The 1,131,563-nt window shown below is 35.4% G+C and overlaps 2 protein-coding genes, 1 long non-coding RNA gene and 1 pseudogene across 3 annotated transcripts in view; all 4 read left to right on the top strand.

Moving 5' to 3' along the window:
* The first annotated feature begins 94,693 nt into the window (after positions 1 to 94,693).
* On the top strand, positions 94,694 to 107,799 carry LOC141559800 (uncharacterized). Its single transcript, XR_012487555.1, has 3 exons — positions 94,694 to 94,793; positions 103,982 to 107,225; positions 107,541 to 107,799. It is a non-coding gene; the product is annotated as an uncharacterized LOC141559800 (long non-coding RNA).
* A 198,064-nt stretch (positions 107,800 to 305,863) lies between these two features.
* Positions 305,864 to 991,255, top strand: FAT3 (FAT atypical cadherin 3). Its single transcript, XM_074304562.1, is given in 32 exon segments — positions 305,864 to 306,167; positions 433,568 to 433,671; positions 479,848 to 479,945; positions 480,717 to 484,025; positions 645,077 to 645,258; positions 645,260 to 645,392; positions 806,560 to 806,621; positions 871,142 to 871,456; positions 874,477 to 874,687; positions 875,096 to 875,164; positions 885,439 to 885,578; positions 894,128 to 894,403; positions 895,286 to 895,496; positions 899,657 to 903,730; positions 907,274 to 907,470; positions 909,457 to 909,610; positions 911,975 to 912,208; positions 930,400 to 930,789; positions 934,677 to 934,891; positions 935,728 to 935,865; positions 939,048 to 939,191; positions 941,656 to 941,853; positions 943,377 to 944,175; positions 953,439 to 953,573; positions 955,998 to 956,155; positions 966,327 to 966,795; positions 978,109 to 978,262; positions 980,028 to 980,683; positions 984,600 to 984,713; positions 987,870 to 987,929; positions 988,983 to 989,018; positions 989,577 to 991,255. Coding segments are annotated over 29 exon segments (13,839 nt in total). The 5' UTR covers positions 305,864 to 306,167; positions 433,568 to 433,671; positions 479,848 to 479,945; positions 480,717 to 480,733; the 3' UTR covers positions 990,200 to 991,255.
* Positions 991,256 to 1,092,853: 101,598 nt separating this feature from the next.
* LOC141562345 (small ribosomal subunit protein eS12 pseudogene) lies at positions 1,092,854 to 1,093,270 on the top strand (annotated as a pseudogene).
* Positions 1,093,271 to 1,098,256: 4,986 nt separating this feature from the next.
* The window catches only part of MTNR1B (melatonin receptor 1B), a 33,838-nt gene continuing 531 nt past the window's right edge, over positions 1,098,257 to 1,131,563 (top strand). The window contains 2 exon segments of the mRNA XM_074302372.1: positions 1,098,257 to 1,098,545; positions 1,131,242 to 1,131,563. The exon segment at positions 1,131,242 to 1,131,563 is cut by the window's right edge and continues 89 nt beyond it. Of these exon segments, the coding sequence (XP_074158473.1) occupies positions 1,098,257 to 1,098,545; positions 1,131,242 to 1,131,563 (611 nt within the window).

Below are 1,131,563 nucleotides of genomic sequence, written 5' to 3'. Positions count from 1 at the left end.
CCTCTCCCTCTCTCCTTCTCCCTTTTCCTCTCTCCTTCTCCCTCTCCCTCTCCCTCTCCCTCTCCCCCTCTCCCTCTCCTTCCCCCCTCTCCCTCTCCCTCTCCCCCTCTCCCTCTCCCTCTCCCCCTCTCCCTCTCTCCTTCTCCCTCTCCCTCTCCCTCTCTCCTTCTTCCTCTCCCTCTCCCCCTCCCTCTCTCCTTCTCCCTCTCCCTCTCCCCCTCCCTCTCCCCCTCTCCCTCTCCCTCCCTCCTCTCCCTCTCCCTCTCCCCCTCTCCCTCTCCCTCTCCCTCTCTCCCTCTCCCTCTCTCCTTCTCCCTCTCCCTCTCCCCCTCTCCCTCTCCCTCTCCCTCTCTCCCTCTCCCTCTCTCCTTCTCCCTCTCCCTCTCCCTCTCCCTCTCTCCGTCTCCCTCTCCCTCTCCCTCTCATCTTCCCTAAACTCTCTGTGGCCCATTTGACAGAATTCTGAAAGTTGGAACATCATTTCTGGAAAAATAGTTATCTTCTGTTTTATATATGGGATGTATATAGTAAAGAAATGGAATAATGGATTAGAATTATGATCTTTCCCTCTCAACATCTTGAGACAATCTGTGAAAAGGCATGGTTATCCTCCAAGATATCTACCTCAAAAGGTTAGATAAAAGCTAGAATGTTTCTAGTTTCCCATGATAACCTATTATAGAGCTGTCATCAGTTAACTTATGGAGGTACAAACACGAAATGTTTTTGTAACAGAGGAGCAAATGTTTTCTGTTTTTCTCTCAAAAACTCTCTAATAATACATTTTGTTGGTAGCAGGCAGGTGGAGGGAGTTGACTCCAGAGATGCATTGAGTCGAAATTGTCAGAAAATAATCTGTAATAACTTCTTAATTCTTTTCCTGGGTTATAACAGATAGCTGAGAGTCAATTATTCTTTAAATGCAACATGTTATATCTTCTTCCTAATTATATATAGGATTTTATAGGTTTCTTTTCTATATATTTATAAAGGCATGACTGGAGACACTAAAAATATTGGTTCAAGAAGGAGGGGAAGTTCTAAAGACCAGAACTCTGATAAATATCATCTCAAGTGATTTCAAAGAAGAATTAAAAAAAAAAAAGATAATATCTAAAAGGAGGAATGTTATTTCATACAGAATTCATCAATAAACATATTTATTTTATGAAGTCAGCTTCTGCATCTCATCTAGGCTGGAAGTACACTCCATCCACATTGTTGATGAATATAGAAGCTCTGATCTGCTTTGTTTCCAATCTGGGCCAGTTGACCTCTACTTGAGCAGATTCATTGTGACTCCTAGCAGCTTACCATATTGATACCATATCCCATAGCCCTTTTGCAATTCCATCTTTTAATGCCTAAGGTCAATTTATCTACCAGCTATAACCTCCCCAGGAGCATGTCTGTCTGTCATGTCTGTCAACAAGCTTAGAACTTATAAAGTCATGAACAAGAACAGAAATAAAGTCAGATAATTGAGGATACATGGAAAATATGGGAACTATCTTCTAAAAAGACAGCATTATTCAATTTCTAAACTGCTTCTACTTTCTCTACCAAAGACAAGTCTTAACATGGAAAGGACAGAACAAGAAAAATTATCAAGGACTAGTAACCAAAAACATAGTGAGAAGATAATCTTCATAATAATAATAATAATAACAGCAACAAAAGTAAAAATTGTTCATAGCACTCTGTTCTCAATGAGTTCAAAGCACCTTGTCTAGAAGAACTAGATTCCAAAATGCTGAAAGTAGTTGTGGGTATGACCAGAACTACTGTCAGAGACCTTTGAAGAATAATGACAATAGAGAAAGTAATGGAAGAATTAGAAATAAAAAACTTATTTTTAAGATCTAGGGAGGGGGAAAGTTCAGTGTGCTTTGATGTATATTCCTGGCAAAATTCTAGAAGCTTTTTTAAAAAGCAGAATTCTCAGGTTCTGACAAAGGAAGGAAAGGAGAAGGTCCCTGAGGAAAGCATGAGGTTGTTTAAAAAATCATGGCAAAGTCATCTTATTTCTTTTTCTAATAGAGTGGAATAGGAGATGGTCCATGGGCATCATATATCTGGATTTTAGCAAGAACTTTTAAAAGTATCTCATAATGTCTGGATGGACTCTGTGGACCAATTGATATTAAAAGTTCGGTAAATTTAGAAATAGTTGTCTGGACACAAAAAAATATTAGTTAATGGATTAATGTTAATCTGGAAGATTCTTAATGGAATGTCAATAGGATTCTGTCTTTAGCTCAGATCTGTTCAACATTTGTATTAATGAAATACATAATATTACTTTGATAGCATTTTTTCATGAAATTCACAAATTAAGCAAAGAGAGTAGGTATAACTATACAATGGATTGCAGGATTAAAATGTAAAAGAAGGTCTAACTACTCTATCAATGTGGATTGAAGTTAGCCAGGTGAAATGTAGTATGATATGAGGATAATAATATGACATATGAGAATTACTCACTTATATATCATTTAATAGCTCAATTTGGTCAAAACAACAGAACTTTTTTTATGGTAGAAATAACAAATGAATGAATTCAAAATTAAAGTTGATTTGTCATACATAGTTTCATTACATAATAGTCCACTTGCAATGACCACAGTAAAAGGCAGTATAATCATCTAGAGAAATATGAAAAGGATTAAATAAAATGATGCAATATAAATTGAGCAGAATCAGAAAAATTGTACATAAACACCAAAAGTAAGAATGTTCATGGAAATTAGCTTTGACCCTAAAGTGGAGCAGAGAAATTGTTCCTACCTTCTTTTATTGCTTGGGTGGGGGAAATCCTAATAATACTACTAATGATAATAATAGTAACAAAAGTAGTATTAATAACAATAAAAATAATAGTTAAACATTTATATGGTATCTATTTTGCTATTAGTATCTCATTTGATCTTCACAACAACCATGAAAGATAGGTACTATTATTATCCACATTCAACAGGGAGGAAACTAAGGTTAAATGACTTTGCTGGGTGATCCAGTGAGTGTCTGAAATTCAGGTCTGCTTGGGTTCACTACACAGTCTAGCTTCTCTTTCCTTTTTCTTTGGGAGGATAAATGGAAGGACTTGGTGGAGAAACTATGTGTTGGAAATTTACATGCTTTGTCAGAAATGGACAATATATTGATTAGATACTTTTTGGTACAGAGATATCACTATTAGGTCTGTATCCTAGAAAGATCAAAGAACAAAGTAATGTATCAGCTCTTTTTGGATGGTAAAGAACTGGGAACTATCAGCTGGGGAATGACTTAACAAGTATATTATATGAATGTGATAGAATATTTTAGTGCCATAAGAAAGGATGAAAGAGAGAGAATTGGAGAATTCCAGGAATATTGGAATAAACTAATGTAAGTGAAGTGAGAACCAGGAGAACAATTTATATAATAAATATTTTAAAGACAACTTTCAAAGATTGGGAACTGAGCAATAAAATGACCAGACACAGTACGAAGCATGCTGCTCACTTCCTGATGGAGAAGTGATGAATTAAGAATGCAGATAATTGTTACTTTTTTTTCCTGGATATGGCCAATGCAATGATTTCTTTTGACTGACTATACATGTTTGCAATAGGAGTTTTAATTCTCTTGTTTTCTTAATGAGGGAAAGAAAAGGTGAAACTAGAGAGAAAGTAGATCTTCCTAGAGGAAGTCATGTGAAATAATTAATAGATTGCCAGGTCTGGAATCAAAAAGGCCTGAGTTCAAAACCATCCTCAAGTACTAACTAGCTATGTAACCCAAAGAAAGTAACAATCCCTGGTTGCCTCAATTTCCACAACTATAAAATGGGGATAATAATAGCACCTACTTCCCAGGGTAATTGTAGATCAATGAGAAAATATTTGTAACATGCTTAAGATAGTGCAGGGCCTACAGAAGACATTTAATAAATGCTTATTTCCTTTCTTTGTTTTAAAGCAAAATAAAATTTAATTTTAAAAATATATTAATTAGTTTTGCTGAATTACTACTCTCTACTACCACCTTTTTTTTTTTTTTTTTGGTATACTGAGTAAAGGTAGGGGGGAGAGACATATTTATAAATGAAGGTGATATAAAAACAAGGTATATCAATAAAAATAAGATAATTTCAAAGAAAAAAAATAAAAGCAGCATGTACTTTCCCAAAATCTTCCAAACAAGTAGAAGATCCATCCCTTCTACTGGAGAAAATATGTAATCACTGGATTGAAATGTATTTGGTGAAAAATTTAAGAAAGTTTTAAGAAGACTAGAAGGGTAAGATGGACTAAGTTAAGGAGGACTTTGAATGCCAAACAGGATTTTCATATAATTCTGGAAGTAATAGAAAGTCACTAAAGTTTATTGTGGCAACTAGGTGGTACAATGGTTTGATTCCAAGCCTGAAAGCAGGAAGACCAGAATTCAAGTTAACCTCAAACATTTACTAGCTATGTGACCCTCAGCAAGGCACTTAATCTTGTATGCCTCAATTTTCTCATCTGTAAAATGAGCAGAAGGAAATTTCAAACCACTCCAGTATCTTTGCCAAGAAAACCTGAAATGGGGTCAAAAGGAGTTAGACATGACTAAAATAACTGGACAAAAACAAAACCTTTATTGAATAAAGGAGTGATATGGTCAGACTCATACTTTAGGAAAATCTTTTTGGTGATTGAATGGGAGACAAATCAAAATAGGGAGAGAATCAAGGATGGCAGATTAAGCAGCAGGTTTTTTCAATTATCTAAGAATAAAATGAAGAGAGCCCTCATGAAAGGGATGGCAGAGTCAGAACAGAGAAGGGAAAAGGGAGGAGCTTATTGAATAGATGTGGCAAAGATAAATGGCAATAAATTGCATATAGAGGGGTGAAAGATAATGAAGAATAAAGGATATCACGTAGGCTGTAAACATGAAGGATTGGGAGCATTCTATAGTAATATAGAAGTTAAGAGCAAGAGGACATTATGGAGATAGATAATGAATCCCAATTTGGACATGTTGAGCTTAAGTTATCTACTAGACATCCAGTTGGAGGTATTTCAAAAATATTTAGGAATGGAAGATTGGGTTTTGAGTTGGAGATTTTTGAGTAAAAGAAGCAGATTTAAAAATCATTAGCATAAAAATGGTAATTAAATTCAGGGGAGCAAATGAGATCTATAAAATAGTATAGAAGAAGAGAAGGGCAAAGGAGGATGTGAACTAAATGAGGGACCAGGAAAGGAGCTAGGGAGTGATCAGAAAGACAGGAAGAGAACATAGAGAACAGGAATCCAGGATGATCAACTATATCAAAGGCTGCAGAAAATGAGAAATGAGAAAAAGCTATTGTGCTTGGCATTTAAGTGATCACTGGTAACTAGAGAGAATAATTTCAGTGGAATGATGAGGTTAGATTGTATATAAGAGGTTAAGAAGAAAGTGAGAGAAGAGAAAGTGGATATTCCTACAGTCAAAGCCAGATACAGGATTTTAAAATGTCATCAATTTGGTCTGGTGTGGTTATATTTTAGCTTCACAAGGATTCGGACTGATGCCTTCAGATCCCAGCTATGTGCCCACAAGCTGTGGTAAGCCAGGCTAGTCATACTTTACAGTTTTGGTTCAATCTGCCTCCAGCATACAGATACAACCATGAAAATACTTTCCCATAATGCACATTTTGTCCTTCCAGGCAGGACCCCAGCTCTTTCCAATTTCAAAACGGGGCTTAGTGCTGGAAATTCTTCATGAATGCAGAATAGGGGATAAAAAGAACTGACAAGGAGAAGGGAAGACTCTGAACAAGCTAGAGTGTGGTGAGAGAATTCATAGAACCACTGGATAACAAAATTCTCTGTCTTTGTACAGTATTCTTCCCCACCGGATCCAGTCTTCCTCACCTTATCTCTTAAAATTCTTAGTTATCTTAAGGGTAAAGTTTTCTTATACTACTTCCTGTGAGATCTTCTTTCAGAGTTAATTTGTTGCTTTTTTAAGTTTATTTTTAATACACATTGTTTTATAAATTATGTTGGGAGAGAAAAATCAGAGCAAAATGGAAAAACCATAGGAGATTAATAAAAAAACAAAACAAAACAAAACAAAAACAGAGAAAAAGAAGTGAGCACAGCATGTGTTGGTTTACATTCAGTCTCCTTAGTTCTTTTTCTGGGTGAAGATGGAATTTTCTGTCTAAAGTTTATCAGGATTGCTTTGGATCACTGAACTACTGAAAAGAACCAAGCTTTTCACAGTTGATCATCATATAATCATACATTCTTGCTTTTATTTTGTACAATGCGTTCCTGATTCTGCTTATTTCGCTCAGCATCTGTTCATGTAAATTTTTCCAGGCCTTTCTATAATCAGCTTGTTCATCATTTTTTATAGAACAATAAAATTCATGAACCACAACTTGTTCAGCTGTTCCCCAAATGATGGGCATCCACTCCTTTTACAATTCTTTGCTACTACAAAAAGAGCTGCTACAAACATTTTTGCACATATGGATTCTTTTCCCTCCTTTATGATTTCCTTGGGATGCAGAACCAGTAATGGCACTGCTAGGACAAAGAGTATGCACAGTTTTATAGCCCTTTGGGCACAGTTCCAGATTGCTCTCCAGAATGGTTGGATTATTTCACAACTTCACCAATAATGCATTAATATCCCAGTTTTCCCATATCACCTCCAACATTTATCATTATCCTTTCCTATCATCTTAGCCAATCTGAGAGGTGTGAGGTGAGACCTCAAAGTTGTTTGAATTTGGATTTCTCTAACCAAAAATGATTTAGTGCATTTTTTTCATGTAACTATAAATGGCTTTAATTTCATCATATCCTTTGACCATTAATCAGTTGGGGAATGACTTATATTCTTATAAATTTGATATGCTTCTTTATATATTTTAGAAAAGAGACCTTTATCAGAAATACTGACTGTAAAGATTTTTTCCCAGCTTTGTACTTCCCTTTTAATCTTATTTGATTTTGTTTGTGCAAAAACTTTTTAATTTAATGTAATCAAAGTTGTCCATTTGCCTTTCAAATTGTTCTCTAGTTCTTCTTTGGTCATAAATTTGTTCCTTCTCCATGATTTGATGGGTAAATGATCCCTTTTTCTCCTAATTTGTTTGTGGTATAATCCTTAATGCCCAAATCTTGTATCCATTTTGACTTTATTTTGGTATAGAGTGTGAGATGTCGGTCTAGGCTAAGTTTCCGATATATTATTTTCCAGTTTTCTCAGCAATTTTTGTCAATAATGAGTTCTTATTCCAGAACTTGTAGTTTGGGAGTTTATCAAATACAAATTGCTATAGGCCTTGCTTATTGTACCTAATCTATTCCACTGATTCACTACTCTGTTTCTTAGCCAGTACCAAATGGTTTTGATAACAGCTGCTTTATAATATAGTTTTAGGTTTCGTACTTCTAAGCCATCATTCTTTGTATTATATTTCATTAATGTCCTTGATATCCTTGACCTTTTGTTCTTTTAGATGAGTTTTGTTATTATTTTTTCTAGTTCTGTAAAACAATGTTTTAGTAGTTTGATTCCTAGTAGATTGAGTTTCAACTTTTCCCCTCCTTCCCTCCACCCTCTCCCTTAGATGGCAGGTAGTCCCATTCACATTAAATATGTTAACATATATGTTAAATACATTATATGCATACATATTTATACAGTTATCTTGTTGCACAAGAAAGATCAGATTTAGAAAGAAGGTAAAATTAATCTGGAAAGAAAAAACAAAAATGAAAACAAACAACAACAGAAAGAGTAGTCCATACTCATTTCCCAGTATTCTTCTCTGGGTGTAGCTGGTTCTGTTCAATACAGATCAATTGGAATTGATTTGGATCCTCTCATTGTTGAAGAGGGCCTCATCCATCAGAATTGATCCTCATATAGTATTGTTGCTGAAGTGTATAATGATCTCCTGGTCCTGCTCATTTCACTCAGCATCAGTTGATGTAAGTCTCTCCAAGCCTCTCTGTATTCATCCTGCTGGTCATTTCTTATAGAACAATAATATTTCATAACATTCATATACCCCAATTTATTCAACCATTCTCCAATTGATGGACATCCATTCATCTTCCAGTTTCTGACTACTACAAAAAGGGCTGCCACAAACATTCTTGCACATACAGGTCCCTTTCCCTTCTTTAAGATCTCTTTGGGATATAAGCCTAGTAGTAACACTGCTGGATCAAAGGGTATGCACAGTTTGATAACTTTTTTAAAGTATAGTTCCAAATTGTGTGGGAGCGTATGTTAAAAACTTTTAAGAGAGTATTTTATATCTACTGTTATTCTTGTACCACTTAGTAAATACTTGCTTAAAAAGCTACTTAAGGTCTCTCAGGGTTACCCCTAGTACTTGGAAAACTTATTTGTATATAAGAATTGGAGTTGAGATAAAGGTACCCCAGAGATTGCAATGAGCTGCATTGTCTTCCAGTCATCTCTTCAGTTGTGTCTGATTTTCTGTGATGCCATTTAGGAATTCCTTGGCAAAGATACTGCCATTTCCTTCTCCAGCTCATTTCACAGATGAGGAAACTGAGGCAATGCGGGTTAAGTGACTTGCTCAGATTCACACTGCTAGTAAGGTTATATATCCAGTTATGTTAGGTAATTTGCTATATTACCACCCAATTTTTTATTTTTGGACTAGATTTCCTCCCACCACATACACTGAGAATGTTCTCTCTCCTCATCTTCTTCTCTTAGCTTCCCTGATTTCCTTCATCTCAGTTCAAATCCTACCCCTTTCCTGTTTCTCCAAGTTTTGAGCCTGTTTTCAATGACTATCTTAAGTGTATATAGTTATTACTCATTAGAATATGAGCTCTTTAAAGGCTGGTATACTTGTGTGTGTGTGTGTGTGTGTGTGAATCCTGAAAATTTAGCTCATATTAAGTGCTTAATAAATGACTGACTTAAAGCCCAGATTTCCCCAAAAATACCAAGGATCATAGACTCAGCCTGTAATTCACAGGTCTGAGTGCATAATTATTCTGTAGTCCCTCCCACTTTTCAACTAGTTGCACAGATCCCTACTTACTGTGTTTGGGTACTGATTAACTGAGGTAACTCAATTAACCTGTTCTCACATTAGCAAACCTAAATTCTTAGAGATAAACTATCATTACTCAATCTTTCTCATGTTCCTAGGAGTAACATTACTGAGAGAGAACTACTTCTAACTCCTTAGCTCTTGAGCCTCCACCAATGTGATCCCATTTATATAAACCAGTAATTGACAATAATGATACTTTTAAATCTTAAGAATAACCAGTTACATATCAATAAAGTAATAATAAAGGTAATATCACAGGCACTCATATATTAAAGCCAGCACTTAAATAATAGAACACATTAAAAGCCACACTTGAACCACATTCTCCCACCAATGAACTAAGTTTCTTTGAGGGAAATTAGACATATACTTATTGAAACTTGTTAGGAAAATAAATCAGAAATGAAAATCCATGTGCTTGTGGGAACTCATTAGTATGGATTTCAAGCTTTGATGTCATTTATTCATTCAGGAACATTTTGTAACATTCTTCCTCTTTGCTAACCTTCTTTTGCAGGGGATATCCTCCAAAATATGTTAAAGCTTAAAAGTGAACTAAGACGTTTGAGACATCCTGTTGTTATCTTTACTACTCTCCAGCTGACCAACTTCTCTGCTTTTCTATATTTGAATGTGTGATTTTCAAACTTTTTCAACTTACAACTTAGTCCTTAAAAGAATATTTAGAAAGTGTTACTTTCTTAATTTGAATAATAGTTCCCCACATTATAACTATCTCTTCTTGTCCAGGCAGACCAATTCAGCCAGCTATTCAGTCACCAGGATACTGTTTTATTGTGTCAGAACAAAGTTCATAGTAAACAGATCTGGTTAAAGGCAACCCAACCTAAGAAGCTGCACCCATAGAGCAAAGCAAAATATAATGCCTGACTTTCCCTTTTCTGCTTTTCCCACTCTAAAGCAGAACAAGGCCTCTCAACCTTCGAGATGAATAATAATTGCAATTGAAGTCTTTATTTAGCCATTCCAGAAAAGAAAAGGCAAAATTTTCTTGTCAGCTGACAATTTCTGCTAGTGGTCTCTTCAAATAGCTTTCACATAAATGTTTCTGGCCCCCTACTATTTCATCAGTCTTCACCTGTCTCAGCTTCAGCCTTCTATCTCCTATATCTTTCAATGGCTTAATTCACAGACTCACAGTTTTCAATGATTCAACTTTCACTTAAAAGATAATTACCCATCAATTTTTTTCCTATTAAATTGTGGTTCTTAGTCATCACAACTTAAAATTTTGTATTCCTTTATTTTTTTTGTTTTATTTTTTCAGTCTTATGATTTAATAGTTATGAGCAAATAAGTTCAGAGATCATAATGCTTCAAAGCTCAAAAGCTCCCAATTTCCAACTCATATTTTTTAATAAAATTATTATCATTTATATTTTTATTCCAGTTTTTATTAAATGAAATTTTTTCTTTACCCCCACCTCTAAATCATCAGAGAAAGGAAAAGAGAGGACTTGAGCCCTTTGTTATAGTATGACCAAAAGGCTTCAACTGGGCACTTGTGCCCATAGGAAAGTGCCTAAAACTGTTAGGCTTAGAGCCAAAGTGTTCTGAAATTATTCATAAGCCCTCTCTATAGACAAAGCTTTCACTGGTTTCATGTAATTTGCTGCTTCCTGTACTCAGTAGCATGTAAATACCTTGAGAGCAAAGACTACCTTCTGTTGATTTTAGTTTATATGTCATCTTAGCTTAAAAAGGCCAAGGTCTCCCACTTCATCCAAAGTCACTTCTGGTCATCCTGCTTTATATTTTGCCATTGGAGCCAGATGACTCCAGAGGGAAAGTAAAGCTAATGACTTTGCACTTAAAAGTGACTCTCTCACTTAAATACAATTCACTTACATGTCATGGCATCACTTCCCTAATATCATGGTCTTCCTCGAGAACAAAGGACAAAACAAGAACATAGTAATTTAATTTATGTTGGATTGAATTACACTGACCTGTGCAACAAGAAAATGATATTCACACACATGTATTGTATCTAGGTTATATTGTAACACATGTAAAATGTATGGGATTGCCTGTCATCAGGGGGAGGGAATAGAGGGAGGGGGGGGATAATTTGGAAAAATGAATACAAGGGATAATATTATATATATATATATATATATATATATATATATATATATATATATATATATATATATATATATATATATATATATATATATATATATATATATAAAGAATTACACTGACCTGGACTGGACTAAGTAGAACTGAATTACATTGGATTTGGTTCAAAAAGATTAGAATGGACTGGATTGGATTAGATTGAATAATTTTTAGGGATATAAAAATCATCAGTCAATAAATATTAATTAAGTGCTACTATGTTCTATGGGATTTATGGATACTCAGGGAGAACTAGTACTTCTGGGGTGCTTGTCAAGTTCTTTAGTTATATACAAATATGTTCAGGAATCATAATGCTTCAAAGCTCATCCATCTTTAAGGTACAGGTACTACCCAACGCTCACCTGAGCTTCCACGAAGCTATAGCATGCACAGTGGCCACATCTCAGTAAAACTATCTCAGCAGATGGGGTAAGTGCACTTGAGGTGAGGGTTGTCTGACCCAACCATTTGAAGACTTCCTCTAGTTGAATGGATGAATGAGAACAATTTGTTCCATCCACCAAGAAGGTAGCTAAAGCAGGCACTGCATAGCAATTAGATCATAGTCGATATCCAAGATGCCAAGATTATCCATTGCCTCCTGGGCCATTGATAGTAGTCCTAAATTTTGTCCTGCAACTGGATTCGAGGACTCTACATTACTTAAATTCAATTTACATGCAAGTCAAGTGTGATCATCCATATGTTACTGATCCTCTTCAAAAATGAAGAACAAACTACAACTATGTGCTAAACACTCTTATAAGTGCTAGGAATATAAGGAATGGAAAGGGGGAAAATCCCTCTTCTCAATAGTCTAATGGAGGAGCAACATATACATAACTATGTACAAATAAAACATATACAAATAAATTAGAGATAGTCAACAGAGAAAAGGCATAAACATTCAGAGGATGGCAAAATCTTCAGTTATAGAAAGAAGTATTTCAATTGAGACTTAAATGAAACCAGGGAAACCAATCAGTCAATATATATATTTAAGTGCCTACTATGTGTCAGATATTGCTAATAACTAAACTATGAGATAGATATGAAGGGGTGGGAGAGATATTATTTATTGGAAACAAGCTTTTACCAAAAGCATAACTAAATAATGAATCTAGAAGTACCTTAGCTATAGAATCTCAGAAGAGGAAGGGACTTCAGAGATCATCTAGTTCAAATCTTTTCATGTTATATATTAGGAAATATAGCTCCATAAAGAGAATAATGATTTGTTTAACTTAGTGGGAGAAAAGACAAGCCAGTCTTTACATAATATCAGTTTGCCTTAGTTTTATTAAATGTTGACACATGAACAATTTACAAAAGAAATTCCCTCTATTCTAAATTGCCTAGCCCATTTCAGGGCTAAGGCAACCATTCAATAATGCTTTTTTTCCAAAAGGACAGTGTATTAATTCTGCTTTTTAGGAAGGAAAGAAGGAAGAAACGAAGGGAAGGGAAGGGAAGGGAAGGGAAGGGAAGGGAAGGGAAGGGAAGGGAAGGGAAGGGAAGAGAAGGGAAGGGAAGGGAAGGGAAGGAAGGGAGGGAAGGGAAGGGAAGGAAGGGAGGGAAGGGAAGGAAGGAAAGGAAGGAGGGAGGGAGGGAGGAAGAATTTTGCAGCTGTTGAATTCCATTCAGAAATTTGAGTGTACAAAAAGGAACATATCTTTTACCAACAAATTGTCAGAAAGCACATTTGTGCATGCAGTTAAATTTTGCTTGCTGATTAGAAAGAGCTTTTTTTTTCCCAAATCTTTCATTTGAAAATAGTCTTTCAGATGAGTAGTCATTAATATATTTTGTGTGCTCTAAGAATGAGAAAAATTCTGAGCTGCCTAAAAATTGTTCCAGAAGCTGGAGAACTCTGACACAAGTGAAGCCACTCAACATCAGGCATTTCCCCACTATTTGTCATTCTCATTATTCCAAGATTTCTTTGGAGAAACACAGTCATAAGCAGTGCAAGTGGACAACAGGAATCATCCCATCACTGGGTAGCAGCATGATCATGTAATATATGGAAATGCAATACATCTGTAGATGAAAAGCAATGAAAGACATTAATGAGCCCCAGTGCCCAGAACAACAGTGAAGCAGGAGCATGCAACTGGAACTACATGAGAAAGTCAAACATGTTTAACCCTTTCCAGTCTATGGTTTCCCTCTTTAAGTATCATTCTCCACAAAAAAAAAAAAAAAAAAAAAAAAAAAAAATTCCCTGGCTCCTGCTGGGTTTGAATTCCACATTTCCTAAAATAAAGGAGCATCAAGTTGGAATCTCTTTGAATTAGGCAAGTCTCTGAAGTTGGCTGTGGAAAATTGCTATTCTCCAGACAATGTGTTTTCATCCCATATTCACAACGTGCTAGATGAGCAAATATGGGCTTGCAGAAAAAGAGATTGCATATGCAAATTGTTGATTGCTTGAATGTGTGCACTTAATTAAGTGTGGATGTGCAAACTGAATGCAATTATTTTTTCTACCATTTAAATGAATTTAACATGGGTGAAAGCTGTATTGTGACAAGCCTGAGGAACTGGAGTTGTTCCCAGCAGGTCCAATAAGGACAGTAGGAGCTTAAAGAATTGGGATATGTGCTACTGTATACTTTCCCAACAGGATCTTTTCACCAATACTAAAATACTGTGAGGGTGGGAGTGGGTGTGGATAGGGATTTATGTGTGTCTGTCTGTCCAAATGTATCTTCTGTATTGACATGGCTGTTGTTAGACTCTATAATAGTTCCCCCAAAAACATAAAATAAAGATTACTCTTTCTACTAAAATGTCCTATCTCATTTTTTTTTTCAAATCTTTCCTATGCTTCAATACTCAACTATGTAGCCTCCTTTGTAACCTTTGAAACCTCAAGGAACCAATATGGCAACCATGGCTAATCCCATATTATCCTCCAAACAATCATAAAATAGTGCTCTGAAACAAATCCTAGAATAGCAGAACCCGCAAAAGGACAGTATGAAACAAGCTTTTAGCCCAAGAAACTTAGAAGATTGCCAAAAAAAGAAAAAAAAAAAAAAAAGATCTAGCTCACTCCATCAAAAGTAGAAAGCAGTCCCAAACAGGAAGCATCCCAGGAAAGCAGCAGCAGGGACCACTTTAGTAAACCAATGGGAGATCTTGAGCCCAGTATGGTGAAATAGGCAAAGCCCAACACCAGAAATTCCACACATACCTTAGTACAGCCAAGTGAATAGACAAAACTCCAGCTCAGAGAACCATGGAGAATCACCATGTACTTCATCATAGCCCCAGGGGCCAGACAGCCACATATTTCATTGAAGCCACATAGAAAATTTAGAAATAACCCATATGTCTCAGCACACCTTAGATACCACTACTAGGATCTTAGTTCAGCACCAGGTAAGCTGCCGGATCTCTATGGCTGCCAATAGCACTAGTGACTGTCTACCTTACCCCCTCAATTCAGAACCAGACATGAGGCTTCCCCATGGACCTCAGGACAACATTAGTAAAGGATCAGGTTAACAGTCAGAGCCTATAGTTCCTGGCCCAAGCAACCTTACCCAATGCTACCCTTCCTGGGGAGCAGAGCTCAAATTTAAAAGAAAGGGAAAAGGCCAAAAAAATGAGCAAAAAACAACATACACAGACACACAAGAATGTGACCACAAAATGTTTTTGTGTTGATAGGGAAGATCAATACATAAACTCAGAAGATAACGATGTCAAAACACCTATGGGTAAAACTCCAAAGTAAAATGGTATTTGATATTAAGGACAAAAAGTACTCATGGAAGAACTCAACAAGGAGTTTTAAAATCATATAAGAGAGGTTGAAGAAAATCTAGGAAAAAGAAAGAGAATTTTGCAAGAGAATTATGAAAAAAAGTCAACAATTTGGAAAAAGAAAACAACTTCAAAAATACAACTGACCAAATGGAAAAGGAGATACAAAAATCCACTGAAGAAAATGCTCCTTAAAAAGAGCAATAGGCCAAATGAAAAATGAAGTAAAAAGGGCCAGTTGAGGAAGATAAATCATTAAAAGTTAGAATTGGGCAAATGGAAGCTAATAACTCTTTAACAAAGCTTCTTAAACTGTGGGTCATGAACCATGCAACTAAATGTGGGGATTGTGAAAAATTTGGCAATTTAAATAAGAGGTATCAAATATTCTGCCACGATTTCATTCTTTATGTAAAAATAAACAAGAAATCCACCTCATTCATATGCAAATTTTTTGGATCTTTTAATAAATAATAAAATTATATGTACATCAAAAACTGTTTTAAAATAAATTTCTTTATGATTTATTCACATAAAATATTTGATTTATATAATTATTTTAGATACCTATATACCTGTGATCAAGTAAAAATTTCTCATGTCAAAAGAGGTCACAAGTGTAAAAAGTTTAAGAAGTTCTGCTCTTAATAAAAATTAAAAATTTTATCTCAATAAGATACAATAAGTATCAATCAAACCCAAAATAAATAAGTAAAAAAAAGAAGAAAATATAAAATGCTTCATAGAAAAAACAACTATCTTATAAAATAGATTCATGAGAGACAATGTCAGAATCACTGGAATATTTGAAAGCTATAATAAAGAGGAAGACCTGGACAGCATCTTTCAAGAAATTATCAGGAAAAAACAAACTAATGTCCAAATACTATTAAGGGCTTTGAAAGAATACATCTATAATCTCAGGAAAGAGATACCAAAATAAAAACTCCAAGGAACATTATAGTCAAATTCAAAATCCTTAGATCAAGGAAAAGTACTGCAAATGACAGGAAAAAAAACAATTTAAATATGGGGGGATAGACACAATCAAGATTACAGAGCAATTAGAAGCTGCAATATTAAACAATTAGATGTCACAGAACATGATATTTCATAAAGCAAAGAAGGTAAGGTGTACAATCAAGAATCATCTATCTTGTGAAATTAGGTATAATTCTTCAAGGAGAAAATGATCATTCAATGAAGCAGAAGGATGTAGAGGGCAGAACTTTGGAGAAGTATACTTGAAACAAGATGTTAACTCAGTGGAATTGATGAGACAATGGTTCTCTAGTTAACATATACTTAGTGCTTAGCATGTGATGTAATAGTTCTGTACCTGGGGACAAAGTCAGACTCAAAAGTCATACTGGCAGACTACTGGAGGAGAATGGGTCAGACTATGACAGACACAGATTATGTAAGAGACACTAAAGACTTTGGACTCCATTCTTGTCCATTCTCTTGGTGCCTATCCTGCTGAGACCAAGACCCTTCCAGAGGACTTCCAGAAAGCTAACCTGGACATTACATTTTGGTGCCCAAATATGGACCTAAGGATTTACACTCAGCAGCTCAACGGACACAATCATGAGTTCAGTGGAGAAGTCCCAGTGACCCAGAAATAGGGTGAGTACAAAAATAGACAAGCAGAAAAATTTTGTAAGGGCTAAACTAGTGTTTCAGCTAAAATGAGAAAATACTTAGAAAAGGGCCTTCTCCACCCCCAAGGGAAGTGTGTAGAATGGTTAAGCTAATTAAAAAAAATGAAGTTTGATTGTAACTTGGGAGCAGATCATTGGACTCTTAGAAACATTAAAGAACACATGATCTTGGTTCTCTAAGGAAGAAAAATTAGAGCTGAATAAGTGGAAACTAGTAAGAGAGCAACTAATTGAATATTACAATGATAATAGTCCTGATTCAATTCCTAAAGGAATATATATGCAACATATTACAATTGGCTTTAAGGAATTACATAAGTTTTAGAATTTAAAAAAAGAAGGAAGAGCAGGAGAGAGATGGTACTGACAAAGCAGTTGAAAAGCATGAAGAATTGGATAAGAAAGGAGTTAAGTACAGTGCTGATGAGATTAAGGAGTGTGGTGCTTTACAGCAGGAGACATTTCCCATCTCATGACCCTCCCCCCTCAATTTCCCCTTCATGGTTGGAGGGAGGAATGGGGGGCGCAGTGACACCATCAGTACCACTTATGAAGCAGCTTTGTCCACCCCCACAACACAATTACAAAGGGCACTAGTTAAAACTAAAAATTTAGGACATGATATATCTGATTTTAAAATAGAAGTATATCCTGTGATTGAAGAGTTTGACTCTTCAGGTCAGGAAAAAAAGAAAATTTAATCTAGAAATTATTAAAGATCTAAAAAAGGGTTGCACTTTTTATGGGTTTTACATTGTTTTATGTTAAGATGATATTATAGAATTTGGCTTTTGAAGTTTTAACCTTTGGTGATTGGAAATATATAGCAAGGACATATTTAGAACCTGGACAAAACTTGTTGTGGCTTTTTGAGTATAGTGAACTCTACAAGATATGAGCCCAATTAAATAGGAAAAATGGAGTTAATAAACCAATCAACTGTGACCAACTTACAGGTATAGGTTCTTATGCAGACATTTCAGCACAGATTAATTACCCCACAGCAGCATATAAGCAAATTTCTTCTGCTGCTATCAAAGCATGGGGCACTCTCCCAGGAAGGAGAGATAAAAGAGAAGGCTTCACAAAAATAGTGCAAGGTCCAATAAACTCTTTGCTGATTTCGTGGAACATCTGCAGACAGCTGTCATGTGAACTATTGGTGAAAATGGAGCAAAAGAAATTATAATAAAACAACTTGCTAGAGAAAATGCTAATGAGGTTTGTAGAAGAATTATATTAGGACTACACAAGGATGCTCTTTTAGAGGAGATCATAAGATGCTGTGCCTCATTGGGCACAAATAATTTTTATGCCCAGGCTATGATGCAGACTTTTCAAAATCTGAACATGGGAAGACAAGATCCCTTTTGACAAGGGACTTCCAGAGAGACTCATCAATGCTTTTAATGTGGTAAAGTAGGGCACTTGAAAGCTCAATGTTGGCATAAAGATAGAGTGAAAAAACAGGGTGGGAGAACAAAACCCAAAACCCCATATCCAAAATGCAACAGAGGCTTCCATTAGGCATTAGAATGTAGATTTATTCAGGAAATTGGGAAGTGGGGCCCAGCCCCAGGGCCCCAGGCAAAGAACACTTGAATGGCTGATGATGTTTTACTCAAAGAGTCTTTAAAAGTTCAGTACTCAGACATGATCAGCCAAGACACAATCTGATAGGAGAAAGGGATTACAATTGGGGAGAATAAAATCGTATGCAGCTGAGACTAAGAGATACCTCCTGGGGAGGTGAAATCTGTCCCTGTCTGGCCTATGAATCCCTTGCCTCCAGACACTGTAGGCTTGACCATTTCACCTCCTGAGAATACTAACAAAACAGTGTTCATCCATAAACTGGGGAATGTGTAGCTAATATTTCAGTCGCTAACACAGATAGACAATGTGACTTATCAACCAGGAGAAGTAGTAGCATCAGGTTTACTGATACAGACTCCTAATAGGCAATCTGGTGATAGTCACCCAGAGTCTGACTCCAAGCTACAGAATCCAGGAATATTCTAGACTGAAGCTATTACAGCCGACTATCCTATGCTCATCATCTATGTAAATGGCATACCATTAGAAGGATTGGTAGACACAAGTACAGATAGTACAATCATTAGAGGTGCCAGCTAGCCCAATCATTGGCCAAAGATTAAGGCAAATACCTGTATGTCTGGTGTAGGAGGATCAATAGCAGCTGAAATTAGTGCTACCCCTTTGAGATGCACATTTGAAGGTGAATCAGAAACTTTTATTCTTTTTATAGTTGAAAAAATCTCATCAATCTATGGGAAATCTTACAACAATTAGGACTGCAATTGAATACTTGGATTTTTTAGGCAGGGCTGCTGTTGAAGGCCTGCCTGCACTCTCACCTGTTCCCATTCAATGGAAAACTGATAAACCAGTATGAGCAGAACAGTACTCTTAGCTAGTGATAAAATTCAGGCCTTATTAGATATAGTATAAGAGCAACTTGACCAAGGACACTTACAACCTTCTCTAAATATTTGGAATTCCTCTGTATTTGCTGTAAAAAAGAAATCTGGAAAATGGAGGATGTTGATTGATTTAAGAAAAGTAAATGAACAGATGGAAACTATAGGAACTCTTCAGCCTGGACTTCCATCTCCTACTCAATTGCCTAGAGAATGGCTTCTTTGGGTTATAGACATTAAGGATTGTTTCTATTCTATACCTCTGGATAAGAAGGATATGAAAAGATTTGCATTTTCAGTACCCAGCCTTGATTTAGCTGAGCCTTATAAAAGACATAAGTGGACAGTTTTGCCACAGGGAATGAAAAATATCCCTACTATGTGTCAAATGTATGTTGCTGCTGTTCTTACTCCAGTAAGAAAAGCATTTCCAAAAGTTATGTTATGACATTACATGCATGATATTTTGGGATGTGCACCTGAGGAACAAATGTTAGAAGCATGTCTACAAAAAACCATAAAAACACTAAGAAACTACAAATATCATATAGTGACAGAAAAAATTCAAAGACACACTCCTTTCCAATATTTAGGATATGAAGTATGTCCTAAGGTGCTTACAGTACAAAAGCTTTCTTTAAAAACACAGAAGTTGAACAACTTAAATGACTTTCAGAAATTGATAGGAGATATTCAATGGATACACCCAGTGTTAGGCTTGACTACATATCAATTGTAACCATTGTATGACATTTTAAGGGGTAACAATGCTTTAAACTCACCATGCCAGCTTACAAAAGAAGCTCAAGATGCTTTGAGAGAAATTGAACTGGCTTTATCCAATATGGTTGAAAGAGTTACTCAAAAACCCTTGGAAATATCAGTTTTTGCTACAAAAGAGGCACCCACAGCAGCCCTTCATCAAGGAGACAGTGTAATAGAATGGGTGAATCTCCCAGTCCAACCAGACCAAAGCCTTACTCCTTACCCAGTGTTTGTGGCTAGAATTTTATTAAAGGTCATTAAGCAAGTAGTATAATTATCTGGGATAAGACTTGACAAGATATACAACTTTTATACCAATGCATAAATTAATGTATGCTGTGAAACCATCCTAGAGCAGCCAATTTTATTGGCTACGGCTCCAAATTTTATACACGGGTCTCCATTAAAGATAACCCAACTATTACATAATTGGCAATGGATTTTTGAAGAAAAAAATTCTAAAGTTCTTCTTAAAGGAACAACTATTTTTACAGATGCATCTAAACATGACATTTTTGCTGTATACTCTCCTGACTTAACTATAAAGAGAGTAGTCAGAACTCCTTTTCAGTGCACTTAGCAGAATGAATTGTATACAATCATGCTACTCTTACTTATTATCCAGGAGATATAAATATAATATCTGATTCAGCCTATTCAATAGATGTGGTACAAAGAATTGCCATAGTCCAAATACGATTTGTATCTTCTAATATATATCAGCTTTTTAAGGAAAAAGCATCTAGGTAAGATTTATATATTGCATGTCCACTCTGATAGTGGACTTCCAGATCCTATTTTTATGGAAATTAAAAGTCAGATCACCTTCTAACTTTGTTAGCCAACTGCTTCTCAGTCTCCTTGTATCATCCTCTCACACAGGGAGATCCATTCTGCAGGTCTGGGTTGGATCTCCAGCAGCCACTGTCAGGTGATTCCCCTGTATTCTAACATACTGCTGGGTGGCTACAACAGAAGGATCTCAAGCTTTTATAAGATCATAGCTAAAAAGAAAAAAAAAAGGGGTGGGGGGATTCAACAAAGCTGAATTGTTTATATCCCTAGATGGGAAGATGATACTTGTAATTCTTAAAAATTGTACCATTAATAGTACAGTTAGAAGTAGTATATATAGAGAGATGAAAGGTATAGGTAAAAGGTGAATTAAGAGGAGTACACTGGGAGCAGATGGAAAGGAAAGGATAAATGGGATAAATTATTTCACATGATGAGGTACAAAAAAATCTATTGCAGTAGTGGGGCAGAAGAGAGAGTGGAAATGAGCATTGCTTAAACCTTATTTTCATCAGTATTAGTTCAAAGAGGAAATGATATGTACAGTTATATATACAATTAGTTGAATATAGAAATCTATCTTACCCAGTAGGGAAGTAGGTTGAAGAAATAAAGTAAAAGCGCTGACAAAATGGAGAGCAGATTAGGGGAAGTGGTAGATGAAAGCAAAACACTGGTGAGGAGGGAAAGAGTAAGAGAAGAGAGAGGACAAATAGGAGGAAAAATATGAAGGAAGGAAATATATAATTAGTAATCATAACTGTAAATTTAAATAGGATGAATTCTTCCATAAAACAGAAGCAGATAGCAGACTGGATCAAAAAACCAGACTCCTACGATATGTTGTTTACAAAAATACACTTGAAACAGAAAAATACACACAGAATTAAGGTAAGAGGATAAAAAAGAATCTATTATGTTTCAACTGAAATTTTTTTAAAAAGCAGATGTGGCAATCCTGATCTCAGACAAAGCAAAAGCAAAAAATAGACCTAATTAAAAAAGATAAGAAAGGAAACTACAACTTGCTAAAAAGATGCCATAGATTCCCTATTCCATATGGGGTCTCATAACTGAATATGGGAGTCATGAAATTATGATGTGTGATCAACAAGTTTTTTATTTGTATGCCTATTTTATATACCTACATACTTGAGGTCTTATAATAATTTCTTGGGCAAAAAGGAATTCCTAGTGGAAAAAAAAAAAACTTAAGAAGCCCATAGACAATGAAGCAAAATCAGTACAAAACATATAAACATAAACCACCAAGTGGTATGGAATCTAAATTCTTAAAGGGGAAGTTAAATACAGTTAGTCACAATTATGACTTAATTACAGTTTAGGTTCATGACCAAACAAAAGATAGAGAGCATTGTGAAATATAAAACAGATAATTTTGATTAATTTAAAATAAGACCAATACTACCAAGATTAGAAGAAAAGCAGAAAGCTGGGAAAAAATATTTACAGCAAGTATCTCTGATAAAAAACTCATTTCTCATATATATAGAGAGAAATAAATTTATTAGAACACAAGTCAAGCCATTCCCTCATTAATAAATGGGCAAAAAATATAACAGAATTTTCAGATGAAGAAATCAAAACGATCTACAGGTATATAGAACAGTGCTCTAAATCCCTTTTGATTAGAGAAATGAACATTAAAACAACTCTAAAATATCACTTTGCACCTATCATATTGGCTAATATGACAAGAAAGAAAAATGATCCAGTTTGTAAATAGTATCAGCAACATTGTGTGATGATCAACAATGAATGACTCATCTCTTCTAAACAACACAGTGATCAAACATAAAGTATAAAAGATTTATGAAGGAAAATGCTATTCACATCCAAATAAGCAATTGGTGGACTCTGAATCATATTGAAGCATATTTTTTTCCACTTACTTCATTCTTTTTTTGTGGCTTTTCTTTCCTCTTGATCTGTGTCTTCTTTCACAAGTATGACTAATATGGAGATAAGTTCTATATAATAACATTATGTCAAATTGCCCACCATTTTAAGAAGAGAAGGGGGAAATTTTGAAACTCAAAATCTTATAAAAATGAATGCTAAAAATCATCTTGAATATATGATTGAGAACAAAGAAAATATTATTTAAATCACCCCCTCCACAAAAAAAGGGAGAACTTTGTAATTGGAAAAAAATTAACTCATATTCCTTTTTTGAATTTTATGATTATAGTTTTGAAAGCTGATAGGAATTTTAGAGGTCATCTTGTCCAATCTTCTCTTTTTCCAGATGAGGAAAATAAGGCTTCCAACTTTCTAATGACTTGAGCAAGGTCATATACAGCTAGTATGTATCAGAACCAGTATTTGTATACCAGTCCTCTGACTTTTACTTGTCAGAGTTTGAATATACTCAAAGATATATAGTACATTACCCTGTATATAAATACTTCAGTGAAAAACAGAATAGTATAAGGGATAGAGAAGCCAGAATTAGTCAGGAAGACTATGTTTACATACTACTTGATATATACTGATTGACTACATGACTCTGAGAAAGTCACTTAACCTTAAAGTATCTCAAGACAGCTAGTGGTCTGGTATATGCGGTGCTGAACCCAGAATCAGGAATTTCTGAATTCAAATCCAACTTCTGACATTTACTAGTGTGATTCTGGGCAAGTCAGGTAAGCTCTTTCAATTTTCACACCTATAAAAGAGAGATGATAACAATACTCATCTCACAGAATTGTTGTAAGGATCAAATGGGTTAATGTTTGTAAAAAGTGCTTAGCACAGCATCTCATTTATAGTGGATTTTTAATGTTTATTCCTTCCCTTATCCAGGCAATTCTATAATATTATAAATTGCACAACAATCGCTGCATTTCTTCTCTGTGAATTCCCAATCCAAAGAAATCTCATTTCTGGGCCATTTTCTAATTATTTGTTGAAGTATGTCTGTACTTTAACTAAATTCTATAATCTGGCTAATGTCCATTAAAGTCCATCACATTTACAGTAACCAGAATTTATATAATGCATTAAGGTTTGCAAAGCATATTATCGATAATATAACAAACCTAAGGGATAGATATCATTATCATTCTTACTTTACAAAAAAAGAAACTGAGGCCAAAAGTGATTGAGTGATTTGCTAATAGTCAACAAACATTTAATACAGAATTTGAAGTCAATTGCTCTTGACTTTCAGTACATCATGCTATCCAATGCACCTCTGAGCTACCTTTAAGCACCCTATAGCTTTGCTGACTCTCATTTTTAGACTAATAATTTAGCTTATCACTGGCTATTTTCCTCATTAACATAGTACATCAGAGTCGTATTTGTCAAAGCTGAATAAGAGAGCACTTCTCTTCAAAGCTTTCCCTGATCACTCTAGTTTGCATGGATGCTTCCCTTCTCAAAACTGACATAACATTTACTATCAATGTTGTTTATTTATTTGACAAAGGGAAAGCTATTAAGCATTTCTATAGTGTCTACTATGTTCCAGTAATTGTGCTAAGAGTATTTTACAAATATTATCTCATTTGATCCTCACAACAACTCTGCGAGGTAAGTGCTATAATTATTATTATTATTTTTTTTTTTTTACAATTGAGGTAAATAAGATAGATAGTGGTTAAGTGACTTATTCAAAATCATAGCACTGATAAGTGTTGAAGTCACATTTGAATTCAGGCCTTCCCAACTTCAGACTCTATGCACTATAACACCTAGCTGTATCATTTCATACATGCTGTTATCAGGGGCAGGTATTTACCTAAATTTCACATTTCCTCTAGAACTTAGCATATTTTATAACCCCATCAATTGATCAATAAACATGTATTAGTTGATTTCTACATGTCAAATGCTACTGTGCTGAGGCCCACAGTACTTGAATAAACAAAAGATTATTGTAGAGTAGATATTGAAGTATATTAAAGAATAATATTGTAGAAGTCCAATAAATATTTCATAAATGAAAGAAGAGAATGTCTTGAATATTGTGACTAATATTCTTCTTTTTCTTATTTTCCTGGATAGGGAAACTTTGTTTCTCTTGTTTCAATGTGACCATTTTCCCTTCCCCCAAAGTTTTAGGTATATTTTGTAATGGCACTTCTTCTGAATTTCATTTTTTTCATTTCTCTATTTCATTTTTACTAAAAACAGAATAGTCAGTATTATAAACACCAATGAATTAATTATTAATACATTTTATTTATATAGCAAACCATGTGCTATGTGTTATCTACATGTTATCTTATTTTCTCCACACAACAACCAGGTAAAATCAGTTCTACTACTATCTTCATTTTGTGGACACAAAAAAAAATGAAATTGAAAAAAGTTAAGTGTCTTCTCAAGGTACACAGCTACTAAAGGCCTGAGGTAGAATATAAATTCAGGTTTGCCTAACACCAGGTCCAGCACTCTACCCACTACTCCAACTACTATCTACAGACCATATCAACTGTCACATTCTCTCCTGTAGGTTCATATACTACATCAAAAACAGGTTATTTTTTTTTTCCAGAGGAAGTCTGAGATAATGAAAAAGAACACTAGATCTAAGGTCAGAAAGGCATAAAATAACGAAAAGCAAAATGAACAGCTTTTAAAAACAACTTTGGACAACTAAGTAATTTTGACTAAACTTATTACAAAAGACCTACGGAAGAAAACACTATCTGCACCCAGAGAAAGAAATGATAAATTGTTTTACATATACCACACACACATGTGTGTGTATTCACATACTATGCATAGGTGTGTATATATACATAGTATGTATGTGTGTGTGTGTATATATACATACAAATGTGTATATGTGTATAGCCTTGTCTAGGATGGGGATGAGAAGGGAAGAAAAAAAAAAACTACATGATAATTTCATTAAAAATTAAAAAGAACTAACTAGTTAGACATAATAGATTTGTAGTTTCACATGAAATCTTTTTAATTCTACTATGTTATGGAAAGGCTTGTTTTATTTCATAAACTAAAAATAAATAAAAATTTTAAAACACAAACCAAAAATCTATCAATTCTGGCTCTGCCTCTTACTAACTATGGAATTTTGAACAAAATATTTAACCTCCTATAGCCTGAGTTTATTCATTTGTAGAATGAGAATAATACTACTTGCAGAGAAGCAGTATAAGATCAACATTATCTCTGGAGTCAGAAAGATCTTAGTTTACAACCTTTTAGTGCTGAAAGCAACTCTTTGAGGCTTCCATTTACTAATGAATTGCTGATCTGTTTCTATGGAGATTTTCTAAATCTGTAATCCCCACCCCATTGAAACCAATCTTTGGATGAAAACAAAATAAACAAATAAAAAAATAAATTTTGCAGCCTATTTCACAGGGTTTGGTAAAGTTCTTTGTAAACCATATGCTGCTATATAAAGTGAATTATTATTTTTATTATTTCTTATATCCTACTTCTCTGCAGATAAAACAAAAAGAATAAAAGAGAGAATCATTAGTAAGTGATAGCTATTTAGTATATCAACGTGACCAATGAGTTTAGGCCTGCATTAATTGATTTTTACTGTACTCTATGGTATTGGTCAGCAAGTCAGCAAAGGCAGACTCAGAATATGATTAGTCTAATGTTTGCTTGATGAATTAATCCAATCTATTTCATAATAACCCATTGCAGTTCCATGTACCAGATCACATCCAAATATGCAGGCAATTTCAATGGTCAGTATTACCTCTTTAAAAACAAAAAAACAAAAAACAAAAAAAAAAAAAAAAAAAAAAAAAAACTATCCTTGCATGAGCAGGAATAGGTTGAGCTTTCACATATAGTGACTAGGTGGTTTAAGATCCCTTCTATCTCTGAGTTTATTATGAATTAAAAACATCTAATCCTGGGAATGATGCCTGATTTTTTCTCTCTTTCTTTCTGTTTCTTTTTAAATACTAAGTCAAACTTATTTTATTAAGTGATTTACTTAGGAATGGGACTGAGGATTGGGAATAGGAATGGGAATCCACAACAATATTTCCAAGTATTTACACAATCTTCCCCTACTTCTGTTCCTGCATTCAACATTTCCATCTTCGCATAAAAGTGAAAAGAACTTCCTAAGTTGGTTTAATGCAATAGATGGAGTAGTGACTAAAAAAAAAATGCTAGATTTATATTCAGCAAAAATGTAGTACTTGATCAGTTTTCTTAGCCAAAAATAGACTAAATTTATTTTGCTGGCATGTTACACATCCAAATCTAATTTATCATCCACTAGCACTCCAAAGCCCTTTCCATGTCAGTGCTTTCCAGGTTTTTCTAACCCATTTAATATCTGTGTTTCACATTATTTTGCCCCACATGTATTCAGATGCATTTCCAAGTTTGGGTCTCATTCTGTTAGTTCCTATTCCAATTACCAGCCTATCTCAAGTTCTCTCATAGTTATTTTTCCAGATTGAATCCCGGCCACACTCTATTAGACAGGATAACTTCCTTTGATATTCTGCAATATGTTTGATCCATTGTGACCTTTTATGATAGTAATATGACAGCCACCCACACAAAGAATGGACTAATCTCCTGACAGACATCTTAAATGCACCTATTCCGTGTTGCTTCTCTTCCAAAAGTGTTCATGTATATGTACTCCAGAATAAATGTACTGCCAAACCAAGAGAATTACTAGAAATTGTAATGTTCAGTTACAGTTGTTGACCTTGAACATATATTAAGTTAAGGAAATAAAATTACTCATTATAAATTCCCAAATTCTACAATTAAATACTCCACAAGTTACCCCCTCAGATGTTGAGTTTCAGTTGAAATTCTGAACATGGGATCTTTTAAGGATCTACTTGAGGATACTGAATATTTCCTTCTTACCTCAAGTCAAATTCCTAACTGCACAAGCTTTCAAGACTGCTGAATTAAACTTGGTAAAGAATCATTTCGAAAAGTTAGAAGAATGAAAAGTAAGAAAACATGAGTTCAAATTCTTTGTCTCTCTGATTTTAAATCACTTCACCTCTCTAGCCTCAGTTTCTTGCTCTGTAAAATGAGATCACTAGACTAGACGGATGACCTCTCTTGCTCTAACATTAAAATCCTGATTGGTTGGTATGTAAAACCAATTCTCTCTAAATGACTATATATTTTTACTGATATTGCTTCTCTCATTTTTAAAAATCCATGTGCTCTCAATAAATTGAATCCATTTTCTAAAATCAGTGTTAATAAAAGTGCAAGTCCTTTGCAAGGGATTATTATCCTTGGGAATTTGTTGAGTGGTGTAGAGGAGAGAATTCTGGGCTGGAAGTAAGAAGCCTGGGTTCAAGGACAGTTTCTGTTATTAACTCATCAAAGAATTTCAGCAATGGAATGAACCTTAAGGAGATGAAATCTGTCCACTGTCTGAAGCATGAATTAATTCACTCTATAAGAACCCTATTATTTTCATTCTGTTTTAAGATTTCCAGAGAAAGACTTCCTAGAAATCACCAGATGACCGATTCCACTATTAGACAACTTGCATTGTCCATAAGGAAGCTCTTCCAGGTATTTTTGCCAAATCTCTTCCATGTAATTTACACTATGACTTTTAAGTACGCAGAATAAGTTCAATTTCTTCTCCAAGAAAGCCCTGCAGATACCTAAATCACAGGTCATGTAACACAGGAATCATATTTTTTCACGCTAAATATCCCTGTTTCCTTAGTCAGTTTTAATATAATTTCTAATTTCTGTTTTCAGCTGAATTGGAGCTATTATACTACTATAGGAAGCAGGCATAATATCTAATTTTATCCCAGGTGGACAAGTCAATTGACTCCTCTTTCCTACTTCTCAATTTGGTACAGTTATATAGTCACAAAGCGCCCTTGAGCACTAAAATGACAAAGATGGGGACACTGCATAGAGTGTTGGGCTTGAAGTCAGGAAGTTTCACCTTCCTGAGTTCAAAAATGGCCTCATTTTCTTACTAGCTATGAGACCCTAGTGAAGTCACTTAACACTGTTTGCCTCAGTTTCCTTATCTGTAAAATGAACTGAATAAGGAAATGGCAAACTATTATAATATCTATGCAAAGAAAATCCCAAATGTGATCATTTCAGATATGCCTAAAAAAGAACAACACAATAATATATTTTTAGAGTTATTTTTATTCAACAGAATAACAGGGATACTTGCTCACAATTTTTCAGCCCTGTCTAGGATAAGAAGCAGCTACTTGTGGACTCTCATTCATACTTATCTAGTTCTCCCCAGGGGCTACCACTCCCATTCCCCTATAATTCAACAATGAAAAAAATCAGAAAGTGATTTTGATCAACATAATTCAAATAACAGCCTAGTCTTAATGCCTTTATACTTTAGGGAATTTTGTTTCTTGAGTGGTATTCCTTACCCTCACTTCAAGATCTTCACCTTAAGATCCTGGAGTATCACAACAATTGAGGAGGTCCCACTTTTAAAGCATTTTTATCTTTTTAGAGAATCAAGAAAATTTCAGTGTTGATTAGATCCTCAAAAGAAGTTTATTCAAACCTTCCCAGAAAAATAATCACCATTGCAAATTACCAATCAAACTTTTACCTTTGCTAAAAGATCCAGTGAAAGTGAAATTGTTAAGTAGCCCATTTCACTTTTGGATAGCTCCGATTGTTAGAAAATCTTTTCCTCACCTCAGGTATAATTTGCTTCTTGATAACTTCCTAGAATTGCTCCTAGTACAGCTGTCTGTGATCAAACAGAAAAAAACTTAATTCTTCCTCTGAACAGCCTCCATTTCCCAGAAGAAAGATATGCCTTAGGATCTTTGACCAACACAATTGTTGGAGATGGGGGTAGAGGTGTAAAAGATAGCTATACTGGTCTGTATTTAAACTTACATGTAATTATATTTGGCATATAAATAAAAGCTGCATCTATATGGTCTGTTTTATGTTCACACATAGCAGGTGCACAATGCCAGGCCCCTTAGAAATTCAGCTTCATGGCATAGTTTTGTAATCCTGCTATTAGAGCCGATGAGAGTGCCAGCTATCTTGAGCTCTGGAGCTTTTAGATGCAGAGGAATAGGCTGATCAATGTACATACGAAGTTTGACACTGGTACAATGAGACATAGCAATGGGAAACTACCAGGTTACTTTATCAAGGGGCTAGCTGATCCTAGTGAGAACAAAGGTCAGGTCAAAGCTCCCTTTGCTGATCAGCTGGATGAGACCCATAAATGGTCTCTATAATTTTTTGGATGAGGTAAGAAGACTTATAATAGGGACAGAGACAGAAGAGAGGCACAGAGGGAAGGAACAAAGGAATGAAAGAAAGGAAGGAACAAAGCAAAGGAGAAAAAAGAAAACTTGGGAATTTTACAAGTATCCTAGTGCAAATATATACATTTCCCTTTATTACAAACATTTCTACCTTTACTTAGCATCTCCTATTTAGAGATAATATTCTTGCTGCTATCTCAAACATGAGATTTTACAAGTGTTAAACAGTCATTCTTCTGAGCAAGGGTTAGTTGTTGGTCTTTATTCTTAAAGAGGACTAAAATGGTGTGTCCAACTGTGGCTGCTCAGACCAATACAAGCTCAGAATGTTCTGCCACAAGTGGGTCATAAAGAGTCCCCATGAACATTTGGGGTAGCTTCTCTAACTTTGTGCATCTCATGTTTCTTCAGTTCTGCTTTGCTCATAGAGCACAGCACCTTCTCTGATGAGGGCACACCATGCTGCGCAATCTCCTGTACCAGTGTCTCTCATGTCATAAATCGATTCTAAAATACTTATTACAGACTTTGAAAGGGTCTTTGTGTGGTTTTTTTTGACCACCTTGTGGGTGCTTGCCATGGGTGAATTCTCCATAAAATAATCTTTTTGGCAAGTATATATTTAGCATTCAAACAGTGTGACCAGCCCAATGGAGCTGTGCTCTCTGCAGTAGCATTGTAATGCTTGGCAGGTTAGCTTGGTGTCTGATATCTTATCCTGCCAGGTGATCTTCACAATCTTCTTGAAACAATTCAAATGGAAGCAATTTAATTTCCCCATAACTAAATCTAAGTATTTTAGAAGTGATCTGACTACAACAGAGTGCATCTTTTCCTGTTTAATGTATCCTACATTCACATTTGCTTTTGCCATCTGTAGCATATGAATAACCTATATCAAGATTACAGTCAACTAAAAGCCTGAAAATCTTTACACAAGAACCACTGTTAAGCTAGCTCCCCATCCCCACCCAAACTGTACATATGCCTATAAAAGAGGCTTTAGTCATGCTGACCCTGATTACTTACTCCACCTGGCTGTGGTAAGAATCAATTGTTATCATAATGCAGGTGAAAGTATTTTAAGACGTGTAAAGTGTTATATAAATGTAAGATATTGTTGCTATTATAATGCAAAGTTTTGTTGGGGTTTTTTCACTTAAGTGGAAGATTGTACTTTTATCACTATTAGATTTCATCTTGGCAATTTTGACCCATTTTCTAGCTTTCTGAAGTTTTTAGTTTCTGATTAAATTTTACACATTGTTTAGCTATATTTAGCTTTATGGCATCTATACATTTTATAAATGTACTATATACATTAAGAGAGGCAATATAGAATAGTAGATAGAGAACTAGCCTTGAAGTCTTAAAGACCTGTTCTCTGATACAGAATACACAATTCTGATTGATTCAACCTGCCAGCACCCCAGGAGACTCTTTAAGGTACAGCACAGTTGCCATTCTGCTTTGGTAGAAGGTATTTCCTCATCAAGGGGTCAATATGCCAATATAATCACCTAATTTGATTTCTACCCTTCCCACAAAAAAGGAGGAAGGGATCTCCTTCCCTCATCTGAGTCTCTAAAGAAAGGAGAAAAAGAAAACAAAAACAAAAACAGTGAAAAAAACAGAGCCTTGTGGCATTTCATGATTAAACTGCCTCTATTAACATTGTCCTAATAAACACTTTTGGGGTCAGTCATTCAATCAGTCTTTAAATTTCTCAGCTATATTATTATCCATTCACATTTCTACTTTTCTATTCTGACTGCTGAGTAGTTTGAAAATCTCTTCCAGCAACTCAACCAGCATTTATTAAGTACCTGCTAGGTGCCAGATATAGTGCTAAATACTGGTGATTCAAAGAAAGGTAAAAGATAATCAATTCTCTCAATGAGTTCAGTTTAATGGCTCCCAGGTTTATGATTCTGTGAAATAGAAGCAAGTTGCCCTATGATCCTAAGTTATTCACTAGCCATACTATTTCCAATTTCTTAACCAAAATAATAAACCCAGATAAAGTTGTCTACAACTGAAATAGATGGGCAATGCAATCCCTTGCAACTCTAAAAATATTCCCTTATTCTATTATTTTCTCTGTACCCTCCTCTTCCCAATATTCTTTGAAAAGTATGGCATGGTTCAAATGAATATCAAGGATGGTCTCTTTTGGAGGGCAGTAGAGAGAAGAGGCCATAAGATTTAAGTGACTGGGCCAGGGTAACACAGCTAGTAATTAAGTGTCTGAAACTCATGTTCTCCTGACTGCAAGATCACTTGCTCTATCCACATATCATCTAGCTGCCCCAGGGGTGATCTTCTTAGGGATGCAAGAAGAATCATACAGCTTAGAATTTAAAACTCATTTAATTTAATTTGCTAATTTAGGCTATTATTGCCAATTAACCAGTCTAGTTCCCCTACTTTGATGAAGTGAATGTGCATATGTGAAGTTTGCTTTGGAAAAAGCAATTGACTTGCAGTCAGAAGACTTGAGTTCAAGTAGTGCTTTGAATAAATGTCATCAAATGTCATCCAGATCTTTCCTTAAGTAATTTGAAACCTTAGAGATTTGCTGCTGGCCACATCTACATGGGAAAGCAAACATGCTAGTCTCTTTGTATTTGTTTTTTTTTCCCCCAGTCCCTTCATTTATATAATACACCCAGAAAAGGTCTTGGGGTCAAGGAAAATCATGGTGATTCAAATCCTTATAGCCTTTTGGAGGTAGAATAAATGTTGTTGCTGCTCAGTCATTTCAGGCATGTTTTACTTTTTACTGAGCATGGATATAGGTTAATGATCAGGAATCGACTGACTGAAGCCAAAAGTAAGTGTCTAATCTAAATCAGATAATCTTGGAAAAGAGGCACCACTCCTGATGGTAGGAGCAAGGCAATTAAAAAGATGGATTAAGAATCTGCATGTTGGCTGTTCTAGATTCCAAAACAGTCTAATCCCTGAGCAGGTATATGCTAGAGCCAGCTCTTTGAAATGCTACATAACTTGGGTTATTGTTTTGTTGATTGTCTAGACTTAAGAAAGAGATAAAGAACTTGTGAATTATGCAGATTTATGTTTAAAGTGGTTCTTGCTTACCTTAGTTCTTTTCAGGAAAGCCTGTTAAATAATTACCAATACACCTCCTGCCCCTGAGACTAAGTCAAGCAGCTGGCACAGCTCTCCCCTTATGGAGAGAAAAACTGCTTTTCCTACTTCAATGACTGTGTATATGAGAGCCAGCCTTCCTAAAAGAGCTAAATCTTAGCCACTGGGTTATAAATTAAAACAACAAATGGTACAGCCTTCTTTATGAAAAAAAGTAGTCACTAAGCAAAAGACGAGAGATTAGGTTCAGTAGGAGGCAACAGCAAAAATAGCCCAGTGGAGATAATAATAATAATAATAATAATAATAATAATAATAATAATAATAGCATTTATAGAGAAGTTACTGTGTGCCAAGTACTGTACTAAGTGTTTTACAATTATTACTAACAACCATGGGAAGTCAATGCTATTATTATTTTTCATTTTACAGATGAGGCAGACAGCAGTTAAATGACTTGATCAGAGTCATACAACTAGTTAGTGTATGATTATTATCTACTCCCACTCTTCTCCCTGATGGTGAATGTTGTGTGACAGAGGATGCCCCAATTTTATGGTGGAAATGTCACATTGCTAATCATTCTATTTCATTAAATGTCATAATGAACAAATTGTGTCCTATCATATTCTGTATAAATATGGAGTATCCTGATACCAATTTTGATCAGTCTCTAGTTCCAGAGCAATGCACCACTGAGAAGTCAGAAGTGACTCTCTAATGTCATTTGGTCTAAGCCTAACTAGGGTTCTCTGCACCTCCTACTATCCCCAAGATTATCAATTGAGAACCATTCTAATGAGCCAACCTTAAGTCACTTTTGGAAAATAGTAAGAATGGTAGGTATAAACCCCCCAAAAATTTTTCTGTTGTAATGCCAGAGAAACTGAGCAAGATAGAGATTAGAGAGTATTTAATAATTTATTAAATGGGAGAGATTTACTGGGACCAAATGGATCCATGGCTTGTTCCCAGGGCGAAGGAGACTATCTTCTCAAAGAATCCAGCAGTGAATGTCAGATACAAGATTCTTTTATAGGGTTACAAGAATGATGACATAATGGGGGAGGTACCTGGATGGGGATCACCTAATGGGGGAAGGAACCTCGGATGAGATGACATAATGGAGACAGGCATAATAGAGGGAGGTACTGGAAAGGCTCCTGATATTCTAATGATGTCTAAAATGGATAAAGACCTTTATCCCATCAAACATTAAGAGGGAATGATTATAGCCTAAGCTCTAAGATATAAGACCTTTATCCTAACATTAAGAGGGAATGGTTATAACCTAAGGCAGAGTAACTGAATTGGACAATTAGGGAAACTGGGTCAGCACATTAAAAGGGAACTGTGGCACAACACTACAGCACTATGGCACACCTCCCATAATTATATTGAATTCTAGGGAAAGCAACTCACACTTAGAAACCACATGTTCTGAAAGACACTCCAAAATTCAGACAACTAGAAGTCCTTTTCTCTCATTCAAAAAAGCTTCCTATAGGGATGATGTAGTTTCTTTGGTGGGTGAATCCAAATCTAGTCTGTCCTTGGATCCCAATACACCATATTATCAGTTGATCTGGAGATATCACTTAACACCAGTGAGAAGGTGAGAAAATCATCCTCCTCCAGAACTCAGTCTTTCAACTAGGCTGATTCTCTTCCCCTTCCCTGCTCCACTAAAATGTCCCTTCTCAGAAAATAATTGTTCCAGTCTCCAGTATGACTCTAGTTCTAGACTAATTTGATAATTTATAGATCACTCCTATGAAGTGGCCAAGTTTCCATGACATATCTGATCACAATTCCTACAAATATCATTCAAGTTCCAAAAACCATTCACCCTCATGCTGAAGCCCTGTTATTGGGATTGGACAATTGGGCATCTTATTTACTTATTTTAAGTGAGATGTTGACTTGATTAGTTCCATCATCCCATCCTTACAAGTAAATATATTGGTAGAGGTTATTATGAAGTAGAATTGAATGGATAAGGACTTAGAATTTCTTGAACCTAGGATATATTTTCTAAAGGACCTAACTGTGAGATGACACAGACCAGATACTATTCTTTCTGCTCTAATTTCTATGAACACATCACTATAAGGTCTTTTTAGCATCATCTCTATTCCTTGTCAAGATCACAGTGAATAATCCATAAAGCATAAAACAATGATACCCAATTCATCCTAACTTAGTGATAGCTCTAGCAAGAGAGTCAAGGCTCCAGAACACAGAAGAACTCAAGTCCCAAACCTCTTGACTACTTCTTTGAGTGAGTAAACTCACCTGGAGACACATTCTCCCCGGGTACATGTTCGAAATTAAATGGAGCATGCGTTCACCTTCATTTTTCTCACTCTCTATGCCATACAGCTCAATAGGAAATTACCACTCAAAAGCAATCTGTGTCACTCACAATGTCATCCTTAGCATGATTGCTTTTGGGGTGGGAGGGAGAAGGGAGTTTGTGTCAAGAGATCCTGACTGACAAGAAGTATGTCAGATTGAAAGAGGAGCAATGGAATGTGATTAACACCCAGCTTGGAAGCCAAAGGGAAAAAAGAGTTCAGAACAGGAGAATGCTATTGTCCTGCTCACCTCCAATGGCTCCTTCATCACTTTAGCCAGTCTTCTGTTAACTGACTGAGCCAATCAAAATTTCATATGGCTGTTAGATGCTCCTTCATTATCTATCAATGCACACTGAGGAATTTTTTTTTTTTAACCAACATCAGTAAAATTCAGAAAAGCAATCCCTTTATGTTGTTACTGGGAGGGTTTTCTCTGAATTCTTACTGTGTCTTCCTTTGTGCATGAATAAATTAACAATTCACCAAAAAACCACAGGAGAAATTAGAAATCACTGAGGATGCTTGCTTGTTATTCAGTTTCTCTGTTATAAAGGGTTCACTTCTCATTAACACCTCCATTTAGTTGATAGAAGAGAAAAAAGTGAAGGGATTCAAATCAGTCAAAATGTCATGGTGCTCCTTAGCAAAGTTGGGATGGAGCAGGGATTGCAGCAAATGATTAGCAATAGGATTTGGAAGTTATCTATAGAGTTCACAAAAATCTCAGAATTTGGAAGCAACAATATAAATAATAAAAATTTATTAAGCACTTACTCTATATGAAGCACTGTATTAAATGCTTAATTGCAAAGATAAAACCAAAACAGTCACTGATATCATCTGGTTCAACCTTTAACCGAAGCCTAAATCTCTTCAGCAATATCTCCAATATATGGTCATTCTACGTTTGCTTTCATGCCACTAGAAAAAAGGGACTTTCTGTTTTCCGAGGCAGGCCATTTCATTTTTGGATAATTCTACTTGCTGGGAAGTTTTCTTCTTATATTGAGCTGAAATTTGTCACCCTATAACTTCTCTTATAACAATAAAAGAACAGTTCTGTTCTCTGGAAGAACTGAGTTTCTTGCTGAAATTCATAGGGCCTTTTCCAAAAAATGGTATGAGTCAATTGGCGCTAAAATTAATATGATTTTTTATTTGGTGTGTTAAAGGGAAAGCTATGTGATTAAACTAGAATTACTCACATCTATTAACAACCACTTATTAAGTATCTTCTATATTCAAGGAACTATTATAGGCATTGAAAATATAAAAACAAAAGATAGGGAGTTTCTGCCCTCAAGGAATTCAAAGAGAATCCAAATTCTATTGCAGCAAAGTTCCTTGAGTAAAGGAGGAGCACCAGAGGCATGGCCTCTCACAAGTGATTCTCACCTAACACTAGCAATGTGCATTAGGAAATCCTCTGCCTCCAGGAGTTCTTAACTTATATTCTGTGAAGGTAGAGGGTTTTTTATTTGTTTTTAATAATGCAGTATATTGGTTTTCTTTGTAATCCTTCTTATTTTCTGCATTTTAAAATTAACAGGGACTCTGTTGCATGTTCAGCCTCCATAATTTCCTTGGCTGAAGTTATCTCTCCAGTAGAGGATAATAGGACCTTGGTACCAGGAAAGTCATGGTAATGCATAAGAGAACTATCTTGGTGACACTGTGGAGCATGTATAGATGTTCTGTGTTTGACTGGCTGTCTAACTACATGGTAGAAAGAGGGCTCTTTGGTTGACTGAAGGGGTCACTCATAACGATCTATCAGTCTTAATCATTTCTTCTTGCTTCATTAACTTGTTTGGCTTTATTTAATGACTTCTTTGCCTGTGGCAATCCATTAAAAGACGAAATTATAAGGGGAAACGACTTTAAGACCACATAGTTCTAAGAAACAGGTATCACTTCTTGGTCTTTCCAATGATTCTATTTTCACTCTAGGTAAAGGGAATAGAGCCTGATAATGTAGTAAAGTTGAAAGGGCATGAGAAGGGTCCTTTAATATACTGTAATATATAAGGTCTGAGTTCTAAAGCCAGTGCATCATTGATACCCCAAGGACTAAGGAATGATCTTTAGAATGTCAGCCTCATCTAAAATTTCAGTCCTGCTGCATCTAGACATGGATTTTGTGGGACTGATGAAATATAGGAATATACCTAATTTTTGAGCCTACATTCCCAGTAAAAGGGATAATATAGAGGAAACTATACCTCCAAGATTTTGGAAATGTTTCTACATTTGTTCTTACTATATCTTTGAAGTTAACATTGCTTTGTAGGGGATAGCTAGGTGACAATAAGGAAGATACCCTAACCCCTTAAATTACTCCTTGCAAACCTGAGGAGATGTATCAGACTTGGACATGAGTGTGGGACTAGAATATATAGGCACAAAATCATTCTGAGAAGGAATCTGTATCAACAGACTACTAAAAAGATCCAAGACACAGAAATAGTTTAGAATCTCTTCTCAAGAAGACCCAAGTCTAGAATTCTTAAGTTTAGAAATGCTTAAACTTGGAGCTATGTGTAAGGCAATTCTCAGTGTTGTTATCCCAGAAATTGCCTTTCTCTGCTAAAAGGCCACTTTCTAAGCTCACATTGCCTGCAATACAAAATTCAAAACATTCCTTCTTCACAGAAAGTTTGCATTCTGGAATCTATATTCTTAAATACTCTAAAACTACATATCAGTATAGATGACCCACAGCCATATTCTTTAGCAGCACATGGCCATTACTTGTTCTAGTTGGAACTGGCAAAAGAAAGAAGAATGTTCCCCACATCTAACTCTATCCCATCCCCCTTTACACATACATTTTGCTGCACTCTGGAAAAAGTAGAAGGGGAAAAAGGAAAGAAATAAATTCTCAAGAACTGAGAATATTCTCAAAACTGAATCCCAGCAGAGTAGACCCAATTTACTTTTTTAAAGTCTACAAAAAGTATGCCTCTTTCCAATAGCTGACAGCCTATAATCCCATGGATACAAATACTCCCTAGAGTATTTGTATTTCCAGTAACAAGCACACTGTCTGCCCAGAAAAAGAAAGAAAAAAACAGATAGAAAGGCAGGTATAGCCAGACTAAGACACAGTAAGAGAGAAAAATTATCAAACAATAATTATTCCTTGTTAGGATGCTAGAAAGGGACTAGAAAGAAAGAAAGATAGGCTCTGCCATCAAAGAGCTCACAAGTATTAATAAGGCAAAATGACTCATAAAAGAAAATTGGAAAAGCAGCTTTGGAAATTTTCAGAGGCCAAGAAGACTGAAAGAATTTAATTAAAACAGTCATAACATTAATGATATGGAAGGAGGCTAAGACACAAATACAAAGTATAATAATAAGAAATGATCAACAGACAGATTTTGAAAAAAACCTGAAAACACTTGTATGAACTGATACAAAGTAAAACGATCAGAACCAGGAAAAAATTGTATACAATATCAGCAACATTGTGATGATCAACTATGAATCACTAAGCTCCTCTCTGCAACATAATGATCCAAGACAAGTATAAAAGATTCACAAAGGCAAAAGCCATCCACATCCAGATAAAGAACTGGACTCTGAATGCTTATTTTGCATATGAAAGTATATTTTTTCACTTGCTTTATTCTTTTTCACAGGTATCTTTTTATTTTTGATCTATTTATTCTTTTACAACTGGGACTAATATGGAAATATGTTTTACATGACATCACATATATAACTTTTATCAAATTGTTTACCATTTTTGGAAGAGTGAAGGGGAGGGAAGGGAGAGAGCAAGAAAAATTTGGAATTCAAAACCTTATAAAAATAAATGCTAAACAAAACTGGGAAAACATTTTTACATTCAAAGGTTCTGATAAAGGCCTCATTTCTAAAATATATAGAGAACTGACTCAAATTTATAAGAAATCAAGCCATTCTCCAATTGATAAATGGTCAAAGGATATGAATAGACAATTTTCAGATAAAGAAATTGAATTGATTTCCACTCATATGAAAGAGTGTTCCAAATCACTATTGATCAGAGAAATGCAAATTAAGACAACTCTGAGATACCACTAAACACCTGTTAGATTGGCTAGAATGACAGGAAAAGATAATGACCAATGTTGGAGAAGATGTGGGAAAACTAGTACACTAATACATTGTTGGCAGAATTTTGAATACATCCAGCCATTCTGGAGAGCACTTTGGAACTATGCTCAGAAAGTTATCAAACTGTGCATACCCTTTGATCCAGCAGTGCTACTGCTGAAGTTATATCCCAAAGAGATCTTAAAGGAAGGAAAGGGACCTGTATGTGCAAAAATGTTTGTGGCAGTCCTCTTTGTAGTGGCCAGAAACTGGAAATTGAATGGATGTCCATCAGAGTGGCTGAATAAATTGTGGCACATGAATGTAACAGAATATTATTGTTCTATAAAAAATGACCAGCAGGATGAATAGAGAGAGGCTTGGAGAGACTTACATGAACTGATGCTGAGTGAAATGAGCAAAATCAGAAGATCATTGTACATGGCAACAACAAAATTATACAATGATCAACTCTTATGGACACAACTTTCTTCAACAATCAGATGATCAAACAAATTCCAATTGTTCAGTAAAGAAGAGAATCTGCTACACCCATAGAGAGAACTATAGGAAATGAGTGTGGAACATAACATAATATTTCCACTCCTTCTGTTATTGTTTGCTTGCATTTTCATTTTCCTTCTTGTAAAGTCCAGACTAGCTTCCTGGATGCCTTAGAATCATTCAGAATCAGGATAAGCAAAAGTCCTTGGTCTTTAAGGGAAGGAGTAAAGGAGATGGAAAAAAACTGCCAGGAGTTTTGCCAAGGATCTAGAATTCAGAATCTCCACACTTTTCTCCTTTTCCTCCTGAGACCAAGTGACCCAGGCTTGTCTCACCTCACCCTCTAATCCCTCCTACAATTATCTGTATACACCAAACATGGGAGTCTGCACAGAATAGTGAGAAGGGCCATTATTCTTAACATATGCTAATAGAGTATTGTCTAATAGGTAATTAGCCTGAAGTGCTCGGTTGTCTGATTCAAGCACACCTTTCAAGAGTTTCAGCCCTTTACACCTTCTCAGGTTTTTTTCTTTCTTTCTAGATCCGATTTTTCTTGTGCAGCAAGGTAACTGTATAAATATGTATACATATATTAGATTTAACATATACTTTAATATATTTAACATGTATTGGTCTACCTGCCATCTGGGGGAGGGAGTGAGGGGAAGGAGGGGAAAAGTTGGAACAGAAGGTTTCACAAGAGTCATTGTTGAAAAATTTCCCAAGCATATATCTTGCAAATAAAAAGTTATAATAATTAAAAAACTAAAAGGAAAGAAAATAAATGCTAAATATTATCTGAACCTGTTATAATTTACAGAATTATATGAAAAAGTATATTAGAATTGCTAAAGGAAGTACTCTGCAAGGTCCAGGATGGAGGTCATTCCCATCTAGGGATTCAATATCTTCAAAGGGAAAGTAGTATTTAAGTTGGATTCTAAAGCATGGGAAGGAATTCAGCTAGCCAAGAAGAAGTATAAGAAGGAGAAGACAGAAGAAAGAAGAAGAAGGCAGAGAAACTGACATTGAGATAGAGAGAGAAAGAGAAACAAGGAGAGAGACGGAGAAATAGACACAGACACAAATATAGACATAAACACAGGGGAAGAGAATAGAGATTGGAAGGGCAAGAGATAGGGAGAAGGAAAAGAGAAATAGAGGAAAGGAAGAGAGAGAGAAAGAGGAGAAGGGAGAAAAAGAGGAAAGAATCAGAGAGATAGAAACAAAGATGAAAAGGCAAAGAGAGCATTATTAAATACTATGTGTCACCCACTTCACTAAGTTCTAGGACACAATACAAGAAGATGAACTTCTATAGTGTCCGAATACAGAACAGACTAGGAAATGGCTCAGAGACTTGGATCCTGGAAGAATAAGGCAAAAGCTCCCCTCTGAGAACTAATGGACTAATGGAGTAGAGTCCAGCTTATTAAGAGCAGAAAAAGAAGAGGCAGTGAGCCACTTAGTAGAGGCATAGTATGGAGTTGTCCAGGAAGCTGAATAAATAGCTGTTGACTGATGAGAGGAGTTTATATTTCATGGGGGTTACTAGCTGTTGGGGCAGCTAGGTGTCAGAGTGGATACAGTACTGTCCTGGAGTCAGGAAAGTCTGTTCAAATCCAGCCTCAGACACTATTTGTGTGACCCTGATTAAGTCACTTAACCCCTATTTACCTTGATTTCTCATCTGTGAAATGGAGACACATTAGAGAAGGAAATAGCAAAACATTCCTGTATCTTTACCAAGAAAACTCATGTGATCACATAGAGTCAGATAGGACTGAATAACTGAACAACTAAGCTGTACAGATATGTAAATGCAAAACATATTCAAAAAAAAAGCAAAATGATGGGGGTAGAAATCAGAAAAGGCCTTCTAAAAGAAATAACACATAATTTAAGCCTTGATAGGATCTAGAAGTTCCATGAGAAGCATGTAAAAAGGAACAGTGTTTGAGGAATGGGAACAAGTACAAAGGCAAGGAGGTCAGGGAAAGAGAGGGAATGTCATGAATGGAGAACAGCTTGTATTTCAATTTAGTTGTAATGTAAGTGGCAGAATATATATTCAGCCTTAAAAAAAAGCTTTCACTAAATTGTGAAAATTTTTAAATGGCAAGCAAAGAAGCATGTATTTTATTTTAATAGCAATGGGAAATAAAAGTTTCTTAAACTGGGGAGTGACATTATTAAACCAAGAATACATGGAGGAGGAGGTATATTCAAGAAAAGGAGACTGACACAGCATCTATCTCCCAAAATAAAACAGCTACCGATACCTAAAAATCCATGACCATTATTCAATCTAAGACTCAGATTGTAAGAGGGATAAAATGGCAGAAAAGTTAAACAAACAGTAATTATCCTAGAAATTAATCCCCAGAGCTTCACTCAAAGGGCTTCACTCACACAGAAAGATAGACAATAAATAGATAAAGCTATAGATAAACAAATATATACATATATATATACATATGCACATATAAATATACATAGGTATGCATATTAACACACACACATATATATTTTATATATAAAACATGTGCTTTCCTCTATATATACATATATGCATATGCATACATACACCCATACACAATCACATATTCTTCTCCCATCCAATGGAGGTTCCTTGAGAGCAGGCACTGTTTCATTCTGATATGTGTTTCTCTAAGGTCTGAATTATGCCTGGCACAATGCTTGAAGTTTCACCAAAAGTTCGTGTGCTTACAATTCCTCATTAAATTTCTTACTCTCTTCTCTGCTTCAGAGAGTAGAAAAAGAAGAAATAGGGAGAGAGATTTAATGTGCATGAATACTTGCAAGCACATGAACTTTTTTTTTGAAATCTTGAACAGTACAACATAAAAATCTATCAAAAATAACTCATAAATTGAGATTATAGTGCTTAATACCAATCCTGAAGATAACAAAATTCCTAGAAATAGGATGGAATTAGATGAGTCTTTCTAATGTCAGTTGCTCAAACAAGAGTTCTAGTTTCCATCATGGAGCCAGGCAAAAACAGCCAATGTGTCCTAATCTTTCCAGAAGTGAGAGAGAAATAAAGTTGTTCTCTTGAGCTCTGTGTGGCACAGGAAAGAAAAAGCTAAGGGGGAAAAAAGTTCTGAAAGCATCTTCATCATATCCTTCCCATTCCTTATTAGGTGATACTCCTCCATCCTAGCATCTCTATAGACTGCTCTTAAGTTTAGTTTGAGGTTAGGTGAGAGGGAATCTTTGGCCTTCTACATTCTAGGTCAAATCTGGGGATTTCTAAAGCTGCTGCTCCTTTTCCAGAACAGAACTAGGACCATGAAGGTCCAAATTTGATAAGAACAGAAAACTGATGGCTCAGTTCAATATTGTGATTTGGAGCTATCCCACCGCCCTTTCTATAGCTTATTGTTGTGATGGGAGCCCAGTGAGAAAGGGACGAGTTATTAAACCCAAACAGCTTGAAAATAACAAGGTGTCAATGGATAATCTCAGTGGTGCTATGGAAAGCTAAGCAGACAGGCTCCTTAGAACAAAACAACCTTTCAAACATGTAATGTTTAAAATTGTGTCTCCCTTTAATTTTCTCCTCTGCAATCAGTCCAAACTGTCATACATTCCTTTGTGAATGATATCCCTATGACTATTTCAATTCAAAAGAATTCAACAAGTATTTCTCAAGTAACTATAGTGTGCTTCACATAGATGGTGAATGAAGAGTTGTCTCCCATATTTCTTTAGGAAATCAATCTCCTTCATAGTATTTTTTAGGTATATGACCCATCAAATGAATTATCTTTCTCTTTGTTGGGTTTATACAGTGCTTGCCACTTTTGAAAGTGCTTTTATCTCTCTTCTATCACAGGGTCCTGAAAATATTCTCTTTTAAAGACAAGGAAATTCAGGCCCACTGTGCCTGTTCAAGGTCACATAGAAGAACTGGAATTAGAACTTGGGTTTCCTAACCCTCAGCCTGGTGCTTTTTTTCACTGTACCCTATTTATTACTTTTTTCACTAAGAGAATTCAGGAAAAAAAGAGAGTTTCATTGTGACTCTGACCCTAACATAGTCAGTGTCCAATAAAAGTCACTTCACCACTCAATCTTCACTTTACCAGCTGTGGAAAGAAAGACTGAAATCCAATGGAATGCCCATCTGTTATTTAATGAGATTAGCAGAATTAGAACTAAGGAATAACTAAGTCATGATTGAGGAGGGGAAGAAGGGAGATACTGAGGTTAAAACCACATAAAATAAAGTGAAGTTAAGACATCAATATACTTCAATTACATTAGAACTATGGTCATTTAACAATCCTTTAAAAAAATTCCCTTCCCCCCACACTGCCCTTTTGCTTTTTTGATGTGTACATATACTTTCAACAATGTAGAAAATTCATCTTACCAATGCCAAGTGCAATTGTGCATGTGTCACTTTAGAGAGTTGCCTAGAGGAGAGAAGAAATTAATGACTAGCTCAAAGTCACCTAGTCAGCATGCCTCAGAGACAAGACTTGTAGTGAGATCTTCCTAAATCTGAGACCAGCTCTCCAACCACTGAGAGGCTGCCTTTCAAGCTCATCTCTTCTGAAGAACTTTTGATGTCCATATTCAAGATTAGGACTAAGTATTGGGTGAAAATCCCAGTGACAGTTGGCAGGAGAGAGAATTGATGAATATAGTTAGGGCTAAAACTAACCAAATCTCTAGCTTAAAAAGCTCATTTTATTGACAATCACTGCATGGCTGAGATGGGTTCTTCAACAGATTGTAAACAAGGAAACCTTGGAAATTTTTTTTGAAAGGAGTCTTCTTTGTGACAGTCATTTATCTCTAAAGAATCCCAGAATATGAATGTTCCTGTTAGTTTTGTATCAATAGATATAAGGAGGCCAGAGGAATGAATGGTCTATTATAACCTATGTTTAGGAAGGATGCTTTAATTTCCAAAAAACTATCTTCCATTTGATGAAGACTTACTGTATCTTATAAAGACAGGTACAGCTAGGAATCTGTAAGAGCCGATTCATTGAAAAGCCAGTAAGAAAAAAAAAAACAAATGGCTATTCCAAAATTTTAAGCCAAATTAATTATTATTTGTATTCATGTAGAGTCATTAATTTGTCATTCAATTTAATTTAACAAAACCACACAGCCACCTACATCTTATTTTTTTTCAAAAGCAGAAGTATGTTAGTCATTTTACATTTTAATATTTCTCACCCTTATTTAAAGCCATTACTTTTGTCTTTAAGACTAGCCCAGAGCAAAATTGGTAATAGTTTGTATTTTTTTTTCTAATTTCCTGCTTGACTGTCATCCCCTATAAGAAGTCCCATCCTACTTTATCCCCTATCAAAACCTTCCCACTGTTAATGGGAAGGAGTTGATCTAATATACACTATTACAAATATCTCATAAACTTATATATGTTCTCTATCACAGAGGTATTCAAATTTGAGCAAGATGTCATGTATTGACCCAAAAATTAGAGACCAGATGGTAGAATTTGAGGCATCAATAACAAGCCTCAGAAAGGAGAGAGAAGAAAAGAATATTTTTAGTGAGAAGAACCTTCTCAAAAAGCTTCAAATCTTACCATGAGGTGAGCATTTACTCTGCCTATATATATGGATGACTCTGCATATTTTACTATACTTGAATTAATATTTTTATTTAAACCTGGATAAAGAGCCAGGAATGATAGTGTGTGGTGGCATAAAAAACCCACAAGAAAACCAAGTTTCTACATCCTATTCTGACAGTATTTGACCCCTTAGCCTCTCTTGAGTCTCTCTCAGTTGTCCCAACTATAAAATAAGAATAATGACGACTACCCTGACTGAAATAAGTAGACTGGAAGGAAGGGCTTTGGGGGCATTTCCCTTGTCTGAAACATATAATGATATGATAGGTCAGTCTAGTAGTTGTACTGATTAGAGAGATTAAGACATTCTCCTCTCCCTGGACTTAGATAACTTCATGATATTAGGAAAAGCTAAGATACTCAGATTTTGTTCCTCTCTTCCTCCAGGTTGGTGGCCATAGAAAGTATATAGCAAAATCCAAAGACCCCAGCTTTTGAAGAACTCAATGTTTGACAAAAATTGCTGGGAAAATTGGAAATTAGTATGGCAGAAACTAGGCATTGACCCACACTTAACACCATACACCAAGATAAGATCAAAATGGGTTCATGATCTAGGCATAAAGAATGAGATCATAAATAGATTAGAGGAAAAGAGAATAGTTTAACTCTCAGATCTGTGGAAGAAGAAGGAATTTATGACCAAAGAAGAACTAGAGATCATTATTGATCACAAAATAGAAATTTTTGATTATGTCAAATTGAAAAGTTTTTGTACAAACAAAACTAATGCAGATAAGATTAGAAGGGAAATAATAAACTGGGAAAACATTTTTACAATCAAAGGTTCTGATAAAGGCCTCATTTCCAAAATGTATAGAGAGACAACTCTGAGATACCACTACACACCTGTAGTGGCTAGAATGGCAGGGAAAGGTAATGCAGAATGTTGGAGGGGATGTAGGAAAACAGGAACACTGATACATTGTTGATGGAACTGTGAATACATCCAGCCATTTTGGAGAATGATTTGGAACTATGCTCAAAAAATTATCAAACTGTGCATATACTTTGATCCAGCAGTGCTACTACTGGGCTTATATCCCAAAGAGATCTTAAAGAAGGGAAAGGGACCTGTATGTGCAAAAATGTTTGTGGCAGCCCTTTTTGTAGTGGCTAGAAACTGGAATATGAATGGATGCTCATCAATTGGAGAATGGTTGGGTAAATTATGGTATATGAATGTTATGGAATATTATTGCTCTGTAAGAAATGACCAGCAGGATGACTTCAGAAAGGCCTGGAGAGGCTTACATGAACTGATGCTGAGTGAAATGAGCAGAACCAGGAGATCATTATATACTTAAAAACAATACTATATGATGATCTATTCCAATGGACCTGGCCCTCTCCAACAATGAGATGGGCCAAATCAGTTCCAATAGAGCAGTAATGAACTGAACCAGCTACACCCAGCAAAAGAACTCTAGGAGACGATTATGAACCACTACATAGGATTCCCAATCCCTCAATTTCTGTCCACCCACATTTTTGATTTCCCTCACAGGCTAATTGTACACTATTTCAAAGTCCGATTCTTTTTGTACAGCAAAATAACTGTTTGGACATGTATACATATATTATATTTAATTTATACTTCAACATATGTAACATTTATTGGTCAACCTGCCATCTGCGGGGAGGGGGGTGGAGGGAAGAAGGGGAAAAATTGGAACAAAAGTCTTGGCAATTGTCTGTGTTGTAAAATTACCCATGCATATATCTTGTGAATAAAAAGCTATAATAACAATTTAAAAAAAGAAAATATATAGCAGGGCATTAATGGAGATCTATAAGAAATCCCCCAAATGCCCATCTACTTGCTCCCCCTCAAAAGCCATGAGACCAAGACTAACATAGTTTGTATCCCATCACAATGGTGAAAGGCAAAGACCCAAGACTTCAGAACCGGAATGAAGATAAGGTAGGAATAAGCATATTGGGAGCCTCAGCACAGGACTAATTCTGGGCTCAGCCACTGCTTGCCAATACTATCACAAAGGCTGTTGCCATTGCTATTATTGTAATGGAGTTTGCTAGGCACTTGCCCAGGTCACATGCCTCAGTTCACTGTCAACACCATCCAAAAAACCTCCTAGGGATACTATGATGAAGCAATTGTTCTATGGAAGCTACGTGGAGCAGACACAGATTGACTAGACATTTATGCCATTGGGACAGAATCAGAAATCTGTTCTTTCCCTTATTTATTCTAGTCCTACCCCTCTTTCTTTCTCTCTGGAGAGAGAAATGTGTTTGTTTCATGATCCAGAGTTTGTTTAGCTTTCTGTTTCATAGTTTCTCTGAATAAAATGATCAATTACAAAGTTGCTGCTCTCTATACATGTATTTTTTAGGATAGTGGAAGAGGGAGAAGCCACACAACAGAATAACAATTGAAGGAAAAAAATAGATTTTTAAAAAAATAATTGCTGAGATATTTCTTGTAACAGTAGTAGAATGGGAACCATGAAAATGAAACAATTCATTAATTCATATTTTTAAATAATAGTGTTTTTTTTTATTTTCAAAATATATGCAAAAATAGCTTTTAACATTCACCCCTGCAAAACCTTATGTTACAAATTTTTCTCTCTCTCTTCCCCTCATCCCCTCCCCTATATAGCAAGTAATCCAATATATCTTAAATATGTGCAATTCTTCTATACATATTTCCATAATTATCATACTGCACAAGAAAAATCAGATCAAAAAAGGGAAAAAATGAGAAAGAAAACAAAAAGCAAGCAAAGAACAACAAAAAAGGTGAAAATGCTATGTTGTGATCCACATTCAGAATCCTTTCTTTGGGTACACATGGTTCTTTCTATCACAAATCTATTGGAATTGGACTGAATCACCTCATTGCTTAGAAGAACCATGTCCTTCATAACTGATCATTGCATAATCTTATTATTGCTGTGTACCATGTTCTCTTGGTTCTCCTCATTTCGTTTAGCATCATTTCAGATAAGTTTCTCCAGACCTTTTCTGAAATCATCCTGCTGATCATTTCTTATAGAATAATAATATTTCATTACATTCGTATACCATAACTTATTCAAACATTCCCCAATGATGGGTATCCACTCAGTTTCTAGTCTCTTGCCACTACGAAAAGGATTGCTACAAACATTTTTGCATATGTGAGTCTTTTTCCCTTTTTTTGTGATCTTTTTCGGATACTGGGCTAGTAGAGACACTGCTGGATCAAAGGGTATGCACAATTTGATAGCCCTTTGGGCTATAGTTCTCCAGAATGGTTGGATAAGTTCCCAATTCCACCCACAATGTATTAGTGTCCCTGTTTTCCCACTTCTCTTCCAACATTTATCATTATCTTTTCCTGTCATCTTAGTCAATATGAAAGTGTAATGCTGGAGAAACTGAAGCAAGATAGAAATTAGAGAGTTTTTAATATTTTATTTAAGAGGGAGAGATTGTGTTGGGGGCAAAACAGGATCCATCTTGCCCTCAGAGCTGATGTCTCAACACATCCAGCAGGGAATGTGAGTTTCCCATGAATATATACAAGTGGCTCTAAGTGACCAGGGTAGACAAGGCAAGAGGTGGATTCTGACCACTGAGAGCTGGAATAGACCATCAATCTGGTTCTGAAAGGATAGGGTGTGAGGACCAAAAAATTCTTGATAACTTGGGAGGTGTTAAGATCCAAGAAGTCTGAACTTCCCCTTATTTTGAATTTACACATTTATAGTTTATAACCTAGAGTAGCCAGCTCTAAGTTATATCAGTTTCTATTGATCAAAAGGAGTATGATTTGCAACTAGGGGAATTGAGGCAGAACAATTTAGAGAAACTGAGGCAGGACAATTTAGGGAAACTGTGGCACAATAAAAGGTATGTAGTAGTACCTCAGAATTGTCTTAATTTGCATTTCTCTGGTCAATAGTAATAGCAATAGCTTTTTTGTAGACTAGAAATGATTTTAATTTCATCTGAAAATTGTCTGTTCATATCCTTTGACCATTTATCAATTAAAGAATGGCTTTATATTCTTTAAACTTGAGTCAGCTCTCTATGTATTTTACAAAATGAAGCCTTTATCAGACCCCTGGAATATAAAAAAAAAAAATTTTCTCCATTTTTCTGCTTCCTTTCTAATCTTGTCTGCATTGGTTTTGTTTATAAAAAACTTTTTAACCTAATATAATCAAAATTATCCATATTGCATTTCATAATATAGTCTAGGTCATCTTTGGCTATAAATTCCTTCCTTCCCCACAGATCTGAGTGGTAGATTATTCTTTATTCTTCTAATTTGCTTGTAATATCGTTCTTTATGTCTAAGTCATGAACCCATTTTGACCTTATCTTAATACAGGATGTTAGGTGTTGGTCATTGCCTAGTTTCTGCCATAATCATCCATTCATATTTTATACTTTCTCAAAAGCGGAGAAAGAAACGTTTGATCTGGATTGGTCCTAGACAAGATAAGCTTCAAAGCTTATGGTGAAAGGAAAGGTTGAAAGTGAACTGGGAATTAACTTTTCTATGTGATCACCTCACATCACTCTTTTGTATCTTCCAAAGGCAGATTTGGAAGGAAAACCTTTTCCCAAGGAATAGAATCAAAGAAGTGACTTCAAAATTTTAAAAAAAATTGTTTTAAAAATTATGCTCAAAGAGGAAAGGGTTGTTGAACAGTGGTAATACCAAGTTTGTGTTGGAGAGCTAATTGTTAAATTTTCATTATGAGTATGTATATCTCAAAAATAAGAAAGCTACAAATATAACTTGTTTTACTGTTTTGTGGATTGCTAATACTTAAGAAAGTAATAGAGAAAATGTTGATAATGTAAATTAAGCTTAAAGGTGTGGGCAGGGCATTTTTTTTTTCCTTCAGAGAGCCAATTGTTAAACATTTACTAATCCACTCCTAGACAACATCCACAAAAATATGAGAGTCCAAAGAACCAGTAACTAGTCCCATGCTTAGCAGTTCACGTGTTATTACTAGAACAAGTAAGGATTGGTTTCTCCAGGCTTTTCCTTAAATAGAGGACAATTTACTTCTCAGTATACAGGAGCCAAATCTGGAACTACACTAATGAAATGAGAAAAAACGATAGGCATTATGATTTTCTTTTACAGTTGAGAAAACAAACACAGGCAAGTGATATAAATTCTCTGATGTTATACCTCAAGAAACATTTAATAGTTCAGTGGAAAGATCACTGAGTTCAGAATGTAACTCTATTACTAAACAAATAATTTACACTTTCTGTGCTGTTTCCTTATATATATATAAAAAAAGGGCTTAGGACTAATGAATTCTAAGGCCTTTCCTAGTTTAAATTTCAAACTAAGTAAGTTTTTTCCAAGTTTTAATATAGAACTTTTTCTACAGGTCAGTGATGCTTTTTATATTTTTGAAGGGTAACTTTGAAATGGCCAAAGACAAAAAAAAAAAAAAATACAGTAGAGTGGACAGTACAAATATACCATAAAGAATCCAGAAGCCAAAGACAATCTCTTTGTTTAAGTCTTAGTCAGATTTAATGCCCAGTGCTTTCGAACTTTGTGGCCAGAGCATGCAGTGGTGCTTGCTAATTGACAAACATGTTCCTAATCCACACACCCAACTTGACACTCTTTAAATTAGGTCAAGAAAAAGAAAGTGAACCAGGAACTTGAGTGCTTTTAGACAACAATAAAAGTTATAGTTTAAAAACCATTCTGCAGGTGCAAAAGCTGGTTTTACACTGTGTCAATTCTGGCTTGGGTTAGAGACTTTTCTTTAAAGTAGTTGGTGATTTGCAGCTGTGGATGCCGTTTATCTAACGTTAAATCCTGTGTAATGTATACTCACCTTGAATTAGCTAGTGCCCTTCACAGCTGTTTCCAGCTGTGACCTGCAGATGGAAAAGGGAACAGATTCACTTCAGCTCAGATGTGTCAGATGTATATTTGTTTTGTTAGGTTTTGTATTAATCATGGTGGATCTGGACTGAAGTAATTCCTTTCAATATCTATTGCTGGCAAAATTGAAACCAATTTTCCCTTTCAACAAATATGGAAATCTCCATAGGTCCAATAAACTTTTGTGAGAAAACACCAAGCAGAAACTAAATCTAATTTCTTTAACTTTTTATTTAATTCTTTTGAAATTATTTAGTTCATTGATTTAATTCTTCTATCAGTCCAGTATTACATGGAAGTCTGAAGAGGTTTCATTATGTCCAACTATTAAAATTGAACTAATTCATTGAAAAAAATGTTTATGAAATTCTTGGCATATACCAAAGAACAGAAAGATGGGGATAGGAAATAAGAGATAAAAGATATGCAGAAACACTATAACAAGGATCAGGAGTAGAATTTATTAGAAAAAAAAAGTAGAGCTAGTAATCATTGATTTTAGACAAAGTCAAACTTAAAGATTCAATCAAGAGAGAAATCTATATTATATCCAATCATATTAATATTGTTTTAGCTGAATGTTTACATATCAGTAAATGCATATGTATGTGTGTATGTGTGTATATATATATGCATATATATGTGTGCCTGAGTATATATAGGTGTATATACATGTAGATCTATGTATGTGTGTATATAGATATATTTATATGTATATATCTATTCATATATGCACATGTGTGGTATATATGCTGTACATGTATGTGTGTGTTTATGTATATATAAATATATCTGTGATTAACTGTAGTGTGTTTGAGGGAAGTGTGCATGGGATGAAAGAGCAAAAAAAAATAACCTAAAAAGTGCTCAGCAGAAAAAAAATAAAGACCTACAAGGAAGCAAAGAAAAAAAAAAGATGAACACTCATGAATATAATTTCTTCTATCATTATGTATGCTTTATTGAAATGGAAATTTATTTTTTACATATTTTGAATATTCCCTGATGTTCTGCTGGGCACCTGGATAGTGTTTTGTTTTGTTTGTTTATTTTCCTTTTCTGTCTTTGTTTTTTTTTTAATTTTGTATTTAGTTCAATAATTTTTTTTAAAGGATGGAAAGATGAATCAATTTCCTCAAGGAATTTACTATCTAGTGAGAATGATACAAGACAGTGTGTGAGAGTTGTCAAAGGACTGTCGTATACACAGAGTTGTAGCATTTCAGAGGAGAAAGAAAGATAACTTCTGGATACAAAGTTAGATATAAAAACATTTTTGAGACAGTTCCCAATCTGAATGATTTAACTGATCCAAATTTTTCCTAGATTCAGATCAGATTTCTGAACCAATAAAAAATTAAAGAATTCTGGAAAAACTCAATTTGTCATTGGTAAAATCTCAATAAGCCACATGAAAAAGAAGCAAGCATTACAAAAAAAATGAATACAATACTTAAAAAAAAAAGCAAGACCCTAAACTACCAATGATTTATAAAGTAAGCAATTAACTTAAATTGAATCTCTTTTGGGTTTCCCTGTCTGTCCTTGAATAAAGTTCTTAGTGAGGAGAAAGCTCCATAAAGCAGACAGGTAGAAGATGATGGAGAAAAGGGGAAGGTTGACTATTCCACCAATAAGCCCCATTGTAACAGCACCTGCTTTTCTCTTCTCGTTTTCTTGATAAACTTCATTTAATTTTATGACCCGAGATGAAACTTTGAAAGATAAAGAATCCCACCTGCAATTTTTTTATAGGTAGTATCACATTTATCTTACTCAAATATTATGGACTTTTCCATGTATAACAAGCCAGAGGACCAAATGCCCTTTATATTGAAGATCCAAATTCTCTTCCTGCTCCTTTGTGGAAGTGCTCATAAAAGATGCTATAAAGAATGAATCTTCCTTATACTCCTTGGTGAAGGATCTTTTTGACCCACAAGGTATCATGTTCCATGAAGATGAGACAATTTTTTCTACACTCCAGGGGGGACTTTCAAGTGCAATTCCAATATAAGGGAAAAGCAGTTTAAGATGTTTGAACAAATAGAAAAGTCATTATAATTACACAGAACAAAAACCTGACCCAGTCTGTCAGGATTATTTGTAGGCTGGATCAGCTTTCTTCAAGTCAAGTCTGTATATCTCTCTCTACAACCCCTCAAAAAACAGTGTGTCCAAGCCAAAAGAATTCCCTTATTTTGACTATATCTGGAGTCAGAGACCAATGGATGGAACAGGCCACAAAAGGCACTTGGGCATCTCTGTCAGTTCTGACATTAGTGGCAATTAGAGCTAGAGAACATCAAACTCAGAATTGTATTTCATTGTTTCTTCCTCCTTGTAAGTAGGAGGAGAGAAGATTCAGAAAATCAGTGTCTGATGTTCCATTACCCAATGGCTCACAATCCGCTGCTGTTTTTAATTAATTCTTTATGTTCTTTGTGTTTATGTCTCCAGGAGTCCTAGGAATGACTATGTTGTGCTTTAGTCCTAAAAATATGGTACTTAAAAGAATGCTTCTGGAAAGGTCCATCTGTACTGAGTGATCAGTGCTTGGAGTGCTAAATAGCAGTCCCCAGAGTGTCATTTGCTGGACAGCTTCATTCCGGGAATAATGTCAGAGAAGCTCGGAGGCCCTCACAGGTAAATATTGAACCAGGTGTTAAAACATCAGCCCTGGAAGAGCAGCTGCAAGCAGGAATGTGGAGACATCATCGAGCTAAGATAGAAACTGGCAACTGCTACAATTAAAACTCCCCTGTGAGACATGATGGGGGGAAGAAAAATGACAGTTTCACAATGTGTGGCCAAAGCTCGTGTTTTCACAAACTGTGTCATGCTATGAAACACAGGACCGAGTAGTGCAAATAATCCCGAACATCCTAGCCCAGCAGGAAAAGTGAGAGTGGGGAGCCTCTGGAGAGGGAGGCAAGATTGAAGTTGGTGGAGAGCAATTCATTCCTGTTTCTGCCTATAAATCTTTGAAAAGCTAATGGGAGCACCTTGGGAGTTTCACTGTAAGTCCTTGTTGAGGCTCTCTGGGGTTTAAGGATCAGACCTAACCAATCACAGAGTCACAGGATTTCAAAGTTGGAAAAGACCTTATCTCAGGCAGCCCAATCCATAAGTGAAAAGAAATTTCCACTACAACATATCCAACAAGTCGACATTCAGGCTTCACTTGAAGATATCCAAGAAGAAGACACTACTTCTAAACAATCCATGCTATTTTTAGATAGCTCTAATTTAAAAATATTTTTTCCTATTATAGAAACTAAATTTTTCCTTCTTGTAGCATCTAGCCATTATTCCTGGTTCTGCCTTGTGACACAAAGTAAAAGAATTACTCTTCCACATTACAGTCCCTTATATACTTGAAAAGACTCAGCATGCCTATCTTCCATCTTCTCCAGATTAAACATCCCTAATTTTTTCAACCTAATCTTATATGAACTGAGCTTAAGGCCCTTCAGTATCCTAGTTGCCCCTTTTAGCTTATCAATGTCTTTTCTAAGATATGACCCCAAAAACACAATGTAGCAAATATGTGATATAATGAGAACAGTAGAATTATAATTTCTTCATTCCTGGAAGTTATCCCTCTCTTGATGTAGTCCAAGATTGAATTGAATATATGGGACTTAATCTATTACAACCCCCAGATCTCTTTGTCTAACCATGTTTCCCCCATCTTGTATTTAGGAACTTGATTTTTTTTAACTCAACAGGAATTCTCCCTATTGAATTTTACCTCATTAAATTCTTCCCAGGGCTCTGGCTTGTCAATATTTGTTTGGAACCTGTCATCTAGTATTGTGCTTCTTCCTCCCAGATTTGTATCCTCTGTAAATTTTGTAATCATACCATCCGTTTCTTTATTCAATAACAATGGTTAGCAGCACAACCCTAGAACTAATTTCGGGGACACTCTGATAGTGTCCTACTGGCAAGAATGGCTTTATCATTAAATTAATTTGCATTTAATGAAAATTTTGCACTCATGGATTCCCTTCTAATATTTATGGTTTTGTTCTTGCAAATTTCTCCTGCCATACTAGCCATAAAGGAAAACAAAGTTGTCTTTCTTTTCTCCCCAGATGACAAAAGCAAATTAAAATATTTCTTCCCCTCTAGCAGGGGATTTCAGATTCAGTTTGATATTCTGGGTTAGTCCTACTTAGCAGTCATCTGTGTTTGACTTTTAAATTGGTCTATCTCAGGTGAATTTGATATTATCAAGGACAGCTGGGTGCCTTCTTATTTCCTTATGTTTATTAAATAGCAATTACCTTTTTACCAATTTTGTTAGTCCTAGACTGAGAAAATTAAGTAGATCTCTTTGTTGACAGTTACCTTTATCCCATACATACCATGGAGCAATCTTCTCCCTCTTTTGATCCTGCTCTTTTCCAGAACAATATAGAGTCTCTTCCTCTTGCCTCCAGAATAGTATTATAGAAAAAGAACTGAATTTGGAGTCTAAATACCTGATTTGGAACTGAAATCTACGAGTTACTTTCCATATGAGTTTGGACAAGCACAAGTCATTTAACTTATCTTTCTGGTCCTCAGATTCATAATGTTGAGGATAGATCAGTGGATGCTTAAGCTGGAGTCCATGAACCCTTGGAAGTTCAAAGATAGTACAGTGAAATCAAATGAAAAAAATGGCATCTTTATTTGAATTTAACTGCTTTACTTTCTATTTTATACATTTAAAAACATTAGAGTAATATTTGTGCAGCTACATATTCTAGAAATTAAAGAGTCTGTAACTCAAGGGTGAATGTATAGCAGATATGACATATGTTCCTGCATGTCTTTCTCACTTAATAAATAACCTAATTTGACCCTCTAGTTGTGAATTTAGTAGGACCTTCTGAATACCAATGCTAAGAGACACATCATTTAATCCTACAAACTCAGCAAAGAACATGAATATGGTACAGTGAAGGGAAATAAATTATTCTTTCATGATTAGACTTATCTTATGCTAAATATTGTTAGGAAGGGTAGGAAAAACAAAATAGAAAGGAAAACCTCAACCTTGTACGGTTATATAATGCACATATATCTGTAATTCCATGTTACATGCTGACTACCATATCCCAAAGGAAACATTAAAAAGGGGAGACTAGTACACAGAATAAAAGAACTTCAGAATTGGAAAAGACATCCCCAGCTATCTATATCTAAAAAGGAATGTCTTTTATAAATATCTCCCACAGGTGTTAACTAACCTGCTTAAAAGTTCTCAGTGATCAACACCTACTAAGGCAACCTACCATTTTTGAACAACCTTAATTGTTAAGATTTTCCTTACATTAAGTCAAAGTCTATCTCCTTAAGAGTTCTGCTTCCTTGAGGATGAACAGAATCAGTGTAATCCTTCTTTCATTCACAAGACCACCTTTCAAATGTTTGAAGAAAGCTATTCTACCTTTTCATCACCCCCACATTCATACCCAAGTCATCTCTTCTAGAGATTAAATATACTCAGTTGCTTCTATAGATTCTAGGAAAGTATGGAGTGCATTCCAGTCTTGTCATCATCCTGGTCCCCCACATCTCAGTTTGCCAAGGCCATCCTTCCTCCTAAAAGATAAAACCCAGAACAGAGAATAATATTTGAGCTTTAATCAGGGCAATGTATAATCCAAAATTTTAGATCAGACTAAAGTCACATTAGCATTTGGAGCAGCCATTTTGCCCAATGATCAGAGTGGAGAAGTTGGTGCTACATGAGGACTAAAAGAATTAAACCTCCATTCTAGAGAAATAAAAACTGAGATAGTAAATAATGAAAGATTATAAAATCAGAACGCATCCAAATAAAGTGGGCATGGACATATTCCTGATGTGATGGAATATAGGAGCATCTCTTAAAATTTTAATAATAAAATCACCAAACTTGGCATATAAAGATCTGGTTTCAGATTTGCTTACTAATTGTACAACCATGGACAGGTCATTTAATCAATGTTTGGCAAAAGAATGACATACTTTGCTTTATATGTTTTACAAGGCTATTTTGAGGAAAACACTATGCTAAGTGCAAAGAGCCTACAAAAAGGTGAACTATGCTGCTTTGTTTTGTTTTCCAGGTATTAGTGAACACAAAGAAGAAATGTTACATTATAAAGTAGGTAGCAAACTTATGGAATTTTGTGTTCTAAAGAGAGATAGTACCTAAGAACAAATAACTTCAAGGAGGTTTTAAACAACCCTTTAGAACCAACCATAATATTAATTTATAAAAGGAAATTAGGATTTTTTTAAAAAATCTCTTATATGGTGAAGGTTCTTAAGAACATAACTAGCTGGAATTATGCTTGGAGGAAATTCAATTGAGAAGGGATTCAAGGATTATGGATGATATGGGATCAAAAAGTATTTTAGAGGTCATAGAATTCAACTCCCAAGGAAAAACAGATTCTCAGAATTTAAATGACTTGTCCAAGTCACATAGCTAATTTAGTGTGTGTGTGTGTGTGTGTGTGTGTGTGTGTGTGTGTGTGTGTGTGTAGGATTTGAAACCACAGCTTCCTGACAACCAATGCAGTGCTGTATGTATCATAGTAAGCTGTTTCTCTAAGGATAGCACCTATAACCACACAGAGGACATGAAGGACAAGGTTTTGGAGAAGAACAGGAGTCATCCCATTGTCCAGTTCTCACCCTAGAAGCCCTTGAGAGCAGGGAGGGGGTTCTGAGAGAGAAGGACACAGGCACAGGACTTTGTGGGATGAGGATGGTCTCATAAAAGTTGCAGAACTTACTACTAGAGAAAGAATAACCCAGAAACTTGTTTAACTATTGTTGGAGAAAGGAATTGCATACCTTTTCTCTCCTTTGATGTACTCAAATTTGGAAGTGCAAGAGAAAGAAAGCAGCAAGAAAAAAAGACTAAACTCTTTCTTTTTTATATGCCAGTAGAGATCAGTGAGTAATGTGGGGAATCATTTTTCTGGCAAGAATATTTGTCCTTAGATTCTCCATAACCAATGATAACCAATCCAAAGATTTCCTAGTATCCTCTCAGCAAGACACTACAGCCAGGTCTAACTCTGTGGGAAATGCCTTTCAAACATAAGTCCACATCAGTTGATTGGGAACTTAAGAAATTGATCAAGATCTCCTTTGATCAGCTAACTCCCTTAGGTTTTTAAAGTTGGTTTTTGATAAGTTTGGGATCCAGCATCAAATGATAATATTTGGCACCAAATGATGGCATTCAGTAGAAATTTACATATGAAAAATTCACAATGGCTTTCTTCCTGTCAAAAAGTATTTTTATTTATGAGAAGTTACAGACAAAATGAAGAGGTAAAATAGACACCAGGAGTGGTAGATATGAAACAGTATCAGGAGAGTCTATAATTAGCAAGGAAAGGGGTTTTAACAATTCACAATGGAAAAGACAAATTCCCCAGTGGAACTCACAATTAACCAGAAGAAAGAGAATACATCATGAACTCGGAATATGCCATTGACTGGCAGGCTAAACCCTAAAAGGATTTTAGCATCCTAAATGAGCTAGTTCAGAATACTGTGGTAGGCTAAGCCAAAGATGGGTTAATAATTAACAACAATAATAACAGCCATCATTAACAATAATAATAGTCATCTTTGCAAAGATGGATCGGCCATGGTCAAATTCATAGGGAAAATTTGACCTAGGTGGCCTTAACATCATAATTTGGGGGACTGAGGCTGATTGATCCCTATCTGGGCTTAGCACCCTTCCCTCTTGCTCTGTATTATAATCTTATCAGCCATTCAGGTTTTCTCTCCCACTTAATTATCCAAGATCTCATCTGTTTCCAGTTGTTGTTTTGTTTTGGTTTTTTTTTTTTTTGTATTTTTGTATTTTTGTATTTTTGTTTTTAAGATTATTAAATGATGCTTTCTGTATACCCACTGGCAACTACCTCTTTTTTTTACCCTGAGACAATTGGAATTAAGTGACTTGCCCAGGGACACACAGCTAGGCAGTGTTAAGTGTCTGAGACCAGATTTGAACTCAGGCCCTCCTGACTTCTAGGCTGGTGCTCTATCCACTGCGCCACCTAGCTGCCCTCTAACTACCTCTTACAAAAGTACCAGTTTCAAAAGAAAAAACCAGATGAATAATGAAGAAAAAGTCTCAGCGTTTCCTTTAACACTATGCTAGTTACAACAGGGTTATTCATGCAGTTTCCCTAGTCCTGCTTTTTTTTTTTTTTCTTGAACTCTGAGTCATTGCTTTGCCTTCCAACAATTTATTAAGACAATAGTGATTAATGTTCAGAAATTCAAAGATGAAGCTTTTTGTGATGAAAAGTGGTATTTAATGGCCAAAAGAAAAGCTGCTAGGATATCATTGGGGGGAAAACCTAAATTAAGTTAGAATGTTTTAAACATTGTGGATCCAGGATACACAATGAGTAATACCACATAGGGCTTGAATGTTGTAGGAGGCATACTGCAAACCTTCATAGACTTACAGACCTGGTTCTTGCCCAGTTCTCCAATTAAAATGTTAAGATCAGAAATCAAAGAATCATGAAATATTCAGGCTGCAAAGAACATTAGAGAGCAGCATATTCAATCCCCATGTTTTATAGATAAGGAAACTGAGTCCTGGCAAGTTTAAGAAGCAGCATAATAGAGAAAACTTACTCTGCTGAAAATGATGAAAAACCTGAATCTGAATTTTGCTTTGGATACTTACCTATGCAACCATAAGCAAGTCACCTAAGTCTTTCTGAGTCTCACCTTTCCCATCTGTAAAAAGAGGGTAATAATATCTGTAGTACTTAAGCTCACAAGATTGTTGAGAAGATTGAGTAAAATAATAAATAATAATAGCTAGAAAAATATTTATATAAGATTTTAGGATTTGTGAAGTACTTCACAAATATCTCAGATAAATACGTAGATATATGATAGACAACTTTGTAAATTATAAATAAGGATAAAGATTTCAAATGTTATATTTTAGAATTATTATTATTGTTGTTAATTAAAAATTGTTGAACTTGCCAGGGTCACAAGATTAGTAGTCCATGGCTTACAGAAAAGATGTAGAAGTGTGAATAGAATGATCTTTTAGTCATTTTGGGAGAGGTTTGTAAATGAGTGCATTGGTTGGACTCAGGTTGTCTGACATTTTTATCAAAGTAACCTGGCTTTCAGAGATCTAGAAAAACTTGAGAGGACAACAGTCATAGGAACTTGATGAGTTAAAAAACCTGTGCGAGCATATCTTTCCAAAGTGATCGGATTTCCAATTCCTTTAGCCTTGGAGGGGATTCTACATAGGATTTTAGCATGGGCTACAAAATTGGAAAAAGGTAGAAAACGCTTTTCCTCCAAAGCAGAGGCAAACAGTATAGAGAAGGTTCTAGGTTAGCCCCCTAGAACAATGAATAAAGAAAAATGAGGCATGAATTGGAATGTCTTTGGAGCATTCATGGACACAAGGAGAAGTGAAGAAGATGAAAGCAAGCAAAGATGTCCAGAGGAGTTGGAGAGTGGACAAGAAAGCAGAAGAGAAATCAAAGATAAATTACTTGTAGCAGTTACTGAAATAGGAAGAGGGTCTACAGATTCTTTTTACTCTTGTTTCTTCATGAGATTGTTAGAAATTTTTCCATTGTTTTTTGTTATTTGGTTTTTTGTTTTTTACATTTCAATCCTTTGCCCTTCCCTTTCTCTCAGACCATATAGTAGGACCATTGAGGAAAGAAGGGAAACAAGGATTCTAGATACAATTTCATTGCAATCCATTATTAATTTTTCATAATGCTTATTTACTTTTCTAGTGGTTATTAATAAATCTTAATTTATATTAATTATATTACATATTTATATGTAATATAATAATTTATATATAAATTAATAAATGTTAATGAATAAAAATAATAAATTAATGAATCTCAATATCATTAAAAGTAAAATGTAGAATCCTATAAACTGGGGTGAAGGGAAAGATATAATTGGGAGGGAAAGCCAGCCCATGGATTGGAGCCTTGGTAAATTAATTGAAATTGAGATTTTCCATTTTGGTAATTTTTGAGTATATTCCACACTACACCCTCCAGATTGCCACTGAATCCAGGACAAGTTGGGGAAAAGAAGAGTACTTATAAGGAATACTCTCTGGAGTATGTCATTTGACATACCATCACTTCTCATTATTCGCAGATTCTGTATTTAAAATTTGTCTACTTGGTAAAATATATTTGTAATCCCAAAATCAATGCATAAGGTGCTTTCTGGGTAATTCACTAAAGTATGCAAAGGAATGAAAACTTTGAGTCATTCATACCTATTGAATAACAACTAGATTCAAGGCACTTTGCTCTACACTAAAAGGAAAGACTATTCCTGAATGAAGTCCAACCTTGCAATATTCATTCTTCCCATTGAAGCTCTCATCCTATAAACAGATGTACTTTTTTGCATTTTTTGTGTGATTTTTGCTTTTGATTTCTCTGTTTAAAATTGCCCCCAAGAGTAGGGCTGAAGTGGTATCTGGTTCCTAAGCACAAGAAGGTTATAAATGACTTCAAGAGAAAATAAGTGTATTAGATAAGCTTCATTTAGGCATGAATTATAGTGCTGTTGGCCATGAGTTCAATGTCAATGAATCAACAATATGATACATCCATAAAAATGAAGAGAAAATTCACCACTGTGTACGTGAAGCCATTTTTGAAAATACTAAAGTAAATGTCGTGACCAGAGACTCACAGGAACCTAACCTTGTATTTCCCTTAGGAGCAGTTCAGATTTTATTAATTCAGTATTGGGGCAACTTTATAGAACATATTTACTCTGAATGATGAGAATCAAACATACTAAAGTTCTCCATCTGGTTAAGTGATTGACAGGTTATGTAACTCCTTCCTCCTTCTCTCTATCTTTATCCCTTTGGCTTTTTGTTTGTCTGTCTGTCTGTCTGAATCTCTCTCTCTCCCTCTCTCTCTCTCTCTCTCTCTCTCTCTCTCTCTCTCTCTCTCTCTCTCTCTCTCTCTCTCTCTCTCTCTGTCTCTCTCTCTCTCTCTCTCTCTGTCTCTCCCTCTCTCTCTCTCAATCTCTCTCTCTCTCTCTCTCTCTCTCTCTCTCTCTCTCTCTCTTTCTCTCAATCTCTCTCTCTTTCTCTCAATCTCTCAATCTCTCTCTCTCTCTCTCTCTCTCAATCTCTCTCTCTCTCTGAAACTCCACTTCTTTCTCTCTGCATCTTTTTCTGTTTCATTCCCTCTGTCTCTCCATCTGTTCCTGCCTCTCTCTTTCTTTCTCCTTCCTCTTATTCTTTGGCAAAGAAAACTGAAGGAAATGTCGGGAGGTAGTAGAAGTGATCAAGAAAAGATCACTCAACCATACCCAAACACATTACTCACCAGACTTAGAAAAAGTTATAAATGGTATATATTAAATTTCTAGAAGATGCAAAACTAAGAGAAAATAAATAATGACAAAGAGATCAAGAACTAGATTTCAATAAATTTAAAGACAATATGATTTGGTTCAGTTCAGTTTAACAAAATATATATATACATACATGATAAAAATTAGCATTCAGATAATATTTTAAAGTTGCAGAAAACTTTATAAATATATCTTTATTCTCACAACAACCCTGAGAGGTAGGTGCTATTATTTCTCCAATTTTTTAAAAGGAAAAAAAATTGAAGTGGGAAGAGATTAAGTCACCTGGCCTCATGAAGCAAAATTTGAATTCATATCTTCCTAACTTCAATATTCTATCTACTGTGCTATTTTATTAGCCTTTTAGCTGTCATATAAAACAATTATTTTCATATTTTTAAAGGAAATAAGTAATTGAGGCACAGTAAATTTAAACGATACATTACTCATTAGTGGAAAGGGTATCTAAACCCTGGCTCTAAAGCTTACATCTCACCAGGCTGCAGGAGAAAGCAGAATTGACCCATACTTTCTATCGAGTTTTTCTTTTTCTATGTTTTGAGCAAATGGAAGAAAGAAAAGGGGACAGAGCACTTGAGCATTAAGAGATTTGTCATGCCAACAATGTAAGGTTCTCAAAAGCAAAAGCTTTATTCTATCTTTGTTTTGTACAGAATTTTGAATGAGAATGTATACTGAATAAACAGCAAAAACAATAATAATAATTGAATTTTATTTAGCACTTTAAGTTTTGCAAAGATATTTTCATTCATTTTCTCCTTTGATGTTCACAACAATCCAGTGATAAAAGTACAAATGATAATGGAACAATGACTTTTGGGTGGAGTAAAGACCAAGATCACAATTATCTATTTTCATTTGACATGCATATCTTTTGGTCCATCACACAATGGCTTGGAACCTTAATTTCTTCATTTTGGAAATTATATCTGGAGGCAAACTTTCAAAAGGGACTTGCTCAGGGTAATGTATGTGTACAAAAGAAAAAAAAAGTATTATTCTTTGGAAAACAGGACAAATCAGCATTTCAGCATTCTGGATATATCTATATGAAGACAGCAAAAATACTGTTTCCCCTGGTGAATATGAAATCATTCCCTCCTCATTTTATTTGTCTTCATCCTAAATTAGAAGTGCTGGATTTTCATAGTTGCCTAATTAATTTGGGGCAGTATCAGTTCTCTGTGACGCCTGTAGGAAAGGGATTCCAATTATTCTGCCAATCCACTGGTGAAGTTGAGGGAGGCCATAGTTATTAATGGGATGTGAAGAGAAATGTCCTAAAGAGATGAGAACAAAGTTGCTGGGAACAAAGGAAGAATGTGATATATGGGGGAAGCAACTTACTAATTAGCCTTGTCATTAGCTAAGTTGTACAAGAATCAGCCATAGAGACATGAAGATAAATCAGGGTCTGAGCTCCAAGAGCTAACAAAGAGAGCTTGCTGCTTCCCTTAACCCAGTGGGAAATTTTTCATAAGTGATCTATGTTGAGGATTCTATATCTATTGAACAACAACTAGATTCAAGGAATTTTGCTCCATCATACAGACACTAAAATAAAAGAGAAACTCTGCACTTATGTTGGGAAGTCTTATTGGAAAGACTTACTATAGAATTTATGATGAATTCATGAAATATGAAATAAAAGCCAATGGATAGTTCAGACAATAAGCAGTATAGGGATAGAGAAGGAAAACTACTATAGAATGGAATTTCATAACTGAAAGGGACCTACAGCCTACCTCAATCTATAAAAGAACCTGCATATAGACTACAAAATGCTTTATAAATTAGCATCCAGCTTGCTACTTGGAGATCTCTGGAGACAGCATCCCACTACCTCCAAAGCAGTATCATTCTACTTTGGAAAAACCCTAATTGTTAGTATAATTTTTCCTGACACTGAATCTGGACTGCAACATCCATCCATCCTTTCTAGTTGTGCCCTCAGGAGGTAAACATTTGTTTGATGAAAAACCTTCTAATTCTTGAGGGCAACTACCATTTCCCATCTTATTTTTCTTTCTTCCAGGATAAATGTTTCTTCTTGGTCTTCATAATCCATGGGCTCAAGGACCTTCACTATATGGATTGCTTTTCTCTAGATGTGATCCAAATTTCCAATATCCTTCATAAAATGTGCCTTCAAAAGCAAATACCCTATTTCAGAAGAAGTTTTTAAAAACAGCATACAATGGGACTTTCAGCTCCTTCCTACTGAAAGCTATTCATCTCGATGCAATTTGAGATCATATTACCTTTCTACACTACCATATTCTACAATTGAGTTTTGAGTCTACTAAAATTTCCAGTTCTCTTTCATAAAACTTTCATATCCTTTTTATCTATACATATTTCCTCCATTTTGTTGAGTTGATTTTTTAAAAGCTATGAAAGTATTTTTGAACTCAAGTGTAACACACTTTTATCCCTATTAAATTTAATCAAATTCAACTAAATGTATTAGCTGTTTCTTTCAATTTTGTTTTCTCCAAAAATTAGATAAGATGTACCATTGCCCTTAACCAAGTCACTGATTTAAAAAACAAAATATAAGTTCTATAGAGGTCAGAGAAGATTTTTTGAAGGAAGTGCTCCTTGAACTTAACTTTGAGCCATCTGTGTTAACCAGTGAATATGAGAAGAGAACAGGAATATATGTTTATTAATTACCTACTATGTGTCAGGCACTGTGTTAAGTGCTTTTCAAACATATTATATGATTCTCACAATATCTCTGTAATGTAGGTACTATTATTAACCCCCATTTTACATATGAGAAGACTGAGGTAGGCTAAGGTTAAGCCACCATTATACAGCCAATAAATGTCAGAGGTCATATTTGAACTCAAACTTTCTTAACTCCAGATCCATTTTATATTCACAAAGTCACCTAACAGCTCTGAGCTTGAGGTCAAGAAAGTCTGAATTTAAATATTTCCTCAGATAATTACTAGTTGTATGACCCTGGGCAAGTCACTTTTCCTTTCACAGCCTCAGGCTCCTTGTCTGTAAAATGGGGATAATAATAGAATCTACTTGACTGGGCTGCAAGGATCAAATGAAATAAAATATGTAAAATTCTTTGCAAGTCTTAAAGCTCTATATACATGTCATTATTATTATTTTCATCATCACTTAAAAGCAAGATTATATAATATAGTGTAGGTGGTCCTATTGTAGCTTCAGGACAGTTACATCTAAAGCAGAGAAGTGGACATGGATATTTTTCTATACTCTAATGATCTGAGAGAAATGATTCTTTTTTTCTGATATTAGTAAACAATTGTTAAATTAAGATTAAGGTTTTCCCTTCTTATTTCCTCATTCAGAGACCAGTCCTAATAGATTACTTAGCCAGTCTCTGAAGCACATTGCTGATAGATAAGATTGCTCAAATTTTCTGAATACATGCTTCTCGATCTTTGTTGAGACCCCACCCAACTGGAAGATCTTACAAATAGATTCTAGTTTAGGTGACTTCTTACCCTTTGAAAATAATCCTCTGTATTTGTAACTTTCCATTAGATTTTAAGATGACCCAATTTATGAAGGAGAAAATCAGTGGTCTGGGTAGAGATGGATTATTTTGTCCAGTTTGCTGGAGGCAGCTGAGTTATATGATCAAGTCATGTTCTTTGAAGGGACTCTGAAGACTCATTAACATCTACTCCCTCATTGGTTATTCAGCAGTCATGGTTGATCTTCACCTGTCAGGAGCACACACATTTTCAAAGATATTTAACATTCAATAATCTGCATGGTCTTTGTCTTTAGTTGTGGAGACCACTGATCATCAATTTATTGATTTTTGCTAGTCTAATTAATAAATTGATTATGATTTACCCAGTAATTCTGTCTAGGGCTTTTAATTCATCTCAGATTCTCCTACTTTTTGACATACTTCTGTTCCAAATTCAAGAATCGGTGCTGAGTGAAATGAGCAGGACCTTTATATACTTCAACAACAATACTGTATGATGATCAATTCTGATGGACGTGGCCATCTTCAACAATGAGATGAACCAAATCAGTTCCAATAGAGCAGTAATGAACTGAACCAGCTACACCCAGCGAAAGAACTCTGGGAGATGACTATGAACCGCTACATAGAAGTTCCAATCCCTCTGTTTTTGTCCACCTGCACTTTTTATTTCCTTCAACAATATTTCAAAGTCCGATTCTTTTTTGTACAGCAAAACAACTGTTTGGACAAATATACATATATTGTACTTAATTTATACTTTAACATATTTAACATGAATTGGTCAACCTGCCATCTGGGGGGAGGGGAAGGAGGGGAAAAATTAGAACAAAAGGTTTGGCAATTGTCAATGCTGTAAAATTACCCATGCATATATCTGGTAAATAAAAACTATAATTAAATTTTTTAAAAAAGAAATGTACCAATAAAAAAAAAAAAATCAAGAATCAGAACAAAGTCAAATCCAACCCTAATTGAATCTTATTCTTCAAAAATCTGTTCAAAGAGAGAGAGAAATTAATTGTACAATTGCCTACCTAAAATTGCACTTGTAGCTATTGAAAACCGGGAAATATTACATTTTACTTTTGGAACTAATATTATTGCCTGTTTCACTAGTGAACACATTTGTTTTAGGTTGTGGGGGTTTTTCTCTGTTTACTTGGGCAAGTAACTGATTTATCAATTAGCACCTCATCAATAGCCAATAGTCAGAGATGAGTGAAAAGTCAGCTCTGCTGAAGAAAAAATTGGGTGAGAGGTGAGCAAGACAACAGGTGCTGACATTTCTGGAATTACTTTCGCTCTCCCCTGTTGCATGTACAGGTTGGCTGGTGTTCCTCATAGAATCACTCCACTTATAAATTTAAGGCTGGAGAACTGGTAGAGAGAAGACTGGTGACTAAAAGCCACCAGCAGTGGTGAAAGTTGTAAGAAAATAATTGAAAGAAATTAAAAAAAGAAAAACAGCTAGGAATAGATGGAATTTTCATCCTTCAGCAATTATTTGAAGGTCACACAAGGCCAGAAAAGCTTATTTTCCTGAGTTCAAATCCAGCCTGAGACACTTATTAGCTGTGTTGACTCTGGTCAAGTTCTTTGACCCTATTTGCCTCAGTTTCCTCATTTGTAAAGTGAGCTGGAAAAGGAAATGGCAAACCACTCCTGTACCTTTGCCAAGAAAATTCCCAATAGGCTCACAAAGAGTCAGACATGACTGAAACAATTAATTAGTGACAATAAGAACCAGTAGTGCTGTGCTCAATACTTCCAGGATAATTTTTTAAATTACTTCTAAATAGCTTAAAATTCTACTATATAATCTATAGTGGGAAAGAACACTAGAAATGGAATAAGATGTTCAAATCTTGTCTCAGCTACTTACTAACTTATGATATTAGTAATTCACTTAATCTCCTGTGCCTTAGTTTTCTCATATGTAAAATGAGTGAATATTCCAAATTGACTCTAAGGTCAATTTCAACTCTAAATCAATGATTCAAAGATATCTTACAAATATTTAGGGTACTCCTTATGGTACCAACAACTGCTAAAGGAATCTGAGTGGAAAGCATAGACTAGGGGGGATATTCTAAAGGAGACTTCATATAGAGATGAGATATTTTAAAATTTTGTTTAGAGATGAACTTTTAACTGGTTTTATGTAATGAAAGATTTGAATTGAGGGAAAGGAAAAAATAAAATCTGTCAGGCAAGAGGAACAACCAATCAACCAGAATTTATTTAGCACCAACTATAGCCAGGCAGTGTGCTAAGACCTAAACATGCAAAGAAAAGTAAAACAAGCCATAAAGTCTTGTTTTCAAAGAACTCTCACTCTAATGTGGGAGACAACACACAAACAACTATGTACAAACAAGATACATACAGATAAATTGGGGGTAGTCTAGGGCAAAAAGCCATTAAGAATTTTTTATATTTTAATTTTTCTTGATTTATTTTTTACATTACAAATATTTACATATTTTCCCCTACTTTATGAGAGGTCTCTGGTAACAAAGCAACAGTTGCGTAAACTAATAGTACAGTGACCTCATCTAAAATACATGCAACATTTCAAATTTGCAGCACCACTCACTTCTCTGTTTTTTCAAATGAACAAATGACTCTCTCCCTGACAATTTTCTTTCAATGATAATTTACACACATATGCATGTGTGTTTGTGTGTTTTTACATAGTCTAATTTCATATCTCTTCCTGTATCCTCTTGAATTTTGTATTGGTCAAAGTTCTTAAAGCTTTCAAAGTTCTTTGTTGTAACTTTGTTGCCTGTTTACTTCATTCATTAACTTTATAAAAGTCCACAAAATTGTTCATTTTTATAACACTGATGTTAGACGATAAGTTGTTTTTTCTAGTTCTGCTTACTTCATGCTTCATCAGTTTACGTGTGTCTCCATGGCTTTTTGTTGTCACATTTTCTCATTTTTTATATTATAACAATACTCCATCACATTCATATAGTATAGCTTATTTACCCATTCTGCATTTGTTGTGAATGTCTTTAATATCTATTTTTGTGTGTGTGTGTTTTTTTTTATTTTTGCTACCACAGAAAGGGCTAATACTAAGAATAAGGAAAACTAGGAAAGGTGTCTTACAGAAAGTGATAATTTACTTGAGACTAGAAGGAATTCAGAGAGGCTTGGAGGCCGAGATGAGGAAGGAAGAATGAACAACAGCAAGTGAAAATATTCTGAATTACAAGATGGAGTTTCTTTTTTTTTCTTAGTTTCCTCATCTATAAAACGATATAAATAGACTGAATAACTTCTACATTCCTTGAACTATAAACGAGATAAAAATAAAGGCTAATAAGCTGAGCAATGGAGCAGCGCATGGCAACAGAGCAAGAGTAACTCCTTTCCATATAGTTCAAAGTGAAAAGCTAAAACAAGTGTGTACATTTAAGCCAGCCCTGACAATGAAAAGCTGATTGATTAATCAGTGGAGATCTTTTGATTTCAAGCTGAAATTTTTAGATTCATGACAGAGCTAATAATCAGTGTGGTTATTATAATTCATTAAGAATTGGAGTCATATGATAAATCTCACATTGTTTTAGAAAGCTGAATTGGGGGACATTGTCCAACATAAACTGGAAAGGAGTTTCTTAGATCTAAATCTAGAAGGAACCTTGGAGGGCATAGATTACAACTTCATTTTACAGATGAGGAAACTGAGGTCCAGAGACATTAATGACTTGCACAGAACCACTAAATTAATTAATATCTGAGGTAAAGTATTTTGAGGTAAAAACTCTATCAAACTATGTGACACCTAGAGTCAAGAAAATTTTCCTTCAGACTGCCACAATATAACAAGTATGAGATAAAGCTGATGGTACTAAGAAGGTGACATATGATGGGGACAATCTTAGAAAGATTTTAAAGGAAAAATCAACAGGATTCATGGTGAGATGACAAGGATGGAGATAGCTTCAAAAGTGATTTGTTAAACTGGGGTGAAGATGGTAGCAGTGAAATAAATGAGGATGGCCAATAAAGAAAACTGAAATATCAAGTTTTGACATTAATCTGGCTTCACATATTTTTGACTTGAGTTACTGGAATGGAGAAGAGAATAAAGTATCATTATCTCTGAAATGACAACTGTAATTCTTGAGGCACACACAAGGAGGAGCCCCTCAATGTCCTTTAAGGAAGCATTTATTTCTAGAGAAGGGTAGGCTGGAAGAAGGACCCTTGTTTGCTAAATGGATTATGGAGACTCAAATTTTAAATTTATAACCCTTATAGGGTTGCTTTGGCAAGGGTCAAAAGGAAATAATAAAATATAAGGAGGAAAATGTTGCCAAGTAAAACTGGACCAGTAAAACTGTTAATTAGCTAGCCATCTTTCTGGCAAACCAGTAATTGATGAAAGTGTCTGTAAGCTCATATTATTAGCTAAATGGATAGGAATCATGGGTGCCAGAGTAATGACCTGGTAAGAACTAGAGGAGACACCATATTTAATTCACTACAGAATCTTAGATTGTGGCCCAAAGACAGAGAGAGATTCAATGCCACTGGGGCAATCTGCCAGACTTTCCTTTTCCTAATGTAAATGTGGAAGTCATTGTACCAGTGTGACAAATGTCACTGTCAACCTGAAAGCCGAACTGCTATATATAATTAAACAGTAAATGACTAGCCTACAAAGAGAAACTTGAATTTCTTTTCTAGCTTAAGTAGCTGGAAGCATGACAGGCCAAGGGTATAATGTTCAGTGAAGCAGTTCAGATTCAGGAATTCAGAGACTAATTTTGATTTTAGCCCCTGACCCGAGGGACATTGCTTTCCCTCCAGCGTCTTCCCTTCCCTCACCCTTGTGAATGCCAATTAGTAACAACAATAGTTGTGTAACTGGGAGAGCTAGGATGTAGATGAGCTAAAGTCTTTCAGTAATGTATCTTATTCAAAAAGAATTTCCCTATAAATGTCCAGTGATACTACAGATTAATTTTTATCATTGTGCTAGAAACGTGAGAATCAGTAGACCAGTGATACATTCATAAACAGGACAAAATCCTGCTGTTTTTCAGTCTCACCCTTTTTTTTAATGCTGATTGTTGTCTTTCTGAAAAAAACTGGCTTTCTGAAGCTGAGGATTCAGAGAATCATTGAGCAGTGTAAAATTCTAAGAGAACAAGTTAATCACCTCTGCAGAAACTCTTACACTCAGAAACAAATCTAGGCAAAATTATGGTACTGTAAGTTTGTTTTTGATGTCCTTTGACCTCTCCTTTCAATGCCCTTATTCTGTTCCTAAACTGCCTCTGTACATCTTCTTTGTATCTTATTCCAGATGATAGCTGATCACAGCTTAAGATATGATCCTTCCAGAGGGTATAAACATTTTAATCCAAGTCATCCTAAAAAGATTCAAGACACAAGGGAAGGAATTTGGAATTTTGCATGGCAGAGTAGAAAAATAATACCAGTTCTAGTGTAAGGAGATTTAGGTGGAGAGAGTTAGATAAATATTTGGGGGCCAAGGTCCTTTATAGGGAATTGACTCTAACCTACTCAGAAGATCCCCTCCAATTTAACAAAAATAAATAAATGTGGTTCCTCATTCTTCTCTCCAACACTCAGCACCTGTCCTAAAAAGGATTCATATAAGTAAATGCCTATGTGAAAATCTCACCTTTACAATTTAAATTATGCAAAGCCAAAATAAAGTAAATCTATACAGGGGAGACATCTATGTATTGTCCTCTTTTCATCCCTTCATCTTCTCATTTTATTCTTATTCATCTCTTTTGCTTGGTTCTACCCTGCTCTCCTCCTCTTTCCTGCTCTCTTCTCTTCTCCCTTCCTTCCCTTCTTTTGTCCTCTTTCCATGTCTTTTATTCCTCTCTCCTCTCCTTTCTTTTCTCCTTTTCTTTTTTATCTCCTTTCTTTCATTCTTCCCTTCCTTCCCTCCTTTCCTCTTTTTCCCTCTTTTCTCTCTTCCTTCACTTCCTTTTTGTCTCCCTTCTTTTCTTCCTATCTTCTTCTCTCCTTTCCCCATTCCCATCCCTACAAGCCATTTAACTATTTCATAAATGCTATTCTGAATATTTCCTTGGTTTCTGACTTAAATACAATTTTTTAAATCACAAAAAGTTTTTTTCATAACTAAAAAAACTTTTTTCATTCTCAAAACTGACTAGTAAAAAAATTATGTATCCTGCTAGATAATTGTGAATTTTTCTAACCCTGTTTTTCAATATTTTCAATAGTTATGCTAAGGGTCTGCTAAAAAAAAAAAGTATCCCATCATAATGTAGATGTTAAATCATTGTCTATTTTGCCTTATTTGTAAAGTTGGGCTATTTTTTTTTGAGTTGGGAGTTCAAGCCTTGTAACCTCATATTCAGGAGGAAGTGAAGTCTTCTGAATTCCTCTGGGGTAACTGGGAGGAACCCAGACTGTACCAGAGCCAGATGACTTCTCTCTATCAGCAAATGGACTGTAGTAAAAAATCCAGCTGCTCTGCTATAGTACCAATGCAAGGTAAAATGTCCATGATAAAGGTTTGGGGGAGACAATGAACTTATCTAAAGTGAATCAGCAGAATAAAGGCATCCATGCCTCATGTTTTCTTAGAGGAACAGACACTTCTGTGGAACAAAAGCTTGTATTCACAAGATGTCACTCTGTGGAAAGCTAACTTTAGACTTTGGGGACAATCTCTCTAATGAGAAATTAAAGCTAAAAGAATGATATTATCAGAAAGACTTTTTTCCCCCTCAACTTCCATGGTTTGGGAAACAAAATCCATGAATACTCTATTGTGTCTAACCATTTTTGGAGAGACCATTTTTGAAGCCCTGGAGGAATTTCAATAGTAGGCCATTTAGAAGATTCAATTCAGGTGGGAAAGATTTCCATTTATCAGCTAATCTAACCTCCCAGATCTAGAAGAGAGTTCAAAAGGAAAGAAGAGGAAAAACATGCTTGGTAGTTGAGTTTAGGAAGTGCCATTCACCTGAATTCTGAAAGTTTTCTTGCTGATTATTCATTTCCCTGGCTTGAACATTAACAGTATGTTAGACAGCATAGCAAGCATCCCATCATAAATTAGCCATTGTGCTGAACCAACTGAAGTTACAGATTATTATGTTAACAAACAGAACAAAAGGCGGTAAAAGATGAAGAAACACTGGTACCTGCTACATATCGTTGCTGTAATCCTGGGTTAATTAGAGTTCCAGGCTTTTCTCTGTGGCCTAAAGAGGTCTGAAAATCTAATGGTTTATGTGGGAAAACATGAAATATTATATTCAAATTGTTGTTCTTCCTTTCAAGTGACAATACCATGATGATAATTTTGATGCTAATAATAATAAGAAATTACCACATATTTTATCATTTGGACCATGTCCCAGAATGTCCTGGCACATAAGTGCTTAATAGATACTTATTAATTGACTTGTATTGTTTGTTCCTCATTTTCAATTTTATATGGCATATCCTTATTTTAAAGATGAGGAAATGAAAGCTTAATGGCTTCCTGGGGGTCATATAGCTAAAATGATGAAGTAGGAGGAAGTGAGTCATATGGAAGAAATTCGATACCTTAACTTAACACTCAAAAGCTAAGTAAGATTTCATTGCTCCTTGACTTTTAATTTGGGATGTAGCATAGCATCCAAGATCCGATTGCCAAACATCAATTACAACCATTCAATATGAACAGAAAAGAAAGATTCTTATTCTTTTTATATTCTTTTTTAATTAATTTATTTTATTTTTAAAAACAGAATAAGAAAAAAAACCAGAAATACAAAACAATATTAAAAAAAACAGAACAGAATATTGTCTTGTGCTCAGCAAAATATTAGGGAGGATTCAGCATTTACAACAGTAAGTTATTAGTCCAAGGAAGGATATATAGCAATAGAAGAAATTATATTCATGAGTGTTCACCTTTTCTTCACTTCCCAGTGAAGTGTGTATTCTGCTATGCACTATTTTTACTTTACTCTTTTTTTTTTCCTTTTATATCTCCCACCTTCCCCAAGCAGGCTATAATTAAGCAAGGTTATATTTATGTATATAGATACACACACAAATACATAGATACATATCACACCACAGCACATATCTTTCCTATCCCTAATATTTGCTTTAATTTTGCTCCTTAATTTGCTTGGTAATACTTAATCTCTTCCCATGAATGGATCCCTCTTTCCTTGCATTCTTATCCCACTCTTTGCTTCCTTCTCCACCTATTCCTCTGCCCTTATTTCTTTATAGGTTTTATAAGATGCTTTACCCTTCTTGGTATATATATATATATATATATATATATATATATATATATATATATATATATATAGAGAGAGAGAGAGAGAGAGAGAGAGAGAGAGAGAGAGAGAGAGAGAGTGTTGCCTACTAAACTAATTCCCAATGTGAGTAGGTTGTCAGAACTACTAGCCCTCCTCCCCTCTCTAATGCGTCTGTGCCTATTCTACTCAGCACCTCATTTGTATAATAAAATTACTATTTTTACCTTAACTCTGCCTCAATCTTTCTTTTGAATTATCCAATTACTGATGTTTTAAACATATGGTATATATTTCCATGTAAAAACATAAACAAATTGTTCATATCAAGTTCCTTGAAATTGATCTTTGATATTGGCTCTTATATACTAAATTTTCTCTTGTGTTCAGGTTTGGTTGATTAAAAACTCCTGAAAATCTGCAAATTCATTGAATATCCATTTTTTCTCCTTCAATATTATGGATAATTTTGCTGGATATGATATTTTTGGCCATAGGCCTGGTTCTTTTGATTGCTGGCATATATGATTTCAAGACCTGCGATCTTTTATTGTGTCTGCTTATAAGTTCTGTACAATTCTAATTGTAGCTCCAGCATATTTGAATTGTTTTTTCTTGTTTCTTGCAAAGTTTTCTTTTTGATCTTGGGGTTTAGAAATTTGGCAATAATATTCCTATTTGTTTTCCATAAAGGATCTCTTTGAAGTGGTGATTGGTGAATTTTTTCTATTTCTACTTTTCCCTTATGTTCTAGCACTCCAGGACAATTTTCTTGGATTATTTCTTGCATTATTATATCAAGATTCTTTTCTTTGCTCACAGCTTTCAGGTAGTCCAATTATTCTTATATTTTTCTCTTCTTGATCTGTTCTCCAGATCTGTTGTTTTTCTTATAAAAATTGTCTCATATTCTGTTCATTTCTTTCATTCTTTATATTCTGTTTTGTTATTTTTGTTTAATCTCTCTTAGCTTCACTGGCTTCCCCTTGCCCAATTCTGAGTTCAAATGTTCATCTTTGAGATTCTGTATCTTTGGAAGAAATTAGGGCTCAACCCATACCTAACACCACATACCAAGATAAAATCTAAGTGCGTTCATTATTTAGACAAATAGTGATATTATAAGCAAATTAGAGGAACATAGAATAGTTTACTTCTCAGATCTGTGGAGAAAGAAGGAATTTGTGTTCAAAAGAACTAGAACTCATAATTGAACACCACATAGATCACTTTGATTATATTAAGTTAAAAAGCTTTGTACAAACAAAACTAACGCAGACAAGATCAAAAGGAAAGCAATAAATTGCAAAATCATTTTTTATGTTTAAGAGTTCTGATAAAGGCCTCAATTCTAAAATATGTAAAGAATTGACTCTAATTTATAAAAATTCAAGCCATTCTCCAACTGATAAATGATCAAAGAATATGAAGAGATAATTTCAGATGAAATTAAAATTATTTCTAATCATATGAGAAGGTGCTCTAAATCACTATTGATCAGAGAAATGCAAATTAAGACAACTGTGAGATACCACTACACACCTGTCAGATTGGCTAAGATGACAGAAAAAGACAATGATGAATGGAATGTTAGAGGGGGTCTGGAAAAACTGGGATAATAATTCCTTGTTGGTGGAACTGTGATCGAATCCAATCATTCTGGAGAGCAATTTGGAATTATGCTCAAAAAGTTATCAAACTGTGCATACCCATAGATCTATCAATGTTTCTATTGGGTTTACATCCCAAAGGGATCTTAAAGAAGGGAAAAGGATCCCTATGTGCAAAAATGTTTGTGGCAGCCCTTTTGTAGTGCCTGGAAACTGAAAACTGAGTGGATGCCCATCAATTGGAGTATGGCTGAATAAGTTATGGAATATGAATGTTATGTAATATTATCATTCTATTAAAAATTATCAGGAGGATGATTTTAGAGAAGCCTGAAGAGACTTAAATGAACTGATGCTAAGTGAAATGAACAGAACCAGGACATCATTGTACACAGCAACATCAATATTATAAGACAATCATCAATTCTGATGAACATTACTCTTTCCAACAATGAGATGATTTAGGCTAGTTCTAATGATCTTGTGATGAAGAGAGCAATCCACCCAGAGAGAGAACTGTGGGAACTGAATGTGGATCACAACATAACATTCTCACTCTTTTTGTTGTTGTTCGTTTGCATTTTGTTTTCTTACTCATTTACTTTTTTTTTATCTGATTTTTCTTGTGCAGCAAGATAATGTATAAATATGTTTATACATATTGGATTTAATATATATTTTAAAATACTTAACATATATTGTCTTACTTGCCATTTACGGGAAGAGATGGGGGAAGGAGTAGAAAATCTGAAACACGAGGCTATGCAAGGGTCTATGTTGTCAAAATATCTGTGCATGTTTTGAAAATAAAAAGCTTTATTTAAAAAAAAGAAAAAATAATTTTAAAAAGAGATTGTGTCTTCTTTCTAATTGGCTATTTTTTTTTTTCAAAATCTTCTTGTTTTTCTTGGATTTTTAAAAGATTTTCCTCAATGCCCCTCAGTTGATTTTTAAAGTCTTTTTTGAATTCTTCTCTAAATACTCTCTTGTCAGGGAGCCATTTAACATTATTCTTTGGAGTAGAATTAAGAGGTTTGTTTGTTTCTTTGTTTTATTTTTTTACCTAAGTGTTCTCCTGTGAAGATGCATCCTGGTTTTCCTTTTTCCCAAAGAAAGTTTTTATGATTGGGTTCTTTCTTCTTTTCTGGTTCATTTTTTTTTTTTTAAATGAGAAATATTAGTGGGGGGGGGGGGAGGAGAGGAAATGATGCCTTTAGTTTCAATTCATCTCTTCTCTCTGACCTGGAATCCCAAACTAAGAGCTCCACCCTTCTATAAATGCTGCAGCCAGCAGCATCCCTGTCCCATTGCCTTTGCACTCACCAGGTCTGCTTGTCCCTTCTCCCACAAGGAGGCATCTCTGCAGTACAGCTGGGCCTGGCACTGCTGATTAGTTGATATTTTCTTCAGTCTTCCAGACTGAGTTCTCAGAACCCCAACTCTGCATGCAGTCTGGGAGGTGAAAATTCCTATGATTCCTGCTGAGGCTGTAGTCAAACCCAACTAGCCCCAGGAGTCTCCACTTGGTGTTTCTGTGGAGTTGGAGTTTCACAATGCTTAATCTCAAGCCTGAAGTCTTTGTTCCAAGAGGACCCTTAATGTGCTCGAAGTCTTCTTTCACCAGTCTATGTTGGCCCTGGGGCACAAATTTATTCTGTTTGTGGGAGAATTCTGGAGAGCTTGAAATTTACCAACCTATTCTTCCCTCTACCCAGAATCCTCCTCTTCTTTTTTGATTATCAATAATAGATTTTCACTATTTTTAACATGTAATTGTTGAAGCAAATCTTTACATTTACAGAAGAGACCAAAGCAACAGGCAATTGTTATGAAATGATCAGGCTCAGTCAAGAAGGCACATTGCATATCAGAGCCCTTGGGCATCTATGGAAGTAGATAGGACTACCTTTAAATCCCCTGTGAGATGCTGGCTAGTGTGTTTTTGTAAATTCCTTAACTTTGTTGTATCTTAGTTTCTTCATCTAGAAAACGAGAAAGCTGAACTCAAAAGTTAAAACCAAAGTTCTAAACCTATACTCCTTATGTATCTTGCATTCATTTGTCGTCCATTGTGACATAGGTTTGAAGTCAAAAAGACTCATCTTCCTAAGTTCAGATCCATCCCAGACATTTGCTAGTTGTGTGACCCTACATAAGTCACTTAACCCTTTGCCTCAGTTTCCTCTTTTGTAAAATGAGCTAGAAAAGGAAATGGCAAATACTCTAGTATCTTTGTCAAGGAAAATTCAAAAGGGGTCATAAATATCGGACATGACTGAACTGACTAAACAACAAAATTATACAAGGTAAGAAACAAGACAAAGTTTTCCCTTTTCTTCCAATCATGTAAAAACGAATCTTGACTCTTCAACTGGGGATCTATTGGACTGAACTGGAAATCGTTTGCTTGTTATATGCTATCCTTACTTGCTATAGTATATGCTACTGTTTCCTTTTGAAAATGAATAAGAATTGCAGAATTTCCAAGTTAGAAGGGTCCTCTATAAGACACTAGTCCAAAAAGACCATAACACAAAACAAGTAATCATCCAGTTTAAAATGAACAGGTAATCATCCAACCTTTTCTTGAAGTTGTCCAATGAGGGAGAACTCATTCCCTGCCAAGATATCTTATTTCACGTTTGAATAGCTCTAATAATAGGAAGGGGTTTTTTTTGTTGGGTTTTTTTTTCTGATCTCAAATCTAAATATGTCTCTTTGTAACTTCTATCTATTGATCTACCCTTTGGAGCTAAAAGGAACAAATCTAATTACTCTTCCATGTGATAGTGTTCTGAGAATGCTTTCTGAGAAACCGATCATGCCCCCACCTAGTTTCTCTTCTTCTGGTTCAACATTCCTTATTTCTTGATCCAGTCCTTATATAGCATGAACTCTAGGCCCTTCTGTCTGGTTGTTCTTACCTAGATATTCTCCTGTCTATTGATTTCTTTCCTAAACTATGACTCCCAAGGGTAAACGCAAGATCTTGTTGTGGTATGACCACTGAAGAGTACTGCAGAACTATCACCTCCTTATTCATGGAAATTATACTTCTCTTAATGCACCCCAGTACAACACTAGCTTTTTTTGCCTGCCATATTATACTATAAATTAATGTGCAGTTCACTAAAACCCTTAGATATTTTTCAAATAAACTGTACTCTAACCATCCCTCCTCTGAAAGATTTAGCCATCATCATCCCTTGATCTCAATTGAGGAAAAGGAGGGATAATATTTTGAATTCTTAGTACTTCCAGATGTTTTGGACAAGTTAGTAAAAAATGCTAGAATTTTGGCCAAGATTTCATTTCCTCATTTGCAATTTTAAGGGGAAGGGAGAGGAAGGAAAGAAGGATGAGTGACATTGCTAGCTACTGGTCTGATCCTATTCTACAGGAACCAGGTTTTGAGCAGTCCCATGTGCTGCTCTACCCAATTCTGCAAGGCAAAGGGGAAGGAATAATATTGGAAGATATGTTATAATACAGAGAGAAATGCTACCTCTATTGCCCAACTTCATCCTTTTGAGGGGGTAGTTTTATTAGTGTAAGATGTGGATTTGGCCAATTAACTCTTGGTTTGAGTCCTACTCACTGGAAAAATTCCACAATCTTCTAATTGCTTTGTAATAAACCAAAACATATAAGCATGAAAAAATGGAACTGAGGGCATCAATATAGTCTTACTTTATAATCTTTACTTGTGACTAAAGGAATTTAAAAGAAATAAAATCAACGTTTATTAGTACAATTATTGTGTAAAATACATGCCCATGGTTCCTCTTGGACCTTAGCAGCCTTTAACTAGTTTATAGTCAAGTCCTAAAACTATATGGAGCTTGAGTGTTTAAAGTCAGCTTTTCCCCTGAGATCAAACAAACTTTCTTAATGCTGGAAGCAAACATCCCCAGCTTGGGAATTAACAAGTGTCCCCAGCACTAGAGTTAGCAAATGCCCTGGCATCAGTTGTTCCATTTGGAACCTTTTACAGAAACAAGATCCAATGAGAACAAAACTTGGAAATCAAAGGTGATTTGCCTGGCCTTCGAATTCATCTTGATAGGAAACTCTGGCCATCTAAATTCAGATACCAATTTCCTCTACAATTCAGCCACTTGCTAGTGTTCTAGACTGCCAACTGCTCTGCTCTGGCCATGCCTCTAGTAGAATGCCTAAACACTTTTTTTTTCTTTTCATGAGCATGCTCTTATCCAGAAACACACCTTCACTATTACAGCCTCATCTCAGAAATGACTACAGAGCTTTCTCCATCAGATGCTTTTTCTCTCCCCTTTACTTCTCTTTCTCCCAAGCTGATGACTCCCAGGTTACTGCTGGCCCCTGATCAAATCCTAGTTTCTCTGCTCTTCAGTGATTTGGGAAGTTTGATGGGCAGTTTCATTAGATAAACCCATTGAAAGTTTTGTTTTAAGAAAAATGTCTTATCCCAAAGGACTAATGATAAAGTATGTTATCTACTCCAAAGAAAGAACAGATATTGTTTGATTACAGACTGAAGCTTGCTACTTTTCATTTTCTTCCTCTTATTTGAGTTTTCTTGTACAAAATTACTAATATAAAAATGCTTTACATAACTGTACATGTGTAACTCATATTCCATTGCTTACCATCTCATGGAGGGGGGAGGAGGAGGGAAGGAGGGAAGAATAGAATTTGGAACTCAAAATGTTAAAAAAAAATTAATTATTTTAACATGTAATTTTGGGGAATAGATAAAGTATATTTTTTAAAACAATGTCTTTCTGCTCTAAATCTATCCTATTCAATATGGAATTGTTTAAAAATGGTCTAAGACTTTATGTGAACTTGGACAAAGCAAAATAGAGATAATAATATTTTTATCAAATTAACTAGTATTTGTAGCATAGTACCTGACATATATTAGGTATATAATAAATGTTTATTTCCTTTCTTTCTCCTTACAGTCCCCAAAATAGAGTATGACTACTCTGTAGGATATTTAAGAAGATCTATGAGGAATAGAAAGAAAATAATAGAACTTTATATTAATTTTCTTAATTAATCTTTCTAAAAATGAAATAATTTTGGCTTTCCTAATATTTAACACATAAACTGATGACACTGGTACCTTCATTTGGTCCACATGTCAAGAGGCTAATGTTATCCTTCCTAGAGACTGCAAAAACTGGGAGAAGTAAAATACATTTTGATTCCTTAAGAGCTCACAATGGGATCTAGGCATTCCCAGAATCTGAGACAAGTTTGGGTTATAAATAAAATCTAATGTGCAGTAAAAGCCTTTTACTATAACTAGACGCCCTAACCAGCAGAGCAGTAAGCTGCTCTATGTAGTTCAAGTAAATAAACCTTGCTAGCTTAACTTCTTAAAAAGTGGGAGAAAAGATAGGTTCCTACTTGCCCCCTAGCTCACCCTTGCTGTGGATAGCATCCTCAGAACCTCAATCTTTCTTCTGCTCCCATTCCCACCCCTACCTCCCTAGCACTATTGGAGTGGGGAGGATCATAAATCATAAATTTAGGACTGGAAGGGACCTTGCAGCTCTTTAAGCCCATGCTCATCCTCCATTTTGCAGATAAGAAACTGAAGAACATAAAGGTTAAGTGACTTGTCAGGATCATATAACTAATCAATCTATAAGGCCTGATTTGAACAAGTCCAGTGCTTTATCCACTGTGCTATGTTGGGATTAGTATGAGACCAGCCAGGCCAGGATAAGTGGGATTGGACTGCACTGGAGTGCTGCTCCTTTTATTCAGGTCCAAAAAATTGCTACAAGGAAGTAAAGACAGGAGTTGATCTATAGTAGCAAAATGGTTAAAAAAAAAATTGTTTTATTTGAGGGGATTAGAAAGGATGAGGAAAAATTGAATGCTAATTTTTTCTGATCTCTTTAATCAGTGAGGGAAGAAGTTCCTCAAAGTTAACCATGTTAACTGCTATTCCACTATCATTTGTGAGCTGAAAGGTATAAAATTTCAGGAAACAGAAATCATTATGGAGTACTGTTTAATGTGGTTTTGGTTTTTTTGTCCTGTTAGTGTGATCTGTCACAGGATTGTCCTTTGTAAAAAGGGTATAGAAAGGCTATGAATTTGGTGCTAAAATTTGTTATTCAGTCATTTCTGACTCTTTGTGACCCCATTTCAAGTTTTCTGGACAAAAATACTGTAGAAAGGTTTGCCCTTTCCTTCTTCAGTTCATTTGACAGATGAGGAAACTGAGATAAATAAGGTTAAGGGACTGGTCCAGAGTCATATAGCTAATAAGTGTTAAAGGACAAATTTAAACTCAGATCCTCCTAACTTCAGGCTCTGCACTCTATCAAACTGTTCCAAACTAGACCTGGATTCAGATGGTGCTTCTGACATTTCTAACTGTGTGACTTTAGCCAACTCACTTAACCATTCTGGGTTTTGGTTCCTTATCTGTAAAATCAGGTAATTAGATTAAATAGCCTGACGGTTCCTTAAAATTCTAATTCAATGATCCCTTGATAATTCATTGGTGTTCATAAACACCTAATCCCAATAGGTGAAGCAAGGGTCATGTATCATAACTTTAAACAAAAATAGATACTTCAAGAAATATTTATTAAGCACCTACTATCTGGCAGGCACTGTGAACATGAAGACAAAAACAAAGCAATACCATCCTTGAAGAGCTTATTTTCTCTTGAAAGTGGGAATGGGGCACAACAGGCACACAGATAAATAAAGACACAAAATAAATGCAAAATAATATGAGGCTGTGTGAGAAGGCTGAAGATAGACACCTGCGAGAATTCAGGAAAGTCTCTTATAAGAAATAATTCTTGTAGGAGCTAAGGTCTTTTTTTTTTAGTTGTAAGTTTTTTCAGAGTTAAGAAGGAAAACTTCTGAGTATGTAAAACAATACCTCTTTACCTATTAATCACCCTTTTACCTTTTAAAATAGCATTTTGTGGGTTCTGGCAATTATAATCTATAAAGCCTTCCTATTTCAGCAGTGACAACCATTAAAAGCAAGTATTAAAATAAATTAAACCTAGATTCAGATCTCATCATTGTATCACAAAGTCCTACTCCAAGATTTTAAAAAGTAATGAAGCATATTCAATCACATTGCTCTTACTTTTTAACAGAGAACAAAATGAATTTTTATATCATTAATATACAAAATGCAATTGAAAATAATTTTCAAAAATATTTCTTTTATTGTCATTAAATCATTTTAAATGATTGGGTTTTGTTATTCTAGAGCAGTGTGATTAAGTAACTATAATACTATCTTTGTGGCTGGGAAGATGTGGGTTAGAACCATGCTTCTGATAAATATTGGATGTATGACCCTGGTCAAGTCACTTAAACTCAGTGCTCTACACAATAAGAATATACATTGCAAAGAAGATTCTGACTTGCATTGGTGGAGGGACTTTTCTCATCTGAATTCCTTATACAAATGATTTCACTAATCCAATCCCTATCCTTGATTGTTGAGACCCAGGATATCTTAAGAATCAGCCAGAGTCAGGATAAACAAAAGTCTTTATTCTTGGTCTTTTGGGGTCGATCTCAGGGGATTAAATCTAACAATCTCAACACCTCCTTCCTCTCTCGGTCTACCATCAAAGAATGAATCTCCTACTACTACTCCACCCACTGATATCACTTCCCCTTCTTTATCCACAGCCACCAGCCAGCACAGAATAGTTAAGTAGGGTCATCCTCCAAACATGTTAATAGAGAATTGTCCAATTGGTAATTAGCCTCACGTGCCAGGTTACCTTGCATCTGCTCATTTGTAGCCCTTTACACTTGATTATGTTTTATAGCATTAAATATCTGTATATATATATATATGTGTATATGTGAATATACACATACTGAATTTGATATGGATTTATGATCAAAAAACTTTGGAGAGGAGGTAGCTAGGTGGCACAGTGGATGAAACACCAGCCCTGAAGTCCGAAGAATCCAAGTTCAAATCTGGTCTCAGACACTTTAACACTTGTTAAGCTGTGTGATCCTGGGCAAGTCACTTAACCCCAATTGGCTCAGTGAAAAAAAAAAAAAGAAAAAAAAAAGTTTGGGGACTGGGAAAACATCAAGATCAAACTTGGTGGAGATCAGTACCCTGCATCTGCTCCAAGAGTGAGTTAGAATTGTCAAGAACTAGACAGTCTCTTGACTTTCTTCAAATCTCTTCCTTTTCTTGAGGGTTCACTTTACTTATCTTCAGACTCTGCACTTGCTTAAGGAACTTTTGGCTTCCAGCTTTGAGAGAGAAGATAGATGATGTAAAACTCCCAATGCAGGTTGTTAAAGGAAAAGATTATAAAGAGGAAGCCAACATGAAGGACTTAGAAGTCTCCATTATATCCCTATGTGTGCTTTCTATTCTAAAGACTCTGGGGGATTTTCCTCTTGAGTGAGATCTGAAACTTTCTTAGTTGAGCTGAATTACTTTATACCCATAGGGAGATTTTCATTCTTTATTGAATGGTATAAAAAGTCAAGGCTTGATTATAAAGCTCAGGTCTCCTTTTCCCTATTAATGAACAATAAGAAAGTTTGTTTTAGCCTGAAAATCCTATCCCCCTAGATGATCAGTATTTTAGAGAGCAAATAGAAATAATCCTAGCCCAGGATTCCCTCTCAGAGAAGAACAAAGTAGCCAAGTTTTTGACCTAACCTCTTGATTACCTTCCTGGAAGGAATTAAAATCTCTTTTGGAGAAGAGGTGGTAGAGAAGAGGCTAGGTATGTCTATTCTTATTTCCCTTAGAGCCACATAAAATCTCATACTATATGTATAGAGAATAGCCCTCACAACAAAAGCAATAATGAAATGCCGTGATTTGGAGCCAGCCTAGTGTCAGAGAATCAGAATATTTTAAAATTAGAAAAGACTTTAGTTATTAGGTAGCCAGTGGTATTAAACACATAGACCAGAGGTTGCAAGAAGCTCCCAAAACTCAAGAATGGCCTGAACCAGATTCAAATGTAATTGGAAAGTGTTTAAAAAAATAGATTCCCAAACTCCTGAGACAATAGTGATAATCTGTTAGTCACTGAGAACCAAATTGTAGAGACCACTCCTTAACTCTGGGCCATAATATTAGTATATCTATAACATGAAGAACTAAATAAGTGTGTCTTCTTGCTCTTGTTTCTTTGCTAAATTCTCTTGGAATTTAGTTTGCTTGTAATGGCATTACAAATACAATAAACTTGGCCCCTTGACTAGGAAAAAAAATAATAGATTGTTAATTTGTAAATAGAATTTTTAGAATAGAAAACAGCAGATAAAGCACAAAATAAATAGAAATGTCAATTTTTGATTTTATAAATCAATATACTTCACACAGAGATCCATTTCTACTTGAATTTGACTAACCCTTTCATTTTGCAGTGAAAGAAATTGAGCCTCAAAGAGAAAAAGTGATTTGTTGAAGATACACAGTTTGAGGCAGAACCAAGATCTTTTGGCTTCTACTTCAGTATTCTTTGCACTAAATTACATTGCCCAAGTCTGAATTTGACTAAAGGCTATAATAAATCATAGTATCCATACAATGGATAAGACATTTGATTCTTGATTTATTCTTCTTCCTCAATTATTGTTACATCATAAGAACTTATTGATGCTGATTACATATGTTTCTCTCATCTTTTTTTAATCATAAGCTACATGTATATGTATATAATATGTATGCATTAAATATGCTATCTATACAAACTCCTTAAAAATTCATTCAACTGACTAACCATCCTTCATTCACATTGATATAAACGAAAGTCTATTGGCCTTATTTTCCACATGTCTGGTTTTAATGTTGATCTGCTGATATTGGTATGAACTCATGATGTCTCTAGCAAATGTCTTTTCTTCTCCTGATGCTCCGTGTTTCTAGCAAAGAACATATTATTAAATCCAGGAAATCTATAATATCTTTATCTAACTGTCTGTTCCTATAACCTGTTCCAGACCAGTGACTAAGGACATTGATAATATTCTTTCTTAGCTTGGCATAATAGCAAAAGGAAAGTAAATTAATCCTTATCCTTTTCTTTATGTTAATTGATACTGTCTGAATAACTTTATTATTGTTTAGTCATTTTTCAGTTGTGTCTAACTCTTCATGATCCTAAGTCAAGTAATAACCCCATTCCTGAAAATTAAAAAAAAAAATCCTTAGGTTATTCTCTCAATTCAACAAAAATTACCATGTCTGCTATGTGCAAAGTGTGCAAAGTGCTGTGCTAGATGCTGGGGGAATATGTAAAATTTAGATAAGATTCCATTATCCCTTCCCTCAAAGAACTTAAAAGATAAGCCCATGCTTAGACAATCAATCTACAACATTTATTATGTATTTACTATATATCAAGCACTGTCCAATCATGGAATACCTTAATAAAGTAGCTAATTGTCACTTATTAAGGCACAGAGAGAGCTAGAGTTGGAATATGAATTTGTAGGAAGTATGTGTAAAAGAAAAGATTTTTGTAAAAGTAGTAGGTATTACATATCCTTTTCTGGATGAGTCAAGACTCCTAAGTTTGGGCTCTACTATTTATAAATTAGATAACTTTAATTTGTGATTTACTTTATATTATTTTCAAACCACAAAAATCTGGCTTCTTTCCCTCCTATTTCCCTCCCCAACTGCCTCTCCCAATTGAGAAAAAAAAAAAAAAAAAAAAAAAAAAAAAAAGCAAAACCCTGTTACAAATATATAGTCAAACAAAACAAATATCGGAATTGGCTACATCCAAGGGAAATAATCTATCTGCATTTTGAGTGCCTTGCCTCTCTAGTAGGAGGTGGTTAACATTTCTCATCATGGGTCTTTTGGAAGTATGGTTGGTTCTTACACTGATCAGAGTTCCTAAGTCATTCAAAGTTGTTTGTTGTTATGGGCCAGAACTCTGAACTTGAAATAAGATATTAAGTCAGTGGAATTGATGAGACAATGGTTATCTAGTTTAGCATGGTTCAATATGATGATTTAATCTTACAACAAATAATGGTTTCCTAGTGATATAATGATTGTTTTATACTCAGTGTGGAGCATATAAGCAGGGACTGAGAGCCACAGAGAAGAAGCATTCAGAGAGACCAGAGAAGACAGAGGACTGGAGGCAGAGATTCATTCCATCTTCATCAGCACCGTGGCTGGCCTGTCCTCCTGCAATTTCTCCACTGAAACCAAGACTCCAGAAGGCTTCTAAGAAAGCTGCCCAGCCTCAGGGAAAGAGAAAATAAAGGATTTGGACTTTAACACCTGGGTGTTCTTATGATGATTACTAAACTAAAAGGAAGACCGATCCCAAGACTCCCAGAGACCCCAAGAAAACCAAACCAGAGAACATTACAGCTTGTCATTACAATATTATTGTCATTGTATGATTTTTTTTCCTAATTCTGCTCACTTCACTCTGTATCATTTTACAAGTCTTCTCAGGTTTTTTTTTGAAACATTCACTTTATACACACAACACCCATATATATAATTCCATCACATTGATATAATCTGTTCAGTTAGTTCTTTATTGGTGAACACCTTCTCAGTTTCCAATTCTTTGCCACCATACAAAGAGCTACTATAAATATTTTTGTACACCATTAATTAGCATTTGCTTTATTTAGGACTAATCTCCCCTTTAGGACTAATAATTCCCTTATTCTATCTTCTTATTTTCCCCTTTCTTTTCTTCCCTCTTCCTACTGTTTTCTCATATAGTGAGCCTATTTCTGTTCTCAAATAGGAGTATTCTTTCTTTGACTAGCTCAGATTCATTCCTCCCACTTCTTTTTCCTTATTTGTACTTATGCATCCGTTAGAGTCATTTCCATTCCAAATGTTCATATGGACAAATTTGTGCCCAACCTATTGGTCTCATCAGCCACAGTTGGATATCTGTATCTTGACCCAACATAGTGATATTATTTTGGTCCTCTTCAAGAACAAAGGACAACAAGCAGTCAACCAACTTTTGTACCCCCAATTATGTGAAATAATTTTCCCATTTTTCTCTTTCTTTCCTGCCCCTCTCCTCAGTATAGTCCTCAATCCCACTTTCCATTCTTCTTTTAAGATCATCAAGATATACTAGAATTATTCCCAAGGCCTTTATTTAATTATGCTCTCTTTGACCCTTGACTAATTTATAGTTCTTAGGGGGTTCATGTATCATTTCCCCATATTAGAATATAAACTGCTTTTTTCTTATTTGGTCCCTTTTGATTATTTACTCATGTTTATCTTTTTAAAATTTCTCTTGACTCCCAAGTTTACACTGGAAAGTTTCCAAGCAGCTCTGTTTTTTTTTTTTCATCAGAAATACCTGAAAGTCCTCTCATTAAAGATCAGTTTTTCCCCTATAGGACTATACTTAATTTTTCTGGAAAAATTATTCTTGCTTTTAAATTTATTTCTTTTGCCTTCTAGAATATCAATTTGCAAACTTTCTATTCCTTTATCTTGGTGGCTATTAAATCATTTATGATCCTGACTGTGGCTCCTTGATATTGGAATTCTTTCTTTTCAGATGACTGCATTATTATTTTTTTTTAACCTGGAAACTCTAGCTTTTGATTGTAATGTTTCTTAGAAGTTTTAATTTTGGATATTCTTTCAGGAGGTAATAAGTGGATTATTTTTATTTCTAACATGCTATCTGTTTCAATAAGATCTAGACAATTTTCTCTTATGATTTCTTAAAATACACATATCTGGGCTCTTTGTGATCATGTCTTTGGAGCAGTTCAAATTATTATTGATTATTATTCTTCTCAATTTGCTTTCCAAGTCAATTGTTTTTGCTATGATTTTCTTCTTTTTTATCTTTTACTTTTTAATATATGTCTATATATTTCTTATTTCATAGAATAATTAGAATTTACTTTTAAGAAATTTGTTATTTGGGCAAGACTTTGTAATTCTTGAGCTTTTTTTTTCTTTATACTTTCCTTGTATTTCACTTTTGAATTCATTCTTCCATAACTCTCAATTCTTTTCTATTTTTCCATTTGTTTCCTCTTCTTCTCATAAACACATATTTTATAACTTTCTTTAAACTCTTGCTTCACCTTTTATCCAAACTGTGTGTGCGTGTGTGCTCGAGTGTGTGTATGTCTGTGTGTGTGGTTTTTTTTTTTGTGTGTGTGTGTGTGTGTGTCTGTGTGTGTATGTGCTGCAGCTTTGCTTGTGATTGTTTAGAAGTCACTCTGTTCTGGATTTGTATCTTGACCAACCCTAATACCTAATAGATTTTTATGTGGAATTCTTTCTTTCTTTCTTTCTTTTTTCTTTTTTTTTTTTTTTTTACTCAATCAACCAGACATTTTCTTGTTATCAAGCTTTACGTTAGGGCTAAATTCTATATACTTGTGGATGGATTGTCTAGGTTTGTTCTGCCACTGCCTTCTTGAGTATTATATTATTCCAGAGTCTGAGGGACAGCTCACCCTGTGGATCTGCAAAAATTCAGAACTACCAAAGTGATATCCAAGGTAATGTATTATTTCTGCACTCCCGATCTTAGCACTCCAAGTTTCTGACCTTGATTTGGGTCTCTGAAACATGCATGTGGGTTAGCCCCACTAGCAGTTTCAGTAGATCCTTGATAGACTAAGCCACTATAAGCCCATCAGCCATCTAGAAAGCACTGCTGGCTAATAATAGCTACCACTTAATACAATTTATATTGTCTTAAAATTTACAAAGTACTTTGCAAATTTTTTATTTATCCCCATAACAGCCTTGGGATAGATGTGCTATTATTATCCCCATCTTACAGATGAGGAAATTAATGCAGGTAGACATTAAATGACTTGGTCAGGGTCACACAACAAAGTGTCTACAGCTGGATGTGAATTCGAGAATTCTAAGTCAAGTGCTCTATTCACTTTGCCACCCAGCTGGCAAAATGGTAGGCTCCCCTTTGATCTACAATTTTTCCCGAATTGTTCTGCTACAGCCTTCAAATTGGGCCAGCATTTAGAACTGAATTCCTGCTGTACTTCTGCACTCCAAGCCACCCTGTTACTTTTTGCTTCTAAACAGGCTCTTTGTTCAGTCCATAGTCTTAGTCCCAGGACTATTTATCACCTTGGAACATCACATTCATCTCTAAGTGCAAATCTCCTCAGTCTGCTCTGGATCTGTGACTCAGAATTAGGAGGGGGCAAGAGCTTCCAATATGCATATTCCTACATCATCAAACAGCCAAACTAAGTTTCCTAATGCCCAAATATATTAACATCATCCTTCTACTCCAAAAGCTTTAGTGATTCAATTGCCTATCAAATAAAGTTTTAAAAAATACTAAGTATGGCCTCCAAAATTTTTCATTATATGATTCCAAACCACATGGAATCATTATATGAGAGATATCCCATTTTCTATCTCCATTGATGACATAATTAATTTTTCAAGCCTCAAATTAAACCTTCTCTCCTGATTTCCCTCCCCTTAGATGAAGACCCTACTTTCCTCCAATCTCTAGTACTTTTCTGTACTCTCATGTGAATTCAATTATATTCTATATTAAAAGCTACCTATGTATGTCTCTGCCCCAAAACAAGACTTAAGGTTCCTTAAAGCTATAGTTTCTGAAAGTTGAGGCCCCAGAACAAGGTAGACACTGAGTAATGTATACTGAATTGAGTTGAACCAAATTGAATTGAATTTGCTACCACTTTCATCTCCAATGTTTGAAATTTTTAATGTATAATGTCATTGACAAAGAAGAACCTAGCAAAAATCCTGGGTGTTAAGGAGGGGAGCAGTTCCATTCACTTAACACAATTAAAATATGTTGATTACTTATTGTGTGCCAATTTGGGGGAAATCAAAAGAAAGGTTGGGGGGGGTGGAGAGTCTTTAGCCAGTTTTTTTTAAAGCCTTCACTATGTCCATTATAGCTTCCTAGTAGAGTTCATCACCTCATTTTGTTTCCCCTTCCAAATTCCCTTCTTTCAAACTATCCCCTGATAAAATTGTCTTATGCAGAGGTCTATGCTGTCTTTCTCTTCTAAAATCTGTTTCTTCATATTGCCTTTCTGTGAAGGTCAATTTTCCTTTACCTATCATTCAAATCCTTATAAATTTTAAAACCACCCTAAACAAACTATGTTCTTTTCTCCCTAAACATGCCCTAAAAGAAGAGAGATCAGCTTACAAACTTTATCTATTTCACTTTTTTTTTCCTGAAATGTCCTTTGACAAAAAACAAGAAATTTTAAAGGATGACCTACACCACCAAATCATCCTTTTTGATTATTCTAGACATCAATGATTGTGACAATAATAACTGAAATTTATATAGTACTTTAAAGCTTGCAAAGTGTTTTTTCTTTGTTACCTCATTTGAATCTTACAACATCCCTCTGAGGGAAGTCCAGCAGGTACTATTCTCCTCATTTTACAAATAAGAAAGCTGAGTCTCAGAAAGATTAAGTAATATGTCCACAGTCACTTAGCTTTCTAATTCCATGTCCCATATTGTTTCTGCTATATTTCACTGAAGTCAAGTTCTTGCCATTTCACCTCTATAAGATCTCTTTTCCATTCTTCCTCTTTATTCAAATAATCACCACCTTAACTGAAGCCTTCAATATCCTCATTATAACTTCCTAATAGATTTCATCACCTCAATTTGCTTCCCTTTCCAAATTCCCTTCTTGCAAACTGTCCCTTAATAAAATTATCTTATGCAGAGATCTGTGCTATGTCTCTGTTCTAAAATTTGTGTCTCCATATTGCCTTTTTGTCAAGTTCAACTTTCCTTTGCATATCATTCAAATCCCTCCAAATTTCAAAACCACCCTACCTGACTAGATTTATTTCAGATAGTCCCTCTACCAGAGGTTCTCAAACTATGGCCAGCCGGCCGGCCGGATGCAACCTGCTGAGGACGTTTATGCAGCCCACCAGGTTATGGCAAATGGGCTGAGGATGGAGACAGAGTGTGAGCTTTGGTTTTCACTATAGTCTGGCCTTCCAACAGTCTGAGGGACAGTTTACTGGCCCCCTATTTTAAAAGTTTGAGGACCACTGCACCCTAATCCCTTCCCTCTAAATAAACTACTCTCTGTCCTTTTCAAATATGTCCTAAGTTAGCAAGAGGTTTTATATTGATGATAGTAGAGATGAAGTTAATGACTTTCAAATAGATGAAATGGGTGGCAAAGGAGAGATGAAGAGGGAAAGAGAGGGTGAAGAAAGAGAGAGGGAAGGAAAGAGGAGGAGGAGGAGGAGAGAGAGAGAGAAACAGAGAAACGGAGACAGAGAGACAGAGACAGAAAGAGAGAGGGGAGAGGGAATAAGAGAGGGACGAAAAAAGGAGGGAGAGAGAGAAAGAGAAAGAGGAGACAAAAACAGAGAAAGACAAAGAGGAAGAGAAACAGCCAGCAGACAGAGACAGAGGAAAGGAGAGTGAGAGGGAGGGAGAGGGAAAGGAAAAGACAAAGAGAGAGAGGGACGGAGAGAGAGACAGCACAAATGCACATGAACTGTTTAATTGTACTGATTTCATTGCCTAGAATGTCCACCTTCCTCTCCCCTTCAAATATATAATTCCTACTTATCCTTTAAAGCCCAATTATTGAAATAAGTTCTCATTTATGTAATATTTTATTTAAGATACATAAAGTGCTTCCTCTACAACTATCCTGTGTAAGAATTGACAGCTTATTATCTCCATTTTATAAATAAGGAAACTGAAGCCCAGAGAATGAAAGGGACTTACTCAAAGTAACACAGCTAATAAATGTCAGAAACATTAGTCAAACCTAGGTCTCCCAAATTTACCAGTATTTCCACTACCTTTCTGATCCTTGCTCCACTGATAATAAAATATGCACAAAGACAACAAATCATGTAGCTAATCTTTCAACTCACCAGCAACAGTAATCAAACTTTCCTCTCAAGTTTCCCAAACAAAGCTAATCCCCAAACATGAATAGATACATTCACTCGCTTTGTTTACCAAGGTCTTTACAAAGTTTTCCCCATTTCTGACTGAATTAATGCGGTGTGAGATGTAATGTTTTGCCTGGTTTGTACCATATGATATAAAACCTAAGATAACTCCATAGAAAGATATGAGAGCAATAAAAAGAAATTCAGGCTAATTATTCTACTGTATGAAACAATGCATGACAGACAAACCCAAATTTGTATTTTCAAAAACAAACAAACTTAGTAGCCTCGACTCCGTAAATCGAAATGCTTTGTTACACAGTTATTATGTCCCTGTGATTTGGCATTCTAGTGCACAATCCTGTTCCTGCCATTGGTTACTGAAATTCCAGTCACATCCTGGCAATTTTGCTATCACTCTTACTGTAAAGTCACCTTGTAGGTTTCCCATACAAGCCTATGATTATTTTTCAACTTTATTGCTAAGCTGATTTGTTTTCCATTTGTTTATTGATGAATTTCTCAGCTAAGCAGAAGCATTTGCTCAGTGGCAATGAATAAGACCCTGCAATATTTACAAGACAAACCTTAGGAGCCTGCAGTAGTAAAATGCACAACTGATGGCAGCCTCAGTCCCATAATTCATGCAGCAGCTAACACGGGGTTCTGGGTACTTATCAATTCATGCTTCTCCCACCCTGGACAAGGAAGACAGGCTCACAACAAAGCCTAAGGGAGTACGGAACAATGTATCCGTGTCCATTCTTTATTCCTGCCAAAGCCTGGAGAGTGAAAAACACCAAACATTAACGTCTGAGCAACAATCTTTTATGCTAATGTGTCCCTTGCCTTCTTTCCCAGTCACAGGGAGTCTGTTGAGCTCAGGGAACAAACTGCAGGTTTCACCTCATCCCCGAGTTGGTAGTGTGTGCACGGAAACTCCAGTGAGTCTTGGAGATTTCTGACTTCTGATGGCAGCAATGGTTTTGCCGGCTTTCCCCAGTACTGTCATGTTTTGAGCTGAGGCTGATATAACTCAATTCAATTTCATCCATCAATAAGAGAATGTGCGTGCTAGTTTCAGACAGCATCTTTAATGTCACATTCTTTTCTCAACTGAAATTCCATTTGGACTGCTTAAAAGGAGAGAGAAACCCTATATAGTAAGTTATGTTGGCTTCCTTACCCGCCAGATTTCCTGTTTCAGAAAAATGTCATTCACCAATATTAGAAAATATTCTTCCTGAAACTGCCTCAGGATTAAAGATAATTTTAATGCAATCGCTATCACGCTTTCCTATATTCTATTTCTGGTGGAAGAAAGCAAACGTGCTCCTCAATCAACTATCTCACTTGGACAGTCTCTCAAGACTGCAAAATTCCTAGGAGAAGAAATTTGGACTATCCCTTCTCTGAAGACATGTGTTGGCTTTTTCTGAGAAACACACAAAGGGAGGGATGGAAGCCAGGGAAGTGACTGCCTTCCAGAAAAGGATGGAAAACAAGGGAATTATACTGATAGACAAGGTAAGTCAATAAGCAAAATGGACATTACAGTACGGAACTCAGGGCCTCATGATTGGGCAGGATTAGAAAAAAGTTCTGCGTAATTAAGGGGCAATTAGACAAAGTTTAATGAAGCCCTGTTAGATCTGAGGCTCATGATTGAGCAAGGTCAATGTGATTAAGTCTGTTCCATTATTTATAAGTTTGCTTATAATTACTGTGAATCCCCCACATTTTGTATGTTGTAATGGAACTCAAAGATCTGTTATTTTAGCACCTCATGATGTCTGTTTTCAAAAAAATGTAAGTCACTGAACCAAAAATACACACAGCATGCTGTGACATTAATCAAGAGAGGTATACAATATTTTTCTTGGAGTACAAAATGCAAAATTTCAAGAACTCTTAGAATAATGAGGACCAATATTACTTTTATTCTGTGCCCATTGCTGATAGAAAACAATAAACCTATATGAGTATTTGTCGTAGACTCAGAGTTTAAACTTTTTGTGAATTTCTCTATTAGAGGCCACTCCTAATTAAATTCATAAATTCTATGACTAGTGTCAATGTGGGTAATTAAATGAGTCGATTGTTAAATCGGCTGGAGCAGGAAATGTAGATAAATGTGGGAATGAACAATAAGAAGATGCTTTATTTTATATTTGCATGACTAACATTTCCTTGCTGGTATGGGAGTTGGTTTCTAGCGTCTGCTTCAGACACATGAAAATTCAATTAAACTATCAGCTATGAATTACTGTAAAGCAAATATCAACATCAGGAACTGTAACCTAATTATTTTGTGAATTTTAAACTGGAATGAAAGGTCAAATCTCAGGTTAATACCACTGATTGATTTTTTAGAAAGCCAGCAGTTGGAAAGGAAATACTACAAAAATAAGATTTCCTCTGAAAAATAGGCAATGGGAAAAGTCTTCCTCTATTTATTCCTTCTTCTTGGCAGATTCTCCTAAAATACAATTTGCTGCTACTCAGGAAAAAAAAAGAAAAACTGTCCTAGATGCAGTCCATCATTTCTTAAGAGAGGTACTTACTTTTATGAAATAAACCCAATAGGATTTCAAGTCTCAGGCACTCACACATCATTTTCTCTTTCTCAAATCATGATTTTACCTTCCCATATGTTCATTTCTTATCTGGTCACTGCTAACTCTTGACCCTCTAATACTTTGTGCTTCAGTGATCCATTTCTAGAATTGGTCATCTCTGGTCATGAAGAGGGCAAATAGCCAGTGATTACTCAGAACTATTTAAAAGGACACGATGAGCTTTCACTCTATGTCTATATAGCCAAGGCCTATCTAGGAAATAAAAGGAACAGCAGCTAGCATTCTAGGCAGAGGACTGACATTGGAAGAAATATTGGTGTTCAATCATTTCTAATTCTTTGTGATTCTTTTTGGAGTCTTCTTGACAAAGATACCGGAATGATTTGTCATTTCCTCCTCCAACTCATTTTACAGATGAGGAAACTAAGTCAAACAGGGTGAAGTGAATTGCCCAGAATCACACAACCAGTAAGTATCTGATGTTAGATTTGAACTCAGGAAAGTGAACTTTCTTGACTCCAGGCCAGATACTTTATGCACTATGGCACCACCTAGTGGCAAATTAGAAAAAATACCTGGGTTCAGGTTTTGCCTTTACCATCTATCACCTGTGTGCTTATGGGTAAGTCACCGGAATTATACCGTGCCTGGTACAGCTATATAACATGACTAAATTGCAAAGGAATTATTGATCTGTATTACTGGATATAATTCCCAGATTCAACATTTCCTTCTCTGATAAAAAGTTAGGGCTTAAGTGTTCTCTGATAAAACACAAACTTCGACTTTGTTGTACATTTCACATTTCACCATTTAGCAAGTTTTATTCCTGATTTAACTCTCCCACTACACCCAGATCCAAGTTAACTTTTAATAGAGAATTGTGTCATTGAATATGCATGTTCCTCAGGAACTGGGGGGTAGGGAAAATAGGGGATTTTAGGAACAACAAGATTAATATGCTTATCTTCATTCATGTTGCTTCTTTTCCAATAGAATGTAAGCTCCTTGAAACAAGGACTCATTCTTTTTTGCCTATGTATTTATTCTCAACACCTCACCAAGTACTAGCTACACAGCATGTCTTTAATAAATGCTTCTTAAATCAAGGAAGTGGTAACCAAACAATAAATCAGCAAATATTGGTTGAGAGTAGAGTGTATACGAAGCATTGTGCAATGAATTTCATTGTTTGTTTTTGTTCAGTGGTTTTTCAGTCACATCTGACTATTCGTGACACCATTTGGAATTTCCTTGGCAAAGATACTGAAGTGGTTTGCTATTTCCTTTTTTAGTTCATTAAAGAAACTGAGGCAAAAGGTTAAGTAATTTGCTCAGCATCACACAGTTAGAACTGTCTGAGACTGGGTTTGAATTCAGACTTCCTAAATCTAAGCCCAGTGCTCTATCCACTGGGCCATCCAGCTGCCCCTCACTGCTATGGGAAAGCCCCCAATAAGTCAAGTTCTGATCCTTGTTCCCAAAGATATTAGTCTCATAGCTCATTGATCTAAGATTGGAAGAGCCTTAGAGGTCGTCTTGTACAATCTCCTTATTATATAAATGATAAAACTTTATAGAGGACAAAACGATCTGCCCAAAGTTATGGAGGTAGAGAGAAGCAAAGGAGAGATTGTGAACACAGGACTTCTGACTTCAGAGTTATTGCTCTTTCCAATATATCATGCAATATCTACTTGCTGCTCCTACTGATGCTCCTGCTGCTCCTGCTGATGCTAGCTGATATTTCAATAGCATTTTCAAGTTTACAAAGTACTTTACATAAATTATATTGGTGTGATGATTAGAACACTTGACTGGATTGAGAAAGACAGCTTCAATTCTCATCTCAGACACTTATTCACTGTCACTTAACCTTTCTATATCTCAGTGTGTTTAACTGCAAAATAAGAGGAGTGGACTTGATAGACACTAAAGTTCCTTCTATTTCTAATTCAATGTTCTTATGATTTCATTTAAGTCTCACAAGAATCCCGTATAGTAGGTACTATCAGAATTCTATAGCCATTAAAGATGAAAAAGCCATGGTCATAAATAAGAATGAAGATTTGAAACCAGGTTATGCTTACTGCATGGTAATACCCTATCTACCAAATCACTCTGTATTTTTGGGATGCCAAGGCAATTATTTCAAAGTACTAAAAGCATAAGAGTAATTATTATAATAAGGCGGTTCTCAATCAGAAGCATAGAGAAGAGTCAAAGAGACTGAAGATCATTTTGCCTGGAGAAAAAATGGCCATAGGGTGACTCAATAAACTGCAAGCACATAAAGCTATAATGAAGAATAGAAATAATGATAATAATTTACATTAACTTAGTGTTTTAAGATTTGCCAAGAACCTTCTTTAAAAAAAACCCTAGATGAAGGCAGAAGAACATGTATTATCTAGAGTTGAAAGGGGCCATAAGCTATCATTCAGTCCAACTCCTTCATGTTAGAGATGAGAAAGTTATAGTTTATGTCTTATCATCTCACCTGAAGAATAAAATAAATGGTCTTTACACCACAAGGAAAGGTGTATGTTAGACTGCTGGCAAAAGTTTCTAGTGCTGAAGCTTGCTAAATTATTGTAATTTGGGAGGCTGGGAAGCCTTTATCTCTATAAAAATATCCAAGCACACAAGATAGGCAAAAGTCTCAAAGAGGATACAGAGTTAGATGGAGTTGCTGGAGGCAACTTGGCCTGGAGTCAGAAAAATTTTAGTTCAAATCCTGTCTCAAACACTTATTGGCTGTTCGGTCTTGGGCAAATCACTTAACCTCAATTTGCGTTGGTTTCCTTATCTGTAAAATGAAGATAATAATAGCACACTTACGTCTCAGGTTGTTAGAAGAATATCTGTAAATATCTCTTAGGATAGTGCCTGACACACAGTATAATGCCAGTCACAATGATAACAATTTATGCCAAAAGTATGTTCACAGGCCATTCTTTTCTTAATGATTATTGAACTTGCTATCAATTCAGAATAGTCTGTTTTCTCATAATTAAAACTAATTCTGAGATGGAGGAAGGAAGAGATCTCAAGGATCCTATCTGCATGCAGAAACCCAGATTTTCCAGATAACACATGGAAAGTGCTTTTCTAAATCTTAACATGTTACATTAATATTAGCTATTATCTTAACTGGAGCAGTTGGTTGGAACCATGGATAGAGTCAGGAAGACATCTTCCTCTTCTCAAAATTGGCCTCAGACACTAACTAGCTGTGTGACCCTATGCAAATCACTTCACTATGCTGGCCTCAGTTTCCTCATCTGTCAGCTGAGCTGGAAAAGGAAATGGCAAATCACTCCAGTGTCTTTGCCAAGAAAACTCTAAACAGGGTCTACAAAAGTCATACAGGATCAAAATTATCATTACTATATATATAACAATACCTCAAATTTGCAATGTACTTCAAGCTTTTCAGAGTGATTTCACATGTATTAACTCATTTGATTTATTAATTCATCAATATTTGTTAAGTTACTATGAACTAATAAGTGATGGGCACTAAGTAAAATATAAGGATAACAATAATGATATAAGGAAAATATAAGTCCTTTCCTTCAAGAAGCTTAGAGCTTGATAAAGAAGAATAAGAGATGTATACATAAGAATTTATTGTTAAGTGTACTTGGGAAGTACAAAAAGATATGAAAGCTGTTGTGACTGCGTTAGTCACCTGGATACCTTAGAATCAGCCTGAGTCAGGATAAGCAAAAGTCTTTATTTTTGGTCTTTTGGGGTCTCTGTCAGGGGATTAGATCTAGGAATCTCCACACCTTCTTTCTCTCTCTCCACCACCAAAGAATGATCCTGTTTGTCCTGCTCCACCCTCTTATCTCTCTTCCCCTTCTTTGTCCACACCCACAGATCCAGTCAGCACAGAGTTGAGTAGGGTCATCCTCCAAGCATATGTTAATAGAGAATTGTCTAATTGGTAATTAGCCTTAAGTGCTATATTAAGTCTTATATTAAGTGCATCTGCTCAGTTCTAGCCCTTTACAGAAAGCAAAAAAAAAAAAAAAAAAAAAAAATCCATGTGAGGTAGTTATAGTAGGCATTATTTATCTCCATTTTGCAAATGAGAAAACCAAGGCAATGGAGCTACAGTTCATTTAAGGTTACATAACTACTAAAAAGCAAGCCAAGATTTGAACCAATTTCTTCTGATTCCACCACCCACTTTTTTCCTCACTAGAACATGCTACGTCCTTGGGGGAAGTGAACCTCCACAGTATAAAAATTTATATGAAGAATTAAAAGAGGGATGAAGTTAGAGGCATCAAGACCAACCAGGAGGCAAATGCAAAGATCCAGGAGTGAATTCCTAAATCTGCCCCAGCCCTCGACAAAATAATACTTTTTAGATTCTTTGGATTATGGAGTACACAACGATCCCATAAATATAGTCAATAATTCTCAGATTTGCTTTTAAAAATTTAAGCAAAATATAGAGCTCTGTCATCATTGGCTTTACTGCCCATCCTATGCTTGACCAAAGGAAGTAAAGAAGTTCACGACATACCAAAGCAACAACAGAGTAGAATACTCCAGTATAGTGCAATCATATTCCAGAGAAGTTGATAAATAATGTTCACCTGCTTTCCACCTCCATTAGTACATAGAGAACAGAAGGCCCGCCCTTCCCATAGAAGTATTTGATGTTTTCTCTGGCATAGTTACAATGGCTCACTTAAAGCTCCTCCCTCTTAAGTCCAATAACACTAAGTGGGAGTCCAGATTCTCTCAGCAACCTTTAGAGTTCACATGTTTTCTCATGGTGACTCATTTATACAGGTAGCTAAATGTTTTTGGTTGCTAAGAGATTTATTCTTTAAAGGCAAAATAACAATTCTGATTCTATGACTGGTAAAATACTTCTGAGTAACTTGGAGATATTAGACAGAGGCCCCTTCTGTCCTGTGAAAGTGAGTCTACTTGAGTCTGTGTATTTACTTTCACACCTGTAATGAGGCTATCCTGACCCTTGCAAATCAAGCAGATTTGTTTCACACATCAGAAAACTCCTTCTTGGACTAGACTTGCAGTGAGTTCATTCTTGTCCTCATCAGAAATTCTGAGCCTCCTCAGGGGTCTTGTGAGATGTGGGCATTCTAATCCCTTTAGGAAAGCTCCCTTAAGCCCATTATCCACATCAGCCTCTCCTCCCTCTACCTATCTCAACCAGCAGCTTCAAGACAGTGCTCCTATTTCTTTCTTCCCATCTCCTAATCATATAGCATGGTTTATTGATGTTGACCCAAAATCTGTGGAATGAATGGACCTAGATAGGAAAGGTACCTTAGACTCACAGGGGTCTAGGACTGGACCTCTAGTTGGTGACCCTTCTGGAAAAAATAAGAGTCCAAGCAGCCACAAAAGAGAAAAAAAGAAAAATACAAAGTTTTACACCAGAGGAGAACTTAAAGGAATTAGATAGTTAGGGGACAAGAAATTAAATAAAAACCGCCCTGATTCTTTTCAGATTTTTAGTGAAATAATTCAGTTTCTTCCTCTCCAACTCCATGCCTTCATTTTCCCTCCTTTACGATATCTGGATCTCAGTGGTTCTAACTAGTATTGTCAAAGCTTTAGATTTAAATTTTGTATAAAGAGAGATTATATTAGATATATCTGCAAAATAATTTGGAAATCTGTGAGAAAGCTTTATCTTTTTTTTACTCAGGGATCTAAAAAGGAATTAATAAGGTTCTGGATCCTTACTCTTGCCCCACTCCCTTTTATTTATGAGTCCTATCCCATGAATAACTACTGTGGGCATGTGTCTAGTTGGGTAATTCTTAGCTTCCTGGGATGTAGTGATTTGCTCCATCTTTTTTAAATGAGTGCAAAGAGGGAAGAAAGCAGGAAGCTAAATTATTTTTCCTCTTTTTCCCCCTCCCTTTGTAAAATATCATTGCCATCTTTGATTCAGCTGACAGTATTTGTATTTCTGTATCTTGTTCCTATTTTAGAAAACTATAATGTAAAGGGAAAATCACTCTTTTGTCAAATTAGCATTATGATTTGGGTCCAATTAAAAGTTCTGTCCTTTTGTTAATTTTTTTTAAAGGAAAAAATTCTGAGCCTCCATAGAGAATCGTTACCCCTCAGAAGAAGTCATCTGAAACAAACATCTTAAGGCATTTTCTCTGTAGACACTAAACATTCTGAAATTAATTTTTTGTTTAATCTCTGATTTTTTTTTCCTAATTATCTTTTTCCACACATGCTAATAGGCTCACAGCTAGCACCTTTCTTTAAGAAAGATGATTAAAAGGTGGTGTTTTCCCCCCTGAAGAGTCTAACATGATTCATTTGGCATCTAAAGTGGCTAATAATACAATGTAGACTATGGGAGGCACTGTCCAAAGCGACAGTCATAAGGGACTTCAGATGATTAACATGAGTAGTCCTTGTAAACACTGAACAAAGAAGCAATCTCCTTCTCAGGAGACCGTTTCTTTGTACTGTTCCTTATCAAGCACATAGTCAACTAAGTTCACTCAGGCTCACTTAAGTCTCTCTCTCTCTCTCTCTCTCTCTCTCTCTCTCTCTCTCTCTCTCTCTCTCTCTCTCTCTCTGCCCCCTTTCCTTTTTTTCCCTCATTGCCCAGCTTTGTAATAAATGTACACCCACACATATACATAAAGAAATTGTTGTTATTCAGTCATTTCCATCATGTCTGTGAATTCATTTAAGGTTTTCTTGGGAAAAATACTGGAGCAGTTTATCATTTCTTTCTCCAGTTCATTTTATAGATGATGAACTGAGCCAAACAAGGTTAAGTGATTTGCATAGCGTCGCACAGCCAGGTTTGAACTTGAGAAGATGAGTCTTCCTGATTTCAGGTCCAGTATTCTATGCGCTGAGTCATACTAGCTATCCCACATATACATATAAATATAAATATATATATATATATATGTGTGTGTGTGTGTGTATACATATATATATAGAGAGAGAGAGAAGAGAGAGAGAGACAGAGAGAGACAGAGAGAGACAGAGAGAGAGACAGAGAGAGACAGAGAGAGACAGAGAGAGAGAGAGAGACAGAGACAGAGAGAGACAGAGAGAGAGAGACAGAGAGAGAGACAGAGAGAGAGAGAGAGAGAGAGAGAGAGAGAGAGAGAGAGAGAGAGAGAGAGAGAGAGAGAGAGAGATGTGTTGTGTCCAGACCAGCTCTCTGGAGGATCTCAGTACCAGCCTGAATCATTGGTCTTAGAAGAGAAGTGAAGATGTGGATGGTCAAACATAGAGTCCATTTATTCCCAAATTCTCTCAGCCTTGTATACCCTCATACTCTTACATAACTATAACAACACTGCACCTGCACTAACTATATGGGACCACATAAACAACTTGCTATTGTATGTAAATGACTCTTTGCCACTTGGTATCACTCTGCTTCAACTACAACACAGGTTGTCACATCCCTGACTTCTCAGGAAAACCAAGAGCCTTTAGGAGAGATGGGGAGCCAAACCAGACACTCTCAGCAGGTTCCCTCTGGGCTGAAGGGTCTTATACCTCACTCAGAGTTCCCCCACTATCTGAGGTTCTCTACATTAATGTATTGATATATACATCAGTAAGTAGGTGATATGGAAAATACTTAGAGAAATGGTGCTAATTTTTTGTATGTAATATGCACACTACACAACTTCTGTATATAAGTTCAAAACTGAAAAGAGTACATGCTGTTACCTGAATGTCTCCATAGAAACAAAGGAATTAAACAGCCCAATGACATGTTCTCAAAAGAGAAATTCTCTCAACACAGGTGATTTTAAGTTCAAGCAAATGTATTCTTTGCAAATGTAAAGTAGAAAATCACAGAATTAAAAGAGCAGAGAGCTGGAAGGTGTTAGAGCTTGAAATGTAGCCTTAAACAAGAGGTTTAAAATTATTCATTAGAGGCAGTTAGGTAGTCTGGTGAATAGAGTCCTGGACTTGGACTCAGAACAACCTAAATTCAAATCTGGTCTAAGATATTTATGATTATTTTGTCTTTTGTTTTTGAAGACAAATGACATCAAGATATAATATCTTGACTCATGAGTGAATTAATTTTAAGTGAGATAAAGTTGCAAAAAGTCATCAGCCTTCTTTCTCTTTCAGAGTGATCAACCAGTGTGAGTTCAGAAGTCAGAATGATCAGTGATGATGGTCCTATCATCAATGTCATGGCCTATTGGAACAAATTGTTCTCATCTATCCATTGCACTGATGCAAGTCTTCACTTACTTGGGGTAGACATTCCCTAAACTCATCAAGTGGGAAATTTCAACCTTGGCTAGCCCATCTGCTGAGATGGTTTACCAGGATATGGCAACTGGACATACTACAGCTTCTTGGAGCTATAAGTAAGAGTGACAGGGAGACAACAAAGATGACTGGCCAAGTCCAAAAAGCGTTTGACAGCCCTCCCATCGGAAGTACTAGAATCCCTGAACACTTTATATACCCCATCTAAGATGCTCACCATATTTTTGTTATTTAATTTCTGTCTGCTTCAAATTCCTCAGTTGTAAAATGGAAATAATAATAGTTGTGAGGAACTATTTGTAAACTCTCAGCAGAGTACCTGGCACATATCTGGTACTTAATAAATGTTTATTCCCTTTCCTTTAAACAGAAAGTTGGCTAGCTGGCCATTTAAAGCAGTGAGTTTGCACTTTGATGGAATCACTGCAAAGTTCAGGGTTTTCAAAATTACAGCCTCAGAAATAACCAACAAATTATTAATTGATATTAATCCCCCACTCTAGCTAGTTAGTTCAGTGGATAGATCGTCAAACCAAGAGTCAGGAATATCTGAATTAAAATCTCAATTCCTGGCCAAGCCCTATTTGCCTCAGTTTCTCATCTGTAAAATGGGAAGATGACAAAGAAGGAAACTGCAAACTACTTCAGTTAACTTTATCAAGAAATCTTGTGGACAGTGTTGAACATGACTAGATGACTCAACAACAACAACAACAACCTACTATTATGCCATATGTCAGAATGGATAGAGTGCTACTTCTCAATTTTGAAAGAACTGCGCTCATAATTTCACTTCAGATACTTATTTGCTGTTTGACCATGGGCAATTCCTTAACCTCACCTAGTTTCAATCTCCTCATCTGTAAAATTGAAATAATAATATTAATAGTTCTTATCCTTACAGGTTGTTGTAAGACTCAAAAAGAATATTTACTGTAGAGTGATTTGCGTCTTTTAAACACCATATAAGCATCGGTTATTATTATTGTTATTATTATTACACTAATAGATGCACAAGAAAGCAAAAGTCAATAAGAAATGATCATTGTCCATTAAAAGCTTAATATATAATAGAATATATGTTGTCGGTGCTAACCAAACTTGTAGAAAACTAGTACATTATTTTATAATAATAGCATCACCCCAGCTAGACTTCACAAGAATTCACAAAAATGTAACATTTGTAGATTTACAATAGTGTTTCTATCACAACTTTGTAAGGTTGGTAATATAGGCATTATTATCTACATTTTACAAATGAGAAAACTGAAGCTAGGATCTTGCCCACAATGACACAGCAATGTATTACTATTGGAAGCTATGTGCCCTAACTCTGCAGTCAATATTGTACATCACAAATATTCTCTCTAATCTCATTCAGCTGATTCACTCAATTAAACAAATTCAGTCAACTTATTAAACATTTCCTATATGCAAGGTTCTTCACTAAATGTTGGGGATTCAAAGAAAACAATGGCCTTGAAATCAAGGACCCTTTTTTCTGCTGGTAGGATGTAATGAATATACAAGTATACTTTTTCATAATAAAGTAATAGTAATAATAAAACTAATAAATAGGAAGAGGATATAGAAAATTCCTTATGTAGAAGATTTCATGAAGATGTACTAAGGAATCTTATGTGGTAGAGGTGAAGTAGTCATGTTTTCTAGGCGTGGGACTATTCCTGTAAATGCATAGTGAAAGAGATCAAATGTCATACAAGGGAAACAATTAGAAGGTAGTTTGACTAAAAGTAGAATGTGAGAAGTGATAGTCATCTAAAATCAGACTAAAAATATATATGAGAATCAAACTGAAAAGGGTAAGGATGTGGTATTTGAGCATCATTAAGGATTTTTGAGGAGGAAGGGCACTATGTCCTGAGAACTTAATATCAAACTCTGCTAGGTCTTACTAATTTGGAAAGGCATCATATATGGACAAATATTGGTCTGAAAAGGTCTGTATGTCTGTTATCCAAACACTGATCTAGGGAAATTCAGACACGTTAATTATCAGATAGTTGGCCACTAAATGATAATTGTAGTAGGGCTTTTTCCCCCCTAATCTAAGCAACTCTTAGACTCTTATATTAAAGTATAAATGAGGGGTTACCTATGCTAAGAAAAATCACAGACTTTTTGAAGCATTATTCTAATGAAAAATATGACTGTTAAATGAACCAAAATATTTTCATCTCCGGTCAGTGCATTTGTCACCCTAGTAGGAAAGTCTTCTTGGGAATTCAAATTAATATAAGAAGGTTTTTGGCAAGCATTAAATAAAGGGGATTAAATGATGTTAATGGGAGGGAGAGTGGGGGAGGAATGACTGAATTTAGATTTAAAAAGCCAGGAGTTACTGAGAGACCTTGCCTTCTGAGTTAAGCTTTGTCTCTATGCCTTTCTGCAATCCACTCCTCTACATGAGAGAGCTTTAGGAGTTTGGCATTGGAAAGACCCAGGAAATCTTGAATTGCAAAGCTATTGGATGAATAGCTTTTATATGCATAATGACTAGATTTAGCCTAGCTTTCAGAGGTCAAAATTGGGAGATACACAGAAAGCTCACAAAAAACTGAAGTAAAATCATCCATGGATTGCTCAGTCCAGGGATCAAGAAGTTCAATATGAATTACATTTGTTGACTAAGAAGATCTTGCTAGAAGGAGCTTTGAGTCTGGGGCAAAAACATCTCCAAATGGAAATAAAAAGACTTTCTTGCTAAGACTTTGGAAAGGGACAGAGGTCAATCTGGAAAGATTTTTGTCAGCCTTACTCTGAAGTTCTACAAAAATCCTGACTCTTAACTAAAATAAAAAACCCAGCAATACTCCACTCTTCTTTAAAGATCAATTTAGAGCTATAGCCAAGTTCTTCATCTGAGTTGGGAAACAGAAAGTATAGAAATGCTCCAGAGCCCAGTGACTAATGACAATACCCTGACAGAATTGTATAAAGAATGTGTCTCTAGGAAAGACTACCTGTCCAGCAGAAAATACACCTCTGGCACAGTAGGGTCCAGTGGAAGCTACTTATCCCCTGGGGCAGCATTCAATGAAAGTGTTAGTACATCCCTCTTCCTCCAGTATTGAAGGTATGTGTGTCCTTTCCAGCCACTTTCACTTGAGTGCATCCTCATCATGATGTTTCTATCACGTTGTCCCACATGTGTGCCTAGGTTACATATGTCCACATTATATGTGCCCTTCCATGTGTGTGCTCTGTCTATACATGTTCCAATGTGTGTGCCTTCACTTCTGTGCCCTGCATGTGCCCATCATTTCTACAAATGACGTGTAATTGTAGAATACAATGGCTTAGGTGCAAGGGGAAAATATTTTGTTACTACTTCTTACTGTGACATTTCATTAATGGATTTGTTTTTGATTAATTGTGTTGACTATTAAAGGTTAATAGATCTCTGAGGATGCATGAGCAGTGGTATTGAGAGTCTGCAGACCCACAGAACCACTACAGCATCTTGGAACTGAAGTCATCTTCTCTGGAACCACTGCCTTGCAAGTTAGAGATGTCCTCAGGTGCTCCGAAAGTGAATATTCTCCTCCAAGATCTTATTTATGCTATCAGTTTCCTTAGCAAATTTTTTTTGTCATATAGTTGTACAAAGAAATTAACCCTCATGTCAATAAAAATGAATTTTTATTTACCTCTACTATGAATCAATAAGCTGTTTATTATGAGTAAAAGTGCATATAAAAAAAAACTACAGGTAAGCAGGGGCTTCCCAAAAGGATTCTTGACAGACAATAAGATTCTCCACAAGTGTCCTTTATGAAATAATCAGCTTCTCTATAGCATTTAAAATACAATTCAATTTAAAGATTTGACCCACATTTTCAAAAGCACACTTCTTTCTCAAAATGTAGTACACTTGAATAATTTCCTCCAGCAGCCTTAACCCATAAAGTAAATTTCAGGCCACTGTCACCATTATTTTCACTTATAGATTTAATATTTTTAATTATTTTTACAATGAAACAAAAATGATAATGGTTAAAATCAAATCACTTGGTCTTTTTGTTTGTTTGTTTTCTCACAGTTCAAAGGGTCAGGGTCCACTTGACCCTGAGGTTGACCTCAATATAGTGAAGTCTAAGTACAATCTTCTTGGTGGTCTTAGCCCCCTCCAATGACCAACATTAGCCATCATAGCTATTCTCCTTCTGATTTTAACAATTTTTTCCTTAAACAGGAAGAGTATATAGTGTCATATGGTACCTTATATAGTGTCATTTTGTGAGAATAGTGTTTGCCATGCTCCTCACAGAAAATTCTCCATTTTTGATGGAATATTCACCATTATTAGATAGAATCTTTTGATTTTTCTATGCTGTTATTATTCCCCCTGAAGAGACATGGTCACTACAAACAACCTCTTGTCTCTAAGTGCCTTACTCCCTCTGACAAAACAAAGGAACCCTTCCTATCAAGTGGCTTGCTTTTCACCAGAAGATTCTATCTTATAATTTGCCCCTGTTCCTTTCAGTTCTTGCTATAACCCGTTTTTTTATCTCTACTTTTGTCTTATCTTTTACAGAGACACCTGCAATTTCACAGCTGCCTCAGAGAAAGTGGGGAAAAATTAACACATTTTATTTGGATGTTACTGATAATGACACCAGCCGAATCCATGCTAAGGTGTTAATCTTCCCTTCACTCCTTTTTAATCAGCATCATCATTCATCTATGTCACCAAAGGTGCGAGCTCCACCTTGGAGAGCAAATTTAGTCTGTGGACTTGATAAAAGAATTTTATAACTCGCATTTCTGCTTCCACATATTTTATTCATGATTTTGATGCTTCTAGTCATTATTTCAATAACCTTCCATTCAAGGCAGCAAGCTAATGTATATGATAAATTTGTCTGCTAATGGCTGTTCAACAATTAATTGGCACGGCCAAAGGCATCGTCAGCCAAACAGTCTTCAGCTGTTTGAGAATGGGAGAAGCACTTGTGCAGACAGAATAATTCAAAATGATCTGAAATCTTGGAGAGAAGGGGATAACCAAATTGCCATTTCTAAGTAATGAATTACAAATATCTGAATTGAGCTCAGTGTAGACGTGAGAATTCAGGTGCTGATTTTCAGGTAATGTGAAATGGAACAGAGGACGGTATAGTTTAGAGGTTAGAGGGGCAGCCTGAGAAACAAGACCTAGATTTGGCTGCCATCATGCCCCATTTGGGGGGCTGAAGCTGGGCCCCACCTCTCATTTCCTTGGGTCAATCTACATTCGAAGGCCCAGTGGAGACCCTTGTGACATTTTGGACATGGAGTTTTAGGTCTTCTCTCACCCTGTCTTCTCACTGTATCTCCATATCTACACTGAGCTCTTAGATGTCCAATTTTTCCACATTGAAAACATCGCCAAGTTTCTCTAGAAGGCCCTTGCCAGGAGGGACCCTGTCTTTCCATGTTCATCATCGTTCGGGTGTAAAAAGCATTTGTTCCCACTGTAGCACAGCGTCTTATGATCTCCTCTAAAGGAGTATCTTTGTATAATCCCCATATAATTCTTTTGTAAATCTCATTGGCATTTTCCTTAGCCAGATGTCTGGTCATTATTTCTGTAGCTGCATTTTCTCCAATAGTTCTTTTGACAGCAGTTTGCAAACGTCCCACAAAATCCGCAAAAGGTTCATTGGGACCTTGCTCTATTTTAGTGAAAGCCTCTCCCCGATCTTTCTGTCTGGGGAGGGAACCCCAAATGACTATGGTGGAAAAAGTAAAGCTGGTGATTTTGGACAGTCCTCTCTCACTTAGATCCAATTCACCTGCATGTCATGACATCTCCTCACTGATGTCATGGTCTCTTCAAGAATTAAGAACAAAAAATAACAGCAGCAACAGCAGCAGCAGCAGGGGTATACTCAAAGGTAGTAATCATCCAGAGACTAGCTCTTGGTTCATTTTTCCTACCTAGATGCAAATTGAATGAGAAATAGTGATATAAGGAAAGAGACTTTACGGCTTCCTCCATCCAAGATCAGTAGGTGGCCAATGACAAAAACACATTTTTTTCTTTCCTGTTTTAGGAAGAAGGGATTAGCAATATCTATGACTTTTTGAGCTTTTAGAGTTTAGAAAATGAAAACATCAAAGTGTAGGAGCTTGAACCTAAGACAGGATTTGCCATATATCACATAGTAAGAAGCAAGGTCTCCTAGAATTTGTTTGTCTCTGCTACTATGAGCAAAGATTTGGATTCATTCATCCACTAGTCATATTGCATTGGGAATTAAATAAATATGATGTATAAACTGTTTTGAGTCTGAGTCTACTCATCTCAGAGCCTGGATAGTATTAGGGAAAATGGCTCCCAATTGCTGTAAAAAAATGTTTATAATTCTACTCTTACTATATCTTCAAAGTAAATATTTCTTTGTAGAAGCTAACCAGTCTTAACTAGTCAACATGAAGTTGGAGTACTAGTCATTGGCAGCTAACCATATGATAAATACGCTGGAATAAAGGCTTGAATTAAAATCTTTAGAGAAAGATACTTTATCCCCTTAGAAGCTACAAGAGGGTAATGTAGTTATCCTCTTTCTGGGAGCACTTATTAGAGAGGAATTTACGAGCTTAAATGCCTCCATAGGACACCAACTAAGAAGGAAAAACAGGCTAAAAACCATATCATATGAAGATTCATAAGAAATGAAGATGTTGAGTGAAAATAAAACTTAATGGGGAAGAGAGAAGCATGATCTCTGGCTTCAAACATATGAAATTTGCCATAAAGGAAACTTAAACTTGATCTGTTTTTTAACACCAGTGATAAGATACTACTGACTGGAAGTTTTATGAAAGAAAACTTTGACTCAATTTAGATGTTTTCCAATAATTACGATTCTTCAAAATTGGAAAAGGCTGTCTCAATAGTTAATAAATTCCTGAAACTTGAGATTCACTAGTATAGACTGTTTAGGAACATTGTAAGGGATTCATTCTTTAGCTAAACAATTGAATTAGATGACATGTGAGGTCTCTTCTATCTTAAGGACACTATAAAAATAGCAGTGAAAGGTGAGTACTGTTTGTACATGAAATCATAAATATGTAATACATGTATACATACATATTTATTGATATAACCATTTGGCACCATTAGCATTGCTTTTAATTGATACCTACATGGTGTATATTATATACCCAAAAAGTATAATGATCAGCAGGATGAGGCTCTACTCTGTCATCTTTAAATAGCTCTATTCCTAATAGTTTATGTAAGAAAGCAAATGAAAATAATAGGCTAGCATCCTGCCTTAGTGTATTTTCATTCCTGAATTCTTCATTGGAACATGTCAGGAGCTATTTCTCTTTTCATTTCGCTCAATGGAAACAATTAACTGCCACTGGCTTCCTTTCTTCTTTTATTCTCTTTACTAATACTGAATTATAGCTCCCATATCTTCTGCTCTTAATTGAGATTTTTTTCCCTTTTTGTTCCATTTGTAGACAATCAATCAATAAATATTAATTGAACCTCTATCATATGTTAGGCACTTTTCCAAGGGTTGGGAATATAAAGAAAGGTCAAAGAAACCCCTACTGTCAAGGAGCTCATAGTCTGTGGACTAAGAAAACAAGATGCAAACAATTTAGTACAAACGAGATAGATACAAAATACCTTAGAAATAATCCAATGTGGAAGGCTTCTTGCAGAAGATGGAACTTCAAGCAGGACTTAAAGGAAGCCTGTAAAGTTAGGAGGTGAATATGAGGAGGAGGGAGAGCATTCTAGGTATGGAAGACAGTGAAAAGGTCAGAATCCAGAATTACAGGATCTTGTTTGAGGAACAGCATGGAGGCCAGTGTCAGATCAGAGACTAAATGAGGAAGGGATGGAGCAGGTTGTGGAGGTATTTGAATTACAAATAAAGTATTCTATATTTGATCCTGGGGGCGATTGAGAGCCACCAGAATTTGAGTAGGTGCTAGTGACATAGACTTGTGCTTTAATAAGATTAGCTTAGGAGACATTGAACTAGAATCTTTTTGGGGGAGTGCAGTAGTCCAGTCATGACATAATGAGGGTTGTACCAGGGTAGCATCAATGTCAGAAGAAAATCAGGAAGAAAGAGTATGTCATATATGACAAATATTAGAAAGGTAAAATTAACAAGACTTGGTAATAGATTTAGAGGGAAGGGGGGAGAGAAATGAAGAACCAAGGATGGCACTTAGGTTGTGAGCTTGGGTAACTAAACAATGCCTATAGGATATTCAATTTGAGATATCCAATAAGCAGTTGGAGATATGATATTGGAGATCAGCTAAAGTAGATTTGCAAATCACCTGCAAAGAGATCTCAATTGAATCCATGGTTGCTGATGAAATCATCAAGTGAAATAATACAGAGGGAGAAGAGGTACTCATGGTTAGCAGCCATGACCTTGGTGAAGATCCAGCAAAGGAGATTGAGAAGTGGTCAGGTAATTAGAAGAACCCAGAAGAGATCAATGTCCTGAATACCTAGAGAGAAGAGAGAATAAAAAGAAAGTGACTAAAGGGAAGTTAAAAAGGATAAAGTTTGGGGGATGGCATTTAGATTTAGCAATTATAAAATGATTACTACCTTTGAAGAAAGCAGGTTCTGTTAAATGATGAGTTCAGATGCCGATTGTAGAGAGTTAAAAAAGAGAGTAAGAGCTAAGAGGTACTTATTATAAATAGTTTTCTCAAGGAGTTAAACCGTAAAAGAAAAAAGAACTAGATGATGATAGCTAATAGGAATGAATTAATCAAGTGAGAGTTTTTAAAGGATAAAACAGAGGAGTATTTGCAGACAACAGGAAAGCAGGCAATAGACAAGGAGACATTGAAGACAAGTAAAGAAGAGAAGGAAATAGAAGTGACAATTTGCTGGAAAAGGTAGAGTAAAATGAGATCACTTGTACATATTGAGGGATTTGCCTTAGTAAGGGAAAGGGTCACCTTTTCATTTGAGACAGAGATGAAAATAGAAATAGTGGCAGAAGACATCTAGGAGCTGTGAGTTGAGGAGGGAAGTAATAAGACAAAGTCCTTGGTAAATGGTATTAATGTTTTTTTCAGTAATTTATCAGGCAAGATGCTCAGAGGATTAGGAGGAAAGGAGTTAGCTGTGTAAGGAGGGAGGGTCCGAACTGAAATAATGAGTGGGATAATGAGATAATTAAGGAGAAATAAAGGTATTGTCTTGTAGTAATGGCAAGCCAGTTGAGATTATATACCAGAGATTATATAGTAGAGAATTCATTGAATGCTTTTGAGATTTTCCTTAACTTCATTCAACAATATCTTGAGCAGATGTGAAGGCAGAAGATGATGGGAGTAATCCAAGCCTGGGGATTGGTATAAGATTAGTGATAAAATGACAAGGGATTCAAGACAAAAAGTTAGTATAGAGCTGAATTGGTTCACTAAGAAGTCAAAATGGAAAACAGTTTCCTCTATACCCAGAGCAGCTGGCTAATCTAAGGAGTTAAGAGATTGGAGATAATGATGAGAAAGAAAAACAGGATTTGAGTTTATAAAGCCGAAGAAGAAGAGGAATAACAAAAGATTGAGATCAGATAAGGCGATTTATGTGTAAGTGGAATATTTGTGAATAAATGGCAAGGTGAAGGGTATGATAATCTCTCTGTATAGCTGAGATAGGCTTGATGGAAGAGTAGGTCATGAGAAATCAGCCTGTTTGGAATAGAAACAAGGGTTCTGAGGGAGCATCAACATGTGTGTTGGGATTCCCAAGCATGAAGGCATGACTAGGAGAGGAAAGAAATGCTATGGATTCAAGCACTAGGCTCTTCAGGTTAAAGGGAGAACATTTGGACACTGATAGACAATAGCTAAGAATTTTAACTCACTGGTAAATGTAGATTGAGTGAACCTCAAAAGAAGTTATTACTAAGTTAATATTAGTTATTACTAAGGGATGGTTATAGAGGATTACCTTGGAAGTAGCAATGGAAGCAGAGTATTCCAAATCCCCACCCTCAACCAGTATGCCAAGGCTATGAATAAAAGTTCAATCAATTCTGAAAAAGGTATCCAGGGATACCATGCTATGAGGAAGGAACCGATACTCAGTGAGGACCAGAAAATAAAATGGAGTGGGAAAGGAAAAGATCGATACCAGAACTAGCAATCTAGTCACACTAGATTCATTTTATGTACTGCATTTTTATCTTCAGTTCCTAGCACATTCTATGACACATTATAACCTCTTACCAAATATTTATTGATTGAGTGATCATATAAACTTTTATTCTTTACATTTTGTTAAAATTTTTACTTGCTTCAATTTTGTATGTCTAAGTATGAAAGAACTACATAAAGATCCAAAACAATTATTTTCTTACTTTCTAGGCCTTTAGCTTTTCCTTTAAGTATATCCAGATACTTAAAAAAAAACATATATTTATTTTGGGTTTTTATTATTGTTGAAAGACCACAATTCCATCTCTGAGATATATTAATTTAAGAAAAAAAATCACTTAGCCTTTCACTAACTCAGATAATTCTCTACGATTTTAGGTTTCAGAACATATACCAATCTGCATTAGTAAAGACAGGTTCTATGCCAGGAGTTGCTAATATTATTGAAATAGATCCAACTTATCCAAAAAATTATTAAATTATCTGTTATGTCTTTAAGGATAATATAGTGGGGAGGTTGTTTATTTTACAAATTTAAATTTAATTATTTTTAAAAAATTTTATAATGTCATTCTATCACATGCCACTCTTTGACCTTTTTTTCTCTTTTCAATGTATTCTTCCAAGACACAGGTAGAGAGAAACATGCCAAACTATTATATATGGGTTTACTGCCTGGAATGGATGTATAATTTCACTCAATGAATAAAGTTAATAACTCATTTGAACTCAATTCCTCAATTCCCATTGGGTCATATTCTATATATCCTAGTGTTATTGAATTTGTTTGTACCTTTGTGACTAGATGCTGTACAGAGCAAAAAATAAAAATAGCTTTTGTCAAGTGAAACAAGTAAAACATCTTTCTCTGAATATATAGGGTGCTTTACTCTCAGTGATCCTTCTGTTAAATGCAAAGACTGCAGTAGCTTTTTTCTGTCTGTTGTTTATAGTACCAGTTTAATAAGAAACAAACAAAAAAGAAATAAAACTAGTCATACTGAATCAGAATTGTGTTTGGTCTAGCCCAGTATTTTATGTTTGACAGTGGCACCAAAAAATATCTTAAAAAAGCATGATTGTCTTCCCCAATGTTAAACTTAAAGGTTAGGGATGAGGCCAGAACACTTTAATTTCCATTAAAAATCTAGCTATGATTTGTTAAGATGCTTTTTAGAATTTATGGAAATTTTCAGCCTGTAGGCCCATTTGTGGTAACTAATTCCCTGTTTACTATTTTCTTTCATTTCTCTAATACTTTATTTTTTTAAGTTTAAAAGAATGTTGCCTTCTTCCTGGATTTGGTTATTTTTAAATTATGTCACAACAAAGCTAAATTCTTATGCTTTTGTAAGTTTAAATCATTCACATATAAATTATATATAAAAATTAACTAAAATATATAATACAAAATTATTTAGCACATTCCTATATATTCAGTTTCTAAAGCAATCCCTTTATTTTGCAGCTATTTACCTAATTTATGTTAATACATTGAAGTTAATAATATAATTATAAAAAAATCAAGCAGACTTCTCAGAAGACAGCTGAGGGAGAAAGTACATATAACCCACTTCCCCCTTTTTATACTTACACAGCTAGAAATGCATCAAATACACTTTTTAAAAAGTTAAATAAATTTCTTGGGGGGAAGAAAAACAGCAAACTGAAGATCTGATCAAGTAAAGAAAAATGATAACTCTAGGAAGAAATTCTACAGAGTAACAAAATTCCAAGAGGAAACTTAAAATAATAATAATAATAATAATAATAATAATAATAATAATAATAAATAATAATAAAAATAATTTTAAAACGCTTAAAGGTATAACCTCCAAGAAAAAAAATTCAGAGAAACAGTTACAAGGGCCCTAAAAGCAGATGGAAAGCTTAACAAAATAATTAAAGAAATTAGAATTAAAGGGACTAAAAAGAAGAATTGGATATTAAGTGAAGAAATGAATAAGTATGGATTAAAATAGAAGCCAAAATACAATGAAAAACAAATGATAGAATTTGTATTCAATGATACAACACTATTAGAAATGTTTTAATAGAGTGAAAAGGCAGCAAATGACTGATACAGTAGCAATTAAAGACAATTAAATTGGAAAACAGAATTCAGTGAACTAATGAAAGAACATTGTTTTCCCATAAAACCTTGATTAAATAAACAAAAAAAATCTAAATATGTTTCTTAAAATCAATAAAGAAAAATGTTCAAAATATTGGAATTTATGAAGATGCTATTGGAGAGAAAACCTAGATTTATCTCATTGAGATATGTAATTGCTAAATTTCAGACTTGCTAAATCAAACAGAAAATCCTTTCAGTACCTATGAAGAAATAAGAATCTCCCATCAGAAAGGTATAGGACTCCTTACTACCAACACAAAATAAAAAGAAAATTGGAATATGATACACCGGAAAGTAAAAGAAACTGTTTTGCCCTGAAAAATAATTTAACCTGAAAATTTTAGGATAATCCTATAAGGGAATAATCAGTAGTAAATGTTTGTTGCTGTTATAAAATATACTTTTAACAGACTTGAGACCTTCCAAATATTGCTTTGAAGAAAGTTCTAGATCTGAAATCAGGAAAAGACCTGAGTTCAAATTTGGCCTCAGAGATTTACTAGCAATGTAACCCTGGGCAAGTCACTTAACCCTGTTTGCCTTTGTTTCCTCATCTATAAAATGAACCGAAGAAGGAACAGCAAACATTTCATGTTTTTTTTCCCAAGAAAACTCCCAAAAGGGGTCACAAAGCATCTGAGGCTGGTAACAACTAAACAACAATAAATTTAAGAAAGGTAACACTCTTGAGGAATTTGCAAGAGTAAAGTGATGATCTGGATGGTAAAAAGAAAAGACTCTTGTTGCATGATAATTATTCCATCCTGTCTAAAGAAAACTAAGAGACAAGGAGAAAGAGGTATGTATGTGAATTAAAAAAAATACCCTAGAAAAGGAGTGGAGGTTGATCTTGATACTGGAGCTGCAGTAATAAAAGTCAAAAGAGGTGGAAAGCTTAATAATTTTGAACTTCACTATTATTCAGATAAATCAAAGGAAAGTTTTCAGAAATCATAGAAGTAAATAAGAGAATTGTATAGCTAAGGAGTTGAACTGTAATATACAGGAGAAAGGGTTTGGATAATTTCTAAATGGACTGAGGATGAAAATTACAAAATAAACTATAGCTATAAAATGTAGGAAAAAGAACCAATGTTTTAGATATGGACAGGAAAAGGAGGGAAAAAGATGAGTATGAGAATACTGTCTAAAAATATAAACTTCAGATACATACTATGGAAGAAGAAAAAGGAAAGGAGAGAGCAAGGGAGTAAAAAGGGAGGGACAAAAGGAAAGGAGAAGGGAAGGGAGGGGAAGGAAAACAAATGGGAGGGGAAGGAAAAAAAGGGAAAGGAAGGGAAAGAGGGGATAGGAAAGGAGAAGCGAGAAGAGGAAAGAGAGGAGAGGAGAGAGCAGAAAAAGGAAAGAAAAGGAAAGGAAGATAAGAAGAGAGAGAGAAGGAAAGGGAGAAGGAGGGAGATAGAAATCATAATATGATTTGATGGAATGAAAAACAAACAATTATAGCTATAAATGTGAATGGGATGAACTCAGCCATAAAATGAAGGATGACAGCAGAATGAATTAGAAATTAAGCTCTACCAATTTTATGTATATAAGAAGTACATTTAAAAATATAAATATTCATGTAGAATTAAAATGAGGAGTTGGATTAGAATTTATTATGTCTTAGATGAATTGAAAAAGTTATGATGCTGTACAAAGCAAAAAAATAAAAATAGTTTTGGTCAAATGAAACAAATAAAAAAAACCCACTGTATTATTTTTAAAGACATAACATATAATTAAACAATTTTTGCATAGATTGGATCTTTTTCATTAATATTAGCAACTCCTGGTATAGAACTTATCTTTACTAATTTGGATTGGTATGTATTCTGAAACCTAAAGTCTTAGAGAATTGAGTCAATAATGAACTAAGTGATATTTTTATTCAGTTAATATATGTTACAGATGGAGTTATGGTCTCTCAATAATAACAAAAACAAAAATTAAATAATTTTTTTTAAGTATCTGGATATACTTAAAGGAAAAGCTAAAAACCTAAAAAGTAAGAAAATAATTGTTTTGGATTTTCATGAAGTACTTTCATACTTAGATATATAAAATTGAAGAAACTACATATTTTCATTTCTTTTCCCCATTTTTCTTCTCTCTTTTAAGATCCTTTTTGAATTCTCCCAAGAGAACCTCGTGATATGGGAACCAAATCATATCACCCTTTTGGGCTTCATCTGGAGTTGATCTGCTTTTAGTGTCCTCAGGGTTTAGTGTCCTCTGTTCATCTCTTTCTCCATAAAAATTATCTATAATCAGAGTTCTCATTTTTTAAAAAAAGGTTGGGGTCTGTTTTTAGAGCAAAGGGAAGATTATCCATGCTTTCTCTAAAGGTAACAGCTTGCAACCAGAACAGACCAGCCAATACTGCTGTAGATTCCTCTAATTAGATTGCCCAGTGTCGGGGGCCCACATCTCCCTGGGTCTTTGCACTGTGCCTGTGAATGAGGAACAAAGGTCACTGTAAATGAAGACTAATATTATCTAAAACAATTAGGTTAAAGAACAAATAATAAAAATAACAAATAGCTGTATTAATAAAATGAAATAAGATACCAAACTTTATGGAATGTAAATAAAGTCATGCTTAGAAGAAAATTTATATTTCTAAACACATGATGACAAATGAGAGAAAGAATATACAAATAAATTAAACATGCAACTAAAAATATAAATTAAAGATTTTGACTAAAATTGATCATTTAAAAAAGAGCACAAAATTAGAAGTTTGGAAAATCAAAGAAGAATGAACAAAACTGATTATAAAGAACTATTGAACTAATAAATGAAATTAAAATGACTCTTGAAGTCCATTTGTTAAATGAGTCCACCAAAAGAAAAAAAAAAAGACAAATGCCAATGTCCCAATGTTTATTGGCATGAATAAACAAATTGTATTAACATACACAAAAATACAAAGTAACAATTTAGCAAAAGAAGAAATAAAGAATTTTTTTTAAAAAATCCAATCTTAAAAAGAAAAATTGAGAAAGATCTAAATGAACTCCCAAAGAACAAAATTCCTAGACTAAATGTGTTTAAAAATAAGTTTTAAAGGACAAATGATTTTAAAATCCAATCTCAAAAAGAAAAATTGAGAAAGATCTAAATGAAACTCCCAAAGAATAAAATTCCTAGACCAAATGTGTTTATTTAAAGGATAAATGATCCAATAATCCTTATGCTATATAAACTATGTAAAAATAAAGGAGAAAAGCATCTTCACAGACTCCTGTGTAATAAATATGATTCTAAGTCTCATATCAGAGAAAACAATACTTTAGAAAGAAAATTATAACATATAACTAATGAACATTGATTTTAAGACATTAAATATTATATATTTTGAAGAGTAGTCCCTAGAAAGCATAGAAATAAAATTATCTTTACTCAAAACTTTAAACTTAAAACCCAAATCTATCATAATTTTAATTTATTTTTTTCAACTTTAAAACACCAAAGAAAATGATTATTTCAACATATATTGTAAAACAGAAAAAGATGATTTGCATGTAATTGTGGATACTTTGTACATACTTTTCTTTCTAAGAATATAATTTTTTACGTATTACTTTCCAAGCTGTTCTATAAGTCTAGATTATTTTTGAACTTTTTCCTATTCTCTCATTCATTTTTAAAAGGATTCAGTAATATTCTTTTTTTTTTTCTTTTATTCTGGCCATTCTGCCACTAATTCTCTTTCTGTTCTATTCTCCCAACTCAAAATTGGAAGAAAAAAAACAACTTGTAACAAGTACACACACACACACACACACACACACATACACACACACACACACACACACACATATACATATATCATCAGCCTCTCAGAATCTTAGTTGGCAATCACACTGATCAGTTTTTAAGTATTTTACTTTATTTTACTTTACTTTACTTTAATCAAAAAGTTGTTTATCTTTAAAATGTTGTTATTATATAAATTGTTCTTCTGGTTCTACTAATTTCACTCTATGTTGGTTCATACAGAATGTTCCTAGATTTCTCTGAAACCATCACTTTCATCATTTCTTTTGAAGAATAATACATCCTTATACCATAATTTGTTCAACTATTCCTCAGTTGATGATGCTTCTATAGTTTCTAAATCTTTGTTATAACAAAAAGTTGTAGCAAATAATTTTGTACATATTGATCCTTTTCTTCTATCTTTGACCTCTCTTGAATATCAGCCTAGCAGAGATACCAATAGGTCAAAGGATGTATAGTTTAGTGATTTTAGTTCATAATTACAAAATTCCTTTCGGAAAGAGTGTTCCAAATCACTATTGATCAGAGAAATGCAAATTAAGACAACTCTGAGATACCACTACACACCTGTCAGATTGGCTAAGATGACAGGAAAAAATAATGATGAATGTTGGAGGAGATGTGGGAAAACTGGGACACTGATGCATTGTTGGTGGAGTTGTGAAAGAATCCAGCCATTCTGGAGAGCAATTTGGAACTATGCCCAAAAAGTTGTCAAACTGTGCATACCCTTTGACCCAGCATTGCTGTTATTGGGCTTATATCCCAAAGAAATACTAAAGAGTGGAAAGGGACCTGTATGTGCCAAAATGTTTGTGGCAGCTCTTTTTGTTGTAGCTAGAAACTGGAAGTTGAATGGATATCCATCAGTTGGAGAATGGTTGGGTAAATTGTGGCATATGAAGATTATGGAATATTATTGCTCTGTAAGAAATGACCAGCAGGAGGAATACAGAGAGGCTTGGAGAGACTTAAATCAACTGATGCTGAGTGAAATGAGCAGAACCAGAAGATCACTATACACTTCAACAACAATACTGTATGAGGATGTATTCTGATGGAAGTGGAAATCTTCAACATAAAGAAAAGCCAACTCACTTCCAGTTGATCAATAATGGACAGAAACAACTACACCCAGAGAAGGAACACTGGGAAGCGAATGTAAATTGTTAGCACTACTGTCTATGTACCCAGGTTACTTATACCTTCGGAAGCTAATAATTAATGTGCAACAAGAAAATGGTATTTACACACATATATTGTATCTAGGTTATACTGTAACACATGTAAAATGTATGGGATTACCTGTCATCGGGGGGAGGGAGTGGACGGAGGGAGGGGATAATTTGGAAAAATGAATAAAAAATTTTTAAAAAAATTCCTTTCAGAATAGTTGGACCAATTCATAAGCTTCCCAAACAAAACATTAGTGTGCTTCTCTTCCCACAGATCTTTCAACAATTGCCATTTTCCTTTTTTTAATGTTTATTTGCCAAATAGCATAAAGTAGAACCTCAGAGATATTTTAATTTGCATTTCTTTATAATTAATGTTCTGAAGCATTTTTCACATTATTTTTACAGCTTTCATTTCTTCCTTTTAAAACTGTCTACTATTATTTTTAATTATATTTTGGTGAAAGGTGGTTATTCTTATGGATTTCAATCAATTCCTTATATATCTTGAATATCAGTCCTTTGTCAGAGAAACTTGATACAGAGATTTTTCCCAATTAATTGTTTCTTTCCTAATTTCAACTATATTAGTTTTGTGAGTGAATAAATGAATGTAATATAATCAAATTTTTCCATTTTACCTTCTGTGATCATTTTCATCCCTTGTTTGGTTATGTATTTTTTATTGTCCATAATTGATGTTTCCTTCTTTGATCTCCTACTTGTGATGTGGCTTTTATATCTGAATTCTGTGTCCATTTGGAGCTTACCTTGACATATAATATGAGATTTTAGAACAAAGCATTTTTTCAGACTTCTTTCCAGATTCCCAAGTAATTTCATTGTTGTTGCTTTTGTTTTTTCATCGTCATTGTTGTTGTTGAATAGAGAATTTTTACATGCATAGTTGTGGTCTTTGGATTTATTAGACATTATGCTGATATGCTCATTGAGGTCCAAATAATTTGTTCTATATGTTGACTCCTTGTTGAACCAGGTCAACTCTACTACCCTCTACTCTTGAAAGCCTTGCTCCCTTATCCCATCATTAATCTTGCTCTGGTCAGCTCCAGCCTGAGTTTACTCTTGCCATTCTCTGCCCTTGCTCCTATTTACATGTTGCTGGACAAAGCTTAAGAAAATAATGAAACTGTTCTAATTCCACTGCAAATTTATGTTGTGCTATCCCATTTGTAACTTTCACTATAGCAAGGCAATCCTTTTGCACCTAATTGATTGGCTTTTCCAAAACTTTTCATCTTCTCCAATTTTTCATGACTTCTCCTATCCTACTCAGCTATTTAGCAAGGAAACGTGATCCACTTGAGCATTCCCACGTAATTCAACATGAAAGTTGCTTTCATCTTCTGTTATGTGGGTCAGAACATGCTATGTCAAATAACCAGGCTTGAGTGAAGTAGGCTTCAGTTTCTCCCTATCTAATAGTAAATTTCCTGATTCCTTCAACACTTCTATAAGTCTTCTCCATTCTCAAAAACCCTCAGTTAATGCCATAAATTACCATCCTATACAGCACCTCCATTTCATGGCTAAATTGCCTGACAAAACCATTTACAAGCACTTTCTCCATTTCTTTCCTCTTACTCTGTTCTTAATTCTTTGCCAATTGGGCTATTGACATCATTCAGTGGAAATTACTCTCTCCAAATTCACCATTAACTTTTTAATTATGGAATAAAAGGTCCACTTGCTCTCCTTTCCCACAACTTTCGATATTGTCAATGACTTCCTGAAACTCTTTTCTCTCTAGGGGGTTTATTGTTTGTTTATTTGGTTTTTGTTTTTTTGTTTTGGGGTTTGTTTGTTTGATTTTTGCAATGTTCTCTTCTGTTTTTTCTACTTATCTAACCTTTTCTTTTAAGGCTCCTTTGCTAGACTTTTATATAAATCATGCCTACTGGATATTTCACAGGGTTCTGCCCTGAGCCTTCTTCTCTTTTCTTTCTGTGCTATTTCACTTAGTGACCTCATCAATTCCCATAGATTCAATTAAAATGTCAATGCATATGAATCTCAGATCTATGTATCCAATTCTTAAATGTATGCTGACTTCTAGTTTTATATCATCAAATGTTCATTACAGTCTGAAATTACATATCATATAGATATTTTAAAATCATCATATCCAAAACTAAACTGGTTATCTTTTCCTCAAAAATCCTCCCCATCCCTAATTTCTCTATTAATATTGAAAGATCCATCATTCTCCCATTCACCCAGGCTCACAAACTTGGTATCATTCTCTATTCTTATATATCCAATAAGTTGCCAATATCTATTAACCTTCATTCACAACATTTCTTATCCTCTCTTCTGAATCTTTCTTTTTAACTTTTTCCCAAACAATACCTGCCATCTGCCAACTCTGTGCCTTTCCATCGACTGTCCTCCATGCCTGAAATGCTCTCCCTCTGTTTTTGGCTTATTTCAAGTTTCAAAATTTAACTTCCACAAGAAGCTTTTCCTAGGTCCCCCTTAATGCTAATGCCTTCTCTCTGAGAATACCACCAAGTTATCCTATCTAAATCTTCCTTATAAATAGTTGTTTATATGTTCTCTCTCTCCATTGAAGACAAGCATAGTTTTGCTTTGCTTACCTCAAGTAGCACAGTAGCAGGTTCATAGTAAACATTTAACAAAGGCTAACTGAAAAGATTCCTATTGTCGGATAAACCCAAGAGCACAAATTCTGTGAAAGGGACATTTTATTTTCCAAAAATATGTAGGTTTGAGAGCTCAAAGTTAGTTCAGAGAGCATTAAATCCAGATCTTTTATTTTCTAATAAGAAAACTGAGGTTCATACAGGTTAGGTTACTTTCCTATGGTTATACTACAAGTATACCCAGAGTCTGGGTTTTATACTTAGGTACTCTGACTACTGATCCAGCATTTTGTCAATGTAGCCTACAAAAAACTTAAAAATATATTAGCGAAAACAAATCTAGATCAGGAGGTTTTACTTTATTCTATGGATAAGCTATTTAAATATGTAAAGTCACACCATAAAACTTTTATAGGAAAAAGGAAACACATGTATTTTATATTTATAAAGCAAAAATGTAAGAAGGAATAACACTAAAAACTTTACTTTTTCATAAAGCACACAAAAAAGAAAATTTACATAAATTTTTGCACAAATAATAACATAGCTATAATCAAAAGAAAGCATGTAGAAAAAGAAAAAACCACTAATGTCTCTAATAAAATGATGACATTATAAATATGTAGGGAATTAACAAAATTTATGAGATTGGGTCATTTTGTAATGAGTAGACAAAGAATATTTTTAAAGTTTTAAAGATACAAATTATCAATAATCACCTGAAATATTTAAAATCATCAAAGAAATGCAAAATAAAAGAAGGCTGAACTATTATCCGGCATTCAAGGTAAACATAAAAATAAAAGATGAGAAATTCCTGGTTGAAGTTTTTTAAGAATTTCTTAAAGTAAAATATGACACTTTAATCTCAACTTTAGTTTTATTATCCATGATTTGGGAATAAGAGATAATGCCTACTTCATGGACCTTGGCAATCATAAAAAAGTATTTGGCAAGTTATTTCGCAGTTAGAATTAATGTAACTGAATGAAGCATGAAGAAACAGTCATCCAGTCCAGTCCTAGGTAAACAGAATAATGCCAACATTTCAGTTACAATTCCCTTCTCATTAAAGAGGCCTGCTGATATCAGCTCTATTTCAATTGTATTAAGCATGATTTTATAATACTGTATTAGCTACAATATGGAATTTCTCAGCAAGCTGCAAGTTTTCATAGCATCATTTTTAACTGTATAATCAAGTAGTTATAGTACAAAACAGTCCAGCTGTTTAAATGGTCTTCTGTTAATATAAAGTATTTCTAAAATTATTTTTTTAAAGTAAGAAAGAAAACTGAAAATGAAGAGAGAATGGGAGTCAGATGGGAGTGGGGGTGGGGAATAAGCAAAAGCTAATCAGATAAGGTTGAAGTTCTAAAGCTGTATGCTTCAACTTTAATACTTCACAAAGTCTGTGCATTCCCTCTGCTGATATCAGATTGTCACTCTGTCACACCAGAGAAGGGAGGGAGAAAAGGAAGGAAGGAAGGAAGGAAGGAAGGAAGGAAGGAAGGAAGGAAGGAAGGAAGGAAGGAAGGAAGGAAGGAAGGAAGGAAGGAAGGAAGGAAGGAAGGAAGGAAGGAAGGAAGGAAGGAAGGAAGGAAGGAAGGAAGGAAGGAAGGAAGGAGAGAGGGAGGGAGGGAGGGAGGGAGGGAGGGAGGAAGGAAGGAAGGAAGGAAGGAAGGAAGGAAGGAAGGAAGGAAGGAAGGAAGGAAGGAAGGAAGGAAGGAAGGAAGGAAGGAAGGAAGGAAGGAAGGAAGGAGGGAGGGAGGGAGGGACTTAACAAGTCTTATATGTATAAAACATTGTTCTAAGATCTGAGGATACAAAAATAAAATAAGACAAACTCTGCTCTCAAGGAGTTCACATTCAAATTGGGGAGACAATGTATAATTAGCATGCTCCCATGCCTTTCTACTAGTTTTCTCTATGATACTGGGCCTCCAGTTACCAACTCATTTACTCAGTATCATCTATCTGTGCCCTTATGTCCACTCTTCTCAAACCTTTGCTCAATAATTGTCCACTCCATATCTACCTACCTCTTACATTATGTTCCCTGGCATACCTGCTCCATAATTAACAAATATCTTTTCATCATAATCCTCTTTATTTCTCAATCTCTCCTATATTCAGTCACTCACTGATATTTGACTAATCCCTCCTAGTGATGTTGCATCCTTGGTCTCTTTCTGTCTCTGTCTGTCTGTCTGTCTCTGTGTCTATGTCTCTGTATGTCTGTCTATCTGTCTCTATATGTGTACATGTGTGTCTATCTCTCCCTCCATCTCTGTCTCTCTCTCTCTGTCTCTGTCTCTCTTCTCTCTCTGTCTCTCTCTGTCTCTCTCTCTCTCTCTCTCTGTCTCTCTGTCTCTTTGTCTGTCTTTCTGTTTCTCTCTTTGTCTCTCTCTGTCTCTGTCTGCCTCTCTATCTCTGTCTGTCTCTGTCTCTGTGTTTGTCTCTGTCTCTGTCTCTCTCTGTGTCTCTGTCTCTCTGTCTCTCTGTCTCTCTCTCTGTCTCTTTCTCTGTTTCTCTCTCTCTTTCTCTCTCTCTCTGTCTCTCTCTTTCTCTCTCTCTCTCTGTCTCTCTCTTTCTCTCTCTCTCTCTGTCTCTCTGTCTCCCTCTCTGTCTCTATGTCTGTCTTTCTGTTTCTCTCTTTGTCTCTCTCTGTCTCTGTCTGCCTCTCTATCTCTGTCTGTCTCTGTCTCTGTGTTTGTCTCTGTCTCTCTGTCTCTGTCTCTCTCTGTCTCTCTCTCTGTCTCTCTGTTTCTCTGTCTCTCTCTCTCTCTGTCTCTCTCTCTCTCTGTCTCTGTCTCTCTCTCTGTCTCTCTCTTTCTCTCTCTCTGTCTCTTTCTTTCTCTCTCTCTGTCTCTCTCTCTCTGTCTCTCTGTCTGTCTTTCTGTTTCTCTCTTTGTCTCTCTCTGTCTCTGTCTGCCTCTCTATCTCTGTCTGTCTCTGTCTCTGTGTTTGTCTCTGTCTCTCTCTGTCTCTGTCTCTGTCTGCCTCTCTATCTCTCTTCCTGTTTCTGTCTCTGTGTTTGTCTCTGTCTCTCTCAGTCTCTGTCTCTGTCTGCCTCTCTATCTTTGTCTCTCTCTGTCTCTGTGTTTGTCTCTGTCTCTCTCTGTCTCTGTCTCTCTGTCTTTGTCTCTCTATCTCTGTCTCTGTTTCTCTCTTTGTTTGAGATAAGGTAATAGGAATATTCTTCTATCTCCATTGTCAAATTTAGATTTATCTTCTACTGCTATCATTCAGCAGCAACCTCTTCTCCTCTGAGATTCAGACTATCCAAATTTATCACCCAATCTAGATCCAGTCCAGACTAAGACAATGACTCATAAGTCTTTCTCTCTATCCCAACTCCTAGTTACATACTAAGAGATTTTTCAACAAGTAAAATCTCTATGCTTATGTTACATGAACTACTGGGTTTCCACTATCCTGTACTTAAGCAACATGTGTAGCATCTTCCTTTTATTCCTATTCAATTTTGTCTTGCTAGATTTAACCTGTCATTCTAGCCTGTCAAGATTTGTTTAGATCCTGAATGTCATGTAATGTATTTGGCCCTCCCTCCTAGCTTTGTGTTACCTCCCTGAAAATTTGATAAGCATGCTACTGACGCCTTCATACATGTCACTGATAAAAGCATCAAACAGAATTGGGCCAAGTACAAAGCCCAGCACAATTCTATTAGTACCCCCTTCCTCCCATTTCGACATATATTGTTAGGATGTTATCACTCAAAGAGTTCTTTGTATGGACTCCAAGATAGGTGGCACATGAGTTGAAGTCTAGCCTCGGACACTAACCCATGTGACCCTCTCTACAAATCATCTGCTAAATGGTGCAAGGGATAGAGTGCTGAAAGATCTGACCTCAGACAATATGACCATGACTTCAGGCACTTTCTAGCCATGTGCCCTTGGGTAAGTCACTAATCTCTTTATATCTTAGTTTCCTCATCTGTAAGATGGGCACGATCATATCACCTACTTTCTATAATTGTCCTGAGGTGACAATGGCAGCTACACTTATTAATTAATTTAACTTCCCTGAACCTTATTTTCTTTATTTGTAAAATGGAGATAATACCATGGTACTTACTTCATGAGTTGTCAAGAGAATCAAATAAGAAAGAATATGAAAAACAACTCAAAACCCTTCAATGATTGGATGAATATTGTGGCCAGAAAATTGCCTTCAATAGTCAGAAAGACCTGTGTTCAAATTATGCCTCTGACATAAAATGTCTTTAAGAGGTTCCCCAGGGTCCATCTCTTAAAAAACATGTAAATTACAGAGAAGTTGCCTATTTGTATTAGTGATATAGGTAGTTTCCTCCTTGGGAGTATTCTATGCCAGTGAAATCATGGATCCAATATTTGAAAAAAAACTATTTGCATTTTTATGCAGTCCACATTCAATTCAATTAAAAATTTTTAAACCTACTTGTGTGTAAATAAATTATTACATTCTATGCTAGATCACAAAGATAAAAACTGAACTGCTGTCTGCCTTCTAAGAGCTTCCATTTCCCTGAATGAAGTTCTGGAGAAGGAAGGATACCAGATAATACAACAGAAAACAAGATAGACATCTATCCATTTTGGTCCACAAATAAAAACAGCTTTGTACAGAGGTGACAGTACTTAAGTGGGATCCCTTTTCTGGATCCTGATTATCCATATGACCTCAGACAAGTCAATTGATCTCTTTGGGTATGAATTTCCTCATCTGTAAGTGAACTCTGAAGTACTTTCATCTTCTAAAATCTGAGATTCTGTGATCTTATAGTATTAAGTGACTTCACTAAATGCCTTGCTAAAATTCCCCTCAGTGATTCTGTTATCTATTACCTGTGAAAGTATCTACCTTTGGCTCACAGATCTGGTACCTTAGAGACCTCACCGACCTTATTCCAACTCTCTTTTTAGCATTAAGGAAATTGAGGCTCAAAAAAGTCACATTACCCAAAATCAGACAAGTAAACTCCAAAGGTGACATTTGGATCTGTAACCCCTGATTCTAGAGCCAATGCTCTTTTCAAGGTACCCTGCTACCCCTGTGCAGCAAATAACTTGAGAGCTATAATTCATCTGTTTCACAGTGTGAGCAAAAACTCTCCAGAGGGATGGCACAGGGAATCATTCTTACCAAAAAATTATCTTCTGGGTAAGTCTTCCTTCTCAGGGTGAACTTGGGCTGCTCATTTAATTTCCCCATTGCCTCAGCCTCAGCACCTGTTCAAAGGGCAGTATTTATGTGCTTGGGAATTTGAATGCCCAGTAGACCTGGGCAGGCTAGGCAAGTTCAACTGAACTTTATTATGCAGGATGAACGCGCTCTCTCTATATTTAGTCGGCAAATCAGAGTGGGATAAAGAGATGATATAATGCATTAGTCTGGTGATCCTGGGCCTGTGGTTATAACACCACGTGCTTCTCCTGCAGTGTCCCTGAGTCAAGCTAATCCTCCTGCTGAGTGATCTGAGTGCTAATCAGAAGAGCAGCCTCCACGTGGAGCAGTCCCAGCAGGCGCAGAAGCTGGTGCCCATGAGTAGGACAGGAAGGAATGGAAAAGTGATCAAGGAAAAGACATATCAGTGCAATTTCACAGACCTTCTTGATATGTTACCTGGTTTTGGTGCGTCCTTGGCAATATGATGGTGCCGGAAAAATCAAAAGAAACCCAAAGTGTCGTGAAAATACATATACTAGATATAAAGAGGTTGTAGATTATCAGCAGAGAAATGATTGTTGTTGGTCAGTCGTGCCTGACTTTATGAACCCATTTGAGGTTTTCTTGGCAGAAATACTGGAATAGATAGCCATTTCCTTTTCCAGCTCATTTTACAGATGAGGAAACTGAGGCAAAGAGGAACTTGTCCAGGGTCTTACAAGTATCTGAGTTCAGACTTGAAATCAGGAAGATGAGTCTTCCTGACTTAAAGCCCACATTCTCTCCTCTGCACCACATAGCTATCCCAATGAGACATGGAGAAAAATTACATTGAAGGATACCTCTGATCAGACAAGGGATGGATGGGACAGTCATGTAGAAGAGAAGCACCATGTGATAGGTTAGATGTGGGAAAGACTGTAGTTATGGACCAGTCCATCTCTCACAGACCAGCAAAGAACTATACTGGCATACCATTTCTACCATAGGGTCACATTGGTCACAGTCTAGTTGTCATATTCCCTTCCAAAATGATTATTGGTACCTATAAATAAATCTACAACCATATTAAAATTATTTCTCAAAAGGCATTAATAATAATAATAATAATCATACAGATTGAAAAGTCAAGGAGATATTATAATCTGCATTAGTAAAGGGGAAAGCTAGATCAAATTTTTCATATGCTGTCTCAACTATTAGATTGTGAGCTCCTTGAGGGCAGTACTGTGTTGTTTGTTTGGTTGGGGTTTTTTGCCCTTCTTGGCTTTCCCAACTCTTTTAAGTTCAGTGTCTGATATAATAAGCACTTAATAAATGTTAGTTGAACTAATTAAATCTCTCAGCCCTCAGAAGAATCAGATAAACTGGATAGAAACTGTGCTACCATATAGAGAAACTGGGGCAGAGGATTTACGTGTACTCAAGAAGATTTAAAAATTGAACTCCCACCATGTTTGAAAATGTCATTTCTTGTGAAATACTGTCAGAATAGTAGGAAGGGTAGAGCATCCCGGGAAGAAGACTTGGGTTTCAATCCTGCCATAAATATTTATTAGTTCTATGAGACTGAGCAAGTCATTTCACTTCTCCAAACCTTAGCTCTGTCATCTATAAAATGGGGATAACAATAGCACATACTATATATAAGAGGGTCATTGGGAATGTTGAACAAGATAGTGAATGTAAAACACTCCGCAAATTTCAAAATCATTTATGTGTGAATTATTAGTGTAATTATATTTTAGCCTCTACTTAATAACTGCAGTATCTTCCTGCTCCAACCTAACAAAGCACATTTTACACCCTAATGAGTTTGTCATGCAATGTTTCATATTATAATTATTTGTGTTGTTGTCATCTGCTTATTAGACTGCAAACTCCATTCAGGATCCAGGAAAACTCTTTCTTTCATTCCCTTTTATGCTGCTTTACAAATATAATTGGTTTTTAATAAATATAGAATGGAATTGATCACAAGTAAATGCATACATGCCACAAAAAAGAGAATTTCTGACATTAAAAATATGTAATTTTTAAAAATTTAACATTAAAAAGTTTCTTGATGCAGCTTTCTACTGAGGCAGGCTAGACTACCTGGGATCCTATACCTGCAGTTAGGTTGGGAAATTAGAATCTAGAAGATCTAAGACACTTAGCAGGTTTGCTAAACCACATCTTTTGTACCATCTTCACTAGAAATCTAGAAATTTAGCTAACATTCTGCCCAACTGAAAATGGGTCAAATGAATCTGAAGACACAAATGGACAAAAAGGTTTTAATCAGTCAAGAGAAGACAAGGACTAAGACAAATTTGACCTACATCTACACATATAGGAAGATGAAACCAGGTCAATTGTGAAATTTATAACTTAAGCCATCTACATGTTTTTTTCATAATTCTTAAGAGTAAACCATGCTCTGCCTCGCTTCCCAAAAGGCTTGAGTTACATTTTCTGAGAGCATAGGTAAAGCATATGACTTCTCTTACAGGAAGAACTGGGTAATAAGAAATCTAGGCAAAGAGGAGGGCTGGTGGTCGCAAAAACCGCAGAGCCAAAACTCTGCTCATTGGTGAAAGAAAAGTTGGGGTGTGAAAGGTTCGTGGCCAGCTGCCATTGTGGGCACAATAAATCATACTCAATTGATTTACACAAAAATAAATCTACCAATTTACATCGAATATGAGTTAAACATCAACAAGAAGACCTTTCAAACCCGAGAAAAATCAAACTAAAAGTAATGACACTCCAAACTTCAGTGATCAATAATAGCCAAAATTTAAGCACTAACTATGTGCCAGGTGCTAGGCTAAGTATGGAGATATAAAAAAAGGCAAAAGATAGTCCCTATTCTCAAGGGGCTTTCTTCACTGAACAATAAGGTAAATAAGGTAAATGCCAGATATTTCCCCTATGAACATCCAAATTCAATTCTTTATCCCCTTTAATTTTGTTCCTATGTGCTGCCACTCAACACAAAGCAAGTTCAGATCCATGGAACATCAGAAAGTGATGAACTTGGGCTCCCCAATTCCATTTCTCTTTGAATAATCGGATCACTGGTTCATTCCACTGAGTTATCACCCTTCTGCTCAACCATTAGTAGTCCTCTGGGATCTAGTCTGTGAGTTGAAAGGTCCATCTTCCTTGCTACATTATCTGCCCAGTGTTTCCTCATGCGATAAACTGTCTCCAGTACATCTGCCACCCCTGACCTCCTATGGCACTCTTCATTTATCATGTGACCATGCTGGAAAATTCTACAGATCATTATTTCCATTGCCTTACAGGCTTCTGCTCTTTATTGTTCATTATGGACCAGCATTCCAATACATAGATCAACATGTCTGCTTCAATACTGCAGATGGGGATATTTCTGCCCTGAGTCTCCTGAGTGTACCTTTATCAGTTCTTGGGGCCATGGGTTTATTTATAGGGACCGAGAACCATTTTGGTGGGGAGTATAACAGCAACTAAACTGTGACCAAGCCCTACTCTGATGTCTCATAACCCTGGTTCTGTGTTCTCAAAAGCTGTGCCAACAAAGCAAGAATTAAAATAACATATAAAATTCCCAGCTTGACACATAAAGATCATCAAAATATGGCTCCCATCTACTTTTCAGTCTAATTTCATATTGCTCCCTTTCCTATACTCTCCATTCCAGTTCATATATGTTTACAAGCTTATATATAACATCATATTCCTGCCAACATTCCTTTGCATAGTCTGCCCCTTATATATAAAATGTGTTCTTTTCTCACCTCTGCTTTCTGATACTCCCTTGATTCCTTTAAAACACAACTCAGGGTTTATCTTTTACATAATACTTTTTCATGATTCTTCAAGTGTCAGTGTGCTCCCCTTCTTGAAATGTCTTTGTGTTGTATAGGATGTTAAAAAAGGGGGGCACCCTGATCTATTTAATGAGCTTAACAGAAGGTGAATCTTATTTTGGATTACACCTCCCTGCTGAAGTTATGAAGTAGGAAGCGTCTTGGAAGAAAAATTTCAGTAAGTGGAATTGCCTCCAAGATAACCATCCCCCTGCCAGCTAGGGAAGGGGGTCGGGGGAAGGAGGGGAAAATTTGGGACAAAAGGTTTTGCAACGGTCAATGTTGGAAAATTACCCACGCATATGCTTTTTAAATAAAAAGCTTTTTAAAAAAACAAAAAATAAACAAAAAAAAAAACCAACAACCACTCCACAACAGTAATAGTTAGCATAGATATAGTACCTACAATGTGTCAAGGAGAGTCTGAAGTGCTTTACACATATTATCAATTTTTAAGATACTTGAATGATGGAGCAGGAGCTTCTCTATCAGTCTAGACCTCTCTTAGATTCCTTGTCACCTTTTTCTCTTCTGCCTCTCTTCTGAAGAGTTCCTGAGAGTGAAAGAACTGACAGAAGGGAATCCCTCACCACTACCACCACCACTGCCACAAATGAGCCTTTTGTGAATGACTGGCAGAGATATACAGGGAGGGCAGGTTTATGCTTTCCCATTTGACCTCAAAGAATTCCTAAAATTCCTTTGCTCTTCTCCTCCTTTAGAAGGGGGAAATAGAAGGCTTGCTAAGCAGAATAATTCCAGCATTTAGCTTTTAGCCTAAGAAAAAAGATTTCTTAAGAAGTACCAGCCTTGGTACCAATATCAAGAGTTCAAAGATCTAGCCATTTAATTCAGAGAAAGGGAATTTCTTCTGGTAGGGAGAGAAGATGATCATCCCTAAGGCTGCTGGTGGTGGGCAAAAGAGGAGCAAAGGATCAAAAACTATCATACTGAGAAGCAAAGAAACTGAACTTGGTGCTCAACCATTAGAGTAAAGCATTTAAATAACATAAGGGCGAAGGGGAAAGGGAAGAGAGAACCTAACAGTTTCGAGTGTGTTTCCCTTCTGTGTGGAGTTTAAGTTTTAGGATGACACTATTAGTTATAGGAGGAATTGTGTAGGAAACCTTATAGGAAAGTGGGACTCACAAGGCAGGGAAGAAGACTTCTAATCATTTACGGACTACTGTGAGACCCTTTATGTATTTTTTCTACATTTATTTCTATATTTCTGTATTTTTTATTTTATACATTGTATGTAGGGTTTCTGTGCCCCCAAAGATGTTTCTGATGTTTGTTTTCTTTTCTGTTCTTTACTTTTTTTTGGCAGTCCCCATTCTTTTCCCCAATCCTCTCATCTCCAAAACTATTCTAAAAAATAAAAAAGTAATAAATATGCAGACCCAAACAAAACAAATTTTCATTTTGACCATGCCCCAAAATGTATGTCCCAGAGTTAGTTACGCTTTTACCCACTTGCATAGATGTTGCAATACACACACACACATCAAATAGAATGTAAGCTCTTTGATGGAAGAGTTTTTCAGTTTTCATTTTTGTATCCTTAGCATAGTGCATGGAACATATTAGGACCTTAATAAGTATTTGGTTTTTTCATCATGATTTGACAAAAACAAACACATTTCAATATTAAAAGAATAAATTTCTTCATTAAGAAGTGACTGCATATATACATATTGTACCTACATATAATTTAACTAAGTAGTAACAAAACGGCTCTATTTGTGTCCACTTCTGCAACTCCTTGCTTCATTCATTTTAAAATGTTTATTGAAGCTCTTCTTTGCATATATCACTATCCCCTAATTTACTACTTTTCCTCTCCCAGTAGAAATCCTTGCTTCTAACAAATATTTATAATCTAGTGAAACAAATCAAGATACTGGCCATATCTAAGAATACATATATCATTCTGAATTTCTGGTCCATTAATTCTCTGCCAAGAAGTGCGACTAATAAATGTTTGTTGAATTGAATTCTGATGGCTAAAGAGATTTTTGAGTATGGGCCCAGACACAGATTATAAATCTGCTGTCCAATGATCAGCTTATATTCAATGAAACTTAGTTATCTGGTTATCAATATTTTCAGCCTCAGAAGCTAATGAAGATAGTATAATAAAGCATGGAAGAAGTTGCATTCTGGCCTGGCAGAGTCCTCACATTGATGAAATCACAGGTCCTTGAAGTCCAGAAACAAATTAACCCTCAATCCTGGTGCCCTGAAGGTCACAGCTGCATCAGGGAAGAAATTAAAAGACAAACTGTAAAAGAGAGAAAAAGACACTGAAAATGTATTCTAAAAGTCAGCATGTGTCTCTTACACACACACACACACACACACACACACACACACACACACACACACACACGCACACACACACACACACACACTACCTTGAACTCAGAGGACTACAGCAACTAACAACTAGCAGTGCTGAAAGCTGTTAAGTTATCCAATGGCTTTGTATATTCCATACAATTTTATGGTATGGAGTGCATCTATGTCCCATATAAAATCATCAGTTCCCAGCCTCTGAGGTTCTGGCTCCCGTTAGTCTCCTGCAGATGATACAACTTAGCAGAAAACACCCCAGTGGTTCCAGAGGTTGAGGCAGCAAAAGCTAAAAGGCAGACTCTCCCCCCAGCTGACTTCACTTACACACAGATTATGTTTAAATACTCATCATTATGCTACCCTGGATAGGATTTCCAGATGTGCTCATTTTGGTACAACTGCCCTGAGTTTTCACAGAATGAACTGATGTTCTCTTCCCCCCCCCTTCCCCTTGTTGATTGATGATCTATTCACCCATGGAATAACTCTCAAACAAGATAGGGGCTATCATGTCTGGCAATATGAAGCTAATCCTCAGGTTTTAAGAACATGTGAAGCCTATATTCTGGCTAATGCACGCTTCTCATCCATCAAATGAGGAGAGACTTGTGTCCTTTAATATTTGTAAGTGACTCAGTTTGTTTGGAATGCAAGAAGGCTGGGATGGCTAGAAATCTGGATCAGAACCTGTTTTTTCCTTCCCAGTTCAGTCACTGAATCACATATTACAAAACATAGTTTCTTTATCTCCTTGACTTCTCTTTTTCCTCTAATAAAACTGGAGTAGTAACCATAATACCTGTGTACAATTATAATATCTATAAGAGTTAGGGAGCACACTTCATTCAAGATGCTAAAAGCACTTTACAAAATGTAGTTTGGTCATTGAATCAAGTCTGCTGTCTCCTCAGAAATGATCCTGGAATGCAAAACATTATAACAGACAGAGAGAATGGTGTATTATTAATAAACAATCAAAGTATATGCATTTCAGATGTCCTTTTGGCCTCTCTATAAAAACTAGCAAATAGATTATTAACCACAGACCATGAAGTCATCTTTTAAGAACTGAAAAACTGTTTCCCAAACTTGCTAACAGGTTGTGATCCAGAGTGGGAATCTATTTGATTGAACAAACATTTTCTGAGCACTTGTTATGCACGAGGTACTATGCTAAGCACTGGTAGATTCAAAACAAAAACAAAACACAGATATGACTCTCAAGAATAGTACAATTTATGAGGGGGAAATAAGACCTAAATAAACAACTATAACACAGTTATAAACTGTAAAATGTGTGTAACGGGGAATTTGGAACATGCTTAAAGCATGTTTAGGCTGTTTAACAAGGAGGTAGCCAGATTCTGCTCTCTCCTATTACATGGATAAAACTACTTCCATTCAAGGAAGAATCCAACCATTGAGTGTGGACTAGGAAAGTCTCACTCTCCTTCCTGTATATTTTATCTTGGTCCATGGAACCGTAGTATGTGTAGCAGCTACAGCCACATGAGAGTAACTAACAGGCTTCAAACTTGGTGAGCTGGGGGTTTGTCTATCAGAGCATGTAAAGATTTCCCCTGGCAGAATGGGCAGATGTGAAGTATTTGTTCCAAGAGCCACAAAGGCAGCAGAAGCAGGAACTGTGGAGTGCTGAGTGCTAAGTCAGACAATACAGACATAAAGGTTATCCACCGCATCCCAGATCATCATCTTGACTTTTGTCTTGCCACTGGACATAGATAACTCTAGAAAAGAGAGACTGACAGCTTTCAGCAACTCTGCCTCACTGAAAACCAATTTACTTGAAAGTCAAGACTTCATCCCCATGATATCATTGGTCTTCTTCAAAAACAAAAGAAGACAATTTTTTCCTGCTGTATTGAGAGAGTGAAGATTACAGATAGTTCACCCACAGCACAAGCACCACAAACTGAGCTGGATTTGGGGGAAACTTTCTCCTTCCTTTTGTCCAAGTTCTAAAAAATGGGTTTGGAGATGTTTCTTTCTGTTCAATATCCTTTTTTTGTCATCAGTTTTGGAAACTGGCAATATTTTCTACAAGTACAGATAATTCCAGCCATAGAGATGCTGGAACTGGGATTCCAGGAATGATGTTACAGTGAGCAAGGCAAGGAAGTCCTGAGAAGCCAGCAGGTCTGAGATCCAAGTTGGGGAGGTGCCTGTGGATTTGGAATTGGGATTGTGCTCTATAGGAACTCAATCAAGCCATAAATGTAGTCCCCTCCCTCTCTCCAAAGACAGAGCAAGGTTTCTTAAACTTTTTCTATTCACAACTCCTTTTTTTCCTTGAGAAATTTTATACACTCCTGGAAATATAGGTATATAAAATAGCTATACAAATCAAACAATTACTGATAATAAATCATAAAGAAATTTATTTTAAAATAATTCTTTGGTATGCATAAATTTTACCTTTTATTAAAAAGCAAATTTACATACTAATGTAATGGATGTGCTTATTTATTTTTACATAAAGAATTAAATCTTGGCATAATATTTGATACTTTTATTGTTGCCAAATTTTTTCCTACTCCCTCATTCAGTTACATGACCCCCAACTTAAGAAGGCTTGGTATAGAAGGTGCTTTGGCCCCATGAGCTGGGGGAATACACTGAGGTAAATATTCCACTATAATACCGAATCCATCTGGTAGTAGCTAAATGGAACTGAAATGCAATAGACACACCTCCCTGTATTTGAAGAAAAATCATTGGTTGGGGTTAGAGACATTTGCAAAGAGCCTCTATACCCCCCCAACTCCCTTAATGGTAGCAGAGAACCTATAGGAGGAATAAAATTTAATATTCCTGGCCTTCAGGCAGTGGTAGTGAGAGTAAACAGTATTACATATGTTTCTTTTTTTATAACATGACAGATGTGAAGATATATATTTATATGATTGCATATATATAATAATAATAACAGATTTCTTGATGTCTTAAGAAGGGGACAAGGGAATGAAATAAAAATTTGGATCTCAAATCTTATAAAAAACAAATGTTGATACTTGTCTTTACATGCAATTGTAAAAAAAAATACAATTTAATTAAAAAAATAAAAATTCAGTGTTACAAAGTTCCAAAAGAGTAGAGACTTTCATTCCTGTCTTTGCATCCTTACTAGAGAAGACAGTTCACTGTACATAAATAGGAGAGACTAGATCTAGATTTCATAGATGCAGGGAACTCCCATATAAGGAAAAAAAAACACTTTACAAATGCAAATTGACACCTCTTTATTTTATAGGCTTGAAAAGTTGCAGGAATACCAAGAGGATAAATGACTTTCCCAGGATTGCACAGCCGACTTGTTTCAGAGACAAGACTTTTAGCCAGGTTCTCTTCCTGGCTCAGAGGCCAGCTCTCTATCTTTTATACCATTCTGCCCCTCTTGTTGCACATAGTAGGTACTTAATACATATTTCATTTATTAAATAGTAATTGGTTATTTGGAATACAAACTGTACTTCCCTATAGAAACAATGTTGTAAAAGATGGCTGGTCCTAAAGAAAGACCTCCAAATATCTATTTTGTGCAATGATGTAGAAGAAAGAACCTTATATTTTTAAAATCCCTCCTTTGCCACTTATGTTAGCATAGCACCTGGCACATAGTAGGCATTCAATAAATGTTGATTGGCTTACCTACTATGTGACCATGGGCAAGACACTTGATTTCATTGAAACTCAGCTTTCTAATCTATAAAACAGAAATATAAAGCATTTTGTTATGTATTTCCTATGTGTCAGGTACTGTGCTAAGAGCTGGGGTAATAAATATAATCATGATTGACCCTGCCCTCAAAGATCTTACATTCTACTTGGGGAAGACAATACATAAAGAAGAACCAAAAGGGGAAGAATGCATGAAAATATCAGCATAGAAGTGAGTTAAATTGGTTCTGGACAATATTAGGTGAAAACTCACCTATCAGAGGCCAATTGGTTCTGGGGGTGAACTTCAAAGTTCCTGTGGGGGAAAAGCAGGCATACCAATGGAGTAGAGGCAGCATGGTTTGGAATCTATGATAGGAAGTGAGGTAGAGTGAATGATACTTGAAATATCTGTTTCCCTGGATTGTTGAGAAGTTCAAATGAGATATTATACATGAATAACATTTTAGACCTTAAAGTGTTATACAAATATACAAATATCATCTATAATTATTAACATTATTATTATTTAACTTAGAACACACTTGTAATGTGCTAATAGAATGATTAAGGAATGAAAACTAGAATAAGGTATTGGGACTTAAGTTTCTGATAGATTTTATTGAGTAGTATGGATGAGTCTATCTTATCCTTTCTCCCTCCCCGCTTCCATTCATATAGCTAAGCCAGCCACTAATCTTTCAGGAAACTAGAATAACGTGAGAATCATAGAGTGGTTAGAAGTTGGAGGATATTCCCATTTATGTTTTCACAAAATGTACATTTATCTAGAGTCTCCTATATACAGAACATAATGGCAAAAATTGTGTGGAAAATAACAATGTTCCTGCCTTTCTGACACTTACAAGTCTAGTAAGAACATAGATACAAATAGTAAGAATTATAACTGATATTTATTAATGTTCACAAATATTCTATAACTATACAACAATGTATATAATAGCTATCATTCAGTATAGAAAAACTACATAAAAAAAAAAAACAAGAATGAAGCAAGGTGAGAGGAAGGGTAATTTCAGTTGTCACCTAGGGTATTCCCACATGGCTATTTGCTTTAATGTCAACTGAAAAGACTAAACAACAATAATGAACTTTGTTGTTGTTGTTCAGTATTTTTTTCAGTCTTATCCAACTCTTCATTAACCTGTTTGGGGTTTTCTTGCTAAAGATACTGAGTGATTTGCCATTTCCTTCTCCAGTTCATTTTACAAATGAGAAAACTGAGGCAAATTATTAATCAATTAATTAATTAATTAATAATAAAAATAATTAAATGACTTGCAAATAAGGTTAACTGGCTCATACAGAGAGTAAGTGCTGGGATCATATTGAACTCAGCAAGATGAGTTTTCCTGACTCCAGGCATGAATCTCTTTTTTTTCTGTACTACTTAATTGCTCTATAATGTAGACTTAGGAAGATTCTCTGTACCACGGTCCAATACAAGAAGACATGAAACACATAAGAAAGTCAAGAAAGGCAGCTTTATGGAGGTATATACTATAGGAAAGGTAGTCAGGGAGGATTAAGGAATAGCTCAGTTGTACCAGGGTAGAATTGGATGCACCTTGCTGGGGCCTCATAGGAAAAGGAGTGTGTTGATCATGGATTTAATATGGAATTCTTACCTATGTCTATAAGGATCAAGCATTGAGAGAAGAAACTTGAATCTTAGTGGACCAAGGTGGAAGGAGGAAAGATTTCTGAAAAATTGGTGATTAATTGAAATTCAAACTCTCTTGGTAAGAAAGGGACTTAAGTCATTAATGATGGTCTTACTCTGACAAGATGATTCAGGTTTAGGCCTTCCTTAAGATTTTTTTGTTTAGCAAATAAGGAAGGTTAATGTAGTCTTTATACCATTTTCAAAAAAAATCATTTTATGTATGTTATTTTCATGTCACATTTTATATATGAATATTTTCCTCCCCTGTCCCCTCTTAAGCAAGCCATCCTTTGTAACAAAGAATAAAAAGGAAAGAGAAAAAACCCAATTCAGCAAAAACAATCAATACATTAACTGTGACTGAAAATATATTCAATAGTTCACATCTAAAGTCCCTTATCTCCACTAAAAAGTGATAAAAGTCCATTTTCTCAAATCTTCTACATTAATCATTCACTTTTCATTTCTTTTCTTTTTTATTATGAACATAACATCAATAAATAAGAATGTTTTCATATGCATAGAACAGAAAAAAGGACTGTATTTGAAATTGTAGACACTGTGTACAGTATGTGTTTATGTATCTGGATAGTTCAGTATTACCTCACTGGTTGTAGTTATTTTTAAGGGATACACACACAAAGAAACAAACACACATACACACATCATATATATATGTGTGTGTGTGTGTATATACATATATATGTATATGTACATATACATATATATGACATATATATCACATAATAGAATCTTAATAAATACTAATTGATTGAACTAAATAGAATAGTGAAAATGTCATTGTATTAGTACTTTAGCCTTTGCCACTAATTTGTTGTGTGACCTTTTTGGAAATTTATTGAATCCTTCTCATGTCAGTTTCTTCATCTGTAAAATGAAGGATTTATATTGATTAATCATTTGATTTTTAAGGTTCTTTCCAATTCTTTGATTCTATGATTCCTATATGAGTATATATGCATATATCTACACATATATACCTATTCACATGCATGTATGTATACATATATTATATCAAATGGGGAATTACCTATGTATCCCCAGAGTTATCATCTTATTTTTCTTTAAAATGTTTAAAAACAAATCATTTGAGATCACTTACAAGCAAGTATACATGAAAAAAATTTCATTGAGTTTCCTGCAACCTTATAGATAGAAACTTTCCTGTCTTTACCCTTCTTTCATATATATGTATATACATATGCATTGTACACGTTTATTTATACATATACGTGTATGTGTATACATTTATACATATATTTATAATACTTTACCATCAACACACAGATTAGAGTCAAAATTATTAGTTCTGTTATTAGTTCTATTTTTTTAATGGGAAATTGAAGCACATTTAAAAATTTAACGTACTTTTCCAACATTGTATAATGAGTCAGGTGCAGAGCTGTTATCAGAAATTCTTACTTTCATATATACCTTATCCTTTGAGAAAGGGGAATTTCAAATCACTCTGGCACTTTTTTTTCTGACATAGGTCCAAGAAAGCAGAGAAAATGTCCATATCAACAATGAAGCATACTTGAAAGGTAGATGATTTGTATTACATGTATATGTGTATACAGATTATAAATATACATATATATGCACACACAAAAGTAATATCTGTCTACATATGTATCTCTGAAATTTGTAAATTTTTCTTGATCAATATATATAAAATATGTAAAGTCTTCGTCTGATGTCTCTAGCCTTAAAGTGAGCCAGGATTCTCCAGGGCAATGCCAATGGAAAGTTTCCTCTTGCAGGTTTTACCAAATAGGAAAAAATTTTAGCACAGATCCATTAACAAACTATTTAACTATCATTTAAGGACTAGCCTATGTAAGTTCAGAGAAGCTTGTCTCCAAGCTATTAATTGATGGATTACTTCAATCATGGCAATTCAGTGAGGCTATTTACTAAGGCAGAGGGAGTACAACTGATAATTTTCTCCTTCCAAAAAAAGAAGTCCCCACTTATAAAATCATGGATTCTTGCATTTGATTTATTTGTTTTGTTTTTTAACTTGATCTGAGATTTTTTCAGTTTCTTGGTGAGAAAACTCCTTTTACCAATGCAGATCTACAACTGTTATTCTTAGGGAATTGTCTGGGAGCACCAAAAAGTTAAGTTAGTTGATCAGGGTCATGTAGCCAGTAAGGTCAAAGGCAGAAAGACTACAAGGCTTCCTCTCTATCCTTGATACATACTGCTTCTCATGCATATGCACAGATACAAATTATTTATAATGGTACTTTATCCTTTGTTTAAAAATTAGGTATGGGGACAGCTAAGTGGTCAGCCAGCCCTGAAGTTCAAATCTGGCCTCAGATACTTAATACTTCCTGGCTGTGTGACCCTGAGCAAGTCACTTGATCTCAATTGTATCAGCAAAAAAAAATTAGGTATATACATTTTAAATATATTTATGTATTATGTATGCACATAAATTGTATGTATTTTTATTATTTGTAAATAGTATATACTCAAGAGAGAATGCTGGCTTCAGTCAAGAAAACCATGGTTCAAGCCAGGCCTGTGACATATACTTCCTTTGTGACTCTGGGCAAGTGATTTAACTTCTTAATGCTCTCAGTTGCAGAGCAAATACTGATCTGCATCTGTAGAGGAATTTTCTCATCAAGAATTTCCTATCCCAATGAAAATACAGTTCAATCCATAAAAAATTACAGAGACAGGGAGATGTGTGGGTGTAGGTTTAAGAAGTACAAGGCAATTGAACTCTAATTAGTTATAAAGACCAATCTCTGCCCAGGAAAATTGATGATGAACTAGGCTTCCTTCATCTCAGTAGAGAGGAGAGTGTGTGTGTGTGAGGGGTGAAGAATGGGTATAAGATAGGATTTACACAATCAATCAATCAACTACCAATCATCAATCAATAAACACTTATTAAGGTCTAACTATGTGCCAGGCACTGAGCTAAGCACACAATCAGACATGATGAATATATCGCTGGTTTTGTTTAATTGTCTTTCTTTGTTAAAGGAGGTGTTCAATGGGGAAAGGGACTTTTAGAAGAAACGACTATGTAAAAACAAAAGGCATCAATTAAACTTTAAAAAATAAAATAGGAATTCTCATTTGTAGTCCAGCATTTTAGGCAGGATTACAAATGCAACCTGCCCCACTCCTTCTTCCATAACAAGTCTCCATTTGAGTGTGATTGCCTGTCACCTGGACTCTTCCATCTTCACAAAAACAACTGCATTGGGAGTCTCGCAGGTGATGCCTCCAAGCTATGACCCTGAAAACTAGGCTTTATCACAATCCAATAGACTGGTGATTTCACTTAAGAGATACTTAGACCAATGTCTAAGCATTAGTGCTTAGAGCAATATTTTTGGTAGAGTGCCACGTAAGGAAAAGTCTATGAAAACAAGGATATGATTCTGCCTGCCAGCTGAGAGTTTAACTGCTTAGCAGATATTTTTTTCCCTAGCAGCTAAAGTTCTAATACCTAACGTCTATATGTAGCCAAATTTAAAATTGGATTTCTGGAACACTTTAAGTGTATTGGGCCTAAACAAATCAATCAAACAATAAGCAGATTTTGAGAATGCCGACCAAGTGTCTAGTAGCACATTGACATAGTGGGGAATACAACAAGTGTCTTCCCTCAAGGAGCTTACAGTCAGTTTAAGAGACAAATTTAACTAATGTACATGTACCAATAGGAAAAAAAGACCAAGGGACTATATAATGAAGACTAAGTTATCTGGCAAAGGCAATAGGAGACCAGGGAAGGCAAGAGGTCAAGGAGTAATAGTGGCTCATTTTTATGAATAAGCTTTATAATTTACAAAAGTTTTCTTCACAGCAACAAGCTATGGAGTAGATAGGGCAAGAATTATGATGTTCATTTTACAGATGAGGACTCAACATGCTTAAGTGAATTGCCTAGATTGATTGTAAGTATCAGATGAGATTTGAATTTAAGCCTTTGGACTCTATGTTCATTGCTCTTTCTACTGTACCAGGAATTATGGGCATCTTGAAACTTAAGCTACTAGAAGAAGAATAGATGAAATATGAATATACACAGGGTAAATAAAAGGGCAAGCACAACTTAAGTCCAAGAATAAAACAAGGAAATCAGATAAGTCAAGACAAAATGAACTCACATTCACAATACTTTGACTTCTCAATTTCAGGATGTATGGAATAGAGAGATAAGGTGAAGAACTTACAGAAATGTATGAGTTCTTTTTCTGTATTTTATTTTCATTATTTCTGTGTTTCCCCTATGACTTGTATAATATGTGCAGGCCCATTTTTACTTGAGCCTTAGCCAGCTATAAACATATTTACTTAACCTGAGCTGAAGACATTTATCAGTATTTGGCAATTATCAATATTCAGTCTATTAGCTTGACCACTATCCGCTTGATTAAGCCTGATGGCCTGATTTTCTGTTTCCTAGAAATCAGGTGATTTTGGGGAAATAGAAACCTTCCATTCCAATGTCTCCGAATAGCAACAACCAATTAGATGCCTCCCCCTCCCCTTCTCAATGCTCTCTTACTTGTGATGTAATCTCTTATATAAAAGCCATGTATCTTTACTACTTCTTTATCCCTCCTAGCTTTCTCTTTCTTATCTCAAGATGGGACGGCTCATCCTCTGGAGATTTTAATAAATAACTTTTCTGCTTTCTACTGAGTGATCTCTGAGTAGTCATTTTGGGTAAGGATCTTCTACATCTCTCACAAGGACATGATTATCTTCTGATTTCACATGACCAAGCAGGAATGAATAGCCACAGTAATATGATCTGTCCCCTTTATAATAACACAACAAAATCATTTCAACCAATGCAGAAGTTGTGTTGTTGTTGAATTACAAGCATGAGATTTGTAAAGTCTGTTCCAATTCTGAGATTCTGGGATTCTAAGAAGTCACTATTGCAATAATACTTCAGCTTTACAATGATTCATACCTTATGCTCTCAAAGATCAAATTTAAACACTATGTAATCATCATATTACAACATTTTAAAAGTATTTCCAAAGTTATCCTCTCATCATTAATATATTAATAATTGAAATAGTGAATCAAGGAGTCAGTGTTCAGCTAACATCAATTCTGTCATGCTCCCTGCTGATGTCTACAAAACAGACTTTATTCAGAGTCCAAAACAATAATTAAAATCATAAATATTTATTGCTCTATCAAGTCAAACAATTGGAAAAAGTGATGCCATTAAAAATGTTTTAATCATCTCATTACCTGGCATGGCCATGTATAAATAATTTTAATTGTCTTACTTTTTAGGTAAAGCATTCCAAAAACTAAGTTTCTTTCAAAGTAAGAGGAAAAGTTTATTGAAAGTAGGACACTTCCTATGGGATAGACCTTTCAATAAGGAAATAAGATAACATGATGGCACATGGATGGAGTGACATTTTAGTTTAATTAGTAGGACCACTGTACAAACAAGAATTGTTAATATCAAAACAGGTTTAATTTCAGACTGCTGTAAACAGTGAAATGAAAATTCAGGCCCACAGATGATACCTCTGACATATGTTGCAAGAAAGTGGTCTACCCAATTTTTCAACATCATTGTCTAATGGACACTCACTTAATGGTCCTTTGACCTCCATCTAATCTTGCATTATGCTTCATGAATAGGGTGGGAGATGGGTCCAACTCCCAAATCCCATTAGCTAGCAAGGAATTGGACAAGGTGCATCCTCCCAAACCTTTCACTAGAAGAGATGGTCACCATTTCCTTCCCATCTCAGCTTCAGGGAAAACAAAAAAACACTTTCCAAAACGGCAAATAAATATTCATGACTGTATTTCAGCTTTAGTTCTGCAATGTGCTGCATGATAGCCTTCAACCTGGCACGACAGGATGTATTTTCAGATGTTGTGGGTGGTAGAAACAATGTGCTAGAAAGCCCTCATTAACACAGAGCTAAAGAAACAAATGGGGTCTCCTCTCCTTTTTGAACCCAAAGATGTCACTGCCACAAAGCACCCCAACTCTCAACTCAAGCACAGCAAGAAAAAGTATTCCTAAAGTTGGGTCTTTAATATTTCATTGAGCAAATTGCCTTCCAGATAAAGTATCTGTTTGCACTCATTTATAAAAGTATGACAATGTTCTCTGTAGCAAAATTCCTGTTAGCAAATATGCATATTTTAACTCAATTCTCATAGAAAAAAATCTCTGGGTGGGCATTAAAAAGTTTTAGCTCTACTTTTCACCTGGTTATTCTCCATAATACTTTCCAGTGTGTCACTACTAAACATGGAAGGAACGCTAAAATTTTCCACAATGAAAGGGGCAATTCTATATACCAACATATTCATAGATTTACTTTTTGTGGTAAGAATAAGAGGGATAAAAATGGGTTCTCTTGATTGGGGAATAACTGAACAAAGAGTGGTATGTGAATTTATTAAATGAATATTATAGATTTAGAAATAATGGAATTGAGTTCAGTGAAACACTGAAAAACTTGAGTGAACTGATACAAAGATCACAAAACAAAGAAATATATATATATATATATATGCAATAACCGTAACAATATAAATTGTAAAAATGTTGAAAGGAAGCTAAATTGTTAATAATTGTAATGACCTATTTTTGGTCCTAATGAACAGAGGATGAAACAAACATTATTTTCATCCAACATGGAATGTAAAAGACAAAGGGGAAAATAGCATGTCAGACATGATCATCCTATTTGTTCATTTTGTTTATTTTTTGGTATTAGAAGGGATGGTTCAAGACTTTGAGGTGTGCAAGGGTAGCCATAATTGAAAATGACAAAAAAGACACAATGGAAGTTTTTAATATTTATAAACAATAAAAACATATGTGCAAGGGATGATTGGTTTGGATCCAAAGATAAACACAAGTCCAAGAATCTGGAATAATGGCTTCACTAGGATAAAACCACATATAGGTTGGGCAAGAGTTTCTTCTCTTACATTGAGATACTAAAAGCAGATGTATTTCATTGGTAGCTTGTAAGGAACATTTACAAACAATGCTGTGACTTTTTGATTTATTACTGAGTATTATGGATATACATACATTTTATAAGGTTAATGTGACTTGTCCTATTGTTATGAGGTGAGGTATCTTGTCACAATAGTATCCTGACAAATGATGTTCAGTATAGTGCCATGTCTGCTGCATGTATTATTAATGTTCATTTTTTTTTTAGTTTCAATGGTACTGAAGATTGTCAGGAAAATCATCCTTATTTTTTAAAGCATTGATTTCCAAATTTATATTATATATTTTCAGGTTAAAATATTTCATCAGGATAAGTTAAGCAATTTGCTCATTGTCACACAGTTAGTGTGATATAAAGAAGGCTGGACATGTAGTTAAGAGAGATTTAAACTTGAACATCTCTTCAACTTACTAGCTGTGTGACAATGCTCAAATTACTTGACCTATCTGACTTTCAGTCACCTCAGCTAAACATTTACTATATACAAAGTTCTGTTCTAGGTATTAACAGAACAGGTCCAAGGGTCTTACTCTGAATTCACACTAACCAGGTTTGATTTTTTGTTCTTCTTATTGTTTTTTCCTAGAGGAATGTGACCTCTCATATAAAAGGTTAAATAATTTTAATACTCTCAGGATCCTAAAATGCTCCTATCTCAGGAGAGAACTTTGGGAGAAATCATTCAAAGTATTGCTCATACTTAAGATATCACCAAGAAGAATTAGCAAATGTCCCTGCTGGAATAATGTTTAATATAGAAAGCAGTAGATAGCATGTAAAGAAAGGTCTGCAGCTACTTATTTCTTCCATCACAAAGGAAATACTTAAAGCACAAAAGACTTAAAATAGGAAAATATAACTCACCACTCCTATAATTCCCATCATTCAAAGATACAATCATCTCACAGGAGGCATAAACACGTGAAGCACTCAAAAGACTGATAGAAATATAAGAGCTATTTGGGTCCAGTGACAAGCTATAGATCAGAATGGTAAGCATTCAATAAATAGTCATTGATTAATTGATTAATGATAATGTCTTGCTATGTAAGTAGAATACCATTTCAGCTACCCAATTATACAAGCAAGTTAGAAATATCAAAATTATTAGATTTCCTAAGTCCATCTTTTTCTCCAAGCCTGATTCTTCCAACCTCCTAAGTCTGAAGAAAATGAGAGAAAACCATAGCCCACAAATATTTTTAAAGTTATTCCTAGTGTAACCCAAAAACTACCCTGATTAAGCTTATGCCAAATCACTTACAATACTAGAGAATAAGTTGGTGTATTTGACATATTCAGTGTCAGTTTGTCACTATTTCTCAGAATACTGGGATCTTCTGGGATCTTCCAATCAATGCTTATGAGGAAAATACTTGAACTAAAACTACACATGCAAAATTGTCAAGTACTTCCAACTCAGAGTGATCTCTTCCTTTTCTCAGTCCCTCTATCACTTCAGTATCACTCATTTAGCACAGAATTTGACAGATAATTCTATGGGAAAAAAAAGCAGTGAATTCGAGAAAACAAGCTTGATTAACAATAATGTGACTTGGCTGCTAAGACTGCTAATGTATATTTGATTCATTATAAATTAAGTTTAGTGTCCAGATCAAGGGAGACTGTAACCAGTGTTTGTTTTGTTTTGTTTTGTTTTGTTGGGTTTTTTTTTTTGGGGGGTGGGGGTTTAAACACCTTTGGGACATCCTCTCCAATTCTGGATATCATTCTTTAAGGACACTTAAAGAGAAGAGGATTCAAATGAGGATTATCATAATGAGGGGGAAAGCTAAGGAGGAAAAGGGGACAAAAGGAAAAAGAGAGAAAAGGAAGAGTGGAGGGGGGAGAAAGGAAAGGGAGTGGGGAGAGAAAATATAGGGAAGGGAAGGAAAAAGTGGTTAGAAGTGGGAGAGGAGGATAGGTAGAGGAGAGGGAGAAGAGAAGAAAACAAAAAAAGTGAGAGGGAAGGAGGAGAGAGAAGTAAAGAGAAGATGAGAAAGATGGGCAAAGAAGGTAGTGGCAGCCTATCTCATAAGCTAATTCACTTTCTCAGCTTTTTTACATTGTATGTTCTAATTCTATTGGTCTATTTTCTGTTCCCTAAACAGGGTATCTTAACTCTCATCCCAATCCATCTTTTGTCCATGTGCCCAGAATATCCTCCCTCCTCACCCCTATCACTTATAATTCTTATACCCTTTAAGACTTTCAGTACATACTTGCTACCTGTCACTTTAGGAAAGCTACTTATCCTTCTAGGCCCCAGTTTCCCTGTTCGAAAAATGAAGAGATTGTTCTAGATACCATTTTCCAGCTCTAGATCTTTGAATCTAGGACCTCAAAATCAGCTAATGTGACTTATATGCCATCTCTAGGAAAGACTTTCCTGGCTTCTCTCCATTTGTGTGTGGCAAAGCTCTTTGGTAAAGCCTATGGCACCTTCTCAGAACAATGTTTTTAAATGCACAAAATAAAATATATAGGATTTATAAAGGAAGACAATTGTATTGAAATATAGTTATCAAATTTTGTTTCCCTAGAGTTAAGTGACTTAACACAATTAAGTGTTAAGTGATCACACACCTGGTAGGTGTTAAGTGTCTAAGCCAGATTTGAACTCAAGTTCTCCTGACTCTGGGGTGAATTATTTTTTTAAAAAAACCAAATTCATATGTCCTAGATTAAGAAACCCTGCTCTAGATATTAATAGTTTTTCTCTCATCGTAATATCATATATTTGACTGTTACAGTCAATATCCTGTATCCACACATATCCTGTAGAATATAAGCTCCTTGAGGGCAGGGACTAAGTTGTTTGTTTTCTTGTTCTTTTGGGGAGGACCCAGCATAGTACCTTCACTTAGTTGGTGCTTATTAAATCCTTATAGATTTAAATTTAAATATATCATAAACTTCTTTTTGTAATATTCATGTACTTAGTCTTTAGAAGGAACAAAGGGAAGGGAGGAAAAGAAGAAAGGAAGGAAGAAAGGAAGGAAGGAAGGAAGGAAGGAAGGAAGGAAGGAAGGAAGGAAGGAAGGAAGGAAGGAAGGAAGGAAGGAAGGAAGGAAGGAAGGAAGGAAGGAAGGAAGGAAGGAAGGAAGGAAGGAAGGAAGGAAGGAAGGGAGGAAGGATGAAAGGGAGGAAGGAAGGATGGAAGGAAGGAAGGAAAAGGACAAATTGCTGGTTGATGTGAATATGTGATGGTAGGGAAGGGAAGAGCATCAATTGCAAGATGATAGAACAGGAGTCTCAATGTCTTTAAAAATTTTAAAAACTGCAATTTAAAAACCGATGATATTTAGTAATGAATATGAGGATAAAATGTGTCACAAGCAAAACTAAGCAAAGCTTGCAACAGATATTACTTATGCTTTTGAGGAAAATACTAGTTGAGATCAGTCCAGAGTTTCTGACTTAGTGAGAATGGAAAATCTAGAAATAACACACCAAATCTGAAGGTACATGCTCTAGTCACCGTTGGCTTGATGTAATTATACAAGAACTGTTACTTTCTTTCACTCTCTGATCTTTTCTTTCCCTGGAACTGCTGGTCTGAAACTGATAACATGATAAGATGAAGTCCTGACCAACATAGAAGGTAGGAAACACAGAGAGCTTTTGTCTATATGAGGAGTCTAAAATCCCGACTCATTCTAAGTGGTTGCACTTGAGTTCTGGGTGAAAACAAATTAGAGGCAGCATTATCTCATGGATAGGCAGAATCTATTATCATACCTATTTGGCAGATTGATGAGGCATTATTTAAAGCAGTTTCACTTTCCTGAGTGATGGGGGCTCCCTAACTGGGTTATTAGCATCATTTGTGGTACCTTAACTGAAAAATGTCGTGTGGGTATTATTGTTTGACTTTGAATAGGTAATTGAGTGATACTAAATTCACTTACAGGATTCATGACTAACATATATTGCTTCTCAAGGTGACTTTGCCCTCACAGGCAGCATTCAAACCCCCTTAAAACTATTTTCATTCTTCTTCCTGGGCTCAGCTATTTAATCCTTTTCAATAATCCCTTTTATAAATTTGCCAAATCCAAAATATTATGTTAGACCTAAGAATGCAAAGTGAGAATTAACAATCCTTACCCTCATAGAACTTATAATCTAGTAGGGGATAAGAAACATTCAAAATAAATACCAAAAAATGGCAGAAGACAGGAAAAGTTTCCAAGACACAATGCTGTAGAACAATTTGAATAGGGAAAGAATATTTTTAGTTGAAGGAGGTGTCACCTAAGATGGAACTTGAAATAAAAAATCAATGAGAAGATGTTCATCAACAAAGGATGTTCTAGGTATGGCAGACAACCCCAACAAAACTCCTGGAGACAAGAGATTATTGGACAGGATCAGGCAAAGGCTAATTCAGTTTGACTGGGTTGTAAAGTGTATGAAGGGGAGGAGTTCTGTGATTTTGCTAAGTCACCTTCACTAAGCCTCTATTTCCTCAACTATAAAATTAAAGGTTAGGGCCTTTAAATAAAGGGCCTTTTAGCTCTAACATTCTAGTCTATAAATAAGATTTCAAAAGTAAGTCAGGGCATAATTGTGGTGGCCGTAGATGTCAAGGGTTTGTATTTGCTCCTATGGTCAGTATTTTCTACCTCCTAAAACAAAGGCAATTTCGTGGCCTTGTCCCTACTTCTGATTGATGTGGATGTGGATGGTAAGGAAGGAAAGAGCATGGGTTGAGAGAAGATGGAAAGAATAAGAAGACTTTTTGTACCTTTTAAATTTTAAAAAACTATAACACTGGTGTATTTGGTAATGAACATCAGGATGAAATACCTAAAGTATTTTTAATAGTTTAAATTGAAAATAAGTTTTGGTTTTTTTTTTTTTATTTTTTTGCCAAAATATAATTTGCTTGCTAATTCTAAAAAAAAAAAAATAGCACTGATCTTGCCCCCAAAAAAGCTGACAGTAGATATTCTCTATGGAGATAATTTCTATTTGTTTTTTTTTCCTCGAGAAGTAGATTTTTTTGTTATAAAAATTCAGAGAATCTCAAAACTAGAAGGAAACTGCAAGGGCATCTAGTACAATCCCTCTACCTGAAATACAAATATTCTCAATCACACTGAAGATTTTCTTGAAAATTTCTAATGTCAGGAAGCTCACTACCACCTACAATTGCCCATACTCTTTTTTCTTGGAAAATGATTATTATCATTAGACATTCTTTTCCCTTTTATATAGAAACAGATTCTGCTTCTTTGTAATATCATCTACTGCTCTTCGGTCAACCCTCTAAAGTCAAGCTAATTCTTCTTCCACAAAACAATCCTTCACATATTCAAAGAAAACCATTATTTCCTTCAATAGTCAGAAAACTAAAGAACATCATTTCCTTCACAAGTAATGTTTTCAAGTCCCCTTAAAGGGGAAAAAAATAGCTAGAGGTGTTTGATAAAAAGAGGATAGATTCATCCCTTTCAATTTTCTGTCATATGTTTTGACTAAAATGAAAGGTCTTGACATGGAATATAATTAGTAGTGACAGAAATAATGAATGAATGAATGCTAAAAATCTTCAATGGCTCTCTACATTCTATGAGATGATATATAAATTCCATAGTCCAACAGATAAATGGCCAATATGCTGGTTACTTAAGAAGGTAATTCTCCCTAATCTTTTTGTACCAAATACATTGTGAATAGTTTTTAGTTGTCTTACTTAATTTTACATTTTCCTTAGGACCAAACACAGTGCTTTGCACATAATAAGTTCTTTTCTTTCTTTTTTTTCCTTTTAAATGCTTTTGCATTTTATTAATCATAATATGATTTAAACGAATTAGAAAAAGAGAAACACAAACACAATGGGGACATGGGCCTTTGTCATGGCAGTGGGAATGCCACCATTAACTGACAGATTTCTCCTCTTTAATGCCTTCTTACCCTTCCTGGATCACTGTCATAGCCGAGGGACTTGCATAATTCAATGAAACTATAAGCTATTCTTTGTGGGGTTTACCCAAGATGGACAGGCCATGGCAGAGGGTCCTAACAAAAGGTGATCCATTTTATTATGGCAAACTACTCCAGTATCTTTGCCAGAAAAAACCCTATATATAATATTAAAATAATAAAAGATATAGCTCTAGGAGATACACCTCTCAGGTCACAAGGTGTCCAACACACTCTGGGGAAGAGAACAGATACAACTGGCTCCAATGCTAATAAAGCATCTGGGTCAAAGCTAAAAGGAAGCTCAGCTTCAGATGTATCTGGTGACGAAAGGAAAGTCTGTTGCTATAAAGATGAATATTGCATAAGAACTTGGATGTAAAATTTATGAACCAAAGTAAGTTGGATGTGGTCAGATGGGAGATAAAAAGATTGAACATCAACATCTTAACTCAAGTGTCAATGAATTTAAATGTTTGGGACTGGGTGAATTTAATTCAGATGATCATTACATATAATACTATAAGCAAGAATCCCTTAAAGAAAAGAAATAGCCTTTGTAGTAAATAAAAGAGTGAGAAAAGCAGTATTAGGGAATAATCTCCAATATGACAATATAATATCTGGTCAAATCCAAAGCAAACTATTCAATTTCATGGTACCACAATCCTGTTCTCTAACCACAGATGCCAAAGTTGTTGAGTTCTGTGATGGTCTACAATTTCTTTTAGAAATAACATCAAAAAAGATGTTATGTTCATCATAGGGATTAGAATGCTAAAGTGGAAAATTAAAAGATCATTGAAATAACAGGCAAATTTCTCCTTGGAATGTAAAATGGAAGAGAGCAGAGACTAAAGGATTTTTGTCAAAATAATTCACTGGTTATAGCAAACACTCTTTTTCAACAATCCAGTGACTCCACACTTGGAATCACCAGATTGTCAATATCAAAATCAGATTCATTATATACTTTGCAGTCAAAGGTGGAGAAGTTCTGTATAATCAGTTAAAACAGAATCTAGAGTTATCCATGGTTCAAGTCATGACCTTTTTACTATAGAATTCAGAATTAAAGTAGGGAAAACCATGAGAAGATTTAAATGTGGCATAAATAACAACCTTTATGAATATGAAGTGAGGGTGATAATCAACTTAAGGGATTAAGATCTCATAGATATAGGGCCTATGGACAAAAACTTGTAATACTGTATAGAAGGCAGCAACAATAAACATTCAAAAAAAAAAGAAAAACAAGGAAGCAAACTAACTGTAGGGAAAGCAACATACATGAATGCAGGATTTCAGAGAACAGCAAGGAAACATTTTCTTAAAAGAGCAACACAAAGAAATAGAATAGAAGAAAACAACAGATGGGAAAGACATTTCTGTGAAAAAAAATAGAGATATCAAGAGAATATTTATGAAAAACTGAGTGTGACAAAAGGCAAATATGGTAGGAACTTAAGCAATAAAAATTAAAAAGAAGAGGCACGAATCTTAGTATCATTAATAGTGTGCTTACGATCTAGAGTTAGACATCCTAGAGAATGAAGTCATGTGGATCTTAGCAAATGTTGCTCACTCAAAAGAAAGCTAGTGGATGTAATAGAATTCTGAGCTATTTAAAATCCTGAAAAATGTTGCTATTAAAGAGCTGCACTCAATATACCTTCAAATTTGGAAATTTTAATAGCAGCTACTGGATTGGAAAAGATTAGTTTATATTTCAATTTTTTTCCTTTTTTATTTTAAATTAAATGCAAAATAAGAAAGTACAAAATAGAAAAAGAAAGTCAGAAAAAGAAAACTAAAAAATAAAGCAAAACATTGTCATATGCTCAGGAGCATTAAGGAGGATTCAACATCCATATCAATAAAATTTCAATTTCAATAAAACATATATAATAATAGAAAAGATTATATTCATGACTGTCCAACTTTTCTGACTTGTAGATTATTCTTTTATTCTATCCTCTGCACTTTATTCCTTTTTCCCCCTAACATTCCTCATACCTCCACCAATCAGGTACAGTTAAGCACAGGTAAATTATGTATGTATGTATGTATGTATGTATGTATGTATGTATGTATGCATGTGTATTTATATGCATACATATATACATATATTCTCATACTTATATATCTACATGCATAATGCTTATACATGTACATACACAAATACTTATGCATTCACACCTAGGTAGCCAAGAATCTAAAACAATTTTAATAAGGCTAACATATAATGTAGATTTCTCTCTTGCTTGAATCTTTAAGTTTGACTTTATCTGAGATCAATGATTACTAGCATTTTTTTCTAATAATTTTACTCCTAATCTTTGTTATAGTGTTATGTATATCTCTTATTTCCTATCCCAGTTAACTCTTCTACCTTAATTCTAATCCTTAATGTGCCTTTTTAGTACTTAGCCTCCCCCACCCATGAATCCCTTATCTTTTTCTTTCACCCTTTCCCCTCCTTTTTATTCCATTTTCATTAATCTACACACTTTATCTCACAGCCAAAAATCTATACATCTTTCACCTTATTCCCTCCCCCTTATTTCTTTATAGATTGGGGAGGGTGCTATTCTTTTCATGTGTGTGTGTGTGTATATATATATATATGTCATTCCCTCTTTAACTCATTCCTGATGTGAATAGCTTTTCAGAACTACCAGCTCTCTTCTCCCATCTAATATCTCTGTATTGATTCATCCTCTAGACCTCAGTCAGTAGCATAATTATCATTTTTAAACCTTTTTTCAGGTAGTTTTTCTTTCTAAAGCCAGATCTTACTCAATTCTGCCCCAATCTTTCTTTTGAGCTATCCAGATACCGATGTCAGTCTTAAATGTATGTTATACATTTTCATGTAAAAATCATAAACAATATGACTTTATTGAGCCCCTTGAAATTAATCTTTGAGATTGGCTTTTACATGCTAAATTTTCTATTGAGTTTGGGTTTGATTGAGACAAAGTCCTGAAAATCTGCAAGTTCATTGAATGTCCTTTTTTTGATGTTCAATATGGTTAATTTTATATCCCAATTCTAAAAAAATTCAGTATCAAAGAATGTTCTAGGTATCAAATAATTGTGCTCACTTCATACACTGGTCAGGTTATACTTTAATTCTTCAAGCTAGACTTCAGCAATGTGAGAACTAAGAATTAACAGAATACCAGAAAGCTAGTTTTCAAAGAGTCAGAGGAACTAGAGACCAAATTGCCAAAATGTGCAAGATTATGGAGAAGGCAAGGGAGCTCCAGAAAAACATCTACTTTGGCTTCATTGACTACACTAAAGCCTATGAATGTGTGGATCACAACAAAATTTGACAAGTAATACTCAGAGATGAAAGTAGCTGATCTTCTTACTTATTGTCTACTGAGGAATATATGTAGGCTAAGAAGCAACAGTTAGAAATGAACATGGAGAAACTGAATGATTTATGATTGGAAAAGGAGTACATTAAGGCTGTATATTGTCACTTTATTAATTTAACTTATATATATAAAATTCCAGGATAATTGAATCAAAAGAGGAATTGAGTTTGCAAGCAGAAATATCAACTATCTCAGATACATAAATTATGTCACTCTGAGGGCAGAAAGTGAAGAACAATAAAGAATGAGGATGAAAGAGAAGAATATAAAAGTGGCTTAACACCAAACACCAACAAAACTAAGATTATGACAACATGCAAATCAAGAAAGAAGAAATGAAGGCAGCTTAAAATTTTATATTCTTAAACTCAAAGAGCAATTGCAGACAGTGACTGCAGCCATGAAATTAAAAGATGCTTGTCTCTTGGAAGGAAACTATGATAAATCTAAACAGGACACTAAAAAGCAGAGACATCACCTTGCCAAGAAAGGTCCAAATAGTCAAAGGGGTGTTCTTCCAGTAGCAATGTATGACTACAAGAGTTGGACTGTAAAAAAAAAAAAAAAAAAAGTGAGCATCACAGAACTGATGCTTTTGAATTGTGGTGCTGGAGAACTTTTGAGAGTCCCTAGACAACAAAAAGATCAAATCAGGAAATCATCAAACCTTATTCAGAATTTTCAATGGAAGTCCAACTACTGAAGATAAAGCTTAAATATGTTGACCATAGAATCAAAAGATGGGTCTAATTGGTGTGTGACCCTAGGCAAGTCACTTAACCCTAATTGCCTCAGGAAAAAAAAAAGGTGGGACTAATTGGATAAGACCATGATATTGGGGAAGAGTTAAGGCAAAAGAAGAAGAGAATGGTAGAGATTGAGATGGACAGATAATGTCATCAAAGCAACAAACATGCCATTAACAGGCTTCAAGATATAGTAAAGGATAGAAGAGCTTGATATTCCGTGGTCCAAGGGCTCATGAAGTGTGGGATATAACTGAATGACTGGAAAACAACAAAGTGTCTTCTTGGGTTTAAAGGTAATTTGCATAACCCAGCACTGGTAAAAGGAGAAAATGATTGAAAGTAGAAAAGCAAATAAGAAAGGGTTTGAATGTTTGTCCTTAGACTCATAATAATTCAATAATAATTCTACTATCTAGAAGTATAATATAGTAGGCTTTTAATAAATGAATGTTGAACAAATGTTGATATATGATCAGTGCAAGATCAGACACATCATTTGTTTAACCCTGTTGATTAAATATTCGTCTCTTTAATATGCCATAGAAAATTATAACATGTTACTGGGCCTTATCCTTAAAAGAGAGACCTCCATAGTATAGTGAAAGGACCTTTGATTTGGCAATCGTAAGACCCGGGCACCAGATCTTGCTCCACTACCACATAGTTATGAAAATCTTAAACAAGTCACTAAATTTCTCAGGATCTTAACTTCCTTAATGATAAAATTAAAAGGGTGCAAGTAAATTGTCTTTAATAGTGTATGATTCTATAAGTTCATCTTTTAAAAGATACATGACACAATATTGTTATGATATGTATAAAAAGCATCACAAAACTACATGAACACATATGATCATTTCTTTGATTTGGGATGGTTTTGTTATTATTAACAAAATTTTACATTTTACAATTGAAACTGAAGCAAATAGCTATTAAGTGTCTGAGGACAGATTTGAACTCATTCTTCGTACTGTGTCTCAGTTGTCTGTAAATTCACTAAAACCTCCAGGTTTTTTTCAGGTAGGCTCCTAGTTAGTGATGCCTCTGTCATCTTTTGACTTGTGAAGCAGAATTTTTAATGCAAATGAACTTTGATTTCTAATAGTTTCATATATATTGTTAGATGCTTCCTACTCCTATCAAGATCACTGGCCTAGGAATCAAGAAAACTCATCTTTACAAGTTCAAATTTCAGATATATATTAACTATGAGACTCTGGGCCTCCTGTCTACCTCAATTCTTCATCTGTAAAATGAGCTGGAGAAGAAAATGACAAACTACTTCAGTATCTTTGCTAAGAAAGTCCCAATTGGGGTCACAAAGAGCTAGACATAACTGAAAATGTCTAAACAAACGAAAAACTCCTATCCAACAGGTCAAATTGTAAGAGTAAACATGAGAAAGACCCCAGATTATAGGCAAAAAGGAAAACTAAACTATATTAATAAAGTTAAACAAAGTTAGAATCTAATAAGTCCTATGATAGAGAAACATTCAAACTGTTATAGGAATGTACAGAAAGGAAGAACTTAACTTATAGTTTTAAGGACCTTAAGTTTTATATATATATATATATATTAAATTATATATATATATATATATATATATGTGTGTGTGTGTGTGTGTGTGTGTGTGTGTGTGTGTGTGTGTGTGTGTGTGTGAATATTTAGAGAAAAAACATTTATAGTTAAGGAAACCATATAAAGAACAAAAAATATAAAAGAAAAAAAACTTGGATCATGTTCTTGGGCAACAAATCAGAAACTATGAAATGTGTGGTTTGGGGAAAGGCAATGTTGAGATAAGGTTGAAAAGATTGGTTGTGTTAAAGGAGTAAAGGATTTTGTCAGGATAAGGAATATGAATTTTATTTGATAGACAAGTCATTGAGGTTTTGAGAGGGAGAGTACTATTGTCTGAGCTATGCTTTAAAAGAAGTACAGAGAAGGGGAAGACACTAAAGGCATGAATAAAGAATAGGAGTCTATTGCAAAGATACAAGTGAGATGTAAGAAGCACCTGGACTAGAATGGTGAGAACAGGAATAGAAAGTAGCAGATGCATACAAGAAACATTTTGATGTTATGAAGGTAGAACCAAAAGAATTTGGTATCTGAAAAATGAGAGGAAGAAGATAGTCAAAGATCCTCTTAGGTTTAAAGTCTGGGTAGCTCACAGGATGCTGTATGTATCCATAGCGACCAATGGAAATAAGCAAGTCCAAAGGAAGAGGCTGATAAACTGTTGAGTTCATATTTATAATCAATGATTTGGATTGGAGTCAGAAGATTGTATTCAAATTTCAGGTCTTTTGTTTGCTACCTGTGCTATTTGACCATGGACAAATCATATAGCCTTCCTTATCTTGTATTTCTTTATGAAAATGAAGGTGTTGAAATAAATCTTTGAAAGTTTCTTGCAGCTCTAAGCGCCTATGATTGTGAATTTGAGATACTAGTGGGATGAACAAATAAAGTTCAAGTAAGCAGCTGAAAACATGGGTCTGAAGCTCTAGGAACAAGTCCAGATTTGAGGTGTACAGTTAGTTCTTATTTACACTAAGATAGAAGCTAAAACTGCAGTAAAAGATGAGATCATTGGGAAGAACTATATAAAGAGAGCATTTTGTTGCCTCTTTTATACATCATTACCTGGTGTTCCTGATAGCCAATAACCCCACTGTAGCTTCAAAATGACTAAAAATCTATCCATCAATCAATTGTAGTGATATAGGCTCTTGGATATAGAAAGAAGGAATGAAAAGTCTTTCCCTTAAGGAGTTTACATTCAAAGGGGGAAAGACAACATGTATATAATTAGATTTTAAAATACATAAAAGATATAAAGTTACTTTTGAGGAAAGGATCAACATCTCAGAGAACCCAGGAAAGCCTTTCTATGTAGAATGGCACTTCAACTGAGTCTTGAAGAAAGCCAAGGATTATAAGAGATGGAAGTGAGGAGAGAGGCAAAGACACAGAGGCATAGAGAAAAAAACAAGAGACACAGAGGCAGATATAAGTATGTAGACAGACATATAGAGATGGGGAGAGGAAGCAAAGAAGAAAAGAAGAATATTAGAATATTCCAGGTATAAAACAGCCAATAGAAGGCTGATGTAGATGTAGTCAGTAGAAGGAGATGGGGTATCATATATGAAAAATAACACAAAGGTCAGCACAGCTGGACCATACAGTACAAGGAAGGGAATAGCATATACAACTGGTCAGATAGGAAGGAGTCATGTAGTGAAGAACTTTAATGCTAAACTAAGTTTATATTGATCCCAGGGGCAAAATAGAATCACAGGAGCTTTCTGAATTGAGGAGGAGGTAACGGGGAGATCTGTGCTTTAGGAAGATCAGTTTGGCCAATAGTAATTTAGTATTTGATAAACTCCTAAACTCCAGCTTCTGGAATAAGAACTCACTTTTGGACAAAAATTACTGGGAAAAGTTGAAAATAATATGTCAGAAACTTGGCCTACACCTACATTTCATGCACCGTACCAAAATAAAGTCAAAATGGGTATATGATTTGGGTATAAAGAATGATACCATACACAAATTAGGAGAGCAAGGGAAAATTTACCTATCAGATCTCTGGAGAAAGGAGGAATGTATGACCAAAGAAGATCTACAAAACATTATGAAAGGCAAAAATGGACAACTTTGATTACATTAAATTAAAAGGATTTTGCACAAACAAAACCAACAGAAATAAGATTAAAAGGGAAGTACAAAGCTGGGGAAGAAAATCTTTACTGCCAGTGTTTCTGATAAAGGTCTCATTTCTAAAATATGTAAAGAACTGTGTCAAATTAATAAGAATACAAGTAATTCCCCAATGGTCAAAGAATATGAACAGACAATTTTCAGATGATGAAATTAAAGCCATTTATACTCATATGAAAAAATGCTCTAAATCACTATTGATTAGAGAAATGCAAATTAAAACAACTCTGTGGCATCTCACACCTCTCAAATTGGCTAAAATGATAGGAAAAGATAATGACAAATGTTGGAGGGGTTTGTGGGAAAACTGAGACCCTAATGTGTTGGTGGTGGAGTTGTAAAATAATCCAACCATTCTGGAGAGCGATCTGAAACTATGTTCAAAGGGTTATAAAACTGTGTATACTGTTTGACCCAGCAGCGCCATTACTGGATCTGTCTCCTAAGGAAATCATAAAGTAGGGAAAAGGATCCACATGTACAAAAATGTTTGTAGCAGCTCTTTTTGTGGTAGCAAAAAACTGGAAAAAGAGTAAATCTCCATCAATCGGGAATTGCTGAATAAATTGTAGTATAGGAAGATAATGGAATATTATTGTTCTGTAAAAAATGATGAACAATCTGATTTTAGAAAAGCCTGGAAAGATTTACACGAACTGAAGCTGAGTGAAACAGGCAGAACATTGTACGAAATAACAAGAATGTGTGATGATCAGCTATGAAAGCTTGTGTTTTTCTTAGAGTCAGTGATCCAAAGCAATCCCAATAGACTTTGGACAGAAAATCCCATCTGCATCCAGAAAAAGAACTATGGAGATTGAATGTAAATCAACACATGCTCTGTTCACTTTTTATTCCTGTTATTTTTTTCTCTCCCATGGTTTTTCCCTTTTGCTCTACTTTTTCTCTCCCAACATGATTAATAAAGCAATGTGCATTAAAAATTAATAAAATTTTTAAAAGAAAAAAACAAGGAAGATCACTTTGACAGCCAGATAGAGTGGTTAAATACTATACTTGAGGCTGGGAGGCAAATTAAGAGACTTTCAATATTCTAAATTAACCATGAAAATTAAGGTGATTTATAAAGAAAGCATGTATGAGAAAAGTATAGAGAAGGAAATATTGATATGAGAGATTATGAAAAAGAGAATTAAACAGATCCAACCCTTCCCTTCAGGGTCCCACAAGGCTCTCTCTAATCAATGCACTCAACTCTATACCAACAGTATAAGGCTCAGTTTAGAAACATCAGACCAGTGGGCTGGGCTTACCCTTTTTTATGTACTCTTTACACTCAAAGTCAGAATGGAATAAGGGTTTTGCTTTCATAAAGGCTATTAGCAGCAGCCACTGCCTCCTTTCCCCTATTGATCAACTGCTCTGCTTCCCTGATTGTGCTAAAAGCAACTTGAGAACTAACCACATGCATGGTGAAAATAACATTTTCTTGGTAGAGACTATATCCCTGGGGCTTTTGAAATTATTATATTTCTATATTTGTATTTCAGTGCTTTTTCCACCCTAAATTTTCTTTGGAGAGAATATTTTGTGAGTCATCTCCCTTCTTTTCCAATATATGCCAAGTTTCAACTATCTTCCATAAAAAATGCAAGACCATTTATTGACCTACTGCTCAGGTAATTCTACCACTCTTTCTCTAGATAAGGCTCTATGGTTGCTGGGTCTTAATTTAGTCATTTAATTCATATTCTCTTTACATAAACCCAGAGGCTCTGGAGCAATGGGCACTGTTTGATTAAATTAGATCAAATAATATTAATCCTTAATTTCTTAATATCAAAATCACTTACACAGATGAGAAGCATTACTTAATACATTTTTGTGCTTAAACTCTTATCGGAATGTCAGTCAGAAAGAGGATTCATCTTTGGTGTAGTTGCAATGAGGGCTACCCTATGTGGTATGATTTGAGAACCACTAGAAAAGTCCCATTAAACTAAAAATAATGATACCATCAGCTCTGTCACCTGAGCAGAAATTTCACCATAGCATTATACTCCTTCAGAAAGTAACGAAATACAATGGAAAAAGCACTGGACCTGCAGATTGAAAAATGGATTGTGAAGTTCCAACTTTACAATTTTAACAGTTACAAGGTACTGGACAAATCATTAAGCATAACTGAAACTCAGTTTCCTGGTCTGCAAAATAATAATAATGCTACCACAATCTACCTCATAGTAATAAGAAGATAAAATGGACTTAAGGAGGAAGATGGGGAGAGATTTGTGACTTTATTTTAATAATTTATCAATAAGGATGAACATAGTAGACAGTCTACTATGTGCCTAGTACCATGCTAGACTTTACAGATACAAATGCAAAAAATGAAAATTAATCCCTGCTTATAAGTGGCTACATGACTTTGTGTCAGCTATTGTCTCAACTGACAAGTATTAATTTATTTCTAGAAACTTGGAACTGTATGGAACTGAAGAGTATATCTGATCCAACACATATATGAATGTAAACTTTCATTTACCATCTGGTGGCTTCATTGGACTTCTCCACTGTCTCCAGACATTCATCTTCCTGCAAGATCAATTCTGCAGGTCATACATCCTCATTATCCCCTCCCACTCAGATTCCTCCTCCCCTCTGATGGGAGGGTGTAGAGGATAGACATCTACTATTTAAGAAGGGGACTCAACAGACACCTCATTGTTTTTCACTTGACTACAGACTTTATTATTTCTCCTTGCCGGAGAATTTTCCTCCCTCCCCTCCCCACTTTACCTCCTTTTCAACTCTATTTTATGGATGTTATGTAGGTATGTATTGAAAGTGAGGCAAACAGGGTTAAATAACTTGCCTAAAGTTGATAATAAGTAGCCGAGACTGGGACTTGCACTAAGGAAGATGAAGCTCACTAATGCCAGGTCAGGTACTCTACCCACTGTGCCACCAACTACCCAACTAGTAAAAGAGGTCTAAGGTGAGATTTCATGATGTCAAGTACAGAGAACTTTCCGCTACACTATCTTATCTTTTAGGATGATCTCAGATGGAGACAAATTCCTTCAACTATGAAAAATCATCACCATCAGATCCTTCCTAGAATTATGACAATGACAGTCAAAACAACTTTTTATCATGTCTCATGATTTTTCACAAGACCAGCTCTAGAGGCAAGAGAACATTGTACACAGTAGCAACGAAATTATGGGATGATCAATTGGTGATGGACTTGGCTTTTTTCAAAAATGAGATGAAAATTGCCATCTGCATCCAGAGGAAAAACTATGGAGACTGAATGTAGAGCAAAGCATAATTTCATTTATTTATTTATTTTTTGCTGAGACAATTGGGCTTAAGGGACTTCCCCAGAGAGCTAGGAAGTGTTAAGTATCTGAGACTAGATTTGAACTCAGGTCCTCCTGACTTCAAGGCTGGTGCTCTATATACTGTGCCACTTAGCTGCCCCAAAGCATAATATTTTCACCTTTTATTGTTATTGTTGGGGGGGTTGAATTTTTTTTCTTTCTTCTAGTTTTTTAACTTTTGATCTGATTTTTCTCAAGTAGCATGATAAACATGGAAATATCTTTAGATGAACTGAACATGCTTAACTTAAACTATGTCAATTTGCTGGATGTCTTAGGGAAGGAAGGGTAGGAGAGAGGGAGGAAAATTTGGAACACTAGGTTTTGCAAAGGTGAGTATTGAAAACTACTTTTGCATATATTTAGAAAAATAAAATACTATTTTAAAAAATAAGATCAGCTCTTTAGTGGGGAATGTATTTCATATTCTGAACTCTCCTAGCAAGTTACATGCAACAGGATTTATATAATAATAACAATAGTAGTTAACATTTATATAGCACTTACTTTGTTCCAGGCATTGCCACATTTCCAAATATCTCATTTGAGCTTCATAAGGTAGGTGCTATTATCACTTGAGAGAAGCTAGGTGCCACAATGGATAGAGCATTGATCCAGGAATCAGGAAGAAATGAGTTTAAATCTCACTTTAGACTTTTACTGGGCAAGTCTGTTTGCCTCAGTTTCCTTATCTGTAAAATGAGCTGGAAGAGGAAATGTCAAACCCTTCAATATTTTGGCCAATAAAACCCTAAATGAAGTCACGATTGTCAGACACAATTGAAATGACTCAACAAAAATTATCACACTATTTACAGATGAGGAAACTGAGGCAACCAGAGGTTAAATGATTGCCAAGAGTCAAATTATTAGGAGAAAAAAAATAATCCTGTTTGCAAAATGATATGTTTTACAAGGACAGAGTCAGAATAGCGAAATGCTGAGAACATAGAACATAATCAAGAAGATCTTGTCATTTCTACTTTCATATCTCTCATTCCAGTTTGGACATAACAGAATTAGGCAACTACATAGAACAGTGGATAAAAACACCAGCCCAGGCATCTGAAAGACCTTCATATTTATTAGCTTTATGACCTGAGAAAAATAATTTTACTCACCTCACTTTTCGCAACTATAAAATGGGAATAATTCTAGTACCTAACTCTTAGGGTCATTGTAAAGACCAAATTATAAATTTGTAATCAATGTACATTGAAAAGATTAAAGATAGTATTTGTAAAGCACTTTGCACAGTGCCTGGCACATAGTTAGTGCTATGCAAATGCATATTGCTTCCCCCCTGTACCATATACATCCATTTATCTGCACTCCCATAGCCACAACTGTAGCGTGTCCTTATTCTACCTCCTCCTCCTCCTGCCAATTGTTTTCAAATGATCTCCCTCCTTCACGTCTCTCTTACTCCAACACATCTTCCTCTCAACTGCCAAGGTGATTTTTCTAATGAGTAGACCTGACCACATCTCACATTTCTCAATCAACTTTATTGGCTCCAGGATCAAATATAAAGTGCTCTGTTTGGCATTTAAAGTTCTTCAAAGCCCAGCCTTTCTTTTCTGTCTAGCCTTCTTACACTTTCCCCTGCCATGCTCTCTACCATCTAGCTACACTGGTCTACTTAACAGTCCTTCAGATACATAGCACTACTTCTCCCATCTTTGGGGGTTTTGTTAGTGCCCCCTACCTGGAATGTTCTCCTTCCTGACTTCCACCTCTTCAGTGGCTTCCTTCAAAACAAATCAAATGCCATTTTCAGCAGGAAGTCTCTCCTGTACAAAGGCTGTCTCCTGTCAGATTATCTTCCATCTTCTCAATTTAGCCTGTATATTTTTTAACATGTTATATTTCCCATTACAATGTGGGTTTCTTGAGGACAGAGACTGCTTTTGCCTTTCTTTGAATTCTCAGTATTTAGCACAGTGCCTGGCAATGCTTGTTGACTGGCTGACTGCCTGGATTTGAAACCTGCCTCAGATACTTACTCGCTATGCAAGGCTGTCCACATCACTTAACCTTTCTCAACCCAAGTTTCCTTTTCTATAAAAATGGGGATAAAAATAGCACCTCTCTCATAAGAATGTTATGAGGATCAAATGAGATAATGGATGTAAAGCTCTCTGCAACCTTAAAGCACTATATAAATGTCAGCTCTTAAGGACAGCCAATTATCCTAAATTGGAAAGACAATAGATGTTGTGAGATGGCATTTTTTCCTTTGCTTTTGAAGAGACAAAAATATCATCCTCCTGGGGGAAGTTCCTATGGTCTCCCTAAAATTTCTCACACTACCACCATGTAAAGTTCATGATTAAGGGCTGGGGATGTTGGTAATGATCTCTCAAGCAAAAAAAATTAAAATTAAAAACAAGGACTCTTCTCAAAATGCAATTTTGTTTGATCAAGAAAGCCACAGAACCTTTAAATCTGAGTCTGGCTACAGAACAGTCTGTGCCTCCCTGATCTAGGACATACAAAAGGACTAGCCTTTTAGGGTCAATGCACAAACTATAATATCTATGTGTGCAACTTTAGTGCCTTTATATAGATGAGTAAATTCAGTCTGTATTTCTGCCAATTTCCATTTCTTGGCAGCTTTTCCCTGAAGATTTCATGAAGGAAAAAGGCACTTTGGGGAAAACTGTGACTCCACATTTCTCAGTGTAAATTAATTCTTAACTCTTAATTTTTATTCTAGTCAATGATTGTTTTAAGTTGAAATTTTTCTCTGTCCTCCCCTTTTTTGTCCTAAAAATGGGGGAAATCATCAAGTTTAAAGGAACCTGGATAACCAAGTTCAAACAAAGTATTATTTCATCTTTGACTTACATTATACATCTGAATGAATTAGCTCAGGATAGATCCTGTTCCAACCTGCCATTATGGCTGAGAAGGGGTTCTGTTGATATAGTCACCTCTTTGTATGGTAAGTATGCTGAGCGTCCTCACTCTCTGAGACATCCAGGATCAGGATTGCCCAGCACCCCAGTGCACTGTACTATTGCTAACATCCTGCTGGCTGTAATTCAGATTTCCATTTAATTGTGTTCTTATTTAAAATTCTGCTGCACCTGCAGGTGCAAGAAGGCCGGATATCTCCACGTTAGACATTCAGCAGGCATTCTATATGATTATGAACAATGAAAACTTTAGAAAAACGTCAGATCAGATAGGGGGCTCATAAATCACCAAATGATAATATCATGTGGAGGAAAAAAATGATACTGAGGACTCTAGAAAAATAGCCCCAATGATGTTAAACATTGAATTCACGCGTGATGTCACATTCCCAGAGGAGGATGACACTAGATTATTTCTGAAACAGCAAAAGTAGATGAGGTTTTTTTGTTGTAATTTTTTTCTTCTATTTTTCTGCCACCGGTTTTTCTTTTTTTCATCCGCTGGAAAGGAAAATGCCATATAAAAATCTGAAAGAAGATAGTGAGATCAAAATAAGCATCCTCTATGAGAGTTATGACATCACAGCAGCCTCTCAAATCCTTCGTTGAGTTAACCTGTTTTTATTATAGAAGGGATCAATTTCTATTGTGCAGCATTGGAATATTTGTGAATACTAAAGCTCTCTGTGGAATGCTGCCTTTAGAATTCCAGCTATTGAACTATTCAGCCTCCTCTGATGCAATCTTGCTGCAGTGAGAGACCCCTCCCCACACAGATTTCATTGAGACACACAGCTTGGGCTGATCAAAAGGTTCAGTTAGAGATGCCAGGAGATGCAGTTTCAAACAATAAAGCATGTGGATGCTGACAGTTTCTGCTCCAGCCCAGAGTTTTGTTTTGTTTTATAAAGTGCTTCAAGGATGCTGCTTTGCTTCTACAGGAACTCAGGACAATTAAGCATCAAAATGTTTCAAGTGGGTCATTTTCACAGCATCTCTTAGGCTATAGGAGAAGCTTTCCCCAGGGCTCTAGTGAGTAAAGTTAAGAGTATTGAATCTCTCTCCTCTTCTTGCTAGTTAATGGAGCAGAGTTCTGCTCTCTCTGTATGTGTGTTTGTCTCTGTTTTCTCTCTCTGTCTCTTGTCTCTCTGGCTCTCCATCTCTGTCTCTCTCTTTCTCTCTCTCTCTATATATGTCTCTGTGCATCTTTCTATGTCTCTGACTATATATATATATATATGTGTGTGTGTGTGTGTGTGTGTATGTGTTTGTATACACATATGTGTGTCTTTCTCTTTCTATCTCTGAATATATATATATATATATATATATATATATATATATATATATATATATATATATACACATACATTTGTGTATATGGATGTGTACATACATATGTATCTATGTGTATGTGTGTTTGATTTTGTTATCTTAATAAATTTATCTTTGATTTGACTTGACTCTCATGTAAATAAGTAGTCCTTACAAGTCTTAGACTAATTTTCCTAACTTAAAAAAAGGATTATGGGACAGAAGAAAATGAGATGTGAAGTAAACTGAAAAGATGCAAGCAAGTCTGGTCATCTCTTCATGAGAAACTAATTAATTTCGAATGAATGAGAAAGAAAACAATGAAAAGGATGGAAGAATGACTGGCATGTCAACCCATCATTCGAAGTAACCCTTAAAAAGTCAGTTCATTGAAATCAGAAAACTACATAGTATAAGGAAGAGAACACTGAACTTGAAGTAAGGAAGATCTAAGTCCAAATCTTCTCAGACACTTGGCAAGGCAAAACATTTAGACTCATTGTGGCTCTGTTCTGCCATCTCTAAAATTCTGGAATTAGACTCGATGACCTCTGTAGGGTACTTTGCAATTCTAACTCTATAAAAATATGATAGAAAGACCTGATGAAAGAAAGAGAAAAGCATGGAGCTAAAGAAAAAGAAGTTGTTGATAATAATAATGGCTAGCATGTATATGGCCCTTTCTATATATGAGGCACTGTGCTAAGTGCTTTAAAAGCATCTCATTTGATCCTTACAACAATTTTAAAAGACTACGACTCTTTCTTATATTATTTCCATCTTGCAGGTGAGAAAAATGAGGCAAACCAATGATAAGGGTCACAGTTAGGAAGGGTTTGTAGCTTATATTTCTTTTGAGTTCCCCCTGGTTCCTAGAACAGTTCTAGGCATATGATGCAAAGAGTAACTCCTGAAGAAGGAGTAAAATAAATATTGGAAATGAAGAAAAAGAAGATGTTAATAATAGTTAATATTTATATTTTGCTATTTTTGTTCAATTGTGTCTGACTACGAACTTATTTGACATTTTCTTGACAAAGATACTGGAATGTCTTACCATTTCTCATTTTATAGATGAGGAATTAAGGTAAACAGGGTTAAGTATCAGCTAGTGTCTGAGTCTGGATTAAAACATCTTCATGGTTCCAGTGCATTGTGCCACTTAGCTGGCAAACATTTGTATAGCTGTGTGCCCATTGGTCAATAGTTATTTAATTTTCAACCACATTGCTCATTTTAAGTAACCTGTTCAAAAGTCTATGAAGGGATAGACTTGAACCACCCAAATTCAGGGGAATAGATAGAAGTTACAAAGATGCAGTTATCAACTCAGAAGCAGGCAAACCAAATCTCCACATAGAAATACGCCAAACCAGGCATATTATACAAGCATATAAGGACAAGGTCTTCATCGGCTCTCATTGACTTCATAACCTATTCACTCAATCAACAATGACAAAGCTAATATTTCTTTCTCCAAAAGAAAAATTATCATGTACTCAGGAACAGTTCATATGTGTACCACGCATTCAGCACTGATCACATATACTCCTTATTTTCATACTTTTATATCCATATAGTAAATCTCTTCTCAACTAGATTGTAAGCTTTTTGCGGGCAAGAATTAGATCTTTGAATCATATACATACACATACACGATACTTAACATAGAACTTTATTAAATTTAGGCATTCTATAATTATCTCTTATTCAAGAGCTTAAGCACATGACCAAAGTAAAAGGAAGGGCCCAAAAGAATTAGTATCCCCTTTATATCAGTAATAACCACACCTCATCCCATATTCTTTGATGAGACATCCTTAACCTGATATCCATGAAGTTTTTTTTTAATATTTTTATAACTGTATTTTAATAAAATTAGCTTCCTTTGTAACTCCAAGTAGTTTAATTTATCTATTAAAAAAGGGGCCCATAGTTTTTACCAGACTGCCAAAGGGGGTCCATGATGCACCAAAAAAAAAGAAATCCAGCCTGCGACTGAACAGAAGACTCCTTTGCAAGGAAAAAAGGGATTTTCATTGTTACTACCAGCAACTGTGCTTCTTAGCCCAGAACATTCAGTGCCCTGCTATGGTGATAATGTACGACATGTGGTCTCTGGAGATGTCTTTGAATTCAAACTACATGTTGTGTATTTCAAATCTGTAGAACAGATGAATACACAGAGACATCAGACCCTGCCTTCCTGGCTACCGTTGCTATCAAATGCTATGGAAGCCCATGACAACCAGACTTCATATCTCACAGACTCAGGGTCAGTTTGTGTTTTCCCAAAAATAAATTTACATGCAGGCAAGTTATTCTCTCTTATTGGAGAATATATCTATATCTATATCTGGAATACATCTATAGAACAATGGTGGGGAGCTACCTTCATAAACAGTTTTGAGATTGGCCTAGCTTAAGGGTCATTCAGGTCGGGATTCTTGGACAATGTCACCTACACACCACAGGTTCTAATAAAGACAAGATCATCAACAAGGAAGCCTGTTCAGAGGGGTTCTCTGCCAGCAAAGAAACGAGACTGGCTGGTACCAATTCCCCAGGGTAGATATTCAAAGGACAACTATAATGAAAGATAATTTCACATGGGGTAAACAGAACTAATGCTTTAAGGACAAACGGCAGCACAAGGTTAGAAACCGTGGAAGAAGTGCAGTCGAGTGGAAATGGGCCTGGCTCTGACCCACTACACGAAAATCATAAAAAGCAGTCTCTATGGTAAAAAGAATGTTACATCAAGAACAAGAGGGCCTGGATTCAAATCCTGGCTCTGCCACTTACTACATGTATGACTCTGTGATACAACCTGTTTCAGTTTTAATTTCTTCCTCCAGGTAAAGGGATGAGAGCAGGGATTCTTAAAGCTCCTTGCATGTTCTAAGACTCCTTTGGCATTCTAGTGAAGCCAATTTCATTTTGAATGTTTATCATAGATGTCAGGTTAAGAACCTCAGACATTAATAAAATCCCTCTCAGCTCTAAATCCATGATCCCTTAACCTTTGTTTAAAAGACCAAAGATGATCTCTGCTCATTGACATTGAGAACTTCTTATACAACCTCACACCTTTCCTTTGACCTGCCTGAAGGTATTCTGATGTCTTTTCCTTCAGCTTTATACTGCTCCTCCTGCCTGCTCCCTTAGATGTTCCAAACTGCTGTTGTTCACATCCCCCTGATTTAGGGATGTGCTCCTTTGTCTCTGGTCCCTCCTGGACCCAGCATTTGACAGCCTGGCCTTTAATTTCTTCTTACGATCCATCTCCTCTCTACTCACATCTTGAAGTACAAGTCTGACTGTATCATTCCCCTACTCAAACCCTAATAGCTCCCTACATTCCCTAACTCTATTACTTCATTAATAAACCTCTCATAGCTGAACTTCAACCTAGCTTTCCAAATTTGTACATAATCCTCTAACCCACCTTCTGTGGTTTAGCCAAACTAGCCTTCTTGCTCTTCTTCACAATTGACCCTCGATCTCCCATCTTTGTGCATCTTTACACGTGTGGTGCTTGTTAGCTGGGCCCTACATTTTCCTCTTGAAATCCCTGGTTTCCTTCAAGATTCAGCTTATACAACATCTTCTACATGAAGTTATTTCTGATTTGCCTATGTGCTAGCACTCTCCCCTCGAAAAAACTGACCTTACATTTATTCTGTACATACTTAACATACACATGTTGTCTGCCCTGTAGTCTAGAAGGCTCTTCTAAGAAGAGAGTATTTTTTTTTATCTTTGTATTTCTAGCATCTAGTATAGTTCCTTGCATTGAGAAGGTGCTTAATAAATGATTATTGACTGCTTGATACAACTTACCTCTTTGACATTTTTCTTCACACTTTTAAGATTATCAAATCATTTCCTTGCTAAATCCATTCTTATACCACCAGTCCTAGTATCTGTCCCTACGGCATTGTGGCCCATTATATCCCTGCCAGTGAGATGGGAAATGTCCAGAACACTTTGCTCATGCTCTCAGACCTATCCCTGAGTAAACTCAGGAGAAAAAGGACTATCCTAAGGTGATATAATGTTCTGTACTACCCTTTGCTTATTTGTCAAGTCGGGATGCTGACTCTTTCCCTAACTTATTACACAGTCACCTCTCTATTTAGTGTGTAAGGGGATGAAACATTAGAGAAACAAACTCAAGGTAAAAATAAAACTCCTCACCACTTCCCTTTTCTCACACTCCCTGGTACCGTCATACTATGTCAGACAAGACTAAATTGAAGGAACTTGTGATTTTTTTCTTTTGGAGAAGAGGAGTAGGGGACATGACAGCTGTCATATGGAAAAGAAATTAAATTTCTTCCGCTTAGTTCTGGAAGACAAACAAGTGGGCAGAAACTTTAGTGGGGCAGATTTTAACACAGTGTAAGGAAAAATCTGATAATAATTAAATCTGTCCCAGGGTTCAGGTTTAACTAAATGAATTCTGAGGTCTCTTCTAACGCTGAGATTTTGTGATCCTTTTTCTACTCTACTCAATTACCATAGATCCCTAGGAGAAGCTTCATCCCCCAAAACCACTGTCACTAAAGCTTGCCCCCAGTCTAATAATAATAATAATAAACATTTATATAGCACTTACTATGTACCAAGGACTGTGTTAATCACTTTGTAATTTTATTCCATTTGATCCTCATAACAACCCTGGGAAGTTGTTATGGCCAGAACTCTGAATTTGAAACAAAGGATTCTTACAAGGTACTAAGTTAGTGGAACCTGGATAGCATTCTACAAGAGGTCATTAAGGAAAATTGCCCCAGGATTCTAGAAACAGAGAAGGAAATACTCATTGAAAGAATCCAGTAATCACCACTGGAAAGAGATCCCACTATTGAGCTTATAATCTTAAAGAAAAAATACTGTAAACTGACAGAGAGAAACAATTTAAATATCAAGGAGCAACAGTCAAGATTACCTAGGATTTGGCAGCTTCTACAATAAAGGATAGGAGGGCTTGGAATACCATATTTCAGAAGGCAGAGGAAATGGGGTTATCACCAAGAATTAACAACCCAGTGAGACTCGGCATCATCTTTCAGGGGAAGAGATGGAACTTCAATGAAGTAAGAGACTTTCAATCATTTTTATTGAAAAAAACAGAACTAAACAGAAAATTTAATCTACAAACACAGGACTCAAGAGAATCATAAAAAGGTGAGCAGAGGGAAAGTATATATTTAAAGATTAAACTGTTTACATCCTTAGATCGGAAAACAATATCTGTAATTCTTACAAACTGTGACTGTCACTGGGACAGACAAAGGAGAGCATCACATGGACTAAAGATGTGGTTGTCAATGGTCCCTGATGTGATAGTCTAAATAGATACAGAAAAAGTCTTTGGCAAAACACAACACCTATTCCTATTAAAAATACTAGAGAGAATATGGATAAAGGGAGCTTTCCTTAAAATAATAAGCAGTAACTATCTAAAACCTACAGCGAGCATTATTTGTAATGGAGAGAAGCTGTACACATTCCCAATAAGATCAGAGATGAAATAAGTATGCCCATTATCACCTCTATTATTCAACATTATAGTAGAAATGTTGGCTTTAGCCATAAGAAAAGAAAAAGAAATTAAAAGAAGTAGAATAGGCAATGAGGAGACAAAATTATCACTTTTTGTAGATGACATTACGATATACTTAGAGAATCCTAAAAAATCATCCAAAAATCTACTAGAAATAATTCACAGCTTTAGTAAAGTTGCAGGATATAAAATAAATCCACACAAATCATGAGCATTTCTATATATTATTGACAAAGCCCATCAACAAGAGATAGAGAAATTTCATTTGAAATTACCATAGACAAAATAAAATACATAGGAGTCTACCTGCCAAGACAAACCCAAGAACTAAATGAACACAATTACAAAATACTCCTCACGCAAATAAAATCATATCTAAACAATTGGAAAAATATCAATTGTTCATGTATAGCCCGAGCTAATATGATAAAAATGACAATTCTGCCTAAATTGATCTACTTGTTCAATGCTGTATCAATTAAATTGCCAAAACATTATTTTATAGAAGTAGAAAAATAATAACAGGGGCAGCTAGGTAGTACAGTGGATAGAGCACCAGCCCTGAAGTCAGGAGAACCTGAGTTCAAATTTGGCCTCAAACACTTCCTAGCTGTGTGACCCTGGGCAAGTTACTTAACCCCAATCGCCTCAGCAAGAAAGAAAAAGAAAGAGGAAGAAAGAAAAGAAGAAGAAGAAAGAAAGAAAGAAAGAAAGAAAGAAAGAAAGAAAGAAAGAAAGAAAGAAAGAAAGAAAGAAAGAAAGAAAGAAAGAAAGAAAGAAAGAAAGAAAGAAAGAAAGAAAGAAAGAAAGAAAGAAAGAAAGAAAGAAAGAAAGAAAGAAAGAAAGAAAGAAAGAAAGAAAGAAAGAAAGAGAAAAGAAAGAAAGAAAGAAAGAAAGAAAGAAAGAAAGAAAGAAAGAAAGAAAGAAAGAAAGAAGAGAAGAGAGAAGAGAGAGAGAAGAAAGAAAGAAAGAAAGAAAGAAAGAAAGAAAGAAAGAAAGAAAGAAAGAAAGAAAGAAAGAAAGAAAGAAAGAAAGAAGAAAGAAAGAAAGAAAGAAAGAAAGAAAGAAAGAAAGAAAGAAGAAAGAAAGAAGAAAAAGAAGAAGAAGGAGAAGAAGAAGAAGAAGAAGAAGAAGAAAAAAGAAGAAGAAGAAGAAGAAGAAGAAGAAGAAGAAGAAGAAGAAGAAGAAGAAGAAGAAGAAGAAGAAGAAGAAGAAGAAGAAGAAGAAGAAGAAGAAGAAGAAGAAGTCATCAAGAATATCAAGGGTATTAATAAAACATATATAAGTGAAAGAAAATACAAAGGATTTCTGGAAGAAAAAAAAAGGTCAAGAATATCAAGGGTATTAATGAAAAAAAAAATACAAGGGATGGTAGTTTAACAGTACCATACATAAAACTATATTATTATTTATTTATTTATTCATTCATCTATTTATTTATTTATTTTTGCTGAGGCAATTGGGGTTAAGTGACTTGGCCAGGGTCACACAGCCAGGAAGTGTTAAGTGTCTGAAGCCACATTTGAACTCAGGTCCTCCTGATTTCAGAGCTGCTGAAACTATATTATAAAGCAGCAGTCATCAAGATCATTTAGTACTGGCTAAGAAATAGAAAGATGGATCCGTGAAATAGATTACATATACATGACACAATAATCAAGACCTATAGCAATCTAATATTTGGTAAATCCCCAAACTCTAATTTTTATAATAAGAACTCACTATTTGACAAAAATTGCTGGGTAAACTAGAAAATAATATATCAGAAACTCAGCCTACACCTGCATCTCACACTCTATACCAAATAAAATCAAACTAGGTATATGATTTGGGCACGAAGAATGATGCCATAAACAAATTAAGAGAGCAAGGGATAATTTTCCTATCAGATCTTTGGAGAAGGGAAGAATTTATGACCGAAGAAGATCTACAGAACATTATGAAAGGCAAAACAAAACCAATAGAAATAAGATTAAAAGGAAGTTCAAAATCATTATGGATTAGAGAAATGCAAATTAAAACAACTCTTAGATACCACTATACACCTCTCACATTGGCTAAGATGACAGGGAAATATAATGAAAAATGTTGGAGGGGATGTGGGAAGACTGGGACACTAATGCATTGTTGGTAGAGTTGTGAAATGATCCAATTATTCTGGAGAGCAATCTGGAACTGTGCCCAAAGGGCTATAAAACTGTACATACCCTTTGACCTAATAGTGCCATTATTGAGTCTATATTCCAAGGAAACCTGCTCTCTACAGCAGGAGTATTGGCATTTCCATCTAGAATATAGAAAATGCATTTTACTTAAGAACTTCTGGAGAAGTCATACATTTGAAGGAATAAAATTAACTTAAAAATCAACAAATAGAAATAAACACCAAACTCCAATAGGAGACATGATCTCAAAAATCAGTTCGAGATTTCTTTTGATTTTGGACTGCATGAAGAAAAGCAACATCACCCCATCCTTAGTCTTTTCCTAATAATAATCTCCTAGTTCAAAACATCCCCCACCATTGGTGGATGTTCCAACTGAGAAGAGAGCATTTTTGACTTCAAAAAACACAGCTAAGTGAAAGTGAGTGGTCAATTACAGTGAAGTGCATGAATTTCTGAGAGGATGAAAGCAAAAACATAATCCCACTTACACACTAGCTCTCATCTGTTAAATATATAAACAAAATCCTAAAGTGTAAGGTAAGTGAAAAGATAAATGACAGAGAGACAGAGAGGGAGAGAGACTAAAAGGGAGAGATAGAGACAGATAGAGAGGGAGAGACAGAGACACAGAGAGAGACAAGAGACAGACAGACCCAGACAGAAAGAGACAGAGAGGGAGAAACAGAAACAGAAAGACAACAGAGAAAGAGGATAAGAGTACACCAGACTTGCTCATTCATTTCTTGGAGGACAAGGATCCAATACTGAATTTCACTAAAAACAAACAAATAGATTTAATGCTGACACTACATGCTAGCTCCAAAGATTCCTGGTAAATATGTAGGGATCCTCTGGAGTTATTCTCCAACAACAGCTGAGCCAGATTCAGTCCATCAATCAATACACAAGCATTTATTGAATATTTACCAAGTGCTAGACACAGCACTAATCTCTGACTGGTTTATTGGACCACCCAAGCATCACTCAGGATTTTCGGTACAAATGAAACTATTTATAGGTCTTTATCCATAGAGATTTCTCATAACCTGGGCCAAGATTTGTTGTTGTAAGTTCAGTCATTTCTCAGTCCTTGTATGACTTTTAATGATTCCATTTGAGAGTTTTTTGGCAAAGATACTGGAATGCCTTATCATTTCTTTTTCCAGCCCATTTTATAAATGAGGAAACTAAGGCAAACAGGATAAAACTTGCCCATGATCAGATAGCTAGAAGATATCTGAGGTCAGATTTGCACTCAAGAAAATGAGTGTTCCTAACTCCAGACCCATTGCTCAACCTAACTTCTCTGAGAACTTCTTGAGCACCCTATAAACGACAGAAAAAGACTTTCAACAATCAGAAATTATCTTCTAATCCATTGTGCCACATAGCTTCCCTGGAGCAAGATAGTCTATAATATCCCAACTATTGAGTCTGGCCATTCTTTGGGTTCCCCTTCATCACAGATATAAGAATCAGAATAAAATCTATAATTTCACTGACACAAAGAACTCATGGATTTGGAGACTCTATTTGTCTGATTGGAAAAACATGGAGAATTGTTCACTCCAGATTCACCCATCTATCCAGTGGTTCTAGAGGTTTATTAGTTGGCATTGAAAATTATAGCATTATGATCCTCAAAGATGATCACATTCTGTGTCCAGCAATACAAGAAGTATTGTCTGAATAGCAGAACCACGGTGAGCTACAATGCTTTGAGACAAGGAAGTCTCACCATTAGAAGCAATTTTCTCTGAACTACATCTCCCAAGAGGCTGTGACTCCCGTGCATCAGAAATGGTTTCTCAGTATATTGGGGGGGGCTTTAGTAGAAGGGTTGGAGAGCAGTGGAAACAGAAGATTGTGGTAGTCAATGGACTCAGATATTCTGAAGGCCAGGAGAGTTTAAGAAAAAATGGCAACTTCATCTAAATGCTGCTGATAATATGAATGAGGGATATGAGAAAGGTATTTTAGAGAAAAGGGAATTGGATAGAGATTCAAATGGCACTGTCTTTCATCATGATACTCTGCTTTTGAGAGTACAACCTTTGCTAGCTGCTACACTAAGTGACAAGACTGAGTCTGCTTCAGACACAACTCTTTAACACCCTACTGTGAGTTTAAACGGACTGTGTCCTGCTCCTGCTGTGTTGGGGATGCAAAGAAATTGAGTGGGGATTTGACTCAGTCTTCCTTGGAGGAATGGGATGCAGTTTCCATCTGGGTATGAGAATTGAGGATGCTTACAAACTGACTCACTTCCCTATTAATTTTATATTAAATGCCTTTATTAAATGATTGCTTGCTTTGAATTCATAAATCATATGATTTGATCTACCCAAATTTTTATCAGAGATTCATTGAAAAGAAATTCAGAGTTGTGGATTTAAATTGATGAGGAGCCTAACAGGAACCAGGAACCTAGGGGTGGTTGAGGCTGAAACCAGCCTTTGCTTTAAAAGTTTTAGTTATGGGGAAGACAGTACAATGATTAAATATCCTTAGACTATAGAAAAGGAGGTAGAAGATTAAAAAAAAAGTTAAGTGATTGGTCAAAGATCATATATAGCAGGGTACCGGACAAACATTTGGAATTCAAAATTAAGGACTCTTTCTTCTATACCATCTTACTATATTATGTTCTTAGAAAAGGTCACAGTTCAGCAAAATTGATCTTTTTCCTGGCCCAGGCACTACTACCATCATCTCATTTCTATCAGCAATAAATATTGATAGCTCTAGATCTACTAGGTATCTCCTGGTGGTTGTTTCATTGTTATATCAAACTTAAAGAATTTAAAACTGGATTCATCATCTTCTGTTTCTTAGATGTCAAGACTAAATATTCAGTTATCTTCAACTCCTTCCTCATTCAATCAGTCACAAAATTCTACCCCTTCAATGTCTCTAATCTCTATCTCTATCCTCAACCCTCCTTAGCAGGTCCACTGTTAGAATCCTAGTTAAGGTTAGAGTCTACAAACTATAGGCAGGTGAGCTTGATTTTGATACCTAGAAAAATTCTGCAGCATGCTAATAAAGGGATGATTGGTGAGTGTTTAGAAATAGAAGCAATGATTATTAAACACCAACATAAATATATGTTCATTTTGAACAGATAATGAAGACTGACTTAGCATGTTATAATTGAAAGAATTCTGGCTCTTGAGTCTGGGTTTAAATTCTCTGATATTTGCTATGTGTGACCCTAACCAATTAGTATAATCCACCTGGACTCGGTTTCTTCATATTTAAAATAAGGGGATGGAGCTATATAGGTTCTAGAATGATTTCTGATTCTATAACTTGATGGGTAACTTTATGAGCAGATCAAGAGAATGCTAACAGCATAGTTTACCTAGAATTCATCCATCTTTTTAAGCTTGTTGACAATGCAGAAAGAGATAGATTAATCAATAATATAGTTAGCAGATTTGGAACTACTTAAATAACTAAACCTTAAGGTCAATGTCACCCTAGAAGAAAGTTCCTGATCCTAAGGGGAATGTGATCAACCAATCAAACACATTCAGTCCTCCTACCAATAAGTCCTATAACTTGTCTCAATCACAACTACACCCTCCTTTATTGCCTAACATTCTCATTCTCCTTTGTCTTCCCCCCCCATAGGACAAGCTCCCAGTATCTCTCTTTCTCTTTAAGAGACTTAGGACAGTTATAATTTAATTGCTACCTAGTCATCCATTGGGAAAATGTTGCACAACCCTTTATCATCTCTCTTCTATTTCATATCCTTCCTAGTATGTAGAGAGACAGATTTCAGAAACTAGATCTTTGGTCAATGTCAGTTATATCTCAGATCATCAAGATATCTTATTTCTTGTAGTGATTCCTTCACAATTTAACAGTTCATTTATCGATCCTAAACATACCTTTACATTCCCAATACAATTCAATAAATATTTATTAAACATCTATTATGTGCTACTACTTGCCAGACACTATGCTCACTGGAGAAACAGTTAATAAAAAGAAAAACAATTTATTCCTCAAGGAGTTTACAATCTATAGGGGAGGGGATAGCAACACATAAAAGGAGGCAGAAAAGGGGAGCCAGAGGATGTGTATGTAGGGTATATATAGTATAGTATAGTATTGTTATTACTGTTCTCAATGACTATGTGACACCCAAAGTGCTCTGTCTCACCTCAGATTACTCCCTGCAATGCAAAGGGGAAAGGAGGTTCTCATTTTTGTTTCATTTTGTTTCCCAAAGAGTGACACTGCCACACAGAGATGACAGGTATAGGAGCCCAACAGATGTCATTTGAGCAACAACGTAGTAGTCCAGCCCTCATTATCCCATAATTCCACAAGGAGCACAGGTTTGGGGGTTCATACGTGCAGCAGGATGCAAATCCAGAAAGATTTAGAGCTACTCTGGGCTCAAGCTTAACTAGACGTTTTAGAAAAAGAGCCCACATGGCACTAACAGGGGACCTTGTCATCAGCAGGAAGGACAGGCAATAGGGTAATACAAGAGCCTGGTATTTTCTGAATTACTTAATAAAGAATGAGGAATGAAAGGCAGGGAGTCAGTCAGGAAACAACTCTAACTGTGCTACAGTGTACAGGTGGCTGAGACTGGAGTGGATGCACTATGTCTTCATGTAAGTCAAGCCTTAGCATCCATACCTTCATCCTCTGGCTTCAAATCCAGTTCTTCTTCCTTAAAGTCCTTCAAGAATCATCTTCAATCCCACACTTCCCTATGGCGACCCTTCCTATCAAGGAACACAAAACTATGTTTCATAGACAAAATTTATATTACAAAGGGTGAGCTTGTTACTAGAATTAGTAGGAATCCTAACATGTAGAGAATTTAGGAAAGCTCAAAGAAGAAGTACAGGAAATCAATCAAAAGGTGAAAAATTGAAACTAAGACCAAGTCTTCAGCAGCATCAGTCATTATCACTATTAGTCAGCTTATATTAAGTTGAAACAGTGGTTCTTAACCAAGAATCTGGGAACATATTTTTTAAAAATATATTTTGGTGTATATATTTCAATATAATTGGTATCCTTTAGGGTCTCAAGTATGTTATTTTGTGCGTTTAAAAACATTCTTCTGACACCAGGCTGACAAAGGGATCAACTACACAAAAAAAGGTTAAGTACCCTTGTGCTAAAGGAGTATCTGACATAATTGCAGATAGGGAAACTACGGATCCTAGAAATATACAGAAATATCAAAATTCTGATTTAGTTAATAATTTCAATTCTCATCCCAAGAGGGAAAAATATTTTAATACCATTATCAGGGACAAAATTAGAATTTGAATAACTTGAATTTCCTCACCTTTTATTTCCTTTATCTACATCCTAATGAAGGTACTAATGAGCTAAGAAATGGCCCAAAGGCAGGAAGTGAGAGGGAGTAAGAAGAGAAAAGTAAGGCTTGGATAATACTTCAAACTGGACAATCCACTAGAGTATAATAGAAAATTGACTGTATTAGGAAAAATTTAAAGGCTTTGAGATTATTTAACCTGAAGTAAAGGCAGAAGGGGAAATTCATAATGGTTTTGCAAGAAATAATGAAGGCTGAATACATTGAGTATGCAATCAGCCATTTTCAAACTCCATCAAGCATGGAACAAAGATCATTGAAATTAAATTTCAGCAATAGAGATTTTGGGAAGACTTCCTGAATAAGAGGGTTTTTAATACATTGGAAATATACTGCTTAAGGTCTCAGTGGAATCATCTTTTTTTGGAGCACTAATTCTTAGGCAGATAACTACTAGGTTTAGAAGACAAGTTTAATAATGCTTGAGGGCAGAGGATTGGACTACCTGACCTCTTAAGGTTCCTTTGAGCTCTGTGATTTTTCTGAACACAATCTCATTTATATTTTGACTGGGACTACATGTATGCCACAAATGATATATTCCTGGCTGTGTTGCCTGTTTTCATAACTAAGTGAAAGTGAACAGTAATATTGGAGAGATAGACCAGGAGGAAATACCCTAAGGCTATTGGTAAGTGATGGGGTTGATGAAAAAGTCTGAGAGGAAGGTTGCACTGAGAATAAAAATTAGGTTTTTCTAAGACTGTTATTTTTTAAAAAATCATTTGTCTAAGGTTAGGTTATTTGCATACTGATAGGATTGGAAGGTCAAGTCATGAAGTCCTCTTCATTCTTACCTCTGAATGTGAGATAGTTAATTATATGTGAGAGTGAATATATGATCATGCATAGTAGAGAGATACAGAGATAAATATGCTCAGGAAAACATCTGCACCTATGTATATATATATATAATATGAATTTTATATATGCATATATAAAGTATAAGACATTTTGCTTTTTACATTGAAGGACCTGACATCTACTATATAACAAGCATTGATGCATGGCTGACAATCCCTTTTAAATAGGGGAGGATGTGCTGGAGGGGTGACGTCCTTGGTCAGAGGTGGTAGGTAATTTAAGTACTACTACATGTGTTAGGCTTCCCAGCAGCCCTACAGGCCATTTTTCATTTTCTTTTCTATATCATGGTGATCCAGCATCCATCTGCTGAACATCTTCCATTTTAAACCCCACAAAGAGATGATATGTGGAACAGTAGCACTTAATCTGAGGACTTTCACTTTTAAAAAGCTTTTTTCAGAAAATCAACATTGATCTGGAAAAGGATAGAAATTATTCTTTATTTTATACTTGTATTAAAACAGGGATTCAGCAGAATATTTTTACTAGGCCCAAAACATCTAAAAATGGGACAGACATGGTGATGAAAGATATCAAACAGGTCATATTCCTAAATGAGCTATCTTTATCAACTCAGTTTACTCATTCCACTTTGCATCTGCTGCTCTGCCCAGTTTCAACACCAAAGCATTGGATATTCCCAGATGTCATTTCCCCTTCTTTTGTGTGGTGTTTCCTCCTTTAGATTATAAACTCTTTGGGGATAGGAACTCTCTTTTTTATTAATTATATCCTCGGTGTTTAGCACAGTTCCTAGCACATAGTAAATACTCAATAAAAGTTGTTTAGATTGGATTGTATTCACAGACCAAAGACTGTTGCATGACATGGAAAGTTACTCATTTTCAATACTGAAAAAGCTCAACACATGTTAGATGCTCTTGCTATGTTCCTAGTTCTCACATTTGTTTATGTGTTTTATAGGCATTGTATTGAATTATATTGTATTGATATCTTTTGTATTTATAATACAGGTAATTGATCTTCACTATGAATCAGTTAAGCAAAATGGACTAAAAGATATTTATATCACAAGGAGTGTGAAGTTCCATTCCTCTAAAATAAAGAAGTATTTCATCATTTGTTCTTAAGAATCAGGATAATTCGCCTTGAATCTAGCAATCCTTTAATGTAATTTTCATTTAGATTATGGAAGTCATCATGTATACTGTCCTTATTTCAATCTGCATCAATTCACACAAGTCTTCTCATTTTTTCAGATTATTCATATTCTTTCTCCTGAGTTCCAAGGAGAGAACTATGATTAGGGATTACTGGACTGAAAGCTCAAACAATCAGGTTCTAGCTCATTCTTTGTACCTATCTGTTTCTACGACCTTGAATGAATTCTTCCACCATTTGGATTTCAGTTTCCATAAAATGAGAGATGAGAACAGAAAATCTCTTAGGTTCCTTTCCATTCGGAATCTCTTGTGAAGCAGTTCTAGGAACTTCAGCCTGTTCAGTTCCTTTATTTTTTGTTCCAGAACCACTTCCTTGAATTCCCTCAGCCTTCCTTTCCCCACTCCTAAAAGGACACCACTGACAGATGTGCAGGCAGGACCACTAAGTAAAGGCACATTTCTTGCCTTAGATCAGATTATTAGCAAAGACAAAAGTGGGCAAAAATTAACAACTGCAGGTGCAAAGAACTGATCCAGCCTACTAGGGGCAGAAAAAAATAGATTGCTATGTCAATGTAATCAATGGTTCACAGAGGTACTTTTTCAGTGCTTGAACCTTATTAGAATTGGGGCAGCACTGCTGTGCTGAAAATCAATCGGGGAATTTTCAAGCAGCTGCAATGCACAGAAATACAATAGAAAACAACTCCCCTGCTCTTCCAAGCAATCTGGGAAAGCCCAGCAGTAAATGAGGATGCTCCTGAATGCACCTCCCTCCAGGACTCAAGCAGGCAAAGAAGGCAAGAAAAGCCATCAGCAGGCATCTTGGGCTTCTATTTTCAGGATGAAATTGAGTAATCTCCCTGCCTCAGGCTCATGTGTAAGATACAGTGGCCAGGTGCTCCAGGAAGGCAGCCTGGTTCCCGGCTCACCGAAGACTGACTACAGGCTAGAGTGAGAACCATAAAACATTTAATTGCTCTTAGGGCCGTGGGACCTGAGCTAGCTTGCAGAAATGGCTTCCTGGATGGTATAGATTTCAGGACAAAGGAAAACCAGAAGTGACTGATGAGGAGCAGTACCAATAAATGGAGAAAAGGCATGGGCAGATATGGAAATAAATAATGGGAAATATTGGTCTATAAGTCCACCGTTGTTATTAGCAGGTGCAATCAGTGAGACCTCCTTGTGAGAATTAGGAAAGAGCACTGGAATAGGTGATCTGTTCAAATTCCAGCTTTGTCATTAGCTAGCTGACTGACCAAAAACTATATCTTTGAGTTTTACTTTCCTTATCTATAAAATTAGAAAGTTGGACTAGATGCTTTCTAAGTTTGCCTCCAGCTCTGGTATACCAGGACGTTTACTATAGGAAAAATTGATTTGTATGACTTTTTAATTAAAAAAAGCTAAAACATGAACACCATTTTGTTTTCTTATTTGTATATCCCTAGCACTTAGGACAGCGTCTGGGACATTTTGGTGTTCATGTTGTGTCCAACTCATGTTGTGACCCCATTTTGGGTTTTCTTAGCAAAGATACTGGAGTAGATGCTATTTCTTTCTCTAGCTCACTTTATAGATGAAGAAACTGAGGCAAATAGGGGCAAGTGACTTGCCCAGAGTCACATGGCTAATGTGTCTGAAGTTGGATTTGAATTCAGATCTTCCTGACTTCAGGGCAAGTGGCCTATTCTTGTCACCATCTAGCTGCCCTATCTAGTAAACAGTGAATGCCTAATTAATGCATTAGCTCTCTAGCTCTATCATTAATTATCTAATATTTTTGTGCTTTGCTTGTGAAATTCACATAGAAGATTAAATAATGTTTCTTTTAGATAAAATGTTTGATCATTTTGCTACTATTTTAAAAACTGGCTTTGCCATATGGATATACATTATATAACCACATAGAAATAGAAAGAACATCAAAGATTATCTAATTTAACCTCAACCCAATCACAAATCCCATCTACAATATCTCGGACAAGTCATTATCCTGCCTCTACTGGAAGACCTTTAACACATGGGGAGCTCATTATATGGTAACTCTAAACCTCTGAACCAATTATTTTTTGTCACACGCTTTTTGGTACTCGATCATATTACTGTCAGAAAATGGCATGGGGGATTAAACACTGTATTTGAACCTGGGCTCAAGTCAGTTGTCAGATAATATAATAGCTGTGTGAACTTAACAATAACATTATTATCGATAATAATAACTAGCATTTCATCTGATCCAGATGCCAACCCTGTGAAGTAGATGCTATTATTGAGGTTGAAAGCAAAATTTATTTGCCCAGAGTCACACAGCAGGATATGTGAAGCAGAATTTGGATTCCTGAATCCCACACCATTGCTCTATCCATGACACCACCTCTAACCCTAGGCAAGATACTTAACTGATCTGAGTTAATTTTCTCAACTGGAATATGGGGATTTTTTAGAAAATTTTTGAAAGAATAAATTTAGGCAATGTTTATTAAATTTTTTAGCAAGATTTTAAAAAAGTATAAAAATCCTGGTTGTTATGATGATGAAGATGGTGATTATTCACAGGGCTGCTATAAGAACAATAAGGAGACAATGTATATCTATCACCAAGAATTTACTAAGTACTTACAATATTCCAAGAAATGGAACATAGGTGTGAATTTTTAGCAACTGGGAATAATAAAAACAAAACGGAGATAGCCTCTGCTTGCAAAGTGGTATATAAATGTTGGTTTTTATTAGAATTTAGATAATATATAGTGCATTTGCAACTAAATTGTGAATGCTTTGAAAGCAAGAGCACATACTCCTTTTGTTTCCTCCATAGCAGAAGGTCCTGGACACTGCAATAAATGTTTGTTAAGTAGGTAAATGAATAAATAAATGACCAGAATACTTCATGTAGACTAGGATTTAATGATAAAATGGCCTTGTCTTGAAATCCACTGAAGAGACCTTTGTAATCAAAGTAGTTTCTGAAGTCTTCCTAAACTCAAGTGTTTCCATTGCTGAGTCTCTCATCTTAGCTATGCTTTCCAGAAAGGAATTCCACCTAAATGCTTTTAGTGTTTGGCTCTCAACTCTGAGTCAGGTTATGATTGAAGTTGACATAATCTAAAAATAGCTGTCTAAAATGCAGTCTCTCGATCCCCCTAGAATTTGGAATAGCTTAATAAAGTTTCCATTTCTCTCCTGATTCCCATCCCTACCTCTCTTGGAAAGTGAATTGTAGTTGTTCGGGGGTTGCTGGGTTTGAGTTTTATGTTTTGTTTTTGTTTTATTTTGGGTTTTTCTTAAGTGGCTATTACTTGTCTTTAAACTTCTGTGAATGCATACTTAAATCTTTGTCTTTTTGGGTACCCTTCTTCCTTCTTTCTTCTTCCCATCTCTTGAAGGAATTTTGAAAATACTTTTGTGGGAGAAGGAACCATTTGTGTTCTGCTTTCTCTTTATGAAAATGTGTTGTTTGTTTTTGTGTTTTTTTTTTTTTTCAAGGAGTCCTGGAATGTTAGAATTGTAAGGAACCTCAGAGGCAATCTGATTTCCTCACAAGGAAACTGAAGCAAACAATTTCTTTAAGATTTTAGTATGATCTTCAGAAATGCACTGTTTTTATCATTAAACAATGACTACAGATTTCATTAGATTTGTTTCTGTGATTCTTGTGTTAGAAGGGTACTCGCCTTGTCCAATGGGAGTTTCCCCTAAGTGTCCCCATCATTTTGTTGGGAACAAAATATGAAGCAAGAAGATGGAGGTTACTATAAGAAGCACAGCACTGATCCTGGTGCCATGTTGTTTCGATAAGTTGTTCACACTGCTGATCCAAATGCCCTGAAATTCCAGTTTGTATTATTTTGTGTCCAAACAAATAAATAGATATGTTAAAAAAAAGTTATGACATTAACAGAACAATCAGCCAACACTTAGTGTCTTTGAAAACTGATCTATCATTCTTCCTCTACTTATCATTCCCAGCTTAATTCCATAAGGGAATATCCTCAACTAATAATGATTGCTATAGATTCATAATTCCAACTGCAAAGGAAGAGTTTTCCATCACACACCTGACATTGCCATATGTCTTTGTTTTCCAATTTCTTTATAATTGAAATCAGAAAAGGCCATCACACTGGGGAATTTTTTTTCAATATCCCCTAAATTGATGTTACCATTAATATCCATCATTTTCAGTTGAGTCCCTGTTCATAGATCAGTGTCCACGCGTACCCTGGTTTGGATTTCTCTAAGAAAGTCTTGAGCATTGGAGGAAGCCTGGAAGAAGTACAGGTGTATGTATACAATTTCATCCAGATAGCCTCTGTCTCATATAGAATGAATACTAAGCCCTGAGACCCTGATTTATCTTATTATAATTGCTAGCATTTATATAACACTTTAAAGTTTGAAAAGTACTTGACCTTTTATGTCATTTGATCCTCTCAATAGCCATATAGAGGGAAGAGCTATTTTTATCCCGATTTTACAGATGAGGAAACTAGGCAATTTAACTGACTGGCCCAGGGTCATAGAATCAGTAAAGTATCTGAGGCCAAATTTAAATTTAGGTCTCCCTGATATGAAATCTGAAACCCCCTCCACTGTACCACTTAGTTGCCTATTATTACAGACAATAAAGTCTCCCTACTCTCCTTTCATCTGGGTTCTAGTGAAATATGAAATACCAAATCTGAAAGTATTTTTTGATAAATGGAACCATGTTCTATATCTTATTTAAGTGCTCACTACTATTTTCTGATCCTCATTATATCTTTAATGAGTTTCGTTGTTTTGTTGGCTTAGTTTAACAAAGGCTAAGGATGAGGTGTGCTTACTGTAGGTTTCCTAAAGTGGGAAAATCCTTCCTGTTTCCTATGTCTCAGAAGAATAAAAATTCACGTTGTCTGAAATACAATGAGAAAGAAGAGTTAACTTCTGAGTGGTTCTTGATTGTATTCTGCCTGTAAGTTGCTTTGTGATTTTTGAGAAAGTGAATAATTCTCTAGAAGACTGGGGACTATAATTTAATCATTTTATTGAGATTGATTTTTAATTTTGAGAATATTCTACAACATTACATTTTATATTTTTGTTGATTGGGAAAATTGTTTTGAGATTAAGTTGTTATTGTTTTTGGTAGTGGAAGAGGGTTTTTTGGGGAGGAAGGGGAAAGTGTTTTTAAGTTTTTTGCTTGAACAAAAATTATACAGAGGATGATTTTGCTACTATTAGCTAACAATTTAGCTAACAACACAATGTTCTAAGACAATTCTGAAGCACGTATGGAAAAAAATGTTATCCATTCCCAGAGAAAGAATGGATAGAATTAACAATCTGTGTTATCAAAAGGACTACACTCGTGAATATAATTAGAAATCACAATGGTGCATTGGAAAGAGAGCTTGCTGATTCTGGCTTCAATTATACACCTTGAAATTTATTATCTTGTGATCTTGAGCAAATCACTCAATAGTCCTGAGCCTAAATTTCCTCTCTGTAAAATAGAGGGGTTGACTATTTGGCCTATTAGGACCCTTCTAGCTCTAGATCTATGATCCTATAATAATACAATAGTTATTATGTTATTTTAAATAACTTAATAATTATTATGACTATTATATATTTGTATTTATTATTATTATCATTCATATAATGTCTTAAGGTTTGCAAAGAAATTTACAAATATCTCTTTTCATCTTTATAATATAGGAATTGGTGTGATTATTCCAATTTTACAAATGAGGAAACAAACAAACAGAGGCTAAGTGAATGGCATAACTAGCAAGTGTCTGAGCTCAAATTTGAACTCAGTCTTCCTGACACCAGGTTCTGGGTCTACTGGCGTGTCTGAGAACTAATCCAGCCCCTATCACCAAAACCCTATAAAATGGGACCCCAGACTCCTGCTTCCTTCCCACACTCCTCTATCTGCTACATGTCCATGGGGCTCAAGTACTCCCAATTCAGATTTGCAATTATATTCCCTTCCCCATTCTGTTCTTCCCCACCCCATCTCCCTACCCCACAAACCCTGACCCCCGTGGTGTCTGCTTCTATATTCTTATGATTGTGACTGAAACATTAATCCCTGTATGCTTCCTCTCCTAGTAGTCTTTCCCAGCAAGTATTCAAAACTCCAGACATGGCTGCCCCATTAACCCAAAGAGTTAGTGATCCCATACCTTTAATCATAAACTGGGAGCACCAGGTCTGTGATTATATGCAATGTCTATCATGGATGATCATAACAAGATAAGTTCATTATTAGAAAGCAAAGGTGGGCAACTGAATCTTGTGTCCCTCCTAGGAGATTCCCCTCTTTATTTATATATTAAGATATTCCCTAATGATTAACAATGAATATATTCTCTATCCTGAAGTTAGTTCTCTAACCACTATACCTTGATATCTCTAAGGTATTAATATAATATATAAAAAATGAATACAGGGAGGTTTTCAAAATATTCTCCTCAGACTCTTCATCCAAGGACGCTCACCAATTAAAGATAAAGGCACAAGTGTTTAGTTTATTTCCCACTCTTTCAAGCATTTTGTCCTAACATTCTTTTGAATTTGCATTGCCCATTTCTGTTCTCATTATTTAAGGACAAGTAGCAGGAGACATAGTGGTGGATGGAGTTTAATTTTCACAGTAAAAAAGAGTGTCTTGGCTATAACAGTTGTTATATATTAAATTTCTTTTTTTTTTTTTTACTTTTTTAGTGTTCTCTTTTTTCTGATTATATATTACATTAGCACACATTTCTTTATGAATCATGTTGGGAGAAAAAAAATCAGAACATAAGGGGAAAATCACAAGAAAAAGAACAATCAAAGAAAAAGGAAAAAAAATGAACATAGCATGCATTGATTTATGTTCATTCTCCAGAATGATGCAGGATTTGCTGCTGCTATTCAGTTGTTTTCAGTCATGTCCATGACCTGTCTGGATGCAGATGGCATTTTCTATCCAGAGTTTATCAGGATTGCCTTGGGTCATTGAACAACTGAGAAGAACCAATTCCTTCATAATTGATCATTGTATTATCTTGCTGTTACTGTGTATACTGTATTCTACTGGTTCTACTTGTTTTGCGTAGCATATTTTGTATAAATCTTTCCAAGCCTTTCTAAAATCAGATTGTTCATGATTTTTTTATAAAACAATATTCTATTACTTTCACGTAGCATAACTTATTCAACCATTCCCCAATAGATGGACATCTACTCATTTCCAACTCTTTGCCACCACTCTCAATTGAGTTTCCAAGGAAAGTTATAGGATGACCCTTTTACTGATTTTTCAGTAGTAATTGAACAAAATCATAGTATATAAATGCAAAGGGATGCTATTAGGCTGTAAGAAATGATGAAAGAGTGGATCCATAGAAACCTGGAAAGCCAAGAAAGATTTAATATGATAATTAATGCAGGAAAGGTACCAACCAAAAGAACAACTTATACAGCAACAGTATTGCAAACACAAATAATTTTTAAAATACTTAATTAATCAATTTAATGACATGAAGACTGATAATGTCATATGTCACCTTCCCCTCGAAAGAGAGGTTTTGGTTCAAAACGCAGACTGAGACATTTATTTGGGGGCATGGACAATGTGGGAATTTGATATATATTTGTTACAAATATTTTATTTTTCCTTTTTTTTTCTTTTAAACTGGGGAATGATGTAGGAAGGAGAGAAAATATACACTTATTAATTGAAAAATAAAATGAAATAGAAAAAAGTCAATAATTCAACAAGAACTGTTGAATTGCTATATTCCCTGTACTACTAGTCACTATTTTACAATTAGATATTGACTTTGATTCTAGACCTAATTGGTACCTACATAGCCCTGAAAAGCCTTGAGAACTCACAAAAGAAGCACTCCCACACAAAGTCTGTGTTCAAGGTGTTTCTAGGAAGCATGGGATATTAAAGAAGAGTCCTTATGAAAAATTTTATTTGAAGAATCAACATTTATGACTTTGGCCTACAGATGTACAAACACCACAGAGGACAAAGGATTTAAACTAAAAAACAGTATAAATTTCAGGTCAGAATTTGATTTTATAGGCTCATAAATGCAAATGTAGTATAGGTAAGTGGAGAGAAAGATGGTGTCATAGGCAAAAAAGACCTGGGTTCAATATCTACCTCTAATGTTATTGTTGAATAACTTCAGTCATAACTGATTCTCCATGATAACATTGGGGGTTTTCTTAGCAAAAATATTGGAATGATTTGCCATTTCCCTCTCCAGCTCATTTTATAGATGAGGAATTGGCTATCTGATCCTGTAGGTACTTAAGATGAAACTTGAACCCTGTTCTTTTATGACTCTAAGGTCAGCTATCTATTCCCTAAATCTGACCCTGGGGCAATTAGGCACCTTGAATAAAGCTGGATCAGAAGTCTAGAAGTTTAATGTTCTCGAGTAATTTCACTAATCCCCTCATTCCCAGAGTTTTCTTGATAAAAATTCTGGTGTGGTTTGCCTTTTCCTTTTCTGGTTAATTTTATTGATAATGAAACTAAGACAAAAAAGGGTTAAGTGACATGATAGAATCACACAGCCATGTATGTGAGTATGAAATTTTAGCTCAGGAAGATGAGAACTCCTGATTTAGTGCTCTGTCCACCCCATCACCTAGCTGCCATGGAGTTAGGAAAATATGGGTTCAAATCTTGTCTCAGATATTTATTTATCTGGGTGATCCTGGGCAAGTCACTTAGCCCTCTTTATCTCTATCTCATCTAGAAAAGGAGCTGGAAAAGGAAATGGCCAATAATCTAGTATCTTTGACAATAAAACCCAAATGGGGTCATGGACATGACTGAAAACAACTGAACAACAGCAGCAAATCCTGGATTGTATTACAGGATGTAAATCTTTGTTACAAATGAGTCAGACAAAGCTGAAATGACTGAAAAAAACGATAAAATCTGACTCTGGGCAAGGCACTTAGCCTCTCAACAACTTAGCCAAGCAACATTCTAAGATCTAACTTGCTGTTGTGGTTATTTGGTCATTTTAATCATGTATGTGATCCCCTTTGAGGTGCTCTTGAGAAATATTAGAATAAGTGCCAACCTATGCTGGTAGAGGGAGTTTGTTCCTCTGGGACCCTGTAGAATAGCATAGAATTCAGTTCAAATCCCTATAGATTTAGACCTGGAAGGTGATAACATACAGGGGTACAAAGGTGCCAAACCCCCCAAAACATGTTGGGGTTTCAGAACTGTCCCCAAATATTGGGAAAGGGGTTCCAAAATATATTGGGGTTTCAGAATGATGTCATAAGGTGTCTCAAAAGGATTTATAGACTTCATCTCCAAGTCAAAAAGCGAAGATTTTATTATTATAGCATCGACTGGCAGACTAAATTCCAAAGTGGAACTTAGCAATTAATAAGGGAAAGTTCCCTAGTGAAACTTGTCATTAACAAGGAAGAAGATGCCATTAAGACAAAGTCCTAAGGAGTTAGCTATAACAAGGAGAAAGACAACATAAGGCAGATTAATCCCTAGAGAACATGCTGCCATAAAGCAGACAGTTCCTAATGAATTCTGCAAAGAAGTGGGATACAAGTAGATTCTTTTATAAGAGAAAAATAATCTTGGTGTTGAGATCATAACTTGGTCCTGTGATTAGTTACAGTAACTATGAGGTCATATCAATGCAAGGAATTGGCCAAGAATTCAATCAGGGCCTACTGCCTTGAAGGCCCACTTAAGGATGATCATGTCTGCTTCTTCCTGCTTCCTTACAGTTTGGACAGTAAGATTCAGTTCCTTTCCTGTTATAGCCCCTTCCTATGCTCCTGAAGCTACAAGGACTTTTTGCTTGGGTCCTTTTCACCCTATCAAAGAAACATTTTAAGGGCATCAATCCAGCCCTTTGCTTTACAGATGAAGAAATTGAGACCCAGGAAAGGTTAGATTACTCAAGTGATAAATTGCATATCTAGGATCCCAACCTGGATACTCTTATATGACAAATTGGGCACCCTTTTCACTGTACCATGTCCATCAAGATCCATACTCCTCCCCTGATGCAGATCCTAACAAAGCCCTTTACATTCTTCCATTCTATGTAACAATTGTGTATACCTTTCCACAAATTCTCTAACCTCAATTCTCAACTATTTCTTCTATTCAGTCCTGGAAGACTCCTTTGTATTCTTTAAATATTTCATTGATCCCAGTGTCATCCTTAGCTGACCCATCTATTATCACTCTTTGCTACATATTTGGTCTACCTCCTTTCCCAGTCATACATGATGCTCTTGATTTCTCTTTTCAAATATAAACCATCACATCACCTGCACTACCCCAGAGCCTCCACCCACTATGCATCTTTCCATTGACTTTAGAATCACTTACAACTCTCATTCTTTTGAAAATTCATAATTCACACCTGTATAGCATTAATGGGAAAATGTGAGTACTAAAGAGCACCTTAGGATCATTAAAGGTATGAACCACTTACAAAGTATTACTGAGCTTGATATTCAATAAATTCTGGGCCCAGCTCTCATTTTTCTTCTTCAGTGACTATTCATATGCTGATCACTTAGCTCAATGAGCTACTCATCCAAATGCCTGATGTAACCAGAGCTGTGTGCATTAGTTCCCTCTTTTTCTTTCTAGTATTTTGGTTAGGAAAATCTTTTTGAATGACTATCAATTCAGCCATAATATTCATGAGAAAAAAACCCTCAAGTCTGTTTTAGTTTTAATCAGCAGCAAAAATAAGGATAGCTTGAGAGTAGAAATGAAGAAGTCTGGGGACTTGGAAAGTACCTGAAGATAATGTGTTGAACTAGAATTCACCAAAAAATGTTACTTAAAGAGGAAGAATTTATATCTTTTTGGTGTCCACACAGACCACTAACAGAAGTGACTCAAAATCTCATCTCAAAAATAGCACAAGGACCATAATGTGAGCCAGAATATTGGCTTCAATTCACCAAAACTGTCTCTCAAGGAAAAGAATGCTGACCTTTTAGCCCTTAAAAACATTCTAGGATATCCCTTTATCCAAAGTCAGATTGACCAGAAAGGCATTTGCTTCTGGGCTTTTAGGATGACTCTGTACTTTTTTTTTCTCCCTAAGTATTATGTATTAGTGTAATTATGTGTTGTGGCGCTCATTTATGGGCACTTGCACAGCAGCACTTGGAGGGTTCCCTTCCACTTCTGGCTTAATATTTCCTAATTTTATGGTAACAAACCAAATGTAGGATTTCAGGCAAGTGTCTGGATTGATAACCTATGACACTGAAACACAATGGAATTGGCTGTTTCCCATCCCTCCATCCCCTCCAAGTTGGGAATTTTGTTACTGAAGCTGTTCAAGTAGACATTTGCTGACCATGTCAACGGTGTCATGAGAAAGGATTCCTATATTCTGAATAAATGACCTTAAATACATTCTAATTCTATAATCTTGGAAGTTGGATTCTCCCTAGAGCGGGACTCTTGGGGTTAGAGAGGAAGATGTCTTCACTTAAATTTCAACCCCAAAGAGACCCCTCTGTCATCTGATTTCCCATTATGAGGACTGGGATTTATAATTCTTTGCTCCAGGCCTCAAGTATAAGGAATGTCAGGGATGAGATGTCTACATCGAATCCCATTCAGAGAACTGTCATCCCTAGAGACGTGGGCAGTGAAATGAAACCGAATGAGGTGTCAGCAAAGAGAATGGATGATAGGGTGAGTTGATTACCTCATCTCACTCCCCACCCCTAGACCTATGTTCCCCTTTCATTCTTTATAACGTTTCACCATTTTGGGTATTTTCCTTTCCTTCTTTTCCCTTCCTTCCTTTTTCTTCCTTTTCCTCTTCTTCCCTTTGCTCAATAATAATTCACACACATCTTATATTCACAGTCCTTTGGCTTATCCTTATTACTGCTGATTGCTTTGGTTCCACATTTCACAGTTATCCCTCATTCCCTTCCTGCAGATCATCAAAATCAAAATTTCCTTCTTCACCTTGAATACTCTCTACTAGTCATCTATCTCCTTAATTCCCAAATACTTTGGATTTACAATACACATAATTCTCTGCTCTCACCATATTTTTTAACTACTCTACATTATATATAGATAATGAAAATACATTTTATGATGGGTGTGTGTCTACTGTGGCCAGTCATATAATATTAGCCCTAGAAGAAATTTAGGTGGTACAGCAGATGGAGCACTGCCCACAGACAGGAAAACCTTAATTCAAATCTGATCTCAGACACTGACTAGCTGACCCTGGATATGTCACTTAAACCTGCTTGCCTCAGTTTCCTTATCTGTAAAATGAGCTGAAAAAAATGTGATAACCAATCACTCTAGAGTCTTTGCCAAGTGGGACACAGCTGAAAACAACTGAACAATAGCAACCCTATCCATATGGTGGAATTACCTTTGTTAGAAATGGGAACTTCTCATGGAACTTTCCTGCCACACAGATCCCTTGCTTAGGGACATGACCCTGTTGGTATGCCACAGGGAACTCCAGATTGCTCCTTAATGACTAAAAAACTCCTGATTATTTGCAACTGAGAAGCAGAGCAGAAAAACTCCTATCTATGAAAACTCTTCTCTCTGTAGCTCCTCTCCTTTCACTATAAGAAAATGATTTTACTCTCCTTTGGATACTTTCTCTGCCAGGAGACTTTCCATTACTTCCATTTCTGTGTACTTCCAACCAGGAGAGAGGAAAGGGGCTATTTTTCTCCTCTCCTTTCTACCATATAGCAATAATGGCAGATTCTGGCAAAAGTGCAGGTCTAGAGGGGAAATGTATTAACCTTGGCAACCTCAAGTCCTTAGCTGCCTTTTTCTACCTTTGTGCTTACTTTTCTAAGCCCAGATTCTTAACTAGCTACAGAGAAAAATGGACATTTCCAGCATTGGTGATTATATTGTGGGTTTATAATTCCTGAGTTCATAAGCCCAACATCAGTGGATTTCCTTGACAATGTATTTCTCAGAGAAGAGGCCCAAGACCAGACTCATCCTGCAATTAGAGGGCCAAAGAAAGCCACAATTGAGCTATACTTTGCCAGTTTTCCATAATTATTACTATGACTTGCTCAGATTCTATAGAATTGAGGCAAATGTGATCTGCATGTTTAGCCATACCACATAGGCTCTTTACCTTCTGGGAGGGAATCCAATGCGTGTAACGGTCTATTTAAATATTTTATGTTTTCTGTATTTGTTCATGCATACCTTTGGGTCCTTTGTGCCTTATACATTTTCTTTGGAGTGAAATAAAAGGTGTTCCATAGCCAGTATTTTTATGATACATTGAGTACTTTTGTCAGAAGGGATCCTATTACCCACTTTGGGAAAAAATCTGAGACACAAGCCATATCTAAAAATGTTTTAGCAGTTTTCCTTGAGGAAATCATATGGGGCAAAGATAGATAGCAACTATTCAAGTTGCTAGCCTTTTACAATAGATCAAGTTCTATATAAGCCCAACATTCTTTGAAGGTTCTCTAGCTTATGAGATAGTTAGGAATTACAATTTATATATTTAGAACTGGAAGGGAAATTCAGGATTCACCTAGTTCAATTCCTTCCTTTTACAGATGAGGAAACTAGAAACCAAAGGAATGAAGAGTTGTCTCCAAGATGAACCAGCTAGAAAGTAGCAGAATCAGTATTCAGACCCAAGTCCTTAGACTCTAAAGCTGATCTTTTCCATGATACCATGCTGCTACAGCCCAGTCTCTGTTTGAAAAATATGGTCAGTGCACACATGCTTGTGTGTGTGTGTGTTGTTATCTAAGTATCCAGGTCTCAGCAAAATGGGAAAATATGGCATCTACCCCAACCAAAATCTCCAATAAGGCAAATAAGTAATTAGAGTGGAAGAATACAGCCAAGGAGAGAGAAAAATTAAATAGAATTTTGGAAGAGAAAGGAAGGACACTAAGGAAAGAGTGAGAAGGAAGAGAAGAAAAAGGGAGGCCATTTTCAATTAACCATAATCTCAGAATTTATCAGGAACAATGGCAGAGACAACAACATACAATTCAGTAGCATATGAAAGCAAGATTGCTAGGCAAGAATGAACAATTCTAGAAATCTTGCATCATTATCATCATTATCACTTCTCTTAGTGTTTTGGGCCCTGCCTACTGACATATGAAATGTTTATCTTTATTTGTTATAGGATTACAGACCGTTAAAGGTCAAAGCAACCAAAGCAAAGGACCCTATGAATTTCCCCTTCCAAATGGTTTATTAGAAGAATGAACCAGAGATTTCGCCATGAAATAGTTTGTTACAAAGAGGTTGGCTATAGTGGGTATCAGTTGCCATGTCTACTCAACACTCAACCAAAAGAAGAACAAATAGTTTTAATGCCTAAAATCCACAACTGTTAAATTTGGAGAGGTTGAATTAGGGAGGCAATGGAAAGAACAGTGGTCCCAAAGTCAGAGGATGTAGGTCCAAATCCTGCCTTCTTAAGTGCTTTATAAATGTTATCAATGAGATGGATTATTGGGCAAGTCACTTTTTTTCTCTAGGCCTTATTTGTAAAATTGAGTTTGGACTAGATGAATTCAAAATTCCCTTTAGGTTCTGTATTTATGATACTTTGAATAGAGGGTCTCTATAGTTTCTCCCATCTCAAAATAGATATATAATTTTTTCTTCAAGAGTTTGTTTTAATAATTCAAATGTCAGTCAACAGACTTTTAAAACAAGTTTCTGCTGTAGATGTGCTATATATATATAATAATATAAAGTTGACCTTGCTACATTTATAGCACTTTCTTAAGTCCCAGATGTTCCAACAAAGTCCAAATACTGTTGAAACTCCTTCTATAGATATTATCACATCTCTCTTGTTGTGTCAACAGTTGTCTTCTGGTAGTCATCATGACTTTAAGGTTTCAACAGTATTTGGACTTTGTCTGTTGACTGACATTTGAATTATTAAAACAAACTCTTGATGATGATAATGATGATATATATAAAATCATGGAGATATTGAAACTGAGAGTAAGGGAGTAGTTAAGTATGTTGCAAAAAAGATTCTTTTTTTTTTTTTTTTTAGGTGAACTAGACGAACTCTAAGGTCTTTTACAATTCATGTTTGGTGATTCTGTAAAGGTATTATGTATGTCAGCTTGTCCACTTACCTCATGAATTCATTGAAACCACTCCAACCAACTTGCCCGACTTGCCCATACAGCTCTTTAGTGGCAGAATAAGGACTAGAACCCAAGGCTCTTGCCTCCTAGTTCCATATTCTTTTATCTTCAGCACAGTGTTCTACAACTCTTTGATGTTTAATGAAGTTTGTGAGAACAAGGAGAAAAGAGAGAGAGAAGAATGAGAAAAAAGTAAAGGAAAATAATAGAAAAATAAGATGAAAATAACAAACCTGCTTCTACAGTGCTGTGTATTTTTCCAAAGCAATTTTCTCACATAAATTATCTAATTTTAGTGCTCAAAACAAGCCTAAGGAGGTAGGGAAGGGAGAGGAAGAAAAGCAAAGAGAAAGAAAATAACATATTCCCTGACTAGGTAGATATAAAATGGTTTGAGTTTAAGGACATGTGAAGAAGAGATTGTATTATTGTTGTACTTGACTATCTTGATTCTCAATTCATTACCAAAATATTCCATTTACAAATAATATATCAATTTATACAGCACTTGTGGTGAGGGCCTGTCAAGACCATTATTAGCTTTTCAAACAGCTCTCTGTGAACTGTGGAGCTGAGACCTGAATAGCTAGATTCAATTACAGTTTCTAAGTCCATATGGACTATTATCTGTACAAACACAGGAACACCTTCCATTAATTCAGAATCACATTTAGTCCAATGGAAAAAATTGTGTTGGGTAAATGTTGACCAGTGGTCAAGGAACTGCCATCCCAAAACACCAAACACACTCTAGACTGGGGTGACTTGGGACTATGAAATGAACTTATCTGAACCGTGAAATTTTGATGTATGTAGTTCCTATAATCCTGGTGACTAACACCTGAGTATCTCTCTGGATCTCTAATTGTTTTCTCTAAGTATATGCCTACATGATATTATTTCAACAGACTGAGCACAACAGAGATTAAGCACAACAGTTAGGGTTATTAGAGGACCCTACCTAAATGATTTAACTGAAGTTTGCTTGTTTTGATCATCTATTTGCATTCACACCTATCTCAGAAATGATGACTACACAGAGGAATCTTGGACATAGGATGAATCTACCTCCTAAGTAACCAGACTTAAAAACCAAACATAAGACATAAGAAATCTTGTCCTTAAGACCCCCCAGCCTTAAGAAGAGAAACAGACAAGGAGACTGAAATTGCCTCCAAATCAAAGAAGTTCATTGACTTAGATGTCAGTGTCAGAAGAAGTAGTTTCCTCTGGATCCAGACTCCATCTGGAGTTTTTGTGTTTTGTGTTGTGGAGGATTCTGTTTGGTTGTAGATGCCACAGGAAACACTTTGATAAGCTGCAAGTGTCCAAAGCAGGGCAAGGAGCATGGTGAAGGGCCTTGAGTCAAGGTCATCTGAGAGCAACTAAGTCCCTGCTACTTCTAAGATAAAATATAGACCCTTCTTTCTGTATTTTCTGGCCCTTCATGACCCATTTCCAACTCAGCCTTATTATACATCCCCATCCCCTTTGTACTCCCTACCACCCCATCAAATTAATCTTCCTGATGTTCTTCCAACAAAATATTCCATTTCCTGTCTCTGGGCTTTTGCAAAGGCCATCCACCAGACCAGAAGTGCACTTCCTCCTTCCCTTCTACTTTTTAGACTCCCTAGTTCCCTTTAAAGCTCAACCAAAGCAATACCTTTTCTGAGAGGCCTCTTCTTACTTCCTAGACTACTAGTATATCTCACAAAAAATATACTACCCAAGCAATTAGAATGAAGGCAGGAACTTAATAGGTTCTTAATACTTACTGATTGATTAGTGAATTGAAAGAATTGAGGAATTTTGTGAGGAGTTGTAACTTGGAGAAAGGACTAGATTTGTTCTATTTTATTCCTGGGGGCAGAACCAGGAACAATGGGAACAGATATGAAGAGAGATAATAAAGCAATAAAGTAAAAGAAGAAGAAGAAAGTAATAAAGATTTGCATCCTCATGTATAATGTATAATGTTTTTTTCTGTTCTGCTGCTTATATGAAAATGTTCTTTCTCCTCTCTCTTTATCTCTCTTCTTTGATCCTTCTCCTTCTCTCTCTTCTGTATCTCAAAATGTTAATATAAATGTATATATGCACATAAATATAGATGTATACACACACATTTTAAAGATGCTGGTGACTTTTTATCGTATGGATGCCTAAAGGTTTAATTCACTCATTAATTGAGAAAAATAGATAACAACCTTTCTAAAAGACAACTTTCAATGTTTGGTCCTTTACAAGGAAAACTATAACAACTGAGTTACAAAGAGGAATATTTAGGTTTGATATAAGGAAAACAATTCCTAATAGCACAATCTGAGAACAGAATGAACTTCTCTGGTAAGTAGAGATCACACAAGAGATCTTCAAGTAAAGACTGAGTAACCACATATCACAAATATTGTAAAAAGAATTCATTTTAGCATATGAGGGGGTCTCTCTAGAGGAGAGCAGAGACCCCTTCCACCTCTTACGACTCAAAGGTCCTTTACGCTAATGTCTGAGTGTATTCTTATAAGTAGATAACTATTCATTGGCTGGCTGTTTCTGCTAGGATTTCTACAACCATCATCCATGCCAACAGCCTGAGGATAAAGAGTGACTATGTCCCACACTCAATTCACATTTACATATATAGTTACAACTATTTATAAAATAGTTAATTGGTTCTGATGCCACAATTTAGGAATATACATACCAATATTAGATACTATCACACACATACTACAAATTAGGAATATACCAATAGTATAAAATATAAAATACACCCTAATCAGTACTGTGTAGACCCTGTCTAGCTATTCCTGCCATCTGTGAAACTTAACAGCTGGTATCCTTAACTCCCAAAAGAAAAATTATCTTTCTCAAGTCTCTGTAAAAAGTGGGCAGACACCTATCCATTGACTAGCTCCAGATCAGTAAGTGGCCTGAGAACCCACTCATAGTCTTGGATCTGACTTTGAAAAGTTACCATTTAGAAATGTTGGATCTGTTTTTTTCAACCAATAAAAGAATTATCCCCCTCAGGCCTCTGTATGATCTCCAAATAAGAAACCACTAGCATCTTTCACTTCATCATTTTGCTGTCTGTCTTCACATATGGATTCAGTCTACTTTGAGAATTGGGGTTTGGGAAGTAGCCCCAAGAGATTCTTAATCAAATCTACCCAAATACCTGCACCACTCTTAAATGACTCCCACCATTAGATAACAAAAACCAGAAAGTATCTATAAGATGGTGACCCCTGGGGACATTCTGGGAAAGGAAATTAAAATGCCATTTCAATGGAAAAAAATTTGAATTTATAATCTTGGGTATTTCAATCTGTTCTTTTGAAGCTTGGCAGTATAACAAATCATTGTCATACTTTTTTGGAGGGAATTTTGTGGGAAGTCTGATTAGATTTATTTTTACATAACTATATCCCCACTGACCCTGTTTAAGAGAGACTAATCTTGACATTTTTGCTTTTAAAAAAATCAAAATTAGTTTTACTTTTTCCAAAGAATTTTCCAATGAATTTTAATAAGATCCAAATCCTTTCCCTATATACCTTCCCTCAAGATACCTATACTTGATTGCTTTTGCAGCTTGACTTCTTCATGCAGTGGAGAAGTATAGAGTCACTCTGCCAATCTCTCTTCCTCTTCCATTTCAGATTCACTGAAATAGGCTTAGACTACAATCTGCATCTCTGTGTGGAAGGAGCTTGAATGTCAGCTCTCCTGGGGTCTTCAAGACATGAGACCTCTGGCAGACCTGCTGGTATCTAGCCCAAACTGGAGCAGCCTTAACATTTCTATTCTACTCCATCAATATTTTAAGAGTTTTGTTGCAAACTTGGAAAAGCCTTTTGTCTCTATAGAGAAGCAGAAGGCAAGCCATTCCTTGAAGCCTTTTTTCTCTAGTTGGTTTGGGGAAAAAAAAGGAATTATTCAGGCCAGAGGCTCTGGATTTCAGCTGTGCTACCTCCTTCTTGTATAGGGAACTAGACTATATAGTACCTTGCTTTTAAATCAGCTTTTAGTCAAAAAATGGAGAGAAAAGAGATTGATGATCAACTGATGAAATCATAGAAACCTAGACACTAGTCTGGAAGGAAGCTCAGAAGATACCTCATCCAATGCCCCTCATTTTACACATGTAGGAACTGAAGTCCAAGGAATTTCAATCTCTTGGCTAAGGTCACATAGGTAGTAAATGTCAAATATCAAAAACCTCTCTGGCCATATTGCGGCCTAGTTATTTAGTTTTTAAATACAACTAATTTCTTATTATTGATTTTAAATCACATATCTTCTCCTAAAGTTTATGAACCAGACCAGAGCACACATTATCCTTTCTTTATCCCCTTTCCAATTTTTTCACCTTTATACTCTCAAGTACCCAGAGCTCTTTTGATCTCAGCTGCCCAAGATGATGTTGTTGCCTCTAGAATTTTTTTTCCCAAAAATTAATTAGAATTTATTAAATACCTACTATTTGTTAGGTACTGTACTGCGTACTACAAATACAAGAACAAAACAAAAACAAATAGTCCCTGCCGTCAAAAAGTTTACATTCTTCTTTCGTACTCATCTATGTTTTATTCACTCTAGACCTGGTTGGGTTATAGGCCAACTAATCTGAAGCATCATGTAACAGATGCTTGAATATTATTTATTGAACTGAAACTGTAAAGCACCTACAGCTATAAGGGACTATTACAACTGAGTTTGAATATGTAAAAATAACTCCACTTAATCCAGCCACTTATTCTTGTCTATGTTTGAGCAATTACATTCTTCTTCAGTCAATGGAGCTAGGAGAGAGCCTCTCACTGTCAAAAATTCTTTTTAAGTCCTGATTGCAAAATCTTTATTTCTGTTCTGAAACAGGAAGCAACCAACTGACTTTTTCCTGAGTTTCAGAGTAAACTTCAGGATTTAAAGTTTACAAGTTGACAATTGAGTGAATAAATTGTCTTTTAATTCCTACAAGTTGTGAAACACCATGATCCCAGAAAAAGGTGGCAATATCTTTATCTATTGCTTCTACTCCATAAGTGATAACATGACTAGTCAAACTCTTTCAGGATGGGTCCTGGATGGTATGTATAAATGATTAACTGTGTCTTGTTGTGGGCAGCTAGGTGGCAAAGTACCCAGATATACAGCCAGAAAGATTCGTTTTTTCTGAGCTCAAAACTATCTTTAGACACTTACTAGCTATGTAATCCTGGGCAAGTCACTTAACTCTATTTGCCTCAATTCCTCATCTGTGAAATAAGTTGGAGAAGAAAATGGCAGACCAATGACAGGCCAAGAGAATTTCAAAAGAGGTCAAAAAGAACCAGACACAACAACAACAAAGACTAAGCACAAATTCACTGCAATTAACTTTTCATGGAAAATTAAAATAACAAAACATTGTTGTACAATCACTTCAATCAAATCTGATTCTTCATGATACTACTTAGGATTTTCTTGGCAAAAATACTGGAATGGTTTGCCATTTCCTTTTCTAAGTCATTTGACAAGTTAGGAAACTGGGGCACACAGATTTTAGTGACTTGCCCAGAGTCAGACCATTACTAAGTATCTGAGGCCATCTGAATTTGGGTGTTCCTAATTCCAAGCCCAGCATTCTATCCACTGAACCACTCAGCTGTCCTTCCATTAAATAAAGGCTTTCAAAATCTTAACTCCCAGTTAATGATAGAAATGTCAGTTTCTAGAGCAGAAATATAGGGGGGAGGGGAGGAAGCTCTTTTGGTATGAGGGAAGATATTTGAGCAGCCTTCAAATGATACCAGGCAGGCAGGTGCCTCATCTACCTAATTAGGATCAATCTTCTGCTTATGGACTCTGAAAGAGATAAAAGCAGGCAGCAGTCTCTCTCTGTACTTGAATCCATTTTCTATTCAGCTGCATAAGTGATTTTCCAAGGGTACAATAAGTCTGATCTTGTCACCTTTCCTACTCAATTAGCTCAGAGACTAGCTCTCCATTACCTTTGGGTTCAAATATGAAATTCTCTGTTTGGCATTTAAATCCTATACACCCTGGCTGTTTTCCTTCCTTTTTGGTCTTCTTATACTTTACTCCCTTCCATATTCTTTATGATCTACAATGTCTGCCCTCTTGCTATCCTCAAACTTTTCATTCCAGCTATGTTGTTTCAATGGCTACCCCAATGACTGGAACACTCTCATCTCTTCACCTCTGATTTCAGACTTTCCTGGCTAATTTTAAGATTCCCTTCAAATCTCATCTTCTTCAAGAAGGCCTTTCTTCCCATGCTCTACCAACTATTAGCATTTTCTTTCAGAGATCATCTTCCCTTATCTTGTATATATGGTACATGCAGAGTTATTTGTGTCATTGACCCAATTAGAATGTGAGCTCCTTGAAAGCAGAGACTGTTTTGGTGCAAAATAAGTACATAATAGGAATACTTCTTGACTGATAACAAAAGGAAGAAGCAAGGAAAGAGAAAAATCCCTAAATTATAAAATCAAGTCCACAAAGATTTATGAAATATCCACTACATATGCCAAACACAGTGTAAGAAAATGAAGAATGGAGTGGTCATTTCCCCATTCTGGCTATAGGAACAAATTCTATTGTTGTTCAGTCACATGCAACTCTTCACTACTCCATGTGGGGTTTTCCTTAGCAAAGATACTGGAGTTGTTTTATCCTGCTCATTTTACAGATGAGGAAACTGAGGCAAACAGGATTAAGTGACTTATCCATGATCATACAGCTGGTAAGTATCTGATTGAGATTTGAATTCATGAAGGTGAGTCTTCCTGATTCTATCCCTGGCACTCTATTGTATTACCTAGCTATTCTATAGGAACAAAAGGATGTGTAATAAAAGAAGGAGAATGAGTGATGCTGATTTGGTTTCTATGCCCACATATAACCAGAAGCTTGTGTGTAGAAATATATGTAATAGTCCCATCTATACAAACCTGATTACTTCAAGTGAAAAATAACTTGCATTACTGTCACCTCTTTTAAAAATATTTTGACACCAGTTAGTTTTGAATGTCCTTTATTGATTCGCTGAAGTGGGAAAAAGGCCTTCAGACCACCTGCAGTTAAGTATGAAAAATGGACAGTTCAACAGCCTTCCCCTCCCCACTGCCCCAAAGACTATTCCACTTTATCTCACAGGATTCCTTCACTGAGGGATTTGGTGCTCCTTCTGATTTGCTTAGCCTTTCTCCCTCCATTTTGGCCTTAAATCACCAGCTCAGCCCCCTTCTTTCCTCATACCATCCCTCTTCAGCCAGGGAATAAAATCTCAAACTAATATCAAGAAATTTTTTTTTTATTATTCAAGTACTACTTAAATTGTGGAACCCAAGCCACTGGTATTGTATCCAGCAGACAAGAATTGCCTCCCTGCCCATCCTGCTGGGATATTAGGACATTTGATATTGAATAAAATGATGAGACAATTGATATCAGGGAGAAAGCAGAAGATAAACCAGCCAGAGGACCCAGAAGCAAAGGCTCATACTTTAGAGTCAGAACTTGGATTGAAGCACCAGAGGGTAGAAAGCAGCAGCAGTGTGTGAATTGCAGGGCTGAAGTGAACCATCAAGATGCACAGCCAACCCTGTGACCAGGAGAGGGAACACCTGAACCCCCACATTCACATTGCTTTAGTGAGGAAAGAGAGATTATGATGTTTATATCGGATTTGCAGACATTCCCAATGTTTTACACCTATTATTTGAGCCTTACAAAGGCCCTGAAGATGGGTGCTGGGAGTATTATTGCCCCCATTTAACGGATGAAGAAATATTCATCTAGTCGTCATGCTTCCCCCCGCCCTTTCCTTCAGAAACAACGAGCTCTATAAATATAATGATCTGGTCTAAAACACTAGCCAACAAGTCCTCCAAGTCTGCTAAATTGTTCTGTGAGGGAGGTGCCCACATCAGGGTATCAGCAGCAGCTGTTTTCTTCTTTATAGTCTTAACAAAGCAGCCTGATGAGTGACTTAAGTCTTTGGCACAATGCTTAAGAGTAGACATCACCATTTGGGAGACCTCGGAGAGCATCTAATTAGAGCGCTTCAGAATTAGGCTCACTTTGAGACACCCAAGGCTTCCATCTGCTAGTGCTGAAAGACACACCTCTCCGAGGCACTAATCTATGTTACATCCTGTGGCTCTGGTCCCTGAACAACTGAAGGATTTGGGAAGTAGGAACTCTTCTTTTTGGAGTGTGTCTAGTTGTTGGTCACAGTATCATAAGTAGGATGTAATATTCAGATTCACTTCCCATGTCCTTTTAATTAATCTAAACAGAATGCATGGAAATTCAATAAGCATTACGATTCAGCATTATTCTTGACATTGAGGATAATGAAGAGAAAATGAAAATAGTCTTTGATCTCAAGAAGTTTCTACTGGGAGAAGATGGCAAGAAAGCTAAGTCTTAAAGGAACCTGAGCCTGATGGGAGATTTGAGAAAGTTAGATATTCCAGGAACTGAAGGATAGAGGTTGAACAGAGGCCAGGAGGACAGAGAGAATGACAAATTTGGAAAACAGCAATTAGCCCATTTTAGTAAGAATATGAGTTATGTAAAGGGAGTAATGTATTGAGTTGAGATTATTTCTCTCTCATATTAATAGCCAATTATTAAGATGGGGAAGACCCCAGGTTTTGTTTTTTTTTTTTGTTTTGTTGTTGTTGTTGTTGTTGTTGTTGTTGTTGTTGTTGTTGTTGTTTTTCCTCCCGTCCAATCTGTTAAAGATAGGGCTAGTGAAAAACAGGATAAACATTTCCCTCATTTGGTATTGCTATTCCACCCAACTAGATCAGATGTTAATCTCCTGGCCCATTGTCTTCTGCACAGGCTTGGATGGAGGATATAGATTCTTTGTTTAGATTACCCAAAACTTGGAGTAACTTTAAAATAAAAGACATTATTAAAGTTCATTTGAATAGGGTCAGCCCCTCATTGTAATATTCATTCTCTCTCATTACTTGTTAGCCAGAGTTGATTGCTGTATTCTAGGACACCCACTTTTCTGTGGTCATAAAAACTTTGAGTCTGTTGCCATGAGAGTTTTTGGCATTTAAGAGTGCCACTTACCTATCTTATTAAAATGGTAGCATTATTAATGACTAATTACCCAGGAATTATGTCTCTCGAACCTTTGAAATGTTACAAAGCTTAGAAAGATAAACTGGAACCAAATTGTGGAAGACCTAGAGGCAATAAGAATCCACTGAAGATTTTTGGGCAGCTAAAAAGCCAGGCCTGAAATCAGGAAAATCTGAGTTCAAATGTAGCCTCACACACTAGCTGTGTAACCGTGGGCAAATCACTTAATGCTGTTTTGCCTCAGTTTCCTCATTTGTAAAATGAGCTGGAGTAGTTAATGATAAGCCACTCCAGTATCTTTACCAAAAATAAAATAAAATAAAATGGGGTCATAAAGAGTTTGTTATAACTGAAAAACAAAACATGGTCAAAGTTGGGAGGAAATAGTATGCCCACAATATTTCCTGTTCAAAAGTCAAGACTGCCCTCCAACTTGAAATTATTTTATATTCATTTCATATTTATTTACGTACCTATACATCATTTCTCACCAATAAAATGTGAGCTCCTTAATGGCATGGACTACTCCATTTTGTTTTTCTATCTCCAATCAATCAACAATCATTTATTAACTCAGTTAATTATCTAACATTTATTAAGTGCCTACTATTTACCAGATACTGTGGGTACACAGGGAGGCTCTCAAGGACCTCACAGTCTGATGGAGGAGACAACATACAAACAACTCTGTATGAAGTATATATAATGGATAAATTGGAGAGAACAGAGGAGGAAAGACATGGAGATTAAAAAGAATTAAGAAAAGCTTCCTGAAGAAGACAGAATTTTAACTGAGATTTGAAGGAAACTGGGGAAATTAGGAGGTAGAGATAAGGAAGGTAAATATTCCTGGCATGGAGGGAATACAAAGAAATTGCCAGAGAAACTGAGGCAAGACAGAGATTGGATTTTTAATCTTTTAATGTGGAGACAAATGAGACCATTATCAAAAGCATTTAGTATAGAGTGACTGAGGCACAAACAGTGTTTATATAGGATTGTAATTAGCAAAGCAAGCAGGTGATGCAGAAGCAAAAAGAATGCACTTAGGTCATCAGGCAGCAGTCATCCAAAAAATTTTATATTTCTCACAGCCTAAAGCAATAACCGATGCATACAATTATGAGAATGGGCTTGAGATCTATACAATTGTGGGAATAACAAGAAGCATACAATGATGGGAATGGGTTTAGGATACATACAATTATGGGAAGGAGTTAAGGGGACCTTCCAGGGTCAGTATTTTCAGAAAACAATAAGTGATCTTATCTGTAGAAGCATCTCACAGGTGTGATGCCCAGGTAAGCAGAAGAACAGAAATAGGCAAGGTCACTCTATGGTCATGCTTGTCACTTTGATCTAGTGTGAGAGGCTAAATTCAAATTCTCATGAGAAACTTACAGGGTCCTTTTGGTTCAGCAACAGGAGATGAGGAAATAAGGTGCAAAATTGTATCTGTTGTTCATCATTTCAATCCTGCCCAAGGACTATCTCCAGTTGTCCTAATCTGTATCTTGCCACTTGACCAAGATGACTCTGGAGGAAAAAGTAAGGCTGATAAATTTGCACAGCTTCACTTAATTTAATTCTCTTGCATGCCATGGCTTTATCTCCTAATGCCATGGTCCTCTTTGAGAATGAAGGACATTTCTTTGGGAAGAGCACCTGCAGGTAAGAGTATGGAACGCTATGTGGACAGAAGCAAGGGAAAGAAAGGAAGAAAAAGAAGAAAAAAAGAAAGAGCTGAGATGCCCTTCAGTTATTCCCCAATGGAGCAGCACTACTCAGCATTTTACAGATGAGAAACTAAGGCAAACAGAATTAAGGGATTTACCCAGGATCACACAGTTAATATGTGTCTGAGGCTAGATTTGAACTCAGGAAGATGTCTTCTTGATTCCATGTTCATATCCATGTCCACATGACTCTTTTATGCTACCAAACTGCCCTAAATTGCTCAATAATTGCATTAATAACTTTATAAGTGCTAGGCCCTGTGCTAAGTCCTGGAGATTCAAAGTTTAAAAAAAACATTTTTAAAAGTATCTGATATAAACTGAGATCTTTTGGAAGGAAGGGTCAGAAAGGAACCTTTGGGGAAGGGTACTCCTGACTCTCCAACCCTCCTGGCCTCTTCAAGGGGCCTCACCCATTCAAGATAAGAAATCTCATTCAATTGGAAATCTTGGACTAGGGCATAGTCACTCAAACTGCTCCCCAACTCCAGGCCATGATTAACCTGATAAAACCAAAGGTTTGTCAACTCATCTTTGCAGAAATCCTAACAGGGTTTTACCCACACAGAGTAAACCCATCTCTGCCAAAATCCTAACAGGAGTTTGCCCACTAAGAAAGCTTTCTTCTTAGCATACTGCTTTCTTAGTATAAATAAACCATTTTTACCACAAATCTTGTGCTTTTATTTATTGGGGTTTGAGAATTCTTTCACAAAACTTGCCACCGGCCAAAGGGGATCCCATTGCTGTTTGCTGTTAGGGGATCTCTTACCCTCAATTCTTGCACCTCATCATATCTGTCATCAAGTGCAAGGCATAATGATAAAAAAAATTTAGAATCTCTCTTACTAAATGTTTGATTAATTAAATAAAGTAAGTAATGAAAATGGACAAGGAAATTGTGCTTTAAAAAACATAACATCAGAGGCACAAAACTAATTCCCATCATTAGAACAAGGTTTTATTTTATTTTATTTTGGTGGATTAGGGGCATCTCACCATTGTTCAAGGATGGCCAGTCAGTGAACAGGCTGGAAAAGATCAAGGAATTAAATGCCTACTGATCCTTTCTGGCCTGTCTTCAAGTTTACAGCTGCAGTCACTATATTTGCAAAACTTGGCTCTCTTTTCTTCTCTGTAACTTTGCTTTACAGTTTGTCTGATACCTTTGCTCAAAAGAGAACCATAATTTTCCCTTCTCCTGAATATCAATTCAATCTACTTTTTAATTAAATGTAGGTGAGAAAAGAAGAATTTTATATTTTTCAAAAATTCCCTTGCTTTAATCTAGCCATGCAGGTTTGCAATGCTGCTTTGATGCTAATCCCTAGTAACATATCAATTGACCTCAGGAGCAAATACTTCTAACACTATAAACCTCCTTGGCTCCATAAGGCCCATAGGTCAGTCTCTATGTTTTATGGGTGTATAGATAATTAATTCTGTACTCTTGTGATTTTTAGTCAAGGAGTTAGCTCCTATTACCTTGAAGTGTCTTGTTGCAGAGGTTATATGGGCCTTATCAACTGTAAGAAGAATTCTTTCTCAAATTGCAGTATTCTGTCAGGAAATATTTGGGCATTCATTTAAATCAGAACTAGAATATGACCATACCATGTCAAAAGGATCACTGAATTGAAATCAGAACACTCTAAGCTTTGTCACGTACTTTATCACTTTAGGGAGTCATTTAAACTTTCTGTGCCTCATTTTCCCCACTTATAAATATTAATTTTTCTACCTACTCTAAGAATAGTCTCAGGTGAGGAGGTGAAAAGCCCTGGTTGTAGATATGTTACAAAAATGTATTCCAAAAATATGCCCCAGCTGGACATAACCCCAATCCAGTGACATTATCTCTGGGGGAAAATGAAGAGACAAAGCAATTGGAGGAATCAAAATTTCTAATTTTTGAAATAATATCCAAAGGATGTATTGAGCAATAAAAGAATTGCATAAAGAGGACAAAAGACAGCTTCCCCTCTAGTCTTATAGAGACATCATGGAATGCCTCCTTACCCAGTGTATAAAGTTAACTACATGCTAAAGTGTTTATTCCCAGTTCAATTGAGAATTAATCAAAGAGAAGAAAACTTCTCTTACCTTAATAAATTCAGATACTATCTCTTACTCAATCACTTGAAAAAAGGAGTATTAATGTTGGTACCATGATGACTAATGATTTAGAGTCAAATATAGCTTTTTATTTTTCCAAATGCATGCAAAGATAATTTTCAACGTTCACATTTGCAAAACCTTGTGTTCCAAATTTTTCTCCTTCTTCTTCCCCACTCTCCTAGACAAAAAGCAATCTGATATAAGTTAAACATGCAATTCTTCTAAATATATTTCCATATTTGGCATGCTACACAAGAAAAATCAGATCAAAAATGAAAAAAAAAAACACAAGAAAAAAAAGTAATTATAAAATAATAATAAAAGGTGAAATTACTATCTTTTGATCCATATTCAGTCTCCATAGTTCTCTCTGGACATAGATGGCTCTCTCCATCACAGATCCATTAGAATTGCTTTAAAATTCACTTAGATTTAAACCCTGTCTTTTATTAGCTATGTGAAATTGGGCAAGTCACTCATGACCCTCAATTTTCTCATATATAAACTGGCAATAATAATAACACTGACAATATAGAATTGCTATAACAATACATGTGGAAAGCTTGGAAAATTTTGAAATGCAATATAAATGCTAGCTATTATTGTCATTGTATTATTATTATTACTGGAATATATCATACTGTACACGTAGCTAGATGGCATAGTGGATAAAGTACTGGGCCCAGAGTGAAGAAGACCTTTTTGTCCTGTGTTCAAATCTAACCTCAGACATTTATTAGCTATATGATTCTGGGCAAAGTCATTTAACCTTGTTTGCCTCAATTTTCTTTTTTGAAAACCCAGTATCTTTGCCAAGGAAAACCCAAATGGGGTCATGAAGAATCATACAGAACTAAAACAGCTAACAATAAAATTGCATCCTAACCCAAACCTAAAAATAAGAATAGCATCCACCATCATTGCTTTCCTTCTTCCTACTTTTCCCAAGAAGACACTGACAAAATGGAGATATCTACTTTGAAAAAAAATCTTCTCTTGGTCAGTTTATAATTTCTTTTTTGCCTGATTGAGCAATTCAATTCAAATATCTCTAACCCTCCTCTTTGGTGTTAATAGCCTTTAAGATCATCTGTCAAAGTAATATCTATTACTTGTCCAACTTAATTATCAGAGCAGCCTCAAAAATTTAGGGGTGAAGTTCAAAGGTTTAACAAAGGCAAATAAGTAGAATTCTCTTTGGACATTTTAATTGGTTTGTCATGAATTACCCTCCTATTGAACCTAGATTTCAATCTATATTGCTGGGGCTGATCATAGTTCTTGAGTTCTCTTGGTGCATTCATCTAAACCCTGGATAGTGTTAACACATCCTCATATTCCCCTTTTTTTGAATCCTCTTTTTTCCCCCTGTGGCAGGAGGAGAGCTAGACTTCTTAGTATGGCAGTTTCCACTGGCATTGAACCAGGCCAACTGTTGCTGTTCCCAGTGTCCCTAAAATCAACATAATATAAGTTAACCACCTGATAAAGCTTGTCTTTTATTTAGCAAATTCTTCCATCTGTTTAAGATAGTAGGTTTGAAGGTCACTGAGCTAAACATGACAGGATCAAACATCATCAAGACCTATATGGGCAAAATAAATTTAAGAAACAAAATGAAAGTTGGAAAGAAAAAATGTGCTTTATGGCTTGGCTGAATTTTTTTCCTAAGCCTTGGATCTTTCTCACAACCAAAGAATTGGCATGTGCCCAATTCCCAATCAGAAAGTTTTGCTTTGACTGTGTCCATTTATATTTGAATCTCCCTTTAAAAAATTATACTGTGCAATTTTTATTCTACCAGCATGCACTTTTTGATAGGGAACAATAGTTAAATTTCACATGCTAATAACTAAAATCTTGTAAAATACTAGCACCAGGTTGAAATTTATGTATTCTACAATATTGGCTGTGCTTGTCTTTTAATTATTTTTTATTAGGTTTAGTGTTGTTCTGCAAGACACTAATATATTCAACAATGACATGAAATGTTTTTTTTTGAGAAATAATAATCTTACCTTTCCATAGACATGGGAAAGTTACTTAATCTCCTATAACCTTCGTTTCCTCATCTATATAGTGGAGATAATAGCAATACTCCACAGAGCTTTGTGAAAAAAAAGTAATTTATAGTACTTAAAGTTCTATGTAAATGTGAATTATCATTATTATCCAGAGATCTCAAGGTACCTCTAATCTCACCCAATCTTACAAGACTAAGTGCCATAGTAATAATAATAATAATAATAATAATAATAATGTATTTATATGGCACCCTAAAGTTTGCAAACTGTTTACAAATATAATCTCATTTGATCCTCACAACAACACTGAGAGGTAGCTGCTATTATCATCCCTTATTTTATACAATAAAAGAGGGAAACAGAAATTAAGTAACTTGCCTAATATCATACAGCTAGCAAGTCTATGAGGATAGACTCTGAATACAGATTTTCCTAACTTAGGATCTAGTGTGACTTAACTGCTTACAGTGTGTCACATATTAGAAATACAAAGACAAAACAAAATTCTCCAACAAGCATTGACAACCCTGAATTCCATAGTATTGTGGATAAACCGATAAATGATAGTTGTTACCTTGCAGGAAAAAAATGCCACAAAATTACCTCTGTAACAGAACATCACATGTAATAAAACATTATTTGCCATATAAACTGACATATGACATGGCATCATATGTCAACTCTCTCTCTCTCTCTCTCTATATATATATATATATATATAGATAATATTTATATATAATATATATATATATAGAGAGAGAGAGAGACAGAGAGAGACAGAGAGAAACAGAGAGAGAGACAGAGAGAGACAGAGACAGAGAGAGAGAGAGACAGAGAGAGACAGAGAGAGACAGAGAGAGAGAGACAGAGAGAGAGAGAGAGACAGAGAGAGACAGAGAGAGACAGAGAGAGAGAAGAGAGAGAGAGACAGAGAGAGAGAGGAGAGAGAGAGAGAGACAGAGAGAGACACACAGAGAGAGAGAGAGACAGAGAGAGACAAAGAGAGAGAGAAGACAGAGAGAGACAGAGAGAGAGACAGAGAGAGAGAAGAGAGAGACACAGAGAGAGACAGAGAGAGACAGAGAGAGAGAAGAGAGAGAGAGACAGAGAGAGAGAGGAGAGAGAGAAGAGAGAGAGAGACAGAGAGAGAGGAGAGAGAGAGGAGAAAGAGAGACAGAGAGAGATAGAGACAGAGAGAGAGAGGAGAGAGAGAAGAGAGAGAGAGAGAGAGAGAGAGAGAGAGAGAGAGAGAGAGAGAGAGACAGAGAGAGAGAGAGAGAGAGAGAGAGAGAGAGAGAGAGAGAGAGAGAGAGAGAGAGAGAGAATATGTAATTAAGAGGTTGGAGTAATTAGTAAAGGTAATTGGATATAAGGTCCAACCCCTTTAATTGAAAGATACAATTGTAGAATAACCTAGTTTAGAGAAATCTGACCTTGGAGTCAGAATTCCAAGGTTGGAGTTTCAACTTGAAGTACACCCTTTTATCCATGTGACCCTGAACATCACACAAATCTCTTTAAGCCTGCTTCCTTCTCTGTCACTCACACAGTGGTTGTGAGGAGATGTAGATAAAGTGCTCTTTCAACCTCAAATGCTAAATGTAAGTTATAATAATACCCCACATCTCTTTTGTATATCACTTCATTTCTATATATTACTTCTCTGCTTCTTAGATTCTCTAGCTTCCTTTAAAGCATAGTTACAACACCTCTCTGTCCCCATCACTCTGCAATTTCTTAGTATGCATTTGTTAGAATTTCTTACTTGTCAACAATTTACCTCCCCTTCAAAGAATTTAAACTCCTAAAGGACAAGGACGCTTTTAGATAGGACTATAATAGATAGGATTGAACCTATCTATTATAATTATAGTTGGGAAAAGTGAAATAGAGATTAAGGGACTTGACCCAAGTCACATAGTAGTAAATTTCTGAGACCAAATGTGAAATTAGATATTCTTAACCCCCAAGTCTAGTGTTCTGTCCAATGAGCCACCCAGCTTCCTCTGGAACTGTGTGAATGTTCCTTACAACAATCCTGTCATTTAGAGAGGGCCGACATTATTATCATATTTACAAATGAGGAAACTGAGACTCAGAGAAATTAGATGATGTACCCAATCACACAGATAATAAATAGTAGAACTAGGGATAGCTCGGTGGTGCACTGAGTAAAGCACATAAATCAGAAAGACCTAAGTTCAAATTCCATTTCAGATACTTATTAACCTGGTTTGCCTCAGTTTCCTCATCTGTAAAATGGGCTAGAGAAGGAAAAGGCAGACCACTCCAGTATCTTTGCCTAGAAAACTCAAAATGGGGCATGAAGAGTTAGTCACAAGCAAAATGACTCAACAACAACAGAATCAGGACCAGGACTCAAATATTCAGCCTTCCAGCTCAAATTCTTTCCAATATACTAGAATGAAGTATTTAACTATATGATGATCAATTCTTATGGACCATCTCCAACAATGAGATGATCCAGGCCAATTCCAATGGTCTTGTGAGGAAGAGAGCCGCTTATGTAGGGGAAGCATCTCAGCTCCCCACATGTGCCTGACCTGACAAGCCAGAAGCAGGAAAGCTGGTTAAATAGCAAAAATACAAGTCTTTTCATTGGATAGATTAAAAATAAGTAACCACCACTGACCAATAGTCACGAATGTTGTCTGTTTCCTGTGGGTCAGGTCACTTCCTATAGCTGACCTACAGTCTGACCTTTAAAGACCTCTAGGCCTAGAGACCATATAACCTCCTGCAACCTGGGCCCAAGGCCTGATCTTCCAGTTTGCAGACCTCTGGGAATAGGGATCATGTGACATAGGCCCACTCTCATAGAAATTTTGAGAAAATTTCACCAGTCCCATTCACATCCGTACCCAAAGAGAAGACTGTGGGGACTAAGTGTGGGTCATAACATAGTATTTTCATTTATTTTATTGTTGTTTGCTTGCATTTCATTTTCTATCTCATTTTTTTTCCTTTTTGATCTGATTTTTCTTGTGCAGCATGATTGTGAAAATATCTAGAGAAGATGCACATGTTTAACATATATTGTATTACTTGCAGTCTAAGGGAGAGGGTGAGGGGAAGGGAAGAAGAAAGTTTGGAACAAAATTTGAAAACTAGCCATGCGTATGTTTTGAAAATAAAAAGCTTTTTTAAAAAAAACAATGAATGCCATCACTCATCTGACATTGACCATCCCAACCTAGTACTGTTGATTCTTCAACAATTAAACATTTCCCTGAACCAAGTCCTGTCAAGTTTACAAATCTAAGTGAATACTGCCTGAAGAAAAAGCCAAGTTTCTCTAATATAAAAGCCCAACCTGAAACGGCTCTGGGTTTCTGCCAGCATTCGTTTTTAATAGAGGTAGATTGTAAGCTCATCAGCAGAGAGTCTTTTTTTGGTGTCCCGTTGGCATTCAGTAGAGTATTCTGCAAACCGGAGGAGCTCAGCGAGCCACCTCAGTTCAAAGAACAAAAGGATTCAGTGTTGCTAGAGATTTTCTTTTCAGGTTACTCTTTCTTTCTTCACATAAACACACACTTTTACCAAAGCACAGGGAAAGAAAGTGGCTTATTCTAAGATCAAGAGAGTGGTAGTAACAAGAAGGGAGCCCTCCAGGGAGGGAGCTTACAGCTGTAGAAATGCCCTGAAGAGTGTATGAATGTAATGGACCAAACCACTTCACCTTCATCCTTATTAGAGGCCCTGTGATGCAATGGATAGAGCTCTAGGCCTAGAGTCAGAAAGAACTGAATTCAAATCTAGCCTCAGTCATTTTTTAATTGTGTCACCCAGAGCAAATAACTCAACCTCTTGTTTCTATTTCCTCAACTGTAAAATCAGGCTAATAATGGCCCCTATCTTCCAGAGTTGTTGGAAGGGTCAAGTGAGGTATTTGTAAAAAGGAAAAAAAAGAAAAAAAGAAAAAAAGAAACTACCTAACATCGTGCCTGTATTTATAAAATGAAAAAAGTCAGAGAAAATTTCTAATGCCCTTTCCAACTGTAAAGCCTACAATCAATCACAAATTCCCCTCTTTTGGGAATTATGACCAAAGAAGAACTAGAAAACATTCCAAAAGGCAAAAAGGACAACTTTAATTACATTAAATTAAAAAGGTTTTGCACAAATAAAACCAACATAAACAAGATTAAAAGGGAAGTAAAAAAGAAAAAATCTTTATACCTATTATTTCTGATAAAGTCTCATTTCTAAAATATATAAAGAACTGTGTCAAATTTCTAAGACTACAAGTCATTCCACAACTGATAAATGGTCAAAGGATATGAACAGACAATTTTCAGATGAAGAAATTAAAACCACCTATAGTCATATGAGAAAATGCTCTAAATCACTATTGATTAGAAAATACAAATTAAAACAACTCTGAGGTACCATTCACACCTCTCAGATTGGCTTAGATTGGCTACAGGAAAAGATGATAAATGTTGGAGGGAATGTGGGAAAACTGGGGCATTAAGGCATTGTTAGTATAATTGGGAAATGATCCAAACATTCTGGAGAGCAATCTGGAATTATGTCTAAAGGGCTATTAAAAATGTGCATACTTTTTGATCCAGCAGTGCCATTACTGGATCTGTATTCTAAGGAAATTTAAAAAAAAAAAAAAGGAATGTGACAAAATGTTTATAGAAGCCCTTTTTGTATAGCAAAGAATTGGAAAATGAGTAGATGCCCATCAATTGGGAAATGACTGAACAAGTTATGGGGTATATGAAGGTAATGGAATGTTATTATTGTATTAAAAATTGATAAAGAAGCTGATTTTAGAAAGGCCTGGAAAGATTTACATGAACTGATGCTGAGTGAAACAAGCAGAACCCGGAAAAAATTGCACATAATAACAGCAAGAATGTCCAATGATCAACTATGAAACACTTGGTTCTTCTCAGTGGTTCAGTGATCCAAAGCAGTCCCAACAAACTTCAGACAGAAAAAGAACTGAAGAGATGGAATTTAAATCAACACATGCTGTGTTCACTTCTTTTTCTATTTGTTTGTTTTTTTTTTATCTCTCCCATGGTTTTTCTCTTTTGCTGATTTTTCTCCCTAACATGATTCATAAAGCAATGTGCATTAAAAATAAATAAATTTACTAGAAAAAATTTATAAAAACAAGTTCCCTCCTTTCCTACTTCAAATTTGTATCCTTCATTCCGTTCAAATTGTTCTATTCTTTCCTTCCAAGAAATGCCTGGATGGGTTGTAAAATATAAAACAAATCACTTCCCTTCCCTAGATTACCATCTATCTGTCTATTGAAATTCTATTTATCCTTTCAAATTCTACTTCCCTAATGCCTTTCTAGATCACTCCAGGTTGGTGGTTTCTCCTATTGCAGTGTTATCAAATTCAAATAGAAATAGGGGCTACTAACTTAAAGGTGAGGATCCCAGTTGGCTTAAAAAGTGACATATTACCATTATCTATGTTTTATTGTATTTTTGTTTATTTTATTAAATATTTCCTGATGACATTTAAATATGAATCATTTTAACCTCAGCCATGATGGACCTACTTTTTTTTTTTTTTTTTTTTTTTTGCCCAGGGTCACACAGCTAGGACGTATTAAGTGTCTGAGACCAGATTTGAACTCGGGTCCTCCTGAATTCAAGGCTGGTGCTCTATCCACTGCTCCACCTATCTGCCCCAATGGGCCTACTCTTTGACATCTCTATAGCCTATAGCACCTTACCTATACCACTCAATTATCATACACAACACTTCCACTTATATTATTAGTCAATTTAGTTTATTTCTTGGATTAAATTATAAACTCCTTGATATCACATACTTAGTCCAATGTCTGTTGGTTAATTAGCTATTCTTGTTCATTCTTTGTTTCAAGAGGACCAAAGACAGCATGATGTTTGGGTAAAATAGCGGCTGAGGGGTAGTGTCTTGACTTGCCAGTGTTTAGTTTAAGTGAGGCAGAGTTTTATAAAGTCACAAACCTCACTCTTTTTTCCAAAGTCACCAAGTGCAGTGGCAGGACAAAAGTCACGATCACTGGCATTGGCCCAGGATGCAGTAGGTGACCTGGGTGTCTTCAATGTCTTCCCAAGCTCTGAGTGTTCCACAATCCCTATTTCTGCTGCCTTCATGGATACTGGGATGAATTATTCTCTTCCACCAGAGGAAGTCTCCTCAAGCTTGGGATAGACAACCCCCAATTTCCTGACAGTTTGAGACCTGTTGATTACCCTCAACCTGATTTACCTACTTGCTAAGACAGTTTTACAGGGCGTGAGTACTGCCCATGCCACACTATCTTGGAGCCACAGATGAGAGCTGTATGACAGGTAGACGCCAAAATTGAATGAGCAGGCCTGAAAAGGGCTCTGCATCCCTCTCATATCAAATGGGCTTGTCCTCCTGGAATCCTCCATCTTCCATAGATTAGTTTCTGTATCAGAATTAAAATTGCTTAGATGATTCTGGATTAGTGAAATCCATGACTCATGAAATCATGCTAACCTTGGACTTTCTGAGTCATTAGCACTCCTTCCCCGGCAAATTGTACAGGACAGGTATATTGCAAACTAGAACATTGCTTTGATAGCATCTAGTTTTGTAACCAGTTCTGGACAAATCTGTTTAAAAAATAAAAATAAAAATCTTTCTAGTTCTTTTTCTTTTTTTGATCTTCAACTAGAAATATAAAAAAAGTATAGACTCTTCATTCCACACTTGAGCAAAGCCAAAGCAAGTCCCACAAAGTAATTACACACACACACACACACACACACACACACACACACACACCTCCGCCTCTTTCTTTATTTTTAGTTTAGTAGGGAAGGGAGGAAGTTTGGAGTCATACCAGGGCTAGGCTCCATTCCCTTATCTCAACTTTATAATCATGCAAAATGGGCAATTTTCTATCCTGAGGTTACTTTACATGAGTGAAAAAACTTCCCTGCATCCAGGATACTGACTTTTCAATTACACAGAGAAACATTGTCACACTCTACACAAATATCATGTTTTTTGGATGAAAGCAATATATGCCTTGGAAGACAATGAGCTAGAAAAGCCAGTGTTGAAAGATTTTGTATATAAGTATTGCTTTTGGATGCCATCCACATAGCTAAAAGTTTGTGATATCTTTAAAGAATCTCAGGGATATCTACGTTTAGGAAATTCAATCCTAGAAAATGTTATAAGCCAATTTATTTTTTGCTCAGCAAATGTATAATCATTTCTCCCCCCCATCACCCTACCCCAATATACACTTTGACTTAAGAGGCAGTAAGATATGTCATGAGAACACAGCACTGGTGGCAGACGATAAACTGGGCTTGAGTCCTAGTTCTTTTAAATATTGCCCTATTATTTTAGAAGAGTTATTTAATGCCTCTGGGCTTCAGTATCCTTATTTGAAAAATGAAGGGTTAAATCATCTTTAAAGTCCCTTACTTCTGTGAAACTATAATTCTATAATTGGTTCTGTTTGAGATTATGCTCTTTCATCTGCATCTGCTACGTATAAGAATCTGCAAGGGATACAGGGTTTCTGTCCTCAAGAGATCACAGTCAAGAAAGAGAAATGCATCGCCTACACAAATAGTTATAATGTTAGGCAATATCATAAATGTTGTATGAATTTTTTTAAAGGAAACATGTGGTTATTTCAGAGAGATGTGATCATTTATATTAGAAAGATTAGGAAGAGCTTTGGGGAAAAGGTAGTATTCGACTTTGGTTTTGAAGGATATCTAAAATTTTGACAAGTAGAAATGAGGAAGAGGGCATTCCAACGGGGGGAAAACATGAACACAAGTGTGGAGGTGAGAAAGATTTGTGAGGAGAATATTTTAGGAATGGCAAGTAATCCAGTTTGATTGAAATGTGAAATTATATAGAAAGTCATTGGGGAGCTAAGACTAGAAATGTAGACTTACAATCTATTTTTGGAAATCTTGAAACCAAGTCTAGAATTTTAGATGTAATTCAGGTGATAATGGAAAATCATCACAGATTTTAGAGCAAAGCAAGCATGATCATAGCTGTTCTTCAGGAAGATTAATCTGATAAGATAGGGCCAACTGAAGCTGGGCGTGGAGTGGGCAATGAGATATAAATCTTCATGTTAAGTTCTTTGGAGCCCCAACCCCATCATGATCCATATGAAAATCATAAACACTGGACACTTTCATGACTGGTTTTAATTATTTGACAAGAGAAATCATACACCAGACAAAAGTAACCTCTGGGAGGTTTTCTAAACTCAAGGGTTTAACCAAGGTTATTGTTAAAGAAGAGAGAACATAAAAAATAAAGTATTTTAAAAAGACTTTAAAAATCTAAAAACGGCAATGAATGACACAAGTCAGACATGTTCCCAAGTCTGCTTCCATGGAGAATTCTTTAAGTAATCCAGAACTGCACTTAGAGCTATTTTATTCTCTGTGACACAATTGAAAATGTCACCCATACAGAAAAACACCCAGCTAAAATTTTTAATCATAATAAAACAATGTGACTTTGTCAGATGTTAGGCTTCTTCAACATGTATCTTCAATATTGATATATGTGTTTAAGCATTTGTATGCCATTATAATATTCATAAGACTCTTGAAATCCATTTTATTTATAGGTTATTTCTCACCACCCTCCTTCAGCAAATAAAATCTGCTATTTCTGAATTTTACACATTAGAAAGCTGATAGAGGTTATCCAGTCCCCTTCCCTCAAACAACATAACTGTGGCACAGAGAGATTAAGTAAATTACTCAATATAAGACAAATAATAGTAGAAGATACTAAGTTTTAAACTCAGCATCTTTGCTTCCAAATCTACTGCCTTTTTATCCCACATTAGAACACTAAGGTTTTTTTTATTTTCAGCCTTCAGTTTTCTACATTATAGCAAGTAAATGAAAACTGAAAGAAAATCAATCCATTATTGGACTGATGCCTTCCCTGTAAATTTCTTCCTTTCCACTTCCATAAGATTGTAGCCCAAAAATTTCCCTCACAAAGAAAACCAGCATTAACCTAGCACCTTGCCTTAATTTAAGCTTTTTCTAACTATTACCAGGAAGTTCTTTCAAAATCATGTTTCTTGTTCTAGGAATTATGAGTCCCAAAGTTCTATATGACAGAAATCTTGTTTTAGCAAGAACAAGTGAGCATTCCAGTTATGAAACTCAACTGTCCCCCCATATATCACTGTAATATAGTGATCAGCTGCAGATATTTTTCTAGCAGACCAGTAATACACTGAGTGCAATCTTCAAACTGGAACATTTATCAAGAGCATATTCCTAATGAAGCTGGATGCCAGGGGAAGAGGCAGGAACATTTTTTTCCCTATCTTCAGATGCTACCTCATTGTTTTGTTGTTGATTTTTTTTCTTTCATTGGAAAAAAAAGTAAAGAAGAAAAAGAAAGGAAAAAACTTTAGGCTTTGATCTGTACATGTGACTAGTCTCTCTTGGGCCAACTCCCAGGGACTTCTTATTGCTTCAAGGGAAGCATTTGGAGTGTTCAAGGAGAACTAAGGTTTGCTGAATCCTTCTTGAGACTGCTCATCTATTTTTGGTGTCCACTTAACACTCAATTTTCACCTGTGGTCCTAGAAGCTTTATCATTCACGGCAATCACATTACAGAAAAATTGTCTCAGCAGACAAACCAAACCAGATTGAGGGTAATCTATGAGCCTCCAACCTGTCACTGAGTTAGGGTAAAGTCTACTCCAGGTATGTGAAGACTTCCCCCAGTGGAATGGACAGATGAGAACAATTTGTTCCAAGATCTAGGAAAGTGACTAAAATGGCACTGTGGAGAGCTTAGAACTTGGTCAGACACCAGAGATGCCGAGGTCATCCCCTGTACTCTGAACCATTGACTATCTTCTTAATTGTTGTCCTGCCGCTAGACTCTGACGACTCTGGCTGACAACTCTGTGTAATTCTGCCTCACTTAAATTAAATTCGCTGATAAGTCATTAAATCAACTCCTCTTCAGAAATAAAAGGCAAATGAAATTGCTTCAAAGATCAATAGATAGATTACTTGCCATCTAGAGGAGGGGGTGGGGGAAGGGAGGGAAATTGGAACACGAGGTTTTGTGAGGGTTAATGTTGAAAAATTATTCATGCATATGTTTTAAAAATTAAAAGCTTAATAATAATAAAAAAGGATCAATGGAAACTGCCTTTTTAGTTTTCCAGCTCCAATGGACATTACTCTCTCTTTCACATACTATAATCTGGCCAAACTGGCCTTTTTTCTGTTTCTCACCCATCAACTCCTAGGTCTACTAACATAGAAAAAAGTAGTTAAATCTTGCCTTAGTGTCTGTGATTCTGGGCAAGTTAATTAACTCTATTTGTCTCAGTTTCTCCATCTGTAAAATGAACAGGAGAAGGAAATGACAAATCATTCCAGTATCTTTGCTAAGAAAACCCCAGATGGGGTCTCAAAGAGTTGGACATGATTAAAACAACTGAACAATAACTGCTTCTACATAGCATTTTCCTGATTCCTTCAACTGGTAGGACCCATCTATTCTACATTGAATTTAACTACTTTTTTCTATGTTTGTATTTGTCATCTTTATATGCATGCTGAATACATTTTCCTATTGATTTGTCACCCCCATTAGAATGTGAGCTTATGACAAGTAGGGATCATATCATTTTTTTATACTTGTATTCATTATCTCTAGCATAGTACCTGGAAAATAGTAGGCACTTGTTGGCCAAGTAAGTGAATTTTTCCTTGCAATGGCAGTGAAAGGAGAGGCGGCACCTTGCCAAGAATGCCAAGGCAGTGGAAAGAACGGAGGTGAGAGCTTCTTGCTAACTACACAGGCTTTCCTCCCTTCTGAGATCCTGAGGTATTCTCCTCAATGCTCCAGGACAACAGGAAGATGCAAAGTTCTTTCAACTCAGGTTGTTTTCTCTGTGGGGGAGAAAAGTCTCTCTTCCTTTGCTGCATCTCCACTGGGTACTCAATAGCTATTAGCTGATGATTGGGAAAGATCTATCCTCTATAAACCTGGCACAGTGCACTAAAAATGTCATCATTCAACTGTGACCCATTTCTTTCTGCTTCTCCTTACAAAATTGAAACTTATCCTCATGAGTAATTGGCACTGCAACAGCAATACACTAAATGGCATTCAGGTGGTCTGAAAGAGTTAATGTGCAAGCTGAAGGGACTGAGGGAAAAGGGAATTCCATATTTATAGAGTCAGTTCTTTCATAAAATAACCTGATCCTATACTGGTGTACCACCTGCAAGAGCCTTCAGAGATATCCACAGAGATAAATAAGTGACCACAATCTTAGTTCATCCTCTTTTTACAGAAAAGGTAATTGAGGTCCTAAGGGCTAAAGTGACATTTAAAAAAAAATAAACCCACATATTGAATTCAACTGATTCAGACCATGGAATTCCTTCAGAATCCTCTGGGATCTCCCTTAAGATCCAGTGTGAGTCATGGAAGAGATCACTTTTTCCCAGCCCATATCTATTTCAAATGAGCCTTTATAGAATCAACACACTGATTCTTCATAGCCATTATAGCACTCTAATAGAACCCCAGTGTTAGACTGAATTGAGGCCTCCCTGGATAACATAAACATTCTCAGAATTCCTATTAAATGTACTTTCCATGACACTAGACTGCTTCTTAATTTCATTCTGAGTCTATTTGCAAATCCCTCCCCACCTACAACTTTGAGCCCAGTGGTGACATAACTATTGCAAAACCAGAACTGGATATCCTTGACTTGTACATTTTGAAGGCCTGAATCAATGAATGTCAGCCCCAGACAAGTTGCTATACAAGGCCAACTATAAATATGCAATGTAACCAACAAATTCTCTTGGGTTCTTGAGGTGAAGGAAGATCAGGAGCATCTTAAGACCATTCCTTAGAATGCTGGAGATAAATAATATATCATAAACATATATATATATATATATATATATATATATATATATATGTGTGTGTGTGTGTGTGTGTGTGTGTGTGTGTGTGTGTGTGTGTGTGTGTATATATATATATATATATATATATATATATTGTCAAAGAAACCAGGCTTCATGGTGTCTATAAAACTTTTCTCTAAAACTGAATTTAATACCCCAGAAGCATTGGCAGTTCAAGAGTTACTCCCTGGGGAGCTAATTGATGAAGCTGCTCTAACTTGAACTTGATTGGAAAAAGCCTTGAACATAACATACATGTATAAATGAACAAACTGAATCTTTTACTCAGGAAGTATCTAGTCCATTGGGAAATCTGGATTATGTAAAGCTTTTGTTTTATAATGTGCTTTTTATTGGGTTTGGAACGATACTTATTCTAAAATGTATGCAAAAGATATCCTTACTAATATGTTCCATTGAGTCCAATATCTCTATTATCTGATCTGCTAAAACAATACAATCCTTACTAGCAAGTACCTGAAAAATAAAACAGATGCTTAGCATCCTTGAGACTACGACACTATACCAAAATATTTCAAAATTACTAACTTTAATTCCCAAATTCAGACTGGATCCCAGAGAATATGACACTATTCCATTTCCAAGAAGCTATCACTTACAGAATGAAGCATAACACTGATATTTTGTTGTTGTTGTTTAGTCAATTTTCAGTCCTGTCTGACTCCTCAAGACCCTATTTGGGATTTTCCTGGCAAAAATACTTGCATGATTTGCCATTTCCTTCTCCAGTTCATTTTGCAGATGAGGAAACTGAGGCAAACAGGGTTAAGTGACTTGTCCAGAGTCACACAATTTATAACTGTCTGAGCTCAGATTTGAACTCAGAGGGATAAGTCTTCTTGATTCCAAGGTCTGGTGCTCTTTCTATCACACCACCCAGCTGCCCAAATGTTGATATAGTCATATTCAATTATGGCCTTACATATGAAATTAAATTATCATGCAACCAAATCATTATAATCTCTCCCTCGTCTGTATCAGAACCTTAATTATCATAGAGAAATCACTTTATCCCATTCATTTAGTTCAACTCAACAATCAATTATTAAGTACCTATTATGTACTACATGAGATACCATGTGGAATAGGGAGGGAGATACTTTGGAAGTGAGAAAGTTCTTTATTAAGTCCCATTTCTCATTCAAACTGGTAAACCCTAAGGATCAAAGTAGGTGCTTGCTGCTTCTCATATTATCAAGATCTGGTAAAGAAAAGAAAAGTGGCAACACAATGTGCTGAGTAGGTTTGGGGGATTCAGGGATAATACATGACACAGTCCTTGCCCTGCATATCTTACATTCTAATTGTGAGATAACACATGGATGCAAATGACTATTATCCAATCACAGGGAAAAAAATGAGATCAATAATCAATCTGATCCATTGATCAGAATCATAGATATAGAGACAGATGGAACTTAGAGGTCATTGAGTATAGTCTTCTCCTTTTATAGATGAAGAAACTGAGATTCAGGTAATTTAAATGACTTGCTCAGATTTCCAAAGTTAATATAATAAGTATCTGAGGCAGGATTTGAAATCGGATCTTTCTGACTTCAAAGCCAGCTTTACCTCCTTGCTGTCTGTCCCATAATACTGTTCTTTACAAATTATAAAGATATAGAGACTACAATGAATTATAGGGAGGAAGGAAATAGTTCCCTGTGAAGAATGCTTCATAGAGGATTACCACTCCCCTATCTCACCACACCGGAAAAGAAGGATTTTTAACAGACAGGGATACAGTATATTCTAAGTCTAGGGGAATTGTTTGCAAGAAAGGATGGAAGTGGGAGTGAAGGGGCTGAAATTATTTTAGTATGGCTAAAATACAAGGAATGCATAAAAAGAAATAGTGTAGAATTAAACTGGGGAAGGAGAATGGACCTCACTTGTGGAGTGTTTCAGAGATGTCAAGGAATGGCCTACAAGAACAGTGGAAGGAGCATAACACAGACATTGTACAGCAAAAGCAGGTTTGCTTTTATTTATTAATTTTCTTCCCTCCATTCATGGCATTGCTGCAGGAACAAATTATTTCCTCCTTGCATTGCTCACCATCACCTTAGGCAAACTGGGAAATATACCCATGTAATTTGAAAATTTCTATCTGATTGTACCCAAGGAGACTCACAGAGAAAAAACTGAAAAGGACCTAAGGGAAACATATAATAAGAACTTTTTAATTAATTAATTTAATTTAATAAATTAGCATGGTTTATCAAGTTTCTACATCTATGAGCAATGCTTGTTTGTTTGGACAACTGATACTGCACCTAGGAGTGGTGATGGAAAGAAGCCCTCAGATTTTGAGGTCACAATGTCCCAGCCTGGTGCAGGTGAAATGAAAAGGACACTTGGTGTTCTCCTGATCACTGGAAAAATTTCTGTGAGGTCAGAGGCTGGCAGGAACCAGAGAAGAAGGGAGAAAATCTGGAGAGGAACCCTCTTGTCTGACATTGTATGAAGTGGTAACATGGAGAGAACCGTGTCTCCTGATAAGACAAGAAACTTAAGATCATTCCTTCCTAGAGTACCAAAGCAAGAAACACATCAGAGCAGGATCTTTCTCTGGAAAAAGTTAGCAGTCTCAAGAGCTAAGTCCCACAGAACAGCCAGACAGAACAGCACTAAGGAAGGCCCCCAGAGGAAGTAAAAATGGGAAATGCAAAGAATTATTTAGAAAGAACTGGGGCAATTGCTAGAACCAAATCTACTTGGAGCTCTACCATGATTGTAAATGACTGAAGAAATAGTTTATACAGAGAATCAGTTTAGGCCTAGAAGGAACCATACAGGTCTTCTATTTCCACTTATTCATTTTACAGATGAAGAAACCATGTTTTCAAGAAGTCGAAAGATTTCACCTTAGTCTTACAGCTTATAAGGGACAGAGCCAAGATTCAAATCTGAACTGAGTTCAAATCCTGAGTGTTTTCTCTTATGTCACAGATGATTAGACAGGCTTGCTCACTGATGGATAATGCATTTCCATAAATTTTCAATTCCTTATGTTTTCATTGCCCTGAACAACAACTTTTATTCTTTGAATTTTGTATTTTGTAATATAAAGCTTCATAGGTATTCAGCATTTTAGACAATGAGGCTTAAAGAAAGTAGCCCTACTGGTAGGCAAAGGACATTCATAACTACGTAATTATAGGATTTCAGAGATATCACTTTACTTCTTAGTATCTCAGTTTTCTCATCTGCAAAATGATGTTCCTAATAGCTGCCTTCTCATGCTACATAACATAAAAATCCAGACTCTCAACAAGCACCAGGTCAAATTTTTGTTGTCTATGCCATTTTGAATAGCTTTTCTTTGAGTGGGAAGGTAACTTCATGAACCTTCATAACCAAATCATATCTCTTCCTTCTTCATGTCTAATAATGTAAATTGTTTGATTCACTTCCAGTACCCAAGATGACAGAGAAAGCAAGAAGTCATGTTCACATCTCCTATATTCACACTCCGAACAACTACAAAAAAGCACCTCAAAGCAAATCTTGGAATTTCAGGACCAGCCAAAAGCCAGGATGAAAAATCCTTCTAGCCCAAGAAACTTGGAAGGTCTGCAGGAAAGCTCTGTCTCACTAGATAAAAGGGGAGTGTGGTACAGGACAGGAAGCATCCAAGCAAGCCAGCACCAAACCCAACCTCAGTAAACCAGCAGGAGGTCCTGAACCCCAGTGCTGGGGAGCACAGAGAGCCCCCCAGTGTACTTCAAACAGTGCTAGTTCTCACCAAGTGCCTCAACATAGCTAGTCAAACTGGTAAACACCAGTACCTGGAGCAGCCTTGTACTTCAGCACAGCCCCAGGCAAACACACAGATTCCAATACCAGGACCCATCCAGCATACCTCAGGATCCCAGCACACAGCAGACCACATGCATGCTTAAACCAACCAGCACCAGGATGCTCACGTAACCAAGTATAGGCAGGTGAACAGGCAGAAGTCAATGTCAGAACCTCCCACCTTGCCTCAGTGTATTCCCAGGCAAACAGGTAGACACCAATGCCCATACTCCTCACATGGGCAAACACCAATGCTAAGGACCTCCCCTAAGAACCTCAACACATGGGAAGTCACTAGCACTAAGACCCTCTTTCCCATCTGACTCAGCCCAGCACCAGGTAATCCCTCAGACCTTTATATCCTCAGCAACATCAGCCACCTCCTACTCCATCAGATCTGCACCAAATATGAGGGTCTGCCCTGGACCTCAGGGCAACATGAGAACAGAGTACAAATTTAAAAATAAAGAAAAATTCTGGAAAAGATAAGCAAAACCCATTTTTAAAGGAACTTGACAATAGAAACATTATTATGGTTATGGGGAAATCAAGACACAAACTCAGAAGAGAACAATAATGTCAAAACACCTATGGACAAAATTACAAAGAAAAATGGAAATTAATCTCAAGGCTAGAAAGAACTTGTGGAAGAGCTCAAAAAATTCAAAACAAATAAAAAGGTAAAAAAATTTGGGAAAATAAATGAGAGTGATGCATGAAAATTATGAAAAAGAGTAAATGTCTTGGAGAAAAAAAAACAGTTCCTTAAAAAAGTAGAACTGGCTAAATAGAAAATAAAAACATACAAAAGCTAGCAGAGGAAAATAATTCCTTAAAAATCAGAATTGGGCAATTAGAAGCCAATGGTTTTATAAGATATCAAGAATCAATCAAGCAAAATCAAAAAAAAATGAAAAAATTAGAAGAAAATGTAAAATACCTCATTGGAAAAAAAAAAAAAACACACACACACCTGGAATATAGATCATGGAGAGATAATATAAGAATCAATGGGCAACCTAAAAGTCATGATCAAAAACAAAAAGGATCCGGACATCATGCTCATAGAAATTATCAAAGAAAACTGCCCTGATATTCTGGAACCAGAGGGCAAAATAGACATTGAAAGAATCCACAAATCAACTCCAGAGAAAGATTGCAAAATGAAAACTCCAAAAACCATTATAGCCAAATTTCAGAACTTTTAGATCAAGGAAACCCTATCAGGGATAAATCAGGGAGCCACAGTCATGCTTATATAGGACTTACCAACTACAACATTAAAGGATTAGAAGTCATGGAACATGATAGGGCTATAGGAACTAGGCACTACTAGGCAGGAAGTATGCAGGAATTAGGACTACAACCAAGTATCGCCTACCCAAGAAAACCGAGCATAATACTTCAAGGGGAAAAGGAAAAAAAAAACATAAGGAATTCAATAGGTCTAAATTATTTATATCACTCACTACTTGGAAACATGATACTTGTAATTTTTAAGAAATTTATCATTAGTAGTACAGCTAGGAATATATATATATATATGTATATATATATATATATACATATATATATATCAATAGAGGGTAAAAGGTAAATTTGAGAGAATGATATAAAAATTAATTAATGGATGAAAAAAATAATATACTGTATATAAAAAGAAAAGAAAGAAAGAATGGGGTAACTTATTTCACAAGAAGAGGCAGGAAAGATACATTTCAGTAAAAGAGAAAATGGGAGGGTGAATGGTGGGCATCACTTGGACCTTATTCTCATTAGAATTGGCTCAATGAAATGAGCAGGACCAGATCATTATATCCTTCAACAACAATACTATATGATGATCAATTCTGATGGACGTGGCCCTCTTCAACAATGAGATGAACCAAATCAGTTCCAATAGAGCATTAATGAATTGAACCAGCTACACCCAGCGAAAGAACTCTGGGAGATTACAATGAATCACTACGTAGAATTCCCAATCCCTCTGCTTTTGCCCACCTGCATTTTGGATTTCCTTCACAGGCTAATTGGACACTATTTCAAAGCCTGATTATTTTTATACAGCAAAACAACTGTTTGGACATGTATACATGTATTTAACTTTTACTTTAACTTATGTAACACATATTGGTCAACCTGCCATCTGGGGGAGGGGGGCAGGGAGGAAGAAGGGGAAAAATTGGAACAAAAGGCTTGGTGATTGTCAGTGCTATAAAATTACCCATGCATATATATCTGGTAAATAAAAAGCTATATAATAAAAAAAAAGAATTGGCTTAAAAAGTAAAAATATTCATAATCAATTGAAAATAGAAATCTATTTTACCTAACAGGGAAGCAGGAGCTGAGGAGATTGAATTGGAGGCAAGATGAGGAAGATTGAGAGAAGGGAGGGAATATTGTGGAAGTCAGTAGACAGAAACAAAACCCAGGTGAGAAGGAAAAGAGTGAAAAGAGAGCACAAACAGGAGGAAAAATATAATGGAGAAAAATATACACAGTGAATATGAAGGGGATGAACTTTTCCACAAAATAGAAATGCATAACAGTTAATCAAAAACCAGAATACAAAAATATCTCATTTCTAAGAAACATACTTGAAGCAGAAAGACATACATAGAGTAAAGATAAGGCCCTGCAACAGAATCTATTATGCTTCAGCTGAAGAAACAAAAATTTTTTTTAAAAGCAACAGTACCAGTACCAGTCTCAGACAAAGCCAAAGCAAAAAGAAATCGAACTAAAAGAACTAATGAAGATAACTGCATCTTGCTAAAAGTTAACATATGATAACAATGAAGTGACATCAATACTGAACATATGTTAACCAAGTAGTATAGCATCATCCAAATTTTTAAAAATAATAACTATTTATTTTCAAAATACATGTCAAAATAATTTTCAACATTCATCCTTGCAAAACTTTGTGTTCCAAATTTCTCTCCCTCCCTTCACCTAGACAGCAAGTAACCTAATATATGTTAAACATATACAATTCTTCTATACATATTTCCACAATTATCATGTTGCACCAGAAAAATCATATTAAAAAGGGAAAAATGAGGAAGAAAACAAAAAGCAAAGAAACAACAAAAAATGGTGAAAATAATATGTTGTGATCTACATTCAGATCACAGTTCTCTCTCTGGGTGCAATTGGCTCTCTTTATCACAAGATCATTGGAACTGGCCTGAATCACCTCATTTTTGAAAGGTATAATTTTGTTGCTGTGTACAATTTTCTCTTGGTTCTACTCATTTTGCTTAGCATCAGTTCATGTAAATATCTCCAGGTCTTTCTGAAATCCTCCTGCTCTACCTTTTCTTATAGAACAATAATATTCCATTACATTCATATACCATAACTTATTCAGCCATTCCCCAACTGATGGGCATCCACTTAGTTTCCAGGTCCTTGTTACACTACAAAAAGGGCTGCTACAAACATTTTTACACACATGGATTCTTTTCCCTTTTTTATGATCTTTTTTGGGATACAGGCCCAGTAGAGACATTGATGGATCAAAGGGTTTGCTTTTGGGTATAGTTCCAAATTGCTCTCCAGAATGGTTGGATTGGTTCATAATTCCACCAACAATGTATTAGTGTCCTAGTTTTCCCACACCCCTCCACCATTTATCATTATGTTTTCCTGTAATTTTAGCATCACATCTGAGAAGTATGTAGTGGTGCCTCAGAATTGTCTTAATTTACATTTCTATGATCAATAATGATTTAAAGCATTTTTTCCATATGACTAGAAATGGGTTTACTTTCCTTGTCTAAAAATTGTCTATTCATATCATTTGACTATTTGTCAGTTGGAGAATATCTGGTATTCTTATAAATTTGAAGCAGTTGTCTATATACTTAAGAAATGGGCCCTTTATCAGAACCCTTGGATGTTTTTTCCTGGTTTCTAGGTCTAAGCCTGCCTGCATTTGGTTTTGTTTGTTTGTACAAATCTTTTTAATTTAACATAATCAAAATTATACATTTTGCATTTCATACTGTACTCTAGTTCTTCTTTGGCCATACTTCATTTTTCATGGATATGAAAGGCAGATTATCTATCCTTTGTTCTTCTAATTTGCTTATAGTGTCACTTGTTATATCTAAATCATGAACCCATTTCAATCTTACCTTGGTATAGCATATTAAGTTTGTCAAAGAGTGAGTTCTTATCCCAGAAGGTAGGTTGTATCTTGTGAACTTAACCTATTCCAATGATCCACTACTCTATTTCTTAGCTCATGCCAAATAGTTTTGATGGCCACTGTTTTATAATATACAGCTTGAATACATTTATTTTCATTTCTTCATTAATTGTATTAAATTTTTTGACCTTTTTGTTTTTCCAGTTGAATTTTGTTATCATTTTTTTCTAGATCTGTAAAGTAGTTTCTTGGCAGTTTGATTGGTATGGCACTGCAAAGGTAGATTAATTTAGGCACAATTTTTATTTTTATTATATTAGCTCAGCCTAGCCATGAACAATTTATATTTTACAATTATATAGATCTGACTTTATTTCTATGGAAAATGTTTTTTAATTGTATTCATACAGTTCCTCCCAAATACTTTATATTATCTAGAGTTATTTTTTTAATTATAGTTTTTATTTACCAGATATATGCATGGGTAATTTTACAGCATTTTGCCCTTCTTCCCCCGCCCCAGATGGCAGGTTAACAACATGTCCAAACAGTTGTTTTGTTGTACAAAAGGAATCGGACTTTGAAATAGTGCACAATTAACCTGTGAAGGAAATAAAAAATGCAGGTGGACAAAAATAGAGGGATTGGGAATTCTATGTAGTGGTTCATAGTCATCTCCCAGAGTTCTTTCACTGGGTATAGCTGATTCAGTTCATTACTGCTCTATTGGGATTGATTTGGTTCATCTCATTGTTGAAGATGGCCACAGTCCATCAGAACTGATCATCATATAGTATTGTTGTTGATGTATATAATGATCTCCTGGTCCTGCTTATTTCACTCAGCATCAGTTTATGTAAGTCTCTCCAGGCCTTTCTAAAATCATCTTGTTGGTCATTTCTTACAGAACAATAATATTCATATACCACAATTTATTCAGCCATTCTCCAATTGATAGGAATCCATGTAGTTTCCAGTTTCTGGCCACTATAAAGAGGGCTGCCACAAACATTCTTGCACATACAGGTCCCTTTCCCTTCTTTAAGATCTATTTGGGATATAAGCCAAGTAGTAACACTGCTGGGTCAAAGGATATGCACAGTTTGATAACTTTTTGAGCATAGTTCCAAATCGCTCTCCAGAATGGCTGGATATATTCACAATGCCACCAACAATGTATCAGTGTCCCTGTTTTCCCACATCCTCTCCAACTTTACACATTGTCTTTCCCCATCATTCTAGCCAATCTGACAGGTGTGTAGTGGTATCTCAGAGTTGTCTTAATTTGCATTTCTCTGATTAATAATGAATTGGAGTATCTTTTCATATGGCTAGAAATAGTTTCAATTTCTTTATTTGAGAATTGTCTGTTTATATCCTTTGACCATTTATCAATTGGAGAATGGCTTGAGTTCTTATAAATTAGAATCAATTCTCTATATATTTTGGAAATGAGATCTTTATTGGAACCTTTGACTGTAAAAATGTTGTCCCATTTTATTGTTTCCCTTCTAATCTTATCTGCATTAGTTTTGTTTGTGCAAAAACTTTTCAATTTGATATAATCAAAGTTTTCTATTTTGTGGTCAATAATGATCTTCTAGAGTTATTTTAAAAGGAATTTCTCATATCTCACTGCTGAAATGCTGATGGTTTGTGTGAATTTATTTGTATCTTGCAATTTTACTAAAGTTTTTAATAGTTTCTAATAGTTTTTAGTTGATTCTCTAGGATTCTCTAATATATATATACCATCATATTATCTACAAGGAGTGATAATTTGGTTTCCTCATTATCTACTCCAATTCCTTTAATTTATTTTTCTTCTTTTATGACTAAAGCTAAAATTTATGATACAATATTGATAGTAGTAGTGACAATGGGCAACCTTGTTTCATCCTGGATCTAATTGGGTATGCTTCTAGTTTATCCCCATTACACATGATGCTTACTGATGGTTTTAGATAGATGCTACTGATCATTTTAAGGAAAAATGCATTTATTCCTATATTCTCTAGTGTTTTTGATAGGGGTTTTTAATAGGAATGTTTTTTCTACATCTATTAATATAATCATATGATTTCTGATAGTTTGGTTATTGATATAGTCAATTATGCTAATAATTTTTCTCATACTGAACCATCCCTGCATTCCCATTATGAATCCTATTTGGTCATGATATATTATCCTAGTGATAACTTGCTGTGATCTCATTGCAAATATTTTTTAAAAATTTTTTGCATAAATATTCATTAGGGAAATTGGTCTTTAATTTTCTCTGTTTTGATCCTATCTGGCTTGGAAATCATTTGTGTCATAAAAAGAATTGGGTAGGATTCTTTCTTTCCTTATGTTCCCAAAAAATTTGCATAGTATTGGAATTAATTGTTCTTTAAATGTTTAGTAGAATTCACTTGTAAATTTATCTGGTCTTGGAGATTTTTTTCTTAGGGAGTTAATTAATAGCTTGTTCAATTTCTTTTTCTAAAATGGGACTCTGTTAATCTGGGCAATCTATATTTTTGTAAGCATTCATCCATTTCATTTATCAAATTTATTGGCATACAGTTGAGCAAAATAGCTCCTAATTATTGCTCTAATTTCCTCTTCGTGATGGAAAGTTTACCCTTTTCATTTTTGATACTAGCAATTTGATTTTCTGCTTTCCTTTTTCTAATCAAATTAACTAAATATTTATTTTGTTTTTTTCATAAAACCAACTCTTAGGTTTGTTTATTTGTTCAATAGTTTCCTTATTTTCAGTTTTATTTATCTTCCCTTTAATTTTCAGAATTTCAAATATGGCATTTACTTGGAGGGTTTTAATTTGTTCTCTTTCTAGCTTTTTTTTTTTATTTGCATACCCAATTCATTAATCTTCTCTTTCTTTATTTTATTCAAGTAAGCATTCAGAGATATAAAATTTCATGTAAGAACTGCTTTGGCTACAACCCATAAATTTTGGCATGTTATCTTATTATTGTCATTCTCTTGGATGAGATTATCAGCTGTGTCTATAATTTGTTTTTTCACCCTTTCATTCTTTAGGATCAGATTATTTAATTTCCAATTAATTTTTGACCTATTTTTACTGATCCTTTATTACATGTAACTTTTATTGCATTATGATCTGGAAAAGATGCAATTACTATTTCTGTCTTTCTGCATTTGATTTTGAGGGTTTTATGCTGTAACACATGGTCAATTTTTATGTGGGTTCCTTATACTGCCAAGAAAAAAAATGTATTTCTTTCTATCCCTATTCAGTTTTCTTCAAAAATCTATCATACCTAACTTTTCTAAAATTATATTTGTTTCCTTAACTTCTTTGTTAATTATTTTGTGGTTCAATTTATCTAATTCTGATAGAGCAAGGTTGAGATCCATCACTAATATAATTTTGCTGTTTATTTCTTCTTGAAGCTCTCTTAACTTCTCCTCTAGGAACTTGGATGCCATACCTTGTTGCATATATGTTTAGTATTAATATTACTTCATTATCTATGATACCCTTAGCAAGATGTAGTTTTCTTGCTTATCTTTTAAAATTAGATCTATTTTTGCTTTTGCCTGATCTGAAATCAGGATTGCTATCCCTGCTTTTATTTTATTTCAGCTGAAGCATGATGGATTCTGCTCACAGCCTTTTACCTTTACTCTGTAGGTATCACTCTGCTTTAAATGTGATTCTTGTAAACAACATATTGTAGGACTCTGGCTTTTAATCCATTCTGTTATCTGGTTCCATTTTATAAAAGAATATATCCCACTCATATTCACAGTTTAAATACTATCTCTGTATTTCCTGCCATCTTATTTTCCCCAAGTTATTCTTTTCTCTTTCCTTTCCCCTTTTCCTCCCCACCATTGTTTTGCTTCTTTATAATTACATGCTATTGCTCATTGATATATTATAATTTGCAATGGTCCAGTCTAGCTCCTCTGAAGGGCTCAGAATAATCCTTGTCAGGATAAGCAAGAGTCCTGGCCCCACGTTGCAGACGCCAATTTGTAACGTGCTGTTGTCTCCAGAAGCTGCCGGTCGCTCTCTGGGAAGAGATCTGCTGTGTCAACTCAAATCTCTCAGACAGATTCTTCTTCATGTAGAGAACCGTTGTCTCCAGACAGTTGCTGTTAACTCTGGTCCAGAGGAGTGACTTCCCTCTTTTATCCTCCCAGAGAATGGGTGTGGGATAATGCAAGGGCTTCTGGGAAAAATTACTTCAACCAATGAACTTGCTCCTCCTAAGCATGCAAGCTCTTCCCCTTTCTTTTGATTTAGAACAAAGGGTGGTCATGACCTTGAAACATAAATCCATCAATATGAGAGGCATTACACATAATTACATAGATTATATAAACACATAGTAACATAACACATGCTAGAAGCATGTAACAAATAACATGATCAAATAATCATAAATTGAGAATTTATAAATGTCCATAAGTCCATTGTCCATTAGTCTCATCTTATGTTATGAAATCCAATGATTCCTGCTGGTTTTTAAAGTTCTTTAACAGTCTTCTTATTAGCCATGCTCTTTCAGTGTCAGATGTTTCTTAGATTTTCTCCTTTGTTTTGAGGTCTTTCTCTTTTTCTGTCTCTCTCTGATGGACAAGGCGAATACGACTCGTTGGCACCCATCTGATTCCTTCTCCATCTGAAGAAATACAAGCAAACCCTCTCCCCCAGGCAGTTAACCTATCTGGTCCCTTCCATTCACCACTTTCTGGGTCTCTCCACATCACCTGGCGATTATCTAAGGATAGTGGAGCTGCTCACACTGGACACTGCCCTTCTGGTGGGTTATAAAACCTGTCTGCCAGAGCCAGTGCATCTTTGTCAAAAATTAGAAAATTCTCTCTACTATTGCCTGACCTTGAGGATTAAAAGGTATTCCAGTAATGTGTAATATCTTATACTGCGCACAGAAGTGCGCAAAATGTTTGTTTAGAACTACCGTGTTTCCCTGATAATAAGACACTGTCTTATTATTTTTTTGGGACTAAAAAACACCAGAGGGCTTATTTTCAAGGGAGGGCTTATTTTATCCTCCATCATGCCCCTTTTATCCTCCATCATGCCCATTTTAGCCTCCATCATGCCCCTTTTAGCCTCCATCATGCCCCCTGAGTGCTTATTTTATTCTCCATCGCTTACTGAACTTACCGAGTTTTTAGATGGTCCTGTCTCAGCTCTACTCCGCGGCGCTGCTCTCAGTAGCGCCAGCAAGCAAATCACCAGGGAAGAAGAGGATGACGCGCTCACTGCTGCAGCTCTGATTGGATGCAGCTCGGAGCGCGACGTGCGTTTCACCCGGGAGGGGAGGGCGGCGCTGCTTACTGAAGGTACCGCTACGCAGCATATAGCGCAGGGGATCACCATGATGACCGTTTTCATAGTAAGTTCGATAGGGCTTATTTTCGGGGGAGGGCTTATTTTAGCGGAATATTAAAGAGTATGTGGGTGTCTTATTTTCAGGATAGGTCTTATTATCGGGGAAACACGGTATATGCAGGTCCATTATCTGTTTTTATTTCTTGTGGCACACTCATAATTGCAAATGCTTGGATAAGGAATTCAGTGACCACTCGGGCTGTCTCTTTTGCTGTTGGCACTGAAAAAGTGAATCCTGAAAAGTATCTACTACCACGTGGATGAAAGACAGACGACCAAAAGATTTATAGTGGGTCACATCCATTTGCCAGATTTCACTGGGTCTCAGACCATGAGGATTCTTCCCTGGAGGGAGTGTGGGAGCATGGAAAGGAAGACAAGCTATGCAGCTTTTTACTATGCTCCTAGCTTCCTCTCTTGTGATTCCAAATTATAAACGTAAAGCTCAAGCAGCTTGATGATATTTAGAATGAGATTCTTGTGCTTCCTGAAATAAAGGACTACTGGCTAACATGGTTAGAAGGCTATCTGCCTTTGAATTTCCATCAAAAATAGGACCTGGAAGTCCACTATGTGAGTGGTCATGCAAGATATATATCTTGCCTGGATGTTTTCTCACTTGCTCTTGAAGTTCCTTAAAGACCTGATAAATATTAGAGGCTGCAAATTTTATTTGGGCTGTGGCAATTCTTTGTACTACACCTAGTGAATATGCTGAATCAGTAATTATATTTACGTCTCCTGGGTAATAAGTAAGAGCTAGCATGATAACAAATAATTCATTCTGTTGAGTGGACTGAAAAGGAGTCCTGACTACTCTCTTTATGGTTAAATCATGAGAGTATACAGCACAAATATTTTCTTTGGAGGCATCTGTAAAGATTGTTGGTCCTTTAAGAGGAACCTTAGAAACCTTTTCTTCAAAAATCCATCGGCAATTATGTAGTAGCAAGGTTATCTTTAATGGAGATCCATGTGCAAAATTTGGAGCAGTGGCCAATAAAATTTGCCATTCTGGGATGGTCTCACAGCACACATTAATTTGTGTGTTAGTATAGAATGTGTATATTTTTTCAGGACTTATTCCAGATAATTGTATTGCTCTCTTAATAGCCTTTAATAAAATCCTAGCCACACGCACTGGATAAGGAGTAAGGATTTGTTCTGGTTGTGCTGGGAGGTTCACCCACTCAATCACTCTGTCTCCTTGATGAAGGACTGCTGTGGGTGCCTCTTTTGTAGCAAAAACTGTTACTCTTTCAACCACATTGGATAAAACCAGTTCAACTTCTCTCAAAGCCTCTTGTGCTTCTTTTGTAAGCTGGCGTGGTGAATTTAAAGCACTGACTCCCCTTAAAATATCATATAGAGGTTGCAGTTGATTGGTAGTTAAGCCTAACACTGGACGCATCCATTGGATATCTCCTATTAATTTTTGAAAATCATTTAAGGTGTTCAACTTCTCTGTTCTTAAAGAAAACTTTTGTACTGTGAGTGTCTTAGGATATACTTCATATCCTAAATATTGAAAAGGAGCATGACTTTGAATTTTTTCTGTAGTTATATGCAGTTTGTAGTACTTTAGTGTTTCCATGGTCTTTTGTAGACATGCTTCTAACATTTGTTCCTCAGGTGCACATCCCAAAATATCACCCATATAATGTAACATTATTACTTTTGGAAAGTCTTTTCTTACTGGAGCAAGAGCAGCAACAACATACATTTGGCACATAGTAGGGCTGTTTTTCATTCCCTGTGGCAAAACTGTCCATTCATATCTTTTATAAGGCTCAGCCAAATTAACACTAGGCACTGAATCTTTTCATATCCTCCTTATCTAGAGGGATAGAATAGAAACAATCCTTAATGTCTATAACCCATAGAGGCCATTCTCTTGGCAACTGAGTAGGAGATGGAAGTCCAGGTTGAAGAGTTCCCATAGTTTCCATCTGTTCATTTACTCTTCTTAGATCAGTTAACATCCTCCATTTTCCAGATTTCTTTTTCACCACAAATAGTGGGGAATTCCAAAGACTTAGAGAAGGCCACAAGTGTCCTTGGTCAAGTTGTTCATTCACCATGTCTAATAAGGCCTGAATTTTATCACTTCTTAAGGGCCACTGTTCTACCCACACTGGTGAATCAGTCTTCCACTGAATAGAAACTGGTGAAAGTGCAGGTAGGCCTTCAACAGCAGCCCTGCCTAAAAAGCCAAAGTGCTTATTTGTAATCCTATCTGCTGTAAAATGTCTCTTCCCCACAGATTAATGGGGATTTTTTTAACCACAAAAGGAGTAAAAACTCCTGTTTCACCTTTTTTTCCTGAGGAGGGTCAAGCTTTGCCTTAGCAGGAGCAGGGCCTTTCTGAGGTAGATTCTTGTCATGCGGAGAAGAGGAGCATGGAGGACTAGCACCTGATGGACTGGACCTATTGGATGGGAGAGTCTTTGGCTTAGCAGAAGATGATGGAGATCCCGGCCCTGAAGACTCCACTCTAAGGCCAGAAGAGATTCTTCCATCATATTTTAGCATTTGCAAGGTATTATGATTAGGAGATAAGGACCTACTGTGGAAATCTGACCTCACCTTTGCAGCATCAGATTTCAACATTAGGGATTCACTAGCAGATAAACCTTCTGTGCCTCTTGATTTCTTTTGATCTGTAACAGTCCTGCTCAAACGTCCATCAAGCTTAGGTGACCGGCTTTCAATTCTGTGTTTAGAGGACAGGTCTGATTTTCCTGCTGGAGAGGCTGGTCTAGAGGCTAAAGAAAAATTTCCTCAATCACCTTTATTATTCTCAAGTCCATAATCAAATTCTTGGGCATTGTTACCTGCCCCTTTATTGAAAACTTCTACTGAGAAGGGGCTTGGAGGAGGAGTTTGAGAATTCTGATCCAGAATAACTGGATCATCACTTGCCTCAATATGTCTTCCCTTTATATAGCTCCTCCTCTCTTTCTTATCCCTTCTTCCCTTTTCCCTTCTATTACCTCCCTCTTTCCTTTCCCCTTTCTTCTTCTACTTTTCTATGATGAGACAAGTCTCTATATTAAACTAAATATGTCTGATATTCTCTTTTTGAGCCAAATCCAATGAGATTAAGTACACACAATGCTCATCTCCCTCCCTTAGTTCCCTCAACTATAATAGGTCTTTCTTTGCCTCTTCATGTGATGTAATTTACCCCATTTTACTTCCCCTTCCCTCTTCTTCCAGTATAATCCTTTTTTCCACCCCTAGTTTTTTTTAGTGTATATATATATATATATATATATATATATATGCATATATATATATATATGCATATATATATATATATCATCATAGTGAAGTCAAATTATACTTACAACCTCTAAGTATCTCCTTAAGATATATTTCTCAAGAGTTAAGCATTATCTTCTTCCCATATGGCAATATAAACATTTTAACCTTCAAAAAACATAGTTTTCTTCCTTCCTTTTTTCCAACAAGTATTTTACATTTTCTTCTACTTTTCTATTTTTTTTTTGTTTTGTTTGATTTATTCTTGATGCCTCATCGAGTCATTCACTTCCATTTGCTCAATTCTAATTTTAATGAATTATTTTCTTCAGTTAACTTTTTTGTCTCCTTTTGCATTTGGCCAACTAAACTTTTAAATAAATTGTTTTGTTCATTGGATTTTCCCCTATTTCACAAATACTGTTTTTCAAGAAGTTGTTTTCTTTTTCCATTTAATCTAAACTAATTTTTAAGGAGTGATTTTTTTCAGACAATTTCTAAACTATATTAAAAAGCAGTTATCAACAAAACTATCTGTTACTGGCTAAGAAATAGAGTAGTAGATCAGTGGAATGGATAAGGTACAAAAGATACAGTGGTAAATTACTATAGTAATCTATTGTTTGATAAGACTCTTGCCACTGGTGAGGGGATTTCAGTATTGACCAAAAAAAAAACTGCTAGGGAAACTGTAAAATAATATGGTACAAACTAGGTATAGACCAATATCTTACACTGTGTGTGAAAGTAATGTCACAATGAGTACGTGATTTAGATATAAAGAGTGACACCATAAGCAAATTAGGAGACCAAAGTATAATCTGTTCCTCAGATCTATGAAGAAGTGAAGAATTTATGGTATTACTAAATGTAAAATAAATAATTTTGATTATATTAAATTTAAAAGGTTTTGCACAAACAATACTAATATAATCAAGATTAAAAAGCAGAAAGCTGGGAAACAAGTCAGTGTTCTATATTGACATCAGATCCATACTGACCATAAAAAAGAAAAAAGGATCCACATGTACAAAAATATCTATAGTAGTTCTTTTTGTGATGGCAAAAAATCAGAAGTTGAAGGAATAACCATTAATGGGGAATTGCTAACCAACTTATGATGTATAAATATAATGAATATTAATGTGCAATTAGAAATGATGAGCAGACATATTTCAGAAAAAAAAACCTGGAAAAATTTGTATAAATTGACCCAAAGTGAAATGAGCAGAACCAGGAAAACATTGTACAAAGTAATACCAACATCACGTGATGACCAACTATGAATTACTCAGCTCTTCTCAGCAACATAGGGATCCAAGACAAGTAAAAATGCAGATTGAAACATATTTCTTTTGCACTTCCTTTATTTTTTGTGGGTTTTTTCCCTTTTGGTCTGTTTCCTCTTTCCCTACTATGATTTATATGGAAATATGTTTTACATGATTGCACATATATAATTTATTTTAAATTTCTTACCATTTTCTTACCATTTCAGGAAAAAGGGAGGGAAAAATTTGGAATTCAAAATCTTGCAAAAATGAATGCTAAAAATTGTCTCTACATATAATTAAGGGAAAAAAAACATAATGCTATTGAAAATAAAATGTTTGGTTTTTACTTGAACCAACAATATAATATGTCTACCTCATGATGAGGTTAATATTGGGGGTACTTAAATGAAATTAGGTTTAATTGAGGTCTAGTGGCAGGTTCAGGGTACAGAGAGTCAAATAGAGCTCCTCTGCAACCCTTTTGAATTCAGCGCAAGAATACAGAGTTAAATGAGGTCTAGTAGCAGCACAAGAGTCCCCTTGTAAAGGAAATTACAGACCCAAAAACCTAGATTGATAAAAGAGGTTTATTATGGGGTTTGGAAGTAAAGTTTAGTTACTAAAGTTGAAGGTAGAGATAAAAGACACTGGAACCAGGGTTCAAGTGGACAGAGATCTTTTGGCTTGCCAAGCATGGCATAGGTGCCATGTTTGAGACCTCTGCAAAGAGAGGACTCCAGCTTGGCTCTTTTATAATAGGGGGCTTTGTCTACAAGCTGAAAGGGACTTGTGGTTGAAGTCCCAGGTTGGCTCCGGGCTGGGTTTCAGCCAGGGTTAGAATTTGAATTGAATTTATTGAGTTTTCAGGACTGAGCCAGATAACAAAGATGAAACTGTTTGTGCTTAGGGTGGAGTCCCCTCCAAAGTCCAAGGAGGTTTTTTCCTTTAAGGATTTTTCAGAGTTTTGGGGTTTCCATCACTCAGATACTATAATTCAGATAATCACAAACTTTCCATCATTCAATGCTTGCCAAAGGCTCAATTACATATTCAATACTGAAGAGAGACAGTATAATGGATATATTACATATTCTTTCTTCTGTATTTTCCTCATCTCCAGCCTGTATTAAGATCAGTAGAAAACAGATTATCTGGACCCTGTCTTCTCAATCCCATCTAGAAATGCCTTCATTGGATTCCCTCACAAGATTGTGTCTTCAAATTTTATTCTTAAAAAAGCTTCCTTTGGAATAGTTTCTCTGACTTTTATAAACTACCATGTTACCTGAAGTCCTTTAGGTCACAGGATTTCAAGCAATACATTCATCCTTGAATTGAATTCCAGGGAAGAGTTTGTTTCTACAATTGGGATTATTTCTTTTTGCCTTTTCTTCTTTTGGACCTCTAATTAAAACAGCCACTTTCTGCTGCTAAAGCAGACCAACCATCCTGAACCTTAAGGTTTTAGGTTTACCTAGAGCACTGACACACATATTAAGTGATTTGCCCAGAATCACCAAGGTAATATCATAGAGTCACAGAACAAGATCTAAAGCCGAATTTAACTCCCAAATATAATAGCTATTAGCAGCAGGTACTCATCTCAGAAGTCTAGTAATATCTATTCCCTCTGCTGCTTTTAAATGATATTATCATTAATAATAATAATACTCATTTTCATTATCCTGAAATGTCTTATTTTCTATTAGGATGAATTTTGCAAGCTGCTTCAAATCCTCTTGCTATAAATCCTAAATATATATATATATATATATTTTTTTTTTCTTTTCTTTTCCTCTTGCTATAAATCCTAAATATATATATATATGTATATGTATATATATATATGCATATATATATACACACATATATATATTTTTTTTTTTCTTTTCTTTTCTCTTCTTTTTTGCTTAGGACTTAGGATTTCATCACCATGGAGAACTCCCAGTACAGAAACTATTGCCACCTCATCATTCCAATGCAGAAGAGAAACTTAACAATCACAGAAAGTTTCCTGAACAAGTTTCCTAGAAGATGACTTGCCTATAGACACAGTTACAATAGGGGGAAAGTAAGCAGTAACTTTTATTAAGTATCTACTATGTGTCAGGTACTTTAATGTTATCTTATTTGATCTTCACAAGGATTCCACTGAGAAAGTGCTTTTATTATCTCTATTTTACAATTGAGAAAAATGATTCACCTAAAATTATACAAGAAGGAAGAATCTGATGCTGAATTTGAATTCAAGTCTTCCTGTGCCCTCTCTGCTCTATCTGCAGATACAGACCGATTTGCTATTTTCCAGAGGCAAAAATGAACCAAGTTTTTGTTGATTCCAAAGTTGGCCCATTATTATCAATGCCTGCCCTACCTTACATAATAAATAAGAGTTTAAAATGTGACTTTTCAAAACATGGGCGATGCTTGATTACTATCTTGGGATCTATTGATGTGGAGATGCCCTTAGTCAATATCGATTACAGATCATCCATGCCTTCTAATTCCATGAAGTTCTAGTGTATTTTCTCCTATAGATCTCTAAACAAGATCTACACAACATACTATCAAAAAATGCTGAAGGACTTTGAAAATGTTAGAATGTGCTATAAAAAGCACATGACTGTGTGTGTATTTAATATGTTTATTTAATATCATTGTCCTGACACACTCCTAAGACTTGAATTTCCTTGTAATAGACTCAGAACAGAGATCTGTAGCCCAGTGTTTTAAGTCTTTGTAAAAATACCTTTTTCAAGTCAGCCAATATCCGACTTTCCCAGACACTCCATCAAGTATACTTCTACATATCTGTCTTTACAAGGGACAGTAGGAAGAGGGGGAGAGAATAGCCTAATCTTTACAAGAATAAACACCTCTTAAGGCCATGAAGTCATCATTCCAAAACTCTTCTGCCAATACAGACTAGCCTTCTTAGGGCCTTATAGATGCCTGGGGTACCAAGAGGTTAAGTGATTTGCCCAGTCACAAAGCAGTAGGGATTAGAAGTAAAATTTGAACCCAATCTTACTGACATCAATGCCAACTTTCTATACACTGCTGCATGCAACCTTACCTGGATCTCTAAACCAAATCACTATTTAATAAGATTTCAATAAAACTCACTCATAAATAAAACCCGTAAGTTATAAAAAATTATTTTGCAATTGTCCCATGATTTCTGTGAAATTAAGGCTGATGTGGGGTGACTCCATGCTTATGTTCCCCTCTCCTACAAGTTATGTCTCTAATTGAATAGTCTTATAAACCTTTACTTATGTTGTCCTTTGAACTTCAAACAAATTTTCATTTTTTGACTACTGACATTCACTGAGGACAGAGTGACTGCCTTGTTGAAAATTGGAATGGTCTCAGTTTCTATGAAATGATGCTGTTCAACAAAAGTAAGACCAGTCTTTGACCCTTCATTCTCTGACTAACTTCTCTCACATTAAATAACAATATCTCATCATATCTTAGACTTTATCCTAACATATTAATGATTTTCAAGCCCTCCTATCATTTCCCCTCTGATCTCTGCCAAAGAAGTCTTCACCAAGTTCCAACCTTCACTACTAATTAATTTTTCCAATTTGTATAAATCATCTTCCCTTCATCTTCTCAGTAAAAGGTATTAGAACTGCCTTGAAAAAGAAATCATCAAATATTTTTCCAAGTTTTAATTCTAAGTATCATATAATGAAAACATCACAGTTGTAATGGAAAGATTTCTTCCCTGTACTCTTTATTAAGAAGATAAACAGAAATATGCTGTGTAATGGGGTACTATTTATATAATGCTTAATTTTTCAGTGAAGTTATTTAGCAAATTGTGGAATCAATATTTCATGCATTTTAAAATTTAATTTAATATTCAGTTTATAATAAACACTGACAAGCAGAGCACTTCACACTCCTTAAATACTTCCCTCCTGCACCCTGACCCCAACCCCTGTTCTTGTCCCCATATCTGGGTTTGTAATGGTTTGTGTTACTATTTCTAATTTTTGATAGTAATTTCTTGTTGGTATGGACTTTAATGATGGCAAATGGTGGGAGATATCATGTTGCCTTCTGGTGTTCTATAAATAATAAATACTAATGAAATAATAATTAGGAACCAAAATGTCAGAATAACATTCAAGCAGTTACCTACTCTCTACAAAAGTGATGGCAGAAAAAGAAAGATCCCTGTTCTCCACTAATCCTTAGTTCCAACCCCCAGTTCCCAGTGATTATGGATGTAGTCGAACTAATTTGGAGAACAGGAAGTAAGCAATTCTGATCTTTATGGTAAGATGAGGGACCATCCAGTCTTGCCATCTATCTGACTGATATACCTTTCAAGTCACTGGGAATTGCCAGCTGACCTGTTGAGGCACCCTAAGGACTACTGGTTCTTTTCATCCAGCTGAACCCTCTTTCATATGCTACCTTCCCCATATAGAATGTGATCTCCCTGAGAACAAGGACTGTCTTGTACTATCTAGATATCCAGCACTTAGCAAAGTGCTTGACACATAAGAAGTACCTAACACGTATTTTATTTTTCGTTCATTTACTTAGAGATCACACAGATCAGAAAAGAGATATAATCCATACAATTTTGTCACTATCAGTCAGGGAAGCTAATTTGCCTGAAAAGATTCAGCCAGGAATAATCTATCTATGGCCCCAGGGAGGCGTACTTCAGTGCTTTGTATATGGTCCTTTAAAAAAGGATAGTAAACTAAAATGGCTAGTAAAGTTATGCAATGCAATGAATAGAGTGCTGAACTTGGAATCAGGAAAACTTGAATTCAAATGCAGCCTCAGACACTTACTTATGTGAACTTGGGCAAATTACTCAACTTCTGTCTGCCTCAGTTTTCTCGTGTGTAAAATGGGGATAATAATAGCATCTAACAACCAGATTTGTTGCTAGGATCAAATAAGATAATATTTGTAAAGTGCTTAACAGTGGCAAGCACATAGTAGGTACTTAATAAAGCCTTGTTCCCTTCCTTTTCCCCTTGATTTTGGTATTTAAAATGATCCACCATCCTTTGAAAGTTCTAAAATGATAAAGACACATAAAAATGTTATAACCAATCCAAAATAATAAATAATTTATTGGTGTTGGGTATTTAAATTGATCTTTTGTTTATGATAAGCATACTGATGTGTGGTACAGTTAACAAAAAAGAAAAGCCCTGAATTTGGAAGAGAGCCACATTCAAATCCTTTCTCTGCCTCTCATTAACTTGCATGATCTTACACAAATGCCTTTGGGCATCTATTTCCTCATCTGTAAAGTGAGTCGGCTCAACTAGATGGCTTTCTAGGTTCCTACCAGCTCAAACTTATGATCCTAATATAATATGACACTGTGAATATTCAATTTTCCTATACTTCATCTGACCACACTAAGAGCATGTTTAATGTTGATCTTCTCTGTTAAGAGCAGGGTATTTAGGTAGCACAGTGGACAGAGCACCAATTCTAAGGCAGAGAGCTAATTTGGTCTCAAACACTAACTATGAACTTGGGCAAGTCACTTAACCCTAATTGCCTCAAAAAAAAAGTCATATATTTCCTATGAAAGGATTGGAATTAGGATTTAATCTCTACTAGCTATGTGACCATATGTATAAGCATTAGTCACACTGGACCAGCTAACCACTTGATATTGTTCCACTGGTCCCTCTGAGCTCATGGTGACTGTTACATGGGTAGCTTTGGTTCAGTGTTGCTCCTCTGGCTTGTATCCACTAGCAAGTGATGGTTAGTGGCTGCTGGGCCGGCCACTAAGAATTGCTTCCAACTCTTCTGTCAGCTCCCAGATACTAGTATAGTGATTAGTACATCTTCTTGATAAGGAATATTACTTTTGAGTCATAGCACATATCTAACAAAAACCAAGTCAGGTAGCTGCTAGCAAGCTAAAAGTCTTTTTGATGCTCTGTTGGGATAGCATGAGTTTGTTTCAGATATCTCTCTATCTTAGGGTTAGACATTACCAAGATTCTTTCAAGCTCAACCTGTAAAAAGTAAGTTAAGGAGGCAAGATTCTACACTCACAAAGTCTTCATTCCTGCCTTTATTATGCATATCTGTCAGCAGTATGTCCCTGTTTTTTGATATTTTTATTTTGGCCAGTAAAAATCTTCCCTATCTCCCTACAAGTGTTAGGAAGTAATGAGACATATGTATAAAATATTCTGTAAGCCATAATGTGCTATATAAGTGTCAGTTATTTTCATTTTTTATTATACTAAAGTACATCTCTTTATATGGAGAAGCAATTTGGTATAATAGAAAGAATACTGAATTTGGCATTAAGAGGTCTGGATTCAGATCCTGACTCTGCTATCTATTTCCTATGTGACCATGGACAAGTTAATTTAATGTTTCTTAGCCTCAATTTTGTCATCTATAAAAGGAACCCCCCTTTTATAATTCCTTCTAACTCTAAATTTATAATCCTATTAGTTGGAGGGGGGAATTACATTTCTAAACTTTAATTGTATACGTGGGCATATGTGTGAGTTTACTTGAATAAGTCCTGTTAGCCCTTATAAGGTCAGGGTAACAATTCCTACTTTAAAATAAACATACAACAAATTCACCCTAATTAAATTATAAATTTCATGGGAACTGGAACCATGCTAACTTTAATTCTCTGGGTATTAAGAAAGAAGCCCACTCATAAATGTTTTTGACTGTTGAGTCACCTACTTACCTCTTGAAAAAAATGTTGTGTATTGAAAACTTAAAAAGTAAGAATTTCTTTTATTGACTTTTTCTCTTTAACTCTCTTCTTTTGAGTATATTCTCAGAATAGATAGGTCCCCAGACAAATTCCTTTAATTGCATGAGCATTCTATTCCTAGCTGAACTCTCTGGACTGCTTTCATGGACGTTATGACCCGAGAACCATTAACTGCTCAACTGCAATCCATTTATTCATAATGCTGAAACACACACACACACACACACACACACAGAGAGAGACACACACACACACACTCACTCCCCATTCTCAGCATAGGGAGACTGGAAGTATTTCAGTATTTGACTAGAGTTTCCCTGACTTGATTTCAAATAAGATACTGATCCTAGCATTTTGGCCAAATGTTTTCTACAGTCTTTTGGTCTAAGAACTGTAGTTGTACCTAAGTACCTCTACCAGACTCACAGAGGAGAGACAAAGATAAACATTTTGAATTTTGTAAGTATATAGATTTATATCTGAAAAGAACCTGAGAGGGCTAATACTATTGTTTCGTTCTACAAATGAGGAAACTAAACATATAAATATGTGTCATTAGATAAAATTCAAAATCAAATCAGTCATAGGATTACAGATTGTCTCAAAAAGACATTGGAGGCGAACTAATTCAATATTTTTGTTTTACAGATGAGAAAACTATACTCCAGAGATGTCAAGCCACTGATCCAGGATCACTCACATAGAAGATGGCAAAGTTAGAATCCAAACCCAGATCAGATATTCTTTCCATAATATCACGATGAAAGCATTCAGCAAGGCTGAGCTCTACACTGAAGTCCTCTCTACAACTATAGTATCTAAACTCAATATTTCAGAAAATCTATTAGTTCATTGTCTGGATGACTATCTGCAGTATCTACTGAAAGAGAAACTAAGGAAACCTGTTTTGTAGGAGTTATACCTCTGGACTTGTTTTCCTTTGGCCAGAGTTTTCAACACATGACCAGAGGTGTCTCAGCCAAGTGTAGTTTAGGCTGCCTCCATCCAGAATTAAGTTTTTCCATGTGCTTCAGTCACAGCATTGTGAAAAGCAGGCTAGCTGCCATTGGTCAGTCAGCTGCCTAGACTTTGGCTGTAAACTAAGTTCTGGCTTCCAGTGTCGAGGTCACAGCACTCAGCACACAGCCTCATGCATAGTAGCCATTCAATAAATGTTTGTTGGATTAAATTGAATTGAATCTCTGGCTCATCTCATGGCCTTGGGGCCAACTGTCATCCTGTATTCTCTCAGGCCCTTCTCCATGCCTGGAACCTACTCACTCCTCAGCTCTGCTTGTTGAAATTGTTTTCCTTCAAGGCTCAGCTCAGCTCAGCTGCATCTTCCCCAATGAAAGCTTTATGTTATCTTTCCAGCTGAAAGTATTATGGCCCTTCTTAAATTTTCTGGAGCATTTCCTTTCCTGGCCTTTTCTTTTGCCCCTATCATGCTCTACCTTGTATTCTCATGTGTGAGCAGACATACTTGTAAGAGAGCTTTTTTACTTCTTGGTGACAGAGACTGGGAATGTTCTTATCCTAGTATCTATCCTCAATGGTTCAGTAAATGTTTCTTGAGTGTGTAACAAGTGTTGCTCTGGCCCACTCTCTGAGGACTAGGTCTGTTACATTTTACAACTTCCCCTGACTAAAGTTCTTTAGTACTTCTTTGGGGGTTAAGGATGGAGTCTCTCTTCTCTATCATCAGTTGCGTTTTCACTGATTGTGCTCCCCTTCCCCGTTTTAGGGGCCCAGAGAACCTACTTCCATTTAAACACTTAAGTTTGGATTAGTTTTTATAAACAGATAATTACTTCTCAGATATAGCAAAACCCAAGTACAAACATTTTCTACCTCAGAACCTCAGAGGTATAATCCTCACTTTATATTACTCCTGGGGCCCAAAAAGGGATTTGATTTATAACTTGGCTCAATTCCTACACAGGATTAGACCCATGGTGTTCAAATCTAAAACCCCACTGGACTTTTGGTGCCCTAGTCCTCAATGCTAACCTGGCTACAAAACCTGCTCAATTCTTGGACTCCCTCTTCCCCAATAATTCAAGCTACCAGTTAAAGAATCGACTTCTTGCATCTAAAATTGAAAAGAATGAATAAAAATATGCTAAAACCTCAGGCTAGGTTTCTTGAGGCCACATGTCTTAAGAGGCAGCTAGAAAAGATGGCCCCAGGCCTTCTCCCCTTACCACATGATATTACTTGTAAGTAGAACCATTTGTCCTCAGAAAACAATGTAGAGAAAAACCACCTGAGTTGCTGACTCAAACTGAACTCAGCCAATTCCTTCTCTGTAATCCTCTGAAAAGGATTCTCTCAATCAGGTAGGTAGGTCTACACAGAAAGTTCCACCTCTGATGTCCTAGAAGCAAACATTTTTCACATGGATAACACCAGTTTAGGTTATTTAGGTATGCAACAAACCCTCATTACAAATCAATCAATAAATATTTACTGAAGAAATATTATATGCCAGGCACTATACTTAGAGCTGAGTATACAAAAAAAAGAAGAAAAACACAGTTCCTACTCTCAAGGAATTGACAATCTAATGAACTGATTAAAGGGATTCCTACTAAGGTGAGGACTTATTAGGATATGAAAGGGCTCTTCTACATCAGTTGAATATGTCATTTTACAGATGAGAATCCTAAAGTCTAAGGTAGTTAAGTGACTTAGGTCCCATAGGTGGAATTTGAACTCATGTACTCTTATTCCGTTCCATCTGCTTTGGACTAAATTATTTCCTTTTCAACTCTTACTCTTACTCTATCATAAATGAACTGAATTGAATATATAATTTGAAACAATATGAGTATCAGTTTGCCACAGTAGTTTCATTATTATTTTCAGTTTTTCTTATTATTTTTTATTGAAGCTTTTTATTTTCAAAACATGCAAGGATAATTTTTCACCATTGACCCTTGCAAAACCTTGTGTTCCAATTCTGCCCTCTTTCCCTTCACCCCCACTCCTAGATGGCAACTAATCCAATATATGTTAAACATGGTAAAAATATATGTAAATCAAATATAGGCATACATATTTATACAATGATCTTGCTGCACAAGAAAAGGTTTTTCTTATTATTTATTGAGCATCTACTAGGTAAGGTTCAGATTACTCTGGGCACCTGTGCTAGCTTGATTATGTGACAGCTTTAAATCTTATTATTGAATGCACTGAGTCTTAACTTCCCTTAGGTACATCTACTTTCCATATGCATTTTCTAAACACTTTAAATATATTCCATCTTTTGTAGTAAATTTTACTATTACATAATTTAATCTTGGTCTGAGTATCTACAACTAATACAAAATGTATATTGCTTATTGCTCTTTCCAGTTGACAGCATTCCCTAAGATAAATACACATACTATATATGTAGTTTGTCAACATAAATGTAAATTGTGTTTTAAATTTGGCTCTTGAAATGGATTTGGAAGAGAAGATCTGGATCCAGATTTTGGCTCCAATACTCTCTACCTGTGTGATCTTGGACAGGTTCCCTTCACCCTCAGGAACCCAGGCATCATCCTAGATGATCTCCAAGGTCCCTTCCTTCCAGTTCTCAATCCTTTTATGTTCTCAAGAACTGTTGGATAGTAATTTGGTTAACATTTCTTATATTTATCTCATTTGCATTATAAAATTCATTGTGGAACAAAAAATGATCTCATTGAATTTTGTGGGATACCATATCACATAAAGATTTGAACATGCTTTATCAAATATCTTTATCAAAGAATTTTAGTGGTAGAGGGGGAACTTCAAGATTATCTATTATGGATCTGGCAGCTAGGTAGGACTAAGACTAGAGTCAGGAAGGTATGAATTCAAATCCAGACATAGATCCTTACTAGCTATGTGACCTTGGGAAAGATCTATTAGCACTTGCCATCCTTGGTTATTATGAGAATTAAATGAAATAATATTTTTAAGTATTTAGCATAGTATCTGGAACATAGTAGGCTAGATGAAAATGCTATTATTATTATTGTTTAAAACATAAACTTCATCTTTATTACTAACAAGTGGTCATACAACCTCAACTTGAAAACCCACACTCACTCCCCTTAGTGATGCTCACTATACCTTAAAACTATCCACTCCATTTTTATATAGTTCTTATTTTTAGGAAGTTTGATTAATGCTGACATGAACAAGATGGTAGGCTTATCAATAACTATATAGTTATATTATCATGAATGGATATAGTTTTATAATTGCAAAGTGTTTTATGTTTATGCTGTTGTAAAAGACAGCTAGGTGGTACAATAGATCATTGGAATCAAGAAGACTTGAATTCAAACCCAGCCTGAGATGTTCACTAGCTCTATGCTCTGAACAAGTCACTTAATGTCTTTTTGCATCAGTTTCATTATCTGAAAAATGAGGATAATGATAGCACCTGTCTCTCAGAATTGTTACAAGAGAATAAAGTGAAATAATACAGGCAAAGCTCTTTGAAAATCTTAAAACACTATATAAAAGTTGTCATTATTTAATTCAATGCTGGTAGACAGTGCAATTATCACTATCCCAATTTTATACACTGAGGAAACCACGGTTCACAAAAGTTATGCATTGTCCAGATTTGTACCGTTATAGGTAATTGGCATTTATATAGGACTTTAAGTTTTACAAAATACTTGTCATGCATTATCTCATATGGTCTTTTCAATAACCCATGAGGAGAGTATGATAAGATTTGGCACAATGGAAAGAGAACTGTATCTAGAATTAGAGGGCCAGAATTTGAATCCTAGCCCTTGAATCTGTGTCTCAATTTGTCTCACTGGTAAAATATTAAAGGTTGGAAGACATGACTTCTAATATTCTTTACCTCTCTAAGTTCTGTTTGAAAATAAACTCTTTGAAGATAGTGACTCCCTTTTGCCTTTCTTTGTATTTCTGGGGTTTCACACAGTTCCTAACATATAGTAGGTGCTTAAGAAGTGCCTTTTGACTTGACTTAAATATGTGATCCTATCATCACCATGAATAAACTAAGGCCCACAGAAATTAAGAGATTTGCCCATGAATGAACAGCCTAATGGGGCTGGAAGAACATCTTCATGGCACACTTTGCACACTATACCATGCTGCTTCTTATAACAATAAAATTGGAGAACTAACATTTGTTAAACATAAAGTTTCTATGAAATCCAGCTGAAGAGATTCTGAATTATTCTAACACAGATGTACAACTAAAATAAAATGGAACACAAAGAAAAGAAGGATTCTGAGGTAGGGGGATCTTTCTGGAGATACAGGACATTGCCATTTACCTTCTCTTTTGAAAATGGTATTGAAAAGTTTTCTCCATTCCTAGAAAATTAAACCAATAATCAAGGAGGTTTCTATCTGCAAGGTATTTCTCATTAATATTTTGAAAGGGCTTTGATGGTTTATTTCCCTTTTTTAAATAATAGTTTTTTTATTTTCAAAATATATGCAAAGATAGTTTTTAACATTCCCTCTTGTTAAAAAAACCTTGTGTTCCAAATTTTTTCTTCCTACCTTATCCCCATCTCCTCTAGACAGCAAGTAATTTGACATATGTTAAATATGTTAAACATTTCTATACATATTCCCACAATTATCATGATACATAAGAAAAATTTGATGGCATATCTCCAACCCATCAAGGATATCTCTATTAATCTCAACAGAGATATAACTTCAATATCTGTCAAATTATATGAAATCATCTTTTTTTCCTTTTTGATATTATTTAACCACTCATAATACTTTCCTAGATTATATTAAGATCAATATTTCATAAAAACTTAGATGAAATTTTTTGCTGTTCCCAACAATTCATATCAATTTTAAATTCTGATTTTTTGACTTACTACTAGTGTGACCTTAGAAAAATAATTTGACTTTTTTCAGCCTCATTTTCCTCATACATAAAATCACTAAATTACTTGTCTTTCTGCTTTAAATCTGGGATCCTGTAATATCCTTATCAAAGCATTTCTAAACTGAGTTCTGTTCTCCTACTTCTGATTTAGCAGAGGCATCTTTTTAAAAAATCATTTCTTTCTTTTTTGACTGTCTCCATGGTTCCTTGGTTGCCTGTTGTTCCTGTGATTTGGCATATGTGCTCCCAGACTCTCCACCTCAGAGAGTCTAGAGTCTAAGGAAAAGAATGTCTAATTTGCTTTCTGAGACTTCACATTTGTTCTTGGGTGTGATTACTCATAAATAAAAAAAAAATAGAGAGAGAAAGAGAAAAAGACATCTGGTGATTTACTTTATGTCCTGAATCTCTAAGATCCAAGACCACTTTGTCCTTTATACATAATAGAGAACTCTCTGTATTAGTACCAATTTCTACACAGAATGGTGAATAACTATAATTTAGAAACGGACAAACTTTTCAGATTCTAATCCTCAACCTAACATTCTATGCTGCTAGATGACCTAGATCGAATCCCCCTGTCTCCTTATTTTTCTACTTGTGTCTAATGAGAAAAATACTGACCTGACTTCCTGGATTATAATTAAGAATATTCAATGTAGTCAATTAAGTCAACAAATAATCTTTTTTAAAAACTGCTAAGAAATATGAATCAAGTGCCCTTCACCTTTCAGAAATGCTAAAGGCAAGAATGAGATATGCCAGTGTATGGAAGGCTTGTTCCATAAATGGTTGGTCCATATCCTGCTTTAATCTATATATCTTGAAATATCTGTGATACATCTTTGTCTTTGATACATTTTTCAATAACTCTCCTGTCATCCATACCATTAACTTGTTAAAAAAAAGAAATATGTTATAATAGAATGTTAATTATAGTAAGTACTTTATTTTCTATCTTGGCAACCTCCTAAATCAAATGCTCATACACTCTATAGCAACAGGGATCCAGAATTGTTCATTTTTCCCAGACTGGGAACAACCTGTAGAATTGCTAAAAATATCACCAGATGATCTTAGTTTAATGCTGCTGAAAGAATTCTTTTAGCTTGTCCTTTAGCTTCATGGGCAAATTTAGAAATATCTCTATCTCTAATGTTCAAAATGGACTATTTCTGCCTGACTTGTAGTAGGCCTCCCAAGCTCCTATTGGACTGATCAGCCATAGGAGGACACATTATACCTTGACCCTAACATCATGATGTCATTGGTCCTCTTCTAGTTAAAAGGATGAACAACAACAAGTCAAAAACAACAACAATAACTTGATAGGACACTGGCAATCTACTGCTGTGCTTATGTGGAAGAACATAAATCTTTCTTCCCTTTAAATTTCAGTTATCTTTCCTCTAGCCTTGGGAGATTGGGGAAGAGGGGGGTAGGAGAAACAGAGGAACAGCAGTAGTTTGACATCTCCTATAATTTGATCTGTTCAATTTAAAGAATCTTTTAAAGCACCTACTGGTGACTGGTACTATGCTAAGTATAAGAGATAGGGATCTCCATGCAGATTATGGGGGGAAGAGCCAAAGCTGGGTTTGAAGAGATACAAAATAGAGTTTTGAATCATAAAGTAGTAGATTGTCATATCCTTACTAGTAGCAAAGGCAAAATGATCTCTGAGAAGATGGAAAAGGAGAAGGACAAAGCTGAAGGAAAGTCATTCGTTCTGCATGATGATCAAGAGATTAAGGCAAAGATTTAAGGCAAGAGTAGTGAAGATATGAAACAATGTATGGGGCACTCACCCTCCAAAACTTAACCAGGTCACCTTTGCCATAGGGCTCAGTCTGGTGCTGATTTAGATTACAGAGTGGGAGAAAGGAGCTGAGGTAGGTCCTTGGACCTGATCTAGTGACTGGTATGGAGGGGCAGGGGCAGCGGAGCAGATGGTGCATCCCTGGTTCTGGCAGATGGTCAAGGCAGGAATCAGTAGTAAATTTTTGGCATAATGGATAATGCACTGAGTTTGGAGTCAGAATGAGCTAGCTTCCAGTCCTGCCTCACACACAAAATGACTGTGTGACCAAGGGCAAGTCATTAACCTCTCCATAGCCTAGGGCCTTAAGACCACAAGTTAGGAAAGAGCAATAGAATTTCTAAAGCCTGAAATCCAGAATCTAATGAAATTATGGTTCAGAGGCATCTTCTTTCCCCTTCTCCAAAAACTCTTTCCCCCACCCCTCCCTGCCAAAAAAAAAAAAAAAAAAATTCAGACTATGTAAAGTTAAATGTTTAATGATAATTGTCCACCTGGATAAATTAAATTTAAATTGCACATATTGGAGGCTACTTCTCTACTCAAGAAAATGGTATTATTTCTAAAAGACTGCACCTTATGCAAATATTGATTCATCATTTTTATTACTTTTAATTGATATCAAAACAAGACTGGCTTTACACAGGCAATGTTTGCTATGAAAATTTCATTCCATCTCTATACCCCTCTCATTTTGGCCTTGAACTTAACTACATTTCCTCAGAATATTTGTGCTATACAAAACAGACCAATTTGTCTCTGTGAAGCCTCTCTTGGCAACACTCACTTCTCTGATTTCTTGCTTGTTGATTCCTTTAGCTTCCCTCAGGTTTCCCCTGGCTGCCTCAGAGAAATTAGAGACAGAAAAGAAGCTACTAAGTTGTCTAGCCTATCCCTCCTCTTGTAAGAAATGTTTCCCTATAGTCTCACTTCAAGTATTTTGCCCAGTGGGTTAGAGAAAACCTAAATGATGAAAATGTCATGGATATTCTTAAGTCATTTCTTTACTCATTCTTTTTTTCCCCTGACAGAAAGGATTCCTCTTCGGGTCTAAGATATTTTGTTCCTTCTTGATGTTACTTAGATAGTGTGTTCATTCAAAAATCATTTTTACAAATGTTTATTTCTCCAAAATATGCCTTCTAAAATTCCTTTATCCTTCTACCTTTTTCTAATAATTACATTACTTAAGTCAAGCCAAGTTTTTGTTTAATGGTATAGAATAATAGTACTTCTAAAAGTATTTCTTTATGCACTTTAAGATACTGATCAATGAAATCTCAGATCAGTAAAAAGAGTTACTATTGGAGATTATCACCTCCATTTTGCAGGCTTGTAAATTGGTTGAGCAGTGAATTATATGCCCTTTGCCATTTGTCCTTTATTTACTCAATCTTCAGACAGTGAATTATGCTCCCTTTGCCTTTTGTGATAATCAGAGGGGTGCAGAGCATGAACTAGTGTTCATTAGATTGTGAGTTCCTTGAAGACAAGCACTACTTTTTGTCTCTTTTTGGATTCTGAGACACATAATAGATGCCCAATAAGTGCTTACCAGCTGCCTAATAAACTGCTGTTCTGGCATATACAGGTACAATCAGATATCTCTGCATGCCCATGGTAATAACCCATAACAACCTGGAGCATATGGACCTCTCTGAAACTAATAAGATTCATTTCTGCTCATTTACTCATCATCCTGCCTTTTCATGGAAATTTCCATACCCCATACTTGCATTAGCCAGTACTTAGTGCTGATGATATCAGAGACACAACACCAAGAGTTCCCTTTCTTATGTATAAAACTAATATCCAGCAGCTGCCACAAGATGCATTTTTTGTCAGTCAATAAACATCTATGCTAAGCTTTTTGCTAACACAAAAATGATTGCAACACAGGTATTGTGGTGTAATGGATAGGGCTGGACTTGGAGTCAAAAGATTCACCCTCAGACACTTAATATTTCTGTTTTTCTAGGTAAGGGAAACCTATTAAGGGATTTACTTTTCTCATATGTAAAATAATAGAGTGGGCTCAATGGTTTTTAAAGTTCTAGAAATAAATAAATAATCCTCTTCACCTTTATAGTAGCTGCAAGTGACAGAAAGCTCGATGCACCAAATCAGAAGGTAGCCTCTCAGAATATCCTATTGCTAAAATCCATTGCTCTTCCTTTCCATGACCTGAAGACCATTGACTCTGAAATCTGGTCCCCTCTGTCAAGGGAGATGGTTGAATCTAGCATCTCTGCTTTGACAACTGAGAACTAAATGCTTTGGCCCAAACATCTCCTTCCCCCTTTCTCTCTTTCTTTTGTCACGCACCTGACCTAACACGTATTATTTCAGACTTTTGAACCTCCCCTTTATATAAATTCAAGGTTTTGTAATAAAAGATTTATTGACAACATAAAACAGCTCTTTCAGAGTATTTATCATGTATAAAGACTGCACAGACAATAAGCTGAAATCCAGAATTGAATAGAAGAGTGGGTTGTGGTGTCTTTGGAAAATTATAATGTGATTTCAATGACCCCAAGCTTCTCCGCGAAACAAAGGCTCATGTTTTCACTCACAATATTTTTTGGCGATGCTATGTGACTGTGAGTCATAGAATATCATGGTATACAAAGAATTGAAAATGAGGATCATGCAAAGGTCATGAACTGGTATACAGTGATATAAATAGGATTCAACACACCACCACCAAAGCATCATTTGGAAAAAGGAACACAAAGGTTTTCATGAGAGAGATATATGACTGGAAAAGAAAATAAGTCAATCATGCAATGAGGTGAAGGATAACTGATCTATATTCTCTATGCCCACATTGGTTTCCATTCAATGTTTCCATTCAAAAATCTTTAAGAAGCCTTTCAGTACCTGTGTGGATACCTTTGGGGAATTTCCATTCAAAAATCTTTAAGAAGGCTTTCAGTACCTGCGTGGATACCTTTGGGGAATTTATGGGAAAACATGGGGAAGAGCAGAACAGGATGGGTAAGGATACCACATTTCTAAAGGGAATACTTGGATGAATGAGGTCACAGGCTCTTCAAAGTAAGGAAGTAATAAAAACAATTATCATAAATTACTAGTCTATGATTCTTTTGCCAAATTTCCTCTAAGTCCCCAAACTGACCATAAAGATGGTTACCCATAGTTTACAGGAGAAAGTCTCAATCCAATAAATCTAAATACCTTTTATATGTAAAAAACAAAACAAAACAAAACAATGCTTTGAACTGGGTGTACAAAAACAAAATAACTAAACATGCCCTTTTCCAAGAGAACTCACATTCTGCTTTGGAATCTGGCTTTAAATTCCCTCTATGATCTGGCCTCAACATAGCTTTTGAGATATGATAGGGAATAGAAGAAATACATGGTAGTGGAGATGAGCTAATGTCCTAATTTACAACAGGGGTCATCCTCTCTTCTACTCCAACCTTATCTCTTACCTAGATTACTGAAAACTAAGCTGTCTTGCTTTCTTCTGGTAATAGAAGAAAAGGCTGGCGACTGACTCATTAAGACCTTTATCCTTGCTCTAAAGTCCAGCACCACCATCATCATCATCATCTCTCTTCTTCCTTTTTTCTCTTTCTCTATTTGTCTTTGTCACTTTCTCCCTCTTTTTCTCTTTCTTTGTCTCTCCTACTATTTCTTCCTCTCTGTCTCTCTCTTCTTCCTTTTTTTCTCTTTCTCTATTTGTCTCTGTCACTTTCTCCCTCTTTTTCTTTCTTTATCTCTCCTACTATTTCTTCCTCTCTGTCTCTCTCTTCTTCCTTTTTTTCTCTTTCTCTATTTGTCTTTGTCACTTTCTCCATCTTTTTCTCTTTCTTTGTCTCTCCTACTATTTCTCCCTCTGTCTCTCAATTTTTTCTTCACTTCCTTATTCCAATTTGTCTACAAACATGATCAAGCCTACTAATTTTCAAAAAGCAAAGCAAAGCCTCCACTTGGCTTTTAACCAATATTGCCCCATTTCTGATTTCAGCAAAGTAATAGATACACAATGAGTACTTAATATATGCTTGTTGATTGACTAAGCAACTCTTCCCCTTTCCTAAATTTCTTTTTTTAATGTATTTTGTGTTTTTAATTGTAGATAAGATATGGACAAAATGGACTTACATGGACTCAGTACTGACTGACTAACCAGATCCAAAGATCAATAGATCTTTATCATTTTTTTCATTTTAATAATAAATTAATAATACATTTTTTCATTTTTAACAATATTTTATTTTTTTCAATTGCATGTAAAGACAGACTTTAACATTCATTTTTGAAAAATGTTGAGTTCCAAATTTTCTTTTTTCCTTCCTCACCATCCCCCTCCCAAAGATTTGTCATTTTATGAAATAAGCAGACAAAAGAAAAAGACACACACAAAAAAGCCCCAAAGTGAAAATAGTATGCTTTGATCTGTATTCAGACTTTATCAGTTCTTCTCTAGATACTTTACTAATTTTATAAGTTATCTATTTCCTATACTTCTACTTCCTCCTCTCCTGATATCTCTACCCTCTTTTCTCTTCTTTAACACATTAGATGACAAATTCAAGACCCCCCAAAATCTCAGCAATTAAATTATTGAAAAGAACTTAAGAAGATGAAATTTTATAGAGACAAATGTAAAGTTCTATACTTTAGTTCAATTACTGCATAAATTGCAAGGTTGAGAAAATCTACAATAGGGTAGCCCTAGAAATTAATGCAATCTTAGGCTTAATTTAAAAATGTATAATTTCCAGAATAATAGTTATCCTGTAGCTGGCCATATTCAGGTTACATCTAAAGAATTGTGCTTTGGGGTAGAATTATGTAAAATGAATTTTAATTCAGATAATAATAAAAAACCAAATATGCTGTAATGTCTATTTTGACTATGAGAATCTGTGACTGGGAATCTGGTTCATATGCCAACCACTCTATTGAAAATACCTTCTTAAAAAGTGATTGGCAACCTACTCTCCAAATCCAATGACTTTTTCAAATGCTGGCCTTTCTTGCCACGATGAACCTTTTAACAGATACCCTTGACCCCATTTCCTGTCTTCTCCAGTAGAGAATACCCTCTATCATCTCCATAGACTCTCTAAACTTCAATATCTCCCTCCCTATGAAATACCTACAAACTTATTGATATCTCTGTCAGTGTTAAAAAAAAAAAAAAAGAAAGAAAAAGACTTCATTTCATCTGATCATTCTTACAAGCTACCATCCCCCTGTCTCTCCCCTTCTATAATATTCTCCCGGTGAACTGCCTTCAGTAAATGTTTCCATTTCTATTCCTCCTACTCTTTTTCCCCCTGAGGCAATTGGGGTTAAGTGACTTGCCTAAGGTTACACAGCTAGGAAGTGTTAAGTGTCTGAATCAAATTTGAACTCAGGTCTTCTTGACTTTAGGGCTGGTGCTCTATCCACTGCACTACCTAGCTGTCCCTTCCTACTCTTTTAAAATCTACTTCAATTAGTCATCCATCTCAGAAAACTACTCTTTAAAAATTATTAATTATTTCTTAATTTCAAAATCAAAAAAACTTTTCTTAATTCCCAACCTTCTTGGTCTCTCATTTGCCTTTGACATTCTTGATCACTCTTACTTCCTAGATAGTTTTTCTTCTCTAGATTTTCATGGCACTCTCTTCTATCTGTCCTTTTTATATCTCCTTTGTTGACTCTCCAACCAAGTTACACCAGCAACCTAAAAGTGCCCCCAAAGTTTCTATTCTGGGCCCTCTTTTATTCTCCTTCCACATGATCTTTTTTGGTAATCTCAACAATTTCCATGGGCTCAAATATTATCTCTATACAAATGATATGTGTGTGTGTGTGTATGTGTGTGTGTATGTGTGTGGGTAGGTGTGTGTACATTTGCCCCAAATGTCTCTGCACTCCAATCAGTCTTTCATTCAACTGCCAAAGTGATTTTCTTAACCCACAAAGCTGACCAAGTCAGCCTCCTATGTAAACTTCAATGACTCTCTATTAACTCCAGAATCAAATAGAAATTCCTCTTTTCAGCATTTCATGCTCTCCACAAAGTTAATGCTCTCCACAAGCTGGCTTCTTCTGACTTTTTCAGTTTTAAAATTTACTCTTATTTACATATTCTACCATAAAATAAAACTAACCAACTTATTCTTCCTTGAACCAAATATCTCATCACCTACCTCCAAATCTTGTCTTTGGCTGTCCCCTATCTCTGGGATGCTCTTCTTCCTTATCTCTGCCTTCTGAACTCTCTACTCTTATTAAATTTTAGACCAAATACTACCTTCTGCCACAGGCCTTTCCTAGTCCACAACTGTTTGTACTGGCTGTTGTTACCATCAATATGGACTACTGCAGTAGCCCCTTTCCAAAAAAAATACTAAAAGGGATCATTATAGAGAATGATAAATAACTAAACAACAACAACAAAATCATATGGAACGGGTCCCAGCAGGGTCTTTGTTAGTTCCTTCATGGGCAAGTAATTGAAGGGGGTAGAAAAACAAGATGCTGTTGTACCCTTAGTCCCATCTAGAAAGTTTGGGTTCTACTGTCTCAGTGTCAAAAGTCTCAGCAGAGACTTGTTAGAACTAACCAAGTTGAAGGGTTCCCTTGGGAGGAGACAACCTTTGTCCTAAACATCCATCACAGGCAAGCTCCTCAAACCAATCTGTTCCTTGATGCTGCTTGGTGAAAATAAAGCCCCATCCCTTTAAGAAACAAGTCCAGTCTTTCAGTAATTTATATCTATTGGACCTGCTCTATCACTGCATAATATGTGTCAGGTGTTGTCCAAGCACTAAGAGTATGACAAAAAATGAAATAGTGCTATTCTTTAAAAATCTATGATCTGTCTAGTTGCGATATATACATATATACTGTACATAGAGAAAATAGATAAGGCAGCTAGTTGTCATTGTGGGTAGAGCTCCAGGCTGGAATTCAAGCGTGATCTCAAATATTTACTAGCTATGTGATCTTGGACAAGTCATTAAATTCTGTTTGCCTCAGTTTCCTCATCTGTAAAATAAACTAGAGAAGGAAATGGCAAATCATTCCAATATCCTTGTCAAGAAAACCCAAAGGAGCTTACTAAGAGTCAGATAGAACTGAAGGAGGAGAAACACAAAGAAATGAGGGGATTCAACTGAGCTTTAGTTGAACTGAGAGTTAGGAACTGAGGTATTCTAAAAAGCAGAGATCAGGAGGGAGTGAATTCATGCATGGAGGAGAGCCAATTCAAAAGCAAGGAGATTTGAGATGGTAAGCTAAGTACCAGAATAATAGAAAAGGCTAGTTTGCCTGGAACATAGTGTGCATGAAAGGGAATATTGTGTAATGGTCCCAGAAAGGTAGGCTGGGGTCAGGTTGTGCTAGACTTTAAGTGCAAAACAGTGGAGTTTTGTATTTAATCCTTAGAGTAATAAGTTGCTGCTGGAGTTTATAGAATAAAGAAATATGATCAGACCTGCCCTTTAGGAAAATCACCTTGACAGCTGTACTGAAGTTGTTAGAGGTGGAAAAGATGCTATCCACCTTCAGAGAAACAGATGAGTGGATATATATATATATGCACGCACATATGCATATATATTATATGTATATATATATCCATGCTTAATTATATAGCCTTCTTTAAAGTGGTAGGAGGAAGGAAGAATAAAATGAATAAGGTAAAAAGAGTACAACAGACAACAAAAGAAAATCAACAAGGAGCAAAGAGGAGCAGGGCAGCTTTGAAATTGTGTTTGGTATATATTACATAGATTTTCTTGAAATGGACATTTATTGTTTAATATTAAATACTCACTCAGTCCTTATGTACTGCATTCAAGGAGGTTAGGGATTGAGTCCTAAATTTTACAGTATTGACATACTATTTTATATACATTATTTCAGTTGAAATAATCACCCACAAGCTCCCATCTTTGAATATAGCAGATGGTTAATAAATATTTAATTGAATTAGGAAATTGGGAAAACTTTACTGGCATATTATAATTCTTTTTAGTCTATTCCCACTATGAGAAAGATAGCATGGACATTACTGTTGTTCTTTAGTAATTTCAGTCATGTCACACTTCATGACCCCATTTGAGGTTTTCTTGACAGAGATTCCAAAGTAGCTTGCTATTTCCTTCTCCAGTTCATTTTACAGATGAGGAAACTGAGGCAAATAGATTTAAGTGACTTCTCTGGGATCATACAGGTAGTGTTTGGAAGCCAGATTTGAACTCCAGAAGATGAGTTTTCTTAATTCTAGGATCAGCACTCTATTTCCTATACCACTCAGCTCCTCATGGATATTAACTCCATGGTAGAGAAAAGGAAATAGGTTCAGGAAAGTTAATGGAACAGATAGTAAATAACAAAGATCAAATTTGAATTCAGATTGCCCTGATTTCAGATCAGTATTTTATATGCTATACCACACCACCTACAAGCTTATTTCTTTGCATACTGCAGGGGCTTAATAAATGTATGTTTAATTAAATTAGGGGATTAGGAAAACCTCACTGGAATAGTATAATTATTTTTAATCTATTCCCATTTGGGTGGAGAAAGGAGAGAAAGAAGATCACAGGACCAAAGGATTTAGAATTGGGATCTAGTTAATGATTACAGGCCTAAGGCTGGGTCACCAAAAAGCCAACCTATAATCAGGAAGTCTGCAAGCATTATGTGTCTTGCAGCATTATTGGTTTCTAAGTTTCTCTTGTCATAAATTGTCCTTCCAAAATGTAACATACCACCTTTCAAATTAGTGGGCATCTGGAATTTTTGTCTGATTTTTCTCATTTCATATTTGCTTTTTTCCCCCTCTTTCAACACTCCCTCCTCATTTATCATGTCTCTTTGCTCCACTCTAACTTGTAGTTATCAGGAATACTTCCCAAAGTCGTATCATCTGAGAATGTCATTAATGTACCCTTCCCACCCTCCCTTCCTCTTCCAGAGAGTTACTGCCAAGGTACAACTGGTGTAGACCTTCCCTCCCTCCTCCAGGGTCACCCTTGACCTGTCTCAGCAGCTGTGTGTCCCAGACTCTCCCTCCCAAGGTGAATCCTCCTTTCTGTTTTACTGCTCACATTCCTCCTCTCAAGCACAAACCTCCTAGTCATTTCTCTGAGCAGCTTCTCATCTGCTCCAACACTTTGCTCTTTTCAGAACACAGCTAGCTGCTCCTTCCCCACGTTGCTTTCTTTAAATCATTTACCTTGCCAGCCTTGCACATTTGCTCTTGGCAGAATAGCAGTGGGACAGGACTCCTGTTTTCTGGGGCAGCAGCACAGAATCACACACCTCCCCTACATACATTCTCTGTCAAATTGGGCACCAACTTGTTCCCAGTCTTTTCTAATAAATCCTTTAGAAGGTTTTTTCCTCCCTTTTTTTTTTCATATTCCCCCTCCCCTCCGAAGAGATTTTACAAGACTCAAAAAAAGTACTTCTGTGTGAGGGGAATCTGATTGCTAGACAGAAGCTGGTGGGAGGTGAGAGATTTCACCTAAGCCTCATAGTCTGGGAAGCCTTCTGCATGGATCCAAATTTAAGGAGGAGAGACAGGTGGTTTTGGAAGCAGGGGGAAGGAGATTCCAGACCCATGAAGCAAGGCTTTAGGATCTGCTGTGAGAGGAGATAAAGGGGACTGCCTGGGTAGAGTCAGCTCATTTAACATCTCTGTGGTTCAGTTTGCACTAAACAAAGAAAAATAAAGCTTGTCCTCTCCATAACCCACAAGAATAGAGTTGGGGGGAGATTAGCTAAGCAAGGTCAGCATGGCACTGTCTGAGCTGGCTTCCAGGAAAACCCCCAACAAGAGCTGCTTGGTATTTAAAACAAATCAAAAAAAGTGTCAAGGTTTGGGGGAGGAGGGTACTGTTAATATTATTATTAGAACAAGTTGAAGATGTGATTTTTATGGCCACTTCTGATTTAGAGATGTTTATTATTCATATTCTGCCAATTTGAGTTTTCATGTCCTTTTTATTTAACTTTATTTTTCTCATATGCAGTTTAAACAGTTTAATAGGCGATCCTGGTTAGAATGAGCACTAAAACTCCCGTTCTCTTTTACACACAGTGAAACGTGAACCTCTAGGGGAAAGTATATTTTAAATGTATTTGTACTCAAGCATGGTTATAACTGGCACTGGAGTCATTTCTGCCCAACTCTCTGGACAAGAGATCAGACCTTTGGGAAGACATATTCAATGGGCACAGAGAGATGAAAATGATCATCTAAAGAGCCAGCAGTACCCTCCAATATATTGGTGACTCTCTCCATTTGGGCCTAAGAGAAAATTTCAGTTTCTCAATCTCTCTGTCTGTCTGTCTGTCTGTCTGTCTGTCTGTCTCTTTCTCTCCCCTATTTCTCTCTCTTTCTCTCCCGTCCTCTCTCCCTCTTGTATATATTATAAATATGTATTTTATATCTCCTATATAAAACACATATTTATGTATATAGATTTTTGTATGTGCATATAAATATGTAATTTTAAATAAGTGAAAGGAACAAGACTATGTGAAAATAATTTTTATTCAGAATCAAAATGCAGAATAAGAACTGAGTTCTAAGTAGGTTTTAATTGTAGAAACTGAAAAAACCCTAAAAACAAAGGAAATTTTAGTGTGTTTGAAAATTCACAGAAAGATGTCTTTCCTAATGTTAAAAGTCAGGTATGAAATGAGACCACAAAAATGGTAGCATTTGTAAATATAATATTTATATACTTGCTTGAAATCAAGTACCATGCTGTGATTTTTTTTTTTTTTACAAGGGAGCAAGAGGGAAAAACGTGTGAACTCTGATAACATTTGACCAAGAGTTACTCTGCCATTATGATTACACAACAGACCCTTTTATGGTACTCCACTTAAGTCTCTGTCAAGTTATATTTTAACCCCTATTTTTGAAGGTTTCTTCATCTATAAAAATGTGCTCATGGTTGAAACTTGACATAAAGTCTTTACCAGAAATGCTGGGTTTGCACTAAGATTTTCCACCATCCCACCCCCCAATCAGTTTGATATATTTTACTGTGAAGACTACAAAGGAAACATAGTTTGTGCTGAAGATAGGAATGTTCTGATCAGAAAACAGCAGTGGTTGCCAAGGAAGCAAGGCTGTCCAGAACAGTCATGAAGAAAAGATGCCCACACAGCCCTGGGCAGCCTAGGCCAATCAGGCATTGGGCCTAAAAAAAATCCTCAAATACTGGGATTGCATTCAATTCTATTTATGTTTGGGGTTTTCCTGGGACTATATGTCAGACATATAGACTAGGGCTAATAGTTACATGGGGATCCAATTTTCTATAATAAAACCCTTCATTTATTTGCCTCCTCCTATCTTATTCTCATCATTCTCATTGATTTATTCAGACCATTTTTGCTAACAAACTAACTTGCACAGGAGAGAAAATGTATGAAAAATGCTTTGCAAAGCCTAAACATATATATATATGTGTGTGTGTGTGTGTGTGTGTGTGTGTGTGTGTGTGTATGTGTGTGTGTGTATATATATATATATATATATATATATATATATATATATATATATACACATATATATATATTTCAGGATATCATTATTATTAATAAAAAGCATTCTCATTTTGCTCAATGAAATTCAGATAAAATGGTCTTGAGACAAATTTCTATCCTGCTATTTTTCTTTTACATTTAAGGTCCTATTACACAGGTGGTAAAAAATAACAGATTTTTGTAATTTTATAAATACATTAGAATTTAAGATCATCTTCTGCAGGTTCATTGAAAGCATTATCAATTCAAAGCTAGTGGCAGACGAGATGACTGGGATGAGCTGTACATCATCCTATTCATACATGATTTTTATTTTTTTCTGATTAAAACTATATTTTGAACATTTAATTGTTTTCCTATGAGACTCTGAGATTACACATATTTGGCATGGCAACATCTATTTTTATTAGGAGGAAAAATTTATTAATAACTTATTATGTACCAGTTTATATATATATATATATATATATATATATATATATATATATATATATATATATGTATGTATACAGATATTATCTCATTTGCTCCTCACAACAACCCTGGGAGTGCTGTTATTAACCCAATTTTATATTTGAAGAAATTAAGGGAGATAGAAGTTAGGTGGGTTGTTCAAGATCACTAATCTAGTGACTAAGGTTGGATTTGAATTTAGGCCATCCTGATTCCAGACCCAGCACTCTATTAACTACACTACCTAGCTATTTATTTGAATATTGTAATGGGACAGAACTTGAAACAAGGTGCTACAACAGTGGAATTGATAGAGACAATGATTATTTAGCTTAACATTCTCTAGTTCAGTACATGTACTTAGTACTTACTACAGTTCTACAAGATTCACACCTTTAAGAGAGCATATATAAGCTAGGAGCCTCAACCAGGATTCAGTCAGAGAGATGCAGAAGCCAGAGCTCCAACTCTCGGAACCAAGACGACAGAAGGCCTCTAAGAAAGTTAACTGGGCCGCAGGAAAGGAGACAAGACTTGGAAAGAGACAATAAAGGATTTGGACTTTAATACCTGGCTGCATTTGGGGTGATTACTGAACTTTAAACTAAGGCTGCTCCCAGAAGCCCCCCAAAAAACCTGTTCCCAGAGAACATTACATTTTAGAGAAGAATATTACAAAACATGGCACCAGACTTTGGAGTAAGGAAGATCCATCTTCCTGAGTTCAAATCTAGCCTCAGACACTTACTAGCTATATGACTGATCAAGTCACTTAAATCCTATTTTCCTAAATTTCCTCATCTGTAAAAATGAGCTGGCGAAGGAAATGACAAACTACTCTAGTATCTCTGCCAAGAAAACCCTGAATGGAGTCACAAAGAGTGGGACATAAGCGAACAACAATTACTAGCTGCTTATTGATATAATTATTTTTATTATCTCATTTTCATTTTGCTCAGTAGATTTCAGATAGAAATTATCCTAAGAGCAAAAGGGAGGCAGAGCAAAGATGGCAGAGTAAGAGCAGGGAGTTGTCCAAGCTCTCCCCCAAACCCTTCCAAATACCTTTAAATAATGATTCTAAACAAATCCTAGAGCAGCAGAACCTAAAAAAAGGAGTGGAACAATTTTCCAGCCTAGGACAACTTGGAAGATTAGATGAAAAGTCTGTCACACCAGAGTGAGAGTGGAACACAGTCCTGTGCAGGTCTCGTCAGCCTGGCCACAGCCCCAGCAAACGAAAAACAGATTTCAGGGAAACTGAATCAGCGACAGCAGTGATAGTCTCCAAACCTCTCAGTCCACAGATGCCAAAGACAAATTTAGAAGGTCACTACCTTTTTCTTACTAGAAAAGATTTGTCACACCTGGGTTAAAGTGAATCCCAGTCTAACACAGATTTACCAAAAAGTGAGCTAGCTCATAGAGCCCCGAGATGGTAAGGAGGTGGAACAACTGATCAGGGGAAAATTATAGGGTTCTTTTCACTAGGACTTAGGTAGGATTCTGTTGCTTTGCCCATACTCAGATACTTGGATAGCCATCCCAGGGTGAGGACGAGAACTAGCATACCACAGCTTGTAGCCACAGAGAAACAGGGACCTTTCTCACATTTCCAAGATAAAAAAGTATTGTGGTTGCTCACAGATCAGATCAGAGATCAGGAGAACAGTAAATACACTTCTTAGAACTACCACTTTGGAAGAACAAAAACTTACAGGTTCCTAGAAATGTCTCAGGAAAACAGCTGCATAAATATCCTGAAGCTTGGGACACTGAACCCTCCAACCTGGAAAGAGAGACTTTAACAAAGAGTTAAAAGTCAACCGGAAATGAGCAAACAACAGAAAAAATAATTCTGACACAGAAAGTTACTATAGTAACAAGGAAGATCAAAATACACAGTCAGAAGATTACAAAGTCAAAGTTCCTACCTCCAAAATGTCCAAGAAAAATATGAACTGCTCTCAGATTATGGAAGAGTTCAAAGGGGATTTTGAAATTCAAGTAGGAGAGGTAGAGGAAAAATTGGGAAGAAAAATGAGTGTGATGCAAGAAAATCATGAAAAACAAGGCAACAGCTTGGTAAAGAAGATATATACATACACACATGTAAATAAATAATAAAGAAAATAACATCTTAAAAAACAAGGCCAAATGACAGTTCAAAAAGCCAATGAGAAGACCAAATGGAGAGGCATAACAATTCATGAGGAAAAAATTCCTTAACAAGAAAAACTGCCCTGATATTCTAGAACCAGGAAATAAAATATAAATTGAAAGAACCTCTAATCACCTCCTGAAAAGGATTCCCAAATGAAAACTCTCAGGAATATGATAGCCAAATTTCAGAGCTCCGAGGTCAAGGAGAAAATATTGCAAGCAGCCATTAAGAAACAATGCTAGTATGATGGAGCCATAGTCAGAATAACACAAGATTTAACAACTTCTACAATAAAGGATAGGAGGACTTAAAATATGATATTCCAGAGGGCAAAGGAAGGAGCTAGGATTATAACCAAGTATCATTTCCCCAGAAAAACTGAATATAATCCTTCTGGGAGAGAAAATGGAAATTCAATGAAATAAAAGTTTTCAAGGATTCTTGATGAAAAGACCAAAGTAGAATAGAAAATTTGATTTTTTAAATACAAAATTCTAGAGAAGCATAAAAAAGTAAGTAGGAAAGAGAAGTCATAGGGGACTCAATAAGATTAAATTGTTTATTTTCCTATATGAGAAGATGACATATTTAACTCATAAGAATGATAGATAGATAGATAGATAGATAGATAGATAGATAGATAGATAGATAGATAGATGATAGATAGATAGTGTTAGTTGAATATGAAGGGAAGAAATCTAAAAATGTAAAATTAAAGGGTGAGAAGGGAATACACTGAGAGAAAGGGAAAGGGATAGGTCATATGGGATAAATTATCACACATAAAAAAGGTAAAGAAAATCTTTTTTTCCAGTGGAGGGGAAGAGGGGGGAAATAAGGGAGAGTTAATGAACCTTCCTCTCATCAGAATTGGCTCAAATAGGTAGTAATATACATACTCACTTGGGTATAAAATCTATCTGAAGGGAAGGGAATAAGGGGGAGCAGGGCAGTGATAGAAGGAAGAAAAGAATTATGGAGGGGGTGGCCAGAAGCAAAACACTTTTGAGGAGGGGCATGGTGAAATAAAAGAGAGAATAGAATAAACAGGAAAGAGATAGTTAGCAAGAGTTAACTGAAAAGAATTTTGAATGAAGTTTCTCTGTTAAAGACCTTATTTCTCAAACATATAGGGAACTGAATTAAATTTGTAAAAATAAAAGTATTCACCAATTGTAAAGGATTAAAAGATACGAACAGTTTTCAGATGAAATAATCATAGCTATCTATAACCATGTGAAAAAATTCTAGCCCACTATTGATTGAAGAAATACACATTAAAACAATTTTAATATACTTACACATACCTATTAGGCTGGTTAATAGGTTAGAAAAGGAAAATGACAAATGTTGGAGGGGATGAGGGGAAAATGAGGTATTAATGCACTGTTGGTGGAGTTGGAAACTGATCCAACCATTTTGTAGAGCAAGTTGGAACTATGCCTAAAGAACTATAAAATAATAAATACCCTTTGACCTAGCAATACTACTAGTAGGTCATCCCAAAAGAAATTAAAAACCAAAAAGGAAAAGGACCTATATATGCAAAAATATTTGTAGCAGCTCTTCTGAGTAAAAAATTGGAAATTGACAGCCCCCATTCAACTTCCAAGGCATTCTTTTTAAAGCAAAAGTTTGACCATGTCACTGCCCTGATCAATGAACTCCTGTGGTACTCTATTTATTCTACCATCAAATATGCTAGATTTAGCACCTAAATCTTGGCTCACCCTGATCCCTTCCAATCCTTCTAACCTCTTTATACCTTGTGCCATCCATAAATTCTAAGCTTTTCTTGGGGCCCAAGGCTGCTGGTAACTTCCCCTTTCTGATAATATAGAAAGGAACTGATTTTTGCCTTTCTGGTAACCTGAAAAAAATTACCTAATAACTAAGAGCTGACTACTTTAGCCAAGGCATAGGACATGTTTCTAGCAGGTGGAGTATTGGTATTTCTGACTTGTTCTGTTATAGCTTGCCTTCTTGTGGTACTAGAAGATGAAGGACCTCTTCTAATTCCATCCTTTTGTCAAACTGATTGTCATTTCAAGTAGAACAAGCTTAGAGTTCCATGCAGTGCAATCTATTTCTTAGCCTCAAGAACAGCAGCCTCACACTAAGTGATGTGCTAGAACAGTTAATGGTACTTCCAGAGTCCATTTAATCAGTACTTCAGAGTTTCTGCCAGGTCTTCCCAGCTACTTTACTGAACCCAGGGTGCACTGAGTTTTTGCCATATATCATTGGCACATATCCTCCTATTTTGCCATTGTTTTCTCTCTTTTTCAGAATAGACACTGGCATGGACTTTGAGGGGGCATTATTTTTTTAAAATAAAATTGTTTTGCTATATTTATTTTTTATTGTGCATGTTTTATCAGTGTCTCTCCCTGTCTCCATCCAAAAGACCTATCCATATAACAAATTATATTTTTGAAGAAGAAAAAAAAAAGAAATAAGCCTATGTTATACCAAAAAAATCAGCAAAACCTATTAGTATATTTTAAAAGTCTGAAAATATATGCAGTGTACACATCCATAGACTTTCCATTTCTGCACAGAACTAAGCTAAGAATGTTTTCTAATATCTCTTCCTAGGAACTAGTGCTTATTCTTTGTAATTCTGCAATTCAGTTTTTTTTATCATAATGTGGTTGTTCTTTCCATTTACAAAATAGACATGTATGGGTATGATAAAAGACAAAAATGATAGGGATTTAACAGAAGCAAAAGAGGTTAAAAAGAGGTAGCAAGACGACACAAAAGAATTATACAAGAAAGACCTTAACGTCACTGATAACTGTGAGAGGGTGGTTATTGATTTAGAGCCAGACACCTTGGAAAATGAAGTTTTGGGTAGCACTGCTAACAATAATGTTAATGATGGTAATAGAATTCTAACTGAGCTATTTAAAATCCTAAAAGAGCATGCAATTAGAATGCTGCACTTGAAATTCCAGAAAATGTAGAAAACAATGGTTTTCACTGGATTGGAAAAGATCAGTTTGTATCTTAATACTAAAAATGGGCAATGTCAAAGAATGTTCAAATTACCAGTTACACTCATTTTCACACATCAACAAGATTGTGCTTAGGATTCTACAAGCTAGGCTTCAGCAAAATATGAACAAAAGTTGCAAGTACAGCCTTATTTTCAAAGAAGCAGAGGAATTAGAGACCAAATTGTCAATATTTGCTGGATTGTGAAGAAAGCAAGGAAGTTCCAGAAAAACATCTACTTCTGCTTCACTGATTACAATAAAGTTTTTGATTGTGTGGATCACAACAAAATGTGGCAACTCTTAAAAGAGATAAGAATACCAGATCATTTTACTTATCTCCTGAGGATCCAATATGTAGGTTAAGAAACAACAGTTAAATATCTGATTGATTTAAGATTGAAAAAGGTGTACAAAAAAGCTGTGTGTTGTCAACTTATTTAACTTATATGCAGCATGAGTATATGTTATGAAATGCAGGATGGCTGAATCAAAAACTGGAATTCAGGTTACAAGAAGAAATATCAACAATCTAAGATATGCAGATGAAGAGAAAAATTGAGAGGGAAAATTTAGACAGGAAAAAATGCTCTAAACCACTATTGATCAGAGAAATGCAAATTAATACAACTCTGAAGTACTACCACACAGCTCTCAGATTGGCTAAGATGACAGGAAAAGATAATGATGAATGTTGGAGGAGATATTAGGAAACTGGGACACGAATTGTTGGTGGAGTTGTGAACTGATACAATCATTCTGGAGAGCAATATAGAACTGTACCAAAGGACTATCAAACTGTGCATACTGTTTGATCCATCAGTGTCTCTACTAGGCATGTATGTCAAAGAGATCATTAAAAAGAGAAAAGGACCCACATGTGCAAAAATGTTTGTGGCAGCTCTTTTTGTAGTGGCAAGGAAACTATGAATGTTATGAATGTGATGGAATATTATTGTTCTATAAGTAACGATCAGCAGGATGATTTCAGAAAAGCCTGGAGAGACTTACAAGAACTGATGCTAAGTGAAGTGAGTAGAACCAAGAGATCATTGTATACAGCAACAACAATATTATGTGATGATCAATTCTTTTTTCAACAGAGAGGTGATTCAGGTCAATTCCAATGGACTTGTGATAATTAAGGTCATCTGCATTCAGAGAAAGGACTGTGAAGACAGATGTGGATCATAACACATTATTTTCAACTTGTTTTATTGCTATTTGCTTAGTTTTTGTTTTCTTTCTCATTTTTTTTCTTTTTTGATCTGATTTTTCTTGTGTGGCATGATAATTGTGGAAAGATAGATAGATAGATAGATAGATAGATAGATAGATAGATAGATAGATGAATTGCACATGTTTAACATATATTGGATTACTTGTTGTCTAAGAAAGGAGGTGAGGGGAAGGGAAGGAGAAAAAATTTGGAACACAGGATTTTGCAATGGTAAATGTTGAAAACAAAGCATGTATTTCAAAAATAAAAAAATAGATCCCTAAAAATTTTGAGGAAAAATTAAAAAACCTCTTGACGAGGGCAATAGAGGATAGAGTAAAAAGCTGACTTTCAGCTTAAAATAAAAAGCAAGCAAACAAACAAACAAGCAACTAAGATCTTCACAACTGGTTCCTTCACTTCCTGGCAAATCAAGGGAGAAGAAAGGGAAACAGTGTCAGATTTTATATCCTTGGGCTCAAAGATCATTGCAGACAGCAACTGCAGCCATGAAATTAAAAGACTACTTGCTCCTAGGAAGCAAGTTAGAAAGCAAAGATATCATCCTGCCCACAAAGGCTCATATGGTTAAAGATATGTTTTTTCAGGACCAATGAATGCTTATAAAAGTTTGAGTGCTGCAGAATGAACACTTTTGAATTTGATACTGGACAATAAGAAAGTCAAATCAGTCAGTACTTTAAAAAAATGATTCAGGCTATTCTCTGGAAGTTCAAATACAGAAGCAAAGCTTAAATACTTTGAGAAGATGAAACTCATTGGAAAAGACCCTTATGTTGGTAAAAATAAAAGGTAAAAGAAAAAGGAGAGGGCAGTGGATGAGATGGATAGACAGCAACATGAAGACAATGAATATGATTAGAATTGGATGGAATATTAGAGAAAATAAAGTGCACAAGGGCTTGGCATGCTATGGTCCATCGGGTCTCGAAGAAACGAACGCAACTGAATAACAACAAAAGTCATTGTATGTGTTTTCTTGACGCTCCAAGCAGAAGCAGACCATAAAAGAATTTTCATGTTTCTCTGTTTTCAGCATATGGAATCATCCTCTTCTATTGCACTCATGTATCACAGTTTGTTTAGACATTTCTCATTCAATGAGCTGTTACTTTGTTTCCAATTCTTTGGACCACGTAAAATGCTATTGTAAATATTTTGGTGTTTCTGACTTGCCCATGATTTCCTTGAGGAACAAACCTAGTAGTGTTTCTGTTCCTGCTAAATCTATTTGCTAAATCTACTAGACAAATATCCATTTGTAAAAGTTAATTAAGGTGAATTAAATTCAATAGAGATTCTAGTTGATGGTGGTTTACAGTTGGAGGACAACAGCAGAATGGGGGCTTGAGCCCAAAGGAGTGGTATAAGATACCCTACTGCTCCTCAAGAATTGCTTTAGAATCCTGAAATCAAGACTATCTGATTTTGCTAGGGAGAAATAAGAACAGCCTAATTCCTATATATTAGACTCAGATGGAAGAGGCATCTCCATTTAGAACACTGTCTCTCCTTTCCCTGTAAAGCTGTCCCACAAGAACCAGTTACAGAATGTTTGTGCCCTCTCCAAAATCCACGTAGGAATTGCATCAGCCAAACATTTTCTGCATGCTTATAGGACTGGGCTTGTTATTCAGTCCCCCATCACATTTATATACATGGATTTCTTTCATATTAGCTTGTAAGCCCTTAGAGATCTGTGTCTGAGTCCCATCTACCTTTCCCCAGAGCCTAGCAGAGTATATTATATAGAAGTAGCTAATTATTAAAATGTTTGTGGAATTGAATCAAATTCTGAAACCTATGCATTAAATAATGCTGCAATTAACTGGACAGCACCAATAATTGCTAGCCTGATCCTGCCTGAAAGTTACACGAACACTGCTATTCCTATCTAAACAGCTTCATGCTCTATGCATTAATTCTGATTTCTTAGGGTTCATGACCTGAAATGTAATCTAGAATGTGATCTTCAATATTACCTGTCAAGAATCAAGCCTGGGGCTGCATTTTCCATCCTTGCTTTACATGGTTCTGGCCACTAAGAAAATCATTCTTCTCCCTTCAGTCCCAAATGATGCATCACAGATTTTAATCCTGCTCTGTTCATTCTGGTAGTTTTTAATAGCAACACTTCAATACCTTGTAATATTCTTACTGTCACTTTCAAACAAGCTCAGAATGTCTGCTGAAAAAAATGTTTTTCATACATATACATACACATATGTGTATATATATATGTATATATATATACACATATGTGTATGTGTATATGTATGTATATATATATATATATATATTACTGAAACCTACTATCTTAGTAAGAGAGAAAGTTCTATCAAATTGGTTGATCTTGTCTTGAAGGTAAACTTTTTTAAAAATTTAATGGCATTAGATCTCAAAAAAACATTTTAAATTTGGGAAGATATCCTCGGAGGGATGCTAAAAGTAACTGATAATGGCAATTACTTGTGAATAATGAAATACTTTCTGTTTTACTAGGCATTCCTTTTTTAATGAGGGACAAAATTCACTCTAAAGTAATCTGGTTCTTTTTTTAAATGAATATGAACTGTTTGTAGTAACTTACCTTGGAAATCCTACCTCAAATTTTCAGATATTGATAAAATCCCTGTAATTGATTACACAGTAACAATGCATTGAAAGAATTGTGTGTGTGTGTGTGTGTGTGTGTGTGTGTGTGTGTGTGTGTAGATTTAAGTAACTCCCAGTTTATATCCAAGCAAAACAGAACTTAATATTGATAAAAACCAAAACTAAGTTGTAGAAGTATGCAACAAGCCACTTCTCCAATGTAATATATTTCTCTAGTTCTAATTTAAATTGACCATAGATGTTCCCCAAATACTTATCACTATATTGGAAAGTACCTCCATTGATTACTTATGTGCTAGTCTTAGTAGCTTAAAACTGCATTAATCAATTTCTTAAGAAAAGAACTTAAGGGCAAGATTGTGTGAACTCACTGATGTACTCTGTTAATACACAAAATGACTAATTCTGCTCTCATGGCATTGGGTCTGACCCCAAGGCATCAACTTGATCTCCTTTAGGATAAAATTTTCACCACTTTTGTGCATACTGAAGTATAGTTAATAGGAACAGTTATGTGGTATATCTCATTCTCTCCTCCACTGTGGAGATGATTTTAATGATGTGTAACTTCTATTTTTCAATCACCAGAGAGTCAAAATTTTATATTAAAAAATAAGGAATTTGAAATAAAGGGGCAGTGGTTTTCTAAAATCATTATGTTCCCAATCTTTCTATTGATATTCAACCATAGGGAGAGTTGAAGCTAATTTTTAAAGGAGATAGTACAGAGTTTTAGTTATCTATAAACATCCTGAGGACAGGAACTATATTCTCCCCAATTATCCAGAGCTAATAAAGTATAGTGCTAAGAAAACTGGATATAGAGCAAAAGTCCTGGATTCAATCTTGACTTTGGCACTTAGAATCTATGAGGTCAGGAACAAATCAGTTAATCTCTGCAACACTCAGCTGCTTCATTTGTGAAATAAGGGGTTTGGATTCAACGGCCTCTAAGGGTTTAAATCTCCTCTCCTATGATCTAGCATTCTGTCCATGCTTAATAAATCTTCCATAATAACTTTTTTTTTTACCAGAAAGTGAACTAAGACTAGGAGAATGAGCTTTACAGATAAACCTATAAACAACAGTCAGAAAAAAAGAACAATTTTAAATCACCCCAATCTAGTTTGAATTTAGTTTGGTGCCATTTGAAGTGAAAAGCTTTGAATCCTATTATCAATCTTGAGCCTGCCAATTTCTCATAATCAGGAAATCACTTCAATGAGAAGTCATCAGCACTGGGTAACTATTTGTTTTGCACGGCCAAGTGATGGGAAATAGACCATCTTTTCAAAGTAACTTTTAACAGCAGCCGTGGGTAGCAACATATTTGTTCCCTGTGACATTTTCATTATGCAAGTAGTTTGATTCATTTCTGTTTTGAAAAATAGCATCGGCATTATCTAACATTTGGCCTGGTTAAATAAAATGGGTATTAGCTTGTCTAGAAGAAATGACAGCAGCATTGTGTTGGTCTTTTTTATGCATTCAAAATGAAAAAGTGTCTCTTCTTAATTTGCAGCAATATATAGAGATTTATTTTTAATCTTACTTTGCTAACTCAATTAAGATCAGATCAAAAATCAGTTGCTGTAATTTTTCATTGACCTTTTCAAGAAACTTGTTTCTTTCCCTTTTGCTTTTAGCATCTTCAACGAGTACATAGACTCTGGAGTTCTTGTTTTTGTTTAAGATATTGAATAAAGCAGATTATCATTCATTTTATACTTTTAAGGTATTTAGTTATACTGTAACCTATGTTACCTATTCCTTACCTATGGTTTACCTATTTTACACTTTCCTTAAGCTCCCACAGAATGGGTTCCATCATGGACTGACAATAACAGATGAATTTTTCCCCTGTACTTTTTTCATTCATTCTTTCTTTCTTTTTTGACTATCTTTCCTTCTTTCTTTTGTCTATACTTTTGGTGTGAACCTTTCTCTAAGAATTTTAAATTTCCTTTTTTCTAAGAGTACCTTGGTGTATGGGTCCTTCTTTAGTAGAACTACATTTATGTTCAATTTAGGGGACTCTGCAAAGTGCATATAGTAATAAACCTATATTTGTTGTTTATAAAGATTTTTTAAAAACAAGCAAACACCCAAGGTGTCATCTCCACCTAAGGTCTCATCAACTAGCTATCAATAGAAATTTAATAAAGATTAAGAGAGGAGTAATAAAGATCCATTTCAAAAGCAGAACACACACACACACACACACACACACACACACACACACACACACACACACACACCAAAACAAAACAAAACAAAAAAAAAAAAAAAACAGGAATGAGGCATATTGTGTGGGCTAAATTCTATATGTGATAAAACAGCCCCTTACAGACAGATTTGAGATATGAACCAAGGAGTGAATGTGCATGGGTGCATGCAAAGGCAATTATAATTTACCTTTAAAAGGACTTGATCTCCTTGTAGGTTATTCCAAAAAAACTTGAACTAAGGAATATATAAATGCATATGTTCTACTTTATACCACACAGGAAGGGAAGCATACCAATTTTTTTGCAACTGAACAGATTTCATAAATTAGAAGGACTGAGTACTTAAACTACTACAACAAACTCTAATACAAGGAATGGGACAGTTAGATTCAAAGTTAAATCCAGATCTAAAATTAAACTCTTGCTACTTTCAAAATATCTATTTAACTAATTATTTTCCTGAAATGGTAGTTACATTTTTGTAATACTAGCAATAAAAAAAAGAAAATAACAAATTTAATTATCTTGAAAATTGGTACTTAAGGAAAATATTTAATTATAAAAGAGAGATATTTCATAGAACATTTTAAGAGTACTTCTGAATACTTATACATTCTAAAATTTGACATATTTAGTTTTTAATTTTATTTAGGTCTTTATTACATACTAATTTAATTTAAACTATTATTATTGCATCAGTTCTTAGCCTAGAGTCTGTTAACTCTTTTTAGAAAAGTTGGACAAATTTGGTCCAATATAGTTGGTTTCCTTAGTAATCTTATGAATTTTATTTTAAGTCTAAAAGCAGGTATTTGGGGGTTTTTTTTGGCTGATTGAATGATGAGGTTTTTTATTATTATAGCTTTTTATTTACAAGATATACGCATAGGTAATTTTTCGGCATTGACAATTGCAAAACCTTTTGTTCCAACTTTTCCCCTTCTTCCCCCCACCCTTTCCCCCAGATGGCAGGTTGACCAATACATGTTAAATATGTTAAAGTATAAGTTAAATACAATATGTGTATACATCTCCAAACAGTTATTTTTCTGTACAAAAATAATCAGACTTTGAAATAGTGTCCAATTAGCCTGTGAAGGAAATAAAAAATGCAGGCAGACAAAAATAGAGAGATTAGGAATTCTATGCAGTGGTTCATAGTCATCTCCAAGAGTTCTTTCCCTGGTTCAGTTCATTACTGCTCTATTGGAATTGATTTGGTTCATCTCATTGTTGAAGAGGGCCACGTCCATCAAAATTGATCATCATACAGTATTGTTGTTAAAGTATATAATGATCTCCTGGTCCAAAGCAGGCATTTGTTTACCGGACCTACTAAGAGTCCATTATACATACATTATACGTTACATACAGTTTTAAAATTATTTTCCCACCATTGTCACGGAAATATTATTGTCTTTTGTAATTATATTCAACAATTTTTTGACATTCTACTATATGTAGATCACTATGCTCAATATTGGGAGAGAGAAAATTAAATAACATTCAGTTATTCCCTGAATTTCTGAATATTATGATCTAGTTTAAGGATAAAGATATCTAAAGCTAGCCATAATACAAAAGGGAGCATGATATTCCAATGTAAGCAAGGGGAAACTTGGACCCTTCTCCCAGTACTCATCTCAGGTTATAATCATAGATTAAGGTGTCAAAATATTGAGGGGTTTACACTATGATCTATTTTTGAATACTTCTCTCTTACTGAAATATATGGGAGCAATTCTTTTGGACAAACAGTAATTGGCCATACTTTGGTGATTCTTAAATGAGGCACTTTAAGTCAGTCCAAATCAGGAATACTTTGTATAGTATGACCCTAGTAGATATCTTCCCTCTCCCCCTAGTGGCCATGAAGCTGCTTTTCCAGAAGGTGACAGTTCATCGAGCAAAGTTAATTTGAGAGTTTGAGGTACAATTTGGGGAGTAATACATTTTCCAATTTGGTAGATATGGAGGGAAGGCAGCCTGAAGTCAGAAGTAGCTTCAAGAGGCATTATCCCCATAAGCAAAGAAGAAAACTAGCTATGGACTCAAGAGGCAGCTAACCCAGATGTTCTTGTGTCAAGTCATGGAGAAAAGCAAAATGGGGGAGTCCAGTTGAATGACAGCAGAGATTCAGTGCTTAAAGGAGAAGATTTTAAGGACTATATAGATAATGGATACAAAAGTTCTGCAGTTCTGGAGTTTGCAGTTGTCTTGGCCACATTTATTCTTTACATGTTTCTTACTACCATTGTGTGAATGGTGATCACAAATGTAGCTGTTGAGATCAGGGATCACATTCTATAAAGTACTACCAGCCTGAACTGAACTGCTAACTGTGTCTTTTAAGGATCATGGGGAGTGGGGAGAATAGGAAGATGATCAATCATTTTTTCTTCTCTTACTTGGCTCCCTTCTGACTCAAACAGAAAAAGAGAAAGATGTGTTCACACTGTATAAAGGGATAACAGGGCATTAATACCTTATTAACTCAATAATACCTCATCATCTCTGCTTAAATCCTGTGACTACACTAAGTAAATTGGGAGGTGAGCATAGTAAAAGACCAAATCCTCCCTCCCTTATGCCTATAATAGAAATCTTTTATGCTTATTAACATATTGTTAATGATTAGAGTGATTTTAAACTCAGATATATTGAAAGGAAAGAGAAAAAGAGATAGAAAAAAACAGAATTAAATGAAAACAAAAATTGTGGGAAAATTTTTACCTGAGGGTTCTTATACAACAGTTTAAAGAAATAGGTCAGAAAGGAAAAGATGTCTGCATACAAATGAGAAAGGAATTGGACACTGACCAGAAGAATGGAGGATATTTTACTTAAAGAGGAAAGAAAGTAAGATGTAAGGAAAGGACAATAGAAAAGACAGATTTCCCCACTTCAGTAGCACCCAGTAGCATGACTTAGTCCAAGACAGGTTGCCTACTGACCTGTACTGGAGACAGCTGTGGTAGATAAAGTAGAAAGCAATATGCATTAAGTCTAAGGGAAAGTCTCTAATGAAAAACAAACAAACAAACAAATAAGTTTTTTTTTTTGTTAACCAGAGCTTAAAGTTAAATTATTTGACCTCTTTTGGCCTCATTCAGTTTCTTCTTTAATTTTAATGATTCTTTTTGTTATCATAATATACTTTGAAAAGAAAGCTATCATATCAACAATGTCTAAAGACAGAATATGCAATATTTCATAGCTATAATCTCTAGTCCCTACAAAGAAGAGAATGAAGTGGAATATATTTTTTTCAAATCTTCTGCAGAATTTAGCTTGATCATTATAATTAAATGACATTTAAATTGGGGGGACATTGTTTATATTGCATATAATTTTCTTAGTTCTTATTTCACTGCACATCAATCAATTAGCCTTTGTCAAAAGTCTACTGTGTTCTAGGCATGGTGCTAGGTGATGGGGACACAAGTACAAAGAATTAAATAATCCAGACTGATAAGAAGCTTAGGTACATTTCTAAATATAGAAAGCATAAATATAAAGTGAATAAATAATAAATAGTTGAATACAAATTCTGGCAGGAAAGAAGATATTACTAGCTGGGGAAGATCATGAAATGTTTTGTGAAATTAAATAGGTGAATGTTTATAATAAATATAAACCATTCAGAATAATAAATCACATTTAAATAATCAAATATCACAAAAAAAATTGAACCAAATGGGAATTCCAAAGGAAAAACTCTGTGGTCAAATGGATTTTCAAGATAATTCTATCAAATATTCAGAGAAGAATTAATTTCGTAGTTTAGAATTAATGTTTATATAATATATAAATATAATAAGTTTAGAATTAAAAGGAATTAATTTGAATAGTAGAAAAGGGGAGGATCCTGAAAATTCCTTCTTTGATGTGAATATGGTCCTAATATCTAAACAAGGAAGAGTTAAAATGGAGAAAAAAAAATACTGATCAAATGTTCCACTGAATACAACACATTTTTTTAAATACTAGCAGAGGTTTTTGAAACATATAAAAAAATATAATGAAATATAGACATTTATAATAGGAATGCTGGATTGTTTCAATAATAAGAAAACTATAATAGGTTACCTTAATAACAAGGAAAATATTTGCAAAGTACAATTTGCTTTTCTGTTAAAATAAATAAACTAGAAAATACCAGTATGTAGTAAAACTAAGAACCTATATTACATGCAATAACAATAAATTAGAATCTTTTATAATAACAGCAGAGATAAATCAAAGATGCCTTTTGTCACTATTACAATTTATGTCATGTTAGAAATTATAGTGATAGCAATAAGACAAGACAAATAAATTAAGGAATATAAGCATATGCAAAGAGGAAATAATATTTTTTTTTTGCAAATGATGTGATGGTTTATTTAGAATGTTCTAGAGAGCCAACTAAAAAAAAGGAGAAAATATTCTTAACAAAGTTGTAAATTCCATCTTATCTATTTAATACCAACAAAGCCTCGAAGGAAGATGTAGAAAAGTTAATTTTATTGAAAAAACCTCAGAATATACAAAATATTTGGTAACTGACATATTAAAAACACACAAGAACCAGATAAATACAACTGCAAAACACAAAAGATGACAACTATCCATTGATCATGTGTGGGCTGAGCCAATATAACAAAAATTATATTATTACATTAATTAGTTTACCAATATCATACCAAACTACCAAATAATTACTTTATTGTACTAGGAAAAAAGTGACAAAATTCATCAGGAGAAAGGCCCAATATAAAGTCAAGGATCTAAAGGGAAATAATTTTAATGGGTTTGAAGGAGATCTAGAAGTACCAGCTCTTAACGTATAGTACAAAGTAGTAATTACCAAAATGATTTTGTACTACTTACATAATAGAAAGGCTGATGAATGGAACAGATTATTTACACAATAGACAAAAGAAAATAAGCCTAATAGACTAGTTCTGTTAACTCCAAAGACTTTCTTTACTAAATAAAAACTCACCATTTAACAAAATTCTTCTCAGAAAATGGGCACATAATCTGGAAGAAAGTAAATTTAGACTAACTCCTCACATTATAATCCAGGATAAATTCTAAATGAGATTCATTATTTAGAAATAAAGTGACATGATAAACAAATTATCAAAACAAGCAATAAATTGTCTTTCAGATCTATAGACAGGAAAATAATTTATGACCAAGTTAGGAATAGAAAGAATCACAAACAATAAACAATTTTGATTACATGAAATGAAAAAGGTTTCATGTAAACAAAACAAAAAATAATTAAATTCAGGAGGGAAACAGTTAACTGGGTAAAAATCTTTGTAGCAAATTTCTCTTGATAAAAGTTTCATTTCCATTCTATAAAGGGAATATTAAGAAGCATTTTCCAAAGAATAAATGACCAAAGAATATGACCATGCAGCTTTCAGAGATAAAAATCCAGGGTATGAATACCATGTGAAAACATTTTCTGTAACCAATAATTGGATAGAGCAAATTAATTTCATACCTATTAGTATTAGTGAAACTGATAAAAAATGCAAAGTAACAAATGTTGGAAAGGTTGTAGGAAACTGATACATAAATATACTACTAGTGAGGGTGTGAACTAATCCAAATATTGTTTAAAACCATTTTGAATCATATCCTTTAAAGTCACTAAACTATGTATACCTTTGGTCCATTGAATCCACTAGTATAGCTATATATTCAAATAGATAAAACAAAGAATAGAAGGGCCCCTCTTTGTGCAAAACTATTTATAGAAGCTCTTTTTAGTGTGACAAAAATGGATTGGGGATGGTTGAAAAATTATGATATATGAATTTAATAGAACATTATTTTGTCATATGGAATAATAAAGGGATACGTTCAGAGAAACCTGGAAATGTATGAACTAATGCAGAGTAAAATAAACAGAACCAGGAAGACAATTCATATAGTAACTACAACATTGTAAAGAAAAATGACTCTGAAAGACTTAACGCTGATCAATATAAGGACTAACCAATGTATTCATAATGGAAAATGATAGAGAAGTAATAAATCAGAGTGAAGACTGAGCCATATGCTTTTGGTCATGGCCAATGAAGGAATCTAATTTACTTGTCTATGTGTATTTGTAACATGGATTTTGTTTTGCTTTTTCTGTTTCTCAGAGAAGTTTGAGGTGGACAGGACAACCAAGAGATTTCTGGTGATTGAAGAAAATAAAATTTAAATTTGAAAATATATTTGTATCATAGAAGGAATCTGGTAGAATCCAATCTTTTTCTACTTTTACAAAACTATGTAATATTATAATTAATTGGTTTGTGAATGTTAGATAAATTTCCTTATAAATACATATGTTCTCAGGAGTTTTTTTTTCCCCCTCAGAAGTTTGTTTTTTTCTGAGCGTTCAATAATGGTTTGTTTAATTGTTTTTCTGAGATTGAATCTAGTAAATTTTCCACTTCTTATACTAAATGGATTTCTTCTAGAGATTTTTCAATTTCATTTAAATTTTTCAGTTTTTTGGCATATAAAATAATTTCTAATTTCTTTTATATCTTCTTCATTTGTTGTGCTTTCTCCTTTTTCTTCTTTTATGCTGGAAATTTTTTCTTTTTCAAAAAATTCAACTAAATCGTTTCTCCATTTAAAAAAAATGCTATTTTTAATCAATTCAGTTATTTCTTTTTATTTCAATTTTCTTAATATGAAGACATTAAGATATATTAAAGAATCTCTTTGGTATATAGCTATTTTTAAAAATTGCTAATTTTTAAGTGTTTTATTGCATCTCTAACTCATTTATCTCTTCTTTTTTTCAATTAATGTGTTTAATGATCAAATGGCTTCTTTGGAGTTACTTTGGGTGTATCACAAAAAATTTATTATGTTGTTTCACTGCTGTCATTTTCTTTGATGTAATATTATATTGTTTTTATGATTTGTTCTTTAACCCATTTATTCTTTAGAATTAAAGTATTTAGTTTCCAAATAATTTTTTCTATTCTTCAAACCCCCTTTGTCAAATATATTTCTTTTGCTCATTAAAAGATGTAATCAACATTTCCCTTTCCAAGAATTTGTGGAGGTTTTTATGGTCTACTGTATGATTGTTTTTTAAAAAGATATAATGCACAGCTATGATATGAAAATATGTATATATATATATATATATATATATATATATATTTCTCTTTTTCCCATTTAATAATCATGAGAAGACTATAGTATCTACTTTAAAAAAATCTATTCAAGTCCTAAACTTAAAAAAATTTTTTTGGTTAAATGTATCTGGTCTAAAAGGGGATATATTGTAATCCCCAACTATTATAGTACATCTGTATATATTAGCTACTCATAGTAATTTGTAATGCTCAGTCTAGATTTCTGGAGAACCTCGGGATCAGCCCAAGTCTTTGATCTTAGTGGAGAAGTGATGAAAGCAGGACAACCACCTCGAGGATGGTGAAAAATGGAAAGTCTCCTTTCCAGTCCTTCTTAGCCCTTATATAGCTTAGTACAATTACATCATTACAGTATACTGAATATGTGTGAACTAGAGAACCATTACATCACCATACTAAGTACTAAATATATATGTGAACTAGAGAATCATCATCTCATCAATTCCACTGAGTTAACACCTTGTTTCATGTATTCTTCTCCAGAGTTCTAGCCCTCTACAGTAATTCATTATCTACAGTGCCTTGATATATCATATAATTTCCCTATTTACATAACTTAATTATGTATATTTTAATTCTTGCCTCACTGTTTCTACTTCTACTTTTCTTTTTACTTTATCTGAAGGATAATAGATTTTATTCCATCCCTCTATTATAAATATGTGTGATTCTTTTTCAATGTATTTCTTTCAAACAATATACTATTGATTCTGCTTTATAATCCGTTTTCTTATCCTCCTCCATTAGTTGTTCCATTCACATGCACAGTTATTTTTCATAATTGTGTTTTTTCTTAATTTTTGCATATGTTTTTCTATCTTTGCTCCTTGTTCTCTCTTTACAAAGATGAGTATATTGAGAGAGAAGGATTGTATTTAGCACTAGTAAGCTATATTTGATATAATCTCTTTTTGTTGTACTATTCTCTTCCCCTCACCAAATCCCCAAATGCAGGCTCTTAAGCTTTCTTTCAGGCCTCCTTATCACAAGATGGAGTTTGCTTTGCTATCACTAATATTGCCTTCAAACTACCTTCCCACTCAATCCCCTTCTCTCCTGTCCCTGGACAGAATTCTTTGTAATGATTTAATGAGTTACTAAACCAAATTCTCTATGTGCATGTGTGTAGTGCCCACACATGCTATGCTTAATCCTTCCTCCATATTTGCAGAATACTCTCTAAATTTTCCATTATGTGAGAAAGTAAATTCTATCTTTCTTATTTCTTTATGTATGCCTTTTTTTTTTTTTTTTTTTTTTTTGCTAAATCTGAACATCACACTATAACAAAAGTGCTCTGAGGAATTCTTTCTTATTTACTCCCTCTATGTATCTTGAAGATCTTAAAAGTCTATAGAGACATTTGTTTCTTCTCCCCTTATTTGAATCTGAACTCATGATAGTTCCTATCAAATGTGCTGTGTTTACCTTCCTATATTTCTATTGGGTCCTGAATTTGAAGTTCAAAGTATCTAATAAACTTACTATCTTAAACAGTGATATTTAGAAGTGATCTGTTTTATTAAAGGCTTATTTTTGCCCTTGTAAAATTATATTCAGTTTTGCTGGATAAGTTCTTCATGATTTTAAGATTTTATTCTCCCCTTTATTTCTAAAGGGGAAAAAGATATTTTTATTTCTCTTCTTCTACTGCAGGGTTGGAAAACTATAGCCCAAGGACCAAATGCAACTCACTGCTCATTTTTGTATGGCCTATGAGTCAACAATGGTTTTTACATTTATAAAAGCAATTTATTTAAGTTGTAGTTTGTCAAATCCTGTCCTAAAGAACTGGTGGCTTCCAAGTCAAATCCAAGTATAATCCTGTCTACAGCTTCTTTATACGTGATTTTTTTTAGTTGCTTATAGCAATCTTTTTTTCTTTAACAGGAAGCTTTAGATATTGGCTGAGACATTCCCAGGAGCTTCCATGGAAATGTTTGTCGATTTCTTTCCAATGGTGATAGATACAGCCTTTGTATTTTTCATTGCCCTCTGATTGCTATATGTACAGGCAGTTTTTGTCCATGATTTCTTAAAATGTGGTTTTCGGACATTTTGTGGATGTTTTTGGTCGTTTTCAGGTACTCTTAGATTGGAATAGAATAGGATAAATATTTATTAAGGGCAAGGAACTGAACTTTGACCATGTGATCTCATTTGGTCTTCATCACCACCCTGAAAAATAGGTGCTGTTATTATTCCCATTTTACAATTGAGGAACCTGAGACCAAATTTGTTCCTGACTCAGGCCCAGCATTCTATCCAGGAGAGAGATTGTCTCTCTTTAATTTCTTTTTTAAGTCAGTTGTTTTAATTGGAGATACTTTATATTTTTCACTATGTTAATTGTATTCTTTTATTTATTGTTGTTATATAGAGTCATTGATTTCTGTCTGGTACAATTTTCAGGGAGTCTATTATTTTAATAAGATTATGCATCTTTTGTATCATTCTCAAAATCCTCACTTGTTGTCTCATATCTTTCCTGCCTTTTGTGGCTGAATTCCTTGATAAAGGTATATATAATAGACATTACCACTTCCTTTCCTCTCACTCTCTTCTTAACTATGCAATTTGGCTTCCAACCTCATTATTTAACTGAAATTCCAAAGTTACTAAAATGATATCTTGAATGGATTTTTCTCAATCTTTATCTTTTTTGTCCTCTCTGCAGCCTTAGGCACTGGCAATCATTTTCTTCTTGATACAGTCTTCTTTCTGGTATTTCACAATGTTACTTTCTTTTAGTCCTCCTTCTAACTATCTGATTGTTCCTTTTTAGTCTTTTACTGTATCTTTATCTAAGTCATGTGCTAACATGCTAATAAGGTCCTGATTTTTTTCTCTTCTTTCTTTGTCTATATTGCTTCACTTGACAATCTAATCTGATCCCTTGAAACAGTTAGATAGTGTAGTATATAGAGTACTGTGCCCAGATAAGGAAATTCTAAATTCAAACTCACTCTCAAAAATTTACTATATGACTGGGTGAATCACAGTCTCCGCTCAATTATCCAGCTATGAAATTGGGATAACAAATATATCTACCTCTCAGGGTTGTTGTGAGTATGAAATAGGATAATATTTGTAAAGTACTTAGTATAGTGCTGGAACATAGTAGACAATTAATTTTTCTCCCTTCCTCTCCTCTTCCATGGAGTAAAGTCTCATTTCTATGCTGATGATTCTCGATTTATCCAGTCCTAACTTTCCTGCTGACTTCCAGACTTGTATTTCCAACTGCTTGTTGGTCAATTAAACTAAATGTCCCATAAATATCTTAAACTCAACATGTTTGAACTTGAACTTACTAACTCTCCCCTCCAAACTTCATTATTACTGCTAAAGGTAATACTATTCTCCCAGTCACCCAGCCTTACAACCAACATATTATCCTTGATCCTTCACTCTCACTCTCTCTTCTCTATTCAATCTGTTAAGACCTGTGATCTTACTTTTTGTAACAACCCTTGAATAAGCCCTCTTGTCTTTTCTTACATTCCACCATACTACCATACTGGTGCAAAGCCTTGCTTCATGCCTGGATTATTGAAAACTATTAATTTGCTGTCAAAGTAGTCTTAAAATATTGCTCTGACTGTATCAATTCTTTCTCCCACCCCAATCAATAAACTTCAGTAGTTCCCTAGAAACCCCAGGATCAAATACAAAATCTCTGTTTCACAGAGTTTGACATGACTGAATAACAACAATAACAGTATAATATCTGGACAGTGAATAAAATGTTCACGAAACAGCTCTGGAGCAATTTGACAGTGAGCTGTGCCAGTGGAGTCTACACAGTTCATAGTCTGAGTTAGTTTACACAGGGTGGTCTGATCCAGGGCATACACTGATTGGTGATTTTCTGGCTTCTGAGAACCAGTTTAGGATCAGAGCAACATAAATGGAAGCTCCAGAGATCCTTAACTATTGCTGGTCCAGGCATCCTCTTCCTCCCCCCAGCACATAGTTTTAGACTCCAAGCTTTACTGACTTTTCTCCAGTCCTTGCCTGAAGGGTTTCTTATGTTGTGCTCCCATACTGGTCTCTTTGGATTAGATTCTTTTCCTAGTGTTTGCTTCTGGCTATCTCTGTGGGTCAACATGGGACTGAAAAATGTATTTACTGTAGGTTTTTCCCCTTGAATTTCTACATAACTTCTTGGTTTGAAGCTCTTTTTAATCCTTGATGAAGGAATTGTAAAAAACAAACAAACAAACCAAAAACTGAGCTGTTTTACTTTTACTCTGCCATCTTAAAAAGAGTCCTCTATACTAAACATTTCTGACAGCATTATCTATCCATAAGAAGGTACCAAATTTTGTTTTACCATATCCCCTGATCTTTGTTACAATTTTTTGTCACTACAAAAATTTATGTGGTGAATATTTTGATTTGGGATTTCTCTTTTGGTCTTTAATATCTTTGGGATTGATGCTTTGAAATATTTTCTCTGGATCAAAGAATACTGATATTTTATTTGCTTTTCTAGTATACTTTCAAACTATTTTCCAGAATGGTTGGACCACCTCACAGATCAAAAGAGTATATTATCAGGCCTATCTCCACAGTCTTTCCTATAATGATTCATTCCTATCTTCTTAGGCAATATCTTTGCCAATTTCATAGTGAAACTTCAGAGTTATTTTGAATTGCATTAATCTCACTGACAATTATCTAGAACAGTTTTACATGCTTGTTAATAATTTGCAACTTTTGAGAACCATTTGTTGCTATCATAAGAATAATGATGCTTAGTCATGTATCCATTTAATTCTCTGAAGACACTGGAAAGTAGATGCAAATCAAATGGATCTGATGGAAAGGTTTCCCCCGCTACATGATTTGTCTGCTTCCTCTTGCCTATCAGAGACATTGATATTTTTCACATAAAAGCTTTTCAATTTCATGAAATCTCCTTTATTATTACTTCAGCTTAATGTAGTCTCCACATTATTATTTTTATGAACTCTTCTTTTCTTTGTGTTAGCAATCATTAATTATAGTTGTGAAGGTGCTTGATCTTGTTTTAGCCTAACTTTTTAATGATATGACCCATAATATTAAGGTGAGTTATTTATTTTGAGTTTATTATGGCATATTATATGAGAAACTGTTATACATTTAATTTTTGTCAAATCATTTTCAAGTTTTCCATCAGTTCTTGCTAAATTGGGAGGTCTTTCCTTTGAACTTTGTGTTCTTAGGTTTTTTAAACATTGGATTTTTAATTAAATTACTTCTAATTTTTGTTTATCTCCTCTTTTCTACTTATCTACTTTAATTTTTTTTCCAAATGATACCAAATAGTTTCAGTGATTATTGTTTTATAATATACTTTGATGAGTGAAATATTATTTAAGTACTATTTTCTTTCCATTTTAGCTTTCCCCTATTATTTCCCTAAATATTATAACTTTGTATTCATCCAAATGAACTTTGTTATCATTTTAAATAGTTCTATAAAGTAATTATTTGGTAGTTTGATTGATGTAGCAATAAATATGTAAGTTAATTTGGGTATTGTCATGCCACTTTTATTATATTTATATGGCTCAAATATAAGCACTACAAATAATTAGCTAAGCTATTTTTTATTTAAAGCAATTTGTAAGTATAATTCTTGAATTTATCTAAGTAGGATCCCAGATATTTTATTTATTTATTTTATTTTGCTGTGCCTTTATATTTTTTTCTCTTTCTGGGTGCAACAGCAATAACATTGCTATATGGAAATATTATTGATCTATTTTTATATCCTATCTTATCATACTTATTAATTGTTTCAGGTTTTCTTTGGATTAATTCTATGGGGTTTTCTAAGTGAACCATCATGTTATTATCATCATCATAAATAATTATCAAGTTTCTGAATAGTATTTTAAGACTTTTACATTTGTTATCATTTGATTCTCAAAACAATCCTGTGAGGTATAGGATATTTCTATCTCCATTTTTACAAATAAAAAGAAGCTGAGAGCAGATAAATGATCAGCCCAGGATTATTTGGCATAAGATTTAAACTGAGATCTTCCTGACTTGAAGTCCAAAACTTTAACCACAATCCCATGCCACATAGCTGCAAATATCACTTGTATAAAAAGCTAATTCTGTTTTCTCTTTGACTTTTTTGTTGCTTTTAATTCCTCTTTGTAGAAAGTGACCATCCATAAATGCCAATCTTATTTCCTCTTCTTCTTTTAAGGACATTGTCTAGTTTTTCTCATGGAAAATAATACTATATTTTGTTTGTTTTAGAGGTAAAAATTGTTTTGTATCAAAATGGTCATTCTTTAGGTTTTAGCATAAATGAGTGCTGTAGTTTTTTTTAAAATCTATTTTATTTTGAAGAAACAGAATAAAAGAAAAACAGAAAGTCAATACAAGACAAAAGATAACATTGTCATATACCCAGTCAAGCATCAGAGAGGATTCAAAATATATACAATATATACCAATTTAAGAAAGTATACATATGTATATATGTAGAAGAAATCATATTCATAAATATCCATCTTTTATTTACTCCATTGTTATTCTTTTGTTTTCTGTGGTGCACCTTTTTAATATCATTCTTTCCCCCCCCCCTTTCATTCCTCATGACAACCCCCAAGCAAGCTGCAATTAAGAAAGGATATATTTATATATACATATGTGTATATATATGCATATATGCACACACATACATAGACAAATGCATATCTCCTTTTCATTCCCCCACCACTCCTAAGGTACAGTTAAGAAAAGATTATTTATGTATACATATGTAGATATATACATACATACACACACTCACTTGAAAACATATCTGTGCAGAAACACACATATGCCTTTCCTATTCCTGCTGACTTTCATTATATATATATATATATATATACCCTTTATAGATACATATATACCTTTTATGGTGTATTGGTATATAGGTAGTATTGCCTATTAAATTAATTCCTAAAGTGTTCAGAACTACCAGCTCTCCTTCCCTTTCTAATGCCTCTGTGTCAATTCTTCCTCTGTACCTCATTTGTATGACAGGATTACTATTTTAGCCTTTACTCTGCCAATCTTTCTTTTGAACTACTCTATTGTTGATGTAAATCGTAAACATAAAGTATACATTTCCAATGTAAAAAAAAAAAACATAAATAATTTATCCATGTTTAAATAGTTTGACCATACTGAGTTTCATCTTTCTAAGTTCAGTTTGGTTGATAGAAAGTCCTAGAAATCTGCAAGTTTCTTGAACCTTTTAAATTCAAAATTATAGATAATTTTGCTGGATATGATATTTTTGGCCACAGGCCTAGTTCTTTTGTTTATCTGTAGATATGATTCCAGGATCTATGGTCTTTTATTGTAGCTGTTGATAAGTCTTATACAATACTAATTGTAATTCCAGCATATTTGAATTTTTTATTCTTGTTTCTTGCAAAATTTGCTCTTTGATGTGGGGTTTTGAAATTTGTCAATAATATTCTGTGTGTTTTCCACAAAGGATCTCTTTGAGATGGTGATCTGTGGCTTTTTTCTATTTCAACTTTCCTCTCATGTTTTATCACTCCAGAACAATTTTCTAGGATTATTTCCTGCATTATTGTGTCAAGGTTCTCTTTTTGGTTGCAATTTTCTGGCTGGACAATAATTCTTATATTTTCTTTTCTCAACCTTTTCTCTAGATCTTTCATTTTTTCTTACATTTCACATTATGTTCTACTTTCTCATTTTTTTATAATCTATTTTATCTCCCCTATTAGCATCATTGGCTTCCACTTGTCCATTTCGAATTTTTAAAGAATTGTTTTTATCTTTAAGATTCTACCTCCTTTTTTAATTGGATAACTTTTAAATATTTATTTATTTTTAATTAATTTTATAATTATAACTTTTTTTTTTTGACAGTACAAATGCATGGGTAATTTTTTACAACATTACCCCTTGTACTCACTTCTGTTTCAAATTTTCCCCTCCTTCCCTCCATCTCCTCCCCTAGATGGCAGGTAGTCCCATACATGTTAAATATATTATATTATATTGGATAACATTTGTTTTCCTTGGGTGATTTTATTTTTTTCCTTAGTTTTTCCTCAATGCCTTTCATTTGATTTTTGAATTCTTTTTTAAGTTTTTCTATAAACTATCTCTAGTCAGTTAATTATTTCACATTACGGTTTGGGGTAGAAGTGTTTTTTTTTTTTTTTTGTTTGTTTTGTTTTTTAACTAAAGTGTCCTCCTCTGAAGATGAACCCTGGTCTTCCCTGTTCACATAATACGATTCAGTGGTGGGGTTCTTTCTTCTTTGCCAATTCATTTTTTTTAATAAGAGGTATTAGTGTAAGCTCCTCTAATTGCGTACCTCAAGCTTCTCTTTAGCTCTCCACTTTGACCAGGAACCCCAAACTAAGAGCTCCATGGTCCTGTGGGTACTTACCCACAGCCAGTAGTACTCCAGTCCCAATGCTTCTGCATTCCCTTGGTGCTGATTCTTCTCACCCAGGTATTCCTATTTAGTTCTTAATCCCCCACTTGACAAACAGCCAGGAGGTAATAGTCTCTGTGGTTCCTGCTGATTTAGCTACCCTAGCTAGCCCAAGGAGGCCACATAAGGTGCAACAATCCTGGCTATTCTGGGGCGATAGTCCAGAGGTATTTGCACTTTAGACATATTAATTCCCACCTGGGGTCTTTCTTCAGATCTCCTTGGGTTATATCCGGAGAACCCCTATTCTTCCCCAGGTCTTTTTGATTTTTCATCAGTCTATGTATGCCTTGAGGTGCAAAAATTATTTGTGAGAGAAACTGGGAGAGCTTGAAATTTACCAACCTATTCTACCATCTTCCCAGAATCCTCCTGTCCTGTAATTTTTTGAAGTTCACATTAGTTGATGATTTAAAAAAAAAGAAAAAGAAACGAAAAAGAAAACCCAGGATTTATTTTATTATTTTCTTGATGTTGAATCATCCTTTTATTTCTGGTGTCAATAAACTATAAGTATAAGGGGTAATTTTTGGATATATTGCTAGAAATTCTGCTGCGGATTTACTTACATTTTTGCAATATTCACTAGAGATACTAAACTATAATTCTCTTTCTTTGCTTTATTGCTCATCAATTAGATTTTAGTACTTTATAGTTCATAGGTGATTATCACACATTCTTGCTATTATTGTATACAATGTATTTCTGATTCTGCTTGTTTCGCTCAGCATTAGTTCATATAAATCTTTCCAGGCTTTTCTAAAATCTAAAAAGCTTGTTCATAATTTTTATAGAACAATAATATTTCATTACCTTCATAGACCACAACTTATTCAGCCATACCCCAGTTGATGGGTATTTACTCATTTTCCAATTCTTTGCTATAACAAAAAGAGCTGCTACAAACATTTTGCACATGTAGGTGCTTTTCCCTTCTTTATGATTTCTTTGGGATACAGACCCAGTAATGGCACTGCTAGGTGAAAAGGTATGCATAGTTTTATAGTCTTTTGGGCATAATTCCAAATTGCTCTCCAGAATGGTTCATTTCACAACTCCAACAGTAATACATTAGTGTACCAATTTATTCACATCCTCTCCAACATTTATCACTATCTTTTCCTGTCATTTTAGCTAATCTGAGAAGTGTGAGTTGTTTTAATTTGCATTTCTCTAATCAGTTGTGATTTAGGACTTTTTTTTTGTATAAGTATAGATGGCTTTAATTTCATCATCTGAAAATTTTTCTTTTCATATCCTTTGACCATTTATCAATTGGGGAATGACTTATATTTTATACATTTGGCACAGTTCTTTATAGATTTTAGAAATGTGATCTTTTTTTCAGAAACACTTGGTGTAAAAATTTTTACCCAGATTTGTACTTCCCTTTTAATCTTTTTTTCTATTTGGTTTTGTTTGTGCAATTAATTTAAAGTTGTCCATTTTGCCTTACTTCTTCTTTGGTCATAAATTCCTCTTTTCTCCAAAGATTTGATGGATAAATTATTTCTTGCTCTTCTAATTTGTTTATAGTATCATTCTTTATGTCCAAATCATGTATCCATTTTGACTTTATTTTGTTATAGAGTATATAGAGGAGGTCTATGCTGATTTTCTGACATATTATTCTCCAATTTTCCCAGCTATTTTTGTCAAATAGTGAGTTCTTATTCCTGAAATTGGAGTTTGGGGGTTTATCAAATACTAGATTACTATAGGCCTTGATTAAAATTTTATTTTTTCTTTTTCAAATTATTATACATAACTGCACAACTTGAAGCAAGTTAAATACAGTTTGCCCAATTAAAAAAAACATTTTTAGTTTACAATATGCAAATTGCCATAAAATCTTTAGCATTTGAAAAAAAATTTCTTTTTTTTTAGGTTTTTTTTCTTGTTTTCTTTTTAAGCTTTTTATTTTCAAAACACATACATGGATAATTCTTCAATAATGACCCTTTCAAAACCTTGGGTTCTAAATTTCTCCCCCTTCTCCCTATTCCCTCCCCTAGATGACAAGTAATCCAATATATGTTAAACATGTTTAAATATATATGTTAAATCCAATATATGTACATATATTTATATAATTATCAACCTGAACAAGAAAAATCAGATCAAAAAGAAAAAAAAAGTGAAAGAAAACAAAATGCAAGCAAACAACAAAAAATGCTATGTTATAATCCACATTCAGTTCCCGCACTTCTCTCTCTGAGTGTAGATGACTCTCTTTATCACAAGATCATTGGAACTAGCCTCAATCATCTCATTGTTGAAGAGAGCCAAATCCATCAGAGTTACCATTATATAATTTTCTTGTTGCCTTGTATAATGATCTCTTGGTTCTGCTCACTTAGCATCAGTTCATTTAAGTCTTCCCAGGCCTCTCTGAAATCATCCTGCTGATGATTTCTTATAAAACGATAATATTCCATAATATTCATATATCATAACTTATTCAGCCATTCTCTAAATGATGGGCATCTACTTAGTTTCCAGTTTCTTTATAGGCCTTAACTATTGTGTTGCATATATCTAATCTATTCCACCAATCCATCAGAGAGTGAGTAATTTATTGTAATTGTGAGGAATGAATGAGATGCCCTTAGTCTGAGTAGTAAAGTGGTAACATACACTGAAATCCAGCAACTTTCATTATTGCTGATGGTTTTAAAATACCATTTCAATATTCCTAAATGAAAAAAGTTAGAAATATAAGTACTAATATGATTTTATTTTCATTATTTAGATTACTATTGAAATTGTAATTTGTAATATTCCTTCCCCACAAGCAGCTAAATATTATATATGTTGATGATAAAAATCTAGAAGACAGTGCTCAGAACTCATCCTCTCCCTAATTATGTGACCTTAGACACAATTAAACTCTCTTCTACCTCATTTTCATTTCCATAAAATAAGAATAAAATATATATTATATATTCCAAGGATAAAATTAGTGTTTCATGAAATAGATATGAAAATTATTTGAAAATAAATATTCCATATCAATTTATTTACTCACTGACTAAATGTATGACTATTATTATGCCAGATGCTAAGAGGAATAAATAAAAATGAGGAAAAGATCTCTACCCTCCAAGGGCTTACAATTTAATTGGAGAGTTAAGACATGAAATATTTAAGTTAAAAAATGAAAAGTGGTTTGTGATTAAGTACCTATTCACCAAAAGTCACATCAAAACTAAATGATAAAGAAGTTAAAGTAAAAGCATAACTTGGACTGGATGATCCAGAAAGACCTTATGCAAAAGGAATAATTTGAATGTGATGTTGAAGGAGGGTAATGTTATGTTGGGCAAAGGAGAAGGGAAATAACATTGTAGTTGGTAGGTCAATAAATAATTAGTTAATATATATTTATTCAGAATCTGCTATGTAAATAATTCAGAGTTTTAGAAAAGTTGCTGGATATAAAATAAACCCAAACAAATCATCAACATTTCTATTTATTACTAACAAAGCTGAGCAGTAACAAGTAGAAAGATAAATTCCCTTTAAAATAACTGTTGACAATTTACCTGTTGAGGCAAAACAAGGAACAATATGAACACAATTATAAAACGCTCTTCACACAAATAAAGTCAGTTCTAAACAAATGGTAAATATTAGTTGCTCATGGATAGGCTGAGCTAAAATAATAAAAATAAAATTCTGCCTAAATTAATTTACTTATTTTGGACCATATTCAAACTACTAAAAATCATTTAATTAGAGGTAGAAAAAAAAATAACAAAATTCATCTGGAAGAAAAAAAGTTCAAGAATATCAAGGGACTTAATGGGGAAAAATGCAATGGAAAGTAGCCTAGTTGTACTGGATTTAAAACAATATTATAAAGAGGCAATCACCAAAAGCATTTGGTACAGGCTAGGAAATAAGAGTGGTAGATCAATAGTATAGGCTAGATATATAAAACACAGTAGTAAGTGACTGTAGTAATCTATTGTAGTCTACCTAGAGACTACCACTTCTGGGATAAAAATTCATTATTTGACAAAAACTCCTGGGGAAATTGGAAAATAGTATGGCATAAACTAAACACTGACCAACATTTCACACCCTATACCAATGGTTACATTATTTAGACACAAAGAATGATATCATAAGCAGACAAGGAATAGTTTACCTGTCAGACTTATAGAGATGGTAAGAATTTATGACTAAACAGGAGACAGACAACATTATGAAATGTGAAATGGATAATTTTGATCACATTACATAAAAAAGGTTTTGCACAAAAACCTATGGGTATCCTTAGGCATCATACCTCGAGTAGCAGCATAGGCAGGACCAATTTAGAGACTGAAGAAGTCACCAAACTATTTAAAAACAATTTGCAAGTCGCCAATCCACTAAATGTATCTGGGTGGGAGTGGAAAAATTTGGGTCCAAAAATATAGACTATGTGGAAATGTTAAAACAAAATAAAGGTTTTGCACAAACAAAACTAAAGTAGTCAAGATTAGAAGGAAAGCAAAAAGCTTTTACACCCAGTATTTCTGATAAAGGCCTTATTTCTAAACTATATAGAGAACTGAATCGATTTTATAAGAATATGATCACCCCCCCCCAATTGATAAATGGTCAAAGGATATGAACAGGAAGTTTTCAGACTAATACATTGTTAGTAAAGTTGTGAACTGATCCAATTGTTTTAGAGAGCGATTTGGAATTACGCCCAAAGAGTTATAAAACTGTGCATACATACCCTTTGATACAGCAATACCACTACTAGCTCTATATCCCAGAGAGATCATAAAAAGGGAAAAGGAGTTACACGTGCAAAAATATCTATAACAGCTGTGTGGGGATTTGTGGGAATATTCATCAATTGGGGAATGCCTGTATCCATCAGTTGGGGGGAGTGATTGAACAAGTTGTGAATGAATGTAATAGAATACTATTGTTTTATCATAGATGATGAGCTGATGGATTTTAGAAAAACCTGGAAAGACTTATATGAATTGATACTGGGTGAAGTGAGAGAACAGGAGAACATTCTACACAATAAAAGCAACATTGCATGATGATCAACTATGATAGACTTACTTAGCTTTTTTCAGGAATACAATGTTCTGAGACAATTCCAAGGGACTTGTGACTTGTCATCCAGAAAAAGAACCATGGAGTCTGAATGTTTTTCCTTTGGTTTTCTTCTTTTGTTCTCATTCTTCTTTCACAAAATGACTAATGTGGAAATATGTTTAACATGATTCTACATTTATAATCTACATTAGATTGCTTGTTGTCTTCAAGTGGAAAGAGAGAGAGCAATTCAGAATCCAAAATCTTACAAAATAAATGTTGAAAACATCTTTATATATAATTGGTAAAAATGTTATTAAGAGTAAAAAAGGAACCTGCTATGTGCTATGTGGTGATACAAAAAGAGATAAAAGGCAGATCCAGTTCTCAGGCATCACAATCTAAAGGTAAAAAACATCTTAGGCCAGGGCTGTAAGTTATGGATAAACATGGCTTCTTTGTGGGGCAGTTAAGAAACTGAAGTGGCAATCTGAGTTAAGTGTTTGTATAGGAGAGTAGTGGGAGAAATGATTGGATGAATATTGTAGAGCCAGTTTGCAGGAAAGTTTAAATGACTTGTAGGAGGGTTTAAACTGTAGGCAATGGGAAGATTTTGGACTATAGGAATTGCATTAAGCTTTTGAGCAAAAAGAATGACATCTTCTCATTTATGGAATAAGAATAACAAAAATAATAATGCAATATGTATGGAGTATTATGCAAAGAATAAATGCCCAAAGGGATGTTCCTGTCCCCTAGTACACACTATTTATAATCTATGTCAGACCAAGATAAAGCACTCTATCATCTTTGCAGGAAGCCTCTTACCCAGGGCTAGTAATGGCTTATGTCTGGTTGGTAGGAAAGAGTGTTTATTTTATCATCTGTGTACTGCCTCCGGTGTTGGGAAGGCTGGAAGTCAGATAGATTTCTGCACTTATCTGCAAGGCACCAAATGGCACCTACACACACACACTCATATACAATTTGGCTGAGTAGAAGCACAGTAGGACCAGTGAAAACATAACACTCCTCCACTTACCTGGCAGTTTTCCAGATGAGGAAAATAGGAAGCATCCTTTCTGTTTGTCAGCATTACTTCTCTCAGCATCCCAAGGCCAAACTACCAGATGCCTTGATCCAAGGTGAGTATTCATATGCTGCCTGCCATGTTGCCTCAGAACGTTCCGAAAACCACTCTGGTAGTAAATTTATTCATTCATTTATTAAAATCTCTGATGCAAAGTTGTACTCTGCTGGTCACCAGGAAAATGAGGGTGCTTATTTAAATGGTAATAAACCTTTTTTAATGGCAGGATAGCTACAGATATCAAAACAAAGTCAGAAAAAATTATTCAAATTATAACATCTTGGAGCAAAGCAAGCTTTTCTGGGAGCTTCCAATTGTTTCTTTCATTATAGAGTGTGCTTCTAAAGCCCTAGGTGACAGCAAAGTCCTTGGTCACTTTGTGCCAATTATCTTGAATTAGCTGATGCATGGGGAGCTACCATGGTTTTTTAGTATTTCCATTAAACTGTAGGAGCAGGGTGACCAGAGCTCTCTGTTTTATGAGGGCAGTCAGGGCAGAAAGGTTGGCCCTGTGCTTTTCACAGGGAACTTTTCACCTTTGGGAATTGGTGTGGAGTCTTTATGTAGCAGCTGTAAAGAGGAAAGGAATCAGGCAATAAGAGAGAGCACTAGAAAGGTAAACTCAATCAATTAGTAGTTCAAAGCTGCTCTGGTGAACTCCCTCCCCTTTCCTCAGCACAATTCTTGCTAGTTTCTCTCTCTACAGTGAGAAAGTGAAGCCTTGGGGAGCTGGTGGCAGAATGGACAAGGTAGCCACATTAGGAAAGAAATCGCTAATCATTAGGTTTTGAGTTGCATTTTACTAATCTTCTCCCACCTCTGGCCCCATCCCCGTTTCCTCACCCCAACTTTAATTTCAGTCATCTGAAATAGAGCATCTGAGGCAAAGTGGTTTGTGTCTGATTTGAAGAGACAGATGTTAGATGATATAGTGGGGTGTGTTAATGCCTCCCGTGTCTGCTTGAGAGAAAGAAAAACTAGTGAGAGGATACACAGAGTGGGGTGTTTGTGTGACTGATCTGTTTTAGCATATTAAAGTAGGTCTAGAGGCGGCGTGGGAGAGTTGGTGCAAAAATAAAGTAACTGGAAATAGGCAGATAGCAGGCTGGAGTTCTTGATTGACCTCTCAAGCGCCAAATAGATCTAGTTAACTACTTCTTCTATTTTAGAGAAATGACCAAGGGATCCTTGGGTCAGGGTAGGGGGGAAATCATCAAGAAACACCTTTTCTGACTTATTAATCCTCTTCCCCCTAGGAACTAGATGGCTCCAAAGCCCCAAAGTAGGGTGGAAATCTTGTCTTGTGTACAAGAAACTACAATGGCTAAATAAGATGACTCTCTGGATGAGCGTCAGGTGTCTTTTTAAAAGGTCTTTTATCTGTATTTACAAGTCACTAAAATTTCTTGTGCCTCAGTTTCCTTATCTGGGAAATGGGGATAACACTTATGCTAGATTTGTGAAAATCACACGAAATGACGACAGTGTAGGCGCCTTGGAAAAATAAGTGCTCTACAAATGTTGACTTTAATGCATTTTTATGCCACAGTGTTTTGATTGGCATCCTCAGGACCTCAAGACTCCTGCTAAAATTAGTCTAGCTTCCAGGTAGTGGGGGTGGAAGGAGGAGGAGATGAGATCCCTCCTTTCTCCCACAGTCCTCCAATAGGCCATCTCTCTCTGTACCCACCTCCCTCCCCCAAACCCCTCCGTTATAGCCCTTCATCCCCAGTCATCCCTGTTAGTGATGCTTCTCCTTCCCTTTCCCCTTTCACTCTCAGTTTCGGAGGAGGAGACAGCCGGAGAGAGCCGAGAGAGGCGGGAGAGCGAGCGCGGCGGACTGTGTATGCGTGCGTGTCTGATCTTATAGGGGGAGAAAAGAGAAGCAGGAGCAGGGGCTGTGGAAGCGGCTGCAAGAACGGCAGCAGCAGCCGCGGCAGGGGCAGCAGCAGCAGCAGCCACAGGGAGAGGGAGCTTCTTGTCGGGATTGGGCTCTCCTCCCGGTAGGTTGCGCTGTGATCAGAGCTGCGGGTTGGGATATCGCCCCCCAGTCCCTTCTCCTCCCCTTCCCCTTTCCTTTCTCCTCCTCTTGCTCCCCTCCTCCTCTCTGCGAGCTCCTGGCAGCGGCCGGAAAGCCGAGCGCCTCTCCTCCCGGCCCCAGTCCTGGTGCATGCTCTGCGCCGGGAGGCTACTGCAGTGGCGGCGGGCGGCAGCAGCCGAGCGCTGGGCTCCCTCTTCCCATGGAGCGCCTCTAGAAGCCAGACCACGGGGGAAGCTCGCGGTGGAGTTACTAATTTGCTGGAGGAGGAAAGGGTGCGTGGGTATTATTATTTTAAAAATATGTATATATGTATTGTTGTGTTTTTCGGTTTTGTGCGTGGGATATTTCCTGCCGGAGCAGAGCTCCAGTTGCCGGGTGCAGATCCACTGTGATGGCAAGGCGTGGGGGGCAGGAGCTGGCGAAGCGCGTGGGGGAAACTTTTCACCTTGCAAAGTTGCTTCCCTGAACAGCCCGGAGCCTGAGCTAAGCCAAGCTGCCTCCAACGCCGCCGCCAATTGAGAAGGAGCCTGTTTTTTCCCTTCTAGGCAGCTTGGGGCGTTCAGATGGGGAAACGATATTGGCATTTTGGAGTTGCAAAAGTTTTGGGGTTCTAGGCTAGGAAAGGTGAAAACCTCTGGGAGTGGCCCGGGAGATGCTGAGCAGAAACCAGCTGCAGGTGGACTGAAAAGTGCCCCAGCCTGCGTGCCCACGCTTTTGTCACCGGCTGTGCGCGGTTTGGATTTTCGAATGCCTATGGATGCAGTGCACTTGGAGGGGACTAGAGGCGCAAGTTTGGTCGCTTCGCAAGGTGCCGCGAGGCAGCAGGCACTGGGCTTGGAGATTCCCGGGGCCCGAGAGGGGCTCTAGCAAACGCTGTCTTGTGTCTCGCACCTTCTTCCTTTATTTGCCTGCGGTGGTCCTGCGACCGGAGGTTCTAAGTAATTGTCCAGGGTTGGACTTCTTTGGAGGAGGTACTCTTGCTCCAGGGGATGTATGTCTATTCTGGAATAAGGGAGGGAGAAGAAGGTCGTCCTCAGCATCTTGAGAAAGGAAAGGGGGGGATGTGCATCATTTTTGGCGCGCGTGAGGGAGGGGTGTTTAATTTTAAAAATAGACCGAGGGCGTTCTGGGACTGTGCCCCAAGTCTTGACTCGCAGAGTCCCCAGCAATGGGTTTTCTTTCTACTTGTTTCCAGCCGTGGAGATGCGGGAGAGGCGGCTGTGGCTTGCACGCACAGTGCAGGCATGTCTCTTGGGCTATGCGGGGGCACATTTCAGCACTGGCTCATGGGTGGGTGAGGGTGCTTTATTTTTCCGTAGGAGGTGGGGGACTAAGGTGGACGGTTTCAGAAATCGGAGAAGGAAGGATTGGACTCGTTTCTCCCTGGGGGAAAAGGGTGTGCAGCCGCTGCCGCTGCCGTTGCCGCGGACTCTGTCCAGTGGGGGTCGCCCAGAGAAAGTGCATCTTGCCTGGGATGGGGAGGGGGTGTAGAAGACAACCCGCGAGAATGGAGGCGGCGGGGAGAGAGAAGAAGGGAAAATTGGGGTAGGTTTAAAAGAACTGTTTCTCCCCCCCCCCCCTTTCCCCTCTAGTTCTATCAATCTTTTCAGAGGTGGTTAGAAGCAGGTTAGAATTCGTCTTCTTTGGAAGCAACTTTTATTGTTCACTTTCGGGGGGGGAGGGAGTTGCTCCCGCTTCTGGGATGAGGAGGGAGGTTAATGATGGGGTGAGAGGGCAGGATGAGACTTGAGATGGTGGAGATGCAGGAGGAGCAGAGGTCCTGTTTGGAAGGGAGGCTGCTTAGGCTGCCGCCGCTTGGGATGTGAGGGAATGAGGGAAAGGAGTCAAGGATGAGATGGGGGAGGCAAAAAATGGGGGGAATGGAGGGAGCGCAGAAAGCAGGGAAAACCCCCGAGGCTGTTGCTCCTTTTTGTGCCCTGGGCAGAATTAGAAGTGGAGGGGGGGAAGGTGGTCCCTTGGAGGAAGCTGGGAGAAAGGAGCTGCCGCCGCTGCTTCTGCTCTGGACCCCCGGAGCTGATGCAGTGGGAGAAGGGAAGGTTAGGAGGATAGGCTCCGCTTTGCGCCCCTGTCCGCCTCCAAGCGTGGGTGACCAGTGTGACACTGCTGGTTGATCAGTCCCTGGAGAACAGAGCTGCAGCTCCCGCTGCCCTCAGCGTCTCTACTCTCCTTTTCTCGCTCTCTTCATTCCTCCTCCCTCCCCCCCCCCCCCCACCTCCATCTACCGGCTCAGTTCAGAGCTACCAATCTCCTAGTTGGAGTTGCTGGTGATGCTTATTCTGGTGTTTGCATGCCTGCGGGCAGCAGTCAGAGGTGGGGACCGGGGTTGGAGAGAGGAAGGTGGTGGGTTTGAGATTGAGGAGGCCCTGCCTTCTCTCTCTCCCTCCTCGTTATTCCCTCCCCCCTCCCTGCTCCTCCTCTCCCGCCCCTGGGTCTCCGGCGCGTTTGTTTTCCAAGTTGGAACCCACTTCCATTTACAAGTGTCAGACAAACGAGCTTGAACCTCCCCCACTCTCCAACCTGACCAGACAGCAGAGGGGGTGGGAGGGAGCAGGCAGGCTAGTCTTTTCAGAGCTTAGAGCTGCGTGATGATCCCACGGGGGTCTTGACCAGCTCTGATTTCTATTCGTGCCCCCTTGATGATTAAAAAAAAAGGAAGAATCGAATCTCTGCCCCTTTCATCCCTCTCTTTCTCCCCCTTCCCCCTTCTTCATCTCTTCCTCCTCCAAGCGCGGGCTGCTTTCCTCATCCTCCAGCCCAGTGCATTAATTCTGGGGCCAGAATGCCTGTCTTTTCTAAGGGGAACCTATAGTGGTGGGAGGAAGGGGGTGGGGGAGGAGGCTGGTTTGTTCATCACTGTGGATTTGTATCCTCGCTTTGTTGTGAGGATTAGATGCTATGATTGCGTCCTCAACCCCAGTCCAATTAAAATAAATGCACAGAGAACACACGAAAGACTGCAGAATACTTAGCCCCCTTAGCCAGGCAGTAAGGCAAGTTCAATCTCTTTGAAAGGGAAGGCAGGCGGGCGGGCGGGCATCGAGGAACTGAGGACTTGTTCACAGAGGAGCATTCAAATATAGGACCAACCACTCTGTTTAAGGGAGAGGATTTAGTTTCCCTAGCTATGGAAAGGTTCCTTAAATTTTAGCAAATACTTGAATGATGTTTAGGCTTGTGGCGTGGGAACTATACTCTGAGAGAGAGCTTGTGTGTGTGTGTGTGTGTGTGTGTGTGTGTGTGTGTGTGTGTGTGTGTGTGTGTGTGTTAATGTTAGGTTTTTCAGAATCCAGGAAATATCATCAATCCTCGTGTCCCATCTTTTTTTTTTTTTTTTTTTTCCCTTTGAGCGAGACTTGATTCTTAAATTGGAGCAGTTGAACAATGAGAGAAGGAGCAGCCAGGAAAGTAGAGCACCATAAAATACAAAGACAAAAAACTTACCTTCCCCCCCCCACACACACTTTAGAGTGTTGCTGAGCTCTTTTCTGTGCTTCTCCGTTCCCTCCCCAACCTCAACAACAAAGTCTAACATTTTTTGAAAAGAGCAAAGTTGTCTTTCTGAACTAAGTTAAATTGATAAAATTCGATATATTTTTTTAACTATCTGGGAATTTTTATGTACACTGCTTTGTGATGTTCCCAGACTTGTCCATTTATAATGTTTTCATCTCTGGTGGACACTGAAAAATCCATATGCAAGGAGACTGGTACAGACATCAAATATCAATCAGATGTTAGGTTGGTACTATTTTTTGTCTCTGTAACATAACAATGAGTGTTTTCTGAAAATGACTTAATATCAACCCTTTTCCCAGTGACTGAGACATTTTTGGGGAATTGCAATAGTCAAGATCCAGCCTGCCTGTTAACTAGCAATTATAGATGTGCTGAGCTATTCAAAAAAGGAATGAGTAGCAATAAACAAAGTGGGTGCCCACTGACCTGTGTGTTACATGATTATTTTGCTAGCCTATAGTTTTTTTGTTTTTTGTTTTTTTTGTAAAGTGATCTGTCTTTGGGCTGCTCACATAAATGCCTTATGTTATATCAGGTTATGTTATAATCTTTGCATTCCTCATAAGCTTCAGTGTGACCTACTGTAATCTGGCTGATGAATTATGCCCAATAGAATGAAGTAGGCAATTACCAGCCAGTAGTGAGTATTTAGTCATCCTCAACTAAACTGAAGAGACTCTTGGTTTGCTATTGTAGTGTTATGCAATATTAGTAGTATATAACACACATAGGACAATGGTGACATTATCTTAGGGGCTTGCAGTTAGCTGGGTTCTGCTTTTCTTACCCTGGCTTTGCTTTCCTTGATTTGGGAGGCTGGCTTTTTCTTTTGAGGCTGGCTCTCTTTGAGGAGAAAAGGGAAGGATTGTGGGTACTTGCTCTCATACTCTTTTTAAGCCATTCCCAGGTCCCTTTTCCTTTTGCTCCTTCATTCAAAGTGAAGAGAGATGTGGTCTGGTATTGGGAGTGATCCAAAAACAAGTAAACGACCCTTCCTCTTAAGGGTTTCCAGGGAGATGGCCAACAATTGCTATTATTTTTCCCTCTCTTAAAAAATCAAGCTATTATACTAGCTTTAGGTCTGGCTAAGGTCCCTCTGTACTAATAGAAGAACACTTTGACAGGGAAGAAAACCAACAAAAAGATTGTAACCCTGAAGTTGGCCTAGTCTGGAAAAGACTAATCTTCAATTCACCAAAGCAGAACCTGTCTCTCCTGGAGAGGCATGTATGTTGACAGAATAGGAAACAGATCATCTGTTGGGATCAGGTGGGCCTGTCCACCATAATTGATTTTCTTTTGATTGCTGGAAAGGGAGTATTGAAGAATCTTGTTTTTCCTGACTTCTTTGATAAACACCAAGTTTAGAATGGAAGAGAGGAAAAATAAATTAGTGGTGGAAATAAAAGGAGCCCTTATCTTTAGCTCAAACTCCTTCCTCTAATTCTGGCAAGGTGAGACAACCATTTCCAAAGGTGTTTGTCTTCCATGTTGCAGAAAGATTTCAACCCTTTCCATGAGATTCAAATCCTAATATATTATGTATGCCATATTCTTGTTTGAGGAGTGTGGGCACCATACAATTTACCATTTTATTTCATGCAGTTTTGTTCTTTTATTTTCTGTTCATTCATTACTCAACAAACATTTATGAGCTGTAGGGGGTTGACTCCTTGATCATCTTGAAGAGCCCACAGTGTGGTAAGCCTTCCTTTGGCTTTCTATGAAGGGTTTAGATTGGAAGGTCTTTGAAGCCAGGGACTGACTGTCTTTTGCCTCTTTTTCTATCACCTGCATTTATGCAGTATCTGATACACAGTAAGTGTTTCCTGAATGTTTATCGATTAATTATATGAAGGGTTTAGATCTATCCCTTAGTGTATCCTTGATGATGGGCCAAGTCAGTCAAATAAGCAGCAAGCATTGTGAAAGCATTTACAATGTGCTGATGAGCACTGTGTTAAACTGTGGTGATAAAAAGATAAAAATGCAATAGGCCAGGTGCTCACATTGTTTTGACAAAAACAACAAATACAGTGTATACAAAATAAAAGTACAAATTGATATATTTTTGGGGAGAGAGGTCAAGATGTTATTTTAGTGATTACTGATAGATTGGTTCCCTAGGACTACTGATAGTACCCATTAGCAAACATTTACTAAGTACCTACAATATTCCAGACTGACCAGACTGTTGATCCAACTGCTGGTCTATAATGGGGTCAAGGAACAAGCAAATCTGTTTAGCTGTTTGTCTTTCAGAAAAGATAGAATGGGGCAGGATTCCTGAGGTAAGACATTTATGATGGCCATGGTAGAAGTCATAAACACATATCCACCTGATAAGGTATACTGATGATATCTTCTGGGGCAGCAGGAGGATTCAGATTTCTTTGTTGGTGTTGAGTTGTTTCTCTAAGATCACATTTGGACTCAGGTTTTCCTGAATTCTATCCACTCCTACCTTCTAGGTACCCTTCAGGATTCAGGAGAAATTATAAAGATCAGAGTGTCCTTGAATGCCTAGAAAGCCAACAATTTCTAGGCAAAGAGAACCATAAAGAACCATGAGCAGGAACTACTCTGATCAACCCTATACATGAACATGTGTAAGGCACTGTATTGGATTCTCTGGTAGAGTTTTAAAATCCTTATGTTACAAAATTTAAGGTTTTGTATTCTCTTCTTTCTCCCCTTTCTTCACAGTGTTTAGGATTATCATGCCTTCAATAAAGACTTGTTGATTGATTGTACTCAAAATAATTCCCCAAACAATTCTGAAGACAATTGTCTTCTTAAACTTGGTTTAGCTAAATTAAAAATGCTTCAGACAAATATCTTCCCTTTTAATGTGCATTTTAATTATATACACACATACATACATGTATACATATATATATATACACACATACACACATATATATATATACATACATATATATATATATATATATATATATATATATATATATATATATATATATATACACACTAATTTTATACACACACACACTTTCTTCCTTTTTCCCCAAATATGTATAGAAATGTTTCTTTTTAAGATTACTGTTAGGAAAGTGCCAACTTTCCACTACAAAACAAGCTGTGTTTTAATGTCATAGATTAAATGTATTGAGAAGAGTATATTTGACACCTATATAACTGCCTCCAAGCCAGTTTCTGCCCAACCAAAATAAATTATACATTTCACAGCAAGGTTCCAAATAATTTACTGTAGAAGGGGGGTAGAGAGGCACACTCAAAAATGACTTAGCTTTAGCTTGCATACGGATTGAAATGTTTTGATAGATTTAAACTTTATCAAATGAATTGGAGGGAAACCGGGATAAATTTGCTAGGTGATGATAGTCATAGAAGATAGAAAGAACATTCTGTAATATATGTTCAGACTTTTTTTTATTCAATGTAGAGGATTTTTCTTCTTCCTCTCTTACCATGAATATATGTGAATATGGAGAAGAGAGGGAGGGGGTGGAATGGAGTGTGATAGACAGTTTTCTACATTCTATCTCAGAATTCTTAAATGTGTCTGTATTGTCCAGGGGGATTGGTACAGGGAGAAGAATTGGGATAAGAGAAGTATAGTAAAGTGTCTTTGCTTTTAAGTAGCTAGAAGAAATTTGGGTTGTAATTTCACCTCCAGTACATAAAAATTATGTGCTCAAAGCTTAGAATCCTTTTACTTGGCTTATTGACCCGTATTTTTCTCTTCTGCAAAATGAACAATTTAGACTAAATGTTCTCTTAAACTCTTCTCTCTTTACATCCTATGAACTGTTTTTGGTGAACTCCTAATTTAAAAAAAGAGCCTAGAGGAATTTTCTGGAAAAAAACAACAGTAGATTAACAAATACTGCCTTTCTTAGCTGTGTTTTGGCCTTGGATGTCACTGTTCATTGATATCTACTATCTACAGTAGATGTACTAATCAGTCTTAGACAAATTGTTTTTGCTTTAATTTAACCATCTGTAAAATGGGGACAGTAATTATATTTTATGTGATATAAAAGTTAGTATATGAATTTCTTATGCTATTGGTATCTATATATACTGACACACATATATATGTATGTTTGTATATATATATATATGTGTATGTTTGTATATATATATATATATATGTTTGTGTGTATATATATATATGTGTATATATATATATATAGTTAGATAATAGATAGGTAAATAGCTATGCTTTTATTTTTGACCAAGTGGGATGAATTCTTTCTGACATTTTTGTAGCACAGTATAAATTCCCTTTAAAATACTATGCTACAAGAATTTCCTTTGTGTCTATTCTTGAAGTGATAGTGCCACTGTTAAATGACCTGGTTAGACCACATTTGATTATTATGCTCAGTTTTTAGTGAAAGGACTTTGACAAATTGGACTGTGCTAGAGAATGGCAATCAATTGAACAGAGAATGGAAATCATGCCAAATAGTCCAGTTGAAGAACCTAGTATGTTGAGTTTGGATCAGAGATCTTCCTGGGAAATGATAATTATCTTCAAGTATTTGACCTATTTTGTCATATAGAAGAGAATTTAGACTTGTTCACCTTAGCTCCAGGACTATTTCATAGGAGGCTGTTCTGGAAGGAATGGGTTCCCCTTGTCTACATCTGAGTAGAAGGGATTTGTCTTTCAGTTAACTCCAAGATTCTGTGATTCTGTGACAGTGTTGTTCCCAAATATGAATGTATTCTGTAAGGCACTACTAAATTTAAATCTCTATGGCTGAAGGCAAAACAGATTTGACTCAGAAATCTGGGGAATCCAGTTCCTTTTAGCTTCAGCCTTTCTCCCTCCTTTGTTCTTTAAGTTGCTTCCAACCCCTAGGTGGAGCTGACTTTATGTTAGAAGGAAACATTTATTCTGAGTTTTCACTCTAAATCACTCCATCACCACCTCTGGCCAATAAGCCACTGAGTGCCAGAGAACTGGTGAATAACTTTTGGAAGAGTTTTTTTCTTTTCCCAGGACCAGACCTCCCAGGTCTGTCCCCTTCTAATCTCAGATTTCTGAAGCAGCTTTGTAACTGACCTGACCCTTAGGATACTGGGGAGGACCAGGCAGTTTACTTAAACTCCATTCAGCACCCAGGACACAGATATTTCATTCCTATAGACCCGTTTTCCTTCAAATACTCTTGGTCTCCAGTTATCCTCCTTCTGATGGATTTCTGTTTGCCATATTAGCAGTGGCTCCAGGAGTGCCAAGAACAAAATATCCAGTTTCTTGTGGATTCAGTTTTTTTTTTTTTCTCCCAGATTTCTTAAGTGATTTTTTTTTTTTTTACTTCTAATCAGTATCATACCAGACTACCTTGTTTCTGAGCACCAGAGAAAAGCTGTTTTTGGAAATTCACCCTTTGCTTGTTAATACTTGTCCCTTTACAGGCTGGTTGCAAATTTCATTTTCTCCCCCATCCCCAACCTTGGAGATGTCAAAGATTAGTCCAGCTGTTGAATGAAGCACAGATATGAAAGGTTAACTAAAAGTTTAATTATAGCTTCAGGACTAAAACTAAATCAAATTCCAAACAACCTGATGAAAAAAAATCAGCCTCCTTCATACTATTGAAGGTTGAAGTGAGCACTCAAGAGCAGCTATTAATATGTTACATTTTTAAATAAACCCTAAGTTATTAATACTACTAAATATCCCTGAATATTACTTAACACTTCTAAATATCTGAGCACTTGCCAGGGTAACGGAGATTAAATTTAGTGACAGATGTGTTTAATGACAGTATAAATGTCAGTTATATGTATCATTAGATAATTTTAGGTATTTTTTTTAAAAAAGCTGCTTTAGAACACTTGTAGGTGGTATGGAGAGGTTCCTGTGAGAGTGGAAGTATTGATTGAATGAATGTAATGTTATGTTGACTTTTCAAGTTGAAATATGATTAATATTTTGGACATTTGAGGGCTATTTTTAAGGCTGTGGTTTGGAATTCTCAGTTTCCTCTTAAGTGGAGGTTAAATAATGGGACTTTCTGCTATGATTGGTGGGATTTTAGGTTGAGCAATGTGTTATATGATTCATGTGGCATGATCCCATGCCAAGTTGGGAGTTTAACTGTTGCTTTATCAATAGAACCTATCTTTCAGATTTTTATGGCAAGAGACATAACTGCTCAACCAATAGCAGGCCAAATGCAAAATCTGAACAAGGCCTATGGAGAGACTCATGTGGGAGTCTTTCCTAGGATTCATTACAAAAAAAAAAGAGAGAGAGAGAGAGAGAGAGAGACAACTTTTTTTAAGAAGATGTCCCAGACTTCTGTATCTGTTTGGATAGCCTCTCTGGAGAATTCAGTACTTACCCAGTCAAATTTTTCTAGCATTTTAGAGTAGTGATTAAATGGAACACTATTTCTGGTATTAAATATAATTAAGAGATTTTGAAGTCTCATGTCTACATAGTCAGATGTTGTAATAGTAAATGTTATAATTAGATGAACCAGGATTTGGATTTATTAACAAGATTTATTAACAGAAGGTCTCTCTTGTGGCATGTTTCACTCATTAAAAGCTCATAGTTCTTGGATCACTTTAGCCATTGAAACCTGTCTATGTTCCAGCTTGTTCTTGATCACTATGGCTTTTTTTTTTCTTTTTCCTGGTTTCTTGAAGGAGAGAGAAGACTAAGAATTTATATAACATCTACTAAGTACCAGATACTTTACAAATTTTCCCTGATTTTTTCACATAGCAACTTTAAGTAGTTGTTCATGTTATTTCTCCCCATTTTCAGTTGAGGAAACAAAGGCAAATACAGATCAAATGACACACTGCTAGGAAGTATGAGAAACTAGGTTTGAACTGAGGGCTTCTCCAAGTCTACTGCTTTATCCATTTAGCCACTTTGCCTGCTTTTTGATCTATTTAGAACTCTGCTGCTTGTTTTGTTTAGGGTTACTCCCACTAAGCTGTTGTTCCTTCATCATACTCCATGTTTGATACTTTTCATAGAGTCTATAGTTCCTGTTAATATATTATAAAGAAATGATTAATCAGTGTGGTCAGAGACAATGATGGATCTGATTGCCTCTGGAGAGTGAGGAGCAGGAAGTGAGATGATTTTTATCTTTCTGGGTTTTTTTTTTTGGGGGGGGGGATGAGGCACTTAAAGTAATTTGTGAGGAATTTGTTTCCTAGTTATGCCCAAACAATTTATGTCTCGTATCCCAGGATCATTTATGTTTTGTAGTGATTTAGTGGGAAGAGTATGGGACCTAGAGCTCAAATCCTGCTTTGTATATCCTGCTGTGTGATTCTGGGCAAGTTACTCAGCATTTCTGTGCCTCAATTTCATCATTTGTAAATAAGATTAATAGGAATAGCACAAACCTTATAGGGATTTTTGAAGAATATATATAATGTTTTGCAAAGCTTAAAGTACATAAAATATATGTTGTTTTTATTATTTTTATTACTGTTATAACTTTGACCACGATTTTTCCTGTGAAAACTTTGTGAACCTCAGATCATTTCCAGGCAAATATATGTTACCTCAGATTATTTGTGAGAAAAATAGCAACACTCATTTATATCATATAAAAACCTTGTGGAGTAGGTAGTTAATTCAATTGTTCCATTTTTACAATATGAGCCACTGATACTTGAAATAGCTTGGTAATTATCAAACTAATTAGAGAAATTTGGAATTTGAGTTTAGAACTTCTGATAAGTCTGGTGTATTTTCTGCTTTGCAACATTGTTGTATATTATACATTATACAATATATGTTATATATTGTATATTATACATTATACAATGTATATTGTACATTAATAGTACACTAAAATAGGACTCATCAGGATAGAGTGGGGATAATTGTAATTAGGAAAGGGGTGTGATCTGATTCTTGTAGAATGTGGCATAATGTTTGTAACTGACATTTATATAGTATATTATACATCTTATCTCATTGGAGGTACTACTCCTATTGTACAAAAAAGAATAATGAGACTTGCAGACACTCTATGACTTTTTCATTGTCCCATAGAGAATAAATATCAGAGGCATAGTGTGAACACACTTACAGAGCTTTTGTACAAAATTTGTATATTGAAGCTTTGCTTTTTCCTGTTGTTATATAGATTGCAAATGCTAGAGCTGTAGGTTTTGAACCCAGGTCTTTCTTCTTGACTTCCAAATTCATGGATATGATATTTCAGAAAGCCAAAGATTTGTAGTACATGTTGGGCAGGGAATAGAAAAGAATTTGAAGCACATGATGAACTACACAGAGAGGACCCTACAGGGGTCAAAAATTTAGGTATTTATTGCTTTCCAAAGTGTATTTGATGATTATAAATACTGAAAGATCTGTATAAATTGATACTGTAATAATTTGAAAATATTGAGACAAAGCCAGACAAGGAAAAAAAAGACAAGATTTTTTTCATAGACGCCCCAAAGTAATTGTCACTCAGAATTATAGTGTTAAAATGACTTTGGGCTACATGCATCATCAAGGACAAATGTTAATTGGAAAGCTCTTTTTATGAGATTTCTTATTTGTTAACCTGCTTAAGTTTATTTCTTACTGAGAATTATTTAAGCTAATTTAGCTTCTCATCTTTGAGGTAGCTCTGGAAGATCATCCACAGTCCACTGAAACTAAGAGCATTGAAAAGATTTAGGTACCCAGTAATATTATGGGTGGTATCCATGCTTTTCCTTGTGAAATACAGTAAGAGACAACCACATCAGCATTTAGTACAGTGTTGGGACGGTTTTTAGACTAAACTAAATGGATGTATTCATTGTTCTGCCTAAAGTTTGATTTCCCAAATGGTGAGCAACATAGGCCTCCCTAGACAAGAATTTAGTATCACAGATTTATAGCTGAAAGGGGCTTTAGTCAATGTTTACTCTATCTTACTTCTCCACTTCATTTTACAGATTAGAAAATGTATGGCTGGATGGTGTAAAGTGACTTTGTCCAAGGTCACAAAGGTTATAAAAACGACAAGGGTGGGATTTGAACAGAGAGCAGAATCTTTGACCTGTGTGTTTTTTTCTTTTTCTTTTTTTACCTCTACTGCATTATACTGTCATATATTTATGTTTGAATGTAGGTTAGAGAGAGAAACTGTTATGGTGATGACATGTTTTATTGCAGGATTTCAAATGTGCTGTGATATGAGAATGGTGATATCTTTCTCCTTAGTCATTTGCTAATGCTTTCTGCATTAAAGTCATGTATGCTAGTGTCAAGGTAGCCTGGATGAATATTTGACAATAGAAGTCATGGAATTTTCCAATTTGAAGTTTGAAAGGGACCATGGCAAATGTCTATTCCAATCCATACACAAAAGGAATTCCAGCTCTAAGAAATAAGATAAGTACTCATCCACCCCCTACTTGGGGACCTCCAAGAAGGGAGGTAAATAAGAGAGGAAGTATAGCATGGTGAAGAATGTCCTGGAATCAGGAAAACTTGCTCACTTCTGATGCGATTTCCTGGATGACTTTAGGCAAATTTTGTGTTTTATTTACTTTAAAATTTCTTCACTTGCAGTAATACTTGTAGTGTCTTCCTTGTTGTAATACTCAAGAGAAATAATATGCATGAGACATTTGGCAAACCTTAAAATGACATGTAAATATTAATTTTAGGTCAAAGTAGCTACAAACGATAAAGCCTTTTTGTCTCTAAAGAATTAAAAATGAGCATCACTCAGAGATTGAGAAAGAGATATGTGCCTGCTGCAACGTAATCATTAATAAACTACAAAGAAAAAATAGTATATTATTGAAGCATATATATGGTATAGTAGATAGAGAACTGAAGCTGGAGACAGGAAGCTGCATGTTACTGAGTTCAATCTGGCCACAGATACTCACCAACTTTGTGATGGGGCAAATCCTTCAGCTCTGTTTGCCTTGGTTTCCTTATCTGTGAAATGATCCAGAGAAGGAAATGGCAAACTACTCCAGTATCTTTGCTAAGAAAACCCCAAAAGAGGTCGCAAAATGTCAGACATGACTGAAAAATGACAGAATGACAACAGCAACAACATCAGCAAGGACTTAAAAAAAGATGGCAGGATGGTCTTTTTGAGAGGGAGGAATAGGCATAGTGAAGTGTCACAATGTCTATAGCCCTGATCCTGGAGTCAGAAGGTCCTAAGTTCAAATCTGGTTTCAGACATTCATGGACTGAGTGACCCTGAACAAGTCCCTTAACCATGATTTCCCTCTCCCCCCACAAAAGGGAGAGAGGAAGAGATAATGGATGGAGGCTCATGTCCTCTCCTGATGTTCTTAAGAAGTTAGTAACTATAGAGAATAGCTTTCTTTTTGTTGTTGTTTTTTGTTAATATGGGTTATATATGTGTGTGTGTGTGTATATATATATATATGTGTGTGTGTGTATGTGTGTATATATATGCATATATGCATATATACATATATATATATATATATATATATATAGAAGTTACTGTGTTAGAAACTAAAATTGATAAAATATTATTAGTGATTTATTTAAAAACTTTAATAACAAACCATTATATGTTAACGTGATTTTAAAGCAGAGATTACTGTTATAGTGAGGATTTTTTTAAGGTAAGGATTGTGGAAGATGGCTACTTAGGGTTGCTTCTAGCTCTAAAATTGTACAATTGGGTGAAACCTTCCCACCCTCTATCACCTTGCTATTAACTTCAAGAGAGAACTGTCAGTCCCCAAAAATATGAGATAAGAAAGAACAATAACCGAAATTATTTATCTTTTTAAACCTACTGATTGGGCAGCTCAGTAGTCTTGAAAAAGGCTTTCAGTATGTATTGAACCCATCTTGCACTGTATAGCTAGACTTGGACAAGTTGCAATATCTGTTATTGGAAGGAATATTCTCATGGATCTTTTTGAGTATGTATGTATGCATGTGTGCAGGCATGCATGTGTGATGGTGATGATAATTGTAAGGCAAAAAGAAGAGAGTTGTTTTGTTTTTTTCAGAATTATTTTATAACTCTGGAAATAATACATGAGTGGCAAGTGTTTTAGGAAGTAGAAAAACACTTATCAGATTTAAGTAAGGCATTATTATTTTTCTTTGAAATCAGGACCATGGATTAAGAAGATAATCTAAGGCTAAAATAGATGATGTTGCCAAATGATCATTTATTCCAGTGGTGTCAAACTCAGATGGAAATAGGACTACTTATCCATAAATAAGAATTCCTGCTAGTTGCAAAATGGCTTTGTTTTAAATATATTATTATTTATGTTTTATTGTATTTTACTTATTTTATTAAATATTTCTCAATTATATTTCACCTTGGTGTCAACTGCATTGTTAGCTCCATATTTGACACCATTGGGTTAGTTAATAGGGTAAATCCTTGATCACTTTGGCCACAGAACCCTTGGGTCTGTGGAATTCCTTGAGATTATAAAGGCCTTTTATCCCAAGGTGCTTTTAGCATGCCATTAAGGACCATCTTACTTAGCCTCACTAGGTCCCTTTCAGGAGGATAGAAACAGTAATGTAGTTTTATCTCTGAGGATTGAGCCATAATTTAAGAGGTTTACCACAATTGCCCTGTTTTTGAATGCATGTTCGAGCAACCCACTTGTACAAGCATGCTGTAGTTTAGACACATATGTTTCTGAAAAGTTGCAGTTAAATCTTTTGTTGGGAAATCAAACCTGACTTTAAAATCACTGGGAGAACTGGCTTTTTAAAGGAATGAAAAATCTGTTTACAAGATAAAGGATGCTGTTAGAAAAGCTATCATTTTCCAGAAGATAATACCTTTAGAGTTCATAAAGTTCATTCCTTATAACAGCTTAGCAAGGTTGGTGTTATAGATATTATTATATCCATTTTACAGATGAGACAACTTATCTTCAGTCATATTAAGTTATTGGTGACAGATTTGAATCTTTTGGTGACAGTCATATTAAGTGATTAGTGACAGATTTGAATTTGAATCACACAGGCCTTCTAACTGTCTGATGTGCTTTTCTATACATCAAAGGTGGGGAACCTTTTTTCTGCCAAGGGCCATATTTATAACATCATTCGGGACCCTACAAAATTAGCAACTTGTAGAACTCATGCAGTGGGAGGTGGTTGAATTTAGCATTGCCTGTAGTTGATTATACAGTTGATTTTGCAAGGCTCACAGGCTGGAGATTCCTAGGGTTGTTATGAAGCTCAAATGAGAATAATTGCAAAGCACTTAACAAAATGCTTAGAATGTAGTATTATATAAATGGTAGTTATTATTATTAATATTGTTATTATCACTAAATAATTGTCCGTCCATGGACATAGTTTATTTGTTTTCTAAGTCTGGAGGAAGCTGAGCAGATCATGCAGGTGTGGAGTTTTCAGCAATAAAGAACCTCAAAAAATGCAACAATATTTGCTTTATTTTAACATTGTTGAGGGAAAAAATGTTTAGAAGCCAATAATATAGTTTTAGCTCTGTTTTCCAGCTAAAGAATGGAGACATATTTTAAGAGGTTTACCATAATTGCCCTGCTCACAGGGTCAATGAGGCTTATTGCCCAACAGTATCTCCTCCTATTGGTTCTTAAATGCCTGAAGGTCTACCACTGGAGATTACTTGTTTTGATTTAAAGTTGATCTTTGGCCTAAATAAACATACTGCAGAGATGGGTAACACATTCTTTTACCTTATTTTAGTATGAATGAATGGATCAGATTCTCTTCTTCTAACCAGTTTTGAGCTTAAGGCAGATGATGGCACTCACTATGTGGGAATAGGGGAGAGGGCATCCATGAGGAGCATAAAAAGGGTAATTTATCACTTTAAAGATAATGTTATAAAATGAGCATTCGTTATATACCTGATGAATGAATTCAATTCTTCTTGATACTTAGAGAAAATTAATGATAGTTAACATATGTTCCTGTCCTCATAGAGCTTTCTATTTGGTGGAGTGGGGAGAGAGGGATTGAATAGAGATAGGAACAAATAATTGTTATACACATTTGAATTATAGGCATAAGAGAGGGAAGGAATATTAGGAATATGGGGGATATGGGGAAAAGATTGTCATTAATTTGGGGGATAATGTGTGTGTGTGTGAGAGTGAGAGAGACAGACAGAGACAGAGACAGACAGAGACAGAGAAAGACAGAACCAGAGAGAGTGAGAGAGAGAGAGAGAGAGAGAGAGAGAGAGAGAGACAGACAGACAGAGAGAGAGAGAGAGAGAGAGAGAGAGAGAGAGGACAGAGAGAGAGACAGAGAGACAGAGAGAGAGAGAGAGAGAGAGAGAGAGAGAGACAGAGAGACAGAGAGAGAGAGAGAGAGAGAGAGAGAGAGAGAGAGAGAGAGAGAGAGAGAGAGGAAGGGAGGGAGGGAGGGAGGGAGAGAGAGAGAGAGAGAGAGTTAGAGAGAGAGAGAGTTAGTTAGTTATATATGGAGGATGTACCATGGAGATATTTGTGTGTATGTGTGTGTGTGTGTGTGTATATTTATATATATATGTATATATATATACACACAATTGTACATATATATGTACATACAATTGTATATACACTTGTCATATTTAAATTGGGATCTGATTGAATTATGGCATGCCAGTAGATTTGAGATAGATAGGAAAACATTTCTGATATAAAACAGAGTTTAGGCAGAGTATGGGGGTTGGAAATGGTAGAACAATTTAAGGGAGCAGCTAATAATTCACTTTGGGTGTAATACAAAGAATAATTGTCAAGTGAAAGTTTTGAATGCTTAGATAAATAGATTGATCTTTATTCAGAGTAGTAAAAAGTCATTGAAGTTTTTTGAGCAGTGGAATTAAAATAAACTGCTCTGTACATTAAAGAGATTAATGTGGCATTTATCTGAATTAGAAGTTTACATCCTTTTAATTTTTTCTTAAATTATTTATGTTTATTGAAAATAACTTCAGGGTCCTTTAAGTTATTAAAGTCTGATGTTAAACTGTAGTTACCAGATACCACAGGGAGTAAGTCGGTTGTCACAGGTAGCTGTCAACAAGATAAACTGAGTTGTAAACAGTTATCTCTAGGGGCTGTCACAAACCAAAGCCAGGTCTTTACAGAATGATGATTTTGCAATCAAACTATGAAGTAAATATGCTCATTCTGTCAAAAGGACCCTATGGTGGTGGTGGAAAGGAGGAAGAGGTACGGCTTTGAGGCTCATTCAGGCTATTTAGAATTGACTGTGTTTGCTTGTTAAATGGCATCTGGTCTGCCTATGGTTTTTCAGATTTCAGAAACTTCTGCATCTAATTCATAATAATTTGGGTGGTTATGGGAAGGGTCAGCCTGAGAGTCACCATATGGACAGATGTGTAAACTCCTGCCCCATTTGATAGATGAATCACAACTGGAAGATTCAGTTTGCCTCTCTCTAGGAACTTAATCAACCAGCCATCTTACAACAAAATCTCATTAACACACCATTTGTAGGAGTGTAAGAAGTTTATAATACTCTTAATTTCTTATTAAATGATCTATGTTGATTGAAAATCGACTCAGAGACACATTAACTGGAGTTCATAGCAAGAGTTTTCGTTTTTCTGGACTAATGAGGCTTTACTCATTTTTGGAATGTGTTCATTGTTTGACATGTGAGCTGATGAGAGAAGAGGGGATCTTATTTCTGGAGGTGTTTGCTGAAAATGAGAAGATGATGAGTTTAAATACTTTTCTCATACTCCTAGGTTTGTGTGATTGTTTTCCACCTTGCTTTCTTCAGGCATGCTATGTGCGTGCCACAAAGCAGATGCAAGAGTGAGGGCACATAGGGGCTGGTAGGAGCAAATGTAAATCCCGTTCTTCTCCTATTAACTCATGAGGCCTGCTGAGCAGCAAGCGGCAGACATTACCAGACACTTAATTGTGTGCTAGGTAAGCCTGGCACAGCTCCAGCATCCTGGTGAAGTGAGACTTGTGCTAATCAGCTGGGATATACTGAATGTATTGATTAGACTTGAATTTTTTTAAAAATAAGAAACCCTTACTAATAGTGGGAAAGTAATTGAGAGTAATTAAAAAGGCAGAGTTAATTTAGAGTTCTTTAGATGAAAGGGCATTTTTATCCCTTTGCTTTTATATAAATTTCTGGGCAGACTGGAGCAGTTTATAAGTATTGTATCCCAAGGGTAGGATGGCAATCATTTTTCAACTGGAAGAGAGAGTAAATGGGCATGTTATGTGGATGAAGGATTTGGGCACCAAGTTCCAACAGTTTCTTCACTGTGGAACTTCATAATTACAAGTCCTGATTGCTGTATACAGACTGTATGGACTTTATTTCCTTTCCTTTCCTTTCCTAACTTCCTTCCTTCCTTCCTTCCTTCCTTCCTTCCTTCCTTCCTTCCTTCCTTCCTTCCTTCCTTCCTTCCTTCCTTCCTTCCTTCCTTCCTTCCTTCCTTCCTTCTATTGTCTTGTATTTATTTTATACATACATATAATAATATTTACTTATGTGAGGGAAGGAGAGAATAAACATGTATGTAGCACTTACTATGTATTAGGTACTTTGCTAATAAGTACATTACAAATATTGTTTCATTGGATTTTTTCTAATATGTATAAATGTTTCCTCTGATAATGTTTTATTATTTATTTTATCTTTACCATCTACCAAAGTACCTAGCACATATAGACACTTAATAAGTGCTTACAGATTGATGATTGATTTCTTGCCCAGTTTTATCAGCTGATATTTTTTTTTGCAGTAGCGTAAGGTTTCCTGTTAAGTTAGGTGACAATTTTTTAAGGGGATATTATAGCAATCTTCTTTTTTTAAACTTTTATAATAATTGGCATTATGGTCCCTTAGGGATGCGTAAATAGTAAAGTGAATTGAGTTCTTGGCCTTTAGTCAGGAAGACCTAAATTCAAATTCAGTCTCAGACACTTACTAGCTATGTGACCCTTGGCAAGTTGCTTAAGCCTGTTTGACTCAGTTTCCTCATCTGTAAAATGATCTGGGACAGGAAATGGCAAAGTTCCTCTAGTATCTTTGCCAAGAAAACCCCAAATGGGGTTACAAAGAGTTAGACGCTACTTAAAATGACTGAACAACAGCAATATTCCCCTGGCCACAACCTACATTAATATTTTTCCCTCTTTGACTTGTCTTCTCTCCTTTCCTACCTCTCATGCTGTGCTCTTGCCCTCATTTATGAACTTCTAATTTTGGTTTACAATAATAGGTTCAGAAACTAGAAGTCAGTGACAGCTGTAGCAACCCTAGAACATCAGGAAGCTTTTCTTCCTAGTTCTAGTATAGTATTGTCCCCAGGAAATATGATCTAGCCTTGTTCTAGGGCAGTGTGATTTGCTGTTCCCTTCCCTCATCAGCTTGCCCTCCAGTGCCCTCCTTCTGGTTATCTGGAATCTTATTACCTAGGGAGAACAAAGCTTTCTCCACCTCAAAAGACTCCTAGTGCTAAGAAACTCTGTGGTAAGGGTGTGTGAGTATGTGTGTGTGTGTGTGTGCGTGCACGCACATGTTCACGTGTTTGCATGTGTGCAAAATTCAGTAATTACCGTTTTTTTTTAAACAGGTGATAAGGTTTCATTACAGCAGGCATTCTCCTAGAAAGCTGAAACAAGTGACTTATTATTGCTTGAGTGGTAGTTTGTCCATTCATTCATAAATCTTATAGTGTTATGCAAATGTGAGCTACTATTTTTCATTTATCCAACTTGTCAGGGATATGGTAGAGGGGATTCCTGCTTCAAGCTTCATCAGATCAGAGAAGATTATAGAATCTGCAGTAGACTTTAGTGTCATAGATTTGTCCCACACAATCCAGAGAGAGCAGAACTAACAGCATAAGGTATAGTTGCAAAGAAAAATAGATGTTTGGTGTTGGGAAACACTCCAGAATAATTAGAATTGTGCAGAAGCAGAATGGGCCACTTTGAGAGATCATGGGGCTTCTCCTTTATTAGGAAGCTTTGAGCATAAGCTGGGCTATGTGGTGGATTAGATTCATGTTCATATATGAGTTGGCTTTTTAAGTTTTTTCTAACTCAGAGATTTCATGATTTTTGTGACTGTAAACTGATCCAGTCCCCTCATTCTGTAAAGGAAGAAACTGAGGCTCAAAAAAAATTTTTTTAGGATGACTTCTGAGGAAGTGATTTCCTTCCAACTCAAAGGTTCTATGGTCTTGTTATTAATATGTATTGAGAGCCTAATATATATCTAGTGTGGTATAAATTGCTGTGGAAGATACAGAAGACATCAAAGATATAGTTCCTCAATGATCATTGAGCATCTTAGATAATAGACACAAAAGATGTTTTAAATGGTGATATGAGAGAATGTGTTCCCATGGCTGTTCATCTCCTCCTCCTGGCTTCCCTTATTTCCTGTCTAAAATTCTACCTTTTATGGGAAACCTGTTCTGATCATCCTTAATACTACGACCTTTCTTTGGTTGATTATTTACAGTTCATTCTTACTATATCTTGTTTGTGTACAGTGATTTTCATGATGTTATTAGATGGTCAGTTTCTTAGGTCCTGTCATCAGTAGGTATGTAAAAAATATTTCTTGACTGATAATATATAGTATACAACTAAATGAATTATACAGATGATGTAATAGTTGCTAGAGAAATGCTTGTTCCATTCACCTTACCTTAAATACTAGAATAAGGGACTCTTTTTCTTTTTTGGTGTTGGAAACAGGTTGAATGTGGTCAAACTTGTGCAATAGGAGACTTGTCTAAACAGATGTATGGAGGATGGATTGGATAAGAGAATAGCCTGATTTAGGAGGCAATGGGAGAGAGCTTAACCAGGAGAGTGGAGTGTGAAGAGAGCTAGAAAGATGGATGTAAGAGATACTTAGAATCAGTAGGATTTAGTAGCTGATTGATGTGGGGGTTAAATGGGAGAGAAAAGTCTAAGACTGCTTTGAGGTATTTTCAAAGTGTTCCTTATATTTCAAAGACACTTTGTTAAATAGTGAACTCCTTCAGTGTGTTTAAATTATGACTATATTTAGAAATTTGTACACTTAAGAGTCCAGAAACAAATCTGTATACGCTGAATATAATTACAATTCTAGAGCTGGACCAACTTTACCTTTTTACTACTACTCCTTTTCCCACTATCATTTACTATCTTCCTATTATTATTACTACTAACCACTATTATGAAAACTACTATATCACTACTAATACCACCACCACTACCACTACTACTATTCCTTCTCTTCCTCCTCCTCCTCATCTTCCCACTACTATAGTAGTGGTAACTACTACTATTATTTCTACCACCACTACTATTGCAGTTATCACTACAACTACTACAAGCACTACCATCACCACTACTGCCATTGCTACTACTGGCTAGCACGACCACTACTACTACCACTAATGTTTACAATGGCTAACATTTATATAGCGCTTACTATGTGCCAGGTACTATGCTATGTGTTTCCAATTATTATCTCACAGCAACTCTGAGAGATAGGGACTTATTATTCTTAATTTACAGATGAGGAAATCGAAGGGAATATAGCTTACTGATGTGCTCAGGATCACATAGCTAATTCCTGAAGTCTTCCCTGACTTTTACACAACACCAGCACATGGATGAAGTGAACTGATATTATCTTGAGCTTTAAAATTTTTTCCCTTTATTTATTTGGAACGAAGGTATTTTTTAAAGTATGTAATACAGATTGTCTAAAATAAAATTCATTTAAATGCTTCTAAAATGGTAAACAGAGTCCTATCTGAGATTAGGTGATTTGCCCAGGGACACAGGCATACCTGAGTCTAGACTCTAGGCATGTTAATTCTGTAATTCTAGTATCCTTTCCACTGGGCTTTTTTTGGTATTTGAAAGCTAATACATACAGTGAAGTATTCTTGCAAAAGTGTTTTTTCCCCTATTACAAATCACTTTTACTGAGCTAAGTTACTAGTTGTCTAGTCACTTTGGGTAGTGTTGATACTATATATTTATTCAGTCATCAAAACCTGTCTTTTCTTAATTATTGCATGTAGAAAGAATATTGGACTAAGTCAAAAAAGCTGGTTTTAATGCCTCTGCCCCTGGCCTGGCAGTGTGACTTTGAGGAAAAACAGTTCACTCTTCTGGGTTCTCTTCACTAATGAAATCATTGGTTTGAATAGGTGATCCTAAATCCCCTTCTGTGAATTACAACTACATATAATTGCAATGATCTGAGTCACTGCAGATACTGCCAGCTAGACCCTTCTTTAAAATAGACATGAATCTATGGTCTACTGACACAGGTCAGTTAGACTTGAAGTGATGATTAAATGCCAAACATAATCCTAAGCACCAGGGATACAAAGATAAGAGAGTAGAGTTCTTGCTCTCAGGAAGCTCCCATTCTCATGGGAAGACAACCTATAAACAACGCAAGATTATGCAGAGTTGATGGAACATAATCTCACAGGGGCTGTAGCAGCTGGAGAAGACCAGAATTTTAAACCCCACTTCTACCATTTACCAACTGTATGACTCCATTGGGTCTCAGTTTTCTTCATCTGTTAAATCAACAGGTTTGGTACTACATCCCCTACAGTCTGGACTAAATCCAAATCAATGTCTTGGTCAGATCTTGATCAGTGTCATTTTATGATCGATGGGCTATGATCCCCTTGTGGATTCTTTTGGGATCCAGGGTGTATGCCATAAGGGTACTGAGGCAGGATTTTAGGGTCAGTGTTATTGTCTGACTCAGACTGCTCATGACTGTAAATAACGAGGTGGGAAACAAACCATAGAAAATTTCATTTGCTTGATTATGAAATCCATTTCCATAAAACCTTTGGCTCATAATTAACCCATGACTTTGGACAGTGATTTTTCTCTTTTCTCCAGGATCTCGTTCAGAAAGAATGAGTAAAGAAATTTTAGTGCTCTGTAAGGACACTTTTTGGAAATACTTATTTTATAATATAAAGTAGCCTTGTTTTGTTTGGTTAGGTACCCTTGGAGCCCAGAGGAAATTAGAGATTTATTCCTTTTTTAATTGAAAAATCTCAAAAATGTGCACAAATTTATTGATTAAATAGACATCAATTCTCTCAACCTTGAGAATGTTTCTCTAAGTGAGCATGTTGATAATTTAAAGCTATGTAAATATTGTATTGGTTGTGTCAACATAATAAAAATAATAATACTACCAAAGTTAATTCTCATATTTTATATTATGCTCATAGAATTATCAAATGGATACTTTATAGAACTAGACAAAATCATAACAAAATTAATTTGGAGACGCAATGGTCTAGAATATTAAGAAAAATAATTTTTGAAAAGGAGGTTGAATAAGAAGGAAATAGTACTTTAAAACATTAAACTATGTTATAAGGCAGCAATTATCACAACTGTTTGATGCTGATTTAAAAATAGAAAAGTTGATAAAGATTACAAAGGAAAGAATCAGAAATAACGGAATTTAATATACCAATATTTGATGAACTCCTACCTATGAAAGAATCCCACATTTGATAAAGAAATTAAGAGAAAACAGGAAAGCAATGTGGCATATTCCACAAAAATTCTTGGATATATGATAAGAATATTAAAGATTATACAATAAAAATAGAAGAGAAGCAGATCAGATTCTTTTTGTAGCTTTCGGTAGGGATTGAGTTCTTAGTCAAACAAGGAAGAGAAAATTACAAAAGATAAAATAGATAATTTTGATTATGTGAAATTGAAAAAGGTTTTGCACAAAAAATTAATGTGCAGAGTTAGAAAATAAGTGGACAGTTGAGAAAAAAAAACTTTATTTCAGATGTCTGTGGTAAAAGATCAACAGAAAAATATAAGAATAAAAATCCATGTCTTAGATAAATTGTCAAATGATATGAACAAAAAAATTGAAAACTGATAACCATGTGAAAGAAAGCTTTACATCACTAATAATAAGAAATGCAAATAAGAACATATGTAGGGTTTCACTTCACACCCCATAAACTGGCAAAGATGACAAAAGATGGAAAGATGTTGCAGAGACTATGAAGAGATAACTTACGCTAAAGTGTCATTGATGGAACTGTGGATTATTGTAGCCCTTCTGGAAATGAATCTGAAATTATGCAAATAAAGTGACTAAATTATCCACATCATTGACCCAACTATATACTTTATATAGATAGATAGATAGATAGATAGATACTTCTTTACATTTTTTTATCTATTTGTTTCCTCAGTTAGAATGTGTAAGGATTGTTTCATTCCTTGTGTCCCCATCACAGTACTTAATACATAGTAGGCACACAATAAATACTGTAGGTTATTTAATCTAGTATAATGATAACTTACATATTTGGGAAGTGCTTTATAAATATTATTTCATTTGCTCTTTACAACTATGAGTTAGGTGCTGTTATTGTCCCCATTTTTACAGGTGAGGAACTTGAGTCAAGTGAGGCTGAATTTGATGACTCCAGGTCCAGTGTTCTATATTTTTTGCCATCTAGTTGCCTCAATATGCCTATATGTAGGCATATACCCTGAGTAGGTCATTGACAAAAAAAGAAGAGCTCCATATACACCAAAGTATTTATAGAAGCAGTTTTTGAAGTAGCAAAGAACTGGAAGCAAGGTACATGCCTGCCATTTAAAAATAGCTAAAGAAATTGTGGTACACGAATGTATTGGAACATTATCATGGCATAAAAAAATGAGCATGATAATGGGAAGGAAGACCTAGGTGGTAATGCGAAGTAAGTGGATCCTTTTCAGGAATGTATACATTGGTAATAAGTCGATTCACTGTCAGAGCTAGCTCAGTGTTTGGGAGGCTTTGAAGAAAAGTGTGAGAGAGAAAAGGCATTAGGCTGATTACCCGAGTTCTACAGAGCCATTGTGCTGACTTCATTGTTGTATGCCGGTGAAACCTGGGTAGTCTACCAGCGCCATTCCAAGAAACTGGATCGCTTCCATTACAATTGTCTTAGGAAGATTCTGAAGATCACCTGACAGGAGAAGGTACCAGACACTAAAATCTTTCTTGAACTAAACTGCCAAGCATTCCATTCTACTGCTGAGAGTGCATCTCTATTGGGCTGGCTGTATTGATAGGATGCCAAATTTATGCTTGCCAAAAAGACTATTTTATAGAAAGCTCACACAGGGCAAGTGCTCACAAGGAGGTCATAAAAAGCGATACAAGGACACCCTCAAGGTTGTCTTAAGAGCTTTAGAATTGATTGTGTGACATGGGAGACAGGGTAGAGTTCTACCCAGTAAAGTGTGCCCTCATCCAAGAAGGTGCCATGCTCTATGAGCAAAGCAGGATTGAATTAACTCAGAAGAAACCTGAGATGCACAAAGTTAGAGAATCCTCCCCAAATGTTCATAGGGACTATTTGTGCATTCATATTGGTCTGATCAGCCACAGTCGAATACTTTGTAACTCTACTTTAACATAGTGATGTCATTTGCTTTTCTTCAAGACTGCAGTAGTGTCAGTGGAAAGAATCAAAACAAATCAAAACTTAATGATGTTAAATTATAAAAAGCAAACTTGGTCCAGAGGAAGAAATATGAGAAGACCTCTCTCCCCTCTTTTTCCTTTGCAGAAGTGGAGATACAAGATGTGGAGTATCACATAGAAAGTCTGACTTTTTTTTGATGTTCTGATGTATTTTTCTCTTCTCCCTCTTTTACAAATATTCTTTATGGTAAGGGTTGACTCTCGGGGAGGGAGGAATAGAAGGAGGGGATAGGGGAGGAAATTGAGTTGATGTAAAAACAAAAGATATCCATAGTTTCAAAAAAAAGACCTGTCATCTATTTAGTTGTTGGCTTTTGTGGTCTTGGCTGTCTATGTGATTTAATCCATTGTATGAAATGAAAAGTTCTTGTTGTCATGGGGCTGGGGTGGATGTGAAAGAGGATGGTAACCTTTCAGAGTTGCCCTTGAGTAGCAGCTAGTGGGGACCAGGACCCACAGCAACAGACTGTCTGGGTGATGGATGATTTTGGATCTGTATGGGCAGAAAGTAGCCTAAGGCTTTAGCCTCACTTTGAATGAAGTTGGGCTTATTTTATTGACGGTTTTGCTGGCTTGTGGATGAAATGCATTGTTCTCCACTGAAACAAAGTTTGCCAGTCCACAAGAGGCCACGATTTATTTGTGTAATCTTACTTTGGAAGTATTCTGGAAAGTTTTCTTTTTCTTTCTTTTTTTTTTCACCCTTTCCCCCCATTCTGGCTCTTTACCCATTCTGGCTGGTTTTACTCAGATGATGAGAAAATCCTACTAACTTCAGAGCTCCGGGAGGTTGATGGGTCTGTAGTCTGTGAGTCACCCAATTCCACCCTTCTTCCTCTCTTCCCTCCACCCCATGCTATGGTGCTGCTCTTTTTCCTTGGAAGGGGTTTGCTTCATGTCACAACAAAATAAAACAAGGATTAGGAACAAGCTTCAGTGTTTCTTTGTGACATCTCATTGCCATGCAAATGAGATGCGGGAAGGTCATCCCTTTCGCAGTGCCCTAGCCATGGTATCTGCTTTATATTCGTCAGCTAAACTTGCTACCAAGCATTCATCACTGAGTGTGGAGAAGGTGTTTAACTCTTCCGTGCCATTGACCACACATCATCAGCGATATCCAAGGGATCACTGCCGGTTCAGGGTCTCAGGACTATTTTAGGGCATTCTTGATCCTTTGCATCACCCCAGGAATACACAGGGGACCATTTTCAGTTGGTGAGTTTTGAATGTCAGAGCAATTCCATTTTCAGAATACATAAGCTCACGTGCCAAGATAGGGCTGGAGGACAACTCATTTCCGTTGCCCTAGCAAATTTCTCAAATCTGATTATTTCACCATTATGAAATATTTTACTTTTGGACATTTTATTAAAAAAATAAAACAATATTTTAGACAAGTTATATCAAGTATTTCACAAGAAATGCAAACCTCTTCTTTGGAAACTTTTACATAATACCTGTTTTTAAAGAAAATCAAAATGAGAAATAGAAAGGATTTTACGATCACATATATTCATATTTAAGAGACCACAGAATGTACTTAGTCTAACTCCCAAATTTTACAGATGAGGAAACGGAGGTGCAGATATAAAATAGTTTGCTCCAAGACATATATGTCTTGAGAGAGCCAGATTTTGACAATAGGTGATTCTCTTTCTACTAAATCACATTTCCTGTAATCTCTTTGGTTCTCCCTCCAAATTGGAGCAAAATGGCTAATTTTCCAGGGTTTTCGTTTCTCTGTTGGAATGTTAAGCTCTTGCTGGTGACCTTAGCCACTAAATAAAATGATAATGAGGAATTTTTTTTAGGAATTCTGTAGGTTCTTGGGTAGATGATACAATATGGAAAGATTTTTGTAATTTGGAGAAATGAATATTGGTAAACTGAAACTTTAGGTCTCTTAAGAGCTGGAGATGAACTATATTGCTGTATATTATTTTTCCCTTTTACCTGTCCCAACTTATAATTTTTCTGGTGTACAGAAATCCCTCTAAGGACACTCAGTTTGCCAATGCAGATCAAAAACTATTTTGTAGTTTATGGTCTTAGAGATTCCTTTCTTCTCTTCTTCCCTTGCTCGCTCCTTCTGTCTTTCTTTCCTTTCTTTCTCCCTCTATCTTTCCTTCCATTTATTTCCTTCCTTCCTTCCTTCCTTCCTTCCTTCCTTCCTTCCTTCCTTCCTTCCTTCCTTCCTTCCTTCCTTCCTTCCTTCCTTCCTTCCTTCCTTCCTTCCTTCCTTCCTTCCTTCCTTCCTTCCTTCCTTCCTTCCTTCCTTCCTTCCTTCCTTCCTTCCTTCCTTCCTTCCTTCCTTCCTTCCTTCCTTCCTTCCTTCCTTCCTTCCTTCCTCCTTTTCTTCTGCCCTTTCTTCCTTCCTCTGCAAATCACTTTACTTCTCTGACATTATTTGTGAAATGGGGGTAATATACATTTTTATCTTTTCAGTGCTTTTTCAGAGATTGTTAGATAAAAGCTTTGCAAACATCTTAGTACTTTAAAAAGGATCAGATAGGAGAGGAAGCTTGATGTAATAAATAAACTTCCCAAACTTGGTAATCAGGAAGATATGGATGCAGATACTACCCATGACACTAGTTGGATGTACATAAATAAACAATACCATCCCCAAAGCTTAGTTTTCTTTATGTGTAAAATGGAGATAACAATATCCATAGTATGGGGTTGTTCTGAGGTACAAGTGAGATGATGTCTGGATAATACTTTGTAAACTTTAAAGTATCAGTAATTTGAAATGTGCACATATTATGTACACATGCATCTGTCTGTATATATCTACAGTCCTGTGAGTGTGCATACACACTCAAACACACATAGATGGAGCCTGAAGTGCTCTCTTTACTTTGCTAACACCCTGGTGTTGCTGTTACTCCATGTTTCTGTAAACTGTGTTTCCTGAGACTGTGCCAGGGAAGAGCTAAGCTGTTCAGTTCTGAACTCCCTGGATCTTCACCCTGGCTATTTTCCCACCCTGCTGCCTACTGGCTCTGAGAATTGTAATTAAATCAACATTGTCTCTGTATGGGTTCCCAGAGCAAATCATCCTTCCCTGGGTTGGCTCTCCCCGGTAGACTGTAATCTTCTTGACTGTCTTTCTCTTGTATTTGTGTCTCCAGTGCTTAGCTCATTGTGTGACACATAATGAGTGCTTAATGAATACTTTTTTCATTCCTTTCATTTCATTCACTCATTCATATGTTCAGGTATGGTATATTGAATTAATAAAAATTAAACAGTTGTGTTTCCTTCTACTCTGGCTTAAATAATTTTCTTCTGATTATCAGGGTTGTCTGACTTGAGGAATTATTAATAGAGTTGATAACGCTAACTTATAATTTCTTTCCTTTGTTGTAGAGTGATGCAAGGGAAGATTTTGTACTAGATGACATAACTGAAAACAGTTGAGACAGGTAGTAGAGATTCAGATCTTTATGGAGGAAATCATGACACCTAGGATTTAGGAAGCTTCACAGGGAGACTGGACCTGGAGTCGAGTTGAAGAATCAGCAGCAATTGAGAGCAGGATGTAGGAATTATCAAAGCTGGCCTGAATTTGCATACGTGGGGTTCTGCAATCCAGAGTCTTTTTTGGGGCTTCCTTCCTGCCCTCCCCCTCAGAATAAATCTGTGCCTTTACTAATCCTCTGCACCTGTGCTGGTGGGGGGCCCCAGACAATTGCTGTTGGTATTGAAAATTGTGAGAAAGTGCTCAGTGGAGAATTGATTCTGAAATCATTTTTCCCCAGTACCCCACACTTAACTTAAATGAAAATATGACGATGAAACACAGCTGTGACCCTAGTAGGAACTTACTCTTAAGAGTTGATTTGAAGAACTGCCCTAAGGATTTCAAAAACCATATTGCCATATTGTCACTCTCTAGGGTAGGAAGAAGATGAGCTATTTGGAGATACCTTGCTGATATGATTTGTTTTAGGGATCCTGTGGGGCTTTAGTACCTAACATTCATTTCCTACTGTTAAAGTCAGGGTTTGGAGTGCAGCTATGGTGAGGGATAGCTTGGTATCTATTCTGCAGTTCAGTGGCAAGAGAATTGGTATCCAGGACTCTCTTTGGCCCTTAACCAACTCATTAAAGCTGTCAATATTATGGAGCTAGAGTTGTCATAACAAAGATCCAGATCCAGTGAACCAAAGAAAAGTTAAAATATCCTAAGAATAAAGTGACGGTAGGGGGAAGGGAGAAGGATATTGTGCCTACTATTTGCCAGGAACTGTACTAACACTTTTACAAATATGATTCCATTTGATTTAGTAGATTCAATGTTGCATGATGGACAGAAAGCAAGGCTTAGAATCAGGAAATCTTGAAATCGTATCCCACTACTGGCATTTATTTTCAAACTGTGAGTGACAGAGCAAAACTCTTATGTGCTTCAGGCAAATAATCAGTCTACAAGAATTTCTTAAATACTTAGTGTATGTATAGACTCCATATATACATTCATACATGTATGTGTGCATGCACACCTGTGTGCATGACCAAACACACATGTGTGTACACACTCTGCTAATAGGTAGGCAAAATTTAACTGAGTCTCTGCCCTCAAGAAGCCTACCTTCTCTTAGCAACACATACAAATAGAGAATACTACGTAAGGAATATGAGATGCAACTTAATTAATTTTATCTTTTTTTACTCTTAGAGTAGTTAAATTACCACATTAAACTATTGGGACAATTTTCTACATTATTTCAAGAAACGGGGCAGGGTTTTTTCCTTTTTTTTTCCTTGTCAAGCAACTGATATTTAATCTACTTTTCAGCCTCTTAGGTAGTATGGAATCTGGAAGACCCGAGTTCAAATTTCACCTCAGATATTTTTACTATGTCATCCTGGACAACTCACTTAACCTATGTCTGCCCAAGTTTCTTGAAGTGTAAAATGGGGATTAAAAACAACATCTAACTCCCAGGATTGTTTTGAAGATCGATTGAGACAATATTTGTAAATAACAAAGAAAAAAGTAAATAGCACAGTGCTTGGCACACATTAGACATTTAATAAATTCATGTTTCCTTTTCTTCCTCTCTTTTCTCCCCACAGTTAAAGCAGATTTTTTTTTTGCCTTTTCAGTACCTGATACACTTGATGTAGGAAGTTAGGTGGTGCAGTATATATTAAGGTAGGAAAATCTGAGGACAATTGTAACTCAGATACTAGCTAGTTGTATCTTCTTGAGCAAATCACTGAACCTCCATTTATCTCACTTTGTCTCAGTTACCTGAATTGAAAAATGGCACCTAAATCCACTGCCTGGTTTGAGGATCAAATGGGATAAGTAGGTGTTTAATAAATGCATATATCCCCCCTTCTGATTAATGACAATAGAATGCAAACACTTTGAGGACAGGGACTATTTCATTTTTGCCTTTGCATCTCTAGCATCTGACACACTTTTTCATGTTTTTTGAATTGAAAGGAATGGAATCGTGAGTTTAGGGTTTGTTTTATAGTGCAGTACAGTTTGCTGAATCATTTAATAAAAGATTATATAGTTTCATGAATGAAGAGACTGAACCTTTGCCTAATCTTTGTATTTTAGTATTTAGTATTTTTAGTATTGAGCATCATGGCTTCTACCCATCACTTTGAATGAAATGTTCCCTTTATAGGTCTAAGGTATTGTTGAATGATTATAGATGCATTCTAGACATGTTAATTGCAAAAATCCCTTTCTCTCCGTAGTTGTAATTTGGACATTAGTGATCGTTGTACCTACAGAATAGCACTGCTTCTGTCCAGTTAATGTCAGAGAGCATTCCTCTGATTTTTACATTTAAACCTCTTTAATCTTATAATTAATATTGGAAGTTATTGTCATTCTATAGGAGGCCTTTTATTAGTGTTTTTGTATTATTATTATTGAAAAATTATTAAATAAGATTGTTAATATATCAGTCCTATTCTATTCTGCTGATACATTTATTTAGAACAGCCAAATTCTGAATTTCCAAACTGTGATTTTACTGTTTGACAGTATTAAAACAAAGTAGCTCTGGGTTGAGGAAAGCCATTTAAAACTGTTGATACTCTGCTTTGAATGAATGAATGTGTTTTTATTTCATTCATACTTAAGTCTTTTGTGAACCACTCCCTTCCTAAATGTATCTTATCTAAATGTCTACTTGGCAGAAGAGGCTTGGGTAGATTTCTGATATTGGACAGGTTATCTTTAATTCTCTTAGGTGAGGGATTACTTCGTGATCATGTTCAAAGACAGTACAAAGCTACTAGTAGTTAAAAGAATGGAAAGAGAGTATGAATGGACTCAAAAGTTTCAAAGCTCAGTGTGCGGAATGGACACTTTTAGAATCAAATAACTTAAGGGCTTTGTTGAATTTAATTGTAATGAAATGATTCATGCTCTTTCTCCCCCCTTTTCTCTTCCCTCTCCCCCCAGCCCACTGTATTTCCTGTACACTTTAGGGGATATATTGTTTTTTAATGTGACTGCAATTCACTAAAGAACAAAAGGGGAATAAAAACTCCCTCCTTCTTGCAGAAATGATTCCCTTGTAAAGCCTTTGCCTCATGCAATATTTTTTCTTTTCTTTTCCCCTAGTAAATTTATTTATTTTTAACATAATTGCTTTATGAATCTTGTTGGAAGAGAAAAATCAGAACAAAAGGGAAAAATCATGGGAGAGAGAAAAAAGAAAACAAAAAAGAAGTGAATATAGCATGTGTTAATTTACATTCAGTTTCCTTAGTTCTTTTTCTGGGTGCAGATGGCATTTTATTTCCAAAGTCTATTGAGATTGTTTTGGATAACTGAACCACTAAGAAGAACCAAATCTTTCACTGTTGATCATCGAACATTTTTGCTGTTATTGTATACAATGTATTCCTGGTTCTGCTTGTTTTCCTCAGTATCAAATTGTGTAAATCTTTCCAGGCCCTTCTAAAACCAGCTTGTTCATCATTTTTTAGAGAACAATACAATTCAATTACCTTCATATACCACAACTGGTTCAGCTATTCTCCAATTGATGGACATCTATTCATTTTCCAATTTGTATCTTTTTCAGTAGTTTAAATGCTATTGGTCCCAGATTACCCTTATGTATATATTTGATCTGTCTACTGCTTATAAATTCTCTATTTTCTTTTCACTTATTTGGGGGCTTATATATTACTCCGGGTTTCAGGTCAGTTTAATTGGGGTTTTGTGAATCCTTGATATTTTCTCATAAGGCCTTGTTCTCTCTGCCCTGATCTTAAAGACAAGTGAGGTCCGCTTATAAAGCTACTCTCTTCTGTCTCTAAACACATGCCTGCAAACTCTTGTCTACCTACTGAAAGGGGAGATCTATAATAATTAATTTTTTCTCGCTAGGAAAGATCCATTTTTTGTTCCTTTAAAATTTTAAAAATTTAAAAATTCCTTTAAAAAAGAGAGGTAGACAGACAGTAAGAGGGCAAGACACTTCTCTATCAGCAGTGAATGCCAGCTATGAAGTATAAGTTAAAATTTGCTGATAATATAAACTTTGTACAGTGGTTATCTTCACTTGAGATGGATTGTTGGAAAAAGGCTTTAATTTAACTATCTTTTACAAGATTTTTGTACTCTCTTAAAAATACTACATACCTTTCTTTCCACTTTAAGGAAGTGGCATAGCGGGCATTATCCAGTAAATGTATCACCAGAAAAACAGGTGGTGCAGTAGGCATAACAGATGGACAATTCAAAGAACTTCACTGGTACCTGTAAAATGTGAAATGTCTTAGAGGAAGGAACTTTTTTCTGATATAGATCTTTTTGGCAGTCTAGTAAAGCTGATGGACCTCTTTTCAGAATGTTTAAAAGTGTTTAAATGTTTAAAAATGTTTAAAACCTACAGAATTACAAATAAAGCAAATAATATTAAAATGAAGTTATCCAAATATTAAAAAAATGTCAGACCCCCTGAAATATATCTTCTTCATTGAGCTCATGTATACTTTGAAGTAGTAAATCACATCCCTTTCTAGCTTCAAATTTGGGCTTATCGCAAAGCATAACTTTAAAAATAATATTAAAACAGAAAACAAGATGTTAAAAGAGATCTAAAGTGGTTTCTCTGCAGAGTGTGACATATGACAATCTGTCTTTTAGAGGGAGATCAGTTTCCCTTCCATTTCTTTTTTCCCTTCTATCCCCTTCCAGTGTTGTTCTTCTGTCTTTCATCCATAGAAAAGATAACTGACATTTTGTAAACTTTCCTTTGAAGCCATCTTCCTGCTTTTGTCTAAGATTGCAGAAACTCTGGTTTGTCGGTTGAAAATTAAGGAAAATGAGTTTCGAAAGAGTGAGTAACTTTTTTTCTTCTTCTTAGCATTTTAATCAACTAAGACTGTGCTTCTCCCCCTGGATCTCTTTTCTCTGAGGAGTGTGAGCTGACAGAATACCTTCTGCATATTTTCACTGTGGTTTGGGATCGCCAAAGGGAAGATGTAAATATGAAAAGTAATGAATGTGAGAGAAAGAATATTATAATAGTTGTCATCTGTGATGAATAACATTTCCTTTTGCTGGCATGGCAAAGGGTTAGGAATTCCCTTGACTATGAATTGTGATCAGAATGGTTTATTCAGTACTTGAAATCTAGTAGCATGTTGAAAGCTACAAGAGCCTCCAAACTTGATCATGGATTGCCCATAATAATAATAGTGGTTCACATTCACATATTTAGCATTAAAGAATTTACAAGGTGCTTTAACTTCCTTATACCCTCCTGTGATGATGTCAGTAGAGGTACCCTCAGTTTTTTTAGATGAGATAGCTGAGGCTCTCAGATCAAATGCCCTTAGCCATGGTAACATAGCTAGCAAGTGATAGAGCTGGGATTTGAATATAGGAGTATGGTTGTGGCAATGCTTGGGACCGAGTTGTACTTGTATGTGTAGTAAGTAGATGGATTCAGTTTTAGCCATGCTGAGTTCAGTGTGTCAAATATTTGACAAAGTTGAAGGACTGAAATGCAGGGGAGTTTGGAATCAGAAATAGAGATTGAGGAGAAATCTACCTTCATCCATCCATTCATTAACAAAATGCCTGATACACAATGGGTGCTCCATAAATGTTTATTGAATTAAGTGAATCTGTTTAGAGGTTATAGGAAGGAAGTACTTTAGAACAGGGCTTCTTAAACTTCTTCCAGTAGTGACCCTTTTACTCCTGAGAAATTTTTACATAACCCTAGGTATATAAGTATACAAAATAGGAATGCAAATCAAAGATTTACTAATAATATCATAATTTCACAACTCCCACATTCAGTTATGAGACCCCATATGGGAGCCATGAGCCACAGTTTATTTAGAATATCAAAGGACAGAGTAGGGATGGACAATAAAGGGTGGGAAGAGAGACTGAAGTCTACATATAAATTCACTGGGACATCCTGGACATAAGCACAAAGAAACCTGGCATCTGAAATATGTGTTTTACTCCTTTGTCAGCATCCTCCTCCGCTCCCCTTCCTACCTTCCATTGGAGGTCTTCGTAAGTGAACTGAGTGCTTTCCATCTAGACATGTCAGTAATTGCCATCGACCAAAGGTTCTGTCACAACTGCTTTCTCTCTTTCTTCTTTTTTTTTCTTTTTACTTCATTACATATTGATTGACTTCTTGGGCTTTGCAAGTTCATAAATCACCTTCTTTTAAGAGGGCTCTTGGCTTTTGTGTGTGTAGGTTTTGTGGTACTTGAAAAGATTGATACTCAAATCACAGTAACAAAGAGTTTCATCTTCCTCCCCCCTCCCCTTCAGGACCATGTGCCATAGAATCAAGAGACAGTGTCATTTATGCCGAGACAGATTCCAGGGTGATGCAAACAACCTATAAAAACGCAATGTGCTAACCCCTAGCGCTCTTCACTTTGGTACAGTGTCTCTGCTTCTTCTTGTCACTTACAGAAGGTATTGGAGAGCTGACAGCACTTGAGAAGGCAGAAACAACCTAAGTTCAGGAATCCTTTGTGGCTTACCTTCCTTTATTAATTAAGGACCTAAGACATTTGCTTTAGGTTTTGAGGAAGATGAAGAGAGAAATATAATCTTTTTTCTTGCCTTCAAGGAGTTTGTAATTTATCAGGGTGAATGAGATCATTATGCAAACAGCTGTAATGAAATGTAGAAGTTATACATTGATTGGCTGCAAGGAGGACATAGGCTCATGTGATTATAGATTTAGAAGGATTGTAGAGGCTGTTTGATACAACTCCTTCAGTTTATAGAGGAGAAATTCAGTCTCAGAGAAACTGTGACTTTCTCATCCACATAGTTCTTAAGAGTTGGAGATAGGTGTCAAGGTCTCTGTGACTCCCAAACCCATTCCTCTGCTCCTGCTGCCTTTGTTTGGAAAAAAGATGTGAAGAATCTCTCTCTTAATGTAATGGGAAATATATGATCTATGTGGTTAAAATATGCATTTTCATCTCTCTTAAATGATTTGTATGTTATTCTTCTTGAAGCAGGTAAAAGGACAGGATGACTTAATCAGACCTAAAATTCTCTTGAGTGTGTGCTGAAGATCAGGATATGTAATTCTTCTTTGTGATACTGATAGCATTATTATTTTAGAATGTGCTCTAATGGACTATTTTCATGTCTTTTGCAGCTATAAATTGTCCAGCATATAAGCCAATTTAGTGGATTATTTTGTAATTTGCAGCACCATCATTGTTTTTATATAACAGTTATGTAGTATTTACTTGAAAAGGCTTTTGTGTTCCCAGAGTAATTAATCCCTGTTATTCTGTCTGTAAGAGGTGTGTCACAAATCAGCCAGATCATTTCCTGATCTGAACATCTTGGATCTATAAGTCTATGTAGGGTAATTGTTAGAAGGTAGATGGACAGTTTATTGATAGTCAAATCCCACATTTAAAACTATTTGACGTTTTATTTAATTTCCAGGACACTCGGATGTTTCCTTTTTCATTAATTTAATCTCTGACAACTATTTGATTAAATGGAAATATAAAAAGAAAAACAGCCTTGAATTTTATCCTTTTTGTGATTAAATATAATCCTCTGAAAAACTTAAAGACTCATGGCCATTATGTTAGATTATAGGAATAACTCATTCTAAATATATTTCCTTCTTTTAAAAAATGTCTAATGATTTTTGTTGTGGTTGTATTACATCTAATTCATCTTAAAATTTATTTACCTTTTTAGTCTGTAGCTTGTGATAATGACTTAAAAAGAAAGAGAAAAGTTTCCTAAAACCAACTACCTTTACCAGCTTTGCCTGACAGCATCTGTAATATTCCATGCTCATATTTCCCTACCTTTATAATGAAAAGAAAGAGATTTCTCAACTCTTTTCTAGGGCCAAACTTTATGAACGCTTTCAGTGACAAAAGCAGATGGTAATGTATTTTTAATGTATTTCCAGTTATAAAACCATAATCTATTTCTAATATTCAGCTGTATGATAGTACCAAGGACTTTGGTGTCAAGAACTTTATTTTCTAATTCTTCAATGGTTGTGGCTGCTTTTCATATGTGTATTAATAATTTGCAATGCTTCTTTTGAAAATAATTTATTCAAATTAATTGACCACTTATCCAGTTGGGAAATGACTTTTATTCTTATATATTTGTCAGTTCATTCTTTATTTTTCTATTGTTTCCCAGGCTGAAAATAATTCAAGGGACAGTTAGAAACAATCTCCACAACAATATAGCACTTTAACACTTTTCAGTATGTTTTTCTTGCTGTATCTTATTTGAACCTCATAATAACCTTGTAACATTATTTCCCCCATTTTACAGATGAAGAAAGCAAGGATTAAAAAAAATTAAAGTTTTCCTTGGAGAATGACTTTCTGAACTTCTTCATGATTTTCTGAGATGCATTGTGTAAAGTATCCATGTGAGATTTCGGGACAAAGAAAAGAATAAGACTTGTTTCAGCTGTAGAAGTAGCAAAGGTCTTATCTTTAGCTGTCATTTCAGTTTGGAGTTTGCAAACAGATGTTAGAGGCAGCCTGAGTATCTTGAACATTAATTGAGCAGAATGATACCAGACCTCACAATGTTGCCATGGGAAGTCAAATAAATGAAGTGCCATGATGAAGATCACAGTATTTATTGTGAACCAGTCAATTTCTTCAGTGCATGTGTCCTCCTCTACCCTATCCCCTTCCCTTGGGGCTATTTTAGTCATTCTCTGATGAAGGAATTATTACATTAAATCAGCACTACATGCATCAAATTAAAATCCTTGTAAAGATTTTGGGATCAGCTAGTTGAATTCATTCAAGCAATTCATATCACTATTTTTAATAGTACTTGCAAGAAAGATGGAAAGATTTGAAGTGAAGCCCCAATTCATTTTGGCTGTATGACAGTTCCTGTTATCTTGTACAATTCACTTAAATTCTTTGGCCCAAGTTTCCTCATCTGTAAAATTAGAAAGTTGGGCTAGCTGACTTCTAATGCCCTTTCTAGTTCTAAAATTATGACTCAGTGACGCCTGTGATATTTTTGATGAAGTAACAACAGTGTGTGGATAATAATAATATAACCAACACATATAGCACTTAATATGTGCCAAGTACTATGCTAAATGCTTTATAATCATTATTTTACTTGAGCTTCATTAACAACCCTGGGAGAGAGGTGTTATTTTGACCTCATTTTACAGATGAGTAAATTGAAATAAACAGAGGTTAAGGATTTCCCTGAGGTCACACAGATAGTAAATATCTGAGGCTGTATTTGAATTCTGGTCTTCTTGACTCCAGGCCCAGCAATCTGTCCGTTGTGCTCCCTAGTTGCCTGTGGATTACCACAATTTAGAAGCAGAGGACTTGGATTCCAGGCCCAGGAAATCACCTTTTATTGTTTGCTTTTTAGGAAGGCTATGAGACCTATACCACTTGCCTTAAAAGATATTGTGAGGATCAAATGGAGTGTGCTTTGAGAATAAAAGGATTATAGTTCTGGCACATAAAGAGGCCCTCAATAAATGCTTCATTGATGGATTGGTTTCAGCAGTTCTAAAAATATGATTTATCCCAAAAAATGATTGTTCCTATCAACTTCCCTTAGTACCAGAATTCTTTTTTGTTGAAGCATTGATGATTCCTATCGACATGTATTTTTTAGAAAGGGCCAAGCACTAAGTCATTATCACCTACAACAACCACAGAATATCTTAGTTTATTGGATTTATACCATACTTATTACTAAGATAAATTGAGGTGTTTTGTCTGGATCTCTAGGCAGAATAGTATGGGGGATATGACTCTAGATAGTCACAGAGTACCATGAGGATCCTGGGTGGTATTTACCATAGAAAAGGAAATGTGCTAGGAAAAATTAGGAACCATCCTTCAACTGGGTCACCATCAAGGCAGTATGAATCCTGGCTTTACCATTTATTGTTGTTGGGAACTTGGGCAGATTAGTTAGGTACTCTGAGATACAATTTCTTCATACATGAAAGAGAGAGAGTAATAAGTGAGCTACTTTCATATGGTGAAGGCATAATTTCATGGAGGTGGATATTACTTCCACATTCAACTTCTTCATAATTTCTAATTTGGGATAAGTTTGGTTCATGTTTTCCCCTTCTCCCATGGTCCCAAATACATCCTCATAGAGACTATGTAATCTATGGCTTTCCTCTCTTTCTTTTTATTTCATGTTTTTGTTTTGTACCTTTATGACATGTGGATCATCATGGGTAATGAATTGTAGACTAAGTGTAAGACACTATTTCAGTTACCCTTTGATTGACTGAAATTTTAATTCTCTGTCTATTGTGGGAGTGTTCTAGGGTGCTATTGACCAGAGAAGGTGTCCTAAAGGCTTGCAGTTGATCAGGGTAGAGAGAGCTTTTTAAATTTATTATGACACCTTTGTAAGCTTTGTGAGCCTGGAGACTTCTGGGCATCCTTGGTCACTCCTTGTTTTCCTTGAGTTCTGGGGAATAAATATCTCAAGAAAGTGTTAGAGAAATGAATAAGGGAATAGGAAAATTCTAGGATGCATATTCAAACAGAAAATCTTTGAACATTTAGAAAAGAATGCAGTGATTATGAAAAGTCAAATAGATCTGCTATGAACAAGTCATGCTGTTGGTTGGTGATTAATTGGCACAATAGATTGAGTGCTGAGCCTGGAGTCAGGAACACCTAAGTTTATTATTCATCCTTACACACCTACTGACTGGGTGACCTTAGTCAAGTCATTTAACCCTATTTACCTCAGTTCCTCATCTGTAAAATAAGCTGGAGAAGGAAGCAGCACCCCACTCTGGTATCTTTGCCAAATAGAGTCATGGAGAGTTGGACATGACAGAAAATGACTAAACAACAATGTTGTTGCTGCTATCCACTTACAGAAATAAAAAAAATATCAGATTTTTTTTAACTGTGTGCTTCCATCCCTCCTCCTTTACTACTTTCAGCTTTCTTCCAAAGCGTTATATACTTTAGCTGAAAAATGAGCATATGAGATTTATCTGACCATTTATATATTGTTATAAGCAAAATCAACTTCGGATAACTGTCACTATCATTATTCTCTGTTGTTGGGTAATTTTTTTTCTTGCTTTCTACCATTAGCTTTATCTTACAACAATTTTATACCACAGTATATTATTATTATTGCTAAATTATTCTATTATATTTACTATATTATTCTCCTATTTTTATATATTATTAAGCCACAGTTTACTATAGTAAACTGAAGTATTTTTCTCCCTAAATGACAAGATCTCCTGATAGTTTTAAGGCTCAATAAAATCTGTGTCTTAATTAGATATTTATTTGCTGTTTTAATCTAATGTAAGAAAGAGGCAAAATCACAAGAAAATAGCCTTAGACAAGTAACTTAATTTCCCCAAAACTGAGCTTCCCTATTTGTGAAATGGGCATGATTCTTGTGTCACAGGGTTGTTTTGAGGATGTACTTTATAAGTAGAAAAATATTGTAGAAGTATTTCACTTAATTCATGTAAGTATAAACTCTTAGAAATTGTCAAAGTTGCCAAGGGCAACCACTCATCACTTCAAGAATTTCTCTGATAGCATCTCTGCTAGATGAACATCCGGCCTCTTCTGTAATACCTTCCTTCATGAAGAACTCTATAAATATGAACACAGCCCATTTTATGGATTGTAAAAGAATAAAAGAAAGTCCTTCCATATAAAGAATGGAAATCTTTCTCCCTTTGGTCCTAGTTTTTTTTTTTTTTTAACTGAAACTACCTAGAATAAACCTAATTCATCTTCTACATGACAACTCTTGAGGGATTTAACATAGTGATAATACCTATCTCTTACTTTTCTAAGCTAGACATTCTTCTTTCAACAAGACATTGGAAGAGAAGATTTTCTAGGTATGCTCTTGGCTATTCACTGTATAGTAGGAATATTATTTCTGGACATTTCTTTTAATGTGTTGGCTCTATGGCAGTCACATCACACTGACTTACCATATCAATTGTATGGTCAATTAAAACCCTCAGATTATTTTTATTTGAACTGCTGCCAAGTCATATTCCTCCCGTTCTGTACTTATGTGATTGATTTGCTGAATCTAAATGTAGGACTTTACATTTATCCCTATTAAATATCACCTTAGAGCCTATTGAGGTGATTTTAAATGAGTCAATCACAGAAGACTGTGACAAAATTTTAGAGACATCATTAGGAGGCTACTATTTCAAATGCTTCATTTTAAAGATGAGGAAACAGGTCTGGAAAGGTTAAGGAACTTGACTAAATATTCAGTCATCTGTCCCATTAACCATCTTCCAACTTTGTCTTAGCTGTAAAGTTCTATTTCTTCTTAAGAACATGATCCTTTGTCTATTGTCTAGGCCTTCTAAGAGCTTTATGACATTGCCTCTAGGGAGCTATCAAACTATTATTCATTAAAAATGTGTAGTTATTTAACTAGTTCTGATTCCTTCTAAATCATATATGTTTCATTTTTTTCTTTTACAATGATAGAGATTTATAAAATCACTGAGTTATGGAATTAGTAATGTGCATAGAGATAGAACATCTAGATTAGGGCTTCTTAAACTTTTTCCACTAGTGACCCCTTTTTGCCCAATTTTACATGCCCCTAGCTATATACATATATAAAATAGGTATACAAATCAAACATTTACTGATAATAAATCATAATTTCATGACCTTTGCATTCAGTTATGAGATCCCATAGGGGTCACGCATCACAATTTAAGAAATTCTAGAGACCCAAAGCTGAGATTTCTTTGATTTTTAAAGTCTTCTACATATTGGTCAACTGCCAACTTCCATTTCAAGATCTGTAGTGAGGTCTTAAGGCACTTGAGGCTAGACATTTAGCTAGTCTTAAAGGCAAACTTTTTCATTTTTGGATACATCTAATTATTTAAAAAAGCTTTTGTTTCCACTGCGGCAAAATCTTTCTCCTTGATTTTTTTCTGATGTGTTCTTAGTCCATGAATTGGTCCAGCTTTGAGGTTTCTTTGTTGTAGGGAATTCTCAATGAGTAAGTGTTCTATCAATGCAGATTGGTCACTGTACTGCTGTTATTATCATGTACTAATATTATCCAGAAAATTGCACAGAATCTTGAGAGGTAAGTGCCTAAGATCATGATACGTGTGATACAGAACTGGATGGAACCTCTGAACTCAGAGCCCAACTCCCTCATCTTACAGAGGAGTAATGTGAGCGTTGGGAAGGACCATTGACTTGTGCAGCTCTCAAAAGAGTTGTATGTGTCACAGGCAGGACTTGAACTCAGTTTTGACAGATACCGAAGCCAGATATCTCTATCTATAAGCCATATTACTTTTCTTATGTATCCTTTATATTGTAATTTTCTCATATTTAACTGAAATTTGCCTCTCTCTTGTTTTCTCCCATTTTTCCTATGGGGCCAAGCAGAAAAAATTCCTTTTCCACATGAAGAAGTTTTCCACATGGGAACCCTTTATCATATGCTCTGCTGAAATAAAGATGCACTCTGTCTAGAGCATTTGCCAGCTCTATCAACCTGTTAACTCCATCAGAAAAGGAAATGAGCTTAGTTAGGCATGACTTGTTCATAGCAGATCTATTTGACTTTTCATAATCACTGCATTCTTTTCTAAATGTTCAAAGACCTTCTGTTTGAACATGCATCCCAGAATTTTCCTGGGGATCAGGGTCCGGTTCATCTGTTCACATTTCAGAACATACCCTTTTTCATTTTTAAGATTCCCCACTTCCCATTTTCTCATTTTTAACCATATTTTTTTTCTCTTTAAGTTAGTCAGTGTTGCTAGTAGGGGCTCTGCATCCATTCTGCATCTTCCTTTAGCAGCTTGGAAAGTAATTCATTTGGGTTTGGATGACCATGAAAACTTTTACTCCCTTTTGCTTTTGTCATCATTAATTAGGCAGTTTTTTTTTTTTTTTTTTAATTTATTTTTATTTTATTTTATAATTATAACATTTTTTGACAGTACATATGCATGGGTAATTTTTTACAACATTATCCCTTGCACTTACTTCTATTCAGATTTTTTCCCTTCCTCCCCCAAACCCCTCCCCCAGATGGCAAGCAGTCTTATATATGTTAAATATATTACAGTATAATTTAGATACAATATATGTGTGTAGAACCGAATTTTTTGTTGCACAGGAAGAATTGGATTCAGAAGGTACAAATAACAGTTTACATTCATTTCCCATTGTTCCTTTTCTGGATGTAGCTGGTTCTTTCCATCATTAATCAATTGGAATTGGATTAGCTCTTCTCTATGTTGAAGAAATCCACTTCCATCAGCATACATCCTCGTACAGTATCATTGTTGAAGTGTATAATGATCTTCTGGTTCTGCTCGTTTCACTTAGCATCAGTTGATGTAAGTCTCTCCAAGCCTCTCTATATTTCTCCTGTTGGTCATTTCTTATAGAACAATAATATTCCATAACATTCATATACCATAGTTTACCCAACCATTCTCCAATTGATGGACATCCATTCATCTTCCAGCTTCTAGCCACTATGAAAAGGGCTGCCACAAACATTTTGGCACATACAGGACCCTTTCCCTTCTCTAGTAGTTCCTTGGGGTATAAGCCCAGTAGTAGTATGGCTGGGTCAAAGGGTATGCACATTTTGATAACTTTTTGGGCATAATTCCAGATTGCTCTCCAGAATGGTTGGATTCTTTCACAACTCCACCAACAATGCATCAGTGTCCCAGTTTTCCCACAGCCCCTCCAACATTCATCGTTATTTGTTCCTGTCATCTTAGCCAATCTGACAGGTGTGTAATGATACCTCAGAGTTGTCTTAATTTGCATTTCTCTGATCAATAGTGATTTGGAACACTCTTTCATATGAGTGGAAATAGTTTTAATTTCATCATCTGAAAATTGTCTGTTCATATCCTTTGACCATTTATCAATTGGAGAATGGCTTGATTTCTTATAGATTAAAGTCAATTCTCTGTATATTTTGGAGATGAGGCCTTTATCAGAACCTTTAACTGTAAAAATGTTTTCCCAATTTGTTACTTCCCTTCTAATCTTGTTTGCATTAGTTTTGTTTGTGCAGAAACTTTTTAATTTGGTGTAATCAAAATGTTCTATTTTGTGATCAATAATGGTCTCTAGTTCTCCCTTGGACACAAACTCCTTCCTCCTCCACAAGTCTGAGAGGTAAACCATCCCATGTTCCTCCAATTTATTTATGATTTCGTTCTTTATGCCTAAATCTTGGACCCATTTTGATCTAATCTTAGTATGTGGTGTTAAATGTGGGTCCATGCCTAGTTTCTGCCATACTAATTTCCAGTTTTCCCAGCAGTTTTTGTCAAATAATGAATTCTTATCCCAAAATTTGGGATCTTTGGGTTTGTCAAAGATTAGATTGCTATTTTTATTCACTATCTTGTCCTGTGAACCTAACCTATGCCACTGATCAACTAGTCTATTTCTTAGCCAATACCAAATGGTTTTGGTGACTGTTGCTTTATAATATAGCTTTAAATCAGGTACACTTAGACCACCTTCCTCTGACTTTTTTTTCATTAGTTCCCTTGCAATTCTCGACCTTTTATTCTTCCATATGAATTTTGTTGTTATTTTTTCTAGGTCATTAAAATAGTTTCTTGGGAGTCTGATTGGTATAGCACTAAATAAATAGATTAGTTTGGGGAGTATTGTCATCTTTATTATATTCGCTCGGCCTATCCAAGAACATTGAATGTCTTTCCAATTATTTAAATCTGACTTTATTTTTGTGGCAAGTGTTTTGTAATTTTGCTCATATAATTCCTGACTCTCCTTTGGTAGATATATTCCCAAATATTTGATACTATCGACTGTTATTTTGAATGGAATTTCTCTTTGTATCTCTTGCTGTTGGATTGTGTTGGTAATGTATAAAAATCCTGAGGATTTATGTGGATTTATTTTGTATCCTGCGACTTTGCTAAAATTCTGAATTATTTCTAATAGCTTTTTAGCAGAGTCTTTGGGGTTCTCTAAGTATACCATCATGTCATCTGCGAAAAGTGACAATTTGATTTCTTCATTTCCTACTCTAATTCCTTGGATCTCTTTCTCGGCTCTTATTGCCAAGGCTAGAGTTTCTAGTACTATATTGAATAGTAATGGTGATAGTGGGCAACCTTGTTTCACTCCTGATCTAACAGGGAAAGGTTCTAGTTTATCACCATTACATATGATGTTTACTGAAGGTTTTAAATATATGCTCCTTATTATTTTAAGGAATAGTCCATTTATTCCTATACTCTCAAGCGTTTTTAGTAGGAATGGATGTTGGATTTTATCAAATGCCTTTTCTGCATCTATTGAGATGATCATATGGTTTTTATTAATTTGATTATTAATATGGTCAATTATACTAATAGTTTTCCTAATATTAAACCAGCCCTGCATTCCTGGTATAAATCCCACTTGGTCATAGTGTATTATCCTGGGGATGATTTTCTGAAGTCTATTTGCTAATATCTTATTTAAGATTTTAGCATCAATATTCATTAAGGAAATTGGTCTATAGTTTTCTTTCTCAGTTTTCGATCTACCTGGTTTAAGTATCAGTACCATGTCTGTGTCATAGAAGGAATTTGGTAGGACTCCTTCAATCCCTATTTTTTCAAATAGTTTACATAGCATTGGAGTTAGTTGTTCTTTAAATGTTTGGTAGAATTCACCTGTAAATCCATCTGGTCCTGGGGACTTTTTCTTAGGAAGTTGGTTAATAGCTTGGTCTATTTCTTTTTCTGAGATGGGACTATTTAGACTACTTACTTCTTCCTCTGTTAATCTGGGCAAGCTATATTTTTGAAGGTATTCTTCCATTTCATTTAAGTTATCAAATTTATCGGCATAAAGTTGAGCAAAGTAGCTCTTAACTATTGTTCTAATTTCCTCTTCATTAGTGGTGAGTTCACCCTTTTCATTTTCAAGACTATCAATTTGCTTTTTCTCTTTCCTTTTTTTAATCAGGTTTACTAAGGGTTTGTCTATTTTGTTGGTTTTTTCATAAAACCAACTCTTAGTTTTATTAATTAATTCAATAGTTTTTTTACTTTCAATTTTATTAATCTCACCTTTTATTTTTTGAATTTCAAGTTTTGTGTTTGTCTGGGGGTTTTTAATTTGTTCCTTTTCTAGCAATTTTAGTTGTAAACCCAATTCGTTGGCCCTCTCTTTCTCTATTTTATGCAAGTAGGCCTGTAGAGATATAAAACTTCCCCTAATTACTGCTTTGGCTGTATCCCACACATTTTGGTATGATGTCTCATTATTGTCATTTTCTTGGGTGAAGTTATTAATTATGTCTATGATTTGCTGTTTTACCCAATCATTCTTTAGTATAAGATTATTTAGTTTCCAATTATTTTTTGGTCTATTTTCCCCTGGCTTTTTATTAAATGTTATTTTGATTGCATTATGGTCTGAAAAGGATGCATTTATTATTTCTGCCTTACTGCATTTGATTTTGAGGTTTTTATGCCCTAGTATATGATCAATTTTTGTATAGGTTCCATGAACTGCTGAGAAGAAAGTATATTCCTTTCTGTCTCCATTTAGCTTTCGCCAAAGATCTATCATATCAAACTTTTCTAGTATTCTATTTACCTCTTTGACTTCTTTCTTATTTATTTTGTGGTTTGATTTATCTAATTCTGATAGTGCAAGGTTGAGATCTCCCGCTATTATAGTTTTGCTATCTATTTCCTCTTGCAGCTCTCTTAATTTCTCTTTTAAGAATTTAGATGCTGCACCACTTGGTGCATACATGTTTAATATTGATACGGCTTCACTATTGATGCTTCCCTTTAGCAGGATATAATGCCCTTCCTTATCTCTTTTAATTAGATCAATTTTTGTTTTTGCTTGATCTGAGATGAGGATGGCTACTCCTGCTTTTTTGGTTTTGCCTGAAGCATAATAGATTCTGCTCCACCCTTTTACTTTTAGTTTGAATGTCTCATCCTGTTTCAGGTGTGTTTCCTGTAAACAACATATAGTAGGATTCTGACTTTTAATCCAGTCTGCTAACTGCTTCCTCTTTATGAGGCAGTTTGCCCCATTCACATTTATGGTTAGAAGGACTAATTCTATATTGCTTGCCATCCTATTAACCCCTGCTTATGCTTTTCCCCTTTCCTTCCCTTTTACCCTCCTATCCAGTATTAAACTGGTAAACACCACTTGCTTTTCACAGCCCTCCCTTTTTAGGATCCCTCCCCCACCTTAAAGATCCTCCCCTTATTTTATCCCTTTTCCTCGAAATTACTGTATTCCCTTCCCCTTAGCTTACTCCTTCCCTTTCACTTTTCAATGAAGTGGAAGAAGTTTCACCATAAATCGAATATGTCTATTGATACACGCTATGTTCATCTCCCTCCTTTCTTTCTCTCAGATATAATAGGTTACCTTTGCCTCTTCATGAGATGTAGTACCACCACTTTATACTTTTTTATGATATAATCTCCTTTCCACCTCTAGTTTCTAAGACAAATTGTACATATGTTCTTTACATATTTTTTTGACAGAAGTATAGTTCTCAAGATTTCTTTTTACCTTTTTTAGAAGTCGCTTGAGTTCTGTATTTGAAGATCAAACCTTTTATGTAGGTCTGGTTTTTTCATCAAAAATAGATGGAATTCATTTATTTCGTTAAATGTCCATCTTCTTCCCTGGAAAATGATGCTCATTCTTGCTGGGTAAGTTATTCTTGGCTGCATACCAAGTTCCTTAGCCTTTCGGAATATCATGTTCCAGGCCCTGCGTTCTTTTAATGTGGACGCTGCTAGATCCTGTGTTATCCTTATTGTGGATCCTCCATATCTGAATTGTTTTTTTCTAGCAGCTTCCAATATCTTTTCCTTTGTCTGATGGTTCTTGAACTTGGCCACTATATTTCTTGGCGTTTTGATTTTAGGGTCCCTTTCAGTAGGTGATCGATGAATTTTCTCAATGTCTATTTTACCCTCTGTTTCCAAAACGTCTGGGCAGTTCTCTTTGATAATTTCCTCGAAAATGGTGTCCAAGCTCTTTTTTTCCTCCCATTTTTCAGGGAGTCCGATTATTCTCAAATTGTCTCTCCTGGATCTGTTTTCCAGGTCTGTTGTCTTTCTGGTAAGGTACTTGACAGTCTTTTCAATTGTCTCATTTCTCTGGTTTTGCTTGACTCCCTCTTGGTTTCTCCTTGAGTCATTCATTTCTACTTGTTCCAGTCTAATTTTCAATGATGTATTTTCTTCACTCACTTTTTTTATATCTCTTTGTAATTGTCCAATTGAGTTTTTATCTTCTATGGAATTTTTTTCCATTGTATTTTTTAGAGAGCTGATTTCTTTTTCCAGCTCTCTAATCCTGTTTTCCTTGGAGTTGTTTACCTTTTCCAGCTCACTAATCTTGTTTCTCAATGATTTGATTTCTTTATCCATTCTGTCTTTGAATGCATGGGATGACTTCTCCAGGCTCTCTTGCCAAGCTTCCCTTTCCTTTTCCCATTTCTCTTCCAGCTCTCTTGTGAGAGCCTTTTTGATTTCCTCTATGAGGTTCTTTTGTATTGAGGAGCAGCTTATATCCCTCCCAGGGGATACATCTGGGGACATTCTGTTCCTAGTCTCCTCAGCATTTGAAGTCTGCTCCCTCTCCACACAGAAGCTGTCAATGGTTAGAGCCCTTTTGAATTTTTTGTTCATTTTGTCAGAGTAGGAATCAAAGAAAACAAACTGACAAGAGAAACAATTGGTCTGTTTTGCGGGGGATAGGGCTGGATGGTATTAATGGGCTTCCTCTACAGACTGGGGGTAGGGCAGCAGAGAGCCACTAACAGAACAGCAATGACTGTACTGAGTCTGCGCTCTGAGGCTCCGAGAACGCACCGAGTCAGTCCAGGTGGGGGTTGGGGGTGGCCGGGCTCTGAGAGACGCTGGCTTTCTGGGGTTTTAATCTTCACCTCCAGTGTTTACACCCTCTCCACCGCTCCTGGCTTGCTGCCAAGACGGAGCATCCACACTGGGGCAAAAGCCCTTTCACAGAAACGACAGAGATCACACCCCTCCCCCTCCGGTCTGAGCTGTGTGAGCTGCCTGTCTTGCTCTGGCTGTCTGCCCTCAGTCTGCGCCCAGTCTGATTGACCCTCCCCCGAACAAACACAGACCTTTTCTGGCGACTTTCAAGGATGTCTTCTCTTGGTGATAATTTGTGGATTTCTTTCTGGGTCAAGCATTAAGTCAGAGGCTTGTCATGAAGTAAGTTCTGAGAGAAAACGAGGAGCTCAAGCAGCTGTCTGCCTCCACGTCGCCATCTTGGCCGGAAGTCAATTAGGCAGTTTTTTAAAATGTTCATTAATTGAAGAGTGCCCTCATGCTTTTTACATGGCCTTCACTAAATTAATACTATTAAAAACAATCAATTCTTAGCATTTCAGTCATGTAGACCTGATTTAATACATGAGGGGAAAGGCATTATGATGGAAAGACACTGGAATTGGTATTAGAAAACTCAAGTTCAAATCCTCTTGTAACTTTAGACAAGTCCATTAACTCAGGACCTCCTATTTTTCTTCTGTAAAATGAGAAGTTTGTATTGGATGATCTATAATGTCCCTTCCAGCTCTAAATCCCATGATGCTATTTATACTTCTTCAGATTTAGTTAAAGCCAATATTAATCAGCATTTGGACTCCATCTCCGACATAGATATAGTGAAGCAGGGGTTATAGAGAAAATAAAGAATTGGCTAAGCGGTTGAGAAATGATTATTTTCTGCCTTGTTTCTATAATGAGAAATAAGTGATTGTAGAATGTTGACAGGCCACTGGTTCTGATAAAATTTTATTTGGCTTCTGGATGTGGCAGGAGAGTCACCATTTGCCAAATGGATTTGCACATGGCAAAACCTCCATTATTCTAACCTAAACATGGATGTCTGAAGATAACTAAGTGAGGTTGTTGAACTCTAGTGGCCTGACATGGTGATATTAGAGCATTTTGCGTCTTGCTTCTGCTTTAACAACCAATCTCATATAGATGAAGAAGATTGTAGCCTTCTCAGTGAATGTTATTGGTCCACCTAAGAAAAAAATGTCATTACAGATGTCCTAGCTCAGATATTGTCTAAACAGGGATGACTGTTCTCTCCCAATAAGAGTAAGGTAAAACACCTAAACCTGCGATTTCATTAGTAGAGGGAACTTAAGGGTGAGGAAACTCCCATCATTATTTCAGTTCAGCTTTTTCATGGCAACTTAGAGTCTCAGATAATTGCTTCGGTCACTGAGAAACTTGCCTGGAGCCCCAGAGCCAGTATGTGTCAGAGGCAGGGCATGAACCCAAGCATTCCTAATTTTGAGGTTGATTCCCTATTCACTCTGCCATACTGAAACAGAATACAGGCATTCAGTCTTAGTGGTGAGACCAACCAGTGATTCTGAGAAATAGTTTTTTAAAAGTTACATAGTCCTTTCTATTTGTGCCAAAGGATGTTTAGCCTGCATGTAAAAAGCATAGGGGTCCTGCTTTTAATAGCTGTTTGCAATTTCAACTCGGGTCTTGTTATGAAGTTTAAATTTAAAGCTTTGCAGTGATACCAGGCTCAGGCTAAATTTGAAAGTAGCTGTGGGGGAGAGGACTTTAACATTTCCCTAGGGAAGTGGACTGGAAAATTGCTGAAGAGTAAACTACAGGGAACACTCCTGAATTGGCCCCTGGGGTTTGACATAATTACATAATGACTTTTCCATATCTCAATTTTTAGGAAGGAAAAATTGCTTAATTTTTTTTTCAAAAGTGAAATTCAGCAACTTCTGTCAATTCTCGTTAGGATGTTAAATTCTATAATGGTGTCCACCCTTTGTGTATAAAGTATGGGTTTTGGGGGAAGTAAGTAAGGGGAAAAATGACTTAGATAAATTAGATCCCTATAGGACTTGACATTTCCATACTAAGTAGACTTTTTGTGTCCCTGGTACTTCCTTCCCAGAGTAGGCTAAGGCACACACAATGCAAAACTGGTTTGTCAGAAGATACAGCTGCATTTTTGTGAACAAAGTAAAAAAAAATGCATTTTCTGTTTCTGGGAATCAATAGATGATTGCACATCTGCTTAGCTGGTTATAGGTTCATAGAATTTGAACTATAGAAGAACCTTAGAAGTCATCTAGTCATATCCCATTATTTTACAGATAAGAAAATAGAGGTAGAGAGATGAAGTGACTTCCCTAACATCAAGCAGGGTAGTGACAGCGTATGAAATAGAATTCATGTCTCCTGATACTCAACCCATTGCTCTGTCTGTGACATCGCATTGTATACAATAATTATATCACATTGATTATATGATGAAGCTTCATTTAGCCCTCTGGTCTGGATAGAACAACACTTTTGATTAAATTCAGCTAGATTTGTGATTCCATCTCTCATTTTTCCTTTTCATCTGAAATCATGCAATCTGAATAATTAACATCAACACCACTAACTTTGATTATGGACTAGCTCCCTGTGTATTTTCTGTTTAATTTTTCTTTATTGTTATATAAATTTGGGTGGGAGGAATTATGGTATGCAAGGGTTTGTTGTGCAAGGTTTCATTTCAATAGTAAGAATTTAGTGGTTTAATACATTCTTTTAAAACCATACATATCTTCAATAATCTACAATAAAAACAAGAGTATTACTTCTTTGCACAAATATGTATTCTATAAAGGAAATTTAAAGAGAATTTTAAGCATATACAGCATTTCATTTTGAAAACATGTAGATTCTATTACATTGGATTATCTCTTTTTAAAAGTGAAAAGTAGAGCTTATCCTGCCCTGGTTAAACCACATCTGGAATATTGTATTTGGTCTGCAGGACCACATCAATAAAACAGAATAGGTTTACAAGACAATGACCATGATGGTGAAAGGGCTGGAAAGCTTGGCACAAGAATATAAATTGAAAGAACCAGAGATACTTAGCATGGAGAAAAGATAATATGAAAGAAGATATGACCATCTTCCTGTAATTAGAGTCATAGTGTGGTTTAGTGGATAGAATGCTGCCAAACTTGGTCTTGGTATAATTTAATTTCTCTGAGTTTTAGTCTCATCTTTAAAATGGGAATCATAATATTGCTTACCTCTCAGTACTGCTGTAAATTAAATAATATATATGAAGTACTTTTCAAACATTAAAGTGGTTTGTTAATATGTGCTTGTAATATTAATTGAAAGGAAATCAGACCAGAAGACTAGAGGGCCTAGGGAGTGAGTCTAAAGTTAGGAAAATCTAAGTTGACATCTGTCCTCATGTACTAGCTGTGTGACTATGGGCAAGTCATTGTTTGACTCAGTTTCCTCCTCTGTAAAGTGAAATGGAGAAGAAAATGGAAAATTGCTTCAGAATCTTTGCCAAGAAAAATCCAAGTCATTTGAACATGACTGAACAGCAACAACAGGCAAATCATTTCACTTCCTTGGACTTTAGTTCTTCATTTGTAAGACAGAGGTGGGGGGTTGAAGTAGATGGATTCTAAGGTCCTTCTATAATTGAGACAGTGATCACCTCCCACAATTTCTTCTGTTTGGCCCTACAGGATTGAACTAAGATTAACAGTTGGAAGAATACAATGATACACATTTTAGCTTAATAGAAGGCAAAGTTTCCAAAATAGTAACTAAGGATATATTTAAACAAAGATTGGATAAGTACTTGTTAGGAAGGTCACAGAAGGAATTCTTATTCATGAATGACTGACCTCAATATCCTCTGAATTTATTATCAATTTGAGATTGTGGTAATAACATCATTCAGGTGAAGAGTTCTTGTAAAACCAAAACACATCTTTCTCATGTATTCACCATTTAGTGTTTTTCCAACTACTGATTGACAGAGGGAGATTAATATGGAATGGGCAAAAGATATTCTGCTTCCAAAATGTCTTCAGAAATTTTTCCTGCTGCATAAGAAACAGACTCTTGACATTTGAAGTTGGAAAAAAAAGTAACTTGAATAGATAGAGCAGAGGGTATGTTAATTATTTAGGGAAGAGGAAGACATTTCCCCTCTTGACAATTATGAATGTCTTTAATTTGGAATGGCACCAACATTGGCCAAGACTGATTATGTAATGGATAGTGAATATAGAATATGATGAAATTTCCATACAGGACCCACTAATAGACTTCTTTTGAATATTACTTTAAAAATAACTCTTCAGCATCTCCTCCTTCTTTTGATGTTGAATAGATGAAATAGATCAGAGTTGTAGGAGAAAGTCTTTGCCCTGGGGTTCTGACTTGGCTATATTTAATGGTAGTTTGATATTTATGAGAAGAGTATCATAGGAGTTAGAGAGGAAGAAGAGATCTTAGCAGGCATCTAGTCCAATTCAACTTCTTTTACATAATAATAAAAATAATGATGATGGTGATGTAATCACTTCCCACCTCCATGTCTTTGCATTGCCCAGCCCCTACATCTGGAATGCACTTCTCCAATTTATCATTCATTCAATAATCAATATTTCTACCTCAGAAACCTTCACATCTTTCAAGATAGAGCTCAAACAGCCCCTTCTATCTAAAGCTTTACCTAATATTGTCCAGTAGTTTTGCTTTTCCCTTCTAAATGCTGTTATTCAGTAGTTTTAAGTCATGTCTAATTCTTTGTGGTCCCATTTGGGAAATCTTGGCAAATTTACCGGAATGGTTGGCTATTTCCTTCTCAAATTCATTTCACATTTGAGGAAACTGAGACAAACACAGTTAGGTGACTTGTCCAAAGTCACACAGCTAGAAAATGTCTAATGACAGGTTTGAACATGAAAATGTCTAATGACAGGTTTGATGTATTCCTGACATCAATCCTAGTACTGAAGCCACCGAATCATCTAGCTGCCTAAGTCCTTTCTAAATACCTTGTATTTATTCTCCATATTTAGTTATATATGTTGCTTTCTCTGATGGAATGTAAACTTATTGGGGATAGAGATTGTTTCACTTTTTGTGTTCCAACACCTACTGTCTGGGATATAATAATTGGCGCTTAATAAATGCTTATTTATTGGATGTTTTCTCTACTGATTTAAAGTTTACAACATTATTTCCTCACAACAAGGTAGACAGGTTGAACAAGTATTCTCATTTTTTAAAGAAATCAAACACAAATATAGAGAGATTAAATGAATTAGGAGAGGTGGGAATTGAGTGGTAGTGACATGATAGTTATCTTAAAAGTCTGTCATTGGAAAGAGGAGTTAGATTTGTTCCATTTGGCTTTAGAGGCTATAGCTACGAGAAGAGCTGACAAAGAAGCCACTTAGATTGGATTTCAGGAAAAAAATTCTCTAACAATTAGAGCTATTGCAATTTAGTACCATTGATGCTTCACAGTTGGGTATAGCTGAGGTAGAGATTTTTAAGCAGAGGTTGCATATCACCCATTGGGTATGTTACCATGGGGATTCCTTTGGGATAGAAGTAGGACTTGATGTCCAATGAGACTCCCTCCAATTCTAGAATTCTGTGATTCTGTGACTGCTGGAACCAATGAGCCAAACCACATGTTTCTGCAAATCCAATACAGTTTTCACTGTATCATATTGAAGGAGACCGAATAAAATAAAGGCCCCATTTATATAATTACTTGTAAATATATGAGATCATACAATATTGCATGCACTTTTCTACCTCAGGATTTTCTTAGGGAAGGTACCTTTGTAAACCTTAAGCAATATAGAAATTTTAAGTGTTATTATTGTTATAGGCTTCCAAATTTACAGGCACTTTCTCAAATAAAGGTAACTGACAGGTAGTAAATTCCCAGGAACTTTCGGTATGATAAACAATAAAAAGTACTTTCCTGAAGGTTCTCTTTCTTCTAATATTTTTCCTAGCTTTAATACTTGTCATGGGATCACTCATGAAGCCATTTAGTTACTCAGCACTTTTTCGATACCCTTAATTTCTAGTGCCCTCCCTTCACAACCTTGTTCTCCTTATATTTATTTTGTATATTTAGTCACATGTGAAATATCTATCTATTATATATAGCATATTTTGTACATTATGTAAAAATATTATACACTTTATATATACTCATACATATGCTTGTTGTAGCTAGGTGGCACAGTAGCTAGAGCCCTGGACTTAGCTTTCAAACATTTACTAACTGTATGATGTTGTCATTTAACCTATCTCTGCCTCAGTTTCCTCAACTGTAAAATGAGGCTAATAAAACCTGTTTTCCATGACTGTTGTAATATATATGAGATAAATGCTTCATGTAGTGCCAGGCACATAGTGGGTGCTTAAAAATATTTCTCCCTCTTTCTTCTCCCACCCTTCTTTTCTTCCTCCCTTTTTTCCTTCTTTCAGTCTTTTCTCCTTCCTTCTTTCCTTCTTTCTTTCCCCTTAGAATATAATATAGTGCCTTTAGAGTAGGGGTTATTTCATTCTTGTATTTTCACAGTGACATCTCTAGGAGGGGCAGTTAGGTGGCGCAGTGGATAGAGCACCAGCCCTGAATTCAGGAGGACCTGAGTTCAAATCTTGTCTCAGACACTTAACACTTCCTAGCTGTGTGACCCTGGGCAAGTCACTTAACCCCAATTACCTCAGGGGGGAAAAAAAAAAGAAAAGAAAAGACATCTCTAGGACCTAGATGTGGTTTTTCATCCTTTGTTTTTACAAGGTGTTAAAATTTTGTCTTGTATATGACCTAACACTTAGTCAGGTACACAGTAGGTGCTTAATTAATTCTTGCTGCTCGGTTGATTGGCTGATTTATTGTAGCACCAGCAAAGATTAGTTGTCTAGGACTCCTTTGGGTTGACTGGCTTATAAAAGGGAGCCCACAAATCCTTTTGAGTTTTTCCCCTTTCTTCCATAGAGACTGGCCAAAATGGAATGTTTGTGGTCTCCTTTTAGAGCTGCATGAGAACAAAGATACAAAAGGGCTGCATTAAGGTGGACTTGAGTTTGCCTTTGAGTTTCTAGTTCCATGCTCCCCTCATTCCCTTGCATGTAATAGAAAGTTAATATCTACTGAATTGAATTTCCCTTGAGTCCTGCAGAAGCAAGCTAGTTTCTTTTACCAAGGGGACATCTTTTACCCCTGAGCAGCTGCTATTTTTGAGACAGGAAAATAAAGCTGCAGAGCTTTGTACAGCTGTCATTTGGAATCCCAGGCACCCATTTAATACAGCCTGTCAGTGTGACCCGATTTCTTGGGCAGAAGCAGCCTTGGCTGCAGGCTTCCTCCCTGTTAGTCTTTTTCTTTCACCAGTTTTAATTTTGTTACTTGTTGGAAACTTTCTGCATCTAGTAAAGAAGTGATAGTGTTTATGTGCGTGTGCATGCAAGCATGTGCATGTGTGTGTTTGTGTGTTATTTATGCATATGTATGGCTTGCAGGATTCACATCCAAATTCTGATCCAGCCCTAATTAAACTCCATTCAGGAAGTTTTACCCTAATGGGAAGGGATGGGGTAAGATTCCTTATCAAGTTTCCTATAGAAGTATACAGAGATGAAATAGAAGCAGATTTCATGAAAACACTAAACACAGTTTCTTTCAGGGTCTTTCCCCCAAAAAAGGTATTTTAAAAATGAATATTTATATATTATTTGTGAACATTTTTTTGCTATAAATCTCTAAGATCTTACCAGTCTTACCAGTGAATACCTAGATGTCTCTTAGGGAACATAAGATCTTTGATTATGATCTGAAAGAGACCTTTGAGTCCCTTGAGCCCAACCCCTTTAGCTAGTCAAGTCAGTCAGTTAATAAGTATTTATTGAGTCCCTACTATATGTAAAATACTCTGCTAAATGCTGGGGGTTCAAAGAATGCCAAGAGACAGTTCCATTCTTCTAGGAACTCACAATCTAATGGGGAAAACACAGCACAAACAACTTATCCAATATTATTTACGCAACAAGAAGTAGAGTTAAAATTTGAACCCAGGAACTTCAGCTTTCATTGATCTCTTTACTACTAATATAGTAATAATAAAGAGCTTATTACAATACCTGACACATAGTAGGTGCTTAATAATCTTCCTTCCTTCCTTCCTTCCTTCCCTCCTTCCTTCCTTCCTTCCTTCCTTCTTCCTTCCTTCCTTCCTCTTAGAATGTATACTATAAACAATTCCAGTCCCTGTGGTCTAGACTAGGGAGCTTATTTTTAAATGCTGATAATTAATAGAATAAAACATTAATAAACTATCTGTTTCCCTAGTTGTTTTCAAGCTTCAGTCATATGGTAACATGTATAACTTAGTGGGAATTTGCACATTAACTAACCTCTCCTAGATAAGTTAAAGTGGTCTTTAGTGTTCCCTAATAGAGGCCTTAATGGAAAGACTAGAACCCATTTGGAAATGCTTTGAGAATTACTAGTGGGAATGTGTGCCAGCCTGCAGGACATCACACAGACAGCAAAATAGCTTAAGTAGTGGGTATCTTTTTCATTTTTTGTCTGCAGATATTAAGCAGCTTGAATAGCTGGAGGTGGGGAGGGAGGTTGTTATATTATTAACTATGGATAGCATGGTGATAGTTTATTATAGGGCAGACTTACTGAAAGATAGTTGTATCATTTTTCATGTTTAAAAAATGCTGTGACAGTGCACTTCTTCAGCAGGCTGTTATTCCAATAAATCACCCCAAATCCTAGTTCTCTGAGACTTTTGAATAGACTGTTTAGGGAAGCAGAGTGATTGGGAATGTCACCCATTAGGAAAGTTTGGAATGTGCAGTGGCTTTTCTGAAGCAAGAAAATCCAGTCGTATTTGCTCAAGGTGCTAATGCTTTTAAAACAGAAGATGCAAATTGAGATTTTTCACAATCTGGAGAGGTCTTAGAAATGTAAAAGCAGAATGTAGGCAGATGAAGAATAGTGCTATATCATTCTGGGTTTGGTGCCTTTGATAGGGCTCTTTCCTTATTTATTGGCCTCCTGTCTCATTTATCAAGAACAAACCTTCCTGTGTGGTGTCTCAGTCCAGCTTCTCACAACACAATACAACACAACACAGTTGCAGACACCTACATGACCCAACTTGGGAAAGGATCCCAGACCAATGGCCCCTCTGCGTCAGTCTTATAGCTCCCATATCTATGGATGGCTCCAAACCCCTGGATGGCTACTTACCACATGCATTAATAATTGCCTACCAAAGAGATTTATTTTTAAAAGCAAACACTGTCGCTGATGTGCAAAGCATTTAAAACCCTCATACCTCCTCTTCCGTGACCAACATTATAATGTTGTTGGCTGATGGGCAGGGAAGTTAGCCAGAGATCAATTCAAAAAGCATTTATTAAGCTTACCCTGTATGTGAGGCACTGTGCTGAAATAGAGATAAGAAAAATGCCCCACCTCTAATTGCTACTTAAGTATTACATAGGTGGTGCCATAAATAGAGTACCAGACTTTTTTCATCTTCCTGAGTTAAAATCCATCACTTCTAGCTGTGTGACCCTGAGGAAGTCACTTCACCTTGTTTATCTCAGTTTCCTTATTTGTAAAATGAGCAGGAGAAGGAAATGGCAAACCACTCCATTTCCTCTGTCAAGAAAACCCCAAATGAGATCATGAAGAAATGAACATGATTAAAAATAATTGAACAATAGCAAACCTAGCTGTTGCTCCAAATGATTATATTCTGTTGTGTTCCCTTTTCCTTTCAGTCTTCTGTTTTAGTTGCTTCTCTTTGGTATTACTTTGGCTCCCTTCCTTAAGCCTCCCACTCTTACTTCCCTCCTATTCCCTTTTTGTCTACTTGAATAGCTTAGAAAGAAGATAGCTGACCCAGACCTTCTCAAAATGATAGTGTCAGAGGTGGAAAAGAGTTTAGAGATGATTAGTCTGGCAGTGTCAAACTCAAATATAAAAGGATTCCTATTGCAACACATTGACTTAGAAAACCACAAAGAAACTTTCTAGATTGTATTGTATTTTTATTTATTTTGTTTAATATTTCCCAATTCCATTTTCATCTGGTTCTGCAGCATTCAGGAGTGTTGTGGGCCATGAATTTGCCCCCCACACCCCACCCCAATATAGTACATCACATCATTTTATAGATGAGGGAATTAAGGAAATAGCAAAGCCAAGTCTTATTAAACTATAACTAAGTGCTCTGTTTACTACTTTATGCTGCCTTTATTTCCTAAATGTACCCTATTTTGCTTCATGAACTGAAGATCCTAGCTCTTACAGTAACCTTATTTGGTGCTATCCTTCCCAGTTTCCTCCTTCCTAGATTTGTGCTGACTGACAGGTTCTAGGCAATTGTTTGGATCTAGATTGAAAACAGAACTTCCAGTTGACAGTTTATAGGAATCAGGTATTTCGTTGGAAGAATTTTTTGAGTTCATCCAGACCAGTCCCATATTTTGTGGATTAGGAAATGGAAGCCCAGGAAAGATAATGACTTTTCTGTGATCATGTAAGAGACTGAACTTTGGCCTTTTGACTTCAGAGTCACTATGTTGAAAATGATAATTTGTAGGCAACTTGAACTATTATTTTTTTCTTTTGAATCTTTTCTTCCTTCCTTTATTTTAGGTATTCCTAATCTTTTTTGATGTGACTGGCCTTTTTACAATCCAGTGAAGAGTATGTATTCCATCCTATTTTAAATGCATTACATAAAACATATAGGATTATAAAAGAAACCAATTTTAATGAAATAAAATTTCAAATTTTGGATAAATTTCATTTAAAAATTAGTTCCCAAAACATTAAATAAAATGTTTGTGTATTTTCTGAAATCTGGAACCCTAGTTGAGAATCTCTGCTTTATACATTTACCCAAATAAATATCATCTTAAAGATCAGTTTTACAGTATCTTTTATGGGTACAAGAGAATTTATTTAATTTCCTTATGTCCTTAAATAGGCTTTTCAAATTATTAATGTCTCTCTAGCATGGGAAAATCACCCAGGCTGCTAATTTTGAGAAGCTTCCTTTTAAAATGCTAGCCAAGCATCCTTAGCTTGATGCTGCACCATTGGACAGGGAAGGATGAGAGAAATCTTTAGTTACACTCCAAAAGCCTCAAGCTACTATGTGGATGGTGTTGAGTGTTTTTGTCTTCACTCATTCACCATTAGTAGGATCTCATTTGGTTTATTTGAGACAATTAAAGCTGATTCTGTGCCTCTGATGACAATCTCAATCAATTCCTCTGTGCGTGTATGGACCAACAAAAAAGCCAACAAGCATTTATTAAGTACCCACTGCATTCCAGGCTCTGTGTTAAGTGCTGGGGATACAAAAATAATTCTTCCACCCTCTGAGAAACTCACGATCTAATGAAAAGAAATGAGGATGAAAAGAATAAGGCATTTGAAGTTTATATTTGAAGTTTATAGTGGTGTAAGGTCTTGGGTAAAAGAGAGTTCAAAGATAATCGTGTAATTTATTTTATGTTTATAGTGCCTTTTCCCAGATTGTTGAAGCAATTGGGGGCACCTGCATTTGATATGTACACTTCCCAGATGTAACTTGGAATATTAATTTCTTTTAAATCCAAGACAAAGTTAACTTGGTTTTGGTATTGCTTGGAGAATTTTGTTCAGGAGTGTCTGGGCTGAGAACTGTTGCCCCAAAGACAGCTACTGTATCCATTTAAATTGTTGGTTTTTAGCAAACACTGTCTGAGGATGATGGGACTGGCATAGAGAAATGGTACAACTTAGTCTGTGGAAAAGTTGGCAAATGAAGCAAAGTTTTGGCCTCATTTTTCAACACTAGACTACATAATGACTTCCTTTTCTTTCTTCCCCTTTCCCTCTCTATTTCTCCTTCCATTTCCCAGATCATTTAAACTGGAGCATATTTTCTACTCCATCTAGTCTAATGAATGGAATACTGATCCCACCCCACTCAGGGCCCCTGGGGGCTTTATACCCAGGGCTCACAGCTTTCAGCATGTGGGAGGTGGTTGTTTGAGTGGTTGAGCATCTGTGCTTACACAACTGGCATTGAGTGTGACCCTCAATTTCATTGGTTTCCTGTCGATCATTTTAAAAATCTGATCCATTTAATTTTGTCTCCTCAAGGGCTTTTGTGTCATATCTTTCTCTGAAATTATACATAGTGTTTGCCCTTTTGCCATGTGAGACTGTGGTGAGTGGGAAGTTGATTTCTTGTAAAAGGTTTGCATATCATCAGTACTGTGGGAGAGGGAAAAAAAAACCTTTTTGGTCTTTTATTTATTCAATTTTCTCCTTTTTTCCAGGAAATTCCCTTTATTACTCTCCCACTCTCTTTCCCGGTTTCCAGTATAATCCTCATGTCATCAGAGTTTGGGGATTGATTCTTTAGAATATGTTTTAAACACAGTTCAGATTATTATTTATAGATAATTTTTCGAATTTTTAAGTATTCATTTTTTAAGCGGAAAAAAAATGAACAATCCATGACTATTATTAAGGGAATGAGGGATGTTTTAGCTTGGGAACGAGAAAATCTAGGAGACTTAGTAGCTGTCTACAAGGATTTGAAGAGCTATCATCTGGAAGAGAGATTAGGCTTGTTCTACTTTGGTCTAGAGGAGCCACTGTTAGGCAGAATGCATAGAAATTGCAGAAAGATTTCCGCCCAATATAAAGAAAAACTTCTTAACACTCAGTTCTGTCTGGAAGTATACTATTTTGCCAAAGGAGGTAGTGCCTACACCTTCATTACAGGTCTTCACACAGAGGCTGGGTGACAATTTGATGGGAATACGATAGAGCAGAACTCTATTTTTAGATAGGTTTGCATTGGATAAGACAGTCACCAAAGACTGTTCCAATTCTGAAACTCTACAACGGCAGGGACTGTGCCTTATTCCTTTGAGTGCCCCCACCTTCAAGCAGAGAATACTACACATGCTGTTTGATGATGTGTTGATATTGACAAATTTTATTTTTAATTCTTTTTTACTAATCCTTTGATTTCATAGAGAACAATGGGTGAAACTTCCTTTTACTATTGTAGATTAACACTCCAGAAGATTAAGCAATGTGAAGGTTCGGGGTCATACAGAACAAGACAGAAGTGAGACCTAAACCCAGTTTTTCTTTGACTTCGATGCTGCTCTCTGTTCACTAAGCAAAATTACCTCTTTATGCTCTCCTACACATATTGGTTGATAATAATCTGACATTGATGAATCTTATCATGGTAGTAATGATTTGTAGAACTAATTGATCAAAAAGCATTTATTAATTGCTTGTGTGCCAGGTGCTATGATAGCTAGTGGGGGTCCAGATATAAAGGAGGAAACAATTCTTTATTTCAAGGAATTTACAGGTTATTAGCAAATAATTAGTAATTTGAAGGGTTCTTAATGAGGTTAGCACTAATTTATCCTGTTCAGCACTAATTTATCCAGTTTATGAAATGTCTACTATGTGTAAGTACCTTGATAGCTGATAGGTTTAGAAGATGTAGTTCTGGACTGCCAGGAAAGTATAATGTAGTAAGGGTGCTAATAACTTGTAAGATTAACCAGAACAAAGTACAATGAGATTCAGAAGAGATGAAAATCTAGTTGAGGAGCTGGGGAGGTGACATCTGAGTTGGAACTTGAAGGATAGAAGTTTTCTATTTCTATCTATCTATATTCTATTATGTTATGAAAATGCTTGTTTTATTTCTTAAATTTAGAATAATAATAAAAGTATATGCATAGGAGAATAAGATGGGTAGGTGGTGAGAATATTCCAGCCACAAGGCGTGGTGTAAATAATAATACAAAGTAGAAAAGGGCAGGATAGAGGTGAGAATCTGGATACTAGATGCCTTCCAGAGTCTTCAGTTGTGAAGCTTATGTGTGTATGTGTATACATATATATCTCAGGGATTTCTGCTGGAGTAAACACAATGTATGAAAAGTTTAAAATAAACCAAACTCAAGTATGCATTGTCCCAACTCACCCTTTTATAGGATTCTTTGTGATTTCAATGAGGAATAAAATATGATCAAGATTCTTTTGTCACTTCTTAGACTTTACTTTTATTCTTCCCCTATAATATTTTTTCCTTTGAAGTGAACACATGCATTCAAATTCATACTATTCAAAGTTATAATTATGTAAAATGTGGTAATTGGTTCCAGCCCAATGGAAATATTCTTTGTGAATTTCAAAAAATGCAATCACTTAATTGGATTCTTTATTCGTACTAATCAGGACCTAATTCTTCAGTGGAAAGAATTCCGCATTTGGAGTCTGAAAGCTTTGGTTAAAATTCCAAAAATATGCATGTGATCTTGGGCAAAAAAACCTTAACCTTAAGTGTCTGGGCCTTTGTCTGTAAAATAAGGAGGTTGGATTAGATGATTTAAATCCCCTTCAGTCTCTAAATTTATGATCCTATGAAGTAAGCAGCCTGGTGTACCATATAGCAATATGGGTTACTCTGCATGTACCTCATTATTCTTCAGTCCTTTAGGGGAGTTGACTATTAAAAGTAATATTTTAGATTTCTTTAGGATATAGATCTATATCTGTCTCAGTTTTCTCAGCTGTAAAATGGGAATATCCCCAGGGTTGAAGTGAGGATCAAATGGGATATTTGTATAATATTTAGCAAAGTGCCTGGCATGTATGTAGTAGGTATTTAATAAATATTTCTTTCTTTCCTAGGGATCCCCATAAATGGTGTTCTCAATGTCTCATTAATTTATATTGGACCTCATTTTTCTTATCTTAAAAATAATTGTTTACACTAGAAAAAATGCAGAATATCTTCTGGATTGAAATTCTATGAATTACAGTTTTAGGGCAATATATTCTCTTGCCTCCCCAAAGTTCTTTGGTACAAAGATCATAATCCAAACTTTTTAAAAAAAGCTTTCTCCATGTCTATCTGCACTCTGAATACAATAAGCATTTGATAAATGTTTATTGAATGGTTCTGAAGGCCTTACTAATGAAATGGTTAAATTATTGTGAACTAGGAAATAGGCTGTTGGGTTGTTTCAGGGACATTAACTCATCCATACCACATACCCCATATAACAAATTCCATATTTAGAAGAGACCAAACTAGTAATTCAGAATTGCCACTACTGTATATCTTAGGCTTACTGTGGGTGAATGCAGGTTGCCATGACTACTGATATATTTTCATTTTTCTGCATTTTGACATAAAAAAATAAGGAACTTAAATATTGCTCGTTTAAACATTGTATTGGCCTTTTTTGATTTTATGTTTCAATCATAAAGGAGTGAATATGCCTTATATTAATCAAGCAGCTTTGCTGCTCTGCAATTAGAACTTTCCTTTGCACTGAATTCCTCTCTTGGATATTCTCTCTTTTTGGGGATGTTCTTCTCTTCCATTCCCCTGATTCCTTTTCTGATTTATCTATCATCTCTCTCATCATACACGTTCCTTTCTTGTGTCCACTATAGTATACTCCAAGGTTTGTCCCAGACCTTCTCTCTTTTTTTTTCTTGATGACTTGATTAGCTTCCATGGATTAAATTATATTACTATATAGATGAATCCTGTGTGCAGATATCTAGTTCCTACTCTCTCTACTGAGTTCTAGCCTATCGACACAAAGTGAACTTTCAAACTCCATATTCTTTTTTTTCTCCTTTTTTTTTTTTTTTTTTAAATGAGGCAATCACCAAGGGTCACACAGCTTATGAATGTCAAGTGTCTGGGGTCAGATTTGAACTCAGAGGCTAGTGCTTACTATGCCATCTAGTTTCCCCATAATTCTTTCTTTCTAAACCCAGACCTCTGTGTTCCTATCATAGGAAGCAGCACCATTTTCCTGGTCACCCAGTTTCTCCACACTCTAGTGTCATCCTTGATGTTTCATTCTCATTCACTTCATATATTTACCCTATTGACCATTTTTCTCATTTCTCTTTCTGTCACTTCTCTGACATCCCCTTCCTTCACACTCCTGCCATTCCACTTCAGGTTCTCTTTACACTTGTCTTTACATCTTATACTATAGGAACCAACTCTTTGGACTCCTTGGCTTGTGTCTCCCCACTCCACATGACTGCCCTCCTCAATACACTTTAGTGGCTTCCTCTTGCTTCTAGAATCAAATATAATGCCCTCTGTTGAGCATTTAAAATGTTCACTTTGTCTCCTTCCTATCTTTCCAGGCTTCTTACACTTCATTAATGTCTTTTCACTCTGCATCTTTAGCCATCTCCTCAACATAGGAAGCTCCATTTCCTGTTCCTGCACTTTAGTCCCTAGTGTACCTCTTTCTCACCTCTTGGAATATTTGCTTTGCAAGGCCACTTTGCAAATGAAACTTAGCTTGCCCCCCCATACACACAACTGTTAGAAACATCTTTCCTATACTACCTTGGATTCATTTCCCATTTGTTCTTTATAGTCATTTCATTTGTACATGTTGTCTCCCCATTAGAATGTAAGCTTCTCAAGGGCAAGGATGTCTCACTTTTGTCTTTCTGTCTGTTTAGCACATAGTAGTTGCTTAATAATGATTTTAGTTTGCTTTCTTGAAAACACATCTCTCATTCTTGCAGCCAAGCTAGTGGAAATGGGAATCATGAAGCTTTTGTGTGTGTACTGTAACATTCTTTCTGGGTGTTGAAGAAAAAAACAAAATACTTTTGTCTGACTGAGCCTGAGGTTGGTAATCACTACGTTCAGCAAAGTTGCCATACAGATACAAGGTATCTACTGTGTTTTTTCTTCTCCTTTAGCTTTGCGGGAGTCCCAGAGTGGGCTCAAAGGCTCTTTGGCACATGCTATTACTGCCCTCAGGGTTTACAATGCAAGTTAAGTGGACCACTGAGAGGCTTGTCAGCTTGAAATAGTTCAGCCCTTTTTTGAATTATCTGAGTACTGAAGGTCTTGTATTATTTGAAAAGTAGAAAAATTATTACCCTCAGTCCTGCTTGGGTAACTACAAAAATAGCAGAAGAGATTTTTTTGAAAAAGCCCTACATATTCTGACTTCTACTTTCAGATTGATTGCCCTTGCCTCCCTTTCCCATCATCCCTCCCTTTTTCCTTCCTTTGTTCCTTTCTTACATCTTCCTTTCTTTCCTTTGTTCATTTTTTCATATTCTCATCATTGTATTAATTCTTCTTCCTCTTAATTTTTTTCATTTTTATCCTCCTCCTTTCTTTTATTTCTTCCATATTCTTTTTCCTTTTTCTTCTATTTTGCCCTCTATTCCTTCCCTCCTCCTTATCTAGAAAAACTAATCTCCTTGCTTAATTTGAATGTTTTCCACATCTGAAATTATAACTCTGATAACTACTTTATTATTAAATATAATACAATTTATAATAACATTCCCCTCACTGTCTTTTAACTTTCTGGGAAGTGATAGACCTTAAATGCCTTTTCTTTAGAAATATTAGGAGCATTTCTCTGAGGGGAAAAAGTAACAAACCAGTAATAGATTTCTTTTCAAGATTTATTGAAACCTTCCCTTCTTAACCATTTGGCCATCTACCAGGGGACCCTGTCTTCCTTTGCCACCCACTAGAGAACCCTGTCTTCCTCTATGTATGTCTTTGTCCACGTGACCTTGAGGACACTTATTTTGCCATTAATTTGGAGTGGATTTGGGGTAGTGTTCCCTGCTTCCTTAATGCTGTTTGTGCAGTGTTTGACACGCACAAATCCTCTTTGATAGAAGTCATTAAGCTGGCATACTGAGTTGTGTTTTTTCAATAGCTATGTGCTGTTTGGCTATTATCTCTGATTCTCTCAGAAAATTAAGTGGAATTCTGAGCTGTTTCCTTCCTAGAGTGGTGACAATTTTTTCTTAGGAACTGAAGGACAGAGATTTTTCCTTAGAGGAATACATGTCACTTTTTATGCTGAGAGTGGTCACTTCTATACAGTTGTGGCAAGAAAAGACCAACAGCCTCTTTCCCAGCTTGCATACTGAAAAGCCTGCCCTCTGCTCTGTTCTCAAAGTGGTTATTTTCTGAGGCTTACTCAAAGCTAGTTGTGTGTCAGTAGGCATAGTGTGTGACTGTCTGGGACTTTTTAGAATTCTGTTTGGATGGTGTGGACAGTTTTCTTGGAATAGGAAGGTGGATTTGGTCCAGCGCCCAAGGAATTATATTGCAGGAGAAATAACCCGGAATGTAAATATGATATGTGCTATGGAGTGCTTCTTCTTCTTCTTTCTTCTCCTTCTCCTTCTCCTCTCCTCTTCTGCCTCCTCTTCCTCTTCCTCCTCCTTCTTCTCCTCCTCCTTCTCCTCCTCCTCCTTTTTCTCTGTCTTCTTCTCCTTCTTCTCTCTGTTTCTTTCTCTGTCTCTCTCATAACATTGTTCTTTACTTACTGATTCATCTCAGAGAGATGAAAAAGATGATAAAAAAGATCTGAGTGACTAAAATTTTCTTTTCTACTTCTTGAACTTCCATGGTACTTGCTAATATTTGAAATTTCATTATTATCTTTCTCATGAAAATGAACATGTCTCCTCGGAGGAATAACTGGTTAAACCAGTAACACTAATGTTTATCAATCATGAATTTTACAGGCCACATAATTATCACTTTGCAACTCCTCAATGGCATGAGACAGAGGACAGACAAATTTTGATGGAAGAAAAGGATGATAAAGTAGAAAACAGGGAATTTGGCTTAGAATTTCTGTGGCATCCTAGTGTTGGAGACAGAAGTGCTAGTAAAGATAGGTACTTAATAAATGTCTGAATTGAACAAAGTTGCTATGAAAGGAAAAGCAGATTTTAAAAAGGATAAGCAATAATAAAATAGAAGGGGGAACAAATGGATATGGAGCAGAACCCGCTAAAGGTAAACCTCATCTTCATCTTTGATGATCTGCCTATAGACTAATTTTGCTTCCCTCTAGAAACAGAACAAATAGACAAGTTTGCTTAGAAATATTTTGGAGTCTCAAAAGGAACTTTATAATCCATTGAAATTTAATTTATTTGGAAGTATAATATGCACAAAGTTTTAAGTAATCTTAGTTGAAAGAATAAATAGACTTTGTAGAACAGCGCAAGAGAGGATGAATATCTTGGGAAATTAAATGAGTTTCCGATTTCTAGAGGAAGATGTGAAATAATCTTAGATCTAATTGAACCCTGAGCTCTATTCTTTCATTAATATGTGAATGTTTAATCAATTCAGTTCATTTCTACATTTATTAATCACCTATTATGTTCAACATACAAAGTGCTAGAATACAAAAACAACAGTCCTTGCCCTCCAAGAGATTGCATTCTATTGGCCTTTGTGTGTTTATACAAGTGGACATACATGCTTGAACACATGCAGGAGAGGAAGAAAAGAACTCGTACAGAACTAAGTAAATACCAAGTATGTATGTGTGTGTATGTGTGTGTGTGTGTGTGTGTGTATGTGTGTGTGTGTGTGTGTGTATGTATATATACAGCTATTTCAAGAGTGAGAGATCACTAGCATTGGGTTGGGGGACTGTTAAAGGCAATTAGGTAGAGCAATGGATAGAGGACCAGACCTGGATTCAGGAAGACCCAAATTTAAATTCAGACTCATATTTGTTTGATTCTGAGCAAGTAATTTAACACTGTGTCAGTTTTCTCATCTGTAGAAAATGAGCTGGAGAAGAAAATCACAAACTATTCCAGTACTTTGTCAAGAAACCCCAAATGCGGTCACAGAGTCAGACATGATTGAAATGAACTAACAACAGGATTAAAAAAAAAAAGTGTGTGTGCATGTGTTTTGTGGGAAATTACTTGTGCAAGCAAAACTTATAAGAACTAGAAAAAAATATCAAACACATACTATGTGCCAAGCACTATGCTAAGAACTTTACAAATATCTCATTTGATCAAAATCAAAAAAATCTAATTCCTTGTAAAGGTAATTGTTAGCCTACCAGTTTGGTAGGACTGGGGAGTGTGTGAGGTAATCCTAATAATCCTAGAATGTTAGGATTTATAATAAGGATTCAACTACTCCACTCTCCACATTTTCATAAGAAATTTAGTCCTAGAGGTGAAGTAATTTATGGGAGTGTATATGGCTAGAGAATGGTGGATCCAATTCCTCCCTCCCTCCCTCCCTCCCTCCCTCCCTTCCTTCCTCCCTTCCTTCCTTCCTTCCTCCCTCCCTCCCTTCCTTCCTTCCTTCTTTCCTTCCTTCCATAGTATCCATAGGTACAGAGTTGAAAGGAATTTTCTTGGTAGTTAAGTCCATATCCTCCAACCCTACAGTTTATGGATGCAGAAATTGAAGTTGAGAGAAGTCAAAGAAGTAAAAGTGGCAGTCTGCATTTGAACTCAGGACATCTTAATACTTAAATCAGATTCTTTTCATTTTGTATCATGGTTTCTTCTAGCCTGACATCCCACAAGTTTTTTTTTTTTTCCCTTCCTCCCCACAGATCTTTCTGCACTTTATTTATAAAAAAAAGGAAGGAATTATGAACCCATCATAAATATGTATATCAAAGTAAAAATATATTTTCCCTTGTATTTCTAAAGTAAAATTATCCAAGTATAGATAGACTGGAGTCATTCATTTCTTCTGCCCTTGATTCCTTGTGTATGAAGGACATTGAGTTTTCAGATGCATCCCTAACTTAATTTTAATCTCTAGCTGTTCTTTTGTATATATTTTCCGTTCAAATGATAAGTATGCAATTGTGGCTGCCTTGATTAATGTTTTACATATTTCCCCAGGCATTCATGTAGAGTTGACTAAAATATAAGTTACCCTTGGTTGCAGAGAACTTCTGATTGGCATCTAGAAACATTCACAAAATATATCCTTTGGTAAGCAGTATTCCAACCTATAATTTTCTTCTTTTTTTTGCAGGGGGGTAAAAAGGGAGAGAAGGAGGCATTCTTGAGAGCCATGTCTATTCCCGTAAATAGAAGGGTGTGGTTTGCAATCATTATGTTTTCATTTTCAGCATTTTACGGGGCATAAGGAAAATTAAGAAATAAATCTATTCAGGTGTTTTTAACAGGATGAACTGGAATGGAATGCAAAGTCAGCTCGTTTTTCCTCTTCATCTTCTAGCAAAAATATCACCATATCCTAAATTGCCTTGGGTCAGAACTCCATTTGCTGAATAATTCAACAGCTTGAACTGGTAGAATTAGAGGACTCATTAGGCTGAAGGTCAAAAGTTAAGTTAAAAACATTTCCTTATAGTCATGATGTGACTCCCAGTGTTGACAGATTCGAGAAAGGCAGTGAATATTGAAAGATGTAGAGGTCCTATTAGAGACACAACTATTACCTTGCCATTTACATGCCTAGCTTCTAAGAAGTGTCTTAAATTCCAATCATTTAGATTTCTATCTGTAAGTGGATGTATTGTAGAAGAATCTACTTGGTCTTTTTCATAAAATTTTTAGTTGATGGGTAAAAAAAAAAAAAAAAAAAAGGTTCTTATATTTGAATAAAGTGTTCCTGGCTCTGGAAAATTTCTTAAAAGAAATGAACTGGTATCATATCATTTTATAAGCATATGGAAATTTTTTTCTTTTTAAATTTATCTGTAAATGTTTGGTGTTTTACCTAAGTTCTTTTCACCCTCCACCATGATTTTTCCTAGTTTTATGTACTGGAGTAGTTCCCCCCCCCCCCACTATCTGCTTTTCATTTACTGAGAAAGGAAAGAAGGAAGGAAGGAAAGAAGGAAAGAAGAACCCATCATAAATATGTAGATCAAGGAAAAAAACATTTTTCCTTGTATTTCTGAAGCAAAGTTATCCAAGTGTAGTTAGATTTGAATCCTTCATTTCTTCTACTCCTAATTCTTTGTATAAGTAGGACAGTGAACTTTTAGATGCATTCTTAATTTAGTTTTAACCTCTGACTGTTCTTTCGTATATATTTTCAAATTCAGATACTATGTGAAATTGTGGCAGCTTTGATGAATGTTTTACATATTTCTCCAGCTTTCCTACTCTCTGTAGAAGAGAGCTCAAGGTTTGAAGCCCTCAGATGACAAATCCCTTTGCTGGATTGACAATCTGAAATTATTGCATGGAGACAGCAAGCATAAGAAAAGTTTTAACTATACTGAATTTGTTGAGTGCCCCTCCATGAGTGAACAGCAAGCAATGTACAAAGATTGTCAATCCTCTATCATTTTGGGGGACCTTGGTATTTACTATCCTTAACCAAAACAAAGATTATAATAGTAGCAATAGAGTACATTTTATAATTTCCCTTCTCTTGTTCTCAAATCTGGAATGCCCTTCATTTCTGCAAGCTGACACTTGCTCAAGAGCCAGAATAGGTCTGGTCTACCTTCTTTACAAAGCATTTCCTGATCCTTCTAGGTTGAGAAGGATCTCTTTTTCCTTTGAATTCTCATAGAATTTTGTTTTTGCTTTGTTTCTTTTTTCTGCCTTTTGTACTTGTCATAGAATCACAGACTTTCAATGTGGGGAATTCTAGATTATTCAGTCTATCACTTTCAATTTACAGGTAAATACTTCAACCATCAGAGAGGTTCAGTGGTATGTTCTGGTTCACATAGCCACATAGTGGTAGAGTCAAAAGTAAAATCCATGTCTCCTGAATTTAGTTTTTTTAAAGACCAATAAAAGTTACAATCAGAAAAATGTTTGACAGTTCATGTGTAAAAGTTAATTGATGGATTCTCATTCTAAAACTGTCTTTGTGATCATTATGAAAATCATCCACATAAATTCTGAATTGATCCCTGTTAATTGAAGGAGTATGATTTCTGGTTCATCCAAATCCCTCATTGCTCTTTAATTAAACCTAACATTTCCTAATTATTGTTCATTTTAATTTTAAAAACTTATATTATGCCAACATAAATGATATGTTTTCAATGTGCTCTAATTTAAAGTTGGATTTGGGGAAAATATATAATGTAGGGGGCATGAAGCACAGGCAGACATTTTAGTTTCCCTCCAGGAAAAAGTCTTCTTTAATTTCTTTGAAAAAATCTGATATTTTTGTTGCTTTTATGATATTTAAGAATATGTGACAAACAGACCTTTTTAGATCATCTTGGCAGCTATTTTCTAAAGTTTACATTTCCAAAATTAACACAGTTATAAATTACAGATTTACTTTGATGTGTTGTCATTACATGGAAGGGACTCTTATTTCTCAAAGTCTATGCTGGTAGACTGTATGCTCTAGTGGATGGATTGTATGTCTGATGTTCAATACCAGCTTAGCCAGCTAGGTTTGAAAAGTCTCCTTCCTATTGGATCTGATGTGCAAGACCAGCTTAGTTCGGTTTGGAGAGTCTCCTTCCCACATCAGATTTGACGTGATGACTATTTTTGGATATGGCAACTCTCAATCACTTTTTTCTATTAAGTACTAGGGAGATGGTGATTTTTCATCCCTAATTACCCTAGGAAAATTGAAAATCATTATAGTTTTGAAATAATCATATTTGCTTTTCAGCCTTACCTTCCTTCCTTGACGCTTAAGCTCTTGAAGGTTTTTTGTTTTGTTTTGTTTTGTTTTTTAAAAATTTCTATCACAGTACCTGACATATAGTCAACCATCAATAAATGTATGCTTGGTGGATGAATGATAAAATGGACAAATTCCAAAATTAGACTTAGAAATGAGGTCTCTTTGTTTCCTTTTCTGGAATTCTGTCCATTACGAAATCCAGTTGTCTCTTGGGAAGATATCACATGGAACTTGTTCTACAAGTTGGTATGGTGGAGCTTATACCAAAACACATTGGAATATCTTAACAGAATTCATCATTAGCTTCTTCCTGTCATTGAAGACTCGTTTCTTATGGTACTTCAGAGAAATCTAGTTGAATATGAACTAAGTTGTTATTTTGCCTTCACCAACCCTCCCTCTTAGTAGCACTTGTAGAACATAAAGTGGAAGAGTACTAGACAGTGGCACACTCCTTTTATAGCAGGGGAAGCTAAGGTTCAGAGGGGAAATGGTAATATAGCTAATTAATAGGAAAGCTAGAAGTTCCTCATATATCTCTCTCTCCAAGTCCAAGTCCTGTTCCATTATACTTGCTGGCTTCTCTCAAGGTCCTTGAGAACAAGGACTATGATATTTTTCATTTTTTTTTTGTACATTTAGCACTGATTACAATGTCTTGCACAAAATAGTTGTTTAATAAATTTTATTGAATTGAATTGAATTTGGGGGAATTATCATGAACAACAATTGTTACACAGAGAAGACTGAGTTAATGGAGATTTCTGGTATGATGTTAAGTCTGGGGTGCTCAGACATCCTTCTTTTTGTGTTCGTTGGCAATGCAATCTGAATTTTGAGATTCCAAGCTGCTGGGCAGGGTGAGATCTTATCTTCCTTGTGACACATAATACATTGGGGCAGTTTCCTCAGGCTTGTAGGCCCTTTATTTTTACTTTTCAAGGGGGAGACAACAGGTCCCTTTGAAATGCTAGACTTAATGCTGTGGGCTTGTTCCATCAGTCTGAAGGGGACAGTGCTGTGAGATCTCATGAATCTTCTGAATGTGGCTTGTTTTTTCCTTGCTTCCTATAGGCACTTGATTTGAAGTTAGATTTATTTTATGTCTCAAAACCATTCCACCGTTTTTTACCTGTGCTTGACAGTTCCTAGCTGAGCAAGACAATTGCTTTTAGTCCTCCTCCAAAGTCAGTATGCCCCTGGTTTGCAAAACTGTTAGGTTGCTCTGTAGGAATGTGGATCATTTTCATGAAGGGACTATCTGTCACTATTTCCTTAGTATCTACAAAGAAAAAAAAACTTATAAAAAATTTGAACTAAAAAAGTACAAACATTTCAATATACAAAGAAAAATAAAAAGTGCATTTTAGATGAAACCATGAAATTCTATTATACACTTTTTTAAGGTGTATATTTTATTCAGCAAGGTGGTAACAAAATTACTGTTTCTCCTATTTTTTAGAGGCAGGGATTTCTTAGTGTTTTGAGTGCTTTTTTACCTATTTTTCTTTTTGCATATCTTTAATTTGCTAGTCCCAATCCTCCTAAAAATAAGTGTAGTCAGTAAAATTATTTTTTAATTTTTTACTCAGTTTTTTTAAAATATATTTTAATACACATTGCTTTATGAATCATGTTGGGAGAGAAAAATCAGAGCAAAAGGGAAAAACTATGGGAGAGGGAAAAAAATAGAAAAAAGAAGTGAACATAGCATGCATTGAGTTACAGTCCCCTTAGTTCTTTTTTCTGGATCCAGATGGTATTTTCTGTTCAAAGTCTTTTAGGGTTGCTTTGGATCACTAAACCACTGAGAAGAACCAAGTCTTTCCTAGTTGATCATTACATGTTCTTGCTGTTATTACATACAATGTAGTTCTGGTTCTGCTTGTTAACTTTAGCTTCAGTTTTTGTAATCTTTCCAGGCCTTTCTAAAATCAGCTTAATTATAATTTTGTTTAGAAAAATAGTATTCCACTGGCTTCATATACCACAGCTTAATCAGCCATTCCCCAATTGATGGACATCTACTCATTTTCCAATTTTTTTGTTACCACAAAAAGCTGCTTACAAACATTCTTGCACATGTGCATCCTTTTCCTTTCTTTATGATTTCCTTAGGATACAGACCCAGTAGTGGGACTGGTGGACCAAAGGGTATGCACAGTCTGATAACCCTTTGGTCATAATTCCAGAATGGTTGGATCATTTCACAGTTCCACCAACAATGCTTGAGTGTCCCAGTTTTCCCACATCCCCTCCAACATTTATCATTATCTTTTCCTGTCATCTTAGCCAGTCTGAGAGGTGTGAGGTGATACTTCAAAGTTGTTTTAATTTGCGTTTATTTAATCAAAAGTGATTTAGAGCATTTTTTCATATAACTATAGATGGTTTTAATTTTGTTATCTGAAAATCATCTGTTCATTTCCTTTGAGTAGTCAACAAAAATATTCATTGCTTTGAACACATCTTAATGTACTTAGTTCATACTACAGTGTAAGGCAAGCACAGCCGGGTAATAGAGTGAATAAAATGGCAGGTCTAGAATTGGAAAGCCTGGAGTTCAAATTCACCTTGAGACACTTACTAGCTCTGTGACCTTGGTCAAGTTACTTAGCCCTGTTTGCCTTAGTTTCCTCATCTGAAAAATGAGCTATAGAAGGAAATGGCAAAGCACTCCAGCATCTTTGTCAAGAAAACCACAAATGCCATCTCTGAGAGTCAGACATGACTGAAAGGACTAAATGACAGCAACAGTTCTATCTAGTATGACATTCTAGGGCAAGAGACCCTAAACTTTTTGTGGGAAAAGATCTTTTTTATTTCATGAAGTCTTTAGATAAACTGGTTGTAGGAAGGGGGAGAGAGAGTGGTTCTAACAATAAACTTATTTACTAAAAAAAAATAAAAAAATAAAAAACCCCAGCAAAACTGAAGGGACTATGATGACCTTGTATTTCTCTCCAAATTAGGAATTCTAGTAAAATGAGGGGAGAGGAACCTGGTAATCTCTGTTTCCTTGGAGATCAACCAAGTAAAGTTTGGATCTCTACGAATAGATCCCTATTTTAATGGTTGGAGAATTCTGTTTCAGAGTGAACTTATCACCAATGTATAGCTCAAATGGGATAAAGTCAGTGTTCTGTGTGAAGTGGGGCTTCAGAGGGGACTCGGTGACCCCAGTGACCTAAATGCAATGTATGAGCATTCCAGTACTGTTGTTTTTCTCAGTAACCTTGGCCAACCCACTTTCCCTCATTTAATGGCCTTAGCATACTAGTAGAGAGGGGATTGCCAAGGAAGCCGGCTGGACATTTTGGCAAAAATTAGATCAGTGGAACAGAAGCAAACATGCGAGCCTGACACAGCTGCTGGGCCGACAGATGGATATCCTGCCCTGATCCTACCCCAGAGTTATGTCTGTCGGCCGGGTGATGCTGGGGAAGCCCATTCCGCACATGCTCGCGTTGAATGCCAACTCAGCAGGTAAGCAGGAAGAAGACTTTGCACCCCTAAATTGTGAAACTCTGCTCTTCAGAACTTCAATATATTTTCAGCTTTTTGGTGATATATTATCAGAATTTTTATGGCAGTCCTATTAAGCGTCTCCTTTCATGCTTCTCCTTCCCTCCCCCATGGACTCAGTAAAACTGCAAGCCTACAGTGATTTTAGAGGACATCATCAAAAATATCATGGATATTTTAGGATTTGAAATGGCATGAAAGGAAAATTACCAATGCACCAAACTGCCATTTAATGGGAGGTGGTGATATTGATCTGGTGATGTTTCCTATGGACCTAGTTATAATGGCTGTATAATATTGCGTAATTTATCAAAATAATTTAAAAGTTGGCAAATTAAGCCATTATGGAGCCTCTGAGTCAAATGAGATGGAATTTAAAGGATGAGGATGGGAAGGAAGGAAGGAAGGAGGTCATATCCGTGCAACTGGAACTAGTATCTAAGGATTCCTTTTGGTCTTGTTGACCCTCTTCCTTTCCAAGATTATGTTTGATTTAAGCATTTCTTTCTTTGTGCTTTCTATGTGCCAGGCACTGTGCTAAAATGTCTTACAATCATTATCTCATTTGAGCCTCATGATAACCATGTGAGACAGATCTTGTCATTATATACTTTTTGCATATGAAGCCAAATGACTTGACCAGTTTGCACAACTATTAAGTGCTGAGACCTTATTTAAACTCCATTTTTTCTGACTCCAACAGTCACTCTATCCATCTCACTCACTTAACTTCAAGGCAAGGTACAAGAAAACAATACCCAGATTTTAGGTTTTTTCTTTTTTTCTTTTTCTTTTTTCGTTTTAATTCTTCTTAACTCGAAGCACTATTATTACTCTTCTGGAATGACTTTCAGCATCGATGCTTACATAAGATAACATGCTAAAGTTCTTTGATTTGTAGAATATGATTATGTTTATTAGAACATTTCTGGGACAATAAACTGCTTTTATGAGGGGTCCGTTATCAGCAGGTTGTAAGTTTAGTGCATAGCTCAACACATTGGCTTTTATAGCCTGTAATGAAATGTCTGCTGTTACCGAAAATTTAATGAAAATTATTATGGTATTTCAGCTTCCTTATTAAAAATCAGGTCTTGGTATTTCAGAAACTTTCATTATTACTTTAATCAGTTTATGCTCCCATTACCCTTCTAGGGTGCTCAACTTCTCGATTTTGCAAGTTTTCTTCAATGTTCTTTCTTTAATGTTTTCTCCATATGCATAATCGAGAGCATACTTGATGAGGAGTAATCGAGCATAATAAAAGGAGAAGATTTCTCCCTGCTTTTTTGAAAATAAGAAGCCATCCATTTTCATTACCAAAATTAAACAGTAAAACCTTATTTCAAGCCCCTCTAATTCAGAGTTTCTACTCATTTGAACAGGGGTTACTAAAGTTCAGCTTTGCATTATCTGCAGAAAGGGAGTTTGCTAAGCAATTTACTAGTATAAACAAGATTATAGTGGGAATGTTGAAATCTTTTAAAGAAGCCAACTTTGTGAATAGTTTAGAGGCATTATATTTATACAAATAACTCATGTGCTTATCATAAACCACTCGTCATTCAAGGAGTTTCATCTAAGCCATGTTCTAGGCCATACTTTATTAGTTTTATTTGAGTAACTATAATGTGCCAGAAAGATATAAATCAACTTTCTTTTTTACTTTAAATTATTTTAAAACATAGTAGACTGATGACTTTCCTTAAGGTTATCAGTTTATTATATTTCTTGCTGCTTTCATTAACTTTGATTCAATAAACAAAGTTCCTGTTTTGTGCAAAGGACTTGACTAGTTTCCAAGAAGGTACAAAGCACAGGTAAGAAATAACACCTGCTCTCATGGAGCATTCGGTCTAATTCTAAATTCTGGGAGTTTGGTTAAGAGCAGTATTAAGACTAATAATAACTGTTTGGCCACATTCTTGTAGTCTATAAAAGGACAAACAAAACACAAACTAATTCTTAGCCTATGCACATGAACATGTCCACATTCTTGTCCATTCTTAGTTATACGATCATTTTGGGCTAGAGTTGGATTTTACAGAAGCGATGAATTATGAGAGTGGCTTTTTAAAAGCATTTCAGAACAGTTAAAATACTTTAGAGTCATATGAAGCAACTGCTACTCTGTCAGTGGGAATTGTTAGGGACAGATTTTTCAAAACAAGGGCTCAGTTAATATACCCACATTATGTAGCCCCACAATTAGCTGCTTATGTTAGACTTATCCTTTAGATATGAGTAAACACGGCAATAATCATTTGGAGCTTGTCTCTGCGGCTTGCACCAAGACCTCCTTAGAGAACTGACTTGTTCCGTTCTGAACCTCCAAACTCTTTGCATAGGAAAAGAATGTTTCTCAAAAGCTGTAAATAGCCCCAGAGCTTAAAGAATGTACAACATTGTTGTATATGAGAGGGTCTCTGATAGTACCTACTCCAGTTCCTAGTATGTAGTAACAATTTATATTTATAAAGTATTTTACAAAATGACTTCTGAAGTATAGTCCTACATTAAGCAGTTTTATAGATGAAAGAACTGAGGTTTAGAGAAGTCAAGCAATTAAAGGGCCGTGGAATTGTTGCTCCACAGTATTAGAGCTAAGTCTTCTAAGCAGAGTCCAGTTTTATACCAGATCACACAGAGTGTTGACTTATTGTTGTGGAGTGGAAACAAAAACTGAGAGCAATGATGACCTCCCTAAAGTCACAAAGTAAGATGGATACCTTAGAAACTTAGAGATCTAGGACAACTTCATTTGAGAGAACACATTTTTGATTTGAATGAGGAATTCTGTGATCCATCAATTCAACAGTTAATTCAGTAAAACATTTACACATCCCTTAGAACTCTGTGCTAGGTAATAGGGGAAATGTAAGTATCAAAAGGTTATGGTCCCTGTCCTTACAGAGATTATGGTGGGAGATTACACATGCATGAATAATTTATACAAAGTGAAATATGCCAAAGATATACAAGAAGTAACAGCTCTTATGGGCAAGGAATGTGTTTTATTTCATTTTTCTCTCCAGTATGTAACCCAATATCTTGGATATGTATTAATATTTTAATGAATAATTGTTAAAATTATTTGACTTGAATTTAAGTTTAAATAAATGAAATATAGTTTCCAACTGGGAAAAAATCAGGGAAGTATTCATAGTATGTTTGGAAGGATTTGAGCAAGATCGCAACAAGTTTGGATAGATGGAAAGGTCATTACAAGCAAAGGCATTGAGATGGGAAGGAGACAGTATAGACAATGCCTTTATCTAATTTTGACCTGTGGTAGGTAAGTACCCTCTGCAAGGTATTAAAAATAGATACTGGCATGTACAAGAAGCTTTCTCATTGACATCAGTAGTGGAGACATATGGGCTGTGTGTCTGCAGTAGTTACTTCTATAGCACTGGCTCACAGGAGGCATTCAAAGTACTGTCAGTATTTGAAATCACAATGGTCAAAGTCTTTTTTTCACTTAATGTAATTTTTAGTTTAATGTATAGTCTTTGTACTTTATATGTATAATCTATATAATCTATAATGTATAGTCTATGTAGTCATTAAATTCAGTTTCACATGAAAAACTTTTGGAAGCCAGGGATTGCTTAGTCCATTGTCTTTGTAAAGACATAATAGTTAAGTTTTTACTAATGTAATAAAATTTCCCTATACTATTAGAGCAAATGCACATGGGAAAATCTGACAGTCATTTCGAGAGAGAAAGAACAAGCACTAACACTGGGGTAAAGGATTGTTAGATTTGGCGAGGTTGCACAATGGTTAGAACTATTGGATTCTAGAGTAAGGAAGATCTGAGTTTAAATATGGCCTTAGATACTTATTAGCTATATGACATTGGGCAAGCCACTTAACCCTGTTTGCCTTAGTTTCCTCAACCATAAAATGAGCTAAAGAAAGAAATGGCAAAACACTCTAGTATCTTTGCCAAGAAAACCCTAAATGGGGTTGTGAAAAGTTGGACAGAACTGAAATGAAACTTTGAGAAATAATTCTTTGCTTCACAAAAGGATTCACAGTAGGATGGGGATGTTCAGCCTGGAGAAGAAAAGATTTAGGAATGACATAATAGCTGTCTTCATTTGGAGCTGAAGAGCTGTCATAAGAAAGAAGGATGAGATTTGTTCTACTTGGTAGACTTGGAACAAGATGTGGAAGTTTCAGAGAAGCAGAATTGGGTTAAATTTATGGAGAGAAAAAAAAATTCTAAAAGCTCCAGTGGGTAAATGGACTGCCTCATGAAGTGGAGAGTTCCCTTTCATTAGACTCCTTCACTCAAAGGGTAGGATGGAAGAAACTTGTTAGGTAGATTATAAAAGGAGCACTTGTTCAGGGATGACTTGTATTGATAGTTTTGGAGGTCTACCCCAACTTTGAAGTTTTGTGATTCTGTTCTGATTTGGATCGCTTGAAGTAGAAAAGTTCCAAGAATATGACAGTTTTAAGACATTGATTTTATGTGATTTTTCAGGAAGACATCTGTTGGATAAGGAAAGAATATACAATAAGGTAGACATCTGTTGGATAAGAAAGAATATACAATAAAGTAGATGTATAAATGTTGAATCTTGATGACACTGATTTCCCCAGTGTCATCTACCTATTTCTTATCCATACAGTTTTTTAGTACTAATTCCGAATTTTCAGCATGTTTCCTCATCTGTAAAATGAATTAGAATTTAGGTTCTTAACTTTTTTTGTCCTGTTCTTAATGTCACTTCTTTTGCAAAGTGGTAAAAGCTCAGAATTATGTTTTTAAATTCATAAAATAAAATGCATGACATTATAAAAGAAATCAGTTATATTGAAAGAATTATCTATCTATCTATCTATAAATATATATATATATATGTATATATATATATATATATATATTTTAAATCCCACAGTTCATGGACCTCAAATTAAGAACTTCTGACTAGAACTAATCAAACATTAGAATTCTATGAGATTCAAGAGTACCACATACCAGTTTCCAAAGAAAGTTTCCCTTTCTGAAAGGATCATCTAAACGGCTAGAGAACATGAACAAATATTTATGGGTGACAATGCAGTTCTCTGTGCTTAGTTCTACTTAAGTAAAATTCAGAAATAACATTTCTTTTTGATAAGAATTTTTTTTAACAAAGGGTGCACCCTAGTGAACCAAGTGTTTTATTTCTGTTGACCAGATGCAATCAGTCAGTTGGTAATGCTTTGGTGAGAGAAAAGAACAGGTTCTCAATATTGCTATGTCTGCAATATGTTATAAAGGAGTATTTTATGTTGGCTGAGTAGGTTCTCCAGATGTGTTTGAAGGAGTTTTCTTTTATTTCATTGGGGGATTGCCCCCTGGTGGAAAAGTGAAGTAAAAAATGATTTTTTTTCCCCTCTAATAGAGGAGTAGAAACATTTTCTCTGCTTTGTATGTACACACACACACACACACACACACACACACACACACACACACACAATTGTATTCTTTGAAAATAGTTGTCCACCTGACTTATAGGGTTTTTGACAATGTTTATAAAAGCATTCAACAGTTAGTTGCCAAAAATTTATTAAGTTCTTATTATATGCCAGTCACTATGTTAGGCACTGATGATATAAATACAAGAAATGAAACAAATCCTACTTCTACAACAATAATAGTTTATGATTTAGGATGATTTATTATTTAAAAGCATATTTTATATACATTGTGTCATTTAAACATCAGAACTAGTCTATGAGGTAATTTATTGAAAGCATTAGTAACATGCTATTTTTGCAGGAAAAAAAAAATTAAGATTCACCCAGAGTCATTGATTTAGTAGGTGATAGGATACAACATTTAAACCTGAGTCTTCCATACCTAAGTTCAATCTTCATTCCCTTATAACTGTTATGTTACTGTTATGCAGCAATATCTCTTGAATCTGTCCCCTCATTTCTTTTCTTTTTACTTCCATCCTAGTCCCACTTCCCTGGACTAGTACTACTGTAAAATTTTCTCAACTAGTCTTCTGGTTTGCAATTACAAATCACTCCAATTCATCCTTCTTAACTCTGGCAGATCAATTTACCTTATCATTGTTCAAAATCTTTTGTGGGACTTTTCCTCTTGAACACAAAATAGAATCTAAATTCTGTAGGGTGACATTTTACTCTCTTCAAGACTTCCCTTCTTTTCTAGTCTTCTTTCTTTCACATTATTCCCCTCCATGTGAACTTTACATCTGTTGAGCTGAACTATTTGTCATGTTTGATACACATCTAGCACTTTCCCATTGCATACTTTTTCTGTACTTGAAATGCTCTTCCACAGTTCCCACCCATCCTTCAAAAAGGGCCAGGCCAAATTCTTTCATTATTGACTTTCTCACCTCTTAAGAAACGGTTTTTCTTTACTCTAGCCTTGTATTTTTTAACTCAATGTTTTATCTTTTTTTTCTTTACTAATTATGCTATAATTGTATGGCATTGCATAGTTGCCTTTTCTCTCTTGCTAAGTATGTATAGGATTCACGAGATTGAAAATCATGTCTTAATTATCTTAATATCTCTCTCAGCATTTAGAACAATGCTTTACATATAGCAGGTGCTTAGTAGTTATTCTGTTTCTTTCACAGATTTGAACATACCAATTTATTTGCCAATTATATGATTTTACCTGCTGTATGCTACTTCGATAACTTATGATGAGGTCCTTTCAGAGTCCCTGCTTTTGAAAAACAGAATCAAACCATCATGAAGCTTTTAGAATCTATAATTATGTCTTATGTATCAATACTTGAAAAATTCTGAATAGTTAATTTTAAAATAAAGCAAAAGAGGTAAACCCTGATAATATTTCTTGACTTTCTAGAAAAAAGGAGTTCATTCTAGGGGGAGCTATGGCTAGTATGTTCTTTTAGTCACAAATAAGTTATGCATAAAAGTATATACTCTAGGCACTTATGAAGTGTTCATTTTTATACATGACCAAATATAAGCAACTGTCAGAATAAATTGGGCAAATGATTTACAATTCCACTTCTTAGCTTTGAATTCTGTTTGCTTCTAAGGTAATTTGCAAAATCCTGTGATTTGCAATGGATCTTTCTGTCATTAGTGCCAATTAGTGAAGTTTTGCTCTTAAAAATCATGGAGATGAGAGCAAAGGAAGTTCCAAAGGAGACGAGAATGTCTCTGGAGACCATCTATCTGGAGTATGATAAATACAGCACTTTAAATATTGTTGATATAAGTATGTCCTGTTTATCCCTGTGTGTTTGCATTGTTGTTGGCTTCCCATCATCCTTTTCTATTTGGTGAGGCTGCATACTAATGACGGTAGGAGCAGTATGCACAGACTATGATATGAAATTATTCCTTCTTAGGTGTGAAGTGTTAATGCAAAATAGATTCTTATATAATCTGTTGTGAAAACAGTTTCTGTGCAGGAGTATTGACCGGTTTAATATCACTTTGCTTTCTCTGCTCTGCCTACTGTCTGAGACGTTGGAAGCCCTTTATAAATAAATAGTAAAGACTCTCTGGATTAGTGGATTCTGGCATGTAATTTTTTAATATCTTCAATACTTGCTAGCAGCCCTTTATGAGTCTGACTGTTCACTGGAGTCAGCACTGCCCTGACTCTACTCACAGCCCCTTCCTTCACTGAAGTTGCTACAGCCTACTGGCCCTTCAAAATGGTGACAGATAAATTTTGTTAAAAGGAAAGTTAGCTGGTAGCCTTGCTTGGCGCTAATCAGAAAGCATAAGGTGGTAATGGATTATTATAACCTAGTTTGATCTTTTCCCCAGACTTAATCAGGACTTGGAAGAATAATAACTTAAGGAGAGCATCAGCCTTGTTCAGTGCACTCTGTGTTGAAAGCAAATCCTTGGAGGCTCCTCTTTTCTTTAAGATTCTAAATTTTATCAGATTCAGGTTACAAATACTATTCTCTATAAAATTTCTTAATTTGATATCTTACTGCTTTTGAAACCAAGACAATAGGCTGTAGAAATTAAGAAAATATAGAAACACCATAGTTGAAGATAAACATTTGAATAGCTTTTTGATCCAGATAGTAATTTTCAAGTGGTATACATGTAGATGAGATAACTGACAGACTGGACAGTAGCATCAGTAGCCAAGAGAATTTCAGTGAGCCACACAGTTGGAATTAATCTAATAAGATAAAAATTCAGTAAAGATCAATGTAAATTTTTACTCTTGGGTTCAAATAGTCAACGTCACAAGATGATAAGAGGGAAAAGAGTGGAGTTTCTAATGGATTACAGGCCCAATATGAGTTAATGTTGTGTTATGACAATCCAAAAAACTAAAAGAAAGAGCAGCTTTGGATTCACTTAGAAAGGTCATAAATTTGCTCTACTGTGCCATGGTTATATTAATTAGGGAGTATTGTGTTCAGTTTGGGGTGTCATATTTTAGGATGAATGTTCATAAAGGAATATCTTTCCCAATATTTTAGGTTGGGACCTGATGTACTTTATTATTCATGATAGGGATGCCATGGAAATAGTTATCTTTGCTGTCATTTTCTCTTTTTTTCAGTCTTTTTTTTAAGGGGACAAAAAAGTAATCTTTCTTTCCAATTATTATCCACAAACCCTATAATATATAGCTTTTTCATAGGTGAAATGGAATATAATTAGAAGATAGAACTTCTTTTGTTTTTGTTTGGCATTTTATCATCTGATGGTTAGGTAGAAAGATGGCTATCTACATAGATGGACAGGATGAGAGTCTATGGAATTGAAGGGAATAATTTTTCCACCTATTTACTAGAGTAAAGAAAAATAGACCCTGTTTTTTTTAAATCTCATAGCAATTGTTTGATTTATAGCCCTATTAAGAATTAAGAGCCCAGGTGATTATAAGGTCTTGAGATTCTTGCTTCTTTCTTCATTCTTTCTTCACATTTTAGGGGAATTGAATTTTAAAATTTCTATTGAGAAGAATAGAAAGCTGAAAGAAGAATATGCTTTTTCATGGTTACTTAAAGTCTATTCATGTTCTCCCATAATTATGATGTTAATGTAGGAATCTGACAAAAAATTTGCACAATCTGGATTCATGAGTTCCAGGTATTTTCTTATTAGAGAGATGAGAAGCAAATTGGCTCTTTTTTTCCAGATCTAGACCAGAAGTGGGTCTAAAATTAGTTGCTTTTTAAGTGATACTCTTTTGAACCATAAGACTTTGGCCCAGAGTATAATGCGGAACAAAGGTCTACATTCATGGTCTTCTGTAGCCTTATTCCTGTTCTGATGAATATCCAACTTTTAAAGCTTTTTTGTGGTAGGGAAGACAACAAGAAAATTTAAAAATATAACTCAATGCCTTTGATAGAAGAGATCAAGAAACAAATAGCCAGGATGCCATATTTTTCATCTAGTCTCTTTCCCTCCCATCTTTCTTTTTAATCATTACTCTGCCAATTCCGTGCCTTCCCTCACTCCTTCCCATTCAACCCACAGTGTTTTTCAGTGACTATATGTAGTTGACTTGGAGTATTAAACATTCTGGTGAGAACTCAAGGGAAGAGTAGCATGTTGTTAAAGGAAACAGAAAAGATTGTAGCAAAAGAGAAAAGAGAGACGTAGATGCTAGTATAAGGCATATAATACATCAGTGTTGACATTCCCTAGAGATCTAAACTATATTTTATTCCCAAAGAAAGTAATTTGGAGGATGGAAGATCTTTACTATGCTCTAAGTATGTGTCCGGAGTCCCTTGAATTAGAGAATAGCCCATTTAATACCTCCAGAACAATATTTAATTATTTGAGGAATAGGAGAAAGGACATTGTATACAGAAATTTATAGTGTCACTTCTCCCTATATACCTTCCCATGATTTGTGAATGTTTAGGAGGTGGTGACATGAGTTTGACTACTGCCTTAGATTCTAAGTAAGGCCTTTTATCTCTATGGACCTTAGTTTCTTCCTTATCTGTAAAATGATGGGGATGGATTTAAGGGCCTTTTAAGCCTAGGGCCTTCCAGCTAGGATTCTATGATTCTTTAACCCAGGTTTGCCACTAATTATATGTTCGACCTTTAGAAGACACAATCTCTTGGGACTTCATTTTCCTCTTTGATCCAGTAAGAAAATGGAAATAGATGACTCCTTTGGAGTACTTTGGAGTACTACTATTTATAATAGATAGGAGGGCCATACTTTTCATTTAGGCAGAAATAGAACCAGGGGCCTTTCTGAACAAGTGATTGGGAAGATTGCTTGTTGGAAAGACAAGTAAGGATAGTAGAGTAGGAATATTGAGCTCGAAGGTAGTGAAAGTTCGTGAGAAAAGACTGAACAAAGGTTTTGCTCATGAGGATAAAAACTAAGAAGTGAAGACAATATTTCAAAAGAATATAGTGGATTTATCATCGTCATGTATTAGTTTACTTATCTAGGGATTAGTAATGCTCATCAGCCTGTTCTAATGAGAATATTTAGGAAAAAAATGTTTTTGGCAGGCAAATGTTTATTTAGTATTCCTTCTGTTAAGAAAAACAATAGATCATATGAATGTGATACTCTACAATAATAACAACCCTGTAAAGAAGGTAACACGGGTATATTTGTGTTTTACAGATGAGGAGCCAGATTTAGAGAATCTGCCACATAATTAGTAAGAGGCAGAAATGGAACATGTAGTCTTAAGAATGACTTAATAGTTCCATTTTTATTTGAGTTTGACACCATTGGTCTTGACTATCCCACTTCCTTGCCCCATGGATGTCAAGGAACTCTTCTATTAGTATAGAAGTTCTTCTTTTTTTCTCTAAAATCCTCAAGTGACTTGAGGCCTGGGATTAGAATACATATCTTGTTTCATGTCACTAAACTGCTAGCCTGCCTATGAAATTCAGGACATTGGGGATGATTATGGCCCTAGAGTCTTCCCTGTGGCTTCTGTTATACTCCCATTGCTACTAACCCTGTGTGACAGTGTGCTTTCTGGGAATAGTGTTCTCCCTTTTCTGAACTCTAATTTGTAGCTGCTGTATTCCCTCAGGTCCATAGAACAACAAAAGAGCTTGGTTAATTGTATATTTTATCTCCATTAAAGGGAAAACTAAACCCTGGATTTATTTTTTGGTGACACTGATCTGCACATTGACTTTTAGGGGCTTTCATTTCTTTGATGGGTATATCAGTAAGGATAACTTAGGTGCATCAGTCAGATTTTTCCACATGACTACTATTTTGGAGAAATGAAATCTTTCTTTATCACCATGGATGGAATGGCAGTGTACTAAGCCCACTTCTATTAGTCTTCTCTTTCAGTAACACCTCCTTGATCTGCTCCTCATTAGTTTCAGCAGTTTGGGATTCAGAGATATTTTAGTAAGCAATTGAGTGAACTCACAGGCAGCAAAAAGAAACCTGGGTTTCTTTTGCAATCTCTTAACAGCTAATGATATCACCTTGACTTGAACAGACTTTTCATCTCCCCATCTCTTCTAGAATAGCTGAATGATAGGACACCCTCTCTCTTACCCTCTGGAATTGAATACCTGCCCCTTCAAGCTGCCTGTGCTCTCTCCTTAAAGTGCCATTTCAAGGTTGTGCCCCTCTGAGAGAGTGGAAAACTGGAGAAATGGGAGAGTCCTTTTGAATAGTGATTGTTGAAGTAACAATCACAAAGCAAAATCAGCATGTAATGGAAACTACTTGTGTCAGGTGAAGTGTCCTAAGAAACAAATCAGACATAAGATGGGCACTTGGTGGCAGCTATTGCTGTGCTCATCTCTCTGTGCTTTGAGTTAAGGGGATAGTCTTGGTTTTCTTTGCCTTCTTCATCTACTTTCAGCTAATTCTAAGGCTACAAAGGTGTTCCAGAGTTAGGTTAGTGAAGGTAATCAGGAGTAGGAATAGAATTAAGTTCAAAGATTATCAATTATCAATTGAGAAAAGATGTAAAAATATTTTGCAATCTTTAGCTATATGAATTCTTATGATTATTAATGGTTTTAATAATGATCAGTAATCAATAATAATGATCAGTGATCAATAAACAATCATTTATTAAGTACCACACACTGTACTAAGTGCTAGGATTAAAACAAAAAGTAAAAATAGCCTCTGTCCTCAAGGAGCTTGCATTCTAATAGAGATAATGTTGTTGCTGGGGGTAGTCTTTCATTTTAAAAGGTCACTGACATCATGAGTAATTTCTTGACATATGTAAATAGAGGGAATATGGTCAGGGGAAGACCTTTAATGAGTCCCCACTTGAAGAAGAAGACCATGGTATTCCTCTCTAGGAGGGAAAATAAATAAATAAATAAATATTTCACTTATTTAGCAATTTGGGAGCTTCTGAGCATTTATATAAGAGGATGTATTATACTGGAAACTCTGTAGACAGAAGGTACCCTTTAAGATAAAAGAACTTTTGATGAAATCTGATTCTTGTAATGTTCACATTGGTTGTCATCAGAACCAATGTTTTTCATCCAAGTCAGACGTAGATCAATCGGTAATTCAAGTATTTATTAAGTATTTACTATGTGCCAAATATTATGCCAGATACGGAGCATGGAAATACAGAGAAATTATCCAACCCCTGTACATAATTGGGCTTACAATCTAATGAGATGAGTATACTCACATATACACACACATATATGTATATATACAGATATTATCACTAGTTATATATATACACGTACACATATATGTGTATGTATATGTACACATCTACATATATATGCATGCACACATACCATAAATGTAAAGTTAATAAGTAAGTTAAATACATATTTGTTTGGATGGGAGGGTACTAGCAGCCAAAGTAGAAGGAAGTTTCATTTGGAAGATAATATTGGAGCTGCATCTTACAAGTAAGATAAGGTCTCTGAGGCAGAGCTGAGGAGCCAGAGAATTTCAGGCATGGGAGACGTCCAGTGCAAAGTAATAGCAGCGAGAGAGAGAGACCCATGTGTGAGGAACAGAGAGAAGGCCAGCTTTGAGTGTGGGAGGCAGAATAATGTTCAGTTAGACTGGAAAGATAGGACGGGACCAAGTTCTTTCAGGCTTTGAAAGCTAAATAGGTTTACATTTTATCATAGGAGCAACAGGAAGCCATATAATTTCAAAAGTTGGAGATGCTTTTAAAAAAAAAATTCTCTTCCTATTAACACATGAGACTAGGAGGCATGCAGACACAAAATGACAGCATTTTGTAGCTAAACTAGTGGTTAATCTCTGGATCAAATTCACAATGGGTTCTATCTTCCACTTCTCACCCCCCCCAAAAAAATGATGCTCCCTGCTTATGAGGCTGTGTGGTACAATGAACATAGATTCAAATCTTGGTTCTCTTGCTTACTAGCTATGTGTGTTTAAATGGGTGGCAACTTCTTTAGAATTTCAGTTTCTTCTCAGTGTATGGAGGTGGCCTACATAGGCATCTTCCAGCTCTAAAGTTTTGGTCCAGTGATCGAAAACTAATATTTAAAAGGGAGAAGTAAAAGCTAAGCATGGACTCTGTGGCTCAATTGAATGTGAGTGGCTAAGGTAACAAGTTTTCAAAAACAGTCTGCTTTTTCCATTTTGCCATACAATTGAATGAGCATCTTTATTGGGGGAGGGGAGGATAAGGACAAGCTGTTATCTATTAATACAGTATCCTTTTTGCCAAATGGCTAGACTTTGAGGATGAAAGTACATTGACTATGCTGACAAAGCTTTTATATACAGAGATGAAACAGAGTTAGATTCCTGAGCAGAGGTAACAGACATTATAAACTGGTAAGTGGCCAGATTGTCCTGTTCACACACAGCTTGTGAGGACTCCTGCTCCCAGACATTTGAGGAGGGGTCTCAAGTGGCTATTGGATTATCTATGAAACCAGTGTGCAGGATGGTGGGATATTTGTGTTCAGATGTGCCCTTTAGCCACATCTGAAATGATTTCATTTATCCTTTGGCAGAAGAATCAGAATCCTAGCTCCACTTTTATTCTTTCACATCCAGTGTATTTGTGCCCTAAGAGGAAGTATCATTTGTTGCCAAACTAATATCAGAACAATATTGAATTATTTTCATCCATTTCTGTGTTAGGTTTTCTTTCTTAAGGGGAGTTGGTATAATTTTTTAGCTGTTTTTTTCTGCTTTCTCTTCTTTTTTACCTTTTTATTAAAGGGGGCCTAGGAATGAACAGGAAAGATGTCCATAATTAAACAGTTTCTCTCAATACCCATTGCTAATTTCCCCCTGTGAATTAGGGGGGTTGTCTTCTTTCTACTATATTTTTCCCTCTTTGGTCCAAATGCCTTAGACTGAATGTTGACCTAAAGTTTAATATCTGAGACTGATCCCCAATTCAAAACTTCCCTTTGCTTAGACATTGAGAATCATACAGCTGAAGCTATCCCATTCTAGCTGTTGATTTATTACAAAGATTTGCTATTCAGTGCATATGTAATGGGCAGTTCAGGGTTCAGATATATTTTATTAATTTTTGGCCAGTCAATCATTACCTGTGATAGAAACTGAATTATTCCAAATTTCATGTTTTTTAAAATCTTGATAACCTCAAATGATCTTGGTTCCTGTAATCCTGAAATCAGAAGTGGGATGGGACATGTGATTTCATTAATAGAGGAATTCCTGGGTAAGAACATTCCATTTACTAGAGAGCTGGACAACTAGAGTTTAAGTGACTTTCCCATGATTACACAACTGTGAGTCAGGGGGAAAACCTGAACTCCCAGCCAACTTCTTGACTTCCTGACCAACTCTTTATTTACTCCTCCATGTCATCTCACAGTCATAGAAACAGGCATAAGAAAAACTTTTGTTATACAGGTGAAGGAATTTAATTTGTTTATTCACTCATTTTCATTCTAAAATATTTATTGAGTGCAATGGATTGTGTTGTAAAAATGGAAACATTAGCAATATTTTAACAGTTATTTTTTGATATTTAAAAAGTTATCTATTTCTTTTGGGTTAGTATGTTGCTTAGGGTCAAATTATAGAAATTTTGCTAAAATGAAAGAGTGTGTAGAAAATGTCTAATTTCTGCAGCCATCTTGGATTTATCTACTAAAAGCTTCTTCCTTCTTCTCCTCCCCCTTCTTGCTATTAAGGTTTATTTCTGTATGTCATCTGCTAGGAAAAAAAAAAATCCTGTTCCCGGTGGTCTGGAATGCATTAGAGGTGAAGCATGGAGCATTCATTGAATCAGACTGTGACTGAAAGTTGGCTTGATACTCCCTGCTCAAGCGGAAGACAATAGATAGTATGTGGAGCTTTATGATTACAGTTCAGATCTCCAGCTTTAAGAAGCTGCCCTTTGAGCGAGCTCTGTAAATACTGATTAGTTGCAAACCTTCAATCTTCACCACACAGGATGGTGCCAGGGCACTGAAGAAAAGTGCTCTTTCCATTTCAGAATCCCTTTAAACAGTATATTCTGTTTGTGGTGAGACTAAAATAGGTTTCCTATTGTTAAAATGGGTATTTTAAGTGCTTCGCAGGTGCATTTTAGAGAATGGAGCTATTTATTTTTAATGAGAAGAACTGCAGAATAAAAACAATTGCAGCCTTGGAGAATTGCAGATCAAAGGTTTCTTCCTTCTAAAACAAATGAAGGCCTACATCCCAGGAGCAAGGAATAAATTGATAAATTTTTAATAAGAAGAATAGACTATAAATGGCAATTTAACTCTTTTGGGGAGAATGTCATCTAAGTGGTATTTAAAACCTAGATACTTGGTTGATTTAGAATTAAAATCTACAGTGATCATCATGGTGGTGGACATCTAATACATTCCTAATGTTATCATAACTCATATGTCAATTGTAATCCTCAATGGACCATATTGTTTTTGTCATTAGTCATACCTGGGTTCTTTTTTATTGTGAGAGAGATATTGTGATGTAATAAAAGAAAAAAAACAGTGTACTTGGAGACAGGAAACCTGAGGGTCTCTGGGGACCCCCACCATTCATTTACCGTATGACCCAATGAAAGTAATTTAAATTCTCTGAATCTTTGTTCCCTAATATGAAATTGGAGGGGGAGAGGGTTAGGGAAGATCAAGTAAGATAATGTACACTAAAACATTTTGCAATAAAATTCAAATCAGTGGACATTTATATGGTAGTGCTATATACTCAGATTGTGCTAGGCTCATGGTCTCATAGTTACTAAGTGCTTTTCACATCTTCTCCTTAATCATTTTCCTAGTTGTTTAATTTTCTTTTTCTTTCCATTCAATATTATATTCCTATTTCTTTCTTTTAATTCTTAAGAAATATCTAAGATTGTTCAAGAGAAGTGGTTGGTTCCATTGGAATCCTTATTTGATTTGACTTTTAAGCATTTCCAGCTGTTTTTTCCAAATTTTGGAATCACAGCCATCAGTGACTTCTCCAAAGGACAGATTCTGGGATGTCATAGGAGTCCCTAATAGTAGTGGCTCAAACATGTAACTTCAGGTGACAGCTGTTCCCAAGAGAAAATTTGCAACTTTCACCATGACCTGACCTTCCAGCTATACCAAGACATAGAGGGTACAGAACATTTGTCAAGTTTGCTAACATTTCAAAGCCACTCAGCAGGTAGAGGAAAGTTTCAGAGCTATTTTAAAAGCTCTAGGTCAAGACCTATTAACACACGGAACCCTTTAAAGAAATTTTTCCATTTGGGAATTCCCAAGTTAAATGATGCCTCTCCTATTCTTCATCACTTTTATGTTTGTTTTTATATGGTCTAGAAGTATTCTAGGATGCTCATTGTTGCAAAATTTTTGCATGAAGAATTGCTAAATAGGTTTAACTTGATTTTTATTTTTTTTTAATTTTTATAATTATAACATTTTCTTTGACAGTACATATTCATAGGTAACTTTTTTTTTTTTTTACAACATTATCCATTGTACTCCTTTCTGTTCCAAATTTTTCCCCTCCTTCCCTCCACCCCCTCCCCTAGATGGCAGGCATTCCCATACATATTAAATACCTTATAGTATATCCTAGGTACAATATATATGTGCAGAACCGAATTTTGTTGTTGTTGTTGTTGCAAAGGAAGGATTGTATTCATAAGGTAAAAATAATCTGGGAAGAGAAACAAAAGAACAAACAAACAAAAAAAATGCTCAGTTTACACTCATTTCCCAGTGTTCCTTTTCTGGATGTAGCTGATTCTGTCCATCATAATTGGATTAGCTCTTCTCTATCTATGTTGAAGATATCCACTTCCATCAGAATACATCCTCGTACAGTATCATTGTCGAAGTGTATAATGATCTTCTGGTTCTGCTAGTTTCACTTAGCATTTATTTATTTATTTATTTACTTCAGATCTATGGTTTCATGTAGGGAACTCATGATGAATGGTTCAGTTTTGAGTTTTCTCTGATTTTGGAAGATCCTCAGAAATTTGAGTTTTGCGTAGTCTGGTAGAGTGTTGGATTTAGAGTCAGTGTATCCTAGGATCATAGATTTATAATTGACTTGTTCCTTCCTTTCCCCCAAACTAAATGCATAAAGTGAGAGTCAAGATTTGAATCCTGGAAGCCTTGAAAGGCTTGCTTTCCTATATTTCTATTCATGTCTTTCATGTTTCCTGGCTGTACTTGTCTATCTCTGTGGCTTCATTTCCACTTGGAATGATTTTTCTCTCTTTCTTTTCCTCCCCTCATACTCCATACACAGTTTCCCTTATTAATTTCTAGATATCCTTTAGATATAGCTCAAATGCCATTGTTTCCAAGACATTATTTTTACTGCTTTATTCATAAATGATTCTTCCTTCCTTGAACCTTTATATATCACTTGTATGGATAGTTCCTGTTCCGTATTTTCTAATACAAACATATTTGTGTAGGTATCTTATCTTTTCAACTAAATTCTGTGACAGTAGTTACTGCTTTTTAAAATTGACATTTTCCTTAGTGTCCAGTAAAATACTTTGAATATTTTCTTGCCTTTGTGGGGTTTCCATTAATTTTAGAGAAGAACCCTAGGCTTATAGGGTCTCCCTGTCTGCTCTAAGCTGTCAAAGGATTACTTGCAAAGCACAGGTCTGATCACATCACTTTGCTGCTTGATAAACTCCATGTCTTTCTAGTTCCGCTAGGAGGGAATAACAACTTCTTTGTGCATTCTTTAAAGCCTGTCATAATCTGGCCCCAATCTATCTTTACTGTCTTACTAAAAATTACTTTCCTTCCTGCACTCTATCCAAGACCATTAGCTCCTTGAGGGCAGGCATTGTTTCATTTTAGGTTTTGTATCCCCTATCAAAGTGGAAATAAATGACCAAACAGATAAAGCAACAACTATTAACTCTGAAAGTACCAGAGACCGCACAGAGTTTGTACACTGTTAACTCTGAAAAATGAAATACCCTAGACCAAAGGGCCAAAGAAGTTATTATAGCAACTGTCAACTCTGACCAAAGAGCCACAGAGATGCTAGTAAAAGCTTTATTCCAACTATCAACTCTGAAAGATAAAATAAAACTAAATGGCTCATTGAGGTTCTAAGCAAAAAATTTTATTTTATTTCGTGAAGAGGACCAAAATGCCATCACTATGTTAGAATCGAGTTACAGTGTGTCTGACTGTGGGTGATCCAGATCAGTATGAGCTCGGAATGCTCTGCCATAGGTTGGACACAAATAGTCCCCATGAACAATTGGGGTGGACTCTCTAAATTTGTGCATCTCATGTTTCTTCTGCTCTAATTCAATTCTGTTTGGCTTATAGAACACAGCACCTTCTCTGATGAGGGTACAACATATTGGGCAATGCTCTGCCAGTGTCCCCTGTGTCATACAATCAATCCCAAAGTTCTTAAGATACCTTGAGAGTGCACTTGTAGGATTTTTTCTGACCAACTGTGAACACTTACCCTGTGTGAGTTCTCCATAAAGTAATCTTTCTGGCAAGCATACATTTGGCATTCGAACATTGTGGCCAGCCCCATATATGAGTTCACTTACTTTGGAAGTATACTTTCCAAGGATATCCACATTGATAATGAGATTGGCACATGCACTGCCAGAACTAGATCAATGTTTGGGAGCCTCTGAAGGAAAATCTAGGAGAGGAAAGGTATTAGCTTGACTAATAAACTGAAGAATTACAGAGTGATTGTGCTGACTTCTTTGTTGTGTGCCTGTGAAACCTGGGCAGTATACCATTGCCATGCCAGGAAAATGAATGGCTTCCATTTGAATTGTCTTAGGAAGATTCTGAAGATCATTTGGCAGGAGAAGGTACTAACACTGAGATCCTTTCTCAAACTAAATTGCAATACATTCCAACTCTCCTAGAGGAGGGAAGCTAGCCATGTACTTGTCCAAACTCATGTACCACTTAGGGCTGGTATCGACCAATTTTGTGATATAGCTGTAGCAGAATTGATCCAGATGATGAGTGCAAAGGATTGTTGTTTTGCTGAGCTTGGGGAACAACTAAACAGTGACTCCTAATGTCAACGAAGGAAGAGAGAGTTACAGTCATAGCATGGGGATCCTGACATCCTGTTGCCTGGTACAGTGTTTAGTACATAGTAGATACTTAAGAAATCCTTATCTTTAGTTGGTTAGATATATCAGCAGAAAACTTGAGTTTCTATTCACCTTTAAACCTCTGCTTATCGGGGGAAAAAATCAGGAAGAGAGTATATTCATTAACATCAGGGACCAAAATAACTTTTGTTTTGTCTTCTGTTGTTAGGTTCTTACTAAGTGCTAATGAGATAATGAGATATTAGGTTCTTACTAAGTGTTAAGTCAGATACTTAACAATTCTCTAGTTCTGGCCTTTACTGAGAGTTTTACTTGTGAATTCCTGGGGAAGAGCTTGCATGCTTAGGAGGAGCAAGTTCATTGGTTGAAGTAAATTTTCCCAGAAGCCCTTGCATTATCCCATGCCCATTCTCTGTGAGGATAAAAGAGGGCAGCTCTGGAGGAAAGGGAGAGTTTTGTCTGGACAAGACTTGAGGCTGCTCTCTGTAGGAAGGGAAGTCAGCTCTCTACAGGAAGAAGAATCTGTTGGAGATATTTGAGTTGACACAGCAGATCTCTTCCCAGAGAGCGATCAGCAGCTTCTAGAGACAACAGCACATTACAAATTGGCGTCCAACAAGGGTCAAGGACTTTTGCTTATCCTGATAAGGACTTATTCTGAGCCCTTCAGAGGAGGTAGACCGGACCATTGGTCCCTGTTCAGGCGCCAAATTGCAATGGTCCAGTCTAGCTCCTCTGAAGGGCTCAGAATAAGTCCTTAAATGCGAAGGTCTGGGCTAGCTCCTCTGAAGGGCTCAGAATAAGTCCTTGTCAGGATAAGCAAAAGTCCTTGCCCTTCGTTGGACGCCAATTTGTAACGTGCTGTTGTCTCTAGAAGCTGCCGATCGCTCTCTGGGAGGAGATCTGCTGTGTCATTCTGTAAACTTTTGGTCTAGGCTTTAGAGAAGAGCAAGAGTTTGTACTCATCTATGAGAGGTAGCAAGGTTAAGCTTAGGAAGCCTTGACTGGACTATATGTTGGGGTGGGAGGTGATGAGTAGAAAGTTAAAGCCTTTAGTACATCCTAAGTCAAGAATTGTTATCATGTATCTTCTCTAAATTATCAAATAGTGGTCAAAGGAAATTCAGTCTCAAATTGCTGTGACCACATAAGTGCAGAATTTGGGAGCTTCAAGGGACTTTAGAAGTGACCTGTCTCCATTAGATAGAAAAGGAAATGAGGCCTCAGGTTACATAACTAGACTACCATGATACAGTGAATTGGCAACAGAACCCAAAACAGAATTAAAACTAATGCTCCTTCTTCTCTGCCATGCTACTCTCACTACTATCACCATCATTGTCATCATCATCAATTTAGTGCTTCAAAAAGATCTTCAATATTCTAAGTCAGAGTTTTCCCTATACTGATACAGGTTTAAAATCTCTTGAGTTGCCTTAGATAGTTTTCATGAATTTCTTTGCTCACAGAAATAGTCCTCCTGACCTGGTGATCAACCTTCTAGGAATGAGGTTATCCTAAATTTTAAGTAATTTCAGTTTGTACCTTTGTGGCATTGAGAACCTGGTGGGGTTACCTTCACCTTACAGGGAAGAATCAGAGGAAGACTTTAGGGGAGAATTATCATCATTAGCAAATATTTATGAAGATCTATTGTGTATAAGAGATTGTCTGGTACAGAAGATCAGTTTGATTAAGTACTTCTTAGGGAAAAGATCAGGGTTTTAGTTTTGTTGTTGTTGTTGTTGTTGTTGTTATTGTTGTTGTTTTGTTTGTTTTTTTTGTTTGTTTGTTTGATGCAGTGCCTGACATATACTGGGTTCATCTTTGCTTGCTGATGGATTGATTTCAGATACAAAGACGTATAAAAATGTATTCACTGTCCATAGCCAGACTGCATTATGTAATAGGCATTTTTGTCTCTCTTTCAGAGCATTGAACTTTGTGAGCTTTGGAATACTGTTATATAAACTTTTAAAAGAAAAAACTTTGCCATTTCAGAGACTATTATTATTTTGTAGGAAAAAAAAACCCAATAAATTTTTGAATTGTAATAAGCACAGAAAAGTCTGTCCTTAAGTCACAAGTTTTTCAAAACATCTATAACTTCCTCAGTGTATTTCCTTCACTAATGGAAATTGCAGCTCACCCATAATTTAATACATGGTTTTCTTACTTGAGATGGCCAAACACAAATATATGCATATGTGAAGTACATATACACACATTCACTCATCCCTTTGCCTCTTGAGAAATAATTTGGAGAGGAGACTTTTAGAATTTAGTTAGATTGGTCCCTTGGACTACAATTAAGTTCTTTACTTCTCATTCTTGTTCTTGTTCTTCTTGCTCTTGTTTTTCTCATGTTACTCTTGGTGACCCCCATAGACATAGTCTATGGGGTTTTCTTGGCAAAAATCCTAGAATGGATTGCCATTTCCTTAGTGGATTAAGGCAAACCATAGTTAAATGATTTGCCCAGGATCACCCAGCTAGTAAGTATCTGACGCTGGATTTCAATTGAACTTTTCCTGAATCTAGAACCAGCACTCTATATTCACTGAGCCCTCTGTCTGGCTTATACCTAATTTCACATGGAATTATTTATTTTCTATAAAATTAAATGCTGTTGCTAATATGGATTAATGAGTCTCAACTCTTCAGAATGTTGTCATTTATACTATTTATACTATATTCCTCCTTTTCCATTCATGCTATTACTTTAGTCCAATAATTTTATTATTCTTTATCTGGCCTAGAGTGGTATCTGCTCTACCCAACTCTACTTGAGTCCAGCCAATGTAATCTTCCTTATGATGTTTCTCTGCTCAGAACCTGTCAGTGGTTTTCCTTTGTCTGCTGATTAAGATGTAAGCTCCTTAGCTTGGCATTCAAGGCCCATTGGAATCTGGCTATAGTCTGCCTTTTAAATTTTGCTTTATGGTATTTTGCTTCTTGCTTCAGCTAAATTGGAATACTTGCTGTTCAGTTCTTGGCTAGCTGTTACCCCTTTCTCCATAAAGTTTTTCCCCATCCTATTAATTCATTCTTCCTAAATCTCTCAAATTGATTTAAAAAATTCTTTTATTCACTGAATCATATTCTAATTTGTGTTATAAGTATTTGCATATTCTTACTTGCAATTATAATAGATTTGCTATGCTCCTTTTGGCTTGAACCTTTTTGTTACCATGTTGGTAAGAATATACAATATATATACAAAATATCTATGAGGTAGTTTTTTTTAAAAGGGGCAGCTAGGTTGCTCAGTAGATAGTGTGCTGTGCCACAGAGTCAGGAAAACCCTAGTTCAAATGGGATCTCACACACTTAACTAGCTGTGTGGCCCTGGACAAGTCAGTTAAACTCTATTTACCTTAATTCACCAGAGAAATAGCAAACCATTGTGCTACCTGGCCAAAAAACAAATAAACAAAACAAAACAAAACAAAAAAACAACAAAGAAACAAAAACCCATGGCATGAAGATTTAGATATAACTGAGCAACAATAAGAAGTTAAGCACAAAATTTTAACCCAATGACCAGCCTCACTAAATTGTGAAAGTCTCAGATCCAAATTATTCTTCATCAGGCAAGTGGTTGAGTGAAGTGTGTACATTTGGAGGGGGGTGAGTTTGGCTACATCAAGTAGGAAAATCATGTAAATTATGGCTGAATTACAATTTCTATTAGTGAATGGAATACTCTGCCTGTAGAAACCATACATTTTTTTTGAAATATTGCCAACTATGGTTCACGGAGTCACAACACAAATTTTTGACAAGAAATCAAGGCAGAGAGTAAGGGAAGATCAGGAAAGATCTCATGTAGGAAGCAGCTCATGAGCTCAGATTTGAGAGAAAACAAGGATGTACAGATGAGAAGGGAATGAATTTAAGGCATAGGTGACAAACTTTGCAAAGACATGGAGGTAGGAGATGGCATGTAACAGATGTCTGCTGGCTGACTTAATCTGTTCCACTCTGTGACATACATATCCTTCACAGCTGCCTTTACTGTGCCTGTCAGGATTTTCTTCCATTTACCACATAGTAACACAGCTTGACTATCCTGTTTAATGAATGCTTATTGGATTAAATTGGAAATGGAGGCTATTATTGCCACTGTTCTGCACCCACAAATTCTGAAATCATCCAAGTTTTTCTTCATCTGCCAGCCACTGAGATAGAAAGAATCCTAGAAGAACTGTGCATATAGCTACTTGGAATAGTGATTATATTTTGGCTAATTATAGCTCATATTAGCAACAAGGAAGAACAGTGAGCAAATTTATGAATTTGCCTTTTTGCAGTTTATTTATCTAAGTAAAATTTTAATTTGTCATGGTTTAAGTGAATTTTAGCATATTAAAATTTCAGCAGTGCTTGAATCCCTATTGTGAAATATGACTGGCAAAATTTAAACCTAGTTGTGAAATCCAAACATAATTTCATTGACTAATAGGCCTCAATGGCCTGTAATTGGGTCTAGGTCAATGAGCTTAAAGCCACTCCGTCTACAGTGATTCATTGGCATCATTTCTCCTAATGTTCAAGTCAGACCCAGGGAAATACACAGGGCCAGTACGATAGTAGGATTTTATAGCTAGAATGATACTGATTAACTAGTTTGTTTGCTCAAGTTATAGATGCCCAAGACCTAGATTTGCTGATAGTTAAGTGGAAGAGCTAGAATTCTAACTCAGTTCTTTTGATCTTAGATTGATTTTCTCCCAAATGCCATCGTCTGCTTATTATTTCTGTTTTATGGATGTGAAGAATAAGGCTTAGAAAACTAACAGGTTTTGCTCAAGGCCACACAATCACTGTGTAGCAAAGAATTAACTTGAACTCAGGTCTTCTATGTCCAGAACTGCTTGCTACTGCTGGTTTCACTCATTGATGAGGTTGATGAGTATAAACAAAATGGTCATAGATGACAAAAGGGGGCAAAAATACTGAAAGAGAGCCAAACCATTTTAACAGATGTCATAAGGAATGCATTCATAAAGATCTCTTTATTATAATCTTGAAGATTTAGATGTAAACAATCCTATATAAAATATCCAAGGTTAAATTCTTAAACTTATAAACATCAGTCTAGATCTTTAAAGAAACTAAAAGAAATGCTTATACAGGGGTTCTCAAACTACACCCGCTGAGGCCCTCCTGGTTATGGCAAATGGGCTGAGGGGCGGAGACAGACTGTGGGGTTTTGTTTTTACTATAGTCCGGCCCTCTAACAGTCTGAGGGACGGTGAACTGGCCCCTACTTAAAAAGTTTGAGGACCACTGCCTTAGTAGGAGTACAAAAGTACTCAAAATAAAAATTAAAAAATACAGCAATAATAAGGTACACATGCTTAGCAGAGTCTACCATAAAAGGTTAAAACAATTCCACACATATAATAGAAAAAAAACAGCAGTAATGATACACAAATGCTTAAGAGGGCTAGAGGAATTGATCATTAGGTGAATTGGCTTTAGGTAAATTGCTTTTAGACAAATGGGCCTGTTTTCTCCATTTGTGGCATGTCTGTTAACTAAACAGCTTGCTAGAAATAATCATTTTCATTCTGTCTAATATGTGCTGCTGCTTCTAGACAGTGCAAATCTTCTGAATTCCAAGAGTGAGCAATGTTTTTTTTTATTTAATTTTATTTTTTATACAGTTTGCCACCTATCATTGTTATTTTTGTGATTATTGATGGATACTTTTCATATAGGCTGGGTTTCTGATTTTCAATGTACTCTTACTTTGGAGTCCTTCTTTCTGGACCTCCAGTTATTCCCTTGTTAACTCACCTGAAGGCCATACCTCCCCTGCATCTTATTTAGGAGATGTAGCAAAAGGGAATGACAGGCTTCCTAGGTTGGATGTTTCTACTTGTATGTCCCAGCCATACTTGGATGATAGCATCATGCATTTAGAACTAGAACCTCAGAGGTCACCTGCTCCTACCTCATCATTTTAAGTTAATACAGATAATCAAGTTCATAGCAGACTATTGAATCTATACTGGGTGACTCCAAATCCAGGACTTTACCCACAGTGTCACACTGCTGCCATAGGAAGGGAGCACATTGTCAGATTTTAAGATAGTTTATAACATATAAAAACCTCTAGGTTTTTCCTTAGCATGTATTTTGTCTTTATATCTAAGAAAGCTATGCTAAAGGAAACCATTCCACTTCTGTTCTTGACAATAGTTAGGACAATAGTTCTTAACTTTTTAAGTACAAGGACTCTTTTTTAATGTCAAAAAATTCATCTCCCTGCTCATGATAAAAGTTATTATCAGTCTTTCTTTATCACCTTCCTTTTTAAATTTTTTCATATCTATCTTTAACCTTGATATTGATACTTTCAAAGTCAACCTCTCCTAACTTTTTATATTTTTTATTGTATTTGATTATCATCCTTACTGAGAAGCATTATGATATAATGAAAAGACCGCTAGAATTGGAGTGAGAGAGTCCTTGATCTGAGTTTTTACTTTGATAATGATTTAGAGCAAATCGTTTCATATCTGGGCCTAGTTTCCTCAATTGCAAAGTGAAAGGGGTAGACTAGATGACCTCCAATCCCATAAGCCCATGAAGGGTTTAGACTGGGATGTAGTGGTAGATATAGACAGAGATAATGCAGTGGATTTGGAATCAAGAAGGCTTGAATTCAGATTCTTTGTGATTTGGGGTAAGTTACTTAACATCTCAACCTCAGTTTTCTCAATTGTAAAAAGAACTGCTTCAACTAGATGACCTAGAGGATCATTCCAGTTCTGTATCTTAAGCTCTTTGGTTTCTTCTTTAAATCCTGTATCTTCCTTATGAGCCATGACTAAAGTAAGTATGAATTCAGCCAAGTGCTTTCAAATGAATTTGTAGCTTATTAATCACCAGTGTGTCTATCTACAATGAAAAACTAGTCATTGAGTTGCAAATCAGATTATTTATTCAGCCTGCAGAAGGTGTTTGCTTATTGATTATGTTCTGTCACACTGCATAGTCTGTTGGAGTTAAACATCAAAATATTGCTACTTGCATTGCATTTGGATTCTTGTTCTTCTGCAGTAGTAACTCCCCATCTCTCTAGAAGCTTACAGTCCTGTGGATTGGTAACCATTGCTCTAGAATATCTTTTAACAAAATCAGATCTTTAGAACCTTGGTTTTGGTTTTTTGTGGATGAGGGTATTGGATTTAGAATTAGGAAGACCTGAATTTGAATCCTTTCTCATGTACTTATTTATTAGTATGTGGTTCTGAGGATAGGGTACAGGTTAAGTGACAAACCTCTCTCTTCTTCAGTTTCCTCATCTGCAAAATGGTGATAATAGTATAGCTACCTCACTAAGTACAAGTGACAACCGAATAAAGTGCTTTATAATCCTTAAAGAGCTATAATACATATTGTTCTTGTAATTCAGAAAGGTCTAGCTCTTTCCAACCCAATCTGAAATTTTCTTGGCAAAGATACTGAAGTGGTTTGTTATTTCCTTTGTTTTTCAGCTCATTTTATAAATAAGAAAATTGAGCCAAATAGGGTTAAGTGACTTGCCTATAGTCATCCAGTTAGTAAGTGTCTGAACACAGATTTGAACTCAGAAAGAGGAATCTTCCTGACTCTAGGTTAGGTACTCTATTCACTGTATTGCCTAATTGTCCTTTATAAACATTAGTCATTATTAATATTTTCATCTGATTTAAAGGCTCCTCCTCCGGTCTACTTAGTAGTAACTGGAGCAGCTTGACTCAGTGTGAGCATGCTAAATTCTTATTTAAATGAAATGGCTGCATAAGACACTGGCTTTTGCCTTTTAATTCTAAGGGAAATCATGGTTTTGGAATTCCTTTGCTTATGTCCCAGTGAGGAATTATGGTGGTTGAAAGTGATTCATTTAATGCTTGCCTTTTGTCTCTCAGAAAATGAATATGTGTCATTTTAAGCACAAAATGAATACTGTAGTATTCATTATGAAAACTGGGTTCATGTCCATGAATATTTTAACCAGTACAAGTGATAACTCTTTGAATACACTACAGATGGCAAATTCCTTCCTGTTTCAAGTGACTTTGTCAGTAAATTAGTGTTTAAGGTGCCCCTTTTAGAGCTGAAGGGATAGGGAACTCAGAATGGTCACATAATGGGTAGTTTCAAGCTGACCTCTCAGTGAGAGGTCTGAGGAGAAAAGTTGTAGGATGGGTTGAAGCTAATTGGCTACTGAATGTTCTTTTCTCTCGGTATTTTACCTAATGGGGGCAACAGTGATGCAAAAAAATGCTATAGATAATTCACCAGAGAATATCCGTGTTGCCTGAGAGAAAGAGGAAGGCAAGCACATCCTTTTCTAGAGCCTGTGATATGAGTATAGATATTTTCCTTCCTGTTTTGAATGTCTGTGCTATGACCACAAAAAAGAGCAATATTGGCAATACAGGTATGTGAACCCAGGCTGCATGATTGAAAGCAGAAAACAACAAAAACAGAAACATAGAAACAAACTCCAACGAACTGTAAAATGTGGAAGATGATGAAGAAAAGGGGAAGGAAGGAAGCTAGAGGAATGAAATATCTGGGAATAGCAAGAAGGCCCAGGAGAAGAAATGCATGGGAAGTAAGAACAGCAGCAACAGCTTCAATGGCATTGGTGATAAACATGACCATCAAACTTAACTATACTCGTTTCCCCTTACTCTTTTGGTTCACCATAACCCCAGGAAGTTGAGAGTGCTATCATAGGCATATACCTCACCTGGAGCTATTAATTCATTACCAAAATCTCATTCTTATGGGTGGGAATATATTAAGTCAATAGACTATATCTATAAATAGTTAACCCTGCTTTGCTGCTTGGTAGCCCATTGTGTATTTTTCTCTTTGGCTAATACTAAGAAACATAAAGAATAGCAGTTCAGTCTTGACATTTATTATGGTCTTTATTCTGAGCATGCACTCTTCCCCTCTTCTTTTTTCCAATTCCTGCCTTATACAAAGAGATAGTTGAAAGGTTTAGCTGAGCACTGGTAATCTCCATGAATCCCTATTGATCTCCCCTAGTACAGTTTACTGACTTTATTCACTTGGCCATAGGCACTATTTCTTTTTTCAAGGTCTTTCTGATCAAGTCCATCAGGAACAGACCTAGCATATTTTGCCTTCCCCATCCTGATTGTTGATTCAGGGATACCAAGAGGAAAGAGGTTTTGTCTGTCAATAAAAGTCTTTCCTCCTGTTGCTCCCTGTGGGAGATTTACTCATCAGGTTGTGCCATGGAGTCTTAAGTAGATTTTTCTTAGTAGTATGGAAGATGGATAATGAATCTGAGAATTTTCTAGTGTGCTTATTTTCTTGGGCAGAACACTCTGTGTAAAGGATCCATTGATCTATATGTGTCAATAGGAAGAGAAAAGAAATGCTCAAGCTGGTCCAACAGATCACAAAAAGTATGACACAATCAAGAAACCTGCCTCCAATCTTCAAAGGTTGAGGGCAGTTTTCTTTAATGTGCTTCAATAGCTAGGAAAGAGAGTAATCTCTCACAGAGGGAAGAAGACAGGAACTAGAGACAAGGAGTGTAGTTTAGGGGTGTGATCCATTCTAGAAGGCTGAAATTCTGAGTAGCAAGTTAGCTAATGACTTTGGGTAAAGATAGAGTCCTTCAATTCCATTTTTAACATTTATTGTTTGTGGCAGCCCTTTTGGTAGTGGCAAGGAACTGAAAACTGAAATGGTGCCCAACATAATATTTTTACTCTTTTTCTTGTTGTTTGCTTGCATTTTGTTTTTTCCCCATTTTTTTCCTTTTTTGATCTGATTTTTCTTGTGCAGCATGATAATTAGGGAAATATGTACAGAAGAATTGTACATGTTTAATATATATTGGATTACTTATCTAGGGGAGGGGGGTGAGGAGAAGGGAGGGAGAAAAACATTTGGAATAAAAGGTTTTGCAAAGGTGAATGTTGAAAATTATCTATGCATATGCTTTGCAAATAAAAGTTTTAATTATAAAGCAGAATTTTTAAACATTTACTAAATACTAGTGAAAAAACTAAGTATAGAAGCACTAGGTTTGGTAGTTGACATTTACCTATGAGTAAAAAAAAACAAAACAGATTATGTTTTTATTTTCCAGAAAAGTTCTAATGTGAGATCAGCATCCTTTTTTTTAGGTGCTGAGGTTCACCAGGTTAGCTAAGCCATCTGTTACTGCATGGGCTTGGAGATGAGAATAACTGAGTTTGAATTCTACCCTTAGAGACTAACTCTGTGACTCTGGGCAAGTCAGTTAATCTGTCTCAGCTCAATTCCCTCACCTGTAATATGGGTATGACCTTACCAGGTTGTTATAAGGATTACATGAGATAAAATATGTATACTGTCTTTGCAAACAGTAAAGTACTTTGTAGATTTGATTAGCTATTATTTCATCATTGATGACCTCAATAGCTCTCATTTGCCTCAATGATTAAATTGACATTCAAAGCTCTTCATAACCTGACTACTACCTGATCTAGGTTTATCTCTGATTACTACACATATTATAGGCCAAACCAAACCAGCATCCTTCCTGTCCCTCACTCAAATTATTCTGCTCCCATCTCTGAGCATTTGTACTTTGACCCCCACTATGTTTACCTGGGATTCCTTTCTCCACTTTGACCTTTTAGGATGCTATCTTCCTTTAAAGCTCAGTCTAAAATCCACTGCTACATGAGTCCTTTCCTAATGCTTCCATTTATTAGGGCATCCTTCCCTGCCCAGACTATTCTGTATTTATAAATATGTTGAGTCAATTTTCAGTCATGTCTGTTGACCCCATTTGGGGTTTTATTGGCAAGGATCCTGAAGTGATTGCCTAAGTGACTTATCTGGAGTCACACAATTAATATGTGCCTGAGACCAATTTAAACGCAGGAAGAGAATTCTTCCTGACTCCATGCTGGTCACTCTTTCTGCTGCACCACTTACTAATCCCTTACTATGTACCAGCTACAGAGCTAAGTGCTGGAGCTATAAAAAGAGGCAAAATCAACAGCCTTTGCCTGCAGGGAGTTCATATTCCAACAGGGGAGACAATATGCAAACAAATATATTAAAAAAAGAAAAAAACAGGCCGCATGTAGGATAAATAAGAATACAGAAAGGAGGCACTAGAATTAAGAGGGCTTAGAGAATGCTTCTAGGAAAAAGGTGGGATTTTAGGCGGGACTTGAAGAAAGTCAAGGAAGTTAGTAGGTAGAGTTGAAGAGGGAAGAGCATTCTAGGTATGAGGGACAACCACAGAAAATGTCCAGAACTAAGAGATGGAGTGCCTTGTTCCTGGAATAAAGATGATTAAGGTTGGGGATTAAGGTGTAATGTAGGTTATGCCAAGGAGAACTTTTTGTATTTGATCTTGGAGGCAATAGGGAGCCACTGAAGTTTATTGAATAGAACCTGTACTTCAAAAAATTGGTGGTTGAATGAATGGGATGAACTAGAGTAGGAAGGGACCTGAAACAGATAGGCTATCATAAGCACAAGCAGCATATTTCAGTAATATAATATTAGCAGGGTTAGAGGATTAATATTTATTTATTTCCTAACTTTTTTTATTAAAGCTTTTTATTTTCAAAACACATGCATAGAAAATTTTCAACATTTACCCTTGCAAAACTTTGTACTCCAAATTTTTTCTCCCTCCCTTCTCATCCCACTCCCCTAGATGGTAAGTAATTCAATATATGCTGAGCATGTGCAATTCTTCTGTACATATTTCTACAATTGTCATACTGCATGAGAAAAATCAGATTAAAAAGGGAAAAAATGAGAAAGAAAAAAACAAGCAAGCAAACAACAACAAATGAGTGAAAATGGTATGTTGTGATCCACACTCAGTACCCATGGTCCCCTTTCTGGGTGTAGATGACTCTCTCCATCACAATATCATTAGAACTGTCCTGAATCACATCGAAGTTTAAAAGAACCACGTCCTTCAGAACTGATCATTGTATAATCTTGCTGTTGTTGTGCACAATTTCTCCTGGTTCTACTCACTTCATTTAGCATCAATTTATGTAGGTCTCTCCAGGCAGGAGTTATATTTATATGTTTATGTTATTATTGTTCCTTGAGAATAGAGATTCCTTTATTTGTTCCTTTGTATCTTTCACCCATGAAAGTATATTGAGCAATTAATAAACTTTCATGGATTAATTAGTAGATTGATTTATGGGAGGGGTGTCAATATGTTAGATTGGTTGCTGGTGACCACAGATAATGCATTTTGTAGCTGATCCTCAAGACAGTCTTTCATTTCCAGCAGTGGGCAGAATTGAGAGAAAGGTTATATTCTTTCCCTCCCATATATATCGTCCTTTGATTTGATTATCTGAAGACAGATTTGAATAATGAGCATCCAACTTCCGGGAACATACTAATGTATGTGCATACTTTTGTGTGTTCAGGATAAAAAAGAGATGGGTCTTAGAGGTACCTGTCAAAAGTATGTTACCCACAGAAATACTCCAGGAAGGGACAAGTTGGAGAAATAAAAAGGTATTTGGAAAGAAGGAAGGGAGATTTTGGTTTTACTTAAATCCAAGGACATGAGCTAGGCTCCCAAAATTAATTTTGGAGGTAGTACAAAAGTGTTTTGATATTTTCTTAGAGACTTATTATAACATGTGAAAATTATCCATTGGAGAAGGAAATGGCAAACCATAGCACTATTTTTGACAAGAAAAACCCCAAATGGGATCACAAGGAATTACACAAGACTGATAGACTGGTCAACAATACAAAAAGATTTTCCATATTAAAAGTGCATTCTGGTTTTATGTCTTTTATCAGGATATTATTGGATATCTCTTACATTCTACCTTGTATTATGCTTACTGCTGTTCAATAATATCAGTGCATCTGACTGCCTACTGGTTCTTATAACATGTGACTGCTTTGTTTCTGACTTGTCATTTTTAACATGTGAAGGCTTTAGTACTTGCCCCCCAACTCTTGTACTGTGAGGATGGATGATGTGATATCTAATAAGCACTTTGGAACTACCAGCAATTGATAGGACTAAATTATGTTATTTTGTGAGCTCTTCCTATGTGAATGTAGTAGTCCATCTGTCCTTTTCATGACTAGCATACTTTCCCTAATGATCACTGTTCTCTCCAGGAGGATGAGTGAGTTGACTCAGTACTACACATGGTCAATTTAGATTTCCATTAAGATATGGAAGACTGTATGATGATTTTTTTTCCAATTGAAAGTTAAAGCCTTGATTCCTTTCATTTCTGTCTAGATTCAGAAATAGCATGTGTAAGACATTTTTTCCTGTATTTTAAAAAGTATCATCAGATAAGTTAATAACTCAAGTTCGTTAAAAACGGGATACAAAGGCAAAAATGAAACTGTCCCTGTCCTCAAGGAGACAGGAAGAGCCAAGTTCATAGTTGTGTAACTTTGGAGATGTAACTTGAACTGCTTGCCTCAGTTTCCTCATCTGTTATGATGATAAAATAAGATACTTGTAAAGTGCTTAAAGTGCTTTGCAAGTCTTAGGGAAGCAAGATGGCTCAGTAGATTGAGTTTTGAGTTTAGAATTAGAAAGATCCGAGTTAAAATCCACATCAGACACTAGTTATGTGACAAACAAGTCATTTGGACAAGCCACTTAATGTTTGCCTCAGTTTCCTCATCTGTGAAATCCTGGATTTTTTAGCTGGAGAAAGATATGGCAAACCACTCTGGGATCTTTGTTAAGAAAACCCCAAAATGGAATCACAAAGAGTAAGACAGGATTGGAAAAAATGACAATTTGCAAATCCTACTGTGATATATAAATGTTAACAATCAACATCATAATTGGAGAGAAAAAAAAACAAAACAAAACACTAACATATACAATATATACCCAACCCCACCCACCCTCACCCAATTGCAATTGGACGGCTAAGGAAAGACTTCTTAGAGAAGATGGGGCATGAGATAGACTTTGAAAACTACAGAAGGTGAAGACAGAAATCACAGAAAAGGAAGGCAAATTGTTGTGAAGAACAGAAAGAAGGCCATTTTGTCGCACTATATTATGGGGGGAGGATAGCAGTGTATAAAAAACCCTGGATAGGTGGGGTAGAATCAAGTTATACAGGGCTTTAAATATCAAATCAGTGGCAACAAGAGGAGCAAAAGGAAGAAATGGCTCCCACAGAAACCTCAAACAACAGATAATTCATTTTTTTGACTTTAGCATTTAATTTTGGATTCCTGAATTCTCAAACCTTTTATACAAATGATCAGTGAGTATTATAGTTAGGTTCTGAGTTTTAGGGCCTTCTCTCCCCTTCTCTTCTTTAGTTCATTTTGTAGAAACAGGTTGTGAAATGTAGGAGAATAGATGTTAAGAGAAGGAAAAGCATAGGATCTCAAGTAGTCCATTAACTAGATAAAAAACATCTAGATAATAGGAGTTTGGATAATTGTAACCGTTAGGGATTTGACTTCTATTTATCATACTGAGTCTGCCCCATACTATAAACTTAATAATGCTTGGGGGGGGTGTATGTGTGTGTGAATGCATTTGTGTCTCTCTCTCTGTCTTTCTCTCTCTCTCTCTCTCTCTCTCTCTCTCTCTCTGTATATATATATATATACACACACACACATACACCTGTCTATATACAAATATCTCCATCTGTCTATCTATGATGTTTAAATTGCTTATGGGGTGGGGTCATCAAAGGAATAATTTTACTAATTTCTAAGAATTCCGAGTTTCAGCTTAGCTTAAAAAGCATCTCACCACTTTTTCCACAATGTTCTGAAACTTATTCTTTCTTCAGTCTAAAACCTAAGCAAAATAATAGGTTTAAACAGTAGATAGACTGCATTAATTTTCTTACGAAACCCATAACTGAAATGAATATGATGCATTTCTAAATAGATTGTGTGTGTGTATGTGGTGATAATTTCTGAGAGGGTAACGTTTTTAGAATTCTCCCATCTGCCTTCAGATATCAAAGAGGAATTGCTCTAGAGATCAAGTCAATTCTGCTTCACTGGATCCTATTGGGGGGAGGATGCAGAAAGGATAATTTTACCTGCAAATTTACTGTTGGCACCTTCCATCCACCAATGTGCAGAACTCTTTCATGAATTGCTTGGGTATATTGGAAAGGTGGGAGTGGCAGTAATTTCAGTCAGGAAGTCAGTCCAGCAGAAACTGGATCTAATCAAGTCAACATTTAACCTATCTGATGGTAAATAAGTTCCAAGTAGAATTAAAAGCCTGTTTCACTGTGTGCACAACAAGGGGATGGGTATGGTAAAAGACATGCAGGGTACAGACAAGTCCTGATTGACAGCCCAGCTGGTAGAGATGGGTAATTGGAAATTCATGGCACATAAATCTTCTAGTACTTATCGTGGGGCACAGGAAGAGAAGAGATCTGAGCAGTGAGACATTTAACGCTTTCAAAAAGATCTAATAATGAAGCGCATCTTTTAGTTCTTCATTTAACCTTAATTAAATTATGCTTTCTGTCATGGTGAGATAAATGCACTTTGCTTAGGGAAATGACTACATAGCAAATGGTACAATATATACACAGGAAAAAAGGATGAGATGCTTCATGTGTGTGTGTGTGTGGGTACTGTGATATATGTAATCCTATCACATACACACTTTCAGAGTTCCATTTAAGGGCAGCATGAATCTCAAGATCTTGAGTTTTGTTAACCCAGGGCCATGCCCCTGGTTTCCTTACAAAGTGAGGAATCATCTCTCAATCTCTTATGGTTCAGATTTCTTATTTTCAAAATGGCGCTTTGAAAAATGAGCTAGTAGGAGATGTGAGGCAGTTTGTACAGTGAATTTTTTGCACAAAAATGGACTGGCTGAACAATTATTTTAGTTGTGTTCAGTGATGAGGGTACCATAAAGGCATGTGTTTACAAAACAAGACTACAACCATTGAACATATCGAGTGCCAATTGGGTCCTCCCCATTACAGAGAGTGATTTTAAAAGGCTGGGTGCCTAAAGATATAAGAAAAAGGCTAGCAAGAAACAGAGAAAAGAGTTAATGCACCTAGCTGAGCATGATCAGGATGGTGAAATGTCTTCCAATTCATCTAAGCCATCTAAACAGCAGTTTTAAAAGGTATCCAGGGACAGAATTTTTACAGCCTACCTTGGTAGACTGTTCTCATCATAAATCATCCTTGAGTCAAAAAGTTTTTCCTTATCCAACTTCATCCTTTGTGACAATTCAAAAATTATGTCACTGTCCTCTTGTCTTTGGTTCTCCATCATTGGAGTGGAATGACTAAGAAAACCTTTTTTCATTTAATTAACTCATTGGATACTTGAAGATATGAGAGATAGGGTGGTGTTAGTGAATGAGTTGACTTTATTCTGGAAAATCTGAGTTCCAGTTCTGAGTCTCACATGTATTAGCCAAGTCACTTAAAACTCAGTGCCTCAGGTAGTCCTCTATTTATATTTCATTTTAAGGTTTGAGAAGCACTTTACAAATATTATCTCATTTTATCCTCACTGAAGAAGGGTTATTATCCCCATTTTTCAGAAGAGAAAACAGAGGCAGAAAAAGACCTTTTTAGGGTCACATTGTCAGTGTCTAAGTAAGATTTGAATTCAGGTCTTTCTGGTTCCTGGTCCAGTATTCTGAGCCACCTGGCTGTTACTTTAAGACTATTATGTTTCAGAGAAAATAAAATATGCTAAAGAAGTAACAGATCTGGAAAAAAACCCAAAAAATGATAATTGAAGATGGTTTATTAAGTCATCCCTTTTTTTTTTCCTCTCCTGGCTAAAAATGTCTGATTCTTTTAACCATTTGTCATATGAATGACTTTCATTTTTCTTTTCATTTTATTTCCTTTCTTAATCTCTTATGCTGCTTTAACATATTTACCACTGCTTTGCTACTCTGAATACTTTAGTGTTTAATTCTCTCATCATGGGCCATAATACATCATCATCATTGTAAAGGATAACTTACATCAATGTGATATAAGTGGGAGCTATTATTGCAAAACTGCTTGACATTCATTATTCCTTCGGATGGTCTCAATAACCTTGTAAGGTTAAGTGGTGCAAAAGTTATTATCTTTTTCATATTTGACTACTTACAGGATCTGAGAAGGGAGGTGACTTGATAGGGTCACGCATCTTGTGAGTGGTAGAATTATTTCTCAATTCAGATGTAATTCTTTCTGTTAGTATCTAAATCTGCCTTCATTGAACTTAATCATTTCTTAGTTGATGCAGTATGTGATAAAGCCTAGAGTCAGGGGGTTTCTTTCTAATCTCAGGCTCTAAGTAGTCATGTGACTCTGGGCAAGTTATTTAACCCCTATTCAGTTTCCTCATCTATAAACTGGAGATAGAAATAGCAGCAATTTTCCTGGTTTTGTTGGGATTATCAAATGGAATGTTATCTGTAAAGTTCTTTGCAAACCTTAAAAAATACCATATTGTTATTGTTATTTAACGATTCTCTTTTAAATATATCCAATTATTGGATCATAAGGTCATAGATCTAGAACTGGAAGAATATCAGAGCCCTAGATCTAGTCCAACACTCATAAGGAAACAGAAGCCCATAAAGTTTATCCAAGGTCATACTGGTAAGCAGAAACTATAATATTTGAATCCAAATACTTCAAATAGAACAATATAGAATCAATAGAACCAATGTTTGTTTTTTCTCTACTGTACTATCTGATATAGGTTTTCTTTTCTTTTCTTTTCTTTTTCTTTTTTCCTGAGGCAATTGGGGTTAAGTGGCTTGCCCAGAGTCACACAAATAAGAAGTGTTAAGTGTCTGAGGCCAGATTTGAACTCTGATCCTCCTGACTTCAGGGCTGGTGCTCCATCCACTGTACCACCTAGCTATCCCCCATCTTATATTGTCAAATAACTTTTTTCTCTAGAGAGGTAGTATGACCTAATGGATAGAGAGCTATATTCAAATATGATATTGGGTACTTACTAGTTGTATGATCATGAACCACACCTATAACCTTGCCTTAATTTTTTCATCTCTAAAGTGAGGTTGAAAATACTTTAATTTACAGAACCATTGTGAGAGGGATAGTAATTTGCAAATCTTGATTATAAACATGATTTTTTATTAATTTCAGCCCTAGTTCAAATCATTTATCTAATGTTGTTTTTCCCAGTGCTGATGGTATGGCAAATATTATTTATTACTTAAAATTGGCTACACCCTAAATAGGTTGCCATAGTCAAATCACTGGAATGCATAATTAGAGGAGAAGGCTCTTTCCCCTGCTCTTTCAGATTTCTGGGGATGAACATAAAAGCCCTGACACATGACAGGAGGTTGGAAAAGGAGCAACTTGACAGAGAAGGGTGAATGGCTAAGGTAGAGAGTTGTTTGTCAGCACTTTAGTCTTGTCTTAAATCTTTGTGACTCCATTTGTTGTTTTCTTGACAATGATAATGGAGTGGTTTGCCATTTTCTTCTCCTGTCCATTTTATAAATGAGGGAAGAGAAGCAGAGTTAAGTGACTTCTCTACAGTCACAGAGCTAGTAAGTATTTGAGGCTGGATTTGAACTCAGAAAGATGATTTTCCCTACTTTAGGCTTAACATCCTATCTGTATGATCTTTAAAATTGTGGTGTGGTTGTGGTGGGATTAGAGTTAGAGGAGACTCTGAATATTTTTTCACTTTCATTAAAATTTCATGGAAAGTGAAGCCTTGCAGCTTTTCTCTCCTGAGGTTTATAGTCTTCTGAAATTCAGACAATAGAGACCTGCATAATATACAAATTCATGGAAAATCAGAAAACAAATCCTTGAGGGTAGGACAGAGAGAAGATCCTGTTAAATCTTTTTTTTTTTTTTTTTTTTGGAGATAAAACACATTTTATTCACATCCCTCTCTCTGGAGAGGAGATCTAGTTCAGTAAGGAATGAGGAAAACAATTTATTGTTTTCACCTATATTCCTTAGCTTTATATTGTGGAGTAACAAAGACATGGAGTTAATCTTGTATCCTATTTTCTCTGAACCAAGGAAATCATCTCTGGTAGGCCCTCAAGAATAAGCAGACAGATTGTAGAATGGGCCATTCATTGGTCCCAGATATCACAGAGCAGGTAAACTTGTTACTTGTGTCAGGTCACAGAGTTAACCAGCAGTAAAGGTGGCTCCAGAATCCAATTCTTTTCCTTAAACCATGTTGTTTCTTCTTCTAATTTCTTCTCTCATCAATCTTATATAAGTAAGGGAGCCTTTTCGTAGTAACCATTTCTTTTGTGTGCTGGATACCTGTTCTATTAAAAAAACAAAACTTATGTAAGGACACCTTTGTCTAGCCCCTCTTAACACTTCTAAGGACACTTTTATCTAGTCTGTCTTAATACTTCTACAAACCAAGAGACATTGGTTCTGTCTAATGAAAGTGAGAAAATTACATGATCAACCCATAAGGCTGATGTGGTCTATGCATTCCCTAATCCCCTATGACAGGATGATATTCTGTGTCAGGCTAAGGGGAAAAAGATTTAGAAACTAGTAGCAAGAATAGTTCTTGGGCAGCTATTTTGAGAAATTGGGCTAAGCATTAGTTACAGTTTCAAAAGAAGTTTCCCCCACAGTGTGAGATTCTTTCTCTTTTTTCTTTTTCCCTTCCTTCCTTCTTTCCTTCCTTGCTTCTTTTCTTCCTTCTTTCCTTCCTTCTTTCCTTCCTTCCTCTCTCCCTCCCTCCCTCCTTCCCTCCCTTCCTCTCTTCCTCCCTCCCTTCCCTTCTCTCCTTTTCCTCCCTTCCCTCCCTTCTCTTCTCTTCTCTTCTCTTCTCTTCTCTTCTCTTCTCTTCTCTTCTCTTCTCTTCTCTTCTCTTCTCTTCTCTTCTCTTCTCTTCTCTTCTCTTCTCTTCTCTTCTCTTCTCTTCTCTCTCTACAGAATATGGTGAACTCTTTCTCAGAGTAGTGTTTTTAAATGCATAAAATAAAAATACAAATATTACTAAAGAAACATTATATTGAAATACAATTACCAATATGTTTTTAAAAAGATACTCATACTCCTAATTTGGATTATCAGTAAGAATCCTGCTTGCTTTGGTGATGCAATCCTGGCTATGGAAGTATAGATACTTTTAGTATAGAATATTATAGTATAGAAGTATAGTATAGTATAGTATAGTATAGTATAGTATAGTATAGTATAGTATAGTATAGTATAGTATAGTATAGTATGTAGTGTAGTGTAGTGTAGTGTAGTGTAGTGTAGTGCAGTGTAGTGTAGTATAGTATATTCTTTGCATATGGTCCCATTTCTTTGAGAAGTGAGGGTGTTAGGAAAGTTGGGAAGTAAGAGGGTTTGCCTGCAGGATTAACTGCTGGCTCCCTGAGATGCCCTAGCCACTTGATTCACCTGCTAGTCTATTAATGTTGTCCCCAAGTGATCTCAGTAGAATTTCTTAGATGAAAGAAGTTAGAGTAGAACAAAAATTGAGAGAAAACCCAAACAGAAAATCAGCAGATAAAGATATGTTTGCAAGAGTAGGTCTAATTTAGTCTGAAGATAATTTCTGTAATCTTTATTTCCATAGGTTTAGGAAGTTAATCAGCAACGATTAACAAGTATTTACTTAGCACAAATCCTGGAGTGAAGAAGATCTGAGTTCAAATAAGACCTCAGATACTTATTAATGACCCTGAGAAGGCATTTAACTCTGTGTTCCTTAAGAAAAAGAGAGAGAGAGAGAGAGAGAGAGAGAGAGAGAGAAATACTTGTCACTTAACCCTATCTACTTTAATAAAAAGAAATAAAAATAGAAAGAAAATACTTAGTTACTCCCACCAAATTCGAAGTCTTCTAGAAGGTCATAAAGAAATACAAGACAGTCCTCGGCCTAAGAAATTCTACTAAGTGAAGCTCAGGGAAGGTTGTAGTATCTAACAGCAGAGCAGCATCAGGAGTGTGCTAGATGTGCTAGATCTCTGCAAATTCAATTCAAGATGATGATTTTTGAATGAATTTAAATTGGGTTCAAATTGGCAACAATTTGTGAAATTCCTTGGGAGAAGCAGCTGGGTGGCAAAGATAGTGTCCTTTAGGAAAAGAGAGCTGACCTTTGCTTGATGAATTGGTGTCATGAGACTAAATTAAAATTCAGGCCTTGCCACTTTACTTCCTGGATGATCTTAGGTAACTCAATCACTTGAGGCAGTGATGGTGATGGTGAACCAGATGACTAATTAGATTCCTTACAACTTTTTGCGTGTTATTTTATTCCATAGGTGAAAAGAATACTTGCTTTGGAGTCAGAAAACCTGGGTTTAAATACTGGCTTCGACTCTTTTTCTCTCTGCCATCTTGGGCAAGTATTTTAACTTTCCTAGAACTCATCTGGCACAAAGGAAGCCAGACAATTTGAAATTCTCATAGCCATTTCTGAGATCCTGTTTTTTTCCTTTATGAGGAATATAATTATAATAATATTTAATATTTATTAATAATAATAATTTAATATTTAATAATAATTTTAATATTTAATATTTTTTTAATATCTATAGAATTCTGTGCAATAAGTCTTATAAGCTAGAAAGAGAAGTTGTTATGGCTGGGTGTCTTTCCTAGGTTATTATAATCCCTAGTGGAGAAGGTGATGGCAAAGGAGATAAACTAAATTGTAGCCATTTTTATGAATTTGTTTGATTAACAAGGCAGCATAATCAAATTCAGACCTCTTGGTGCTGTCATGAAACCTCATTTTTGCTGTAAGAAATTGGCCTTTGTTTGACTGATATAATAGACTAAAGCACTTAGTTGAACAATCCAGATGGGTTATTGTGTTATTGCAAATTGCAATTATTTCACTAACCTTTTTTCATGGTAAGCATGGTTGAGAAGATTGTCTTATTTTCCAGGGTTTTTTTTCCCCTTGCTTTATGGATTGGTGCTATTTACTTCAATATTAAAACTTAATTTTGAGGTGGAAAAATCTCTGAAGCATAATTAGCAGAAATCTAAGTACTTTAAGTTTTTTATTTTTGTTTTCCAACCCGTAGTGGAAGACTAGACACAACAATTGGTAAATATTTAACATAGCTCACAGACATTTCTTTTATACTTTCTGAAAAAGCCAAGCATTATTATTTTTTTGTTTGTTTGTTTGTTTTGGGAATGCTATTAGTTTTGAATTTGTATTCATTATGATCATTATTTATATTAATCACTTAATTGTATATGGCTGATGAATTTGGGGGCTGTATTATGTCAATAGGATTTCAAAGAATTAAAAATATATCTTCTTATTGTTTGTGTTTAGTATAGTCTTATTCACCCAAATAGAATGCAAATAATATAAACAACTGAGATAAGCAGAAACTGGGACTTTGCTATGAGAAGTAAGAGATTAATTTCAATGAATAGATAAGGAACAGAGTTGAGGACTGGAAAGGAAAAAAAAAGTTGGGTGCTGCTTTTCTAAAGCATCTTGTATGGGATTTATGTTTTTCCTTCTAGGCCAGTCCCACACACTTAGTGGTATTTAGGAAATACTTAATATTGAGGACTGCAGAGAACATCTGCAAAGAGAGTACCATTTGATATTTGTGAGGAGCATTGATAGATTTGTAATGAAACTTCTTTACATGGAAAAGCTTCTTCTAGCAATATGTCTTTTGGTTCTAACACGTTTTTCAGAATTGATTCATTTATCCTCATCATTACATACTGTCTCATTGTATGTTGGATGACTTGTCCTTTCTTTTCATAGAAATAGGACCAGGAACTCTGCTAATTTGCCACTTATTGCTTTCTCAGAATAGATGAATCTGTCACCAAATTAAAACACTTGGAAGAAGAAATTAGTCACCAACCTACCTCCCACTTTAGAAAAGAACATTAAGATTTAGGAGTACAGCAATACTTCTGGATGTCACTTCCCATGAGAAGCCTTTCTGACCCTCATGGTTGAATATGTTTTGCTGTAAAGTCATAAATTTAGAGCTAGACAGAACCTTAGGGACCATCTAGTTGACCCTGAGGACAGCAGGCAGGTGCTGCAGTGAATAGATCATTGGACTTACAGTCAGGAAGACTCTTATTCCTGAGTTCAGATCTGGCTTAAGATACTAGCTGTGTGATCCTGGGCAAGTTATTTAACCCTATTTGCCTTAGTTTCCTCATTTTTAAAATGAACTGAAGAAGGAAATAATAAAACTGCTACAGTATTTTTGCTAAGAAAACCCTAAATGGGAACACGATGAAAACATGAAAACCGACTGAACAAGAAACTGAATGTTGACCCCACCCCCCCATTCTATAAAAGAGAAATGTAAGTCCTTCCTGATGACAGTGTAAGTGATTTATTCCAGGTGCTAAATCTTGAAATGATGTCCACCTTTTTGCATAGAGAGTTTGAATTTGCAGGCAAATAAGAAAGGGAAAAAATGAATTAGATAAGTTAGATTTCTATGGGAGTTGACATTTTCATAAGAAGTAGACTTTTTGTGTTCCTGGTACTTCCCAAAGAGTGGGCTAGAGCATACACAATGTAAGATTGCTTTGTGGGAAGATTCAGCTTCATTTTTGTGAACAACGGGAAAAAATGAATTTTTTTGTGTATCTGGGAATTAATAAGTAATTGTACATCTGTTTAGCTGATAATACTTTCAAAGAATTTAATTATAGTAGGACCTTAAAAGTCATCTAGTTATCTCCCATTATTCTATAGATGAGGAAATAGAAGTAGAGTGACTTCCCTAAGATCAAACAGTTTAGTGACAGAACTGGAAATACAATTCATGTGTTCTAAAACCTAATCCACTGCACTGTCTATGATACCACATTGTACATTAAACATTAATTGTCCAGGTCCTGATTATAGAAGGAAGCCTCATTTAACACTCCCATCTGGATAGCTCAACACATTTTGATTAAATTCTGTCAGACTTGTGATTTCATCTCTCTTTTGCTTTTAATCTGAAATCATGCACTCTGAACAATTATAAACACCTTTAGTTTTGATTATGGACTTGTTCTTTGGGTATTTTCAGTGTGGAGGTTAGCCTTGAATGAAGGACTTCTGATTCTAAATCTGACTTCCTTTATATTGTAATCCTTTTCTTTTCCTTCCATTTTTTCCCATTCTCTTTATCTTAAATCATTTTTATATCATCCCCCATATCATTCTCCCATGTCTGATAATGAGGTGACCTGCTTGCCAAGGCCAATCCCTTATATGTAGCTTGATTCAATAATCCTATTCTTTCAGGTTTTCTAAAACAACTTAAAACTTTAATCATTCCTTTTACAATTTTCAACTTAATTCCTTCTTCCAATTCTTTTTTAGCCTTCAAGAAAATATGGCCAAGTCTCCTTCATTTTGAAAACTTCTCTAAACCTGTCACTAGATCCTTCCATCTCAAGCTCTTTCTCTTCATACATATTTAAAAAAAGAAACCTAGTACTTATTTAGCATTTTAAGATTTACAAAACACTTTACATATATCTCATTTTCTTCTTTCAACTAGAGGAGGCAAGCTATTATTATTTCCATTTTATAGATGAGTATTAAATGATTTGCTCAGATAGTAATATCTAAGATTGGATTTTAACTCAGGTCATCCTGATTTCTCATTAGGTGCTTTCAACTGTCCAACCTCTTTTTCTTCCCCCTTTCAGCCAAACTCATAGAAAACATTGTCTCTGTTTGTTAAATCTATTTCTTTTCATTTCACTCACTGCTCAACATTTTTTAATTTGTCTTTGAATTTCATCACTCAACTGATCCTTCTTTCTCCAAATAATACCAGTAATCTCTTATCCTTCTTGACCTATCTACAGTCTTTCATCTTTTTGACTACCTTCTTCTCCAATTCTTTGGGTATCAAGACCTTATTCTCCTTTGATTCTTCTCCCAAGTCTGACTCCTCTCTTTCATTCTTTCTTCACTGTTATACTTATCATGTTCCCCAACTGGAGATAGTCTCCAATGTTGTGTCCTAGGTCCCCTACTTTCCTCTGTCAGCACATACTTATGCCTCCTACTTCTCTGTCTATACACATTCTCATGGTGTTATTATTAGCTTCCATAGGTTTAATTATCATCTTGTTGTATATTACTTATAGAATTGATATATTCAGCCATTTTCCCCCTTGTCCTTCAGTTCCACATTCCCAATTAGCTATTACTCATTTCACACTGGATTTCCGAAAGATACCTCAAACTCAGCATGTCAAAACCAGATTTTACTATTTTTGCACCTAAACCTTTTCCTCTCCCCAATTTTTCTTTCTCTGTTGCTGTTCACCTAGTCTCTGAGATTTATAACCTTGACAATTATCCTCAACTCCAAAATTCTTACTCCATACATCCAAAGAGTTGCTAAATATTGACTTTTCTCTCTCCAACTCCTTCTCTTTATTCACATGGCCATCAGCTTTTCAGGTCCACATCACCACTTATATAGATATTGCAACAGCTCCCAAGGGGTCTCCAAGTCTCCTCTTTCCCAACTCCCATTCATCCTTCACACACACTTACATTTAATACTGATATTAGGCACTTAAGTGGTTTTCTTAAGTGTAGCTCTAATCATTAATTTTACTTTCCCCAGCAACCTCCATTGCTTCCTACTCCCTCTAGGATAAGATATAAACTTCTTTATTTGGCGATTCAAATTTTTCAAAACCTGGAGTCAAGCCAGCATTTCCTTCTAACCCTCTCTCTACAATCCAGCCAAACCAAACTGATCTCCCTCTGTGCTTCACCTGTTTCTGTTTCCCATCTCTCTGTCTTTGCATTAGAATATACTTTTTTGCCACCTTCTGCATCATAGACTCTCTTCTCTTAATTTATTTCAAGAACCATCTTTGACAGGAAATCTTTTCTGATTCCCCTAATTGTTAGTGCTCTTGCTCTAATGCTGTTCTGAATTTGTCTTATTTTTGTTGAATTGTTTCACTTGTGTCTGACTCTTTGTGACCTCATTTGGTGTTTTCTTGATACTTTTCCAGATATTGGAGTGATTTGTCCTTTGAAGCGAACAGGGTTAAGTGACTTGTGCCAGGGTCATTTAGCTGGCTAGTTAACACTAGAGTTGAGCTCAGAAAGATGAGTCCTCTTGGCTCTAAACCCACCACTCTATAAACACTGTTCCACCTAGGTACCCCATTAAAGCTGTCTACTTTCTGTCCATTTGTATTTACTCTCTTCATATATGTCTATACTTACATATGCTTGTGTCCCATAGTAACATGTAAATTCTTTAAGTATAGGACTTGCTCTGTATCCTTTTTATCTATCACCTAGCCCAGTGCCTGATACATAATAGGAGCTTAAGCAGTACTTGTTTAATTAATTAATTACACCCCACTGCCCCTTCCCCTTCCTCTTCAAATTGTATATAATTTTCTTTTTACATGTTTTGTTCCCTTAGTAAAACATAAGATCATAGAGAACAGTGACTTTTCTTGTATTCTTAGCATTTTTTAAAGTGCCTACGATCCAGTAGGTACCTAATAAATACTTATTTAATTGGATTGCCATTTAGTATTTCCTGAGGTATTCTTTAAGTCAGAAGGAATTATGTGTATAATATGTGTCAGGCACTGTGCTAAGTACTGGGGATACAAACAAAGGCAAAAGTCAGTCCCTGCTCTCAATGTGCTCACAATCTAAAGAGAGAGATGGCATGCAAACAGCCATGTATGAACAAACTATAATCAGAACAAACTGGAAATAACAGAGAGAAGGTACTAGATTTAAGTCTCAGTAGCACAGAAGTTTCTAAATTGTAAGGAACCATCTGGTTATTCAGATGAGCATATGGGCCCCAAGATAACAGTGTTGGAGTAAAAAAATAAATCTTAGTTTGAATTCAGCCTTTGACCCATATTAGCTGTGTATCCTTGGGCAAGCCTCTTCTCTGAGAATCTCTTTACAATAAAATAGGGATAACAATACTTACTTTACCCCACCGGTTCCATTTGAGGATAACATCTTGTAATCCTTAAAGTGTTATGTTAATGGACTCTTTAGAGGTGAAGTCTCTAACCCTGTGATTTAGAGTAGCAGTCTAATGAAGTTCTGTCTTTGTTGGAATCTATAATGCCTTTGAAATTCTGGTATAAACTGGATTTGTAAGAGGGAACTGAAAAACAAATCAAAATTCTCAGATGTACACAATTGTCCAACTGGTTTTGCAAGTTTGTAACTTGGGGAGCATTTGGTTGCAAGGCTGGTGATATATATTACATGGACACATTAAGGTTGGTCAAACAAACACTATTGCATAGTATTACTATTGCTAATTTGTTGCCAAGAAATAGCAGTAGAATTTGCTTATAATCTGCCCATTGAATTTTGGCCAAGAAATTAGCATCTGATGTGGGAAACCCAGAGAAAGTTTTGTCGACCAAATAGAAGCATAAATTGGAGAGTTTTGTTTTTGTTTTTGTTTTTGTTTTTTTTTAATTATGGGAGTGGTTAGTTTGGTGACTTTTAGTTATGAAAAGGTTTCAGTCAAGCTTCCCAGATTTGACAAAAATACTCTTTTTGTGTTTTATTTATAAAAAGGCATTTATAGAGAATGTACCTGGAATGTAAATGAACTTTGTAATGTGGTTCTTTGTAGTATCATTTCTAACCTTTCCTTCTACCCTCCTATTCTTCCTGGGAAGAGGAAAGTTTTTTGTTTTGTTTTTTTTACTCCTCTGAGCCAAGCAGTGCTACACATGTAGAACAGGTGTTCAGTGTATAGAAAAGTAGCTGCTGAATATAACAAGCTGCCATTTTTCTCTGAGGGGGCTGTTTCTTGACCTCATACCCACATGCTGAATCAGAAATTGAGGACAAAATTGGGTTTTTGCATGCTAATTTCTGGTTTATTTTTTCTCATAATGGGGAATGAGTACCTTCTTCCCAACTGTTGGCTTGGTTCCCCAACTCAAGATTTAACTTATTGCAAATATTCTGATATTTTACTTTTTTCTTAATAGTATTCAACATTCATTTTTGTAAGACTTTTGTGTTCTGATTTTTTTTTTTTCTTTCCTCCCCAAACCTTTCCCCTCTCTAAGATAGCGAGCGATCTGATATAGGTTAAATGTGTACAGTCCTTTTAGACATATTTCCACATTTGTCATGCTGTGCAAGAAAAATCAGGCCAAAAGGGAAAAAGCTGTGATTCAGAAAAAGATAGCAAAGAAACAAACCAAAGTGAAAGTAATACGTTTCAATCCACATTCAGTCTCCATAATTCTTTTTCTGGAGAGGAATGATATTTTCCATTCAAAATCGATTGGAATTGACCTGGATCACCACATTACTGAGAAAAGCTAAGTTTATCATAGTTGATCATCACATAATCTTCCTTGTGTCCTTCTTCTGGTTCTTCTCATTTCACTCATGTGAAGTTCATTTAAGTCTTTTCAGGCTTTTCTGAAATCTGCCTGCTCATCATTTCTTATACACTAGTATTCCATTTCATTCAAAACTTATTCAGCTATTCCCCAACTAATGGGCATTGTCTCAATTTCCAGTTCTTTGCCACCATAAAAAGATCTGCTACAAATATTTACACTTTTGAAAAGTTTCAGTTGTTAGGAAGAATTTAAAGAATTATTCCTCCCTTCAATTTTTGTCAATTTATCTTTGTTTTCTCTCTGATATCAAGAAAAATAAGTCTAATCTCCGTTTCATAACAGCCCTTCATATTTCTGAAGAGATAAACAATTATCTTTCTCCATTTCCCAAACCCTCATAATGTCTTCTATTCTTTAGGATAAACATCTATTCTAATCTAGAGATTGAGGGGTGAGACTAAGTAGTTCCTAAGGTTCCCTTAAACCCTGAGTCTATGATTCTATGGATGATACCTAGGTCTTTCAAAGGATCTTGACATGACTTGATTTTGTGTGACCTTGACTGACTTGGTCATCCTTCTCTTGAAGAGTCCTAGCTTGTTAATTTCTCTTTTTCTGTTCATTGATTAATGAACACGTATTATTGGTTTGGCCAGCTGCTTATGAACTGATCCCAGAATAGTCTACATCACAAGTTTGTCTATCATAAAATATCATAACAGACATTGTTAGATTCCTTGTTGAAATTCAGCTTTACAATGTTCATGACATTTACTTGATAACCCTGCCAGAAAAAAGAAATGAGATTAAATTGTCATGACCTGTCCTCCCCTTTAGTGCTGTATTTCTAAACCGAGTAGTGACTGTTTTCTGCCTCTACTTCCTTACTCCTCATTCACTTTTCAATAAGTTGTCATCTGGCTTTTTTATGTCTTTTACTTTGACTTTTTCAGGATTTCCAGTTACTTCCAGATTAGTAAACTGAAAAGACTCAGATCTTGTCTTACCTTTCTGTAGCATTTGATTTTGTTGTCTCCCTCTTCTGTCTTGGTTCTTGGCACTTAATATAGTCCCTGATAATAGTAGGTGTTATATTACTGCTTATTCCTTTTGCCTTCTGCTTCTCTTTCTCAATCTTTGAATGTAGACTTTGTGCTCTCTCTCTCTCTCTCTCTCTCTCTCTCTCTCTCTCTCTCTCTCTCTCTCTCTCTCTCTCTCTCTCTCTCTCCCCCTCTCCTTCCCTCCTATCTTCCCTATCTCTATCTCTGTCTTTCTTTCTTCCTCCCTTTCTTTTGCCCCTTCCCTACCTCTCTTTGTCTCTTTCTCCCCCTTCCCCAATCTCTCTCTCATTCTTCTTCTCTGATTTATTTTCAGATTCTCATCTCCATCAGGCATTGATCCTATTCCTTCCTCAGAATCATCTTACCCCCAACATAGCTTGAAAACAAAAGCCCTTTTGTGTCATCCCTAACATTTTTTTTTCTTGCAAGCCCATGTTAATACTAGATTTTAGTTATTCTGGCTGGACTATGCTGCTCTTTTGTATTCATCTTCTGCCACCTGCCCTTGCTTTTCTCTTGTACATGTCCATTTTAAATCTTTGTTTCTCATACATCAGTTTGACAAGGTTAATGAGTAGATGTTGACTAGAAGTCATTCCTTTGACATTTCTTCATGGAAAAGAATGTAAGAAAACATAGATGATATGCCCTTAGTTACTGTTAAGTTTCTCCTTGTACTGTCAGACAAGATTCCTTCACTATGCCTTCCCTCTTCTCTTAGTACATGCATGGGTGGACTGGCTTCCCCACCTTTTTGTCTCTCCTCCCCATTTAAATGTTATTCTGGGAGTAGTGGTAGGTAAAACAGCCTCTTGTCTGGTATTATAATATGCATGCTGATACAGTACAGATTATCTTAACATGGTTTTTTAATGGCAAAAATTTTCCTTTCCATTGGTAATGATAATAATAATAAATAATATTTATATGGCACTTTGAGTTTTGCCAAGTACTTTTTTACATGCATTATCTCATTTAATCTTTACAACAACTCTGTAAGTGAATGATATTTTTACACTCATTTAAAGATAAAGCTTATAAGGCCTTATAAGTAAATATGTGAGGCAAATTTAAATTAATTTTTTTTTGCCTCCAAATTCGGAGCTATAAGTTACAGGTATATGCAGTGGTGCTTTAAAGTATATTTAAAAACCAATTTTAGTGAACATTTTCAGATATAATTCTCAGCCAAACTTGTGCAAACTTGTGCAGACAGCTTAGTGTGACTTTCTAGTTGTAATTCTACATTACCATTGAACAATAGGCCTTCTTTCACACCTATGAAGTCTAATATCTTATAGATTGCTCTACCATGAAGCTCCATTGAACTAATTGAAATAATGGGAATTCCTTCTTTGAACCAGCCCTATACAAGAAAACTTGAAAGTCTACTACCTGAATTTTGCTTTATATTTGAAAGCCAGCAAAATAGAAAAAAAAATGTTTGTTGGAACTGAAATATGAGATTTCACTCCCACTCCCATTCTTCTTAGTTGCAATTGGTCGAATACCTTGAGAAATAGGAACCTATGTAGAGGGTGGAGAAAGAGGGGGAAATATAAGAACAGCATCCTTGTGACACAGTGACACATTTTTGTCAGTGTTCTAGTTTTAGCTCATCCAAGAGATTGCAAATCCATGAATTTATTATTGTATTTTAAAAACATCATTGCTTAAGAAATGACTTGAACTTGGCCCCTGGAAAAACCAACATCTTGGAGGAACTCCATTTGAGCCCTAGACTCTTTTTTTCTATCTTTGGGATAGGTGCATCTGACAAGATCACAGCCCAGGATTGGAAAGGCAGGCTTGGCTGAGAAGCTGGAGATTTCAGAATTGAAAGACCTCACAAGAGTAGTCAAATAATCCAAATGTAGAAATCTGTGTTAAATAACATACAGAGCTGAGCCAAGCAGCATGAAATTTGGAGTTGATGTTGACAGACCTTCAATCCTCTCATTGTTCTCATTTTATTTTCCCCCTTGGCTTGTGTCATAACCTGAAAATTGTTTAAACATAGGTTTTCATATTCATTGATTTAACTCTTCAAGACCTTTCGCAACACTTGGGAATTAATGATCTCTTTCTTTATGAACATTTTAAATTGAGCTTATTCTTATGGAAATGTGATCCCCAGTAATTTAACAGAGGGATTTTAGCCAGCTGTAAGCCCAAGCTATTCTAGCCCTAAACTTACTGCTTGCATTTTTTTTTTTTTTTTTTTTTTTTAGGCTGCACATTTAGGTCACTTGAAATCAGAAAACTATAACTGCATATCAAGAACATGGGGCATTGATGTAGAAGCTGACCTCTGGTCTCCTAATTATTTTTGAGGGTGAGTTTTGTTGTCATTTGTTTCTATAATTGGTTTGTTTCTATAATTGGGTAGTTTGTATATATGTATAAACTTCCATTGTGAAAGGAAAGAGCATATGTTGGGAAAGGGAGAGCCTTTTAAATCAGGTCTCCATTTAAACAGAAAGAAAATACCAGATCAAAAGGTGGACATTGTAAAAGGTGTTAATTTTGGGGAAAGGAGTTCAATTCCATGTTGTGTTTGTAGTGGAGGATGTCACAGAGCTTGTACGAACTATATTCATTTTGTACATTCCCGAAATGTTTAGAAATGAAACAAAACAGGAATTGGAAAGTAAGAGGATGGGGATGAAAACTATATTCTTGGAGTGAAGGTTATCTGAGTTAAAAAAAAAAAAGTTTTATTGACACTTTTTGCTAGTACATTGGAATTCTTTTTATATATACCTTAGAAATCTTCCTTGCAAAAAGGGAAAAAAAGCAATTAATGCAAAAACAACCCACATTGAGACCATGCCTGACCATATTAGACATTCTGTAGCATACTCCGTGTGTGACTGCATGTCAATCCATTTCTGAAGGAAAGGAATTAGGGGAGCAGGAGGGAGAGATTGTTTTTCCTCATCTATTTTTCTGGACTGAGTTTGGTCATTATAATTAATCATCCTTGACTTCCTCTAAGTATTGGTTTCATTTACATTATTGCAGACATTGCATATATTGTCTTTCTAGTTCCTCCCATTTTGCTCTGAATCAGTTCTTACAAATCTTTGGATTAGGTTATATTTGACTGAAGGTATATTTGACCAGGGTTATATTCAACACAAACTTTTTTATTTGGGTACATTTATCTTTTACCAAAATGCTGCTATTAGACAGAAGCGTAGTCCTGCTGAGCTAACTAACTTCCTTTGTCCAGAGTAGTAAATGATATAACAATTTAAGGGTAATTGGAAGACTTAGAATATGAGAGGTACTTTTGAGTTACCCTGTTAAAAATCACATTAGATGCTTCATATCTTTTAAATATATTAAAATGAAATACACTTTAGCTCTTTTTGGGGGGACACACAACTGTGACACTCCTCTTTTCTGCCCCTCAATCAAGACTTTGGGTTGTCACTCTATAAAGGAAATTAAAAAAAAAAAACAAAACAAAAAACCCAGCAGCCTCATTTTCTAAGCTTTCTTTTTAAAATTTTATGGTGATTCTAAAAGGCAGCTTATTTCATATTGATCGGACCAAGGAGTTAGCAAAGTGCAGTGTTAATTGGGTCCTCTGGAATTCTAATCCCCTGAGACTTAGAGCTTTCTAGCAAGGAAAAAACAAAACACAACACAACAACAACAACAACAACAACAAACAGGCAGTGTATCTGTCTGAGATGCTAGAAAACTGCTGTGACTAACCATGCAGATTTTGGCAACTCATTTTGCATCCAGTTGCTTATTTCAATTAGCTTGTTTTGTGTTTTCAGTTCCCCTTCTCCCCTTTTCCTCCCTTTCCTGCAAAGCTGTGTTTTGAAAACTGCTGCCCAGAGGGCAGGGTCTTGGCGATCCGGCCCGCATTGTTCTAATGCTCATTCCATATGTATGTCACATCTTCACTCTCCCCTCCAGATCCTAGCCCCTCCAAGCAGCCCACCCCTGACTCCCCTTCCCCCATCCCGAGCCTGGGCTCTACTCACTCTCTCCCTTTCCCTCCCCCGCTGCCTTTTTTTTTTTTTTTTTTTTTAATTCCCCCTCTCTCCAGAGGGAGATTCTTTCCGGATCTTGTAAGGGGGGGAAGAGGAGCGGGCGATCCAAACTTTAAAGAAAAAAAAAAAAAATCTTGCTCTGTTGTGTGCATTTGGCCTCAGTCAAAGTAATTATTCCCTTCCCTCTCCCCCTTTCTCCTCTCTCCCCCTTTTCTTTCTCTCTCTTTTTCCCCCAGCACAAAGCTTTTTTAAGAAGCTAAGATTGGTAGTTCTTTCTGCCTTTTCTGGTTACCGTGGTAGTGGATATCTCAGTTACGGAAGAATGGAACAGGCAGGCTGGGGTTTTTATGTGCTTTTCTTTTGGGACTGCTAGAGAAGTCCACTGAGAAATGCAGATCCGCAGCCCTGCCTGCTGAGTTTATTATGCCTGTTATCTGTCACTTACTCTGACTAAAAGGTAAGGGCTGCTGTAATTTGTCCCTGCAAAGGCAGCGTACATTGTTCTACTTCTGATGCTTTTCACTAATTGGCTCATGAGGGAGGTTAGAAGATGAAGCATTTGTGCTTGCCTTTTTTTTTTTTTTTTTTTCTTTTTCTTTTTTTTCCGGCGTCTATCCAGTCAAAGCTCTCCGTTTTTAGGTATATCCAGAGAGGGGGGAAATGCTGGAAATCTTATTGTTATCTTATGGGTGGTGTCGATTTCACATGACTTCAGAAGGGAGAAGATTCTTAATTTTGTAACTTAAAAAAAACCAGGTCATTAGAATAGGTATATTGATGGTGCATTTATACATGTGTAAGTATGTAATCAACATGTATATTGATTTTCATAAACTTTGAGCACACGGACTGTGATGAGATGTCTTGGGACCTTAGAACAAGGTAAGAATGTCTTTGCTCAGCAGATTGCATTTTATAACAATTTTCTAAATTATTACTTTGGATTACAGGGTACAGAGGGAAGCTAATAGTTTCTAAAGAAATCACTTTAATTGAGGAGAGATCTTGGCATTGATTGTGCCATATACTGTGAAATGTGTAAGTCTAAGGTAGATAAGAATTTGCTGTATTGATTGTCCCACTTGATATCTTGCTTTTTATAGAAAAAAAAACTTTTTTAAAACAAATTTTCTGAAGTTGCCAAAAATCCAGCTGTGAATTGAACTGCAAGTAGAGAAATCTTAGATAATAATAACTATAATATAAGCACAGGATATATTCTTAATCTAATCAACTTAAGCTAATTGGAATTGGAATGTTTATCTGTAATTCCTTTAAATTGGTCTTATCTTTGACCAGAAGAAAGAGGAATATCATGCTTTACTAACCTACACTGCAGCTTTTGTTTGGATGTTACATCACTATGGTTTTTATCTCATAGGAAGCCTCTATAGCTTCTGTCCTATTCTTTTAAAATCCGTTGGTTCTTAAAGATGTTGTGTGGAATATATTTTACTTTGCATGCAGAAAATGCACTTTGTAATCTTTTCTCCTTTCATTTGCCATCCTTGGTTTTGACTTTGTATATGTGGGTGATAAGACTTTTTCCTGTAAAAATACTTTTAAAGTAGATATTTATGTGTGTGTATGTACACACACATACACTAATACACACCCATTTGTACCCAACTCATTTTTTTCTTTGTATTTATTTATTACTCTCTGGAATATATTCTAAATGGAAAACAGAAAATGCTTATCCATTAACAATATTTAATAACATATAAAAATAATTCAGAAGCATGGGATAGTGGATAGAAAGAAGTTCTTTGGATCCAGACGACCTGGATTCAAGTGGCACCCTTCTGACACATACTTGTGACTCCAGGCAAGTCACAGTCTGAGTTACCTGGGCAACTGACTAATTGAAGAGCAGCTTCTGATCTGAGTCGGAGAAGCAGTTATAATAATAACAAAGGTCCCAACTACAACAGAAACTAAGATAAGTGAGAGACAGACAAAACTGTGTAATGAATAAATAGGCAGCCTTGGAACAAGGAAAATCTGAGTTCAGATCCAATGTCTGACACATTTAGTGAATGTGTGATCTGGGCAAATTGCTTAACCTTTCATGAAGACAGGCAGCTCTCTAGGAATAGGAATTGCAGAGAAGATACTGGCTGATCTACCCTGGTAAGAGAGAGGGTTCTCTATAATGATCAATTATATGTGGTCCCTACCCCTTTTTTAAAAGCAGCATGTAATTTCTTACATTTATGACCTTTTTCAAAAATTGTGAAACATATGAAAATGTGGAAGGAAAGGAAAACAAAATACTGATATAAGAAGTACTATGGGTCCCCTACTCCCCTTTCAACAGTGATTATTTCTGTTTTTTACCTATCAAAGGCCCAGTACATTAGTACCTTGGCACCAGAACTCAACCACTTTAAAAATCAGATGATATAGCCAGACTCCTCCTACTGTACTACAATTAACTGGCAAAATGACATATGCCTTCCTCTATGCTTTATAGTTCTGAGTTATAAAATGGACCTTAGCCTGCTTCCCAGGAAGGTCCTAGAGTGAGGAATCACTTGATAGAGTCACTGAACATTGCAGGCAGAAGGGATGTTAGACACCCCTTCTTCTAGATGGCAGTTCTCTCCTGCCACATGTGAGGGAACTGAGGCACTGAATGGCCTAAAGGCACATAGATTAGTGGCTAGAGCTGGTTTAGAGCTCAGCACTCAAAATTCTCAGTCCAAATCTCTGTTAAGGGTAACAACAAATTGCCAGACAATAATATTGAGAGGGGTGGGGAGCTGGAGGGGAAATGGAGCAGATGTGCTTTCATAATTTGTAAACTCCTTCCAGTGTTTTGTAGTTCCAGCTAGTTTGTAGTTTACTATATACATGTAGTAGTTTACTTGTAGTTAAGACTGTATATCTACACATATTTATATATTGAAAATAGTTACTTAGTTGAAAGAAAACTCTTAAATATTAACTTCCTTTTAAACACGTGATTTCAGTTCTTCAGAAGATTGATGATTTCATCAGTGTGGACATTCCCTTCACCAGGCCACCCATAAAGGCTGATTGAAAGATTGAAATCCCTCCTCATTGTAGAAAGTCTTCCTGAGCTGGTGGACTTCCCTCTCCCATCCCAAAGTGATGGATCTCTCTTCACTTTAGTAGGTTGGTTCTTGGACAGTAAACACTGAATCTGTCACTGGGCCTACAGCTGAAGAATTTCCAGTTGCTTTATTGTATAATATGTGACTTCAGACAAGTCACAGTCTCAGTAACCTGGGTAATTCTCTAAGGCTGATTGGAGAGCAATTGTGGATCTGTTGGTAGAAGCAGTTACCAATAAGAATAAAAATCCAGGCAACAATATCAACAACAACAATTAAAATAAATGAGAGACAATACAGTATAATTATAAATACTTGGAAAAGGAAAATATATTTTATTTATGTACAGTACACACATGCATATACATGTGTTTATATGTATGTATATATATACACACACATAGTGTATATGTATAAAATACTTTTATAGCTATATATGCTTATATATGTGTTTGTGTGTATACACATACCCAATCCATACATATATAGAGAGAGAAGAGGAAGAGAGTGAGAGAGAGGAAAAAGATTACAGGTATGTAAAGATTACAAATGATACCTATCTTCATAAATAATTTTATAGACAAAAAACTAATTTCAGATATTTGGACTATTGTATGTAGATGCTCCTAACTTTTTTCATTTCATTTTTTTAAAATCAAATGAATAAACATATATTTTGAGAGAAGTTTCCATTTTGCAGTTATCATCCCTGAATCCTATAAAGATATCCAAGGGTATGAAAGTTTGCATGTATCACTCTTTAAAAATGTTTATGTAGGATAGTAGAGTGAAGGATTTAGATGATTTTTGGTAGAGCTCATATCTTTTGACTACAAGCATATCTTGAATTTGTTCTGAATACTCTTCCTGCTATGTCTTTCAAGTAAGGATTTTTCCTAGTTCTTGGGTTTCTCTTTGAAAACTTTATGGCTCTTGGCAGTGGAAACTGGGTATTCATAGCATCCAAGAAAGTGAAGACCCTCTCTTGGGATGCTGGAGTTCTTGAATTTTATTATTATTTCATCCAGTTCCTTCCTTAATAAAGTAAATCACTTCCTCATTGTATGCCTCAGTTGTCTCACCTATAAAGTAAGGAGTTTGGACCAGATCTTCAGGATCTTTCTAAATCTAACTTCTATACTTCTAAAAGTTGTTTACAAATATTTGTATGTCTCTCTGGTTTACAAAACTTTATATACATTTCTCAGTTGATCCTTAGCATCCTGAGGTATATATATATATATATATATATATATATATATATATATATATATATATAGTTCCAATTCTACAGATGAGAAAACTAAGACTCATAGAAGTGAAAGGAAATCTTAGATACTAAGTGGTGGATTGGAGATTCAAACCTCAAGTATTCCAAATTCTGTGACAGCTTGCCACAGGTCTGAGCTGGGTGCAATGAAGGTACATTCCCTTCTTTTAAAACTCCTATGCTTTCATTGGTGTAGTACAGAACTCTTAGATTCTAATAGAAGCTGGACAACTAAACCTTAGCAGCTCATATTGACTTAGAAAACCACAAGTTAACATTATCTGCATTTTATTATATTCTTTTAAAAACTACATTAAATATTTCCCACTTATATTTTAATCTGGTGCAGTCTATATGTGGTAGGATAGGGATTGGAGAATGATTGGAGGTGAGTGAGGAGGTGATGGGGGATGGAATTAAGTGTCATATGTTGGACACTTTGATGTAAGGAACTCTACTAAGAAAACTCACTCAATCAGTGCAGATCAGCAACTATCAATGTCAAAAGCATTCTAGGACTCCAGTTCTCTACGTTTCATTGAAAGAGGTGGCTGGAGAGTTCAATTTATTTCCTATAAAATTATTTTCCACTTTTAAGTTCTTCTATTTGCAATTACAGCTAAACTTTAAAATCTTTTAGCTTCCCAGTGACAAGAATATTTGATATAGTCTTTTAAGGAGTTTACATTATAGAATCATACCCCTTGAGCTGGAAAAAAAACCTCAGCTAACTCCCTGAGTTTACAGATAAGGAAATTAAAGCTTGGGAAAGTTAAACAGGTTGCAAACATAAGAGGCAGATCCTCAGACCCCCAACTCCAGGGTTCTCTTCCCTGCACATATTATTTTATGAATAGGACTGAGGAAACAGAAACATGTATATATTTTTTCAAAGTACTGCTCTTGATAATGCATTAATTCAAATGAGCTTTTTTGGAGAGAGAGAGAAACAAGAGGCTGTGTTTGGGTCCAGCCTCCATAGAGGAACTCTGTGCATTTTAGCTAGTCATAGAAGATGTTTTTTAAAAATCTATAATACAAGAAGAAAGTTTGGAATTGAACTAGGGACTAAAATTGCATCATCACCTTGTGGATAGAAGGCTAAGGTTCAAATTCTGCCTTTTCATTACTTAGTCTTAACTACAAAGTAATCTGGTCTCAGATATTTACTGTTTGATCCTGAGCAAGTGCTTTTTTAACCTTGTTTTCCTCAGTTTACTATTCTGTAAAATGAGCTGGAGAAGGAAATAGCAAACCACGTCTTTGCCAGTAATATCCCAAACGGGATCATAAAGAGTCAGATACAACTCAAACAACTCAATAACAAGAAGAAGCTACAAAATTGATGGATTTATTATGTAGGCATTTTTCTGATAAAGTCACAACCTTCTTTCTACTAAAAAAAAAAACCAAAACAAAACTACCCCCCCCAAAAAGCATAAAATGACCCAATCATAAATATTGAATCTTAAAACTATATTATGGAATAGTATGTTTTTTAGTAATTTGAAAACAAGAAAGAAATGTCTAATCTCTAGCTGTGCTCTGTATGAAGACACCTGCCACTTATTGTAAAGTTATGATGTGGAAGTTCACAAATGCCCAAAAGACATATATCTAGCATTTTCAAATAATTTCATAAATAAGTACCAAATGAACATGCATGGCAAAATCTCATATGATCCCTCTTTAAGATACCCGAAGAACCAGAAGATTCATTTATAGATAAGCAAGTAAATAAATATTTACTGAATTCTATTTATGTGTTGGATATAAAAAAGCATAGGAACAGCATTTAGGAAATATAAAAGAAAGCCACTCCACCCATGGGGAGGCAGTGCTGAGTCAGCCTAGAAAATGGCATTTTATGTATTAAAGAAATAGTCCATTTCTTTCTCAGATTGTGATTTTGTACTTTCACAGCTACCATTCTTATTGAAATCAGCTTTCTTATTTGCTCAGAAATACATTTAAAATATGTTCATCGTTTTAGATAAATTGTACATAAAAACATTCTTTTAGATGAACATGTTGAATTGGGAGAAAACAGAATAAAAGAAGGATTTAACAAGTCCCCCTACTCTCCTCCCCTCCTCCCACAAGTCCCCTCAGGTAATCTGTAGACCTATATAACAAATTGACATTCCCTAAGATGGAGGATCAGCTCAAGGGAACCTGTAAAAAGAGGCTTTTGGTCTCTAGGATCGAATGATATGGATTGTCAATAAATGTTGGAGTTGAATTAAATTGGCACTTTCCATAACTCATTTAAAATATGATATTAGTTTGAGGTTTGTAATACCCAGTTTCCCATTTCCTTGATAGTTTTGGCCTACTGTCATTATAAATGCACCCATGAGGTTTTAAAGATTAGGGTACTTTCTTTTAAAATGCTACTTATTTTCCCAATGTATGGATTCACATAAAAATCTTCTTACCCGGGCTTCTTCTTTTCTAAGTAATACACAGGTTAATTTCCTTTTCTTTCCTTTTTTATTTTTTTCTTCTCTCACTCTCTCTCTTTTAAATAAGGAAAGCCATTCAGTTTTTTTGCATAAAAACTGAAAGATTTGGTTGTTTGAACTACATTAGCATCAGAAAGGCAGATTGTGTGTTGACTAAGGTGGCCTTGCAGAAGGGGGTGGGGTGGTAGTAGTGGGATCTGGGTAGTTGTCTTTGGAAATCCAAAAGATGGAAGTCTGTGTTAAATGAAGAATAAATAAATAAAGCTGTGCTCCTCTTGGGGGATGAATACCAAACTCTCTTTGCTGGTTTGGAGAGTAGGTTAAAGCATTTCAGAAACCTTGAAAACTGATTTTCTTCTGTTTTAAAGACTGCTCGATTTGACATCTGTATTCTCCCTTTTCTGCTTTGTATGGTTCATCTTCACATGTAGTGAGGTTGGCTGGGTGATCCTTGATTAATGCTTTTTTATTTAATAATAGCTTTTTTATTTTCAAAATATATTCAAAGACAATTTTCAGTGTTCAGCCTCACAAAACCTTGTGTTCCAAATTTTTTCTTCCTCTATTCCCTTACCTTCTCCCCTAGACAGTAAGTAATCCAATATATATTAAGCATGTGCAGTTCTTCTATACTTATTTCCATAATTATCTTGCTGCACAAGAAAATTGATTAACTCCTTAATGTCTTGTGTTGTCCATGTGCATAGACCCTTTGCACTCAGTTTGTCCTTCTAAGTTTCGGGGAGTCTCAGCAATTCTCTCATAATGCTAGGAAATGTAAACTGGAAGATACACAATCCCTATAGTTAATATTTTTCATTTTTTTCAAACTGTTGTTATACTTGTTGCTGATAGAGGATTCATTGTGAGCTAGAAAAAAGACTTACATTGTGAGTCTGGACCATCATTATCATCATCAGTATAAACAAGAGGTGGCTAGATGGCCTAGTTGAGATTCAGTTTCAGATTCATTTGGCTGTGTGATCCAGTACAAGTCACTTAAATGTTGCTCTCCTTAATCCACTTGAGAAGGTAAGGACAAACCACTCCAGTACCATTGCCAAGAAAATAAGAAAATCCCATGGACATTATGAGTGTGGCCCACAGGTCACTAACAGCTGGACTGTGCTCAACGGTAACAAATAAAACACTTATTAAGTCTTTATTTAATATGTATGAATCAGCTCAGCTACATGGTACAGTGGACAAAAACCTAGGCTTAGAGTCAGGAAGACGCTTTCCCCGAGTTCAAATCTACTTTCAGACACTTATTAGCTGTGAGAGCCTGGGCAAATCACTTCATCCTCTTTGCCTCAATTTCCTCATCGGTAAAATGAGCTGAAGAAGGAAAGGGCGAACCACCCCATTATCTTTGCCAAGAAAACCCCAAAAGGGGTCAAGAAGAGTCCCACAAAATTGAAAATGACTGAACAACAGCAGCAACATGTATGAATTATACACTGTGTTACGAACTAGGGATATAAAGAAAGGCCAAAACAAGGTCTCAAGGAACTCTCCCTTGCATCCAGGCCCATCTCCAATCATGCTATGTCTGGCCACTGGACCCCAATGGTCTGGAGGGGAAGGTGAGGCAGGTGACCTTGCACAGACCTCTCTCACAGAAATCCAACTCACTTGCATGTTACAGCATTGCCTCCCCAATGTCATTGTTCCCTTGGAGCAGCAGCAACATTCTAATTCAAGCTTAGAATTCTCTCCTTTTTCATTTTGCCTCCGGTTTTCCTTGATTTCCTTCAAGTCTTGGCAAAATTCTATCTTCTACCTGAAATCTTTGCTGCTCCTGGGGCTTAGTAGTACCTGCCTTCTTATCATGTATATAACTATCATTTGCAAGTTTATCTCTCCCATTAGATTGTGCTACTAAGAGGAGCAGGGGTTGTCTTTACCTTCTGCTGTATCCTCAGAATTTAACATTGTCTGGCACATAGTAAATGCTTATTAAGTGTTAGAGGTAGACTAATGAGGCAAAAACTGTATATATTTAATAAATGTAAAGGATATATGGGAGATAATATCACAGGAAAGGCACTGGCAGACATAAGAGGGATATTAGACAAGTTGCTTTTTTAAAATCTATTTCATCTTTTTTAAATGAAGGATGGTTGCACAGAGAAATTACTTGGGTTTCTGTCCCTTTCTAGTGCGTATTTCAAAGATCTGGTTTTATTCTCACAGTGACCCTGGAAGTTTAGGCAAGCCTAAAGTCAATGGATGGGCCCACGTGTCTCAAACCTGTGAAAGGAAGCTGGTCTAAATTGCCTTTTTAAAAATATCTATTTTCATAGATTGTGGTATGAATGAATGAATTAATTAAAATATTAAAATAGTTTATTATGTCCAATTACTAGTTAAGTACTATAGAATTCAAATAGAAAAGTGAAGAAGTCCTTTTTGTACAGGAACTCACATGCTCTTGTTAGTAGTGTCTGTGACATGAAATTATGCAGTGGCCTCCACCTTGGAATTTGTGGTGAAACAAGAGATGAAATTTACCTCCCCAAGTAGAAGATATCATAGAGTGAGATAATTTAGGAAAAATAGGTTAGCCCATTTCATGGAAATGACTTTATTTTTCCATGATTCTGAGGAGCAAAATCTGTCCCTCCTAAACTTAATACTTCTTTAATTAATCTTTTGCATAAAAAAATTTTAAAAGTTAATTTTATATATTTTTAAAAGAAATATGACCAACAATAAGAGAAGAATCCTTTCTCCTTTAGATTTTTTGTGTCCCTTTTAGTTATCTCCTTCATCTCTGTACCTTTGTCTCCTTGGAAACCAGCTCTGGCATTCAAGAAAAACTCTAAAGTTTATGAGAAATAGATGCCCATAATTGATTCAGTACAACATCCATTTATTAAATACCTACTATGTGCAAACTATAGTGCTAGGCAATAGTAATATGAAGATTAAAAATGGCCTACTCCTTGACCTGAAGCAGCTTTCATTTTACTAGGGAAAGATAAGGTAGATACAGAAGTAAACATAATACAGGATTACATTTGATGAAATCAAAGGAGAGAGCCAGACAGAAAGCTCTAGGAAATTTTGAGGATTGAGTGAACGTTTTTGGCTGGAGGAATAAAAAAAGGAGGGAAAGAATTTACAGAAAGGAGATTGGAACTGAGCGATAAATTAAAGGAAGAGAAGACTTCTGAGAGGCAAAGATGAAGATGGGGAGGGCATTCTAAGCAGAAGGCTGGGGGCAGAGAGGAAACTTCAGAGACTTTCAAAAGTGGGAAGGCAGATTTCAGAAAACAGCTAATAGTTCAGTTAACTGAAGTTGTATTTGATTTTAGAAAAATAATATGGATCCTCTTTCACATTAAAAGTATTCCTACTGTGAGGGCTTAAGGAAAAGAGTACATATAACTAGTTGATTAATTTTGAAAATCTCCTTGGTTCTTATGATTTCCTTATGAATAAATTTTAAAGCTAACATAGTTGGTTTGTTTTGCTTAGGTTTTGAGTGGTTTTGGGAACCTTTGCTTGGTTCCTAGTAAACTTATTTTCCTTCTTTTGTCATTCATACTCCCAATTGAGTTTGAGCATGTCACATAAGTGGATTTTGCTACTGGCTAGAGAGTAAAGAATTTATTTGTTTTATTAAATATTTTATATGTTTTATCCATAAATTTAGATCCCCAGAGAGAGTAGATTTTCCATTTGGAACATTTTCAGAAGTCCTTTGATGCAGTTGAATCCTGTTTAGTTGATGGTCCTTGGATCCAGACCTGAAATGAATTTTCTATTCTTAGAGTGAGAGAGCATCCTTTTTTGTGGGAATAAAATATGTTCCAGTCAGCATAACAGATTTTGATCCTGTGTTTAGAATATCTTTCCTGAGGATAAACATTATAGAAAGTTCCTTGAGAGAAAATTAACTTTCCATCTACAGAAACTTTTCTCAGAATGTTTCTGGTAAAGTAATGGGGAAAGCCATACACTGAGGTTTCCCAAACAGCAACAGAAATGCAGTCTTATCTCTATAGGTCATGAGCATGCATTCGATAAAATCTAAACAAAAAATTCTGCAGACTTTTGAATGATTCTTGTATATAATGCTTCAGTTCATAAGAATTCACATCGGAAATCTCATTTTGCTTTTGTTCTTATGGTGTAAAGCTAGTTGGACATTTTTACTGTGTGAATGTGTCTATGTATACATACATACAGATACATGTATGTACATGTATATATGTATTATATATATACACACATATATATATATATATATATATTTATATGTTTGTATAAATGAGACTATATTAAACTTGGAGTTTTTTGGTTTATTTGCAAACTGGGCTGTGGTTGCTTTTATCTAAAAGGTCTTTAAAGGTTTTATGGACCTTACCTATGGAATATAGAACTAGAGGACACCTGAATGATACTGCAATTTTACAATTTCTTTAACATAGGTTCAGAGGTTCAAAGAGGGGAAAAAGGATTCAAGTAAAGGAATATATTGTATAATAAGGGAGAGAGTACTAAATTTGGGATCAGGAAACCAGGGTTCAAATTATATTTTTGTTGTTTGTGTGATCTCAAGCAAGCTTTTTAACTTTTTTTTTTTTTAGTTTTGTTGTAGTTTTATTTATTTATTTAAACTTTCAGTAATATTTTATTTTTCAAGCACATGCAAAGATTGTTTTCAGCATTCACTTGTGAAAAACCTTGTGTTTTAATTTTTTCTCCCTCTCTCCATTCCTTCCCTTTTCTGAAGACAGCAAGCAATCCAATATAAGTTAAACATGGGCAGTTCTCCTAAACATATTTTCATCATGCTATGCAATAAAAATCAGATCAAAAGGGAAAAAACAAGAAATAAAGGAAAAAAACAAACAAACAGCAATAACACAAAACTGGTGAAAATTCTATGTTTTGATCCACATTCAGTCTCCATACTTCTCTCTCTGATTGTGGATAGCACTTTTCATCTAAGTCTTTTAAATTTGCCTTAAAGTACCTCATTCTGAAAAGAGCCAAGTCTATCACAATTGATTATCTTATAATCTTGTTGTTTCTGTGTACAATGTTTTCTTGGGTCTATTTACTTCACTTAGTATCAGTTCATGTAAGTCTCTTCAGGTTTCTCTGAAATCATCCTGCTGATTTTTCTTATAGAACAATAATATTCCACTACCTTCATATACCATAACTTATTCAGCCATTTCCCAACTGATGGATATCCACTCAGTTTCCAGTTTCTTGCCACTACGGAAAGGGCTGCTACAAGCATTTTGCACTTTTTTTGTGATCTTTTTGGGAAACAGGCCCGGTAGAGATACTGCTGGATTAAAGGGTGTGTGCAGTTTGATAGACTTTGGGCATAGTTCCAAATTGCTCTACAGAATGGTTGGATCCAGTCACAACTCCATCAACAATGTGCATCAGTGTTCCAGTTTTCTCACAACCCTTCCACTATATATCATTTTCTTTTCCTGTCATCTTAGAAAATCTGAAAGGTATCAGGTAGTATATCACAGTTGTTTTAATTTGCATTTCTCTAATCAATAGTGATTTAGAACATTTTTCCACATGACTTTGTAGGCCCCAGTTCCTGAGTAGTCAAGTGAGAGGGTTGCAACATATAATGACAAAGACTTCTTTTAGTTCTACAGTTAACCCTTCCACATTGCACCTTTTCCTTTTGTAGTTCTATGTATTGAGTGTCAGCATAAAAATTAAATAGGAATTGAGAAGGGGTTTTGCAGAAGCCTCAGGTGACACTGGAAGACCAACAGATGACAAAGAACAAAGTTATAAACTCCAAAATGCATAAAATACATGAATAATACTGTATAATATCAACATTTTATCTTTTGTTACCATGGTAATTTAGACTCCTTCTCTGGTACAAAAGAAGGGCCAACAATTTTTACTCAGATTTTTCCAGATCTCAGGGACACCTTTCCCCCAGCTCCTGTGATGTGGAAGGGACAATTGTAAATTCCTTTCATCCAAATAGGTGAGAGAGCTAGGATTCAAATTCAGGCCTTTTGATTCCATATCTGACTGTCACCAAAAGTAAGTGTCTAATTGCTATGAAGATCTATGTGGACATAGTCCCTGCTTATTGAAATTGGAGTCAGATATGACAAGTCAGATATATAGGACATGTTGGAAACATAATAAAAACATCATAGTAGCATGAGTAGCTAGTCAGCTTAACATTCTTTTGGCTATTTTAATGAATCCAAAGATGTATGGAAGAAAAGACCAATTATCTCTGAAGTCTCTGGGAGTTATAGAGCCTGTCATCTGGACCTTCAGCAGGATTTAGCCTGAGGCCCCTCATCTCCAAAAATAATATTTCATGAGAATTGAAGAGAGGTATTTAGAGAACTTGGACCTTTAATCTGCTACCATTTTAAAACAATTTCAAGCATGTTGGTAGATTATTTCAGGTTTCTAGGAAGTTATCTATAGAATCTGAAAATTCACTGGGGATTATGGCTTGACATTTGAAACAGGTGAAACAGCCACAGCATGTGAAGTCATTAAGGTGTAAGGATGATGAGCTTTGCTTGATCTGACTTGATTTGCCTGTCTGCCTTGACACTTCTCAACAGTTGGTGGGGACTAGGAAGACAATTTATCTTAGCTACCTGGCAGGGAACTGAAGGTGAAAAAATTTCTGCTCCTTACAGCCCTGTGAAGTAACTTTTGTAAAGATTGGATAAACTGCCTATTTTCCAGGGGTTTTGGCCATTCCCTTGTTTACACTGACCCCAAAGGCTTTTAAAATCATAGGAATAAATTTTTATTTCAGCCTTGCTTTGGAAAGTGTTCTTCTCTTTCTGAAATGTAGCGATTTAATTGTTCCTATTTGATGTATCTCTCCTCCATCACTTTTATATGAAGTTTTCTTAGCCCCTTTCATGTGGAGTTTTCTTCTGGAAGCTGTGCAAGCATGCTCCCAGCAACTTAAGAGATGCAAATTTACATTAATTCTTAATTTTCAGATTAGTTTGGAACAGGTTAGTGCCAGGCTCTCAATGTGTATCAGTAATGGTGAGCCAGGTTTTTACAAGGCTATTTTATTTCAAGTCAGAGGGCCTGAATTTAAATCCTGATTTTGCCACTTGCTCTGGCTGGCCTTAGATACTTATATTTTCCAGGTTTTGGTTTCTTCATCTATAAAATGAAGTTTTCTGGATGACCTCTGATTTTATTTTCAGGTCTTATGGACCCCTAGAAATAGAACACGACTTCCTTGTCACTAAGCCAATGCTGATCAATAATTGCTCTTCAAGTTAAAGGCTTAGAGAGTTGCCCAGGATACTTCAGAGTTTAAATGACTTGCCCAGTATGGTTACATAGTCATGATGTGTCAGGTAGACCTTAAACCCAGGTGTTCCTGACACTGAAGCAAGATCTCTATTCAGTATGTTGTTAGGTTGCATTAATAGGTATGTAGTCAGGTTTTAGTCCTGCTTTGCAGGGCTCTAGTCAATTCACATCTGTATTATTGTGTTCATTTCTTGACTGATTCTTGGAGGGACATTGTCAAGTGGTCATGTCTTGGGGTGGGAGGATGACCAGTATGGCAAGAAGATGTGAAACCTTGTATGGTTGAAGTATGTGGAAATATTTAACCTGGGCAGCTAGGTGAATCAGTAGATGGAATGTTTGTCCTGGGTCAAGAGGACCTGAGTTAAAATATCCCTTTACTAGTTGTGTGACCCCAGACAAGTCACTTCACCCTGTTTGTCTCAGTTTCTTCATCTGTTAAATTAACTTAGAAGAAAATGATGAACTACTCCAGTATCTTTGCCAAAAAGTCCCAAATGGGGTCACAAAGCATCAGAAATGACTGAAAAACAAGCAATGAATATGATGCCAGGAACTGTGCTAAGAGCTTTACAAATATTAGCTTGACTCTTTTTCAGCAGTCCTGAAAGATAGGTGCTATTATTTCCATTTTTACAGCTAAGAAAACAGATTTTTTAAAAAAAAGACAAAGGCACTTGTCCAAGATTGCATAGCCAGTCAGTGTCTGAAGCAGTATTTGAACTCACATCTTCCTAATTAGCAGTCTCACCTATTCTACAGAATACTGGGGAGAACCCCGGGGGAAAACAGGGAAGTAGAAAAGAAACATATTTAGACTTGATAACTTGAAAAACTTCATAACGGACTTCTTAATATTCCAGGAATGAAATTGGCAGCCTTCTCTGAAGGGGAATACTCTATTACAGAAGGATTTCAGGAAGAGGTTGCATGACAATTTATTAGAAATGTCAGAGAGGGAATTCCTGTTTAGGTATGATTTGGGGACTAGATGCTCTGCTGAATTTCCTTCTCACTGTAAAATTCAATTATCTGTTCTAGATATAGTAATGCCACAATTACAGGAACTCATTTTATTTTTCCTAATACAGAATATTTTTGGAGACATTGTTGAAAATCATGTTTCCAGGTGCATTTGTCTTAGCAATTATAATCTGTATCTTACAGCAGTTGTACATTGATTGCCTTTTCAAAACAAAAACTGTGGAGTTTCTGTTATAAAGTATCATACCCAAAGCATTCCAGGATGTTTCCAGAATGAAGAAGACCTGAAAATAAATCATTCATGAGTTCTAACAAAGAATATTTTGTGCAACTTATATTCTAAAAGAATCTGATTTAAACCCAAGGTTTTTCTAGCACTCATAGCTAAGAATCAGATACATACAATACTAACTAACCCACCCGTATTTTAGTAAAATGAAGTGAAATAGGCATTTTTATTTACTCACTGGCATAAGGGAGAACATAGCATCTTGAAGGGTGTTATCTGTGAAAGTCAAGAATTATAATTTTTAGGATATCCAGCTTGCAAACTGTTTTCAGAAATGACCATCCCTGCAAAAATGATTTCATCTTACTTCATTGGGATAATAATTGATTGAAAGTCAAGAGAACTTTTGCACCTTTCATTTGGGAATCCTGTAATCATCACCCTGATCTCTTTCCTCTAAAATACTCAGAATCCTGATGCTTCCTATTGGTTGTAAAAATACTTTATGCTTAGGATATACAAATTGGGGCTAAAAGAATTTAACAACAAATTGGGGCTAAAAGAATCTAACAAAGGACACCATTAAAGTGATAAGATCTATAAAGCAAGATTTCTTTTCTGCTAGTTATTAATTGTGTAACTTTCAAGGAGTAATAATTTCTTTGAGCTTGTTGGTTCATTTTTAAAAGGAGACTAATAATAGAGTGGTGTGCAAATTATGTGTATATGTGAAAACATAATTATTATTTATTGATAAGCAATGAACCATATGTTTATATATCATCACAATGCTTTTGATTTGCTATATCAAGTCATTTGTGCAAATATTCAAAATTAATCCTTTGTTTCACTGATTAGGCATTGAGTAAAGTTTTGCAATGTTCTTTAATTATTCCTCATGAAGTCTCACTTTTATCCCATTCTGTTTGGCAAACTTTCCATTTTTCCAAGTCTAACCTTAATTATAACTCAAAAGTTTTCAGTGAGAGTTAAACTAAGAGAAGTCAGACCACTGAAACATATTTATTTCAATCCCTTGGATATATATCTTAACTTTTCATTATATGGAGCTTTTGGTACAAGATTGTATTGCAATAGTCTGTTTCCTTTATCAATTTCTGTAATTCTAGAACATTTCTTTTTCTAGCATACCAGTATACTTATCAGACTTCATATTTCCCGTGGAATATGAGATTGGAGACCAAATTCCAGTTCCACTAGAAGTAAAAAATCCCTAAAATATACTTTCTGATGAAGATACTTATACCTTATAGCCCACCAAGATTTCTTCTGATAATGGCTTTGGCATATCTGTGAATGAAAAAGTGAGTTTTATAAATAAAAATTACCTTTTTCTAGACTTGACTAGTCCACTGTATTATCTTGCCCATTCATTAGCAATTAATAGCAATAATTAGCAGCTGTTTCTCCTCCCTTAAGATGTCTTTTCATTATTCTTTCTAACATTCCAATGTCTATGTTGCATTGTAGAAAAACAAGTTAACAACTCCTCTAGTTTCTAAGTTCTTTTAAAGTCTTTGCCTGTACTTTGAGGATTCATTTTAGAGAAGCTTTTAAGATCTGGTTATCTTCATCAGAGTGCAAAACTTCTATTTTAGAAATTTTCACTTCTAGTAGAACTGAGAATTTTGTTCTCTATAAGGAAAGAAAGATGAATTCTGATAAATATACTGATACCACCATGACTGGAGATTCAATGTTATCAAAGGGAAATATATTTTTGTGAGGCTAGAAGATGGGAGGAGGTATTAGTACATTGTGGAAGATCATTCTCTGGGTTACAATGGAAAGTAGCAATGGGGTTAGAGTGTGATTTGTGCTGTATAGGAATGAGGAAGAAGAAGATGAGAGAAAAAGAGGGGTAAGTAGGGGATAGTTTTGCTTCTTTCTTACTTCTGATGGATTAAAACAAAGGAATAAGGAAGGGAATGGGAGGTAGCAGAGTATTAGCTACAATGAATTGAATTGTGGCCATGAAAAGTGAAAGATCATGGTCTTAAAGGGGTATGGGAGAGGGTTCTGGCCCAGCACTTCAGCTGCTTCTCTTTTGGGCAGGTAGGAGAGTGGAACTGAGTTCTGGCTGCTCTATACAGCTTTTTAGTTATTGCCTCAACTGCTGTTGCCTTTCCTCAGTCAGGCCTAGTCAATCAACAAGCATTTATTTATTCAGCACCTTCTGCATGCCAGGCATATAACGTGATAACTACCTTGTATTTAATTACCTTGTTTATATTTGTATTTATTCTGTGTATATTTATGTACCAGTGTAAAGGGCATAAAGTAGTGATCATCATCCCTCTTGATTTCTCTGCAGCCTTTTGCAGTCAGTCATCTTCTTTCCTTTTACCTATGTGACCTTTTCTTAGTTCCTCCTGATTATTTTCATTTATCTTGTGTCTAGCTTGATTGCATAGTTATTTGCATTTTGTCTCTCCTCTCTGCTTCTCTTTAAGACTGTGAGCTCCTTGAGATCAGGGATTGTATTTTATTTTTCTTTGTATCCCCAGCTCTTAGTATAGTGTCTGACACAGAGTAGATGCTTAATGAATGTTTATTGACTGACAGAATCAGAGTTGCCTAATCATTCTTGTTTTCCCCTTTATCCTAATACACCCAACACCCAGATGGGTTTCCTAGTATAAAAAGTCCCTTCTCCAATCTGAGAAATATCAAAAGGCCTGCAGTTCTTTTATATTTTTTGTTAGCTTTCAGTCCCCAGTCAGAGACAATGCTTCCGGCAAAAAACTTTGGTTTTAGATCTATCTCTATCTCCTTTATTTCTATTTTAGTTGCTTCCTCCTAAGTATAATCCTACTAAGTAGTGCACTCGCAAATGCTGTGTAAAGACAAAGTAAACATGTCAAACACAGGTAAATATATATGTTTTTCTGTGCCCAAATGTAAAGGTTTCAGACTCTTATATTGGATCTCAAAGGCACAAAAGTGACAGAATTACAGCTTTGAGGCATGGAGTTAAGGGTTAGGAGGCTGTGATTTAGGTAACAGAGCTTCTGTTCAGACAGTGAGTCAGAACCACCTTGTGCAGCCTTGCTCCCAGAGTCCTAACCTCTTTCTTTCCTCTGGTTGTCTTTGCCTGTAGGTCTGCTCTCTATGTTCCAAGAGCTTTTTACAGCTTATTTCTTCCCAGCTTCCATATATCTTCTTTCCCCATTCGAAACCCATTAGGTTTCTTGAGGAACCTGCCTCCTACTCTCAATGACTTGACTTTTGAAGGTCCCTCAAGGGTCTAATTCATATCTGATGAAGGGATCATTTAGTCTAGTCACATGTTTAGTGTGAATCAAGTGAAATAATATTTGTAAAAGCTCTTAGCACAGAATAGATTTTATTTAAATGGTTATTCCTTCTCCATAAGTCAGTGAAAAGACAAGTTCTTTTCAGAGACATACATTTTACCTTAAAGAATAGAAACTCCTTTAGAAGAAAGAATGTTTCTTTTTGTTTTGTTTTTATTTGTTGTTTTAATGTTAAAATGTTCAGCATCTAGCAGAGTGCCTGACACATAATAGGCATTGAACAAGTATTTGTTGATTGAATGGTTGGTGCAGAGAAACTAGGAATTTGGAAAACTGCTATAGTATAAAACATAGGTTCCTTGAATTATTATTTGTTATCTAGGATAATGGACATAAAGAATATTCTTTTGAGAATGTTTTTAAGAGTCATCAGGAGAAATTTTAGAGGAATTGTCTAGTAAAATTTTGACGAAAACCCAGTGATCATAATACTGGTCTGCCCATATGCTATAACAGGACAGAACAGAAAAGGGGTCTTAGGCAAGGGAAAAGAGGAGGATAAAGGCAGAAGAAGATATTTGTGAAGAGAAGCACTTTGTAGTAGAGGGAGGTGATTAGAAGAGGATAGCAAGAATCAGCACTTGAGCAGAATTGTTGAATTTATATTTCATTTAATCTGGGAGGAAAGACCAGTAGGAAGGGGGTAAAAGTTGCTGATGGTACAGAATGGGGAAGCAGCAAAATTCAAGGAATAATGTGTTTAAATAATATGAGAGCCCTGACTGACGTAGGGTGCACAAGTAGATAAATGGCTTATCGAATTGCCTGTGGAGGTAATGAGGCTAGGAGTAAATGCTTGAAAAAAGAATATATTCCTCAGCAATTCTTCCCCATAAATAATGAGATCTTAGGATAGGAGTAACCTCCTGAGCAGGAGATTTCTTAAGACCACAGAAGAGATTTATGTTTGTGCATTTCAAGTCCCATTTTTGTTGAGAAACAAGTTTAGAGCTTTGGAATAAGGCAGAAAAGGGTATGGAAATTGATAAGGATATGGGATAGTATTGATATGAGAGGTTATTAGGCTCTTGAAGTGAGATTAACCAGAGACCTTTTTGAGCCTCATCCACATTCAAAGATACAATTATAGAGTTCTTAAGAGACCCTACCAGCTTCAAATAGTAGAGCAAGTTAGGTTAAGGAGAGATTTAAAAGAAAGAAGGTACAAAAATAATTTAAGATCAGAAGGACAGAAATTATTTCAGAATAGAGCAAAGGGTAGCATTGGTCCTGGAGTGAGGAGGATCCGAGTTCAGATTTTGCTGCACACTTGTGATCCTGGGCAAGTTACTTAACCCTGATTACCTCTTCCTTCCCCCACCAAAAAAAAAAGAATAGGGCAAAAGTTGCATTGTAGAGACACAGGCAACAGCAATAGTTGTCTCCTTGAGAGTTGTTTAACTGGTCTGCCATATTTCACTTGGAAAAGGAAGGTATCACAAGTGTTCAATTTACCAACTTAACCAACTTCCCTTGTGTGTGTGTATGTATCTTTGTGCAAGGGAAGGTAGGCATAAGGGAAGACACAGGGTGTGAATGGGAGAGGAAAAGGGATAATAAGCTTTCTGAAGACAGGTCCTGTCTCACACCCTTTTTTGAAAATCCTCAGTGCTTTGCCAACTTTCTTGATCATAGCTGTGTACTGAAGAGAATTAAGCAGGACTATATGAATTAAAACCTTCTTGTGCCTCTTCACAATTCCTCCCCTTCCCCAAATAATTGCAAGTATTATGCAATTATGCCAATTATGCAAATTGGCAAACACGACCATCAGAAGTTGGCTCCAGTTCCCGGTCCTATGGGAGGGCGGGGGACAATTCTCCTTTCCTTCTCATTGTGTTGCTCATTTAGGTTTTACCTTGCTGCTGGGCCATTTCTCTGCTCTCTATGATCTTGTGTAGTATAGCTAGAGTAGGGAAGGGAAGAAAATACGTATTTATATAATGCCTACTATGTGCCAGGAATTGTGCTTTTTCTCTAATCCTCATGTCAATCTTGTGAGTTTAAGTGCTATTATTATCTCTGTTTTATAGTTAAGGAAACTGAGGCAGACATGTTAAATGACTTGCCAAAAGTTACAAAGCGGAGGCCACATTTGAAATCAGATCTTCCTGACTATAGGCCCAGTCCTCTGTCCCTCTAGATGGGAGTTGTCTCAATGGGAATCTCACAAGATACAACCATTTCTCTGATATAGCCTTTCTCTCTTGATCTTGGGTAAGTGATGATAAATTCACCAGGATGAAGTCAGGCAGGAGACGGTGGCAAGATTGATCTATTCCTTATATTTTATGCAGCCATTTCTCTATGCCATGAATTCCCATAGCTCTGCAATCCCAGTGATTGCAATTTTTAAGATCTGTAATTTTGTTGCTATGGACACTTCTTCTTCTTTTTTCTTTTTTTTTTTTAATTTATTTAGAATTTTTTTCCACAGTATATATGCATGAGCAATTTTTTTTATAACATTATCCCTTGTATTCATTTTTTCCAAATTATCCCCTCCTCCCTCCACTCCCTCCCGTCGATGACAGGTAATCCCATACATTTTACATGTGTTACACTATAACCTAGATACAATATATGTATGTAAATACCATTTTCTTGTTGCACATTAAGTATTAGATACGGACACTTCTTTTAAACATGTGTCTTATGACCCATCTATAGCTTAATCTTCCAGATTATACAAATTGCAAAATGAATATCTACCCTAATTTGCTACAACCCTACTCCTCAAACTCAACGTATCCAAAGGCATTAAGAAGCAAACCTTCTAAAAATACAATGTTATCTCTTCTTATATACACATTTAAGAGTTCTTGACATGTAATGTAGAGCCATCAGAACCTCTAGAATATCTAGAGAGCTGTTGGGGAGATTCACTTTGGTTTACCTTTAGTTCTTCCTGAAAATTATGTATCCACCAAGAGTGTAAGCCCCTTGAGGACTGAGATTTTTTCTCTTTTTGTATCTCTAGTCACATGGTTAGATGCTTTATAACTGTTTATTGATTGATGTTCCTTATTAGGAATTTCTTGGCAGGCATTGTCAGAAAGCAATATCCCATTCACTTGTCCACCTTGTACATTCTGTACGGTGAATGTATAAGAAGATGGGAAAAGGAGGCTTCTCCTGAATAGCAGAGAGATAATAGAACCTTTTCAAACCCGCCCCTCTCCCCCACGGTAGCTTGTTAGCTTTTTCCAAATTGTAGCGTCAGCTATCAGTTTGTCAGAAACATTGACAGTTTCTGCATTAATACACTGTCCAGGAGCACTGAAAAATACACTCTCAGCAGTGATGGAGGCACTTCATGATTTTAGTGCCCTCTTGCTTCATTAGATCCTTTGGAAATGAAAAAAAAATTCAGCATAATTGTAGGGGATAGACATTTGAAATTGCTTTGCATTTTTGATCAAGTGAAGATTGCTAGGGAAGGAAAATTTCAGTTTTGACAGGGCAGCCTTTCCTTGAATGAAACATGGCAAAGACTAGGGTCAGCATAATTTAATGAAGCCCTCTGTTGTGGAAAGTATGCTGGATTTTTAGTCAAGATTGGGCTCAAAATTCCATGTCTGCCACGTGGAAATTGTGCAACCTCAGGAACATCACTCTCTGGGCCTCTTCTTTCAACAGTAAAATGAAGAGGTTGGATTAAATGGCCTTTTTAAGCTCCTTTCCATCTCTGAATGTTATTGCTTCTATGGATCAGCTTAGGTATTGGTTGATTTATTGTCCAGTAGCAAAATAAGATAGTAGGGCATGTGCCTCATGATTAGGGCAATAATTGGGGTTGAGAGACCCAACAGGAATACACATTTAGAGTCCAAATTAGTATTAAAGTGAGTATAAGGTATTGAATATGCTGAGACAAAGGGATATAGTTTCTTGGGAATGCCAAAATCTTGAAATAGTCAGGCCAGGAAGGTCTTCATGGATCCAGGAAATGTGTTACCAGGAGTATTAGCAAAATGATCATTTCTGTGATGCAATCAGATTTGAAATTTTATGGCAGCCCTGCTCCAGAATCTGTTCCAACATGTTGGTGTGGTTTGCTAGATCTTTTATTTCATTTGTGCTGACCAGGGTTTGGATTCAATCACTAGTCATTTAATCTCTATGCATCTTCTAGAATGCCCCCTGCTTTCTAAAATAGTGAAGAAAAGAATCTTTTTTTATTTCAGCATTGTATGATACTGACTTTTCAGAAGCATCAATTATTCTGCACTCTGAAGAGTCAGTATTTCATAAAGGGGTGGGCCTCTGTATTAGAGGTGGAGAACTACATTTATCAGCTATGTTTAGAAGTACTAATTTAGATATTACTCCTCCTGTTCCAAAAATGTGCCATCATTCTCTACTTGGAAGGACATTGGAACTTTTAAGACAGAACTGTTTAAATATCAGCAGGAACAATTTGTGCAGAAAGTCTTAGAATGAATCATAGTTGTTTAGTTTTCAAATAGCTACAAAAAAGTGATGATATGGCTTATAAATTAGTAAAAGGAATAGAGTAAAAGAAAAAAATGATTGTTATACCCTGGATCTACTTAATAATATCTAAAGACTTCATAATGTTTCTAGTAAAATTCATATGTACATATTTGTATATGTATTTGTAACTGTACACATTTGAGTATAGAAACACACATGTATACTTGTCTATATGTATATAATATATAGGTTTCTCTCTGTATATGGACCTGTGATTTCATAGGCGTACTTATGATTTAAATAGTGACTTAAATAGTCTTAGAGTTTTCTAGGAGAAAACTTAGTTCAATGATTTTCCCCATTTATAGCTAATTTGTGTCAGAGTCAAGATTGGAATTTGCAACTTTGTGATTTCCAAAATATATCCATTTTGACAACAGCTTGAAAAAGTTTATTGATAAATTGTATATAGAGTTGATTAAAAATTAAATGTGCATTAAAATGGTTTTAAGTAAAAAGGGATGATTAAATGTATTTTTGTGATTATGAAATTTTTCAATCTCTTCCTAATTATAATAATTATGTAGATTTAAAGTTATTTAGTTAATCAAATGTATGCTGCTGTTCATTTGTTTTCAGTCATGTCTGATCCTTCATGTTGCCATCTGAGGTTTTCTTGGTAAAGATATTGGAATGGTTTGCCATTTCCTTCTTCAGTTTATTTCAAAGATGAGGCAACAGGGTTAAGTGACTTGACAGTTAATGAGTATCTGAGTAGATTTGAACTCAGTGCTTCCTGGCTTCAGGCTTGATACACTGTGCTACCTAGCTTCCCTACACTAATGTATAAGTCAATAACATACAGCAATAGTTGATTTTGAATGAAATTTGAATGAAAGGAAATTGAATAAAATCAATTTTGTCTTTTTTATTTAAAAAAGTAAGAACACATGGAAACTTTTCTGTTAAAATATATTTTCTTTCTCAGGAAGTAATATTTTATTGTTTGCTTAACTAAATAAAAATTATATTGGGAGACATGAAAAAGTAGATAGTGGTGAGGTAACCTGAAAATACAAGCCCATGTTAAATTTTGCTGGAGTGAGAATACTGGTTTTTTTTTTTTCTAGTAAGCAGCTCTTTATTCAACTTTTTTACTCTAGCAGGTTCTCTATCAGAAAGCTAACAGATTCCCTTTTAACCAAGAGGCAGAAATACAAAATACATCCTTCCTTCTCCCCCTTTATCACAATCCTGACAGCACAGCTGACTTTCTAGTTGAGATACTAACTTTTTTTTTCACTTTGTAAATGTTGTAACATAACTGAGATGAGGATTTAAAAAGTGACATGAAGAAAAAAATAAAGGATGACGTTTTCTAGTGAACAACCAAATTTTAACTTTGATTGGAATTTTTATAAGGAAAACTGAGGTTATTTTAGTGTCCTGGAGAACTGTTTAATTTCCATTTTGCTATTAAAAGGGACTTGAAAAGATGGTGTGGGACAAAGGGTGCTTCCTGGGGGTCAAATTTCAACCCTTGGAAAAATGAAAGTGCTGCAGGTAGCATGAAATATATCTTTTGAATAATATATATAATTTTAAAATATTAAAATAGAAATGAACTGTGCTGAGCCAGGGCAAATAAAGTGTTCTCAAGATAGGGTTTCATTGGTTTCGTGCTGTGGTGAGCCAGGGGAGGCTAGAACACTGGGGTTTAAATGATATTCTCAGTCAATAATAAAAAATGAGATTTTTTTTTCACTGTTTAAAGGTTGCTGCTACTTGGTTTCATTTATAGTAAGAATGTCAATATGGATGTGGTTTAGTTGCTGTGTTAGTGTTAGTCTTCTCTTGGACCAAGATTACATATTGAAAGTACCAACAATTATACTAATATTTATAGACAGTGTAATTCTGTGATTCTTAGAACCTTCCCTTTCTTTTCTTCATTATACCACCAATATTTTAGACAAAGTACAAGGGTCAAAAAACTGAACTATGGTTTGATTTTTGTTTTTTTTGCACATTTGTGTTTTTGCCCATTTATGATGTCAGAAAATGCAAAGGGTTATGGTGCCTATTGAACTTTAAATTGAGTTTAGGTTTCCTAACTCAGTCTAGCATTCTTTCTTCTTTATCATACACATTACATCTTTTAATAATGTTCTTCTGATTAATAATATGTGGATTTTAAAAATCAACCAGTTCCAAGATACCCACCCACATATATGAAGAAAGAAGAAAAGGAGCAGGAGGATAGGAGGGGGAGTTTTAATTGTGTGTGTGTGTGTGTGTGTGTGTGTGTGTGTGTGTGCAATAATCCGTGATCCTCTGTAGCCACTACTTGGGAAAGGAGAAAGATAGTATATTTATCAAATTTCTTATTGGGAATGATAGCTATAGTTTGTGCAAGAGAATTAAGATCTAAAACATAATAACAAACTGGAACTGTGCTTCTGAGCCAAAAGGAAATTCAGTAGGGATAAAATGTAAACACTGTATACAGGTACAACTTAGTCCTCCTCTCCCTACACACACACACACACACACACACACACACACACACACACACACACACAACTTTTTTAAGTACTAGTTAGTATATGTAAGTGTCAGGGGAATATGAGCCATGGTTTGAAAATATTTCATGTGAAAAACACGTACTACTTCTGATGGATTGTAAAATCAATTTAAATCAACATTGTGATGCAGTTATATCTGCCTCAGTTTCCTCCTCTTCAAAGTGGAGACACTAATAGCACACACTTATCAAGTTTGTTGTGAGGATCAAATGAAATAACTTTTCTATGGAATGTTAAGGAATGATCAGAATGATTTCAGAAAAGAGACTTACGTGAATTGATGCTGAGTTAAGTGAGTAGAATCAAAAGAACATTATACACAATAACAAGATTATTTGATGTCCAGTTGTGATGGACTTGGATCTTTTCAATAGCGAAATGTGATTCAGGCCAGTTCCAAGAAACTTGTGATGGATAGAGCCATCTGCATTTAGAAGGAGAACCATATGGATTGAATGTGGATCACAACATAGTTTTTTCACCTTTTTGTTGTTGTATGCTTGCTTTTTGTTTTCTTTCTCATTTTTTTCCTTTTTGATCTGCATTTTTTTTGTGCAACATGATAATTATGGGAATATGTATAGAAGAACTGCACATGTTTAATATATATTGGATTACTTACCGTCTAGGGGAGGGAGTTAAAGGGAGGGAGGGAGAAAAAATTTGGAACACAAGGTTTTGCAAGAGGGAATATTGAAAAATATCCTTGTATATATTTTGAAAATAAAAAGCTGTTATTTAAAAAATTTTAAAATGAGATAATTTTGATAAAGACTTTTACATAATGCCTGGAAATGTATTTATTTTCTCATATGAAGGAGATGGTAACCCTGCTACCTGTGTGTCCTATACTAGTCAGATCATATTTACAATATTTTGGTCCATTCCAGTTAAAGAAAGGATAATTAAAGTCTAGAGCAAGGGTTGCCAAATTATCATCCAAGGACCTAATCTTTCTTTCTGCCTCACAAATGAGAATGGTCTTTACAGTTTTAAATAGAAGGGATCAATACAGATACAACTGAGGATGTTTATCATGAAGCAGAGAAGATTAGAGGAATGATACAATTGCTATTCAAATATTTGAAGGGATTATCATGGAAAAATTAAGGAAAAATTAGGTCAGCCAGAACCTAGGGAAATTGGCTGCTGATTCCTGGATATCTCAGGGTTTGCCTCTGTTGTTTTGGAGGTAAAAATTTTCATGGTTGCAAACTGATAGGATTGATTGAAGTCCCTCTTCTTATATTAAAGTGAAATCGTTCAGGAAAAGGAATATGGTGGTTTTAGGAAACCTTTTAATTTAACCAAAATGGTGTTAAAATTTTAAAGTGAAATTTAAAGAGAAAAGCTTTGTCTTAAGTACACCCACATATCGTTAAAAACCTGACCTCTCATTCTGGCAAATTTTCATAAAGATATTCAGATTTTTTATAGTAGACCAAAAAGCATTAAATAGTTATAGTTTATCATCTGCTTTAGGAGCATGTTTCCTGCATATGAATAATAGAATTGGTTTATAATTTTTTTCTGGGACTTTAGATGTAATAATGACACCCAATTATAGAAGGACTTTACAACATCCCCAGGCCATTATCTTCAAATCCTGTCATGTGCTGTTAAGTCTATGTGACTCTGATATCAATTAAATAAATTAAATAAACTTGGATGAGGTCATGTCAGAGAAGCAGAGGGTCTTATATGTTCATAGTTGGTCAGATCTGTGTCCATTTTGGTTCTAACTGGGCCTTAAGGTATCAGAGTCCCTCCTATGTACTTGAAGAGAAAATATTTTTCATAACATTGGCAATATGAGGCTCTGAGTTTTTGCTTTTTTATTTTATTTTTGCTTTGTCTTACATTTTTATTCACAGAAATGACCTTTCCCCTAATTAATTTCTGCCCTGTCTTATCAACTTTGACCTCAAACTTCCATCTTCATAGTGTGCTTTGGGCCAGGGTTTTTACACAACAGTAAACTTTTTTTTTAAAGAAAGCTATTTCATTTTATTCCTTTGTATTTTATGCATTTTATTTTATTTATTCTAAAATACTATTCTGAGAAAGAATTCATAGATTTCACTAGACATTACAGGGGTCTTTGACACAAAAAGGGTTATTAAGAACTATAGGATTCATTTCTTTAGGAAGTTGTGAACCTTTGTTTGTTTGTGAAAAGGGAAAGAACACTTCCTGCCATGTTCATATATATTTACATATACACATGCATGCACATATCTATAAGTGAAATCTTCCAGTTTTCTTCCAATTGCTGGTTTCATTCCTTGGACTTAATATTTGGTTAGGTGACTGATGATAGCTTACTCTCTTGATTGACCCAGGAATTTGCTATCCATCAGATAGAGTGTGATTCATTAGTGTTATTGTTTGTTTCCTTTGGCTTATGTGAGGTAATTTCTTGCAGTTATGGAGCCTGTAATGATTTTTTTTTCTTTAACAGAGTCTGCCTCTATGGAAGGTCTTAGTTATCAGAACAAAAAGTGATATAAATCTACTGAAAGCATTGCTCTTTCAGCTATTGGAAAGACTTTGCAAAGAGCTTAGGTTAGTGTGTGAGACAAATTAAAATGATGTTTTCATATAGACAGTGTATGTACTAAAAAACCTCTGAGAAATAAAAGGTTCTCAAAGAAAAAAAAGGGGAGACCTTGCTCAAAAAAGTAGAAAACTGAAAAAGGATAGGAAAGGAACAGCAGGGGTATTCCTGGAGAATACTCACAGAGTTCTCCAGCCAAAGGGAACACAGGACCATCAGTTTTAAGTTGCAAAGTATCTATGAGATTATTTGATCTGACTTCCTTCTTTATAACATTTCCTTATTTTATATCTAAGGAAACAGTCTCAAGCAAAGTTAACTTGACTTAGTCAAGATCAAACCCAGATTCTCTAAATTCATATCTTTTTCTACATTAGACAGTTAAACTCCATGATTTTATATAAAATGTAAGACTGGATTATTCTTTGCTACAATTATACAAATCCTCTTTAGCATCCTACTTCTTTCTCTTTCAAATCATAGTGGATCAACCTCATATTGACCTTGCTGGAAACTGAGGTTTGTGGACTTAATGGGGCAACAAAATTAGCATTGAACAAATTAATGGGACCAATCTTTAAGGTACTAATTAATGTTTTATTAAGGCTTTCTGAGTGCACTCTAAAAAAGCAATAGGACTTTCCCTATGGTAATGAATAATAATGTTCCTTGTACTTATAGTTAAATTTATGTAGGAAGCATTAAAGCATTTTGAGGGATTGATCATAGGAAATTGAGGTTCATAGAGAGCTGGGGTAGATGATAACAGCTATTTGGAAATGACCTGATGGATGCTTTGCAGAATATGATTTCTTGGGGTGCTAAAGAAAACGCCCTAGACCATTATTCTTTTCTATCAGTCACAGTTCTTCTGAATATATTGACATTCAAGTTACAAGACTAGGGTTCTGATTCCACTCCTATTACCAATTAGTGCTATCTTTCTTTGGGCCTCAGTTTCTTTGTCTATCAAAAAAAAAATCATTTATAAAATCAAGTCTATAAAATCTATGGTATTTGGCCTAAGTGATCTCTAACTCTCCTTCTAGCTTTATGATACCATAAACAGCTATCTTCAAATATGTATGGGATTTAGAGATTTGTGTTAATTAGTTAAGTAGTTGACCTTGAAATTAAAGAAGGCCAGGGTTTAAGTTGTGATGAGCACCTATGTCTACTGTGTGATCTCCCACAAGTAAGCCAGCAGACTTCTCAATGCCCTTAGGTACCTCTCTATAAACAATAGGGATTTGCTGATCTTCTTGGAGAATCCTATTGAACTTCTTCAACATGGGAATTCTTCCACAGGAGTTAACTGTCTAGTTAAAACTAACAAAAAGAAACTACCATTTGGGGTATTATTTGGTCATAGATCTGATATGATGGAGATGTTGGGTAGTTCAAATTTGTAGTTAATTAAACATTTATTCATATTAGCTTAGCCATTTTTTCTTAATATTTTCTTTTCCCTTATTCAGGAAAGGAAAACATGAATGAAATGTTAGCATTTTGATCTTATTTAAAAACTTTGAGAAAAACTTGTGGGTCAATTCAGAATTGAGTCATTTAAACAATTGTTTGGTCATTTCATTCGTGTCTGATTCTTCATGAGCCCATTTGGAGTTTTCTTGGCAAATGGTTTAGCCATTTTCTTCTCTAGCTTATTTTACAGATGAGGAAACTGAGGTTAAAGGGATGAAGTGACTTGCCCAGGACCTCACAGCTAGTAATGTCTGAAGCCAGATATGAGTTCATGAAGCTGAATCTTCCTAATTCTAAGCCCAGTGCTCTACCCACTGCCCCATCTAGCTGACCCCATTTATACAACTGCATTGAGAAAAACACTTGCCCTTCTTGGGCCTCTATTTCCCCATCTGTAAAACAAGAAGCTTTGACTTTAATTTTCCTTCAAACTCAAAAACCATGAGCCTAAGTGGGAGAACTATTTTGTTTTTGTATTTCCTTCAGTATCTTCCCATAGAATAAAGTGCTTAAAATATTTACTGGTCTTGAATTTTAACGTAAAGAGCTCTGATTGCATCTGTTAGCATTTCACAATTGCATATACTTGGACTGTAAGATATGTGGTGTCATTCTTGCCAGTACTCTGATTCATGCAGATGGTTTCTCACCTATATCCTGTCATCCTGTGTGATTGATGTTCATCTCCATGAAGTTTTTGTAAGGATTTCCCCAGTCTCCTGCCTCTCCCTGATTCTTCACACACGCACATGCATACACATAAGCACATGCACACAAACATGATTTATAGCTCTTGGTCTCATACCTAATATGTGTGTCAGAAGCAACCCTTGAATTTAGGCTTTCCTGACTCTATACTCAGCAGTCTTTAAAAAGGAGCTGTTGTCTTTAAATAATAATGAACAAGAAAGTTGCATTTATTTGCATTGAATCTGTAGGGATGCATCAGTGAGAAAGGAACTGGATGAGGAATGTTTCTACTTTCAATAAACAGGACTAAGGCAGGAATATTTTGAGATTAGGCAAGAATTTGGGCAAAGAGGAAAGAGTCTTCCATACCTTTTTGGGGGCATCATTTGGTAGTGTTTTAAGGCTGAACAAATGACCTCTCACTGTGGTGATATTTAGAAATAATTTTCATTTAAATTCTAGTCATCTTCTGCATACAGCTGTTTCCACACATCTGCTGTGCATGCTGAAAACTGTAGCTACTCCTTTCAACAGTTTACATACTCTTGTGTAAACTATTTATTTGTAATACATAATTAGTGGGAAAGTATATCCTGGGTTTCTGATGATCCATACCCCGGGGTGGACTAAGAAAAAGCTGTGTATTTAAATACACGGAATGAGTCCACTCGGGTGCAGTACATGAAGTAGCAAGGCTTTCATCTACTTTCCAACAGCTGCTGATCGTGAAGGAAAGTGTCAGAAAAAGCTGTTTTGGTTATAGTAGGGGATTTGAGGGAGCTTTGCCTGATTTCCTAACCTTGTGGAGAGTAATCTTTTGTTCTTAATGCCGAGCTGCAAAGAGTATGATAATTTCTCCCATGCTGTGACAGGGTTACACTATTGAACTCCTGGCATGGCTGTGGGCTTAGTAGTTACGGAGAGCAAGGTAGGTAAGGTCTCTGGAGGGAGAGGCCCTATAATGACCTGCAAAGATCAATATTCCAGTTTTGATTTTTGTCTGCAAGTATGTATTTCTGAAAGAGAGATCCAAAGGGACTAAACACAGAATAGTGACCTGGTTTGGCAGATATTGGGAAGGAATGAGCATCAGAATTCTTGCTGGAGATAATCAGTCAGTCAGAAGAGGTAGCATTTCTCCTTTTTCTGTGGTGGAAAAAGAATTTGGACTAGATTCTGTTGCTGGCTAAGAGTTTAGAGTTATACCCATGTTAAAAGTACTCAGAGTAATCTGACCATCTTAGAACTATTCCTGGCCATGCTGTAAGAAGGGATAACTGTCCACTGGGGCCCCATTCAGAAAAATGTCCTGAGCTACTTTGGGCTGAGTGCCTGTTAGCATAAGCCTGAAGCCTTTTACAATTAAGATGGTTTTTCTTTATTTCCTAGATTTTTATTTTATTTTATTTTACCTTGAAGAACCTCTCCAACAATTTGGGTAAATCTCTTTGTAGAATTTATTTCTTCCATACTATTGAGTATAAACTTTTTCAGTGAAAGTGTCCTATTTCCTCCATTGGATACTTTTCCATGGTTTCTTCTTAAACCATGTTTCCTATTCTGTGCCCCCCCTTCCCTCCCCAATATCTATAACTTTTGCCAACTGCATAAACTGCTTTGTCCTTATCATCCTTGATTTTTGCTTTTCCTAGATAAAGTAATCTTTATCTGCATACCTGAATACTTGTTTGCTTTGAGAATACGCTCCCCTTCTCATCTGTACATTCATATGTTCTTTCTATATCTTGACTTCCATTATAATGCATCGCATTAGAGTGTTCCACTCACTGTAGCATTGCATCCTTCAGTCAACAGTAAATATTCTGCTCTGCCTGGACCGGGATGACACTTCTGACCTACCATTAGAAGGACATTTGCTTATTTCCAGGACTGATGATAAATTTATGCTTTGCTACCCACATCCTTCTAGACGGACCCCCTTGTGACTGAGGCAAACACTTTTAAGAAGGCTGAGCTTGCAGAGTATACCAGGATCTGAATTTTCCTCTGTGAGATGCTAACTGGCCCATATGGGGATTGAACCTGTGACCTTGGCCTCATTAGCACCATGCTCTAACTAACCCAGACAACATCAGCATAAACACATCAGTCAGTAATAAATAAAGAATTTTAATGAGATGGGGGAGGGAGCCCAACTTTGTATTTCCTTCATGTATATACAGTTATCTACAAAGCCTGTCCGAAGGAGCCCTAGTATCATTACTGAATTGTCAGCAGGTTTAGATTTAATTGGATGAAGGAGGCATAGGAATATTTAGAATTTTGGTGTGTCTATCAGTTTGAGCCATATTCCTCATTGCCTCACATCTAAGGCCTTTTCAGTTTTGCAAACTTTTATGAGCTCTTTATTTAATAACTTTTTTCCCCTAGCCTTTTTGACATTATAATTTCTACTCAATGCCCTGGTGGTTTCTCCTCAATGTTTTGATCTTCCATATCCTAATTTAGTGTAGCCTCTGAAACTTCTTGATTTAAAAGGACCTGGTACAATTTGGAAACTTTTTAGTTCTTGGATGTGTTGCCCCCAACACATGTGAAGGTTATTATCTGGCACTCCCTCAGAGGGTAACTAACCATAAAAGTTCCTCTTCCAAGTACAAAAAATACTCAAGACAAACAAGGTTAAAATAATGTCATTTATATATTGGTATATGAAGAAGGGGCTCTTACCAAGCTAAAAGAGTATACCTCATCTCTCAGATCTCAGTCTCTGTGACTGTTTTTGCCAGCAGGAATACTTCAGGAGCAGGAGGAATCAGTTTTTTTCTCCTTTACACTGGTATTCCCTGCTGTGGTCCCTTTGTTTATGTTCTGATAGTTCTCTTCAGGTATCACTGGTTTTGTTTTTCTCCATTCGACACCTGCTTTAACTCAGCTCCCATCACTACTGCCGTTTCACCTCCTATGCTAAATGTTTTTCTCTGCTGTTCATTACAGTTCTGCCTCCTCCATGGCTCAGTTCCATTGCAGCCTTTTTTTTTTTTTTTTTTTTTTTTTTCCAGTTCAGCCCTTTTCCAGAGGATGGTGCTTGTCACCTTAACCAGGGGACCACCTCTATCACTCTGATGTTTCAGATGAATGGTTTATTACAGCACAAAACATCCTTTCCAAACCCCTTTTGTTCAATAGCAGCACATAAGCTCAGCTCTACCTCCTTCAGGATTTCTCAGGGCTTTCTGGGAATATTTCTTTCTTGCATTTCTGAAATGAGTCTCTGTACTTGTGGTCACTCATACTGAGCCATCTCATTTTCTTTTCCCTAGGACCCAGAAGATGTGCTTCCCAGTCATATCAATACCTTGTGCTGAATCTTGGGGTTCAGAGGACCCTCCAACTTCCTCCTTTTTAAAATGCCCATCTCCCACTCCCTCTATTTTCCAGAGCAGCTATACTTGTTTAATCAAATTATGCTGGGACATTTCATGAACAATGTTCAAAAGGAAAGGGGCAGTGAGGGGGCCTAGCCAGCTTGGAGTATAGGTATCTGTGCCAAGTAGTCTCCACCCTACAGCTTTGTCATTGTCTTTCCTATATGTTTTCCAATAAGTTTAGAATCTAATGTTCTTGTGACCCTTGAAGCTCCAACCAGAGAGTATAATGTTGAATTTTCATATGAGAATTTAAACTCAGGAAATTGACAAAGATTATAATCAGTGCTTGATTTATTCTTTTATTGATTGTCTAGATTTAAGAAAGTGATAGAGAAAAATGTTAATTATGCAGATTGAATTTTAAAATGTGTAGTACATACTTTATCACTCTCCCAGCCAGTTGTTAAACATTTACCTGCACACTTTTGTCCCCAGACTTCAATCAAGACTTCATCTCCTGACCTTATGACCATGATTCTCTGTCTCTGGTTTTCATCTCCCCTTCTTATTCTTTTATTTATTTTCTTTTTAATTTATGGAATAAAATAAGTATTTTTACTACATAGTAAAATAACAAAAAAATACTTGCTATCCTTCTAAAATATATAATACAATTATCACGTAAATTTATTCTCTTCCTCACCTCCCTCGATGGCTGCCATTAGACACAAATACACACACACACACACATCTCCCTATTTAAACTACTCAATATATATTTTTGTGTGTGTATATATACTGTTTACCTTTTTATTTACTTATTCTTATTTGTTTCCCCTTCTCTGGTAGAAGGGATTGATTGATTCTTTTATCTTATATTCTTAGAGTCGAGCATATTGCCTGGCACACAGAAGGTACTTAATAAGTACTCATTGATGCTCCACTCTACTTTTCCATAGGTAAAATTATCTAATCATAGATCTAGACTAGAAGAGATCCCAGGGACCCTATAATCTGTCTTTTATAAATGGCCAAAATAAGTCATGGAGGTGGGATTTAGGGTAAGTGACTTGACTATCACATGTTAAAGTAAAAATAATAATTTTCATATAACACCAACTATGTGCTAAGAATTTTATAATTATACCTCCTTCGATCTTCACAGCTTCGCAGGTAGGTGCTGTTATTATCCTTATTTTACAGATGAGAAAATATGAGGTAAACAAAGGCTAAATGATTTGCCCATGATCAGATTTGAATCCATTTCTTCCTGACTCCAGGCCTGGTGCTCTATCCCCTGTGCCATTAAGCTACATCAAATGTCCAAGGTTAGGATGAATCCTATATCCTTCAACTTCTGAACACAGAGGGCTTTCTCTTGCACCATACTGCCTTAGTCCATTCCATCACAGCTTTTCTGATCCCATGTGTGATAGAGTAGAGCTGGCAAGGATCTTACAACTCATTTAATCTAACTCCTCCTGTTGGAAACTTTGTGGGCTTTTCTTTATTTTCCCTTAGGGTCAAGATTTTTTCTATATCAAAATAACGCAGGTTTGGCAGACATCGCAGGAAGCCCTTTCTTCCCTTTGAAAGCATTTGGGTGCTTTCTTTGTTGTAAAAATCTTTATTATTGCAGCAGAGTCATACATCACTGGAAAACTCTTTTGAAAAATGGGAATGCATGAAAATCCTGTTGTATAATGCATTCAACCTTTTATTTGTCAGTGACCCAGCAGTGAAAAAAGTAGAAAAAATCTTTGCAACCAGGTATTCCTTGGAATTCCTTCTCAAGCTGTCACACATGGCAACAAATTAACTCCTCCCTGTTCTTTTCTCCCAAGATGTGTTTCTTTCTCCCTCCTCCCTTTCTTTCCCTCTTCCCTGGGGAAAAAGGGGATTTTAAAAAGTCTGTACATAATCTCTCACTGAATTTGAAGCATTTGCTGGCAAACTGATTCTTGACATTAACTGGTTGTATGGAAATATTCCCAGCACCTGGGGAGAAGATAAAGGAAGGTATTCATAATGCTGCCCCTCTGTGGTTAAATCTTCCATTGGCCCAGCATCAGCTTGGATTACACTTACTGCAAGCGACTGACTTTTCTCCTACATTGTTGCTTTTAACTGGAGAAAGATTTGCAGTGGTTAAAAAGAACTGGAATTTGCTGGGTGATTTTGTTGCAAGAAGTTGGAGTTGGGAAAGGTCTTTTTTTTTATTTTATTTTTTTATTTTTTTGGTTGATATACTTTTTGAAGACTTTTGGTTTGAGATTTATTTCCCTTCAACATATGATGGAAACCTAAGAATATTGCATGTCTCAAACTTGTAATTCAAATATTCTGCATTTCCACTGGGCCCTGGCTGGACTTTAGAGGCCAGATAGGAAAATTGCTTTTAAGGGGAAGAGTGAAATCTGGATTGCTTGATTGCTTTTGGCCTCTGACTAAAGTAAAATTGGAGCAAAAATACATCAAATTATTATTTAAAATTTTACTTCTTTTTTCCAAATAACATTTCCAAACCATCTTTTAAAAATTCTACATTTTCTTTACGTGAGTTCATATAACTTTGGCAATGTCCATGCATATCTGATTTAAAAGCAAAAACAAAAACCGGAAACCCCTTACCAAAATAAAAGTAAAAAATGACTCCTTCAAAAAATAAGCAAACAAACTTAGGAGACACTTCCAAACTCTGACTAAAGTGGGAGGTGAGATTCCCAGGATAATTTACCAACTCAGTTGAATGGGAAATCATGCTTTGAATTTGGAGAGCTCCCCAAAAGCTCTTTTCCTTCACGGAGGTCAGTTGATTCCTAATTGGAATACTTTCTCTTCTGCTATCTTTTATTAGAAGCAACAAGTTTATGTAAGGAGTAGAGTTTGGGACATCAAATGAGGAGGAATTCACATCTTTCTTCAAACACTTAATAGCTATGTCATCCTTTAACAAACTGCTTGATCTTCCTCAGCTTCAGTTTCTTCTTCTGTAAAAAGGGGTTATAATTATGGTACTTATTTCACAGAGTTGGTGGGTGTATCAAATTTTGTGTAATAGTATATATATATGTATGTATGTATGTATGTATGTATATATATATATATAAACATTTCATCATCTTTTAAGGCAAATAGAGATCTGAATTCTGACTCTAGCTTTAGGACCTTAGGTAAATTATTCCATCTCACTAAATGAGTAATTCGTTACTCCTTAAGTGGATGCAGACTTTATAAGTTAAAATTGGAAAACAACTAATATGTTATCTACTCTCTTGGCCAGTTGAGCTGTGAATGGATTGACACGAATTCTTTGTGGTCATACCACACTCCATCTGATTACATTTGAGTGTGAATTCTGATGGTAGGGAGTTGGGAATGAAGGTTCAAAAAACATAGAGAGTGGCTGGATCTGACATTCCATTGGTACAAGTGAGGAAACTTTTCCTACCAACTTATAATCACTTATTGCTCAAGAATTTATGGTTGAAAAAGTTGCCTGAATCAATTGGAGTGACATTCCGAGGGTCATGTTGGCAGTATGTGTCACAAGTAGTGTATCAATCCATGTCTTCCTGATCCTGAAATCTACTATTTCTATTTATTGCAATTATTTTTGTTCACTTGTTGCAGTCATGTTTGACTTCATGACCCCTTTGGAGTTTTCTTGGCAAAGATACTGGAGTGGTTTGCCATCTCCTTCTACATCTCATTTTACAGAAAAGGGGACTGAGACAAAAAGGGTTAAGTGATTTGCCCAGGTTCATACAATCACTACGATTCTTAAGCCAGATTTATATTAGGGAGGATGAGTATTCTGACTCCTTATCTGACAGGTAGGTGACCAATTACACCACAATACTTTTTATCAAAAATAATACAACCTGTATAAATTTTGCCTAATGCTAAATAAAGCCATTAGCAGAAAGAAGAAAATATAGCTTTATTCCTATGCTTATGGTAATGACCTGGGTTCCACAATATTAGACCTGAAATCAGAAAGACCTTAGTTTAAAGTAGCCTTAGACACTTAGTAGTTATGTGATCCTGGGCAAGTCACTTAACATGTGTCTGTCTTAGTTCCCTGATCTATGATATAAAGATAATATTGCTTACTTTTCAGGGTTTTGTGAGGACACTATTTGAGATACTATTTGTAAAGCACTTTGTAAATCTTAAAGCACTATCTAAATGCTAGCTGTTATAATTAGTACTGTACAGATGGTAAATTACTAGAGCTGCTTGAAAACATAAAAGCACTCCCATTAGGATGTGAAATATGAGAATAATCTTCTCTAGAAGATAATGTTTAGAGATATTTAGATGGTCTAAGACTCCTCCTTTTAAGGCAACAATCTGTTGGTATTGTCCCTAGATCATATCCCCTTATATAACTAAGGTTTCCCCAGAGTAGAAAATGCTTGCCAAGGAGTTGAAAGCACAGAAGTTGAGGAGTTGAAGCTATAGCTTGTCTTAAATATTGTGGATAAAACTAGGACCCCTTTCCTGATTCTAGCATCAGACACTCTGATTTGTCAAAAGCTATTTAGAAAGACTTTCAAAAGAGAAAGACTAGGATTTCCCATAAAATTGTTGTTTGGATCCTACTTTTTCCTGAAATTACATATTATTTTATATTTGCTCATTTTATACATATACTTAACTTACCCAAGTAGAATGTAAGGTCCTTAAAGGTAGGGACTGTTGAATCTTCATCTCTGTAGCTATAGCCCCTAGTACAATGTTTAGAGTATAGTAAGTAATTAATAAATGCTTTTGAATTTAATACAATTGATCCTGAAATTCTTTTCCCTAGTGAATAAGCAGTGCACTTATCATTCAAGTCCTTTGTCCTCTGTGTCTTCTTTCTATCCTTAATTATTTCTCTTTACATTCTCTTTAGGAATATGTTTTTAGTTTAAAGACATCATCTCTAATAGTAGTAACTGTGCTTTAAAGTCACAACTATCAGAAGGGACTTAAAAACTCTCATGCTTTTTAGTATATGTGCTTTTATAGTTCAGGTAGAACTGATGACCTCCAAAATGGATTTAACAAGTCATTGGCTACCTTTCCTAGCCATTATTGACCTGGCTTTTGGAATGGCAATCCCAGTCTTTCTCATCTTTTTCTCTTAATTTCTAATCATAACAATCAATGACAAGACATGCTTGTAAAGAGGTCTCCTCATTTGCCATGGTTTGCTTTGTTCTTTGTTTCTATAATCGATCTCACTGCATTTCCCAAGCACTTGTATTGGATGCATCAGGGAGTTCTCTTAAGTGAATAGGTGATGGGAAAAGATGGATAGAAAGTAAATAGAAAATTCCTCTGCCACACCATAGGACTCATTCAAAAAGCCATTCAAAAAGTTATTTTCTCCCCTCAAAAGTCACTTTACCAATGCCAATTTAATGGTTACTAATCAGATTTTATTTGGGGCCTATATAAGAAAAGCAAAAGCTCCCTGAAAAATAGCTTAACTGGCCAAGGACAGGGTGTTTTAATGGGTCTCTTTGGTGCTCATCCTCATGAAAATAATCTTCTATGTGACTTATACTGAATTCAACAGAGAATGAAAGAAAGACGGGAGGTGAAGGCCCACTCAGAATTGCATCTGAAAATAAATGTCTGAAAGATTTATGACTTGATGATTACTTTGGAGATTTTTTACCAAATATTATTGATTAGGTTACTAAGTTGTAGAAAATAGGCTTGGAGGTAGGGGACTAAGTGCTTTCTTTATAATAACCTGGCTTCAATGGAATAAATCAATAACTTAGGGTATCTCAAATATCATCACTGTCATAGCTGGTCTTGAAAATAGCTTTCACACAAAATGTGGAAAAAGCAAAACATACATTTAAAAAATAAATACATATACTAGCAATTGTTTTTGAGAATATTAGAAAAATATTGGAAACAGGATCCATATTTTAACATTTACTTTGCTAAATTTCACAGAAATCTTAACATCTACCATTCATTTGTCTTCTTGGATCAATAGAAAAATAGCATAGTCTTTTAATTATGTTGTGCCAGGGAGAAATTTTTTTCAAGAGAATAGAAGCACAAAAATCTTGTGAGGTGGCTTTGTTTCTTCAGCATCTGAAACATATACACCTGTTTTGCTAACTAGAAAGAGTTCCTTTGAGTATTATATCACCATTCATCTATTTGAGTTGTGCATGTTCCTAGAGAAATTTCTGTTTTATATTGAAACGAATCAGCCTTAGTATAATAGAAAATTCTAACAGCTTGAATAGAAGTATAGCCTGTGAAAACCCTAATATAAAAACCTCTCAACCAAACATAAATTAGAGATTGGTTAATTCATTAATTCATCAAATATTTATAGAATGTCTTCCATGAATGAGATGTTAGAGATACAGTCTGGATAAGATTGGAACTTTCATTTCATGTGGTAGGAAAAGACATCAATATGTTTGTATGTTAACCCCCCCAAAAAAATCACAAGTCCATTAAGTATGCATTGAAACTAGATTTATTACTAGAGAAGTGAGCATCAAAGCAACACTAATATACAACATAAGAGAAAGGCATTAAATGTAAAGATAATGATTTGTTAAATGTGATGGAGAAAGTCCTTACTGAATGAGATGGTGGTAAAGGAAGGCGTCATGGAGGAGGTGCCATGTTTTGGCCATTTAAAGGGTGAGAAAGCAGAATGTCATAATGGAAAAGTATTGAATTTGGAATTAGAGAACCTGGGTTCAAATTCTACTTGCTACCTGTATGCCCTTAAGAGAGATCACTTGGGGGCAGCTAGGTAGCGCAGTGGATGGAGCACCAGCCCTGAATTCAGGAGGACCTGAGTTCAAATGTGGTCTCAGACACTTAACACTTCCTAGCTGTGTGACCCTGGGCAAGTCACTTAACCCCAGCCTCAGGGAAAAAAAAAGAGAGAGAGAGAGCGCGATCACTTAACTCTGACCTTTAATTTCCTCATTTGTAAAATAAGGAATATTAGTGAGGTAAAACTTAAAAAGAAATAAGGTCACTAAAATATATCAGAGGCCACAAATTGACTTAGTTGTAAAATGTAGTAGCTCCAAATCTTAAGTCCTATGATAGGAATTCATCAAGGTAAAAGGGAGGAGAGGGGGTGTGCTGGGAATGAGCAGAGGTATGGAGAGAGTCTAAAATATAGTTAGGGGACTGAGCCAGTCAATTAATTTAGAGCATGTGCAGGGAAGTAATATTTCTATATTATAAGAACATTCTTTGTTTGAAAAAAGACATGAGAAGAATTTTTTTGGTAGTAACTCCCCCAGTACATTGAAGTATTTACTCACAATCCGTTAAGTACGTGATGAGGAAAGGGGACACCACGGAGTATAATAATATCAAAGTGTTAGAAAACACTGCTCACTAAAGATCATTCAGAAACAAAGATAAATGCTTGCTGAAATGATGATGTAATTCTGTGAGAGAACAGCTTAGCTCGAACACAGCCTTAAAAAAAAAGAACACATGTATTTCATAAAACCAAGAGAGACTTGTAGTTGGGAAGCGGAAACTGAGCATCCAGTATTATGAGATGTGAAGTCTTGTTGATGTTTTCTCACAGCCATACATCAGCATTGAGAAGAGTTTCCTTTGTTGAAGACAGTATTGTCTAGACACCTTGGGAAAGAATCAGGAAACTGGCCAGCCATGTATGAAGTCACAAGACCCCCACCACATATGTATGGTGATGAGGAACAGGGAAAGCAGGCAAATGCAGCAAAAGCAGATGTGGTATTTCACCTGAGGGAGTTGCCTCTATTTTTCTTTGATTTGGCTAAGGAGAGAAGGGGTCTATGTAATATGACCATTGGCAGGTCACTTAAAAATAGACCCATTCCTCCATTTTGTCCTTTATCTTTAATAAACATGAGAGTAGTGACTACTGTTAGGAAGCGCTTTTCAGTTTGGGAGATGAAAGAAATGACACTGAGACGTAATTAAACATGAGTGAGTGCTCTTAGGTGGTTTATTCTGTGTGAACCTTAAGAGGTTTCTATGTTTCACATGCTTCAGCTAAGCCTCTTCCCCAGAACAGTCACATCCCAACGCACTGTCCCTTTAATGTTCTCCTTGTGGAGGGAATGCTTGGACAAAAGCCAAATGTTTTCATTTAAATGGTGGCAGCTCTTGGTGTTTCTAAGCAATCTCCCCTGCAGCTCTTCTGGTTTTAAGATACCCCACCCACCCACAATTAAAATGTCCACCTTCCTTTTAAATGGGACTGTTGCTAACACCTCAACCACTCATGGGAATGAAAGCAAAAATATGTTTAATTAGCAAAAGACTGGTACTATTGACAGAAGCTTTAGAAATAAAAGGAAAGTTGCCCATAGCCAAGAAACTGTTATATATTAAAATAAGATTCCTGGATATACTGGATATGGTGCTGAGTTTGAATCATATTTCTATTATTTATGTTTTTTGTAACTTTTCAAGCTTCAGTTTCATTGGTATCAGTAATGAGAGAGGTTTGACCACATGATTTCTGATAACTTTTCCAACTGCAGATATTTGAGTCCTGGGATATTTGCTCAGACAACTTCACAGGCTTGTGATAATGAGCAGGCAGGATAATCTAAAATAATGGAGCGGGAAGAACACAGAGTTGGAGGAAAGAGTTCATGACTTAGCTTTGTCATTTATTTGCCAATCTCGTGTCACCAACAAGTCTATTAACCTCATAGCATCTTCACCTGTAAGATGTGAATAGTAAATGTCTTGTTTGCCTGGCATGATTATTGCAAAAATTCAATGAAACAATGATTATCAAAGTTTTTTTTAATCATACAGTCTTACATACATATAAAATAGGCTAATTTTGCTTAAATGGGCAACCACCCTAAAAGCACCACCACCCTTATCCCCACCATCAGTCTACAGAGTTGGAATAGGAGTTACCATTGTTCATTGATTTCCTGAATCTCGCTTTTTGCTTCAGCTCACCATACATTCATTCACTTCATAAACTGAGAGCTTAAGCATTGTATAGGGACCAATGGGCTGTGTTCCAACAGTTGTATAGAAAAATTATATTGAAATAAGTGAAGTTCTTATGAGTTTTGAGAGTCAGATCACTTTTCTCTCCTTCACATTTTGTGAATATACTTTTGCAAAACTGATGATTCAGGACTTATATTTCATCTCTTTCTGCCTTTATCTGTCTGGACAGGTGAGCATGTGCTGTAAAATTAGAATTATGGTTTTGCTTTACTGAAATATATTTTGAAAATTCTTCTTAGCAGTGCCTTGTATAGGAAATTTTCAAACTTAAACAATCAAGGCTAGTTTAAAATGTGCCATAAGAGTTGTGAAAAAGAGGAAAGAAGGGAGTGACAAAAGCTAGTGAAAAAAATAAGCAGTCATTGATGGAAAACTCATGGTTTTTCTGGGGCTCACCACACAAAGTCAAAAATTCTAGAGGAAGAACTTCAGGACGAATTTTTGGATGAATAATTTATGGGATGATATAGAAGAGTCACAAAGGATGAAAAAGCGAAGATGACTTGCAGGTGGCATAGTAGGTAAGAGTGCTGGGGCTGACATCAGGAAGACACATCTTGGTGGCCTGAGACACATACCATCTCTATTTGAATCTGGGAAAGTTTGCCTCAGTTCTTCAATTGTAAAATGAACTGGAAAAGGAAATGACATACCACTTTAGTATCTTTGCCAAGAAAAACCTAAATGGGATCACTAAGGGTTGGATACAACTGAAAAATGACTGAACAATAGGATCAAAGATCCATTAAAGTATGGAAGTTTGTCTCGAACTGTGGATTAAATTTTACCAAATGGAAGAAACAAAGAGAAGAGAATATAAGATTAACTTTTCTAGGAGAAACTGCCCAACCACTGAGCTCTAAAATCTGGGGTGCTGCAGTCCAGTTCTCTATGATTACTTTTGTAGAAACTTGTAAATAAAATAAAAGGATTTTAAGAATGCAGTGAAAGAGGCAAAAGTATTCTAAAACTCTGTATCCTAATCAGCCCTAAGCTAGAGCTTCTTAAGGGTTCAGCTCACTGGGTCTGTGCCAGAATTTCACAGTTGGGATCATAGTAGACAGGGGAATAGCTAAAGAGCATATTGTTAGAGAGGATAACTAAATACAGTCAATAAGGAAGCAAGTCTGTTCTCATAGGATTATAGAAATTAAACCAGAATACATAGAAATAAGTTAATTTTATATTTTCATTTTATAAGTGAGGAAAAAGTGCTAATGTGAAGGAAAGGAAAAAATAATTTACTCCAAAGTTACAGTCAGTAAAGTGGTTGTTCACTCCCATCTGACTCTTCATGACACCATTTGGGAGTTAAGCGATTAGATTAAGTGACTAGTTCAGGATCACACAGCTAGTAAGTATCTGAGGCCAGATTTAAACTCAGGAAGAGGAATTCCTGACTCCAGTCCCAGTCCTCTGTCCACTGTGTCACTTAGCTTTCAAAGAGCCAATAAGGGGTAGAGCATTATTCAAACCATCAGTGATTGTAGTCCTTGAGCACCAGAGCCATATTTCTAATACAGATGAACTCAGTACAGGAAAAAGAAGGTTCAGGTGGTAGGTAAGTCAGCAAGAAGATGGGACAGGTCAGAGGTAACAATTACCAGTACTACAGTGAGCACATGTTCCAGGTGAATATTTTGCTGTGTTCTCAGGGCTTATTGCTTGTCTTTGAATTAGTAACACAGGCCTTCTCTTTAAATAGGACATTCCTCCTTCAGACTCCAGGCATTTTCAGTGATTGGCCCATATGCCTGGTTCTCTCACTCGCTCTTCATTCTGCCTCTGGCTTCCCTGGCTTCTGTAAGAACTCATTCATTATCATTCTTAATTATAATACTTTCTTGATTTTGATTAATTTAATCTGTAAATAGCTTGTTTGTACAGAATATGCTTGCATATTGTCTCCTCCATTAGATAGTTAGCTCTTTGAGGACTGCAACTATATTTTGCCTTTTTTTTGGGGGGGGATATCCCACCACTGTACCTGGCACACAGTAGATGCTTAACAAATGTTAACTGACTGACTAGTATACCATTGATTCTTTTTTTAGTAAGTCAATTTGGTAGGAGCACCATACTCTAGAGGACTGGAACTTTTGTGGTAACTAACAAAGAGAGTTATAAGTTCTTAAGTGCATATCTAAATAACTATTATTCCATTTCCAACCCCCTTATAGTTCCATTTGCTAATGGCTTTTATTGAATAAAATGTTTATGGGCCCTTTGGTCTTTTGCTTTCAGGGATAAATGGATTGATGGATGGATGGATAGATAGATTATTTTACTGAGCTAAATTGCTTATAAGCATTGTTATTTAAAAATAAACACAATCACTCAAAAAAGAAGTAGTAAAATGGTAGTAACACAGCATTTCGTTATGGATTTAGTATATTTGAATTAATTGCAATCTTGTTAGATTTCCAAATATTTGATGTATACACATGTTGTTCTGTATAGGACATATAATAAAATACATCATTTCTCAGCACACATAAAAACACATACATACTATTCTTCTCTTGCGGGTTTCCTTTTAGATTTATTTATTTTTCTCTGTCTTTTTTCCCCCAGGATGAAAGAATGATGTGATGGATATAACTATGGGCTGCTGTACGGGGACAGGACCCCCTCCCTCCTGCCTTGTACTCCTGCTTCTCAAGCTTTTGGCCAGTGTTTCCCAGGGTCTCCCAGGGACAGGACCTCTGGGTTTCCACTTTACACATTCCATTTATAATGCTACAGTATATGAGAACTCAGCAGCAAGGACCTATGTCAACAGCCAGAGCAGAATGGGTATCATCTTGTCAGATCTTTCCTGGGACATCAAATACAGAATAGTGTCTGGGGATGAAGAAGGCTTCTTTAAAGCAGAGGAAGTCATCATTGCAGACTTTTGTTTCCTCAGAATAAGAACTAAAGGTGGCAATTCAGCCATTCTGAATAGAGAAATACAGGACAATTATTTATTGATTGTAAAAGGTTCTGTCAGAGGAGAGGATCTAGAAGCATGGACCAAAGTGAATATACAGGTTTTGGATATGAATGATCTGAGACCTTTGTTTTCACCAACAACATACTCTGTTACAATAGCAGAAAGCACACCTTTAAGGACTAGCATTGCCCAAGTGACAGCTACCGATGCTGACATTGGTTCTAATGGTGAATTCTACTATTACTTTAAAAGCAAAGTTGACCTCTTTTCTGTTCACCCTACAAGTGGGGTAATCTCTCTAAGTGGGAGATTAAATTATGATGAGAAGAACAGGTATGACCTTGAAGTTTTGGCAGTGGACCGGGGGATGAAACTCTATGGTAACAATGGTGTCAGCAGCACAGCAAAGCTTTATGTTCATATTGAACGGATCAATGAACATGCTCCCACTATCAGTGTGGTCACACACGTTCCCTTCCCGTTGGACAAGGAGCCCACGTTTGCAGTGGTTAATGTGGATGACCTAGATGAGGGTGCAAATGGTGAGATTGAATCAATTTCCATTGTAGCCGGAGATCCTTTGGAACAGTTTCTTCTAGTAAAGGAAGGGAAGTGGATCAATGAGTACAAAATTAAGGAGAGAAAGCCAATTGACTGGGAGAGCTTTCCCTATGGCTACAATCTCACTCTTCAAGCAAAGGACAAGGGTTCTCCACAGAAGTTCTCAGCGGTAAAAGTAGTCCACATTGCCAACCCCCAGAAAGATAACATCCCCGTCAGATTTGAGAAGGAAACCTATAATGTCACCATCAGTGAATTTTCCCCTCCTGGAGTTGTGGTGGCCATTGTTAAACTAAGCCCAGAGCCACCAGGGGTAGAATACAGGATATCTCCTGGGGAGGATGCAGAGTATTTTAAGATTAATCCAAGGTCTGGTCTGATAGTCACGGCCCAGCCCCTGGATGTCATCAGGAAAGATGTTTATGAGCTAGGAGTATCAAACAAAGAAGGGGACTTGAAAGCACAAGTCACCATCAGCTTAGAAGACGCCAATGATCACACTCCTGAATTCCAGCAGCCATCCTATGAAGCCTTTGTTAATGAGAGTGTGCCGGTGGGAACGAGTGTATTGTCCGTTTCGGCGTCTGATAAGGACAAGGGAGAGAATGGGTATATCACGTATAGTATCGCCAGCCTTAGTGCCCTCCCGTTTTCCATTAATCAGTTTACAGGCGTTATTCGTACAACCGAGGAACTGGATTTTGAATCCTCTCCAGAAAATTACAGGTTCATTGTGAGGGCCTCTGACTGGGGGTCACCTTATCGTCATGAGAGTGAGGTCAACGTGACCATTCGCATCGGAAATGTCAATGACAACAGACCCTTGTTTGAAAAAGTGGCCTGCCAGGGAGTCATTTCCTATGACTTTCCTGTTGGGGGACACATCACTGCTGTCTCAGCAATTGATATCGATGAACTGGAATTAGTGAAGTACAAAATCATCTCTGGAAATGAACTTGGTTTTTTTTATTTGAATCCTGACTCAGGTGTCTTACAACTTAAACAGTCCTTGATTAATTCTGGTGTAAAGAATGGTAACTTTGGCCTCAGGATCACAGCCACTGATGGAGAGAATTTTGCAGACGCCATGTTTGTTAACATTTCAGTCTTACAGGGAAAGGTGTCTTCTAAGAGCTTCAGTTGTAGAGAAACTAGAGTGGCGCAAAAGTTAGCAGAGAAACTCCTCATCAAAGCAAAGGCCAATGGGAAGCTGAATTCAGAAGATGGCTTTTTTGACTTTTATTCTGTTAACAGGCAGGGACCCCATTTTGACAAATCCTTTCCTTCTGATATTGCTGTCAAGGAGGACATGCCGGTTGGTGCTAACATCTTGAAAATAAAAGCCTTTGATGCTGACTCTGGTTTCAATGGAAAAGTGGTTTTCACAATCTCTGATGGGAATACAGATAGCTGCTTCAACATCGACATGGAAACGGGTCAGCTTAAAGTCCTGATGCCGATGGACCGGGAACAGACGGACCTCTACCTTCTTAACATTACAATCTATGATTTAGGGAGGCCCCAGAAATCCTCGTGGAGGTTACTGACCATCAATGTGGAGGATGCTAATGATAATAGGCCCATTTTCCTGCAGGAGAGTTACTCTGTTAATATTCTAGAAAGCTCAAGTATTGGTACTGAGATCATTCAAGTGGAAGCCAGGGATAAAGACTTGGGATCTAACGGTGAAGTGATTTACTCAGTATTAACAGACGTGCAGCAATTTTCCATCAATAGTTCAACTGGGATAGTTTATGTAGCTGACCAGCTGGACAGGGAATCCAAAGCAAACTACTCTTTAAAAATAGAGGCGAGAGACAGATCTGAGAGTGGCCAGCAGCAATTCTCGGTGGTTACTCTTAAGGTTTTCTTGGATGATGTCAATGACTGCTCTCCTACTTTTATACCCACTAGCTACAGTGTGAAAGTCCTCGAAGATCTCCCGGTGGGCACGGTCATTGCATGGTTGGAAACCCACGATCCGGACCTCGGTTTGGGAGGTCAGGTGCGTTACACCTTGGTGAATGACTATAACGGGAGATTTGAGATCGATAAAGCCAGCGGAGCCATACGTTTGAGTAAAGAGCTTGATTATGAGAAACAACAGTTCTACAACCTCACGGTCCGTGCAAAAGACAAAGGACGCCCCGTGTCTTTGTCATCCGTTTCCTTTGTGGAGGTGGAAGTGGTGGACGTCAATGAGAATCTCCATACTCCCTATTTCCCGGACTTTGCCGTGGTTGGATCTGTAAAGGAAAACTCCCGTATTGGAACGAGTGTGTTGCAGGTGACTGCGAGAGATGAGGATTCTGGAAGGGATGGGGAGATCCAGTATTCTATCAGGGATGGCAGCGGTCTTGGAAGGTTTAACATAGATGACGAAAGTGGTAAGTTTAAACATAAAGGCAAAAGGGATTGCTTTGCCTCCTATAAATGTTCGTAGAGAAGCAAAATGATGGGTTTATGCACCAATGAGTCCAACTTCATTGTACTGAACTCAGTAAAATTGCAAACATGCATTTGATGCCAAGTTGACATACGTTAAAAGCTTTTGTTATAGCATTCACATGGGGACTAAGGGACAAGGCTCTTTGATTTAGTAATTCAGTTTTCAGTGGGAGCCCCAGGATTTTTATTAGTCACTGGCTCAGTTACTGTTGTCACTTTATCTTTTGATAGCTGCAAATAACTATTGTCACCTCTGTTGATTGCACTCTTGACCCTCATGAAAATATAGGGACCTAGTAAAGTAAATTATGGCAGAATTGGCTTTAAATTAGAAGTGTGAAATGGATTCTCAAATGGATTTCATATCCTACTTCTTCCTTTTGCCATGGTGCTGTTTTCAGTAATGATATTGAATCAATTGTTTGGTTTCTATCATTTTTCATGGGCCTATTACAGCTTTAAACAATAAGCACTGACATTTGGCAAGCTCTGCGATAACCTGGCCTTAATCAAGGGTTGTGTGTGTGTGTGTGTGTGTGTGTGTGTGTGTGTGTACATACATGTACTGGTATAAAAACAGATAATTTAGGTTTTACAAATTAATTATCTACAATAAATTTGTTTTTAAAGATGAAAAGATATGATTCTCCACTTTTGCTGTAATGGCTCACTTATAACCATTCAGCCTCCCATATGTTTATGGAATTGTGTTTATACTCGTGTATTCTTCTGCAATGTATAAATGTGTATACATGTATATATTCACATACATAAATACAACTATTTCTCTGATAATAATGCATGTTTAACTTTGTCATCTCAGTATTTTGCAAAGGCCTTGAGACAAAATACACTATTATAACAACCATCACTATTACTAGCATAAATATAATCTAAAAGGAATTGTAATACTTAAATTAAAAAGGATAAAAGGCATCTTGGTGTACTGGACAGCTAGCTTCATTGCTTAAAAGACACGTTCTAAAGTTCAGGTCTAAACTGTCTGCATGACCCTGGATAAGTCACTTAATCTCACTACTCTACACCAGGGCTTCATAAAGTTGTTACATCACAACCCTTTTCTACGCAAGAAACATTTATGTTACCCCTTCTGGAATCTGAGCCAAAGTGTTTCTGACAGCGTTCATGCATTCTCAGTGAGAAATACTTTGCATTCAGAACCAAGGCTTCCATGAAATCATGCAATGTAGTATGTGCTAGTACTGCCAGAAACACCTTGGATTCATTACACTTTTGATTTTGAATTAATTTTGGGTCATTGCATTCAGAAATCTTTTACTGTTGCCAAATATTTTGCAACCCCCACTTTGGGTTATGAAATCCCATGTAGTTATAAACCATAGTTTAAGTTTTGCTCCAAATAATTCTCTACAAGTATGACTTGCAAAGGAAATACTGACTTGTCTTAGTAGATGAAATTTAGTTTCTTTACCTGGGAAATCCCTATTCTAATAAAATTGCAGGTCTAGACCTTATCCCTGTGAAGAGGAAGTGTATAAAAGTATATACAGTTGGAGTAGAGAATGTATTATCTTTTGTACGCCAAATATTAACTTCACATTAATGTATTTTAAAAATACATTTTTTTGTTTTTTATATCACCAACATTTTCCAATGTATTTCTCCTTTCCTTTTCCTGATTTGCCCCCACCATCACTTATAGTAAAGAAGAAAAAGGAGGGAGGAAATACTAGTTTAGCAGAACTAATCAATATATACTAAAAGAAGAACCTATGAAATGCTTAAATTTTAAACTTAGCGCCCAATTCTGAAAAAAAAAAAACAAACAATTTTTTAGGGATAAATAATAGTGCTTAGAGTCACGAAGTTGAAGTAAAGCAGACTGGATTTCAAGTCTTGCTTCAGGTGTTCACTAGCTATATGATTTTGGGCAATTCTCAACCAATCTGTGCCTCAGTTTACTCATCCATAAAAATAAGAGAGTTATATTTGATGTCCTCTAAGGCCATTTTAGCTAATAATAAATCAATGCAACTATGTTTTTATAGCAAAAATTGGAGATAATTAAAATAATTATATAGTACATTGGAGCTTGAAATATGCCTTAAGTGAATTAAGCTGCATTTGCGTTGTATCCTGAATATCCTTCATTATATTCTCCCTCCTTATCTCCATCTCTTAGTTTCTCTGGCTACTTTTAGCACTCATCTAAAATCTTACTTCTGCAAGAGGCCTCCCTTAGCCCTGCTACTGTTATTAGTGTCATCTAAGACTGTGCTCTTTCTACTCTGTTTATATCTTATAATTGTTTCCATGTGTGGAAATGTTGTCTCTTCCAGCAGAATGAATTCCTTGAGGTTAGGAATAGTATTTTTACCTTTTCTTTTGGTGACATCAGTGCTTAGCACAGTGTAAAGTAAGTATAGGGTAATAGTTTGATAATCTCTTGTTGACTAATTGATTGAATAAATGACTGATTTGTAGCACATGAGGAAAAATGTAGTTAAACCCTGGAGTGTGACAGAGTATAAGTAAACATTGATTTATAAAAATGTTCAATCAATTATGTAGAAATGAAAAAAAAAAAACTGTCTAGTATATCTGTCAGCCAGTTGGCAAATTTCATATTGTGTGTAGAGTGCTAGCGTGGAGACAGTGTGATTTGATTTCATTTTTGCCTCATAGACATACCATCTATATGATCCTGGGCAGATCTGTTTTCTCATCTGAAAAATGGGTCTTCAAATAGCATTTACTGGGGAAGCTGGATGGCTAAGTAGATAAGAATACTAGCCCTGAAATCAGGAGGACCTGAATTCAAATTTGGCCTCAGACACTTAACACTTCCTAGCTTTGTGACCCTGGGCAAGTCACTTAATGCCAATTGCCTCACATCCCCTCCCCGGAAAAGGCTAAAAATAGCACTTACTTCCTAGGGTTGTTGTGTGGATAAAAGGGAATGATATTTGTAAAGCCCTGTACAAACATTGAAAAGCTAAATAAATGCCAGCTATTATTACATGTGAACTTCCCTTACCATGCTAGCCAAAACTATTACAGGGATAGACCTGAAGATGTATTTTAGCTGCTTTTTAATAGTAGAGTTCATAAGGCCTCAAGGTATAAGACCCTGGATTTGGACAAGCATAAAGGGAAATGTCCTGGACTTTCCAACCTATTCCCTTGGCAACCCCATTTTTAAACCACATCAAACCACAAGGAAATTGTTTTGTTGTGTCTTTTTTTTTTAAAGACATTACATCTTGTACCCTTTTAATAGAACAAAGTATAGAACTGATTAGGTTAGAATCTGCTATGTTTTTATCATTTGTATATATATTTTTTCTTCTCATCCTGAGTGTTAGAATGTAAAATGTGAGTAATTACTTCGATTGAAAAGCTGCCCTTTTAATTTTTGGCTCTGAGAATGTGATAGCTTTCATTTATATTTTAAAAATAAATTAAAATCCTCTGTTTACCATACCCACCTTCACTCCAATTCTTCTATATTTCCTCAGTTGAGTTCTGAGTTATAGAAATGTACTTGACATCATTGGCAATATTAATAACAGTGCTTCCACTATCTTGCACAGTTTTCTGAGTTCTTTAAGCACATTATTTCATTCATTCTCCACATAATTTTTGACATATAGTTGCTAGTGTTATTTCATTTTACAAATGATAGAGAGGGAAATGGACTCAGAGAGGGAAGTAACTTGCCTGCTGTTGCAGAACTAGGGAGTGATAAAGCTGGGTCCAGAAACTAGATCAACAAATCCAAGGAACATTCATTAAATGCCCACTATGTGTAATGTACTTGATTGGTAAGGTTCTTGAGGGTAGTAGGAACCATCTTTTTTGTTTATATTTTTATTCTAGTACCTTAACACAGAACCTGGTACATACAGTAAATAATAAATGCTCTCTCTATTTCTCTCTGTATCTCTCTCTATCTCTGTCTCTCTTTTTCTCTTTCTGCATCCATTATATATATATATATATACATATATATATATATTTCTATCTCTCCTTCCTCTCTCCTTTACTTCCTTCCTCCCTTCCTTTTCTTCCATCCTTCCTTCCTCCATTCCTTCATTCTTTTTCCTCCCTTCCTTTTCTTCCATCCTTCCATCCTTCCTCCCTCCCTCCCTTCCTTCCTCCTTTCTTCCCTTCTCCCTTCCTCCTTTCATTCCTTCTTCTCTAATATATAATGCTACATGTGAGAGAATAGAAAGACAAATAAAACCAAAATCACTACTTGTCCTCACTTTGCTTATGTTCTACTGGTCAAGGACTCTTTCCGCTGTCACATACATTTTGAATTAATCAGCTGTTTATAAGAGACTTTTAATCTTTTTAAATCATAGGTCTTAATCCATTCTTTTCCTCATTGTATAGCCTTTTCTTCCTTCTTACCAACATCACTGTCTCTTTCTACTTGTAAGAAATAAAGATTTTCATTTGGGTGTTGAAATCTTTCCTGAAGATTAGATTTTCTATATAATAATATTCACAACCATGTTGCTGCTTCCCCTCTCACCTCTGCAAGAATTTAGCTAATTAGCAACCTATAAACCCGTGGAAGCTGACTCAGAATGATTACTTGGACTCTTGCCAACTTGAGGCAGTGTTGAGGATAAGTTTGGCAATCGGTTGTCCAACATGAGTAGTCATTAGCATGATGCTATTGGGTTAGCAATAGCTTAAGCGCTATTGAATGATTCATCAGCCCTTTGCTCTGGTGAAGTGCTAAAAGTCACAGTTTGAATTGCATTTGAGGCACTAGGCTGTTTATTCTTTCTGCAGTTAATGAGTCTTTCCTCAAAGGACAAACTGGATATCTCTGGGCCTTTTAGATGGAATGACCCAACCTCATTTGGGTTTATGTTGCTAACCAGTGATTGAGTTCAGCTGTCCAGAGATTTGATCCTTGTCCCTAAATTTAGTTGGGGGCTCAGAATAAAATGTGTCCCAGATTGTTGCTTTTATGTATAAGATGCTATTTCTTTCTTTGTCTGCTATCTTTTAGAGCAAACTTCTTCCCTTTTTTCACATTCTCAAAAATCTACATAATTTTCTAATCTTAATTAGTGGCCATTTTCCAATAGTCTTCTTCAGACAAAAATACCTTCTTGCACTAGAAATGGGAGCAATCCTGATATTTGTTTTGGTTTATTCTTTTTCTCATTATAGTTTTGCTTTTACTTGGAATTCAGGAAATAGAACTATACCTTGAATTTCTTTACTGTACATAGACATTTAATAAATATCAAGTACTATACATTTTAAATGGATTAAATAGAGCTCCAACTCTGGAAGATGCTACTTAATAATTTTTTCCCTATAGAGATTTCATTCTTAGTGCATGCTGTAACACACACACATACACACATATAAAATACATTTTTATATATGTATATGTGCATATATTCTTCACAATTTAGAGATTTCACTATATATACATACACACATTATATATTTGAAACCAGTAATTTATCTTTTAAAAAATACTTTGCAGCCACATGAAAAACCTGACTGGCAATTTGGTTATTTGATTTATCTAAGTTAAGTGGAAGGAATATGTTTGGAGTGACCCACATCTTATATTGCACATTGGTTGAAAATTTGAGCTGATTTTTCAGATTTTCTTTGAATTACAGTAAATGTATATGTGGAAGTAGAATCATGGGATTTAGAAATAGGAGATTCTTCAGAAATTATTTGGCCTAATCCCCTCATTTCACAGAGAAAGAAATTGAGGCTCAATGTTACTCAGTGGGTTGCCCCTGCCAGAGTGCTTTTATAAGTAGAGAGTGATATAATTTTCAAGGAGTAAGCAGAGGGCCACTGTTTTGAAATTTAAACCTTTTTGCTCAAACCATTGAAGACTTTTGGGCATAGTTCTTATTGCAGGATGAATCACTGAAACATTTATTATGGACATATAATGTGTCAGGCACTGTTTTTAGAAATAATGGCAAAAATACATTCTCCGTCCTAAAGGATTTCATTCTGATGGGGGAAACAACATGTAAACTAGATAGTTTAGAATATAGACAATGTTAAGTAAATAAGAGAATAAACCTTTAATTAAATGTGGGGTTGATTTTAGAAGGCAGGCTTTTTGAGAGAAAGGAAGCAGAAGCCTGGAAAAAATCTGTTATAAAGGTAGGTATTTGAGTTGAGTCTTGAAGAAAGACCAGGAATCCACAGACAGAGGTAAGGAGAGAGACCATTTCTGGCAGGAAGGATAGCCAGTGAGAAGCATGTAGTCAGGGAATGGAAATCTGGGAGAAATAGAGAAGGCTTGTATGGCTGGATCACTGGGTATTTGGAAGACATTAAAATATAGGAAGTCTGGAAAAAGAGAAAGGAAAGAATTTGTGAATGGTTTTAAAAGCCAAACTGAAGGTTATATAATTGATCATGTTGGTATTTGGAGTTTTAAGTGAGGAGGAGTATCATGGTCATACTCAAGCTGTAGGATGGTCATTTTGGCAGCTAAGAGAAGGATTAAGGATAAAGAGTGGGGAGAGACCAGACAAGGAAACCAGTAATCTAGTTAGTGCAACAGTTCAAATATGAAATAATTAGGGCTTGCACCAGAATAGTGATTGTAGAGAGAACGGAAGATATATGAGAAATATAAAGTTAGAAATGATAAAACTTACCAACAGATTGACTATATGGGATGAATGAATGAGTAATTAATGATGCCATCAAAGGTTTGAGCCTAGATGATTGCGGGGAGAGAGTAATCATCAGAAATAGGGGAATGTAGAAGAAGAGGAGGGTTTAAAGCAGAGAGAAGATAATAAATTGTTTTGTGTATGTTGAATTTGAGATGTGTACAGGACATCTAGGTTGAAATAACCATTAGTCAGTTTGGTGATATGAAACTGGAACTAAGAGAGAGGTTAGGGCTGGATAGAAAAAGAAATTATCTGTATTATTGGAGAAAGTTTGTCTATATTTTTGGTTAAATTATACTTCTTTCCACTCACTGAAAACTGGCATGTTCCTACCTAATTTGTCTTTGTTCTTGTGGATGTTCTTCCTCTAAAATATCAGTGCTTTGCAAAGAATCTGGCCCATACATAGTAAATACTTAATAAATGTCTATAGACTGGCTGACTGACTACTGGGATTCTGAAAGGACACTGATGAAAATAGGATGAGAAAATATGGGACTATATTTATTGAGCAAGTATTCATCTCAAGGAGATCATGGATCTGCTAAAGTACTGAATTCTATCAGCTTCAGAATCTTAAGAACTGTTCTGAGAGGGGCCTGTGTATATATGGCAATGGCTGCCCCCCAACTAAGCCTTCATGGTGACCTATTTACCCCCATTTCTTCTTGCCTAAGTGAGGCCGACCCTATATCCATTATGAGAGACAAAACTTTAAGCAAGACAAATAAATCCCCCCAAGCACAAAAATAACAATCAAATACAGATGGCCATGTTTATAAAACATAAAGTTCATAATATGCATTAAACATTCATTTTACTGTCACATCTTAAAAGATCTCACTTTGCCCTGTTTCTGAATCTTGCCTCAGCTAAGTCTCCTTGATCTCTACCAGTGGTAGGTAAGTTTTCTAGTTTGTTTATACTAGGTCCCTTTCTGACCTATGGAAATGGCTTAATGGTACCCTTGTTCCACCAGCTGCATTTCCTTTACACCTTGACAATATCAAAAAGAGATTGATTCTCCTTGTTTTGAATTCTGAATCTCTAGCTAGAATTCTTAATTCCTGTTTCTAGTTTTTTTTTTTTTTTTTTTTTTTTTTTAAGATCTTCTATGATGGATGTGTCATGAGGTTAATATATATTCAGGTCCTGGTTGTAAGAGTGAATTATCTTTTCTTTATTTCCAATTAACCTAGAAGACGAGATTCAATCACCCCTCAGAGCCTCAATCTTGAATCTATAAAATAGGCACAATATTTACTTTCCCCCAAAAAACCTCCACTGTCCTATAGCTCTAATTAGGTAAGTTATGCAAAACATTTTGTAACTACAATACCCTACAAATGAGCTACTTATTATTTGTGAGCAATTATCCTCTAAGTTCTGTTTAATGAATAATGTTGTAGGTTCTTTCAGTAGTAATATTCTGGAATTCCATCACAATATAAAATATTTTTAAACCTTTTGTAATAATATGGAAATTATTTATTTTGTAATAATATGCAAATTCCCTTTGTGGTGAGAAAACCCTCAGTGAGCTTTGTCAGTAAAGACCGTCCCTAGTACCAAATGCTTATCACCTTAATGAGGACACATATTTGAGTGAGTTCTAGGAGAAATTCTCATCATCAATTCATAAAATTTTTCTACAAATGAATTTGTGGTTGTTCAGTTATGTCTGACACTTCATGACTCCATTTGGGGTTTTCTTGGCAAAGATACTGGAGTGGAATGACATTTTCATTTCCAGCTCATTTTAGAGATGAGGAAACTAAGGCACTTTGGAAAATAGGGTGGAGATATTTGCCTAGGATCACACAACTAGTATCTGAGGCCAGATACGAACTCAGGGAGTGGAATTTTCCGGATTCTAGATCCTGCACTCTATTTACATCAACATCTAGCTGCCCCCTATAAATGAATATATTATTTCAAATACTATGTAGCACCAAATCAAAATACTTATTCTTTAATGATATCTCTGAACTTTAACATATTGCAGATTGAGTATTCTTACATAAAATGTTTTAAAATTATTTAAACACCAATAAACTACTCAAATTTAACAAATTTGGCTTTTAAAAAGAGAGGCGTCATGGAATAGCCTTAAATTCTGCTGCTGATAAATTCTGGATTTGTGATCATAGGCAGTTCACTTAACCTCTCATTGCACAAGGCAATTCTCTAAGACTCAAATTACACAAGGATTGCTGATGTGCTCTGATGAAGGTAATTTTCACACCAGGAATTTCCCATGCCAATGAAATCAGCAGTGCGGGGGAAACAAAAAGGAAGCAAAAAGAAAAGAAGGAAAGGGAGAGGGAACAAATAAAAACATTTATTCACCTTGACTACAATATAATTAAAATGAAGGGTACCTCTCATTTGGGATTATTTGATGGATTTCCAATTTTTTTTAGGCATCTTTGTATGCATTGTGCATATTGATAACTGAGACAATGTTGTTTGTATCCCTTCCTACAGATACTGACCTCCTCTCTTTATGACAAATTTTTAATCTAATATTTTGCAATGTGAATTCTTATAGCACTGTTAATAAAAATCCTCCAGTTTTTTTCTTTGTTTTGTTTGTTTTTAAGAGAGAAAGGGAGGAAATAGAAATGAATGGGGCTTCAGCTTCTCTAACCTGTGTTTTCCCTACCTTTTCTATAATCTTAGGGCTCAATCTGTTCAGCAGAAAGCCTTCTTCCATTTCTACTGTGTCAGCAGAAGGCAGGGGTTGTCTTAAGTTAGAAATGTTAGTGATGATAATGGGAGAGAGATCCTATAATTTCATATACTCCCCTGCTTCAATACAACTTGCCATGTTCTCATTGATACAGTTACATCTTCTAGTAAAGACTAATCCTCATAGACCTCCTCATCCTTAAGGGTCATTCCATGTATACATTCTGTACCAATATGCACAAATATCTATATGTAGATGCTAATACATACATATATATGTATATATATTATATAATTGCATATATATATATTTGTGTATTTGTGCTTCACAGATAACTTGGCCAAATTGTTTATTATCTATTAGCTATTCTCCTAGGGATTACCTTCTCCTAACTTAACTAGGTGGGCCTACCTTATGACAGATAGAAACTCTTGGCAGACTGTGTTACATACTAGAAAGCCATTCCATATAGGTAGAACCTTGCCCTATTGGTGTAGCATTGGTGTTCATTCCCAGGTTTAAGACTCAGAGAAATACCAATTTGGAGGTATTGTCATATATTCTTTGTGATCTTATTATTACAGTGCCAGTTCAGGTCATCTTGCTTTTACAATAAAAATTTTTAAAGGATCACCTTATATATTATTTATAGTTCATTGTTCTTGTTGATAACAAATTTATCATAATTATAATTTTGGTTCTAAGTAGGGTCTTAGTGTTCTTTTAGTTTAGATGTTCTTAAAGTGAATGTGTGTGTGATCCTTTTCACAGACTGGTAAAGCTTGTGGATTGGTCAGAAAAATGTTTTTAAATGCTTAAATAATATTCACATGATTGGAAAGGAAATTAAAGGCAAGGGAGCAATTATTCCCTGTTCCTCAATCCAAATTCACACACCTCCTGAAATTTATCCATGAGCCTTTGCGAAAGAGGTTGGCCTATGAACCCCAGTATAAGAACCTCTGATTTAGCACACTGTTTATATTTCAGAGGAGGAAACAGGTGGTCATGGTTAAAGTGATATGCCCAAGGTGACATAAAGAACTAACTTCCAGAACTAGAAGCCAGGTGTCCTGACTCCCAGTGCAGTGCTCTTTCCATTAGACTTCATTTGCTCTCCTAAGGTACAGGTTGAATCCCCTTAGTACTTTTCTTTAGAAACTTCAGTCTCTGCAAGGTTAGTTTCTAATATGGAAAAGTAGGAAAGTTTTAGCTTAGTATTCAGAGTCATCCGCAATTTGTTCCCATCTTACCACCCCCGCTTCATCTCATTCTGCTATGATTCTTGAATTCTGTATTCTGGCCAGACTATACCACTTACTATTATGCAAAAATCTCCCTGTACTTCGGTGTGTTTGTTCCAGCTGTTCCTTATGTCCCTAGGACCTTTCTCCACCTCTCCCCTGTTCATTCTTATTCTTCTTGCCATTTCCCAAATGCCACCTCCTCCAGACAACAATAAATATTTTTGTGATGAGAAATATTCAAGTGTTTGCTACGTGTGAGGCACTGTGCTAAGCACTAGGGTTACAAAGAAAGACAAAAATAAATCCCTGGTTTCAAGTCTCATGTGAGGAAAAAAAGCCATAAAGATTTTTGTTGATATCTCTAGGGAGAAATGACCTCTCTTCTGAGTACCCCGTAACTATTCAGATGCCGACCCCTGAGCTGAATTCATTGTGCATTTATTAAGCACCTACCTTGTCTAAACCATTGTGCATTGTGTTTTTTATAAAAAGACAAAAAACAGGGGCAGCTAGGTGGAGCAGTGGATAAGCACCAGCCCTGAATTCAGGAGGACAGGAATTCAAATCTGGTCTCAGACACTTAACACTTCCTAGCTTTGTGACCCTGGGCAAGTCACTTAACCCCAGCTTCAGGGGAAAAAAAAGACAAAAACAGTTCTTGCCCTCAAAAGATTTGATGAAATTCTATTAAACTTCTATGTATATAGCTTTTCTCTCCTACTGGGATGGTTAGCTCTTTGTATTACTCTCAGTACCCAGCCTAGTAGATTGGAAAGGAGGTGAGAAGGGTGCTGTGGGGGAACTTTGATGAGTGGATGAAGGACAATCAGGGACACACAAGAAAGGTATGACTATGGTTTCTGAGTTTTGTCAGGGCTGAAAGCATCAGTTTTGGTATGAAGAAGTGAGAGTTAACTCTAGTAACATTCAATCCATTGCCTAATGTAATGAATGCAATAAAAACCTTCTTTCCCTCATGTTCTGAGGCACCAGACTTCACATTTCATATGATTTGTGACTCTTACTCTCCTTAGTTATTTTCCCGCAAACTTCTGTGGTAACTCCTCAGTGATGAGTCAAAGAGGAAGACAGATGGCGCTTGGCAGTTTCAGAGTTATTTATGAGAAGCCCAGCTTGAATGACTTTCCTCCCCCATGCCATTTGTTTTAAAAAGTGACATTTTTACCCCAACTCACCTAACTCAAAAGAGGCTCATTGAATTCTGGCCCAGACTTGCCCCTAAAATTTCCATTTGGGTCCAGATCAAACCAAAAGGAATGGAGTTATGAGCCAGTGACAGCAGGGACTTTCCATGGTTGTGGATTTTTAACCTTCACTCTAGACTTCTCTCCTCTAATTATTCCAGAATGAAAATAATGTTTCCCTGAGGAGCCTCGAACACTGTATTACATTCTGATGAACTTAGTAGTTGTCATATAAGCCAGGTGGGGAAGAGGATTAGATGTTTCTGGGAAAGAGTGAACAGCATGTTTTTATTACTCCTTTCATCAGGTGCCTTCTTCTTGACCTTTTCCAAGCTGTTGGTTGGAGGCAGTTTGGATTTTAATGGAAAGACTGTTGGTTAGAATCAGTAATAACATCTGCAATATGCATCAAGCTCTTTCTCCTAATATTATAATAAGTAGTCAGTGATAAAAAAATAATGACCACCTTAATTAAATAATTCTAATAATGGGGTAAGACAACAGTTTGGTATTGTGATCTTTTCTCTATATGTGGCCTCTCTGCCCTAACTAGGAAATTGTTCTTAACATTTAATAAAAGATTAACTTATCTTGCCTTCTCTGGTCTTTAGGGTCTTTTATATTTATTATTAACTTGGCCTTGGTTATAAAATTGGCATAAAAACATCATCAATGGAACTGCTTTTGGATTTTTTCTGACACCATAAATATTGTGACATTTAGAAATTGGCAAATGGTGGCCACAAACTTAATAAAATGCTGGTTTCTCTCTTATACTCAACTCAAACTCTAATTTGTATTATATTTATCAATGTATAAGTCTCATGTGCCTTGCCAAATATAAGCTCTCTAAAGGTAGAGAATATTTCTTAGTCTGATTTCTTTATTTCTCTGTATATAACTCAGTTCTTTGCACCTTATAGTTACTTAATGAGTTTTTACTTAAACAATAAATGAATGAATGAGTGTAGGGATGAATTAATTCTACGACTTATAGGAAGTCAGTGAAAGTCAAAAAACACAAACACACATACATAGGTGTATAAATTTATTAAATGTGTTTTTCTGTTCTTTCAAATGACTTGCATCTCATTTTAGTTTAGTGAAACAGTTGTGTGGGGTTTTTGCATGCAGGCTGAAGGATACTTTCATTTAGCATTGCAGTACAAAGAGAGATATGGAATTTGATAAATATTTATGTGGTGTTACTACCTTTGCAGTGTTTCATTGAAAAGAGAATGAAATGAAAATGAAAATGGGCTTCAGTCTGTATTTTTAGCTTGCTGGGTTTTATGAACGTGTGTCTTATCGATAGACAAAATCTACAAAGAGTTGTGTGTAGGATTCAATTCAATTTATATTAAATTCTGTGTGCTGGTGTTTGAATTATTGGATATAATAGAACTCTCCACATTTTCTATTGGACTATGTAGATTTTATTACCCACTCTATGGTCACTTTCTGTGATTAAATTCACAGAGCAGCTGACTTCATTTGCATAACATAGTTAGTGTGTTGGCTCAGTTTTTTTGGTTGTTTTTTTTTTTTTTTTTGGAAGTCAACATGTTGGTGAAAATAATGCCTTCCTAAAGTCACAAAATGTACATTGAATGGGAACTATCTTAAGCCCCCCAAAACACCTCCCAAAATAAAAACACACACAAAATACATGGAATTAAAATGAAATTTTAGGAAATATACATGCACATACACATATAAATTGAATTTAATTATAGTATGAGACATAAAGGCAGCAGAATTGACCTTAACAAACAACGGGTGATAATGTAATTTAGAGAGCTCCCTGGCCTTGGAGTTAGGAAACCTAAATCTGTGTGCTAATTTTGCTGCTTGCTAGCTTTATGCCTATGAGAAAGTCACTTAACCATATATGCCTCAATTTTCTCATCTGGAAAGTGGGAATGAGAGTGACATAACAGAATGTGACACCAAAGATAGAGAGAATATGGTACTTAGAATCCAGAAAGAATGAAGGTTGAGACCTGCACCAGCTGTGTGACCATAGGTAGGTCGATTATACTGTCAGAATTTTGATTTCCTCCTGTATAAGATTGCCTCATAGGTGTTTTTTTCTGTTTCTAAATCTATTACCTTTTGAGTTTATCTTATAATGTTTTGATAAGGAAAACATTTTGGAAGCTTTTAAAGTATAAGAGAGATGATATGGCAAATATTAGATAGAATATTAGAACAGGAATCAAGAAGACGGGTTCAAATTTTGCCTCTGGCATTAGTATTGGACCCACAAAGAGGCTGTCTACTAAGTTGAAGATAAGTACCCCCATAATAAAAATGAGATCTGTGACATACTTACTTAAAGGGCTATAACATAGGCTATTGCTATAAATATAATTTACACAAGCACATTTTCCTTTTTAAAAAATGTTACCTGTTCTCCTTCTGCTTCTTTGCTGTTTTTCCATCTGCTTCCAGATGACTTTTTATCATCATCACTTGCAGAATAACTCCTGAGTTTCTAGAAATCTTTTGCTTCTCCTTCTCCTTCATAAATCATTACTTTATCAAGTATTTAATAAGATGCTAAAAGAGAGGATGGTCCCTTTGTTTGAGTCAGAAATCCTGAATTTTTGTCCTTGCTTTGAGATTGAGCATGTGTCTTTTGAATCTTTATTTACTCATCTGCAAAATGGGGAAAATAATACTCACACTACTGACTTCACTTTTTTTTTTTTTTAAAGTGAGAAAAGCACTTTGTAGAATGAGTTGTTACTCTGATTAGTCTTGTCATTGAAGTGTACAAATTACTTTCTAATAGGTGGGGCTTGGCAACAGTTTGGAATTGAGCTAGGATTGTACTGGAGACGGCTTAAATCTTCTTTCTAAAGCCAATCAGTCAGTCAGTTAATGAACATTTATTAAGTACCTACTATGTGTCAGGCATGGACTGTGCTGTACAATTTTCACTGGGAGAATTTATACATTGGAAACCAGCCAACAATAGAAATCAGAACTTGATTCATTGTTTTCTTGATTGTCCAGACTTCAGAGAGTTTGGGGAAAAGGTAAATAGAGATGCATCTCTTAAGTGTATACTTTATTTTACCCTAGAATAGGTTATTAATTATTTACCAGATTATCTCTGGATACCATGCCCTTGTCCTCAAGAAATTGACCCTCTAATTGAAGATGGCAGGATAAAAGCAGATTTTTGTCAATCATTTAAGGAGCATTTACAAAGTATCTATCATGTGCCATTCATTGTGCTAGGCATTGGGAATACAATTACAAAAAATGAAACAATTGCTACTTACAAGTATCTTAAATTCAAATGGGGGAGTTTATATTTTGTCATAATCAATAAACATGTAGTAAAGTAGCCTGCATTTAAATGAAATCTGAATTTTAAAAAAAGCTGAACTCTTTCTGGAAGAAAGCTTGGAGGATGTATATTATGTTATTTTATTGTTCAGGTTGTTTCAGTAATGTCTGACCCTTTGTGAACCATTTTATAGATGAGGAAACTGAGGCAAGCAGGGTTAAGTGACTTCCCTATAATCCTAAAAGCTAATAAATATCTGAGACCTGATTTGAATCTAGATCTGGCACTCGATCCACTGGGTCACTTAACTGTGCCATAGTATATCATAGTAAGCGCTGTCAGAAAATGAGAGCTTTTTCAAATGTAGAAAGAGGACATGTATATGAGACATAGTAAAGAGACTTCCTTCTTGGGCGGGCTAGGATGAAAATGAGTTTTGAAGAAATATGGCATTACTAGTGGCTGGAGGGACTTTCTATGAGGCTGAAACAATTAACTTCCCCTGACTCTGGGAACTGTTGGCTATTTTAGGCTGAGCCTTTGTAAATCCCAGTATAGGGACTGACATCATAAAAACTGCAAATGAGAAGATTATCCTGGAAGGACTGCAGTGGCAAGAGACTCTGGACAAGAAGACCTTTCCAGAGTCTGCTGCAAATTAACTTAGCAGATTTGTATCTACTATGGGCTGCTACCATGGACAGGCCACTGTGTTTAGAGCTTTGGGGGATAATAAAAAAAGTAAAAGACCAGACCCTGGATTTTATTGCAGTCATTAGCTGCCTAATTGCAAAATCTGTATGTGCTGAAGTATTGCTCCACAAAACTCTCCCTTTTTGCAATATCATTAACATGATCAAGGAACATTTATTGAGCTTCTGCTAAGTGTGAGGAACAGTCCTAAGCTTTTATAACATAACTGCCTAAATGTGGAATTAGAAAGGGGGGGTAACTATGGAAAGTACAAAGGAAGAGTTGAATCTGAGACACATTTTCAAAAAGGGATTCTTAGGAACTGGCAAATCACATTGTTTAATAATGACATTCAATGACTATTGTTCCTAAGATAAAAGAGGACTCTAGCTTTGAAGTCTATCTTCAATCTGATTCCAATTTGTTTTTTCCCCCCTATCTTTATGTAATATTATTCCCCTTCACAGATTCACAAAATGCTTTTAGTTAGCTGTATGCGTCTAACTCTTTAATAAACAACTGTAAGTTCCTTGAGGGCAGGGACTATTTAATTTTTATCTTTTTTACCTTCACATAAGATAATATAATATATGCAATTCTTATATATAATAAGCATTTTATGAGTATTTGTAAAATAAATGTTGGTTGATAAGTAGTATGATAAGAGAATAAGACTTGGGCTCACACTCAAAAGATTTAAATTTCAGCTTTGAAATTTGCCAGCTTGGGAAAATCTGAGAATCTATTTTCCTCCTCAGAGAAATTATTTCCTCAGACTATTGTGAGGAATGCATTTCATAAAGTGCTATATGAAACATGTAGGTGACTAGATGGAGCAATGGATAGAGTGCTGGGCCTGGAATCAGGAAGACCTGACTTCAAATATGGTCTCAAAAACTTGCTAGTTGTGTGATTCTGGGCAAGTCACAATAACATCAAATTATGGAAACTATGATTATAGCCTCCATGTTACTCATGGACTCTCGAGTTCCCCTTTCTCTACAATTGTAACATTACACAACTTTTTTTTTTCATTTTCTTTTTTTTGGCAATTTCTGTCCAAAATCTATTGGGATTGCTTTGGATCACTGAACCACTGAGAAGAACTAAGACTTTCATAGTTGATCCATCATACATTCTTGCTGTTATTGTGTACAATGTATTCTTGGTTCTGCTTGTTTCATTCAGCATCCGTTTTTGCAAATCTTTCCAGGCCTTTCTAAAATCAGCTGGTTCACCAGTTTTTTTTACAGAATAATAATACTCTATTACCTTCATATACCACAGCTTATTCAGTCTTTCCCCAATTGAGGGGCATCCATTTATCTTCCAATTCCAAAAAGAGCTGCTACAAATATTTTTTTTTACATGTGGATCCTTTTCTCTCCTTTTTGATTTCCTTGAGATACAGTAATGGTACTGCTGGGTCAAAGGGTATGCACAGTTTGATAGCCCTTTGGGCATTGTTCCAAATTGCTCTCCAGAATGTTTGGATCATTTCACAACTCCATCAACAAGGCATCAATGTCCCAGTTTCCCCACATCCCCTCCAATATTTATCGTTATCTTTTCCTGTCATCTTAGCCAATCTGAGAGATGGGCAGTGATATCTCAGTTGTTTTAATGTACATTTCTTCAATCAATAGCAATTTAAAGCTTTTTTCATGAGTATAAATAGCTTTAATTTCATCATCTGAAAATTGTCTGTTCATATTTTTTGACCATTTATCAATTGATGAATGACCTACATTCTTATAAATTGGATAAAGTTTTTTATATATTTTAGACCATTGTCAGAAACATTGGCTGTAAAAATTTCCCCCACTTTGTATTTCCCTTTTAATCTTGTTTTTGTTGGTTTTGTTTGTACAAAAACTTTTAAATTTAATGTAATTAAAGTTGTCCATTTTGCCTTTCACAATGTTCTCTAGTTCTTCTTTGGTCATAAATTCCTTTCTTCTCCAAAGATCTGATAAATAGGTAAACTATTGCTTGCTCTCCTAATTTGCTTATAGTATGATCCTTTATGCCCAAATCACGTACTCATTTTGATCTTATTTTTTTCTGTGAGGTGTGAGATATAAGTCTGTGCCAAGTTTCTGACATATTATTTTCCAGTTTTCCTAGTAATTTTTGTCAAATAGTGAGTTCTTATTCTGGAAGCTGGAGTTGGGGAGTTTATCAAATATTAGATTACTATATGTCTTGATTATTGTGTCATGTGTATCTAATCTATTCCACTGATGCATCCCTCTATTTCTTAGCTAGTACCAAATGGTTTTGATGACTGCTGCTTTACAGTCAAATCCTATTTTCCAAATGACAGCCTTGTAAAATACACAGTGCTCATCCCCTTCCAAGTCTGCTTTTCTTCAGGGCAAATATCTTTTCTTCCTTTAATTGTTTCTAGTGTGGAATAGGGAGAACTAGACAGCGAGTTAGACCTGGGTTTAAATCTCAGCATTGCTACTGTATAACTTTGAACAAGTCACTTCTTTACTTTTTCAGCCTCAGTTTCTTCATTTGCCAAATGAATATTGATTCAAGTGCTTGAACTGGCTTATAGACACTGAAAAAATATTAGCACACTGGAATGAGGTTAAAGTTACAGAATCCTCAATGGTATGCAATGCTTAAGCTAACAGTCTAGTATTAAAAACTATCTTCAAAGTTAAAAAAAATAATTCTTAATGTAATTTTTTTTCACTTCCCAAATCCAGTGGCTTGAAGCTGACCTACTGACCTTTGCAGATTATTAAGCTACAGATACAGGTTGACTTCAGTATTCAAGAGATAATCTTATCTAATTGTCAGCTATGAGTTGAAGTAGTAGGGGAGCAGTAAAGAAGAGCAGTGAGTTTTTGAACCAGAGGAGAAATGTTTAAATTATGCTTCTGTTTTCTGTGTGACTTTGGCAAATGACATCTTTTAAGGAATGTTTTCTCAGCAATAAATGAAGATGTTGTACTAAATAAACTGTGTGTACACTTCCTTAGGGTCTTACTGAGATCCTGAGCAAGTCATTTAACCCTTGTCTGCCTCATTTTCTTCAGTTATAAAATGATGATCATGATAGCACTTACCTCAAGGGGCTGTTGTGAATAACTTAAGATAATATTTGTAAACCACTTAGAAAATTTTGTGGTAGGTAGTAGGTGCTTAATAAATGCTTATTCTCTTCCTTTTACCTTCCCCTTCTACATTCCTGCTTTTTGAGTACCCCTTTCCATTTAAGTTTTTTTCTAGGAGACGTATACAGTTAAATAATTCAATCACTTCAAGGTGTACCTCGTACCATGGAAAGCATTTGCACAGTCTGGGTAAAAATTTTCAAAGACTGAGGACTTGTGGTCTTTGTTATATTAGCATGCGCTTACTTTTTCATTTTTGGGGGGCAAACATCAAAATACAAATGTAAAATGAATTGGAGAAAGAAATGACAAATCACTCCAGTAGCATTGCCAAGAAAACCTTAGATAGGATCACAAAGAGTAAGATAGGACTCAGCAACAACAATCCCCATCTATTAAATATAACTTTTTAATCTTTTTATGTAAGGCCCATCTTAGCTGCTGTCTCCCCTCATTCCTTTTTTCCTTTAAAATACTTTTAAAATTTCTCTTTTGTGTCTTTTACATTCTTGCTGGTAATATACTTATTTGTATACTTGAATAGTCCCCCACAGAAGAATGTAAGCATCTTCAGAATAGAGATTATCATTTTACAAATCTTTGTGTCCCTTGCATCTATCTTAGTGCTGAGTATACACTAGATACCCAATAAATGCTTATTGAATTGAAATGAAATTAACCTAATTGAAGCCATTTTCATATGTACAAAGCTCTCTAATATTCTATAATGCATCAAGGTTATTGTAATAAAAGAAATAGCATGAATAGAGTTTTACAATATCAGCTCTTTGATGGCTATTTTTTTTTGCATTTATATCCTTAGCACTTAACACAACATTATAAATAGTATAAACTAGTCAATTGTCTGATTTATTGGACTCAGAGTCAGGAAGAACTGAATCTGTTCATCCCACCCCTGGGCCATTCTAATTTGGTGACTATGGAAAACTAGCTCATTTCCTTTTCACCAACTGTATAAATGGAGATAATAATACCTGAAGTGCCTACCTCATAGGATTATTGTGAGGTTCAAATGTTGTTCATTTTATAAAATTTAAAGTACCATACAAATTCCAGTTATTATAAGCATCAATTATATCATGTTATAGATATGTAGAAATATCACCTAGTAGACAATTTTGTTTGCCAAAAAAAAAACTAAATAAGAGAGAGGTTCCTGTATTTGCACTTTCTAACTGCATTTTGATGAATGTTTGTGTCCATTCTTTTTGAGGCTTCGTGACTAAGCATTTCATATTCTTTTGTGCACTGACCTGCAAAGCTGCTATCTCATATTGTACTTTTCATACAAATATGGGACTGAATTTTTATCACACATCCCCAGCTTTTAGTCACATTTTATTCCAATTAAATCATTAGCATATGCAAACACTGCTTCTCCCAAAGTGGTTTTCACTATGCATTATGATGGTGTTTTTGAGTTAGATAAATAAGCCTAAACATTTAAAGTAGGAGCAGTATCTCTGTTGTCATTAAATTATAGAGTGCTGTGGAAAAAAAAAAACGCAAACAAAAATAAATTCCCAGAGGGTCCCCAGGCAGACCATGTTTAACATAGCTATGTTCCATCCCAAAGCTGCAGAAGACTGGTACCACAGATGTTAGGAGTCTGAGCCAGCATTGATTGAGAAAGTCTTTTTTAACTAGGTAGATGAGAAATATGTTTTATATTCTCTTGTTTCCCACTTTGCTTAAATTCTTGATTTAGGTGCTACCTTCTTCCTCAGATTTTCCTTGATTTCTATAGATTATCCAAGTTGGAAGGTACTTCATTTCTTGTTTTTAAATTTGTATAATGCATATCTAGGCAGGAATATTTTCTATAATATATTCAACAAAAACTAACCTCATGTTCACTTAAAGACTTCTGTGGAAGGGAAACTCCCAACCTCATGTCTTAAACACAAATCACTTCGGCTCACATTGATTGACCAACAGCAGGTCCCATTCCAGGTCCCACCTTGGTCATTGTTTAGGCCTTGATTGATTCAGAGTTAATGTAAATAACAATTATTTCTGTTTTGACCAGAAACCCTGAACATTTTCTCCTCCCAGATTGATTTTTGTTGTTTGACTCTTAGAAGAGGTCATTATCCAACTTATTTCTTTCTTAACCTTAATCACAGAATGGATGCTGCCTCAGTCAAACTGAAACCTGTTAAAAACTTTAAAAAGTTAAAAACTTAAAAAGGCCAAGGTCTCTCACTGCATTCATAGACATCTCTAGTTATCCTGATTTCTATCTTGTCCCTGAACACAGACGACTCTGGAGGAGAAAATGAGGCAGGTGACCTTGCCTAGTCCTTCCTCAATTAAATCAATCCACTTGCATGTCACGGCTTCACCTCCCTGATGTCTTGGTCCTTTGGGAGAATGAAAAACAAATAACAATCCAACCTCATTATTCTGGACAGCACAGCTCTAATCGTCAGGAAGTTTTCCTTTTGTTCTTTAGGACTCTTCCATTGAGCCTAAATCCCTTTTTCTACAATTTCCACAGCTTCTGGTTCTTATACCTGGCTCCAAGAAGACTCACTAATCCCTGCTGACTTGAAGCCAGTAATTCTGTAATTCCTAAGTATTCTCTTCTTAAGGCTAAATCTTTCTGAGTCCTATTACATACTTTGCAAAGCAAGGTTTCCGTCTTCGAAGCATGTTGGCCATTCTCTTTGGTCTACTTTTATTTTCTGAATGATCATTCTAGGTTGCTATTCCTAGAACTGAACATAGCATGCTAGATCAACAAGTCTGAAGGTATGGTCTATGATATCCAACATGTCCTTCCCTAACCTCAGTCCCCAAAATTGTACTTACCTTATCCCCCTAGAAGAGTTCTACCAAGTCAAAACTTTTAATAATAATACTTAGATATTTTAATTTTGAATATAATATCTATAGATATAACCCAAATAAATGAAAGCTCTTTGGGGAGGAGATGAGTCTTAAGTAATTTATAAGAGTATAAAGAGACCAAAAAGTTTGAGAGATACTACTCTAGATGTCATTTGACCAGGAAGAACTTTCACCTCTGTATCTCTGAACATTATTGCTTAATATCACTTGAAATAATAATTTTTGGCTGCTATTACACACCTGTTACCTCATATTGAACCTGTTGTTTCACTAAAAAGAAAAGACATGGTATTGTAATTATAAGAGACTTAGATTTTATGTTCAAGAGATTTTAAGTCATTTTTGGTACTTAGTACTTGTGTGACTAAAAAAAACATAATTATTGAGTATATTTGCCTAATTTCTGTCCTCTGTTATCATTCTGTCTACTCTGCAGGGCAGTACTATCCCTTTTTCCTCTTGTCCCAAGCTTTAAAATGCCTATTTTATCACTGTAAATATTGCCATGTTTAGAAAAATTTGCCAGGTTCTTTTTTCTTCATATCTTCAATGTAGGCAGTTGGAGAAAGTTTTAGCCCTCTCAAATGTCTGATAGCATTAAATATCTTTTATACACTAGTCATATTTTAATATGTTATGGTTGCTTGAACCCTTCTGTTTTCTCTATGAGTTTACATTTTTCTGAGAGCAGGAATCAAGTATCATTTCATTTTGTAATATCAGTTCACAATATCTTATAGATAGTATATGATTAAGCTTCTCCCTTTCCTCTTCCCCAGATTGAAGAGGTAGTATAGTTCTAAGTCCAGTGTCCTGGGGCAAAATCAGGGAATCTTGAGTTAACAATCTAGCTCTGCAAATTATTGCTTCTATGAACTTCAGCAAATTATTCAACCTCTTTGGACCTCAGTTACCTCATCTGTAAAATCAAGGGTTTGGACTAAATGATCTTGGAGGTCCCTTCTAACTGTAAAACAGGTAGACAAGTTTGGTTAAAATATATAAGTAAATAAATCAATTAAATGTATTAAGCACTACTTTTGATAATCAGTTATTAATTAGTAATACGAAATATTCATCTGAATTATACACGTCAGAAAACAATTGTTGGCAGTATAGACTCAGATTCCTCACTGTCCTCTAGGTCTGTCCTTATCCATTCTGGAATCTTGAGATATATTTGGTATGGGGAGAGAGGAAGTCAATAAAAATATTTGAGTCTATATCTCTTTGTCTCTTGCTCCAACACGTTTCAAGAAATTCAGCTCTGAGAGTGACTTAAATGCACATGACCCTGCTTTTTGTACAACCCCCTGGGCCAACCCATGGACCTGGGAACTAAGATCCCATCACCTTGTGAAGTTGAGACTTTCCATTTTAAATTTCTGTGGGCTATGTAAGTTTGATAAAACCATCACAGAGTGAAGGCTATATAATTGTATTGAGAGATACAAGTAATTTTGAGCAGCATGCAAGTGCATTTCCATAAGTAAGCAAATACATTCTAATAGCTCATGGGTGAAAATTGCTTTTTATTTAATGAGTCATTTTTATAGGGAGGTAATGATTATATTCAAGTCATAAATACAGTGTAAATGCCTTTCAGTGGACATTAAAAAGATGGCTTTCAATTGGAACCAGCTTTTGAGGCTACACAGATATTAAAGAATAAATTTTCCAACCTGCACCTCATATACATGTATGAAAATGAAGAAATAAATGTAACGCAGCATGGGTTTATACATGCAGACAGATGTTTGTGGTATTATCTGTAGCATTGTCTTTAAAGATGAAGAATGAATATATACTGTATATATGTATGTCCATAAATTAAATATAAATGAATATATACGTATACATATATAACAACAATTTGTTTTGTTGTGCTACTTGTTTCCCCTCATGAGCTATTGACTACAGCCACCAATGACTTTCTTAGGCAGTCCTCAGATATCATCTTCCATCCAGCTAATAAACTGTGAAATATTAGAACTTTGGATCCCCTTTCCCCTGCCTGCCCCAGCAGAATTATGCTGTTGTCCCCCTCAAATTGTGATTTCAGTTATTTAATTATTTGTCTCTTCATCCTTTAATGGGGACTCTGACAAGCCTTACACTCACCTCAAGTCCCTTAATTTCTAGTACCTTTTTTGCTTCTGCAACAATCCTGACAAGAAGCACTTTCAAATTTAGATAGAAAAGGGGGCTGCTAATCCATCCCTAATGGCCTCCTATTGACTTCACTTTAAAATATAATGTTATCTATATTTTATTATGTTTTTATTACATGTCAATCTAGTTCAAGGGGCTCTTGGGAATATTGTGGGCAGCAGCATTTGACACCTCCATTATAAAGGATTCTGCTCCATTATTTGTGGTTATGTTGGCATTATTTCACTATTAGCTGTTTTTATCTTTTAAGTTCTGTCTTGACTGGTGTGAAAGATCCTAAGCCCAGTATCTCCTTGATATCAATGATTCGTGACAAAATATCAGTCTGTCCTCATGTAAAAGATGAAGAGATGGGAGCTAGCTGATAGAAGTGAGGAGAATTGGTTAAATAACTTGACCCAGTGAATAGCCATTAAAGAGATAGCATTAATGGATCTGACTTTGGTTTTGTGCTATTTGAGTTTCAGATGAAACCATAGAAAGTAATCCTGTTAAATGTGGAAATGATACAAAGCCCTAATGATGGACTGAAGCAAATAAGACAAAATTTAATATGGATGGATGAAAAGTCCTACTTGGGCTAAAAAAAATCAGATGCACAAGTATAGGATGGGAGAATATTGGCTAGAAACAATTCTTGTGAGGAAAAAATATGGTGGTTTTTTTGCTAATTACCAAACAGTATAAGTTTATTGTTTATGTCAGCATTCCAAAGCAGTAATTATTTGGGATTACTTTAAGAGAAATGTAGTATGCAGAATGAGAGAGAAAATAAAGATTTTCTGACTAACTCTGATCAGACTGCATCTGTAGTATGTCCAGAAGAGAGTGATCAGCTGAGTGAGAATCCTGAAGATCAACTTATGTGAGAACTAGAGGAGATATAAAAGGTTTTGAAATCCTGCATGGAATTGCTGTTTTCAATTCAACAGGCCTTTATTAAGTGTGTGCTTTGAGCAAGGTACTTTGTTAGATGGTTGAGGTACAAAGATAACTAAAATAATGCTACTTCCTGGTGGGTGGAGAATAAAGCTTTTATGTGGATAAATAAATACAGTACAATTTAGAAATGTTGGAGATGAGTCTTGTTATGCCCAGTTTCATGAGGCAGAACCAGAAATATTGCAAAGAAGCTACAGAGAGATAGATTCAAGGCTAGTTGAAGTAAAATCTGAGTAATAATTAGGCTTTTCTACAAGTAGAATGGTTTGCCTCAGGGAGATAAAGTTTCTCCTCACTTGAATTTTTTGAGTGGAGGCTGGATAATCATTTGCTGGGGATGTTACAGAGAGTATTCAGGATAAGGTCTGGCTTTCATTCAGTGGCTTCTGAGGTCCATCTATTTTTATGACTTTATAATTGGCGATGATTTCCTTTTTTGTTGTTGTTCTATCTTGTTTCTTGTGTTGATTGCTGTCCCATAGATTGCCTCTAGCCTTCTCTTTCTAATGGTATTAGGAGATCTGTATTTTTATTACAAAAAATGAGCACAATTAGTCATCAAAAGAGAAGTTGTAGAGGAGAATTCTGATTATTAATTCAACATATGTGAACCTCATGGGACATATTTGCAATAATTCAAATCCCAGGGAGCAGAAGTCATATGACCTTCTGAAAAGCAAAGAAATTGGATTAATTTGGGAGACTGTATCAGGAGACTGAGGTCCAGGTTTTTGAGAAAACTTTGGTTATTCCACTAATACACACACAAAAGACTATTTATTCTCTTTAGGGATGGGGGCAGTGAATGTAGGCACTGGTTGACCTGGTTAAAATGATAGAATTTCATAGTCAGTAATCATGCTTTAGTTTTAGACTGGGAAAAGCCATGTGAATTACAGCTCTGGGAGGAGAAGGCTGAGCCAATTTGTAATTTCCCTAACTTTGTTTGATTCAAAGTTTTCCTTTGACCTTCCTTCCTCTCTTACCTCCCTTTGAGTACTCCTTTTTTCTTTCTGTATTCCTTCATCTTCTTGGGTTATAATCAGAGGGATCCTGTTATTCTCATTTTCTTTGGTATTTTCTTCCATTAACTTCTCTGTGGGCTTTTTGCTCTCCCAGAGCTGCTTCTGTAGATTTCAGACATAGCTGTCTTATAAAGTCAGCTCTTCTTGTTTCCTCTCCATTTTAGGAACTGTATTTTCTTTCTTTTTCTTTGTTATGCTTTGTTCACTTCTATGTGCTTTATCTGTTTTCTTCATCTTCTTTTCATTCCCAACATGACCGTAAAATCATTTTCTTTATTTCTCTGCATTTTTTAACTCTGTGAATCTGGCCTACTTTCATTTAGGATAATATCAGTTTAATCAATTGATCAGCAAGTATTTATAAATCTCTGACTGTCCTGGGCACTGTGTTAGGTGATGGGGCTTTAGGAAAACAAGAATGTAAACAAGCAATTACATTCTTCAAAAAGGCTTATAGTTGTCCCTGAGATACAGTTTCATGCTTCTATCTCCCTTTTCATTCTGGCGACCCCAATGAGTTATGTCTTTCTTCATTAAAACAACAACAAAAACATATCCACGGGCTTTTCCAAACCTTTTGCCCCTTTTCCAACCTGAAGGCCACACACACATTTCTACATTTCTCTTTGTACACAATATGTTGGTATGTCCTTGTAGTTTCCAAGAGAAATACTTTTCAAAACAGCACATACTCATGATTTCTTGAGCAACTCCACTAGCATACCTTTGGCTATCCTTGAGAGCAGGAGAAATAACCCTTTTCTTCTCTTAAATGAAAAGGCTCTGGCAGATCATTGTTCTCTTGTTTCCCTCATATTGTAGTCTCCAAGTGAGATCCCCATAATATTTTTTTACCTTGAATGGAACTGTTTTTTAATTGGATTTATTTATTTTTTTTGGCCTTTGGTGTTCTATTTTTTCAGAGAATAAACAGAATCCTTGGCCTTGGACTATTAAAGTCTTTTAACAGCCCTGATGGACTTTAGCTAGCAAAGGCTTCATTCATAGCTCATCATATTACTCTGTTAATATGAAGGTCAGATTAACCTTTCTTCCTGGAACTTGAATGCCTGTAAGTATTTCTCTTGAAGTTCATCTCAGTTGAATTAATAATTAGGATCTCCCAGCATGAAGTTTCACTGAGAAATAGATTTCATTCTTTTTTTTAAATAATAACTTTTTATTTTTCATAATACATGCAGATAGTTTTCAACATTCACCTTGAAAATTCTGTTCCAAGTTTTTCTGCCTTTCCTAGATGGCAAGTAATCCAGTATATATTAAATAGGTGCAATTCTTATATATATATATTTCCACATTTATTATGCTGCACAAGAAAAATCAGATCAAAAATGAAAAAAATGTGAAAAAGAAAAAAAAAGCAAGTAAACAACAATAAAAAGATGAAAATACTATTTTTCTCAATGTAGATGGCTCTCTCCATCACAAATCTATTGGAACAGGCCTGTATCACCTCACTGTTGAAAAGAGCCTTGTCCATCAGAATTGATCATGTCATAGCTTTGTTGTTGCCATGCGCAGTGGGGTTTGACCATTTCACTCAGCATTGGTTCATGTAAGTCTCTCCAGGCCTCTCTGAAATCATCCTACTAATCATTTCTTACATAATAATAATATTCCATAACATTCATGTACATGTATTTATTTGTATTTATTTGGCCATTTCCTAGTGATGGGCATCCACTCAGTTTTCCATTCTTTGAATGGCTTTATTCTTTATAAAAACAATATAAAGCGTCTTCACTAAAGAAGACTTCGGTGTGACTAGTCTTCTCCCTGTAGGTTTTTCCTTCCTCTCTTTTGTTATGGTCTCTTCTTTAGTGGCCCTTAGTTTAATGCCTTAAAGACCCATGATTTTATCTGTGCAAATGTGCTCTTCAATATTGATCTTTGAGAGGACTCCTGTTTCTCTTGGACATTTATGAGTTGATATATTTGTCTAAAATCTCATTTATTGGGGAACTTTTTTGATGGGAAGATATGATCTTAGAAATAGATCTGTAATGGACATTAAAAGGCTACTTTAAAAAGTCTCATTTTGCAATTGAAGTTCATTTGGAATTTGAACCCAATACCACTTGACTCTCATGTGAATAGTTTTTTCAATGCAACATGCTTCTTCTAAAATGGTAATTCCAGCCTTAGAAGTGACTCACAACACTTTAATGGGCTGATACTTGGAGCATTTTTAGCTTTGTGTAGGACCTAGAGAGGACCTTGTATAATGTTTAAAAATCCAGGGTTACTTCTGTGCCATAGTGAAACAAGGAATAGATATTGGAAGATGTTCTGGCCTTTATGAAAGAAACTGTTGCATAATGGATAGAGTAATGAACTAGAATTAAGAAATATCGCCATTCAAATATGACTTATATTACCAGTTTACTAGTGAGCACAGGCAAGCAACTTAATCCCTTGGAGCCTCCATTTCCTTTTCTACAAAATAGGAATTATAATACCTGTGTTGCTCCCTTCAGAGTGTTGTTGAGGATTACATGAGATAAATATATAGAAAATATTTTACAGGCTTTGAATATCAGTTATTATGAAAGATAACACAACAAATCTTCATTATCATTTTTGTCTTTGCTTTTTTTCATCATGCTCCTTCTTTTTCCTTCATTCTTCCTTCTTCATATTCTCCCTCCCTTCTTTTCTAAAAGTCAACATGGAAATTAAAAAAAATATTAAATTTTGCATCAGGAAGACCTATGTTCAAATGCCATCATTGACATTAGTTAGGGAGTTTGTTACTTGTCCAAAGTTGTGAGGATTGAAAGTGTTAGTTGAAAACACTTTGTAAACTTTAAAATACTATCTATCAGTTATTCATATTATTCCTTTTTTTTTTTAGCAAAATTGCTCTAGTTCTACATCTTTTCTTTAAAAAAAAAAGAATTTTCTTTTTTCTTAAATAAAAAATTCCACTTAATGCTTTAAAATTCACTTCCCACTGATACGTTCTCTGCCTCTGGACCTAGTGTTTAACAAAAGCATTCTGGAAACTGTACATTTTTTGTCTCTCCTAGTATCCCCTAGGCTTAGAATACAGCTCTTTTGTGTGGTGGCAAAGGATTTCAGGTAACTATCAGTTTTGGAGTGGCTCATCATATTATGGTATAGAACTATAATGGAAAATTATTGGTCTATAAGAAATAAGGAAAGGGATGGTTGCAAAGAAACTTAGAAAGACTTATATGTACCAATGCAGAATGAAAGAACAGAACTAGGGGGAACAATTTATATAGTAAAGTCAACATTGTAAAACTGAAAAATGTAAAAGACTAATGTAAAAGAACTCTGATTATCACTTTGACCATCCATGATCTCAAAGTACTGATGATAAAAAATTGTTATCCATCTCTTGACATAAAGGTGTGAATAGAATCAATATAAAAAACAAGCTATACATTTTTTTGCCATATATATATTATTTTATTTTTTATTATAGCTTTTTATTTACAAGATATATGCATGGGTAATTTTTCAGTATTGACAATTGCAAAACCTTTTGTTCCAACTTTTCCCCTCCTTCCCCCCACCCCCTACCCAGATGGCAGCTTGATCAATACATGTTAAATATGTTAAAGTACAAGTTAAATACTATATATGTGTGTGTGTGTGTGTGTGTATGTGTGTATATATATATGTGTGTGTATATATATACATATATGCACATATATGTATATATAAATATATATACATATACATATATACCTGTCCAAACAGTTATTTTGCTGTACAAAAAAGCTATACATTTTTAAACATGGTCATTGTGAAATTTTGAAATTTTGTTTTGCTTGACTACATGGATTGTTACAAAAATTTTGTTTGTTTTTCCTAATATAGAGAAGAGAGAGGATATTAACTGACAAAATAACATTTAATTCTGGGAAAAGATGCAGCTCAGGTGGCACTGTTTGCCTGAGTCTTTTCTAATTACCCACCTGTTAATCCCATCCCTCTTAATCTACTCTACATTTATTTCTATGTGTTTACACACACACACACACACACACACACACACACACACACACACAGGCACACACACACACACACACACACAGGCACATGCACACACACACCCTTACACCTCAAGAATGTAAGATACTTTCATTCTTTTGCACTTACATCCCTAGAAACTCACTAGCACAGTGTAAAACATAGTAGGAACTCAATAAATCCTTGTTGCATAATCATATTTCTCAGTTTAGTTTTGCTTTCTTCATGTCAGCAGCCAGAATTCTTTTCTACTTTAGGTTTGGAGAGACATAGGAATCATTTAGAAATTGATGAGACAACTTCTGGGAGCTCTGAATTTGGTGTCAGAGAATGTAGATCCCTATTCCGACTCTTGCTCATTAACAGAGATATCTCTGTTACTTTTGGGAGGTCACAGTCTCTTATTGTTTTCTTAGCTGTAAAACTGTAAGTGCTTGACTATGTGATCTCTGAGGTTATTTCTAGTCCAAAATATGTAATATTATGATACTGTCTCTTCTCTCCCCTCCTCTCCTCAAAGTTTTTTTGTTTTGTTTTGTTTGTTTGTTTATTTGTTTGCTTGTTTGTTTGTTTGTTTCTTCTTTGTGGTTATGTAATAGTATTCTTTGAAAGTTAAAAAAAAATTATGTAGGATTATTGAATTCAGAACTAGGAGGATAGAGGACTTTTAGAGGTCATTTAATCTAGTCTCCTTATTTTCTAGATTAGGAAATTGAGACCCAGATAATTTTCCCGAAGTCACATAGATAGGATTTGAAGCCAGGTCTTCTGAGTCTAAATCTAGTACCATTTTACATTCTACTTTTTTTGATTTTTAGTGTTAAAAATTTTATTGTACAGTCATCTAAGAGAAGTGGATTTAGTATATTCCTGTTGCCTGATACCCTTGCACTTCATCAGATGACCTTGAATTTCATTACAGTTACTATGATTATTTGAATCAGAAACTAAAGATCTGTTTCCTAACAAAACCCTATCTCTCCCTTGAAAACCATGGGCCAGAGCCTTTTTAAAATGTTTATTTCCTGTAGTAACCCAGCTATATATTTCTGAGAGGAACAAATCCATATATTTCCCATTAGATATGTTACATAATACAAAACACATTAATTTTGGTGAATTTCAGTAATATATTTCAGTAGTATTTTGTCACTGCTTTGCTTGATTTAATTTTTAAAAAAGAGAGAGAAAAGTAAGAAAAAAAAATGGTAGCAACCATTTTTCAAGTACTCATTGTCAAAAGAGAGATCTTACATCAGTCTTTCAAAGAGTTTCTAATCTCATTCAATGGCATACATAGTTGGCACTAAGACAATGTGATAAACCAATTAAATGATAAGAAAATGGTGGTATCTCACTTTTCCCAGAATAGCCATTTCTAAGATTTCTCTTCTACATAATTCCCCTACTACCTACCTCTCCTGATGATAGCTCTTTCCATTCTATACTAGCTGCCCTTGGGGCGATTATAATCAAATTGCTCATTATCTAAGTCCCCAGAGTAGATGCCTTAGCTTGTGACCATGAGGTTCTACCCTCCACTCCATTTTCCCTTCCAGATCATCTTTTGATTGAATATACTTTCAATCAATTAAAGTAACATTGTCAAGTGTGAACTATTTTTAGTTGCCTTTTTTGTGTAATATTTTGGATCATTTTCTTTTAGAAAATCTGGTTATTATTTAAGTGATAAAGCTAATGGAATTACTTGCTGGGCTGATCTTTCCCAGAATGGTACTGTGAACAAAAACCTTGCATTTTCTGAGGAGATCATTAGGAGGTCCTAGTTCATAAGAGGCAATCCTGATCTGTAACATTCCCTTCTATCATTCTAGTGTCATTATGTTTTAATCATTCTGCCACTAAACGCTTGTCCATCAACTTTTAAGTTGGCTTTATTTCAAGCACTACTTTCTAGTCTTTTCTGAAGGATAAAAGGCTGGATCTGGAGCAAGAAAACCTGAGTTCAAATTCTGCCCAGATTCTAATTAGGCCTGTGATCTTGGCAAGTCACTTAACAAATTTAGCCCTTAAGCCCTTAACCCTCCTCTTGTGAAAATGTGGAAAATACTCTCCTGTTGCTGTTGTTGTTAGAGTATTTTGCTCCTCCTTCTAAAGTTCACAAAATCCTTAAGATAAATCTACATAAATTTATTTAATGTTTTCACTATTCTGGTGTGTGTGTGTGTGTGTGTGTGTGTGTGTGTGTGTGTGTGTGTGTGTGTGTATCTATGTGTATTTTCAATCATGTCTGCTTCTTTGTGACCCTATTTGGGGTTTCCTTGGCAGAGATATTAGATTGCGTAGTTTGCCATTTCCTTTTCTGCCTCTTTTTACATGAGAAATTGAGGCAGGTAAGGTTAAATGACTTGCCCAGGGTGACATAACAAATAAGTATTTGAGGATAGATTTGAACTTTCTGACTCCAAGCTCAGGACTCTATCTACTGAGCCAACTAGCTAATTCTCCTGGTTGCTCACTTTGAAACTCTTGATTCATCTTTGATTTTTCCCACTCTTCCTATTTCATCTCTATAACCAGTTTTTTTATCCTGTACATTCCTCATACAAGATGTCTCTTAAATATCTCCCCCCCACCATATCCATTCCCTAACTTTTGCCCATTCTCATTGTTGGGCCTAATTATTTTTTTCCATTATTTTCCTACAATATAGAAATAATTTTCTTTTATGTTCTTTTTCATTAGTTTTTTCTTCAGTCTAATGAATCCTACACTTAGTACTATCCGATTAATCTTTCCTAGTCTTAACTTTGATCAGCTTATTCCCCTGTTTAAAGATCTTCAAAGCCTACCAGTTGCTCAACATATAAAGCTCAAAGCCTGCCATTCTTCACCTTCTGTGATTAGCTCCAACCTACTTTTCTATTCTTGTTTTCTACTACTCCAAACAGATATTATGTTCAATTTAACTAACATTCATCAAATGCTTATTATAAACAAACACTCTTCTAAGCACTAGTGTTAAAAATCAATTAAGCAACAAATAATTATTAATTACTTATCATATTCTAAGCGCTGGTGATAGAAAACAGACAGTTAATACTACACCTGCCCTCAATGAGCTTAAGGGAGAAATTTTGTACATATAAAGATATACCAGTACATGTAATTTGATATAAAGTAGCTTAAGTATTGTACCATACGTTGTCGTCTGTGCAGATTAGCTCATTATATTCAATTTTAAGGTTGCATAGGGAAATTGTAAACCAACTTGATTTTTTACCTTCTTAAATTTTTTTTCAAACAAAAAAAAAACTTCATTTACTATATAACAACATTTTTCAGTATCCTAAAGTCATTTTCTCCAACCTACAACATGTTTTTTTGGGGATAGTTCAACAAAATATTTTGTTTATTTAACAAATATTATCCATACTCTTTGAGATTTTTTTTACATTCCCAGTAGTATGTATATCCCAGTAGGGATTCACACATTTTTCTTTAAAAATGTTTAATAATACATTTTTATTTTCAAAATGATAGAAAAATAGTTTTCAACATTCACCCCTGAAAAAACTTGTGTTCCAGTTTTTTCCCCTCCCTACTCTCCTTTAGGCAGCAAGTAATCCAATATAGGTTAAATGTGTAATTCTTCCAAACATTTTTGGAATGTTTGACATTTATTATGCTATGTAAGAAAAACCAGATCAAAAAGAAAAAAAATGAGAAAGGAAAAAAAAATAACGACAAAAAGATGAAAATACTATATTGTGATCCACTTTTAGTACCCATAATTCTCCTTCTGGATGCAGATGGCTCTCTCCATCACAAGTTTGTGAAGACTAATGAAGTCTCACTTCACTTAGCATCAGTTCATCTAAGTATCTCCAGGACTTTCTGAAATTATCCTACTGATTATTTCTTATAGAACAATAATATTCCATAACATTCAAAATTTAGCTATTCCCCAACTGATGGGCATTCACTCAGTTTCCAGTTCCTTGCCACTACAAAGAAAGGCTGCTACAAAAAAAAAAAATTTTTTTGGTACATGTGGGTCCTTTTCCCTTTTTAATGATCTCTTTGGGATACAGACCCTGTAGAGACACTGCTGGAACAAAGGATATACACAGTTTGATAGCCCTTTGGACACGCAAACAATTTTTTAAAAGCAAAAAGTGAAAGCAACAGTTAAATAATAGTATTCCAATTCAAAATAATAATGGCACATGTTCAGATGTATCAATTGTATAGAGTAACAAAGCGATACAGTCCCTACTCTCTAGGCGATTTTATTTTAGAGTTTCAGCAAATTAGATTTCCTTCTATTGCCAAACATGGTGCTTTCTTGCTTCTTCAACTATGTTCATGCTGTTTCATATTCATAGGATATTCTCCTCTTATCTCTTTCATATCTGATTTAACAATTTAATTTCTTTTTTCAAAATAGTACTTAATTTTTCAGCATTATTTTAAATAGCATATGTCTAATAAAGAATCTCCTGATGTTTCCAATTGAATGTGGTCTCTCCCTTTGCAAGTTTGGATACCCATACATTTGGAAATGATCATTTTTATTTGGCATGAAGGAATTGGACTGTTTTTTCCTTTTCCTCTTGACAATTTTCAGAATATAATACACATCTCTCTGTGGTAGCTGTGCTTTGTCATTTGTTTTATGTGGGGTTTCTAAAAAGGAGATATTGGGTTTTTTCCCACCTAGAGAACCACTTTTGTTTCTTTGAAATGCAATTTCAAACAAATGAACAAATACTCATTACACTTTTACTGTATGTAAGGCACCAGCATTCCACATACAAAGACAAAGCTCAATCAGTTCCAGTGGTCAAGGAGCCCACATTTTTATTATAAGGCTAAAACATGTACACAAAGGTATAAATTTTAAAACATATACAAGTAAACACCTAATACATTTGAAGAACAAGGGAAAAATCTAAAAATTGGAATATCACAAAGGATCTTATATAGGAAGGGATGTTTGATTGAATTATGAAGGCATCTAAAGATGTCACCAACCAGAGAAGTTTGAGTGTAATTGGTAATTGAGGGGAATAGTGTGGAATCAATCCAGAAAGGTAGGTTGAAGTTAGATTATAAAGAATTATAAACATTCAACAAAAGAGTTTGTATCTTTATTGAGAGGCCTGGAAGATTCTTGAGGAGGGCAATGCCATAGGTAGACACATGTATTAGTAATATTAATTAGGGAGCTACATGGAGGATGAAATGTGGAGGAAAGATGGTGGTAGAAGAAAAAAAACTAGTTTAGAGGCCTTTCTAATAATCCAGGGTAAAATAAAGTGGTGGGGTCCTGAAATAGGGTGTTGGCCATGTGAGTGGACAGAGACAATGCAGAATGTTTAAGAGGTGTGTGGAGGTAGAATCCATAAGACTTGGAACACATTGGCTATAGGGGTAGAGGAGAAATAAGAATCAAGGATAGCATCAAGATTTCTATTAAATATAACTGCTTGCCTGACAGATTCAATTGGCTTCCTATAGAATTAGTTAAGTTTGGATTTTGATTTCAGTGCTCCCATTCTGACTTCATATACTTCTCACTCCAAAAATAAAAGTTTTAATGAGTGACTTTTATATTCCTAGATTTATATTTTTAATATTTGCTAGTTGGTTTTACATAGAAAACCTTTAATTTTCAATATCCGCTCCCCTATTCACATAGTAACACTTAATAGACTTAGGTGTGATTAATCACTAATCTTTACATCTTTTTCTGGTTAGTTATGACCTAAGTTATTTGTTGCCTTATTATAGTTTTAAAGGGCTAATATGGTGGTAACTCCTGAATAGCAGGGTTTTTTGTTTTTATTTTTGTTTTTGCTGGAAAAAAAAGAAATATGGAAGAGATCGAGCTTTTTACTATTCTCCCTATTAAAACCCAGAAAAGAATTCTTCTCCCAGTGACCCACTTAAGTTAAAATTCTCTACCCCAGGTTCCACATGTAGTAATCAGCTGTACAAGTTTGAAGCTTACCGAATTAGACATATTTACAAACCTTGCATGCCTTGTATCAGGAAGATCAGTCCTTTTTCTTTTGCCTGGAAGATTGATGTTTCCAAAGAGCTGCCCTACAGATGCAGAGATAAAAAAAAAAAAGCAAGTTAATTAAATTCAAAAGGAATTTAAACCAGACTAATCCATACAAAGGAAGGGGTGCTGGTTGTTTACAGTTGTACCAAGATGTGGAAAGCTTATTGGCTCTGTCTTGAAGGAAGAGGAGTGGGTCTCTCCTTCCTCCACTAATTAAAACTGGCTGATCTGTAAATTTACTTATATGTAAAGATAATTTCTACAGAATTGCTAGGGCTTTTTTATAGTAGGATAAAGATGGCTGCTCTCAGTAAATGTGGGTCCCTGGTTGCTATTAGTAAATGTGGGTCAGCCATGTGATTGAATGACCTAAATTTCATCTGCCATCCAGAAGAAAGAGCATGGGAGAGGATCTGTCATCTCCAAGTGGAACGGTGCTGTGTGATCACCTTTAGCAGCGGGCTTTGTACATATGAGATGTGACAGTCTGGCTGGGATTCGGTTATTCCACTTGGGAAAATAACCTTTTTAATGTTCTTTGTTAGAAAATAGCCTGGCAAAATGATGATTCTTTGAACTTATTCTCCATTGCGTTTTCTCCAAGAATTGAGGAAGAGTTTTATGAATAGCAGAACTTTAGGACTAGTCTCACCTATTACCATTTGAGAGAAAAGGGAGTGTAGAAAGTTGGTTAGGTAGTCTGCCTAAGTGGGAGACCTCGGTGGAACAGGAATAAAACCTCTGCCTTCTTCCTCACAGAAACACGGATTCTTGGTGTTAGGAGAGATTGTAGAGAGCCCCACACAAAAATCACTTTATCTCTTCAGTGGCTTACAGCCACCAACAATTTGGGTAACTGGGGAGAGTAATTCTCGCATCAGCAATCTCTTCCTATTCTGGTAATATTTCTTTGATGTGGGGAGCTAGCCCATGGCTGCAGGCAGGTTCCAGCCCTGGAGCAGAATGCCCCCCATTGGATTTCAGGATCCAAGCACTGTGGGAACTCTGGAAGCAGTGGGATACAGTAACAAGAGCACTAACTTTAAACTTACTAGATCATCCAATAGCCCCTAAGCTACTTGCTTTTGTCATCTTGGGAAAGTCACTGAAGCTCTGAGGAGCTCAATTTACTTTTCTGTGAAATAAGGAGCTTGGACCAAATTGTTCTCCAATGCCTCTTCTAGCTCTAGATCTAAGATGTTGTGATTCAGCTATCATGGCAGTTTAGTTGGGAATTACACCTTGGTGCATCTCCAAGGCAGCAAGTTACTGATTTATTTATCCATGCTAGCTACTCTCCTGTCATTCAGTAATTGTCTAAAGAGATGTGATTCCATTTGGTATTTTCTTGGCAAAGATACTGCAGTGTTTAGACATTTCCTTCTCTAGCTCATTTGACTATTGAGGAAGCAGAGGGAAACAGGATGAAATGACTTGCCCACAGTCACCCAGGTAATATTGTCTGATGCCATATTTGAACTCAGGAAGATGAGTCCTTTTGGCTTTAGACTGGACGCATTATCTACAGAATCACCTAGAATATTGTAATCCTTACTAATTGTCCATATTATTAGATCTGGTTTTATATGACTTCATCTACTTCTTTCATAAATATTTAGAGACACTTCCTTGCTTAGTATAGATATTAGCAATTAAATTCTATTTAATTCAACTCAGTAACATTTCCAAAGTAACTATTTTATCCCAGACATTATGCTAGATGCTGGGGATTCAGGAACAAAATTGAAAAAAAAATTTGTGCTCTCCTTGAATTTAGATTCTTTTTTGGAGGGAGGGGAGTGATACATACACATATATAATAAGTAAATACACATTGCTTTCTGAGAGGAGAATCAGAGTAGATTTGAAAGGATTTCAAATAAGCAACAGCACCTGAATTGAGGTCTGAAGGAAATCATGGATTATAATAAGTGGGGTTGGGGAAATAAGTATATTTCAGACAGAGGGGCCCATCTGTGTTAGATTTCCATATATAAATCAAGGAATGCTTGACTGGAGAAAATATACTCAGAAAACAGGATTGACATGTCTAATATAGGTTGGATTGAGACTTAAAGGAATAAGAATAGATGTCATTTCCAGAACATTTTTAATTTAAAAATGCTTTTCATGCATATGATTTCATTTTAATTTCCCAGCAACTCTGGGTGGGAAAGTTCTATTGTTTTTTACAATTGAAGAAACTAAGGCATTTAGGGGTTTAAGTAACTTGCCCAAGTTTTTACACAGTGAGTCAGTTGGGGAGGTGAAATTTAGGACCCAGATACTTGACTGCTAATGCAAATAACCATTCAGTAAAATAGCATGTTGGACAATGTGCTAAAATGTAAGAATATATCTCTATATAACATCTATATCAATAGATAGAATCCAGTAGAATGTAAAACCCTTGAAAACTAGAACTGCTTTTTAATTAACTTTTTATATTCCCAATGTATGGTGTAGAACCATGTTTCATGTTAGGCACCCTTTCCTCATAAGAATCCTGTGGGAAGAGGTAATACAGGTATTAATACCCATATTTTACAAGGGAAGAATCTGCAACTAAGAGATTGCATGATTTATTCAAGTTCAGTGTCTGATCATTGATTAAATCCCAGGTTTCTTGATATTACTAGAAGGTATTCTAGAAGCATCTGTATGCCATAGTATACCTGGCAATTGGAAAATCTGAATTCAAATCTAGCCTCAGATTCTTATTAGCTATGTGATGCTGGGTAAGTCACTTGACACCTATTTGCCTCCAGTTCTTCTTGGGTAAGAGTAAAAGGAAATTGCAAATCATTCCAGTTTCTTTTCCATGAAAACCACATGGACAGTGTTCATCAGGTCACATAGATTTGGGTGTGCCTGAATGACAACAATTTTCCAGGGCTGCTATGAGAATTAAATTAGATAATAGTTATTAGTGCTTTGCAAATGTTAGTTGCTACATAAATACTATTATTATCTTGATAATATCTGACACTTTATCACTAATTCATCTTTCTCACCTAAAATATGAGTCAGATAGATTAGATCATTTGATCATAGATTTGGAGTATCCCCTTATTTTTACAGATAAGGAGACTGAGACTCAGACAACTTAAGAAGCTTACCCAAAGTGTCACAGGCTGCAAGTAGCAGAGCTGTGATGATCCCTAAGGCTTTTTCTAGTTTTTACTTTTTACAAATCAATAATTCTATGGTAGAAGTCTAGTTGGGCAGTCAGTAATACTGACAAAGCAATTTGTGATGGGTGAATATCAGTGCATTATCAACAGCTAAGTATTATTGCATAGATGATAAATGCAATGAAAGCACAAAGAGAGGAGATGCTTTTGAAGTGGTTTTAATTACATCTGATCTTTAGAATACCTGTCCATCCTTTTGAGCTCCTTAGATTACAAATTGAATTTCTATGTAATGAGAACGACTAAATACGTGCATGCATGCATTCATGCATGAAGGAATAAAAAGCATTTATAATGGCAATGGGCAATACACATGGATTGTGTGGTACAGGTGGGAATACACAATCCATGTATATAGCCCATTGCCATTATAAATGCTTTTTATTCCTTCATGCACCTGATTTGTGACTTTTAGCTTTGGGAATTCCCTATGGTGGGATGTTTTTCGAATTTTGATCTTTCTGTGTTCTTTCTTAGATGTCCTCAATCCACTATACAATACAACTTGTATTGTGTACACAGAATGAGTATAAAGGAGGGCGGCCCTTGTCATGAGGTCATGGAGCTTGAAAATGCCCTAGAAGTCATTTAATCATATTCTTTCACTTTAGAGACTTACAGGGATTAAATTACTTGCCCACAATAACATAGATAGTTATGTGGCAGTGCTGGGATTTTAACTTAGATCCTGTAATAAATTCGCAAGACTATTATTGGTAGAGTTCAGACTGCAAGAAGAGCTAGTGTATGTAGTATATGTATATGTATGCATACACACATACACACAAACACATATATTTAAGTATAAACTCACATATGTATACGTATATATACACTTATGTATATAAACATACATAGACACATATCTTTTCATTACTTCAGCAACCACCAGCTTACATACATTAAATGCTGTCTTCTTAGAGTAATTGTCCTGTCAGAAAAGAGCCATGGCATGATGTCCTTGTTTTAAATACAGTACAAGGATCTTTTCTGGTGAAGGGAATTAATCTGAGCAACTAATTTCCATTTTTGGGCTTGACGCCAGGTTATTTGCGGCAGCACTTAGGAGCAGAGAGAAGTAGATTAGTACTACCTATAGTGTTTGATGTTTTGGCTCCAAGCTGATAAAGTAATGAAAATTTTATGATTCTAGTGTGGTTTTGTGGATGTGTCATAACTGTTTATCTATTTTATGTAGAAGAAATGAGAAGTCCACCATCAGAGGGAGTGCCCCCCACCCCACACATAGTACTTTCAGGAGTAACTAAAAATTGTTGAATGTATGCTTCATGTTTTTCTTCCTTTTGTGTGATGTAATTTTATGTATGTAGGAACACATTAAGGATCACCCCTTATTAGAGAAATTTCTGGTCTTCTGTATACCACAGAGTGACTAGAAGGCAACTGGGTTGTATTTTCTGGATTCCTAGCTATTTAAAAGAGTTCCTGTAGTTCTCTATTCTTGGCATTAAGCTTTGGTCTAGAAGCAGAATAATGGAGAAGGTATAAAATGCAAATAAGAAACTGGTTATGAATTGTTTGAGGGCAGTGTAAGGTCTCGTTTCAGAAATGTCTCGATAAAGGAATCTGATACCTATAGAATTATCTGCTCAACTTCAAGTAAATTCTGAGCTTCAAGACAAACTACAGACCATGTCTTGATGTACCCATGTATCTTCTTGATGTTTAATAATTGTTCAATAGCTGAGTATTTATTATGATATTACTATTTGCCACCATCATTCATCACTATCATCACTGTGTGGTGGAAAGATTACTGACTTGGGGCTAGAGGATTAGAATTCAAAACCTGCTTCTGATGTCTACTAACTAACCTATATGTCCTTGGATAATTGATCATTGAGCATTTATTTTATATAAGTCATTAATCTGCCTCAACCTCAGTTTGCTTGTATGCTAATTGAAAAGTCTAGAATATATTCTGACAATCTTACAGATACATATGATGGACTTGTGATCTCTGCCAGAACCAGAGGACTTTTAAAGTCCCCCCTACCTCTATTTCTGTGACTTTATATAACACTTTTAGGTTTATAGTACCTCCAGGGTGTTAGATATAGTAGTATCCTCCTTTTATAGAGAAGGTAAACTTTGATACAGAATTGTTAATTGCCATCCCAACACAGCTAGGACATGTCAGAGTTGGAATTTGGATTGAGATGTCCAGGCTTTCAGTCTCAAATGCAATGCTCTTTTCCACTATTTAATGTTGACTAAAGAATTTGGACATGACTTTATAAGCAATTGGAAGTTAGTAAAAGTTTTAAAGCCAAAAATTTATTATTTTTTTAATTAAAGTTTGTATTTTTAAAACACATCCATGGATAATTTTTCATCATTGATCTTGCAAAACCTTTTGTTCCAAATTTATCCCCTTCCCCCATCACCTCCCCTAAATGGCAAGTAAACCAGTATCTGTTAAACATGTTACAAATATATATATTAAATCTAATATATGTATACATATTTGTACAATTATCTTGCTGCATAAGAAAAATCAGAACAAAAAGGAAAAAATGAGAAAGAAAACAAAATGCAAGCAAACAACAACAAAAAGAGTGAAAATCCTATGTTATGAAACCACATTCAGTTCCCACAGTCTTCTATCTGGGTGTAGATGGCTCTTTCCATCACAAGATCATTATAACTGGCCTCAGTCATCTCATTGTTGAAAAGAGCCATGCCCATCAGAATTGATCATCGTATAATTTTATTATTGCTATGTACAATGATCTAGCATCAGTTCTTGTAAGTCTCTCTAGACCTCTCTAAAATCATCTTGCTGATCGTTTCTTACAGAACAATAATATTCCATAACATTAATTTACCTTAATTACTTAATTTTCTTATTTAGTCACTCTCCAATTGATGGAGTCAGTTTCCAGGTTCTTGCCACTAGAAAAAGAAGCCAAAAATTATTATTAGAAAGACTTAATAAACTTATTATTTTAGGACTGTTAATAGTGTGCAAAATGAATTAGAGTAAAACTAAACAGTTAGGGGCATGTTAGAAACCTAGGAAATAGCCTAATTAGTAATTAATTAGCATTGATTTGTTTTTTGGCTGGATTCAAAGAAAGATTTAATATTTTTAGGATTTGTTACACATATTTTGCCTCTACTTTTTAAAATTATCTTTTAATTATTAGTAGTATTTTATTTTTCCAAATACATGTAAAGATAATTTTCATCATTCATTTTTGTAAGACTGTGTTTTATATTTTTTCCCCTTCCTTCCCTTATTTCTTCTCTCTCCATAACAACAAACATTATGATATAGATTAAGTGTTTGTAATCCTTTTAAACATATTTCCATATTTTTCATATTGTCCAAGAAAAATCAGATCAAAATTGGGAAAAAAAAAAACATGAGAAAGAAAACAAATAAAAAAGGTGAAATGCTTCCATCCACATTCGGTCTCCATAGTTCACTCTCTGAATGCAATTGTTATTTTTCATTCCCAACTCTATAGGAATTGTGTGAATCACCTCATTATTGAGAAGAGCCAAGTCCCTCACAGTTGATCATCACATAACATCTTCTTATTTCTGTATACAGTGTTCTCATTCTGCTCACTTCACCCAGCATCAGTTCATGTAGGTCTTTCCAGACTCTTTTGAAATCAGGCTGCTTCTTATTTCATATAGAATAATAATAGTCCATTATATTCATGTACCATAACTTATTAAGCCATTCTCCAACTCATGGGTATCCACTCAATTTTCAGTTCCTTGCCAATATAAGAAAAGAGTTGCTACAAACATTTTTTGAACATTTGGGACCTTTCTCCTTTTTTATGATCTCTTTCGGATTTAGAACCAGTAATGAGCCTCCTGGATAAAATGATATTTACAGTTTGAAAGCCCTTTGGATGCAGTTCCAAATTGTTCTTCAGAATGGCTGGATCATTTCACAACTCCACCAGCAATGCATTAATAACTCAGTTTTTCCACATTCCCTCCAGCATTTATCATTATCTTTTCCTGCCATCTTAGCCAATCTGAGAGATACAAGGTGGTACTTCAGAATTGGCTTATTTTGCATTTTTCCAGTGATTTAGAGCATTTTTTCATATGACTAGAAATGGCTTTAATTTATTCCTTTAAATATCTTTTGACTATTCATCAATTAAGGTATGACTTGTATTCTTATAAATTTGAGTCAGATCTCTATATTTAATAAATGAGACTTTTATCAGAAGCACTGCCTATAAAATTTTCCTTCAGCTTTCTGCTTCTATTCTGATCTTGACTGCATTGGCTTTGTTTGTGCAAAATCTTTAATTTAATTCAATCAAAAGTATTCATTTTGCATTTATAATCTTTTCTAGTTCTTCTTTGGCCATAAATTCCTCCCATTTCCGCAGATCTGATAGGTAGACTATTCCTTGCTCTGTCTCATTAATTAATGAGCTTCATAAGAACACCCCCATAGTAAAACTAAGATCATATTTTCTATTCCTTGCTGAGCCAGTTAGCCATGTTCTCTTTAATGACTTCAGCGCCTCATCTTTTCCAGATAGTTTTCAGTAAAATGTGTATGCTTTATTTGAGAGATATACCGAATGTCTAAGTCCATTGTCACTGCTAGAAAGACTATTGATATTATATCTTCTGCCAATAGTGGACATATAATATTATTAGCTTTATAACTGAATTATCAGAAATATATATGTCTTTAAAGTCAAGATATCATTTTAACATATAAGATATTTCTATATTCTGCAATCTTGCAAATATAATTTGCTGAATCTGACCTCCACCAGCCCAGATGATATTTATAATTTCTCAATATGTAGAATTATTATTTAAGACCTCATATAGCATACTGGATATTCCATTTCTGATTTCTTTGAAGTCAGGAAGATCTGTGTTCAAGTCTTATATCAGTATATTTTCCTGTAAAATAAAGATATTGAACTTCTGGGCCTCTAAAGTCTTTTTTTTTCTATTTCAGTAAGTTTATCATCTTTAGTTATATCTTCATTGTGTGTTTATTTTGGTATTTTTTGTAACAGGTCGACTGAATATCTTCTATTCACTTTTTTTTTTGTGATATTGTTCAATGTTAATCCATCTTCCAAAGACAAATACAAAAAGCCTTTATTCCTCCTCCCATCCTTCTCTTCCACAGGCTACATAGGAAGTATTCTGTATAAAATTAGGAAGTAGGTATTAGTACCCCATTAACTCTGGCTTTAGGCTCTTGGGCAAAAGTGACTGGTCTACCATGTATGTTACAGAGTTGATGCATTTCTAAAGTATCTGTGCATAATGATTCATCATGCTTCTATCTCAGATTAATTTAATCCTGATGTTCAGGGTAAGCTATTTTTTAAAGTATGGCTCTGGATTCATATTATTAATGAGTGCTTCAAATCTGTATTCTGTCAGCTCATTAGTTTACCTATTTTTCATTCCATTAATGATGAATGAGGATCATGGAGATGGCTGTGGCAGACAATTTAGCATTTCTCTTTTTTTAATTTTTTAAAGTTGTTTGTCTATTTTGAGTTGGTTATCTATTCACATTTGCTTCACATTGACTATTTTTAATAGCTTTCCTTACTAAAATCAAATATTTTCTCTTAGTGTAGGAATATTTGGCAAACAGAGTAAAGGATGAGATATTAAGTGCTGTCCATTCCCATTACCAGTTGATATCGTAGAGGAGAGCAATAATCAAAAATTAGCAGTAGTCTTATGGTTTGACCCATGGAAAACAAATTAGATTCCTCAATTGAATACCATTATTCCCCTCTTTGTTGCTTCCACTGTTTCCTCTGGGATGAGATGAACTGAATTTTCCCAGGTGTAAAGATGGAGACTAATAGCACAAATGAGTCTGAGCAAGCTGCAGGCTGTCCTGTAGTTAGATAAGGAGCTATTAGAGCCTGGCAGAGGCCCAGGCTGCTAGGGAGACCAGTAGGCCCTGAGCCCATCACCAGCCAGCTCATCGGCAGGCTTTTTTTTTCCCCCCAGTCATTGTTAGCTCTGTGCAAAGCTGGTGGTGATTTCCTGTTTTCTGAATAGAACCCAAATGTCAAAGTTAATTTAAGTAAGTTAAAAACGCAGGATAGCTCTTCAAATCCATTTCCCTTTTCCAGTTGGCTTTAAATTCTACGGATGACTTATTTCCACATTTCTCTACACACCTTTGAAGGAGAGACCCACTCAAGTGATGAGAGGGGGGCAGGTTCTGCCACCAGCCATACCTCGAAATGCATTGCTGTCACCACAGTGAAAAGTATGGTATTGAAGCGCCAAGGTGGTAATTACACCACTATTTGGATGGCTCTATGATGGTAGCATCTGCTGACTCCTCACGTCTCATCAGCCTGGAACTTGCCTGCCAAACCATCAAAACCATATGTTCTCATCAGCAGTAATACCCACATCCTCACATCCTTTAGCAGTTGAGCATCATAGATCAAGTACAGACAGTCAAAGGGTGAAGTGCTTTACTGTCTTGCTTTTATGAAAAAGAAGCATTGTAAGTAGCTTTGAGGCAGCTTCCTATCCCTTCTAATTAACTATTTAATTAGATATTAATTATGGAAAGAACAATTTTATCTGTATCCTAATCTAAAATCAGGTTGTCACTTATTCACCTCTGGAAGCTTCATTAAACTCAGTGTCACAAGCTATTAAATAGAATCTCTAGTTACCTTTAGGATCAACATTGAAAAAACCTTTTCTTATCCATCCATTAGTTTGTTGCCTCTGTCCATATTATTCTCTCATCTTTTTAAATACTTATTTCATGAAATCTATATAATAACATTCCCCCTTTTTGGAATGCAATCTTCTCCAGGGCAGGAATAATTTCACTTTAGTTATTGTATCCCCAGAACTTGGCAAAAATCATGGTACATAATAGGCACTCAATAAGTGTGTGCTTATTTATTTATCCCCTGTGTATTAATATTGTGCTTTAGTTATACATAAAAGAAGCCCCATGTATTCATGATATGCTTTATATAATATTCCCATGCATCATTTTATTTAATATCCTATGGGTACTGTTAATTTACTCCTTTGGGTAATGTGAGATTGTCATCCATATTTCCTAGGGCAGAGAACTTAAGCTCCAAACATAAGTCATTTGCCCAAAGCCACCCAATTATAATTACAATTATAATTAATATGAGTGGCAGAGTTGAGTTTAGAGCCCACTATTTCTAACTTAAGGTCAAGTATTCTTTGCATTATACTATAATTTTTCCAGCTGTTTTATATGTTTCTCATTTGTCTTCCCAACTTGCTTTCAAGATACTCAATTATAAGATCTGAATTTTCTGTTTCTTGTTGTTTGTGCCCTTCAAGATCATCCACTTTTCTTAGCTTCATAGTTAGCTCTAGAAAACTGAGGGCTTAACTTTAGTCAATATTAGGTTTCTTCATGGTTTAAGCTTTCATGATTCTTCCTTTTGGTAGTATGTGGTGCATAGTGTTTATCTTATATTGATGCTTTAATGAAAAAATATACTTGAAAATAAATTTATTGAATGCAAAATATTATTTGGAGAAGCCATTCATATATAATGAAGAGGAGACTGAATTATGAACTGTGTTACTAGATGTGGGGGCAATTAAACAAAAAATTATTCCAATGACAAATTAATTTTTGACTTTCCATTGAATGTTTTCTCTAGATAAATAATAGCAGATACATTTTCTTCTTCTTAATTTACATTCATTAGTAGTATATTCAGTAGTAGTTTATTTAAATTCTCAAGAGATAGCCAGATCTTTCCCGCCCTTAAATTAGGAGCTAAACCTGTCAAATAATTTTCCATCCCATTCTGGAATCACAGGATTTTTGTGTTAGAAGGAACCAGGAACTTAGTGTTAGAAGGCCAATCATAAAAGTCATAAAAGCCAACAAACAAAACTATTTTAATCCTCTAAGAATTATAACAGATTCTTATCTACTATGTTATAGTTCTGATATGGTATAGTTGTCTTAACCAGAAGATCTATATTCAAGCCCTGACTTGGCCTCTAAAGTCATTTTACCTGTGAAATAACATAAGCTGACTGGATGGTGTGCTAATGATTACAAAATGCTATATACACACATGACCTCATTTGATATTCACACAAATTCCAAGAAGTGGATATTATATATGAGATTATTTCTATTTTGTAAATAAGGAAAATTAAATGTCTGAGTCAAGATTCAAACACAGGACTTTGTAAGTTTGGTAGTCTATTCCCTATGGTCCACTTCTCAGATAGAGAAATTTCACTAGAGACATGTGCTGTTTCTTTCTAACACTAACACTCTCTGATTTTGCGAAATATTTTTGAAGCTGCTTCTATACATAGGCCTGCAAAGGATCTGAGGATCAAGCATCATAGTTACTATTCATAAAAGAACTTTTAGGGTCTGGTGAGATATGAAAGAAAGATATATGCACAAAGATTTTGTCAGAGTAGTACAAATGAACAGCTATGGACATTCAGTGACTAAGAAGAGATCACTTTCAACTGCGATATGAGAATGGATTAGGAAAAGCTTTTTTTGTAGGAGATATCATTAGAATTGGATCCTCTTGTGGTGGCAGAATCTTATCATGAGATTCATTGATTTAAACCTGAGCTGACAAAGTTTCAGAAGAAAGTTCTTTTTTTTTTAAGGAAGGAGAGCAGAGGATTATTGAGCTATATTACTTCTTTTTGTCAGATTTGTGACCTGCAACACTGCCAAATGTGGCTTTACTTTATAATTAAAATTAAAATTTAGATTCAATTTAAATCTAATTAAAAGAAAATTAAAACTTTAATCAAGATTAAAATCTAACTTGAACATGTTTAAGAAAATATGTAAAAGCACAATAAAATACACATTACATTTTAAAATTAAGTCATCTTGCATAGGGGGCATCTATCTTTTCATTTCAGTCTAATGTTTCATTATCATTCCCATCTTCCTTTTAAAGTATTTGGGTTTAATCTAACACCAGATATTCTTTCCTCATTCTTCCTCTATATCAGTCTTTTTTAAACTTTTTCCAGTCACCACCCCTTTTTGCCTGAGAAATTTTTACCCAGCTCTGGGTACACATGTATACAAAATAGGCATACAAATCAAAAGTATTTACTGATAAAAAAATAATAATTTTTTCAGCCCCTATATTCAGTTACTTGATCCCATGTGGGATCATGATCCGGAGTTTAAGAAGCTTTGCTCTATATGAGTTTTTAATCTTGGATCCAGTTATCTGAGGATAGATACATGTTTATATCCATCTGTTGCATATATGCAAACACTAAAATAACTCTCTGAACTTATCAATTTGGAGATTTTATTGTTGTTTGTTTTGTATTCTCAAAAGGGACCAATGCATCAAGAAGAAGATATCTTGACTTGCAAATGAATTGGATCTATGCGAAGTCATCAGCCTTATTTTCTTTTTTTTTATTTTCTTTTTCAGAGTTATTAAAGTCCAGTGACAATACATAAGTTAAGATGACTGGTGATGGCCCAATTCTATTTTATTAGGCATTATTTAGAGCCAGATTATAGAATGATTTGATTAATTGGCCATTGAAAAACATAGAATAATACTCATTCAATATGGCTGGGCTTGAACCATACTAGCCAAAAATACAGGAATTTTTGAAATGTGACATTGGATAAGCTCTTCTTTTCTTTTTTCTTTATTTTTTTTAATCAAGCTTTTTTAATGTAGCGTTTGCTGGTTTTTAAGATATAAATGTTCACATACAGTATTTGAATGGATTCAAGAAGCTCTTCTTTTCTTAGCCCTGTGTGAAAAAGTCTGTTTATTTAGTAAGTAGATGCACAGTGCAGAACCTAGTAAATCAGCAAAAGCAACCAAGCTTTCCGCATTTTCACTCTCCCATTTCTAATTATAACATAAACAATTTTTCTATGATGCATTTATTGGCTTTATATTTTTAAATAAATAAGAGTTGGTAATAATGCAGTTGTTTTCATTTAATAGGCCTTATGATTATGGATGTTTTGAAAGATACTTACTTACTTTTATCATATAAATAATTTGAGGACCAGACTGTTAGAAGGTATAAACAATTTATAGCATTCATCTCTATTTGGTTTTTGTTTAAAACAAACAAAACCTGAGATTTCTAAGGTTTGGATATCAGGTAGTCCATTTGCCATTAAAAAGTTAAGTTCCAGAGGATGAAATGAACTTGTTTTATAGTAGGTAATGGAAGCTTAAAGGGAATTAATTTAATTGCGTAAGAATATTAAGCAATCTTCTGCCTTCTGCTGTTAACATATCCAGAGTCCCTTAAGATTCTCTTTTCTACTGCACTGATTTTCTCACTTTCCAGAAAGTATCCCTGGGATCATTAACACCTCACCATAGGATTCTTTTGAAGTTTTGGCTGTGTTCAACAATTTCTGCTTATGCAAAATGATTTGGAGTGAATCTTTCCCCTAAATACCTGCCAAAAGCTGTTCTTGTTTTCTGTCTTAAGTGATGCATGGCTAGTCATACAAATCATGTGTCACCAGCTACTCTATTTAATTACATTGCTATTTTCTATGTCTATCTTGCCAGTGAGTCTTAATTTTTAGAACCCTTCTTTATCTTTCTTTCTTTATTTTCCCAGAATCTTTTGGTCACTGCCTCCTACCTTAGGGAATAAGCTTGGTAGATTTTCGTCTCCATTTATTCTTTTTAATGGTAGCCTGATGTGATCCAGAGGAAAAAAGGATCCCATTTTCCCATTTTTTTATTACTAGACAACAATTTTAGAGCAAAATTTTAGTTTTACAGCAGTACCTTGGTTAATTGGGCTTTTGGTTGCTTTACTTGTTTCAGTATACTTAGAAAATGGAATATTGTGATTATTATCTTAATTCTATTATTTCTGGGCCTTTAGCTAATATCAGTGTGGTAACAAAATGAAAAGTTTGCCTGAAAAACAGATTCTTATGTACTCATTTACTCTATTTTTCATTATAAATACTAATATTTATAATAGGTACTAATTTTAAAAAATCAAACAATGTGAAGTAAATCACCTAAAAAGCACCATCAAATTAAAATTTATTTTAAGGAGGAAAATAATAATATAAATTTTGTCATTACATTAATGCATTTAATCTACTTCTTCAGTTCATACATTGTCTTAGCTTCTTCACATCAAATCCATGCATGTTTTCTTATTCTGTGCATGTCACCTTGCATTATTCCTAATAATCTATTTTGTATTCTACATATAGGCCATTACATCATCACCCATAACTTATTCAGCTGTTGCCCAGTTTGGGGACCTACAGATTATTTCTAGGTTTTTACTACTCAAGTAAAAAAAATGGTGAAAATATAAGCCATCAATATAAGTTTAATTTTTCAAAAAGCATTTTTGAATACTTTTATACAGATAAAGCCTACTTCTACCCTTTCTACTCTGTTTTTTGCTTTCAAACAAATATTAACACTTTTTATGATTCTGGTTCTTGCTCTCAGTTTGATTTCAAAAAAATGCAACAAGTATCTGGTTATACTAACAAATAGTTAGTTATTTCTCTGGAACCCAAGGGACCTCAGAGGTCGTCTGGTTTTAGTTTGTAAAGGAGGAAACTTCAGCTCAGAAAGGTTGTACTTGCCCAAAGAGGGAAGACTAGGATTTAAACTATTGAATTTTACCACACTGTCCCCAGTATTGATCTTGCCTTTGACAATTATGACAATTATATTAGCTTTGTTTGACCCACTGTTGGCTTTTATTGTGCTTACAATGTTGAACCCCCTCCACCCCAGATCTTTGTACAGATCTGATGGCTGGTTGATCCCATACAAGACTGTAGGCAGTTTATCCTCCCTTAGTCCCTTGCGGTTATTTGCTCACATGTAAATTTCTTTTGACTGCTGTGTTTCAGAATTTTTATATAGTTCTGGTGTTTTCATCAGAGGTTGAAAATCTTCTATTTCATTGAAATGGAAATACTTGGAATTTCTCCCCTGACATTATCCTCGAGCATATTCACAACAGAGGCATAATATAGTCATGATATATTGTGAAACTGGAGTGAGAGAGCCATGTCGAGTTGTGACACTGATGTGACAGTCGTGATAGAGCTAGGACAGAAGGACATAAGCCATGCCGTGATACTGGGATGCCATTAGTGTGTAATTGGTTGGAACAATTTCATGAGATTGGTTTGTAATAGGAAGGATGGTTGTAGGATATTGGCTTGTAATTGGCATGTGTTTGTGTATAATTAGCATAATTGATATTGTAATGTTTCATGACCTTGGCTTATAATTTGTCATGATGTTTTGTGACATCAATGTGCAACATTGATGTGCAGTTGCCATGATGGTTAATTTGGAGGCAATGTTGTGATGTAGACATGTAATTAGCATGTTGTTGCCATGGCGTTATTATGTGATTGGCATAATATTGTCACTTAATTAGGGTGATGTTTAATTTCAATGTACTGTTTGCATGAAACTGGCTGTGATTGGTATGTGTGAGATGATGGCAGTAATTGGCATGATATTGCAATAATATTTGTGTGATGTCACAACTGGTATAATTTTGTGATGTTTGCATGGCATTGATTTGCATTTACTGTGTTTTTCATGTGACATTGGTGTGTAATTGGAATAATGGTGGCTTAGTTGGTATGATGTTTAATTTCAATGTGATGTTGGTTTGTAGTAGTATGATGTTCAATTTCTATGTAATATTTGCATTATATCAGTGGAGTTAGGATGATGTTTAATTTCAGTGTAATATTTGTGTGATGGTGGCAAATAGTTGGTATGAGGTTCAATTACAAGAATAATTGATGACATATAATTGACATATGTTGTGTTGTTGACATGTAGTTAGCATGACATTGACATGCAGTTTGATATGGTGTTTAATTGTGATACAGTGTTTTGCAGCAATGACTTGTTTATCTGACATAATTGTCATGCTTGTGCCATAGGCATGTAATTGGCACGATATTTGGTGTGCAATTTGTCATGTTGCTTAATTGCAGCAGTGACTGGTTCATGTGATATGGAATTGGTATGTTTCATGTGGTTGACATGTAGTTAACATGATATTGGTGTGTAGTTTGTCATGGTGTTTAATTACAATAGTGTTTTGCAGCAACAGCTTGTTTATGTGACACGTAATTGACATGATTTTGTGCCATTGACATGTAATTGGTGTGACAATGGTATGCAATTTGTCATGGTTCTTAATTGCAATATAGGTTTTTTTACAGCAATGGCTTGTTTATGTGACATGTAATAGGCATGATTTCATGCCATTGACATGTAATTGATGTGGCATTGGTATGCCTCCTCCCTTATCATTTTAAAGATGAACAAATTGATGTCCGCAAAGTCTATGTAACTCACTCAAAGTCACACTGAGAATTAATGATCAGTGTGGGAAATACTTCTAACAATTAGAGCAAAGCTAAATGAAACCTGGGAAAGTAGCAGTTTCTCTCTTCCTAGAGATCTTTTAAGGCAGAGCATTGAACATTTATCAAGTTGTATGATGTTGATGAAATTATTATTCAACCACAGGTGGGACTAGTAGACCTTGAGATCATTTAATTATTCCTCTAACTTGAGAGCTATCACTCATTACACTGTGCCTTCCTCAATTACCTTAGGGAGCATGGAGTAAGTTGGTGTCCAATATTAATTATAAAATCATCATCATGATAATACAAACTAGAATTTATATAAAATTTATATTAAATTTATGAAACTATATAATTTATATAGATTGATTTGACTTTCACAATAACCCTTTGAGATGTGCTGTTATTTTCTTTTGTAAAGATGAGGACATTGAGACATACACAGGTTATATCAGTTGCCCAGAATCAAACAGCTAGTGAGTGTCTCAGGTTGGGTTTGAACTATCTTGAATCCAGTCTTCTGTTCACTGCTACCTAGCTTTGAAATTGGAGATGATTCTTTTAAAATTTTGAGAAAATGTTGAAACTTCTAAGCACTGAGCTTCATACTTTAGACTTGAAGATATAAACTTTTCTTTTTCTCTTTCTATCCTATCACCACACACAATGCCTTTCACATAAGACTTGTTGAAGTATAGAAGGTAAACAGATAAACTAAACATCTTTTTACCTGCTATTCCAGTTCTTGTGCCTGTCACAAGAGCTGGTGCCTTATTTTCACAAAGCAATCCTGCCTGTATCTATTGGTTTACTTTCCAGTTCAGTTTTTTTTTAACCCATTTAATATTAAGCTTTAGAAGGTGCTTCTGCATTAGTTTGCATATATTTTCAAGGATTGATTTAGGAGGAAATATTCTTGATTGTTAGAAATGGTGAGATTGAATTCTAAAGTAGACTCCTAATTTAATAAGAGGGGAAAAAATCTCCCAAACAACAGAGTGTATAATTATGCAAAATTTCATGACTTTCTAGGTCATAAATGGATTCTTCTTCACATTCATCTGATGCCAATTAATAATAGCTGTTGCTGTCTGTTAAGTAGTAGATTGGGCAGCTCTTCATAATAAGAGGACATTAATTCTTGCTTCATTATGGGGAGCTTCCTGATGTATTGCTTATTTCATAGACATGAATATTTTCAATAGCAGGGCAACAAAAGTTCTAAAAAGAAAAAGGAAAGAAGCCCTCAATTTTCCTCACTGGCCGGTCTTGACCTTTCCTTTGCTTAGTCAGAAAAAAGGTATCTCTCCATATTACATCTTTGATGATGTTCTTCCTATACAAAATACAGTGATAATTCTTTAGGGAGACTCGAGAATTATGGACTAGATTTTGGGATGCATTAGGTGTTTATTTTAATAAAGGATAATAATGTATTTTAGAAACTGTATAGAAATTAACTAAAACATTACAACTGTCATTGAAATTATGGTATATTGAAGCCGAGGATCACTTTTTATTTCATTAATGTGAAGAAATGACTGACCCTAGTTATATTCTTTACAAATTATAAGATTTCTTAAGGGCTCAGCTTGATGGAAGAAGAACATGGAATATATTCTAATATGATTCCATTTTTAAAATTATGCCTCTTGTTAGATATTTTCCTTTAATAATCCTGTCAACTGTTAATATATTAAACATTATGTGTAGGACTGTTCTTATTTCTTTGGCTATAGATCGTTTCATGGGAAAATATTCTTTTCTTTCTATTCTCTTTGGTATTTGAAAATGAAGGTCTGGTCAAATGTTCTATGTCATTTTCCTTCATGGATTTTAATGCAGAAGTTAATAAATGTCACCATTCTCTATTTGCTTTCTTTAGTAACCCAAATTAATAACAAGATGGGACATATAGACTTAATATATTTATATACACATGTGTAGCCTTGAGCCACAGGACTCTTCAAAGAGGCCCCTGCTTCTTTTTCTCCTTTCCCTGCATGAAAAGTAGAGAATTCAATTTCTCAGGATGGCAGCTGCATTCGAATGCCTTTGTAGATGATAGTTAACTATGCTGTTTGTGAGCCGGGGCCGCTTAGCCTGTCTAATGAGCTAATACCAGACTCCCACTGCATTCTGTCGGCAGGATTTCCTCCACTCAGCAAATGCATCTTCATTCATTCGGCCTGTATAGAGCGTTTGTCATTTGGTGTTATTTAATGTGACAGGAAAGGGGGAGAAAAATCACTACTTTAAAGGGCTGTCAAATTATTATCATTTTTTCGTCCAAGTCCATGTATTTGGTATTCAAAAGAAACCCTTCATTTAGGGCATTGAGTACAACATTAGATCAGTTCCATAAGATAATGACTATATTTCATACATATAAGCTAGTTTTGATTACAGGGTAATGCTTGAGGCACATAGTCACTCTTTGCTACTGTAGCTACGGGTGTTGCTGCTACTGTTGTGATTGTTGTTGTTGTTGTTGTTTGTTATTCCTAGGGCAAAACTAACTCAGTGTTTTTCATTTTGTGTTTTGCCATCTTCAGGCAGAGCTTCTAGACTCTTAATAGATTCATGTGTGGTGGAATGGACATAATTTATTTTACTGTTAAATTGTGTTAGTGCATTGTTTTGTCTACTCATTTGTAAAAAAGAGGTAAGCATGTCAGATTGAGTTGTGCAATGCTTGATTAGGGGGGAAAAGGAGACAATTGTATGGGTTAGATATTGACTAAAATGAGAATATTGATAGGAAATAAAACATATTTAAAAGGGAACTTTTATTTGTTATTGTTATATAGCAGTGTTGCCTTCATGTAGGGGTTTTGCTGAAATCAGAGGGCTGAAAATACCTCAGAATCATACTGGACCCCTTGATTTAGGAAGAACTATAAAGAATGTCTAATCTATCCTCTCCCCGAATATTTCTGAAGAGTGATCCTCTCAACTTCTGCCTGTGAACACTTCCTGTGATGGAGAACTTGCTGCTTCATTAAGCAACCTATTCTGTTTTCTACAGCTTTAATTATTTGAAAGTATTTCTATGTATTGAGTTAAAATCCATCTCCATGTCCCTTTTTGTCATTAATCCTTGGTCGGATTTTGGAGCCACAATCCCTTTGGGGTTAAAACCCTTCATGTATAGGAATAGGGATAGGTGTCTTGTCCCTTTGAAGTCTTCTCTTTACCAACCTAAATATCCCCACCTCCTTAAGCTTTTCTTAATAAGACATATTTTCATATATTCACTTTTCCTATCAGCTTCTTATCATGAAACTCCTCTCATTACTTTTCCTCCTATGAGATAGAATCCAAGCAGAAATGCAGTGCCCCAGGAGAAGGAGGGAAGGGAAGAATCATTTATACAATGACTACTACATATTAGGAACTCTACTAAGTACAATACAAATATCTTATTTGATCCTCAAAACAACTCTTCAGCTCATAATTTAACCCATTCTTGGGGAGGGGTCTGGGAAGACCATGATAAACTTAAGGAGCATGGGATAAAAAAAAAAGTGAAAGAGACACAGTAGGATATGATAATTATCTTCAGATATTTGAAAGACTCTCATGTGTAAGAGGGACTAATACATTATTTGGTTTGTTCCTAGATGATCCAGGAACAATAGTTAGAAGTTACTAAGAGGCAAATTTAGTAGACCGGATATGAAGAAAATCACTCTTAACAGAGCTATATAGAAGTAGAATAAAATGATCTACCTTGGAAGGTGGTAGATTTTTCTCTCATTGGAAGTCTTCAAGTAGGAATTATATCTTTGCCTGTGTAGTGTTTAGGGATTAATTTAAGTATGTATTGAGATTCCAATGAAATTTTCTATTGACTGTGATTCTGGGCTCTGAAGATTTAATGCTGAGCACACAGCACTGAAAGAGAGAAAAGAAGTAATAATTAAATAGCTACAGTATACCACCACTTTGTTCAGTATTTTCCAAATATTAACTCATTTGATCTTTATTTTACAGATGAGAAAACTGAGGCAAAGAGCATTTAAGTGACTAATAACTGACTGAGGCTAGAGAATAATAATAGCTAACATTTATATAGTGCTTTCTATGTACCAGACATTGTGTATGATTATCTCATTTAATCCTCATAACAATCCTAAAAAGTAGGTGCCATTATTATCCCTATTTTTCAGATGAGGAAATCAAGACAAGTTCAGTCACTTGCTCAAAGTCTAACAGCTAATGTCTGAGGATGGATTTTCCTAAGGTTTTCCTCATCCCAGACCCAACATTTACTCATTGCCCCAACTAGTTTCCTGATAAACTGAGTAAATACTCATACTGAGGTGACTTGATTGAGTAGGTTTGGAAACTCAAGAGAAATATTGTCTACTTCTTCCTTAAGGGGACTTTTATTCCTTGCTGTAGCACAATACTCTGACTTTGTGTCCACTGCCAATCTGTGCATTTTGATAAGCATTGGCTGGTAGTTTAGCAGCTGATTGGGGTAAAGGGGAAGGGTGTGCAGAGAATCATTGACTAAATAATTCCCTGTATTAGCTTCTGGCACTGATTCCAACTGTTACCAGCAACATGTCAGACATTCCAGGTCCTCATTTTGCTCATTGACCTATGATAGCCTCAGCTGCTGAAATCAGGCAAAATAAACAATAAACAAAAATATGACTCCCGTGCTGTCTTTTCCTTGAATTCTAGTCTTGGGGACTTAAGCCAAATATCATTTTCAATGAGTAAAATTAAATCTTATGGCAAGGAAGTTTGATTACATTGCCTACATTAGATTTTTGTTGGCAGTATTTTAAGAGCACATATTGGGTGTGTTCAATATTGTGTATATTTCCCTATGTAATATATATTATTATACATGTTGTTTATCTAAATTCTGAATCTTCTCCATCTAGCACATTGTTCTTCATATTGCTGATGCTCAACATATACTTGTTAAATTGATGATAAGATAAAAGCTAATAGACCAAATATGTTGCTATCATTTACATAAGCAATTCAGTATCAATTAAACTGTACTTCCCTTTGCATTTTTTATTGATTTTTTTGTTTTTTGTTTTTATGTCATCTTCATTTTTTCTCCTTTTCAACCCAGTGGCTTATTTCTTACAAATAATTACTTTTTGATAATTATTCATCATAGACCAATCTAAACCCTCCAAGAGAGTTAAGGACATTTCTTAGTTTTTAAAAATGAATGTATGTAAATTACTTTGTAAAGCAACTTTTCAAAATTTCTAGGAAAAACAATTTCACCTATGCCTTAAGTAACCTCTTCTTGTGCCTCAGAACTTTGGTAGTGAAAGTTATACTTTATATTCAATCTAAATCCTTCATGCTTCAGCATAAGCCTATTTCCTCTGTTTTCAACCTCAGTGGAAATATGAATCATGATGACCATTCTCTGTATAATAACCCTTAATATATTTGAAGGTGGTTATTAAGTTCTCTTTAGTCTTCTCTTCCCTAGGCTAATTAATCCTGATTCATCAACCTTTCTATTTCCTGACTCTTCCATCATTTTCATTGCTCTTCTCTGGACCCTTTCCAAAATTGCCAAGTTTCTTCTAAGTTGTAAAAACTGAATTGGCATCTGTACTGTAAAAAGAGAATGCCAGATAAATTGGATTACCTTTGTGGTTCCCACGTGCAACTTGGAATTTTGTTCCTAAGACACAACTTCAACTTTCAGTTCAGGTCATCCCTTTTCTCTTATTACAGTTTTTAGCTAGTATCTGTGCTTTTTAGACACATGCAAGCTGATAAACTACAATACAGCCTTCTGAAGATACTGCTGTAATTGCTTAATCCAATTTATCAGTTAGTATGCCACTTGCTAGGTGCAATACTTAACTGCAAAACAGTGGTCTTGCTTCCAAAAAGCTTATAGTTTAATGAGGAGAAATGTGTGCTCTAAAGAGGTAATAAAGTAAACTGTGCTAAGCACTTAATACAGTTAATTAAAAATATAGTTCCTGTCTTTAGGATACTTATAATCTAAAAGATTAGAAAATCAACTACCTGATCAAAGTTTCTTCAAAGTTACAGTGTTCTGGAAAATGCAAGACAGGATTCAAATTCAGCAAATATGCTAAATACATATGGTGTGCAAGACTCTAATGACAGACTTAGTATTGGCCATCCTCTCAAGGACCTTACATTCTAAGAGGCAAATTAACGATGAGCAAGGACACATATGCAAATAACTTCGATACAGGGGAGAAGATAAACATAGAGGAGAGGTTTAGATATTGCAATAAGAGTTTTCAAGAGGATGAAAGTAATTTCACTGGATGAAAACTGACACACTGTTAAAATGACTAACTTCCATTTGACAAGTGCAGCATTCATCAGCTTTTCTCTGAATCCAAATAGCATTTTTGAGTCCATGAGGGAATTTAAGTTTATCTTTAAAAACAAACAACCCTCAAAGGCGCCACAATTTCATTGATATGTGTAATTTCTTTCTGAGTAATATTCAAATTGCAGTTCCACCACACCTTATCAGATAGTTCACAAGATAATAACATTTTAGATCATATGTTTAGAATGTCAGAGGCCACTTCATCCAATATCCTCCATTGACTGTTGGTGTTGATAGAGATTTGGGAGATTAAGGTCATACATATAATAAGTGGCAAAGCTGCTCTTTGAATCCCCATGTCTTTTGATTCAAAATCCCTTGCTCTTTTCATTATATCATGATGCTACTAATTTCATTATTTTGTGTAGTTGGGGGGAAAAAACGACAATGATATCGCAACTTCTCAGCTGTTGGCCAGTTTTGGTGATGAGTTTCTCCAAATTTTAATCAGATATACTTTATCCTACAGGCATACAGGCCATAACTAGGCCTCAAATAAAGTTTCTCCCATGCTGGATGATTTAATATTCTTGATGGCCTCTTCTGTCCTATGATTGTCTTTATATTCCCAGCACCTACTACAATGCTGCATACATCATGCATTCTTAAATATTTGCTGAATTGAAATCTTGCATAGTCCTAGACTGATGAATTTGTGAACTACTGGCATTGCATTTGAGAGCTGTATTTGACTTTCGTGTCATAATAAGATATTAGGATCAGACTTTAATTGGGGATCTTTATGGAAAATGAAAATGTATCATACTTTTCAATTTTTTTCTTATTTGATTTAACTTCCTTTTCTTTTAAGTGTAGCCTTTCACTTTTTTTTTTCCCTCTGGTAACTATTATATGTATCATTTTGTTTGGTATATTCATGGCCTCCTTTGTTTGAGAAAAATACTATGATATTACTATGACTTAGGTTTGGATTTTTTTTTCTTAGAAAGATACTCAGTGATAATTAAAAGTGCATCTTTTTTTCCTAAGCATAAAATAAAGAAAAACTTTTTTTTCAATTAAAAAAATGTGGTATTTCAAACAGCTTCTGCATTTAGTCAAGAAGAACTTGGACTTGTTTCTGCTTTAATATCATTCCAAATATTTATCTGCTTAATAACATCCCATACTGAAAAATAAAAATCATTTCATAAATTATTTACTATGGTCTGGTGAAATTTAAAGATATGAAATTTGAAGTGAGCTGGCTTAGCATTTTTGTCTCTGACACTCACTAGTTAGATTATGATGAGTCATTCATTTAATTTTTCTTACCCTTAGCTTTACCTGTCTCATAGGATTGTTGAGAGGAACAGCGGATATGAAATCAAATGGAGAGTATGCTTAATAGTTTTGGTTTTGCTAATATGTTGTTATATTTGTTATTCTAGTAAACTAATAATGGGGAAATGAAGGGAACTCTATAATTTTATAACATCTTTTCTTAGAAATTTTGATATATGAAATGAATGCTTTTGGCAGTTTCTAATTCATTCAGCTTTGCCCTTCATTATTTTTCTTCAATATAGCATTCTCTTATCTGTATGTTCTTGGAATGTCTGAATAGGATGGATATTTACTCAGAATTTTAACAGTTAAAACTAATCTCTCAGGTTTTTATCAAATATGGATTCCTGCATGTAACTCCTCACCAGAAGGGCTCGTTCCATTCATTGTATTTATAGACCCAGCACCTCAAACATTGAAAATGCTTAATAAGTATTTGTTGATTGATTAATCATTGGAGCAGAAGAATTTTGCTCACCTGATTTCCTGTCACAGCTTGAGATCACTGCAATTTCATTAGTGTCCATACCCTGCTGTCTGATCAGAAATGATGAGACTTAGGATATGCAATTATTATGAGAAATTTACATTTGAGGTAGCAGGAAAAAAAATGGCCAGGCATAAATCTAGAATACATTCCTGTATTCTAAAATTGAAATTGAAAGAGGTAGAAAGTTATTGTAAAAAAAAAAGCCAATGGACTTGGATCTTAAGACTCAAATTCTAATCTTACTAGTTTATTTTTTGAATTTTGTTGTGATCACATTATCTATTTTTTGGACCTAGCTTTTTTATCTGCAAAATGACTGGGAATTAGAGTACTATATTTAAGGTTCTCTTGCAGCTTCTGAGATGTTAAGTTCTAGGAATTTTCTTTACCTTAGTCAATTGAGATTATGATTGTAAAGCATTTTTCACAATGCTTGCCACATAGTTGATACCTAATAAATACTTATCTCCCCCATCTCCCTCAGATTTCAAAGGAAAGACAGTCTTAGAATTTTAGAATCTCAATGCTTAATGTTGGAATTCCTCAAAGCATTAGCCATGAACCATTGATTTTCATACCCTCAGAGATTTGGTGACTGACTCTCTTGAGAGACAAATGAACACAAGGACAAGAAAGCATGAGAGTAAAAAGTATGCTACATTTGATGGCACACATTCCATGAAAGTAACTTATAATTTATAAATATAATAGGACAATTAAGTGTCCTTCTCATTTTTCTGATACTGTATTTTGAACAAACCAAAGTGAACTGTCTCATCAATTGAACCTGATCATTCATATCTATTGTTTTGAACTTTTAATTTTATGTAAAATGTTAAATGAGAATTTACAGATTTATATTAATTTGTATTATAGGCATTTCTTTACTGAATGAGTAGAATGGAGGCAACCACAGACTAGTGAGTTTCAGTAGTATTCCCAAGTTCATATGTGAACCTTGAAGAGAATCCAGATTTCTTGATTCTAGTTCAGTGTTTAGTCCAGATTGTATTGTGTTGAATTCAGAAAGAAAGTTGTTACCCAACCCCTTGATAACAGTAGATAACAATTAAATATATTACCAAACTTTCCCTAGAATTCTTCTTAATGAATAGCTTTTTAATGGGATGCAAGGTCATTTCTGTGCTCCTTCACTACAACAGGTTAGGTTTGGGGCCCGACCCATCAGTCCTTCCTATGGTAAAACTTTTAATATCTTTTTCTGTTTTTATCCTTCTGGGATGGTTGAATGCACCTGACTTTTCATTGATTGTAGAGATAATATCACAAAGACTTGCATACAGATGGTTAGTGATCTAGTCGATCTTTGAAGTACAGAGTAAGTGGAAGAATGAGGAATGTATCCACACAAAGCCTTGATCACAGATTCTTATACTTACTAAAGCATCTACTAAGAGCTGGGATTTGGAATAAGTGATGAGGATCCAAAAGGAGATGGGAAAACATGTCCCCCCCCTCCTGGAGATTGCCTTCTAGTTGGATGGAGAGAAAAATAAAGAGGAGGCCCTTGTTTAACAATGTTGGTATTAATAGTTTAAACTTAGGGGTGACTTGCTGGGTCTGCATGTAAACATCAAGTATACAAATTGGCATTGAAAGCTTCTTGTTATCTGGTTTCATCTGAATTTTCCAGACTTCATTCACAATTTTCTCCTTCATGCACTTTACATTCCTCAAAAATTGTCCTCCCTGCACAGGGCATTCAGTTTCTAGACTTTATGTAAAACTTGTCCTGCAACCCTGAATTACATGTTGTTACAAATTTTGCCTCAAGTTCTACTTTCTGTATAAGGCCTTTCCAGGTAACCTTATCATGTATATTTTTGTATCTAATTGTATTTGTATATTATTTTTTCATATACAATGAATCCACTTAAATGATCCATCATTTTTTTTTCTGCTTACTCCTTCATGACATCTACAATCAAGTTGCTAATATATTAAGCTTGTTTTTTTTTTTTTTTTTTTACAAAAACAGTAAATATGATTTTTTGTAAGCTAATTCAGAATTTTGGGAATGAGTTGCTATATTCAGTATAAAAAACTGTTAGAAACTAGAAGCTTATAACATGTAAGGTGGAGGATAGAATACCTCCTGAATAGACTAATTTAGGCTTACTAATTGTAAATTTTCATTTTGAATATTCCAGGATTTATTAAGCAAATAATTAATGAGTCTGACTATTGCTGGTGAATTTTTTTCATGTCTCCCATGATGTGTTTATCATTTTTAACTTTGAACAAAAATCATTATTGTTAATAAAGTTTTTTCAAAACTTGTTTTGTTTTGACATCATGGATACTCTTCAACCAACACTCAAAGGAATGTTTCTACAGAATACATTCCTTGAAAACAGAAAGAAGGGTGGATGTCTTTAAACTTTATAGTGCTAATATGTCAATAAACTTTTAATGAGCACCTATGGAATATATGGCTCTGCACTAGCTGCAGCAAGGTTTGATTTTGAAGATTAGAATTTTCTCATGAAATAAAAATATTTAGTGAGAGAAATGAAATGAGCACAGAAATACTAAAATTTAATTTCAAATTCATATATACATGTATTATACATATTATCCCATTTTAGTAAGGCATGCAAAGGGAAGTGGTTTGCCTAAGGACATATAGCTAGTAAATATGGATTAAGTAGAATATGGCCTCAGGTTGTCTGACTTTCAAGTCCAACTTATTTATCCATTCACCTCAGCTATTTAGAAGAGAGCTGATAACCAGGAAGGAAGTAGGAAATATAGTTCTATTTAGCAGGTAAGATACTGTGCCAGCAGTAAGTAAAATACATGTTACAGAGTCAATTAACTTTTATTCACAGAAGATCTCTTTTGCCTCTACCCAGAGTTTGCTCGCTCTCTCTCTCTCTCTCTCTCTCTCTCTCTCTCTCTCTCTCTCTCTCTCTCCCTCTCTCCCTTTTTTTTTTTTTTTTTTTTTTGTAGATAGAATTCTGACAAACTTGCTTGTTGGTTTTCCATCCCATAGCAGATTAAAGTAATTAGAAGTGGGTGAGAGTAAGGACTTGGACCTAGTGTTAAGAGCAAGATGTGACAGCTCAATACCTGACAGCAATGGAGGAGAGAAAAACTTTAATAAACGGAAAAGAAAATCTATGAAAATCATAGGTATTTGAGACCATTTTAACATGGGAGTAGACAACTCTAAATTCCTTCGGAGGTCCCACTCTATTGCAAGGCAGTTAGGTGGTCCAGTGGATAGAGTACTTGGCCTGGAGTCAGAAAGATCTGAATTCAAATGTGGGCTCAGACATTTACTATGTGTATGACCCTTTACCTCTTAGTTTACATTAATCATTTATATGAATTTATTCTTCTATTGTCATTTAATCTCTTTTTGCTTTTATCCATTTGAGAAAGAAATGGCAAACCATTATATTATCTTTGCTAAGAAAACTTCATGGATATTATAGGCCATGGGGGTCATGACTGAATGACTAAACAAACTTATTGAAAGTAGGGCTCTTTTAACAATTATTTTTATATTTCCAATGCTATCTATGAAAGTACCTTGAACTTAGTAAGTGCTCCACAAGTGTTAATTGTATTGAATCAATATTACTGAAAGTAGAGGTTTTTTTTTTAATATTTTATATGTTTATTGCTATCTATCAAATTACCTGGAACTTAGTAGTTGCCCAATAAGTATTGGATTGAATTAATACTTATTCTGACAACTGAATCGTTGACAAATGGATTCTTTACATATGTCTTTTTTCAAAAGATAAGGGAGTTAGCAATACATTTCTGAAATGTTCTAAAATTCAATTTTTTTTCAATATCACTTAAAGGCAAAATCTAAGTGAATAGAGTAAGTCAGTTCAATTTAAGAAACACTTTTCACAAACTCACTAATATGAAACTATTCCATCCTGATAAGTCTGGAGTAAATGAGGTTTTTACGGTAACATTTAAGAAATCCAATAGCTTCAGTAACACACAGCCATCTAGTAGTTTAACTAGGCAGCTCCTAGAAGTCGTTAGACACTGAAAAAATATTGCTCCTCTAGGTGTAATTGTGCCATTGCAGCTCATCTTTTGCTGATAAATGCTCCTGGAGGACTTGGAATTATAGCATGTCTTAAGTCACTGTGCTCAGTGGTCCCTAGGCTCCATTTTGAAGTGTTGATTGGCTTTTGCTTCTAAGGACTACTCTTGATGAATGTAGTAGGTTGTGTTGACAGATGCATAACCTAGTTCACTTTGGGTGTTTATTTAGATTCTCCTTCTCCCCTCTCTTGCCTTTTAATCAGTTCCCTTTCCCAAAACTATTTGGTTCATTTAACTCAGTATGGCCAGAGTCTGTTGATGCTTTTCAACAGACTTGGATGGTGCATTGCTTTCAAAAAAAAAAACATGCTCAGAGAGAAAGAAAATTTCATTTGTGATTTTTTGAGCTAAAGCTAAAATCACCTTTCAAATGGTTATAGACAAAGCAGTGTTATTTTTGAAGACTAGAAAAAAATGTAGGGGACCTGATTCCTTCCTGTCCCTTTTTCTATATCCTATAATGAGTCACATGTAAACTCCAGGGTATAGACCTCTTGTTCCTCCCTCTTAAATAATGATTTTGTGGAGATAAATATTAAATAAGAGGCCCTGGGAACATAAATCATCATTGCTACCTCTTGTGTTTTGTTTTCAGTACAGAACGATTTGTAGTATCAAAATTGTCAATTTATATTACTGTGCCAACTTTCCTTGCTTCTTAAAATATTCTCTGTTTTATTTTCCCTTGTCTTTCTTATCATGGTGTATACTTTTCAAAACATCATCTAAAAAGAATGATAAAATTACCTTTATAGTGCTCCCTGAAAAGTTCCATAGCAGAAGAGGGGTGAGGTAGAAGAGAAAACATCAGCTAGATGGCTGCTTTGGTATTTAGACTTACCTAAATATTTAAATGTTAATTCTTGTTCTAGCACTTCCTGACTGCATAGCCTGGGCAAGTCACTTAGATGCCCCTGGCATTCCATTTTTTAAAATCCCCAAAACAATCAGTAGAACCCAGATAAGCTTTATAAAGTCCTGTAAGAATCCGTGAGCCAAGAGAAGGCTGAATGATGTTTGGAGGAAGCATACAGAAGACCATATACAAGTCTCATGGAATGTTTGCTGATTTGGGAATTAAGAACGAAAAACCACAGATTTCTCTCTAAATAGAGATAGATCGAGCTAGAAGTAGATATAAAGAATAAGGTATACATATACAGGGAAAGGAATGACAGAGTGAGACACAGAGACAGAGACAGATACATGAGAGAGAGAGAGAAAGGGTGGGGAGAAGGGAGATCTTTTATTCTAATTTACTAATGCTATGGAAATAGTAAGAGAGCAGAACAAGTTTGATATCAAGAAATTAGATTGTGACTTCAGAATAATATCTATGCATCTAAAACATATAAATATTTATATATAATGTATATTATATGCCATAATAATATACATACCATATATATTACAATATAGCAATAGCTTTACAAATATGCTGTCTTATTTATTATATTTATTTTAGGGTCTAATTTCTTTAAAATCCAAAATGTACTTGGCTAATCACTGTTTCTATTTGTGACTGAACCATGATGTTTACAAGGTAACAAAAAGGGTACAGATTTTGTCATTTTTGCCCATGTGGTTATTATTGTTGTCACTGCATACTAATACCATACCAGCACTAAAGAAGGTACAATTCCTCTTCACCTTTTAAGATACTTAAAGATAGATAGTATTGGAAAACAAGTGAATGATTAAAACTAGCATAATGAAGAGTGGTTGATTTTATTTTATCCTTTTAAAAATATGTATAAATTCCTTAATTTTTCTTCCATCAATCCAAGACTGAAATGTTTTATTAGTATACTACTTGGATGAATTTCACAAAGTTGTTAAGTTCTTTGATATTTTGGTGGCTCTATCATTCTATTAATGCATGTGCTCCCTCCTCTAACCCTAATCTCCACCCCCTTCTATGCCATATGTACTGTATAATTCTTATCTTTTGTTGATTCCTGGCCTTAAATCCCACATATCAAATGCACCAAAGGTCCTGGAGGCTTTTCTCTGATTTCTTGGACATACATATTATTCATCATGACTAACCCTTAGGGTATTTATCTTATCTTGTGCTTTATTTTCATTATATGACCAACCTCTAAGGTTTCCAAAAAACAAAAAACATGTTTCAGTTAACATGAAAGATTATTCCTTTGTTTTTTATAAGGTGGTAGAAACTTAGGTGGTCCATCTATAGTTTATTTTATTTTATTTTATTTTTTTTATTTTTATAATATTATCCCTTGTATTCATTTTTCCAAATTATCCCCCCCTCCCTCTATTCCCTCCCCCCGATGACAGGCAATCCCATACATTTTACATGTGTTACAATATAGTCTAGGTACAATACATGTGTGTGAATATCATTTTCTTGTTGCACAATAAACTTTAGATTCTGAAGGTACATGTAACCTGGGCAGACAGATATTAGTGCTAACAATTTACATTCACTTCCCAGTGTTTCTTCTCTGGGTGTAGCTACCTCTGTCCATCATTGATCAACTGGAAGTGAGTTGGTTTTTCTTTATGTTGAAGATTTCCACTTCCATCAGAATACATCCTCATACAGTATTGTTGTTGAAGTGTATAGTGATCTTCTGGTTCTGCTCATTTCACTCAGCATCAGTTGATGTAAGTCTCTCCAGGCTCTCTGTATTCCTCCTGCTGGTCATTTCTTACAGAGCAATAATATTCTATAACCTTCATATACCATAATTTACCCAATCATTCTCCAACTGATGGACATCCATTCATCTTCCAGTTTCTAGCCACTACGAAAAGAGCTGCCACAAACATTTTGGCACATATATGTCTCTTTCTGCTCTTTAGTATTTCTTTGGGATATAAGCCCAGTAGTAGCGCTGCTGGGTCAAAGGGTATGCACAGTTTGATAACTTTTTGGGCATAATTCCAGATTGCTCTCCAGAATGGCTGGATTCTTTCGCAACTCCACCAGCAATGTATTAGTGTCCCAGTTTCCCCACATCCCCTCCAACATTTGTCATTATTTGTTCCTGTCATCTTAGCCAATCTGACAGGTATATAGTGGTATCTCAGAGTTGTCTTAATTTGCATTTCTCTGATCAATAGTGATTTGGAACATCTATAGTTTAAATGTTCCTTTAGGGACTATATTTATTTATTTATTTATTTATTTTATTTCAAGACCTTTTGGAACCTTTGGTTTTTATAAGTACCATTTGGCAGTCATCAATAGAATAAGTTCATACATTTTTGTTTCTAAGTAGACGTAGGAATGAATATTCTTAAATCTTAAGTTCCATAGAGATGCAAAGCTAAAGTGAGAGAAGAGGCAAAACTAAAGTAACATGTTAATGAATCTTACTAATAAAAGGCTATAAACACATAGTGCTGGAATAAAGGGATTGAATCTTACCTATAACTTTTATTCTGCCCTTTCAACTATAGCAAAACAGAGTTGGATTTTATATCAAAGTAAAGATACAGAAATATTGAGCTTATACAGAAAATATTTTCAGCATGAATTCCCAAGCCAGTCTTTCTTGCCTTAAAAAAAGACATCTACTTTAATCTCATTAATAAGGTTTTAAATTTATGCTAAAGAAAGTAATGGAAAAGCTGAATACCTTTTCACTCAGAGAATCTATCACCAGGCATGTATCAAGTTATCCATCAACTTGTCTTCTAAACTCTTACTAAGATACTAAGCTAGTCAAAAATATAAATTTGAAAAAATATATGTGTAGTAAATCTATATAATTTATTATGTTATTAATGCAACATATAGATAATATGAACTATTATGTATGAATATATAAAAACAAAGAGAATTATTTTAATAGCTTCTCCTAGAAAACAACATGTATACATTATATACATGTATATAAAATAGATGTGAAGTTATTTGGGGGGTGAAGATTCCAGCAGTGGGAACATTAAGAAAAGTAGTGTAGAAGGTACTACTTCTAGGAATGCTAAGAGGTCAAGCTCAGTAGGCAATCCAGGTCAGGTATGATAGATAGGTGAAAGGAGGGCAGAAAGAGAAAGAAAGTTCCTGCATGCACTAACACATTCATGGCAGCACTTTTTGGTAAAGAAATAGAAATCAGGTAGAAACATGTTGATTGTTGAAGGGCTCAGCTATAATATCTGAGTATAATAGAATATTAACATTTTGTAAGAAACAAGGAATAAAAAGAATTCAGGGAAGCATGGGGAAATGTTTGCGTACATTTAATGTATTGCCAAACTCCTTTGAGGTATTGATTAATTGCTGAACTAATTTTTTCCTCTTCTTTTGTACAGTTCTAGTAGGTTTGGAGAAATATGTTAATAAGGTAGTATTGTAAAAATAAAAGATACATATAACTGTTTTTAAAATAATAAAATTCTATAGATTCTCAGGCTTTAGCTACTATTCAATCAATCTCTGCTTGTCAACTTCTCTTTCTCTTTTTTTCCCTTAAAGTAGGGAAAAATATACAAATAGATTATAGTGCACTCACAGACCCAGTGGGCTATTTTTAAGCTCCCAAAGGAGCACTTGATTGCCAATTACACTATTTCTCCTTCTTATCAAATTGCTAAGAAATAGTAACTCAATTGATTTAAAATGATTTCCTTCATACCCACAGACTATAAGACTAGCAATCTGTTTTTTATTCTCAGATATAACGATGGTATTTTACCCCCATGAATTATGTTTTCAGCACTGCTCATAAAATACCCAGTTTGACTCCCATTTTATTAACTTTCTCATTCAATATCAGTTGTTGTTTTCACATCTCAGGTAAATTCCTTCTGCCTGTTGATACTGCAGTCTTCAAAAGAAATGTGACATTCAAAAGAACAAGCAAACTTGGGAATTGAGATTAAGATTGGATACAGTTTAATTAATTCTTTAGTTTTTGTTTTAATCAAATTTCACTTTTAGTGTAATAAAGCTCCTTTGTCTTTCACTTTAACAGTGATTGTATTAATTTGATGATTTGCTGCCTAGAAATTATTGGGAGTTTTTTCTGCAAAGAGAGGTAAAGTTTTATTATTATTTATTTGACCCACATTTTCTACAAAACGTCTTAAAAACAAATTTAGATTCCTTATTCAAAAAGGTTTTAATGTGGTCTTTACTTTTCCTCTAAACTACTTCTAGTCTTTTGTAGGATTACTTACTACCTTGCACAGAAAGTCACCAAATTACTATTCAGTTGTTTTCCATGTTATTGGCAAATGACATTTGGATAATTATATGATTAGATGCTTTTAGACATTTTACTTTACATTAGCAAACTGAGGAAATCTTGAAGTTTTCCTCTAAATTTCAAAGGAAATTCTCTGAAAAGTTACATATTAATTGTTGAAATATTTTATCTATAGATGAATTATAATTACTTCTCAAATTTGTTCTTCTAAAATATTTATCTTAGTTTGTGTTTCTTTTTCTTTGAAGAGTTAGAATGACATCCTCCATGTCACATTTTCCATATGGTTGTTAGTAAGCCATTATGTTCAATTAAAGGAAAGGGGTACCTGAACTTCATTAATTGAGGCAGTGACTTTTCAAAATGGTAATTCTTATGTATTTTATCCTTTCTTCATCTCATTCCCTAAAATTTGTGTCTTCTCTCTCTAGAGTACCATTTAGTCTCTCTCCTTGTTAATTTCCTCATCTATAAAATGAGAAAGCAAAAATCAGTTGTTCTTTCTAACTCTAAATTTTCCTTTTTTTACATTCTATTTCTTGACCCATGGCCTGTTAGCCTGCTTTTTTGCTTTTTGCTATATCTCAATAGGTTGGTGGTGTGCTGTGATGGATCATAACTTAAGACTCATATTTCCATACATTTATTTTCTATTCTTTCTATCCTTCAGGATGTAGTTTGGTTTGAACAAAGTAGGATTTTAGTATTAATTTAATAAATTAATATATTCAATTTCTGATGTTTATTAGCCTTATAATCATTGACAAGTCACTTTTTTTTGCCTTAGTATCCTTATTTGTAAAATGATAAAATTTTCCTGGTCATTTCCTTTTCAATACTGTGCTGCTTTGCAGTTATAAACTTCTTAGTTAAGTCCCTAAGGTTTCTGTACCAAATCCCACCTACTGAGCTATGTACTATAGGAATTATAGTGAAGCTGAAATAATAAGAAAAAGAAAATGTTTTATAGCACTGAAAGGTGTGCAAATCATTTTTTACATATTATCTCATTTAAACCTCCTATCAATCATTAAATTAGGCATTTTACAAATAAGGATACTTATTTACTTACTTAATACTTAAATAATCCAAGAAAAGAAAGAAAATTCCAAAATCAAGGGCAGATTTACTTGCAAATGCATACTAGCAAAATGTATTCTTCTCAAAATGATTAAGTATAGTCACTTGAGGGTAACTGCCAAAAATGACAGAAATCCCTTTAGTTGTGCCCTTGATAACTTTCAATGCATTTGAAAGTAAATCTGCCCTTGATTTTGGAATTTAGAGCTGGGAAGAAACTTAGAGAAAATCTGTTCCAACCCACTTATTTTTTAGTTAAGAAAACCAATTCCCAAAGAGAACTGACTTTTCTTGGATCATGTAAGAAGTAAATGGCAAACTATTGATTTGACCCTAAATCTTCTGCTTCTAAATCCAGACATCTTACTTTTGTTGTTGATTCTTCTTGTCTGGTCTAACATTAGGTTTGGTAAAAAGTCTTTGAGTGTAATAGAAGAAAGCGTCTCTCTACTCCCTTGCCACTGCCAAAGGAGTATTAACTTTAGTGGATGGGTTGATTTCAAGTAGAAATAACTCCTGGATCTAAAAAATCTTTGAAATTCTGCATTGAATTAGGGTGTAACAACAGTACAAATTATCATCAACTCATGGGTCAACACCAAAAAGAAATCAGACTAAGAAATATGAATGTTATTCAAAATGGAGCTAGGCTCGTGATAATCCTACAAATTATCTTGCTATTGTCTTTCAAGATTTCTGGCAGTACATGAGCCCTAGGATGATGAATGTAAGTATGATGCTTTCAATGTGTCTCTCTCTCCTACCTTTTCTTCAGTGAAGCTGTTCACATCATTCCTGTGGGAGGTAGAGAAATATTATACTAGGATGACATAATGAGAACTATTCTCTCCAGAGTAGCAATTTATATTTCAGAAAGATAACAGTGGCAGGTCTCATTCACCTGAAAAACAAGTTTTGAAAACACATTTAGTTTTCTTGATTCCTTCTTAAAGCATGGATTGGCAAATGTGTATTGTTTTTGCCTCTCTGATGCCATTTGTATTTTATAGGTTACATGAATAACTGTATGTGTGTGTGTGTGTGTGTCTGTGTGTGTGTGTGTGTGTGTGTATGTGTGTGTTAGTGTTTTATGCTTGAAGAGTACTTTATCTCGTTTTCATTATAATAAAAAAATGATGAAGTATCTCATTTTCAAAACAATCCTGTGAGATATCATTGCTCCAATTTTATGGCTTAGGAAATGGAATATCATTATAATTATTCTCCTAATTTATAGGAGAAGCATCATGGAGTAGTGGCTAGAGAAGAGAACTGGCCTTCAGTGTTAGGAAGACCTCAGTTCAAAGATTTTCTCTGGCTATGTATCCTTGGGCAAGTCACTTAACCTTATTTTTTTAGGTAACTTGCTATCCTGACTGTGGGCATTTTCAATGGCTCTCTGCCATTCATCTTCACTTCCTGGTTCCCTGGCTTCCTTTAGTTCCCAGTAAAAATCTCATCTTCTATAAGAAAATCTCATCTATCTATACAAAGCCTCCCCCCCCCCTTTCTGAATCCTAGTACCTTCTCTCTCTTGACAATCTCTAATTTCAAATATGGAAAACAAGGTCCCAATTATGTTTTGAAAGAGGGAGTTGATTATAGTAATGAATTTACAGAGCTAGCCCCTTTTCCTATCATTTATCTAGTGTTTTAAGCTTTGCAAAGTACTTTATGAACATCATTTCAACAGTTATTTAGCAATGGTATTTCTGGTATTTGATTAGGGAACTTGAGTCCAAGTATAGTTAGGTTTGGTTTGCTTTTTGGCTGTATTACCCCTATTCTTCTGAAAAATTGTTGATTTTGTAGAGTAATGGAATTTGGAAGGGAATAGGGATTCTTAATCTGCCCACTGTATATCTTATTCTTCCAGAATTAAGTGTTTCACTCCTGTCACATCTCTCATCTTCCTCTCAGTCCATTTACTATCTCTCATCTCTGAATTTCAATTTGGAAAAAAGCCAGTAGACAGAGAGAAAGATTGAGTGATTACACATTCATTAGAGGTGAGCAAAGATTGATGGAAGAGGGTGGTGGAAGAGACAGGGAAGAAGGTAGAATCACTGGTACCTTTAGAGGGGTCAATCTTAGAAAGAGGGACAATTCTTAGGAGAGGGAAAAAAAAGGTGGGCATAATTAAGAGACTTAGAAGAGCTTTCCTGAGAATTGAGAGAGTGAGAATAGTCTGTATCACTCCAGCTATTGAATTATTCATTATTAGCATAGTTCCACCAGATACCAGGTAATCACCTATTAGCAATTCTATGGGAAAGGAATTCTTTTGGTAGGAACTAAGATTTGATGGCATCCTAAGGTTTCTTCCAAATCTAATCCAGGATAATCCAGAAAGATGAAAACTTCCTGGTGAACCCCACTGTGATCTCTAAAATTAATTGTAGCCTTATTTGTACATATGTTATTTCCTTCAAGTGGAATATAAGCTCATCAAGGGGAGGGGCTGTTTTGGTTTTATCATTGTTTTTTAGAGACTAGAGCTGTCTGTTGCTTGGGAGATGTTTTCTAAATGTTTTGAATTTGAATTCAGATAAATAGATTTGAATTCTGTAGATATGTAGTGGAGAAGATACTGGGCTTGTCAGAAAATGAAGGGTTTAGATTTGTCTCTAATATCACACCAGCTGTTTGCAATCTCTGACAAGTAATGTAACTTTTTAAACTTCTACTTTATTTATTTTTAAAATAGATGGAATAGACCTGATTTTACATTAGGTCTCTTCTTCTTGTCTGATCTGGGGCACTTTTCAGTGCCTCTGTTTATTATTCATTTGGAGGAAGCGATAAAAAGGTTTTGAAAGTGTTGGATTTCTAAAGTCTTTTCCCTCCCTAAATTTGCTTCTATGATCCTTCAAGTGCTACTATTTTTGGAGTCCAAGAGCTAGAGTTGAAAATTTTCCCCTCAGGAGAACTAATCATAGAATTATCTTTTAGGTTAGGCAAGGGGGGAGGGAATGGGGAGAAACAAATTATCATTATACTCTTTGATTCATTCCTGTCACTTCATAATCATTTTATAGCCAGTACTCTTCAGTTTTGACTTCAGATCCATTGTTTGGTTTCAATAATGCATTCCTTGTAAAAGAACTGATCTGTATCTCTGTCTGGCCTGCTGAATTAGTATGATTTCAAGGATTGACATCCTCTAACCCTCTCCCCACATGTCCAGCATTGTTCCTCCATAGCCAGAATGGCACCAGTAACCAGTGCTGTTGTGGGGTGAAAAGAGGCAGAGATGAAAATCTATTGCTTAGCTCCTGAAAATGGCCCTGGTGAGACAAGCCTTTGGCTCCCTGCCCCTTCCCAGCTTTGGTAGCCATCTGTTCCATTTTTGTTCCCAAACTATACTTTTTTTTGACAAGTATACTTTGATATTCCAGTTCTTATGCATGTTTTTCCATTCTTTATTACTGGCCAAAATTCTTGAACTGCAGTGTTTTATGTAGCAATAAGAGAATGGGGAGAAAATCAAGACAAAGTTAATTCTTGGTTCCTTTTCCCCTTCTTAGGCTCGTATTAGAATGAAATCTTATGGATGTTTGCTCCTCGAGAAAGTATACATAGTCGTGTATGTTCATTTGAAGGAGGGAGGAATTAGAAGTTATTCACATAGGATAACCCTTCATCATCAGTTGTGTATAGATAACTTAACTTGTTGTAATAGCAATGTGAAAGTTCCATAGTATCCAGATGAACTTCACAGATAAAGAGTTCAGATATTTTCTCAGTTAAGGTTTCATAAGATTTCAAAGAGTGAGATGCCATCTCTATTAACATTTAGCTGTAGTGCCTTGGCATATAATAAGTGCTTAATAAATGATTATTAACCAACCTTGTTTTTCTAGAAACATATAGTATCATCTGGCAGAAAACAAAACAAAAGAAAACTAAACTAAACATTTACACTTAATTATAAATGGGCAAATCATTTAACCTTTCAGTGCCCCAGACAAAGCACCAAGATTATAGAGTTGTCAGTCATCTGTATTAGTAGTAAGTGTTTTTCCTGTGTGGGAAGCAGCTAGATAGCACAGTGGATAAGAGTGCTGGATTGAATTCAAATTTGCCTCAGATGCTTAATAGCCATGCCATCCTGGGCAAGTTATTTAAGCCTTTTTGCCTCAGTTTCCTCATCTATAAAATTAGTTGGAGAAGGAGATGGCAAACCACTCCAATATCTTTGCAAAGAAAAGTCCAATAAACCATGAGGAGTTGGCAACAACTGAACAGCAACAACAGAAAAATGTTTTAGTCCTCATTTAATTTTTAAATTTTTATTTTTATTAAAGCTTTTTATTTTCAAAACATATGCATGGATAATTTTTTAACATTGATCCTTGCAAAACTTTCCATTCCAATTTTTGCCTTTCCCCTAGCTCCTTCCCTAGATAGCAAGTAATCCAATAATATATGTTACACATGGTAAAAATATATGTTAAATGTAATATATGCATACCTATTTATACAAATATCTTGCTGCACAAGAAAAAAATCAGATCTAAAAGGAAAAATGAGAAAATAAAATAAAATGCAAGCAACAAAGTTCTCACAATTCTCTTTCTGGGTGTAGATGGCCCTCTTCATCACAAGATCATTGGAAGTGGCCTGAATCATTTCATTGTTGAAAAGAGCTAAGTCCATCAGATTTGATCACTGTATAATTTGGTTGTTGCCATTTATAATGATCTCCTGGTTCTGCTCACTTCACTTAGCATTAGTTCATGATGGGATTGCCTGTCATCTAGGGGAGGGAGTAAAGGGAGGGGTAAATTTGGAAAAATGAATACAAGGGATAATGTTATAAAAAAAATTACTCATGCATATTTACTGTCAAAAATTATAATTATAAAATTAAAAAAAAGCATTAGTTCACATAAATCTCTCCAGGACTCTCTGAAATCATCCTGCTTATGATTTCTTATAGAACATTAATATTCCATAATAGTCATATAGATATATAACTTATTCAGCCATTCTCCAATTAATGGGCATCCACTCAGTTTCCAGTTTCTTGCCACTACAAAAAGAGCTGCCACAAACATTTGGGTCCCTTTCCCTTCTTTAAGATCTCTTTAGGCTACAAGCCTAGTAGAAACACTGCTTGATAGTCCCCAGGCATTGTTCCAAATTGTTCTCCAGAATGGTTGGATCAGTTCACAACTTCTCCAACAATGTATTAATGTCCAAGTTTTCTCCCATTCCCTCCAACATTTATCATTATCTTTTCCTTTCATCTTAACCAATCTGAGAGGTGTGTAGTGGTATTACTACAGAGTTGTTTTAATGTTCATTTCTCTAATTAATAGTGATTTAGAGTGTTTTTTTTAGATGACTATAGATGGTTTTAATTTCTTCCTCTCAAAGTTGTCTGTTCATATCCTTTGACCATTTATCAATTGAGGAATGATTTGTATTCTTATAAATTTGACACAGTTCTTTATATATTTTAGAAATAAGACCTCAGTTTCTCCATTTCTAACATAGAGGGATTTGAGAAGATGAGCTACAAGGCTCCTTTCCATTATAAAATGTCTTAAGAATCTACACAAGACTATAGTTTTTCTTTATAGTTCTTATTTATTAAGTCCAGTTGGATCCCATGGCATTAAACTTAAAGAAATTATTTCAAGTTTATTTCTAAAAGAATTTAAAATAGTTTTCTCATTAAAATAAGTCTACTAAAATTTAGGAGGCAGGGAATGAGGGAGTGAACATTATAGACAATATATCCAGATCTTCCATGTGTTTTTTTGGATGCTGCTCAGGATTCTTTGTGTTGCCTACTTCATGTATGCCCTCTGAAAGGATTTTTTATTAAATACCTCACATGCACTGTGATGCTTGGTAACTGTTTTTGGCAACCAGAATGAAATCCATTTCATCAATAGAAAGTTTTACATGGAACATGTGTTTGAAAGATTAATATGAGCAATTGAGTACAAAATAAATTAATCCTGCTCTTGGAGATAATGAAAAATTGTTAATCAAAAGCAATAAATTGTGCTTGGGCAAAAATAAATACTTCTTAAAGCATTTTAACACTGCATATGAATTTCACCTGAAACCTAAATCAGCAGGGCCTGGTTGTGACCTCTGAGAATTCCACAGCTCCCACTTACCTTAGCTGCTCTATTTTCATATGAATGAGCATGTATACCTATACTTCTATCCTTAAAATGCCTACTAGTTGTACCATTGGATTTAATTTTAAAATTTGAATTTATGCTAGTAATGAGTGGCATTTAACCATTTTTTAATAACTCAAGATGTTTTTTCTTTCTTGTCACTACTCTGACTATAGTGTATTGTTACCACAAAAACAAATGAGTAAACATAAATTTGATATTTAAAATATGAGGTTTCTCTAAAATCTTAACTATTACAAGGATTTTGGGAAAACTGTATAATCTTCATACCTATATGAAGGGGAAGTTCAGAAGAAGAATCTAAAAATTAACTTCCCCATTTTTATGCATTTACTTTTTTAAAAATAATTTTAAAATGCTGATCTTTTGATTTTTACATTATTGTTATTTTTGAATTACTCTTTTTGCTTTCATTTGTGACCCCTTACTTAGCACAGTGCCTGGCACAAAGGAAGTGCTTAATGAACACATTGTTGATTAATTGATTGTTTTTTCTCCTTTGCTTAGAGTGCCATTCTGTTGAAGTGAAGAATAGAGAGGGAGGAAGTATCTCCGTGAAATGAACCAATAGATCAACCAAGTTTGACAGCTTATATAAGATGTCCTGAATCCATAGCTCGGTGCCTCTGCAGAGTAGGAACTGAGATATGCTTTTTAATCTCTTCATTGACTCCAAGCTTATTTATAATGATTACATAGTGTTTGGTTTCCATTTGTTTTGTTGTTTCCATTTACATTATTTTAGTCATTGCATATGTTATTTTTCTATTTCTGCTGAGTGTAGTTTACCTAATTTTATATAAATCTTCACTCTCTTAATTGTTTGCTTCCTGTTTCTTATAACATAGTAATATTCTATTACTCATGTATCCTAATTTTAGTCCCTCTTGAAACAGTGAGTTTTTAATTTGTTTCAAATTCTTTGCTACTTCAAAAAGAATTACTGTGAATAGTTTAGTGCACTATATATAGGGCTTTTTATATTCAACTTCCTTGTAGTATATGCCTACCAGTGGGATCTCTTGATACTTTTGTTAAATTCCCTCAGCATAAATAACATTTCAGTCAGAAAAATGGTCTTTCTTCATATTTTTTTCTGAGAACCTCTCAATAGTAATAATCCTGTACACTTTGATTGAAAAAAAATTTCTTGTTTTTATTTTCCTACAATTACTAATCAACAAGCTTCTCTTGAATATCTTGTAAGGATTTTATAGTATCTATGTGAGATAAGATATTGCATATAATTCCTAACTTTAAGAAAGTTATATTTGAGTTGGAGCAACAGAATAAATATTCAAGAAAGATAAGAATTAAAGAGACAAGGCTGATGGGGTCAAATGTTGTAACTTAGAGAAGAGATGTGGGTTAATTTAAATTATGGAAGTTCTCCATAATAAGGAAGAACAATTTAGGTTTGATGCAATAGAAAGTAGCAAACAGTTATTGGTTATCAAATAGAGGAATGATGTGATGAAAATGGAATTTAATCTATTTGTTATGTTTCCATGAATTATTAAAATAATAAAGTAATTTCTCTCATATTATTTAGTTGTCCAGCTTAGAGAGTATAGTTAAGTACATACAGTAAGTCATTCAGTCTGTAAGCATTTTTATTTAATGCTTATTATATGCCAGATATTGGGATAAATTTATTCACAGAAGTTGTTTGTCCTCCCTTCTTGAAGAGAACCATAACATTAGGGAGATAATGCTATGACCTGCAAGTGAATTGGATGTAAGTGAGGGAGGTAACCTCCCTTACTTTCCCCTTTAGAGCCATCTGGGTCCAATGGCCAGATAGAAATCAGGACCACTGTAGACGGGTCTGGATGAAATGAGAGATCTGAGCCTTGTTAAGCTAAGGTCTTTATCAGGTTTCTATCAGGCTAGATAACAATTGAGGCAAAAAAAAACCCCTCTTCTTACACCTAGTTCCCCCCACAAAAAAAAAAATCCAAATAAATAAATTTGGGAGGGAAAGACCCTCAGGGTATCTGACCAAAGCAGAAATGACTGCTGTTTATATTCCATCTGACTCCATCAGGACACAAACAATGGCCAAATGGGGCTTGACTTAGGACCTGTTGCTGGCTAATGAGAATCAGATTGGTTTTGGTTTAAATCTAACCCATAAATCTAATCAGGAAGGAAGATGTAGAAGTTATACAGTAGAGCACTGTTTGTAAAGGAACTTGAAATGTGGAGGAAGAAACACACACACACACACATACACATACACACATACACACACACACGCACACACACACACACACACACACACACACACACTACTTTATGCAGCAAAGTTCAAGTACATTCCAGTGGGTATAAAATACAAAAGCCTAACTAAACAAATAAGTACATAAGTGCTATGAGGACTTTGCCCATACTAGATGTTCAATAAATGTTTCCTAAATATATAAATGATTCCATAAAAGAATGGTTAGAATCATTTGGTGTTGATTATGGGTTTTTTAAGCGTAGTCATTTTTTGTGTCTATGTATCACTTTGGGAATTTTTGTGATGAATGAAACAGCTGGTATCTTCCCATTAATATTTCCCCTTATTTGTATATTAGTGAATAGGAAGCAGGGCATATTTCTTGGAAGTCACATCTTTCTTTGAAGAAGGTGGGTGTTCCTTGCTCAACTTTAATGGAGATAAAAGAACTAGGCACATGCATTTGGAAGACTGAGTTTCTAAGTCTTTGCCACTTATTAGCTATATAACCTATGTGATTTTGATTAGTCAAGTCTTTTAGATTCATTAGCCTCAGTTGCCTTATCTGTGAACCAGGATCTGATTAATGTCACAATAATGATGCTAGAAGCAAATTCTGCATATTTTGAAGGCTGTGAAGTTCCACAACATAAAAATGTTGCTTTTATAACTTGCAAAGTGAGATGGATAATAATAATGCTCATGCTTATTTTAATTTTGCTTTGGTTCTATTATTATTGCTTCCATAATTACTGTAAAATGATCTCTTTAGATTCTCTTTTTCATTTCCTGTACATTTTTCCTGTGAATGTTTCTTTTTCTTCTTCTTCCTCCTTCTCCTTTTCTTTTTTCTTTTCCTCCCCCATCTTCCCTTTTCTTTCATCATCTCACTCATCTCTTCTTCCTCTTCTCTCTCCTAAAATTGTGAAATGCTGTGAATCAGTGAAAAGAGAACAATGCTGTAAAACTCATAATTTGAGAGAGGCTGAGGAGCCTATCACAAGTCTATTGTTTCTCAAAATAGTCATCCCTAATTTGGCACAGCTGTTGGGGACCCCAGAAGAGATAGCAGTAGCCAGACTTACCCAAGTAAAAAAAAAAAAAAAAAAAAAAAAAGAACAGGGCATTATGGAGAACATTTACAGCATATGTATTTTGTTTGAGTAACTTAATATACATTAAAAACTGTTTTCAGAGAAATATTCAGGTTTCTACAGATTCTTTTGAGCTGTTGCCAGTATGTAAATTAAATCCTTACTTTAGGAATGAAAACAGAAGTTGAAGACCAAAGATGAATGGGCTAGGCAATATATCTTACATGAATACTGTCCGGTTAAATATTTTAGGACAAGGGGAAGGGAGAGTCTAAACAGAAATATTACTTTCATTTTGGTCTGGAAGGTCATTATTGATAATAGTATTCTAGACCACCCAAAGGGACTTGACAATTTCCTGTTCCAGTCCATAGGGTACGAAATGCTATTTTTTCAGTGAACTCTTTATTTTTAAGTACTTGTTCCAATAGATATGGCTTTTTTAAATAATAGAGGAGTTATTTCATAAGCACAGCTATCTTTCCACTGAATAGTGATATTTATTTGCTTATCAATTTCTATTTGAGAAAAGCCAATGTCACGAATACAATTTGAGCTAAATGAAGTCGAAGCTTACTGGAATCCTTTTGAGAAAAAATTGTCCCTTTCATAATTAAATAGAACTCTTTTAAGTACTAAGCAGATCTAAGTGTTAGCAAGATTTTCCTCATATTGAAACAAAATCTGCCTCCTTACTTTCTTCCTACTATTTTTCCTATAGTTCTAGAATCTAATATAAGCTTTATCATGACAATATAAAAAAAAGAATGATTTTTCAAGAAAGTTGAGTTTACATTGTAAGGATAAAAGACTTGCTTTGAAGTGAGGAAAACCTTGATTTTGAGCCTCTGACACATATTAGCTGAATGGACAGAGATAAATTATTTAACCTATTGGGACTTCTGTCAATTGGCCTAACACTGAGTTTCAAACATGTTACCCTATCATTGTCATGGGGGGAGTTTCCCAGGTTATGAAAACAGTTCTGAAACTCCTTCCTCTAACCATTAAAACACTGAAGTTGGAAATGAAAGTAAGGCATAAATATTAAAGTGTTGGCATTAAGTTGTCCAAATAGTAAAATCCTTGTCTAAAGATGAATTAATAGACAAGCAGCCCTCCCCAGCTATGCATTCATACTGTGCATACAATGTACAAACACAATTTGTGTGCTTGTGTTTTGTATATGTGTCTATATAGTTGCACAGGTCTAAATTCATCTATTTTAACAAAAATATCTTAAAAAGAACTCCTATGTGTCAAATGTTTCTTTGTTAATTATACATATGTATGTTTGTGTGTATATATGTATATATATATATACTCATGATGCATAATCATACCTTTATGTTGTGTGAATAATAAAATATATGTACAAATATGGGTATTTTGGATATAATGTTCATGTATTTATTCATTGATCTTTGCATATACCTTTTATAGTATATATAAATATGCATGCCTAATATAAAATAGTATCTTAATATCAACACTACATATTAATGTTTTTCATTTTTATGAAGAGAGTATTTTTTGTTTGCTTATGAATTAAATGTCTTATAATTTTCATTACATCTACATCTAATATTTTGTTGAAAGTTTTTTTTATAAATATTTCTATGATAAAGATAAGATTTAGAATATATACTATATGTAGCTAAATGAAAAGAGAGTGAGATATAATTGATTTGTTCAAATCCATAGCAAATATATTGAAAATATGCCCATGAAACTGTTGAGAACCAAATTTTTATGTGTCACAGAAAGTTATTAGGAAAAATAATTTGTATGTAAATTAGAGTTAGTAGTTTTTGGTAAGGGTACTTTATTAGAAATTCAGAAAAACAAACTAATTATACCCAGAGCAGCCCATGAAATAAAGGATTTTGTGTAATAGAAGATAAACATAGAAACTATCCATTTACATGTTACAGTAATAACTTTTTCTCAGACTTCACAAGAGAATAAAGAAGACTGAAAAGATAACCCCCACCAACCAAAGAAAGTGTACTGTCCTCACTCATTTCAGATATGAATTCATAGAAGGGTCAGAATCTTTTCATGGAGACCAGAACAAGGACTCACATCATATAATAGTTTTCCTATTTATAACAGGGTTTTTGTAAGAAATCAAGTGACATTACACACACACACACACACACACACACACACACACACACACAATGTATTTCGTAAACTATAACATGCTTTATAAATGTTAGCTATTTTATTATTATTCCCATTTTATACATATAACTACATGTAATAAATGGCATGTGTATAGTTGTTTATAGTGTTTAAACTTTTCTTAAAATTGTGTTAAGTAATTTACTTTTCCTCATTTTGAAGATTTGGAAACTGAGAGATAAAATTAATTGCTCATTGGTTAGTAAAGCTAATAAGTATTTGTTTCAAGATTTAGATTCAGTTCTTACTTTTCACCTTCTTCATCCATCCCACATTCTACACATTACCCTGTCACTGGTGCTTGCATTGGGGTGATAGGAGAGAGAGAGAGAGAGAGAGAGAGAGAGAGAGAGAGAGAGAGAGAGAGAGAGAGAGAGAGAGAGAGAGAGAGAGAGAGAGAGAGAGAGAGAGAGAGAGAGAGAAGGAAAGGGAAAGGAGGGATGGCATGGGCTTGAGGAAGCTACAAAAAAGAACATTTAGGGCATTCAGCTAAAGTACTGTTGCATTGTCATCTGCAAGAATTTGGTTGAATGGACTGAAGCTTTTTGCCTAGATTAATTAGTTTCTGTCATTAAATGATAATGTGCATCAAGTTAGTGTGAATTTCTCTGTCTTGCCTTTTTTTAAAAAATAGGAACCTAAATTGAATCAATGTGTTCACAGAATGACAACTACCATTAAAGGATGAGAAGTTTTATTTAGGTTAAGTGATTCTTCTTTATTACCTAAATGTAATTTCATATAGAAGTTTACATACTTTGCTTCAAGAATAGCTAGTTAGGCCATCATTCAGAGTCTGTTTACTCATGAACATAATTCTAATAAGTTTGGTTATCTGATTTTCCAGCCCAAAGATTAGAAAGAGCTGCCTAATGCAATATGCAAAAATTGGAATTTATAAAGCAAATTAATTAGGCAGTGATTATTCACTTTGTGAAAGAATTACTCACTTTGTAAAAGATTCATTACAGGTTTTCTTTAAATAGTGAGCTCCTTTAATACATTTAAAATTGCACCCATTTTACTCAATTTCTTTTAATGCCCTTTTGAAAATATGGATTACACAAAGAAATAATCATTTTTTCAATGTATAGAAAAAATGTTTTATCTCATCAGCAAGAAATTCCCTTTGCCTGTATTTGGAGTTAAAAAACCAGAATTCAGACAATACTAGCTTGGATAGTTAGGCTTATGCCTTTAAAGTCATTGTAGTACTTCCATTGCTTCCCTTATACAGGTTTTGAGTAAAGCATTTTTAAAACTGTAAAACTCTACATAAATCTAAACTTATTTTTATTTTGAAAAGAGAAAGTTGAAAAATATTTTATAGAGAGAAACTTTAAACACAGTACCAATATTGGTAACAGAATAAGACTTCATATAGTGATATTCCTCCAATTCATATGATTTAGAATTTGGATTTGAGGTGGTTTGACTCTCTTTTATGTGTTTTGATTCATTCCTTTGTTCTGTCCTTGTAAACAACATGGAGAGATGTTCCCTACATGTTTAAAACAGCACCACCTAGAAATTCTTCAAATTCAGAACTGAGAGGCAGAGCCAAGATGTGGAGAGTAGAGAGGGCTTTGCCTGAGGTTTCCTGGCTTTCTTCAGAATCAAGCCTCTGAATGGATTTTGGAGTGACAGAACCCACAAATATTCAGAGTATAATAATTTTCCAGCAAAAATATCTTGGAAGGATTTCAGGAAATGGCTGTTTCAGTTAGGCAAAGGAGAACAATGCTCTGTACAGACATGGCTTGGAGCAAGGAGGCCTGGGCTGGAGATGCCCGGGTTCATGGAATTTAATGGAAAGCTCTTAGACAAAATAAAACAGCATTAGCTTCTCTGTCCTGATTCACCTGATTCAGAAGGGCAATGGATTAGTAGACTAGCTGTGAGACTTCCAGTACAACTACAAAAGACAAGTAGTGAGCCCATGAATCCCAGCATAACAGGCAGGACTTGTCCAGACCCACCCAGTATAGTGAGGAAATCTGCAGCACCCCTGGCTCCATTACAGTCAGTGAGAAGCCCCTGTTGCCCTACAGAGGAAGCTTGGAACAATTTCTCCTATGCCCTGGGAATAGACTTTTAAAATGAGCAAAAAAGTAAAAAGAGCACAGGCAAAGAGAACTACTATGAAAATGGGGAAGAATCCCCCTCCTCCCAGATGATGCCTCAAAGGAAGATATGAATTGGTTTCCAACTCAAAAGGCTATCTTGAAAGAATTGAAAACAAATCTTAAAAGAGAGTTAGAAGAAAAATAAGGAAAATAATTGAGAGCTTTGTAGGAAAGTTGGGAAAAGGAAAATTGAAGAAAACCACTACTTAAAAATGCATTTGATGAAATGGAAAAAAATTCCAATAAGCAAAGCAATTGCTTTAAAAGTGCAATTGGCCAAATGGAAAAGGAGGTAAAAAAACAAAGCTAACTGAAGAAACCAATTCACTAAAAATCAGAATTGGACAAATGGAAGTGAATAGCTTAATGAGACATCAATAATTAGTCAAACCAAATTAAAAAATGAAAAAATAGTCCAAAATGTAAAATACCTCAGTGGAAAAACAACTGATCTGGAAAGCAGATCCAAGATAAACAATCTATGAATTATTGGATTATCTGAAAGCCACAATGAAAAAAGGAGTCTGGATAACATCTTTCAAGAAATTATTGAAGAAAATTGCCCTGGTATCCTAGTACCAGAGGGTAAAATTGTCATTAAAAGAATCCAACAATCACTTCCTGAAAGAAACCTCAAAATCAAGAAATATTGTAGCTTAAATCCTAGAATTATCAGATCAAGGAGAAAATACTGCAAGCAGTAGAAAGAAACCAAACAGTAAGAAACCACAAAATCAGTAAGATCACCCCAAATCTAGCAGTTTCCATTTTAAAGAATTGAAGGGTCTGGAATATGATTTTCTGGAAGGTAAAGGAGCTTGGACTACTTCCAAGAATCAATTACACCCAAAAAACTAAACATTTTTAAAGGTAAAAGATGGACATTCAACAAAATAGGGAATTTTCAATAATTTTTGATGAATAGAACTGAACAGAAAATTTGATCTTCAAATACAAGACTCAAGAGAAATATAAGAAAGTAAAAGGGAAGAAAAATTTTATGTTTTTAAAGGTTAAAATGTTTATATCCTTACATGGGAAGATGATACGTGTAACTCTTAAGAACTGTATTTTTGTCAGGGGTATACTTACGAGGGTGGAGATAAGTTGACTTTAATGTGATGATGTAAAAAAGAAACTAGGGATAGAAAGGGATCATATTGGAAGAAAAAGAATGGGGTAAATTTCATCAGATGAAGAGGCAAAAAAGGGGGGAAAAAGGAGGGGGATTTTATATACTTCAATGGAATTTATATACTTTGTGATAATACAAAAATCCTTTGTATTACTCTTCTAAAAATTGTAATTTATAGGCAGTGGCTATTCTTTTAAATATATATAGTCTCAGAGAATTATTTGGTTCACTGAGAAATGAAGTGACTGGCTTAGGGCCACACAGCACATATATGCCAAGATTTAAAACTTGAACCCAGGTTAGCTTGTTTACCATGCCAAACTGGCTCTCATTTTAAACCCAACACTCAAGGAGATATACAAACATAGAATAACTTCAAATGTAGACTAGATGAAATATGCACTTTAGCAAACCATAACAGTACATGTCTTTTTTGTTTTATTATGTATTTTAAATTACCCTTCTTTCTCTCTGAAATTTCACAAAGCTTCCATTCTAATAGCAGTCTGTTGGAATAATAATAGTTTAATAGACTACCCCTGGAGAGCAAATCTCTGTCAAAGCAAAAACCTGTAAACAATCTGGACACTTTAGGTATTTTGGAAATGAGTTAGCTTTCAGCAAGTGTGCAGCTTGAGATGCAAATTATATTTTTTTCCTCTATGGGCTAAACTTAAATCGCAGCTGGAATAGGTTGATAGGCCTGTCTCCTCCTGTGTTTCCTTTTTTTTTTCCCCTACTCCCTCCTTGTTCCAACTTTACTTTAATTAATTGTCTTTATTGGTGGCTGGAGTGGAAGTGGGGGGAAGGGACTCTTTTATTCTCCTCATTATTTTGTCATCAAGTTCATCATATTTGTCTTTCAGCATCCGTAGTATTCCAAAGGGCAGTAAAGATTCTATAACAAGCTGGCTTTAGTTTGTGTACAGAAAAAGAAATTCCACAGGCTTGTGTTAAAATTGTGTGCTTCCCTGGGTCTGGAAATGTTGCAACCTCTTTGGTTACTATTTTAGCCGTAATGAAGGGAGGGAGTGAAGGTAAAAATTTCTTCTCCTTGATAGTGGATTACAGAGAGGTCATTCTTTCTACTTTCTTTATTCCATACAGAATCACATACAAGCCATCCTAAGAGAGCCCTTTTTTATTTTGGGGAAATTTTCGAGAAAGATATACTGCACAAATCCCCCTGATAACTTGTTCCAATAACTCAAAACTCTCACTAAGGAAATGGCTCTTAATCTCTAGCATTATTCTTTCATGCAGCATTTTGAGGCTACTATATCTTGTCTTTTCCTTAATGGAAACAGAAGAGCTCTGTCCAATTATTCATATACTTCATACTAGCTAACTTATTTATCTTTAGCTTCACCTCTTTCGTGTAACAGCTAATAAATGTTCAACTTTTCATACAAAAATAAGGCTACTTGTGACCTTCATCCATAGGGAATACATTAGGCCTCATGCACCCACCCATGCTTTTTTGTAGTGAGACTTTACCTCATTTGTGGGAGAACTGTCAGGAAAATATTTGTATTGGCAAAGTACTGATGGGAATGGGATGGGGAAATGCTGTTATTAGATGACAACTAAAGAATTTAATCGGGACTTTTAAGGGTGACTTCTTTTTCCTTGACCCTATAGATTTTATTGAGTGGAATGTAGCCCAAGACTAGTTCCTTGAACTTCAAAAAGGGAGATATGATAGAGGAACATTTGTTTTAGAGGAGGAAGGGGTTTTGTCATTTTAAAAATATAAGCCTATTTTTTTATAAATCAAGAAGTACAGACTCACAAAAGTAGGATGCTTTGTCCAGAGTCAGCTGGCAATAATAGACACAGAACTAGGCACAGCTTATATGACTTCTAATCTTATTCTTGGTTCACCAGTATCACATCATTTCTGCCAGAAGTGCTCTATCCCTCAGATTGACCTCACTAGGGTTTTTGATCATTGGAATTTCATCTTAGTGTTTTACTTAGTAGAAGACATACATTTATATTCATCTCTCCACACTCCTTACACAATCTACATTGTGCTTAAAGAATACATTTTCAATAGATTGCAGTTGCCCCTTGCGACAAGCAATTTGTATCTTCAATCTCACATGCTAGGGATATGACAAAATGACCTAAATTTCCTAGCTCAAGCTACTTACTTTCTTTTTTCCCCTTTCTTCTGAATATATGGTCCTTCTAGAGATGGAAAATGTCATCTGCATTTAGAGATAATTGTGGAGACTGAATGTGGATCAAAACATAGAACTTTCAGCATTTTTTCTTTGTTTGCTTTTTTCTTTCTTGTGTTTTTTTCCCTTTGGGTTTGATTTTTCTTGTACAACATGAGAAATGTGGGAATATGATTAAAAGTATTGTACATGTTCAAACTGTATCAGATTGTTGCTATTTTGGGGAAAGGGAAGATAAGGGAGGGAGAAAGAAAAATTTGGAATACAAAGTCTTACAAAAATCTATGTTGAAAACTATCTTTACATGTATTTGGGAAAATAAAAAACAATGACAAAAATTTAGCCCTTCCCATTAAAGGCAGTCCCTTTACTCAAAGATAATTGATAAGGTATTATAAATTAGGATAGGGATAGAGAATGGATGTATGATTACATTAGGGTAGAGGAGATAATAGTTGTACTTAGGTTAAATGACTTGTAATGGTCACAAAGCTATTGTGTGTGTCAGAGGTGATTCTTGAACTCTGGACTTCTCAAGAACAACTATTACTTTACCATTCTTTGTGCTCTCTGTTTCTCAATTAATTAAAGCCCTTCCCACATGACTAGGAAATACCTTTTTTAAGTTCAATACAGTGGTAGCACATTCCAGGCACTTTATAAACTAGGTCCCCTAGGAAGTTTTGATCCTAATTTTCTCTTTTTTTTGCTTGTACTTGTTGGGTGTGGGATGAAAGAGCCATTTTTCTTGAAATGCTTAATGTCTTTGCTATTGCTTGAAGAAAGTCCCTTCTCCATTACCTTCTTTATAATCTTTGATTTTGTGTAGAAGATTTTGGCTTTTCTCTGAATAAGTGAAATTGATCACTATTCAAAACTTTATGAAACAGTATCGAACTTTTGTCTAAGACATATGGCATAATACCTCCTGGACTTGGGGACATGGTGGGAGTATCATTTGCAAAAAATTCAAAAACCAATTATTGTTGCCAGCCCTGAGAAAAATATAATTTTTGTTTGACTTTGATTTGGGACTTTGAGGTCTGAGAGGTCTAGGGCTAGGAAAAGAGGTAGAAAGAAAGGGAGGGAAAGGAAAGGGAGAAAGAGAGACAAATGGATTAATTCCTTAAATTAGTCAATAGGACATTAGAAGGACATAGGTCTTGGTGAAACTTCCCATTTAGGTAAGAAGAAGTGCTCTGACTTCTAAAGACGTGGAAAGTTTTTTTGGGATATAGTGTGGTGGTTGAGAAGGGGAAGAATAGTTCCAGCTCCCTGCCTCTATAGAGACTAATTTAAGGGAGTAAAAGATTGAACAGCCAGTCAGTGACTGAGAGAAGGGAGAAGCAATGAATAAGTTTTAAGTACCAGGATAAAATCCCTCAGACTTATGTCTGAACAACATCTCTCTGAGGGAACTGTCCAAGGTTCTCGTCCATCTGCTTAATATCTGTAGGTCTGATCTAGTGTATGAGTGTGTGCTGTTTCTGGGCATTGTTCCTGCCTTGAATTTTGCCTTTCATTTCTCAGCCAGTAGTATGACATATTTAGTATATTTTATGGTTCACAAAACCCTTTTTAGTATATTATTTCATTTGATCTTCATGACATTATGATGTGACTAGTGTGTTACATTTCCTTTTTAAGATGCACATAATCAGAGTCCTAGAATATTAGTTTTAGAAAGGGCCTTAGAGAATTAGGCCTTTCAAGTAAACTAAGCAAGGTCAGTTAGATAATGAACTAGTCCCTATTCCGATTAATTAAATGCCTCTTATGTACTAGCACTATAGTAGGTGTTTGAGCATATATATAGAGAGATATAGATATAGATAATGTACTGGTCTCAGGAACAGTCATGTGCCTTTGTTTATGTTCTTCTGGACTTGACTTTTTGACTTTTTATGTTGTTCAATTTTGACTTCCTAAAGCTGCTGCTTATCCCTCTTTGTACTTGTAGCTCAATTCCTTGGTTGTGATTTTTACCAACATACACTTCTGGTTATTGGGTTTTTTGTTCCACCTTTTCTGTCAAATAGAATGAAAAAGTACTTTAATATTTAAAAGATTGAATTACACTTTCCCCTTCATTTAATATTACTCTCTCTTCCATACTTCTTCATCCAGTTAGATTAGCCTCTCCTTTGTACTTTTCACATAATATTCCATATCCTTTGTTCTTTTTCACTTTTTATCCCATGTCCTCCCTCCTTACTTTTACCACATAAACTCATTCTCTTCAAGTTGTATTTCAAGCACTATCTTCTATATTAGAACCCTCCTCAAATTCTGTCTTGATTTTGTATTTATTGACTTTATATTTAATCTCATTGTATCTATCAATCTATATACATGCATATATTTATGGTATATATGTATATATGTGCATATTGTCTCTTTTATTAGTAGGCGAGCTTCTTGAAAATAGAGATCTTGTCCTTTTTTTTCTATTTGTATCCCCGGCACATAGTAGAATGATTGACATATATTAGAAGCTTAATAAATGTTGAGTAATACTTACTTTAAGGAGTCCTCTAGGAGTAAACCCTCTGCTCTCAGATTTCATGCATATTTAGTGAACTGTTTTCAGGTAAATGTGATGCTACATTTAGGGATATATTTCCCATTAGTAGACTTCCTGGAAGATCTTTATGATGAACTATATAGGTATGCTATGAAAAAAATAGTGAATCTCCATTTCTCACATGTACATCTAAACTGAACAAGACTGGAAGCAATTAATAGAGAATGAATTTATTTTTATCTATCAGTAAACAGAATAATTTTTTTCTAACAGCATCATCAAAGTCAGAGAAATCATTTGGATTGAAATTTCACTTGGACAAATTCAAAATTATTTTCAAGAAGCTAATCTACAGAGTTAGTAATGCCTTTTGTGTACATTATTATTAAATACCTATTATTAACATATTCAAATTTAAGAATAATTGTATATGCTGTGCTTCATAATCTGTTTTTCAAGGTATTAATGTTTCCTAAGATAGTTAACCTTAGAAACAACAGACAAATTATGTACTGAAAACTCACAAAGCAGTTCCTTTTTCATGCTGTGCTCTCTATTATTACCTCATTATTCAAAGAGGGATAGTTTAATGATTTTGCCCAGTGTCTTCCTCCTTTTTTACTATCTAAGAGAAGCTCTGACTTTGAAGAATGTTGTTATCAGAATCATCCTTCCTTTGACTTGAAGAAAAACGTTGGTCAAGGTTCTTGGTCAGGATGTTGGGGAAAAATTTGCATTTTTTCATTCTGTTTTGGAGAATTAGTGACCAGCTTTTAAGATTTTAACTAATCTTCTATCCTAATCCTGTCTCCAATTCTTCCAGCTGATTGTTCTCTGAAAATAGTAGACTGGCACCTGTAGTTGTTTCTATGATCTTGAAATTGAGAGTAATTAAGTTTCTTTTGGGACATTGGGATTGAATATCCATAATTAACAATATTTGGCATTCCCTGAGAATTAACTTATGAAGGATGTTAAAGAAAGAAAGAAGATAGCTTTTGTATAAGACATGAAACACTGTTTGCTACGCCATCAGTGGTATTGAACTGCTGTTTACCATGTACACAAATTCAGTAATGATTTTTTTTGGTATCACCCATCATGTGAAACAAAGGGAAAGGAACATTTAGAAAGCATATTCATAGCTGTGAAGGTGATCTGAAGAACTCAATTAATTCAGAGGAAAAGAAAGTATTTGTATACTTTATAATTCCTCTTACTTAACTGGTTTTATGCTGTAATATAATCAGAATTTTTGACAACTAGATATGGACATTTTCTTTTTTATTATACCTTTTTATTTACAAAACATATGCATGGGTAATTTTTTCAACACTGACCTTTCCAAAACTTTCTGTTCCAAATTTTCCCCTCCTTCCCTCCACCCCCTCACCTAAATGGCAGGTAGTCCAATACATGTTAAATATGTTAAAATATATATTAAATCCAATATACATATGCATATTATACAGTTATCTTGCTGCACAAGAAAAATCAGATCTAGAAAAAAGAAACCTGAGAAGGAAAACAAAAATGCAAGCAAACAATGACAGAAAGAGTGAAGATGCTATACTGTGGTCCACACTCAGTTCCCATAGTCCTCTCTCTGGCTGTAGATGGCTCTCTTCATTACTGAACAGTTGGAACTGGTTTGGATCATGAAGAGAACCACATCCATCATAATTGATCATCGCATAGTCTTGTTGCTGTGTATAATGATCTCACTTCACTTAGCATCAGTTCATATAAGTCTCTCCAGCATGATGATTAAAAACACCTAGCTCCTTATGTTGGTGTGAGAATCAAATTTGTAAAGTGTTTTGCATAACCTTAAATCTATATGAGCACTGTGTTCTTGTTGATAACGATATTGCTGTTTACTTGCAATTTACTCATCTTTTAAATTGAGGTTGAAGTAAATGATATCCAAAGTTCCTTCCAGTGATAATCTTTTATTTCAATTGTATTTCCCTTTTTGTTCAACAAAAAATTTAAAAGGCATGAGTCAGATGACAGAGTCCTATTTTCAAAGATGTTCTGTCTGGTCAGGTCCAGAATATCTTTTTTAAAAAGGATGGGAATGTGGAACCTGCATTCTTTGCCATAGTTCTGTGGTTCCTGGTGAGATTTATGAGATCTTTGCTGCAAAAGACAGCTATGAATTTTTTTTTTTTTTTTTGGTTTCTTTCACTAGGGTTTTGGTTTGATGCTCCAGTAGTCCACAGGGTATCCAGCCAATGAAAACTCTTCATCTCTAGGAGAACTTTGTGAACAGAAACAAAATTCTCAGTTTCCTTGGGCTTTTTTTGTTTGGAGACTTCCAAAGATTTTCCTTACTAGGGCTTCCAGCATGAGAATATATCTCTTTTCCAACATGAAACCAGTCCTCATGTGAAAAAATCCAAGATTGCTCATGTAAGCTTGTTAGCTAAAGAGATTTTTGGTGATATTTAACAAATGCAAAAATAGTCAGTAGTAGTAGAGACACTGGCCTTATCTTTGAGATGCAGAGGAAGATTGTATAATATTTACCATTTTGTGGATTTATTTTAATTTTGTAATGTATGGAGAGAGTGTAGTTGAGAGAAGACCAAGAAAGATATGATATTGGTTCAAGTCCCACCTCCATATGAGACCTGAGTAATAAGTTTAATGGCTGGCTCAGACAATTCTTGTTGTTTGGGTGTTTTTCAGTTGTGTTCTTGGTGAAGATACTGGGATGGTTTGCCATTTCCTGCTGCAACTTGCTTTATAGATAAGGAAACTGAGTAAGTGACTTGCCCAGAGTCCCACAGCTTGTGTGTATCTGATGCTATGTTTGAATTCAGATTTTCCTAACTTGAGGCTTAGTATGCCCTCCAAATTTCACTCTCCACCCTCAGGCAATTCTATGAGACTATAAATATAAGAGTAATTGAAGGAAATTCCTCAAGGTGAATTACTTTCTAAAAAGTCCATATTTGTAAAGGTCACATATATACATATACATATACATATAGATAGATAGATATAGATATATGTATAAATATATATAGATTTATGTATATACACTTGCATGTACATGTTGAGAGACCCTGGATATCTTAGAATCAGCCGGAGTATAAGTCTTTATTCTTGGTCTTTTGGGGTTGTTCTCAGGGGATTAGATATAGGAATCTCTACCCCTCCTTCCTCTCTCTCCAATGCCAAAAGAAAGATCCTCCTCCTCCTACTCCACCCCCTGATCTCTCCTCCCTTCTCTCACCACACCCACAGATCCAGCCAACTTGGAGTTGAGCAGAGTAATCCTCTAAACTTGTCAATAGAGAATTGTCCAATTGGTAATTAGCCCTAAGTGCTGGTTACCTTGCATCTAGGTCAAGTACATCCTCTCAGTTCTAGCCCTTTACATGTATATACAAATTTACATGAATAATAATGCACACATGCACATGTGTATTGGTATAAACTATAACTCCTTTGGTTAAATATTTTTCCAAGGTGAACCATAAATATTATAATGCAGTATACATGTGTGTATATACACACTATAATCCCTTGCTATAATACATTTTATATTTTCTCCTGATATGATTTTCCCTCCCCTCCAGCTAGTTGAAGAGATTTATGTAGCACCACACTAATTGTGTAATGTCTATTATGGGGTATTCTTCAATTTCCCCATTTGTAGGAAGTGTTGAATTTGAGAGCAAATCAGGTGATTTCTTGTCCTTGGGATTCCAGCTTGTCATTCTTTGAATCATATATTAAACCTTATTCCATCTCTTCTTTTTTTAGAATCTTCAGCTGATTCTGAGAGCAGTGTAAAACCATGGGCTTTGGCTGCAGTCATTTTATTAATCTTGTTCTTCCATGGTGATTGGCCTGTTCTTGGTATTGTACCACCTGTTGGTACTGCACTGTAAAATATATTGTTAATTCATTGGCTGATGTTTCTCAACCTAATGCTTATATCTTCGGAGTAGTGTGAGGGAACAATGAAGGAAAATCATGTGGGGGTAGGAAGCAAAACGTTGAACACCTGTGTACGTGTGTGCTCCTATTAATTTGCTTATTGGGCTACGTGTTTTTCTAAAATGAATGATTAACGGAATGTGGTCTGTTTCATTAAAATCATTCCATTACCCTCAGAAGAAAATTTCTTTATCATGATAACTAAGCAGAAATTTAGTCCAGCAAGTATTTATTGAGCATCTGATCAGTCACCACCTTGTGTTGAAGGCAGTGTGAAGGGTGCAAAGGAAGAATGATATTCTGTCCCCTCAATGAGCTTACACTTAACCTTAAGGAGACAATCATTTAGCTATCCATCAAGGAATATTTGTTTATTAAGCATTGTATACCAGATACTGCGCTAAGTGCTGACAATACAAAGGATAATATGGTCTTGTCCCTTTGGAACTCACATATGAGAGTAAGATAAAAGTCCAAGAGATCATGTATATAGAGAAATATTGCTTGGCATTGAACTCTCAGAATGATGAACTTCTCACTGATCAGCTGAAGCCATCTACTGCCTCTCAAAATATATGGTATAACTGTGTGTACTTTGTTTAAGCAAATGTGCAATCATATCAACAAGTCTTTGTGATAAAAATGATGATTTAGAAATGGAGTCAGGAAAATCCTGCTTCATACACTTATTAGCCCTATGATTTTGGGCAAGCCAATACCAGCCTCAGTATTGTCATTTGTAAAATGAAGTTAATAATATCTGCTTTATTAAGTTGTGTGGATAAAATGAAACAATATACATAAAGTGGTTTGTGAAGTTCAAAGTACTATATTACACTAGCTGTTATTATATTAGTTATTATTGCTATAAACATAAAAGAAATATGCAGAGAACTCTTCCTTTAGGAAATATGAAAAGATAAAGAACAATACAGTCTGCAGTAATTGCAGAAGGCTTTCTGAAGAGGGAAAGCCAGCAGCCCTTAGAGAGAGCTAAGTCTTATTTTTGCATTCAATGGAAATATTGCTGCTTATATTAAGCAGTGTGACTTTATTACTTCTCTCTTGCGAGCTTCAGTTTTTCTCTCTGCAAAATGGGAGAGTTGGATTAGTTCTACAAGTCACAAATCTAAAGAGTTGAAAGAGGGGTATCAATAGCTGTCTAATCTATTCTAAAACTGAAAGTCATTTCCTTCTGACATATTCAACAAGTGGTCAATGCAAATTTTGTTTGAAAACTTGAAGTGAGAAAGAGTCCACAGTCTCTTAAGACATTCCAATTCAGGATAGCTCTCAATATTAGGCTACTTTTCCTTTTTGGCCTCTTTGCAACTTTTCCTCATCAATTCTGTTTCTTTCCTTTGGACTAAAGAGAAGTTTTTTTTTTCCTTCTCCTATAAGACAGCCCTTCTGATATATGAAGAAAGCTCATGATATCATTCCTTTTTTCTGTAGGTGAAACATTTCCATCCTAGTCTTATATGCCATGATCTAGATCACTTTCCTCATCATGGTTGATGCTTTTCTGAAGTCTCCATATCAGTGTCTTATAATATGGCAGCAAAACATTAACAGATGAGGGTCTGACTAGAGAAAATTTAAAAGGATTATAACCTTCATTCTGGATGCCCTAACTCTTTTAATTAAGCTAAGATTTCATTAATTCTCTTGGTCACTTTGTGGCATTGTTGATTTTTTTGCCATTTGAAAACATCCCTGCCAACTCTAAGACCCTGTGGCTCTATGAAGTTGATCTCTATTTTCTTCTATTACAGATATAAACTGGATTTTCTTTCCTGAAAGAATCTGTGTTTAATATAATATTAGAATTATTGTAAAAGTATTAGAATTGTGATATTGTAATTGGCCAACAAACCATCTGTTAAAACTCCTGTCTGTCTCTGGTTAATATGACATGCTGAGAGGGAACTATGGACCTTCTCTGTCTGTATGTGTATGTTCCTCTTTTCTTCTTTTTCCCTTCCTCTTTCTCTCCTTTCTTCTCCTTCCCTTCCTCCTTCTTTCTCTCTCTTGCTTTCTCTCTTCCCTTTCCCTCTTCCTTCTCTGCCTTTCCGTCTCCCTCTCCTCTCTTATTCTGAGCTAGATACCTATATAGAGAAATAGTATAAAATTTTTATTTTATATAGTTCAATGTGTTGTTTGGGGCTATATTATAATTATGACTAGCTTGTTAAAAGTATTTTAACTAATGACATTTTATTGGGCTTTTGCCTGGAGGATTTGAAGCAATGAGCAAAACTGAAGTCTATCACATAAATATTAAATAACTTAATACCCATTATTGCTCTCTCTGGAAGAGATGCTTCTCCTGTTCTATTCAGGGATTGGCATTTATTTGTTATGATTGTTTCCCCTGTGTATGTAGGTTTATAAATGTGCAAACATGTTGAAAACAAAAAAAATATGCACGGCATAATAATAATAGTTAATATTATTATATTCATGTGAAATACCCAAGCAAATTTTCAGTCCTTTCAGCTTAAAATTTGAGAAAACAGTATCTATCTTTTTTCTTCCATTTATTCTAACAGTATTTTACATCCTGGCTTCATCTCTGGTTATCATCCATAGGGGTAGCTATCCATATAAGGAGGTAGGACTCATTTGCATTCCATTTTTGGAAGGGGGAGAGAGACAGACAGAGAGAGGGGAGAAATGGAGGGAGGAAGGGAGGAAGAGAGAGTGAATGCCGAGATCTTTTTTCTTCTTGGTAGTATGTCTCATAATGGGCCTTTAAAAAGACTCCTATGTGTATTATGTGCTCCAGAGAAAATGAAAATAGAGAAAGTGAGAATAACTTTGCATCGTCAAGGGCCTCAGAGGCCATGAGAGAAAGATGGGACCCATTCTGTCTTAGAGTACTATATTGAGGCCCTTTCCCATCGAAAGAAGTACCAAGTGTAGTGCTTTACACACAGTAAGCACATAAATATTAGATGAGATTGAGTTTTGGAGTACTAGTTCTCATGGACCCAGAAGGCTGAATTTGTGACATTCATTATAATGAGCATGAAATAAGTGTAGTTGAGCAACAGCAGACAGAAAAACTTGATATGGGGTAGTAGAAAGGGCATTGGATTTTTAAATCTGAAGCCATGGCTCTGACTTTCCTTATGATCATGTGACCATATTTAATGATGAGGATTGGATCCATCATCTTACTTGTATTGAGAACACTCAGATGAAGAAGCTCTTCTATACTAATAAAATTCAATGTTGTTTCAGCAATATTGAACAATGATGCTAAACTTAGAGAAATGAGGGTCACCAAACTCCACATAAAAGTCCTTGAATGTTATATATAGATTTTGAAAGCCATATTATTATTATTATTAACATTATCTAGATTACTTCTATTTTTACTTATTTTGGTAAATATTTCCAATTTATATTAAATAGCTGCATTCAGGAGTGTTTTGGGTCCTGGCTTACCACAGCATCGACTGATTAGGTGACTTGTCTAGAATCACATAGCCTAAGTTTAAGGTGAGAGTTGAAAATAAGTTTTCTTGGCTCTAGGTCATCCACTGTGCCATCAGCAAATTATTTAACCTATGATTAAGTTTCCTTATCTAAAAGACAAAGATGATCATCTGTGTAGTCAGTCTCTATGATACAGGATATTAGTGGAAAAAAAGCATCCTAAGTGAATTATTTATTGTATTTTCCCATGCTGAATATACATTGAAATACCTAAGTGTAAAATTTTTGACCCATTAAGTTTAGTCTCCTGCAAACTGTACAGCCTCATTTACACAGGACCCATTTTATGTATTTTGCACATAGCCATTTTGTCAGGGACCTTTGTATAAACTGGTAGAATTTCCAAGAAGAGGAAAAACCTTGTTGGTCCAATATATCTCCTATAATCTGAATGGGACTTGTAGTTGGGACACTGAATATTGCATTAAAATAAGACTTGATGCATTCATATATTAAGATTAGCAGTTTTTAGAGACCCAAGTTTGTAGGAAGTGGAGGGATGAAGAGCTTCATGAGTTAAATCTCACAGGTGCTATTGTAGAGCTCACTAAACCTTTATTGGGAAAATAGCCATAGCTGCTTGATGTCATTATCAGTTTTATCTAGTGAAACATTCAACTCTAGTTTCCACTTCAGCTAATAGACGTGAGACTGGTTGCTTGACGATATGACAAATCTGTGCTGTGTCTTCTCATACTATTTCAGTTCTGGCTTCCTTCTGCATGCCTTGTCTGCAAAATTGGAACTTCTTCAAAGTATAATATTAAGCTAGGGGAGCTATGGTGAGTGCAATGTGAAGAAGGAAGAAAATGTGTTATCCCTTTGTTTTTTCTTTATCCTGTGGTTATTGCTGCCAGAGACCTATTTATTAGCCAGCCTTTAAAAAGCAGCTGTTCCTTTTCCTGATTCCTTCTCCAAATGTTGCCTGCCGTGGATATTTGAGCTTGGCTTAATTTGGGACAACTGTGTGTAAAACGAGTCCTGGGAAATGGATTTAGTATCTCTTTCAGAACTGAGCAAAAGGAGGGAGGAGGGTGGGCCCAAATATTGAATCTGCAGGGACACTTAACAGGGAGCAGATAATTAAGCCACTTGACTGATTCTCAGCACCTTGTTAATGTGTTTTTATTTTTCAACGAATGAATGATGGTCTTCAAAGGAAGCTGCCATTTGGGAAATCAAAGGCCTACTGAAGCATGGCCATGATCCCTACATTGTCATGTTCAGCATAGGTCCAGCACTAACACAAAAAAGCTGCCAGGCTGGGCTAATTACGCATCTGTCGAAATCACATAAATGAATGAACTGTGTATTTGTTTTTTTTTTTTTTTCCTTTTTGGCCCCTTGAGGGCTGAAGATGTTGGGTAAGATTTCACCTTTTCTGTCCTTTTTCCTTCTCTCTCATCTTATCACCTTCTACTCCTTCTTTCTTCCTTCCCTCCCACCCTGTCTTCCTTCAAGCCTAGCTTTAGAATCAAGAAGTTTTTCAGTCCTGTCTGACTTTTCATAACCTTTTTGGGGTTTTTCTTGGCAAAGATAATAGAGCAACTTGCCATTTCCATTTTTAGCTCATTTTACAGATGAGGAAACCAAGGGGAAAAGGTAAGTGACTTGGGCAGGGTCATACATGGTCTGTCTATGCCAGATCTGATCTTCCTAGTTTCAGACCCAGCATTCTATTCATTGCACCATTTAACTGCCCTAGATTCAGGAAGTACCGGGTTTAAATTCTGCCTCATCCTGATCCATCTTGTTTGTATGACCATGTCCCAAGTGCTTTAACCTCATATCACCCAAGACATTCTTTAAACCTATAAATTTCAGACTAGTTGCAGATCTGTAGAAATAGTAAGAATAATCTCTTACTGGTATCGTTCTTACCAGTGAAGTTATAAGTTCACACCCAAAAAAAACCAACAAATCCAAACTATTTTTAGTAGGCACGGGAAGTGTTTCCCCTCTGAAAATAGCATATAATTGAAACTAAATAATGGAGACTGCCTTTCTCTCTCATGCTCTCACCTAAGGACAGATACATAACCATGAACTCAAATCTACTCTCACTTATAAAACAAATCTGAGATCGTTAGTACCAAGCAGAAAACATCCAGTGTCATAAAATATTAATTTGCTGAGATAGAACATGCTTTGGTGTTTTGTTATCCAGCTGCAGAGATCAAGACTCTAGTTAACCCTTTATCCTGAGAATTTTGTTCATAAGCTTATTTAGGAATGGTGCACCTTTGATTCATTAATTGGGTTTAAGAGATTCAATTAGTGAATCTTTCTTGCTTCTTAAATTAGTAAACTTTCTGATGATAATTTGCTTTTTGTCATTTAGTTTTCTGGAAATTCATGGCCTCTATGAGAACTATAATTTCTCTGGAACATGCTAAATAACAAATGCCTTTTAAGAGGCAGTGAGGTGTACTGATTTAGAAACTAAAGAGGGAAGAGTTTCAAGCCTGCCTCTCTTTCTACTCATCTAACATTCAGATTAACCTTCCTGGGTCTCAGTTTGTTCATCTGTAAAATAAAAGGGATTGGACTAGCTGATTTCCCTATTTCAAGACTGGTAACTCTCCTAGAATTGACAAGTGTTTGAAGGAGATTTAGCAAATATTTCATGTTTAGAGTCTTAAACCTTTCTTTTAAGGATTGATGGGTAGAAAAGAATTTTCAAGGAAATTTTAGAGTAGACTAGTGCTTTTATACACACACACACATACATATATATATATATGCATATGCATATTTCTCTGTATTGTATAGACATGTGTGTAGGTATATGCACACATATAGTCTTGTATTATCCACCACTTTCCAATACTTAGCACAGTGTCTCCTACATAGTGGATGATTATATGTTGATTGATTGATTTGGGAGCCTCTGAGGGAAAGTGTAGGAAAGTACAAGTATTAGACTGACTACCAAACTGAAGGTCTACAGAGCCATGGTGCTGACCTTATTGTTGTATGCCTTTGAAACCTGGACAGTCTACCAAAACCATGTCAGGAGACTGAATCGCTTCCATTTGACTTGTCATAGGAAGACTCTGAAGATCATCTGACAGGAGAAGATACCAGACACTGATGTTCTTTCTCGAATCAAGTAGCCAAGCATTCCAACTGTGCTGCAGAAAGCACAGCTCTATTGGGCTGGCCACCTTGTTTCGAACGCCAAATGTACGCTTGCCAAAAAGTTTATTTATGGAGATCTCACACATGGCAAGTACTCACAGGGTAGTTAGAAAAAGCAATATAAGGACACTTTCAGGGTCTCTCTTAAGAACTTTAGAATTGTTTGTATGACCTGGGATACATTGCACAAGAGACTGCCCAGCATGTTGTGCCCTCATCAGAGAAGGTGCTGTTTTCTGTAAGCAAAGCAGAATTGAATTAGCTCAGAAGAAATGCAAGATGGGCAAAATTAGAAAAACCACCCCAAATGTTCATATGGACCATTTGTGTCTGAGTTGCAGCTGAGCACTCCAACCTCATATTGGTCTGATCAGCCACAGTCAGACCCTCTGTAACTTAATTCTAACATAGTGAGGTCATTTTTACTCTCTTGAAGAACTAAGGACAGCCACAATAAAGTCACAAAAACCATAGTATTTTAGAACTAAAAATACCTCTGAGATCACCTAGTGTAACTGTTCCAAATTTATAAATGAGGAAATTGGGGTTCAGAATATGGATACTTGTTCAGAGTCCCATACATGGTAAGATTTGCTATGATGTGTTATCACATAATTAAATTCTTCAATAACCCACTTGAACCTTAACCTAGATATTTTTCTATTTCTCCTTTTACTCCATAAAAGACTCAGATTATTCCTGAGTTCCCTTAGGTATGGTAAGTGAAAAATGGGCTAAAGTTGACCCAGGCTAAAACTACAATGTACTAAAATGAGAGAATTATGTGGCTGCAAATTAAATTCTTTACTGAATAGCTAGTTCAGTAAATAATGAATTCAACATGAATGATGTTTGATAATGATTACAAAAATCACATTCTCCTTTCTCTTTTAGGATAGAATTCTGGTGTTTATTGTTCAGTTATTTTCACTCATGACCAACTCTTTTTGACTCCATTTAGTGTTTTCTGGCAGAGACACTAATTTGCCATTTCCTTCTCCGGCTCATTTTTCAGATGAGGAAACTGATGCAAAGAAAGTTAAGTGACTGCCCAGGGTCACTCAGCTAGGAAGTGTCTGAGGCAAGATTTGCAACCAAGAACACTTGCTTCCTAACTCCAAGCCTGGCACTATATTCACTATACCTACCTAGTTCTCCCACTTACCTTGTTTCAGATGCACAAACTTACTAGTGGAATTGTAGTCTGTGGTCCCCAAGAAGTTTCAGTTTTATTAGAACTATACAGTATATTAATGCTGGGATTTCCTCCATTAACATTCAAAGGTTGATACTGTAGATGAATTTGACATCTCTTTATGTCATGTCCATTTAGTGCTTAAATTTCTAAGCACACAAGGGGATTGCAGACATTTTGTAAATAAATGCAAGGCCCTTTAAAAGTCATGTTTTATCTACACAGGGCCAGAACAAGGGCTTTTTTGTCTACTTAACAGACTCTGAGACTATGGCTAGCTCTTGCGACTGATCATTCTCTGTCTAGGCTAATCATGCTCTTGTGGATTTGGTTGCTCTTATACATGACACCATTTAAAGAGAGAGAAGGGAGAAAAAAGAGGACCTTTCTAAGCCATTCCTAGAATGTCCTAAAACCCGAATTAAGGCCTGTGCTTTTTGTTTAATAGTTACTTTTCTGGAATACAGAAATTTCTATGGCCATAGAGAGGCTGGCTGACTTGCAAACTAAAATCCCCGGGAGCTAGGAGCTGTAGTAACCTGTTCTGAGAAGACAATGGCATTTAAACCTGACAGCTAATGAGAAGTCCAAAGCATACATTTGATAAGCTTTGTCATCCTTTTGTCTGCAGATCATAGGCCTTGCATTTTAATTTACTATACATAATGCTTTCTTAATGAGTTCCACTGCATAGCTATTGAAATATACTACAGCAGCTGCCTGAGTGATGATGGGAAAAAATAGTTTATTTGATTTGTGTGATACTCTGTTCTAGTAACTAATATTTGTGGTTAGGCATAATAATGGCAGGGGGGTAAAAGTCCTTTAGTATCACTGGAGATGGGCATAAAGCATTAAATCATCCCCCCTCCCCATTCATACGTGTGAAAACTACTAATTAAAAGTTAATGGAATTGAATTTGAATGTTTCTGGTTGACTCAGTAGGCTCTGGCTTGATTTGTACTAAAAAGTTCATATTAAGTCAATACAATTATCAGAATTATTTTAAAGTGAAAATTAAGGTTTCACGGTATCACCTCTAGACTTATTGTAAAGCTTTGTCTCAAAAAGAAAATCCTAGAATGGAGGGGGAAGGAGAGAGAATTAAATAAAGCAAAGTCCTGAGATAATAGAGTTCAGAGTCATAGTGTGTCAGAAAGAGAATGCTATTAATTTATAATGCTTAGAAATAATAATTCTGTGTCTACTAATCCTGGTGAGAAGACTCATAATAGCATTGCCTCTTTAGTAGGGAAGTATGATATAGTGGATGATAGAGTGATGGTCTGGAAGTCTGGAAGTCCTGAATTCAAATCTTTCCCCAGACATTTACTGGACATGCAATATTATACAAAGTAAATAACGTCTTTCTACCTCACTTTACTCATCTGTAAAATGGGGATAATAATAACACACAGTTGTTATGCAGTTCAGATGAAACATTTCTATATTGACATCACCTGTCGTATGTATCCCTTTTCTCCCACTTCCATAACTACTATCTTATTAAGGTATTCATCATCTCTCACTGAAATTATTGCAAGGCTCCCATTTAGTATCCTTGCTTCAAGTGTACCCCTACTCTGGTCCATCCTACATATTCTTCACAAAGCCATTTTCTTTAAATGCAAATCTGATCATCTAACCCCCTTATTCTACCAACTCTAGTGGCTTCCTATTGTTTCAAGGACTAAAAGTAATCTCTGCTGTTTAGCTTTTTAAGTCCTAAACAATCTGGCCCCAACCTAATCTACACAGCCTTTTTAGTCCCTGAAGAGACTCTGCTGCATTCTCTCTGTTGTTCATGCAGAATACTTCATCTCCTATGTTTGTATCTTTTACCTGATTGTCCCACATGCTTACTACCTCTTCATCTTAGTTTTATAAAATCCCTCTCCTCCCTTTGCTTTTATCTCCAGTACAATCTTCTCTATCAAACATTTCCTAATTTTTCCAAATGCCAATATTTTCTTTCCCAAACAATCTTGTATTTAATTACTTAAGAGAAATTTGTATTCATTTCCTTTACATATACTGTATATTATTTTTCTATGCATTTCTTGCCTGGATTGTTTCATTCATTCTACTTGTGTCCCCAGTGCCTGGCATATTGTAAGTACTTAATAAATATATGCTAATTGACCCATCATTTCATCATTTGGCCACATTTTCTGATTTCACTGCTTAGATCTCATTGTAGTCTTCCAAATATCACTTTATTCTCTTCAAGTTCAGATAGCCTGTGGCATGGCATGGGAAGGTGAAGTTTTAACCTCCTAGACACTAACCTCCCTGTTCTCTCAGGAAACAAAACCCTGTATTAAAAGGTAGCATGTGAAAGGGCATCAAGACTGTTATATAGTTCTTGAATCTCAGAAGGATATCCAGGTCCAGGAATAGAAATCATAGAGGAGATAACAAACATCTTTCATAGATAAGAAAAAATTCCCTTTGTAAATTAAAATGGGGCTAGTTATAAGGCAGATCAGTATAAAGAGAAGAGAGGGAACACTACAGATAAAGGAAGTGGCATGAAATAAGTAGAGAGAGAGAATATATTTAGTCCTATTTATCTGAAGCAGGGGATGTGTGAAAGGAAGCTGTGGGAAAGAAGAATGGAATGATATTTGATTATCTTTTATATCTTTTGCTTCAGAGATTTAGCATTTTAAAGTATTTACTTTGTTAATTCTTATAGAATATCAAGAAATAACTTACTGTTAATGTCTCTAAATATGTATATTTATGTATATATATATGTGTGTGTGTATCTATCTATCTATCTATCTATCTATCTATCTATCTATCTATCTATCTGATTCATCTATCTATCTATCTATCTATCTATCTATCTATCTATCTATCTATCTATCTATCTATCTATCTATTACCAACGAGGATTGAATCAGAAATTGCTCAGAATCACAGAACATTCAGATAATTTCTCCTTATGCCCTTCTTTCTAGTAAGATTTTATGTACACAAAATATTTGCTTTCCAGATCACAGCTTGGTCAGCGAGTTTTCTTCCTATTGTTGTTATCTAATACTGCTTCAGTTTGAAAACACAAAAGCATTTCTCCTTGTTTTATATACTATTAGGGTCATAGCTTAATGAACCATAGGGCCTATCAAGGTCATTGTATACATTAGTGATGATTAAAAGAGAAAAGGAAGCATGTGGAATTTTGATTATTTCATTCAAAACCCAAAATTGTTCTGGAACTCATAAATTATTCCTGTTTAATGTTTATGGAGATAATTAGAGAAAGATTGCTTCAAAGTAATAACTGCTATAAAAATGAGACCTTTTTAAAACCCTGATTTATAAAGCACTCATTTGCCTTCAAGAATTTTTGGGGCTGATTTATAGGTTGATTTACCATCTGTCTCCTCTTGGCAAAACAAAGAAGAGATGGCCAAAAATTATATATGGGAGCTGAATTGAAATAGTAATTGTATATTCCATATTAGTAGGAAGCAGAAGGAGATATCATTTGCCTGTCTAGGGATAACTTTTTGACAAAGCTTGATTTTCAATTGTCTTTATGATTTTTTTAAAGGAGGTGAGTTCTGTCTCAAGTAAGAAAAATATATAGCTGAAATAAATTGTTCAAGTAAGAAACTTAATTGAAGGAGTTCAAAACCTGTTTTAGTAAGAATTTATTTAGTTCACATAATAGAAGGAGTTAAAAATTTGGGACATATCCTCCAAAGATATGCTGGGGCCTCATCTTTCTTCTGCATGAACATTGCTGACTTGCTGTTAGGTTTAGACCTAAAAGGAACTTTGGAGATCAAGTCTTTAACCCTCACATCTCATAAATGGGGAAATTGAGACTGGGAGAGGTTGTGACTTGCCTAAGGTCACAGAACTAGTAAAAATATTAGAATCAGGATTTGAACACAAGTTTGGACTCTATAGGACATAACATCAAAATGCACAGGCATTTCAGCCTGATATCTTGGATCATCCATCAGTTAAAGAACCTTTATTAAGCACTTAATATGTTCCATATACAGTGCCTAGTTCTGTATATGGAAAGGAAGGCAAAAAGAGGAAGACAAACAGAAAAAATGCCCTAAGTGGAAGGTAATCTAGATGGGAGACATGGGGATGAAGTAATGGACCAGAATTGGGCAGCAGTTAGAGATGGACTGGACTCAATAAGGTTTCCTACAGAAAGTAGGAACTGAGCTATCTTTTTTCTTTAAAAATGCTTCCATTTTAAAAAAAGAATGTTTTTTTGAATTTTATTTTTCTCAATTATATGTAAAAGCTATTAATAATTGTTACTGAGTTCAATGTTAAAGGAAGATGGATCAGAGAGAGCATTCTAGACATGGGAGATATTGTAACATAGAGTATGTTGAGAGGAATGATGTTTTAAAAAACCTGGAAAGGTAGAAAGGGGCATAGCTGTGAAGAGTTTTCATTACCAAACAGAGCATTTTATATTCGATTTTATATATATATATATCACATATATTATATAATCACATTTGTAGGTGATGCTTTCTTGATTTTTTTTTGCTGAAGCAATTGGGGTTAAATGACTTTCCCAGGGTCACACAGTTAGGAAGTGTCTAAACTCATATTTGAGCTCAGGTCCTTCTGACTTCAGAGCTGATGCTCTATCCACTGCACCACCTAGCTCCCCATATTTGATTTTTGAGGTAATGGGAAGCATTGAGTTTGAGTGAATACATTTTATTGAATTAAATTTGTGACTTAGGAAAATCACTTGGGCTGTTGAGTGAAGAAAGGATTGGAGTGTGGACATATCTAAGGCAGGGATATCAACCAGATCACCAGCAAGATGATGGTAGCCTGCATCAGCATGGTGACTATGTGAGTAAAGAAAGAAAAATGTTGTGAAAATAGAAATGATAAGACTTTAGAAAGGGGGGTCAGTGAATTTGAACAATGAATCAAAGGTGACATTTAGGATAGGAGCCTAAATGAGTGGGAGAATAGTGCTATTTCCAACAGTAATAGGAAATTTTAAAGAAGAGAGAAAGTAGAAGAAAAAAATAATGAATTTTGTATATGTTGAGTTTAAGAAGCCTATATGAGATCTACTTCAAAGAGGCATTTGGTGATTCTAGACTGGATTCCATTCCTTACTCTGATTTTTAATAAACTATAACCACATATGAGTTACATGCTTTGCTGAAGCCTCAGTTTCATTGTCTTAATAAGTATATTAACCTACCACTGATAATAAATTACTAGTATAATCTCACAGAGTTGTTGTGTATATCAAATGAGATATCACATGTAAAGTGTTTTGCAAACTTTAAAGTAATGTGTCAATGATAATTCATTAGCTTATCATGATGAGTTGGGAGAAAAAACTTTTTGAAAATTTTAAAGAGCTAAATACATGCCATTTTATAGGATGTCCCTCACACCCAGAAAGCTGTTCTTCTGATTCAATATCTTCTCTAAAGGATGGAGTCAACAGCTCGCATCCTTACTAGCATGCATTTCTATATAGTTCCCTTCAAAATAGTGTACAGCAGTGGTCCTCAAACTTTTTAAATAGGGGGCCAGTTCACTGTCCCTCAGATTGTTGGAGGGCCGGACTAGAGTAAAAACAAAACCTCACACTCTGTCTCCGCCCATCAGCCCATTTGCCATTGCCATAACCTGGAGGGCTGAATAAACATCCTCAATGGGCCACATTTGGCCTGAGGGCCGTAGTTTGAGAACCTCTGGTGTACAGTATGAAAATGGTCATTGAAGTCACATGTCCAAATTATTGCTGAAGTACATACACATGGCCATCCACCATCCCTTGTCTCTAGGTGTTAATTGTACCATCTGCCTTAGATTCTAAACCCAGTTAGATTTTGTAAGACTCCCAGTGCTCATCTGCTGCTTCTTGTCTTTGGTGTTAGGTTGTGATGCTGCTGAAGGCAGGTGATGCTGAAAGGACTGGGCATAGACCCAAGTGTCTTTCTGTAACTTGCCAACACGTGGACATTGGGCTGAAGTTTATAAGCTACAGCCAGTACACTGTGTGGTACTTGCCATGCTCTTCTGCCTTTTAGTATTAGGTTTTTCTTGCTCTTTGCTCAGGAAAGAATTCCCTTTTCCTTATGATTGCAGTTGGCCTAGTCAATGGGTCTTACTCATCCATTAAGTTTTCCAGGTGACACAATGAACTGTGATGATTTGTGGATCCAGATTCCAGCCCCCTTTTGATGTTCAATAATATGTATTCTACTCCCACCAAAGCCCATATTATGGCACACTTTTTTTTTAACAAAATAAAATGTAACAATTCAATAGTAGCAGCAGAATTTTATTATATCCTGACCTGAAATCATCTCTGTACTCCTAAAGCTCTATTACTTTCTCTTCCTTTTATTATTTTCATCTACAGGGTTTTATGATCAGAATGTAAGCTCCTGATTCTGTTCATATTTCTTAAATCAGTATATACAAATTTCTTTGTGATTTTTAAATTTGTCATTTTATGGTACCAAAAATATAGTACAATTCATTCAATTGATAGTCACATGTAATTAGAGATTGCACTCAGTTACCTTTTTTGACTACTACACATAATAGCACAAGTAGAATAACAGCGATTTTAAAAATATTGATCTTGTTATTTTTATATCATCCTCTGTTGTTGCTGTGTGATTGGTGGCCATCTCCCCCACTCTTTCCTTAAATTTCTCCGATGCAGTCCATTTTTAATGTGACTTCTCCCAGACATTTCTTTTGTAATATACTAGATTGTTTTTGCTTCTCCTGTGCCTCTATACTTCCCTCTGGATTTGCTACTTTGTCCATTCTTTAAATATTAAGAGAATTCTGTGACCTGTAACGCCTCTCCCATTATGTTTAATAGACTAAATGAGAAATAGCCTGGAAGTGACAAACTAACAGGATAGGATCTGTAAAACTGAATCTGATTAAATTGTAATTGGTAATGTTTGCCCAAAATAAATAAAAATACAATGCTGCATAGATAATGTGAATTTCTAGTTTTCAAAATCAATTTGAAGCCCATAGGGATCATTTTCTACTTGAATTTGACAATGATCTAGGCAAATCCAAGTTAAAGAGAAGGTAACTTGCACTGATAAGAGACTCATTCTCTAGCCATAACAGTAACATTTTATTCCATAATTACTTTGTGCCCTTATGTGTTTCACATTTTTATTTCCAGTTTGATATGGCAAGTAATATCTATAATAGTACCAGACACATAGCTTGGTCATAGATACTTGTTGACTGATTAGTGTTTTTAGGACAGGTAAGGGGCAATAGAAAACATGACTTGTAGTTTGTATCTTAGCTTTTACAACATCTAACTGTATTCATGGACAAGTTAGCCTGATTCTATTAGCTCCCATTTCCATAGTGGAAAATGGGGATAACACTATGTAACAACATAAATGGTTGTAGGCAGGGCAGGGAAAGTAGCTTCCAAAGTTTATAGTGTTATGTAAATATGATTTAGTCTGTTTATTGCCTTTGATAATAAATGCTTTATTCATTCATCTAATCATTTATTAGCTCAAAAAGCTTATCATGGCCACTCAATTCAGGTGTCATTATAAATGGAAGATACATATTTATTTCTTGTCTCAAATTTCAACTCTTCATTTTTAGTAGAGGTTTAGAATATAATAGTGAAAATAACTAAGTGCATTGAAGAGAAACGGAAAAGTAAAAACCTGTCCTTGTTATTGAGTATAGTGAGCTCAGAGTTAGTCAACAAGGGTGAGAAAGATGTATAAATTTGAAAATTGAAATAATTTATGGAGGAAAAAGCTATCAATATAGGATTGAAACATAATTTGCTCTACTTTGCAGTGTGGAGAACAGGTGTGCATTATGATTTTCTTGGGGACAAATTAACTGTTATAAGGAATCCTAGAGTGAAACCTTTTGTAAACTGAGCAACCTTTTTATAGTGTGGAACTCAAGTGAAGAAACATTTATCAACCACTTATACTCTTCCATGCATTGTGAGTAAAAAGAAATAAATGACCTATATTCATCTAAAGGAGAGTTAAAAAAATTTGATTTCCACCTTTATTTCCATGTAGAATTTTCCTTTGTTACTAAATATGGAAGCCACTTTTGTGTTCTTGCTGTACACCATCAAAAACAGAGTGCATGCCCTAAGCATTTTACACAATTGGCACATACTTACACCAGGAAATGAATAAGGGATGGAATCTACATACTAGAGCATATGTAATTTGGCATTAAGAAGTAAGAAGAGAAAAAGATTGGGACAATGGAGACTGCAGGAGGAATTTAATGCATGCTTTGACTATGATAGACTCAGAAAAAGAGGAAATATAACTATATACGTATTAGTATGTATGCTAGATGAGTGAAGTGAGGCATAATGTTGGCAGCAAAATCTTAAAGCAATAATATTATATTAGGTTGTTAGCCTTAGTAGTAGTAGCAATAGAGATTTCTTTGACAGATGCACATTAGTAGTGCTCTGAACGCAATCTTTTTGTGCTAAATATTGTGTGATCCTTTTCCTATTAGTAATAGAGAATGGAAGGACACATAGTGATTTTTGTCACTGAACCTGCTTCTTGGTGGTTGGCCAGGATTTGGGATGTATAGCAAAAACAAAGAGAAATGGGTCACAGAGTTTCTAAAATAGACAGATATGGAACAAAAAAATTACATAAACACAGCCTACAAATTATGAGATTCCTGTTATTAGTTGCTATTCTTCTAATGCTTTTTTTCCCCCTAAAAGCTCTTTTTCATTTACTGTTATGTGGTTGCTTAGTTGCTGGAGGAATTTAAAAGATGAAAAAAAATAACCTAAGGGAACATAGAGGGAATTTCACAATTTTTCAAAATAAGAGTAGTAATGCTTGTATTTTTTTGTGAAGATGTTTATATAGTTTGAGCTTTCTAAGATAAAGTTATGGAGTAGAATAATCATTGCCAAATATAAACGGCAGTTTATTCTTAAGGAATGACTTCCCTACAAAGCCTCATAAAATGCCTTTATGGGGTGAGTTGGGCAATAAAAAGCAATGTAAAGGAAGAGATTAAAGAGCAAAGGTTAACTTGGAGCAGAGGAGGAGGGCTAAATTGATATATGGGACAAGACCAATGAAAAATCAACTCCTTTTAAAGGTCAAAATGTCAAATGCAGAGAAGTAGGATATCTAGGGGGGAAGTAAAAAGGCAGAAAGAAAGTACAAAAAAATATGAATCGGGAAACAGGCATAAATCAGGAGGTTAAGCTTTAATTTGGCTATGGTAGTTAATGGTCCTTTGGGATTGACTAGATCAATTTAGAAAATATTGTTTCCTAACGAAAGGATATAAATTGCATCTGTGTTAAAAGGCAATATGATGGTAAATTTGATTTCCCCCATCTAACCTCCTATAAAAGATATCTCAATATTTTCTTATTGATGAAGCATAAAACCAACTTGGATTGTCCTTTGATTTAGCATCATAGCAAATGTGTTCATATTAAAATACACAGAGAAGGAAAAACGTATTTTCATGCTGAAGAGAAGATATAGAAAATTATTTTGAGAAAATGAACCACAAAAGAGGGCCATAGGAGTCACATTCATTCATTCATGAAATACAAAAATGACCTTCATATTATGAATAATGAGTCCTGTAAATTGTAAATATGTATTTGAATTTTTTCACTAATCGAAGCTATAATTATATAAAATATGGTAACTGTTTCCATCCCAGTGGAAATCATAGTGCAGAGATTAATGCTTACACCTCACAGGTGTATTGACAGAATATTTACTGTGCTCAAGGCCTTGTGACACATGCCTTTGAGGGTTCAGAAATGAATAGGATGTAGTCCTTACCTGCAAGAACTTATAAACTAATATCCAAACTAGAATATTTTGCTATTTTAGGATTTATGATTTTATTACTAATTCAAATAACATCTCTTTTTTACACCTTAGAAGGTGATTTTTGTGAATTTCAGAGTTTGAAGCATATCATCACCTGGAGACCAACTATACATACGTGTATACATACATATATATGTGTGTGTGTTACTAAGTATATGTGTAGGTGTGTTTGTGTGTATGTTTCTAAGTCTCTCTGTCTCTGTCTCTCTCTCTCTCTCTCTCTCTCTCTCTCTCTCTCTCTCTCTCTCTCTCTCTCTCTCTCCCTCTCTATGTTACTAAGTCTTCCTAAACTAAGCATGGCTGGTCCACCGATAACAAATAACAATTGCTAGATCCATGTTAGATGTGCCTTCTTGGTGGATGGGACCTGTCAGAACTTAGAGGAGAAACTATATGTGCACATATGTGTATATGTATATATAAATACATATTAAGTTATTAAGGAAAGAAAATTATCTATACTCAGAACTTCAATTCTCTCATCACTGACATTCTTTTACTTTTTTTCAAATTAGTTTCTGCCCTATTATCACCCATCAAACTATTCCCTCAAAGGTCATCAAAGACCTCTTTATTGCCAAAATCACTGGCTTTTTAAATCTCTCATTGGAATATTTTAAACTCTTAGCTCCCATTCCTACTGCATACTTTCTTCTGTTTGACTCTGAGCTATCACACTCTTCAGACTCATATTCCTACTCTCACCACCTTAGACACTTAGATTATGATGCTTGCCTAAAATACTTAAAAATACTTCATATTTCTGCCAGACTGACTCATTATTATGCATAGCTCTATTAAAATGCCAATGTTTGCTGTGAGGGTGCATCCATGACATTTTTCGCATTTAGGTAAACAGCATAGTGTTGGTGAAGAAAAGATCATGAGATGCACAAGTCTTCAATAGTAAATGGTCATTTCCAACTCTACTCCTCCCAAGGACTCCTGCCATGTCTGGTGGTTTGAACCTACTCTAGCATTAAAGTCATTCATAATTATAAGTTTTTCCTCTTGGCACATTGATTATAGGAGTCTCCAGGTCTTCATAAAAATTTTCTTTGACCTCATCAGGGTTCATCATGGTGGGAGCATAGGCACTGGTGATGGTAATATGTCATTTTCCTGAAAGTGGCAATTGTATTGTCACAGGCCTGTCATTCACTACTTTTGGAAGGCATGTGCTCCTCTGCTAAAATTTCTTCATATATATATATATATATATATATATATATATATATATATATATATATATATATATATATATATATATATATATATATATATATATATATATATATATATATATATATATATATATATATATATATATATATATATATATATATATATACATATACATATATATATATATTTATTTATTTATTTATGTGTGTGTGTGTGTGTGTGTGTGTGTGTGTGTGTGTGTGTGTGTGTGTGTGTTGATATAAACTGTGGCTTACCACCCCATGTGAGGTTGCAAACTCAATATGAGGGCCATAAAAATGATTTGTTATCAGTAAATGTTTGATTTGTATTCCTATTTTATATAACTATGTGTCTGGCATTTTCTAAAAAATTCTTGGTGGATGAATCACAGGTGGAAAAGACCTCGGGTATAGAGAACTGGCTTCTAAAACAGGAAGATCTAGTTCAAGTCTACTTTCTGGTACTTTGTATGATCCTGGGGTATTCACTTAACCACTCAGTGCTCTAGCTTTGCTCTCTAAGACACAGGTTCTTATTTTATGTTTCTTGGCCCACTTTGGCCATGTTTAGACCTCAGAATAATGCTTTTAAATGCCAAAGACAAAATATGCAATATTAAAAAGGGAAAACAATTGCAATAAAATCCAGTTAAGAACCTTTACTCTAAGATAATAGTAGAAGAGAACTAACCTGAATTGAGCAGCAAATTCCTCATAACGTAGACAGTTTCTATCACTCTCCTTGCCTTGGATAGAATGTAAAATCCATGAAGATAGGGGCCCTGTGTTATCTAAATTTCATCTTTTTACCAGTGTTCTGAAAATATTAGATCATTAGTAATGTTTATTGCATGAATTATGGAGTAAATGAATGAGAAGGCAAAGGAGAAAACAAGAACCTCTCCAGTAGATGAATCTTTACATTTGGAGTAAGTATTCACATCCTAGTTTTGCTGCTTATTCTCTGTATAATTACTGATAAATCCACTTAACCTCCTCTAGCCTTGCTTTTATTTAAAAAAAAATAGAGAAAATAATGCACAACTCATGGGATCACTATGAAAAGATATTTTATAAGTTTTAAAGCAACCTATCCATGTTTATATTATTATTCTTTCCAAGATAAGTACCATAAATGTTCTGTTTATGATATATTTATTATATGGTTCAATATCACTATTTATTTTCTCATTTTCTTTCCTCTTTGAATAAAAGACAAATTCTTGGCATTTCATGCCCTTCATAATCTGACTGCAACCTCTCTTTCCAACTTTACAACTTACATTTCTCCCTCTCATATAGTTAGCCAGACAATATTATTTGCTGATCTACATGCATGCCATTCAACCTTCTACTTCCATGGCTATATACTAGAGGTCCTCTTTTGGACCTCTTAGCATTCCTAGCTACATGGAAACTCAACTACTTACAAGAAGTCTTTCCTGAATCCTACCAATGATTCATTCTTTTCCTTTTACCATAAATTACATTTTCATTTACTTTGTATGGATTTGTATATTTATTTACTTGATACTCATTTCCTTCAAGCTTCTTAAGGGCAGAGGCTGTGTTTGTATCCTCAGTGGCAGGAGACAGCTTATTACAAAATAGCATCTTAATGAGCATCTGTTGAGTTGAACTAATTTAACAATATAAGGTCAAAAATTTTGTAATATCCCCTTAATTCATAAGAAAAAAGGCAAGATCTACCTTTTCAAGATTGAAAAGTAAACTAGAAATTTTTATAAAAATTTTACCACATTGACAACATACCCAGTGGAAAAGCTCTTTGAGGAACTTTCTCAATGAATACAAAGGACTACATAGTGCGTTCCTTGGCCTGTCCTTTGTTGTTATTTTTAAGTAAAGCCATCTGTCTGCTTTGTTTAAAATAAATGAATGAGTAAATTTGGGGATGGATCTTTCTGTAACAATGTGAGCATATTTCTTCTGGATAACAGATGAATACTGTAGACTTCAGTATTTTGGAGTTTTTGGTGTGAGATTTATTTTTGGTTGTAGCGTCAGACTTTTCATGTAGGTGGCAACCAACAGCACCATATGAGATGATAAACTGTCAAGAGTTCTCACTGAGTAAGCTGAATTAATAGGTAGTAGGAGAAACAATGAAGCCAAAAGGAAATTGATTAACTTGAAAATATTTATTCAGCATTTGCACTGGGCTATCGGGAGAGACTTAAAGACAAAGGCACAATAGGCTCAAAATAATAAATAACCAAAGCCTAGATAAAGTAGATATCCAAGATCACATAGGGACTAATAACAGAGCTGGGGTGTGATGATCCTATTATATTCTATATATATTATATCATAGGATTTTGAACATTATGCACATTGACAAAGGAGACAGTATCTAGATAAGGCAGATGAAGGATGAAGAATGAGGAAGTTGGAGATGTTAATTAATGATCAAGTGAAGGAAATTGGAATGTTTTAGCCCAGGGAATGGCGGAATTGAGAAAACATAATTGTCTTCAGGTATATCTGCAAGATTGTTGGGGAGAAGAGAGATTCACGCTTTTTCAAATTCTGTCAGAGAACTAGGAGTGATGATCAGAAGTTGTAGAGAGGAAGATGTAGACTTGGAATAAGGGAAACTTCCTAACAGTTGAAGATATACAAAGTGCAGTGGTATTCCTTGGGAGGTTTCTGTCCCAATCCACAAGGTCCTTCAAATGAGGGCCAGGTGATTATTGGGAAGCTGTTGAGGGGCCTGTTATACAGGAGTTTGGGTTGGCCTCCGAACGTCCTTTTCATTTCTTAGATTTCATAATTGTATACAGATATATTGTTCCATAGAAGTACCATCAATTTGAATGTCCTTTCCCTTGGACCCTAAACATCACTAGGTAACATATACTGCCTTCTATCTATAGTGTTCCCAAGATGTCTAGGTCACCAGCTCATTGATAATGTCGATACAATTTTTTTTTGCCCTGGACTGAAAACTTGAGTTGGATTCTGACCCTATTTCTTAGAGTAATGCTCTCTATTCTTCACCTAATATCATTCCTACAATTCCTATGTGGTTCATCATGGTTCATCCCAAATGTCATTGTTTTTATGGAGGCATCCATAAACCTTTTCCCTAATTTGCTCCCCTTCCAAAGTGCCAAAATAAAAGTGATTTATTCTTCCTCTGAGCACCCATCGAACTTCATTATGCTTTTAATGCCAAAAGCATTTGCCTTCATAACATATCTCCGAGGAGATAGGAAGCTAACAAGTTCTATGACCTCCTTAAAGAATTAAAGTACAGGTGATTTTGAGCAGTCAGCATTTGGTTTCCCATTTCCTGTGTCAAGTCAGGCAAATATTTTCAAATTAAAATATTTCATATGCACTCAAAATGCTTTACAATATCACTACCCAACACATTTACTTCCAAGAGGAAATGTGTTGCCAGCAAATTTAGAACTGAGAACTGAACACATAATCTTTTTTTTTTTTTTTACCCAAGGCTTTCTCCCATGCTTTTTCTTTTGTAGGGGTTTTGGGAAGATGACAACTACTATTCTTTCATTTACCCAGACCTGATGCTTTGGAATTATCTCTGCAACCTTTTTCTCAACTCCCACAAAGAATAAGTCACCAAAACTTGTTATTTCTACTTCAATTTTTTTTTCTTCAAACAGAACTCTTCCTTAATTCCTACAATAGTTGCTTCTGGTTTGAGCCCTTCCTTTACTGTGAAAACATGTTCTTACTCAGTCTCCTTGACTACTACCTCTATATACTTCGGCAAAGTTTTGTACTTGAGGCCACATTAATATTCCTAAAGCATCACTTTTATCATAATGACCTCTGTTAAATAATACCTGACATTTATACAATTCTTTGAAGATTTGAAAAGAATCTTACAGACATTCATCAGGACAACCTTGTGAAGTAGGTTCTCTAGGATTTTCTAATAATAGGTCTTATAATATTCTAGACTATAGGTATACCCTAGGTATTATCATGCTCATTTTTTAGATGACAAAACTGAGGCTGAATGGTTAAATGACCTATTTAATAGTTCCTCAAGTAGCTATTTAGTCTCAGAGAAGAGATTCAAATTCACATCTTCAATACTCCAAGTCATCCACCTTGGAAATGGTTTGAAAACCCTAGACATAAGTGAAGCATCCACTTTGGGAATGGTTTCAAAGCCCTAGACATAATAAAGTGATTGTGAGACCTTTCCACCTTTCCTGAAAACAGGTAATCCTCACCAAGGTAGAAGAGAATTATATCCAATAAATACATAAAATTAATCTATTACAAATGAGTGTTGGTTTTATCTCCCTCATGAGAGAAATGAATTTGAGTATGTGAAAGTAAGAAGAAATCTTCAAGCCTTACTAAAAGAAAATAAATGTCCTTTTCCTGAAAAAATATTCACTTTTTCAGCTCTACAGGGTACAATACTGAAACCCTTCAGAAAATGAAAAAGCATTTTTATCTCCCCAAAAGGATAATCATGATGATAATTACTATTGATTGTGATTATTTATGATATTTTGTATTTTGTGGGGCTCTTAACCTTTAAAACATTGATTATATTATTTTAATCTCAAAATAAATGCGATGAGTTGGATGGAGAAACTACTGTTACATCCATTTTATAGATGAGTAAAGGGAAGTATAGAGATTATCACTTATCTAAAATCAGAGGCTAGATAATAGCCAAAAATCAATTTAGAGCAGAAATTGAGGCGAATATAAAATTATCTATCTATCTATCTATCTATCTATCTATCTATCTATCTATCTATATATATACACACATATATATATTATAATAAATAGGATATTTTGTCTTTATTAAGTAAGGAACTAGATGCTATTCTATTTTTGAGTATTTACTATTTGAAAGTAAAAAAGAAAATTGATATTGTGGTTCAATGGGAAGAGAAAAAACTGCTTATCAAGAGGAAAGATTCCATTGCTTATATAGTTCTTGTAAACCTTCAGCATCTCATGTAATGGCTGGAATTCCAAGATTCAAAGTTAGCCCTATGTCTGTATTGAAATCATTACAGGAAAAAATTCTAAATGTTCTCATGGTTTTCTTGATGCCTCCATTATCATTAATTTCTTTGATTGCTCATAAAATTAAGGCCACTTGGATATAGTTAATATGTACATTAGATAAGTCTAAAATAATTCACATAAAGAATATACCTACCACTTCATGTTATATTTTGACATTACAATAATGGTTTCTAGCTTAGTACTTTAGAAATTAATTCTTTAGGCAAGAAGTAAGACATAATAAAACTCAGGCTCCCGAAAAACCTGTTAAATTTATGGAAAGAGTTTATTATCTTGTTTTTAATGCATTTATGCATTGATCCAATTTATTTTGTTTAGAATATTTTAAAATTGTGTTTCTGTCAGAAATTGGATTTATTTGCTTGGTGATTCTAAAGGAAAGCTGTAGAGTAATATTTCAGTTGTTCAGCTCATCACACAGAATTTAAAAGAAGAGTAGATCAATGCATAAAATGGTTCTATAGGATAATTTAATCCTTTCTTTTATAGTCAGGGATGTTTGGAACTGGTTTCTGGGAGCAGGGGAGACCACTAATTATGAGTTAGGTAGCTAGAATGCTGTAATACTTGCCTCCCAGGGGATCTTGGAGAAAAGACCATCAAGAAGCATAGTAAAAACATAAAAATAAGGAACAATATGATCTTGTTTGTATCACTCAAGTGACCTGAAGCAATGAAATACAGAATCAAACAGCAATGGATACCACAAAACAGAATAAAGAATGTATACATCTTGAAAGGGTATGGACAAGCACTGGTTTTTGAAGGCAGACTGGACTGTGAAAGTCAGTTACGGCTTCTACAGGTCTCCTTTAATCAGAGAAAGAATTCTATAATGGAATAGATAGAGGTTGATGCCAGAAGTACATTCTAGCTCATGGTCTATTGAATATCCCAGTTGAATTCATAATGCTTCCTGAAAAGTTTCTACAGGAAGATGGTAGCCCACATAAATACTAGACTGCATATGATCTCTTCACAAACAAGATATGTGCTTGGCCAGGATGAGGAGGAGGAAATTCAAAGCAATATTTTCTAATCATAGGATTTTCTGGGAAGCTAGGAAGTATTTATGACCTGGTATAGGAGCATGGGTAATGGGTTTCCTTATTTAGCTTTTGATATTCTATTGCTCAAGATTATAAAATTGCTTATATTCCAGTGACCCCAATAGCAGACTTCAGTAGCTCATATAGTTATGGAAGAGTCCTGCTGCTTAAATTCAGTGATTCTAGCAGCATGTTATTTAGAACAGTGCTTAGTTTGGGAATCATTTTGTGACAATTAAGATCAATAAGGTTGCTTTTAAGGAAATTACAGAATCTTAGAATTGGAAGAATCCCAACAATCACCAATATCCAGATAAGTGATCATTCAGCTAAGTCTTCATTGAAGGAAGAACTCACTATTCTCAAAGGAAGCCCACTCACTTTTCAACAATTTTGATTGTTAGGATTTCTAATTTTTCCTTAATCAAGATTAAATCTATCTTTCTAAAGTTTCTAACCATTATTTGTATTTCTTCCCACTTAGGCACTATACAAAGCACATTTTTTAAAGAAGAATGTTATCTCTGAAACTCCCTTTCTTTGTCTCCTGTTTCAGGGTATGTGAAGACTTTAGCCTTCAGGTTGGGTTTCAGAAATATGATTTTGTATTAATATGTCCTTGGATGATGAATTCCTTCTGTCTTTTAGGCATTTTTAAAATTTTATTTATATATATATATATGTGTATGAACTTCATGTATATGTGTGTGTGTATTTATTCAGTCTTTTTAATTGTGTGTGATCTCATTTGGGATTTTTTTGGGCAAAGATACTAGAGTTTTTGTCATTTCTTTCTTCAGCTCATTTTACAAATGAGGAAACCAAGGCAAAGTGATGTACCCAGAGTCACATAGCTAGTAAGTGTTTAGAGCTGTATTTGAGCTAGGTCTTCCTGTCTCCAAGCCTGGTGGTTCAGCCACTGTGCCACCAGCTGCCCATGTATATGCATTGCATATGTATATGTACGTGTATATTATACACAATGTATATCATATTAATATTTCTTTTTTCATTCACCCAGAGCTACAAGTCACTGTAGTATCCTTGAGATCAGGGGTTGATTCACATATGTCTTTTTATCTCCAGTATCAGGAACATAATAAATGTTTAGTAAATTCTTATTAATTGATGGTGGGTGTATGGAAGAGAACACTGCACTAAGCACCTAGACTCCTCATACTTTAACTTAAATGCGCAACATGGTTCAAGATACTTCATGTGTCTGAGCCTCAAAATCCTCATTAGTAAGAAGGTTAGGAAGAAATGGTTAAATAAAGTGAGGAGAAAAGAATCCCTTAACATTCCTCCCAGATATAATATTCTTTTCTATTGTGTTTTTAATGCCTGCATAAATTTAACACATGAACAAGCCTTGTAGGAGTATATATTTTCTTCTTAATTAATCCTCATAGCAGGTAGTGATAAGTAAAAGAGAACTCATTGTGCTGTTGGTCATGCACAGGTACCTGGTGTTTCAACAGGGTGCCCTTCTTTTTCTGAACAGATCCTTCACAATTTCTAAAGTATGTTGAGACTTGTGTGTGTGTGTGTGTGTGTGTGTGTGTGTGTGTGTGTGTGTGTGTGTGTGTGTGTGTAGTTTTTTTGTTGTTTTTTTTTGCAAGGCATTTGGGGTTTTGCAAGGCACTTGCCCAGAGTCACACAGCTAGGAAGTGTTAAGTGTCTGAGACTACATTTGAACTCAGGTCCTCCTGACTTCAGGGATGGCATTCTAACCACTGCACCACCTAACCTCACTTCAAATTCTTTATATCACGAGATCTATGCCTTGAAAACTATAGATTCCCTAGAAATTATTGTTGTTTTTTTTAAACTACCTCTACTTTTTGAGTTGGTCTCTGGAAGGGGCACATTAAGGTAGGAAGGAGGGCCAATATTTAGAATTTTTTTTATTATTATAACTTGCAGAATAGGGAGATATGTTAGACAACTTCCATCCTAACTTTTTTTTATTTTGAATTCCTGTTATATAGTTGAGGATACTGAAGCACCATAAAAGTTGTATGAAGTAGCATAGCTTTGCTTTGAGTTCATTGGGCTTTTAAATTATACCATCCTGCCTCAGATGTTATGGGAAATCTCCAGAAGGCACTTTTTAGAAATTCTATTGTTATCAAACTTAAACTTGTGTGAATATATGTAATTATAGCTTGAAGTTGAAAGAGAGTCTGTTAGGGGAAGGGAAAAATTGGTAAAATTGGAAAAAGGAATAAAACTTTAATTAATTAGAACTCTAACCTGAGAGAAACCAAAGATTTGAAAGTTGAGATTGATACAAAACCAGCAATAATTTCCATCAGGTTTACCTTAGTTACTCTTTCAGAAAAAGCCCCAAACTAATTATCAAATAATTTAATCTTAAAATGATAACTCATTGGAAAACTGAATCATTTTTGCTTTTCTCACAGTAACAATACGTGTCAATTTAACCTAAATGTTCATTTCTACATTGCATCTTCAGTTAATAACTAAATTTAATAACATCTTGAAATCAAATATCCTCAATGCTCCAACTAACTATAGCTTCTGTAAGCTGAATGTATAAGTTTATAAAGAGTATAATTGGAGAATTGGCTTTTGAGAGATGTCTTTGAAATTGTGTGCATGCTTATGTGTGTCTTGAGAAAACAAGATTTATAGATTAAATATCTTTAAAATAAGGTGGATTGCATATAAGGTATCCCAAGGATACTTTTTTGGTAATCTCCAAATTGACTTAGCAAATGAGAAGAAAGCTTGACTGTTATGGTTGCCTGAAAATATAGTTTGATAGAAGTTTAACTCTGTGTAGAGCCATAGTTGAGTGCTTAGAATTCTGTTTGTTTTGTTTGAATTGGAAAGTTAATTTGGTTCTTTTATCTTACCTCCTTCCTTTGGCATTGGTAAATCTCATTTTGGGATAAGCTGTTCTGAATAAGAGGAGTTCATCTGTATCTGATTGTCCATAGTAAGGACAGGCTAAAGACAAATAGGCAGATTTGGACAAATACTGACATAGTACAGAAAGACAAAGGAGCAAACCAAGGTTCTGTCTAATTTCTCTGATAGCCCACTTACTTTAGCCACTTTGTACACTGGTTCCTGGAGGCATAGTGTGGTAGAGGGAATAGTCTTGTAATAAAAAAAAATCCTGAGTCTGGCCCCATCTTTCACAAGTGGGGAGAAGATAAGCTTCTTGATGTCACCAAAGAAGGGGCTGTTGAGGTTTTTGTCCTTGCATGTCCAGCACCTAGTATGGTTCTCTGACACATAGCAGATGCTGAATAAATACTTATTGAATTAAATTAGCAGCCAAATGTAGGGCAAATCAGGCCAGCCATTTGGGCCTCTTTTTTCTCATCTGTAAAATAATACTAATAATAGCATTATTTACTACTCTATAGTTTTAATGAGGAAGGTGATTTGTAAACAATAAAGCACCACACCACATACATGTGAGTTATTATCATGTGACTGAGGAGAGAGGAACATGATTCAACATATTCTGGTGTTTGAGAACACCTAGAGATTGCCATTCATACTCTAGATTGGAAGTATTTTGTTGCGAAATGTTAATGGTTTTAATTCTAGAATTAGAAAGCTGGTGTTCTGGTCATAACTTATTCACTTATCTGATCATCAGGTGGCTAGGTTTTTTTTGAGCTCCTTTTTCTTATTTTTCCCATGGAAGAGTGCAAGGGATGGAATAGATATGTAAAATGACTTCTAAGTCTTATTTATTATTCTGTAATTTAATCTGATCCTTTGGAATACTTCTAGCCTTTTGCTCTCTTATTGATTTATTACATTATCTCATAGTTGTTTATATATATATATATATTTACATATTTATATGTACATATACATATATACATATATGGCATAATAAATAAATGAATGCTGGAGGAATGGCAGAGAATAACATGGTCAAAATAATAAATTGAAGGCAAAACATTTCAATCTGTGACTAAGTATAGATCTATCATTCTGTCTCAGTCTCTGTCTCTTTCTCTGTTTCTGTCTTTTACTCTGTTTCTCCTTTGCTCTGTTTCTCTGTCTTTCTCCTTCTCTTTCTTTTCTACATACTTTTAGTTAATTCATAATGTCTGTAATATTCTTAGGCATCATGGGAACTCTTGGTCTATATTAGTCCATCTAAAGAATCCCCTAGAAATGAGATGAACCAAATCAGTTCCAATAGAGCAGTAATGAACTGAACCAGCTACACCCAGTGAAAGAAACTCTGGGAGATGACTATGAACCACTACATAGAATTCCCAATCCCTCTATTTTTGTCCGCCTACATTTTGGATTTCCTTCACAGGCTAATTGTATTTAGAAGTCAGATTCTTTTTGTACAGCAAAACAACTGTTTGGACATGTATACATATATTGTATTTAATTTATACTCTAACATATTTAACATGTATTGGTCAGCCTGCCATCTGGGGGGAGAGAGGGAAAAATTAGAACAAAAGGCTTGGCAATTGTCAATGTTGTAAAATTACCCATGCATATATCTGGTAAATAAAAACTATTAAAAAAAAAAAAGAATTCCCCCATAGTAGTCTTCTCCAGGGCTTAGATTCCCTTTGGCAAAATGAAAGAATTAGTCTGGCTACATGATCTAAGACTAGGCTCCTTCCACTTCAAGACAGTTTTCAATTGTTGGTAACTAGATAATAATGATAATATCAGCTCACAGCTTTTAAAATAAACTTCCGTGAAAGGTTTTTTGTATTCATTAATATTTTCTGTATCACTTTCAGAGACAGTTCTAGGTATGTTATAACAAGTTAGTATGTCTCTAGGTTTTCAGATAATTTCTAAGATTTGTCTTATTTTATTGATATAAGTTTGGAATTGGAACAGGCTTTGGAGATAATCTAGGGAAACTCACTCATTTTATATATAGCAAAACTGATGCCCAGATCTCCTGGTTGCCAAGATCTTTAATGAATATAAAGTATATAGAGCAGGAAGGAATAAAACACAGATTTAATACTCTCTGATTTCACTCCAACCAAGTCTCTTTTGGATTGACAGCTCTCTTCTCTCCCCTCCCCTATCCCTTACCTTATGAAATCTATAGCTTTAACTGGTAGAGAATGAAGATAAGATGCCTGTGGTTTCTAGTTTCCTCTAAGGACTCTTAAGTAACCTAAAGGAAAGCCTGCTATTTTTTGTAGACTCAAATTTATTTTGCTTTAATTTGCTCTAGGAATAAAATGCTTCTGGAATGATCCTTTAGGGGGCTGTTATGTGCAGATTGGTTAGTGTTTTGCAATGGCCACCCTTTAATCCTACCTGAACTACCATGAATTAGCTTCTATAAACCAATTCAGTTAGGATTGCCTATTTTTGAAGTACATATTTCTATTGTTAGTTGTTGCAAGTGTCTGCCATTGTCCCTCTTAATTGGATCCAGGCCATCTTACATTTTAATGGGGACCAAGGAAGAGACAATTTGTAAACTATTGTGGAAAATGCAATAGGATCTGATTTGTCTAGAAACCTCCATAAAATTTTCCAAACTATGAATTGTGTGGTATGCAATTTTATTTCCATTATTTATTCCTTTTGATTTATTTTTTCTTTATTTTCTTCAAAGGACTTAGATCAGAGGAAGGGCCAGGAAAGGGGGATGTGTGTGCATGTGTGTGTAACAGGCAGACTGACAGACAAACAGACAGAGACAGAGAGGGAGAGAGAGTGTGATCTATACAGTAGTTATATATATTTTCTATTTACTTAAATGTTGCTCCCCTACTCCTGATGGAATATAAGCTCTTTGAGGTCAGGTATTTGTATATGAGTTTATATACATATACATGCATTTCTTTGTCTATTCTATAGCATGTAGCATAGTCCCTTGATTGATTAATAATCAAGGAATAATAATAATAATAATGATCTGGGAAGACACAGAGAACCACAATCTGATAATAAATGAGAAAGCACTTTGGGGATAGCATAGTTTCACGGATTCGGAGTTAGACGTTTTCCAATCACCCCATTTGACATATGATGAAACTTCATCTCAGGAATATTGAGACTTATTGAAAGTTATATGGGTAGTAAGGACCAGAGGCGGGAAATGCATCCCTGTCCTGCCTCCAGATGTTTTTCTCCTATATCATGAGGACAATTACAAAAATAGAAAATTGTGAAGTTATAATCGATAGTAGTAGTTATCATTGTCTAGCCTAACTACATGAAGCACCTACTATGTCCCAGGCAGGCTAAATATTGTGCTAAGTATTGAAATATAATTAAAAGCAAAAGATAGTCCCTGGTTTTGAGGAGTTAATGGCTTGATTGGGGAGACATTCAATTGCCTAGGTACAGATGCCATATACAGGAGAAATTGTAAATAACCAGTAGAGTTTGGCATGAGGAGTAAGGAGCATTGGGAAGGATTTCCTGTAGACCAGGAGTGGGGAAACTTTTTTTCTGCCAAAGGCTATTTGGATATTTATAGCATCATTTGTGGGCCAAACAAAATAATCAACTTATAGAACTCAAGCAGTGGGAGGCTCTTGTACCTAGCTTTCAGCTCATTATTTCCTAAGGTTGCCTTAGCAAATAATTTTGTAGGCCTTATGCCGGCTGAGATGTTCCCCACTGCTGCTGGGTGGAATTTTAGCTGGTATTAGAAGAAAGCCAGGGAAATCAGTAGGCAGGGATGAGGGGGAACAGTTGGAGGATAATCAATGGAAATACCTGGAATTCAGTGAAAGAACATTTTGTTTGAGGGACAGCTAGGTAGCCAATGACACTGCATGGTAACATGTCCCATTTAAGTGGTCACTTCAGCATTTATTTGAAGTACTTGAATAAAAAAGGAAGCTTTGTGTTTTTCCCAGGCAGCTCACTCTATTTTGGAATAAGTCTAATTGTTAGGAAGTTGTTTTGGAGTTTGTTTATTTGTTTTTCCCTTAAGTCAAGCCTAAATTTTCCTCTTGGCAGTTCCCATTCATTGCTTCTCAATGTACACCCTTAAGGACAAACTAGAAAAGGGCAGGGGCTTAGGCCTTGTTCTGCCTAATTCTACATCACAGAGTAAGAGCCATGGTTAGAAGCTACAAAGATTATTCAGGCTTGAAATAAGGGAGAAACAGAGCCCTATTTCCTTTAGGATCCTGTTGGGAATTTAAAAGCCCTTCACAATCTGGCCATACTCTGCCTTTCCAGACTTGAAATCCCTTACTTCCCTTCATACACCCTTGGGTCAAACCAAATGGGGCTTCTCACTGCTCTGATCCCCAGGTCTGGAATGTACTCCTTCCTCATTTCCATTTATTACTCTCCCTCCTTTCCTTCAGAGCTCTTTCTCTGGGAAATCTGTCCTGTTTTAGCTCAGCCCCTAGTGACTTCTCCCTTAATTACCTGTATCTCTCTCCATTCTAAAATGTGAGGTTCTTCAGGGCTTCATTTGCCCACTGCTTTGCACATGTTTCTGGCACATCTTAGGAAGCCCTTAATTTATAGAGGATTAATTAATTTAACACCCTGTGGGAAAGTAGAATGAACTCCTTTTCTAAAGTAAACTTTTCACCTAGAATTCCGGACCTTTTAAGCTGTGTGATCTTGGGTAAATAATTTAACCTTTCCTTGCCCTTAGTTTCTTTATTTGTAAAGTGGGGATAGTGTCCACTAAAACTATAAAACAGGATTATTTTGAGACTTAAGATAATCTACATAAAATACTTTGCAGACCTACAGTTATAGAAATATCAGCTATAATGGACAGATGTCAGGTCTGGAGTCAGGAAGACTGGAGTTCAAAGGTAATTTCTGGGGGACTTGCTACCTGTGTGATTCCAGCTTACATAACTCCTCTGTGCTCGTTTCGTTAACATTAAAATAGGAATAATAATGCTGCTTACCTCCAAGAGCTTTTTTGAGTATCATATCAGAGGCTGAATTCGAACCTTTATCCTCTCACTCCAAGAGCCAGTATTCTTTCCACTGTAACACATTGCCTGATATGAGCACTGCTTGTAAGAATTGAACTATATTGCTTATTCATTAGTTCCTTTGGAAAGCAAGAAATGAAGCAGCCCAGACAAGAGTAGAAAGAAATTCTGGTAAGATTCCTTTGAAGATTTCCTCTGTTTGCTTCCTCTAATCTACCCTTCATTCTATTAGCTTTATGCTGTAACCACTTTGTATTTCTGGGATTAATTAAAGTTTCCCATGCAGTTATGGAAGAAGTGCATTCATCCCCTTGATTTTGTGCTCCATCTGATTTGGGTTATACAAATACATTTTTGAGAATTAATTATAATTGCATTTGACAAAAGAAGTGGTTCTTTTGTGCATCTGCAAATCTATAATGTTAGCTTGCTACATGACTAATGAAGATAATCATCTAAATAATCAGTTTTAAATGGTCTCCACAGTCTGCATAGTTCAGCATGTATAAATGCAATTCTAAATGCAGAAATGTTCAGGCTTGGTGTTTGACTCAATGTTTTATACTGAAAATATTTCTTCTATATTTATTTCTCAGTCAAGTAGTCCTTTGATGTGGCTTAGCAGGGTCTGTGGGGATGCTGAATCTGTTATCTTTGGATGCTACCTTCAGAAAAGGAAACTCATTTTGTTGTTCTAGCATGATAATAACAATTTCTGACATTTATATAGGGCTTATGATTTATAAAATGCATTCATGTACATCATCTCATTTAATCCTTTACATAGGTAGGGAAAAGGTTGTGTGTGTGGATGGGTGTGGGTATGTGTAGGTGATTTAATGGAGTAGGTAGTTCCCTTCAAGGAAAGTCCTTACACTGGTGCAGATCAGTGACTTTGAGTCTGCAGTGCTTAAGTTTCAAAGTTAGAGCAGGGATGTTTAACCTCTTTGTGTGTCATGGACCACTTTGAATGGTCAGCCCAAGCCTATGGAGCCCTTCTAAAAAAGCTTTTACTTTATAAAATACCAATTATTTTAAAATTGTTTTTAGAATACTTAAAACAAACAACAAAAACAATTCCATGAATATCAGATTAAGAACTCTTGTTTTAGAGTGTTGCTATAATACTTGGAGATTAATTGATTCTCCCCAGTTCACCAAAAAAATTATTAATTTTTAAAGAATAAGGAAATTAGAAGGAAGAACTTTACATAGCTATGGATATTAAGATTAAAGAGACTAACCTTAGAACTGATTGTGAAAATCCCTGATATGAAGGACTTTAGGTCATCCCTCAATTATTGAATAATATTTTTGAATGTTACAATATAAATTTGAAATAGAAGACATTATGATACCTATAATTAGGTATTCTATCCAAACTCATTCTGTTTTATCATCATTATTATCATCATCAATTAGAATTTATTAGTACCTGCTGAGTGCATGGTACCAGTAGTTAGTGGGAAATTTACACAGCATATGGAAAATGTTTTCTTAGCTTCATAAAACTCATAATTTAAATTCCCAAACCTAGTCCTCCTAGGGATAGAATATTGTAATCCCAGCATTCTGATGCCAATGTTGAACTCACCAGACCAATTTGTGAACATGTGTAGTCCCTTGACATTTAGTATGTAATAGAGCTGGTTACTGACAAAATGGTTTTAGAGTTTAGGTCTCTTGATTTCAAGTCATTATAAAATAACCAGCAACCAGCTTCGTAGGGCTTATTGCTGGAGCTTCTCATGGGACGTCGCAACACTTTGTCTGCTATTAGAGTTCAAAAATATTGTTGACATACTAATTTTGTTTAATATATTTATAGATTTTATGTCTTTATTTTTCCAAATGCTTTTGGAAAACAGTAACTAAAAAATTCTCCACTGATTTATGATAGTGTTAGGATGATCCTGTATTCTTGGGTGTTGTGCTGATTAATAGGGAACTACAGGCAGGTCCTGCCAACCTGGAAAAATCTCAGTTACTAGCTCATTGCTAAATTTTGCTGTTTTCTGTTTGCAGATGAAGCTACTTGAATTCATTGAGGTTCATCTCAAATAAGTTTTATTGTTGTTGCTGTTGTATTAAATCACAGCAACTCATGATTCTATTAATTTAAGACAGACTTATTTAGTGAAATCACACATATTTGAGGTACATATTGAAATGCACGAAAGAACATAGTTTCCTGGAATGGAAAAAAGGGTATCTGATGGAAAATCCACTGATGGAGTTTGAAAGTTGGTTTCTTGGAGAACTATAGCAAAATTTCCAAGCCAAACAGACCCCTGGCTTCAGTCAATGACTAATACAGATCTTCTGCACTTCAAAGTCAGTGCTGGGAATGATCGTTCTATGGCTGGTAAAGTGAACTCCAGGTTAATTTTGGAAGGGATGCTTATCCTGCTCTCAACTACTTCCTAGACAAAACATCCATTAGCTAGGCTTGAGAGAATAATAAAACTTTACGCACAATATGTTTTCGTCAGATTCCTGGTATAGTAGTTTAACAGATTCCTTTGTTGTATAAAGCCACTTGGGCTGCAGATAATGTTGGTCTCTTGAACTTAGCTATTTGAACTAATATCAGCTGACTTAAATCATAATTGAAAAGCCATATCAAAGTTTTAGTTCTTTACTTTGGTAATCTATAAAATTGTCATTAGATGTGCTTCAAAGCTACATTTTCTACAGAATTGATGCACTTAATAGATGACTACTAAATGGTATTCAGGGTTTAAAAGGATTGATATTACCTCTTGTTCCACTCTGCAGTCTAGATTAGAATTGGAACTTTAACCAGTACCATATAACATTATTAATGTGTCAGAAAAACATTATAACTAAGTTAAAATCCTGGGTTAGATAGGGTGACATATTCAGATCCTGTCTCTAATTTATATTACTATATAACTATGAATGATCATTTAATCTCTGAACCTCAGTTTCTCATCTTTAGAATTAGGTTATTATATCTAGCATCTACCTCATATGGATGTAAGATCCTAGTGAAGTAATGAATATGAAGTGCTTTGCAAAACCTAAGGCACAATGCAAATATCGTTTATTATTGTCTTAGTATTACCTCTTATAGAAGGGATAAAGCAGAATGATAGTTTATTTTTGTAGACTGAATATGCATGCTTATTTCCTATTTCTTTCTGGATACTTCTCATGTTTCAGCTTTAGTTCCTGTTGGTCTGGTGTGATATTGTGAGACAACTCTCTTAGACATTGTTCTTTATTTGGGGGATAGGGTAGGAAGGAAGGAAGATGCTATCAGGGTTGGGGTGAGTATTACATTACAGCTAGTTTTTATGGAGTTGGAATGATTTCCTAAGGCATGAGAATAATAAGGATATGCTTAATAGAAATTCTAGTTTCTCTCCCACAGGGTGGTACAATGGAATGAGCCTGAGATTTGCAATCAAAAAACCTGAGTTCAAATTTCTCTCTTATTGCTTACTGTTCCTGTGATCTTGAATAGTTCCCTTATCTTCCAAGAGATGTAATTTTCTGTATAACTTACTCTATGTGTATTATTAGGTGATTGAATTAAAAAAACAAAAACCTCACTGAATCCTTTCTACTCTTAAGAACCTATGAAAAAATGACCTTGGATTTGTTTTGCATGTGTTACATATGTATATATGTATGTGTGTACATGTACACACACACATCCCTATGTGAATATTGTATCCTGTGAGAGAGAGTAAGCTCTTTGAGAGCAGGGAATGTTTTGTATTTGTCTTTGCATCCCTGCCAGCTAATGTAGGACTGGTGCTCTAAAATGCTTGTTGATTGAAGGTGAAAATTCTGACAAACTCTTCAAAGACTCAGTAAAAGTAAATGGAATAATAGCATCAGAAACTTAACTTCAGTTAGTACTTCATGTTTTTCAAAATATCCACAATGATATCTACTGTGCCATTATGATTTGGCTACTCTCCTAAAACCTTTTTTCTCTATGTCTGTTGGAAGACTCTTCCATAGGAACAAGATCTCCTAATAGAATTTAGTGAGATACATTGTGATGACTTGGGGAAAAACCTTTAGAACTCCCCCTACACTCAAAAAGATGGAAATTCAGAACTCAATTTATGGGACGTTAAGTCATTACTACCCCAAACTTCATTTTTCTTCCCTGTCAAATGAAGGGATTAGAGTAGATGATTTCTAGGGTCATTTCTGTATCCATGATCCTATGATGCTTAATTTGGTTTTCGTCCACGCTAGAATTCTGCAGATTGAGAGATACATGTACAGAAACAGTTCAAAGACTACTATTAGAATTTAAACAGGAGCACATCAATTGCCCATATATACTTTATAAATGTTCAACATGCTTTTGATTGAAAGTTGTTATTTTATTTTGGAAATTTGGTTACATGCTTTCTTTATATGCAGCATTAGGTAATTATTAAGAATTAAGAATACTGCACTTAGAGATTCAAGATAGTTTTAGAAAGTTGCTCAGGGAAATGGTTAAAAAGTGTAATATATCAGAATAGTAAAAGAGACTATTTTTATGATGTAGAATAAAACTGGAAAGGACCAAATTGGAAAGGATCTAAAAATCAATTAACGTCAGAATTGTAGGGTGCTTCCCAGGTCACTTAGTCCAAGCTGTACCTGAATAGGAATTCACTTTGCAGCATTCTTGACAAGTAGTCAGTCATCTACTTTCCCCTTGAAGAATCCACTTTTATCCAAGGCAGCCCATTCTACTTCTGGAAAGCTTTAATATGGATGAAAAATAATTTAATAAATACTTGCCGCGTGCCAGTCCCTGTTCTTTGGAGATACAAAGACACTTACCCTCAAGAAGCTCATACTGTATAAACTGCAGGAGACTGTATATAAAAGTAAGGTTTTTGCAAACTTGATAGAAATACTTAGAATTACTAAGAGTATTGGAACAGATGGCAAGGCCCAGGGATCCTTAGGTCATATAAGGATTCAGATCTCAGTGCTGGGGGACTGCAGGGCATCGAGACAGTTGGTGAGTTTTGGAGGACTTTGGGAGGCAAAGCATGAGAGCTCTCCAATGCTTTGGGAAGAACAGAGTTGCTGGTTCCCATCTCATCCATATGAGTTGTGAAACAGTTAGTCAAAGAGAGCAAGTCAGGGGAAAAGACCATTCTTAGTGCCAATCTTATCCAACTGTCCTGGATGGATTACTTACAATCAGATGGGAAACCTAAGGAGGGGTGGGCCACAATTCTATAACTTCTACCCATTGTTCTTGGCTTTGCGATCTGGGACCCAGCACAAGAATATTTTCTAGATTGTGCAGTGCATAGTATAAACTTAATTCTTATTTGAACATCAGGAAATAGAAGTTCAAAAGTTGATTTGACCATGAGCATGTTGGATGACTTTGGGTTAATCAGAGTTAAGTAACTCTCCCAGTACGGGTCTTGGCTCCCCATACTAGTATGATATCTAAATCTAACCTCACTCCAAAGACTTCTATTTTCTCCCCCCCCAATTAATTAGGGATTTTTTTCTTTTAAAGTATTATGACTCCTTTTCTTTTTATACTATAGCCTATGGATTATCACTTATAGTATCCTCCCTTATGACTCAGACTAAAATTTAAATGAAACTGAATAGCAAAATGACTGAAATCATTCCTTATCTATAGTCTTTCATCTTTTTACTTAGAGAAATGTTTAATCAATTATTTTTCTGAAATATTTTAAATCATTGTATTTAATCTAAATCCATTTACCTTTTAGAAATATTTTATGTTATATTATTATCGTTTTAATGTATGTTTTTCTTCCAATTCTGCTTGCTTCACTCCATATCACCACATAAAAATCTGTGTCGCAGGGCACCTTTTAAAGCAGTAGACAGTATAAGACCTTTGGCAGGCTGATTTTCACTAAGTCAACCAACAATATTGCTCAAGAAATCACCAAAAAACACAGGGAATGTTGGAGAGATTTCTAATTAATACAAACTTGCAGATCTGTCAAGAAAGGTCTTATAAATTAAAAATCAAGGAAGTTCTAATTAATCAGGGAATGGTGAATATTTGTGTGAATACTATTTTAAAATAAGAAATGATGAGGAGGGAAGTTTTGGGAAGACCATTATGAACTTATGCAACATGAAGTGAGAAGTACCCGGGGGTCATTGTGCACAGTAATGGTGAAATTTGTTTTTATTGTTACACATCTATCTGGTCTGAGGAAGATATCTTCTTGTTTTCAGTAATACCCTACTCTTTGAGATCCCATTTGCGGTTTTCTTGGCAAAGATACTGGCATTGTTTGCTATTTCCTTCTCCAGCTCACTTAACGGATGAGGATACTGAGGCAAACAGGATTAAGTGACTTGCCCAGAGTCACATAGCTGACAAATGTCTCAGGATGTATTTGAACCCAAGGTCTTTCTCACCCCATTTCCACTAATGAGTTACATAGGTGGCCAACAACAATGTTGTTTTTGATCAATATAATGACCGAAGATAATTCCAAAAGACTCGTAATTTAAAAATGTTATACCTGCAAAGATAGAATTGATGAACTTTGAGGGCAAAGTAAAATATAATTTTTTCACTTTATTTTTCTTGCTTTTTTTGAAATATGACTAATATTGGAAATATGTTTGCATAATTTCACATGTATAATTGATACTATTACTTACCTTTTCAGTGGGTATTGGAGGGAGTCAGAAGGAGGGAGAGAATTTGGAACTCACAATTCTAAAAGAATATTTAAAAATAATAAAAAATTTTAAATATAAAAAGTGACTGTAGTTCCTAATAGTTATACTAAATGTTGTGACATAATATTGCAAATATATACCTTTTCTAGGCCCAAAATCGAGAGAAATGCCAGTTGGGCAGACACAGACTTCAGAAGTCCTGCATGTTTTAAATCCTGTGCTTCATTTCTATTCCAATCAAATCCTGTAACAGAGTCCCCAAGTCACTCTTTGGGCACGCTCCTATATCCTGACCCTTTCCACCTCTAAGATCTCATTTTTCACAGAAACTAAAGGAAAAGGACAAATTTAATGAGTTGCCCAAAAATCACAGAGAGGTGATAAGTGGAACTGGAACTTAAAACCCCACTTCTTATGTTTTCTAAAGGTTACCATTTGTATGTTTCCTTAGCCTTTACTAGCTGCCTTCTTTAGGAGTTTTAGTGTAGAATCGTTTGATGATTTTGGGCACATGTTTCAATAAATCCTGACAAGCCATTATCAATAACCCCTATTTATCTTCTCATTACATTTACTTTATCATTTTCATTATTATCTACTATTTATCTTTTCCAGGCCTAGGTCTGTGATTAAATCCCTCTACCTCTTTTGGTTGTGAAAACTTTGATATCCTGAAAGTTTCTCATTTCTTCTCAAAGAGTAAAGTAGGTTTTAAAAATCCATGTATGACAGAGCATACATGTCAGCATTCAGGAATGATATTTTTACAAAAAATGTGATAGTGTAATCTATTTTGCCAAGGGCCAAGGTACAATTCCATTAGGAGACAAGGGAAAAGAAAAGCATCACCTTAATTTACCTCTAGGCATCTGATCAACATTTAGAAGTGCCTGGGGCCACTGGGGTAATGACAGTTTAATAACACAGTAAAAACATTCATAGACCAGCGTCTGCTTTTGATGAAAAGTAGAATTTATCAAGTTAGTAAATGAAATTTAACCCACATATGGTCATGTAATTATGACATGATGTTCTTAATCTTTGTCAACATTAAATCAGGTAAAGGAATTTAGCAGACTGAGATGAGATCCTTTCCCTCTCCCCCTCCTTTTATTCCCCAAGTTCATTATAAAAAAATTGAACTGAAATCTTTGGGTAGGAATGATATTGTTCAATAAGGAATAGCTCTAAAATTAAGAAAAGTCAAAGTTTCATTCAGCAACCTCCAGATAGGAGTTGCTCTATATTGCCTGATTCCTTTGGGGCTGAACTCATTATAGTAACCATCAAATGAAGAGTCTTCAGCTGGGGCTACCGCTCATGTTTGCTTTCTGACTGTATAGGGAACACGATCTTTAATTAGTTCAGGATGTAAAATATTGCATGGAATGTCCCAAGCACATTTCCCTTTGTTGTCTAGGTCAGCAAATGTGATTCAGTTTTAATTGTTGCTGAGATATTATCTTGGGCTTGTATTCCTAGAGTGCCTTTTACCAATTAATGGCAAGATACTACTGGGAAATCATATTACATTCTTTAAACCCTGTAAATAGTGATGCCCTAATAGGCTATCTTTGGAGTATACTACTACCAGGAACCCAGGGCTCTTACAGCAATATGCCTGTGTGTGTAAGGGTGAAAGCTTTATACTGAGTAGTTTAGATATTTTTGTTGAAAATGTTTTAATCAATCCCTTCTCAACTGCCTTAATTTTTTATAGATAAGGAACTTGTGTCCCACACAAGTTGGAGCATTTCCCCAGCTCACATTGTTAGCAAGTGTATGAGACAGATTGGAATTCAAGTCTTGGTTCCAAGTCTACCACCCATTCCATTATACCATGTTGCCTACTTTTGTCTCATTCTTTTATTTCCTCTGCCTTTCAGTAGCTTTCTTTCCTGAGTTGGTTTTCTAATTGATCATTTTATATTCTTTAAATCATCTCACATATCTATGATTGTTTGGGACCAATTCATTAGTATATGACATTGGTTTACATCAGAAGTTCATTCCCATGTGTGCTGTTTATTTTTTCTTTCTTATTTTTGGGCTTGTAATAGATTTTTTCAGAGAATTTTGATAGCTGTGCAAATTTATAGTCAACCTAAGTCAGCTGACAATTGGTATCTCTCACTCCCAAGATGTTGTACCAAAGAAGGTACTTGTGTATCCCTAACCTAATGTATAATTTAATGTAAGAGACAGGATGAGAACTCCGTAAGCCAAATATGAATGTCTTTTGCAGTAACACATAATTAGATCAGCACTAGGATTCAGATAGTACTTGACAGTAGAGACATTTGGAGTATGATTCAAGTGACTACAGCTGAGTGGTAGTACTCTGAAAATATAATACACACATACATACAATTCATTTTGAACTAAATATCTCCTCCAGTAGGAATGAAGGGAACTCTCAAATCATCTATAAACTTAGAGAGATGGAGTAACAAATGTAATTTTACAATCATTTGTGTTTTTTTTTACTTCATTGTGATTCATACCAGTGTTGATTGATTCCAGTATTCTCTGATTTCGTAATCTTCCAATACAGCAGAATTGTTATGAGATGGACACTTTATAAACTTTAATGGTCCCAGTCCAAATATGAGATGCTATAATCACTCCTTGGAATAATAAAAGAGCTAGAAGGGAACACAGGGCTTGAAATCATCCCCCTCTTATTTACAGATAAGAGTAAATATGTCTTTATGCAGTAAGTGACTTCCCCAAGATCACATAGGTAGCAGAACTGATATTTGAAATCTGGTCTTTTCACTTTTGATTTAGGACTTTTTCTGCTATGCTATTTCCTGCTACAGCAGCTGATGAGTACAGGGAAAGAGTACCCAAACTGAATTCAGGAAGACTCATCTTCATGAGTTCAAATCTGACCTCAGACATTTACTGCTGATGTGATAGGGGGCAAGCAATCTGACCTTGTTTTCTCATCTTAAAATTAGCTGGAGAAGGAAAGGCAAACTACTACAGCATTTCTGCCAAGAAAACTCTAAGTTGGATCATGAAGAGTTAGACACAAATGAAACAGCATCTTATTTTATCTTTTATGTATTTTTTTTTCTGATCAGTACCTTTTCCTTACTGCATTACCCTCTTTTTATAGATGAAGAAAAAAAGAGAATTGGAGAGGTTAAGTGTTTAGCCACAGGTCACATAGATAGGCTTGACTTTTAAATTGCAGAGGAATTATGGATCTACATGGAAAGGTCCTTCTGAGTACCTTATAGTGATACAATTACAGGTCTAGACCAAAAAGAACAGAAAAGGCAAATTTATTTTTGTTATTCATACTGCAAAATTATGTGCATTGTTAATTTGATCCCTGCTAAATTTTTGCTTTGTTTTTTTTAAACTGCTGAATTTATGGGATTCTAGAATGTTAGAGCCAGAGTAGATTTAAAAAGATGAAAAGAAAGGCCATGTCTTATAGTAGGTATCATTAAATTATTCTGATGTATGGCCAGGGATCTTGCAATAGTTCTTACATTTAAAAAAAAGTTTTGTTGTATTTAAAAATATATTTTAAAAACCCCACCAAACTATTCTTAGTTTTCAGGCTGTGTATAAAAAACAGTGTCAGAGCTGGAATATAGTTTGTTTACCCCTGAGCTATAGCACCACAAAATCATATATATCAAGTTAAAGAGAGATGCTCCAACTACTTCATTTTACAGATGAGCAATTGAAGACTAGGGGGATTCAGTGTTTTAGCCACACAGGTATCAAATGAGATTAGAGTTCTACTAATCTCATTTCAAACTCGACTCATTTTCCATGATACCATATTGCCACTCAATATTTACCCCAAAACCCAAATAGTTTTGGGTCCCGATACTTTGAAGGTACTACTGTGTAAAAATTACTACTGTCAGAGAAAATAAAGAGATAAGCAGAAGGTTTCTGAAATTCAATTTATATATGGGATTTCTTGACACACATGAATGTTAGATGGGATGTTTAGAGGATCCGACTTATTTTGGTTTGACCAGCCTTTTTATTCTTGACTAATTTCCTGAAAGATTCCCAAATTACAGTGTCAATGGCATGTGAAAACATTCTTGTGCCCAAGGATTGTGTTTGACAGCACAGACAACGATAAGGTATTTGAGAGACTTATTTGGTTGCAGAACGGCTGTTACTTAGTAGTTTAATATTGGCACTCTGCAGGAACCCATGTAAATGGCTGATTAGCCTTCCCTATTAAAAATAAAACATTTTTATAGCAGATTTTAAAACACTATGTCAACCATGTCATCGAAGCACCAGATTTTAATGGGTTATGAATAAATGTATTGTGCCTTTTACCTTCCCTTCCCATCATAATTTTGGTTGATATGAGAACATTGCTTATGCTGATGGACTTCATTATCTTTTGGACAGTGTTTACATGTTGGCAGATTCTACTGCCCACTGTTTCTGTTGGTGAATCTTGTGCATGTAGTTTTGAAGGATGTGTCCAAATTTGTCTCCTCCTCCTTTTAAATAAATCAGTCAGCAAGCATTTATTAAGTGGCTGCTACCTGCCAGGCAGGGAGTTAAAGGCAATCTCTACATGTGAGGAGCTCATCCTAATGAGGGAGACTAAATGCAACAGCTACATCTGCAGAATAATAGGAAGATAATCAGCAGAGGGAAGGCATTAGTTTTGAGGCTTTTGGAAAGTGACCACAAGTGGACAATTTTCAGATGATTGATCCTCAGGCCTTCAGAAGGGCTCTGAGAGCATGAGCACACATGTGCACGTGCACACACATACACACCCCTTCTAAGATAAATTATAGCTTTCTTAGTCTGGCATTTACGGTTTTCCAAAATTTGGCCCCAACCTACCTTTTAAACTCATTTCACATCATACCCCTTCATTTATTTAACATTCCAGCCAAAGCAGATTACTCTTACCCATACTTAACATTTAATCTTCTGCCTCCATCCCCTTTCACAAGCCATTCCTTGGGTCTTTAATGCATTCTTTCTTCACTCCCACTTCTATAATTCTTTAAAAATAAATTATTATGGCTCTGTTGCTTTTGTAACATTTTGATTTCTCAATATATCTTTTCCCCTTTTGCTTACCCAGTAATATTCCTTATAATATAGATTTTTAAAAATATGAAAGGAAGGTTAAAGTATAGGGGGAAAAGTCTTATGTTATATGCAGCTTTATTCCTTACCATTTAGTCCCCCTTCTTTTTATATTTTTGGGACTAGTCTTGGTAGTTACAATTTCATAGCATTTGGTTTTGTTTTTATTTGGGGGCAATTTCAATTTTCATTGTTATTAATGTGTATATTGTTTTTTGGATCTCACTTCACTTTTCATATATTTATGTGTGTCTTTACATGTTTCTTTCTATTCTACTCCTATCCCTATTCCATTCCCTCTTTAGTTTCTATTTCTGGCTTCTAGAATTCAAAGTCATAAATCTACTATTGTCTCATCCTGAAAATTCCCTTAGAGCTTCACTTTTCTTCCCTGGATAATGCATTCATTCTTGTGCCTTTCTGGTCTTATCAACTTGCAGTGTCCCTCTTTCTCCATGAAGGGGTTCCTCCTGGGGCTTCCATTTTTATTGAGAGACCCAAATTGGCCTTCATTCCCTTCTCAGTTCAGGTCATGGCTTCTGGACTCCTAAACCATGTTCCCTTGCTGGTTCCTCCTCATCTCCTAACCCAGTTTTCCACTCCCGGCTTCTCAGATCCCTTTTGTATGTTTGCACCAGATTTTCTGCAATTTCTTTTTCAAGTCTTTCAACTGAAGCTTCCATCTCCAAAATTTTTGATGATATTTAATTGCTAACTCTGTTTTTTCTCTAAATCTTCATCCTTTTAAAACTCTTTGTAACCTTTGAAACTTTTGATCATCTTCTTTGAAGTCTTCTCATAAAGTTTTCCTGACACTATTCTCCTGCTACTTATTTGATTTCTATTTATCATTTTTTTCTGGTGGTTCATTCTTGTCACCACCACTATAGAAGTGTTTTTCTTTAAGATTGGGTAAAATTGTTTTGTTTTGTTTGGTTTTTTGGGTTTTTTTTTAATATTGGGTACTCCTTTCTCTTTGTTCTATATCAGGTTGTCTGAGAAGCTCATCAACTACCATAGGTTCTGTTATTATCTAGCCGCAGATTTCCAGGTCTGGTCTTCTCCCTAAGTTACAAGCAATGCCACAAGCATTTATTTAGCACTTAATATGAGCTGGAAGAAAAGCAAAAATACAGCCCTTTTCTTCAAGACACATACTTTTTTTAAGAAGTAAAATCTGAGTCTTACTTTACAAATTCATTTATGTATTTCTCAAACTTAATGGTTTATGGTCATGTCACACTCAACATACTTAAAGCAAAACTCAAACTCTCTTGTCTCCTGAAGGTTGCAGTTTTTGTCAAGTTTACCACCATCCCAGTCAGTCCCACTGCCTTGATGCTTAATTCTTCACTCGCCCCATATATCCAGTTCGTCAAAAAACCTTATTTCTGCCTTCAATGCCTTTCTTATCTGTCTCTTCACTTCTACAACCTCAACCCTATTTCAGATCCTCATTTCCTCAAGTATTGGTTACTATAATAGACATTTCTCTGAGCTTTCTGCCTCAAGCCTCTCCCTACTCTATCCTGTGTTCCCAGCTACCAAGGAGATTTTTCTGAAATGTACATTCTGACCACGTTATATATGACTCCCATCTTTCCCAGAAGCTTCCCCTGCCTGTTGTAAACAGGATCAAATATAAATTCTAATGTCATGTAGAGATCTCCATAAGCTGTCCCTTCATCTTATTTCTAGTTTCTTACACGTTACATGGTCTGTAATTTAGGAACATTGACCTAATTGCAGTTCCAGCAACATGACCCTCTAGCCCTCCTTTTCTGTCCCCTACCCCTGGAATACTTACTCACTGAATTGTATTTCTTGGTTTATCCAACTTCTTTTAAGACTTAGATTATATCCCAGAAAGGGCCTTGTCTACTATTATAAAAGGCATTTCCTGGTACTTTTAGAGGTTAATGTACCTTCCTCTCTTAGTGCCTTCCATCTGCTTTGTATATACCAAGATATTTATATGCTGTCTCTGTCTCTCTCTTCTTTAAAGTGTGTGTCTTGAGGTCAGGGACTGAGTTTTTGCTTTTCTTTTTATTCCTGGTATTCAGCACAGTTTTGTTTTTTTTTTTTTTTTTTTTTTTAGCATGCAGTAAGTTCTAATAAATTCTTATTGAGTTGACTTGTATTAAAAACAGATTTATCTGGCAAGGTGGATTAAAGTGTGAACAACTGGAGGTGAGTCTAATTATAGAATCTATTTGTGTAATCCAGGTGAAGGAATATTAAATCTGAACTTAGGTGAGAGCAAGGTGAATGATGAAAAAAAAAAAAAAAGATTGGGAGAGATTTTATGGGAGCCAAATCCATAAGAATAGATGGCTAGCTGTTAGGGAGGAGGGGTAGGAATTAAAGATGGAGTTTGAAAGGATTTTATGTGTGGATAAATGGGGAAATGACCACTTTGCTGGCCTTGGACTTGGGAAGACTAATCTTGCTGAATTCAAATCTGATCTCAGACATTTATTAGTGTTACCCAGGGCGTATTCTGTTTGCCTCAGTTTCCTCATCTGTAAAATGAGCTGGACAATTCCAGAGTCTTTTCTAAGAAAACTTTGATTGAAGTCACGAAGAGTTGGACATGATCCATGGGACTGAACGATAACAGTAACAAATAGGAAAATAGATTCACCATTGACAGAAATTAGGATAGTTGGAATAAATGGATTTAAGAGTCACAAACACACCTAGAATTGGCTTTTGGAATAACTTCTTGTATGTAGGCAGAGGGTTGGTCAATTGTTTTTTATAGTTAACTTTGAAGTATAAATTTTGTAACTAAGTGAATAGCCACTCTCACCTTTTGTGGCTCTTATCAGGAGCAAGAAAACTTCTGCCAGTGAAAGATATGCATTTTCTCAGCTGAAGCTCTACCATATTAATTTAAGTTTGATTTTTGTTTCACTTTGCACTCTCAGAATGTCATTGTTCACTTTATCTTGTGGCTTAACATCAAGACCAAGTGGCCAGTTGCAGTTGGGCGATGAGTATGGCAGAAATATATCATTCTTTGACAGGTTATTTATCCTTTGCTCTAATGCCTACAACCCATTAATAATCTGAACATCTCAGTAACCCTTAAGAGCAAAATCAACGCCCAGAAAGAGAGAAAACATTCTGTGGTAATCAGACGGTCAGAACTCCTACAATCCTGTTAGTAGAGGTTTTCAGTTATTTCTTATCCTGACCTCACTGCATTAATTAAGCTGTGAGTTATTTTGCTGCTGGCCCCTGGGGGATAGATGAATTTCAATCTTCCTTGGTGGAGAGAACATGCACCCTAATAAAATCAGTGTTCCACTGCTCTAAGGTTCTCTGAACAGTTTCATCCACAGCTTCATCTCAGAGTACAAGTGATCTTTGCTTTTCTGAAATTCTGCCTGGAGGTGACGCTCTGCCAGGACCCATCAAGCTGGAAAAGCTATGAATGTAGACCTGGAAGGAGGAAATAGGAACTTCTGCTATCTCCATTTCCTTTTTGCCTGACAACGAATACCTGACTTTAACTTGGAAGACAGTTTTTCAGACACAAAATTTACCTTTGTTAGAATATCTAAAGCTAGCCCTCTATATTTTGATTTTTTCATCAGTTAGTCTTTTTTTCCTAAGGGTACTGAACTTTTCAGCACTGATATTTTTCATATGATATGTATCTTTTATAACATCAGATATCTGAGCATGAGCTTGTTGAATGTAAGTTTTTAAAAACAAGGTAATGCAATATCAGGCATTATTTTGATATTTTTGATTACCCTGAGACAGCTAGGTATAGGTGCAATCAGGAAGACATGTTCAAATCCTGCCTCAGAAACTTATAATGTGTGAGACTGCCCAAGTAAGTTATTTACCTCTCAGACTTTTTCTCACCAGGAAAATAATAACACTTAATTCACAGACTTGTTGTGAATATTGAATTAGATATCTACTCATGTGTACATACACTTACATCACTATAACATGCACATTTATATATGAGTATGCATAATACTTTGTAAACCTTAAATGCTATATAAATGTTGATTAACGTTATTTTTTCTCCTATGTTATCTTTTATTGCCTAATATCTATGCTTTCACTGGTATTATATTCTCAACTGGTGCAGTTATGAAACATTAAGTGACTTTTTGAGAGTCCAGTAAAATCTGTATGTCAGACAGGACTTAAACTCTCATTTACCTGATTGCAAGCCAAGCTTTCTAGCCACTATGCCATGCTGCATCTGCGAAGTTATTACATATTATTTGAACCTCTTAAAATGACTTCTTTCCCCATTCTACGCATTTTACTTTCTAACTTTGTGACTTATAAAGTGTAAGATTTATTTGAATAGACAGTCACATTTATAAATAGGAAAAAAAATCAGCAACCTAATTCCTAACCACTTTCTGTAATTTCCAAGCTCCCCAAACTGGAAAGTAGTTTGTTTACCAATGCCAAAAGAAGAGATTACCACTGGTGAATTTTTTTTTCTTTAAGAAAACACAAATTTGCTTGCAAAACTAGCATTTAGATTTATTGTTATTTAAACAACTTTCACTGGGCACACAAATATAGAAATTCCTTAAGATAGCCTATCTCCAACAAACACCACAGGCATGGCTCTAAGAGGAAAATAGTTTGAAGGAAGATGATTCTCTGCCATCCTCCCAGTACCTCATTTCAGGGAATTGCTATTCTTATAGACTTTGGATGTTTGTGAATATATATGTGTACCAAAATCTCTTTGCAAGATCATAACTAAAATGCAGTTTTCTCTCCCCCCCTGTCATTTGGGGTACTGCCTTATAGAATGAGTTTATATTTGGCAAAGTTCTTATTAGAACCTTTATAGCTTAGATCTGAGCAAGTAGGTGCATTTCACCATAATTAAAAAGAGAAGATGGATGCAAGGGTAAAGTGGATATTGGAAATGGAACCTATTTAATGGATGGAATGGGAATGGAAATTGGAAAACAATCCAAGAAATCTATAGGAGATGAGAACAAGAGAACTCAATTAGAGAGAGCAATACCTTTCTTTCCTTTTGGGCCCTGGTTATACCCCTGAGCCTCTGCCACAATTATAGCTTGTTTCCTTGCTTAGGGGGGGAAAACAGGGAACAGAACATTTGTTGTTTTCATCGTACAGAAAACAAGCGAATTTCAAAAATTCCATTTGTTTGTCCTGTTTATGGTAAAGGAGCTATAACTAAATTAACCTAACTTAATTACCAGACTGTTATACTGTCTAAAAGATTTAGCCAGTGCTTTTGACAAGGAAAATAAAAAGCATTTTGATGAGATTAAAACCTCAAGAGATGATAAGAGAAACAAAAATCCTAGGTTGAGACTTTGATGTAGAAAGCTTTAATGAAAGGGTTTTGCTAAATGCAATTAATAGTGATTGTTACCTTATATAATATATATGGAAAATCACTTGTTCCTTTGATTTTTTGAACACTGTTACATGGGAGCTTCACATAGATGTCACTCCAGTTTAAGCCTTTATCCATCTTTCACTAGGATTATGTCAGTAGCATCCTCTTGGTTAGATAAGTGGTACAGTAGATAGAGCATCAGATGTCAAATACCTGCATTCAAATTTGGCCTCAGACATTTATTAGCTATGACCCTGGGAAAGTCACTTAATCCTGTTTGCCTCAATTTCCTCATCTGTAAAATGAGCTGGAGAAAGAAATGGCAAACCCACTCCAGTATGTTTCCCCCCAAAAAAAACAAAAACAAAAACAAATGGGATGATGAAGAGTTGAATGCTGCCACAAATTTACTGAACTGCAATTAGAATGTACATTTCTTGAGGGAGAAAGAACAGTCTAGCTTTTTTGTTTCTGTTTGCTTTTTAATCAACAGGATTTTTCATAGTTACTGGTATATAATAGTACTTAAATGCTTCATCATTCACTAATTCATTTGCATTTTGACAGACTTTTCCTGACTTCCTTCAACTCTCCCTCTCACCCCACCAAATTAATTTGTATTTATTTTATATCTATTTTATCTATGTATTTATACATACATATACATATATGTATGTATTTATACCTATATTTATATGTATTTGTATTCCTCAGTAGATTGTGAGCTTCTTAAAGGCAGACATAATTACATTTATTTTTTATTTATTTTGTATGCTCAAGGACTGATCTAACAACACCAGATACTTAATGAATACTCATTGACTTAATAGTTCAAATTTTAAATCACTTTTCTCAGAAAACTTTTTAAAGTAGGTCATACAAAAAAGTTTGAATATATTGAGCCCTAATAAGATATAATTTAGTCTCATAAGATTTTTGTAGTAATATCTTTTCTCTCATTAGCTTAACTTGAATCTACTCTAACTTGTATGTATCTAGTTTTCCACATGTTGTATTCCCAGTTAGAAAGTGAATTCCCTGGGTTCAGGCACTAATTTTTATCATTCTTTGCATCTCTAGTATTTGTTACTGAAAATAAATGCTTAATAAATTCATTGTAATTGATAGATGAATTGATTTTTCAAATAAGAAACTTAGATTCAGATTTAATTCGTGACATATCAAAAAGATAATATGTATTTAAATCCAGTTCTAATTCCAAAGCTAGCATGTGTTTGTTTGACATGCACAAATACACACACGGATGCATAAATAAAACACATATATGCACCTTACACATATATGCATGTGTGCTGCATGCATGCATACACACAATAACACTTAAATAGCATTTTAAAAGTAATAATGTCTGTCATATTTTAGCAATAGCCTCATTCTTGTTTCCATAAGAGAGGATCTTCATTGTAAGATGTTTTAATCTTCTGATAATGTGTTTATCTATAAGTATGTATGAATGTATGTTAGGCTTAGATGCATTTTCCCCTGTCATTAGCTCAGAGTAATTCCTCTTTAAGTGTAAAATGCTTTTGAGAGGAAAAGAACAATCTTTATAGAACCATGACTTGAATTTTAAGCCCATTTACTCAAACAGACTCAGAAGAATGTCCAGTACAATCCTTGACACTGATCATACTCCTTTCCACAGATGGTAAGAAGTGATCCCAAATGAAATTAGAGAGTGGATAATACTTGACAGTGCATCTGACTCAACGCTTTTATCCTGCAGGAGAAAGAGCAAGCGAGCTTGGGTCCTGACATTTTATTAAAAACCCCATAGCACTTTTTAAAGTGAAGGAATATTAATTAACCCCATGCTCGGGCCAAATTCTAGTTTAGTTAATTAATTTACTGCCTTACCCAACAACTTTCCTTTTAGCACATAGTTTGCTTTATTGATTGTATATGCTCTCATTAAGTCTAAGGGGTACCCTTCGCTTCCAGAGGTCATGCATTCTACCAAGGAGGTTTAATCAGACTTGGAGACCTCTGCATGTCTACTTGTTTGCTGTCCCTCTGTTTTTTTTTTTTTTAATTGACTCTAAATCTTATGAAATTTGAGTTTACTTACATAATCAAATGGCTCTCCGGGCTTTCTGGGCATCTATACTAGATGCAACCTATCTTGAGTTTTCCAGACTAGTGTACTTTCACCCTTGGCTTCTCAAACATGACAAGTTGCTGGAAGTCATCTTTGCTTTCTTTTAATATTCAAATATATATTTGTCAATGAACAAATTATTGAAATCAATATAAGTTTATTAAGAACTTACTCTGTGTTGGGTGCTGGTGATAAAAAGGGCCAGGAACCTTCAGGTTACATTATAATAAGAGAGTTAACATTGCATATTTAAGGTTATAAAAATATATTCACAATTAAGACAAGCAGATTTTTCTTGTGCACTATAGGAAATATGGAAATAATATTTAAAAACATTTGTACATATTTAATCTATATCGGATTGCTTGCTGTTTTAGGTAGGAGAGAGGTAAGAGAAGAAGAAAAAGTTTGAAATCAAAAGTGAATGTTGAAAACTATCTTTATACCTCTTTGGAAAAATTAAATACTACTGAGAAAAAAATTAAGATAATTTTTTCACATAAGGCACTAGGACCTGAGGGAATCAGAAGAGGCCTCATGAGGAAATAGTGCTTGAGTTCAGCTTCAAAGGATATTATTGGAGATTCTAAAAGGTTTTAGGATGGAGTGCAAAGGAGGGAGGTATAGGACATAGCCAGCCAGACAAAAGCATGGCGATGGACTTTTATGCAGGCTGACTAGCAAGATGGCAGATGAGCTGGACTGTAGAATTTATGAAGGGGAATGATATATAGTTAACACTAAAATGGCAGATGGGAGTCAAGTCATGAAGGCCTTTAAATGCTAAACAGTATTTCAATATTGAATGGGTTTTAAATTTGACATTGCTACTTCAGACAATTTTCTTTTTTAATTGAAACATAAGGTTTGAAAGGGTATCAACTTTGCTTGCCTTCTGTAACGTTTAACTAAGGCAGTCAAAATATCTCATCCTAAATCTTCAAAATGTAATTTAAGCCCGATTCTCTTTCTATGAAGATGGAGCTACCTGATCACTGTCATTCATTTACTCACTCACTCATTCATTCTATCTCTTAACAAAAATCTTATTACGCATCTATGTTCAAACCACTAGGTTACATGGTGCTACACCAATAGAACCTAGGAGAAATATGATTATAAATAGTAATAATTCATACATATAGTGCTTTCAGTAACAGAATGCTAAGAACTTATTGTTGAATCCATACATACTCAGAATCATGAGTAAATTTGCTTCAATTTTCTCTTCAATCATCTTGAATTAAATACCTGCTAATATGTCAGGCTCTGGGGTTATAGATAAAAGTCCCTGTCATTAAGAAGTTTACATGTGAAGACAGCATGTCCAAACTATATACAAATACAAAGCAATTTTCAAAGCCAAAGGCACTTGAAGTAGGATAAACTCATAGAAGAGGTAGTTTTTATGGAGTGTGCAAAATAAAGTATTTTTCTCATTTCTCTACCCCTAAGCACAAAACAAACCTTAGCTAATATGAAAACTTGTTTAATAAGACTTCATTTTTGTAGTTAACATTATATTCACTGCTTTATTAATTGGAAGGCAAGAGCAAAGAGGAAGGAAATAATTTGAAAGTATAAATAAAATGGAATGGAATTTTTTAAAAATGACCTTAAAAATGAAAATGATTTTTGAGCTAACCTCTGAATCTGAGAGATACTGAGAATAATGATGAAGGAGTTCATCCCAGGCATAATAGACAACCAGTGCAAAGATTCAGGGACAAAGGATGGATGAGAACAGCAATAAAGCAAATCTTTCTTTGTTGTCAATACATTTCTAAGCATTATTTTCAAATTTTAGTTTTCTTAATTTATGGAACTAAAAAATATCCCTTTTGGCAGGTATGTAAATTAACGCCCATAGGTACATATCTTGGAAGTATTTGTACAGCAACTACAAAGAATCCAGGCATTGAGAAAGTATGAAATAATATGCAAGTCAAAACTATATTTCACAATCCTAACTTTACCTTTTGCTGGCAGTGCTACTGAAAAATCAGAGCATAGCGAAGGCCGTCCTAAAAGAACATCTGAACAATGGTTAGATATGATGTATGTGCATTGTATTTTTTCTGCCAGTTTTGAAGAGTTCAAAGCTAGCTAGACTTCCTTAAATTTGCAGCTAAATTTTGGAGTCCCTAAGTTCTGAACTGACAAGGCATGCTGTCCCTTCTCATTAACTACAAATAAAAGCTTAAATTCAGCCTGGAGCGCTTTTCCTTAATCTTACTCATAGCTCCCTAGGTTAAAGCCATGGTAAATAACATAGAATCAAGGCTGCTTCAGATTCAGCTTGTCATTGTTTTCAGCAACTGTCATGGGGTTTTCCTTTTGCTTCTGTAAAGATAAAAGATATTTAATCAATAGGAAAGAACTCAGGGATAAAGGAAGAAGCATGAAACCTACATGTGTACTGATGGAAATCCGGGAGTTCACTTATTTGGGGGTATCAGCATAGGTGTGTATGTGTTTTGGTCTAAGTCTTATAATTTCATCATCGCCCTGTGAGAAAATTCCCTTTGTTAATATAGATTGACACCAGCTTTGCTACTGAGAATCTTTAGAATTTTACCTTCACCACTGAGAGGTTGGATTAATTGCCCAAGGTCACTCAAGAAAGTATGTGTCAGAGGTAAGACTTGAGTCCACTTCTGCCAAATTCTTTCCACTAAGACAGATGTGTCAATCATATATCCAAGGCTGAATCAGGATTAAAACATAATTGAGAAATATTTAATAAAACAAAAATAAAATATGACAGATAATATTAATATATTTTAAGTTAATCTGTAGTTTACAGATATCTTAGTGTAAGGTTTACTGGTCATATTTCTTTTTGATTTTGATACCACCACAAGAAATATGTCAAGAATACCTGCAAAGAATAAGAATGTCCGGTCAAATCGACAAGTATTTATTATGCACTTACTCATGCATCCCACCATGTGGTAAGAAAATGCTGGATCTGAAGTTAAGAAAATATCTTTCTGACTTCAAATCTGACTTCGGACACTTACTTTGTATATTACTCTTGGCTCTGTGACCTGGACAAACCACTTCGCCCTGCTTGCCTCAGTTCCTCATCTGTAAAATGAGCTGGAGAAAGAAATGGCAGAGTACTCCAGTATCTCTGCCAAGAAATCCCCAGATGGCGGATTCTGTCCATGGAGTTTTCACACTGTCTATGAGGTATTCTTGGCAAAGATGGTAAAGTGGTTTGCTATTTCCTTTTCCACTAGATTAAGGCAAACAGTCACACAGCTAGTAAGTATCCGAGACTGATTTTGAACTTGGATTTTCCTGTTTCCAAGCCCAATATTCTCTCCATTGAGCCACTTGGTTGCCTCTCCATTACATTCTGATAAATCTCAAAGAGTATCATAGCATGTGAGATTTTATGAGTATTTTTAAGTCTTCAGTGTCTGAAATATATAACTTACACAGATATTATTTATTTTTTTTACAAACATATTACCTAAAAAGCAGTCTATGAAACTATAGAGTTGTCATGGAAATGCTTCTTTAAGATGAGCCAGCCCTCCTGTCCCACTTTTTCCTGTGGTACCAGCTGTTAACTTTGGAGATATTGTAGAAGTTTGGATAACATTCTGCTTTGGGTAGGGTGTCATTTGAAATATAGTAACAAAGGAACAAAGTAGTAAAGTCTGAGAAGAGCAGGATCATTGATTTATGTCGCAGTGACCAACCCAGGTATTTCCATAGCAGCATGGAGAATTCAACTAACTTAGGCACAGATTCCTATTCTTATTTTCTGTTTCAAATATTCAAGTCACATTAAATGAAAATAGCATACATTATTTTCTCCTTGAATATATTTTTATTTGAGAATAAAGAAAGAACAATTATGGCTAATATATGTTCATGCTGAGATCAACTAATCCTGGTTCAAGCTGTGCACAGTTATACAGTGGAAAATAAATAAATATTATCTATTTATCTACTTGTAAAATTAAATAATAAAAAACCAAAGAATTCTAGTTTACTTCCTTTGTTATAGAGAAAGCAAAAATACTACATTAAGTAAAATTAATATATGAACATATGTATCTTTCCTCCCACCCAGAGAAAAGGGAGATATGCCAGAAGAAGCAAGACTTATCCGATTATACTAAAAGAAAAATTAATACTAGAATGATGATGCCTTATGACTTATAGGTATAATAGTGTATGACATGGTATAGTTAATTTGGAAGTTGAATAGGATTTATCTTTTTGTTATACAATCCTAGAATCTCTGACTGTGATATGCATTTTGGGGCTGTTTTTTTTTAATAATAGTAGGACATAAGATTGGAAAAGGGAACCTAAAAGTCACTTACAAACTGTCCTATAAATTAAGGGTAAAAAATAGATATTTGCAAACTGCCAATAAATCAGGGTAGCCATTGGAGCCACTGGTAACTGCCTCATAAATTAACTAGGGCCACATCCAAAGACTATGCATTAAACTAGGTGGAGCTAGCTAAGCTTATGTGTAATAGTCTCTTAGTCCTACTAATGACCTTGGTCTATAAGCATCACAGACAGGTGCAGTAAGACCAGCAAAGTGTATACTGATGAACTAAAGCTAACATAATGCTACTGACTTTAAGATGAAGCACTTATGTTACTGAACTAAGCCTAAGATGGCATGGCTAAGAACTAGTCTGTCTCCCATCATCAAAAACCTATAAAAATAGTCCCCAAACTCCTGTCTTTTGCACACTCCTACCTCTCCATTTGCTAAAGTTTCATGCTGCAAAATGTTCGCAACTCCGATCTGTGGTTATATGCGACTCCTTGGGCCTTCCTCCCCCAATATCTTCCCCACTACTGTCCACTTCTTCACAACCTCATCCTGTCTCCCCTACTACCATCTGCCTCTATACTCTATTTGCTATTTGCTTCAGTAGTCTGCAAACTATCAAAGCATAACCCGCTTCCTACCACAATGCTCTTTCCCAGTAAGTATCTAAAAGACAGGCAAACTAATTCTCCATCCCCACCAGTCCAAAAGGACTCCAGCAAGGTTCCTCTTTTCTTATAAACTGGGCGCTTTAGAACAGGGATTAAACTCTGCTTACAGCCACCCCTACCATGAACAAGCATGGCACAATGAATTCATTGATAGAAAGCAGGGATAGAAAGATGAACCTCATGTCCCCTCTTAAGAGAATTTCCCTTTGTGTAGAGCACAAATCAGTGGCTAATTTTATAACTTAATTAATATTTCAACATCATGATCAAGAAATCTGTAGAAATACGATGTAGTGTTCATGTGTGTAAACTATAATTGTTCAATTGTGTGTCTATATATTAATAAACAATATTTATTATGGAGTTTTCATTATTTCTAAATTTAATGGGAGCCTAAATTGCACCCAGGTCACTCAAATAATGTTGCTTTTATTCTAAAAATAGAATTTTCAGCTTTTAGCAGCCATGGTCACTGTATCTTTGGAGGAGGAGGGCAGACAATCAAGGTGACTTGCCCAGGGTCATAAGCTAATAAGTATCTGAGATTGTATTTGAACTCATTTTCTCCTGACTCTAGGGCTAGTTTATCCCTAGCTGCCCCTATGGTCACTGTGCCTTTAAAAATTTAAAGGACCAAAAGAGAAAAATTGACTCCTCTTATGTTGCTATATTGAACTAAACCAGAATCAGCTGATGAAAATACAGACATTTGATTAAAGATGGATGGAGGAAATATCTATTTAGAGCCAGAGGACCCGAACTTATTATCTGTGTCACACTAGGCAATTTATTTTTAAGCTCTTGACTTCAGTATCTTTCTCTGGTACATAAAGGGTTTCAAGCTCTGAATCTCTCTTAACTATGAAGTTACAAGCTGGTAAATTTGTAGCAAAATAAAAGGGGGAATTTGAAAACACTTCAGTTCATCATAGCAAATATCTATTACATACAAAGCATAGGGGTAGGCTTCAAATCATTCCAATCTCAGTATTTGAGAGCTTTCTATTATGTATCTACACTATTCTGAGCTGGAAATACAAAGACTAAAGTTAATCAGTTCATGCCCTCAAGGGACTTACATTTTGTTGGAGGAGATTATCTGTCTGTTTAACTACACAAATGAACACACAAATATTTATCCTCACATATATGAAAATTAAATATAGGATATTTTGGTGGGCATGGAAGTTAAGGAAAAGCTTTATGTGGACCACAGGGATAGGATGATTTGAAATTGTGGTTAGCTTGAAGAAATCTAGGCCTTCAAACTACCTCCTTGCCATCTCAGCCTTTTTAGCTCCCCTTACTGTGTGTGTGTGTTTTTTTTTTTTCTCATTAGAGAGTAAATATTTTGAATACAGGGACTGTCTAGTTGTCTTTTAGTTTTATCTCCAGCACTTGATACCTAACACATAGTAAATGTTTTTTAATTCATTCTTTTGTTGCTTCTTTTATTCATTCATTCAAATCTGGTTTTTCATCCTCATGCCCATACTATGACCTGGTGAGCATTTTAAAATTGGCAGAACCATTGGAAATGAGCATTAGTAAAAAAAGCTGGAAAGCTTTTCTTACTTTCTTTCTTATCAAGTAATCTGAAAGCATTTATTAAGAGTTTACTTGGTTCCAAATGCTGAGCTAATTGCTGAGGATAAAAAGGAACAGTCAAAACAACTTGTAACCTTAAGGACTTTACATCCTGCTAGAATTTGAACTCACAAATTAGTTGAATGAAAAGATTGTGAATGTTTAGAATTGATGTTATTTAAATCTGTTTTTGTTTTCAACTAGAAACTCAAACACATTCCATCGAGGCATAGTTCAAGTGATACATCCTTCATAAAACTTTTCTTATTAACTAGGCAAAGAAATTTACATCTGTGTCATTTTGCTTTTCCCTGGATCTTCATTTCTCAGTATGATCAAGTTAAAGATAGAAGAGAAACCTGGGAGGGAAGGTCTACACATCTTCAATGATTTGATGTGCAAGACTTGTACTGCTTGGCCCCAGAGAGTAGAACCTGAAGGAATTGGTAGAAGTCAAAAACAGGCAAATTTATTTTAATGTATGCGTTATTTATTTCATTATTTCCCAATTACATGAAATTGTTTTAACATTCTTTTTTTTTATTTAAAACATTCTGTTCCTTCTGTTCTTCTTCAACCCATTGAGAAGGCAAACAATATTAATTTTATATATATATATATATATATATATATATATAAGTCCATATTCGCCATGTTTCCCAAAAAAACACATTCAACAACAACAAAAAAATAAAGCGAAAATATACTTCAATCTGTGATCATAGCTCATCAACTCTTTCTCTGAATGTGGATGGTATACTTCATCATTAGTCTTTTGGAACACCGTCTTAGAGCATTGTCTTGATCAGAATAGCTAATTCTTTAACAGTTGATCATTGTACAGTGTTGCTGTTATTGTGTACAATGCTCTCCAGGTTCTCCTCATTTCACTTTGCATAAGCTCAATAAGACATCACATTTTTCTGGAAACATCCTCTCTGCCATTTCACATAGAATAATGGTATTCCATCCCAGTCATATGCCACAGGTCGTTGAGTCATTTCTCAATTGATGGACATATCTTCAATTTTCAGTGTTTTGCCATCATAAGAAGAGCTGTTATAAATATTTTTGTACTAAAAAATCTTTTCCTTTTTTTTTTTTTCATCTCTTTGGGATACATACTGCTAGTGGTGTTGCTGGGTCAAAGGATATGCAAACTTTAATAACTCTGTGGATATAGTTCCAAATTGTTTTCCAGAATGGTTGGAGCAGTTCCTATGAACAGTGCATTAGTATCCTAACGTTTTCACATTTTCTCCATCATTTATCATTTTTTCATATTAAACAATATCATAGATGTGAGGTGATATTTCTAGAGTTGTTCTCATTTGCATTTTTCTAATCAATAGTGATTTAGAGCATTTTTCATGTAACTATTGATACATTTGGCTTCTGAAAACTGCCTTTGATCATTTTTCAATTGGGAAATGATTTGTATTCTTATAAATCTGGCTAAGTTATCCATATATTTGGAAAATGAAGACTGTCAGAGAAAGTTGTTGTAAATTCCCCCTTATTCCTGCTTCCCTCCTAATCTTGGCTGCAGGTTTTATGTTAGAAAAACTTTTTTTTTAATTTGATGTAACAAAAATTATCCATTTTATAACTCAAAATTTACTATCTCTTGTTTGGTCATAAATTCCTCCCTTTTCCATAAATCTTTCAGGTAAAATATACTCTAGTCTCTTAAGTATAAAGTGTGAGATGTTGTTCTTAATTTAATTTCTGCCAAACCGCTTTTCAGTTTTTCCCAAAAAATTATATCAAATGATGAGTTCTTGCCTCAAAAGTTTGGGTCTTTAAGTTGATCAAACACTAGGTTACTATGGTCATTTGCTGGTGCATATTGAATATTTAATCAGTTCCACAGATCCACCATTCTGTTTCTTAACCAGTACCAGATTGTTTTCATGAATACTGCTTTGTAATACAATTTGAAATTCAGTACTGCTAAGGTGCTTTCTGTAACACTTTATTTCATTGATTCCCTTGATACTCCTGATCTCTCATTTTTCCAGATGAATTTTATTATCTCTTCTTCTAGTTTTATTAACGAATCCTTTGGTTGTTTGATTGGTATAGCATTTATTAAGTAAATTAGCATAGGTAGAATTGCCACTTTTATTATATTGACTATAGAGACAAATTTATATTTTATGTTAGGAAAACCTTCTTGTTAATATTTAATACTGTCTAAAAGTATAATGACTAAGAAGTGAATTCTCCCCTCCCTTCCCCCCCCCCCTGGCAAACTTCAGGCAGAGGCTGGAGGGCTATTTGCTAAGCATGCTGTAGTGGGGGATTTTTTGGTAAATGGATGGGACTAGATGGCTCCAGAGGTATTTTCTAACTCTCCAATTCTGAGATTCTTTAATTCTGTGATTCTGACTAGATAGTTCCTCAGGGTCCCTTCCAGTGCTAGTTTTTGTATTTCTCAGAAGTGAAAGGTGGAATACCAGATTGTATAAATATATGCATTTGTGAATATCTCTGTGATAGCTAAAGAGCAGATAAACTTTGGTTGACTGGGAAAAGTTCCATTAGCAAATTCATGAATTCAGTTAATTTGCTTCGACTGGAAGAATAAGAGCAACACATGTCTTGGCCTTTTTTTTTTTCCCCCCACAATTACTTACAAATAAAAACTGCTTCTTGGTTTGTGTCTATAACTATTGTAACTAGGTGGAACAGTGGATGGAGAGCTGGTTCAATGAAACTCAAGTTCTAATCAAGCCCCAAATACTTACTAGCTTTGTTATACTGGGATGGGAAAATCTTTTAATCTTTGTCTGCCTCAGTTTATTCAACTGTAAAATAGAAACAACAATAGTACCCACCTGCCAGTTTTGTTTTGAGGATCAAATGTGATAACATTTCAGGATTAAGTGATTTGTTAAATTGGTTAGTATATAATCCCTGGCACATAGTAGGTGCTTAATAAATGTTTTTTTTTTTCTTTTCCCAATTCCTTCTTCATATTTTTTGCTGACATTCTTTTGTGTGTGTGTTTTTTTAAACTAGGTAGCTCAGACTGTGATACATTGTAAGGAGCAAACATTAAATACTCATTAAATATATAATTAATCTATTTCCCAGTATTCCCTAATAATGGCTCATTATTGAAAAGATATTCCAGAGATGGTCCTTAATAACATTTTCCCTTCCATGTCTTGCTTGTAGAGTTTACGTGGACAGCTGCTTATTTGACTACCATTTACTAATTTCTTCTGTCCTTAGTTCTATCTTATTAGAGTAGTGTTATGGTCAATCTTGCATCTATTCTGATATACCAGTTATATTCCAGTGTCTTCTTGTGTTTTATTTTTCAAGACCCTTGCAGAAGACTCTCTATAAATCCTGCCTCCATAGTCCTTGGCTGGATCTGTTGCATGATATTGCACTGAAATGTCACTCTACTAGACCTCCTTTCTTCCCTTCCCAACATATAGGCTGATTCAATTCATTAATAACCAATGATACATAGCAAACAAAATCTCTTTCTCTGTAAAGTGAGAAATATTTGATTACATAAATTTAAAAGATTGGATATAGCCTGTTTTTTCACTAAAGAGCAGAGATATACCTTCATGGGAAAAGAATGAAAAAAAAGGAGGAGACTATGGAATTTGATGGTAGACTATAACTAGCATTTTGTTTACTTTTTTTCTGAAGTGGACAGACATAGCCAGGCTTCCTAGTCTCAAATTAAAATTATCTCAGATTATGTTGATCAGTTATCTAATTCAGATAGCATTCATTTTCATGATCATTATTTAATTTTCTTTACTACTTTCACCTCCAATCTGAATAATCTGATGCATTTAGGAGGGAGAAAATTCTTCTCTGTAATCACCATAAATCATCATGCCCAAGATAAGTATTTTTCTCCCTCTCCCCATTACTTTTTTGGCCTGGACGTTTTAATATTTACATCCCAGGCTGTTGTTTATTATATAGTGTTTTCATTGTTGGCAGAGTAGCATTTCTATTTTGACTTCAGACATTTTCCTCAAAGTTCAATACATGTTTCTACACCATTTTTCTACACAAAGTTATTATGTAGCACATATTTTCAACAACAATAAATTGTATTCTCTTGTGTCCCATAGCATATCCCTATTTACTTTTTCTTTTGGTCAGCTGTTATTTCAGTAGCAAGGACAATGGCTTTATGCTTCTTTAAATGCTGGCTAATTTCTGCTTAGATTGCTCATTAATTCTCTTCCTACTCCCAATTTTAGAACTTAAATTTTCAGTTTAATTGGGTTACAACCCCCTGAACAGTTTAGCTGTTCAGAATTGCAAGCACCTTTGTGGATACCAAAGGGGAAAGATTTATCAGCTTAATTGTTTTTGGAGAAGTGCCCTTTTCCCCACATAGTTACTGTAGTTGGCATCTTGTTTATTCATAATCAACAGGAGGACTTATCAGCCTATTTCATTCAAACTTCCCAGGAGGAAAAAAAAACAGTTTGGAAGGCAAACTCTTTCTCCTTTCATCACGGAGGACTTTAAAACCTTCTGGACTCTGTCAGTCCAACTTCTCACACAGTCAACAGAATAATTTAGAACCCTTGAGGCAGGAACCTGAGAATTGTTCAATTTTTTCGTGAAACCTCAGGCATCTTTTTGCCCTCTTGATGTTTTGGCTAAGATATTGGGGCATATGAGTACAAAATGTTTCCTCTAAAGCTTTTTTGTCTGGCATCTATTTTCTGGTAGAAACTCATCAACAACAAAATGATGGCAATTTTCTTATACTTGTTTAAAATTGTTCCCAGTTAGTGAGGTTTTTTTTTCTTTGCTGAGGTAATTGGGGTAAAGTGACTTGTCCAGGGTCAACAGTTTGGAAGTGTTAAGTGTCTGAGGCCAGATTTGAACTCATTTTGTTCCTCCTGACTTCAAGGCTAGTTCTTTGTCCACTGAACCACCTGACTGCCCCTAGTGAGTTTCTCTTAAAGCAGATCACAGTTCAGTGAGTACTCTTGGAAAGCTGGTAGTGATGGTGAATTCGACTCATTCTCAGTCTTCTGGCGTCACTATGTTTAAACAGATCTGTTTTTATAAGAAATGATGAATGGATAATACATTTCATTAAATGCAATTTGGTATTCAGGATTGAAATTAGGATTTTTCTTGTTGCAGAACTGCCTGATACTGATAACTGGTAAAAAAAAAATAAGTTTTGAGAAATATAATCTGAAAATTTCACATAGCTTTGCATGCAGTATTTGATTGTTTTTTTCCCCATCTAAAAAAAAAAACCAGGGGAAACAAAACAATATCCCCTACATTTTGCATAGAAAGATGGGAGAGGAATTCTTTTGAGAAAAACTTAATATTCAAATAATATAGTCCAGTTTCTCAATTGTTTGTACTAATAGGAAGCAAGAACAAAACACGATTAAGAATTGCCCCAAATATCTAACTTTCATTAAGGCTTATAATTTGAACTGATTTTCTGACCAAACTTTTTTGCTGTCAGGATTTTAGTATTTGTTACTAGTGGAAAGAGGGCAAGTTTGCAATTCAGGAGATCTGAATTGGAAATACTGATCTGCCCCTTACTACCTAGTCATTCTTGGAGCCCCAGTTTATCATCTCTTAGAATAGATGACTCAGAATTCTTTACTCTAGATTTTTGGTCCTATACCAAACCATAGTGAATCCATTTATGGAGTCCCATTGGATTTTTTTTTATCAGTTCTAGCAGGGAAATCTATTGTCAGAAGAGGGATAAGTCACTTTCCAAGGATCACACAATACGTTTTTGAGGCAACATGAGAACTATAGGTTTTCCAGATAAAGTTGTTTTCAATATTAATATTCAATTCAGTTTTGAGAACAGAGGATCAAAGAGCTACAAAAAGTCCTTGGCAATCAGTGAATCCAATGTTCTTAATTTACATATAACCAAGAAAGGTTATTATTTGATTATTGTCACCTGGATTATACATATAAAAAAATTGTCTAACGTGGGCCTTCTGACTAAAAATGTAGCATTATTCCTTGAGAGTTAAACTGTTAGTCAGATTGAGGAGGGTGGTGGGAAGGATCAGGAGGTGAGTCTCGATAATGGTGACAAAGATAGAAAAAAGAGTAATATATATGGCAAAGATGTATTTTATACAAGTCATGTTTCAAAATTGAACTTTTCTAAGTGTATTTAAAGGATTTTTCCTGATTTCCTGCCTCCCCCCGAGGGTAGATCATGATTAAAAAAATCAATAAAGAGGGGCAGCTAGGTGGCGCAGTGGATAGAGCACCAGCCTTGAATTCAGAAGGACCTGAGTTCAAATCTGGTCTCAGACACTTAACACTTCCTAGCTGTGTGACCCTGGGCAAGTCACTTAACCCCAGCCTAAAAATTAAAAAAAAAAAATCAATAAAGAACATGGGAATGGTCACAAATAATCATGTCCCACCTCTGTCATATTCTTTCTCTGCTTTTCTGTTTCCTAACTATACAATAGGAAGATTGGTACAATTCAATGCTTTTCTGTTTCCTAACTATACAATAGGAAGATTGGTACAATTCAATTCCATTCAGCAGGGGAAACATTCATTAATTTAGGTGATTTCCATTATACACTTCAGCAACAATACTATATGACAATCAATTCTGATGGACGTGGCCCTCTTCAACCATGAGATGAACCAAATCAGTTCCAATAAAGCAGTAATGAACTGAACCAGTTATGCCCAAGGAAAGACCTCTGGGAGATGACTATGGACCACTATATAGAATTTCCAGTCCCTATATTTTTGTCTGCCTAATTTTTGATTTCCTTCAAAGGCTAATTGTACACTATTTCAAAGTCCGATTCTTTTTCTACAGCAAAATAACTGTTTGGACATGTATACATATATTGTATTTAACTTATACTTTCACATATTTAATATCTATTGGTCAATCTGCCATCTGGGGGAAGGGGTGAAGGGAAGGAGGGGAAAAGTTGAAACAAAAGGTTTTGCAATTGTCAATGCTAGAAAATTACTTATACATAAATTTTTTGTAAAAACTAATTAAATAAATAATTGATTTTAAAAATTTAGGTGATCTCTTATATCCCTAAATAGTAATAATTATAATTGCTGACATTTATATAGCTTATATATACTTATATAATGCATACTTTATACTTATTATCTCATTTGATTGTCACAACTCTAGGAGATAAGTGCTATTAATTTCCCTGTTTGACACAGTAGGAAACTGAGGGTAGCAGTTAAGTGACCTTGCTCAGTCATACAATTAGGAAGTGTTTGAGGCCAGATATGAACTTTCCGATTCCAGGTCCACCTCTATTCACTGGACTAGACACCTAATTTTCTTAAATTGAAGTAAAATTGAATTTACTTTAAAGACACTTTAATTAAAATGATTAAAGACACTTTAATTAAATGATTACTTTATTAATCTGTACTAACTTGTGGTGGTATTCTTGCTGTGTTTTCTTGCAGGAGTCATCTATACTGCAGACATTCTTGATCGAGAAACAACAGGGTCATATTGGCTGACTGTATATGCAACAGATCGTGGTGTTGTCCCCCTTTATTCTACTATTGAGGTCTACATTGAGATTGAAGATGTAAATGACAATGCTCCTTTAACTTCCGAGCCCATTTACTATCCTGTGGTCATGGGAAAACTCTCCTAAGGATGTATCAGTTATTCAGATCCAGGCTGAGGATCCAGATTCCAGTTCGAATGAAAAACTAATTTATAGGATTACAAGTGGGAACCCTCAGAACTTCTTTGTAATAAACATCAAAACAGGTAAGGAAGCATCTGTCAATGAGCAGTAGAGAAATGAAATCCATCCATAACACTTGTTATGTAGGTTTATTTCTACTGATTTTCTGGTTACCAACATGTTCTTTTTTTTCCTGAGGCAATATTACAAAAAGGAGACTTATTCTCTAATCTTTTAAGTTGGCTCTAATTTCAGTTGACAAAGTCAAGTGAACTAATGGGATAGAGATTTTTCTTTTCAATTTAAAACGCAGAGGTAGTATCAGAATCACTGTGGTTAATAACAGCCAAAATTTAGAAAGCCTATTGCCTACTTCCTTAATCAGTTAATTTAATCAGTAATGGGACTTCATCCTTAGAGTCTATAGATAGGTGAGATTGACTGGTCATTCCTTTCTGAATCAGATTCTCTAATGCTCAACTTTAATCAGAACTGTCCTATCCACTGAATCTTGAAGACTCAGATTCTGTGTGTGTGTGTGTGTGTTTATATGTGCGCCCATGTATGCGTGTGTTTGCATGAACCCTGTTCTATTTCTCAGTGATATGTTTGTAAGCATAACTAGCTTCAATATCTGCCATTAGGTAATAATACAGAATAAACACAATTTACTAGAAAGATCAAGTCAGAGAGAATAGTCTTGCTATTTCAATGTTCTGCCAAATTGAGAATTAGCTAGATAAACTTTTCTGTCACCACTCTTCTTGTTGAAAATATTTCAGAAATGTAATGCTTATCTTTTCTGTCATAATGAGTACTGGGTAAATAAGTGGATAAAATCAAAATTGACTTTGATGAGTGATGCACTAGTTGTGCCTAAGGATTATCATTCCAGACATCAGTGATTTTTTTATAGGACTATGGATGGAGATATTGAGGTAGAGGAGACAGAGCTGAATGTGAACTGAATCCAAGATATATTGTGCAATTGATTTGTAAATAATTCCCTGTTATCAGGTATTTTCTTTCAGTTCTCATTTTGAGAGAGAGACAGCCAGCAGCCAGAGACAGAGAAAGAGGCAGAGAGAGAGAGAGAGAGAGAGAGAGAGAGAGAGAGAGAGAGAGAGAGAGAGAGAGAAGAGAGAGAGAGAGAGAGAGAGAGGAGAAAGAGAGAGAGAGAGAGAGAAAGAGAGAGAGAGAGAGAGAAAGAGAGAGAGAGAGAGAAGAGAGAGAGAGGAGAGAGAGAGAGAGAGAGAGAAGAGAGAGAGAGAGAGAGAGAGAGAGAGAGAGAGAGAGAGATGAGAGAGAGAGGGGGGGGGGGGAAGGGAAGGAAGGAGAGAGGGAGAGAAAACCAAATCAATGAATGTTCTGTTTTGTTGGGTTTGGGTTAATCAAGCTTTTACTGTAATGTAAAGCAGATAATATTATCATATTCCAGATAAGTGAATCAACATGAGATAGAGAATAGGAATAAGGAAGCATTCCTTGGAGTGTGCATGGGTTCAGTATTCTTAATGAGTGTTATTGGAATCCTTAGTAGATGATATCATTTCTCTTACTCAGTTTTGCTTAAGTTGAAATATTAAACTGCAGTCCATTATACATAAATGTCAGATTCTATTACATTAATGCAAACTCCAGGGCACTCTGTATTCTTTAAATGTACTGGAATTTTGTTACCTTCAAAAATTGCTAATGATAAGACTTTACTATATCTGGAAAACTTTTTTTTTTTTTTTATTTTTGTTTATTTGGTGTCTATAGCCTGTAGCATATACTGCTGACTCACCAAGAGCAGTCTTAGATATTTGTGCTCTGCCACAATTCAATAATGTCTCCTTTGGCATTCATTGTCATTTGACTATTGCACCTTTTTGACCCTTGTCATTATAATCTATAACTCATCCTCTAATTATTCCCAAATCTTTCTTCCCTTATTTCCTAGACACTTTTAAACTATCTCCATGTAGTTGTCATACTAGTACTAAAAACTGAAGATGTCTAAAAGGAAATTAATACTTTAACTTTCTAGAATTGTTATTCCCTCCCAACCTCTTTACTTCTTTTCATTGAACTGAAGAGTTCCATGGCATACTTCATTTTGCTAGACTTATGTCAAAGTCATCTTTGTGTCTCCTTTTCCTCACCCTGCATGCCAAATTTCAATCAGTATATCTTCTTAATATTTCTCAAATCTGTCTTCTCTACTCATGCAGACCACTCAAGTTCAAGCCACTCTCTTTTCTCACCTAGATTATCACAAGAGCCTATTGATATTCCAAGGTCCTATCTCATTGTCATTCATCACATCACTGCTCCAAGCAAATTCCCATGTTGCAATGCCATGACTATCCTAAGCAGCAAGTGTTAGTAGTTCACCTTTATCCAGGAAATAAAACAAAAGCTTCTGATCTTGGAATTTAAGAGCTCACTCTCTACCTTCAGTCAACTTTTCCAGTCTTCCCCTATTGTCACCTTTAATATATTCTATATTTCAATCAAACTGGACTGCTACCTTTTTTTCATACTATGTTAAATGTGGTCTCCCCTCCCCAGTAATTACTTCTTTCTTCACCATCACAATAGGTACTTTTCACCGTGAAGATTTTTTTTCAAATACATCCCTTCCCCGACTTTAAGTTAAAATGAGCTCTTCTGGAATTTCTTGGTTGTTTGTTTTGTTTTGTTTTGTTTTGTTTTAATTAAAATTTCTTCAGCTGTTCTGGAAAAAAAAAACAAGGAAAAAAAAAGGTAAAAACAAAAAGCAACCCTCAATCCACTTCCCTGTTGTTGAGCTTCCTCAGAAATGTGAGAAAATTGGAAGCAAATTAGCCACTTTGGAATATTAAAAAAGTAATGGCTTTCCAGGAAAAAGAAGCAGGGTATGTATGACAGAATCACAGAACTCAGAATTGAGACAAAGCATAGAGGCCATTAGTCCATTCAATTTTAGATGGATATATGCAACAATATATCTAATGTGCTTATGTGATATTTCATAATGCCTGAACTTCTATGAGGTTTGAAATATCCCATATATTTCCAAAGGCGCCACGATCTCTTTACCTGAGCTTCTTATATTCAGTGCTATTCAGATCCTTTCCAGTGTTCACCCACTCCTTTGTTTTGTAGTGGAATGAAGAAAAAGAAATTCCAAGCTTCAATAGGGATAATTTGGATTGCAGGTAGAAAATAACTCATACTAATCTGAGTTTCACGCTGCATAGTTGGTCCACTTCCTTTTCTAATCAATCATTCATTAAACAACTTTGTATTAAGCATCTGATTTGTGTCATGCATTGTGCTAGAAGTACAGAGACAAAAATGAAATAATACTTGTTTCCCTCAAAATGCTAATATTTTACTGGGGAAATTGTGTACATGAAAAGAATAATTCTACGATCCTCTGAATTATAAGTAAATACAAGGTGATTTTCGGAGGGTAGGATCCCAGTAACTTGGACGATCAAAAAAAGCCTCAAATAGAATGTCAGTCCATCAACAACTAGCATTTATTAAATACCTACTGTGTACAAGACAACTACACTCAATTTACTGCCAGGTCTCCCAATAAGTGGGAATAATGAATTCCCTGAAATGATCACTCTTCATATTTCCACAGAACCAGGACCTTACTATATTTTTCATATTTATAACTTTTAAAAGTACATATTTGAAGAGATGTAATCACTTTAGGGGATTCATTATTCACATTAATCAGCTCTACAAAGAAAGGCAACAATATAGCGAGGTGGCTGTGTGGAGGATTCCACAGGAATTCAGGAGGACCTCAGTTCAAATCTGGTCTCACATACTTAACACTTTCTAGCTGTGTGACCCTGGGCAAGTCACTTAACCCCAATTGCCTCAAAAAAAATGGCAATAAGACATTTATATAAAAGAACTACTCTTTTAATTGCGTCTGGAAGGTAGTTCATCAACCAATTAGAGGGAAGAACTTGTTCCTAATGATATATCTCAAATTATCCAAACCTAACACTAATAGGTTAGTGGTTTCAATTGTCTCCAAATCTCTGTGACCCCTTCTGGGAGACTTGCTTGACAAAGAAAGAGTGGTTGACCACTTCCTTTTCTGAGGCAAACCAGGTTAAATAGCTAGTAACTATCTGAGGTCAGATTTGAACTTGGGAAGATGAGTCTTATTCTAGACCCAGCACTCTTTCTGCTGTGCAACTAGTTGCCTTTCTTCTTAAAGTGATGGTAAGAGATATCAGTGACCATGAAAAGGTCAAAAATTCTTAGTACTAGTGTTTCCATGGAGAGTGATCTCATTTTGTCCTTTTCTTCCATTTAAAGAACAGAAAGTAGCATTTTTATTTTAATCCCTCTGACAGGTCATAAAACATTCTTGGGGAAATGCTTATTCATTATAATTTTTTGTTAAATCATAAGTGTCCTCCATCTTAATTCTATATGTCCTTTTTTTTTTCCTGAGGCAATTGGTGTTGTGACTTGCCCAGGATCACACAGCCAGGACGTATTAAATGTCTGAGGCTAGATTTGAACTCAAGTTCTCCAGACTTCAGGGTTGGTGCTCTATCTACTGCCTCCAACTAGCTGCCCCCAATTCTACATATAATTTTTAAATTGTGTCATATTCCTGGCTATTGTACCTTGTTGTATAATCCTGGCTATTAACTTTTCCGAATTTGGGGGAAAAAAAGGTTTTGTTTTTTTTTTTTTTTTTGTTTTTTTGTTTTTTTTAATTGGGCTAAATCTTCCAAGCTGACTTGAGAACATGTTTGTTAATGAGAACACGTGTGTTTCAGAAAGAGTTCATTCTGCATTTCAGTCCCCCATATAGCAGACTAAGTCAAAGGGCTCTACCAACCTGAAAATGGGATGGTGATTCTGGGGAACCTTGCACTGATGACTTTTTACTATTGTCCCGGGGCCCTAAAAGTTGAGCCACTTTCGTTCACATTCTATATTTTGTAACCTGCAAGTAATTAGCTATTAGAAAACTTCACTGTCTCACTTGAAGTTTTATTCTAGGTATTGTGGTTTTTTTGTTAACATAACATTTTCCAGTAATGAAGGCAAGAACTTAGCTACCCAGCAGATTTAGTGAGGATTTATAAATTCTTCTGTTTCTCCCCTGCTGCTCCTCCCTCCCCAACTGGGTGTTAACTTTAGTAAACCAAATTTTTAAAATTTTTTCTACTTTAGTAGAACCAAAATGTAGAGTTCTTTGCATAGTGCTTTATAAGAAATAAAGATTAAGATGTTGAATGAAAAGAATGTCAATTTTTTTTGTCCAACTTTCAGCATATAGCAGATGACCTATGCAGGAGCCGATTCCCCCACCCTTCTTATGAGTTACTGTTTTATACCTAAAGGCAATATTTTTTTCAAACTCAGAATGTTCATGTAATGACATGGAGATTTTTCTTGTAAAACTATGTAAAATTTCTGTTTCCTGCTGTTCCCTTCCTCTTTCTTCATCTTCTATCCCTTTATCTCCCTCCTTCCTCCAACCAAAAAAACTGCTTAAGCTTCTAAGATCTATTCTGAGCCAAAATAATTATTTCCATGCTTAGCAGGTGAATTACACCTATGCGGCATTCCCTCCCCCAGGCCCAAGCCTACTTGACTTGATTAGTAATGGAGGAATAACCTTGTGATCTGAGAGGAAGGATAAATTTCAAGGAGCTGTTTTTCACTTGTTTTAAAGAATTGCCAGGAGACTTGCTATTCCTCCTAGGTGAAGAAAAGATAACTTCCATTGGTCAGCCAGACTGAATTGAATAACTCTTAGAGGAGAGACCTTGTGGTGGAAAGATCCTTTGGGGTTGGGAATAGCTGCTTCATTAATGTCCATAATAATTGTATCATAGATAATTTTTTAAAATGGACATGTCATGTGAAAATAAGATCTACTAAAAAGAATATTTTTCTTTCTTGGAGATGATAATATATAAGTATAAATATATATATGAATTTTGTAAATCTAGCTGTTCATGAATGTATATATGTATGTCTTTATATATGGAGGGTGATCAGAATCTGTCAAACTTATGATTTCTTCAGAGTAGGGGAACTCCTTATATTTAAAAAATTCCCTCTACCGATAGAGTTAGGCAATTTGTCTGCATCTGATGGTCTTAGATAGTTTTCTGGGGGAACTGATAGATTATGTGAGTTGCTTTTGGTTATTCAATATGTCAGAGGTAAGGATTTAAATCCTGATATTGCTGAATACAGGATGGGTCATCCCACACTTCTTCTCTGTGTAATACTAACAAAAATAGCTTGTTTCATCTAATTCTTTTATATAATATTTCATAATATAACTAATATTTATACTTTATAATTACGAATGATATACATTATCTTGTTTGATTCTCACCCTATAAAATAGATATTTTTAATCCTCATTTTATAGTTGAAAGAACAGCTTCAAAGATGTTCAAAATACAGTTTTTTAAATAATTAGATAGGCAAAGACCTGGATAATATTTAAACCAGTTTTTCTGTCACAAAATTTCACTGGTTCTTGAAATAAGTGTCTCAGGAATAGAGAACAAATTTGGGGAGTTTTACCCTTCTTCAAGAAAAGTCTTGTAAAATAAAAACAGGTTTCTTGTTTCCCGTTGTATACTACTTCCATGATCCCTTTTTGGGGATTTCCTTAGCAAAGATATTGGAATGGTTTTCTACTTCCTCCTCCTGTTCATTTTACAGACAAGGAAACTGAGGCAAAAAGGTTAAGTAACTTGTTTAGAGTCATACAGTTGGTTTAAAAAATAGTGTCTAAGGTTATATTTGAACTGGTCTTCCAGATGTCAGACCCAGCACTCGATACTTTAAATCACCAGGATGTTTTTTTTTGTTTTGTTTTGTTTTCTTTTGTTTGTTTTTCTAGCTATTGTAAAGCAAATAGATGAATAAATAAAAGAAGGAGAATGCAAGAAACATTAATCAATCACTATGTACCAATCACTGTGTTAAATGCTGGGAATACAAATAGAAAATTGTGATTATTTTTATCTTTAAGAACTTACATCTTAATTAGAGGACATGGTGCATATAAAAAAGTTACATTTTAATAGAGGAAGATAATACCTTGGAGGGTTATGACCAGTGAATTTCTTTCAGTCAAGGAAATTACTATGTGGGTGATGGGAACAATGGAGCGTCAATTGACATACCTTTTCTGGAGGCAATGAGAGAAAGCTTTTTTTGGGGGGAAAAAAGCTATTCAGGGTTTCAGTGTGGGAATTGGAGCTCAATGGCAGAGTTCCTCAGAAACATAATCCCTGGGGCTCTACTTTGGGAGGTACAGTAGTAATAGGGTTCATAGGATGATTTTAAGGTTTGGGAAATAGTCTAATTTGTAAGTAAGCTGAATGTTATCCCCTTAAAATCTTGTTTACATTATTAATTTGCTAAGAAAAAAATTTTCCCTGAGGTATCAAAAAGATAAACTTTTAAGTTATACTTCACTTGCCATGAATTACAAGTCAGTATCATATCAATTTATTTTTGAATGTCTGCATGGGTCTTCAGTCTGTTATTCTACATACATATATATGTATATATATATATATATATATATATATATATATATATATATATATATATATATACTTTTAAAAAATTCTCTTTAACTAGGTTAAGCTTTTCCTAGCATGCAGCTAAATTTCCATAAAGTGGTAGAAATGGGCATTAGATGCTAAGTCGATACCTATAAGGATAGACACAAAGCAGATAATAGAGTGCAGGAGTAGGAATCAAACAGTAAATCACCCTCTAGCTCTTTCAGCTGATGCCTTGTCCTGTAGACCACTAAATTGTTCATTTAATCCAGTGAGTCCAATAGAACAAATCAGACTCATGCAGATTTATCACATTGGGTTATTTAAATTCAGCATTGACCTTTGCATACATGAGAATACATTCTCAATGAGAAAGGGACAAAAGGTATCTTTTTTCTATACTGTGATTATGGTCATGGGAGGATGGCATATTTTCACGCTTCATCATTTCACAGTTGTGTATTCTCATAGCAATTTGAAGTGTGCAGAGCCTGGCTATTGAAGGATGGAATTGCCTTTCTTGTGAGGGGAATGTCAACTTTATTGTCATGTGGCCTTTTCTCTTTTCTATTTCAATGATCATTATATTAATAAAAACAAATCTGTGCAATGGTTTCAATTCAACAGACATTTTCAACTGTAAAATGGGTATAATAATAGCATCTTTACTTCAAAAGATTGTTATGAGGATCAAATGAGATAATAATAATAATATTTGTAAAGTGCCTAAAGATGTGTTCCCTTCCCCTACAGTGTACCAGGCACTGGTAACACAAGGACAGGAAAACATTAAGTGTTTGCTGTGTGCCTGTGCCCTTTACCTTAAGAACTTTACTTCTACAGGAAGAAATAACATGTATACAAATAAAAAAATGCAAAGTTCAAAATAATTTAGTGAAATGAAGAAGGCGGCACTAACAGGGAACAGGGAAAGGCATATTTAAATGTAGTACTAAATGAAACTTGGGAAAGTGGGAGAACATTCTAGGCAAGGGGGTAACTCATGCAAAGCTACAGGTGTGAGAGAAAGAGTGATATGTATACAGAATTATCAATAGGACTATGTGGCTGGATTGTGAAAGAAGGGTAAGGGAGGAGATACATACTATGAAGTTAATCTACAGAAATAGACCCAGATTGTACAGTTATTTCATTGCTAAATAGATCAATTTATATTTTATGATAGAAGCAATAAAGACACCTGTACAGCTTCTTTAATATTAGAGGAGTGACATCATTTCAATATTTGAAAATAATATTTGGGGAAAAAATTCAAAATTTGAAAAGCTAGGCTAAAAAATCTAATCTAATCAATGTCATGTCCATAGTAAGTTTTGATTGTAGTAGTGCTGGTGATAAATGATAATAATTTCAACAAAAATTGTAATATTTAGGCATTGAAGAGAGTTCTTATTTTATTTGTGTAGGTAATTCCTCTACTAAGACAAAATTCGTCCTGTGTCTTACACACACACACACACACACACACACACACACACACACACACACACACAAAGATATTCATTCAATAGCCTTCTTTTGATTATTTCACTTTCAGATCTTTGGTACCACCAGTTAAATATTGTTGTCTATTTCTATTCCTATCTCAAGTAGGTAGAGATTCATAGGTAATTTTACTATATAGTCTCTGAATAGATCTTTGGTATGGATACCTCAGTGTTTTAAAACCTTTATCCCCCCAAAGCCTATACAAGTTAACAATTACTAATTGGCTACTAGCACTGAGCTAAGTGCTGAGTGTATGAGAGTAAAATATGATGTATCCCTTGCTTCGAAGCACTTATAATCCTCTACTAAAATATTGTCTTAAGAGAGCAAAGGCATAGCCACACACCTCTAACTTCTCAATTATTCCAAAATGAGAAAGGGAAAGCCAGAAGTACAAGAGAAAATATTCATCACAAATCTAAAAATCTTAGTCCTTTTTGATATGAATTATCTATCCTAGCCATTCTCAAAATTTTGTCTTTATATTATTACTTTATACCCATTAAAATTATTGAGAATAGCAAAGAGCTTTTGCTTATATAAGTATCTACATATAGATTAAAATATTGAAATATCAATCATTATTTAACTTCATTTAAAAACTAAAATGGATAATTTAAATATTTAATTCTGTTCAAAATTATATTAATAAAGTCATTGCAGGTTAATTTTAATACATTTTAATGAAAATAATTGTATTCACCCCCCCAAAACAAAAATAATGGTAAGAACATTGTTTTATATATTTCTGCATATGCTTTTCACTTTAGCTGGATTTTTATTCTTTTATCCAATCTGTTGGACTCCTTTATTCAGTCTGTTGTGATATATTGTTTTGGTTGAAGTAGATAAAGAAAATCTAGACTCACATAGGCATATACTTAAAAAGGGAAGATTAATAGGTAAATTATTTTTAGCATTATTTTGAAAATAATTTTTACATTGTGGAACCTTTGAAAGCATCTTAGCGGTCCTCTAGAAGTTCACAGAACAAATTTTGAAAGCTGTTTGTATAGCTACATTTCTTCTGATCTTTATACAATTAATTTTTTAATGAAAATTTAGGACTCTATATGTATTCTCACTTAAAACCTCTTTCATTAGACCGAATCTGTCATCCCAGATTGTGGAGGTATTATTTAAAGTCTAATTCTTTCATTTATAATACATGTTATAACTTATATTTGTGTTATCTCCAAATGTAATAAATGTTTGATTTAAACCTTTGTTCAAGTACTTGAAAATAATGTTGACTAGCATAGGTCCTATGATAGAGTCCCATGTCTAAATGAATATCAAACCAGTTAATTATAATATTGTTATCTTGGTCTTTTACCCAGTTCCAGATTCACCTAACTATAGTATTATCTGGTTTAAACTTCCCCACTAGACTTTGAGAATGCTTTTCAATAATTCACGTATGCTTAATATATGTCAATTCTATGATTTACTAGATTTTTAACCATTTCTAAAAAGGAAATGAAATTAAGGAATGGTTCCCTTTGCATATACTTACAAACTATTCCTTTTGTCAGACATTCCAGAAAATTTGAAAAGAACTGAAACCATATTTTTATAGTTAACTAGCCTCTAATTTTTAAGAATCTACCCGTTTTGAAAATTCTGACTACAATTTTCCCTCTCTTGTCCTACTATATACATATTTTGTTCTTCATGAGTTGGTAAGAAATTGCCATTGGTGGTTCCCCAGTCATATCCACAGGTTCTTTCAGTACCTTGGAAAGCAGTTTGCACAGCTTGATCAGCTTGCTGATTTGACTTTATAAATCACAGAAGAATTTGGGGTAATATAATGATTAAAAGTGAGAAGACCTTCACAGTTGTCAAATTGGGGAAAAAATCTGGGCCTCAGGTGGGTGACTATGATGGAATCTGTATACTTTATGAAGGAAGGAAAGAGAGAGTGAGCTAACCATGTGGAGCTAGAATTTCTGAAGACAGGTAACCATTCAATAGCCACTCAGGATATTTGGTTCTGCCACAGTTTGTGGCACCAAGTATTCCACATTTCCATTCTTCTCTAATCTTGTTAGCTGAAGTACAGTCTAGATAATGGAATGTGGCAATTGTGCCTAGGTGCAGTTCCAGGGGCGCAGCTGGTTATGTGGCTTTGCCAGAAGCAAGGAAAAATTATTTGGGTGGATAGCAAAGAAGCATAAATAAAGCAGATGATGGAGATATAAAAAATGATGGATTTAGACCATAAATTTGATTTCTTATTTCTTGTATTGGGGTGTTAATTTCAAAGTGATAATTTACTACTTTGAATTATTGCATTCTTCTATCCTGAAGGAAACAATGAATTTTAATTCACACTCTTGCCAGTTTTTTCAGGTCTTAGATGGTTTTGTAGTGAAATTCCTACTAATTTCCTACTTAAGTGCTCATCTTACCTCAGGGAAAAAATGGGAAAATTAGCTCAGATCATTTTGGACATAGCGTGTGCTTCAAACTAAAAAATGCTGTCAAATTTGGAAAAATGTCAGTAGATTTCACAAATGAATAAAGAATCACAGAATCCTAAAATTTTAGTTCTTCGAAGGGCCACAGAGATCATGTAGACACACACATCTCATTGTTTATTTTCCATGGAAGGAAACTAAGAAAAACTTTAAGGGATGAGAGCCATGTGACTAATTATGGGTAGGGCTAGGAGTAGGACTATGATTTTTTTGATTCCTAGTTCAGGACTTTCTTCTTCTATACCAAACAGCAAAAAGACAAGATGCTATGTTTTTGTGCTAAGGGATGCTTTTCCCCCTTTTTTGCACTGCTAGTTATTTAATAATATTTTCATTACTTGGGTGGATCACCTGGGCCATATATTTTTCCACAGCTTGGAATAATTCTTTTGTTTTAATCATTAGGACAGAATAAACTATTATAATTTAGAACCATAGAATTTTAAGATTTGGGAGCTAGGAAAGACTTTGAGATCAGTTGGTCCGAGAGTCTCATTTTATGGATGAGAAATCTTCTCTAAGGCTTTTAAAAAAATAACAATTTTTCTAGTTGCTAGTTTTCCTTCTATCCCTGGAAATATGGGGAAGGGAGGGAGAGATATGTAGAGAGGGGAATGAGGTGTCTTTCTACAAGGTGATTATAGATTACATAAAAACTCCTCTTGACTGGCATTTTTCATGCTTCATAAATCAGGGTGTTCTGATTATCTCATTGCTCATTGTGTCATGTTTTTCAGCTCACAAAAGAAAACACTGCAGCCTTTTTCCTTTGTTCGGTTTAGAAGCCACAAACCTGAAAATATCTTAGTTAAAAGTGACTTCTCTAGAGAACTGAACACGTTTCTGTTTTAACTCTTAGAATTGATGCTGTTTTTAGTCTTCTGTTCTTGTCCTTAACAGTTTTCTATCATTTTGAAATGACTTCCTTCCTGACTTCTAGATGCTTCCTGAAATGCACATTACATTTTGTAAATTTACATTTTTTCCAAATTGAGATTAAATGTACTTGAAATGTGAATTGATATGTGACTGTAAAGTAAAAAAAAATTCCTGTGTTGATACAAGTCAACAGTTATTTATAAGGAAACTGCCATGTACCCAGTGCCACACTAAACACCCCAGTAATGCAAAAGGAGAATCACAGTTCCTGCTTAGAAGGACTTTCAATTCTTATGTAACACATAAAAGGTATATGAACATGACAAGGTACCTTTGCAAGGGTGTGTTAGCAATTTCTGCATAATGAAAGATGGCTTTCTCAAAACTAAAATTCTTGAAAAAATTCACCACTAATAGTATGGGGTCTTAGAATAAAGAGAGAAAGCAACTGAAACATGATGACATATTGGAATAAGCCTCAGTGGGGGGTGAAATGTGGAGCTAAGGGAGGACTATTACAGCATTTTAAAGAGTTTGAAGGGTTAACTAAAAAGATGTTTGATTTATTGAATTTGGCTCCAGAGGACTGAACTAGTAGCAATAAATAGAAGTTGAAGTGGAATAGATTTTGGCAAGTGGTAGAGAGAGGAAAAAAAGCTTCCTAATAATTAGAGCTTTCTGGAAATGAATATCTATCTATCTATCTATCTATCTATCTATCTATCTATCTATCTATCTATCTATCTATCTATCTATCTATAACATCATCCCCATATAAAATCTTAGCTTGTCTCTTTTTTATTACCAATACCTAGAAAATTTCCTGGCATAGTGGGTGACAAATAAATACGTATTAGTTGATTAACTGATTGAATGATTTGGATTTCAAACAGTCTAAAGATCTTCAAGAAAAGACTGGTTGCCACTTTATCAAGATATTTTAAATGGGATTCCTATTCAGGAAGTAGCTCTAGCTGAAATAATTTTGTTAACCTAGAAAATCAAGAAGTTGATCTTAAATAGATTCATGACCCCATGTGGGTAACTGAATGTGGGAATAATGAAATTATGACTTCTTATGAATAAATGTTTGATTTGTGTTCCAGTTTTATATAACTATATACACGGGAGCATCTAAAAATGGGTGAAAAGATCACATTGTTTGCAGTTGAATAGATATTTCTAAAGTCAATAGGGTCATTAAGGTTCATCTAGGTCATTTCTCTCATTTTACAAATGAGTAGATGGAAATATTGCCCAAAAAATGCCAGAGCTGAGATTCAAATCCAAGTCGGCTCTGTCTCCAAATCTGGCATTACTTCGATTGTACCATGTTGCTATCTTGGAACAGCTGGAAACTCAATTTGATTAGAATTGTCAATTTTTTATAGAGTAATATGAGGTTGGGAAGATGAGTTAGATCCAGATTGTGAAGGGGCTTAAATAGGAGAGTAAAAAAGTCTATTTTTTAAAAGGGAAAGCACCTGAGACTTCTGATTCAGAAGTTTGTATAGGTAACCAGGAAATTTTGATTCATCAAATCTTAGTTTTATTACGGTTTTTGGGTTTTTTCCCTTCCTAAAATCAGTGAGTTATTTGTATTTATGAAAGTTGCTAAAATTTTTTCTACCACTACTCATGAGTTGTCTACTAGTTTTTTAAGTATTCACCTGTCAACAGCCTTGTGTTATCACCTGAAATAGATTGGAAATCTTATCCTACCTTTCTTTTTATGGCTTTTAATTACTTTTGAGTTTTTAATTCTTTCTGTACTAGATTGTATGAAAACATCATATATCATTTTGTAAAAGTGAACACCTTCAAGTAAGCCTATATAGTATAATGGGTAAAATGTTGAATTTGGGAATAAGGAAACCTGGGTTTGAATTGTAGTCCATATATTTTCTAACCATTTGACCTCTACCCCTCAGCTTCCTCATTTGTAAAAATGAATGATTTGAACTCAATGGTCTCTGTTCTAGATTCTTGGAAATTTATCAAAGTAGGCAAAATGTTTTAAAATATTTTCATGTATTTCACATACATTTTCCTCATTCATATCATCATTTACAAATACTATGAATTACAAATGATTACTTTCTAGAGTTTTCACATGGAAAATAATATTAAATAAATATAACAAATGTTTATGTCACTCTTTTTTAAGCTAGTGAATAGTTATACATTTTTGAAAAAAACTTTTAGCAAGCTATTTTCTATTTATGTTTCACTTAGATATTTTAATTTTGTCAAGTAGTTAACTAGTTTTGATTTTTCTTTTCATCTAATGTCTGTATAGTCAAAAGTTATTATATTTCTTCCATATGCATAGTGTTTTCTTAGGTCCTGGAAATAAAAGAGGAAAGATGTAGAAAAGTTTCAGAAAGGAACTAACGCTAACTCTAATTCTAAACCTAACTCTAATTTTTTTTAGTCCTAAGAAGTAAAAGTTGTTCTTTCATTAGTAATTATTTGTTTACTGAAATGGGTACTAATAATATCAATCAATTATTGGAACACAAGAACTGTTCACTCATCCTGTGTAGTAAATGGTTCTTTTCCTTTGCCTTACAATAATCTAGCTATGCCTGAAATTACTGAGAAAAAAATTGCTATAGTGTAAATTTTAATTTGACATTTGAACTAACTTATAAAAATATCACCTTTGGATTGAGTGAATTGCCTCCATGGAATTGAAAGTAATTAAACTGACCTAGGCTATAGGTCATTAGAATGCACACTGTGCTTAAAGTTTAATAAATTTTCATAAAGAAAAATCATGGTTCATTTATCATTTTTATCAATTTGTCTTGGGTAGGCAAAGTGCTCTGGGAGTTTGCACATCAAGTACCATCCTAGCCTTAAAGCAAATAAACTAGCCATCTGGCATGCTAAAAGGCAGGGGGGAGGATTAAATGACTTTTCAGTGTCCTTTCAAGCCCTCTTACACTGTAATTCTCTGCTCTTATCAAGTTTAATGGCATATATTTTGAGGGTTTAAGGGAGGAAAATGGGAGGTAAAAATTTGGACAATATTTTTTGCTTTTATGAGCATGAAAACAATGGAAGTTTTTCTTTCTTATTTTTCATTCAATTTCATTTTCAGTTCCAGATTCTCTCCCTTTTCCTACCCATTGAGAAAGCAAGAAATACAAATCCCATACAAATATGAAGTCATGCAAAACAAATTTCTGCATTAGCCATGTTCCAAAAAGAAAAAAAAAGCTTCAATCACTTCTTTATTCAGAGGTGGATAGCAGTTCCACCATGAGTCCTTTGGAACTGTTGTAGGTCATTGTATTCATCAAAATTACTAAATCTTTCATAGTTGATTATCTTTACGTTATTGATATAAATTGTTCTTCTGATTCTGATCATTGTACTTTTTAACAATTTTCAAATCCCAGATTTTTCTGAAATTATCCCCTTTATAATTTATTATATAGCACAATAGTACACCATTGTATGTTTCATACTTTGTTCGGACATTTCACAATTGATGGGTATCCCCTCAATTTCCAATTCTTTGCCCCCCACAAAAAGAAGTGCTATAAATTGTGCATGTCTTTTCCCTTTTTCTTTGCTTGTAGGAGCACAGGTGAAGTAGTAGTGTGTTTACATATATATATATATATATATATACATATACATATATATATATATATACACACAGTTTAATACTGTTTGGACTTAGTCCCAAATTTTCTCCTGTTGTACTAGTTTTGTGGCTCTACCAATAGTGTATTAGAGAATCTATTTTTGAAAATTCTTCCAGCATTTGTCATTTTCCTTATCTGTCCCTCTTTGCCAGTCTAATGGGTGTAAGGTAATTCATAATTGTTTTAATTTGCATTTCTTTGATAATTAGTGATTTAAAGCATTTGTCCATAGATCACTGATGATCTTAATTTCTTCCTCTGATGCCTGTTCATATTTCTTGACCATTTATCAAATAAGAAGTGGCTCTTATTCTTTTAGAAGATTGTCTTTCCTCATGATTATCATAACTATTTTCTATATATCAACATTAGTACTTTTATTTGACAGTGTTTTATAATTTTAGTAGCATTTTCCCATACACTATAAGTGTAGTTATTTTGATATGACATTATTTTTTTTAAATTATGTTTCTGTCACAGATCTTTTTGGCAATCTAGGGTGGAATCTTGTCAATATTTTTAGATTGTCATTGTCATCTAAAATATTGAAAAGATTTCATTAGATTGCCAAAAAGAAAAAAATAGTTAAGAAACTAGAGGGTCGTTATTTCACATTTCTGTAGGACATAAAAAATGGAATACTATGGAAATACCTGAACAACAACTAGTTAAGAACCCCTGTCCTAGGACAAATAGGATAGGGCCTAGAGGGTTTTGATTAATACAAATAACTAACCCTGTGAAGTGGTTCACATGCATTTAAATTTGAAGTTTAAATTATATAAAACATGATAATTAATCTCATCCCAATGGAAATATCTAGTATAAATTCAAATGCTATTATCACTTCATTATTCATTTTGAGACCTAGTTTTATACATATATATTATATGATATGATATAATATAATATTATATTATATATGTCCTAAAATCATAAAGTATAAATCTGCAAAGAATCTTAGAGTCCATTTGGCCCAGATTATTAATTTTATAGATGAGGAAATCAGAGATATTCACTGATTTGCTGAAGATCACACATGTAATCACAAGCAAAAATGAGATGCAAATATAGGTCACCTGGCTCCCAATCCAGTTTTTCTTGACTTTCTCCTTAATCCATAATCAACAGATACTCAGAGGAAGTCAGAATGAATTTGTCCTAATTAAATTCATTATTGCTATGATATGACAAATAGCATCTTTTTTCATTTGATAAAGAACTGTCATTTTTTTTTACCTTGATAATCCTAGACAAGGGATTTGACCTATTTGACCCCCCCCCAAGTTATTCAGCTATAAGATGAAAGCTATGACCAGATGATCTCTTAGGTCATATCTCCCTCTAAAATCCTGTGATCCTATGAATAATTTAATATTTACATTCATGATATCTCTTGATACTCCTTCTAGCAGGGAAATTTGAGACTTATTCAGTGACCAAGAATATTTATTAAGTTGGTAGCTAGTTTTCTCATGATGACCCTTTCTACCCTTACCTAGTTTTGGTCAGTGGGTAACAAATATTCATAGTGACTCCCAAATCCTAGGAAGTTTTGGATGATAATAGGTTAAAACTGCATATATATAATTTCATATATATGTATATCCAATTTTATATATGAAATAGATATTTTATATTATATACATATAAGAGAGAGAGAGAGAGAGAGAGAGAGAGAGAGAGAGAGTGTGTGTGTGTGTGTGTGTGTGTGTGTGTGTGTGTGTGTGTATTTATAGTCCCTTGCCTGATCCAGGCTTAAGTCTTCCCAGTTTGTTGTAACCTACCAGAGAATTTCCTCTCAGGACATAATCTTTGAGAACTCTCCAAGTCATGAAAGAGACATTAGAGGAAGTCTTAGGTAATAAAAGTTACAGATAGTACTTTAATATTTGCATGGATCTGTGATGTGGGTTCTCCCTCTGGTAGGGTTTATCTCAATCCATCTGCATAAGGACCACCCAATATCCCCAGAATCTACCTCTGTATCTCTTGATATCACAAGGGTGCTAGTGAAATGCTTAGCCTTAGACTCATCATCAGTTAGTTATTCCTTTTCCTTCATGATTGGGCCATCTTTTCCCTGTCATATTTCTTTATGGTGATACTCTTTTTTTCTATTAAATATTTGCAAATTTTAGTTTATATTCTATTTCAGTATATTCATAACTTCCCTAGGCCTTTCCATTGATAGACCTTTGTGTGTCTCACATCTTTAACTGTTTGAAGCCAGTTGATATTACATAATTTACATCCATTTAGCATCACCAGAAGAATATTGATGTTAAACAGTTTTTTTTCTGATCATTGTTTAAAGGAGAAGTTTGCTGCCATTAAAAATGTGGCACTATTTCCCAAAGGCAATCCATCTCAGTCTCCTCTTGTTCAATTCTTGGTCCTCCCATTGTGTTTGTCTAAGATCTTTGTACTGACAGAGATTACAACTATGATTTCATTAATATAGGGCAGCAGTGGAAGTGTGTGGAAACTCCTCCCTGTGTAGGTCAGCTACTCTGTGACTTACTGTCTTAAAGAGTTCCTCAGAGCTCTGAGAAATAATTTGTCTTACATCTACATCCAGTATGTGTCAAACACAGGACATGAATGCAAACCTTCATATTTCAAGCCCTCTTGGTTCTCCATCCACCAAACCTAGCTACCTCTCATAGATGTATAGATGAATCAGCTTTAAGGGTGTTCTATCTAATCGTTTAGCACTTTTCCTCTACCTTTGCAGAGTTGGGTGAGTCACTTAATTTCTCTGGCTTGAAATGTCCTTATCTACACAATGAGACTGTCAGACTAGATACATGAGGTTCCTTCCATCTATATATCTATGATCTTATAATCTTGACAAAAAGCAATCTTTAACCTCTTTATTTTTCTAGCAGAGATAATTATACTGAAATCTTTTGAGTGATTCTAGATCTCACTTTGGAGGCCATACTGAAACTTCCACGATGATTATGAACATGTGTCCATAAGTCAAACTTTCTTGGGATATGAGAATATTACAACTCTAAACTCCTTGAGGGAAAGGGCTGTTTCATTTTTGTCTATTTTTGTCTGTTTAAAAAAAAACCTAGCATTGTGCTTCCTTGCAATAGAACAGACAATTGTGATGATGATGATGATGATAATGATGATAATGATGATGATGATTTGATGCTGAAAAAATGTTAGTTTATTGACTCATATCGGTCATTTTGTCCTTTTCCCATTCGGAGCCTTTAACAACGTCCATAGGTCAATTTGTTATTGCTTCATTTGCAAGCTTTATTTTCCTATTGTTTTTGTCATTGATTTTGACCCTTGCTCAAACCATTCAACAGTATTACTATACATACATAAGAAGATTTAGAAATAATTGTCATAGTGATACAGAGTAGGAAAAGGAAGAGAAGTAATACCCAGCAATTATATAATCCTACTATGTGCCAGATCTTGCGCTAAATGCTAACCACGTTGCAAACAATGTCTTATTTGAGTCTCACAGCAACTCTGGAAGGTAGGTATTGTTATTATTTCCATTTTAGTGTGAAGAAAAGAGAGAGAAATAGAGGTTAAGTGATTTTCCAGGATCATACAGTTAAGTGCCTGAAGTAAGGTCTTCATAGCTCCATAACCAAATCTCTTTTCACCAGTAATGATGACAATGAGGGGAAAAATAATAAAGGTATTTCATAAAGAAAGGTACAATTGTATCTGGAAATAATTTTTTTCAAGTCCATTGGGTGAAGTTTAACTCATAAGTTGAAGAATTTTGGAGTAATTGTGCATAGGAAAGATATTTAGGAACACTAAATCATTTCAATATTTTGTCTATTGCAATGAGGTCATATCTGTTTCTTCTTTTTCCAAAATTATAACATTTTACATTAATAGTTTTGTAATACAAACCTTAATAACAAAAACAAAAACTTTACTTTTCCTTGCTTCTTCTTGGTGCTGGTTGTCAGCACCTCAGCAAGGCTAATATGCAGGTGTGTCCCTCCTGGGTATTTATTGTAACTGCTGCCATTCCATCACCACAGTTCGCCTTCCCTACATTCCTTGCTGTGCTATTTCAGGCTTCTCTGTCAAATTTTTAATGATTATTAAAATAGCACTTGAATGTATTAATATAGAAACTTAAAAAGAAAGAAATGTTGGATTTTTGTAGTTTAGATTTTCTCAAAGTAGAGCATATCATTAAAGGAAAAAATGTTGTTTCCTACTCATATTTGAATTTGGCATTGCTCATCATGCACCAGCAATCCATATAAATTTTACTGACAGCTCACTGCTTCCTTCTTTTCTAGAAAGTCCATTTATAGGAGCACAGGTTGTATCTGAGGGATCTTAAATGCTAGTCTCTTGATTTTACAGATAAACAGACTATTACCAAAAATAGCTAAGTTGCTTGCCTAAGATCGCATGGTAAAACATATGAGAAGTGAGATATGAACCCAGGTTCTCTGACTGTAAGGCACTAATTTTATTTTATTTTTTTACATTGTATTATGTTGAGTTTCTACATTACTTGTTTATGATTTCGTGGATTCCAATTTATTGGGTGGTTGGAGGGACTGTTGAGGTATGTTTTTTTAAAAAAAAATTCCGTTTCATTCGAGTCTGTTACTTTAAGGTTGCCTCTTCAGGAGAAACCAAAAAAAGTCTAATTTTGAGGTGGTTATAGAGAGCTTTCCTATATCTAAGCTAAAGTACTGGTGTAGCCACTGTTGCCTGGCAAATAATTAAACTTTCCACCTTGAGATTGTGAATGATAGTTGAATGTAACTGAACATTTCTAAAATTAGTCTCTTGATCCTGGCAATGCTTAGAGGAATTATAAATTCCTTCTTCCTCTTGCTACCCCCTTATTTCACAGCCTTGTTCTTTTTCTCCATACGATGTTTATGCTGACTTTTCCTTGTGGTTAAAGTTAGCAGATTTTTGCTTTTAATTCAGGAACTATCGTCTGCTATAATGTTTTGAAACATGATATTTCCCAAGTTTCAAAGCAAAATGTTGCCTGATTTTTATTTTATTATTATTATTTTTCTGTATATGTGTTAAACTGAAGTACTGATATTCAGAAGTCTCTGTTTCCTTATTGTATTCCATGTAATCAAATATAAAGAATTAGGGAGGTGAGGATATTTCTAAGGTTTTCTTTGGTTGTTATAATTTATATTCAAAAATAGTCTATTTGTATGGTAATTGTAAGCAGAGGGAAACAGTATTTCAATTCTCAGTGTGATTTGTTGTCTGACATTTTCACATCCTCTACTACTTTAACCTGGCAATGACATATAATCAACAATTCATACTCTGTATTTTAGCGTGTAGGAACAGGGCCCAGAAGATTAATACATGATGAGTGAGACCAATCTGAAAGGAGATATTGAGACCATAATTAATTTTGCTTTCATACTCCATATGCTCATGTTTTCTGATCTTCGCTGAAAGTAGAGTCACTATGGAGTATTCAATATTTTAAAAATTGATTGTTTACAGTGCAGCAAAATGAACTGCTCACCTTCATTTTGAAATATTAAGTATCACCAGTATTAAATGTCCCACCTTGGGAACTAGAATATATAGGTAATGATTTGTATTCATTATTTATATCAGGGCCTTTCTCCACTTTGCTTACACAGAGAAAATAGAATTGAGAGAAGACCCAAACTAATGCTCTCTTGAGATTTGTTTTGAGCAAAAGGTAACAAGTTGTTTTCTGATATTTCTTGCTAAATAATCAAATGATCACTTGAAGTCATATTCTTGAGAGACTCATGAGACGAGAGAAAGAGACCTTTTATAACAATTTAGACCAAATGCTAAGAGATAAGGCAGCAAGGTGATGCTGTGGCTAGAGAGCTAGACCTGGAGTCAGATAAACTCATCTTCTTGAGTTTGAATCTGGTCTTAGACATTTAATACCTGTGTGACCCTGCCACTTAATCTCTGTTTGACTCAGTTTCCTCCTCTGTAAAATTGAGCTGGAGAAGGAAGTGGAAACAATTCCAAGATCTTTGCTAAATGTGGTCACAATGATTTGGACACGACTGAATGACAAGCTAATGGGAATGTAATAGTTCCCCCAAAGATCTTATAATCTAATAAGATTAATAACTTCTATTTGTAAACATAGAAAAAAATAGAATATGACCAGCAGAAAAGATAGGTATAGTGTTAGAAGACTTTGATAGGTGGGGATTTAGTGGCAGGTCTCTAAGCCGTACCTGATAGATTCCCAGATCATATTGATGCTCTCCTCAGGTTTCCAGGATTCACAAAACATTCTGAGGTTCTTATGATCTCTTGACTGTTGTAGTACACCTTCTTCTGACACTAAAATGCCATAGATGTGACGGGATGTCCCAGAAGGTGCTATTAAGTGTGCAGCTATGCTAATCCTTTTCACAGATACATTCCTGACCAGTTCATTCTTTGTTCCCATTGCCTCTGACTTCCTGAAGCTTCATACAGTGGTTGAAAATGGGACATTCTCAGGTAGAATCCACCCATAGACACAAAGGGAAGAAGAAACAAGCCATGACAAAATAAAAAATGCAAGCATAGAATAACCTAATAATTGTTCTATTCTGCTCAGATGAGGATTTCCTGATTTCTTCGCTTCCTTAGCTCCCCAAACCCCTTTAAGACTTTTTTTATATGATGTAGTTAAGGGCTATTTCCAAATACCAGCTGTGAAAGCCTTGTTACATCCTGCTTTGTGAGCTGGCTTATACACTTTCAAGAGTAGGAGAGGGACAGTGTATCACTCAGGAGTGTAATCTCTTTGGGAATAGAGACTATCCCATTTGTGTCTTTATATTTCCAGTGACATGAAGGCTTAATGAATTCAAGTTGATTAATTTCCTTATAGCTTCTTCCTTGCTATCCCAAAGTCCAGCTGCCCTAGGCCTTTTGCTCTACAGATACATATTCAGTTCAATCAATGTTTATTGATAATAAGTTCTCACTATTTGACCACTTATTAATTGATCCTTTCATTCTGTAATCTTTTATTTTTATGCCATCTTTACCTGAAAAATACTTTTAAACATTTTAATCTAAATTCAGTCAATGAATATCTCTAGCTATATGCCCTTTTCTCCTATTGCCCCATACTAAACAAACACAAAAATAGGAGTTAAAAGCACTTAATCTGTGTTTAGATTAACCTTTGCTACAATTACATTTATCTTGGTGCTTAAAGAAGAATCATTTTTTATTTCATTTTTGAAGTCTGCACAGGGACAATAATGCTATATAAATGTAACTAACCATAAACATTCGGAAGGAACCATGCAGATTAGATCATACTAACTTAAACCCAGAGGGGTTAAATGATTTTCCTAATGTCGCAGCTTATAACTGTAGAAGCAGGATTGGAGCGTATTGTTTTCATTGTACCTGGTTGGTTGGCTGATTTTGGGACCCACCTCCTACATGGTGGAATGGAAAAGCCATAACCAGATTCTCTTATTAGAGTACTCCATCAATGGATCTAGCAGACTTCCTTGAATTCTTTGTGCTGAATCTGAATATGACAGTAGCTTTATAGAACTTCAGAACTGTTTGGAAGATCACAGGCAATTTAGCCCAACTCCTACCTGAAGAAGATTATCACTGCTTTCCCTACAAAAACCCTGACTGGTGGCCATAATCCATCCTTCTTATTCACCATCTACATCTGTTCTCCTTCTGGACTACTGTAATTGTTAGAAATCTTTCTTTGTTTCAAACCAAAATATGCTACTTACACCTTCCATACACAGTTTCTTTTCTGATTTTCTAGGGTTGAGTTGAACCCTTGTTCCATTTCTTCATATATTGGAAGACAGCTATTATAATGCATATATCATGTTGTCTTTTCTCCCTGCTAACCTTCTTTCCACACATGCTGTGGCTTTGACTTTCCTTAGTATCCTCACCATCTCTCTTCCTCAAATTTTCAGTGTCCTTTTAGTGTCCTACAATTTGCTCCAGATGAAATATAACATAGGTATTACTTCAATTTCAACTACTAGTTGTTTGTTTATTGTGTTTTTTTTAAATTTAGGTTTAGATTGTATATGTTTTTATGATAGCCATAGTCCCCTGTTTATTCTTACCAAGTTCCCATTACACTAAATCTCCTTGTCTCTTTCCATGTACCATTTTCTAGACATATCATCTTATATGTGTAGGTTTTTAAAAATCCAGGTATGAGATTTGAAATATTATCTTATGATATTTTACTCATCATTTTAAACTATTCCAGGTCTTATTAGGTTATAATTCTGCCATTCACCATGTTAACTATTCCTTTAAGGAACTTACATTATTGATCATCTCTTCCATATTCTTCATCTTCAATCTCCAACATCAGCACCCATAGGTTGGACCATTGCTGTTAAGCTCAAATAGAAAAAAAAATCCCTGTAAATAGTATATTGACTTGGAAACATCAAATTAACATTATCAATGTTTTACTATATTTTATTTTATTAAAATATTTCAATTACATTTTCATTTAGTTATGATACTTAGGAATTTTGCCTACTGTCTGCAGGCTACAGGTCTGATTAAAATATCTTGCTCAATAGTCTTAAACTTTTCTTTATTAAATAATAACCAGTTACACTTTTGCAGTGCTTTAAAGTTTCCAAATTATTTTCACTAATATGCCCTTGTATAGTAGTCTCTTTATAAATGAGGAAACTGAGTTTTGATTATCTGATTCCTATACTTCTAGTGCTTTGCCTTTCATCACTTTGACTTATGTCTCTGTACATGTACTATACTCATCCATTAGAACATAACTCCTTGAGATCAGGGGAAATTTATTTCATCATTATCTTGTGTCACCAGAAATTAATACAGTGTCTTATAAATAGTAGATCAGAAAATGATAAATACTGAATTGAACTTAATGGAAGTGACTTATTCAAAACCATCTAGCTAGCAGAGTAGAGATCAGAGTCAAACCCATATCACCTAACTAAAGTCCAGGGATTTTCCATTGCAGGCTACTTCTGAGCCTTTTCTCTAGATCATTTTCATTTTATTTAGAATTTTTTTCCACAGTATATATGCATGAGTAATTTTTTTATAACATCATCCCTTGTATTCATTTTTCCAAATTATCCCCCCCTCCCTCCACACCCTCCCCCTAATGACAGGCAATCCCATACATTTTACATATGTTACAATATAACCCAGTACAACATATGTGTGTAAATCCCATTTTCTTGTTGCATGTTAAGTATTAGATTCCGAAGGTATAAGTAACCTGGGTAGATAGACAGTAGTGCTAATGGTTTACAGTCACTTCCCAGTGTTCCTTCTCTGGGTGTAGTTGTTTCTGTCCATCACTGATCAACTGGAAGTGAGTTGGATCTTCTTTATGTTGAAGATATCCACTTCCATCAGAATATATCTGAGCCTTTTTAAAAAAAATCATGGACTTGGCAGTTTGGTAAATCTGGCAGACCCCTTCTTAGAATAATATTTTAAATGAATAAAATATTTAAGATTACAAATGAAGCCTATTATATTAAATAGACTTATCAACATATTTTTCTTGAAACCTAAATTGGCATTTAAGAATTGGCAAAACAGCTCACCCTGAATTCCTCTTTCAGAACCCTTTCAATATTTTTTTCTATCTTCCCTTTTGCTTCAGATAAAAGCAGCAGTTCCCATTTCCCTCCACTTCTTCTTCCCTTTCTCCCTCTCCTCCCCACCCCAAGCTGCTTTTATGGCTTCTGGCCAGCTATCTTCTCTTGGACTTAGCCATAGGTGGTCTATTCACTCTTGTCTAGGCATTTGAGAATAGCTCTTGAATCCTTTGCTTCAATTTTTCACAAGAGAAAAGAGAGAAATAGATCTGCTTGGCATTGTGATGCAACTAGAAAAGCCAAGTAACATGTTCTATTAATTGTAAAAGACTAGTGTTTTTTTTTTCTTTTCAAAAACGGACATAACACAGAAAAGAAATAGTGCATTTTTTCTTTTAGTTAACACAAAAGAAAATGTTTTGACCTATTTCAAGAATTTAAATATAACTTTGATTTATTAATTTGCATTCTATAATAATGTTAGCTCAGGTGCTTGGCTATATTACCCTAGCAATCCTTAGCAATCTGGAACTGTTTCAAATATTGATAATCAGAGAATCCTTCAGACAGGATTTTCTGAAAGAACTGGTATTCATGAGAAAGAACATTTTGACTAAAAGTTAAAAAAGATGGATATCTTATATGTAATGTTCTGGCTAGCTTTCTGTAATTAAGGAGTGCAGAAGGCAGATCAAAAATGGAATGTTTCCTTTCCAGCCCTTCTCAGCCTTTAAATACCTTGGTGTGATTACATCATTACAGCACATGTGTGTGTGAACTAGAGAACCATTACATCACTATGCTAAGTACTAATTGTATGTATACTAAAGAACCATTTTCATCAATTCTGAGTTAACACCTTGATGTATGTATCCTTGTTTCAAGTATACTTCTCCATAGTTCTGGTCCTCTACACTTATACAGAAATTTCACTACAATGATCACAAGTAAAAGACTTAATAGTAATATTTCTGTTGTACTTAACATTTGATGATGTATTAAGAAATTAAAGCAAAGCTATTTTCATTGTTGTTCTAGCTGTTGGGGGTTAAATTTGAAAATTAAAACACTGAAGGAAGACTTGGTGATGTAGGCTTGCATTCCTTACTGTTGGAAAGACTGAGTCTGGTGGAATGGAAGGAAGAAGGAGAAAAGATGGAAGGAATGAAGGAAAGATAGAAGAAAGGAAAAAAGATTGGAAATGGAGAAGGAAGAAAGGGAGGAGGAAGCAAAAAAAAAAGGAAATCAAGAAAGGAAGGAAGAAGAAAGGAAAAGAAAAATGAAGGGGCAGGCAGGAAGGAATGAGAAAAGGAAGAAGAGGGAAAAGGTAAAGAAAAAAAGAAAGGGAAAGAAAGAAAAGCCCTAGATTAGACCTGGGTAGGATTTTTTTTTGTATTGGGTGAGGTGAAGAGTATAAGAAAATAGGCTCCAGGGTTATATACCCAGTTATGTTATATAATAATATTTTCTGTGACTGAATGTAGACTCTGCATCAGCTTTTGCCCCAGGGAGAGAGAATTCCTCAATCAAGTTGCATTTCCCCAAACAGCTGACCATTAAATAGGTGTATTCTTGCTCTGAAATCACAGTAAATTCCCCTGTGCATATAACAGTGCCGAGATCTATGTAGCATGCACAGTATAGATAGAACTGGTGACATCCCACCAATTATAAAATCCCTCCGGGTGATATAGACATAATGCATGAGAAGGGAGATTTCTTGGACCTGGCAAAAAATCATAACACTTCTTTAGGTCCCTATGGAATTGATACCAGCTCAAACTGGGTAATACTCTCCTTTGGTCCTATAGAATAGATGGGTGGCCTATTTTTTTTTTTTATCAGTATCAGCCAATTTTGCTGTTGCATTCCCATTATGTACTCTGCAGGCATCCCCCACCCCCTGGGGTGGAATTGCCTGCAGGTGTGTCTGTAAGTATCTTTCTCTGCAGGCCACCTATTCCCCTCTAAGCTGTATAACCACTCCCCCATTCCCTGGCTGCTAGACTGCTGACAGTTGCTGCCATTGCTCAGGAAACTTGGTAATTAATTAGTTTGCCAAGGTCACAATGCTAGCTGTCCAAGTGTAATAAAGTATCAGCCTGTAAAACTCATCATATAATACTTCCAATATTTGTTACCTCCAGGTGTCTTAAAATGTCACAGTTATTCTGTTATCCATGAAAGGTAATAGGTATTGCTCAATAGTTTACTTCTTCATAAATTCATTCTCATATTTCTGTACTTACATGATGCTCTCAATATTGAGGCCTTAGTGGGAGTGTCAGGAGCATGTATTCCTTGTCAGGAAGGAGAAGAATGCATGTTTTAACTCAGAAAGATTTGGGTTTTCTGAGCCAAGGATACCCACCATTCCAAAAATTTTCTGCAGTTTCATTATTAAGATGCATCTAACTTTTCTCTTGGAATAAATTCAAATTTTATGTTTCATTTGACATTGCCTATTGTAATTCATTCCATAATTGATAAATGGTTAAAGGACATGAACAAGAAGTTTTCAGATGAAGAAATTAAAGTATACATAGTCAAAATCACTATTATAATATTCAAATACACAATCTAAATCACTGTTGATTAGAGAAATGCAAATTACAACTTTGAGATATCACCTCATTTTTATGTCACCTGTCAGCTTTACTAATATGATGGAAAAGTAAAATGATAAATATTGGGAAAGATGTAGAAAAATTGGAACACCTATGCATTGTTGGTTGAGTTGTGAACTGATCCCATCATTCTGAATAGCAATTTGGAATTACAACCAAAGGGCCATAAAACTTTCTATACCCTTTGATCCATCAATACCACTACTAAATTTGTATCCCAAAGAGATCATTTAAAAAGGAAAAGGGCCCATGTGTACAAAAGTGTTTGCAGATCTTTTTGTGTTGGTAAATAATTGGAATTTGAGGGATGCACATCAATTGGGAAATGGCTGAACAAATGATGGCGTATGAATTATGTTTATGGTACATGTCCTATAAGAAATGATGAGCAAGCAGACTTAAATAAACTGATGCTGAATGAAGTGTGCAGAACCAGCAGAATACCGTATCCAGTAACAGCAACAGCACTGTGCAGTGGTAAACTATAATAGATTTAAGCTCTCAGCAATTCAGTGTTCCAAGACAACTGCAAAAGATTGGAGATGGAAAATGCAATCCATATCCAGAGAAAGAACTATAGAGATTCAATACAGATCAAAGCATACCATTTTCATTTTGTTTTGTTTTGTTTTCTCTCTCATGGTATTTCCCTTTTGTTCTGATTTTTCTTTCTCAACATGGCTCATGAGGAAATATGGTTAACTAGATTGTGCATATATAATCTATATCAAGATTCTTAGGGAGAGAATAAAGGGAAAGGAGAAAGAAAAGGAGAAAGAAAAAAATGAATGTTGGAATATTATGTGATGATCAACTCTCATGGACATAACTTTTTAAAAAATGAAGTGATTCAGACCAATTCCAATAGACTTGTGATGAAGAGAGCCAGACAGAGGATTGTGGGGACTGAAAATGGATCACAACATAATATTTTCATCTTTTTTGTTGTCATTTACTTATTTTTTTCTTTCTCAATTTTTTTCCTTTTTGATCTTATTTTTCTTGTGCAGAATTACAAATATGCAAAAATGTATAAAAGAATCGCACATATTTAACATATTGGATTACTTACTGTCTAAAAGAGGAGGAAAGGAGGAAGAAAAATTTGGAATACAAAGTTTTGCAAGGATGAATGTTGAGAACGCTTTGCAAGTTTTTTTAAAATAAAAAGTGTGCATACCCTTTGATCCAGCAATGTTACTACTGAACTTATATCCCAAAGAAATGTTAAAGAAGGGAAAGGGACCTACCTGTATGAACAAATATGTTTGTGGCAGCCCTCTTTGTAGTGGGCAGGAAACTGAGTGGATGCTTATCAATTGGAGACTGGCTGAATAAATTGTGGTATATGACTATTATGGAATATTATTGTGCTGTAAAAAAATGACCAATACATGACTTCAGAGAGGCCTATAGAGACTTACATGAACTGATGCTAAATGAAATGAGCAGAACCAGGAGATCATTATACACTTCAACAACAATACTATAGAAGGATCAATTCTGATGGAAGTGTCCATCTTCAACAATGAGAGGATCCAAATCAGTTCCAAATGATCAGTAATAAATGTAGAACCAGCTACACCCAGAGAAAGAACACTGGGAAATGAGTGTGGACCACAACATAGCATTTATACCCTTTCTGTTATTGTTTGCTTACATTTTTTTTATTCCAAGGTTATTTTTACCTTCTTTCTCAATCCAATTTTTCTTGTGTAGCAAGACAACTGTATAAATATGTATACATGTATTGTATTTAACATAGACTTTAATATATTTAACATGTATGGGACTACCTGCCATCTAGGGGAGGGGGGGAGGGGAAAGAGTGGAAAAGTTGCAGCATAAGTTTTTTGCAAGGGTCAGTGTTGAAAAACTATCCGAGCATATGTTTTGTCAATAAAAAGCTAGAATAAAAAATAGGGAAAAAGAAAATAAAAGGTTTTAAAACAATGATGAAAACTGTCTTCATATATAATTGTAAAAAAAATTAATATACACCAAAAAATGTAGCCCTAAAAATTCAGCTTATTTGTGAAGAATTTTTTATCTCCTATTTTATATCCAACCTCACTAAAGAGTCCTGGTAAGTTGAAGAAATTATTTTAGGGAAGGAAGAAGGAGGAGAAGAAAACTGATTAGATAAGGATAAGAGATAGGTGGCAGAGGAATAATTTTCCATCTTTATGTCACTGGTGATGGTTTTGCCACTTTGACATACTTGAAAGAAAAAAGAAACACCAAAAAAATTGACCTTAGCCCTAATATTTCAGTTCTATTTGATTTAAAATATATCAGTGAATATCCATGACAGATCAGGGAAGTAGACAAGAATAGGTATCCAGAGAATTAAGACTATTGTGGTTTGGTAGAGCCTGGAACACACATATAGTACATACAATACTACAATTCAAAGCTTGACAGATAGCAGGTGGTATTAGGGGAAAGACAGTGAATTGGAAAATCACTTTACCTTACATACTCAATATGTTCTCAATTCCATCAACTTCATTTCCTCTCTAGAGAGCTCCTTTTCTTTAAAGAGGGCAGGATCTGGATCTTCTACCTCATATTCCACTTTTCATTGAAGTTCTCCTTGATTTAAACTTTGCAGAACAACATGTCCCCAGATGTTCTGTCCACAACCACCCTTTCCACTTTTCCTTTTATTTATTATCTTTCCTCCTTAGATTATAAACTCCTTTCCTTTTCCTTTAAAAAATTTTTGTCCCCATGCTTAGTACAGTGCTTTGCATATAGTATAGGTACTACATAAATAGGAATTGAATTGAAGTGAATTTAATTAAAAGAGGGTTAGATTATATAATACTGGAGGTTCCTTTCAGGTCTGAATGATATGACTTAAAGACTTGCTGTGACCCTGTGTCTGGTTGGAGTCACAATCTGGAGCTCTTTAGATGTCAAACTATGAAGTTATAGAAATCAGTAGAGTTTAACAAACAAGCAGCTTTATATGATCATCCTACCATATGGTAACTCCCATAGCTTGAATGGCTTCTGAAGTCCCTTCCAATGCTAAGATTCCATGTTGTATTTTGTGAACAGTAAAATTACATTAAGGAAATGAACAATTAAAAATTAGGAATCTCCATTTAAATCATGTGCCCCCCCCACAAATATTTCAAAAGAAAATCTTTTATATCTCTCTTCCTAGTCTTTTCTCTTACATTATGTGGAGTATTTACATTATCTTTCCACCTTCTCTTTGAGATAATACACAGCTCAGGTAAAAGAAATATCAGCCTTGGCTGGCAAGCTTTTGGCAATAGTGTTACAAGTGTTAGGTGATTATAAAAGATAATTATTATGATTATAATTTTACCTTCTTAACACATCACAAAGGATATATTAGTATGTGAGTCATTGGCTGAATGATTCTTTTTCCTTAAGTTTCCATAAATGCTTTGGATAAAATCAGCTCCACTGTGACATCCTGCTAAGTTTTCCCCAGGTAGTTATGAATACCTCAGTTGCTGGTTATATTCCCTCCATTCTGATTATAAACAGCCTCTGGAATCATGTCCCTGCTAATTCTAGGAATCAAAAATCAAATTAAAACAAACAATGGAGGGTCAATGTCTAGTTTCTTATCACAAATTAGGTCTGGTGGATTATCATTGGCAGGTCTTTCCTACGGTTTCTATAACTCTTTTGTTCTTACTACATGGCAAATCTACTTTTTCTGGGTGTATTTATCTTGAATCATGCCTTTTTTATTAAGCACTGGGGAATCTATAGAAGAATAAAAAAACTAATGTCTGATTTCAGGGGGTTTATGATTTCCTTGGGGAAATGATATTCACAGCAGTATGTTTATGTGCAGTAGGATAAGGTTAATTACTAAAAGGAAATGAGTAGGAAATGAATATTATAAGAGTTCAGCATGGAAAGAAAGCTATGAGTTGAAACTTTGAAGAAAGAAGTGGTAGGCTTTGGACATAGCCTTGAGACATAGCTTTAAACTTGTAGAGGGCAGAGGAAAGAATGGATGGAAGAGAATTATAGGGCTAGAAGAAAACTTAGAGATTTAAAGATAAGGAGATTGAGGACTAGAGAAATGAATTTATTAGAATATACACACAGAGCTAGTAACTGGCCAAATTGAGGTGTAAATCTAGGTTTTCTGCTTTCGTTTTTAGGGTTCTTTTCACTATGTCATGTTGTGTGGAACATATTCTGGCAAGAAGGATTCCTTTGATTGGAGCAGGGTGGGAGAGGGGAGAGGGAATAGGACACAGGGAAGTACTAAAATATATGATTGCATAAGTAGCATTGAGTCTGGTCATAACAGAATGATCCTAAAAGCCAAAAGGAAGAGATTTCACTTTATACCTTTTAGAATCAAACTGTATTTTCTATAGAATTTTTCTGTTTTTGTTGTAATTATGTATAATGAACTAAAAATAATCTTCCTTGGAAAATCTTCTATCAAAGGGTGACATGGAAAGAGACAGAAGAGGGAACAAGCATTTATTAAGCATCTATTATATGCCAAACACTGTGCTATCTGCTTTATATTTATCTATCTATCTATCTATCTATCTATCTATCTATCTATCTATCTATCTATCTATATCTCATACTGTTCTTATAACAACCACGAGAAACAAGTAATATTGTTATCTCCATTCTACAGTTAGGGAAACTGAGGGAAACAGAAGCTAATTTTCTTTCCCAGAGTTACCTAACCAGTAAGTGGGATTTGAACTCAGGACTTCCTAATTCTAGGCCCACCATTCTGCCCTCTCAAATAGATGAACCTTTAGTGAGCTGTGTTGTAGTTGTGATTCTTGTTCAGGTGTGGATTAAATGAAATGGTTTTTCAAATTTCTTCCAGGTTTGATATTTTGAGGTTCTTTAATTGCAATTCTTTAACAAACTCTCAATAATCATGCCTGACTCATGATAACTAATTGCATAATAAATGCTTGTTTACTTTGATTGATGATTTAGGGCAGGATGAAAGTAGAAATGCCCTTCTCTGTGTTCCCTTATACTTAGTCCTTTATGGAAACTAGAATGCCACTAAGTGTTGCTGATAAACATTTTCAGCATCAAGAAAGACACCTTCAATAATCTAGGCTCCAGCAAAGCATGTGGGCTTTGGAGGAGTAAAACCACATCCTAAAACCTTCCTGTATGAGGCAGGTTGGTGCCATGAAAAGCCCTGGATTTATAATCAGCAAATGGTTTCACACCTAATACTTATTAATTGTCTAAGCTTGTATAAGTCCCCTAAGCTCTCTGGACCTCAGTTTCCACATCTTCAAACAAGGGGATCTTTGAGGTCCCTTCCACTTATGAATTTATGGATGCTTAATATCTCTGATTCCAGTACCACTTATGAATTTATGGATGCTAATATCTCTGACTCCAGTATCCATAGCGGTGTATGCTCATTCCATCTCATTTTCCCTTCCTTATGAAGTTCCCAGCCCTTTTCTCTACAGAAACTATTTTCAAGTGGTCTTATTTCTTTGTTAAAGCCTTTAACTTAATTCTCTATCACCGTCCTCTCTCCTAGCACTTTTGAACATGGCAAATCCTAATTACCTCAATTCCCTTTCCTTTCTCATCTCAGCTTATGCTCTAAGACTTAGTTTTCTTTTTACTTCTCTGACTGATCCTTTAGAACCTCATTTATAAGACACTCTTCAGTCCCTCTTCTGATAGTGGAATAAAATGTGACTTTTCTAGGACCCAAAACACAGTCCTTGTCTTTCATAGCAATGACCTCCTATTATAGGAATAATAGACAGGTCAGGATTTTTCTTTCTCTGTTAATATATTGTATTTACCTTTCCCTAGAATTCTCAAGGAAACTATTTCTAGCTGAAAGTGCTAGAATCAGTGATGTGACTACAGATGGCACACACAGAGCTTGTTGTTTTGACAGTGAAAGTATCTACAGATTGAAGTTTTAAATTACACCTCCAGCCAAGGTGCTCTGCTGTGTAATAAACACTTTTCAAGCATTACTTTTTGCACATTGAGGATTTTTTTTTAAAAGTCTCTATCAGGTTAAAAACAGCAAGTGACAAATTTGGTGAGTTATATGATAAGCCTGCCTTTGCTGTTTCTCAGGGCAATTGTGCTTTATCTTTCTGCTTCCTTCTTGCTTCCTGTATTCTCAGAGAAATTATCTGACTCTTTATGATGTTATTTAATTTTCAATAATTATTCAAGCATATATAACCACAGACATCTATGTAGTAAACAGATGGATTAGCAATTGTGCATGTAATTAGAAATAACCCTTGAAATACAAAAGTGGATTTTAATATTCAGCATCTAAGAAATTGCTAACATTACAAATTGTTCATACCCTGGAGTAGCAGCCAATGATGTAAAACCTTGAATGTAGGAATTAAAATGAAAGTTTTGGCCTCCTCAGCAATAAGTATTTATTGAATTATAGTTGATTGTCAAATGAAAATTTGAAAAATCACTTAAAGAAATACCAAGGTTTTAAATTTGAGTTAGAAAACCAAACAATAGATAGTTTCTTTGTAATCAATAGTAGTATTAAAGATAACACTTAAAGGAATTTAGGCATGTCAGCTCTTATATTTGGGGTCATAAATGTTGGTAAATGATAGGTGGAATGAAATGAAGAATACAAATTCCAATGTCAATAAATTTTGTTAAAATAAGGAAATGTTATATTCTGTTTATTCAATATTAAACACTTGTTTAAATATTAAGAATGGATAATGGAAAACTATATTCAGTAAATATAAACTAGGGATTTTTAGTTTGATCAAAAAGTTGCCACTTCTAAAGGTTTCCCTTTTGCCTTTTCAGACAAGTTAATTTGCATACCCTCTACAAGTATTATAGGAATATTGAAAGCTACATTCAGAACCTGAATCTGTCCCTCTGAAAATTGCAAGAAATTACTATCCAAGCCAAGTCTCTTAGGCTCTAAAATCCCTTCTAGAAATTGAAATTGCTCACTTCTGTCCCTTCAGTGACATGAGGACGGGTAGGGGAGAATCATCCTAAGAAAATCTCCCTCTGTGGAGAAGGCTGGTTAGGGAAGGACAAAATGAGTATTTTTTCCCATAAAACACTTCTTCATAGTGCAGGAATATACTCTCAGCTTTTGTTCTAGGCTGACAAAGGTAAAGTTGACAAAACTTAAGTTTTCTTTGAATTTATTAGTTTTTATAGTGGAAAGAACTCTGAATTTGAAATAAAAAAGGACCAAGGTTTGAATTTTGGTTCTTCTGCTTCTTCTCTGTCACTTGTCACTTACAGAAGTCAATTAACTTCCTGGAGCTCAGGGTCTCAGACAATAAAATGAACGAGTTAAATTAGTTTCATTCATCTCTAAGGTTCTTTGCTTCCCTAAATCTATGACCTTATGATTCTACCAAAAGTCCTGCTGCTTAGTGACTGCTTTTAATTATATTGGCCTGACCTATAAAATATATTCCTGAATTGAAATATTATCTGAAAATGAAAAAGTGACCCCAGAAGATAAACAAAAATGTAAACATAGAAGACTGATGTACAAAGAAACTCATGTATGGGGAGAAATATCCACAACAGTTAACCCCTATTACATACAATAATATACCCACAAACTTTTGTGCCATTAGATCTCAATCTCTATAGCCTTTTAAGATATTTCCATTACATTTTTTAAAATGCATTGAAGATTTTGCAACTCTAGATATGCTGTGTGTTTGCCTAGCAGGCTGGATATTAAATTGAAGACTAAATCTAAGCTATGGACTAAAGCTTCACAGAGTTAACAGCATTAGATTTAGAAAATAGTTAAGGTCAGTTGCATGGTGAATCATGAAAGTCCCTCTGGGCAATCCTAAACCTTGAGTACAAGAAGAGATTATTCCATCATGGTATTTGCCATATTTCAGTATTTGAAAATGCCCATACCCTTCATTCAAATAATAATTTTGCTAGTAAATAAAAGACTGATTATTTCTAAAGCTTAACAAATTAATCACTGCCTTATAGCCTTGTTATAAATTGTTAAGTTACTCATTGTAGATTTCAAGTCAGGTTAGTACAGTAGTTGCATACCTAGGGACATATTGCTGTCGTATAAAGTTTCATTGAAGTATACATTTTGGAATACCATATAAATATTGTATTCTTATTCCATAATAATGAGTTTTCTTCACAAAATGTTACACAATGATAGAGAATTGTGTTGTTGATAGGGAATATTAAATCTAATTTTCAGAATTTTTATAATTCTAATTATGTGGTATAGATGAAACCACTTGATAATGTTTCCTTTATTGTTGTCTCATATTTCATGCATCTGTATTTGTCTTTTCTCAAATGCATAAAGTTTTTAAGGCAATGACTATATTCTCCTTTTTTTTTTCTTTCATTTCCTGGACAGCTGTGGGTACTTAGTTTGTAGAATCTCCTCATGGTTGACTTACTGTGTAGAAACCCTAAAGTTCCTAGTGCTTCCAGGAAGTTGACTATATATTTTGTACTTATCAGTTTTTAACAAATGTCTTGAGCTAATTAAAATGCATATTCTATTCACTTGGGAGCAATTGGAGATGAACTAGAATGAGGACTACAAAATAAGAAACGACTCTTCCCAAGGTTAAAGTATATTATCTTTTCTGGGTGTTTCTTTTGTCTAAAATAAGTAACTCATAATTATAGCACTTTAAGGTTTACAAAACATATCCCCTTGTCCACATAATTTCTTACATATGACAGGAATTGCTCTGTAAATGAATGATTTTGTGGTAAGTTAGTCAACATACTAGGAAAAAAGAAATAGAACACATTTATCAAGAGAGTTCAAAGCTAGTATGGATTTCAGAGGGCCTTGAAAGTTAAGAGTTCTATTGTTCCTCAGGTTTGTTTCTGGTATTGATTCTCGACCAGCTATCTGGGTAAGAGAGGCTTATGTTCTCAGATTTTCTTGTGGGGGTGGACGAATAACAATTTCTTATTTATAGTTCTCTTGGGGATTGCAATATTAACAGATCCTATGATTGCCCCCCCCAATGTAGCCACAAAGTGGTATATCCTCATGTAGTCATCCTCATGTGTGCCTTGTGCTTCTGAGTGTAATGGGAAAGTAATATATTTTGCTAAATAATGGCATCAGGAAATCTTTTTTTTAATTTTAATTTTTAAATAGTTTTTATTTACCAGATATATGCATGGGTAATTTTACAACATTGACGATTGCCAAACCTTTTGTCTAATTTTTCCTCTCCTTCCCCCCCCCCCAGATGACAGGTTGACCAATGCATGTTAAATATGTTAAAGTATAAATTAAATATATATATATATATATATATATATTTATATTTATATAATATATATATATATGTCCAAATATATATGTATATATGTATACATGTCCAAACAGTTGTTTTGCTGTATAAAAAGAATTGGACTTTGAAATATTGTACAATTAGCCTGTGAAGGAAATCCAAAATGCAGGTGGACAAAAATAGAGGGATTGGGAATTTTATGTAGTGATTCATAGTCATCTCCCAGAGTTCTTTTGCTGGGTGTAGCTGGTTCAGTTCATTACTGCTCTATTGGAACTCATTTGGTTCATCTCATTGTTGAAAATAGCCACGTCCATCAGAATTGATCATCATATAGTATTGTTGTTGAACTATATTATGATCTCCTGGTCCTGCTTATTTCACTCAGCATCAGTTCATGTAAGTCTCTCCAAGCCTCTCTGTATTTCTCCTGTTGGTCATTTCTTACAGAACAATAATATTCCATAACATTCATATACCATAATTTATTCAGCCATTCTCCAATTGATGGACATCCATTTAGTTTCCAGTTTCTGGCCACTACAAAGAGGGCTGCCACAAACATTCTTGCACATACAGGTCCTTTTCCCTTCTTTATAATCTCTTTGGGATATAAGCCCAGTAGTAATGCTGCTGGTTCAAAGAGTATGCACAGTTTGATAACTTTTTGGGCATAATTCCAAATTGCCCTCTAGAACGGCTGAATGTATTTACAATTCCACCAACAATGTATCAGTCTCCCTATTTTCCCACATCCCCTCCAACATTGCACATTATCTTTCCCTATAATTCTAGCCAATCTGACAGGTGTGTAGTGGTATCTCAGAGTTGTCTTAATTTGCATTTCTCTGATTAATAATGACTTGGAGCATCTTTTCATATGGCTAGAAATAGTTTCAATTTCTTCATCTGAGAATTGTCTGTTCATATCCTTTGACCATTTATCAATTGGAGAATGACTTGATTTCTTATAAATTAGATTCAATTCCCTATATTTTTTGGAAGTGAGGCCTTTATTGGAACCTTTGACTGTAAAAATGTTTTCCCAGTTTATTGTTTACCTTCTAATCTTATCTGCATTAGTTTTGTTTGTATAAAAACTTTTCAATTTGATACAATCAAAATTTTCTACTTTGTGATCAGTAATTATCTCTACTTCTTCTTTGGACATAAATACATTCCTCTTCCACAGGTCTGAGAGAGAAACTATCCTATGTTCCTCTCATTTATTTATAATCTCATTCTTTATGCCTAGGTCATGATTTTGGTGTACGGTGTTAAGTGTGGGTCAATGCCTAGTTTCTGCCATATTAACAGGAAAGCTTTTTTAATGATTTATTCTTAACTTAATAATCATTGTCAATGTAGCAATAATAACATTTTTAAAAATTTCATCTAAACCTACCTTTTCATTTGATAACTTAAAAGGATTTATTATATTCTTTTCCAGGTCTTTTCTCATGTTTTAGAAGTAAAATCTTTTCAGGGAATGTTATATCCTGCAGGGGGAAAAAGGTAAATCAAGTTGAACTTTTCATGGAGATACATATTGGCACTCTGAAGGACAGGTTATGCACCATTTACTACATTGTGACATAATTATTCATTGTAATAGGATATGTGTATAGAATGCTTGGACCTATAGACTCAGTTTACTTTTTAAAATTTGATTTTGCATGTTAAATTTATATATTTTTTCAAAACCCATAATCTCTATGCTTTAGGCAAGTACATTTTCCTCTTTGAGCTATATTTTCTCCTAAGAAATGGATCATACTAAATGAGTTCTCCCTATCTATTCCATTTCTATAATTTAACCCAAACTCCCTCAAATGGCATCCAAAGAATTGTATTTATACCATATATGAAAGAAGTATTTGACTTATTTTACTTGGCTTTAAAGTATGGATCTAAAACCTTAAGTACAAGTTATAGGATGACAGTTAACTCCATGCAACCAAGAATACTCTAACAATTAGAATTGTTCAAAAATGGAATGGGTTATCTTAAAGGACATGATGAGCTCTTCAAGCAAAGACTGCATAACTGCTTATCATGGATGTTGTTGAAAGTATTTCAGTTTTGGTAAGTAATCAAATAGATGACCCTTCCAGTTCTGAGAAACTCTAATTCTTCATTTGTGGGAGTTGGCCTGTCTTACTGATCATGTGGGCCACAATTATATGCCAGTATTCCTGGCCATTTCTTGTTAGTCTAAATTGTCTTAGAAAATCATAAAATAAAATGGAATCCAATTATTTTCTTGTAAATTCATATTTGCATTAAACTTTAAATATACAACCAATATTTGCATAATAGATTCTGATATTTTAGTACTACAATCTAAGATTTTACAATTCATTTCATTCTCACATACTTACAACTTTAAGTATGTTACATTATGTTAGAAGGATAGAATGCTGCCTTAATACATCTGCACAGTAAAGGTTGTAAAATCTGGGATTGGGAAAAGCTGTATAGAAGTATTGATCTAAAAATAGAATAACAAAGTTATGACAGTCCTTTCTTGGGAATCAGAGGAACAGACCCTCAGTTTTTCTGTCCATTTGCTTAGCAGTAATTTAAATAAAAGGATGCTCCCTCATTGGATTATGTTGTATATTTAGCATCTACTATACAACAAAGACTATGATAGCTATTGTTCAAGGTACAAAGAAATATAAGATTCATCCAGTGTTTTTTTTTTTTTTTTTTTTGTGAAATTCAGGAGTGAAGACTAATAACCATGAAGCAATTAGGAGTACATTGAAGATGTTATATAATTGAGTTTTAAATTGGCTGATTTGAATTACAGTGTTCTGAGAATTTAAAGAAGGGGAAACCATGTGTGAGCTCGAGTTTTGGGGAAAGTCTTATGAGATCTAAATGAGTCTTGAGATGGACTTTGAAGGAATAATGGGAAAGGAGGGAGGGCAGACAGGTGGGTGAAGAAGATAAGGTAAGGCATAGAGGCAGTCACATTGTAGGAGACCGTAAGGAGACCTACAGGACAGGATCAAAAAGTCTTTATCAGAGATTAGTGAGAAATAGGATTAGATAGTTAAGGTATAGCCAAGCCAAGAAAGATCTTAAAACTCACGGAGAAGTTTAGTTTAAATTTGATGTGGTAAGTACATTATAGCTTCCAAATCTGGAAGAGCTCTTAGGGAACCAGGAAAAAAGAATGCAAATGATTATTAGACTTCATTAGAGACTAAGTCTGGTGCACTGAACCTAAAACTCTTTTATGAGTCAGAAATTCCATGGAAGGGATTGGAGTAAAACTAGTGGACCTTGACCTTTGAGGATAAAAATTCTCATTCAGTAAGATTTTATCCCAACAGCTTCTTTCCCAGGGAACTCTCCAGGGTCCTGGACTCCAAAGGTAAATTGAATAGTTTGCTGATCATTTGTAGATAAAAGATCTAGGGTTATATGGAATCTGAAAAACTGCCTAGTTCAACCCATTCATATGAGGAAACTGAGAATGGGGATTGGGATGAAATGATTTGGATAAAACCACATGAGTATTATGGCAGAATCTGAATCTAGGCTCATGACTCGAGAATCAATATTCTTTCCTCTGCCAGATTTATTATTGCCTTCCTCCAATGGATTCTTCCTTTATTCCTGACCTACTGATTCTGCCTAGCTTGAATCTGAGCTTCCTGACTCAAGGTACCTTAGTGACTGTTTCCTACTGTGGTTCACCTCTAACCCCAATTTGAGTATAATGCAACCCTACTTATGCCCAGATACATGCTAACCTGTCTTCAATGTAACTTTCCCCCAATCATATCACACATGGGAAGCCTTATTCCTTAGTTGAATTCCTTACAATTGTGAGACATTGTCGATTCTTGGAAAAGGAAGTGACGCAATGAAAGTTATATTGTAAAAAAGTTTAGCCTGGCATTGTATCTTGATGAACTAGAAAGATAAGACATGAGAATTATATTATGTGCTAAAGTGACTTGATATCTTGACCTTTGAGGTTGTAGAAGTTATGCAGAAATTTAAATAAAATGTTGCCTATGCAAAGAGGAATTCATCCCAAATGACTGGAGGATGAAATATTCGAGGACAAAATCATTTTGTATGAGGATATTTTTTTTTGCCAGATAAGAAAAATCTCTTAATACCTATAAGTATTAGAAAATCTTTATTTTGAAGTAGTGTCTTTTATTGTACTAAAGATATCTGGGGCCATTATATTTAGGTATTTGTGCTTTACCATTTTTCTGAAAAAGCTGCCTTGAGGCATGAAATATGGCTTATAAATCCCTAGCTGTGGCTTGGACTTACTCTTAATAGCCTGTGCAAATTCTGTGAAGCTCATGTCCACAGTATTTTGTTCCCTTTCTTGTCTACTACTTTGAATTTTTGGAGTACTTATTCTGAAGAGGATGATTTTTTAAATAGAAATTTATTTTTAATGATTACTGAAAATATTTGTTAAGAGTTTGATGACTGAATGATAAGATTTTCCTTACTCATAGATAAACACTGCCTAACAAGTATTGAATTATACTCCAAATGGTCTCTCAGAGAACTAGCGCTGTTTGTGATATGGTTATCTGTGCCTGTATATGTGTGTGTGTGTGTGTGTGTGTGTGTGTGTGTGTGTGTGCGCGCGCACACGTGCACATATGTCCTGGTTAGTATTTTAAAATCTGCTTTTGCATCTGGAGAATTATTTTTTGGATATGATATGAGGTGGGCCAATTTAGCTTTGGCACTGAATGAAGACCTATTTGTCTCTGACTTGAAGCAAACTTAGCTCATCTGTTGCAACCTCTCTTGGGTTATCATGCTACTTTGTAGATTTTGTTTTATTCCTTTTCTAAATCATAATGAATAACACAGGGTGAAGCATTATTGTGGTAGGGTTTTTATATTGGTGATTACACAAAGTATTGTTGCTTTTTTCAGGAACCCATCCAAAGAGCTGTTTTGCATCTGTTTTTAAACCTACAGTTTCATAATGACCCAAATTTGATTATTGGCAAACCTTGCCAATAGTTAATTCTGCTTAGCCTCATGTGATGTTGAGGAATGACATAAAGACAGAGGACCCGGGGAAACTGAATCTACTATCTATGTGATTTTGGGCATGTCACTTTATTTTTTAGATCTCATTCTTCTCACCTGTAAAATGAGATGATTGGGTTAAGTGATCTCTAATAGTCCATCCTGCTCAAAATCTATGATTCTGTGTTCTCTTTCTGCCTTTAATTGTTACATACAAGAATGAGAAAATATTTTAAACAGTAATCAATAATACCTAGTACATATTACCCATATAATATTTTCTATTAGGACAAGAGAATATAAATGAACACATTAGGTCTGACACATGATCAATCCAGTTTAGCTTTGAGAGCAAGACAAAAGATTGAAAAGATGGGACTTCTAAGAGGGAGGGAGTACTCTCTAAGAGGGAATGAGTATTTTAGGAAGCAGTCCAGGGAAAAGAATGGATTTACAATTTCATTTATAAATTTACTAGCTTGTACTCTGCCTGGTGAAATGTCTGCCTTTGAGGCTCAGCGTGAGTGAATTCAGATATTTCCTTCTCAGGGAAGCCTTTTTCAATCTCTTCACTGAAGTCTTTTCATTCTTCTCAAATATCCCTACAGCAATTTGACTAGCCATTTCTTTTGGCCTTACCACAATGTCTTATACACTTATTTGTATATATTTCTTGCTTCTATTCTCCTAGTAAATTATAAATTTCATAGGATATTTTTCCTATTTTTTAAATCCTTCTATCTCTAGCGATTAATACAATGTTGTGTCCACTCTATGAACTAAATAATTTTGGGGATGACTCAGTTTTTTAAAAAAATAGAGTAAGAAACATAGCCATAGCAGCAAAAGAGAAAAGAATGAGGTCCTATAGGGAACAGAGAATGAAAAAGAGAGGCCAGAGTGTAGAGTTCAATGAAATTCATCCTGAAGTCAAGGATTATTGATCTCTACCTGGAAGAGACTTTGGAGCCCATCTGTTCTCAATTCTTCATTTCACAAGCTAAAAAAAAAAAACAAAAAACAAAAAACTGAGTTCTTTGGAGGTTAAGTGACTTGCTAGACATCCTATAGGCAATAATCATTAGAAACTGAAAATGGACCTAGGTCCTCTAATACCACACTCAATGCTATACCTGAGTCCACTAGCAATATTTGCTTCCATTAGATGCCATTTGAGAGACTTCCAATAGCCTCAGGAGGATAAAAGCAGTAAGTGGCTGACAAAAAGATTGCTCAATGCTTCTTTTTTGACCCCTGTTTTCTTGCCTTAACCTCTGAGACTTTACTGATATGAGTTTGGATCAGAGCAAGGGCTTTTGCAGGAAAGCCGTAGAACTTTGTAGGGTCACACACACACACACACACACACCCCATTATAAATTTGTATATATACACATGTGCATGTGTATATATGTACATATGTTTTTGTGTAGAACATGCCTAGGCTGCTTCCTAGAAACATAGAAGTCTGTCTGTAAAGAATGGAATTAATATAATGAATTAACTAATTAAATTACTTTTATGATCAATGTCTGGTCTGATTCAGTTGAGCCATGTTTTATTCAAGTTTGTCTTTGTTACTGGGCACATTTTGATTGATAATCTACTACATTATTAATTTGACCTTAAATTTCATGTCCTATTTTAGAACTTTTTGGAAAATTCATTTAGGTTAAATGAGTGAATGAATAAGCAAATAAATAAATCTCCTGATTGTGCACTAGTATCCTTTTATATTATAGACATCCTTGACAGAATATTTTAAACATGATTTAAGGCTGGTTAGGTACTTATCAGTGGGAAATAAAATTTCTCTTCCAGTTAGTGCCCTTACAATCTAAAGCATTTGAAAGGAAATTCTCTAAATTTCACAGATTTTTTATCACTACTATATCCTAGTATATAGAGTGTGGCCAACACTTTTCTAGTCAATCTATTTCATTATTGACAGACTTTTTCAGAAACTTTCTGATCTTTCAGTCTTTCATAATGGTTTGGTCTTTTCCTCTGAGTGTTTTTATTTTAAATGTTTTCCCATGTATGGATCCCATTATAACATTTGCCACATGTATTAATAATGTTCTGGGACCTGTTTGTAAGACAAGTGATACATATTTTCCCAAAAATTCTTTCTTTATTTCCATCAAATGATTTTTAAATTCAAATTCTAATTGTCAAATGGAGGGAATTATTGTACTGAGATATATTTTAATGTATAATCTTAAAAAGGGTTTCACTTTTACCAGTTAAAAATTTCCGGTTTTACTTAACATATGTGTATACATACATATATGTATGTATGTATGTGTGTATGTATGTGTGTGTATATTCTGGGTACTCTTTTTATAATTCTCATGAAATGAATGACGTTATGAGAGGAATAATTTACAGACTCCAAACATGTCAAAACTATTAGATAACAAAAGTAACTTAAATTAGAAAATTATAGAATCATCTGATCATAGAACTATAAAGGACCTCAGAGGACATCTAGGATAGCTAACACTTAAAACCTTAATCTTTTCTAAATCTTCTTCAAGAAGTGAATCCCATCTATTGCTGTAATGGATATATTAAAAAAAATGAACTGGAGAAGAAAGTGGCAAGCCATTTCAGTATTTTTGCCACAAAAAAAAAAAAACAAACAAACCCAAATCCAAGCGGGGTCCGTGGGAATTCAGACATGACTAAAATGGTTCAACAATAACAACATTAACTTGTGGCAGATCCTACCAAGGTGGAAAGATATTGAATATAAATCCAGAGATTGAATATGTGTTTGGCATCTGGAAATTAGCTTAGTTAATTTCAGAGAGGTCTATCACCACATCACTGGCCAACAGGTGATGGGGTTTTGTTTTATTTTTGTGGAGGGCTACAGTGCCTCATAAAAAGTGTCTTTATTAAGACATATAAGAACTGTAATCTGAATTATGAAAGGAGTCTCTAGACACTTATGCAATTATATATATTTTGGCATAGGGAAAGAAAAAATTTCTTACCTATTATGTTCTTTTGGAAAGTTTCTGAAAATATGAAAATGGAAATATGCCCTTCATTATAATTTTCTAATGTTTTAGGAATATAAGCAGGTTTAATGTCCATAGGAAATTCACTTCCCTTTTTTTTTTATAAGTACCCTTTCAGTTCTATAGAGAGGGAAAAAAAGGATTTAACAACAAATTCCTATTTGCTTAGTTGGTTGATATAGGGGAGCTACTAACAGGACAATAAAAAGGAGGCTGAGAACAATAGTGATAAACTTTGATTATTTCCTATTTTTGCCACAATCAGGCCCTATTTTCCTTTAACTGGGAAGATGACTCTCAAGGCAAAGAACTTGTTGCCCTAAAAAATATTTCATGTTGTGTACTATCCAGGTGAGAGAGCTTAGAAGGAATGTTGCGGCTCACAGTGATTTCCTAAATTCTGAATTGTGTGTTTTGGAAATGGACAGGCTCCTTACTGATCATTTTGGGAGTTCTGTGTAGGCTAAAGAAGTCTGAGCCCTTCCCCTGGAATCAGTTTTCTCAGTGGAGGGAATGTTCATACTGGAGCAGTAATTGGTTAAAAGTGATCACCAGCTCATGCTACCTGAAGTGATTCCTTTGAGCACTGTTCTTTAGCATAGGTCCCCTTTTCTTCCTGTGATACACTGATGTTCCTTTTTATCTATCTATATATTTCCTTTTAATAGACTTCTCAGCATAGAATCGAAAGCCTGCAGATTCCAATTGGCACATCATACTGAGTTCAGTGTATTCCCAACAATTGCTCTTTCCTGGGTGGTAGAATTGAGTAATGGATGTGGAAAATGTGAGCACAGGACAAATTGAGTCTCTAATAGTTTATGGGGACAAAAATGCTTCTTGAATTGGATTTAACTAAAATGAAAACCAACTACTAGAAAATTAGCAAAAAAAAAAATTAGGGATTTTACCTGTAGAAGACCAATAGACTGTAAACTTGTACTCTTCTCTAGTAGAGTGTGTGTGTGTGTGTGTATACATACATATATGTGTGTATATGATTTTTTCCTGAATTTTTCAAAGTACATTTATTCTTTTTTTTAAATGTCATTATTTTAACACCCATAATGTAGAAATCATTGAAATATGCATAATCCCTGAATATTTGGACTTTCAGGAGGTTACATGTGACTGGTTTGCTCTTTGTGTTCTAAGGTCTGGAGCTTCTTATTTATATAATCAATCAAATGGAAACCTTTGGATTAAAGCTGATTGACAAGTCAGAAATCAAGATCAGAGCCAGTTCCATCACTCAGCTAGATACATTCACTGCCAACCATATTCTGAACTCAAAGAGCTAAAATATTTTACTTAAGCTGAATTCATTCGAATTGCAAAACCATTGTTTGTCAAAGTCCGGGAATTACTACAGATAATATTTCTAGCATTCTAAGTTCTACTTTTGTCATTCTGCTCATTAAAGTTACTAATCTGATTTCAAATAAAATTAATCAAGTATCAATGATCTTACAGTAATTTGTTAATATAAGCAATTTACATAGCCTGCTAATAAAGATTCTTCCTATCTTTTTATCTGTTTCTCTCCTTCTTTTATGTACATTGTACATATTAGGCATTTATCAGATATTCTTTGAATGGTTATATTCTATTTATCTCTTTGTATCCTAGTTTTCCTTTTGGAGTCTCAATATTCTTTTTCATCTTTCCCATTCCCAATTCCCTTCTTTCCCCCTTTCCTTTGGATCTGTTTTTTTCCTCCTTGTTATCTTTGGCTATTTGTCAAAAAATATTTTCATACTCTAAATAGAATAAGGATACAAATAGTCAGCAGGAAAGTCCTTAGCAGACTTATGAACATGCTTATCTCATATGAAAGAATGGATGGATTGGAAAAATGCTGCTTATATCTATTGATGGCTTTCATAATATTAACATTTTACAAAATTTTGAAATGTGGGTTAAACATACAGAAAAACATACAGAATATATATTTTGAATTTGTCTTTTGAGGGGCTATTTTTTTAAATTGAGCTAAGAAAGGATGAATGACAATATTCCTATACAAGTTTTATGGATAGTTTTTGTATTCAGTATCTGCTATCTTTTGAAACTTCATTTTATGCTGAAGCTAATTATGGGAGATTCATAGACCAAATTCATTGATTATTTAGATCTTTTTTTCACCCATGAATTAAATTTCAAGGAAAATTTTAAAGGAGATTTGTTATTTTGGCTGCTAGACCCTGCTATTTGGCCTGCCAGAGTCTGCTGATGCCTGGTACCAGAAATAAAGCTGTGTATCAACTTAGATTATATAATTAAGTGCAAATACATGAATCTGTGGATGATTGTGTTTGTAGTATCAATCACTTAAGAGTTAGGAGAGTTGTGGAAAATGGAGATTTTCTTTAGTATACAAGGACTTTATCAAATACATATATTATTTTTATAGTTTTTTATTTACAAGATATATGAATGGGTAACTTTTCAGCATTGATCCTTGCAAAATCTGTTACAACTTTTCCCCTCCTTTCCCCCACTCCCTCCCCTAGATGGCAGGTTGACCAATACATGTCAAGTATGTTAAAGTTATAAAATTATAACTTTAATTTATAAGTTAAATACAATATATTTATACATGTCCAAACAGTTACCAAATACATATATCAAAGAAGTTTTTAAAACAAGTTAATTTGCCCATACAGAAAGTAATAGACTTATTATTGTTTAATTGACTGATTTATTGAATTAATGGGTACTGGGAACTCTTTCTATCAATGTCCCGTAACAACTTCTTTGTAACTTACAGTCTTAGAGGGTTGCTTAGTGTAGTGAGAGATTAAATAATTTACTCAAGGTCATACAGCCTATAGATATCATAGGAGAGACTTAAACCCACGTCTTCCTGCCTCTGACATCAACATTATACCATGACATCATGAACAAATTAATTGCTATTCATACTGTGTCACAACATCATGATTCTATCTTTCTTATTACCTGCTTTTTGAATTTCCAGCACCTAGTAAGCTCTGGACATTTAATTTCCTTGAGGAATGTCAGAATCATGTTGAAGCATTTAAGGTCACAGGACTTTAACAGTGGGAATGATAGTCCCTATGTTTAAATAACTTACTTAATATGTTGTGAAGATATATCTTAGTCTTTGAACAAGCATTCTATAGAGCAGCATCTTTGTTTTCGAAGTTTACTTTAGGATCCTAACATCATAGATTTTAACTTGAAAGGAACTACAGAAGTACCATAGATCAGGCCTTTTTTTTCTGTGCATGACTCCTTTTTGCCTAAGGAATCTTTCTGTGACTCCAGGTATATACATATATAAAATAAGTATACAAATGAAACAATGACTGATAATAAATCATTATTTCGTAACTTCCACTTCTAATTACAAGACCCCATGAATCACAGTTTAGGAAGCTGGGCTCTAGACCAACCATCTCATTTTACATATGAGGAAAAGGAGAGGCCTACAGGGATATAGCTTGGCCCAAGTAGCAGAGGCTGAATTCCAACTTAGGATTTCTGACTCAAAATCCAGCGGCCTTCCCACAGCTGATCAAGGTGCTGATGTGTGGAAATCCAGAAAAGCTATTTCTAGAACCTGCCTTTAAGTAGAGTGACCAGGTCAACCATGTCTCATTCCTGTCTAATCTGCTCTCTGAATTTCCTCTACACTTGCCTAACATTCACTCTCCACTTCCCTTTTTACCTTTCTTTTGTATGTTTTCTTCCTCCATTAAATATAAAATTCTTGAGGCAGGAGTGCTTTTTATCTCTTCTATATTTGTATCTCAAGTATTTAGCACAGCACAGTAACTGGCACATTATAAGCTTTTGTTGACGGATTTCATTATCTTATTGTTGACATTTTTGAGCTTTCAGTCTGCTAAATCTTCAGATCTTGGTAATACCCACCCCTATCATCTGCTCATGAATTTGATTTTTTTAAAAACCTAAATATGAATCTTTAACCTTATCCTTACTGAATTCTGTCTTCCTCTTGACAAACTAGTGGGACTTGCCAATGAAACACCTCCCTGTATACAGAAATGAGACTATACTGCATAAAAGCAGTCACCAAAGGTAATACCAGGGCTTGCAAACTCATAAACCTGAGATTTATAAGACAGAACACCCGATGGCCTCAGAGAAAGCAGTAGGTTTCCAAATGTCGATTCACTGCTTTAAAATAATACTGCCCCAAACTACTTGATGGTTACTGGATTCATGCTGGAACTGGAAATGACCCAAACTACCTGGAGACATGATACTATGAAGACAATAAATAACAAGCAGTCAAGCATGCCTTCTTGCTTATAATTCATCATGCTAGTGCCTGTGGGCAGTAGCCTTGTCTTCCATGTGATGCTACTTCTAATATGTGAGCATTTGAGATGATGACAGTTTGGTTTAGTTTAAGTTGATGGATAGAACCAAAATTAAGGTCTTTTTCTTCTTCCACTTCACCTCCTTTAGTAACAATAACATGGGATCCTCTTATTTTTTCAGTAGTTTCTTCCAATAGCCAGATTCCTTATGTATTATAGAGAGAGTTTTGACAATTGAAGTTGTTGATTGAAGGAAGTGGTCAAAGTAACTTCAGCTATTACTGGCTCTTTTAAAATCTCTCCAATAATATCAGCTACCCATGGTATAATCCCTCTAGAATAACCTCTGGATTTAATTGAAGATGGTGTCTTTCAAATCAAGTTTAATAGAAAGACAAATTTCTCTTTCTCACTTTACTGACATGGAAGAGAATTTGTTAAGATCCTTGAGGGGAAAGCAGATCTGATTTCTCTGTGACAGGTTGAAAGCATTATAGCAAAAGATGAGAACACTTGTCAATTTGTCATTGTGACAAGTCAGAAGTTAAATGCAGGTTTATAACTCAAAATAGCACTAACAAGGCAGAAAAAATCAATTCATTTTTCCCCATTGTTTTATTTTTAAGTATTTATAGTGAAAAATAAAAATAGGGTAATTAATTCTTCTGAGACATGTTTGTATGTGTGTAGTATATGCATATACACATACACACATATGGAAATGGCACTTAAGTAGACATTTGTGATTGAGGCAGATGTTTCAGAAACAAGAATAGCAATATCATATTGTTTCTTTAGTAAAGGACATATATGCATATACATTGTTGATGTTGGGAATATGAAGTGTGGTGGCCAGTGGGGTGGTTAGTCATCTTGTCTCTCTTTAATTTTTTTACAAGGAATGGAAAGAAGGGATATATTTGGAAATGAATGTGCTTTAAAAACAGATAGTATCAAAATTAAATTTAAACTTTTAAACTTCAATAGCTGATGTCATAAATATAATATAAAGCAACCTAATTTTTCAGATAATGAACAATGATTTATTTTCTTCACGGCTGGTTTGAATTTTGCTTTTCTTGGCTATATTGCAACGTTTATTCTCTTACTTATTATACCTAGTTTGCATTTGTTACAGGACATGAAATGAAAATAAAAAATAAATTTTATAATTGCTTGTTTCTAGTGTTGATCTTTACAAGCATTGTAGCCTTAGGAATATAGATCAAGGAAATTACTGATCCAAAAAACCCAAAACAAAACAAAACAAAACCAAAAACAGGCCAATCACAAGAGTGAGGGAATAATAGGTGGCTAGTCTCAATACTCACAAAATGCAAGAAGACCTGAATGAAATCATTTGGGACATTGGATGGATTCTCTGTGTAAAAAATGTGAACAAGGAAGGAAGTGGGGGGGGAAAGCTGATTTGAAGTTTTAGAGCCTCTAAATTAATAGATGTATGACCTAGCTGAACCCAGTAATCAGCTTTCATTCATTAAGCAACTACTACTATATTTCAAGAACTGTGTTACGTTCTGGGAATAGAGAAGAAGGTAAAGACTTGGTCCTCAGCTTCTCACATCCAAATCATACCACTTGAAAATTACAGGGGCACGTGACAGGAAGAATTGCTTTAAATGTTGAGTCTGTAGAAATACCTCCAAAAAAGTGAAAGGTGACATAGCTGCTCTACATTTGCACCCCTGATCTAAAAACCTCCCTAAAGTAACTTTGTGTATGTTATTTTTAAATTAAATTTAAAATTTTTCTAAGAATAAGATTTTTTTCTTTCCCTTCTGCTCTTCTCGTTAAATAATAAACAAAAAGAAAAATCCCTACAAAAAAGACATAACTAATAAAAAATAGTTTCCAAGGATTTCTTAATTGTTCAATTTTAGGGCCTTTCCCCAATCCAGATCATTTCATCTGTTTACAACATTTGATATTATTGATTACCTTCTCCACATGACTAATTTCTCATCTCTAGACTTTTGTAGCATGACTTATTCTTAGTTCTCTTAGTATATTGCCACTCCTTTTTAATATCTTCCTTGCCAGGTAATTATATATGTCATACTCAATAACTATGTTTTTCCTCTGAAGCTTTTCTTTTTTGTCATATGCTGGCTCACTTGTCCAATCTTATCAACTCTCATGGGTTCAGCTATCATCTTGATTCATGAGATTCCCAGGTCTATAAATCCAGCTCTGTCTCTCTCCTGAGCTTCAGTAAACCCTAAAGTGTATCTCCTTTAGGCATCTTGAGTGCAGCATGTCCTTATCTTTAGGCCCACACATTCCTCCCTTTGAAATTTCCTTTTATTTTTAAGGGCATCTCCCTCACAGGTTCACAATCTAATGCCCTTTATAATCTTGCTTGCCCTCCTTTCATATATCTAATATTTGCCAAATTTTGTCATTTTTACCTTTATCTTTACAAAACCTTTCATATATGTCTCCTCTCCAAACAGTGATTTATGTATTCATCATTTGACACGTGGACAACTACAACTGTCTCTTTACTGATCTCCTCACATTAATTCTATCCCTACTCTAATCCATTCTCAACTCTACTTCCAAGGTGATTTTTTTTTCTAAATTGTAGGTCTCACAATGTCAATTCCCATGAGCTTCACTGACTTTCATATACCTCCAGGACTACATATAAAGTATGTATCTCTGTCTCTGCTTCTGTGTCTCTGTCTCTTTCTCTCCTCTTCTTCTCTCCCTCCCACCCCACACAAGCACACCTCTTTAGTTTGGTTTTGCCTTTTAAAAATATTCTAAAATCTTGACCTTTGAAAAACTTTCCCTAAGATGATAAACTGCAGTTAAGGGAAAATTTGTATACATTATTGGATAATTTTGTAGGTAGATATGTAAATCCTTCCATGCTGCTATGGATTACATTCTTCATTCCTGGAAATAATGTGTATACACTATTCTAATTTAAAAACAAAAACAAATTTATAGTGTGCTTAATGTATCAATTGATTTATTTCAAAGTGAAACCTGTGAATCCAAGGCTGAAATTACTATTTTAGGCTTACTACATTCTAAGTATCCAGATTTGTACTTTTTTGTATTTGTAGACACATTCTGTCTGAAAAAATCAGTATTGGGGGTAGGAGGGAGAGGGTGGTAGATATAGCTAAGATTTTATTCAGAGTCAGTTTAGCCTCGGTCATTCAGAGGGAGGAGGATTGGGGAAGGAAGATAGACTGCTGTTTTTCTATACATAGAAAAGGTATGAGATCAGCTCTTTTTTCCCCTGTCTTGTTTCTTTAACTTATCTCTGGGTGACAAGGTTTTTGCTAGAGAGGAAAAGAAACCAGTGCACACTTAGACTGACATGTTTGAAGTTCTCAAGAAAGAAAGGCGGCTCTTTAATAGAATGGCAATGTGAATCTACCAGACAGGTTGCCTGGGGCCTTAAAAAGACATTCTCAAGGCTGCAAAATATTGGGAAGAATTAATAAGCTAGTTCCAAAAAGGAAGGCAGATCTATTTCTAATCAGAATGTTTAATATTTTTCTCCTCTCAATATAGTCTTGTGGGTAGAAAGGGGGTGTGTATGTGTTTGTGTGTGTGTGTATGTGTGTATGTGTAAGAGAGACAGACAGACAGACAAAGAGACAGAGAGATACTGAGGCATATTCAGAATACATTTTAGACTCAAAAAGTATGTCCTGAGAAGAAGCAATTGATAAAAGTTTCCAAGAGCAAACAAACAGCATACATTTTTCTTTCTCCCTTTCTTTTTTTCTCTCTTTCTTTTCCTTCTGTTTTTGATTTTTTTGATTTGTCTGTCTTTCTCTATCCTGCCCCTCTTGTAGTAGGGACTTATGGGTCTGATTCCACTCTGATCATCCCAAAATCTATGACCTGCTTTGTTTACAATCTGGACTGATTTATTCTTCCTTAAGCAATTTAGAGGCTCCTCTTTCCAAGGTATCAGCATATTAACACTGGATGTAATGCAGACCCCTGATCAGCTTAGCCTATTGTAGCTCAGAACTCCCAAGCTAAAGAGATCCTTTACCTTCAGCAAGCCTGGCAGCAGAGATTATAGGTGTGTGCTTCCATGCCTGCCAGTTCTTTTGATTTTCAAAGAACCTTAAGACTGTAGCAATAGAAGGAACCTCAGAGGAACAAGGGAGTTAGATTAGATTATCTCCAGGTTCCTTTCTAGCTTTGCCATCTATGAAATGGCACCTGTCTGAGTATTTTCAATTCCATCTTGTCTTAAAGAAGCAAATGTTCTAATATCTAATATCTAATATCTTGTCCACCCTTCAGATTTAATATTTTAGTAATATCTTTAAAAAATAAAAATTAAAAAATTCATGAAAACAATTTACACATCATTTTTAATGTTATAAAGTAGTCTAACGCTTCTCACAGTGCTTTCAACATATGAGGTACTTATTAAATGTTTATTGATTGATTGGTTTCCTTTTGGCAACCTATGAGTTAAGTAACAAAAATAACATTTCCATCTTCAATGTCAGTGACCTGCCTCGGAAGCCATAGGTAATGAGCTGCAGAGCAAGACTATAAATACAGGTCTCCTGACTCCCTGTCCAGAATTCTTTATGTGTACTATGATGTCGTTGCATAATGAAAGTCTCATGCTGTTGAAGCTGCCTGGGCTTATGTTCAGTGAATGTATATTGTAGCAAAAGAATGGGCATACATCTATAGGATAACCTACATAAGATACTGTATTCTTTAGTAACATAGAAAGCAGTAGAAATAAAATGTGATTTCCATGCTAAGATACCTTTGAAACAATTATTCTTCAGGATTTCATATTTTACTTAATATGCTTCCCTATAAACATTGGCTTCCTCTATTAAGATTGTAATTACGTAGAAATCACATTAGCACTTTGAAGAATTTTTTAAAAGCCTGTTACAATTTCATTAAATTTAATTTAATTCAGACTCTCTTGTCTGAAAGAAAATCTCTTCATATTTAACAGATCTCATTTTTATCAGTATAGCAGACCCTGGGCATATGTGTGGGAATTAGTTGTAGAGTTCCTGGGGAATAGAGAAATCCTGAGAAAACTGGTGAACCATTTTTCTGATTAAGAGGGATAGGAATAAGAGGTGGGGAGAGCACGCCAATCTCTTTCCCTTCCCCTTCCCCTTGTTCATTTTATTTTATCCCCCTTCTTCTCATTCCTTCTTTTTCTTCCTTTTCTCATCTTACTCCCTCCATTAGGAAAAGGACAGGGATTAGATGGAGAAATGTTGTTATGGAATAGCTAAATCACAGTAGAAAATAATGTAATAATGTCTGAGGTAAATTTGAGGGAGCTGGAGTTTCATTCGTTTAGTTTAATTCTGACATCTTAACTAAAGAATGATCATCCTATTTCAGTGATAATCCTTGCATCAACCACTCTGATGTGCTGCACACAGTTACAATATAGGTAAATCCCATCTTTGTTGCCTTCTCACCTCATTTTCTGAACCATTTTTCCCCTCTGTCCCTCATTTTCTCTTTGACCAGTGATGTAATCTTTATCTCTTCCTTTCCAGAGATCCACAGCTGCCACTCAGTGCTAATATTTCCCTTTCTCTCTCTCTGTTAATCTTTGTCAAAATTCCCATTGCCTAACTGCTATTAATATGAAGTAGGTATTAGCTAAAATAATCCATCCCAAAGTGTGAATGAGGCTTAATTGTGGGGGCAGGACTGAATAAGGGAGAGCATTTGCATTTTAAAAGAAGAATTTTTATTATCCTAAGATACAGGAATATTCTTTCTTACCAAGTCTTTTGGTAGGTAAAGATGGTAGGAAGAGGGAGGGGAGAGGGAATAAGCATAAATTAAATGATTACAATGTGCCAGTCATTATGCTTTACAAATGTGATATTATTGGATCCTGTGAGGTAAGTGTTATTATTTTCCAAATTTTACAGTTGAGGGAACTGAGGCAGATGGGTTAAATGACTTGCCCAGACATATCACAACATTGCCACCAAAATGAATCACAGTTTTTTCTTGGTTTTTTAATTAAATGGCATTTCCATCAACCAACCTATTGAGACCTGTATTTGTTTCTCTGTACCTGTGAAAACAAATGGTTTATCAAATGAGTTTGGTAACTATAAACACTTCTAGGAACTTAAATTTTAATCTTTTGTGGGGGTCCATTTTCAGTTGTTTTTTAGTTGTTATAGTTATTGTTCAGAAAACTTAACTGAATAGCTTTTAGGGGAATTATTCAAGATAAAGAATGAACTGAAATATCTAGTTTTCTAAAGTAGACTAGGGAGTCAGAATCACAAAAGTGAAAAGTATCTGCACTTCAATTCTTTAAAAATTAATGTGCTTATATGGCATGTATATCAACTCAATAAACCAGAATATTTGATTAGCTAGAGGACCTCATTCTCCAACCTGCTGAGTGATTTGAGAGTTTCTATAGGAAAGGAGAAAAAAAAAGTTTAAGGGGGGAAAGATTGATTGGAAAATGAAGCCATTATCTCACCTGCACAGTAATATTCTCTATTAAGCAGTATTTTGAATACATCTCTGGCATTTACAAGGTTATTTGAGCTTGAGATTTATAATTTCAAAGTGATACTGCTTTGTGCATAGACAGAGCCTTTCATCTACAGGATGCTAACTGCTGAGTGAAAATATCTATCAGCTTGGGGAAAAACTACACACACATATACACACATATACCTACTCATATCCATTCTAAGTGTAGCTAAGTAATTTAACAGGCCTGGAGTAAAAAACAAATTTAAATTCAAATCTAGCCCACACACTTATTAGCTGTATGATGCTGAGCAAGTCATTTGTTCTCAATCTGTCTCAGTTTCTTCAATTGTAAAATGGGGGCATCATAATAGCAAATACCTCCTGGAATGATCAAAAGAGATAATATTTGTAAAGCACTTGATATTCTGCCTGGCACATAGTAGGTGCTTAATAAATGCTTCTTTTTTCCCCTACCTTCTAACATATAATGTAGAAAATAGAATGGGCTTGGTAAATAATTATTCAGTGGATGAATAGATTCATATTGTCCTCCAAATTCAGAATTGTTGTGACTTTGTTCCATTTTTTCATTTTCTTTGATTTTAATATTTGTCTGTCAGGTAGAAGATACTAGAAGAGGTGAGGCAAATTTAGCCTTTTGAAATCATGAAACTAAAGAAAAATTGGTAATGGCATTCAGCTGTTTAATTCAAAAATATACTAAAAGGATATGTGATTCTGTCATTTTCACCAACTTTCTCCATGATCAGTGATCCCAATCTTTGGCCACAATTTAATGAATAAAGTTGCTAGGAGGTTGCCCAGGGTCACACAGCTAATAAAAAAGGCAGGATTTGGACCCATTTCTTTGTCCACTCTTCCTAGTCTCTGTAGCAATTAACTCTCAACATCATTCTATACTTTCCAGTGACAGCTTTATTCTGACTTGATTATTGTATGTGAAATTTGGCCAAATAATTAAAATATGCCTCAGATTATTTAATTGATATTCCTAACTGTAGATTTGCTCATGTCATTCCTCTGCCTTCACTAACTAGCTCCCTATTGCCTCTATGGTAAAAAGAAATATCTTCATTGTACTTCACTCTTAGAGGTTTTACATAAATTAATCTCTATTATTTTTCTTTTGTAGAGTATGTAGATTACTTTGAGTACTCATGTCTATTTCAGTGATGTTTAAATGCTGGCAAGGCTACCCAAGTTGAGAAGGCTGTTGTTATGAATCTTATGATAAACAGTATCTGTTTTCTGCATAGCAACCTGACTAAGGGATTTATCTTCCCATTGAACATAGACATAGTAGTGAATGTTTTAACCACAGACACTCTTAAAAGCCTTGCACTAATATGGAAAGGGGTTCTAACCTATGCTGGTGAAGTACATTCCAACATCAATGAAATGATAAATCCTTGAAGTACTTTAAAAGGTAGAATCCTGTATTTTTAGAATGATTTGCTACATATGCTACAAAGAAAAGTGTCACAGGCTAGTGGACCAAGAGCCAGTCTTTAAACTTGGAGGAAGTGGAGTCAGGTCTCAAGTCCTACCTTTGCCCTAGATCAGCTATGTGATCCTAGACACATCACGTTACCTTTCAGTGCCTCCAGGCAACTCCCAAAAAAAACCTATTAATTCTGAGTAATTGCTGCAAGTATCATATAGAAAGTGTTTCTTTTTTGGAAGTCTCTTACAACAAATGTAATCACAGGATCCTAGCTGAAAAATATAATGCAAATCTTATTGGCATGTAAAACAATAATAGCAATAATAATGGTTTCTTAGAATGTAGTTTGATTTATTTGATTTTCAGATTTTGATATTTGACCAAATCACCAGGCACTTACCTAATCATGGATTTAGTCAAACCTCTGCTTTTATTGTTCAATCATTTCCAGTAGTGTCCTACTCTGTCACCCTATTTAGGATTTTCTTAACAAAGATACTTCTATTTTCTTCTTAAGCTCTTTTCAGAGTAAGGAAATGGAGGCAAACAGGATTAAATGACTTACCCAGGATCACATAGCTAATAAATATCTAAGGACAGATTTGAACTCAGGAAGGTGATTCTTCTTGATTGCAGGCATGGCACTTTAACTCCTGTGCCACCCAACTGCTAAATACCAATAATTTGACTGTATAATAATATTTTTAAAGTTTTCTTTTAGGAGTACAATCTCATACACTGACATGCCCTTATTGTCTCTTCAAATTGACTCGATTTCCAGCAAGCATTTACGTTGAGCTACTTTTGTAAAGTCACAGTTCTGTATAATGTTGACCAAAGCATTAAAAAAAAAAAAAAAAAAAAAAAGACAGGTTCTAGATCAGTGGTCTTCAAACTTTTTAAACAGGGGGCCAGTTCACTGTCCCTCAGACTGTTGGAGGGCCGGACTGTAGTAAAAACAAAACCTCACACTCTGTCTCCACCCCTCAGCCCATTTGCCATAACCTGGAGGGCTGCATAAACTTCCTCAGTGGCTGCATCTGGCTGCATCTGGCCCGCGGGCCTTAGTTTGAGAACCCCTGTTCTAGATGATGAGCAGAGACAGAAGAGTAGGCAATTTTATTTCATTGATGTGGAGTTGTACAAATATACTTCTATCATGAAATTTTGCATTGAATATTGACTATGCCAATGCTCTTAAATTTATTTATTTATTTGGTTTTGTTTTGTTTTACCCACCTAGTTTCCTTTCTTTTAGATATAAACTGCCAGTTTGTATCTTCCTTTTTTAGAGTTTGGTTTATTTCATGTTCACTTACATAATCCTCTCATATTAAAATGTGTTCACTTGGAAATATACTTCTTTATCTCCAAGACAGAGAAAAGTAGAGCATGGGACATATTGAAGTAGTTGATGTTGAATCCTTCTTTAAAGAAAACATGGCTCAGGAAAATTCTCTATCACCTAATATGTTTAAGGGAAAATGATATTCTGGCAAATCAAATGTAATACATATTAGAGAACTGAGAAGCACCCTAGGATTTGTAGTTCCTGGGGACAGGCATACTCTCTAAACTACAAATTCTTGGAATACAGAAATATCCTGGTTTTATTTATACAATTTTAGCAATCACCTAATTTATTTAAGGGCAGTGAGGTGATACAGTAAATGCAAGGCCAGTTTTGGAATCACAAAAGCTCATCTTTCTAAATTTAAATCTGGCCTCAGACACTTACTAGCTGTGTGACCTAGGCAAGTCCCTTCTTTGCCTCAGTTTTCTCATCTGTAAAATGAGCTGGAGAAAAAAAATGGCAAACTACTGGAGTATCTCTGCCAAGAAAACCACAAACAGGGTTGCAAAGTCTTGAACACAACTGAGAAATAACTGGACAAGCATTTGTAAAATGCTCTAATTGAAAGCTAGTTATCATATTGATCTCTTCTGAATATTTCTGATTCAAAGCAAAACATATAACATTCTTACAATATCTATCCTCCAAATTTTCCTATTTTTGTTGAGGTTATTACCATATTTGCAGTCAGCTAAGTTTATAACCTAAATTCATCATTGAATCTTCTCTTTCCTTTGATCTTCATAACTAATCAGTTGCCTGATTTTATGATCCTGTCTTCATAGCATCTTTCCCCTTTTTTCTCCATTCCCACAGTAGAGCCTGATTTGAAGTTTAAAGGGAATACTTACAAATGCCCAGGGTGCCACACCTGGACTTTTATTCAATAGTATTATTCAATAGCCTCTTAATTGGTTTCACTGCCTTTCAGTACACCCCCTATAATGCTGCCAGAAGAACGTTTCTAAAAACACAGCTCTCATTCTGCCATCCCCCTACTCAGAAATCTCCAGTGGCCCTTTGTCCCTGGGGGAAAAAAAGTACCGATTTCTCAATTTGATATTTAAAGGTCATCTCTGACTCCCAAGTGCTTTTCTAGTCCTTTTTAACATTATATTTCTTCATATATTCTTCATTCCAATCACACTGGATCACAAGACGATCCCCATACATGACATTCCATGACCTTCCTCCAAGGCTTGGCAGAAGTAATCTCCCCTTTCCAGAATGCACATCCTCTTCTCTTTGGTCCTGAAGGACTCCCTTGCTTTCATGAAAGCACTGGAAACAGTAAGATAACTCTTTAGCATCTTGCTTTATATTTATTAGCTACCATGGGCAAGTCACTTAATCTCAGGAACCTCAGTTTCCTTATCTATCAAATGGTGATAATAATAACTCCTATTCACACGGTTGTTGTGAGAACCAAAAGGGATGACTTGTACAAATCTTAAAGTGTTGTATCATCATTATGGTCATCATCTCCTTTAACAGACTTTTCATGTTTTTCCTAGTTCTTAGCACTCTTTATTTGGAATTTCTTTGTGTTCACTGCTTTACACATAGTGTATCTCCACAGAAGAATGTAGTCCCTTTAAGGAAAGGGCCTGATTTTTATCTTAGTATCATTAGTGTCCAGAACACTGGCTTACTTTTGATATTCATTTAATTAATGTTCATAGAATTAAGTTAAAATCTAGTAGATTGAGAAAAATATTGAAGTTTTGAGTCTAAGAGAATTATGGGGCTATTAATAGAAAAATGATGTCAGGAGAGGGAAATAGGATTTTGATTTAGACACTATTTTGACATTTTCTTTTAGACGTATGCATATGAGGGGCAAGGGAAGATTCAGTTGTATATTCCCATTAACCAATTTAAAATGCATAAAAAATTTGGGAGCAAGGTTGGAACTAGAGGTGTAGTTTTTTGTTTGTTTGATTGCTTTTTAATCAAGTTTTTTTTTTTACCAAGAGGTTCTAGTTTTTACAATGGATGAGATTGCCAGGGGAAAATATAGAGAAATGACAAGAGTAAAGAGAGCTAAGGCAAATCTTTGCCTTAAACCAATGAGTGAATATTGGAATTCGCGTGCTAGCTCCTAAAGGAAAGGAAAAAAGGAAAACTTTGTGTTTGCTTCCCCAAAACCTAGTGCAGTTCTTAGATACAGTGAGGCTTTAATATATATATTTGTTGAAATGGATTAGAAGAAGAACAAAGAGAGCACAGTATGATGGAAGCCAATGATACAGAGTTTCAAGAGGGAGTCAATAGTCAATAGTGTCAAATTTTGCAGAGAATTCAAGGAAAATGAGGACTCAGAAGAAATTGGATTTAGTTGGTACAAATAAAAAAGTACCATTTTTCTCAATAGGAAAATCTCAATATTCAAAAAGATGAATTAAGGCATAATTATTTACTTTCCAAAAGAGTTCTGTAGTATCCCAACACCCTTAGATTGTTGGAATTTCAGAATTTCAATTTATTTGCATGTTTTTGAACATACATAATATACCAAGCAAGGCATTCTTGCAATTATTTTGTGAACATTTAATTTGATATTTTAATTCTTAAGTAGACCTCTGTTGTGCTAGGTAAATGCCCTAACAACCTTCTTGAATGAATAAGTAAACTATGAAGATATGAAATTTCCTTGTACAGTGTTCCTTATTAATATTTCAGCAGTTATGGGTTTTAAGAATTTGCAATGGGGAAAGTACCTTTAAAAAGAGTTTTAATCTTTCTATCCCTTCTCAAAGAAAATGTGCAACAATTGATCCACTAGCATTAATAACCCTTCAACCTCTTCTCCAAGCCAAACAAACCTATTTCTTTTAAACATCCTGTCATTTCCCACCCCACCTAGTGCTTACTTCTGCTCCCATCAGGCATAACATTTGAAAGGCCTAAACATTTCTTCAAAGATTCAGTGACCTTTCCCCATAGTTCTGGGTCTACTGACTGGATTATGGAGTGTTGTCTTTTAACAATGTTGTCCTTTCTGAGCCAGTCTCCCAAATCAGTCTTTAGGTCTGCTATTTTACAAATAATGGTCTTTGTTGCTTTCCCCATTTGATGTACTTTTGGCATGAATCACAGTATTTCAGTTGCTTTTTGCAATATGATGTTGTTCCAGGGCAGAAAATGAAATATTTTCTTTTTCCGCTAACTTAAACATTTGGTACATCCATTAAATACAGCAAAACATATAATATGATGTATTATTGTTATTGGCAGTGACCTTATTGATTAATTACATGCTGACCTTTTTGACAGTTTCCTACTGATTTTATTTCCAGAATGATTAGTTCTAGTGTTGCTTATACAATTGGAATAAAGAAATTCTACAATAACAATACTTCTCAGGAAGGCTATCCATTTTGCTAACATCAATTAACAAAACATTCTGTAGTTAACATCCTAGTTATTAGCATTTCATAGAAAAGAAGAAATAAAGAGAAATGTAGAGAAACCACATCATTTAGCAAATCAGAAGGATGAGTCATCTGAGTTGCAAATTAAGGACTGCATCTGTTAAAGTACAGTGGAGACAGAGAAATATCCACAGGAAAAAAAAAATGCCATGACAAATTGCTCACAATATATGATCATTTCAAGCTACTTCCGAGTTTCATTCAATAAGTCTAAGGATTGATATGTACCTGTTTTTGTCATGGTGGGCAGGGAAGACAAAAGTAAAGGGGTATCATATGCTATGGCATGTGTGCTTTCATAATGAATACTTTGTCAAAGGATAGAACCATTCATTGAACTGGTAGATCAAACATTTATCATGTGTAATGCATCCTGCTAGGTGCTGGAGGAAATGCAATGTAATAATTGCTCTCTTTTTGGTCTGGTAATGTTTGATAATGGATGGGTGGAGCAATTATTCAGGTATTCATACAAGAGATATCATTGACTAACATTAAGTTTGAAAGGTGGTATACCACATGTGCAAAAATGTTTGTGGCAGCCCTTTTTGTAGTGGCAAGGAACTGGAAACTGAGTGGCTGTCAATGGCTGAATAAGTTATGGTATATGAATGTAATGGAATATTATTATTTTCTAAGAAACAATCAGCAGAATGATTTCAGAAATGCCTGGAGAGACTTACATGAACTGATGCTAAGAAAAGTGAGTAGAATTAAGGGAACATTGTACACGGCAACAAGATTATGCAACATTCAGTTCTGATGAATGTGGCTCATTTTGAATGAGATGATTCAGGCCGATTCCAGTAAACTTGTGATGGAGAGAGCTATCTGCATTCAGAGAGAGGACTGAGAACTGACTGTGGATCACAACATAGCATTTTCATCTTTTTGCTGTTGTTTGCTTGCATTTTGTTTTCTTTCTCATTTTTTTCCCTTTTTGATCTGATTTTTTCTGGTGTAGCAAGATAATTGTATAAATATGTATAGAAGAACTGCACGTGTTTAATATGTGTGTGTGTGTATGTGTGTATACAGGATTACTTGCTGTCTAGGGGAAGAGGTATGAGGGGAGGGAGGGAGAAAACAATTGGAACACAAGATTTTATGAGTGAATGTTGAAAACTATGTATATATTTTGAAAATAAAAAGCTATTATTTAAAAAATAGAAAGGTGTTGTATCAAACTTTGTTTCAGATAGTTCTGAAAACAAAGGATACAGTCTTTGGCTTCATGGAGTTTATAATTACTGGGGAGTAAGTATATTTTCCCTTCCCACATTTTAATTTCTGATTTTCTTCGTAATCCCTAGAACCATCTTAGCTAAGCACAATTAACCATCACTTTAATTTTAATAAACATCTTACTCAATGAAGCCTGAATTTAGTTGTATATTTTCAGTTTGTTTTGGTCAAGTATTTCTCCTTGAATGAGTTTTGATCATCTCTCCCTGACCAACATAAACACCATTTCTTTCCTCTCAAATCATAATAACAAAGATGTGACATGTGTAACCGTGGCCTAATTGAGGCTATTCATATTGCTGTAGTGCTGTCTGTTTCTATATCAAGCACAGTTTGTCATAAAAGGATGCTTAAATATAGGAAATCAATCTTGTACCAACAGCAGGTATAATGCTTTAGGCATTGAACCACCAGCCTGCTTTACTACGCTGATATGAATGAATGTCTCCATGTCCCCATTCTACTTAATTGGCTAAAATTCCATCTCAGTGAAGTCCAGACACAGCTTCTTTCCAGGGAGCCTCCTTTTCTTTGATTCCTTCCTTTGGGGTTGCTCTGTGTTCCTCTAATGTGTCATTTGTAACACAGAGTGTCAAAACCTTCTAAGAAGAAGGCAGTTTCCTCTTAACGGATTGTGTTCAGAAATTCAGTTAGTCTAGGAAGCATGGTATATTCTACTCTGAGAAGGAGGACACTAAATAGATATCTGAACTTGGACAAGTCATGGTCTCTTTATGCCCCAGGCTCTTATATATCAAATGATGGGTTTGACTATAGGTGACTTCTGACATTTTTTCAGAATACTGGCTCTACTTTCAGAGGACCTGGGTTCAAATTCTACCTCAGACATTTATCTGTGTAGGTAAATCATTTTATTCCCTTGGTTTACTTACTCAGTTTCCTCATATATAAAATTAAGGGATTATGTCACATGACATCTAGGTCTCTTTTAGCTATAGATCAATGATTTCAACTTCCTTCTCGATTTTTAACCTATTGGATAGCCCATTTCAGTGCTGTCCTCTCCTCTCAGAGTAGGTAATTAATGGCAATATTAGGATTATTTCAACCCTATGTAACATACATATTAAGAATGTTAGTATATATTTATGTGTGTGTGTGTGTGTGTGTGTGTGTGTGTGTGTGTGTGTGTGTGTGTGTGTGTGTGTGTATATATATATATATATATACACTTTGAATGAATGTATTCCCAGTCCCCACAGATACTAGAGATATCTCCTTGCTACCCTAGAAAGAGAATAGGGGAAGGGCATTAATTATAAAAGTTCAAATCCCACCTCTGATTTTTTTTTTAATTTTTGCTGAGGCAATTGGGGTTAAGTGACTTGCCCAGGGTCACACAGATAGGAAGTGTTACGTGTCTGAGACCAAATTTGAACTCATGTCCTCCTGACTTCAGGACTGGTGTTCTATCCACTGTATTACCTAGCTGCCCCCCACCTCTGATTTTTACTATCTATATGACCATGGGCAAAATTTCTTTTTTATTAAAAAATGATGGAAACTAGATGAGATATGCTCTAATGTTGTCTAACTCTATAATCCTGTGTTTCTAAGTACTTATCAAGCAAGAACACTTTTATATTAAGACTTTTGTGGAGAGGATACAACCAACTTTATTAGGATTATTTATTTATTTTTTTTTTTAGTTTAGACTGCAACTCAGTGCTTCCCATCTGACAATTTATTACCAAATGTATGATGTTTTTCAGGCTAGGTTTTCAGGGATGGTGACCCTTTTTTTCCCTAGTAGGACTCCTAAATAAGCATGAGATACAATACCTGTAATTAAAATATTGTGGATCAATTATTTTAGTTCAATGGAGCGAATATTAGCCAAAGAGGGAGGAGACCTGACAGAATCCTAATGAGTTTCAACTCTGTGGAGCTCTGTGATTTAGATAAGTCACTTCTCCATTCTGGGTTTCACTTTTAAATCAGTAAAAAGAAAAGAAAAGAAAAAAAAAAGTCCTCTTGGAGTTCCCTTATAATTCCAACAGTCTGTGGTTTTAACCTTGCTTTGGAATCTTTCCAGTTTAAGGTAAATGAGAGATGAACTTTTTGGAATTTGACTACAGACTTTAGATTAATTCAAAACATGGAAGCTTATGGTATGCCTCACTTTGTGAGTTTTTGAGATGCCCTTTCCCCACACTCCCTTCTCTTTTACCTTCAGTGTAGATGGAAATAGTCAGGACTTCACAGGCTGTTGTTTTTGTGTGCTTAACATTATGCTTGATTCCTGAGGACAGTTTTATGTTGGATGAAGTCAAGGGGCATATGAGACAAGAACATGCAGTATTTTCTTCATTTCTCATTAATCCCTTATCAAGTCATGCTTATAATAGAAGAGAAATGCGTTCAATTCAAAATACAAATTGATTTGCTCTGTCCCCAGTCATATCCTCTACTTTGAATGCCTGAGGTTGTTGAATTCCTTCTAAATACATCAAAAGAGAATCTGCAAACAAGAGATTAGTCAACTTGATTTTGATTCTTGCAATTATTCTAGAACAGATCATTAAAGATATGGTTAGTAAATAACTAGAAAAGGAAGTGGTGATTATTAAGAGCTGGCTTCATAAAAAAATAGATCATGCCAGATTAATCTTATTTCCTTTTTTCTTGAGTTTCTTAACTTTCAGATCAGGGGAATGCTAAAGATACAGTATCTCTAGATTTTTTTTCCAAAACATTTATTGTTTCTATTTTAGAAAAAAGAGGAATGATGTAGGCTATTCTTCAAAATTCACATTCAATTTTAGGGGAATGCACAAATGGTATAGTTTTTCTGTGTAGGAGAAAATGGAGCAACCATTGCTTTCTCAATCCTATCTTCCCTACCCAATGCAACACAACCTTTCCTGGAGTCATCTGCTACAAAGGTATTTTTAGGAACAGTTCCTGATTTTATAATTTTCCATATAATTTCTGAAAGTTAAATGCCAATATTTATTGATTAATCAGACAATGATAAAGTTAAATTCAGAATCTAAATGTCAGATTGTAAGAGATGACTTCATGGTTCAATATCACTTTAACAGAAGGTATCCAGTGGAATGACTTAATCTTCTCTGGTTGGCCCTATATACTTTTTTGTCAGTACTTTGGATAAAAGCACAGATAGCATGTCCTTATTTATAGATGACACAAGCTTGCGTGAGATAGCTTACCCTGGACGGCAGTTAGGATCCAAGTAAGTACTGACCTGTTCAAGTATTGGGATGAATCCAATAAGATATAACCTTAGATAATTTTTATTAGAAAAAAATTATTTTTATTATATATTAGATTTTTATATTTTTATTAGATAAGATTTTAACACTGATTCAGAAAAGCAATTCTATAACTATAGGATAGGAGAGATTTGTCTTGGTAGTAGCTTATCTGAAAAAAATCTGGCGTGGTTTAGTAGTCTGCAAGCTCTATATGAATCATCAGTTTGATTTGGCAGCTTAAAAGAAACTTAATGTGATCTTGGGTTATTACAGTCCCTCTGTATGCTCCCATAGTCAAAGCATACCTAAAGTGTTCTGTTCAGTTCTGAGGGCCATAGTTTGGTGAACTATTGATATTTTGATACTTGAAGGAAAGTAGCCAATATGGTGACTGGCCTTGAGTCTATCCTTTTGAGGCCATTTTTAAGAATTTGGGAATGTTTAGATGCAGTTCAAGTATTTGAAAAGCAGTCATCTGGAGAAGGGATTTCACCTGTTTTCCTTAACCCCAGAAGGCAAAATAAGAAATGAGAGGTGGGATTTATTTTTTAAAAGGCAAATAAAGTTAGACCACATACATACCAAGAAAAGTTTCCTGACAATTAGAATGGCCCCTAAGTTGAATGGGTAACCTTAAGGGGGACTCCCTGAATCTCAAGAAGGATTCAGAACTGCTTTCTGTTTCACCACATGTCCTTTCTATGATGATGACATTCATAATCAGTAATTATAGCTCACAGATAATACTGAAAGAATTAAAAAAAAATAATGATCAAAGGACATACCTCATATATTAGGACTTTTTAAAGTAGAATTCTGTTTTAATAAAATGTCTGATCAATAGCCCTTGTTTAAATTATGTCTTCTAAAACATATCAAAATGCAGCTTCAAAATACCAGAATACAACTTCAATTATATATTTTAGTAAAATTTTATCTCCCTGGTGGCATGAACTATTTACTTGTATCTCTGTTGACTGAGATATTTAATAATTACTTGTTGAACTTGAATACATTTAATTCCATAAGGATCTTCTGGTATGGACTTTAAACTATCTCCCAACATTGAAGTATCTTAGGAAAAATAACCTGTGGATATTACTTTTCTATTAAAGTCAAAGCAAAACATTAATCTGTTAAATGAATAAGGCCATTTGCATTCCACAAGCTTTTGTGTGCATTTTTCCAATTTAATATTTCAAATATTTTCCCAAAGGCTTGCCCTGCTTTTGATTCATATCAGTCTGGTATGTTGAACTTGCTTATGAACTTGAATGTAGCTATGTATCATTGAATTACTTAGCTTTATATCCTGTTATCAATGATATATGTCAACCACTTCAGAAGAAAATCTCAAACTCCTTTGTCAGATACATTTAACTCTTTCACACTTTTATTACATAATAATCTCTAAATCTAGGCAAGTCAAGTTTTAAACTTTTGACAACCTCTTTCCATATCTTTTGGCCACCTTTTTTTCAGTAGAATTAGCTTGACATTTTAGATAGTATCATTGGCCTTGGAAACAGGAAGAACTGAGTTGAAATTTGGCCTCTGATATTTATTCAGTTTTGTGTGGGCCATTCTTGAGTGACTTGAATCTACAGACTCTTTATTCCTCTTGAGTGTCTCTGCTATTTTGAAGGTGATCCCATGATTTTTATTTTCCAGTTATTTGCAGCCACAAAAGTCAAGGAAACATTGCTATTTATGAGATAGTTTTTAAAGAACTGAATTCCCTATCTGACTTTAGTTGTATGATCATGAAATGATATCATTTAACATACATGAGCCTTGGGTTCCTTTTCTGTAAAGTTGACATAATAGTACCATTGTTGTGGTAAAACTCGTGTTATTGTAAGACTCCCGTTTAAAAAAATTGTAGAAACTACGTTATTCGTTATAAAGTGATATTTAATTTAACAATTTTCAATTATTATGAATAGAAAGTAACTTCTGGAACATTTAGAATGGAAGATTTCATGGAATTGAACTTTCCTCACTTTCATTGCACTTATTCTATGACCCTGCTGTTGTCAGCCAAAAAATAATCAGAAGAATCCTGGCAGGCTCACCCCACTTTTCAACCAAGATTTAATAGCTCAGTGCTGGAGGCAAGGCTCATATTACAAAGACTTCATTGCTTTTATGAAACATATTGTGAGATAGGGCCATAAATCATTTTGCCCAAACTTTACTAATCAAAATAAATGAACAGAGTAGATTTTACGATAGTTTATATTGTCTCTGTAATTCACAAAGCTTGGTAAGCTTCAGCAGGTTTCCATGTCATTAGAGAGAATTAGAAAAGTTCTCTTTTCTGTTGCTAAGTTTATCTTTGATTCTGTTGCTAAGATTATCTTTGAAAATCAGTTGTTGTTGTGCAAAAGGCATTTGGAGTGCTATGAAAATACCCCATGAGTTTCTCTTTTTAAAGTAACTAGAATTTATACCTATATGGATTTATTAAGTCCAGAACTAGTATTGTTGTCCACAGTGAGAGAATAATAAGGAACACATAAACTGTTTTTGTTAATCTTTTATTCTCAAGGCTAATTTAGTTGGTTTCAATTGAAAAAAAAAAGAAACCTCAGACATGATTGTAACTTCTAGGAAATAATACTATGTTTATTTAGATTTCACAAAAGTATTGGAATTATAAAGGTTTACAATTTCCTAAAAAGGTCTGGCTCATCAACTATTGTTTCAAATGCCAGGAACTTTGGACTGGACAGAAGCCCTCACTTAAATAAAGGATTAGCTTTGGGAATAGAAAACTAATCAGAAACACAATTTGTGAAATTTCTAATTCTTCCTCTCAGAATTATTATCTGCTTTTTTCAGCCATAACACTTAGGAAGTCCTCCAAAACACCACTTGATCTGTGATTTCATAAGTGTGAGTACTTCCTCTAATAAACAGATGGCAATCCATCCATGCTCACTCTCCCGTGTGACTCTCATCTATATCCTCCTATAAATTCACCACATTAGTTATGTTCCAGAAAAATGCTATTGCTTTTTCTCCAAAGCTGGAAGGATAGGGCCAGGGGAGAGGAGATTTTAAGTAGACTGCAGGATATTACCAGGGGTGACTTGCACATAAGAAGTGGCATAAAATACATTAAGGAAATATATTGTGGAAAAAAAGAGCCTGGATATACATATAATAAGGCTGTGGAGATAGAGAGGGACGAACTGAGTTTTGTTACAAAAATTTTTCAGAGAAGTCTCTTAAGGAACTCATATTTTAGGAAGATGATCTTCAAAATGAACATCAGAACCCTATTTAAATTTCTCACAGAACCAAAAAATATTAGAACTTCATGGAATAAAAAAGTCATCTAGTCTGGCTCCTTATTTATATTGTGGAGGAGAGATGAAATGCTTTGTCCCAAAATAAACAATTTAGCCCAAGGCTGAAACAAATTCAGCTAAACATCAGAGTAAGGTTCTGAGCTTTAACAAAGAACTTGGGGTAATTTGATAAACTTAGAGGCCTGGGAGTATTTTAAGTCTTTTTAAGTCAGGACCCCTGTCCAAACTTTTCTTTAGCATTTTTTTAGTCTCTATAGTTCCTCTATTCTCTAGAGAGCCTGTTCATGCTTGCTTGTTCTCTATTAAGAAGGCCTTCCTCCTAGTCTTGTCTGCCTCTCCAAATCCTTCATTTCCTCCAAGGCTTCAAATTTCATCTTATTCATGATGTCTTCTCTGAGTACTCCAGTCTGAACTGATCTCCTTATAGCACTTGTGCCTATACAAACTGAAATAGTCTATCACTCCAGTTTAATTAGACATTTGTTAAGCTGGTAGACCTTAAAGACCAATTATTTTTTGGATTATTTTCATCTAATAAACTTTCCTCCAGAGAAGCCACTTTACTAGGGCACATTCTATTTTATATCATCATCATTGTTTTCATATAATAGTTACGTAATATGGTACATTTAAAGGTCTTTGCACTCATATAATTCTGTTTTCCTCTAGTGAAAGATGCATGGTATTAAACTCAGTTTTCTCATCTTCAGAATGGAGAAAGAAAAGCAAAACAGGAGGGAGGAAGGAAAGGACTCTTAAAGGTCCTTTCAAATCTTTCATTATCGGAGTCTATTTTGGCATTTTATTCATATAAACTTGCAGTGTTTCTTAAAATGTCCTTTTTTTGTTGTTGTGCCTTCATTTCAGTTGTATTCAACACTCCATGATCTCATTTGGGTTTTTCTTGTTAAAGATAAGAGAGTGGCTTGCCATTTTCTTCTCTAGCTCAGATGAGGAAACTGAGGCAAATAGAGTTAAATGAATTCCTGAAGGTCACAAAGCTAGTGTCTGAGGCCAGATTAGAACTCAGGTAGATGTTTTCCTAACTCCAGCTCTTTGGTTTCCATTAAATAGAAGCTACAAAAAGTCAGAGAAACCAAGTCTTCTACTTTTTTGTGCATTTCCCCCTCCTCCAGTGTTAAATATAGTGCTACATATTCAGTAAGTGTTAAGAAATACTTAACTGAATTGCTAAAAAATATGAACTCTTTCTGTTGAATGCACTATAAAAATATGAATGAATATATATTTGCAGAGCCTTTTTTAAATTGATGGAGAATTTTTGCAAACATCTCATTGAATTCTCAGAGCATTTTTCATGAAGTGGGAAGCACACATTTTGTGATTCTCATTTTATAGATGAGGAAACTGAGGTCACTTTAATTATGATTTATGTTGGAAGTGTCTCTTCTTTTCATGAAGGGAAATGGCTAATCATGTTCCCTTCAACACATTTTCCAGAGCTGAGTTTCTGCCATATTTCTATTCTTCTGGTACTTCTTTCTGTGCTTGTTTTTTTCTTATTTCAGAGAAAAGGGGAAGAAATTTACATTTCTCATAGGAGGGTTATTAGGGAGATATGCCTTTGCATCTTGTGCCTCCTAGAGCCAGATCTCTTTTACTTCTAGCAGTCAAGAAAATAATTCTACCTGAAATTTACTTAGTGATTTTTGCCCTGATATCCCTAAGTTTTGCTTATTTGATGTCCCATGTATTTCTATTCCTTTAATGAAGAATCAGCAATAAATCAGCAATCAACATGAGTTTATTCTGTGCCTGCTGTACACCATGCATTGTGTTCTGGATTCAACTACTATATATTAATCTCTACTTGAAAGTTTGCATTCTAATAGATTTTAGTATTATATGCCTTTTACAAAAAAGTATACTAAACAATACAGAAGGGAAATGACTTATCTGAGATTACATAAGTAGTTGAATTTACCTACTAGTAAATTGATTAAACAAATGAGAATTTTTTTGCGTTAGTTTATTATTTCTTGCAAAAATTCACTGTTTTTCCTGTATTGTAGTAGAGAAAATATTCTCTGGTTATTAACTATGAGTATTTTGAACCCTTAGGGGAATTAGCTATTTTTTTCAGTTTTAGATCAGCTTTGAAGCAAATATTTAGGAATTTCTTGCATATATGAAAGGATAATTACTGTTTTGCTGTTACTGTTTTGCTCTGAAGTCTTAAAACAAATTAACGAAGCAGAAATACATTTAAAACATGTATTTAGCTGTAAGATAAACTTAATTCAAATGTTGAGCATCCTCCTGAATAACATATGATTAAAATTGTCCCCATAGTTGATATGCTGTGTATAATAATGCTGTGATCTCTTTCCGCATGAGTCACATTATTTAAAATCACAAAATTATACAAATGGCCCATCTATTTTTAAAACAGCAAAAGAACTATTTCATTGCAAATTTTATTTGCTTCAAGTTTAGTTAAGTAAAGATGTGTAGAAATAAATATGGCTAGGTATTTGGCTCTCTCTACATAGCTGGATCACTGGTATAGAGTTGATCTTGGAATATTTTCTACAACCTGGTAAAACTTTGCTGCCAACACATCACCATCTACCTAAAATATCCTTAATCAATCAACCATTCAATGAATGAACAATGTATACATCACATGCTTTGTTCTATACACTGTGCTAGATTCTGGGGTTACAAATAATTTCTATCCTCAAAGAGTTTGCATTCCGGGAATAGGTTTAGACAGCAGCAAATAAACACACACACACACACACACACACACACACACACACACACACACACACACACACACACACACACACATATATATATCCATAGAGATATAGGGATTTCTAACTGAAAGCAGAAGCACTGGGCCTTAAGAGCGATATAGCTCTTGGAAAGCAGGCTTAGTAAACCATTAGTGTATTGTTCTCAGTAGAGATGTTGTGTCTAGGGAGGAAAGCCCAAAGATAATGCAAGAATATACCAGTGGCCTGCAAGTAGAAGCATATATTTTCTCCACCCATATTCTCTGTCGTGTATAATTTTTATGTTTATTCAGTCTTTCCATTGATGGTGTATATATTTGGGGGAAATGTGTCCTCATTTACATCAGCAGTGGGGGAGTACAGAGAAGAGAAGGATATTCTATTTGTGAATTTTCTTACATACTATTTAATTAAATTATTTTGTTTTAAATTAATTATGTCCTTTGGCTGAATGGAGAAAAGCTGTGCATCAGTGGGGCTCATAAACTTTTTGTTTCAATTGGATGTATCTCCCATAAACTCAGGATAGCTATACTAATGATCCTTCTATAGAAGCAATGGTGGGAAATGGCAGAGGAGTTCAATAGGTTCTGTTTTCACTTAAAAGTAACTATACAATCTACATACAAAATAATTTGAAGAGGAAGCATTAGTTCCTAGCAGGCAAGAATGGGGAGTGGGAGAATGGGAAATGACACTTGAGATAATCCTTAAAGGAGGTGGAGAATTCTCAAAGAAGTATATGAGGAGAAAGTACATATCAGAGATGGGAGACAGCCTATGTGAAATGCACAGAGACATAATATCATGTACAGAGAGTGTGAGGTAGGCCAGTCCAGTTGGACCACTTTATCTTGTTTATATATAGTTGTTTGCATATTGTTGCCCCCATGGTGAGCTTTTGACAGCACAGACTGATTGTAATTACTTTTTCTTTTTCTTTTTTTTGTTTTTGTTTTCTTTTGTTGGTTTTTTTTTTTCCTTTCCCTATGTCTGTCACCCTTATCATAGAGTAGGTGCTTAATAAATGCTAATTGAGATGTTAATTGACATAGAGTACATCTGGGGAACAAAATGAAGTACATCTGGAAAGGTAGACTTGAGACATATTGTGAAGGGTTTTAAATTCTAGACTAAAGACTTTGCATTTAATCCCTAAGAAAATATGAATCTCCTGGAAATTTGTCAGTGGGACAATAATTAACTTGATCTCTGGTTACAAAAAATAGAGAAATTTCCATTTAAGGACAACTTTTTTCCCACAGAAGAATGAAATTCAGGCTAAATGAATAATGTCAGTCTGATTTCACATAATCATGTTGGGATGCAGTGTGTATCTTGTTTGGAGCTCCTAAGGAGCCCTGGGCATATACTGAACTCAGGGAAAGTAACTAATGATTCAAGTAGATGGTTAAAGTGTAACATATTCACTTATACTTTAAAAGGCAGTCTTATCACTCTTCTGCTGGAAGCAAATACAGGAGCTTCCTATGATTGAGTTTTAGGAGATTGTTTGAAGCTATATTAATTACATCCATGGGATGTGTGTGATAGGTTTTGTATTATCAGGATAGTGATACTTTACAACTCTCATAGTTAATTTACTTTTCATTCCCAACTCCTCATAGAATGATATGTAGTGAGTTGGTACCTTTCAATCTCATGTTCAGCTTTTAATATTGCAATTACTCAGTTTTTAATAGAAAACTAAATGAAAAACCCTGCTTTAGTATGAAATATGTGAAATCTCTTGGTTATATATTCTGTTTGCTTCTTTTTTCTAATATCTTGACTTTAAAATATCTCTATTCCATTACCCAGCTGTTGACAAAAACAACAAAATGGGATATATAACTTTTTGATTTTTAAAAAATTTCATTACATTATTTACATGCATTTAATTGTAAACATAGGCATGGCAATATTGTTTAAGACATGGTGGTGAGATGATGTTCAGAAGGAAAATATAAGCCCAAAGAAAGTGACAAACTTCCCTCCTCAAAATGTCAGTTTATTGGAATGATAGATCAGTCCAACTGAAGAGAGTTATAAAAAATAGCAGTGCATAATTATGTTAAATGTTAATGAGTCTATATGTATTGAGTATCTATTTAAAGAATGTACTCAGGGGAGTTATTTAAGAAATAATAAAATGTAACTTTCTGAAGAACAAAAATAAATTAAAATAAATAGGTTCTTGTATTTCCAAAGACATAAAGAGATAGCTTCATATAATAAATGGAGGAAGATTTAGGTCCAAATATTTTCTCTGAAACATAATAGCCAAGTAACACTGAGAAGGTCACTCAGTCTTTTACTGGTCCCAGCAATCATCTATGGCCATGACTTGCAAAATACTTCCTGATGTACATTTGTAGATTCACTAAAGGTTCTCTACATCAAGAACATAACAGGTTTGCAAGGGTCAGTTAAATGTGAAAAATTATCCATGCTTATGTTTTGAAAATGAAAATATTTAATTAAAAAATAAAACACAAAACTACATTCTAAAAAAAGAACATAGGAATTGACCAGAAAAAAAGAAAGAAAAATCTCCAAAAAATAGCATAGCATTTCATTGTAGGTACTTAATGAATATTTTAAAAAATAAACTATAATCATTGATACGGTCTCTATCTTTAAGAAAGGTACTAACCTTGAGTTTAAAACAATGTGGTAGAAAAGGGAAAACTTCTGAATAAAAAGAAATCTTTCACTAATTATCATTTTTAGCATCTTCCCATTTATGTTGCCAAGTTACTTTGTCCCATTAGGAATTTATATATTCTACAATGACTCATTGTACATAAGGAATTTAAGTTCCAAGCTTATTCATGACCTACTGTGATTGACCTCGGCCTATTTAAACCACTCCATGTTTCATCTTACTTTAAAGAACTGATGATTTAGGCCAACTAAATTTACTACTTCTTCAGTGCAGTGCAGTTTCCCACTTCCCGTTTCTATCTCATGCTGTGCCCTCTTTCTGGGTTGCCTCTCTTCCTACTCTACACATCCCTTTACTATTTTTCCTTTACAGCCAAAATCAAATACAAATTGGTATAAGCAGACATTCATCAAAGAAACTCTATTTACCAGGTAGATCAGCAAATGTTGTGTATTTAATAATGGTAAATATTCACCTGGAACCCTATGAGATTAGGCAACTTGTTCAAGGGTCACATAGTCAGTAGGTGTGAGAGTTGAGTCTTAAACCTGTCTTTCTGCCTCCCAAGTCCAGCTCTGTGCTCACTAGTCGAGACTGCCTTTGATGCAAAGTATTATCAAAGCTAAAGAGGAAAATGGACAGAACAGGATACCTTTTTGGTACCAAAGTCTTCCAATAGGGAAAAAAATTGGCCTAAGGTCAAATCTCATGAACTGATAAAGCCAAGGATCATTATGGTATCCCTAAGGATTCAGTAGGGTGAGAGTGATGGGGCACATTGGGAGCATCTTATTCAATGACCACAAGCTAGATATGTCATTTCTTATTAGATATCTAATCAACTGCCCCTGTAGCTGCCACTGGAAGCCAGCTATTATCAGCTGTGAGGAGCTGAGGCTGAATCTTGGGATAATTGGCATCGACTGGCCTAAAGTCAGCAGACTAACACTGTCTTTTTCTATCAGCAAGAGGAATGAATAATTATTTAGGATTCTACCTTTTATTAGATTTGAGATCTTGTCAATATTTGTAGATGCTTGGGAAACCAAATCCTGCTTTCTTATTTTCATCCCAACTGCATCAAGGAGACAAAAAAATAGATTTTTTTTAAAAATGGTTCAAACATTATTAATTCATACTTCACTGATTGAGGAAATGTGGCAAATAAAGTATAGCCTGTCCAAAAAGTGTTTGCTAATCAGATTTGAAATGTAAACATGTTTGTGGAGACCCCAATTCATTTACTTTCATTTCATTTATTTGTGAAGTCCACTGTGGGTTCAACTGTTAGTTAGAGAAAAAACTGTTAGAGAAAAAAATTTAAGATGTTAATTTCTTGCATACAAATTAGTGTCTTAAATTCATAATGAGTTTTGCCTATAATCATTAAAGAAGCCCTGCAGGACCTACTCTTGGAATAGAAACCCTTTGATCTTCATTATAAGGGGTATGAAGAACTTGGAGTTTTAATTTTATTTTTGAAGGTTTTTTTTAAAGTTGCAATCACCTAATTAACTTACCTTTAAGGTTTTGTGCAGAAAGATGCCCTGGTTTGACACCTGATCTCCATTTGCTAGAATTAAAATCTGAGGGAAATTTTCACTGAGATATATATATATATATATATATATATATATATATATATATATATATATATATATACATACATATATACATATATACATATATACATATATATACATATATACATATATACATATATATGTTATATTTTGTTGCTACTCTTTCTAAGTAATTATTTTGTATTATCTTTTGCATTCTGTTTTTTTGTATTGTGTGTTCTATTTGTGTGTGTGTGTTTTTCTTAGTACTAAACTTAGTACTAAAACTTAATACTAAACTTAGTACCAGAAAAGAAAAAAAAAACTATATCTTAATGGAATTTGGCTCTCTTCCTAATATTTAACACAGTACTCTTCACACTGTAAGGACTTAATGTACATATTGATTTGAGTTGCTATGTGTTTTTAGAAGCAGAAAGATTGGGGTCAAGGATTTTGACCTGGAAAGGACTAAGAGGTACTCTAGTCCAACTCCTTAATTTAGGGAGAAGGATACAGGCCTTTTAAAGGAGAAATGATGTATCTAAAATCATATAGCTAGGGGGTAAAGGTAGTATTGAACTGGACTTGAAATCAGGAAGACAGCTAAAATCTGGCCTGAGTACTACTAGCTATGTGACTTGAATAAGTTACTCAAAACCAATATTTGCCTCCCTATTTGTGAGTATAATCACAGCACTTACTTTTCATGTATTAACAGAAACACTTCAAATCCTGGAATGCCGATCTTGTGATGAATTCTACTCTTCCATTTCCCTAATTTTTATTTATGTCCTAATTTTAGCTCTGAATTCCCTTGCATTGAACTGTTTTAGTTTTGTGCCCTTCACAAAAAGATTTCTTCAAACTCATTTTCCCTTCTGTTGTTTTTGACCTACTTGGAAAGCAGTATATTTCCGATAATATTCCTTGATAATGTTTTGTAAATGACAAACCTGCTAAACCAAGAGATTAAAAGTTTGTTGTCCAAAGCAGTGTCGGGGCTTTTGTGGAACACTTATGTTGATAACTTCTCTCATTAAGGATTGATTTAAAATTTATTAAACTAATGCAAGAAAAATTGATCATCATGACTTTACTTTTATACATTTCCCTCTTTTTAAAATAATAGTTTGTTTAAATAAGTTGTGTTTTAGCTCTTAAAATTCCATGTAGTGTCTTTTTCTAAACTTCACATTTTGCTTTTAATGTATGGTTAATTTTAATCTTTGCTGAACCCAACAATGGCGTGATCACAAACAGCTGAATCTGAAATGACCCTCATTGTCATAACCAATCATAACTTGTTAAGGTATGGTAAATGCCATCTTTGGTACTTTTCACATCTTTAATCTTCTAACATTTTTTATTGAAGAAAGTATCCATGATAAAGGATATGCCTTTTGTATGAGCTACAATACTCTGATTTCTAACATTCCTAATCCTAAACTCTGTTTCTCCAATATAATTTTTCACTTATCTCTCCTGTGCCCACATTCACTCAAGTCTCTGCATGTAAAGGTATACATTGACTTGGTTTGAAGGCTAGTGAACTTTGACTCTAAATTAACATTTTAAAATCATGGAAACAAAATTTAAACATTTAATTTCAGTATTTAAAAACTGAGAAAATTAAAAACATTATTTATAGTTTCAAAAAAGTTTTATTCATATTTTAAAAGAAAAATACTTGCAAAGAATTGAAAATCACATTTCCTTGTTAGTTATGACATGGCATTGAAAATCATACTTCATTGTTAATTGCTTTGATATCAACAAGGAATTATTTAGTAATTTGCCTTTATTAATGAAGTAAGTACAGAAAAAACATTGATTAGAAGTCAGAAGATCAAGGGTTTAATCTTGACTCTGTTGCCCTTCTGACAGTCTAGTGAATTTTCTGCTTCTTCTCAGGAAAACATTAAATGCATAAAATGAGATACATAGCATTATTAATGAAGCCAATTATGTTAAAATAGGTATCAAAATATTTTAAGTTCATAGATTCCATGCTAAGAACCCTTACAATGATACTTTCTGTTGATGTTGGCTCCCTTAAAAAGCAATACAGTATACAGTGGCCACAGAAATGACAATGAAATCAGAAAGACCTGGGTTCAAGTCCCACAGTGATAGTTACATTAGGTTACTCTATGAAAGCCACAATCTCTTGCTGCTCTCAGCAAGAAAATAAATCTTTAATTTGCAAAGAAATTGCCAATTTACAGTGGAGTTTCTCCACCCAAATGACCTCAGTGCCAATTAATTCAAGCTCCAGTTCCCAATAGCTATAAAATGAGGACAAATATGTTTGTATTATGGCTTTTAAGTACAATACCAGTGTGAAATATTATTATATTTCACTTTCCTGTTGATCAGAGAGTTAGTATGTTTTAGTTGAAAATGAATTATATTTGACAGATTGCAAGCTTCTCAAGGTCAAGAACTGTTCCATTTTTTGGTCATTTTTATTCCCAGTACTTGGCACTTAATAAATGGTGAATAAATGCTTGGTGTCGTTTACTTGATTGATTTCTCAATGACATTGTAATATTTTCAGGCTTTGCGACCTTGGGCTACCCCACTCAACTTGTTTAGGGCTCATCTGTGAAAACGAAAGGTTAGAATCAAATGATCTTAAAGGTCTTCAATAGATCTAATATTTTGTGAATATAATTCACATATGCAATTTCCATTTTTCCCTATTCCATCATAGTTGCTTAGCATGTCAGAACCTAACAAAGGAAAATGAGACTTTTTTATGTATAATGGATATACCAAAGTTCAAGATAGCCACAAAATTTATATTATAGTATTCAGGTACCTAGTAATCAAAATCTCATCTTTGATCCCTTCAAGTCTGGGCTTGTAAGGGCTTTGAGTTTCTGGCAGGGCTTTGATCATCTTGGGTAGTACAATTTGTAAAGAAAAATAGGACATCACTTAGTGGTCAAAATGTGAATCAAACTCCTCTCATAAATAAATAAAAATTTAGACACATTCTTATAATAAGCACAATCTCCCTCATCCTTTGCCTCTATGCTTTTGACTCTTCCCAATTGGCAGACTTTTTAGTCAGAGAAATGAGTAAATGATTGGGCATTTCCTGTGAAAGAGTCTTTTTTGTGCTTGTATTTTTTTTAATCTCCACACCCTCCTTATTGAGGGCAATTGCCTTGAAAACTGCCTCCTGACTTGATTCCAAAATCCGGTTCTGCCTTTCATCACAATCAGAGCATCTCAATTCTCTGCCAGTCCATGCAAAGACAAAACTTGAACACTAATGTTCCATTGGGAGAATCAAGTGTTATCTGAAAAAAACAGAGCAAGGGAGGAAATCAGATGAATTCTTTACCCTGTGTGGGAGGGAAGGGGAAGAAGAAAAAGGGGCTTCTCAGAAGGCCTTCCAAATAATTATTTCCCCATTGATAAAATGCTACCCTTCTGGATTATATTTTATCTCCAATTCCTCCTCTTTGAGATGTTAAAGCTCATTGAAGTGGATGGGTCTTTTCTTTGGGGTGGAGAGGAATGTGAGTATCCCACAAAGATGCTGCCATTACCACTGAGTGCCATCTGGTTCATTCCTTTGGTTGCCACTGCAGAAATCTATATTCTTTCCAGGGCTAGAACAGGCTGAGTTCACTGGGCCAATTTCAATATTGGTAATTACTGCTACTTTCCTATTTTTCCTCTGTCACAGATATTGCTTTGGCCCAGACTACTCTGTCACTCACAAATTGGCCACTCCGGTACAACAGAAGAATAGCAATACAATTTTATGTGTTTTTATTAAAGATCCCCCCAAAAAAGGAGCTAATGGGGAATAGATAAATGAACATTAGTTTTAGAGTGAGATGACGTGCAAAATTCAAATCCTATCTTTGGTGGGACCTTATGCACATGCCTTAAAGTACCTGGGATCTCTTTTCTCATCTGTAAAATTAGGGAATTGAGTTCATTGTATAGCTATGAAAACTTTCCAGGTAGGTGCTTTTTTTTAGGTGCATATTTATATTAAACTGCATATTTATACTTCCTTTCTCATCAAATTCCTATGTCATGCCTAATCGCCAATGCATTAGGCATTTTGACAAACTTTTGGGTTACAAGTTTTAGCAAGTTTTGCCATGCCTTTGCCCTTCATGTTAGCAAAAACCAAAATTAGGGGGTGGGAAGACCTATGTCAAATATGTCTTTTCTGTTTTTTAAAGAAAAACTTAAGTATTCTTCAGTAACTGATAAAAGTATAATAAAATGCCTGTCAATTGGGAAATGACTAAACAAGGTGGGGTATAAGGTTGCAATGGAATACTCTTAGCTTATAAGAAGTGATGATCAGGGTGTATTCAGAAAATCCTGGAAAGACAACATGAATTGATGAACATAAAATGAAATGAGCAAAACTAGGAGAACATTATACATGATACCAGCAGTATTATATGATGATCAACTGTGAATGACTTAGTTACTCTCAGCAATATGATGATCCAAGAAAGTTTGGTAGAAAGATGAAAAATGCTATCCACCTCCATAGAAAGAACTGATGGATTTGGAATGCAGATTGAATCATGCTTTAAAAAATTTATTTTCTTTACATACCTTGATTTTTTTTAAGGTAATGTTGTTTTATTTTTGGCCTGTTTTCCCTTCCCCAACCCCTTGTCCTCCTCTCCACAAAGAACATTAGCTTCTGTTTGTCCAATAGTGGCACGATATTATACTTTAATGGTTTGAACACAGATGCTAGCCTAACTTAAGTATTTTCACTGTGGCTCTAATGTGTATAAATGTGACCAAAAATTGGAGGTCAAGGGTAAGTTAATGAAAAAGAAAAAAGGGTAATAAGAAAAGATCATATTGACAAGTTTGAGTATGAGATCATATTACAGCTTCTGTAGAGCCCAAACTAGTGGATGTGCCAAAATTTTTCTTGGTTGTAACAGTCACTCATGCTGTGTGTACTTATAAATAATCCGAATAACTCCAGCTTCACAGATCAGAAGTCATGCATGATCTATTTTTATGGTAGTTTAGTGAAAAATCTTAACTTGAGGAAAGGGTGATTTTCAAAAACAGGGTCACTTAAAGTTCTCTTTTGAGTCATCATTGCTTCACACTGAAATTGTAGAGGTTAATTTAAAAAAAAGTTTAAATTTTATTGCCTGAAATGATGCTATTTGCTAGGACCCCCGTCAAGAGAGCAAGCCAAAAGCACAGAGAGTCCAGAGCTTCATTTCAGAGTCTGCCTCACTCACAAGATTCTGTTTTGAAGTACCATGGAAGAATTATGACACTCCATGTGGATTGTTCAGCGATAGTATATCACTCTTTGACCTCCAGATCTCAGGGTGGTTTCTCATTAAGTTAGAATTCATGACTACTCACATAATTGAACTGACCCCATTGAGGCCTGTATGTTCTTTAAACCTTTGGCTCTGAAAAGCCTTGTTTTTGTCCTGAAAGACTAGCTTTGAAAGAATTTGAAAAAGAACCAGGAAATAAATGACTTTCTCATGTGAGCTCTCCATAGATTTTGTTTCATTTTGTTTTTCATAATGCTTTTAAAATTTTTTTCAAATATTTTCACTTTTTGAATTACATGTAAAATCAATTTTAACATTCATTTTAAAAATACTGAATTTTAAATTCTCTTCCCCTTTCTTCTAGCACCTCAGTGGGAACAATAGAGCAAGCAATTTGATATAGATTATACACATGCAGTCATGCAAAACATTTTCTCATTAGTTATTTTGTAAAAGAAAACACAGACCAAACAACAAGAAGAAAAATAGAATAAAAAATTTATGATTTGATCTGCATTCAGATTCTATCAGTTCTTTCTCTGGAGGTGGATAGCAATTTTTTATCCTAAATCCTTTAATACTGTCTAATATCATTGCATTGCTGACAACCGCAATAGATAATTATCTTAGAATAGTGATACTATAATATATAATGTTCTCCTGATTTTGCTCACTTCACTTTGCATCTGTTCATATAAGTCTTCCCAGATTTTTTTTCTGAAAACATCTTACTTGTCATTTCATATAATGTAAGTGTATTCCATTGCAATTATATTCCAAAAAATGTTCAGTCATTTCCCAATTGATAAGTGTTTTATGATACTTTTAATGAGTTACTGAAGAATGTTTGCATTTTCCTTTAATAAGCAGGAAAAGATGGCAAATTTGCTACAGCAACATCCTATAATTTTGTTTTTCAATAGACATTAAGGACAGGGACAGAGACAAAGTAAAACTAGCTAGTATATCCTGAAATACCACTTGAGAGACACATCAGAAAGTATTCATTAATACCATCTTCCAAACAAATAACAACACATTGAAGGTACATTAAATTAAAGTCTGAATCACAAAATCTTCACATTAGAAGAAAGCTCAGAATTCATCTAATCAAATCCAAACCTGAGTTTATATTCAGAAGACTTGTTTGAAAATCTTGTTTCTGTCACTTCAAGTTGAGATTCAGAACTGAAATTGGAGTCAAGAAGTTCTGGATTCAAATTTTGAATGAGATTCTTAACTAATTGTATGTATGACCCCAAGTGAGTCAGTTACCCTTTCTGGGCCTGTTTCCTCACCTATAAAATGAGAGGATTAGGCTAGGTAGCTTTTTGAGATCCCTTTCATATCTCAACTGGTTGGTAAGATTTTAGGATGAAGAAGGAGCTTGGATCAATACAGATGTTTTCACCTGGTCAAACCAATAAATAAGAAGTTCAATTTTACTGCCTGGGCTTTATTTTCCTTAAGTGGATCATGTGGTTGTTACTTAAAAAAAAATTGCTTTGTGGGTCTCTCTCCCAGAATATAGATCGATTGTTCCTTTCTCTGTCTCTCTGTCTCTCTCACTCTTTCTCTCCCTCTCTCTTTTTCTCTCCTTTCTCTCTCTTTCTCTCTCTTTCTTTCTTTCTATCTCTCTTTCATTCTTTCTTTTTCTCTCTTTCTTTCTCTTTTTTCTTTCTTTCTCTCTATCATGCTTTCTTTCTTTCTTTCTTTCTTTCTTTCTTTCTCTCTCTCTCTCTCTTTCTTTCTTTCTTTCTTTCTTTCTTTCTTTCTTTCTTTCTTTCTTTCTTTCTTTCTTTCTTTCTTTCTTTCTTTCTTTCTTTCTTTCTTTCTTTCTTTCTCTCTTTCTTTTTTCTATCTTTCTTCCTCCTTCCTTCCTTTCTTCCTCCATCCCTCCCTCCCTCCTTCCTTCCTTCTCTCCATCCCTCCCTCCCTCCTTCCCTTCCTCCCTCCTTCCTTCCTTCTCTCCCTTCCTTCCTTCCTCCCTCCTTCCTTTCCTCCCTCCTTTCCTTCCTTCCTCCCTCCTTTTCTTCCTCCCTCCCTCCCTCCTTCCATCCCTCTCTCCCTCCCTTCCTCCCTCCCCTCCTGTATTTCCCTCTTTCTTTCTCCCTCCTATGCCTGGTTATCCCTCTGATAGTACCTACAGAGAGTGGCCATCTGAAGCAGCCACAGGCTACCACACATAAACACTGTCTGTCAGTGTCTGCTGTATTCAAGCCGCAGTGTTATATTTAGTGACACTGAGATGACATTAATCCGTGTTTTAGCCCTCCCCCATCCCCCAAGACAGGGCCTGTCATCACCGAGAATGACACCTGAGGCCAGAGCAGCCAGTATCTAGGAATTTGCCACAGTCATGTTGTCAGCCAGAACCCTCAGCAAGGCTCACACGATAGCCCTGAGAGCAGAGATGCTGCTGTCAGATTTAGCAGCTAAATGTACTTGGACACCATGCTGGCTCTTCATTTTCCCCCAAGTTGCCTTTGGCAGTGGTCATGTGATGCTACTTGGGGAACATTGGACTCAGCTCTGGCTGAGGGCTGTAGACCCTTAAAAGCATGATTTTCAGAAGCGCCTGATTGGAGAGAATAGGTTGATTTCTTCACCCAGGACTAAACCCTCTCTCCATTGTCACTTTCAAGCACCAGGCTCAGTGGAAGTCAAAGATGAATTGTTCTTCTCTGAGAAAGGCGAAGCAGCAACTTCCCCGGTTTAATTAAAGTTATGAAATTGATGAGTACTGTAAGTGAATGGCCAAATTGCCTGACAAAATCATTGTCACCAATCACACCCTATTCTCTCTGTATTTCTGTCTTTCTCTGTCTCCTCCCTCTATCTCTGTGTCTCTCAGTCTCTGTCTCTCTGGCTTTCTCTGTCTCCTCCCTCTATCTCTGTCTCTCCGTCTCTTTCTTTCTGTCTTTCTGTGTCTGTCTTTGTCTCTTTGTCTCTGAATTTCTCTCTGTCTCTGTCTTTCTATATCTCTGTCTCTCTTTTTCTCTCCCTGTCTCTGTCTCTCCCTCCGTGTCTCTCTCTTCCTTTCTCTCTCTGTCCCTCTTTCTCCCTCCCTCCCTTCCCTCCTCTCTCTCTCTCTCACACAAAGCTCTTTGAAGTGAAGCAAACAAATGTCATATTAACAGAGAATTATCCCAGAGAAATCAGATTGGAAAAGAACCAAAAGTTTCTCTGAAAAACAGTTTGTGGGAGTCTCTCAAACAGCAGAGATACAACACAAAGATACCAGCAACATAGAGAATAGAGAACATTTAATATCTAAGTTAACTGGGGAAAATTGATCACTTTTGATTTTCCTACATAAACTCAAGAAAAATTCAAGGATATTAGGAATTTTTTGTTTACTTGCTTTTAGTCATGTCAGACTCTTCTTGACCCCTATATGGGATTTTCTTGGCAAAGAAAGTGTTTGCCATTTCCTTCTCCAGCTCATTTTAGAGAGGAGGAAACAGAGGCAAACAGAATTTAAGTGACTGGCCCAGGATCTTATAGCTAATAAGTGTCTGTAAACAGATTTGGACTCTGGAAATGAAGTCTATCTGACCATGGGTCTGGCACTCTACCCACTAAATTATTTAGATGTATTCTGTTGAATTAGAATTGTATTGATCAACATTTATATGTTTTATGATTAATTTCATTCTAACTAAGGATGAATTTTGACTCCAGAGAATCTCTAAATGAAGAGTCTAGCTCAAAAAGGTTAAAGAATTTGCCCAGCATCATATAGCTCATAAGCAATGAAACTGGACTTTGAACTGCAGTCTTCTGTTTCCATATGGAATTCACTTTCTCCTGCTCAGTATGAGATTCTTTTAATAGGATTTTAGGTCCTTTAGAAATGTTTTGTTTGTGTGCCTGGCTGTGAACATTACTATAGTTTCCACATAGAACTTAAATGATTCTGAAGAGAGATTTTCTCTTTAAACAAGCAAAGGGTTAAAGGAGTTAGAGAATAAATGGAATGGCTGTTACTAAGGCTGTCAGTGTGGATATATTCCGCTCTATTGGCTTTGCCAGCTATTAAGTGTAGTTATTTTACTTCTCATGAACTATGCATGGTACTGCAGGTCCCTTTGTGGATGTTCACTGTTAATGCATTTCATCCCAGTAAGTGCCATTTGATATAACTACTCTTTTAATTCACCCAGAGATATACTTAAAAGAAAAAATGAGTAAATTTTATTAACGCAAGTGAGGCATTGTTAAAATAATCATAGGCCATCACCCAGTGAATTTCAATCAGCTGGCAAATCCACATTTATTAGTTATGGATAATGTACTAGATGTCTTCCTTTTACAGACCTAAGGAGAAAATTAAGTGTTGTGGAATCATTGGTGTCTACTCTTCTTTTGATGTGGGTGTAGCTGGTATTAGCATTAATGAGCATTCATCATAGATTAAAAAGAAAACGATCTGTGAGACTATTATGATGTTAGTGAGGAAGGCACCAAGGAGGGATTGTAGTGGTCCTCAGTGAAGCATTTGTGAGGCTTTCCCATGATAAAAAATACTGGAAGGAGCATACATTGCCGAAACATTTCCTTGAGAGGAAAGATGGCTCTCCTTTGAAGAGCTATTTGTTTTTGCATTGAGCACTTGGAAAAGAATTCTTTTCTAAAGTTTTGGTTGGTCTTTGAGACTTGAAACTTGTGTCACAAACTATAATACTACTTGTTAAACAAAAGTGTAATTGTTTCATAGGGGACAAAGAGGGAGTCAACTAAACATGTATGAAAACATCATTAGAATATTTTAAAGCAAGAAATGAATGATGGTGGCTAGGTAACTGACTGAACAGATATAGGAGACCAGAATTTTTGTTCAGGTCTTATCATTTCATCTCTTTGAATGAATAAAAAGCATTTATTGTACACTTACTGGGCACCAGTCACTGTGTTAATAGACAAAAATCTAAAAAATGGGGGTAAGTGAAAGAGGTTTGATCCCTAATTCAATTCAATCCTACTCATTTATCAAGTGTCTATGGCACAATGACAGGCTCCAGAAATACAAAAGCCAAAACAAATCAACTCTTGCACTCAAGGAGTTTGCATTTACATGGAAACATGAAATTATTCTGAGTGAGCAAAGTACTAAGAGTTATGAGAATCATTAAAAAAAATCTTTTCACAGAAACTGGCAATTGAGCAGGGCTTTCAAAGGAAGTGAGTATTCAAAGAAAGAGACTGAGATGAGGAGGAAGCACCTTGTGGCCATGCTGGACCATGGCCTATGCAAAAGCAAAGACAGAAAATGGCTCAGCTGTCCTTTATGGGGAAAGAATATCAAGTAGTCCAGTTACTTCATAAGCTATTTGATATTTCACAGAATTAGAATTCCATCATATTTTGGCAACAGTTTTGGAAGGAGGACTCCTATGGCACTCATCCCCAAGATTTCTTTAGTTGTGAAACTTTTCATGAGAGTGCCATTCACTCTTCAGGATGGGCTGTTTTCAGCTATAACATTCTAGGATCCTGTGAATACAGTATAAAACGTATGCTTTACAAAACTTAAAGTTGTGATACAAATGTTAACAATCATTACCATGCAACACATTTTCCAGAAAAGTTACATCTGGATCAGTTGTTCTTAATTATAATGCAGAGGATGAAAGTGACAGGTAGGTGGTACAGTGCAATGAGTGTCAGCCCTGGAATCAGGAAGACTCATCTTCATGAATTCATATTTCCTTTAAAGCCTTAGTGCTGTTGACAAGTCACTTTAACCCTACTTGCCACAATTTCCTCTTCTGTAAAATGAACTGGAGAAGCAAATGATAAACTACTCCGATATCTATCAAGAAAACTTTAAATGAGGTTATGAAGAATTGGACATAATGGAATAAAACAAAAAATAGAGGGATAGGCAGACATATCTATATCTCTGTCCACACATACAAATATATGTGTATATAAGTATACATATATATGTAGAAATATATTTTTATATAATATAAATTTTATATGTATATATACATATATATAAAAACATTTTAATACATTAATACAGTTTGTTTCTCAAATAAATGTAGAGTCACATGTTTGCATACAGAAAGAGTGTAACGTGCAATTTAAATCCCTCCTCCCAATTTATCTGTCTAATAAGTTTGGATTTGGAAATGCTGACATTTTTTAAAGAAAGCATACTTATACATCCCTCCATTTAGATTTCCTGTGATAAGTAGTTACAATTGACTTTGAGAAAGGAATAAAAAAATGTACAATGTGCTCTCATTTCTTGAAATGTTAAGCTCCATAGAACCTTTTTTTGTCCATGATCATTTTCATAAGTTGAATGCTATGTTGATTGTCTTTAAATTGCAATTGACAGTACTTAGTTTAATTCTATATTTAGAAGCTATTCTGTCCCTGTGTCTATTATGCCCTATGTCTTTCTCTCATCTACAATGAGGTGTTTCCATGGAAAAACTGTATTTGTTGCTTAGGAGATTGTCCACTCTTGCTGGTTCTCCTTCCTACTTAGTCACAGACAGGATTTTAATATGATTCACAGTTGCCATAGAGACTATTATGATGTCACACACATAGAATAGTGATTTAATGTGATGAATTATGAGTATAAACTAACTGTCTAAACAAGAAAGGCATACATGCTAATGGCAAGAAATATTCCTCACTATGTCATTTAAGGCCACTTAAGAGAAGGCCAGATGAAGACAGAATTATCCTGTGAAATTTCTTCTGTAGGAATTAAAATCAAGGAAGTTGTTTTGCAAAAGAAAACAGGGGCAGCATCTTCTAAAACTGGAGGCATTTTGTAATGGCAGAGAGTTAATCTTGAGCCTGCATCTGTATTAAAAAAAAAAAAAAAACACAAAACAAAGCTGATTGTTCCTCATTTGGTAACTTAGCAATCACTGAGGTGAGATATAGCAATGCTGGGACAGGCTGAAACTCTCTAGGCATCTGTTGGAATCCTTCCTCCATTAAAAGTCGACTATCTGAAAAAAATCCTCAAGTTACCTTGCTTGACAGGTCCATCCCTCAGAATGCTGAGAAAGTAATGAGAGAGAAATGGTCACTTTGGAGTTTATTCTGGCTGGTGAGGAAGAATTGGTTGATCAAGTGGAAGTGATGAGAAATGATGAGGACTCTGTGAGAAAGTCTCCCTGTCATCTGAGAATTTGTCATAGCCAAAGTGGGGATGTATCCCAGGCTTTAAGATTTCAAAGAGTTCAGCAAAAGATAACAGAAATGTCTTAGAATTTTTAAAAGAGAAGATGTTTCCAGGAAATCCTTCTAAATGATAATTCTGAAGGATGAACATATAAAGGATATAGTCACAAATGGTTCTGAGAAAGTTAAAAGAATTATAGAAACCACCATAACAAAAGAAGCATTCCACTGAGCACAGACCTTGAAAGTACATTTATAGATGTTTTAAGGATTCTTGTATTTAGAAATAAAAGAGATCTTAAAGACCAAGTGGTCCAACACCTTACCAGTAATAGCCCAAATCCAGGAAAAGGCATACTTTTAATAAAATAGTGAGCATTGAGAAAAAGAGGGGGAAAAAAGATTGCCGTAAATCCATAATAAAGTATCAGAAAGTCCAAAACTCAGATTCAGCAGAGATATGCAACAACAACAGCTTGGAATTTTCTGCTATGTTGAGAAGGGGAAGGCTAAGAAAGAAATTAGCCCATTGCTTGAGGCAAATGGTAAAATATTGACATTGTAGAAGAAAAAGCACAACTCTTCAGCTACTGTTTTGCATCTGTCTTCTCAAATAGAATGTTCTTCAAACTGAAACAATCATGTAATTTTAATGGAGTTTTAAAGAAATTGGGTGTGTGGGTAGGGATTATAGATGTGTGTAACGATGTGTGTGAATTGTACAATCTGTAAAACCTCTCATATATAATGAATTACTATAGAATTCCACTGAGATAGGAGAATAAATAAGCTACTGGTTTTGAAGCGTTTAAATTCTTTTAAAATACTTTCTAAAAAGAGATCTTTTGTCCTCACAATAGCGCTGAGTGGACAGTTTGTATTATTTGTTTACAAATGAGAAGATTGAGAATGAGCATGGTAAGGGACTCATTTAGATTTCTTTTTAAATTTTGTCTTTTTTATTTTGAACTTAACCACATAAAAAAGAGTATTTCCATGTGTACAATGGGACACTAAAAGAAGATTGTATAGAAAATTATCTCAATTTCATTCAATTTGTTTTTTGTAAGTACATAATAAATTTGGTATCTTCTTCAAAATTGTCCTGCTTGTTTGCACTTTTTTATGAACTTCCTTTTGTGCATTAAAAAAAAAAAAGTTTCAGTGTCATTACATTAGTGTGGGTGGATGAAAGGAAGCTCACTTGTCTCCCTCTCCCCACCTCAGTTAAGAACTGGAGGAAGAAAAAGTCAATTAGCTATAGTTAGATACTAACTCACCAGCAAGTGTAAAGGCTGAAGATAGTTAGGATTTAGACAAGCCTATACCGCTCTCTTGTCTTTATATTTTTTTTGTTATTTTTGTGAAGGGAAAACAAACACAAAACAACATCAAGGTTTCTGTGGACCTAGGTGGTTGGCTTACAAATTAAACATTTAAAGCAGTGAAGTTTCTGCATGGAATTGTGATAAACTAGATGATAAATAATCAAAACAGGTGGTGTTCATAAGTGAAGGTTTTTGTGGTTCAGTTCCCTCCTTTAATGCTCCTAACAGTAAAAATAGGTCAGCTGTAAACCTCTTTTTCACCTTGACTGAACCAGCTGATTCTCAAAGGGAAGCTTTTCTGATTTGTCTTTCTGGTTCATTTTATTTCTCCAGTTGAGAAACTAAGGCCGGCCACCACTCATCCTGTCTGCCCTTTTGGACCTGAAGGTAGAGTGATGGTCTAGTCTAGGCAATGAGCATGTGATTTTGACCTTATCTTATGTCTCCCAAGAGATCCCTGTACCATTTACAAATGGCCAATACTGAGGCCAGCTAGTGTCTCTGTAATGGGAAAAACCTGGCTTAAATCGTAGCTAAAGCAACTTAATATTTGTGTGACCTGAAAAAAATTCACTTAAAATCGTTTAACCTGTTTCATCATTTATGATGGAGGGAGATTGGAAAAGTAATGAGAGTGGCAATATGACCTTAGAAAATAAAATAGAAAAACTGTTGTAAGAGTCAAGAAAACCCAGGTTCAAGGCCTGCCTTTGACATGTGAATAAAAGAGCTTTTAAATGTTTACTTATATATCAAGCAGTATGCTTAGTACTGGGGAATGTAAGTTAAAAAAAAAAAAAAAAAAAAAAAAGACCAGATTCCTGCCATGCTGTGTTCAGGGAGGACTAGTAGCTCTGAGGGCTTGCTGAGCTCTTTCCTAGGCTACTCATGCACTTTTGGTGTCTGCATGGCACTTAGATCCCATCTGGGCTCCAAGAACATATATGTGCATCCACAGTGTGTGTGTCTCATACATGCACACACACACACACACACACACACACACACACCCAGAAAGAAGTGTTTTTTTTTTTTTTTTAATCTACTCTGGGAAGTCAAAGATATGATCAAGAGAGGCACTGGACAATTGATTGACATCTCCTTTCCAAGAATTAGGATTGGATTATTGTTCCCAAGGCAAGAGATATAAAGGATATGGCGGAGTATGGTATGGCAAGGAAATGATTAGCTATGTCAGACTTCTTGATGTTTTGGGGAAGGAAGAGGTAAGGCTAGAAGGAAGAAAAAATTTTGGAATTCAAAATCTTATAGCAAGGAATTTTGAAAACTTTTTTATGTAATTGGAAAAAATAAAATGCTATTGAAAAAAGAAAGATTAAAGGAAAAGGAAATAGAATGCACAAGGAGGATTGTAGAGCAGCTAGACATGCTGAATTCTCACAAGTCAAGAGTATAGGGCCCCAGGGCTAGCACTCCCAGTGGCTCTGTGACCTGTTTTAGTCATTTAGTCTCTTAGTGCTCTGTGATAAGCAGGTGTCCATTTTCAGTGACAAAGAGAGTTTCTTCCCTGGGAGAAATGTCAATGAAATTATGTGTCCAGGACAAAAAAAATTGTTAATACATATTATATAAATTGACAATAACAGTACCTATCATAGGACATTGGGAAAATCAAATGATATATGTTAAGCACTTTACAAACCTTAATGCAGTTTAATAATGTAAGCTCTTATTTTTCAGTGAATATCCCTTGTCTGTTTTTATCTTATCTAGTAATGTAGTCTATACTGTTTTAATTGTCCATTTTATTCATTTCCTAGGCTATTAGTCACAATAACATTTGCTCAGAACTCAAAAACAAAAACAAAAACAAAAAGCTTTTGGAGGTTTAGAAGCATTCAGAACTTCAATTATTCTCCCTATCTTGATGGAAAACACCAAATCTTCTTTTTCTTTGAATTATTTGCTGAACTGGGCTAGTAGCTTGCTGGATATTTTCAACTCACATGTATATGGCTTTTAGCTACAAAGCTCTGCTTCTAGATTCTAGGCTATTCACACCTATTGTTCAGAGAAAAAAAAAAGATTAAATATCCCTCCTCCTTTATGTTATAAGTTTCTCAAAAAATTTTCTCACACAGTGCCCAGAACATAATGAGAATTACCTCAAGAAACATAGCTGAACTAGTTAAAGGGCATAGCATGAATAGTTAGTTATAGAACTGGAAGGGACCTCATTCAATCTCTAGCCCCCATTTTTCAGATGAGGAAACCAAGGTCTAAAGAAGATGTGATTTATTTCATCTAAATGGGTCATAATAAGACTAAATTGTAAGTTTTCTAATTGTAGCACATACGTCAAAGTATTTCCTACAAGATTGAGTAGGGCTTATACTCAATGTAATTCTATTGAGTGATTCTATGATTGAATGGTATTCCTGTGTCTGGATTTAAGGGACTTTGGGGCATTTGGTAGGTGCCATTGCAAATAAAACCTGGAAGACAGGAAAACTTAGACTCAAATCCAGGCTCAGACACTTATTAGCTGTGTCACTCTAGGCAAGTCAGTTAAACCTTCATTTGCTTCAGTTTCCATATCTGTAAGATGAAGATAGTAATGGCATCCACCTCCCAGGGTTGTTGTGAGAATCAAATGGCATAACAATTATAAAGTGTTTGATGTAATTCCTGGCATATAATAAGTACTATGTAAATGTGAGCTGCGCTGTTGTGGCTGCTGCCACCAATACCACCCCCACCAAGGTTAAATTTACAATTGGAGAAAGAATTAGAATAAGTCAGGCAGGGTAAAATATAAAATATTGTCAGAACCCTATTAGCATTGGCTTTGTGTGACTTACATGTTGGGTTGCAGCCTAGCAAGATAATATTGGCCTTTTATTGTTTGTAGTTATTCCATTCAGTTGTCTAAATTGACCTCTGACTATTGGAATCCATATAATAAAAAGCTTTTAAAAAATAGTGTTTTCCTATTGTGGGAGCTATAGTCATAGTGAACAACATAACAACAATTTACCTCTATATAGTACTTTTCAAAAAACCATTTAGAAAGCCTTTAAAATCCCCTTTATCTCATTTAGCCTTCACAAAAACTCAATGAAATTAGTAGGGCATGTATTACCCCTTTTTATACCTGTACAAACACTAAAGTTATTCCATTTAAATGGTTTCATTTGTTTAAAGTTCTTTAGAAAAGGAGATCTTATCTCTAACAATTGCTCAGACTGGAAGAAATTATAATTATAGATAGAAATTGATTTGGATTTTTCCAGTTTGAACTCTGATCACATAGAACTTTAATGCATAGGAGTTTAGATAAATTCTAAATGACTCATAAAGAGAATTTTTTTTTAAATCTGAAACTTGAACCCAGGGCTTTTTTGTTTTCTTCTACGTTACCATAGTATCTGTGGCTTGAGGCTCTTTAAGGTGAGTACCTCCAATCATCATTCAGTTATCAGCCTGTAGACAGCATCATGGGTCCATCCTGGGTATCTTTGTGGATAATCTTGAAAGAGCCAGTTTCTGTTCCATTTAGATGTAATTCTTGGCACTGAACATTATAATTTTGCTCCTATCTCTCTAGCAATGCCAGATCAATTGGAAAGCCCGAAGGATAATAATATTGCAGACCAAAAGAGGGAGAATTTTAAGATATCAGAGTAATAGCCAAATATTTGTTTGACAAGTATGTGATATCTTGCCTGAAACCTTCCAGTATTTTTTTCAGGGTGTTACTACTGTACTCTTTTCTATCATATTATTTAAGATTTTTTAACATGACAAAAACCTTCCTTAGTAACCTGTTCCTCTGTCTCCAAACACTTATCCCTGCTCAATAATATGTGTTGTCAAGAAATTCTCCTTTATTAGTACTTAAGCCCCTCATTTTGTTATTGTTTAATCCCATTTTCTCCTGGATGGTCCTTAGTAGCTAAAAGGAACAGCTGCTTGCCATGCTTTGTATAATATCCCCTCATATATCTGAAGGCTGTTAAATCACCTGTCATTCTTCTCTTCCCTTTGCTATATAACTCTAGTTGCTTTGACCTTCCCTCGTAAATCTCATTTCCTAACCCTTGAATCATGTTTATTGCTCTCCCCTGGATTTAGGAGTTCAGCACCTTACTCTTGTGAGGGTCTCTGTAAGTAATAATTGATGATAGTGATACCCCTCTCTACTTTTCCTCACCTCTGTAGGTCATGAACAGTCTTCTCCAAGGACTGAGAAAAACCAAATTGGAGAGGACAATCACTCCTCAGGCCACTTTTACTGGATGTAATCCATTCGTGTTTCCATGCCATGTTTCACAGTGGTTAATTTTGATTGCTGGATTTTTCTTTTCCAACTACAGTCTCCTTCTGTAGAGTTAAATAGAAATGGACACTATTCGTGATATCCTTTTGTAAGTATCATTGGAGAACAAGATCTCAACTCAATTAATAGGCAGATGGAACTAAGACAGGCTTTTCTTCTATTAGCTGTTACAGTTCAAGGTATCTAATTTGATGCATGTCCACATGCACCATCAGCATGTCCACACTATATTTTCATAAACAATCTTAGCAGGTTTCATTTGCATGAGAAGCCATAGATTCAGGTTAAATTTATTAATCCTATGACTGCAGCAATAACTCAGTCTCTGAGAGTCAATTTTCTCATTGTAAAAGGAGATGGTGATCTGTGCATGGGCTAGTTTTCAGGGTTGTGAGAAAGACATTCTGTAAATGTGCTCTATAAGTGTAAAATTATAATGGAATTCTACTGAATGTGCTGTAATGATTTAGAGTCTCTGCCACATGTCTATTGATACAAGTATTTATTAAGAGTCTAATTTTTAGGGGAAACAAACACAAACAAATGATAGTAGCTACTGTTAAAGAGATTGAATTGGGGGTAACATGAACATATATAATATATGAAAAATATGTACAAACGCTGCCTTAGGAAGTCCTTAATGAATGCTTATTATTGATTGATGAAATACAAAGTAATTTTCTCGGAGAGACAAGATAACTGAGAGGGAAGACCTCAGTGGTTTATTTGAATTTGAAGAGTGCTAAAGATTCTTATCTCTAAAGAGAGATAAGAAAGGAGGGAGTGAATTCCAGGCTTGAAGACCAACCTATATAAAGTCAATGAAATAGAAAATGGGATGCCTTTTATAAGAAAATGCAAAAACACCAATTTTATTGGGCTATAGATATGGGAAGACTGGAGTAGGGGGGAAGGGAGTAGTGTATTGAAATCTTGAAAAAGTAAATTATCTTAGTAATTATGTTATAGCTTCATAAAGGGAGGAAGTTTGTGAATTTCAGTACAGTCAGTAACCTTTATATGTTATATGAATAAACTCTGAAACACTTAATTCTCTAGAATGCTTGACAATTTCAGTCTATTGTTCTTTTATATTGTCATCTTTCTGGTTACAGATCTGCTATTTAATTTAGCTAGAACTATATCACAATTAAATACATTATCCTGGTTACATTTAATTTAATGTGGCTTCTTCAGACACCCATCTCCTGCCCTGAGTATGTTAAAAGCATTGATAAAAACTATTCTATGCTATGACTCCCTCTACCCCCTAAAAAAATCTGTCATTAAAAGTGGTTACATTAATTTTGGTAATAGCTCATTGGGATCTTGGATGTCTAGTGACAAAGCCACAGGGAATTTAGCTTTTCCTACAGGACCCTCTTTATTAAAAAACAGAACAAAACCAAAAAAAAAAGGAAACTTTGTGATTACATTAAGATATATTTCTATAGGAAGAAGATGAAGGATTTATTATACATATATTATCTTCATTATATAAGTAATAGAATTATCATTATTATTACTGTATTCATTATTTGTCCTCTACCATTTTTAAAGGGGGGGAAAGAATTATAAATGTGCATTAGTGAATTTAAAAAAATATCTCCAAATATTGTATTTATAAATTGGACATGCAAAGTTATCTAGACTAATGAGTTTGTGTGTGTATGTGTGTATGTATAAGTAGCTTCCTTAGAACATTTACCAGACATAATTTGGCAGAGATGACCAAATAAGGGGAATAACTTTAAAAAAGTATTAAGGTCAATGAGATTCATAACAGCTGTTGGATTTTCTTTTGAGTATCATATAGTTTTAATTTTTAAAAATTTAACACATTAGTTGAGACTTGAGAGTTCCTGATTTTATTAAGTGAGAAGCAAATGGGAATTCTTCCAAGTCTTTTTAAGTTATTAGTTTCAAGGAATTATATGTCTTCTACATTGAGAGGCAGGTAGTAATACAAAGGACAGATCATTGGGACATGAAGACCTGATTTCAAATATGGCACCAGACACTTATTAGTTTTATGACTCTGGACAAGTTACCTTACCTTTTGTTTGCTTCAGTTTCCTCACTTGTAAGATACGTATGATAGTAGCTCCTACTTAGATTTGTTGTGAGAATCAAATGAGTTTTTTGTTTAAAAGAAAATTCTCTTTGTACAATACCTGACAACGTAGGTGTTACATAAATGTGTGTTACCCTTCCCCACATTGTAACTACTAACTTTTTATTTAATATAATTTATTCTAAAAGATTTCTCTTACTTGATGTATGACTAATATAATAAGCATGCATTAATTGTGCATTCCTAACTGCTTATTGTATAGCTTAATTTGCGTGTCCTACCACTGTGTTGATTTTCTGAGTCTCCCATTTTAAGATTCATTTTGACATACTGCAGAGTTTTCAACAGGGCCGTCAGATTAGGAAATACTCCAGAGATGATGCTTTATAGAAATCAGTTAAAAATCAGGGACATGTAGTCTAAAAAGGATTAGGCTGGGAGTAGGGATGATAGTTGTCTTCAAATATTGAAGCATTGTCATCCCTATAGACAAGTGATGGTCTTGTATTGCTTAACCCCAGAAGGAAGAATTAGGAGTAGTGGATGAAAGTTGAAGAGCTGTGGATATTTTTCAGTGAGTTGTCAGAAAAAAATAATATGTTTAATCATTACAACTAACGACTGAACTGGCTGATTCAGGAAGGAGAGATGCTTTCCAAGTTAGATAGACAGATATCTAGTCCCTTACCCCTCCACAGAAGGGCTGGAAGATGGTTAACTAGATGTTCTATTAAGCTCCATTCTGTTAAATATTTTTTTATTATTGATCTGGATAAAGGATGTTGATGAGATTTGTTGATGGCTCAAAGCCTGGAGAAAATTATTAAAATTCTAGATAACAGAATTAGCATCCTCCAAGCTCTTGTTGGTCTAGAAGGTTGGAACTAACAAAATGAAATGAATAAGGGATAGCTATGAAATCTTGTGCCTGAGCTTTAAAAAGTAAACTGCATAAATCAAGAATGAGGAAGACCTGGTTAAAATGTGGTGTATGTGAAAAAGTATATAGAGCTTCTGCTCATTATGCTCCATTTGAATAAAAAGTATGATGAGGAAGAAATAAAAAATGAATGTGACCTTAGGCAAAATTAACTGAAGCTTTTGTGAGTAGTAAGTTCTGCATCACTGAAAATCTCTAAGCACAGGTTTCATGACCGTTTGTTGGGAATGTAGTAAACAGGGTCTGCTGTTTGAGTAAAAGATAGGCAAAATGATCCCTTAGATTTCTTCTGACTGAAAGATCCTTTGAATCCATAATGAATTGAATAATTAAAAATAAGAACATAAGGTATAATGAGAAAGTACTATTATGCAGAGTAATACTGTGGTAGTCAGTGTAACAGTTGTTCACATATATTTAGTCCTTGCCAGTAGGAAAAGAAAAAAAAGTTTTAGGTACAAAATCTCATCATATCAGCACAATTCTATGAAGTAGATACAGCCAGAAAGATTATTACATTTTTATAGGTTAAGATCTAAGGTTAGGACTTTAGAGACATCACCCAATGCCACAGAGCTAGTAATCCAGATCTTATCCTCTATCTACTACATATATCATCATTGTTAGTATCCATTTATTAAGGGTTCAGGAACTCATCTAGGAAGGAAAATATCTAGGATTCCATAAGAACCAATCCTCATGTTTATTGAATCAAATGAGGGCTTGCCCTTCCTACCTGTTTACAATTCTGTTATGTATGTATATTCCAGATTCAGGGCAAGGTTCTTTCTCCCTTCAATAAAAGTTCAGTGAGTTTTCTTAAATTACACTCTTTAGTCAAACCATGCTTCCAGAGAGACGCTTTAATAGAGTCAATATTGTAAATGGCAAAGATATCCCATAGATATTGTTATGTATCTTCATGATTCATTGTGGAAGTGAATGATTTAAGAGCTTAATTCCAGTCTCTTTCACCCAGAGTCAAAGGCTTCTTACGGGAATTAACATTATTTTCAATACCTTTGTGAGCAAGCCAACAGACAGCATTCTTTCCACTTTATGCAAGGGAAGGTGAGGTTTTAAGCCCAGAATGAAAATCAGGTTCCCCTCTCTTTCAAGTATTCTTATTATCTCAAAGCATATAAAAGCCCAGTGAAAGGGAATGGAGACAGAATAGCAATAACCTACATTAGTAAGAACTGTGCAGTTTTCCAAATCAGGTTCACTCATATTTTTTTTTACCCTAACTACAACTATGCCAGCACTTATTTTACAGAAGGAGAAACTGAGTCTCTAAGAGTTAACCTCTTGACTTGCCTAAGGGCTAATTAGGGATAGCATTGCAATTAGAGAAAATATGACTAAAATGTAAATAATTATTACTAATTTAATATCATATATTTATATTTGACTATAAATTATTTTATATTTGAATAAGTTTTTAATAAATTTAGTATTATAATTTACTATTTTAATATTATGTAATATTCCATAATAAGAAGGTAAAATGTCCTTTCTGTTGTACACTAATTCTTATTCCAGTAGAGAGAAAGATGATTATTAAAGTAAAAAAAGGAGGAAGAATGTGTGGGAAGGAATGTGAAAGAATTAACAAATTATCAACAGAACAAGAGCTTGAGGAATGTCAAAAAAGAATGAGATGAAGATCCTAAGTATATATACCATATATATAGCTTAGGAAAGATGAGCTACCTGTTTTGGGGGTTAAGATGGGGAAAACAGATGAAAACGCATAGATTGTAGACTTAAGAAGTGTAGAAAAGATTTGGAATCATCACTGTGAACAGTCTGGTAAAGTGTGAATGAGATATAGCAAAAGGATCGCTGAACAGCAGTGAAAAGTCAGCTAAGGACTAGATAACATGAATTTTTGTAAATCCTGTCAACATAGCTCTCTCATATTACTCCACAAGAATGGAAGGTTAAGAACAGGGAATTTTAAAAAATAGTAGAGACTGGTGATTTCCATCGCAGACACAGAAGAGAGGGTTGGGAGGAGTTTAGGATTCTGGAAAGGGCAGCCCAGAAAATAAAATGACCATGGATTCTAGATTGCACATGGGGGTCATTGAAGTCAAACTAGGGCTTGTGAAATAGACAAAAAGAAATGAGAGGATGAAAAGTATAATGAGGGTCAAAGAAAAAGTTAATTTTGGTGTGGAGGGAAATGAAAGGTAAGATGTTGAACATTCACCTTCAAATTAGACTAAGCACAAAAGCTAGCTTGTATACATGTTTGTTCTTCAAACCAGCCTTATGCCAGTGAATAGAATTGAGTATGTGTTATATAGTTGAATTAGAAAATCTAAAACAATTACAGCTTATTCTTCCTGTTTACAATCTGTTCATCCAACACGGGATGGAAATGATACCCATCTCCAAGTATTTGGGGTATCAAGTGATTCTTAAAGTCTAGACTAAAGAAAAGACTTGATTCTGGGTTAAGGTGGAAGGGGTCATCATTTTGTAATCAAGAGAGGCAGAAGACTTCTAAGGTTGACAACTTCTTCAAACACCATTTTGTAAACCTGGTCATTTCACAATTTTTTAAGCCTCAGTTTTTTCATCTGTAGAATAGAGATAATATTATTCACATTATGTTCTTCACAGGTTTAGTAAGCAACCTTAAGATGCCGCATTCATCTGAGTTACTCTCATAAAATCAAAATTAGAGAAGCTTCCTTTAGTTTCACACTCATTCTCATTGTTATTTTCTTTGCTCCACAATTTTTTGGGGGATATCATTTTGGTTTGCTTTTGATGTAAACATTTAAAACAGAGTTTTAAAATTAAAAAATAAATATGATAGTGTATGATCACAGAATCATAAGTCTTGAACTAGAAAGGTACCTCAAAAGACATTTAGTACAACTTTCTCATTTTTCAAATGGGGAAACTGAGGATTAAGGAGCTAAAATGAGTTGCCCAATCACATAGGAAGCAACTGGCAGAGCTGTTCCATAAATCCAGATTTTCTATTTCCAAATCCAGTTCTCTGAATTCTTTTTTTTTTCACTCCCTCAGATTAGTGTTCTTAACTTTCTGTGGTTCTATATTTCTCTTAGTGCTCTTGATCTCTGTCTTTCCCCTTGAATGTTTTGCCATCTTTTAAATATTACATTTCCTTTAAAATGGTATTTGTGCCCCTATCTTTCTTCAAACAATCTTGCATGTATTTTTTTTGTTTAACACAAAACAATGGAAGTTTGACAATAGGATATGAAAACATTGAGATGAAACTTTAAAAATCAATAAAATATTTTTTAGGAGGAAAGATTGTCATAAACACAGTGGCAAAACAAAAACAGAGATAGGGAACAAGGCACATATAAGTCTCTCATCTAATTCTTACCAGAAGCAGTGTTGCTTAGTAAAAATAGCACTGAACGGCTAGCCGGGCGTCAGAGGAAATGTGTTTAAGTTCTAGGTCCTTCACTTTCATATATTCATTTAGTATGAAAAAAACCTTTTTATTAAATATTAGTATATAATTAAGATATATACACATCTGCTATTTGTATACAAGACCCTAAAAATAACAGTGTTTAGAAAAACTCATTTGCTTATTTTACTTAAAATAATAAGTCATGAAATAAGAGTTTATTTTCCTGAAGTCAGTGTCCTGTCTCCTCCAATTTATTTTGCACACAACCACCATAATAATCTTTTAAAAACAGTACTATGACTCAGTTCAGCACTTATTGAATGTCGTCTAGGTTCTGAAACTCTCTCTGACAGTGCTATATGGGATATAAAAATAAATAAGACACAGTTTTTGTCCTCAAAGACCTTATGAATCTAGATGATTTGACAGGACAGACATATGAAAGAGAGAGAAGGATGATATTCTAGGCAGAGAGAACAGCAAGAATTTATGAGCTGATATTTCCAAGGGTCAATAACTAGAGCAAAGTTTTGGAGATGAGAAAGGTATAGAAAGTATTTGAGATTAATGAGAAATAAGTTTGGATAGGTAGATTATGGTTAGTTTTGAAGCCTGCTAGATTTAGATTTCAATTCATCAAACTTTTACTGTGTGCCAAGTTCCCCATTAGATTTTATGGGAAAAATACAATTTATTTGAGACAAGGTATCTTCCATCATGGAGTTTGTTGTTATATTAATAATAAATATTGGCTATTAATGTTTGGAGCAACTAAGTGACATAGTAGGCAGGGTGCCAGTGTTAGAAACAGGGAGCTTCATTTTCCTGAGTTCAAATCCAGCTTCAGATACTAGCTGTGTGACCCTTGGCACACAGAGTACTTAGAAACCTGTTTGCCTCAGTTCCTCATCTGTAAAATGACCTGAAGAAGGAAATGGCAAACCATTCCAAGAATGGTTTTTGTCAAGAAAACTCCTAAGGGGAAGGAATTTGTGACCAAAGAAGAGCTGAAACTCGTTATTGAGCACCAAAAAGATAATTTTGATTATAATAAATTAAAAAGGTTTTGTACAAACAAAACTAAAACAGACAAGATTAGAAGGCAAGCAATAAATTAGGAAAACATTTTTTACATTTAAGGGTTCTAATAAAGGCCTCATTTCTAAAAATTTATAGAGAATTGACTCCAATTTATAAGAATTCAAGCCATTCTCCAATTTTGATAAATGGTTAAAGAATATGAACAATTTTCAGATGAAGAAATTAAACCATTTCTAGTCATATGAAAAAGTGCTCTAAATCACTGTTGATCATAGAAATACAAATTAAGACAACTTTGAGATATCACTACACAACTCTCAGATTGGCTAAGGTGACAGGAAAAGATAATGCGGAATGTTGGAGGGGATGTGGGAAAACTGGGACATTGATACATTGTTGGTGGAACTGTGAATGGCTCCATCCATTCTGGAGAGCTGTTTGAAAGTATGCTCAAAAAGTTATCCAACTATGCATACCCTCTTATCCAACAGTGTTTCAATTGCTCTTATATCCCAAAGAGATATTAAAGAAGGCAAAAGGACTCACAGGTGCAAAAATATTCATGGCAGCCCTTTATTGTAGTGGCAAGCAATTGGAAACTGAGTGGATGCCCATCAGTTGGAGAATGGCTGAGTAAGTTATGGTATATGAATGTTATGGAATATCATTGTTCTTTTTAAAATTATTTAATAGTTTTTATTTACCAGATATGTGCATGGGTAATTTTACAACATTGACAATTGCCAAACCTTTTGTTCTAATTTTTCCCTTCCTTCCCCACCCCCAGATGGCAGGTTGACCAATACATATTATATATGTTAAAATATAAATTAAATGCAATATATGTATACATGTCCAAACAGTTATTTTGCTGTACAAAAAGAATCGGACTTTGAAATAGCATACAATTAGCCTGTGAAGGAAATCAAAAATGCAGGCGGACAAAAACAGAGGGACTGGGAATTCCATGTAGTGGTTCATAGTCATCTCCCAGAGTTCTTTCGCTTGGTGTAGCTGGTTCAGTTCATTACTGCTCTATTGGAACTGATTCCGTTCATCTCATTGTTGAAGAGGGCCATGTCCATCAGAATCGATCATCATATAGTATTGTTGTTGAAGTATACAACGATCTCCTGGTCCTGCTCATTTCACTCAGCATCAGATCATATAAGTTCTGAAATCATCTTATTGGCCATTTCTTACAGAAATATACATATTTAATGTATATTAGATTACTTTTCATTTAGGGGAAGGAAGTAGGGGAAAATTTGAAACAGAAGGTTTTTTAAGGGTCAGTGTTGAAAAATTGTACTTGCATGTATTTTGAAAATAAAAAGCTTTAATCAAAAAATTTTTAAAAAGAAAACTTCTAATGGGGTGACAGAGTCAGAAATGATTGAAAAGTAACTGACCTGAAATATTCGTATAATGCTTTAAGATTTGCCAAGATTTACATGCACTGTTTTCATTTGATCATCATCATAACCCTATGAAATATGTACTGTTAGGATTTCCACTTTAGAAGTGAGGAAAATGAGACGTACACAGAGAGGGAAACTGACTTGATGAGGGACTCCTACTAGCATCTGAGGCAACTCAGTTATTTCTGACCAGCACTCTGTTCACTGGGCCATAAGAAGTATCAAATAAGAGTCACTATAAATTTATGCATGGGTATTTATATATCCAGGATATTAAATCATCTGAGTATACCCATACTTGACCAAGAAGTCATCTGTAGAGCATCCTCCTATATAGATCATCTATAATTTTCCAGAAGACCTCTAATGAAGGAGAGCCTATTTGCAGACCAGTCAGTCTATTTCTTCCGACTCCCCATTTATTTACTTTTCTCTTAACCTCTGCCCCTTTCTTGTCTAAAACTTATTTCCAAACATTTCTCAAAGTATGATAGAAGGTGGTAAATTGCATAGAATATTTTTAAAAGTGGGAAATAGAGAAGGTGAGAAACATGACATATGGTCACATTTTGTGGAGTTGTTTCAGTTCAACTAAATGCGGGATGCAGACCATGTGTATGAGGATTTGGATTGTCCTGTGTAGATGAACTTCCTCTCTGGTGTTAAAAGCTGCTTCCTCTATCACAGCAGGAACTCAAATCACTTTAGTGCTCCTTATTTTATCGGTATGGTACAGTAGAAAAGAACCTAGAAGACTTGCATTTTTGTTGATAGGATCATTGTTAGAATGAGTGCATACTGGACATGATAACTTATTGTCAGCTTTAAAATTCTGAACAGATATAAGGCATTACAGTTGACCTCGCTATTATTTTAAGATAATACAGTGATGTTCCCAGTTGTGGCTCTGTCCCTCTATCAAACTTGAAACAATCATTTCTCTACATATTTATTTTAGTCTGCTTTGTGTTTAGCCAATGGGAACGTGGGACTAGGTGATCTCCAAGGTCCCATTCAACTGTAAAATTTTTTGATTCTCTGATTCTTTAACCCTGGTAACTATTGTTTGTTCTTAAAGAACCAGGTGCTAAATTTACAGCCTTGTGTATTTTTATTTAAATTCAGCCATTTCCACATCAGTTTATCCAGGCAAGCTTTTGAATTTCCCTGAGATTTTTCCACAGGGATTTTTTTTTCAGTTACGCGTTCATGGCTTCTTATAATTTTATGTTAGAAATATGAGGACATTTTATTCCTCAGAAATATATTATAGCTTATAGGCTTACATGAACTACTTCAGTGCCTCATTGTGTTACTAGGGTGACACTAATTCCCACAAGCTCTTTCTTGGGCTTATCAAAGTTCATAGCTTTTGAATACAGATCAGGCAATGGACTACATATATATTATGGTCTAGGGATAAACATAATTATAGGATGATGCTTTTCATCAGAAATTGGTCATCAGGAAATGAGTTTGTTGATCAGAGCAGCTTATGGAAATGATATCATTACAATATCTAAGTGATATGATCTGCAACAGAGTAAGGGGTACCAGACTGATAAGTTTCTTGGATTTTTGAAAATACTGAAGTGTGTGTGTGTGTATAATGGGTATATTTATAAATCTGAAATTTTAATATAAGCATTCTGAGGTACATGACTAGAAAGTTGACACTCCATCCTTGTGTTTATGTTCTGCATGACACATACATATTTTTACAGATGTTATGGTTGGCAGAGGCAGGTTTTACCAAGTTATTCACACACTGATCTTGTATTTATTAAACACTGAAGAAATGAAATGAAGGATGCTACCATAGACAAATGTCATTCATGGCTGGTACCATCCCACAAGCTATGCTTTTGCATTTTTTTTCTTTCTGATCTGCCACAAAGGGATTTTGCCTTGAGTAGTTTTCGTAATGTTCTACTCTCTCCTAAATATACTCCCACGGCCAGAAAACCTAGAAGGGTTTGCTCCTTTTGAAGGATAGAGAGTCACACTGAAGTTCTGTCTTTTGTTCACACACTCTCAGCTCTTGGATTGGACCCCCTCTGTGTATTCTTACTCTTAATCATGAAAGAATGGGATTTTTAATACACAGGAATTCCACTGGATACACATTGATATTACTAGAGTTCCTAAAGCTGCCCCCCCAAAATGCCTTTCACCAGCTTTCACCAGGAACTCCATTGCTGAGTAGCTGTAGACATCTTATCTATAGCCGTCTTCTTTCTTCTCTCTCACATCACCCTTAAGTTCACACAGGGATTGTAGGCTGATCTGCTCAGAGTACCCCAGCACTCTCCTAAGAGAGAGTCTTCCTGCACTGTAACCAGGAAATTGTAAGTTTAAATCCTGCTTTGGACATTTATTAAGTAATGGGTCATTTAAATAGGAGGTAGAAAAGAAGAAAGGAAGAGGAAAGGGAATAAGCATTTGTGGAGTACCTACTACGTGTCAGGAATTGTGTCAAGTCCTTTAATGGATCATTTGTGGCACCTGTCTCACAGGATTGTCATAAAAATCAAATCTCAAAATTTGAGATAACATAGAAAACATTTTGTAATTCTTAAAGTGGGTAACTAGGTGGTAGTGGATAGAGCAAAAGGCCTGGAGTTGAGAAAACCTGACCTTAAACACTTACTATCTGTGTGACCCTGTACAAGCCACTTAACCCTGCTTACCTCAGTTTCCGCATCTGTAAAATGATCTGGAGAAGGACATGGAAAACCATTCCAAGAATCTTTTCTACGAAAATCCAAAACAGGTCACAGTCAGACATGACTGGGGGGGAGGGGGGAGAAGAAAGCAAGAAACTTTAAAGTGCTAAATAAATGCTATCGTTCTGCTGCTGCTGAAGAGCTCATCACCTATCCTTCCTCCTTTCCCTTCCTGCCCATTATTAACATGTTGATGCTCATTCCCTGTCCCCAGTAGTTTCTCCATCTTACAGAAAAGCTTCATCAAGGGTGGCAGGTTGCTTATAGTTTCAGCTAAAGAGACAATGCCTTCCAGATGTGCTACGGTCTTTTGAACTCTTCACCCACTCTCCTCTCACATCACACTGGTACCATTATTCCCTTTATTTTTGCAAAGCAGACTATTCCCTAAAGTAGATTTAGCCCTCAAATACAGAGTGCGGATCACCAAGATGCCTGCCTTCCAGTTGTCTGAAAAATCTGGCAAGTTGGCACTGTTCATTGACATCAGGGTGCATAACGGATCCAGTCTGATATTTCAACCCCTAGTGCAAAATCTGGCTGTCATCTCTGTTATTGTTCTGGGCACAGCATGGCTGTGCTCCTGGCTTGAAGCCCATTCTCTTAGGAGGGCAGCTGAAGGTTCATCTTGTTTTATCCTAACCAGAAAGTCAGCACGTATTTACATCAGCAAGAAATAATTTTCATATGATAGTGGGTTTTTCCCCTTTTTTATTCAATCCCCACCCCTAAACAAGTGTTCCTGTTGAGGAACTAATGATGGTTTTTGACAGACTATGTTTCCTAATTGAGGATTGGCAAAGCATCTCCATGGATAACTACCAAACATGTGTTTATCACTCCGTGGCTTAAAAGTTTCCAGACAGATATTAAGTAATTTCTACTCCTCTTGCACAGGCCACAAGACACTATTAATCCCATATAATTCTTTGATTTTAGTAGAGGTTGAGCTAAAAGAATTAAGAATGACAAATACTTCCAGTTGGAAACTACACTTAGTGCTCCTTTACTTAAAATGCCAGGTGGACAGAAACTTCTGGATAGCCATACAATATCACACCCCAAACTCCAGGAAGAATAGAGCTTCTATCATTCTCAAACTAAGGTATTTCTATAGTTGGACCTGGATTACTTTTTTTTTTATTTTTAAAAGAATTTATTTTCAAAACATATACATATATATGTGTGTGTATATATATATATATATATATATATATAAAATTTCAATGTTCACTCTTGCAAAACCTTGTATTCCATTTTTTTTCTCTCTCCCTTTACCGTACCCTCTTCCCTAAACAGCAAGTAATCCAGTATGGCTTATTATTATTAAAGCTTTTATTCTCAAAACATATGCATAGATAGTTTTCAACAGTCAAACTTTCAAAACTTTGTATTCTAAATTTGTTTCTCCCTCCTTTTGCCGTCTCTCCTCTAGAGGACAAGTAATTCAATATATGTTAAACATGTGCAATTCTTCTATACATATTTCCACAATTATCATGATGCACAAGAAAAATCAGATCAAAAGGGAAAAAATGAGAAAGAAAACAAAATGCAAGCAAATAACAGGAAAAAAAGGTGAAAATACTATGTTATGATCCACACTCAGTTCCCACAGTCCTCTCTCTGGGTGCAGATGGCTCTCTCCATCTTAAGTCCATTGAAACACCCTGAATTACCTCCCAGTTGGAAAGAGCCATGTCTGTGTTATTTTTTAGACCAAGGCACCTTTGTGGGTATAAACTACTCTTACTTTGAGTGCTTTCATTGTAATCCAAGTTCAGTCCAGAATATGAAATGTTCTCCATCATAAGCCAAGGTCCACAGGGGACTTTGGATACCAAACTCAGCTCTCTTAAAAGTCCTTCAGGTCTCTGGTATTTTCCCAAAGGAAGGCACAAGAATTAATGAATAGAATCATAGGATTCAGAGATAAAAGCCATCTTAGTAATCATTGACCTAAATCCTTCGTTTTATAGACAACTTTAAATGGCTTCTCTAAGGTCAGACAAGGTGTGACAGAGCCAGGATTCAAATACAGGCCTGACTCCATATATAACATTCTTTCCACTGCTTCAAACTGCTCTTTCTATTAAATCACAGCTCAGCCTGGTGTGCATGCTGTGACTGTCTATAAATGACCACTATTAGTAAATGCTGCAGCAAGGATTCCTGCTCAGGTACAGGACTGGGCTTAGAAGTCCCTTTCACCTCCGAAATTCTGTGAATGTAGATGTGTCCTGATCTCCCCTTGATTGCCTCAACCCAGCCTTGTCCTTTTCCTAGCTGTATTCAAGATATCCCTTAGCTCTATGCTCCCATATTTAGGGGTATGTCTTGAGTGAAGCGAAATAGAAATTGCTGACTGATTCACAGTTAATCATTCAGTGGCTCAAATTTTATAACAGCTTTGGCAGGAGTGAATGATATACAATGAGGCAAGCAATATTAACTTCTGAAAGATGATATTTTCATTACAGCGTAGGAAAGCCATGTGTTCATATCCTAGTTCTGATATTTGTAAGTGTATAATCTTGAGCAGGATTTTTGTTCCTGAGATTCAGTTTTTTTACTTCTAAAATGTAACTCATATGGTCATAGATCTAGAGTCAGTAAGGAAAAATATTATTTAGTTATTTAAAAATCAATTGTTTAGGTATTAAAAAGTTAGGGACAGTGAGGTGGCTCTTAGAATCATAGGATATTATATCAGATATTTATTATTAGACACTTACTAGATATGTGACCCTAGGTGAATCATTTAATCCTAATTGCTTCCTCCAACCTAAAAGTAGGGGAGAATTCATTTAGCACAACCTATTCATTTAACAGATGAAGAAATTGAGAATTGAAGAGAATAATTGATTTACCTGACATCTACCTGTAGTAGAGGAGACAGAGCTAAAATATTAATTGTGGTGCTAAATTCAATGCTCATTTCACTACCTTTGAGTTGTTATGATGAAAGTGCTTTGTTATCTTTATATAACTATATAAATGTATAATATTATTAGCACATAGTAGGCATTTATAAAATTATTCATTCGAATTTGAATTAGCAGAATTGACAAGAAACCTGGAATGAGGAGACCTTTTCAAATCCCATCTTAGATACTTAATAAATATGTGTGACCCTAGGAAACATTTCACCTCTATTGTCTATTTCCTCATCATTAAAATGAAGATAAAATAGCATCAAGGCTGTTGCAGAGAATAAAATGAGATAATATTTGTAAAACACTTAGCAGTATTCAAAGCACTATATACATGTTATTTATTTGTCATCATAATTATTTTTATTATTATTACTGTCAAGAGATTTAAGGAAACCATTAAGCCCCTTCTCCCAAAAAGGGAAAAAAGCAACAATAACTTGGGACAACCCATCTTATGTGATATCCATATTTCCAAAGATCTCGAGTTTGCAAACTTTGGGATTGGAAGGGGATTGCAGTGCCAGTCTTTGGGATCCATCTTAATGAGGTAGAGGTACTCACATTCTCCATCTTTGAAGACTCCCATTATTGGTAGTCCTCCTTCTCCTTCTGTCTGATGGCATTTTCCTTGATTAGCCTTAGAGTTAATAGCAGTAATCGTAGTCCAATGTGATCCTTGCAGCAGGTGAGCTGGGGGAGTTGGCTGTGACAGCAGGAGATGACAGAAATCTCCCATCCTCAGTACAGATGTGACAGGAAAGCACATGTGGTATGGGACACCTGCCTCTGTTCCAGTCTGTAAGCTTGATTTTCTTTCTGTCAACTCTGTTTTAGGATTTAGACCTCTGATACTCTGTTCAGGAGAGGATAAGAACAATAGATAGTGATATTTCAGTAAGAACTTCAAACTGTAATTTTTTAAGCCATCATCATCCCATGCCATCCTTATTAGTTACACAGGAGATACCACTGGATGGCTCTGGATTTCCTCTGTTTCAAACCTTCTCGTGATCTATAATCAGTATTAACTTTGTTCTGAAATAAAATGATTCCACATTAAATTTACTTTATAGCATACAAGTGGTCTGCAGACAGATGTTGATGTATCTTCCATCCTGCATTCATTGATGCAGGGGATTATGGCATCATGTCTTTCCAGAGAAAGATGTAACCAGGTGATTCTACTGTCCTAGGTGAGGAAGGCAATAACAATGACATACTAGTCTTATTAAGTGCATGGCTACTCTTCCATAGCTCATAGCTCATCCTCAACCTAGGTATTACATTTTGGTGGGCAGAGTCAAATGTTAATTGGCATACCTGCCACATTCTATCTCTTAAAGAATCCTTTCTTCACACACCTGAGTGCCTATGTCTATAACTTTGTATGTGTGATTCCTGAGCTTGCCTTTTAGGGTGTTATTAGAAAAGTGAAAGCCAAGTGGAAAAGATGCTTTATCTCCACTGGGCGAGAAATCTGACAAATGGCATTTGCTTGGAAACTGCTTTAGCTTTGCTCTGGACTCTTTTCTAACATAATGATCCTTTAAAGTATATGTCCTTTAGGGGAAAAAGGGGGGGGATATCATACTGTGTGCTATGTACTTAAGTTTCCGGTGAGAACTTCTATGAGGGGATAGCAAAGAACAATTCTTAAAATGTGTGAATACCACTCTAAGATAAAAAACTTAATTGCAGTTTAGACTTCAGATTTATTTGAAAAGGGGATAATGATAGTAATTACCCAGTTTGAGTTTTGTAGAAGGCTAATTAGATCCCCAAAGCATTTGTATGCACAAGGAGAACCATAAATACAAAAGACCATCTGGTCCTTATCAGCTTACAACACTAACACTGTCTGTAATTATTTTTTCTATATTGTTTTGATGTTGACATTTTATAGAGCAATACATTCTATCCTGGTTAGGGAATAACCTGTACTTCTGAAAAGTTGGGTGTGTTATTCCCATCCCTACCCACACCTTCAAAAATATTAGATCTTCCTAGACATGCACCAGAGGAGAGTATGGTTGGTCAGAGATGATATAGGTAACCTTTTATTTCCCTGTCTATAAAATGGGATAATAATCATTGTACTGTTGTCTAACAAGGGTGTTGTAGTAATGCAAATAATGTGCTTTATAAATTATATTTCACTATATAGCTATTTATTATTGTTATCTTTTTACAAAGCCAAAAATTATTTCTAAGTTTTGCTAGACTATTTCTCTTACATTTCTAACTAACATTTTGGATATATTACCATTAGAAATAATCCAGAATAGAAAAGTATTTAATAACAACCTCTCCCACTTATACAGCTCTTAAAATCAACAAAGCATTTATCTTCAATGAACTGTTTGAAGTAAGAAGTGTGAATACTATCTTATCCACTTTCAGATAAAGAAACTAGTCAATGACAGGTCACTGACTTGTTCCAAATTACTCAGCTAGTAAATATTAGAGCTAAAATCCATCCAGTTCATTGCTTTTCTTAATCAATAATTATGTTGTCAAAAATAAAGAACAAAACAAAAAATAATTGCGTTGTCTTCAACACTTTGTTATTATATATTCATTAAAGTATATGATTTATGTTATTCTTCGGGGAACAATTATTACACAACCTTCTTTAGGCATTGTATTAGGCTAGACATTTGATGAAATAGAGAGGAAATAGAATAAATACATAGTATCTGCTCACCCGAAGTTTACTAACTAGCTGAAGTTTCAGAAACTAGGACCCTTCTATTACCTAAATTTGAACAAGGTAGAGTGGTACAGAGTGTGTAAACAACTGAAATGGTTATCATTTATATTCAATTCTCACATTGTTTTACAGATGAACAATCTTGAATTTAAGTGACTTTTTTGGGGTCTCACAGGTAAGTTTTAGAACATTAATTCAAAGTAGGTTTTTTTTTTTTTTGACCATGCCGTGTTTTTTTTTTTAAGTGAACTAGAAATTCAAAACTAAGAAGAGACCATTGTTAGTCATTATACATGAAAGATGTAGAATCATATTTTTTTAATTTGAGAAGGTACATCTGGTACAATCTCATTTTTACGGATGGGTAAATTGAAGTCCAGAAGTGACTTGTCTATGCTTATAATGGTAGTAGGCGTCCGAGGCAGAATTTAAAGTCAGAACCTTTGACACCAATTATCACTCTTTCTACTACATTCACATTTCAATTTCAGTCTAGAAAGCAAAGTAAGACTTCCACTAAAAGAATATTTTCTGCTAGCCAATAGTTAGAATAGATGGCCTCTTTTGGCCTTCCAATAAAGAAAGTTACTCTGTTCTTTGTACTATTTTTATAATCATAGCACTCTGTGCTATGTCTTACAAATAGTTGGTGCATGATAAATATCTGTTATTTCTGTTTTTGCAGTTATGCCAGTATTTCCTGTCATAGGCTGTCATCCCAGGTAATCTGGGCATGTGTCAAACCTGGATTACATCAGAGTGAAAGTTCAAATACCTATGTATTTTTTTAGTGTGGTAAAATACAAAAATGACTTTTGGGAGTCTTTGAAAATCAACTTTGGATTCTCTTTTTCAGATTTTATAACACTAAGAAATTTCCTAAGTTTAGTCATACCTCTAAACAGTATTCTTTTTGTCTATATCAAAGAGACCCCTGGTAGCCCAGAATGATTAAAACAGACTATGGTGGGTGCCAGAGGCTATTGCTTGTGATAGGGAAATTAAAACTAGAATGAAATCCTCTCTTTTGTTTTAAATGAATTTTAGTTTGATCCAGTTGTTGAAAAGTGCCCATTCTTAATGCATACTAACACATGGAGCTTTCTTTCTGTGTCCCTCTGTTTCTCTCTCTCTCTCTCTCTCTCTCTCTCTCTCTCTCTCTCTCTCTCTCTCTCTGTCTCTCTCTCTCTGTCTCACTCTGTGTGTCTCTTTCTCTCTGTCTCTGTCTCGATCTCTGTCTTCCTTTGTGTCTTTGTTTCTCTGTTTCAGTATCTCTCTCTGTCTCTGTTTCTCCCCTTTCAAAGACATTTATGAGACATGTTACAAGATTTATAAGCAGATAAGAGCTGAGTTTATGTTCTTCCATTGACTCCAATAGGCTGAGTGACCCTTGATAGGACACAACATCTCAATGACTGATTCAGCTCTCTAACATTACTGATCAACATATGTCTAAAACTGAGATTTCTTGTGACAGTTCTATATACAAATGAAGTCATGGGTCTAGATCAAACATAAACATGTTTTGTAGATTCTGTTTTTGAGAATGTGACTCAGATGGTTCAATAAGCATGTTGATGAGCCCTGAACCCCAATAGCAATGATTGGTGGACCAGGGGAGTGATTATTTTAGTCCTGGACTCCAGAGACCCCATATAATCCTAACAGTGGAGCACATCTCACACGCATGTGACCTGAGATCTCATAATGTCAAGCCTAATTCACCTGGAGAAAAAAATACACCTGCCAGTTCAGTTTTAATGAGGTCACAGCAATATCTGTATATCACCTCAAACTCCCATGTGGCATTCCACCATTTTATTGAAAGCCTCTGCAAGCTTGACCTTTCCTGTCCTCACTTTAGCAAGAAGGGTTTCTAGTCCATCCAATCTAATCCCACATTCACACATACATCAGCATGCAAATTCATACCAAGCATAGGCTCTGGAAGTGCCTTTACTTGCAAGGATTTCTGAGATTATCAGACTTTGGAAATTGTGGCTGTAGAAATCAAAATGAAACTTTTGTTTGAATGTCTTTTTCCTTTCTCTCCTTAATTTCACCCTCTCTTTTTCCTCTTTCTTTATCTCTTCCCTTCTCCTTCTGTGATTCTATGATTCCTTATTTTCCTAATTTGCTGCCTTGCTTCCCCTCATAATTTGCTTTTAATTATTATGTAGTAAAGAAAGAAACTTCATAGAGATTTTTTATTTATGGAGTCATTATGGCATAGAGCCTCATCCTTGTCTTTTCACATTCAGAAATTTGATTTTATCATTTCATGTAGAAGAACTGGGGTGGGTGATAATTTAGGCAATGTAAAAACAAAATATAAATATAAAAATTTATTGTTTAAAGGAAATGATTAGATTGTATTTAAAGAATCAAATCTAGGACTCCCTTTCAAATATCTCCATGAATGGGAACTCAGATTAATTATAGGAAGTGCTCAGTTTATGCATGGCTTGTAAGCATTCAATCAAAGCCATGAGAATGGCAGAGTGATACTTCACAAAGAACACTAACTCTGGAGCCTGGATTCATGTACTGCCTATGATACTTGAAAAAGTCATTCATCTCCCTTGTAATCTGTTTTCTCACCTCTAAAATGAGGAAGTTGGACCAGATTTTTATGAGGGTGGTCCCTTCTACATATACAGCCTTGATCCTACAATCTTAATATTTTAACCAGTATTATTGAATGTGATAAACTACCTCTGAAACAAAACTAGCTGTCTGAGCAAGAGATCTAAACTCTTGAATCATTGTTCTTTACTGGGCATATAATTTAATTATATTACCTATCAAAGTTACTATAAGGAAACACTTTTTAAACTTTAAAGCATTATGTAAATATCATCATTTTCCCATTGATTATACTTTTCTCATGACTTCCTGATAGCCATTTAGACAAAATAATTTCATCAGTGAAATGTCTCCAAAATCCTCTATAGAAAACTGAGTATCTGGTAATGTTTATCTGGTAATGTTTTCTAAAGTCCTGACAATACTGATATGTCCTGACATATTTCATTAATAGGAAAGCTAGGAAAGCTATATTAGATTTAGGGATACACTTATGGGTATGTTAGAATTTGGTCTCAAGAACTGGCTTAAAATTTTCAATGTAAAAGTATTTATACCTCAGAAATTGGTAACTGCTACAAATAAGGACAGCTAGGTGGTCCAGTGGATAGAGTTCTGAGCCTGAAGATAGGAAAACTCATCTTCTTGAGTTCAATTCTGACCTCAAACACTTACTAACTGTGTGACCCTGGACAAGTGATAAAACTTTCTGCCTTAGTTCTACATCCATAAAATAAGCTGAAAATGGCAAACTCTCTAATATTTTTGCCAATAAAACTCTAAGTGGGGTCTGGAAGCGATGGACATGACTGACGTGACTAAAGCAACTGAACAATAACACATATGGGATTGGTTTATTGTTTTGCTGATTGTCTAGATTTTTGAAAGTGATGGGGAGGAAAATATCAATAATTCAGGTTAAATTTAAAATCATTTTGTGTGTACATGTTTTGTTTTTGTTTTTGTTTTTTCCCAGAGAACTGTTTTAGAAGTTTCTAAGCTTTATTTTCCTACTAAAAAAATCATTTGCTTACTAAATCTTGATTTAGGATTTTGATCCTTAAAATTGAAAGCTATCTTGTAATATAGCTCTAAATCATCTTTCGGGTACTCCATATTCCAGCGAAGCTATACTATTCTCTGAAATCTTTCTCATACTCCTACTGTCCTTTTAAATTCCTTTGTTTTATTGCATATGTGATATTCTATGGATAGAATAGATTCTTCACTAATTTTATCCCTGTTGAAATCCTTCCATTCCTAAATCAACTATCTTCTCCATAAAGTCTTGTGAGTGATGTTAAAGTGATATCTCTATCCCCAAATTTCATATTTTGTTTTGCCTGATTCTTTCCTTTTTGTTCAGTTCATAGTTTTAAATTTTATTCCCCTACATGTGTACACTTTAGATCATCGAATATCATTGAATGAGCCATATCTTATCCTAGCACATAATATACATTAAGTTATGGCTAAAAAGTAATAGTTGGGTCAGTTTTTTTGTCCTTGCGCATATGAAAGCCCCTTTCATGGCATGGAAAAGGAGTTGGATATGTTCTGCTTGGCCCAGAAACCAAAAATGAGATAAGTAGAAATGTCAAATTTGAACAAAGAAGTAACAAACAAAAACAAAGAAAATAAAAACGTTCTAAACAGTCTTAATAGCTGTGAGGGAGGTAGTGAGTTCCCCCTCACTGGAAGTATTTGTTCCATGTGGGTGCACAAGTATGGATGATTTACCATATGCCAACTAGTACAACAGGAAACACTAATTAGACTTATACTTCTCAGGGAGGGCAATCAAACTTTGTTAATCAAAGCATGCATACAGGCGTCTTTCTTACCAGACTTAGAAGATTTCCTTCCTGCCTAGCTGCAGACACTGAATCTCTCTTTCTAGGTGAACTGCCCTTGAGTCACCACTGGCCTATTTCACTCTCAAGAGCAGGAGAATAGGAGTTAAGACGTAATAGAACTCACATCCAGCTCTTTTGACTGGGAAGTCGGGTGAATTTTATACTTTTAGATTAAGGTCTTTGCTATATAATTTAATTTGGAGTTTACTTCAGAATTACTGATGGAGTTGTTTTTATTTTTTTTATCATGGGTTGTCTGTCTTATCAGAGAGTTTCCTTATGTTGATTGTTGTTTAACTCTCTCTCTCTCTCTCTCTCTCTCTCTCTCTCTCTCTCTCTCTCTCTCTCTCTCTCTCTCTCTCTCTATATATATATATATATATATATATATATATATATATATATATATATATTGTTTCTATGCCTTGATCTGCAGGTGCTTATCTTAGTATTGAACAACCACTTTAATCTGTAAAAGCTCAAGCTTCAAACAGAAAGGAATTGGTTAGGCTAAGTTGATAAACTTTCATTAAGATAGCAAAATTTATTCTCATTTATCCATTATACTATAGTCCTGCTATATTATTAAGATACTAAAATGTATTCTCATTATAATATTCAAGCAAAGGTCACTTATACTGGACATTGGGGAAAGAATTCTCAATCAGATACACATTGTTATAGTGCACTTCTAAGGTTTCTTCCAGCTATGAGATTCTGTGAGTGAATTAATCTACTATATTTTTCAGGGTTTTTTTCTTGCCTAATCTCTTTTAAACTAAAAAGGGGCAGAGGAGGATAAAAGAAATTTACATGATAATTTTGTTGTATATGTGAAAGGAAGAGCATGTTGTGCATAGTAGATTTGCAGTTTCATATGCAATTAACTTTTTTTTATTATTATACTATGTTATGGAAGTGCTTGTTTTAATCCATAATTTAAAAATAAAATAAATTAAAAAAAAAACCAAACAAATAATGAATGCATTCCCTCCAAGAAAGACTTTTTTTGGTTCTTCCTATACTTGTAAAGATAAGACATATTTATTTTCTCTAAAATAATTTTTTTCAATTTCTTTTTCCCTGTTCTCCTCATTACCCATTATAGGCAGATTTTTTTTTGGTTTTTGGTGTGTATTGGTATTAGTGAAGTTAAAAGACCAGCCCTAGATACATAGTAGTGATCACATTGTACATTTTAAGATTCTCTCCCTCCATATATCTTTCCAACCATTCTGAATCCCCAGAGCTATTTACTTCTCCCAGATAGAGTGGTCAGTGAAAACTGTGATCTGAGTTGCCTTTAGACTTGTTTCATCCAAGTAATAATCTGAAGAGCTCTTGATTATCCCCAGATTTGAATATGAGCATTTTGTCATTTTGAATCTGCTCTGATCTTAAATCCTGAGGTTGTAAGTGGGAAGTCCATAGTTGATTCATTCATTCAATACTGTCTTGGAGTTATTTTTAAACTACTTTAAATTACTTTTTTCAAAAGATATATTATAAAAGTTGAGACATAAATTAATTCCATCAAATAATGTTAAAACAAGCTAGAAGCATTTATTATTTATGCGATACCCAGAGTGAAGAATTATTTTTGTAATTTGAATAACCTTCATTTGGATGTACCTAGGTTGACAGTTTTTTTGTATATTAGATCTAAAAATGAAGGCATATCTGATCAAGTATATATTCAAATGTATATGAATTTTCAATATTTGCTTTGATTTAAAGAGGCAGGCAGATATAATGGATAAAAGTTTGGATTAGATGAGGAAGAGATGGTTCAAATGACAGATATTTCCTTGACTGTATGAACCATGGCAAGTCACTTGGGACATTCCCCATGTCCTATCTATAACAGCAAAAAAGAATTGTGATCTGAATTGAAGACAGGACATCCCACTTGGGAAGAAAACAACTTCATATATCTAGAGCATATTTTCATTTTACCCTAACATAGAGTACAGGTCCAGGAATTGGGAGAACCTGAATTCAAATGAAGCCTCAGATACTTAGTAGCTGTGTGACCCTGTCAGAGTCATTTAACTCTGTTTGCTTCAGTTTCTTCATCTGTAAAATGTTGGAGAAGGAAATGGCAAATTTCTCCAATATCTTTGTCTTAAAACCCCTGGTGGTGTCACAGATAGTTGGACATGACTGAAATGACTCAATAATATCTTGATATTCAGGAAAAAAAATAATTTTCCAACTTTTGAATAATGATATCATAATTATTCAAGAAGATAAATTTATATAAGTATTTATCCCAAATAATTTGGCAAAATCTAACCTAGAAGGTGACCTTAACTGTATGTTGCCATGGTTCATAGACTATGGCTTGACCCAGAAGACAAAAGATCTCCAGAAACAAAGAATTTCTGAAAAGTGCATAATTTGAAGAGCTCAGTAGCCCACCCCTTTAAATCACACATATCTAGAGCATATTTTCATTTTAATTGTTCTTAGGATATAAAGAGATTAGAATTTCTAAAAATAGTCAACCTTAAAAATGGACTTTCTTTTGCATGTGTTCATGGTTAGAATTGTACTAGACTTAAATGTGGAATTTTTAAAAAATGGTTTCTCAACAATGGTATAAATCTATGGGAAAAAAACAGATCTGTCGTCAGCTTGCAATAACCATTTGTGGGACATTATTTATTTGTGTCATATTAAGAAACATTTGTGTCTAGTTCACAATCACTTTTAAACATTACACTGTTAATTGTTCTTGAATCTTGTAGTTGGAAAGTGGGAGAGCGATATTCTTGTTACCCTTCCTGACTGGGGATGTAACAAATTACATTGTCTCATATTTGCTGCCAAAATACTGGCTTAATTAGCATAGATTCTTGAAGGAACTTAAAATATATCTACTTTCTTTTGTAGTTTTCTCTAGAGTAAATTGCTTTTGTGGCCATCAAAGTAAGGAAGCTTTATAACTTTATCAAAACAGCTTCCTCTCCCATCCCCAAACTTCTCATATTGGGCTATTTCAGTGACCCACTACATCTCTAGAGTTTTGTATAAAATATATTATCATAAATGTTCATTTTTCAGTGTGTATGTATATAATCAGCTTGGAAATCTTTCTTAGCAGATTTTACTCAGTTAGTTGAAGAAGCTAACACTCAAGGGTTTCCTCCATATAGAACATTCTACTCTCTAATATTTTTCTCTAGTTGAATTGGTCAAATGGGAGGCAGTATGGGTAGGTGGATAGAAAACCAGCTTTTTTACCAGGAACACCTGGATTCCTTAAAGCCCAAATTCTTATTGACGGTGTGATGCTGGGCAAGTTGCTTAAACACTAAATGTTCTCCTCAACTCCCTAAGACTAAGTTGTAGAGAAAGTTCTACATTTTAGTAGAGATTTCCTCATCTGAAAGTTCCCTGTGTTAATGAAATTACCATATTTCTTTGGTCTGGATCCTATCTCTTATCCTTTGAATTGATCAAGTAAGAAATTCCTTATCTCTATGCATAAAGATGTCATCTTAATGGAATAATTATACTTAGTTTTTATATAGCACTAAAATATCTCAGTTGATCCTCATAATAACTCTGGAAAGTAGGAGCTGTGATGGTTTTTATTTTTACAAATGGAAAAAACCTAGATAAATAGAGTTTAAGAGATTTGCCTAGGATTGCACAGCTAGTTAAATCTCAGAGGCTGGGTCTGAATGCATGGATTTCTGGTTCTCTAAGTCCATTTTTTTGTCCTTTGCACTTTAAGGATAACCTTAAAACACTAAGAGGCTAGAACCTTGAGATATGAAATTTTACCAAATTTGTGCCACCATGATGTTACCCAGAGATCCACAGTGTGTGTCCAAAGCACTAAACTGGAAAGATACTGCATCTGAGTTCAAATTCCAGCTCTGCCTTTAGGCAATTTCTTTAATCTCCTTAAGTCTCATTTTCTTTGTTTTTATAATGAGAGAATTGGAGTGGACCTTCTAAGCCTAAATCTTTGATACTATTGTCTTCAGCTTCTCACATACTGGGGAATGTGAGCCCCGGAAATAAGGAGTAACAGTCCTGTGGGTAGCTTGCATAACTACCACTGGCCACTGGATATCCATTTCCTGAAACTTGGAGTCTTGTCACTAGGGGCATGTTCTGGACAGAATGGCATCTGAGAACCCTGGGATGTGGGAAGATGGCAAGTATTAACGACATTTCAAGGTCAAAGGAAAAGCAATATCTATGGAATTTCACATTCCTCAAGAAAATAGATATCCCTCATCAATGGCAGATAATCAGTTGCTGGGGAAGTCACTTGGATCTGAAGTCTTGCATGTGATTTAATTCTCATTTGCCATCTAGACCATTGCAAGCCAAGATTATTCAGAATTGCCAGTAAATAAATTGAAAGGAAACTAGTACCCAACAAATCACTTCAGGAGATTTATAAATAAATCATTCCCCTAGGGTCTAGAATATCCAGAAAACTTCTTTTATGTTTTTTTTTTAAATTTGATTCTTTAAAAAAAAATCACTATTATCTCCCTCTTGTAACAAAGAAGGTGTTATTTAGTTGTTTTCAAACATGTTATATTCTTCAAGAGTACTTTAGGATTTTCTTGGCAATTAGACTAAAGATTTGCCATTTCATTCTCCAGCTAATTTTAGAGATGAGGAAACTGAGGAAAATGGGATTGATTTAATTTCCTAGGGTTGTACTGGATGTCTGAAGCTAGATTTGAAGTCAGGTCAGGTCTTCCTGACTCCAGGCCCAGGACTCCATCCACTGTGTTAACAAAAATAGACATATTGAGCATTTCTGAAGCACATAACTGATATTTAGATAGCACTTTAGTATTTGAAAAGTGCTAAAGTACGTATGATACATGAGATAGCTTTTTTCCAGTGAGGCAGGTACTGTGATTTCCCCCATTTTCCACATGAAGAAATTGAAGTTTGGGAGAGGTCAAATATTTGGCGTAAGGCTATCCAGTGTCCAACAAGGATTTGAACTCAAACCCTCCTTACTAATTAGTCCAACAATTTCCATTACACCACTCAGACTACAATACTGCATTCCACACCTGGAATCTATTATCCCTCTACCCAGAGGAAAAAGAAATGCATCTCTATCAATTTTCTGGAGGCAAGTTGATTAGTAAGGTGCTCTGAGTTTTATTATCTTTTAATGTTGTGTACTCTCATATTATTAGCTGGCACAGTGATAGGGTGTTGAGCTTGGAGGTAAGAAAACCTGGATTCAAATCCAATTTTAGACACTCGTCATGTTACCCTGGACAATTCAATTAATCTGGTTTGCCTCAGTTTCCTCATCTGTAGAATGAGCTGGAAAAGGAAATGGCAAACTTCTACAGTTTTTTGCCAAATAAATCCCAGATGATGTCATGAAAAGTCAGACATGAAATAAACAACTTAACAATAGCATCAACACAATTAAGCATCCATTTATATGAATTCCCAAATTTCTCTGAATTTTTATAGTGCAATAAGATTATATTGCACTCATATACACACAGTTTGTTCAGTTAGTATATAGAGAAGCATAAACTCTGAGGACAGAATCTGTGTTCTAATCCCACCTTTGATACTTATGGCATATTTGGCCATAGGATTTTAAAAGTTACAATGACCTAAATTTCTTCATCTCTAAATGAGAGACTTACTCTACCTGGCCTGATAGTGCCTTTCCAGAGCCAATCTTTGATCTTTAGACAAAATGTAGAAGCCTTCTTCATCTCTTCACAACTGCAGCAAAGTCATTTGATGCTGTCATTTGTTTAAAAGTGTTAATTTTTATACCCCAAGATACCTGTTAACTTTATTTAAAACAACAAGAAGATATCTTCCTAAATGAAATGGCTGAATGGACTTCTACACTGAGATCATTTCCACCATTATTAGTTCCATTATCTTTGCAATCTTGATAATGGATTCTCAAGTTTACATCTACATTTCATTTCAGAATAGACTTAGTTTTATTAATTACTTGAAATAGCTTTAGGGTAAACATCTTTAGCATTAATAATACTATTGTATTTTTTTAAAGAATTAATCACCAGTTAGCAAATTGATAACATCTTTTAGTCAGGATGTTTATGGTGAAGATCCCATTTTATAGATAGAGAATAAATTTATGTGTTTAACTTTGCTCTGGGCAGCCTCTTCCCTGTCTCAAAGTGTGGGGAAATAATTTTTAGTACATTTTGGAAACTATATATTCTTAATATAGATACTTCTACAAGTATCTATCTATCTATATCTATATATCTATATATCTATATCTATATATATCTATGTATAGATATATATATATATATGGGAGATACATCTTAGCCATATAATCCCTATGTGATCTTAAGCAACATAGTTATCCTTTTTGGGTCAGTTTCCTGATCTGTAAATTAAGGGGATTTAGATACATGTTGTTTAAGTCTCCTTCCAGTTCTAAGTCAAGGATCCTATTATTCCTGTGATAAAGGTAGAGTAATGCCAGCTTCTACACATTTAGAAAGATGAGGAAGTTAAAAATTGAAAAAAAAAAAAAAAAGTTGAGTGACTTGCCCATATTAGTAATTGGCAAAGTGGAAGTCTAAAAACATGTAATGACAAAAAAAAAAAAAAAAAAAAAAAAAAAAAAAAAAAAAAAAAAAAAAAAAAAAAAAAACTTTCTTTCTTTTCTTGATGAGGTTACTAAAACAGCAGATTGGGAAAATACTGGGTGCATGATATGGCTTTATTTCAACAAGCCATTTCATAAGTCTACATGGTATCCTCGTGGAAAGGATAAAGAATTATATTAGTACAATTCAATGGATTCAGAAACCAGAATTTTAAAAAAAATCAGAAAAGGCTTGAACCAAAAATGAGAAGATGAAAGAGAACATAAAGTACTGCTTTAGATTCAAAATTAATTGTGTAAGTATAGGTCAAGATAAAGATAGGCCTGATTTAAGAATTAAGAGGAAAAGGACTTTGTCATTTTAGCTAATCACAAGCATAAGGTGAGCTCATCTTAGAACATGGATGGCAAAAATTCAAATGTTTGCTGAAGCTTCATCAATACAAGAATAATATACATATTAACGAAGGTTCTCCTTTGTGCTGGTTAGACTACATCTGAAGTCTTGTGTTTGGTTCCAGGAATCACACATTCTTGCTGGAGAACAATAAAATGATTTTTAGTTACAAATAGTGAAAGAATTCTAGAAATTATAGTATTCCATGAACATTGAACATTCCATTGAAAATTGAGAAAGCTAGGCAATTTACCCTTGGAGGGAAATACTATATATATATATATATATATATATATATATATATATATATATATATATATATATATATATATATATATATATATTGTGTGTGTGTGTGTGTGTATATATATATATGTGTGCGTGTGTGTGTGTGTGTGTGTGTGTGTGTATACACACATATATATATATATGTGTATGTATATATATATATATATATATATATATATATATATATACTATAATGAGGAGGCTATCTTCAAAGTTTGGATGACTATTATCTATGAGGAGAATACAACTTATATATTATTCTAAAGGATAAAACTAAAAGGAAGAGCAGGAAACTATAGGGAAGTCTATTTTGCCTCTTGTTTTAAGCAAGAACTTTCTAAAAAAATCTCACTACCATTGGAAGGGGTTGTCTTGCAAAGCAACCATTGCAAGAAACATTGGAGCTTTACCAGGATTGGCATTTGAAAGGATATTGTCAGGAAGATGCATGTATGAGAGTGTGTACCAAGGGTTGGATATGACTTTAAGACCTGCCTCAGATACTTACTTGTTAAGTTATCCTGGGCAGACCTCACTTTCCTCATATGTGAAAGAAGATAATGAAGATAATATTGCTTCCCAGCCCTGTGAGGACCAAATGAGATGACATGTAAAATGCTTTGCAAACCAGAATGCTAACTTTTTTTTTTTCCCTTGAGGCTGAGGTTAAGTGACTTGCCCAGGGTCACACAGCTAGGAAGTGTTAAGTGTCTGAGACCAGATTTGAACTCTGGTCCTCCTGAATTCAAGGCTGGTGCTCTATCCACTGCACCACCTAGCTGCCCCAGGCTAGCTTGTTATTATGAAAATTAAATAGATGAAATTTTAAGGTTCCTTCAAAATATTATTATTTTGTGAATCTAACTCCAAATTCCTAGTTCACTGTTCTTTCTATTATATACACTACCTCCTCTTGGAGATCCCATGAGCAAAAAAGTCAAGCTGTGAATATGCTGCTTGAAAATTGCTGGTCTTTTACTTAGTTACTGTGCCACCTGACTTTAAGAATCTTCTCTCCCCAAAATTGGCATCCTTATAGCTCCTCAAGGACCCATCTCATTTTCTGAAAAGTCACATACTCCTTTGGAAACACAGCTGGCTTATCCAGCACCAACAGCTTAGCATAAGCCTTAGTAAATGAGCTGGAAACATATTTTGGATAAAGGTTTTTGTAGACTCATCATCATTATCATCACTGCCTTGTTCTACTGTTTCCAGTTCTTCAAAGCATAACAGAATACCCACTTGGCCAGGGACTTGAATTTTTTGTTGCAGATACTACTTTACAAGAAGGCAAATGTCTCTCACCAAGTCCATTTCAGGCACTTCCTGGCCTTATTCAGTGACAAGGAGATAAACCTGAAGACAAACTTTTTAATTACAACAATTCTCCATCAATAATACCATGCTGTTCTCTGGTCCCACATTACTCCCAAATCCCAGACAAACACAATCTTATTCTACCAGAGAAAAAAACACTAGATGCATATTCTTTATATCTCTGAGCCAGTCAAACCCCTTGGAGTCACCAAAAAACTACAACATAATCTTTGTTGTTTAGGATCTGAGATCACTTTATACCAAATTGAGCTTCATTGAATCTAGACCTGAGACTATTTTCTATTGTTTGTTGCCTGTATACCAACTGTATAGAAATATATACTTGCCTTAGTAGAGCCAGAATCAATCAATCACCAGTCGCTTCCTACAGCTGATTCTTCTTCTATAAACACTGAATTTAATTGCCACCCTAGTAGGTGTGATTCCCTGCAGGTACATTTTCTGCTGTGAAGCTCTTTGCCCCAGGATACAACCCTCTATGCTGTGTAAGGTGACTGCTTTGATTATTATGCTCCTGATGCTCCTAAACTGGATAGGGGAGAAATTGCTCTATTGCCTGCCCTTTTTGAAATTAGAAAAACATGAATTATGCTCCCTTCTGTACTGACTTGTTGAGGTGTCTCTGTGGGTCTATGCCAACTGAATACTGATCTGCTCATTAAAGAATAGGGTGATTGTAATTATAAAAATATGGCAAAATCCTATTTAAATGTGTATAATTATGACTTGGATTCAGATATTCAATGGAGCAAATTTTGGTTCCTTATTCTGATAGAATAACATAACCATTCCATATAGTTGGTTAGCATCAAAGCTGGATAATTATCTTGCTCTCCATCTCCATGACTGGCTGACTGAAACTTATGCTTATTTAGAATCTTAAATTTTTATGTAGTCAATTATTGCACATACTTTTGTCCTTTGTTCATTCACTAAGCATTTATTAAGTTTCCTCTTTTAGTCTGTAAGTATTTAATAAGTACCTACTATGTGCCAGGTATTACACTAAGTACTGGGGATACCAAAAAAGGGCCCAAGACTGCCTCTACTTTCAAGGAATATACAGTCTGCTGAGAGAGACATGCAAACCACTATGTACAAAGACAAATTGGAGATTAGGAAAAAATACTCATAAAAATTGGAATTTTAACTGGGATTTGAAGAATAACAGGAAAACTCAGGAAGCAGAGTTAAGGAGAAACAAAATTCTGCTCATGAGAGAGTGAAGAAATAGAATGTCTTATATGAGGAACAGCAAAGAGGCTAATGTTATTGGATTAGAGAGTATTTTGGGATGATTGCAGTTTGGAAAAAAAAAAAACTTGAAAAATAATGAAATGGACTGACATGAGATAGACAGCTCTGACCAAATTATTCAATTTACAATGTTGTAGACACACACTTCTCGAAAAGTCTAAGGTCTCTTGAACTGGGGGATGGGGCCTAGTCTGAACATAACACTTCCCTTAATTTAGTTTAAGCAACATTTTACTATAAGCCTGAGGCCCCTTGACCCAGGAATGAGGGGGCCAGATTTTGTCCATTTCAATAAGAGAGGGCAAATTCATGAAGGTATTGAAGAAACAGATTGAAATCAGTCAAAAGCCTTACATATAAATAAAAATAAAATATATATGAAGCCAAATAAGAGGAACTCCAGGACTCTCCTAGTGGCTGGTGGCCTTTGAAGTGATTTTTGAAGAAAATGAAGGATTCTATAGAGACAGAGGTGAGGAGGGAATGTGTTCTAGGCAAGAGAAAAACAGATTAATAGAGCACAGAAAAAGAAGAAAGCTGGCTTGGCTGAACCCATAAGACTATGTAAAGGGGAATAATAAATAAGCCTGTAAAGGTAGGCTGAAATGTTGAAGGGCTTTAAATGCCAAGAGAGGAACTTAGATTTTTATCCTAGAAGCAATAGGTATTTTCTGGAGCTTGTTAATCAGGAGAGTGACATGGCTGTATTTTAGTAATATTAGTTTGACAGCTTGGTGGAGCCAGAGAGGAAAGGAGAGGAGACTTGAAAAAAGAAACCCAATTAAGAGGCTCTGGAAATAATACAGGTGAGAGGTGATGAAAACCCAAACTTAATTGGTAGCCTATGTAAAGAGGACAAAGAGGGTGGATGAAAGGGAAATGAAGGTAAGCTATCAAGACTTGGCATTTCATTGGATATGAGTCAGTGAAGGAAGGCGTAGAAGATGACTTTGTAGGAAGGAACCTGGTGACTGGAAGGAAGGAAATGTTCTCACCAGAAAGAGGGGCATTATTAAGAGAGGGATGGGAAGAAATATTATCCATGTATCATTTTTCCTTGCAATGCACAGTATACAGAGTGATTTATAAATACTATCTAACTATTTTCCTCACAGACATTTTCTAGAAAACATAGGGTAGACATTGTTATTCCTGTTTTATAGATGAGGAAATTAAGAAAGGATACCAATAATGAAAGCCATTGTCTACTCTTGCCATTTTTACCTCAATACTCTCTCCTTTTTTATTCTTTGTTTTTAAAGAGGATTAATGAGACACCACCCTGTTTTAGACCTTTATTACCTCTAATCTGAAATCCTTCTACTTGATCTCCTTGCCCCATTTCTCCACAGAAGTTCACCCTCTACAAAACTGCCAAAGAAATTTTCCTGAAGCACAGGGATCATCATGTCATCCTGTATTCATTAAACTCGCATGGCTTCCTATCACCACCAGAATCAAAAGTATAATCTTCTGTTCGGCATCTAAAGTTCTTTATAATCTTGCCATTTTCTGGATTCCTTCAAAATTCAACTCAAACACCACCTTCTTCAGGAAGTCTTTCCTATTATCTTCCAGCTACTAGTGCCTTCTTTTCTATCTGTAATGCCTTAAACTCTATATATTTTGTATATACCTACTTACTGGCATGTTGTCTCTTCCATTTGGGTGTGAGCTTCCTTTTTTGCATCCCTGGCACTTAGTGTAACAAATGCTTGTTGACTGACAAGATGATCAGTAAGGAAACAACAGTCACATAAATTTCAGAGGTATGAAAGCTACTTGGTTAACTGGAAAGAGTACTAGAATTAGAGTAAGAAGATAGGTCTCAGTTGCCTAAGATTCTCCAAACCCTATGAGAGTACTATTTATATTCAGTCTCTCATGGTATAAATGGCCAGACATAACAGAAGTGTGAAGTTGTAGATAGATTTCCTCATGCCCAAAATGTGAATGATGATTGCTGATTGACAGTGATAAAGATTTATTGCAGAATGTTTGCCAAGTACATTTCTTGCATTTTGCACATTTCAAATAGCTATTCCAAGCACATTTAATTCTCAAATGCTTATTGGGTTGAGAAAGAAAGAGAAAAAGAACAAGAGAGAAATAACATTTCTGGCCCATTCTTTGGAAAACCTGGGTAATGAAAGAAAAATACATATAACATATACAATATTAGTAATTGTTTTGACAGCAAGATATGGAGGAAACATAGTAGAGGAATACATGAGACCTCTTTTAGCAATGCCTAATACATTAGTTCTTATTACCTTCAATGATTTTAATCAGGTTTCATTACTTTTAGAAACTCCATTCTTTCTTATATACATCTTATGGTATCCCACTCCCTTCTCTCTATATTAGGGAAAATGGCTAGGTTAAAGAACATGAACACTTGTGAGATTTATTAGATACAGTGAAATCTCACCAATTAATTTAGCCTGGCATCAGAACAGGAGATCCAAAGTTATTTTATACACTGACCTTTGGAGGTCCAGTTGAAGGGTACAATAGCTGCAAAGGAAGGCCACCAGAAGCTCAGTCATTTTTAGATTTTATAAAACACTTTAGATAGCCTAGGTGCTAAATTAATTACTTTGAAATTGCATAAATGTGGGTCCAGTTACAAAGGTACCATGTGAAGCATGGAAGAAAGTTTCAGTTTCAGGAAGGGATGGAAAGATCGAGGGTTCCTTCAAATGTAGTAACAAAACAGATGGTAATGCATCTCTTTTAGTGTCTCTATTTGGCTCCTCATTATGGCTGAACACTTCTTTCATTTTCCCCTGCCAAACTCCACTCCTGTAGTTTCTTGATCTGAGAAGTGTTTTCTCCTCATCTTTCCAGGTCCCAGGTTTCCATTCCATTTCCTGGATGTTTCATGTTATTGCCTAAAATAGATAGCCCTTCTCCTCTTTGTTCTTGTAATGTCTTGCTTTTCTTAAACATGTATTCTAATTTACAACATGTCTAATCTCCCCCTAATTGTTTAAGATTCCACTGCAGGCAAGAATTGTCTTATTTATCTTTATATCTTTTCTAGTACTAAGCACAATATATTACAAATACTTGATGCTTAACTCACATCGAATTTAATTGAAATGTTTATCTTAAGAACAGCAGTTTTCACAATGGGTAGTCCTAAATATTTAGTTCCAAACTACCTTAGTTTCCATGTGAGTTTATACAGCTCTCTCTGTCCCAAAATGATTTTACATATGTTCAAATACAAGTTTAGGTTAATATTGAATAGTCATGACTGAGTTCCCTCCTTGACCACTCCCTTCAGGAATTTCAGAGAAGAATAAGTCCTAGCTGAGTCCCTTTAGGAAATGGAGAAGGGAAGGATCATCAAAAAACAAGCATTGTCTGAATTTGGTTTCCATTCTTAATTCATTTCTTCATTTTTAATGCAACTCATCTTCCAAAGAAAACAAGTTAGAAAAAGTATTAAAATAGAGAAATGTTTATCTCTGAATATTTCTAAACATAATAAAAAAGATTATTATTCGTATGCTTCCACAGTCATTCCCAGCTTTTTTCTCACCTTATCACTCCACATATCCAATCAGTGACCAAGTCTTGTACATTTTATCTCCATATCTTTTATATAAATAACTCCTCACTTGAGACGCATTTCTCTTGGCCTCTGCCAGTAGCCTCTGTAATTGGACTCCCTTTCTCCAGTCCTTCTGACTATCCATCCTCCTCCCAGCTACCAAAGGAATTTTCTTTAAAAAGAGATCTGAGCTGTTACTTCCTTACTTAATAAATTATAGTAGCTGCCAAATATCTCTATAGCAAAATAAAAACTTCTCTGTTTATCATTTTAATCCCTTTACTCCAGTTTCATTATGTTATCTCCCTTCATATACTCTACAATCAAACAAAATGGCTTTCTTTCTATTTCTCATACATAGCTCTCAATCTCCTGCCTCTATGTCTTTAAATAAGGATGCTTGTTCATCCATTCCTGGAATGTACTCCCTCCTTACCTCCCCTTTAGGTAAAATCCCGGCTTTCTTTCAAAGTTCAATTCAAGCACCACCTCCTATAAGAAGTCATTCATGATTTATCCCAGATGTTAGTTTTCCCTCCCCTAAAAATTATTTTGTATTTATTATAACTTTTTCAAGAAAGGAATGATGATTGGGAGGGAGGTTGGAATGGAGAGAAGAAAGAAAAGAAGAGCATGAAAAGAAGTAGTTTTTCCATGATTTCTCCCAAATACTTTTTCCTCTCTCCCCAAAATTATTTTGCATTTATTATAGCCTTGTCAAGAAAGGAATGGTGATTGGGAGGGAGGTTGGAATGGAGAGAAAGAAGGAAACAAGATCACAAAAAATATTTGGCTTTATGCTGTGAAAATTTTTTTACGGGGAAGAAATTTAAGTCAGGTTAAATAAATGCTTTGTCTTAAATTCCTAAGCTCATATCATCTTTGTTGCTGCAGGCACATTCGCTTCTTGTGTTTTGGTCCATGACAGCAACAATAGTAAGATATGCCCAGACCATTCTGAACAAGTTGTCAAGTAATTTTTACCCACTTACATTGATATATTGTCTGTTTTTGGAATGATCTCACTTCTGAGGGGAAAATAATAATAATAATAATAATAATAATAGCAATAAAAAGGTCCACCAAACCTATCCACCAGTACTTTTTGACATTTCACTTTAATGTCACTCCACATGTTCTCCCTGAACTTGCCAGAATAGAAACTCGTCACCAAATGCTCCTCACAACATGATGTTGTCAAGTCCAGTAGAATTGCTACTGTGAAAATAACAGATTTTTGAAAAAATAACAAGTACCAACAATAGTTATGTTCATCCAGTTCTATCAATAGCTGGTATTTCTCTGACTAATTTTTGAAAGAAAATGAAAAAAAATCATTCAAAATAATAGGAGGCAAATAATAATGATCATCCTGTGCTCTCCTCCTTTTCCATTTAGAAGCTTTTATCCAAAGTCCTACAATGGAATCCAATATCCATTAATTAATTTCATTTAATTCAGTAAACTTGTATTAGGTACCTACTATGTGTTAAGTTATATTAGAAATACCAAGACAAAAATGAAACACTCCTTGATCTTAAAGAAGTTGTATTCTATTAGAGGAGATCAACATACACCAAAAATAAAGAAGTATAGAATAAACATTTTGAAGAAGGAAAAAGAAGCCTAATTACTACAGGGTATCCCAAAGGCCTGATATGAGTGATAGCACCTGTACTATGCCTTATAGAACATAGGGATTCTTCCAAGTCAATTCCAGTTGAGTAAGCCAGCATTTATTAATTAAGCACTTACTGTGTGCCAGGCACCATGCTAGGGATACAAAGAAAGGCAAAAGCAGTGTCTGTCCTCAAGAAACTCACATTCTGTGGCTGTCATGGGAAGGTAGGAGTATAATTAGGATAAACATGAAAACTAGAAAAAAAGGGTGATGGACCGAGAGGTCAAGAAAAATAAGTAATCAGAAAAAATAATGAATCTGGCAATTAAGGGATTAGTAACTTTGAAGCAAGTAATTTTAGTTGAAATAGTCAAATTTAGTAAAATTAGAAGAAGCCAGATTTAGAGGAAAGGCAGTCAAGACACTTGTTGTAGATAGTTTTTTCAAGGTTAGCCATAAGAGAGAGAAAAGAGATAATAGTTAAGATGGATAAATCAAATGAGGATCTTTTTAAGGATGAGGATGACATGGGTATTTAGGCAGTAGGGAAACAGCTAGTATAGGGAAAAATGAAGATTTTTGAAAGAGTGGGGATATTAGGGGGAAAGAGAAGATGTGATGGAATGGAATTATGTGCTTGCAAAGGAATGTATAGGAAGAACTGAAGAGGGAGTGCATTCTATACATGGAAGACTATCTGTAGTCTTGGCCATGGGCAGGAGCAGAAATGTCATGTATGGGGAACTACTTAGCAGGTCATTTTGAATGAAATAAAGAACATGGCCAGGGGAAATAATATGAAATGATTGGGAATAATAGAAAGGTGGGAGCCAGGTGGGAGAGGGCTTTAAATGCTAGGCTAAGTACTTTGTATTTCATGCTAAAAAAATTGGAAACCTAAGAAGATTTTTGAAGTTATTACTGATCAGCTGTACCATTTCAGCAATACCAAATTGAGACTTATATGGAGGATGGAGTGAGAGGGAAGTAACTGGAGACAAGGAAAATGATTAGGATAATTTTGTAGTCATCCAGTTGAAAGGATGCTGAGGGTCCAATCTAGAATAGATGATGTATGAATGAAAAGAAGGAAGTAAATGCAGAAGATATGTAAGTGGGATTGACAATTAGGAAGTGAAGGGAGAAGGGGAGGAGAGAGACAGGCAGAGACAGAGAGACAGAGACAGACATATGGGAAGAGTGAATGAGAAAAAGAGAGAGAAATAGAGAAAGAGGGAGAGAGAGGGGGGTAGTCATTACAAGCAGAGAGACAATGACTCTGTAAATTCTACCTTGTTGACTTGAAGGATGATAATAGCATCAATTAAAATGGGGAAATTTGAAGGCAGGATGGATATAGTTGTACATATGAGTGTCATTAAAGTAAATGCTGAAAACTTAACTTACAGACATATTGAAATCTAAAGAGGTTAAATAAGTCAGAAGTCAGTTTTGATGATTACAAAGAAGTCAAAGGATCTCCAAATCTTATTCTCCAGCCTCCAAAGATCATAGTTCTCAAAAATTATAATACAGAAATATCCTACTCAAATTGATATATTTGATCTTAGTGATGATTCCCTGTTCCTCATCTATCCTCCCCACTGGACCTTTCTGTATTAATTGGACATGCTACTGAAATCATTTAGTTATATTAACATTAATTATTTCAGATATATTAAATATGATATTAAAAAAACTAGAAAAGCAACTGTCTTATTCTGTTCTTTAGCTTTCTTATGTTTCCTCTTTGAAATTACAGAGATGTCATTCTTTGCTTACTGTTGTGGATCTCTTTCTCCTAACTCCTTAACAACTTCACATTTAGATTTAGGTTTTGTGAGGTTAATTGTTTACAGTTTGTTCCTGAAAAGAGACAGAAAGGATTAGGTAGCAGCAAAAGTGGCTAACTTGATTTCTAAAGACTGAGAAAAGACAGAAGGGGGTAGAATATCTTTTGGTTTCATGATTCTCCCAAAACAGACTGTTAATGAGGTAGAAAATTATCCATATTTTATAGAGAGAGAGAGAGGAGAGAGAGAGAGAGAGAGAGAGAGAGAGAGAGAGAGAGAGAGAGAGAGAGAGAGAGAGAGAGAGAGAGAGATGCTTTTTTTCTTACCCTTCTTTTCTATCCCCCCCCTTTTTTTTTTTTTTTTGAGGCTGGGGTTAAGTGACTTGCCCAGGGTCACACTGCTAGGAAGTGTTAAGTGTCTGAGACCAGATTTGAACTCCGGTCCTCCTGAATTCAGGGCTGGTGCTCTATCCACTGCCCACCTAGCTGGCCCCCTTTTCTCCCTTTTAACAAACAGCCTGAGATCAGAGAATCCAAAAATTTGTTTAGGAGACAGATGATGTGAAAATATGATTGACACTTGGGCCTCGGTATCTACATCTGTAGAATGAGAAAATTTGAACTAAATAGTATCTAAGGCACCGTCCACTTCTAAATAAACAATCTTATGATTTAGCCAATTCTCAGCCTTGCTTTCCAACATAAAGCCACTTAAGACTATCAATAAGCACCATATGGAATGTATTTATTTATTTTAAATTAGGAAGGTTCCTTTTATTCTCTAAATAAATGCAATGGCTTTTTCTTTTCTTTTCTTTTTTCCCTCCACTTTCTACCTCCCAGCTATTCCCATATCCCACTTAACCTTATCATCCCCATAAAATGGAAGGAAAAGAAAAAATAAAGCATCCTCCCCTACCCCCACTTGCACCATGCAAGGTAATGTTGACATCGGGCCAAATCTCTTTAGGACTGAAGCCAAGCATTTTGGCAGGTCCCTTTGGAAGCGTGAAGCTGGAGCCTTGACAGTTGAGGCCCCGCTGAATGGGCTGGCAGAGGGGACAGCACTGATTAACGAGCCAAATACAATCCTCCCAAGAAATGTGGGAAGCTAAAAGGGCTGGATGATGTCATCCCTAGCAACAGGTGGCAGGCCCCCTTCTCTGCCGGTGGTATTCCCGGGTTCTGCCTCGTGGACGCCCAACAATGAGGTGGCCACAGGGTTAACTGCCACTTTGGGGGGCCACTCCCCCACCTTTTCCCATAGAAATGTCATTGGCTGAATCTGGGCTCTTTCCCTGCCATCCAAATGTCAGACTATATAAAAGTGGATCACAAGCAACTTTTAGCTGTTGAGTTCTTTTGTCACTGGAGCATAATGGTTTATGTACTTCCTTTCTTCAAACAGAGGAAGAGCTTTGGGTTCTGCATCAGCAAGGATTGTGTCGCTCTCTTCTGTGGCTTTCAGAATCACCTGTTCATTTCCTCTAGACTGGAAACTCTACCTTTTATTGCTCCCCTTGTTCCTTGGCTTTCCAGTGTCTCTTAATCATTAAAAGAGGAAATAAATACAGCATTTACCACACATATGTACATAAAATTGAAAACAAAAGAAAGAGATAAATTAGTTTTGACAGCTATTATTGAGTACATAATATTGTTATAACAGGACATCTAAGTGGCTCAGTGCACAGAGTGCTGCAACTAGAATCAGGAAGATCCATCTCTGTGAGTTCAAATCTGGCCCCAGATAATTACTGCAACTCCATCTCTTCCCTTTATTTTAGTATCATAAATTCTTCTCTTCAGTTCATAATTTTTTATCACTACTTTGGGGATATGTCAATGGGCTGCTATAGTTATTCATCAAATATTCCATGTGTTCTCCTTGACCAACTTTCAAACCACTAAAGAGTAGCCATAGTCTAGGGTGAGAAGCCCTCTCCTCAACAATGATGTCAAATTCAAATAGAAATAGAGGTCAATAAAATTCTACTTAAGAATCTCTGTTGGCTTAGTTTTCTATGTTTTATTATACTTTTGTTTACTTTGCTAAATATTTTCCAATTACATCTTTATCTGGGTCAGTGCATGGCATAGTAGGAGTGGTCAGGAGGCCAGATGTTTGACTCCTCAGTTCTATAATATGCCTGATTGTAGCAATTTTTTTCCTTATATCAACTATAAAGAATACATAGAATAATAGTTAGGAACATGGGAGAAGCAGCATAGTACAATGAGGAGCACTAACTTTAGAATAAGAATACAGGTTTGGAACTATCCTGAAAGGGTGATCAAATTGTGCATACCCGTTGACCCAGCAGTGCCATTACTGGGTCTATATCCCAAGGAAATCATAAAGTAGGGAAAAGGTCCCTTGTATGCAAAAACGTTTGTAGCAGCTCTTTTTGTGGTGTCAAAGGATTGGAAAAAGAGTGGATGCCCACCAACTGGGGAATGGATGAACAAGTCGTGACATATGAAGATAATGGAATATTATTGTTGTATAAAAATGATGAACAAGCTAATTTTAGAAAGGATTGGAAATTTTATATGAACTGATGCTAAGAGAAACAAGCAGAACCAGGAATACATTGTACACAATAACAGCAAGAATGTGAGATAATCAACTATGAAAGACCTCATCTCAGTGGTTCAGTGATCCAAAACAATCCCAATAAAATTTGGACATCAAATACCATCTGTATGCAGAAAGAGAACTATGGAGATGGAATGTAAATCAACACATGCAGAAACAGAATTGTGGAGATTGAATGTAAATCAACAAAAAAGAAAAACTTTTTTCTGATTTTTTTTTCTCTTTAGTGGGTTTTTTCTCTTGTTTTGATTTTTCTCTTTCAACATGATTCATAAAGAAATGTGTATTTAAAAAGTTAATACACATGTATAACCAGAAAAAATAAAGAAAAAAAGGATAAGAGGACAGGCTTAAATCTTGTCTCTGTCTTTATCTGTCTGACCTTGAGTTGTTTAAGAAATGGATGAAATGAAAGTTGTAACTAAGTTTGTGGGGTTGTAATATAGGACAAATAGAAAGAATACTTTAAGGGTATTACAATTCAGAGTAGTATTCAATAAGATTTATTTTTAAAGCATTTAATTTTCAAAACATATGTATAGATAGTTTTCAGTATTCACCCCTACAAAACCTCGTATTCCAAATGTTTTTCTCCTCCCTTCCTTTAGATGGCAAGCAATCTATTTTAAACATGTGCAGTTCTCTATACATATTTCCTCAATTATCATGCTAATAGCATTTCTTAATACCAGCGTCATCATTGTCTGATCCTGTTCTACAAAAAATATTGGAACTGTATGTAGCTGATAAATGTCATGATAATAATAGTATTTATATAGTAATCTAAAGTTGCTGATAACTATTTGGGCTAAATTTGATCTCAGGCATTCTTGACTCCTTATCCAGTGTTCTTCTGCTACCTGAAATTACCCCTTTCATTCAAAGAAGTTGGTCCCCCTGTGATCCTCTGAATCATGTCCAGGTACAAATGGAAGTAAATGGTTTCTGAGATGCTGAAATTCTAGGACATAAAATGAAGTTGCCATATACTTGCCAGGTGCTATCACCATTTCGTTAGTTTTATGATTAGGGCTTTCCTAATAAATTTGAATGAATGATGACTTTTACTACTGGTCATTTGTAATGCTTATATACAAGTGAGCAAGAAACACTAAATATGTAGAATTCATTTAAAATGTTTTAAGTATATAGATCAAAAGATTTTAGTCCTGTTTTATTTCTTCTGATTAAAGTAGTTCTTTGCATCCTATTGTCTTCCCAAGTAGGGAAATTTGTACTCATGAATTCCTATTGGCCTAATTCTCTTCCCAATGTCTCTCCTGTTGAATAAAACTGATAATTCTGTTCTACAAAAATGGAAATCTGCAGCATGTCTCTTTATCAGTAAAAGAGAACAAATACCTTTCTTAGAGAGGTTACTTTAATCACCCAGGGAAGAAGCAAGTTGTTAATAAACTCAGCTTGCCTTTTTTGAAGGGCTGAGCTATGTTCATATATCAGATAAGCTTTTTGTGCTAATGTTTGTATGAATAGCAGAAAAATAAAAGCAATTGGGTGTTTCAGTGGATCAAGCATTGAGCCTGGAATCAAGAAGACCTGAATTCAAATCTCACTTCGGACACTTACTAGTTCTCTGACCATGGACAAGTTACTTAATTCTGTTTCCCTTAGTTCTTCATCTGGAAAATGAGTTGAAGGAAATAGCCCAAACTGCTTCTTTGCTGAGAAAATTCCAAATGAGGTCAGAAAGAGTCGGATACCACTATAACACTAACAATTTGTGTAACAGAAGTTCCAGGATGACAAATTCTAGAGCAGACATATTTGAATCATGGTAATACCATAAGGATTTTAATAAGTGAATGAGAAGAAAGAGAGATCTAACAGTGATAAATGAAAGTTTCATATGAAATAAAATATAGCATCTCTAAATTGTTTCATGTAGTCCTAATATGAAAGTATAGAGTAGGCATTTTATAAATATAGGTTAATAGCTGGAAAGTATGTGAGGCTCATGGATCCACAGCTAGAAGGGACATTATACAGCATCTAGTTCAGTCTCTCTCTCTCTTTTTCAAATAAAGAAACCAAAATCCAGAGGGGTTTATTGTCGTATGTGGTATCAAATTTGAATCAAATAAGAGAGATAGACTAGGAAGGCAGGACTTTCTTGACCAAATGCAATATTCTTTTCAATAAAGCATTCTCCATATTTGAGAATGAAAAGTAAATGAGGCTGGGCAATAAGGACTTGCTATGTGGTCTAAACATAGTTTTAGCTAAATAGATCTTAGTCCTAATTCTTCACTGAATTAGGCTGAGACAAATTCATTAACCTTAAGCTTACTTGGTTTTCTTTTTAAAAGAATGGTAAAATATCAGCAACAGAAAATATCAGAGGATGTTTAGCATCAACTACTTATTAACAAATGTGTATTATTAAGATTTATTGCAAGATTAGTTGAAAAATGATGATGTACTACTACCTGTATTACCACTGATGCTGTGGAGTCGTTGGCAATTTCTCCTTTTTTTGCCTTCTAGTAATGAGCAAAGTAAACTATGAAGCAAATATCTCTCCTAAAGTACCAATAACAATATTCCTGTGTTCATCTGCTTTTGGGAAAAAAATATCTTTTTTTGTGTATTTGGATGGGAGAATTGTCAAAACTGGATAAAAACCAAAGGTTTTAAGTAAAACTTAAAATTCGACCTCAATAAATAATCTATTTTTAAAAAAAAAAAGGTAAACCATACCTTGGAGAGTCCAAAGGCAAATATTCCTTTAGACAAATTGTTAGACTTGAATTACCTGGATGTTTGTTCACTTACCAGTGAATTCAGGAGATAACAATCATTGACTATAGATGTAGCTTGTGATTTCCAAGTATAAATGCTATTAAATGTTCCCAGCAGAGGTCTTGGTCATTTTCTGAGAACCGATGTTTCTGCTAGGTTATAATCACAGAGCCCTAAGGTTATTTGTCCAATTCTAAGTAATGAGGCTCCTATCAACCTCCACTGGAGATACGTTTATCTTATAAAAGACTTCAGTCAAATTGAACTTACAATTCACTTGTTCTTATTCCCTATTACAAACCTTTCCTACTGAATTGGAACACAAGGTTTATTTCTATTATCTCTCTCCTTGTTTAAGATTTCAGAGTAATAACAACAAAAGTTGTATCTCCTTTTGGGTTGATTGGATAATATTTTTGGTGATTATTTCAGCACTTCCTATTAAGCATGGGATGTGGGAGGAGTGGGAGAAGAGGGAAAGAAAAAAGCAAGCTCACTGATTTCTTTTAGAATTTTTTTATATTCAGAAAACTTCTGATAATTGCATTATAAGTAAACAAGTTCCTGATAAGTAAATATAGTTCCACAATGAAAAGAAGATGCTTTGAAGTTAAAGCAGAAGTGGGATACCCTCCTTCTCCCCACTTTTTTCCTGATTGATGACTGCCTCCATTATCAGATCCAAAGCAGTTCCAAAGACTCTCCAAGTTTATATCCCCTCCCAACTCATTCTCCTTCTAGCCTCTCCCAATGTATAAAACATATATACATATTTTTTAGTTCTAAACATACTTAAATCAGCTCTGCTGTTTTTCTAAGAAGACATGTCAGTCTATTGTCCTATGGCCCCAATCACCCTCCCAGTAACTTTCTAGGGCAATGGACTCTCTCTCCCTTCCCAGTAGTTCCCTATTAATGTTGTCTTCCACTACTAAAATATAAGCTTCTTGAGGTCAGGACCTATCTTTACTATAAAGCATTATACAGAGCATTGAATGTTTTGTAAAGGAAGACCTCATCATTGCCAAAACCAATTTGAGAATCCAGGGATATCAATTCATCATATGTTCTGATTCAGATTTGTTCATGCCGTTTTTGTTGCAATAAAGAATATTTTATTCAATTGAACATTAAGGCAATGTGGTGTGGTGACTAGAAAGCTAATCTCAGTTTAACCCTAACCTAACCCAAGGAAGACTTGTTCAAGTTCTGCTTCTGACAAATATAGGCTGTGTGATTGTGAGCAACTTACTTGTCTTTTCAGTGATCCCAGGCAATTTATTAAGACCATTAGTTAATTGGTCAATAAACATTTATTAAGCATCTTCGATATGCTCAATGGTATAGTAAAGCACAAAGTTTACACAGTAAGTCCAAAAAGAATTATACAAATTAAATTTGGAATAGATTAGAAATAATCACAGAGGGGAATGCATTAGAATTAAGAGATACTGGGAAGAATTTCCTGTAGAAACTGGGAATTTCAATGAGACTTGAAGGAAACCTTGGAAGTCAGAAAGCAGAGATGAAGAAGGAAAAAAAATTCAATCAGGAGAGCAGATCATGAAAGGCTTTTGAATGCCAAATAGAAGATTTTTAAATGGAAATGACAATGACTCAGGGAAGTTTATTGGGTAGAAGAACCCAGATAGTTCCAGAGAAAAAAAGTGAGACTGGTGACCCTGCACAGCCCTCCCTCCCTCAAATCCAATTCACTTCCCAGTCATGGCACCAATTCCCTGATTTCATGGTTATCTTAGAGAACAAAGGACAAACTACAACTCCACCTAAGTCTCCTAAAATGTGTTATTTGGAAGTCTATAGTTTAACTTTTCAGGTGCCAGGATTATGGAATAGCCACTTAAAACAGCCATGTGTTTCCCCTTTTAACTTTGAGAATGATAGACAATGATCCAGAAGCTATAACACAGGATGCATAGAGAACATTAAATAGCTAACCATAGAGTGGAAAAGTAGGTTGGGCCCTAGTCACAAAATGCTGAGAAATTCATAATTGATCTGATAACATATAGAGAACTATTGAAGATAATTGAACAGATAAGGGACATGATCAGAGAAGCATCTATTAAATTCTTGGCCGTAGAAGAAAGAATTGTGATCTGCAGAAGTGAGAGAGGTGGGTTTAAACTCAGCATAAGAAAGAACTTTCTATAGAAAGACCCTCCTTTGTGGTCTTTAAGAACAAGTAGACAACCATTTACTAGGGATGCTATAAAAGTGATTCCTTTTTAGGTAGATGCAAGTTGAATTAGATGATCTCTTAGGTGTCTTTAGCTTACTCTGAGATTCTATGATTGAATCAGTTAATCAATGATCTCACTTTTTCCTCATTATTAAATATTTTTTCTGAGGTTTTATAGTTGATCACTTCGATGTTTAATGACTTGTTCATTATCACATAGCAAGTAAGCAAAACTGCTAGGACTAAACAGTCTCTGGATGGGAGTTCTTTTCACCACTCAATGCTGCCTCTATTTGTACTGTAGGCCAATGAAATATTTACCCCTGAACATTGGAAGAGGCCGTGTAGCATAATGGATAGAAAAGAATGTTGGACTTGAAATTAAAAAAGACCTGACTGCAAATTATGCTTCTGATATTTCCTGGCAATATTCACACAAGTCATTGAGCCTCTTTGAGATGGAAGAAACTCCCTAAAATGAATACCATAGATGGGTGGTTGTCTGCATTGGTAGAGGGATTTCCTACTCTTAAATCTCATTCTTTATGGAAAGCCAGCTGAATTATTTTCCAGGCCCATACTCACAGTAATAATTTATTAAATGTTTGCTGAATTGAACCCTTGTTACTATAACTGTCTAGGCGCAACCTGACTCCTCCAGATAGAGGAATTTCAGTTGCGGTCATGTCCAACTCTTTGTGACCCCTTTTGAGGTTTTCTAAGCAAAGATACTGGCATGATTTATCAAGAATATAAAAAAGCCACATGTTTGACCTGATTCAGGGCAGGTGAAAATGAAACTTGAGCTTTGAAGTTCAGTCCATTGTACCTAGTAGACATAGGTAGCTTTTCTACTGAACTTTTGGAAAACTGATAGAAATTACATTTATTTTGCAAGAATTTCTTGCCAGGATTAGTCTGACAAAACTTCATAGAGTGAAGATGTAAAGCCTTACTTAATGTAAATCTAATTATTCATCTTTGGATTCCCTAGATGACAAGACCTCTGCTATGTCCTTCTGAGAGATTGTTTACATTTTATTTACATTTCCCTATAAAGTTTTAATTTTTCAGTAGATGTCCTAAGACAGGATTTCAAAGTTGCAGAATTCAATAAATCACACTCTAAAATGAACAGATTAATAATACTTTCACTGGAAGCTACAAACCAGGTCCCCAGAAACCTCGGGGATATACTAGAAAAGTTACCTCAAATATTAGGTTTATTTAAAAAGAAAGAAAAAGAAGAGTGACCAGTTAAAACAGGGGAAAAGAGATACAAAATGTTTAAAAGTTGAATAGGCAGAGGGGGTTACATGAGAATAATAATGTGGAATGCTAAATATATGGCTGGCCTTGATGTCCTAAAGACTTGACTTCTAGGTCTGAGTCTGATGCATACCAGCTATGTGATGCAATTGAATATGTTTTCTCAATGTCCCCAGATAACTAAGATTATCATTTAGGGACATATTAGTGGTCTTCGTAAATAGATAAAGTTTCCATACCTGGAGTTCCCAATATTGAAAAGATCCCAGGTCATCACTCCTCCTCCCCCCCAAAAAAAAATAAGGGTATTGCAACCAAAAGAGATAAAACAGCTACAGAGTTGGAAGGTAGATAGAAGCTGGAATAAATAAGAAGAATGTGAAAAGTAGAAAGTGAAGAGAAATGAAAGCAACCCAAAGGAAAGGTAATGTAAGTGCACTTTAGTTCCTAAAAAAGTTAATGGATTTGAATTTCTTTAGCCCCCTCAACCAGTTCATGAGGATACTTAGGATGTTAATTGGAGTGGTTTCTCAAGGAACCCAGCCAGGGAAAAAACTCTTTACTTGGGATTAGCCCTTTCCTAAAGCTCATGGAGACTGAAATACATTGGGACCTGAAACATTTATTCCATTATAGGATGAGGCTTTTTAATTCTTTCAAGAATGAACTCTTGGGAACATTTACCATTGTCTGAATCCTATTCTGCCAATGTTTAAATTAAATGTAGTTTTTTTCAAATGATGGGAAAGTTAGCTTCCTAGTTCTAATGCTAAGAAAGGCCATTAGGTTTGACCATGACATAAACCAAAAGAGCAATAAATTGAGAGTAAAAAGACCTGAGACCCACATCTGTTCATCCAATTCTCCAGCTATGAACCATGTACAGTTAGTTGTGTGCTTAGTCTTTGCAAAGCATTGATTGTACTGAAACGAGGATGTTGCTTTGTGGCTTCCCCCAGACCACTTCCTCTTGGAATAATAGATTTCCAGATGGCAATAAAAGATGTTCTAAAGTTATAAGTCTCATTTTAAACTGAATGACATTTTTGAAATGTATGTCCTTTTTGGGGTGCTACTGTTCTCTCTCATTTGCTTGTATTTAATTCAAACATATTTTTTAAAAAATGTTCTCCAGTCCTGAGATGTTTTGTAATGGATAAAGCACTGGACTAAGGAATTGAGACAGCCAAGTTTTATTCCCAGCTTGCCCCAGAGGGCAAAACTAGAAGTGTGAAATCAGGTGGGGGGCTGTAGTGGCCAACAAAGATGCAGTGACCAACAACCTAACCTGAGATAAAATGAAATAAATTTATAAAGCATTTTAAGCCATAAAGTACTATATAAATGTCAATTATTATTATTATTATTACTTAACCATGGGTGAAGGTTGCAGAAAAGCAGATTGTGCATCATGCAATTAAGGGCTTTACAAATATTACTTCATTTAATCCTCATTACATTCCTGGGAGGTGTGGGTTACTATCCCTTTTTTTTCAGTTGAGGATATTGAGGCATATAGAGATTAAGTGACTAACCAAGATCAAACAACTGGTAAGTGTCTATGACTAGGTTTGAACTCAGGTCTTCCTAACCACAGGTTCTATCAACACTATAGAATGAATTGCTTTGTGAGGGAATGGTTCCCTTACCTACTAAAAGGTCTACCAAGTAGAAGCTGAATAACTACTCAGTAGGGATGTTATAGAACTGTATTCAGGTATGTGTTGGATTAAATGAGTTCTCATGTTACCTTTTCCGAGACCATAGAGATTTACTGAAATTTAATGATTCTTGATGAGGATTAAGTTTCCCTTCCAATTTTCCTATTGTACTATAGCCATCAAGAAAAAATACTGAGCTCAGAAGATGGGGAAGAGCTAGAATTTCAAGCCTACCCCTGTCCTTCTAATATTTACCTTCCAAGATTGTTAATAGGATAAAATGAAATAAATTTGTAAAGTACTTTAAAGCCATACAGTGCTATATAAATGCCAGCTCTCGTTATCATTATTATTATCAAGCTGTGGATGGATGAAAGTTGCAGAAAAGCAGTGTACTTCCTCCTTGCCCTTCCTCCTTTATCTCAGAGAAAGGCATCTTAGAACTCTTAACTTCCCTCCAGATTTAGCCCAAAGTGACCTCCAAAATGTAAACATTTTGAGGTCAGGGGAGTGTTTCATTATTGTCTTCATTTCTCCAGTTCCTAGAATAGTGGTTGGTAGTAATAGATTCTGAATAAATGTTTTGTGGAGTGCTTCTTGAATACTTGGTAAATGAATGAATACGAAATACTTGTCTTTGACAAGGAACTATCAGGGAAAAAAGTGTCTAAATGCCTAATGCTGCTTTGCTTTTTTAGAACAAGAGAATTACTGTAAGTAATGAGAGCAAGAGTCTTAATTTCAACAAGAGGAGATAGGAGAGTTTTCCTAAAGAGATTTTTTTTGTAATTTCTACAGGAGGAAAAAAGTTAAACCATTTATATTTCTAAGGTTCTAGGAAAACATTGCTTACAAATCATAACCGACTGTATTCCTGCTGTGTTCCCAACAAATGAGAAAAAAACAAGACCAAGATGCCAACATTACTTGAATGTCTTTGCAATGCTCACTTTAAAAATTTTTTACCTTTTTTCCCCCTAAAATCAGAACAGAGTGCTCTATTGTAATCAGGAAAGCCTTACTTCAAGTTTGGCCTCAAACACTTACTAGTGGTCTGACTATGGACAAGCTACTTAACCTTATTTTGTGTCAGTTTCCTCATCTGCAAAATAGAGATAATATTTGCATCTATCTCCCTGTGTTGTTGGAAGATCAAATGAGATAGAAATTATAAAATGCTTGGCACAGTGCCTGGCATGTAGTAAGTGCTGTATAAATGTTAGCAATTATTATAAGTTCAGGAAACTCAAAAATAGCACATCTTTTCACTAAATCCAAAGTGACTGTGGGAGTAGCATTTCAGGAATCAATTCTAAAGAGGATTATTACTGTGAAATCAAGGGGGGAGAACTAAGTTGGGGGAAAATGGTAGAAAAATTGTAAATGATAAGAGGTCGGAATTCCACACAAAGTGATAGAGGAAATTTGAAGAGTTTGTAATAGAAGAGGGACAGGGTCAGATCTATGCAAAAAAAATGAATGTGACAGAATTGTAAAGGATGAAATATAAGGAATAGGTTGAAAGTGTTAGAAGTGGAAATTAGAAGCAGAAGGAAAAGGATCTGTTGGGAGCCAAGGCAAGTGGTAATGCAAGGAGTGAAGGCTTAGTCAGAAGTGGAAGTAGTTGGAGATACAAGGCAGAGCTCTTGTCCTTTAGACTTAAATCAACCTAGCTTGGAATTGACGGGACATATGAGAAGGAAGAAAGACGGAAGACCCCAAAATAATGAACACATTCCCAATAGAACAAGGATAGAAATAGTGAGGTATGAATTAAATGGGAAGGACTATAAATGCTGCTTTCTATTCTGTTCTGCATTTCATAGCACATATATGGATATTTCATGTGTCTTTTCTGTCTTATTAGAGTGTAAAGCTATTTCATGTGTCCTTTCTATCTTACTAGAGTGTAAGTTCCAAGAGGGCAGAGACCTAATTATTGTCATATCTTTCCCAGAACCCAGCACAATGTTATGTATATAACAGTCATTTATTGAATGTTGCTGTTAAATGACAGCCCAGATTGACTCCCAGAATTAATTTATTCTGCCCATTCCAAAGCTCTGTTCTTTTCTCTTTCTTTGAATGGCATTACCTTTCCCCCTGAATGTTTAGTAAGTTAGTTTTCCTGTCAAGGATGAGACTAATTACCATTATTCAGAACCTTAATGGTTCTAGTTTGAAGTGTCAAGGGGGCCTTTATATTTCACAAGAAATAAAATTAAAGAAAAAAAAAGCCCTAAATGCAGGAGAATATACCAAACTAGCCACCAGTTTCATGGCATATAATATCAGCATGTACAAGTAATAATTACACACTAATTACAATCAAAATAGAATCATGTTAATTTTCACTAAGAATGAAAGAGTGACATAGTGAGCATTTTAGAAAATCTGCTCCCGGATTCTGTATTAACAATTAATTGTTTGGGAGACACTGAATTTCCCAGATGCCAAACAATGGGATAAAAATGTTTTTTTAAGTCTTAGTGGCATGTTTATTTGGCTATTTGGTTTTTAAATAAGGATCTTATGCACCTACCCATTATAAGCTATTACCCAAATAAGATAATTATAAACTGCTAAAAGTTTATAAGAATGCTTTGGAAAGTGATCTTCTGCCCCTTATACTAATCTGAATGAGAAGGAGTGGGGGTTAATCTGGAACCATAGGGAAAGGAAAGAGATTGATTGAACCATGTCATTTTATTTAACCCCAATAAACAGGAACCAGGGCCAAGCAGGTCATGGATTTTCATTTTAGCCCAGCTATTGATTGGTTTCCACATTGATGAAATAAAATGTCACATCATCACCAAATTTACCTCTCTCCAAAAGGATATATGTGTGGAGAGAAATTAATAAATTGAATAAAACATTAATTGAATTAGGAACTGCTTAATGAATATGGAATAGCAAAGTATTTTCCATTCTGGATCATACAATTTTCTAAGTAGCTTCTACCTCTCCCAGTAGCTCTGCCTTCAAATACTTTTAGTATATTTCTTACACACATTTAAGTTGATTTTTTAAAAATAAAAAAAACAAGTTGCTATCTAAGAGTTATTCATTCAAAAACATTGATCATATATTTTATATTTATTGGGAATATGAAACTGAAATAGTAAAATCATAGGACATTACACAATCAGTTTTATGTATTCTTCTGAAAGAGGCCAAGTTTAAAAGGACAATGTGAATGTGACATAAGGACATCCTCACTTATTTGGATCTTTAAAGGTTTGCAAAGCACTCTATATACATTTATTGATTTTCATGTATATTTTAGAGATGAGGAAAACTGAAATTTAGATATGTTAAACTGCTTAGATTCAAATGAGACAGCCTTTGAAAAGTGTTTTACAAATAGCAAAACACTGTAAATATGAGACATTTTTATTGCCACATCATAATTGCATACCATTTTAAAGTTATTTGTGGTTCGTTAAAAGAATTAAATGTCTCAACACTGAGGACTCATGATCTCTTATGTCCTTTGATCTTTCTCCATTTGCACATTCTCATTAAGGCTGCCATGCTTTGTTTCCTCATTGAAGCCTGAGGCTTTCATGGTTCGGGAAGAAGGAGGAATCTCTTCCCATGTCATTTTTTTTTTAAACTGGCAATTGATTATGTGGTAACCCAACCCTTCCCTGGCAGCTTGGTGATTCTGAGATTTGTGTGATGAATTCTTAGTTAAATAATATAATTTAGTTAAACAAAAAGGAAAAGAGAAATAAAATACATATTAGAAACAGACAAGAAAAATTCATTAGCATTGGCAGTCTGCCATGTTCCCCCCATTCACCTCAGTTAACTACACTCACAATAGACTCTGACATAGAATACAAACAACAACAACAAGACCCCCAAATGTGGCTGTGTGAACCAATAATATGTTTCAGAACTCAGACCATTATTACTATACTTAATACTATTTTGCATTTATATGGGTTCTTTGTCCTAAAAGGCATTAATTTTTATAGAGCTAGAATGTGAGTTCATAGAGTTACATACAAGTACCATTTTACTAAACTATTAAGTTCCATTTTCACTAAACTATAAATTGTAAGATAGTAAACACTGGAGGGCCAGTGCCTCAGTTACATTTGCATTTCATTTTTGACAGAATAGTGCTGTATACATAGTGAGTAATTAGCCAATAAGCTATCAATAAACATTGTTAAGTACCAACTATATGTCAGGAACTATGATATGTTCTATCATATATAGATGCAAAAAGAGGTAAAGGATAGTCCCTGTCCTCAAGGAACTTGCAATCAATAAATATTATTAAATGAATGAATATTTATTTTTGCTTGTCCTTTGTAGGGAGGAGAGAAGAATAAATGATTATTATATTTGGAATCTATAACTAGAAGGAACCTTAGAAGTAATTTAGTTCAGCTCCTTAATTTTGCATAAAGGTAAACTGGAATATATTATTATTTTATGGCTATGAGATAAAGGGATGTCTTTGCCTTCTATTTGGTAAGTCATCAGCTATAGCTTGAAGGCTTAGAAAAAGTTTCTATTCTGAGGAAAAATCTCACAATTGCCAGGGTTGTTATTAAATAGTGTCACTTAATCATTTTGCCAAGTTGCAAAGGTAAAGAAAATGATAGACAAAGACTGTGAGCAAATCTGGCTTCAGGATTCTTTATGCTAGGATTTTTTTTAAAAATCCAGATTTTACAGTTGGAAAGTTCAGTTAATATCTCAAAAATAGCTGTTTAAAAAGAAAAGTTGATGTTGCAGATTTATGGACTGTCCATGATTTCTGTGACAAATTTTCTGTTTTTGCCTTATATTAAACTTTATTTTTCCCCCATAGCTAGCATTTCATGCTCAACACAGTAGTTCAGAATCTTTGCCCCTTTAAAGCCAGATGCCATTATTTAGGTACAAATCAAGGAATTTATGCTGTTTCATATTTACTGCTTCCTAAAAATACACATACTTTTATTATATATTGTTTGGTTAATGTCCTAAAATTGCCCTTCTCTTGAATTCCTCATCTCTTTCCTCTCAATTCCTAAATGTTCTCCTTCACTTGAAGAGGTTAGTGAATATAGTGACAAAATCTTGGACTTGGATCAAGAAAAATCAGTTCAAATCTTCCCTGGGATCTTTGTTAACTACATGACCTGAAAGAAATCGCTTAAATTTCATCAAACCTAATTTCCTCATCTTTAAAATGGGGATAATGATAGTATCTATCTCAGAAGTTGTGAGGATTAAGTAACATGCAAAATACTTTGCAAACCTTTAAGTATTATGTAAATTATTGTTATTCTTATTATCACTCACTGGTTACTTCCAAATTTTCCCTATACCTACCTATGCTATTTATCCCCATCACATTTACTCCAGAAGGTATTTTACTGCGATAACTGAGATGACTGATTTATATCCATAGGTGTGCTATAACATTAGCATACTAGAGAAAGAAGTAGTATAAGCTGTGGTCTGTTAATTTGTTTCTTTTGATATATTGGTAATTATTTCAATATAACTAGTTTCTTTTGCGATACAATGTACTTTGTTTTGTTCATGTAAAAATATTATTTTGAGAAGGAATGCATAGGTCTCAACAGGATACCTAGTGGGTACATGAAACTCAAAAAGATTAAGGACCCCAATGTTAGAATGTGAGAGGCCAAGGTAAAGTTCCCACAATTGTCACCTTGGTGGTAAAGTCAAAGCAAAGGATGACCCGGTTTTTCTCTTGAATTTTTAATGATGTTGAAGGCAAGAGAGCCAGTCAGCACCACTGAGCTGATGGGCATTCTTTAGAGGATAATTGAATTTTAATATCAGAGAGGAAAGGGAACCCAATTCAGAACAAGGCACTGATTCCTTACAGATGGACTGCTGCTTCCACTGAGGTTCCTACTTGGCTGGAATGAGCACAAAGTTCACCAGATAACCACTGATCCTTTGTGACCAAAACCTATAATCAAGAGAAAAGAGAAAGGACTAAGTTTGGGAACCAAGAAAGAAATCATTTCTTTTTTATTATCATCACCTCTTTCCCCTTTTCTTCTTCTACTTCACCATGAACTTGGAGATAAGATTAAAATCAAGGGAAAGATCAGAGAGCTATACCTCTTAGAACTTGCAAGGGGACTCCATTGTTTCAGATCTGCTCAGTTGCAACACCCGTTAACTGCTTCACTACATCGATGTCACCCTACATACGCCCATGGGTAAATGTCATTCAGTAACATCCTTACAGTTGTAGTTATCCTGCTCGTATTTTTAAAACTAAACTCAGCCTCCAAATCGTCATGGAGAGTTATGTTTGAAATGGTTAAGGCTTTCAGCACTTGAAGTAACACTTAGAGAAAATGTGAATGTCATGGCAGTAGATTACACAGCTGCGACCCAGAACACCCACAGGGAGAAAAATCAGCAAAAATGATGCCATCTTTACAAGTATCACTTCTCTGACCATAACTGTACTTAGAGCATTCCGAGTTTTCTTTTGTTCAGGCTGTTTCCCAGCGAGGTCATTACACTCCCCCTGTCATCACAACAGAAATAATAAAGCAGCCGTCTTTAAAGTAATTGCACAGTTCAAGCCATCATTCCTTTCCACCCCCCTCCTCTTTATTGAGTATCATTCACTTGGGACTGGCATAATTTCTTCCTAAATTGGGGGTTTGCACATGTAATTATATAAAATGATGTGTTTGTTTACATCTGAGTCAAATTCAAATTCTGGTCTGTGATTTATCTTTGAAATTCAATTTCATCATGTCAATCCCCAATTTATTACATCGGATGACTACACTGTTATCCACACCTGTGGAAATGAGTGAATAGTCTGCTTTTTTGCCTCATGTGGTTTATTAATCAGACATAGCCATTGTAGGGCAATTTTGATTTCCATTTTCCACAAAACTCAAAAAGTTCAAGCATAGTCTCCTAATCAATCAGTCATTCAGCAAGCATTTATCAAGTGCCACTGATATGCTAGTCCCAGGGGATAGGAAGACCAAAAAAAAAAAAAGAAGGAAGGAATTTCACTTCTCAAAAAAACTAATATTTAATTAGTAGTGATAGCACAGACATATATAAGCATGTACAGAATGAGTTGCACAAAAATTTTTAAATTAAGCATAAAGTGGTTAAGGAGAGAGGGTAGCAGTCAGTTGAAGGATGAGGACTTGCTTCATGTATGGAGTTATGCTTGAACTATGTTTTAAAGGAAGTGGGGGCATTGTCTAAGGCAGAGGTTAGAAAAGATTCCATTCCAGGAAAAGGAAACAGTAAAGCTGGAATATTATATACAAATTACAAGTATTTTTAAAGTATTTTCCATCTGCCTGTACTGAATATTAGAAATCCAAAGAAAAAAAGGAAAGACCTTGTCCTCAAGGAGTTTATGTTCTAAACGAAGCAGAGGAAAGGCCAGCTTGGCTTGCTGGGCAAAAGAAACTGGGAAGAAAAATTATTGGAGTCAAGTTGTGAAAGCTTTAAATGTCAAAATGGGAAGTTCATATTTTATTTTAGAAGCAATAGGAAACTAATAATAGCGTATTGAATAGATAACTGACAAGGTCATTTCTGGTTTAAGGATAATCATTTGACAATTAATGTAGTTAACTGTAGTAGAGAGAGACTGGAGGAAAAGACACCAATTAAGAAGCCATTGCAGTGATCTACAAGAAGTGATAAAAGTCTTCCGGAGAACTAAATCAGGGGTTGTGTGAGGATAAAAAAGACACATGCGATGTTGTAGAGATAGAAAATAGCAAGCCATGGGATGTGTAGGCTGAGACTCGGGAATAATGACAAAGTTATGCATCAGGAAAATTGGAGAAATGGCAGTATCCTTTGACAGCAATCCGACTTTGTTACAAGATCATTTGCTACTGACTTTTTATTTTGATTATATGATTTTATATTAACTACCTCTGATTAGGAGTTTAAGTTGTTGACTCATTTCTTTCCCATTCTTTGACCCTGACTGGCTTCCTTCCACAGTCCCCTGTCAAATAAAGGCGGATTAAGACTAAATGATCTCTAAAGTTCTTTTTGGCTCCAAAGGCCTGGGATACCACTCTGTTTGTACCCACCATGCATGGATATTAAGTAGCCATGCATAGATACTAAGACACATTTAATTGGTTTTTATTTATATATTTTTCCCATTTGACCTTTGTGTTTAGCCATCAGTATATACATATACTCTGGACACTAATCCCTGAAAAAAGTATATGTTTTAGATATTTTAGCCCTGTCCAGTCTGCTCCTAAATAGCAAGTGAAAGAGTTTTAGAAAAAAAAAATAATTCCCAAATTTTAACTCACAGCTTTTCAGTGGATCAAAGTCCAGATTAAAAATAATGGAAACTTGGGAGTTTAGAATCTCAAAGCCACTTGGTGCTTTTTCCACTTTAGTTAAAGGCAAGAACCTCTGATTATTTCTTCAGTTACAGCTTGTTTCACTGTTCATTAGCAGAAGCAAGACAACAAGCATTTATGAAGTGATTACTATGTGCCAGGCATTGTGCTAAACATTATGGAGGCAAATACAACTGGCCAATGCTTTCCTCAGGGAGGTTACATTATAGTTGGAGAAGTTAACTACAAAAAAAATGGAGCTAAAAAGCTAGGAAGTAGCAAAGAAGGGCTGAGGGGAATAGTAGCTATGCAAGAATATGCCTTTGATGTCCAAAAATTCAGAGGGAAAGCAGAAATGGACCCTGGTTAGTCTGGATTCTTCCTCAAAATTGAGGTCCTGGGAGGAGCTCAACAATAGAAAAGGGAAGAGGCAGGGTGGAATAATGGCCAGGATGAAAGATTATGGGGTCCAGTGGATAGGCTCAGGTGATGGGGTGAGGTCAATAAAGTAGTTGAAGTAGAGTGGCAAAGTTCAGAAAGTCAGAAAAACAGTTGAAAGCAGACCCAGCCATTCTTCTTGGGTTGTTCATGATTAGTGGGGCAATGGCTTGTAGTCCATAGCAAGTCAGATGCAAAATGAGCCCCTCTCCATCCAGCTTACAATCTTGCCTTGTCTGTTCCTCCATGTCCTTGAACTTTCGATTTTTTGCCTTTTATAAGAAAGTCACTGTACATGGCAACAAGAAGATTATATGATGATCAATTCTGATGGATGTAGCTCTTTTCAACAATGAAATGATTCAGGCCAGTTACAGTGTTCTTGTGATGAAGAGAACCGTCTACACCCAGAGAGAGGATTGTGGGAACTGAGTGGGGATCACAACATAGCATTTTTTTTAATTATTTAATTTTTATTTTATTTTATAATTGTAACTTTTTTTTTGACAGTACATATGCATGGGTAATTTTTTTTACAACATTATCCCTTGCACTTCTGTTCAGATTTTTTCCCCTCCTCCCCCAATCCCCTCCCCCAGATGGCAGGCAGTCTTATACATGTTAAATATATTACAATATATTCTAGATATAATATATGTGTGTAGAACCGAATTTCTTGTTGCACAGGAAGAATTGGATTCAGAAGGTAAAAATAACAGTTTACACTCATTTCCCAGTGTTCCTTTTCTGGATGTAGCTGATTCTGTCCATCATTAATCAATTGGAATTGGATTAGCTCTTCTCTAACAACATAGCATTTTTACTTTTTGTTTTTTACTTGCATCTTATTTTCTCTCTCATTTTTTTTTCTTTTTGATTTCCTTTTTCTTGTGAAGCAAGATAATTGTATAAATATATATGCATATATTGGATTCAACATATATATTTTACCATGTTTAACATAAATTGGATTACTTGCCATCTAGGGGAAGGGATGAGTAGAAATTGGGGGAAAATTGGAACACAAGGTTTTGCAAGAGCTAATGTTGAAAAATTATTCATGCATATGTTTTGAAAATGAAAGGCTTTAATTAAAAAATTAAATTAAAAAATAGTCAATCATAAATATTTGTTGCTTGATTAGAGCTCCATCATACCAAACTTGTAACAGTAGTAGTAATAGCAGAAGTAGTAATAATTAGTAGTTGTAATAGTTGTAGTAGTAGCAGTAGTCTTAAACATTGCTTAAATGTTAGCTAAGTGCTCTAAAATGTTCTTTGTAAAAATCAGAAGAGCATGGATTTAAAAAAGACAACGTAATTTTATGTTTCTTGAAGCTTAGGATTAAACATAATATGGTAGAAAGAATACTGAATTTGAAGTCAAAGGATATAGACTCAAATCCCAGTCCTTCTACTTGTTACCTTTACAGCCCTGGTGAGTCACTTAACTGCTCCAGACCTCAGTTTCCTCTTTTGTAAAAATCATGAGAGTTGACCCCAGCAGGCTGCAGCATGGAATTATTCAAATTCCCCTGCTCCTCTACTTATTTATAATTTTAATATGGCAAATATTTCCTCATTTTCATTGTATTCTTTTGAATTATGACTCCCTACAACTTTTACATATGTAACACAATAAATAGCATGCCTATTGTAGATTTTTTAATATAAAAATTATTAAATTAGTGGATGGACCACAAGGGAATTAACTATTTAGATCAATTATAAGAATTCCTGAAGAAGGGGCAGATTTTACCTTGTTCTTAAGGAAAGAATGAGTGTACTCTACTTGAGGTGTATATTCCAAGGAAGTTCCCCTACACTAAAGTAATTACAATTTGTTTTAAAAAAAAGTGGGTTTTTAAACATATTTATTCTGTTGTCATTTTGAGTTTTAATCAGCATCAATATTGTTTGGGACTTAAAAGACTGAATCAATACTTGTTTTCACTCTCCTGGCTTTAATTGAGTCTGTGGCACTAACATATACCTTCCAAAGCAGGCAGCTTAGACAGTTTGTGATGATTGGAACTCTGTGATGAAGGAAAGTGACAGTGAAAAAAGATGATGAACTTTTGCACATAACTGTGATTGTAACTTAGTATGCACTCAGTTCTAGGCACACTGATAATTGAAGGATTAAACTGTTCTTATCCAGGAAGCTGAGAGAAAGATTGGCTAAAGTAATTGAAAGATAGGAACTAGAAATAAATACTTCTTTAAGTATTAAAATTGAAATCCGAATAAAGTGTCCTTGATTAGGAGGATGATTATAAAAATTATAAATGATTAAAATGTATAATTATATAGTATATAATATGTATAGTGTAATGTATATTAATAATATAATTAAAATCATAAATAATTATAAAATCTGAGACTAGTCTCTGATTCATAAAATCAGATTTAGAGTGAAATAGACCTTAGAGACCTTAGATGTCTAGCCCTTCATTTTACAGATGAGGAAGCTGAAATTCAGAGAAGTTGAATGACTTGCCCAGGCTTACATGCCTAGTCTCAGAAGGATTTGAACCCACGTTTTTGTGCTCTGGTACTTGTGTTCCACTTGCTACATTATTCAATTCCAAAATCTTTCCGATTTTCAAAAATATAGGACTAGCTCCTATGTCAAGTAAGATTCTCTGCTTCCCTCTGGGAGAGAGAGTAATGATTGATTAGTTCCTTTGGAGAGGGAAAAATAAAATGCCCTCAGGCACTTTAAGGTGGGCATGACTGGAAAAAGTGAAATTTAGTCATTTCCTGACATTTTCTGGTTCCTTCTAAATCTCTCAACTCTTGTTCAATTTCTTTCTTTCTTTTTTTCTTTTCTATTTGCTTTAAAACTAAATTTGAAGGAGGTGGAACCCCACAAGAAGGAAATCTACACAAGTTTGCCTACCTCCCACCAGGGAGCCAGAAACACTGGGCTCTTTCCATAGCTCTCTGTTCACTGATTTGAGAGCTGCCCCAGACTTGGCAGGAAGCATAAGTCCCTTTCCCTGTAGACTGATAATTACATGAAACACATATTCTGGCTAAGAGCATGATGACGAAGGATGAAGAGACATCCCATTTCTTTTTTGCACTTGAGAATTCAGGTGGTTTTTCCCATTACACACCTGTGCTTAAATTAATTAATTAATTAATTTGTTAAAGAATTATCCTGAGAATAAATTAGGAAAGGAAGCTTCACTCTTCCCAGAACAATGAGCAATGCCCCTAGTGGGCTGTGGAATGAATGATTCAGTGTGAAAGGAACTTGAAATGATCCGAGTTTCCTCAGGGTGTCTGAGGGCAAAGGTCTTTCTGTCTTTTGTGTCTGGAAAAACAGCAGGCTGAGGCTGGAATTACAACAATCTCCTTATAGATGTCTACTGCTCTTCTGCTGTTGCTAGTATGGGGATAGCAAGTAGTTCTCATTTCCACTATATCCTCTCTGAGCAAAATGGTTCTACTGAGGAGGTGGTGAAAATGTGTGAAAGCCCTTCTCTCTACCTCTACCTTATGAACAAGTGAGGGAATGACTTTGTTAGATTCAGAGGAAGCCATTTGATAACAGAGATCCTAACTGCTGAGGGACTGTATGGGAAAATACCAGACTTGGGAGGCAGAATATCTGAGCTCAGGGCCACTCTCTAGTGAGTTCATATTCACCTTCATGTGTTTGTACTAGTTATGGTACTTCATATGAAATTTTCATTACTTATTTCACAGGAAATGAAGTGATAGCATTTTTAAAACTATAAAAACATAATAAAATGTAAAATCTTATTATTTTGTGAATACATAAGGCTTTTATCAGAATACTGCACCGGTCCTGGATCTTTTTCTCCCTCCATATTATCTTGTTTAGTAATTTCACTAGCTCTCATAAATGCATTTATTATCTCTACATTGATGAATCTCAGATCTACCCTAATCTTTCTCATGAGAATTTTATACAACTTCATATCTCCAATTTCTTATCTCATACAGATGTTCCATAGAAATCTTAAATTCAAAAAGTCCAAAACTGAACTTATTATTTTTCTCCCCAAATCCTCTTCGTGGTGATAACACTACCCTCCCACAGAATCCCCACCCTTTCGCCCTCACTCTTTCATTCTGTATCCTGAAATCATTTGCCAAGTTCTGTTGAGTATATCTTTGTAAAATCTCTTATTCCTCCTCCTCTTTTCTAATACAGCCTCCATCTTGGTACAGATCTTCATCTTCTCTTACTTGGACTATTTCAATATCCTTCTTGTTGGTACCTTTGCTCCAAATCATCATTTAGCTATCAAAGTAATCTTTTTACAGTGTCTGATTACATCACTTTCACCCCATTCAATACATTCCAATGGCGTCTTAAAAAAATCCAATAGTATTTTATTTTCCAAATACACCTAAAGATAGTTTACAACATTCATTTTAGTAAGACTTTGTTTTGCACATTTTTCTTTTTCCTTCCCTTATCTCTCCCCTCCTCAAAACAGCAAATAATCTGATATAGATTATATACATGCAATTTTTCTAAATATGTTTTCTTATTTTTCATGTTGTGCATGAAAATACAGACCAAAAGGGAAGAAACAAACAGTAAAAATATCATGCTTCAATATATATTCAGTCTCTATAGTTCTCTCTCTGGGTGCAGATGGCACTTTCCATCCCAAGTTTATTTGAATTACCTTGAATTACTGTTGGGCTACAGGAGCCACCTGCCAGTGGCTGCTGTAGGTCTAACTCAGACCTCTAGAATGGATTTCTTCATGTGAGGGGATGATGATGATACAAGGAGACTGAGAGACAGTTGTGTTGTCGGACCTCTTTTCTCTCTCCTCTGCCTCCATTTTATTTTATTCCCAGTCCAAAAGCAACCCTTGTGTCAGTAAAGGCTGCTTTGCCTCATGTGTCACAATCCACAGATGTGGGGACTTTCGCAGAATTAAGCTGCACCCCTTCACCCAGGCATGGTCCTTAACAAATTACCACATTGTTGAGAAGAGCCAAGTCAATCACAGTCGATCACATAATCTTCTTGGAAATGTGTACAATGTTCTCTTGGTTCTGATCACTTCACTCAGCATCAGTTCTTGAATATCTTTCCAAGCTCTTCTGAAATCAACCTGCTCATCATTTCATATAGAAAAATATTCACCACATTCATATACCATAACTTATTTAGCCATTCTCCAATTGATGAGCATCCTCTAGAGCAGGGGTTCTCGAACTATGGCCCGAGGGCCAGATGCAGCTGCTGAGGAGTTTATGTAGCTGCTGGGTTATGACAAATGGGCTGAGGGCGGAGACAGTGTGAGTTTTTTTTTTTTTTTTACTATAGTCCAGCCCTCCCACAGTCTGAGGGACAGTGAACTGGCCCCCTATTTAAAAAGTTTGAGGACCACTGCTCTAGAGGTTTCTTATTATCTTTAGGATAATATGGAACCCTCTGATTAGCTTTTAAAGCCAGGAATTTGCTGAAACCAGCTCATATGAACCCATTATTAAAACTGCTGTATAAGCATTAATATCTCCTACATGTCCAGAATACTGTCCTTCCCCATTTCTGCATCCTACCATTCCTGTTTTCCTTCACATTTTGGCTCAAATCCTATCTTCTCAAAGAAGTCTTTCCCAATCCTCAATTCTAGTGCCTTCCCTATGAGATTACATCCAGTTTACCTTATATATAACCTGTTGACATGTTTTCTACTATGCTGCACTGTGACTTCCTTGAGGATAGGGACTGTTCCAATTATCTTGTACATTCTATGTATATATGTGTGTGTGTGTGTGTGTGTGTGTGTGTGTGTGTGTGTGTGTGTGTGTGTATAGTATTGTAGCCTGCTAAAATATAAGTTCCTTGAAGGCAGGAACTGCTTCTTATTTTTGTCCCCATACTCTTGCCACCTGCCATAGTATCTTAATATTTGTTGAACTGAAATAATTTGCAGTTGCTAGGGCATATCTACTACTATGCCAAGGACATTGCTTCCGTGAATATCTCCCCTGTAGACTGACTTCTTTTAAACATTCCTTGGTAGCATTCCTTGATGAGAGAGTTTTCACTAGTTCCCGGCCACACAAAAAACCTACACTTTCATGCTGTTTGAGTTATGATTGTATCTAAATCACTTTTTAATTATTTTTTCTCTGCCATTTTGTGGATTCACAGCACCATCAGTTACTTTGCTCAGGTTTAATAGTAACTCAGGTCCAAATACTTCAAACCTATTTATAGTCATCTGATTGGTAGCTCTCTAAATTTCTGTAGCTTGTGCTCATGAAGGCTTCTCTTCCCCAAACCTTTGGGATATCTAGCAAAATCACCTACTCCCTATATTCAGGGCAGAGGTTTTAAATCAGGAAAGTTGTTTCTCTGCAATAGTGGGCAAATTAATAATGAGGTTGATGATGATGATGATGATGATGATGATAGCTATTATTCATGTAGTGTTATTAAGAAAATTTAAGTTATTTATCTAAGCTTAATAAGTGCCTGAGACAGGATTTGAACTCAGACTTTCCTTACTCCAACTCCTCCCAAGACTTGAAGTTTTATTCTCTGTAAAAGCAAGTTACTATTCTGTGATTTTTCCCCCCAATTTGCTTCTTCTCCACTTTTCCTCAATATGCTTCCTATTCTTCATCCATTCCCTCCCAGTGCACCATCCTCAGCATTCATATGTTCCTCAAACTCTCTTCTTCCTGCCCTGTGTTATCCAGCAGCAAATCCTATTCCTTCTACTTGAGACAAAAGCATGAAACCGGAGAAGGAGCTCCTCTATGTGGATACCTGACAAAACAAAAGGCACACATTTCACATAGTTCACTAGTAAAATATTTGGCTGAGAACTAGCTTGATATATCATTTTCCAGACCTTGCCTGTGGGAAAAGTTGGGTTTTCACTGTCAATCAAGGAAACAACCCTTAATGCGTTCCCCTCTTCTGAGATTTAGTTTAAGAGAGAAATGAAATGTAAATTTGACCTCTTAATTGCCACTCAAAAATAATAAAGTAGTCTAAAGACAAATTGATAAAGTAACGGAAGGCAGTTTGGGAAGAGGGTCTTAAAGGGTATTTTTTCCTCCTTTCAATTTCCTTCCCTTACTTAATACTCATCAAGTTTATTCATTTATTAAAGAGCTCTGTTTAAAGATACAGGATTTTTTTTCTTGTAGAATATACTGTGTTAAGAATCAAATACATAAAACAAATTGATGAAATTACAGTATGAGATTTTCAGTGTATAAAAACGATTACATTTGAAATCATTATGTATCCAAGTAGTTATTATAGAAATAACTTTCTTTGTCATGTCTAACAAAAAAAAAAAAAAGATCATAAAGACATCTGAAAGTTAAATAAGAAAGTGCTATTCTCTAGAAGAATCTAATCAGCATCCACAACCTATTAATTGTTCAAGAACTCTAACTAAAAATCTTTAATGAGGTTCTTACTGTAGAATTTCAGTCATATGCAAATGAATCATTGAAACTCCTCATTATAACAAAACAATGGTTCTTTAGTGAGTTTTTGCTTTCACTGTAGTAATTACAATGCCTCCACTGTATAAACTGAATTGAAATAAATTTTAAAGTTTTTTTTTCATACATTTTATTTTTGTTCAGTATCCTTTCTGTAGAAATCTGATTACCATCCAGTATTTGAGAGGGAGTGTTCCCACTTGGGTTCCCTTTCCCAAAACTGACTGTCTCCCATCCTTAGCAAAATTCTTATCTAATGCCTCTAAGTTTTAAAAATTCTAATATTCTCATTTCTTCACAGGTTTGATTACAACTACTTCAAGGAAATTGGATCGAGAACAGCAGGCAGAGCATTTTCTGGAGGTAAGCTCCAAGAAGGAACCTACACTCATTAAAATGGACTTTAGTTGAAACTTTAGCCTTCATCACAGCCTAGAATCTTAATAGAATTGAACTGTGAGCCTCAGATACCGGTGATACGTCCCCTGAGCGAAAAGGTTCAGAACTTGGAGATCTGAACCTTCTAACTATTGTTTTGCTTCTCTAAAAAAGTTTCCAATGTGAACGACAAGGGAATAAAAATACCCTGCTGCTTTTTAGTAATGATTATCCCATTTATCAACACCTTGGCCTGTATTTTAGGTTAAGCCTGAAAATAATCCTCAGAAACATGTTACTATAAGACATGCTGTCCTTTTATATAAAGAGAGAAAAAGATAAAAGTTTTATGAATGAAGTTAACTTTATATATTATTTATATGCTTATACATGTGTGAAAGGGTTAGATCAACAGATATTTGTGTAATGTTACATTGTTCTAGTCTGTCATGCCTTTTTCTTATTAGGAGAGAGAGAATATTACTATTAATAATTATAGCATTTATATTAGCACTTTAAGGTTTGCAAAGCATTTTACATGTGGTACCCTTGTTTGTACAATGTGGTATAGTCCTCATAGTCAATATGTGAAATAGGTACTGCTACTATCCCCATTTTTACAAATGAGGAAACTGAGACTGATGGAACTTAAGTAAGTTGTCCAAGATCTTACAACTAGTAAGTATCTGATGATGAATATGATGATTTAAACGTAGCTCTTTCTGATTCCAAGTCCATCACTCTAGTCACTATACATCTACCTGCCTGATTCATGCCTTTAACAACAATCCTAAGAAACATACAGTATTCCTACTATATAATTTATTAAAACTTACACAATAAGAATGTAAAAGCATCACTTCTACTGAAGAAATATAATCACACTGTGCTTTACAAAGTATGTTCACATCTATTTTTTCAGTCACATGTAAGGGCTTTATAAGAATGAAGTAATATTATTATTTTGAATCCAGAGACAAAGTGTTTTTGATATATGTGGAAAACACTATGATTTTCGGATTTTCATGTGTTCAAAATATAATGAACCCATATACTATATAAAACTATATGTAAAATTTATAAAATACATATTATAGAAACATTTATGTATAAATATGTTCTATAAAGGATAAGGCTTAAGAACGCAAGCATATGTCAAGGCTTCTTAATGTTTCCATCCATCTAAAATTTTACATTTGATTCTGGTAGCCAGATTCTTTCTAGGGAACTATGTTTGTCAACTAAATTCTTAAAAATCATTTTAAACTGGCAAGCACAAATGTTTTTCCAATTTGTCAATGTCATTCCTAAAATGTGGTACCCCATACTGAACACCATACTCCAGATATCACACTTGAAGAGAAGTTGTCCAACAATGTTGTTTAAAACTCAGAGTGTTTTTTATACCGCCTGTGCTTCCATGCCGTGGCCATTTCTCAACAAGCATTTACTAAGCACCTACTATGTGCCATGTGTTGTGGAAAACACTAGGGATACAAAAAAATAAAAAAATAAAAAACAAACTCTCCTTCACTCCCAAGTAATCACTACTCTACAGGAGCTCACAATCTAACAGGGAAAACAACATACCAACAACTATGTCTAAACAAGATATATGCAAGATAAATCAAAATAATTAGCCAAGACTTGAAGGAAGACAGGGAGAACAAGAGATAGAAATGAGGAGAAAGAAGATCCTTTGCTCCAAAATCTTAGATGTTTACAATGTAATATTTAGATGTAAACAATAGATGTTTATATGTCTTTTGAAGTAAATGCTAGGTAGGTAATGAACTTAACTATTCCAGAATGATCCTATTTTTTGCCAAAATAATAAAATTTTATATTATATTTTATACCATTTAAATTTATAAGACAAGTGTTAAATTCCCCTAGAGAGGACATTCACTTGAACAATTGGGCAGCCAACCCTTATCTGGAAAATAAACTTTATTAGAAGGCTGAAGCATGCAACACTGAATATCTCTGGAGGAATTATGGTATGAAACATAACTACAGTAAGTTGACTCTTTGGTAGAGAAGTACTTTTCATGTTAATTCACATTATCACAGAATAACCAAATTGAACAATAGTGTTGAAAATGACCTCCCATGTTTTAGAACTATCTGTACCTGGGGCTGAATCTCCTTTAGATATTCATGACGGATGGCTACCTTGTCTCTGATTAAGGGATGTTCAGTTTACTACTGCGGTCATCATGTCACATGAATGATACTTATTGAACTTTGTGTCCACTTAAATCTTCCATCATTTTCCTATGGGTCCTCAACCATCCCCCCTATGTTCTTCCTCTCTGTTCATAATCTAATCTAGTAACAGGACTCTCTCTCATTCATCCTGGCATAAAAGTGATGCAGAGCTTTTGAAAGCTATACTGAAAAAGTTGTTAGCCTTTCCTTACGTGGGCTTTCACAGACTAATCTGGGAATATAATTAACTACCATCTTAACTGCAGTTTTTTTTAGAAAAATCATTCTGTGTTCTGAACAAACGAATATGAAAATTGGGATTCTTGTAGCAATTGCCTCAATACGGTCCAAATATAATCATGCAGTTGCTATCAGGGATCTCAGAATAGACTCATGGTTCAAGGATCTCTAATCTAAGAACAAGCACATAATAATGAAAGTGGAAGTAAGCTCAAGCTCAAAAGGGACAAGATAAAGGTATAAGTACTATTCAAGCCAAGATACAAATCCTAGAATATTATTCCAGGACTGGACAAAGCAAATAAGCAGCAGAAGTCAAAAACAAGGATCAGGGAGTACAGAACCATATGGGTTGCATGAATTGCAACAGGGACCTGGATTATTGGAATTCAGTCAGTCAGATGCAGGAACCGAGCATCAAGAGGCTAGATGCAAAGATGGAAATCCAGCCCCTTGAAAACAGAGAACATGTAAGCAAGAATGATGAGGTGATGAAGTGGATTTCTGTTGAAGTCAAGATTTGTTTCAAAATAGTAGAAGAAGATAGGGAATTCATAAGTATCATAAGCCATAATTCTTAGACTTTTATCACCTCTGTCTTTAAGTGATGGATTCTGGAGATGTTAACATCAAGCTCATCATCTATGAGTACATCTGAGTGTTAATTATTTGTTCTAAATCAGCACAAGCAACAGAGAATGGAACCTTACTGAGCCTTAGAGGTTGCATTCAGTGCACAATCATCTACGAACAAAAAGCATGAACCAATTCTCCTTGCACTTTAGTGTTGGTTTGTAGCCTTTTCGAGGTAAATAATTTACCCTTAGTGAAGTAACTGACCTTGAAGTCTTGCTTGTGCTTGTTGAATTTGTCTGAAAACATCATTGAAATCATCATGCTAAAAGCACAGGAGCAAGCACACAGGTCTGTGTCACCCAGTTCCTGAGCATCACCTATTATCCAGAGCTTGGGCAAATACGCCATACTGACATACAATATTGATGAACTTCTCCAATTTTTGCTGTAACTTTCCACAAGTTTCAAAGGCCTTGGTCAGATCAATAAATGTTGTGTTCATACCTCTGCTCTGCTCCAGGCCTTTCTTCTGGACCACTAGGGCAGCAAACACCACATTGACCATTATTCAGCCCTTTCTGAAGCCACAGTAGTTCTCTGGAAGGTGGTCATCTTCCAGGTGAAAGATCAGCCTGTTAAGGACTATGACAAAAATCTTGTCAGAAATAACAAAGAGAAAGAGACAGAGACAGAGAATTCCAACTCTGCCCACCCCCATCAGATTGTCAAGCTATTAGCATAAAATATATTGATATGAAATAATTAAAGGTAACTTTAGTTCATCCTGAACTATTCAAATCCAAAAAACTGAAAGCAATGACGTAGTTACCTCTTTGTCCATTTCTTGGATTATTTCTATCACAGCTGAATTGTCTTTCCATTATTTTTCCATCTCTGAAGCATGTAGGGAAGGCAGATTCAACTTGCCAAATAAAGAAATTACTCTGTTGACAGTACAGATTGAAGCTCTTTGTTGTGCACAAATTTTTGTAATGCTCACGAAACACTTTGTGAAGTTGTTCGCTCTTGGTGTGTATAATTAACCTCCTGGGGAGTCCTTAATTACCAAGATAACCCTATGCTCCCATTCTGCTTATATTAACCTTCTGGCTCTATTTCATACCTCTCCTTCCCAGTAGAGTTTCTGTACTTTTTTTGAAAAAGCACAATTGACTTCTCTTTGAAAAGACAGAACCAAAGCTGACCTAGCAGGTACATTTATGATTGGGTCACACAAGAGAAAATTAACACCTTTTTGGTCATTTGTTGTTTCCCTAATAGAAGCCATAATTGTTTGCCCATAGCATTTTTGCACTTAATTTACTTCAAAATATTTATCTTGGCCATATGTAGAATGCAAACTGCCATCTTTACAGTGATAACTCGATTCTGCCCCCTAACAGTGTAAAGAGGGATATTTTATTAGAAATAGAAAATTCTAATGTTACTGGATAAAGAGCCAGCAACAATAGGAAAGAATCATTGGTAAAGCCAATAATTATGTAACACCTTTATACGTGGTGAAATTTAAGCCTGTTTGCCAAGTTTGTTGGACAATAGATTAAGTATATATATATATATATATATATATATATATATATATATATATGTACATATATATATATATATATATATATATATATGTATTGACTATTGACTATTCTTCCTCTCCTTTCTGCTAAATGAAAAATGTCTGGAACTCCTATATACTTGTGAACATTCAGATATATTATCTAGGCAGATACTGATGACTGTAATGACAGTAGAAGATTAATTTGAAGCAGCAAATAGTGAGTTGATAATATGAAATAAACAGGACTATAATTAATGAATTTGCTAATTACTTTGTGTTGCTGGAACATTAGCTCTGATTTGGCCTTTATCCTGACACTAATATAATTTAGTCTTAGCTTAAAATGAATGTAGCCATATAGGCATTTGTCTAATGGCTTGTCCAGTTGGTGTGCTTTAACTTCCATAGGCCTACACTAGTGTTTTGTCTAGTCCTTGAAGGTAAAGACTATTTACTTTTACAATTTGAGCTTTCTATGAGTTCTAAAGATATTTTCACTGGCTCCTCCATTATTTAAGTGATCATTACAGCCATACTGTCTTTATCGGATGCTTATGAAATTGAGATTCTGAACTTCTAGGCATTCAAGTCCCATGAACTCCAGAAATTTCAAGTGCCATTCATGAGTATTCTGTATTTCACAATATGTAATCTTAGAGTTGGCAAAGACCACATGGGCCATTTAGTACAACTTATATTTGAATAATTACTCCTCCTACAGTGGTCCTCAAGGCTTGGATTGAAGAGCTCTGAAGGAGGCGAAATGGAACACTACCATCAGAGGCAGCCCAGTCACCTCCCCTTTGGATGTTTGGCCATTAAGACTCTGTTCACTTCTGGAAAAAGAACAAAAAAAATTAGTCCCTATTTTCAAAATTTCCTAGGTATGGGCAACAGACTAAGAAGGGCTTGTAAGCAAGAAATGAGTTGCTGAATTAGGAAAACAGCAAGTAAACCAATTTGCAGGAAATTAGAGTTCATATATGAGAATAATGTGAAGTCAATCTGTATATTAGAGTAGACAGCTCATGATGGGCTTTAAATACTAAGCTAAGGAGCATTTCTGAAAAGCCTAAGGAAAAAAAAATTCATCATACTTTATCTAAATATGGATTTCTGCAACTTCTAATCATTATGTCCTCTGTAGCCAAGCACATGTTTAATTAGTCCCCCTTCCAAATGACAACCCCTTAAATATTTTAAAACAGTTAATTTTCTTCTTCTGACTAAATCATTCCATTTCCTTCAAATGATCTTCTATGATAGTACTGCAAGATCTCTCTCTCTCATAGTAACTAACCTTCCTCTGAATACTCAATTATCAATCTCTTTGTAGTAACTAGAACTAAATGTAGTCTACTTGTGATCTGATAAGAGCAGGGTATTATGGGATCATCATCTCCCTAATTCTAGACATTGCATCTTTTAAAACAATAATACAATTTAAAGTCATTAGATGGCAAGTAGGTAGCACAGTAGATGGAGCACCAACATGGAGATGAGAGGATCTGTGTTCAAATGTGCTCTCACTCACTTACTAGTTGGGTGACCTGGGGAAAGTCACTTAATGCCATTTGCCTATAAAATGAGCCTAGAGAAGGAAATAGCAAACAACTCCAGTTTTCTTGGCAAGGAAAATCCTAAAAAGTGGTATCAAAAGGATTGGAAATGACTGAAGAACAATTGAATAGTACCAAAAATTTGTATTAGAATTTGGGCTCCCATATCTCCTTATATTTGTGGAGGTTTTTGTTGTTGTTGTTGTTGTTGTTTTTTTGTTTTGTTTTGTTTTGTTTTACTCGTGTGTGAGACTTTTAATTTCATCTTCCTTGCTTCCAACTATATCGTTATTCTGTCATTTGATGTGCTAGTTCTCATTTCTAGGTCTGTGTTATTTCTGAATTTGATAACTCTACCATCTTTACCTTTCTTTAACCAGCTAAAATGTTAAACAGCATTGGCCCCATGCTCATAGATCACTGGAATACTCCACTGTAGATTTTTCCCTTCTTTATAGACCTCTACAACCTCTTAAGGATCACAAGTGACTCAGTGTTCACATCTGCTTTTCTTTCAATATTTAAGAATGTAGTTCATGTGACCTTGACAACATGAGCAACTAGGTGATTTCTTACTATCTCCCTATTTTTGTGACCACCCTATTAATTATTTTTGTTCTGCCATTTCTAATCCAGTGATTTTTCTCCTTGTCAGAAGGGGAAAAGCAATGTTAAGATCTAAATTGTTCTTCCGTCATTATATCCTCCATTATAATTCCACCCATCCCAAGAAGCAATTTGTTTTCTTCTTGTACTTCTTTAACTGATTGAACTAAAAACAAGCAGATTCAATTTTTTTAAACTGCCCTTGGCAGTCTTTCTTCTTTGTCTCCATATCCCCTCCTAGCAGTGCTCTCTGATATAGATGGAGTTAGCAAGTGTTTTACAGAATGTTAAAAGAATTTTATCATGCATGGGAGGTGAATAATAGCTGGAAAGTGATAATAGAGTTAAATGATAGTTTCTTCTGAGTTACAGTCATTTAATTCTTAAAAGGGAAGAGCAAGAAATCAGCAAGGACTGCCTTTGATGATTCCATAGGGACAAAAGGTATAGGGGCAAATAGTTCCAGGGAATTTTTAAATAATAGGTCTTTCTTTTATCATGATCCATGAAGCTTTAATTTTTTTAGCTTTAATGTTTTCTAATGATTTAATTCTTCCTAAAAGACTCATTGTTTAAGAGATCCTGTAGGCCCAGCTTTATTATCTGTCATTCATTACTTTACTTGTAGAAGAAGTACTATTTTATCTTTCTTTTTCATCTTGATCTACTTCCCACTTAGGGCTCACTAAAATCTGCCATCAAAAACCAAGTTTTTTATTTGCAAATAAAATAGCGATGGGTACAAGTATCAGATATTAAGATAGGAAATGAAAAATGGAAGTGTTAATATGCAATTATTCTTATGTTGATCTAGGCCAGAGATTGCTATGGTTTTTTTTTTGGCATCTGTATAAATAACAAAATATATTATAGAAGTAGAAACTGGATATATGAAAATGTAAATTATTTAGCATTAGTTGCTTTAAAATAATCCCCCATCTTCCTTACTATAAGATATAGCTCATGCATCCCCTTTTACTTCCATCTAAACTTATGATTCTCTCCTTTTTTAAAGTTCTGTTTTCTGTAAAGGAAATTGGAATTCTTTCAGTAAATTTAGAAAATTCCCTAGGAGTTAGGTCAATTAAAAAAAAACCTCTTCTTATTGCTACTTAGAGTTAGCTCTTGCTTTTTAAAGTATTCAAAATTGCCGGGAAGTGCTTACTCCTCATGTACTTAAGAACTGTAAGGATCCTACATTCCATCTATATGGGCAGTCTCCACAAAGACTCGTTATATTTCCTGTCTCAGAGAGACATACAGAGAAAGAACCGAAGTTGGAGTAACGAAGATCTGAACCCAGTGCTTGCTTTAAACATTAACCAGCTATGTGTCCACGCCAGTAAATCTCAGCTTCACGTTCCTCATTTGTATAAAATAGGGACAGGCTATCAATAGTCAGTCAACAGTTATTAAGTACTTACTATGTGCCAGTCATTGTGCTAAGAACTGAGGTTACAAGTAAAAAAAAAAAGAGATCCTGCCCTCAAGGATCTTACAGTATAATGGAGGGAGACAACATGTATAAGAAAGCTTTAAAAGAGGGGGCTGAGGAAGGTATCGATTGGTAGAGAACTTGAAGAAATCCAAAATTAGTACAGCCAGATAAAAAAATATATAAGAATAATAGCCCCTACCTTAAATGGTTTCTGTGAAGATTAAATAAAATAATATTTATAAAATAGTCTACAAATTTTAAAGCACTTTATATATACTAATTATTAGTAATAATTGTGTTCATGTAGTCAGTCAATAAATACTTATATACCTGCATATGATATGCCAGGCATTGTGCTAAATGCTAGGATACAAAGAAGGGTAAAATCAGCCCTTACTCAAGGATCTCACAGTCAAGTGGGGACTAAACCATTCAACCAACCATTTACAAACTAGATATGTACAGGACAAATTGGAACAGAAGAGAGGCTTCTGGAAGAAATGGAATTTTACCCAGGACTTGAAAGAAGCCAAGGGAACCAGGAGGAGCAGCTAAAGAAGGAATATATTCCAAGCATGGAAAATACGTGGAGTCAGGAGAAGGGAGTGTTTTGGGGAATTGCTATGGCCAATCTTTTCTTCTTGAGCCTCTCCAAACTATCTAGGCTGATTGTTGGACAATAGGTAGTCTGTTGATAGGCTCATAGTCTAAGGTATTTTTTTCTTCTTGTTAGAGCCTTTAGGGTTTTTGATATGGTGGCTGGCAATGGAATCTTTATATTCTCTTATGGTCTTTTTCTCCCCTAGTGCCTAACAGAGTGCATAGTACATTGTAGTCTCTTAAATGTTTATTGAAAAAATGCAATCACAGAATTAGAATATTAATGACAAAAAGGATGTTAAAAGTCATTTAATTCAACCTCATCATTTAACAAATAGGTTAACTTTGGCTTTGAGAGGTCATGACTTTCCCAAAATCACAAAGATCAAAGGTGAAATCCAATTTTCCTAAAAAATATGTTATCTCTCTCCCTCTCTTTATATATATATATGTGTGTGTGTGTGTGTGTGTGTGTGTGTATACATTCTTGAAAAAGGCAGAAAGTAAATTTCATGTAATTAAATCATATTTTCAGCTGACTAATATTATTACTAAGATCATCATCTTTGATTGCTCTAAAGTTGAAGATAGTTTGTAGAATTTAAATTCTCCAGATCCCTTACTCAAATACATGGCCCCAAATCACTGTCAAGTTCATACATCCTCAAAGAAATACTGAAATGCATATTGGGAGAATTATCAGGAAGGTCATGTGGGGCAAACTCTGATGATGTGACTCCTTACTTTCCACTATAGCAAATTGGATTTTCATTCTTTAGATCTTCCTAAAATAAAGTTGTCTGCATTCAACCTTCGAAAAAGAAAGATGCCTTTTACTTTTGCCATATTGTTCACATGTGGTACTTAGGGAGATAATTGCTGTGAGTCAGGTTTCAGCTTCAGGAGCTGCATATACAAGCTATAAAGTCGAGATGAGTGGCTGCTTTTGTTTTGAGTTGTGAAAGGTTTCTGAGTATGCTGTTATATTTCTGTTTCCTTCATGCTTTCTTGGGCAAGCAGATGTAACATTTCCTGAATAGGAAATCTCTTTCTCTGCAGGCTTAATATTGAATCAGTGGACTATCCTATTTTTCCCCAGAAAGGCTTCTGATTTCACTATATAGTTCTGAACAACAGAAAGAAACTCCCAACTGAGAATTACACTCTTAGGAAGTATGTGGGTATATATACATGCATACATATATATGCATTCCCCTTGACAGCTCAGTAAAGGTAAATTGACCCTTTGTCCTTTTTTATCCACATTCTCCCATTTCTTTCCTCTCCTTCTCTTTGGTTTTGCCATTTCCCACAAACTCTACTATGTAATAGAATGACATGTCTATTCCAATTTCCTTTGAATCCATCAGAAACCGTAAAAGCCAGAGTCTTACACCAGATGTTCATGGACCAGCCTGATGCTTTAAGCGTCTGTCCATGGAAGAATAAAAAATGTAGTGGCAGCAGCAAGTTTAGAAACATGAAATTCCAGCTGAAGTGCCTCTATTAATAAAGGGGAAATGGTGTGCTGGCTTGTTTCCTTCTTGTTGCAGACAGCCTTGTTCAATCAATCTGTCCTAAAGGCACCTTCCAAGCCTCCTGCTTCTGTGGTCAATCAGGAAATACCAGCCTCATCAGTTTTGTGGAAAGGACCCCTTTAGTTCTGTGCTGAGAAAGATATCTTTAATAGTTCAAGTTGTAATGAAGATAAGTCAGGAAATTGTGATGTCAGAGTCAGAATACTGGAGGCTTCCTCCTTGTAGCAGAAAACAGAGATTATAGCATATTAATTTGGTGTTTTGTTCTTTCTGTGGGTAGCTGTTGTAATCATCTACTCACTCATCCTGGGGAGAACTACGGAGAATCTCATTGCTATGAGAATGGGAAATTTGACTCCTCACCACCATATAAACTAGTGGATTAGCCAAAATATTTGGAATAGCTTTTTGTTCTTCAGATAGACTTTATAAGAATCAACTAGAAATCAAGAATTATTCTGCAAGTGGCTCTCAAAATACTTCTTTATTATCTTGCCTTGTTTGCTATATTTAGATAATACCATCTCTTTTACTTGAATGTTTCAGACAAAGATCAACCAAAGAATTGAAGAGATGATAAAAGTAGGTTCAGGCCCAATCATTCCTGAGACCAAGATTGTATTAACTCCCAACTACTTTTGTTTGCCTTTTCTAACACCCAAACATTACTTCATATAAATGACAAGTCAGTATGTTCTTAATGAAGGAACTGGGTATGTTTAGTTTGAAGAAATTTGGAGAAGACAATAAGTCACTGAAAAGTGATTTGCAGAAGATGGTTTAAAAGGGAAGGCGCTCTGGGTGTTAACTGAAGAAAGACAGATTTGGGGGTCTAAGTAAGGGAAAAAAAATTCCCAACAGAGCCATCCAAAACTATTTTGGCCATCTAGTGGAAATAATGATACTCATATCACTGAAGGTGGTTAGTAGAACCTAGATAATCATTTTTCATAGACGTTGTAGAAAATCTTGGACAAGTGCAGGCCAGGCTAGAGATCTCTGAGATCCCTTCAAAATCGGAGATTCTAATCACTGTATCTAATGTAATTTTAAACCCCTTCAGAAAGCTCCAAAAATTGAGCAATGAGCAAAATTAATGGATTTGGATTTTATCTCCTATTCTTTCTCCTCTGGAAGAGGAAGAAGATGAAATATAGTGTCCTAAACAATCCAGAGACTAGAACATCAAGACTTCAGAAGTTTATCTGTGCTTTAATAATTTTAAATAAGATTTACTCTTCTTAGAAAATCCTCTATTGATAGAATACATTACCTAGGCATAGTTAATCCACAGTAATTCCTTTTTATTTCTTGTCATAGGGAATGACAAGACCTTCCTTTCAAGAAAAACTACTGGCATTTCTCAGTCATTGTGTTTCCACAAGTAGTAAACTAAAAAAAGGAATATTTGCTAGAAGTGTGCCAGCTATTCTGAATCATATTTTTATATTTAAATCTATCAAATTAATGAAATCATAAATACCTGTGAAACAGGTGTGGCCAAGTTGGGGAAAAACATTATATTTCTCAGAATGCATGGGTCCAAGGTATACAGTGCTGATTTGCTGAAAACATTGAACATCATTTCTAAGTGAAGAGTGTGAATGGAATGCACAGTTTTATTATGTCAGTGAAGGGAGGAGTGGTTGTCTTAAGGAGATCAAAAAAATATGAGTTTTGTGATGAGATAGAACAAGAAATGCTTCTGTAAATGAATAGCAACGGAAAAGAGATTTTTAAAAATTAAATATGGAGTTAAAATGAGGTATTCTGATTATATGTGGGGGGGGAAGGGAAATTAATGAACTGCAATTGCCAGCCAATAATAGCATTGTAGTTTGGACATCAGATCTGCTAGATGCAGGATCTGTCTTGCCGAGACTTGTCAGAGTGGTAAATTCTTGCACTTTGGTACCGTGAGTATAGTTTTAAGTCATTTGGGAATAGGTGATGATGTTGTTTTCCTTTACTTCACTATAATACATAGTTATAATTATTTTATCATTTTAGTGTTTTTTTCACCTTTCTCCATTAGCAGGATAATCCAATATTCCTGAGTACCTAATCTGTGAGCATCAGAACGAAAGCAAGGGGATAAGATAGCAAGAGAGAAAATATAATTGTTAAATCTCTCTGTTTTGAACCCAAGACCAAAAAAGGTCAGAGCTGTTTGGAACATGAGCCACACTTGGTTTAGAAAATCACAAATCTTACTGCTACAAGAATAATAGCAACAAATAATAATTGTAATTACTTTTATAGAGTATTAAAGTTTACAAATTACTTTACAAATAAATCTCTTTTAAAGGATAGATCCTTTAATATGGCACTGATAACAATGAGACAAAGAATTTCTTCCCAAGCAAAAATTTCATAAAATGTTTGTATATTAGTATAAAAATACCCAAGATAAGTTTCACAGTTTATGTGATCTCATCAAATTTACAAGTTGTTAAGTGACACCAAATAATATATTTGTCTGAAATTTTCAATTTCCAAGTCTTATTTTGTCTAGCTATGTTATTTACATTTAGTCTGACCAGTCCCTATCCTCAAATAGTATTAAAAGGCAAAAATACCTCTCCCAAAGTCTTTAAAAGAGGTCAGAAAGAAATAAAATTCAAAGAAATTTTACACCCTTGGCAACAGCTGGGAGCCACAGCAGCAAAAAGACTTTTATGCTGTGCAGGAATTAGAGACGGGGTAGCTTGATTTCAGCAAGGGAATGTAGTAATGTTTTTTAGTTTATCATTTTTATTGCACCTCATGTGATGACTGACACTTGATACAGGAAAGCAAATCCCTTTCTGTCTCATATTTATTTGTATGAGAATATGACAATGGTCTTACAATATCATATATATGTTGGTTCAGGTTCAGAAATCATTTCCCTGACACTTTTAATGGTACCCCCAGAGAACCATTATTTAAAAATATCTAACCAGAGTTAGTATTTGAATCATGTAAAGTAGGATTGAAAATCCTAGATTTGAAACTGGAAAGGACTTTAGTGACCATTGAGTCCCAGGTTAAGCCACTTGCCAGTCACGCAGCTGTTGTGTATCTAAAGTAGGATTTAAATCCAGATTTTTGTGACTTCTGAGGCTTAACACTTTTTCTACTGTATTGCGTTGCCTGTGTATAAAACATCATTTTAAACAAACACTATGGTTGCTTTAGGGGGTAAAGAACAGATCTGGAATTTCTTTTTAGAGATCTAGGATTAGTTTAGGGATGGCCTGTAATGGGATTTTTAATATCCTTAAATAGTCACTCTTTAGTTATCATTTGAATGATTGTTTCTGTGGCAGCTCAGTACCCCATGCATTTACTTTTCTTTGGCTTTGTCATACGTTATCTCCCTCACCTATCCTCCATCCATCAAAGAAAGTTCTTAACTGCTCCATGAAAATACAAAGAATAACTTTCTATGAAATAATTTGAATAAAGAAATTGGATGTTGTTTGATATCACCTGGCAAAAGATTTCAAGAAATCTTCCATTTTACCCACAAAATTATGACCACCCATGGTCCCACCCCCAACATCTACAAGACCACATAAATGTATACTGTATAGAATTTACTTTAAGTGAACAAAATAATACACTGTAAGCCTCCTTTTTTTGGAAATCTAATCCAATTCTAGTCGGAAAAAAATCCTCTGGAAATTTAGAACTGGAAAAGGCCTTCAAAAGTATGGGTTATTTAATTCCCAAATTATAAATTTGTGTAAATATTGGCCAAATGTGGGTATACGAGCAGCATTCATGTTTGACATAGCCAACTGTGCATTCCTTGTCTGTGACAAATTGTGGTATAAAAGAGGGAGAGAGTCCAAACCAAACTGTAGTCAAGAGCTGACGTATCTTTGAGAGGGTACATATGCCTTCCTAAGTTTAAAAGCAAATTCCATCAGATTACACAAGCAAAACCAGCATGAGAAAAAATTAAGCTCCCTCCCCATTCTTCAACAGCCTTCCTTCATCTAAGTCCAAGCCCAGGTTATTTAGTTAAAGGGGCACTGGAATTACTCTGTTGTATTTGCCAAAAATAAGTCATCTCTAAAATGTGAGAAGCTCATTTTCAGGAGTCCTTGAAATATAATTTGCAATGATGAAGGAAAGGGTAGGAAGAAGAGAGAAGGAAATATCACTTTACAAATTATATCACTTTGGGAAAAAGTGCAAAGAAAACCATAATTTAGAAACATAGTTTGCCTGATAAAAGACCCTAAAAGAAAGACTAGCCACTTTTCTTCAACCATACAGTGTAGAGGAGGATTTTAAATGGAAGAGAATAATCTCTGCATAACTGAAATATACATACATCTGTGTGTAGGTATATATGTATGTGTGTGTACATATATACATATATATATAAAATGCAAACATACATATAAATACATCCACATATATGGATGTATATATGCAAATATATGCACATACACATATATATTTAATCACATTTTTCAAATTACATGTTTATTTTTTAACATTTTTTTTAATTTTGAGTTTCAAATTCTATGTTAGGAAGGGATTTGAACTCCTGAGAATTTTGTATTCATTTCCAGCTTCCTAAAACAAGAAATAATAAAGCCTTATGTATGAATTCTCAAATCACAGACAATGCACAGTTGTTAGTTGCCAAAGTAACAACAACAAATAGAGAATAAAGAGTCATTTTCAACAGATATAAAGGGTGATAAAACATTGAATGAATCTGGGAGATTGTTCTATATTTGTGGGGCTTTTATGTTTTTTTTTTTTCCTTTTCAAAGATCAATGGACTATTGGGCCACATTTGACTCACAAAACTCCTAAGTACAACCAAAATCAAATTAAAATGTAATTGGTAAGTATTTAGTCAAATAAAAATACAATAAAATATAGATAATGTTAATATGGGCTTTTCTGAGTTAGTATGCACCCACAGGGATCACTAAGTTTAGTGGTCCTTGTTTCTCTTTGAGCTTCATATCTTTGCTCTATTATAACTAATTTTTTGCATCTCAATCTGATTAGAAAAGATTTACTTTATTTTCGAAATAGAAATGACAAGAACTTTAAGAAATGAAGTGAGTATTGGAAAATTTGCCATAGATCAGGAATTGAATGCCAGTTAAAATGTGACAAGCATCCTGGACTTGAAGAAAGTCTATCTCAATTGTTTAAAAAAAATTAGTAAGATTAAACAGTATAAAATTTGCACACTTAAATGAACATTAGAGTAATGAGTTCCTCCCAAAATGGAAATTCTGACCACATAAATTATTGTGATGAGACAGCAAAGGGAGTACTTTCTAAAGTTATTGATATGGCTACATAGGGTGCTCATTGAATGCCTCAAAATTTTTCTTTTTTGATTAATATTTTTTGCCTTCTCATCAGTCATTTCAGGACAGAAGGCCTCAGTCTCCTTCTAGATTGAAATCTTTATTATAGCAGAGTGATAACTGATTCAAAATAGTTCATACACTGAGTACATTTGACTATGTATATAACATTTTATCAGTTACCTGCCGCCTCTCTACCATGAAGAGGGAAGTAAGATTTTTTTTAATTATTCATATAGAGTTCAATTTTAAAATCTGTACTATCAGTATAAATTATATTTTCCTTTATTCCTTTTTCAATTATTGTTTATATTGTTCTTTTGGTTTTACTGATTTACTCTGTACCAGTTTATACAAATCTCATTTTTTTCAAAATTCCCCCAGTTTACTATATAATAATTTTTACTATATAATAATTTTCAATTACATTACAGCAACTTAAGGGCATACCCAGTTTGTTTGCTACCACAAGTAGTGTGGCACTAAATGTTTTGTTGTATTTTGGAACTTTTTCTTTTACTTTGACGTGGAATGTATATACAGTATTATAAAGGGTATGGATAGTATAATCACATTTTTTCTAAATTATTTTCAAGAATGACTAGATCAATTCATCAATCCACCAAAATCATATTAGTGTGTCAGATCCCCACCAACATTAATTGTTTCCACTTTTTGTCATCTCTGCCAATTTGCTGAGTATGAGACAAAACTTTAGAGATTTCAATTTTCATTTTACTTCCTATTATTAATTTGGAGTTTGTTTTCATGTAGTAAAGATTTATCTTCCTAAATTTCTATCCAGCCTCAAACACAAGCTATGTGACCCAGAACAGGTCATTTAGCCCTGTTTGCCTCAGTTTCCCTACTTCAAAAAATGAGCTGGAAAAGGAAATAGTAAACCACTCCAATATCTTTGCCAAGAAAACCCCAAAAGTGAGATCACAAAAAGTGCAACTTGACCGAACTGACTCTACAGCAACAATATGTTTAAGAGGTTAATAAACACTGGTTTTTCTTGGCCCCAGAATAAATAACCAAGACTAGAGTAAAAGATCCAAAGCCATATTTCAGCATAATAGAAGTGGAAAAACATTTTTTCAATTAGGGTCATCCCAGTAAAGAATGGACTGCTTCAGGAGGTATACATTACTCCTCACTCTGTATTTTCAAGTGGATAGCCATCAATCAAAGATGTTATAAAGGATTTTAAAGTTTACATTGGACTAGATCAAGGGTCTGTAATTTTTTTGCATGTCATGAAACCCTTTTACAGTCTGGCAGAATCTATAGACACCTTCCTAGAACAATGTCTCAAAAAACCTTAATAATATTGAAAGCACTTATCAAAATATTTTATAAATCAAATTGCTGGTATTCCAGGTTAAGAACACTTAAACTAGATAACATCTGACATTCTGTGGATCTGAGGTCTCTTTAAAAGGAAAGCAATTATCTTTGTGGATGTTGATTAATCTAAGAAATGGATTTGCAGACCCAGCTAGTTCATGGACTTAATTCTTTTTTGGGGAAGATAAACATCTGATACGGTACCCATGAAGTAACTACCAGGCCAAAAGAAAAAAAAAAAACAAAAAAAAAAAACAAAGCTGAAAAGAATTACAGCAGCTCATGGTTGAAAAGGAAGGACCAGAGAAAGCAAACCTGATGATTCCTAGTAGAGTTGCTAAGTAGATGGTATTATCCATCAAAACCTGCCAAAGTTTCCAAAGGCGAAGCACTAGCTTCAGAGGTTAAAATCATCACTCTTGGACCAATTTACATATGACATTGTGCATAGCTTCACAGGTGTATTCAGGCATAAAATCTTACACAGCAGAATATGGAGGCAGGCTTAGGCTATGGCTGTCCAAGGTGATTAGTAGATGCAGAGATGAGAGTAGGAGATTGTGGATGATCAGCAGACTTATGAACAAGGAATTTTCCTTTAAGGCTAGAGCTGGAATTTGGCAAAAAAAAAAAAAAAAGGATTTGAAACCCCAAGGAAATATTTGCAAGGGACAGCATTGTTTGTATTGCTTTTCTCTTCTAGATTGTCACACAGTGCCGTGGTATCCAGATGTTCCATTATATAAGCTACCAACTTGGGAAATTACATTACAGATATTTTCATAGTAGATCAAACACTAAATTCCACTATATCGGTTTAAAACACTGCTTTTTAAAAATTCTTTTGAATATGATCAACCTGTCTTCCTCACATATATAAACAAAATGCTAAAATATTATTCTAATATTCAATTTGCCAACAATAGTAATAATCATGTTACATTAGGATCGATTGAAGGAACTAGGGAATGTGTAGACTTAAGAGGAAAATATAGAAGGTATTACAGTCATTTTCAAATATTTCAAGGACTGTCATTTCTAATAGGAATTAGCTTCATGCTTTTTAACTCCAAATGACAGACCTAGGAGTAAAGGGTGAAATTTTCAGAAAGACCAATTTCAATTTAATGACAGGAAAAACATCCCAATAATCAGAGCTATAGGAAAATAAAATGAAATAGACTGAACTAAGAAGTAGTTAGGACCCCTTGAATTTGTCATCTTTAGACTGAGTCGAGATGACATATTGTTGGGGGCAGCATGTGGGGGAGGAAGAAGAAAGTGTATTCCATTTTGCCTACCATATCTCATATTTTATTTATCTAAAAAATCTCACTAAAGTCTCTTTCTGCTTTATGATAGTAAGTAGGGATTAAGTTGATAGAATCATAAGGATTTAGACCTGGGTAGAGACTTCAGAGATCATCCTATTCCATCCCTCAGTTATTTTAGTTGAGTTTGACTTAAGGACATGTATAAACCATCTTTTCACACTTCCCCATTCCCTCATCCCCTCCCATTCTGGCCTGGTTTCTGTCATAGCATAACAGTTTTTAAAATGGTTAAATCAGTTTGTGATTGCCGTAATGTGTAACTGGCAAATTTGCCACTCTGAAAACAAATAAAGCATGAGGATACCTGATTGTCTCTTTTTTAAAATGAGCTGATTTTAAAAATTAAGAAATAAAGAAAAAATGAACTCTCTGACAGACCTTCCCTTATATGGTGGAGACTCTGTGTCTCCATTTGTTTTGTGTTCTTTGTCAGCTTGGATGTCTGCCCAGTGTGGAATTATTTGACTGGCATTTCAGTTGAAGTCAATGGACAGTTCTTGAATGCCTACTGTATGCAAGGCACTGCAATACCAAATAAATATGCAGCAGTGCTATTTATTGTTTAGAAGTGATTTAGTGCTTTCACATTATATGGATTTCTTCATTAGTATACTGTCTTCTAGGTCTGAGAAATCTAAATTTAATGTTCATCTTAAGCTTAAAGCTTGAAGTGTAATGACCTATGTAAAATAATCCTCCTCTCCAGCGGGACAGTCTTGGAAAAGAGCCACTGGATGTTCCATAAAGTCATTAATGATTAGAGAGAAAGCTATTTACTCTTCTAACTAAAAGAGTTAGTGGTTTAGTATCTCAGTTCCCACTTTATCTACCCTTTCCTCATATTTGTATCATTGCCTTTCTCTTTCCTATCATACTGATCCTTTCAGATATGAATATACATAAATATTTGATAAATATATATGTATGATATAAAAAGATTATATATCAACATGAAGGAACATTTAAGATGCTGATATCTCTGAATAGCCATTAACTAGCCCTGATTGGTTATCTCAGAATAAATCTGTTGGTTTCTATTGAAGGACAAAAAATTAGAATGACCCTCAACAATATCATCACAAGATAAGGCATCTGGCACTTTGGACTTTAGAACATGTATCATATTGTATGTGGCAACAACAAGATTATATGATGATCAATTTTGATGGATGTGGCTCTCTTCAACAATGAGATGATTCAGGACAGTTCCAATGATCTTGTGATGAAGAGAACCATCTACACCCAGAGAGAGAACAGGGGAAACTGGGTATGAATCACAACACAGAATTTTCACTCTTTTTGTTGTTGTTTGCTTGCATTTTATTTACATTCTCATTTTTTCCCTTTTTAATCTGATTTTTCTAGCTCAGCAAGATAATTGTATAAATATATATGCATGTATTGTATTTGACATATATATTTTACCATGTTTAACATATATTAGATTACTTGCCATCTAGGGAAGGGGGTGGGGGGAAAAGGGGAAAATTGGAACACAAGGTTTTAAGGGTCAGTGTTGAAAAATTATCTATATATATGTTTTTAAAATACAAAGTTTTAATTAAAAATGATGAGTATCAGAACCATAAAAAAGAACATGTATTATAGCTCCTATTTCTCCAACAGTGAGATTTCCTTCTCCTTGCCTAATATAGATATTCTACAATTTAAATTTTTTGCTCTTCCTTTAGATACATTAGAAAAGTAAAGTCACATTGATAAAGTAGATTCCAACAATCATTCCAATAATATCAGTATTTTGTTATTTTTTAAAAAAGCTAATAATAATAATAATCATGTATATAGCACTTTAAGATTTGCCAAGTACTTTGCAAATATTATCTCATTTTATCTTCACAACAGCCCTAAGGACATAGATAGCATTATTATTATCCCCATTTTTACAGATAAGTAAATCAAGAAAACAAGCAATATGCCAGGATATCTGCTAACAGATAACAAGTGTTTGTGACTGTACTTGAATTCAGGTCATTCTAACTCTAGGCCCAATATTCTATCTATTATGCCTACCAATATTTTTAGTACATATCTTACAGGACTTTTGAGTAAACTATATCTCATAAAGCTCTAAACAGAATAAGATTCACTGATATCCATAAAGCATTTGGCAATTTACCAAATACTTTGTATGCATTAACTCATGTCATTGGAGAGGTAGGGAATTAATCAAAGGTATTCTGATATAGTAGATCTTATCACTGTGCCCCATTTTACCAATGAAAAGGCTGAGGATCATAGAGGTGAAACAACCTATGATCCCACAACGATAAATGGTAGACCAGAGCTTCATGGTTTTCTTTGGATTTAGAGCTGACAAAGACTTTAAAAATTATTTCCAAGGAGGGGAAGAAAAAATCCCTAATAAAGAACTGAAAGATATAATGAGCATGGTGAGTTTATAGGACAGAAAGGAGACAATATCAATGAAAGAGGAACATAAGTGTCATAGAAAAGAGCATTAGATAAGGAACATAAGGAATATTAGATAAGAACATTGAATAAGGATCCCATTGTAATGGGGTCAAATTCCACTGGGTCTGAAAAACCAAATGGAGTTGAAGTGACTTAACAGTTGCAAAACTGTGAGATCATCTAGTCCAATCCTTGATCTAAAACATGAGTCCTCTCCATAGCATCCCTTAGAGATAATAAGTTTTTGCTTGAAACGCTGCTTCAGAGATTGGGAAACTTCTGTGCATTTGGGAACTACATCAGTTGTTCAAAAGTTATTCATTATATGAATTAAATTCTCTTTCCCTATTATTTCTATGAGAATATATTAGTATTCTCTGAAGGTCTATTTCAGAAAAACACATTTCTAACATTTGAAGACATGTCAACCTCCAAAATCTCCCAGCAAAACTTACTTTAATTACTTGTTAGTTTCTTGTTTTGATGAATAGCAATATATTCATAAACTGATAAAATGAAGAAAAATTAATAAAATATAGTAAATCATGCAAGACTTTTTAGAAAAAGTGTTATTTAAGATAGGTTATTTTAAGTAGCAGCTTTGTGTGCAAGGAAGTTAGAAGGGAGCAGGTATCACAGTCAGAAAGTCCAGTTAAAAGTATCCTATTGCCAGAATCCAGGTGTGAGATGATAAAGATAATGACAATGGAAATGGAATGACATTTCAGAAGAAAAAAATGATGTGACTTAGAAAGACTGGCAGTATTGATGTTGGGTTTTCCTTCAACCAGGAATGACCTCAACCTCTTCACATTTCATAAGTTGTCATGGCTAAAAAAAAATTCATCATCTGCCAGCATTGCAAGGAAGGAGGAAAGGAAATGAGTGCAGTTGTTTTTCACCAGTACTTTGAGATAGTATTTAGTATAAAGAACTTTATACTTTTATCAGAAGCTTTCATTTTTCTCCCACTTAAGATTAAGCTGCTTAGTGATTGTGCTTTCTAACTACTTAATTAGTCTGCTTTTCAATCACTTGCAGTACATTCTCCCAATTTGGCTGGCTATTGACATGTATGTTCCAATTTCCAAAACAGAAAAAAAGCTTTGTAACTAATACAGCATATCCTAGAGTGATTTTTGTTTGTTTGCCTTGCTTTTTTGCCTACTGAAAGGAAAAAAATGTAGAAAAACCTAGTTCACATTTTATTTTTCTCCTCTTTTAGCTAAACACATATACTTGACCTCTGTTCATTCTATAATTTTGTTATTCCTTTACATATTATAGTTGATTATCTCTGCTGCAGCTATTCTAGTGTTTGTAATTATTTCAATATTTATTAATGTCTAATGATAATTTTATTATATTTTGATAAAAGCAATATGGGATGTTAGAAAAAGGCAGTATGGTGTGCTAGAAAGTATGCTGGACCTCCAGTCCAATGAATTCAAAATCAGCCTCCGGCAATCCCTAAAAATAATAATATAAATATATATGTAAAAAATGTAAAAATAATTATAACAACAATAACTCACATTTATATGGTGTTTTAACTTTTGTCAAATACTTTACAAGTATGTCATTTAATTCCTACAACTACCCCTAAAGGCAGGTACTATTATTATCCCAATTTTGCAAATGAAGAAACTGAGGTAGACAAAGGTTAAATGATTTACTTAGGTCACACAGGTATTAAATTTCTGAGGCTATATTTGAATTCATTTTTTCTTGACTCTCAGACCAGTGTTTCCCTTAAGTCTTGTAATGTCCTTTAGATTTAATTTTATTCTCAAAATGGGGAATAATAGCCATTCTCCCCATAAGCAAGGGTCTAATGAATTTTGCAGATTTTAAAATGTAATATATTTGTTATGTATCAGCTATTTCTTTGTATTTTGTCCTCATTGGAAAGGAAGACAAATAATTCAATTGAACTAATTTGTTCAATTTACTATGTCCTTTATTTCATTTTTCTTGAAAACTATGCAGAAGGTCTTGAATGTATCAAAGACCATTGTGTAGTATGCTTCAATTTTGATATCTTTCATAAATAGAGTGATATTTTCCTATTCTTACAGAGAAATAACCAGGATGGAAGTTTTTTCATGACTCATAGCTCTTAGGATTCATAAAAGGGCCTACTATTAGATTATGTTCAGTATATAAGATCTGACCATGAAGTAATGAAAAAAATCTTTTAAGAAATATAGCAGAGGAGTGCAGTGGATAGAGTACCAGCCCTGAAGTCAGGAGGAACTGAGTTCAAATCTGGTCTCAGACACTTAACACTTCCTAGCTGTGTGACCCTGGGCAAGTCATTTAACCACAATTACCTCAGGGAAAAAAAATTTAAAAAGAAATGCAGCAGAGTTCATACATTCAAATGGACATGATCCTTTGAAGCAATTACTTTGAGAACCTATGGGACTAGTACACTGAGCTCTAAGTAATTTTAGATAGTCTCTTTAAGGCATTGCCTTTCATACAAGCCAATCTTATCATTACTACACAATCATACTTTCCTAGAAGGATACACATGGGAGGGTGAGAACAACAAAACTTTTACTTTTTTCTAAAATAGACATAAGAGGGGAGGGAAACAAGAAGGTGCTTAATATATGACATGGCACATGGGAGTTTTCTTAGAATATTGGACCAAACTTATCTGGAAAGCTCCAGGAAGAATTGGCTGGAAGAGCAGAGTCTATGAAGGAAGAAGAAAAAAGGAGAATTACATGTGTGGAGATAGAAGAGAATCTGAATGTCATCGTATCCACCAGGATGACAAGCAGGCTTCATTAATGGCAAGAGACAGAGTTTGGTTAAACGAGTATGACTTCAGATGACAGATTGCCCTAGAAGTAGAGAAATGACAGAGGAATGTGCACTCATAACTACAGGAGCTGTCTGTCCTGAAGTGGATGAGGAGGGTGAGAGAGCAGTCCAGGGTGACTCCCAAGTTGTAAGATTGAGTCACTAAGAGAATGGTGATGTCCTTTATAGTAATAGGGAAGGTAGGAGTTGGGAAGAGTTTGGGAAAAGTAACGGGTTCCATTTTGGATGCAATGAGTTTAAGGTATCTACTGGACATCCAGTTCAAGATGTCTAAAAATTTGTTGGAGATATGTGAAACTGTGGGTCAGCAGAGAGATTGGGTTGACTTGAGAATCATCAGCATAGAGATTATAAGTAAAATCCATGGGAATTTATGAGATCATCAAATAGAATAACAGAAGAGGATCCAGAATAGAACCCTAAAGGAGGACATTTATAGTTAAAGGGTGTGATTTGGAGGAAGATCCAGAAAACAGACAAAGAGGATGTTAGGTAGGAAGAAAGCCAAAAGATAGTGTCCAAATATTAGGGAGAAAAAGAATATCAGGGAGTGAGCAACAGTGTTATAGGTTATAGAGAGAAAGAGAATGAATATAGAGAAAAAGCCATTGGATTTGGCAGATAAGAAATTATTAGTAACTTCGCAGAGAGCAGTTTCAGTGGAATGATAAGGCTAGGAGTTAAATGGTAAATGGTTAAAAAGAGTCAGAGAAGAGAAAGTGGGGTACCTATTGTAGATGGCTTTTTTGAGGAGTTTAGCTACAAAGTGCAGAAGAGATACAGGATGATACTTAGTATACTTTGAAGGATTAAATGAGGAATTTTTCAGAATAGGGAAGAGATGGGCATGTATGTAGGCAATTGGAAATTAACCAGTAAAAAAATGAGAGATTGAAAATAAGTGTGTCAGGAGAGGAAACAGAATGAAATGTGATTGCTTGAACAAGTAGAGGGGTTACCCTTGGCAAGGAGTAAGACCACTTCATTATGTGAGAAAGAGGCAAAAGAGGAGAAAGATACTACTTTTCACCCATGCCTTCACCTCCTCACAAACCACACTCTCTCACTTTTTACCCCATAAAAAGACTCATTCATCTTATTGGTGACAGTGTATTTACAATGTGATACAATGGAAAGAACACACAAGCTAAAAACCCCTGGAAGACCTGAATGCCAAATTTGGATCTAACACTAACTTAATATATGACTTTGGGAAATTTACAGCCAGCCTCTCTTATAAATGGTATCATCTCTAACATGAAAATAATATTTGAGCTGCCTACCTCACATGGCAACTCTGAAGTGAAATTGTGGGTCACACTACCCCACATGGAAGCTATGAAGTTCAAATAGAAAATAACACAGTTGGAAAAACTATAAATGTAAGGATCTTCTCTAAAATGTGAGATGATAACAAGCTATCATGGAATGAATTCCTCCAGTGAGTGGGAGATTGACCTAAATGATTTCTTTGTTCCTTTCTAATGTTTGAATTCTATGGTTCTTTGAGTCTATGAGTTCATTTTCCCCAGATCTTTAAGCACTAGAGAACAATTGCCAACCAAAATTACATTTGAAGTTAATTCCATAGAGGAATTATTAGAGGAATATAGCAGCAAGAACAGTGACTGGAGCCAGAGGATTGGGTTCAAATACAATCTTTCATATTTATTATTCATGAATCTTGGTCAAATCCTTTAAATTTTTTAGGTTTTAGTTTCCTCATCTCTGTACCGGAAGAATTGGTCTACATGACCTCTATTAGTCCTACCTCTATAATAATGCTTTAAAATTGCAATATAGAGATCCTTCACTTTATGTAAGAGAGAAGTTCCAGCAAAGTTAACTTTTATAAAGTAAATCAATTCCCCCCTTGATTTCCATTATAAAATTAAACCTCACAGAAGAAGACCTGAAGATGCTGATACAAGAGGTGATAATTGAAAAAACTGTAGATCACCAAAAGTAGAGAAAAGATGGGAAGCAATGGAGGTCCAATGAAGTGATCTGCCTGTGGCAAATCTGGGATATAATAGTACATATCCTTTCTATTGATCAAGGATTATTAAACTTTTAATTAAATTTTAATTAATTAAGCTACTAAACCAAATCCTAAATAATTTCTATAGTCCCTTCTGGTTTAAAATTTATATTCTTTCGGCTTCATATATTCCTATGGGAGTAGGGTTGTGAGGAAAACTCTACAAAATTTAGGAATGGGAAGTTTTAGTGAGAGAGAATTCCATTATTAACAAAGACCAAGATATTTATGTATATAGCAGGGGTTCTTAACTTGAGGTCCTAGAATTGTTTTAAATAAAAATATTTTAACAACTGTTTTTCAGTATAATTGGTTTCCTTTGTTATTCATATGTATTTTGTGTAATTAAAAACATTATTCTGAAAAGGACTCCATAGGCTTCACCACTTTGCCCATAGAATTTCATGGCACACCCACAAAAAGATTAATAAGCCCTGATGAATAAAAAGGATATATACTATTATGCTTTTTGGAAAGAGTAATATTTTCTCATTTCTGTTAATTTATCCCTTTTTTCTTATCTCTTTCTGGGACCAATTGCTAGAATTTGCTCTTTTTCTCTTTTTTGTATAGGAATTTACAATGTCTTTATAAGGATTCAGTATCATACTTTGTTGTTAGGTTCCATTGGCCCAACACCTGCTACAGCAACAATAATACTTTTATACATTTCAGAGTTTGTGATTTATTTACATCAAAACAATCTTGTGAAGTAAGAATATTTATACAACTGGGTGTCATTTTGGGTAAAGTGCTGGACTTGGAGTAAAAAATGACCTTAGTTGGAATCCTGACTCAAACACATACCATTTGTGTAACCCTGGCCAAGACATTTAATCTCTCTTAGGCACAATTTCTTATCCTGTAAAATGAGAATTTGTACTTTGTATTTTCTATGATCCCTTTCAACTCTAATTTATGATTCTGTAACTAAGACCCAGTGGTATCGAGTCCAAGCTCACATGGCTAGTAAATGGTAGAACTAGGATTTCTAGTCTATGGACTTCAAGATCTCATCTAACTCAATAGGTAGTTAACAATAAAAAACTGTAGTTCAAAAGACATACTGGGGTATACATAAAAAGCTTGGAATCACATCCAAAGAGTTGATAGAGATTATGAAAAGCAATGAGCACCTTGAAGGAAAAGTCCAGAGAGAGAAGAAAAACCAGACCACTAACATGTACCCATATTTAGGAGATGGAACAAGGATGACCAGAGGGAACTGAGATCTTGTCACTGCACATTTCCAGATCTCACTTAGTTGACTTGGGTGTAAATGAATGAGTCAAACTAAGTAATCTCTAAGAAATATATGCTTTTGCAAACTCAAATACTATTTTAGATCTAAAACTAAGAAACTAAGTCTGACTTCATTGGTTCTTGACAAATATTAATCACACAAGTTATATTTTAGAAAATCCTCACAATTTAACTTTATAAATTCACTTTGGAGTCAAGCTTAGATCTCAGAACACTTATATTATACTCTTCCAAACCTCCCACACATTTTTTTTATCTTCAGGCATTTCTGTAAACATAAGTACCAGTGTTAAAGTAGCAAAATTAAATGACTGTTTCCAAGTTTTAGCAGAGAGGGAAAAATGTCTGATTCTAGATAAGTCTTCCTTTAATGGATCCTTCTCTCCAGTGATTCTATAAAGATAAAAGGTGGGCACATGTTTATGTGTGTGTGTGTGTGTGTGTGTGTGTGTACTGAGATGTTTTTTAAAGCTCACTTTTTGACAATAATACAGTCTGTTGCTTTAGTTGAAGTTCAGTTTTTAGCTGAAATTTTGCTTATTCTAGTCTAAGTCAATTTGAGTGATTACTTTTTAATCAGGATACCTAAGTAGGCTTGCTAATCTAATATAAGCTGCAGGATCAGAATTCTGACACTTTCCTATAAAACAGAAATTCTTTTTTCCCATTTTAATCCTTGATTAACACTTTGAAAATATACAAGTTCCGAGGATATAGCAACTTCCTGTCATACCCTTCCATCATGTTGAGCATCTAGCTCAGCAGGCCTGTTCAGACTTGCACTAGGAATCTAGGTCTCTCTTACAGATCTGTAAGGGAATAGATGTCTTCTAGCTAATTCTCACACTTTTCAAATATGGTAAATATACTCTCCTGGGAATGAGTCCTTCTGTATTTGCTGAATGTTTCAGCTAGGTGAAGATTAACTATTTTAAAGATAGTCTTTAAGTTTTGCACATATATAGCAATCTTTCTAAAATCTAAAACTTTTCTTCCATTCCCATTATAAAGGTGAGGTTGAATTTAATTTAACCTGTTATTAATAGTTCATGGTCCTTATTATTAGCATCAGCTATTATCATATGTTCTTGCTATTGAGAAAGATGTGAAATGAAAAAGAAAAAGGAATATGCATTTATTAAGCATCTACTATATTCAGGAGCAAATATTATTTCATTTCATTTACAACATAAGTCTTGATGAATACTAAAGCCAGCAATGTACCCTGGATGTGTTTTCATGAATTCTTTTTTTATAAAGTTTTTTTTTTATTTTCAAAATGTATGCATAAATAATTATGAATATTCCCCCTTGCAAAACCTTGTGTTCCAAATTTTTTCTCCTTCCCTTCCCTCCACCCCTTTCCTAAACAGCAAGTAATCCAAATATGTTAAACATATATAATTCTTCTATACATATTTCTACACTCAAAAGAACATGAAAAGTTCTTAATGGCTTCTTGGATTTTATATTTTCTTTTTGCCAAAAATATAGAAGGAAATATCTGCACCCTCATATACCTCCTTTCTCCCAGTACCCCTCTCCCCAAATGGAGTCACAGTCAGGCTATTGTAGACTTTCTGAGAATATTGAAATCTATGAATTCATGTGTGAAGAGCAGCAAGAAAGCTTGACTATACAATGTATGAATGTGAGTAATGTACCACAAGCCTGGAAATGTAGGCTGGAGTCGGAGTGTAAGCCATTGTGCATTCTACCATGCATAGAACTAAGTATGCACTAGAGTCTTGATTTAATATTATCTTTTGAGTCTACAGCCTGAGTCAACTATTTTTATTTTTAGTGAACTACTTTTAAAATGAAATCTTTTGTATGCTAAATCATTTTTAGTGGAATCTAAAATAGACATGCATCATAGAAGATCATAGAAGTTAGAGTTATAAGGAACCTTAGAAACTATTTAGTCCAACCCCTTCATTTTATATACGAGGCAATAAAAGCTCCAGAGAATTGAATGACTCATCCCCATCTTTGCCAGTTCCTGATATATTGGTCCCCTTCCTCTACTTTGTGGTACAGCTCAACTTGCTTTCTCCTTATTCCTCAGGACAGAATTGAGTCTCCTATCTTCTGCAGTCTCCAGTCTATCTTATACTGGCCACCCTCCACGCCTGCCTACCATGTGCACTCTCTTTTCACTTCTATCTAGTAGAATCCTTTTTTTTCCTTTCAGACTTAGCTGAGCACGACCTTCTACATTAAACTCTTCCTAATACCCACTCTCACTGCTAATACCCTCCTTCTCTAATTACTCTGTATTTATTTCTCATTATTCTATCCTGACATATGTATGCATCTCCCCTGACAAAATGTAAGTTCTTTGAGAATAGGGATTTTTGCATTCTTTATAACTGAGATGTTTAATGCTAGTTGATTGATTGATTGATCATATAAGGTTACAGGCAGGTAGGACAACCCTACCCTAACTCTAACCCTAAGGAAGTAATACTAACAATATGCAAATCTGGACCTTTAGATTACAGATTCAGAGCTCTTGTCATTCTACTACAATGACAAATTCAGTGGCAAATAATGAATGGTAATTATTTGAGGATTTGGGTGGAGATGGAGAGGGGGTAAGAGAAGTGGTTTTTTCTCTGCATCTCTCAAAATAACTGGCAGGGAGTTCTCTCTGTCGGCAAAGGTAAGGTTAGTCTTGGAGCTGACAGCTTCAGCGTCCCAGGAGACCAACAGCAGGATGTTTCATGAAGCTGTCACTCCTTTCCCCTTATCTCCACTACTGCCTTGGGCTCTCCTGCCTGTGACAGTGTTCAGACCCCTCCCGGACCAGAGTGCCTCCGAGTCCTTTGGGACCACACACAGATGGATGACCAGACTTGACTGCTTCATTTCAATATGAGCCAGCCTAGCTCGGCCAACTGACACAATCACTCCCCAATGGCAGAGATTGCTCAGGGAAAGAAGGTCCACCTCTGGCCCCGTTCGGAAGAGAAGGATTAACTCTGGCAGGGAGAAAGAACCTGCGCATGGAGCCCATATTGGCTAATAGGCACCTGCTCGAAGAAAGTCCCCTGAGTGGAAGAAAAGGCAGAACCCTGCATAAAACAAGAAACCTTCACATATATATCAGTCCCTACATTTACTAAATGCACATAGTAGAAATGAGTTACTTTAAAATGTGCATCTCAGTTTCTCTGGAGCAATTTAGTCAAAGTGATAAAAGCAAGGAAGCCTATATGCCCAAGAGAGACAAATGTTTTTTCTTCCACATGGACAGAGGATGCTTTCTCTGGACCCGCCAGCCTATGCCTTCAGGGGACCAGGAAGGGAGGCTATAACTAGTTGCTGCTTTCACTGACCCCATTCTACACTCATCTGGCCTTTGCTGGAGCCAAACCAGCCCCTGGATGAGTGCAAATGAGCTCCTGAGAAAACTATTACTCAGTTTTCACACATCTACTCATTTTCTCAGCCCAGTCTTCCAGAAATGGAACTAAGTAATAGGGTAGTTCTTATCCAGAGAGAAAGTACAGCATGGAGAAAGAATGCTGGACTTAGAATTAGCCTACTGGAATTCAAATCCAGGCCTATTCCCTGGGTTATCACCCATAACACTTAGATGTCTTCTCATTTTGCAGATGAGGAAACCGAGTCCGAAGGAGAGTAAAGTGACTTGCAGTCAGCCAAGTCCTCTGACAGTTAACATGTTGTATATACTATAACTCTTGCTTCCCTGCTTCCTCATTTAAAAAAAAATAGTAGTGTTGGCTCAGACCAAAGGTATCAAACATGAATCCTGCAACATTTCCAGTGCAGCTAACTCAGAAATAGTCAACAAATAAAAATATAGTAAAACACAGATAACACTGAATTTTAAAGCTAAGTCAGTATAGAATATGCAACAGGAATAATTATTTACAGATTAGTGGTCCCCATTTCTATTTGATAGATTGATATTTGGCTTGGAATGGAGCTTGATATTGCTTAGAATACACAACTTCTAAGATCTCTTATAGACAAGAATCTGTGAAGCAAATCTAGACTCTGTATTTTTACAGAAATATGAAAGTATTTGAAAATGACAACTTTTAAGATAATGTTTTCTAGCAATTCACACAATTGATCTTCACAGAATCCTAGTTGGGTCAGTGGTAGAAATATGTTGAAGTGGATTTTTCCCAATTTCCCAGAAAAGGGTCTCCAAATCTAAAAGGCTTAAGGCAAATAGGTCAACAGGACCTACTATGTTATGCACTAGTCTTTACTGTGTTTTTTTTTTTTTTTTACATTAAAAGCATCATTCAATATAGGTAGTACCAAATGTAGTCTTAATTCTATAGCTGTCACTTCCTTACTTTATATGAGTCTGAAGAGCCATATTCATATGAATTTCATTTACCATCCATTAGGACTATCTACAGGGCATCTGATTTGGGGAAACACCTTCTCTGAAACTTAAGTCTTAGAGACAGCCCCCTAGGTCACTAAAAGGGTGAGTAAGTGGCCAAAGTCTGTGTCACAGCAAATAGGCAGCCCTAAATTTCAAGCAAGGTTTCCTGGCTTGACAGGTTTATACCCTCTATCCCTTTCATGTTATTGCTATGTGGGACCCATTCCCACTTCATGAGAGAGGAGGTATGTTTGAGTAATTTCTTGTCAGAAATTTCTTGTCAGGAATGTTAAAAAAAAAAAAGACAAATTAGTTCATCTCGAAAGTTAATTCCTCTATGATTTTGTGAAGAAACAAAAAGTCAAATACAAGTTTAAAAAAAATAAATAAATTGCTGTACAATGTAAGGCATCATTATGGCTATTAATATTATTCTAAGAAAAGTTATTTTTCATTTAGTCCTCATCTCTATGTGGAATCCTTAGAGATGGTGGAAAAAAGCTGTTATTGTGCATATTTGTATGTGTATAAATATATGTATATACATAATTTAAGACTATAAGCATATCTAAAAATTTCCAGTTGGATCCATGAAATAAAATTTGAAAATCAAAGCAACATTCAAGGTTCAGAAAAAAGTATTTTGTAGCATTGTTATCTTTTTAAAAGTTCATTCTCCTAACTCTATGGCCAACTGTTCCTCTTACTTCTAAGAGCTAATTGGATTTCTATAAAATAAGCCAGAAGTAACTATTGGTTTTCATTACTAAATGTGGAATTCAGTCGCATTTGTTTTTGTTGTTTTCCCCCCTTAGCTTGAGTTTATTGGAATGAAATCCTTCAGAATGTTAATAATATAAGAATGGTTCTCAATCCAATGCTTTTGCTCATCAATCACTCTAAAACTTGGCACTTTATTATTGAAAATAGCAACACATACCAGAAAGTTAATTGATGTTTTGCTTTCTAATTAACCCTCAAACCTGTTTTTACCCAAATTAGAAATATTTTTGAAGTACTGTATAGATCAGTGGCTTCTATCTTTCAGTTTTATCTCACAGATTGTTCTCAGTTCTCTTCCTTTTATAAAAACATATATAAGCTTTCCAAATCATAATTTGGTAAGTGAAGACTCATAATCATTAAACTGGGCTACTTTCACTCTTTCTTGGCTTCTCTCTAAAATCTCTCTACTATGGAAGGTGTCTTATACCTCTATGGTAATGTCAGCATAATCAGGTAGGCTCAGCAGTTTACCTGTAGGGATATGAAGGCAGCAAACTGCTCCCTGTAGCATTGATGGGGACATCAATCTCCCTCCCCCTCTCATGTAATCTCTTGACAATCGATAAAAATAGAAACTCTTAGAAACTTCTTAAACTTGACATTGTGGCTGCAAATTGATATTTTGACAGGAAGAAGATAAAGGTATTCAGGTTAAAGTGTTACAGTTTGGGGAAGATCCTAGAATTTCTAGGTTTATTCCTCTGTTTTGTTGTTGTTCAGCTGTTTAGTCGTGTCCAATTCTCTGTGACCCCATTTGGAGGTTTTCTAGGCAAATAGACTGGAGTAGTTTGCCATTTCCATCTCCAGCTCATTTTACAGGTGAGGAACCTAAGGCAGGGTGAAGGGACTTCTCCAGAGTCACACAGCCAGTAAATGTCTCAGGCTGGATTTTCATGTTCTTTTATATATTTACAAGGTCATTGACATCTTTGACCATCCTTTTTTGTTCTTTTCCTGTTTTCTGTAGTATTCCTGTTAGAAATCGTATCCAGGCTTATGACAGTAAGCGTGGTTTTATCTAATGGTTTGTCCAATGGGTCAGAAATATCTTTTGAACCTTTTGATTCTATGAATTGCACCAGTTTTCTTTAGGAATGAGGTTATGATACTTTGTATAATTTTCTGGTTACTTACTGGAAGCATTTTCTCTTCTTCTTGATAATTACAGTCACATTCTTTTCCAGTTTTATTTTACCACCCATGCTCCCAATTTCCCTTTATGTCTGATATAGACAACAAATGTTTACTGAGCAGCTTATTCTATACATTATTCTGTGCCATGCAAATATATTGCAAGAAAAATATAATGCCTTCCAGGAGCTAAGAATGTAATTGAGACAAGACATATAGGAGGAAAACAATGAAATAACCATGTGAGTTAATATATGACTAAATAAAATGACTAAATCACATAGGAAGTGCTATGAAAGTTAAAAAGTGGGAGAGGTTAGTGCAGAAGGAGTAATGGAATACACATCAAAAAATAGATTGAACTTCATCCAAGTTAAAAAAAAAGGTAGAGATAGTTTTAACAAACGGCAGTACGCAGGTCAGTGAATCCTGAGTTGAGAATATTGTCTAGTCAATAGTTCACAGTTCATACTTGACATGGAATGTTCAATCAAGATAAGACTCATTGGAATAGGAGATTCATGTTAGGGACTAATTATTACTCTGATGGGCCTGTGATCTCATTAATTTGGGTATTTCCTTTATCTTAAAGATTATAACCCTTCCAAGATTTATTTTTTTAGCACCCAAATTCTTTTTATTTAATATTTTATTTTTTCAAATATATGCAAAGATAGTTTTAAATATTCACCTTTGCAAAACTTTGTGTTCTAATTTTTTTTCCTCTTTTCCTCCTTTACTCCCTTCCAAACACAGCAAGCAATAGGTTAAATGTATGCAATTGTTCTACACATATTTCCATATTTGTCGTGCTAAGCAAGAAAAATCATATGAAATGGGAAAGAAAAAACAAGCAAAAAAGTGAAAATATCATGGTTTAAGCCCCATTCAGACTTCTTATTTCCCTAGTGTTTTCTCTCTCTCTCTCTGTCTCTCTCTGTCTCTCTCTCTCTCTCTCTCTCTCTTTCTCTCTCTCTCTCTGTCTCTCTCTCTCTCTCTCTCTCTCTGTCTCTGTCTCTCTCTCTCTCTCTCCATATATATATATATGTATGTATGTATAGATGGTACTTTCCATTCCAAGTCTAGTGAAATTTCTTTTTCCAAGATTTCTTATCTTATGAGATGCTTCTTCATGTTCTCCCATAAATCTTTCATAAAGAATTTACCCATTGTGCTAGAGGTCATTCTGTAGGGGTACAATTCCTTCATCTATAAAATGAAGCAAATCTATGGCCTCATCTGTGATCTGAATAATTGTTCCCCTTTTCAAACAGCCAGGAGATAAAAAGCTATCATTAAAAAAGGCATTCAAAGCTTCTTAATATCTTTATTTACAGCCATGGAACCACCATTCTTTCAATAGTCCAGGCTCAAAACCTCAAAGGTTTTTTAAGCTTCATCTACCTTTTTTCTTTCCTAAACCTAATTTTCTTCTACCCATTCTTTATTTTACATTTCCACTTTCATGACTCTTATTCATCTCTTTATTACCCCATGACTGTAGTCTACTAATTAGCTTCCCCCCTCTGGGTCCTGCCTCCAATCTTTCCTACATGTTACCCACCACCAGCTTAATTTTCAAAAAGCCCTAACTGAGTCATCTTAACAGATGGCTCAAAAGCAGTACTTTCTGCCTAAAGAATAAAATCTTCAGCCTAACATTGCAGTCCCTCGAAACTTCTGCTTCAGATGCCTGGTTCTATCTGAAAACTTTGGACCCTTTCATAATTCATATTTATATGACACTTTAAGGTTCCTGTGGTCCTTTACTTTCTACATATTATCTCTTTGGATCTGACATCATTTTCACAAAATGATGGAATATTGGACTTGGATTTAAGTGAATCTAAATACTGCTTCTGACTTGGGAAGAATACTGGGTCTGGTAAAGAACTGATGCTCACTACCTATTCAATCTTGAGTTCCTAACTACTGCAGTCAGTAGTTTCTTCACCAGTAAAGTGAGGTGATTACACTCGATGGCCTCTGAGGACCCTAACATATTTTTTATATTTTCCTAGCTATTTAATAACTAAAACTTTCCTTTACCTCTCATGGATTTTGTTATTCTTTTTTCCGATTGTTATTTTGCCATGAAAGTGTCATCTATTTAATATAATTGTACACCTCCTTTATTTTTCAGATTAAGAAAATTGAGACCCAGAGAGGTTAAATGAGGCACCTAAAGTCACACAGGAATTAATTATCAGTTAGTTAGCCAATTATCCAGAGTTTTTGGTTCTGAAGCTAGGCCCCTATTTAAATTATGTGCCTCTGAGAGATAAAGGAAAGTTTTAGTTACTAAAATATCTTCATCATTAACTGCATGTGTATGTGTGTGTATACACACACATATGCAAATACATAATCTATTATTTAAATTTAAAATATTTAAATATTTACATTGAAATATGTGAATATTAAATTTAAATATGAATATTAAATATTATATATATATCTTAGAAATCATATTATGTATGTGGCTTGACAATGTCTTGAATATGCTTACTTCATATTTTATATTGCATAGCCTGTATTCTACATCCTGGGCAGCTGTGATGTAGTAAAATGACCTAATTTTAAGAGCTGGTTTTGGCTCTTGAATCTGTTTTTTATTGACTCCACAACGCTGGGAAAAGGTACTTAATTTCTCTGTATCTCAGTTTCTTTATTAGTAAAATGGGAATAACAATATCTGCACTACTTATCTCATAGGGTTGTGTGAAGAACAAATAGCATAATGGATAAAAAATGCTTGCTAATCCATAAGGCCCTATTTAAGTAGCATCTGTTTATATTGGCTTTTTCTGTTGGGCTTTTCTTAAGACAGAATAACCGTTAGTGATGAGAAAGAAGGACTGGAAAATCAACAGTTCTAGTGCTGTTAGGATGATTATCAGCTGCCTGTGGCAGTTTCTACCTTCTAACACTTTCCCCTGAAAAATCAACTAGATGCTTTCACTTACCTGAGATGTGAGGTGGGCACCTTGGGAAGCCGTATGAACTTTCTCAGTCACTAGGGGGCTATTCATAACCATTTTCATGGTTCCATGAACCAGGATTGCTCTTCTGGGAATAATCATGGCAGTTCACACAGAGGCCATCCCTTGAAATGGAGTTAACTGCCTTTGGGGAGAAGGTCATTTGCATGAGGACCTTTCTGTAAATGCTCATGTGGTGAAAGGGATTATTTATAAGGTTGTCACTCTCTCAAGAGACATCTGAAATATGGGTTCCTAACCATCACAGAAACTTAAAAAACCACTAGATACTAAACCCAAAATTTTCATTGTGTGAGAGAGAGAGAGACAGAGAGAGAGACAGAGAGAGAGAGAGAGAGAGAGAGAGAGAGAGAGAGAGAGAGGAGAGAGAGAGAGAGAGAGAAAGAGAGAGATAGAGACAGAGAGAGAGAGAAAGAGAGAGAGAAACAGACAGAGAGACAGAGAGAGAGACAGAGAGAGACAGAGAGAGAGACAGAGAGAGACAGAGACAGAGAGAGAGAGAGAGAGAAAGAGAGAGATAGAGACAGAGAGAGAGAGAAACAGACAGAGAGACAGAGAGAGAGACAGAGAGAGACAGAGAGAGAGACAGAGAGACAGAGAGAGAGATGGAGAGACCAAAGGAGAAGAAAGAAAAAATAAATGAATGAATGCATAAGTGAGTGAGAATGTTCATTCCAGAAAACATACAATAGTCTATTTTTCTAAAACTGATCATATTAAATAATTTATATCATTATTAATGTTAAGTAACTTATATAATGCTTCACTTTAAATACATTATCTCATTAGGACCTCAATGATATTACTCCCATTTACAGATGAGGAAAGTGTCACTCAGAAAGATTTACCGACTTGTCCAGAATCTAATAGCCAGAGTGCCAGAGGCAGGAGGTGGAATCCAGGTTTTTCTTGTCTCCAAGTGCAGGACACAACCTTAACAGTGTAGTAGTTCCCAATCTCTTCCTCCTGGGACACAAGTTTTCAGTTTAGTAAAAATACAAGTCATCTCGATTTAACTTGGATCAGCTTCAGTAAAGAAGAGCCAACAGTTTCTGGAGTAAATAATCTGATATGAGAACCAGATTGAAATCTTGTTACTTTAAATATGTAGTCACTCTCCTTTCCATTTTTATCAAACATATATAGGACTGGAAGGACATGCTGAAGAGATGAACTCCCTTGTCTCATGAGTTGGTCTGCTTTTCACATTCCATTCTCAGATTAACATCTTTCAAAGGAATTCAGCCATGCCTTATTACCTCACTCACAGAATTCTTCTCTCCCTCCTCTCTGCCACATCATCCCCCTGAGAAGCCTCCTCCCTGGGGCCCTCTTCCCTTTCATATTGACCCTCCTCTCTACCCCTGCTACACTGCTCCCTCATAAGTACCACTCTTCCCTTTCTGTCCCATTTGCTGTGGTCTTTCCCTATTGGAATATAACTTTCTTCAGGGATCCCACGATTCTGGAAAGATTTTTAGAACCATGCCCAAAGAGCTGTTAAGCTGTGCATGCCTTTTGACCCAGAGATACTTCTGCTAGATCTATGCCCCAAAGAGATCAAAGAAAGATGAAAAAGAGCCATATGTAGAAAAATATTTATAGCAGCTCTTCTTATGTCAGCAAGATTTAGAATCCAGGGAAATACTCATCTGTTGAAGAACCTAAACAAATTATGGTATATGATTGTGATAGAATACTATGGTACTATAAGAAATGATGAAGGAGGTGGTTTCAGAAAACAGGTGGAAAGGTTGGTATGAAATGGTGTAGGGAGAAGTGAATGAACAGAGTAGAATACTTTATACAATAATATCAATATTGTAAAGAAAATTAATTCTGAAAAAAATTAGAAATTCTGATCAACACAATGATGAAAAATGCCGTCTACCTTCAGATAGAGAACTGATAGATTTAGGGTATAGATCAAAGCATATTTTCTTATTTTCCTTTTTTTATCTTCTTTCTCTTTCCCTCCTTTTCTTTTTTCTTTCTTTTCTTCCTTCCCGCATGACTCCCCTCTCTCCCTCCCTTCCTTTCTTCTTTCTCTCAGTTTATTCAGAAATTTGTTTGATGTGACTGTATATATTTTTGGTATTTTTGTCTTCTGAATGTCTGTGGGAAGGAGGCAGAAAGTAAATTTGGAACTAAAAATAAAATTGAATTTGGAAAAAAAAAATAAGGTCCTTGGGGATAGGGACTATCTTGCTTTCTTATATTTGATTTAACACAATACCTGGCACACAGTAAGCACTTAATAAATGCTTTATCAATATCTCTAAACCTGATGACCTGATTTACTTCTATAGAACCCCTTAAGTAACTTCTGGATTTGGGGCCTCAAGTTTCACAGTCTAAGAGGCTTGACAATGACCTGTAGTCCAGCAGCCACTGGAGTCAGGAAGCCACATGGAATTATGCAGTCATGGGATCAGAATGAGCTGCTGCCATTTGAGACTTATGATCATCTGTGTGACACATGGAAGATAGATAGGAAAAAAATTCTTTTAGAGCTTCCTAGGATTGTCAGGTGGGAGTAGGCTTAAACTTTGTCCCAGCTGGCTCCAGAGCACAGAACCAAAAGTACTTGGTAGATGGGAAACAGATTTCAGCTACAATATTCCAATGGATATACCATATGATCTCATCCATGTAGATATTATTTCTTCTAATAACATGGATAACTTATCCATATCTACATCTTCCTGTTCTTTTCTTCCTATAGTCTTGTTCCTGTGCAGACCAATGTAAAGAAAAAACTACTTAGCTATCCAGAAGTGGAATAGAGTGATTCAGTAATTGGTGGGTTCCATTTTATTCATCATATGTGTTTTAGAGGGAATTCTATCCAGGTATGGATTGACCTAGCTAGCCTCTATGCTATTCTCTGATTTCCCTTTCTAGCAGAAAGGATTTCTACTATGTGACTGACAGGCTTCTTTAGGTATCACAGGCAATTAACATTCCAGTATTGAGCCATTCAGACAAGAAGAGTTCCCAGACCTCATTTCCTAACTGATAATATTGAGACTCAGCTTTTTATAAAGAAAATCTCAAATATGGAGGGATTTGAGCAGCCTGCTCACACTTTTGAAAGTGAAGAGTCCCTAGTAACCAGACTATAAAGCTGTTATTTGATCTGCTAAAGTCAAAGATCTGCCACTCAGAAGGGATTCACACCCACTTTGGGAGGTTATTGCTCTGCTGTTATAAAAAGCAGCTAACATACAATCACCCCTTCCCATATCATTGGTATCCTTTTGAAAGCTGGAAATAAACAAATGTAACAGACCCTTGACAGTGTGATAAGATGGTAGAATAAGATAAAAAAATAGCCTTAACTATCTCAGATAAGTACTTTTTCCTCTTTTTTCTCTTCCTACATCTTTCCAAAAAAGGAACAAGGTGACATTTACTTAGAGTATATTTAACTAATTGCAGCTTTCAGAAGCTTGAAGTAATTCTGAAAGGCACCAGCAATACTTCACAAGCTCCAGAGTCCTTACTAATCATAATTCATAAAGTTTGAATCACCAGAGAGATTAAGCATATTACAACAGAAGGAAAAGCAGTCAGAATTCAGGGTAACTGCTGATTATATTCAGTAACAAAGAGAATAGGCCAGCCCTTGATTTTAGGTTCAGATTTAGATTTCTCATGGGACCTTTCATTATTAAGAGAGCCTCTTGTAGTACCCACAGCACTCATAGTTCCATGAACACAAAGCAAATGTTATTTTGTTCTATTAGACTATGTTAGTGTCTGATCTTAGCATTTCAAGCTTAATTCCCTTAAGCAATTCTAAGAGGTTTTTAAGGACTCACCCAAAGGTTCCATTTTCCTAAACCGTGCAATACTGTTAAAGGATGTATGCTTGAATATGCATATACTTGTTAATGAAATTATAGAGGGAAATAAGCACGTTGTAGCATAAATTTGTAGCAGGTGCTTAGACAAGAAATGACTTATTGACATGGTTGCATAGTATTATTAATGATAAATAATCCAAAATCCTGTTTATTTCTTTTTTTCCAGTTGAACAGAGAGGTTAATTCATTTTGTTATAGTGAGTACCTTATATAGATTTTTTTCCTAGATAACCTATACAGTTTACAATTTATAATGGTCTTTAATTATATGAAGCCTTCAGGTGTAGTGGCTAAAACTCTAGACTGAAACCCGTAAGACCTGGCTTCAGATTTTACCATTGACACTAAACCTGGAAGTGCTCTATAAATACTAGCTATTATCAGCTTCTCTTAGGCACAAAGAGTCATAAGTTAAAAATTTTCAGTCCTGTCCAACTCTTTGTGACCCCATTTGGAGTTTTCTTGACAAAGATACTGAACTGTTTTGTCATTTTCTTCTCCAGTTCCTTTTGCAGATGAGTGAATTGAGGTAGAGTTAAGTGACTTGCTTAGGATCACACAACTACTAAGTGTCTGAGATCAGATTTCAACTCAGATAGATGTATTTCCCTGACTCCTCACCTGGCATTCTATCCATTGTGCCATCTAGGTATTCTCAGAATTTACAATGACAAGTGGTCGGATTGCTATTGCTATGAAAGCACAACAAGGATATCAGTTATCAACAACAACCAATTTGCTATTTATTGACAGTCAAGAAGACTTCTTTAAGTGCCCATTATAAGTTAAAAGCAGGATGAGTTAAATGTAGGATGGAAAGAATGCTCTATACACATGTGTGTGTGTGCGCACACACACACACACACACACACCTATCCTACCTTCTAATGGGAGAGACAAGTGGAAAAAACTTGTACAGTCAAGTTTTATACATAAAATATTAGAGATAAGCTCAAAGGGAAGCTACTAAGAAAGGCTTCTTACAGAAGGTGGGATTTAAATGGGATTTGAAAAAAATTCAAGAAAACCTGGAAACAGAAGATGTCTTCCTCAAAGCTACCAGTAAACAGCCCTGACACTTTAGATGGCTTTTTACCAGACCTCAATGAGCTTTCTTTTCTTAAAAATGCTCCATATGTTTTATCTTGGGGTTTGCTAGAAATTGAATCAGAGCCCATAGATCCTCACTCACTCACCTTCCTTGCCCATAGGTGACACATTATTCATTAGCTTTTAGAAACTGAAGGGACCATGTACTGCTCACCAGAACCTAGCCATTCACCATCTGACATCTCTGAGTTGCCTTTGGTTGCTGCCATCACTTCTGTGTCTGAAGATTTGACTCACAAGCAAATTCTTCTCCAAATTTTCTTTTTCAAATGTGCTCTTAGCTCATTTAATCTTGCGTTCAATTTGTTATACTTCTGGAGATTTCAAAGGGAATGTAGAAACCTGAACTCATAATTGGTAATCAGCTTATTCATTGAACCCTAAAAACTGATAACTCTTTAAGAACAAAATTCTCATCTTCCCTCACTCTGTGTGAGGATAATTTTTATCTTAAGCAGCATGCTGATAAGTTGGATGGTGATTTTTTTTCCCATTCATATGGAGCTCCCATCACTATGGGAGCTAGTTGTTTCTTCATAACACAATTCGTTTAGGGTTGGACTCCTCCTATCTTATTTAAGCTGGATGGAAAACCATCAAATATTTCTCTGAAAAAAAGAAAAAGAAAATATTACATTATGGATGAAAGTTGTGGAGATGAAAAAATAGGTTCATCATTGACAAGTATATTTTCTGGTGTTATTCAGTTGTTTTTTAGTCATGTCCGTCTCTTTCTGACCCTATTTAGGCTTTTCTTGGCAAAGATACTGGAGTGGTTTGCCATTTCCTTCTCTGGCCCATTTTGCAGAGGAGGAAACTGAGACTTTTAGGGTTAAATAACTTGTCCAGGGTCACACAGCTAGTGTCAGAAATCATATTTGAGGTCAGAAAAATGAGTTTTCCTCACTTCAGGGCAAGTACTCTATCCACTGTGAATGATTTTGTGTTATAGATTTAATCCTAAAAAGAATTTTTGAGGCTATCTAGTACAATTCCCTAATTTTACAGATGAGAAAATTGAAGCACAAAGAGATTAAGTGGCTTGATCAGACAGCTAGTATCCATCAGCACAAATATCCTTCCTCAGACTTGGAGCCAGTGCTCTTTTCACAATATCATAATATATCCTTTTCACGCTACTAAATGGAGCAGGTATGTAGTGCAGTAGATAGAGCCATGGGCCTGCAATCAAAGAGAACTGAGTTCAAATGCAACTTCAAATTCCAGTTGTGTGACGTGGGCAAGTATTTTTGCTAAGAAAATTCAAACTGCAGTCATAAAATGCCAAACATAAGTAAAACAACTGAACACAAAAATCTTACCTAATGGTGCTTTTCTGCTCCTTCAACTTGAGAAATGTGGTTTGAAAATACGTCTCTCAAAATGCTTTTGTCATAAAGCAAAAATATCTAACTGTGAGTTTTCTTATGAGTCATTTATTATGTGCACCCTTAGACTTCTATATAGCATTCAAAATCTAGGAGCTTACAAAGTAGTCACATGTAGGGTTCCTACTGGCTTCTTCTCCTGAAAGGAAAGACTGGGTAGAAAAAATAAATGGGAGAAAGGGAGTCCTTTGAAAAGAACATGTCCAAAAATATAAGACTAGTCAGTGCTTTGTAGGAATTCCAAAGAAACAAAAACAATTATTATTGATAAAGTTATTAATTGGCCCAGGTATCTGGAATTATAAAAAGAAATGGACTAAAATAGATTTATTCTTTGAGAATTATTCTTAGAAAATAGAAATATTCTTAGAGAATCTCCTATTAAGCATATACCCCTAAGGAGGTAATGATGGTAGTGGTAATGATGGATGGTGAAGGTGGAGATGTTAAGAATGACATTGATTTAGTAATCAAAACTACTATCATCCAGTGTTCTAGCCACTATACTAGCTTTTCTCCAGTACAAGATCAAAAATGCCTTTTGGTTTTCTCTTTAAATATATTTCTAACTTATTTAAATAAAAAGACATTACTTTTAGAACCAAAGACATCACCAGGTTGTACATTTTTAATTGAACCCTTGGGCCACTGTGACATTCATGTATTTTTTATAATGTAACAAGTTTTATCCATTAGCTTTTGACATAGCCAGAAAGTTCAGTAACCCTTCTTTTTTCCAATACTTGGCCTGGCCATAGGTGCTGCCTTTATGATAATTATATAAGCTATCATTTAGCTGTCTGTCTCCACTAAAACAAAGGTGAGAAACTATTCTCTGCTTTGGGCCAAAGTTTTGATTGACAAAAGAAAAGTAATAGTTCACAGCATGTATTCCCCACTACTCCAATTTGGCTGAATCTGCGTGATTCTATATGATCTGGCTAGATAAGTCAATATGTCCTTTCAAATATTGGTGGCAGAGGAGGGTCGAATAAAAAAAAAATTAAAAAAAAGAATGCTTTTAAAAACCTCATTCCTTTCAGTTTCACAGCAGCATGATATCAGGTCTAAAGGAAATTCCAAAATAAAAACAAAAAACTAAATGAAACATTTGTGGAAGTGATTTTAAAATTCCTTGCTGTGTCAGGAACATTTCAGCCATTTCACTGTATCAGTCAGTGGCATAGATTGTCAGGTTAGTTCCCTGCCATGGTGTCCTCATGGTTCCCATATTTCGTTGTGATTTGGGTCTTTGGCATATGTCTGGAAACCATTCTTTCTGTGCAGTGCTGTATGGAAACGCATGTTTCATAATTGTCAATGATCAAGTCACCCAGCATTGATGTTTGTACTGATAATGATCTTTTTGGAAGAAATCTTCCATAGTTTATACGAGTTTATTGGATAAGTTTAAGATTTTCATTTTAATCTATATATTCCCTCAAATAGATATAGAGAGAGCTAGAATTTATTAAATAGTATTTGGTAGATAAAGCTTTCAATGAATGTATTACGTGTTTCTAATGTGCTAAGTGATATGCTAAGCACTTTTATTTTGTGAAAATAATTAAGATATTTTAAATACCTAAGACTTTAGCCTCCTAGCTACATCTCATAGAACCATTTCTCCTGGACAGGTTTGTGTATTAAAAAAAAAAAAAGCAAACATTTAACCTGGTCTCTGATAAACATGACTATTTTAAATAGCCCCATTAGGGAAAAGTGGAATGATACAGAACACTGTTGGAAGGAGAAAAGACAGGTAGAAGGATAGATTTCTTCATGGACATATAGCTTGGTTACTAAAGCATGAAAACAAAAGAAGATTTAGCTAGTCAATTTTTTATTTCCTATCTCAAACTCTGTCTGAACTCTTTCAAAGACATGATGTTTAAATTATTGATTTCAATTCAATAACTATTTCTTAAGTAAGTCATTATGTTAGGTGGTTGGGATATAAAAATGAAGAAAGGCATAATTTCTGCTCTGAAAGAGCTTACTTTTTCTGGGGAGAATGGTCTGTATATATAGGAGTTTAATACAAGTAAGGGTGTAATGAGGACAAAGGAGAGGAAGTATTCTGAGAATATCTGAGTAGGATGAGAAAACTTGATGGGAATAGGAGAGTGGGGAGGGTTTTTATATCTTTGAACTAAGAGATTTGAGAAAGCATAAGATTTTGACTAGTATAGATAAGGAACAGCCTTGAGTGGGGGGAGCAAGAGACAATATGTTGAGTTCAGCCAGAGTAGGTTTTGGAGAATAAATGTCTGAAAAAGCTGGCAAAGTGGGTTGGATTCAGATGGTGGAGAAAGCTTAAAGTGGCATTAAGAATAGTGCTATGATCAGACTTGTCATTCTTGAAGAAGATAATTTTGGCAGCTATTTGAGGGTTTAATTATAAAAGGGGGAGACAGTGAGGAGAGGGTCCAAAAAAGTTAAGAGACAGAAAAGTAATAAGGATCTGAATGAGAGAATAGGTGCCATAAATCAATTAACAAGCAAATAAAATATAAGGAATGTTTTAGAGACAAAATCATCAGAATTTTATGTAAGAGATGACAGGTAAGAATGAGAGATAACTTAAAACCTGGGTGACTAGGAGTATAAGGACATCATCAAAAGAAGCAGGTATTATTGTGTTTTAAGAGATAATTAAGAGGATTATTTCAGAGAAAACTGAGTAAACTTGTCTACACTAATTCAAAATAAAGTGAATTGACAAAAGAACAATTTACATAATAATAATGGTATTGTAAAGAAAAACAACTTTTAAAGACTTAGGAACTCTGATTAACATGAGAAGTAACCACAATTCCAAAAGACTCATAGATGATGAAACCCTAAAGATAGAGAGGCATTGGATTCAGAGTGGGGGTTTAAGCATATGATAGGTTTTTTGTTTGTTTTTATTTGTTTTACATGGTTAAACTGGGAAATTGTTTTCTTCATGCATGTTTGTAATAGATTTTGTTTTTCTTGCTTTCTTACTGGGGGAGGAGGAAGAAGAGGAGCAAGAGAGAGAATTTGAATGTAAAAATAGAAACTTGAATTAGAAAAAGAAATGGGAAAGTTGGAGAATAGGCAGGAACAAAGGGGAATAAGGTGAATATAGTTTTGTACAGGGATATTTGATATGCTAGAAATGAATATAGAGAAAAAAGGAGTTATAAAATTATTACTAAATTCAAGGGCCATTGAAACTATTCTATTAGTGATTATTTGGAGGATCACTTTATTCAACTGAATTATTCAGCTCTTCTTTTACTTCCACTTTGTTGCCTGTGGTTATACATCATTATTTCTTGGAGGCACAGGAAGCTACAGAGCTGTCCTGCTCCCCATAAGTCTTCCAAATCCTCTGGGAAGAATACTATACTAAGTATATTAACTTGGAATGTTCAAGTTCCATCCCATTCCTCTCTATCTCCTGTCCTTCTAACACAATCAACAGTTCCTTCCCATTTCTCTGCATCTTAAAACACTTCTTTTCTATTCTGTTAAGAAATACTTCATACTGGGAATTTAAGAAGTTGAAATAAATTCTTCTAGTCCTTTTATTTTGTCTGCTAGAATGGTGACCAATGTTTATATTGTATATAAGTCAGTTTCCAAGATTGTGGCAGAAATATAGCCATAGTTCACTCTCTGTAAGTCTGCATGTAAGTTCTCCTTGTTCTCAAAACATGATGTTAAAACAAGATATGAGCACATATTGGAGCAAGAAATGATCAAAATCTGTAAACCTTTTTTTTCATAGCAAGTTATTAGGACCACAGTATATTAAAAGTTAGAAGGGACCCAAGAAGTCATCAAATCCAATGTAATGATCAAGTCATAATAGACATTTGTCATCCAGACTTTGCTTAACAATCTCCAATGATCAGAAGTCCACATATGGGGTTCAAATTGCTATTTCCTCATTTTAGGTAACAATATGTTGAAACTACACAGACCACCTTATTAAAAAGCCATTTTCATATAGCTATAGTTGTTTTAGAGTTCTTCCTTTCATTAAGTCCAAATTTGCTTTTCTGTGTTTTTCTACCAACCACAGGTGTTAGTTCCCTTCTCTAGGGGAAAGCAAGTTGAGTTTAATATCCTTTTCTTCTGTGTGAGAATTCTTCAAATAGATGAAATCATCAATTGTTTCCTCTTCATTTAAGTTTTCTCATTCCCAGTTGTTTTAATCAATCCTCATATTGTGTCATGTTACCTCTTCATCATCCCTTTCTCAAATGCTAAACCTGTTTTCATTTGGAGAGTTACCTAAGGCTCAGAAAGGCTGATTTGGGTTTGGGGCCTACAACTAGTACGTGTTAAAATCCAAATTTAAACTCAAATCCTAATAGCTCTAAACCAGGACTTTTTTTTGCATTGAATGCATCCGTTAAAGGGCACAAAATTGTGCTGGTAGTATCTTCCATTGTTGGATCCAGTTACCATTTCCCAAACATCATCCTTCCTATTTTGGCAGTTGTTAACTGTTAACTGACACTGTTAACTTGAAGATAATCAAAGTAAAATTGTGAAGAGCATCCATCAACGATGCCTGTGGGATTGTAAATTATATTTGCTGGTTTCTATTCTGTAGTGGTATCTTAACATGAGAAAGGGACATAGGATAGAATTTTGACTAAGACCTGGATGCTAGCAAAGGAATTGCAAAATAAAGGAAATATCCTCCCCACAAATGGCTCTCATTTGTTAATAGCCTCACATAGCAGACCTTCTTTTTAATGTCCCACATGTGAGTGGGTAGATTGGACCCATCTGTCTGAAAGGAAGAATTAACCCATGGAGTAATAAGTAAACTTAGAGGAAGTGTTTAGTTCCTGCTGATATGGAAGATTAGAATCAGGAAAGTTTTATGAATAGAAAATGATGAGCAGATGGGTCTGTTAGGATACAGTAATGTGATGAGATTAGAGTCTGATGCATACCTCTCTGTGGGTATAAAGGCTTTAAGAGATGTCAGACTGGAAACTACTTTGTTCCTGAAGTGCAAAGATAAGAGATTTAGAGAACTGCTATAATACTAGTAGCCAAAATAAAAATAAGTTGGTAATGGATATTGAAAAAGAAACTAAAAGTTTGTAGGAATTGTGGAAGATATATGCTGGAGAACAGAGATGTGAGGCGAAACTACTAAGTGTAGCCCAAACCAGATTTAAAATGTAATTGAAAAATGTTTAACAGAATAAATAAAAATACAATACAAGATAAATAATGTTCACTTGTGGTTTTCCAAGTTAAAACAGTAGGGCTGCTAGATGGAGCAGAAGACGGAGCAACAGGTCTGGAGCCAAGAAGACTCATCTTCCTGAGTTCAAATCTGGCCTCAGACGCTGACCAGCTGTGTGATTCCCCAGCAAGACAGTTATCCCTGTTTGCCTTAGTTTACTCATCTGTAAAATGAGCTGCAAAAGAAAATAGCAAATCACTCAGTGTCTTTGCCAAGAAAACCTCAAATGGGGTCACATAAGAGTTGGATGTGACTGAAACAACTGAACAACAACAAAGTCAATATGGTGTCTATGAGGAGTCACTTCTATTTGAATTTAACACCACTTATCTAACAGAATCATAAATTGAGAGCTGAAAGAGACACTCATTGGTTTAATAATCTAGCCTTCTCATTAAACTAAGGTACAGAGAGGTTAGGTGACTTGCATCAAACAGAGCATTGCAGTGCTGAGACTTGAAGCCAGATTCCTGGATTCCAGATTGAATTTTCTTTGTATTATACCATTCTGTAAATGAATTTCAAGCTACTTCCTTCCTCTTGCTGCCCAATTATGTGACATATTTTGGCAAAGATGAAATGTCTAATAAAAAAATTGGCCAGGGTTTCCAAGGGAGCTGACAGAGACGATTACCCTCCCTCTCCTGTTTCATGTCTGTTACTTTTAATATTAGCTCATATTTATTCAGCGGTTTTCAGAAATAGCTTTTAAAAATGGTTTTCTAATGTTTGCTCCAGAATAAATTATGTGAATGGTTAAACCAAACTTCTCTGAGTGATTGAGTATCTTCTTTAAGAGGATGTACCACATTTTGGGTCTTGATGTATTTATCACAGTCTGGACATCTCCACTGGACTGTACTTGGGGCATCATTCTCATTCTCTTCCCACTTGAAAATCAGACTTTGCTCCTAGAAGGAGGCTATCTTGAAGAGGAAACTAGACGGTATAATGGAATGGACTGGAATCAGGAATACCTGAGTTCAAATTCAGGCTCAGACACTTATTAGTTATAATAACTATTTGCCTAAGTTTCATCCTCTGCAAAATTACAATTATAAGAGTATCTGGCCAGGTTGTTGTGAAGATCAAATGAGATAATATTTGTTCTAAGTGCTTAACACAGTAATAGTGCATATAGTAGATACTTAATGTTTATTCCTTTCTCCTTTGGAGAACCACCCTTACCTTTGATAGGCCAACTATAATCTTATTTTGCTTTTTTCCATGTCCACACAGTGCTCCCAAAATATCTTCAGACATTCCAATGAATATGTACCCTCCCCTTTATTTATACCCCCCTTTATTTCTCTTATTAGAATATAAGCTTTTTAAGGGCAGAGAATATCTTGCTTACTTTTATTTGAATGTTTAGCATTTAATTCAGTGCCTAATAAGCTCTCTAAATATCTATCTCTGAGCAAAAGTAGTTTGAGGACCTTTCTAATTACAAAGCTATCCCTTTTACATTAGGACTCTATACTGGACAGCCTCCTTGAGAGTATCTCCACAGAGCATATTTTTTTTCCTTGACTCATTCTTTGTTAATTCAAGCATTATCTGACAAAGTTGTCTCTGTTTGGTATTTATCAGGGATTCTTGGATGATCTTAGCATTGACATGGGAGATACCTTGTTTGAAGAGAAACAACAATTTCCCTTCTGAATCAAATGGGTTTTTTATAGTCAACAATAAGCACATTCCAATGAAATTCCAGTTTCACATACTTTGTATTTTTCATTCAGTTGGATATAATTTTCATTGAAATGCTTTTAAACCTTACTAGAAGGGACGGTATGACTGGTGGATCTTAAGTTAAGAGTTCTGAGCTATAGCAGATTAAGCTGATCAGATGTCCTCACTGTCTGCACCAATGTGGTGGGCCCTTAGGATCTGGGAGCCACTAGGCCGCCTAAGGTAGGGCAAACTGACTCAACTCAGAAAAATGTAGAAGTTGACCTTGCTGGTAGCTCACTTGACAATCAGTACTAGGTTTGGACCATCATTGAACACTGATTTCCAACCTGTTAAGCATGATGATGATTATGATGATATGCAACATTTTCTAAGCAACTATCAAATTAATTTCCTAAAACACAGATAAATCAGCCTTCATAGAAGCCCTCAACAATTTTATAGTATACTTCTTCCTAGATATTTATTCCCTATTATTATCCTTAACCTCAAAATCATCTTTAATGTCTCCCTGTCCTACGACCTCTGTATCTGATCAGTTGGCAAATCATATTGATTTCCCCTCTATAATATTTCTTAGATTCATCCTCCAATACTTTAGTTGAGGTCCTCATTCCCTATAGCCTGGGCCTTCACAGTATTCTCTTAATTGGTCTCTCCCAGTCTTCCCTCTTTCCAATCTATCTTCCATACAACTGTCAAAATGATTTTCTTTTAGAATACTTGTTATTATGTCCTGCCCCATTTAAGAATCTTTATTCATTCTCTATTGCCTTGAATATAAAATGCAGATTCTTCAGCCTTGTACCAGTATGGTTTCCACCTACTTTTCCAGACATATCATTGCTCCCTTTCATACATTGTCTTATATCTAGACTGACCTATTAGCCATTCCACAAACATAACATTCTATCTTCTCAATGTCTTTTTACTGCCTACAGTATGCCTATTTTATACTTCTTAGAATCCCCAACGATCTGCTCAGGGGTCTTTTTTGTGATGGCTTTTCTGATAGCCCTAGTTGTTGGTGCTTTTTCCTTTCTATAATCTTTTTATTTACTTATTTTCCTACATACTATGTCCTCTCCCCCCATCCACTTTGTTTATCCAGCATACCTTACACATAGTAGGTACTTATCAAATGTTTATTGAATATTTATTGGAATACTTCAGATTTGATTGTTTAACATATTTTGCTGTCCTCTCCTATGTCTACCATTAAAGATATTAGGTATTAATGTTGATTTAATTTAGAAAGACTTTTTGAGTTCTTTGTTTAACATTTTTCTTTGCAACAAAGGATGTCATCTAATCATTTAATCTACAATTATCTTCCTAGTAGTCTTTTTTGTAAATGTTTATTGTAAACATTTCAAGATGATATGAACAACTACCTCAAGAAATGTTTTTTTTCCTATTTTGCATGAATAATAAAAACAATTCTGCCAACTCTTTTATTTGCTGTTCCAACAAGATACCAAGGGAGCCATGCTTCCACTTAGGAATCACATATTTGGAGTATAGAAGCCCTCCTTTTCTCCCCCTGCCTTTTTACTCACTGTCTCGATAGAAGCAGATAAGAATACATACACCAAAGGAACTTTTAGGACTTTTGTTTCTTGGGTTGCTATGACTAAAAAAGTGCATCATCTTATGACCAACTTACTAGTTAGTGAGGCTCTCCATAATTAGCTAGGTTGATCCTTGGACAGCACACATAATCTTTCCCAAGAGCAATAGTCAAAAGCCTTTCCGTTGTCATAGAATCTACCTGAACTTTCACCAAGTTTGGCACAACCTTTAAAATCCCAGGCTCATTTCAGTGACCCAGTGACACATCAGAGTAGGCTTTCTACAGGGGAAAAAATTAATTTTTTATACACTCAAATTATATTGACCATAGTGAGAACTTACTTTGATTACTCAAAAAACACTTGAAGATCTTGTGACTTAAAACTATAATTATAAATATATACAAATATAAAATTATATATGTTATCATTATACTACTCATATTTCTCAATACCAGTTAATAAATGCCTGGTAAATATGATGTCTAGTACTGAGCTGACAAGCTAACAAGTAATCAGTAAATAGCTGCTGCATGATTTTGTAACTATTGATATGTTTCTTGGTAAATACCCTTAACATAATTGCATTGCTTCTTCCTTCTCCCCAACTAAAATGTAAATTTCTTTGAGGGAGCAGCTCATATGTTACTTCTTTTAGGTCTCACTGGAATAGTACATGGTAATTACTTAATAGATGTTTGCTAATGGAGAGTGAGAGAGAAGTTTTCAGTCTTCTGAGTTAATAATTACTGTTTTTAGAGGTCTTTCTCCCTTTCAGTTTTATAAAAGAAGCACAATTCTAAACAATCCCAATTACCCAAAATGTGGGGTGCTATATTGCTATCATATAACTTTACCTGTTCTCAGCATCATCCAACAATTTTTGTCTTTGTTGTTATATGAAATATTCCATGCACTTCTAGTTACAGGCAGTAGAAATGCACAATTCATCAAGTCTGTAAAAAACAAAGCTTTTGAAAAGCAAGATAATTTTCAAGGTTGAATATGTCTATTACCTGATCATAATGGAGAAAGAATGGATTCAGACAAAATAAATGAAATCCTTAAATGTATCATTCCCATGAATCATGGCAAAATGTAAGAGAAAGTGACCAGAACTACTCGTGTCCCATCATCTCTAATTGGTTTCTCAATGCCAAATTATACATCAAAGCAAAATAACCTTATATCCTAAGAGAAATAGCAGAATGTCACTCAGGGCTGTATGTTTCCTGCTGGTTTCCCATTCCTTTTCATGTACTGTATGTTTGTGTGTCAGAGAAGCTTAATTTTAGTTTGGTGATTTCATTTTTTAGAAAGTTCATCTGCTTCAGGGATTTCACCCCTATTGAGACCTAATCTTTTGTTTATTGTTCTTTGGGATTCTCTTCCCCAAAGTGTACAGTAGTCTGAGCACAGAGTTAGCCAGAGTTCTGAATTGTAAGACTGCACTCAAATAGTCTCTGGGAAGGTCATTCATTTACTTGTTATTTCTCTTTCTCCAACTGTGAAAGGAAGGTAAAAACTTTTTTTTTAGCTTCATTGGTATCTTGTAATGTTTATGTGTTGAATGTTTATGAGAAATTTTGAAGGCCAAAAAAATTTAAGTATTTTAAAAATCCTCTTTCCCCTTTTTTAACATTAGCTGTTGGGAGTTGGTCTCAAGTCTCTCCTCACTCCAAGACATCCTCCAAACTTATCTATAACAATAATCTTTCTAAAGGGCAGTTCAAACTGATAGTCTTTTTTTCAATAAACCCTGGTAGTTCCCTATTACTTTCAGGATCAAATATAAGAATGTTGACTTTTAAAACCCTTCCTAATGTGGTCTTTTCTTACCTTTTCAATTTTTCTATACTTTACTCCCTTCCACATACTCTGTGACCATTGCTACTGGCTTTCCTCCGTTTCACCTCCTCTCCTCCAAAAGTGCGTTTACACCGTATGTCCCACATGCTTGCTCACATTTTTGCTTCTTGGTTTGATTGGCTTCCTTCAAGTCTCCGTTTAAAATCCAGTCTTTTGCAAGGAAGCTTTTCTCAGTTCCCTTTAATGTTAATGTCTCGCCTCTGAGATTACCTCCAATTTCTTTTGTGTACATAATTATTTATGTGTTGTTCCACTTCCTCCCCAAATAGACATCTAGTATTTTGAGGGTAGGGAGGAGTCTTTCTGTATTCTCAGTCCTTAGTACAGTGTTTGGTACAGAGCAAATGCTTAATAAATACTTTTTTGTCTTAACTACAGTATAATCATCACTAGTACAGAAAGTTAAACAAAACAGTTTAGTTTTTCTGAAGTCAGTTTTTAATAAAAATGGAGAAGGTGTACAATGGGGAAGGTTGTGGGGAATGATAACCTCATTCTAAGACAATTACACTTAATTTATTAGGGCCCACGGCTGTGGATCAAGGAGGTCCTGTTCTATTCATAATAGAAAGATGCCCCCTCAATTTATTACCTGTTCAGGACCATTCTTTCTCAAAATCCATTATACCAAAAAGTAGCTTTTTATTAATTGTTAATTACAATATTTCTCATGGTGGCTGAGACGACAAGTCTTATAGCACATGGATATATTGGATGTACTTTATAATCTGTCTCTACTCCAGAGTCTTGGCCTTTTGCATCTATGAAGTGGATTAGGAATCATGGGGTATCCTTCCCTCCCAAATTCTCCCCTGCCCACCTAGTTCAACAACTAAAATTTCAGCATTTTAAATGGAAATAGTGTCCTCTCCAGGCATCCTCTTTCAGACCACAAATGTCCTTAGGAAGTATATAATACATTCATGTGTTATTACCTCAGTGTGAAAGAGTTTATTATAGTTTTCTTCTTTATTAGCTACCTAAGAACATGCTACCAAGGGCTTTGGAATAAGCTTTGGTAGACAGAGAAAGAGGTAAAAAATGATTTTAGAAACCATGGTCTGCTCAGAGAGCAAGCCTAAATGAATAAAGTAATGAAATGGACTCAAAATACTCTGGAGAAAGAATATATGCTCTAGGAGCCTAAGAGAGTCAGGCTTTGGGATAAAAGGTAGAATGGATAGCATTGTCTCAGAAACAAAAGAGAAATACCACAAGAACGATCAAAAATAACAACTAAAAATAGTTTGGGGAAGATTAAATCTTGGAATAAGATTAGGTTTGAGGAAATGCTATGAAAAAAAAAAGGTTAGAGCTGGGTTGTCAGCATACAGGAATGGATAATTGTTATCTTTAGTTGTTTGGGGATAAAGAAAAAAGGAAAGAAAAATTAAGCTCACTGACTGGCAGATGATGTAATTTTTAAAGATAATTGAGAAAAAGGAGATCTACTCAGATCTTATTTTATTCCCATTTACACTTGTCAAGGAAATAGTCTTCAGACAAGAAAGGTCTGCATAATTATAGTCAAAAGGGAATTAAATTCTAAGATAGATGAAGAAATAGTAAGAAGCATCCAGCTAATTTAAACAAGTTTAAATTTCCATGCCTAGCTAAATTATATCTCAGAACACTGAAAGGCTATATTTGTGATTATAGAAACTGAAGAATCATGACCATAGAAGAGTTCTTTGAAAATAGGATGAGGGCTAACACTGAAAGGGGGAAAATGTGGTTTCAACCAGCTCTAAACTATAACATGATTAGAATTCCCACTACCATTGTAGAATTTGTGGTTCCAAGTATTTCCAAAACTTTAGTGGTTCCAGAAACTTTGTCTTGGTCATTTTTCATTTTCTAAGAAAACTAGTGACATCAGGAAGATGATGTCTTGACTTCCAAGTGAACTGGATTTAAATGAGGCAAAGACATGCAAAGTCACCATCCTTGCTTTCTCCTCCAATCAATAGAGGCAATTCGCCAGCTTCTTCCATTTTGTCTTCTGGAATACCTACTATATAATTAATTCATTTCCTTCCCTCTTAAACCTCTCTTTCTGCTTTCTGCCCTCTCATTTGGTAATCTCATCAGCTTCTGTGGGTTCAATTATCATTTCTATGAGGATCATTCCCAAATTCTCCATATATATAATCCAGTCCTTTTTCCTAAGCTATAGTCTCCCATTCCTAATTTCCTTTTGAATGCTTTGAAGTGATGACCCATAAACTTCTCAAATTTAACATATTGAAAAGAGAACTCATTTTCTTTCCCTGACTAACCCTCCATTTTCTGCACTTATACAATCATCCTCCCAGTCACCCAGATTAACAATCTTAAAACCAAACTCTATTCTTCTTTCATTTACTGACCATACTCAATAAGCTGCCAAACCTTGTAGGTCCTTTCTCTAGAATAATTCTCCTATATTTCTTTTCTCCAGTCACATTGCCACCATCCTAATCCAAGCCTTTGGGTCTTTTCCCCATTCTGATCTATTCTCCACTCAGCTGTGGAATGATTTTTCTAAAGCAAAGTTTTGCCATACCATTCTTCCCCACCCCTCTCTAGTTTACTTCCAGCATTAAATATAAATTCCTCTGCTTGGCATTTAAAGCTTTTCATAACCTGACCTTTTCTAACTTTTCTCCCATTTTCATACTTTACATTATAGTTGCATTCACCTAGTTGTTATTCCTTGAGCATGAGACTCCATCTACCTTCTTGAAGCTTTTGGGCTGTCTCCCAATGCTGGAAAGCTCTTTCTCCTCACCTTTCTCCATGAGTGCATTCAAGATTTAGTCCAAATCCTACCTTCCTCTACAGATGCTTTCTGGCACCATCACTCCCCCACCCACTACCCCCATTACTAACTGCTAATGCCTTTCCCTTTGAAATTATCATCTATCTATCAATACATACATACATATATATGTATATGTATATATATATGTATGTATATATATATACATATACATATACATATATATATATATCTAATTATTTGCATGTTGTCTCCCCCCACTGGAGTATGAGCTCCTTCAAGGTCATTGTCATATTTGTATTTCCATTACTTAACTTGACACATAACAAACAACTAATGCCTGTTAACTTACTAACTGACTAGAAATCACCAAGAAATAGGAAGGAACATGTCATATCAAATGAACCTCTTTTCCTTTTTTGATATCTCAATGATAGATCAGAAAATACTGTAGATGCAGTATAGCTATATTTCAACAAAAGCATTTGGCTCAGGGTGTCATGATGGACAAGATGATAAGATATGGGGCAAGGTGTTATATATAGTTGTGTATCCAGGATTGAGTAATCATTGCACCTTAAAATACTAATTAGTAGATTATTGTTCATTTTGGAAGGAGACTTCCGGTGGCATACAATACTGTACAATTATGTACTTAGCCCTAATCTAGTGAACATTTTTAGCAGTATTCAGATGAAATCATTTTTATCTAGTCCACAGATAGCACAAAACCCAGAGGGACAGCTAATATAGTGAATGACAAAATCAGAATTCGGTAATATTTTCAGACTAGAATGATATGCTCAAACCAATAAAGTAAAATTTGATAGGAATAGACATAAAGCCCCTACACTTAGCTTCAAAACATAAACTATAAAAGTAGAGGTGCCATGATATAGAAAGATATTAGAGTTCATTACATTCAATTTTCTTATTTAACATTCAAAGAAATAGAGGGTCAACCAACTTCTCCAAAAATACAGTGATTATTCTCATTAGGTTGTGAGCTGCCCATTCCTGGCTATTATCAAGCAAAACAATGAATAACTACTTTACAGGATTCATGTTTTTACATGGGAGACTTTAGCTATATGATCTTCAAGCACTTCCTAATGATAAAATTCAGTGATTCTATAGAAGAAGAAGGTGGGAGGGCAACCTGTTTTAACAATTTGCTACAGAAAACTTGCCCTTCTTCACAATCACCTTTCTCAAGGCCGTTTGTCAGCAAGTGTTTATTAAGCATTTACTGTGTGCCTAGCATTCTGTTAAACACTGAACATACTCATTAAACAATGACCAAAATAAGGCCCTGTCTTCATAGAGCTCACATTTTAATAAGGATCTGCTAATGAGCCATTGAAGCAGTGGAGGAGTGGAAGCCACTTTTAGAGTGGAGGAACTCATTACATTTACTCCAAAGTACCTCCCTCTTGTCACTTCCATCAGTGATAGCCATTCCTTCTTACATAGGTTTAGAACTTCAGAATTAGCTACTATCTTTCATCTAGTATTCACATATCACATCAACAACTAAATCCCATCAGCATATCCTTTATAATGTCATTCACAGCTCTCCCTGATTTTCTGATACTACTTCTACCACTTCCCACCCCCAGCCTAGACTCACATCAATTCATTTCTGAACTATAGTAATAACTTTCTAATTGGTCTTACTGTCCCTCTCTGCCTTCCTTCTGTCCTAAATATTAATAGTTATATCATTTCTGTAGCCCTCTGCCCAAGTTCAAAATCCTCAACAGTTCCTATTAAAAAGCAATTCCTTAGCCTCTCATTCAGTCCTCTGCACCTTGTGGGCTGAATCTCCAGCTCCTCCTCTGCACAGATCCTTCACACAGGTCAGGCTATAAGACTTACCATCAATCAGGCTATCCCCTGTAATCAGGTGAATATCCCCTATAATATAATACCTTTGAATTTTTGCTTGTGCCTTTTTACTCCATTGCTGTTTCCTCACCCTCTCGTTTCTTCTCCAAACCTAACACACTCATTCTTTGAGATTTAGCTCAACTGTTCTTCTCTTTTATGAAATATTACTGACCAGATCAGCCTCTGAACTCAGAGTATTTGGTATTTAATTATTTTTTAAGATAAGATACCTATTGTTAACTTTTCATGGGTATTTATCTTGTTTGTCTTGACTCTCCATTTAGGTTATAGTGTTCTTTCATTTTTATTTCTTCTTTTCCTCTTTTAGCTATTGTCATTTAAAGCTCATCAAAAATGTCACTTCCAGAAACTTTTTGTGACTTGTCCATGACTGGAAATTTTGAACGTTTTTAAGTTAAGGTCTTTAGTAGGTCTCAGTTTGACTGAGGCAATGCCTATTCAGTGATTAAGGCTAGGTAAGAATTGAAGCAAAGAAGAGCGCCTTTTACCCCAGCAAAAAAAGATCCATCTGGGAGGGGAATTGCTATTTACATTTTTCTGAGCAGTTAGTGCACTGTTTGCAGTGATCAAGTTGCTTGACCTTAGAAATATTGTTGGCCAATCAATGAGGGCCAGTGATTTGGGTTTAAGACTTGGTCCCTGGGGCAGCTAGATGGTACAGTGGATAGAGCACCGTCCTTGAAGTCAGGAGGACTTGAGTTCAAATGTGGCTTCAGGCACTTAACACTTCCTGGCTGTGTGACTCTGGGCAAGTCACTTAATTTCAATTGCCTCTGCATTAAAAAAAAAATAGACTTGGTCCTTAAGAAATCTAGCTCAAGATATTTTCCAAAGTTCAAGATGTGATATCAGAAAAAAAAAAGGGGGGGGATACTAATTGCCCTATTAAACTTATTTTAATGGAATGTTTGCCATCAAGTGCAGCATACTTCTTAATCTCATTATTTCTTACCCACATGCTCATTTCTCATTCAAAAGGGACATAGTCATCAGATTTCTGATAGCATGAAAATCATCAGTTCCTGGCTTTTGCTACAATGATTTCCAACACTGAGCACTGAGGTTCAAGTTGTAGTATGAGACATAGCTATTTTTGCACAAAGCCAATGTGGGAATTTGTATTGTTCAACTTTAAATATATTTGCAGGGTTTTTTTTTCCATCCAGTATGAGAGTGGGCAGCAAAATAAGAAGGAGAAAGGATAGATTTTATTATATGAAAAACTAATTTTTTTAGAAAAATAAATTTGATCCTTCCCCTTCCACCTACCACAGTGCTATGCACATATTGATTAAATATCTCCCTGTGTAAGGATCACATTTTATCTTTCATTCATGCTCTAATGCCCAGAACATAATAGGTATTCATAAATATTTATTGATATAATTGTTGGAAAAGCAGTCCTGAAGTCAGGAGGACTTGCATTCAAATGTAGACTCAAACACTTAACACTTTGTAGCTATGTGACCCCGGGCAAGTCACTTAATTCCAATTGCCTTGCAGAGAGAGAGAGAGAGAGAGAGAGAGAGAGAGAGAGAGAGAGAGAGAGAGAGAGAGAGAGAGAGAGAGAGAGAGAGAGAGACAGAGAGAGAGACAGAGAGAGAGAGAGAGAGAGAGAGAGAGAGAGAGAGAGAGAGAGAGAGACAGAGAGAGAGACAGAGAGAGAGAGAGAGAGACAGAGAGAGAGACAGAGAGAGAGACAGAGAGACAGAGAGACAGAGAGACAGAGAGACAGAGAGAGAGAGACAGAGAGAGAGAGAGAGAGAGAGAGAGAGAGAGAGAGAGAGAGAGAGAAGAGAGGAAGAAAGAAAGAAAGAGAAAGAAAGAAAGAAAGAAAGAAAGAAAGAAAGAAAGAAAGAAAGAAAGAAAGAAAGAAAGAAAGATGTTGTTTGGGTTGAGTTATCCATGTATCACAACTTTGTGCCTTCATTGATTGGCACCACTATGCTCAGAATTCTCAGTTTTGTTTTGTTCTAGCACTTTACAATTTGCTCAGTTTAGAGGCTGAGAAACCCCCCCCAATTATCCCTACTATGTAATTTTGTCTTTTTATCTTTACATCATATTGATTTTCCCTTCTCCTATTCCCATAATTATGTTATTTTCAGAATATGAATATACTATTTAACTGTGAAATGAATCATATTGTATCTTTTAAGTTACTAAAATTTAATACTTTTATAAGTTTGTTTGTCCAGATCTTTCGTTATTTGCAGAAAGTGTTATTTAACTTTTGATGCCAAAAGTAAAACCAAAATTAAAATAAGTTTCTCCTGGCTACCTATATAAGGACAAAAGAATTTGACTCATGCTTTTTCTCAATCTTAAATTACATGCAGAAAGTATTATTTAATCTATGGAGTCAAGAGAAAACCTGGAATGAGATGAGAGTGAACTTCTTCTGGCCACCTACATCAGGATAAAAAGAACTTGACTCATTCTTAAATAATAGCTTATTTCTTCTGTTATTAATAAGGGATAATGAGTATTTTCTTGACTAATTTCCCTTAAGACCCACTGCGTTGAATTGGACTGTTATTCCTTCAGTAGGGGCTAATTTCATCCGGTAGACTAAGAAAGAGGACAGCATCTAAAATGAAGTCTGGGAATCTGATGAAATCCTTTATGGTTATTAGGGTTGGTGTAAAATGTGGCCAGGGCAGACAAGCTGGCCTGAGGGAATTAATAATGGGACATTTATATCCTTTTCCCTTTGAGGTTAGTAAATGAAAACTACTAAGCTTTGAAAATGGCTGAAAATCATCCTTGGCTCTGGAGTAGACTTCTCAGGGACTGGCAAGAAAATGCAACAGAGTTATCAAATAACTCTAAGATGTTCCATCAACATCACAGGTGACACTGGTGATTTTTTAAAAAAAGTAATAAATAATAAAGATAAATAGAACAGGTAGGAATTTGTTTTCCACGGTTCTCCACAAATGAATTCCCTCCCTTCCAATATGCCCATGCCAGTGTAGCATAACGATAAATTGATGACAGTGCTCCTTTCAGCTCTCTTTTATCGGATAGTATTCATTCTTCTTCCTCTATTTTAATGTTTTATTAAACTGTTAATTTTCTTTACATTGCAGTCATTTCTACCCACATTGAATGCCCCACTCTCAGAATAACAATTAAGCAAAAGCATCTGATACTTAGTCCCCTGGCCATCTGTCTGCCATGATGCCTTTACTGATTTATCAGTTACTCATAGTTTAGGTTTCATTTAACAATCAATTTGATTATATTGTTGCAGCCCTTCTGCATAATTCCCATTTGGTTCTGATTCTCTTATTCTGTATCAGTTCCTATAAATTTTCTTGTATTTCTCTGAATTCTTCATTTTTGCCATTTCTTATTGCATACATATATACACATATAATACTCCCAAAACAGTTTGTTTCCTTTCTTTGCTACCATAAAGGGGAATTAATACTTTGGCCTAGAAGCAGATGATTAGCCAGCGTTTATTAAGCACTTATTATGTTCCAGTCCATATAACATTTCCTTAGACTATCAATCCAGTGCTGGAACTGCTGAGACAAAGGTGACATTCACCTTAGTTTTTTCTTCATTACTCCAAATGGAAATCCCATGCACTTGTATTACTTCACTGTTCTATCCTCATTTTATAAGACGAAGGTACTATAATTCAGGCCAGTTCCAAAGATTTTGTGATGGAGAGAGCCATCTCCACCCAGAGAGAACTCTGGGTAGTGAGTGTGGATCCCAACATAGTATTTTCACTTTTTCTGTTGTTGTTTGCTTGCATTTTGTTTTCTTTCTCAATTATCCCTTTTGGATCTGATTTTTCTTTTGCACCATTATAATTGTGGAAATATGTATAGAAGAACTGCACATGCTTAACATGTATTGGATTGCATGTTGTCTGGAGGAAAGGGAGAGAGGAAAGTTTAGAATGTGGGATTTTTCAGGAGTTGGTGTTGAAGGCTATCTATACACGTGTTTTGAATATAAAAACCTTTTTTTTTTTAAAAAATGAAGATACTGTCCTCTGTGGAGTAATATGATAAAGGGTGAGACTAATCATTAGCATCAATATTGTGATAAATTAATGGCCCAGTGAATTGGCCCAAAAAATTCTAAAGAGGTAATTTATAATTATACTGAAAAAGTGACAAAAATATCTATAGCCTTAGATCCAGGGATCCTTGTTGTTGTTCAATCATGTCCAATTCTTTATGACCTCATGAACCATACTGTCCATGAGGTACTAGAATAGTTTGCCATTTCCTTCCCCAAGGAATTAAAATAAACAAAACTGAGTATCTAAAGATAGATTTGAACTCAGATCTTTCTGAGATGACTGGGGATATATCCAAATGAAGTAAAAATAAGGTAATAAAAATAAAGGTCCATATATAACGCCACAGCAGCATTTTTTTGTAATATCAAAGACTTGAAAAGAGGTTGTCCAATAATGGGACCTGGATTAGGACCCCAGATTTTTGATCATTCATTCAATGTTCTACATCTGCCTTTTCCCCCAAACCAGTTAAGAGTATAGCTGAAGCTTCCTGTTGGCTAATTTAAGGAGTCTCATCCATTTAGCTGCAGAGCTTTCTTGTCAGCAGACTGGATTTCAGAGCCTGGGTTGATAAATCCAGATCTTCTTTACATGAAAATGCCAGCAAGAGCTGAGAATGAGGCAAGAATCATGGAGGGGGTGAAACATTGTTAATGTAATCTTGTCTTCTCTGTGGAAATCCGTTAGCACAGACACTGTTCCCACTAAGTCTACAATGTTTTACCTTGAATCCAACTGCAGGGCATTATTGATAGGTGATGAGAAGGTGATTTTGTGCTCTGTGTGAGTGGACGGCGGGGGTTAGCTGGATGTTGGGCAGGGACATTTAAGTAGAAAAAAGACCACAGAGTAGTTAAGCAGCAATGCAATCAATGTGTAATGGTTAGCACAGCCAGACTGGCAAGTATAACGTTTCAATCTCACTGCCACCAGCAGGAAATGCCACTCCAGGAGGCAGTATGTCAGAAAATTAACTAAAAAAGCAAAAAATCCAGCCTTCTTTCATATCTGCTGCTGCCTCGTGTCTTCTGGAAAATGTCACAAATGGGGAAAGAGCCTTGAAAGAAAGGAAATTTGATTGATTTTTTCAAAGCAGGCTCGTTACTGAAGCCCATAATAGTTGTTTATTTAAAGTCACCCTTCCCTCCATTCCCACCCCCTTCCCAATGATTTAGAGGAAGTAAACTAGTTAGCCAACCCATTGAGGAGGAAAAACATAAAGTTCCCAATTCGTTTTCCCCATATATTCTCCCTCTTTTCATTGAGTGCTGTCAAATTGTTTTATTTGATGAAATACTACAGACTTTGGCTGAAATTCACCGTTATATTTTTTTCTTCATGCCAAATGCATTTGTGTTCATTAGAGCCTCAGAAAGCATATTTTGGATTAATGAGCTGTCTAATTCAAGGTAATGAATGAAAGGATGACAGATTCTTCCAGAATGGCTTATAGTAAACAAATAAGAATTACCAAAAGTTTTAAGGAAGTAGCTATTAAAGGAGCTATTACAAGCTGGCAGAGTGAGTGGACAGAGCATTAGTCTGGAAGTCAGGACTTTCTGGGTTCTAATCCATCTATCACTAGGCAACTCTGATTATAGTACAATCAGTCAATCTATCTGAGCCTTAGTTTTAACATCTAAAAAGAATAGTTAGTGCCAGTAGTACTTAGTTCCTGGTTGTGTTAAGGATTCTAATGCTAAAATGCAAGTAAAGTCCTTTCCAAACCTCAGAGCCCTTTATAAGTGTCAGCTGAAATACACTAGTGGTTGTTTCTCCAAGGCAGAACTTCACCATTCTAGCCAGGTCTAGTTCAAGAAAAGGTTGATCTTCCCATTCTCCTTCCTTCTTTCCTCAAAACATATTCCCACCCTCTAGTAACTGAGGTCGTCCCCCTCTTTCAAAGGGAATCTGGCTTATCTATTTACCTGGGAAGCCTAAGGGAGGAGGCCACTTTTCTAAACTTGAGCCCTTAATGATATTAACTTCCATTTGTGGTTGCCAGGTTCTATATGTACAGAACTTCTTATATTTTTTTCACTTGTGATCCCTTTTTTGCCCAAGAAAATTTTACATGACCATTTTTATAGAGATATATAAAATAGGTATTCAAATCAAACATTTACAGATAATAAATCATAATTTTGTGATCCACAATTAAAGAAGCTTTGGATTAGAATAATGTCTCCCTTGATACCTCAAGAGATAGCATGGAACATTGGATAGAATGCTGGACCTAAGTCCATCTTAGAGAGTCCCCTCAGGAAGTGACGGATTTCAGCCCAGCCTCTGATGCTTATTCACTGTCATCATAATCAAATCACTTTATTCTCTGAAAGCCTCTACTACCTTATCTGGAAAATAAGGGCATTGGACCAAATGTCTTCTAAGTTCCTTTCCTCTTCTTAATCTTTGATCTGCATTTCAATCATAATCACACACACACACACACACACACACACACACACACATACATGTTGGGGGGGGGTGCAGGGAAGAACCCTCCATTATAAACAGAGGTTTTATAGATAGTAGGCACTGACTAAATGCATATTGAATTGGATTTGTAAAATGGGACTTAATATTTGCTTCTTGTTGGGAAAAGTGTGCTTTGCAAACCTTAAGGAGAGTAGTGATTACATAGAAGTTTTAATCTGGGGGAATAAGATGATCTATATCCTGAAATGCAAAAAGAAAAGGACTTCTGCTAAATGCTTTGCATGAATGCAATAAATCTTTGTTGTTATTTGGTTTGGTTTGATTTTTAAATGCCCCAACACCTTAACTCTGCATAGCTCTAATTTTCTCCTGCTTTAGGTGACTGTGACTGATGGTGGTTCTTCTCCAAAGCAATCAACAGTTTGGGTCGTGGTTCAGGTTCTGGATGAAAATGACAATAAACCTCAGTTCCCAGAAAAAGTCTATCAGATCAAGCTGCCGGAGCGGGATCGAAAAAAAAGAGGAGAACCAATTTACAGGGCTTTTGCATTTGATAAAGATGAAGGTCCCAATGCGGAAATATCCTATAGCATCGTAGATGGAAATGATGATGGGAAATTCTTTATTGACCCCAAAACTGGCATGGTCTCTTCCAGGAAGCAGTTTACAGCAGGGAGTTACGACATCCTCACAGTAAGACTTTCAGAATCCCAAATCAGAAGAATGTCTGTATGTGTGTGTGTGAGAGAGAAAGAAAGAAGCGGGGACAGGAGGGGAGATGGGGGAGTGTGTGTGTATGTGTGTATGGATTGTGTTATGTGTATGTTTCCATTTTTTATCATCCAATTTCTCATTCATTAAAAAATTGATGAATATCTCATTCAATTTTCATTCATAGAGATATGCATGTATATGTTCTTGTATGTAGTAAATCTTGCTAATAAGTAGTGCCATGATACATATGAAAAGAAATGCTGTTCTGGAAGACAAAGGCTTATAAATAAATATTACTCTTTTCTAGTGATTTGTAATATTACTAGAAGCTTCACCAATGCCCCCATGTTGGATATATTGGCATAAAATTGGCATAAAATAATTTTCCCTCCTTTGCTTCAATTCTCTAGTGTTCTCTAATCATCTTAGATCTACATATGCAAGTACATGCATCCATACATTCCCTCCTCTCTACCTCATCTTCACGTGCACAATTGCATCCTCACTCCCATTTTGTTCTAGGACCACGGAGAGTAATTAGTCATATTCACAATTGCCAAGTGTCACTTTGTATATGTACTAAGTCAAAGCTAGACAAAGAGAGCTCAACATGAAAGAAATTCATCCTAATTCTTCCCTTTGAGAACCATTGTGGTATCTTGGAAAATATTAGATTTAGAAATAGAGGACATTCATATTCTAGATTCAAATTTTAGCTCTTCTATTTACTGGCTATATGGCCTTGGACATTAATATTATAAATACTGACATATTAATAATAATAAATATTGATATATTAATCTTTCTGAGTTTATTTCTTCTATAAAATGAAGGACTTGGACTAGTTTGTTTCTAAGGTCCTTTCCAACTATAAATCTAAGATACTTCAGCTTTCATACATGTACTAATCTCCTATTTACCTTTCAAGTCTGTTCTCTCTGGCCTACATACCCTTGACCCTAATGTAGCCAGGTCTTGATTAGTTTGGGAGGTGGGCTTCTCTTTGCTCCTATTACCCTACCCTCAGGTGATGTTCAGAGAAGATAAAAGGAGCTAATTTGCTCTTAATGTGTTCCATATACTCTGATGAAATGTTTAATGCTATAGCTTTTTTCTAACAAGACCCTTTTAATCTGTGAGCTTCAGGTACAGTTACTGCTTGCATAAACATCATTGTTCTGGCTATTGTAGATTCCCAGTAACATCACTAATAGATGCATTATAACCAAATCCCATATTAATAGTATCTGGCCAGTCATTTAAGTTACAGTTGGGCAACCAACTATGTTAATATGTGAGCCCCACTGATTTTAATTCATTTTTGTGTCTGCTAACTATGCAATTTGTCAGGTAGTTCCTCTTCCTTACACTCAACTTTATCCCCGGTAACAGTGCTTTACCTATCATTGTGTTTTCACACGGCCAATTAGTGTGTGCCTATATTCTTGTTAACCACATTCCCTATTTCCAAAGATAATTGATTTATGGCTAAACCAGGGGAAGCATGCTATCTCATAGGGTCTGTGTGAAAGACAGTTACTTTATACTTAAGAAAGTAAAATATGTAAATTTTATCTGCAGCGCTTTTTATTTTGCAGAATAATAGCTTACATTTCTTTAGTTTACAAAGTACTTCCCACAGAGATTTTTAAAATATTTTACTTAAGAGGAGTTTTTAAGGTAGTGGATAAAAACTTGTACCCATTTTGTAAATGGAAAAAAATTATGACATTTAAAATGCTCAAATGGAAAACACTCTGAATCTACAATTATAGTACCTGAATTCCAATATGAAATTCTGCTCCCTGTATAATTTTGGGAAGTCATACTTCTTCTCCATCTTGATCCTTAGCTTGCTGTTTTTATTCTGTCTTATCTGACTTTTCATGCCCCAATTTGGGATTTTCTTGGCAGAGACATTGGAGTGGTTTGCCATTTTCTCCTCCAGCTTATTTGGCAGATGAGGAAACTGAGGCAAACTGACTGAAGTGATTTGCCAAAGGCTGTGTAATTAGTAACTGACTTCAGCCAACTTTACTTATTTTACTCAGTTTCCTCAGTCATCAAATGAAGAGGTTATAAACTAATCTATACTCTAAATTCCTATATCAAGTGACTTGCCCATGATCATACAGTGAGTTAGTAGTGAAATCGGGCATTGAATCCAGGTATGCTTAATTCCATTCCACTACCAAAAACTTTTATGGAACAAGGTGATATTTGTCTTTCACTTTTTGTTTATATTGGGTGACTTTAATTTTTTTTTAATTCTATTTGGTATTACTCCTCATTACCAGATGTAATCTTCCCATGTAGCAAGTAAAACCTAGCAGTTTTCCTTTCCAATTCAAAGTGGAAAAATGAATTCTTTATTCAGTCTTTCAGTCAGAGTTCATGATTGTCCAAGGGGGAAAATAGCTCCCTAGCTATATGAGGAGCTTTTATGATGGCTAAATTCACTTACACTACTGAAAACTTTGTGTAACTAAAATGCTTACTGGACTTTTCACAAGCTTCTCCTCTTCTAGACATGATTCATCTACATGATTATTACCTATGTGCCTTACTAAATCCATCTGGAACCTTCTTCCTTCTAAGATTATATACAAATATGAAGCAGAGAGAAGGGTAGTTGAAAGATACTAAATACCCCACTCTCCCCCCAAAATGTAGATTTATATTAGTCTGGTCAAATTTCTTGTTGTCCAGAAAATCACATTTCTCAGAGAACCAGATTGGTCTGTCCCATTCTTGTTCTCATTGCTCGTATCCACATGTCCCCATGTCACATGTTTTGGACTTTGTCATGTTCTAAGACACAGCAATGGCTCACAAGGCTTTCAGATCAACATGGAATGGATTCTCCCCGAGAGACAAGTAGGTAGATTTTGTTCTCTTTTTGCCATAGTAATGGAAGTAAATTTGTATGTTGCTATCTGAAAATTCCAAATCTACCAGGGCTTTAAGCCATGTTCTGTATTCTCTCCACTTGTGATTAGATCAAAGCAGTGGATAACGGACGTCCCCAGAAGTCCTCTACCGCCCGCCTCCATATCGAATGGATTAAGAAACCGCCTCCTTCCCCTGTGCCTCTGACTTTTGATGAGCCATTCTATAACTTTACTGTCATGGAAAGTGATAGAGTGACAGAAATTGTGGGTGTGGTGTCTGTGCAACCAGCCAATATACCTCTGTGGTTTGATGTAGTTGGTAAGTCCCAGTACTGAAGGTATTATAGGTATTAAATAATGTAGTCATTGGCTTTTTGGATTTGCTAGCCAGAAGACTAACCGTTAGAACTAAGATTTAAATAGCCTTTTAGTGCTAGAATGCAAATGAACCAGTAAAATGAATTAATGTACTTGTGCTTTCGTTATGATTCTGTAGCTAAGCTGAACAGAAAGCGCTCTTTGGCTGAATTTTTTTCATAGTATGTTATTTACTGCAATCTTAATGTCTTTCTGTGTGTCATTTAAATTCTATTGTCACACTTTGCTAATCTCATTTCTTAATGTATTGATGGTACTTAGACTTGCTGTCCTTCATTTCTCTCTTTTCTTCACCTTTTTTTCTGCATTCTGTTCTTTTTTTTTCTGCTCCCGACTGCCCTGCTTCAAGGTGGCAAGCATGCTCGAGAGATGTTCTATATTCTACAGACAGCTTGTGGGCAGAACTGTTCAACAGAAGGTACCCTTAGTGCAAACACATTTGCTAAAATACAGCTATCCAATCTGCCTTTTTATGGGTTTTTTGAAGCAAATTAAATTACATCTTTCATAACTGCCTCTGACAGGGTAAAGTGCAGCCCATAGATTTCATACATGCCTCTCTAACAGCTACTGCATTACTTGTGTCCAATTACTTTCCTTTGTTTGAGGGTGGGGTGTTTTTCTTCCCCTTGAGATGGGTTGTTTTGGCCCAGATTTTTCCCAATGTTTAATAATAAGGTCGAGTTGCAGCCCTACTGTTTTGCAGCAATAACGTCCTGCATGTACAATTCCAAGCCTTAAAATCCCCCAGAGGAATGGTTGTCTTACTGCTGTCCCCATGAGGTAGGCTGACAAACAAAATCATCAAACAAGTACATCGTGGACCCCAGGATACAACTGTAAAATTCCTTGAAAGAAAGAATTGAAACCAAGCTAGACAGAGAGAAATAGTATCAGTGCAAAGAAGGAGAAAAAGGTAAATAGAAGCTAAAGTTTCACAGGATTAAGAAAACCAGGAGTATTGCTAAGAGAGGAAGTGAAGAGTGTTTTGGCCAATCCTGAATCTGAAATGAAGGGGACCAAGATTGGTTTCTTACATTTATCTTTTTGGAAACTGGTAAGCCAGAAAAGAATAATCCTAGAGGAATAATTTTTTTTTCTATTTCTACCACTGGATAGGATAATAGTGGAAATCTCCCTGCTTTCAGGGATGAATAGCAAGAAAGTACTTCATGTGTATTCCTGCTCATATCCTTTTTTCTATAATTTCCTTGCAGATAGTTTCAAAGAAATGGCCCAAAGTTCCTCCCTTCAAAATCTTACTAGAAAAGGAATTTTTTTCTGCCTTTCTAGTTTATGTTTCTTAGTAGTATTTCTGAATTTTATTTCTGAATTTTATTTTAATGATATTGATTTGATATGATTTAAATAATATTAAATGACATTGATGGTTCCGCCCTTTTAAAGTTCAGCCATAATTCTCATTTGAGACCCCTTATTTTTAAAACTCTGACACCTTCTGATATATGGACTTTTACATCCTTAGTGCTTCTCAGTAAATAGTTCAGTATTTTCCACTTCATTAAGATATCCTCTGTTTTCATTTTTTTCACTCTCAGTGAAATAAAAGTTGCAGATATTTATCACTCGCCTGTTCATAAATCCACATTAAGTGATTCTTCTACTGCTACACCTCAATCTCTGCCATAATAACTTTCCTCAAGTCATCACAATCTTGGTTACAAATGATATATTTCCATTTTTGAAAGTTGCTTCTAGTCCTGTGCCTTCAGTTCCTTTCACATAGCAGTTATTATTGAGTATAGCTTTTTTTTTTTTTTGGTGGTGTTATTGTTGGTGTTGAAAGAAAAGAGTAGACATGAGAATTAAATTAAATATATAAAACTGCGTGTCCCAATATCTTAGTGCAGCTTTAAGCTATTAAAGTAAACTAAATTACTCAAAGCTTAAATTACATTTATGCTATCAAAACATAAAGCTGCACAAAGAGTTTTGGGACACCAAAATTATTTATCTATTTATATAGAATTGTTTTAGTTATTTAGAATTTATATAGAATATAATAAGTCATGTTTTATTTAAACTACAACTTTACTATTACACTATAAAGTAGTTGGAATAGGTTTTTTATCATCTGCTTCCTCCTTGTGACTTTCCAAATTATGCTCTTTACATCAAAAACTAAAGCTAATTAATCTTAAAATGTAAGCTCCTTGAAGGCAGAGACTTGCTTTACTTTTGCATTTGTATTGCCTTCACTTAGCACAGTACTCAGGCCAGAGCTATAATAAATTGTAAATAAATTATTTTTTCATTCATTCTAGCCCTCAGATGGAGCCTGCCCGTTTCTTCCTTAGACCTTTTTTGCTCATTCCTAATCCTCATTCTGCCCTCTCCACTCTATGTTAGCCCCACTTTATCTGATTGCTCCAGAAGTCCCTACAACATTCACAAATCTGGATAGGGGTTTGGAATGAACGGCATGTTCTTATGTAACCATTGTCATTTCTTATTCTCTCCTTCCTACAGCCACAGTTTTATTCTTTTCCATCTTTTTTTTTTCCTTTCCAAAAATACATTAGTTAGTGATTAGTGGACCTTGAAGAGTTGTTATTGATTGACTGACTGATAGACCACAGGTAACCAATAATCCAGCCTCACCAAGGTTTCCCAAATCTCATATATCATCATAATAATCGCTTCCTCTATTCCTAGCCCCACTGATCACTGAACTTTTGGCAGAAACCTAAATAAAAATAGCCCTGATACCTTCCCCAGAGATCAGTGAAACTGTTGAATGTCCACTTATGTAGGGGTATTCCAGGATGAAAGTTCTTTATAAAATGCCTCCTGGTCCAGCAGCTATTAAAAATTATACATCCCCTTTTGTATCTAGGAAAGAAGGCTGAACTTAGATGGTCTCTCTCTGGCTAAAATTCTTCAAGGCTAGAGTTTATCTGTTATGGTGATTGATGTGGATGGGCTTTCATGTATAGCCACAGTATATGCTATTTCAGTGCACTTTAACAAATGTCACTTAGGTGACTTCAAGATTCATAGCATCAGGGATACAAAAACCTTCCCTTTTTAACTATTTTAGTATCATAGGCCTCTTTGTCAACCTGGTAAAACCTAAAGGACCCCTTTATGCACCCTTATAGGTACATAAAATAAAATACATGGGTTTACAAAGAAACCAATTCTATTGAGATAGTTATCAATTTAAAAAAAAATAAGCCTATGGCTTCCAAATTAAGAAGCACTACTCTTAGAATCCCTAAAATATTCTCTGCCCCCCCTTTCTCTTTCTCATATGAATCATACTACCTTTTCTGTTAATATTTTCCCCCTGAACTTCTCATTGTTATCTTAAAATGGACTTGAAAAAAACCGATTTCTTTCTTTACAAGTTCTCTGTGCACTTAAACCTTGGAATCTATGAGAGGGCCAAATATATCATTATTCCTCCTCTCTGCTTCCTTTTATTTAGTCGGTGGTTAAAATACTAGTGATCATTTCTTTTTATCATAAAAGAACTATTCCTTGTTCAAAGAGTAACTGGTCTCACACATGCATTACACAAGAATGCATTTCATCAAACCCATGAAACTGAGAAAATGTCATTGAAAAAACAACCTTCCTTCTCTGCCAGTTACCTGCTTCTAAATTTCTTTGTAACTGCCATTTCCTTCATGAAATCCAAATGTTTCATCCTTGCTTTCAAGAATACTTGCTACTATTGCATTTTCCCAGATATTCTCCCCATTATTATACTTGTTACTCTTGCATTTTCCCAGATATTCCCTTCCCTATTCTTCAGTCAGACACAGTTGGTTGCACAATGGTTAGCTCTCTGGACCTGCAGTCAGAATCTGGCTTCAGAAACTTGTTAGCTGTGTGACCCTGGGCATTTTATCACTCTCTGTCATAGTTCCCTCAACTATAATTGAGAAGGATGACATCACCTACCAAAAAAGGGTTGTTGTGAGGTCAAAATGAGAGATTTGTAAAGTACCTTCATATATTAAATGCTATATAAATGCTAACAATCATCACTGTTATCATTATTATTTCCTTAATCTCTGTAAAACTAATATTCAGTGCCTCTTTCCATTCAGGACATAATAAATATACCTCTCAAGTCACATCTGTCAACCTCTACTTATGATTCACCCAAGTGGCCAAGGACAATCCTGTCTATTGCCAGTGCCCAAGATTACAGAGATGCCATTTTTAAAAAAATATAAGTGAAATGCAAGCATGACTTGTCCCCCAAAGACTTTGAAAAGAAGGTATGTCAGTGCCCTTTAGGATCCCCAAGAAAGCAACTAAAATGAAAGAACTTGGGATCAAAATAATCATTGATATTTATATAAAATCATAAAGTTTGAAGACCACTTTATATTCATTTTCTCATTTCAGTTCCACAATAATCTTAAGAAGTAGGTCCAAGAGTTTACTATAAACTCCAATTTATTTATAAAGAAACTGAGAAGTAAAGAGACTACATAGCTTCCCCAAGCTAATAAGCTTCAGAAGTGGTTTCTAAACTCAGATCTTTGTGACATACTGCCTCTGAGGGTGGAAACAGCATTAAGTTTTGTCAGTGGCTTTAAGAAAACTAGATGTGGCCTCCAAACCTCAGTGACAATGTATGTAGACTAAGTCATAATGGTATATAGAACATAGAGTTTTGGTCCTCGTAAATCTGAATAAGAGACTTTCCCTTATGAATCCTATGTCCACGAAGCTGAGATAGAACTGAGCACTAAGGAAGGATGAAATCAATCTTCCCATAGTCCATTCTGAGCAGCCTACATTTGTATCCCCTATGTAGGCACATATTAAAAATACAGAGCACGCAAGATTTTAATTAGAATTATTAGAATTATGGTTATAGGTCACCAAGCAGAGAGAGCATTTTAACTTGTCCTTCTCCCCACTCAAGACTAGACAAAGCCTTTTGATGTCTTCATGTGCCAGATTACTGATTGCATGAATCCTCAAAGGCTACGGCGTACCCACAGACTCCTTTGCAAATCCCCAAAGAGACGCCAGCCTGTGCCTCCCAGATTGCCACCTCACAGTGTGGTATTGTGACTAGACTCTCCTGGGCTTTCAGAAACAGAAGCACCACTCGTAACTGAGTTAAGAAAGCTGTAATTAAAAAGAAACATCATAAAGTTCAGCTGTTCTATGTTTAAATAGCCCATGCACAGCACGTTCCTTCCCTCTGTTAAAAGGGGGCCCGGGAGTTTAAAAGGAAAAAAAAAAAAAAAAAAGGAAGGAACAAAAATAACACAGAGTCCTTGGTGGCTTTAGCGTGTATCTTCACACTTCTGAGGGGAATGTGATTACTACTCAGCAGTTTCTTCATTTACATACTCTCTAGTGTGCAAGCAATCTGGTTCACAGTTCAGTCCCACTATGTTTTACCCTGATGGGAAACACTTATGTATTTTAAAGAACATTGTTCTCATACAGTTAAATTAGCTCCCCTCTATACAGGGTTTGGAATATATTTTACCTATATTTATCCATATATAGATATGGATATTTACCCCTATATTTTATATACATATATATGCCCCTATATTTTATTTATATAGACATATATACATATATATATATATTTACCCCTATATTATATATATATATATATATATATATATATATATATATATACACATATATATATATATGTATATATATACATATATATATATATAAAACACATTTATTTTCCTTTAATTTCTCTCTCTGATGATTAGGAAGCAGAAAAGGGCTGTCATTTGCTGCTGCTAGTAGTGACCTTGACCTTATGTGTCAGGTATGGCAGTATTGGGCTTGAGACATAGCTTTTCTAGCTCTGGACATATCTAAAAATAATTAGGGGCTTTGAGATTATTTGAGTTTATCCTTCATTCTCTCTTTGATTCTTTTATTCAAAAGTAGACTAATAACAACAAGAGCTAACATTTATATAGTTCCTATTATATGCCAGGGACTACACAAAGTGCTTTTGTAAGTATTATCTCATTTCATCCTCACAATAACCCTAGGATATAGTTGCTCTCATTATTCCCATTTTACAAATGAGGAAACTAAGGCAAACAGGCGAAGTAATGTGCCCAAGGTCACACTTCGTAAGTGTCTGATTAATTAATACAACAGCCAATTCTAAAGCTGTTAAAACACAAACATTGAAATGTTTTATCTGTCCAGTGGATGTTTCCAGACAGCAATAGTATTTTTTCATTTACCTCATGGTAATATTTCCTGGAACAGAGATTTCTAACATTTTGTGCATGTGTGTGTATGTGTGGGCACATGTGAACATGTGTAATGGATCTCTTTGGCAGCCTGGTGGATCCCTAAGGATTCAACTTTTTCAGAATAATGCTTATTGTCTACCTTCATATATGAAGAAAATAGTAAATTTCAGTTAGAGGTAGTGAAAATAATGATGTAATTTTTCTCATCCAAATTTATGAACACCTGAAATTTTTCAAGGTCTCCTTGAACTCAAATGAGCTAGTTACCTTTCTATATATTTCTCTTATCAAGATTTACATCTCTCAGCACCCTATTCTTTTCGCTTTGTTTTATTCCTCTTAAAGAAAAACCAAAAACAATTTCTAAATGGGATCTCTTCCTCTCATAGCAATCACATTTTGCATTAGGGAAAACCAAAAATATTTAGTAGGATGAAAAATGTGAAATACCTTTAGATGGATCAAAAAAAAAAATAAGAAAAGAGAGAAGCCTCATTATTTTCAGAAAATTAATTTGAGATCCAGACTCAGAGTAGGGGAATTGGTTTCTATCACTTTGCGCTGATTCCTACCCACTCTCTCCTGTCTTTGGGTTTTTTTTTTAAACCCTTTACAATTTTTCTACTTGCTGCTATCCTGGTCCAAAAATTATTCATGGTCAAAATGTAACATGCTAATTTTAACATTTTTTCCATAAGTTCAGTGTACATTTTGAACTCGAATGATGAACAGCTTGTATGTGACTCCCTTAATTCATTTAGATTAAAACATCTCTGTATTTTGGAAGCTACTCACATCACACTTTTTCCCCTCTGGTAGCTACTAGATTTTAGTTGACATTTTAAAAATTACACATAGCAAGGAATGGATTGCATGCATGCTGAAGACTGTAGAATCTTTCCTATGGGAGAATCTCTGCCCTTTATATCATTGGTTCTGCTTTGGTTAGGGGGAACTGTGCATCATCCTCCCCCACGTCAAGTAAAATTTTTCTAATTTCTAATTAGTGTCCCATCACATTCTAAAAGTACCTTCCAGTTAAAGAATTTTCATAGAAGACACCTTTTGAAACTTGTTATAATTTTCTTATCTGTTGCATTTCTTTTGATGATCAATAAAAAATTCCATTATATTTTTTCTTCCCTTTGCATATTACATTATCCCCCCCTTATTTTTTTATTAATATAGAGGGCAATTCTGTTGAGATATGACCTTAGGCAGACACAGAGAAATTTCCCTTCCACAGCCTTGTATTATCTGCCCCATGAGCTGTTCACAACCTTGTTGTTGTTTTTTTGTTTTTTGTTTTTCCTCATCTTCCTCACTCCTGCAACAATTCCAAGGCTGGGATGTTCCCCTTCCCACTCTGTTGACCTTTGGAAAAGCCCAGCAGTGTTTTCCCCACTTTTGTTTAGCCAAGCCCTGCTGCACCAAACACACTCCTGCTTTGCATGTCTGTTACTGGCTTTGAGGGACCGCTCCATGTTGGAATGGGATGCTGTAAGGGAAAATAGATTCCTAACATGTGATCTTTTCATTTGATATTAATGGTTGTCCATGAAAATGAAATGAGCTTTCAGGTTAATATGGAGGCTACAAAACTGAGACCTAGGGGAGAGATATGAGATGGTTTGTGAAATGGAATGCCTAAGTGATTGATTATTGCATTACATGAGGGTTGCTGATGAACTCTTGGTCCAAACACCATTCCCTTTCCCAGAAAATAATCATCTGGATCACTAAAAAGATTTTAGAATCTATTACAAATAAAAAGTTTGCTTATCTAGCAGGGAGAGATCCCTGCAGAGAGAAACTGATAACTCCACTGGTTGCCTGATGTATTTTTGAGGTCCCCATTTACCCAGCTTTCTTTATGACTTCCTTTTCTTTATTATTTTAGTATTTATTTATTCTAGTTTAAGTGTAGGTCAGTGTGGTGGGTGAAAGAGAAGGAGCAAAATTAAAATACATACACACACACAGCCATAAGAGTTGCCAAAAAAAAGTGTTGTTTTTTTTTTTTAATTTGAGAACCAACAGGATAAACCACACAGTCTATGTGACATACAAAATATGTAAATTTATGCAAATAAGCATATGGCTTTAATTTTATATAATTATATAGGACCCTAAGGAAAAGTCTTAATGGAGACCATAGTGCTAAAAGATCTATAAGGAAGGGGACAAGAACTCAGACCTAATACTGTCTCCCTAAGGTTTTGAAAATCTTCATATGTTTCTTCTAAATTTCATTTTCATAAATAACTGAACTAAAAATAAAATTACAGTGATCTGATTTGTGTAAGCACTGGTGTTTATGCTAGCTGCACATCCATCTTCTACAACTCTCCCATTTCTTACCTTGGAAAAAATATTTGGTTCCCTGGGTTACAAAAGCAAAATATCCTCAGTTTTAAAGAAAAAGAAGAAAGAACTCTGTTGAGAGAAGAAAATATGTTTTATTGCCTTTCACAATTTGTTTAAAAGTCAGAAAGAGATTTTATACTGAAATTTTTATATATATATATATATATATATATATATGTATGTATGTATATGTATATATATACACATACATATATATGTGTGTGTTTATGTATGTATGTATATGTGTTTTATATATATATATATACACACACATATACATAATATACACACACACACACACACACACACACACAATTGTATTTTCATCTCTATCACCAGAGTTGACTTTGGGAGATAATTATAGATCTTTTAGCATTGACTTTTGTGAAACTTTTCTCAGCAAACTTTCTTCAAGGAGTACCAGCTGATAACTCAGGAGTTGCATTGCTTGTTCAGGTAGTTATTAAGACTTTCAAATTAATGCCTTAACATTTTATTTTTTCTGATTATCAGTATGGAACATTCCTTTTGAAAAGTGAATGTTGTCTCAAGGCTAGTTTCCTTTCACCCCAGATAGTTAATATTGTCTAGAAATCTTTATTCTTCAAATAATTTGGGATTTTTTTTAGAGTTTATTTTTAATGTTTGTTAGGAAATCAATTAAAATCATTTTATTGGAAGATAACATCTCTTTTTAGGAGAAATTTTTGGAAAAGTGTATAATCTTAAAGCAATTCCCTTATATCTTGGTATGTCCATAAATTTAATTAAATGTCAAGGGCAATTATATTCTCACTAGCAATTAAATAATGTTAAGTGCATATAACAGCTGCAGGCAATAAGTGTTTTGGAATATATATGACCAGGGGGGTAAATTAAGTCATGCACTAATTTTCTGATGTCATAATGGATCAAATCACCTTAATTTAACTAAAAGTCTATTTTTCTTTATCTCTCATGTACATTCCTAGCTGTAATATTATAGGAAATGTACTCTTTATTGATTAGCATAATGAAATTCAAGGAATCCTAAATATATGAGAAGCCAGGTTTTCCTAAATTAGATATTGCAGTGAACATATTGCCTTATCCTGCTCTTGTTAAATGAAATTACTGCCAAAGAACAAAATTAATGGACAACATGAAATTTCAGAACCAGAAATAGTAGAACTTGCTAAAGTGTACTACTCATTTTTAATTAAAATAGCTGCAGTGTTCATTCTATTTTCTTCTTGTCTTCCTCCAAATTCTCTTATTTTAGAAGGATTATAAAATTCCCCTTGGGTGATCAGGACTGTATGTGTAAAGGAAGTAGACAACCTCATCTATAATATCCTTCTATCGTGTGCAGCTGTAGACCTAAAAATGTTAGCTGCCAACTGTGAATTATACCTATAAGTGGGGGGTTGGGTAAGAGGCAGGGCCATTCACTAATCTTTAAAATAATTATTTTCAACATTTATTTATGTTTTTTCTTCTTCTGTATTTTTAGATCAACTTCCGCTCTTAAATTATGTCTCATTGTCAGGGTGATCCAATTTGTAAATGAAACTCAAAAAATCATGTGGTTCTATTTAATAAGTTCTTCCCCAGAGACTGAAAGGGAAAAATCAGCCACCAAAGGTTTACCATCAACCCTCATGTAAATTGCATTTTGTCAATTCATTTTCATCTACTTATATACTTACTTTAACTAATGGGGAAATTTCTGTGTTTATTTTCTTTAAAAAAAAAATACATTCAGAATTCAAAAGCCTACAGGGTCTGCAGATTTATAGCACAGGAGCTGTAAGGGATTGTAGCTTTCTTTATAGTTCTGTAGTCAGTGTTTATGCTTCAGTTACTATAACAATATTGCTGCTTATTCTTTTCTTTGCATTATTTTTGTGACATTTGTTTTGCATTGTAGAGGCTGTGCTTTGAAAAAATAAATTAGGTTAAAACAAAAAGGTCCCACTTAATTTGTACAAAATGAAGCCATAGGGATGCCTGTCAAATATAGAAATGCTTCCAGTCATATGTACATATTTAGCACATATATCATTTCCCAGAATATGCTAATTTCATTTTGTTTTTGTGAAATCGTCAGGAGGAAATTTTGACAGCTCTTTCGACACAGAGAAAGGTGTTGGAACAATTGTCATTGCAAAACCTCTGGATGCAGAGCAGAGGTCCATCTATAATATGAGTGTGGAAGTCACCGATGGAACAAATGTGGCTGTCACTCAGGTAGACCATTAACTTATTTACTATTTAAAATGTTTCCTTACTCCCAGGTCAGCACTGTTACCTCTATGGTCTACTTTAACTCCCTTTTAGTATTTAAGTGCATTTTCTATTTGGGATTATCAAATGAAAGGCAATTTGGAGGTGAAAACAAGGAACTTGATTTTTCATGCAGTTTAGATCAATATAATATTCATTTATCAAGAGCTGTCTAAATGCCAACTTGTTTTCTAAGGGTTGGGGATACAAAAATGAAAATAAAATATTCCCTACCCTCACGGAGCTTATATTCTCCTAGGGAGAATCAACACCATACACAGATAAACAAAATGTAGACAGAGCAAATTCAAAATAATTTTGGTGAGGGAAAGAGGCAGTAACAGAAAGAGCATTAACTATTCATTCATTATTAATGGTATTCTTAAACCACATTAGAACAATCTGACAAAGTAGGACTTTGGGGAGAAAGTAGTAAGACTTTGAGGATTTCTTTATATTTTGACAAGGAGTTTTTAATAAGTCTATTAGCATATATTGTGGAATTTTTTTAACTTCAAAGACTCAGTTTTTCCTTTTGTTTTATTTTAATAGGACATAAGCTTTGATTTCTCCTAAGACAATAACAGATGTGTCTTTTTTTTTCAGCCATTGCCTCCTATTTGGACATTATTTCTGAAATGTAGAGAGATTCTTTCTTTTGAGTATAGGTTATTACCAAGGTTGAAATCTAGATATATCAGAATGACCTAATCATAGAGGATGCCACAGTTTTGCTGCTCCAGTTAAAAAGTATATGATTCTTGGGAGAAACACATCAAATACAAAGCAACCCACATAGAAAACAAACTATTCATCAGTACAAAGTAATAGCTTCCTGTCTCCCTGAAAGTCACTTCCAATGAGGTCCCTAAATTAACCAGTGTCTCAGCAACTCTAACCACTACTTTTGAGCTCCATTTAACAAACAGTTAGAGGCATATTTGATTACAATACAAATAAACAGTGGAATTATATTCTCTGTTCTTTTCTGCTGTGTTTTATGGCTGCTGAGCACTTAGACCAAGCAGCTTTAAAAAAAACAAAACTATTCTTCACAATCCAGGAATAAATAGAATAAGACTTGTTTTCTTAAGCTCTTTAAAGCTAAGTGAGATCATAGGATGAAACTGTTAAGACCTTTTCAATTCTGAAGCCAGAAATCAGTTCAGAATTTATTTATAAAGTGCCTGTTATATGTGAGACACTGGGCATGTAAATACATAAATAAAATAAAATAGCCATACTTCCTGCCCTCAAAAAAGACTGGCATCCTGAAGATGACGGATGTAACACACTAATGACAGTATCTCTTAGCAGCATCCAAGAGCCATCTCTACATCTTTCTTATTAAAAAAACAATCCTGCGTTATTGTCAGCATGACATAAGACAATAGTGTTTCTTAGGTATTCTTCTGCAGATGGTGCTCTTGAGACAGGGGAATAGAAATCCCACTCAACTCCTGGGAATTCAAGGATCTACTGGCCTCTCCTATGTCTTTTCTGGCAATTCACAGCAAGATTACAACTACGCCTAAACAGTTCTAGTTTCTAAACTAAACCTAAGCTAAAAAAGTTCGGTTCAGTGACATTTTACAGAAATATGTTCTGGTTAAGAAAAAAAAAAGTTTCATCTAAAATTTGTTTAAAAGCCAAAAACTCTGAGCAATTTAGAGTTTTACTATAAAACAGATGACCATCATCAATGAAATAAATATCCACTATTCCACAACACTTTTCCAGTCCCTTTTCCAAACATTTTTTTGCTCTTTTGCCCAATTAGAAATCATGAACTGTGAGCTGACATATTTCAGTTTACAGCCAAGTGCATTTTATAAAAAGCTTTTCATGTTTTAGCAGAGCTTCCCGGAAAATCAGACAGGCATAATATAATTTCCAAGAAGTCTGGAAGTCTTGAGTTCAGTATGGCTTCAGACACTTATTAGTTGAGTTATCCTGGGCAAGTCACTTAATTTTTGTTCGCCTCAGTTTCCTCATCTATAAAACAGGGATAATAACAGTACTTACGTTCCAGGGTTGTTTGAGAATTAGATTTGATAAATATTTGTAAAGCTTAGTGCCTGGCACATAGTAATTTCTTGTATAAATGCCAGCTATTATTATTAACTGAGGCCTACATATTCTTCCACAGCTATTTACGGCATCAGTGAGAAGAATGGACACACACAATGAATACATTAGTAGGAAGATATACATATAGGGAACAATAAGGAACCAGGTGGTTCACACCTTGAACACTTCCAGGATGATAGCCTTTCTCTTCTGATATCCTCAAGACATAGTACCTCTGCAAAACAGGTTACTCGGTGGAGCTTCCTCTGTCTCTTCCTCTCTGTACCTGGGCTTCCAGCTGGTACTTTTCTCAGCTCATACATAGATCTCTTTCCTTGCTTAGAGCTTTTCAGAAGGTAGCCAGTAGTAGGATCAATATTTCAGTCAGCCACCACTCTTTGATCCCATTAAGCTTGACTGAAGAACTTTACTTCTCCTAAAAGGCTAATAATTCAAGACTCTAACCCTCTAGTTGATGGTAGGGGTGGTGGGGGTGGTTTTCCCCTTGGAGGAAAATTGTTAAGTCTGGATCTCCCAATCAACATTTCCCCATTCCCTCCAGCTATATTTAAAATAAATGTTCTAAATTCTAGACAGTATAATAAATGTTTTATATAGTACAGAAAAGCCCCCAAAACTAAAAAAGTCTTCTCCACATACAGTAACTATACAATAGGCATTCAGAATAATGATCTGGAGCAGGTTGATTTCAGAAAAGTCTGGAAAGACTTTAATTGACGCAGAATAAAGTGAACAGAAACAAAAGAACATTGTACACAATAACTTGAATATCACTTGAATATCATATGAGATTATGTGATAATCAAATGTGATGGACTTGGCTCTTCAACAATGAGGTGACTCAAGGCAATTCTAACAGACTTGTGATGGTAAGAGCTATCTCCATCCAGAAAGAGAACTATGGAGACAGAATATGGTTCAAAACAGTATTTTCACCTTTTGTTATTGTTTTGCTTGTGGGTTTTTTTTCTTTTCCTTGTTTTTTTTCCCTTTTGATCTGATTTTTCATCCAAATATGGAAGTATGTTTTAAAAAATTGCATGTTTAAACTTCTATCAGATTGCTTGCTATGTTAGGGAGAAGGGAGGGAAGGAAAAAGAGAGAAAAAAATTGGAGCACAAGGTTTTGAAAAAGTGAATGTTAAAATCTATTTTTGCATGTATTTGGAAAAAATAAAATATTATTTAAAAAAGAATAATAATCTAGAAGCATAACATGATTATTGGTTAGTTAATAGTTCAGTTATATTTGCAATAATTTGCTAAAGAAGCAAAGTGGAATAAGTTGTATCTGTATCCCAAGGAAGCCATGTACAAGATGGTTGTCTCTGTTAAGAAATACCATTTGTGACCACAGTATTACAGCTAGGTCCTCATTCGTGCAAACAATGAGTTTCATTAAGTTGTCTTATCATATCTTACAGAATTATAACTTTGAATAGCTTGAATTCTAACACAGTCTTCTATGGGACTTATTTTTCCTTCCCATTGGAAGTATTATTTTATACACACACACATATGTGTGTATATGTGTGTATATGTGTGTGTGTGTGTGTGTGTGTATATATATATATGTATGTATATGTATATATGTATGTATATATAAGAGAGTCATTGGTTCTAGCCCAATAGAAATATGCAGTGTGGATTTGAATAATGAGACTACTTAATGAGATTCATTGTTCTCACTAATGGGGTCCTATCTGTAGTTTGTTAACTAATTATTCACAAAACCATAATAAAATCACAACGTTTTTAGAGCTTGCTAGGAACATTAGAACTAATCTCTTTCAATCCTTTTACTTTTTTTCCAGTTGAGAAAACTGAGGCCATGAAAAGTGGCCTAATTTTTCCAAGGTTAGTGAGTGAACTAGTGGACTAGAAAAACTGGTATTCTGACTCCAAATGCTGTGCTCTTTCTATGACATCATGCTTCCTTTCTTTCACTCAGCCTTTTTCCTGTTACATTATATCCCAAGTTATGATAAAATTTTTATTATAACAGATTTTCTCACATATCTACAAAAACAGTCCAGGCTAGCGTATCCTTCTAACAAATTAAAATTATTTCCAATCAGGATTCAGCTAAAAAGATTAGTTGGAGGAAAAGGAATTTATTTTGGTTCACCTCATACTTAAACACTTATTCATATGTGTGTTAGATTTATATACAAGCCTTTTTTTTCCATTTTCCATGCCAATGGAAGGGAGGCAGTAAAGTCAATAAACCAAAACAATGGATAATTTGAGAATGATGACTGTTTGACTTTATAAAATATGACATGATATTTTTAAAGAATTTGGTTTTCTATTTAAGAGAGGGTTGTGTAGTGACTAGAAAGTCAACTTGAAGCCAAAATGTCCAAATCTGGCTCTCACACCTGCTTTGGACAAGTTCCCTGGGAAGTTCTCTGTGACTTAAGTTGACACTGAAAAAGTCACTTAACTTCTGCCTGATTCAGATCGTTAAATGGGGTGACAATAACACTTAATTCCCAGGGTTTTGTCAAAAGAAAAAGTTTATATTTGTTAAGTACTACATAAATGCTAGTTGTTATCAAAGCCTATTCAATTATTTACTAGAAATGGAAACTATTCTAATCATCCTCTTTGGCAGGGGGAAAAATTTGTTAGAGGAGAGACTGAGTCTGAATATTGCTAAAACTGTTATACTAAGCTATCGGCACACCTTGCTGAGTCATTTGAAATTACTGCTAAAACAGGCTTGGGTCACCATGAACCATGCACCATACATTTATAACTGACAATAACCTGCTTAAGAGAAATGTTATAGATGACATTTTCAAGAATAAGTATGTCCAGAAAAGGTTATATGGTGAGAATGGGAGGTGCCAGATGGACATTTGGAAGACTTATGAGTATTCTCAAGATATTATAAGTACCCAAAAAAGGCTAAATTTCTCCTATGGAGTTTTCGTGGAAAGAATGAGAATTATACAAAATAAGAATGAATGAGAATATTTTCAAACTTCAATAGAGTTACACAACTGCCAGACTTTCTAAATCTCAGCTAAACATGAATATGGGAAAATCATATTCAAAATATAATCTGATTTTTATTCTTTTATAATGGAATTAATTACCTTGTTATTGATGTTTTATAAAGTAGAAACTTTGATGATTAGAATGACTATAATTTATGTAGAGCTTTAAGGTTTACAAAACATTTTAAAATATCATTTGACCTTCACTACAATACTGAAAGACAGGTCCCACTTTTCCACCCATTTTACAGGTGAGGAAACTAAGGCATTTAAGCAATTTCCCTAGCATCATGTAACCAGTAAGTGTCTGGCAGAAGAGCTGAGCCATTTTCTTAAGACAATATCATAACATATTGCTGATTCAATTATTTTTCTGTTGGCCTTTGGTTGCCATTTTAAATGTATTGTCTTTGAAGGATGCTTTTACATTTTATAAGTTCAGTAGCCAATGATATCTTTTGTATGGAAAATGCCTTAACAACAAGAGAGAAGGAGAACATATTTTAATTGACATCTTCTACTTAATGAATATTTCAAATATATATGACTTTTTCAGACAGCATCGACTCTCCTACCCAGTTTACAAACACTTTATGTCTTTGTATCTTGTCTGTGTCAGTGGCCATGCCTGGAAAACATTTGCTATTTCGTTACCAGCTTTTAGGTTGCTAGCATCCCCAAAATTAGTTAGGCTGTTATCTAATTCTATTCAATCTACTATATCTTTATTTAGTGTTTACTCTGTGCAGAAAGCATTGTGGTTCTCAATATTTCAGAATAGAGTCCCTTGGCTAGCCATTCCAGATGCATTTCCAACACAGTAAGACCTTGGAAGAGCTTGCATTCTGCTAACATTGAATTCAAGACTCCAAAGTCACCTTCATTGCATAATGTATCAAAGTAGAACTTGTTGGGAGACAGACTAAAATGAGAATTTAAAGTACAAACTTTTAAAACAGGAGAGTATGTGGGAAATTGCCCTTGAAACAAACAAAACAGTAACGCTATAAAGAAAAATGGTGTGCTTTTGAAATGCATATACAAGTGCAACAGAATTCAAGTAATTTGGGTGATTAATAAGGTTTTAGAACAACACAAGACCCAGAACAAGCAATTAGCCCTAAGTATCCTTCATGCTCTGAGCATTTGTGAAACTTGGTTTGGCCTTTGCCCAGATTTGACTCAAGTACCTCCGTGAATAAAGCTAAGGTTTTTGTGATGGCAACATTAGAAATGGCTTTGGAAAGACTTTGCACATTCAGCTCTATCCTGTTTGGATTTTATTGTCTTTCTTTTGGCCTTTTGGTTACCGTTTTGAACACAATGACTTTGAAAGGGGTTTTGCTTGGTTTATAAGTTCAGAAGCCCATTATGTCTTTTATATAAAAATGCCTTAACTATGGGAAACAAGACAAAAGGAGAACAAATTCTTTTATAGAATAGAAAAATACTTGTTCTGACTGTAAATTAGGCCAGGCACAAAGTAAGCAAAAACTGGCATGCTCCTCCAGAGCTCCTAACTGTTGGTAGAAATAGGAATATCCAAGCAGATTTTCTGAATAAGATTTTTTTTCAGGTGAAGTATTTTATTTTGACTAACTTGAATGCTTTTCCCTAAATATGAGTATTTTGACGTTTTGGTAAAACTAATCTCAAGTTTTTTCTTCAGTAGAATTTATCAAAGAGAAAAGAATGTATCCTCAGAACTTGTAGACTTCCTCTTTATTATTCTCTCCTCTTCCCATTATCCATGAACTTCTTCTTAAAAACTGAAAAAAAAAAAAAAATCCTTACTAGACCTTACTGTCTTCCCAAGTTAATGCCCTCTGTCTTTCCTGCTATTTGAAAAAGCTAGTCTCTTTGTCTCCACTTCACTGCTCATTCACTTCTCAACCCTTTGCAGTCTGTCTTAACTTATCATTCAACTGAAACTATTCTCTCCAGTCACCAACAATCTTTTAATTGCCAAATCTAATGGTCTTATTTTTTCAGTTCTCATTCTTCTTAACTTCTCTGTAGCATTGACACTGATAACCATCCTCTTTCCTCAGATTTTCTCTCTGTCTCTGTCTTTCTGTCTCGTTCCCTGTCCCCCCTTTTCCTCCCTTCTTCCTTCCCTATCTCCTCTATCCTTCCCTCCCTGATACCACTTTCTTTTGCTTTTCTTTCCTTTCTATTTCATACCTGAACTTCTTTTCAAATATCATCTCATTTTAACCTTGCAACAATTCTGAGAGATAGTTACTATTATTATCCCCATATTACAAATGGGGAAACTAAGGCAAACAGGTTTTTTTAAGTGACTTAGCCAAAATCATATATCTACTAAGTATCCAAAGCTTGATTTTAACTCAAATCTTCCAGACTCCCTCTATCCATTGTACTGCCCAGCTGCCTCCCCTCTTAGAATTCTTTATTTTCTTTAAAATTCAGATCTTTCCTGATCTACCCAACTCCAAGTAGTTATTTTGCCTATCTTTATCTACATGTTTATTTACAACATTGAATGCAAACTCCTTGAGAGCAAAGAATCGTTTTATTTTTTTGTCTTTGTATCTCTAGCACACAACACAATGCATGGTACAGAGTAGGTGCTTAATCATTGCTTGTTGATTGATAAATGTTTCTGCTCTCATTCCTGTGTCTCTGTATTTGCTTTCCCCTCCCCTTTGGCTTGCTATACTCATCAATGCCCTTGGAGTCCTTCCCCAGAGCGGAGTGACTACAACTCTAGCTGACACTAGCTAAAGTTACACTTCCATCCTTGATACCCTCTCTGAGAGAATTCTTTGTGGGGGTCACCTCTGGGCTTCCTACCACTCCAGTGGTTTTATCTGCTGTGACTTTAATGTTTAATATTCTTCATCTGCCCAAAGAAAAGTTGTACTAAATGAACTCTGAGGTCCCTTTCATTTCTAGATCTATGGTCCCCCAAGAGTTTGCCATACATGTTGAAGTTGTAGGTGAGGAACATCAGGTAAAATGGCCCTCTATTTTTAATATAAATTGTCATTGATATATTTTGTTTTTTTCTCTGTTCTCCCCTGTTCCTGCTCCACCTTTGCTTTCATCCCAAGAACCATTCTATGTAACAAATCATTTTTTTAAAGAAGAGGAGGAAATCATTTTTTAAAGAATAGGAGGAAGTGACAATATTCAGGGGAGCAGATTAATATATCAAAGAGAATCTGAAAATAGATGCTATGTATTCAACTGTTGAATTCTCTACAAAGAAATGAGTTGGGGTTATCTTCTCATGCTGGATTTGTTCTTTGTCATTTTGAAACATTAACTTTTGTGCTGTTGGGGGTTTTTTTATGTTTATTTCAATTTATGTTGTCCTGACCTTAGAGTATGGTCTTTCCTGCATGGAGGAAATGAAATATCATCAATCTGTCTTGTCTTCTTTTAACCTCAGGTATTTATCAAAGTGCTAGATAATAATGATAATGGCCCTGAGTTCTCCCAATCAAGTTATGATGTCACGATTTCTGAGGATGTACTTCCTGACACCGAGATATTACAGGTTGAGGCAACAGACCGAGATGAAAAACATAAACTAAGTTATACCATCCACAGCAGTATTGACTCAATAAGCATGAGGAAATTCCGCATTGACGCCAGTACTGGGGTGCTTTACATTGCTGAGAGGCTAGACCATGAAGCCCAGGACAAGCACATTCTTAATATAATGGTAAGACACAATTATTCATTTGCTCTCCCAACAGGATCATTAGCTATTCAAGGCATGTGCCTTAGCCTTCAGATGTGGAAGAGCACTAAATTTTACTAAGCTGTCATAAATTTAATCTGTTCACAATTGATTGTGCATCTATTTTTTTTTTTTGCTGCTTTATTTAGGTTAAGAATTATTGTCACTAGAAAGCAAATACATATTTTTCTGAATTGAAATGCCAAAAAAGTCCCACAAATAGCATGTGTTAAATAGATATTGAAAAGGAAGGAGTAGTTCCTATTTTTCTCTATTTTCTTATGTTTGATGTTAGGAGTAGTCCTCAGAGAATTTCATGGAAAAAATTAGAAACTTTTTGAGATGTTAATCATAAGGATAATTACTTCTTGATCTACATTGGGCACAATTTCTGGGAATTCAACATCCTATTATATTGTTCACTATGTCAACATAAGATCCAGCAATAAATACATGTAAAATAAATATCAGATTTCAAAGTACACTGAAACCTGCAGTGAGAATTGATTGTGAGTTTATGGGCATGGAGCTTCCAATTTACAGGCCCCATCTTTGGAATGCAGATTGATTATTTTAGATAATGACAATACCTAAATAACATTATCAAGTCCCTGTCCATTTCGTTTTCATTTAAGAAAATTAGACTTTGAAAATCAAATAACTCATCTCAGATCAGTGAGGGGCAGGGCTGAGACTGGGATCTAAAATCATTCCAGTATTTTGACTCCATGTTCGGTGTTCTTCCCAGGACCCCACACTACCTAGCCATGAACAAGTCCAGAAATGAGGTCTTTTTATTTTCATCCATCACAAGACATTTACACACCTGTATAAAAGTCATTGTTTCCTGTGGTTTATCTGAAGGTCAGAGATCAAGAATTTCCTTATCGGAGAAACTTGGCCAGAGTCATTGTGAATGTAGAAGACGCCAATGATCACAGTCCCTATTTCACCAGCCCACTGTATGAAGCATCTGTATTTGAATCTGCAGCCTTGGGATCAGCCGTTCTGCAGGTGACTGCTCTGGATAAAGACCGAGGGGAAAACGCAGAACTTCTCTATACAATAGAAGCAGGTAAGAATTCTCAGATCAAACCGTGGGTCTGGTGTCTGTGTGAACAGTAGCTAGCATTCATATCCAGGTTAATATATGTGGAGATAGTCGCAGAAAATCCCTCAATTCATCCTCTGGCCAAACAGTTCAATCCAATCCAGGAGATATTTATTATGCACCTAGTCTGTCTAAGATATGAATGGATAAATACAAAGAAAAACCATGGAACCCACTATTTCCTGGGGAAATACAATATGCACAGAGGATATTATCTTTTTTCTTGAATAACAATAGGAATACCTAGTGATTCAGGAATGCATAGAGGAAAAATATTTGCCTTCATTTCATCCAAACTTCATATTATTCTTTGCATTGAGAAGATACAGAAAAGGCATACAAAAGTCAGTCTTTTTTTAACTTTAACTAGGTCAAAAATTCAACCCAAAGTAAACAGTGTCACCACATGAGACAGCTGTGAATACCTCCTCTACACTGACTGTTTGGAGTCTTTATTTAGTTGAATGTGGGAGAATGTAGTTCTTATAAGTTCCCACTACCCCTAAGGCCAAGACGACTATAATACATCAGGGTTAGTGTTGATGGTGGAAGGAGTTAGGAGGAAGGAGCTGGGACCTTCTTGGATTGTCAGATAAATACAGGATATTAGTCTCCCAGGCGGTCAGTTTAATCCCTCTCCTTTATATATGTGTCTGTGTATTATTAACCTTACTTCCATAAGGTAAAACCGATGTCTTAAAGATTAGAAACTGAAATCATTTATTTTGACAAAAGAGATGAAATAGCTTTGTCAGGAGTGGCCCTTCAAAGCAAAAATGACAGTCTCCTTTTTCCTACTATATTTTCCCCTTAGATTTCTGTCTCTTTTTCCCTTTAAATATTCAAGCCACAAATTTTCTGAAATGTTCTGTAACATTCTGTCTGTTACAGATGATGCCAAATGTGATCTCTTTTCATGCCAGTGGCAGAGAGGTTTCTTTCCTTAAATTTAAGTGTGAAGCACTTCCATGAGTGATTACAATTAAAATATGAATGTTTCAGTGACAGCTGTGGACTAGAAAATATTAGGAAGGAAAAAAAAAAACTTCCTTGAAAAGAGACTCTTAATCATCATATCATAGAGAAAAAGGGTTTAGGGTATTAAGTATCAAATTGTATCTAATGCTCCATTAAGCTCTTTATAAAGAGAACAAACTACATTGGTCCTAAATTGTGGCTTCTAATAACATAGCTTAAATTAAGTTTAGATAGAAACATTATAAGTCACCTAGGCCAGTCTCCTTCAAAAAAGGAAACACTTTTATATGTCTATATTTTTTTATTCTTAACACCTAGCACAGTTCCTGCTACATAGTAAGCCCTTAATGATTGTTAATTATTGATTGATTAATTGAATGATCCAACTCCTACTTCATACCCTTAAATTTTTTTTCTTTGAAATTTTTATTGAAATATTTTGTTTTGGGGCAGCTAGGTGGCGCAGTGGATAGAGCACCAGCCCTGAATTCAGGAGGACCCGAGTTCAAAATCTGGTCTCAGACACTTAACACATCCTAGCTGTGTGACCCTGGGCAAGTCACTTAACCCCAGCCTCAGGGGGGAAAAAAACAAAAGAAATATTTTGTTTTTATTCTCTAAAGAGCCATCCTTTATAATGAATGAAAAAGATAAAGAGTAGGAAACACTTGCCCAATCCTCCCAATGACATTGTAAAACTCATTATCTGGCCAAGCAATCCATCCCATCTGAAGACAGCTGTAAATGTCAGAAAGTTCATCCTTGGTCAGACTCCTTGTAACTCCCATCCATTGATTTTAAATCTGAAGCTACCCAGAACAAAACTCATAGTTCTTTATGACAATGCCTTAGCCATTGGAAGGTAGCCATATTGTGTCCCTACTTCCTGCCCGCCAAGTCATTCTTTTGCCCAAGGATTAATTTCCCATCACCATCCTTAGTCATGTTCCTCTGGATCTATTCTAGCTTATCAAATGCCCGCACTACTCAGGCTTTTTCTCAGTTCTCCACCATGAAGAGAAATTATTCCTTTCTCCCTGGTGAAATGCAAATATATCTTATAAAATGTTTTTAATAATTATAAGCATTTGTATAGCAATTGAAATTTTGTAAAATTTTACATATACAATCTGATTTGATTCTCATAATTAGAAATGATAATAAGATATTATTATAAGACAATAGCTATTATTCCCATTTTACAGATGAGAAGTCTGAGGTTGTAAAAGGTTGCATGATTTGAACACAGATCTTTTTTAACTCCCAGGTCCAGAATACTATCAATTAAACCAAGATGCTGCCTCTGACCTGTAGTTGTAATTTCAATAGTATAGGAAACCTCCTCATAAGACAATTTCCTTAATTAAATAAGCAGTGTTTAGTAAGCAGAGAGCCACATTATAAGCCAGAAAGAGTTCAAAATCTGGCTGTCACATGCTGACAATATAATCCTGAGCAAGTCACTTAAGCCTCTCAGTGCCATGCCAGGCAATTCCCTAAGACAGTAAGTGACATAAAAGTAGATAGAGAAAACTATAGATTGTTAACAGATTGACCATTTGAAAGGGTACATATTGAGTATATGTAGTAAAGATCACAATCTATCTTTATTCTGGACTGAGAAATAAGAACTCACTCATGTTGAAGATCTGATGATCCAAAATGTACTTTTTAGGCCTGAGTCAAATGGTTTCCCTAGACTAAATATGGAAAATAAGGATCTCTCACTTGGAAATAGAAGTTAAATAACACTGCCAGCCAGGAACAAAAGAAAATCTCAATAAATGTTTTAGTCATTATGCATTTATTTAGGAAAATAAAACTTTTTTCTATTCAGTACATCTCTACTTAGAAGATTCAGTGACTTTGTTCTGCATTTTTATAGCCAGATCTGTTTTGTATCTGTCCTCTGTAGTCTTGAGCCTGCCTTAATGGTTTTGACATTTAGTAAATTGTCTATATGTCTCCCATCATGCACTACCTCAGAAGGAATAAAAAATATTTAAACTACTAAGAAGTGTAAATTTTAATTTAAAGAATCCAAGTCTGTGAGCGAATGGGTTGTTACAGAAATGGCAGGATGCCTGATGAGAGAAGGGGGGAGGAGGGAAGAACTCATGATTAGAGATGCTTCATCCCACCAGCTACCTTTTTCCAGATATATGTCACCCACCTCCCTTCATTACACACTCCAGGTTTTATCTTCCATAGTGTAGTTGCTATTTCTTTCATCTGAATCTCTGTCTGCTTTCCAAACTTCAAACCATTGTTTGTTTCAGAGCTCTGAACTTTCACAGTATAATTGTTGACAGCCTTTCCAATTCCAGATTTATCAAAGTGTGACCCCTGCTTTCTCTGATCCATGAATGCTCTGACACCAAGATGCTAATTTTAATTACTGAATTCAGATTGTACACATTTTCATCATTTTACAAGAAATCCTTTCTACACTTAAAGGACTGGAACACCATAGGTTAGAGCAATGCCCTCAGCTCTTTATTTAATTTTTGAGTTGAGTTGGAGTAAGCTCTAACCATCTTTATAACAAGCTATGACTTAAAGTCATTTCTTGCCATTTTGGGTAATCTGAACGTAACCAACCATTTAAACAATCTCTCATCTGCCATGAGAGAATGCAACACAATCTAGGAAAGGAAAAACTTCCCTTATTAACTTTGTAGAATGTTTTCATGCATAATGTGGAAAGAAAAAAATGTTTTGTGAGTACTCACTAACATATACTATCTTCATATTTTAAATGAAAGTGTTTTTCTCCCCCTTTCATATATTATGTATTTTTGTACTTGATCAATACCTTTTCACAGAGAGAGGAAAGAAAATTTTAACCATTTTAGGGCAGAAAAGTTTACCTTCAGCTCATTATATTGTTTGGTTCATATGTACCTATTTCTTTCATCAATGGGAAAGCCTGTCCATTTGTTTAATCCAAGAATGACCATTACAATCTGGGAAATTCAATATAGATTACAGATAATCAAAGAAAAATCTCTTATTTTCATTAGGATCAAAATATGTAAGTTCAAAATCATTTGGCTTGTTCTGTGTCTTAAGGAAATGATATTCAGAAATAATGCTTGTTGAGAAAGTGTAACTAGTTTTTATTTTTTCCAATTTCTGTGTTTTAGGAAACACTGGAAACACATTTAAGATTGAACCCATCTTGGGCATCATCACCGTGTCAAAAGAACCAGATATGACAACAATGGGACAGTTTGTTTTGTCCATAAAAGTCACCGATCAGGGTACCCCACCAATGTCTGCTACTGCCATTGTTCGCATCTCTGTAACTATGTCAGATAATTCTCACCCCAAGTTCACTCAGAAAGAATACCAAGCAGAAGTGAATGAAAACGTCGACATTGGGACATCGGTTATTTTAATCTCCGCCATCAGTCAATCTACACTCATTTATGAACTCAAAGATGGAAATGTTGAAGGGGTCTTTACCATAAACCCATATTCTGGTGTGATAACCAACCAAAAGGCCCTCGATTATGAACGCATTTCCTCTTATCAGCTCATCGTCCAAGCCACCAACATGGCAGGGATGGCATCCAATGCCACAGTTAATATTCAGATTGTTGATGAAAATGACAATCCCCCCATTTTCCTTTTTTCTCACTACTCAGGCAGCCTCAGTGAGGTTGCCCCAGTCAACAGCATCGTCCGTAGCTCAGGTAACAATCCATTGGTGATTCGAGCCACAGATGCTGATAGTAATCAGAATGCTTTGCTAGTTTATCAAATTGTTGAATCCACCGCCAAGAAGTTTTTCACTGTGGACTCCAGCACGGGTGCCATCAGAACAATCGCCAGCTTGGATCATGAAACCATTGCCCATTTCCATTTTCACGTTCATGTGAGAGACAGTGGTAATCCCCAGTTGACTGCAGAAAGCCCAGCCGAGGTCAATATTGAGGTGACCGATGTGAATGATAACCCTCCAGTTTTCACTCAGGCAGTGTTTGAGACAGTCTTACTTCTCCCCACTTATGTTGGGGTGGAGATTCTGAAAGTCCAAGCAACAGATCCTGACTCAGAAGTACCAGCTGAACTAACCTACAGTCTCATGGAAGGCAACTTGGACTACTTTTTAATTGATTCCAGTAGTGGGGTGCTCTCCATAAAAAACAGCAGCCTTTCCAAAGATCATTATATGCTCATAGTCAGAGTGTCAGATGGAAAGTTTTATGGTACTGCGATGGTGACTATCATGGTAAAAGAAGCCATGGACAGTGGTCTCCATTTCACACAGAGTTTTTACTTTGCTTCAATCTCAGAGAACAGTACCAATATCACCAAAGTAGCCATTGTCAATGCAATTGGAAATCGCCTTAATGAACCTTTAATATATAGCATATTGAATCCAGGAAACAAGTTCAAAATAAAATCTACCTCCGGGGTCATCCAGACGACTGGTGTCCCCTTTGACCGGGAAGAACAAGAGCTGTACGACTTGGTGGTGGAAGCCAGTCGTGAGTTAGACCATCTGCGAGTGGCCAGGGTTGTCGTGCGAGTAATCATTGAAGATATCAATGATAACTCTCCAGTTTTTGTGGGGCTGCCTTATTATGCTGCTGTGCAGGTGGATGCCGAACCTGGGACTCTTATCTACCGGGTAACCGCTCTTGACAGAGACAAAGGTGCCAATGGGGAAGTGACCTACATCCTCCAAGAGGATTATGGCCACTTTGAAATTAACCCAGAATCAGGGAGCGTTTTTTTAAAAGAAGCCTTCAATTCTGATTTATCTAACATCGAGTACGGAGTGATCATCCTAGCCAAAGATGGTGGGAAGCCCGCATTGTCTGCATCCGTGGAGCTTCCCATCACTATTGTCAACAAAGCAATGCCCGTCTTTGATAAACCCTTTTATACAACTTCTGTCAATGAGGATATAGAAATGCACACTCCCATCCTCAGCATCAATGCAACCAGCCCAGAAGGACAAGGAATCATTTACATCATTGTTGATGGGGATCCCTACAACCAGTTTAACATTGACTTTGACACTGGAGTTCTCAATGTCATTAGCCCTCTGGACTATGAAGTAACACCTGTTTTTAAATTGACAGTGAGAGCCAGTGATGCTCTCACAGGTGCAAGGGCTGAGGTCACTGTTGACTTGTTAATTAATGATGTAAACGATAATCCCCCCATTTTTGATCAACCCACCTACAATGCAACCTTATCTGAAGCCTCTCTCATTGGGACACCTGTTTTGCAAGTGGTTGCCTCTGATGCAGATTCAGAAAACAATAAAGTTGTACAATATCAGATTGTTCAGGACACCTATAACAGTACTGATTATTTTCACATTGACAGCACAAGTGGCTTAATCTTGACAGCCCGCATGTTGGATCATGAATCAGTACAGCAATCCACTTTAAAAGTCAGAGCAACAGATAATGGATTCCCACCAATGAGCAGCGAGGTACTTGTTAATATTTATGTGACTGACATGAATGACAACCCTCCAATTTTTAACCAGCTGATTTATGAATCCTATGTGAGTGAATTAGCCCCACGGGGCCATTTTGTGACCTGTGTCCAAGCTTCTGATGCCGACAGCTCTGATTTTGATCGATTAGAATATAGCATTTTATCTGGGAATGACCGAACTAGCTTTCTAATGGACAGCAAAAGTGGTATCATCACGCTGTCCAACCATCGCAAACAGAGGATGGAACCTCTGTACAGTCTGAATGTGTCTGTCTCTGATGGACTGTTCACCAGCACAGCACAGGTGCACATTAGGATACTTGGTGCTAACTTATACAGCCCAGCCTTCTCACAAAGCACCTACGTCGCTGAAGTGAGAGAGAACGCTGCTCCGGGGACAAAGGTAATTCATGTCAGAGCAACAGATGGGGATCCGGGAGTGTACGGACAAATCAGCTATGCTATCGTCAACGACTTTGCTAAGGACCGGTTCTTGATAGACAGCAATGGGCAAGTCATAACAACAGAAAGGCTGGATCGGGAAAGCCCAATGGAGGGGGACATCAGTATTTTTTTGAGGGCTCTGGATGGTGGAGGGAGAACAACTTTCTGCACCGTGAGGGTGATTGTTGTGGATGAAAATGATAATGCTCCCCAATTTTTGACTGTAGAATATAGAGCTAGTGTCCGAGCTGACGTTGGGAGAGGTCACTTGGTAACTCAGGTTCAAGCCATTGATCCGGACGATGGAGTGAATTCAAGGATTACTTATTCACTGTACAGTGAAGCCTCCGTCTCCGTAGCAGATCTTCTTGAAATTGACCCTGACAATGGCTGGATGGTCACAAAGAGCAATTTTCACCAGTTGAAAAACACCGTCTTGTCATTTTTTGTCAAAGCAGTTGATGGAGGTATTCCAGTGAAGCACTCCCTCATCCCTGTTTACATTCATGTCTTGCCTCCTGAAATACTTTTACCCTCCTTTACTCAGCCCCAGTATTCCTTCTCCATTCCAGAAGATACTGTCATTGGAAGCACAGTGGATTCTCTCAGGATTTTGCCAAGTCAGAATGTTGTTTTTAGCACAGTTAACGGTGAACGGCCTGAAAATAACAAAGGTGGGGTCTTCATCATAGAGCAGGACACCGGTGTCATCAAACTGGACAAGCGACTTGACCGTGAAATGACTCCTGCCTTTTACTTTAAGGTGGCAGCCACTATCCCCTTGGACAAGGTGGATATTGTGTTTACTGTAGATATAGAGATCAAGGTACTGGATCTGAATGATAATAAACCATTCTTTGATGCTTCAAGCTATGAAGCCATTATAATGGAGGGAATGCCCATAGGCACCAGGCTCATCCAAGTGAAGGCTATTGATAGAGATTGGGGTGCCAATGGACAGGTCACTTATGCTCTCCATTCTGATTCCAGTCCGGAGAAGATAATGGAAGTGTTCACCATTGACAGTAACACAGGCTGGATCAGCACTTTGAAAGACCTGGACCATGAGAGAGATCCCACATTCACTTTCTCAGTGGTAGCCTCGGATCTTGGTGAAGCCTTTTCTCTGTCTTCCACCATATTGGTCTCCGTCACTGTGACAGATATAAATGACAATGCACCTGTCTTTGGGCATGAGGTGTACCGAGAGCAGGTGAAGGAGAGTGATCCCCCAGGGGAAGTTGTAGCGGTCCTCAGCACATGGGATGAAGATACATCTGACATTAATCAGCAAGTGAGCTATCATATTACAGGTCAGTCCCCTTCTCACCTGTTTCCGTGATTTGTATAGTTGTCTGGAAAAGAAGTAGAGTTGGGGGAGGGCGGAAGGTAGACAAGGACTCAATTCAAACATTTCTTAAATTGTTACTAAGTGCAGAAACCCCATGAAAGTGCTAAGGAAATGAAGCTCAACAAAATACCCCTGCCCTCAGAAAATTTATCTTTTATAAGACAGGTTAGTTTTGTAAAAGTGCTTGAAATTGTCTTCAAAATGTTCTTTTTAGGGAAAACTAGATGGTGCAGGGATTAAGAACACTGGCCCTGGAGTCAAGAGAACCTGAATTCAAATGCATTCTTACTCAGATACTTAATAGTTGTGTAACAGAGCAAATCACTTAACCCTAATTGCCTTAAAAAAAAAAAAAATAAATGAGGACACCAAAGAGCTTTTATCCTTTGTGGATTTTAAATATCAAAGCTTACCATAGTTGAAATTGAACCTGATACATTTTAAAAATATTTCAGTTTTAAAATGACATTTCTTTAAAAAGTTATTTTTCCAAAAATAATAGTGAGCAAAGTGACACATTTTTGCAAAATTTTTTAATGTCTGGGTTAATAAAAAACAGCTGGATTCCGCTCTGATTTTACATTGTCTGTTGGAATATGTGGTTTTGAGTATATAAGGTAAATTCAGCCTCACATGTACAGTTGAAAAATAGAGGAATAGGCAAATAATATTTTCTTAGTATTATTATGAAAATAGTTTCAATCTCATAGACACCCTAAAAGAGTCTCAGGGTGCCAGGAGTTCCTGGATTACACTTTGAGAACCACCACACTACCTGCCTTTCTGGTAGGAACACTATTAGTATAACAAATGGGTGGAGCTAATAACTGGACAGTTGCCAGGGGAAAATAAACCTTAATGAATGATGAACAGTCCTCCTAAAAATTATTTTGAGGGTTTTCAGGTCAATATTTTGATGTTGTGGCATTCAAAGATGATACTTAGGAAAAGTGACAAAAGATTTTAAAGAATCTATCAATACTTGTAGTCAGGTGACTTCCTTTTAAAAAAACTACATTATTCAGAGAGAAAAAGGAATTAATTAGACTGCCCTTAGGACATGGAATCTGCTTAAGTATGTTAGTGGAAAAGTTAATTAATCACTACTGAATAAGAGCTTGCAGCAGGGCATACATATGAGCATTAGCAAAAGGTACCTTTCATTTCAGCATTTTCTTTCCTTTTGCCTTCATGAAACTATTTTCCCTGACAATGTTTTCTGTTTAAATCTCATTATGCATTTTATACTTTATCACATACTGTCAGCCCTCCATCTGCAAAATGTACGTTTCTGCAGTAGAGGAATGAAGGATAATAGGAAGGAAGAGAAGAGACATGTGAATCATCTTTGATTTATATGTTTTCACTTTTATTACAGAAACCTTGTAGACATTCTGAGGAACTCTTTCTTATTAGAGAGACTGAAGTTTAAATGTGCCTTTCTAATTATTTATGCACTTTCTCTGAAATCCCAGTGATTTAAAGGGTCCACACACTATCCTACTCTACTCTAGTGGAGAGCATATACTAGCTTTAAAGCAAAAATTACTATTGACAATGCCAACCCCAACTGGCATTAATTAGATTTTACTTTTCCTTCTTACATAGCAGTTGGTTGCAGACAACTTGCCCATAGTGCTCCAGATTAGCAAAAGATGGTTAATCATTTTCTGTTTAAAAAAAAAACAAAAAACAAAAAACAGTTGCAGTCTGTACAAAAACAATTTAATGTAATAGGAAAGGTTAAATTTATGACTGTCAAAATATTCAGTGGAAACATAATTAGATTTTAGGGGATGGTGGAGGGCCTATGGGCCCATCCTGATCTCCCCTGGAGGAATGTGCGACTCTCACCTTTTGTCAATAATTTACCTGTGTGGTTAAAAGTATTTTCTATGTCTTCCACACCAGAGAAACACCGGTTTGACTCATAACATAAATCTACTTCAAGGTCACAAATTAGAATTCTCTTTCAGGATTTTGTCTCCCTCCCTTGGGTATTCCACTAGATAAGTATGTGTTCTCTGACTTAAGATCCCTTGAGGAAAAGGTGAGATCTCTCCTGTTTTCCAATGAGATCAAAAGGCCTGACAGACCTTAACTTAATTCAATTTAAGAAGCATTTACTAAGCACCTGCTTTGTGCCAAGCACTGTAGTGGATGTTGGGAAGGGACAACAGTTAAGCCTACACTCCTGGAGATGCATAACACATACACAGGTAAGTAAATGTAGATTATATACAGAGAAAAAAATGCATTATAATTCCAGAGTTAGAAGGAAGCACTACTTTTTTTGAGGGAATCAGGAAAGGTCTCTCATAGGAGGAGGTGTTGGATCTGAGCTTTTACCATAAAAGCAAAGGATTCCAAGAGGCAAAAGTACAAAGGAGAGGAATAATGGGGAAGGGGTACAAAGGCAAGTTATAGAGTATCCCGTGTTTGACTGGAACTTGGAATCCATGAGTGCAAACCCAATCTATAAAGATAGTTTGTAACTAAATAGAGAGAAACTGTAAATGCTAGAGATTTCATTGTATTCAAGAAGCAATAGGGAGCCACTAAAACTTTTTGAGCAGGTGAATGATGTAGACACACAGTTAAGCAAAGATGATTCCCAACTTCTTGCCTGTTTCAATTCCATATTATCATCCTAGGATGAGAGGGTAGAGAGGGCAGTCCCATTTTCATTTTATTTTCTGTTGCTCTTCTTTCTGTACTTTTGTCATCAGATTTAAATGATGTGAAGCAGTCTTACTTCTAGATTCAATATCAGGACAGGTGCACACAGAAAACTATTCTATTGTGTCTCACTACTCTTCTCTTCATTTTTGCTATTGATAAATTTAATCTAATTACAGTGGGTCAATAAATGTTTATTAAGCACCTACTAATTACCGTGCTTATCTCTGAAGAGGTCTTTCTATGACCCCTTTGTTAGGGCTTTTTAAATATTAATTTGTCTTTATGTGCCATGGAAACTTAAAAAATAAAAAAGCCCAACTCCATTCCTAGTTAAGAACAGCACAGCTGTATGATAAACCTTCATTACAAGATTCCTTAATAGAACTCATTGCCATTCTTTGATTACATAATCAACAGCTAATGAAATTGTCTTAGTAACAAGAGCTATGGTGTATTACATCCTCTCCAGAGACTAAGTGGAAAGACTGTCAGTTGTATGGTTCCGAGAAGTCTATTGATTGTTCACAGTTTGAATTTGATCGTCCTTCAGGGAAACTAAACAAGAGATCATCTCAAATTCCTCCAAGTGGATTTTGTTTTCTTTGGAAGTTATTGTCTTTGTTTCCACACAGGGCATATAAATGTCATGCTTTGCTGCAGGAGAATCAGATGAATTTAGGATTTTGTGAGTGGTTGTCATTTTTTAGTATCCTGAGTTTGAAAAGAAAGTGAGATCATCTTCGTGTTCTTTTCTGAGTAGTTTTAGTATAGAAGGCATTTTCTTCCAGAAACTTAAGGAGATCGATTTCTTCTTTGACTGTAGGAGGGAATCCCAGAGGAAGATTCGCCTTGGGCCTGGTGCAAAATGAATGGAAGGTTTATGTAAAGCGACCTCTTGATCGAGAAGAGCAAGATGTTTACTTCCTGAACATCACTGCCACAGATGGACTTTTTGTCACTCAGGCTATGGTAGAAGTCACTGTCACTGATGTGAATGACAACAGTCCAGTGTGTGACCAGGTTAGTCAGATAATTCTCATCCTTCTACTCAAAAATTAGTGTTTTCCTATAACTGACTTTTTTTTCCTGAGGCTATTGGGGTTAAGTGACTTGCCCAGGGTCACACAGCCAGGAAGTGTTAAGTGTCTGAGACCAGATTTGAACTCGGGTCCTCCTGACTTCAGGACTGGTGCTCTATCCACTGCACCATTCAGCTGCCCCCCTATAATTGACTTTTAAGAGATCTCATTTCATTTCTTTCCTATAGACTTGTAGGCAGCTGGATGGTACAGTGTTCCTGGACCAGGAACCAAGATGACTTAAATTCAAATCCAGCCTTACATACTTAAGAGCTGTGTAAATCTAGATAAGTCATTTAACCTCTGTCTGCCTCAGTTTTCTCATTTTTAAAATGGGTATAACAATAGTCCCTCCTTCCCAGACTTGCTTCAAGCATAAAATAATAATAAATAAATAATGAATAATAAAAATGATAATAAAATAATATTTATAAAGTGCTTTGCAGTCCTTAAAGCAAATCATAAATGCTGGATAGTGGTAACAGTAATTGAAGCAGCAGCAATACTAGTAGTAATAGAATGGGTATATCCAAAGTATAATCCTGAGGCTAAATGTGGCCTACCTTATCTCAAATTGAGATCCTTTGAGATTTTCACCAAATTAAAGGGAGAAAAAAAACCCTACTTAATTAACACATGTAAAGAAAAAGAAAAGTACCTGCTCAGCTGTGTAATTGCTCATGTGTACCTGACTGACAGGCTGAATAGAACACTGGGCCTAGAGTCAAAAAATACCTGAGTTTGAATTCAGCCCCAGCTACTTTCTAGCTGGGTGATACTGATCATCTAGCCTCTTTTTGCCTTAATTCCCTGGAGCAGAACCTGGCAAACCACTCCAATATCTTTGCCAAGAAAACTCCATGGACAATTATTAATATGGTCCATGAGATCACAAAGAATCTGATAGAACTGAACAATAATTACCTGACTCGAGGTAACACACTCATACACTTATATCATTAGTAATGGTAATTAAAAGTGAATTCCACTAATTAGATAATTTAATTCTTGTGGCTTGCACACAAAGATTTCTGATTAAACATTTGAAAAATGTGAATGTCCTCTTACTGCGATAATTCAACTCAGGTCCTTCTTAGGTTTAGTAAGGTTGTCATTGTTAGCCACTGGATAGCTTTTGGAATAAAGTAATTAGAAATGAAAGGGTCATGAGTGGCCAGATTGGATTCCTAATCAATCAAAATGCCATAGAAGTGTAGACTTTGAGACTTGGGATTTAGTCACAATTGTAGCACCTACTAGATAGGAAATCTTGGAAAAATTTACTTTTCTTCCCTGAGTTTCAGTTGCTTTATTTAAATCCAAGAAGCAAAATCCTATTCCCATTATACTAGACATTTTCTATGATTCTCCCAAGTCAGATGCCTCATCCCCATGTTGTTTCCCAATATGGAATAGAAACATGGCATTATAGATAGAATACTGTACCTGAAGTCAGGAAAATCTGGGTAAAAAGCCTGCCTCAGACACATATTAGTTCTGTGGTTCTGGGCAGATCTTTTAAGCCCTTTTTTAAACTGTATTTTCTCTTCTATAAAATAACAACAATGCAGAATTATATTGGAGATCAAGTGAGATAACATATATAAAAGGTTTTGTTTGTAAACCTTAATGTGCTCTCTCTGTCTGTCTGTTTCTCTATCTCTGTCTCTCTCTGTGTGTCTGTTTGTCTCTGTCTCTCTCTCTCTACATAGAGATATACAAATTTATGTGTGAATGAATATATAAGTGTTATTCTGATATCCTATAACTTAGAATTCATTTGTGATAATCATATCACTATTTAAATGGGAAAAATTGACTAGAAATGAAATTGTCTGTTTGTGGGGGGGGGTTAAATTTTTTTTAAAGCCTAGGCTATCCCAAACCTAAAAATATTTAAAAAACATTTTTCTTCTTCTCTGTCTAGGTTGCATACACAGCTTTGTTTCCAGAAGACATTCTATCAAATAAAATTATCCTTAAGATCAGTGCCAAGGATGCTGACATTGGGCCCAATGGAGAGATCAGATACTCACTCTATGGCTCAGGAAACAACAAATTTTTTTTAGATCCAGAAAGTGGTAAGGTGTCATGTGTTCTTTGGTGAAATGACAGTTTTGATCCCTAGGTACAAACATTACTTTATCCCCCCAGTTCTGGTATGCTTGTTTAGATGATAAAATTACTAATTGGTGACTAACCAGTCTTGCAAATTTCACTACTCATTGTACTCTAAAATAGAACTTCTTAGTCTTTTTCCACCCACAACCCCTTTTTGAACCATGAAATTTTTACACAACTTTGAGTACATAGATATATAAAATAGGTATACAAATCAAACATTTACTGACAATAAACCATCATTTTAGCCCCCTATATTCAGTTATAAGACTCCCTTTTGAAGTCACAGTGCACAGTTCAAGAAGCTGGGTTCTAATGGGACCTGATCATTTATATATACATATATATATATATATATATATATATATATATATATATATATATATATATATATATATATATATATATATATATATATATATGCATATATGCTGTTTCTGACATGTAACACTTGTATTACCCTGCAAAAATCATTTAGCCCCCTGCTACCTTAATTTGTTGATAAAGATTTATTATGCACCTTCTCTGAGTCAGGCTCCATGCTTAGCTTTGGATGTTATAATAACTTTGCATAAGCTTGCATTCTGAGAGTGTAAGTTACAGAGTTTCTCAATACCATTGAAATCAAAGGTCCAGACCAGCACACTCCATTGTACCCACCAACATTTACAAACCACTTTCTTCATAAAAAGATATTTTTATGTAGGCCCATTTTAGAGATGAGGAAGCAAACAGCTAAGTTAGATGACTTGCCCTCAGTCATATAGCTAGTCAAAGTCAAAGATGGGTTTCTAATCTAGCCTCCTGAGTCAAGTCAACAAGCATTTATTAAGTGCTTGCCAGACACTGTGCTTAGAGATGGGAATTCAAGGAAGACAAGAAATGATTCTTCCTCCCAAGGAACTCAGAATCTAATGAAAAAAATAACAAAGAAAAGCCAGGTTTTCTAAATTTCCATTACTATTGGTTTTGATGAGCAGACATTTCTTTGCCCATAATGGGACCCAACTGAGGCATTCATCTAGCCATAGCAGCAGTGGTCTCCTTCTGGCCTAAGATGTAAAATTTTTGGCAAGACCCAAACCCTGTTTTTTAGCCTTTGTTTTCACCTTCTATGAATCATCACCTATTAGAATTTATTCAAAGTTACTACTATGCCAGTTCCACTATTTGATAATATTTTATACCTTCTCTCATCTTATGCTCTTAATGATAGTAAATAAATTTATGTCATACTCTGCTTTATGTATTTTCCTTAAGATAGAGAGGGAAGGAAGAAAAAAAGGCTAGATATCATGGGAAGGAGGCAAAGAAAAAGAGGAAGGAAGGAGGAAGAAAAAGGAAGATAAGCTGATTTATTATCATTTTATAGATATAATATCATTTACAATATGCCAGGTACTGTACTAGGGGACAAAAAGATTGAACTAATAGATACCTAGCATTGACTGGGGGTCAGATTATCATGAGTGAACTGTGCTGTGTATGTTACTTTGCTGTTTTTTGTGACCAGACCATGGTGCTGAGAGACCTGAAGATGTCTCATGTTCCCCAAGTTTCCAAAGGAAACCATCCAGATGCTGTTTCTGGCCGTGTGCAGGATGGGTTACATAATTTTGAAGGACAGGAGATGTGTTTGCTGTATTTCAAGTCCCTTATGCCTTCCTGTTTAGTGAAAGAGAAGCAGACAGTTTGTTCTTTTGTGCCCTACTAGCTATCATCATCCTATCACCTAGCTGTCCCTTAGAGGGATTCTTAGAGAAAGGATTCTCCGTCTTTTTTTGGTCATCATGAACTTCTTTGTCAGTCTGGTGAAATCTATGAATTCATCAAAATACTGATTTTAAATACATAAAATATAAAATACATGGGATAACAAATGAAAACAGTTATATGTTGAAAATATATTAAGAAAATGTTAAATAAATTCTTATACCCCAAGTTAAGAAACTCTACTTTAGAATTACCTTCCATCTATTCTTTGAATATATTTATATCTTTGAATCTTGAATATATTTATTTATATTTAAGTTGTTTCTATAAGGTGAACTCCTTAAGGACAGGAACTGTTTTTTTTTTTGTCTTTGTATTCTCAGAACTTAGAGCAGTACTTGGAACAAAATAAGTATTTATTATAATTTTTTGATTGACTGAATGATTAATTTTTCTAGTTAAAACACATAGACTGACATTCTATTCTATATTGGTGGATCCCTATAATATAGATTCTTAATTCTGATATATATTTTTAAATTGAAATGTTGTGCTATTTAGACTATTATTTTTATCACTTTTATTTTTCGTTTATTTATTATTTTTCTCAGGTGAGTTAAAAACCCTGGCCCTTTTAGATCGAGAGAAAATCCCTGTGTACAACCTGGTTGCCAGGGCAACAGATGGGGGTGGCAGGTTCTGCCAGTCAGATATCCGCCTGATTCTGGAAGATGTTAATGATAATCCTCCCATATTTTCATCTGACCATTACAACGCATGTATCTATGAAAATACAGCCACCAAAGCCTTGTTAACAAGAGTGCAAGCTACAGATCCTGACTTAGGTAAGCCAAGAACACACACATATCTTGATAATCTCTTTGTACAACGTGCCTTCTTAGTTGGGTTGCCATTCCTTTGCCATGTAAGAGCTTTAACAGACACATTTCTGACAGAACTTATGCATGTAAAGATCTAAATTCTCCTTTCAGCTTGTATACTTCATGTGCATATTATAACTCACCACGTTTCTTTCTATGTTCTTTCTTTCTGGTAAGTACTTTAAAGGAAACACATTATGAATTCCTTTGCCCTCCAACAAAGATTTTTTTTTCTGTTTGTTTATTTTACTAAATAAAAAATAACTGTTTCCTTCCTTTTCAGTGTCTCCTGAACGTAGTTAAAATTCATTGTGCAATAGGGAAAATTCATTTCCCTTTCAATAAAGAATTCCATCACATGTCACAGTTGAAAAATGACAATCACAATTTATTGTGCCACCCTGTAGTACAAAGACCAATTACTAAATGCATTGTCAACCCAGTGCTGTCTTTCTTATGGCCATTTTCCAAAGCATTTTGGTCACGTATGGAGTGACATTATGGGGGAATAGGGGGAGAATTAGAATTGAAAGTTACCAATAAAGTTTGTATTAAAACCCACTTTACATAATGAGATGGTGAACTCTGAAAGATGTAAGTTAATTGCTGGGTAGTTCTTCTGAGGATGCATAAGTTATTGGGGTGACTGCATGATGGAATATAAATATGAAAGGGCATGGACATACTTTTGGTTCTGCGTTTAAAAGCTGTAAATCAAAAGATTTCAGTATGATGGGGGTGTGTCGGATGTGCTAAATAGACATTTATATAATTCAGTGTCTTATTGCTCTAATTCTGGATTGAAAGGAAATTTATTTGACTAATGAAAGAGTAAACATTGAATAAATAATTGTAAGCAGATTTAAAGTTGAAAACCTCTGGAAATTTCTTCTTGGTGAAGTCATTGTGTCTAGAATTGTAGTTGCAATGTTTGATTGTGGAAGGTTAAAAAGGTTTTTTACATTATATGGCTTAATCGGTAATGTGTATGTCGAATCTTGGGGAAGTGAAGACCTGTGATTTCATTAGCATAGGAAATGCCTATTAAGTAAATTCCCTGTAATCTGTACACATCACCCCAAGCTCTGCAGTTTACCATGGAGGGGGGGGGGGGGTTGAGAGTGAAGTGATTTACTGGGCGTTACACAGCTAGTTGAGTATCTGAAGCCAAATTTAAATTCAGATCTTCTTGCCCCCAAGTTAGGTACCCTCATGAATTATAGATTTAAATTTGGAAGGAACTTTAGCGATCATTGAGTCCAATTTCTTCAAGTGCAGTTCAATTTTTCAAGTGCAGAAATCCAGAGAGATCAAATGGATCTCTCCACAGTCACTCAGTTGGTAAATTTCTGAGGTAGCAGTTGATCCCAGGTCTTCCTATGCTACCTCTTAGTAGTTGACTAAACTAAAGAAAGATTTTACTTTTCCTTCAATGGAGGTAATGCACCTATTCATGAATTTAGTTACCAATGAAATACTGAAGAAAGAAAAAATTCCACCTTTGAAGTTCATTCTGGATACCTGAACAATAGGCAACTAAGGCAATAAAGCGATTAGACTTGTTTAGTTGACCCCAGTGGACAAAACTGGGAGCAAGAGACTGAAGTTTCAAAAATGCAAATTTAGCTTTGACTTAGTTCTACTTAGGGAAATTTTGCCTCTCCTCAGGTTTAATTATAGCAACAACAAAAGTTAATATTTTAGATAACACCCACTATGTGGGCACTATATTAAGCACTTTACAATTATTTTTTCTTTTTTGACTGTCACAATAACCCTGGAAAGCAGGGTTATTATGATCCTCATTTTACAAATGGAAACTGGGGCAAACAGAGCTGGTAAGCGTCTGAAGTAGTATCATGTTATCCAGACTCCGGTACTGCTCTGTCCACTACACCACCTAGATATCCCTAATGGGCAGCCCATGTATGTCCTAGGGACTAAAAGTCTCCTAGTGAAGTCTAGATGGACATTTTTGGAAGGTGGTGTTTAAGGGATTCTTGAGCAGTTTATAAATTAGATTAAGTGGCCCCTAGGGTACTCTTACCTGCAGTTCTTAAGCTGCTTATATGCTTCTCTGAGGAGGCAATTAAGGTGAAAGGAAAGCCAACTCACGCAGAAGAACTAGTAGATTGTTTTTAATCTTTAGCAATGGGGTTAGATGAGAATGAACAGAGTCTAGAATTGAGCTTGATGGCAGACTGAAGCTCATCCACTAATGATAAGTAATAGATTGGCAAATAGGTCCAGAGGATATTCACTCAGTGAACAAACGACAAGTGAATGACGGTCACCGGGTCTGATTAAATGTTCTCCTGTGTTTGAAGGCAGCTTAATCCAAAGAATCCTATATCTAGATTTGCCTGGAATCGCTAAAGCCATTAGTCCAACCATTTCTTTTTATAGGATTTTTTATAGGATTTCCCTAATGCTTGGGGCCAGAATAATAAATGTCTCACCAAACCCAAGTGACACAATATCTCCCTGCTCTTGAGTAGCAGGTGCCAGCTCCATGGAAATCTTTGTTCAGAGGTGAAACAACTGCAACAAAAGGATAAGAAGGGTCAAGAATGGAGGTGGGGGGAGGATGACTGTGCCATGAATTTTATGAGGTCTACACAAAAATGTGTCACTTGCCCTGGTTTTAACATACTCTCGGTTTTCCTGTAAAATGGAAACCTTCACTCCCATAAACCAGTGACATGAACTAATGGCCCAACATTTGCAAAGCATAGTACTTTCGAGAAAGATGAGGACACCTTTTCTGCTGTGCCCTTTGGGTTAGTGTTCTCAAGCACTAATTCTGCCTCTTTCATGGAGATAAATTGGAATTTAGACACCTAATTTAGTGCGTCTCAAAGAAGCTCAGGGAATTTGTGGTAATGGAGACACGGTATCTGTGAGTATTTTAGGCAAAATTAGATGGAAAAGAAAGGGCAACTTTCAGTGGAAAATGTATTATGTTGTACTCTAAGAGCTGTTTTATTTCTAGACACAAGGAGAGGATAGAGGGATTGTTATTCCTTGCAGTATACAGGAACATGGAGCAAGGCAGGATTATGATGAGCAAATTTACTAGCCCATTCTAAGAATAATGGCAGAAACTTATAACCTTCTAAGTCTCCATGCTATCTCGAGAGTTCCAAGAATTTGCCAGTAGACTGTAAACTCTTTGAGAGTAGGTAACATTTATTTTTGTCCTTTTTATGTTCAAAGCCTAAAATGCAATAGTTACAAAATGAACATTTGTTTAATTGAACCTATCGCAGTGACTTCCAATTAAATTATATATAAGGGAAAGGCACTATCATAATCTCTTGAAATATCTTTGTCCCAACATTACAGGTATGAACATAAAGAATAAAGAAAAGAAGATGGAAAGCACTTCCTTAACCTAGTTTCCCCTTTTCTGCTCTAAGTTGGATTGTTATTGTTGTTGGTTTGTTTTTTGTGTTTTTTTTTTTGAAGTTACCTAGAGCGCACTCATTTATATACTTTATATACTTCTCAAAGAACTTATATACCATCACATTCCTGAAAACAAGATATCTTCAGCACTTAGGTTGACTCTGATCTCTTCCTTACCTCTTCCTTCATCTCCAGAGCTCTACCAAAAAGTGCAACTGTTAGGACTCTGATAAAAATCTCAGAAGCAACCCAGGCTGGACCTCTGCTGTGCTATCAGTCCTACCTTTAGTATATAATTTATTAAAGTCCTTAATAATTCACACACATGTCCACTCTAGTTTGTGCTTCTTACTGGGTTCTTTCCTCATCCTTCCCAAAAAGTCTCCTAAGTGTTAAGAGGTAGAAATATTCATAATGCCCCCTTCCCCTTCCATCTCATAATTGTCCTGTTACTCTTAGAGTCCTAATGAAATGGGCCATGAATTAATAAAATCCTTGGGGGCAAGAACTATTTCATTCTGTCTTTGTATGTACATAGAAACTTCGTAATAAGTGTTTGCCAAATGAGGGATGGACTCATTTCTGATTACCACCTAACGAGGTTTCTATAAAGCAAGACATCATACAATTAATGCTGGGACCTTCTGCTTGTTGGTTCAAGGCAGGAAGAGCCAAGAAATAGTTCCTCGACTGTTCTCCATGGAGAAAGCCAACATGCTTAAACGATGATCTGTCCATATGGCTGTGTTTGTTTGGGGAAATGTGTGCTCCAGTGAAGGTCAGTCATGATCAAAATCAGGAAGATATTTCTGCCAGAGTTGGGGCACAGATGCTCCGACTCGTGCCGAAAGCCTAAACTTCAGAAGCAGCCTTCTGCAACAGATGGTTTTGCAGCTTATCCTCAAGCAAAGAGCATTGAAGCAATCCAATGCGGGGGAGATACATGACTTATGATGTCACAGCTGTTGGCTTATCCTTGGAGTCTTGAATGGATTATTTCTGGCTTGCTGGGCCTGTATATTATTAAAATCATAGTCATTTCCCTGAACAGCAGCAGCCTTCACATAGATCATGATGATAACCCCCATTTACATAAACCCTTAAAGAGGGCAGAGTGCTTTTCTCACAACCACTCTGTGAGGTAGGGAGTGGGAGGATTAGTAACTCCTCTACACATCAGGAAATTGAGCCGCAGAATGATTTGTCCAAGACCACAAAGCTATTTTGTGACAAAGTCAGAACCCAAACTTATACCTCCTGCTTTATCATACTGTACCAAAAATGGGGATCCACCATGTTTCGAAAAGGGGCTGGTCTTGATGTCAACTTGAACTTTATTTGGCGCTGAGCAGTTTAGTGTCTTTGCCGGGCACTATAGGAGAGCGGATGGCATTTCTAGGTTTTCTGTGTCAGTGATTTCTCTTCCAAAGCTTAGTTATTCTCTGAAGTGTTAAATCTTTGGTGGCAGCTGAGGAGTCATTAAAATGTCAGTAAAAATTAAACAATCTTCCTCCTCCTTTTTCCTCCCTTTCCCCCAAAGGCCAAGAGACATGAGTCATTCTCTGGAGGACATCATACTCTAAGCTTTCTGCTTATTGTAGATAACAAAAATGTAATCATCTGTGTGAAGCCTTTCTCTGGGGCATTCAAAGAACTTCTCAAATAATCCTTACAGTACTCCTGTGTTTAGATGAATAATGGATGGTGATCTCCCTTACCTACAGATGAGGAAACTGAGGTGCCAGGTTAAATGACTTTCCTTCATCCCACAGAACTGACTTGGAGAGTCCTGGAATCTTGGCTCAGGCTAGAAAACTCACTTCTGCTTCCCAGTGGTATCCAGATACATTTCACCATGCAGTTTGATAGCTTTCCCATGGCTTACCCAGTGGGAATCACAATTGGAAGAGTCAGGGCCGAGCTGTCTGCCTGTGTACAAGTAGCCTTCAGTTGTATAAAAGACTATCTCTGATTCAGTTCTGTATGGCATTTGTACCTGATATCTCATAAGGTTCAAGTCATGAGATTTCTCAATATTCTAAGTCACAGATGCTAGTGGGATGCCCCAGTGAGCCTGAAATTAGGATTGCTCTCTGTGGCTCAGAGCTCTGAACTTCCCATTTTATCCCCAGTACTTGCACATATAAATGGATTTGTGACCTCTGCAATGTGGATATTCCTTTTGCAGTGCAGATTCCAACTTTTCTGCATCTTCTGGTTTTTTATACTGTTAAGTGCCATCTTCATGTTGTGTCTCATTCCTCTCCCTCTCCCTCTCTCTCTCCCTTTCCTTCTCTCTCTCCCTCTCCCTTTCTTTCTTCTTCTTCCTCTCTCTTTTCCTCTGGGGTAACACAAGCAATATTTATCATAGATCAAACTCGATTCCAGGGCTTTCTTCCCCTAACATTAGTGTACATGCTGTCCCTCGCATGATAGATGCTTCATAAAATTTTTGCAACTGGTAGGGACCTGAGCAAAGTTTTTTGAATTAAATCAGGAGTTCCTTTGGCCTACTCCAGTCTTTGCTCTATCACCATTTTTCTCATTCTACAATACAAGGACAAGGCAGAAGCCCCACTTCCCCAAAACGGGGCTCAGAATGGAACATTTCAGATTGCTTCCTAAAGTCTGGACCAGCTTGGATGACATTCTGTGCACTGATGGTAACCTCCCTCATATTCCCTTCAGAGAAGATGCTTTGTCTCTGCCCAGCAGGCCTCCTGGGCAGAAGTGGTCAAAGTCCAGTGTAGGCTGAGCCCGAGGCACTCTGAGCAAAACTTTCTTCTATCTCTTACCCACTCTAAGGCTCATGTCTTATGCTTTGGTGTTCCGCTTGATGGACAGTTGCCAGCTTTACTCATCACCCTATGAAAAACTTTTAAGAGGCACCCTGAAAGAAGTAATTAGAGAGACTATTTAAAAATAATTGCCAACTTAAAAGTAATTGCTAATTTCCTGGACCTCCTCATGGTGACTTTCTGTTTTATTTCATATCAGCTGTAGGCATTTACAAAAGAAGGGGGAAAGGTCAGTCTCTGTTTTTTGTTGTTGTTGATGCTATGTGACTTACTTGCCTACTGCAGAAAATGGTAACAAATGTTAGGTTTTCATCTAGCACTTAAAAAGAAAAAAAAGTTGAATATAATTTGTTCCCTGAAATCCCTTCACAATGAAGACTGTTATTAAAAATATTTCCCCCAAAAAATTAGTGACTTCATGGATACAGATTAAAACAGAATGGAATGTACTTTAAGATCTGGAAATCTTAAAAAGCAGGGAATGCTGAGGGGTGATTGCCAAGCATAGTTGCTTAAAACTGTTTCAGATGGTATTCCTGTGAAAAAAAAAATAAACAGGTGTGAGAAATGGAGAACTTAGCTATCCTCGCCATTTGTTGTTAGGTGAAAGCACTGTTCTTTCTCTGACTTAAAATATTGAACAGTGGCTTCATGTTGGCTCTGAAGCCTCCCTGCTTCATTTAGACTGTGTTTTTGTTCGAGCCCCATAATTCTTCCAAAAATGACTTGATTCCATTCTCATGGATTTGCTTTGTCTCTGGAACTTGCTTTAGCCATATATGTTTTCTCTCTCAAGTAAAATGGCAAGATTTCAGGTAAGATGAGTGAATGAATAGTTAGGTCCAAATCCATTCCTTCTCAACAGCAAGGAATGCACCAAATAACAAAAATAAAAGTGTAAGGTAAACAGTTCTCACAAAGAAAATCTCAAGGAAAATTAAACACAAAAAGTAAAGAAATAGTGACACAAAAAAAAATAAATAAGGAATGAATATTCCTAGTGAAAATGGAGAAAGCAGCAACATTTGAAGAATAACCCCCTAAATCCTCAGAAATGAGAATAAATAGCCACAAGAATTGGAAGAGTAATTTAGAAGTTTAGAAAAAGAATACAAAGAATATAAGGAGGAAAATTACAGTACTTAAAGAAGAATTAGAAAAGATAAATGAAAGATTTGACATATTAGAATAGATAATTGAGAGCTTATGGCAGTGAACACTCTTGAATAGAGAAAGGCTATTAAAAAGCAACTCATAAAAATAAATAGATGGAACCATGATTCTAACAATTTATAATATTAATTGTATTCCTTTATATATTATTATGTCATAATATGTTATATTATTTTATATATTATAACAATTCATAATTTTATCTAATATATCAAAAGCAGTACTGATCTCTACCCCTAAACACTTGTCTTTGTACCGCTACATCAAATTGCCCTTATTTTGTTGTGGCCACCATTCTGCGATCATGTCAACTTAGGTAATGCAAATCAAAGCCCATCTTCCTATAAATTCATTGCCAGGCTCGATGTACTTGGGCTTTCTGCACATTTTTTTGATATTATGTAGATTCAGTGATATCTGCAGTTCATTCTTGCTCCTCAATTCATGTGATATCACTAACTGCAGATGAGCCATTTCAAACTGATTATCCTGGAGACATGTTATATATATATATATATATATATATATATCACATTCTGCATCTGGCTGCTTCTCTACCCTAATACAGTCATGACCTTCCTTCAAGCCCATATCACTTCTTTTCTAGATTAACTCAGCAACCTCTTAAGTGGTTTCTCTTCCTCAAATTGCTTCCATTCCAATCCATTCTTGTAACTTGAAATAATTTTGTTTATTTGTTAAAATTTTTTTCCATCTGACCATGTCAGGCCCCATTGCAATAAACCACAATAGCTCCTTATTACCTATAAATTCCAATATAATAAACTCCTGTATTAGTCTTTAAAGCCCTTCCGAATCTGCTGCCTATCTATTGTTGCCTCATTTGCCTTACATTTTTCCCATTACTCCACAATATAATACTGCCAGAATAGCTTCTGTGATTCTCACAGAGAACATTCTAATCTATCTTCTGTGTTTGTTTTTCTTTGCTTAGGATGCATCCCTTCCTACCTCTATCCCATAGAATCTCTGGCTTCTCTAATGACTGCTTTCTACTCTTTTCCTGTATCCACAACTGTTATAGCCTTTGTTCCCTAATTATCTATAAATGACTGTATTTATTCCATATAGTATGCTTGTGAAATATATACTAAAAATAGGATATGTGTGTCAGTGTGTATACTCATATTGTTTTCATGAGAACAGGAATGGTTTCTTTTTTTCTTTTTTGATCACTATAATACCTGGAACACAGTAGAAAATTGCTGGCCCTACAGAAAGTGTTTCTAACAAAAAGACACGCTTCACCACAGGTGTGTGCATAATTGAATTAAACTTTACTTTTAAACTGCGGCAATGAAGCTCAGGCCCTCTTCAGCCTCTAAAGCCTTCCATTTGTCCTCTTCCATTATCTTGTCAATCCCTATCATCATGTTTCCATGGCCCTTAGGTCTCAGTTCTGCCCCATCTCCCACTCCAGTGGAAGTTTCACCTTCATTTCTAAAACCTCAAAAACCCATTTATTTAATATATTAAAATTCACTAGCCTATAGTTTAGATAATTAATCTTTTTTGAAGTTTGGAATCACACATTCTCAGCCTTGCAGAAACTCTCGAATTCATTAAAGTCTTAGACATCAATCCATTATAGTCTCTTAACTTATAGATGAGAACATTGCAACCTGGAGAAGTTGAATGTATTTCCTAAGGTCATGTAGCAAGCAGGTGACAGAGCCAAGATGACTAACTCCTGATTCTCAAGCTTAATGTGCTTTCTTCCTGCAATATAACCTTCCTCCCATCTGGAAAAACTTAAACTTGAATCTCACCCTTCTTGATAGCAAAAGGACATGCTTTTGCCCCAAAAAGTCAGTTCGCTGGCCCCCAGCCAAATCAAGGTCTCCCAGACAAAGATCTATATAGACTTTTAGAGACAGAATCCACAGCCATTCCTGGTAATCCATTCTAATATCTAATAAATACAATATCAGGAAATTTTTTTCATAGTCCCTTCCAGACTCCTTCATGAAATGCCGCGACTGATTAGTTATTTCTCTAAGCATACAAAGAGTTTAATCATGCTCCTTTTATATGATTTTAGTCCTCTGGGGCTTCCTACCCCCATTTGCAGCAATTAACATGCCAAAACTTCACTCAGTGAAAGCCACAATTCTCTAATATCCTGGAATTTCAGCACAATGTGAGAAGCTAAGTGAGTCTGGTCTCATTAAATTAAGCTAAAATGGCAGACAAGAATTACATGCTGAAAAAAAAAAAAAGGAAAAGACACAAAATGATGGATTGATATTATACCTTGATATAACAAATCGTGACATAGGGTGGAAGCATTAAGCCAATTAACAGCTTGTTACATTGCTTCACCTCAGAACAGAATGGAGGACTGATAGTTTGACAAATGGCATTTGCCATAGGCCTTGTGGTAGAAAGTTTCCATTCTGGTATCATGGTGTGCATTCATTTGACAAAAGTAGGAACTGGCCCAAATCTTGTCCCAAGAGGATGTATTCACAAGAATATAGATTTGGATCTTAAAGAGACCTCAGGGGAAACTGAGGCCCAGAGGCTAGGATTTAAGCCTGACTCCTGTCAGGTACCATTTGTATTTTACCACAGTTAGCTGGAGAGTTCATTTCAGATTTACTCTACAGTAGAAAGAATAGTGAACAAATGTCAGAAGACCTGAGTTTAAGTCACAACTCTGACACAGTATGACCTTGGACAGATCATTTTATTTTCCCATACATAAGTTTCATCATCTGTAAAATGGGAATAAGGACATTCCTTAAGTCTACCTCACAGGATAGGAATTGGAGAATCCAAGGGAACTTAAAATCCATCCAGTCCAAACTTCTCACTTTGCAGATGAGGAAATTGAGGACTGAGGAGTTAAAAATTCCTTACCAAAAGCCAATCATCAGTCAATAAGCATTTGTTAATTACATACTTAATAATGCCCAATAATAATATCTAATAAAGTGTGCCAGGGATTGGAGATACAGCTACAAAAAGAGCTAACATGCTAATAAAGGAATATAACATGTTTACATGGAAATAAATACAAAATTCAGTCATGAAAGATGTACTCGGTGATTTGGGAAAGATGAATCTTTTGGGGAGAAGGCAATCAGGTTTTAGTAAACTGCATCAGAAGACAAAACTCTAATAGAATGCACTGGTAAAGAGTAACTCAGATTCTAAATGTAGGAATTTTTCTATTTTTCCATGTTGCCATTGATTATGAGAATAGAGGGATTAGAAGAAAACAGTCCTTTGTACCTATAAAGTACTATATAAATTGAAATATATTAATGTTTATATATAACTTATACATGCATACATGTTAATATTTATATAACATTTATTATGTCCCATGATCTATGCTAAGTATTTTACAATTATGATTTAATTTAATATGGGGGATAAGTACTATATTATCCCCATTTTATGGATGAGGAAGCTGAGGCAAACAGAGTAAAAGCCACAATTCTCTAATATCGTAGAATTTCAGCAGAGTATAAGAAGCTGAATGACTCTGGCCTCATTAAATTAAGCTAAAATGGTAAAATCACAGGCGTAGAAAGTATATGAGGCTTTATTTGAACTCAAATCTTCCTGAATTCAGGTCCAGCTCTTTCTTCATTATTCTATCAAGCTAGAGAAGACTTGGAATTGGAAGGGTGCAATTGCTTTTTCAATTATTTGAAATTGTTTTGGATTATTTGAAAAATTACTATGGAAGTAACAGGACTAGGACTTTAGTGCCTGACTCTTATCAATTCTTCCTGACTCCAGGCCCAGCTCTTTACCCACTATCATATCAAGTTAAAGAAGTCTTGGAAAGACAAGGGCACAATTATTTTTCAATTATTTGAAGGGTTATCTTATGGGAAAAGGATTAGGCTTGTTCTATTACTAATAATTACCTAATTTCCTTAAAATTACCAAATGATTATTTAAACTGAATTTTTGGAAAATAATTATGCTTGATAATTGTGGAAACATGTATAAAAGAATTGCACTTGTTTAACATATATTAGATTTTTTGCTATGTAGGAAAGGGAGGGGGTAGGAGGAAGAAAGGGGAAAAATTTGGAACACGAGGTTTTTCAAGGGCAAATACTGAAAATTATGCATGTGTTTTGAAAATAAAAACTTTTAATAGAAAAAAACATATGCTAATAAAATTTCGTTCTTGAGAGTTGGCAGACATCAGTCATGCCATTTAAGACCTTTTTTTTTTCTTTTTTTTTTAGTGTTGTCTTTCTATCAGTTATGCATGATTCTTTCCCCAGGGTGGATGAGCATGACAGGAGCAAAGTAAATGTCATGAGACTAGGGACATGCATGGAGGGTAGGAAGAATAGGGAAAGACAGAAGGGATGGTGTTAGTTGGATCAGAAGATTATTCGTATATTTTTTTTTGCCACTGTTGCCATTTTAAATTTTAAATGAACAGAATCTGCCCCCTGGGGATCAGTCATGTTTGTATGTCTGATTAATGTCATTCTCCTAAATCCTTGCTCCCATATCAGGATGAACCCACTGAAATGAGAGAAGTGGAGAAAGATTTCTGCCTGTTAAGTTTGGGCAAAGGCTGGTTGCAGGTCAGAGTTCCATGGGCATTAAAAGACATTAAAGAAACAGACATGGTGGAACATATCAGATATTTTAAATTAGATTTCAATAGTAGGGAAGAGCAGGCAGCCATAAAAGTTCTTTCCCTTTAGACCTCATTATTTACATGCAGATCTAACTTCTGTATCACCTCCTCTACAGCTGGCAACCTAAACCTTCCTTCCCGAGCTGTGAATAAGAATTAAGTCATTGCTAAAATGCTGGGCAGGCCTTGGGAGTAAAGATTTAGTTTAGTTTTTTTTTCTATTTGTTTGCTTTTAGTAAAAAATTTCCCAGGATCCCAAAAGATGCCTTAAAGAAGATGGCTAAGCATTAAGAAAAAGAGCAAGCTGCAAGGAATCACGTTTTTGGGTTTTGTTCTTAATGGCTCATTTGTTCGTCATGTCTAACTCTTTGTAGCCCTATGTGGGTTCTCTTAGAAAAAAATACTGTATGGTTTACATTTCCTCCTTCAGCTTATTTTACAGAAACAGGGTTATGATGAGACAAATAGGGTTAAGTCATTTGCTCACGGTCACACAGCTAGTAAATGTCTGAGACTAAACTCTTCCTCGTTCCAGGTCTGGTGCTTTACCTATTCTGAGTCACAGAGCTGCCCTTTGTTGTTAATATAGCTTCCAAAAGATCTGAATTACATTGACCAAGTGTAACTAGCCCTTTGTTTATGCATCAGTGGAATGGGCTTAATAGTTTGCCAACAGATGCTGGATTCTCAGATGAAAGGATACTGTATGAATTTTGTGTTTTGTGTTGTTGTTAGTAATAGCAACACTCCAGATGTTATGGAATGGAAGTCACGATCGTTAGGGAACGCGTGTGATTTTAAAGCCAATTCGGTGCATTCATGTCAGTTGCTAATCTGTTCCCATAAATGCATATTTGCTATTTTGAAAGGTGTTCTGAGACCATCAAATCAGTCAAGTCAGCCCTCAGGACACAGGGGGAGTTTTAATACCCATCTAAGTTATTGTTTCTCTGTTGCATGCTTGATTGCCTTAGCAATGCACTGTATACTTGCCCCAGTAATTTATAGCAAAGAGCAGAACCATGTACTCTGTGATCTGTTAGGATACTACCCTCCTCACCTCCCCTACTCCCATCTCTTCTTCCCATCATTGATTCCTTATCCTTTTGCTGATAAAACCAGAGGTTGATATTTATGCTTGCATACTGCTTTTGAAAAAAAATGATGGAACTGAGGAAAAAATCAACTGTCTGGAACTAAACCAAGAGTGAGTTTTTCAGAGTTGACCTTTTTGTTGAAGTAACTTAATGCAATTTATGTCATCCTTCCAAGATACATCATTTTATTGTTTTGCTGGGAATTTTTGCTATCAGAAAAGTGCACTTTGGGGAGAATAAAATATTAAGCTTTTGTTACCAGCAAGTGTTTGCATCCACTTGATATAAAGTAAGTGCTAGACAGAATAAATACACAATACAGGCTCTGCCCTCTAGAAGCTTTACTCAATATAGTACAAGGCATAATACAACTGGTCAGGAGATTAAAAGGGACTTTTTTCTGGCTCTGGAAACTCTGATTGTTGCCCCATTGCCTATATGTGTGGTTCTGGGTCCCAATCCCAGGATGAGGAGGAAAAGCACTAGTACATCACAGAGTATGGGGCCATAGGATTAAAGGGGCTCTGCTTTCAGTTGCAGGGCAGAGAGAGTGCTCACAGTCACTCATAAGCCAGGAAAGCAATGACCACATCTCTCTTTAAAACATAGCATTTTGGAAGAACTACTTCTAAAAAAAAATCATCATGAAAAAATCTGAAGTTGGAACAATTCCCCCTCCAGCAGCAGAGTCCAACTTGAAGATAAAGTCAAAAGTCAAGAAATAGGCTAGAAAAATGAGCAAACAACACAAAAGGGCCTGACCATAGAAAATTACCATGGTGATAGGGAAGATCAAAATACAAACTCGGAAAAAGACAATAAAGTCAAAATGCTGCATTCAAAGCATCAGAGAAAAATGTAAATTTGTCTCAGGCCCAAAAAGAATTCTTAGAGGAGCTCAAAATGGATTTTACAAATTAAATAAGAGGGGTAGAAGATGAAATGGAAAAATGAATGGGAGTTAGGATGAAGTAAAATCATGAAAAAAGATTCCACAGTTTGGTAAAGGAGGCAGACACACACAAATATTGAAGTAAATAACAATTTAAAAACAGAATGGGCCAAAGGATAAAAGAGCCATAAAAAATTTACTGATGAGAAAAACTTTAAAAACAGATTTGACCAAATGTAAAAGGAGATACAAAAATTAACTGAAGAAAACAATTCTTTAAAAATTAGAATAGTACAAACTGTGTATACTTTTTGATCTAGCAGTGTTTCTATTGGACTTATATCCCAAAGAAGGGAAAGGGACTCACATGTGCAAAGATGTTTGTGGCAGCCCTTTTAGTAGTAGTAAGAAACCGAAAACTGAATAGATGCCCATCAGTTGGAGAATATTTGAATAAGTTGCGGTATAAGAATAGTATGGAATGTTATTGTTCTATAAGAAATGATCAGGAGGATGATGGAGAGGCTTAAATGAACTGATGCTAAGTGAAATGAGCAGAACCAGTACATCATTGTACACAGAAACAGCAAGATTATATAGTAATCAATTCTGATGAGCGAGGCTCTTCTCAACAGTGAGGTGATTCAGGCAAGTTCCAATGATCTTGTGATAAGAGCCATCTGAACTCAGAGGACTGTGGGAAATGAGTATGGATCACAACATAGGATTTTTACTTCCTTTGTTGTTTGCTTGAATCTTATTTTCTGTGAAGGTCCAGGCTAGCTCCTCTGAAAGGCTCAGAATCAGTCCTAGTCAGGATAAGCAAAAGTCTTTGCCCCACGTTGGGCGCCAAATGTAATGTCCTGTTGTCTCTCAATTGTAATCCTTCTCTGGGAGGAGGTTTCTTTTCTGTATAATCTTTTTCTCTGTGAGCAGGTTTCTTGGGAGGCTTCTGGAACCTTCCCCTCCAAAAGTGTGGGATTGCTGGACTTGTGAATCCACGAAGCGTCTTCTCTTTGACTCAATCCAGACTGCCGTCCAAACTCAATGTCCCGGGAGGCAGCCTTGGTGGCTCCTTATATCCTCCCAGAGAATGGGCTTGTGGGTATTCCAAAAGTGTAAACTCTAAACGTGCAAACTCCTTTTTAGAAGTCTAAAGGTGTAAACTCCTTTAAATGTGTAAACTCCTTTTCAGAAGTCTAAAGGTGTAAACTCCTTTTAAAGGTGTGAACTAAAGATGTGAACCCTGAGCTAGAGAACCTAACAGTTTTCTTTCTCATTTTTCTTCTTTTTGATTTGATTTTTCTTGTGCAGCATGATAATTATATAAATATGTATGCCTATTTTTGATATACATATATTTTACCATGTTTAACATGTATTGGATTACTTGCCATCTAGGGAAGGAGGTGAGGGGAAAGGGCAGAAATTGGAATTTAAGGTTTGCAAGAGTCATTGTTGGAAAATTATTCTTACATATGCTTTGAAAATAAAAAGCTTCAATAAAAATTAGAATAGCATAAGTGGAAGCTAATGATTCCACAAGACATGAGGGTATGATCAAACAAAATAAAAAGAAGAAAAAAATAGAAGAAAATGTGATATAGATCTTTGGGAAAATAAGTTACCTGGAAAATAGATTGAGGCAAAAAAAACCCTTAAGAATTATTAAACTACTTGAAAACCATAATAAAAAAAAATTTAACAAGAACATGGCTTCTAGAAATCATCCAGAAATACTGCCCTGCTATCCTATAACCAGAGGGTGAAATAGAAATTGAAAGAATCTATTGATCATCTTCTAAAAGATATGCCAAAATGAAAACTTCTAAGAATGTTATAGCCAAATTTTAGAGCTCCTAGGCCAAGTGGAAAGTATAACCTGGGCCACCGACAACCTTATGACTTATGTCTTGACACTGAACTCCACTGATGACTTTGCCCATCTCTGCCTCATTTAAATCCAGTTCACTCCCAAATCAAGACATTGTCCTTGCAATGTCATTGGTTCTCTTCAAGAATGAAGAGTGAACAGTGAGCAATAGTGCAAGTGACCAGAAAGAAATAATCCAAATATTATAGAATCACAGTCAGGATAACACAAAATGTAGGAGCTTCTACATTAAAGGAGAAGAGAGTTTGGAATATGATACTCCAGAGGGCAAAAGAGCTAATTACACCCAAGAATGACCTATCCAGCAAAACTGAGTATAATCCTTCAGGGGAAAAATGAATATTTCATGGACTTTTGGACATTTTTGATAAAAAGACAAGAGCTGAATAGAATAATTTGACTATCATATTCAAGACTCAAGAGAAGCATAAAAAAGGTATACAGGAAAGATGAATCATAAGGAATTTGGTAAGGTTAAATTGTTGACTTTCCTATATGGGAAGATAATTACTAAGGAATTTATAATTTAAGACAGTTATTAATAGGACAGTTAGTAGTATTATACATAGAGAGAATGGAGAGTATACATAGAGAGTTGACTATGATGGAATTATATCTTTAAAAATTAAAATAAAAGAGAAAGAAAAATCCACTGAGAGGAGGAGAAAGGAAAGGTAGAATGGGATAAATTATCTCCCATAAAAGAGATACAGAAGAGCTTTTACAGTGCAAGAGAGGATGAGAGAAGGGAAGGGGAATCACATGAACCTTACGCTCATCAGAATTAACTCAAAACACACTGAGTTGCTTATAAAAAAATCTGTCTTACCCTTCAGAATAGTAGAAATGAAGAGGATTGGGGAGATGATAGAAGTAAGGGTAGATTAAAAGAGGCAGCAATCAGAAATAAAACACTTTTTGAAGAGACAGTGAGAAAGGAGAGAAAGGAAAATAAACCGTAATCATGACTGTAGAAAAAATTTATAGCAAGTTTCTCTAAGACCCTTTTTCTCAAATTCATAGAGAACAGAGTCACATTTGCAAGAATGCAAGTCATTCCCCAATTGATAATTGTAATTTTAAGATGAAATTAGAGCTATGTATGAAAAAGTGCTCTAAATCACTACTCATTAGAGAAATGTAAATGTACCGCTTTATACCTATCAGATTGGGTCACATGACAGAAAAGGGAATAACAAATATTGGAGGGGTTGTAGGAAAATTGGGACAATAATGCATTGTTGATGGAATTGAATCGTGAGTCAACCATTCTGAAGAGCCATTTGGAAGTTTGCTCAAAGAGCTATGAAACCATACTTATTAACTCTGACGCAGAAATACCACTGCTAAGTTTTCTATCCCAGAGAAAGTGTTTTTAAAAAAGGAAAAGGACCCATGTTACAAAATTATTAATATGAACTCTTTATGTGGTGGCAAAAAATTAGAAATTGAGTTGATGCCCATCAATTGGTGATTGATTGAACAAGTTGTGGTATATGATTGTGATGGACAATATATATTGTGCTATAAGAAATAATGATCAGGAAACTTTAAAATTTTAGTAGTAAGATTTAGCATGAATTGGTGCAAAGTGAAGTGAGCAAAGCTAGAAGAATATATACAGTAACAGCAATGCTGTATGATGAACCAGCTGTGAATAATTTGCACAAAGATCCAGGACAATTGTGAAGGACTTAAGATGAAAAAGACTATCCACATCTAGACAAAGAACTGATAAAGTCTGAATGCAGAATGATATATATATATATATATATATATATATATATATATATATATATATATAATATACATTTTTTTTGCTTTATTTTTCTTGAATGGGGTTTGTGTGGGTTTTTTTGGTCTGTTTTCTTTCACAAAATGACTAATACAGAGGTTTTACATGACTTCACATGTATAACCTCCATCAAATTACTTACCTTCTTAATGAGGAGAAAGGGAAAGAATTAGAATGCAGAATATCAAAATGATTGTTTAAAAAATAACATGTAATTGGGAAAAGATAAATTATTTAAAAATTAGTTTCTGGGTTTTAAGGGAGAAAAATGAATGTAATATAAATGGGAATATTTTTTGCTGGATGGTCTACATTTTTCATAGTAAAGGTAGATATTGATTGTCTGTTCTAATCAAGATTAGGAGGTCAGGGATTAGGATTTAGAGGAAAAGATGTCATTTCATATAGAACATTGTCCACAATCATCATTTTTTCTGATTTTTGCTCTTCTCTTAGGCATCAACAGAAAAGTAGTTTATTCCCTGGCAGACTCGGCAGGAGGTTACTTTTCAGTAGACAGCTCATCAGGCATTATCATCTTGGAACAGCCACTAGATCGAGAGCTGCAGTCATCCTACAACATCAGTGTGAAGGCATCAGACCAGAGTATCCTAAACGCTCTGTCTTCCCTAGCCACGGTCACCATTACTGTTTTGGACATTAATGACAACCCCCCTGTGTTTGAAAGAAGGGATTATCTTGTTACAGTACCAGAAGATACCTCTCCAGGCACAGAAGTCCTTGCAGTTTTTGCCACAAGCAAAGACATTGGCACAAATGCTGAAATTACATATCTCATTCGTTCTGGGAATGAACGAGGGAAATTCATGATTAACCCAAAGACAGGTGAGTAAAAACAAGTGAATGCCCCACAGTTACATTTATAAGGCTTATAAGCTGACACACACAAAAAATTGCTCTCTATTAATGCTATTTGGTTTGGTCACTCCAGTTTTGGTGGTTTCCATTTGCTCTTCTCTCCCTTAAATCCAATTCACTTTCAAGTCATGATGTCACTTTCCCCAATATATTAGAGTCCTTTTCATGAATGAAGGATAAACAACAATAATCAAGAGTTTACTCATGACTATGGACTCCAGTGTTCTACAGTAAAAAAAAAAAAAAAAAAAAAAAAAAAAAAAACTTTCATTAATCAGTAAGCATTTATTAAGCTTTAATTTAATAAGCTACTAATCCTAGTTTCTCTCCAGTATCTTGAAGAATATGTGACATTTACAGCATAGGTATATGGGGGAAAAGGCAAAGGTTCAGAGAAGCCCTGGGGTATTTATTCCTCATAGTAATCTACTTAATGACAAAGCACCACAGGTAAAAAACTATAACCAGGCAAATGGGTTTAGAGACAATGCTAATGAGCAATTGTTATAATAATCACATTTTGTGTTTTACAATATTCTCCAAAGCACTTTGGCATCTGTTATTCCATTTCGTTGTCCGAACAGTTCTTTGAGGTTGGATAGACATTATTGTCCCCATTTTGCAGGTAAGGCGATTGAAAAACAGAGAGGTTAATTGATTTCCCTGAAATCACTCAGTGTAGAAACAAAGAAATAAAAGCAGCAGGTCTTCTAGCCCCCAGCCTATTGCTCTTTTTGGTAGACATATTGCCTCTGCAGAAGCCATTACTCTTCCAGCTCTCCTATTGGAAACTGGTCATTATCTCCAATTAAAATATGAGCCAGCCGCAGGAGTGATCTGTCAACTGATTTTATGCTTCCTCAATTCCACAGCATTTAGTAAGAAGGAAGGGAGAACCATATGGCCTAACCCAGCCCTTACAAATAGTTTTCATAAACCATTAAGCCCACAGAAGTTCTATTTAGTTTGCAAAATTTGCATCACTGCCCAACATACACTTTGCCCAGTATGAACTCTTCCCATATGTCCTCAGCCCCATCATTCTCAACATTTTTGTCAGCACCTTGGAGAAAGACCCTAGAGTGCAGAAATATCCAATTCACACAAAGCATGTGGGAAGAAAGGGTATCGCAAGTAATCCAGATGACAGAATCAAAACTTCAGAATGTTCTCTTTTGATGAGAAAGGAACACAAAAACTAGTAAGATGACATTACAGGGGGAAAATGTGAAGTCATATGTTTACATTCCAAAGCTCAACAGTCCAAGTTCAGGATGGGGAAAACCTAGCTTAACATTTCATTCAAAAAAAGCAGAGCTTTGACATGAATGCAAAGTCAGCATAAATCAATAATATGATTCAACCACCAAAAAACAAGTGTGACCTTCAGTAACACTGACAAAAAGATAAGATCCAGAAGCAGAAGACACTGGGTATTGAAGGCAATGTATGTGGAACATAAGCTCTGGTAATACTTCTTGAATCCAGAGCCCTTTTCTTTATAATTGGAAAAACCTTGAGTATGAGACCAAAATATATACCTATCATTCAAGTACAGCAAAGAGAGGAAGTTCCTCATCAACAGTTCTTTCTAGCAACAAAATAATAGGTTGGGTAAAAAAATAAAACACTATCTGGTTGGCTGAGAGAAGTATGAACTTGGAGGCCACAAAAGCTCAAAGATCAGTCCTTTAATTGTAGAGGGCTTATGATCTACATCAGTAGAGGGGATGTGGTTTAGATGAAATTACTGATTATACTTGTTACAATCAATAAGTCCCCCAAATTCTGGAGCTGCAAATCTGACTTTCTTTGCTGGTCAGATGATTCTTGGAACATCAGGTTCCATTCCAAGTGTTACTTTTTGAAAGGAACCATTGATACATCTGAGCACTTCCAGAGAAACATAACAAGAATGGTGAGAGGTCTTGTAATACCTGAGGGACTTGATAGTGTTTAGTCTGAAGAAAAGATTAAGGAGTTATCATTATAGCTCTTACTAATATCCAAAGAGCTTTCATATGGAACAGGGATTAGATTTATTCCCTTTTCCTCCATAAACGGGAACTAAGACTAATGAATGGAAATTGGAGAGTTAGATGTTGGCTTTATCCAGTGGAGGATTTCTTTATAAGCAGCACTGCTCAGCTGTGGAAGTGGCTGGCTTGGAGAGTGATGAGTTCCCTATCACTAAAAGTACTTAAGTAGGGTCTAGATGACTTACTTGTCTAAGATGTTATAAAAGAATTAGAGGATGGGGCAAAGAATTGGTCCAACCAAAAATCCTTTCAGCTCTTCATATTTCTTCCTATACATATCTCTGTTTTCAGAAGATTATTAGATTTGGAGAATATGTCCATCCACCTTTGGAAATATTCAGTTTGCCTACAAACATATTGCCATGACAACCATGCCAAAAATAAATAAGAGGCTGACTACATTACATCACTTTCTTAAGCTTTGCATCCTTATTTCATTAGAAACCAGATTTTTTTTTTATTTTTGTAGTGAGCCAAAATGATAATAATAATAATGATAATAATGATGATGATAAACACTTAGATAGAACTTTAATGTTTGCAAAGTGTTTTCCATATATTCATATATGTGTGTGTAGATATGTATTCACTGAAGCTTTAACTAGCTAACCTAAAGTAGGAAGCTAGTGACCTTATAAATAGCACTAAGAAATAGAATGACTCAGGGACTATTTCAAAACTTGCAATATTTTTCTCTAAGTAAAGGATCTGGTCAGTATAAATAAGGTCCACCATGAGGATGAACTCTTTTTATTTAGAAAACAACTCTTCCACTAGAGTGTAATAAGATAAAGGCTGAGTACAGACCCCTACCACCTTCACTGAACACTACACACACACACACACACACACACACACACACACACACACACACACACACACACACACACACACACATTCTCTGTCACTAGAAGAATTAAGTGTATTAGTCATGATAGATTAGCAAAAGGAGTCCCTATAGGAAGAAGACTGTACTAGGCCAAAAGAGCTACTCCTCCCAGCAATGATTCTGCATTGCAATCACCTCTTTCAGTTAAAACCCATTATTTAAAATTAAAGTGTACAGGGAGGGGGTCCTCACACATTTAGGTATTCATTAATTTCAGCTTGTCGGGCTAATGACTATTGTATTTGAATGCCATGGGGAAATGGTTAAATATTGCTTAAATTTTGTTATTTGACAGCTAGGGCAGGAGACTTAATAAAGCACTAAGTGAGATAATCATCAAGGAAACTTAATTAGAGAACCAAAAAACTGTAGCATCTTTGTTTACAAAGAAGAGTTATGACTTTCATTTTATAACAGATCCAGTTTGTATATGCTTTATAACTGAGCTGCATGAAGTTCAGTTCCTATGCTTGGAAGGAATTTTAGAAGTCATCCAGCCCACCCACCCCTCATTTTGCAAATGAGGAAACAGGGTCAGATGTATGAAGTGATTTGCCCAAGATCATACATCTAGAAACAAAGAAGCAAGACTGAGATTCAAATTTTAAAAATCACCTATCCCCAACTGAAACCTGGATTGCATGGGAATGGAGCATGGTCCAAATGTGCTCCCAAATGAGACAACTCAATTTCAGTTCTAGAAATCTATTAAAATATCTGATTCTTAGATGGAATTTTTAAAGTGATTCAGTATTATGATGGTATTAAGTAAGCTTCCAGGATGCATTTTGGAAGAACCTTAAATAAATGAAAATTCACCATTTTTGGTCAAAGATAACAAAAATAAAATGTACAATGATAATTGCACTCCTGCCCCAATATTTTTTAGTGATTAAAATCTGAAACTCACCATTTTGTCTTCAAAGGAGGGATTTCTGTCATTGAGACCCTGGACTATGAAATGTGCAAAGATTTTTACCTCGTCGTGGAAGCCAAAGATGGGGGCACCCCAGCCCTTAGTGCTGTGGCCACAGTGAACATCAACCTTACCGATGTGAATGACAATGCACCAAAATTTAACCAAGAGGTCTATAGTGCAGTCATCAGTGAAGATGCTTCCATCGGGGACTCAGTTATTGTGGTGGGTACATGTGGTTAGTTTAGTCCTCATGTCCAGAGCCAAATGAAGGTAGAATAGTGAAGTAAAATTTGTCTCTGGTGCTCTCCCATCAGCTCTTTTGAGTGATATTTCTCTCCTGGGATTCTCTCTAGAAACCAAATACACTCCTAGTACCTTTCAACCCTCACTTTCCACTGAAAAAGAGTTGATAAGCTATTTCATACTAAGATATAGATGACTGATAATGGTTTAAAGGATGACTTGCATTTTAATAGAGATTGGTATCTTAACTCAAATGAATACTTAATGGCAAAATTTTAGACATTAGCAACACAGTTAAGGGACACATTTAGGGGTGTGGGAGCCCTTTTATCAATCTTCACATCTTTTTGTACATGAAGTCAAATTTACTGATGCATATTGAATATCCCGCAGAAGCAAATGTTTGAGGGAATACAAAGATAATAATAAAGCTGAAGAAAGCATTTATTAAGTATGTATTGACTGTGTACCTTGGCACAGTGCTAGAAGGAAATAATCCCTGCCTTTGAGGAGTAATCACTTAGCTTTAGAGTCCTGTTTTTGGCTCAGGGCATGAGGGATTCAGAAAACAAATTAATCTATAAATATGGATGACTTTAAGTAAAAATGGAGTCTAGGACCATAGTCCTAGTGCTCTTTTGCCATTGATACCATCTATCACTATGATGGGTAAGGATGGGAGATCCTAATGGGAAAACTGGCATTACTTCTGCAAGGCTAATACTTAGGGGTTTGCTTTACCTCTATTTCTGTGGAAATATGGGTATAGATTAAGGATGGACTTTTTTCTCTAACCCTATTGTTTTCTCATGAAGTTAATAGCAGAAGATGTAGACAGCCCACCCAATGGGCAGATTCGCTTTTCCATTGTCAGTGGGGACCGGGACAATGAGTTTGCTGTGGATCCTGTCTTGGGACTCATTAAAGTCAAGAAGAAATTGGACCGAGAACGGGTAAGAATAATTAGACCAATCTCCCCCTCTAGACTTCCTTAGAGGTCTCTAAAGGTGAAAAATAATTTTTTTCAAGAAATGGTTATAGTTTGAAAGAGGGCTGTGGAAGGATATCTAATTGTAAAATATGCACTATAGGAACAGCAAAAATGGAGAAATAGAAAACTGGTCTACAATTATAATGACTTGGATTTCGATTAAACCCTTGGAAGAATTTTCTGCCAAATTTTATGTAACACCATATTTCATTGCCTCAAGAGATATTAAGGAAGTGACTGGTTCTATCAGGCTTGTCTCAAAAGCTCTTTTTGTGGTGGCCAAGGACCAAAATGAAAAATTGTTTAGAAAAATGAAAAAGGAGGTGACGTGAAAAATCAGTAAAAAGTAGCCAGTATCTGTGATAAAATATGAAGCCAACCTCTCAGATACCAGCCCAATGTCAATTGTATTAATACCATAGATGTGGGCCTGTGATTTAGCCTCTGGTTCTGGTTTCTATAAGTAACTTATCTCTCCCAGAAGCTGTGATCAATGCTGACTTGGAAGGACTCCCAGGTCAAGAAACATGAATTTTAAAACCCCCGTCCTTAACATTTTCTTATGCTGATTAAGTTTCAAAAAGGCTCTTTCTCCACCAAGAACTCAGCTTTCTGAAGAAAAGGTAAAGGTAGAGAAGCCCTCCCCTTCTCCTTTCTCAGATGCTAAAACATAGAAAACCCAGAAGGAATTTCCTGTGTGATATAGCCACCAAGCATGAGGAAATTGGTCTTGATAAAAGGAGGCTGACTAGCCTTAATAAGACTTTCCAGAGACCCATCCCAAAAAGCCTGCAACAAGGTGTACAGCTACTTAATTGTAATCCCTGTATGAGGGAATGTGGAGAAGGATCATCCCATCCCTCAAGCTCTCAGTCATATGTACTAACACATACTATCAAACACATAAAATGACAATCATAATAATAGCATCTTCCTTCTTCTCAGAGTTGTATTGAGGATAAAATAAAATATTTGTAAAATGATTATAAACCTTAAAGATATTATTATTATTATTTATACTTATATGACTAGGAGTCATTGTGTCCTAAGCAATGATAATACCTTGCATTTTATACCATTTTCAAGCATATTGATAGCATTATCCCATATAATTTTTACTTGGTTAAATGTAGATATTTAGTAACATAGAACTACATATAAATTACTGCCAATGTCCACAGCACAGAATAAAAAACAGTTACCGTTTATAACTGTTTATATATTGAGTGGAAAAGCTAAATGATAGAGTACTGTTTGATGCTCTGAACACAGATTTCCCTATGAAAAAGCTGACAGGATTTCCTTTTCTGAAAGAGAAAATATTCCTTCTCCTTAGAGCATGGAGATAACACTGTAATTCTGTAGGCTCTGGTGGCAAAAGTAACAACAGAAAGAAGAAAAAGTCATTTCAGGGTGTTCCATGCTGGAAGGGCTGCATGTATGGGACCCCGAAATTGTCTGTCTTTCCTTGGAAACTAATTTAGCGAGACTCACAGAGGCTCTTCCTTCACCAGAACTTTGGTCAGCTGATTTCTTTTCTTTTTTCTTTTCTTTTCTTTTCTTTTCTTTTCTTTTCTTTTTTTTTTTTTTGTTACAATTTACAAAAATGTTGAATGAGAGGCTGAAAGATTATGATCTGCTTTGGTGAAGGAAACATCCAAATGGATGAATTTATTGATCTTTGATATAGCATCTAAGAGTCTAGGCACTGCCATTTGACTAAACAATCAAGTAACTGGCTCTTTTTGAATTGAAATCAAGGTTAATTCTTTAGCTTTGCTAATGTTTTTTCTCTTACTGTGTTAATAGAATCTCATTTTTAGATAGGATATTAAAATGTAATTCACATTAGACAGTAACTGTATTCTTTAAAAGATGTGGAAAGATCAAATATTCATAAATTAAATGGCATTTTCAATATATTAAGGGAACTCACTGTTAATTCACTTTAACAAACACTTATTAATAGGGACTTCTTTTATAAAGTGAATTATCACTTTTAATTTTTCTTTTTTTTTTTGAAAATTCAGAGTTTGGCATATTGGATGTCTTTCAAGTCTGTGCCTATATGTACAAATACATATGTGTAAGCACATACATAATTGTAATACTACTTAAATATATATGCATATCTTATTAGAATGCAGAATTTTAGATAGGTAAGGTTATACTTTCTCTGCTTCTTCACAGAAGAATTCTCAGAATCCTATTTCTTTTTTGACAGTTAAAAAGATTTTATTATAAGTACATCAAGGTAGCAATTTATTGACAGGCTGATCATTGGAAATAAATATTGGCTTCAAGATGGGAATAGCTTGTATAGGTAACTTTAAGATAATCCAGTTAGATCCATCTCAACAAAAAAAAAAAAAAGAAAAAAAAACAGGGTCCTTGTGATAGGGTTGATATAAATACCAGATGATGGTAGATACCAAAAGTTGGGATCATATGAAGAATTCATAATGATTAGTCTCTTTGGCACAAGGTAGGTTTATTTACGGGAATAGGTTACAGGCAAAATAAAAGGTACAATAGGTGCCAGGAATGATAAATATGAAATAGAGTTGGGAAAGCATAGAATGGGGTTTGAATAATTAATGGGGTTTGATAGAGCAAGAAGAAAGGAAGCACCCCATGAGGTTAAGTCATGTTCTTATCTGGCAAGTCAAATCCTGAAAGGGACTTAGTACTCCAAAAGAGTTAGCTGTAAGGAGGAGAAGTGGGATCAGGAACATGAAAGGGTTAGGAGTGATAGCCATGACATGGGGGAAGGGGAAGGGGAAAGACACCATGAGGCAATGGTGGACTGATCTAAATGCAGAACATTCAATTTTTTTTTAATTAGTGTTAAATGTACTATTAAGATAATTGGCTAAGATTATATGTGAATTAGGAATATATCAGTCAATCAGTAAACATTTATTAAGCACCTACTATGTGTCAGACACTTATGCTGAGTGTTGGGGAAACATATGAAGTAATAAGGCTAATTTCTTGAAGCAGTAAGTAGTTTTTGTAGCCCCCTGGCACATAATGAACTAGTCTGAGCTGCTCTGCTTTGCCTGAATTTGCTTGGGGTTTAGACATAGGGATGAGAGTTCTGGATTTCTCAGCTCTTCATTCAGTGTGCTGTGCCTTTGACAGGTGTCTGGATATTCATTACTCATTCAGGCTACGGACAGTGGCATTCCTGCCATGTCTTCCACTGTGACAGTCAACATAGACATTTCTGATGTAAATGACAACGGCCCTGTTTTCACACCAGCTAACTATACTGCTGTAATCCAGGTAAGCTCACCTCTCAAAGATAAGAACTCTTAATGAAACTACTTTTGTTTCTTCTTCAACATCGGCTTACCCTTTTCACTTGGCTTGCTGAAAAGATCCCCATGTTCCATCTTGATTATTGTCTGGAGTAGGAAAGGAGTGAGCACAAACCCTAAGATTGTTAAGGGAAAAAAAAGCCAGTTGGGTGCTGAATATTTCATAAAGCAGAAGGAGGGTGGGGGCAGCTTGGAGATCTGGCAGTTGGACAAAGCAGTGTCCCACTAGAGAGCTGAACCAGTGCCAAAAACTTATTTCACGCTTTATAACCCACCTGCCCTTTAAAATCCAGCTGCAAGATGTGATGACTTAGTCGTGTTTTTTCTAGACTCATACATCAGAGAGAAAGGCCATGTGCCCCATATCCTAATACTTCCAAAAAGCTGTTGCAACTCCATACACCAGAAATATAAACAAGGCCAGCTATTGATTAGATCTCCATCTGTATGAAGAATCAAGGGCAGATCTGAGGTGGAGTGTTGATATTTTTCCCATGTCAGACATCTTCTAGGTTCACCACAGTATAGACTTGAACTTTTTTGGCTGCAGAATTATTCTCCACATCTTATATAGACAAAAGATAATTTGGACAGCAGGTCCAATCATGTTGAATCCTTCACTTTTCAGGCAGGATTATTCCCTCTTTTCATTAAATCTGATGCCTCCAGTGATGATATTTGTTTTCTAGCCTCTCCTAGATTCCAGCTAGACTCAGTTCTTCCCTTTCTGATTTTACTTCTAGCAGATGTATAATGTGACCCCTCTCCTCCCATCATAGATATTTGCTGGATTTCTGCAAATGCCTCAGTTTCTTTAGGAGATGGTACTTCTCTCAAACTCTTCTCTGCCTTTACATCCAGCTACCCCGAGACTTTGTCCTTTATCCTTTCCTCAAGACAAGATAGACTCCTGGTACTTAGTTTTCATTTTATGACATATATCAATCAACCTGGCAGGTTGTTTTTAAATGCCAAACAGAAAGGAAAGAATGAAAGACCAGAAGCCTCTCACCCCATTCAAATTGTGACCCTCCTCCAGGTCTTGGAGTGTCTGGTCTCTGTAGTATATCTCTCTTTTCATGGACACTGAGCCCCTGAAGCTACTATTATGTCTTTCCTCTCTGGAGGGAAGTGGCTATATAGATTGAGCAAATAAATAAATAAATCTTACACTTGGTGCTGGGCTGAGTATATTGTCAGTGTGAAGCAATAAATCTTCACTGAACCCGGAAGGAACGGTAACTGATTCCAGAGGGATCTTGCATGTGGTTCTTGCTGACGGAAAGGACACTTGAGAGGAGGAGAAAAATGACAGGTCTTGAAGGTCCTGCTATCTTTCTCCTTCAGAATAATTCCCTCCCTCTTCCCAATCTACTCTGACTTACTCCCACACATGGTTTTGATAAGATACAATCTAATTCAAGACCTAGAGCCTATGATCCTGCCCTGCATTTTCCTCCCTGCCAAAACTACATGTATCATTCTATCAATCTCTCTGACCCAGACTCACTTAATCCTAAATCTTTGTCATCAAAAGGCCTGCACTAGCAAAACTGACTCTGGTTCCAACCTGTAACAGTACTGAAATCTAAATGGAGAGTAGCAAGTAACTCAACTCCTGAGCCACAGAATTAAATCCAAGTGAAGATAACCTCTGACCTAAGATGTATAGGAGAATGCGAGGAAAAGCAGAGAGAAATCAGTAAAATATTACTTGAGTAACTGATTGCTTAAGTTAATAAAATTTTTTCTACTAGTGTTAAAGCTACAGGATCCCCTTTCCTACATATCTCCAATAAATACAAATATAATAATAAATGATCTTATTCATTGCTAAATGTGCTTAATTCAAGCTTTTTGAGGGTGTTAAAACCTTAAAATTAATATTCTTTTTGATCTTTATTCTATGTGTTTTCTATAAATTTGTTGATTTCTCTAGATACTCTCTCCACCCTGCAAAATCTTGTCTCTGCATAATTATTGTAACAACTATTTGAGAAAAAGTTAGCTCTGGTTAATCTACTGTTTTTCCTAACTTGGGAATGTCTTCAAGGCCAGGTTGTTCTACAAATAAATGAAGCTGTGAGTGCCATTTCATCTCTGGCTTTTTAGAATTCTCTCAAGTAGCCATAGATATTTCAGTTAGTTAGAGAATTGACTACAGCTTAAGACCATAGTTATGATTTCAAAAACAAACAAACAAATGAAAAATGTGTAACATAAATATGACTTTTATTGCTAAGGGAAAGGGAGTAAAATAAAAATTGTTAATGAGCAGCAATATTTGGCTTAAGATAATAAAATATCATGGGGAACTACTTCCTTTTCAAAACATTTTATTTCTAGGGAAGAATGGTTTGCTTTTTAAAATTTTTATTAAAGAGAGAGAAATATAATTTAATCTTTTTTCCTCATACTGTTTTATGCAGGAAAACAAACCAGTGGGGACAAGCATTTTGCAGCTGATGGTGACAGACCGTGATTCCTTTCACAATGGGCCCCCCTTTACCTTTACCATCTTGGCAGGGAATGAGGAAGAGGAGTTTGTGTTGGACCCTCATGGGATCTTAAGATCAGCAGTAATCTTTAGGCATACAGACTCTCCTGAATATGTGCTTTACATCCAGGTATTGTCTTGCTCATTTTGGGAACCATATGTCTTTTATTTCTTTTTGTTATTGAGCCTGTTGCTTAATTTCTCTTTGTTGAGTAACTAAACATAATTTAGTGGGCATGTAGGAATATGACCTCTCTTAATTCAAATTTAATTTCAAACCAATAAAAGTAGACTCTACATGTAAAGCTGAATAGAAAGAAATGAGGGTGTCATTGTTCAGGCTTAACATTAGTATGCTTAAGCAGACTTTCATTGGGCTTAAGGGTATTTAAAACTGCCCCAGGGTCCAGTTTACCCCCTTCCCTTGAATATTTTTCACTTGTATAAGGCTTCCTCCTTTGTGATGGCATCCTCTGCTGAATCACCATTATGTGGGGAAGTAATGAATCAGCATCTTATATTTGGTTTAGGCCAGATGTCTTTTTAAATTTTTGTAGGAGGGAGAGAAACCTCATCTTCTTGATTCAGTCCATTTAATCTTATTTCATTGCCTCACATTTTGCAAAAAAAAAAAAAAAAAAAGGATGGAACCATGAATAAATAGATTTAGATTAGCAACACAATTCAGGGGATGACTTTTGCTCACTTCTCCTCCTGATGTGGGACAATAGATGTAGGGGGAACAGAAAAAATTAAAGGGGAAAAGAGCTAACAAAGTATAGATAGAGAGTTCTCTCATCAGAGCTCAGGAACAGGAACATCAGTCCTCCAATGACTGTGTAGATGATGAAAGGGACCACCCAAGAGGTGCCCTTACCTGAAGGACAATCTTAAGCATTAGATATTGGTACTTAATTATTTGAGGCCTTCTTAAAAACAAAGCAGTCTATCTTGGAAGAGATTTCACCATTACATTGGAGTTGTTTGTGTTCAAAGGGGGCTTATTTGCCCCAAATTGACATTGGGGAAGCATGCTTCTTTTGTTTAAATTTTTGAATTAACAAAAATGTGTCTTCTCTTTCATATCCCTAGTGAAGAAGATGCATTATTTCATATTACAGTTGCTTTTGTATGTTCCTTGACCCTTTTTCTGCACTGTAAGCTCCCTTGGGGTAAAGAACTTTATTCCACATAATTTTTTTTTCACTCAGCACTTACCATAGTGTTCTGGTGTACTTAATCAAAGTTAGGTAAACTTAATCAAAGCAAAAACTTCCATGGAGCACCAAGACTTCCTTGCTATAATGACACTTTGTCCGCAGTATCATTTCTTCCTTTTATCCACATTGGAAACAATGCCATTGCATTGTTTTCTGGGTCATGTTTTTCTCTATCCCCAATTCTGTTCTCTTGTCATTCCTTACTATTAATAATCAATGGTGCATTTGGGGGTTGAAAGTGATAAATGACTCCCTTTATTTTAAATGCATATCTTCAGCACTTTAAGGGAAAATAGCTTTTCTAAAAAAAAAAAAAAATTTTAAACAAAATAGAAAGTATAGGTGAGATTCTGTTTGTCAGGGATTTAATATTGTTGATTTTTGATTATGTTTTTTTCTCTTAATTCCCATGTTTCTTCTTTAAATGTTTTAGGCAAAGGACTCAGGCAAACCCCAACAAGTTTCCCACTCTTATGTTCACATCCGGGTGATTGAAGAAAGCATCCACAAGCCCACTGCCATTCCCTTAGAGATCTTTATTGTCACAATGGAGGATGACTTCCCCGGGGGTGTCATTGGAAAGATCCACGCCACCGACCAGGATGTATATGACGTACTCACATATGCCCTGAAATCTGAGCAGAGAAGCTTGTTCAAAGTGAACACCCATGATGGGAAGATTATTGCCTTGGGAGGCTTGGACAGTGGCAAGTACATTTTGAATGTTTCCGTGAGTGACGGCCGCTTCCAGGTGCCCATTGACGTCATTGTCCACGTGGAGCAGCTGGTCCAGGAGATGCTGCAGAACACAGTCACCATCCGGTTTGAGAATGTGTCCCCTGAGGACTTTGTGGGGCTGCATATGCATGGGTTCCGAAGGACGCTCCGGAACGCCGTCCTTTCCCAGAAACAGGACAGCCTCCACATCATCAGCATCCAGCCCGTGGCCGGCACCAACCAACTAGACATGCTGTTTGCTGTGCAGATGCACAGCGGCAGCTTCTACAAACCCGCGTACCTCATCCAGAAGCTGTCCAATGCAAGGAGACATCTGGAGAATGTGATTCGCATCTCAGCCATCCTGGAGAAGAACTGCTCCGGACTGGACTGCCAAGAACAACACTGTGAACAAAGCTTATCCATAGATTCACACTCTCTAATGACCTACAGCACGGCTCGCATTAGTTTTGTTTGCCCTCGTTTCTACAGAAATGTGCGCTGTACGTGTAATGGTAAGTTTAGTTTATATCTCTGGATGGGGAAATTTCCCAGGCTCCCTCCAGTCTTTGGAGATATTGGTTAGAAAGGACAATTACAGGGTCCAGATGTCTTGGGGAACAGACAGGGATGGAATCATTGGTCAGGGCTGCCAGGTTGGGATTTTTCTGCTTTTTTGCTATAATGCGTCAATGAATTTTGACCATTCAGGGGCAAAACCAGGGTTTTCTAAACAATGGGAACCTGTGCTGGAATGATTGCTGAGGGGGTTACTTCCAAGATGGAGTGAGATTGTAAAGTAGCCCTTTAAGTCATTGGAAAGGGACCGAGAACCTCTAGCTCTTAACTTGTAGAAAATTCCCATTTGCCCGGTTCATAGAAAATATCATCCAATTTTGGATGTCATTATTAAGGCATCCCAAAATGGGATATTTGCCATAGTAAGAGTAATATGTTGACAGTTTCCCTGCCTCCATTTCCATTCTGGACTCACACGCCCAGTACAGTGCCATCTACCCCATGGGTGCTCCATAAATACTGTGTAGGTGTATTCAGCAGTCAAATTCAATGATGACCAGACCTGTTGGATATGTTAATTATCTGCACGCCAGACTGTCCGAATGCCTGCATCATATGTGGAATGCTTTTGTCGCTGGCAGATGTCACTGACACACACAATTTATGCAGGCCAGCTGTTCATGTCTTACCTAGATTACCTTAGTAAGCAAGCTGATTTATGCAACAAAGCACTGTGAGGGGCTTAATGAAGGTGTGCAGAGCAAAGATCAGGAGGTGGGATGGCTCAATATAAGGGGAAGCTCTACCCTGCAGGAGCAAATGTGCCAGCCGTGGACCCCCCACGGTGTGACCTGGGCACACACCTCGGTGTCTCACCCACAGAGCGAACTGAAATGACATGTTCTCAGAATCCCAAGGAGCCGCCGAGAACAGCATGTTAGCTTGTTTCTAGGTGACTAAGTCATTAAGAACAGGCACTGGAAAATCTTGTAAATCAGAATTTTGCTCTGGCTGATGGTTATATGTGAGAAGCATGATGGGGAAATGTGTTGGGGCTGAATCTTTTTCTTCTTGAGCAGTTTACTAATAATTCTTTTTGGGAGCCAAATCCTAACTACCTTACGAGTGGGACATGAGACCCTATAATGCTGAGCTTTGGAGAGGATTGAAGTCCTGATGGCATAGAGAACATCATTGTCTGTCTCCCTTTCTTAGTGAATCATTTCTGTAATTATTCACAGAATCATAGATATTAGAGATACAAAGATCTAAAGAAATATATAACCCTTCTTTCAAAGAGGCAAGGTATTAATTGATTCTATGTAGGTGAAACAGCTAAGGCCTAGAAAGATTCAATAACTATCTAACTAATAAAGAAAATGATAATCCTGGCTTATATTTATGGCCTTTAAGGCATTTACAAATGATTAACAGTGATAAAACTGCAATTAACAATTCAATTCAACAAGCATTTTAGTGTTTACTATGTATGAGCCACCATGCTAAGTGTTGAGGATAAAAAGACAAAAATAAAAACAGTTTCTATTTTCAAGGTATTCATATTCTACTGTGGAAAAACAACATGTGCATAGCTACATAAATAAATGAATGATTAAATATATATTTGAATATATAAATAATGAATGAATAAATATATAGATAAAAAGAAAAATAAAAAGTTTGTTTTCAAGATGTTCACATTTTACTGTGGAAAAACAATATATATATATATACATATATATAGCTAGATAGATGAATAAATAAATATAAAGATATATAAATGCAGAGAGAAAAATATATGTGTGTATGTATATATATATATATATATATATATATATACATATATATATATATAAAGTGATTTTTGGGGGTACAGGAGGAAAAAAATTCTTAAAAGCTTTATAAAGCATAGGGGAAAGCCTATGCAAAGTCAGGGAGATGGGAGGGAGAGTGGCAGAATTACAATCATCACCGTGCTACTTAGTAGCTAGCTGCATGATGTTGGGTTACATATTGGATAATCAGCCCTGCCTATTATCTGGCCTGTACCCAATGAGTGTCCCATGAAGGCATGCTAGTAAACTGAATTGGAGCCATACTGGTCAGTATGATACCAAAAGGACATAAGGCATTCTACAGAAATGGAGAGGGTAACCACTGTATTGTACAACATAGCCTATCCTCTGGTACTTCCCTAGAAAATTCTCAGTAAAAATTAGATGAGGAATTGTAAAGGAAGTAGTTTCTTTTCTCAGCTTCAGTTTTGCCCAGCATCATTCCTCAGAAAGAAGTAAACAGCCAAGGAATTCAATGCAAATAACTCACGAGCATTAGATCTTTGTACTTTATAGAGAGCCCAACCCCTCTGGACTCTCAATAACTCAGCCTGGCCAGCTACAGGACCGGAGGTGACCCTGCTGGCCACGTGGAGGAGTAATTAACGGTACAAATGGTGGCCCACTTGTGTTACGGGCAGTTTTCCGCTTCCTCTGGGGCTCTCTTCCTTGTCCAACACGAAGCTCCTCCTTTTGTCATCCAGATTTTTGAGTCTGATGATCATTATCATTTTGAACTAAAATGCTGAATTGCTGCAACTGAATGAAAGAAGACCTAAATTTTAGTGCCAGTTGGCCCCATTAAATTCCAGCCACCATTAAATTTTGCATGTGAACAGCAGTTCAGCAGGTGCAAGGGAGGCTGTGTGATTGCCTGTCGCTGCCGCTGGCTGAGAGGCACCTCACTGACTCTCAGGGAAGCCTGACATAAAATCGGGGAAATTAGAAACCTAATCTGACCAGGGAAGAAAGGAGAGAGGGGTCTGGGAAAGCATTCTAAAGCGGCTGCTGACCAGCTCAGAGGAGAGGGGAAAGAAGAGGGATCTGTCAAAAAGGGCTCAGGAATTGATCGAAGAGTGAGGAGTGGTGGGAGAATTAGGGCATTGCCCTGCTGGAATTTTTCCAAAGGCTTGATTTCAGCTATATGAAATAAATAAGCTTGCAAGCATGTTGCAATTAAATAAACATTTATGAAATGCTTACTCTGTGGCAGACACTGTGCTACATGCTGCTACATGTAAGGCAGTGTGCTACAGTAGCTAGAATACTGGTTTAGAGTCAGGAAGCCAAGTTCAGATCCCATCTGAGATATTTATTATTTTAACCTATTGGAGGTTTAATTTCCTGTTCTGTAAATGAAGGTAATGATATTGGTACTGCCAAAGAATTGAAGTTTGGAGAAGTTTGTGTGTATGTGTGTGTGGGTGTGGGTGTGGGTGTGTAAGTCAGAAAAAAAATATCCTAAGAGTAAAGTGGTACCGCTCACTGTACCAGTTACACAACGGATTCACTTTGACCAAGTCACTAACTGCTTTAAGCTTTTAGTTTCCCAACCTATGACACAAGCAAAATAATTTCTGTTGTATATATCTTGGAGAACTTTTTGAGATTCAATTAAGAATAACCAGCCTGAGAGCATAGTGAATAAAGCACTAAGAGTGGAAGATGGGAAGAGATGAGTTAAAATCTTGACTCAGGTACTCTTTAGCTGTGCAACCTTAGGTAAGATACTTTAATGATCTCTTTCAGCATCTGTTCTCTAATCAACAAAATGAGGCTAATATTACACCTAACTTTTAGGGTTATTGTTATAAGAACAAAATAATATATTTAAAGTATTTACAATTGTGAAATTACTATATAAATATCCTTATATAATAATAATAATTATTATTATTTTTATGCTACATGGCCTATCTCATTTCATCCCCATTAGTCAGTCACATCCTCATTATACAGGTAATAATTTATGTATACACACACACACATACAGTCATAGAGAGAATGAGCTGATAAATCCTCCATAGATATAAAACAAATATTCAAGGTTATTTGTAATCATAAATGCTTCTTTTTACCTTCTGATAAATGATTACTTGTGTGTATATGTATGTATGTGTATGTATATATATATATAAGGTATATCAGCCCATACCTGCAGCACAATCCATTGTCTACATAACCATTCATAATAGAAATTCCTTTGAAAGAACAGAGCAAAATGACGTAAGTATAGACATAATATAGTGTCCTATATGTGTGAACTCTTTCTTGAGTTTTGCAGAAAGATTATGCCTTCTACTATCCTGATGGTGGGAGGTGACAGGGTGTTTCTAGATAAGGATCTCAACTTAGAATCTGAAAGATTTGAATTCAAATTTTCTCCCTAACACTTTCTGGCTTTTTGAGTAAGGGCAGAACCAGTCAGTTCTCTGAACCATAATTTCATCATCTGTGATAATTTAACCTACCAACAAAAGTGTTGTTGTGGAGCACAAGTGAAATATATTAAAAGGCCTTAGAAACTTCAGAAGACTATATAAATATCACCTATCTGTAATAGTTGCAATGTGGTATACCCCTGTTATTTAAAATATTGGAGGACTCTTTCCAGTTTCTGTCTAGAATAGATCTGTCTTTTTATTACTATAGGGAGCTTCCTGTGAGGAATGTGTTCTATCTGTATGGATCAACACTTTTTTTGAAAGTTATAGCTTTCCCCGGGGCACAGAGAGGTTATGAGTCCTGCCTAAAATCACACAGCTAGTATGTGTCAAATATAGGATTTGAACCCACATTTTCTTGAATCTGAGACCAGCTGCCTCCCTTTCCAATATGTGTATGACATAGTATATATCTGCCCTGGAAAGTATCATTGCATGAAGTTGTACTCAGCACAGAGGTGAAATCATCCAGAAAATGTGGTTCAGTCAAGCAAATATACTGCATGATTCAGGCTTCTGTGAGAAAACCACGGGAGACTAACTCAAAACAGGTATTGTACATTTGTGTAGTTTAACTTTTTTTTACTGAACAAAAGACAGAAGGGAGCTGGTGGGGTTAGGATTAATGTTCTAATGTGAGATATTAACTCTTTACCATGATCCTGTCTAGTTTTTGACACAAATCAGATATAAATTTAGATACTAGTCCAGGTAAAAATATGAAAGATAATAATTCGAAGTCCTTAAATGTTGTATACAGTCAGGTAAATCTCTATATAATAAGGAAGAGAGGAGAAGGGAAAGTTCTAAAAGCTTCCATCCTATAGCCCCCTCCTCTCAGCTGCTTCCAAGCCTCCATCAACTTTAATCCAGATAAATTGTATCTTTATCAACTACAGGAACCTTCTTGCATCTTAAATTATCACCTGACTTTGAGCTTAAAGTTACTTTCAAAGAATGCGTATTGTTTGCAGATTCACCTTGGGCAAAGAAACTGTCTGAACTGGATACCTTGGAAGCAAACAAGATGAGATTGAAAAACCCTTGCCTATTTACTGAAACTGTTAGGCTTTTTAATAATAGCCAAGAAGTTAGCTTAGTGGAAAGAGAATTGGTCCCAGCCAAAAAAAAGTGATGTTCAAGTTACTTCTCTGACAGATACTAACTATGTGGCTTTAGGAGTCAAGAGGTTACTACCTCTGTGACGAAGCAAATCCTTTCATTACTTTAAGTTACTCTTTAAGATTGTAAATTGTCAATCGGCACGGATAGAAAAAAATTCGTTCTTAAGGATTTACCAAACTTGTTGAAATGAGTCCAGACCAAAAAGGCAAAATAAAATTTTAAAACATCAGATATTACCTCATAAAATATCGTATATCTTTGGCAAACTTTTAAATCATGCATTTGATTTATTTTTTTTAATGCCATTCAAATATGACTCGTCTAAGCCTTACATTATTCCCAGGTTAATAGTCATAGTAGCCAGACATACTGGCAGGTCCCTGTCTGAAACCTCTTAATGTTTTTGATTGCAGGAAAATTCTACAAAGTAAAGAGTAATTAGCTTCAGCCTTTAGGAGGTGTTTTGAACTTCCTTGTAACTAGGGGTAGGTCAAAGTAGTTTGTCCTGATAATTTTACTTTTTGACATGTTTCAAAATATGACATGTGCAAAAGGTATTTTTAAATGACATACAGGTTGAAAAGGGAAATGAAGTGGCAAACACTAACCAAGTTCCCTTTCATCTTGTCATGATATGGAGTGAAAAACCTTTTTGGCTTAGCAAAATGAACTCTTTTCCCCTCAGCACCAATTCTGGACATAAATTGACTAGCCTGAAAATTCATGGCATAAATCTGACACATTTCCTTTAAGATAGATGTTCCTGAGCTCAATACACATTTATGATTAAATCTGAATTCCTTAGGGATAGTTATGATGACAGACTACCCTCCCAGAAATCGGCAGACACTTCCTGAGCAATGGGGGGGGGGGGGCGGCATTCTTTTACAATAAAAAAGTGTCTTGTGGCCTATAACAATTAGAGGATGCATATAGTCCTAAAATAGTAATTATGTAAATGTGTGATTTGTCAAAGCAAATTAAGTTATTAGGAGTTGTTTGGAGCTTACAGATTTTATGTATTAAGGAGCTGTTGGCTGTAGCTGAAAAGAGAAGGCTTTGCTCCTAAAAATCTTTCCCAGGATTTAGACAACTTCATTAGAATCTCAGAGTATCTGAGCCACAATGAAGCAGGTGTTGATCTGTTCCACATCAGTTATAAAGAATCCAGCCCCTGTAATAGTATATATTCTAGACATGACCTAACTGCTTCCAAATGTTTACAGAGAAGAAAAATTTCTAGTTTGAAAAAACTGGCTTGCTCAATAACCTCACTATTTAGCCTTTCTTTATTTGAATAAAAAGATGGAGACAGACCAACAGACAAAGAGAAGAGAAATAGGGAAGAGAGCATGATAATAGTGACAGTTACCTGGGAAGGATGGCCCCCAGTATTTTACTCTTTTTTGATCAGGATCTGGTGGGGGTGGCAACTTCTGTTGCAGAGTAGGATGGTAATAGGGCCAGAGATAAAATAGTAACTGTTGTCATAATGTTTTTTATTTTGTGTTTTCCAGTTAGGAGATCAAAAAAAGGATACCTTTTAAAAATTCCAAAAAACACTGAGGAAGACAATATTCTATTCCAATCCTGCCCTCCTAACCAAGAACTTTTTGCCTTCTCTCTAAATAACATTTTCAAAGCAAGACTTTTGGGTATATTGCTCTTAGAAAGGGATAAAATGATGATGTGGATCACCCTTAGTTGAAAAGGTCAATGATAGATTGACTGAATATAGTCAGATGTCATGCTAAACTAGGGGATTGTTGACGTAGATGATTTAGAAATTATCAACATTTGTTTGGGGGCTGCACCTTGTAATTATTTTGGCATGACTTAGATAAATGTTAAGATTAGTTTGTAATCCTGAGCACAAATAAACCATGTGGCAAAAAAAAAAAAAAGTTACCTAGAACTGTGCCTGGGTGTCAGAAAATGGGGATAATCTGCATAGAGATAATTGAGAATTGACAGTGCCAGTGAAATCGGACAATTACCCCAATTATCTGTTGGAGTTGCAAGTAAATATTAAAGAATCTGTTTGAGTTATTATTTATGAATTGTGGACAAAACAATTTATTTTTACCTGAAAGTACCAAAAGCCACTTAACATTAGTCATTAATAGTTACTTAGAAGAAGACATAGAATGTGTAAGCAACTGTTTAAGATGAGGGAGCATTGAAAAAGACATGGCAGTCCTGAGAAGTCTCAGGGAGTTCAAAAGGGGAATTTTTTGTGGAATTGTTGTCATTAAACATGGTTCTCTATTCTATAAAATATCCAGGCCCTTTCTTTTTTGTCCTTGTTTTCTTTATAACCAAATGTATAGTTATTTCTAAATTTTCTGTTAAGAACCTTTTCATCAGTTGAGACATGATAAACCAGTTCATGGCTGGGCAACATCTTTTATGGCTAAGCTATAAACCACTAAAAAATAGGATTTATAAATTTTGGGTTTGCTCTTGCCACTTATATTGCTTCTCTCAAAGATTACACTTCCTAAAATATTTATATGTTGTTAAAGTTGAATTGCTATTTTCTTCTAGACTGAGAAATTAATGGTTAGTAGGACAGCATGCATAATGGTCAGGATAGAATGGAAATCTAAGAAAAATATAATAGACCAAATCTTGCTATGTGATGGAGCTACTGAATCCCCAGAAGTGTTAAATTCACATGAAGGGGCTCTAACTCTTTTAGGCCACTGGGAACCCATTTAGAAAATTACTGTTCCAGTTGTGAGTTATTTTTAATTTGTCTCCTTTTATAGCCACTTTATTACTTACCCTGATGTAATTTACACTTAAGGAGTAGCTCTCTCACCAGGTAGGAAATGGCCTAATTACTTTTGAAATATCCAGATTCCATGAAAAGCACATTTCCTATGTTTGCCAAGGTTGCAGAATCAAAATAACTCATTTAGCACCTAATTTCATAGTTAAATCTGTTAATCTGCTTCCCAGGATTTCCTTTCTAAAGAATTAATACAAATTTCATCCTCCTGTGTCATTAGGATCATGATTGGGAAGGATGTTTTCCTTTGAAATGACTAATTCTACTTTTCATGAATGTAGCTATATCACATTTGCACATAGTCAGTAAAACAGCATGTAGTGGAAGAGATTAGGAAATAGGCAAGTGGTCTGCTTCTATAACTCTAAATTAATTCAGCAAAATGATCCATTCTTTCTTTGGAGTCCATAGAGATATTTTTAATCACCTGGATTCTATGCAGAATTAGATTAAATTAAAGGGACCTTGATGGGAGCCTAGAGAACAAGTCCACTTCTACCCCACTCTTTAGCCCAACTTTGGTGTTAAAGGTCACATGGAATATGGAAGGATGAAGGAGACAGAAAGCATTAGATTTAGAAGTAAAAGTTCTGAATTCAATTCCCAGGCAATTTACCTGCATGACCTTGGTCAAAACATTTGTTCTCTTTAGATCTTAAATTCTTTACCTTAAAAAAAAGGAAGTATACACTAGATAACCTCTTAAAGCTTCTTCCAACTCCAGATTTTATAAGCTCCAGGTTTTCATCAATCCCAATAAATCTTATCTGCACAAATAAGTAATGAGATGGTAAACATTTTCCCAGTTTCCTTGATGAAACTGATCTAATCCTGACCTAATTCAGTTTTAAACTGGATATATTTTTCCAGTTTCAATGAAGCAATATTGGCAGTAACTATTAAACATATTCTATTGATACACCATAATGTAGGAAGTATATATAAGGTAATATTCCCCTCCAATCTTCTCTTTGAATCCTCACTGTTGCATTATTCTTGCCCAATTTCAGCATTCCATTAATTTCTTTGTACACTTAACTGTGTTGTTCTATTTGTAACAGGAGGACTCTGTCCAGGATCAAATGATCCTTGCATGGAGAAGCCTTGTCCTGGAGATATGCAATGTGTTGGATATGAAGCCAGTAGAAGACCATTCATCTGCCAGTGTCCACCAGGAAAACTTGGAGAGTGCTCAGGTACAGAATTGTGTTGGATGAAGAATATTGAAATTGTGATTCCTATAACACTTACCCTTGATTCTCCCTCAAATTCTTAGAAGGTTTTTCTTGACAACATATGAAATGCCTTTCTGAATTGACTTAGTGTAATGCATTTTCTCAAAACTTTAGAATTTTTCTGAACCTATTTTTGTTCATTTGAGTAACCATTGCACCCTGAAGATCATAAATTGCATGCTGGATTTAGAACCAGGAAGTTCTTTCTCAGACCCACCATATGGTTACTATGTGACCTTAAAAAAAAAAAAAAAAAACACTTCATCTGTCTAGATTTTAGTCCCTTCATCTGAAAAATGAGGACTCAGTGACCTCTTGGATCTCTTTCTGCTCTAAATGTGATTCTGCCATGAATGCCTTCACATTCTATATTGTGAGGGGAATAGCTATCAGTCAGCAAGCATTTTATTTAAATTCATTTTTTGTGCTGTGCTAACAGCTGTCTGCCATTAGGTTCTATCAGCAATCCAGAACCGAGAATTTAGTATTTCTACTAAATAAAAATGAAAACGTGCACTACTTTTATAATGGAATAACAAAGAAATGTAGGCTTTTTTAGTTTTATCTCATCTATTTTAAAGGTATGACATTATAGAAAATAGAAAGTTATTGGCGCAAAGAGCAACCCATCTTTAGTATAGTCCTTGCTATTCGGAGTATTGCATAAATCTGCCATCATAAGAAGATAACACTTTAGATAGAAAAGCCATTCATGGTCTATGGAATAAGCAAGCCTGACCAGTAAGAAATGTATTATCCATTTGAGATGGATGGCAACATATTTCATAAAAACAGAGGCATCCACTCCCATGTCCTAGAAAAAAAAATCTTATTTATATGATTTTAGCTTTAAATTTTCCCTTTTTGACCTTCATCCCAGCATTCAATTTGGTTGTTGTGGCCTTCATTAATTTCCAAGCCTGACTTTTTGAATTCTAACATTGATTGTTAAAATACGTTGTTGGGGGAAAGGGGAGAGTGTAATCATTAGTCATTATCAAGTCATTTTTTTATTATAAAATATATCTGAAATTCAAAAATATGGACAATTTTACAGTCATACTCAGTCAGAATTTTTGACATTTTTACCTCAGTTATTGGAGATGACAATATAATCTTCTCAGCTATCAGCCCTAAGAACAAAGCTATAAACAAAGTAGAGTCACTTCCAGCTTCAATTAGTTATTCCCAGGAACCTACTCCTTGATAATAATCTACTATTTCTTTTAAAAAAACGGTTAGAGTTAGAAAATGTGATGTTCAGCATATTCAAAATGTACATCAATAAATAAGGGTACAATTCATAAAAACCATTTAGACTAGAATCCAAATCTCCTATCTTCAAACTTCCCTTCTAGCCATCATCACGTAATCCACATTTATGACATCATAAGGACTGACATCAGCCTTTAAATTATCCTTTTAGTAGATTGACAGAAATTTTTTCTCTTCCTGACTCAATAATCAGTAAAAATTTATTAAGCACCTATTGTATATCAGATAGTATGCTAATCTCTAGAATTACCCCCCCAAAAATAAAAAAGATAATTCCTGCTCTCAAAGAGCTCACAGTCTGATAGGAAAAGCAACAAGCAAACAAATATGTACCAATAAACTATATACAGAATAAATACATGAGAATTAAAAAAAGGAAGAGACTAGAATTTAGAGGGTTTGGGAAAGTCTTTCTGTAGAAGATTGAAGTCCTCCATCCGAGTATTTCAGTTTTGACCATTGACCATTAAAATACATATAGTAGAAGAGTTTAGGAGAAAAAGAGAATCAAACTCAAAATCTAGCATTTCAAGAACTTATTTTTATAAATATTATAAATGTGTTGAAAATGTTGCATAAAGTACCACTTTTGAATTATTTATAATCATCTTTACTATAGATTGGTTTGGACTGATTTTTATTTTGCAATACTTGGGAAATCCATTATTTGACAGTAGGGGAATCATTTCATTTAGTAATGGGATTTCATTTGATGGTACTCAAAGTGCTTCGGTCTCTTCAGAAGCTATTTGTTGCATCTTTGAAAAAGAATTTTGCTAATTCTCAATGGGAAGAGTTATAGTGGCACAGTAATAATGTAGGTTTTGAACTATTAAATTTCCCATTGGCACAGGGCAACCCACATCCCTGGGATCTGATTACTTAATAAATTTTTTCAATTCAAATTTAAGGAGTGTGTTGTGTAATGGAGGAACGGTTTTTAATCCAAAGTTGGTAGTTTTTTATTTAAAAGCTTTCTCCCAAAAATGGCTTCATTAACTGCACATGATCTTTAATTAACTCACTTGGCAGTTGTTGGGTAATTTTGTGTGTCCCTTCTCATTTATGAACATTAAAAGTATATGTATCTTCTCATAATGATTCTTTTAGGGCACACTTCTCTCAGCTTTGCTGGAAACAGTTACATCAAATACCGGCTTTCTGAAAATAGCAAGAAAGAGGAATTTAAGTTGGCTCTGCGTCTGCGAACACTGCAAAGCAATGGGATTATAATGTACACCAGAGCAAATCCCTGCATAATTCTGAAGGTAATTAAAATGGGTTATCTTTTCTTGCAGTCATTTCTCTTGCTTATATGTTTGCATTTTGGCTCTCGGTTTGGGGAATGCTGTAATCATTTTGTCTTTGGGTTCAGAAGACCAGAAGCACAATTCAGGGCAGAAGAGGACAGCAGCCAAACTGGGAGTGGAGCCAATACCACCATTTTCCTTTTGAACATCTAGCATCAAACTTGACTCTGTAAATTGTGTCATCTCCCTCTAGAGTAGGTTCAATAGTCAGTCTCCTTAAGCTATAATCACTCAACAATTCATAGCAACTCTTCCACAGGGATAGCATTGACTTTAATCCTCCACTCCATTCAGCATCTCTCCCTACCCAATTGTGAAGCCTTCTTCAGCTCTGAGACTTCAGACCTGAAGTATGGGGGGGACTTATATTTTCCAGTCAATGACAGAGTATCTTGACTTCTCAACTGTAGCCATTCTGTCAGTTAAAAAAAATAAAGCATCCTGGATTTTTTCCAGGGATTCCTGAGATGTATAGACTCTCTGAACAAGACACTCTACACTCCCTCCCCTAACAAAGTCCCTTTCTGAGCCAGTATTCAACATCCCTAGCATCATTATGGTAGCCTTATAGCACTGTGTATTCTACAATACCTCAACAGATCACAAATACACTGATCTCCCTGAAAAAAAATGAGAGAATGGTTACATTTAACAAACTCACATATGAAAGACCAAAGTACAGATTAATTTCTCTGAAGAAATTTTAAATTCAAAAATAAATATTCAAACTTAGACAATAACTTATTTGGACAGGGAATTTTAATACTAATATCTAAGTCTTATGTATCCAAACAATAACCAATTGTGACTTCAGAAGATCATGTTAAAACCTCCCTTCCACTTCCAGAAGAGAGTTGATGGATCATGGGGGCAGAGTGAGGTACCTAATCAATTGGATCTCTGTTTGACCCTGGGCAAGCCGCTTAACCTTTTTTGCCCCAGTTTCTTGATCTACAAAATGAGTTGGAAAAGAAAATGGCAAACTACTGCTGTATCTTAGCCAAGAAAAACCTCAATGGTGTCTCAAAGAGTCAGATATAAGTGAAATAGTTCAACAACAAAAACAACAACAATACATCTTTATTTTAAAGGAGAGTTCTATTCATAGTGAGAAGGGAAAAGAGAAATCACTGAAAAGCTCCTCCTCAAGGCTAGAAATAAAACCTTCCTCTCTCTCATTTTTTGCCAGGTACAATCATCAATTTTTGGTTAAAGATTCTACCCCTTCAAGGCATGTGGCTAGCTACAAAAAAATCTACCCTTGTGGAAAGCTATTTAGGATCTTGGAATTTAGAGCTAGAAAAGACTTTAGAAATTATCCAGACATCATGAACACTAACACTAAAAACAACCATAAATAGACCCTGTTTTGCTCTCTATTGACCCCCAAACACACATATATGCCCTGTGTCTCTACATGCTTATTAATCCCTGGAACTTCAGTCAGCATTTAAACTAATTACAGCATCTCATGGCCAAAAAGGACTTCAATGGCCACATGGTTGATCCAAGAACAAGGATCCCACCTACAGCACCCCCAACAAGTAGGCTTATAGAGCACCAGGGACTACTACCTCCTGAAATGGCCCATTCCATCCTTAACTCTAATTATTTAAAAGATGTTCCTGTCATCAGACTTAAATTTGGTTCTTTGCAGTTTCCCATTTGCTCCTGTTTCTGCCATCTGAGGACAAACAGAGTATATCTGATTCCTGCTCCCCAATAGTTTTTCTTGGAGAAGTATCATGCTGCCATATTTTCTGTTCTTCAGATTGCACATTCCCAACTCTTTCAGTTGATCCTCAGAAGACATGATCTTGATGCTTTTCTTCATGATCTTGGTTGCTATCCTTTTGAGTCTGCAGTTTATCAGTGTCACCTAAAAAAACACTACATCTTATTCCAGATGAGTTTTCATCAAGGCAAGAGTATAGGGAAACTATCATCTTAATAGAGCCTAATACAAGGGGAGACTACTCGACTGGGTTCAGTCCCTAACGTAACATACTGAGTGCTCTTTCTGACAAAAGTATAGAGTAATTTCCATCTTTGGTGGACTTAATTAGGACTATGATTTTCTATAGAAGAAGGATTTCCCAATCATTTTTTGTGTAATTGACCCTTTTGGAAGTTGTTAAAAACCATTGGTTCCTTCCTCAGAATAATGCTTTTACATGCGTAAAGCAAAACATATAGTTTTTAAATAAATAAATTATATAAAATAAAAGGTTTTCAAAGGAAACCAATTATATTGGTATAGTTTTAAAGGTAAGGGTTTTTTTTTAATGCATCCCAAGTCAAAAACCCTAGTCTTCAAAGAAACCTACAGAAAATACCATTATTAATCTTTTTTCTTCAATTCAGAGGAAAATATTATCAATACTTTTTTTTAAAAGGCAATGTTGAAAAGAGTCTTTCTGTGTATCTAGATTATATTTACTAAAGGATTATGATCAACTTTTCATAGTGGCAGAAGAAAAATACCTACAAAAACGACAGCTCTGGATTTTTCTTTATTTTGATTTATTTTCAAAACAGGCTCCCATGTGAAGGTCAGTTGTTTTCAGAATGGGTTTAAAGGTGGAGGATGATAGCAAAATTTTCAGTAACTATTATGGAATATTTCTACCTATCTATAAAGTCTGCAAAGACACCAAATAATTTGTACTTCTTCTGTTTTGCTCTTTACCAATACCTTTCTTTCCTTCCTCAGTTCCTCTCTGCCTGCCTTCCTTCCAAGTTGAAATAGGGGCCTTTGATGAAGCTCTTTTTATTAAGCAAAAGTTTACAGTATCTTGCACATAGTATGCTCTCATTAAATGCTTAGTAAATGGAATTTTGATGAATAAATATCTTCCAAGGCTTTGAACTTGAGGTAATCAAAACCACTCACAGATAGGAGTATAGTTTTCCAAAACGGAGCTTTTCTTAACTTTGACATTTCACTTTAATCTGAAAAGCACCCCCTTTCTAAATCCTAGGTTATAAATCCAATAATAAATTATGAATATGTGATAGATACAAAGCAGATGGTTTGGACTTCATTTTCTAAAACAAGTATGTTCCTGAAAGTTATATAAATTCAATTTTTTTATAAAAAGTCATATTTGAAAGATACTAGAAGAGTCTGCTATTTAAAGGAAAATTTTATGAATACTTTTATAATGCTAATTCTCACCCCTAAATTGCTTGTCTTTGTATATTTGAGGTTTTTCATATGTTGAGCTGTCTTAAATCAGAGCACATCTGTACTAAACTATTAATAGCTCTGAACATTCACTTTGGGAATTTGAATCTGTTTGCTTGGCATTTTGTGCCTCTTGCAAGACTTCATTTTATTGGGTTTTGGTGCAGTGTATATACCTTGTGCTTTTTTTCAGAGGCCAATGAAGTCGAAATGCATTGTTTCAATTGTACATTCTGGTTCCTTGTATTTTTTCAAGTAAGAGTGCCATGTTTGGAAAGCACTTAGAATAAGAAATAGGTGAAAGGTGTCTCTTGGAGAATTACATGAGGATAGAAGGTATTCATAAAGCTTTGGAATTAAAGCTTCCTCTGCAGATCCCAAAGTTTAACACATAGCTGTCAGGCTTCCAAACTGTTGTGTTATGTGCTTTGGTAGTGGAGCAAGATAGGGATTTTTCTCAGAATGTATCTTAGGGTACAGCCTTTGTTGATCCTCTGGCTCACATTCATCACAGCTCACTCATTCTCCAATGTCTGCAACTGAGGCAGCTGGAGAACCTTTCCAGGGACATAAAATCCCTCTCACCAGCAGGGGATGAGAAGGAAGAAAACAAGCATTTATTAACCACCTACTAGAGGCAGCAAAATCCTATTGTAGATAGAGCATCAGCCCTGGAGTCAGAAAGCCGGAGTCCAAATGTGAGCTCAGGCTTTTAGTAGCTGTGTGACTCTACGTGAGTCATTTAACTCTGTTTGCCTTAATTTTTCATCTGTAAAATGAGCTGGGGAAGGAAATAGCAAACCTTTCCAGTATCGTTGCCAAAAAAACTCCAACTAGATCAGAAGGAGTCTGACACAGTTGAAATAATTGAACAGTAACAAAAATATGAAAAGCCCTCTGCTAGTTACTGGGGATATTTTAAAACCACAGCAGCAACAAAATAGGGTTCTTGGCTTTATGGATCTTCCATTCTAGTGAAGGATCTTTCATTCTAGTAAAGTATATAGCATATATACTTGTAAGTAAAAAGTCAGATAACTTATGGAGGGGGTAGAACCAAAACTGAGAGTTAGAAAACACTTGATACAGGAGGCAGTACCTGAACTGAAGCTTTAATTCCAAAGGATTCTAAAATGCAAAATAGATTTTAAATAGGCTAATAGACAAGATGAATATACCAAGATAGAACTATGGATGGAATTGGGAAAACTTAAGTATCATTGCAAGGCAACAACCTCAGAAATGTAAACTCAAAATTAATTAATGATTAATTAATGATTAATGTGAGCTAGGGGCAGTTGGGGAGGATTTGTGTGCTGCGGAGGTAAGACAGGATTTGGGTTGTGAATGTGCCGAATGTATGAATTTAAAGCAACTTTAAACCATGCTTTAAAATATCAGCTCTTCACAATTATCAGACAATCCATAATATCTACATAAGAGACAAAGAGTTCTTTAGTGTGATCTCAGCACTATCGTTACATAGCACATCATACTTAAATGAGGGCTAGAGCAGCTTCTGCTTTAAAGATCTTTAGAGCTGAGAAACGACTCCCCTATGGTGGTCACCCATTGCATCTGGGGATAATTCCAATTAAATAATTCTGATTAAAAGCTTCATTTTCTCAGTCTTCTTCCAGTCATGCTTGTAAGAATGTCTCTAATCAATCCCCACTCATATAAATATAGTCTTCCTGGCAGCATTGAACACAGTGACAAGAAAGGTTAATTCTTTCTGCCATAAGTTTAATTTTTATTAAAATTTGCCTTTGTCCCTATAATGTGATTTCCTTTAGCTCCAGACTAATGACTCTGAGACTCTAGGCCACTGGAATTTAGGCTGATGCTTGGAAATCATGACTGATTTCAGGCAACTCAGAGACTCTAAATATTTTATAAAACTGAGTCTATAAATAATAAATTCCACTGAACAAATTGCTTATCCCCACTTCTGCCCACCCTCACCCACAGTAGCATACCAATTACAGTAACTTTGATATTCAATAATAAAGCGTTTCATTCATGCCGGAACTTCAGTTGTAGCAGCTTGTCCACTAACTAATGGGACACTTTATCATTATAAAACGTGGGTTATTTGGGATCTGGCCTATTTTAAAGATAATAAAGCGAAATAAATGCTTTAAAGAACAATCAGTAGTTTTTTTTTCATTATCACCTACCTTTGAAACAGAAAAAGGTTAAGTTTTGGTGAGAGAAAGCTTGGGGACTACATTCTATTATGTTAACCTCTTTAAAAGGTATATGATTTCCAAAACCCTGCCCAACAATTTTTTAAGTCAAATGAGACAATGGTATGAAAAGTACTTTATAAATCTTAAAGCAAGGGTTCTTAAACTAGGGCCCTCTGGCCAGATGCAGCCCCCTGAGGACGTTTATGCGGCTGCTGGGTTGTGGCAAATGGGCTGAGGGGCGGAGACAGAGTGTGAGCTTTTGTTTTTACTATAGTCTGGCCCTCCAACAGTCTGAGGGACAGTGAACTGGCCCCCTATTTAAAAAGTTTGAGGACCACTGCCTTAAAGCATAGTATAAATAAATATCACTATCAACTTCAAAAATACAATAAAGTAAAATTTTACAATTGAATTAAAATTTCCAAATAAAATATAATTTTTAAAATAAGGATAAGCTGATGTGTTGTGGCTCCCTTTTTATGCACTAAATGTAGAAAAACTGCAAGTTACTTTGTACTCAGTGATCCATATCATTTTATGTATATTAATACCACTTCAGTTCTCTTGAATGAGATTGTGGCTTTGATATCAAACCAGATGTGAAAGAAAGTTGAAGTTAGTGAAATCTTAATTCTGTCCATCTTTTTTTTTTTTTAAGTCCCATAAAATGTAACAGCACCAACCAAATACTCATCCTCCTTCTTCTTTCCACCCCTGTTAGATTGGTAAACACTATATTAAAGCCATAGTATGTAACAGCAGATGGACTATGCAGAAAGGAAGAAGTCCCCAAAGGATCATTTGATCATTTTATTACTTACATTGATATACAAATATGGACATTATCCAAGAGTCCTGGACAAGCACGTATTCTGGTGTGATTTAAAGTATTCATTCACTTCATTTCACTGAACCAAAAAATTATGCATCCAACACCCATTCATTACACTTAAAATCTTCCAGAGAGGCAAATAAAATACTCCTACTATATGTATTTGTCTCTTTTTAATTTGGATGTTTGAGAGGTATGTATGTACATATGTATTGCTTGTGTGTGGTAGAGCTTAACATTATCCATACACAACAATACCCTTGTAAAATAAGTTATTGTAGTTATCTCTTCCATGCAGCTAAAGAATCGTAGACCCAGAGAAGCTGCATAATTTACACAAGATTACAGAGCATTCATTAGATTCTTAAATTCCTAAAGCTGTATTAAGTCCACAAAGATTCTCACATATATGCTTTTATGTAACACATACATTTGAGCACATACATTGAGTGGCAGCAAGACTGTGACAAAGAAGTTAAGGAGAGAGTCCCAAAGAACTAATGGTCTGTGGAACATGTTGAAGAATAGATAAAGAAATAGTCTGAGAGAATAAGTGAGGCTCTAATAATCCCTGACAGGTCTATCATGAATAAGACACATTTTAGGAACACTCTCTCAGTATATTACTCTGTATTCCACTGATATTTATATGCCTCTTACTGTTAGTAACCTGAAATAAGATTTTGTGGGTTTGTATGTGTGTGCTTTAAAAAAATGGAGAATGCTTAAGCTTGGACCCTGAAAAAGAAAAGTTCATTGATTCCAGATGAATCCGTTTTCTATCCATAGTTTAGCCTCTGGTATTCACATGGAATACTCCTACAGAATTGTCAACAAAGGTTAGGATGGTGGTGATCTCTGAATCACAGAGCTGGAAGGCCAACCCTCCACTCCAACAATTACAGTAATGATAATCATGATGATAATAATAATGGCTAGCTTTTACATAGCACTTTAAGAATTGTATAATGCTTCATATATCTCATTTGAGAGCTTCACAGAATCCATACTTGAAAGCCTTTCCAGGCTTTTGTTGGCACCTTTCAGAGTTTGCATGGCTCTCAACCCAAGGGCTCTTCCAGCCTTGAGGAGTCGAGTCAACAGGCATTTATTTCAGCACTTGTAATGTAACAGAGGGTCCTAAGAACTAGGAATATATTTGAGCTGCTGGATAGTCCCTGCCCTCAGGGAGAGCATTCTAAAGAGTAATAAGAGTCCCCCTTCAAGACTTCACATTCCTCTTAGAAGGAAGAACTAACTGAAAAAACATGTATTAAGGACTTAACATAGGCAAAGTATTGAGGATATAAATAGAAAAGCAAGACAAAACCTAAAAGTCCAAGTAATTCTTCCTCCAGATAGAAGGACCTCCTTCTCCTAAAAAGAAACAACAAAATTTATTCTGTTCTGGAGTCACCTTGACAATGAGAATTTATACAGCAAACACATTCTAGATGAATTCACTACAGCTCATGAAGGAAACATAGATATCACAGTTTCAGAATGTAAACATAGGAACTACAAAATGATATCATAAGGTCCTTGATCCTGCTCCATTCTTTATAATCCATTTACTCCCCTTTAAACATAGAAAACTACAACAGAAAATTGGAGCAGTGCTCAGAACAATTGGACTCAACTTCCCTTTCCTCAATTAAATAAAATCAGTTTTAGTCTAGATAACTAAACTCAGTGCTTCCTGATCAAATTCTGGGGAACAAGACGCATAGAAAACATGTCAGCTTTTGAGTTAAATGGAAAGACCAAGTGATCTTTAGTGTGTCCAAGCAAAGCAGATAACATCTTTAGTCATATGTCCATTGATAAAACCGTATGTTTTTCTGATAATTGACAAGGCCAGGTACTCTGGTGGTAAGAGTTTTCTCTTTCAGGCTTACTGAGCTGTTTGCAGCTTCAGCATCTGCAGAGGTGAATCTCCACAAGAGTTGGTTACCTCCCCAGGAAAGCCAGAATGGAAGCAGGACCAGGGGACTCCAAGATTTTCTTAATATCAGATCCTACCACGCGGTTCTTTGTTTTTAAACTTCCATTATGAGGCATTCAAGGAAATAGTAAAGTCACATAAAACAAGCATTTAATTATATTGTCCCGTCACAGACAGTGTCTCAGATGAGAGGTTGTGTTACTGGGGGGGGGGGGGGGCCTTCTAAAGGAATGAATAAAATCTGCTGTTGAAAATATCTAATCACAAGTAATTACAGTGCACTGAGTGATCTTCTAGAACCAGTAGCAACAGTATTAGTTGGAAGGAAAAGAACTCTCTTTGAAGAATATGAGAGTATATTTGTAAAAATGGATTTGTGTCTGTTACAGTACATACATGTATGTGTACATCTGTATATACATACCTACATGTGTGTGTCCGTATGTACATGTATGAATGTGTGTGTATGTCTGGATTTTAGGGAACCTTGAATTCTGCCCTTGCCTGTGTAAAGAGTGATATTCCAATTCTGCTATTTGTGATCCATGTGACCTTCTGCAAGTCTAAAAATTGAGAAAGTTGGACTAAGTAGACCAGGGGTTCTCAAACTGCAGCCCGCTAGGTGCCGCTGCTGAGGACGGTTATGCAGCGCTCTCCCCCCCCCCCCCCCCCCCCCCCCCCCCCCCCCCCCCCCCCCCCCCCCCCCCCCCCCCCCCCCGTTTTCTGGCAAATGGGCTGAGGGCGGAGACAGTGTGAGCTTTTGTTGTTACTACAGTCCGGCCCTCCCACAGTCTGAGGGACAGTGAACTGGCCCCTATTTAAAAAGTTTGAGGACCACTGGGATAGACTTTGAGGATCCTTCCGGCTATGATCGGGTCATTACCACCTTGGGATCCCACTCCTGCTTCTGCTCCTTCGTGACCTTGTGTCATTCCTGTGTGACCTGACCTCATCCTGGAGCCTCAATTTGTCCATCAGTAAATAATAATAACAATAATAGTAGATAACATTTATATAGCACTTTCTACAATTATCTTAATTAACATTATTATCTTTATAATTATCATAATATATTATTATGTATATAATATTATAATAATTATTAACATTAATTATCTCACACCAACTCTGAGAAGTAGGTGCTGTTATTATGCCCATTTTCCAGATGAGGAAACTGATCAAATAACCTGCCCTGTCAGATAGTTTGTAAGTGTTGAAGGTTGGATTTGAATTCAGTTCTTCCCACTCCCGTCTGCACTTTGCTGAAAGTTTTGGGATTAGATTAGAGGTGGATTAGCTCTGAGATGCCTTCTAGGTGTGGGACCCTGTGATCTTTAATTTCATGTTTTTCCCCTTACAGAGAGATTCATTCTGTTTTCCAGAAGAATTCATAGAGATCAATCCATAATTAATACGGAAATGACTGCAGTGAAACATTAAATAGCTCCTCTAATCTGGACCCAGAAGGAAGCTCGTAGTCCCCCCAAGTCCAGCTTCCTCATTTCACACACGAGGAAAGGGGGGCCCAGGGAAGCTGAATAATTTGCTCAAAGTCACGCAGTGAAAAGTAACCCAGAACGACTGATCCTCCCGCGCGGGTCTGAGCCCGGATTACTAGGGGAATGAGCGGCCCTTCCCTCGGAGCCGCGTTGCTCTGACTTTTAGGAATGCGCCGTCCGGAGGACGGTAAATACCATTAAATTTAATTGCATTTTTACAACTTCGGCCGTAACTAATTACTGAGTGGAGAGGGGAGGGAGGAAGACAGCGAAGGACGGGCCTGGACTGACAGGCGAAGAGGAGATTTTTCAAAGAAAAAAAAAAAAGCATTTGGTTACGCCGGCCTTGCTGCTGTTATTATTATGTCTGACAATGTTCCTCAGTCCTCTGGGGGGCCCGGGCTTAGGAAGAAAACGCACGTGCCCGGGCACTGTGAGGGAATATTGACCATTTCCCCTTTTCCTTCCTCTCAGATTGTAGACAGCAAGCTGTGGTTCCAGCTGGACTGCGGCACGGGCCCGGGCATCCTGGGCATCTCCGGCCGGGCCGTGAACGACGGCAGCTGGCACTCGGTCTTCCTGGAGCTCAATCAGAATTTCACGAGCCTGTCGCTGGATGACAGCTACGTGGAGCGCCGCAAGGCCCCGCTCTACTTCCAGACGCCGGGCGCGGAGAGCGCCATCTACTTCGGCGCCCTCGTGCAGGTGGACAACGTCCGAAGTCTGACGGATAAGAGGGTCACGCAGGTGCTGAGCGGCTTCCAGGGCTGCCTGGATTCCGTGGTCCTGAACAACAACGAGCTGCCGCTGCAGAACAAGCGCAGCAGCTTCGCCGAGGTTGTGGGGCTCACGGAGCTCAAGCTCGGCTGCGTCCTGTACCCGGATGCCTGTGAGCGCAATCCCTGCCAGAACGGAGGGAGCTGCGCCGGCCTGCCATCTGGCGGTGAGTGCCTCTCCCTGCAGCCCCGATCCTTCCCCCTCCTTTCCCATTCACTCAAGGGCCGCGAGCCACGAGCCGCTCTCATCCCCGGACTCCGCTAGAAATGCGCGAATTTAGCTGACGCCGGTCATCCGGGAGTGGCCAAGCGCCGCGTGTTAGTAACCAACCACAAGGGGAAGAGTGTGCCAGCCCAGGTTCCCCCCGGGCTAAGCATAGGGAGGACTCCGCTCCACTTCTCCAAGATCTCCTTGTAGTGGGGGCCGCTAGGTGGCGCAGTGCATGGAGCGCCTGCCCTGGACCAGGAGGAGCCGAGTTCGAATTTAGAGCCTTTGCTGCTCTCGACTATAAAAGGGGTGCACTGAGTAGCTCCAGGTCTCTTCCGGTTCTAGCTACTTCCTGTGAGGTGAAATATGAATAAAAGCTGAACCCAGGAGGAGAGAGACCAGTGAATACAGCGAAAAGAAGAGGGGGAAACGGGCTTTGGACCGATGATGTTTTTGTCAGGTGAAATAGAGGAATTGAGATCACAGTAATGACAAATGAGCCGGGCCTGGGGAAAGAACATGAAGCCTGAGGAACAAATACAACAGTCTCAAAATGCAATAGCATCTGATTCCTCCGCCTTTCTGATTTAGCTCCTCCTCCTCCTCCTCCTCCTCCTCCTCCTCCTCCTCCTCCTCCTCCTCCTCCTCCTCCTCCTCCTCCTCCTCCTCCTCCTCCTCCTCCTCCTCCTCCTCCTCCTCTTCCTCCTCTTCCTCCTCTTCCTCCTCCATTTCCATCTCTTCCTCCTCCTCCTTTTCCATCTCCTTCTCCTCTTCCTCCTCCATCTCCATCTCCTCCTCCTCCTCTTCCTCCTCCTCCTCCCTCCCTCCCTCTTTCTCTCTGTTTGAGTATCTCCCCTCTGTCTTTTTCTCTATATCTCCGTATGTGTTTCTCTGTCTTTGTCTCTATCTCCCCCTTTTCCCCTCCTCTCTCCCTTTCTCTCCCCTCCCTCTCTCTCCCTCTGACTTTCTCTCTATATATATTTTTGTGTCTCCTCTCTCTCTTCTGTTTCTGTCTCTCCTGTGTGTATCTCTCAGTCTCTCTATCTCTTTGTCTCTGTATGTCTGCCTGTCTCTCTCTAAACTAAGAAGAAAGACATCAAGAAAGGGAAGGGAACGGTGTGGGATGGAGAGATGGCAGCACGTTTGTTTTTGAGGGAGACGCTGAGATTGCTGAAGTCCCAGGTATAGAGATGAAACAAGTGCTGGACTTTCCTCGGATGAGGGACCTGAGTGAACAGGAAACCAAGCCGAGCGCTGCTTCTGGGAGGCGCGGGAGCAGCTCTGCCATTGATTTTCCCCCAGCCCATTCGCAGGCTCTCGCCACAGCCGCGTGATTAGTAAATTTAAACCTTTCTCACAAATCACTTATAGGCTCCACGGTGTGTATTGCAATCGAATTCTCAGGAAGCCCAACTCCCAATTTAGAGTCCATCTTATTATTAGACTGGTATAAAGTGTCTACGAGATGATGCACTGCAGAAATACAGACACCAAAGTTATTTAGACTTGCATATGTTGCTGCCACAATGAGGGCCAAATCCCCTAGGGGGATATTTCTGCTGTCTCAGTTTAAGAAATCTATTTGCCATTTTTACTGTCTCAGCAGTATATGTAAATAAAGGGTTGTTATAGTGCCATAATTCCCAAATGATGGGCACTAACTATACTTCAGTAGTTCTATAAACCAGCCCATTATGACAAGTCATGGCCAGTTTTTCACCAGGCAAAACAATTCTGCTAGTGTGAGCCATCTACGATATAAAAAAGGAGCATATAATTAAATCGGGTTGAAATAGAACTCCACTCCATGTCAAATGCTAGTTACATAACCACAAATTGTAATATATTTTTAACGATGGAAGGACATTGTGTTTGCTGGCATTGCTACCAGAACCCATAGTGGGTTTCCTTAAAAAAAAAAAAAAAAAAAATAATAAGAAGGCTAAAAAGCCCGAACCCCACTCTTACCCTTTTATTTTATTATTCTCTTAACAATATTGTTATTAAGCTTTTTTTTTCTAGATAATAAGTCATCAGTTCTTATCTTCCTTATGCACAACAGAGCTGACTTTCTCTAAGAACACAACTTCAGCTAGATAGAACAGTGATAGAATTGGGCCCCAGGTTAAGGACCCCTGTTCTGGCTTGTTTCTCTTGTAAGTAAGTTGAGGGGTGTTTACTAGACGGCCCCTGGGATTTCTTTCACTCCTAAATCAATGATCCCTTTAACTATAAATCCTGTTATCACACTCCCCCAAATTGAACAAAACTGAGAGGGTAGTGGAGGGTAGCCTTCTGGTACAATCAACAACCTTTTTTATTTGTTTACTATACACCAAACACTCAAATTAAGTAAAAAAATGTCCCTGCCCTTAGGGAGCTCACATTCTAATGGGATAGACATCATGAAATAACTAGGTCCATATAAAATAGAGGGGAAGACATTAGTAACAGCTGGAAGAGATTTCCTACTGAAAGTTGGGTTTCAGCTGAGTCTTGAAGAAAGCCAGAAAGACTAAGAAGCAGAAGTGAGCAGGTCAATCCTTGGCACCATGGTATCCATCTATACAGGATCGAGACATGGAAACAGGTCTTTGCTGTCTCTGAGTCAGTCTGGAAGGGGAAAATACAATGAGAGGAGACCAGAAAGGTGAGAAGGGAGTAAATGCCAAGCACAAAACTCAAGGAGAGAGTTTTCTCTTGAAGCCATGCCAGTTTCTAGCATGCTTCCTATTTTGACACCTTGATGCTTGCAGAGAGAAGAGTAAGGAGTCATATACAATCTTTGTCAATTCTCTTACAGTGGAGACTTTCTGCTAAGCATGCATACCTTGTCAGCAAACACATTAAAATAGGTGCAAGAACATTTCCCAGTATTATGCACTGAAAAAGGAGCCAGCAACTCATTCCTTAATTCATACCCGCAGGTATATGGCTATATAATTGCATGGTGACTTAAGATAAAACAGAATTCTTGTTCGATATTAGCTAGAGGTAAAACAGGGAGAAGTAAAAGAATAAGAAGAGACCTTTTTCTGAGGAAGAAAGAAACATCTTCTAGTAATTTCCTCAAGGGGCTTCCCAAGGACCTGATTGGAAGAGAGGAATCCTTGCCCTACTAAACAATTTATTTAAATAGGAAGTCTCAGCAGGAAGAAATAAGATGAGAGAACTAGAAATGTGATGATATCTACAAGCATCCTCTCATTTAAGTTTTAATAATTTGACCCTGCAGTTATTGTTTTAAGCCTACATTGTTTATTCTTCCAGAATCCAGAGTATTTAAGTGGTCTACATAAATCACCAACCTTTTCCCACTCCAATGCCCAGTCTTTATGCATCTAAAAATGTTAGAAAAGTAGACTTCTCCTGCCCTGTTATTAAAATACAGTGCCCCTCAATCAGTGTCTCCTCTAGAATGTTACTCTGGGACAGTATTGGGTCCTTAAAAATGAACCATAAGTAGGACACAATTATTTTTTAAGCAGCTACTCCCTTCCATCACCACTCTACAGGCCTAAAATCAAATCTTTGGCATGTAGAGCAGAAAGGCTAGAAGCTGTGTATATAACCTTGGAATGAGGCACTCAGCAAGTTTGACCAGTGCTTATAAGTCTAGTTGTCCCAGCAGCTAGCCGCAGGACACATATGAAGCACCAGCAGCCAGCAGCCAGAGCCCAGAAAGCTGGCTTGTAATAAGAACATAAATATGGCCTTTTGCATCAGCCACAGAGGGAAAGCTCCTTCTGAGCAGAACCTCAAAATGATACGTGTTGCATAAACATGAGCTGGAAATAGCAGCAAGCACTGTGGCAGGGAAATGGCTCATAGCCAGAGTGACCTCTGCCTTCCTATCCCCACTGCCAGGGAGCATGCTGTTCAGCAGAAAACTGGCAGAGCTCTGTACAAGGGGACCTTAGTCCCCCATGCCTCTGTCCTCCTCTGACTCAGTTGCTTCCTAAGAAGCAAAAAAGTAACTGTGGTGAGGTGGCAGTTTAGTAAGTGGGCCCAGTAAAGCAGACTTTAGGGTATGTGGGTCTGGATGCCTAATTCTCGTTGTTCAGCTAAGGATGAAACATGGGTGAATTTGGTAGATTTTTGTCTTTTTTAGGCATATTAATGTTCCTTTTTTTTGTTCACAATCCTATAATGTCCCGTTGACTATTCCATCTTTGCAATGAATGAATGAAAAAAGCATTGTTATAAATAAGTACAATCAAGCAAAAGAAATCCACACATTGGCCACATCTGAAAATATACATCCCATGCAGTTGCTACTTCGTTATCAATGCTTTACCATCAAAACTTCTGCAATCATGATTAGTCACTGCCTTGATCAGTTCTGAAGTCTTTTTTTTAAATAGCTTTGTTATATACAAAACATATGCATGAGTAATTTTTCAATATTGACTCTTGCAAAAGCTGTTCTAATTTTCCCCTTTTTCCCTCTACCCCCTTCCCTAGATGACAGATAGTCCCATACATGTTAAATATGTTAAAGTATATGTTAAATACAATGTATGTATTCATATGAATACAGTTATCTTGTTGCACAAGAAAGATTGGATTTAGTTCTGAAGTCCTTCATTGTAGTTTTCCTTTACATTGTTTTGGTTATCATGTAAGCTACTTTCCTGGTTCTGCTGACTTTTTATCAGTTCATATCAGCTTGCCAAGTTTCTCCAATTTCTTCACAATTATCATTTCACAGGGTACAATAACATTCTATTATAGTCACATACCTGTTTGTTCAAGCTGCTTCCCAGTTAATCAGCAGCAATTTTTATTCCATTTCTTTATTATCACAAGAAATGCTGCTATAAATGTTTTTTTAGTATTTGGGGAGAGTTTTGATTCTTAAGAAATTATTGAGTTTGTTGTTTTTCTTTTAATCTTGATTCTGTCTCCAGACTGTACTAAACCTGAGCAGACCTATAAATTTGCCAACAGGTATCTTGATAAATGTAATACTTGGAGTCCTGGCAGCTGATTGGTAAACAGATGGAGGAAGAAAGGTGGTTTTCTAATACTAAATTAAAAATTAAAAGTCAGATGTAGTATTTATTTATTTTGGGGGGCAGTTTGGCATAGTGGCTAAAGAACAAGTATTAGAATCAGGAAAGTCTAGATTTAAAGCCCACTTCAAATATTAGTTTTGTGATTTTGGACAAATCAACATTTCTGAGCCTCATTTTCCTTATTTGTAAGATAGAGGTATTGATGGCATTAACCTTACAAGGTCATTCACATAATATTTATGAACCATTTTATAAACCTATAAACTATAAATATCAGATATTTAAAGATTAAATTTTGTTGCTAGAGGAGCCAGAATTTTCTGGGTGATGTTGAATATGTAATATCCCTATGCCCCTGCTAGAAAATAGGAAAAAAAATTTCCCACTCACTCATTTTTGGATGACATTGAATATGTTGCATCCTTCTTCCCTGCTTGATGATAGGAATAAGATTTTTCCATATACCCCTAACTGAGTGTAAGCCTTTCTCATATGAGATCCATGAAATTCTTTCAGGTTCTTTGAAAGAACAGGTCTTGGTCTCTACAGAACTTGGAAAAAAAAGTGCTTTCCCAAGTGAAACTCATTCATGTTAGCATGGGTATGAGTATTTATATTCCCAGCCATATAAAAGACCAGGATCCTAGATGATCCTAGAGGGAAATTCATGCTTTTCCATTTTATCCAGAGTTACTACCTTGAAAGCCATTTTCCCTCTCTGCATTGTTCTTAAAAATTGAAAATAAAAGTGGAATGACAAATAAGAATCAGTATGGGAAGTTGGCCCCACTACATCAGAATGATTTAGAAGAAGGAGAGAGCTCCACTGACAAAGGAGTAGTTATAGATTAGCTATACATTTGTAGTTTCAAAAAATGCAAAAGAAAACACTGAGTTTTTAGGGTAGCTTTTCCTAATGGACTAAATTCATCATTCATCCATTAGGAAAGTCTCAAGATGACAATGTTAGTAAAGCCATTAACAGACAAAACTCAAATTCTTATGCATTTTAGAATATATACATGATGGCATGTAATTTGGATCTATATGTGTATGCATATAACATATGTATATTGTGTGCTTTAAGTATATATGTATATACATATAAAGTTTTCAGAAGAATGTGCTGAAAACTGAGGACATAAAGACTCTTCATGTTTAGTTCCCTCACATTTAACAAATAGCTTCCAATTCCTCAGTAAACTGTTGGAGGACAAGCCCCATTTGCATTATGTGAGATGTGAGCCAGTTAGCACACACAGGGAAAGTGCCAGGTCTCCCTTTAGTATGCTTTCATTTTGTAGGGTTTACATGACTTTTGAATTTAGTCCCTCTTTTGTGTTTGAAAAGAAACAAGGGAAAAAAATTATCAGAGTAATTAAAAGTTGAAATGGCCTAACTAATCATGAGGCCATCTGTGTCAGTGTGAGCTCGTTCCCCGGGCACACTGTCTGCTTTATCCAGACTTGTGTTCAGTGTCCCAAGTGATACTTCTGCTATCACTTTCCTTAGAAGACTAATTAATAGTCTCCCTGACAGGACGGTTTTTTCCCCTTGACGTTCAGCCTAAAATTAAAGGGGGAAAATCTTTTCAGCTTTCCATTGTTTGGTATATGAGAGAGCCTACTTTAGATTTGAGATTTACTTCAAGATGGCCCTTGACAGCCATGGAAGCATTGACATAAAATGTTTAGATTTTTTTTTTACAGAAAATGCCTTAGTTGATTGCCATCTTCAGAACCAAATTATTTGTTGCATTTGGCATTTTTTTCCATTTTTGTGGTAGAGAGAGTGTATGTGTGTGTGTTCATGCACATGGATCAAAACAGCCAGAAATTCCCAAAATGATTCAGCCGTTTCCTACTGAGACAAAATCAAATAGAGGCTTGAAGCTACAACCTAAATAAATCAGACTAAAGAAACTGCTGATGTCTTGGAAGAAGGACAGAAAAGTTATCCCGATTCTCTCTGCATCCTATATCTACCAGAACATTGCTGATCCTAGTCCATGCAGATATATTATGGCATTTTATGGATTTTGAAAATGTTTTCTTTGTACAAAGAAAGAGTCCACATGGACACAGATTTCCACAGACACTTTATAACTTCTGTAAATGGATTTTTAAGGTGGGGTTTTGGGAGGTATGCTTTTCATTTTGTCAGGATTCAGTGAAACAAGCTTAGAAAATGATTATTTCATTTCCCTCACTCTAACAGTAATTAGTAAGGACTGCATGTTCAGAGTATTCCCATACACCCCTTCATTCTAGGAGAAATGTAGGGTTTTCTTTCAGTCATATTTCTACTTTGTATTTACAAAAGGGGAATGAACTAGTTGTAGTCAAATAAAGCCTGAGCATCTCTTGACATTCTTTTTCCTGTTCTAGTGTTTCATATTGACATATTGTGGCACCTGGGAATAACATGGAACAACCTTGCTGTATTTTCTTATCATTGTGGTTATTTAATGTTTATTTAGCACTCACGTGGGTTGTCCAGGTTGGGGCTATCTCATTGTCTCTCAGCCCAGTCTACTGTGAGCTAAGAGAATTAACTAATTCACCTCCCCAGGGATCCATGATAAGAAACTAAGGAAAAGCTGAGCAAACAGCAAATATGGCTTGTCACTGTCAGTGCAGAATGGTAGCATCTTCCCTCTGGCATCAGGAGCAAGATGGCTCTAGAGCCACACCATACAAAGAAGCCATTGTGAGTTTTCTATTAATGAATAGCAGAATCTAGACTTTGAGAAACTGATCATGTTGCTTCATGATTATCTGGATTCTTCTAGTCAAACAATAGAACAAGAACATCTCCCTTTGTTTTTGGTTTCCTTTTTTAAAAGAAACAACATGATATAATACTAAGAGATAGCACTATAAAATACTAGTGCCTTAAGATTTGCAAAACATTTTACATATGTCCTCTCATTTGATCACATTTTAATTGAAGTAGGTGTCTGTTTTTATACATGTCTATATGTCTATATGTATAGTGTCTTATAAAATATGCATATACTTTATATACATACATATATACTTATAAAGTATATGTATACATATATATGTGTGTGTTTATGGTGCCTTATAAAGTCACTCCATATTTGTCTATATATAGTCTTTCTATATATGTCTATATGTCTTTTTATACATATTTATGTCTTTATATAAATATATATATATCTATGTATATATAAATATACACAAACATATTTATGTGTATATGATGTTTTAAATGAAAAACTTCTCATAATTTTGTAAAATTCTCCCCTCTCTTTAAAATGCCTTCTCCTTCCCTCTTTGACTACTACATACCCTTTAAAATCCAGCTTAAATATCATCTCTGGGATGATGAAGGAAAACCTTTTCCAATCCCCCAGCAGAAAGTAATCTTTCCCCTGTGTGCCTCATCACTGTGGACTGAATATATGTGTGAGCATGTATGTGTGTGTTTGCTTCTATCTGTTCTTATCTGTCTCAGCTTCCTCCTAGTTTGTGCATTGCCAAAGAGTTCAGTAATTGTCTTCTGAATTTAATAATTCCTCCCATTCTTAGTAAACATCATTTAAGGCCCTTCAATAATTGTTTTTAACTCCTTTCATTGAAGTCTGCAGTCATGAGGTTACCAAAAAACTCATCCAGTCCAATCTCTTCATTTTATAGATGAGGAAACTAAGGTATATAGAGGTTAAATGATTTTTTGAGTTCATGGGATAAAATATTATTAAAAAAATATTTCTAGAAGACAGACCTCCTAATTCTCAACTCCCATATATTTTGTACTTCTGCAAGCCAGAAAGACTTTTGGGTATCATGTAATTCTGTACTTCCATATCAATACCCAATCAAATACCTTAAGACTACTTTATTGGGTATTTATTATCTGATTGATTACCCTCTAAGTTGGTAAGGCAAAAACATTGTACATATTGGAAAAACAAGTTAGGCACATAATAATTAACTAATTCTTTATGTTGTTTGTTTATCACATACCACTTTTCCTTCCATCAGATAAAGAAATCAGAAAACTCACCTTCCCTTCAAATTTTGTTTAATTTGTTTATACTGGTTTGTTAATGCTCTTTGGATTTTATAGCCTAGCCATTTTCTGATACAATAATAAGAGTAACTAACATTTATATAACACTTACTATGTGCCAGAAACCATACTAAGCACTTTAAAAATACTTTCTTTTGATCCTCACAATCACCTTGGGAGATGAGTTCTATTATTATTCCCATTTTACTGATGAAAAAACTGGGTCAACAGGTTAAATAATTCATTCAGAGTCACTCAACTTGTTTGTGTTTGAATTTAGGTCTTTTTGATTCTAATGTGCAGGACTCTATCCACTGTGTCACTCAGGTGACCCTTGAAACCTCATTTTAAGAAGGAAAACCAAGGTGTACAATTGACCAGCACAATGAACACATCAGAACATAAGCAACATTCTACCCCACAGCCTTCCTAATTAGGAGAGAAAGTAGTGTTTCATCATGTTCTCTGGAGTCAAGATTGATCATTACAATTAATGTTAATTCAACTGTCACTTTGTTTTATCTTCATTTACATGAATTGTAATTACAGTATATGGGTATCCTGATTCTACTTTCTTTACTCTGAATCAGTTCATGCAGATCTTCCTAAGTTGAGCAGATGTCCTTCCTCATATTGATTCTTTTTTTTGATATGGTTATGTCTCATTAAACTCATGTGTGACAGTTTTTCCACCCATTCCCCAATGAACAAAGTATTTAGTTTCTAGTGTTTTTTTTCATGTGTGTATGGTAAATAATTACATTTATTTTGAAAATGTATTTATTTCTTTTGATCACTCATTGATTGAAAACTTAATTTTAGTTTTATATATTTCATATTATATATATATTTGTGTTTTAATTCCTTATACATACTAAATATCAGACTTTTGCTAAAGATATTTGATGCAAAGATTTTTATTGGCCAATATTCTAATTCTTGTTTAATTAATTTTGTGTAAAAGTTTTTAATTTTACGTAATAAAAATTGTCTCTTTTTTCTGTTCTACCTCTTTTCCTTGTTTACTTAAGGATTCTCCCCTTGATCATAGATCTAACAATTAACTTCTCATTGTCTTCTAATATGTCACATTCGCTATTTGGAGTTTATCATAATATATGATGCAAGGTGTTATTCTAAACTGCTGTTGAGTTTTCCCAGTGTTTCTTATTGAATTGGGAATTCTTCCCCATGTACTTTCCATTTTGGGATTTATCAAACATTGAGCTATTTTACTGTGTTCAATTGTTTCTGGGTTTATTTCAACAATTCAATCTTCTACATTTTAGCTGGTCTAAATGATGCCTGCTTTATAATATAATTTGAAATCAGATATTATCAGGACCCCTCCATTACTTCCTTCATGATTTTCTTGGAATCTTGACTTTTTGTCATTTCAAATGAATTCTGTAGTTATTTTTCCTAGTTCTCTCAACTAAGCCCTTCCCAGTTTGATTAGCATAGCACTAAATCACCATTTCTTCTAAACTGGCACAGCCCAATCATTAGTAAATGATTTAATTATATTATTTACCTTTCTAGCATTATCTTATACAATTTATTTCAAGTATTCTATACACCCTGCAAAACAGGATAAATCATTTAAGCTGCAAATGAATGTTACTCATGCCCTGAGGTAAATTAGAATAATAAAAGCTTTTGTTTTTGTATAGTACTTATATTAGATCATCTTCATTGGTCCTTACAGCCAATCTATAGAAAAGCCAGAGTAGAGATTCTAATCTTTATTTTATTAAGAATTGTAAAGCCCAAAGTACAGCACATTTTTCTCAGTGTTGCACAATTTGTAATGGACATAGATGGGATTGAAATCTGGCTCTTCTGACTGCTAAATGTGCTGTTTATCTTAACCCTGCTCCTAACTTGCTGTGTGATCTAGAGAAAATTACTTAATTTTGTCTGAATCTTAGTTTTATCGCTTCTTAAAGGGATAAGTTAGATCATCATAGGATTTCAGTTCCAAAATTCTAAATTTCTGTGAAAGAAAAGGTCTTTTTCAAAAGTATCATATAAAAAAGAATAAATGAATTTGCCTTCCATAAGGTCAAATCCTCACCTTTCACTCTATTTTACTTGCCCCTCCTTGCAAAAAAATCTATTTGGAGTAATAACTAGAGAGAAAACATTAGAATTAACTCAGCCTCTGACTATACCCATCTGTGTTCATGGAATGTTCTGGTCTTTTGTTTCCCCAGGCTATCAATGTACCTGTCTCTCACAATTCACTGGAAGGAACTGTGAGTCAGAGATTACAGCCTGCTTCCCAAATCCCTGTCGGAATGGGGGGTCTTGCGACCCAATAGGAAACACCTTCATCTGCAACTGTAAAGTTGGGCTTACTGGTGTCACGTAAGTGAATCATCCTTGGTCCAGCTGCTGTCAGCTATTTAGATGGCAGGACATGCCTCAGGAAAGCCTGCAGTATAATTCTCTAGGGCCTACAAATTGCTAGCAACAATAACCATAGCTGGTATTTATATGGCACTCTAAGATTGGCAAGACCCTTTACATACCTGACCTTATTTGATTCTTGCAGCAAATTTGTGGAGTAGGTGGTTTTCCACTTTGTGTTGAGGTATCTGTATCCTAGTCAAAAGTAATCATTCCTTATGTATTCATACTCCCAATTTTTAGGAATTGATAACTATTTTGGATAGAAGCAGAAGTTAAATTATTATTTTTTTAAGAGATGGGTCAAACGAACAGCATGTTTAGATTGAAATAGGATGCTCAGAATATTTGAGATATCATGATGTAATGAAAAGATCTCTGGATCTGCATCAGGAAACCTGATTCAAATCTGGACTCTGACATTGTGTGTGACCATGGCAAGCTACTGAAGTTCTCTCAGCCTCAATTCATTTACCTCTAAAATGAAGATCATTGCCTACCTCAGAAGTCCATTGTAAAAAAAGTGACTTATAAACCTTACAGTTATATAAAATGTGCATTATTACTTATTATATTATAAGCATAAACCACTTTGAAATCTCCTTGATCATTCCTAAGTATCCATATATATGTGGATAACATTCTGATTATAAACTATTCTTTTGTAGTCATCACAGCAAATCCCCTGAGGATATGTACTATATAGCTCTCTATTGGCCTACTTTGAATTATGTGTAATTCACTGTATATAATATAATTAAAGCAATCAAATTACATTTCTTTTCATATTTCTATGATTTCAATACCTTATTAATTTAGACTGGCCTTTTCTCCATTTGAACCCAGTTAGTAAAATTTGACTATATAATGTTGACTTTACCAAAAACCACAGGAGACCAAGCCCTTCAAATAAAAATACAACATCTGCTAAAATGGGCAAATAGAATGGGGAGTGTGTGTGTGTGTAGCACACACATATAGAAAGAAAGGAAAGAAAGGAAGAAAGGAAAGAAAGGATGGAAGGAAGGAAGGAAGGAAGGAAGGAAGGAAGGAAGGAAGGAAGGAAGGAAGGAAGGAAGGAAGGAAGGAAGGAAGGAAGGAAGGAAGGAAGGAAGGAAGGAAGGAAGGAAGGAAGGAAGGAAGGAAGGAAGGAAGAGAAAGAAAGAAAGAAAGAAAGAAAGAAAGAAAGAAAGAAAGAAAGAAAGAAAGAAAGAAAGAAAGAAAGAAAGAAAGAAAGAAAGAAAGAAAGAAAGAAAGAAAGAAAGAAAGAAAGAAAGAAAGAAAGAAAGAAAGAAAGAAAGAAAGAAAGAAAGAAAGAAAGAAAGAAAGAAAGAAAGAAAGAAAGAAAGAAAGAAAAGAAAAGAAAAGAAAGGTAGAATCTTCTAGTAGATTATATGTTTTTTAAAAGTAGGGACTGTTTCCTTTCTGTCTTTAGATCCCTAAAGCCTAACATGGTGCCTTGTGCTGTGTGATAGACACTTAATAATGTTTGTGGAGTTGAATTGTATGTTTGCTTAAGAATCATATCAAGGTAGGTATTAATATGGATGAGATTACATTAAAAAGAAAAAAAATTGGTATAATTACTTTTTAAAAATTCCTTCAGAAATGTTTTCATTCTCTGAGTATTTTGGGGAAAGGGATTATTAAATAGGTGACTTTTAAATCTCTAATTAGTTTCAAATTGTCACTGTTTTGGGGGGGGATTCTTATGTTCCTAAAGGTGTGAGGAAGACATCAATGAGTGCGACAGAGAAGAATGTGAAAATGGAGGTTCCTGTGTCAATGTGTTTGGCTCTTTCCTCTGTAACTGCACCCCAGGTTATGTGGGCCAGTACTGTGGGCTCCGGCCAGTGGTGGTTCCCAACATCCAAGCTGGCCACTCCTACGTTGGAAAGGAAGAACTCATTGGAATTGCCGTGGTTCTGTTTGTCATCTTTGTTTTAATTGTCTTGTTCATCATTTTCCGCAAGAAAGTCTTCCGCAAGAACTATTCCAGGAACAATATCACTCTGGTCCAGGACCCAGCCACCGCAGCGCTACTGAACAAAAGCAATGGGATTCAGTTCAAGAACCTAAGGGGGGGTGGGGACAGCCGGAACATCTACCAGGAGGTTGGCCCCCCACAGGTCCCCGTGCGCCCAATGGCCTACACCCCTTGTTTCCAGAGTGATTCTAGGAACAACCTGGACAAGATCGTTGATGGGCTTGGTGTGGAGCACCAGGAGATGACCACTTTTCATCCTGAGTCACCCCGAATATTAACTGCCAGGAGGGGAGTGGTTGTGTGCAGTGTGGCTCCCAATCTCCCAGCTGTCTCCCCTTGTCGTTCTGATTGTGATTCCATCAGAAAAAGTGTCTGGGATGCAGGAACAGAGAGTGAGTGGAAGCTGGTGGTGGTGGAAATGTTTGTGGGAGGTGGGCTTCCTTCCGAATCCCGGAATCACAAAAGGAGAACTTTAGGAATCATCCAGTTCATCTCCCTCCTTTCACCAACAATTGAGCCACTAAAAGCTCATCACACTAAATTTGAACTCAAATGGTTCCAAGTCCATACTTTTTTCTTTTTCTACTAGCAGCTTTCTTTTAGTTTAAAAATAAACAAAAGGCTACATTTTATACATTGAACATAATTTAATCTTTTCTTGCTGAACTCTGATCATCATTATCAAGGTCAGTGATTAATTGGCACCTGAGATGTGCCTGGTTCATTACTACATAGCCTCAGGGTCACTGATATGGGTCACAAACATTTAAACACTTAAGGAGAGAGGTATAATCCGTAATTCCAGACTTGAGATAGGCTCTTGAATGTCACATTGCTTCCAATTAGATACCCAGGTAAATGGACAATAAATTAGTCAGAAAAATGGTTGAAGATGAACTTTAAGTCATCTGTCATTACAATGAATTTTTTTTCCATAGAAAAAGCCAATTCTGATTCTGATTTTACAATATATAACCAATTTTAAATGACAACTTACTATAACACTTTAGTTAGGCTTACTTGTTTTGCCTAATGTAGATAGTATTTTCTTAACTAGTCTTGTGGTTCTCCATGCCACTGAAAAAGACTAAGCTCGTTGGCTTATTGCGTTCTTAATTGCATGTTACTATATTTGTTTCTCTGCTCAATTCTTTTTTTTTTCCTTCTCTTCCATATTAGGAAGTGGAACTGAGAGGCCAGTAAGGATTTCTTTTAATTAAATTTACTGTAATATTTATTAGGCACCTGTTGTATATGTGCAAAGTCCTTATCAGTTCCCATGAGTTCCATTATCATCTCTATGTTAATAATACTCAGATCTACTCATCCAGTTCTGACTTCTCTCCTGACTTCAAGTTGTACAATTCCAACTGTTAATTGGGCATCTTGAACCAGACTTCCCATAAACATCTGAACCTCACTGTGCACAAAACCAAACTCATTTTTTGCTTCAAAACCTTCTTTCTTGGAACTTCCCTATTACTGTCAAGAGCACCATTCTCCCCCCCACCTTTCTCTTCCTCCTCCTCCTCCTCCTCCCTCCCTCCTTCCCTTCCTCTCTCCCTCTCTCCCCATGTTCAATCTCTTCTCATGCCTCATCAATTTTACCCTCTTAAAATCTCTCATAAGCTCCTTGTTTTCTGTTCTGACACTGCCACCAGTCTGGTGGAGACCTTCAAGCTTCATTAAGTCTTTCCCCACTGCTGCCAAAGTAATCTTCCAAAAGCATGGGTCTATATCACTCCCTTACTCAATAAACTCCACTGGCTCCCTTATCACATCCAGTATAAAATATAAAATTGTGTTAGGCATTCAAAACTTTCAGAATCTTTCTTCCCCCATCTTTCCAATTTCCTTTCAACTTATTCCCACTTTGGGTTAATGATACTGTCCTCTTTGCTGGTCCTCACAGAAAATGTTTCTTTTCTTTGGGGGAAGGGGGCTAACTGCTTTATTTATTTATTTGTTTTCTTGCTGAGGCAATTGGGGTTAAGTGACTTGTCCAGGGTCATACAGTTAGGAAGTGTTAAGTGTCTGAGATCAGATTTGAACTTAGGTCCTCCTGACCTCAGGGTTGGTGCTCTATCCATTGCACCACCTAGCTGCCTCTAATTTTTGGTTTTTAAATTTTTTTTCCATTACATATAAATTTTTTTAACATTCTTTTTTTTTATATATTTTGAGTTCCAAATTACCTCCCTCCCTCCTTCCACTTCTTTCTCCTTAATAAAGCAAGTAATTTGATATAGATTACACATGTTCAGTCATGTAAAACCTTTCCACAGTAGCCATGTTGCAAATGAAAACACAGACCAAAAAAAAAAAAAAAAAACCTCCTAAAATAATAAAGTAAAAAATTATGCTTCAATTGGCATTTATACTATCATATCTTTCTTTGGAGGTATATGGGAATATACCTCCTTGGGAGGTATAAAATCCTTGGGAATTGTTTCTTCTGGGTGTTTTCAATGGCTTTCCCCTGTGCTTGGAATTACCTCCATATTCATCTCCACCACCATACTTTCCTGATTTCCTTCAAGTCCTTGCCCAAATCCCATCTTCTCAAAACCATTTAATTCTTTAATAACTAGTACCTTTCATCTGTTGATTATTTCTAATTGACCAGATGGATAGGTAATTGTATTTGTATATAGTAGTTTCCTTTCTCCCTCATTAGATTGTGTGCTCTTTGAGGGCAGGAACCATCTTTTGCCATTCCTTGATTCAGAGCTTAGCATATAGAAGACATGACTGACTATTGGGAATTCAGAGATAAATGTATAATCACTGTATGCAAGGAACTCACAGTCTAAAAGTGGAATAAGCCCCATACAAAAATAACAACAATTTTAATTTGTTTTACAGTTAGGTATGTAAGAGAGGCAGGCATCCACAAAGCACTATGAAGTCCAAAGCCAAAAAATGAGATGAGCTTGGGCTGCAGCACTGCGTTAACCCAGGACTTAAGTCAGTCCAGGGTGGTGTTATGTGGGTCATGAGGCCCCAAGAGTTTGTGTTAAATTAATTCAACTTGAGAATACAAGGAAACCTCCTATATTTTCATTTCTGCTACTAGACTGTACCACTCTCACCCCCAGGGCTCACTGTAGTCTTCTTTATGATAAAAGTAAACCTTGTATACAGCCTGCCCTTGTCAAAAACAGAGCTTAGGGGGTCTGGGCTTTGTTTTGTTTTGTTTTCCAAAATGTGGCTTCCTTCCTAGTGTTGCTTTGCTTTTATATTAGTAATTAATCTACTACCACATCTTACTTGGGGTTTGTCTAATTGACAACAGGTGCAGAAAAATAGTCCCTTCTGTGGGGACTAATTCCTGAGTCCAGGAAGAAGAATGGATATTCTTTTTATTACAAGCCTGTGTCTCTACATACCATCACATAGTGCGATGATTTAAATCTTCTTCTGATGATCATTTCTTTTCCCTCTTTAATGTGACAGGTTTATTTCCAAAATATACCTCCGGCCAAAACTCAGATTTCCCCCCAACGTATTGTTGAGTTTTTATTTAATACATTGACTTCTTTGTTAAGGGTGGTAGAGTGTTCTGGAAAGACATTCTGTAAGTGGCCAATTTGTTTTTCAGATGATGACAGGCTATTGTACTCCATCAAATAAGAAAATGACCCTGTGATATTTGTGCATCTGTGTGCCCAGGATAAATTTGTACCTAAAGGAATAAGAGAGTGGGGATACAGGAAGCCTTTCTACCCCAGGTTTTTCCCTTTAACAGGCACAATTTATGAGAATTCTATAATTATTAAAGTTGATGCTACCCTGCCCTCTAGAGGCTGAACTGAAAATCTCTCTATCTGTTGATTGAAGTTTGAATAAATGTCATGGCACTCTTGCCTATAAAATATTTATACTTCCCCCATTTTAAAAGTAATCTTGTTTAATCTACTGTTGACACCACATCAGTTCATGTAAATGATTTAAATGAACCCTGAATGGCAAAAAGCAAGCCAGCTGCTTTACTCCGGTCTCAGACTTCATTTGACTGTAGTACTTTGAGGGCAGAGCATCTACTTTTGGTTGTCAGCTATTTGGAAGCTCATTTACCCCGGGTTAAGAGTTTCAAATCCATAATGCAAATCACATGATTAATAGACCTTTACACCCAATAGAGCAATCAATTTTCTCCTTTGGAAGTAAATCGTTTCTCTGACCAAATGAAAATAGAAGAGGGGAAAGAACCTGAAAAATAAAAATGAACTCTGCAAGTGGCAGGAATTGATACATGGACAGAATAAACCATTACCATTCTGTTGTCTCTTTTTCCTGTCATTGAAGACAAAGGTGTGGATGATGCTGAAGAAGTGACCTGTTTTGTGGGAAGTAATAAAGGCAGCAACTCGGAGGTTCAGTCCCTCAGCTCTTTCCAGTCTGACTCTGGAGATGATAATGGTAAGAAATCTTCAAGTTCAATTCTTAGAATTCTAAGAGAATGAGCTTTAACCTAGCAAGTGTCCTTTAGATCTTCATCAGATGATTCCCTCATAAGGGAAAAGGGCTTTTATATATTGAGAAGCCTATTCATTTCATAACTGGGATGAAGCCATCTCCATATTTTATGTATACTCCCAAGGTACCATCATTTGGAGAAGGATCAATTTAAACAAGTTGATTTCAATTTACATTACATATAAATTATATAAATGTACTTATATGTATATAATTGTATATGTTTTATATATGTATATATATATATATATATATATATATATTTTTTACATTCAATTTATATTGTCAATATTGTGGCCCTACTGTGTTTATTCATCCTACATATAAAGAGAAATAGATAAATAAAATCATCCTTTTTCTCAATGCTAAAGTGATGAGGGTAGCCTGGTCAATACTTACTTAAATCCATCAATTATGAATTGAAGAAAGCCAATTCCTTTAGTAGAAAATCATCTCAATCTAGTCACATAATTACTACCTATTTTCCCAAGACTGGTTGTTCTGGGTTAGACAAATGAGGAATGGGGTGAGATATTGTCATGAGACATAAAAGCCATATACAGATAAATATAAAATAAAATGTTTGTACAGGCCCATGAGAGAAGTGCATACAAAGTGACATCAGAATTCAAAAGAAGGACCTCTTACATAAGACTAAGGGCATAGGTTCCCTGAGCTATGTGATGGGGAGTAGAAACTTGTTTTCTGTCCAATAAAAGAAGAAAAAGAGGTGAGATAAGACCTCTTTATATTTTATATACATAATACATAATATATATATATATATATATATATATAATAACTAAGTATTTGTTAGAAGGAATTTGTTCTTTTGTCTTTTCAATGAAAAAGTTGGAGGAAAAGAAAATACTTTTTGTTTGTTAAAAAACATTAAAAGATACATCACAAAATATAATTACTATATAGTAATTAGATTTAGAATCATAAAGAGGCTTGGAATATTATTCTCAAGAGATTAAACCACTATCCCCAGTATGCTAGATATAGCATACACAACATGATGAATACATGTTGAAGCAACAGCTATATTTCCCCAGGCCTTAAAAAAGCTGAAAGCCTAAAAATCCAACTATACCTCCAGCAACATTCCAGCTATTGTTAGTAGAAATATGTCTTCAACATAACTAATATGGTAATATATTTTGCATGATTGAATATGTATAACCTATAACAAATTGTTTATCATCTTAGGAATGGAGAGAGAGAATTTAGAACTCAATTTCTTTTAATTGAATGGGGAAAATTGTCTTTATATGTAATTTGGGAAAAAATAAAATATTTTTTAAAAGTGTATTCCATATAACACTGCAACTTGAGAACTCTGAGGAAATCCTCAAGGTACTTGAGTCCCTGTGATAAGCTGTGTGATAAAGAGGCATTTGCTCTTATGTTGGTATAATGAATCACAGCCAAAATGGGGTTTTTATGGGTTTAGGCACCTCCCTAGCTTCAATGATTAAATGACCCCAAATGGCAGAGTAAGCCAGCTGCTTTACTCCAGTCTCACTCTGCACTGTACTACTTGGAGGATTGAACATCTATTTTTGGCTGTAAGCTATTTAGAAACTTCATCACCCCAGCTGCAAAAAACAAATGTTTTATAGAATACCTAGGACTAATTCTAGAATTGATATTCTTTGCACCGCTGTAGTTAAGGACATCCCAATGGCATTTAGGATGATGTTGACAATTTCCTACCACTACCACCATCCCTACACAACCATTAACTTTCAGGATAACAAGCAACTTATAAGCAGTTCATAATAGGATGCTTAGCCATCTGAACCCCATTACATAAAAATACAATTATATTTAAGAAACAGAGAAATGTATTTCATGAGGAGGGGGCATCAATTCTGAAGTTAGTACTGAGTGTTTTAAATAATCAAAACATCTTTTTCCTCAATGCTGAAGTGATAAGAGTGGCCAGGTTGGTGCTTACTTAAACCTGTCAATTTTGAATCAAAGCAAGCCAATTCCTTTAATAGAAAGTCATCTCAATCTAGTCATGTAACTACTACCTGCTTTCCCAACACTGGTTGTTCTGGGTTAGACAAATGAGGAAAGGGGTGAAATATTGTCATCCTGCCTCCAATTTTCAATAGCTATAAGTAACATCCAAGGATGGCTAAGTATTCAACCTCCCTATGGCACCCCTAGCTTGGCTCATCCAGGCAAAGAAAATATGGCCATCTCTTCGTGGTACATTTAGTGTCTCAAATTAAATATTCTCTTTCCATTTTGAATTCTATTAGATACTGTTTTGTAGAGTTTTTGGGAAATGGACTCTATGCTTAGTCACATCAACAGAAAACACTTAGGGTAACTATAAATCACAACTATTTCCTTATCACATCTTAATCATTGTAGAGGCCACACATATCTTAGTCACAAAAGGTACTGGTATATTGGCCGAGCATTTGAAATAAAAAAATTAAGCCTTCTCATTAGTAACCTGACTGATTCAGATAGAACCACCTGACAAATTAATTGCTTTATTCCAAGATTCATTAGAGAGTTACTAAAGAGAAATTAGTGTGAAATAAGAGAGGTACTAGCTTCTTAAATTTATTTAGCTGATATTGCTGATGTGAATTTGCAACGTATATTAACTGGTAAATGGGGACAGATACTAGGATATAATGAGGACAGACTTTGGTGACACATATTAACTGTGTGACTATGGGCAAGTCCCTTAAATTTAGTAATCCTAGAAAATTTTAAAACTATAAATTGAAGGGTATTTTTTTTACATCTGTTGTGATCTTCACTAGAAGTTCTTAATTTGACAAAATCACATATCCACATAATTAATTTATTAGTTATATACCTTTTGGTAGGTTTGGCTTAGAATTTGCCATTATTTTCCATTTAGTCCAAAAATCACTGTTACCCAAATTAAGGTGTCCATTGAAATACTGCTCTAATGAATTGTATGGAATCTCTGATTTTGTTTATATAGTATAATATAATAAAATGTGAATATACATGTGTATTGGTTGAGAAGGTATTATATGTTTAAAATACTAACCTAAAGCTATCCTTTCCCTCTCTTGTCTGCTTTCCCTCTCCCACAAGCTTCCATAGTGACTGTCATTCAGCTTGTCAACAATGTAGTTGACACTATAGAAAATGAAGGTATTTACATTTTTTTTCTGTTAACATTTCTTTTTTTTTTAAATCAAGTTATCTTTCTTTGAAATTTAGTAACCTCTCATTACTTTGGATTAGATTCAATATTAGCAGTTAAGAATAAAATGAGGCATCAGGGACCATTGGCTCTAAGGGCTCATTAGTTTCATGCCATTCATTGGCATTGGCTTTTTAAAAGAATTCCTTTGAGACAATTTTAAAGTTCTTTTTAAAAAAAGTGAATCTCATGACCTGAAATATTCTCTATGTCCCCTATAAATGATTACTTTCTTTGAAAAAAATACCTAATCGTGATTCTACAAACATTTTAAAATCCTGGGATCAAATAGTAGAGCTTCCAATGCTTCCTACTGCTGGAGGATGCCTGAAGTTAGACATGTGACCTGGTTTTTGTTTCTTTTTCTTAAAGTCACTCAGCAGTTTTGATGCCTTTAATGGAAATTAAATGAATAAATTAGTTGTTTACTTTCCCACTTTGAACATTGTTGAAAAAAGAACTGGTCTCAAAGTCAGACAAAAAACAGACCTAAATATCAAGTTCTGCCTTGGATACATTCTGGCTACATGCTCTAGACAACTCTTGAAGTTAAAGAGTTTGAATAGGTAGAGAAATTTTCCTTACCAGGAGTTTGCCAAATGCAATCACAGATCTGGACCAAAGTGCAAAGTTTTGATCAGTTACCTTAAAAAAGTAAACTGTGAAGTGGGAATACCAGAAGAGGTAAATATAATTAGCAGAAAAATAGGTGAAAAGTGTAATTATTTGCTTCAAACATCCATCCCATAGATATAATGTGAAGAAATAGATTACATCAGGGAGCTCTTTCTGTCCAGAACTAGCTCTTCATGCCCTATGGGACTGCGTATTGCTGAAGTTCATTTCCTACTTCTGTTGCTTAGGAGTGACGATTGAAGCTGTAATCAGCTAGATCCCAAATATATTATTGAAGCATGTCCTAAAAGCATGTCCTCTCTAAGTCTTCCAGTGCTCATGTGACTAGAGTGGTCAGTTTTATTCTTTGCTTTGTATTTAAACAGTGTCAGTTATGGACCAAGGACAGAACTACAACCGAGGTGACTCCCCCCAGATTCCAGCCAAGCCCCCTGTTCCTTTCCTGGTTTTGTTGCCTCAGTTCTTCTCGTTCTCCTCCCCCCTCACCCTTTCTGAGTGTTTTGTTAGCTCTCTGCATGTTCCAGATATCGAGTGGGATCTCCTTCCAGGTCCCTTTGGCGTGTCCTAAGCCAGCCATTTGCCTCTCCTCAAGCCTGCTTTGCAAGCATGTTGAAAACTTTGATTTCTATATGGTTTGGGAGGTGGGAAGAGGGATTTGGAGATAGGAGGTCTTTCCTACAATGTAGACTCCTAATTTTTTTTTCCCTCATCTTCTTGTTCGTGGTCTGGCTGAGTAGAAGGGGAGCACCTTATCCCCTTGAGCATCATCATATAAAGTGGCTTGTTGTTTGGTCAGAGCATGGCTGACCCCCTCAAATGCCTTGTAAACAGCATGTGGATGATGACTTCATGAAGTTGGGAAGGCGTGCATGTGGCGCTCTTCTCCTCCTGCTCCCATTCCTGCCCCAGGTCACCCCCCAACCCCAGGGACATTAACTAAGATCAGTTTCTTTTTTCAGCGTACCACTGGGACACCTCGGACTGGATGCCGGGAGCCCGCCTGTCTGACATTGAGGAAGTACCCAACTACGAGAATACAGACGGCACCTCAGTGCACCAGGGGAGCACAAGGGAGCTCGAATCCGATTACTACCTAGGGGGCTATGACATTGATAGTGAATATCCCCCACCTCACGAGGAGGAGTTTTTGAGCCAAGACCAGTTGCCCCCTCCCCTGCCGGAGGACTACCCGGACCACTTTGAGGCACTGCCCCCCTCCCAGCCGGTCTCCTTGGCCGGCACACTGAGCCCAGACTGCAGGCGAAGGCCCCAGTTCCACCCTAGCCAGTATCTCCCTCCCCACCCATTCCCCAACGAGACAGACATGGTGGGACCTCCGCCTGCACATGAATTTAGTACTTTTGCTGTGGGTGTGGGACAGAACCTAGAGAACCCAAGCACGGCAGACAACGTGTCCTTAACCTTGCACAATTCCCTCGGCACCTCCTCCTCGGACGTGTCTGCCGGCTGTGGCTTTGAGGATTCTGAAGTGGCCATGAGTGACTATGAAAGCGTGGAGGAGCTCAGTCTCACCAGCCTTCACATTCCGTTTATTGAGACCCAGCACCAGACTCAGGTGTGAAGGACACAGACATCTGGGCTCCATTCTTTATGGAAAAGTTGAAGGAAATGGACCACAAGAAGTCCATTCGATGGGGGGAAATCCACCATTTTCCACAAATAACTTAGTCACAAATGATGTTGTCTCATACAAACACTTTAAAGTCCAGTTGTGTAAATCATGTCACAAAATCTGTTACTGTGAGTCAACAGACAATCCTTACAGTATGTACCCAGCATTCATGGCCAAGAGTGCACACCAAGTTTTTAAGGGGGTAAAGAAGCCCCTACACAAGTTCACCCAGTAAGTTATATGCAGTCAATCTTTTCAGCTTTGTGCAGTATTGTGTTTTTGAAGGTGTTAACAGTATCAATCCCTGCAGTGTTAATGAACAAATAAAATTTCAGGCACCAGGGTAGCGGTGCAGGAAACAAAATTAAGCCGACAGAGAAAAGAAAGAAAATAGTTAATAGAATTGGGGGAGGGGAGAAGCTAAGGCCTCAAGGGGAAAGAAGAAAAAGTAAAACTAAAATCAGTCAAAAGTGGGCAAAATATTAAAATAAAGTATGATTTTTCTTTATAAAGCTTTCTGATTGTCAGCTATAAAATTATAGTAAAAGACTTGCATTTTTGTAGACTTCTGATACTGGTTTAATTAGAAAAACCTGGATTAAAAATGGAACCCAAAATTTAAATGACAATGGGGTTTGTGGATCTCTTAAAAAGATTTCAATGAAGAATAATGTTTAGGGGTTTTGTTTTGGGGAGGAAAGGGTAGAAGTTATCTCTCTTTGATTTTATTGTTAAACATTCCCAGCCTTGATTACAATTTGAGAGATACTGTAATCATTGATCTTGTTTATGGAAACTAGGAGATAAAGTTGACCAATTTGTGACCATTGTCTAGGCTGAAAGAGGTCTACAATTCATAAATTTCCCCCCAAAAAATGTTGTTGTTGTGTTTGTTTGTTTGTTTGTTTGTTTGTTTGTTTTTTTTTTTACTATCACAGGTGAAAGGCAAGTAAGTACTTGTTTTTAACATGACGCTATCATTTCAATAAATGGATTTAAGTCAAAGAAGAGAGACTAGATGAGTAGATGTTTTTGTACACAAGATTATCATAGTAATGTGTGTTTGGGCCAGTGTAGATGTGTGTATGTGTTTTCTCCCAAGAAGGCACCTCTGTGAGGAAAATGATTTTGAGACTCATGAACTATGAACCATGGCCAAAAGTGCAAGCCTTCTGACCTTTTGGATCTCTTTAATATTAGAGACTGATCAAATGCTTTTTGTTTGTGTTAGTTCAATTAACCTTATTTGAATAGTGTCATATCTATTTACTTAAAGCAAAATTCCGGATTTTAAAAGTAGCCATTTTATTAGAATGATACAAAGAGTCTCAGATGTCTTCAGAAAGTACTTCATGTTTCATTTTAGCCCAGGGTCAGTCTGACACATGGGTTTTGGCCATGAAAATTTTCTAAATGAATTAGAGAGTCATTCCACTAGAGATGTTACAACATGGTTCAATAAAATATAAAATTGACATTTTGAGTTGATTTTTTGCTTCCCCTCAGGCTGATTAGGGCAAATGAGATTTTATACTGAGCAGCCTGAACTGTTTCCAAGGACTGGGAAGTCCATGACTTCTTCTCTCCCTGGCAAACGTTTATTTGCACTATCTGCTTAATGAGCAAAACTGTTGTGGGTTGTTGGCTTTTTTTTTTTTTTTTTTTTTAACAAATTTTGGCATTGATGTGTGAGCTCTAAAGAACTTTGCCTAGTCATGGTCCACCTAGTCACATTTCTTACCTGCATTCTTTGCATTTATTTCACTTCTCTCCTGGCACAGGGATCAGTGTATCCTGACAGTTTGTCAAGGCAATACCCTTGCACTTCAGAGCTTCCTAGATATGTGGACACACTTCATAGGCTTTCATATTTTATTTTTTTCTCATCCTTGTTCTCGTCCAGATGTATTAAATGAGGGATGATCTGTACCATAGTTTTGAAATCAGGGTTCTGCGATGGATTGAAGTATATAACCAGAATGCATTCAAAGAAATTCTTCAACATTTTTCTTATGTGAGGAGTGCATTTGTAGGAATCAGCGAGAAAATGACAAACTAATGATCTAGATAGAACCTCTGTAACCAGCTTAATAATGCAGTGGCATAAAAAACTGACAAAGTAAAACCAACAGTTCATTTCTTACCCCCCAGGATATATTAGGACAGGATTAGTACAGATGATTTTCCATTGCTTACACAACCTCTCTGCTGAGAGAAATGCTTGACTGACATGGTAATGAAGGAGTAAATAGATCTGAATGCCCCTGTGAAATCCAGGGAGCCAGCCTGCTATCTCCAACCTGCATATTTCTTAGATGTATCTCACCTGATCTTTTCAGAAAAGCCAAACAGGGAGATGTCCATCTCTGGTAGTTCTGTTTCATGTCATGTAATGAATCATCATCTTAAAATCAGGTGAGAACATTATTTGACATTTCTCCTCAAAATCACGTAGAAAATGAAGGATTTCCCTGTAGAGCTCACCAAATCTGAAAAGCTTAGAGAGAGTTATCATCCTCAACCTCATTTTTACTTACAGGCTTGCATTACTTGGCCAGTTAGCCACAGAGCAAGGGCTAGAACAGGCATCTTTTCTTCCAAACTTCCAAACCAAGGTCCTTTCTATCATATCATACTTTCTCTGTGATCTCTCTGACTTTTAATCTTGACTGTTCATCATTGAATTCCTGAAGACTGGATCTCTCAGTTCAAAAGGCTAAATTTGTTGCACACAGGTTTATATTTTCATGTGAGCTTTTTTTATTCAAGCTTTGGTCTCTAAGTTTAAATAAACTCTGATCTGCTACATATCAGATTATTATAGATGCTGCTTCAGTTAAATGTTGAAAACATATTATTAATTCTTCTTATACCCTAAGGTCCTAATATCTAAAGGTTATTTTATTTGCTAGGACATATCCAAAGCATCAATTTGGGGGAAAAGAATTAGAAACATTGGCATGCCAGAATATTGGTTGCAGTTGTTGGCTTCCTTGACACCCAATTCCATGTATTAATGGCTTGTGGATTTTACAATTTCCAATGGGCCATTTTTTTCTCTTTTCTCTTTACATCCTTCTTGCATTTTGTGCACTTGGTGGAAACAGCTTGTATCTAGAATTTTTCTACCTAATTTTACTTATTATACCTCTGCGTTCCCTCCTCTAAACCTTTTTCCGTAAGTAAAATAGACCAAGTCCTTGTCTTCATTCTTGTTTTAAAAAAAGCTTCTAATCCCTTCATTATTACTATCTTCTGAACTTTGTCACTTATGATACTTTGAAATGCACTTAACAGAACTGAGCACAAGGTATGTGATAAAACATGCCAAATGGTGTCCTTGAAATGACATTCCCCACTTAGAAGTACCTCATCCTTTTAAATAGCATCTTTGGTTTTCCCATGAGAGCAGGCCAAATTCAGAACCCCAAAGCATGGGAGGAAGGTTTACCCTTCTCAGGACCTACAATCCCATGATGGTCTTAACTGGACTCTGCAGAAGATTCAGGTAGCCTTGTTCACAAGGCCCTTTGATCTTTCTCCACCATATACTTGCTTTCCGAAGGCAAAGAGAACGACAAAATACCAAAATAATCTTCACGTGAAGCACCAAGATCTGGTGTTCTATTGGCTTTTTAGCCATGTAGATACAGACTTCACAGGCTAGGTTCATTGTTAGCTTACTAAATCTCTCAGGTGGATGGAAGTGCCCTAAAATGGGCAGTGATCATACATATGAAGAGATCAGTTTCAGATCTGGATAGAATGTGGGATGGGAATCTTTTTCTGTTTTTGCTTAATGTTAATGGGTATTTTTTCAGAATGTTCCACATAAGAGAAATGTCTAAGCACCCTCTGCATTTTCTCCTTACCTTTCCATGATGTCCCTTATCCATCATTTCTCATAAACTCTGTAGGTAGGCAGATGGCCTACTTTTGCACATGACCAAGTTGAAGAATGGTTTGAATGAGTGTTTGGGCTAAAGCTGCTGCAAAGAACAGAAACCATGTTGGCAATAAGGGATGAACAAAGACCAGTATAAGATGACCAAGGAGGCATTTTCCTTTTTCTGTTTCCTTCAAGTATATATGCTGCTATTGGGCCCTAGCAACCTTCTGTATGTGCAAAGTCCTGGCTGTCCAAGCAGGCCCAGTAAGATGGACCAGTCTATCCCTACAGTGGGCCTGGCAGAGAATGGGTATGACAGCCAGAAAGGGGAATTCATGATGCATTCCTGAGGCAATGAAAACCACCAGGATAGTCCCAACTAATGGGGTAAATTTTTTAAATATAGCAATTATAGACACCACTGGAACTGTATGTGTTTCAAATTGAGGCAACAAATTATCTAAATCTACTCCCCCCCCCAAAAAAAAACTTTTAAATGAAATATCAGGTGGTACATATATATTTATTCTTGGAGGGTTATCCTAATAATTTCTTGATTTCTTTATTTCATTTTGTTAATATCCAAACAATATCAATACATTTAATTGGCCAAATGGTTTGGCTTTTAAAATTACTATTACATATTCAATTATAAACCCTGAGAAATTATGACTTGAGAATGATTGTAGATCACCATGATCATTTGCCACATTTTTATATGAGGGTAGCCTCAGATTTTGCTGATTTGAGTCCCAAACATCTATCTATATCAATCAGATAGGATGCCTCAGACTTGTCTTTTGCTTATGCTTTCTGCTTGTTTGCTCATTTTGGGGGGTGGGGGAGTGTGGGGGAAGGAGTCTGAGGTTTCAAATTATCCTTAGAGGATGAGACATTCATTTAATGTTTCGCCAGCTGGCTGGGAGAGATGGAAAAGGAAACAAATTCCTTTTTTTTCTGTAATAATGAAAAGCAATAATTGTGTAATGCTACACAAAGGCCATACATAACTAGTCTTTACCAGTGTTAAGGATGCACTAGAACTGTATTGTTATAAGAGCAAGGTGGGAATGGTTAATATGTACTGTAGTATTCTTCTAGTAAGCAAATACCGGAATTGCTACTATTTAACAATTTAATGAGCCCATACTACTGCATTCGGGGAAGGACAGATGTGTTTGGAACATGGAAGCAGTTCTCTTTAAGCACTGTATTAGAAAGATTGTCTTGTAAATTTTACCTGTTGCAAACAGGCTGGTTTGTAAAAGATGTATGTTTTGGTGTTTAAAAATGTTTATAAAAATGTATATAGTGGTTTCAAATTTCCAGGCTTTTGTAGATACTGTATTTGATGCCTATCAGGATGCTTTAATTTGGGAGTCAGATTCTAAATCATCTGAGTTATCAGTCTATAAACTTTTAAAATAATGAGAAAAAAGTTTTAGATTTGAAAATGATGCTTTTTAATCATTTCCAAAATGTACTGTAACCTTTCTTTGGTTTCACTGTTTTCATTTAACTTTTTTCAGTTTTTAAGGAAATGTTTTTTATTGACTTTTTTTTAAAATGAATGTGTTTTGCACAGATACTAGGTACATGATTTTTATGCCATTTCAAGTATGTATTAAAGTATGTCATTTCTTCACATACACATTATCTCTCATACACACAACCTTATGCAAAAGGGAAAGCTAACACTCTAAGTGGGTCTTGTCCCTTGTATGAAGATGAATTGTTCCTTCATATATTGCTGTTGGCAGTATTAAGTCTTGTGTTCTTTTCCTAAAAAAATGAAGAAAAAAAGCAACAACTACAAAAAAACAAACAAACAAAAAAAAAAAACAACAGCCCAACAGTGTACAGGTTTGTAACTGCCAAAATTTGATGGTTAAAAACAAGTTTTCAAGTAAAAAAACAAAAAACGAAAACTTTGTGTTGCCTTTTTCTTCTGATTTGCTGTCTTTTCATTTGCCTCCTGATCACAGTTTATAAGGTAACCATTTACATCTTGCAGGGAATTGTGGAAAATGTGAAATTTAAATGAGAACGCCCATCTGGAGTCATTGAGGCTTTTACCTATAGTCTCTCTCCTCATTATTTTAACTATTCACAAGAAGCCCCTAACTTGGAAATTGCTTACATTTGAAAGTTTGAATTAATTTATTTCGAGTTTCTTGGACACAGCCCAAGATTTTTGGTTGTTAATGAGACAGAGTTAAATAAAGGAAAAAGCTGTGTAGCTATGTAGACCTCCTGTCCTTCCCAAATACCATATACCACTATTTGGAGCAAAAAAGACAGGAAGGCTATTGGTCTTTAAAATCTTTCATTCAGCCTTGAAGACTTTACTGGCCTTTTGGTTTTCTTTCTCCAACATCTGTACGCAATTTTAGGTGAGAAGACACCTCTGAGAAGGAAGTGTAGTCTAAAGACAAAATGATGAAAGTAAAGGTGAAAAGGTCTAAGCTTTGGTTTCAGTGATAGTGGGAGAAAGTTGGTCATTATATGTATTCAAGACCTCTGATTTTTTATCATCAGCTACCTCTCCATCTCTGTCTAGAAGCATACAGCACAGGAATGCTTCCGTTTCCACTCTTTTCTCCCAAGATATTCATCCTGAGTTTCTATACCCTTTACATGACTTCTGGTTCCAAAACTTTCCCTTTAATTCAAAAACTTAATGAGAGTTCACCTCCCCGAAATGAGTTCTCATTGTTAATGACTTTTCACTCAATGTAATTAAATCAAAAATAACAATGGATGGTAATATTGAAGCCTTAAAAGTTACTCATTTCTCTTCTCATAATCACAACATTATGGCAATTTGACAAGGTAGTTTTGCTTTGAATCCATTTCCAAAAGCCACTGAATAATAGGCCTAAAGGTATATGTTGTGTGTTACCTGCTATGATTTGATTATATAAACAAAGTGTGAATCAAAACTGAGCAAACATTTGAGTTTATAGGTCCCATTCTATAGAAAAATGGAATGAACAGATATCCATCCCAGTAGAGCTAAATGTTAAAAATTGAGGTTGAGCTCAATCATCACAAATATTGGTGTAAGGGAGAAAAGGCAGGGGACCCATCTCTAAAAGTTGGAAAGTATAGATGAAATTGAGACTGATGAGAGAAAAACGTTATTGGCCTCCATGTATGGAGAGACCCTTAACCACAGCAGTGAATGAAAAATGAGAAGGGAGTTTGAAGCAAAAAGGGTTTTGTGCTGGTTCGTTGGTTTTAAACAAAGAGCAGGAAAGTAAGGGAAAACTAGAGAGAGGAGTGAGAAGAGATCAGCAGAAATAACAAATCAAGAAAGAGATTTCAGCAAGATTGATTGTTCTCATTGCCACATTTGCCAACTCAACCAGCAGAGAACTGAGAACAAGCATCAGCTTGGAAGGTTCTTAATGTACTCATCATAATTTCTCCCCCAGGGCAGATTAGGGAAGCCAAATTTTTCCTGTATCCTGTTACTAACAGGATATGGAAATAGCACTTATCTCTCAGGGGTTCCTAATTATAAATTCTTCTATTCTGAAAATTTAGTTTGGAAAGAGCATAATAGTAGGAATAAGGAAACTGCTTCAAGCCCTGGCCTTTATATTAAGTGAGCAAGTCATTAAGCTCAGGAATCTTTTTTTTTTTTTTTCCAATCATGCAATGAGGATGTCCAGGTATCCTCAAGAGAGCACTGAACTTGAGGTCAAAACGACCAGAGTTCAAATTTTGCCTCAGACTCGATAGCTACATAGTCGGAGCACCGTCACTTAATTTCTGACTGCCTGTTTCCTTATTTACAAAATGTGGATAATAATAACACCTACATCCCAGAGTTGTAAAGATAAAATGAGATGATGTTGGGGGCAGCTAGGTGGCGCAGTGGATAGAGCACCAGCCCTGAATTCAGGAGGACCTGAGTTCAAATTTGGTCTCATACACTTAACACTTCCTAGCTGTGTGACTCTGGGCAAGTCACTTAACCCCAGCCTCAAAAAAAAAAGAGATGATGTTTGCATAGGGCTAATTAATGTGATAACCATTATTGTTGCTGCAACAATAAGTTGTTTTTAGTTTTTGCTTCTTTGCATCACTAGTACTTAGCATGGGGTCTAGCATATAGTAAGAGCTTAATAAATACTTGTTGACTTATTCATTATCATTATTATTACTAATAGGAGTATCAGCCCAACCAGAGCCAGGCTAGTTTCAGATGAGATCCTACCTCTGCTGAACACTGATTCTATGTCTTTAGTCAAGTTACTTAACTATTTGGAGGGTTATCTAGGACTACATTAAGACCATAAATTATGGAGCAAGTGCCAATGTAAGTTGGTAAAGTTTCCTTACCCAGGAACATTGTTTTCCTTTGGTTACTTGAGATGAAAGGGCTGCAGCAGCTAGTTCCCATTTGTCCATATTTCTTATATGGAAACTTTATCTTGTTTGAACCCCTCATAAATGTGAACCAAGCATGTGGTTGCTTTCTGTTGATGCAAAAGAAACTTTAATTCTCAATAAGAGCCAATGGGGGAAATTCTTTTGCTTGACTATATCAGTTACAAAGGTTTAGTTTTTCTTTTTTTCCTGACAGAAGGGTCCAAATAAAAAGAGAGCTATGGATTGGCCTACTTAGAAAAAGGATAGAGTTTGAAACATTTTTGACATACATATGAAAACAGGAGGAAAGTCACAAATGGAATGACAAACAGTAGGACAGATATAAGAGTAACATGTTGAATTTATTATTTTATAGGAAAGCAGCTATACACAAGAGAGCTTCAAAGTTTTGGGTACAATCTTCTTTTTCTATCTTACTGTAAATAACAGTATTCAGTTTAAATATTGTTGAATTCAGAATTATTTTTAAAAAGTAACATACAAAATAAGTCCCCAAATGGATTGCTTCCCTGCTCAGCCTACTAGTAATAAGCACTATTAATCAAGCCACATATGTTTATTGAATGTCTAAAATATGGTCCTAGCACTGTGATTAGATTTCTTCCTCCAGTATTTTTATTATTCCTGAAGTGGTAGTGGTGGTGTTTGTGGCTACTGCTGCTATTGCTGCTGTTCTTGTTTTAATTGTATTCACTCTTCCCAAATGAAAATATCAAGGCCCAAAACATCAAATGCCTTCCTCAGAACCATGCCATGTCAATTATATTCTCCAGACATGCTTAGCTCAAGAACCATTGGGTACTCATAGAGACTTATACGACTTCCATCATCACTTCTTGGAATCAAGCCTGCTTGATTCTTACTGAGTGACAGCCTCCGACACCTTGTCCATGCTTTTGCCAATACCATGTACAACTAGGCATGTAGGTGACCAGAGGCCAGAGCAGTATTCTTCATAATTATAATTATTATTGTTATTGCCCTCGTTATTTAATGTTGTATTTTATTGTTGTTATTTGATGTTATTTGGCATTTATATAATGCTTTAAGATTTGCAATTTCCTCTCTCGAGCTATTTCCTCCCCTGTGAAATGAGAGATGGAGGGACTAACTCAAGTTCCAAAAGATTATAAAAGCACATAGTAAGTGCTTTGGAAAGTTATGCAGCTAAAGATAAACTTGTAGACAGAATAACTGAACAAACTCTAATTTTAAAATTGTCTTAAAGTAGGCAAGTAAAAAAAATAGACTGAGAATTAAAAGCAACAGGAAAACAATAGAGAGCAATATTTGTGTTTTTAAAGCAGCTGTTTCAGAGTTAAATAGAAAGCAATCTAAACATAATTAACCATCTTATTCGAAAATTGTATCTAATCAATGAAAATACAGGAGCATTTCATCTTCTTAAGTTTTTAAGAATCGTCCAAGATCTGCTATGAGGAAAGTATATTAATTACTTAAGGCCACAGGGGTCCTATTTGGTTTGGGCTCGAGGAAGATGGAGAGAGATAGATGATGTCAAGTGACTGGCACCCACTGGTGCTGAAAGAATGAATGTTTCAGAAATCATTACAACCAAACTGTGTTAGTAGTTAAACCTGGGGTGCCTCTATGGTGTGTCTGTAAGATCCATATTCTAAACTCTTTTGGAGTAATATCAAGCTATGGGGGATTTGAGAAAGGCCATTTTCTGATCAAAGGGAAGCTAAAGTCAATTTTTAGGAGCTGCTACTAGGGCAAATACTTTGAGAAAACAATCATGGCTATGATCCAGAAAGGGTTTCAGTTAACTGGGTCACAAAGGGACTTGGTGACAAGCAGAAGAACTTCATCATTCAGGGAAACTAAAACTGGGGCACACATAGAGACTAGCAAAAATCAACTGAGAATAATATAGTTAAAGAAAAGAAAGGCCCTGCAGCTTCAGGAACTAAAAAGAAATGCAGTCGGGTGAGTTAATGAGAATAGAAAAGGATTTAAGATGGGCTCTCCAGCTATAAGCACAAAATGACTTTTTCATGTCTCAGAGAATATAATTAATTAAGAATTCAAAATACAAAGTAATTATAGAAACTCTAACCTGAAGGCATGTTGCTGAATTACTATGAACATTTTTAACAACAGGAAAATTGAATTTCCTGGTTGCGCGGAACCGATTTTAAATTTGGATAATGTGACGGGCAATATTAATATACTACATTCAGCAAATTAAATGGTTCTTTTCCATTTCTATTTCTATAAAAAAATACCAATCGTGCAATTGAGTTTGAATTATATTAATTGGTACAGTGATTGTCAGAACTGAATATTCCAGGCATTTAACACTTGATGTTAACATAGCGAATTGCAATTGAATCTAGTGACTTTCTTAATAACAAGCTACTAACATTTACTTGAAGCCTAATTATTTTGGTGGGGGTGATGGGAATTTTGCAAGCTTTCATATACTCCTTGATGGTATTTTATTCAGTATATTAGGAGGGAGGGTAAATAAATCTCTCTTATACATAAAAAAGTTGATCCTAGGTTACTAAAAAATTATACATACATACATACATACATATATACATATATATATATACACACTTATCATTGATCAACTGGAACTGAATTGGATCTTCTTTATATTGAAGATATCCACTTCCATCAGAATACATCTTCATATAATATTGTTGTTGAAGTGTACAGCGATCTTTTGGTTCTATTCATTTCACTCAGCATCAGTTCATGTAAGTCTCTCCAAGCCTCTCTGTATTCATCCTGCTGGTCATTTCTTACAGAGCAATAATATTCCATAACATTCATATACCATAATTTACACAACCATTCTCCAATTCATGGGCATCCATTCATCTTCCAGTTTCTAGCCACTACGAAAAGAGCTTATGCACTGTTCTGAATTCCAGATTACAGTTCCATTATTTCTGATGAGTCACCAAGTTAGCTTCATGAGTACTTATCTTTCCTGATATGACATAAGAATTAGGATGATTTTTCCCCTTTTTCCTAGGAGCATAACTAGAGTGAAATGATTGAGACTTTATCCTAGAACAGATAAATGTAAAAGCCAAAAAAAGTATAAAAAAATTAAAAATTGTTATATTTACATTTTCATTGTATTTTCACTCTTCCAGCAGCATATGAACAAACTAGTAAGAATAACTTAGTAAATTTAGGAAAATAAGTGATCACCCATTTCCTCCATTCTCCTTCAGCAATGGGGCCAAGGTCCTGGGTCTTCATGATGAATGAATTGCACAAGGAAATGCTTTTTACTCTAGGTTCTTATCTGATTCTACTTGTTCTAAATGCCAAGACTGCTAGTTTTAACTCTGCTATTTTCTAGACAAAGATTTAACCAACAGTTTTAACACCTGGAGCAAGTAGATTCTTTCTCAGAGATATTCTAAAAGAAAATAAGGTAGCAAATGCCCATCAATTGGAAAATGGCTAAACATATTGTGGTAAATGAATGTAATAGAATATTAATATGCTGTAAGAAAAAAATATATGTGATTAATATGGAGAAACCTAAAGGGATCTATCTATATGAATTGATGCAAAGCCAAGAAAACAATATACAAAATGACTACAACAATGAAAATAAAAAAAAAACCAACAAAACAACTACATAAACACAAAAATCAAAATAAATGTTGCAAAATTAAAAAAAAAAAAACATGGCTTGAAAAAAGAGATATACTGCTTTCAACCTAACCCCCTTTAAAGGTGGGAAGTTCACAGGTATTGCACATATTTTCAGACATTTTTGACATATTGATCAGGTTTTTTTTTCTTTTTTTCTTTTCTTTTTTTTGTCTTTAAAAATAGTATTTGTTATAAAGTATGGCTCTCTGGGGAAGAGAAAGGATGCACTATTGGGAGAAATTATGATTGTGTAAAAAACAAAAGATGTTAATAAAAATTTTATCAAATTAAGGGTGCCCAAATTAGCACATTCCTGTGAAGCCTTCATGGTGCTCATCAAAATCACTTGCATTTGAATGGGCCTACTTTCCTCACAATATCCCTATAAGGTAGATCCATTATCCCCATTTTACGGATAAGGAAACTGAGAAGAGATGAAAAAACTTGCTTATGGACCCATAACTAGTAAATATTAGGGGCGGTATTCAAACCCAACTCTCTTGTCTCAAGATCCAATACTCACTTTACTGTTCCCCAACAACAGATCTTCTAGCACCAAAATGGAAGATTTGAAGGAGGAAAGCTCCTAGAACATCTGGCTGAGTCCCACAGGATATTCATAAAGATCAGGTCCTTTCTAGGGCAGTCTGAGGGTTCACTTCCAGAAAATATCCTGGGTTTACCTACAAGTCCCAAAACCTAATTGTGACTGTTCCAGGCATAGCAGCAGCCGCTGTCAGCTACAATTATCAGAATGCTGCAGAGTCCATAGTACTATCTGATTTCCAAGGGACAAATTGTCTTTGAAGCAAGGGAAGAAGCATTTTTATATGCCAGAGACCTTTTACAAATATTACATCATTTGATCCTTATATCTACTATTATCCCCAGTTTATGAAGAAATTGAAACAAACAGAGGTGGGTGATTTGCCCAGAGAACACAGCTAGAAAGTATCTGAGGTTCTGACTCCAAGGTCCAGAGCTCTATCCGTTGCTCTAGCAGCTGTTTCCAGCAGCCACAATTGATCCAAGTTTCTCTGCTATCACTGCTTTTCAAATCCGTCTTTCCTTTTCTCCGGGAGAGTAATCAGCCGTGTGTCACTGAGCATCCCAGAAAGCGGGGAGCTCATGAAAATGTACTGCCTTTCATGCCCTGATGCCTTGTTCATCCCAAGGTATTTTGGAGCAGTCATGCTTGGCAAGGAGACTTTACTATCTCAAGCAGAAAACCGCTAACAAGGCAGGGGGAGTCCTCCAAAATATCCAGTGGAAATGAGATCAAAAATCTTCCAAAAAGATTTTTTTTTTATTTCCTAAGGGAAGTGCCAAAGAGTGAAATCATATTCAGCTGAGTCAGCACATACACACACACACACACACACACACACACACACACACAGACACACACATACACACAGCCTCCAGCCACCTTTTACTTTCCCCTTTCCCTTTTGTTCCCCCTTTTGTTTTCCACCTTTTCACCGCTGCTTTTTTCTTTCTTCTCCTTTTCTCTTTTCCTTTCCTTCCTCTTTCCCTGTCCATTTCTCCTTCTTTGCTTTCCCCTTCCTATTCAAATTTCCCCACTCCCTTTGCTTTTCCTTTTCCCTTTCCATCCTCTTCTTGTTTTCTTTTCTTTCCTCTCTCCTTTTCCTTTTTGTTTCCCCCTTTTCCTTTCTTTTACTATTTCCTTCCTTTGTATTTTTATCTCCCCTCTTACTTGCCATTTCCTCCCTCCCCTTTGTCTTTCCTACCTTTTTTTTCTTTCTATTCTCCTCCATTTTTGTCTTTGTCTTTTTTTTTGTCCTCCCTTTTCTTTCCTATTCCTTCCCTTTACCTTCTGCTCTCCTTTCTCTTTCCATTCCTCCTCTCCTTTTCTCTTCTTTTCTCTATTTCTCCTCTCTCCTTTGCCTTCCTTTCTTTTTTCTCCTCTTTTCTTTTTCATTATCCCCGTCCTTTTTTTCTTTTCTATCCAATCTTCCTGCCTGCCTTTCCTTCTTTTATTAATCTTTCTTCCCCTATCTTTTTCTCTTTCCATTACTCTTCCCTTTTCCTCTCTCATCCTCTTTTCTCTTGTCCTTTTCCTTCCTTTTTTCTTCTCCTCCTCCTTTCTTTTTCTCTCCTCCCTATCTATACATACAATATAGCTTTAAGATGACTGGTTTTACTAGTATTCATTCTGGAAACACTCATTTCTTTTGAGTTCCTCCAGATCCTGCAGCACAGTATACCTTCCCCAACTCTTCAAGTATGATGTAGTAAGGAGGCAAAAATAGCATATTCCTTCTGAATCACTTCTAAGATGACTAATCTTTTATTCCTTTCTTATCAGAAGCATGAATTGCAGGTGACTTCCAACTTCAATCTTTTGAGGGTTTGGTTCAGCTAGTTACTTTACCTTCTTGCCTGTTTATGTGAGGGACAAAGGGATAGCTTAGTAGAGATGAGGAAAATTGAAAGAAAGGTGTTCATGAGAATCTTGAATTCAACCTCCCACGGATGGGAAGGACAAGTATGGCACCTTGCAATGAATGCAATCTTTTCTAAGGTGTTTTTTGTTTGTCTGTTTCATTTCATTTTGTTTTGCTCTTTACCATTGGGACCAAAATTGTTATTTCAGGAAGCAAAGTTAAAAGGCCATCAACCATCCTCCGTGGAGGTCTGCCTGACTCTATCAGTTGTATGTTAATGCCCTTGAAGAAAATTTTGCTGCAGTCTGAGTACCAAGCCAGCTACCCAGATATTTTTTCCTTCTCTTCCTACCATTTCCATTCTTTTTCCATCACAGCAATGCTGGTGCTTGGCTTCCTTGAGGGAGCATGATAAATTAATAGATCATTAAGGGACATCAGGGATATTTGGCAGCTATAGCTCTTGGCCATGCATGCATAAAGTACATTGGAAAAAGTGCTGACTTCAGAGTTTAAGCACCTGGGTTAAGTTTGAACTCTGTCACTGACGATCTGTATGATCAGGGGCAAATCACTTTACCTTGAGCCATCTCACTTTCCTCTGTCAAATGAGAGTGGGGTAAAATGTTCTCTAAGTTTCTTTTCTGATCTTAATCTGATCCTGTGATCTAATCATTGAGACTGCTATTAGGGATAGCAATCATAGGCTCTTCATCTTCCCCACTGGCTTATGAGCTCTTTGAAGGCAGACATTTTTTTGCCTTTTTTTTTAATCTCCAGTGCACAGAAACTTGCTCACTGGGTGCTTAATAAATGCTTGTTGACTTCACTCAACCTTTGATGCTGATATTAGATCAGGATCCTGATTTTTTTTAGAGTGCCTAGGACTTTGGAGTTCATAGGAACTTTTCAGAATATAACAGGATGTGATTTGTTTGGTCTAGCTTCTGAGTGTTATATCAGTCAATTCAATAGCCATTTATTAAGTACTTGTATGCACCTATACATATATATATATATGTACATATATATATATATATATATATACATATATATATATATATACAGGGAAGTTGGTGGTACAGTGGAGAGAATGCTAGGCCTATAGTCAGGAATACTCATCTTCTTGAGTTCAAATCAGACCTCAAGACACTTATCATCTGTATGATTCTGAGCAAGTCACTTAACCCTATTTGTCTCAGTTTCCTCATCTGTAAAATGAACCAGAAAAATAAATGTTAAAAATAAATATTAACTTTGCCCAATAAATAAATAAATAAAAGTAAATAAATTGGGTCATGAATAGTAAGACATGACTGAAATGCCTGAGCCACAACAATGTGGACACACAAGGTGAAAGACATAGAAGAGGAGTGACTAAAGAGCTGGTCTTGGAAGACCTGGGTTAAAATCCTACTTCTGATCCATATTGGCAGAATAACCCTGAAATAGTCACTTATCTCTTACTGTCCTAAAGAACTCTCTAAGACTATAAATTACAGAAAAATAATGAAATTTCCTTGTCTAGGAATATCCTATAACAATAAAAATTAAGGTCCAGTTCATATTCCTATTCCTAAAAGCAAAGAACAACAGTACTTGGTATTAGATAAAATAATAATAGGAGTAGCAGTTCTGTGGGTTCTTTAAGGTTTGAAAAGCATTTCACAAATATGCTTTCATTTTATGCTCACAATAACCCAGGGAAGGAGATGGTATTCCCTCTATATCTATCCCTACTAATAAGAAGCTAACAAGTGAAAGAGGAAAGAAGAAAAGGGAAGAATATCACCTCCCAATTCTAATTATATGATTTCAAAAGTACATAATTTTATCTGGGTATTCATACCTCAGGTTTAGCGTCCAAAAATGTGTGATTCCAGTTCTACCTTTGGGCATAGATCTGCAATATCCTAACATAGGATTAATAATGCCCTCAACTATAAGGTTCTCTAGTAGTATTAAGCAATGTTTATTGATACCACTGGCAATCTTAAGGCATAGGCTAGCGACAAAGAGCGAAAAATAAAGAGGAAAACAGAGAAAAAGAAAAGCAATAAAAGAGAAGGAAGGCGGGGGGAAAGATACAAAAAAAGAAGATCCCTGTGGTAAACAATGGTAGAAAGCTCCTTAGAATAGTATTCCTTAGAATGGTACTGAACTTAATATGACTCTGGACAAAAGAATGGTGCTGAGCAATTTTTGCATTTCTGCCTCATTTAAATCCAATTCATGCAAAAATCAAGACATTACTAGAATAAAGGATGAACAACAGCAGCAAGAGAACCTTTTAGAACAGTGCCATAGGCTGACAACCATGTTGTGGGTGAAATTAAAACTAGAATAATATAAACTCACCAGCAAGCCACCAAAGTTTCCTCCTGTAAAGGTAATGCAATGATTTCATTTTCATATGATAAGAAATAAGAAAGGCATTCACAAACCTTTGAATGACCCAAAAACTCAGTTATGGGAAAAGGTCCCTAGAGAAAGCTATTTAGGCAAAAGATTCTCTCAGGAATATTGTAGAAGAAATGTCTGGATTACATAAGAGGGATGACTAGATGATCTTGAAAAACTCTCCTAACTCAAGGATTAACACAGTGCATTAGACAGAGTAAGTAGTTGACAAATGGGTGTTGAATTGTTAAGTGAGTGAATAGGATTCTCTGGATTCAGCTAGAATGGAAGCACTTGCCAAAACATGTACACCCTGGAAAGGGTCTGCAGATTCCATGAGAAACCTAATGTATCCCCCTAGCCTCTTTATCTGATGATCTAATTCACAGATCATATAGCTTTCTGAGAACATTTCCATTCAAAAGGAACCCTATAAAATAAAGGGAACACAAAAGCATTCTCCCCTCCATCAAATGAGGTGATTGAAGTAGGTGATCACAAAAGTCAATCTCAGCTCAAGGCCTGTGATTTAATGAGTATTAGATGAAGACAAGTTCCAGGCAGCTGAAGGATTAAAGTCAAAAGAAAGGAAATGAAGCATCTCTGATTGCCTTGAAACCTGGACCATCCATAAAATCACATAACAGAGACCTGTACTACTTGGTATGAAAGGGAAGAGAGAACCTTGAAATACTTCAAAAAGCTTTTGAAAACAGAACTCAACCTGAGTTCATGATTGATGCTCTGGAAGAATCATGCAGATGTATACATTTTTCTTTGTCTTGACAGACCCTTTTAAAGCATATACATAGTCTTTCCGATTGGACTTAAATGAAAATGAGGAAATCTGCCAGTGAGTGGTATCTGTGTAATACACACTGTAAGTGTGGCAATTACACCATTTGGAATAATAGTCTTGTAATTGCTCTCTGATTTAAAATCTAATGTTATCCTTCGGTTGTTCTGGTATGTTTTCATGAATAATGCAGCCATCCCATGAGCCCTTTGCCAATTTATCATCTAGCTTTGCCCTGTTTTTGAGTTACGCACCATTGTCTCACAAAATTAACATGGCAAAGACAATAATGCATAGACTGATTAGTGTTAGACTAATTATTGAACACAAGAATGTATGTGGGGAAGGTGTGAAGTTTTTCTTTTGAAAAATAATTCCGGCACTACCATCCCTGACCATGGGATTAATCTTCCCACAGGAGACTAAGAGGCAGTGTGGTATAGAATGGAAAGAAATAGACTGAGAAAAAGGAGACTATTCACTAGCTATGTGACCTTAAACAAGTTGATTCTCACCTAGGAGGCACATTTCTTTGCCAATAAACAAGAAGCAAAAGATGCAATCTTATGTATGATAGGAAGAGATGGACTAATTGTATGGCAAGGAGTAAGAGGTAAATGACCAGAGTGCTTCATTAGTAACTTCAGGATGCCAGGAGAAAGTGAAGTAGACCATTAACATATAAATTGACCTTTTTGGTGAGCTTATGAAAAGATATGAACTGGAGTCCTACAGAATGGTCCATCATAGATGAGTTCCAATCTGAATCACTGGAGAAAACTCTGAAAGCAATAAGCCATAGATTCATTGATCCATTTGAGCATAAAATAATTAGGCTTAATTATGTCTAGGGTCTCTCCTAAATCTGAGATGTTATAATTCTATAGGTGTTCTAAGTATCACATTTTAGGAAGAGCACTGATATTCTGGACGTTGTCAGAGGAAAGCAAGCAGGATATGGAAGGACCTTGTATCATTATCATGATTGTCTAAAGGAGATGCTTAGATTTAAAGAGTAACACAAATTAAAATTCAGAGAGAAAGATTTTCTGGGTAATTAATAATCAATTTATTAATTAGACTGGCCAGCAATCAATTAATTGATGGTGAATGTTTTTTCTCAAGAGAAACATTAAGACACCTTAAATATCTCCTGAAAGGGAATTTTTCTGACAAGTGAAAACCAACCTTTTTTTTCCCCCTGAGGCTGGGGTTAAGTGACTTGCCCAGGGTCACACAGCTAGGAAGTGTTAAGTGTCTGAGACCAGATTTTGAACTCAGGTCCTCCTGAATTCAGGGCTCTATCCACTGCGCCACCTAGCTGCCCGAAAACCAACCTTGATGGGACATTTAATGAGGAGGAGAGCTAAAAGTTTTCAGCTTCTCCTACTAAGAACAAGTCTTGATGATGAAATGCAGCAGCTTCAGCAATCTGGACAGAAGGAAACCATTTCCATCCAGACTTCTCTGTTTGGTCTTCTCCATGAGTTGTCACCCTAAACTCTAATGGAGGAAACCAAAGACAGGGGTTCCTTTCCCTAAGCTCATCCAAACTGGCTTCTATAGATTTCCTAATTGGGTGAATAGAACAACATATTTACAAAGCAAACCTATAACAAACTTGCTTATGTCTGTTAAATAATATCAAGCTTATTGTGGGAAAAAGGTATGTTTAGGGAGGTGCCAGAGATGCTGTGGGAAGAACTCACTCATCACAGAAAGGATACAATAAATGGCCTCTTCTAATTTTAAAATTAACAGTGTATTATACATAGTTTGATAATGACCACATGTTATTTTTTTCTGTAAGACACTAAGACAGAATGTAAAAAGGCATAAATTTAAAATCAAAGGACTTGGACCCATCTTTGCCACTTACAACTTAAGTTATCTTAAACAAATCACTTTACCTGCCTGGAGCTCACTCAGTTCCCTCATCTGTAGAATGACAGAATTAGACCTTTTAGTCTCTTCCAGCTCTTATGATCTTATTGAGTTAACTTGTCTCTATGTTCTTGGTTGATCATAATCAATGAGAATAGCTCTACATACAATTTGTGGATGTCCATACAAGATCAAAACATCAATCTATTCGACTATGAATTCCTTGAAGGTAAGAAGTTTCATTCGTCTTTGCAGCTCCATAGTTCGTTGCATAGAATAAATTGTGTTTCTAAATTCAATTCAATTAAATCTATAACTTGTTTTGATTTTTCTTTGTTTCTGAATTCATACATATTAAGCTGGCAGGGATCTCATGAACATAGTCAAGCATAGTCTGAAGAAATAATGTCATTCAGATTTTCTTTGCTCTTATAAATATATGAGCAAACTAGTTATTTTAGCATTTATATATGAGACAAATGAAAAACCAGAGAGTCAGCATTTCTGGCTAATTACCAATCTATTAATTAGATTGGCTGATTAATCAATAAATTGATGATCAGTGGTTTCAGTAGCCAAAGATATTAGATGCTACCTACTATTCTTTCTACTGAACCATGCTGAATCCTACCTGTAGCAGTGGAGGTGATTTTTGACTTCCAGACATTCAACTTCTCTTAGGAAGAGATTGAGACAGCTCTCTTTATCTCAGGACTAAAAGTCACAGAACCCAAAGATCAAAACAGGAAATTCTGTTTCTGCCTTCGGTACCCTGGGGCTAGTAAGGAAGAATTGCAGAGCAGAGTTTATTGGAGAATAAATATGGGGGAGTAGTTGGGGAGTAAGAGGTCTGAATATGTCATTACATCATTGTTAGGGTAACTTCCAGTTTCCTAGTATGGGAACTGTCTCCACAGATGCATATCTGCAACATGGTAGTCTTAGAGAGTTCTCAGGAACTGAGAGGCAAAATCACTAGCCTAGAGTTACAAACCCAATATCAGGAGCAAAGCTTGAAATTGGCACTCTTCATAGAACTCTATCAACTTTATTATGCAGCCTTTCCAATGGATTTGAAATAATCCAACAACCAGAAAGTGGACTGGAATTCCTAGAGATTTTATAGGCTCCCCCTCTTTCTCGACTTATGCCTTTTGCCAATAGAATCTGGTGTCTGTGAAGGAGGAAGGGCTGATGACTTTGTGCAGTAAGCTCCACTTCACTTAAATCCAATTCACTCACAAGTTGTCACCCTCATCATGTCATTGATCTTCTTCAAGAATGAAGGATGAATAACCACTTTATAATGATACTGGAAAGGGGAATTTAATGGCCTCTTAGATGCCTTCCAATTCTGAGTTCTTGTGACCGTGAAAGTAAGTGAAGATGAAGTCCCTTTATCATTTAATTCTCAACATTCACCTTTGCAAAACCTTGTGTTCCAAATTTTTCTTTCTCCTTCTCCCTCCCCCTTCCTAATACAGCAAGCAATCTGGTATAGGTTAAACATGTGCATTTCTTCTGGATGTAATTTCCATATTCATTGTGCTGTGTAAGAAAAATCAGATCAAAAAGAAAAAAAAATGAGAAAGAAAAAACAACCAAACAAACAGCCAGATCAAAAAAGGGTAAAAATACTATGTTTTGATTCACAGTCAGTCTCCATAGTTCTCTCTCTGGATGTAGATGGCATTCTCCATCCCAAGTTTATTGGAATTTTCATTTAATTCTCTTTTTTATCTAAAGCTTTTTTATTTTCAAAATATATGCATAGCTAATTTTCAATATTCTTCCTAGCAAAACCTTGTATTCCAATTTTTTTTCTCCTTCTCTTACCCCTCTCCCCTCCCCTAGAAGACAAGTAATTCAATGTATGTTAAATATGTGAAATTCTTCTATACATATTGCCCCAATTATCATACTGCCCAAGAAAATCAGACCAAAATGGAAAAAATGAGAAAGAAAACAAAATAGCATTTAATTCTCGGAAGAATAAAGAGGTCATCATCATCTGGAGTTGAGAAGCATTCAGTATCAGAGATCTCAAGCTGCAAGGACCTCTGAGATTATCTGATCTGACCTCTTCATTTTACTGATGAGAATGTTGAAGCCCATGGGGGTTACATGACTTGCCCAATGTCTCTAAGGTAATAAATGTTAACCCCTGACTGGGGGATTAGAAAGCACATGAGTGAGAAGACATGAGTTCTAGTGTTTGCCATGCTACTAACTAGCTAGGTTACCTTGGACATTGTCTCACTGCTATGGGCCAGATCCATTGCTCTATGATCCCTTATTTTTGTTGCCATTGGGATATTATTTATGGCTCCTTTGGAGAGGAACTATATGACATTTCTTTAGAAAGCAAGAGGACCAATTGCCTCCACAATTAGGCTTTGTGTTATTTCCTCCAACAATATCTAACAATTCATATAAAAGATATGGGCTTTGTGCAGTTCATATTGCTCTGAATCATGAATGCAGCTGGGAGTTTCTAAGCGGCTCAAAGCAGTTGAAAGCTGAGGACATAGAAAGGCAGTATAAGGCCTCAGAACTAGGCCCCTATGACACTAACATCCTGGTTTTTTGAATGAGATCATGGCCTCTGACAAGTGTGATTTGCACTAAAAGCTCCCCTCCTTATCCAAACCATCAGCTTTCTGGATCAATTCCATCTCCTCCATTCCATTTGAGTGATTGAGGATATACATGGCAGATCCATCCTTGGGTCTCCCCTGTCTTGGATTCCAATTTGGCTGCTATCATTGGAAACAACTCATTTCAGGGCTTGATTGGAGCCTCTAAATCATGTCTGCAACATGACTTAGTGGGTTGGAAGCTCATTTCCCAGGAGAGTAACTATGAATGTCTCCTTTGGAAACTCACAAAGAGCTATTATTGGATTTTCATTTTTTAACTCTCTCACACACACACCTTAAGTATCTGTGTGCTTAATAACTGCAGAGAAATAAAAAGCATTTCCTGTCCTTGAGGATCTTGATGTAATAACTTCTCGTATTTTATTGAAAAATTGAAACCAGTGCTTGAAAGCTTCCTCCTCTCCATCCCCCCTTATCTTATACTACTCAGCTAGGGATGTATGAGTGTTGAAGAAGACTAGTTCTTCTGGTGTGCAGGCTGCCGAGCCATTTTCAGGGCTCTTTTCTTCATTTAGTGTCCATTTACCACCCAATTCTCACCTCTGGCTCTAAGAAACTATGGTATGTTCAGTGGTCACATCTCAGTAAACTATTTTTCCAGATGAGCTAAAACAGGTTCGGGATAACCAAATGGCCTCAAATCTGTCAGAGAGTTAGGGGAGTATTTATCCCAAGCATGTGAAGACTTCCTCCAATGGAATGGGCAGATGTGAACAATTTGTTCCAATTGGTCATGAAGGCAGTGAAGAAGGAGCTCTGAAGTATTTAGAGCTTGGTTAGATATCAAATATTCCAGGGTTATCTACTGCATCCCAAGCCATCATCAGGCATTTTGACTTTTGTCTTATGACTGGATTCCCATGACTAGAAAGAAAGAATGAAGTTAATGACTTCACGCAATTCTGCCTCACTTAGGTCCAATTTATAAGCAAGTTAAAAGACATCATTCATATCATTTTACTTTTTTTTTACTCACCTCAAAGTTTTTGTTGATAGGCAAATAATAAAGCAGCAGATTTGGGTACACTGAGAGTTGTAGAAATATTCATGCACATAAGCAACCCAGGCCATAGAGTTGTCTCCTCACTGAACTGAAGCAGCGGGGGGAATTTGACAATCCTTTGGCTGTTTGGGCAGTACTTTTTTTCAAATATATGTAAATATAGTCTTAAACATTCATTTTTTATTACAATTTTTCCTCCCTTCTTTACCTCTCTCCTTCCCAAGATAGCAAGCAATCTGTTATAGGTTAAATAAAGTGCAATCCTTTTAAACATATTCCCATATTTGTCATGTTTTACAAGAAAAATCAGACCAGAAGGGAAAAACCATGAGAAAAAAAAGCAAGCAAACAGATAAACAAAAAAGAGGTGCAAATTCTATGTTTCAATCCATATTCAACCCCCAATAGTTCTCTCTCTGGATGTAGATGGCATTTTCCATTCTAACTCTGTTGGAATTATCCTGAATCATCACATTGCTGAGAAGCTCCCAAGTCCATCACACTTGATCATCCTATAATATTGCTGTTACTATATTCAATTTTCTCCTGGTTCTACTCATTTCACTCAACATTAGTTCGTATAGATCATTCCAGGCTTTTCTGAAAACACTCTGCTCATCTTTTCTTATAGAATAATTATATTCCTATATAGCCACATATCATAATTTGTTTAGCCATTCCCCAACTGATGGGCATCCACTCAATTTTCAGTTCCTGCCACTAAAAAAGGGCTGCTACAAGTTTTTTAACATGTACTTTCCCTTTATGATCTTTGGGATATAAATCCAGTAGTGATACTCTTGGATCAAAGGGTATGCATGGTCTAATCTTTTGGGCATAGTTCCAAATGATGACAAGCCTTTTTAAAGAAATATACTGCTTGTCTCCTGATGTGATGAAGGGGCTAGAAAAGGTGCCTAAAATTGTCTGCTTCATCAAAACTTTTGCTATTTACTATGACAGATAGGTATCCTACCAATTAGTTGAAACACAAAAAAGTACAAAACTTTTGCGAAGATGGTTCCACTCACCATTGATATGTGGAATGTGTGCATACTTATGGACAAAAACAAACTCAGTAGACCTAAAAGATGAATAATTCTTGTTGCAAAAGAACTCAGCAAGTATCACATCTGAATACCAGCCCTGATGAAACAAGGCTGGCAAATGAAGCCAGCTTACCAAAATAGGAGTTAAATACACATTTTTCTGGAGTGAGTGTGTTGAGAAATGCCATGAAGTTGGCATAGGTTTTGCAATCAAAATTAATCTGATTCACAAACTTGTATGCCCCAAAGAAGTGAATGCCAGACTCACAACAATGTGATTTCTACTTGCAAAAATGTACCATGTCACTATCATGAGTGCAAATGCTTCCACCATGATAACTTCTGAAGAGATCAAAGGCAATGTGTGGCACAGAATGCTGTACCAATCATAGACTTATCCTGTCCAAGATAAAACATTCATATTAAACAAAGGCAGTGATCCCAAGGCAAGATGAGTACCAGAAGAGTTAATGTCAACAGATTAAAGTACCTCTCTGGTTGGGAACAATTTGTTGTTAATTTAGAGGGAGGCTGAGTCAACACATGGTTGACAACAGTGGAGCAGAAAAGGAATAAGCAACTTTCAGAAATCTTGTATGCAGCACCACATTTACTCCTTTGGGCCAGAACACTCAAATCCTAAGACCGAGTTGACAAAAATGATGGAAAAATTTAGATGCTTCTAAACAAAAAATAAAGATAAGAAATCCATAGGATTTTCCAGCAGAACAGTTCATCCATCCTTAGTTGGTCAACACTTTCAAAGGTAAAATGCAAGCAAAGCTTAGAAAGATGCAGGATTCTTGGCTCTGTAAAAAAGCAAATGAAATTCAGTTTTATACTGGTAGTAACAATCCAAAGCACTTTTATAATGCTCTGATGACTATTTATGAGCCAAAGGCCTATTGTTCATTTCAACTACTCAATGATAATGGAGCCACATTGGTTAATAATAAGGAAATGATGCTGGAAAAATGGGCTGAACACTTTTATAGTGTTCTCAACAGAGCCATCATGAACCAATGCTAATGCCATTGACAGGATATTTCAGGTTGGAGTCAAATCCACTCCAGCCAAACTTCCAAGTGGATAAGAGGTTTGAATGCTATTAGATTCCTGTGTGGCAAAATGCCTGTTGCTGATTCTTTTCCAGCTGATAATTATAAGACAATGGTTTCACTATGCATAGAAAAACTTACTGAAATTTTCTGAATTATGGCAAGAGGAAGTTAGCCCCTAGGAGTTCAAAGATGCCTCCATTGTCTCTATCTATATTGGAGAAGGAAGTAGGTTGTCCTGTGACTATCACAAAGAGGATATCTCTCTCTTAGTCATTGCTGGCAATATTCTTGCTAGAGTTCTTCCAAACAGCTTGATTCTTCACTTGAAAGATGGTCATCTACCCAAAAACCAGAAAGGACCAAGGAACAATCAATATGACATTTGTAAGCCCAACAATTCCAGAAGAAATGCTACAAGCAGAACAGAGGTCTATACACAGCATTTATCAATCTGACCAAGATTTTTGATACCATCAGTTATGAGGGCTTGTGGGGAATCATAACAAACTTTGTGTTGTACATCAGTTCCATGACAGCATGTTTACACAGATTCTGGATAATGGATGATGCATTCCCAGTCCCCAGTAGAATGAAACAGGGCTGGGTGCTTTATCCTATGATTTTTAGCATGATGTTTTCATTGATGGTTTTGGGTGTTTTAATGGGTATTGGAAAAAAACATTAAGGTCAACTACTGTATTGATGGTAAATTCTTCAACTTAAAAAGTTTACAAACCAATGCTTAAGTGGAGGGAGAGGTGGTACATAACATTTTATTCATAAATGATTGTGCACTCGATGCAGCCTGTGAAGCTGAGAGGAAAGAAAGTATGGATTGATTGTCTAACATTTCTGTTAATTTTGGCTTAATAATTGCCATCAAGAAAACAGAAGTTCTCCACCAACCAGCACCACAGCATTATGATACCATAAGTTATAGCAAATTAAGACATTTTGAATGCTGTGGGTAAATTCACATATCTTAGCAATATGCTTTCCAGGAATGTTCACAGAGATGATGAGGTTAATGCACACATTGCCAGAGCTAGTTCAGTGTTTGGGAAACACCAAAAGAAAGTGTGGGAAGAGAAGAGGTATTAGAATTACTGCCAACTGAAGGTCTAGAGATTGTTGCACTGACCTCATTGTTGTATGCCTGTGAAACCTGGACAATCTATTAGTTCCCTGCTAGAAAACTGAATTGTTTCCATTTAAATTGTATTAGGAAGATTCTGAAGATTGCCTGAAAAGATAAGGTACTGAACATTGAGGTCCTTGCTTGCTTGTGTTAAACTGCCAAGCATTCAGACTCTATGAGAGAATGCAAGTGTGATGGACTGGCCATATTATTCAAATGTCAAATATAAACTCTGACACTGTCAATCATGTTCTTCTTAATATTCTCTTCTTTTTAGATTTCTGTGGTAGTACTCTATTGCATTTCTCCCCTTTTCTCTTTTCCCTCTACAGGGAACTTGGTGATTTCATCAGTTTCCATAAATTCAATTATCTGTAGGTAGTTGATTCTCAGATGTACTTGCATAGCTTTTATTCACCTTTCTCCTATCTTCTACATTTGCATTTCCAGCTGATTATTGGATATCTCAAACTAGATATCTTATAAAAATATTAAATCCTATATGTCTAAAACTAAACTCATTATATTTCTCCCCAAAACATCTTCCCTTCTAAACTCCCCTATTACTGTCAAGAACACCACTATCTTCTTAGTCACTCAGGTTCACAACCAACATATTATTCTAGAATCCTCACTTAATAAATGCTTATTATTTACTCAATAAGTTTTCTTTGAGTACAAAATGTATATTTTACTTGCCTAACATTGTTAAGTTCTGTATGTTATATAAAGAGTAAATAATAATGGCAATAGTATTAATAACTTTTATTTATTCATTCAAGGAGCCAATAAGTATTTATTAAGCACTACTTCATGACAGATACTGTGCACTAGCACTAGATAAAAATATTTCTCTTTCGTTAGGAAAATCAATCTTTTTTTTCTTTTCTACCCCTACAATTAGGAGAAAAAGAAGGGGAACCCTTCATAACAACCTTAAATTAAATTTTCTCACTAGCCCTTTTTGGCTCTTTATATTCTTAGCTCACTTATATGCATGTTCTCTCCTATTAGGTGGTGGGCTCATCAATGAAGGTAGGAACTGCCTTATTTATAGTAGAATACTTTCTGAGGGATTTAGAAGTGGAAGGAACTTTAAATATTACTTTGTCCAAGCCTTTCATTTTATAGAGGAGCAAACCTAAGTTCAGAGAAATAAAATGACAGGACTACACATGTTGATAGAAGTGCCAAGATTATATACAGCCCAGTTCTGTATCCCAGATTTGATGCTCTATCTGTTCTGGTCTCTCTCCATCTCCCCATCTCAGCTCTTGGCCCATAAAAATAGGGAACTACCAGGTGAGGAAACTCCTTTTACCAATGCAAGTCTGCAGGTCATCACTTTTTTTGCAAGTTGTATGATAGAGAATTAGCCTCTATTAGGAAGATTAAATCCAGTCTCTGACACTATTGGTTGTTTGACCCTCTCCATGTTATTTAATAGTCCATGCTCCAGGCAAAACTTAAGCACATAAGCAAATGCATTATACATGTGTTTTGAATAAATGAATAAATACTATCAGGCAGTGAAGCCCACCAAAGACCAAGACAACTAGTTAAGACCTGCATCATGCTCATTGATATCATCCCATACTACCAATGGCATGAGTCCACTATGTACCAGAAGAAGGGAACAAAGCTGACTCCTGAGAAGGAAGACATTTTAAATTAAAAACAATCAAAGAAAATCCAGAGGAAATATAAGCAGTAGAAGAAGAATGGCAAGATCACCTCACTTCTGGAGGGACAGTTCTAGCAGGGCAAGCTGCTTGCTTGCACAGCCTCAAGACCAATACAGTTTAGCAGAGTTTAGTTTAGCAGAGCTGACCATTGTATTCAAGGGCAAAAACTAGAGTTCTAACTAAAATATCAAAGCCAAAAGGGAATTAATCCCAGATTCAGACATTCACTAATGGAATAAACTCCCAGACTGTTAAAAAATTTTAAGGAACTGGATTTGGCATCAAAAGATATAGATTTGAACCCAGTCTTCTATCACTATATGTGAAACATTTAGCAAATCAATGAACTTCTCTCTGGGTCTCAGCTTGCACATCTGTAAAATAGGAGAATGACTGCAAAAAGATCCCTCTCAAGTATAAAAAATAGCTAATATTCTAAAATCAAAGTGCAATGGAGGCAACATGGAACCTAGACTAAGCCAGATTATAAAGGTTCTTATATGGGCTGTGCTGCCTGCCATTTGCTGTCTTTTAGCAGAACTGAGAGTATCCTTCATTTGAAAATTTAGGGGATAGGTCTAGATTGATTATAAGTTCCTTTCTAGTTCTGCCATCCTGTGAATCTATGATTTCATAAAATTCAGAGAAGGAGACAGAAATGTGTCAGTGGTCACATGTCAGCACTTCACCTCCACAGTCTGGTGGCTTTGGTAACTCCTGTGACAGGGACAGAAAGTTCCCAAGTTTGGCCCTTTTCCCTCAGGACCTGAATTTATGGTAATAGTTGGAATTTGACAGGTCACTTAGCACTGGAAACAAGTAATCTTAGTGATGCCTTTTGAGCTGACACTTCTGATAGGTCACTCAGAAGAATTCCTAGGGGAATGTAAATTCTGGGTTTGTTCTGGGACTGTGACTGCTAAGAAGAAATGTGCTTGAGGGAAGGCCAATGCTGACAGGCCAAGGCCTGGGATAATTAAGTGAATGTATTTAATCAAAAAGAACTACATTCCATTAAGCCTCAAAAATTTCCTCTCTTCTCCCCCTCAAAAAAATTAAGATCTGTGAATATAAAGCATAGTATTTTTCACCTCAAATTAGAAAGAATTCCACAGATCTTAACATCTTAACAATCTCAAAAGATGCTTTAAATAAGCATCTATTTGATTATTTATAGGTCAAGAGTTAAATGTTATTTCCTGTAAATCAGCACTAGGGATAGCTCCTGCCTTGATTGCTGTTGCATTATTTTATTACTTGGCTTTAAACTAAAAGGCAGCATGGAGTTATTATACAAAGATAAAATCTAGTTTTCAGTCAACAGTGTCACATACTGTTAATGACCTTGGGGAATTCACTTAAATTTCCTAAAATGTATGGAACATTTGGGGAATTTTTGCATGTACAAAACTAAATGGGGCAAAAAGTGAATGAAAAGTGCTCAGTAAACTGTAAAAGCAGTTTCCCATGCTATGGTTACAATGAAAGTAACCCAAACTAAAGTAGATTTCCATAATATATTTCCATTATATTTCCATAATAGATTCAAAGAAACAGTATATCCAGTTTCTACCTTCTTAAGACTTCACATAACAATATGGTACTTAAGATTAAAAATTGAAAATACTAGATTAACACAGATTTGAAAAAGCCTACACAAGAAGTAGGCAATGGAGAGAGTTGGTTAGTGTTTACTTCTTGTTGGCCTTCACTACAGATTTAGTGACTTTGACTGAAGTAGATACCTTTTTGTCCACTGAGTTGAAAATAGCAATTTCTACTGTCTGTCTCATGTTCCAGACAGCAAAATGACCTGAAAAGTAGAATATTATGGAATGAAGTATCTGTAAAATGAGAATTTTAGACTCAGGATTCCAAGGTCCCTTCCAGTTCTAAATACTTTAGAAACAAAGAAGCTACTATCTCCCCAACCAGCCAAATTCACTTTTTCATGGCTCTTATTTTTAGGAAATTTTCCTTATGCTAAGTCTAAATCGGTCTCTGTTAATGTCTACCTATCACTCCTAGTTATGATCTCTGTAGCCAAACCAAATATGCCTAATTTCTCTGTAAAAGTCCTTCAAATATCTGAAAACAGGCCTTCAGTCTCCTCTAAACCCATTAAGTTAGTTTTCATTTCCAGGATAAATGTTCCTAGCTCCTTCACTTTCTTCTCAAACCCTTTCCCATCTTGGTAGCTCTCCTTTGTAAGAGGATCCCTTTTCTTAAATGTATAATCCAGAACTGGCCACAATACTCAGAGGTAGTCTAATGAAAACAGAATAAAACAGGAAAATATCATTTTTCATGTTTTGAATATTATGCTTCAATGCATAGTTTAAAATCAGCTTTTTGATTTGCAATCAACATTTTGGGCTCTTTTGATCTTTGACTCTTATTGGCGAGATCTAGGATAGGAGCTAGATCTGCTTACAAGAAGTGGGTGAGCCTAGGGGAGCATGCCAGTATCTGTAAGGCACTGGTGCTCATGTTTCTGAAATTCCTGTGGAGAGGGAAATCAACCATGTGATATATAGTATTTGTTGAAATTCCACAGATAAATGTCAGTGTTGATGCCCCTTTCCTGCTCTGTCTTTAGCTTGTTTAAGAACTTGAAAGAATCTTTGTCTATCTGTGCAGGAAATTAGGGTGGATAAAGACAAAGTCGAGTTCTTGAGTATGGATTGTTTCTGAACTAAAACAGTAGCCCTGGAATGGAGACCCCTGACTCCCCCATTTCTACTTTGCTCTACCACCTTCACCTGCCTCTGTGCCTGGTTGGAAGGGGAGATTGAGGATGCAGCTTAGAGCTCAGCATTTGTTGCCCCCACCTCCTTATTTAGCAGGACCCTATCACTTAAGCCACCTCCTTCTCAAACTTCTGGATGGTCCTCCTGTTGTTGCCCCTTTATTTGTAGATGAGATACTCTATGGTGCTGGACTTGCCCAAGAGCATGTGATTTGTGACAACAATGTTACTATGAATCTTCTTGTCTTTTATACCATTTTGAGGGTTCTTCAAGTAGCTCCCAGATTGGAGTTTAGCTAGGAGTGGGGAGTGGAGGCTAGACAGAAGAGCCTTCCCACACCTTCCTCAGTTTTTTTCAGCTCCATTCCAAACACCAACCTCTGCAGACCCTGAATCTCTGAAAAAAAGGGGGGGGTACAGTCTGTATTTTGCCTCCTAGGAGAATGGGGAAGTGTGGGGAGGAAGGGAGAAGTCAAGCTTACTTTGAGCTTCCTTGCCTTGTTCAAGACCCATTATTTACCTTGTAAGAAGAAAAGGGAATGATTCTAGAACCCCAGCAAGTCTCCAGAAGATGGATAAAGGCAGCTGCAGACAAACCCGTTTATAAGCCCATACTCTTTCCAATTCCTCTCTTCTGGATGATACCATAGTTTTAACAAGGTAATAAATACAGAAGCTACTGAAAAGTTGAAACTCAAATTTTAAACTCAGTCAAATGATGAATTGTTGTCTAGATCACTGATTGATTAATGGATGAAATGGCAGTTTCATATCTTGGAGTGAAAGCGTTTGAAAAGATTATCCTTCAAATTGATATTTCAAAAGTAGTGACTCTCCAATGCATTTAGTTTAAAATACAAACTCTACTTTGGGCATTTAGAACCCTTCACAGTCTGTCTCTAGCATATCTTTCCAGGAGGTTTGCATGTAATAACTAATTGTGCACTCTTAAGTCCCAACCAAATTGGTCTTCTTGCTAGTCCCTTTACAACACATTCTAAATTCTGCTTCTATGCCTTGACTTAGATGCTGTCCTCCATTCTTTGCATGTTGTCCTTCCTTGAAAACCCTCAATCTTTCAGTATATAGTTCAATGACCACCTCCTTCAGGAAAGTGATCTCCTCGATAGTTATACCTATCCTTATATAAATAAAATATATATTCAAATATATATTATATAACATATAACATATATATATATATATATATGTATATAATATGATTGCTAGGTGGTTTAGTGGATAGAACACCAGGCCTAATGCCAGAAGATGGCTGAGTTCAAATTAAGCCTCAAATAATTACTAGTTGTGTGACCCTGAACAAGTCAACTATTCCTGTTTGCTCAATCTCATCTGTAAAATGAACTGAAAAAGGAAATGGCAAACCACTCTGATATCTTTGCCAGGAAAGCCTTAAATGGAGTAATGAAGAGTCCACACAACTAAAACAACTGAACAGCAATATAATATATAACCTATAATCTATATAAAACATAGATTTTATATGAACAAAACACACATGCATATGTGTATATACGTGTATATATGTATATATATATACATTACACAACTATATAATTTTTAATTAATTTTTATAATTATAACATTTTCTTTGACAGTACATATGCATAGGTAATTTTTTTTTACAACATTATCCCTTGTACTCCCTTCTGTTCCGAGTTTTTCCCCTCCTTCCCTCCACCCCCTCCCCTAGATGGCAGGCATTCCCATACATATTAAATATCTTATAGTATATCCTAGGTACAAAATATATGTGCAGAACCGCATTTTGTTGTTGTTGTTGTTGCAAAGGAAAGATTGTATTTGCAAGGTAAAAATAATCTGGGAAGAGAAACAAAACAAAACAAAACAAGAACACCAATGCTCTCAGTTTACACTCATTTCCCAGTGACACAACTATATAATTATAAATGAAAGGAAGGGAATAGATATTCATTAAAGATCAGGCACTATGCTAAATACTTCACATATGTTATCTCATTTGATCTTCATATTAACCCTTGAAGTTACTATGGTACAATATGTAGCTACAATCCACATTTTATAACTAAGAAATTAAACAATAGAAAAATATCTTCCTGATCTATTAATTAGCCCTATATATTTTTTTCCTATCAAAAGTTACTAAATCTTTAGGTATCATGGACCCCTTTGTGATTTTGATGAAGTCTATGTCTCCTTTCTCAGAATTACTTTTTTTAAATTATCAAAGTAAAATAAAGTTAGAAAGAAAATAAATTATATTGAAATAGTTACATTAGTTTAAAAAACATATATTGTTAAAAAAAAAACCCACAAAACATTTTTTAAAATTTGCAAAGCAAGTTAAAAAGCTCCAGAATGGATGATCTTGATTTCTCACCTAGCTAATATTCTATAGTTTTTTATTCTAGCCTTTTCTAATAAGAATTTCTTGATGTCTTTTGAAACCTTAATTGAAGTCCAAAGGCTTATTTGGGTGTATTAATTGCAGGCAGTGGCATTTTTTGCCTACTCTTAAAAGCCTAGGATTATTCTTCTTACTCCCCTTTGGAAGAGAAGGACTTTACCAGGAAAGCACTTCCACCCATTATTCTTAACTGCTCTTACCTATTTTGAGGCAACCATCATTGTCTTGGGAGTCATAGGACCTTGCTTCGAATAGTAGTTTACAATTTAATGTATCACCTTGCTGTTTTCCTTAAGTGAAATTCCAGTACAACAGGTCTACATGTTTGGAATAGTCTCTCCCCTAACATCTATTTCTTGAAATACCTAGCTCCCTTTAACATTCTATTTTGTCAACTATAAAAAATGAAGAGATCAACTGAAATCATCTCCAAGGTCCCCTTACCATTTAAATCTGTGAGAAGACAGAAATATAGATGTGTATTTTTAATTCCTTTAAAACACTAGACTCTTCTCTTTAACTATGAATCAGGGGGTTCCTTTAAGGCAAGGATTGTTCCTCTTTTTGTTTTGTATCCTTGGAAGAAAACAATGTTTTGCACTAGTGGGTACTTAATAAATGTTTGTTGAATTAAATTGATTTAATTTAATCAAGATAGGGCAGATGGGTGGTCCAGGGAATTCAGAGCCTGAAATCACGAAGACTCCTCTTCCGGAGTTCAAATCTTACTATTTGGGTAACCTTAGGCAAGTTACTTTACTCTATTTGTTCCAGTTTCTTCATATGTAAAATGAACTGGAGAAGAAAAAGGCATACCATTCATGTATCTTGCCAAGAAAACCCCAAATGGGATTACAGATACCTGGACAGGACTGAAAATAATGGAACAATAACAAAGCTAATCAAGATTGGTTCTGCAAATGACAAACATATCTATCAGTAGGCCAATTGAACTTTTTGAGTGGAACTTCCCCCAAATGTAAAATTAGGAGAATATTACTTTCCTCTCCCCACCTGTTAGAAACATTAAAAAGGCAAAATAAGTTAAGTTCAACATTTCATCAGAATCTATTATGTAATATTGACATTATACTAGGCTCTTGACATGCAAAGACAAAAACAAAACTGTTCCTGTCATCAAGAGATTTGCATTTTCCTGACATTCTAGTTATAGAGTTTGACATCCTTGTAATAAGCTTCTTTAGATATTTCCAATATCATTATGCTACTATTGAAGTTTTTTTGGGTTTCCTCTATTCTCCATCTTGACTACTTCCTTCTGTTCTCTTCATGTTATTCCTTTGAATTTTGTAGGAATGGATCTCACTCTTTCAATAGCTCTTATTCCCTTTCTTCTATAATCCACTTTACCTACTAGCCTTTTGGAGTAACTATGGTAAATATGAAGACTAAAAATGGGGCTAAAATAACTAGAATTGTGAAGAAGTTGTCAAACAGCAATGATGTCAGTTGCTTCTAATGTGAATATACAGTGTGCAGGGCCTTGAGATGGAAGGGAAAATTGGTTGCTTAGAAAGTCTTGGAACTTCAAGAATGGGAAGTTTCAGAAACACCTATGAACCACACACACACACACACACACACACACACACACACACACACACACACACACATATGCACACATGCAATGACAGTCAGCCAACAAGCACTTATTAAGTGCTTTTTGAAAGCAAAGTGGGGCATCTGGTTGGATAAATCACAGGCCTTGAGGAAGCCTCAGAGGGATCTGAGTTCAAATTTGACCTCAGACACTTAACCCTGAGTAAGCCACTTAACCACACTTGCCTGCTCTCCCAGAAAATTAGCTAAGTACTGGGGATACAAAGAAAGACAAAAATTAATTTGATTCAATACTTACTGTTTACTATACAGGTATATATTGTGTATAGGTCATAGAGACAATGAAGGAACAGTTTCCAAATTCATTAGCGAAAGCCTCTATCTGGCACTGTTACTTCCAGTGTGACTTAGGCCTAGTTATTTCATCTTTCTGGGGCTCAATATCCTCATCTATTTAAAAAAAAGGAGGAATCAAACTTGATGGTCTGTTAAGTCTCTTCTTTCTTTGATGCTATGAAATTCTCTTTCTCTTTTCCTTTCCTTCCTCCCCATACTAGGTTGTAGGTTGGTCTTTAAAGAAATACAGGAGCTCTGCTTTTTGTTGTTTGATCAATTCATGACCCCATTTGAGGCTTTCTTGGCAGAAACTAGAATGGTTTCCCATTTCCTTCTCCAGTTCATTTTACAGATGATGAACTGAGGCAAATAGGGTTAAGGGATTTGCTCAGGATCACATAGCTTGTAAATGTCTGAGACCAGATGTGAACTTGGAAAGATGAGTCTTCCTGATTGTCTAAACCTGAAACTCTACCCGCTGTGCCACCTAGCAGCCTTAATAAATTCTACCAGCATTGAATTTCATTGAACTGATACAGTCTTAAGCACAGAGAGCTACTGTGAATTGCCCAAAGTAGTGGACCTTGAGCGAACTGAGATTAGGTTCCTTGGCTGTGCATCTTCTGAGATAGCCTGTCATCTCATTAAGGATTATTATTATTATGGCTCTTCCCCTTGCCCCATTTAACAACAATCTCTGTGGTCTTTGCTGACTTGGGGCTGAAGAAATAATCAGAACTAAGAGGTTTCCCGACATTGAAAAAAAGCCGAAGGGTAAATGTTCTTGATAGAATGGATTTCCTCCTTTGATATAATTGGCTGTTGCTAGGGAAATATTCCTATTATTTACAAATTGGATGGAAACTAGTGATTCATTATCACTTTATTAGAAACAGTATTTACAACTCATAAATTTAAGGTCATTGGTGTTCCTGGAATGAAACAGTTTGGATTTAGAAATGAAATCTGCCATGGCTGTAATGTAAGCTTCAAGTAGTTAGAATCAAATGAGATCATTTAGGGCACTGCAAATGGAATGCACAGAGAAGACAATTATATTAATGTTATTACTCAGCCAAGATGGGCTTGTTGGCTGTGCTTTAGTTATTATACCTGGGGTAGGGGTCAGCATGGCTTATTAATGGGAAACACGAATTCTAAAAGCACTAATCAATAATCCATCAATAGTAGATAATGTGTGCATATGTGTACATATATATTTATGTATATATGTATGTTAAGCTAAGAAGCAACTTGGTGTAGTGAACTGGTCTTGTAGCCACAAAGATATGGGTTCATACTGCTCGTGTGATCTTAGGCAAATCACTTAACCTCACTGGTATAAAACATTTCTCTAATGCTAACATTTGTAGAAACAGCACCAACCTGAAATGATAGAAGTTTCTTCCAGGAAATTCCTTACAGCAATGAAATCACAGATCCAGTTTTTATCCTCTTATCCCCAGGGATACATACACACAATGCATACACACACACACATATATAATACACACATATGTGCATATGTAAGTATATACACATAACGTGGGGAATATGTGTGTTATTTAGGAGGGATACATCTACTTTAAATACACACACCTTCCTTTTGAGTTGATCTTATTTTCTCATACTTTTAATTTATATAAAAGAATAATAAGCAAAATCCACTTTAAGGTGGATATAATCTTATAAAGGTTTCAAGTGTATAAGCATATACACCACATGATATTGCAGACAAATCACCCCTAGGCTGAGTCTGACCTCTGACAAAGACTGTGTGATCTGGAGCAAATCATTTAACACCCCAGTTTCAGGACAACCCTCTAATGTCATGAATTGCTGAAGGGTCCTCTCTAGAGAAAGTGCTGTGCTCCCTACAGAGATTGCACCCACTTCTCATTTTCCAAAATTCTTCAGGATTCTCAGGTTTAGGTTTTTCAATGTCCCTCCCTCCCTTCCACTTGAGTTTCAAATTATTGGAGGTTAGGGCGGTATGACCTAATCTGAAAAGGACTCACTAGTAAGTAGCTACTTGACTGATGGATCAACCTAAGGCTCTACCAAAGGGACAACTACGATTCCATCTCTTGCCTGCCCCTTCCCCCAGTCATTAAGGTTTATCACCCTATTTATAAAGTGTGGCAGGAACAGAGGAAGACAGGAATTACACAGGTAAATTGCACGGGGACTGAGATGCACGAGGGAACTCAGCTGCTGCAGCAAAATTTCCCCAGAGGAGAGGTTCTTAGGAGCTGTTGATGAAGCGTGAACAGTGGTTACAGTACTCCGTCTCTGCTGTAATTCATCCAACAGACAATGCCAACAGTAAATTAAACTGTACTAAACTACAAACAGATCCTGATACTCTTATCAGCCCTTCTGGATTGCCACTCAGTCCTACAAACATTAAACACCATTATGTGCCAGCAACCTTGCGATGGCTTTACAGAGACCAAAGAATGCCTCTTAACAGTAGTAATCTTATTATTTATCATGTATTTGTTCTTAGCTACCAAAGCAGCCTCATCATCATCTTTATCATCATTATTACCATGCACAACAAGGTTTATTAAACACTTATTGGGTGCCAAACCATATGTAAGTCTGGGAATACAAAAAAAAACCCCAAAGCACATCTTTGTCCTGAAGGAGCCCATGTTCTAATAGATATAACAAGAGAACAATTAAACATGTGCACACACCCCATATAAATGTATGTGTGTATGTATAGTATTTCTCACTTATTACATGTAGTATATAGTATAGTAGACCCAGATTTTATTATATATTATAGTATATATAATATATGTAATATATAGTAGTTTATTATAATTATACTATGTTGTATAATTATATGTTACATATTATAAAATAGTATATATTATAGATATTAATATATTATATAATATAATGATCTGTTATGTGATATTACATGAAACACATACCCACATATGTGTGTATTTACACACATACGTACACACAGACATAGTATTTAGGGCAGTCTCCCATAGGAAAGGTACTAGCAATGAGGGCATGGGAAAGGCCTCTTGTAGAAGGTAGGATGGGAGCGTAATCTGGAGGTTTCATGTTAGAATAGCAAGAAGGACAGTCTGTAGAATCCAAGAAGGATAAAGTATAATTGTTCTTGTTGCTGATAATCAAGGAAGGTATATGGGAGTAGGAAAGCAGATTTTATTTGGGCTGAGAGGCAGTTTACACACAGGATCATAGAATTGGAAGGAACTTTAAAGTCACTAATTTCAATCTTGCTTCCACTTTACAAATGAGGAAATAGAGGCTCAGAGGGATTAAGCAGCTTGTTCAGAGTCACACAATTAGTTAGTATCTGAGGCAGGATTCAAATCCAGATCTTCTTGACCCCAAAACTTTATTAGTTGATATCACATGGTCACTATACATTTTCTTCAATTAAAATTTAAAAACAAAAGAAGTACACTATGCAATTAAATGAAAGTACTTTGCAAAATGAATTATACAAAATGGAATAATAAGTTGTCTAATATGATTTATTCTTTTGAATATTCATATTATTTCCAGGCTTACATTGGGGTTTGAATTGGCAAAACAGAAAAAGAAGTGTTAGGCTCTTTTAAAAATTTACACCATTTTTTTGTGTATAACTATGCTTCTGACAAATAATGGGGCCATTATTCATAAAGAAAAAAATGAGATAATTATTGGAGCTCAGAATGCTAATACAATCCTACCTTCAGCTCTTATTACTAAAATATATGGAAACTATATAGATAACTGACCTTTGAAACCAAAGGAGAATAGGAAGAAAGCATTCATTTAAAAGCAATAAGAGTAACAGAGTAGAACTAGGGTCAGTGAACTCACTTTTCTTTATGTTCACTAATTTTTACTCATAGAAGTGGGAGGCCTCCTTTCCCCTCAGTTTCAATTTTTGTTTTGTTTTTACCCCCTCTAGGGAACTGAGAGAGATCATAAGGAATCATGATGGTCTCTGAGGTCTTTTCCAGCTCAGCTCCAGCTCTGAGTTCAACCCATTTGTTTTACAAACTAGGAAATTGAGTCTTCCCTTAATCACCAGAGTTATAATTTTACAAGTATTTCCAGAAGTAGAAAGTTGGTGCTGTGTTAATTTGGAAGTCTAATGAAGCCTTTTTCTTTCCATCTTTTCTTTTACCCTTCAAGTGATTACAGATAAATTTTCCTTTCTTTATATTTCAATCATTTTAAACTTATAAAATCATAAGAAATATATTATAAATATATTAAATTTATAAGCCTCAAATTTGTTTTTAATACCAAGCTCATATTGATTTTTTTGGAGGCTGGTGAGGCAATCAAGATTAAGTGATTTGCCTGAGATTTCATAGCTAGTAAGTGTCAAGGGTCTGAAGAGGAATTTTAACTCAGGTCCTCTTGATTCCAGGGCTGGTGCTCTATCCAAGGTGCCACTTAGCTGCCCCTAATCCTGTTATGATTATATTTGACATGATTAAGTCTTGAGAAATCATTTTGACTTTAAAATATTGAAGAAGTAGTGATGATGATGATGATGATGATATAACTAACATTTGCATAGCACTTCAAGGTTTGCAAAATGCTTTACAACAATTATTTGATTTTGACCTCACAACAGGTTTTGAGATAAGTGTCATTATGTAAACCCATTTGATAGATGAAAAATTGAGGCAGATTGGAGTGACTAAGTCAGGTTTACATAGCTAATAAGTATCTGATGCTAAATTTTATTTCAGGGCTTCTGGATTTCAAGTCAAGTGCTATAGATAGATAGAAATAGATAGATAGAGAAGAACAAAATTCTTGAAGAATACCATATATGCACGACTTTCTGCTATTTAAAGACATGTTCTAGAGAACCTTCTCAAATTCAATGAACTCAAAACCCACTTTTGTAGCCACCTAGATAGAGAAGCAGTCCTGGAAAGCTGAAAGGATGATCTAAGTTTTAATGGTAGCTCAGTTATCTGTGTGTTCCTGAGCTGAGTTTAGAAAAGAGAAAGATACTGCAAGAGGGGGAGGTGAGATGAGATGAGAGTGCACTCCAGGTGTGAGAGAGATACAGCCTTGAAAAGGTTAAGACATAGATGTAGAGTCATGAGTGAGAAATAGCAAATGGACCCTCATGGTTAGGCTCTAGAAGAAGTAATGTTTACTGAGACAAACAAAGGTAAGTTGGAGGAAGGCTTGTGAAGAGTTTTAAATGTTAAAGAGTAAGGTTTACATTTGATCAGATAAGGACTCACAGATATTGATGGAGACATACTTTGAGGAAATATCTGAGGATTTGATAGTAATAGTTAGCATTTATGTAGCATTTACTTTTTGCCAGGTACTATTCTAAATGCTTTACAAATATCTATTGCTGCTCACATAAAGCCCTCAAAGGCTGGCATTATTGCTTCCCTTTTTTACAGATGGAGAAACTGAGATTAAATGATTTTTCTCAAGTCATACAGCTGGTGCCTGATGCCAGTTTTGAACTCAGGTCTTCTGACCCCAGATCCAGTACTCTACCTACATAACATTTAGCTGCCTCCAGGATCCAATCCTTGTTAGCTGTAATGCAATCTATAAATGTACTATTAATCTATAATATAAATAATCTATAAGCAGGGTTGGTAAAGTTCTACCTGGAAGTTATCAGTCAAGGAAAACCATTTTTGTAAAGGTGAGATCCTGGCCACAATTCGTTTGGTCAGATTCTTGTGCAATTTTGTCCATTAGCACTGTCTGGGATTGGGGGTGAATTCTGGACACAGAAGGATAGCCATGAGGAGTCATATTTCAGCATGTCAAAAGCCCTTTGGCCACTTTCCGCTGAAAATGGTGACCCCAAACCATCTCTCCTCACTCATTGTTCACTGATTCACTTACTGCACTTGACAACTCAATACAATTAGCCCCCTGCAATAGAAACTTGGCACAGATCTTTGGTTAGGTTTAGGTGGTCTAGTAGATTTAAAATTCCAGGTTTAGTGTCAGGAAGTCCTGAGTCCAAAAGCACCTCAGACTTACTAGCTAGGTGACCCTGAGCAGGGCTCTTAACCTCTGTTTGCCTCAGTTTCTTCATTTGTAAATTGGGGGGGATGATAATAGCATCTATCTCTGAAGATTATTTTGAAGATCAAATGATATAATAATTATAAATACTTGGCACAAGATAATTACTGTAAAGTATCTAGCATAGTGCTTGGAACATAGTAAATACTAATATAAATGTTAACTATTATTATTAATTTAGCTCTAATAATTTATTATGATAAATTATATATAATTATATGATTAATAATAATAAATTATTATTAATTTATTATGAAGAGAATTCATAACAGACTTCAAGAATATTAAAGGACACAGTGAAAGACCTTAAATTATCCTTATTGTCACTTGAAATTCAATTCAACTCTTGACACTGGGGACACAGAGAAAAATAAACTTTTATTGCCCTCAAGAAATTTATAATTTATGGGAGAAAATAATATGCATGTACATATGTACATATATAAGTAAATGCAGAATATATATTTATAAATATGTGTGTAGATAGTAGATAGATAAATAGAGAATAAAATAAGCAATTATGGGATGGGGAAAGAGGACAAATAATAGAAAGGGATAGGGAGCCAGGAAAAGTTTGATGCAGGAGTTAGCATTTGGGCTGAGTCTTGGAGGAACCCAGGAATTCCAAAGGTGAGAGTAAAGGGGGATTCCAGGAATGGGGAAATAGATAACCTATGCAAAGGCATCGAGGCAGGAAATGTAACGTTGTACCCATGAAACCTAAAGTAGTGTTGCTCATCTGGAATGTAGAGTACAGTGCATGAGGGACAGTAATGATAACTGGGTCTAGAAAGATAAGTTGGAGCCAGATTGTGAAGGAATTTAAATAGTAAGCAGAGGAAATTGCTGTTTATTCTAAACCAATAAAGAACTGGAGCTTTTTGAGAAGAGAGGTGACCTGGATCAGATCAGGATTTTAGGGATATCATTTTGACAGCTATGTAGAGGAACTTTTGAGAGAGAGCAGAGACTGGGGGAATGGAGGCCATTTGGGAGACTCTTGCACTAATCCAAGGAAGAGGGAATTATGATATAAATGAGGACATGGTCTGTGAGGGCAGAGAAGGAGATGGATGGAAGAGAAGCTACTGAAGGTAGAACTGACAAGGCTTGGAATGAAAAATTCCAGTCTGTTTTGCCTCAGTTCCTCATCTATAAAATGAACTGGGAAAAGAAAAGGCAAACCATTCTATAATCTCTGTCAAGAAAACCCCATGGACAGTATTGACATGCTATGATCCCTAGAGTTCCAAAAATTAGACAGGGAATCCTGAATAAGGTATAAAGAAATACTTTCACTAATCCAGTTTGATACCTTCTCTCCAATTGAGTTTCAGGAAGTTGTCAAAAGCTTAAATGACTTGTCCAGAATTACATAGCTTGTAGTGTATCAGAGGCAGGAAAGGTCTTGTTCACTTTAAGACTAGATCTCTACCAGTAGTGACATGGCAAATATTTAACAACTTTTATTTGTCACCAGCTGCTCTATTTGGTTCTAACTCCACCACCACCACCATCATTCTGACCCTAAAATAAGCTCATCACCAGGAAATTCCTCTCAGGGACATTACTTCAGCTTGGTATTCACACATCATTCTTATTCTCACTTACTTTTTCCACTTTGAGTTGGGGGCTGGAGGGAGGAGGGAAAAAATAAGAAAAGCCTCCTATCATATCTTCCCTTTTTTAGAGGGTTCAAAATTTCAGCCATTTCCTCTTTTTTGGGCATCCCCACACCCTTGTTTTTTCAGCTTCCCTTTGTATATTGTCTTCTCTCTTTAGATTGTAAACTACATGAGAGAAAGGACTTTCTTATTTTATTTGTTTCACCAATGCTTAGCACAGTCCCTAGAAAATAATAGGTATTTGATAAATATTTATCCATCTTAACAAATGACTCTCTCCAGGGGAAAACATATATATATATATGAATGACATACTTTTAAATTTAATCTGCATTATTAACATTTTATCTATCACTTTCTAATGTTTAATCAATGAAACAATAAATCAAGTCCTACCTTGTAATGTTTGCCAACTTCAAGGTGTAACTGCTCATATTGAAAATTTATGAAAAGCTCCACCCAAGTCTGTACAAATTGGCTCTATCCAAACTCTACAAATACACCAAAAGATAAATAACAAAAGAAAGCCAAAAAAACTCTTCATGGCCTTTCCTGATTTTTCTACTTTCCCCTTATATGATGTTATTTTGGTTCTCTGTAAGCTTGAAAGACAAACAATTTCTTCCAAAAGAATCCTTAAGGTAAGGAGCTCTGAAATTCTTTGTTAAGAAGAATTCTATATCTTTATTCCGAAGGGAAGTTTCTTCAGTCCCAAGAAACAAGCCCTTTTTCATCCTCCCCCTCATGGAAGAACCCAATTGTTGTTCAGTAGTTTCATTTATGTTTGACTCTTTGTGACCCCTTTGGAGTTTTCTTGGCAAAGATATTGGAATAGTTCTTTCTCCAGCTCATTTTATAGATAAGCAACTGAGGCAGAGGTAATTTGAAGAAGAACTAAAAATCAAATTAAATAAAGGAAAGTATGCTCTTGATTTTTCCTTTTAATGTCCATTTTAATTCTTGGAATTCTTGGAACTTCTATATTGAAGACTTTAATATATGATGACTCCCTGTCACTTCTCACCTCTTCTATTAGAAAACTCTGATCATCTCCTCTAAAACTAAATGAGAACCCAAATGAGAACTCACTTTAATGAGAACAAAGATTTTTTAAAAGTTTTTTTTTAAATTTTCAAAACATATGCATGGATAATTTTTCTCTGTGCTCAGGGATTTCTTTAATTGTAGAAAAAGGGGCTCGGATTAAAATATTTTCTAACATCTCTTTCAGTTTTCTATGAACCCAGAGCATATTGGCCTTATGCAGAGTTTCTCCTTTGTCTGGAATCAAAGGTATTCTTTTCATTTAATAATCATTTATTAAAGCATCTACTCTGTCTCTGTTTCAGTCACTATGCAAAATGCTAAGAATACAATAACAAAAAAGAAACTTTCCCCGCCCTCAAGAGGCTTATATTACCAATTCAGTTTGATATCATTTTCCATTCTCAAATCCGTTGCCTTTTCATGTTACAAATTATTCTTTGCCATACCATAGTTGGATAACTCCCACCATCTGCCTCCCATGCTGCTAAGTAGAGTGAGGGAGGCGGAAATGACTATTGTTGTTTTTTAAAAGTATTTTTTTTCAATTATATATAAAGACAATTTTTAACATTCCTTTTTTTTTTAAATAGTTTTTATTTATCAGATATATGCATGGGTAAATTTTACAACATTGACAATTGCCAAAGCTTTTGGTCTAATTTTTCCCCTCCTCCCCACCCCCCGCCAGATGACAGGTTGACCAATACATGTTAAATATGATAAGAGTATAAGTTAAATACAATACATAACATTCCTTTTTTCAAAAAAATTGAGTTTCCAAGTTTGTCTCCTTTTTCTCCTTTTCCCTCTCTAAAATTGTAAGCAGTTTGTTATGTTTTATATATGTGTATATATATATATATATATATATATATATATATATATATATATATGCAATCATGTAAAACATTTTCACATTAGTCATGTTGTAAAAGAAAAAATGAACCAAAAGAAAAATATATAAACATGAAAAAATTAAAGTAAAGCAGTATGATTTGATTTGCATTCACACTTCATCAGATCTTTCTCTGAATGGGGATAGCATTTTCCATCATGAATCCATTGAATTGTCTTAGATCATTGTATTATTGAGAAGAACTAAGTTATTCATAGTTGATCATCAAACAATGTTGCTATTGTCTTTTTGCTCATTTCACATTGTATCAGTTCATGTAAAATTTCCAGGTTTTTTTTTAATCCACCTGTTTATCATTTCTTATAGCACAAAATTATCCCATTACATTAATATTCCAGAACTAAATGTGATTCTTTGGTAACTGGATCTTCTCCAAATTTGTTTCAACAGGGTGCTCACTGCAGCTAGACAAACCTGCTTCTCCTTTCCCAGTTTGCTTTCCCACTCTACAATAGCTTCCCAAGCATTTTTGTCTTTTCTCTAACCTCCCACAGTACCTCTTTCCCTTGTGCTTTTAGCTAAGGACCTTATTTGGTCTTTTCCCTAAAAACCAAAGCTATTCTGTCTCTTCTCTTCTTATCTCACATCACTTTAGTATTCTCCTTCTCAATTATCTACTCCTCCGTCTAACAGGACTGAACATTCTATACCACTCTATATAAAAACCTGCTTGTCCCCTTTTCATGCCTTCTTCTTTCACATATTGCATGTTCTTCAGTCTCAGTTTCTCATTAATCTTCAGTCTTTCCATCTCTCCTGGCTGCTTACATATTGTGTAAAGTCTTTCAAAGTTGTTTTTCTTTATAATGTTGAATACATTATTCTACTAGTTCTGACTTCACTCTGTATTAATTCATAAAAGCCTTCCCAATTTTCTCTGGAATTGTCAGTGCAATCATTTCTTAATGACCTAATAATATTCATATACTGTATCTTGTATAACAGATCTACAGTAGATGAGTACTTCTTTAGTTTCCAAAATTTTTTTAATATATAAGGAGCTACTATACATTTTTTTTGTACATGAGGTGTTTTTCTGTGCCTTTTATCTCTTTGGAATATATTCCTAATAATGATATTCCTGGAACAAGGGGTACATAGAGTTAACTGACTTTTGGGAGCATAGTTCCAAATGATTTTCCAGAAAGGCTAGACCAACTTACAGCCCTATCAATGGTGCACTTGTAAATTTGTTTTCCCATAATCCATACTTGCCATTTTCCTTTTTTGTCATCTTTGTCAATCTCATGGGTAAAAGAAGCAACCTCAGAATTTCTTTAATAAGAGTTCCTCTGATTATTAACAACATGTAATAAAGATTTTTAATTTTTTTCTTTTTTAAAATTATATATATATATATTTTATTTTCACACAAAGATCAATCTTCTCTCCCTCCCATTTCTCTTCCCCCCCTCCTAAATTGGGAAACAAGAAAAAACCAAGTCCCTGATATTAGTATGTATAATCAAGCAAAATAAAAATTTCTCATTAGCTGTGTCAAAAAATGTTTTAATCACTTTTCCATCAGAAAGTGGGCCACATTTTTAATGACAAGTAATTTTGTTGATTAGAGTTCCAAAGTTTTTGTGTGTGTGTGTGTGTGTGTGTGTGTGTGTACATTTTGGTTTTTATCAGTCAATATTTACTTTCTTATCCTCCTACCCCAGTTTCTCTCCTTTTTGAGATCATAAGAAATTGCACATCCAGTCCACACACACACACACACACACACACACACACACACACACACACACGCACACACACACACACATCAAAACAAATATCCACATTGGCCATGTCCTAAAGGGAAAAAAAAGTTTCATTCTTTATTCTGAATCTTTTCCCCCTCTTTGTGGAGCTGGGTAGCATGTTTCATCATTGATCCTTTAGAATTGTGGTTGGTCATTACATTGATTAGAATTTGACACAATCATGTTCCATTACATTTATATACCATGACTTTATTCATCTTTTCCCCAATTTATGAATAGCCCTCTCAGATTTCCATTCTTTTCTACCTCAAAAAATGCTACATATATTTTTATGCATTTTAAAATTTGTTTTGCTTAGAATTAATCTCTCCATTAATTTGCACTTCCTCTAATTCTTTCTCCCCCTTCTTTCCTTTTCCCTATTTCACTGTTAAAGGAAATATGTTGCTGTACATGGACCTGTGGGTATATGTGTATGTGAATGTGTGCATTTCACAATCCAGAAAAAAATAGGAAAAAATTAGAAAAGTATTATGTACCTCTAATCTCCTGGAATATTTCCTCCTCCACAAATAGTCTTCTCAAATTTGGATCCAGGTATACATCTAGAATATGGTTCATCCAGAGGTGGATGATAAAAAGTTGACTGTATATTTTGTGGCAAATGAAAACATCACCCTAAAAGATGACAGATCCTCTTGTGTGATGCTTATCATTTTACTGGTATTTAGCTTTTATGGGCAACACTTCTCAATTTGCAAATTGTTTTACAATCATTTTTATAGTTGCTCTGTTAGTTATAGATAATTAAAATGGAACCACTTGAAATAAAACAGCTCAAAGGGACAAAATTGTTATGTCAATAACATGCAGTGTGAATGTAAATTATCCTGAGTTGTATGACAACAAGAGTAGTCTACATCATGCTTTGTGGAGCCACATGGGGAATAACAGGACAATGAAGTTTCTTTGTGCTCCTTCTTTTACTCATCCCCATCTCCTCCCAGTATAGTCCTCCATAGTCTCTTAATGGATATTATCTGCACACATACAAAAATCTAAATAAGACATGAGTGTGAACTTTTATGGAAAGCAGAAAAATATATATATATAAATAGAGAATGACAAACTACTCACTTTGATGAGCTCCCTAGATTGGTGTTCTCCAAGCTCTAATAATGATGATTCACATTTATTCCCTGGAAGATCATTATGAGAAACTATTTTTTAGATGAGAAAGCTGAGGTTCAGAGAAAGTAAACTGATTTAGTTGTCAATAAAAAATGGTTATGTGAGAATTTAGGATTTACAGTTGGAAGGGAAATTAGGGATTTTCTAGTCCAACTTTTTCCTTGTAAAAGGTCTGGATCTAAGATCCAGAAAATTTAAATGACTAGACTAAAATTACTTAGGGAATAGGTGAAACTAATATTAGACTCTGAATTTGGATTCAGCATTTTTTTCCAGTGGAGCTAAAAAGACCTGAGTTCAAATAAATCTCAGACATTATTAGCCTTAAGATCTTGAACAAATCATTTGACTTCTTTTTTGTCTCAGTTATCTCATATAAAATGGAGTTGAAAGTAGTACCTATCTCTCTCTCTTTTTTTAATAGCTTTTTATTTACCTATATGCATGGGTAATTTTACAGCACTGACAATTGCCAAGCCTTTTGTTCCAATTTTTCCCCTCTTTCCCTCCACCCCCCTCCCCCAGATAACAGGTTGACCAATACATGTTACATATGTTAAAGTATAAATTAAATACAATATATGTATACATGTCCAAACAGTTATTTTGCAGGATAGTACCTATCTTTTAAAGTTGTTATAAGGATCAAACAAGATAATAATAAGCAAGCACTTATAAAAATTCCTGGCATATAGTAAGCAGTATATTAAATATTAGATATTTTTATGTCAAAGGTCTCTTTCTGACTCAGAACTAATTTTTTATGACTTTGCTTTGGAATTTGCTTTAACCCACAGCAAATAAGGGGATTGTGTTGAGGGCTGGGAAGGGAAATAATCTGACTGTTTAGAATATATATATATATATATATATATATATATATATATATATATATATACATATATATATACATATATATATATATATATGTATATATATATATATATATATATATATATATATATATATATACATATATATATATATATGTATATATATATATATATATATATATATATATATATATATATATATATATATATATATATAAAGTGAAAGCCTAACACCCCTAGTGGACCATGGGATGGTTCCAAAATCTCATTACATTTTCTTTTTACAAAAACCATCATTCCTCTGAATTTGTCTTTTTCTGACTCTTATTCTTGACTCCTCACTAACCCTCACCCCATATGACCAGTCAATTGTAGAGTTCTAGGAAGTAGAATCAACAACTGTGTTCCTCTTTTCATCCAGCTTTACCCTAATCAGGCCTTTCTCCTCATCTCATACCTGGACTATTGCAATGACTCCTAAATGATCTTCCTGCCCTGAGTGGAAATATTTGGTAGCAGGGAGTGACATCTGGAGAGAGCCTGAATTACTGTAAACAATCTGGAAGACCTGTTAGGGACAGAGACAGGCAGGGAGGAGCACTTAATTAGATCTTTTGAAATCTTTAAGTGGACTTCTATTACAATCCCACCTTTGGTTGAATTTTTAGCCTAATTCTTTGCATTGACAAAGCCATCACAACTCCATAATTACTGCATCCAATCAGAAAGCCAAGTTATGATGTCAATTCCTGAGGTTATATTTCTCCTAGAAAAGACCTGCTCTACTCTAATTCCCCAGCTAATGTCTATTAGGACCCTAAATCCTTTTAAGGCTTAGCCTGCCTTATGGATCAAGAGTTCTTTAGGAACTTGCCATATCTTCATGGCATCTTTCTCCATAATGGCATCTTCCTCCTGATTAACTGTGAGTTCCTCCAGGGAACTTATCTCTCCTCTTCTCTTTTCCTTGTTAATTACTAAAATCTCTTTTCTTTGCTAAAAACCCCACATGGATTTAGCTAGCTCTTAGCAGCATAATAACATCTTTATCTCTTGATTTGAAGGACTAAGGCTACAAATTCTCTTGAATTTGTAGGACTTGGGACACTAGCCCGAAACTCCAATATATCTTGGGAGTTAAGCCCACTGTCCTATTCACTTGGTGCCCTAATCCCCAAAATAGCAAGAGTTATAATAGCTTAACTTTCTACAGTATCTTAAGTCTCACAAAGTGCATTCTCACAGCATCCTTATGAAATAAGCATAATAAATATTATTTACTCAGTTTTAAAGATCATGAAATTGGGACATATGGAAATGTGTTGTTCTTTAGTTATTTCAGTCAAAGAAACTGATTAGTATACTCTGTTTTCTTGGCTGTAAAATTAGGATGTTGGAGTATAAGAAGTCTTCTGAGCTTCCCTCTAACTCTAAATTTATGATTGCCTTTCAGAGGACCAAAGACTATATGTAACCTTCTTTGAGTACCATTAATATCAGCTAGATAGCTAATAATAATAATAATCATAATTAATATAATGTTTTAAGACTTACAAAACACTTTACGTGTGTCATGTCTTTTGATCCCTACAACTTCCTTATGAGAAGAGTCTTTGTTTCATCATTATTATTTTATATAGTATTTTATTTTTTTCCCAATTACATGTCAAAACAAGTTATAGCATTCACTTTTGCAAGAATTTGAATTCCAAATTTTTCTCCCTCCTTGCCTTCCCTCCCCTCTTCTGAAAATGGTAGGCAGTTTGATATGTTATATGTGTGCTATCATAGAAAGCATTATTTCCATATTTGCCATACTTGTGAAAGAAAAAAACATATTAAGAAAATAAAAACCATGAAAAAGAATAAAGTAAATGAAAAAAAAGTTTCTTCTGCATTCACAGTTTATTAGTTCCTTCTCTGAATGTAGATAACATTTTCCTTTGTGAGGTTTTTTATTTTTGTTTTTTGTTTTTTTTTTTAACCTTGGGACATTGTGTTGCTGAGAAGAGCTAAGTCATTCATAGTTGATCACATAATAAGGCAATACTGTGTTTTCTGGTTCTTTTTGTTTCATTTTGCATCAGTTCAAATAAGTCTTTTCAGGTTTTCTAAAATCTGCCTTTTCATCATTTTTTATTATGCAATAGTATTCCATTACATTCATATATCACTGCTTATTCAGCCATTCCCCAATTGATGAGTATCCTTTCTATTTCCAACTTTTTGCCACCACAAAAAGAGCTGCTATAAATATTTTTATACATATCAATCTTTTACCCTTTTAATGATCTCTTTGGGATATAGATCTAATAGGGGTAATATTGGATGAAAAAGTATGCACAGTTTGGCTCCCTTTGGAAAGAGTTACAAATAGTTCTCTAGAGTGGTTAGATCAATTCACAACTCCATTAACAATGCATTAGTGCTCCAAATTTCCCACATCTTCTCTCCCAAATTTTATGATTTTCCTTTTTTGTTACAACCTGATAGGTATAAGGTAGTACCTTTGGGTTGTTTTAATTTGTATTTCTCTAATCAAAATTTATTTAGAGTACTTTTCATGTCTATAGACACCTTTTATTTCTGCATCTGAAAACTCCTAGTACATATCATTTGACCATTTATGAAATGAGGAATGGCATGTATTCTGATATATTTTGACTCAGTTTTCTAAATATTTGAGAAATGAGGCTTTTATCAGAGACACTTAATATAAAGATTGTTTCCCAGCTTTCTGCTTTTCTTTTCCTTGATTATATTTTTATTTATAAAAAAAGCTTTATAATTTAATATACTCAAAATTATCTATTTTACATTTTATAATGTTCTCTATTGTTGAGTCATCAATTCTTTCCCTCCCCATAGATCTGACAGATAGATTATTCCTTGCTCTTCTAATTTGTTTATGGCGTCACCATTTATGTCTAAATTATTCACACATTTTAATGATATTTAGGTATATGACGTGAGAGGTGGATTTATACCTAGTTTGCGTCCTATTGTTTTCTAGTTTTCCCCATCCGTTTTTGTCAAGTAATTCTCTCCCATGTTTTCCTTTGGAGCCTCTCAAATTCTGAATAAACTTTGACAACATGTGCTTCATTTACCTCCACTGCCTCACAAGGTAAGTGAATTTATCTGCAATGTTCAAAACTTCACCATTTGTTGTAGTCTCATATGGATAGTGTAATGCTGGCTGATGGAGTATCTGTGTTTTCTTGGTGTTAATTGTTAGGACAAAATTAGCACAAACATCAGAGAATCAATTTATATAGTTTTGGAATATATTGTTCTTAAATGTTTGGTAGAATTAATTCATGAACATACCTGGCCCTGGGGATTTCTCCTAGGATGTTCATCAATTGCTTGTTCAATTTCATTTTCTAAGATGGAGTTATTTAGATTTCCTATTTCCTGATTTGTTAATATAGGTGTTTTATGTTTTAGTAAATATTCATCAATTTCACCCAGATTGTCAGATTGATTGGCATGAATTGTACAAAACATTTCCTAAAGATTGCCTTAATTTCTTCTTCATTGGTAATGAAAGAAGATTAAATTATGATTTTGTCCTCCTACCTTCATTGGTGCCCCATAATTATTTCCAGGACCCCATTACTGCAAAAATTTCTTTGTTCTCAAAGAAGACTATGACATCAGAGAGGTGTTGCCATAACATGCAAGTGAGTTGGATTTAAATGAAGGAATGTTGTGCAAGGTTATCTGCCTCACTTTTTCTTCCAGAGTCATCTGGGTCCAGTAGTAAAATAGAAATCATCGGTCCCTGTAAGACATGGCCAGAGTTTAAGCCCTAATCCAAGTCTTTTATTATTATTTTATTGATTATTACATAACATTGCTTTCATTTGTTTTGACCCAATTAAACAGTTTGCTCCAGAAAACAATTAATCAACATTTGGGCACATGGAATGGAATGGAAAGTTGGATATAAAGGCAAAATGATAAGTAAATTATACCATCCCAAGGGTGAATGGCAGTGACAGATTGAGATAACTACCAAGACAAACTCCCATTTGAGACTTCCAAATCATCACCTGAAGAATGTAGAGAATTGTTTTGTGAATGGGTATTGTGAGAAATAATGTTTTTTCTAGAAAAATAAAAATACTATCAAAGCTTGATTAAATTGCACAGTTGGAATCACTGAAGAAAATGTTTCCAAAACTGATCCCTTTTTGTTTATTGTTTTGATTTGGGATACAGTCACTTAATTCTTGGAGAAAGAACTAATTACAAAAGTTATTTTAATATTTGCACCATTTTCTAATCATTTTGGTCCATTCATTCTTTCTCCTTCATTGAAATCTTGTCACTTTTCCCCTTTGCCTTTGCTCTAACTTAGCATAAGGGGAAACCATGAATACTGGCCAAGAACTTTGCTGAGGAGATGTTGTTTGTCCAAAACCAAGAAAGAATTAATCTCTAGAAGATATACCAATAGTGGTGGGATTTTAATGGCCCTAGAAGGATTTTCTTTGGGTGAAATGGAGAATGATTTCTTCCTGCCTCAGGGTTTTCTTGGTTCTCCCACCTCAAGCTCAGTATCTTTGGTATATGAGGTGTCATCAGGATGGAACTAGAGTATTTATATTAGTCAGTGCTGTGCTAATTAAAGTTTCCAGGTTGTAAAAAATTCACCTTCAAGTAGCTATGATCAATTTCCTTATGTAGCCCCTATGGAGTCATGATCAGTTAATGAAAATCCAATAACTTTCTTCATCATGATTAGCTCTTTGTCTTACCACCTGATTCCTATAAACCCAAGAAAAGAAATTAAATGTAAAAATTGGATAAAATGTTTCCCTATGGAAGAATCAGTCATTTTGCCTACTAATCACACATCCCAGGTTTATAGAGCTCTTATTATCTTTTTCTTGCTCCCAGAATAAAGTCTGCCTCAGCATTACTAAGGATAGCCTACCATTCATATTTTCAGGCTCAGACTTAAAAAAAAATCCAGTATGCACAAGGGAATGTTAACAGAGGAGAAACACAAGGGGATTTCTTTTTATGTACCCACAAGTAAAATTGAGATATAGAGGCTAGAAAGAAAGATTGTTGCCAGGCAGAGGGACATTAAAAGGGAGGGCATATTATTCTGCATATCCAAACAGGAATCTACTTACCTTACTATATTGCAGAGAATTACTATGCTTTGCTTCTCTGGGGAGACATTTATACTTTTTACCTTGTCCCTTATTTTGATTGCTTTGTGCAGCATTGTGCTGGTAAATATTTAAAAATTGAATCTTTAAGAGCAAAAAATGTGTGCAGGACACACTTCTAAGTTGGTTGTTAACATTTTCATTCCTTTCTCCATTTTAGGAAATAAAAAAACCCAATAGATCAAGTTTTGAGAAGATTGTCAGAGGAACTCTACAATTATAGAGAATTGTGCCCTTTTGATAAAAAGCGTCTGAGAGGGGGCCTTAGTTGGAACATCTATTGGAAGTTTTTCCTGTATTTACTAGTTACTAATCCTTTTCCTTTAGAGATTAATTTCCATTTGCTCATAAAAATTTGTTTATAGCTATTTCTTTATATAGTCTCTTTCCCGTTTGAATATAAGCTCAGTGATAACAGGGAATGTGTTTTGCCTGTTTCTGTTTAAATTGTGTTTAGCACAGTGCTAGTCAATAGTATTCACTTACTAAATGTTTATTGACTGACTGACTCTTATCTCCCCTTTAATATAACAGTAATTTCTTTGAAGAATTCTTTGGATTCAATTTCAGAATATTTAATGTCTCTAGGTCCTAATTAGCATAAATAATGAATTCCATGAAAGGATTACATGCATTTGATTGTGAGCTATTCTGAAGTTATAATTATATAAAATATGGTCATTAGTTCCAGACTAATGAAAATATGTGGCTCAAGTTGTAAGTTTGCTTCATTCCCATTCCTACTTCCTACACCTGAGGCCAATGAGAGTCTTGAATTTGTGCCAAGTGAAAGTTACTCCCACAACTAGTAATAAATGTGGGGAAAACCGTTCATTAGCTCAAGCAAATGTATGTGCTCTGGTCAAACAGCAAAAAAATATACACAAGCCTGAGCACTGACCAATTAGTGCTTTTAACTTTTCAAGGCTGTCAATGTAATAAACCTTGCTTATAAGAAATAATCGAAGTGAAGTGATTCAGACTGATATTTCATTGTTTCCAAAGATTCATACTTTCACCATTGTACAATGGATACATTTTTTAGTGTAGGGAAGGTTGTCGGAGGAATTCGACAATTTTAGAGAATTGTACCCTTTGTGTGAAAGTACCTGAGAGGGTTCTTCTAGTCCAACAAGATCCAGCCAGCTATGCATCCCTCAATAAATCTGATTGGACTATACAGGAGTTGTACAGTAGATTTTACTTTTATTACTTAGTGGTAGAAAAGAGTTAATGGTTAATTATCCATGTAGGAAGTATTTGTTGTTAAATATTGGAGAATAGGCATGAGAATCTTGTCATTTCTTTAATATTTGTAATTAATTAACTTCATGTACCTAAGACACTATTGATTTTACTTTGTGGTAGCTTAGTTGTAGTTAGAAAAAATTGAGTGAGTGTCTTTATTACCAAAAGGATGTCCAGGACCAAGAAAAAGTTTCATTTTCTCCCCAGTCCATCCAGATTTCTAGATTATTCCATGTGCTGTGATCCAAAGTTCCAATGATTTGATGTCAACACTCTGTGGCCCATTTGACTATTTTTTTCCTCCAGAAGGAAACTTCTATTTTTCCCTCCAGAAGATTAATCTCTTTCTTTTTTAGTATGTATATATGTATACAAAAACACACAGATACACAGACATATACATCTATATAAACATACACATATGTGTATGTATGTCTATGTGTATACACACACATATATGTAAACATTTATACAACCCAATTTAAGAATCCTTGCTCTAGAAGTTTAACCATGGCTGTAACGCCAGAGTCACACATAGTATCTCCTTAGCTCTTCATGGTAAGCAAACACTATTTTGCTACTTCAAAGATGGCACAGCTATGAGAAAATAAGCCAATTCAAATTGTATTTCCTGAAACTACTGCATCCAAAATTTGACTTTGGAATATTTGATAGATGCTATTTGACTGGAGTTGTGATGGCTTTAACTCAAATTCAGCTGACATTTTCATCTAGGGTACTGCTATACAGTTTTAGAAAGATATGAAGTATCCAACTTTAGGACCAGCCGAATACCAACTCTGAGGAACTGTGGTTGGAGGAATATTTTCCATGTGGACTAGAACAGTTCTTTTCCTTAAAATGTATTGAGAGCATTTAATTTAATTGGCTCAAGAGACTACAAATCATGAATGATATTACTTCCTGATTACCTGAGTATAAAAGGTATTTTAGTTCCACCCTGATGCTTGACCAGAGGATTATCATATAGGGAAGCAGAGGAGACAGAATCAGATGATTAGTGTCCTCCCTACCCTTGCTTTGGTTTAGTAAATTTCTTACTATCAGATCTTCTAGGAATATTTCCTATCATTCCAAAACTTCACCCCAAACTACCATGGGGCTGGCTTAAGTCAGTGTGGATTCTCAAAATCGTTCCCTCAAGTCACAACTTGACTTTCCAACAGACTCTCAATGTCTAAAGCCCATTCCAACCTTCAGACTGCCTAACCTTTTCCCATGCAAATGTCATTCAAGGTTTCACTCTTATACTAACCATTCTTTTTTTTTTTTTTAATCCATTAATTGACCACTCTATGTCTGGGCAACATAAAGTCTGAAATAAGTTTTGTCCCTTACCCTTACATTTATTTTGCTTTTAAATTCTATCCTATGATTAAACAGCAATGAAAAATGAAAAACAATTATACTTAATATTCTGTTTCCTTCTGGTAGTCATTTCTATTATGATAAGATCACATGACTATTACTCATTGAAATGAATTCAATGTTCAAAAAAAGAGAAGACCTTTCTCAGTAACTCTGGGGGCTCAGAGTTAAATTCTAATTGTATAAATCCAGGAATCCACCTGCACTTTGAAAATCAATTAGCATTGTTCTATCATGAGAGATGGAACTGAATGTAGTACTAACTTAGCACTTACATCCAGCAGGGCAGTTGCAAATCACCTGGATGAGTGTGGTAGACGGCACTGAGTGGCTATTAATGCCATGTCATCTGGTAGTTAAATTTGCAAGACACCTAGATATCAAGGTATATACTACATGGCTATTTAAAAGAGCAAAACTGCTGGACTAGATGGAAATTAAGAAAGCTACTTCTGATCCCTGATCTATTTGTTAGTTTAGTGTCCTTTTGGCAAAATAATTCACCGTGCTGGATCTTAGCTTCTTCATCCATAAAAATGGAAAAGTTTGACTCAATAATCCCTTCTAATTCTACTATTCTAATTAGCCCATGGGAGTCTTCAATCCATGACCATGACTCTGGTCTCATTATCATTATGATTGAACCAAGAGAACTAAGGAACAAGAGATAAGACGTAATCCCTCCACCCCCCAATACACACACACTCATACACACAATTTAGAGGTTTTTTGCTTTTAAACCTCTCCAGGGAAGGAGGCTTCACAGTCTCTCTGGTGACTCATTGACATATTACTTCATGAACTGGAAGTAATTGTCCAGAATGTCTGCTGTTTGTATTTAGGAAAATAGTGTAGGGCGATGCTTAATTTGATTATATGTTTAGATGGGGTGAACTCCCTCAGGATTCAGGACTTGGCTGATGTGTTTACAGAAATCAAGTTTAAAAAGCACTTCTTCTGTTTAGCCTAAATCCTTTCTGACATATTGCCAACCCATTCCTCTGTTTTTGTCTTCCTTGGGCATTGGCAGTAATACACTCTCTCTCCCCTTCAAAGGGAATGCTTTCAGTGAATGTTTCTGTAGCTAGAAGGATTGATGGAGTAAAAGTATTCTTTTCCCCCTTGAATCTCCCTAATGATTGTCCTTTGCCTTGTGATTATACTGCCCCTCTTTTCCACCAAAACACTAAAGCTAAGATCAAAAGAAAAGAGACATGGAAATGTTTGAGCATGAGTGCTCAAAATTTTCTATGGCAGTTTAGTTATTGGTGCCAAGAAAATGTAGCAGGTACAATACAAGGCACTTTTCTATTCTGGGGCATCCCTAATTCAGTCCAGTCCAATAATTCAGGCTCAGAATTAGAGGGCAGAGAGATAATAATAAACCATAAAATACAATAAAAATGATTACTAATAAAAGGGGAAAATTAATATGCTTTTTAAGGTTAAAAATAGGACAATTCACATAAAATGACTGCTACCTTCTTTATCTTAATAACTCAAATGCTAGTTCTCCTGGAGTTATACAATTAGAATTTAACTCAGAGCTCCCATCCACTGAGAAAGATTTTCTCTTTTTTTTGAACATTCATTTCAATGAGTATTAGTCATGTGATCTTAGCATAATAGAAATAGAACATGCTTCAGGCAAGAAGAACCCAAATCAAGATGATTCTATGACTGACCCCCAATCCTTTGAAGGGAAACCAGTCTAGCCTACATAGGGAGCAAGTCCTATCTAACCTGGTTTATGTTTTTCTCATCCCTCTTACTTTGCCTATTTCTGTTTTCCTGGCCCTAGTACCCCCTAAAGTCTTCCTTCTGTCTGTTCATCGGAGCTTTCTGTGGCCTGTTCAGGGAACAAGATTCGCTCCTATTTTGTGCTTGATTCCTGATATATACTGGCTGATTGGCTAATTATCTCAATGAAAGTCAAGCCTGAGATCAAGAATCCAAAATTATCCCATTGGGCACCATATCCATTATTCGGATGATAAAAAGCTCTAATCCGTCCCTGCTGAAGCTAAGACCAAAAGGAAAGAGACTGGCTGTATTGTACTTAACAGTAAGATATATGTTGGATAATTCATGGGGTTGCTCAGTGAGCTTGGAAACTCCTATTTTTGGAGGTCTTCAAAGTTGAAGAACTTCTTTACTATCTGAGATGGGTAATTAGGTGCTACCTTTATAAGTATGTGTATACATACATATGCATATGCACACATATGTGTGTATATGTGTACATTCATATACATAGATGTTATATTCAAGGATACATGTAAAGATATTCACAAAAGTCTTTTTCCATATATGTAATATAGAACATAGTTATTATATATAGTTATATATAATATGTATTATATAATATATTATATTTATTCTATTTGTTCTATTATAGTATATTTGATATGTGTATTTATCATATTAATATGTTTATATCAATTCATATTAATATGTTGATATATAATTTATATGAAATATATTATTAGATAATTGTATACATGAATAAATAAATTAATAAATATATGTCTATGTAGCTTATATTGAGCTCTCTAAGGCTATGCTAGAAGAACACAAGCTCTAGAAAGAACCATCAAACTGGAAAATCCTTGGCTACAATCCAATTGAACAAATGTGTATTTGCTGTCTGAGGATCAGTCAAGATAAGCAAAGAGAAGTCTATCACCAGACTGGCCTCAAAAAAAAGCATTTTTCAGCCCTCCAACTAAATTGAAGTGAGGTTGTTGCCTGCACTGATGGAAATGGGTAATGAAATCCTAGAATCAAGAAATTATACTGCAAGGTTGGAGGGCTCTTAGCCACAAAGCCATAGGATTTCGTGTGAGAATGGACTTTCTAGAATGGAAGGCATCTTTGAGACTCTCATTTTACAAATAAAAAAACAGGTGCTGAAATCTAAAGGGATTGGTTTGAGATCATTTAGGTAGCTGCTAAGTGTCGGAGCCAGGATTTAAACTCAGGTCCAGAGTTTTTTCAACTATATCTTGGTTGCCCAGATCATTATCCATGTCTTTATATTATATTATGTAGTGCACGATGCAGGTTGTTTAAAAATATTAGTATAAATATATGCACTTAGTTTACAACACTAATATTCTCATGTCAAGTGAAAATGGACCCACACCTGCATGTATTTTATGGGAAACTGCACAGTATTGCAGAAAGTAAATTGATCTTGAAATCAGAAAACCCGAGATTAGAACACTGGGTTGGAAGGCCAGCTTTCAGATTTACTGTACCACAGTTCCCGGCAAAGACAATGAGGTGTCCCCAGAATGCTGTATCTGAAGATGTGGAAATAGGAATTAAAATCCTTTCATATTCTGTATTGGATGCTTACTAACTGTGTGAGCTGATCAAGTCACTTACCCCATTACAGCTTCAGTTTCCTCATCTGGAAAAAGTAAATAATAAGAGCACCTACTTCTCAAGATTGTTGAGAGTATAAATTAAATAATAATTGTGAAGTGTACTACCTGGCTGCCTCTGTTGAGAACTGTGGTGTGCTGAGAACTGAGCTGGAGAGTACCTTGTCATGGCAAATGTGTCAGCCTTTGAGTAAAAAAATCATGTGACCTGGAATGCTATAGAACATTAGACAATCACTTCCTTTTTCTCAGCTGAGTAATCTGTAAAATGGGATTGATATTTGTTATGTAAGAAAACACTGTAAATTATAAAATATTTCTATAAGCCTAAGATTTTTAAATAAAATAAAGATTTTCAAGTAGTGATGTAAAGTTTCTAGGAATCAGCAGTGGATAGAAAACTGGATCTGGAGTTAGGAAGAACTGAATTCAAATCCAGCCTTAGACATTATCCTTGTGACTCTATGCAAATCGTTTAATTTTGGCTGATTGAATTTCCCTGAATGTAAAATGGGGATGATAATAGCATCTGGTTCCTAAAGTTGCTGTGAGGCTAACATAAAATGACTGTAAATTGTTTGGTAAACCTCAAGTGCTGTACAAATGCTATTATTTATTATTATTAAATTTCCCCAGATATAATTTATTTTGATCTTCCCATTTTTATATGGAGATAAATAGGGAAAGGAAGTGGCTTGATGGGGTCACAGACATAGTAAGTAGCAAAGCCAGATTTGAACTCCATCCTTAATAATATTTTTTGAAATATGGGATATTTCTGAAGTTGTGTGGCAAGTAAAGATTTATTTAACCAAATTAAACTTTGGTGAAGATTTTTTTAGATTTTTTAAAAAATTGCCTCAAACCAAAGATGAAAAGTTGTAGATTTATTATGTTGCTTTTAAATTACAAGTAGAAATGCTGAGAAGTCTTGTTAATGGCAAGTTTTACAAATTGGATGTATTTTCCAATTTCTGTCACTAGGTGTCAGAAGTGCCCACAATAAAAACCTCTTTCTTTTCTTATTTTTTTTTCTTTCTTTCTTTCTTTCTTTCTTTCTTTCTTTTTTTTTTTTTTTTTTTTCTTTTCTGAGTGATTTCCCCAGAAATTGGAACTAGGGAAAAGAGAGCAACTGCCTAATCAAGATGAGATTGTCTGACTGACAAATTTTTCTATTAATCTGCTCAACCATTGTTACTGATCTTTCTTAGGTAGTCCATTTAGACCCTCACCCTCAAACTCTGTCCTACTAACCTTCAACAACAGAAAGTTGTGAGTGATTGCTTCCCATCTGACTCTACTACTTCCAAAGCCTCATATTTTTCCTGCCCCTTTCATTATTTCCTTCTTTTGGCTATGGGATGCACCAAATTTTACTGGAGGTAAATCCTTAATTTCTCTTAGTTTAGCATTTCAGGAAACAGAAGGAGATATATAGAGAGAATTTAAATATGAAAATAGGAAGTGGCACAGAGGATGGAGTGCAGAAACTGCTGTCAGAAAGACTCATCTTTAGTTCAAAACCAGCCTCAGACAGTAGCTGTGCGATCTAAGCAAGTTACTTAGTCCTATTTTCTCAGTTTCCTCATCTGTAAAATGAGCTGAAGAAGGTAATGGCAAACCATTCCATTATCTTTGCCAAGAAAACTCTAAATGGGGTTGTTCAGACATGACTAAAAAACGACTGACCAATAAATAGTGAAAAGTAATTGCTGGGCTGCACTACTCACTAGCTGTATGATTGGACAAATCATTTCTGTTTTCTAATTGTAAAATGAGAAGATATGGACTAGGCAGGATTATAAATTGAGAGCTAAAAGAATTTCAAAATTCAGTTGGAATAATTCCTTCATCTAGAAAGTTTTTAAAACAATGTTTCTGCACATATATGTGCCCTCTGTAAGGGGTCTCCAGAGAGCTATTACAACAGAAGCAAATGATGTTATCATGTTAATATGCTGATGTTTGGGAAGACTGGAAGATTCTAAACTTAAAGACATAATGTTTACTTGATTGGTTGTTGTCCTTTCTTCTCAAAGAGAACCAAAATGGCATCATTATGTTAGAGTCAAGTTAATGTGTCCGATTTTAGCTGATCAGACCAATATGAGCTCGGAATGCTCTGCCACAGGAGACACAAATAGTCCTTATGAACCTTTAGGATTCTTTAACTTTGTGCATCTTCTGAGCTAATTCATTCTGCTTTGTCTGTAGAACCCAATACCTTCTCTGATAAGGGCTGGGCCATCCCATATTAGTGTTTCCTGATGTGACAACTCTCTTTCCCTGTCAGGAAGAAGCTATTATCAGATAATTCTATTATCAAACAATTTCAGATTATATAGGAAGGAATTCTTTTTTTTTATTTTCAAAATATAGGCATAAATAATTTTCAACATTTACTTTTGCAAAACCTTGTGTTCCAAATTTTTTTCCTTCCCTTCATCCCAGTCCCTCCCCTAAGTAAGTAATCCAATATATATTAAACATGTACACTTCTTCTATACATATTTCCACAATTATCATGCTTCACAAGAAAAATCAGATCAAAAAAGAAAAAATGAGAAAGAAAACAAAATGCAAGCAAACAACAGCAAAAAGAGTGAAAATACTATACTGTGATCTACACTCAGTTCTAATAGTCCTCTCTTTGGGCATAGATGGCTCTTTTCATCACAAGACTGGAACTGGCCTAAATTATCTCATTGTTGAAAAAGAGCTACGTCTGTGAGAATTGATCATTGTATAATCTTGCTATTGCCATGTATGATGATCTCTTGATTTTGCTCATTTCACTTAGTATCAATTCATGTAAGTCTCTCCAAACCTCTTTGAAATCATCCTGCTCGTTATTTCTTATAGACAATAATATTCTGTAACATTCATATACCATAACTTATTCAGCCATTAACTGACATCCACTTAGTTTCCAGTTTTTTGCCATTAGAAAAAGGGGTGCTATAAAGGTTTTTGCACATGTGGGTCCATTTATCTGGGAAGGAACTAATAAGTGTCTGACGCTAGTTTTGAATTCAGGAAGCACTAAGCACTCTAACTAACTCACTCTAAGCACTATTGTACCTCCTCGTTGCCTTCACCAAATACTTGATGCTCAATTTATAAATGTCTTTCACAAATTATGAGTGATTTGGATCATTTTATATGGTTATTGATAATTTAGATTTCTTCAGAACTATGAGAGTCAACAATAATGATAATAGCTAGCTTGTACTTCAAGGTTCACAAAGCACTTTGTAAATATTAGCTCATTTTATCTTCACAACTCTTTGAGACAAGTTACTATCCCTATTTTACAAACTAAGGCAGAAATTAAATTACTTGGCCAAGGCTTTGTGACTCCAGGACTAGCTGCTTATATGCTGTAGTCACCTAGCTGTCTAAGCAAGATAAAATGGAAAGAGGTCTGGACTTAGAATTACATGAAACCTCATTTTGAATCCCACTCCTGGTACTTAATATCTGGAATTCTGGGAAAATCACTGAATCTCCTTGAGCTAGTTTTCTTATTGATAAAATAGAACTGGAAGTTCCAGAGCTACCTCCACCATGACAGAAGATGAGGAATTTATCAAATGCCACTGAACACTCCATTTATACCAAAACACCATTGGCTATCACTGTAAGTCAGAGACCAACCATCTCTTTCCCATGGTGAATAGATTACATACATACACAGATACACATATAATATACTAATATAATGTTATGGTATATATCATATAAATATTTGTTCACTTTTGATTTTTATTTGAAAAATGAAGTCATGTATGCAAAGGGTTTTGTATACCTCAGTATGCTCTATGAATCTAAGTTGTTTATCATATATATGGAGTCAGAGGACCAGGGTTCAAATCTTTCTCTTGTGTGACATTGTGTGTATCCCATGACCTTTGGGATCTATATTTCCTCATTTGTCTAATTGGAAAACTTCTCAAGTCCCTTCCATCTCTAATTTTGTGACCCTATGAACAATTTTTTCCTTTGGCTTCTTGATTCTCCTTTTCCCCTGCAACTATTCATTCTCAATCTCCTTTCTTGACTTCTTATCCTCTTCTTCATCCCTGAAGGTGGATACTCCCCCCAGTTCTTTCCTTGTCCCACTTTCTCCTCTTTTTTTATCTGACATACAAAGCTCTGCATAAGAAAATCAATCTCCCTTTCCAAGCTTTTCTCATATTACTCCCCTATGCTTACTTAATAGCAGCCAAATTGCATTCTATTCTGTCTCCTGATTGTACACTGTATTTTCTATTACTGCATCTTTTCTCACACTATTCTTTATAGCTGGAATAACTTCCTTCATTCTTTTCCCTTTTAAAACTTCTGTTCATTACTTAAACCCATTAAAAGCTATCTCCTCCATGAAGCTTTATCTCTGGGATGTCCCAGAGCTTTTTGTTTTATAGCTCTACAAATATATATTTAAAACTAGACTTGTAATTGTATTAGTGTAGGACACTTTTGGTGAGGAAACTCTTCACAAATACAAATTTGTGCCTTCTCTGCAAGACAGAGAATTGGGGTCTCTGGGAAATTAAGAGACAGACAAGGCTTGAACCCAGGCCTTTCTGAGATTTTCTCTCTATACCCCAATCTATGAATGCCTATCATTTGATGTACTTATATTTTATTATATATTTTAATATATGAAAATATATGTAAATTTAATGGTTAAATATTAAAATTAAAATGTTATAATTAAATGTTATAATATAACATCATAATATATTATATTATAACATATTTATATCTTTACTACCTACTATACTAAAATGTCTCTAAAGATACTGTCCCACATACCGTGTTTCCCCGATAATAAGACCTATCCTGAAAATAAGACACCCACATACTCTTTAATATTCCGCTAAAATAAGCCCTCCCCCGAAAATAAGCCCTATCGAACTTACTATGAAAACGGTCATCATGGTGATCCCCTGCGCTATATGCTGCGTAGCGGTACCTTCAGTAAGCAGCCCCGCCCTCCCCTCCCGGGTGAAACGCACGTCGCGCTCCGAGCTGCATCCAATCAGAGCTGCAGCAGTGAGCGCGTCATCCTCTTCTTCCCTGGTGATTTGCTTGCTGGCGCTACTGAGAGCAGCGCCGCGGAGTAGAGCTGAGACAGGACCATCTAAAAACTCGGTAAGTTCAGTAAGCGATGGAGAATAAAATAAGCACTCAGGGGGCATGATGGAGGCTAAAAGGGGCATGCTGGAGGCTAAAATGGGCATGATGGAGGATAAAAGGGGCATGATGGAGGATAAAATAAGCCCTCCCCTGAAAATAAGCCCTCTGGTGTTTTTTAGTCCCAAAAAAATAATAAGACAGTGTCTTATTATCGGGGAAACACGGTATTATCTAAGCTCAATGTCTCCCTTAGAGTGTAGCACAGTTTGAGGAATTAAATTGAAATTGAGAGAAGAGTAAAAAAACAAGTCTGATAATATTGAGAAATTTTGGAGATCCTGGTTTCAGATACTCTCAATTTTAGTGAAGTAGGAGACTTGGTCATCAAAGTGCCTTAGTCGGAGTAGGACAGTGTGCAAGATAATCAAAGAAGTATAAGATATGGTCTCTGCCCACAAAAAAGGCTTCTTGATACAGGAATTAAAGAACCAAGAACAAGCTTTAAAAAAAGTGGTGGATAATCCCATTTCTTGAGGGAAAGCCTCTCCCATTTCTGGATTTTATCAAAGACCAGGATATTTATCTTGCTTAAAATTTTCTTCCACTGATCTGTTTTAAAAGACTGTAACCTTCTAGTTTTGTGCTCAGAGGACTAACAAAATAAGGAAGGACCATTCAGAACAGTCCTTGTTGGGGATAATTGTATGGGAGGATCACCAGTGTTGGTGCTGAACAGGGGCTATTAGAGAGGAGAGAGGAAAGAATACATCCCGTGGGTATGAACCTAATTTTTCTCTTTTGTTCAAATGGGTCCTAGGTTTAAATTGAAATAGCAGCAGGTGGTAACCAAAAAGTGAGGAATGAGAGAAAAGAGAGATTTCTTTACAAGCCTCATCTAAAACAATAATAGTCTAAGTCCCTGCTAGTATAAAGCTGCTTCAAAGTTTTAAAAAAAGAAACTAGGAGTTGAATTGGCTGACTGCCATGTTTTTTGGAATTTTATCCAACATCCTGTAAAGGTACTAAAAATTAAATATCACAGAATTATTAGACACTAACAAATCCTACCCAAACTTAAGTAAGAATTTCCTTAATAATATAAAAGTCCATACTTTGCTAGACTTTGCCTTCTTTGGAACAACTTGTTCCACATTTTGGGCACTACTAATTATTAGAAGAAAGGAAGCATTTCATAGAGGATAGAGAACTGGCCCTGGAATCAGGAAGAGAAGGGTTCATCTTTTCACTTGTATAATCCTGGAGAAATCATTTACAATCTTAAAGATCTGACTGGGAACATTGAAAAGTTAACTTAAACAGCTAGATAATCTAATTCAGAAGCAAAATTTTTTTCACTAAGTACTCTCTACAGTAGTAAAATCACAGGTTTGATCATATAAATGTATATGTATGCTTATGTAAACATATATGTATAGATACAGGTATAGATACATAATTATAGACATGTATACATACATACCTGTGTATATAAGTAAGTATGTATGTATATATAATATGGTATATTATATATAAATAAGCAAACATACATATATATATATAAAACTATAGACATTTATATAGTTTTTGTAGACATATATGTATGGATATATACATATAGATATGTATATACCTATATGCACACATAGGTATGATAGTTATATATCTATATTTTATATATTAGGAAGATTTTCCTCACATCAAACTCATAAGTCTTCTTACTGTTCCTGCTTCTGCCCTTTGGTGCCAAGTAAACAAGTTTAATCCCTTCTCTGTAGAACTTCAAAGAAGAGAGTAAACTTGTTTTCCCTGAAGGTGATCTTCTCCATCCCCAGTTCAGCCATCCAGTCTTTCTATAACTGGTCCTGAGTGCCTTTAAGATGCTGGTTATTCTCTGGATATTCTCTAAATTGTAAAAATCCTTTTCAAAATATGGTGCCTAAAATGAATACATTATATATGATATGACAAGAGAAAATCTTTAGCTCTGAAGAAGAACTAGAGAACATTATGAAAAGCAAAATAGGCAACTTTGATTACATTAAATTAAAAAGTTTCTGCACAAACAAAACCAACATAAACAAGATGAAAAGAGAAGTACAAAGCTGGGGGAAAATCTTTACAGACAATATTACTGATAAAAGTCTCATTTCTAAAATATTTTTAAAACTGTGTCAAATTTATAAGAATACAAGTCATTCCCCAGTTAATAAATGGTCAAAGGATATGAACAGATAATTTTCAGATGATGAAATTAAAGTCATGCATAGTTATATGAAAAAAATGCTTTAAATCACTATTGATTAGAGAAATGCAAATTAAAACAATTCTGAAGTACCACCTCACACCATTCAGATTGGCTAGGATGACAGGAAAAGATGACAAATGTTGGAGAGAATTGGGAAAGCTGGTACACTAATGCATTGTTGATGGAGTTGTGAAATGATCCAACCATTCTGGAGAGCAATCTGGAATTATGCCCAAAGGACAATAAAACTGTGTGTACCTTTTAACCCAGCAGTGCCATTACTGGGTTTATATCCCAAGAAAATCATAAAAAGAACCCACATGTGCAAAAATGTTTGCAATAACTCTTTGTGGTGTCAAAGAACTGGAAAAGGAATGAATACCCATCAATTAGGGAATGGCTGAATAATCTGTGTTATATGAAGATAATGGAATATTGTTGTTCTATAAAAAATGATGCTTGTACTTCGGAAGCTAATACTTAATGTGCAACAAGAAAATGGTATTTACACACATATATTGTATCTGGGTTATATTGTAACACATGTAAAATGTATGGGATTGCCTGTCATCGGGGGGAGGGAGTGGAGGGAAGGAGGGGATAATTTGGAAAAATGAATAAAAAAAAAAAAAGAACACAAAAATTGTATCTTTCCAAAGGAAGTTCATTATTACTTTATTCAGTTCCATAAAGTTCTATAGACTATCCCTTGGTAATTTGATTGGTATGTCAATAAATCCATAAATTAAAATAGTATCATCACTATGATTCCATTGGTGCAGCCCATCCACTAATTCCTTTGCAATTATCTATCTCCCTTTATTTTTTAAAAAAGTTGAACTGATGTCTTATTTTTATTCACACTGACTTTTGAATTTACCCCCAATTAAGTATCCAGGAAGCTTTCCCTAATAAGAAAAAATCTTATTTTGGCAAAATCAACACATTAAACCTGCCTCAAAAATATATAAACATTTCACACTCAAATATTCTGACCCTTTAAAAAGAAAATGCTGCTTTTGCTCTTGTCTGGTTTCAAACTTGGTCAATATAAATATAGATATATACAATAGTGATATAAATAAAAATAGATATTTAATTACAAAAAAAAATGATAAACATCCTGACAATAAAAAGGCCTGGAAAGATTTGCATGAACTGATGCTAAGGGAAACAAAGCAGAACCAGGAATACATAGTATACAATAACAGCAAGAATGTGTGATGATCAACTATGAAAAGCTTGTTTCCTCATAGCGATTCAGTAATCTGAAACAATTCCAATAGATTTTGGTCAGAAAATGTCATCTACATCCAGAAAAAACATTTAAGGAAACAATGTAAATCAACACATGCTATATTCACTTTTTTTCCTGTTTTTTTCTCTCTCCCATGTTTTTTCCCTTTTGCTCTGATTTTTTTCTCCCGACATGATGTATAATGTGTATTAAAAATAAATAAACTTAATACAATTAAAAATATGAAAGACAAAAAACAACAACGTGCTCAAAGATTATAGATCATTTTGGTCAAATAATTATAGATATTGTCCAAACATTCCACTTGGGAATTTTACAAAGAAATTTTTCTTAACTTAGCCATAAGTGCTCTGCCATTATGTTAGTAGTACATGACCTTTCCATTTCATGTTTGAGTCTACTTCAATTTCATTGTTTTGTTCACCTTCTGACCATATAGATTATCAGAAAATTTCATAGTCTTCTTTTTTTGTGGCTTTCTCTTCTCTAAATTTCTTGCTTCTTAAATATCCATAGTATAATTTTTATTGATATTGAATTGTTTATTTTGTTCTTTACATTACTTTGACTTCTTGTATCACTTTAACTACTGGGTTTTGTCTTCAGTAGTTAAATTAAAGATTAAATGATTAAAGCTATAATGAAATTCTGAAAAAAAAAATCTCTAGCTCTCTTTCCGATAAATTGTTTCTGTCTAGCCATACTATGTGATCTAATAACCTGTCAAGTTAATTTTTTGAAACCAAGCATGACTTTTAAATTATCCCTATTAAATTTTCTCTTATTAGATAGAGCAAAATGTTCCAGTCTCTTAAGATTTTAAGGATCCCGACTGTTACACAATATGTTAGGTATTGTGTGCCAGCTTTCTGTCACCTGAAAACCTGATAAGCATGTCATCTATGTGAAACAGCACTGGTCCAATCACTGCCACCAAGCATTTAACTGGAGTCCTTCTTCCAAGATGATATTGGGCAATTAATTACTTTGGTGTCTAGCTTTTCAACTGGTTCCAAATCTACTTAATTGTATGGTTCTCTAGTTCAAATCTCTCTTATCTGTTCCACAAGAATATAAGGAAAGCTTTTTGTCAAATGCTTTGCTAAAATCTAATTAAATTATATGTATGGTATTCCTGTGTTCTACCTGTCTACTACCCGTCAAAAAAAAAAAAAAGGAAGCAAAATGTGGAAGTGGAAGTTGATTGGATTTATTAATCAAGTTAACCCACCTAAAGTAGGAGATAAAGTGCTACTGTTAATCCTGATTATTTAATCAGATGGAAACATGTCTTAGTCAACCTAGTAAAACACATCTTAACCACTAACTATAGATTTTAGACAACCAAATGTATAGGAAATTATTCAGATTAGCTGAAGTAGCTTGAAAATGACTTGTGGGGGTTTTACAAAACCAGGAGCAAATGAGAACTAGTTCAGAATCTAAGACATATGAGCACTAGAGCAACTAGACTCCTAAGAAGGATTCATTTGGTAGACAGAAACACAGACCCCACTTGAATCTAAGTCCCCATCTTTTCTGCTCACTTTGATCAGAAGGACTGGTGAACTTAGAAGACCCAAATGACTTCCTATCTTCCCATAGATTTCCTAGCCATGTTCCTGGAGCAGGTGATGGCAGGAAATCAAGAGAAAAACTAGTCAAAAATTCACAGCTCTATAAGTCCTGCAGAAAAGTTACTCTATACTTACCTAAGAACTTCAAGAATACCCCATAATATGGAAAAATAGATTTCTAGTAAAGAGGATTAATAAGTATTTGTGGCAGTTTTGCACTGATGGGAGTGAATTAAAAACCCCTTAAGGCAGATAGATGGGGCAGCAAATTAGAGCACTAGGCCAGGAAGCAGGAAGCCAGGAATTCAAATCCAGCTTAAATTGTTAGTAACTATCTGACTCTGGGCAAGTCACTTAACTCTATTTACTTCATCATTTCCCTCTGTCTGTCAAATGAGTTGGAGAAGAAAATGGGAAACTACTTCACTATCTTTGCCAAGAAAACCCATAATGAGGTCACAGAGATTTGGACTTGACTGAAACAACTGAAGAACAATAAAATACATCTTTCTAAATGCTCAAGTCTTCCTAACTCATAGATGATTGACCCATAAACATTTCAGGAAACACAACAGTGGAGGCTTGTGAACTATGACATTATAAAAATCTCAGTACTAATCCCAACCTATCAGTATTAACCTTAGATTTGGAGGAGAAACATAGCAGCCTTGCTCCAGGAGTTCAACTCATCAGTGTGAGTGGAAATTGGGATAAAGACCCTTAGAGTTTATATATACTACAAAGGTTGATCTGATCTGATCTCTTCTTGTTGAAGCTTTGCTGGTTCTGTATGATTACAGTTCTTTTTCTAGATACTCATAAGCATATATTTAATAATATATTCTCAAATTTTACTGGAAATTGAAGTCAAACCCATTGGCCTGAAGTTCACAAATTCCATTCACTTCCTTTTTTGATCATTGGGAATTAAAACAATGTTGGAGATGGTTTCATTATTCACATTAAAGATACAAGAAATATCACTTTGTACACTTGGTAATTTACCTTGCAATGTTTATGAAAATTACGAGGAAAAATTACAAGAAAAGTTACGAGAAGAAAAAAAAAGTATACTGAAAATATTCATTGTAATGTTCGGGCTAGCTTTCTGGAGGTCCTTCGGATGGCCCTTGGTCTCAGCAGGATAGACACCATGAGAATAGTCAGGAATAGAGTCTAGAGTCTTTATTGTCTCCTTCACTGCAGTCTTGATCTTAGTGGAGGAGTAGAGGAGGCAGGAGAGCCATCAGGAGGATGGTCAAAAATTGAATGTCCCATTTCCAGGCCTTCTAAGCCCTTAAGTATCTTGGTATGATTACATCATTATAGCAAAATTACATCATTATAGCAAACTGAATATGTGTGAACTAGAAGAACCATTCCATCACCATGCTAAGTACTAAGTATATGTGAACTAGAGAACCATCATCTCATTAATCACACTGAGTTAACACCCTGTTATAAGTACCCTTGTTTCAAGTATACTTCTCCAGAGTTACAATTCATAACTCATAGGCCAGTATTATTAGAAAGTATAAAGAAGATGAATAGTTTTATGAAGAACTAGATTAGATCTACATCTAAGTAATGGGGGATTGGCCAGCAGAGGGCCCAGTCCTTTTATTGTATCCAATCTGTACAGCCTTGTGCCAGCATATGGAGCAGTTTGGGGAACCTGCTTCTCTAATTACCTAATGATTCATTATGGAGGGGCTCTGTCCTAATTCAAAACATTTGTAATTATTCAGACTGTATCTTAACGATTTATTTCATAGTGATTAAAAAGTCTTTTAATTGGAATTGATTGTGCACACAAAAAGGCTTGAAAAGAAGAACTCAAATTCCTTAGTCTAGTTGCTTTCAAGGAAAAAAGAAATGACTCTTTTATAGAAGGGATGTCCTTCCCTTCAGGACATAACAGAATCTTCTTAGCCAATGCCAATATATCTCCTTGTATCCATATGCAAATGCTTTCAAAGTCTCTTAACTTCTAATTAAAATCCTATCTTTTATAGGAAGCCTTTCTCAACCCTTCTTAATTCCAATGCTTTTTCTTTTCTTTTCTTTTTTAAAATTATTTCCTCTTTATCATGTATACAGTTTACTTTATATATATAAATATATATATATTTATACATATATATATATGTATAAAATAATGTCTACTCCATTACATCCCAATTTCTTTAAGATTAAGGAGTTTTTTGCCTCTGTTTGTATCATCAGCATTTAGCACAGTACCTTATACATAGTAGGCATTTAATAATTTTTTTTTTATCAAAATCAGTTAACTTCACCCAATGTTCTTGATTCAGTGGAGATTTATAGGCTTTGCTCACATCTAATTCATACTCTTGATTGATTGCTTTAATGAAAATGTCTTGGAGTTATTGCCATACTTACAGATAGATAGAGGCATGGATAAAGCACTTATTAAACACATTCTATGGGTTAGAAATTCATGGAGATTGAGCCAGTGCTAGGATACAAATGCAACCAAGCAAGACAGTCTTTGCTGTCTAGGAGCTTACATGCTAATATGGGACAATTAGCACATAGAGAGGGATACTGGAAAATGGAAAATGAGGGGAGAGAGAGACCCCACATAGTGGTGTGGAGGCCAGATCTTGGCAAAATAAGGCAAAACATCAGCTACCCTATTAGGGCCAAGGAATCCAGAATAGGAGTACAGAGTTCTGATGGGTGGGGGGAGAAGATCAGTGCCAGAAAATCTCTAAATAAAGTCAAGAAATACCTTAAAATTTGATGATTTTAATTTGAAAGTTGTCAAAAGGGGGAAAAGTGTTGAAAAATATGGTTCAAAGAGATTAAAAGCTGCCATTTTTCTTTTTTTTTTTTTTTTTTTTTTTTTTTTATTTTATTTTATATATATATATATATATATATTTTATAATATTATCCCTTGTATTCATTTTTCCAATTTACCCCCCCTCCCTCTATTCCCTCCCCCCGACGACAGGCAATCCCATACATTTTACATGTGTTACAATATAGTCTATGTACAATACATGTGTGCGAATATCACTTTCTTGTTGCACAATAAACATTAGATTCCGAAGGTACATGCAACCTGGGCAGACAGATATTAGTGCTAACAATTTTCATTCCCCTCCCAGTGTTTCTTCTCTGGGTGTAGCTACCTCTGTCCATCATTGATCAACTGGAAGTGAGTTGGATCTTCTTTATGTTGAAGATTTCCACTTCCATCAGAATACATCCTCATACAGCATTGTTGTTGAAGTGTACAGTGATCTTCTGGTTCTGCCCATTTCACTCAAAAAGCTGCCATTTTTCTCATTAATATTTCTTCAAGAAAAGAATCAGAAAGATATGAGACCCAAACAATATTACAAAACATGCAACCAATTAGATTTTAATAAGTAATTCCTGAGGAAGATAAAATTTCAGAATCCATTGCCTGTGTGCAGCAGATCAGTGAATAATTAAGGGTCAAAACCAGCATTTAATTAGAAGAAAGAATAAAAAATTTTAAAATGTACAATTCTTTTTTTATTGTTTTATTTTTAAAATTAATTTTACAATTATATTTTTTGACAGTACATATGCATGGGTATTTTTTTATAACATTATCCCTTGTATTCATTTTTCCAAATTTTCCCCTCCCTCCCTCTACTCCTTCCCCTAGATGACAGGCAATCCCATACATAATAAATGTGTTACAGTATATCCTAGATACAATACATGTGTGTAAAACCAAATTTCTTGTTGCACCGTAAGAATTGGATTCCGAAGGTATAAGTAACCTGGGTAGAAAGAAAATAGTGCAAACAAAAAATGTACAATTCTTATTCCAATAAACTGTTGACTCCAGAAATTGGAAATGGATAAAAATAAAGATATTGATTGATTATCGCCACTTCTTAACGAAATACTTTACCCTCACATAGAAAGTTTAGTTCTTATGTGGACAAGTTTGGTGATAGCAATTGTATATATGTTGGGAGGTAGATATACGGTATCTTCTTAAACTACAAGGTAACTCAAAACTCAAAATTAGTCAACTTCAACTCCAAAGTACTAGCTCTTTACAAATAGAACATGTTCAGATTACCTTCTAGCATTTTTTTCAGCCTTTCTTAAATATCCTGGATGCCATGTTTAAAGTCTAAGAGACTGGATTAATTTTTAAAAAAAACAACAATCCTCTTGGCTCATGCCTTCACCCAATTAAGTACTTGATCTTCTCATTTCTCATTATAATCACAAAATAATTCACTTACTTAGTTTATAACTTAAAAACTACAGGGAAAGAAAAAACAAAGGGTAGTAAGTTTACTAAGCTCCAAAGCACAATTGAACACAGTTTCTATTCCCCCCAATTCTCTTTTCTTCATTCTTTGTTTTCACCCAAAGAACAATAGCTAGGTTTAAGGCCTCATGTTCCCTCCTGTTAGGTTGTTCATCTGGTCTAACACTTGAACTTAAAAAGATGTCTTTTTTACTCTAGGCCGGACACTCCATACACCTGATTGGCAAACAGGTAACTAATTAATATTTGTTTTCTTTACAACTTCAGTGTACTGTCCCTTTCTTTGGTCAAGTTTAGTATTGCAATTAAATGCTTCCTGGATAAGACAGTTTCTGGATTGTTTGATCTCTTCATTAAAGGAACTGTTTTATATGCACACCATTTATATCCGAAGCATCCTTCTCCTTCAGGTTGTCAGTCTTTGCCTTGTGCATTTTCAGTATCATTAGGCACCAAAAAGGGATGAAAATATTTAGCTGAATATTACAGGGGGAAGGAATAGTCCATCCAGGACCAATTGTCAGGAATTGCACTATCCATCCTTTTGGCTAAGACTTTTAAAAATGAAATTTTTAAAGTTCAAATATTACTTCATACACTCACTGGCTCACCATGGGCAAACCCTGTTTGCCAGTTTTTAACTGTTGTAGAATGAGCTGGAAAATGAAATGGCAAATCATGCTAGATCTTTGCCAAGAAAATCTCAAATGGGGTCACAAAGAATTAAACATGACTGAACCTCTAAACACCTGTCAAGTACTGTGCTTAATGTTTTACAAATATTATCCCATTTCATCCTCACAACAATTCTGTGATGTTGAGGAATATGTGGTTAGAAGCAAAGTTACTTGTTTAGGATATCGTAACTAAAAAGTGTCCGAGGACACTTTTTGCTGTATACACTGAACCACTTGGTTGCTTCTGGAAACATAAGAGTAAGAAAAAAACAGAATAGAAATAAGAAAGACAGAAAACAAAACAAAAAAGAACATTGTCATATCCCAGTAGAATGTCAGAAATGATTCAAAATATATAACAATAAATTTCCATTTCAAGAAACCACATATAATAACAAAAGAAATTATATTCATGAGTGTTGATCTCTTATTTGCTTCCTTGTAAGCTATTCTTTTGTTCTCTGCTGTATACTTTAATTTTTTTTTCCTTTTTCATCCCCCTATCTCCCACAAGCAGGCTACAGTTAAGTGCAGATATAGTTATATAGACATATAAACACATACACACACACAAGCACATATATGTGGACATTTACATTCACACCTACCTACATATCCAGACATAGAGCTGCATGCATACATGCATACTTACAGATACACATATATACTCATATTTATACATATGTAAATATGTATGTAAAACAATTTTAATATGGTTGATATATAATGTAGATTTCTTTCTTGGTTAAATCTTTAAGTATAATTTTTTCTGAAATCAATGATTACCAGCCCTATTTTTTTCCCTAACAAATTCTATTCCTGATCCTTATAATAGTATTTGTGTATATCTCTTATTTCCTATCCCTGATAATTCTTCTACTTTAAATCTGCTTAACTTTCCTTGCTATTACTTAACCTGGACACACCCATGAATTCCTCCTAAAAAACTGTGAATTTGTTGAATATCCATTTTTTTCCCATTCAATATTATGGATAATTTTGCTGGATATGATATTTTTTATTTCAGGCCAAGTTCTTTTGATTTCTGATATATTAATCCAGTCTTTCATTGTGGGTCCTTTAAAAATTCTAATTTTAGCTCCAGCTTTTCTTTTCTTTTCTTTTATTTCTTGAAAAGTATTTTCTTTGATCTGGGGGTTTCAAAATTTGGCAATAATGTAACTATGTGTTTTCCCAAAAGGATCTTTTGAGGTGGTGATTAGTGGATTTTTTTTCCTATTTCTACTTTTCCCTTATGTTCTATCATTCCAGAACAATTTTCTTTGATTATTTTGTGCATTATTGTGTCAAGGTTATTTTTGTAGTCATAGCTTTCAGATAGTCCAATTATTCTTATATTGTCTCTTTATGATATATTCTTCCAATATGATGTTTCACATTCTGTACTATTTTTTCATTCATTAAATTTTGTTTTGTTATTTCTTGCTCTCTTATACCTTCATGACTCCCCCCTGCATAATTCTAATTTTCAAACAATTACTTTCTTCTTTAAAACTCTGTGTCTCCTTTTCTATTTGGTTAACTTTTTCTATAATCTTCTTGTTTTTCTTGGATGGTTTTTATTTTATTTTAGTTTTTTTGGTTTTTCTTTAATCTCTCTCTTTTAAAAATTTTATTAAAGCCTTTTATTTTCAAAACATTATGTATGGATAATTTTCAATATTCACCCTTGCAAAACCTTGTGTTCCAATTTTTTCCCCTCTTTCCCCCTATCAACCTAGATGACAAGTGATCCAATATATGTTAAACATGTATAATTCTTCTATACATATTTCCACAATTATCATGCTGCACAAGAAAAATCAGATCAAAAAGGAAAAAAAATTAAAAAGAAAACAAAATACAAACAAACAACAATAAAAAGAGTTAAAATACTATGTTGTGGTCTACACTCTGTCGCCACAGTACTCTCTCTGGTTCTCTTCATATAAAATCATTGGAACTGGCCTGAATCGTCTCATTGCTGAGAAGAGCCATGTCCATTAGAATTGATCATCATATATTCTTGCTGTTCCAGTCTACAGTGATCTCATGGTTCTGCTCATTTCACTTAGGATCAGTTCATGAAACCATTGTGCTGATAATTTCTTATAGAACTATAATATCCCATAACATTTATATACCACAAATTATTTAGCCATTTCCCAACTGATGGGCACTCACTCAATTTCCAGTTTTTTTGCCAGGGCTGCCACAAACATTTTTGCACATGTGGGTCCCTTTCCCTTCTTTAGTATTTCTTTGGGATACAAACCCTGTAGAAACACCAATGGATCAAAGGGTATGCATAGTTTGGTAGTCCTTTGGGCATAGTTCCAAACTGCTCTCCAGAATGGTTGAATCAGTTCACAATTCCAGCAACAATATATTAGTGTCCCAATTTTCCCATATTCCTTCCAACATTCATCATTATCTTTTCCTGTCATCCTGGCCAATCTGACAGGTGTGTAGTGATACCTCATAATAGTCTTAATTTGCATTTCTCTAATCAATATTGATTTAGAGCACCTTTTCATATGACTAGAAATGGTTTCAATTTCTTTATCTGAAAATTGTCTATTCATATCCTTTGACCATTTATCAATTAGAGAATGGCTTGAAATCTTATAAATTTGAGTCAATTCTCTGTATATTTTAGAAATGAGGCCTTTATCAGAACCTGTGAAGCCTCTAGCTTCACTCTAAGTTCCCCTCTGACCTGGAATTTCAAACCAAAAGTTCCACCCTCCTGCCAGTGCCAACAGCCAACAGTGTCCTTGCCCCACTTCTACACTTATTGAGTATACTGATTGTTTCTTGCCCAGCAACATCTCTCAGCAGCATATCTAGATCTGGCATTCCTAATCAGCTGATGTTCCCTTAGTCTTCCCAGACTCAGTCTCCCTCCTCCCTCCCCAATTCCTACACTGGAAGGTGAAAGTTTCTGTGGCTTGGGCTAAGGCTCCCTCTGAACCCAACTAGCTCCAGAACTTTCCACTTCCAGTTTCTGTGGAGCTGGCCTGGAGATGTTAGCACTTCACTCCCCATCCTTGGGTCTTTCTTCCAGTTGGGCTTTCCCAGGATGACTTGTTCTACCCCTGTTCTTTTTTTGTTCTTGTTTTTTTCATCTGTTTATATTTGCCTTGAGTTACCAATTTTTTCCATTTGTGGGAGAAATCTGGAAAAGTTGAAATTTTCTGAGCTGCTCTGCCATCTTCCCAGAATCCTCCCCACTCTTTCCCTCCCACTCCAAAGAGTTAAAAAGTAGTTGGGGTCACTTTTCATGATGATCTACTTAATAGTCAAACAGGGGAGAGAGGATTCTGGGAAGATGGTACCTGGCTCTCCTTAATTCCCCCATAAATACTTTAAAATAATATCGGTGTGAATTTTAGAGTAGTAGAAATAAATAGGGTAAAATAAGTTGTCTAGCTTATAACAACTTGGGAAGACAGTAAAAAATTTCTGATCTGCTTGGGTAGTGGTGGTGTGATGTGAATGAGGAGTAGATAGCAAGGGGCAGATATCAAAGAATTAACAGACAATAAGCCTTAGGTGCAGCTATGTAGGTACTAGTCGCAGTTTAGCTACCTCTGCTTCGTGGACAGTGTACAAGTCAAACGACTGACCAGGGGAACACAAAAGGACCTTCTACTCACTCTGGATGCAGGGCCTGGGTGCACTGACCAAACATAGTCCCAGGCTGTTGCTGTGGATGAGAAAAAGAGAGTACACGTGCATGCCAGTGAATGTAGTCAACTAGGAATATGGGTCCTCCTGGCTGTAGTCACTTCCAAGAGGACAGAGTTTGTGGTTTTGGTTCAGGGTAAGCTGAAGTTTACAGCCACTATTTGGGCCACAAGGAAGCACAACAAATGTTGATATTGCTGGAGCCCCTGATTGAGGTCAGTAATAGTGAGGTATATTTGTGATTAAGCCCCCAGATAGAGCTCAGAAATAAAAAACAAAACAAAAAATATGAAGCCTGATCCATTGTTGCCCATATCTCGGGACTGTACTGACTCTAAAATAAAAGTTAAACCAAGAAAAAGGCTTCTAAAATGAGTATCAAAAGAGAAAAAAATGATCATAACTAGTTAATAGAGCGACTACTAAGATCTGAGAAGACAGTGAATAAAAAACAGCTACTTCTAATTCAAAGAAAATGTAAAATAGTCACAAGTCCAAAATGAATTCTTGGAAGGGCTTTAAAAAGACTTTAAAATCAAATGAGAGATTGGGGGAAATTTTGGAAAAAAATAAGTTAATGAAGGAAAATCAAGAAAATTATCAAAATAAATTCCACCAATTAGAGAAAGAGATCCAAAAACTTACAGAAGAAAATAACTCCTTAAAAATAAAAGTCGGACAAGTGTAACCTAATGACTTCACAAGACACCAAGAAATGATAAAATCAAAAGAATGAAAAAATAGAAGAGAATGTGAAACATTTTATTAGAAAAACTATTGAAGAGGCAGCCAGGTGGCACAGTGGATAGAGCACCAGCCCTGAAGTCAGGAGGTCCTGAGTTCAAATGTGATCTCAGATATTTAATGCTTCCTAGCTGTGTGACCCTGGGCAAGTCACTTAACCCCAGCCTCGGGGGGGGGGGGGGAAGAAAAACTATTGAAGTAAAAAACATATTGAGGAGAAACAATATAAAAAATATCATACTACCTGAAAGTTATGATTCCAAAAAAAGAGGCTAGACACTATACTTTAAGAAATTACCAAGAAATTTTGCCTAGCCTTGAAGTTTTAGAATTGGAAGATAAAAATAGAAGTTGGAAAAAATTACCTCACAGAGCTCCCAAAATGAAAGCTCACAGGAACATTATAACTAAGTTCTGAGGCTCCCAGATCAAGGGAAAAATATTACAAGCAACAATAGAAAAAATTTAATACTGTAGTGCTACATCCAGATTAATATAAGGTTTAGTAGCTTCTACATTAAAAGACTAAAGATCATGGAATATAATATTTCAAAGAGTAAAAGAATTGGGTTTGCAACCAAAAATAACTTATGTAGCAAAGCCTGATTATAATCTTGTATGGAAAAAGAAAAGAATCTTTAATGAATTAAAGGACTTTCAGATATTAATGAGGTAAAGACCAGTACTGAACAGAAAATTTGACCACAAGAATCAGGAGAAACATAAGAAAGTAAACATGAAATTTCAATTATAAGAGTTTAATAAGGCCAAACTATTTACTTTTTATATGAAAAAAATGTCTGCAACTTTTGTGGTATGTTATCACTTACCAAGATAAGGTCAAAATAATACATTTACCAAGATAAGGTCAAAATGAATACTTGAGTCCTTAGGATAGAAAGGGAAATACCATAAGTAAGTTAGAAGAACATGGAACATATTACTTATCAGATTAATGAAGAAAATACTAGTGGAGAAAAGAACTTATGAATAAACAAGAGGTAATATTGTGAGATATAAAATGGATATTTTTTAAAATTTCAATAATATTTTATATTTTCAATTATATGTAATGATAGTTTTCAACATTTATTTTTGTAAGATTTTGAGTTCCCAATTTTTTCTCTCTCCTCTTTCCCTCATCCATTTCCAAGATAGCAAGCAATCTGATATAGGTTATACATGTCTAATCATTTTGAACATATTTCCACATTAGTCATGTTGTGAAAGAAAAATCAGACCAAAAGGGAAAAACCATGAGGGGAAAAAAAGCAAGCAAACAAACAAAAAAAGGTAAAATAGTATTCTTCTATTTGCATGGTCTCCATAATTCTCTCTGGATATGGATGGCATTTTCTGTTCCAAGTCTATTGGCATTGTCTTGGATCATCCTATTGCTGAGAGAGCCCAAGTCTATCATAGTTGATCATCACATAATCTTGCTTTATAATGTGTACAATGTGTACACATGTTCTCCTAGAGTACAATGTTCTCCCAGCTCTCATTTCACTCGGCATTAACTCATGTAAGTCTTTCCAGATCTCATACATATCATATTGCTAAAATGAGAAAAAGGGAAAATGACAAATGCTGGAAGGAATATAAAAAAATTGGGGCACTCATACTGGTAAAATTTTGAGCTAACTTAGTCATTTTGAAGAGCAATTTGGAATTATGCCCAAAGAGTTATAAAACTGTGTATAAATCCCTTGTCCTAGCAACATCATTATTAAATCTGATTCCCAAGCTGATCAAGGAGAAAAGAAAAGAATTTATATGTTCTAAAATATTTATAGCCATTCTCTTTGTAGTGGCAAAGAAATGAAAATTTCAGGGATGCCCATCAATTGGGAAATGGCTAAACAAGTGTAATATTTGATCATAATGGAATACTATTGTGCATCAAGAAATGATAAGTCCATTTATTTTAGAAAAAAATGGAAAGATTTGCACAAAATAATGAAGAGTGAAATGAGCAGAAACAAAAGAACTATACATAGTAACATAGTACATAGTAACTATATTGTACATAATAACAATATTGTTCAACACACTAAATTATTCTGAGTATTATATATACTCAAATCAACTACAAAAGACTTATGAAAGAGAATTTTATTTACTTCCAGAAAAAAACTGGTATACATAATATTATTTTACATATATAAATACACACACACATACATATATGAGTGTGTGTAAATAGATAGATATAGATATCCTACCTATTTATATCTACATATCAATGTCAAATGGTGGTTTTCTCCAGTGTGGGTGGGTTGGGGAGGGCAGACAGTTTGGAACTTAAAATACATCAAAAAATTAAATTTAAATTTTAAAATAGCCAAATAGATATTAGATTCCTAATGATTCCCTCCCATCTTTCTCTCCATCACTCTGGCACTGCTGTCTAAAACCTTCAAAAGTGTGGGAAGAAGTACTTAAACTGCAAACTGCCATAAATTTAACTTTCTTATCAGTGCTTTCCTTGGGCTCTAAGACTAGGATATAGTCTCTTCTCTTTGAGGGAAGGAAGCTCTTCATACTTTTAATAGAGTGTAAATCAGTCCCCAGAGTAATCTGGCTGCTCTGCAGAATGTGGCCTGCTCATTCCTAATTCACACTTGGCATGGAGCACCCCACTGATTGATAGCTCTCTCCCATTGTCTGCCAGTTTATAAGTTATAAGAAAAATGCTGTATGGCCTTTCTGAATTATTTTCTCTGAATTTCTTAGTGACATGAATTCAATCACCGTTTTTCAGAAGAAGGAGCTAAACAAACTTAGATTATCCCAGAGGAGATGGAGGGCTTTTTCCCCCATTAGCCTGAGGGATCATAGATATTTTTCTAGGTCTTAAAGGAGAGAAAGGAAAGGAAGAATGCAGTAGTTTTAGCTATGAGAGAGTTATGCTTCTGTCTGGCATTCATCCAGTTAGAGGCAATTTTGTATTCGGCACTGAAGGAGGTAGAATATACAGAAATACTATGTAAATTATGGTTATTGCCTCACCATCACAAAATCTCAGAGTTGAAAGGAATCCCAGATTGCATAAAATGATGCAGACTATAGCAAGATAAATCAGAGAAATTCACACCATGACCATGATAATGCAAAAGTAAAGTAACATGGAAAGAAATCAGACTACTGATCCAGTAATTCTGCTTCTTTTGGGCCTAGTGCTGCCTTTTGTGTGTGGGAACAAATTACTTATTCTTTATCAAATTCATGTTTGTATATTGGTTATTTTTTTTAATTCTCATTCTTTTTGGAAAAAGCCCTTAGATTTCTGAGATTATAACTAATTCCATAATAGTGCTTTTCTTGGGCTGCTTAGAGAGTGATGAACCAATAAGTGGGACATTAAAATTGAATCTAAACAAACCAAAATAACTAGATTAAGGTAAGGTAAGTAGGGGATTTTAGCCTCTACATCTGTAGGGGTCTTGAAAATAGTAGGCCCAGGATAAAGTGTCAAGTCTTTGGGGGGGGTTACACATTAGAACTTAAAAAATGTTTTTTAATCAGTGAAAAGCCACCATCTCTCCAATTCCATACCCCACTGTAATGTCTGGCTAGCTTTCTGGAGGTCCTCCAAATGGGCTTTTCAGCAACATAATCACCACAAGAATAGTTGGGAATAAAATCCAGTCTTTATTATCTCCTTCACAGTCTGTCTCCTTAGCCTGGGGCCAGGCTAGTTTTCTGGGGGACCTTCAGATAAGCCTTGGTCTTAGTGGCGAAGTGAAGGAGATAGGGGAGCTACAGCTTGAGCTTCAGCCTCCAGTCCTCTTTCTTCTCTATCTCTGAGTCTATCTTTAGGTCTGACTATGACCTCTTAAATATTCTATTACAATTAAATCCATACATATACTGAGTATAAGCCAGTCATTATATCACTGGGGAACCATTATTTGTTGTAAGATTAATTCAATCATATTGAACTAGAGAACTATTTATTACTATGCTAAATTAGATAATCATTGTCTTATCAGTTCTACTGAGTTAACACCTTGTTGTAAGAATCCTTGCCTCAAGTATGTTTCTCCTGAGTTCTGGCCCATTACAACCCAAAACTAAGAAAGAAAGCCAAAATCCCTATTACAAATATGTAGAGCCAAGCAAAAATATATTTCCAAATCCAAAAAATGTACCTCAGTTTATACTCTGATTCTATTGACATTCTTATTAAGAAACATAATTGGTCATTATGATTAGAGCAATTAAGGCTTCCAAAGTTGTTTGTCTTTACAATATTATTGTTATTGCAGAAGTTACTCTCCTGGTTCTGCTCACTTCACTCTGCATCAGTTCATATGAATTTTTCCAGTTTTCTCTGAATTCAACCCCCTTGTTTCTTATATCACACTAGTATCCTGTTATATTCTCATACCATAATTTGTTCAGTCATTTCCCAATTGAAAGTTATGCCTTTGATTTCTAATTTTTGATCACTACAAAGAAGTTGCTATAATTTTGTACATTCTTGGAATTTTGCTTAGGAATGATTTTTCTTAGGAAAAAATTTTTTTAATGTTTGCTTAGGAAAAAAACATCTCAAGGCAGCTAGATGATGCAGTAAATAGAGAAAGAGGGAACCTGAGTTCAAATTTGGCCTCAGCACTTACTATGTTGGACAAGTCACTTAACCCAATTGCCTTGGAAAAAAACAAACAGACAAAAAGGAATAATCCCTCCCTTATTGTACCCTCTTTTTAATCTCTCCTTTTTCTCTTCCTATTTCTCTGTTAAATCAAAAGTATTTTCCTACCCAATTCTGGGTGTGGTTTCTTTCCTCCTTTCACCAGTTCAGATGAGAATAAGATGTAAAGATTACTCAGTCCCTCCCTACTTTTCTCTTTGTTTATATTTCTCCTTGCCCATTGAAGGACAATTATAAAAGACAACTTCTCCCTTCTTTTTTTTTTTCTATATCTCCTCTAATGTATCTCTTTCTATTCTTTTAAAATCATCAAAACATAACAGAACTATTCCCATACCTTTGTCTAATTAGATTCCCTTTGTGGTCCCTGATGATGATAAATTTCTAAGGAGATAAAGGCAAACACTTTATCATAATTTAATAGCTTATGATTGTTTGTTCATTTACCTTTTTATGTTTCTCCCAATTCCTGTGTCATCCATTTCAGAGTTTCTTTGCAGTTGTGGTTTTTTTCCATTGGAAATGTTTATAATGTTTATTTTTTAGAGGTTTTTTAGAGGTTTAGAAGGATACCCAGTTTTGCTGGGTAAGTTATTCTTAGTGTCTATGTCCTTTGCCTTCTGGAAATCTGCCTCTGCCTTTATAATGGTGATTACTAAACTGTAGCCCCTTAGTTCTTTCAATCTTTCTTTTTGGATAACTGTAGTATTGTTTTTCTTTAATCTGGAAACTCTGGAGTTTGGCTATCATGTTCTTAAAGGTTTTTTATTTGGATGTTTCTTTCAATAAGTCACTGGTGGATTCCTTCTATATCTATTTTGTCATCTATTTAAGACATTTGGGTAGTTTTACGATTTCTTTTTTGGGCCAAATTTCAGGTGGTCCAAATGAGTCTTAAATTATCTTTCCTCAATATTCTTTTTGAGTCAGTCATTTTGCTAGGAGATATCTTACATTTTCTTGTTATTTTTGTGTTTTGACTTATTTTTTAATATTTCTTGTTGCCCATTGGTTTCTATTTGACCCATTCTATTTTAATGAATTTATTGTTTGGGCAAGGTTTTGTACTTTCTTGTTCCAAGATGTTAATGTATTTTCCAATTGTTTTCCCCCATAGGTTTCATTTCTTTTCTATCCCCTGCCTCCACCCCCAGTGTTCTCATTTTATTTCTAAAACATTTTAATTTCCAGGAAAAAAAACTGCTTTGTCTCTCCCAGAAAACTTGGTTGAATTTGTATAGAAAGTATGTTTTAATTTGAAACTTTGCTTGAGGATATTTTGGAATCATTTTTTTTCTTCTGGGTTTGTATCTTTAGTTTCACAATTAGGTTATTTCTGAACAATGGAATTTATGCTAGAGACAAACCCTCATCTGGTGGAAATTTCTGGGCTGGCCTGTGTCCTCCTAGCCCCTGCTGTTTCATGATATATTGAGTATTCTATTATTCTATTATCTATTCTAAGGGGATAGTTCAGCTTAGATACTGGGAAATATTCAGGGTCCACAAAAGAGTTTTATCCAAAGTGAAGTCTGAGCACTGTCTCCTGTTCTATCCCCTTCAATTGTAATTTGTGGTCCATGCATAAAACTGATTTACAATTAATTATGCTAATTAGTGCAATGGAACTGTTAATTAGGCTTATAATTCTTAATGCTAAGAATCAAAGTTTATTATTAAATAAAAGCAAATATTAGTTTATATTATCTATTAGATGATACAAACATTAGCCCCATTAGGGGCTAGGGGCTTGTTCCATTAGGAACAAGTTATTAACCTGATTTCTTTGGGTGTTATAGTAAGTATGTCTCATATTGGCATTAAATAATAAGGTTCCCTCTCTGCCTCAATGAAGGCCATGTCTCTCTCAAAGGCCTGGCAAGTCAGGAAATCTTTTTCCTCAAGCCAGCATAAGGTTGCTTAGATTCCCAAGTGCAAGGGAACACAAAAACCAGCCCTAGTCATAACCAGAAGTTGAATTAGGGGTTCCTGGTGGGTTTCTTATAGTTTTAGCTATGGGTCACCTATTTTCTGATCGGGGATTTATTATTTAAGCTTAAGATGAAGAGAAACTATCAATTAGAGCTGATATTATTAGCAAGTATTTGTCAGTTGTTCAGCAGATTCGGGGGATATGTCATTAGTAGCTATTTATTAAATTTGGAGAACAAACATATCATTGCCAAATTATGTCATTCAAGTTCTTATTTTAATACAGAAAAAAAATTATGTAGCATCTATTCCATTACAAAATAGAAGCTTAGAAATAAATGAATTCAGTTATATCAAGACAAAAATTTTATTTTCACATTGTAAGTTCCTGACTTAAGTTTAAATCTAAGCAACACACTTGTGGCTTGCTTCAATTAGAGTTTCAGAAAACTGTTCCTGAATTTAGCTACTATCAGCCAGTAAGAAAGCCCTGATGATTATCAATGATAAAACTTCTGACTTTCCTTTGGTCTAGGATTCTTCCCCTGATTATTTTGCTACAAGTTTTAGATCTGGCTAGAGTTTGGAAATGAGACCTTGCTTGGTTCCTAGGATCAGAGTTGCACAGCTGTGGCTTGCTTTTGAGCTTGTTTCTTGTTGTATGCATGGATTAGGGCATATAGGATCACACCTTATCTTGGAATGTCATCCATATGTATTCATTCTTTTCTCACTCTGCTGTGTCTATGACCTGGAACTAGATAGTAAGTAGGAATATGTTGCTAAATGCTCAACAATTGGCTCCCGAGGAAAAAGTGTATCCACAAAACACTATAAGCTTAATCTTCATTACTAACATTTTCCCCATCACTTTCTTAAGTCTAGACAATAAATAAAACAACAAATCAAGGCCTGATTTGTAGCATTTACTGAGTTTCAAGGTGTAAATATCTACACTAAACATTTAATGATTTATTCTTGTGAGTCAAGAACAAGCTGGCTCTAGTCTGATGAGCAACAGGTGCCAATTGGCACTTTGCTTTGCATCCTGCACAAGCTCAAGCCTACCTAAGTATGTTTTGGACATCTGGCTCTGGTGTCCAACTTTTCACTGTAATGTTCCTCAAAGCTGTTCCAAGCAAGACTCTTGACAAAATGTCTGCAGACCTATCTTTCTATCTTCCTTTGCCAACTAGGGTTGGAAAAATGACTGTTTTTTTCCTTGGATTTCTCAACCAGGACTTGCTCTCATGTGTTTTCTAGATCTGTGTTAAGGAGTCATGGAGTAGAATTCACTTTTGTTTTTTCTAGATTGAAACTTAATGCTCCTTAAAGGTGTATAACCTTCAATAAAGTGTAGGAGTTCAAAAGACTAATGATGAAGCATACCATCCATCTCCAGATGTTATTTTTAACTTTCTTTTCTTTTTCTTTTATTTGATTCTTTCTATACAAAATGCCTCCTATGGAAATGTTTTACATGATTGCATATGTTTACTCTCTCAGGGAAGGAGCAGGGAGGAGAGAATAGAATAGAATTTGAAACTCAAAACAAAACAAAAAATGTTTTAAAAAATTAAACATCTAATTGAGGGAAAAAATAAAAACTTATTTAAAAGATCTTACTTAAAAGTATGGGAGCTAATCTAAATGTCATCAGAATCATTGGTCTAGAATTAAAAGAAAACTTAAATCATTTGGTCCAAGACCAAGAAAGATGCAGTGACTTTCCCAAAATCACTGGAATATATTTTGGAACTGGGATCTGAATCTATGTTGTGTGACTCCAGATATAGATCTTTTTATGCTACATCATTCTGTCTTTCCAAAGTGCTTGGTCTTAGATCTTAATCTAATAATATGATTCTATATAAAATGAAACAATAAGGAGAATGTGATATGTTTTTAATGGACTCATGCTCATAAATTATCTGATTTACTTTGAATTGCATGTTGTTTATGATTGGGAATGGTAAAAAATAGTAAAAAAAAAAAAAGTAGTTCTTTATAATTGTAATTTTTCAAAATGCAGTGAATGTTGTACCTAGAGTTGGAAAGACTGATATTCAAATTAAGGCTTAGTCACTTACTGGTTATGTGACTTTGGGCAAGTAGCTGGGCAACTTCTATTTGATTCAGTTTCTTTCATTATAAACTGAGTATAATAATTTTCAAAGGGATGCTGAGATAATGATTGTCAAGGACTTAGCAATATACCTGGCACATAGTAAGCACTGAGTAAATGTTTGTTTCCTTTCATAAAATATTACTATCTCTGAGAAACTGAAAATCAGCATTTCGTAGAAGATGATGGAAAAGCACATGATGGTTGTGAGCAAACGGCAACATATTATAAAGAAGGAAATTTGAAACTGGTTTTGAAATGTTATCAAGGAAATGAATATTAGGAAGAGAAAATGGCTGTGTGGTGGATGTGAGGCATACCAATGCATAGCCATTGTACTCCACTGATACCCTTCCAATGTCAAATAAAGTGTGAGGAAGGTCTCTGGAAAAGTGATGAGAGGATGTGGACAAGAGGTGCAAGAGTTAGATGTGCAGCACAGATGGGCTCTAACATGAGTAATTGGAAGGCATATATGTTCTGACCATTTGGAATGAATATTTTCACATACACTCTTTTGAGTGTCATACTCTTTCTGTGTAACACAAGTATTTGATGGCGTGTGTGTGTGTGTGTGTGTATGTGTGTGTGTGTGTGTGTGTGTGTGTGATTGTTATTGTTTTTACTGAAATATGATTTCATTGGTATGGGAAGAGGAGAAGCTTCCTCTGCTAATGCAGATCCAGCACCTTTTCTGCAGCTAACTGGGCAGATAGGTGAAGCAATTGATAGGGTGTATGGACTTGGAACCAAGAAGACCTGAGTTTAAATCCAATCTCAAACACTTAAGGTTAAGTGACTTACCCTTGTTTGTCTCAGTTTCCTCATCTGTAAAATGAACTGGAAAAAGAAATAGCAAACTACTCCATTATCTTTGCAAAGAAAACCCAAATAGAGTCACAAAGACTTGGACATCAACAGCCATCTCTGAAATTTATAATCTTAGGGATTTGTTTAGAACATTAGAATGTTAAGTGACTTGCACAAAGTCAAATAGCTAATATAGAAGAGGTGAAACTTGAATACAAATCTTCTTGACTTCAGGCTCAGCCCCCTATTCATTATAACATAGATAGATATTATTATTCCCATCTTACAGATGGGGGAATTAAGGCTTGAGTGATCAAGTGACTTATCAAAGATCATAGTTACTAAGTGCCAGAGCAGGCATTATAAACCCCATGGCAATTTATCAATCAACAAATATTTGCTAAGGGACTAGTTTTTCCCAGGCACTTAATATTGCTAGACTCTTAGAAACAAAGACAGAAATGAAACAGGGATGAGAATGCTGACCCAAAATCTAACCTGGAAAATTGGGTGTATATGTGGCTAGATACTGCATTCATTCTTGTAATTTTTGTGCTTGCAAAGGATCTGCTTGCTAATCAGAAGTCAAAGTAACACACATGTAATAGGAAGTTGGAAAAGCAAGCTAGAAGGGGCACCTAAGTGGTTCAGTCTAGAGCATAAGCCCTGGAATCAGGAGGACTTGAGTTCAAATTTTCCTTAAGATACTAATTAGTGACCCTAGATAAATCATTTAACCCCAATTGCTTCAAAAAATGGGGAGGAAGGGAAATAAAACCAATAGAATTAAAAAGAACAAGTGGGTAAATCTTTTCTCAAATGTGCTCCTTATCATGACTGGCTGATTGTTTTGAGAGAAGCACTGTGTTAAAGTATTTCCTCAGTGTCTGTGTGACAGCTGTATTGGTTCTCAAAGGGCACAGGCTGACTGCAGCCTGAATCCAAACTTAAAGCTAAGCTACATTTTTATGACAAGCTCAAATCCTTCCCTGAGACCCAGTAAGTCAGCTGCACAAATGGATTTGCAGGATGTCCTAGTTCAAATTCCATAGATAAAGACTTAGCCTACCTAGTGATCTGGACAGAGGGAAACACTAAGGAGGAGAATAATCATCCCAATGTAATCAGTAATTCATTGCCAGTTTATATCTTCATGAAGGTCAAAGGAGATAATGAAGTCTTGCCACTTATGCCAGGAGCCATGGTAGATGGTAGAGGCCTGAAAGAAGGATTTCCTTCTGAGAATTGCTTATTTAAACTTTTGAAAACTTCAAAAAAAAGTACCATTTAACATATATATTTTCACTATGCATTTAGTATAATAAATGTTTAGGAAATGTTCTGGGAATAGAATTTAATTGAACTAAAATCTGGGCTCTATTACTATAAGGTATTAATAACAATGTTAATAACCTATATTAATTCATTTAATCCCTCTAAACTTTAGTTTCTTCATCTGTAAAATAGGGTTAATTATAATGCTTGGACTTACTAGTCCATGGGTTATTGAGAGGATATAAAAGCTAATGGATAATAATCAGCTGTGGGATACTTGGAAGAGTGCTGAATCTGCCACTAACCAGCTGAGTGAAAAGGTTAGTTCAAGTCACTTTTATGAGCTTATTTCCTCATCTATAAAATGGGGAACTTTCATAAAGGCGGTAAGGAAAGTATGAATAGTATATAAATACTATTGATGTCTACTAAATTTTAGTGCCTCAAGAAACATAGTTGCCCCACCCTAGTTACAACTGTATGTTGACGCTTTGAATATAAATATGAAACCATTTTTTGGCTTAAAGAATATATATTTGGCAGAGAAAAATCATCTTATTTGAACTTTTTGAAGAATGGCCTACCTTGGGTAGCAATGTACTCACCACTAGAAGACTTCAAGTGAAAGCTGGATGACATCATGTTGTAGAGGATATCTAGGAGATTCGTCTGACTTTTTATAATTCTTTAAAGAAGGCAGCACTCATTTGAAGCCAATGAAGATTCAAAACAATTTATCCTGCCTACTTTTCAGAAAAATTCCCACCGTCTTAAGCAATCCCCATTTGAGGCTGTGATCTCAGGAATGCCTCAGCCCATGTGTTTGGTAGAAGTGACCATCTTCACCTTATTGTAAGGTAACATTTAATATACCTAGAGAGATCTCACTGGGCGGAAAAATACATCTACTTGTACACAGGCACTAATCCTCCAATGGCTAATTAAGGCAGTATCCTTCAGAATTTTTAAACAATGGCTAATAAAACACTTGTCAGGTTGTCAAGAAAAAAAAAGCTAATTTTAATCAAGTGAGGAACATGGAGAGATATCTCATGAAGATTGCCATACTTATAGACTTTCAAAGACATTCTGGCTCAGCACATCCTTGACAATTGACCCCCCCAAAAAAAAAACCCCACAACTTCTGAGAAATGTGAATATTAAGAGTGGAAAATACAGAATATTAAGAGTCTAGTCTACCCTGTACCCAATTAAAAATCCTTTCTATAATTATGCTAACAAAAGGTCACCCACTTTCTACTTGAAGAGCTCCAGTAAAGAGCAATCCATTGCTTCTTAGGCAGCAAGCATATTTCACTTTTACATCTCTCTCTCTCTCTCTGTCTCTTTGTCTCTGTCTCTCTGATTATGTTTGTGTATTTACTGAGGCCATCACACATACACTGTGTATAAGGAAGCAGTCTATGATGGAAAGAATATAGGACGAGAAGTAGAGACCTGTATTCTAATTCCAGATTCAGCTGTACCTCTAATGATCTTGGTCTCAAACTTTTCATCTGCTAAAAGAAGAGAATCGTGTCAGTTTTGTCAACCATACAGGGTTGTTATGAAGATCAAATGAGCACATAGATGTCAAAACACTTGGCAAAGAATAAAATACAATGTAGATGCTATTAACTGCAGCAATAATAATAAATTGCCAGATTGAATGGGGGAGGAGGTGTAATTTGAAGCAGTGGAGAAGAAAGAAGAAATAGGAGAAAAATGTTGTTAGGATATAGTCTCCCTGGTTGGTTTCCTGGTGGTCTCTGGAACAGCCTTCTTTTCAGTTCAGTAATCACCAGAAGAATAGCCAGGGATAAAGTCTAATTCCTTTATTACCTCCTTCAAAGTCTAATTTCCTTGCCTGGGGCCTGGGCTAGCTTTCTTAAAGGCCTTCCAGAGTCTTAGTTTCAGTGGAGAAGCTAAGGAGGATGCCATCGCGGTGGAGTGAGATGGAGTGAATGAATCTCTCTGAGTCAGAAGGCTTGTGCTTCAGCCTCCAGCCACCACAAAGATGGAGGATGGTATGAATCTGTCTCTTAGTCCCTGCTGGCTGTTATATTACTCTATTATAATTACATTATCATAGGTATGAATCTTGTGGAACTATATTAAGTATTAAGTACATGTACTGAACTAGAGAACTTTTAATCACCACGCTAAACTAGATAACCATTGTCTTTATCAATTCCACTGAGTTAGCACCTTGTAAGAATCCTTGTTTTAAGTACAAGAGTTCTGGCTCATAATTAGGACAAGGTCATCAAATGGCCACCACTTTATGTAAACTCCATTCCATTAATTCAAAAAACACTGATTAGGCACTTATTACTATATTTTAAACTTGGTATGGTGTGGTGAGAAAATTGCACAAAGCCAAAAATGAAACGGTTCATGACAACAAGGAGCTTTCGTTTTAATCAGGAAGACAACAAATATACAAGTGGAATTACATAATTATATACTGAATATAGGTAAAATAAATACATAAAGTTTGGGGAATTGTGCTCTAGCAGGTAGGGGCAGGACTATGAATTAGGGATGACTTCACATAGAAGGTAGTACTTGTACTGAATAAAGGAAAACAGGAATCCCAAGAGGTAGAGATGAGAATGGAAAGCACTGGGGATAAGAGATGTAGAATGTGAGGAAATCAGTGTGACTATACCACAAGAGTACTTTATATTTACAAAGAGTACTTTATATAAAAGCTGGACTTTTATGTCCAGCTGGTCTTAATGTTCAGCTCCTTGATCATTAGTTCAAGGATCACTTCTATTTTGTATTACTAGAGAAATGTGCTTGAAAATATAGAGTATAGCCATGAAAGGCATCAGTCCCCTTAAAACTTAAAACAGATTGAAAAATCTGTTTAAAAATATTGTCTGAGAAGGGTGTGTGTATGTGTGTGTTTGTGTGCCTAACTGAGACCAACCCTTTTTGTACAGTTTTCTTCAGGATTTTCAAGCAATGGACAAGTAAACACTTGTCTGACAAGTAAAAAACCAAGAATAATTTTAATCAAGTGAGGAATGAAGATTATCATTCTTATAGTCTTTCAAGAACATTTCTAGCTCACCATCTCCTGGGAAAATCTACCCAAAAAGCCCCCATTCAGAGAAATGCAGAATCTTAGAATTGAAAAAGATTTGAGGCCATGTAGTCCCATCTGTACTCAATTAAGAATCTTTTACTAACAAAGCTGCTAACACCCAGCTTCTACTTAAAAGACCTCCAGGAAAGAGGAACTCCTAAGGCAGAACTTTTCACTTTTACATTTCTCTTTGTGTGTGCCTTTCTTTCTATCTCTCTGTCTCTTTCTGTCTCTGTCATGTGTGTATGTACATATATATATATATATATATATATATATATATACACATATATATGTATATATATACACATATACATATATACATTACATATGCAGCTGCATACATTGCCTATGAATTAAGAATCTAATTCCTAATATTGAAAATAGAATCAGTGAGAAGGATAAAATTAGATTGCATTTCCTGAATCCATTTGGTTTTTACTTGACCCAAAGCCATATTGGCTTCTAGGTTCCAAATGAAGAAGGGAATAGGGAGAGAAAGAAAAGAGGAGAGAGAAACAGATAGACAGCAAGGCAAAGTGAGAAATATAGAGAGGGAGAGAAACAGAAATTTACTAGTTGTGTGACCGTGGGCAAGTAAGTCATTAAGACTGTTTTCTATTATGTAAAGCAGAAATAATAATCCTCATATTATCTATTTAATAAAGTTGTCAGGGAGGACCAAATAGGATAATGTACATAAAGTTCTTTGCAAATTTTAAAGCTCTTTATCAATTTTTGGATTACAAGAAGAAAGAAATTTGAGAAAACTGGTGGCTCTTTAAATCCTATCCATCTGGTCTAGTCCAGATAGTATGTTACTTTCTTTCTTAATAAACTTGAAAACCTAGTTTTTGGCATCCTTTAGGTTTAAGGTAATATCACAGCTGAATTCCAACTTCTAGGCCAGATCTGAAGGTCACTTAGGGGTTTTAACCTCTTTTCATCATTTTAAGTGGAGAAGGTCCCATTTATAACAGAAAGTTAGAACCTTTATCTAGTCACATGATAAATGCTGCTCCCTTTTTCTGAAACTCACTTTAGTAAGTGAAGCTGAGTAGGGGAAGCTCCAGTCATCTCACTCTTGAACTCACTTCCCAGATATTTAGAGGGCAATGAGATCTTAATCATTCAATAGACATTTATTAAGTGCCTAATCTATGTCAGAGGCTATGCTAAATGAAGACTATAGAAAGAAATATAAAACAGTCTCTTATTTCAAGGAGTTCCATATGTAAAGGGGAAAGCAATATATAAACATCTATGTACAAAGAGGATATCTATAAGATGAGTTAGAAATAATCAAAATAGGGAGAGCCCTAATGTTATGGAAAATAAGGTAAGACTTCTTATAGAAAGTGGGATTTTAGTTGGAATTTGAAGGAACAGAGAAAGCAAGAGACAGAGATGAGGGAGGATAGTGTTATTTGCATGAGAGCCAGAATGGAGTGTCTTATTTGAGGAATAGCTGTGAGTCTAGGTGCATTGAATCACACAGCATGTGGGAGTGGGGGGTGGGGGTAAAAAGATATAAGATGATTGGAAAGGTAAGGAAGGAGTCAGTAGATAACTTCAATATTATCAAATATAGTTAAATAGACAGACCCCTGAGTTATATTTCCCTACTCCTTGCATTGATCGTGTTTCCACCCTCAGTTTTTAAGTAGATTATAATTCTTCTATTACTTAAGACGAGGAAAAGCCCAATTCCTCACCCAACATATGGAAAATTAAAAATGTCTGTGGGTGATGGAGATAGCAGAACAGAAGCTGATCTAACCTTGGTTATCTTATACTAAAAGAAGGATCAAAAAGCCCTCCAAGTTAAATTTGTTCAGGGACTTCACTGCAAAAGTGGGGAAAGACAAGAAAAATTATATATATATAGGAAAGCATGGTACAGGAAAAATTAGTCAGAAAGGCTAAAGACTTGTTTACTTCAGAGAGTCCTCAGGATTTTACATCATGAATACTTTCTTCAATAAAATAATTTACTGATTCTGAATTTAGCATCAAATAACATTATGAAATTGATTCTATTTTAACATACAAAAAAGGCTTCTAATTGATTCAAAAGTTATCCCTGAAGCAGATTCTGTATGTAGTTAGACTACTGACTTATCAGGGCAAAAGATCATAATTAGTCAAGAGCAAAAAGAAATAATAATATTGAGAAAAGGATTGAGATCCAATTGAAACAACCTGATCATTAACTATGCAAGTAATTAGATATGAAAATTGAGAAATGAACAATAAAAATTGTATTTAAACCTCTTATAATAATTCTAAATTGACATTTAGCTATTGCAAATCTATTATTACAAGAAGACCAGAAAAACTAAAAGAAATGATTTAGTCAGTTGAGAATAAAACCAATTAAAGAAAATTTCTTGTCCTACTATCTTCATTCTTAAATGTCTTGAAGTAACTGCACTTAAAGAGGAAAACAGATGGATAACAAATAGAATAAAAATGAAAAATATCTGCAAGGATCACTATAATAAACAATTTTTACCATTAAGAATTGTGGAAATACCTCATCTGGATTTTAATATCAATCTCCTGGATGTGCCTATAAGTACAACAAACACCACCACTAAGAAGAATAAAGATGGGAAAAACAGCTGAATTGGATTAAGTGTAGTTAGAAGAAATCTATACTGGGGAAGTCATGACTGTATAAATATAGAGCAATCAATATGCTCTTGAAGGTATCTGGTCTTCTTGTAATAATAGGTATCTGAAGGAAGGGAAGCCATTAAAGGCATAGAAAAAATTCTTGTTAATAAAAGATGATCAAAAACCATCAATAAATACTGATTAGAATGCCTATTCTCCCACTTATCCAAAATATTTATATAAATTGATGTTTTCAATGATAATACCAGTAAAAGAAAAACAGGCTTGATAGGTGGGCTGGGTTGCCTTTGAGAAACTGCAAAACTTTCTTTAATGATTCCAGACAAATAAAGGCCCATCTTTTGAATATCAACATTGTGTCAGTGTTACTGTATAGCGATGAAAGTCAGATTATAAATCTATGAAGAATTAAAATGAGTATCAAAAGAGATCAATGGATAGTAATATGATTGACATGAGAAAGCTGCAACATATAATTGATAAGGAGCTTAAAATAGGCATAAATCATGTCATTGGCAAGATATGTGACAGAAAGATAAGATGGGTTGGACATGTGGCAAGTTTGAAGGATGGTAAGTGAGAAACCAGAATGCTCCAGTGATTCCCTTTGGCTGTCAAGAGTGTGTAAGGAAGGTCTTTAGCAAATTAGGGGGATTTTCTGTGGCTAACATATGGACATGGATACTAGTAACATAGAAAAGACAAGCATGACTTGGTCAAGTTGTTTCTGTACTATATCTAATAAGGCCTGCATTTTATCGCTACCTAAGGGTCACTGTTCTATCCACACTGGTGTGTCAGTTTTCCATTGGATAGGAACAGGTTTTCACAGGCCTTCAACAGCAGTCCTGCCTAAAAAGCCGGAGTACCTAATTGTAATCCTATCTGCTGTAAAATGTCTCTTCCCCACCCATGTTGTGGTAGACACCTTTTCAGTATTCACTTTTGCAACACCAGTAGCAAAAGAGACATCCCGATGTGGTCACTGAATTCCTTATACAAGGATCTGCCATTATAGGTGTGTCACAAACAATAAAAACAGACAATGGACCTTTATATACTTCTAAACATTTTTCACATTTTTGTGCAAAGTATAAGATTTTACACACCACTTTCTATCCTCAAGGACAGACAATAATAGAGAGGATAAGCTGTGACATTAAGATGCTCCTCCAAAAACAAAAGAAAAGGGGAGCCACAGGTAACCCTAGAGAACTTCTAAATTTAGTCCTTTGTACGATTCTTGATTTTTGACAAAGATGCACTGGCTCCAGCAGACAGGTTTTATAACCCACCAGAAGGGCAGTGTCCAGTGCAAGCAGCTCCACTGTCTTTAGATAATCGCCAGGTGATGTGGAGAGACCCAGAAAGTGGTGAATGGAAGGGACCAAAGAGGTTAACTGCTTGGGGGAGAAGGTTTGCTTGTATCTCTACAGATGGAGAAGGAATCAGATGGGTGCCAATGAGCCATATTTGCCTTGTCCATCAGAGAGATGGAACAGACCCTTGAAACGAAGGAGAAGACCCAAAAAACATTGGGTGGGTCCATTGCTGACTGTGACCACCACTGAAAGAACCTGGCAGTTATGGCATTTGACTCATGGACATCACAAATTTTAGGACTTGAAAACCCTCAGAAATCACTGGATTTTCTGATAAATAATAAGACTGTTGCAGGACTTCAAAATCTTCAGGAATCATTGGATTCCCTGACACATGGTGAGGCTGTTGCAGGACTTCAAAAACTTGTGGGGATCATTGGATTCTCTGACATGTGAAGCAGTGGACAATAGACTGGTTTTGGACTGCTTCTTGGCTGCTGAAGAAGGCTTATGTGTGACTGATGTTTACATACCCTCTTTCTAGGACTTCTGGAAATCTTTTACAAGACCATGTTGATTCATATGGCTTGTTATATCACTACTTGCATGTACAATTCATGCTTGTTACACCACATTGAGCCTCCACTGGCTGTGGGGAGACTCATCACTAATAGCCTCTGCGTTATTGCTATGTGTTATGAGTCAGAATTTGAAACAAGGTGCTAAGTCAGTGGAATTAATAGAGACAACAGTTATGTAATTTACCATGGTGCTTAACAGTTCTCTAGTTCAGTACATGTACTTAGTGCTTACTATAGTTCTATAAGATTCACACCTTTGATAAGAGATCATATAAGCTAGGAGCCTTAGCCAGGATTCAGTTGTTTGAGAAGGCAAAGGACTGGTGGCAGGAGCTTAAGCTCTTGGAACCAAGGAGAGAGATAGGCTTCAAAGAAAGCTAACCAGGCCCCAGGAAAGGAGACAAGACTTTGAAAGAGACAATAAAGGATTTGGACTTTAACCCCTGGCTGCACTTGTGGTGATTATTCTGATTGAAAGGAAGGCTGCTCCCAGAGATCCCAAGAAAATCTCAACAGAGAATATTATATTTTAGAGAGAACATTACAGCTATGTGCTTGTGTAATACCTCCCATGCTGATGGGTTTGTGCACACCTGTTTCTAACAAGACCCTTCATCCCAGAAACCCACTAACGGTATCTGGCTTGACTCCCCACTTCCCTTTGGTGTTTTTCACTTCCTTTCCTGAGAAGTCAGGGAGGGTGTGACCACCTGTGTTCTAAAACAAAAGTGGGAGGTGTAAAAGGTGTGCTTGAATCAGACAGCAGAGCATTTAAGGCTAATTACCTATTGGATGATGACTCTATTAGCATATGTTTGGATAAATGGCTCTTCTCACAGTTGATGCTGGCTCAATGTTTGGTGTAAAGATAATCATAGGCAAGAATTAGTGTGTGGGGTGACAGAGACCAGACTCACTTGGCGGCAGGACAAGGAGGAGAAAGGTGGAGATTCTGGTCTCCAGAATAGAGAAGAGATCTTTGGCAAAGCTTGTGACAGTTTGCCTGCTTCTTTCACTTCTCCTCTAAATACCAAGGGCTTTTATTTATCCTGACTATGACTGATCCCAAGGCTCCCAGGTAGCTAGTACGGACTTACAAGCAATAGCAACTAGTCAGACAGACAGACAGAGATATAGAGCTTCCTAGGTGCTAAGTATTTTATAATCTCATTGATCCTCAAACAAGTCTGGGAGGTGGGTGCTATTGCCACCACTTTACAAATGAGGAAACTGGAGCATACCAAGGTTAAGTGTGATTTGCTCAGGATCACAGAACTAATAAGTCTCTGAGACCAGTTATGAACTCAGATCTTCCTGACTTGTAGTGCTTTATCCACTGTACTACTTAGATGCCCTATTGGCAGCCTAAAATGTTTTCATGTGTGCACAGTTGTATGGAATCTCAGAAAATCCATGAAGACCTTAGTATGATAAATGTGAACAGAGCACATTATCAAAGTAGTAATCTGGCCATTTGTTTTCATACTCCTAGCATGAGGTAGTGATGAACACTTCTTTGAAACAGCTTAATTTTGTCCTGTTTTATTTTCATAATTTGATGAATAATCAAACCACTCTGGGCTGGCACATTTTGCCACTATTCAGACAGATGATGATGTTTATAAAAACTAATATTTTTGTGGTGTTTGCAAAGAACCTCATGTAAATTATGGCCCTTAGACCTTAACAACACTCCTGGGAGGTAGATATTCCAAATATATTTATTTTTTGTGGATATGAAAATTGGGTGTTAGATAAGGTATTCTGATATTCATAAAGTTAATAGAAGTCAAAGACCATATTTGAATCCACATCTTCTTAACTTCTAATCCAGAACTCTATCCATAGCACCATGCTACCATTTTTTTCCATGTAGAACTTGGATGTTAGCGCTTAACTTAAAAATAAACTTTGAGAAGTATAAGAGGTCCACCTATGGCATGAGAAAAAGGTTAGCTTCACTACAGATACTAGTTCTTGAGGAAAAGAAAGCAAGAGTCAGCTTTAGCCTAATAAATTTGTTTGAGGAAATCAATTCAGTGTTGATAGCTAGGACAAGGCAGATTATTAATTTTTTTTAGGGGGAGATGAATTTAACACCTACCACAAAGCCTGGCAAAGGTACAAGCTCGTCAAGCTATGATCATGTACTAAGCAGGAAAGGGAAAGTGTTTGTAGCATCTGGCCTAGCACCAACAGGCAGATGAGAAAAATCCAGACACTTCATATTATTATTCATATTATTATCTCATATTCTATAAGTTGTTTGATATAGCAGAATGGTGAAAATAATCACTTCTTTGCCTCTTCTCCAATCAAATCCAGTAATCTTATTTTTCTCTTATTGTGAGCAGAAAAATCATATTTTGTTACTGCATGTTTGGATTCCTGGAACATTATTAATCTATAAATGTAAGACCAAATCACTGTCAGAAGAGATAGTCTTAAAATAAGGCATCACTTAATGGTTGGAAAATTGATTGGGAACTCAGTATTACTGTTGGATGTTGGGCAAGTTCCTTTATCCCTCTGGATCTCACTTTCCTTAATGGTAAAATGATAGGATTGGACTAAATGATTTCTAAAGTCCCTTTAAACACTCAGGTTCCACTTTCATAGTTTATAAATGTGGAAACAGAGGCTCAACAAATGAATTGAGTTGTCTAGAATCATATATCTGATAAGCAGCAGAGCTAAAACAAGAACCCAGAAGGCCTGATATCCAACCCAATTATATCCAACTTGCACATTCTACCACCTGGACACTTGTCTGTTTTTCTATAATAAACATGATTTCAGGCACTGTGAAGCTTCCATTTTAAATCATTTCCCCCTTTTCTATCTCTTCCTCTTACTCCCTCTGACCCAATCAGTGGAAAAGAAAAAGAAAAAGAAAACCCTTATAACATATATTCATAGTCAAACAATACTAATTCCCATATTAACCATGTTCAGAAATCTGTGCTTCAGTGTTAGGGGCCACTTGTTAGTGGTGTCTGGGATATAATTCTGACCAGCAGAATGGATCAAATCATGTGAGAAGATGAGAATGATACAAGGAGATGAGAAGCAATTATATGTCAGTGAATACCTCTAATTTATTCTCATGCTTTATGTAAAATACATTTATTTTCAAGACACAGCAAGGTTTTTATTTGTTAAAAAAAAAAAAAAAAAGCATGCATCCTTTTGCAAGCAACACCTGCATCTGCAACTCTGTGTTATGACCTTCACACATTTATCTCTGATTACCAGGGTTATGTTGGTTCCCAAGAGTCTGCTAGCTCAACTTAAAAGTAAACTAACAGTAGAGACTGATTTGCAACTTCTTAACTGTGATACACAGCTGCAGGTCTGTGAGAACCAACCACTCCCTTAACGTCTCAAAGTGTGCTGTGATACACAGCTGCAGAGCTAGTGAGAACCGATCTGCTTTCCTGTGCAATTCCCTCTTAACTCTTTTCAGGTTTCCTGGGTTTCACACTATGCATGGTCCTTAACACATCAGGATGCATATTTAATATGTCACATTTCTGCAAAGAAGTGGATAGATTTTTCATCACTGATCCTCAGGAAAAAAATAGTTGAACATTGCATTGATCAAAATTTTCAAGTCTTTCAAAGTTGTTTGTCTTTGCAATGTTGTTATTGTATAAATTATTCTTTCTTTTCACTTCAAGTTGCATCAGTCCAAGCTATCCTTCCCAGGTTTCTCCAAAATTATCTCTCTTCGTTTTCATTAGTATTCCATTATTCTTCACTTTTCTATGTCTTGTTATCTATGACAAATAACTTATGAATCCCCAAACTCAGCAAAATTAATGGAATTAACAGGCCTGAATAAATGTAAGATATCATTTATCCCAAAAGGCACTGGTCTTACCTATTCTTCAGATAAACTAAAAACTAAGGCCCCTTTCTCTCAGGTCAGCCTAGAAATAAAAAAGTCCCCTAACACCATAATTTAATGGGAGATACTAGAGAAGGTGCCAGTTTCAGTACTGGGAAAGACAATATTTTCTAAATCAAGCATTTCCTTAGAGCCAACTCCAAAGGTGAAAGCCATATGGATTGGTCCTAGGTTGGATTTTTGAGTTAGTTAGAGGAGTAAGAACAGCCCTTTACTTTAAGAGAAGAACCTTCTTTGACTACACCTAGGTAGCATTCTAGGCTGCTGACAGTGACAGAAAGTTAAGAAGGAAAAATAAGATTCTAATGGCTGACTTATGTAGAATTATTATAAAACATCACTATGATTTTGTAAGTACAAAATTCTGTTTGTATGCTTTCTTGGTATTTCATAGTAAGTCATTTTAACCGTGAACTTTTAAATGAAATTTATAAACAGAGTATTATTTGACACAATTTTATCCAAAAAATAAATGAGGTTCATTTCTCATGATTTGTTCTTAATGAATTCAAGATAATGATTAATGATTCACTCTTCCCAAGAGTTGATAAGCCATCCTTTAACTACATGCTCTGGAATTTTTTCAGGAAATGAATATCAAAATTATGTATCCCCCTAATCTTCCCCTTCTCCAGGCTAAATCTCTTTACTTTAACCATTTTTTCACATGGCATGTTTTCAAATTCCCTCATCATCCTAGTTGTCTTCCTCAGGACACATTCCAGTTTTCTAAAAATGAACAGAATAGTCTAGATGTAATCTTATTAGGGCCAAGTCTAACAGAACTATCATCTCCCTTGTTCTGGTCATTATATTCACTAATTTTTTTAAAATAACCATTATTTTGCTCTTTCCTTATTGCTGAGTTAAGTGGATATTTTCAAGATTTTTCACTTGCTAACCACTGCCATGGCCAAGGAAGGCTTTGCTGCTGGAGGTGTAATGGATGTGAACACTGTTCTATAAGAAGTGCTGAAAACCGCAGTTATCCGTGATGGCCTAGCTTGTGGAATTTGTGAAGCTGCCTTGGACAAATGCCAGGCCCATCTTTGTGTTTTTGCTTCCAACTGTGAAGAACCCATGTTTGCAAAATTGATTGAGGAGTTGTATGCTGAGCATTAAATCAACTTGATCAAGGTTGATAACAACAAGAAGCTGGGTGAATGGATAGGTTTCTGTAAAAATGACAGAGAGGGAAAACCCAGTAAAGTGATTAGTTGCAATTCTGTTGTTGTTAAGGACTATGGCAAGGAATCTTAGGCCAAAGATATCATCAGAGAATATTTTAAATGCAAGAAATTAATAAATAAAAGCTTTGGGGTCTGAAAAAAAACAATTATTTTTTTAAAAGATGTGTTATAATCATATGGCATATTAAAATAGTTTTATTTTACACTTAGCAAAGACCAAGAAACTTGGACATTTTCATATATAAATAACATAAAAAGAAAATTACATATGAAATCCTGAATTTCCATTATTAAATTCATTTTTAAGATATATTAAATTCAGTATGCTTTTTTTAAAGTGGGACCATTTGTCAGTATTTTCCTCTGACTCTCCTATCTTATTCTTTGCATTGAAAAAAATGTTTTATTGATGCTTTCTTTTTCTTTCATTTTTGGCCTTATTGTCTTCTGACCTACCTTTTCCAAAAGACTTCTTCCCTCATCAAAGTTTTTTTAATCCCCTTATGTAAGAAATAAGCATAAAGTGAGGTAAATCTATGTATTGCCCAAGCCCCAAAATATCTGTCTCATTCTTCATTTCTGAATCATCCCCCCTGTGTCAAGAGAAGTTTATCATTTCTTTGATTGTACTTAAATTTTTTAAAGTTATTTTTCTTTCTAGTGTTATGGATTATTGTATAAATAAATTGGAATTACTCTTTTACTTTGTATCATCATATAAGTATTCCCGACTTCTCTGAGTCTGTCCCTTCTGATATTTTTTATCAGAATGCAACAATATCCCATCATAGTCATTCTCGAAATGAAAGGGGGCCTTCTTAGTTTTCAATTAATTTTGTTATAACAAAAAATTCTGTTGTAAATATTTTTGTTCATGTGTCCTTTGTTTTATTCTCTTTGGGATATATACCTAACAATGTAATTGTTTGGTTAAATTCTGTACACATAGTTTAGTTTTAAATTGCTTTCCAGAATGAATGTAGCAATTTATAGCTCTACCAACAATGCAATGGTGTGTTTCCCCTCATATTCACTCCAATAATTATCCTTTTCCTTTTTGGTAATCTTATCTAATCTGATGAGTGTAAAGTGGAACCTCAGAGATGTCCTACATTGTATTTTTTATTATAATAATTTGGACTATTTTTTTCATGTAGTTATTTATGCTTGTTTTTCTTTCTTTCTTTTTTTTTGAAAACTGCTTGCTCCTATCCTCATTTATCAATAGAAAAAATAGATCTTTTCCCTATATATTTGAAGCAGTTTCCTATGTTTGTATCTTTTAAAATTTCAGACTTTTATAGAAAAAATTTTGCAATAGTTTTCCTTTTATTTTTAGTTGCATCGATTTTGTTTGTGCAAAAGGTTTTCAATTTTATATTTTAAGAATTATCATTTTTTTTATCTTCTGTGATCCTCTCTATCATCTTATTGTTTGGTCAAGAACTCTTCTTCTATACAACTTTTTCTTTCCTCTTCTACTTTGTTTATGATATGATCTTTTATGTCTAAATCATCTATCTATTTGGAGCTTTGGGTTTTGTTTTGTGTGAGTAAAATACTAACTGGATCAATCAATGACTTTCTTTCCTGATAGTAAAGGAAGCAAAAATTCAGACCAAAATAAGTAATCATTTCAGTTGGAGAACCTCCAATGTCCTACTTTCTCCCTACCTCTCCAACTCCCAACATAATACAATTATATCGTATTTAGTTTGTATGTATTTTGTATTTATATTTGTTTCCCTAGAAAAGATCTAAGGTGAGATAGTACTTTACTGCAACAGTAAAGCAGATGGTAAGGCTGTCCCTCCAATGTAATTTCTACTGATAAAATCATATCTATTTCTATTGTTGAACCATTCAACACTGCCAAGGTGTATGGTGACAAAAATCTCTAGGTCCTCAATAGATATAAAGGAGTAATGATAGTTACTTCCCGTATGTTCCCAGGAATTACTTCCTAAGAAAATGAGTACAGGTAGGAAAATTGATATTTCCAAGGCTCATGGGTTTAAGGCTGTCTCTGTTAGGGAAGGAGTAGGAAGTTCCTGGTCATGTTGGTGGGGGTGATTTAACTGCCTCTTGTCTTTTCCTCCTCCTGCTGCTTCATCTGGGCTGGTTTGCTTGTTTGGTTGGTAGTTGGTTGGGATGGCTGGTTCCTTCTCCTCAGAAGCCATTTCTCAAATAGTGGCTGTAAGTGTTGGGCTGGAAGCAGGACCAAGAGGAATGAGAAGTGCTGCCATTCCAAGAGCTCCTGTGCTTAGCTGTCTGTTGGTGGAGGTTGGTGATTACTAAAATAATCTCAGTATAAAATCTTAAGAGTTTTATGAAACAAATGTGGTGCTCATATTTTTAAATTATTTCTTTCTCTGGTTGCCCCTAAGTTGCTGGTTCTTTCTGGCTCAGATCACCAATTGTTTGTTCTCTCCTTTCTTTTTCTTCCTTCCTTAGAATCTTATTCTGCATACTTTATCTTAAGGGATATTGACATGTTGGAGTGTGTTTAGAAGAGTCTGACTAGGATGATGAGGGAGCTTGAAACTATTTCACATGATTAGTTGAACTAATTAGTTATGTTTAGCCTGTATTTGAAGAAAAAACAATTGGGATAAAAGATATTCAAGTTATTTGAATGATTTTCATAAGGAAGAGGAAAGAAAGAAGGAATCAAATAGTTATCGCATACATTATGCATAGTTTATAAATATTCCTTTAATCTTAACAACAATCTTGGGAGGTTGTTAGGTTCTTACTAAGTGCCAATGAGATAATGAGATATTAGGTTCTTACTAAATGCTAAGTCAGTATTTAACAATTCTCTAGTTCTGGCCTTTATTGGGAGTTTTACTCCTGTGAACTCCTGGGGAGGAGCTTGCATGCTTAGGAGGAGCAAGTTCATTGGTTGAAGTAATTTTTCCCAGAAGCCCATTCTCTGGGAGGATAAAAGAGGGCGGCCCTCGAGAGATTGAGAGTCTTGTCTGGGCCAGACCTGGGGCAGTTCTCCAGAGGGAGAGAAAGAGTCTCTACACGATGTCAGAATTGGCAGAAGTTAATGGCAGCAGATCTCCTCCCAGAGAGTGATGGGCAGTGCACTGAAGTGGAAACTTTCCTATATGGAATGGAATTGGGAAACTGGGCTGGATTCAATTGTTTGAATAAACAATTTGTTTATTTCTCTTTCTAGAGGCAAAAACATGGGCAACAATATGAAGTCATCTTCACTTTGTGACCATTGGCTAGTAATCTCTCAGCTCCATTTTTCTCATCTGAAAAATCACAAAAGCTCAGATTGGAAAGTACCTAAGAATACTTTGTACCAATTCATATTTGAACAAGAATCAAACAAGTGTCTATCATGTGCCAGGAACTATGCTAGATGATGGATATACAAAGACAAAAACAGAAACTGCCTTCAAGAAGCTTAGATCCTCATTTGCAGTATAGGGGAGGGGATGGAGGGAAGGGAGGGGAAAAAAAACCACAAGGTTTTATAAGGGTGAATGTTGAAAATTGTCCATGTATATATTTTGAAAATAAAAAAAATAAAAAAAAGCTTTAATTTAAAAAAGGAATCTTAGATCTTTTCTAGGGAAACAAATATAAATACAAAATACATACAAAGTAAATACAATATAAGTGTCTTATGTTGGGAGTTGGAGAGGTAGGGAGAAAGTAGGACATTAGATGTCTTCCCACTGAAATGATTACTTATTTTGGTCTGAATTTTTGCTTCTCTTACTATCAGGAAAGAAAGACATTGATATCCAGTTAGTACCTTTTGAATTCATATCTAGTTCAAACCAAGCAAGTGATCATCAGTCTGTGGCTTCTTTACTCCTTATGTCTCCCTCTGCTTTAATTGGGTTCCAGATAGAGTTGCTTCCCTTTTCATTCCTCCTCTTGTTTGCTCCATTTGGACTTGGATATGACTCATCTGGGTTTGGCCCTTATCTCTTAAAGGGAGGTTTCTTTTCATTCTTTTTATGCCCATCTTAGAAGCAGGTAAAGGCTCTGTCAGTCAAGGCTGTTTAATAGAGGAAGCAGTGATTTGGTCATAGAACTACATTTCACAGTCTCTGCTGTCCTGAATGAAGAGTCTGGATGTGACTAAATAAAATGAGTAAGACTGTCAGCATTGGAGAATGTGAGCTGCTCAGGCCAAGGGAAGGGGCATGATTTTAGTAAGGAAAGTGGACTACCAAACTATGGTTTGCCTCAGCACAAAAGTAGGGAGAATAGATGATCTGGTCTATGTGGTGAAAGTCATGCCTAAGGAAATAAAAGTGCCCAAGACTATTCTAAAGGGATACAAGTGGACTAACAACATAGATAAAATAGGGTTAAAATGAGTATGAACAAGAAAGATAGTCTTAAAAGGGAAAATACTTCATAAATATCCCTTTGGCAAAAACTCCATAAATATACCTTGGTAAAGAGTATTTATATATTAACTATGTATTAGCTTTAATATATTTTAATTTTAAACTTTTAACTAAAATGTTAATTTTTTTCTTTATATATATATATATGTTTTATTTTTATTTATTTTATTTTTTTTGCCTGACTGGTATCTTTTCAATTTAGTTATCCCTGCACAACGTCTGGCACATAATAATGCTTGTTTCCTTTCTTCCATGACCTCCCCACTTTGACCCTTCTCTCTCCTTGCCCAGATCAGAATGTCTCAGGCTATTGAGTAAATGAGATAACGGGTGAAGTGATTTGTTCGTGGATCTCCAGTTCATTGCTATAGCATGGACTTCTGAGACAAGAACATTTCGGTGATTTCCCACTGGTCACTCACTATTCCCTCCTCTCCTTTCCAATCCTTTACATTCTTCTTTTAAATCCTCCTGCTACTTCCTCTCCTCTCCACCGTCAGTAAGCCTGGGAAGTCCGAGAAGTGCTTAGCTAAGTGGGAGTGAGAATGGGGAGGGTGGAGGGGAGGGGTGAGCAGACCTAGTTGTGAGGCTGGTGGCTAGGGCAAGAGCCAGAAAAGTCAGAGGCAAGGACAGAATTAAAGCTAGGGCCGGAACCAGGTAGGTGAGGCAAGTAGAAAGAAGTTGGAACCTAGGTTCCAGAGCGTGTGCCAAGCTCTTGCTGCTGCTATGTGAGGTCTATGTTGCGGCGGAGGCAAGAACCAGGACAGCGGCGGTTTGGGGAAGCAGAGGTCCGAATGCTGGAGAATGGCTCTCTCCATAATTGCTGTGAATTGGCCGACTCAGGCCGCTCTTTTGGCTGGGAAGAGGCGGAAGCTGGGAACTGGACGCAGCCCTCCCCGGCCTCTAGGCCTTTTTGGGTAGCTCCGGCACTGTCCAGCGTGCTGATCACCACCACCATTGTAGACCTTGTGGGCAACTTACTGGTGATCCTATCCGTGTTAAGGAACCGCAAACTCCGGAATGCAGGTAGGGGAGGATGAATGGAGCCGTGGGGATCTCACTCGTCGTTATTCCGCCCACTTTCCTATCCCAATTTACACTCTAACCCTACTCTGGTTCAGGCAAATATTCCCTCATCATAGTTTTAAAATCTTTCCGACATTGCTTTTGTTTTCCCTAAGTTTGATACAGAAACTAAAAGTTCTTTCAAGTCATTTCTGTGTTCTAGTTCCTAAGGCATGAGAAATCCAACTTCTATTGATTTATCTTAATTAAACGACTTAGTTAAAAAGTTTTGTTCACTCATTTCCTTAGGCTTCTGCTGGGAGTGAGGTGGGTGGGGAGGGGTGACAAGTAGGACAGTCTAAGGAAGGAAAGTACCTTTTGCCCAGGAGTATGTTCCATAATTGATTTGCATTTAATGCAGTTCTAGGTAGTGCTATCTATTAACAAGTTTCTGAGATATTCCCTTGTGATTTGTATACATTGAGTTTCTTTTGATTGCTATTCGACCTAGTACTAAATAAGAATACTTCGTTGATCACAGAAGTGAATAAACATTCCTGGAAACATATAAATAGACTGTCTCTTTGGAGATTAGAGGATTACTGGAATTATTTAAAGACAAAGGAATAATTCTCCTTCATATTCATGCGTTTACAATTCTGAAATTTTCTCACAGTTTAGACTTTCAGATTTTCTATGTGCAGAATTTGGAAGGAAGAAAGCTGAGTTAGGGGACATACCTTGAACAACTGTCCTGATTGATCATTGATTAAGTTTGTGCCATAGTCCTTGGCATCATAGATTTATTTAGAAGGTCATCTAGTCTACCTCCATTTTGTTATAGTTTAGGAAACTGAAGTCCAGAGAGATCAGATGCCTTGCCTAAAGTCTCATGTGTAGTAAGGGCTAGATATGAGATTTGAACCTCTAACTCTGAATTTTTCCATTTGCACCTCACTGAAGAAAGCTGAAATATCTTTTCTTTGCATCCATACTTAGGCTATAATTCAAATATAATAGAGCTATTAAAATGGAAAAAGCCCAGCAATAGCAAGCAATTTATACAGTTTAGAGATGTTACTCAATGTTTTCATAAGGGAAAGTATTTTTTATAAGTAAATGCTTTCTTGTCTGACTAGTTGGGACCAGAATTTTCATCCAAGAAGAACCATGGGAGATTTGATGTCAAGTCTTTGCATGTATACATATCCACACAACCAACCAACAAGCACAATTAAGCACTCATTAAGACCTAATCACTATATACCAGATCATCTTGAGAGTATTCATTTTAGAAGAGACTCCAAGAACAAACAAATGAAAAATCTTTTGTTGTGAATAGAATTTAATATTACTTCAATGATTTAAAATTTTTATTTTTTTTATTTTTTTGTTATAATAGTGCTTTTAAATGAAGTATATGTTTCCATTTTATTCAAAGTACCATAATTATTCTGCAAAGGAAATTACATTCAAGATTTTTGCAGGAAGAGTATAATTATTTCTTTTAAAATTATAAACCAGAACCAAAGCATTAAGGCAAATGATTTTTTCACCAATACCTGGTGAAGTAGATGTTGTCATTAAGTCACATTGGACTTTTCATGACCCCATTTGGAGTTTTCTTGGCAAAGATATCGGGTTTACCATTTATTTTTACAGCTCATTTACAAATGAGGGACTGAGACATACAGGGTTTAAGTGACTTGACCAGGGTCCCACAGCTAGAAAGTGCCTGAGGCTGGATTTGAACTCAGGAAGATGAGTCTTTCTGATTCCAGGTCCTGCACTCTATCCACTGTACCACCTAGCTGCCCAATTATGTAGTACAAGCTTTATTCCTATTTGTAGATAAGAAGACTAAGGCACAGAGAAGTATAAGGACTTCCTTTAAGGTCATATAGCTTATACATTATAGAACCTGATTTGGAACCTTTTCAAGTTCAGTGTCCTTTTCACTGTGCCACTATCCCTATTTTTAAATGCTTTCATTAGAAAAGAATAATAAACAGAAAACTACATTTAATAAATTTTATCTGACTACTCTTTATATAGACCAAGTTGAGTGTTAGAAGAACAAGTGATTTTAAGAAGCAGACATTAGAAGTATGTTATTAGGCATGGGAAACTATCAGTGCAAAGGTATAGAGGTGGGAGATTAAGTGATATGTTTGAGAAACAGCAAGAAGTCTAATTTGATTAGACTATAGAATAGAAGAAGAGGAGTAATACATATGATTAAAAAGGTAGATTGGAGCTAGGTAGTAAGGGCTTTAAATACCTGATAGCTCTAGTGCTATCATCCTATGGTCTTCAAACAGAGGACCTTAAAATTGATCCTCTAAGTAAAAGGGAGCCATTATACTTAAAAAATTTTTTTAATTTTATAATTATAATTTTTTGACATTACATATGCACAATTTTTTACAGCATTATCCCTTGTACTCACTTATTTTCTGAATTTTCCCCTCCCTCCCTCTACCCCCTCACCTAGATGACAGACAATCCCATACATGTTTCTTGTTGCACAGTAAAAATTGGATTCAGAAGATAAAAGTAACCTGGGTAGAAAGACAATAGTGCAAACAGTTTACACTTAATTCCCAGTGTTCCTTCTCTGGGTGTAGCTGATTCTGTCCATCATTGATCAACTGGAACTGAATTAGATGTTCTCTATGTTGAAGATATCCACTTCAATCAGAATTCATCTTCATACAGTATCGTTGTTGAAGTGTATAATGATCTCCTAGTTCTGCTCATTTCACTCAGTATCAGTTGATATAAGTCTCTCCAAGCCCCTCTGTATTCATCCTGCTGGTCATTTCTTACAGAGCAATAATATTCCATAACATTCATATGCCATAATTTACCCAACCATTCTCCAATTGATGGGCATCCATTCATTTTCCAGTTTCTAGCCACTACAAAAAGAGCTGCCGCAAACATTTTGGCACATACAGGTCCTTTTCTCTTCTTTAGTATTTCTTTGAATATTAGCCCAGTAGTAGCACTGCTGGATCAAAGGGTATGCACAATTTAATAACTTTTTGGGCATAGTTCCAAATTGCTCTCCAGAATAGTTGGATTCTTTCACAACTCCACCAATAATGCATCAGTGTCTCAGTTTTCTGACATCCCCTCCAACATTCATCATTATTTGTTCCTGTCATCTTAGCCAATCTGACAGGTGTGTAGTGGTATCTCAGAGTTGTCTTAATTTGCATTTCTCTGATCAGTAGTGATTTGGAACACTCTTTCATATGAGTGGATATAGTTTCAATTTCATCATCTGAAAATTGTCTGTTCATATCCTTTGACTATTTATCAGTTGAAGAATGGTTTGATTTCTTATAAATTAGAGTCAGTTCTCTATATATTTTGGAAATGAGGGCCTTTATCAGAACCTTTAACTGTAAAAATATTTTCCCAATTTGTTACTTCCCTTCTAATCTTGTTTGCATTAGTTTTGTTTGTACAAAAGCTTTTTAATTTGATGTAATCAAAATTTTCTATTTTGTGATCAATAATGATCTCTAGTTCTCCTTTGGTCACAAATTCCTTCCTCCTCCACAAGTCTGAGAGGTAAACGATACTATGTTCTTCTAATCTATTTATGATCTTATTCTTTATGCCTAAATCATGGACCCATTTTGATTTTATCTTAGTATATGGTGTTAAGTATGGGTCCATATCTAATTTCTGCCATACTAATTTCCAGTTTTCACAACAGTTTTTGTCAAATAATGAATTCTTATCCCAAAAGTTGGGATCTTTGGGTTTGTCATACACTAGACTGCCATAGTTGTAAACTATTTTGTCCTGTGAACCTAACCTATTCCACTGATCAGCTAGTCTATTTCTTAGCCAATACCAAATGGTTTTGGTGACTGCTGTTTTATAATATAGTTTTAGATCAGGTACAGCTAGGCCACCTTCATTTGATTTTTTTTCATTAATTCCCTTGAAATTTTTGACCTTTTGTTCTTCCATATGAATTTTGTTATTTTTTTCCAGGTCATCAAAATAGTTTCTTGGGAGTCTGATTGGTATAGCACTAAATAAATAGATTAGTTTAGGGAGTATTGTCATCTTTATTATATTCATTTGGCCTATCCAAGAGCACTTAATGTCTTTTCAATTATTTAAATCTGATTTTATTTTTGTGGCAAGTGTTTTGTAATTTTGCTCATATAATTCCTGACTTTTCTTTGGTAGATAGATTCCCAAATATTTTATATTCTAGACAGTTGTTTTGAATGGGATTTCTCTTTGTATCTCTTGCTGTTGGATTTTGTTGGTGATGTATAAACATGCTGAGGATTTATGTGGATTTATTTTGTATCCAGCAACCTTGCCAAAACTGTGAATTATTTCTAATAACTTTTTATTAGAATTTCTGGGGTTCTCTAAGTATACCATCATATCATCTGCAAAGAGTGATAGTTTGATTTCCTCATTACCTACTCCAATTCCTTTAATCTCTTTCTTGACTCTTATTGCTGAGGCTAGCATTTCTAATACAATATTGAATAGTAATGGTGATAGTGGGCAATCTTGTTTCACTCCTGATATTACTGGAAAAGGTTCCAGTTTATCCCCATTACATATGATGCTTACTAATGGTTTTAAATATATGGGGAGCCATTATACTTAACTGAATAGGAAAGAGACATAGTCAGATAGACTTTACAATAAAACCACACTACTCCTCTTTATCTTACTTGTAAAGAGCTGTGATTGAGGTAAAAGTGAATTATCTATCTATGGTCATTCAGATAGTACTGTGATTCTAGATCTTCCTGGCATTGAGGCTAGACTTCTATAAACTATATTATGTTGCTTCTCTGGCTGGATTCTGTTTATTGTATTGTCTTTAATGTTAGAACGTAATACTAATAATTAGTGGTATCATAGTACACTGGAAAGCATGTTCAACGTGCAGACTGGAGAACTGAGGTTGAATAATAGTTGCACATCAGGTGTGAGATCTTTAGCAGATCCTTTCACCCATTCTGTGCCTCAGTTTCCCATCTGTAAAATGGGGGAAAGTTAACTATTATTATTTTATGTTAAAGGTTTTTGTATGTCTATGACTTTTAGTGCAAGGTAACTTTCTAAGGTTACAAGTTGTAATGTTTGGTGACTTTCATCTGTGGAGGGAGTTTTCCACATTGGGATTTCCCCCACACTAATGAAACCCAAATTTGAGGTTTGCTTGTTTTTTTTAAAGTCATAGTATTATTATTATTATTTTCTATGTGTCCAGCATTTTTCTTTGTGCTGGATACAGAGATAATGCCAGCAAAGAGACTGAAGAAAACAAGTTTTTACTAAACACCTACTTTAATAATGGGCATTGTACTAAGCATTTTATACAACTGTGGATGGTAGGAGCTATTATTATCTCAAATATAGTGGAGGAAATGGAGGTAGAAGAGGCTAAATAATATGCCTAGAGTGACAAAGTTAGGAAATATTTGAAGCTGGTTTTGAGCTCAGGTTTTCCTGATTCAAGCCCTACTTCTCTATACACTGCACCACTTTACTACCTAGACATGGGAAGGAAAGACCTTAGGAAAAACAAGGAAACATGGGATGGACAGGGCTAATAGGTTTGGCATTGCAAGCAGTGACACAGGGTTGGAGCAGGGCCCAGACATAGGTAGAGTGGGAGTAGAATCAATAAGCAAATGGTGTTTCTAGGGAAAATCTTTTTTAAAAAGAATTTTTGGATTAGACCTGTGCTTTCACTGGTATGTGGAATTCTCATTGAAGTAATTTCCTCTATTAATGCAGGTCAACACTTGGTCTGTAAATGATAGTCTCGTATTGTTGCCTGAGACACTGGAAAGTTAATGCCTTGATCAAGTATATTCAGGACCTGCACTCAAAAGATCTCTACTGAAGGAGCAAGAGAAAAGTTAGAGGCTTGCCTGTCACTGTCAGCCATTTCTTTAGTCCCTTATCATCTTTAGCCTTTAGTTTTTCAGGATTATATGCTTATTATAGACTAGTTTGTTCTCTATTTCAGCCTCTGAAGCTGATATAAGCCTCTAGAGGCTACTAAACTTGCTCTGTGCATACTTTATCATTCCCTTCATTGACACAGTCTCTTCTTTTTAAAATCATTATCACTCTGGAGGTATTTTATCCATCATTTATCATTGTCTCAATTCCTTTCTCTGGATAGATCCCTTACCACCTGTTTCCCAATATTTATGTCTATCTAGGAACAGCTGTGGGTAAATTGAACAGGTTTCTTCAGTTTTCTATTACAAAAAACACATTTTATTCATGATTTTGCCTTCATACCATAGTCATTTATTTTGGAGGGGGGGGCATATAGAACCCTTTTTTGAGACAAAGAAAGGCTATTAAATAGAAATATGATATCATGACTACATTTGACAATGGATAAAAACATTTTCCCCCTGGAGTCTCCCACCTTTCTGTCATAAAGCAGGAGATAGGTTTCATTTTCTGTCCTCTTTAGCTTTTACTTTTAAAGTTTTATTAATGTTATTTTCACATACATTTATATATATACATGTATATATATAATATATATATAATCACTTTACTCTTCTTTAGTTTTTCAAGTACTTAAAAGCTTTAGCTTGCTTATAACATTTACATTGTTATAATTACTTCTTTTAGTTATGCTTATTTCACTTTGTATTAGTTAATACAAATCTAATGTTTATCTGAAATTTTGCATTCATAAATTATTACTATACAATATTCTATTACAATCATATGCCATAGTTTTCTCAACTGTTAACTAACTGTTGAGTACCCACTTTGCTTCCATTCTTCTGCTACCACAAAGAAAACTATTCAGCCTATTTTTCTGGATATTGAAACTTTATTTCTGTCTTTGACTTCTTTAGGTAAATGTGTAGAAATGGATAAAAAGCCCAAAGGAAATGAAAAGCCTAGTCACTTTTTTGTATAATTTTAAATTGTTATCTAGAATTTACAGCTCCACTAATAGGGTATATGTGTGTTTACTTATACTCAGCCCTATTAATATTTCCAATTCACTTTTTATTATCATTTTTGCCAATTTGCCAAATGTTGTTGGTTGAGATGCCAGAGGCACTTTATTTTCATTTCTTCTTATTGTTTTGGAGTGTAGTCCAATAGCACGTGATTAGTCAGTTTGCATTACTCTCTTTATATAATCTTTTGCTTTTAAATTTCTTAAAAGAGGAGCTCAGTCTTCTTTTTGCCTTTTTCATTCTTCACAGCACCTGAAATATTGCTTAATCTTTAGAACTCAATGTGTATAAAACAAGGTTTGATAAATGAAACATTTTTTGGCAATTCTATACTCTATACTGTTTACCCCTCACTTCAAATAGATGCTTCCAAACCATTTATTAGCAGTATTGTCAGCTGCGCACAAAATAAGTGCCCCATAATCTATCTCTTCTATTACCATTAGCTCTTACTTTTCCTCTGTAGGTAGGATTCAAGCTCCCAGTATTCCCCACTGATACTGACTATGAATGCCTAAGTTATTTTGGGGATCCCTTATTGGTCAGATTCAGTTTCTAGATGGCCTCTGACATTCCTTTCAATTGTTTCTTTGATTTTGTAAAATTGAAACTGTATTTTGATCCATATTTAGATGAACTGAGTTCTTGTTCCAGCTTTGTCATGAATAATCTGGGTGTCCATGGGCAAGTTGTTTCTTGCTCTCTGGATCTGAATGTTTTCATCTGGAAAAATATTGTATCCTCATCTCCCAAAATACTCTGTGTTTAGTATGTATTTTAAGTTTACTTATTTGTACACATATCATTTCCCTAATCCCCCAGAAAATGTAAACTACTTGAAGTGACTGTTTTTTTTTTTTTTTTTTTTTTTTGTTTCCCAAGTACTTAGTACAGTGCCTGGTTCATAATAGGAACTTGGCAAATGTTTGTTGAAATTGAGGGAATTGTATTAGGTAATAGTAACAACATTTCTTCGCTTGTTTTCAGTCATCTCTGACTCTTCATTTGAGTTTTTCTTGGTGAAGATATTGGAATGATTTGCTATTTCCTTCTGCAGTTCATTTTACAGATAAGGAAACTGAGGTAAACAGGGATAAGTGACTTGTCTAGGGTCACACAGGTAGTAAGTATCTAAGGCCAGATTTGAACTCAGAAATATGAGCCTTTCTGACTCAAGGGCTGGAACTTTATCTACTGTGCTACTAGCTGCTCAGTTAATCATCTAGGACCTTAAAAGTGATAGTAGAATCATATACAGAACCTTAAAGTCTAGCTTTTCTTATAACTCTGTGTCTGGATTCAAGACCTGAACCACTAAATGCATATTAGAATTTCCTACTGGATATTATGAAAGCATCTCAAATTTAACATGTCCAAAAGAGAAGTCATTTTCTTTCTCTCCAAACCAATTCACTCTCTTTCCAAATTTTCTTGTTTCCTATTTCTTTTGATACCACTAGCCTACACCTACACCACCTATAGCCTCCCAGATACATAACTTTATTGTTATCCTGACTACCCACTTTTATCCACCCAGGTGCCAAATTACATTCTGAATTACTTAAATAGTCACCACTCTAGTTTAGAGCTTCTTCACTTGTTGCTTGGGCTCTGGTAGTGACTTCTTAAATGGTCTCTTCTCCTCAAATCCTCACTCCAATCCACTTTCAAAATCTTCAAGGTGCTTTTCTTTCTTTGTCAGGATACAAATTATTTAATTGTTCATCAGTGGCTCACACCCAGTAAAACTATCTTTGAAGAGGGCTGCCCCAGATTGAAGATAACCAAGAGATCTCAAATCTACTGGTGAGTTAGGGATGTCTACTAAAGCATGTAAAAGTAGATAAGAGCAATTTTTCCAATGGCCTTGAAGGTCATCCAAGCAGGCATTATGGAGTGCTTAGAGCTTGATCAGACATCAGAGACACTAAACTATCCATTGCACCTTGGGTCATTGCTCATTGACCTTTTACCTTGCCACTGTTTTTTGATGACTCTGGAAGAGAGAGTGATGTTGATGACTTTGTGCAACTGTCTCCCTTAATTTCAATTCAGATTTAAGTCAAGACATCATCTATGATGTCTTTGATCCTCTTAGAAAATGAAAGATGAGCAATAATATCTTGTTCCCCAACTAATTTGTGTTTCTTTCTGTTGTATTTATTGTTGCTAATATTTGAAATTCCCTCCCTCCTTATCCTCATCATAATCTCTCAGAATGTCTAGTTTCCTTCAAGGATTGGGTCAGAAGTTACCTTCTTTGTGAGACCTTTCCTTATCTTCCTATTCTCTAGGACTTTTCCTTTCAAAACATCTTGTATCCATTTGTGTGTGTGTGTGTGTGTGTATACATATGTATATATATATATATGTTACTATATTACTATAGAATTTTAATTCAGAGTTTTCTAGATATATACACCAAGAACTATTTGGGGAAATTATGGGACAATTGTACATTGCCTATTTGTGTCATATTTAACAGAAATATGGATTTTAGGTTTTTTGACCTGGAATAGACACTGTTACACATAAAGAGGCCTTGATTTGAGACAGAAAAGACATGAGGAGCTTAGACACCAAGAAATAAGCAGAAGCCAATAGAACTAAGAAGCCAGCAGAATAAAAGAAGCAGATAAGAGAAAGAAGATAGTAAAAGGAAGATCTTCACTGTGGTTCTAGAAGAGCCCAGTTGATTGGAAACAGACTCTGCAGTTGATACTGGGAAGTCAACTGATTGGAGAACAAAAAAAGCACTATTATTTGAGAGGGAGACTATTTTGGAAGAAAAAAGATTACTACTTAGCTTGAAGAGCTATCTGGGCTTCTGCCTTGCTCTTTAGCACCACTTAGAGCTTCTGAGGGGAGTTATTCCTCAGAATCTTGTACATATTTCCCATTATTGCCCTCTATGTTTTGAGAGTGACCAGTGAATGAGAAGACTTGAATAGCTTTGTAAATCCCAAGCTCAAGGGAATTGTTTTTCACTAAAAGAATGTAATGTTGCCTCAACACTCAACTACGGGAGCAGAAAACTGTTTCCCGGGAAATTGCAAATTTTAGACTTAAAGTTGCTGTTTGCTAAATGAAAACACTGTTTCTGTGCCTTGAAAGTAGCAGATAAGGTGCTTTGTTCGTCAGGAGAGTCTAAAAGAATAGTTGTTCTGCCCAGCAGGTGACCAGTGGTACAGGATATTCACTAATAGGACTAAGAATTTCAAAACCAGCAGTCCAGTACAGTGAATTGTCCAGATACATAGGTGTCCCTCATTTCTAGGTTCCTATAAGTTTCTGCTCACTGTCCTCCCCCAAAACCATATGCCTTCTAGGAAAAATGTGCCTCAGATTTATGAGTGGATTGTTATGTTATCAGAAAATCAAAGAATTTAAGAATTGGAAGGGATTTCACCTATAATCTGAAATTTTTGATATAATATGCTCAACAAGAAATGCTCATTGAAGATTTCCAAGGAAGGCAATCCCTCCTTGTTATGACTATTAATTCATTTGTTTCTTGTTAGTAAATTTCTCCTGTTTAAGAATTAATGGTGTCATCTTGGCTGATTTAAATAGGAAACACGATGGTGGAGGCTTAGGAGCTGTGAACAGTAAATGAATTTTTTTTTTTCCTGTAAGGATTACCCCTAGTACTTTGAATATGAGTTATAGCTGCTTCTGTTGGTAACTCCCAAGTTGTCATATTAGGAAAAGGAGGAGGTATTGAATAAACCAACCTCAGAAAAGGAAGCTAGAGGAAGAGGAGAGAATTAGGGAACCTGTTCCATAACTCCACTACGTTTTACATTTGTAAGTGTAGTTAGGTTGTATGTACCTTTAAAAGACCAAGGGAAATTCTCCTCTACACAACTGCCAAATCTGTTCTTCACCCAACTTTCCCTTTCTAGATCTACCCAGTAACAGTAATAAGCCCAATACTTACTTCTTTTAAATACTTAAATACTTATTACTTAAATATTTCCTGAATCTTGGTTTTTGCTTCAAATACAAAAAGCCAGAAGTTAGCTAGAAATAAACATAAATTTAAATTAGGACAGAAAGTCAGATTTCTATTTAAACATTAAAAATTTTCCTAATTGAGGGCTCTATGCTATTGTGTTAATTTTTTGTCTGATATACATTTCATAAAGCAATTTAGGTAGGAACCATGTGGATAGAAGGAACTATTTTATTTCCCTTCACTTACAAGTGGCCAAATTTCTACATTTTACCATCTTGTATCATCACATTAAAATTCTGCTCCACGTTTTCAGAGGGCCAGATGCTTCTTGGCCTTTCCAGGCCTTCCTAACTTTTGGGGGTTGTTATCTAATGAAGTTCAAATCCATTAGCCTTGGACTTCATCCCTAATGTTCTCTAAGCTTTCCAACTTTTCACTTCAATTGTGAATATCTTATTAACTTCCCTCCCAGCAAAAATTAACTAATTTTAAATCCTGTAATTATGTCTTTAGCTGGATAATCAGAAAAGCTTGTAATCCTCTTTAATTCTTCTTATGCAGCCCCCAACAGACACGAATTATAAAGACTTTGATAGTTTTTGCCCTTTTTTGCCCATCTAGCATGGTATGTAGTCTTAATATAAAAATATGCCTATTCAGAAAAAAATGGGGCCTTTTTGCCACTGAATGAATATTTGTTAAAGATGTGAAAAAAATCAGAAAAATGGAAGATGGAAAGAAAATGGTTCCTAGATGATGCTTAATTTTGTCACAATTTCAGGCTTACTTGGGCAACATGGCTAGAAGCAAACCAAGAAGTAGGGATTAAACAACTTAGAGCTGGAAAACTAAATGTCAGCCAACAACTTGCTTTACCGAGTCCAGAGTTCTTATAAGCATGGAGATGACTCCAAGTTTGAAAGAACCTGAATTTAAATCCTGGCTTACCTATATGTGAACTGCATAATTTTAGGTAAAACATTTACTTGCTTCAGACCTTGCTTTCCTTATATGTCAATAGGGATGTTTGGATAGGATGACTTTGCTCTAAATCTGTGATCCATATTGAACCTGTGAATATCAAGGGTACAGTAGGATTTTTGCACAAAACTTAGTCTAGGTCTTTGGAATTTAATTCTGTTAACAGAAGTTGTGGTATCCGAAATTATTTCTGAGCTATGTGAAATTTTGCATAAAAATGTATCACCAAGAAACTCCTGGATATGAACTTTGTTACTAAAGAAAAATTACCAGAGAAAACATTCAGTCTGCTCCTAGATAAAGTAGCAGCAAATAACATTAATAATGCTTTAAGGTTTACAAAGCACATACTTTATCTCACATGATTCTTGAGATCACCCTATGTTATTGTTCTTGTTCAGTTATTAGTCTTATCTGATCTTTGGTGACTCCATGGACTATAGTTTGTCCAATTTCCGTTTATTCCACTGTCCGTTGTTTCTATGATACCATTGATCTCATCCTTTGCCACCTCCTTTTCCTTTTGCCTTTAATCTTTCCCAATATCAGGGCCTTTTCCAGTGAGTCCTTTCTTCTTTTTATATGACTAAGTACTTAAGTTTCAGCGTCAATACTTGACCTTCAGGTGAATAATGTGAACCAAGATTCAGGAAACATTTAAGTAAAAGAAGTAACTAGTATTTTTGATTGATTTGATCTCTTTGTTAACCAAGGAACTCTCAAAGGTCTTTTCCAGCATCACAATTTGAAGTTGTCAATGCTGTGGTACTCAGCTTTCCTTCTTCTCACAGCCATACTTTGCTACTGGAAAAATCATAACCTTATGTAGAGTTTCATTGACAAGATGATCTCTCTGCTTTTAGTATGTTGTCCATATTTGTCATAGCTTTCTTTCCTAGGAGTAAGCCTCTTTTAATTTCATGGCTGCAGTTGTTATCTACAATTATCTTTGAACCCAAGAATATAAAATCTGACTTCATTTCTATTTCTTTTCCCTCTATTTGCCAAAAAGTGATGGGACCAATTGCCAAGATCTTATAGGGGTGTGTGTGTGTGTGTGTGTGTGTGTGTGTGTGTGTGTGTTAAGCTTCAAGCAAACTTTTACACTTTTCTTTTATTCTCATCAAGAGACTTCCTCTTCAGTTTCTGACATCAGAATTTGCATATTTGAGATGGTTTATATTTCTCACAGCAACCTTAATTCCAGCTTTTGATTTATCCATTCTGGCATTTTGCATGATATATTCTATAAATAAATAAAATAAATAAATAAGATCACAATATAGAGCTTTATTGTATTCCTTTTCCAATCTCAAACCAGTCAGTTGTTCTATGTTTGGTTCTAACTATTGCTTCTTGGCCTGAATGCAGGTTTCTCAGGAGACAAGTAAGATAATCTGGCTCTCTCATCTCTTTGAAAACTTTCCATATTTTATTGTAATCCACACAAAAGCTTTAGTGTTATCAATGAAGCAGAAGTAGATGCTCTTCTGGAATTCCCTTGCTTTCTCTGTAATCCAGCAAGTATCGATAAGATCTCTAATTCCTCTGATTCTTCGAAAACTAGTCTGTCCTTTTGGTAATTCTCACTCATTTTATTGCTGAAACCTTATCTGTAGAATCTTAAGAACTTGCTGGCATGTGAAATGAATGCAACTGTTTGTTAATTTGATCCACCCCATGAGATAGATGTTATTATTTTGTTAATAGCATGCATGAGTTAATATTGACAGAGGTCAAATGACTTTCTTAATGTCACATAATTAATAAATATCTGAGATTAGATTTATCCATTCTAATGTTGTATCCATTATGTCAAGTTGCCTTGGTTGTTTACTAATGATTAATTTATCAAGAAGCTTCTATTTTTAGTGTGTTATAAATTTAAATTTTCTAAATTAAAATGAAGTTAAAATTAAATGTTATCCTTTCAATTGATAAACATTTATTTTCTCTTCCTTTTTACTATGCCCCATGACCCCACTTAGGTAAATAAAACTCTTGAAACAAAAAGGAGTGATGAATGAAAGCAACTTCTGAAATGTGCAAAAATATGTCGCATTTTCTTATTTGATCCATCACCTCTTTATCAGAAGATGGGAAGCATACTTTGTTATTGGCCCTATGGAATCATGGTTGGTGATTGGGTTGGTCAATGTTCTTAAGTCTTTCAAAGTTTTTCCATATTAGTAAGTGCTTACTATAGGGCACAGTAGATAGAACAGTGAGCTTGCAATCAGAAAACTTAACCTCACAAGTTCAAATCTAACCTAAGACTCTTATTACCTGTGTATCCTGAGCAAATTGTTTAAACTTATTGGCCCTCATTCTCTTCATTTGCAAAATGAGTTGGAGAAGGAAATGACAAACCATTCTGGTATCTTTGCCAAGAAATGCTCAAATGGGGATCACAATGAGTTGATTGAACTAATATACAATAGATGTGATGATGATGATGATGATGATGATGATGATGATGATGATGATGATGATGATGATAAGATAAATAGAATTATATATTTAGTACTGGATCTTCCTTTAGTGGTACATAATCCAACACCTTCATTTAAAGATTGTGACCCAGAGAGATTAAGTTACTTCTCCTAGATTACATGAGGAATCAGTAGAAGTTATATTTTGAACCTATGATTTCTGATATCAAGTTCATTCAGTACAGTACTTGTTTTATTCACACATTTTATTTCATCTTCACAGGATCTATGAGAAAGAAAATCACAATAATCCCCTTTTCCCAAGTTTAGAGATGAAGAAATTGAGATTCTAAAAGATTACATGAATTGAAAAATTAATAAATGGCAGTTTCACAACACCAACAAGAGTTTTCTGACTCCAAATGTGGTACTCTTTATCACACAATCTTAAGGACAGAATAGTGAATTTAAGGAACTGAAGGATTTAATAGGCTAGTTGTTGGAATAATAGTTCCCACATAGTTTATCTTATACCCTAATTAATCCACAAACATTTCTGTTTCTTGTTGACTTGCTTGTCCAGAGTAATGTGTATTGGAGGGGAAATTGAGGTAGGAAGGTAAATGGGAATGCTTAGAATGAAGGGATTTTTAAATGTTAAATCTCATGCATAGAGATACAAAACAGAAGGCTGGTTTAAATTAGTGAAAATTTTATATTATATGCAATTTTGTTAATGAAATATATTCTGTTTGAGGTTTTCAGGCATCCTGATTTAATGGTTAGGAAAGAATGGTTTATAATGATCACAGCTATTATTTTATGTAAATAGATGCTTTTAAAGTGCTTGAAAGAATTTTATTTAAAGATAACTTCTATAATTTTGTTTATATTGTCTCTAACACATCCATAGTTGGAAATATCTCTTTCTCTAATGCTATTAGCCTGAATTTCCACTGGATGTGTTCCCACCACTATTAACCATGAATGATTGGTGTCCTACTTCCACTTAATCAATTAGCACAATAGCTTTTACAAAAGGATATTTCCTTTGAAGTTACAGGAAGAATAGAAAAAGACAAACATTTCCTCTTAGCATCTTAGGAATACACTCCTCCTATATTACCACGGTTCCTGGAGAAAATTGGCCCAGACTTAGCACACCTTCACCCCAATATTGGTCTCACCAATTTTACATCCAAATGGGACATTGCTGCCAGATGCATCCTCATCTCAACAACTGGCTCATGCTAGCCAGGCTGGTCCTGAGAGTACTCCCTGGACCATAAATTCTGGGCTGGCCACAAAATGCAGTAAGATCTTAGACCTTGGGTTATCTTACAAATCCAACAGAGTTATTGCTCTCGACTTTCTTTATGTAAAATGAAAAAAGATAAATGAATATAATAGTTAACATTTATATAGCACTTGTTATGTAGTGATCACTTTATAATTATCATCTCATTGGATCCTTACAATAACCCTGAGAGGAAAACACTAAAATAATTCCCATTTTACAGACGAAAAATTAAGGCAGACAAAGGTTAACTAATTTGTTCAGGGTCACCAACTAATAAGTATAGGAGGCCAGATGTGAACTCAGATCTTCCAAATGCAATACCACCTAAGTGCCTCTGATACAGATAAAAAAAACCTGAAGACTACATTTGTATGTCTATATATTGGCCTTGTGGAGAGAGACAGACAGACAGAGACAGAGACAGACAGACACATAGATTCAGAGATAGGGTGACAGGCACAGAGACAGAGAAAGAAAGAGAGAAAGAAACACAGAAACAGGCAGATGGGCAGACTCAGGCCTCTCCCCTTATAGCACTCTCATTGTTGTATGTCATCAGCAAAAGAATCGAACAGAGAGCAGCTGCCTAATCAAGATTCGTTCCTAAGGATGAGTAACACCTTTTAAAGATGCTCTAATTTGTGTTCTACAGCTATAGTCAATTAAAAAGGCTACTGTGTTTAGCAGATAAGAACCAATCCCAGAATATTTATACATGTCCTAAAGTCTCTTAAGGCATTTCTATTACTCAACAACAGGGTTGAGCTAGAGGTAGGCTTCTTAGTCTTCCTTTCCTGTACCCTGTGAAGGCTCACAGGTTTACTGACAAGCCCTTTTATATATGCACCTTTCATTAACACTTGCAGGAAAAGAACTTTTTTTTCTGGAAAATCCTTTAATTTGAATACTAATAACCATATTTCATATAATATTTCTTTTATTTAGTTTTATTTATTTTAATTTTATTTTTATTGTTTTGCATTTTTTATTATTTTATATAACTATTAAATTTGTTTTCATTTTATATCTTTTACATGCTTAAGACTTGTAAATCTTTGAAACATTTTAAAACATATCTCATTTGACTCACATTAGCATCCTGGGAAATAAAAAGAACAAATATTATCATCTCCATGTTATGGGGAAAAAAGAGACACTGAAAGCCAACAGAAAATAATAAAATAACTACTTTAGTTTTTCTATAAGTCTAATAAAACTTTGTTCATTGCTTTCTATTTCTCAGGGTGATTTCAAATATATTACTTCATTTGTTACTTTTGTCTTTACAGTAACTCATTTGTAATTTCATTATAGATTTTGGTTATTGTGTGCATGTGTATTTGTGTATAATGTAATGCTCTAAACTTTGTTTTGGTGCTTCCTACATATGTCTCCTTTTCACAGCTACCACTTCTGTTCAGACCCTTATCATTTCTTCTAATTGGTCTCCCTGACCCAAGTCTCTCCCCACTGTAATCCAAACACAACAAGATTTTCCTTAAACAGACCTATATGTAATTAGTTATTACTCTTTTCAATGGTTCCCTATTACAGATATACTCAGAAGACATTGCAGGTTTGGTTCCAGACCATTGCAACAAATCAAATGTCACAATAAAGCAAGACACATAAATTATTTGTTTTCCCAATGCACATAAAAGTTACATTGTACTGTAAAATGTAAGTGTGCAATAGTATTATGTCTAAAAAAACAATGTATATAACAATTTAAAAACACTTTATTGGTAAAAATGCTAACCATCATCTGAGTCTTTGTTGAGTTGTAATATTTTTGGCTGGTAGAAGGTCTTGTCTCCATGTTGATTATTGCTGAATGATCAAGGTGATGGTTGCTAAAAGTTGGGATGGCTGCAGCAGTTCTTTGAAATAAGACAATGAAATTTGTCACATCAATTCACTCTTCCTTTCATGAGAGACTTCTCTGTAACATTTGGTGGTGCTGTTTTATATCCACAATAGAACATTCAAAATCAGTCAAGCCTCTTAAATCCTGCTTTTGCTTTATCAACTAAGTTTAAGTAATATTTTTTCAATGTTGTGTTTCAGGGAATAGAGAGGCCCAAGGAAAGGGAGAGAGACAAGGGAAGGACTGATTAATGCAGGAGTTGGAACACATACACAACATTTATCAATTAAATTCACCATCTTATATGGGCACAATTCATGGTGCCCCCAAACAATTATAGCAAAGGTCATTGGTCACAGATATAATAATGAAAAAGTTTGAAATATTGTGAAAATTGCCAAAAAGTAACACAATACATGATGTGAGCACTGGCTATGGAAAAATGCTATCAAGAGCCTTACTCAATGGAGGATTGTCACAAACCTTCAATTTATAAACAAACAAACAAAAAGACCTGCAAAGCACAATAAAATGCGGTATACCTTTATTGCCAACATCAAATATAAAGTCTTCTGTGTGACATAAAAGTTCTTTAAAACCTGACTCTTTCCTACCTTTCTATCGTTTTTATAGTTTCTTCTCTCCCATGCACTCTAGTCATGTCGTCTCACTATTCCTTGAAGACAGTATTTTATTTCCAATCTCCATGTCTCTGTACTAACTGGACTCTGGCTTCAACGCCATTCCTTCTTCCCTCTGAATCTTAGAATCCCTAGCTTCCTTCAAGACTCAAATCAGATGACAACTCAGAGCACCCTCTATGAGGGGTCTTCCCAGTCATCTCAGCCATTGAGCTTCTCTAAGATTACCTTCCTTACACTTGATGTATGCTACACACACATGTTTGTGTGTATGTGTATATATATATATATATATATATATATATATATATATATACATATATATATAATATTTTGTGCTTATTTATCTTCATGTAGTCTTCCCATTAATATGTAAACTTCTTGAAGGCAGGGACCATTTTGTGAGGTTGTTTTTCCCTTTCTTTGTATGCCTAGAATTTGACACTGTGCAAACAGTAAATACTGAATTAATGTTTATTGATTGTTTTTGGTTCTTAAAGCACTCTAGGATATAGATTAGGAAAAAATATTTATATGTTACATAAATTTATATTGGGGTGTAGGGGAGTTCAGGGAAGACTAGTACCTCTGAGGCGAGAGCTGCCAAGCCCTTTACAGGGCTGCTTTCTACCTTTGGTGTCCACCTGATCCATCTAACGCTCACCTGTGGCTCTAAGAAGATGTAGAATACACATTGGCCATTTTGGTAAGAGGAGTTAAAGCAGGTTGAGTCTCAGTCCCTAAAGTGAGTTAGGGAAGTGTCTACTCTAAGCATGTGAAGACTTCCCTGATGGAATGAGAACAATTTGTTCCAAGGGCCATGAAAGGAGGTAAAGCAGGTTTTGTGAAGTGGTTGGGCATCAAAGACATCAGATCATCCACTGCATCTCTAATAATCTTGATTCTGTCCTGCCATTGGACAGTGATGAAAAAAGAAGCAAGAGTAAAGCCTACAACTTCCTGCAATTCTGCCTCACTTAAATTCAATTTGTGCATGAATTAAAAGACATCAACTACACCATTTTACTATCTCAAACTCCTTTTGCAATGGATGAGTTATGAAACAGCAGGTGCAGATACACTGGGATGTAATCACAACCCTGCACACAGGCGGCCCGGATCATAGGTAGTCTTCTCACTGGAAGAAGCATGCCCCTGAATGTCTGAGAAGCCTTTTAAGGATAGCACTGCTCACCTCCAGGTTTGAAGAAGGGGCTAGAAAAGGTGCCCTAAAATTGTCTGCTCACCTACCCTTGCCAGGCAGGGATCCCAGTCTATTGTTGAAACACTAAAAAATGTACAGAAACTTCTGCAAAGTTGATTCCACTTATCATTGGTATATGGAATGTAAACACACTTATAGACAACACAAAATTCTTGTGAGAGAATTCAACAGTTATCACTATTGATGATGAATTTTGAGTGAAACAAGCTTGGCAAATGAAAGCCAGCTTACTGAAGTTGGAGCTGGATATACATTTTTCCTGGAGTGATTGCAGGAAAGGGGAACACCAAGAAGCTGGTGTAGGTATTGCAATCAAAGATAGTCTAGTGAATATGCTCGCATGCCTTCCAAAAGGAGTGAATGACAGTCTCATGACAATGCTATTGCCACTTGGAAAATGTCATGCCACCATCATCAGTGCCATGTTCCCACCATGACAAACCATGATGAGGTCAAAGAAAAATTTTATGCAGACCTGGAACCCCTTATCATCAATGTGCCAAGAGGACAAGCTTATAATTCTGGGTGACTTTGATGCTAGAGTAGGCTTGACTATCAGATAAGACAGGGAGTCCTTGAGAGGAATGGAATTGGGAACAGCAACAGCACTGATCACTTGCTTCTTCAGACTTGTGCAGCTCATGATCATCTCATCACAAACTCTGCCTTCCATTTACGTAAATGCGATAGAACTTCATGGATGCATTTAATAGACTTTGATTGTAAGAAAAGTCAGAAAGAAAGTGAGAAAGACAGTGTATGGAGTAAAGTGTTGTAATGACCTTAGTTGGACTTATCTTCTCCACATGGAGAACTTCACATTCCACAACAGTGGTATCCCCAAGGCAAAATGACTTTCAGAAGAATTAATGTCAACATATGAGAGCCCTCCTCTGATAAGGAACAGTTTGTTGCTAACTTGGAAGGTAAGTTGAGCCAATATGCAGTTGGCAATAGTGGAGAACAGAAGGAGTGGGTAGCTTTCAGAGACTTGGTATATAGCATTACATTTGCTCATCTGGGTCAGAATTTTTGCAAACATCAAGATTGGATTGATGAAAATGATGGAGAAATTCAGAAACTACTTAATGAAAAATGAGAACTTCACATGGTATACCAGCAGGATAGTTCATCCATATCTAAGAAGGTAGCATCTAATTCCATTAAAAGTAAAGTACAACTATAATTTAAAAGGTATGCAGGATTCTTGGCTCAGTAAGAAGGCAGATGGAATTCAGTTTTATGCCGACAGGAACAATCAAAAGCACTCTTATGATTAACTGGGTCAAAGACTGATGGCTCATCTCAACTACATAGTGCTGATGGAGCCACATTAATTAGAGATAATGAGATGGGTTGAATAATTCCATAATATTCTCAAGAGACCATCATCAATCAATGCTGAAGTCAATGACCATTTACCTCAGGTTTAAGTAATCACTCCTTAGCTGAAGTTCCAACTGAAGAAGAGGTTTTCAATGCCATTGGCAAAGCACATGGGGCTGATTCTATTCTAGCTGAGATTTATAAGGTGGAAGGTTTATTGCTTATACAAAAGGTGGCTGAAATTTTCCAGATTATATGGCAAGAGGAGGTTGCTACAGGAGTTCAAGGATGCCTCTATTGTCCATATTTGTAAAATGGCATATGAACTAGAAACCATATGTTCTAAAGGAAATAGATTAACCTTGACAATCATGGGAATGGAGAAGGAGAGAAAAGACTTCTCTTAGTCACTGCTGGCAAGATTCTTGCCAGAGTCCTCCTTAATAGGCTGATCCTACACTTGGAAGAAGGTCATCTACCTGAAAGCCTTTTGTGGTTTCAGAAGAGGCTGAGAAACAATTGATATGGAGTTTGCTACCTGACAACCCTGGGAGAAATGCTAGGAGCAGAAGAGGGTCTGTATATAACATTTGTAGATCTGACCACGGTCTGTAATACTGTCAGTCATGAGGACTTATAGAAAACTGTGTCAAAGGAGAAATTCATCAATATAGTACATCAATTTCATGATGGCATGCTTGCCTAGGTTCTGGACAATGGACAATGCTCTCATTCCCAATCATCAATGCAGTGGAAAATCTGTGCTTGCTCCCGTGTTTTTTAGCATGATGTTTTCAGTTATACTGTCAAATGCCTTTAATAAAGACAAACCAGCTACTCCACTAATGGTAAATTCTTCAACTGGAACAGGCTACAATTAAAGTAGAGGGAATACGAGTTCATGATTTTTTGTTTGCTGATGATTTTGCACTCAATAAGTTGAGTGAATATGCATTCTCCAGAACTGAGATGCAACAAAGTATGGATCTATTCTCTGTCGCTTGTGCTAATTTTGGCCTAACAATTATCACCAAAAACATGCAGTTACTCCATCAGCCAGCATCACACCATCCATACATAGAACCATTGGTTATAGCAAATGATAAAGTTTTCAAAGCTGTGAATAAGCTCATTTACCTTGACAGGGTGTACACATTGAGAATGAAGTCGACAAATGCATTGCCAGACTAGCTCAACATTTGGGAAGTTCCAAAGGAAAATGTGAAAGAGGACAGGTATTAGAGTGACTACCAAACTGAAGGTCTAAAGAGCCATTGTGCTGACATCACCGTTGTACATCTGTAAAACCTGGACAGTGGCAGAGTCATGTCATGAAACTGCATTGTTTGCATTTGAATTGTCTTACGGAGATTCTGAAGATCACCTGGCAGGATGAGCATTAGACATTCAAGTCCTTTGTCAAACTAAACTGCCAAGCATTCCAACTTTACTGCAGGGAGCATAACTCCGTTAGATTGGCCATATTATTCAAATGCCAAATATAAGCTTGCTAAAAAGACTATTTTATGAAGAACTCACACAAAACAAATGCTCATAATTTAGAACTATGCCCATAGAGCTATCAAAATGTGTATACGCTTTGACCCAGCAGTGTTTCTACTGGGTTTATATCCCAAAGAGATCTTAAAGAAGGGAAAGGGACCCACCTATGCAAAAATGTTTGTGGAAGCTCTTTTCGTAGTGGCTAGAAACTGGAAACTGAATGGATGCTCATCAGTTGATGAATGGTTGAATTAGTTATAGTATATAAACATTATGGAATATTATTGCTCTGTAAGAAAGGCCAGGATGATTACAGAGGCCTGGAGAGACTTACATGAGCTGATGCTAAATGAAATGAGCAGAACCAGGAGATCATTGTATATGACAATATCAATATTATAGATAATCAGTTCTGATGCACGTGACTCTTTTCAACAATGAGATGATTGATGTCAATTCCAATGCTCTTGTGATGAAGAGAGTCATCTGCACCCAGAGAGAGGACTGTGGGAACTGAATGTGGATCACAACAGAGTATTTTCATTATTTTTGTTGTTTGCTTGCATTTTATTTTTTTTAATTTTTTTTCCTTTTTGATCTGATTTTCTTGTGCACTAAGGTAATTGTATAAATATGTATGTATATATTAGATTTAACATATATTTTACCATGTTTAACTTATATTGGATTACTTGCCATGGAGGGGAGGAGGTGGAGGGAAGAGGGGGAGAATTGGAAAATAAGGTTGCCTAAGAGTCAATAATGTTGAAAAATTATCCATGCATATGCTTTGAAAAGAAAAAGCTTTAATAAAAAAAAGACAAATGTTCACAAGATAGTCAGAAAAAGCGATACAAGGACACTGCCAAAGTCTCTCTTAAGAACTTTAGAATTGACTGTGTGACATGGGAGACAGGGCGTAGGACACCCATCATGATGTGCCCTCATCAGAGAAGTGCTGTGCTCTGTGAGCAAAGCATAATTGAATTAGCCCAGAAGAAACTCGACATGTGCAGTTAGAGAAGCCACCCCAGATGTTCATAGGAACTCTGTGTCCAGCCCGTGGCAGAGCAGTTAGAGCTCCTCTTGGTCCGATCAGCCACAGTCACATTGTAACTCGACTCTAACATAGTAATGTCATTTTGGTTCTCCATGAGAATGAGGGACAACAACCAAACAAGCAAATATATATTATATAAATATACATTATAAATTATAGGTCATGTAAATAGTATACAAATATTTAATATAATATAATATTAAATATATGTCATGGTATATATGTATATGTTCTATTTACATTCTATAGATGGAAAACCAAGCTCAGAGAAATAAGATTATTTGCTCAGAGCTGGTAAATTGCTTAAAATTAGTAAGTTGTGGAAACAGGACTCAGATCTAGGGCTGACTCCAGAACTGTATTCTTTCCACTCTCTCATACTCAATAATGTAGGCTAATCAAAACCCAACCCAGTTATATATATGTATGTGTGTGTATGTATATGTGCGTGTGTGCTGGTATATATTTATATGTTCTATTTTCTGGGACTTTCTAGCATTCTCTCCAGTATCTTTCTCATCTTACCAGAGCATCATCGTTCTTCTTTCGCTGGGTCTTCCATAGAAAGTCCAGATACCTCATAGCCAGAGCTTCTCTTAAAAAGACAAGATCTGGCGGTAGTATGTAGAGAAAGCTTGAGAGAGGGGAGAGGTAAGAAACAGCCTTCCACTTTTCCCTTTCCTAGGCTGGTCCTTTTTCTAGGGGGGAGGCGGTGAATGGGTCTTAAAGATTCAGATAATCTTTATATCATGTCTTATCCTGGTCAATTTCATAATTCTTGTAATTGACATTTTTCAAATTATTTCTAACTTTGACCAAGTCATGCTGATCTAGGATACTACTTGTCATTTTCACTTGTAATCACGTTTTCGTTTTGGGCTCTATGTGTGTCTGTGTGTGAGTATCCATTAATAAGCTACTAAATCCTATTTTGGTGCTATATCCACAGTAATCCTTCCCCATCTGATCCAGGAACAGGAGCACCATTTCATAGGTTTTACTATAAATATTCATGAGATGTTCCTGCAGAAGCTTATTAGCAATCTCATGTGTATCCTAATTTATACCTGTCACGTCTGGGGAAGAAATATATAAGGAAATGATTTTCCCCTTGACTATAGACTAAGAAGGCTGGGCCTGATTTTGTCTTGGAAACAAAACAAGACTTTTTCCTTCTCTCTCCCAAAACAGTTCAAAGGCCCAGGTAAATGTATTATTGCAATAAGATGATTTGAGCCTGCTAGGAACATCCAGTGTATTAGAGGAGAATAATGAGATTAATTTTCACGAGGAAATCCATGTTTTCTTGCCTTTTTCCCCATGCTGCTTCTAGCCCTGTAGGGCTTCATTCTTATATGAGGCAGAATTTGGAACTTAAGCCTTCTCTTAAAAGAAACAGCTGGTAGCGAGTTGGCAATAACTCCAACAAGTGTTGGACTTTCATGCATATGAACTAGAAAATCAGCAAAGGGAGGACAGCAGTGCTTCTCTTGAATTGGTTGCCATGGGTTGTAAAGAGGAATATTTCAAATAACATCCAAAAACAGTGTTATGGAAGAGAGGGGGTGGGACATTCCAAGAAGATATCTGTAAGCAATGGAACATGAATGGAGGAGAAGGAAGTACTTGCTATACTATAAGTGTACAGTAAATATTTGGTTGATTAAGTAGCAGAAGTACTAAGACTTTTTTTTTTAACATTCAGGACTAAGTAGCTTATTCAGGGTCACTTAGGTGAGACCAGTGAGACCAGATTTGAACTTAGTGCTCTATCCACTGTATCACTTAGTTGCCTTGATGAAGGAAATTCTTTTTTTTTTTAATTTTATTTAGAATTTTTTCCACAGTATATATGCATGAGTAATTTTTTAAAATAATATTATCCCTTGTATTCATTTTTCCAAATTATCCCCCCTTCCCTCCCTCTGATGACAGGTAATCCCATACATTTTACATATGTTAAAATATAACCCAGATACAATATATGTGTGTAAATCCAATTTTCTTGTTGCACGTTAAGTATTAGATTCCGAAGGTATAAGTAACCTGGGTAGATAGACAGTAGTACTAACAATTTACATTCACTTCCCAGTGTTCCTTCTCTGGGTGTAGTTATTTCTGTCCATCATTGATCAACTGGAAGTGAGTTGGCTCTTCTCTATGTTGAAGATATCCACTTCCATCAGAATACATCCTCATGCAGTATTGTTGTTGAAGTGTACAGTAATCTTCTGGTTCTGTTCATTTCACTCAGCATCAGTTGATGTAAGTCTCTCCAGGTCTCTCTGTATTCCTCCTGCTGGTCATTTCTTACAGAGCAATAATATTTCATAACCACGAAGGAAATTCTTAAAAGTCTCCTAACTCATTTTGATGAGATAACCAAGTTATTGATCCATATGAATTAAAAAATGCTTCTCTAGCACCCTGTGACTTCATTTGTTCATCAGGTCATATATTTAGAGATGAAAGAGACCACAAAATCACCTAGTCCAACTCTCTTATTTTCCCTGATAAGGAAACTGAAACCCAGGGATTTAAACATAGGTCCTCTAATGCCCCATTCAGCATACTTTCCACTGCTTCAAACTGCTTTTCAACTTGAAAACTCCCCAGAATGATTACATTTTGAAAAATATTCTTGTTAAATGATGCACTGACCATTTGGATGTTGACATCAGGGCTCTTCTAGGGAGACTTCTAAAAATGTCCACACTGGCCAAAGCTATGTATGCAAGAGTCGGCATTGTTGTAATGCTCATATTGGCCATTTTAACTTTTCTTCCCTTTTTCTATTAGTAATAAGGTAAATATCATAATAATTATAATAACGGAAATATCTGCACTAGAAAATGTCATCTTCTATAGGAAGCCTTTCCCAATCTCTCCCTCCCTATTCCCTTGCTAGTATTTTCCCTCTATTGATTATTCCAGCTTATTCCATATATACTTTGAATGTCCATAAAGTCGTGTTTGTATCTTGTCTCCCCATTAGACTGAGTTCCTTGGGAACAGGTGCAGTCTTGTCTTTCTTTGTACCCTTTGCACTTAGCTCAGTGCCTGGGATATAGTAGATACTTAAATGTTTATTGATTTAATTGATTGAGTGGAGTAAGAAAAGTCTTGACTTTCAGGAAAGTCAAGACTTTCTCAGGAGGAAAAATAAAAATATAATTAGCTGCTGCTTCTCTATTCTCTTACTCTGCCTTTTCCTAGTTCTTCTTTTGTACTTGACTGGGTTTAAAGAACAAATAGCTCGGGAAGTTCCACTCTGGGAAGTTCAACTAAAGCAAAACTATAATATTTCTGTGAGGCATTTAGCAGGCTACACAATTTAATATGCCCCCAGGTACATAAGGGAGAAAAAGGTAGAGCTTTTAAGTAATTAAGGGTTGTATGATATGGGTTTTAGAAATTATTCAATTAGAAATTAAGCACCTATTATGTGCTTACTTATCCTTGAGAATACAAAGCAAGGCAAAAAATAGTTCTAACTCTCAAGGAGCTCACAGTCTAATGAAGACAAGAAAAAAGCAATTAAACACAAATAAAATGTATACAGAATGCCCTATGTGTATACGTATGTATATGTAAATATGTGTGTATGTGTGTATATGTATATATATGTATACATTATATATATATATATATATATATATATATATATATATATATATATATATATATATATATATATATATCCCTCCATTATTAGATTGTAAGGCCCTTGAGGGCAGGGACTGTGTATTGTCCTTTTTTATCTTTTTTTTTTTACCAAGATCTAGCACACATAATAAATAATTAAGAAATGTTTATTGATTTGTTAATTGATATATTGATAATCTCAGAAAGATTATCTTCAATTAAGGAGGACTGAGAAAGGCTTCACCTGACGAAAGTCTGAATAGTTTGACATCTTACTCGAGGTCTTATAAACTGTAATTTTATTGATTGTCTTTGTAAGTCTGAGCAAAACATTTTGCCAGGCTCTAATTTACAAAACAGAGATAATCATGTTGAACGTGACTTCCAGTTTTTCTTGGGTAATTGTCCCTAAGTGATTTAGACAAGATAGATTGAAGATCAGCTTAGGGAAAAGGTGCTAGCATTAAGGAGTATTGGAAAATAAACACACTTATTGATAATCATTCTCTCAATTTCCAAATCTTTGATACCACAAATGAAGTGCTATAAATATTTTTGTACATACTTAGTTGCATCAGATTTAAAACTATATTATAAAATGGCAGTCTTTAAAAGTAGTTGGTCCTGGTTAAGAAATAGTGGTGGATCAATGGAATAAGTTAGGTACACAAGAGTACACAAGGTACAATGACAATGGTAATCTACTATTTGATAAACACAAAGATTCCAAGTTTTAGGCTAAGAATTCACTATTGACAAAGATTGCTGAAAAAAAACTCTAAAAACTAAAAAACAGTTTGACAGAAACTAGGTATAGCCCAACAGTTCACACTGTAGACCAAAATAAAGTCAAAATTCTGTAGATGTAAAGAGTGATATAGATGAATTAGGGGAACATGAAATATTTTACTTGTGAGATCTATGGATAAGGGAAGAATTTATGACCAAACAAAAAATAAAGAGCATTTGTTGTGTGAAATTAATAATTTTATTACATTCAGTTTTTAAAATTTCCAATAAGCAAAACCAATATTTCCAAAATTAGATTAGAAGGAAAGCAGGAATTGGGAGAGGAAGGAGATGTACAAGATTATCATTTGGGGTGGGCAATATATATTGTGCTACAAGAAATGATGAGCAGGATACTTTTGGAAATACCTAGAAAGGTTTACATGAACTGATGCAAACCATGAAACCATTGTACACAGTAAGAGCAATATGGTACAATGACTTAGCTATCCTCAGCAATAAAATTATCCAATACAATTCCAAAGGACTGACAAAATGAAAAACACATACAAAAAGAATTGTTCGAGTCAAAATGTAGATCAAGGCTTTTTAAAATTGTACTTTTCTTGTTTTTTATCTATATTTTTCTTTATATCATGGCTAATAATGACTAAACAGGAATAATTTATATCAAATATCTTGCCTTCTCGAGGAGGGGGGTAATAAGGGAGAGGGAGAGAATTTAGAACTCAAAATATAAAATAAAAGAATGTAAAAAAATTTTACATGTAATTGAGAAAAAATAAGTTTAAAAAAGTATTGGGAAAGGATTTTTGTAGAGTGAGATCATCTTTATTCCAAGACTAGATCTCATGGACATAATGATCCATGTCTATCTTTGACTTAGTTAAAATAAGTAAATAGCTTCTCTACTCTATGAGCATTCCATGCATAAAAATTCAAGTGCAGAGGGGATTGCCAAAGGACCGTTATTGAATTGTAAAGATCTCTCTATTAACACACATGAGTTTATATTCCCCACAGAGAAACTCTTTCCCAACTGAAGACTGGTCTTCCTGCTATGACTTTTCTGTTTCCTGAATTCCTTGTGCCTCTTAGACACATGGTGGCAGTAAAGGTCTATAATCCTCAACAAAACTGGATGACTTTATTCAAGAATTCTGTTTCATTGGCCTTTGGATATTGGTGCTATAAAGCTTATATCCTCCATAACTCTTTATGTTCCCTGGAAGTGATTCCCACCAAAGATCAGGTAAAGGCTTTACTTTTAATTCGTTACAAAGATCATGAGGGAATCTTTGATCTTATATTCACTGGGCAGAAATTGTGGCTCTGATTAGCTGAATTCAATGGGTGAAAAGTGAAATTAAAAGACAATCCCACTCTGAGTCATTGTTTTGGAAAAAAAAAAAACATTTTAGAAAACTAGGGTGGTTCAAGGGCTAATTCAAATAGATTTGTTGCTGCTCCTTTGGGCAATAGACTGAATTCATTTCTTAGTCTTATATTACAGTAGATCTGATGTTTAGGTCAGCCCAAGAAACACTCATGAGAAATGTCTTTATCTTGCTCTTTCTTCCTGTTACATTTGATGCTATTGATCACTTTCTCCTCCTGGAAACCCTCCACTCTCTAGGTTTTCATGTTGCTATTTTCTCCTAGTTCATCTCCTACTTCAATCTCTCAGACCTCTTCTCTGTCTCCTCTGCTGACTCTTCATTAATATTATACTTCCTAATTAGTTGATTCCCTTAAGACTGTTCTGGGGTTGCTTTTCTTCTCTTTCTATACTGTTTCTCTTGATGAGAGCTGCCATGGGTTTAATTATCTTTATTCTGATGATCTGAGATCTCTATTGAGATATCTCTCTTGAGATATAGTCCCTCATCACCAATTAGTTATTGAATATTTCAAACTGGATGTCCCAGAGAAATCTCAAACTCAACATATTCCCAATAAAACTAATTACTTTCTTCCCTTCCCACTTAAGTTACCCCTGATAAATTTCCTTATTTAGGACAAAGATACTGTTATGCCTCAGTTTCCCTGAATTGTTCTGCCTCAGTCTCACTGGTGGCAACCTCCCTTCCTGGACATTAAGAGTGAGATAATTAGGGCTGGGAGCCCTGACCACTAGCATTCCAAAGAGTCATAAAATGCAGATGGCTTATCTTAGATGCCTAGATGGGACCCTCTGAACCAGACTTAGTGGTTCCTAGCCTCTTCCCAACTTATCAGAATTTATGATCCTTCCCTATTCCCAACTGGTCAGAACTAAATTTATGATCTTTTCTTGAAATTCCCGGCTCACCAATGTTCAACCACCACCTTGCCTTTGTTTTCCTGATTGATGGAGCCTTATAAAAGTCTCTGGAATCCCTTGCTCCTTGCTGGATACTTTGAGACAAGAGTGGGATCCAGCCAGCTGGGGTCAATATGGTTCCTGTTTTGCCCCCGGCCAAACTCTCCCTCTAAAAAAATATTAAAAACCTCTAATCTCTCTCTTGCTTCAGTTTCTCCAGAATTACAGTGCCACCATTCTTACAATCTCTCACTTTCATAACCTCAATATTAGATGATTACTAATATTATATGTCACTAATATCAAGAAGGCATCTATGACCAATGAAACATGAATGGAGAAGGAAGTACTTGGTACACAATAAGTGTACAGTAAATATTTTGTTGATTAAATAGCAAAAGTACTAAGATTAAAGAAACTAAAAATTCTCTTTATTTTATTCTAAAGGTGAGATAATCACCTAAGATACACTCCCTCTCCCCTTCCTCCTTAAAATGTTGAAGCACTTGGATCAATAATGGCAGTAAATCCTTGTTTGCATCCATGGGGACTGACCAGTGTGGGGTAGGAAGGCTACTCACTTAGTAGAGTTTAAAAGAAATTGACTCCACTTAATGCACTACTTTCTTCCTTCCTCCCTTAAGAATAGGAACTTCTTGTGAGGGGTGGAGTAAGGGCACCTTTCTTCTCCCCTTTATGTTGACTTTAAACATTTGTGCTACCTAGGAACTTGAAGCCTGCATCTTGGGACTCTGGAAGCAGTATTCCCTTCCTGAATAGCTACTTCAAGGAAATGTTTTCTGGCCAGTAAGGTTAAGAGTTGAGACTCCTCCTCAGGGAGCACCTCTCATTGTACAGTTGACACTCATTAGGGACTCTTGAGAAAGCTGTTCTTGAAAAGTCTATCTTTAAGAATAAACAAAAGGCATGGTGAGGAGAGGAAAGGAGGGAGGAGTCAATTGGTTACCACCTTTCCATTAGGAAAGGCACATATGAGTAAGCATTATTCTAGTCATTCATTTTTTTCTTTTATTTTGTTTTAAAGAAGTGAAAAAGACAACTCTGAGATACCACTACACACCTGTCTGATTGGCTAGAATGGCAGAGAAAGGTAATGCAGAATGTTGGAGGGGATGTGGGAAAACAGGGACACTGACACATTGTTGGTGGAACTGTGAATACATCCAGCCATTCTGGAGAGCAATTTGGAATTATGCAAAAAGTTATCAAACTGTGCATACCCTTTGACCCAGCAGTGCTACTACTGGGCTTATATCCCAAAGAGATCTTAAAGGAGGGAAAGGGACCTGTATGTGCAAGAATGTTTGTGGCAGCCCTCTTTGTGGTGGCTAAAAGCTGGAAACTGATTGGATGCTCATCAATTGGAGAATGGCTGAATAAATTGTGGTATATGAATATTATGGAATATTACTGTTCTGTAAGAAATGACCAATAGGATGATTTCAGAAAGGTCTGGAGAGACTTACATGAACTGCTGCTGAGTGAAATGAGCAGGACCAGGAGATTGTTGTATACTTCAACAACAACACTATATGATGATCAATTCTGATGGATGTGGCCCTCTTCAACAATGAGATGAACCAAATCAGTTCCAATAGAGCAGTAATGAACTGAACCAACTACACCCAGTGAAAGAACTCTGGGAGATGACTATGAACCACTACATAGAATTCCCAATCCCTCTATTTTTGTCTGCCTGCATTTTGGATTTCCTTCACAAGCTAATTGTACACTATTTCAAAGGCTGATTCTTTTTGTGCAGCAAAACAACTGTTTGGTCATGTATACATATATTATATTTAATTTATACTTTAACATATTGAACATGTATTGGTCAACCTGCCATCTGGGGGGGGAAGAAGGGAAAAAATTAGAACAAAAGGTTTGGCAATTGTCAATATTGTAAAATTACCCATGCAAATATCTGGTAAATAAAAGCTATTAATTAAAAAAAAGTGAAAAGAGAGACATCATGTCAAAACAGAGAGGGAGGAAAGGACCTTAAAGCTTACTGAAGAGCTGAAGAGGTCTATGACCTAGAAATTTCACTTTTTGTCAGCTAGTTCACCAGAAGAAATTGTTTTGCCAATGACTGACATAGTAATTAGTTCCTTGCTCTCATACATCCTACATGTCTAATTAGTTATCACATTTTGTCATTTATAACTCTACATATCTTGCAACCATCCCCTTCTGTCTAATCTCTTAGTTGCCACTATATTTCGGGCATAATCACATCAAAGTTGGACTATTTCAATTGATACCCTTTTTAATTAATTTATTAATTAATCTCTAATTGATATCTGTTAAGTCTCTCCCTATTCCAAACCATACTCCGAATGCACCAAATTGATTTTCCTAAGGAGTAGAATTATTCCAATCTATAAGGGTAAATGGGAGCAGAAAGTTGTTTGTACAATTCAAATTAAACAAATGCTTTTATGGGAATTTCTTAGACCCAAAGAAGAGAAAACAAGAAATAAACTAAGTGTCTTATAGATTCAATATAGAATTGGAGGATATATATTTTTGGGTGAATGAGCAAATGCTTTAGTTATAGAATATAACTTTAAATGTCTGATGTTATCATTGGTTATCACTGATTTGCCAGTTACTAAGTACCTAGATTGATTGGGTGTCTATTACATGCATTCATTACAGATGCAGTCTCAAATTACTGTCACCTCTCTTCTCTTCTGCCTTAGGTAACATGTTCTTGGTAAATCTGGCTTTGGCAGACCTGGTGGTTGCCTTGTACCCCCACCCTCTGATCCTGATGGCCATTTTCCGCGATGGCTGGGCCCTGAGTGAGATACACTGCAAAGCCAGTGGATTTGTGATGGGTCTCAGTGTCATTGGCTCTGTCTTCAATATCACCGTAATTGCCATTAATCGCTACTGCTGCATCTGCCACAGTCTTGGCTACAAAAAGATCTACGAGGCTTGGAACACTACCCTCTATATCTGCCTCATCTGGGTCTTCACAGTTATTGCCTTGGTGCCCAATTTTTTGGTGGGCTCCTTCAA

Source organism: Sminthopsis crassicaudata, chromosome 3 (assembly GCF_048593235.1).
Source record: "Sminthopsis crassicaudata isolate SCR6 chromosome 3, ASM4859323v1, whole genome shotgun sequence".
NCBI classification, from domain to species: Eukaryota; Metazoa; Chordata; class Mammalia; order Dasyuromorphia; family Dasyuridae; genus Sminthopsis; species Sminthopsis crassicaudata.
This window is presented reverse-complemented; position numbering and strand designations above follow the sequence as displayed.